Source organism: Pleurodeles waltl, chromosome 9 (genome assembly GCF_031143425.1).
Source record: "Pleurodeles waltl isolate 20211129_DDA chromosome 9, aPleWal1.hap1.20221129, whole genome shotgun sequence".
Taxonomy (NCBI): domain Eukaryota; kingdom Metazoa; phylum Chordata; class Amphibia; order Caudata; family Salamandridae; genus Pleurodeles; species Pleurodeles waltl.
The window spans coordinates 714,607,241-715,760,673 of NC_090448.1; the positions used below are offsets into that span (position 1 = coordinate 714,607,241).

The window sequence follows — 1,153,433 nt, forward strand, 5'->3', positions numbered from 1 at the left end:
TGGAACAAGGGGACCAAGTCCAAAAGTCACAAGCAAGTCGGAGATGGGCAGATGCCCAGGAAATGCCAGCTGCGGGTGCAAAGAAGCTTCTACTGGACAGAAGAAGCTGAGGTTTCTGCAGGAACAAAAAGGGCTAGAGACTTCCCCTTTGGTGGACGGATCCCGCTCGCCGTGAAGAGTCGTGCAGAAGTGTTTTCCCGCCGAAAGAACGCCAACAAGCCTTGCTAGCTGCAAATCGTGCGTTTGGCGTTTTTGGACGCTGCTGGGGCCCAGGAGGGACCAGGAGGTCGCAAATTGGACCTGAAGAGAGAGGGGACGTCGAGCAAGACAAAGAGCCCTCACTGAAGCAGGTAGCACCCGGAGAAGTGCCAGAAACAGGCACTACGAGGATGCGTGAAACGGTGCTCGCCGAAGTTGCACAAAGGAGTCCCACGTCGACGGAGACCAACTTAGAAAGTCGTGCAATGCAGGTTAGAGTGCCGTGGACCCAGGCTTGGCTGTGCACAAAGGATTTCCGCCGGAAGTGCACAGGGGCTGGAGTAGCTGCAAAGTCGCGGTTCCCAGCAATGCAGCCCAGCGAGGTGAGGCAAGGACTTACCTCCACCAAACTTGGGCTGAAGAGTCACTGGACTGTGGGGGTCACTTGGACAGAGTCGCTGGATTCAAGGGACCTCGCTCGTCGTGCTGAGAGGAGACCCAAGGGACCGGTAATGCAGCTTTTTGGTGCCTGCGGTTGCAGGGGGAAGATTCCGTCGACCCACAGGAGATTTCTTCGGAGCTTCTGGTGCAGAGAGGAGGCAGACTACCCCCACAGCATGCACAAGCAGGAAAACAGTCGAGAAGGCGGCAGGATCAGCGTTACAGAGTTGCAGTAGTCGTCTTTGCTACTATGTTGCAGGTTTGCAGGCTTCCAGCGCGGTCAGCAGTTGATTCCTTATCAGAAGGTGAAGAGAGAGATGCAGAGGAACTCGGATGAGCTCTTGCATTCGTTATCTGCAGTTTCCCCAGAGACAGAGACCCTAAATAGCCAGAAAAGAGGGTTTGGCTACCTAGGAGAGAGGATAGGCTACTAACACCTGAAGGAGCCTATCAGCAGGAGTCTCTGACGTCACCTGGTGGCACTGGCCACTCAGAGCAGTCCAGTGTGCCAGCAGCACCTCTGTTTCCAAGATGGCAGAGGTCTGGAGCACACTGGAGGAGCTCTGGACACCTCCCAGGGGAGGTGCAGGTCAGGGGAGTGGTCACTCCCCTTTCCTTTGTCCAGTTTCGTGCCAGAGCAGGGGCTAAGGGGTCCCTGAACCGGTGTAGACTGGCTTATGCAGAATTGGGCACCTCTGTGCCCAACAAAGCATTTCCAGAGGCTGGGGGAGGCTACTCCTCCCCTGCCTTCACACCATTTTCCAAAGGGAGAGGGTGTCACACCCTCTCTCAGAGGAAGTTCTTTGTTCTGCCATCCTGGGCCAGGCCTGGCTGGACCCCAGGAGGGCAGCTGCCTGTCTGAGGGGTTGGCAGCAGCAGCAGCTGCAGTGAAACCCCAGGAAGGGCAGTTTGGCAGTACCAGGGTCTGTGCTACAGACCACTGGGATCATGGGATTGTGCCAACTATGCCAGGATGGCATAGAGGGGGCAATTCCATGATCATAGACATGTTACATGGCCATATTCGGAGTTACCATTGTGAAGCTACATATAGGTAGTGACCTATATGTAGTGCACGCGTGTAATGGTGTCCCCGCACTCACAAAGTTCAGGGAATTGGCTCTGAACAATGTGGGGGCACCTTGGCTAGTGCCAGGGTGCCCACACACTAAGTAACTTTGCACCTAACCTTTACCAGGTAAAGGTTAGACATATAGGTGACTTATAAGTTACTTAAGTGCAGTGTAAAATGGCTGTGAAATAACGTGGACGTTATTTCACTCAGGCTGCAGTGGCAGGCCTGTGTAAGAATTGTCAGAGCTCCCTATGGGTGGCAAAAGAAATGCTGCAGCCCATAGGGATCTCCTGGAACCCCAATACCCTGGGTACCTCAGTACCATATACTAGGGAATTATAGGGGTGTTCCAGTAAGCCAATGTAAATTGGTAAAAATGGTCACTAGCCTGTTAGTGACAATTTTGAAAGAAATGAGAGAGCATAACCACTGAGGTTCTGATTAGCAGAGCCTCAGTGAGACAGTTAGTCACTACACAGGTAACACATTCAGGCACACTTATGAGCACTGGGGCCCTGGGTTACCAGGGTCCCAGTGACACATACAACTAAAACAACATATATACAGTGAAAAATGGGGGTAACATGCCAGGCAAGATGGTACTTTCCTACACAACCCCCCCCCAAACGAAGGACAATAAGACTAGCCATGACCTGATGAGTCTTCATTGTCTAAGTGGAAATATCTGGAGAGTCCATCTGCATTGGAGTGGCTACTCCCAGGTCTATGTTCCACTGTATAGTCCATTCCCTGTAGGGATATGGACCACCTCAACAATTTAGGATTTTCACCTTTCATTTGTTTTAGCCAAAGTAGAGGTTTGTGGTCTGTCTGAACAATGAAGTGAGTGCCAAACAGGTATGGCCTCAACTTCTTCAGAGCCCAGACCACAGCAAAGGCCTCCCTCTCAATGGCAGACCAACGCTTTTCTCTAGGGGTCAACCTTATACTAATAAAAGCAACCGGTTGATCCTGGCCCTCAGAATTAAGTTGTGATAGGACTGCCCCTACTCCTAATTCAGATGCATCAGTTTGGACATAGAATTTTTTAGAGTAACAAGGGCTTTTCAGGACAGGTGCAGAGCACATGGCCTGCTTCAGCTCCTCAAAAGCTTTCTGACAGTTTGCTGTCCATAATACCTTTTTAGGCATTTTCTTGGATGTGAGGTCATTAAGAGGGGCTGCAATGGAGCCATAGTTCTTAACGAACCTCCTGTAATACCCAGTGAGGCCTAGGAAGGCTCTCACCTGAGTCTGAGTGGTAGGGGGAACCCAATCAATAATTGTTTGGATTTTCCCCTGAAGTGGTGCAATCTGTTCCCCACCAACAAGGTGTCCCAGATAAACCACCTTACCCTGCCCTATCTGGCACTTTGAAGCCTTGATAGTGAGGCCTGCCTTTTGCAGGGCCTCCAAAACTTTCCATAGGTGGACCAGGTGATCATCCCAGCTGGAGCTAAAGACAGCTATATCGTCCAAATATGCTGCACTGAAAGCTTCCAGCCCTTGCAGGACTGTGTTCACCAACCTCTGAAAAGTGGCAGGTGCATTTTTCAAACCAAAAGGCATTACAGTAAACTGGTAATGTCCTCCAATGGTAGAAAATGCAGTCTTAGGTTTAGCATCTTCTGATAATTTGATCTGCCAATACCCTGCAGTCAAATCAAAAGTGCTTAGATACTTGGCAGATGCCAGTGTATCTATAAGCTCATCTGCCCTGGGTATAGGGTGAGCATCAGTTTTGGTTACCAAGTTGAGACCTCTATAGTCTACACAAAACCGCATTTCCTTCTTTCCATCTTTAGAATTGGGTTTTGGTACCAGTACCACAGGAGAAGCCCATGGACTGTCAGAGTGCTCAACCACTCCTAGTTCCAACATTTTCTGAACTTCATGCTTTATGCAGTCCCTGACATGGTCAGGCTGCCTATAGATCTTACTTTTGACAGGTAAACTGTCTCCAGTATCTATAGTGTGCTCACACCAAGAAGTGGTGCCTGGCACAGTAGAGAAGAGTTCTGAAAATTGTCCTAGGAGATTTATGCAATGGTCTTTCTGCTCAGCAGTAAGACAATCTGCCAAAACTACACCTTCCACAAGAGCATCTTGTTCTGTGGAAGAGAAGAGATCAGGTAGAGGATCACTGTCTTCTTCCTGTCCCTCATCAGTTGCCATGAGCAGGGTGAGATCAGCCCTGTCATAGTAGGGTTTCAGGCGGTTGACATGGAGCACCCTAAGGGGACTCCTGGCAGTGCCTAAGTCAACCAAGTAGGTGACTTCACCCTTCTTTTCAACAATTGTGTGGGGTCCACTCCATTTATCTTGGAGTGCTCTTGGGGCCACAGGCTCCAAGACCCACACTTTCTGCCCTGGTTGGTACTGAACCAAAACAGCCTTCTGATCATGCCATTGCTTCTGGAGCTCTTGGCTGGCCTGAAGGTTTTTACTGGCCTTTTTCATGTACTCAGCCATCCTTGATCTGAGGCCAAGTACATAATCCACAATATCCTGCTTAGGAGCTTTTAAAGGTTGTTCCCAACCCTCCTTTACAAGTGTGAGTGGACCCCTAACAGGGTGTCCAAAAAGAAGTTCAAAGGGGCTGAAGCCCACTCCTTTCTGGGGTACCTCCCTGTAGGCAAAAAGGAGGCATGGTAGAAGGATATCCCATCTCCTGCGGAGTTTTTCAGGGAGACCCATAATCATGCCTTTGAGAGTTTTATTAAATCTCTCCACCAGTCCATTTGTTTGTGGATGATAGGGTGTTGTGAACTTGTACGTTACACCACACTCCTTCCACATGGCCTTTAAGTATGCAGACATGAAATTGCTTCCTCTGTCTGATACTACTTCCTTTGGGAAGCCCACCCTGGAAAATATTCCCAGGAGGGCCTTTGCCACTGCAGGAGCTGTAGTGGCCCTTAAAGGAATTGCTTCAGGATATCTTGTGGCATGGTCCACTACCACCAAGATAAACCTATTGCCTGAAGCAGTAGGAGGGTCAAGGGGGCCAACTATGTCAACCCCTACCCTCTCAAAGGGAACCCCAACCACAGGCAGTGGAATAAGGGGTGCCTTTGGGGTGCCACCTGTCTTGCCACTGGCTTGACAGGTTTCACAGGACTTACAAAATTCCTTTGTGTCCTCAGACATCCTAGGCCAATGAAACAATGGAACCAATCTGTCCCAAGTTTTCATTTGACCCAGGTGCCCAGCTAGGGGAATGTCATGTGCCAGTGTTAGGAGGAACTTTCTGTACTCCTGAGGAATCACTAATCTCCTGGCAGCTCCAGGTTTAGGATCCCTATGCTCAGTGTACAAGAGGTTGTCCTCCCAGTAAACTCTGTGAGAGTCACTGACATCCCCATTAGCCTGTTTGACAGCTTGCTGTCTGAGACCCTCTAATGTGGGACAGGTTTGCTGTGCCACACTCAGCTCCTCTCTGGCAGGCCCCCCTTCACCCAAAAGCTCAGCAGTGTCTGCTTCCAGCTCCTCTGGTGTAGGTTCTGCACAGGGAGGGAATTCTTCTTCCTCAGAAGTTGAATCCACTGTAGAGGGAGGGATAGTAGGAAGTGGTTTGCTTCTACTAGCCCTAGCTTTAGGGAGCACTTGGTCCATTGTTCCAGGATCCAAGCTTCCCTGTCCTTTTTGCTTTTTGGCCTGAGCCCTTGTCAAAGCAAAAATATGCCCTGGGATGCCCAGCATTGCTGCATGGGCCTCCAACTCCACATCTGACCAAGCTGATGTCTCCAAATCATTCCCTAATAGACAGTCTACAGGTAAATCTGAAGCTACCACAACTTTCTTTGGACCAGTTACCCCCCCCCAGTTGAGATTTACAACAGCCATGGGGTGGCTTTGTGTTATGTTGTGAGCATCGGTTACTTGGTACTGGTGTCCAAGTATGTGTTGTTCAGGGTGCACCAGTTTCTCAATCACCATTGTGACACTGGCACCTGTGTCCCTGTAGGCCTGGACCTCAACACCATTTATTAGGGTTAGTTGCTTGTACTTCTCCAAGTTATGGGGGCAAGCAACCAAAGTGGCTAAATCAATAGCCCCTTCAGAGACTAAAGTAGCCTCTGTGGTCTCCCTAATCAGACCAACCCCAACTAAGTTACCAAAAGTGAGCCCAGCTACTCCCTTGGATTGGCTATTAGTAGGTTTGCTCCCACCACCACTGCTAGTAGTAGGGACACTAGGGGTAGCAGTAGGGGTTGTAGTGGTAGGAGCAGTGGTGCCTTTCTTTGGACAACTGGGATCTGTTGTCCAATGGCCTTTTATTTTACATAAATAGCACCATGGTTTCTTTTCCTTGTTCTGATTAAAGGAGGATTTGGACCCACCACCCCCACCAGAGTGTTTTTGTGGGCCTGATGAAGACTCATTTTTAGATTTGTCCCCACCCTTGTCAGAAGACTTACCATCCTTCTTTTTGTTGCCATCTTTGTCACCCCCTGTATGAACTTTTCTGTTCACTCTTGTTCTGACCCATTTGTCTGCCTTCTTTCCCAATTCTTGGGGAGAGGTCAGATCAGAGTCCACCAAGTACTGGTGCAACAAATCAGACACACAATTATTAGGAATATGCTCTCTCAGGATCAAGTTATACAGGCTGTCATAATCAGTAACTTTACTGCCATGTAACCACCCCTCCAAGGCCTTCACTGAATGGTCAATGAAATCAACCCAGTCTTGTGAAGACTCCTTTTTGGTCTCTCTGAACTTTATCCTGTACTGTTCAGTGGTTAAGCCATAACCATCCAGGAGTGCATTCTTAAGAACTTGGAAATTATTAGCATCATTTTCTTTCACAGTAAGGAGCCTATCCCTACCTTTTCCACTAAATGATAGCCATAGGATAGCAGCCCACTGCCTTTGAGGGACATCCTGTACAACCCAGGCCCTCTCAAGTGCAGCAAACCACTTGTTAATGTCATCCCCCTCCTTATAAGGGGGAACTATCTTGTGCAGATTCCTGGAATCATGCTCTTTTGCAGGATGACTATGGGGAATACTGCTGCTGCCACCATGGGTATCTAAACCCAACTTCTGTCTTTCCTTCTCTAATTCAAAAGACTGTCTATCCAAATCCAGCTGTTGCTTTTTAAGCTTCAGTCTGGTTTGTTCCACCCTCAACTTATTGAGTTCCCTCTCTAACATTCTGTCATCAGGGTTGGTGGGAGGGACATTCCTAGAAACAGAGCTATGATGGGAATGAACAGAAGGAGACCTGTCCCTTACAGAAGCCACCCTAACAGCTTGGTTTACAGAAACATTACTACCAGTATGGTGAGAATAAATGCTTTTGCTATGATGTGAGACAACACTATTTATATGGTGTGGCTCATCATCATTACCTTCTATGCTAGATTGTCTAGTAATGGGCAGGCTAGGAAGTTTCTTTCCTGAATCTTTTCCTGGGGGAGTCCCTGAATCAGATTGAGAACTATTAGGTACTTTTTCAACAGATGAGGCACCTATGGCCTTATCCTGTTCTCTAAGCATGTTAAGTAACAGTTCCAAGGAAGGATTCTTCCCTACACTCAAACCTCTCTCTATACAGAGACTCCTTGCTCTTTTCCAGCTAAGGTTGTCATATGCAAGTTTGGACAGATCAACATTTTGGCCTGTGCCAGACATTTTTAGAGAGAGTTAAAGTGATAGAAAAAGAGAAAAACGTTTTCAGAACTTTTTGGAAAGACAGAAAAAAACTTTTTAAACTTTTAAGAACTTTTTGAAAGTTTAGAAGTACTTTTCAGCACTTAGAAAAGAGTGAAAAGAGGAAATGCAAAACTTTTTGGCTATGTGTATAAACACTGACCTTGTTTTGTATATTTTTCTCTTATGAAAAGTACAATGACAAGAGTGGTAAGTAGTCTCAAGCACTCATCCCACCACTGCACAACCAATGTAGGAGGCTGGACTGGCTTGTAGTGAGTACCAAGGGGTACTTGCACCTTGCACCAGGCCCAGTTATCCCTTATTAGTGTATAGGGTGTCTAGCAGCTTAGGCTGATAGATAATGGTAGCTTAGCAGAGCAGCTTAGGCTGAACTAGGAGACGTGTGAAGCTACTACAGTACCACTTAGTGTCATATGCACAATATCATAAGAAAACACAATACACAGTTATACTAAAAATAAAGGTACTTTATTTTTATGACAATATGCCAAAGTATCTTAGAGTGTACCCTCAGTGAGAGGATAGGAAATATACACAAGATATATATACACAATAGCAAAAATATGCAGTATAGTCTTAGAAAACAGTGCAAACAATGTATAGTTACAATAGGATGCAATGGGGAAACATAGGGATAGGGGCAACACAAACCATATACTCCAAAAGTGGAATGCGAACCACGAATGGACCCCAAACCTATGTGACCTTGTAGAGGGTCGCTGGGACTATTAGAAAATAGTGAGAGTTAGAAAAATAACCCTCCCCAAGACCCTGAAAAGTGAGTGCAAAGTGCACTAAAGTTCCCCTAAGGACAAAATAGTCGTGTTAGAGGAATAATGCAGGAAAGACACAAACCAGCAATGCAACAACTGTGGATTTCCAATCTAGGGTACCTGTGGAACAAGGGGACCAAGTCCAAAAGTCACAAGCAAGTCGGAGATGGGCAGATGCCCAGGAAATGCCAGCTGCGGGTGCAAAGAAGCTTCTACTGGACAGAAGAAGCTGAGGTTTCTGCAGGAACAAAAAGGGCTAGAGACTTCCCCTTTGGTGGACGGATCCCGCTCGCCGTGAAGAGTCGTGCAGAAGTGTTTTCCCGCCGAAAGAACGCCAACAAGCCTTGCTAGCTGCAAATCGTGCGTTTGGCGTTTTTGGACGCTGCTGGGGCCCAGGAGGGACCAGGAGGTCGCAAATTGGACCTGAAGAGAGAGGGGACGTCGAGCAAGACAAAGAGCCCTCACTGAAGCAGGTAGCACCCGGAGAAGTGCCAGAAACAGGCACTACGAGGATGCGTGAAACGGTGCTCGCCGAAGTTGCACAAAGGAGTCCCACGTCGACGGAGACCAACTTAGAAAGTCGTGCAATGCAGGTTAGAGTGCCGTGGACCCAGGCTTGGCTGTGCACAAAGGATTTCCGCCGGAAGTGCACAGGGGCTGGAGTAGCTGCAAAGTCGCGGTTCCCAGCAATGCAGCCCAGCGAGGTGAGGCAAGGACTTACCTCCACCAAACTTGGGCTGAAGAGTCACTGGACTGTGGGGGTCACTTGGACAGAGTCGCTGGATTCAAGGGACCTCGCTCGTCGTGCTGAGAGGAGACCCAAGGGACCGGTAATGCAGCTTTTTGGTGCCTGCGGTTGCAGGGGGAAGATTCCGTCGACCCACAGGAGATTTCTTCGGAGCTTCTGGTGCAGAGAGGAGGCAGACTACCCCCACAGCATGCACAAGCAGGAAAACAGTCGAGAAGGCGGCAGGATCAGCGTTACAGAGTTGCAGTAGTCGTCTTTGCTACTATGTTGCAGGTTTGCAGGCTTCCAGCGCGGTCAGCAGTTGATTCCTTATCAGAAGGTGAAGAGAGAGATGCAGAGGAACTCGGATGAGCTCTTGCATTCGTTATCTGCAGTTTCCCCAGAGACAGAGACCCTAAATAGCCAGAAAAGAGGGTTTGGCTACCTAGGAGAGAGGATAGGCTACTAACACCTGAAGGAGCCTATCAGCAGGAGTCTCTGACGTCACCTGGTGGCACTGGCCACTCAGAGCAGTCCAGTGTGCCAGCAGCACCTCTGTTTCCAAGATGGCAGAGGTCTGGAGCACACTGGAGGAGCTCTGGACACCTCCCAGGGGAGGTGCAGGTCAGGGGAGTGGTCACTCCCCTTTCCTTTGTCCAGTTTCGTGCCAGAGCAGGGGCTAAGGGGTCCCTGAACCGGTGTAGACTGGCTTATGCAGAATTGGGCACCTCTGTGCCCAACAAAGCATTTCCAGAGGCTGGGGGAGGCTACTCCTCCCCTGCCTTCACACCATTTTCCAAAGGGAGAGGGTGTCACACCCTCTCTCAGAGGAAGTTCTTTGTTCTGCCATCCTGGGCCAGGCCTGGCTGGACCCCAGGAGGGCAGCTGCCTGTCTGAGGGGTTGGCAGCAGCAGCAGCTGCAGTGAAACCCCAGGAAGGGCAGTTTGGCAGTACCAGGGTCTGTGCTACAGACCACTGGGATCATGGGATTGTGCCAACTATGCCAGGATGGCATAGAGGGGGCAATTCCATGATCATAGACATGTTACATGGCCATATTCGGAGTTACCATTGTGAAGCTACATATAGGTAGTGACCTATATGTAGTGCACGCGTGTAATGGTGTCCCCGCACTCACAAAGTTCAGGGAATTGGCTCTGAACAATGTGGGGGCACCTTGGCTAGTGCCAGGGTGCCCACACACTAAGTAACTTTGCACCTAACCTTTACCAGGTAAAGGTTAGACATATAGGTGACTTATAAGTTACTTAAGTGCAGTGTAAAATGGCTGTGAAATAACGTGGACGTTATTTCACTCAGGCTGCAGTGGCAGGCCTGTGTAAGAATTGTCAGAGCTCCCTATGGGTGGCAAAAGAAATGCTGCAGCCCATAGGGATCTCCTGGAACCCCAATACCCTGGGTACCTCAGTACCATATACTAGGGAATTATAGGGGTGTTCCAGTAAGCCAATGTAAATTGGTAAAAATGGTCACTAGCCTGTTAGTGACAATTTTGAAAGAAATGAGAGAGCATAACCACTGAGGTTCTGATTAGCAGAGCCTCAGTGAGACAGTTAGTCACTACACAGGTAACACATTCAGGCACACTTATGAGCACTGGGGCCCTGGGTTACCAGGGTCCCAGTGACACATACAACTAAAACAACATATATACAGTGAAAAATGGGGGTAACATGCCAGGCAAGATGGTACTTTCCTACACAACCCCCCCCCAAACGAAGGACAATAAGACTAGCCATGACCTGATGAGTCTTCATTGTCTAAGTGGAAATATCTGGAGAGTCCATCTGCATTGGAGTGGCTACTCCCAGGTCTATGTTCCACTGTATAGTCCATTCCCTGTAGGGATATGGACCACCTCAACAATTTAGGATTTTCACCTTTCATTTGTTTTAGCCAAAGTAGAGGTTTGTGGTCTGTCTGAACAATGAAGTGAGTGCCAAACAGGTATGGCCTCAACTTCTTCAGAGCCCAGACCACAGCAAAGGCCTCCCTCTCAATGGCAGACCAACGCTTTTCTCTAGGGGTCAACCTTATACTAATAAAAGCAACCGGTTGATCCTGGCCCTCAGAATTAAGTTGTGATAGGACTGCCCCTACTCCTAATTCAGATGCATCAGTTTGGACATAGAATTTTTTAGAGTAACAAGGGCTTTTCAGGACAGGTGCAGAGCACATGGCCTGCTTCAGCTCCTCAAAAGCTTTCTGACAGTTTGCTGTCCATAATACCTTTTTAGGCATTTTCTTGGATGTGAGGTCATTAAGAGGGGCTGCAATGGAGCCATAGTTCTTAATGAACCTCCTGTAATACCCAGTGAGGCCTAGGAAGGCTCTCACCTGAGTCTGAGTGGTAGGGGGAACCCAATCAATAATTGTTTGGATTTTCCCCTGAAGTGGTGCAATCTGTTCCCCACCAACAAGGTGTCCCAGATAAACCACCTTACCCTGCCCTATCTGGCACTTTGAAGCCTTGATAGTGAGGCCTGCCTTTTGCAGGGCCTCCAAAACTTTCCATAGGTGGACCAGGTGATCATCCCAGCTGGAGCTAAAGACAGCTATATCGTCCAAATATGCTGCACTGAAAGCTTCCAGCCCTTGCAGGACTGTGTTCACCAACCTCTGAAAAGTGGCAGGTGCATTTTTCAAACCAAAAGGCATTACAGTAAACTGGTAATGTCCTCCAATGGTAGAAAATGCAGTCTTAGGTTTAGCATCTTCTGATAATTTGATCTGCCAATACCCTGCAGTCAAATCAAAAGTGCTTAGATACTTGGCAGATGCCAGTGTATCTATAAGCTCATCTGCCCTGGGTATAGGGTGAGCATCAGTTTTGGTTACCAAGTTGAGACCTCTATAGTCTACACAAAACCGCATTTCCTTCTTTCCATCTTTAGAATTGGGTTTTGGTACCAGTACCACAGGAGAAGCCCATGGACTGTCAGAGTGCTCAACCACTCCTAGTTCCAACATTTTCTGAACTTCATGCTTTATGCAGTCCCTGACATGGTCAGGCTGCCTATAGATCTTACTTTTGACAGGTAAACTGTCTCCAGTATCTATAGTGTGCTCACACCAAGAAGTGGTGCCTGGCACAGTAGAGAAGAGTTCTGAAAATTGTCCTAGGAGATTTATGCAATGGTCTTTCTGCTCAGCAGTAAGACAATCTGCCAAAACTACACCTTCCACAAGAGCATCTTGTTCTGTGGAAGAGAAGAGATCAGGTAGAGGATCACTGTCTTCTTCCTGTCCCTCATCAGTTGCCATGAGCAGGGTGAGATCAGCCCTGTCATAGTAGGGTTTCAGGCGGTTGACATGGAGCACCCTAAGGGGACTCCTGGCAGTGCCTAAGTCAACCAAGTAGGTGACTTCACCCTTCTTTTCAACAATTGTGTGGGGTCCACTCCATTTATCTTGGAGTGCTCTTGGGGCCACAGGCTCCAAGACCCACACTTTCTGCCCTGGTTGGTACTGAACCAAAACAGCCTTCTGATCATGCCATTGCTTCTGGAGCTCTTGGCTGGCCTGAAGGTTTTTACTGGCCTTTTTCATGTACTCAGCCATCCTTGATCTGAGGCCAAGTACATAATCCACAATATCCTGCTTAGGAGCTTTTAAAGGTTGTTCCCAACCCTCCTTTACAAGTGTGAGTGGACCCCTAACAGGGTGTCCAAAAAGAAGTTCAAAGGGGCTGAAGCCCACTCCTTTCTGGGGTACCTCCCTGTAGGCAAAAAGGAGGCATGGTAGAAGGATATCCCATCTCCTGCGGAGTTTTTCAGGGAGATCCATAATCATGCCTTTGAGAGTTTTATTAAATCTCTCAACCAGTCCATTTGTTTGTGGATGATAGGGTGTTGTGAACTTGTACGTTACACCACACTCCTTCCACATGGCCTTTAAGTATGCAGACATGAAATTGCTTCCTCTGTCTGATACTACTTCCTTTGGGAAGCCCACCCTGGAAAATATTCCCAGGAGGGCCTTTGCCACTGCAGGAGCTTTAGTGGCCCTTAAAGGAATTGCTTCAGGATATCTTGTGGCATGGTCCACTACCACCAAGATAAACCTATTGCCTGAAGCAGTAGGAGGGTCAAGGGGGCCAACTATGTCAACCCCTACCCTCTCAAAGGGAACCCCAACCACAGGCAGTGGAATAAGGGGTGCCTTTGGGGTGCCACCTGTCTTGCCACTGGCTTGACAGGTTTCACAGGACTTACAAAATTCCTTTGTGTCCTCAGACATCCTAGGCCAATGAAACAATGGAACCAATCTGTCCCAAGTTTTCATTTGACCCAGGTGCCCAGCTAGGGGAATGTCATGTGCCAGTGTTAGGAGGAACTTTCTGTACTCCTGAGGAATCACTAATCTCCTGGCAGCTCCAGGTTTAGGATCCCTATGCTCAGTGTACAAGAGGTTGTCCTCCCAGTAAACTCTGTGAGAGTCACTGACATCCCCATTAGCCTGTTTGACAGCTTGCTGTCTGAGACCCTCTAATGTGGGACAGGTTTGCTGTGCCACACTCAGCTCCTCTCTGGCAGGCCCCCCTTCACCCAAAAGCTCAGCAGTGTCTGCTTCCAGCTCCTCTGGTGTAGGTTCTGCACAGGGAGGGAATTCTTCTTCCTCAGAAGTTGAATCCACTGTAGAGGGAGGGATAGTAGGAAGTGGTTTGCTTCTACTAGCCCTAGCTTTAGGGAGCACTTGGTCCATTGTTCCAGGATCCAAGCTTCCCTGTCCTTTTTGCTTTTTGGCCTGAGCCCTTGTCAAAGCAAAAATATGCCCTGGGATGCCCAGCATTGCTGCATGGGCCTCCAACTCCACATCTGACCAAGCTGATGTCTCCAAATCATTCCCTAATAGACAGTCTACAGGTAAATCTGAAGCTACCACAACTTTCTTTGGACCAGTTACCCCCCCCCAGTTGAGATTTACAACAGCCATGGGGTGGCTTTGTGTTATGTTGTGAGCATCGGTTACTTGGTACTGGTGTCCAAGTATGTGTTGTTCAGGGTGCACCAGTTTCTCAATCACCATTGTGACACTGGCACCTGTGTCCCTGTAGGCCTGGACCTCAACACCATTTATTAGGGTTAGTTGCTTGTACTTCTCCAAGTTATGGGGGCAAGCAACCAAAGTGGCTAAATCAATAGCCCCTTCAGAGACTAAAGTAGCCTCTGTGGTCTCCCTAATCAGACCAACCCCAACTAAGTTACCAAAAGTGAGCCCAGCTACTCCCTTGGATTGGCTATTAGTAGGTTTGCTCCCACCACCACTGCTAGTAGTAGGGACACTAGGGGTAGCAGTAGGGGTTGTAGTGGTAGGAGCAGTGGTGCCTTTCTTTGGACAACTGGGATCTGTTGTCCAATGGCCTTTTATTTTACATAAATAGCACCATGGTTTCTTTTCCTTGTTCTGATTAAAGGAGGATTTGGACCCACCACCCCCACCAGAGTGTTTTTGTGGGCCTGATGAAGACTCATTTTTAGATTTGTCCCCACCCTTGTCAGAAGACTTACCATCCTTCTTTTTGTTGCCATCTTTGTCACCCCCTGTATGAACTTTTCTGTTCACTCTTGTTCTGACCCATTTGTCTGCCTTCTTTCCCAATTCTTGGGGAGAGGTCAGATCAGAGTCCACCAAGTACTGGTGCAACAAATCAGACACACAATTATTAGGAATATGCTCTCTCAGGATCAAGTTATACAGGCTGTCATAATCAGTAACTTTACTGCCATGTAACCACCCCTCCAAGGCCTTCACTGAATGGTCAATGAAATCAACCCAGTCTTGTGAAGACTCCTTTTTGGTCTCTCTGAACTTTATCCTGTACTGTTCAGTGGTTAAGCCATAACCATCCAGGAGTGCATTCTTAAGAACTTGGAAATTATTAGCATCATTTTCTTTCACAGTAAGGAGCCTATCCCTACCTTTTCCACTAAATGATAGCCATAGGATAGCAGCCCACTGCCTTTGAGGGACATCCTGTACAACCCAGGCCCTCTCAAGTGCAGCAAACCACTTGTTAATGTCATCCCCCTCCTTATAAGGGGGAACTATCTTGTGCAGATTCCTGGAATCATGCTCTTTTGCAGGATGACTATGGGGAATACTGCTGCTGCCACCATGGGTATCTAAACCCAACTTCTGTCTTTCCTTCTCTAATTCAAAAGACTGTCTATCCAAATCCAGCTGTTGCTTTTTAAGCTTCAGTCTGGTTTGTTCCACCCTCAACTTATTGAGTTCCCTCTCTAACATTCTGTCATCAGGGTTGGTGGGAGGGACATTCCTAGAAACAGAGCTATGATGGGAATGAACAGAAGGAGACCTGTCCCTTACAGAAGCCACCCTAACAGCTTGGTTTACAGAAACATTACTACCAGTATGGTGAGAATAAATGCTTTTGCTATGATGTGAGACAACACTATTTATATGGTGTGGCTCATCATCATTACCATCTATGCTAGATTGTCTAGTAATGGGCAGGCTAGGAAGTTTCTTTCCTGAATCTTTTCCTGGGGGAGTCCCTGAATCAGATTGAGAACTATTAGGTACTTTTTCAACAGATGAGGCACCTATGGCCTTATCCTGTTCTCTAAGCATGTTAAGTAACAGTTCCAAGGAAGGATTCTTCCCTACACTCAAACCTCTCTCTATACAGAGACTCCTTGCTCTTTTCCAGCTAAGGTTGTCATATGCAAGTTTGGACAGATCAACATTTTGGCCTGTGCCAGACATTTTTAGAGAGAGTTAAAGTGATAGAAAAAGAGAAAAACGTTTTCAGAACTTTTTGGAAAGACAGAAAAAAACTTTTTAAACTTTTAAGAACTTTTTGAAAGTTTAGAAGTACTTTTCAGCACTTAGAAAAGAGTGAAAAGAGGAAATGCAAAACTTTTTGGCTATGTGTATAAACACTGACCTTGTTTTGTATATTTTTCTCTTATGAAAAGTACAATGACAAGAGTGGTAAGTAGTCTCAAGCACTCATCCCACCACTGCACAACCAATGTAGGAGGCTGGACTGGCTTGTAGTGAGTACCAAGGGGTACTTGCACCTTGCACCAGGCCCAGTTATCCCTTATTAGTGTATAGGGTGTCTAGCAGCTTAGGCTGATAGATAATGGTAGCTTAGCAGAGCAGCTTAGGCTGAACTAGGAGACGTGTGAAGCTACTACAGTACCACTTAGTGTCATATGCACAATATCATAAGAAAACACAATACACAGTTATACTAAAAATAAAGGTACTTTATTTTTATGACAATATGCCAAAGTATCTTAGAGTGTACCCTCAGTGAGAGGATAGGAAATATACACAAGATATATATACACAATAGCAAAAATATGCAGTATAGTCTTAGAAAACAGTGCAAACAATGTATAGTTACAATAGGATGCAATGGGGAAACATAGGGATAGGGGCAACACAAACCATATACTCCAAAAGTGGAATGCGAACCACGAATGGACCCCAAACCTATGTGACCTTGTAGAGGGTCACTGGGACTATTAGAAAATAGTGAGAGTTAGAAAAATAACCCTCCCCAAGACCCTGAAAAGTGAGTGCAAAGTGCACTAAAGTTCCCCTAAGGACAAAATAGTCGTGTTAGAGGAATAATGCAGGAAAGACACAAACCAGCAATGCAACAACTGTGGATTTCCAATCTAGGGTACCTGTGGAACAAGGGGACCAAGTCCAAAAGTCACAAGCAAGTCGGAGATGGGCAGATGCCCAGGAAATGCCAGCTGCGGGTGCAAAGAAGCTTCTACTGGACAGAAGAAGCTGAGGTTTCTGCAGGAACAAAAAGGGCTAGAGACTTCCCCTTTGGTGGACGGATCCCTCTCGCCGTGGAGAGTCGTGCAGAAGTGTTTTCCCGCCGAAAGAACGCCAACAAGCCTTGCTAGCTGCAAATCGTGCGTTTGGCGTTTTTGGACGCTGCTGGGGCCCAGGAGGGACCAGGAGGTCGCAAATTGGACCTGAAGAGAGAGGGGACGTCGAGCAAGACAAAGAGCCCTCACTGAAGCAGGTAGCACCCGGAGAAGTGCCAGAAACAGGCACTACGAGGATGCGTGAAACGGTGCTCGCCGAAGTTGCACAAAGGAGTCCCACGTCGACGGAGACCAACTTAGAAAGTCGTGCAATGCAGGTTAGAGTGCCGTGGACCCAGGCTTGGCTGTGCACAAAGGATTTCCGCCGGAAGTGCACAGGGGCCGGAGTAGCTGCAAAGTCGCGGTTCCCAGCAATGCAGCCCAGCGAGGTGAGGCAAGGACTTACCTCCACCAAACTTGGGCTGAAGAGTCACTGGACTGTGGGGGTCACTTGGACAGAGTCGCTGGAGTCGAGGGACCTCGCTCGTCGTGCTGAGAGGAGACCCAATGACCGGTAATGCAGCTTTTTGGTGCCTGCGGTTGCAGGGGGAAGATTCCGTCGACCCACAGGAGATTTCTTCGGAGCTTCTGGTGCAGAGAGGAGGCAGACTACCCCCACAGCATGCACAAGCAGGAAAACAGTCGAGAAGGCGGCAGGATCAGCGTTACAGAGTTGCAGTAGTCGTCTTTGCTACTATGTTGCAGGTTTGCAGGTTTGCAGGCTTCCAGCGCGGTCAGCAGTCGATTCCTTATCAGAAGGTGAAGAGAGAGATGCAGAGGAACTCGGATGAGCTCTTGCATTCGTTATCTGCAGTTTCCCCAGAGACAGAGACCCTAAATAGCCAGAAAAGAGGGTTTGGCTACCTAGGAGAGAGGATAGGCTACTAACACCTGAAGGAGCCTATCAGCAGGAGTCTCTGACGTCACCTGGTGGCACTGGCCACTCAGAGCAGTCCAGTGTGCCAGCAGCACCTCTGTTTCCAAGATGGCAGAGGTCTGGAGCACACTGGAGGAGCTCTGGACACCTCCCAGGGGAGGTGCAGGTCAGGGGAGTGGTCACTCCCCTTTCCTTTGTCCAGTTTCGTGCCAGAGCAGGGGCTAAGGGGTCCCTGAACCGGTGTAGACTGGCTTATGCAGAATTGGGCACCTCTGTGCCCAACAAAGCATTTCCAGAGGCTGGGGGAGGCTACTCCTCCCCTGCCTTCACACCATTTTCCAAAGGGAGAGGGTGTCACACCCTCTCTCAGAGGAAGTTCTTTGTTCTGCCATCCTGGGCCAGGCCTGGCTGGACCCCAGGAGGGCAGCTGCCTGTCTGAGGGGTTGGCAGCAGCAGCAGCTGCAGTGAAACCCCAGGAAGGGCAGTTTGGCAGTACCAGGGTCTGTGCTACAGACCACTGGGATCATGGGATTGTGCCAACTATGCCAGGATGGCATAGAGGGGGCAATTCCATGATCATAGACATGTTACATGGCCATATTCGGAGTTACCATTGTGAAGCTACATATAGGTAGTGACCTATATGTAGTGCACGCGTGTAATGGTGTCCCCGCACTCACAAAGTTCAGGGAATTGGCTCTGAACAATGTGGGGGCACCTTGGCTAGTGCCAGGGTGCCCACACACTAAGTAACTTTGCACCTAACCTTTACCAGGTAAAGGTTAGACATATAGGTGACTTATAAGTTACTTAAGTGCAGTGTAAAATGGCTGTGAAATAACGTGGACGTTATTTCACTCAGGCTGCAGTGGCAGGCCTGTGTAAGAATTGTCAGAGCTCCCTATGGGTGGCAAAAGAAATGCTGCAGCCCATAGGGATCTCCTGGAACCCCAATACCCTGGGTACCTCAGTACCATATACTAGGGAATTATAGGGGTGTTCCAGTAAGCCAATGTAAATTGGTAAAAATGGTCACTAGCCTGTTAGTGACAATTTTGAAAGAAATGAGAGAGCATAACCACTGAGGTTCTGATTAGCAGAGCCTCAGTGAGACAGTTAGTCACTACACAGGTAACACATTCAGGCACACTTATGAGCACTGGGGCCCTGGGTTACCAGGGTCCCAGTGACACATACAACTAAAACAACATATATACAGTGAAAAATGGGGGTAACATGCCAGGCAAGATGGTACTTTCCTACACAACCCCCCCCCCAAACGAAGGACAATAAGACTAGCCATGACCTGATGAGTCTTCATTGTCTAAGTGGAAATATCTGGAGAGTCCATCTGCATTGGAGTGGCTACTCCCAGGTCTATGTTCCACTGTATAGTCCATTCCCTGTAGGGATATGGACCACCTCAACAATTTAGGATTTTCACCTTTCATTTGTTTTAGCCAAAGTAGAGGTTTGTGGTCTGTCTGAACAATGAAGTGAGTGCCAAACAGGTATGGCCTCAACTTCTTCAGAGCCCAGACCACAGCAAAGGCCTCCCTCTCAATGGCAGACCAACGCTTTTCTCTAGGGGTCAACCTTATACTAATAAAAGCAACCGGTTGATCCTGGCCCTCAGAATTAAGTTGTGATAGGACTGCCCCTTACTCCTAATTCAGATGCATCAGTTTGGACATAGAATTTTTTAGAGTAACAAGGGCTTTTCAGGACAGGTGCAGAGCACATGGCCTGCTTCAGCTCCTCAAAAGCTTTCTGACAGTTTGCTGTCCATAATACCTTTTTAGGCATTTTCTTGGATGTGAGGTCATTAAGAGGGGCTGCAATGGAGCCATAGTTCTTAACGAACCTCCTGTAATACCCAGTGAGGCCTAGGAAGGCTCTCACCTGAGTCTGAGTGGTAGGGGGAACCCAATCAATAATTGTTTGGATTTTCCCCTGAAGTGGTGCAATCTGTTCCCCACCAACAAGGTGTCCCAGATAAACCACCTTACCCTGCCCTATCTGGCACTTTGAAGCCTTGATAGTGAGGCCTGCCTTTTGCAGGGCCTCCAAAACTTTCCATAGGTGGACCAGGTGATCATCCCAGCTGGAGCTAAAGACAGCTATATCGTCCAAATATGCTGCACTGAAAGCTTCCAGCCCTTGCAGGACTGTGTTCACCAACCTCTGAAAAGTGGCAGGTGCATTTTTCAAACCAAAAGGCATTACAGTAAACTGGTAATGTCCTCCAATGGTAGAAAATGCAGTCTTAGGTTTAGCATCTTCTGATAATTTGATCTGCCAATACCCTGCAGTCAAATCAAAAGTGCTTAGATACTTGGCAGATGCCAGTGTATCTATAAGCTCATCTGCCCTGGGTATAGGGTGAGCATCAGTTTTGGTTACCAAGTTGAGACCTCTATAGTCTACACAAAACCGCATTTCCTTCTTTCCATCTTTAGAATTGGGTTTTGGTACCAGTACCACAGGAGAAGCCCATGGACTGTCAGAGTGCTCAACCACTCCTAGTTCCAACATTTTCTGAACTTCATGCTTTATGCAGTCCCTGACATGGTCAGGCTGCCTATAGATCTTACTTTTGACAGGTAAACTGTCTCCAGTATCTATAGTGTGCTCACACCAAGAAGTGGTGCCTGGCACAGTAGAGAAGAGTTCTGAAAATTGTCCTAGGAGATTTATGCAATGGTCTTTCTGCTCAGCAGTAAGACAATCTGCCAAAACTACACCTTCCACAAGAGCATCTTGTTCTGTGGAAGAGAAGAGATCAGGTAGAGGATCACTGTCTTCTTCCTGTCCCTCATCAGTTGCCATGAGCAGGGTGAGATCAGCCCTGTCATAGTAGGGTTTCAGGCGGTTGACATGGAGCACCCTAAGGGGACTCCTGGCAGTGCCTAAGTCAACCAAGTAGGTGACTTCACCCTTCTTTTCAACAATTGTGTGGGGTCCACTCCATTTATCTTGGAGTGCTCTTGGGGCCACAGGCTCCAAGACCCACACTTTCTGCCCTGGTTGGTACTGAACCAAAACAGCCTTCTGATCATGCCATTGCTTCTGGAGCTCTTGGCTGGCCTGAAGGTTTTTACTGGCCTTTTTCATGTACTCAGCCATCCTTGATCTGAGGCCAAGTACATAATCCACAATATCCTGCTTAGGAGCTTTTAAAGGTTGTTCCCAACCCTCCTTTACAAGTGTGAGTGGACCCCTAACAGGGTGTCCAAAAAGAAGTTCAAAGGGGCTGAAGCCCACTCCTTTCTGGGGTACCTCCCTGTAGGCAAAAAGGAGGCATGGTAGAAGGATATCCCATCTCCTGCGGAGTTTTTCAGGGAGACCCATAATCATGCCTTTGAGAGTTTTATTAAATCTCTCCACCAGTCCATTTGTTTGTGGATGATAGGGTGTTGTGAACTTGTACGTTACACCACACTCCTTCCACATGGCCTTTAAGTATGCAGACATGAAATTGCTTCCTCTGTCTGATACTACTTCCTTTGGGAAGCCCACCCTGGAAAATATTCCCAGGAGGGCCTTTGCCACTGCAGGAGCAGGAGCTGTAGTGGCCCTTAAAGGAATTGCTTCAGGATATCTTGTGGCATGGTCCACTACCACCAAGATAAACCTATTGCCTGAAGCAGTAGGAGGGTCAAGGGGGCCAACTATGTCAACCCCTACCCTCTCAAAGGGAACCCCAACCACAGGCAGTGGAATAAGGGGTGCCTTTGGGGTGCCACCTGTCTTGCCACTGGCTTGACAGGTTTCACAGGACTTACAAAATTCCTTTGTGTCCTCAGACATCCTAGGCCAATGAAACAATGGAACCAATCTGTCCCAAGTTTTCATTTGACCCAGGTGCCCAGCTAGGGGAATGTCATGTGCCAGTGTTAGGAGGAACTTTCTGTACTCCTGAGGAATCACTAATCTCCTGGCAGCTCCAGGTTTAGGATCCCTATGCTCAGTGTACAAGAGGTTGTCCTCCCAGTAAACTCTGTGAGAGTCACTGACATCCCCATTAGCCTGTTTGACAGCTTGCTGTCTGAGACCCTCTAATGTGGGACAGGTTTGCTGTGCCACACTCAGCTCCTCTCTGGCAGGCCCCCCTTCACCCAAAAGCTCAGCAGTGTCTGCTTCCAGCTCCTCTGGTGTAGGTTCTGCACAGGGAGGGAATTCTTCTTCCTCAGAAGTTGAATCCACTGTAGAGGGAGGGATAGTAGGAAGTGGTTTGCTTCTACTAGCCCTAGCTTTAGGGAGCACTTGGTCCATTGTTCCAGGATCCAAGCTTCCCTGTCCTTTTTGCTTTTTGGCCTGAGCCCTTGTCAAAGCAAAAATATGCCCTGGGATGCCCAGCATTGCTGCATGGGCCTCCAACTCCACATCTGACCAAGCTGATGTCTCCAAATCATTCCCTAATAGACAGTCTACAGGTAAATCTGAAGCTACCACAACTTTCTTTGGACCAGTTACCCCCCCCCAGTTGAGATTTACAACAGCCATGGGGTGGCTTTGTGTTATGTTGTGAGCATCGGTTACTTGGTACTGGTGTCCAAGTATGTGTTGTTCAGGGTGCACCAGTTTCTCAATCACCATTGTGACACTGGCACCTGTGTCCCTGTAGGCCTGGACCTCAACACCATTTATTAGGGTTAGTTGCTTGTACTTCTCCAAGTTATGGGGGCAAGCAACCAAAGTGGCTAAATCAATAGCCCCTTCAGAGACTAAAGTAGCCTCTGTGGTCTCCCTAATCAGACCAACCCCAACTAAGTTACCAAAAGTGAGCCCAGCTACTCCCTTGGATTGGCTATTAGTAGGTTTGCTCCCACCACCACTGCTATTAGTAGGGACACTAGGGGTAGCAGTAGGGGTTGTAGTGGTAGGAGCAGTGGTGCCTTTCTTTGGACAACTGGGATCTGTTGTCCAATGGCCTTTTATTTTACATAAATAGCACCATGGTTTCTTTTCCTTGTTCTGATTAAAGGAGGATTTGGACCCACCACCCCCACCAGAGTGTTTTTGTGGGCCTGATGAAGACTCATTTTTAGATTTGTCCCCACCCTTGTCAGAAGACTTACCATCCTTCTTTTTGTTGCCATCTTTGTCACCCCCTGTATGAACTTTTCTGTTCACTCTTGTTCTGACCCATTTGTCTGCCTTCTTTCCCAATTCTTGGGGAGAGGTCAGATCAGAGTCCACCAAGTACTGGTGCAACAAATCAGACACACAATTATTAGGAATATGCTCTCTCAGGATCAAGTTATACAGGCTGTCATAATCAGTAACTTTACTGCCATGTAACCACCCCTCCAAGGCCTTCACTGAATGGTCAATTAAATCAACCCAGTCTTGTGAAGACTCCTTTTTGGTCTCTCTGAACTTTATCCTGTACTGTTCAGTGGTTAAGCCATAACCATCCAGGAGTGCATTCTTAAGAACTTGGAAATTATTAGCATCATTTTATTTCACAGTAAGGAGCCTATCCCTACCTTTTCCACTAAATGATAGCCATAGGATAGCAGCCCACTGCCTTTGAGGGACATCCTGTACAACCCAGGCCCTCTCAAGTGCAGCAAACCACTTGTTAATGTCATCCCCCTCCTTATAAGGGGGAACTATCTTGTGCAGATTCCTGGAATCATGCTCTTTTGCAGGATGACTATGGGGAATACTGCTGCTGCCACCATGGGTATCTAAACCCAACTTCTGTCTTTCCTTCTCTAATTCAAAAGACTGTCTATCCAAATCCAGCTGTTGCTTTTTAAGCTTCAGTCTGGTTTGTTCCACCCTCAACTTATTGAGTTCCCTCTCTAACATTCTGTCATCAGGGTTGGTGGGAGGGACATTCCTAGAAACAGAGCTATGATGGGAATGAACAGAAGGAGACCTGTCCCTTACAGAAGCCACCCTAACAGCTTGGTTTACAGAAACATTACTACCAGTATGGTGAGAATAAATGCTTTTGCTATGATGTGAGACAACACTATTTATATGGTGTGGCTCATCATCATTACCATCTATGCTAGATTGTCTAGTAATGGGCAGGCTAGGAAGTTTCTTTCCTGAATCTTTTCCTGGGGGAGTCCCTGAATCAGATTGAGAACTATTAGGTACTTTTTCAACAGATGAGGCACCTATGGCCTTATCCTGTTCTCTAAGCATGTTAAGTAACAGTTCCAAGGAAGGATTCTTCCCTACACTCAAACCTCTCTCTATACAGAGACTCCTTGCTCTTTTCCAGCTAAGGTTGTCATATGCAAGTTTGGACAGATCAACATTTTGGCCTGTGCCAGACATTTTTAGAGAGAGTTAAAGTGATAGAAAAAGAGAAAAACGTTTTCAGAACTTTTTGGAAAGACAGAAAAAAACTTTTAAAACTTTTAAGAACTTTTTGAAAGTTTAGAAGTACTTTTCAGCACTTAGAAAAGAGTGAAAAGAGGAAATGCAAAACTTTTTGGCTATGTGTATAAACACTGACCTTGTTTTGTATATTTTTCTCTTATGAAAAGTACAATGACAAGAGTGGTAAGTAGTCTCAAGCACTCATCCCACCACTGCACAACCAATGTAGGAGGCTGGACTGGCTTGTAGTGAGTACCAAGGGGTACTTGCACCTTGCACCAGGCCCAGTTATCCCTTATTAGTGTATAGGGTGTCTAGCAGCTTAGGCTGATAGATAATGGTAGCTTAGCAGAGCAGCTTAGGCTGAACTAGGAGACGTGTGAAGCTACTACAGTACCACTTAGTGTCATATGCACAATATCATAAGAAAACACAATACAGAGTTATACTAAAAATAAAGGTACTTTATTTTTATGACAATATGCCAAAGTATCTTAGAGTGTACCCTCAGTGAGAGGATAGGAAATATACACAAGATATATATACACAATAGCAAAAATATGCAGTATAGTCTTAGAAAACAGTGCAAACAATGTATAGTTACAATAGGATGCAATGGGGAAACATAGGGATAGGGGCAACACAAACCATATACTCCAAAAGTGGAATGCGAACCACGAATGGACCCCAAACCTATGTGACCTTGTAGAGGGTCGCTGGGATTATTAGAAAATAGTGAGAGTTAGAAAAATAACCCTCCCCAAGACCCTGAAAAGTGAGTGCAAAGTGCACTAAAGTTCCCCTAAGGACAAAATAGTCGTGTTAGAGGAATAATGCAGGAAAGACACAAACCAGCAATGCAACAACTGTGGATTTCCAATCTAGGGTACCTGTGGAACAAGGGGACCAAGTCCAAAAGTCACAAGCAAGTCGGAGATGGGCAGATGCCCAGGAAATGCCAGCTGCGGGTGCAAAGAAGCTTCTACTGGACAGAAGAAGCTGAGGTTTCTGCAGGAACAAAAAGGGCTAGAGACTTCCCCTTTGGTGGACGGATCCCACTCGCCGTGGAGAGTCGTGCAGAAGTGTTTTCCCGCCGAAAGAACGCCAACAAGCCTTGCTAGCTGCAAATCGTGCGTTTGGCGTTTTTGGACGCTGCTGGGGCCCAGGAGGGACCAGGAGGTCGCAAATTGGACCTGAAGAGAGAGGGGACGTCGAGCAAGACAAAGAGCCCTCACTGAAGCAGGTAGCACCCGGAGAAGTGCCAGAAACAGGCACTACGAGGATGCGTGAAACGGTGCTCGCCGAAGTTGCACAAAGGAGTCCCACGTCGACGGAGACCAACTTAGAAAGTCGTGCAATGCAGGTTAGAGTGCCGTGGACCCAGGCTTGGCTGTGCACAAAGGATTTCCGCCGGAAGTGCACAGGGGCCGGAGTAGCTGCAAAGTCGCGGTTCCCAGCAATGCAGCCCAGCGAGGTGAGGCAAGGACTTACCTCCACCAAACTTGGGCTGAAGAGTCACTGGACTGTGGGGGTCACTTGGACAGAGTCGCTGGATTCGAGGGACCTCGCTCGTCGTGCTGAGAGGAGACCCAAGGGACCGGTAATGCAGCTTTTTGGTGCCTGCGGTTGCAGGGGGAAGATTCCGTCGACCCACAGGAGATTTCTTCGGAGCTTCTGGTGCAGAGAGGAGGCAGACTACCCCCACAGCATGCACAAGCAGGAAAACAGTCGAGAAGGCGGCAGGATCAGCGTTACAGAGTTGCAGTAGTCGTCTTTGCTACTATGTTGCAGGTTTGCAGGCTTCCAGCGCGGTCAGCAGTCGATTCCTTATCAGAAGGTGAAGAGAGAGATGCAGAGGAACTCGGATGAGCTCTTGCATTCGTTATCTGCAGTTTCCCCAGAGACAGAGACCCTAAATAGCCAGAAAAGAGGGTTTGGCTACCTAGGAGAGAGGATAGGCTACTAACACCTGAAGGAGCCTATCAGCAGGAGTCTCTGACGTCACCTGGTGGCACTGGCCACTCAGAGCAGTCCAGTGTGCCAGCAGCACCTCTGTTTCCAAGATGGCAGAGGTCTGGAGCACACTGGAGGAGCTCTGGACACCTCCCAGGGGAGGTGCAGGTCAGGGGAGTGGTCACTCCCCTTTCCTTTGTCCAGTTTCGCGCCAGAGCAGGGGCTAAGGGGTCCCTGAACCGGTGTAGACTGGCTTATGCAGAATTGGGCACCTCTGTGCCCAACAAAGCATTTCCAGAGGCTGGGGGAGGCTACTCCTCCCCTGCCTTCACACCATTTTCCAAAGGGAGAGGGTGTCACACCCTCTCTCAGAGGAAGTTCTTTGTTCTGCCATCCTGGGCCAGGCCTGGCTGGACCCCAGGAGGGCAGCTGCCTGTCTGAGGGGTTGGCAGCAGCAGCAGCTGCAGTGAAACCCCAGGAAGGGCAGTTTGGCAGTACCAGGGTCTGTGCTACAGACCACTGGGATCATGGGATTGTGCCAACTATGCCAGGATGGCATAGAGGGGGCAATTCCATGATCATAGACATGTTACATGGCCATATTCGGAGTTACCATTGTGAAGCTACATATAGGTAGTGACCTATATGTAGTGCACGCGTGTAATGGTGTCCCCGCACTCACAAAGTTCAGGGAATTGGCTCTGAACAATGTGGGGGCACCTTGGCTAGTGCCAGGGTGCCCACACACTAAGTAACTTTGCACCTAACCTTTACCAGGTAAAGGTTAGACATATAGGTGACTTATAAGTTACTTAAGTGCAGTGTAAAATGGCTGTGAAATAACGTGGACGTTATTTCACTCAGGCTGCAGTGGCAGGCCTGTGTAAGAATTGTCAGAGCTCCCTATGGGTGGCAAAAGAAATGCTGCAGCCCATAGGGATCTCCTGGAACCCCAATACCCTGGGTACCTCAGTACCATATACTAGGGAATTATAGGGGTGTTCCAGTAAGCCAATGTAAATTGGTAAAAATGGTCACTAGCCTGTTAGTGACAATTTTGAAAGAAATGAGAGAGCATAACCACTGAGGTTCTGATTAGCAGAGCCTCAGTGAGACAGTTAGTCACTACACAGGTAACACATTCAGGCACACTTATGAGCACTGGGGCCCTGGGTTACCAGGGTCCCAGTGACACATACAACTAAAACAACATATATACAGTGAAAAATGGGGGTAACATGCCAGGCAAGATGGTACTTTCCTACACAACCCCCCCCCAAACGAAGGACAATAAGACTAGCCATGACCTGATGAGTCTTCATTGTCTAAGTGGAAATATCTGGAGAGTCCATCTGCATTGGAGTGGCTACTCCCAGGTCTATGTTCCACTGTATAGTCCATTCCCTGTAGGGATATGGACCACCTCAACAATTTAGGATTTTCACCTTTCATTTGTTTTAGCCAAAGTAGAGGTTTGTGGTCTGTCTGAACAATGAAGTGAGTGCCAAACAGGTATGGCCTCAACTTCTTCAGAGCCCAGACCACAGCAAAGGCCTCCCTCTCAATGGCAGACCAACGCTTTTCTCTAGGGGTCAACCTTATACTAATAAAAGCAACCGGTTGATCCTGGCCCTCAGAATTAAGTTGTGATAGGACTGCCCCTACTCCTAATTCAGATGCATCAGTTTGGACATAGAATTTTTTAGAGTAACAAGGGCTTTTCAGGACAGGTGCAGAGCACATGGCCTGCTTCAGCTCCTCAAAAGCTTTCTGACAGTTTGCTGTCCATAATACCTTTTTAGGCATTTTCTTGGATGTGAGGTCATTAAGAGGGGCTGCAATGGAGCCATAGTTCTTAATGAACCTCCTGTAATACCCAGTGAGGCCTAGGAAGGCTCTCACCTGAGTCTGAGTGGTAGGGGGAACCCAATCAATAATTGTTTGGATTTTCCCCTGAAGTGGTGCAATCTGTTCCCCACCAACAAGGTGTCCCAGATAAACCACCTTACCCTGCCCTATCTGGCACTTTGAAGCCTTGATAGTGAGGCCTGCCTTTTGCAGGGCCTCCAAAACTTTCCATAGGTGGACCAGGTGATCATCCCAGCTGGAGCTAAAGACAGCTATATCGTCCAAATATGCTGCACTGAAAGCTTCCAGCCCTTGCAGGACTGTGTTCACCAACCTCTGAAAAGTGGCAGGTGCATTTTTCAAACCAAAAGGCATTACAGTAAACTGGTAATGTCCTCCAATGGTAGAAAATGCAGTCTTAGGTTTAGCATCTTCTGATAATTTGATCTGCCAATACCCTGCAGTCAAATCAAAAGTGCTTAGATACTTGGCAGATGCCAGTGTATCTATAAGCTCATCTGCCCTGGGTATAGGGTGAGCATCAGTTTTGGTTACCAAGTTGAGACCTCTATAGTCTACACAAAACCGCATTTCCTTCTTTCCATCTTTAGAATTGGGTTTTGGTACCAGTACCACAGGAGAAGCCCATGGACTGTCAGAGTGCTCAACCACTCCTAGTTCCAACATTTTCTGAACTTCATGCTTTATGCAGTCCCTGACATGGTCAGGCTGCCTATAGATCTTACTTTTGACAGGTAAACTGTCTCCAGTATCTATAGTGTGCTCACACCAAGAAGTGGTGCCTGGCACAGTAGAGAAGAGTTCTGAAAATTGTCCTAGGAGATTTATGCAATGGTCTTTCTGCTCAGCAGTAAGACAATCTGCCAAAACTACACCTTCCACAAGAGCATCTTGTTCTGTGGAAGAGAAGAGATCAGGTAGAGGATCACTGTCTTCTTCCTGTCCCTCATCAGTTGCCATGAGCAGGGTGAGATCAGCCCTGTCATAGTAGGGTTTCAGGCGGTTGACATGGAGCACCCTAAGGGGACTCCTGGCAGTGCCTAAGTCAACCAAGTAGGTGACTTCACCCTTCTTTTCAACAATTGTGTGGGGTCCACTCCATTTATCTTGGAGTGCTCTTGGGGCCACAGGCTCCAAGACCCACACTTTCTGCCCTGGTTGGTACTGAACCAAAACAGCCTTCTGATCATGCCATTGCTTCTGGAGCTCTTGGCTGGCCTGAAGGTTTTTACTGGCCTTTTTCATGTACTCAGCCATCCTTGATCTGAGGCCAAGTACATAATCCACAATATCCTGCTTAGGAGCTTTTAAAGGTTGTTCCCAACCCTCCTTTACAAGTGTGAGTGGACCCCTAACAGGGTGTCCAAAAAGAAGTTCAAAGGGGCTGAAGCCCACTCCTTTCTGGGGTACCTCCCTGTAGGCAAAAAGGAGGCATGGTAGAAGGATATCCCATCTCCTGCGGAGTTTTTCAGGGAGACCCATAATCATGCCTTTGAGAGTTTTATTAAATCTCTCCACCAGTCCATTTGTTTGTGGATGATAGGGTGTTGTGAACTTGTACGTTACACCACACTCCTTCCACATGGCCTTTAAGTATGCAGACATGAAATTGCTTCCTCTGTCTGATACTACTTCCTTTGGGAAGCCCACCCTGGAAAATATTCCCAGGAGGGCCTTTGCCACTGCAGGAGCTGTAGTGGCCCTTAAAGGAATTGCTTCAGGATATCTTGTGGCATGGTCCACTACCACCAAGATAAACCTATTGCCTGAAGCAGTAGGAGGGTCAAGGGGGCCAACTATGTCAACCCCTACCCTCTCAAAGGGAACCCCAACCACAGGCAGTGGAATAAGGGGTGCCTTTGGGGTGCCACCTGTCTTGCCACTGGCTTGACAGGTTTCACAGGACTTACAAAATTCCTTTGTGTCCTCAGACATCCTAGGCCAATGAAACAATGGAACCAATCTGTCCCAAGTTTTCATTTGACCCAGGTGCCCAGCTAGGGGAATGTCATGTGCCAGTGTTAGGAGGAACTTTCTGTACTCCTGAGGAATCACTAATCTCCTGGCAGCTCCAGGTTTAGGATCCCTATGCTCAGTGTACAAGAGGTTGTCCTCCCAGTAAACTCTGTGAGAGTCACTGACATCCCCATTAGCCTGTTTGACAGCTTGCTGTCTGAGACCCTCTAATGTGGGACAGGTTTGCTGTGCCACACTCAGCTCCTCTCTGGCAGGCCCCCCTTCACCCAAAAGCTCAGCAGTGTCTGCTTCCAGCTCCTCTGGTGTAGGTTCTGCACAGGGAGGGAATTCTTCTTCCTCAGAAGTTGAATCCACTGTAGAGGGAGGGATAGTAGGAAGTGGTTTGCTTCTACTAGCCCTAGCTTTAGGGAGCACTTGGTCCATTGTTCCAGGATCCAAGCTTCCCTGTCCTTTTTGCTTTTTGGCCTGAGCCCTTGTCAAAGCAAAAATATGCCCTGGGATGCCCAGCATTGCTGCATGGGCCTCCAACTCCACATCTGACCAAGCTGATGTCTCCAAATCATTCCCTAATAGACAGTCTACAGGTAAATCTGAAGCTACCACAACTTTCTTTGGACCAGTTACCCCCCCCCAGTTGAGATTTACAACAGCCATGGGGTGGCTTTGTGTTATGTTGTGAGCATCGGTTACTTGGTACTGGTGTCCAAGTATGTGTTGTTCAGGGTGCACCAGTTTCTCAATCACCATTGTGACACTGGCACCTGTGTCCCTGTAGGCCTGGACCTCAACACCATTTATTAGGGTTAGTTGCTTGTACTTCTCCAAGTTATGGGGGCAAGCAACCAAAGTGGCTAAATCAATAGCCCCTTCAGAGACTAAAGTAGCCTCTGTGGTCTCCCTAATCAGACCAACCCCAACTAAGTTACCAAAAGTGAGCCCAGCTACTCCCTTGGATTGGCTATTAGTAGGTTTGCTCCCACCACCACTGCTATTAGTAGGGACACTAGGGGTAGCAGTAGGGGTTGTAGTGGTAGGAGCAGTGGTGCCTTTCTTTGGACAACTGGGATCTGTTGTCCAATGGCCTTTTATTTTACATAAATAGCACCATGGTTTCTTTTCCTTGTTCTGATTAAAGGAGGATTTGGACCCACCACCCCCACCAGAGTGTTTTTGTGGGCCTGATGAAGACTCATTTTTAGATTTGTTCCCACCCTTGTCAGAAGACTTGCCATCCTTCTTTTTGTTGCCATCTTTGTCACCCCCTGTATGAACTTTTCTGTTCACTCTTGTTCTGACCCATTTGTCTGCCTTCTTTCCCAATTCTTGGGGAGAGGTCAGATCAGAGTCCACCAAGTACTGGTGCAACAAATCAGACACACAATTATTAGGAATATGCTCTCTCAGGATCAAGTTATACAGGCTGTCATAATCAGTAACTTTACTGCCATGTAACCACCCCTCCAAGGCCTTCACTGAATGGTCAATGAAATCAACCCAGTCTTGTGAAGACTCCTTTTTGGTCTCTCTGAACTTTATCCTGTACTGTTCAGTGGTTAAGCCATAACCATCCAGGAGTGCATTCTTAAGAACTTGGAAATTATTAGCATCATTTTCTTTCACAGTAAGGAGCCTATCCCTACCTTTTCCACTAAATGATAGCCATAGGATAGCAGCCCACTGCCTTTGAGGGACATCCTGTACAACCCAGGCCCTCTCAAGTGCAGCAAACCACTTGTTAATGTCATCCCCCTCCTTATAAGGGGGAACTATCTTGTGCAGATTCCTGGAATCATGCTCTTTTGCAGGATGACTATGGGGAATACTGCTGCTGCCACCATGGGTATCTAAACCCAACTTCTGTCTTTCCTTCTCTAATTCAAAAGACTGTCTATCCAAATCCAGCTGTTGCTTTTTAAGCTTCAGTCTGGTTTGTTCCACCCTCAACTTATTGAGTTCCCTCTCTAACATTCTGTCATCAGGGTTGGTGGGAGGGACATTCCTAGAAACAGAGCTATGATGGGAATGAACAGAAGGAGACCTGTCCCTTACAAAAGCCACCCTAACAGCTTGGTTTACAGAAACATTACTACCAGTATGGTGAGAATAAATGCTTTTGCTATGATGTGAGACAACACTATTTATATGGTGTGGCTCATCATCATTACCATCTATGCTAGATTGTCTAGTAATGGGCAGGCTAGGAAGTTTCTTTCCTGAATCTTTTCCTGGGGGAGTCCCTGAATCAGATTGAGAACTATTAGGTACTTTTTCAACAGATGAGGCACCTATGGCCTTATCCTGTTCTCTAAGCATGTTAAGTAACAGTTCCAAGGAAGGATTCTTCCCTACACTCAAACCTCTCTCTATACAGAGACTCCTTGCTCTTTTCCAGCTAAGGTTGTCATATGCAAGTTTGGACAGATCAACATTTTGGCCTGTGCCAGACATTTTTAGAGAGAGTTAAAGTGATAGAAAAAGAGAAAAACGTTTTCAGAACTTTTTGGAAAGACAGAAAAAAACTTTTTAAACTTTTAAGAACTTTTTGAAAGTTTAGAAGTACTTTTCAGCACTTAGAAAAGAGTGAAAAGAGGAAATGCAAAACTTTTTGGCTATGTGTATAAACACTGACCTTGTTTTGTATATTTTTCTCTTATGAAAAGTACAATGACAAGAGTGGTAAGTAGTCTCAAGCACTCATCCCACCACTGCACAACCAATGTAGGAGGCTGGACTGGCTTGTAGTGAGTACCAAGGGGTACTTGCACCTTGCACCAGGCCCAGTTATCCCTTATTAGTGTATAGGGTGTCTAGCAGCTTAGGCTGATAGATAATGGTAGCTTAGCAGAGCAGCTTAGGCTGAACTAGGAGACGTGTGAAGCTACTACAGTACCACTTAGTGTCATATGCACAATATCATAAGAAAACACAATACACAGTTATACTAAAAATAAAGGTACTTTATTTTTATGACAATATGCCAAAGTATCTTAGAGTGTACCCTCAGTGAGAGGATAGGAAATATACACAAGATATATATACACAATAGCAAAAATATGCAGTATAGTCTTAGAAAACAGTGCAAACAATGTATAGTTACAATAGGATGCAATGGGGAAACATAGGGATAGGGGCAACACAAACCATATACTCCAAAAGTGGAATGCGAACCACGAATGGACCCCAAACCTATGTGACCTTGTAGAGGGTCGCTGGGACTATTAGAAAATAGTGAGAGTTAGAAAAATAACCCTCCCCAAGACCCTGAAAAGTGAGTGCAAAGTGCACTAAAGTTCCCCTAAGGACAAAATAGTCGTGTTAGAGGAATAATGCAGGAAAGACACAAACCAGCAATGCAACAACTGTGGATTTCCAATCTAGGGTACCTGTGGAACAAGGGGACCAAGTCCAAAAGTCACAAGCAAGTCGGAGATGGGCAGATGCCCAGGAAATGCCAGCTGCGGGTGCAAAGAAGCTTCTACTGGACAGAAGAAGCTGAGGTTTCTGCAGGAACAAAAAGGGCTAGAGACTTCCCTTTGGTGGACGGATCCCTCTCGCCGCGGAGAGTCGTGCAGAAGTGTTTTCCCGCCGAAAGAACGCCAACAAGCCTTGCTAGCTGCAAATCGTGCATTTGGCGTTTTTGGACGCTGCTGGGGCCCAGGAGGGACCAGGAGGTCGCAAATTGGACCTGAAGAGAGAGGGGACGTCGAGCAAGACAAAGAGCCCTCACTGAAGCAGGTAGCACCCGGAGAAGTGCCAGAAACAGGCACTACGAGGATGCATGAAACGGTGCTCGCCGAAGTTGCACAAAGGAGTCCCACGTCGCCGGAGACCAACTTAGAAAGTCGTGCAATGCAGGTTAGAGTGCCGTGGACCCAGGCTTGGCTGTGCACAAAGGATTTCCGCCTTAAGTGCACAGGGGCCGGAGTAGCTGCAAAGTCGCGGTTCCCAGCAATGCAGCCCAGCGAGGTGAGGAAAGGACTTACCTCCACCAAACTTGGGCTGAAGAGTCACTGGACTGTGGGGGTCACTTGGACAGAGTCGCTGGATTCGAGGGACCTCGCTCGTCGTGCTGAGAGGAGACCCAAGGGACCGGTAATGCAGCTTTTTGGTGCCTGCGGTTGCAGGGGGAAGATTCCGTCGACCCACAGGAGATTTCTTCGGAGCTTCTGGTGCAGAGAGGAGGCAGACTACCCCCACAGCATGCACAAGCAGGAAAACAGTCGAGAAGGCGGCAGGATCAGCGTTACAGAGTTGCAGTAGTCGTCTTTGCTACTATGTTGCAGGTTTGCAGGCTTCCAGCGCGGTCAGCAGTCGATTCCTTATCAGAAGGTGAAGAGAGAGATGCAGAGGAACTCGGATGAGCTCTTGCATTCGTTATCTGCAGTTTCCCCAGAGACAGAGACCCTAAATAGCCAGAAAAGAGGGTTTGGCTACCTAGGAGAGAGGATAGGCTACTAACACCTGAAGGAGCCTATCAGCAGGAGTCTCTGACGTCACCTGGTGGCACTGGCCACTCAGAGCAGTCCAGTGTGCCAGCAGCACCTCTGTTTCCAAGATGGCAGAGGTCTGGAGCACACTGGAGGAGCTCTGGACACCTCCCAGGGGAGGTGCAGGTCAGGGGAGTGGTCACTCCCCTTTCCTTTGTCCAGTTTCGCGCCAGAGCAGGGGCTAAGGGGTCCCTGAACCGGTGTAGACTGGCTTATGCAGAATTGGGCACCTCTGTGCCCAACAAAGCATTTCCAGAGGCTGGGGGAGGCTACTCCTCCCCTGCCTTCACACCATTTTCCAAAGGGAGAGGGTGTCACACCCTCTCTCAGAGGAAGTTCTTTGTTCTGCCATCCTGGGCCAGGCCTGGCTGGACCCCAGGAGGGCAGCTGCCTGTCTGAGGGGTTGGCAGCAGCAGCAGCTGCAGTGAAACCCCAGGAAGGGCAGTTTGGCAGTACCAGGGTCTGTGCTACAGACCACTGGGATCATGGGATTGTGCCAACTATGCCAGGATGGCATAGAGGGGGCAATTCCATGATCATAGACATGTTACATGGCCATATTCGGAGTTACCATTGTGAAGCTACATATAGGTAGTGACCTATATGTAGTGCACGCGTGTAATGGTGTCCCCGCACTCACAAAGTTCAGGGAATTGGCTCTGAACAATGTGGGGGCACCTTGGCTAGTGCCAGGGTGCCCACACACTAAGTAACTTTGCACCTAACCTTTACCAGGTAAAGGTTAGACATATAGGTGACTTATAAGTTACTTAAGTGCAGTGTAAAATGGCTGTGAAATAACGTGGACGTTATTTCACTCAGGCTGCAGTGGCAGGCCTGTGTAAGAATTGTCAGAGCTCCCTATGGGTGGCAAAAGAAATGCTGCAGCCCATAGGGATCTCCTGGAACCCCAATACCCTGGGTACCTCAGTACCATATACTAGGGAATTATAGGGGTGTTCCAGTAAGCCAATGTAAATTGGTAAAAATGGTCACTAGCCTGTTAGTGACAATTTTGAAAGAAATGAGAGAGCATAACCACTGAGGTTCTGATTAGCAGAGCCTCAGTGAGACAGTTAGTCACTACACAGGTAACACATTCAGGCACACTTATGAGCACTGGGGCCCTGGGTTACCAGGGTCCCAGTGACACATACAACTAAAACAACATATATACAGTGAAAAATGGGGGTAACATGCCAGGCAAGATGGTACTTTCCTACAAACACTCATTGGTATTTTTACCAGAGTGGGTTTTCCTAAGAAGGTAGTGTCAGACAGAGGTACTAACTGCATGTCTGGCTACCTGAAGCACATGTATGCTGAACGTGGTTTGACCTATAAGTTCACAACCCCATATCACCCCGAGTGCAATGGTCTTGTTGAGAGATTTAACAAGACTCTTAAAGGCATTATTGGTGGGCTCTATGAAAAACTCAGAAGGAGATTGGATATCCTACTTCCTTGCCTGCTTTTTGCCTACAGGCAGGTGCCACAGAAGGGAGTGGGTTTCTCCCCATTTGAACTTTTGTTTGGGCATCCTGTTAGGGGACCACTCTGCCTTGTGAAGGAAGGATAGGAGAGACCTCCCAGAGAGCCCAAGCAGGACATAGTGGGTTATGTGCTTTGCCTTCGTTTAAGGATGACTGAGTACATGAAAAAAGCAAACAAAAACCACGAGGCCAGCCAAGAGCTCCAGAAGCTCTGGTTTGACCAAAAAGCTGCACTGGTTATATACCAACCTGGGCAGAAGGTATGGGCTTTGGAGCCTGTGGCCCCTTGGGCCCTTCAAGATAAGTGGGGTGGAGTGAAGTGGACCCTACCCCTTCCTAGAAAAGAAAGGGGAAGTCACCTATCTGGTGGACCATGGCACCAGAGGGCAATCTATGTAAACCGCCTGAAACCCTACCATGACAGAGCTGAGCTGACCACACTTATGGTCACAATTGAGGGACATAAAACTGAGAGTGAGCCTCTCCCTGATGTCCTCTCCAGCAATTCTAAAGATGGCTCAGTTGAGGGAGTGGTCTTTTCGGACACCCTCTCTGACCAACAGCAGACTGACTGCAGACTCTTCTCCTTGACCCCTGGCAGAACTTCCTAGTGTACCCATGATGTGGACAGTGTATCTGTCAAGGACAAAATATAGACAATCTGAACATGTCAAAGAGAGCATCAAAGCTGAAGTCAGCAAGATGCTGGAATTGGGAGTTATTGAGGACTCAAAGAGCCCCTGGGCAAGCCCAGTTGTGCTAGTCCCCAAACCTCATTCTCAGGGTGGAAAGAAAGAGATGAGGTTCTCTGTGGACTATAGGGGACTCAATGCAGTGATCAAAACAGATGCCCACCCAATTCCAAGAGCAGATTAACTTAATAACAGATTGAGAGCAGCCAAATATCTGAGTACTTCTGATCTTACATCAGGGTACTGGCAGATAGGCCTGACTCCTGGAGCACAAAAAAGATCTGCATTCTCCACTCCTGATGGGCATTATCAGTTCATTGTTATGCCCTTTGGTCTGGAAAATACCACTGCCACCTTCCAGAGGTTGGTGAACACAGTCCTTGCTGGGTTACAAGGTTTAGTGTAGCATATCTAGATGATATTGCTGCCTTCAGCTCTACCTGGCAGGATCACATGCTCCACCTCAGAAAGGTCATTGAGACTCTGAAAAGTGCAGGCCTCACTATCAAGGCAAGCAACAGCCAGATAGGGCAGGGTCAGGTTGTGTAGTTGAGACACCTTGTTGGTGGAGGCCGAGTACAACCACCCCAAACCAAGATCCAGACTATTCTGGACTGGGTAGCTCCAACAATGCAGACCCAAGTTAGGGCATTTCTTGGCAGAACTGGGCATTACAGAAGATTTGTGAAGGGCTATGGCACCATTGTAGCCCCCCCTCATGGAACTCACATCCAAAAAGATACCCAAAAAAGGTAAACTGGACAGTCAACTGTCAACAGGCCTTTGACACCCTGAAAGAAGCAATGTGTTCTGCGCCTGTTCTAAAGGCTCCAGATAACTCTAAGCCGTTCATTGTGCAGACAGATGTCTCATGGGATAGGAGTACTCCTGTTCCAAATCAATGATAATGGCCATGTCTAACCTGATGCTTTCATGAGCAGGAGGGAAGAAGCTGAGACCATACTTGTTTGGTTCTCACTTCCTAGTTCAAACTGACCACAGGCCTCTCAGATGGCCTAAGAAGATGTCTCCCCTGGGAAGGGTTAGCTTTATCCTCTTTCGTTTGGGAGGGGGTCATGTAGGAAAGTGCCTCTTTTGACATGGTCACCCCCTCACTTTTTGCCTGGTTTCTGGTGCAATTTTGACTGAAAGTGCACTGGGTCCCTGCTAAACAGGTCCCCAGTGCCAGATCTCTTTCCCTAAAACTGCACAGTTGTTTTCAAAAATGGCAAACCTTTAGTTGTCACTGTTAAGGTCCCTAATAAATGGTACCCCTGGTACCTAGGGCATGGGGTACTAAAGGAAGGCCCCTGAGGGCTGCAGCACAGATTGTGCCACCCTCAGGGACTGTCTCACCTAAGTGCACACGGTGCTGCCTTCGCAGGCTGTGTGTCTTGGTGCAGATCTAAAATGAAACCACGACATGGCATACAGCCTGCGTGCCCTGTCCCCTGCAAACTGCATGCAATATATGTAAGTCACCCCTCTGGCAGGCCTTCCAGCCCTAAAAGCAGGGTGCATTATATTACATGTGAGGGCATACCTGCATGAGCAGAGACGCCCCTGCTATGTCTTTGTCGATTCTCACACATAGTAAGTGAACAATGCAGCCATTTGAAGTACATATACTGGACACCGGTCATTATGAATTCCCCAGCTTCATGATGGCTTCACTGACAATAGGGATGTTTGGTATCAAACATCTCATATTAATAAACCCTCACTCAATTCATTGATGGATTTATTAATACATGCACTCAGAGTGCACCTTAGAAGTGCCCCCTTGAAACCTACCAACTCCTAGAGTGGGCACTGACTAGTCAGAACCAGTGCAGCAACTTTAGACAGAGTTCTGGCACCCTGAGGTGAGAGCCAATGCTCTTGAGGGCTCAGAGCAAAGGACTGCTCTTGGCAGAGGTTCTGCAGCCCAGCGACCTCCAAAGCCTTGGGTGGACTGCCAGCCTTCAATAAAGAACAAGAACTCAAGTGGACAGCAGACCTGTCCAAAAGAAACATCTCCAAAGAAGAAATAAGTCTGCCTGAGGAACCGCGAAACCGCCGCCTGGAACCACTTCTGCACCTGAGGCCCATGGCCCGAGTCCAAGTAGCCCAGTCCAGTGAATGTTCCCCAGCGGTTTTGACTCAGAGTCCATTGTGAGCTGACTCTTGCCGGACTCCACAGCAATGCCTGCGGCCTAAATCCGAGGGCTACCCCTGCCCGGTAAGCTGTTTCCGATGCCAAAAGACACCCCAGCACCAGCAGCCCCTGGGCCTTCAGGAGGTAGATTGTTGGTGTCCCTAAGACAACAGGCATCCTAACTTACCTGGCCAGCTGTGGGTTGCCCTCTCCTGGCCCCCTGGCCAGAGCCTGCAGCCAGTTTTTGAAAGTGATCTCCTGTCTTTCCTAACACTGGGAGCCTGAGGCTGTGTTGAGACTCTGTACCTGGCCGCGCCTTGTGCCCCCGTGCTTGCCTCAACCCCCGGCGACCAACCTCTGACACCGCCTGTAGTTAACTGGGAGCAGCACGTCTTCAGTCCTCTCCAGTCTCCATTGACTAACATTGGACACTGACTTCGACTTTGGCACCCAGCCGCCCCATTGCTGCTGTGGGTGCACACTTGGTACCAACCTGAACCTTGCCCGGTGCTAGCCTGAAACCCTGAAGACTGGGATTGTAAGTTGTGTACTTACCTGAGAAACTGCATTCTTGTTTTCCTTCTGTATGATAACATTAAAGACTCTGAAAATTGCACTGTGTCGATTTTTGAAATAGCAAAGTATGTTTAATTTAAAAACTGCTTACCTTATAACAAAGTTCTTTGGTTCCAATCATATATAAAAGCAACTGTTATTTTTCTAAATTGGTCTCAGATTTATTCCTTGAGTGTGTGTCTCATTTATTGCCTCTGTGAGTACAACAAATGCTTAACACAACTCCTTGATAAGCCTAGCTGCTCACACACACTATCACAAAAAGGCACTAGATCTATCTATTTCTGCCTCTGCCAACCCTTAGGGATCCACTGGACTCTCTGCACAGTGTACTTCATTTTAGTGCACTATGTAGAGAGCCAGCTTCCTATACTGCCTGATTCTGCCTCTGGTGCCCCAAAAGGCAGAAGTGAAGGGGGAGCCTTAAATGGCTGTTGTTTCGCTCCAGAGACCCCAACCCCCTGGCCTGGCCTGGAGAAGTGTGGCACAATGGTTAGAGCGGCAGACCCTGAAGCAGAGATCTGGTTCAAGACCAGGGTTCAAGTCCCGCTTCGGCAGGACTTGGGCTCAATTCCCTTGGACCAGATAATTCTCGCCTCGGTGCCTAATCTAATTAATGGGTCCCACTCTGCAACTCTGGGCAATAGCTTGCTTAATCTCCACAACGGCCCCAACAGCGCTTGGATGCCTGGCTTCACACTGGGGGTGTCCAGGAGTGGGCACCTCACAGGGAAAAGCCAGGAGGGGTTCCATAGTGGTATGAGTACAGCGCCTTGAGACCCTAACGGGTGAGTAGTGCGCTATACAAGTGCAAAGTTTACAGTTTACAACTCGCAAGCACAAATCACCAGCTGCCCTGTATGCGTGCCAAACTCACTCAGCTCCCCGAGAGAGATGAGCAAAGTGACGGTGGCAGAAAACAGCATAATGGCAGTTGAGGCCGAGGAGAGAAGGTTTCTGGCAGAGTCAAAACGGACTTAAAACCAAGTACCACGGCACCTAAAAAGAAACAGGACAGGCACCCCTGGCATAGCAGCACCTTCTATGTAGCTCCCGTAGGATTCCAACATTACAGTGTGCAGCTATCAGTGATTGACTCATCGCCCTAGCCTGTGGGCGGACATGAGAAAGGCAACCTAGGGGAGGAGTCTATCACTCTACTAAATTTCTATATTTATATTCATCTAACTAGTTTCGAATGTTTCTGTGCCAGCCCCTCTAAAGATGGTAAAAACAGTCCTCTGAACACACAATACTTTGTCATTGTCAAATATCAAACCTGTTGACCTTCTGTCCAAAAAGGTCAGTTTTTCAAACACAGTGAGGCTCCTGGCAGCTACAGGCTTACATATGAAGGATACCACCTAATTACCTGGTTGAAAAGAAAAAAGGCATTTTTGGATGTAGGAAGGCCAAATTGCAATTTGGTAAACTATTACGAATCGCAATTTGGGTTTGTGATTTGGTATTAGGAAGGGAACATGTTTAGGGTGTCCCTTCCTAATACTGAATCACAGTTGTATGTATGCATGTTTTGCAACCAAAATTTGGTCACAAAACATTCGCATTTTACCGCCAAGTTCAAGTTGGTAGTCATCTATTTGCAAATGGGAAGGAGTTAGAAAGGGACCCCTTCCCCTACGTGAATAGTTGTAAAAGTATTTTTAAGACCAGGCAATGGTCCCACGAACTAGTGCTGACTCTTAAAAAAATGGAAAGAAAATTTGAAACATATTCCATTTTCCCTCAAGGAAAATGGGCTGCATTGCCAAAAATAAATTGCTTTATTGAAAAGCAGTCACAGACATGGTGGTCTGCTGACCCCAGCACCCACCATTCCAGTGATTTTTTGCGATTCCCATTGGGTTGTAAACTGAGACCTACCTCATTATTATTTATGAAGTAGGTCTATTTGTGTCCCACCGGGAATCGCTAAATGTGTCAAACACACAATTGTACCTGGGTCTGTGTAATTACCAAATAGTGAATTACAAAAATTCGCTATTTGGTAATCACAAACACTTACCTTTGTACATCTGGCCCCTACTTTGCTTTGAGAAAAGGATTTAAAGCTTTTGTCAACAATCTTGTAGGAAATTAAACAACAACCTTCATCCTTTCATTTCTTAAACCCACACGTTTGACATGCTAGAGTGTATGTAGTTCATTTGCAGGTAGAGGGAATAGAGGTTGGACCCCAACAACATTGAAAAGAATGTCAAACCAAGATGGTCCACTGATACACTCCTTGAGCATGGTTTCGTAGAAGGAAGCCAGACCATGTACCTTAACTTCTTCCTACAACCTCCTTAATAGACTTCATAAGTGAGGCACTTTAAATTTCAACCAAACTGTCGGCGTGCTGATTAACAGAATCTGATAGTATTTATTGATCCCATGGTAGGTAAAACTACCATTCCATTTTGCTAGTACAAGTGCAGACCTCAGAACCTTTCCTTATAAATCTCATGGCCTGCGGATAATCATTGTTTTTTCGGGGACAAATACCACTAACACATGAAACAGAGAAAGTAGGCTTTTAAAAGTGCCATTCTGCTCAATCAAGTGATAGCTGCTGGGCCACTCATCTGGAGCACTTATCCGTAGAGGCGATGCTGGACCCCCCTCACTTCAGACACAGCGTCTGATCAAGGATGAGACCTTGCGTCAGGAACTGCCCCAGGAGGGAAGGTGGGCATGGGACAAAATAATAAAGAGAGAGAGTGACTTGCGTCTCTGCTGTGGAGTCTGGTTCAGATTCACTAGAATTCTAACCGGGACTCAGAGATGCCCAATTGTAGGTGTACCTCTTTTATGATATCTTATGGGTAACTAAGAATGAACAAACACAGACACAGATTGATATCAACCCTCTGCTTTGTAGCCAAAAAGACTGTCTTTCGTATGCGACACACTTACTGCAATCTCTTCTCTCAATAAATCAGTTCAATTCACTATTGTGTACAAGCACGGAGTTTACATCACTCCAAGAACCAGTGAACACAATATAACCAGCCACTACAAATTAGTTTCAGGTGTAGCGCGGCCGCATTTACCCAAGTTCGTGAAAGAGGAACTCCTCATTTTCTTGTATAGATTGCCACCGTTTTATAAAGTCTTAACTTTCTGACACTGTTAGAAGTGTGCTACTTGTAATTCCGGCAATATTTGGCAACTGAAACTATTCTGGACTAAGGATAGTGCACTAACTTTTCTTGTGGCTCTGGGCCCTTGGTTTTTGATGTTTTTTGCAGGAACTGATGTTAGACAATTGAGACGCCAATTAGAGAAGACGCCGGGGCTGAAAAACGGAAATCGCCACCAAAGGAAAACTTCAGCCGCCGAAATCAGGTAATCGGGATGCTGGGGAAAATGTGGTAGTGAAGGGATGGTAGCGTGAAGTCCAACGCTGATTGGCAGTGGAAAGTCCTGCTGTAGCTAGGAGAGGAGCAGAGGCTCTGAAGGGTGGGGGGTCAGGCCGAATATCCTTGCTGTAGCTGGGTGCGGCGTGAAGGCTCTAGGGAAGGCCAGACAGGAGAAGAGATGTCTCCCGTAGTCAAAGCCAAGCGCTGACTGATGTTTTGCCCGCAGTATTTATAGCTGTATTCCCACATGTTGTTTACCACACTACGGGTAAATTGGGAAAAGCTGCCAACAAATCATCATCAAGCATTTCCTCTGGGTCATAAGCATGAGTCATATTATTACAGCAGCATAACTAAGCGAAAGTGCATGTTTATCAAAATCAAGGTTAAGCATTTCCTCTGACTCATAAGCACAAGTCATATTACTACAGCAGCATGACTAAGCGTAGTGCATGTCCATCGCTAGCACAACAGCATACATGGATTAACGTACTATAGTAAGCATACATATATACATAAACAGACCAGGCACTGGGGTATAACACTAATCTTACAAAGCAGCTCAAGGGATGACAAGATGGTTGATTGTGTGCCACGATGAAGCACATATGAGCCATGTGTTGGTGCAGGGGCTCGTGCTCATGACAATGGCCAGATTGCATATCTTTCCTGGCAACCCAAAGACCTCTTAATAAATATATTTTTCCAGCGAGTGCAAATTGATTTGTGATATTTAATCTCAAGAGCTTCAGGCTTCCAAAAACATGAGCATGACCTATGGAGCTGATCAGACCCTTCATGGGGAAAAGTCAAATGCAAGATTCCTGATTTATCACATCACCCCAACAAGTAAGACGTCGTTTTTTGTAAGAGATTGGGGAGAGATCCCTCCAGATTGGTTAAAGTAAGGAGAATGTGATTTTATATTCCTTCCATGATAATATCTCTTATACATTGGGGTTGAACAAAGTCAAAACCCTGCCTCCAAATCTTAGCTTATTTTAACTACTTGTGAAGTGATAACAATGTGTCAGTATTTGTTTGCTTCCACTGCATTGACATCTAGGAGATAGGCTTCAGCTAGTTCCCAGACAGGACAATACTCAAACAAAAGGAGTGTCACGCCACGGCCGGCGCGTCTCCTACGGCGGCCACGGGCTCGGGTCGCCGCAGCGCGGCATTCCCTTCATGCCGCGGTCTGTGTGCGAGCCTCGGGAGAAGCCGCGGCTTGCGTACAGGCCGCGGGGAATGCCGCGAGTTCGTTCAGGGGTCGCAGCACTCACCGCGCCCCCTTCTTTTGTCTCTATTGGAAAGACAAACGCGGCGGGAGAAAGACCTCGAGTTAGGTCTTGATCCTGTCGCGCACAGCGCATTAGTGCGCTTTACATTTCTTACAGCATGTACTTTGGGCACTTACCAATGTCTCCAGGCAAAAGCCGAACCCTTGCACATGGTGGTGTTTTTATGCCTGCCTTTACCTTTCCCAGCATGCTGCCCACTTCCTCTCTTCCCAGCATGCATTGTTTTTCTTTGTTTGGACGCATGTACCTGATTCACTATTATACTCTTTTCCCCAATCCAAGATGGTGGTGTTTCTACTTCCTGTTTCCTACTTCCTGCCTAGAGGTATATAAGGGGAATCCAGCTGCTTGTTCATTGCGTTGCAACACTCCTTGGTGGTAGTCACGCTCTGACTGGTTTCTTCCTGCGAATCCAGTATTTTCCTGACCTGTCTTCGTTTCCAGTCTTCCTGTACTCCGGATCTTCAACTCTAACGCCTTGGTGTCCTCCTTTTGTTTCAGGGAGTTCCCGTTGGAGGTTTTTTACCCTACTGGGGTTTTTCCTCTGGGACTCCTTCTGGAGGGCACGGACTGTAGTGGCTTGCTATTGTCAAACAGCACTGTGGCTACCGGAAGGGGTCGCCCCTACCTCGGCCAGAGCAGAACCTGCCGGAACCGGGGTCGTTCCCCAACTCTTCTCAACTTCGACGGTAAGCCCATTAAAAACTGTGACAGATTGCAACGCCCACAAATCCAGTTGCAGTCCGGAACCATGGATAATCCAGTGGCAAATACGGAACCTACGAGCCAGACCCTGCTTATGACGATACAACAACAGGCTCAAGAACTCCAACAGCTACGTACTGAAAATACCGTCTATCGACAAGCCTTTGCATCCAGGACCACAGATGTACCCTCAGTAGCTGCCACTACACCTAGTTTCTCCGGGGATCCTAACAGATTAAAAGAATTCCTGGATGCCTTAACGGTTTATTTTGCCTTTCGCCCCTCGCAATTTGTTCAAGACAAGACCAAGGTGGGGTATTTGATTAGCGCCTTATCGGGGCCAGCATTGGCTTGGGCCACTCCTTTAGTGACAAGAAATGATTCTTGCCTATCTAATTATTCCACCTTTATCACTACTTTTAAACAGATGTTTGAACGCCCTGGACTCGAGGCATCTGCAGAAGAAGCTCTTTGCGAAATCCAACAAGGGAATCAAGATGTATTACAATACATCACCCGTTTCAGACAATTAGCAGCAGAAACATCCTGGGTGGAACGTACCTTGGTGACACTGTTCCGTAGAGGACTCAGAGAGGACATTAAGGACGAATTGGTGCACTCTGCTAGAATAGAGAACCTTAAAGGATTGATGGATCAGACTCTGACGATAGAATATCGGTTGAACGAATGAAGAATGGAGAAAAAGAAGAGTCGTTTGCCATCTCACTCAGTGACGTCTCGCACCTTCTCTCATCGTACCGAGGAAGTCCGTCCTGAACCTAAGGGGAATACCGAGGAAGAGCCAATGCAAATTGACACGGCTCGAGGACCTTTATCAGCTAGTGAAAGAGAACATAGACGAAGAAAGGGGCTTTGTCTATATTGTGGTACAGCTGGTCACCTCATTCGCACCTGCCCCATTCGTCCAACCAAACCCTTGGGAAACGCCAACTCCCGTCCTCAGTGAGAAGGGTGAGGACGGGATATCGTGAAATACCTTCCATTTGTTCTTCCAGGGAGGAAGGAACTGCTCTTTTTCTTTTACCAGTTATCCTTCATTTAACTGATGGCCGGGAAGAAAGAACCTTGGCCTTATTGGACTGCGGAGCCAGTGGCATCTATTTAGATGAAGCCTGGGCCAAAAAACAACAGATAGCACAAATACCTAAGGAAGTACCAGAACAGGTACACACAGTGGATGGATCACTCTTGGCCTCAGGACCCGTACAATATACCACCCCTACCTTCTGTCTACAGTTTGGGAAACACCAATAAAATCTTTCGTTTGATTTAATTTCATCACCACACCACGTCATGATCCTGGGAATTCCATGGCTCACACGGCACAACCCTTACATCAACTGGGAAACAAGAACTATTTCCTTATCCTCTCACTTTTGCCAACACCACTGCTATCCCGCAGGGGATTATTGGTCTCCAAAAAGTCTCTTAGCAGCACCCCCTAAGGTGGGATGCTCTATTAACGTCCTACAGGGAGTTCCCAGGCATTATCAGGAATATGCCGATGTATTCCAGAAGCCAGAAAAACCTGAACTGCCACCCCATAGAGAATACGATTGCGCCATCCCTTTAGAACCAGATACAGTGGTTCCTTTCGGGCGAATGTACTCTCTCACAGAACCGGAGAAGCAGATTCTTAAAGAATACCTTGATGAGAACCTACAAAGCGGGTTGATTACTCCCTCTTCTTCACCTGCGGGGGCTCCTCTCTTCTTTGTGCCTAAGAAAACTAAAGATTTGCGTCCCTGTATTGATTTCAGAGGATTAAACAAGATCACTATTAAAGATCAGTACCCGCTACCCCTCATAAAGGACATCCTAGAAGCAGTCAGAGGGGCAAAGAGATTCACCAAGCTGGATCTTCGAGGAGCCTACCATCTTCTAAGAATTAAAGAGGGTGATGAGTGGAAAACCGCTTTTAGAACACCCTTTGGTCACTATGAATATAGAGTAATGCCATTCGGACTCACCAATGCCCGTTCCATTTTTCAAAGGTTCATGGATTCTATCTTTTCTGATCTTTTGCAACAAACAGTAGTGGTGTATCTCGACGACATTTTAATCTTTTCTGTTCATCCAGAGGAACACTCTAAGCATGTTCGGCAAGTTTTAGAGAGACTCCGACAACACCATTTATTCTGCAAACCTGAAAAGTGCGAGTTTGATCAGTCGGAAGTAAAATACTTGGGGTATTGCATAAACCAAACTGGAGTAGCCATGGATTCAGACAAGGTGCAAGCTATATTGAATTGGCCATCTCCTTCTTCCATCAAGGAGACTCAGTGTTTTTTGGGATTAGCCAACTTCTATCGACAATTCATAGCAGACTTTGCCCAGAGAACCAGCTACATTACTCAAACCCTTAAAAAAGAACATCTAAAGAAGGGCTTTTGTTGGACACAAGACGCAGAGTCAGCCTTTCAGGATTTAAAGAAAGCCTTTATTCAAGCCCCTATTCTATGACACCCAGACACCAGCAAACAGTTCATTGTTCTCGCAGACGCCTCAGAAAGAGCCATTGGGGCTGCCTTATTGCAAAGACAAGATGATAATGATTTAGAACACCCTGTATTCTACCTGTCACACATTTTATCCGATTCTGAGCGGAACTATTCCGTGTTAGAACGTGAATTACTCGCCTTAAAAACCGCTTGCACAGAATGGAGACACTTTTTGATGGGCTCAAAAGAACCTTTTGAAGCCCGGACAGACCACAGAAATCTACAGTGCTTAAGAAACTTTGTGTCAAAATAGCCGGCAGGCTCGATGGGCTTTCTTTTTCAGCCAATATGACTTCTATATCACTTACATCCCAGGTTCTCAGAACATCCTGGCGGATGCCTTGTCCCGACGTTACCCTGAGTGCAACGATTCTACTGTATAGAACCTATTTGACGATAATAAGATCATTGGGGTACTACAGACTTTTTTAGACCAAGTCAAGTCCGAATATGCCAGTCTAGAAGAGACAGAGCTGAATAAGTTGCGTCCGCAACTGCATATAGATCAAGGCTATTATTATCATGATAAGGCCCTATTCTTACCCACTAAAATAGTACAGCCTGAAGCCTTACGTATGTGCCATGATTCCCCTATCGCGGGTCATCGAGGAATGAAAGCTACTCAAGAACTTCTGCTTCGCTCCTTCTGGTGGCCAACACTCAAGACAGATATTGAGGAATACGTATCATCTTGTCCTATATGTGCTCAAGCCAAGACACCCCGTACCAAACCAGTAGGATTACTCCGCCCACTACCAGTTCCCCCAGGCCCATGGCACACTATCTCCACAGATTTCATGTGCGCATTACCCTCTTCAATGGGAAATCACGTAATAATGGTAACCGTAGACTCCTTCACCAAAATGGCTCACTTCACGGCCTTAAGAAAGTTACCAACGGCAAAAGAATTGGGTCAAATCTTTACACAAGAAATCTTTCGGCTTCATGGATTACCTCAGGTCATTATATCGGATAGGGGTCCTCAATATATCTCCAGATTCTGGAATCAATTCTGTAAGACATTGGGAATCAAAGTGGCCTTATCATCTGGGTTCCACCCTCAAACCAATTGATAGACGGAACGACTCAATCAAGGTCTCGAACAATATTTACGTAGCTTCTGCAATGCTACGCAGAGTAATTGGGCTACCTATTTACCGCTTGCAGAATTCTCCTATAACAACTCCATACACAGCGCCTCGAAGGTCTCTCCCTTCTATGGCTCCTACGGTTTCCATCCCAAGGCCTTTCCATCTCCCCTGAGAGATAATTCCAATCTTCCTGCCATCTCCTCCTATGTTCGACAGGTACGAGGTATCCAACGTGTTATCCAGTCCAACCTTGTGGCCACTAAGTCTCGCATGAAAAGGATAGCAGATAGGAGACGCTGTGCGGCTCCTCAATATCAGGTCCAGGATAAAGTCTGGCTCTCCTCTAGATTCCTACCTCTCCGACTCACTCAGAACAAATTCAAACCCCGCTTTTATGGTCCCTTCCTAATTCTCAAAAAGATTAACCCAGTGTCTGTGCGTCTTCGCCTGCCTCGGACGTGGAAGATTCACCCTGTATTCCATGTCTCTCAACTTAAACCTTACCTTCCTGATCCTTTTCACAGACAATTTTCCTGTCCCCCTCCTCTGTTGGTTGATAATGTGCCCGAGTACGAGGTCCAGGAAATCTATGACTCTCGGCTTTTCCATGGGCGCCTCCAGTATCTTATTCATTGGAAAGGTTACACTATGAGTGAGTGTTCCTGGGAGGATGCCCCTTCAGTTCATGCCCCTATTTTGGTCCGTCGCTTTTTTCGACTCTTCCCTCACAAACCTGGGGCCTCGGTGGGGGGGGGGGACATACTGTCACGCCACGGCCGCCGCGGCTCCTACGGCGGCCGCGGCCACGGGCTCGGGTCGCCGCAGCGCGGCATTCCCTTCATGCCGCGGTCTGTGTGCGAGCCTCGGGAGAAGCTGCGGCTTGCGTACAGGCCGCGGGGAAAGCCGCGAGTTCGTTCAGGGGTCGCAGCACTCGCCGCGCCCCCTTCTTTTGTCTCTATTGGAAAGACAAACGCGGCGGGAGAAAGACCTCGAGTTAGGTCTTGATCCTGTCGCGCACAGCGCATTAGTGCGCTTTACATTTCTTACAGCATGTACTTTGGGCACTTACCAATGTCTCCAGGCAAAAGCCGAACCCTTGCACATGGTGGTGTTTTTATGCCTGCCTTTTCCTTTCCCAGCATGCTGCCCACTTCCTCTCTTCCCAGCATGCATTGTTTTTCTTTGTTTGGACGCATGTACCTGATTCACTATTATACTCTTTTCCCCAATCCAAGATGGTGGTGTTTCTACTTCCTGTTTCCTACTTCCTGCCTAGAGGTATATAAGGGGAATCCAGCTGCTTGTTCATTGCGTTGCAACACTCCTTGGTGGTAGTCACGCTCTGACTGGTTTCTTCCTACGAATCCAGTATTTTCCTGACCTGTCTTCGTTTCCAGTCTTCCTGTACTCCAGATCTTCAACTCTAACGCCTTGGTGTCCTCCTTTTGTTTCAGGGAGTTCTCGTTGGAGGTTTTTTACCCTACTGGGGTTTTTCCTCTGGGACTCCTTCTGGAGGGCACGGACTGTAGTGGCTTGCTATTGTCAAACAGCACCGTGGCTACCGGAAGGGGTCGCCCCTACCTCAGCCAGAGCAGAACCTGCCGGAACCGGGGTCGTTCCCCAACTCTTCTCAACTTCGACGGTAAGCCCATTGAAAACCGTGACAAGGAGGGCTTATTGCCTCTTGAATTAGGTCTTTGTTTTCGGCCCAGCTAGAAATGAAAATAAGAAAGTCCTTTAACTGTCTTCGTATTGCTTCTCAGAACTGTAAGCAGACAATGTGTGGGCATTGCTGAATGCTTCCCGGTGCAAATTACAACAGGGCAAATTCACCATATTTCACTGGTCCAGCCTGGATCCAACTCACTAATAGCTGCTAGATCCTGCAGGATCCTCTGCATTTCCTATACTGTATGACACGCTGGCACCCATTGATCTACTACTGCAGTATTGTCAGGGCATTGTAGGAGGGGAAAAGTTCATTTTTAAAAATTTGCTCTTCACTTATGTCAATGTAATGATATACCCTAATGTATTAAACTGAACCTAGGTGTTCAAGAAATAATCTATGATAAGCTGAAAGTGTATATACTGTACTTTTCCTGAAGGTGAAGGAGACATTGAAAGTTCAACCCTCATGCCTTGCCCTGGCTCTGTTCATGGTCTTCTACAAGCCTCAAACCAAAACAAGCTGATCTTTCACCTGAGGCGATGGTGAAGTTTGAATCCTGGCTTTGGGTCAGTAACCTGCAAATCCCAGCAAATCTTCCTGTGCCCAAAGAAAAGGGTAACACAGTCTATGTTTTTTGTCAAGCACTCTTATGCTCTTGGGCAATGATCTAACTATGTAAAACTGCCAAAGATAAAATGTTGATTCTGCCTGTCCCCAAGCTCTGATCTAATCCTCTAAGAATTAAGGAAAATGTGTTAACCTTTGATGTTATAAAGCAATACCTCTCCCGTTGCCAAATTGAACGTTGTGAAACTGGAAAATCTGGGATCAATCTTTGCTTCCCTGCTTGACCGAATTGTGTGATCCAAGGCAAAAACGTTATTTCACTGATCATCTCTTTTGTTCATTATTGATGTAGGGAAATAATAGGAATACATTTTATAGACATATACACAAATATAAAATCCCAAAACAATCATTTCAGGTGAGGAATAGTTTAAAACCTATGTAAGTAATGAACCGGCCTAAGCCTAGTAACTGGATTTGCTGAAAAAGATAACTGAGGGGTCTGCAGAAATATATAGGTCATAGTGCACATTAGTTTTAAGAAACACACCGAGAGGTTGACAGAAGAAAATAGTTTTGCATTGTCATCGAGCACAGGGTGTGAACAAGGGTGTATTCTGCCTCAGTGCAAGCCTGTTGAGAATATTTTAAAGTCAGATAGGCTGGGCTGAGCCCAATGATGTCAAAAAAGAGATAAGCACTTGCAATGCAGAAAAACAAAAATATTTTTCTCTGTTATCTCACACCTATTCTGAGAACTACAAAAAAAACACAATAGGGGGCTTCTGCTAAATATGGACACGTACACACTTCTTGGAAATACTTACATATGTTGACAATATCTTATCTGCTCAGCTTGCTATTTACATCATATAGGAATTTGCAAATTGTGTTTTTTGTGGGGCTTTTACAGTATACATACCACTACTTGTCATCCAGAACTTTGAACTTCAGACTTCGGTCTCTTTTTGAGACTGGCTGATTTTCCTAATTGATAGATTGATTAAAATCATATTATTGGGAAAAATTGGTTTGTCTTACTTTATTGATAGATTTTCCTCCAACATAATCAAATGTGATAGCACCTTCAAATATGTGAGTTTACTATGTGTGCTGTACAAGAACCTCTCCCATGTTTGATTTAAAAGGCTATAATGTTGCTCCTTATATACTATAGAATCAGTACCACATACAGAGTACATAGGATCCCTGACTTGGCTCTTAGTTCAGTAATAGCATTACCATGGGGGTGGGGGTAGGAATGTATCTAACTGCAAGTTTAAAAACCCTCTTTCAATGAATACATCTAAAATAATCTGATGTACTAAAGTGACACATGCAACTGTTAACAAAATACACTTTTTTTAATTTTGAAGACACTTTATCATATTTTAACACTATCCCTGTTGTATGATTTCCATGCCAAATATTTTCAACGCTCAGCTCGTGTACGAGCTCTTATATCCAGACCCGACTCTTGGCCCGGTTCTGGTTACGCTCTCCCCTGTTAATTTGTTGGATCGTCCATCTCTTATTTTAACATGTTTGCTGCATCATTTACATATTCTGCTTAAGATGTGTCTCTTAAAGGCATAGCTCACTCGGCGAGCACTAGGTTGTTGCAGAATAGAGCCGGTGTTCTGTCTTTAGCTGCTCCCCGTCTGCTGGCACAAAGATGACGAGAATTCACTGCGTTAAAGATTGAAGAGGGCGAAAGTGGCAACAAGTTTATGTCATTGGTGGAGACAGCGTGGTATTGAAGCAGCATCAATCGCCTAGCCAATCACAGTAGCAGTGTCTCAAGCCAATCCAAGGTCAATACACATCCCCTCCAATACAATTAGAATGTTACTTCCTACTGGATTGGTTGAAAGCAAAGGTTTATATCATGCTTGTCGTGTTTACAGGAAAGTAGACGTATATCAGATGCGTTGACACGGTCAACGGAGTTCAGTCTTTAACGCGACCGACTGATCCCCTAAATGGAGGAACCCAGAAAACAAGTGAGTGGATGCAATAGGTCACAGAAAAGCCGAGGGTGACAGGCATTAGTTGTGGGTTTAGAAAATTGGACTCTGGGACTTGTAGTTGCGTTGTTTCATTTATTTAATTATTTCTATATAGCTGAACAGTGAACGCATGCTCTGCCAGTAACCTTGAATAATTTTTTCTTTAGGCACATTGAATTCTTTGATATGATGTTTTGTTTTAAATGTGTAAGGGGCGGCTAGAATGCCAGCGGGCAAATGACTTTTGGTAAATGGACAGGGCTGGGTCCTCACGCATAGAGGCGCCACTAAGCAGGTGTGAAGGGAAAGGGGGGCGTCGACAGCTTTGTAAACTCTGACGAGATTGAAGGTGAGCGTGAACTCTTTCTCTACAGCAGAGATTTTCAAACTGGGGGGCCTGAAGTGATCCCAGGGGGGGCCCCAGACTCTGGCCAAAATAAATATTATACAGATAAAACAAAAGCCTGTTAAGCAGAAGCATGTTATTTCAGTTTTAAAAAGGTAACAGTACTTAACTACAATGTTTAAATAGGTTTAGACATATTTAAACATTGCCATGTTTATAAAATAATTGTGAAAAATTCTGAGGGGGGCCCAATGATTTTTATTTTTCAACTGGGGGGGGGCGCGGCATTAAAAAGTTTGGAGACCTCTGCTCTACAGAGATTTAAAGTGGAGCCCAGTGTCATGGAAACGCCTACGCGTTTTGGGGGGTATACTGCACAATGGCATGAAACGGTATAGGTGTGGAGGTTTAGCAACACAAGACACGGATTATTATGTGCAAAGCGCAGCCTAGAAGCTGTTTAAACGCCCTGAAAAATATATGTTTATTGATGATTTACGATCATCAGTATTTTGCGTTTTGGGCAGTTTACAATTGCAATGTATAGGGAGTGACAGAGACAGACGGATGTCACTCAGAGCGGTGATGTTTTCCAGGTCCATGTTTGAGTAGTTCTATAACGGGATCAAGCGCACCACAAATCCCAGAATGCAGATTAAAAAACCTGGACTGGATAGCTACCTGAACTGGGAAACTTGAAAGCTCTGTACATAATAGTGTCTCAACATGTAACCGAGATAGAGGAAATGTGAGAAGATGAAAGGAAAAATAAAATATGAAGAAAGCACAGGCGTGGTAGTTAAGATTGGACTCATGGGAGAAGGAGACTGGATTTGCTGCAACAGGTAGGACGAGTAAGGGATGGAATTGAGCTAGGCAGTAAATACAATTAGAAGGGGTGTGGTGAAACAGAGACAGGAATTGAAGTTATGTAGGTCGCTCAGACTAGCAACTGACTTGTTTCGGGCATGCTCCGAAATAGGAGAGACCCTGGTATGAAGCTGGTAGAGAAATCGTGATGCTAGTGAAAGAGAGCAGGGCTTTAGAGTGGGTTAGAAGTCAAGGAAGTCAGTGAAGGAGACACCATTGACACAACGGCCTTCTTCCTCCACTCTTACTACAGGTAATTCTTGCTGTGCTCTCTCTTTGTCTTCTAATAATGAATACATTGTGTGCAGAATCTGGACCTGATGACTGTTGGGAGGAGGACGAGCCAGAGGATCCACGCCCGTAGGCAGGAGTAGATGTTTTGGTAGTATGGCCCCAAGGTATTACAGCAAAAAGGAAGTCTGAATTGGACGGTAGTGACCTTCCCACTGTTAGCGTGCCTTGTCCTTAGTAAGTAAACTTACAAGGGGACGCGTATAGGTCGATGAATTTTTCGGATCGCATAAGGTATCCTAGTCAAGTGTAGCGAGTAAAAGAAGACTTCAACAATTCAATCTAATCAACTTAAAATACCATGAACTAATCTAATCAGGAAAAACCACCATGACTCATATGAAAGTTAGTTCTGTTTATTCCCTATTAGTTACAACTCTAATCATAAACCTTATTCAACCATATCATGATTACCAATTTCTTTATTAGCAACATAAGCAATAAATTCTTATCACTTTATTAATATGCAATCAACGTTAAACAAAGCGATAGCAATTCATGAGATATCGAATGATTCAGCAATATAAGTCAGTCAGCCTAAATCACCCTTGTCAGCCTACCTATCTCCAGATTAGCATCCACATGTGGGTCTTCATGCTAAAAAAATTCAATAAAAAATAATGAATTTGGAAAATCTAGAAATGAAAAAACATTTTAAAACAGCGCAGTTGGTATCTAGAAAGAAAAGCATTCAATAATCAGTCAGGTTATAGCTACCTATCCAAGATAGATCAGCAACGAGTCAGACTTCGTCTCCAGGTCGTTAGTCATCAGCAAGGCTCAGGCTCACAGAAGCAAGCTCAAGTTTCAGCACTTCGGACAGCGTCTCCTGACGTCCTCAACTTTTGCCCTTCCGTTCTGATTTTTCCCTTCATGTCATTACTTTTTATTAGGGTCTCTCAGTCTGTCCCACAATTTGCCCATTGGTCAACCTTATCAGGGGTTATGACTCTAACCTATAATTGTTGTTTACCACTTGTCTGCGTTATTTGAGAGTCAAGTTCCTTCAACATGATTGGTTCTTCTGTCGATGAGAACATCATCCGGTTCTTCAGGTAATGAAATTGTTGCTCCCAGCTCTTAGTCTGTAGCTCCATTGTTCAAGTCCTGGGAAAGTACATTTAGCCTACTGAACACATAATTGTATCAATTTGTTCTGATCGTCTCCTGTCCGCTGGTGAGTTTGCAGTTTTCTCTTAGCAGAGCTCATTGTTAAACTCTGTACAATTCAAGGTTCTTCTCTCCAGTTCCAGTCTGCGGCAGCTCTTCGCGTCTCCATGTTTAACCAGGCAAGGCCCAGAGCTGACTAGGCCTTTGGCTAAACTAAGAACGTATGGCATTACAAAACATAGATTATATAGTTAATTATGATATATTAATACAAAACTTTAAAACATTTCACATTATTCAGTACTGTTAGCACAGATGGTGACCACTCCTGTGGGCACATTTTGCACATTACACGTTATTTTCACTTATTAATATTGTTCCTCTGATTAGTATGTATACGCAAATCATTAGCATATCTGCTGCAACAGTCCCTCCTCTGATGACTAAATGTGTCATCACACCTTTCTCGCCAAGCATTTACAAGTTACTTTCAGTTACATTTTGATTTCTTGTGTTTCTATCTTCCCTATAGATTCTTCTTCTGGGCTGTTCTTCCTTCCAATGTTAATTCTCTGCTTTTTGATTGAATTTTGTGCCATAATTTGCATGGCCCCCATAATCCTAATATAATAGTGATCACAATTAATATTCCTTGAACGATTTTCCACAATATCCCACCCCAAATTTGACTGAACCAATTTCCTAGTGTCGCAAATCCTTTTCCCATTTTTTCCCAAACTCCTTGTTCTTTCAACGCTTTTAAATCCTTACTCGCATTAGTTAAGTTAGTGAGCAGTTCTTTTTCTTCTTTCTCATTTGCAGGAATATAAGAGCAACAATGTTTCTCATTAATAATTTTGCAGACTCCTCTGTCTTTTGCCAATATTATGTTCAAAACAGGCTTGCTTTAGACGTCATAGCTCTAGCCACATCTAATTCAGTGTTTAGTAATAATATAGCTCCTGTAAAGTTAGTTAGCTTATTATCCACTATAGTTGACAACTTTCAAATCTTGTTTTTATGTTAATATAACTCCTAATGAAGGAATTACTGCTCCAAAAATATTCCCTACTATTGCAGAGGCTGTTTCTCTTTTCTGTCTCATCTGGTGTAACTCATTCATTTTTGGTATCTTTTTCAAATCATCTATTTGATAGATCTTAGGGAATACTATTCCCAAATAACATGCCCCATACCATCTCTTAGGGAGTCGGTAATAAGCATTAAGTCCACAAATGTAATAGATTCCAGGAATCACAGGGTCAGCACCATTCAACATGAACGTCCATTTACTCTGAAACAAAAACACATGCCTACATTCACTCGTTCCCACAAATAAAGTGTCAATGCGTTATTTTGTCCTGTATATACAAAGCTTCCCTACAGGTATTGCATCTAAAGCTAGCTTCCCTTGCCTTTTAATAGCAGTGTAAGCATAATCATTTTTGTACGTCCTTTTCTCTAATACTTTTTCTAATTTTTCTTTAAAGCTTTTCTCCTATCGTCAGTATGCCCAATAAAGCTCTTTTCCATGGGAGTTAATAAGCAAGTCAAATTATTACGATGCGCATAAGCTGTGCCAAATGTTAGTGTAGGCTCAAAGAATCCCCTAACTAGTACTATATTGTGATCCTTAGCTATCTTACTCATATATCTAATAATTATAGGAACGAAGGAAAATACTAAATCATAATTAGAATAAAAGTATTGAATGTACTCCTGATTATAGAAGTGTGTTAGTAACAGACTACAAGTTATACCGTAGGTCAAAGGTAGACTATGATAAGTAACCCCTTCTTCTACAGAGGAAGGTATTTGTGTACACACAAGATAATCTTTTGCATCCATCATTTCCACATACTCACTCAATAGACGATAAAGACGTTAGATGACAATTCTTCCCTTGCGTTAGTATAATCATGCAAATATTGCTCATCTAATTTGAACCTTTCTATAGTTGTTAGTGTAGTAGTTTCATGCACAGATGTATCTCTCATTTCTTTCATTTCATGAATTGACATACCCACAATCATTATTACAAACAGTATTCCACACACAATCGCCATACTAACACTCAAATATCTACAAAATCTTATATGTCTTGCGTTCTTATCTAAATTAGCCATGATCTGTAAAGAATCATTAAGCAGAGTTTTCAAGTCCTAATTAATATGAAACACAAAGATCAAAAATTCAAAAATCATTTTTAAAAAACATTTCTTCGCACTTTTAACTTCACACGACAAGACCCCTTCTTCCTTTGTCAAAATAGGTTAGCAGCTGGTCAACCCTAGGGTTTTGGTGTCATATCAGGCTATCAATGTCTTTTCCCGTAAGTAATTTCAATCAACACAGTCTATCTTTTTCTTTTCTTCAGGTTGCGTCAAAATACTGATTCAGAACTTCTCTGTCAAAACAAAAGGACATAAACTTGTTTTGCCAATCACTTGTGGCGTATTCCCACTCTGGTCCTGCGTATTTTTGACTTGCCACTCTCTTTCTTTTCCACCTCCTTTCCCTTGTTAGTTCTCCATCACTCAGTTCATCTTTCATTGTGGTGTCTTGTTCTTCCTCTGTTGTTTCATTTATAACCAAGTCTTTCTTCTTGCCTATCTGAGATCCAGGCCAATTATCCCCTTTTCTTGCACCTTCTGTCAGCAATCTCTTCAAGATAGGACTTTTCTCCTTCACCTTGTCTGGTGTGCCTTCTCTTGGTGGACTGAAATGGGTTCAGGAGGAGTCAGGTCACCTTTGCTTTGACCTGCCTCAACTCTTTCCCCCTCAGGCTCTAGCACGGAGTCTCCTTGTCTTTCGATTTCCCCCTAGTTTGCGTTAGTACTTCTCCTGTGCATGGATCTCTTAGCGGTTTTTTCTGCATTGTCTGTACGTTGTGCTTCTTAATTCTCCGCACCCTCGTCTCTTACTGGGGTGATTGATCCTTCTTCTGTTAGTTCTGAGTCCACCTCCGGCTCAACTTGTTCTGGTTCTGATTCAGGCAGAATTACTCGTTTCGCTGCCGCTGGTGTTCTCAACAACACTTCTTCATGATCCTGGGGACTCACCACCTTTTTGTATGGCTTGCATGTATCCAATTAGGCAAACCTGCACACTACAGCTGTGGTAGTCGTCAACACCACTTGGTATGGACCTCTCCAACGCGGTTCTAGGCAGGTTTTTCGCACATGCTTTTTGATCACGACCCAGTCTCCGGTTCTCAAGTTGTGGCCTGGATCATGGATAGGTGGCAGAGTAACAGCTTGTACCTGCTGGGAGAAAGATCGAACCACATCAGCTAGACCCTTGCAGTAGTCTAATACCATATCATCTGTGATATTGACAAGAGCATTGGCTGGTATTGCTGGCCGTCTCTTCCCATGAGAATCTCATGTGGGGATAACCCTGTCTTCCTGTCAGGTACATTTCTCATTGATATCAACATGAAAGGCAATGCATCTGGCCATTTCAAATTTGTGGCTGCGCACATTTTGGCAATTCTTGACTGTAGGGTACCATTCATTTGTTCTACCAATGGTCGATTGCTGCAATGTAGCTTCTGGTCAATATTGAGTGCTGCACATAGGAGTTTGATCACTTCGTTATTGAAGTGTGTTCCCCTATCTGATTCTAAAGAGATCGGAAATCCAAACCTTAGTATCAGCTCTCTAAGCAATAACTTTGCAACTGTGAGACTGTCATTTCTGCGTGTGGGGTATGCTTCAATCCAATAACTAAACACACACACAATCACCAACACGTACTTCAGTCCACCAGATGCAGGCATTTCAATGAAATCCAATTGCATTCTGCTGAATGGTCCTCCTGCTCTTCCAATGTGGCTCAGATTTACTACTGTCCCTTTTCCTACATTCAACTGCTGGCAAATCACACATCTATGGCACACTGCCTCAGCTGCTTGTCTAAATTTTGGATTGATCCAATCAACCTTGAACAACCTAATCATGGCATCCCTTCCAATGTGTGCCTGACCATGGTAATACCGAGCCATCTGAGATAACAAACAATTCGGTAACACCATCTGGCCCTCCTCAGAAACCCAGATTTCATCTGACCTCTGCATAAACTTCAACCTTGTCCACAACTTTTTCTCTTCCTTGTCTGCATTTTCTTGCAAAGTTTTCAATTCCTCTAGAGTGTCAATTACTTTTAGAGCAAAATTTGCACAATTGGTCTCTTCTTCTTGCATTAGTTCCCACTTATCCTTGAACGAAATACAGTTCAGGGCGCAAAATCTTGCTACCTGATCCGCATACCCATTTCCCAAGGAAATGTAGTCTGGTGTTTTCTGATGTGCACTGCATTTTACTACAGCAATTTCTTCAGGTAACTGTATTGCATTCAACAACTCTTTTATCTTGTCACCGCTTCGTACTGGGGTTCCACTGGAGGTCATGAACCTCTTTGTCACCACAATTGACCAAAATCATGCACAATTCCAAATCCATATTGGCTATCTGTGTATATTGTCACTTGCAGCCTGGTAGAGACATACCATGCTCTAGTAAGAGCCACTAATTCTGCTACTTGTGCTGAATATACACCAGGAAGCCAAGATGCTTCTAGTGTTCCTGTAATAGTACACACAGCATATCCTGCACTCAATGTGCCTGTCCCATCTCTAAGACATGAACCATCAACAAAAACAATTTGATAATTTTCTTCCAGTCGAGTGTCTCTAATATCAGGTCTAGGTTTTGTACAGAGATCTGTGACTTCAAGACAATCATGCTCCAGTTACCTGGAGAGCCATGAGCTCTTCCACCCTACTCAAATGGGCTTTAGAGCTCATCATAGTACGGAGTCAGCTCTCCTTACGGTGACTGAGTCAGTCCGTCAACTTTTGGATCAAGGGGCTTACGTGGCCATCATTCTACTTGATCTTAGCGCAGCTTTTGATACAGTGGACCACAATCTTCTCTGCTGCTGGCTCTTTGAATTAGGGATAGGAGGTTTAGCCCTGTCTTGGCTCTCTGCCTTTCTTAAAGGAAGATCTTTTCAAGTTTTGGATCAAGCCTTTTTCTCTGAGATTTTTCCATTGACTTGTGGAGTCCCTCGGGGCTCCTCCCTGAGTCCGACTCTTTTCAACATTTATCTATCCCCACTGGCTAAAGTGATTGTTCCTTATAACTTTTCCTTGGTCACCTGTGCCGACGATACCCAGCTTGTGGTATCGCTATCTAGCTCTGGGGACTCATCCGCGGCCAATCTTTCTTGCTGTATGAAGGACATTGGAGACTGGATGATTCAATCTAAACTTAAATTTAATGATGGAAAATCTGAAGTTATTGTCTTAGGTAATGGTTCCCCAGCCTCCCCCCTCTCACCGTACTCAGAAACTTTTAACAATCTTCCTCCTCCCAAAGCTCAGGTAAAAAGCCTTGGCTTTTGGTTGGATTCTCGCTTGACTATGGATTTTCTAGCTAACAAAGTCTCTTCTACATGTTTTGGCCTCTTAAGAGTCCTTAGGAAGTTTTTAACCTTCTACCCTCCACGGCCAGAAGAATCCTTGACAGACCCTGATTCTTTCCCGTCTTGACTACGGGAACTCTCTGTTTCTAAGTTCCCCGGCCTATGTGATAAAGAAGTTGCAGACAGTGCAGAATGCAGCAGCCAGGCTTCTCACTGATCTTCCCAGACATCTGTCTGCGAAGCCGACTTTTTCAATACTCCACTGGCTCCCTATCAAGCCGCCCATTCATTTTAAAGCCCTGTGCATTGTTCACAGGGCTCTCCATGATAAGGGTCCGATGTTCTTTAGAAAACAGATCATTATCTACGCCCCCTCCAGAAGTCTGAGATCTTCTTCCTTCTGACATGTTAATATCTCTCGGTTCAAGAGATCCTGGGGAGCCAACTCCTTTTCCATCAAGGCCGCTCGCCTTTGGAATGCTCTTCCCTCCGAGCTCCGTCATGAACCCTCAGAGCGGCTTTTTAGGAAGAAACAAAAAACTATATCCTTTTTTGTAGCTAATTTCTCTGGATCTTCCTTGTCTCTGGTAGTAGTCATGCTATGTTAGCGCTGGGATGCCTTAGGGTAACTACGCGCTTTATAAGTCCATAAAACTAAACTAATCTATGTCTTCCTCTTTTTCAACTTCAACAGTATCACTTGGCTTGGCAGTAATGTTGCTGGGTTTAACATTGTACATCTTTTCAAAGTGACATTTGGAGCTCCCAATATGCTCGTCTCATACCTTGTCAGTCGTGCCCCCGTCAAATGTTGGGTTTTTGTTCTTGTCAGCAAAATTTCGACTGAATCTGGCACCATTACCGTCACTGGGTATCCCATGATTACCCCTTCACATTGGGAAAGACTTTGACCAACTGCGGCTACTGCACGCAGACACCCTGGTAAAGCTGCTGCAACTGGGTCCAAGGTAGCTGAAAAATAGGCTACTGGGCGATAAGCACCTCCATGGACCTGTGTCAAGACAAAGAACAAGCATCACGTTCATGAAAAACCAATGTGAAAAGCTTTGTGTAATCAGGCATTCCCAATGCTGGAGCTCTACACAAACTCTTTCTTAATTCAGTGAAAGCCCTCATCTGATCTTCATCTAGAGTAATGGGATCTGTAACTCCCTTATGAGTCAACAGTTGCAAAGGCTTGGCAATCTCAGCAAAATTTGGAATCCATTGTCTACAATTTCCAACCATTCCCAAGAACATGCACACATCTTTCTGGGAAGTCGGTGGATTTCTCTGCAGTATCATTGTAATCCTCTCTCGGGAAATTCTCAACTCTTTCTCAATCTGATGACCCAAGTATTTGACAGACTTCTGACAGTATTGCAATTTTGCAGGTGAGACCTTGTGACCGAAGTCCCCCAGATGATTAAGTAGGATAATCTAATCATGTTTACACTCTTCCCTTGTTCTGGACGCAATCAATAAGTCATCAATGTACTGTACAAGTGTCGATTGGCAAGGTAATTCCAATGACTCCAAATATTTTTCAAAATCTGGTTAAACGAGGACGGTGACTCCGTTTACCCTTGTGGAAGCCTACACCAGCTGTAGACTTTATCTAGGAAATTGAAACTGAAAAGAAACTGACTAACTTCGTGAAGTGGTACTGAAAAGAAAGCTTGTGACAGATTTACTACTGTGAACCTATCTGCCTCGCATGGAATCTGAAACAGTATCACTGCTGGATTGGGTACAATCGGGCAACACTTAACCACCATGTCATTCACCTTTCGCAAATTCTGCCCAATTTGCGCTTTCCCACAGGGCTTTTTCAATCCCATTTATCTGTGAATTACGTGGACTGCTCAGCACTTCTTTCAAAACACCCTGCTTCAAGAAATCCCCAGTTATTTGTGCCACTTTCATCAACACATCCTGTGGCATATTGTACTGTGTAAGTTTTGGAAACTCAACATTTGGCTTCAAAGTGATTTTAATTGGCTCCACATCCTTGATCACACCTACTTCTTTTCCTGTCGAATCCCAAACCTTCTCCTTCACTGTTCCCTGTAAATATGTATGCAATTCCTTCAAAGTAAACATTGGAAAAATCTCAATCAAATGGTACTCTTCAAATGCGTCATTAAGAACCATAGCTGATGCCTGCTCTTCCTCATCTTCACTATTTGTCTGAACTTCTGTTCCTGCATCTGTACAATTTATGGAGCATTTGGTCTTGCACAATAAGTCTCTGTCTAACAAGGATACCGGACTTTAGTCACATTCCACAAATCTATGCAGTCCGGTATAATTTCCAATTTCGATCTGTACTGGTTCTGTGATAGGATTAATTAATTGCCTATTCTCCACTCCCACAACCTGCACTGTCCTTCCAGAAAGAGGTAAATCTGGTACTTCTATAATCCTTACTGTAGAGCATGTAGCTCCTATGTCGACAAAGAATGACACTTTGGCCCTCATTACAACCCTGGCGGTCAAAGACCGCCAGGGCTGTTTCGGCGATTGTACCGCCAACAGGCTAGCGGTGCAATTTTGCCGATTACGACCGCTGCGGTCGCACCGGCGGGACCTGCTGTTTCCCGCCACGGTCGTCCCAGCGGTTTTAATCCGCCTGGGCAGGGGATCACGAGTCCCCTTCCCGCTAACCTTTCCATGGCGGTAGGAACCGCCATGGAAAGGCTGGTGGGAAGGGGAGTCGCAGGGCCCCTGGGGGCCCCTGCACTGCCCATGCACTTGGCTTGGGCAGTGCAGGGGCTCCCTGGCACAGCCCCACACTGCTGAAAAGCATGACGGGTGCAGCTGCACCCGTAGCACGGCCGCAACACCGCCGGCTCTATTAGGAGCCAGCTCCCATGTTGCGGCTGATATCCCCGCTGGGCCGGCGGGCGGAAACGAATGGGCGCGGCGGGAGTGTGGCCGCACGGCGGTTACACCTTGGCCCTTTATGTCCCATTACCTTTCCCTTCACAAATGGCCCTCTCTGATCTACCTCTAGTGATGCAGCAAGTATACAAGCTCCTTCATCCGAACTGTCACTCATCCATTTATTGTTTATTTCATCCTCACTGTGAAATGGGAATTGGTGTACTGTATTGTTACTATTGTCTGATCTCTGACCATTGACCTGTTGAGTAAGCATAACCTGTTGCTGCTCCAGCGGGGCTTGGGGTTTATGCATTTGCTGTCTAGGCACCATAGAAATCTGCTGCTGTACCGGTGCTAAAGAGTATATTGTGCTTGTGGCACCTGCATCTGTTGAACTGGTAAAAAGTTTTGACCTCGGTTTTGAACAACCGGGACTTTGGCCCTTCACTGTGGGGACGCTCACTGTTTGTACTGTACTAACATCACCTTGCTGAATCATTCCTTCCTGCACCATTAACAGGCACTCCCGCTTCCAGTGTCCCACGTTTCCGCACAGGTGACATGGCAACATTCTTTTCATCCCCTGCATGTCATTCTGAACAACCACTGAATTCAGATCTGGACCACGCATCACATCCATACCACGTCCTCTACCCCTTGCTTGAGGCTGAAATGCGATAGCTCTCTGTTGCAGCAGCACTAAAGCTCCTTGCACTCCTGATTGTGCTGCCTTAATCTGTATCACCATTGCCTTTTCCTTCAACTTCTTTTTCTTTAGTTCAATCTCATCACTACAGTATTTGGCATACTACAACACCTCATCAATCCGCTTTGCCTGCCAACAAATCAAATGATTCTTAATCATCTGTCCTACTTCAGGTCTCAACCCTTCAACAAATCTGAACACGTAATGCAGCATGTCTTTTCGTTCGACTGGTTCTTTACCACTGTTCTCCTTGAAAGCCTTTAGTAATCTTTCATAATAGGTATGTATTGACTCTTTGGTTTCCTGAACCGTCCTGTCAATTCTCTGCCAATCAATATTTTTTGGGGAAATCCTAGTTTTGAGAAACTCAATCACCTTATAATACTTTTTCAGTACCTCAGGTGACGGCGCGCCTGTAATCTTATGCCTCTCAGGTTCACTTGTTGGCCAGTCTACTGCTCTTTTACATTCGACCCATAAGTCGGCTGGCACCACTATCTCAAACAAGGTATTCAAGTCTTCCCCCCAAACATTTGAAAAGTTTTACAAACCTCTCTGTCTGTTGTTACCATTCAACTGGCTTTTCTCTCAATTTAGGATAATAATTGGTGAAGGACAATATATTACTTCGATGCCAAGGAACATGAACAAATTGCCCTCCTGGAATTTCCCTCAGTGGTAGCATTTAAACCGCTTCTACTTTCTCTACTACTTCTGTTTCCCCTTCTGAGTCTCGTTTCCGTTTATCTTTCCTTTTCGCCCATCTGCCTTCCCACTTCTCTTGTGCTCCCCAAATTTGCGCACTCTGCAGTACGTCTCTTAGATGTGCTTTCATTCCTGCTGATCTCATGTGTTCGAAATCTTTTGCCTCAAAATCTAATCTGTAGCTTTGTCTCAAATGTTTTGTTGTCTTAGGATCAATGTCATGTTTTTCTGCTACTTCTGCTAATTTCTGGTGTATTTTCCCACTTCCTTTGTAATCCTCGGTCACAAATACCTCTGCTCTTCTTCAGTATATGATTCTAACCTATTCAATCCCATTGTTCCTTCGACCAATTAATTTGCCTCAATATTTAGTCCTACCCGATTCAGTTGCTCTCCCCCCCCGAAACACCTTGCGAAGAACTTAAACTATCCAGCCAACTAGTTAACTGTTGTGCTGTTAACCCTTGTAATTAAATGTTACTTGCACTAAGTCGCAGACAGCTGTTGTATCCCTGTCCCTACGACTTGTGGTGTTAAAAGTCTCATACTCTGATTTGCATCTGGTAATGCCACAAGAGGACTAAATCCCACAGGAGATTTAAGCTCACCCGGACAAGTACTTGATGATGATGTTGAATGTACTAAGTCTCCCGTTCCTCGTCTCACCAGACTTTGTGATATCTCTGTTTGTCCCCCTGCTTCTGATTTCTTCTGGGCATATAAGGGTACCGCTGGTCCAACAGTAATCGGTAGCGATATTACATCTGGAGCTACACTGGAACCTGCACTTTGTCTAAGTGGTACTCCCATTGCCTGATTCATAACTGGTGCGAGATCCACTGATATCCCCGTTAACGGATTAGGTCCCAGCATATTCTGTGTCTGTGCTGACTGTAGTAACATTGGAGTCGAGTTGGTCTGAACTAGCATTGGTTGCGGATGCACCTGCTCCCTCGGCACCAAAATATTTGAAACAGTCTCAAGAGTGGGTACGTTCGGGTAAATTCCTGGTGCAGAAGGTGTAGGCACCTGCACTTGAGCTTCTGCTCTCGTTCCTGTAACTGGTGTACTCTGTACTACCCCTGGTATCTGTCCTCCTTCTGTTTGTAAAGCACCTGCGGCTCTTTCTGTCATCACAAGATGTGTTGGACTATCCTCCGGGGGGGGTTGGTTTCCCCACTGAAGCCTTAATGTAAGATTCACCCTTCATCGCACTCCTAAAAGCCTTGAAAAACTTAATTTTGCCTGTTTTCTGTATTACAATTCAATAAGTGAAATGACTTTTACTCCCAAGATTCCCTTCACCCATTTGCTCCACCAATTGCCTCTTGCGGACGGCTGCCAATCCGGTCGCAGCTCTTCTCAGTAACCGACCTATCCCAGCGTGGCACACACTGACGTCACACTAACACACAGTCGCCCTCCTCAACTCAAATTCATTCGACTAATGCAATTATATTGCAGGCGTATCCATCAAATAATAACTAAAACAAATCCGCTGGTTTACTACAGGAAGGGACACAATCGCTTCAGGGACCTTACAGATTTTCACTAGAAGGTGCACTCTGGGACCTTAGCTATTCCTCTTTCTCAGTCCCCCGCGTCCGCAAGTAAAATTTGACCCGCAAATCTTACTCTCAACTGGCCTTTGGTTCTGTCCTGGTGCACATAGGACTCGCCAAATTTCAGTCGAAGCTTCTTTTATTCAACCTATATTCCTTCAGACTTGTTGACCACGCCAGATCAACCTACTAAACCAGGCAGATTACAACATATACCCAAGTGTCTCCTACACTTGTCAATATACTCGGGAGTCTTCGACCACGCACGGTCCGTACATCACCAACAACCAGCTTCTTTATTAGCAACATAAGCAATGAATTCTTATCACTTTATTAATATGCAATCAACGTTAAACAAAGCAATAGCAATTCATGAAATATCGAATGATTAAGCAATATAAGTCAGTCAGTCTAAATCACCCTTGTCAGCCTACCTATCTCCAGATTAACATCAGCATGTGGGTCTTCGTGCTAAAACATTTCAGTCAAAAATCATTAATTGGAAAATCTATCTAGAAAAGAAAAATCTTTTAAAACAGCGCAGTTGGTACCTAGAAAGAAAAGCATTAATTAATTAGTCAGGTTATAGCTACCTATCCAAGATAGATCAGCAACGAGTCAGACTTTGTCTCCAGGTCATTAGTCATCAGCAAGGCTCAGGCTCACAGAAGCAAGCCCAAGTTTCAGCACTTCGGACAGCGTCTCCTGACGTCATCAACTTTCGCCCCTCCGTTCTGATTTTTCCCTTCAAGTCATGACTTTTTATTGGGGTCTCTCAGTCCTTCCCACAATTTGCCCATTGGTCAACCTTATCAGGGGTTATGACTCTAACCTATAATTTTTGTTTACCACTTGTCTACGTTAGTTTGAGAGTCACGTTCCATTAACATGATTGGTTCTTCTTTCGATGAGCACATCATCCGGTTCTTCAGGTAACAAAATTGTTGCTTCCAGCTCTTGGTCTGTAGCTCCATTGTTCAAGTCCTGGGAAAGTACATTCAGCCTACTCTACACATAATTGTATCAATTTGTTCTGATCGTCTCTTGTCCGCTGGTGAGTTTGCAGTTTTCTCTTAGCAGAGCTCATCATTGAACTCTGTACAGTTCGAGGTTCTTCTCTCCAGTTCCAGTCTGCGGCAGCTCATCGCGTCTCCATGTTTAAGCAGGCAAGGCTCAGAGCTGACTAGGCCTTTGGTTAAACTAAGAACGTATGGCATTACAAAACATAGATTATATCGTTAATTATGATATATTAATACAAAACTTGAAAACATTTCACATTATTCAGTACTGTTAGCACAGATGGTGGCCACTCCCTGTGGGCACATTTTGTACATTACACGTTATTTTCACTTATTAATATCCGTCCTCTTATTAGTATGTATATGCAAATCATTAGCATATTCTCATATTAGCATATCTGCTGCAACACCACCATAATATTTTAACAAGTATTGACACAGCCAGTAGATATCACCTTTAGGGCTAAGTGATCTGCATTCAGTGAGAGCTCTAATCTGTCAACATAGACCTCGTTTCTGTGCATCAGTCACTGCTGAGTGTTCAGTGAGAGGCCTATTAGATGTGAACAGAGATCACTGATCCACGCAGCCTTCAGTGGTGTCCATTCTGTGAGAGGCATGGTGCTTTTACAGCATTTCAATGTATGCATTCAGTGAGAGACCTATCAGTGCAGCATTAATTTCTGTGCATTCAGCAAGAGATCTCCTATCAGTGCAGCATTCAGTTCTAGTCACTCAGTGAGAGACCTCGTATCTGGTCAACACTCATTTCTGTGCATCCAGTAAAAGACCTATGTGTACAATAGTCAGCACACTGTGTGTAACGAGCTACATTTGGTGCAGAGCGTTTATCACAGATCACGCTGCTTCTAGGTCTCATGTCAGGTTTCCGTAGCGTAGTGATTGTTCACCTAACACGCGGAAGGTGCCCGGTTCAAGACCGTGTGGGCACCCATTTTTCTTTTCAGCCAGTGATTCACAACAGCTAATGCTCTTATATTCTAATTCAGTATTGGACTTCACATAAAACAGCAACACATCTCAGAAACACTCCATTTTATTTATGTGTTTAAACATTCAGCTCCTTCAAGGACAGACGGATATCGGACTCTGTCGGTGCTGGAATATAAAGGTGTAAGAAATCACAAGGTGACTCTAACTAGAGTACCCGCGTAGTTAGCATTTCAACGAAGTGGCCTTGGTGCATATAGCCCATACATACTGCTGGTAGCCTTCTGGCTGGATACGGATGTTTGTATTTAAAAGTTAAAATTTAAAAAAGGCATCAGCTAAGTAGGTTTTCTTGAAATGCATGCCAACAGGTGTCAAATAATATAGAATTGTATGCAGCACTGAAGTGTGTGGTAGGAAATCTGTGTCAAACAAGTTTGTTAGACACAAATGACTGACTCTCTGCATTTACGCGGTAAAAGTATCTTCAGAGTGGGATGGGGGATACCTGTGGAGAGAAAGCACACTGACCTGTACCCAATGGCCGTGACCGGTTGGAGTATTTGGTCAAGAATCCACCCAACAGCATGGACAGCAGAACGGCAAAGCAGCAGAGAGCAGGAAGTGAAAGCAGGCGATGTGCTGGGCAATCAGAAGCACGTAAATTAGAGCAACATTGGACTAAGCCAGTGGTGAGTTCAGGTAATTATCGGACAGGTTCCAAGCCCCTTTTTACGTTTTTTTTTTTTTTTGTTTTTTTTCTTTTTCTTTTAAACAAAAGATTGCAATAGCACATTGCTGGTGCAGGCGAAACCTAAAAATGACCTAATGCTGACATGCAATTTAGACATGCCTGTATGTTAAAGTAAACATGTATTCTGTACTTACAAGGCACGTCTGTGAACTGCAGCCTAGCATGCAGGGCCAACTGTTGATATTTTCTTTTTCTACGCTAGGAGTGAAATAATAAATTACTATGTGCCTCAGTTCCTCGGTAGTGAAATGGCAGTGCTGATAAATTCCCCCTTGTGGCAAAGGGTTAGAAAAGGTTAAACAGTTCAGTTCCCACAGTGCGCATTGATGTTGAATCACAGTGGAATGTCCGAGGTGTGCATTTGTTATTGACGTAGGTACAAAGTATTATTTGAGTTGGTTCCTTGTAGGTGTAATCTTGCATCAGCATTTAATCTATGTGCAGATTTACAAGAGAGAACAGTGCCCACTGTATTGTGTGTGTGTGTGTGTGTTCAAATATGTTTGCTGTTTCAGTTGGCTGTCCTGTCCGTGAATATGCTTTGTGATTTAATCAGTGGCCATCATAGATGAAATCCGGAAACTAAGAAGGTGTGGTATGTTGATGTATGTCCTTTGCACCAGTAAGAAGGATGATGAGATAACTATAGCCAGAAAGAGATGGAACATTGGAACTGAAGCCTTTCAGAAGTGGTGAGGATATTTAAATGGGCCAATTCCAGATGTGGACACTGTGGGAAGGGCAGACTGGGTGGCTCTCACTGCAATTTCACTCATGTTACATGGGTGCACCTCAGTGAACCCTCAGACCAGTGTTTAATTTGAGCTGGTGGTTGCTGGTGGGGGGCACATACACTTATTTTTGCGGGCTGGCATCTAGCATTTACTGCATGCACAAGACATATGGGAAAGATGAAAGAAGCGAAAGATGGAAAATCGTCTCAAAGGGTGAAAGCAGAAAGCTGTAAGAGTGAGCTGAAGGGGCAGGGAGTGGCTGTAAATGGATTTGAGAGACCTTTAGGATTATGCTGCCTCAGTCTTCTGTGCTTGAACATTTAATTGCAGCAGCCACTTGTTTCAGAGGATAGCTACCGGCACGTTTTAATTTATAAATTAAGCACTGCCTCAGACTAAACATACTGCATGGGCAGTGGGTGCATGTATCTGGGTGCCATCAAAGCAGAGAACTATCTTCAAATGACAAAGCTCCCCCGCCAGTAGTTTGCAGAACAATTGGCCTTGTTTTAATGGGTGGTAGATGGATGGGTTTCTGATGGATGATGAGGGGTAATTGGCAGTCACTCTCCCTTTGTTCAGGCTACCCACACGCCTGCAGCTTGCCTCCACTTAGGGCCAATGTTTATGCAGAGTCCCGTAGGGCACTGCATGGGAGCAGGTTCTGTGTGACTGTCTGCATTCCTGGCTGTCTCTCAAGTCCTGGCTCGAATCCCTGGAAAACTTGTGAATCGAAATCAAAATGAAGTTAAAGTGTGCAGCAGGTGAAGTAAGAGACTTATGGAAGCAGGGCTTCGTGCATCAGAGGTGGTCAGTTTTTTTCTGTAACACATTACGTCATGGTGTGGGTGGTTGCTCATGAAGCCTTTCTCTCCTGTAGAAGTGCGAGTTTCATGGCCATATACATTAACAAACATTGACAAAGCCAATAGGTCTCACTTTTGCAAGAGTTAGAGCTATTGGCATTGTAAATGACATTAGTGGTCATTACAACCCTGGCAGACGGTGTTAAAGCTGCGGTAATACCGCAAACAGGCTGGCGGACAAAAAAAGGGAATTATGACCGTGGCGGAAACTGCCAACAAAGACAGCCACTTTAACACTTGACCGCCACAGCGGTACAGACAAGCAGCGTGGCGGTCACCGCCAAGAGACAGGCGGAAGACAATGTACCGCCCACAGTATCACAACCCGCCAATCCGCCCCCTTTTCCGGGGCGGATTCACTGTGGATAAAAACACTGTGGAAACAGCTTTTGCAATGGGAAAACGCTCACCTTAACACACTTCACGACGAAGGAGCCCACCATGGAGCCCAAACTACAAATACTCCCTGCGCTTGTCTACCTGCTCCTCTACGATCACCAGCAATGTAGGCGCCGAAGACAACGGTGAGTACTGCACCTACGACATAGGGGAGGGGGAGGCAAAAGTCAGGGGGACACACACGCAACACCCCCACCCCCAACCCGACCCTCGCCCACTACAACACACACACCAATGCATTTCCGAAATTCACAGTAACAACCCCCAACCCTCCCCGGATAAATGCTAAGACAAAAGGAAATGAGTTCAAACATTGTAATGTATCAAAAATCAGTAAGCACATATATACATCAATATATAAACATTCCAAATATATACATCACGAATAGTAGTACAGGTATGCACATTTCAATGTCCGTGGACCACTGGTCCCAAAATGCATGGGCGAGGCCCACACACAATACCTGGAATGGAATGGAGAGAACACTGCAGGGGCATCAGATAGAAATACAACAGGCACCTCAGGGGGAAGGGAAGGGAAGGGGAGGCACCTCAGCCGGATGTCAGCACCAGGCCAGATCCACGACTGGGCTCCATGCCCATTGATGTATCCTGGGGAGTGCAAAGCCACAGTCTCTCAAGTCTCTACAGTGGGTGGCTTGCCCACTGTACCATCTTGGGGAGTTCAAAGCCACAGTCTCTCAAGTCTCACAAGTGGGTGGGTTGCCCACTGTACCATCCTGGGGAGTGCAAAGCTACAGTCTCTCAAGTCTCTACAGTGGGTGGCTTGCCCACAGTACCATCCTGGGGAGTTCAAAGCCACAGTCTCTCGTCTCTACAGTGGGTTTGTTGCCCACTGTACCATCCAGGGGAGTGCAAAGCCACAGTCCAGTGGATGCAGGTCTCCACTGGTTCTGGAGGGGAAATGGTGCCCAGAGTGCATCACGCTCCCTGTGACGGTCCCAGTTCCGTCACTGTCCCAGCTGCACATGGGCTAACGATGCTTGATTTGGCGGTGCTTTGCCCTGTTCAGCGGTCTTTGCCCTGTTCAGCGGTGCTTGCCTTTGCTGTCTCTGACCTGTTCAGCAGTGCTTTGCCCTGCTCAGTGGTCTTCACCATGGCGGTCTCTGACCTGTTCAGCGGTGCTTGCCCTTGCTGTCTCTGACCTGTTCAGCGGTGCTTTGCCCTGTTCAGCGGTCTTTACCATGGCAGTCTTTGTCCTGTTCAGCGGTGCTTGCCTTTGCTGTCTCTGACCTGTTCAGCTGTGCTTTGCCCTGTTCAGCGGTCTTCACCATGACGGACTTTGCCCTGTTCAGCGGTGTGTGTGGCATTACGGTTCCTCAGTGCCCAGCGGGGCTGTGGCTGTCGGGGCCTTCCAGGGCACTGACTCTGGCGGTGATCTCCGGACCAGTGACAAGACTGCTGCCCTCCAGGGCCCCTGACTCTGGCGGTGGTCTCCGGACCAGTGACAATACTGCTGGCGGTGGCGTCCGGGACGGCGGGGAGGATGGCGGGCTTCTACGCTGTGCTGCTCTTCCCAGACTTTGGAGACTTCTTCAGCCCCTTCACCACCTTGAGAGGAGTCACAGCTGACTGGGCACTCCCCCTGGGACCCTTGTGAGCTGTTTTGCCGGCAGGAGTCTTCACCCTCTCCCGTCGGCCACTTTCCAACTTAAGGTGCTTTACAGGGGGTGGACTGGCAGTGCTTTGGCTCCGTGTCACACTGGCTGCCCTGGTGGCCGGTGCACTCCACACACCTTTAACACGCACCACTGGTACCGGACTTTTTTTGGCTGAGGTGCTACTACGGGACCTATGAATTGGAGGGGTGGAGGTGGTGGGAAAGAGGTCAACGTTGCTCAGGAAGAGTTTCTTAGGAACACTGGGACGGGTAGCTGGAGGGGGTCTGGGAGTGGAGGAAGAGGAGGTGTAACTTTAGGTGATTTGGGTGCAGGTGCAGGTACTGGAGGCTGTCGTGAGGTGGATGGATGTTGGGTGTGTGGGTGCCCGTGTTTGTGTACTTTGGGCGGGGGCGTCACAGACACACTGGGAGTGGACACAGGGGACGTGTAAATGGTAGTGGGGGTGGTGAGTGCAGGTGAGCGGTGTGTGGTGCTGGGTGTTGTGGTGCGCGTCCTAGTGCCTTTAGATGTAGTGCATGCAGGTGAGTGTAGACGACACTGGGAGGGAGGAGGGAGAGGACGAGGAGGGGGACACAGTGGAGGCAGTGGATGTTGCTGTGTCTGTATGTGGGTGATGCTTGTGTGAGTGCCTGTGGGTTGTGTGGTGCTTATGTTTGCCTGAGCTACTTTTGTGTTTTGAGGTGTATGCATGCTTGTCTGATGGTGTGCTTGGGATAGGCTGGGGTACAGGGGACTGGGTTTGGGTGGAGGAAGTTGGAGGGGGGAGGCTAGACACAGGGACAATGGCTGCAATCCGTGCTGAGGCCAGAGATTGCAGGGTTCGATGAAGGGCAGCCTGACCAGAATGAATGCCCTCCAGGAATGCATTCCCGTGTTGCAACTCCCTTTCTACACCCTGGATGGCATTCACAATGGTAGACTGCCCAACAGTGAGTGACCTGAGGAGGTCAATGGCCTCCTCACTGAGGGCAGCAGGGGTGACTGGGGCTGAGGTGCCTGGGGCGAAGGTGATGCCCACCCTCCTGGGTGAGCGGGCACGGGGCGAAGGCTGAGGGGCTGCTGGGAGGGCGGTGCTGGTGGGGGGGTGGCGGCTGTACCTGTAGAAGTGGGGGGCACAGATGGTGCCGCCACCACAAGGGAGCTCCCATCGGCGGACGAGTCCTTGTCGCTGTTTGGTGATCTGGTGACCGATGTGAAGCTCCCCTCGCCCTCCGTCCCACTGGTGTATTCAGAGTCCGTGTTGTGGCCCTCCACGGCCATGTGGGATGCAGCTCCCACGTGCTCCGGTGCCACTGTACCTCCGCCTGATGATGCTGATGCACAAAAGAACAGGGAGAGCACAAAAAGTGTGGGGGGGACGACAGAAGAAAGACCGGTTGAGTGCATGGCTTACCGCCACCGTTGGCGGACAATACAGACACAGCAGCCCACTGCACTACACCGTGCTCTTGGCCTCTACAGATGCAATTCCTGGGATCTGGCCTACATGGCTATGGTGGACATCTGCACACATAGATGACACAGGGGCATGTATACCTGTACTTGGCACTCTACAGAGGTGGGGTGGAGTGGCACATGGCCTGCATTCCGGAGGGGCCTAGCCTATGTAACTCGCCCTGGCCTAGGGAAACCCACAGCCCTCCTCCCCCAACCAGACCCCTCCACTGTGCGCAAAGTCCGCTGAATGATGTTGTACTCACCCCCTTGTGTCTGCTGTGATGCCCTCAAGCGCCCATCCAACTCCGGGTAGGCCACCGCCAGGATCTGGAACATCAGGGGGGTCATGGTGCGACGGGCACCCCTCCCACGTTGGGAGGCCATCCCCAGCTGAGCCTCCGCCGTCTTCTTGCTCCATCGGCGAATGTCCTCCCATCTTTTATGGCAGTGGGTGCCCCGTCTCTGGTGGACCCCCAGGGTCCGAATGTCCTTGGTGATGGCACGCCAAATGTCCTTCTGGTGGGCGCTGACCTACATGACATGTACAGGGGAAGAAGAGAAGTCATTACCAACTGCACCGTCGAAGTGAGTGGCCCACATCCCTACCCTTGCCATGTGGCACATGCATTCACACTCCTTCATGCTTGCTGAACTCTGCACCCTTCCTTCTCACAACCAGCCCTCTCCACACAGGCATAGCCCATACAAGGTGCTCCCTGTGTACTTACCTTTTGGTCTGGAGGATCATAGAGTAGCGTGTACTGGGGAGGACCCCGTCGACTAGCTTCTCCAACTCCTGAGCAGTGAAGGCAGGGGCCCTTTCCCCAGACACAGCAGCCATTGTCTCTTCCAGACCGAGGTCACAGCAGCACTTGCAGTATAGGTCCTCTCCTGTCGAAGATCAGGTATCGAGTGATTGAACAGATAGAAAATGACGGTCATGTCTACGGCGGTGACGTCCGCGGCGGTGCGTATCATCCCCGCCGGCGCACTTCATCATTGGCTCCTGGGACCCATAGGGTCCAATGTTAACCAACGCAGCATTGAGCCGCGGTCTACGACCGCCTACCACGACGGTGTACAACGCCAGCGCAAATACCTCACATCCCAATGTCCCAGTTTAGAGGTCAGGCAGCTGCCATTTCAGGGGCCCACATGGCTTCATTTACTACTGCGTCACACATACCTAGGCCTACACTCAACACACATACAGGAAGAGTTTTGTGTTTGGTGTTGTGTTCTGTGTAGCTGTGGGTACATACCTGGGAAATTGTTGACTCTGTGGTTGCTGTTGTCCTTCTTGTGCACCGTCAGCTGGGACATTTGAGGAGATGGTGGAATCCTCCGGTGTACTGACCGCTGGTGGACCTGTTAACAATGGAGTAGCGACATTTGATCATCCCCTACAGGTTTGACCGTGCCACAATCCAGGAACTGTGTACCCAGTTGGAGCCAGACCTGATCTCACCAATCCGCCATCCCACAGGAATCCCCCCTGCAGTGCAGGTGCTATCAGTGCTCCATTTCCTTGCAAGTGGGTCATTTCAGACAACAGTGGCCATGGCATCAGGGATGTCCCAGCCTATGTTTTCCAACGTGTTGTCCAGAGTGTTGTCTGCCCTGCTGAAACACGTAAGGAGCTACATCGTTGTCCCTCAGGTGGAGGATTTGGCTACAGTGAAAGGTGACTTCCATGCCCTTGGACATATCCCCAACATCATAGGTGCTATTGATGGCACCAATGTAGCTCTGGTCCCCCCACGCAGGAGTGAACAGGTGTGCAGGAACCGGAAGAGTTATCATTCGATGAATGTACAGATGGTATGTTTGACAGACCAGTACATCTCCCAGGTAAATGCTATGTTCCCTGGCTCAGTGCATGACGCCTACATCCTGCGGAATAGCAGCATCCCGTATGTGATGGGTCAACTCCAGAGGCACCGGGTATGGCTATTAGGGGACTCTGGTTACCCCAACCTGTCCTGGCTATTTACCCCAGTGAGGAATCCCAGGACCAGGGCAGAGGAACACTACAATGATGGCCATGGGCGGACTAGGAGGGTGATCGAACGCACCTTCGGCCTCCTGAAGGCCAGGTTCAGGTGCCTCCATATGACAGGTGGTTCCCTATTCTACTCGCCAAGGAAGGTGTGCCAGATCATCATTGCCTGCTCGATGCTTCACAATCTTGCTTTGCGACGCCAGGTGCCTTTTCTGCAGGAGAATGGTCCAGATGACGGAGTTGTGGCAGCTGTGGAGCCTGTGGACAGTGATGAGGAGGAAGCTGAGGAAGAAGACATAGACAACAGGGAGTCAGTCATACAGCAATATTTCCAGTGAAACACAGGTGAGAACAATTGTTTTATTATTACATTCACTTTCACACTTCTACCTCTATCCTGTCTGTCAATTAGTAGCAGTATTTGGTAACTGAGTTGTAGATTTCCCTTACGGTTTCACAGGTGTGGTTACCAACGTGTGTCATCTGCTTGCATCCTTCATGGACTTGTGATGTGTGACATTGGTATGTTGGCATTACAATTGAAAAGGCATTTTGTCACTGTCATTGCTAATATACATTTTCCAAATCACAGACTGACTCCAGATTGTTTTGTAGTTCAAGGGTGTTTATTGAAGTGCTAATTATTGGAAGGGGTGGCAAAATGGTGATGGGTGATGGTGGAGGTATGTCCATGGCAGAGTCCAGTCTATAAGTCTCACAGGTGCACTGCCCATATGGGCATAGGAAGTGGAGCTGGGCCAGTTCCAATCTGGACAGGGTAACAAAGTGGGACAGTGGGAGGACAATCAGGGTGGTCTCATTTCCTGGCGGGGGTCTTGCCATCTTGCTCTGTCCTGTTCCTGGATCTCAGGGACTGCTTGCGGGGTGGTTGTCCGTCTGCAGGGGGTGGGGTGCTGGTGTGGTGGTCCTGTGGCGGGGCGTCCTGTCCACTAGCGCCGGCGGAGGTGGTGGGCAGTTCATCGTCCATGCTAGTGTCCGGGGCCCCTTGGAGTGCCACGGTGTCCCTCATGGTCTTTTGTATGTCCTTCAGCACCCCTACGATGGTGCCCAGGGCGGAGCGGATGGTTCTGAGCTCCTCCCTGAACCCCAAATACTGTTCGTCTTGCAGGCGCTGGGTCTCCTGAAACCTGGCCAGGACCGTCACCATCGTCTCCTGGGAGTGGTGGTATGCTCCCATGATGGAGGAGAGTGCCTCGTGGAGAGTGGGTTTCCTTGGCCTGTCCGCCCCCTGTCGCACAGCAGCCCTCCCAGTTACCCTGTGTTCCTGTGCCTCCGTCCCCTGGACCGTGTGCCCACTACCACTGCCCCCAGGTCCCTGTTGTTGTTGGGGTGGTGGGTTACCCTGGGTTCCCTGTAGTGGTGGACACACAGCTGATTGACGTTTCCTGGGTACGGAGGTATGGGCCCGCTGGGTGGGTGCTGTGCTGGTGTTACCAGAGGGTGGGAGGTCAGTGTTGGGCTGTGCCTGTGCAAGGGGAACCGACTGTCCCGAGGCCCACGATGGACCGGGCTGGTCATCTGGATTCAGTTGGCCAGAGCTGCTGTCGTCACTGTGGGCCTCTTCTGTGGGTGGAGTGGAGATGCCTGGACCCTCCTGTGTGGTGACGTTACTTAGTTGTCCTGCAGGGGTATAAGAGCATGATTATTGCATCTGTGTGTGTCATGGTGGGCAATGGGTGGGTGAGCGTGTACCCCAGTGCTAGCATTCCTGTGTGGGGGCTTGTTGGATGGTGGTTGGGGGGTTGTTATGGGTATGTGCAGTGAGCATGCTCACGTGCTGGGTGTCCATGCTTAGTTGTGTCATGCAGGGCTTGGTGTTGGGATGTGTGGTTTGTGTTATTAGTACATTAGTGAGGAGTTGGAGTGATAGGGGAGGGGGTGAGGGTGGGGGTGTGTGATAGCATGCAGGTAGGTTGGGGGATATGATAGTTAAGATTTAACTTACCAGTGTCCATTCCTCCACCGACTCCTCCGAGGCCCTCAGGATGCATGATGGTCAAGACCTGCTCCTCCCATGTTGTTAGTTGTGGGGGAGGAGGTGGGGGTCCGCCGCCAGTCCGCTGAATCGCGATGTTGTGCCTGGAGACCACTGAACGCACCTTCCCCCGTAGGTCGTTCCACCTCTTCCGGATGTCCTCCCGATTTCTTGGATGCTGTACCACAGCGTTGACCCTGTCGACGATTCTGCGCCATAGCTCCATCTTCCTGGCTATGGAGGTGTGCTGCACCTGTGCTCCAAATAGCTGTGGCTCTACCCGTAGGATTTCCTCCACCATGACCCTGAGCTTCTCCTTGGAAAAGCTGGGGTGTCTTTGGCGTGACATGGGGTGGTGTAAGTGATGTGTGGGGTGGTGTGTGTGGTGGTGTGGGGTGTTTTGAGCGTGGATATTGTATGGGTGATGGTGTTGTGTGCCTCTGTGTGGTGGGCTTATCTTTTTCTGTAGTCTCTCTCTGGCCTTCTTTCGGATTTTGTGGTCGTAGGGGTTTGTGGGTGATGTGGGTGTGTGTGTTATATTGTGTTGAGTGTGTGGGAGTGGTGTTTGTATGTATGTCAGGTGTGTGTATTTTGAATTGTCCAATGTGGCGGTGTTTTGGAGATGTGTGTGTATTTTGAGCGCGGCGGTGTGTACCGCCAATGGAATACTGCGGTTGAAAGACCGCTGCGTGGATTCGTGGGTCGTGATAGCATGGGCGTGTTTCTGTTGGCGTGACGGTGGGGGTTTTGTTTTTGCCAGTTTATCACTGACCTTTGGTGTGGCGGACTTGTGTGGGTGTCTGAATTTTGGCGGATTCCGAGATGTGGGTCATAATAGCTGTGGCGGTATTCCGCGGCGGTGTATTGGCGGTCTTCTGCACGGCGGTAAGCGCCTTTTACCGCCAATGTTGTAATGACCCCCAATGTCTTTTACCCATGTGTTATGGGGTGGATGAATGCGGTGTGGAATGGAATTATGTGGGTTGGATTGGAATTGTTAATTGTGGAAGTGGATTTGTGTAGTGGAATTATGTGGCATGGTGTGCAGTGGAATTATGTTGGTATTGAGTGTACTGGAGTTATGTGGAGTGGGATTGTGTGTCATTGAGTCTAATTATATGGATTGGTATGTAGTGGCATTTAATTATGTGGCGTGCCGTTGAATTTTGTAGCATGATGTGGAATTCTGTGGTGTGAATTGGTTCTATGTGGTGTGCTGTGTAATTGTGTTGTGTTGAATTCGATAGTTGTTGAATTATGTGATGTGGAATGGAAATGTGTGGAGGTGAATTGGGTGGCGTGGAACTGTGTTGCGTTGAGTGAAATTATGCTGATTGGAATTATGTGGCATGGAGGGGAGTGTATATCTGGATTGTTGCTACGTGGCATAGCATGGTTTTATGTGGGGTGTATTTATGTGGTATTAAGTAGAGTGTAATTATGTGGCGTTTAATCATGTTGCGCTGAGTGGTATTATGTGGAGTGTAATTATGTTGGGTGGTTTTGAATTGTGTGGCAGTGAACTGTGTGGTGTTGAATGTCACATTAAACATCCAGGTGTGTCACAAGGTACCCAGGCGAGTGGAGCAAATCTCATTATTCTGCATCTTCTTCAGGCTATTAAGATAGATTCACAATAATGAAGATTACCTGATTTGCCCAATATTACACATTGTAGTCAAGTGATCGAGTCTGGATTAAAACCAGACTCTATTGGTTCCACAGTCAACAATTTAAGCTCCAGATCTTTTCTAAAAAAATAAAATGTATATAAGGCTGATTATGTGTGTGACGTTGTCTGCAGCTACATTGTCCTGCAGTGGCTGCCATTTTGGCATATTATTTGAAAACTTTTATTTATGTTTCCAAGATGGCTGATTGGTACTTGAGAACAAAAACATTTAAAAAAAAGGTTTGCATGATGCAGCATAGAGTGGCCTGGTAGTAATGATGGGCCCTCACACAACTCCTGATTGGCAGGTTTATATTTATTTATAAGGATGTTTATATACTGCACAGAATGCCTATATTTGTGACAGTATTTTCTGCAGGCATTCGTCAATTCCTCCATGAGACTGGCAGCTCTCCCTCTCTTAATTGGGCTCCTCAGAATGCATGAGGGCAGCTTCGAAGGAAGAATGGTTTGCAGGAACTGGGAGGACATGAAAGCAGGACCTAAAAAAACAACTTTTTTTCAGGCCTTTAACATGGTTTCAAAACTCAAATGCAGACTTTAAAAAAAATAATTAGAGTTCATGAAACAAAAAGTAATTACCAGGATAAATGTATGCCCATCGCAGGGTGGAAGTGTACAATTAGTGAAAGTTACTTCTGGAGCACTATAGCCTGGACTCTCATCCCTCCAGACCACCTCTCCACTGAAAGCGATTTTTGCAAAACGAAGGAAAAGCTTTTATTTACATTTAGCCAAACATTAGTGTCTGCAATCTGATGGACAAGCACTCACTCGGCTTGGGAAGCTGTTTTCCTAATCTATGAAACAGGTCTGTTTGCTCAAAGACTTCAAAATCATGTTTCAAAAGACATTTCTCAGCGACAGGGACAGAGAGGAAGGATTGACAATTAGCAAGCAAGGATGTATAAAGGGCACTAAAACAAACAAATGAAAAGCAGTAGGAGAGCTTTAAGCCCACAAAGAAATATATTCTAAAGTATATACAACAGGTCTCGAAAGCTCGCCCTAAAAATGCAAAGGTGCAAAATGAGCCTCGCATAGCGAGGCCAAAAGCATCTTGCGTATGAACTGCTGTCTGGCTAAAAATAGATGCAAACCGCACTACAAATTTTTACGTAGGCAGTCTGGAATAAATTCACTTGTTGCATCTGTTTTATATTTAGCTGTGCTGGGCATTTGGCCTCTTCACTTTCAATTTTAAGAGGATTGTGTGTTATTGTATATAACATTGAAAGAGGATGCCCTCACATAAATCAGGGCTCGAAAAATCCACTTGCATCGGTGAGTCTTATTTGAGCTACTTTTAATACTTACTCGCCAGAAGGTGACACTGAACAGGTGTTCTGTTCAGTTGAAAAGAGGAGGGGCAATAAAAGATGCCTTTAAATATTGTTCTTATGTCACATTTGCTCTGTTTTCACAGACAGAGGTCAAAAGTAAGTTTTTCTTACAATTCATTTTCCTTCTGACTGCAGAGTTTCAGGACATTTGTAAGGTGAACTGTGTGTGACTTTCTGCTTAGGATGTAAAATAAAAGGATAGAGGGTGTCAGATTGTTCCTAACACACAACATTTAAATGACTAAGTCAACTGTGCAAACCATTGAAAATATATTTCAGTAGTTGTGAAAGCCCTTTTTTATATTTCTGTGTGATCAAAAAAATATTTTAATAGGGTGAAAACAAATCAGAATACTTAACGTGTTGGTGTGCAAAGGATATGTATTCTGAAACCCAATTTTCAAAGATTATTAATTCACTATATAGTTTTATCAGTAAAGCTGCAAGTAAGTGGAGAGGTTTTTAGACATTTCTTGGAAAGTTACTGTGTGTAGATTACAATGTTACTACATCATGCTTTAGTGATATATTTATTAAAATTGAGTGTTTAAACAAACTGAGAAACACTCCTGCCCTGATGGCAATGTTGTTAGTAAACTAAAATAAGTCCTAGGTTATGTGGGCTAGTCATCATGGGTATTTGGGCTTGATTCTTGTGATGCATGCAGCAAACATTAGTCTACTTAATCAAACAAAAGTTTTTTTTTTTTTTTTTTTTTTGTACTGCAGAAAAGCTGAGCTCACATATTTGAAGGTGCAGTCATATGTGGGAATGGAGAAAAAGGCGACTCTGTAAGCTATTTGCCTAGGATCACACAATTTGAAACCTGTTTACGGGTCAAGTACATTACAGATAGGTCGAGTAGATTATTTAAGTTACTCGACCTGCAGGTCTAGTAACATTTTTATGATTTTTCAAGCCCTGTAAATACATAATTTTTTTTTTTACTGCAGAATTTTAATAGCACTTCTGCCGTCTCTTAGCACATCACACACGAGAAGTTAGGCTTGTTTTTTTCAACCTCAAGTGTTCTACTCACTGAGCCAACCTGCCAACTCTTGAGTGTTGCAACAGTAAAACAGTGCTTTGTGATAGCAGTGGTATAAATACTGCAGCCGGTACTTCTGATTCTAAGAACACCACCAGCAACAATAATATTGATAAAGTAGAATACCCCAATTTTATCCAATGTGCACTACGTGCAGCACACATCTAAAAATACACTGTAGATGCACACAGACATAACACCATTGAAACTAATGTCCGCAAAATGCTCACACATGGAGGTTTCTCTCAGCAACCCATTGGAAGGCCCCACATGCCCCTAGCTATACCAGATGGCTGCGTGATTTGCTGCAATGGTCCTATGCGGAGGCCCAAACTCTACGTCATTTACAGTACAGAGAGTTGGCACAGGGAGGCTTTGAAATTTGGGATGCCTTCACTGTATGCATCAAACCTAAGGACGACATACACCCACCTTAAATCCCCCGTAGCCGTCGCCACACCAGACAGACACGTTTCCCCTGCTCTCGGGGTCTCCCGCACCCTGTTGACATAAATTTCTTGCCTCCCTTGGAGCAAGCTGCTCTGCAATTACAGCGTCCACCTGTATGTTGTGTGCTGCTGTTGGGTATCCCTCTCCCGCCCCTGTCAATCATGGTGCAGTTCATATCGCTCTCTTGGTATTGCTGCCCAGCGCCGCTCGACGAGCTCAGTGGGCCGCTATCACAGGCTCAGACACTTTGGGACAATGCCCCCTAGGGTTGGGGATTGGCGTTCCACCCTCTCATAGTACGCTGTATCACTACTTCTCATTCTGTGGCACAGTTAAATGTTATTATTTCAGTTGTACTTCTGTTTGATTGGTATAACTCTTGTCTTTGTGACTATGTCTCTGGTTTGCTGCTTCATGTGTGCATCTACTCTGAGAGTCTTTATCAAAATTAATAAAGAGATTTTTTTTAAAAATGGAGGTTTCTCTCAACTGCGGTTTACTTTTGTACAAATTAGTTCAGGCAGTGTCCTAAGACATATTCTACATTGCCTGCCTAAAAGCTCTACTAATTTACATGAAGTTAAAATGTAGTCCATTCACCCACATAACAGTTGCTTTTGCTTGGGGTATTTGGGCTAACTAAAAAATAGCAAATAATATTCTTTATTATTAAGTATTATTTAATATTCAGTGAGCTCATTAACTTCTAGTTGCCTGACCTTTAGTAGCCATGGAAAATAGAGGCAACTGAAGGAGGCATACCTCTAGTGAAAAGCAAGAATACCTTCCCCTCCCAAACTGTCCAACCAGTGGGCCTCAGGTCTGCTCAGAAGGGTAAAATGCAAAGGGGACACAAACAAGAAGTAACTATGGTAAACAAGACCAGGCACCCTGCCCTTCGTTTTCACAGACACATGCGTTTTAAAGCATCACCGGAGGGAAGGTGATAAAGTCAACAAGATTTCCCAAAATGCAAAATTAAATCATATGTTCATTAAAGCACAGAGCATGTCCTGTCAAATGAAAGTCTGGCCTTGTTTAAATCCAGTTTTTTAACAGTATGACCCCAAGCAGAGGCATTATGGGGCAAATGTTTTGAAAAAGAAAAAAAACCTCCTTGTTAATCAAAGCACTTCCTTAAACGAACAGGGTAAGCGGGACCACCTTATTCAGAGGTGTATGGAGAGCACGGCACACTGATCCCTAGCAGCAGAGGGCACTTTACAAGTACGTCTCCTTATAAGAACCACCACTGCCTGAACATGACCCTGAACTGGGACCCAAAGCAGGAGAAGGGCACGCTGATTCCTGAGGGAAGAGGGCACTTATCTCTGCCTTTGGGTTGTGCATCACTGATGATGCTCGCCAGATGGTGCCAATGCTGCAGCACATAGGTGGGAGAAGAAGGCTGAAGCGTGCGTGCGTGTGCGTGTGTGTGTGTGTGTGTGTGTGTGTGTGTGTGTGTGTGTACACGTTTGTGGAACGTGCTGACTGACCCAATTATTCTTGTGTGCTCAGGTCCAGCTCATTTTCTCCTTTCCCCTACTTCAAACCGGAAAGAACTTAAAATAAGCAGCCGCCACCATATAAATCCTGTGTCGCAGCCTAGTCTAGCACAGGGATTGGGGCCTGGGAGACTCGCTGCATCAACGCATGCAGGCTTAGTGATATCAAGCTGCACAACCTAAAACATTTTAATTGGTCTCATTTACAGTGTCCTCTGCACCATCCGAGACACACCAAGTACAGAGTGAGCCTTCGGGAGGAATCCAAACAAACACAATCCACAAGTTTGTTTAAAAGTATGTAAGGGCCAAAATGGCGGCATGAACGGATGCGCTAGTGGACCTCTGCCGCCCGGGGAAAAATGACATAGCAACCCAGAGCCCCCCTGTACCTAGCCCTGGACAGTCAGTGCCATCAAGCCAAAAGAGGGGGCTGGCAGGGAGCGACAAAACCGACGAGCGGTGCCCACGGAGAAGCCGGCGTCCTGGCGTGCGCCAACCAGAGGGCCTGGGTCTCACGGGCTGCGAGCCCCGTGTAGCGGCCTAGGCACTGTGGAGAGGCGCCGATGAGCGGAGGGACTCCTGAGTACCTTTATGGAGGGGCGGGGCCCGAAGGTGAGAGCTCTGTGTGCCTCGACCTGGGGCGCTTGCTCGGTGGCATGGACTGGGCCATGGCGTGGGCCAGTGAGGGGGCACAAAGCCAGGCCCAGTGGCTGTAGTGCGAGGTGTCGGGTGCTGGCACATCTGTACTGCCAAAAGAGACGAGGCCCTGGGTCCTTAGATGTGCCCGCACGACGGCCGGATGGATGGCCACACACAAGAAGGAAGGCCTGCGATCACTGGAGATCCGGGCGTGCCACCAACAATCCGCGCTGGAGCAATGAGGCAGAGATAGCCCTGAAGAAAGAAAAGGGGAGAGTGGAGCCGGGGCTGGGTATAGCAGCCGCATGGACTGAGGGCATCGATGGCAGGAAACGGGCCACGGTGGTGATTAACACGGTCGAGGTCTGGGCGATGAGCCCGAGGAATGTAACACTTATAGGCCGCTTCCCCCAGAGCATCTGAACAGGGGCCTGCGGACGAGCAGGGCCTCTGGGTTGGAACAGCAGCGGGAGGCGGGTATCCCCCTGAGCAGCGCCCGACCTTGCTCGCCCGACGGCTTACGCTACAGCAAACAAGTGACGATGGCCTCATCAAAGACTAAGAAAGATCAGTCAGTCCAAGAGATGCTGACCAGATCCACACCAACACAGAACAAACACACACATGAATACTTCCCCACAACCACAGACGATCGCAGACAACCCAACCGCGGTGTGGACGACAACGAGACGGCGCCAGTCACTAGGGGATTCCTTACCTCCCTGTTCAACTCCCTAAAGATGGACCTCCAGGATCTGCAAAAAAATCTCTCACAGGAATTGCGCAAGCTTTGAGCCGACCTTACCTCGTTAAGGGACCGGGTGTCAGGCTAGGAAGACAATGAGTTTACCAGAAGAGAAGATGTTGAACAACTCCAACAAGAGCTCCTTCATTTGCGAGAACAGCAGGAGCAACTACAGATCATGACTGAGGACATGGAAAACTGCTCCCGCCGCCATAACATACGAATTCGTGGAGCCCCCAGTGGGGCCGAAGGTGATGATATCAGTGAGTACACCACAGCTTTGTTCCAATCGCTTCTGGGTCCAGAGACTAAACAGGAGATCTTAGACCCTGTGCACAAAGCAGGCTGCCCTGGAGGGACTGGGTCTCATCCTTCAGACATTCTGGCCTGCATCCACAACTTCATGACCAAGGAAGACATCCTCCAAAGAGTGCAAAATCAACCCCAGATTCACTTTAGGGGTCACACTCTGCTATTATACTAGGACCTGTCCCTGCTCACCCTGCAGCGAAGCAGGGAGTTTTAAACCCATTACAGATCACCTCCGGTACCACTCCATCTCATACAGTTGGGGACACCCCTTCAGACTCGTATTCTGTTGGGACGACCAGACACGACAACTGAGAACACTTGAAGAGGCCCGACAAATACTAAACATGGCAGAAGACCCCTCTGAGGTGAGCATGTAAGGGGAGGGCAGCCCTGGGGACTCCCGGCCCAGCGAGCTACAACACCGGGCCCGTGGTGGCGGAACTCATGAACGACTTACCCAGACCCCACAAAACGCCTCTGAGCTTTGCTCGAAGCCCCGTCTATTTGTTAGGTTAAGCACCCGTTGTTCCACACTGTTAATGATGATATTTCCCTATCTCATGCGACGCAATAAGAACCACATGTTTGAAAACTTCAACATTGGCACTCTACATAGTACTGCTCCCAGCTTCTTGACACTCACGACTTACAGATGCCAAGGCCCTCCCTTCCCATCAACAAATCTGACACTTGAATGTCTTAGCCTCGGCGTTAGAGGCCTCAATAATCCCACAAAACGTCTGACGATCCTCTCTCTCCTCGAGCGATCAGAGAGTCAAGTATGCTTACTACAAGAAACACATCTGCTTCCCAAAGATATTCACTGAATGCGCTCTAAATGGTTCCCGCAACAATACTGGTCCTCTACCTCCACTAAACACGGGGGTGATCCTGGTTGCTAAAACATTTCCAGGGGAATTCCTCACTAAGATACACGAGATAAAAGGTAGATACTTAGCCTACAGAGTGCGGATAGAATCATTCCACTTCACAATAGCCACTATCTATGCTTCTAACGCACACCAAGAGGCATTCATAACACAAGCCCTCTATCTAATGCTGACCACCCCTGACACCCCAATCCTCGTGGGGGGCGACTTTAACCTAGTCATGAACAACGACTTAGATCGCTCGGGACACAGACCAGGGCAGACAGGTGCTTTCTCCCTGGCAGGGCTTCATTGGCTCGCGGACTGTGACTTGGCAGATATATGGAGGACTGCAAACCCAAACTGCCGGGACTACACCTTCTACTCGGCAGCAACAATAACCTACACGCGCATAGACTACTTCCTGGCCTCTTTGGCTTTCCGAGCCTGTATTCAAATGACTGCCATTGAGCCTTGCGCTATTTCAGATCATGGGCCTGTCACTCTAACAGCCCAAATCGATATGGACCACTCTCGAGCCTCTAGCTGGGGGTTTAGGGATACCAAGGGTCTGGAGGGAGCTAGAGAAAATGCGTCTCCAATTGAGACGACTGGATTGGGACCGTGCTGAATATGCTATTGCATGGTTTAAACATAAATATTATGTAGGGAGCAACAGTTCTGGGAAGATCCTAGCCCACAAATTAAGAGCGCAACTCTGGACTAACTCTATTAAGATGGTGCACTCCCCCTCTCTGGGAGAAGCGCTCACAGATCCACAAATTGCGAGGGCATTCTCTGAGTTCTACCGGGCGCTATACGCAGTAGATACCTCCATCAATACAGATCCCTCCATATACCTAGACAACTGAACACTTACCCCACTCCCACTCAAAGATGCAAATCTCCTTGACAAACCAATTCAAACAGAGGAAGCGATATTGGCTATCTCCTGCCTCAAGATAGGGAAATCGCCAGTCCCAGATGGCTATAACCCTCTTTTTTCCAAAACTTTTTGCTCCGAACTGGCCCGATACTCACAAGACTATCCAACTCCTTCACGGAGACCAGTTCCCTCACTGCCAGTATGCTGGATGCGACTATCACTGTAATTCCCAAACCAGGCAAAAATCCGGAGGAGTGTGGCTCCTATCGGCCCATCTCACTCCTAAACATAGACGCCAAGCTGTTTACTGGCATTTTGGCACATTGTCTCAATCCTTACATACCTGGGCTAGTAGACCCGGCCAAGCAGGATTTGTGCCACATCGACAATGCGGCAATAACACAAAACGTTTTTTTACACCTCATAGACAAAACACATAGATCGCAAAGAGAGGCTCTATTACCACCTATAGATGCAGAGAAGGTGTTCGATAGAGTGCACTGGCCCTACCTATTCAAGGTGTTGGATCGCTTTGGCCCGACACTCTTGAAGTGGATAAAATGTGTATATAAAGAGCCCAAGGCGCCTGTCTGAGTCAGTGGTACGTTGTCTCTTCCTTTTCTGTTTCAGCGAGGAACGAGGCAGGGCTGCCCACTGTCCCCACTCCTCTTTGCCCTCTACATGGAGCCTCTGGCACAGAGACTTCGGGCAAATCCCCTCCTCACTGGCATAAAATTTGGGGGTGATTGCCACCTCATTAGCCTCTACGCAGACAATGTGATCTTATCACCGTTGGAACCCAGGGTTTCACTACCAGCCTTGACTGACGCCTTGCAGGAGTTTGGACCTGTCTCAGGCTTCAAGGTGAACATATAAAAATCGCAAATTCTGAACCTTTCAGTCTCCCCCACTTATGAAGCAAAACTTGGCTCAAAGCTCCCCTATAGTTGGTCCTCCTTTTACATCCCTTGACATTGAACTTGCAAACACAACTACAAAAACAGCTAACAGGAACTATGCCGCCATCTCCAAAGCCGTACTGAAGGACCTGGAAATCTGGCGCAAACACAAACTCTCATGGTTAGGTAGAATAGCAGCAATAAAGATGATGATCTTGCCACGTATCCTTTATCCATTTCAAACAATCCCACTTACCCCACCGACTAAAACATTGGCGTCATTGCAATCGGCAATACTTAAATTTATCTGGGACCGGAAACCGGCTTGCATCCCGTGCTGTACCCTGTATCTCTCTAAGATGAAAGGGGGTGTTGGCAGCCCCCTGCCTTCTGAAATACTACCAAGCTGCCCAACTGCGGTTCATACTACAATGGAGCCGCCCGTACACCGAGAAGCACTGGTGTTTCATGGATCAAACAGTCACAGGGTCACATATTTGGAAAGAGCCCTGGCTGCCACACAGACACAGAGCTATAGTATTATAAGCCTAACCTGTCACTAGCACAACATTCCAGGTCTGGGACTCCGTGGCGGTTAAGAATGGCCTGACATCTTTCCTCTCCCCCATGACACCGATCTGCGCCAATCCAGATTTTGCCCCTGGCCTGATTACAGAGCGCTTTCAAAGATGATATACAGGGGGTTACAAGAGAGTGGGGAACCTATTTGACCTAGATGGCATTATACCCTTTGACCCCCTGAAAGACGATTATGGCCTCACGGAGGCAGATAGAATGACATCTTATCAGGTCAGATACTGGGTGCTCCAACTGACCGTTAAGCCCCCTGTAGTAAGACCGCTCACAGCATTTGAGAAATGGACAACACTTAAAAGAGATGATAAACAGCTGATCTCCGAGCTTTACACACACCTTATGGTCGCCACACAAATGCCCAAAACCAAGGGACAAAAAAGATGGGAGGCCGAATTGGGGAAAGATCTAACGGAAGAGGAATGGGGAGAAATACTGAACAGGGCCCACCACACAGCTCATAGCATGTTGGGCACTGAAACAACCTATAAAACAACTACTTATTGGTACTATACACCCGCAGGAATCCATACATGGAACCCCACTAAACCCGAGCTATGCTGGAGAGGCTGCGGCAATACTTGCACCCTAATAATACACCTGTTATGTTACTGTCCCAAACTGAAAAGATACTGGAGTAGCATCCTAGATGAAATCGACAGAGCATTCCACACAGAGATCCCCAGACTGCCAACATATACCATACTGGGCCTATCCAACCCCCTCACCTTCCCTCTACGATAACTAAGAGGCCGTCAAAAGAATCTCACCCTTAATCCTGCCCACCAGGTGATATTAGCACAATGGGGTACAGACAAAACCGCAACTTATACCACATGGCTACATATGTTATGGTTTCTTCTTGGAATGGAGAAACTGTCTCTCGCAGCGGAACAACGGTCAGCAGAAGTTTCCATACCATGGGCACCCTTTATACAAATTTTTTACACAGAATTCAATGAAATTACATCTCTTACATATTTAAAAATCCTATGCCTGCTAAGGGACCATTGAGCTTGTCAACTATACTTAAAGCTACCCGCCCAACTACTGTGGGGGGAAGAGGACTGAACAAGCTGGATCACACAACTAAGGGAGAAGTCTATGAGGAGTACTCTGACTTCGACATGGTGGGGAATGGATCAGTTATATACCACATTTTTATGTTGATTGTTATTGTACATGTAATGCTCGTGTTTCATTGGTTACTATGCTGACCCTTTGGGGAAGACTTCAAATATGCTGCGTGTGTTATGAGAGCTATTATCGCTGCCGGACTGTAAAGTTGTAGGCACACAGCTGTGTTCTTTCTCTCTTTAAACTAAAATATCAATAAACAGAATTGATCCATAAAAATATGTAAATCATTCTGCTGACAATAAAAACACCTCCCAAACTGCTGCAATGCTGAAAGATAAAGCGCAGTGGCTGAGAAGCGGGTGCTACTCTGAACCAGGAAAACAAAAGGCGAACACTTATGGCAAATGCTCTTTCACATTTAAAAATGAGCCAGGAAATAAAATGGTACAAGTACTATGGCGCTACTCCGTGGGAGTAAACAGTTGACAAAAAATGGGGACAAAGAGGAAACATTAACCACTTACAAGGATTTTTAAAGGACACTGACATAAACAAATGAAAAGCAGTGGGTGGATTGTAAACCCACAAACTATATAGAACAGGTCTCAAAGTATGACCTAAAAATGACATAATAGGGTGAGATTTCCAAGGCCACAACATATTTAGTGGCATTTTCTACAGTAGTAATCTACATTTGCAAATCTTTGTGATCAACAGGATAGGATTCCTTTTATAGCTCAGTGAGCTGGTAACATTGGGTATTTTTTTTAGGCAGTGTGTCACATGGTATCTTGAAAAACCTTTCAGCCAGTAAAATAGATGAAATATTAATAGAGCCTAAATGCAATTATGCCTACGGTTGTGTGTTAGCTTTCATTGCACCATTGTGAAAATGTGTGGCAAATTCTGCATTTTTAGGTACATTTTACTGAAAAAATTATTGAATACGTTTTGAAACCAGTTCTAAACCTATTAGCAGAAAGCCATGATTGCACAGACAAGATGTATAAATACATGGTCCCACTGTCAATCAGCACTGCGCAAACTCTACCTGGCTCCTAAGGGAGAGTCTTCGATGAAACCGTCAGCAGGATAGGTAAAAAGGTAAGCCTGGTCGGGCACAGTTCAGATAGGGAATATGCAATGGACCCACTCCTGTCAGGCAAGGGAGAAAAATATAGTTAGGCAGTTGCCTTGCCTTTATTCCAGAGCCTTTGACCCCGTGCTTAACCTGCGCAGGTGTTGGCTATCACCAGTCACTTTTGGGAACCAAAACTTATTTTTCAGACTTTGACTAAGGCCAAAAGACATAGAAGCAGAAAAAGGAGAAGTAAAGAGGAGTATAAAGACAAAGAAACTAAGCGGCGGGAGTAAGATGAGGTGGAATGAAAACTAGACAGCCTTGATATTTGTGAGAAATTAGGTTGTTAAGTGAGGGGATGGGACCCTGCTAGAGCAACAGCCACAATCCTTGTCAGGGTGAACCACAAACTGTCAATAAATTAATCAGTGCTTAACCCTATGTTAGCTTGGCACAAAAGCAGTCAGGCAGTCTGTGAAGTATTTATGCAGCACCTAAACAGTAATCTAGTAATAACCCAACACAAGAAAAATCCCACACTAATTTAGATGAGTAGATTTTAATAAATTGTTTGACAAAGTACCAAAAATCCAATCAGTAGAACCAGAGTTATGATTTTAAAGGTTTTAGTAAAATATAGTGCCTAAAAGATTAAAGCACTAGCGGCAGAAATCATGTGAGATTGTGGCAAAGTTGAAAGTTATGGCTAACTGTGATGGAAAACAGTACACAAAAAGGATTAGGCCCAGTCTTGCTTACCTACGAAGTTAGAAGGAATTTCAAGAAAAAATGTCTGAGAAGATAAAGCTCTGCAGGGCAAGGCTGTGGGGGTGGCAGAGAAGGAGGCGTCCTCCTTGGTTCATCTAACTGGAACCCAGAGAGACTCCAAGGCCTTGCTGGCTTGCCTCCTGTCCTTTTAAAGTCTCAGGGACACAAAAGAGTTCTCATCATCCTACAACAGCATCTGGACTTTGCTTGCTGCAAGTGGTGCCAATCCAGTCCTGGGCCCTTGGAAAAGGATATAAATTGCTGCAACTACCAGAACTCACCCATTAGCGCCATTGTGCTGATCAGAACTGGGGTATCAACACTGACACATCGCTGCTGCTTCGAGGATCGGCAGCACCGCATTACCGACTGCGTGATGCATTGCCTCCATTCCTGACACATCTTTGACTGTGTGCGGCTCGGAGTTGACGCATCGCCTGTCTTCAGGAATGACACCAACGCATCGCCTCATTTGCTTCTCAAATCTTGTTTTCCAAGTCAACACAGCTCTTAACCAAGGTGCTGCTTCAGTGAGCCAAGACTGACTTTTCAGATTTGATTAAGTCTGGTGAGGCCAGGTGGCCCTGGTTAGCTGTCCAAGCTCCTAAGCACTACAACTCAATTTATCCTTTAAAAATTCATATTTTCGTTCTTAAAAATATTTTTTTTTTTTTCTAAACTGGTGTGAGTTAAGTCACTTGCTGGAATTTTCAGAATTGTGACTTAAAATCTGACTTTGCCATTAAGCAGAATTTAAAATTAAAATTCCCTACACACACACACACACACACATGACATTTCTACTTGCTTCCAAACAGGGTTGGACTGGCCTACAGGGCAATCAGTGAAAAAAGGAAATTCCCCAATTGGCTCAATTAAATTCAACCCCACACGGCACACAATCTCAACCACTCAATGTCTATAAAGATCAATTTAAATAAAGGAATCAGAAGTAAACAATATAATTTTAATTAGTACAAACCCATAAAATTATAAAACCCCACATTAAGAACAATGATAAAACCATCACATATAAAAATCAGACAAAAGGGAGACAAAACAAAAAGACATCCACTCTGGTCTATATATGAGCTGTCCCAATTTTGATATTTTGATATTGGCCTATTGACTTCTGTCCACAATCTCTATTCAATTTTAGGCCCGTTCCAATGGGTCCAGCAATCCAATTTGCGTCTACGCGTTTCGGTGGTTTTTCAAAAGTCCTTCCACCACCTTCTTCAGGATATTAAGATATACTCCCCTCATATATTTTCCAAATCTACATGTACCATAAATTAAGTAGATATCAATTAACCAGTCATCCCAAATCCATATGTTTATACACACATAGGTTTTAGTTTCACGATAGTCCACAGACCGGATGCCCTCACGCATCCGGTCTGTTCCCCAATCAGTATACAAAAAAGGAGGGGATTAGGAGGAATTATGGTCCAGTGTATATCCTCCCAGTGGAAACATCAAGAAATATGTGATACACTGTTCCAACCGAAAAGAACGGAAACTAATGGCGGGAGTCCTTAATTCTAGGAGCAAGAAACCACACACATCCATAGGATATCATGCTTCATCATCGGAACTGCTCCTCGTCAGACCGGCACTGCAATGTCTGACGGGCACCACCCCTGGTGGGGGGGCTCTTTGCCGGAGATCTTTTTCAATGATGGTGCCGTGACCCCAAAGGTGAATAAGTGACAGAGGAGATCGAAAAAAATCGTGGTTAAAATTGGCTCACAAAACCGCCACTGGGTCAATAGTTTTATTAGACCAGATGGACGGTCCGGACCAAGGTTAAAAAGTATAGTCATAAGAGTGAACCAGAGATAATGATCAATCACTCTATAATAAAAATAGTAAAGGGAGGAATTGGGGATTTTCCAAAGCCAACCCTATCATGGGTCAACATGTTTCGCATCCTGGTGGTCCATACGGATCCAGTGATGCTTCATCAGGACCTAGATGACTATGTGTATCTCCAAATTATATGGGCCACACATGTTTCCTTAGTCAAGTGTACAGATTACTGAAAACCAGAGAGTATCTTGGAGAAATAAGTCACTTACATAAATATGGAACCAATAATTCCTAACTGTCGCCCGTCCTAAATTAGAGAACGAGCTTCCTAGGAACACATAGACCAATGGTCCAGCGCAAATAAAGTTTGGTAAATCTGCTGCAGCCAGGCGGGAACATACCCAGGTCCGTGGTTCCTGAAAAGTCACTACTTTAGGAGGTGGCATGATATGTGCTGCTGGCCCACTAGTACCATTTCATTTACAAGTTTTGGGTACATGGGATACCATGTTATTTGGGACTTATAAGTAAATTAGATATGGCAATCAGGTATAAGCCAATTTACCATGTTTTAAGAAGTGAACACAAGCACTTTAGCAGTGGTAAGGTGCAGAAAGTCCTAAGGTCAACAAAAACAAATTCAGCGAAACAGGAGGCGTGAAGGGAAAACGTTTTGGGGTGACCTGCGGAGAGGGCCAAGACAGTATTTGACAAACCTCACATGCAAGTGGCCCAGCCTGGTGGTAGCTCTTGTTTTCAGCAACCATGGTGGTAAATAGTATGGCTTTCCCTGTGCTGCAAACTGTACAGATGCATTCTGGGACCTAACACTGCTGAGGCATGATTTGTTTACTTTGTGCAGGACTGAAATGTCCTTATGTATGAATGTTGATAACTTGCCTTTTTATCTCACGAATGCATGTTAGGAAGTATTGTTGATGAGCATCATTTGTCACTGCTAAGAGCATTATTTTTTAGTTGGGGGCCACAGAACTGCTTGTTATGTCCATAGCCTACTCTTTGTGTCCAGCATTAATGTTCCTGTGTTCTCTTGTGCATTGTTGTTAACCTTGTAAAAGTTTTAGAGCTTGTGTCAGTGACACTGTCCCCCATGTTACACTGTGTTACCATGTCAGTCTCCCAATGTCCATGTCATTCACAGTGTCCGTTTGTCAGTGTCTCAGTATCAGTGTGCCCATATGCCCATGTCTGTGTATCAGTGTTCACTTATGTCCCCTTGACAGTTTGTGTCCCTGTGTCAATATCCAAGTGCAAGTAATTGCATTTCAATGTTTGTGTCATTGTTTCAGTGTCATCATTGAAATGTAAGTCTACTTGTCCAAATGTCAGTGTCTAGTCAGTGCTCTCTCTCTGTGGCAGTAATGGACTTCCAATGTCATGCTTGTGTTCTGGTATATGTGTTCATATTTCTGTGTTCCTGTGTCACTGGATCATATTATATCTGTGCCCTTGAGTCAGTATTCCATTGTAGATATCCCTGTGTCCGTACCCCCTATCAGTGTTCAGGTACAAGTGTTGGTGGCCCAGTTTCTGGGATTTCCCAACCCCGACCCCTTGACAGTTTTGGTGCCCCTGTGCCAGTGCTCTGGTGTCCATGTCTTTGTGGCGGTGTCTCCACATCAGTGCTCTTTTTTCTGTACATGATGTCAGTAGCCTTGTCAAATGTCAGTACACTACTGTTGCATCCTGCCCTCCACCAGGAATTATCCTTTTGTCAGTGTCCCTATGTCATGTGATTGTTCAGGTTTAGTGTCTTGGTGTCACTATCTTAGTATCAGTATCCTTCCGTTCTAGCATCCGAAATTTGTGTGAAAGTCTTTCCTGCTAGTGTTCCAACATTAGTGTTTTTGCCCCATGTCAGTATTTCATTGTCACGTTTTTCATGTCCGTATTTGTGTTTCTTTCAGTTCCTCACTGCCAGTGTCCTAGTGGCTGAGTTGATTTGCCTGTGTCAGTATCCTGCCAACAGTTACATTTACTAGTAACACTCTGTCAGTGTCTCTTTGTTAGTGTCTTAGTGTCAGTGCCCTTTTGTCACTGTACTCATGTGCTTGTATCCATGTCAGTGTTGGTGCTCTTGTGTCCAGGTTAAACAATGGCCATTATTTGAAAGACAGCCAATGTAAAGCCCTACTGGCTGGAGAAGTATGGTCGCGATGCGTGAGGTCAGATGGACTGTCGCATTTGGTACCTTCGGGAGGCAATGAAGTTGATAATCTGGTAATCTAACATGCAGTGCTTTTAAATAGACTAGTATGGCATTATCCAACTCGTGACAAATAATGATTGCTATCTTTTTGAAAATACCTTAAGGTTGGGTTTGTCAACTATATGGAAATATATACTTCACAAGTTCCTAGAATGTGTGTAGTTGTGCATACGACTAGTGAGGTTAGGCAAAGCCAGGTAATGAATGCACTTTAAAAAATAAAAATAAAAGCATTTGCAAAAAAAGGTTTTGCCTCAACCATCCGTTTCTTCAAATCCCTGCGTTGGCATATTCTTATCTGTCCTAGATTTAGGTGATAGCACTGGCTAGGCATTTGCTATATATCCAATGACATATGTGTCCCCTCCTCTGTATAGGCAACATTATTTACATAATTATTTGCAATAATGCCTTGGCACCATTTAATTGTGCCTTCCAGGTCATGGCAAGATTTATCCTCTACTAAGCCCTGGCGAGCAGTAAGCCAGGTAGGGCACCATTGTGCCATGCATGCCCACATTTGTCATGGAGTACCACCATAATGCCGGTCCCAGGACTATAGCAAGTGTGGGTGCAATGAATCCACACAAAATGTAAAGAATTACCACCATTGTGCACTGGATGCCCACAACATGGTGAGAATTATCTCTACACTGCCAGAACATCATTGCGCCATGTACGTCATGATGAACTTTATGCCAAAGCCAGATACTCTTGCATCTAGATACACCACCAAAATGTCAGGGCTACCGTTTATATCTGGGTGACAAATGGACATCATCCCATGGATACCCCCAAATTACCAACATTTCCATAATTGTACCAGGGCCAGCATTTCAGTAGGCTAGGCAGTGAGTGGGTGCCGTTCCATTGATGTCCTCATGTTGCCAAGAAATATCACCATTATGTGTGGGCCAATATTTACTTAGGTTGAGTGGGAGGCACCATCCCATAGATACCCACAAGGTAACAGAATTACCGCCATTGTAACAGGGCCGCAATTTTAAGTGTGGCAGCGGGCAAAAACACATTCACACCTCCCCTCTCCACCCACGTTGGAGGCATTCCCATTTGTCTTCTGTTTTTGTAGGTTGAGCATAGCAGCACGCAAGTGCTGCTTTTCCGACGTGTTGGTATCTATGTGGGCTTTTTACCACGCCCACCTCATGCCCATCACTTTCACTCGTTCGATGGGCTTGCCTTTTAAAAATCTTTTGATGACGTTGGTAAATGCTTTAGGTTTGTCCCGCCTTGGGACGGTTTTGTTACCGTCTTGGGGACTGAACCTATTAGATTGATAATTGCATGTTTGCTGATATGTTTGACTTCGAGCTAGCTTCTTTTTCCTTTTGTGTCTCTCCATTGCACTCACTTCGGCCGTGGCGCTTTCAATTGACTTGCTTATGCCAGCTGTTTTACTTTTCATTTTTAATTTATGTGGCAAGAAAAGTCCAGTTAGGAATTTACAACGCTAATAGCTCTAACTCTCGAGCAAACGTGAAACCCTTTGCTTTGCAAATACTTGTACCTTTCCTATGTAGTTGTATGATTTTTTTTTCTGCTTGTACTAGAACAAGGCACTCCTTCAAACCCCCCCCCCCCCACACACACACACACACACACACACACACAGTGAGGCTCTGAAGAGTCCCTTTTCAGAAACTTAAACAAAAATCTTCGGCTGACACACTACTCCTGTGAAAGTTAACCTCACAGTCCAGTTTAAACAATAGCCATTATTAGACAGACAGTCTTTTTGTAAAGCTCTTAGGGCTTGTGAGATAGAATTTTGCTGCCTGAAGCTAGATGAACTGCTGAGTACTGTACCTTCTGCAGGTGGTGAACCTGAGAAGCCCATAATCTGACATCTCAGGCTTTTGGTAGACTAGCCTGACATTCACGACTCCTGCTGAACAACTGACTGATATTAAAGTCTAGATATGCTTTGTTACTTATTTGTAGGCAACAGATTCTCACAACTGTACTGATCTTTTGGTTGAAGGACATATTTACATCCAAAGCAAAACCCATATTTCTACCCTTTTTTTTTTTTTTTGAAGGGGTGATTTGTAGACCAAAAATACCCAGAGGGAAAATTCTTCCAGGATGTATCCGCTTTTTATCCCTAAACAAAATTGCCTTGCTTCTAGTGGTTACGAGCTCAGCGCTCTGATAGGTGGAGGCCAATCTTTCCTTCTGCACCTTGGGAGTCCATCTACTGCTTTGTTAATGTATCAAAGGTGCAAAGGAGGACCAAGGCTTAGTGGAAAAAGGGTAAGGAGAGAGGAGGGATCTACTCCTGTAGGTTTGTTGTTGGATTTTCCGCCTTAGATTAGTTTGAGTACAAGGCCTCAGATCAAGTGAGAGCAGACTAAGTTTACACCTATATATGAGAGGGCACAGATCAATGAAAGGGTCATGCCAATGAGGAACAGATCACCTATCCTAAGATGATATACCTATAGGCTTGCCCGGTTTGAGCAGGAGATGAGCAATAAAGAGCACTGGCATCTTATGTGTCTTTCTCAGGAACCTCACAAGTATGGAAGGTCACTGCAGTACCAGGATGTTGTGTTTGAACTATAGCAAGTGTAAAGAGAGTCACAACAAGCTATGTTGTCAGACAATCTGCCTCTGTACCTCTGTGGTATTATATACTCTGTCTGACAGTAAGCACCAGAAAATGTACCTGTGGTGAATGTCACTCCTGTGGCTATGGGCTGCGTGTGTGCCTCTGAGACTTGTATTTCTGGTGATATAATACCTTACTCTCCATTGCCCCATCTTCTCCCTGTACCCTGTCTCCAAGGTCTCTTATGCCCCAATCATTCCAGTGAAGTGACAGTTCTCTTTAATAACCCTCCCCCACCCCCCCCCCCAAATGATCCTCTTCCTGCTACAGTTAGAGCTTGGATGTACACGTATTGAGAAATTCAGAGACCAGTTGTGGGGTTTGCTCACGAGTTATTGGAGCCTTCATAACCCTTCCAGGTGACCATATGCTGCAGCTGCCCTTTTGCCACTGGGAATCCAAAATAGACTCTAGTTTGCACTATGGGATCCATTTACACAGGTAGTTGGAGGGTGTGTGTGTAGTTAAGGAATGTGCTTCCTTTATGTGAGAGATGGAACACCATTGGCCATATTATGAATATAGCACATTTTTCTTGTTTGCTATCGGTGCTCCTTTGAAAAGGTGCACCCTGTGCAAACAAGAAAAATGTGCCGTATTAGAATTAATGTATTTCCCCCAGGGCAACTGTGAACTTGCACTGCCCTGGGGGCCGCGCAGTCAAGTGAAATACTGAGTGGCATGGAAGCAGATGCTCCTTGTTTCACTGTGCAAGCGCGGACCTGCCTGCACTTGCAGGAGAGGAGAGAGATCACTTTGCAGGCAGGTGCAGTGACTGACTGCACCCGCCTGCAAGGGGATGTCTGGGGAGTCCATAGGATTCACTTACCTCCAGAGGGCTGCCATCAGGGGGCTCACTGACAGTGTACCACCTTTTTGTGGCACACTGTCACTGTGCCTCCTGAGAGCTTCTTTGCCTTTGTGCCAGCATCTATAATATGGCATGGGCGCAGATGCATAGAAATACCCTTATTTGCATGGGGCCTCACTCATGCAAGTGAGGGAAAAACCTCTGATGATAGCTCTGGCACTACATGTGCGCCAGCGCTATCTGTATGATGGAAGGGGCCGTACAAGCATCTGCAGCACCTTCTCTAATACCAAAGTGCCCCAGGGGTGTGCAAAATGGGCGCAAACACCCGTCGCACCCCTGGGGCACTCTGTGTAATACAGCCCAAGATGTATCTTCTAATGATTGAGAAGCCCTAATTTGACAGCTGCTGAACCATTGATCTTAATAATGGCAAGCAGACATACAAATTTAGGATCAAAACTTCAATGTATAGAAGCAAGATAGTCTGTAGACAACTAAACGTTTTCCCCTATGCTAAAGGTTGGCCCAGGGGTGCGGGGTCTATCAGCGAGATACTTAATTCTTGCTTTCCCATGTTTTGAGTGATTTTAGTACTGTCTCATGGGTATCTCTAATGTTTTCCAGGAGGGACTTATCTAAGTGACTGTGGTGAAAATATAGGAGGCTATATGTGTCAGTAGGAACCAGAGGAACAGAAAAAAGGGGAGTCACCTAAAGAAGTATGTAGGGTGTTAAGAGACTTCTGCTATTGGTATCCATTGTGCCAGAAACATCTCAAGTCTCTTTTTATCTCTCTGTTTTGCTGTCCGGTTGTGGATGATAACTGATAGGCATATAGTGCTTCACCCCCAATCATTGAAGTAAAGTCCTCCAGAAGTTTGCAATAAACCTGGACCCCCATCTGTTATGATGAAAGCTAGGAGCACGTGTAACCTCACTACTTCTTTTAAGAAAGTGAGTACTTGGGAAGGGGTTGGGGGCATCTTCGAAAGAGGAATAAAGTGAGCACTCTTTGTAAGGCAATCTTACGACTATCAAAATCACTTTTTTGCCTTTTAAAGGAGGTAAATCCATGATAAAGTTCATCTAAATTTATGATCAAGGTTGGTGAGAAGTGGGTCATGGCTGTATTAGTTCTTAAGGTTTCTTTCTGGCAACTTTAACTTGGGCGCATATTGCACACTGCTACACATCCTGCTCAATGTCTCTTCGCATCTGAGGCTACCACCATTGATGTTTAATAAATGTCTTGTCTTTTCCATTCCTGATTCCTGGATGTCCTTCTACTTACATTAGAATCATGTCTTAATTTTAAAATTTGATATCTGAGATTCTGTTCCTGGAATGAATACTCTCTGATTTTGCCATAATAGTTGTCGGCTGCATTTGCTGAACAGAGGATTTCTCTTAACCCACTCTTTTTATTTAGACCTTGATAACTTCACAGTAGTTCTGCAAAAAGACACTTTTGCATTGCTAAAATAGATGGAGGATCGTTAACTGGTTTAACCTCTTACTCTTGGGTGGACAAAATATCAGCTTTCCTTTGCCTATTTCCAGGTCAATAACTCACTTGAGTGTGAAACCTCAAGAGGAACACAGACTTAAGTGCATGGCTGGGCTTTAAACACATTAATGACTTGACCTGATTGTTACACAATGTTGTGCACCCTCTAAATAATGCCTATAATGTTGCAAATATTATTTTCTGGACAACAGCTAACTCTATATCATAGATCGTATAATTAGCTTTTGCTGAATTAATAGTTCTAAATATTAAGCAGCAAGATGAATAACCTCTCTCTTGGGACATAGTGACCCAATTGTGAATGCAGGAGCATCTGTTTCTACGATAAATGGCATTGAACAATCCTGTTGCCTTATATCGGGAGCTGTGGTGAAAGGATCTTTTAATTGCTGGAAAGTTGTCTCTTGTGTGATGGTGATGCAGGTGTGCAGTATATCTCTGAGAGCATCATTTACAAGGTGCAGACACACTCCTGGTGCATTAATCTGAAAGTCATTCCAAAATATTTAAAATGACAGTATCTAGTGCTGAAAACTGTTTTGAACTCTTCACCCTGTTGAATCCATACATGATTATAAACCCCTCTTAAATCTAGTTTGTTAAAGATGCCTGCAGGTTTTATTTGATCCGTCAGTATAGAATTTAATGGTAGTGGATGTCTAATCCTTATTTTGATAGTATGGAGTTCTCTGTAATTTATGCAGGATCCTAAACTTTCTTCTTGGTTTTTGCTATGAAGAAAATAAGAGCTCCTGAAAGAGAGGTGGATTGCTATACAAAGCCTTCCTGTAGATTCTCTTAAGTATTCCGGAAGTCCCAAATCCTCCTGTACTGGTAATGGATAGATTCACCCAGGCAGGATCTTAACTTTGGGAACCATGTCAATTGGATAGATGTAGGGATGATGAGGTGACAACGAACCGCTGCTTTCTTGCTAAATATATTTTATTATTTGTTATAGATCACTGGCAGTCTTTTAGGATCTTTTTGCTTTAGAGTGGTACAGCAATTTAAAGGAAGAGTTTCATTCAATCACTCCCTGGGGAAATAGTCAAGGTGCAAGTCTGAGTTAAAAACATAATGGTCTGCTTATCCCAGTCTGTGGAAGGATTGTGTTTTGATTTTTTAACCAGCCACAGTGTTCCTAAGACCATGGCAGGGGCCTAAATAACATTGAACTTAATAGTTTCAGAATATCCTTTGTTCAGAGCCATGCCTAACAAAAATGTCTCCTAACACGCTTGACCTGACAGCAGTAATTTTCTATCTATAAATATGGTATCCTGAGGTGTCTCCTTTGATTGTTTTAGAAGGTTTTGCTGCTGATGAAATTTTGTCCATGAAATATCTAGAAGTATTAAATCAATGAGAGACTGAATTGTTAAGGGCCGTGGTTCATAAGTAGCTGAATCAGCAGGTGAAAAAGTTATTTCCTAAAATCTTCATTGGTGGGGGTGAACCTCAAGGTAAAACAGGATTTGACTGGGTTTGCCATTGATAGTCCAGTCCTGGAGCTTCCCATCAAGCTGGGTCAGTCTCTTACAAAATGACCAGGCTTACCGCAATAAAAACACAATCCTCTCTGTTCCGCAATTCCAAGGGTTGTGCCCAGAGGCCATTGGCTATAGGGGAAGCTGAGCTGTCCATTGATCAAACCGAGGACCAGGATGCCATGGGGAAAAGGATGAAAGGTGAGTATTCGGCAGTGAGGTCTAGGTAGGTAGGAGCACAGGGAGGTGTATTATGCAGTAGGCTGTGACTGTGGCCTGTTATCCTCTGACTACAATGCATTGTGTCCACACCATGGTACAGGGGAGGAGGCTGTGAGAGCAAGGGTCTGGAAAATAGCCTATGTGAGGAGGCAGTTTAACCAGGCTGAGAGGTAAGGCTAGATACCAGTGTATGGTTAGATAATGTAGGATGGGTTGGGGGGGGGAAGTGAAGTAAAGTAAAGTAGGGATGAATGGTGTTGGGCAGGGTACAGTATAGTAAAATGAGGAACAGGGTGCAGGGGAGAAGGAGGTAAGGCAGAGTAGGGTGGGGAAGGATGGAATAGATTTAAAAAGAAAGAGGAAGGGGAGCACCCACCATCCAGTGGGATCTGAAGGGATGTGGGGAGGCGATTGGCAAGAGGACAGGGCAGTGGGCGGAAGGAGGGAGGGGTAGGGGCTAGATGGGGGATACAAATCTTGGCCTTCGCCAGGACCGTTGGCAGTAAGCGGCATTGCGGCCGCGTCTGCTCAGGGATGTCTCATGTCGTGCAAGAGTATAGAAGAAGAGGGGAGCAGCATCCGGAGGGTCATGGAAGCGCTAAGGGTGGAGTCTACAGCCTCCCAAAAGGGCTGAATCGATGGGCAGTCGCATAGGACGTGGGTCAAATCACATTGTGTCTCCTTAAATCGCCAGCGGTCGCGTGGGGTAAAAGCCCCATTCTGTGCAATTTCACAGGGGCCCGGTACCAGTCATGAATCACTTCAAAAACGCAACACTTCAGGCATGCTTCTCGGGTTCCTCTGTCCAGGGCCCCTATTATATCTATCCATTCCTCCATTTCGAACTCCGCCTGGAGACGTATCTGCCATTTAGAGCATAGATTGTCGAGGAGGGGCTATGAATAAAGGTGATGTGTGAGAACTCATCACGCCCTTAAAGTTCCCCCACGTCTTAAGGTAAGACAGTAAAGGGGAGACCTGTAGGGTCCAGGGGCCGGCCCCCATTCTGGCTCAGAGACAGTGTTTGAGTTGCTGGTATGGCCACTCTTGATGAGGGTGAAGACCATATTCTTGTCTCAGACTCGCAAATGGTTTAATTTCACCATTCTCGATGATCTGGTCCAAACATTCAATGCCGGCTGAACTCCAGTGCTTTCAGTGGATGATGGTCCTTCCTATACGTAGGCCACGAGTGAAGAGAAGGATGGATGGATGGCTAAGAGACGATGTGCCCTGCGCTAGGCCACATGCATCGCCCTCAGCATAGGGTTGTCTGGACATGACTGAGGGGGGGCCTGGTTTGTACAAGATACTAAGCCCGCCCTGGCTTGATAACAACATGCGTGACCCATTGCGGTGGATCCGGTGCTTCAAGTTGCATATACACTAACTGAGAAAGATGTAGGGCTAGGGAATAGTGTTCTATCAATGTAAGCCCAATGCGTCCGTGGGAGTGGCGCTCCATTAGTTTAGCTGATGATAAGCGGGGGCGGGAGGAGCCCTACACGAAAGCTGTAATCGCTGTATCAATCAGTCTGAGAGATGAGAGGCACCTGGATGGGTAGCTTACCTAGCTGTAAGTGAAGCGCGGCAGTATAACCATCCTCACCACCTGTACCCTACCACACATGAAAAGTCCCATGTGGGACCATTTTTCGAAATCCATAGTCACACGGGCGATGACTGGGTCTAGGTTGTCTGCTACTATGTGTTCCAAACTTCGATTAATGGGAATTCCCAGGTATTTGAGGTGGAGTGGTGTCCATCAGAAGGGGAAGTCGTGGATCACTGCCCGCGTGGTGCTATTGGAGAGGGGCAGCTCTTCGCTCTTGTCCCAGTTCAACCGATACCCAGAGAGGATCGCAAAGCTTTCAATCTCGAGTAAGGCCGGGAGGGCAGCTGCCTAGATCAACCAGGGTAAGTAGGATGTGATCTGCGTGGAGGTAGAGTTTGGATAACACAACTCCCCGCCCCCCCGAGATATTCCAGCAAGTTGAGGAGATCGGCAAATCGTGGTTCCATGGCCAGTAGAAATAGAAGTGGCGAGAGTGGGCAGCCTTGTCTTGTCCCTCTGCGTATTGGAAAGGGGTCTGATATAAAACCACCACTATTGACCTGCGCTGTGGGACAACCGTACAGCAGTCGTACTTTTGCAATAAATTAGTCACCCAGACCGAATTTCTGCAAGATCGCGAATAAGTAGTCCCATTTGATACAGTCCAAACACTTTTTTAAGCGCCGAGGGACAGAGCTAAGGCTTCAGCCAGCATTTTCCTGGCCTCCCATATGGCATGTGAGAGGGTGCAAAGGTGGTTTCTAGTGGTGCATCCTGGGACGGACCACGCCTGTGTGTGATGTATTAGGGACGGGATAACCTTGAGTAGGCAGGCCGCCAGGACAGCGGCAAGTATTTTGATATCCCCATTCAAGAGGGAAATAGGGTGATAGCTGCCACAGAGAAGGGGGTCCCGCCCAGGTTTGGGTAGAACCGCAGTCACTACTCTGTTTGAGATGGAGCCCAGCGTTCCTTCTCGGTCAGCGCCACAAAAGGTATCGTATAGGGAATCGAATACTTCCTCGCTGGCCCGTTTGTAGAATTCCTCAGGGAAGACATCCTCCCCGCGATTTATGGTATTGGAGATTAGATATGGCCTGTACTATTTTGACCTTGCTAATTTCCCCATCTAACAGGGCTTGACCTTTGTTCGACAGGTGGGGGAGGCGGAACCCTTTCAGGAAGGTCTCCACTTGAGCAGGGCTAGTTGCTGTTTCTGGGGTATACAGACGGTGGTAGAATACTGCAAACTCGTTAACAATACTCTGCTGTTGGATAAGAAGCTCGCCGTTCGAGGACAAGATAGTGGGGATGGCCTGTGTGGCTTCCCTCTGGCAAAGCTAGGCTGCTAAGAGCCTGCCAGCTTTTTCCCCCCCTGTTCATAGTATTGTCCCTGCAGGTGTTGCAGCACATATTTGGCCTGGGACGTATACAGTTCGTTAAGGGCCACACTGGCTCGTTCTAGGCGCTGGCGTGCTGGTAGTAGGGTTGGGCTGTGTACTTTTGGGTGAAATGCGCAATGTTGCCCTCCAATTCTATCTGGCGAGCTATCCTTTGCTCATTGGCCTGCGCAGGGTCGAGCATCATTTGCCCATGGATGGTCACCTTTGCGACTGCATTATCTTGAATGTAGGTGGAGTAATGGGCCCGTAATTGTGCTTTACCCTGGGGTGTGCAATAGAGGTGTACGGCTAAACGCCAGGGTTTACGGCCTGGGGTAACCAGGCCTGTGTCAATAGTTAGCAGAATCGGGGAATGGTCTGAGAGGGCGCACTCCAGTATTCGAGAGTTGTGAACCTGGGCCACTATGTTTTGTGTCACAAGTAAATAGTCAATTTGCGACTGTGTACTGGCGACAGAAATGTGTATTCTCTATCTGCTGGATGTGTAAGCCTCCAGTGACCCACCAGCCCGTGATCTGAGGACATGTCTGTTAATATTGCCCTGTTCTGTTTGTTGCCGACACCTATCGGGACCGGTCCTGTCGAGCACTGCTTCATGAGCTAGATTCCAATCACTGCTATGATGTAACGGGAAGCTCTAATCTTGGTAAGGAGGTGGTTGATTTGAAAGAGGAACAAGTATTTGGAGCCTATAGGCGCATAGGTGGAACCGACGCAGAGCGAGAAGTCACTGACCTGCAGTTTGGGAAAACATATCTACCCTCTGGGTCAGATCACGTTTTGATAATTGTGACGGGTAGAGACTGGCAGAGCAGGATCCACACTCTGCATTCCTGGGCGTCCCACCTCCTTCCATTTGTGGCTTTGGGCAGCAAATATAAAACGTTTTCCCTACCCAGTCTCTATGTAGTTTACTGGATTCAGCATCATCCAGATGCATCTCCTGAAGGAGTGCCATATCAGTCCCTTTTGACTGGAGATACAAGAGTACTTTCCTTCATTTCAAGTAATGGTTTAAACGGTTGACATTCCAAAACAGGACCTTGAGTGGATGGGGTTGGGGGGGGGGAGAAGGGTCTGGCCGGCCATGGCGGTGTCTCAGCGTGGGACAGGCTAGAAGGGGGAGGCCGGAGGGGAGGAGGGCCGGTTGGGGCAGGGAGAGGGTGTCTGTGGAGGAAAGAGATGAGGGGTAGGACTGGCTGCCAGAGCAAAAGATTGGACTTTCTCGTGTCTCGGTCAGTGAAGGGTTTGGGAGATGCCGGATGCCTGCCTGGAGTAACTGTGGTAAGTTAAAGTGGGGTGAAGCGGAAGGATGTATAATGCAGGTGAGAAGGGAGGGAGAAAAAGGAGGGAAGTGGGGGGTGGGTTATGAAACTGTAACGGAGGAGAAAGGAGTCTGACTGGGGATAGGAGCGAAGCCCCCACGGTGGAACCTGTGGACTGAGGGTCTAAACCTGTGGAGCCAGTGCTTCCGGAGGGGCCTCAGCAGGAGGCAGGGCGCACTGAGCAAACCAGGGCAAGCCAAGCATGGGCCAGGAGGGGAGCTCGTTGGGATGGGGAGGGCAATGTAGCGTAAGATGTCAAACGCCTAGTGGAACCAGGCATGTTGTTGCAGATTCACGGGGGTGCTACCCAGTTTGGGTTAGCCTCTCCTGAGCACCCAGCCGCGAGTACTGGGGAGGACAGGTATATATCTGCATAGACCGTAATAGCATCTGTGGGATCGTGGTGGGCAGTTGCATTAAGAGTAAACAGCCTTGAACACTTTGGCATTGCATCACCGTGAACAGTTTGAACAGTAAAACATCATAAGTCATGGGGCATATTAGACATGCATCATGCAAATAGTGGCGTATTACACAACAGCGGTATAGTGCATCTTGTGAAAAACTGCTGTAACTTTTTTTTTTTTTTTTTTTAATAACTTTATGAGTTTTCAGGAAATATAAGCAGACAACAGAATAGCCCAGAAGGTCGGTGCATACAGAGTTGGAACTGCATAAAGTCCCATAGCAACGGACGAATGGTCCAAATCGCACCCTCTGCATAAAGTTTGTTGTGGCTGGGGCGCAAGCCCTGCGTCGACCAGCCGACTCTACCACGACCATTCCACAACAAGGGAGTAATTCAGGGATCTAAAGTCCGAAGATAAGGGTAGCAGTAATGCACATCTGCAGGCCCAAAAACATCCATTGCTAACTACAGATATAGGAAAATGCAAACAAGGAGAGAAGAAGGAATGAAAAAAGGAGAAGGAAGGGCAGGGCAGTAACCAAATCACACGTAGCAGCCATGATGCTGATAGTCGACAGTAACCAAACCATCCCATATGTGGCCCATTAGCATATATCCGGGCTGCTCCACTACCGGGATTCTAGATAGGCACGCAGCGGCCCCCATATATCCCGCAGCCGGGCACCCCCAGGGGTCAGCTCCCAAAATGTCATCAATTGTTCACGGCAGAATGTAACATCGTGCAGCCAGTCCGATCCACGCTGAGCCCCCCGCGGCCCCAGCACATCGCAACCCTGCGCTTCGCAAGCAGCAGCAGCAAGATGCCCACCAATCGCATGTGGGCCGACAGCACCTTCTCGACCTAGCCCAGCAAAGCAAGTGTATGGGAGAAGGGCAGCCTTAACCCGGTTATCCCCTCAACCATAGTCATTACCTCCATCCAGTAACTGCGCACCTCCCCACAAGTCCACGCAAGGTGCCGAAAATCAGCATTTGGTGTGCGACACTGCTCACAACTCGCATCCGCGCGTAGACCCATTGCATGGAGGCCCTTTGGAGTATAGTATATACGATGTAGAAATCTGAACTGTATAAGCCGTAGCCTATAATTAGGAGACAGGGTCCTCATATGCTCACAGCACTTTCGCCACATTTCCTCCGTAATAGTCCCCCACATCCGCCTCCCAGCGGGCCTTTTCAGCCCGACCAGCACTGCTCTTCTGATCTTGCATACTATTGTATAAGTTAGTAATAAGCTTACGTGGCGTCTGCGCCCGGCACAGTACCTCCAAAGCCGGACACACCGGCGGAGTCTCAGGAAGACCAGCAAAGCGTGCACGAAGCATCGCTAAAACGTGCAACACATATAACCTATGCAACGCAGTAGTGCGGCCCTCCCCCAGCACAGTCTCCGATGGAACCAAGCATCCGTCCACAAACCAATTCCCCAGCTCCAGCAGATCCAACTCCCGGAGGAAATCGCGCAGTCCTGCATCTCTAAACATCCTGTCATCCATGACATCCAGTAACAACATCGAGGGAGCAAAGGGCGCACCAACACCAGCCCGCCGCAGTACCGTGATCCATGCCCTAATAGTGCATTGCTCTGTACTCACACCGCGCACCCTGCATCAAGGATGGGTCCCAAACACTCTAGACAGGCAATCGGGCCACACCGCGTCGCCCTCAGGCACCAGTTGTGGTAGATACCGCACAGGGTGCAACCAATAATATGCAAAATGGGCCTGAGCGCAGTAATAATAGAGCTCCAAATCAGGGGCGGCAAGCCCCCCCCCAGCTCAAAGGGTAGCGTCAATGTCTCCCAGGAAATCCTAGGTTGCCCGCCTGCCCGCCCAAACCAGTCGTATTAGCGCAGACCGAAGGCGCCGCAAAAAACTTGCAGTAAGAGTAAGAGGCAGATTCACGAACAAGTATAAAAATTTAGGCAGCAGCACCATTTTCGAAATCGCAATGCGCCCGATAAGTGAGAGTGGCAGCGAGCGCCACGCCTCGTCCCTGTCCTCCAACCATGCTATCGCCTTGCTATAGATAGCCATCAAGTGTGTCTCGATGTCCCTACTGAGCCAAACTCCCAAATAATGCACCGGGCCACCTGCCCGTCTGATCGGATATCGGGAAACAAATTCCCCTGTCCCCCCAGAGAGGGGCAGCACCACCGACTTAGACCAATTAATTGTAATACCAGAGAAAGCCCCAAATCGTACAATCTCATCGAGGAGCATATCCAGATTTTTCTGCGGCTCGCGTATATACAACGCGATGTCATCGGCATACAAGGATAGCAAGATGGGCTGCATTCGGAACGGCAGCCCCCTCTGATTATGATGTTGCCGCAGACACGCCGCAAGGGGCTCCATCGCAACAGCAAAGAGCAGCGGGGAAAGAGGGCATCCCTGGCGGGTCCCACGAGCAATCCTGAAGGGGTCCGAGACAGCGCCATTGAGCTGCAGTTTAGCTGTGGGTTCTGAGTACAGCAGCCGAATCAGTTGTACAAAACGCGCACTCATACCCACCCTTGCCAGCAGCGCGAACATATACTCCCAAGCTAGCGAGTCGAAGGCCTTAGTAGCATCCAAAAAAAACACCACAGCATCATTCTCCGAATCAATCACAATCGCAAAAAACGTGCGCAGATTGTGAGACGTGGATCTACCTGGCATGAACCCAGACTGGTCCGGCAGCACCAACTTTGGCATCAGCGGCTGCAACCGTGTCGCAATCATCTTAGCCAGGATCTTATTATCAATATTAATCATGGAGAGCGGGCGGTAGGAGTCACAACAGAGCTGGTCCTTACCCATCTTTAAAATCGTTACAATCAGAGCCTCCCGCAAAGAGGCAGGTAAAACCCCAGTCTCCATCGACTCCGCATAGACCTTCAGAAGATGAGGAGCTAAAAGATCAGCATACTCCTTATAAAACGCTGGGGTCAAACCGTCCGAGCCAGGGGCCATATCTCTAGGCAGACTACTGATCGCCACCATAACTTTCTCAACAGAGAAGGGGACATCTAAATAAGCCCTACCCGCATCATCAAACCAAAGTAATGAGATCTCAGAGAAGTAGTCCTGAGCCGCTCTAATATCCAGCACGGAAGGCTCAGCATATAGATTCACAAAGAATTCGGTAAACACCCACATCACACCCTCCATACCCACAACCCGCGGCACCATCCACGCTATCAATCTCTGTAATGTAATTGCTGGCCCAGGGTCTACACAACATGTGCTCCCGGCTCTCTCACCTTCACCATACCTACGCGCCCTGGTATATTTCCCCAGGAAGCAGACTTCCCGAAGCGAGGCCTCCTCATACCGCGACACTGCCTCCCGCAATGTCACCAGACTGCGCTCGAGAGTCGCAATCCGATCCTCCAAGTCAGCCTGTTCCCTTCTCAACTACTTGAGTACACCGTGCTGTTTCGCAAGGCAAACACCACGGATCACCACCTTAAAGGCCTCCCACAAGGTGCCTGCCGACCTCACGGAGCCACGATTTTCCGCAAAATAATGGATAATGGCCTCAATGACGTCGGCACGAAATACCTCATCTCTCAGCGTCCCATGGGGGAGGCGCAACAGCCCTGCACACCCAGGCCCACCAGGCAGCGCCAGCACCAACTTAACCGGCGAATGATCAGACAGAGTTCTCGCCATATGCTCCACCGACTGCGTCCAGAGCTCCACGTCCCTGTAGCCAAGCCAGCGGTCAATGAGGGACCAACTTTTATGAGCGTGATTGATGCAAGTGCCCTCCCGAATAGTCACATGTTTGGTCCGCCAGATAACCACCAGGGCTCCCTCCCATGACAGAGCCCTAGCCACAGACACATGTTGCGCCCTGGCCTGACTATCACGGTCCATCGTAGGATCCATTACAAAACATTTAAGTCGCCACCCCAGATCACCGCTCTGCTACCCAGCGAGTCCACCAAACGCCACATCTCCCGAAAGAATTCGGGGTCGTCCGTGTTCGGGCCATACACCGAGACAAGCCTACAAACTCTATCCAGTAGCATGCCCGTATCAAGACATAACGGCCATTGGGGTCGATAATAGCTCTCTGAATGCGGCACTGCAAACCTCTGAAAATCAAAATCGCCACTCCGCGAGCGTAATTCGAGAATACTGCACTATAACATTCTCCAATCCAGCCAGCCCTTAATCGACGCTGCTTATCATCCACCAAATGGGTCTCCTGCAACATACATATATCTATTGCATGGCGCTTAACGTAAGCTGACATAAGGCGCACCTTGCGGTCATCATTCAAGCCACGCACATTCCAAGTGAGACATCTAATAAATGTCTCACTCCCCAGCACCATGACCCAGTCCGATACAAGCATAACACAGCCACTGCGCGCTACCCTGCCAGGCAACTCCAAAGAAGAAGAGGAAAAGAAAGGAAACAGAGCCCAGATAGAAATCCAACCCCAAAACACACACATCTCCCACCCACGGAGACCCCCCAACCGGGTCAAAGCAGATAACCCACCCCTCAAAACAGCAAGAAACCTTTGTCCAAAACACATTAGAGAAACAGGACTCATCCAAGGGGCGAAGGCTGACGCATTCTTCCTGCCAGTCCAACCGAGACAGGAGGAGAAGGGCAAAGGGCCACGCAATAACAAACCAGTGTGGCGATCAATAGAACATCACCCCGACGCAGAGGCGCACAGCAATTGTCAAGTAAAAGAAACAGCTCCAGGAGGCCGCGCCTCTGCCTATCCTAATCAGTGTCACTTAAGTCTGCGTGTTCAAACCCAGTGGTCCCCGGGAGTGCCACCGCCGGCCGCCTAGGCACTGTTCTAGCAAACTTAGCCGCAAGCTTAGGATCTGTGAAAAAGAGGTGTTACACCTTCAATTTTGCCGGGTAAGATAAGTGAAAATTTTGCGTTGGTTTGACTCAGGGTGCGTTAGACTGGAAGAAACGCTCGGCGCGCAGCCTGTACAGTGGGGGTATAATCCAGGAAAATATTCAGTTCAATGTTATTGTAAACCACTTGTCTCCGCTCCCTGGACAGTCTAATGACAGTGTCTCTGTCCTGGTAATTCAACAGACGTGCGATGATTAGGCGCGGAGGGGCGCCAGGCGGGGGCCGAGGACCCAAGGACCTATGCGCCCGCTCCACCACCAGCATCCGGGACAATTCTCTAGGAAAGAGCTCCGTCAACATCTCCTCCACAAAAACCTCCATTCTGTCCATAACTGTCGACTCTCGAAGTCCCACAATGCTAATATTATTACGGTGCGACCGAGCCTCCAAGTCTTAATATTTGCTCCGTATAACTTCAAGCACCCGCTCCATTTGGAGCAGCTGCTCCCGACCGCTGGTGCATTGATCTCCTAGCTCCAAGGTGCTTACCTCCAAATGATCAAGCCGAGCATCATGAGCGTCCGCCCGTGCCTTGAGTCTGTCAAGCTGCACCGTCAGATGATCCTGCCTACCATCAGTGCCAGCCAGGCTGCTCTTAAGATCAAGGAACATTGCCTTAATCGAGGTCTCCGAGGCTCCTTCCTCAGCAGGCACTTCATCAAGCAGGGGTGCAGAGGTACCACCCCTCTTCTTCCCGCCGTCAAAGGTAATCTTGGCTTGTTCTGCTCGACTTGCCCAGAGCCAGACCGCCATCAAAACACGGGTATAACACAAGTTCCGTGTCACCAGGCGAACGACAGCAGGCCAATAGGGAGCCCCATGCAGGGCAGCTCCAGACACCCAGAAGCAGCACTAGTCAGCCCGGCCAGGCCTCCAGGTCCCCCCCCAGAGGCTCCAGATCTCTCCACCTGACCCGCGCCGCGTCTCTCCAGTAATGAGCCACCCAGCTCCGCAGGTCAGGTGAGCTCACTCCCGGCGCCACACTCAATAAGGTTGCATAGCTTCCAGCAAAGTGACAGTAGCCAGAGATTAACAATATCGGGAGCGTTCACCACTGTCCACCACCTCCGTCCGTCCCCCCCGGCTCGACTCAGCCGGCGAAAGCCTCACTCAGTGCTCTGGCCCAAAGGGGAGATCCCCACGGCTCCAGGCCCGCCAGACTCCTGAACCACTATGGCGGCTGCCCGCTGCATATCTCTGCTGCCTGCTGTACAAGTGAGCGCCCGACTGGCCCTCAATTTGATGGCAGCCAGACCAGTCCCGACCTCTGACAGGGCCGGCCCCACCTAGCAGGAACACCAGCAGGCCTATCTTCAGCCAGGCCACAGCAGCCCAGCCCCCTCGGCAGGCCCTGGCCGCAAGGCCCCCCCACGCACTGGCCTCCGAAGGGACCGCGGCCCGAATCAGCTGCCGATTTAGGTCCCGAGGGGAAAAAACTAATGCTTTCCCCAAAACTCCCGGCGCAGCAGCTCCAGCTGCACCACGCCTCAGAAGGCCTGCCGGCAACGCCGAGGGGCCTCTTCCGTTGTGCTCAAGCACCGCAGCCGCACCCAGCAGAGGTCCGGCCCGGCAAATCGCGGCGGCCAGGAGCAGCCCCAACAGGATACCGCCGGCGGCAGTCAGCTCCCAGCAACTCTCTGGCCCACAGGGGGCCTCAGGGCTGAAATTTAATGTGCAGTCATAGCCCCAACAGGATAAATGAAGGAAAAAGGGCCTGATGCCTAGCAGAGCCTCACACTGTGACGGCGATCTTGCTCGGCGGCCAAGCCATGCCTGCCAACTCTGCTGTAACCTTAATATAAATAGTTTGGTGCGCAACTTAGGCGAGAGGTAAGGAAGGGAAAGAGAGAGGACAAAGAGAGCCAAAACCATAATAAAGCAGTGCAATAGACATCAGGGCTCAATGTGGCTATCTAGTGAGCCACATCTTTGATCTAACTTCAACATAACAAGGCCCTATCGTAGTATACTCAGCTGTCTGTCTGAGCAGAGGTTCATGTCTCTCGGTACAGTCTCATCCCCATTGGCAAGTAGGACCCACATACCTGCTGAAATGTCAGTTAGAGACATGGAGAGGTTTCAGAGGGGAACAAGACATGTCTCTATCTTGTTGCTGAGTATAGTGTGCCACTGCTTGGAGCACTAGGTCTCTATCTCCGTGAGGGCTCGATAGTTTCTCTGATGAGAGTCACCATCACGTTGATTGTGTCTTTCCGGGGTGGTAGGTAAGGACGAGGCATCTGGGGGGGCCGATGGTCTATCCCGAGGGTCGGTCTGGGGTTGTTGTGTCCACAGACTGGATTGCCAAACATAGAAATCCTTTGACTTGCCGTTCTTAGTGATCCACAGTCGCGCTAGTTAGAACAGCCCATATTTCATGTCTGTTTGGCAGAGTTGAGGTCGAAGTGACAGAAATGCCTTGCAGCGGTCGCTGGTCTCCTTTGAAAAGTCTGCGGCAATCTGGACCTTGTAACCCTCCATTCGGAATGGACAGTGGGAGTGAGCTGCCAAAAGGAGCTGACAGGCCTGCCCATGACGCTGTAGGCAGGCAATAATCGGGTGAGGTCAGGTTGCGCCATCCTGCCGCCACGGGCCCATGCGATGTGTCCTCTGGAATTCTAACGGAGGGTCAAAGGTTAGGCCTGGAACTGTAGGGGGGGTATTCTGAAAAAAGTCTTGGATATCCGACCCCTCCAATTGTTCCGGAAAACCAAAAAAACTGACATTGTCTCTGCGGCTCCTGTCCTCCAGGTCGATGAGCTTACTACGTAGGAAAAGGAGCTCTTGATCCCGTTCTGGCGTAGTATTAAGGTGGTCCTCATTTGTCGTCACACGTTGTTCTAGCCCTGTCACTTGGGACTGAAAGTCTGCAATATCCAAATGTATGGATTTGGTCTCGGCTGCCATCGTACAGATGGTAGAGTCCATTCCTTCCAGCCTGTGACCCACAGCCGTGATGTCCTGAAGGTTGCGTTCCCTAGCGGTGTCCTATGCTGGTCTAGCTGAGGTGGTAGGCGGGTCCGACTGCTGTAGTCCCTTGGCAGAGGACATTGAGTGTGAGTGTGAGTGTTGGAGGGCTTCAGAGAAGAGAAGTTGCCAGACAGGTTTACTAGTGGATTTACCTGTAGATTTGCCGTTGGGCATCTCCAGACTTGGTCGCCTGGGTCAGCTTCCTGGTGCTGTTTTCTAGAAGCTATGTTCCTGGCGGATATGCGGACTACGGTGCAGCAGGGGAGTGGGGGGCAGGACCCCAAGTTCTCAGCACCGGCAAGAGCCAGCTTAGAGGAAGCGTGATCACTGTTCACAACCTGGTTCCGTCCTTTTCTGCACCGTAACCCAGGCAGGGCCAGGATATTCCTTCAGGTGTGTACCAGCCCTCCTGCGCCCGCACACAAGTCCCATCCTGTTTGCCGCCCAATGTACAGAATAGGTGAGGGGTGCCCCCACTTACCACTCTGGGCCTAGCTTCAGGTGTCACAGCTCTTATCTGGCCTAGGCCCACTCACCCAGGCAGAGGGCCACCACCTCTCTACATGTCCTGACAGGGGAGTCGGTGCGGGGGCTGGCAGAACGTTGCCTCCTGCTGTGCCCTTGTGGCTGGCCTTGGTCCTTCAGTGGTTGGGGCAGGCGATTGTTTGTCTACTGCCATTCCTGCGTGCGTTGATCACCATGTGAGGGCAATGCTGTTTCCCAAAGAGGGTGGATGTTATCAGGGAGGTGTTGGAGGGTCCTGGCGTTATTGTGGGACGGCCCCGGGAGGCAGTCGGGTCATCTCTTCCTTGTGTGGCTGCCCACGGCCTATGGCCCTTCGATATTGCAAGCACTGGCCCCCCACCGTATTCAATTGGTCCCCCAAGGAGGGCTGGGGCTCCAGCCCGCCGAGGCTTCTAGTGCGTTTTGTCCTCCGGGCATTCGGTGCAATGGTGCAAGCAGGGGCCTCCGTCCCCGCAGCGTGCTTCTTCCGCTCAGCTGGCCTCTCCCGTCTAGCACGCGAGGCCGCTGCTGCGCTCTGTTGACTAGGCCTCACCTATGCAGCTGCGAGGACAGGCATGGTGGTAGAAGACCTCCCTGTCCATCCGGTCATATCACTCTGTCAGCAGGATTTCCCAGGTCGTAGTCGAAGGTCACTGCTGTTCGCTAGGCACTCCTACCCCGGTCCAGGGCCCGCCGGTGCACAAAGCTCTAGGATCAGGCGGCCATCAGCATCCGTGGCCAGACCACGCCTCCTGCTTGCTAATCTCAACAAAGGGAGGTAAATAAATAGTATGGAGTTTTTATAAACAGACATGTGCAATGCAGTGCGTTAAAATGTGGCTTTGTAAACTTACGCTTCACTCTACCAGGAATCAGGCCTGTAGCAGGATATGTCGAGGAGAAGAATATGCACCACCTGAGATCGAGTGGAGGCATCACAGACACTGATATATTTGTCGCAGTAATAGTAGGATAGCCACACATAGATGCCAGCTCCTGCGATGGAGCGAGGCAGTATGTGGACTACAATACAGGGAGCCTTTCGTAGTCACTACCAACCAGGCCTTGGAAGTCCCACACCCAATCATGAAATAACGCCCCCACCCCTCCAGATCTATCCTAACTTACACATTCCAATCCTCCACACTCCATGCCTGGCCTCTTCTGAAGTGAAAAGAAGGTGAGTCTACAAAGCATGACTTTGTAAAGGTACTGTAATTACGTGATCTTTCCTAATACTCCTGACACACCATTATATGCGCGACCAGCCCACGCTGTTCAGAGCCTTTGTTCATGTGCAGTGGGTCCCAGGTTTGTCCACACAAACAGGAAGTCATTGATAACTTTTATCAATCTGTGGAGTTTCATTGTTTAGCATGTGGCACGGTCATCTTGTGGTGGTGAGCAAAATCTGAATGTTTGGGTGAAGTATTTTAAAGACCAGAAAAGTTGGAAAATGTAATTTTTCATCATCCACCCCAGTTTTTGATTCCCTTTGATTCTATTTTTTTTTTAATGCTACTGACCTGAAACTGACTGTTTTAAAAAAAAAAAAAAAAAAGTCACAACATTTTTGTGAAAAAAATACAAAAAAAAGGTTCTCCCCATAGCCAGCAATAATGCTATAAACAGATAAAACTATGTGGTATGCGTTATATACGAGTGAAAGAAAGTGAGTCAAACCTCACAACACGAGGTAAGTGACTGAATGAAAATGAGTGTTTGAGAAGACCTGAGTGGAAGAAAGTGGGAGAGTGAATGAGAGAGAGATATGCAAAAGTCCATCCCATGAGGGATGGGGTCCTGTAGAAACACAGGGCGCACAAATGTGTGTGCAAGGAAGAATGGAGGGCCAAAAGCGAACATGAAGGGTGCAGGGAGCTTGAGATACCCAGTGCAACGATGAGGAGGTAAGTGGGATATGCACAACTTAAGGCACAGGTGATAGAATATAGAAAGACCAGAACACGTAGAAGGGAGCAGCAGTTTCTGTGATGCCCAGGGCACAATTATAGGTGCAGAGAGCATTGATGAGTCTGGGCACAGAGGTGCTAATACATAGAGAACCCCTTGGCACAGATGAGGATCATTGTGGTTATGGAAGAAGAGTGACCTTGTGCTTTCCTGGAAGGTTGTAAGAAGTCTGAGGTATTAGTGATGGCTTCGATACAGAGGAATATGTTAGTCTAGGGTGTAGGTGGCAAAGTAAGTGGCATAGAGAGGTGAGGGTTTGCAGGAAGGAGCACAAAATGTACATGAATGGGGAGGATTATGGAAGAAATATTGGCACAGGTGAGGAGATGAAGACAGAGGGTAGAGGAGACCAGAGCATAGGTAAAGATGTTTGGTTTGAAGGTATGAGCCTGTGACATAGGAGAAAGGGTGTGGGGCATGGATAAATTGAAGGCTCATAGGGCTTAATTGGGATAATCCGGCGCCAACAACGGAAGAATGGAATATCCAGATAACGTAACAGCTCAGCTGATAAGTATATTGAGAAGTCAAGGGCACAGCTGACGCGTGCAGGTGAGCAATAGTGACCCCGGCACAAAAGTCAAGGAGTGGAGCATGCCATGCTTCAGCCAAAGACACAGGTTTGGTATTGCATAAGGGCATAAATGTCCCCAAGTGGGCAGGGGGAGAGCTGTCAACCTTATAGATGTAGACATGCACCTGTTTCTGATTGAGGGAATATGCTGGCTACAGAAAATTAATATGCTTCATTTCTTTTAAGCTGGAGTTTGCAGTGCAGATGACCTGCCAGAGTTGTGTCCAATCTGTTGAACGATGCCTCGAAGGAGTCCAAGGTATGCTGCCTGGGGAAAAGGGCAACTCTTACAGAGCTTGGGGCTGTTCCTACCCTCGCATCAAAAAGCTTCACACTATCAGTGCATTAGGCACTCTGTTCATACTATGTAAATATGTAATCATAGGCATGCTAGGCGCCTTTGTTTATGTATTGTTTAAATGTGCCAGTAGCATTGCTAATGCTGTGTTCTCATTTAAACCAGTGCTATTCAGTGTTGACATCTTTTCAATTTTTTAATGTACCAGGCTGTGAAAATAGAGTTCTACCATAGAGCTTCAGATGTTCTTTTACAAGCTATAGCTGTTTTTTTCTTGCATACTTAACGCTGTGTAGGCTGAGCAGTCTTGAAGAAGAGAAGGAACTCTGAGATGTAATTGCATGTTTCAATTTCTGGACCGTAAGGATGTAAATGTGCATGTTTCACATCATAGTAGCACGTACGGATAAAGCAATGTTGCCCGATCAATTTTGTTCCTTTTGGGTCGGCAGCGTGTAGGTTTGACTGCAATCAGCATGTTAGTAATAACAGAAAAAATATCAGGTCACGTGCCCAGACCAAATAGAATTAGATAAATTATAGTGTGGATTCTTGGTAATTACAGTATAAATCAAGAAGAACACAATTGAAGCGGCTATCCTCCCCGCTCACTTTGTAATATTTAAACATAACTCAGTGTATAGCGCTTGTCGCCTAGTCGGGGAAAATACTTTTATTTAAGAAATATTCTGCATGAGGACAAGGTTATGCATATACTTGTTTTACTCCAAAACCATAATGCTAAAGGCAATTATTTACATAGTAAATCACCTCTTCTGCAACACCAGGGGAAGAACTGCAACTTATTAAAGCAATTACAAATCGCATGGCACTTGCTCCCACAAAAGGTGTTCTGTCAGTCAACGCCTTTCCTTTCTTTGCTGCTTGGAAGCAAGTTGTATTTTCTATAAATTATTTATAAAATATTGTGTGCTTACTTAAAGTGCTATAGATTGTGTTTCATTTTGTTTAGTACTATCTTTATGTAATAGTTATGTGATATTGGTAATTGTTATGGATATTTCTCTACATCTTGGGGGGTCACCTCATGAACTAGCCCGATGTGACTTTAGATTAGATGCGCCAATCCATTCTCTCTGCTGACGATCTGATGACTTTGTGCCTTTATGAGGGTAAGCAATGTGTTTCCCCATGGTGGCCGCTGTGGAAAAAGAAGTGGTAGGGCAGCACGGGGGGGAAAAAATAAATAAAAAACACTTACCTGCTTGACGGTGCTCTTCTGCACATCTTCTCTCGACTCCCGGTAGCCCATGCAAGGCTTCCAAACCCCAACGCTAATCCAGACACTGCTCTGATGCTGGTAATACTATTTACCAGCATGAGAGCAGTGCTGTGATTGGCCTGAGCAGTCTGGTTTGATGCTCAGCCACGCCGTGGGAGCCTGTGCGTGGTCTCCACCTGGCTGTGCACCACAGCTCGGGTGGAGAGACATAGTGCGCATGTCAGTTTTTAAGAAGACCGGCCAAACCGACATGCGCCCTCCCTTGAAGCTGTGCCAACCAGTCCTCCCCCTGCTGCAGCTGCTGTCCATCAGGATGGTCCATCCTGCTCTGCCCTTGAATTCGGCTCTGCAAGGAAAAATAAAAGGATGATAACTTGTTATTATTTTATTTTTCATGTTTCACTGCAGAGAGTAGTGGGACGACACTCCTCCACCATAACGGAGAAACCGCTGTTGGTGTATCCTGCTTAGCGGAGAGGCCACTGTGCAAAAGTGTCTGTGTGTTGGGGTGAAAAGCCTCACTCTAGTGGAGGCTGCATTACACAACACTCCCCGAACAGCAACTTCAGTCGCTTGGAGTTCCCAATTTCTCAAGAGTTGTGGAGATTGCGGAAGACATCTTGAGTTGTTGGGTTTAACTCCTCTGGTATCACAGCGTCATTGTTAGGCAGTCCAGTTAATATGTTGCCGCCCTTGCTTTCTGGATTTGAGATTCGTTTTTAAAGGAAATGTATCTTCCTAAGGAGTTTGCTGAGAAGATATCTATAATATATAGAAGTATTCTGCAAGCAAATTTGTTTGGGAACAAGCAATATTTGCAGAAGTTCGAAATCAATATTGAGGATTCTTTGATTTCAAAATCAAAACGTTAATTAAAAAAATGCAATGAGGAAAACAAAACGTTTTGCTGTGAAACAGTAGGCACCATTTGTTTGAAGCATCATTTAGTAAAATATGTTGATGGGTGTTAGTATTTCTAGAAAATATATCCATACTGGAAAAATCAGAGTAACCGGTTCTAACAAGATTATGGGAAACATGAAAAAACCTAGATTTGTTAAGGTCAGTAGGTTCGATATTGGCCGTCAGCCTTTTGGTTTCGCCAATGCGTGCCTTGTTTTGACATGTTTTTTTTAAAACTTTATTTTTGTAGGCGCTGCCAAGCCCTCACTATTATAACAAACATTGGCAAAAACAAAAATATTTTTGGTCTCAAAAAGGACACGTTGCCACAGTAGTTCCTGATATTGAACAAGACTACTTTGTGTTCCAATATGCTCCTTGTAAAAAAGCACAATGCTGTCACTCATATCAAAGCCAGCCAGTAGACAGAGAGACAGAATTGTAATAAAAACAAAAGGTCTTGGTTAATATCAGACATAATTAGGGGTCCAATTCTTAAAGTCACAAAAGTGCACCCATGGTACATGTCCTTGCATTAGTGCAGATTTACAACTCATGAATTACCAAGAATTTACAGAAGTAGGCCAGGAAATGGTATTACCAGAAAATATTTGTGAACTACATTTTAGCTCAAGCAAAAAATGTACGCCTGAAATTGTTCATGCGAAAATCTGTTGTTCATTTGCAAGTTCACTTTCCCTGCAATTACTTTTTGTCCCAAACTGTCAGGAATAAGTGTCATAGCTTTCTCAGTATGGACAACAATTAGAGAAGAGCTAGTAAATACCCCTAAAACATGCACATTAGTAGGTTTGCACAGACTCCAAAGGGCAGTCCAAACCTGGAACTATTGCTTGCTGCTACCTACAGCCTTACTGTGTACATCTGTGGAAAGGTGGCAAAATTAGGGATTTGCTTGTATTCAAACCCTACTATAGTAAGAACCCTTGCATAATCTGAGAGCCCTTATATAATGTGATTGCTGCCATGGTTTGTCAACATACTACTTGGCAGCAAAGGGACAAGTAGATTTTGTTACAGGACATGTAGATTTATGAAGCAACTTGTCCCATGGACAAATAGATATTTAATTAAATTCCACACCACTGTCTAAAGGCACATCAGTTTACCTTGAAGTCAGATGCAGGGTGTTTATAGATGTCTACTGAAAGCTTTCTTATCTGCTGTTCGATATTCATACCCATATACATAGGTCTGAGCCCTGCAGAGAAGGGGATTATCTGTTTTCTCTCTTATCCCATTCACCATTCCCTACTGCTACTGTTTGTATCATATATTGTTATAAGTGGTCAGTAGTAGTTGAGGTGAGGGGTGAAAGAATCCCCGTCATCTTCATATCGTTTAAAAGGCATGTGTGACCCACTCGTTGGTCTCCCTTCTAAAAGTGGTGAGGAGGGTGACTGGTTTTATCCAATTGAAAGATAACTCATTTATATAGAGCTCTATGGAACCCCTGTCCAACCAAATACTGATTCTAGTATTCTTTTTCAATAGAGGAACAGAGCTTGGTGGATCATGAATGGAGATTTTCTCCACAGACAGGATATCCAGATTTTATTTTTGCGGGACCACTTGGCGGGGGTAATTGTGATGCATCACATAGTGGGAGCCTTTCTGGACAGTGGAGTTGCCTTGATTCACAGGTGAGCCTAGATGGGGACCTGCGAGTTGAGCAGGGCAAAATATGACATGGCCTGCAGTAAATGTCCCGGTCCCGACAGTTTACAGGTGAAATTCTATCAGACCTACTCCGCTCTACTGATGTTAGATGCCCATGGAGGCTAAACTCCAGAGCTCACTGCCTGCTCCTATGCATGAGGCAATCATAGTGATGCTTCCTAAGCCTGATAAAGACCCAAACTCCTATAGGCTGCTATACATGTTAAATGTGGACATCACAGTCGACTGTAAGGTATTGGCCTGCGGATGGTAGTGTTGAGTCTGGTAGCAGACGATCAGTGTGTGTTCATGCCATGGAGGTGCACACATATAAATCTTCGTCAGGCGGAGCTCCTTGAGGTGGGTCTGCCCTAGAAGCTGGTGAAGTTTCAGTATCTGGGCATGCAAATTGCCTATGAGGTGGAACCCCAGTATACATGAATATAGGAAGGGTGATAGCTGGATTACGTAAATTGGTCTGGTTTTAGAACACGCTCCCAGTATCGGTGGTGGGTAGGGTAGCTCTGATTAAAATGGTACTACTGCCCTGCCCGCTGTTTGCACATGATGCAGAATTCCTATTGTGATTTCCCAAAGGCTATGTTCATGGAACTTAATAGCCCATTAATGACATTAGTGTGGGCTGGTAAAAGGAGCCAGGTCAAATTAGATACTTTCAAACTGGACCCTGATGAGTTCGGGCTCTGATCCTGGATTTGAAGCTCTATCTTCTTGCAAGACTTCTGCAGTATGCGGCTCTGTGGTGCGCCAAAGGTTAAGACTGGGAAAAACGCTTGTTGGCTGACTTCGTGGATGACAACACCATCTCCCCGGCCTCTGATGAGTGGTGCCGGTGGACTGCCCGTGCATAGGCAAGTAGCAGCGGCTTATGAGGGCTCTTCGTAAGTTTCCATACACGCAACTGCTTCCTCTTGAGTGGTTGAAACCCTTCCCACAAATAAAGTCCTTGGTGGATATGATGCTGGAGGGCAGCTGCCAGATGACGGGCAACCTGTGTTTGAATGGTACCTTTGTTACTATAACCGCTGCTGCTGCCCCGTATAGCGTAGCACCTGGGCAGATCCTACAATTTGCTAAGCTCTCCTGCACAGCTTGGGTGGTCTGGTCAATCTTTCCTGAGTAGCCAGAGGAACCCTCCATGTTCTGGGTTATATTAGACCCAGGCACAAGAAGGGAACTCATTTCCTAGCTAGGTGTTGTGGTGGTGAATGCTGACAGATACATGAAGTGGGACACGTCCATGTTGACTGGTCGGTGGATTTGAGGGATCCTGTCATAGACTCTGAATGGAAACTGGCCTGTTCCCAGGTGAAGGACACTGCAAATAATGCTCGCTTCAAGTTCACACAGTTTTATTATTTGCAGTGGACATTTCTCACGCCGCAGAAGTTGAACTGGATTTTTCCTGGTCACCCGGTCGCATGCCCTAGGTGCGCCATATCCCTGGTAGGTTTTCTACACATGACTTGGATTTGTCCACAGCTGGGTAATAATAGAGCGGGGTGTATATTGAGGAGATATGGCGCTCAGGATGCCACACAACCCTATATCAATAACGGGGAACCTCACAAGGGAAACACCCTACCCTAAGAGGTGAAACAACCTCTAAATTAAGAAAATTACACAATGAGGGTCCCTACTTAAATGGATACGTGCAAATCCTTATTATGGATTTTTTTGGATTTCTAGTGGACAAATAAGCCCTGAAGAAGTCGTAAGGGATGTAAATATTTCCCGAGACGAAACACGTGTTGGCTGGAAGTACAAATTTCTTTGGATGTCAGAACGTCGAATGTTATATTCTGAATAAACTTTGGACACATCGATTGATTATATTGGTTGATTCCAGGACCAGTTTGGCGTGATATGGACTGATATATTATACTCATTTTTCTATATGAATTGTCTATGTAATTTTCATTGTTTATAAGTAGGGACCCTCATTGTGTAATTGTCCACAGCTGGGTGACTACTGGGTTGGAGTGCTGTGTGCACTAGATGAGGTCACAGGAGTCGAGCTGAACAGAGCGATGTGCCATTGCCTGCTCTGACTTTTGCTACTCCCCGGGGTGGGAAGAAAAATTGGATATATGTTTGCTTTGCAGGAGCTAGTATTGTCCTGGAGGTGCGTAGCGATACATTGGATAGCTACCGCCCCCTCTTTGTGGCGCAAACGGTTGTTGGATCTGAGTGAATGGAAGGTTGCAGAGGAAGGTCGGCTGTGGTGATTGTGTATGGATGAGAACGAAGAGCGTGATTGGGAGCTTTGGGGAGAGATGGTGGAATGTTTGAGTATGGTGACTGAAGCGATTAACAGTTCTCCTAGACCTTCCTGTGTGGTGTCCCCAGCTTCGCCTTAAGTCATAGATGAGTGCGCATGTGCTGTGGAGATTGCAGTTCGGGGAAATGTGCCAGAGAGTTTGCTTGGTGGAGTGCTGGGGGGCTTGTGCTGTATCTGTCATGATTTGTGCTTCTGTGCTGAGTGTTGTTGTTGATGTAGTGGGATGCCCCACCCCTTCTTGGGGTGGCTTCACGAGACATCTCATGTACGTTGTGAATCTAGCCTGTCTCTTCTGTTAGTCTTTGCTGCAATGTTTTGTTGTATTGATATTTTTTGTCTTAAATATGGAAAATGCTAATAAAGACAAGTTAAAAAAATAAAATAATTTTATTGACTTAAATAGCAGGTGATTTGTGCTTTTTCTGTTTACAGTTGCTCATTTTCGTTTAGTCATTTTTAGTGGGACACACCTCAGTTATTGACTTCTACAGGGCTTTCCAGATGTGACCTATTCTTCGTGATATTGTTGCAGCCAGTTGACATTTTGCTGTAAGTCTCTGCCAGACAGCTCTGTGCACTTTGATCCTTAGCTGTTGATGTACGTCAGCCCAATTCAGACTGTATTATTCAAAGATCATTTGCAGTTTGTTACTAACCTTCTGTGTGGTCTCTCATACTTTTGAGAACCTATCTGGCTGTAGTCAGGAAATTAGATGGGGGCAACGGTACCTGGATGGTAACTACAGGCCCATCTACCAGGTCAGGGTACTGTCTCAGGGTTAAGAGTGCATATGGGTGCTGTAGGAATTTCTCACTTTAGTCATCACTGGGGAAGGTTGCCCTACTATACAGTAAGGGTTTTTACCAAGTCTCTAGTCTGCCCTATGTTCACCTGTGCGTCTTAGTCTATTGAAGGCAATATTAATCTAATTCTCTTTGACTTCATCAGTGATCTGTGTGAACAGGAAAAGGAGTGGTGAAGTCAGAGAGCAAGCCATGATTTGACAGCTCATGTGATGTGCAGGAAACTGCTTGAGGGGCGTGAGGCCCTATTCAACCAGCAACCACAATTTCTCTTAGAGTGAAGACACAACCTACCCCAAATTCAATCAATTCAAGCTTTATTTCTGCAAGAATACCATAAAAGCACACTTACACAACATCTTCACTTTAAAAGACAATTTAAAAGGACAGATAGAAAATCCTCAAAATAGTAAAAACCACTTCATCCTAATTCATTTTATACAACATGCACGAAATCTACAAATAACACTAAAAAAAAGAAATATGTGCAGACCAAATATTTTGATTTAAACAAACTTATACCAGACACAGACCCTCGCTATGGAAGCAACCAGAGCCTTACCATCTCTATAGTGGCTCGATTATTCAAAATCACTGTGCAATAAAGCATTAAACTCTTTACGTATGCGATAAAATTCTCAACATTTGAAACAGAAATCCTCAGAATCTGAATTCATGCATTCACACACTCTACATGGTGATTCGAAACACTGATTAATATAGATATAAGGCGTTTTATCTCGCTTTATCGTAGGGCATGGTAATGATTTTAGACAAAAATCCTGAAAATCCAAACTCTAATTTCATACATTCTCCCAGACTCTGCAGTGTTTTTAAATTTGTCAAATATATATGTATACACAAATAGAGAGAATGTAAGTCAAGGCACAGTTGTGAGACAAAAATAAGAATTATACATTGGTGCTCAAGGACTTGGCTCTAATATGCCAAATTGCTTCTAGGTACTTTGTCACTGCACAAACTACAGTCCCATGCTGGCTCGTTCTACAAATCCAGAGGGCTGAGTGCCGATCCCTAATGCCCAGGATTTTGCAGAGTGGCCTAATCCATCGAGCCCTCTGTTTTATATATGCAGGGCAATTAAATAAGATGTGGCAGATAATCTCTTTGGTCTTGCATTCCATTGGGCAGGAGTCTATTTGGCTTTCATTTTGCATCCATCTGGAAGTAAGATCACGTAACGGTAAGGATACAATTCTGAATCTAGTTTAAAGTGCATATGCTGAAGATAATACAATCAAATCCAAGTACTGCTCAAATTCACAATGACAATTAACTGATAAAAAGCTATCCATCATACTGCCGACGGGGCTGACGCTAGTTGGAAACTCGACCAATATGTGTCCTTCGTGTCTGCATAGCATTCTTTGGTAGATGCAAGGAGTCTAACCAAAACAACCCCAACCCAAGTTTTAAAAAAAGTGTTTTTTACGTATCTACACCACGCAATTTTCTCAAGTTGTGAAATGCCTATCAGCGCACTTAGCCATGTCCTATATGGGTCTAGAGTATCTGTGGACCAAATCCTAATCCAATATTGTTATGACTCATGGCAGCTATATCTGCAATAGAGCACAAATTCAAGTCCATTTGAATGGGCATCATGGGGGAGCTCACGGGGATTCTTCAGAGTCTTTAAAAAAAATTCTCTGCACTTCCTAGAGCTTGCAAATTACCATGGCCCCATAATTCTGCGCCATACAGAGCTCACCCTATAGCTTGACTTTTATATATTTCCGTCGCTGGTGAAATAGGAAAGCTGGGGCTTCTGCCGGCAAATCTCAAAATGCCCCCTGCCTTTTATTTCAAGGACATAGTACACTTTAACAGTTGGGCTGGCCATTTATGGGAGTCCTCTAGTCTGACTCCCAAATAATCAAAGTCAAAAACTCTTTCCAAATTTTCACCATCTAGCACTATCTTTTTTCTTCACTTTATATTTTAGATCACCAAAGACCATATATTTAGTTTTTTGGCATTTATTTGTAGGCCATATTCCCTACAGAACCCCAAAACATTTTCTAGGAGCCTAACTAATCCAGAAGCAGTTTGCGATAGCAATAAAGTGTCATCAGCAAACAATAGGTACGGGGTCTTTATTCAGTCCAATTTTGGGGCATCGTTTTCGAATCATGTAAGTAGGGGATACAAGCATTTTTGAAGAGTAGAAAGAGTTTGGGGGTCAAGACACAGCCCTTTCTGATGGATACACCTACCTGTGGATTCCTCACCTAAAGAATTCCCCCCTCGCGCCAGCCCTAGACGGAAATTTCTTCTAGCTCTGCACGTCGACGATGACGTCACAATCGCCCCCGACTCCACGCGATGCCACATGACGTCATCCAGGCAATAAGAAGCCCTCGTCGACGTGCAGACGTCAGTTCCCTTTTTTACGTGCCCAAATAACGGTTAATTCTTCGAGGCTCACAGGGAGCTACTGTTTCCAACGGCGGTTACGATGTCGCAGCCTAGAAAATCCGGCTTTAAACCTTGTAGCCAGTGCGGGGGTCGGATGTCGGTTACCGACCCCCACGAAAACTGCCTCTGGTGCCTTAGTTCCGACCATGAGGTCGAGGCATGCGGTTCGTGCCAACGCATGAACCCTAAGGCACTTAAGGAGAGGGAGGCAAAGTTATTCTTGGCCCGGTCCAAGAAGGAGAGGTGTCATAGGAGGGAGTCTTCGTCGAGATCTTCGAGGTCTTGTCATCATCATAGTGACTCTCGGCGCCGTCATGGATCTCGGCGCCGATCGAGCAAGGGACGGTCCAGATCTAGATCGGCTTCTCCGTCGGCTCGGCGTCGTCCGACGTGGGAGATAAGCCCGACCGTCACCCCTCCACCTCCGGCGACCCCGATGTCACTTGGGTCGGTCTTTGAGGTCGAGCCTCCCCAGAGGCCTGAGGGTTCTCCTGGCCAGGAGTTACCTGGACCCTCTTCGGCAGCTTTGCCGGCGCCGGTGCAGCAGCAGCAGTACCCGGCTTTCCCGACTCCGGGATCGGATCCTGCAGCGTTTTTAAACACTATGTATAACATCTTTGCTTCCATGACGCCGGGTGGAAGTCATGCAGGTCCGTCTGGCCCTTTGGCCTATGATTTGGTGTTCCGGCGTCTTACAGGTCGGCGCCGTTCACCCCGTTTTTGTCTGCTGCACCTGAAGCGGCGCCGATGCCTACGACGTCGCCCAGGATGGCTGCACCGGTTACGGCGCCGTCGGATTCGCCTCGGATCCGATCGACGTCCAAGAACACTTTGGAGCCGGAGCCTCCGGTTTCGGGCGAATCCGAGGTTCGGTGCCGACGAAGATCTTCGGCGTCGGCCGACGCCTTGTCGACTCCAGGCTTGGAGTCAAGACTTAGGTCAAGACGTCTGGCCCTTCGTCTCTTGGAGGGGGAGGAGTACGCGAGGCAACACCTGGAGGAAGGAGAAGTTATAGAGCCCTCAGGTGACTTCCAGGGACTGGACTCAGCTAGTGGCCTTGACACTACCCCGGAATGGGATCTGGCTTCCCCTGGAGAGGTCACGGAGGAAGCTGCTTCTTTCCATGCAGTCATTCGTAAGGCTGCAGACTTTTTGGATCTTCCCCTTCCTACCGCGGAGGTCAAGAGAAATTTATTGACAGAAGTCCTCCATCCGACGTCTGCTTCTGCTGACCCTCTTCTACCATTCAATGAGGCTCTGCTGGACCCCATTAAGGATATCTGGCTGAAACCTGTATCCACCGCTGCGGTCAACAAAGCGGTAGCTCGGCGGTACAGGACGGCGCCTGGGGATCCGGTGTTTCTTTCCAGGCAACCAACTCCAGAGAGCCTAGTGGTCCAAGCTTCATGTTCTTCCAGATCCTCTCCTGGCTCGTTTCCTGGGGTCCCTGCGGACAGGGAGTCAAAAAAGATGGACCATACTGCTAAAAATACATTTTCATCTTGCAGTATGGCCCTAAAATCTTCCAATGCCACATGCATACTGGGGCGTTGCATCCATGCCCTTATGGAAGAGGTGAAGGGCCACCCTAATTTGTCCCAGGAGATGCTGCAACTATTAGCGGATGCTCAGGCTGCTGCGACGCAAGTGATCCAGTCTGGATTGGACACTTCGGACTCGGTGGCTAGGGCTATGGGCACGACCATAGTCTCTAGGAGGCAGTCTTGGCTTCGATCATCAGGCTTCTCGTCGGACGTGCAGGCCACACTCCTTGATCTTCCGTTTGTTGGAGAAAAGCTCTTAGTCTCTAAGGCTGACTCTGCCTTGGAACGTTTTAAAGAGAGCAGAGCGACAGCTAGGTCTTTGGGACTCCAGTCGTCGGCCTCATCCACCTTCAGAGGCTTTCGGAGATTTAAGGGATTTGGACGTGGTTCCTTCGAAGAAGATTGCAAGGACCACAACAATCTACTTCTACCCTGCCTTACAGATCCTTCAGGGGCAGGGGCAGAGTCTGTACGAGAGGAGCCACCTTGCAGCACTCTGCCTCTTCCTCTTCCTCTTCCTCGGGAGGGGTGCAGCAAGGAAAGCAGCCGTAGTCCTCCACCCCTCCCTGTCCATTCGTCTCCAGTAGGGGGGAGACTTGCCTCTTATCTTCCAATGTGGGAGGTTATAACATCAGACTCCTGGTTCATCGACATTGTGAAGAGGGGGTACGCTCTTTCCTTTCGGGAATTTCCTCCGACCTTCCCTCCCCGCCCATCCTTCTGTTCGGAAGACCATCTTCTCCTGTTACAGCAGGAGGTATTATCCCTATTACAAAAAGGTGCAATAGAGTTGGTTCCCGAGCAAGAGAGGGGTTAGGGGTGCTATTCAAGATACTTTCTGATTCCCAAAAAGGATGGTCGACTGAGACCGATTTTGGACTTGAAGATTTTGAATTGGTTCCTCAAACAGGAAAAGTTCAAAATGCTGACCCTCTCACAGGTTCTTTTGGCGTTGAACGAAGGAGACTGGATGGTGTCGGTTGATTTGCAGGACGCTTATTTTCATATTCCGATCCTCAAATCGCACAGGAAGTATCTCCGGTTTGTAGTGGGATTACAGCATTATCAGTTTGCGGTCCTTCCCTTTGGTCTTACTTCAGCACCTCGAGTCTTCACGAAGGTGATGGCGGAGGTAGCAGCAGAGCTCAGAAGAAGGGGGATAGCTGTGTTTCCCTATCTGGACGATTGGTTAATCAAGGCCAAAACTCCGGAGCGCGTGCGGTGCCATCTCCAGTCGACGACTCCATTGTTGTACGACCTGGGGTTTTCAGTCAATGTACCCAAATCTCACCTGGAGCCCTCTCAACGCCTCCTGTTCAAAGGGGCAGTATTGGACACGACATTGAATCAGGCCTTTCCTCCGCCCCAGCGGATTCAGGACATACAGGCTTTGATTCCAATGTTTCGAAATGGAGCGGTAGTTCCAATCCTCAAGGTCCTTCGTCTGCTCGGTCTGTTTGCTTCTTGCATACTGTTGGTCACTCATGCACGCTGGCACATGAGGGCCCTCCAGTGGTGCGTCCGCAGGCAGTGGTTTCAACACAAAGGGGATCTCGAAGATTCGATAAAGATCTCCAGAGACACTGCGGAGGATCTTCGATGGTGGGCAGCGGTCGACAACCTGTCTCAAGGAAGGCCGTTCTCGCTGCCTCCTCCAGTGGCCACGGTGGTAACGGATGCTTCCACTCTAGGCTGGGGAGCTCATCTGGGGGACCTGGAGATCAAAGGCCTTTGGTCTCCAGGGGAACAGAAATTGCATATCAATCTGTTAGAGTTGCGGGCAGTACGTCTGGCACTCAAGGCCTTCCTCCCTTCCATTCGCGGTCAATCAGTCCAAGTTCTAACGGACAACACGACCGCGATGTGGTATATAAACAAACAGGGAGGAGTGGGGTCGTATCTTCTCTGCAGAGAAGCTCTTTGTCTCTGGTCCTGGCTTCAGGATCACAAGATCTGCTTAGTTGCACATCATTTGGCCGGAGTCCTGAACGTGCGTGCAGGCATTCTCACTCGACGCAGCTCGGTCGATCACGAGTGGCGTCTTCATACAGATCTAGTTCTGAGTATCTTCCGGATGTGGGGATATCCACAAAGAGATCTGTTTGCAACTCAAGAGAGTGCGCAGTGTCCGCTATTTTGCAGCCTCCAGTATCCGGTGCAAGGAGCTTTGGGGGACGTGTTTCAGGCGTCCTGGAAGGGTCAGTTGCTTTACGCATTTCCCCCCATACCCTTGATTCCTCGAGTTCTCAGGAAGATCCGGCAAGACCGAGCTCAAGTCATCTTAATAGCTCCGGATTGGCCGAGAAGGGTGTGGTATTCGGACCTTCTCCAACTCTCTCAGTGCCCTCCGCTCCGTCTCCCTTGCAGGGTGGACCTCCTCTCGCAGTCGCAGGGGCAGATTCTACACCCCCACCTCCAGAGCCTGCATCTTCATGCCTTGAGATTGAACGGGACAATCTGAGTTCCTTTTCTCTCCCTCCAGATGTGGTGGAAGTTATTTTATCGGCCAGGCGACACTCCACCAAGTCAATCTATGCTAATCGTTGGGCTAAATTTACAAGCTGGTGTGAAGAGAATAGTTTAGATCCTTTAAAGGCTGGTTTGTCTGACATTTTGTCATTTGCACTCCATCTGGCACAGAAAGGTTTTGCAATTGCCACTGTTAAAGGTTATCTGTCTGCACTATCTGCTTTTCTGTGCCTTCCTGATCAACCGTCCTTCTTTAAATCACCTATTGTTTTAAAGTTTCTAAAGGGACTCACTAATAGGTATCCACCCACGCCATTCTTTATGCCTCAGTGGGACCTTAACTTAGTCTTAACTTTTCTTATGGGGGGCTCCGTTCGAACCAATGCATTCTTGTTCTTTACGGTACTTAAAAACTGTTTTCCTTGTGGCCATAACATCTGCCAGAAGGGTTAGTGAGCTTCAGGCTCTCTCAGTGGAAACTCCATACCTTTCTTTCTTTAAGAACAAAGTGGTGTTTAGGACCAAGGTGGCTTTCCTACCGAAGGTTGTTACACCCTTTCACCTGGGGCAGTCGATTACTCTTTCTTCCTTTTACCCTCCACCTCACCCATCCAAAGAGGAAGAGAGGCTCCACCGTCTGGATCCGCGAAGAGCTCTGAGCTTCTATGTTGCCAGCACGAAAGAGTTCAGACAGGATGAACAGCTCTTCGTTGGATACGTGGGGAAGAGGAAAGGTAGAGCGGTCCACAAGAGAACGCTATCCAGGTGGGTCATTCTATGTATTAAGATCTGCTATTCTTTGGCGAAGAAGGATCCACCTGTGGGGATTCGTGCCCATTCCACCAGAGCCAAAGCAGCTTCATCAGCTTTGGCTAGAGGTGTTCCTGTGGCTGACATCTGCAGGGCAGTGACTTGGGCGTCCCTCCATACTTTTGCCAAGCATTACTGTTTGGACTCTGAGGTTAGGAGGGATGGCCATTTTGCTCGCTCAGTGCTGCAAGATTTCTTGGTTTGATCATTCGGGCACCCACCACTGGAGGTTTTACTGCTTGGGGACTCTATTCTTTAGGTGAGGAATCCACAGGTAGGTGTATCCATCAGAAGAATAAGTTACTTACCTTCGGTAACGCTTTTTCTGGTGGATACAATAACTACCTGTGGATTCCTCACGGTCCCACCCACCTCCCCGTTGCCTGACTGGTCAAACCAAGATCTCTTTGGGTGCGCATCCTTGATTTTTGTAATATATGTATATAGCTGTTTCATGCATATAGTTGTATTCATTGTATATACTTTTCCTTTGCACATTAAGATAGTGAAAGGGACATTTTGGACTGGACTTATACATATATATATTTATTTCTGTCTCGGATTGAGTATTCATATCTGTGATTTTTATTGAGTTTTATATTAAATGTTTTATTTTCATCTATTCTGGATGAATGTGTACTCTTTAGGTTTAACCTGTTCGCCTCTATGGCACGTAAAAATTTTTGATAACTGACGTCTGCACGTCAACGAGGGCTTCTTATTGCCTGGATGACGTTATGTGGCGTCGCGTGGAGTCGGGCGATTGTGACGTCATCGTCGACGTGCAGAGCTAGAAGAAATTTCCGTCGAGGGCTGGCACGAGGGGAGAATTCTTTAGGTGAGGAATCCACAGGTAGTTATTGTATCCATCAGAAAAAGCGTTACCGAAGGTAAGTAACTTATTCGTCTCACCCCTTTCTGTATTGGGAGCTCTCTCGTTAGTTCCCCACCTTACTCTGGCATAGCTCTCAAAGTACAGTTCCTGGATCAACCTTAACAAAGGGCCCGGTACTCTGGCTTTACTCAAAGTCAAAGTTATGACAGGGGACCAAATCAAAGGCGGAGTTGAGATCTACGAAGGCGACAAAAAGTCTCCCCGCCTCCATGTCCACCGTTTTCCTCTTAAGTGAGAGAAAGCGGAAGACCTGATCCACTGTACTTGTCTTTTGCCTAAAGCCTGCCTGCTGCCTGCAAATGACCTAGGGCGTTGTTATCCACTATCCAATCCCTGAGCGTACCCAAAACTTTGTAGGAGAATATTTTCTGCAAATTGTCAAGCAGGCTTATTGGTCTATATATACCCGGGACTGACCTATCCCCTTTTTTGTGACTAGGAACTATTATTGCACCTTTACAAGAACGGAGGGGGATTACTGCTGTCAAAACAGCTTTTCACACACTGTTTATATAAGGACCCCAGAGTATCAGGTCCGATTTAAACAGGTCAGACTGAATTCCTTCTATCCCAGACGCCTTTCCTGATTTTTGGGCCCTAATGGCTATCTTAGTTTCCCTCAGGGTGAATGGTTGCTCCAAGCTGCCCAAGCAGTATAAGTCACCTTTGCACTCTATTCCAGTTAAAGAGGCAGGATCCTGGATGTGGAGTTCGGTGAAGTAAAGAGTCCAGTTATCAGTGGAGATATGGCAGTCAGGTCTGGGATTCTCGTATCGCCCTTTTTGAGCAACCAGAGATCAAAACCGCTTTTCATTTTTTTCTTTTGCTGCTGGTAGCAAATCCTGCCAAGTTATCTCTTCCCACTGGATCCTGCTGGACTTTATTACAGCGGCATACTCGTGTCTCACCGAGATTATCAAATGTCTGTCTTTTTGTTTTATTGCTTTCAGGAGTCCACACTTGGCCTTTTTACATGTATTATTAAACCAACTGTTATATTTACCTACTTTCCGCTGTTTATTCCTTTTAGAAACTCTGAAAAACAGCTCTTTCAGGGAGAAAAATAATTCTGCATGAGTGGCCATGATCTTGTTTAGAGTGTATGTACTAGGTGTGAGAGCTGAGAGTTGGGTATAGACTAGATAGTGCAGTTTAGCCACTAGATCGCTTGAGTTTATAAAGGTCTCCCATTTTATGGCACGCTTATTATTTGTCACCACTGAGAAAGCGTGCCCTCACGCTATCGTTGAATGTCTTCTTTGTCAGAAAACCACCTCTCACATGCTACCAAAATAGGAGAATGGTCACTGTTACGTTGCTCTCCCACCCTAAGATCTTTGATTTCCTGCCAAATCCTCACATCAATAAGCACATAGTCAATGAGGCTACTATAAGACCCTCTGAAAAAACGTTGGACTTGCTGGAATATCTGAGGGAAATCGCCCATTTCCTGGCCGCAAACCATGTATTATCATAAAATCAATAACCTGGAGGGCCCTAGTAGTGCATTTGGACTGTTTTCCTAGAATTCCCCAAATAGAGTCCTCTACCTGCGTTAACTCACAGAAAAGGGGGGTTAGACTCCAGAGATATGTTAAAATCTCCGGACACAATGACAAAATGTGAGGGAAGAAATTCTGTCACAAGAGCACTGAGCAAACTAATAGTATTAGTAGTTTGTCCTGGGGGGCCTGGTCTGTTATAAATGTTAACACACAGAAGCAAAGGTCCCTGAATTAACTTGATTGAAACTGCCAATATGATAACAGAATCAACATAGATTTCTTTTGTTTCACCCACCTGGGATATTTTTATCCATGTGATAAGGCCCCCACTAGCTCTCTCCCAATTACAGAGGGGCTAGCCTTTTTACAAAATGAAATCTACCCCTGCCTATGGATATTTGAAATAGCCCACGTTTCCTGAAATAGACAGATGTTAAAACTATCAATAAACAATCCCCACTCAACATCATCGATCTTATTGCGTATACCAGCTATGTTCCATGAGATTAGTGCAGGATTGAGGGACCCAGGTCCTACATATTCACTAAATAAGCCTGTGACGGGAAGTAGATTATTACTCAGGGGGTGTAGGAGGCTGGACTGGCTTGTAGTGAGTACCAAGGGATACTTACACCTTGCACCAGGCCCAGGTATCCCTTATTAGTGTATAGGGTGTCTAGCAGCTTAGGCTGATAGATAATGGTAGCTTAGCAGAGCAGCTTAGGCTGAACTAGGAGACGAGTGAAGCTCCTACAGTACCACTAGTGTCATATGCACAATATCATAAGAAAACACAATACACAGATATACTAAAAATAAAGGTACTTTATTTTTATGACAATATGCCAAAGTATCTCAGTGAGTACCCTCAGTATGAGGATAGCAAATATACACAAGATATATGTACACAATACCAAAAATATGCAGTGTAGTATTAGAAAACAGTGCAAACAATGTATAGTTACAATAGGATGCAATGGGGGCACATAGGGATAGGGGCAACACAAACCATATACGCCAAAAGTGGAATGCGAACCACGAATGGACCCCAAACCTATGTGACCTTGTAGAGGGTCGCTGGGACTGTAAGAAAACAGTGAGGGTTAGAAAAATAGCCCACCCCAAGACCCTGAAAGGTGGGTGCAAAGTGCACCTAAGTTCCCCAAAGAGCACAGAAGTCGTGATAGGGGAATTCTGCAGGAAAGACCATAACCAGCAATGCAACAACGATGGATTTCCAGACAAGGGTACCTGTGGAACAAGGGGACCAAGTCCAAAAGTCACGATGAAGTCGAGAGTGGGCAGATGCCCAGGAAATGCCAGCTGTGGGTGCAAAGAAGCTGCTACTGGACAGTAGAAGCTGAGGATTCTGCAAGAACGACAAGGGCTAGAAACTTCCCCTTTGGAGGATGGATGTCCCACGCCGTGGAGAGTCGTGCAGAAGTGTTTTCCTGCGGAAAGACCGTAAACAAGCCTTGCTAGCTGCAAAGCTCGCGGTTGGGGTTTTTGGGTGCTGCTGTGGCCCAGGAGGGATCAGGATGTCGCCAATTGCGTCAGGGGACAGAGGGGGCGCCCAGCAAGACAAGGAGCCCTCTCAGAAGCAGGCAGCACCCACAGAAGTGCCAGAACAGGCACTACGAAGTGGAGTGAAACGGTGCTCACCCGAAGTTGCACAAGAGAGTCCCACGCCGCCGGAGGACAACTCAGGAGGTCGTGCAATGCAGGTTAGAGTGCCGTGGACCCAGGCTTGGCTGTGCACAAAGGAAATCTTTGTGGAGTGCACAGGAGCCGGAGTAGCTGCAAAACACGCGGTTCCCAGCAATGCAGTCTGGCGTGGGCAGGCAAGGACTTACCTCCACGAAACTTGGACTGAAGAGTCACTGGACTGTGGGAGTCACTTGGACAGAGTTGCTGAGTTCAAGGGACCTCGCTCGTCGTGCTGAGAGGAGACCCAGAGGACCGGTGATGCAGTTCTTTGGTGCCTGCGGTTGCAGGGGGAAGATTCCATCGACCCACGGGAGATTTCTTCGGAGCTTCTAGTGCAGTGAGAAGGCAGACTACCCCCACAGCATGCACCACCAGGAAAACAGTCGAGAAGGCGGCTGGATCAGCGTTACAGTGTCGCAGTAGTCGTCGTTGCTACTTTGTTGCAGTTTTGCAGGCTTCCAGCGCGGTCAGCAGTCGATTCCTTGGCAGAAGGTGAAGAGAGAGATGCAGAGGAACTCGGATGAGCTCTTGCATTCGTTATCTAAGGAAATCCCCAAAGCAGAGACCCTAAATAGCCAGAAAAGAGGGTTTGGCTACTTAGGAGAGAGGATAGGCTAGCAACACCTGAAGGAGCCTATCAGAAGGAGTCTCTGACGTCACCTGCTGGCCCTGGCCACTCGGAGCAGTCCAGTGTGCCAGCAGCACCTCTGTTTCCAAGATGGCAGAGGTCTGGAGCACACTGGAGGAGCTCTGGGCACCTCCCAGGGGAGGTGCAGGTCAGGGTAGTGGTCCCTCCCCTTTCCTTTGTCCAGTTTCGCGCCAGAGCAGGGCTGAGGGGTCCCTGAACCGGTGTAGACTGGCTTATGCAGAAATGGGCACCATCTGTGCCCATGAAAGCATTTCCAGAGGCTGGGGGAGGCTACTCCTCCCCTGCCTTAACACCTTTTTCCAAAGGGAGAGGGTGTAACACCCTCTCTCTGAGGAAGTCCTTTGTTCTGCCATCCTGGGCCAAGCCTGGCTGGGCCCCAAGAGGGCAGAAACCTATCTGAGGGGTTGGCGGCAGCAGCAGCTGCAGTGAAACCCCTGAAAAGGCAGTTTGGCAGTACCCGGGTCTGTGCTAGAGACCCCTAGGATCATGGGATTGTGCCAACAATGCCAGGATGGCATAGAGGGGGCAATTCCATGATCATAGACATGTTACATGGCCATATTTGGAGTTACCATTGTGAAGCTACACATAGGTCACTAGTGACCTATGTGTAGTGCATGCGTGTAATGGTGTCCCCGCACTCACAAAGTCCGGGGAATTTGCCCTGAACAATGTGGGGGCACCTTGGCTAGTGCTAGGGTGCCCACACACTAAGTAACTTTGCACCTAACCTTTACCAGGTGAAGGTTAGACATATAGGTGACTTATAAGTTACTTAAGTGCAGTGGTAAATGGCTGTGAAATAACGTGGACGTTATTTCACTCAGGCTGCAGTGGCAGGCCTGTGTAAGAATTGTCAGAGCTCCTTATGGGTGGCAAAAGAAATGCTGCAGCCCATAGGGATCTCCTGGAACCCCAATACCCTGTGTACCTCAGTACTATATACTAGAATTATCAGGGTGTTCCAGTATGCCAATGTAAATTGGTGAAATTGGTCACTAGCCTGTTAGTGACAATTTGGAAAGAAATGAAAGAGCATAACCACTGAGGTTCTGATTAGCAGAGCCTCAGTGAGACAGTTAGTCATAACACAGGTAACACATACAGGGCACACTTATGAGCACTGGGGCCCTGGCTGTCAGGGTCCCAGTGACACATACAACTAAAACAACATATATTCAGTGAAATATGGGGGTAACATGCCAGGCAAGATGGTACTTTCCTACAGGGGGGCTGGAGGTGGGCACAGTCAATCAATATCTGAGAGATTCTCTCCTTGCACTACTTCCATTGATCTCTGCTTTCCGTTCAAATTTGCACGCTCCCTCCTAATATCTGCAGAATAAGGCCTCACAGGAGAAACTAGATCCTCAGATCCCCTAGTAGGTGACCCCTTGCTCTTAGTGGTCGGTGTCCCCTTGATCAAAATGCCTTGTTCAGGCCACGAGTTTTTTAAAACAATGTTTGAACCATTTTGTAATGGATTGCGTGCTTCCAAAGATATGAATCCTTTTACGAATTTAGGGCTAGATAACATTAGCTCAATAGTGTCCCAGCATAATATCTCCTCTGTGTAGCGCTTGGCGGAGATAATATCTGAGTGTACGATGGAACCACTTTGTCTAACATGTATTATCCAGTGGATAACTTTGTTCTTTAATGGCAGGCTGTCTTCTCATATGTTGGAAGATAATGCAGGGACTTTGCACATGTAGATTGGATAACCACTATTGTAGTTGTTCACAGAGGGCTGCACTGTAGTTGTGTTCCACGCCGTTCCCCTGCACGGGCGATACTGTAGCAGAGGGCTGACAAATCTGTTGGCCTTAGGGCGATTGTTAGGTGAGGTAGTCTCCAGCATGTAAGCATCTGTGTCCACTTTTGAGATGGTAATTAGATTTTGGGCTTTAAAGGATGGAATAACTAATAAGAACCATGTGAATTCTATGACGTGCCAAAGAAAATGATATGAAATTTGAATTGCACATACAAGCTGCTAGAACAAAACTGCTTTGGAATGCGACAACTGTTCTATGATTGTGTCCTTTTTAGAGATCACCACAGATGGCTTTAGGTATCTGGGAGACCTCACATCATGACTATTTTTAAACTGTGGTTCCCAACGTTTTGACTCCTGTGGGCCCCCACTTTATGATTAGTGGAACCTGGGGACCACCACTGAATCATTATTGTAAGCCAGGGACCTCCCCATTAAGTAATTACTGGAAGCCAGGGAGCCCATTCTAAACATTGTTGGAGATTTTAAACGCAAAAGAATACACAAAAAATACAGAATCAAGCATTCATCAAACACACACACAAATGATAACACATTTCATTTAATATGCAAGCAAATCTAAATATAAAATAAAAATATTTTTTATAGGAAGTTGTAGCTTTACTAAAATTCAAATGAAGCCACACATCATCCATACTATATTCTTTTTAATGCACCTGCACTGCTCCGACGAAATGATCAGAGGATACTAATTTAATTTCTAGCCTCAAATTTCAAATTCCTTGACATTTACAGTATGATTCAAACTTTTCAATTGTACATTTAGCCACTTTATTTATACACACTTTATTAATCTGTTAATATTTATTTAATTTTTTAAGCAGTCACGAACCCTCTGAGAAGGCTTTGTTGACCCCAAAGGGTCCTCGGACCACAAGTTTGGAACTATTGCTTTAAAAGGTTCAGTAAGGAGAAGTACAGAGAGAGAGAGCGAGAATAGGCTTTTAGACTGCTCCTTTTAGCCATTGGTTTTTGTGTGTCTTTAATGATTCCCTTTGATTAGATTGTCTGTCTGTCCATCAAGGTCATGGCAATTCACAGAAGTTCCTACACACCTCATCATCTTCGCTCCATTTCTTTGATTTTCTTCCTCACTCTTACACATTCACTGCTTTCCATCATCACAGGTCTCTCTCTCACCCTCTCTTCCTCTCTCTCTAGCTCTCTTCCTCTCTCGCTTCCTCCTCCTTTCTGTCCTCACTCACTTTCCTTGCCAGCTTTCCAGTACCATTCTCTCTGCCATCGCTTACGCTGCAGTCCTTAAGTCTAGTGACTGATATGCTTGTGATTGCACAAATGCCTTTTAGAAAATGGCCTTGTTATGCTTCGGGCAGTGTATTTAGGACATAAAACACATAGCTGGAATATGGGGAAAAACAGAAACGTAATGTAGACCATGAAGATAGCACTAATATTGTTCCATCACTCTTCGCCTGATGCTGAATAAAACCCTGTTGAGAGTTGTGGCCAATGAACTATGGAAATACCTGGATAAGCACAACATACTCTTATTACTGGCAGTTCGGTTTTTGTCCCAGAAGAGGCACAGACTGACTTTTGCCTTGGAAGAACCTAGAATTATTTTAGAAGGAAATACATTAAAAGTGATCCAATTGGAGCTTCCCGTTTCCTTTGATGTGGTTGATCACAGCACCGTGTTCTGAAGTATCTGGGACCATCCTTTTGGCATATCGAGTACAGTACGGTGATCTGGACAACTGAATGTTAGCGGGCCTAGAGTCTTCCCGCTGGGTTCTTCCGTGGTCATCTTTGTCCTCTGTTCTTTAATGTATATAGTCATCCTTTTTCTGACTGTATTCCCCCCCCATTCGATTGTGTTGCGTATTTGTATGCGGATGTCACACATACACACATTGAATTTACCCTGATCACCAGGCCAAAGCCTCCTTGTCTTGTTTTCAGGACTGCTTGTTCTTTAAACACTAACAAGACGGAAATATTATTCCTTAGTAAAAAATAAAGAACAATGAGATGAATATTTCCGGGCTACCAATACGGATATTGCCTCTTAAAAAAAAATACAATCTTTAGGAATCATTGTAGACCATGAGCTCTTCCTGTATTCTCAAACCAACACAGGCTGAAGTTCAGGTTATTATACAGTACGCTTGTTAAGACCTGCTCTACTCTAGCTCCCTGCAGTGAAGCATGCAAACATTTTTACTGTTTGTGCAATCTCAAAATTCCACTACCGCAACAGTCTGTCAACTGTCAGTTCAATGAAGCTTCAGATTCCATGGAATGTATCAGTGCGCCTTATATACTAGCAAGAAAATGTGATAACGTATCGGGTGCCTGCAGAAAACTCAGTTGGCACAGGAACAAACGTCTCTGTTAGATATAGTTTTTAGCACCTCTCCAGCTCCAAGGTGCCGTGTGATGGATACAAAAAAACACATTTTTATTTTTTTTATTTTTTACTGTATTCAACAGTAGGAGGCAGTAAGGGCATCTGCTTTGTTCATAATTTCTTGGTAATTTGAGATTGATTGGACAGCTCTGGATGCGTGTAGGAAGGAACCTATAGTAATGGCCTAAGGTTCTTTATCTTGACCCTCTAGAAATCACCCAAGATAAGGTGACCTACTACGCAAGGACTTGTATCCGGTTCTAGAAATTATCCCATGATACTTTTATCTCTTACACAACAACTTGTGTCTGGGTTATGCCACCTGTAGGCATGCCAGCCTCCGTCTTGAAAATGCAATTTGCAGGTTTTTAGAACTAGAGCGACTGCCACATGTGGCAGAGGGTTTTTTGTCTCTTTTTTGTTTATTTCATTCTTGGTAGAACACCTGAAGTTAGTGAGACTGAGCATGCACTATAAGCAAGCATTGACAAAGCCAATCAGTTTATCTACAAGGCCTGCTTTTGCACTGATTGTTTAAAACAGTGAGACTTATTGGATTTGCCAACCCTTGTTAAAATTGTGTTTGAGCCAAATAGGTTGGACAACTCGAAGGGAAACCGAGGGTGGCAATATTTTTTTTAAGGAGCGTTTTGCTCACATGACCAAATGATCAATGGCCTTTAATAAATATGGTGTTCATCTGCCCTCTGTATTCGAGGGAACGAGGGCAGATTTTAAATAAGGAACTGAACCTTCCGGAAAAATCTGACCATTTAAATTGATCAGTTGTATTAAAATATGTATTACAGTGAATGGCTGCATCATTCATTTGAGGTCAAAGAATTTTGTTTGTCATTACTTAAATTCTTGACAACATTCATGGTGCAGTCAAAGCAAAAAAAAAAAAAAAACTGAAATTCACGCTGGCTACCAGACTTGTAATACACAATAGAATCTAGCATTTGCAATGCAGTGGGTGTGGTATTTTTTCGAATAGGAGCTATTTGCGTTGTAAAATCCGAACTGGACGTTTCTTGCCACATAATTTGAAAATAAAAAGTAAAATAGAAGTTTGCTTGCAGTCAAACGTGTTATCGGCAAAAATGCAACAGGGTCGATATGATGCAAACGCTTGACTACTGCCCAGCGAGATCACGCTGCATAGGAAATAAATAGAAAAAAAGTTGTCAAGAAACCATACGGAAAACACAGAGCCACGTATGTTTTCAGCAGTTGGCCGGTGCGTTTGAGGAGGCTAAACACCAGAAAAGGCATGATCTATGCATGCCATCCTCTGCCATCCTCTAAATGAAAGCAAACAAATTTTAAAAGGCAAGCCCACAAACCACCCAAACTCATGGGCCTGCGGTGGGTGTGGTTACAAGCCCATAGAGAGATTACAGCAGGGACAGAGCGCTTTGCGCTCAACCCTAAAAGAAAAGATAATACTGGTCTGTCAGCAAGCAGCAAACACAGAAAAATAAAAGCATTTATTTGATATACACAAACTTAATACATTTAACTAAGCAACACATCATCAAAGCTGTCCCATGATTACACGAATGGAGATTAGATAGGTTTCCCTTTCTACGGGAACATGGGAGGTAATGAAGAGAAAAGCCACGTTTAAGTCAGCATATTTTAAATCCTTATACGAATGGTACTGGACACTGATATGGCTCTATAAAGCACACTTGATTGAAGATGGCTTATGCTATGGGTTCTGAACTGCGAATTAATACAAATGCTATGGTCAGAAACAGCATAGTAGAGATTGGCATACATCTGATCAGTACTCCTTCAATTAAATAGTATTTGTTTTTTTCCAGCCTTTAAACAGAGTAGCAATAATACACGATCACTGGCGTGGAGTGCACATCCTCACACTGGAGACAATGGATGGTTACTTAATTATCCACTGCCAAGATCTGCATTCTCAGACATTGGCAATCCAATGTTTTGCCTGTTCAAGAGGAGTTGCTTTCAAAACTTTTCCGAATAGTTTGTCACAAGTTTTTTTTATTATAGACTTCATGAGCAAATGTCACTCTTTAGTAGCATCTGGAGTCCTTATGTCAACCTTTATACAGGGTGCCCTTGATGGTACGCAACAGCATCATGGCTCAGTGCTCATGTAATCCCTCTTCTGATGGATACAACTACCTGTGGATTCCTCACCTAATGAATACTCCCATGGCGCCAGCATTCGACGGAAATCTTCTTCCTAGTCTCTGCACGTCGACGAGGACGTCACTCTAGCCCACGCGACGCCGCCTGACGTCATACAGGCAATAAGAGGTCCTCGCCGACGTGCCGACATCAGTTCCCTTTTTTCCGTGCATTCGAAACGGTTATCTTCGAGGGAGCTACTGTTACTTTAGTAGTTACAGTGTATTTTCTGCTGCGTAGTTCTTCTCTGCGGTAACTATGTCTCAGAGAAAATCAGGTTTCAAGCCCTGTCGAGAGTGTGGGGGCAAGATGTCCGTTACAGATCCTCACTCCGACTGTCTCTGGTGTTTGAGCTCCGACCACGACGTTGTGACGTGCGATTCATGTCAGCACATGAATCCGAAGGCCCTCAAAGAACGTGAGGCTAAACTATTCCTGGCGAAGTCGAAGAGAAAGGAAAAACATCACAAAAAGTCTTCCTCGCCAAGGTCTCATCGGCGTCATCGAGACTCCCGGCGCCGTAGAGATTCACGGCGTCATTCCAGCAAGGAGACTCGTTCGAGGTCTCCTTCGGCTCGGCGTCGGAGGACTTGGGAGGTCAGTTCCACGGTCACGCCGCATCCATCGACGCCGTTGCCCTCTCCGGCGTCACCGACTTCGCCTGGACAAGCGTCTGTGGCTGAGGTGATGCAGCTTCTTGTGATGTCTCCGGCGTCGCGGACGTCGAGACCGGCGTCGGGGTCGCCTTCGATCCAGGCACCTCAGTATCCGGCTTTTCCCGCCCCTGGAGCCGATAGTACAGCATTTCTGAATGCGATGTATACCATCTTTCAGCAGATGGCTCCAGGAGGTGCTCCGGCTGGTCCTTCGGGGCCTTTGGCCTTTTCATTGGGTGATCCTGCGCCTCTTCGGCCGGCACCCTTTATGCCGTTTCTCCCTTTTGGGAATGTGGGCTCGGTGCCGGTGTCGGCGCCGGTGGCCGCTCCGGTGGCTTCAGAGGGATTGGCTCCTGAGATTTCCATCCCGTCGACGTCGGGATTTCGTCCTGTGACTCCGGTGGGTCCATCGGCTCCAAGATCTCTTCGTCCTGCTCCTTCATCGGCGCTGAAGCTGCCTGTGGCGCCGGATGCGGCGTCGGATGCTTCTGGAGATCGGCGCCGATCTTCGGCAGGGGCCATGTCGACTCCGCGTATTGAGCAGAGACTACATTCGAGGAGGCGTGCTCTCTCTCTTTTGGAAGAGCAGGAGTACCAGCGAGTCCTGGAGGAAGGAGAGGTTGAGGACTCTGGTGATGGACTGCATGGTCTGGATACGGCCAGTGGGCTGGATACTTCCCCTGAGTGGAACCTTTCATCTCCAGGGGAGTATACAGAGGAGGCTGCTACCTTTCACCCAGTGGTGAGGAAGGCAGCTAACTTTCTGGACCTGCCTTTGCCGGTGGCAGAGGCGAAGCAGAATTTATTGACGGAGGTGCTGCATCCGGCCTCTGCTACAGCGGAGCCTCTCTTGCCGTTTAATGAGGCTTTGCTTGATCCGGTGTTGGAGGTGTGGAAGAAGCCTGTATCTTCCTCAGCAGTTCATAGGGCTGTGGCCAGAAGATATCGGGCTGCACCATCTGACGCTGGCTTTCTTTCAAGACACCCTACGCCGGAGAGCTTGGTGGTGCAAGCCTCCTGTTCATCGAAATCAGCGCCTGGATCTTTCCCGACGGTACCTGGAGATAGGGACTCCAAAAAACTGGATGCGCAATCCAAGAAAATATTTTCATCTTGCAGTTTGGCGTTGAAGGCCACCAACGCAACTTGCATTCTGGGGAGATATATCCATGCTCTTATGGATGATATTGCATCTTTTACGGAGCTTCCCCAGGGACTCTTGGATGTTGTCTCGGACGCCCAGGCTGCCGCAACCCAGATTATCCAGTCTGGGTTGGACACGACCGACTCGGTGGCTAGGGCGATGGGCACGGCTTTGGTGGCGAGGAGACAGGCCTGGCTCCGTAATTCAGGGTTTTCTGCAGAAGTGCAGTCAACCTTATTAGACCTCCCGTTTGATGGGGATAAACTGTTTGGAGCAAAGGCAGATTCGGCCTTGGAGCGATTTAAAGAGAGCAGGGCCACAGCCAAATCGTTAGGGCTGCAAGCTCCTTCTTCCTCTGCCTCTTCCAGGTTTTTCAGGAGGTTTTGTGGATTTGGGCGTGGCTCTTCCTCCTCTTCCTTTTGGGGGAGGTTCCAGCAACCCGCCTCTTCCCACCCCTACAGATCATTTAGAGGGAGAGGTAGGGTCCGCACCAGAGGAGCCTCTCAACAGCACTCTGCCTCTTTCTCGTCCTCTGGAGGGGTGCAGCAAGGAAAGCAGCATTAGGCTTCCACCATTTCCCACTCACTCCTCTCCTGTAGGGGGAAGATTACGGCATTTTCTCCACAAGTGGGAGACTATTACAACGGACATTTGGGTTATCAGTATTGTGGAAAAAGGCTACACCCTTCCCTTTCGGGAGTTTCCGCCCCCCCCTCCCGCCCCGCCCATCTTATTGTTCAGAAGAACACATCCTGTTGCTAGAACAGGAGGTTCAAGTCCTCCTTTCAAAGGGCGCGGTGGAGTTGGTCCCAGAGCAGGAAAGGGGTCGAGGTTGTTACTCAAGGTACTTCCTGATTCCCAAGAAGGATGGTCGGTTGAGACCGATCCTGGATCTGAGGATCTTGAGTTGGTTCCTCAATCAGGAAAAGTTCAAGATGCTGACCCTAGCACAGGTGCTTTTGGCGTTGAACAAAGAAGATTGGATGGTGTCTGTCGACTTGCAGGATGCTTATTTTCATATTCCGATACTCAAGTCACACAGGAAGTATCTCCGGTTTGTGGTAGGGTCGCAGCACTATCAGTTTGCGGTCCTTCTGTTTGGTCTTACTTCAGCACCTCGAGTCTTCACGAAGGTGATGTCAGTGGTTGCGGCAGAGCTCAGAAGGAAGGGGATAGCAGTATTCCCTTACTTGGACGACTGGTTGATCAAAGCCAAGTCCCCGGAGCTTGTGTCGTATCATCTGCAGTCAACAACCCAGTTGTTGTTCGACCTGGGCTTTTCGGTGAACGTGCCCAAATCTCACCTGGAGCCCTCTCAGCGCCTCCTGTTCATAGGGGCAGTACTGGATACAACATTGAATCGAGCCTTTCCTCCGCCTCAGCGGGTTCAAGATATTCAGGAATTGGTTCCAATGTTTCGAAATGGAGCGGTAGTTCCAGTCCTCAAGGTCCTTCGTCTGCTCGGTCTGTTTGCCTCCTGCATACTGTTGGTCACGCATGCTCGCTGGCACATGAGGGCTCCTCAGTGGTGCCTCCGAAGGCAGTGGTCTCGACACAAGGGAGATCTAGAAGGTGCGGTCAAGATCTCCAGAGATGCTGCTGTGGACTTGAAGTGGTGGATTGCGAGCAACAATCTTTCACAAGGAAAGCCGTTCACGCAGTCGCCACCAGTGGCCACGGTCATAACGGATGCTTCCACTCTAGGGTGGGGAGCTCGTCTGGGGGATCTGGAGATCAAAGGACTTTGGTCTCCAGAGGAACAGATGTTTCATATCAATCTGTTAGAGTTACGGGCTGTACGTCTGGCTCTCAAGGCCTTCCTCCCTTCCCTTCGTGGTCAGTCGGTACAGGTCCTGACGGACAATACTACCACGATGTGGTACATAAACAAACAGGGAGGATTAGGGTCGTACCTTCTCTGCAGAGAAGCTCTTCGACTATGGTCCTGGGCAAAGGACCATCAGATTTGCTTGGTAGCAAATCATTTGGCCGGGGTCTTGAATGTACGTGCGGACAGTCTCAGTCGCCAATTCTCGGCCGACCACGAGTGGCGTCTCCATCCAGATCAAGTCTGTTTAATCTTCCAGATGTGGGGGTTTCCTCGGATAGATCTGTTTGCCACTCGGGAGAACGCGCATTGTCCGTTATTCTGCAGCCTCCAGTATCCGGTGCAGGGAGCATTGGGGGACGCGTTTCTGATAACCTGGTGCGACCAGTTGCTTTACGCGTTTCCCCCCATACCCTTGATTCCTCAAGGGTTGAGGAAGATTTGCCAAGACCGGGCCCAAGTCATCTTAATAGCTCCGGATTGGCCAAGGAGGGTGTGGTACTCCAACCTTCTCCAACTCTCGCTGTGCCCTCCGCTCCGTCTCCCTCTCAGGGCAGACCTCCTCTCGCAGTCGCAGGGGCAGGTTTTACACCCAACCTCCAGAGTCTACACCTACATGCCTGGAGATTGAACGGGGCAACCTGAGTTCCTTCTCTCTCCCGCCTGATGTAGTGGATGTTATATTAGCGGCCAGGCGACACTCCACTAAATCTATCTACGCTAATAGGTGGTCTAAATTTGTTATGTGGTGTGGAGAGAGACAGATTGATCCCTTACATGCTCCTCTGTCGGATGTTTTGTCTTTTGCTCTGTCTCTAGCGCAGAAAGGTTGTCCAGTGGCTACCATTAAGGGTTATTTGTCGTCTTTGTCAGCCTTCATTTGTCTTCCAGACCAACCATCGTTCTTTAAATCCCCTATTGTTCTCAGATTCTTGAAAGGTCTTCTAAATAAATATCCTCCAAAACCATTCGTTATGCCTCAATGGGATTTGTCCTTGGTCCTCACTTTCCTTATGGGGTCCCCTTTTGAGCCTATGCATTCTTGCCCCTTAAGGTATTTGGTTATTAAAACAGTATTCCTGGTGGCTATAACATCTGCAAGGAGAGTGAGTGAGTTGCAAGCCTTATCGGTAAAACCCCCTTATACAACTTTTTATGGGGATAAGGTGGTGTTGAGGACCAAGGCTGCTTTCCTCCCGAAGGTTGTTTCACCCTTCCATTTGGCCCAGACTATTACTTTGTCCACGTTCTATCCTCTGCATCATCCTTCAAAGGAGGAAGAGAGACTACATTGCTTGGACCCAAAGAGGGCGTTCAGCTTCTACATTGATAGAACAAAGGACTTCAGGCTGGAGGATCAGCTGTTCATCAGATACGTGGGCAAGAGGAGAGGAAAGGCAGTCCACAAGAGAACACTCTCCAGGTGGGTTGTTCTTTGCATTAAAATCTGTTCCTCTTTGGTAAAGAAGGATCCTCCTGATGGCATTAGAGCTCATTCCACCAGAGCTAAGTCGGCCACTTCGCCTTGGCCAGGGGTGTTCCTGTGGTCGACATCTGCAAGGCCGCAACTTGGTCGTCCCTTCACACTTTTGCGAAACATTACTGTTTGGACTCTGAGGTCAGAAGGGACGGCCATTTTGCACGGTCAGTGCTGCAGGATTTCTTGGTTTGACCATTTCGGCACCCACCACCGGGAGTGGTACTGCTTTGGGACTCTATTCATTAGGTGAGGAATCCACAGGTAGTTGTATCCATCAGAAGAACGAGTTACTTACCTTCGGTAATGACTTTTCTGGTGGATACATTAGCTACCTGTGGATTCCTCACGGTAACTCCCAATCCTGAAATCTTGACTGGGCACAAACTTGGATTTCTTCTGATGTTACTGAAACCGTGGCACACTATAAGGACGCCCAGTTAATTTTTTTTCAAGGAACTCCTACAGGTAAGTAGCCTAGTGATGTTGAAGAATAATTCGTACACTCTTTCTCTATCTCTCGTAAAATGTCATGCTGCCTGAAGGAGGATGTATTGGATAAATGCCGATGTAGATAAAGCGTCAGAAAATACAGCCTCAACATATGCCCTAGCCTCACTAGATTTAATTCTGCTCAAGTGTAAGACCTCGCTATGATAAATGGAAGATTGTACAAAATATAATGCATTTAGTTCTGTTCTAGCTAAACTGATAGTTCTCCTGGAAAAGTACATGCCCATGGCTTAATGATATAAAGAAAAAAGTGATAGATGGAGTGCTTGATTTAATCTAGCCCGCTCGTAATTACTTGGAGCTGCATCTTAGTCCATAATTTTTTAGCCCACCCTGCTGCCACAAATTAGACACAGCTATGTGCAGATTAACCATGGTCCTGCTCCAATGGGAACAATCCAGCCTGATCTGCCAAACCAGGTCCTCTGTGAAGCGAGACACAAGCAACCCAAGGCAGATTTGGCCTGATTAGGCTTTTTCAGTTGGTTGTACCTTTTTTCCAGTGGCACAGTAAACATGGGACCCATGTCTTGACATAGCTTTCGCTTACCGACCCAGATGCCACACCTGCTTAGGGTTGCTTGTGTTCAAGACATGGCTTGGCAGTTTGGGCTGGACTTTTACTATTGAAGCAGGACCAACATTGATTTGCATAAGGGGGTCTCTGTCTAGAATGGCACAGTGGGTAATATATAGTAATCTGGAATGTGGCTCAGAGCAATCACCAGTGGCTGAGCTTGACTAAAGTATTTTTTCCATCCCCTTGTTGTTATTTTTGTTTCTGTAGAAGCCCTAAGCACAACAAGTATGCCCAGACATAGGTCCCATACTCACTGTGCTATAGGTCTTGTTCTATAAGTCCCTAAATAGTTTGAAACTGGTCTGGGGTTGCTTTCGTTCCCATTTGGAAGGAAACTCACCTGTTAACACAGGAGTGCTGTTCCCACTGGAACAGGACCAAAACTGTTTTGCATAAAGTGGGTCTCTGTCTAGAATGGCACAGTGGGTAAAAACAGTGGTCTGGAATGTGGCCCAGAGCAATCGCCAGAGGCTATGATTAATTCAAACCTTCCATCCATCAGCTTGTTTTGCATCGCTTAAAGATGGCATTAATTCCACAGAGTTTATAGTCACAAAAAGAGAGATGTTTGGAGTTTAAAGATTTGGATTATCTACTCACTGGATAAACTACAGAATTCAACTTGCTGATTTCAAAATTCAGAATTGCAGAATTACATAATTCAAAGTGCTTATTGGTGCAACAGCCTTCCCTTGCTACAATTCAATCTCTTACATAGTTACATTTTGTCACTTTCACCAGTCCTCCACTTAAAAGCTCTACAAATGTCTTGTCTAGAACCAACTATAGGTGGCTTAGTTGACTTGACAACAGATTTATTTGCATTATTAATTTCATTCAGTGTGGTGAGAGCTTGATGTAAACACACTGCAGTGTGGCCAAGAATAATAGTATTGCCCGTATATCGTATTGGCAAATACTAGATGCCCAATTTTGGAGGGAAAAACAGGCCTGTAAATTATACTTCCCTATGCCTCCAGTACAGAGATTAAATAGTAGAGGTTCTAGTATGCAACCTTATTTAAGTCCTCGGTTAGTACAATTGTTTTTTTTTACAAGTGGGAATTCTGCCCCAATTAAATCTGGAGCCAGGTGTTTTCAAAAGAAGAGTTGGAATCCTCCACCTTTGCAGTTTCTGCTACAATAGGCCATGATCAATGACTTTTGAAAGTCATTCATTGGTCAGTAAAACCAGCAAACCACCTCATTTTCAATTGGTTCAGTTAGATCAATCAGTGGGGAAAAAAATGGGATGTTTTCCACAGTGCTACCTTGGGGCCTAGATCAAGTTTGATGCAGTGGGATCAAATGATTTTTACAGGCCTAGCTTTCACATTCACCTGTATCCTTACCTGTGGAGCCTGGGCCCCACGGGCCACCCGCCCCAAAATAAGTCTCCTTGGCACCCAGGAACATCTTTAGCCCATCAAGAAAATAAAGTGGTCCACTGTTACTCAAGAGAAGCTAGGGGAAATTGTGGATCTTTTCTTGGGCATGACCCAGCAAGCAAGCAGTGAAATTACCACTGGGAATCTCGGAGTCCCTGGCTGACCACCTGAGAAAAAAAACAAATTTGTTCGATTGAGACAGAAGATGGCAAGTCATCTGTAAATTCCAGCCCAGAAGCCGACATGAAATATTAGATAATGGCCTTAAAACGCAGCCTAAATAAAGCCTTGTAGAAGCTTAGCAAGGACAAAGGAATAGTAAACGGATGTTGGCCCAGGTAGCTACCATCCTCCCAGAACATAAAAAAGCCCTCCATGCCCGAAAGAGGGAAGAGGAAGCTCGGAGATGGGTCAGCTCATATGAGGTAATAAAATCTAGGGATCTGAGGAAATTTTGGCTATGAGTGAACTAATACTTCAAACTAAACCACCAAGCGAACGTTACCAACCACACCCTTGGGGAGTAGGAAACCTGTATCAAGGATCTTTACGTGGACCCCACAGTGGCAGATAGTCCGCCCAGACTGCCAGAAAAGAACCCGGCCCGCCCCACAATGCAGCCTGACCCTGACTGTGAAGACATTCTACAAACACCACTCTTCGAGGACATGCCACTAATAGCCCAGGTTCAATTCGCATTAGCCATCAAGTCAATGTGATGCACCTCGCCCAAGCGACATCCCTGCAGCAGTATACAAAGGGGCCCGCCTCGACGAGCCACAGTGATGGAGCCTCTGTTCCAGGAATGCTGATTAGGGAAAAGTATTCCTGAATCATGGAGGGGTTCACTTCTGGTCCTGATCCACAAAAAAGGCTTGCAATCGTGCCCAGGGAATTACTGATTAATTGCAAAACTGGACGTTGAAGGGAAGTGCTGTGCCAGCATATAAAGCCAAGAACTTCAAGTCTGGGAAGAATAACGGAAGCTGATCTCCCTTTCTCAATTTGGCTTCCAAAATGGTTGCCCATTGAAGACAACCTCGTTTGCCCCTCCCATCTGATTGACGCAACAATGGCATCCAAGGAAAGGGCCCTCTACTCTGGCTTCATCGACTTCCAGACTGCGTGTTAGGGCCAAAACATTGGGTGAACCTTAGCAACCGGGGCATCCCTCAGAATTTATTAAACGCAATCATCACCCTCTATTCGGAGACCTGGGTAAAGAGAAGAGTCAGCACTGGATGGGCCACTGTGAGTAAAACCCAGGCAAACAAAGTTTTAAAGCAAGGTTGTATACTGGCACCAGTCGGTTGTATGATAGAACCACACATGGAAGAACAACGCATGCCTTAACAACAGGGTCTGAACACGACTGCGTCATTTCCACGCTTGCCTTCACAATGAATTTTGTTGCAGAAGCATGCCTAGTAAAGGCATATGTGGAAACGGCAGGCGTGGTTCTGTCATACACCACCCCTCACCTGACCTGAGGCCAAAAACTACCCCCACCCCTAATACCTACACTACCCCCACCCACCCTGAGCCCTAAAAAAAAACAACCGACCCGCCATCTCTGCCCCTAAAAACCAAACTACCCCCGACAGCCCCCCCATCTGCCCTGTGCCCTAAAACCTTCCATCCCCCAATAAGTAAGTTACCCTGACCCCCCCCATACACCCTAAGCCCTAACAAAAAAAAGAAAATGGTCTTGAACCCCCTAGCTCTGCCCCTTAAAACTAAAATACTCGACCTCCCCACCTGCAATCCTAAAAAATAAATCTATTCCAACCCCCCACCTCTGCCCCATAAAACTAAACTACCCAGACACCCTCCACCCACCCTGAGCCCCAAAAAACACTGCCCCAAACCCCCACCCGCCCTAAAAATAAAAACTACCCGACCCACTCACCCTGCCACTAAAATACCCCAACACCTCCACACACCCAAAGCCCTAAATCCACCCCACCGCTAAAAACTACCCACCAACCCTGCCGAAACACTACTTACCTCACTGCATCCTTCCGATCCTTCCTCCTCTTCTCTCTCCTCCAGCCCTTCATTAAACCTTCCCCCACCCCTTTAAAAATAAACAACCCCACCCATAATCATCAATAAAAACAAAAAAATACCCAACGCCCCCACATCCATGCCCCTTTAAAAATAAAAATAGCTCACCTCCTGGAACCCCATCGCCTTAATCAACCCACACCCCTTCCCTAGCGCGCTTACCTCACCGCTTCCTCTGTCTTCTCCCGAACAACGAATGGCTTTTTCTGTGCCTTAACCATGCCTATGCATAGTTTGCACAGGTGTGGTTAAGGCACACAAAAAGCCATGCGTTGTTCCAGCAAGTGTGGTTACGCTTGCATGGGAAACATCCATGTTGTTAACAACATGTTGTTAAGGATGTTTCCTGCATCAGTCCTATTTAATCTGTATCTTGCTGGCGTCCCAGACCACCTGGCGTCGGTGAGGGCATTGCCACCTAAAATGGCTGGCCTTGAAATCCAATCACTCCAGTATGCAGACGATTCAGTGCTTTTAAATGTAACACCCATTGGCCTCTAGGACTTTTTACGGCACTAGCTGTATTGTAAGGCCAACTGCCTGAAAGTGAACACAGTGAAAACAAAGGTGATGTTAATCTCCCAGAAGCTAGCAGAAAAGAGGTCAAGGTTCATTGAAGGAAAGGCCATTGAGGTCGTGATCACTCATAAATATCTGGGAGTTTGGTTGGACCATGGGGAGTACTCAGTTTACTTCCCAGCAGGGGGTAGCCAACTCCCTAGAAGGGGGCCTTTTGCAAAGTAAAAACAAACAATGAGCACTCTAGATCTATCTCCGCTCCTGAGGATAATAGGATGTAAATTCCTCCCCATGGTAGCCTATGGGGCACTGACCTTCAGAAACTGAATGGCCAACTGGCTGGATAGGGCACAGTCATCTTGCTTTCGAAGAGTATTTTTGCTTTTAAACTGTACTTTACATGCTCAAATCCGGCTAGAGTTTGGGCTAACTTTGTAGCAATGGCTACTAAAGCCAAGGTCCTGGCTTATAGCCTAAAAGCCAAGCAGGCACAGGAACGCATGCTGAAAAACTCCATCTGGAAATTGATGAGGAACCCGGCAACAAACTGGTACAAGTTTTACAACCATGCTTTGGAGACTTTAGAAGTACGCACAACCTGGACAAACACCCAGCACCTGTGGCGGCTAAACTGTTGATCAAACAAGCTAGGTTAATAGTGGCAGGTAAGGTTGCACAAGCTGTGAAAAAATTGGGGCACGGGAGTCTGGCCTCAATGCTTTATGAGCCAGGGTCTTCTCCATCCAACCTTTCCCTGCCCCTCAATCTCACTATGAAAAGACAGCTAGTGGGCTTACGCTTCAGTTTAGTCCTGCTGAAAGCCTATTGGTATGGGTGGAGGAATTTGGAGGACATGGACAGACGATGCCTGCTCTGTGCTAAGGGAGAGGAATCACTGACCAATGTGCTCTGTTCTCTGCAAGGAGCTGATCCTGCTAAGAAAGTTTTGTCTTCTACCACTTTGGCGCATCTTAAATGTCCAGACCTACAGAGGACCATTAGAGGTGTGCCTGAGAGGGGAATCTGCACAAATGGCTGCCCGCTTCATGAAATTTATGAAAGCTGCAGTAGCACTGCTGTCTTCTCAGTAACCATAAGAGACAGTTGCAAGCAGAACTTTCATACCTCACAACGTTTAATAAGCCATTGAAGACAAAATTGAGCCACTATCACCTTCTCCCTGAGATATTATGTATATATTCGTAGGATGGCAGATTTTAAGTTGGAATATTATTATTATTGTTCAAAACAATGCTCAAGTGGAACATTCTTGGTATATACTAACAGTTGTAGAGATGGGTATCCACAGCCAAACAACCATATTTCAGTAAACTCATTGTAGCATACAAATAAACTTGCCCAACACTCAGGATTCTGCAGCGGCTTAACAGTGAAATCCTCAGTAACCAGCAGATATACTTCGCCATTTCACAGCAATCTGCATACACACATCACCAAATGTTCTCTCATCTCACAAACCAATGATGTCCCAGAGAGCCTAGGGTAAGAAAGGGAAAGTAGAAAGACTGCAGCAGAAATCCAGTGCATATATAGGACACAGATTCCAGTCCTGGCCCCTCCCTTAGAAAGCCCCCCCACCTCCTTTCTAACATCCGTAGTCCGACATCCGTTCCGGCCCTAGGACCTCGCGGGATATGTGACCAGGACCAATAATCCAGCAGCTAGGAAGTCGCCTTTTGTCATATGTTAGTGCTCCAGGAAAGGCCAGGACAAGTCTACATGCACAAATACTTCACTTTTCCCCTGGTGTTTCAGTCTCGGCTGTAAGACAGATCTGCTCCATTGCTGACGTACAGCAATTCCCTCTTCCTTGCCTAAGTGTTTGCACTAATATAGCTAAAGAACAGTCAGGCTTCTCCCACTGACACCACCTTTTTATAGATAGTCTGGTGTATGATCTGGTCCCTCAAACCCTGAAAACTATACCTACCGTCACTGTCCCTTTGGCACTGGGCACAGTTCCTCAACCTCTTGCAGGTAGGCTGTAGACCGTCCTGACCGTCAAGGCAGTATTGCCCTCCATTTTGCTCAATAATTAATTTAAAACAGCCTTCATCCATTCATGGTGAACTCCATTTGATACCTCTGCGGTCAACACACATACATTGAGGTTTTCTTTTTTTTCTCTGCATATTTCCAACAATTCCAACTTCGGGTCAAGCTTCAGCATGGCTTCTGTAGAATTGATATTGAAGGAGTACAATTCTGGCACCTCTTTAGAAGGTATAACACTTGGGATTCCTAAACATGTATTTCACCATTCACAAGTCCATTCAAGGTCCAGTGTCAGGACTCTTTCATTTAGGCACCTCAGTTCCATCTTTACAGCCTGGACCACAAATTCTACAGTGCTTATTTTCTCCAGTAACTCAATTTTCAAATTCAAGATGGAGCAGTACAGTAAAAGCTCGCTTTTTGTGAGCCCCTCTCCATCCTCACAATGTGCCTTTTTCAGTGATCTCTACTTTTGGAGCTGCATTGCTAAGATTTTGGGAAACCCTCCTTTGTGTTCCACTTTGATGACTTTGATGGCCTCTTTGTTGGAAATCCTACTCTAGCATTCCCTCCCTCTGTGATCCCCTTCTCTGTGATCTCACTGAACCTTGGCACTAGTTGATGGGTTTCAGAGCCCAGGCCATTGCTATATTGGCAGCTTCAATGGTTTGCAGGCCCAGCTCAACTTTGGTAGGAGGAATATCTCCCTCAATCACCTTCCCGTTGTCTCTGACACGCCATGGCCTGGCATGTCTGCTCCTAACCTGGTGCTGGTCAAGTGCCCCCTGACTTCTTACTCCTCTGAGCAAGCTGCCTGGGATTGTGCCAGCATTGTCACTGCTAACTACTACCAGTCAGGTCCTTTGGGAAGCGCAACGTGCCCACTTGAATCTCTGGAACTGATTTGAAGTCAAAAGTTACCATCTAGGAGCTTGCGGTAACAGAGGCAATCTTGTGGCCTAGTCAACGCCCCTCCCCCAACCCTTGGGCTGATTTTCATTGACAAATGCACAGCTCTCCATGCTTAAATTTAAAAAAATCACCAGAAAAGTTAAGAACCTTGGAAATCTCTTGAGAAGCGACAACATAAGAATTTGAGGGCTCCAGAAGGGAGCAACGTGCACGGACATTGAGCACCATGTGATCAGGCTTTTCTCGGGCACTCACTGGGAACAACCCAGCACAATTAAGGTGGGCAGAGTTCATTGAGTTGGCCCCAGATGATCAGAAGCACTGAACACCGCAAGATGTCCTAGCGAAACTCAATGACTATAAATGCAGGGAGGCGATTATAAGAGCAGCTAAAACACAAGACCAGATACAACACAACATATATGCCTGCATTGTGTTCCAAGACATGGCTCCCGTGAAACAACTCAGACTCAATCAATTACAATTAGTTACAGATCACCTTCAATGCAATAAAATCTGCTGTGGATGACTTTAACCCTTCAGCTTTGTGTTGGAACATGGTAATCGAAACCACCAGGTCTCAGATCCCTCATTGGCCATCCGCCTTCTGGAGATCACAATATAGGAACCTTTGACTCAGAATGAATCACTGGCAGTATCATTAGGGAAGACCCAAGGCCACAACACCACTGAGACACAAGGCAAAACAAAGATCTGGCTAAACCAAACGCCACCTGGAAAAACCTTGACATCCGACACAGAAGGTTTTGACTTCCCTTGAGGCCCAGGATATCCCTCACACTCAAAGAAGAAAATATGTTTGGCACCATTGTGGAACCTTTCGGCAATAAATATTTTGGGTTACAAATGTAACCTGTTGGGGCTGAATTTCCCCAGGGTGTCTTCTAGTAGGAGAGAGCACCAAGATTTACTTAATAGAATAAGAGTCAGCGTTGGTCTTCAGTTTCATCAATTTAATCGCTGCAGCGGTTTACAAACACAGGAGCACCTGCGTCTCCTTGTGCAAAGCAGTAGCAACCTCCAACCCATCTCCCTGGTCACCTTTATACTGTAAAATTCCACCTCCCTCCCTCCTGCATGTGTGCTTAGTTAAGTCCATATATGTGCATAACCCTTCCCCGAACAAGTTTAGCAAGATCAGCAGGATGCAGATTGCATTGTTAACAGAAACTGTTTCAACTGACAGGATACAGATAACATCTTGTCGGAAAACATTTTGCAAACTGATAAGGTATAGGCGATGTCGTCATTGAGGCGCCTTGAGCTAACAAGTCATGGATAACATCTCTAGGGCCTGAGTGTGAGCAAACAAAAATTCAGAGGAAAGCAAGTCTAAAGGTCAAACAGAAAAAACTGTTGTTGCAAGCAAAATGCAGCTCTGCACGTAGTCCATACATAAAAGAGAAATACACGTTGCACAAATTGAGCCCTCATGTCAAGTTAAGAATTTTGCATTTCCACAAACCGCCCTTTTTGCCAGGAGGCAAACATTTTGCATTCAAATTTCTGTTCTACACATCTCATAAATCACTCCCTCCTGAGCAAGCAAAGCATTTGTTGCATGTACATTAACTGGGGGTGGATGTCAAGCTCCCATACATGTGGTGCAAATGACCAGTAGACAATTTATACAGAGGCAGCATCCTAGTACTGGCCCAGCAATTATGAGTAAACCAATGAACACTTTTTCCAACCCCAAGTAGTAAGAATCCCCCAGAACCACCCTGATAAAGTCCATGCACCGGTATCTTGATGTATTTCTTCTGCTATTTTATACAATTTATTTATTGCCAGGTGGACAGAAGGGGCATTATCAGGTGTATATATATGCAACAGGAAGACCCAATTGTGTGGCCTACACCACCACGGTCAGCCAGTATGATATCTAGGGCAACCCTATGTTGAAGAGTCATCAGCCTATTGGCTTGCATCTCAACCATTATGTTGACTAATGCTCCTGCAGTCTCATTTATGACCGCTTCTACCATGCGGGTGAGTCTCCTAACGCCTCTACTAGCCAGACCTGCTCCTACTGGGTAGAACAGGGCCAAAAAGTAATCTGTGGCTACCTCACTTGTTGTGTCTGTTTGGTCAACTTCTCTTTTCTGCAGGTGATTATTTTTATGGTAGCTAGGAGGTGCAATATAAACAGGAGGTGTAAGAAAAGCTAAATAGCAAGCACCAGACCATTCTGGTGGGAGGCGAATATAGGCATTCTTGCCACACACACACTGTGGCTGGAGTGGCCGCAAACTCATGAGGGCCTGTCTCATTCAATTGTATTGATGCTCTGCATTTACTCTGGCCAACCCACTTCTGTCCCTGCCGAGAGTAACTGAGTGGGGCCTTCACACTTGTTACTATTACTCTAGTTCGTAGTCCCTTCTTTATTTCTGACATAGTGTAGGAACTATTATAACTTTCATATTCCTTTTCCTCCAGTTCGTTGCCCCTCCTCCCATTGTCTATTCCGCATGTATTTCATTTTGACAGGAAGTCAAGGTACCCCGGTACTTCCTTTGTTATAGATCTTTTTAGGAGGAGTGCTGTCATTGTCATGAACTGACTTAGCCTGCAGGTACCATTAAATGAAAAAGGAAGAGTGCCAAATGGCATACTAACTTCAGTGGCATGGGGGAGATACCCACAAACGTAACAATTGGATTTATAAAAAATTTGCTGAACTGCCCCCATCATTTTAATAAAAGTGTTATTCATGTAATCTGCCCTGTGGGCTTCCTTGTGTGGCGCTAACGTAACAAAATGATGATTGGGAGGGGGTGCAGTTGTTGGTAGTATCTTATGCATGGGAGCATGCCATTCAAGTATGAAAAAGATTGCTAATGCAAGGGAGCACACGGAAAGTAATGTGGTAAACAATACAATACCCTTTTTCCTTTTGTTCTCCCCTCTTTCCTCCCTAGTAACATTGCGATACCTATCCATTTCCCTATCTACTTTTTTAGGCACTATTCACAATAATCCCCAGTGTCCTTTGTTTCAAACCTCAATGGTCAGCTTATATACAGGTCCGGTCCTTGGCGGTCTTCACCACTGGCATGGGGTGCTGGCCTTCCTAGGACTGTTTCTTCTGTTAAGTCTCTTTGTAATTCACACAAGCTTTCTTTCTCAAACAGTATCTGGGTCCGATCAGTTCCCGTTCAGAAAACTCTGGGGGAAAAGTGCCTTTATGTGCGTGTTCCTCAGGAATCCTTATCTCCCTGTTCAGAATCACTTCTCCATCTACAAAGGGTACCTGCTATAGAATGTGTTCAGTCTCGGAGTCTGGCACGTTGTTAAGCACCCATTGATCATAGGGCAAAGAGCACTTCTTCACATGTGAGGCGCAAATCCAGTTGTTTTTACCGCCACACTTCACAGCAGTTTGGGTAACTTGGAGGATTTGGAATGGGCCCTTCCACCTGGGCTCAAGGCTGGATTTTTTTCTGGAAATCTTTCACGAATATCCAGTCCCCTGGCCGCAGGGAATGGCCGTCCCTCTCGAACCTTCTGGGTAGTGTCTCCTTGACCTATTTGTGAATAGAACGCAATTGTTCAGTGAGTTGTACACAATAATCCAAAAATAATGGATAATCAATGTCCGAGAACAGCTTTTTCCTAGGCACCCCCCACAGATTGGCAGGTTGACCCATTACAGTTTCATAGGGCGATACTTTAGCTCTGGAATTTGGTGTGTTTCTAATGGATAACAGTGCTATGGGGAGGGCGTCTGGCCATTTTAACTTTGTCTCAGCACACATCTTTGCCAGTTTGTTCTTAAGGATACCATTGTAGTGTTCCACTTGGCCTGCTGCTTGTGGATGATCGGCGCAATGAAACTTCTGTTGTATTTTCAACCCCCTACAGACCAAATCCATCACCTGTCCGGTGAAGTGGCTGCCATTGTCACTCCATATCGTTCGAGGCAGGCCATACCTAGGAAAGTACTCTTTCATTAGTACCTTGGCCGCACTGGCAGCGGAGCAATCAGTAGGTAGATAGGCCTCCACCCATCTACTGAAAGTGCACACTACCACCAGCATGTACCTTTTCTTGTTGACTCGTTCTATTTCCACAAAATCCATTTATAGGCCTACAACGGTAGGCCTGGGGGTACAAACTTTCCCTTGGGAACAAGGGTGCCTTTCCTTACATTGTATGTCTGGCATATTATGCATCTTTGTATATGTGATCGTGCACTTTTAGTAATGTTCTTTTTGTACCAGACCTGGTCTAGCGTGTCCACTATACCCTGTGCACTGATGTGAGCTGGCACATGAGCTGAAGTGACAATAGCATTTACATAGGCATCGGGTAACATCCACCTTTTCTTCTTTGTTTTATCCACCCAACAACCTTCTTTGTCCAGAGTGGCAGTACTATGCCATAACTAAGTTCTTCCGGTGTTGCTGCATCCTGGATGTCTTTTACACTGTCTATTGCCTTATTCATCATGCCTACTTCCGGTGTCCATCTAGCTGTCCCTGCCACATACATGAGTGTCTGTTAACTCTGAGCTGTCTCTTTTGCTACTTAATCAGCATAGGCGTTGCCTCTTCCTACATCATTCTCTATTTTCTTGTGGGCTGAACATTTTATCACTGCAATCTTACTAGGTAGTGTCAGGGCATTCAATAATCTCACAATCAAATCCCCATGTTTTATTTTTGTTCCGTGTGAAGTCATGAACCCTCTTTCTTTCCACAATTTTCCAAAGGAATGTGCCACCCCAAAAGCATATTGGCTATCTGTGTAGACATTTACTCTTAATCCGTGGCTCAGTTCACAGGTTCTTGTTAGAGCTATCAATTCTGCCGCTTGTGCAGAGTTTTGAGGTATTTTGTTAGTCTCTACTACTGTCTTGAGTGTAGTGACGGCATATGCAGTAGTAGCCATTCCACTGGGTAATTTGAAACAAGATCCATCCACAAACAGTTACCCTTCCCAATCTTTCAGTGGTTGATCAGTAAGGTCAAATCTCCCTTTCATCTCTTCCGCAGTGGTGATAATGCAGTCGTGAATTTGTTTGTCAGAGAGATGTTTGTCTGGGAGGGGTAACATGGTGGCTGGATTTAAGACGTTACATCTTCTGATGGTGATATGGGGTGAAAACAGCACCAATTTATATCTGGTCAATCTAGCATTGGTAAGATGTTGAGTCTGCGTTTTGTTTAATAAAACATCTACTGCATGTGGTACCATAACTGTCAATCGGCCACCGGATCCAGCATGGATGAGAAGTATGCACATGGCCTGTTCTTGTCTCCATGCAACTGTGTCAGCAGGGCTAAACTGCATCCTTCCTTTTCATGTACAAAAAGCATAAATTCTCTCTGATAGTCTAGGGTTGCTAATACTGGTGCATTGCATAGAGCCCTTTTCAATTGTTCAAAAGCTTGCTCACATTCCTGTGTCCACTGTGAAGGTACATGTACATATTTGAGGGTGAGAGCTACTAATGGTTTGGCAATCAATGAGAAATTTGGTATCCATTGTCTACAGTATGAGGTCATTCCTATGAAGCCTCTCACCTCTTTCTGTGTGGTGGGTCTGTGCAAGGCACCAATGGCTGAAATTCTTTGTGGATCAAGTCTTTACCCCCCTTCGACAGGCGGTGCCCTAAGTAGGAGACCTCCTGTTGACAGAATTGTAATTTGGGAAGAGATACTTTGTGACCAAATGTGGACAGATGTGTCAAAACCTGTAGTGTCGAGTTTTTGCATTCTTTTAGGGTGTCACCCGCCACCAATATATCATCAATATATTGCAATAATACTGTGCCTTCAGGGAGCAGTAAGGAATCGAACTGACCTTTCAACACCTGGGAGAATATCAACAGACTTTCCGTATACCCTTGAGGAGCTCTACAAAATTTGTAACATTTGTGTCTTAGGGTAAAGGAGAACAAATATTGAGTTTTATCATCAATAGGAATGCTGAAGAAGGCATTCTTAAGATCGATGACTGAGAAGTATTTGGCTGTGGGTGGAATCATGTTGAATAATGTAGTGACATCAGGGACAACAGGGAATTGTGGTACTTCAATTTTATTAATGGCATGCAGATCAATAACTAAACTGTATTCAGGTGGGGCATCAGGTGCCGTTTTCTTCTCAACGGGGAGTAGAGGGCTATTGCAGGGGCTGCCAAAACTTTATTTTATTATTCCCTGGCGCAGCATGTGTTGAACGACTTGAAACAGCCCTTCCTCGACCTCAGGGGATAGCTTTTATAAGGAAATCCGAAGTAGAGGAGTACCATCCCTTACCCGTATTTTAACGGGATCAATTTTTCCAGTACCAATGTAATTTTTGTCTGCGGCCCATAAGGAAGTATGAATGGAGCGCAGCTCTGGGTGTGTGGCTAGGAGGGATGACACTGTATAGTTGCGTGATGCAGCCGGTTTGTTGGGATTGGCTATGGTAACATACACACCATCTGGGGAACAATATATGTGGGCATGCAAATTGTTCAGGGGATCTAAACCAAGCAAGTTCTCATGGCACCCCTCAGTGAGTACTAAAGAGTGTGGGACAGAAAATGGTTCTTCAGTAATGTCAAGGGGCTTGAAGATGGGGCTGTGTACTGGAGTTCCTGTGAACCCAAGCGAAATGTTTGTAGACCCAGAGAGGGGCTCCCCAAAGAGAGAGTTGTGTATTGCTGAAGTACGTGTGGTGCCATTATCTAACAGGAACGGATGATCCCTATTTTTAATATGCACAGGTACATAGGGTCCTCGCTGATCAACAGGTATGGTTACTCTCCCGTTACCCTCTCCTTGGCATCCCTATGACATATTGTCAGTATATTCATCCCCAGTGTAGGAAGTGTCAAAGAAATTGTTGCGTGGCTGTTGGTGTTCAGCATGTGTTTTGAAATCTTGTCTGGTAACTCCCCGCCCCTATTCACTGTCTGTTATCCCTGTCCATTTTCTCTCTGACCTTATTGTGCGGTCTCCTGTAAATCTGGACAAGCGTCTTTCCAATGTCCCTCCTTTTTGCATTAGGCACAAGCATTTGGGCCAAATGATCTCAGTCCCTGTTGCGCCGGAGCCACTGAGTGTCCCCGACCAACCCCTCTTTCACGTCCTCTACCTCTCTGTCCCATGTTATTACCTTGATACTGTTGAGGAAATGCCTGCACCATAAGCGCTTTTGTTTTTATATCCTTCATTTTTTTAATCTGTATGTTCTTTTCTAGCTTTAGACATGTTTTCATAGTAGGTGGCCATAACTAACAATTCAGACAAATTTTTTGTTGGCCACGTACTCTCTGTTGTTTTAATAGCATCACAGACATCCTTCTGTAAATTAGATACAAATTTATCAGCAAACATTCGTTGTCCTGTTTGCGTGTTAAGGTTCTGTCCACTAAAGGAGCGGAATATGTCCTCAAATCTGGAGAAAAAAATCTGACACTTGCTCATCTACCTTCTGCTTACAGGCGGCTAGTTTGTCCCAATCTACATGTGTGTGTGGCACTATGGTCTGAAGGTGTTGTATAATGCGCGTGGGTAATGCACGCAAACGGTCACTGGGTAGGGCTCCTGGCTTTTGCGTAGTGTCATCATGTTCTAACTCTGCCCAAGTAGCCCCAAGTATATTAGGATCATTCACTCTCTTTATTAGCTGCCAAATAGTGAGCGGGAGTAATGTACCAAAGAACATCGCTAAGGGGGTTATTCTAACTTTGGAGGAGTGTTAATCCGTCCCAAAAGTGACGGTAAAGTGACGGATATACCACCAGCCGTATTACGAGTTCCATAGGATATAATGGACTCGTAATACAGCTGGTGGTAAATCCGTCACTTTTCCGTCACTTTTGGGACGGATTAACACCTCCTCCAAAGTTAGAATAACCCCCTATATCTTTAAATGTCACGATGGCCATACTGCTGGCAGCTTCTAATTCCTCATAAAACAAAGTAGCCTTTTTTCTGTAGTCAGGAAGACTTTTCCTAATACTGAGGAGTTCCGAACGTTGCCAAGGGGTATGTACGTACTGGCCAACGAAACCTCCTTCAATTGTTACGTCAGCTCTAGAGTGAAGTTCACGCATGGGGAGTTGGTTACTTTTTTCCCTTACGGTGTGAGCATATGTGAGACACCGTGACAAAGCATTACACCATTCTGTTAGTCCATCCTCAGCCCTAAACAGGCTGTATTCATCAATCTGTATGTCTACCGGGAACTCAATCTGTGCCTCCTTATACAGGTCTTGCAATATAGCATGCATATGCTTGAGTATACTACCCTGTTGGACATGATTGTAATTTTTTAAATGATTAACCATTTCGGCTACAGATTTTTTAGCTTTTCCCCCTCATCCAGTCTCTGGCAATATCTGGGAGGCATAGCTTGTGCGTGCAGGACCTAGAATCCCGTTGTGTGTGCAAGTCCTCTTGGCTGAGTTTAAGTGTGGGAAACTCCATATCAAAGTAAATTTTCTTGTGGCAGAAAGTTGGGTGCGAAGTTGTTCCCCAAGATGAAGATCTGTTTCTGGGTGGAGACGGGACAGTATGGGTGGAACTAGTGGTAGTGAAAGAAGAGGGGGTACTAGGGGTAGTCATTGTGGAAGGTGTAGAAGGGGCTGAAGTAACTCCTAAGTATGTTAGAAGTGGCTGAGAATGAGCCGTTACGGCCACATTTTGGCCGCCATGTTGGCCCTGCACATAGGGAATTTCGTTTATATTGATGTTTGGAGGGGGCGCCTGAATTATAATAGGAGTGTATGATGGAGGGTTTATCAAGGAGATGTTGCTACAACAGGTCAGGGGGTGTCGGATCTTCTTCTTTTAATTTTTGGGGCAGGGATGGATACATTTTTCTTGTAGTCCCTGTGCCCTTCTTCTATATTCTGTGCTCTCTGTTGGTGAGCATAATCAGCAAGTTTTTGAGCTGGGGACTTGTTTTGTTCTTTTGTTCGTTCTTTCATTTCTCTCATTCTAACCTTTATTTCTTCCTTTTCCCAGGTACGATAACTATCCCACATGGCTCCCCATACTTTGTTTATTCAACATTTGCTCAAGATAATAAAGTTTATCATCATCCCAAGAGCCATTTAATGGCTATTGCCTTTCTCCTCCTTTCCTTGTATATTTGTGCCATAATGGGCCCCAGAGGGTCGAGTGAGCACCATATTTTTTTTTTTTTTTTTTTTACACAAACCAAGCCGGACTTCCCTCAACTGGCATAGGTATTGACTCATCCAGACTGAGGGACCTGAAACAACAACAACATTTACAAATGCATTTCTTGAGCTTACTCATCCTTATCCTAAAAGTGGATAGTGGGCATGAGAAGGTCTTTTTACCAAATCAAATTGCCTAGGTCAACAATATCTCAAAACCAAGTATTCAGGACGTCATAAATAACTCCAAAAAGGTAAAAAGGGACAAAGAACAGTCTCACCAATTAGATGCAGTCAAGTGGTGTAGTCAAGTCAGGGGCCGGGTCTTCGTATTCTCAAGACGAAGGCAATTTCGTCTACCCTCCTACTAGTTCTCAGTGGAAGAAATTCTTTACATATGGATGGATGTTGGGAACGTTCGATGACAGCTGCAAGAAACGCGTCTTTTGGCAGGGGCCCCCACGATCCGCTGTCTCAGGTCTCTTCCGTCTGTCACAGGCTTCTGGTCTGTCAAATTTCTTGCCATGAGTCCCAGCAATGGTGCCTCCATTTGTTGGGGCTAAATTTCCCCAGGGTGTCTTCCAGTAGGAGAGAGCACCAAGATTTACTTAATAGAATATGAAGAGTCCGCGTTGATCTTCAGTTTCATCCGTTTAATCGCTGCAGTGGGTTACAAACACAGGAGTACTTGCGTCTCCTTGTGCAAAGCAGTAGCAACCCAAACCCATCTACCTGGTCACCTTTATACTGTAAATTCCACCTCCCTCCCTCCTGCGTGTGTGCTTAGTTAAGTCCATATATGTGCATAACCCTTCCCCGAACAAGTTTAGCAAGATCAGTAGGATGCAGATTGCATCGTTAACAGAAACGGTTTCAACTGACAGGATACAGATAACATCTTGTCTGAAAACATTTTGCAAACTGAAAAGTTATAGGTGATGTCGCCACTGAGGCGCCTTGAGCTAACAAGTCATGGATAACATCTCTAGGCCCTGAGTGTGAGCAAACAAAAATTCAGAGGAAAGCAAGTCTAAAGGTCAAACAGAAAAAAAAAACCTGTTGCAAGCAAAATGCAGCTCTGCACGTAGTCCATACATAAAAGAGAAATACACGTTGCACAAATGGAGCCCTCATGTCAAGTTAAGAATTTTGCGTTTCCACAAACCTTCCTTCTTGCGAAGTAGCTTTATGCATCCCCACCAATCTTGGTACACACAAAACCCCCACAAGAGGGTTAGGGAATCCTGTCTTCTGGAAGAGGATCCTGAGGGCACTGGGAGAGAACCTTGTTTTATGTTGTTATATTGTTTTCTTTGTTCCATTTGGGGTGGCAACGGTCTGGAGAGAGCGAGCAGGGCAAAAATTAATACGCACTGCTAAGCACCACATGCACATGTACATCTCAGCTATGTTTAAACATTCACTCTACATCCCATCTAATTGCAGGCACACCTACCTTGGTGGAAGAGCATGGGCTCATTCACACCAACTGTATCAAACACACATTATTTAAGGATCTACCTCTAAATGTTAAGAGGCTTAATGCCCCCAGTAAACAAACAAACTATGTCAGTACTTGAAACAGGGAGGCAACAGTATGTTTGCCTTACAGGAAACCCACCTTAAATGGGGGGGAGGGAGGGGAAACAAGGTTTGGAACCAATTCTACCCATAGGCGTTCTGTTCCTTGGGCAACAGCAAACACAGTGGAGTGGCCCTCTTCTTCCTAAGGAACCTCCCCTTCCTGCATTTAGATACTATGAAAGAAAATTAACATTATCTTTTCATTAAGGGTACTTTGAAGGGTGTCATGCTCACAATAGCAGTGGTCTACACTCCCAACACGGGTTAGGGCAGATTCTTATTTAAGAGTCTAGCCCATCTGACCTGCTTTGCAGAAGGCGATATAATGTTGTTGGTGGATGTCAGTGCTGTCTGGGACCTCATAGCAGATAGGTCAGGCCATGCCACACAGTCAGGGGAGCTTCTCAAAGAAACATAGGGGCAAATTGCAAGAAATCGGTTTACATGATATCTGGCATGAACAAGATGATGACAAAAAGAAATAAACATGCTTTTGCCTGTCCACAAGACATACTCAAGCATTGAGTACATACTCTTGAGTACCCCTCTTAGCCCCTCTCCCATACATTCAGAAACAGGCACACTTTACATCTCTGACCATGCCCCTGCTAATATTAAGCTAGAATGGAGGGCACTGAAAAATGTCCTAGCTATCATAACAGAACGTTTCAATTCTTCTAAGGACACATAGGTGAGGATTATGCCTTCTTTCTTCACTTTATTTTAACAGCAGCCAAACTAAAACTACATTTCCCAAGAACAGTGGGGAAATCAGAAACAAACCAAGGAATAACAATTTCAACAGCCAATCAACAGTCCATGAGGCACATATAGACCATCAACGCTTTAGCCATGCCCTCTTTCTTTGTGCATCCGAAAGACACCTGTCCTGTCCCTCAGTCTTGTTTAGAAATGTTTAATTCTGAGGAAAAAGAAAGACAACCAAATCAGGTGAAGCCAAACGCCTTTGATGCGAAGCCAAACGCTTTCGATGCCACGCAAGGAGGCTGAGACCGGAAGAGGAAGGGGAGGTTCTGTCTCCGTTGCCGTTAAGAGGCCGCTGTGAGGAAGACCGTGCCAGACCACTGCCTCCACGAGCTGCTGCGGGCGCTCTAAGAAATATCGCACAAGAGTATTGGAAAAGGTAGAGCGAAAACACAGAGGAGAGAGCGACGACAGCAGTGAAGTGTCGGAAGCCACCGGGGGCCGAGATTAAGGTATAGCTGCATACGGAGGCATATTGGAACAGCCTCGGTAGTCCACGTTTGTGCCCATGTCAGCGCCTATGCCTGCATTGCCATCATCATTGCTGTTGCCGGTTCTTCCGGGTTACCTCTGGAAATCGCTGTTATTGCTTCTGTTGCTGCCTTTGAAAAGCAGTCATAGCCGCTGACGTGAAAAACAAAAGGATAGGGGGAAAAGGAGTTGGACACCTGCAGAAAATTGCGAGTCTGCTTGAACCTATTTGTGCCTCCTTGTGCCGGCAACCACTTTTGGATTAGTGTGACACAGCGGGATAGTGAGAGCAAGGCAGGGTATCTTATACCAGCCTGTGCTTCCCTCCCCTTCCCCCCTGCACCTATTGCCCAGGTATCCAGGTACCTAGTGCTGCTTAGTGGCCGACTGGGTAGGGCAGGTAGTGGTTAGCGTGGGGAGTGGGGGGGTAAAAGCAGCAAGTACAGCAGTAGCACATGCTGACGAGCAGCGGTAGCACAGAGGTGGGAGAGACCTGCTTTTGATTGGCTGTGATTAAATGCGACAAAAAAGGACCAGCAGCAGCCGGCGGGATCCTCTTGCTCTCCAGGTCGCCCTCAAGGTAACCTCCCGGGGAAGTTTGTAAATTTGTAAACTATAAATTGTAAGGTTAGCCAGCCTGATTATAGTGCGTGGCTTATTTGATTTCGAACTTTGAGAATCTTACCCGGACCCTGGACCCTGGAAAGTGCTATTACAAGTGCCACTATCACAAGGGCCACATTCAAAGTACAGATTAAGCTCGAATTAATCATGAATTAGCGCAGGATACGGTAGTCCTGGGAGAGCTAAAATAGAGCTAAAGTCAAACCAGAGGAGGTAAGCCTAGAGCTGCAGTTCCCAGTAGTGGCGCGGAGGCGGCTGGCATTAGGCCAGTGCGGCTCTCAGGGGTCTGCCCTATTTACTTAAGAAATAAAAGAACCTTTAAAGAACCCTTACAGTCTGGAATTTGGAGCGGGGTGTAACCACTGTAAGGGGTATGCACATAGTATACAGTATTCTGATGAATAAATCTCGATCACATGGTACTTGTGGCGTAAAGAAGGGACAGAAGGCTGTCTCTAAAGTAAAGGAAACTATGAATGGGTGTCAGCTTTCAGGGGTAACAGTCAGTCAAGAAGGAGGAGGGAAAATACTTCCAATTGTTGGAACAAGAGGATACCCAGAGAGATAATTGAGTCATTGACGAAAGATCCTCAGTAACCCCACTTGGGACATCAATCAGAGAATTTGTGGGGAAATATTTTAAAAAGACTTATTACATGTCACATGCTTTAGAGAGAAATCATGTTTTTGATTCTAACCAGAGTGAAATAGAACGATCTATATGGAATGACTTTCAGACCCCAGACTCACTGCAGAAAGAGGATTTGTTCGGGGGGGTGGGGGCAGAGGAGGTTATTTGGGGGAAGTCTTCGCTGGAACCCAGACAGTCCTCATCTCCATGCCTCCCTCCTCAAGTAAGGGATGGTAATAGGCTGGAAGAGAGATCTGCGTCCTGCTCTGTCTTCGAAAGAAAGGAAGAGAGGGAGGACTTTGTAGGAGGTCTAGGAGGAGGTGACAGAGGAGAAAGTAAAAGGGATACATTTTTACTGCCCTCCCCTTTGGGTAGACAGTCTGCACTTGCTTTTGACACCACTGCCGTACCTGCCGAATCTTTACTAGATGTAATGTTCTTAATGCAAAAAACTTTACAGGCAATTCTAGAGGTCCTAACGGCAAATAGTTTGGGAAAAACACATAAAAATCAATTACAAGGGTTAACGGAGGAGTTGAAATACAGCAATAGCAGCATGCCAGTACTGGTTCAACCTGTACCGGAAAAGAGGGATAAAAAAACAGGTACCCCTGATCAAAGTATAGAAGGAGGGGAAGAAGATATAATAGACATCAAATCAGCCGTCTGTATACGTTTGTAAGCAACCAATGCTGGTGATAAGAAGGAAACAAGGATGGGGGAGAAAAGTATATAGACCCTATAGACTTTATCATAACCCCAAAGAAGTGGAAAAAATAAGCAAAGAAACGTTAGGAGCAGAACATCAGCAGAGAGAGAGGGAAAGGTAGCCCAGGATAAGAAATTAAGGATAACCCAAGGACAAGGATGGGAAGCAGTAGTCCCAGACTGGGGAAGTATGCCACAAAATATATCCAGTGTACCTCTCAAAGAGGCTAGCCAGTGAGTAAAAAGAAAAAAGGGCATCCAAAGACAAGTAACAGAAGAAAGAAGGGAAAGTAGGGGATTAGAGGAGGAGAACAGCGTAAGGAGATTAGTAAGAAGTGGGGGAAGTGGAGAATTAGATCATTCAGTTTGCCCGGCGAAGAGCAGGGTTTTGTCTCCACCAAAGGGCCCTGGGAAAGAGTAAAATGGATAGCCCCAAAGGAAGTATGAGTAGGTGGATACATTTGGAACGCTGGGGACGGGAGACAGGGAGAAAACGGCAGAGAAAGTTAAAGCCCTTGAATCGGACGCGCCTTCTGGAAGTAATGGCCTTGTGTCCAAGCCTATGTGAGATTGAGTCGGAAGACAAAATGCAAATAGGATTCATCTTAAACTCGGAAGGGACGGAGGTGACAAAGGCACACTTCTACTCTGAATGCGTTAAACAATTGGTATTGTACCAGAGATGGAGTTAATGAAGGAGGTTATAAGGTTGGTGCAATTAAGCGAGCCAGAGGTAGAGGAAAGAAATAGTAGAGTCATTAGGTGTCATGCAGGCCTGCTCCCAAATCAAGTGCAGTGTAACTTGGTACGCAATAAAAATCAAAGAACGTGTGTGGATGGAAATAAGGGTAGATAAAGTGTAACTATAGTCACTGAATACAATGACCCAAAGTTGAGGAATCTCTTTGAGCCCCTTGTAAACTCCCATGATAGTTATAACGGGGGAATTGAGTGATGTGGACTAGTAATTAAGCTCTTCGCACAGCCATCAGGTTTTTTTCTGGAACTTAGGAGGCTATATAAAAATATTTAAAACAAGACTTATTTAAGGGAGAGCTGGAAAAATGCAATATTAATGTGTTTCCAGGAAACCTGGTTGTGCGACGAACCCAAACCAGTAGATGCTTTTATGAGGCTCTTTAGGGGAGCAACCCGGCAAGGTCCAGGCCATCCGTCAAGGGGCCTAATAACTTTGGCCTCAACCAGAATAACAAATAGGCTTACGGAGGTAAAAACTAAGGGGGTCATAATGACCCTGGCAGTCGGTGCAATAGTGGAGGTAGTACTGCCAACAGGCTGGCAGTACATACCTCCACTATTATGACATTGGCGGTTTGGCCAAAGCCAAACCGCCAAGTTAACACACCGGGCTGGAGACTGTCTCCAGTCCGGCAGCCGTTACTAGGCCGCCCATGGCATTTAGACCCCGTCCACGGCCATGGTTTCCGTGGTTTCTGCACCGCCACGGAAACCATGGTGGTAGGCACTATCCCTTCCCTGGCACTGATAGGGGTCTCCTCTGCCCCTACCCAGAGACCCCCCTCACCCCCCCCGTCCCGACCCCCACTACATTTACACACCTACACGCACATACATACACACGCATACACACATTCACCCATGCATGCATACATTCATACACACTCACAGCAACACTTACAAACATACATCTATGCACACACGCAATCACACGACACAACATGCACGTACACACTCACATCCACTCATGCACACAGGCATGCACACATTCAAACAGTCACACACACACCCCCACACAAGCACACAACACCCTCCACCCCCCTCTCCTGTCGGAGAACCCGACTTACCTGCTTGCAGGGGGTTCCTCCGGCAAGAGACGGCACGCGGCGTTGCTGCCAGCAGCAGAGTCCCCTAGCAACACACCACCAGGTCATATAACGGAACATGATACAGTAGGTGGTGTTTTGCAGGTATGGTGCTGCTGCTGGCAGCAGCACCACCTTCTCGCCGTCCGCCGCCTTGACCGTAGCCAGAATTCCACCAGCCTTCTGGCAGAATTCCAGCTACGGTCATAATTCTATGGATGGTCTGTAGCCGCGGCGATGGTAGGTTGGCAGCCATAGCTGTGGCGGTAGGTGGCATTTGCCGCCAATGTTATGATGAGGGCCTAAATGTCGCTGGCTACTGGCAGGTCGGGTAGACCTATATAATATAATATAATAATTGGAGGGACCAGACAGCTTATGATACTTAATGTCTGCATACAACCAGGGAATACATATGATTATGACATCCAGCGGGGTTTGTTTGAGGAAGATCTGGAATCATTATGTATAGGTAAAGCAGGTCACTTGGTTTTAATGCTGGGAGATCTTAATCATAGGCTTGACCTTAATAGCAGTGATAAACTGCATAAGGAGCTGCTTGAAGCTGCACAAATTCCATATAACAACTTTCCAAATGTACAATGTTCAGCCCGGGGCTTGTCCCTGGTAAGAACTCTAGGATCCATATGCATGTTTTGTATAAACGGATGCATGAATACGGATCAACCGGCAAAACAGACCTTTCGTATAGGAAACCATGCATGCCCTATTGACGATGCCTTTATAAGTACTTGGCATTTTGGAGAAGTATTGGACTTCAGAATTGAGCACATAGAGGGCAGTGATCATTGGCCCTTGCGGTTAACAATCCGGGCAGCAAATAAAGCCCAAAAAGAAAGAAAAAAAGCGCTGATAGTGCAGGTAAAGTACCCTTGTAGGACAACTTCCCGAATCACAGAAAGCACTTTAAAAGCGCTTAATGAAGTGATAGTAAATTATACAAACATCAGAATGAAGGCAGATCCAAAAGACACGTTTAAGGGTTATAACCGGGGAATTGCGCTAATAGTTGACTGTTTATATGTAAAGTTAAAAAGAACGCAAGAGGAAAAGATAAAGGGAGTAACATGTAGGGCCAATAATAAAAATATATGGTTTAATCAGGATTGTAGGAGACCGAAGCAGAAGGTGCAGAAATTAAAAAGGGAATATAAGAAAAGACCCTCTACTGATATAAAAGAGAAGCTCTGCCAAGCAAAGCGAATTTATAAAACAATTATAAGACAGAGGGAACTGGGCATATATAAATAGGAATTGGGAAATAATGACTGAGGTGATCAGAACACAGAACATTATGGGTTTTTGGCTTTTGGTAAGGAAGGGGAATACTACATGAAGCATGCAGTGCTTAGTTGGAGAAGAGGACTGGAATAAACATCTGTGTAATGTATATAAAGGAACTGAAGCAGAGGAAGAATACCGAGTTACTAGGAAGATACGTAGTGACGTAAAATCAGCTTTTGCCCTGCAAAAGATCAAATAAACTATTGTAGCACTTAAATTAACCAAAGCTGCGGGCCCAGATAATCTTCCAGCAAAAATGATAAAAAAATAATATTGATTGGTGGACTAAATTCTTTCACGCTACGTTTTATAAAATCCTTGATTATGGCTGATTCCCTGCGAGCTGGAAGGGTGCCATTATAAGACCAATTCATAAAAAGGATGACCCTACACAACCAAAAAACGATCGCCTAATAAGTTTATTGGACGTAGGCAAAAAGGTATTTACAAAGTTATTACTGGGGTTAATTAAAATATGGGCAGAGGAAAAGGATTTGATACCAATAGAGCAAGGTGGTTTCAAAGAAGGCCACTCGACAATTGACCACTGTTTCAGCCTGTGGTCATTAGAAAAAAAATCAATTGAAATGCAAGGAAGTCAGTTCTGCTGTTTTGTTGACTTCCGCGCTGCATTTGATCTGGTAGATAGAAAATTACTATGGGACATGCTAAAACAGTTAGAGATTGATTCGGATTTATTATTTCTCCTTCAGGGTTTGCACTCACAAAACTGGGCCCAAGTAATTTTAGACACAAGGGGTTCACTTTCAAAGAAGATCCCCAGAAGGAATGGCTTACGCCAAGGGTGTGTTCCGGCTCCATTATTATTTACTATATTTTTGTCAGACTTAGCAGGGTTGTTGAAGGAGGCTAAAGGTTTATGCCCAAAAATGAACAGGGCACATATTTCCTGCTTATTATAAGCGGACTAGTGATGATGGATATGACGGAGCTAGTGCTACAAAGAAAATTGGATGTGTTTAATTCTTATTGCCAAAGAAAACATTGGTAGTAAATATGGATAAAACGAATATAATGTCGATAGGGAAAAAGAAGAGTGTATTTTCCTACTATTTGGGAGGAGAAAAAGTAGAGAAGGTAAAAAACAAAAATATTTAGGCATGTGGTTTGATTAGGAACTGAGATTGAAAGATCATATTGAATCTCTAAAAAATAGAGCTCTAACATCGGTCTGGGGATTGAAACAGTTTAGCTGTAAATATGGAGGACCTTCCCTTCAGCCGGTTGTCTCTGCCTTTAATGCTATGGTACGTCCTCAATTTCAATTTGGGGTTGAAGTTTTATCATTCTCTGGGAAATTAAATTGGGAGACTGAAGAAAGCACATGTGTAAAGCGTATGCTCTCATTACCTCCTTCAAGCATGATACAAGCTATTAGAGCAGACTGTCAAACGACGGCATGGACCTACCATGGACTGCAAGCCTTGTTGAAATTTTGGTTAAGCATAATAGATGAGTGAATCGCTAAGATTACAAGAATGTGTAAAAAAGAAATAATAACAAGTGAATTACCCTGAGCATTACAAGTGAGAGGACTGTTAGAAAATATTTGCGTCCTCTAAGGTTTATCTGGTAACCAGTGGTGTGGAGATCAAATTCTGAAGCAAACTTTACATATAATTGTAAAGGAGAGGGCAAGAGAAGCAGGTCTGAAGTATTTAGAATGTAAAATCGCTACCTAGTTTATGGTATGTGGATGGAGGAATCCCAGTAGTTTCCCTTATATAGAAGCCCTACCCCACCCAAGACTAAGGGACGCAGTGCTACAGTTTAGAATCGGGTTAAACTAAGGGTATAGGGACCGTAAAGCAAAAACTATTCTTAAGGATGCACAGGGCCTCTGCACATGTGGCTTATTACAGAAATGCAGCACTCAACATATACTTTTGGATTGCCATGGTTTTTAGAAGTACATAAGACGTTTTTAAAACCAATTTTTAAGGAATATAATATGATAAATTGGGATCAAGCGCTTAAGTTACTAGTAGACATGAGATTTTTTTAATGTAGCATGTACACTAGGTCGATTTTTTTTATTGGATTACGAGAAGTTTTCATTGGTCTTATAAGGTCCTGTAAAAAGTAAGATGGGAAGTGGAACAAGAGAGGGCATTTGTTTTTAGATGAACGAAGAGGCTATCAATTGATTGTTTTAAAAATTATATGTATTGATGGTAATATAGGACATTTATTTTGTTATAATGAGGTTCAAAACAAAATGCAGTGTCACTTTATTTAGAATTTGCCCTCATGGAAATTATGAGAACTAAAGGTTTAGCAGAATTATAAGCGGGATAGTGAGTATGCACAATGCACGTTATAAAATTAGTAGGAAAATAAAATTTGTATTTGAAGTTAGAATAATTCATTGTATTATATAAGGAGGGTATGGTAAATATGAGCTGGAATGAACCAAGAATATTGACTGGGAATGTATTATGTAATAGATCATTTTATTGAATTATTGTACTGTTTATTGTGTCTTATACTTTTAAGGTTTTAAGCCAAATAAAGAATTTATAAATTGACTTGAAATCAGGTTACATCCTGATGAGGATACAGCATAACAATGTATTCCTACCACAGTATGCAAACACCTAACTTTACATATACATGTTCAACAGTAAACACCCCGCAGTGAGCTACCAAAATGTGATTTTTAACAATAAATATTAGTCATTCTTACCCTTACGCAGAAAAATTCCAGGGCGGAAAAAGCTCATGAGAGTGGAGGGTTAATCCTCGCCTCTGTGTCCTTAATAGAATAGAAACCTTTCGTTACGATAACTAGGACATTTTTCATTCTATGTCGGGACTGGAGGCAACTTTTATGAAAGTTTATAGTTTGCCCATTACGAGCAAGGCGATATTGAGGATCGGCTTAAAAGAGAATCTCTTAAACGTGGAGTCTGAGGACCAGTCTGCTGCATGGTGGATGTCCTCTAATCTGTCTCCGAGGAAGAAAGCTTTGGAAGCCATGGCTCCCCTGACTGAATGAGCGCCAGATATTTTAATATTGACACCAACTTTCTGCAACGCCCAATGAACCTATCTGGTAATGGTTGGGGAAGATTCGGCCCTAAAGGGTCTTTTGAGGGCAATTAATAGCTGTCTCTCCCCATGAGGTCGGAGCTCCACCGCCCTGCCTCATAACATTTATTACATCTGACCGCAAATAACTTAGGCAAATCTGGAAATGACTGATAGGATACCACCTGCGAGTTACACTTTGTCCTTTTTGTAATGTGGAAAGTGACCCCATCTGAGGTGAAAACCCTACCAGAGATGTTGAGAGCCCTAACATCTGACACTCGTCTGCAGGAGATGAGACACAATAATGTGGCTAGTTTATCTGAAAGTTCCTTGCGTGAAAGGTATTTGTTTGCTGGCCAAGAAAGAAAAAGATTAAGGACCTGATTGACGTCCCACAACCAGAGTAAGAAGGTTCTTGTGGTTGAGATAAACCGATACCTCTCATCCGTTTTCTCCAACCGGTGTTCTCCCACCAGAGAATGTCCTGCAGAAATCGCAGACCTAAAGGCGTTGATTGACCAATATGCTATGTCCCCTTAGGCCAGGGAGGCTAAGAAGTTCAGGATGTGCCCAACTTGGGCCCCCACAGGATCCAGGTGTTGTCGATGACGCCCAGCCATCAAGACCAAGCCGACCTGTATTGCTTAATGGTGCTGTCTGCCCATGCCTTGGAGTGGAAAAACACAGCTTGTCCCGAAATTCCTAGGACTTTCCATTGTTGCCTGTAATCCTCCAAGCCATATGCAATAGGGACCCCTCCATCACTAGGGGGTGAGTAGTTCTGTTGGGACACGTGAGAAGGTTTTGAAGGTGGGATAGAAGAATTGAAAAATCCCAAGAAAGTTCCAGAAGAACTGGAAACCACACTTGAGATCTCCAAACCAGAGTTATCAGTACCAACTCTGCTTGTTGTCCGCGCACCTGTGCAGACAGGAGAGTGATTATGGCGAATGGGGGAAATGCATACCCACGCTCCAGCTCTGAAGGAATGTATCCGTGGCGGTCGCCCCTGAGTTTGGACTCCAACTGAAGCCCCTGGGGAGATGATGATTCAGATGCGAGGTGAACAGGTTGATCGAGAATGGGCTTCACCGTGACTGAAGGGCCTGGAAGATGAGGGCCTTCAATTGCAAGAGGCTGGTATCTCTCAAATGTCGGGAGTGCCAGTCCGCTACTTGGTTGGCTAATCCTGGAAGATGCTCCGTTGTCGCTGAGATTCAATCGGGCAGACAGTAATGCCAGAATGACCTGGCTAGTTCTGAAAGGGTCTTGGAGCTAGTGCCCCCCAAGTGATTTGTATATCCCATAGCCGCCACATTGTCCATCTTGAGAAGGACACAGCATTCCGCTTGATCCTTGGTCCAACATTTGACCACAAAGGATCCCTCCAGCAGCTCGAGACAGTCCTCCTGTGGAAAACGCACCACACCGTGCGCCCTATCCTGAGCCACTGGCATCTGATTCTATGACTAGGTCAGGAAGGGAACCAAGATTGCCTGACGATTCCAAGCTTCCATGTGGTCGAGCCACCACTGGAGTTTCTTCCTCACTTTGTCTGACAGCAGGACTACTTTCGAGTACGTGAGGCCCCTTCGGTGGTGAGTGACTTTGAGGTGCTGCAGGGCCTGATAATGAGGAGGCCTGGGAATAGAGCCAGGATGGAAGAAAACAAAATGCCTATGACTCTTGCGATCTGTTGGAGAGAGACTGACGACTTAGCCACCAGGCGACGTAACTTATGTCTAATCTTGTTCATCTTCCTGGAAGGAAGGGTGAGGGTAGCCTGTACCAAATCCACCACAAAGCCTAAAAACGTCAGGTTCTGGGTGGGCTCAAGGAACAGACTTTGGTCCGTCGATAATGAAGCCGAGGGATTCTGTTGGGGAGATAGCCTTCTGAACGTGTGATAAAAGGAACTGGCAAGATTGGTCCATCAGAAGGAGCTCGTCTAAGTAAACGATCTGGCGGACTCCCCACGCCCTGAGGAATTCCACTAGTGGGTGAATGACCTTGGTGAAGCACCATGGGGTGGCCGAAAAACCAAACTGGAGTGTTGTGAACTCAACCGTTTGCCCCTGCCATTGGAGCTGGAGGAATCGGCAGTGGGGAGGAAATATCGAGACCGTTAGATATGCGTCCTGGAGATTGAGATGCACCATCCAGGCGTTTGGACGGAGAATGTCCCATAGCTGTCAGGAATAAGGCCATGCGCGGTCCAGGTCTCGCCCGAAACTCCGCTGCGCCACTCTGCGGCACTTTATGCGCACCACTTGTAATCCCCTCTTGTTCCAAAGGTGGCCATCAGCATCGTCTGCCCTGTGGCAAAGCTCATAGAGCTGCAGGTTCCGCACATTGGTGGACAAGATGCACCTATCAGTGCCATTCCATGAAGGAACTACAATTCCTATGTTTTTAGAGGCAGCAGCCATCTTGGGGTGTGGCAGGCCTACAAAGCCCAGCCACACCCAAGCACGTTGCTCACTATTTTGAAGACTTCGATGCAGCCAGACCTCATGGGGGTTTCTCTGGAGAAGAGCAGAGTTCCTGAATGGCAGAGTGTCATCCAACCGAAGTATCCTTGTTTCCATGGTGCATTCAAAAACAAGTAGGTCGTACTCGTAGCGGTAAGGCCTTGATGAATCCAAGTTTGGAGGAAGTCATTACTTCCAAAAGGTAAAAACGCCCCTTAGCATAACGAGCAAAGCGTTTTCAGTTTCTAAAGTAAATCGCTCTTGGCACGGCAATTCAGGCGCTTCAGTTCACAGATGTAAAGCGCTCTTGGCACGGCAATTCAGGCGCTTCAGTTCACAGGAGTAAAGCGCACTTGGCTCGATATTCAAAGCGCTTCAATTCACAGGATTAAAGTGCACCTGGCTCGATATTCAAAGAGCGTCAGTTCACATGAGTAAGGCGCCCTTAGCACAGCATTCAAAGCGCTTCAGTTAACCGGAAGTAAAGCGCCCTTGGCACAGCATTCAAAGCGCTTCAGTTCACAGGAATTAACGCGCCCTTGGCACAGTAATAAAAGCACTTCAGTTCACATGAGTAAAGCACCCTAGGACAAATAATCAAAGCGTTTCAGTTTACATGAGTAAAACTTTCAGGCCTAGGTGGCAAATTTGAAAATGTTTCAAAAATAAGCAAATCATAGTTTCATTGTTTTTGGAAACATAATATGTGAGATACATATTTAAGTCTTTGCGAATTTCTAGACTGAGATCAAGCGTTTTATGTTTATGACTGTATAGTAGTTGCATGATTTTTACTAATTGTTCTTGTTCCATGATTCAGAGAAGGGCCACGCCCAGTATTTTGCCTAAAGCTCATGCCCTCTTGAGGTATCATGATTTTACTAATTGTTCTTGTTCCATGATTCAGAGAAGGACCATGCCCAGTTTTGTCTAAGGTTTGACATTCTGAAGTATCATGATTCTACCAATTGTTCTTGTTCCATGATTTACAGAAGGGCCACGCCCCATCCACAGAGACGCCTTTGTATATTCCATAAGGGTCTCAACACTTGCATCCACGGAGACCTCTTTGTCTATTCCATAAAGGTCTCAACACTTGCATCCACGGAGACGCCTTTGTCTATTCATAAGGGTCTCAACACTTGCATCTTCAGAGACGCCTTTGTCTATTCCATAAGGGTCTCAACTCTTGCATCCACGGAGACGCCCTTGTCTATTCGATAAGGGTCTTAACACTTGCATTCCCGGAGACGCCTTTGTCTATTCCATAAGGATCTCAACACTTGCATTCATGGAGACGCCTTTGTCCAAGTGTATAATTGCTGTTATGAACAAGTATGTACATATATGCTTAACCATTTTTCCTTTTCAGATCTCTCTCCCCGCAGTTTCCTATCCTAATTTCCCTTCCCCCCCCCCGCTTGGCTTCATCAATACTCAGTATTCTATAACTTCCTGAGTTGGTGGCGCCGGGAGAGGGGCCTTTTGTTCTACGGCATGCAGATCCCGTGGAAAGGGCACTGTGACAATAGCAGATGGATGCCCTCCTTCTTGAAGTGGCGGTAGACCAGCTATTCATTGAACTCTTAAGTTGATGTGGAGGCGTTGCCCTCCATCCCCGTTTTCCACTAGGAAAAGGTTGCTGATGAAGCCCGCTCGGTAGCGAGATGTTACTGTGATTGCCCCTTTCCGAAGTAACTCAGATCTTTCTGAAGCCACCAGTTGTTTATCCGAGGTGGAAAATACCATGGGCCTGGGAGGATTAAGTTGAACTGGTGAGCCTAAGAACTCTATATAGAACTCTTGGACGGTTTGGAGCACCCAAGCGTCGGAGGCGAGAGCCGCCCAATTGACGAGGAAATGTCAGAGCCTGCCCCCCCAGAGAATGTAAAGGGAAAGAGTGAATACTTACCTTGGGAGGAGCCATAGGAGCCTCTACTTCTAGAGGCAGCTCTTGCCCCCCCTGAACTTGGGATGGGGTCTGGTGGGGTAAAAGGTCCCAAACTTGGAGGTGCCCTGGTATTGCCCTTGTTTGTGGCCTTGACTTCTGCCGGACGCTGGATGTTGTGCGGGGCCAGTTGAGCACCCAATGCCATGACCAGCCCAGGTGAAAACCCAGGGGGTGAAGATTCATTTGATTGAAATCTGTGCCCTGTCCAGGGAGTTGAAGGTCTGGATGAACTTGCCCTACTCCTGGACAAGAGTCTCCAGACAGACCCCCCGCTCCCTGCACCACTGGGCCCACCTTGAGGTCCCCAAGCTTGGGGTTTATTTTGATGAGGAGCGGACAATGTCTCTGTCAAAATTGCGCAATTTGCGTTCCCTAGAAATATAATGGCTCTTTGGGCCCAACTGGAGAGCACCTCCGGTGAAATCAAGGTGCCTGATGCTTTCACATCCTCTGCCATATCTAAGATGCGAGTAAAGGGGCCAGAAATGTCTGGTAACTGGTCCTGGAGGCACTCCAGGACCTGTTTATTCCTTTCTTGGGATCCCAAATAAATTTTCCTAAAAATGTGGCCATGCGCTCATCTTTTTTTCGTAAGTCAGGGCTACCATATTACGTAAAGGTGGGTGGAGTCATTCAGCATGTAGCCAGCTCCGGACTTCCTTGTCGAGTGGGTTACAGAGCCGGCCCGCTACATACGCTGCCACTTTATCGGCGGGCAACCACTTCTCTGATCTGGGGTGGATAAGCAGCTCGGGTTCGAGCAGATCAGATGCCCCTTGAGGGGTGACATTTTGGGATGTCTCCTGCGTATGGGAAGAGGGGCGCCATGAGCAAGAACCCTCGCCCTGGTCCCTGTCTGAGCCTGACTGGGAGTCAGAGTTGGGAGGGTAGTTGGGCCTGGAAGGGGGGGTACTGGGGTTAACCCTGATGAGCCTGGGATAGATGTGTTGTGCTCTTGGGAATGCTCCTGAGCCAGGAAAGCCCACTTCAGTCTGTCAAAAGCGTCCAAATTGACGCCTGGGTTGTGGTCCCTTTTATGTTTAGGGAGCTGCGAAAGCCAGGCCAGTTGACCTGTAGGAATGGGGGGGGAGGGCATCAGCCCCTGAGGGTCCTCCCTCCTTGAGAGGGGTTTCTCGCATAATTCTGCATAATGCATTTAATTTCTGTTCCGGGGGGGCCACTGCTTGTTGAACCGCGTTCCAGATGGAAGCATCCATAATTTTGCAAAAATGCTCATCTATTGGCAGGTAGGTAACCTGTTCCTCCTCCTGCGTGGGACTCCTCGACACCACTCATGGTGGGGTCCAGTTTGTTGGGGTACCCAGTGAAAATATAATGAGGATGCACAGGTTGTAAGAGGGCCTGGGGATACCAGGGCCAGATATGGAGGGCAAGTAAAGAAAGAGAGGGGGGGTTTGACCCCTGGGTTCGTATGTATGGCCTGCCTGCCCAGTAGTAATAAGGTCTAAAGGAGGGGGAACCAAAGGCCTGGAGGCACCAGTCATCCTTGAATTGTTTGGGTTTCTGTCGCCTGGGCTGGTACTTGCTGAACGCGAGTGCACTCTCGTTCTTATGACAATACGGATCCCTTTGAGAAAGTCAAGCTCCAGGCAGGTGGGGGAGTTGGCTTAGAATCTGGCGCTCTGCTCGTCGCGCTACTCTGATGTCCGTTTCAGGCAGCGCTGGTCGAGAGCAGCGAGGCCTTATGCGCATGTCGTGCTAGAGCTGCGGTCCCCTCTGGTGGTTGGCGGGCCACACCACGCTAGCCTCCAGACACTGCAGCACGCTGCGGTTGGCTGAACAGCTGCGGAGGAGCGACAAGCGTTCCCGCGGCCGCATCTAAAAAGAAAAATGGTTAGGCAAATAGAAAGAGTATACTGTGACAAAAGCGAGAATATATGTAAAGAGACAGAGGGAGCAGCGAAGAAAGAGGACGTGGCAGCAGTGTTGATGGATTATATGTGCCTCACAGACTGTTGGTTGGCTGTTGAACTTGTTATTCCTTTGTTTGTTTCTGATTTCCCCACTGTTCTTGGGAAATGTAGTTTTACTTTGGCTGCTGTTAAAATAAAGTGAAGAAAGAAGGCATAATCCTCGCCTCCAGTCCTGACATAGAATCCCTAGGCAGAGGCTCAAATAAGTCTTTTTAAGCACCCCTCCTGCGAAAAAGGCTGTCCTGGCAATTCTGGTCACATTAGACACGAAAAAGCTTTTGACCAGGTGGATTGTCTCTTCCTAACAAGTGCTTGAGAATACTTGATGTGGCCCCAACTTTACAGCTGTGGCACTAGTGGGATACCAAAATCCTTATGCAAGTATATCACTCAATAGAGATACCTCCCTCATACTACAATTACAAAGTGGTACAGGACAGTGGTGCCATCTGTCACATTACCCCCTACTATCTGGTTTGATCATAGAACCTCTAGTTGCCCATTGGTCGAGAAAGAGGTGACAGGTGTGTGGTTTGGAAAAGAGGAACATAAAGTAATGCTATTTAAAGATGATATCCTGCTTATGCTGGCAAATCCAGAAACGGTCCTCTCAAGACTCCAAGCACATCTGGACTCCTTTCAGCAGGTATCCAGATTTAGGATTAACGCTAATAAATCTGAAGTACTCCTCGGCAGGAAGAAGCAACAAATCTCCAGGAACAAGGCCACTTTAGAAGGGCTTTAAAATACATTACATATCTTGGAGTCAAGCTGTCATCAAATGTAGGGGATATCTATAAGATCAGTTACTTACCCCTCCTGGCAGAGATCTGAAGAAACCTACAGAGGTGGGGGTAACTGCCGTTGATGCATAGCTCTGTTGCATCAATGCACTTAAAATGAATATTTTACCAAAACTTTAATTCATCTTTCAAGCCCTACTCCTACTCCTACCACAATCCCTCTTTTTTTAGTTGTTTGTTTTTGAAAAATATGTGGAGGAGGGAGCCCAAGAATCACCTAGAAGATCCTTTGTAGACCAATAGAGAGGGCTAGGCGTTGCCTTCCCAGACAAACACTTATTACATGGCTTCCCAGCTCCAAAAAGTCTGAGAAAGCTTGGGTTCATAGGGACACAGCAGTGGCGGTCCCTTCCCTATGACACAAAGTATGGAAGCCTAGAAGCGATAGACAAACCAATGTTTATCTCAGTATGCCTACAATCACTACACTAAAGGTGTGGGATGATTGCAGTAGGAAATTAGGTTTGACTTGCTATCCCCTCCCCCCTTTTCCTAAGCAGATGTTATTGGATTTTTCTTTCAAAAACAAATTAACTTACAGTTCCTAGGAGAAGTGATTCAAGGTGAACTGCAGCTAGGAGTAAACCTACCAAGGGTGGCTCCTTTGCTGTGGTGAAAGAACATCCCGTTCCCTCCCTCCCAAGCCAAGAAACAGGAGACAAAAAAGAAAACGGTATTGTTTTATTTTTCATCTGCTGGCGCAGCCAGCAGTACAGGGAGGGGCGGGTCAGGGCAACAGGAGGGGGGAGGAGGAAAGAGTTGCACCTAAGTGCACATGTGTGTTTTCCCGGCCGTCTCAGGTGGTCCACACAAACGTGCACTTAGGTTTCTCTAGCCCAGCTGTGTTTAACAGCCGGGTTGGAGAAACTGCACAGACCTTGGCTGTGTCTGAGCAGTAGTGACTGCAGATCAGACAAATCCTGATGCTGCTTTCATGCTATGTTTAGCATGAAGGCAGCACCAAGATTGCTGGGGAGTCTGTACTGGTGTCCCAGCGAATGCTGGCACACCACATGGAGGGAAGAGGAGTGAGGTGGCAGGAGACGGGGATGGTGGTAAGGTAAGTTTATTATTTTTGTTTCCCCCCCCCTCTGTCTCAGTCCCTGCACCCGCATCTTACCTTGAGATTTGCAGCAGCCGCCACTGAAATCTTCTCCCCTCGTATACAGCCGACAGGAGGGCACACACCCTGGCAGTAGAAAATTAAAGCAGGATGTATAGGTTAATAATAGAAAGGGGAGGCGTGCATGAGCTCAGTCTTTCCCAAAGAACTGTCTCGTACCCCGCCCTTCCACCCCCCACCCTACCTCCAGAATTTGAGATGTTGAGTTGAATATCGGTGTAAGAATCTAACTGTTCCAGTGTTGCTCCACAGTGGGGAATAGTGCTCCTATTTTCAAGTCCCCAGCGTCCCAGCTTCTGTCTGAAGCAACCTCATATTCCTAAGTGTATGTGCCTAAGATGGTTCCCCCTTCCCCGAAACAGCAGGCCTAGGTGTTCCTGCAGGTGTGGAACTTGCGGAGTCAGGGCTCGGATTCTTCAAGCTATTTAGAATTGTCTCCAATGCTCGATCTGTCTCCAAAGTCCATATTCCCCGCCTTGCTCCCTCAGGAGTTACTGCACCTTCATCTCTAGAACTCCCTGCACCTGGTTTCCACTCTTGGGCCTCCCGGCGCCTTCTAACATCGTTATTTCTGCTTAGCTAGTATTAGGGCTAAGTCCTGAAATTTGCTTGTTGCCTTAGGTTTGGAGGTGTGGGGGAACCAGTGCAGCAAGCAGTGTTGTGGGGAGACAGTGACTTCTTTTTCAACAACCTCCCCAACACTTGGGCCACCTCCTCCTAGTAAGAGTGCAGTGGAGGACATGCCCACAGCATGTGCATAAAATCAGCCTCTAGCCTGCCACATCTAGGGTAAGCTCAGGGCTAAAAAAATCTACTTGACCACTCGCTATGGTGAGTCATTTTTTTGGGACTTACCACTCCCTTCTGGCAATTTGACAAAGATCAGATGTTCTGTTCTGTCAGAAAGTAAAAAAATATGCCTTTAAATCGTGATCTTGTTACATTTGCTCTGTGTTCAGAGACACAGGTCAAATGTCACTTTGCCTTTTTCCATTCTGGCTGCAGAGTTCCAGGATTGTCTAAGGTGACCTGTCTGATCTGCTGTGTAAACTATGAAATGAAAGGCTATGTGGGTTATTCCTAACACACAACATTTAAATAACTAAGTCGACTGTACAAACATTTCAAGTCAATAGCTATGAAAGAATATTTTTTGTTCTTCAGTGTGATGAAAAAATATTTTAATAGGATGAAAACAAATAAGAACACTTTACTTGGTGATGTACAAATGATAAATATGTTTCCTGAAACCTAGTTTTCACGGATTATTAATGCACTAAATAGTTTTATCAGTAAAGCTGCAGGTTAGTGGGAACGTTTGTGGACATTTCTTGGAAATTTACTGTCTGTAAATGACAGTGTGCTACCACATCATGCTTTAGTAAAATATATTTATTGAAAGTGAGTATTTAAACACCTGCCACCTTCTAGCACAAGAACAATCCCAAGAGGAGAATACAGGGAGAAATAAAGTTATTTCCCCCGTTGTTTCATTTCTACACCACCCCTGGAGTGGGGTAGGGTTTTGATGCATTCCCATGTTTAAAAAATCTTGTAAATCTGGGAATGCGTGAAAATCCATGAAAATCCTTATCGAAGAGGATCACTTTAAACTACTCACCCACGCACACAAAGCCCTCCACAACACAGGTCCGGGCTACCTCAACGACACTCACCTTCCACACCCCCGCCCGCCAGCTCCGCTCCGCCAGCCTTGCCCTCGCCTCTGTCCCCCGCATTCACCCCACCACCACCAGAGGAAGATCCTTCTCTTACCTCGCTGCCAAGACCTGGAACTCCCTACCGCTCCAAATACGCCAGACCCAAGACCTCCCGGCCTTCAGAAAACGCCTCAAGACATCGCTATTTGACCAATAGCTGCCCCCCAGCACCTTGAGACCCTAATGGATGAGTTGCGCGCTTTATAAATTGATTGATTGATTGTTGCATGGGAACACACACGCACCACCCATGGAAATGTCTCTCCCTGGCGCAAAGTAAGGCAACCCTGTGACTTTCACTGCGTTGCCTTACTCCATATCTACAAGGCCATGTAAAGCCATGCAAAGTGGCTTTGAGGGCCTTGTAAATATGGGTCAGCAGCCTGCGCAGCCAGTCCGTCAAAAAAAGTGACGCATCGACGGCGCAGGCCATTTGTAAATCTAGGCCTTAGTCTGTTTAACCAAACAAAAGAGAGTTTTTTTTTTTTTTGTGCAGCAGAAACGCTGAGCGCACATATTTGAAGATGCACTCATATGTGAGAATGCAGGAAAAGGCGACTGTGTAAATTAAAATGTTTGCCTAGGATTACACAATTTGAGACCCGTTTACTGGTCAAGTACATTTTAGTTAGGACGAGTAGATTATTCATGTTACTCCACCTGCAGGTCTAGCAACAATTTTATAATTTTTCAAGGCCTGTACTTCCTGAGTATAGGCTGAGTAAGTAGTGTAACGTATCCCCACCACTTGCACTGTAGTGCGACCCCCTCCTTAGTGGTGAGGTGCGCTTCCTGCAGTAAGGCTGTGTGAGCCCCTGTCCTATGTAGGTATGAGAACCTCTTACAGTGTTTTGTCACAGATGGCATTTCTCTGACTTCCAGGAGAGAAATCGATGCGCCATTGGTGCAGCCGTCTGCCTTTTTGCTGTCCTCCCTTTTTGTGTACCTGGTAGCAGGTGGCTAGGCCTATATAGTAGCCCTTCACTGGTATAGTGAAGGATGTTCGGAAAGTCTTGACTCACTGACTCCCCAGTAACCCTCAAACAAACGAATCCCCATCTCCCACGGCCAAGAAGCCTCATTCCCCTAATTCAAACTGTTAAACAAAACTATAACCCTCGTGGAGGGACCCGCTGCACAACTTCAGGTACCAACCAGAAGCTGCTCATCCAGGGGCTTCGCCCATCCAGCATCTGTTTCTGTGATCAGTTGGCCTCACTGATGGCAGACAGGTGAGCTACCCTCGACCCCATCCAGCGACTGTCATTTCACGCAGTACCAGTTCTGAACTGTCCCCATCAGGCTTGCCACATCAGATGAGGTCATCAGCCGTTCCGTGGTGACGCTTGGTAGCTCAATACTAGTGCTCCTGGAGCTGCAGGAATCCTGGTCTGAGTTGGAGCCTCTTTGTCTCAGTCCACTGCTTGGTGGTGATAGGCAAGACCCTCCATCGCTCAAGGATGCCACTGCCTCCATCGCCTTCTGGTGACCGTCGATGTTGCAGCCTGGAGCATGTCACGTTAGCGCCACATGAAGTCCGTGACTGTGTCCATCTGGGGGGTTTTGATCGATCCATGCCTAGGCCTTGGGGGGGCTTCTTGGGGAAAAAACTAACAGCTTTGGGGTAAGCACTCTCAAATGGGCTGGAAACAGCATGGCTTAGGGGATGCCTTATTCAGGAAGTTTGAGCGATGTCCTGCACCTCACAGCAGAAGTTCAGAAAGACAATCACCTGGCTATTCTTAAGCACAAAGTCATTCCCTTTGTCTTGCCTGGTGCAGTAAGTGATCTTAATCTTTGTAATACAGTAGTCGGGCCATTACTGGTCACGGAAGCACCCCTGGTGGTGGAGGCTCCGCAGTTGCTCTGTGGTCGTGCTCCAGTGCATAAAAAGCCAGCAGACCCTCCCTGGCTACTTCTTCTCGCAACCACTTCTCCATGTAGGTCACTATATTGTTTCCCTCCACTCTCTCAGGAAGCCCTATAACACTTATGTTATTGTGGCGTGACCTGTTTTCTGCATTTTCAGCTCTTGCCTCCAATGGTTACACCTTCACCTCTATGGCGGTCAGTCGCTCATTCACCAAAGTCAATGCCAGAGGTACATCTGCCAATTATCTCTCAGTCGCTGTAACTCATTCAGATAGGTGCCTCTGGTCATCTTGTTGTAGACCCAGGTCTATGCGTAGATTTTCCGTTTTCATTCCCAGCACCTTTCGCCTGCAGGATGTCCTGTAATGTAGGACCCGGTGGTAACCTCTGGAGCTTGTCTTGTACCCTTCCGATGCCCAAGGAGGAGCCACCTGCTTCCTCTGGTACACGTTAGAGCAGCGGTGCAGGCTTAAATATTGTAAGGGCAGTGTTCCACCTCAGGGGTGAGGGAGAGGGTCACCGAACACCAGGAGAGGCCCCCATCTGTGAGACACCAGGGTTCTGGGAAGGTATGGGCAGTGCTACAGAAGCCCCAGACAGAGAACGAACACACACACACACACACACACACACACACACACACACACACACACACACACACACACACACACACACACACACACACACACACACACACACACACACACACACACACACACACACACACACACACACACACACACACACACACACACACACACACACACACACACACACACACACACACACACACACACACACACACACACACACCTCTCGACAGTCCTGCTCCTGCGACAGACCCACTGTGGAACTCTGTGTTATATTGTCACTGACAGAGTACCCTGCATTCATAGGCGGCCCACCTTCTGCCTGTGCCCCCTCCGGGTTACAGAGTTCGGCCCCTGCTGTGAATGACCCACGGGTGGCTCCCAGAGATCCCACCTTTCCTGTGCTTAGCAGGGTGAGGGGGGAATCTGTACTGAGCAGCAATGGACTCCGAGAGCCCTGCAGATGGCCCAGCAGGGAGACGATGACAATAGAAGCCCCTAGAGCAATCAGTCCAAGGCAGATCCATAGCAATGGCTGTGTCTCTGGTGGGAAACTGCTTTTACTACGCAGCCGGAACCACAGCAATGTATGGTTAAGGCACCATGCATATGTGTGGTTCAGGCACACTGTGGGAACAGCCCAGAGAGAAACATGGCGGCCAGGTAAGTGGGGCTAGGACCAGTGGGTGGGTGGTGGAGCAATTTTTAAGGACAGTGTGGGGTCGGAGGGCTTTGGGGAGGAAGAGGTAGTTTTTTAAGGGGGATGTCATTTGTTTTTGTTTTTTTTGTTTTTTTGTTTTTTTAAAGGGGTCATTGTTAGAGCTCAGAGTGGAAGGAGGCTGGGGTAGTTTTTAGGACAGGGGAAGCTAAGTCTTAGGGTGAGGGGGGATTCTAGCTAGTTTTTAGCACAGGGTGGGGTTGGATCTGGGGTTCAGGACAGAGGCGGGTGGGTCGGGGTAGTTTTTAGGACAGGGTGGGGGTAGGGTTTAAGGTGGGAGTGGGGGTCTGGGCACTTTTTAGGGTGGGTGTGTCGGGGTTGTTTTTAGGATAAGGTGGGGTAGGTTTTAGGATTTGGGGTGGGGGTCGGGGTAGTTTTAAGGACTGGATGGGGTAGGTTATAGGGTTTAGTGCTGGGTTGACAGTTTTTCTGCAGGGTGATGCCTTTTTTAGGGTTCAAAGCAGGGCTTGGGGTAGTTGTTAGGGGGGGTGGGGTAGGTTTTTAGAGTTCAGGATGGGGGCGGGAGTCAAGTAGTTTTTAGGACAGGGTGGGGTAGGTTTTAGGGCAGGGGCTGGGGGTCGGGTGTAGTGTTTAGGGCAGGGTGGCGTAGTTTTTACGGGTTAGGGTGGGGTAGTTTTTAAGGCTGGCTGGGGTAGGTTTTAGGGTTCAGGTCGGAGTGGGAGTTGGGGTAGTTTTAAAGGTGAGATTACTTTTAGGGCACAGGGCGGGGTGCAGGGGATGGAAGGGGCAGATTTAATGGCAGGGGCGGGATGGATTGCAGAGTATGGTATCCGGTGTAAGGAAGCAGGGCGGGGGACAATTTACCATGGATGTTCCTTTACCAAACATGCTTTTATAGTGAAATTTGTTGTAAAGGCATACATGATAAAGAAGCGGTCGTTGGTGTGACAGCGTTCTTAAGGCATGCGTGGTTCAGGCATGCATGAATGAGGTTGTCTGGCATACTTTGGGTTATGCTAGTGAAATTATGTTCCACCCTGTTCTTTTTGCCCATAATGCTGCAGATACTTAGGAGATAAGTGTCTAATATTAGTCTGAGATTTTGGGCGTACAATGTCTTTGATACCTTTTGTGATGCTGTGCTTTATGTGGTTTATATCTCAGGATGATAAGTACAGTGATTTTCCTCTTACACCACTCCACCTTCAGTCTTATCTTGTTGAATCAGCCCTGTTCTGAAGTAACAACCTATCCCTAATCGCCTCACTTTCCTGTCTCCACAATAACTCAGGTTCCTTCTCCCGACGTCTGGATTATGTGCCCCCTTCTTGCCCTCATACTTCTCCTCACCACCACCGTCCTAGTAACACCCTTCCCTTATCCCCGCCACCCTCCTCCTCCCCAATTTCCCAACATGGCCACCGCTCGAATTAAGTCTGGAATTAATTGCTACAAAATCATCTACCCTTCTAACCTGTCTAAAGCTGCAACAAAACGTTTCAAGCATAACACCATTGAATATTTCCCCGATTCCCTTTTTGTCGATCAGTTTTACAATGGTCGATATGGGGGGCTCAAAAACGATCAAATTTTTTTCACGCACGACATACCCTCTTGGTCTACCAGCTTTTACAATTCCTTTAACGTCACCTCCTCCTCCTCTATCCCTCATGGGAAACAGCTAAAAATTTCCCCCTCTGCGTGTTTTAACGGCTCCCTCACTATCTCACTCTATAACAACGGTACTGTTATGATCCAAGCCAAAGACACCTGTCTCTCTCTCTTTGGCCGCCTCTTCCCTTCCCTACTCCCCTCCCCTGCGACCGGGCTATCCCTTGACTCTCCATCTAGCTCCCCCAATTACTCCATTTCTCCTCCCCTGACCCCCCCACTCTCCAACAGGCTGCACCCTGGGGAGGCACAGGTCGACCCTCTTCTCTCCCCTCGGACCTCCCCTCGCATTCTTCCCCCCTCACAGTTTGCCCCTCCCCTCTTCACTCCAGCCTTACCTCTAGCTAACACGCTCCTCGTCCATTCCGCACCGTCCCGGCACTCCATTCTCTTTTCTTCCCCCCTCTCCCTGCCGGCCACCCCCCTCCTTAGACCACCTCTCCTCCAGCCCTCTCCCCTTGTCTATGTTCCCTACGCTCCCCTTGTTCCCTCCTCCGCTCTGCTTTTCCGCCCACTCCTCCCCTCACTAAGTACCCCGATTTCCCCGCAAATACATTCCATCTCTCTCCCTCCCCACTCTCCTCCAGCACTGCTGTGCTACCCCCTTTCCTCCCCTGGTAACCCCTTCCCTCCCTCGGACCGAGCAGAATCACTTCCTTTCTTCAACTTCCCTTTCTCCCAATCCCCCCCACTCTGCCCGATACCCGCTCCATCACAGCCACCTCACTTGGCTACCAGGACCTATCCAACCCCCTCCCCTCCCTTCCTTTCATACCTCCCTAATCCCTATGACTCCTCACACTCCTCCCCTCTCCTACCGCCCCACCGCCCCACTCCTCTCCTATCGCCCCCTAATTCTGCCCTTAATTCCTATCCTTCTTGCAACGCCAACAACGACAACTCTCCTCTCACCCCTGGTGCACCAACTCCTGCTCTCATCCTAAACCTTTCCCCACCTCTGAACCCTATACCCCTACTCCCCTCCCGTTCCCCCACCTCTTCCTGCCGTACACTGCCTAGTGCACCCCCTCCTGTTTCCATCGAGCCACCCATTACGCCGTGCTCTTCCTTACTCTCTCTGGAAAATAAGCTAGGCTCTCTAATCACCGCCATCTCCCAACTTGAAGCTACCATTTTAGTTTTAAGCTCCAAGATCTCGACTTTTCCACACACCTCAATTCCTTTGGCTAACACTCACCCTTCCACGAGATGCACCTCACCCTCACACCCCATTATAGCTAAACATAGCCAGTCGTCTGCAAATCCACACAAGCACTCGAACGCCACCCTTCCTTCACTTCCACTTCCCAGTCGCCCTGGAATCTGCACTATTCCGACCATCTCCTCTGTCAGAACCACTCGCCCACCTAAACCCTCCCGAGCGCCCTCATATAAGCACAATATCCCTATCACCCCTCATAGCCCAAGTGCCCCCGTCACCAAAACAGTTGCGTCAGAGCTGCGCTGTCTGCTCCACAACTGCAGATCTGCAATAAAACACAAACTTGAAATCTCCGATACCATCAACCTGCACAATATTGACATGCTCTTCCTCACAGAGACCTGGTTCAACGATACCTCTCACTCAATGTTTGATCTCCTTGTACCCACAGGCTATTCTATACTTAGAAATGACAGAATTGACAAAGTGGGGGGAGGTGTTGCGGTCATCTTTAGAAACTCCCTTCAACTTAAGGCTCTTCCTAACAGCTCCTTCCACACTTTTGAATGCCTATCACTTGAGCTTCAATTGCACCACCGCTCACCTCTCAGATTCCATGCTATTTACCACCCGCCTGGTAGCAGCCCTTCGTTTATGGAGGAACTCACGGACTGCATCAGCGACCAATTCATGCAAAGTGACAATCAGATCTTCGTGGGTGACTTCAATGTCCACTGGGGCTCACCTCAAGACACCAATGCGAATTTGCTGGCCACCTTCCTCTCTGCAAACGATCTTATCCAACACTGCACAGAAACAACACACTCTAAAGGCTCAATCCTGGACCTTGTCATTTCTAAAGCAGGCTTGCTGACTATCGCTACCCCTATTCATGTAGACTGGTCGGATCACCTCCTCATCCCATTCTCTCTTCACCTATCACACTCTATAACTCTGGGCCAGCCTAAGAGGGCTACTTCCTGGTTCCGTGACACTAAAAATATTGACCTCAGTACCCTCTGTGATTCTGCTTTGCTATCACTTCCAAGGCTAGACCCGGACCTAGATGTCAACGAACTCACCTCCCAATGCCTCACAGTCCTTGCAGTCGAAATCAATAATGTCGCTCCTCTCCAAAGCAAAAAGAAAAGGCCCACTCCCTCAGCACCTTGGTTCAACAAATCCCTCTATGAAGAAAGGAAGTTCATAAGAGCCCTTGAGAAACAATGGAGACAAGCACCCTCCACTGAAAATTTGGCCACGCTTCGTTCAGCAAGATCCAAGTACCACAAGCTCATCTTCCTTGGAAAAGCGTTGCACTACAAATCCCTCCTTGACTCAGCCAAAAATAGACCCAAAAAACTATTCGACCTCATCAAGAACCCTAACAGCTCTCCCCCAACCTCCAAATTGGAAGATTCCACAAAGAAAGCAGCGGAATTCGCTATATTCTTTGACGAAAAGGTAAAATCACTTGTAGATCAGGTCATTCATCCTACCCCCCACAGAGGAGTGCAAATCCTTAACCATTTGGCAAAATTTTTACCCCATCTCTGACGATGCTCTCCTTAAATGCATCCTCGATACAAAGCCCTCTAACCATTCTCTTGACCCCATCCCTAGTGCCATTGCCATTGACTTCTATACTAATTCTCTTTCCTATTGGACCACTCTGGTCAACCGCTCCCTTCCTGTGTCCTTCAAAACTGGGCAGGTCACCCCTCTGCTAAAAAAAACCACCGCTGATGCGAACGACCTCAACAACTACCGTCCCATCACTAACCTACCCTTTCTTGCGAAAATCACAGAAAAATGTGTAGCGAAACAACTCTCTCGCCATATCAAGGAAAATGATCTTCTTGACAATTTCCAGTCTGGCTTCATTCAAAACTGCAGCACTGAAACAGCCCTGCTGCTAGTGATTGATGACGCGCTGCGGATACTCGATTCAGGGGAGTCTTGTCTTCTAATTCTTCTTGACCTTTCTGCAGCCTTTGACACTGTCAATCACAACACTCTCCTTAACACTCTTCAACAGAGAATGGGCATGGAGGGCACTGTGCTCAAATGGTTTGCCTCCTTCCTCTCTGATAGATCCCAAATGATCAAAATAGCGAACAGTCTTTCAGCTCCTTTAGCGGTCAGCCAAGGTGTCCCTCAAGGCTCCATACTTGCACCCACACTGTTCAATCTCTATTTAGAACCGTTGGGAAATCTCCTGAGTAAATCCGGGATCCACTATCATCTATATGCGGATGACACTCAGATCTACCTTAAGGTGGCCTCCACTCACGATCTCTCCTTCCTTAGCTCTACTCTCGACTCCATTCAAAACTGGATGATAACTCATCAACTGATCCTGAATCCCTCCAAAACAGAATTCCTCCTCCTCTCCTCCTCACTTTCTCATCCCCCAGTGCAATCATGGATGGATCAGATCAATCTAATGAACAATAAGCCCATCATTGTCGAGAGCGCAAAATCCCTTGGTGTCATACTCAACAAAAAACTCAATCTACTCTCCCACATTGACTCCATTGCAAAGTCTGCTCGACACCAACTGCGCCTTCTTTGGGGGATGCGTCGCTTCTTCCCGGAGCACGACCTTAAAACCCTGGTCCAATTGCTGGTTCTCTCTAGATTGGACTACTGCAACTCTCTTCTTACTGGCCTTCCCAAATCCCACCTTTCCCCCCTGAAGTCTATTCTCCATTCAGCAGCTCGTTTCATATATGGGGCCAAAAGAAGCGACCACATCACACCCATGTTATCCACCCTCCGTTGGCTTCCCATAGAGGCAAGATCTATCTACAAAACTGCATGTATCACCCACAAAGCCTTGCACTCCTCCTCCCCTCGCTACCTGGTGAATAAGCTGAAACTCTCTGGGGGCTCCAGACCATCACGTAATGCAGAAAAATTATTGCTTGAACCTCCCATTTTCAAGAAGGAAAGATCGATGGCCCAATCCTTTTCAGGCAACGCGGTGAGAATCTGGAACTCACTTCCGCCTCAGCTTCGGACCACCACCTCTTCCCAGGCCTTCAAAACTGACCTCAAAGCTCTCCTCCTTCAAAGACACTTCCAAAGTTAATTCAAGCCCTCTGTTTTCTGAAGGAAGTCCTTCCATTATAGGAAATTCTGTTCTCCATGCCTATAGAAGTGCCTTCCCAGGGTGTTTTTGTGTTTTGAGTGTCTGCCATTTAGTGCAGTATTATACCTCTACCTGTATTTTGTACTCGTTTGTAACATGCACACGGCACCTTTCCTTTTCAACGTATCATTTGCTACCTCTTATATCTTGTTTGCTTTTGATACATGAACAACGGCCACCACTGCCTCAGGTAACGTAACTATTGTTTTAGTGTTTTGAGTGTCTACCATTGATTGCAACTTTTTTTACCTCTATTCGTACTTTATTTGCTCTTGTAACCTGCACACGTCACTTTTTCCTCTCATAACGTATCGTTTGCTACCTCGTTTATTTTTTGCTCTTGATACGTGCACAATTATCACGATTGCCTCATGTAATGTAACGCTTGTTTTTGTAACAGGCTCACTTGTATTTCTTCTCCTCTTGTATCTTTACTTTGCCTATTGTGAAGCGCTCTGACACCTTCGGGTAAAGTCCGCGCTATATAAAAACGCATTAAATAAAATAAATAAAATAAAACAACTGTCTCCAGTGAGCAGGCCTGCCTGTTGCATGCAGGGCCTGCCGCAAGCCCTCACCGCCAGATACTCAGCGCCATGCGCAGGCCACATGATGGAAACAGGCCTGCGCCAGCTCCTCATCGATAGGAGCACCCCTCTGAGGCTCACCAGCCCCCTGTCGAGGACACTGTCCCTCGCCGTGCTCTGGGTCTGAAGCATGCAACAGATGCCTTTTCCCCAGCACGGCAGGGCCTTAAGCCCGCCCCAACTTCTCTTGTTGCTGTCAGTGGTGGGGAGAGCTCACAGTCCACTCTCCTTCTCACCTGCTGCCTGATAGAGGGTGGGTCCTCAGTCAGATGCTGCGGGGCTCAAAGTGTCCCCAGGCGTATCACGTTGCGGTGGACTCCGCATCTGCAGTCCTGGGTCTCCGTTGGATACCACGGGTGCTCAATAGCTTTTCCCAGTCGGGTGCCACGCCTCTATCCTGCTCCATTTGTCGAACGGGGGGACCCGATCCCGAAATTGGGAGTGTTACTGCTAGGTTTAGGAACAAGAGAGGAAGGGGTTGGCCCCGTCCGCCGTGCCCTGCGGGCCAATGCGAGCCGCTCCTCTGTCAGTGTACTGCTGCCACCGTCTTGGCCTGACCGCCCTGATCGGTGTTCCAGGAGCCTGGTCCTCCTCTTCGGGTTAGCTAGGGAGACCCGCAAGACTCTCGTCTGTCATCCCTTAGCCCTCACCAGTGCTGCAGGGGCCCCTCTGAATTGTCTCGTCGACAAGATGTGCCGGTTGGGATTTCACCAGCCATAGCGTAGTGAGCTGCAGCCTACTCCATTGCCAGCTGGCCACGCCCCCTCATTACTATATACACTCCCATTTATTTTAACCTGGCTTTCACGTCTGCCCTCATGCTGGTACGCCTTCGATACTTGGCAGAGGGGCTGTTGCTTAATGGTGAGAGATTTGTATCAGGGAGGCGCTATCAAATCTTTCATGGATTGCAAACGAAAATTCAGCCTAATGATTTAAATTGCGCTATTTGCAATTGTGACACTAAGTGTCACATCTGACTGTTAAGGAAGCAGCTCTGCGCGAATGGACCTCAATTGATCAATTTATTAAACTGAGAACAGGAACGTGGTTGGTAGCATATTTTCGCTTTATTAATTGCTGGCCAATGCAGCACTACCAGACCCTATGCTTACCCATACACTGACAAATGGGAAAATCCCACAAAACACACTCACAGCAACAATTGACCCATATGTGTTTTGCACAAGAACTTCCATAATTGTCTGAGTAAAGACGCCCATTATAAACTATTTAATGACTGGTACATGTACCCAGCTAAATTACATGAAGTACTCTCATGTTTCCAGTGCATTATGCTAGAGGTGAGCAACCTCCTCCACATAGGGTGGTTATGCCTTCGAATAGTACCTTTCTAGAAGGAGTTACTAGGTGTAATATGGGATATTCTGGGCTACCCTTCTTCCAAAGGACCTGGCATATCTATTTTTAGGGTCGTGAAGCCGAACTCACATTAGTGATCGAAAGGGGACAAATTATTTGCATGGAGCTGCTTGGGCTCTACCATAACCGCTATTGCAGCATTTTGGGAAAATAAAGAAGCGCAAGGCATCACATGGTGGCATTCTCGTCGTTGGAATATGTTGGTAGTTTAAACAAATGACTTAACTTGGCTGTCGATGTTAAAGATTTTTCAACCCTGTGGAAACCTCTTCTGCATTATCTAATCAAGGGAAACCCCTCTTGGGCATACCCTCCACGCCTTAGAACATTGAACTTATTCTAAGGACAATTCTAAGGAAGAAAGCAAAAAACATAAATGTTGCTCCTTGGTTTATTACACATTAACGAGCCCTGAATTTGGGGGGGGGGGGTGGGAGTGCTGTACAGTTTTTTTTTTTTTTTGTTTTACTTATTGTTCATGAGAAGCCTCCATTTCTAGTTCGCCGTAAACAGTTGTAATAGACTACATTTAAGGGCAGAGAATTATGCCTCACTGGATTATTGCTCTGATATACTTCTATCATAAACTTTTAAAAACCTAACACAATTATTTGGTAAAAAAGGGCATACTGTTTAACTTTCAGTTAGAGTTTAGGAAAGGACTCAACAGGTGGATCTTAACTACTATGGATGATTAGTCGTTATGACAAAAAGCTTTTAACTCCCTGTAGATTGGACTTTTTAGCAGGAAGGCAAAGTTTTTCAATGACACAGGCTCTATAAGTAATTGCTCCCTCACCTTCATTTTGCTCGATGGCTAACCAAACCCACATGCATTTTTTACTTGTCACCTACTGACCCCTTTTAGCTGTCATTTGTCACCAGACCTATTGTGGACCATATCAAAATTTGCTGCTTTCTAATGCTTGTCAGTTACTTGCTTCTTTTTTGATAGCTTTCCTCCTCCTCTTGTGTTTGCCGGTGACCTGGAAGATATCTTCTTTTCTATCCTTTTGACGGGATGAATTCTATTTTTTCAGTGCTGACATTCAGCGGGCTGCTTTTTTTTCAGCACACCGTGAAGTTAGCACGTTTTTGTGCTTTCTCCCTTGCGTGGTGCATCTTCTCATTAAATACACCATTGCGCTCCATGTAGCTTCCTCCTCAGCCCAGCACTGCTCGCCGTTGCTTCCCACACATCAGCTTTTTTAAAGCTTTTTATTTTAATTTCCTCCCCTCTCTGTAACCCTGCCTCAGACTCCTCCATTGCTCTCCTTCCGATTCCCTCCTACTTTGTCCAGTCCAGTTGCTACCCCCCAACACAAACACTGTTGAAAAAGCAGGACCTTTCCTCGAAAATAAAATTTCCATCCGCTTCTTATTTCGCTCACTATAGTTATTCTTATCTGGGTTCACTGACACTACAAGTGCTTAGCAACCTTTGATAACTTATAGCTTCTTGAGGGCCACAGTGAGATTCAGGGAGATGTAGACACTGGAGCATGTTCAATTTACATTATCTGGAAGTAGGGGCTTGACTAAATGTTTGATTTGTTTTTTATTGATGGCAGTATTGACGTTCTTTGTTTTTATGATTGCTACTGAAAGAAAATAAACTAAGATGATGATGTTGAATGCTTGAAGGAAATAGGGCACTGCAGAAGGCATCGAGTTTACACAAGAACAAAGGCAAATACTTTCAGTGCTTCTTGATCAAAACATATGGGCAAACATGGGTGTAAACCTATTCTAGATGCAGGAGCAACAAGCAAATGGATGAAAAAAGGAAAAATCGGAATGCTTATAAAAATTTTACCCAAATACTACAAGGGAATGTATATGCTCCACAGATCTTCACTATCTTATTTTAATGTGTCAATTCACTTGGGGCTCTGAAAACTGTTAAATATGAAGTTCAGAGCATCTACTTTCAACTTTAGATCATGCTTTTCCACTTAACATAGTCACTTAGATTGTTCTCAAGATCTAAGCCCTTGCTAACTGCACGTCAGGATTTGTAGTATGGATTAGAGACAGTTTGCTGCAGAAATAGTTACAACGTTTTCAAACAACCCTATGGATTTGAATTTGTCATTATTTATGAAAAATTGCAGTGTATATTAGTAATGAATGCAATATTAGGGGAGCACTGTTGACTTCAAGGAAAGTAAGCGTGCAGCCTAAGGAGGAGTCAATATTATCCATTCAGATCAAATTGCCCAAAATGATAAAACTAAAACTTCTCCGACCACCGTAGAAATCATCCTAGGCGGTGGTATCCTGCATTGCAATAACTACTTAGGCCGGATTATCCACAATGTTACTCTAAGACTATATGGAGTACCATTAGAGACATTAATCAGTGAAGCAGGATGGTAAGTTGACTCAGTTGATTGTAGCATTGTAATGATACCCATCATTGACCAACTGCCACAACAGAATGAAAGAGGTGTTCTTCAAAAATGCAGTATAAACACTGATTATTGTAAGGCATACTTCTAAGCAATATTGATTTGCAAACATTTTAGATTTACAAGCTAAAGGAACTTGACCTCACGAGGAAGCATCTAATAACCTGGTAGAGCTGAGGGAAGTTCATCTGGCCCTAAAGTTGTTTCTGCCATTATTAAACAGTGAACATGTTTTTTAATTCAGATGGTGTTCTGCTTTCCTGCTCTTATCTCATAACCGAGCTTACAGAACCTCTCTGGAATGCACTTCTGAGTTTAAAGAAGACATTTATTGTTATTATTACTTCACCACAAGGTTCTTGAGAGACGAAATTAGTAGATTGGAAGCACACGTTCAAAAGTAGTCGCAGCAATGAAAGCAAAATATATCAAAGTACTTCTCAGTTGCAATGTACACAGCAAATAGATGTGATTATATTATAGCATAACTTCAAAGCAAAGCATAAAAGTCAAAATTCATCACCGTAGGGCCTATAGCTCAGCTTCATCTTTCTGGGGTCTGCAAGTTGATGACTCTGGTCAACTGCGAGAAAGAGATTTTCTACCCAAACGGGAGACAGGCAACTGAAGTCTACGTTCCTGTCTCAAGTCAAGCAGATTCAATCTACCCCTGCTGTAGCCCAGAGTCATCCTTAAAAGCAAACTCAGTGTGAGAACCGAAGAAACTTGGAGAGTGGCCAATTCTCCCGAGCTCTCAGACTGGATTGCACGGTAAACAAAAAATCTACGTGCTCTTATCAGATAAGGTCTGGTGTGAAGAAAACAGCTTGGTCTACCATGTGGAAAAACACAGCTTGGAAAAACATAGCTCATCTGCAATGTCTCAACTGCAATGTCTAACCCCACGTTAAAGCCAATAGGCAGCTAACCTAAATATCAAATGTAATGTCACGTCAAAGCCAATAGGAAGCTAAACTGAATACAGAATGTAATGTCTAATGCCATGTCAAAACCAATAGGCACCTAAACTGAATACAGAATGTAATGGCTAACGCCATGTCAAAGCCAATAGGCAGCTAAACTGAATACAGAATGTAATGGCTAATGCCATGTCAAAGCCAATAGGCAGCTAAACTGAACAAAACATATAATGTGCTACTGGTGAACATTGAGGAACTAATATGCGCAGTGGTGAAACACAAAGTCATTGGTCAAACACAATTAATAGCATCACAGATGGACACTATAACTATATATTTCCTCAAGACCCTGGAAAGAATGCAATGGAGAGTACACAAAGGGTGCTCAATCCAAAGAGATTTGACTAATAACTAGAAATATGATTAGAAAGGTGATTGTGTTTCCCGGAAGGGGCAGGCGGCATCTGCGGGGAGGCTTGAGGCTTCGGCGAGCACACGGAGGGCGTAGAGGTTCCTTTCTTCGCCATTTTCTTTTGGAGGCCAACCAAGGACATTCTTTGCGGCTTTCTGAGTGCTTTGGTCTGTTTTCCACAGGGTCCTCTGGAGAACGCGGTGGGCTTCTGCGGGCCGCGCTGCTGCTTCATCCGGGCATCCGAGGAGCGGCACCGGGCAGCGCCCGCCCTGCCCTCCCGCGGGGACTTCGACTTTGGTGGCAGCTAGCAGCAGCGGGGCTCCAGGGAGCGGCGGCGCCTCCAGCACAGCCTCAGCTTCTCCGGCTTCTCAGTGGGCCACGAGCTGGGCAGCCTACTCACCTCGCTGGCCGTCCAGACACAGAACCTGCACAACCGGCAGCAGCGCCCTGGAGGCAGCCCGCCTCCCCGGGACCCCCAGCCCACCGTTGCTTCCTCCTTCCAGCCCTTGCTCTGGCGTCTCTCCGAGTCTCCGGTCTTTGACGCGCCCCCCAGTCCTCTCGACTCCCTGTCAGACTGTGAGAGTTACCCCAAGTGGCTCCCTCAGCGGCTCCGGCTCCCTGAGCGGCTCTGAGTCCCCCGGGCTGGACTCGGGTCCATCTGCAACGCACCAGGAGGCGCATAAACTTGACTCAGCCCTCTGCTGCGTGGGACTCCCAACAGCCGGGATTCCTTGCTGCAGAATGCCGCGGCTGCTGTTTACTTTGGCGCCCGGAGGCGCATAAACTTTGCTCCGCCCTCCGCTGCGCGGGACGCGCATCCTGAGGAGGCGAGGGGGCTCAGACTCCCACAGCCGGGATTTGCTGCGGCAGAACGCCGTGGCTGCTGTTTACTTTGGCACCAGGAGGCGAATAAACTTGTCTCAGCCCTCCGCTTAGGCTCGTCCGCTGCCGGAAGAGGCCGGGCCGGGCCTATTTCTGTTTGTTTATAACATTTTTAACTCTGTTATTTATTTGTTGGCAGATCATTTGGCTGTCATTTTTAAATAAGACTTTTCGTTTTTAATTAGGTATCTGTCTGTTTTGATGGGGAAACGTAAAGGGGAACATGGAAAGGGGGGTTCCTGTTGGGAGGCCCCCGCCCCTAAGCTGATAACAAGTTATCTCACTTCTGTGATGGGTGCTATTGAGTCGGAGATCGGGAGGGTGGAAGCTACCCTAGAATCAACCTTGGAGAAAACAGGAAAAGGCGAGACGGAAAAAAGGCCCCCCCATACAAAATCTCCAGTAACCAGGATAGGGAACACTTGTATCATAATAGATACGCACCCTCGAATTGATCAAATTACCCCAATGACTTCAGAGAGTCCACCTCTAAAAAAGAGTAGGCATGTGATTTCCCGCCATACTGCAGACTCCCCTTTAGATCTGGCTTTGCCATTGGTAAAATCTAATGTTTTAGGAAAAGATTCATTAGGAATTGAGAACGTAAAGGGGAAGACACAAATAAAATCGTTAATCAGAGCTATCGGGAAACAGACAAGAGAGACTAAACCCTTGGAATTTTCCAAAGACTATCTTACCCAGTTTGAAAATCACTTTAGCGACCTAAGGAAGTTATGTACCTTGGTTCTGGAAAAAGTGGCTATCCTTGAGGAGAAGGTTGACTCGTTATCAATGGTACTGAAACCACCCTTGATGAGAGTGGAACCCCATCCTAACTCTGTTGATTCTTTTAGCCCAGCAGTCCAGGCTACTCTCCCAAAACAAAATGATAGGATGAATCATGCTCAGCATTCCACTTTAAAGCCTGTGAATCCTGTGGCAAAAGATTATCCCATAAATATGCTATCCCAGCGGAGATTAGCCATTTGGGAGGACTATGAGGGCTCGGCGCAGTCTTTGATAGTAGCACCTACATTCTCTTCCAGGGGATCCTTTTAGTCATAAACATTGAATATTCCCGCCCTCGTGCGGGGATCCCGGAGCATACATAAAATACACACATATAAAAGTATGAAATATGCATAAAAAAAATATATATAGCATTTTTAGTAGACAATTTTCATACTAAACTCATGTATACATGTGTATACCCGCAATGCAGACTATATTCATAAACAGGCTAAAAGAACGAGTTACTTACCTTCGGTAACGACTTTTCTGGTGGATACATTAGCTACCTGTGGATTCCTCACCTAATGAATACTCCCATGGCGCCAGCATTCGACGGAAATCTTCTTACTAGCCTCTGCACGTCGACGAGGACGTCACTCTAGCCCACGCAACGCCGTCTGACGTTATACAGGCAATAAGAGGTCCTCGACGACGTGCGGACGTCAGTACCAATCATTTTTTACGTGCATGAGAACAACCAGGCAATGCAATGAAAGAGCAAGGCAACATCCCATTACATTGTAAAAATACACAACATTGCATGAATAACTGTAAATCTTTTATATATATATATAACTCTCTCTTTTTAAAATATATATACACATCAAGTATATACACAAAGATATATACATATTATACATATATATAAATATATTATATACAACCTCCATTGCACCCTCAAAGACCAAGAGGAGCGTACTCAAGGATTACTTGGTAAGACCAGAAAGGCAACGGGGAGGCGGGTGGGACCGTGAGGAATCCACAGGTAGCTAATGTATCCACCAGAAAAGTCGTTACCGAAGGTAAGTAACTCGTTCTTCTGATGGATACAACTACCTGTGGATTCCTCACCTAATGAATAGAGTCCCAAAGCAGTACCACTCCCGGCGGTGGGTGCCTAAATGGTCAAACCAAGAAATCCTGCAGCACTGACCGTGCAAAATGGCCGTCCCTTCTAACCTCAGAATCCAAACAGTAATGTTTTGCAAAAGTGTGAAGGGACGACCAAGTTGCGGCCTTGCAGATGTCGACCACAGGAACACCTCTGGCCAAGGCCGAAGTGGCCGACTTAGCTCTGGTGGAATGAGCTCTAATGCCCTCAGGAGGATCCTTCTTTGCCAAAGAGTAACAGATTTTAATGCAAAGAACAACCCACCTGGATAGTGTTCTCTTGTGGACTGCCTTTCCTCTCCTCTTGCCCACGTATCCAATAAACAGCTGATCCTCCAGCCTGAAATCCTTTGTTCTATCAATAAAGAAGCTCAACGCTCTCTTTGGGTCCAGACGGTGCAGTCTTTCTTCCTCTTTGGAAGGATGAGGCGGAGGATAGAACGTGGACAAAGTAATTGCCTGAGCCAAATGGAAGGGTGAAACAACCTTCGGGAGGAAAGCAGCCTTGGTCCTCAACACCACCTTATCCCCATAAAAAGTTGTATAAGGGGGCTTTACTGATAAGGCCTGCAACTCACTCACTCTCCTTGCTGATGTTATAGCTATCAGGAAGACTGTTTTTAAAACCAAATACCTTAAGGGGCAAGAATGCATAGGTTCAAAAGGGGACCCCATAAGGAAAGTCAGGACCAAGGACAAATCCCATTGCGGCATAACGAATGGCTTTGGAGGATATTTATTTAGAAGACCTTTCAGGAATCTGATAACAATAGGGGATTTAAATAAAGATGGTTGGTCTGGAAGACATATGAAGGCTGACAAGGCCGATAAATAACCCTTAATGGTAGCCACTGCACAACCTTTCTGCGCTAGAGACAGAGCAAAAGACAAAACGTCCGATAGATGAGAATACAAAGGATCAATCTGCCTCTCTCCACACCACGCAACAAATTTAGACCATCTATTAGCGTAGATAGATTTAGTGGAGTGTCGCCTGGCCGCTAATATAACATCCACTACCTCAGGCGGGAGAGAGAAGGAACTCAGGTTGCCCCGTTCAATCTCCAGGCATGTAGGTGCAGACTCTGGAGGTTGGGGTGTAGAACCTGCCCCTGCGACTGCGAGAGGAGGTCTGCCCTGAAAGGGAGACGGAGCGGAGGGCACATTGAGAGTTGGAGAAGGTCGGAGTACCATACCCTCCTTGGCCAATCCGGAGCTATTAGGATGACTAGAGCCCGGTCCTGGCGAATCTTCCTCAATACTCGAGGAATCAAGGGTATGGGAGGAAACGCGTAAAGCAACTGGCCGCACCAGGTTATTTGAAACGCGTCCCCCAACGCTCCCTGCATCGGATACTGGAGGCTGCAGAACAACGGACAATGCGCGTTCTCTCGAGTGGCAAACAGATCTACCCGAGGAAACCCCCACCTCTGGAAGATTAAACGGACTTGATCTGGATGGAGACGCCACTCGTGGTCTGCCGAGAAATGGCGACTGAGACTGTCCGCACGCACGTTCAAGACTCCGGCCAGATGGTTTGCTATCAAGCAAATCTGATGGTCCTTTGCCCAGGACCATAGTCGAAGAGCTTCTCTGCAGAGAAGGTACGACCCCACTCCTCCCTGCTTGTTTATGTACCACATCGTGGTAGTATTGTCCGTTAGGACCTGTACCGACTGACCACGAAGGGAAGGGAGGAAGGCCTTGAGAGCCAGACGTACAGCCCGTAACTCTAACAGATTGATGTGAAACATCTGTTCCTCTGGAGACCAAAGACCTTTGATCTCCAGATCCCCCAGATGAGCTCCCCACCCTAGAGTGGAAGCATCCGTTATGACTGTGGCCACTGGTGGCGACTGCGCGAACGGCTTTCCTTGTGAAAAATTGTTGCTTGCAATCCACCACTTCAAATCCACAGCAGCATCTCTGGAGATCTTGACAGTACTCTCTAGATCCCCTTTGTGTTGAGACCACTGCCTTCGGAGGCACCACTGAAGAGCCCTCATGTGCCAGCGAGCATGCGTGACCAACAGAATGCAGGAGGCAAAAAGACCGAGCAGACGAAGGACCTTGAGAACTGGAACTACCGCTCCATTTTGAAACATTGGAACCAAATCCTGAATATCTTGAATCCGCTGAGGCGGAGGAAAGGCCCGACCCAATGTTGTATCCAGTACTGCCCCTATGAACAGGAGGCGCTGAGAGGGCTTTAGGTGAGATTTGGGCTCGTTCACCGAAAAACCCAGGTCGAACAACAACTGGGTTGTTGACTGCAGATGATGCGACACAAGCTCCGGGGACTTGGCTTTGATCAACCAGTCGTCCAAATAAGGGAATACTGCTATCCCCTTCCTTCTGAGTTCTGCCGCAACCACCGACATCACCTTCGTGAAGACTCGAGGTGCTGAAGTAAGACCGAACGGAAGGACCGCAAACTGATAGTGTTGCGATCCCACCACAAACCGGAGATACTTCCTGTGTGACTTGAGTATCGGGATATGAAAGTAAGCATCCTGCAAGTCGACAGACACCATCCAGTCTTCCTTGTTCAACGCCAAAAGCACCTGTGCTAGGGTCAGCATCTTGAATTTTTCCTGCTTGAGGAACCAATTCAAGATCCTCAGGTCCAGAATTGGTCTCAAACGACCATCCTTCTTGGGAATCAGGAAATACCTTGAGTAACATCCTCTACCCCTTTCCTGCTCTGGGACCAACTCCACCGCGCCCTTGGAAAGGAGGGCTTGTACCTCCTGTTCTAGCAACAGGAGGTGTTCTTCTGAACAATAAGAAGGGCGGGGCGGGATGAGGGGCGGGAACTCCCGAAAGGGAAGGGTGTAGCCTTTTCCCACAATACTGAGAACCCAAGTGTCCGTTGTAACAGTCTTCCATTTGGTGAGAAAATGCTGTAATCTTCCCCCTACAGGAGAGGAGTGAGTGGGAAATGGTGGAAGCCTAAGGCTGCTTCCCCTGCTGCACCCCGCCAGAGGATGAGGAAGAGGCAGAGTGCTGCTGAGAGGCTCCTCTGGTGCGGACCCTACCTCTCCCCCTGAAAGATCTATAGGGATGGGAAGAGGCAGGTTGCTGATATCTTCCCCGAAAGGAAGAGGAGGAAGAGCCACGCCCAAATCCACGAAACCTCCTGAAAAATCTGGAAGAGGCCGTGGAAGAAGGAGCTTGGAGCCCTAACGACTTAGCCGTGGCCCTGCTTTCCTTAAAACGTTCCAAGGCCGAATCAGCCTTGGCTCCAAACAATTTGTCCCCATCAAACGGGAGATCCAACAATGTGGACTGTACATCTGCAGAAAAGCCCGAGTTACGGAGCCAGGCCTGTCTCCTTGCCACCACAGTTGTGCCCATTGCTCTGGCTACCGAGTCAGTGGTATCCAGTCCCGTCTGGATAATCTGGGTCGCAGCAGCCTGAGCATTTGAGACAAGATCCAAAAGACCCTGGGGAAGCTCTGTAAACGATGAGGAAATGTCATCCATCAGAGCATGAATATACCTCCCCAGGATACAGGTTGCATTGGTGGCTTTTAACGCCAGACTGCAGGACGAAAAAATCTTCTTCGACTGCGCCTCTAGCTTCTTTGAATCTCTGTCCCCAGGCACCGTCGGGAAAGAACCAGGCGCTGACTTGGATGAACAGGAGGCCTGCACCACCAAGCTCTCCGGCGTAGGGTGCCTAGATAGAAACCCAGGGTCAGTCGGAGCCGCCCGATACCTCCTGGCCACGGCTCTGTGAACTGCTGGGGAAGATGCCGGCCTCTTCCACACCTCTATCACCGGATCCAGCAGAGCGTCATTAAATGGCAACAGAGGCTCCGCCGCAGCTGAGGCCGGATGTAGCACCTCTGTCAAAAGGTTTTGTTTAGCCTCCACCACCGGCAAAGGCAGGTCCAAAAAACTAGCTGCCTTCCGTACCACTGCATGAAAGGAAGCAGCCTCCTCAGTATATTCCCCCGGGGACGAAAGATCCCACTCAGGGGAAGTGTCCAGCCCACTGGCCGACTCCAGTCCACGCAGCCCATCACCCGAGTCCTCTAGCTCTCCTTCCTCCAGGGCTCGTTGGTACTCCTGCTCTTCTAATACACGGAGAGCTCGTCTCCTGGAATGAAGTCGCTGTTCAATACGCGGAGTCGACAATGCCTCCGCCGAAGTCGAAGATCGGCGCCGATCTTCAGAAGCCACCGACGCCGCGTCCGGCGCCACAGGTAACTTCGGCGCCGACAAAAGAGCAGCTGAAGCAGATGGACCCACCGGAGTCACAGGCCGAAATCCCGACTTCGGGATGGAAATTCCCGGGGCCAATCCTTCTGAAGCCACCGGAGCGGCCACCGGCGCCGACACTGGCGCCGAGCCCACGTTCCCAAAAGGGAGAAAGGGCATAAAGGGTGCCGGCCGAAGAGGCGCAGGATCACCCAAAGAAAAGGCCAAAGGCCCAGCCGGAGCACCCCCTGGAGCCATCTGTTGGAAGATGGCATACATCGCATTCAAGAATGCGGAACTATCGGCTCCAGGGGTGGGAAAAGCCGGATACTGAGGTGCCTGTCTCGGAGGCGACCCCGACGCCGGCCTCGGCGTCTGCGCCGGAGAAAATACCTGAGGCTCCAATACCTCAATCACCGACGCCTGTCCAGGTGAAGTTGGAGACGCCGGAGAGGGCAACGGCGTCGAAGGATGCGGCGTAACCGTGGGACTGATCTCCCATGTCCTTCGGCGCCGATCCGAAGACCTGGAACGAGTCTCCTTCGAATGACGCCGAGATTCTCTACGGCGCCGGGAGTCTCGATGACGCCGATGTCTTGGAGAAGAAGACTTCTTGTGATGCTTCTCCTTTGATTTAGCCATAAACCGCTTCGCCTCACGTTCCTTGAGGGCCTTTGGATTCATGTGCTGGCATGAATCACAAGTCGAGACGTCGTGGTCGGAGCTCAAACACCAAAGGCAATCGGAATGAGGATCCGTCACCGACATCTTGCCTCCACACTCACGACAAGGCTTAAATCCAGACTTTCTCTGCGACATTATTACCACAGCGAAAGACTACGCAGCAAAAATACACTGTAACCAAAAAAGTAACAGTTGCTCCCTCGAAGATAACCGTTTCGAATGCACGGAAAAAAGGGAACTGACGTCCGCACGTCGTCGAGGACCTCTTATTGCCTGTATGACGTCAGACGGCGTCGCGTGGGCTAGAGTGACGTCCTCGTCGACGTGCAGAGACTAGTAAGAAGATTTCCGTTGAATGCTGGCGCCATGGGAGTATTCATTAGGTGAGGAATCCACAGGTAGTTGTATCCATCAGAATGCTTTATTTCTATGGAGTGTTTTTTTTTTTTTTTTTTAACAGACCCTTTCAAAATACAATAAGAGAAAAACTTTCCAAAGCCCCAAAGCTGGGCCGAGTGAAAGAAGCAGTAGCAACATCAGTGGAAAAAAAGAGAAAAAACTGCATTGAAAACAATGGAGCATTATTAGCCAATAGGCTGAATGCAGGTTAACACAGGAGAACCATAAAATTCTGGCACCGTGCCTTTAAGACCCTGAGCTCCTCCAGTATCCCACCATGCCTCAGGGGTGAAGGAGAGGTGACCGCTGGTTCACAGTTAGGTCAGTACTTTTTTACGGTGACTACGTATCCAGCAGATTCGGGAGACAGTGTGTCCTGCACTTCTAGGAGACTTGCGTCCGGGGAGGAGGGTGGGTTGTTTATGACTTTGATGAGGATACCCCTGGAAGAGAACTAGGATTTACAGGTAAGTAACTTATCCTTCTCTTCCAGTGGATCCTCATCAATAGTCATAAACATTGAATAGATTAGCAAGCCCATCCCTTAACTCTGCGGACTGTCTAATAGAAGTTCAGGAAGATATACATTATGCAAACAAATTTCTCAGAGATGCTTGCCCAATTTGGGCGTCTGCTCTGGCATCTGAGTCCAAACAGTAATGCCTAGTAAATGTATGTACAGACTTCCATGTAGCAGCCTTACAAATTTCAGAGATTAGAACATTATTAAGGAGGGCCGCAGTAGCCGCTTTTCCTCTTGTCGAATGAGCCTTAGGCCTAGCCAATAACTGTTTGTTAGCCAATTGATATGCAGTAACAATACATGAAACTATCCATCTAGATATGGTTCGTTTTGAAGCTGCCTCGCTTGTTCTCAAATGACCGTAATTTACAAATAAGTGGTGAGATCGTCTAATTAGTTTGGTCTTATCCAAGTAAAAGTTTAGCACTCTTTTCAAATCTAGGGAGTGCAAAGCTTTCTCCGCCAGAGTATCCGGATTGGGGAACAAAGTTGGTAGTGAAACAGACTGATTGATGTGAAAATCTGACACCACCTTCGGTAAGAATGATGGATGAGTTCGTAGAACCACTCTATTCTCGTGGAAGACTGTGTATGGTTCTTTGGAGGACAAAGCCTGAATTTCACTGACCCTCCTCGCGGAAGTAATGGCCACAGGATACAGGATACATTTATGTATGCTCCGGGATTCCCGCACGAGGTTGGGAATATTCAATATTTATGACTTTGATGAGGATACCCCTGGAAGAGAACTAGGATTTACAGGTAAGTAACTTATCCTTAGTGTATACTAGAGATCAAATATCTTATCCAAGGCTGCCATTGGCTTGTGTTCCATATGTTTTAGTTCTGGAAAATGTGCCCATACTAGAAAGCTCACATCCTGAATCCCATACATCACTGCGTAATAAAGTCATACATTGGGTTGGAAAGTATTGGGGGCGGAGGGCAGACCTTTTTAAGCATATTCTAACTGTAAGAAGGGTCCCCTGGATTGGCATGTCACCCAAGACTTCAAAAGGGGACTGTATAATTATAAATTTCAGGAGTCCATGGTTAGTTAATTCTGTGTATCATTACTTTTCAACCACAACGCAGTCTGTAGGATCAATTAGAGTACAACGTTTGACAGAGTTTATTCTTCCTTCACCCCAGTCTCATTTGCCTAATTTAACTAATTCGGGTAAACAGAATATTGGCCACTCTTATGTCTCTGAGCTTCCTGATAGTACCTTGATACTGTCCAATAGATTTGAACCTTTGGGCTCTCTAGAGCAATTAGATTGACCATCAGTAACTGGGTTCTCCCTAGAGGAGAACCTAGAGACAGCCACTCTGCAGCAATCTAATTTGCACCTCGAGGGAGCTTCCAATATGTCTGATATGCCAGTTTCAGGGATTATTTCCTGGAATGTGGCAGGATTAAAATCAAAAATGGAGAATGGCTAAGATTAGTGACAGAGAATCTATTTATTTGTTGCCAAGAGACCTGGCTTATAGAGCCCCTTTATATTAATAGCTACACTACATATAGTGTCTCTGCCACAAATTCCTCCATGGGTAGAGCTAAGGGAGGTTTGGTCACCTTTGTATCAGTAATGGCAAAGGGAGTGGATGTGCGTGTTATGGGCACATCTCCTTTTTTTGGTTTTATTTCTGAAATTAGCAGAATGTTTTAATGTATTGTTGATTACCTATTACAATAACACTTTTGATCCTGCAGATACCAGTGTGATAGACAATCTTGAGATGACGATACATAAGGCAATGAATATAGGCAAGAAGGAATTAAGAATAATATGGGTTGGTGATTTTAATGCCCATTTATGTGAAATAGAGTATTTGGATTGCTGTTGGCTGCTTGATGAATATGATTGCCCTATGCAGCATTTTAAACTCTCTCCTTATGGGAACGTTCTCAGTCGTGTGATGGCAGCTAATGCTTTGCTTTTTCCAACACCATTAACAAAGGGGGTACCAACATTCATAAGGGGAGATGTAAACACTATAATTGATTTATTATTTATTCTAGAGAACTTGCCCCCTTTGTTGGGCAGTTTAGGGTGACACTAATCTGTGTTAGCAACCATAACCCTCTAATTTTGGAAACAAACTTGGGTCTGAATAGTGATCTAAGAGTAGAGGATCAACACCTAGACATGAAGCTCTCAATGCGGAAAGGCCTGACTACTAAACGGGGAAAAATAGATAACAATAGCTTTTTAAAAGATCTAATGTTGAATAAATGGACAGATGCCTTTTCTGCATTGACGAGGTATATGGCCGAAAAACTGCAGTGTCCTAGTACTAATAGGAAAAGAGGACCTCAATGGTTTAACCATGCATGTACCTCTGCATTAAAAATCTAAAAGAGAACAACCAATTTTATTCCCCCCATGACCGACATGCTATTAAAATTGCAAGAAAGAAATATAAGGATGTACTTGCTACTAGAAAGGCCGTACTGAGAGAGTCTGCTTGGGCTGAATTGATTGAAGCGAGTAAAAACAGAGAAACAACCACTTTTTGGCGAGTGGTCAATTCTCCTGTATTGAATGATCAGATGAAAATGAGTATGGACACTGTTATTCCAGCACAAACCTGGGTGGATCATTTAAAAAAAACTTTTACTCTAGAGAATAATGCCCCCCAAGATAATGCGACCTGTTTTTTGACAATGATAGATGTCCCAATCAGTGTGGCTTTTACTAACAAAATAAGTGTAGCTGATGTAAAACAGGCTATCCAAGATTGCCCCTCTGATAAAGCCCCGGGCCTGGACAGAGTTCCGTCTGATTTATATAAAGCGCTCCCAGATTTTTGGGGACCGTTGCTTACTAATGTTCTGAGATCTGCCATGACTGGCCCATTAGTAGACACTTGGAGAGAGGCGATTATTCTCCCGATCTTGAAGAAGGGGGATAGGGCCGATCCTGTATGTTATCGCCCAAATCTCCCTTCTGGATAGCTCAGTTAAAATTTTAGCACAAGTGCTCTTAAACAAACTGGAAAACTGGGCAATGGAGACAAATTGCTTATTAGAGGTGCAATTTGGGTTTGACCAGGCCTGGGCACAGTCGAACAAACACCCAATCTTACTTTGATTGTCCAAAATATACAAAAGCTAAAAGGGGATGCGTACATTTAGCCTTCATGGACCTGTCCAATTGCTTGTGATACCGTTATTAGAGAGAAATTGTGGACGGCTATGCTGAACATGGGGGTGGACAAACATATAATAGTCTTTCTTAGTAGACTTCACACCTGTAACTGCATGAGTACCATACTCTCAGGAAGGGGATCTGACAGAAAAATTCCCCTCATTAAAGGGGGTTAGGCAGGGATGCGTGCAGGCCCCCTTTCTTTTCATTCTTTATATAAACGGGCTAGAGACGTTTTTATGTGAACAGGGAAAGGATCTGCCAGTTATTAACTATTCACCAATCCCAGTACTTATGTACGCGGATGATGCCGTACTTATTGCTAGGACAGCGAATGGTCTACAAATGTTATTGAATGCTTTTAATACATTTATGGGAAATCTCAGCCTTAAAACTAATAGATCAAAGTCATTTGTGATGAAGAGTGGGTCAAAGTTAGCAAAAACAAAAAAAAATATTTTGGAAAGGGAAGAAATATTCAAGGTCCCTTTTTTTTAACGTATTTGATGTTGATTTTAATTGGAAATTTCTAGTAAATATGCGTTTTCAAAGAGCCATAGATGCTGTTTTTTAGATTTTTGAAAAAGTTGGGACATAAACCTGTAAAAGAGATGGTGACTGTTTTTATTAGTAAATGTCTTTCCATTGTGACATTTGGAGCAGGGGTCCGGGGGTCATGCTGAATGCTCGAGCCTCCAGGTTGTAGAAAATAAGTTGCTAAGGAGGTTACTGGCAGTTCCGCAATCAACTTCAGTAGCATTCTGTCATGAAGAAGTGGGCTTGAGAAATTAACTCATCATATAAAGCTTCAACCTGCATTGTTATGGTAAAAAATTTGGGCAAAACCTGAAGCCCACTTATGTAGAATGGCGATCCAGGACCGCCTCTTACTATCTCGATCACTGGACATACCCTGGCTTAGATATGTTCAGTCTATCCTCTCTTCTCTTGGATGGGGGGAGTTTTTCCTTAAACTGGAATTACTGTCAAAGTGGGACATTAGAAGGGTAAAGGAAATGTATTGGAACCAAATATCTGATTTAAAGCAAAATACAGGGAAAAAAAGATAAGGAGAGGATCCAATCCCAGCAATTTTATCTAAAGCTATATTTGGACATTACTAATTTCGAACGACAAAGGTTCCTACTTACCAGGTTATGTCTGAATTTGATACACTTTGAACTTTATATTCTTTTGCGCTTTCTATGACACCCTCCAAAAAAGGTTTTTACAGACTATTTTTCTGTCTCAAAGCATTAGAACTAGCCGCCTTGCTTTTTTGCGCTTACATGATTTGGGTGACGTAGAGACGACACAGGCTGTGTTAAATTATATATATGCTGCTCTTAGAATTCGAAAGTTGCATCAATAATGTTATTTTGCTAACTCATTGCCATAATTTTGTATTAATGTATTTATTGTGTGCATTTTATGGTTTTTATGAACCGAATAAAGTATTCAAGAAGAAGAACTAGAAATGTCAATCTTACAACTGAATAGCTACAAGGTGTACAAAATACACAAACAGATGCTTTTAGCCATTCCGTGGGAGAACATCCACCAGTCTACCTGTTTGCATTATTAAAAAAATGGCAAAACATCTCCTCCAGAAACCTCAAACCATACTCTATAGAATGCATTTTTGACCAGTTGTTGAACACCATTTCTGTAGTCTTCTGCCAATCCCTTTTGTCCCAAACGTTATCATCAAGCAAACACATGCCAAAATGAGAATTATATTATTGACTCTGGAGTACTCATAAATGTGGATTCAGAAAATGACTTCACCTGTCAGAATACTCTTGTGTGAGACTGCCTTGCAGACTGGTTCTCTTCACAAGGTTTCAAGGTAAAATAATTCACTATATCTTGACATTTCTGAACTTAACTGTATCAATTCACTAGATTGGCAATTTGAATCTTCCTGAACGCACTTAAGGAGCCAAAACATTTATTTTCAAGGTTGCTGTATGCCTTTAGGTGGAAGGGTTCATCCATGTAGTTATTGTGATGTCAGTTGTCTCCAACAAAGAATCCCCAAAAGACACATTACTGACCTGAAGTATTGTCTAACTAGGTCATATTATAGTTTCCTGTCCAATAAAATTCAGCTTGTGGCCATTACTGGTTTACTGGAAAATACCATATGGGCCATTGTCTTTATGGATTGCAGACTTTCAGGGAGATCTTTGAAATGTGCTTTCCCCAGTTAAATGCCTGTTTCTCCTTTGTGGTGATGAAATGTAATGCTAAATAGCATATCCTCCTTTTGAACATTCTTACACATATACAGCATCTGTTGTGAAAGTAGCATTTTCTAGTTGCAATTGCATGCACTTCCAGAGGGAGCAAGATTAAGGATTTGTGCATACATGAACTCTATTCTTTTATGAATAAACATAAAATAGTTCTATATAGCCATCCCTATTACCTGCCAAAAGTGCAGCAGATATAGCATATCGAAAAGGCTTTGGGGTATTACTTACAGAGAACTGAAGAACCTAGACTTCTAAGTCCTCTTTTTGTAAATTATGCCGCAATACATATAGGGCCAGATGTACGAAAGGATTTCACCCATTCTGTGTCTACGGGAAAAAGCTTTCGTACATATGGCCCATAGTTACGGCAACCTCCAAAGAGTCCCTATCTAGATGGATTGTATTCTGCATGCTGCTGTTTTATCAGAAAGAAAAGACGTCCCTTCAGGGTGAGCTGAAGTGCTTTAAACTAGAGGAACTTTTGTTCATGTTACGTTACTTAGAAAAGTCTTTCACACAAATATTAGGCAGGAACTCAGTGGACACTTTTGTATTGTTCGTTCTCTGACTCTTGGATGGACATTGAACTATTTTCATGGACCGCCAAAATATATTTTGCACAATATATTTTGGTAATTACCATTTTATTTAGGTTTTTCCTCTCTGTTCTCTATTATGATTCCTATTTTGTGGACTGGGCTTGCTATTCTTTTTAGGGTTCATGAATATCAGCAAAGATCTAGTGATGGAGAAGAAAATATCACCTACTTGTAACCTTGTATACATAACTCTTTTTGGCAAAGGCGAAGAAGGAGAAGCATAGGAGTCATCGGATGTCTTCTTCCGGAAAATCCTCGAGGTCGCACAAGAAACTGCGTCGGCATGATTCCTGGTGTTGTTCGTATAGAGGTCATCCCCATCGAGGTCTCCATCCAGTCGGCGTCGTGCGACGTGGGAGGTTATTCCGACGGTGACTCATCACCTCAGACTCCTCAAGCCTTTCTGGCGCCATCAGTCGTCGAGGTGGTTGGGCCTCAGGAGAGTCCTCGTTTCTCACCTGGAGCGCAATCGGACATTCCAGACCCGACGCCAATGCCACAGGAGGAATAGGGGTATCCTGCCTTTACGTCTCCGGGTGCGGATCAAGCAGCATTTTTAAATGCCATGTTCAACATCTTTAACTCTATGGCCCCTGGTGGTGAACCAACTGGTCCCACAGGTCCTTTGGCCTTTTCAGTGGGTGCTCCGGCTCCAAATAGACCGGCTCCATTTATGCCCTTTTGTCCTGCGGAGGGTTTTGGTCCGGCGCCGGCACCAATACCGTTGGTGTCCCCTGGAAGACCTCAACGCCGGTGACTTCACCTGCAAGACCAATTGTACAAATGACGTCGCCCCATATTCATTCGATACCGGTGAAGCGGGCCTGCGTGTCCTCAACGCCGATGGATTTGGTTTCGGCGTTGGATGGATCCGGGGGGCGTGGTGTGTCTCCTGGTCCGTGCCAGCCGAAATGTTCGACGTCGGTGAATTCCATGTCAATGCCGAGAATTGAGGCCAGAAAGGTCAAGGAGAAAGGCTCTGAGGCTTTTAGAGGAACAAGAATATCAAAGGCAACTCCTGGAGGAAGGAGTAATTGCTGGGTGACTATCAGGGTTTGGACTCGGCAAGTGGACTAGACACTTCCTCGGAGTGGGATCTAGCTTCTTCTGGGGAATCTACAGAGGAGGCAGCCTCTTTTCATACTGTGGTAAGGAAAGCAGCAGATTTTCTGGACCTCCCACTGTCATCTGCAGAGGTCAAGACTAACATCCTAATTGAGGTCCTCCATCCTGCTTCAGCTGCTGCGGAGCCACTACTGCCTTTTAACAATGCTCTTACAGAGCCTCTTCTAGAAGTCTGGAAGAAGCCCGTGACTTCGTCTGCTGTTAGCAGATTGGTTGCAAGGAGGTATAGAGTGGCTCCGGGGGACCCGGGTTTCCTGTCGAAACATCCGACTCCGGAGAGTTTGATGGTCCAGGCTTCATGCTCATCTCATTCGGCTACTGGTTCCTTCCCTGGTACGCCTTCAGACAGGGAATCCAAGAGGATGGAGCAGACTGCCAAAAAGACCTTATCTTCATGTAGCATGGCCCTCAAATCTGCCAATGCAACTTGTGTTTTGGGCTGATACATACATGCTCTGATGGATGCGGCCAAGGCTGTGCTATCGGAGCTGCTTTTGGAGATGCAGGGACTCCTGTCGGATGCTCAGGCTGCTGCTACGCAAGTTATACAGTCTGGCATTGTCACTACAGACTCTGTGGCCAGAGTGATGGGCACTTCCATTGTCACCAGAAGAAATGCATAGTTGAGGTCTTCTGTGTTCTCGAGGGATGTCCAAATGACCCTCTTGGACCTGCCCTTTGATGGGGACAAATCGTTTGGGGCTAAAGCTGACTCTGCATTGGAGCTCTTTAAGGAGAGTAGGGCTACTGCCAAGTCCTTGGGCCTACAGGTTTCCACTGCCACCCCATTCAGATCTTTTAGGAGGTTTAGGAGGTTCGGATGAGGAGCTTCCTTTCGTGGGAGACCCCAACCAGCAGGCCAACAAACCTCACGTTTGCCCTATAGATCCAATAGAGGGCTGGGTAGAGTAAGAACAAGAGGGGCCACCCAGTAGCACCCTGCCTCTTCCTCTTCTTCTGGGGGGGGGGGGGTGCAGCAAGGAAAGCAGCCTTAGTTCTCCGCCCATTACATCTCATGTTTCTCCTGTAGGGGGAAGGTTATTTCATTTTCTCCACGGGTGGGAGTTAATCACATTGGACTCCTGAGTCCTCCATATATTGGGGAAAGGTTATGACCTTCCTTTTCGGGAGTTTCCCCCTCCCCTCCCATCCCTCCCGTCCATCTTTTTGCACAGCAGGAAGTTCTAGTCCTTTTATCAAAAGGTGCATTGGAGTTGGTTCCAGAGCAGGAAAGGGGTCAGTGTTGTTATTCAAGATATTTCCTGATCCCCACGAAGGATGGTTGTTTGAGGCCTATTCTGGACCTGATGGTTTTCAATTGGTTCCTCAAACAGGAAAAATTCAAAATGTTGACTCTAGCACAGGTGCTCCTAGAGTTGAACAAAAAGGATTGGATGGTGTCTGTCAACTTGCAGGATGCTTACTTTCATATCCCTATTCTGAAGTCTCACAGGAAGTGTCTCCGTTTTGTGGTGGGGTCGCAACACTACCAGTTTACGGTCCTTCCGTTTGGTCTTACTTCCGCACCTCGAGTATTCACGAAGGTGATGGCGGTGGTTGCAGCAAGTCTCAGGAGGAAGGGAATAGCGGTATTCCCTTACCTAGATGATTGGTTGATCAAAGCCAAGTCTCCAGAGCTTGTGCTGCATCACCTACGGATGACAACCCAGTTGCTGTTTGATCTGGGATTTTCGGTAAACGTGCCCAAATCTCACCTGGAGCCCTTTCAATGCCGCCTGTTCCTAGGGGCAGTACTGGATACAACTTTGGATCGAGCCTTTCCTCCGCCTCAGCGGATTCAGGACAGTCAGGCGTTGATTCCAATGTTTAAAAGTGGAGTGGTCGTTCCAGACCTCAAGGTCCTTTGTCTGCTCAGTCTGTTCGCTTCATGCATTCTGTTGGTCACTCATGCACGCTGGCACATGAGGGCTCTTCAGTGGTGCCTCCGCAGGCAGTGGTTTCAGCACAAAGGGGATCTCGAGAAGTCGATAACGATCTCCAGAAACACTGCAGTGGATCTTCAATGGTGGGCTGTGGATGGCAACCTTTCCCAAGGAAGGCTGTTTTCACTACCGCCTCCAGTGGCCACGGTTATAACTGATGCCTCACTCTAGGGTGGGGAGCGCATCTGGGGGACCTGGAGATCAAGGGTCATTGGTCTCCAGTGGAACAGATGTTTCACATTAATCTGTTAGAATTGCAGGTGATACGTCTGGCTCTCAAGGCCTTCCTCCCCTTCCTTCGTGGGCAGTCTGTCCAAGTCCTGACGGACAACACTACCGCGATGTGGTACGTCAACAAGCAGGGAGGAGTAGGGTTGTTCCTTCTCTGGAGAGAGGCTCCGCGGCTCTGGTCCTGGGTAGAGGACTATCGGATTTGCTTATTAGCAAATCATTTGGCCGGGGTTCTCTGACAGTCTCACTCGGCACTTCTCGGCCGATCACGAGTGGCGTCTTCATCCAGACCTGATCCTTTACACCTTCTGGGTGTGGGGATTTCCTCTGGTAGACCTGTTTGCCACTCAGGAGAACGCGCACTGCCCATCGTTCTGCAGCCTCCAGTATCCGGTGCATGGAGCATTGGGGGAACTGTTTCAGATGTCCTGGAACGGCCAGTTGCTTTACGTGTTTCTCCCCATACCTTTGATTCCTCGGGTTCTGAGGAAGATTTGCCAAGACCGGGCCCAAGTCATCTTAATAGCTCCGGATTGGCCGAGAGGGGTGTGGGACACAGACCTTCTCCAACTCTCACTGTGCCCTCTGCTCCGTCTCCCTCACAGGGCAGACCTCCTCTCACAGTCGCTGGGGCAGGTTCTACACCCCCACCTCGAGAGCCTGCACCTTCATGCCTGGAGATTGAACGGGGCAATCTGAGTTCCTTTTCACTCCCGCCAGAAGTGGTGGACATTACTTTATCGGCCAGGTGACACTCCACCAAGACGGTCTATGCTGGCAGATGGGCAAAATTTGTTGCTTGGTGTGGAGGTAAGCAAATTGATCCCTTACGAGCCCATTTGTCGGATGTTTTATTGTTTGCAGTGTCCTTGGCGCAGAAGGGTTGTGCAGTTGCAACTGTCAAGGGCTATTTATCGGCACTGTCTGCCTTTCTGTGCCTTCCTGATCAACCTTCCTTGTTTAAGTCCCCTATAGTTGTAAGGCTCTTAAAAGGACTAACCAATAGGTTTCCTCCCACTCCGTTTGTTATGCCTCAGTGGGATTTCAATTTGGTTCTCACTTTTCTGATGGGTTCACCATTTGAACCTTTGCATTCTTGCCCGGCTTTTGAAGACAGTTTTTCTCACAGCCATCACGTCTGCTAGGAATGTGAGTGAGCTTCAGGCTCTTAGTGTTAAACCCCTTTTCACATCTTTTCATGCTGACAAGGTGGTGCTGAGAACCAGGGCGGCTTTCCTACGGGCGGAGTTACTCCCTTTCATATGGGGCAATCCATAACACTCTCGTCCTTTTACCCTCCTCCCCATCCATCGAAAGAGGAGGAGAGACTGCATCGGCTTGACTCAAGGAGAACTTTGAGCTTTTTTTATTGAAAGGACAAGAGAGTTTTGAGTGGATGATCAACTCTTCATTGGCTATGTGGGGAAGAGGAAAGGCAAGGCCGTCCACAAGAGAACACTGTCCAGGTGGGTCATTCTTTGCATTCAAATCTGTTATTCTTTGGCAAAGAATGTTCCTCCTGTTGGAATTAGGGCCCATTCCACCAGGGCTAAGTCTGCCACTTCAGCCTTGGCTAGAGGTGTTCCAGTGGCTGACATCTGTAAGGCCGCAACTTGGGCTTCCCTCCACACTTTCGCTAAGCTTCATTGCTTGGACTCGGAGGTTAGGAGGGATGGCCATTTTGCACAGTCGGTGCTGTGAGATTTCTTGGTATGACCACTCAGGCACCCACCTCGGAGTGCGGTACTGCTTTGGGACTCTATTCATAAGGTGAGGAATCCACAGGTAGTTATATCCATCAGAAGAACAAGTTACTTACCTTCGGTAACACTTTTTCTTGTGGATACACTAGCTACCTGTGGATTCCTCATGGTCCCACCTGCCTCCCCGTTGCCTGCCTTGTTCATACCAAGTTTTCTTTGGGTGATTATGTGTGTATGTATATATATATATATATATATATATATATATATATATATATATATATATTTGAATAAATATTATGTATTATATTTGATTGATGTATTTATGTTGAGTATGTGATGTCGGTGATCACCTGTTAGCCTCAAAGGCACGTAAAAAATGGTGAAAACTGACGTCAGCACGCCAGCGAGGACCTCTTATTGCCACAATGATGTCAGACGGAGTCGCATGGAAGTCTGGCAATTGTGACGTCCTCGTCGACGTGGGGAGCTGGGAAGAAAATTTCCGTCGTATGCTGGTGCATTGGGAGAATTCTTAAGGTGAGGAATCCACAGGTAGCTAGTGTATCCACCAGAAGAAGCGTTACCTATGGTAAGTTCATATTGGATTTTGTTTTAATTCAGAAGCTTCCAATTCTAGTTACTTAAAATGCAAAAATGTATTTCTTAACCACCTACTATCCATACAGTTTAATTTGTTCGGATTTGAAAAAATGGAAGGTCTACCAAGTATATTACAGACCTGCTGACATAGCGAAGCCACGGGATGAACGGAGCATGAGGGGAATGTCATATTGAGCACCATAACATTAAGAGAGCCATGTTTATATAGTCCTACACATAGGATAATCCAAACTCCTTGTGAATAGCATGAGTGGCACAGCTAACTGGGATGCCCAAGATGCACCTGCAGGCTTTATTTTCCTCTGTCTGTAGAGCGGTTGCCTTTTTATAGCCTTACACCCACGCCATAAGTTAAAAAATGGCATACACTTTCTCTTGTACACTTCAAGTAATGGCATAATCGGTTTCTTGCCAATCTTGGCTGCCAAACTGAACAGTAGGCCAAGAGAATTAGTAAATCTCAACCTCCGCATGGCTAAACGTGAAGCCCAGGTGCTCTATGAATCAAAGAGAACTTTTTCATAGGGAAAGTCATGGATTGTAGCAATTGGTTTCCCCTGGACGAAGAAACATTAGGACTTTAGATTCCTCAGACCATCACAAAAATTTGAGTGAGATTAAATTCCAAACACTATTGGTTCATAAAATCAACAAAAGCATTCAACAAAATGTTAAGCCCATAAGGGGTTCTCCTAGAAGAACAGTGTCGTCTGCATATAATAACACAGGCACAGCCCTGGTCCTAGCCACCAAGAAATCCCAACCCTTGTCAATCAAGGCTGCCTCAAGCCCATTAACATACAATAAAAATAATATTGGGGCAAGCACACTACCCTGGGGGACCCATCGGGCAAGTCTAAAGGAGTCTATACGCTTGCCATTCTTTCCAAACCTAACTGAGGCTTGCAGATCATAATGCAGGGCCCATAAAAATAATACAAAACCCTTGCTTACCCCCAACGTTTCCAGTATGCCCCAAAGCTTGGACCTGACCACACTATCAAAGGCGCAAGACAGGCCCATAAAGGCAGGCCAATAAAGGCCAATTGGATTTAGCTATCAACCCAGTATCGTAACTGTGTATTTGCCTATTATAAGATGTAAATGAAGTCACTGTTCCATCGTGCAGAGCCCAGCTCTAAAACCACACTGCATCTTGAATGATACAGAATTGCCCGATAACCATAGGGTCAACTTTTCTAAAATGATCAGACCAACAGTTTTAACTACCAAATCTAAAAGAGAAATTGGTCAATAGAAATGAGGACTCATCTGGTTCCCTTTCATTAGAATGGGAACTATAGGGGCAGTAATGGCAGATCACCTGGACTAGAAGATTCTATTTCTGCAGGCGGAATTAATATAATTGGTCAATAGTGGTGCCTACAAGTCAGGATTTTGTTTGTATAAGTTTAAAGGAACCCCTTCAGAGCCAGGAACTCTTTTTCCAGGGATATTATTTAACCCTTTGTGTGCGCAGGATGACCATGCTCTGAACCGTCCTCGACACACGAGCAGGAAATCCCTCTGGTGCCCGGATTTCGCAACCATTGTTGAAAATTTCCCTTCCCTGTGATGATGACTGGCGCTCCGTGCACTGCAACGTCATTACAGGGAAAGTGAAAGTTCAATGAGACGATCAGCTCATTTAATTTCATTTCCACTGGCGCTCAGGGGCATATCTCAGCCCGAGCACCAATTTCAACGGGAGGGGGGCTGTTGGAAAGGAGAGAATCTCCCCTTTCCAATGGTACCTTTCCCTAGCAGATGCCTGCTTGGTTATCGCTGCAGGAGGACAATCCTCAAGCAGGGAATCCACCACTAGACACCAGGGAGGGGAGAGTGGCCCCTTAGGCAGGGGCTTTTGCTCCCCCTGGGTATTTATTTTTTACATCGTCTTTCCGTCCAAACCTACCCCCAGCCCCTCGTTGGGGTTGGGCAGGAAACAGAATGCCCACTAGGGGTGGTGGACTGCCCAGAATGGATGTGGCAATGATCCACCCTCCAAAAAATGGGTGCAGTCTTTCTGCCCCGACTGTGGAGTAGATGTGGGTTTTTACCCCCGACCTGGCCCCAGGGAGGCAGAAAGCCCAATAGACACCAGGGAAGAATTGTGTTTTTATTTTTTTATAAAAAAGGGGTGGTGGCTGCCTACAATGGGCATGGCTATGCCACCACCCCAAAAAAATGGGACCAAAGTCTTTCTGCTCTCCCCCGGAGGGGACAGATGAGGCAATAGTACTCGATTGGTGGGGGGGCGTCAGAAAGCCCACTAGGCACCAGGGATTATTTTTTTTGTTAAGTGTAGGGGATGGCCAGAATGGACCTGGCAATGCCTCCACCTGCCCAAAAATGGGCACAGTCTTCCTGCCCCCCTGGGGGTCGCTGGGGGCAGAAGCCCACTTGATATCAGAGATTATTATTATTATTATTATTATCATTTTTTTAAAGAAAAGTCTAGGGTGGCGAGAAAGCCCACTACATGCCAGGTAATATTTTGTTTGAAAACAAAAAGAGGGATTGAGCTACCTACCATGGGCATGGCCATGCCCCCACCCCAAATAAATGGGTACACAGTCTAATTACCCCCCATCCACCCCGAGAGAGGCAGACAGCCCGCTAGGCACTGGGGAATAAAATGAAAAAAGAGAGGTGGGAGCGTCCCACCACCGTGGACAGGGTTATGCTTCCACACCAACTGAAGGGGGCAACAGTCTTTCGTGCTCCCCCGTGGACTAAAGCATCTCATCCCAATGGCAAGCAAGAGGATATTTGACTCTTTTGGGTGTTGATTTTACGTATGGGCCAGGAGAGCTTGGTTTTCTCCCGATATCGTCGCACTTGCAATGGTGAATGGCTGCACTTTTTGAGCTTGGGTAGGCTACCACCTGGAAAAATCTACCAGACACTTCTGAAACAGCATCAGCTAATCACTGTGGCCACACCCATAGGAATCTGGAGCAAGAATGTACAGCAAGTAGACGGTATTAGAATGCACCATCTGAATTTAGTAGCTGCAATGCTCTAGGTATACGCATTGAAGTGGTTTGTTTGAAACTAAGAGGAGTGTCTGCGGTGGGCGTGCAATGGTAGGTCTTTTAATTTGTTGGCAAGTGTCAACTAAGGACCTATTGTTTTGTTTGTTTGTACAGACCCTGCCACCAATAGCGTTCTTGTAGTAGGAAAACTGTGGCTGCCACACCAGCATGGGCAGATGCTACACCCTCATGAGCTGCCATTGTTAGTACTAGCCTGTGGTCTTTGTTGGGTATCACACGATCACCCACACCAGGGATGGCTGCAAAAGGTACATTTTGGGCACTTAAGTGGTAGAAATATTTTGCTGGATATTTTTTTAGGTAATGGGGTGCCGTTGTGTGAGGCCTTAATGGCTGCCATGATACCTTCATCCACCCTCGTATGAGAATGAGTAATCGCAGCTACAGTTGCAGTTTTTACTGCAGATTTAGCTGCTTCTTCAGCCAGTGAATTTCCAACGACGTGTACGCTGATCACTCGGTACATGAATTACATGAGCCCATTCCAAACTATCTTTCAGTTGTACCACCTTTTCCCAAAGCAATTTATGGCTTGTAGTGTTGCCTTTTGAGTCTTGGACTCCATTTGAATCCATCGGGCCCCACTAATATAATCTTTCATTAAAAGACTAGACCCAATAATACGAATCGCACACTATGTGTGGAGAATTCATGGTCCATATTTTCTAGTGCCAGAACCAAGGTGTTCAATTCAGCCAGTTGTGCAGTACAATCCCCTAGGGACTGCATAAGAGTTTATTGAGAATGGAATTTTTCATGACACCATGTACCGTGGCGCAAGCCACCAAGTATTGGCTTTAGATCCCTATAGTAGGCTGTGCTGAACCATCAGTATATATGATATTTTTATACTGATCAAGGTCTTTGTGACAACCTTTAATGTTCGGACAGGAGTAAAGCCTTTTATTTGTTTCCCCTGAACAAAAGACATTTTCTTTATGATAGCCATCTGAACTGCAGTCAGTATTTTTTCAGCGGATGAAAAACGCAATTCAGCATTAGAAAAAAATGCAATTTATATGCAGTGGGCACTGTATCACTCTCATCAAAGTGACATATGTGACTTCAGTGACAGCTGCTATTATACAGATGACCAAATTTGTGTGTAAGTATTTAGATGTAAGCTTGTCATTTTGTAGTTGATCTGAGATTCTGTGTACAGCCTGATGTCCAGTATGTACTGGCAAAGTCTGGACAAATTAAATTATGTAAAAAATTTTATGCGTTGTGCATAATCTGATATGTGTGTTCTGCCAAAATTAAAGAATCCTAAAAAGGACTGCAATTTTAAATTGTGTTTGGTGGTTGGTATAGAGCACGTGGATATGTGAAGCCAGATTCTTTCCCTTATTTGATAACTTGTTTCCTAAAAATAGGACACTGAGAAAAGCAATTTTTGTTTTCTTTGAATTACAATGCGATCTACTCTGGCTAGGTGTGTGTTTAAGTCATCATCCGTGAGATATATATCATTAACATAGGTCAGTGTTTCTGGATCAATTGCATGTGCAATTGATGTTACTCAGGCAGCAAACCGTCCAGGACTGTTATTTTGCCCCTGAGGGATCCGACAAAAATAGCTTTGAAAGCAATGCTAGAAGGTAGTTAAATCTCTGCTTTCAGGTGTTATATTTTGGCAGAAAAACCATTGGAAATATCCATGGTTGTTTTGTACTTTTTACGAACAATATTATTAATTAAAGCTGTACTGTGTGAGTTTGAATTGCAAGTGTGCATGTATGACTGTTAACATCTGTAGTCTAAGACTATGCGGTAGGACAGATCTTCTTTAGCTACTGGGAATAAAGTATAATTCATAGGAGATACAATTGTTCAGTTACTCCCTAGTAATCTAATTCTGAGAGAATCTCCCTCTTAGGAGCATTTGCTTCATGTTTAATTTGGTATTGTGGTTGCACTTATGGGCTGGACCTTATGGGTTTAATGTGATAAGGCAATTCCTTATTACAGCCTATGTGGTTGCTGTATAGTGCAGAGGCTTCTACAAGAGCCCATTCTGCGGATTACGCTGGTTTAACCTATTCAGGAACAAGGACCGAGACAGATGGAATTATTACATCTTCTTTTTGTGGGAGTGTTCTAACAAACTCCAATGGCTGATCTTTTTCTGCCAAGAGAATGTTAAAGTTAAGTGTTACATTTTGTCAGAATAGTACTTTAATGGTACTCGGTGATGCTGAATTCCTATGGGACATCTTTTTTTAGGTCAAGGGCAACAAGTTTTCATGTTTATTTTGTCCTTGGGACAAGTAGGCCCAAACCTCTGCAGCACAAACCCTTTGGCTGCTAGTTTACAGAGAGGGGAATTGTCTGCAGTTGAAGTAATGTGTGTCCATATGTTTATACTGTTCGCACTTGTATTTATGGTTCATTATTCAAAGCCTTCATTATTAGGGTGAGCGCTTTAAGTACATTTTTTAAGGTCACACTACACTACTGACAATGGTTCCAGTAAAAAAAAAAAAAACACATGAAAAGTTTAACAATATGAGGCTAAGTATAATGCTCCCAGAATGCTCTGTGAGTAGATGCAAATGTTTGCAGAAGTTTGTAAGCAAGAGTGAGGATTCTTTGCTTTTAAAATAAAATGTTCAGAAAAAATGCAACTAGGGGAAAAAGGTTTTGCTACTTTGAAAGTTTAGGTGTTATTTCTTTGAAACCCCATTTAGTATAATGTGTCGAGGCATGCTGGTATTTCCCAAAAATATTCCTAATGGAAAATCAGTGCGACAACTTTCGACAAGAATATGGGAAACATGAAAATAAACAAGCACTGACAAAGCCAACCGAGCCAACATTTTTTGTGAGTCTTTTAGTTTAATCAATGCGTGTCTTGTTTTGACATGCCTTTTATAACACTTATGGGGGATCTGGCAGGCCCTCAACATTTTAACAAACACTGGCAAAAACAAAAACAAAAATGTGGATCTCTAAAAGCACAGTGGCATAACAAAGGCCATGCAGCCCCCTCCAGGGGGGCCCTTCAGCACAATACCTGCCGTGAGCGAGTCTGGAGAGGGGGGCCCTCCATGTTCTTTTCAAAGGGGCCCCCTCCAGTTTTGTTACGCCACTGATTGCCACTGTAGTTCCTGACACTGAACAGAACTACTTTGTGTGCCAATATGCTCCTTGTGGAAGAGCAGAATGATATCACTCACAGTAAAGCCAGCCAATAAGGAGAGAAATAGAAGTTTGATAAAAACAAAATGTCTTTGTTAATTCCAGACCTAATTAGGGACCCAATTCTTAAAGAAAGTCACAAAAGTGCACCCATTCTATATGTCTTAGAATTAGTGGCTTTCATGCATTCACAAGACGTATACCAGGAAATCGTAAAACTATAAAATATTTGTGAACTGTATTTTAGCATGGGCAAATATGCATGTGTAGATTTTCTCATATAACAGTTTTAGTGTTTCCAAGTTCACTTTCCCTCCAACCACTTTTTTCCCCCAACACTCGAAAATGTTCTACTTCTGCCATTGTCTGTAGTAAAATTCCAACTTTCTTATTGTGGGAAAAGATTAAAGAAAAGCTGGTGAAAATCCTTAAAACATGCAGGTTAGCAGATTTACAGACTCAAAGGCATTCCAGCCCTGGAACTATTGCTTACTGCTTACTCCAGCCCCAGTATGTAGATCTGCGGAGAGGTGGCAAAAAAAGGAAATTGCTACAGCAGGGATTGAATTGCAAATATTCCAGCCCCACAATGGTAGTAGCCCTGGCATAATCAGAAAGTCTATTATCAGAGCTCTTGCATAACCAGATTGCTGCCATAAGTTGTCGCCGCACTACAATGCACCAAAGGGACACGTATTATTTTTATAGGACAAGTAGATTTGAGAAGCAACTTGTCCCATGGACAAGTAGATATTTTAATAAATTCAATACCCCTTGTACTCATTATGTGCCCCTTCAAATTTGTATAGTTAGTTTAAGTAGTCTATCTAGAGGGGTGACTCGTTGATCTGCGGTTTTGACTTCAATGAAGTCATTAGTTGCTTTCACATCCAGAAATTCTTAAAGATTCTGGCGAGATTCTGGTAAACTATCTTGACCTCTGCCACGCTGTCTAGCAGAGTCACTGCCCACATTCTGTTCTGAAGGAGTGGTCTCAAAATGTGTGGCAAATTTTGCCAAAATTCCTGCAAAAATTTTCTATTTGAATTGAGGTTTTTGTTGAGGAAGTTTCTCTTCCTATTTTATGATGTCAAATTAGAGGTTTTTTTCTGCTTCACATACCCTTCTTGTCTATGCTCTGACGGCCTCCCTCTCTCAGACCGTTTGAGTCCTAAAAGGAATGAGAAATGCATGTATCAGTATACTCATACCTATCAGGCTGTTTTAATGTATCATGTTTTTCTGAGATCTCCGGTTGTGTATATTCACCCTGTGATTTCAATTTTCCTTTATTTATTGTTTGTCCCAGCATTTTTTTTCTTCTGTTTTTTGAAAACTTATGTGCTTGTTAGGTATTTTCATTTTCAGAACTACCTTTAAGATGTGGCTTACTTGGCTCTGGCCCCCAGATTATCTTGACCTAAAGATGTATAGAGGTCAGCAATAATTTTTGGTAGTTTGCACTCCTGGTTTGCAACCGTATCCTGCGCGAGGTGTTGGCGGTTGTGAGCGTTGCTGCTTACCCTTTAGTGCTACTTAAAATAATTGAAAATACTGTGGCGTAGTTGCCTATTAATTTCACCCCCAAATCCAGGGGGAGGCAGCCCCGTAATCGTTTTGAATCTGTTTTAGCACTTCTGGCAAAACAGCAAGTGAAGGTATACCATGCATTATGGTACATATTACAGCAAAGACTGTGTCCCAATTGGCAATCACATAGTGAGAATTCTATGTTTATCCTGGGGTCCCGTATTTTTTTTGTGCAATCCAGAATGGGATTTTCTCCAATCTGAAGGGTATTTCACTCATAATAGCACTAATACTTACAGTACTAATTGCAGGCACAGCAAACTGGCTGCACAGCTTGAACAGCCCTCGCTGGGGCAGTTGGTATTGTAAGCATAATAAACCGCGTGAAACGTCCGTATAGTCTCACTAGATCATCGTATTGTTGGTGTAACTTGGCCGCATTTAGCTGTTGCATAGTAGGATATGGTTTTTAGCTGGCTAGGATTGGCCCTGTAACCCCCTCATTGCTGAGGGGACCCATTCTAATGTTACCAAAAACATGTGACAGGGTGCCTTGGAACCCATTTTGATGTTCCCGAAACGTTAATGGCATTTCTAAATCATTATAAGCTCTGTACTGGCCTGGAAAGGCAGCTTCACTGCTTGTGTGGAATCTGTTTGTATTAGCATTGACTGCAGGAAAAGTGATCCATGAATAAAATACTGCATTTTTATAAATGATGTGAGCCTCAACCACAAAAGTTATATCTCCACCCCCATTAGGTAGCCCATATAATGTTAAGTATGCTGTAAAAGCAGGTTCACAAGTAGCAGAAATATTTTTGTACATTCACCATTTAATTTATGGAATTTAGAGAAGGAATACACTATAGGAGGGTATCCTTTTAAATGTTCAGACTTGAACAACCTGCACACAAATATAGGAACTTCCCGAAATGCTGAAGAGGATTTGATCTGTAGCACCACGTATGTCTCCATTTTAAGGTGAATAGGGGCTCTTGGGCACACTCAAGAACTACTCAGGAGACCGTTAAATAAGAAAGTGACCTATAAAGTTTGGTGGTGCCATGTTATACGGTTCCCACTAAAAGATAGGACTGCGTATTAGGGCCTCAGAACTTCAGGACAAGAGGACTATGTACACCTACACCATCAGGAACTGCAGGCTCAATTCTTATCTAGCTCATAATGACTCTCCTATACCCCCAACCTTCCCAGAGTAACAGATTATTACAGTAATCTCGAACATGGCCCTCTGACTCCCAAGGAAGTTGTGGAAACAAATCTTACCCCTTTTGTTGCTTTACTCTGGCATGTCTAGGGTAGACACAAGAAAAATACGAATAAAGATTTTCAAACATTTATTGAAACAATCGTATTCTTGCATAGAGAGAATGAGCTGCGATAATTAGGCAGATGAAACAAAGCATTGTAAACAGTGTTACATGGTGAAAAGAATAAACAGTCGAGCCACGATGATCTTAGATCTACATCTTCCTACCTAGCACTGTCTAGAGTCTGAGTGTGGTGGGCATACCCTCTGTCTTTGTCTGATCTAGGAGGATTGTCTGACTTCCCCATACTGGGAGAGCTGCGCCAGGAAGCCAGTCTAGAGATAAGTTGGCAACCTTTCTCTGCAAGAAGGAAAACCAGAGTCAGAAGAGCTGTAAATCGAACATGGAATTAGTTCCAGAGCAGTAGTGGCCGGAGTACTCCTGACCCCCTTTGGGCACTGCACAGTTTATATAACCAAAACCACATTGCATCAGAGCTGTGCTCCTAACACTGTGATATGTCTATATGTTAGAAGCTGTCTCTGAATGGGCAACGCAAGCACTAGGATATCTTGTTCTGTGTTCCTAGCCTTGAACAGAGTGCACAGATTACATGTCGAGAAAGGCTAACTAAAACAAGCAAAATGAACAATGTATTCTTGGAATAATACCGTACAAGCATAAAGTGTGTAAAATGTCATTCCTAAAAGTGATTGTAGGAAAGTACACTCTTTTTGGAATATTACCCCCAATTTCTGCATGATGTCAGTGTGTTTTTGACTGTGTCCTTGGGATCCTGCTAGTCAGGACCCCAGTGCTTAAGGTTTATGGCCTGTTTGTCAGTGTGTTTCACTGTTTTCTAAATTGTCACTGGAGTCCTGCTAATCAGAACTCCAGTGCTCATGCTCTCTCTGTTTCTAAATTTGTCACTACATATTAGTGACTCAGTATTTCACTCTAAATTGACATATTGGACCCCCCCTTATAAGTCCCCAGTGTATGGTACATAGGAACCCAGGGCATTGGGGTTCCAGGGGATCCTTATGGGCTGCAGCATTTCTTTTGCCACCCATAAGAAACCCATACAAAGGCTTCTACAGGACTGCCATTGCAGCCTGTGTGAAATAGTGCATGCACTATTTCACAGCCATTTTCACTGCATCAGATACCTTATAAGTCACCTATATATCAGGTCTTCTAACCCTGAAGGCTGGGTGCAAAGTACCTGTGTGTGAGGGCACCCCTGCACAAGTTGAGGTGCCCCCACGTCATCCAGGCCCATTTTCCCAGACTTTGTCAGTGCGGGGACACCATTTTAAGTGTTCACTGTCCATAGGTCAATACCTATGCACAGCTTCACAATGGTAACTCCGAATATGGCCAAGTAAGGTGTCAAACAACTGGGAATTGTACACCAATACTGATTCCAGTATTGGTTTCTCAATCCCATGCGCCCTGGGGGCTCTACAGTGGACCCCCAGTACTGCCATACCAGCCTTCTGAGGTTTCCACTGCAGCCCCAGCTACTGCCACCTCACAGACAGGCTTCTGCCTTCCTGGGGCTTGAGCAGCTCAATCCCAGGAAGGCAGAACAATGCATTTCCTTTAGGAGAGGGATGTTCCACCCTCTCCCCTTGGAAATAGGTGTTACAGGCATGGGAGGGGTATCCTCCTGCAGCCTCTGGAAATGCTTTGAAGGGCACAGATGGTGCCCTCCTTGAATAAACAAGTGTACACCGGTTCAGGGACCCCCAGTCCCTGCTCTGGCACGAAACTGGACATAGGAAAGGGGAATGACCTCTCCCCTGTCCATCACCACCCTAGGGGTGGTGCCCAGAGCTCCTCCAGCGTGTCCCTGGGTTCTGCCATCTTGTTTTTAGGATGGTCAGGGAACTGTAGGAGCATCTGAGTGGCCAGTGCCAGCAGGTGACGTCAGAGACCCCTCCTGATAAGTGCTTACCTGGTTAGGTGACCAATCCCCCTCTCAGGGCTATTTAGGGTCTCTCCTCTGGGTGTTTCTTGAGATTCGGATTGCAAGCCTCCGCAGGAATCCTCTGCATCCTTTACTTCATCTTCTACGGACGGATCAACCGCTGACTGCTCCAGGAACTCTACAAAACTGCAACAAAGAAGCTATGCTGACTTCTGCAACATTGTATTTTCAGCTCCTGTAGGCAGCTGCAACAGTTTCCAGGTTGTGCATCCTCAGTGGACTTCCTGTCTTCAGCCTGCACCAGAAGGACCGAAGGAATCTCCTCTGGTTTGACTGAGCCACTTCCCTGCTTCAGCAGGCACCTCTCTGCAGCGACGACCGGTTGCTTGGGTCCCCTCTCCAGACGACAGGTGTGGATCCAGCAGCACGGGTGGGGGACTCAATTGACTCTGACAGTCCCAACGTCTAGCTGTCCAAATTTGGTGGAAGTAAGAGGCCACCAGCACTCCATCCTGCGATGCGCAGCTTCCCGAGTGGTTCTCCGGCAGCGTGGGAATCCCTTGTGTCTTGCTGCGTGGGCCTCCATTTGCACCTTCTTTGCCCCCGTGCTGTGGGACTCCTGTGTGTGCTACCTGGTCTTCTGAGGGCTCTCTGAGTTGCTGACTCGGTCTCCTCTTCCTGGGTAGAGGCCACCAGGTCCCTCCTGGTCCCGGGCAGCTCCATTTTCCGCCAAACATGAGCTTTGTGTGTGCCGAGGCTTGTTGGCAGAATCTAGCGACGCAAACTAGTCTGATTTCCATCCGAAGTGGGACGTCTTCTGCACCAACCCAGAACCCGCATCTGTCTTCTTTGATGCACTATTGACTTTGGTGGTCATTACAACCCTGGCGGACTGTGTTAAAGTGGCGGTAAGACCGCCAACAGGCCAGCGGTAAAAAAAATGGAATTACGACCATGGCGGAAACCACCAACAAAGACAGACACTTTAACACTCCGACCGCCACGGCGGTACAAACAAACAGCGCGGCGGTCACCGCCAACAGACAGACGGAGGACAATGTACCACCCACAGTATCACAACTGGCCAATCCGCCACCTTTTCCGGGGCGGATTCACCGCGGACAAAAACACAGCGGAAACAGGACTTCGAAGGGAAAATGCTCACCTCTGCACACCCCAGGAGGAATCCGGACGCCATGGAACCAAAGCTGCAGATCCTGCCAGACTTATCTTCTTGCTCCTCTACCAGGAGCACGAACGCCGGTGGCGAAGACCACAGTGAGTACTGCACCTACGACACAGGGGAGGGGAGAGGGAAAAGAGAGTGACACACGCATGCAACACCCCCACCCTCACCCACCACAACACACACACTAATACAGCATGATATATTACAGTTATACCCCACTACCCCCTGGAAGAATGCAAAGACCAAAGAAAATGAGTGTAACCATTGTAATATATTAAAATACAGTACGCACAAATATACATATATACACTATAAACAAAATATACACCAAGAATAGTAGTCCAGGTAGTGCTCCATTGAAGTCCGTGGAACACTGGGCCCACACGGTATGGGAGAGGCCCACACAAGATCCCCGACCATGACGGAGAGAACACTGCAGGGGCATCAGATAGCAATAAAACAGGCACCTCAGGGGGAGGGAAGGGGGGGCACCTCAGCTGGTTGAGTGCACAACGCCAAATCCACGAGGGGGCCACTTGCCCACTATTCCATCCTGGGGAGTGCAAAGCCACAGTCTCGCAAGTCTCTACAGTGGGTGGTTTGCCCACTGTTCAATCCTGGGGAGTGCAAAGCCACAGTCTTGCAAGTCTCTACAGTGGGTGGGTTGCCCACTGTTCAATCCTGGGGAGTGCAAAGCCACAGTCTCTCAAGTCTCTACAGTGGGTGGTTTGCCCACTGTTCAATCCTGGGGAGTGCAAAGCCACAGTCTCTCAAGTGGATGACAGTCTCCACTGGTTCTGGAGGGGGCCTTGTGCCCAGAGTGCTTCTCAGAGGTAGTGGATGTCTTTCTCCACTGGTTCTGGAGGGGGCCTTGTGCCCAGAGTGCTTCATGCTGCCAAGGACAGAGGTAGTGGATGTGTTTCTCCACTGCTGGTGGTCCTCTCTGGCCCAGCGGGGCTGGTGCTGGCGGTCCTCTCTGGCAGCAGGGATGATGGCGGTGGCATCTGGGCAGAAGGGATGATGGCGGTGGCCTCCTGGGCAGCGGGGATGATGGCGGTGTTCTCTGCCGTGCTGCTCTTCCCAGACCTGCTGACTTTCTTGTGGCCCTTCCCCACCTTGGAAGGTGTCGCAGCTGACTCCACACTCCAACCTGGACACCTGGGAGCAGCTTTGGTGGCTGGAGCCTTCCCCCTCTCCCGCCGGGCACTGGCCAACTTTTGATGCTTGACAGGTGGGGAACTGTCCATGCTGTGGCTCCGTGCCACACTGGCTGCCCTGGTGGCCGGTGCACTCCAGATTCCGGTGACTACAGGCACCACTGGTCCGGGAGATGTTGTGGCTGAGGTGCTAGGTTGGGACCTGGGAGCCGGGCCCTAGGAGACGGACGGGGTGGGGGAGGTGTGGAAAAGAGGTCAAGGTTGGACAGGAAAAGTTTTTAGGAGACACTGGGATGGGTAGCTGGAGGGGGTTTGGGAGTGGAGGAAGAGGTTGTGGTTATAGGAGATGTTCGTTTGCTGACTTTGGGTGAAGGTGCATGCGCTGGAGGCTGTCGTGAGGTGGATGGCTGTTGCGTGGGTGTGTGCCTGCGTTTGTGTATCTTAGGAGGTGGCATCACAGACACGCTGGGAGAGGACACAGGGGACGTGTGAATGGTAGTAGGGGTGGTGACTGCACGTGAGCGGGGTGTGGTGGTGGTGGTGTGTGTGCTGGTGATGGCAGTAGTGGCTGTAGATGTAGTGCATGCCGGTGTGAGTGTAGACGAGACTGGGAGGGAGACGAGAAGGAGGGGGACACAGTGGAGGCAGTGGATGTTGTTGTGTCTGCATGTGTGTGATACGTGAGTGCCTGTGGGATGTGTGGTGTTTGTTTCCCTGAGCTTCCCTTGTGTGTTGACGTGTGCGCATGCTGGTCTGAAGGTGTGCTTGGGATAGGCTGAGGTACAGGGGATTGGGTCTGGGTGGAGGAAGTTGGAGGGGGAGGCTAGACACAGGGACAATGGCTGCCATCAGTGCTGCGGCCAGAGTCTGAAAAGCTCGCTGAAGGGCCGCCTGACCAGACTGGATGGCATTCAAAATGGTAGACTGCCCAACAGTGAGGGACCTGAGGAGGTCAATGGCCTCCTCACTGAGGGCAGCAGGGGTGACTGGGGCAGGGGCTGAGGTGCCTGGGGCGAAGGTGATGCCCACCCTCCTGGGTGAGCGGGCACAGGGCAAAGGTTGAAGGGCTGCTGGGAGGGCGGTGCTGGTAGGGGGGGGTGGTGGCTGTACCTGTAGATGCGGGGGCACAGATGTTGCCGCCACCACAAGGGAGCTCCGATCAGAGGACGAGTCTGTGTCACTGGTGTCAGCTCCTGTCCCCGCCGTGGAGCTCCCCTCGCCCTCCGTCCCACTGGTGAACTCTGAGTCCGTAGTCTCGCCCTCCAGGGCCATGTGGGATGCAGCTCCCTCCTGCTCCGGTGCAACTGCTCCTCCGCCTGATGATGCTAATGCTCACAAGAACAGGAAGACCACAGAAAGGGGGGGGGGGAACAGAAGAAAGACATGTTGAGTGCATGCATTACCGCTACCGTTGGTGGACACGACAGACACAGAAGCCCGCTGCACTATGCCGCGCTCTTGAGCTCCACTGTTCAATCCCTGGGACATGGCCTACAAGGCTATGGACGACATCTGAACACATGGATGACACAGGAGCATGACTAGGTGTACTTGGCACTCTACAGAGGTGGGGTGGGGTGCCACATGGCCTGCCTTACGGAGTGACCTTGCCTACTAAACTCGCCTTGGCCTAGGGAAACCCACAGCCCACCTCCCCCACCCAAACACCTCCACTGCGTGCTAAATCAGCAGAATGAGAGTGTACTCACCCCCTTGTGGCTGCTGTTATGCCCCCAAGCGCCCATCCAACTCCGGGTACGCCACCGCCAGGATCCTGAACATCAGGGGGGTCATGGTGTGACAGGCACCCCTCCCACGTTGGGAGGCCATCCCCAGCTGAGCCTCCGCCGTCTTTTTGCTCCAGCGGCGAATGTCCTCCCATCTCTTACGGCAGTGGGTGCTCCGTCTGTGGTAGACCCCCAGGGTCTAGACGTCCTTGGCGATGGCACGCCAAATATCTTTTTTCTGGTGGGCACTGACCTACATGAATTGTACAGGGGAAAAAGAAAAGTTATTACCAACTGCACCGTCACAGTCATTGGCCCCCATCCCTACCCTTGCCATGTGGCACATGCAATCATCGTTGTTTCATGCACACCTCAATCTGTCCCCCCCGCCCATCTTTCATCCACCCCACTCCACACAGGCGTAGCCCATACAGCATGCTCCCAGTGTACTTACCTGTTTGTCTGGAGGACCGTAGAATAGCGTGTACTGGGGGAGGACCCCATCCACGATTTTCTCCAGCTCCTCCGATGTAAAGGCAGGGGCCCTTTCCCCAGACACGCGAGCCATTGTCTCTTCCAGACCGAGGTTACAGCAGCACTTGCAGTGTAGGTCCTCTCCTGTCAAAGATCAGGTACCGAGTGATTGAACAGATAGAAAATGGCGGTCACATCCGCGGCGGTGCGTACCCTCACCACCTGCGTACATCGTCATTGGCTCCTGGGACCCATAGGGTCCAATGTTAACCAATGCAGCATTACGCCGCTGTCTTCGACTGCCTACTGCGACGGTATACAACGCCAGCGCAGTTACCTCACATCCCATTGTCCCACTTTACAGGTCAGGCAGCCGCCATTTCAGGGGCCCACATGGCTTAATTTTGAACTGCGTCACACATACCTAGGCCTAGCCTCAACACACATACAGGACACTTTTCGGATTATGATTCGTGTTGTGTACGCTGTGGGTACGTACCTCCGAATTGGTTGGCTCTGTGCTCGCTGTTGTCCTTCATAGGCACCGTCCGCTGGGACATGTGAGGAGATGGCGGCATCCTCCGGTGTACAGGCCGCTGGTGGACCTGTTGACAATGGAGGAAAGACATGTGATCATCACCTACAGGCTTGACCGTGCCACAATCCAGGAACTGTGTACCCAGCTGGAGCCAGACCTGATGTCAGCTATCCGCCATCCCACAGGAATCCCCCCTCAAGTGCAGCTGCTGTCAGTACTCCATTTCCTAGCAAGTGGGTAATTTCAAACAGTGACCATAGCATCAGGGATGTCCCAGCCTATGTTTTCCAACGTGTTGTCCAGAGTATTGTCTGCCCTGCTGAAACACATGCAGAGCTACATCGTTTTCCCTCAGGTGGAGGATTTGCCTACAGTGAAAGGTGATTTCTATGCCCTGGGACATATCCCCAACATCATAGGTGCCATTGATGGGACACATGTGGCTTTGGTACCCCCCCGCAGGAGTGAACAGGTGTACAAAAACAGGAAAAGTTATCATTCCATGAATGTGCAGATGGTGCGTTTGGCAGACCAGTACATCTCCCATGTGAATGCCAAGTTCCCTGGCTCAGTGCATGATGCCTACATTCTGAGGAATAGCAGTATCCCTTATGTGATGGGGCAACTACAGAGGCGCACCGTGTGTGGCTATTAGGTGAGCACATGGACCCAATACAGTGGGAATAGTTGTCTGGGTCTGGGGATGTCCCTACAGGTTAGTGTGTGTCTAACAGTTGTCCCTCGCCATTTGCAGGTGACTCTGGTTACCCCAACCTGTCATGGCTACTGAACCCAGTGAGGAATCCCAGGACAAGGGCAGAGGAACGCTACAATGAGGCCCATGGGCGAACTCGGCGGATTATAGAGCGGACCTTCGGCCTCCTGAAGGCCAGGTTCTGTTGCCTCCATATGACAGGTGGATCCCGATTCTACTCACCAAAGAAGGTTTGCCAGATCATTGTGGCCTGCTGTATGCTTCACAACTTAGCTTTGCCACGACAGGTGCCTTTTCTGCAGGATGGTCCAGATGGCGGTGTTGTTGCAGCTGTGGAGCCTGTGGACAGTGAAGACTAGGAAGCAGAAGAGGACATTGACAACAGGAACTCGGTGATCCTGCAATATTTCCAGTGAGACACAGGTAAGAATACATACCTGCCTAATACATGTACTTTAACACTACTACCTCTCTACTGTCTGTCGTTTTCACCCAGTGTATGGTCACTGAGTTGTCACTTTCCCTTACGATTTCACAGATGTGGGTACCACAGTGTGACATCTGCTTGGTTTCCTCATGGACTAGAGGTGTGTGACATAGGTATGTTGACATTACAATTGAAAGAGTATTTTGTCACTGTAATTTCTAATACACAATTTCAAAATCACAGACTGACTCCAGATTGTTTTGTGCTTCAACGGTGTTTATTTAAGTGCTCAATATTGGAGGGGGTTGTAAAATGGTGAGGGGTGATGGTGGCGGAATGTCCGTGGCAGAGTCCAGTCTATTAGTCTCACAGGTGCATTGCCAAATGGGCATAGGAAGTGGAGCTGGGGCAGTTTGAGGATGGGCAGGGTGACAAGGTGGAACAAAAAGGATGACATTCAGGGCGGTCTCATTTCTTGGCGGGGGTCTTGGCATTGTTCTCTGTCTTTGTCCTGGATCTCAGAGACCGTTTGCGGGGTGGTTCTCCCTCTGCAGGGGGTTGGTGCTGGTGTGGTCGTCCTGTGGCGGGGCGTCCTGTCCACTAGCGCCGGCGGAGGTGTTGGGCAGTTCATCGTCCATGCTAGTGTCAGGGGCCCCTTGTTTTGCCATAGTGTCCCTCCTGGTGTTGAGTACTTCCTTCAGCACCCCTACAGTGGTGCCCAGGGTGGAACTGATGGTTCTGAGTTCCTCCCTAAAGCCCAAATACTCTTCCTCCTGTAGGCGCTGGGTCTCCTGAAACTTGTCCAGTACCGTTGCCATCATCTCCTGGGAGTGGTGGTAGGCTCCCATGATGTTGGAGAGGGCCTCGTGGAGAGTGGGTTCCCTTGGCCTGTCCCACCCCCCCCGTCGCACAGCAGCCCTCGCAGTTCCCCTGTATTCCTGGGCCTCCATCCCCTGGACCGTGTGCCCACTACCACTGCCCCCAGGTCCCTGTTGTTGTTGGGGTGGTGGGTTATCCTGGGTTCCATGTAGTGGTGGACACACTGCTGCTTGACGTGTCCTGGGGACAGAGGTATGGGCCCACTGGGTGGGTGCTGCGCTGGTGTTTCCAGAGGGAGGTAGCTCTGTAGTGGCCTGTGACTGTGTGAGGGGAACCGACTGTCCCGAGGTCCCTGATGGGCCGGGCTGGTCATCTAGATCCAGTTGGACAGAGGTGCTGTCATCACTGTGGGCCTCTTCTGTTGGTGGTGTGGACATGTGTGGACCCTCCTGTCCGGTAATGTTGGGTAGGGTTCCTGCAGGGGTATAAAAGGATGTTTATTACATCTGTGTGTGGCATGGTGTGCAATAGGTGGGTGACTGTGTACCCCAGTGCTTGCATTCCTGTGTGGGACCTTGTGTGATGGCGGTTTAGGGGGGTGAATGGGTATCTGTAGTGGCCATGCATTGGTGATGGATGTCCATGCTTTGTTGTTGCATGCAGGGCTTGGGTTTGGGATGTGTGGTTTGTGATATTGGGACATTTGTGAGGAGTAGGAGTGATGAGGGTGAGGGTTGGGGGTATGTGATGGCATGCAGGTAGGGTGGGGGATGTAATAGTAAAGCTTTGACTTACCAGAGTCCATTCCTTCATCTACTCCTGCGAGGCCCTTAGGATGCAGAATCGCCAAGACCTGCCCCTCCCATGTTGTTAGTTGTGGGGGAGGAGGTGCGGGTCCGCCCCCAGTCCTCTGAACCGCACGGTTGTGTCTTGAGACCTTGAAACGCACCTTCCCCCGTAGGTCGTTCCACCTCTTCCTGATGTCATCCCTATTTCTTGGGTGCTGTCCCACTGCGTTGACCCTGTCCACTGTTCTTCGCCATAGCTCCATCTTCCTTGCTATGGAGGTGTGCTGCACCTGTGCTCCGAATAGCTGTGGCTCTACCCGGATGATTTCCTCCACCATGACCCTGAGCTCCTCCTCAGAGAACCTGGGGTGTCTTTGCCGTGCCATGGGGTGGTGTGGGTGATGTGTGGGGTGGTGTGTGTGGTGATAAGTGTGCTGATATGTTGTGGTGTGTTGTGTGAGGTGTGAGGAAGTTCTGTGGGTGATGGTATTGTGTGCCTGTGGATGCTTGGTAGTAGTTTGTAGTGTCTCTCTCTGGCCTTCTCTCTGTGATTCTGGTCGTAGGGGTTTGTGGGTGATATGGGTGTGTGTTTTATATTGTAATGGGTGTGTGGGAGTGGTGTGTGTATGTATATCAGGTGTGTGTATTTGGAATTGTCCAATGTGGCTGTGTTTTGTAGATGTGTGTGTATTTTGAGCGCGGCGGTGTGTACCGCCAGTGGAATACCGCGGTTAAAAGACCGCCGGGTGGATTTGTTTGTCGTGATAGTGTGGGCGTATTTCTGTTGGCGTGACAGTAGAGGATTTGTTATCGCCAGTTTATCACTGACCTTTGGTGTGGAGGACTTGTGTGGGTGTCTGAATTTTGGCAGATTCCGTGCTGTGGGTCATAATAGCTGTGGCGGAATTCCGCGGCGGTGTGTTGGCGGTCTTCTGCACAGCAGTAAGTGTTTTTTACCGCCAATGTTGTAATGACTGCCCTAGTCTTTTTACCGGTGGTTCTTCTTTTGCACCATCATCCGGGTTAGCAGGGGCTCCTGCTCTCCCTGGACTCTTCAGTGCCTCTTGGACTTGGTCTCCTTCTTCCACAGGTCTTCAGGTCCAGGAATCCATTGTTGGTATCTTGCAGTCTCTTCTGGTTCTTGCATTATCTTCTATCGTAACTTCTAGTGTGTTTTAGGAAACTTGCTCTGTTTTACTCCTGCTTTCCTGGGCTCTGGGCTATAGTATTTTACTTACCTTTGGTGTTTTCATACACTCCCAGCACCCCTCTACACACTACACTTGCCTAGGTGGGAAACCAGCTTTCGCATTCCACTATTTTAGTATATTGTTTGTGTTCCTCCTAGGCCCATTGCAACTTATTGTGATTTTCACTGTTTGCACTATTTTCTGACTATTTACTTACCTGTTTTTTGTTACTAGTGTATATATTGTGTAATTTACTTGCCTCCTATGGGAATATATTCCCCAAAGCATTTTTGACATTGTGTCACTAAAATAGAGTACCTTTATTTTTGGTAACATTGAGTATTGACTGTGTGTGAGTACTGTGTGACTACAGTGGTATTGCAAGAGCTTTGCATGTCTCCTAGTTCAGCCTTAGCTGCTCTGTCTACAGCTACCTCTAGCCTGGCTTGTAGACGCTAAATACATTTCACTAATAAGGGATAACTGGACCTGGCATAAGGTGTAAGTACCTTAGGTACCCACTACAAACCAGGCTAGCCTCCTACAGCGATGTCAGCTAAAAACGTGTAAAATGTAAAATATAAAACTAAGCTAAAATGGAGAACCAACGTGACCCAAGGAGGCCTCACATCCCCTAGTGTGCTGAGATAAACCGATCTTTATCAATATGAGAGTTTCAAAGTTAACAATAATACAGTCACCCTGAAATTCCTTCTCCAGTGGACCCATCCACCCACTCCACAGGTGACAGTATTAAACCAAGCAACTGACCCTTACATGTGGTGTTACTATGCAGCCAGTTTGTAACCTTTTTGATAAGCTTCTCAGTGGTTTCTGCAACCTGGTGAGATAGACTAGAGACATTAGCCAGCACAGTCAAAAGGAGGTCAGTCTCTGGGGGTAAGTGTTTGTTTGTATTTTGTTACAGACCCAACCCGTAGACACCTGTGGGGTAAGGTTTGCGGCTCTACCCTTCTGTATTCTTTAGGGTCTCGCCCTGGCCCCACCTGCAAGACTGAGTATCAGTCTTCGAGGTCGCATACTGCCCATTTGCTGGGGAGGGGGGGCGGTGCCTGTGAAAATACAGGGGTATCACGTTTAGGGGTAGTAGTGACTAAATATTTTCCTGTGTTCTTTCAGCTCCCTATGACGCTGTTGTCTTTCCGTTTTCCAGCAGGGATTCTTATTTGTGTTTTTTTCTTTTATCTGCCCACTGGTTGTGATTCCTGTCAAGGATTTGATTTTGAATTTCTATAGTCCACTTTCAAGGGTTCTCTGAAATGAAGGCCAAACATACAGGGAAGAATCTGACAGAGGGGTTGAATTTCACATCTTGTACAGTCAGTATTTGACTGTCATTTAAGGTGTCAGTAGTTCTTATAAAAATTTCAGAGCTTTAGAGTCGCTTGCACATGGCACACTTTACCTGTGATATTCTGCTCTTTTTTTTAGGTCAAACGTGCAAGCGATTTGATCTGTTGTAAGTACTGTGGGCTTTAACCATGCCCACTGCATGCCCATCACTTTCACTTGTTCCTGGGCTTGCCTTTAAAAAATCCTTTGTTAGAATTGGTAAATGGTTTACGTTTGTCCCTTCTTGGGGCGATTTTGTTACCGCCTTGCAGACTGCCCCTGTTACATGGATAATTCCACGATTGCCGATATGTTTCACTGCGAGCCAACTTTTTTTCTTTTTGTGTCTCTCCTTTGTGCTCATGCTCATGGCAGCCATGGCGCTTTAAATCGGCTCACTTATGTCAACTGTTTTACTTTTCATTTTCAAATTAAGTGGCAAGAAAAGTCCAGTTAGGAATTTACAGCGTTAATAGCTCTAACTCGAGCAAACACGAGACCCATTGCATTGCAAATGCTTGTTTTTGTTCTGACTGCCCTGGTCGGTTTTTTATTTTATTTTATTATTTATTTATTTTTTGAGACGGTGACTCGGTTTACTAGCCCCCTGTACAGATATTGTATGCTGCTCACCAAAAAGGTGTTACTGTGTTGGATGATATGGGTACACCCAAAGTGGTACCTGTTTTCACATGGGTGACTCCAGTCCCCATGACCAGGCTTTGACTTGTTTAATAGTTGGTGGCAGCTGGTTAATAGTCATTGGCTGCATGTTTGTTTACCTGTACCCAAGTAGGCACACTGTCTGTCTGCTCTATCTCAATCCATGTAGTGTGTCCCAACTGGACCCCAAGACTACCTCTTGTGGTACATTGTGTACTTGAGAGATCTTGGGTACATGAGATGTGGGGTACCCATGGTAGGGGAGTCCCCATATGTATTTAGCCTCTTGGGTTGTTGGTTTATTGGAAGCCAGTGGTACTTCCTCTGTTTTCCTTCCTGCCCCCGCCCCCCTGCCCTCCTTGCCACTTCCATCCATGCAGATGCCATTGCTAAGACAAGCATATGTGTCTGGGTTTGTAATCACATCCACTAAATTGAGGAAGGAGATCCCTTTATTTACATCTGCTTTGGACCAAGCCAGTTTGAGACGGTGAGTCTGTGGCGTGAGAGTATATCTACACTTAAACTAGGATTATACTAGGTTATGGACAAAGCTGCACAACATAACCAAATCATTGGGCTACCTGTCCATCCATCTGCCGAGAGAAATCAAAACCAAGCAACATGATCAAATTGGTCAAAGGTCATCTGGTTTTCAGTCCACACCTGATGATAATTTCCTGGGTGGCTGTTAAACTAGGGTTCTGAAATAGCTGAAGGAAATGCACTTTGTATTGCTTGCCTCCCAAGACAACTATGAATTTGAATGGACAGTTGGTTTGAAGCAACCTGCCACTCGACTGGATGTACGCCGATCGATTAGTCTAATTTAGTCTTTAATTCTTAATTGGAAAACCTCAATGCGATAAGGCAGGAGGCACCTACCACCAAAGGTAAAATCTTTGTCTTTGCCCCATGCCTTGAAGACATTCATTGTGATCATAGTTGCCAACACTGGAGCCCTTAGATGCTTTCCATACTGACTGAAAATTGGAGCGCCTAAGAGTGGGAAAGATTTAGCTAGGAGTGGAGCTGACAACAGCGTGAGGGCCAGCTTTTTTTGTGAGTGCTGCTACATCTGTTTTCCTCAATGAGAGACACTGGCTAATGCATGAGGGCTTGGTGCCTCAGTGCTGTTCTTACAAGCCCACTGCCACTCCATTGATACCGAAAGGCAGGCCTGTGAGCCTCTGACTCCTATCACAGCAGCAGTGACCTGCCCATTATGAGTAAAATTGACCCTCGAGCAGGGGCGTCTCCTTTGATATGGCGAAGGAGTGTCGCCCCACTGGCTGTGCCAGAAGCAGAAATATAAAGTGATAGTTTACTATTGTTTTATTTTTCTGCTTCTGGCACAGCCAGCAGTGCAGGGAGGGGAGGGGCTGGGCCATGGCAGGGGGGAGGAGGGAAGAGTGCATCCAAGTGCGCATGTGTGTTTGTCCGGCCGTCCGAGGCTAGCCAAACACACATGCGCTCTTAGATTTCTCCAGCCCCACTGTTCAGCATTGCACAGGCCCCAGGGCTGTGTCAAACCTGGTGCTGCTTCATGCAAGGTTTTGCATGAAAGCAGTGCCAGGATTTTTGGGGAGTCTGTGCTGGTGTCCCACCATTGAATGCTGGGACCCCAGAAGAAGAGGAGCAGGAGGCGGCAGGGACAGAGGCAAGGGAAGTGCTTTTTGAAAATTATTTTTACCTCTTCTCTGTCCCCCTCCTCGCCCCTCTTGAGTTATGCGGCTGCCGCCACTCCCCGTGAGTGAGGCCCATGTGTCTGCGATCTCCTTCTGTTCCTTTTCACTGCTGAACTGCAGCCACACTTCACTCGGCTTACGTAGGTGAATATCACTTAGATATGCAGCTGCATTCCTGCTTTGGATTTGCATAGGTCCTGAGATGTCAAAGAATTTGTAAAATATTAACTTCAGTTCTAGCCCTAGAATAAAAAGTAATAAACAAGACTTTCTGAAATTAGTGTGCTTATCTTCATAATATAAAGTTATTCCTTCACTGAAAAGAAAAACAATGCTTGATCAGTATATTTTATTGGCATTGTTAACTAAAATCGGAATTCTAACCCAATCTGCCTCAAAGCGTAAGCCTTGATTGTATGATCTCTCCACTTTCTAAAAGTCAAAATACAGAGAGGACCTGCTTGGCAATTAAGTGAGCTCGCAGTAGTACTCCTCCTTTCAAGGACAGTGGCAGTATGTTTAATAGGGATTGCCTAATTGACCTTGAGCCCCAAAGCTCCTGGAAAATTGTCCTTGGAGTGGACTTACTGAGGATTTAAAGAGTAGATCTGCTTTCTCTGATGTTTTCTTGATTTCGGTTTTCTTTTTGCACAGTCACCTTTGAAGTTATTCTCTGCAAAGTCCATTTATTTGTTTCAATAAACAAGTTGTCAGAAGACTCACTCCATTCATTGTAATTCATCGACTTTTATCAAGTCATATCTATATTATAGAACATCGACTCTGGCCTTCACAGAAAGCATATCCCTAATGCTCTCTTAGATTAGACTGACAGGTGCAATGGACTATAACGCTAACCAGAATGCCAATAGAGAAACCCAAAGTAGTGTGGATTCAAAATTGAAGACAATTTTTTTTGGTCAAAGAATATAGGGTTGGCTGCCTTAAGCTGTCACGGTTTACACTGGGCTTACCGTCGAAGTTGATGAGAGGTGGGGAACGACCCCGGTTCTGGCAGGTTCTGCTCTGGCCGAGTTAGGGGCGACCCCTTCCGGTAGCCACGGTGCTGTTTGACAATAGCAAGCCACTACAGTCCGTCCCCTCCAGAAGGAGTCCCAGAGGAAAAACCCCAAAAGGGTAAAAAACCTCCAACAGGAACTCCCTGAAACAGAAGGAGAACACAAGGACGTTAGAACTGAAGATCCGAGAGTACAGGAATACTGGAGACAAAAGACAGGTCAAGAATAACTGGCTCCACAAGAGGAAACCAGCCGGAGCGTGACTACCACCAAAGGAGTTTTGCAACTCAATGAGCAAGAAGCTGAATTCCCCTTACATACCCCTAGACAGGAAGTAGAAAACAGGAAGTAGAAACACCACCATCTTGGATTGGGGAAGAGGTTATAACAATGAATAAAGAACATGCGTCTAAACAAAGAGAAACAATGCATGCTGGGAAGAGAGGAAGTGAGCAGCATTCTGGGAAAGAGAAGGACATGCATAAAAGAGAATCATGTGCAAAAATCCGGCTTTTGCTTGTGTGGCCGGTAAGTGGTGGAAAAAGAGGGTTTCCTAATATACTTAATGTGCCAGAATGTTAAGCGCACTAAATGCGCTATGCGCGGCAGGTTCGACACCCAACTCGGAGTCTCATCTCCTGCCGCGTCTGCCCTTGCAGTAAAAACGAAAGAAGGGGGCGCGGCGAGTGCCGCGACCCCTGGCCTGATTCGCGGCTTCCTCCGCGGCCTGCTTGCAAGCCGCGGCTTCCCCCGCTGCTTGCCTGTGGGCCGCGGTGTTTATCGAATGCGCGCCGCCGCGGCCGGTGCTTGCGTCCGCGACGCGACACAAGCTGCATGAATTAAAAGGGGGAAAGAAGAGAATTATCAAGGGAACCTCATAGACTCCGCAGAGCCATGACAACAATGAAACTAGGGCAAGGAGATCAAAAATTCCAACATGTCTAATTTGGAGTGTATGCATCAGAAACATGCAGACACTGCTTTTGGACAGCCCATTAGGGATAGTTTTATGTATTTCTTCCCAACAATATCAAGTGCTCCCTGAACTCTGGTTGACCCTCTTAGTAGTATCATCTCTGGGTGAGGGTTCAATGCTGAAGCAGAACACGATTTTATGGGTGAGGACACCTGTATAATCCTAATGGGCTTCCCAAGGCCGGGTTCTGTGTGTTTTTGATGCAAAGAATCTAAATTACCCTTATTGGCATTTTTGTATTTCCTCACTTTAGTGTCATTGTTATTGTGCTTTAAGGTGCATACATCCTGTAAACCGATTTTACACTTCTTATAATTTTGACTATAATGTTCTGATTCACAGTTATGTAATTATTTCACTGTGGTAACTAGTAAAAATCAAATTAGGTGTGCATATATTTTGATCCATATCTATCATATATTTATTGCAAGGAAGCGAGGGAATAAAACTGCATCATCTGCATCCAGCAGAAAAGTGATTGCTTTCTTTATTTATTTTTTTAGGCTGTGTAATTTCATCCCATAGGCCACAATGAATTGATTCCGTCAGGCTCAAGAGCCTTCTAATCAGCATATTTAATGTTGGGTTTCAATCCCTATATTACTTGATCTTTAGTAACTATGGGCCTGATTTAGATCTTGGTGGGAACGGCCCTGCCATCAGTTTTCTGTCTGGAAACCCACCCACCACCATGATGGTTTGCTGCTCCATTTATCTATGTAATGGCACCTTCCATCTACAATTGTCATTTCAAGCATCACTTTGCACTCCGCCATGCTTTTCCATATGGACATAACTGAGGACACTTACAAGTCATTTGGGGTACCCGTAACTCTGTCACTAATGTGTACCCATTCCTGTTTGTTTCAATCAATACATTCTGGCATAAAAGATCATGTTGGTTGACACAGACTGGCTTACATGCACATTTGGCAAGGACTGAGGCTTCATGACAACCTGCGAATCTACCTGAAATGTTTTTTGCTATCAAAACATTTCTCAAACATATTTTAGATAAGGACTAATGCTATTGTACACGTTTGCAGTCCTTTTGGTACAGATGCTAATGATCATATTTTCATTGTACCAACTTACCAATGTAAAGTCTGAAACAGGAACTGTCTCACAAGTGCTTATTATGCCATGTCACTAGTAGTAGGGCCTACATTACCTACTCACATCTGTGATGGAGCATGACACCTGACGCAGTCCGCAAATTGGGGTATGTTTGGTATAAATGTTCCCCATAACATGGAGAAAATGAAGATACCCCTTTGTTCACAAGCTGCCATGTGTATGTCACTACATGCCTCATCACAAGCAAAGTACTGTTTATAGCAAACTGTAGTACAAAAATACATTCAAAACACAGCATCAAACACAGTCTGAAAATCTTGCACATCCAGAAATCCTCATCTGCGGTGGATGTGTATCAACCGTCAGGTTGATGCTAAACAGCATTGCTGTAAATTAAAAAGGTTAAACAACAAGATTAGTTACATACAATAACTCACTCTTGATGCTGCCCTTGGGCCCTCACGGATTTGGGCCATTAGGGATGGTCAGGCTGCGTCGCTCGCGCTTGCCTCGTTGGGAGGGCTGGCCGAGCTGGACATCCACTGACTTCCCGGTACAGCGTCGGAGGTCCTCCTACCTCTTTCTTCAGTACATACTGCACTGCTTAAAGACCCCCAAGGTCCACACCTTCTTCGTGATGGCCTACCATAAATGATGCCTCTGGGCATTGACCTGTATGGATGAGAACAAATAGCAAGAGGTTTTGAGTGATTTTAGTTGTCTGTAGTGAAGTCGGACAATTTGGTAGCAACTCTCACAAGCATTCCCAGAACTGTCAGTACAGAGTATCTACAAACATTTCAAAGTTCCTAAGAAACACTCATTTGCAGCGATCTGTGGAATGGCCTTAACATTTTCTATTCTTATGTTACCGATACAGGACCCAAACACTATCTAAGCCAGGGATGGGGAACTTGTCATGTAGTGAGACCCACTCCAGATTAGTCCAACTCAATGTGAGGTACTAAAGGCTGAACAACATGTACATTATTTGCACATAATCACACACACAGCTAATTTTTTTCATGCTTGACCTTCTAAGAGTCCAATGCTGTGGTTTGCACCACATTCATTGACTTTGGGCAGTATGGGAGAGCTGCCATATGTCAGTGAGAGCATGGTTTTGAGTGAATTATGAACAATTGTGTCTAGTAATGGGGCATGCTTGTATGGATGATTGAGAGCCTGTGTCATTTAGACTGGCAGCACAGGAAATACCTTTCCCCAAATGTGGCACCATGACATATTTAAAACAAAAAGATACTCAAATTCCCAAATGTGGCCTGTAAATTCACTTGACAGAACAGCATCGGACTACTCCATAACTTTGAAGATTCTACTTGGGATTCAGATTTCTACCATTTCGACCTGGCCTGTATGTTTCCACTTGAACTAGTGGTAGAATGCCTACTAGCATCTGGAAGTAAGGGTCCTGCATTCTGTCTTATTAAGCCTGGAATAGTAAGCAACATGCACTGAAAACTCAACAAATGCTTACAAGTGACTTTTCATTTCAATGCACAGACATTTCCAACAGCCTTAAACACCATGTACCCAGCTAAATCATTCAGTTCACTACCCTCCAATCACAACACTTCCGTCATGAACGAAAAGGGACCATATAGCCTGTGGACAAAGAGGGAACAAGCTACTTTGGCAAAGGTTTCCCAATCAGACATGTACCTGTTCCTCTGGGGTCCCATAGGACTGTCTGTACCTCCCTGGCAAGGAGCTCCAGCTCCTCCGTGCTGAAGGCAGTGGCCCTGTCACCTGCTTTGCCCACCATCCTGGCTCCCAGACGTTGGTAACAGCAGCAAAAAACGAGGAGGTCCTATTGGCTGCAGTGTTAGGAGTCAAGTTAGCTGTTTTCAATTTGAGGCATACAAGTATACGGCTGACGTTATCCGTGACGGAGACGTACAAAGCCATTGGCTTTTGTGCGTAGCTGTACCACAAGTTAGTCTATGGCAGGGTCCATTGCGGCCGTCGGGTAGCAAATGTCCTTATGGCAAGGTCAGGCAGCTGCCATTTTAGAGTGTGAAGCTGTGTTTTTTTTAAACTGTTAGCACTCAAAATGGAGGCTATGGTCTATACAAATGTCAGATACGAACTACACTGTAAGATATGACACATTAAAAAGTGAACCTTGACTGTGTTTTACACCTATAGTGCTGCTGAAGAAGTAATACCTCCGTCAATAGTATTTTTAAAAACAAAATTATGTGCAAATAATACATTTCAAATTTATTATTTACACATAATGATTGTTGAAATAAAAAATAATTTGCTAACAGTATGTGTACACATATGACAAAATGAGATTGCTAACGTTACCAAGACTTAAGATGTGTGTTGATTATCAAAGTATGGTGTGACCGTTAAAGCTGATATTTTCTTTTCCACACATGCAGATACTTGAACCCAGGCATGGATAGGAGATGACAGCCTCAGGTCTTCAAACCTTTCCACCATGGAGGAAAGGGATATTATTAAGACATTTTGGTTTAATGGGCAAACTATCCTAGATTTGTGTCACTACCTGGAGCCTGACCTCCTGCCTCACAATAGGAATGAACAGCAACAACACCAATAGTGAAACTCGTGGCAGCACTTCATTGTGTGGCCACTGGCTATTTTCAATACACTGTGGCAGTATCTGGAGACACGTCCCAACCAACTTTTAGTGGTGTGCTACAAGAAGTCCTTTCTTTAATGCTGAGACACATCAACAGCTACATCCAGTTCCCACGACAATAGGATTTGGCCACTGTGAAGGAAGAATTGTATGCTTTGGGTGTACTAGCACATATGTCTGGGGCAATAGATGACACACATATTGCTTTAGTGCCACCACAGTCAAGGGAACAGGTCTACCGCAATCAGAATAACTTTCATTCCATCAATGTGCAAGTTATACGCTTAGCGGATTTGTACTATTCAAGTGTGTGTGTGTGTGTGTGTGTGTGTGCGTGCCCTCTTTCCTGGGTCACCACGTAATTCCTTCAAATGTCGCAACTTGGAACAAAGAGGACCAGGCTTGTTGGTAAGTACATTTTGGCTTGAGGATCATTTGCTTGAATCCTAGTTTAGGAAGGTACTCTTGCTTGATATGATAATCTATTGATATATTGCTTCCATGTAGGAGGCAGGTTATGCTAACTGACCATGGTTCTTAGCACTGCTGAGGAATCCAACAACACCAGGGGAAGTCTGCTTCAATGAGACTCATGGAAGAACACAGAGGCCAGTGGAGCGGGCCTTAGGGCTCCTCAATGACCGGTTTAAGTACCTGGACAAGACCGGTGGAGCCTCACACTATTCACCCAATAAGGTGTGCCAAATCACAGTTGCCTGCTTCATGCTCCACAACACTGCCCTGTGAGGGAACATCCCAATCATCACAGAGGATGAGGACGGTGAAGAGCCACTGGCTGAGGATGTTGAAATGCATAATTAAGATGACAGTTGTGAATAAGAAGGAATTGACCTACGTCAAGATGTTATTGACCACTTCTTCACCTGAGTGTAAGTGTACCTTTTACAAATTGTAACCTCCTATGTCAGAACATCTTGTGACATACTGAACATATCAGTCTGCAATGGTAATTTGGTAGGAATCGTCAGCTCAGGAAAGACCAAGGCAAGGATGTTTGTGGATCAGAGTTTCTCTACATTGACTACTGTGTTTATTGACATAGATTACCTTTACTTGTGCTAAGTATATGTGTCCTCCTAACTTATCATTTGAGTCAAACTGTAAATGTGAAATAATTATTTTTTCCATGTTATTCTGTTTCAGAGTCCTTCACCATGTCATCTCCATTTGCACATTTCAAAGGTGTGGCATTTACTGTGACAAGTTGCTGTTGTAAAGTACAAAGTGAACTTGTGACAGACCCCCACTTGGAATAGACAGATCTTGACAACATGCACTATGATTAAATGGAAGGTCTTGAGATTATATTAGACCTGTGTTCTGTGGGATGTTGCCACCAAGACAGTATGTGCTACTCAACTTGCTCCAAGCACATGTGTATGTCAAGCCATAGCATACTGGTCTTCCTTCTCATTGGCTAAATCTTCAATTTGTGTTCACTATAGGAAGCTGTTGATGTGTCTCCTCATAATTGATATAATGTTTTGTTAGCACACCACTGAATGGTGGTTGTGACATTGCACCAGATACAGCCACAGTGTCCTCTATTGGTCATGTGACCTCAAATTGTGTTACTGCTGTGATGTAGACTATTGGTCTTATTGATGTAGGATTCCTATTGTAAGGGCAGGGTGTCAGGGTCCAGCGGAGGTCATGCATCAACCATAGATTGCCTGTTAAATTTGATCTCATGTAATATTCCCTTTCTTCCATGGTGTCAATGTCTTCCGAGTGTTCACCTCTAAATGGCTCAGACTATTGGGGTTAAGCACGGTTTGTGAAACTCTGCTTTGATTTCATCAAAGACGTGTTACCCACATAAGCATGACACCAATACATTATGATTTTGATTTGTTTTGTTTGAATGAAATGGGTATCACCTTCCCTCTTTTTCATATCTAATTTTCCTTTTCAACTTTTTGTTCAATGGATTTGACTAAATGATGGTGGAAAACAGACATGAAAAATGAAATGCTGTAATAAATGCAACAACATTCTTGGAGGTTGAGTCATTATCATTTATTTACATGACACAAAGGAACTGAAACGTGTTTCATACAATACAACAATGAACAAAACAAAAATAAATAGTCTGTCACAGTGGATGAAAGTATAGTAGTAGAGGCAAAAAAGTTTGGAGTCCAATGCACAAAATAAAGCTGTCCTCAAGAAAGGTAAATGTGTCCCTGAAATAGTCCACAGAGTGAATGCTAGACACACAGTGGAGGTCATTAGGATCCGCGTCTCTTGGACGTGGGAGCAGAGGTCTTACCATCCTCTCCTGGTAGTCCAGATGATTGTCGCCTCCGGAGAGGAGGGGGAGACACAGGTGCAGGGACTTGGGTGGGAGCAGCAGGCTCCCTATGTGGCAGGGCCTCCCTGTTTGTGGCTGCCATTGGTGTCCTTGATCCAGATATAGACGGACCACAGACAGAGGCAGATGGAATGGGAAAAGGCCTGTCATGTAGTTATAGCTATAGAAAAGCAGTCGGGGAGCCCATTTTGTCATTATGGTTGCGGATTTCCAACATGAACTCCTTCTGCAACTCCTTGATCTTCTGGAGCTTAGTTATGACCTGCTGCATCACGTCTTGGGGCTTTTGTACTGTTCCCAAGACTTGACCAATGGTGGTCTGGCTGACAGTGACACTAGTAGCCTCAATTTGCGGGCCCACAGATCCCCTCCCACAACTCCTACCTCCACTACCCTGTGTCCCCTGGGGCATTGTGCCCCATCCCACGGGGTCCAGGCACAACTGGCGGCAGTGATGGTGTTGTCGTAACAGCAGCCAGGACTGGGGGCACAAGATCGGTGTGAAGTTCCTCTGTACTCAGGAGGTGGGGTGGAGGTATCCATGGGAGTTTTGTTGTAGCTGGGGTGGGAGGAGTAGGTGTGGGCCGAGTGCAACTCACTGGAGCTGTCTTCCCAGATGGACCAGGCTACTCCCGATCATCCGGACTTGCGGGAGTGGAGTCTTCCCCAAAGGCTTGATCCTGATCTGGAGTGGAGGTGTCTTGAGTAGCACATGGTGGTTCACTTGCCTGGGTTGGTGGACCAGATAATTATGCAGGCAATATGAAATTAAAAGCTGGTTTGTACCTCAAATGTGTCTTTAGCTACAAATGGTGCAACCTAAAACAAAAAGTAAAATCAGACTGATAGAATTATTAGGCCTTTGTGTGATTTTCATTATTTTACACATGCAGGCTGATTTAATCAGGTGCAAACTCCAGTTATATTGTAGAGAGAGGTCCTGAAATGGAAAATGTTATTTCTGAAGTGTACACTACATGTACCAGACATTCAACCCAACACAGTCGTGAGTAGATTAGAGTAATAGACCATTCCAAGGCATAGCAGGCTTAAACACATTTGACAGTTTACAGTTCACCTTAATAGAAAAACTGGCATTAGTCATCAAATGATCAATGCAAAGTAAATTATGTGTGAATACTACTTCTATTCAGCATGCCACATAACATGGTAGGAAATCTTGGATTCAACAGACTATGAATTATGTGAGAAAGTACATCAATTCAGTGTAGCTATGAGAAGGTGTCCACATGTTTGAACACAACAACTGACATTGTCATACATAGCGTGACATGGTGACTGTCAAGTGCACACGATTTTGAGATATATGCACATATGGAAGTAAAGGAAGGTAGAGCAACATTACATTCCGCTATTGTTTTGCACATACAAAAAGGGGCATCATGGTAGTTGTAGTCATCTATTGACACCATAGACAATAGTTGTTCAAAAGTGAGTTACACATATCTATTTCAATAACTATAGTGAGATTTGTACGCATTTGCAACATGTACACACAGATGATTATGATGTGAATAGGTGAAAATACCACTTACGAGCACTATACCTTCATGTGCAAATGGATGGAGTTTTAGACCTGTTTTTGGGACAACAATAACATACATGGATAGAAATCAGGGGACTAAGCAAATGCAAGGGATGATCCATGGAGGAACAACACACAATTTGACTAGACTAAACATATTGCACATTGTTAAAAAGAGAACTACAACCATTATGCTAGTATTTGGTATGAAGCAAGATATTTTGTGGAGTCAAGTTTAGATATATATGTTTTGATAAACTGGGTTGAACAATTCTAAGCAGCTAACTTAAGGACAGAACTACTATATTTGTTATTGTTGAGACATTGCTTAGTGCAACTTACCATTCTCCACTCCTCCAGGGATTCTAGTCAAGCCTTCAGAATGTAGGATCTGCAAGACCTTCTCCCAGGAAAAGAATTGTAAAGGGGGGCTGGGAGAACCACCACCAGGCCTCTGGGCCTCCAGGTGACGTTTGGAAGCCAGTGAACACACTCTATGCCGCTGGTCGTTCCACCTCTTCCTAATTTCCCCCTGTGTGCGCTGATTGCTATCTACAGCATTCACTCTCTCCACTAGTCTGGACCACATTTGCCTTTTATGAACTATGGTTGAATTTTGTACCTGTGCTCCAAACAATTGTGGCTGTACTCTAATGATTTCATCCACTATGACAGACAACTCTCCCTCTGTGAAACATAAATTTCTCCTCCCTGCCATTGTGTTTAATTGTGGAAAAAAATAGTGACCAAAAAGATGAAGGATAATTAAAAAAAGTTATAAGAAAACCTGGTTACTGTGTGGCAATTCCTGCATCCAAATGGTCTTCTGCAGTGTGATGGCAAAAGATCATGGTCTAAAACGGAGTGTGTTTTAAAGTGTGTTTTGCAGGTGTTCACAATTGTCCAATATGAAACAGATGCGGGCTGCTAGTATCCTGCCAATAGCCGCAGCCATAGTACTATGCTGAATGGGTTCCGCAGTGGACTCCTTCCATCATGGGACCGGTGCTGATAGAGCACCAGCACAACTGTGTTATCTAAAGAGGCTCAGCGGGATACAGCCATCAAGCCGGAGCGCTAATCATAAGCACTGGAGTCCGCAGTGTCTGCTGTGGGATGCAGCTGGCGTGATTGAGTACACTCCGTTATGACGGCTTTCGGCTCAGCTGCAATACATCTAAATACAGCCGTCTGACAACCGTCGGCTTGATTGTCTTTTCGGGTCCCCTGCAGTGGATTGGTGGTAAGACTGCCAAGATCTAAATCAAGCCCTCTGTTTAGACAGTATGTGGGAACTCTTACAGTTGCCAGACGTGTTTGTCGAGTTGCCTAAATTTTGAAATTGGTGGCAGTTTGACTATATGCTATCCCTCATAAGCCCTCTTAAGTTGCTTGTTTTCATAATTTTTTCATGGTTTGCTGCTGCTTGGATGGGCTGTCCATTCAAGCCATGCACTTTGTAGATGATTGCATTGTTCCATTTGTGTTCCCATTAGATTTTGATGATGGGGCGTAAGTAGTCCTTTGGTTAGGCTAGAGCCAGTGGGTGCCCTTAGAGGTAATAACTTTGCTCTCACTGCGACTTTTCATTACAGGGTCATCACTTTTGTTTATGAAGAGCTTACTGTTTGGATGCCTTGTTCGGTTATAAAGGTAGCACTATTTATTAATCACCTTTGCGTGTTGTTTTGTGTTACTTTACCGTCATGATAATGTGTTGTTGATATGACATCTTTGAAGACCTGCACACACTCATACTTTCTTAAAGGTGCAATAAAGATACTGACCCTTTGTCCCACAGTTACAGGCACATCCGACCTTGGGTGCTTGGGGTGAAGGATTTACTATTTTGTCCTAGCAAATGGGTAGGAGAGTGGGAAGATGAATGTTTCCCTCAAATTGAACCCTGCTGAATTCTGTACGGCACCTGTGAGCTATGTTACTCATTGCCAGTTAAATAACTTTGTATTTCAGGAGTGAGAAGGGCTAGACATGTAATTTATGAAGGGAAAGGAGTAGTTGCGATCAGTGACTATAGTTAGTTTTTCGTGCCTTTTCTTTGGAAAGGGCAGAAAATAATGCATAGCATCGCCACTCACAGCCTCTTTGATGCAGCCTGCTGACTGCATTGAGCGTCACACTATGCCAGTCATTACCCACAGATAGATTACACGTCAGAGCGCTTGCACGCTCGACCTAAAAACATACAGGAGGGGGTGCCTTTTGAGGTAAATAGTTATCCTAGAAACCGGCCCACTACATTTTACCTTTCGATTTGTTGTAATCAGTTGATTTAGGAGGCGCACATCTGTCGTAGTTTGGACTCTTGAGCAAGACTGCTGGTTTAAGGATGACAGTACTTTTGTTTGTAGACGACTAAGGGGGTCATTCCTACCCTGGCGGTCCGAGACCGCCAGGGTAGGGGACGGAGGAAGCACCGCCAACAGGCTGGCGGTGCTTCTGGGGCTATACCGCCGCGGTCAGAAAAGGGAAGCCAGCGGTTTCCCGCCGGCTTCCCGCTGCCCCTGTGAATCCTCCACGGTGGCGCTGCAAGCAGCGCCGCCATGGGGATTCCGACCCCCTTCCCGCCAGCCTGGTTCTGGCGGTTTTCACTGCCAGAACCAGGCTGGCGGGAACGGGTGTCATGGGGCCCCTGGGGGCCCCACATTGATTTTCAGTGTCTGCTTGGCAGACACTGAAAATCACGACGGGTGCAACTGCACCCGTCGCACACCAGCAACTCCGCCAGCTCCATTCGGAGCCGGCTTCCTCGTTGCTGGTGCTTTCCCGCTGGGCGGGCGGGCGGCCTTTTGGCGGTCGGCCGCCAGCCCAGCGGGAGAGTCCGAATGACCGCTGCGGTCTTTTGACCGCGGTACGGTCTTCTGGTGGTTCCCGCAAGGCGGGCGGCGACCGCCGCCCGCCAAAGTAGGAATGACCGCCTAAGTCTTTTCTACAACAAGTCGCAACTGTTGTCCCAACCTTACAGGCTCACTAGCAGCACCTCACCAGAAACACAATAGTAGAAGGTGATTTATGGCAGCCATTACGCATGGATTCGAGAATAAGATATCTCAGGGAGTGTTGTGGTTAAACAGAGATTACCCTTTTCTCACAGATATATTATGTCTCATACAAATACAGGCAATGACGCAGAAACAGTAGAGTTATAATAGTTTTTATTTAACATAACTGCAATTTGCGATAAGGGGCATGGGCTGCAATGATTAGGATAATGAATAAAGCAAGAAACAGAATTGTGAAGACAAGAGTCATTATTATAAAGACCCCCACCATCTTGCAATATGTAGGAAAAATATATGAGATGTAATATGCCCTAATACCCTAATACCCTAATGTGAAAAGGCCTAACCTCCTACCTAAAGGAGAGCTGGGTTTGTTAAACCTAATCTGCCAATGCCATGTCCATGAGAGGAGCCCCCAACCCTCGTTACTTTGGAATAAGGTCTCTATCTCAGACTCCGCAGGGACACGAAGACTGGGTAATCGTCAAGACGACTGCAGCATCAGTATCAGCGATGGTGGCGATGCCCTCTGGTCGGAATCCCTCTGATTATCTGTCTAAAGTGTGATGTATTTATACAGGTCTACAAGGACCCCTGACGTAGGTGTGTTCCTAAACAATAGATAACAGACATGCTTGGGACGGCAATTAATATAACCCCTTCGCTGCCAGGCCTTTTCCCCCTCCTGTGCCAGGCCTTTTTTTGTCTATTTGGGGCAGTTCGCGCTTAGGCCCTCATAACTTTTTGTTCACATAAGCTAACCAAGCCAAATTTGCGTCCTTTTTTTCCAACATCCTAGGGATTCTAGAGGTACCCAGATTTTGTGGGTTCCCTTGAAGGAGGCCAAGAAATTGGCCAAAATACAGTGAAAATTTCGTTTTTTTTTAAAAAAAATGGAAAAAGTGGCTGCAGAAGAAGGCTTGTGGATTTCCCCCCGAAAATGGCATCAACAAAGGGTTTGTAGTGCTAAACTCAGCAGCTTCCTAGCTTTCAGGAACAGGCAGACTTGAATCAGAAAACCCAATTTTTCAACACAATTTTGGCATTTTACTGGGGCATACCCCATTTTTGCAATTTTGTGTGCTTTCAGCCTCCTTCCAGTCAGTGACAGGAATGGGCATGAAACCAATGCTGGATCCCAGTAACCTAACCATTTCTGAAAAGTAGACAAAATTCTGAATTCAGCAAGGGGTCATTTGTGTAGATCCTACAAGGGTTTCCTACAGAAAATAACAGCTGAAAAAGAAAAATATTGAAATTGAGGTGAAAAAAACATCAATTTTTCTCTATGTTTTACTCTGTAACTTTTCCCTGCAATGTCAGATTATGGAAAGCAATATACCGTTACGTCTGCTGGACTCCTCTGGTTGCGGGGATATATAGGGCTTGTAGGTTCATCAAGAACCCGAGGAACCCAGAGCCAATAAATGAGCTGCACCCTGCAGTGCGTTTTCATTCTATACCGGGTATACAGCAATTCATTTGCTGAAATATAAAGAGTAAAAAATTGCTATCAAGAAAACCTTTGCATTTCCAAAAAGGGCACAAGATAAGGTGCTGAGGAGCAGTGGTTATTTGCACATCTCTGAATTCCGGGGTGACCATACAAGCATGTGAATTATAGGGAATTTCTCAAATAGATGTCTTTTTTACACACTCTCCTATATTTGGAAGGAAAAAATGTAGAGAAAGACAAGGGGCAATAGCACTTGTTTTGCTAATCTATGTTCCCCCAAGTCTCCCGATAAAAATGATACCTCACTTGCGTGGGTAGGCCTAGCGCCCGCGACAGGAAACGCCCCAAAGCGCAACGTGGACACATCGACAATTTTGGGAGAAAACAGAGGTGTTTTTTGCGAAGTGCCTACCTGTAGATTTTGGCCTCTAGCTCAGCCGGCATCTAGGGAAACCTACCAAACCTGTGCATTTCTGAAAACTAGAGACCTAGGGGAATCCAAGGAGGGGTGACTTGCGGGGCTCGGACCAGGTTCTGTTACCCAGAATCCTTTGCAAACCTCAAAATTTGGCTAAAAAAACACATGTCCCTCACATTTCTGTGTCAGAAAGTTCTGGAATCTGAGAGGAGCTACAAATTTCCTTCCACCCAGCGTTCCCCCAAGTCTCCTGATACAAATGATACCTCACTTGCGTGGGTAGGCCTAGCGCCGGCGACAGGAAACACCCCAAAGCGCAACGTGGACACATCCTAAATTTTGGGAAAAAACAGAGGTGTTTTTTGCGAAGTGCCTACCTGTAGCTTTTGGCCTCTAGCTCAGCCGGCACCTAGGGAAACCTACCAAACCTGTGCATTTCTGAAAACTAGAGACCTAGGGGAATCCAAGGAGGGGTGACTTGCGGGGCTCGGACCAGGTTCTGTTACCCAGAATCCTTTGCAGACCTCAAAATTTGGCTAAAAAAACACATGTCCCTCACATTTCTGTGGCAGAAAGTTCTGGAATCTGAGAGGAGCTACAAATTTCCTTCCACCCAGCGTTCCCCCAAGTCTCCCGATAAAAATGATACCTCACTTGCGTGGGTAGGCCTAGCGCCGGCGACAGGAATCACCCCAAAACGCAACATGGACATATCCTAAATTTTGGAAAAAAACAGAGGTGTTTTTTGCGAAGTGCCTACCTGTAGATTTTGGCCTCTAGCTCAGCCGGCACCTAGGGAAACCTACCAAACCTGTGCATTTCTGAAAACTAGAGACCTAGGGGAATCCAAGGAGGGGTGACTTGCGGGGCTCGGACCAGGTTCTGTTACCCAGAATCCTTTGCAAACCTCAACATTTGGCTAAAAAAACACATGTCCCTCACATTTCTGTGGCAGAAAGTTCTGGAATCTGAGAGGAGCTACAAATTTCCTTCCACCCAGCGTTCCCCCAAGTCTCCCGATAAAAATGATACCTCACTTGCGTGGGTAGGCCTAGCGCCGGCGACAGGAAACACCCCAAAACGCAACATGGACATATCCTAAATTTTGGAAAAAAACAGAGGTGTTTTTTGCGAAGTGCCTACCTGTAGATTTTGGCCTCTAGCTCAGCCGGCACCTAGGGAAACCTACAAAACCTGTGCATTTCTGAAAACTAGAGACCTAGGGGAATCCAAGGAGGGGTGACTTGCGGGGCTCGGACCAGGTTCTGTTACCCAGAATCCTTTGCAAACCTCAAAATTTGGCTAAAAAAACACATGTCCCTCACATTTCTGTGGCAGAAAGTTCTGGAATCTGAGAGGAGCTACAAATTTCCTTCCACCCAGCGTTCCCCCAAGTCTCCCGATAAACATTATACCTCACTTGCGTGGGTAGGCCTAGCGCCTGCGACAGGAAACACCCCAAAGCGCAACGTGGACACATCCTAAATTTTGGAAAAAAACAGAGGTGTTTTTTGCGAAGTGCCTACCTGTAGATTTTGGCCTCTAGCTCAGCCGGCACCTAGGGAAACCTACCAAACCTGTGCATTTCTGAAAACTAGAGACCTAGGGGAATCCAAGGAGGGGTGACTTGCGGGGCTCGGACCAGGTTCTGTTACCCAGAATCCTTTGCAAACCTCAAAATTTGGCTAAAAATACACGTTACTCACATTTCTGTGGCAGAAAGTTCTGGAATCTGAGAGGAGCCACAAATTTCCTTCTACCCAGCGTTCCCCCAAGTCTCCCGATAAAAATGGTACCTCACTTGTGTGGGTAGGACTAGCGCCCACGAAAGGAAAGGGCCCAAAACACAACGTGGACACATCACATTTTTTTATAAAAAGCAGTGCCTACCTGTGGATTTTGGCCTGTAGCTCAGCCGACACCTGAGGAAACCTAGCAAACCAGTGCATTTTTGAAAACTAGAAACCCAGGGGAATCCAAGATGGGGTGACTTGAGGGGCTCTGACCAGGTTATGTTACCCAGAATCCTTTGCAAACATCAAAATTTTGCCCAAAAAAACACTTTTTCCTCTCATTTCGATGACAGAAAGTTCTGGAATCTGAGAGGAGCCACAAATTTCCTTCCACCCAGCGTTCCCCTAAGTCTCTCGATAAAAATGGTACATCACTTCTGTGGGTAGGCCTAGCGCCCACAAAAGGAAATGGCCCAAAACACAACGTGGACACAACATATTTTTTCACAGAAAACAGAGGTGTTTTTTGCAAGGTGCCTACCTGTGGTGTTTGGCCTGTAGCTCAGCCGGCCCCAGGGGGGGGGGGCAGAAATGCCCTAAAATAAATTTGCCCCCCCAACCCCCACCCTCCCCCGCCGGGAGCGACCCTTGCCTACGGAGTCGCTCCCCCTGCGTGACATTGGCACCAAAAAACAAATCCCCGGTGCCTAGTGGTTTCTGCCCAGTTGGGGGCAGGTTGACCTAAACTCAGCCAATCTGCCCCCAAGGGGGGCAGAAATGGCCTAAATACAATTTGTCCCCCAGGGGAGCGACTTTTGCCTGATGGGTCGCTCCCCATCTCTAAAAAAAAAAAAAAACAAAGAAAAAAAAAAAAGAAAAAAAAGAAAAATTCCCCTGGCGCCTAGAGGTTTCTGCCCCCCCCCCCCCCCCGGGGGCAGAAATGGCCTAAAATAAATTTGCCCCCCCAACACCCACCCCCCCCCCGGGAGCGACCCTTGCCTACGGGTTCGCTCCCCCTGCGTGACATTGGCGCCAAAAAACAAATCCCCGGTGCCTAGTGGTTTCTGCCCCCTTGGGGGCAGATTGACCTAAAATTGGCCAATCTGCCCCCAGGGGGGCAGAAATGGTCTAAATACAATTTGCTCCCCCAGGGGAGCGACCCTTGCCTGATGGGTCGCTCCCCATCTCTAAAAAAAGAAACAACAACAAAAAAAAAAACACCAAAAAAAAAATTGCCCTGGCGCCTAGAGTGTTCTGCCCCCCCCGGGGGCAGTTCGGCCTAATAATAGGCCGATCTGTCCCCCGGGGGGCAGAAATGGCCTAAAATAAATTTGCCCCCCCAACCCCTCACCCCCCCCCCCCCCCCGCCCCCCCCCCGGGAGCGACCCTTGCCTACGGGGTCGCTCCCCCTGCGTGACATTGGTGCCAAAAAACAAATCCCCGGTGCCTAGTGGTTTCTGCCCCCTTGGGGGGCATAAATGGTCTAAATACAATTTGCCCCCCCAGGGGAGTGACCCTTGCCTGATGGGTTGCTCCCCATCTCTAAAAAAAGAAACAACAAAAAAAAAAAACACAAAAAAAAAAATTGCCCTGGCGCCTAGAGTGTTCTGCCCCCCCCCCCCCCCCGGGGGCAGTTCGGCCTAATAATAGGCCGATCTGTCCCCCGGGGGGGCAGAAATGGCCTAAAATAAATTTGCCCCGCCAACCCCTCACCCCCCCCCCCCCCGGGAGCGACCCTTGCCTACGGGGTCGCTCCCCCTGCGTGACATTGGTGCCAAAAAACAAATCCCCGGTGCCTAGTGGTTTCTGCCCCCAGGGGGGCAGAAATGGTCTAAATACAATTTGCCCCCCAGGGGAGCGACCCTTGCCTGAAAAAAAAAGAAACAACAAAAAAAAAAAACACAAAAAAAAATTGCCCTGGCGCCTAGAGGTTTCTTCCCCCCCTGGGGGCAGATCGGCCTAATAATAGGCCGATCTGGCCTAAAATAAATTGCCCTCCCCCCCCCAGGGAGCGACCCTTGCCTAAGGGGTCGCTCCCTTTGCGTGAAATTCACGCAAAGAAAAAACTCCCTGGTGTCTAGTGGTTTGTACCCCCCTTGGGGGCAGATTGGCCTCATCAAAATAGGCCAATCTGCCCCCAAGGGGGGCAGAAATGGGCAAAATATAATTTTCCCCCAAGGGGAGCGACCCTTGCCTAAGGGGTCGCTCCACACCAAAAAAAAAAAAAGTGAAACATAAAAAAAAGAAAAAAAAAAAAAAGTCCCTGGTGCCTAGAGGTTTCTGCCCCCCCTGGGGGCAGATCGGCCTAATAGTAGACCGATCTGCCCCCAGGGGGGGCAGAAAAGGCCTTCCCGAAAATATGCCCCCCCTGGGAGCGACCCTTGCCCAAGGGGTCGCTCCCTTTTGTCAATAACAATAAAAAATAAAAAAAATCCCTGGTGTCTAGTGGTTTCTACCCCCCTTGGGGGCAGATTGGCCTCATCAAAATAGGCCAATCTGCCCCCAAGGGGGGCAGAAATGGCCAAAATATAATTTTCCCCAAAGGGGAGCGACCCTTGCCTAAGGGGTCGCTCCCCACCTCAATAAAAAAAAAAGAAACAAAAAAAAAATGGTCCCTGGTGCCTAGAGGTTTCTGCCCCCCCTGGGGGCAGATCGGCCTAATAAAGCCGATCTGCCCCCAGGGGGGGCAGAAAAGGACTTTTCAAAAAAATGCCCCCCCTGGGAGCGACCCTTGCCCAAGGGGTCGCTCCCTTTTGTCAATTTCAATGAAAAAGAAAAAAATCCCTGGTGTCTAGTGGGGTTTCAAAAGCCGGATTGCAAGCAATCCGGCTTTTGAAACCCTCGGAGGGACTTCAAAGGGAAGGAAATACTTTTCCTTCCATTTGAAGCCCCTCCGGGCCTCCCAAGTGATTGAAAAAGAAATGCTTTTGCATTTCTTTTTCAATCGCGCTGGAAGCAGAGCTTCCAGCGCGACGAGGGAGGCCCCTGTGACACATCAGCGCGCGCGCGCGCGCTGACGTCACAGGGGGGGTGGGGGGGGTCGGGGGTGGAAGGGGAAGGTCTTCCCCTTCCATCCCTGACTTGGGGGGGGAGGGGGGTGCACGGGGGGCGCGCTAGCGCGCCCCCAAGTTCCCCTGTGCCATGGACGAGATGATCTCGTCCAAGGCACAGGGGAACTGTAGCCTTGGACGAGATCATCTCGTCCAAGGCACAGAAGCGGATAAACAATCCCTCAAAAGTATAGAGAGGGAAAATCCCTAAGTGTGAACACCTACTGTTTGTTTGTCTTTGGTGCTTGATCTTGACGCCTTGGCGCGTGACACTGATAATGTTACTCATAACAAGTGGCCTAACTATAAACAAGGCAGCCATCTTAGAAGAAATAAATAATTAAATGGGCTAAGACAGAGCAAGCGAAGTAGGTTAAAAGTCACTAGGTGATGGGGCACGAGTCTGCAAGCCAAAGGCTAAGCTAACTCCCGTTATCCCATTAAAACGAACTAGTATTCACTACACATCAAGAATATGGCAGATGCATTGGGAAAATTAAGTTTGTGCTTGTGCTTTCATGTTACACAAACGCATATCGCGAAGGAAACAACATCATCATGTTTAAAGATAAAGAGAATTATTTAATGTCATAAAACACCTTCTGTCTTTACAGTGCTTTTTTTTTCAGAGTACCTTGATACGCCACTTTTCGTCAAACTGAGATAACTTGTGCCTTGCGATCACTGCTCTGTCTTCTCATGGGAAACATTTAATCTATTCCCTATTTTGCCTTTCTGGGCGTACGCCCTCTTCCCATGCTCATGTTTTCTGTAATGAAGTTTAACCTGTTGTCATTATTTACTGATGCAAGGATGAGAAGCCAGGAATTGAGGGAAGGTCAGAGGAATACATTTGCATGTATACGTATTCAAGTAAGACAGCTGTGTCTGGTTTAACACACGCAGTTATGTAAATCTTATAAATGTTAGCAACAATGGAAGGAGACTCCGGAAGGGTAAGCAGCTGTTTCATTCTACCGAAGTAATAAACCATAACCATGCATGATTTTAAGAAACAATTTTTTGCTTACATTTAGTAAACATTTGGATGTTACAGTGACTTGTACAGAACACAAATGTCATAAAATGCCATATTCTGGCTACTATAATTTTGAAGGTCGTACGTTACATGATTTGGTAATATTTCACCAACATTCGACTCTGCTTGATCCAGCCAAACCAACTTCTTTAGTCACTTTTGATACCACTTTTGGGCAACAACCAACAATTGATAATCAATTATAAATACTGAATCTGCCAGTCGTTTCTCCCAGTGTTAAGAATAAAATATAGTCACTTGCTTACAGCTGAATAGTTGAGTGGATTTGTATTGAGTCGAGTAGATAATTTAAGTTAGTTGACCTACAGGTCTACCAAATATTTGTAAGATTCATGCAACGGGCTCACTTACCGTTTGAACCATTCGATCTTTAAGTGTTGTTCATTGAGAAACAATATTTACAGGTACACAAAGACAGAATGGTAGCAACTATGAAGGAGTGCGTTGAACTAAAGTTATCTGACCGTGTCTCATAGTTGTTAATTGGGTTGCTTACTTACTTTACAGTCCAAAATCTCTTACAGCCCGTTCTTTTCTTACACTTGATGTTAGACGTACTCATCTGCCCTACATTGATAGCATACATCCATTTTGCAAGGCAAAACAACTTTGGCCCCTTTGTAAGACTACATTTAGTCTTATTTAGTATTGTTCCTTTATTGGCACGATTAAAATGTACTATTGGTTTTCAAATTGTAGTATCCTGAAGAGGGGGAGTAAGAAAAAAACAAAAAAGGTAAAAAAAAAAATAAAAAAAAAAAAGGGAAATGTTTTATTTCCGAAATAAAATATTGCCCTCAGCCCCCTTCAGATGCGTACTTGTTTTTAGGCAAATGTGCGTATGCAATGAGGACAAATGCAGTCACTCATAGTGCAAGGGAGCCATTGGCTGAAGTGAGGGAACCCATGGACCCACTCAGTATGCTGTGACAGAAAGTAGCAAACTATGAATGAGAATTGAACGGACATGGTTGAAGAGGGGCTAACTCAAAGCCTTTCTACATAAGTAAGTATTTTTAAGTTAGACAATAAATCTGCCTCTAGGATAGACTGAAAAAGGGAGCCACAGTGGCTTTTTGGATAATATTTGCAAACCAATAGGGCTGACGCCTGTTTACACATTCACAGAACATTAGGGTTTTTGATATGTAGGACAGACGAGCCACAAGTTGGGCATATGAAACTGCAAAGTTAGAAGTTGCAAGTGGGATGTTACAGTTAAGAACCTCGACCTTATTTTGCACCGGGGTGATTGTGCATCCCTAAAAGTGATTTCTGATCCTGAAGGTTTTCTACAGTTATGCAGATGTTGTATCGGTGGTGGTTTTGCAACTGAATCTTGTTCAAAACCAACACAAGGTTTCCATCATAAGTCCTGGTGGAGTTATATCCTCGGGGTCTTATCTCTTTAGCAGATTATGACTTTCTTGATGTCGCAAGGCCTGGAATTATCAGGTCTCCAAATACCTGACCTGATAATTCCATAGTTCCAGACCTAGAGATAAACTTCTCAGCACAATAAATGCACACTGATGCCAGTGTACATTTTATTGCAAAATACACCCCAGAGGGCACCTTAGAGGTGCCCCCTGAAACTTAACCGACTGTCTGTGTAGGCTGACTAGTTCCAGCAGCCTGCCACACCAGAGACATGTTGCTGGCCCCATGGGGAGAGTGCCTTTGTCACTCTGAGGCCAGTAACAAAGCCTGCACTGGGTGGAGATACTAACACCTCCCCCAGGCAGGAGCTGTAACACCTGGCGGTGAGCCTCAAAGGCTCACCCCTTTGTCACAGCCCAGCAGGGCACTCCAGCTTAGTGGAGTTGCCCGCCCCCCTCCGGCCACGGCCCCCACTTTTGGCGGCAAGGCTGGAGGGAACAAAGAAAGCAACAAGGAGGAGTCACTGGCCAGTCAGGACAGCCCCTAAGGTGTCCTGAGCTGAGGTGACTCTAACTTTTAGAAATCCTCCATCTTGCAGATGGAGGATTCCCCCAATAGGGTTAGGATTGTGACCCCCTCCCCTTGGGAGGAGGCACAAAGAGGGTGTACCCACCCTCAGGGCTAGGAGCCATTGGCTACTAACCCCCCAGACCTAAACACGCCCTTAAATTTAGTATTTAAGGGCTACCCTGAACCCTAGAAAATTAGATTCCTGCAAACTACAAGAAGAAGGACTGCCTAGCTGAAAACCCCTGCAGAGGAAGACCAGAAGACGACAACTGCCTTGGCTCCAGAAACTCACCGGCCTGTCTCCTGCCTTCCAAAGAACTCTGCTCCAGCGACGCCTTCCAAGGGACCAGCGACCTCTGAATCCTCTGAGGACTGCCCTGCTTCGAAAAAGACAAGAAACTCCTGAGGACAGCGGACCTGCTCCAAAAAGACTGCAACTTTGTTTCAAGGAGCAGCTTTAAAGACCCCTGCAACTCCCCGCAAGAAGCGTGAGACTTGCAACACTGCACCCGGCGACCCCGACTCGGCTGGTGGAGAACCAACACCTCAGGGAGGACCCCCGGACTACTCTACGACTGTGAGTACCAAAACCTGTCCCCCCTGAGCCCCCACAGCGCCGCCTGCAGAGGGAATCCCGAGGCTTCCCCTGACCGCGACTCTTTGAAACCTAAGTCCCGACGCCTGGAAAAGACTCTGCACCCGCAGCCCCCAGGACCTGAAGGACCGGACTTTCACTGCAGAAGTGACCCCCAGGAGTCCCTCTCCCTTGCCCAAGTGGAGGTTTCCCCGAGGAACCCCCCCCTTGCCTGCCTGCAGCGCTGAAGAGATCCCTTGATCTCTCATTGACTAACATTGCGAACCCGACGTTTGTTCTATCACTGCACCCGGCCGCCCCCGCGCCGCTGAGGGTGAAATTTCTGTGTGGGCTTGTGTCCCCCCCGGTGCCCTACAAAACCCCCCTGGTCTGCCCTCCGAAGACGTGGGTACTTACCTGCAAGCAGACCGGAACCGGGGCACCCCCTTCTCTCCATTCTAGCCTATGCGTTTTGGGCACCACTTTGAACTCTGCACCTGACCGGCCCTGAGCTGCTGGTGTGGTGACTTTGGGGTTGCTCTGAACCCCCAACAGTGGGCTACCTTGGACCAAGAACTGAACCCTGTAAGTGTCTTACTTACCTGGTAAAACTAACCAAAACTTACCTCCCCCAGGAACTGTGAAAATTGCACTAAGTGTCCACTTTTAAAGTAGCTATTTGTGAATAACTTGAAAAGTATACATGCAATTGAAATGATTCAAAGTTCCTAATGTACTTACCTGCAATACCTTTCAAACAAGATATTACATGTTAAATTTGAACCTGTGGTTCTTAAAATAAACTAAGAAAAGATATTTTTCTATAACAAAACCTATTGGCTGGATTTGTCTCTGAGTGTGTGTACCTCATTTATTGTCTATGTGTATGTACAACAAATGCTTAACACTACTCCTTGGATAAGCCTACTGCTCGACCACACTACCACAAAATAGAGCATTAGTATTATCTCTTTTTACCACTATTTTACCTCTAAGGGGAACCCTTGGACTCTGTGCATGCTATTCCTTACTTTGAAATAGCACATACAGAGCCAACGTCCTACACAGAGGGACATGGAATTCTGGCGTCAGTCCCCCTTCTATCACAATGCTACACAACACTCACACTATAGCTATGTAGTAAATGGAGGACTGAGAGTGTGGTGGTTCTGCGTTGGAGAGTTCATCCTCGTTTTTCCTGGATTCTCTGTGCTTGAGGGATATTATGTTGCCCGCTCATGATTTTTTGCTTCCAGTTCTACTCTCTTCTTGACATGATCATCTCTTGACAGCACATATTAAATGGTCACCAACGTTTTCCTGCATTTTAAGGGGACCGAGTGAGGACAAAAATAATCAAGAGCAAGGTAGTGTTCGACTGACTGTAGTACGTTGTAAAGTGGGATTTTTGCCTTCTATTGACTGATTGTAGGTATCTTCATAGATCGTCTCCCCTGAGATAGTTAGTTCAGGTAGTACTTGCATATATTTTAAGATATGACAAGTATGAGGTGTTTAAGGTGGTGGAGGAAGATTTCCAAGACTGTAATACCTCATGGAGGAAATGGAAACTGTTTACATTTGTTGAAGAGACTGGCACAGGCCAGTGATGCATTGGAGAGTCTGTTCCACCCATCAGAATATAAATCTAAAACCTGTTGATAGTGAGGCCCGTCAGGTTCCCTCATCTGAGCACAAAGCAATGAGAGTGTCCTAAAACCGTTGGTGAAAGTACTGACAGTGGTTTATAGTAATGCCCCGCAAAATCTAGACGTGGAGCCCATGCAGGTGCCTTTGAATACTTGATAGTCCTTCTTTGCTAGACAGAAATGCAAGACACACCTGGTGGAAGATCTACTGACTCACCTGCTCAAATGATGTCAGGATTGAGATAGCTCGCAATTTAAAGGTTCCTCATTTTGATGACATGGCTTCAACAGTAGAGAAAGTCTGATATGTTTGATAAATGGCACAACAGTGGCAACTGGTTAGTGGTGTGAAGAGGAAGCTGCAGTGTTCAAAAGACGATCTAGATTCTGACATGGAGCAGATGGACAGCGAGCCCCAGAGGGAGATGTTTGAACAAGAATACCTTCAACATCCGAGGTCTTCTGAGTGGATTCACATTTGAAATATGTTCAGGGATATCTTAGAAGCAGCTGTATCAATAGGTATAAAGTATTTTACAAGTGGATTGCCTTTGACCTTCAGGAGATTGGTCATAAGATGAGACAGTGCATCTCTTGACAAGTTTTCCAGGGCCCACAAAAGCTGATTAATCATTTCTTGAGGTCTTCCCAGGACAGGCTATTGGACCTCAATGGTCTCATTAGGAAGATTTTGAAGACGGCCAAGAGGCCAAATGAGGGGGAACACCAATTCTAGGATGGGTACAAAGAGCCATAAGTTTTGTTTTGAAAATGCCATTTGTGCGATTTTCAGACAAAATGCATTGATCAATTATTTTGAAAGTTTATTGAAAATTGATTGTTTTGCTGGATACTTCTACGCACTGAATCCTTACTTCTTGAATCTCATCCCGGCTTCAGACTGGATGCTCAAACTTGAAACAACTCTCCTGTGTAAATATGTGGCCCTCTGCTTCATCTCAGCTTTGGGTTCCATCATGGATGTGACCTCAGAGTTGAATAAGATACTACCCAGACGCATTAATGCCTGTTGCTTTTTTTTGCACACCTGTTTACTTGCATCTGCAATTGCTCTCACAGGTGCTTGTCCTGCCATCATTTGCAGTGCCATCTCTCCAAATTTGGCAGGCTTTAAGCGGTGCCATTAATGTAACAGACAAATGTTGCTCTTGAATCAGCACAGCATTTCCTTACAATGCCTGGGCCACATGACTCCAAGTCATGCGAAAAGCGTGGCTGCCTTAACTCCAGGGCATCAAGGGTCAGGAGCTCAGCTTCCAGGTCCCGCCCTGGCTTTACTTCAAAGGACAGATCCTTGAAATTGGTCTCTTCTAGGTAAAGAGAATAGTCCTCCAAGAAGATTCACATTAGGCACAGGAGGTACCTTTTGACATGCTAACTTTGGTCCCATTCTAGAGGGTAGGCCTCACAATCAGAAGCTGTGTTCCATGAGTTGGACCTCCGAGCTAGATTTAGTGAGATGCCGTTGGTGCCAGATTTGGCCTTGGTGCTGAGTCCAGACATGAATCCCTCTGCTCCGCTTCCAGGTTTCTGGCCATAATGCTGACTCTACATAAATCTCAGCATTCTTTCAGATCATGCTGACATTCTTCTGAAAAATATTCCACTCTGATTGTCCTAATGGTGCCAAGAAAAGTTGGGAAATAGGGAAAGGGAATCAGCCAGTGGCTCCAACCCTGGCACCAGTTGAGCCCTCTGATTCCTCCTGATACAGTTCTGGTCTCAGCCGAATCACTCCCTCTGGTACAGATCTTGCTTGTTGCCCCACTACTGGCAACGTCTCCAACAGGTTCAGGACAAGTTTATTTTTGTTGCACAGTTTTACAAATTTTCCAGAGGCTAAGGTTTCCTCTATCTCAGATCAGTCAGAGCACGTCCTGGTGGACAGAATATCATCACTATGTGGTAATCCAACAGTGTGGTGTGGGGTCTCCAGGGCCTGAGCTGTGGTCTTGGGCTTAGGCTCACAATGACTGACTGGTCTTAAACCATCTTGCGGGCTCACAGTCTTGCTGACCTGCCTTCACTCAGAGGTGTGGTACTTGGATCTGCTATGCCTGTTCTTGTGCCTTTCATTTCTGCTTCAACTAAGGGTGGACGGCCTCACAACGTGGGAGGAACTGCATCTGCATATGAACTTCCAGACCCACCTTCTTCATGTGTGGTTTTTGAGTAGAGCTACATAGACTCTTTGAAGTTCTTCACAAAGTGGTTGTCATTTTATCAGCTCGATGTCCCTCTGTCAACCCCCTCTCTCAAAGTAGATTGTCCCTTTTCATTGCTTGGTGCACTAAAAAGAAAGCTGCTCCTCTCAAGGTGCAGTTATCAGTCTTGTTGCATTTTGTGCTGTCTTTTGCACAGAAAGACTTTGCCGTGTGCCCTGTTAAAGGTTATTTAACAGCCCTTTTTGTTTTCCTCTGTTTACTGAATCAGCCTTTGCTATTTGTCTTCTAATATGAGTTTTTTTTTTTTTTTTTTTAAAGCTTTAAAGGTTTGATTCATTTGTTTCTTTTTTCCCCATTCGTTAAGCAACAGTGGGACCTTTAATTTTGGTGCTCGTTTTCCTGATGTGTTTGCGTTTTGAGCCCATCCCTAGGTACCCCTTCAGGCTTCTCACATTTCAACTTGCCTTTCTGATCACCACTATTTCAGGTGGGTGTGTTACCGTGTTCTAGGTGTTGCTGAGGCCGCTTCTTAAGAATTGTCTTGGGGTGTTCGCATGTTGGACATAATGGCTCTTACTTTTACCAGATATTAGTCTTGACTCTAGTCCGGCGAGATGGCGTTTTGCTGCATCAGTGATGCTGCACTTCATGGTTTGACCATCTCCTCAGACTTACCTCCTGAAAGGTACTGATTCAAGAGGTGAGGAATCTGCATTTAGGAGTATTCATTAGTAAAACAAGTTACTTACCTTTAGTAATGATCTTTCTGGTGAATTCTGTCTCTACCTTCAGATTCCTTACCAATTCTGCGTGGCTCTCTGATTCAGAGGATTGATAATTTGTATTTAAATAAGGTTCTAAGATACTTTTAGTGCACTACAATTGCTCTCAATGTAGTCCGCTTCATTTCTGCCTCTGACGAAATGGTCACATCCAGGGTAAGCCCCGAAGATGAGGTGGTGCCAAAAAGCCAGCTGTTAACACAGGAGAGCTAGTTTAAGATTCATAAACAAATCCTGCGCCTGAAGGGGAGAAATCTGAATGTATATAACATCTGCCGATGCTTGAACCCAGTATTCCCGAACCCACATTCAGCACACTATAGCAAATTTTAACTACCCTATTTTCCCAAAAAATGAGTATCTTTTATTTAAAGTGCAGTCGAAGATAAGATACCAGTAATAGGCCTCATAGCACAGATGCACTAGGATGCTGACCTTCAGATGGTGCTGTTGGTTCTTAGTGGGTATTTTGCTGCGTGCAGACTTAAGTCATGTTGCTAAAGTACAACACAGTATCTGCATAGGCTGTATCATGTGCATACAAAACTGTACAAGCTGAAGTTGCAAGAGTTGTCACAGTACGACAGATGCGGGGCACACAAGGCAGATTTTTTACACTTGTTGTTGAATTGTCATGGGATCAGGAGGTACTGGGGAAAGGTAGGCAATCAATAGCTGGTATGGTGAACATGCCACCCTTTCTTTTCCTGCTAGATGATCTGCTGGGCTATGTGAAGGACATTCTGGCCCCTGAATATAGGGTACCTATGAGATGGGGTTGTGGTCCAACGCTCCAAATGGCAGACTGAATATAAGATATTGGGTTTTGCAGCGTGCAACTGTCTTGTGGGAACTAATGCCAGAACAAAACAGGCAGAGAGACATTTGGTCACTGATGCACCAATACCCACTCCTCCAACTGCCTGGGCGAGACTCGGAGGGCTGATGCAAAGGACGCTGAGTCTGAAGGGGAATCAATAGTGCCATCGCAGACCCTCTAGCAGATGTGAATAGACACTATGTTCATTGTGGTGATGTCGTAATGGGGAGAGTGGAGATTTTCCAGCAACAAGCCTAAAAGCCCTATGTAAAGAAAGAGGTTGTGATAACACTAATGGCAAATTGCCTTCACATATGTTGTGGTGGGGGTTGCCTGTTTGTAACCTTTTGTTGCTAACACAATAAAAACCTAAAAAAAAAAATAGTGTCTTCCAGAAAGACTGACAAAGTAAAGTACTTTGTACATTTGGCAAATTCAGAAGTCAGGCTCTTTGGAGATTCTACCTTTAAGGACCATGAGAAATTAGGTAACACTTTTATCACAGTGGACAAGGTGAAGTCTTTCCTTCAGAAAAGTCTTTAGCCCCACAATTTTTTTGGAGTTACGGAGACTTGGCTTGCACAGTGTGTGCTAGACATGTTGATTTTACAAAACCACTCCCAAAGACAGCAGTAACCACTCCCCCGTTCTTCTTGAGGAAAGTCTTGTGCCAGCATTTTAGAAACTAAAATTGAAACTCATGAATTTTTTCAGATGATCTTTCCACTTTCTGTCTTTCAAAGCTAGTCTAGAGGACACAGTAGCCCTACTTGACCTAGTGTGTGATCACTAAGGATGCAGGGGTCTTGCAAACTATAAAAGGGTTGAGACTAGAATTTAATGGATCTCCAAGTTAACTGGTAAGATTGATACCAATTGTGTTATCGCGACGAGAAGAAATTGATTTCAACAGAAGTCAAATCCATGCTGGAGAAAAGGGTGACCAGAAAGGTTGCTCTGTATCCCTGTGTGTTGCTCAGCAATATTTTCTGCGTCAGGTGGAAGGACAATAGATCAGTGTTCAACCTCAGGAGATGCCGTTCTAAGGTGGTGAATTAACACCTCCAGATGGAGAATATCCGTCCTTTTTAGGACATTTTACATGAGGTCCACAGGATGGTGCCTCAGCTTCGGAAGGATGCGTACTTGAATGTACCAGGTTTTCCAACTCAGAAGGTTCTGTCAGGGCACAAGCCATAATCATCATGGGACAGACAGCATCCCTGTTTATCCAGGAAAGATATAAGTAAGGTACACCAGTCCTTTCATCGTTGCTGGCAGGTTAACATCATCCTAAGGCAGGTATAACAAAACTGAAACCATACATACCATTGCAAAGTTGCTATTGGAATGCAAGGGATCATTGACTCACAAACGTTAATCTCTGCTTACTGCATTCATGACGGTGGATGGCACCATATTTAGAGTTTACCTCCAAAATGTGCATTGTTCTTCAGCAAGTGCTATTCTCAGCAGAGAAGCTGTTATCTGTGGCTAGAGTTATTGCCTTGTTTCATGGTGAATGCTTAGTTTTCCTCTATATCACAGATGGATTTGTTGAATTATGTTGGTGTCGTACTTGGATAATTGGGTGATTACTCCAGCATTGGAACATTCATAGATTCACATGCTTGAATCCTGCTTCTGTCGTTGAGATGGGAGTCCCCGGTGTTAAACAAAAGCAGTGCTCTAATGTATATATACATTACAGGCATTAGGCCTTTAAATTAGTAACATATCAGTCATTTTGTAAAAATGGACCAAACTGCAGAATCCACCAATCAGATTACAACACCCTCTAGAAAACTCATGTGAGGAGCTGCATTCCCTCAGATTTCCCACTGCATGTCATGCTAAGGAGTCTTCTCTGAGCTCTGCTCAGTTGCTTCTCAGAAATCCTGTTCTGAGGTGTTTTTGCGTCTCAACTACTCTTCTTCTTTTTCTTCACAAAACTTCAACTTTAATTCAAGTAGGTGCTTCAAACTTCATATGGATGACCCACATAATGACTGCATATACTGTCTCTACACGAACCATACGACCAAAGACTGCAAGGTATGTCAAATTTTCTACAAAAACCTTAAAAGATAGAGAGGGCCGTCTTCTCCTATGGCTACAGAAGTTAGACCAGAAGCAACCCTGTTTCTGACGATGATAGTGCCTCCTCTTCTGTGTCAGTCAGTGAAACTCCTGTGAAAGAACATAAGGAGGATAACAACCAATGAATCTCCAAAAAAGGCACTTCAGAAATCATCAGAGGGCTCCTCTAAATCTCACATCCCTTCTAAGAAACATTCTGTCATGTTGGGAAAAACGAGGACAGATTCCTTAACAAAATCGAAGAAGGAATGTCATTCTGAGCCCCCAACGCCGGCTCTGCAGGTCCAGCCCAAGTTCAAAAAGCCATCATCTGCATTGACGATAACATCGTTGACGATATTACCGACGACAACTTATACCGTCGTCACCATTTCGGTGTTGATAGTAGCATCCACAGAGTCCTTATCGACAGTCTTGTCATCTTCGTCTACGGTGCACCCCATTATGTCGCTCTTGCAGTCTCCATCGACGACCTGCACCTCGTTGACAGTCATCCCATCGTTGACGCTGCCACCACGGACACCCAGTCGACGATGCCACGGACTATACTAATGCTGTAGACGAAAACCCCATTGAAGATGCACCCGTCGATGACCATATTGACGACGCCAACACTGTCGATGATGACGGTTCACCTATCGTCGACTTTCATTGAAACACCAACAAAGAGACAGAGACCATCAACACTGCCTCTTTTCTCGTGGACTATTCTGACTACCGTCCCACTTGTTGGATGAGGATGTTTTATATAGAATAGATAGAAGCCCTTCCCCGTTGCATGTCAAATCTTGGGAATATGCACACAACAACTCCTATTACGACCAGCAGTATTATCGCCAACCATATTAGCCACAACAGGAACTGGTATGTTTTCCTTCTGGTTTGGTGTCAGACCTACAGGCTATGTTAAAAGACTACAGAAAATGCTTCCCGCCGGTACCCACATCTTTACAGCAGCAACAAACTGCCGTGACACCAGCAACACCACAGCAACCCCAGTAGCCTCAGGTCTGTCCCCTGCCTCATCCACGGAGATCACCTCAGGCGATGCCCTCACAGGTCACAACTTCTTCGGATGAAGAAGGGGAAGAGGGGGAGATTCACACCCATCAAGACGAATGGGATGAATATATCATAACACCTGCATCTCTTGTTCAGCCTACAGTAGAGTCCCCTCTGGAAGATATAGGGGTTTTTCATAATTTATTGGAAAGAGTGGTCACACGTTTTGATTTGACAATGCCATCAACGCAGCAGGATGGTTTCCTGTATGATTTTAAAGAACAGTCGGGGCTACCCCGATCATTGATCACGTTTTGAACCAAGGGCTGAAGATTATGGTCAACCCTGCAACAGTCCTGGCAGTCTTAACAAAGCTTAACAAGAAATAGAAGGCCACAGACGACGCTCCGGCATGTCTTATTGTCCATCCAAAGGCAGACTCTGTTATTTCACAAGCAGCACAACGTCGCTCAAGAAACCCTTCCGCACCTTTAACTACACCACCAGATAAGGAAGGAAGGTGACTCAATAACATTGGTAAATGTTTTTCTTCAATGTCTGCTATTGTAGTGCGAGCTGCAAACTCACTGGCCCTCTTTGGAAGGTATGACAGGCAGCTATGGACATTGCACAGTATTTGGAAGAAGTACCGAAAACCATTAAGGGTGATGCAAAGCTGTTATTATTGGGAGGACAACGTTCTTCTGCTGAGATAATTGACTGTGCACTCGATATCACAGCCATGGGTGTTAGGCAATTGGCTGGGACAGCAGTGTTAAGGCAACAAGGTTGGCTTATGGCCACTAATTTCCAGCCTGAGATGCAGACAAAGATTTTGGATCTCCCTTATGATGGGAAAGCATTATTCAGGAAGCACATTGATGATGTACCTCAGGCTATAAAATCCGATACCGATACTGCCATATTGCTTGGCACTCTCCAGTTCAGAAAAACTCCTTTTTGTGAAGCCAGGGGGAGAAGCCAGTCTTCTTTTCGTGGAGAATACCAGCAATATAGGTATGTAACATACCCCACCTCTAGCCACACCACCAGGCTGCAATATCAATGGTGGCAGCCACCTTCGGCCGCATACGCAGAGGCAGGGCAAGGATTTCTCCCGTAGACAATGACAATGTTCAAGCACCGGCCACCTCCCGCTCTTCCCCATCAAAACCTCATGGAACTCTGAAAAATCACCTCTGTCGTTGGCATCAAATAACCAGAGACCAATGGGTACTAGATATAATACAATTCGGCCACCTCCTAGAGTTTATACAAATACCTACACTCACACCACCTTCTTGGGTGCAACAAAAACACCTGCGTTTGCTCAACTTAGAAGTGAAGATTATGTTAAAAAAGGATGCAATAGAGATTGTGCCTTTTTTCCCAAAGGGGGAAAGGTTTTTATTCCCGCTTCTTCTTGATCCGAAAAAAGTCTTGCTTATGGAGGCCGATCCTAGATTTAAGGGAGGTAAACAAGTATCTGAAAAAGCAAAATTTCCACATTGTCACATTGCAGGACATCTTGCAACTACTCAACAGAGCTGACTACATGGCTTGACAAGACCTTCAGGACACCTACTTCATATACCCATTCACCCAAGGCACAGAGGATTCCAGAGATTCACGATAGCCGGCAAGCACTTTCAATTCAAAGTACTTCCCTTTGGCCTCAAATCCATACCCTGGATTTTTACCAAATGCCTAGCTCCAGTGGCGGCTTACCTCAGACGCAATCGACATCAAGGGGGTCATTCCAACCCTGGCGGTCGGTGTTAAAGCGGCGGCCAACCCGCCAACAGGCAGGCGGCCAAAAAAATGGAATTCTGACCCTGGCGGGAACCGCCAACACAGCCCGCCACTTTAACACTCCGACCGCCACGGCGCGACAAACAAACAGCACGGCGGTCACCGCCAACAGACAGGCGGCAGACAATGTACCGCCCACCCTATCACAACTCACCAATCCGCCACCTTTTCCGGGGCGGGAGCCCCGCCGATAAAAACACAGCAGAAACAGACTACGAACGAGAAAACGCTCACCTCTACACACTCCACGAGGAATCTGGACAGCATGGAACCAGAACTACACATCCTACCAGCAATTGTCTACCTGCTCCTCTACCAGGAGCACGAACGCCGGCGCAGAAGACAACGGTGAGTACTGCACCTACGACACAGGGGAGGGGGAGGAGAAAAGAATACGGGAACACACATACGCTACCCCCCCCCCCCCCCCCCCCCCCCCTCCCCAACTACCTACACACCAATGCAGAGCAACAACTCAGAGTGACACCCCCCAAACCCCCCGGAAGAATGCAAAGACAAAATAATATGTTATTGGATTTCAAATATATTGAAAGGCTAAGAAAATAAGTAAGTCGAACATCCCATAACTATATACACATATGTAAATTGTCCCATCAAAATTGGCTTTCTGTCATTGTACGTGGGCCAATGGTCCTCAACACATGGGCAAAGCCCACACATGAGACCCGAATCCATTGGAGAGAACACTGCAGGGGCATCAGATAGGAAAACTACAGGCACCTCAGGGGGAAGGGAAGGGGAGGCACCTCAGCCACATGAGTCCACGATGCCAGATCCACGAGGGGCCTCCATGGCCACTGTGCCATCCTGGGGAGTGCAAAGCCACAGTCTCACAAGTCCCTACAGTGGGTGGCTTGCCCACTGTGCCATCCTGGGGAGTGCAAAGCCACAGTCTCTCAAGTCCATACAGTGGGTGGCTTGCCCACTGTGCCATCCTGGGGAGTGCAAAGCCACAGTCTCTCAAGTCCATACAGTGGGTGGCTTGCCCACTGTGCCATCCTGGGGAGTGCAAAGCCACAGTCTCTCAAGTCCATACAGTGGGTGGCTTGCCCAATGTGCCATCCTGGGGAGTGCAAAGCCACAGTCTCTCAAGTGGATGACAGACTCCAGCTGTACTGGAGGAGTCCTGGTGCCCAGAGTGTATCGTGCATCCCTGTCCGACACTGATCCGGGCCTGCCCCTTCTGCCAATGTGTCAGCGGTGATTGAGTTGAAGGGCCCGGTGGAGCGGTGCCTGAGTTGAAGGGCCCAGCGGAGCGGTGCAGAGACGGCGGTGCCCAGCGGAGCGGTGCCTGAGAGGAAGGGCCCAGCGGAGCGGTGCTTGAGAGGAAGGGCCCAGCGGAGCGGTGCTTGAGAGTAAGGGCCCAGCGGAGCGGTGCAGAGACGGCGGTGCCCTGTTCAGCGGTGCTTGTCTTGAAGGGCCCTGTTCAGCGGTGCTTGATTTGAAGGGCCCTGTTCAGCGGTGCTTGATTTGAAGGGCCCTGTTCAGCGGTGCTTGACTTGAAGAGCCCTGTTCAGCGGTGCTTGACTTGAAGGGCCCTGTTCAGCGGTGCTTGACTTGAAGGGCCCTGTTCAGCGGTTCTTGACTTGAAGGGCCCTGTTCAGCGGTGCTTGTCTTGAAGGGCCCTGTTCAGCGGTGCTTGTCTTGAAGGGCCCTGTTCAGCGGTGCTTGTCTTGAAGGGCCCTGTTCAGCGGTGCTTGACTTGAAGGGCCCTGTTCAGCGGTTCTTGAGACGGCGGTGCCTTGTTCAGCGGTGCTTGTCTTGAAGGGCCCTGTTCAGCAGTGCTTGACTTGAAGGGCCCTGTTCAGCGGTGCTTGACTTGAAGGGCCCTGTTCAGCGGTTCTTGAGACGGCGGTGCCCTGTTCAGCGGTGCTTGACATGTGTCTCCAGGGCACCAGATCCGGCCAATCTATGGTGTTCACTCGCCATCCGACTTCTCGCTTGCGGGGCCCTCCTGTGCTGGTGTCCCGTGCCCGTGGGTGTCCTCCTTCACCCCCGGAATGGGGCTGGTGGGGCCCTCCTGGGCAGCTCGCCTGCTGCCGGACTTGTCGGCCGTGCTGCCCTTGCCATCCTTGCCTGATCCTCTGTGGCCCTTGCCTCCCTTTGGAGATGTGCCAGGTGGCACCCCACTTCCTGACGGTGCCAGGGTGGTGCCTGTGGAGGCTGCCGTCTCTGTCCTCTCGCGCCGGCCCTTGCCTTTTTTCGATTTTTTTTTTATTTTTATTTATTTATTTATTTTCCAGGGGGTGGGCTGGCTGTCCCTTTGCTGCTGGCCGATGTAGCTGCCCTCGAAGGTGGTGGACTCCAATATCCCTGGACTATGGTCCTTGTAGGTCCAGGGGTTGTGGTGGCTGAGGTGCTGATTGGACTTTTACGAGATGGAGGGGGTGGGTCAGGTGATGGAAAGAGGTTAATTTTTGAGAGGAAAAACTTTTTAGGAGCAATGGGAAGGGTAGGTGCAGTGGGTATGGGAGTGGAGGAAGAGGATGTGGTTGTAGGAGAGTCAAGTGTGCTGTCTTTGGGTGCAGGTGCTTGTGACGGAGGCTGTTGTGAGGTGGATGGCTGTTGGGTGGGTGGCTGCCTGCGTTTGTGTGGTTTGGAAGAGGGGGTGACAGACACAGTGGGAGAGGACACAGGGGACGTGTATATGGCAGTGGGGGTGGTGACTGCACGTGTGCGGAGTGTTCTGGTGGGTGTGCTGGTGATGGACGTAGTGGCTGATGAAGTTGTGCATGCAAGTGTGAGTGGAGACGTCACAGGGAGGGAGGAGGGAGACGAGGAGGAGGGGGACACAGAGGAGGCAGTGGCTGTTGGCATGTTTGCATGTGGATGTTGCTTGTGTGAATGCTTGTGGGATGTGTGGTGCTTATGTTTGGATGAGCTGACCTTGGGTTTTGAGGTGTGTGCAGGCTGGTCTGTAGGTGTTTCTGGGATAGGCAGAGGAACAGGGGAGTGGGACTGGGTGGAGGGAGTTGGAGGAGGGAGGCAGGAGACAGGGACAATGGCTGCCGTCAGTGCTGAGGCCAGAGCGTTGAACGATCGCTGATGGGCAGCCTGACCTGAATGAATGCCCTCCAGGTATGCATTGCTCCGATGCACCTCCCTTTCCACCCCCTGGATGGCATTCAAAAGGGTAGACTGCCCAACAATGAGCGTCCGGAGGAGGTCAATGACCTCCTCACTGAGGGCAGCAGGGGTAACTGGGGCAGGGCCTGAGGTGCCTGGGGCGAAGGAGATGCCCGCCTTGGTGTGCGAGCGGGCACGGGGCGAACGCTGAGGGGCTGCTTGGAGGGCAGAGCTGGTGCGCTGGGTGGCGGCTGTACCTGTTGTTGCGGTGGGCACGGATGTTGCCGCCACCACAAGGGAGCTCCCTCCGAGGACGTGTCGGTGTCGCTGATGTCTCCACGTGTCCCCGTTGTGGAGCCCCCCTCGCCCTCCGTCTCACTGGTGAAATCAGAGTCCGTTGCATGGCCCTCCGGGGCCATGTGAGATGCAGCTCCCTCGTGCTCCAATGCCACTTCTCCTCCGCCAGATGATGCTAATGCACACATGAACAGGAAGAGCAGACAAAAAAGGGGGGGGGGGAGAAATAAAGACTGTTGAGTGCAGGCATTGGCAACACAGTTGGCGGAGAGGACAGACACAGAAGCCCCCTGCACTACGCCGCGCACTTGGGGTACACTAGTCAATCAGTGAGACTTGGCCTACAAGCCAATGGACGACATCTGCACACATAGGTGACACAAGGCCATGGATAGCTGTACTTGGCACCCTACAGAGGTGGAGGGCGGGGGCACAGGGCCATGCCTTACGGAGGGGACTAGCCTACAGAAATCGCCCTGGCCTAGGGATACCCACATCCCTCCTCCTCCACCCAGACACCTCCACTGCGCGCTAAGTTAGCAGAATGTGCTTGTACTCACCCCCTTGTGTCTGCTGTGATGTCCTCACGCGCCCATCCAAATCTGGGTAGGCCACCGCCAGGATCCGGGACATCAGGGGGGTCAATTGACGAGTGGCACCCCTCCTACGTTGGGAGGCCATCCCCAGCAGAGCCTCCGCGGTCTTTCTGCTCCCGCGGCGGATGTCCTCCCACCTCTTGCGGCAGTGGGTGCCCCGTCTGTTGTGGACCCCCAGGGTCCGGACGTCCTTGGCGATGGCACGCCAGATGTCGACTTTCTGATGGGCGCTGACCTATGTGACACATACAGGGAGAGAAAATAATATATCAGCATTTTCTGCATGCTCGATGTGAGTGGCCCCCCATCCCCGCCCTTGCCATGTGGCACATGCTCTCATCTGTCGTTTGATGCATGCCTCATACGCTCCCCATCCGCACCATCGTTCATTCACCCCACTCAACCCAGGCATTGCCCACAAAGCATGGTCCCAGTGTACTAACCTGTTGGTCTGGAGGACCGTAGAGTAGCGCATACTAGGGGAGGACCCCATCGACGAGTTTCTCCAATTCTTCTGAAGTGAAGGCAGGGGCCCTTTCCCCAGTCGCAGCAGCCATTGTCTCTTCCAGACCGAGGTAACAGCAGCGCTTGCAGTATTGGTCCTCTCCTGTGGATGATCAGGTCTCGAGTGATTAAGCAGATAGAAAATGGTGGTCACGCCCGCGGCGGTGCGTACCGCGACCGCCGGCGCACTTCGTCATTGGCTCCTGAAACCCATAGGGTTCAATGTTAACCAATGCGGCTTTGCACCGCGGTCTTCCACCGCCTACCGCCACGGTGTGCCACGCCAGCGCATTGACCTCACATCCCATTGTCACACTTCGCAGGTCAGGCAGCCGCCATTTCAAGGGCCCACATGGCTTAATTTCTACTGCGTCACACAGGCCTAGGCCTTGCATCGCCACTCATACAAGCCATTCAATGCATAGCGATTCGTGTACTGTGCAAGCTGTGGGAACGTACTTGTGGTTTGCTTGACTCTGTGCTCCATGTTGTCCTTCCTAGGCACCGTCCGCTGGGACTTGCGAGGAGATGGAGGAATGTTCCCATGTACAGACCGCTGGTGGACCTGTCGACAATGGAAGAAAGACATGTCATACTGACATACAGACTTGACCGAGCCTCTATACAGGAACTGTGTGCCCAGCTGGAGCCAGACCTGATGTCACCCATTCGCCAACCCACAGGGATTCCCCCTCTGGTGCAGGTTCTGTCAGTACTCCATTTTTTGGCAAGTGGATCATTCCAAACAACAGTGGCCATTTCATCAGGGATGTCTCAGCCTATGTTTTCAAAGGTTTTGTCCAGAGTGTTGTCTGCTCTGATGAAATACATGCAGAGCTACATTGTTTTCCCTGAGGTGGGCGATTTGGCTACAGTGAAGGGTGATTTCTATGCCCTTGGACATATTCCCAACATCATTGGTGCCATTGATGGGACTCATGTGGCTTTGGTTCCCCCCAGTGGAGGTGAACAGGTGTACAGGAACAGAAAAAGTTATCATTTGATGAATGTCCAGGTGGTCTGTTTGGCTGACCAGTACATCTCCCATGTAAATGCCAAGTTCCCTGGGTCAGTGCATGACGCGTACATCATGCGAAATAGCAGCATCCCTTATGTGATGGAACAGCTACAGAGGCACCGGGTGTGGCTATTAGGGGACTCTGGTTACCCCAACCTGTTGTGGCTACTGACCCCAGTGAGGAATCCCCGGACCAGGGCAGAGGAACGGTACAATGAGGCCCATGGGCGGACTAGGAGGGTGATAGAGTGGACCTTCGGCCTCCTGAAGGCCAGGTTTAGGTGCATGCATATGACAGGTGGATCCCTAATGTACTCACCGAAGAGGGTGTGCCAGATCATCGTGGCCTGCTGTATGCTTCACAACCTGGCTTTGCAACGCCAGTTGCCTTTCCTGCAGGAGGATGGTCCAGAGGGTGGTGTTGTTGCAGCTGTGGAGAGTGAAGAGTGAAGAGGAGGAAGATGACGGGGACGACACAGACAACAGGGACACAGTGATACAATAGTATTTTCAATAACACACAGGTACGAATCAACTCTGCCATTTTACATGTACTTACAGTCTCCTGCCTCTCTACTGTCTGAGTTTCCCCCCAGTTTATGTTAACTGAGTTGTGACTTTCCCTTCCGTTTTCAGAGATGTGGGCCCCACTGCGTGACCTCTGCTTTGTTTGCCCATGGACTACAGCTGTGTGACAGTGGTATGTTGTCATCACAATGTAACTGAACATTTTGGCACCGTTATGTCTAATACATTTGTTCAAAATACAAGCAGACTCCAGATAATTTTGGTGCAATAAGTGATTTTATTTAAGTGCTAATTTTAGGGACATTCTTGGGAATCGGTGATGGGTGATGGTGGAGTAATGTCCATGGCAGAGTCCAGATTTTCAGTCTCACAGGTGCATTGTCCATATGCCTGTGGAAGGATGGAGCAGGGGCAGTTTTAGGTTGGACAGGGTGACCATGTGGGACAGTGGGATGACATCAGGGGGTATCCTTTGCTAGCGGGGGTCTTGACATCCTACTCTGTCTTCTTCCGAGATCTCAGGGCTCGCTTGTGGGGTGGTTCTTCTTCTGCAGGAGGTGGGGTTCTGGTGGCCTGTTGTTGTGTGGGGGCCTCCTGTCCACTAGCGCCGGCGGAGGTGGTAGGCTGTTCTTCGTCCATGCTAGTGACAGGGGCCCTTTGTGGTGCCACATGGTCCCGCAATGTGGTGACTATCTGATTAAGAGCCACGACGATGGTCCCCATTGCGGAACTAATGCTTCGGAGTTCTTCCCTGAACCCCATGTACTGTTCCTCCTGCAGTACCTGGATCTCCTGGAACCTGGCCAGTACCGTAGCCATCGTCTCCTGGGAGCGGTGGTATGCTCCCATGATGGAGGAGAGGGCCTCGTGGAGAGTGGGTTCCCTGGGCCTGTCCCCCCCCCCCCCCCCCCAGTCGCACAGCAGCCCTCCCAGTTGCCCTGTTTCCCTGGGCCTCTGTCCCCTGGACCGTGTGCCCACTACCACTGCCCCCAGGTCCCTGCTGTTGTTGGGGTGGTGGGTCTACCTGGGTGCCCTGCAGTGGTGGTCACACCGCTGATTGACGTGTCCTGGAGACAGAGGCATGGGCCCGCTGGGTGGGAGCTGTGCTGGTGTTCCCAGAGGGGGTTAGGTCTGCTGTGGCCTGTGGCTGTGTGAGGGGAACCGACTGTCCAGAGGTCCCAGATGGGCCGGGCTGGTCATCTGGGTCCAGGGTGACAGAGCTGCTGTCATCACTGGGGGCCTCTTCTGGGGGTGGGATGGACATTTCCGGAACCTCCTGGGCGGTGTGGTAGCGTTCGGGTCCTGCAGGGATATAAGAGTATGGTTATTGCTTCTGTGTGTGCCATAGTGTGCAATGGGTGGGTGGCCGTGTACCCCAGGGCTGGCATTCTCTTGTGGGGGCTGTTGTGACGGTGGCTTGTGGGGGAGATAGGTATGTGCAGTGGGCATGCTTTGGTGATGGGTGTCCATGCTTTGTGGACGCATGCAGGGCTAAGTGTTGGGATGGGTGGGTTGTGATGGTGAGCCATTTGAAAGGAGTTGGTGTGATGGGGGTGGGGGTGAGGGTGAGGGTGGGGGTATGATTTGGCATGCAGGTGGGGTGGGGGGGATGAAGTAGTGAAGATTAGACTTACCAGAGTCCATTCCTCCAGATACTCCTGCGAGGCCCTCAGGATGCAGGATGTGCAAGACTTGCTCCTCCCATGCTGTAAATTCTGGGGGAGTAGGTGGGGGTCCGCCGCCAGTCTTCTGCACTGCAATGTTGTGCCTTGATACCATGGAACGCACCTTCCCCCGTAGGTCGTTCCACCGCTTCCTGATATCGTCCCGATTTCGTGGATGCTGTCCCACAGCCTTGACCCTGTCCACTATTCTTCCTGGCAATGGTGGTGTGCTGCACCTGTGTCCCGGGGGCTCGACACAAACTATTTCCTCCACCATGACCCTGAGTTCTGCGTCAGAAAACCTGGGGTGTCTTTGGGGTGCCATGGGGTGGTGTGGATGAGGTGAGGGGTGGTGTATGTGTTGTAGAGTGTGGTGGTGTGTGGTGTTTTGTGCGTGGATATTGTGTGGGTGATGTTGTGATTTGCCTCTGTGTGATGGTGTACTCTATTCTGTGCTGTCTCTCTCTGGCCTTCAGTCGCAATTGTGGTCGTAAGGGTTTGTGGGTGATGTGGGTGTGTGTTTTATATTGTATTGGGTGTGGTGTGTGTATGTGTATCAGGTGTGTGTATTTTGAATTGTCCAATGTGGTTGTGTTTTGTAAAGGTGTGTGTTTTTGGAGAGCGGCGGTTTGTACCGCCAGTGGAATAACGCGGTTGAAAGACCGCTGCGGGGATTTGTGGGTCGGAATGTCATGGGCGTATTTCTGTTGGCGTGACGGTGGAGGTTTGGTCATCGCCAGTTTTTCGCTGGCCGTTGGTGGGGCGGACTTTTGTTGATGTCGGGTTTTTGGCGGTTTGCCAGTTGCGGGGCAGAATTCCCGTGGCGGTTGACCGCGGCGGTGTTATGGCGGTCTTCTGGCCGGCGGTAAGCGCCTTCTACCGCCGAGGCCAGAATGACCCCCCAAGTCTTCCTATACCTGGACGACTGGCTGGTAAAAGCGCCCAGTGTCCAGGCATCATACCAATCCCTAGCAGCAACGTTGTGTCTTTTTAACCAATTGGGCCTCTATCTCAATCAAGAGAAATCAGTGCTCCAACCATCAAAACTGATAGCATTTCTGGGAGCTATATTAGACACACAGCAGGCCAAAGCATACCCAACATCGGACAGGCAAGAACAGTTGATCACACTAGCGAAGCGTCTACAGACAATAAAGTCTCCAGTTCGGCAATGCAGATCATTAATAGGAATGAGGTCGTCTTGTATCAATCTGATCCAATACTGTGATCTTCATAGGCGCCCACTGCAAGAGGAGCTGCACATGCAATGGAAATAGGTGCAAGGGTCTTTTGAGGACATAATACAGTTAACTCCACTATGGTAACAGCTCTCAACTGGTGGGCATGCAAATGTCTCTGTAGGGCTACAATTCTTGTCTCAAATTCCCCCCGTTAACAATAACAACAGATGTTTCAATGGACGGATGAGGCGCATGCTACAGGATCTTCAAGTAAGCGGCAAATGGCCCACCTCTCACTGCACTCTCCATATCAAACTCCTCGAACTGAAGGTAGTAGTCTTGGCGTTGCAAGCCTTTCTTCCAATAATTTGCAGGACATTGGTGCTTGTCAGAACAGACAATACCACAACAATGCACTATATCAACAAGCAAGGAGGGACTCTCTCCCATCTTCTATTCCAGGAAGCACAAGCCATTTGGAATTGGTGCATTCAACATTCGGTACACATAAACGCAGAACGCGTCCCAGGCCATCAGAAAGCCATTGCAGATTATCTGAGTAGACTAACAACTTCTTCCCACGAATGGGAATTAGATCAACAGACAGTGAACAAAATATTCCTTCAGTGGGGCAAACCGAACTTGGATCTATTTGCGACCTCTCAGAACACCAGATGCCGGTTTAACACAAGCTGACATCACCAGGAAGGGTCCGGGGGGATGCGTTTTTGATTGCTTGGTCAGGAATCTATGCTTATGCTTTTCCTCCAATCCCTCTCCTCCCGAGGGTGATCAGCAAGATCAAGTCAGAGCCCTGCCAGATAATACTAATAGCCCCTGCGTGGCCACTCCAACATTGGTACACAGAGCTTCTACTAATGTCCTTATGTCCATCCATAAAGATAAAGCCAATTCCATCGCTGCTCACCATGAACCAGTGCCAAGTGAGACATCCGAATCCCAAATCTCTGAGCTTGTCAGCATGGCTCCTGAGTTCATTGAATTCAGCCATTTAAGCATCCCTAATGACTGCAAGGAAATGCTAGCTAGAGCCTGGGTGGATAGCACGAACAAAACATACCGCCTAAAGTGGAAACCATTCTGTTTGTGGTGCAAGTTGGCTAAAGTGCATCTTCTGTCTTCCTCTCTGGAAAAAAATCTTACCTTACCTTTTGAATCTAGTGCGCTCAGGATTGCAACATGCATCCATTAAAGTTCATCTGGCAGCCATCTCTCGCTTTAGAAGAATATCCGGTAAGCCATCTCTTTGATCTCACAAGCTTATAAAGCAATCCTTAAAGGGTCTTTTTAGATTCTATCCTCTAGTCAAAGCACCTCCTCCCAAATGGCAATTGAACATGGTTTTTGGTCAGCTCATGAAGGAACCCTTTGAGCCCATTCATAGGGCAGACGTGAAATATCTCACATGGAAGGTGGCAGTCCTTCTCGCGCTTACGTCTGTATGTAGTGTTTGTGAAATACAAGCGTTCACAATACAGGAACCTTTTTTACAATTCATAGAGGACAGAGTCATCTTTAGCACCAACCCTAAATTTATACACAAGGTCCCCTCGGACTTTCATCTCAACTAACCTGTGGTATTGAGGTCTTTCTTCCCTAAGCCGCAAACGGCGACGGTAAGGTCACTTCACTCACTAGATCTAAAGAGATGTCTCAAGTTTTATTTGGACAGGATGAAATCTTTTCGAAATGCAACCAACTTTTCATAGCTTACAGTGACCCTAGAAAAGGGTTCCTAGTGACTTAACAGACAATTTATCGGTGGATTACAAGTACAATTGTTCATTGCCATCAGAACTCTAGTCTACCTTTAGACTCTAAGGCACACGCACATTCAACTAGAGCCGTTTCCACGTCCTGTGCGCTATTTTCTGGTGTGTCATTACCGGACATCTGCCGAGCTTCAACGTGGAAAAAGGCACATACCTTCACAAAACATTACTGCTTGGATACTGAAATGATCAGGGATGCAGCAGTTGGGCAGGCAGTACTCAGACATCTGTTCCACTGAAGGTGAGCCATTTGGTATTACCCACCATCAGCTTTGTTACTGTATAAATGCAAATTTTCAGTACTTTTGCAATTCTTCTGTTATCATATTTAAAGCCAAACATGACTGTTAAGGATGCTCATGCTGTTTTATCATGCTAGAATGTTTATATAGCTAACTACGGAAAATGTGCTATTTACTGCTTGCTATTCTGATTCAAGCATGTGAATCTATGAAAGTTCCAATATTGGAGTAAGAAATAAGTTACTTACCTGTAACTGTAGTTCTCCAGTATTGGAAACTTTCATAGGTTTATATGTAACCCACCCACCTCCCCTGAGGAGCTCACCTTTATTTTCTCAGTAGGGTCTTCCCATTTGCACTAATGATCGGAATATCTGAGGGAATGCAGCTCCTCACAGGAGTGTGATTGGTGGATTCTGCAGTTTGGTCCATTTTTACAAAATTACTTTGATATGTTACTAATTTAAAGGCCTAATGCCTGTTATGTATATATGCATTAGAGCATCGCTTTTGTATAACACCAGGGACTCCCATCTCGACGATGGGAAAGGATTCAAGCATGTGAATCCATGAAAGTGTCCAATACTAGAGCACTACAGTTACAGGTAAGTAAGTTATTTCATCACCATCTACTATTAGATGTTCTTGTCATGTAGTAATTAGGGGCCAGATTCTGGTTCATTAGCTTTTTGTAGCAGGCCTGATTATGGTGTACTACTTGCAACTTACTTCTTTTAAGATATCAACTCTTCGTTGAAATTTTCTTTGTATGTTATCTTTGTGTGTAAGAAGTATTGACATACTGTTATATTGTTATGAACACTGGTGCAAGATGTATTATCTTTTTTTTTTTTTTTTCTGATATGTCATTCAAGCTACATAGCTTGATTACAGTAGAACAAGAAGTCCGGATGAGGTACAAGGTTCTACATTTTCAGTGGCGTGCCAGCTTATGAGTTTGGCGCTTCACAATTTGGTTTCTCTTTCACTTGCTGTTGTCTCAAAAAGCTTTTGAAACCTGACTGGTGTTTTTGGGGGCAAATGAGATTCTTCTGCTACTGCTGAAACGACATCCTGATCATGGCACAGGAGAAGACAGTGGAAAACCCTGCATAGGATATGGAGAATCTGGAATCCGGTGCAAATGTGATCACAGCAAAAAATCAAAACTTGATACACTCAGTGTGGGCAACACTTCTTGAAGCCAAAATAGAGACTGTCAGGAACAAACATTGAAAAACTCTGTGTGCCCATGTGGGCAGTTAGCCAGTATAGTAGGTCTGCTGGTCTCTTTAATTGTGGTGCAAATTCTGTAATCGCTGCATTAGAAAGCATTGTAAAGATTGAACATTTCACATCTCTAGAGGGGGGTGCTTGACAGGAAGTCTAATGGTGCCTAATCTACATGTTGTGCTTGACATTTCAGAATCATTAGGTCGAGCATAGCAGCAAGCAAGCACTGCTCTTCTGACGTGCTGTTATCTATTTGGGCTTTTAACCATGCCCACGTCACGCCCATCACTATTGCTTGTTCATGGGCTTGCCCTTCAAAAATCCTTTATCATTGGTAAATGTTTTATGTTTGTCCCTCCGTAGGGCCGTTTGGCTACCGCCTAAGACATCAACTCTGTTACAAGACTAATTGCACTTTTTCCAATACGTTTGAGTGCAAGTGAACTTGTTTCTTTTAGTGTGACTCCTTCACGCTCATGGCGTGGCGATTTGAATCAGCTCGCTTATGTGAAACTGTTTTACTTTTCATTTTCAATTTCTGTGGCTAGAAAATCCGGTTAGAAGTTTACAACGCTAATAGCTCGAACTCAAGCAAATGCAAGATCCATTGCACGGCAAATGCTTGTCTTTAGTACTTCTCTAGACTTGGTAAAAGAATTGGATGCCAACACACTAGGTTGAGTATCAAGGTGTAAAAAGATTTCCACCCGTGGAACATGGTGAGAATCAGAGTTGGATTTGGAAATAAATTATCTAAATCTCCTGGAGGATCCAAGGTGTTGGATTCTCCTTTGGATGGACAATATATATCAGTAGACAGATAAGTCACTCACCTCAAAGGCATGAGGTGCTAGGGGTAAGCAGCGTTGGCCAAGAATGTTTGCCATCTCTGATTCAGCAATGGTATTTCAGGCAAGGTGGAGTATTCTTCAGGACCAAGCCAACATAGTTTGCATACTGGAACTCTAGTTTCCTTTTAAGATTACAGAGTTTGCATACTGAATCGGACTGTCTTCCAGGCATTACAGAAAACATGTGGTTCTTTCAGCAAGTATTAATTCTTGTCTCTACCCAGCTGCCACTCTTATACATTCCGAGTCCAGACCCAGAAGCATCAGTGATGTATGCATTCATGCAGCATTGGAGCAGGGGATTTAATTCTACAGCTACTCCTTTAATAATGGAACTGAGAGTAGCTTCTTAGGTGAGGAGACAGCTGGCAAAAAGTTTGTTGGCGAAACTCATTTGGAAGGCTCAAGTGTTGCTTCCTGTTCTTCTGGATCTTAACTGGGATTTTCAGATCTCTATCCCCCAATTTCAGATTGTTCTGACAGCCATGAGAGTTGTTTCACAATTATGCACAGACATCTATATCTCATGGCATAGAGGAGTTCAGGGCACATAGGCAAGTCCTTGAGCTCTCAAGAGGCCTCCTTCTTTATGCAGTAGGCATGGGCCTTAAACGCCATTAAACAATATTGAAAAGCCTGGAAACTGTGGATTAATTGGTGTTCTGGAGTGGCACCTGATTCAACCACTAAATTAGCAAATTCAAGTATAGTTTACAAGAAAATGTACTCTTTTAGATTAGGTATTTAAGTTGATCACATTCCAGCAATGGGATCTCCATGGGGCACTTCCTTTGCTATGTGGTTTGCAGAAAAGCACTAAACTCTCCAGGCCTCCGGCCCCTAAGTACTCTTCTTAATAGGGCTGTACAGTGTGGTGGATGTTTTACAGAAGGTGTCTCTAACCTATTCTCTAACAAGAGCTACTTCTCCTCAATGAAAATAGTCCAGAGTTGTTAATGGCTTGGACAGTTGTTGTGTAGCAATCAAATCAAGTGCAAGTAGAACAGTGACTACACCTTGCTGGATTGCTAGTAGTTACCACCCAGATAAATGTCACAAAATATTGGCATGACAAAATATGTCCAGGATATTGTCTAATACAACAATATAAAGGTACATATATATAGGTAAGTATAGGTATAATATTCTTAACTCAACATCTATGTACCTTAAAGGTACACTTAGCTTCAAGATGAAATGAAGTCCACTTCTTTTAAGAATATATAAAAAAATAAATCTTACCTGTAAATACTTGCGTTCATGACATTGTGGTATTAGATATTTTGGATGCAGTATTTTGGCTGGATTCTATTTAAAACACAATATTGTAGAACAGCACCACTCATCTCAATGAATACAACAGATTCACTAACAGCAAAGTCAGAAAAGGCTTCATCAGCATAAAATAGCTCCACAAGACTGATAAAATAATAGCCATAGCAGAAAGTGCCCACTGGTAGAATGGAAATACTAAGCTACACATTTCTTCAACTCGCTTTAAACTATCATCCTAAGAGCAACTTGAAATATGTTTAGAATTTTTACTCATTTTGTTTTAAAAAATCAGTATATCAGTTTCTCAAAATGTTTTTCTATCCAAATGACTCTTTATATTATAAATATAAAAAATATTATATTGTGTTGACTCATTAAAAGAAAATCTTTTTTGCATCAAAATTCATTTCAAAGTCAAAAGTTCTAAATTCACATACCAGAGGTATACATTAAAGCAAAATAAAAACCAATACATGAAATATAATAAATAAAATAATTCATCATTTTCAGAGTAAGAGTCAGTGTAACATTTCCAGATACTGTATACAACCCACTATGGGAATAATCAGTCTATCCATACTTTTTCCTAGAAGGAACAGCTAATTTAAACCAGCATTTGCAATGCAATAGGTCTCACATTTGCTTGAGTTAGAGCTATTGGGATTGTACATTCATAACTGGAATTTTCCTGCCACATAAATTGGTCAACCCAGCCTCATAATTTCATCTTTTTCTGCCGCATAATTCCAGTGGCCCTTCAGATAACTAAAGAACTTCCATTTACCTTCTTCCTCTAGCTGCAGCAAAAAATGAAACTGTTGCCATTTAGCATCTTAATATAACTCTGCCGTGCTTATTCCAATATAATACCACTTTTACCACCCCACCATCAGAGTTGCTGGCTGGCTAACATAATTCCCCCAAAAAAGACACAAGACAGCCAAAGAGGGGAAATAAACTAGGAGGGTCACCCAAACATACCAAGAGTGTTCAAACAGTCATATTGTAATAAAGATGTTCGGTTGGCCTGAATTATGATCATAATTGTAATAGGTATAGATTATTAAAACATATACAAATATCATATTAGACTTTATCAGAAATAAAAGTTTGGCATTAGACTGTAATGCTCAGACCAGCCCCTAGAAGACACCACAATAAAAATAGCATTTGGAAGAAACATGGTCATGTAACAATATTGTTAGCCCTTTCAAGAGGGTAACCATGTGGACAAATGAGAGAAAGTAATGCAGTGTAACAATATATTTAGCCCCTAGAGGGCGTAGTGCATTACACATTTTTAAGCCTAGCTCGACTATTGCAATGATATTACAAACAATGCTCTTAAAACATGACTTCTAATGAGCTGTCAAACGTTCCAGCAATGAGAAAGCTTGAAAAGATATTGAAAGGTGGCAGGGGTTATTATTTTGGAGTCCCCACTAACATAGTGTGAGGGTCCAGAGATGATGTAGATAAAAAGAGTACATTGTGGTCAATGATTTGAAGGTTATCCTATCATTCAAGGACCACAACAGGCTGCGTTATGAGCAAAAATGTTTTGTAAAAGTAATGCCTTGCAAAGCATTATGGGACAAGTTTCCATGCCATGAATATTGTAGTGTCATATATATTTGAATATGACTGTAATACTTAGAACAGCCCCTCAAGGACCCCACAATGAAAATAGCATTTGTAAGAAACATGGTCATGTAACTATATAGTTAACCCCTGGAGGGCATAAGCATGCAAAAAGAAAATGGCAATAAATAGTGAAGCATAACCATACGTTTAGCCCCTAGAGGGCATAATTCATTACATAAATTCAGGGGTAACATGCCTATAGCAATGATATTACAAACAAGGTCCTTAACACACAAGCAGCTCCCCACTGTAAAACAAAAGTTCCAGTCCAGAGAGAGCTTAAAAAGACACTGAATGGTGGGAGGGGTTATTATTTTGGGGTCTCCACCAACATAGTGTGGGGACCCAAACATGTTGTGGACAGAAAGAGTGCATTGTTGTGAACATTTTGGTGGTGGTCCCATTGTTTTAGGACTACCACAGGCTGGATTATGAGCAAAAATGTTTTGTAAAAGTAACACCTCGCAAAGTATTATGTGACGAGTATTCCCGAGTGCATTGAATATTGAAGTATCGGTTCTACTGCTATGCCGGGAGAGCTGCTTTCACTTTGATTTCTTTTTTACTGAAAGCATTAATCAATTTCAAGTGTTTTAATGGGAGAGCCACAAGAAATTACTCTGATTAGGTAACTGTGAACAATGTGACCAGCACTCCAATACCACCGATCGAGTTCACGCTGTTGTGCCTGTTCCTGTTTTGAGTGCCAGGGCCGCCATGCAGCACGAATGGGAGAGAAAAAAATAGTTTCCCCATGCTGAAGTATATCAGCCATCAATCGTGCAAAAATCCATGTAACAAACAGAGGCAGTCTGCAAGGCGTGACAAACGCAAAGCATTTACCAATGACATCAATTGATTTTTGAAAGACAAAGCCACGAACAAGTTAAAGCAATGGGCATGAGGTGGGCTTGATTAAAATCCCACAATACTAACAACAGGTCAAATCGCTAGTGCGCTCGGCCTAAAAAGGAACCAACTCTGTAACAAACGTCCTCACTACTTAACATTTATGATAAACTTCTTCACTGCTTAACATTCGCAAACATCTGAGAGCCACCCTCCACTGGGCCAAACGGCATTTTTTTAAGAGTGGTAATAAAGATGGTTTATTAAAAAACAAGTAACATTTGCAGAAGAAGATATGGGGCCATATGTATGAAAAAATGGCCTTGCGAATCGCAAATAGCGTTTTTTAAGAAATCTCTATTTCCGAGTCGCAATTGGCCATGTAACAAAATTGCGATTCGGAATTAGCGATTTCTGAAAAATCGCTATTTGTGGTTTGTGAGGCCCATTTACCGAATCGCAATTTGCATTTTCGCAAATTGCGTTTTTTTTTTTTTTTTTAGTGATTCGGTAAAAAATTGCAAATTGCGAGAAGTTTCGAGAAAGCACACCTGGAGGAACCTGATGACATCACAAGCAGGAAGTTTCAGGTGCCACACCCAAACCAGCATCCTGAGAGAGAGCAGCCCAGCCACACAGAGCAGCGCTCTGAAGGAGGCAGCACACCTGAGCAAGGATGGACACCTTAGCCCAAGGACAGGAAAAGGGAGAAAGAAAGCGCAAGCTCAAATTCAGCGAGCAAGAGCTTGAGGTGCTGACAGAGGAGGTGGTTAAAAGCCACGACCGCCTTTTTGGCAAAAGCTCTCTCCAGGTGCCTGAGAGTGAGAAAAGGAGACTATGGGCAGATATCCAATCAAAAATCTGCGCAATTGGAGTGGCACAGCGCTCCGTAGAAGAAATTAAGAAGAGGTGGTATGACCTGCGGTCCCGTGCGAAGGAGAGGGTGGCAAGGAGACTGCAGGAGGCCAGGGGCACAGGAGGCGGTCCATCCACAGAGGCACCATCCACCCTATTAGAGGACTTAGTCGATTCCACACTCCTCCCTGAAGCTGTGACAGGGGTCACAGAGATAGACACCTCCGGCACACCAAGTACCAGCCAAGGTAAATGCAATATTGATTTGTAACCCCATATGTGTATGCACAAAATCCCCTTAGGAATTAGCAAGTAATGTTAAACATTGTGAGAAGTAGTCCAGTCCACATCTTAGAAGCAGCACAACAATGCATTATGGGAGTGGCAGTCCACAACCCAGAGCTAAAAGTAGCACATACAATGTATTTAAGTAGAGTGACACCCAGAGGAACAAAACACACACAACACAGTGTAGAGAAGTTACCTGTACCTTTATTACCATTGTGTGACCGTAATTGTAACAAACATAACTGACATGCTGCATATTGTCTTTGCAGGTGAGCCAGGCCCAGCAGCCACAGCATCAGCACACGTAGGCGAGACTGACACCCATCCGGCCTCTGATTCCAACACCAGTGGGTCTCTCACCATTGCGCATGTCCGACGCAGGCCCAGGGCACTGCCACTGACAGAGCTCAGCCAAGACTCAGATGAGCAGCAGGAAGGGCTAATTTCCCCATCACCAACAGGCAGGCGCAGCCAGATGCAGGAGGTCAGGTGTCAGCAGACCACAGCACCCCGCAGGATGGCGACAAATTCCGGGGCACAGCAGCATGAGGCAGGTGAGGGTCCCTCCTTATTTGGTGGGCTGGAAGCTGCTATGTTGCAACAGCAGCGCCTACAAAACAAGAGGATCCTGGGATTACAAAAGAATTTGCGCCAACATAACAGCAACATGGTGGGCCTGCATCGCCAGCTTGAGTCCCTCAATTCTAGCCTAGAACTGCTGTATGAGGGACAGGTGCAGGCATCACAGGACACCAGAGACCTCACAAGTGCTGTCCGTGAACTATGCCAGGAGCTTCGCCATGAGAGGGTGAGCCAGCGCAGATAGGAGCGCAGATTTATGAACATGTTTGGCAGCTTCTGTCGTTCTTCGAACAGGGTGGCAAATGCAACGTCACTGATTGCCCACATCGTGCAGTGGCTGCACAAGTGGAGGCAGCACACAGCAGCAGGGATGTTGCGAACGGACTGGTACAGATCACCAATGTGATCGACAACATAATGGGACAGAGGTCAGCCACACCGAGTGAGCTTGCACTGGCGGACACTAATGACAGTTCCAGCCTCAGCAGTGTAGCTGAACCAGCTTTGGACACCAGACGGCGCAGTGCCAGGCACAGCACTGCCACTGAGGCGGAAAATAGAGGTGCCAGTGAGGTAACTGGGCACCCGAGTGTGTGCGTGGCTGCAAAAAATGACTGTAACTTCCAGTGGACTTATGTTTTCACTATGACGTAATAGTGCATTACTCAGGTCCTTCATTGTTTCTAGTTTATCACTTAACCTTTTTTTGCAATTCCTCAAACGAACGTTACCTGACTTAAGGTAATACATTTATTTCACTACAGGTACAGTTGTCAGAGGATTTGTGTCATTTATACTTACTTCTGAAATGGTTGTGTGTGATGTCAGCACGCCTTTGCCTTCCCTCTGCTGCACTGATCCTGTCTGCTGGATGTAGGGGTGGTATGGGATCATCATCCTCATCAGATTCAGTATCACATATTTCTACAGGCATGCCCCTGGTGGTAGCTATATTGTGCAAGATAGCACAAGTAGCTACTATTCTACATGTCGTCTCTGGACTGTACTGTAGTGCCCCTCCACTTTTGTGGAGGCACCGGAAGCGACTCTTCAGCAGTCCAAATGTGTGCTCCACCACATTGCGGGTTGCACTGTGTGCTGCATTGCATCTCCGTTCAGCAGGTGTTGCAGGATTGAGGAAGGGCGTCATGTAGGTGCGCACTGCGTAGGCACTGTCTCCTGGAAGGGTCAGAGGGTATGATAAGAAGTGGGCCATCTGACATCAGCATGCCATCAATGTGCCATTGTATAGAGGGACAATACCTAGTAGATATCCTTCACCAAATTCCCCAGCTAGCAGTCTTGTGTGTATGCCGCTATGGCGAAAGATGTACGAATCATGTGTGCTCCCTGGGTACCTGGCCACGAGATCAGTTATGATGTAGGAGGCATTGCATATCCCCTGTATATTCATTGAATTTTGGTATTTCCGGTTGCGGTACACATACTCTGTGGCGGATGGTGGACAGATTACCACATGTGTCCCATCTATGGCACCTAGGACGTGGGGGAACTGTGCTATCTGGTAAAATTCAATTTTTGTCTGCTGTATATCCTGTGGGGTGTGGGGGAATCTGATGTACTGGTGTAGTTTGCTCAGCATGGCGTTGATAAATGCATTGAAAAATCTGGAGAGGGTACTCTGTGAGACCCCTCCAGCTGCTTCTATGACCCCTTGATAGCTCCCTGAGGCGAGTAGGTGGAGGGAGCATAATACCTGCACATGGGTGGGTATGCTGTGAGTCCTTAGTGTTCTGCGCTGCAGTATGGGTTGTAGCTCAGCTATCAGATCAAGTATCATGGCTGAGTTCAACCTATACCGCTCATATATTTCCTCTTCTGTCAGGTTAAAAAGTGTAATGCGCACTCTGAAAATGCGCTCCTGTCTCCTCCTCCCTCTCCTCAAACCTGCCAAGATCCTCATCCTCCTTGCCTTGACGTAGAGTGCAGCCATTGTGGAAAAGAGTCTGAGGCATTCTGGGCCTCTTTATATAGGTTGCACCTGGTTACCACCTGGTTTCACTTAGTGGTATTTTGCGTGTGCAAAATGCCATTCTGCGAAAAATCGCACTTTGCGATTTTTGGATGCATCTCTTTGCGACTTGGATTTTGAGACTCGCAATTTGCACCTCGCAATGTCCTACTGGAAGTACCGAATCGCAAAATGCGACTCGCAAAAAAATCGAAATTGTTGCGATTTCTTATTTTTGGTCTGCGAATGCCTTTCATGCATCGCAGACCACTTTTTTCACTCGCAAACAGCCGAATTTTGCGATTCCCACCGTTTGCGAGTGCAAAAAAGTTTCATACATCTGGCCCTAAATGAAGCAATGTTTGCTCAAAGGTGCCATCGCCTGATCAGGCATCCAAGTGAAACATTGCTAAAACCCAAGGGGAAACTGACCAGGTGGTGGACTGTATGTGCCCTAAAGCAAAATTAAAGTTATCTTTCTTTTCCCCAAGTTAAAAAGGGCTCCATACTGAATGTTTCTTTCAAATTCAGGTAGATTTGCCCAATGATTTTACGGCATTCAGAAGCCCAAGTACTCGAAAAATCAAACAAAACACTCAAGTATGGAAATGTCTGTACACCAACTATCACTTTCCCCCACATGCTAAGCAGGCTACCCTGTGCATCTTGCAGCCACAGGTCATGATATGAGATTTATTAAAATTGGCAGGAAAAATCCAGATTGGTCATAAATTCAACAAAGGAGTCCACCTGTCCGTATCAAGCAAAAGGCATACAGGCTATGAAAATCGAGGCATCTGTATACAGTAGCGCTAGAATGGCCACGCTGCCTATTAGTGGCAGATCATTAAAAGTGTTCAATAAAAAGGGGCTCAGATTGTCAATATATATAATGAACAACAGCAGTACAAGCATACAACCTTAACGAACCCCTGTGCAAGGCTGAATGCCTCATCGAGTTCTCCATCAGAACCAAACGGTACCCTGGCCTTCACATTTTTGTGCAGAGTATTAAAACAAATAGCAAAGCAAAATCCTGATCCACATCAAACAGCAACCTTCATAACTTACTCCGGTTCATGCTGTCAAAATGGGTGGATAAATCCATGAACGCTGATGATGATATTTTTCCCTACAATAAGATTTAGGTTGAGGCTCTGTTTCAGCATACCCGGCTATGGTGCAATATATTATGACCACGGGCCCATTCTCGCATTCTGTTGAAAATGACCCTACTAGTAATCTTTACCAAAGTATCAGTTCGTGAGATAGGGCGGTAGCCCTTGTGCTTCGACCTACTACTCTTATTGAAAATCATCAAGATCTTTGATAGGGACCAAGACACTGGTAGATTTTTAAAGACAAATTATTAAATACATTAGTAAGGAGTGGCGGCCAGAGGTCTGTATTACATTTCACAAGATCAGTGGTTACTGCAGCCAGTCCTGGAGTTTTAATGCTGGGACTTTGAGAAATAGCATCTGTCACTTATTTAATAGAGAATATTTGTTTGGGGTAAACCCCAAACCGATTCCCAAAGGGGTGCAAGATATATATATATACGAAACGTGCATCCTTTAACCTATTCTGTCTGATTATGGACCAAAAGGCCTTATGGGATTTTTTACTGACATGAGAGGAAATTTGATCCCAGTCCTCGTCATTAAGCTCCCTTTTCCTTCTTTTGATTTGCTGTTTATAATGTTGAATAGTGCAGTTCTTGCAGTACTTTCCTGAGCTGCATGTTGGCAAGTGAACATTGTGAATCAATCCAACAGCTCTGTCCCCAACCCCCGCCTCGGTCTCTCAGCACAGGTTTTAGGAGGAACATTCTAATACAAGGCATAGATCTTTAAAGGCACACTAATACTCCAATCAGCACTTCAGAAAGACAGGTGAGAAAAATAGTTCATTATGTTGCAGCATTTTGGCTAAAATCACAGTGGGGTTGCACGTGTGCCAACAAGCCTTGCCTCCTTATCGCGAACAGATGGTTGAGCCAGGGCTTTTTGTGGTGCATTGATTCTCATTGTAGGTAGGGATAGTATCACAGTTAAGGCATTATAGTCACTGTCACCAGTTTCACCTATGTGCCCCCTGCAACATAAGGCAGAATTCCTCTGGTGAGAAATATGTAGTTGATGGTCATTGCACAACCCCCCTCTCAAACGTAGGGTGGTTTCCAGTCATTGTTTGCCCTAAATTCCATTATATCGATGTTAAACCTGGCATCCTTGGGGGGGCGTGGCTAAAATGGCGGCCGGAGCGGCCACTTAATCCGAGCTCCGCTCGCGGCCCACTAAAAATCTGAATATTGACCTGTTCCTGAGGCCGCCTGGATGGTTGTCTTGGTGCCGTGGGACCCCTGAACACGGCCGGCGATTGTCGGTGCAGAACGCGAGGTGCGGCGAGTTAAGTAGGAGAGACTCAAAGCCCGCGCCGGGCTGGCACGTCGACCGAATTGGTGAGGCTCTTCCGCCTCGCCGAGGGCTACCAGGCCCAGGGACACAGGGGGAGCGGGACTCCCGAAGGATGTGCGCCCAAGAGACTGAAGGGACATGGCGGAGCGGCAGAGGGGGCGGACTCGGCCCCCTGTGAAATTGGAGAGGCCGGGAACGAGCCCAGTGTACACGATGGGCTGAAAGCGCGCAGGCAAGTGATCGGAATGCCTGGCCGTGCTGGGAAACACTGGTGCGGCCGCGAGGCCTCACTGAGAAGTGCATTCCGCTGGGCCCCCCCCCCCCGGGCCCCCCCCCCAAGACAGAAATTATACACGGAGATGGCAGGAACCAGGGGAAGAAGAAAAGTGAAATAAGAAGGAGAAATAGAGGGAAAAAGGAGAAAAAGAACTTGAGTCAGCCACTGGGAACTACCTGCAAATAAAATGTAAAAATACCACGGAGCAGCAAAATAAATAAGGACGTCCTCAAGTGGGCCAAGGGGATCCTCTCAGTGGAGACAAGGAGGGAACTGTGATTTTTTTTTTCTTTTTTTTTTTCTTCCTTTCCTTCCCTGAGACCGTTACTTGCTTGAATTGCAGTTCTCTGAATACGGGGCCACCAAAAGAAATCTGAGCCTTACTCCTGCTTTATACCTGCACCCCAGTCAAATCTCAGCGTCAAGTAACGGAGGACCCAACGACAAGTAAATCATTACTCCTGTCTGCTGCCTTCCAGTGACGCAGGAACAATTACCATCACCATCCCCAAAGGGGCTATAATACCAGGGACTAACAGGCGTAGATACCCGATGTTGGGTAAGATATTTGGAGTACATGCATTGCAGGAATAAAAGACGAGAACGCCCGAGAGAAGGCACTGAGACTCGGTGGGGTGCCGGGGCGGACCGCAGCATACAGCGGGACCCGGGTGGACGACGATTAACCCGAAGGAGGACGCGGACACGCCACGGACGACCATGGTTAAACCAAAGCCACCGAGGACACAAGCCAACACAGAACCAGAGACCCCTGTTGCAGAGGGGGAACCGAGACCTCATGCTGACGCCCTACATAGGGTGTTCGAGACTCTGACCACACACTCTGCACAATTTGAAAAGGTACTACAGGCGAAATTAGATACTGAGACCTCACTGGAAGGGAAGATAGACTCAGTGGTACTAGAGGTTAATCTCCTCCGTGCAGATCATCGTACATTGACGGAAAGGGTCGGCGCTGCTGAACTGACGCTAGAAACGACACAGCCTGCAATATCTGAAATGAAAGCTCAAATCAGACTAATGGAATCTGAAGTGACGCAACTACAAAGCAGAGCTGAAGATGCTGAGGGCCGGTCACGCAGGAACAACGTAAGGTTCTTGGGTATCCCGGAACGAACAGAGCTTCCTAATGCAGAACTCTTTCTGGAGCGATGGCTAAAAGACACAGTGCTGACCTGAAATGTGCTACCAATGCTGGTGGTGGAACGAGCCCACCGGGTGCCGGGCGGCCCGCCCCAACTGGGCATGCCTCCCAGACCGCTGATTGCGAGGTTCCTAAACTACAGGGACAGAGATCAGGTGATACATGGCTTTAGAACTCAAAGTCCTATTCACCTGGAGAACTCGGAAATAACAGCATACCCGGACTACACAATAGAAGTGCAGCGAAGACGAGCCACCTTCACTAAAGTAAAGCAGGTGCTTCGAGAGAAAAACATCACCTACTCCCTCCTCTTTCTGGCCCGATTAAGAGTAATAGACTGGGACAGAACTCTCTTCTTCCCATCGGCGGAGGACGTATGGACATGGCTGCACCCCAAGGGCCTAGCGGAGCCAGTGGAGGAGCCGGATGGAAACAGAGAATGGCTGGAGCAGCGTCCCCGACGAAAGAAAAAAAGAAACACCGGGTTCCAAGCACGCCCATCGAAGCTCCAAGCAGCGGACGCACAGGCACAAGCCCTGAAAGAAGCAAACGGGTTCGAGACCACGCCAGCACTAACCAGGAATGAAAATGGGGACACACACTCGAATTCCTCACTTGGTCATTTAAGTCCTCCCTCGTCGCCACTAACAACTGGTCCCGACCTGACACCACGCACGGCTGATGACATATGAAGTAAAACAGTTGAACTGGACGCACCAGAGCTATGAGCTCACTGACCACGCCCTCGCACCACATGGGCTACCCAGTGGACCTAGATTGGAGTAATGTTTTCAACGTATTTGTTGGCACTGGTTGTGCTATACAGTTTATTGATGTTTTGGTTATTGCAAGTTCTATAACATCTTTACACCTTTCATTACATGCACCATGTACTCTGCTCTCGGAGGGGGTGGGGGGGATGGTTGAGGGGTGGGACCTCTGACTTGGGGGGGGGGGATTCTGACCGACAGAGGGGGGTCATGAAGTACAGTCAACTTGAAATTATGACTATACATAATATTCTCACCTGGAATGTGAGAAGGATGGCTACTGCCTCCAAATGCAGCAGAAAATATAACTACCTTAAGAGACATGCAATACATATTGCAATACTTCAGGAGACACACCTTACAAAAGATGAACTAGGCAGGGTTGACAGGAAATGTCTGTGCACAATATATGGCACTCAGACATCCACATACGCAAATGGGGTGTTAGTATGGGTAGCTCCTGGGGTCCCCTACTCAATTAAACGCACACAAGTAGACAAGGAAGGCAGATATGTTCACTTGGGGGGAGAATTCGACGGTAAACAATTGACATAACAGGAATATATGCACCCAATATTAAACATGCAGCCCTAACATGGGACCCATCAATACCCAGCATCTGGAGGAAGAGATTTCAACTGCATTCCAGATGTAATCATAGACAGGCCTCACCCTCCGCTTGAGGGCGATCAAAGTAGAAGACTCTCTCAGGCGCTGCGAACATGGCTGACAGAAAGGAGACTCCATGATGTTTGGAGGATCCTACACCCCACAGACAGAGAATACTCCTTCTTCTCCCTGGTACACCAACTCCACACCCGGATAGATTTGTTATTATGCTCCAGCGAACTCACTCAACTCATGGACAAAGCAACATATCTAGCTAAAACTATATCAGACCACAGCCCCCTAATTACCGCAATGCGATGGGGTAGAACAGTGACACGTATTCCAACCTGGCGCCTGCAACCCTCTCTATTACGGGATCCCCCCTTTCGCGCTGAGCTAGCAGAGGGTATAGAATCATATTGTAAGATAAACGCAAAATCGGCATCATCGAGAGCAGTCGAGTGGGATGGGCATAAGGTGGTAATGCGAGGTTTATGTATGTCGTGTGAGGCGGAGTCAGATGCACGCTGATCGCGTAACTACATGATGTGGAGGGGAGACTGCGGGAGGCGGAGAGGGGGGTGGAAAGAAGCGGGGGAGACATGAAAGAAGTGACTGAATTAAAGGCACAATGGACTGAGACTGACGCACGCTTGAGGAAGTTTGATTACCGGCACTATACGGCAAGATTACATGCCGAAGGGGACAGATCCACCAGATTGTTATCATGGCTGGTCAAAGATGAGCAACAACACTCCATCATAAAAGCCATTCGGTTAGATACGGGCGACATAGTCAATACACAACGGGAGATTAATGAGGCCTTTAAACAATACTATGCCACTCTGTACAAAGCGGGCCCCCCCTGTCGGAGGAACAGCTGGGAGAATTCCTACAAACATCCCAGCTGACCCGCCTGACGGAAGCACAACTATTAGATTTGGAAAAACCAATAGAAACAGACGAGATTCAAAAAGCCCTGAAGCAAATGGCCCATAATAAAGCCTCAGGCAGAGACGACCTCCCAGCAGAGTACTATCAAGTTTTCTCAGCGCAGACGATAAAGCCATACTTAGAAATGCTGCAAGAAGCATACGAAAAAGGTCACCTACCAGAATCACAACGAGAGGCAATTATTGTGGTTCTCCACAAAAAAGGACGCAACCCTCTGGATGTCCGGTCCTATCGACCCTTATCTCTACTGAAATCTGACTGGAAATTGCTTGGGAAGGTGTTGGCAAATCGTCTCCTCCCGATGATGCCAACACAAATCCACCCAGATCAATCGGGTTTTATACCCGGCCGCAGTACTCAGATTAACATCAGGTGCCTTTTAAGATTAATAGCCGAGACCCCGGAATTAGACCATTCATGAACGGCAGTCTCACTAGATGTTGAAAAAGCATTTAACACACTCAGCTGGGCATACCTGATGGAAACCCTTAAATGTATGGGTTTCGGAAATACATTTACGAGATGGGTAGCAACGCTGTATGCAAAACCGAAGGCAAGAGTTAAGACAGGCGGGATTATATCAGAGAGATTCACGATTAGCAGAGGCACAAGACAAGGCTGCCCATTATCGCCACTCCTGTTTGCATTGGCAATCGAGCCGCTTGCGGCTCGGCTACGTTGTGAAGCTCCACGATGGGGTATCGCCGATGGGGGTGAACACAAAATCATCTCCCTATACGCAGATGATGCATTAATATATCTGCGCAACCGATCTGAATCCCTGCTGGACCTACTACAACTATTGGATATATTTGGGGACATATCAGGCCTATGGGTAAATTGGCCAAAGTCATGTCTGTTCCCGTTGCAACAGATTCCAAACCCCCAGAGAGAAACCTCCCCTGCACACAATTTACAATGGTGTTACACCACTTTCAGATATCTAGGAGTGCAAATATACCATGACGAATTGGACCTCAGAGAGGTAAATTTAGATAGGACGATCAGATCTATCAGAAGCTCGATACCCTTTTGGTGTTCACTCCCACTCTCACCCATAGGAAGAGTAGCAATAGCTAAAATGATCATATTACCCAGGATCCTATACTATCTGTCAGCCTTACTGCTAAAACTCCCCAAAAACTACTTTGCGCCTTTGTCCAGTCTACTGACAGATTTGATATGGGATGGAGGACCCTGCGGTGTGGCGCTACATAAGACTTATATGCCACTGGAAAAGAAGGGGCTGGGAGTACTGCAGCTCGAGTTATACTATGTGGCGGCACAAATACACTGGATCATGGATTGGATGTGCAACCCAAAAGGCTCAGAGGGACAAATGGTGTATGCACAGCTGGGACACTCAGACATGTTCAGGTGGCTCATAGGCCAAGAAAACCCACTGCCCGCAGTAATATTTTGATGGGAGTGGCGGAATGGGTGTGGCGCCGATACGTGATTAAAAAAAGGGCAGACAACACCATACTCATCCAAGATCCCATTGCTTGCCACTCCGGGCGCAAATAAAATAAAAAGACAGTTTAAATTGTCCACCTGGGTCGACAAGGGGGTGCAAACTATTGGAGAAATATTCGATGAGGGACACTTCCAATCGTATGAGACACTGGCAAACACATATGACTTAGGAAGGAGCGAATTTCTCACACACAGGGCACTGCAGCAGGCAGTGCGCAGTACATGGGGAAATGGCAATAGTGAACCGCACACATAAACGGTACTTCATGAATTACTACTAGGCGCGGGTGAGCAATCAGATATATCTTGGATATACAAGATATTACAGGATTACCCCAAGGAGATACAATCACAGGCTAAAACCAGGTGGGAAGCGGCCCTGCTAACACCGTTACCCGCGCAAACGTGGAACACAGCGCTCGCAACTACACAGGAAGTATCGAGAAACGCCTGACCTACACCAGACATACCTCACCCTAGCCAGGATAAAACGCATGTTCCCACAGTCAACACCAGACTGTCCGAGGTGCGGATCCTTGGAGGCTGACTTTTTACATATGACATGGAGTTGTCCACCAGTACTCTGCATATGGCAGGAGGTAACGACGCAGATGGCTGACTGGTCGAGATTGCCCCTACTCCCGACTCCGGAATCCTGCCAATTGGGGATACTCCCATGGCGAGGAAAGGACAGACAAAAACACCGGTGTGCTGACCTTGCGTTCGTTTTACTCTAACGACTAATAGCGATACAATGGAAATCGCCCAGCACACCAGATATACACCGATGGACATCAGAATTATTGCACTGGGCCAGGGCAGAAGCACAAATCATACGCGAAATGCGTGACAGTGGAATGGAAATCAAGGGGGCGGATATATGGGACTCCCTCATAGAGCAGCTGGAACAAAAAGATGACACTCAACCTCCATGAGTTAACCCCACCTCAGTTACATACATTTACACAAATCGTCTCCGTGCCTAGTTTGGAATCCTTTAGAAATGGGTAGCTCACACTCTCCCTTCCCCCTCCCCGCTCCCCCTCCTTCCCCCTTCATAGACTCCTATCCCCACAGCTCCTCCCTCCCACACAATGGGGAGCATGGGCTGGGTCGCTAGCACATGATAACATTTTTAAATGGCGCTTCAATGTTAAATTCTTCTTTCTCTCGTTCTTCCTCTCTATTAGTTTTGATTGTTAATCGAAGGATCCACTAAGTTACACAGCGGACAACAGAGTTATCCTAGATGCAAGATAGACTGTTGCAATAACTCGATGTTATGTTTAAAGCAATGTGAAATATGTGATAAAATCAATAAACGGATTAAAAAAAAAAAACTTTAAAAAAACCTGCCATCCTTAGGGTGGTCCTAACCCAGATTGTTTTTGCCTTTTTCCTCCTATTTTTCTGACAATCGTTTTGTTGGCCTTAGCACTCTGACCACTTTACCACTGCTAACTAGTGCAAAAGTGCATGTGCTTCTCCCCTAGCACATGGCAACTTTGGTGTATCCACAATTGGAAAATTCAATTTACATGCAAATACCTTCTAAAGTGGTATATTTTAAACCCAGGGCCTGTAAATGTAATGCTACTAGTGGGCCTGCAGCACTGATTGTGCCACCCACTTAAGTAGCCCTGTAAACATGTATCAGGCCTGTCACTGCAGAACCTGTGTGTGCAATGTCACTGCCACCCTGACTTGGCATTTAAAACCTAGTATCCCACGCTGCAGGTGGAATTTGCGGCCTTAGTAGCAATGAGAAAGACATTTACTACCTGAAAGAGGACCAAGTCCGTCTCGTATCCAGGGCCACTGGAACTTTGCAATTTTGCAGCCAAAACATTTTTTGCGTACTAGTGGATTTGCTGCAATTGCCACATGATCCCTCGTCTGCTGCATAATTTGCAGATTTTAACAAACACAATTTTGCTTCTAGTTCAAACGGATCAAAAGTTACCAAAAAGAACTCAGCAACATGTGTTGCTGCACAGTGGAAAGTCTTTCGCAAAGGTTGACTGGTCACCTTTTAGTAACTTTGGGCCAGATGTAGCAAGGCATTAGCGCCTCGCAAACGGCGAAAAACGCCGTTTGCGAGGCGCTAATGCCTGTGCGCGATGCAGAAACACATTTTGCGAGTCGGAACCGACTCGCAAAATGTGTTTCCGACTTGCAAATAGGAAGGGGTGTTCCCTTCCTATTTGCAACTCGCACCGCGATGTAAGTTGATTTGTGACCGCAAAAGCGGTCACAAATCAACTCGCAGTTACCATCCACTTGAAGTGGATGGTAACTCATTCGCAAACGGGAAGAGGTCCCCATGGGACCCCTTCCCCTTTGTGAATGATCACAAAAATAATTTTTCAGAGCAGGCAGTGGTCCAATGGACCACTACCTGCCCTGAAAAATACCGAAACAAAAGGTTTCGGTTTATTTTTCAAAGTGCAGCTCGTTTTCCTTTAAGGAAAACGGGTTGCACTTTGAAAAAAAAAACCTGCTTTATTGAAAAGCAGTTGCAAACATGGAGGTCTGCTGACGACAGCAGGCCTCCATGTTTGCGAGTGCCCATAGTCGGTATGGGGCCGCAATTTGCGACCCACCTCATTAATATTAATGAGGTGGGTCATTGCGACCCCATACCGACTCGCAGAAGGTGTCTGAGACACCTTTCTGCATGTGGTTTTGCGAGTTGCAATTTGCGAGTCTCTATGACTCGCAAATTGCAACTCGCAAAACCATACTTACCTACATCTGGCCCTTATTGTTATATTTCAGTTTTAAAGTGGTAGCAATGAAGCAAAACGTATGGTAAGATAGATAAACATTGGTGAAATGTCCATTATGAAGTAATACAGTCACAAACTGTGCAGCTTATGCTGCATAGTTTCTTTTTTGGTCACATAATTTAGTAAACCCTACCACATAATTTGGTTCTGTCCTGCAACATAATTCTAATGGCCCTGCTCATACCAGCTGTGACACAGTTTTAATACAATGCTTACACACTTACTAGGCCAACGTAGGCAAATTTCAGATTTTGTGGTCTAATCAGATTTGTATTTACTTCAAGGAAATGCTTAGGCTCATGGGCAGGTAAGCAATCTTAAATTGGCTGAACTCCCCCTCTTACTGTATCAGCTCCAGTATTTTCCACATTCAGTCCTTGGGGTTTTGTCCCTGGAATCACAGGCCATTTACAATTGGTATGACTAAATTTTTTAAATCCTCCTTTTAAGGTGGATTGGCCACACCCCAGATCCTTTGCCTACACTGGTTACCAGTTGCTAGTAGATTCACCTTCATGGTGCTTTGTATCATACACAAAGCTATACAAGGCAAAGGACCACTCTTCATCAGGAAGAAAAGCAACAAATACATACACCAAAGGAACCTACGCTGAAGAATGGCTCCCCACCTCAACATTCCTACATGGAAGAAAAAAACTATGGTTGGTTCACCTTTCTCTGTTCAAGCAGCAGAACTATGGAATTCGCTACCCACATATATAAGATGCACTGACAACCATCTTAACGTCAGAAGATTAGTCAAGAGATGGCTCTTCCCCACATGATGACTGTACCCACAACACACTATGTCCTACAACAGTATAAGGAAACATTACAAACTATCCTTCTCAAAATATAGAGATTAAGTTGTCATTATACATGTGTCATTGTCCATTGAACTATTCTTCCTGTTTAAAAAGAGATACATTTATACAAGGGAAAAATGTATCTTCCACCACAAAATACATGTGTGAATCAGCCATATCATAATTGCTGCTTCTATTCACATACAGGTGCATATATAGAACGTTTTATATCTGGTACTAAAACTTTAAGAGATGTAATGACAACATGTACATACTGCACCACAAGATAAATGCGCACACCAGACCATGTAACTATTGCTGCTATTATGCACATATGAGTATTTGTGTTGAGGGGTTTCCTGCAGCCAATAAGACTTTACCAAGTGTCCTGTGCATATATATATGTATAAATTAATTTCAGGTGTTTTTGTTAAATGAAAAATACTCTGTTCAACATTTGTCCTGTCCCTCCTCTCTCTCTGGCTCATCCCAAGCCTTTCTGACTACTATGAACTTCCAAACCTTCTCTAACCTTCCTCTCCTTCTTTAGTCATGTCACCCCAACTAATAGGCACACGCAACTTCTATTTTCAAAACCAACCTACTACTTCCCTTTCAAATCCATTTCCATCATTCTATCCCTATTCTAAACTCTACTAAACACACCAGAGTTCAAGTGCACAAACCTAACACAACTAACGCACAAGGGAAAGAACATACTAATGACCAACTGTTAATCGCTTATCTCGGGTTTTGGAGTAGCGTGCTACTCTCTGCAGAGCCCTTCAATGCCTCGTCAGGGATGGTAAGCACTATGTAAACAGAATTCAAATTACATATACAAATCTCTTGTCAAACATACCCACTACTCCTCCTCTCTTCTTCGCTCAGCATAGGCTCAAGATCTTGGTCCTTTGACAGACGATGACTGGCAGGTGGCTTTGGGTTCTCCTTGGGAGGCCACCATCCTGGCCCAATTTTGATATATGCAGTTGAAGTACCTCTACCCGGTTTATTTCACATGGTCCAAACTGTAGAATATGGTGGTGTTCACCCCACCTCTTGGCCTAATATGGGTTCCTCAGCATAGAGTGAGGCTCTTGAGTGGCAGGTTCCTTCTGGATGAGGATAATGGCATTCCTCTGTGGAGTGTTGTGCTGGCCTCTCCATAGGGATCCCAGATTTGCTCTGTTACACGTTTGTACAGACTTGGAGAGTAATGGGTAGAAATGTGCCCTATTGTGGCTTGGATTGGTGGTGCTAAATAAGATATAGCCAGTACTTGGAAGAATGTGGATGGTTTGTTGTTAGCGGCCTGGAAGTTTCGCATTGGATGGGTGCATGAGCCTGGAAAATCCAATATTCACTGAGAGCCGTTTCCCATACTAACATAGCAAGATGTGTAGAGACTGGCCCCAATGTCAAGGGATCACGCTTGAACCGTGTCCCACGGGTTTGTGGTCTTTGGATGATGAGGTGCACTCATTTGAGGCTTGATGGATTTGGAATGTACTTGTGATTGAGGGTGGTGGGGCGGATGGGAGCGGTATAGTCCTTATAGCTTGCGTGCTAGTTTCAGATTCTGAGGGAACTCTCTTCTCTTGCTTCGAGCTGGAATGATGCCGTGTTGGCCTTTACATTTGTTTTGCTATTAATCCTAAACGGTAGTAAAGTGTTTCATAAAAAAAACTTACCTAAATTGGGTTTTGCTTTTAAAACTCTTACCTCATGCCTATGATGTTTGCTCCTAAAGGTGTTTCACTCACATGCTGTTTTTTTTTTTTGCGCCCAGGACAAATTTGCCCTAAGTGCGATATATTTGCTTATGGTGAGTTTGCTCCTATATATATTATCATAACTCTGCATTCTTTACACAACTGGTGATTTTTCACATTGGGCCTCATTACAGGTGCGCAGGACCCAATCCTCATGAGTTTACATCCCCAAAATTAATGTTTTTTGGGTGCCCTGTTAATTCCAGAAGCACACAATTAGCAAGTATATTACATCCACAGAAACGGAAATGTACCTGGTGAATTGAAAAATCCACCCCCGATTCACTTAGTAACTCCCTATTACGCCCTGAAGTTGCTCCTTGAGTTTTCAGCTGTTTTGAAAAACAGAAAACTCCACGTTAAAAAAGACGGGCATCCATACATTTTCGATGGGGCTGGTAGCAGGGTTACCAGCCCCACCGTTATGTGTTTGTTTGCCTGTGTTAGCACAATAACATAGATGTATTGGCTTTGACATTGTTTGTTGTTGTTCTGCCTGGACGGTACCAAGTAAGTTCCTCCTAAGGTGAAGCACTTTGTACAGTTGAGTGTTTTATCACCAGCTTATGAAATGTATTAGGGATAAATGTTGTGGGATAGCCCAAATCTCAGTTCTAGAAGCTAGGTGGGCAGGAGTTCAAATACTCAAATCCTTTGGTCCTGTCTTGACTCTAATAAATTGCAGTTTCTGTTTTTCCTGGCACTTTTATGCATTCTAGTCGCCTTGGGACTTCGCTGAACAGACTAGCGAGTTACATAATTTTTAAGCCTCCTTCATCAGGACAAGTGGTTCAGTTTTCGTGGCAATACTTTTAATAAATGTATGCTTTCATCTACACCTAGTGCAAAACTATTTTTTTTTAAAATGCCAACATGGAATATCCCTCCTTTCTCGTCATTGCATGTCACACTATCCAACAGTTGTGGCGCAAACGCAATAGTGACGTGCACCTTATAGCAGTATGTCCTTTATTGGGAAGTACATAAACTTTAAGCATGTGTCCATGACAAAGAATAATAAGCTGAATTGCTCAGCCTTTTTTCAGCTAAGGTAAAAAAACGCAGTTCTACTTTATTTTCAAGGTGAAGCATGATGAACTACTAGTTCTCTATTATCCGTGTGAAAACATTACCACTAGCAGCAACTTACAAAGAGTAACCCCTTCTCTACCTTTTCTTAAGTCTCCTGGTTAATCCGTTTAGATGGAAGCCATGATTCACTGCTTTCACTACCTGTTCGGGGCAGTGGAAGGCACCAGGTACAGAATAGAGAAGGAAAGATTTTGTTCTGTTTCATTAGCTGGACTTTACAGGTCAAGCACATTTTGAACGTTTGCCTACATTTGCCCCTCAAGAAAGTGAAGAGCTAAATGAATTTCAGGAAGCATTTAAGATATTCAACTTAAATGTAATTGTGATAAGAAACATTTTTCACAAATGTTTGGAGTTGGACCTCGTCTGTCATTGTTTTACACAATTGTAGAACTTTACCACAAAAAGGACTAGAGTTTAGATTGTCCTCAGACGCAGAGAGAAAAATCCAGCAAAATTTACTATTATTGAAAAATCCTTTAAATAAGCCAATTGATGCATTTATTGCAACATCACAGATATCTTCCAATGATTTATATGATTAGAGTACAATAAATGTATGTACGTGTCAGGGGAATACCAAAGACGCTACAAAATTGCTCCAGGAAAAGAAAAATGTTTCCAAGGTGCGAGTAAAGGTGCTTTTTCTAAACAAAAAAAATGTGTGTTTCAGGTATGGCTATCCCATTCACATTGTCACTGGGAGTGGTTGACCTACAAAGTATACTGCATTTCAAACATGCTTGATAGTGGGACATTTCATAAATGTATGTCAAGGTTACTACTAAACAAATATAAATGTTGTGAAAAAGCAAAACTTGAAGGAGTTGAAAAGTCAAGTTCAAGATTTGGTATTCGTCGCCAGTAATTAGGTGGCATGTAAAGTTCTGTATGAAGTATCAGAGGTGTAACAAACACACACCCTTCCCCCTGTTGCCTCTGCGGGGGGAGGGGCGGTGAACTCCAGGGGACCTCCTCAGCACAATAATCTGGATTGAGAGCGTCTGAGTGAGTCTGGAGGGGGGCCCTCTCAAGTTTTGTTACACCACTGTGCAGTATTGATTGTACATAGACTTTACATGAACGTGTTAGTTACTCCTGAGCAAGAATAGTTATCGTATTGCAATGGACGTTTTCACAATATTGGGAGAAAAAAAGTTGCAACCATCAAATAGAGATCGTGTTGCATATCAAGTGACTCCAGTTGTATTTTTTGAGGCTGAAATGATTTTCAGGGGTTGGCCATTTGTGTTAAGGTGTGTCTGGGCAAGAAATGTATTGACATTTTGAGAAGGTACCTTCATGGGTTGTTAAGAATAGTTTCTACATTGAGTACAAAGGAGCACAACATTGCCATATGTAAATGTTGCCCGTTGTATACATGCTGGGCAAGTTCCAGGATGTATTTATACCTACGTTATGTAAAATCTAGAGATTTAAACCCAGAATGAAAATAAAAAAGGATATACCTATCAGGCATATTGAGGCAGTGTTGAGTATAGGAAACGATTTAGCCAAGGTTTTGAACTTTGTCAGGTACAAATAACTTTATTTCGACAAACTATAGCCATAAATGTGTACATTACAAACGAATGCATGAATAAATAGGTAAAAAAAATAAAACTATCACGTTGATTCTACAAATTTGTTCAGGGGTACAACATTACCTAACATAAAAAGTCATAAAGAAAGGACTTTGTAATTTAATGCAATGTCCTAGTTGGTCCAGGACAATAGCAACTTAGCATAGAAGGCAATAAAGCAAGAAATGTACACAGCAGTCATACATATCAGCTGAATAACACAACACTTAGCTAATGCAACATTGGAAACTATATACTGTTAGGTTGACCCTAGGAAAAGGTGGGCCACGCTACTTGGTGAAGAAGAGCCTTCTTTGTTATACAACACAATGCACCCATGAATTTAGCAACAGCACAGGCATATAATGGGTGGCCGTCTTTTCCTAATATTTGAAGGGCAGAAGAATGGCTGCGAGTGTCCAATTGTCTACAAAAGGGTGAAAGCTAAATAGATTGTGGGCGAACGAAGACGGGACAAACCAAAAAGACATGGGCAAGGGTTTCCTCTGAAAGACTGCAAGCTGGGCACACTGTGGATTCCAGTACCGTTCATTTGCAGGTAAAATATTTCAAAGGTAAAGAACCAACTACCTATCCAATGGGACAGCAATTAAATCCCAAAAATGCTCAAGTACATTAGTGGACTTAATGTCAAGAAATTCCTCTGCCAAAGTGGTGCTAGCAGCTTTTGGGCATCATCAGACATCTTTCTTGACCAATATTGTTTTTTCAGAAGCTCTCTAGAAGGGATATGTTCACTCACTGGACACTCCCAAGAGTCAACCATGCCTAAAGAGATCAACAGCTTTTTAATGTTCGAGAGCCAGGTGATTTTGTTAAACCTATCTGCCTTAATAATATCCTGCAAAGCTCCATTGTAGCAGACAAGCTCTGGGGTGGAACATATTCTTCTCCAAAAGAATAATGGGTGCAGCCTGACCTTGCTCTCAATCCTTTTCATGCCCAAGTCTAATGACTGAGGATATAAATGGGTGCTTGATGGTAAAAGAGCTAAGGTTCTAAGAAATGTATTCTCGGATCTCGTCCGTTCATTAATGTTAGTAGAGCCCCAGTGTTCTGCCCCATAATAGGCAGAGCCCAGAGCTTTAGCTTCATAGATCTGGAGAGCAGGCGCTATAGGTTTACTAAAGGATGCGTGATGCCCTTAGAGAATAACGCCTACAATCTGTCTGTGTTTTATAAGTACCTTATTGACATGTGTCTTCCAAGTCATATTAAAAGAATGTTTTATACCGAGGCAATCAAACAAGTCCACATTCTCAAGTGGGTTTCCACCTAATACTAGTCTTCTTTATATGTTTTATGCTGAATAAATGACATAAATTTTGTTTTTGCTTCAATGATCTCCACCCGTGGTTTTGACAAAACTCATCAAAAGAATTAAAGAGTTTTTGGAGCCCGCTAGTGGTTTTGGAGACCAATAATTTGTCATCAGCAAAAAGGAGAATAGGTATTTTCTCTTTGGCTAGGGATTCTGGGAAAAAAAAGTGGACAGTGTAATTTAAGTATGATGAAAAGAACATGGGGGCCCGGACACAGCCCTTGCATACTCCTCTGGAAACAGGGATACTCCCAGTCAACTGACCATGTGCTCCCCATCAGACTCAAGCATAATTATTATCATGTTTGCATGATAATAATTAGAGATAGGACTTGAGGAGGCACACCCATGTCTCCAAGGACTTTCCATAACCTTGGGAGAGGAACCAAATCGAAGACTGATTTTAGATTGACAAAAATAACATAGAGGTTGCCTCTGCTGATCCATACCATCTTCCAGTATATTAATGTGAAGCAAAGAACTTGGTCGATGGTGGACATTTTCTCCAGAAAGCCGCTTGGCAGAGGCTTAATATATCATTTTCAATAATCCAATCCTGGGTTTTAGATAGTGCAAGGCGACTGAAAATCTTCTGGATACAATCTATCAAGCTGATAGGTTTGTAGTTTGCTGGTAAATTTCTATTGCCTTTTTTATAGATGGGTATCACTTTGGCACCCTTCCATGAGTCCGGAGTGGGAGCTCCCCTTGGGCGAGTATATATTTTGACCAAGCATCTGTGTCATACATGAATATATCAACTGAAATACCATTGGGCCCAGGAGCCCTGCTACTCGTGTTGGCATTACGAGACGCTGCAATGTTTCTTAAGTCAAACGTTGGAGTAGCATGACTCAGAGGTCCAATGTTCATGGGTGACCTCTCAATAGAAACTAAAGAGCCATTATAATATAAGTTCTTTTAATACTCAGACCAGTCAGTCGGGGAAACAGGATTTGTAGGTTCGGGCACAGAAACATTACCAATCCAGGAGGCCAACGACCAGAATTTGGTGGAGTTGTTAGCAGCACATGCTTCCTTTAAATCCTACCACCTTTGTTAATCCCAATCCCTTTTAACATTGGACAGGCTCATTTTATAGGCTTTTCTGATAGGAGTACGGGCATTATCCTTTGATTTTTTTTGGCCAGCTCCAATAATCGCCTAAGATATCTGCATTCTCTGTGAAACCAAGAGCTCGGTTTGGGAGTACACTTTTTGGTATGTGAGGCGAGAATCATAAAATATGTGAGGATGTGTACAAAGAAATGTTTATGCAAGTTACTTAGGGGTAATACATCCACTTCACTAATAGAGCAGGCATGCATTTTAGGTAATACTGATGCAAGTCGCGACGTATTGTAGACAGAATATCTAGTTGGGCAACCATTTGGCACCATTTAAGGTGGCACATGTTAGTTCTGGGCTCAGTATCCACACTAAATGAAAGCGAAAGGGGATCGGATAGATATCTGCCACAGAAGGCTAACATAGTAAGAGACAGAGGATTGTGGTCACTCTATGTTCTTTCTACAATGACAATATCATTATTAAAGGGCCATAGTCTCACATCGACTAGAATATAGTTGATACATCTCGTATGGTTGGGTTTGTTTACCGGAAAGCCCCCTTTGTGCCTGATCTCGTCCAACCATTAGTGGCCTTAACCCAAGTTCAATGGAGACAGCCTTTAACTGCAGGGCGTCCTGGGTCCACTTTTCTATAGGAGGTATATTAGTCACTCAAGAGAACTTTATTTCGGCTACAAGAGCCTTAAAAGCACATAGCAGCAATAAATAAATACACAGGTTATATAAAATATGTACAATACATGTGACTAGATAAAATAATAAAATTAAATGCACTCCCAGAGTGAAATGATACACTCTTGCTAAAACCATTCTAGAGATAACATTTTTCCTCTGACAATCCAACTTGCGGCAAGGAACATGGCAACAGCAATCAATGATGTCGGGCAAGTGTCTGATCTGAGAATTCGTTAGGTTGTCGGACCTGCGAACTCCCAGCAGTCTATAACCCAGGGCCAGCCATTTCCTACGAGAAGCAACGTATTCAGGGCAGATAAATAGGACAGGAGGGTGTTTTGCTAGCTGGGCAGATGGTTGTTTCTTCATGTGACCAGCGACTGGTAAGTAATCTTAGTGGCAAGATGCCAATGCGGAACAGGAAAAACAACTTCCTTTCCCTTAGCACCGTAATTATGTCCCAGAAAGCCTCATATTTGCACGTCTCTTTTAGGCTGAAAAAATCACATGATAGTGTAGAGTGAAGTGCAACCCCCAGATCTTCAGAGTCTGCCATGTGTCAATACAGTTTTTTGGGGTCGCTTTTTGAAAGAAAGGAGGTAGTGGATGGAGAATCCCAGAGTTCTCTAAGCCCGCGAATAAAGTAGCCCCTTGATGTGTGTGAGCCAGGGGATACTATGAGAATGATCAGCTTCTAAAATGACCTACAGGGCTACAGTAAAGAAGGCGAGCTCCTGGGTAGTCCAAAGATGCTACCAGTACAAAAGGGGACGAAGGCGGGCTTTTTGGCCAGTACGTTTCATGCCTAGGTCCTTAAAAAGGGGAAACAGTGGAGTACTTGACGGGAGGGACACGAGATTTCTTAGGAAATTATTTTCAGAAATAGTTATTTCTTGGGCTTTGACATACCCTCACAGTTAAGGCCCGTAAAGGGCTGAGCTCACAGCCTTGGCTTCATATATCTGGATTGCAGGGCGCATTGGTTTAGTACGCGAGAGGTAAAAATCCTTTATTAAAACCCCCGTTGTTTGCTTCAGTTTTAGTGCTTGCTTTGCAGTATGTGATTTCCAAGACATTTTTTCAATTAACATTACACCCAGGTAACTAAATGTGCCCACCTTTTCAAGTGGGGTACCTTTAAGAATAAACTTTCCTCTGAAGGATCTGTGGGGATTTAGCGTCATCAATTTCGTTTGAAAAGCATTGATTTCAAGTCCCCCTGTGGAACAAAATGCCTCAAAGCACGTAAGGCGTTTCCGTAATCCGCATGGGGTCTTGGATATCAGGAGTGTATCATCTGCCAAGAGCAAGACCAGAATTTTCTGTGTGCCTAATGATGGTGCGTCAGCCTGCACTCCGTGTAGAAAGGGGACGATATCATTAATGTACAAGGAGAACAGGGTGGGGGAAAGGACACACCCTTGCCATACACCCCTTGACACCTGGATTCTTTTAGTTAACTGCCCCTTGGCATCCCACCTGAAACGTGCATAATTACCCTTGTGGAGCTGAAATAATAGTACTAGAACGTGCTCAGGGATACCCATTAGGGAAAGGACTTCCCACAGCTTGTTATGGAGTACTAGATTGAATGCAGATTTCAAAACCACAAAAGCAACATACAGGTTCCCTTTGCCAATAAAAACTGTTTTCCAGTATAAAATCAAAAACCTAAGGGCTTTCTCAATGGTAGATATTTTTTTTTACAAAAACCTGCCTGGAGGGGACTAAGGATGTCGTGTCCACTCATCCAGTCTTGAATCTTGCCCAAGAGGCAGTGGCAGACCTCTTTCTGCATGCAATCTATTAAGCTAATTGGCCTATAATTACAGGGGAGAGCTCTGTCACCCTTTTTAAAAAATCGGGACAACAATGGCCCCCTTCCAGGGCTCAGGGATTGGCGCCCCAGGTGCTGTTGCATTCGCTATGATGGTGATATATCTTGACCAGATTGCAATGTCAGTTAAAACTAGGTCTGCTGGAACGCCATCTGAGCCAGGTGCCCTACCACGCTTTAGAGTACCTAAGGAATCTGCAATGTCCACTTGGGAGAACAGTTGCAGCACTGGAGGGGTGGTTGTTAGAGTAACATTTGAGCAAGGATCCTTATGTTGAAGTTGTTCTATCATGGTCATAAGAGTACAACCCACTAAAATGGTCTACCCATTCCTTTGGAGCAATATTAGTTGTAATGTTCAATTTGCTGTTTCCTGGGCCGCGCGCTGGCAGGGACCAGAGCTCACTACAGTTCCTCTCTCAAGCAGCGCCACTAAGAGCTGCCCACCACTCGGCTGACTTGTAAGGCTTTCTAGCTGAGCGAATGGCGTTTACATCCTTAGATTTAATAGCTTGGATTAGATACTTGTTTGATGACCGGCACTCTTTGTTAAACCAGTGATGCCTACCCTTAAGCCTCTTGCCATCAGGAGCTATATCTACTAAGAAGTGGGCCGCAATACCCTTGAGGCATGAGGTGTGAGTTAAGCTTATTTCCTTGTTGGGGATTGCGGACCCGCCTCTAAGCCCATCAATGTGGTCCTCAAGGTGTTGTTAGCGGCATTGATGAGCGTAGGTCGAGCCAGAACCTTATTCCACTTTAGGTGATGTTCCCTCTGGTGCTACTACTGAGGTGTTAATCATGGACATAAATGGTTACACAAAGCTGACATATGGCCTGAAAAAGGAATATGATTGCTTTCAGATCTCTCAATAACCATCATGTCGATGACTAGGGGCCATAGTCTTATGTCAACTAGAGAGTAATCAATTCTACTGGTATGGTTCACTTTATTAGATGTGTGACAACCCTTTGCGTCAGATTTGGTAAAGCGCCGTGAGTCCAAAATTCCATGGTCAATAATTTTACTTGGACAGCAACCTGCGTCCACCTTTTGATGGGCGGCATATCCAGGGCAGGGATGGACCATGCCCGATCCTCCTCGTGGGTGGACCCGAGACCATCCCATTCAAGAGGTTCAAATGTGACATTGAGGTCACCTGACACAATGATTTTATGATGCTGAGGACAGTTTTGCAAATATGCCTCCACAGCACAGAGGGTTTTGGAGACCCAACCCCACCTAACCCCTCCAGTGTAGATGTTAAAAATGATCACAGCTGTGTCTGTCCTGAATGATAGGTGAAGACCTAACCGTTGGGGGGGGAATCAATAGATAGCTGTGATATGCGACAGTTTAGTGATGTTCTAGTCCAAATGGTTAAACCCCTGGAAGGCCTGCCCCTTATACTGGGCAAAGCAGGGATATAAAAATTGGAGTAGTCAGTGTGAAGGAGTGGATCGTCGACCATGTTTCCTGGAGAAGACATATGTTGTGTTCCTCAATGAAGGTGGTAAAGGACAGGAGGGGGAGGATAGAACTCAAACCTGTCACATTCCATGAGACAAGTCGTACCCCAGTGATTGGAGGGACCGCCTTGTCTACTGATGTGATATTTGAAGGTTTAGCTACCGGAGGTTGGTTTGGCAGGTGGAGTTGGTTGAGGAGGGGAGGGATCATTCTCACTATTGTCCAGCAGGCCCTGGGTTGAGTGCTGGTATCCATCTAGGGGAGCTGGCTTAACCCCAGGTCAGGTGTTCTCATGCTTGACTGTCTGTTCTTGGATTGGAAAGTGATGTTCCTGGGTAAGGGAGAGTACGATGTTATCAGGGTTGTGTCATGGGCGGGCTGGTGGAATCTGTTAGGAAGAGGAACTTGTGTGCTTGTGGTGACAATGTTGGGAACTACAGCCAGACCAGGGACAGTTGTTTTATGTATGTTGGAGGGTAGTTGAACATATGCTTCAGATGATACATCAAGTCAATCATTCGCGCTGAGAGCAGATAGATTACCTGCTGGACAATGAGTGGGGTGAACCCCATAGTGCACAGGTGGCCTAGGGTATTTGAACTGGATTCAGGATTGCCCAGGAGCAGTTGTCCTTGCATCCAGGGCCACCAGGTTATCCACCATTCTCCTGTCCCTAAATGTCAATTTTAGCATGTCAAAGCGTGTGCCTGGATCAGGCCTTCTGAGTGCATCAATTATATCCTCACCTATTACAGATTAGCAGCCTCTTACGTGGCGAATCCAATGAATTGCCTTATTTCTGATAGAATCTCACCCTTCCCTTTGTGTCAGTGGGTATAGCTTGGGACCCTTTGTGCCAGTGGGTGTAGCTCGGGAAGGTTGACCATTAGAACAGTGTTTTTAGATTGAAACCGGTCAGTGGCAAGCTGTGCAGTGCATTTAGGGACAGTGTGGCTTGTGAATTTGGGGATTTGGTAGTAGGGATCAGATGCCTTTCTTGCGCCTAAGCAGTTATGTGGGGGAGGCTGATAGGAATTCTTGATCTTAACACCAGCTAAAGGTTGGCCAGCACAACTGGTTGCTGACGATTTGGGCAACTTCATCGAGATACCTAATGGATTTGGCATTGGGCTACGGATATGATTTGTGATGGCCGTGGCGTCTGAAGAAATTAGCTGCTTGACTATTGCAATTAAGGAATTAACCATGGACTTGAGTTCTGACATCTCCCTCTTTAAATCTTGTATGCATGGGATGTGCTGTGCATTTGTCTGGGCTGAATACACATTTACGTCTTCTAACCCCCCCCCCCCCACCCCCCCACCCTGATGCCTGGGTCAGGGTTGTCATGTGGGTCTGAGGTATTTATTAAAGGCCTAAAGCAGTTGCTACACTATGGGAGGTGTGTCCAACTGAGGAATTTCCCATTTCTGATCCTCTTTGTAGGTTAACCCGACTTTAGCACTATTGAGGGGCTCAAATGTAGTATTAAAGTCCCCTGATAGGATGAGATGAATTTGGAATGGGTACTTCTCCAGATAGTCCTCAAGAGCTTGTAAAGTCTTCAAAGCGAGACCATCCTTAACCCCTCTGGCATAAATGTAAAAGAAAATGGCAACACTAGAATTCTTATCATACATCAGTTGAATATCCGGACAATAGATGTCTAGATACTGAATTTTACAATTTAATGAGGCATTGACCCAAATAGTTAGTCCACCTGAAGATCTCCCAAACAGGCTTGGTTTTTCTGAGGCACATAGGTTTAAGTAACCTGGTTTAAAAACTTGATCTATGCTTCATGTTTCTTGGAACAAGCAGATGGCATAGTTATCAATAAACTTGTTAGCAATCGGGTTGGCCTATTTCTGACCTAAGACCAGCCACGTTCCATGACACAAGTGTTTCCCATGGGGACTTTTGAATTGTAATGGCCGTGTTCCTTACATGCATTTGGGCCAAAGAGTTTTCACCAGGTGAGGCAGTGTTGGAAGTTGATGGATTTAAAGAGGAATAGAGTTAGAGATTAATTACAAAACTGGTAGCTTTGCTGGGATCTACCTTAGCTTCCAATGTCATGGGACAGTCTGGAAGTACACGTGTAATTGAGGCTTCAATCAGTTGCCTAGTATTAGAATTCAAAATAATATGGCAAGGTGGTGGAGAAGTATATTTCTAGAAGAACCCATTAGTCAGTTAACAACACACAGAAACGAGGAACCAACTATAGGACCTAGACTGTTACTGAGGCATGAGCCGACTGTTCCCTGGCTAGGATATTTATATTGAATGTTTGAGTGGTTTGGAGGGCAGGACCTGATGTCAACAGCCACTAGGTTATTGACCTTGTTCACATCCCTAAAAGTTAGCTGTATCATATCAAAGTTCAGGTTGCTTGAGGGATGTCTTTTAGCACTAATAATATCATCACAAATGACTAACCTGCAACCCCTTACATGTCTTCTCCAGTGAATCACTTTATTTTTTTATGAAGCCCTCTTCTTCGTGTCTCATGTGGTAGGGTAGTTTGGGAAAATTAGTCATTATAATTGTGTTAATAGGAGGGAAAGGGTCTATTATTAGGGTTTAATGACGGCTGATGATTTCTTCCATGTGATGCCCAGTTGGTAGTAATGAGATCTAATGGATCAGTTCTAAGGTGGACACTAGATGACTTTGGTAGTTGGAAGTTGTCCAAGGATCTAATTGGCCTCGGGACTCTTGGGGGTTCAGGCCTCAAGAGTCTTCTGTCATGTTCTTTAAGTTGGCTCAGGCTAGTATTGGTGAATAACTCTGGGTTGGAATTTCCCATGGCAAATCTGGAATGCAGTTCTGAGGGCTTAGCCTCCTGCCTGCAAGGTGCTTCCCAAGCATTAGAAGGGTTATTGCCCCTGGATATTAAGAGTTGGTTTACCATAGTAATCTAATGAAACATAATTTTGATTTGAGTTTTAGCTACCCCACCTCTGTCTTTAACTCCATAATGTGAGATGTGTTATATACTGGGTTGGCAGGGGAAGAAGGAAGCAGAGTAGATAAAGTTGTGGTCTTGCTGGAAATATAGGGAGTTATTTGTGCTTCTGTCTGCTCCAACAATGGTAGAAAACGGTTACTACATGGTAAGGCATTTTCAAGAGGGAGGAACAGAACAACTTGCTCACTCGTGTGAGATAGATTAGCACCTACGTGCGGTACAGGAATGTTACGAGTTGATTTCTTTACCAATTTCCCATTGAAATAGTTGGGAAGGGTTTGGTAAGGTTTCTTTGGATTGCCCTCTGAGTCACCTTTGGGGTGGCATTCACACCTATGATGGATTCAACCTCCTCTATTAAGAAATCAATTTCATTATATTTCATTTCTATATGATGAATACAGTAAGTACAGCTCCTATGTAACCCAAGACCAAAGCAGTACGGTGAAACCCAAATGAAGTGGTGAAAAATGACAATCTGAGAGTAATAAGCCACAGTACCTTTTAAAATAAAAGCCAAGTGGGATGGCCCAGCCACCTCCAGATATTGACGGGCACAGGATGGACGGACCTGCCATTCGACCAGGCTTTGCCTGGGTGTGGCCTGAGCATGTCCAGCCTAGTTGGACTGCATCACGCTTTTATATTAGAGTTCATGAGGTGCTGGCGACAAAGGATGATGGGAATTGTGGTCCCCAGCAACAGCATTGCACGCTGCTCTCCGACAGCAAGTCTAGTCAATTTCACATGATCAGTGCCCCTAAATATGTGTGCAGATGTGATCTTTGAACCAATTGGATCTTCATTGTGGTTCTGTCCAGTGAGTATAGCACACAGATAGTATTAGTATTTTGCTTTGACCTTCCTAGCCTCAACAACGATATCTGGATTGATTGTCATCAATTACCTCAGATGGACGACATGTTCAAGCCTTTGGATGGGAGGGATCAAAACAGGTTTCAAAGCTAAACAGTCTGCCTATAATTACATACCGTTGGTGTTAGAAATTGGGTTATTGGTTGACTGGGGTATGAGCCCCGGTCAAGCAGCAACCACAATGCTAGGCAGAGTAAGTGTCAGGTAAACCCTAAATTAAACTGTGCTCATCTGCTGCTAGCTTGGCATAGAGCAGTCCGGTTCAACTTAAAGGCAATGTGTAAAGTATTTGTGCAACACTACAAACAGTAAAACAGTGAAAACACCGCACAAAAAGACTCCACATCAGCCTAGAAAAATAGATTCGAATTAAATGAATAAAACAAGACCAGAACAACAAAAATCCAATAAGTAGAATTTGTTATGAATTTTTATGAAACAATTCTGTTTTTTTTTTTATTGCTGCCACCTCTATTGAGTAAACAGCATGTCGCCTACAACCCAGAGGGCCGGCTGCGTTCAAGAAAAAAGAAACTGATACAGTGCTGCACACAGCTTTCGCCTACAACCATGGGTCCAACAGCATAATTTAGTCAATTGAAATAGACTCAAACAATCATATAAAAGAATCCCCCGCCAATTCTCCTTCCGTGCAGTGGCTCAGCGGTCAATTATGTTAGCACAATGCAGAGTCAGGATGTGGATGTAGAGGATGTAGGAACCTCAAAGGTAATGTAGGTCTCAGCTGCGATTGTATCTGGGATCAAGCAAAGTAGTCGCTAATAGGCTGGGCATGTCAATTCAAGGAAAGGATGTGGCTAAAGGGTGCCGCATACTGGAGTAAGAGGTGCAACCCGGGTCTGCCTCCAAGGAGAACTTCTCCATCCCCAGGATAAACCACAGTTTATGCAACCAGGAGTTATGACCTGGTGTTCTGTCTGTGCCCCAGAGTTGAAGGTATGACCTGATGGGCTGCCCCCAGGGCCAGAGACGTTTGCCTCCCTCTATTAGAGTGCAACGGTAAGTCAGGGGATTTGGAAGCCCCAGCATGATGTAAGTTAGGAATCTCGGGATGGAAGTGGTGAAGGCATAGTTGATGTCATGAAAAACTTGTCCCCAGTATTGGGTGAGCTTCAGGCCATGCCATAAAAGGTGGAGCAGGGTTCCTGTGTCACCACATCCCCACCAGCACTCCTTTGAGTAACCTGTGTTCTATTCCTGAAGTCTCACTGGGATCAGGTACCAATAGGAAACCATTTTAAATGCAGACTCAGTGCTGGCCAAGTTATGCGCTGTGTGGTATACTGCGTAAAAATATACTCCCATTCCTTAGTAGAGAGAATTCTGCCTAGTTCTGCCTCCCATCTAAGTTTCCCTCTGGCTTCAATCGGGGTCTGCTTCCTCCCCAGCAAAGTGTGAAGTTCAGTTATAAGTTGCTTGTCGTCAAATTTAAGGAGTATTCATTTCTCAAAGGGGGTCATTAGCCTTCCCACTCCCTGGCCAGTCACCTAATGACCAAGTTGGAGATGCTGTACGCGGTCTGAGTCAGTTCAGGAGTAGTCAGCTTTTAGTTGGTTGAAGGGAATAAGCCCTTGAGTGTCAAAGAGGCAACCCCACCCATTTACAGCCCCTGTCTCTCCTGCGTTGGAACAGTTCTGGTTGCACCCCAGGAACGAAGTCAGGATTACCTAAGATCGGGGTCATAGGGAAAGGGAAGGTTGTCAGGCCTGCTCTTGACGCTTCAGAGTCCAATACTTTAAGTGTGCACTTGTCACCAGGGAAGAGTAAAGGTCCCAAACCTTATGTATACGGGGAAGCCAGACTTCCTTCCATATTTTGGTACCCGCAGCAGATTGGTCCATGAAGGACCAGTGCTTTTCAGACAGTGGGTGATTCCATTCCACTAAAAATTCAAGTTGAGCGGCTTGGTAGTAGTGAAGCAGCATGGGTCCTACCAAACCACCGTCCCTCTTCGGGTGATATATTAAGTGTTTGTGTAGGTTAGGTTTCTTACCGTCCCACAGAACTTTGCTGATGTTTAATTGGAGGGATCAGATTGCATTTGGTGGTGGGGGCAAAGCAAGGTCTGAAATAAGAATAGTATGCACTGGAGAATGGTCATCTTGACCGCCGCTGTTCTGCCCATCCAGGAGAGGCGAAGAAGGCAGCTCCAAGCTGTGATAGATGTCTCAATTTTTGAGAGGTAAGAGTCGCGTAGTTAGTGGCCAGTGTTTTAGGGTTAGTCTGGGCCAGTGAGATGCCCAAATATGGTATGGCATCCACTGTCCATTTGAAGGGGAACAGGAATCGCAGACCGCTTTCATGAATTGGAGTGACTAAGACAATCAAAATCTGGGACTTTTGCATGTTCACTTTGAATCTCAACATCTTCCCGAAAGCCTGAAGCTCTGTGACCAATGCTGAGTGCGAGGCCATTGGTTCTTTAATAGATAAAATAACATTGCTATTTCCGGGTTGTCTCTCAGCTGTTGCTCCAGGGACTCCATGTACAGATCAAAAAGAGGGGACCGAGGACAGCCCTGGCGCATGCCCTGTAAAATAGAGAATGGAGGGACAATACACCATTAACCCCGACCGAGGCTTGGGGGCACTATAGATACTCCGGACCCAGTTGCAAAACATCTTGTCAATTCCAAATTTCTGCAGCATTTCGAAGAGGTAAGGCCAGTGGACACAGTTGAAGCCTTTTCATTGTCAAGGGAGAAAAGCAAAGCCTCTTTGTGTGACCGATGAGTCTCTTATCTATATGGTGCAGAAGGCGCTTGGCGTTGTCACCAAACTGGCATGCGAGAATAAATACCGCCTGGTCCAGTTCGATCAGGCCTGGCATTAGTGGGTTAAGATGGTTCACTAATATACTGGTGAATAACTGCAAATAAATTTAAGAGCGAGATAAGTCTATATAACTCTCAAAGGGCCCGATCATTACTCAGTTCTGGAATTATAGCGCTAAGAGCCTCTAACAAGGAGTCTGAAAGGGAACTCGACTCAGCAAAGGAATTATATAGACAAGTGAGCAGGGTGCCTAATTCCTGACAAAGTTGTTTTATAAAATTGTGAGCTGAAGCCATCAGGCCCCTGGGACTTCAGTGGTTTCAGATGCACAATTGCCGAAATCACCTCTTCTTTGCAAATAGGCTGTTCCAAGGCCGAAGACTCCACGTCAGCCAGAGAGGTGAGGGTGACGTTTTGGAGATATCCCAAGGAATTTCTGTTGGGGCCATCAGCAGTGGTGTAGAGAGAATCATAAAACGCTTGAAAGGTCAATGCTATTCCCTCGTCTGAACAGGTCTCTGTGGAGAGGGCCAGTAGAAATCTTCCCTGATCCAGAATGGATTTTGCTGTGTAGGCTATGCGCCAGCATGCGCCCACAGTGGTTGCTCCCCAGATAAAATGTATGTTTGAGGTGCACTATAGCATATTCCACTCTATCTAAGTCAAGGCGTTTAAGAAGGGGCCAGGCTTTCTCTAGCTCCCTCCACACCCTGTGGGCCCCTGTTCGTTTATGCATTGCCTCCAGTTCAGAAACAGTTCTTTCAAGACTTTGCCATTTATCTCTGTGGCGATGATTCTCTGCAGCCGAAAAGGCTTTAAGCTCCCCCCTCACTACCAGCTTCAAGGCTTCCCAAACAGAGGCCAGCGAGGTCTCTCTAGTATCGTTAGCGTGGAGATAACACGCGATTACCTTCTGATTAGAGTCGACCAGGGCCTGGGACTGAAGCAAGGCATCCCACAAATGGCAGTGGGAGTTCCTGGATTGGGCGATGGGCAGTCTAAGAGACAGAGACAGGGATAGGGGGTGTTATCAGAGAGCGAGCGCGGGTCAATAGATGCTTCGGGTATAAGGTCTAGCAGGGTCGGGGTTGCCAGGAAGTGATCAGTATGTGCCTATGTCTTACGTGCAGCTGAATAATATGTGTAGTCCCTAGTAGATGGGTGTGGTTGTCGCCACACATCCTGCATTCCACAGTCCACAAGCCAACGTCGTCCTGCAGCTGAGAGTGTCCCAGTTTGGTCAGAGTTTTTCCCAGTGCAGTCCTTGTTGGTGTCCATAACCAAGTTCATGTCTCCACCTACCAAGACAGCTGCATCAAGGGGTCTGAAGCACAGAGGCCAAGGAACTCGTAAGAAAGAATTCCTGGTGCTCAGTAGGGGCATAAACGTTTGCCAGGGTAAAGTCAAAGGTACACGTCCTGAGTCGCAGTTCCAGTAGGTGGCTTTTAACTTCCGCTGTTGTAGATAGGATATCTCTCTTGAAGCCCTGTGAGAAGAGAATAACCACCTCCACCTTTCTTCACAGTGCAAGAGGACCAGAGCTGGCACTGAAACTAGTGAGAATGCATTCTATGAACATCTTTATAGATCAAGGGAGTCTCCTGTAGGAGACGAACGTCACTATCGGATTGCTCGAGGAAAGAAAGGACCGCTGACCTTTTAGTGGGGCCGTGTACATTGAATCTAGTAACCTTAAGCTGCAGGGAATCGGGGTATGAGAGTAGAGTCCTGAGAAAACTCCAGCTGGAAGCCAAATGGGCGTGCAGCAATATGGCATTGTCCCCCCCCCCCCCCAAACCATCGATCCACTACAATACAGATTGAGTAGCCAAGGGTTGACCATGTTAGGAGTAAGAAAACCATAAACACCCCCCTCCCCCCCCCCCCCCAAAAAAAAAAATTAAAACAGGCAGCAAGTACTTGCATCATTCCATTGCTCATGGAAACAGTGAGTGAAGTGTAGTCCCGGCGGACATGGCCATAACCAGGGAAGAGCTTCGAGGAGGAGACTTGTCCCTTCAAGGAAGAGTCCATCAGGCCAGTTGGAAACTACAGGAGTCCGGTGCCGCATCACCGCCTCCCTCAGCCCCACCTGCCACAGGAGAGAACATTGGGACTAATGGCCCCCAGTCTCAAAGTGCATCAACTTGTCTGTGTCTCCAGACAGCGTGGCCAGCAAAGACTTTCTTCTCAATTCCATAGTCTCTGGATCAGGATGCATAATATCAGAGGGTTGTTTGGACTGATGCCAGCACAGTCGCCTTGCGCCGTCCAACCCTGTGAACTGGTTGGTCATCCCCTCTGGAAGGAATCCTCGATGCCAGGCACTCAGCAGGCCTCCCTGTGGAATTGAAGTTGATCGAAATTGCCTTCAAGACAAAAAATGATATAGAACGGATGGCCCTAGGAGTAGGAGATGCTGGTGCTCCACAGGTGGGCAGTGGCTAGGCGAAAGTCACACCACTTCTGTGTAATGGTCATTAGATCCTGATACAGCAAAGGTGCGTGGCCCCTGAACTCGAGTCAATGGATATCACTGGTATTGCACAGTATGGGATCTTTCACCTGAAAATCCAGAATGCACACTAATATGTCTGCAGGAGGACCTTTCACAGTTTTCGGTGGTCCCACCCGATGGAACCAGTCAATATTTATCTCTGTCTGCCGAGGCCCCCAGGATGAGGTGAAAGAGAGCCCCAACGTATTCCCCCAGGTCAGCTCCTTCAGCATTTGTCAGGACCCCTCGGATGCAGACGTTATTACGCTGCGAGCGGTTTTCTCGACCTTTGGCATGAGCCTATAGGTCAATTTGTTGTTCCTGGAGCTGGAGCACCTCCTGCTGCAGCCATTCCAGCTCATCACCAGTATTGTATTTTTTGTCCTCCAAAGCGGAGACCCTCTTTCCTTCCCCGTCAAGGTCACGACGCACTACACAAAGGTCTGAGGAGAGGTTCTTTTTAACCGCCTGTAAGCCTTCGCGTAGAGAAGCGAATATAGCCTCCAGAAAAGAGCTCCGTATAGTTAGTCTCGGGTGCGGGAAGTGGGGAGGGGTGCTCAGTGCTCACCGTGGATGCTCTGTCCCCTGATGACTCCCCAGTAATCTTCATTTGCATGCCCTAGAGAGAGCGGTCCTTCTTTGCCCTAGCAGCAGCCACCACTTGGTGGATGCTGTCCTAGTCTAGGAGTAGGAGGGGGGGTGGTGCCCTCCTGCCGAGAGGCCTCTCCGAGGATTCACTGCTGGGCCCCTGCCCCCAGTGCTGTCCCCTTTGTCCTTCAAAGTCAGTGAAAAATATAGGCGGAGCAGGCGATGTTTGAGGAGGCAGACAACCTTACACTAGAGAAGCCCCATACAGTGGCCCCCTGTGCCTCGCAGCTCACAGGCTAAGAGCAGGGCTCGGTCTGCAAATGCCATCACCTTGGGGGAGGGGGAAAAAGGTACAGTTTCACCCCCCCGTCCCCCCCACAGTCAAGAAGCCCAGGCCACGTACAGCAGGTGCTTTTCCGGTGGCGAAGATGGAGAGATGGTGAGACACATCTTAGCCACTTGCCATCTTGGCCACGCCCCCTGAGATATGAATTTTTAAAGATTAAACTGTGAAATAGCAAGATGCGCCAGCTGGGGATAAGTGGTCGCGCAGGACCGGGACAAGGTCAAAAGTTCAGGCTGGCCGCAATGGAGAGCAGGTCGGCTACAGGGACCCAGTTGGGCCCGATTAACCAAACTACCTTAAAGCCTGGTTGTGAAGCGTTATCTCTGGTCTGAACCATGCAGTGGAGGGGATGCATCGTTTTTTGTTTTTTTTCTCCATGCAACAGCGGTGCTGCGTCGGTTTCAAGATACAACCAAGTTAAGGTGTTAGTTCCTGCTGCATCAACGTCGAAGATCCAGGCACCGAGGCTTTGCAGTGCGAAGACCGGGTTTGAGCATGCATGTGCAGTCGAGGCAATGCATGGGTTCCGATGAGCGCTGAGGCTGAGATGCAGAGTTTCAGTTTTGTGGCTTCTGTTGACAGGGATGCGAAGACCAGGCACAGGAAAAAATGTTGCAGTGGCGGTTTCAAAGGCAATGCACCAGTTCTGTTCCACGTAACAGCAGCAATGCGTCAGTTCTCATCTCATAGCAGATGATGCGCCGGTTCTGCTGGAGTAAACGGCTTAGGCCGACTTCAGAGGGTCCAGGACTGGAGTGGCATCACTTGGCAGGGCAAAGTCCCAGATGGCAGAGTCCAGGAGCAGGGTGATAGGAAGTCGTTTAGGTCCCTTAGACTTCAGATCAGGAGACCAGCCAGCTAGGTCTTGGAGTCACTCTGGGTTCAAGTGATGCAGGTCCAGTCCTTCTCAGCCAGGCCAGGGGAATAGCAGGGCAGCACAACAAGGCAGGAATCCATCAGTCCAGCATAGTGGCAGTCCGTCAGCAGCACAGCAGTCCTTTCTGGCAGGGTATTCACAGGTCCAGGTGTATACTTAGCTCGTAGTGTCACAGGTCCAGTACTTATAATCAGTTGGGCCTTCGAAGTGGGGGAGACTTCAAAGACAGGACTTTGAAGTGCACAGAGGTCCTGTCCTTCCTCTTCTGTGCTCATGCAGAGTACTTTATTAGGGACTTCTAAGTAAATTAAATAGGCCAATTGGGGATAAGCCAATACTACCATGTTTAGAAAAGAGAGCACAAGTACTTTAGCACCGGTTAGCCATGATAAAGTGTACAGGGTACTAAAGCCAACAAAACAAGGTCAGAAAAAATTGGAGAAGGAAGGCAAAATATTTGGGGATGAACTTGCAGGAAGGGACATTTTTCAACAGTTTACATCAAAGTCACTACTTGAATTTCCTGAAAGAACTTTAAGCCTGTTGGTGGTGGACTTTATTGGGCCTTTTAAAAGCCTTGATTTACGTCAGAAATGTGCCATCAACTCTGGATTATTACAGTCAATGTTAGCTGGCAACGTTTGCATCAAGGCCCAAACTGCAAGTTTATTGAAGTTCTTCAAGTGAAGCATCTGTGCATGAGGAATTTCCATGTAAGATTGCTTCAGTCTTTGGAGTTATAGCCAGTGAAATGTAGACATTTGCTTGGTGAGTGTGATATCAAACATGAAAGAATGGCTCTGTTCCAAACCGAAGCAAATGTTCTTCGGCAGGGAATGAATTGAATACATTCAGTGTGAAAAAAGTAGCTCATTGAGAATTGGCGAAGTGGTTCTGGGACCACTGTAGCCTTGTAGACCTACTCTTTATTTGACTAAGGGTAACACGCCTTTTTGAGTTATTGAGGGGAGTGTAAGTGACTGCTTTTCTGTGCTGATGAATGAGATAGTGGATGGATAGGAATAACGCGGTCCTTGACTTAAGTTTTGAAATTTGTGACAAGGTGAAAGAACGGTAAAGCAAATTGAATGCAGGATATAATGACAGGAAAAGTCAAATTAACCAAAGATACTATTGGTTGTTGGGTTCACATACTAGAACCGATGGGGAAAGAAAAGTAGAATCAAAGGAGAGGAATCTGGTGAGGCTGGACTGTTTTTGTTGCCATGTAGTTGGAATCTTTGGGAACGATTAGTGGAATGCACCAACAACTGCAATATTATTTCCTGTCTAACAGTCTCTACAGTAGACACTGATTTTTGTGAGAACTTTCGAACTTCAAGCAAAGGAATAGAACCTTTAGCTGGTCCATTTTCACTGCCCAAACCAAGGACAGCATGTTAGGCTCTGGTTGGTAAGTTGTCTAAGCATTCCCACAACCAATATGCATGGGAACCAAGCCTAATTACTTGTAAATATGGTGGGCTTAAGGTATTGATGGAAATCTATATGATGTGCTGTATGAAAAATAATTTTTTATCCTTACTAAATGACCGCACATTTTCTCTCCTGCAGGCATTCAAGCTATGAAGGTGAACCTGGACGGTGAGAGTGTGCTTGTAGATACAACACTGACAGCTGAGGAGGTGCAGAACCTGCTTGAGAGTACAGGCCGCCTGGCGGTGCTAAAAGGCATGGGAAGCACCACACAGAGTAAGTATTGCAGACTACCAGAGGAGACTGGGATTCTAAACTGGAGCATTAACCCCTTCTGCTTAAGCGTTCTAAGGAGAACCCAGGAATGTTATCATTTACTTTTATCATACAAGTTATCGTACATCCTGTCTTGTGTCTGCACGAGCAGTAACTGCTTTTCAGAATAATGGAGGTCCACTTAATAAATAGGGAATGTAGCAGGTCTTACTTTTAAAGAGATCAGAATCTTTTCAGCAGGGTGCCCAATGTGTGTGTGAGTTGACATAGAAAGATTTACATATACAGCCTCGAGGGGAATTGCTTGTGTATCTGACATAAAAGAGTAACGACTACACTGAATGCTGATACGCTGTGTTCTAAAAGGGAACTGTGTCACCAACATTTTTATTATTGCACCAATGCAAAGAAGCTACCAATCTATAATACTAAATTAATGGTTTTATTATTCACGGAGTGCACTTGTTCTGTACTCGTTCATTACCCGATTGATGATTTTAGTGCGTCTCTGTTTGTTAATTGACCTGATCTCTGTACCTGTGCTATGATTTATTTTGATGTTTAAATTTACATTTTAGTTTTATTTGAGTAAATGCTATGTTATGATATGACTGGTGTTATTCATGGAACCCAGAGTAACAGTAAATATCGTAGTAAATCATGTTACTCTTACACCCCGATTTTTTTCCCTTTCACAACCTGTAGGTATTTCTGCAACCTAATGATAACTGCTGCAATTAATGTTTTAATTCAGTTTCGTGTGCCAGTGCAATGCATTACTTTATTGATCATACAGTGTCCTTACCATTTGCTTTTTTTTCCATCTCTGGTATATATCGAAACTTGTTTCTATAAACAAAGGAAATTCTTATGCAAGGTCTAGAGTTTCTTCCTGTATCCTACCATCCCACACTTTCCCCTTCATGGCCTTCCATACAGGTGAAGGGTAAGTACATTATTGCTGCATTGTATGGTGCTGCATGTATTTCTGAGACGACAGACCAGTGCTATATAACAAATTGAGGTTGGTGTTAGCTGACTTACAAGGTTGCAGCGGAATCTCAGAGCTCCCGTTCATTATCTTACTCTCTGTCTTGCCTGTATGACACCAGCTGAGCTAGTCAGCGGGTGGCATATCATCGGGCACTCAGTATCGAGAGGCGACTCAAAGCTGCCTTTGAGGAAAGAGATACGCCAGGAAATACAGTCTGAGACTCTAGCCTAACCCTCCTCTACCATTTCTTGCGTGGAGTGTAGCTGTGGCTGTGGTGGCAATCTTCCCGTGTTTTGCATCCGTGTTTGAGGTGTGTGATGGTTTGCCATGGTGGAGCAAACAGGGGTGCAAGGAGAATGATGGGGGTGTTCTCTGTGACACCCAAGACTGAACCAGAGCCAGAGACATAATTATGGGCTTCCTAGGTTGCCCAAAGCAGACGAGAAGACCCCCCGGAGGAGACAAAGGCTGCAGAGCCTCGGGTGATGCTCACCTTGGATATGTGAGAGTCTACACCTGCCCTCTTTGGCCCTGAACAGACTACCTGTCCATGGATCAAGGGTGGAACTCTGTAAAAAAAAAAAAAACCTCTGTAAACTTGGCACTTGTATAGAGCACTACTCACCTGTTAGGGTCTCAAGGCGCTGTACGCATACCGCTGTGGAACCCCTCCTGGCTTTACCCTGTGAGGTGCCCACTCCTGGACAGTCCCAGGGTGAAGCCAGGCATCCATGCGCTGTGAGGGCCGTTGTGGAGATTAAGCAAGCTATTGCCCAGAGTTACAGAGTGGGACCCATCAATTAGATTAGGCACGAAGGTGAGAATTGTCTGGTCCAAGGGAATTGAGCCCAAGACTCGCCGAGGTGGGAATTGAACCCTGGTCCCGGGCCAGATCCCTGCATCAGGGTCTGCTGCTCGATTGTGCCACAACAAACGAACAGCAAACTGGCATATGTTTCACCATCTTCTTATTTTCTATAGTGAAGACAGTTAAGAACGTTGACTTTGCAGGCCCAAGAGTTTAAATTGTCGCAATGTCAGAATAGAAAACGAACACAGAAGATTGCTTTAAGTCCTGCTCCAGCATGCATATAAATAGTTACAAAGTTTAAGAAGACTGTCCATTGGCTCTTACCTGTGTGGGTGGGGGACGAATGCTGTTGAGCTAGATTAAGGTTAAACTATGCGAGCCCTGCTACTTGGATCGGAAGAACAATCCTAGCAGTTTGGATCATTTAGTGTAGGATAGAAGTACATCAGCAGAGTCGTGGTCACATTATTCTGCGCCTAGAAATAGAACAGTCTTCTGTATTCAGTATGCTATATGCAGACTGTTAAAGCAAGGCCATTCACAAAATTGCAACGACGCTGAAGATATATCCTGGCAGGACAATCGCACATCTCTAGGGATTCACACTGCCTACCAGAAAACATAACTCAGTCAAACATTGGCCTTTGATGACGGAGGTTTCCAATATTTGGACTGCCCCCTCTGTTTTGGGAGACATAAATTTGATATAGTCCCTTGCCCAGAAGAGCGATTGGGAATCATCAACACAAATGAAGCAGAGCCTAATAAAAACAGCGCTCCACAATACAATCATGACTCACTACCTCAGATCCAAGGGCCTGATATTGCTTAGTGAGGCCATGCATTTTTCTCGATGATATGACCTTTGGCAAGGAATGGTCATTCATTGTCTGAAAATGCACCAGAGACTGGCTGGTGCTAATATTAAACACAGCCAGGCTAATTTCTGGCAAAATGCTGATCCAGACCAGCACGAATAATCTTAGAGGAGTGGTCCAGGTAACAACTTTAAAGAAAGGGCCGGATGAAATCATTAAAGGTGTGGCTGAACACAAGAAGTTCTTGACCAGGTCAAAAATTCAAAAACTGCAGAAGGATGTTTCTAAATTCAGTCTCAAGACACCTTTCCTTTACACTACAGATGAGTACTAAACAACCAACACCAAACAACCATAGGCAAGGTCACAAGGGAACAGAAGGAGACCAAATCCCCTGAACTGATCATTCAGCTCTGATTATAGAAGTACTAGCAGTGATGAAAGTAATGGGATAATTTTCACTTATCTGTATTCCCCCCCACGGCCCAGCCAAGATTCTCATCCCATAACAGCTTTGATTACTCAGCATCAAGTAACTCCCATTTGAAAGTAACTGAAATACTGGGTGAATGAAAAGAGGCAGGCATACCCTTCAGTAGCAGACTGAAGGCCTGATTTTGATCCGGGTGGGACTCCCATCGTCCCTCCATTGCGGCGTTCACAAGTACTCTGTCAAGCTGACAGATTCCTCCCTGCCATATTTAGCTGTTTGCTGGCTTATCCTCTATCTGTGTTTACAGTATTTTCCATCGCGTATGCAGCTCACCGGGTACGACGTGGCAGACTCCTCTGTTGGCTTACATTACTCCGTCGTCATCAGGGTGGCGGGATTGAGGCGAGCATATTTAGAGTTCACTGTTATGCTGACATTGGCCTACTGGCAGATTTCTGATGGCAGGATTCTGTCATGGGACTTGTTCAACATTGTATTACGTCTGTGGCTTTGGATGGATGGTAGCATCACACACCTGATATTTTTGGTTAATTGTTTTCATCAGCATACCACACTTTAAAACACACTCCATTCCAGACCACAATTCTTCCCCATTCCACCACAGCATTTTCCTAAAGAGGTTTTGTAAGAGAATTCAGTTTTTTTTGCTCCCTTGGTTTCTTGTTCATTTTTCTTTTACTTGTGAGTTGACAAATTCATTTAATTGAACTGCATTATAATGACAAGGAGGAGAAATCTCCATTTCTCTGAGGGAGAATTGTCAGTCATGGTGGATGAAATTATTAGAGTAGAGACACAGTTGTTTGGAGCCCAAATACAAAATACAACTATAGCACAGAAAAGGCAAATGTGGTCAAGAATAGTTGACAGAGTGAATGCTGTAGCAAAGAATCTGTCCACAAAGGAGGAAATTAGGAAGAGGTGGAATGAGCTACGGGGAAGAGTGTGCTCTCTGGCCTCCAGGCGTTACCCAGAAGCCCAGAGGACTAGTGGTTGTCCTCCCTGTCCCCTCTGACAGCTATATCCCTGGGAGGAGAAGGTCTTATAGATCCTACATCCTGAAGGCTTGGCAGGAATCCCTGGTGGACTGGAGACTGGTAAGTTATACTTTTGAATATATCACTAAACCTAAATATCGTTTTTGCTTTTAATTTAGCTGTTGCTAATGTGTAGTGAATCCTATTTAGGTTTATTGGGAATCAGGAGCTAGCTTAGTCTTTTGACTTGCAGGCCTGTGCCCCTATCACCTAGTGACTTTTAGCCTACTTAGCCTGCTCTGTTTTAGCACATTTAATTATTTCTTCCAAAATGGCTGCTATGTTTATAGTTAGGAAGATGTTTTGATTTCACATTATCAGTGCCAGTCATGTGAAGGAGTCACTATCAGCGTCAAAGACAAGAGATGCTTGTCGGTATTCACATCATGTCCCATTCTCACTTATGTGTGACAGGAACATAATGTACTTTGGAAAGAATTGTTTATACAGTTGCAGCCCCAAGCATGCCTTCTTATCTGTTGTTTGGGAACATACCTGCATCAGGGGGTCCTACAAGATTTGTATAAATACATCTCACGCATACAAGGTTATCAGAGGGATTCATACCAGCTGCCATCAACGCTCTCTATGCTACACGTTGCCTTGATGCAGACCCAGCCTTCATGTCCCCACGGAGTCTGATCTAGAGACCTTGTTCCAATGTAACGAGGGTTGGGGGGGCTCTTCTCATGGACATGGTACTGGCCGATTAGGTTTATCACACCTAGCTCTCTTTAGGTTAGAGATTAGGTTCTCTGTGCTAGGGTATTAGGGCCTATTTCACATCTCATGTTATTGCAAGATGGTGGGGGACTTTATATTCACAACTCTTGTTTTTACAATTCTATTTCTTGCATTGTTCATTATCTTATCATTGCAGCACATGCATTTTACAGTAGACTCCAGTCTTAACAATCAAACCTATTGAAAACTTTACTGCATCTCTTTCATTGCCTGTGTGTGACTGAGACATGTTGCTCATGTGAGAAAAAGGTAATCTCCGTTTAACCACGACTCCCCTGAGATGTCACACTCTTAAGTCCATGCGTAAAGGCTGCCACAAATTACCTTTTGCTATGTGGATTTTGGTGAGGGTACTTCTTATGAGCCTGGCAGGGCTGGACAGACAGTTGCGACTTGTTTTAGAATTGGTTTAGACGCCTACAAACAAAAGTGCTGTCATCCCTAAACCAGCTGTCTTGCCTAGAGCAAGAGTTCAACTAGGACAATGTGTTTTCCACCTTTTTCATACATATGAACCCTATAAATTTATTTTCTGGTGGAAATGTTTAGCATTATGGTTGTTTCTTTCGTATAGCTAATAGTTAAAATGTTTTGTCAATATGGGATTTTTGTTTTCTCCATGTTTTACATTTCTTTTTCCTTTGTTTTGTTTGCATGAATGTATTCTTATGTATTCTGTTGAATTTAAGATTACAGGTTTCAGTCTCTATCAAATTGTACATGAGGTTATGGTACATGTGAGTGTTTCTACACCTAATAACATTTTTCGTATGTGTCCTTTATTGTAAATGTCTGTTTATTTTTGTTGTATATTTTTACTAGATATGTTTAACTTACAATTTTACAAGTGTTGTTAATGTTTAATTGAAATGACTACAACTACCATGATGCCTTATTTTGGTTTTGTTCAGATAATATTGCAATGCTATTTTGACCAATCTCTCTTATCTTACATATTTTCACGTTAGTGTTATGTATTTATCAATCTCTATTTTATGTTTTGTTTTGAAATGTGATGTTGTTTAATTTTGTTTATCCTTTTCTCATTTCATTGATTTGATGGTATCTCTCTCACAAATCAAAATGTATTAACTGAACATTTTTAATGTATGTTGTATGCTGAATAAAAGTTATTTTTTTATTTAACATAAATGTACTTTGCAATGTTTATATGATGACTAATGCTATTTAGCCTTCAAAGTTGTTTCATTTTTAGATTATTCCCCTGCTAGGCCTTTGAATGTTTTTTCACATTTGTCCTCTCTATTGTGTTGAAAGTTTGGTATATTTCATGTATATTTTCTACCTTTGTTTTACATTTTAGAAAATAATTTTACATGTTTTAAGTAGTTTTGTATGTAATTTAAACTGTTTTGTAACTTATTAAAAACAACTGAAAGGTATAATAATGATATTAATTGTCTTTTACCTTTTAAGTTGCTTCATTTGATGTATTTTTGCATTATACTCATTTGATGTATAATCCAGACTTAAAAAACAAACATAGTTGCAATTACTGATAGGTCCTACACCCAGATAAATTGGACCACCATCTGCCACAACACCGGAGTATAATTCCACTCAAGACCAGGAACAAGCCTTCAGTGAGGATTCCACTCCTGTAGGTCTGGATGATGAGGAACAATCTGGTCTGCCTGGGTAGACAGTTCGGGTGAGTCTCACTCAGCCCACACCTACACCTCTCACCCCAGCTGTTAAAAAAAGAAAAACCTCAGTCCCTGGATACCTCCACTTCCTGTGTCCAAAGAAACATCACCCCAATCTTGTACTTCCTCAGTCTTGGCTGATATTGATCCAACACCACCACCATCTCCAGTTAATCCAGGACCCAGTGGGATGAGGCACACTGGGTCAAGGGCACAGGGTAGTGGTGGTAGGGTCCATGGCAGGGAACGTGCACAAGCAAAGTGAGGCCACTAGGTTCCCTGTCACTCAGGCCACCATCGACTAAGTCTTGGGTGCTATCAATCAGTCCCAAGACATGATGGTCTAGATCCTCACAGAGCTCTGGGAGATGAAGCAGTTGCAGAGGGATTATAATTTCCAGATGGAAAATCTAACCTCAAATTGCTCCGTGAGTGGGGTGCTGCTGGATTAGTTTAAACATATGAGCTGGGATTTTCCAGGAACAACATACCCTGCCTGTGGTCCAACCAGATCTGCCTCAGCCACAGACAGGAGGCCCCTTCACAAGAGAAAACACATGCACACATCTCAGGCCCTGCAGCTGTGGATCCACGAGTGCCCCTCAGGAGGGGACGTTCATCTGGTCAGCAGGAAAGGATTTCAAGACTAGTATGTGATTACTCTGTGGACTATTTTCTAGGTACATTTACCTTTTTTATGCCAGTTGTATTTTGTACATTGGACATCAAACAATTCTGGCTATTCAGTAATCATTTAATCCATCATGATTGCATTTTATAATTTCTTTGCTTTGTTTTGTTTCTAAAGTTTTTGTCATTGTATATTGTTTTGTTGATTAAAAGCAAAACATTGCTCATTCAAAGACTGGTGTTGTATTTCTTTTCTCAGTTTGTACCATTTGCCTGTTTCATCATAGATTTTAAAAAGTTATAATTAAAAAGGATTGTTTATGCATAAATAAATTACATGTAGTTAATGTTGTACTCATTTTTTAAAAATAAATTACCAAAACTAAACATCAAATTGTATTATTTTATTAAACTAGAATAAAGTATTGTTTTTCATGTTTTTCAAAAGCATTAGAACCCATGCACGATTCCAATACTTAAGGCTATATTTTCATATACTGTTCCATACCTTGCCACTATGGAAGAACGGGATATAACCTAACAATTCATATTAAATACGCAAACTATTATTGAGTTATGTCAGCTGCTGGAGCAGATCTTCTGCTTCACAATAGGAATCCCACATCAATAACACCAATAGTGAAAATAAAGGCATTACTTCATTTTGTCACCACAGGATAACTCCAATGCACTATTGCAGTATCTGGTGGAATGTCACAACCTACTTTTAGTGGTGTGCTACAAGAAGTTCTTTATTCAATGATGAGACACATCAACAGCTTCATATAGTTTCCACAACATGAGAACGTAGCCAATGTGAAGGGAGATTTCCATGTGTTGACTCACCTAACACATGCGGTCAAAGCAATTTAAGCAGCACATATTGCCTTAGTGGCAACACTGAACAGAAAACAAGTCTAATGCAATCTTAAAAACTTCAGTTAAATCACTGTGCACATTCTCTTCATACAAGATATGAAGTCCAAATGAAGATGACATGGGGAAGGAACCTTAAAAATATTAAGAAAAATGATTTTATATTAATTACATTACAAAATAGACACATTACAAATGACAAATGGTGAGGATACATTTTCTAAACACAATCAAACATAAACAATGTAAATAAACACAGTAGTCAAAAACATATATCAACAAACCTATTTGCCCTGGTTTTTTGTTTACTTGCCCTTTCTTGAAAATGTCTAGCACAGACTTTTAGGCTCATTACATTAAAAGTTGTTTTAAAATTGAAAATAATAATATGTGAATATATATTTACACTCATATGAAGAGGCTGCCAATAAGAGCTTAATACAAGTCTGTTCCTTCCTCTTCACCACTGTCATCTTCAGTTGGCATTTCAACATCCTCACCGGGTGGATCATCATGGTTTCCTTCCTCTGCAATGTACGGGATGTTCCGTCGCAGGGCTATGTTATGTAACATGCAGCATGTCATGGTGATTTTCAAGACCTCATCAGGTGAGTTGAGGAGGGCTCCACCAATCTTATCCTGACATCAAAATTTGCCATTTGGGAGCCCAAAAGCCCGCTCCACTGGCCTCTGTTTTTCCAAGGGCCTCAATGAAGCGGACTTCACCTGACATTGTTGGATTCCTCAGTGGTGCCAACAGCCATAGTCAGGATAAGCCGAGTATCCTATTTGAAGAAAATAAAATATGAGGCAAAAAATTAAATACTAATATTGATCATTGAACTTGATATTAAGCAAAATATATATGACAGATTGTACTTACCAACAATCCAGACCCTCTTAAGTCCAAGTTGTGACATTTGCAGTGGTATGCTTCTGTTCCATAGTACAAATGAATTGTGTTGAACCTGGAATACGCGCAACGTGCTACTGATGTACAAATTTGGTAAGCACACAACTTGCACATTGAATGAATGGAAGTTTTTTCAACTGCAGTAGACTTGTTTTCTGCTGTGTGATGGCACCAAGTCAATATGTGTTCTACCAGTTGCTCCAGTCACATGTAGGAGGTGACCCAAAGCATAAAAATCTCCCTTCACATTAGTAAAATACTAATTTTTAGGAAGCTGTTGATGTGTCTAATCATTGAAGAAAGTACTTCTTGTAGCACACCACTGAAAGTTGGTTGTTACAGTCCACCTTATAACTGCAACAGTATATTGGAATGATCCTGTGGCCACAAAATGGAGCACTTACATTATGTTCACTATTGGTGTTACTGATGAGGGATTCTTATTGTGAGGCAGAAGATCTGGCTCCAGCTGATGACATACATCAATAAAGGTTTGCCTATTTAATCAGATTTTTTTTATTATATCCCGTTCTTTCGTGGTGGCAAGGTCTGGAAATGGTCTTATAACTTGAGGCCGGCATGTTCTCACTCTCGTCTAAGTTCATACGTCTGCATTTAAAAGGTTAAAAATTGCTTTAATTTTTTTTAAATGTATTTGTTAAAATGCAAAATTAATTATTGTTTTAAAGTGTTCTTTACATAATTTTACACAACATTCATTTATGATTATATTTTTTACGTTAAATTTTTTACATCTATTTAATTTTTTAAAAGTGTAAATAAGACATTTTAAATGTATTTTTTACACATTATAAATGTTTTTATTTTATTTATCAAAATTTCCATTAATGGAAGTATTTTTAAAAAAGTGCCACTATATCATTTACCTACAATAATGCACTACATAATATATTTTTGGAAAAACAAAGAAATAACATTTACATTTTGTATATTTATACAAACTAGCCACCATTTTGAGTGGTGATGATACACTTAACATTCACAAGCACTCTATTTAACAATCTTAAATGGCAGATGCCTGACCTTGCCGTTAGGACATTTGCAAGCAGACAGAAGTGGGTGGAAGTTGACTGGGTAGTGGGTGTGAAACTCCATGTTGGACACAGCCATAAGCTAACGTGTGTCCGTTTCTGTTGACTGTCTCGTACATCGTGTATATGTAAATGGTGTTATAAAAAAACTCATCTGCCTCCTAACCGTGCCAACAGTGCCTGGTAAATCAAGGAGCCGTGCCCCATCCTGTTCACCAGATGAGCTGGAGATACTGGCGGATGAGGTCCTTTCCCTGTACAGCAAGCTGTATGGCTCACCAGAGGAAAAGGTACTTGTTTAAAATGGCATTTTAATAATGAGTAACTTTGTTTTTATTTAAACACAGACTTGAATGCCCTGTTTAGTTCCTGAGGGAAGTGTAATGATTAAAGTGAAGTTTCTGTTTAATTTTAATTGGATAAAAAATTATGGTGTGTATTTCTAAGCACATTTTAAATAACACGAAATTAGTATGTGTTGTTTTTTGACAGTATATATTTTTTGCGGTGTATTTCGATTTTATATATATATCTGTGCTATTAAATAATATTTTACATTTAAAAAAAAAAAAAAAATTCAAACATGAACATATATTCATAATATGAAAGAACATATATATTTATACATACCAAAAATTTCAATTTAGAAATGTTGACAAATGACTCAGACTAGATGATGTCACTGACCTGGATTATAAAATAAGGACGTAACAAGGGATAAGGTTACTCAGCAAGTTACAACAAATTTGTTTTGTTTTGGTAAAATAAAAAATAAAAACACATTTTAAAAATACAAAGTTAATCTGTTTTAGTGTTTACAAAGGTATTTTACTGATTTCATAAATGTGTATTACGTCGAAGCCTACAAAAAGAAAAGCCACTGCAATTTTTGTTTGTGCATTTTTTATATCCATACAGGTCAGCTTCCATCAGAAGAAGGAGAAATGGAAGGCCGTTGCCAAGAAGGTGTGGACCCTGGGGGTCTACTAGCAGTACAGCAGCCACTGCAGAAAGAGATGAGAGGACCTAAGATGCTGGACCAAAAAGTCAGCAGAAGTCCTGCCCAGCCAGTCCTCCCAACATGCCAAGCGTGTGTGCCCCCCCTGCCTCCCCCCCCCCCCCCAATGGCCCGCATATTTGTAGTGGCCTATCCCTACCTTGATGGGCAGTTGACAAACAGACAGCAGCATGAAGAGGGTATTTTTTTTTATTTCTCATGTTAAGTAACGAACTACAGCTTCAGCATTGAGGTTGACACATGACCAATAAACAAGAAGTGTTCTTCTTGTAGATATACATTTTGCAGAAAGTGTATCATGATGTGTTATTTAATCATTTGTTAATAAGGATACCATTATATTTGTTTTTATCACCTAGAAAGGACATTTTTGAGCAGACACATGCCTGCTTAAAATAACCGTAGAATAACATTGTTGCATTTTATAAGGGACAGTTGTACCAAACACAACTAAAGTTTTTTTTTTTTTTTTTTTTGGTGTCAGGTGTGATACTCTGTGACAATTGTGAAGGTTATAAATCCCCCCCTATTACAAGTGCCATACCATAAAATCCACTTCAGATATAGTGGATGTCTCCAAATTCACAATTGGGAAGTAGTATTTTGAACAATCAATATTAAACATGTGAACCAAAATGATAAAAACATCAGATTAAATGGATAGAAATGTGATTATTAACATATAAAAAATGTTTTTAATTACAAAAAAATCAATTTATGTTAAATGTGACAATTTTGCATGATATCTTACTCATTCACAAATATGCATGTAAGCCAGTCTGTTTTTAGAAAAACGTATTCTATGGGCATATTTTTTTCTTAATGAAAAACAGACTGAAATGTGAACACATTTGTGGTAAGGTAACAAATACACTTTCATTTAATGTCCTTTGTTATATCCAGTTGAAAAATCAATAATGACGAAAAATAGATTTTCCAAAGGAACTTTTGAAGATGGAATGTTCCATCACAAACAAGACAAATAGTTTGTCCTATCTGTTCCAAGGTCAATATTTTATAATGCATGTGCATGTTGGAGTATCCCATCTGCAAAAATCAAAATCAGCCACAAAATGTACTCATTTTTAAATATTTGAAATGCATCAAAGTCACACTTTTTAAAATTGTGATTAGCATTGTGAAATTATTGTTTTCTATTTTATAGGAATCAGTGTGATAAATTTTACTGTGGTGTTATACCAGCATTTCACTAACTTGAAAGCCAGAATGTTGTTATTTTTTATTTTGACATTGTTGGAAAAACTAAAATGAAATTAAGATATTTTAGAGAACATCTTTTAAAGTTTTCTCTCTGTAATAATGTGGATTGAAAATTTATCCGGTCCTATGTATTTACTTATGTTGTAGAAGTAATTTAAAAATTGACAAAAAATCCTTTCTAGATTTCTTTAACAGCATAAGTAAATACATAGGGTGTGATACACAAGGCACTTAAGTACTGAATTAAAAAAAAAAAAAATGAACTTTTAAACAAATACCTAAGTTAATTAAAGCATGTTTTGACATTGTGAAATGGCAAGAAAACTGCCTTTTAATTTATTCATATATTCGTACATTACAGTAAATATTGAGATACATTATTCTGTAAATTAAAAATCTAATCAGCCTATTTTAGCCTTCTGCACACAATGCACAAATGTTTTTTGTTTGATCTAAAAGTTTGGTAACATAAGTTCACTATTCAAAACAACAAATCTAAGACATTCAGAGCTGTACAGCAGTTCCTGGAGATAAGAGAAAATAGATACAAAATGATCCAAATTGAATTAGGAGCAATAATGAAAAATTACAAAACTATGATCAAATGCTTTCTGAACATGTTCAATACATGCAAGAGATGAAGATGTACATAAACCTAAGTTTAAAAGTCTTGAAGTAGGTGAAATGTGAAAAATTAGGAAATGTTTTGTTAACAGACGTCATGATCAGTTATATTTAGACAGATACAATAACACTATTGTATATTTCTTTACAACATCTTCAATGGTAGGAAAGGAGATGTTAGCCATGAAGGTGATGCAGCAGCTCGCCACTGTATTTCGGGTGGAGAAACCTGGGACACTGATTTTTCATGTACAATTCATTAATTATTAGAAATGTTAATGATGAAAATGTGAAATACGTATTTCGACCTACATTTTTATCAATGAATACACAATGTTTATTATGACATACTTGTAAACATTAGGAAAACTTGAAAATGTAATGGCCATTAAGATGTTGGTGAAAGCATTCATCATGATAACGGACACATACATAAAAAAATACAAGTCATATTTTTAAGTGTTAATAGAGGTGTGTTTATTTTCACTTAAGTGAAACCAAAATACTTATGCATTACACCTAAAACAAAATGTAATTAAATATAATACAATTTACAGCAAATGCACTAGACTAGGTGATATGTAACATAAATAAAATAAAGTTATGATTTGAGTTGAGGACTAACATTATTGTTACATTTATTTAGAAAAAAGTATTACTTTGTCTAGTGCTATTACTGAATTATATTAGATTCACAAATATTTTAAAAAGTCTAATGCATATGTTCATAATTTGTTAGTGTATGATAAATAAATGGACACACCTGTATAAACAAATCATGTATTTAGACTTATATCACATTTTTGGTAACTGCCCATTATCATGATGGAAGCTTGGACCAAATATGAAAAAAAAAAAAAAAAAAACTTTAATATAGATGTGTTTCTATTATTTCTTAAACTACAGCTTTACACACACATGCATTACACATTTTTTAAAAAGTACTTGTAAGCACGACTGGATTAATCCTAGTGATCACCAGTAAAACCATGTCAGCATGCTCATCATGCCCTGGCTGAAGTAGAAATATCTAGCATAATCCTGATCATCCCTCTCCACACTCCTATCACTGATAGGAAGAGCAGGTGACTGATCACAACACATCAATCCTGTACCGAAACTACACCTGACCAGTCCATGTCCATTAGTAATGTTTCTTGATAGTGAAGACTACTCTATTCACAGACCACACAGCTACTGCCAGTTGTATCACATTGCTGGCTGAACCCTCTGTACATATATGGCAATATGGATGCATTAACTGATGTAGCCACAAGAAGCTGGACTCCCATACAAGTGACATCCTCTGTGTAAAACAGGCTTGTCATTACTTTTACACAATCACAGAGAAATATCTGCAGACACTAAACACAGATACACCACCTCACTTCATATATTCATGTGCAGCTACAATGGCCTACATAGCACACATGATACGTCCATCGTCAATCACTAAGTGCAGTGTCACAACAAATAAACTTCAAGCAGCAAAATGCTTCATATGGCAGCTACCATTCCACCTGACTTGCAGTTACAGTTTCACGACTTGACAACATCAGTAAACCAACATCACTCACAGCATTCTTGACATGTGGTAACCTGCACCTAAGTCCAGACAACACAAGTCACACAAAAATGACATGTACTCATGATGCACACATGGACCTACACAACTGCCATTGCACTGACAAGATATCCCACTAAACCAAAAGGCTGCTTTAGAAATATTGGTATAACAAAACCATTTCATATTGATCTCATAAGTCATTCAAAACTTAACCCTGTCCAAAGTGTCCACATCAGCTAGGCTAAGTGCCCCCAAATAACCATTGAGACATGATGTAGGCAGCATCTAAGCAATGCTGCACTTTAATTGGTAGGGCATTGGCACACATAGCATTGACATTGCATATAGTCAAAGGCTAGCTATGCCAAGGCACTTACCACGTCTAGAACAAAGCCATTGGGTTAAAGGTGAAATGCTCACATGTCAGCCTCAAGAAAATGCATGATGAATCTAAATATACCAAATCAAACACCCAAATTAGAGTGTTCTTCCGTTGCTACCTTCACATAACCCATAGAATGATGATGAACGGACAATGGGGTTACAACTACAAACCCATATATACTGTCCTATACAGGCCATATCTGTGGTGTAAATGAGATGGCTGCCTCACATGGAGTCTATACCTGTACCAGTACTAGATATTAATAGTCCCTGTACCAAAAAAGTGAGTCACCGAGTTGCAAACACAGGTGATCATCACAGATGGGAGTGGACAGTCACTTTAGGGCCACTAACGCTCATATACTGATGGATGGACCAGGTTATACTTAATGTGTAGGGGGATATGCCAGCTCTCATCCACAGAAATGGCAGGATGGAGTCCCACATGTGGCATTGTCATTTGACAATCTCTACATGCAGTCATAGAGATGTCTTGATACAGGTGATCTAAATGTACACATAGCAAACCATGATGCCACATGTACATCTTATACATCATACTTCTCAAGGTAAGAGCTACTGATTTCCACTAGTCTATGTAGCACATACTACATTGTCACAGAAGCTACATTGAGACAGCAAACACCATACAACCAGAACCAAGTACCAGGATGCAGTCAGTACTTACCCCCTTGTGGCTGCTGTGCTGGCCTCAACCACCTATTTACCTCAGGGTAGGCCACTGCCAAAATGCAGGCCATTAGGGGGATCAGGGTCCAATGGGATGTCCTCCCTCATTAGAAGGACATCCCCATCTGGGCCTTCGCAGTCTTCCAGGCCCAGGGTCTCAGGTTCTCCCACCAATTACGACAATGGGTGATCCACCGACTGTGGACTCCCAGGGACCGCACTTGTTTGGCAATGGCAAACCAGATGCCCTGTTTTTGATGGTCGTTCACCTGCATGGATGATACTGACAAAAGGAGAAAGTAATGTACACATGCACTATACAAATAGGAGTGGTCACTACACATCTGTCACAGCAAGTGCCCACACATACACATCCTGTCTGCTCACATGCCTTCACTATATGATATCTGCATTAATCTACTCCCTCACCAGTAGACATGCCCGATTCAACGTCACAAGCAAACCCTGTCACACATGGCTGGGGGCATTGGACTCACCTGCTCCTCTGGTGCCCCCTATAGCTGTTCATACAGGGGTAGGACCTCCTCTACCAGCTTCTCCAGGGGTGAAGGCAGGTGCCCTATCACCTGCAGGGCATGGCAAGATGGCTCCCAGAGGCAGTACACAGCAGCTTACATCGTGGAGGTCTTCCTAACAACAGTATCAAGAGTCAAGTGAGCAAGGCTGCAGAAAATGGCAGTCATGGCCGCCACATATAGGACCGTCACTGCCACATATGTTCAGTTATATATGTTACACATGTCCCATCCGACTTACATGTTAGCCAATGTGCAGCAATGAGGGTGTAGCATTTGCTTATCCATGGTCCGTATTGTATGTGTCAGCAGTGCTACGCATCCCCTACAGATGTTAGGTGTGAGCTAATATACCATGTGCTGCAGGCTTATGACTGCACATTCTCTCCTCTCAACATAGATATCCTGCCATGAGGAGAGTGAGGCAATCACCAGTTTACCGTCCACTAATAGACCTGGCAGCCATGGAGCCATGTCATCCAGACATATTGTCTGAATCGTCAAAACCATCATGGATCTATGTAGACAGTTGGAGCCAGATCTGATGCCAGCCATTCACAATCCCTATTGCATACCTCCCATAGTACAAGTATTGTCAGAGCTACACTAACTGGCCACAGGCTCATTTCAGAATACTGTTGCCTTAACAGCAGGAATGTCTCAACCCATGGTCAGTCTGGTGTTGAAGGATGTACTGTGTGCTTTGTTGAAACACCTGGACAACTACATCAGGTTCCCCCAAAGAGCGGATTTGGCCTATGTGAAGGCAGACTGTTATGAGATGGGACACATTCCTCATGTGGAAATGGCCACTGATGGCACACATGTAGCCCTGGTCCCTTCCAGTGCCAATGAACAGGTGTATAGAAACAGGAAGAACCACCACTCTATTACGTGCAGCTGGTGTGACTGGCAGACCAGTACATCTCACAAGTGACAGCCAAGTTTCCTGGCTCCTACATATTGCGGAACAGCAATGTCCCACACATGATGGCATGACTACACACAAAGAGGGCCTGGCTGTTTGGTAAGTATGCATTCTTATGTGTTTCAATGTTATGTCACCAGTCATCACATTCTGGCCAGTCGCTGAACCTATTATTTCAATTGTCCTACCATTGTGTTCACAGGTGACACTGGCTATCCAAACTTTCCTTGGCTGTTGACACCAGTATCCAGTCACGCCAGGGGAAATCCGTTTCAGTGAGGCCCACCGGGAGGGCAAGGCATGTAATCAAGCAAACTTTCGGCCTTCTGAAGGCAAGATTCAGGTGCCTCGACTTATTTGGAGGTGCCCTCCTCTACTCGCCCCACAAGATTTGCCAAATCGTTGGCTGCTGCATGCTCCACAATCTAGCCCTGAGATGTTAGATACCATTGCTGGCTGATGAGGGTGAGGCAGCTTGACTAGTGGCTGGAAATGCTGATATGGCAAGTAATGAAGAGCCAGAGGAAAAAGGAGCACCTGACTCTAGGACAGAGCCCATCAATCAGTACTTCCAGTGACATGCAGGTATGTTGAGTGGGCCTTTTCAAGTCTTGAATGTGCATATTCAGAAGTGGATTGCAATGGGGTCCAATGCCTATGTGTGAGATGTGGAAACAGACAGATAGGATGTAAGGTGTACAGTAAGAGTGGTTCAGCTCCAACTTGTTATTACAACAGATTCCAACATTCACTTCTCTAATGGACTGACAGTATTGAGCCATTTTTCCTGCATTCTCCTATTCTCATTTCCTCCACCCACTCAATGTGGAATTTATTCAGTGGCTCTGCCCCCTATGGCTTGAGGTATTTATTGTCAGTAGCCAATGGAAAAGTATTGCAGTCATGAGAGGTGTACACGACAGATAGCTGGTAAAATGGATTTTGTCAAGAGCCTGTGACTGATGTCCGAGTCCAGTCTGGGTGCCCCTGCTTTGGAGGTATTCTACAATGTGCACAACATCTATGACCTGCATGTGTGCTCTGTGTGGCACCATGCTGTCCATCAAGATGGTACTCTCTGTTATGCTCTCATTGCAGATCGGTATGCGGACTATGCTCTGGTGTCGCTCTGGATTTCAACTTCACTCTCTGACATCTGTCCAGTGGCATTACTGTTGTCTTGTGTCTCCTGCTGAGGTAGGCTCCATCTGATGGCCATTACACTGCCAGTTCGAACCGAGGGTGTATTACCACAGTTGGAAATCATTACATTTGTTGTATCATTAAATACCCATATACAGTAGCTGTGTCCAAATGTTATTTATTGTGCATTTAAGATTTTTAACAGTCAAAAGAAATGTGAACAAAATAACAAAAAGGTGATGAGAGGTGACATGGTAGATGGACTAATCAGAGTAGCTGCTACACTACAACTTTTGGTTACACAGGTCCCGTGTCCTTGTATCATAGGAAAATGGAGTTCTGTCCCAGAAGAGTGAACAGGGTGTCTCAGTGGCACACAAAGGTGACAAATCAGGAGAGGTTCACTTCCTGGCAGTGGGTTTTGTCTTGGCATCTTCTCCAGCCAGATGTCTGGGTGAACATCCAGGTTTGCGTGGGTGGGGGATCTTCAGCTACAGAGGGAGGGGTGTCTGAGGCATGTGGTTCCCCTGGCAGGGCCTCCATTCCACTAGCTGCCACTGATGTAGATGGGGCAGATGTAACTTTGCTAATGGAAGGGGCCTGAAGGTGGGTTGAGAAACCATGCAGGATGGTGTTGATGTCCCTCAGCACCCCTGCAATGGAGGCCATGGTGGCATAGGGTGCCTGCCACTGCTGTATGACCTCCGGGGGTATTCCCCCTGCAGCCTTTGATTCTCCCTCAACATGGAGCTAATCTAGCCCATCCTGTCCTGGGAACCTTGGTGTGCTCCCAAGACTTGGGAGATGGTTTCCTGGTCAATGCAGTCCCTTGGGGGCTCCATCCTCTGGTTCACAGCATCCCTCCCACACACCCTGCCCTCAGGTACCTGTGCCCCTGGCACGGTGTGCCCACTCCAAGTGTTACAAGACCATCATTGTCTGCGATGTGATGGTTAGACTCCGGCCCCTGTACTGTGGGGCACACAATAGTTTGAACAGTCCTTGGGACACAGACTTCGGGACATAGGGACATATGGTTGGCTGTGATGGCGATGCAACAGGGTTGGAGGGGTTAGTGTGGGCAGGGTGAGCCAGGGAGTTGTAGACTGACCAGGTGTCCCAGATGGGCCAGGTAGGTCGTCACTATCCAGACATCCAGGTGTGTTGTCCTCACTGGGGCCTTCATCCGGAGGAGGGCTGGCAGTGTCTAGTATCCTCTCCATGGTGGCACTGGCAGGGTTACCTGTGGATGGAGTGAGACACAGGGTTCAGTTTAGAAAGTGTGTTTGGATACCTCCTTCTCAGATGCATACAGTGGCTTTACATGATTCCCTACAATGACAATGCCAGATGTTGCACAGCATACCTTGTGGTACATACAAGTGTGTGACATGAGTTCCATACTCCATGTTGGGTACTGTTATTCAGGTTTGGTACATGTAGCACTACGGATGGGTTCTGTTTCTGTCTGATACTTCACATGACTGTTCAGCTCAGTTACCTAGTGAATAGTCGAGTTTTCTAGATGTCACACAATATGGCTGCACATTGCGCCACAGTGTCCCAGTGGGAACACAGTATGTGAGTATGGAAGGGTAATAGTCCTATCTCTGGGTGTTGTGCATGTGCATGGAGTCTGTCAGCTTACTTTCCAAACCATGGTCAGTCTATTGCAGGCTTGGGGATATGGATCAGTGGCAATTTGAATTTGTCACTGAGCTGTATCTGTGTTTAGCCTTGGTTGCCATTGTGGTGTGCCATTGCATTGCTGTCATTGCCATGTGCTGGTCCTAAGTCATACAGTCTAATTGGTGTAGCTAATACAATAGTCATACATGCATGTGATGTGATGTGCACTTTCCAGGTTTTCACATTAATGGGTTTGTGCATTCTCGGAGTTGCAGTGGTAGGATTTGCCTATAATATCTGTGCCTTTGCCAAGGGCTGTGTGGGCAGTTGGGCTGTGTGGGGTGGTGGCATGCAGAACAGGGGCATTAGGTGATTAGTAGGTAGGTGTAGTGGGACATTCAGTTAATTAGGGAGAATTTGGGTAGTGAGGAAGCATGCAGGGCACAACACTTGTGTGACATGGATGTTGTGGGTACTTACCAGACCCCAGTCCCCAGGTATTCCAGTCAGGCCCTCAGGATGCAGTATGTTCAAGACTTTCTCCTCCTATAATGTGAACCGAGGGGGGGGAGGAGGTAGGGGCCCACCGACAGTCTTCTGCACACCGATCTGGTGGCGTGATGCCATGGAACACACCTTCCCCCATAGGTCTTCTACCTCTTCCTGATGTCCTCCCTTGTGTGTAGATGGTTGCCTACTGAGTTGACCCTGTTGACTATTCTTTGCCACAGCTCCATTTTCCTGGCAAATGATGTATGCTGGACCTGTGCTCTATACAGTTGTGGCTCTACCCCGACCATTTCATCCACCATGACCCTTAACTCGTCATCATTGAAACGTGGGTGCCTTTGTGGGGACATGGTAGTGATTGCGATGACAGTGTGGGAGTGTTGTGTGTGTGTGTGTGTGTGTGTGTAAGGGTGCAGTGTTGGGTGAATGATGTGGTGTGGGTGGTGCGTTGTGTAGGACAGACGCTTGCTGTGCAATGTGTGTTCTCGTTATGTGGTAGTTGTGCTGGTGTGTTATGCGTGTGGTGTGTTTGTGTGTGTGTGTGTGTGCCCATAGTATAAGGGTGCTCTCTCTATGTAATTGCCTGCTCTCGGTGTCTCAGAATGGCGTTTTAGTAGCAAAGGATTGTGGGTTGTGTTTGGGGGGGTGTTATATAGTGCAGTGTGTAGGTGTGTCGAGTGTGTGGATGTGTGTCAGGTGTGAGGTATTCAAACTGTCCAATCTGGTGTTCTGTTCTGACAGTAGTGAATTCTGACTGCAGCGGCTCGCACCGCCATTGGTTATCTGCCATGGAGGAACCTCTGTGGTGATTTATGGCTCATTATCTGCTGGGCGGATTTGTGTTGGGCTGGCGGGCTGGTGGTGGAATTGCCTCTTTCTTGCCCTCCAGTGTCCTGGCGGTTTTGGAATTTTGGCTGTTTTTTGGTGGTCTTCACGGTGTGAGTCGTAATACAGAGGGTGGATGACCCCATACATGGCGGTCTTTAGGCAGCTGCCACTGCAGCGGTCTTCCCAAAACACCGTCAGTCGTAATGAGCCCCATACTGTTGGGTCTATTTCTATAGCCCATGCCACCAGTAATGTTTTTGTGGCATTGATATAGTAGCCGCCACACCAGCATGGGCAGAAGCAAACCCCTCATGTGCTGCTTTAATTAGTTCTAGCCTCCGATCTTGGTTCAGGATCACATGAGCACCCACCCTTGGTATTCTTACATAAGGAATGTTTTGGGCACTCAAGTGGTAGGAATATTTTGTCAGGTATGCTTTGGGTAGCAGCTTGCCACCGGCCGAAGTGTTGCCAGTAACAACTGCAGACTTGCTTGCTTCATCAGCCAATGAATTCCCTACTTTGTGCATTTCAACACTTTGATGGCCCAGTGTATGTATAACATAAACCTGTGGCAGTTTGCCTTTAATCTTTGCCACCTTCCCCCAGAGCATTTTATGCTTCAGGGTGTTTCCTTTAGAATATCTGAACCCATTTAGGAGCAAGTAAGGTAGGTTTTCATTAAAGGACTGGACACAATAATGCGAATCACACACTATAAGTGTGGCATATTCAGGATTCGTATGTTCAGTGCCAGAGTAAATAATTTAAACTCAGCAACTTGAGATGTGCAGTCCTCAAGGCACTGTATGTAGGTTTGTTGAGGGTGGAACTCACCATCTCTCATAACTCCATAAACGGCTGTGCAAGCCATGGAGAACTGGTGTTTGGTACCCAAGGCAGGTTGTGCCGAACCATGGGTGTGTATGATGTATTGGTAATGTTTTAGAGGCATGACATTGATGGGCATGGAGTATTCAAGTTCATATTGGAGAAATATTTGGGTTTGTAGTTTTGGATCAGAAACATAATCAACATCAGTGGCAGTCAAGGAGGTGGCCCATTGTATCCATCTTGGATATAATGCTTTAGTGTTAGGAACAGTCGCTTTGGTGACAACCTCAAGGGCTGGAACTGGGGTCATGACAATAATGCATTTACCCTGGGATAATGGTCTCTCCTTAATGTCTGAACTGCAGTCAGTTTTTTCTCAGTGAATGAAAAACACATTTCTGCGTTTGAATATAAATGTGACTTGTATGCAATTGGTACTGTCACCTTTATTGAATGTGACATATGTGAATCAAACGGCACCTGAAATTATCCGTATGACAAAATTTGTTTTATTTTCACATGTATGGAAGTGTTTTGCTTCAATCATCTAATACTACCCTGGAGGTAGAGACCTAATAGATTCTTGTAAGTTATTGTGTCTGAAGCAACAGGTTGCAGGCCCAACGGACCAAGGAGGCCATTCCCTGAATTTAATATTAGCTCCAACTGATCTGGTTTTGATTAAAGATCTGGTCCAATTATGTTGGTCTGACCATGCCTTAGTGAAATTCAGATTTCTTAGAGCCAAGCTAGCCCTGGTAGAAATAGGGAAGTAAAATGTTAGACTAGATAGAGCCTGATTTAAGCCAGGAAAGCTACAAGATGCTAATATATTTGATGTTCAGAGCTGGTTTAAGGAGGAGGACTCGGTGCAATCAAATTATGATAGAATTAAGGAGTCCATTAAGGAAACTAAATAAAGGAAAAATAATTTGCATTAAACCTGATAAAATTAAGCAGAGACACTCAGCCTCTTGGTTTACAACAACCATGAAGGAAATTAAACTTAGATGTAGAAAGTTGGAACGACAATGTAGGACATATCTGAATAAGGACAAGATCGTTTTTAAAGATTCCCTAAATCAGTATAAAAGTGAGATCAGGAAATTGAAAAAAATCTTATGTTAAAACCATTATGGAAGCTTTTAATAAGAGTAAGAAACAATTTGCGATAGTAAGAGTTGGCAAACCCAGAGTGTGCTAAAAGTATGGTGAAACCATCACAGGAACTGTGTGATAAGCTATCTGATTACTTTCATAATAACATCAAGATTATTTTGAAAGATGTAGAAGAGGAACGTGATCCCAAGGATAGCCTCCAGGTGGAGGATAGGCTGGCTAGTATAAAACCACCAAATATTGAAATACAGAAGGAATTCAATCCGTCTGATAATCTGGACATGATAATGCTGGATAAATTAGACATCTTAGAGCCCATGAATAGTGAGTTGTTTAGGAACTGGCTATGTTGATCTCCTCTGGTTCCACACTAGATCCCATCCTACATAGGAAATGGAAGGATAGGGCAGAGGATTTATTTCCTGGCCTATTAAGGGTGTGTAATCAGTCCCTAATTACAGGTGAGGTCCCTTCCAGTTGGAAGAAGGCACTTGTTAAACCATTATTGACAATGCCAAATGCCAACATCAATGATCCTAGCAACTATCGTCCTATCTCTCAGCTGCCATGTCTAGCAAAGATTGCTGAGAAGTATGTCAGTAGAAGGTTGGCAAGATATCTGGAAGACAATGACATCTTGGAGAGAGAACAGACAGGCTTTGGACCGGCACACAGAGCTGAAACGGCTCTAATCCATGCATTAGATGAGCTAAAAATGATTGTTGATAATGGTAAGGTGACAGTACTAATCTTATTAGATTTATCTACCGTCTTTAATACAGTTGACCGTTCAGGACCACTGGAGAAATTGAAGGCAATTGGAGTGGAAGGCTTACTTTTGGATTGGGTTGACACGTATCTAAATGATAGATTCCAGGCAATCTCACTTCCTCCTTTTCAATTGAAATTTAAAAAGATGGTTCATGGGGTCCCATAGGGATCTGCATTTAGCCCTATTCTTTTTACTATACATCTGCAGCCACTATTGAAGCTAATTAACTCCTGTGGGATCATTTTTGTCAATTATGCTGATGATATGCAAATTATTCTGTTGTTTTATAATGACGATCCCACCCCTCTAGACAGGCTACATGTCTACTGTTTGACATGTCTAGATGACTAAAACAGAATAAACTAAAATTCAATGAGGGCAAGACAGAGTTTTTATGTTGCAGGCCGCAGAATAAATCACTTCTCCTCCCTGGTAACTTTTGGCTCTCGAACAGCTCAGAGATCATGGAGAATGTGCACTGTGTTTATAATCTGAGAGCCCCAATAGATGAAAATCTTACAATAGAAAAAGGTGTGAATAAGATAGTTTCTACCTGTTACGGGTTGTTGAAGAATTTAAAGAAAATCATTAGCCTGCTACCCCAACTAGCAAGGAAATTGGTGATACAGAGCGTAGTGTTCAGTAGATTAGATCATTATAATGCACTGCTGCTAGGTATCCCTGACGTCTTAATGAGACTGGAGAGGATACAAAAAATGGCAGTGAAACTGCCATTAAATAAGTCCATATTTGACTCAGCCTCCAATGCTTTAAGAGGACTTCACTGGCTCCCGGTAAAGGAGAGAATTATTTTTAAAGCAATGTGTATCATTTTTAAAGTTAAGAACCAAACAGGTCCTTTACCTCTAGAAGAGAAAGTTAGGCAGTATAGACCGCAGAGACAGCTATGATCTGCATCAGCAATCGTGATCTGTTTACCTAGGTTTAAAAAGGCGAGATATGGTGGCAAATCATTTCAGGTGAGAGCTGCACAGTGGTGGAACAACTTTCCACCTTTCCTTAAGAAGGAAGGAACCTTACTCCATTTTAGGAGAAAGCTGAAAATCTGGTTCTTTCCTACATAGGTGATATTCTAGCAGTGCCCATTTCTTTTCTGGGACGACACTGCAAGTGCCTAATTTGATGGTGTTTATTACTGGAATCTATAGTGCCAATATATCTGCCAGATGAGTGTTGCGCTTTATAAATCGGGAATAATAATAATGTCAGTTTTTAATGATCTGGGTATTTGTTGTGGTGTCCAATGTTTACTTGAGAATTCTGGCCATATTAAATCATAAAGTGGTTTTATATGCATAGTCTGGTATATATGTTCTGCCAAAATTTAATAATCCTAAGAAGGATTGCAATTATTTATTGTATTTGGTAATTGTAATTGCGCACGTTTCTATAAGAAGTGTAGTGCCAGACTCTTCCCCTCATTCGAAAGTTCGTATCCCAAAAACACTGAGAAAAGCAATTTTTGTTTTTTGGAAATTAAATTTGTAGCCTTGTTCAGCAAATCCCAATACAATGTGATCCACTCTGACCAAATGTGTATTGAGGTTGTCATCTGTCAGATAAATCTCTTCTACATAAGACAACACCTCATGATCAATATCATGTAATATTGATGTTACATGGGCTGAGAACAATGCAAGACTGTTTTTACACCTTTAGGGGAGTCGACAAAATTAATGTTGAGAGCCAAGCGCAGAGAAAGCATTAGAAAATGTCCAAGGTTGTTTCGTATTTTTTACGGACGATATTGTTAATTAAAGCAGTGCTATGTGTATTTTATATTCCAAATGTGCATGTGTGGCTGTTTAATGTCAGTAATCTAAGACTATTCTATATGTATGGTCCATGTTATGTATGGGGAACAAAGTGTTGTTCATTAGGGATACACAGGGTCCAATTACTCCCTGGTACTCAAGTTGTGAGAGAATTTCCTTCACAGGCTTTTGCATTGCGCTTTATTGGGTACTATGGTTGTACTTGTGGGCTAGACCTAATAGGTATAAGATGGTACGGAGAGTCCCTATCCCAGCCCATGTGGTTGTGGTACAGCACCGGAGCCGGTGCCAGAGCCCAATCTGTGGCATAGACTTCTTTGACTGTATCAAGAACTAGGGCTGAAAAAGATGGCAAAATGACATCTTCTCCCTGTGGGAGCGTTCTGACAAACTCTGGCGGCTACTCTTTTTCTGCCAGAAGGGTATCATAACTGAGTGTTAATCTTTTCCAGAATATTGTTTCAATTATGCTTATTATGTCCCACTCAGTTTGGATGTTTAATTTATAAACACAATCATGGGGACGACTGCCTGTCTGGTGTTTTGACTTCAGTGCTGTTGTTAGTTGCGCTCACATCCAGAAACTCCTGACGATTCTGGAGAACTATTGTGACCTATGCTGCGTAGTCTAACAGAGTCACTGCCCACGTCCTGTTCTTGAGTAATGTTCTTGATATGTGTGGCATACCTAGCTGAAAGCCCCACAACCTTCTTCTCGTTAATTGAGGTTTTTGTTGTGGAAGTTTCTCTTCCTTTTTTATTGTGACATCAGATGAGCGTTGAGTCAATTTTTGGTTTAACATACTCCGCCTTTCTACGTTTTGACCACCCATCTCTCTCGGTCAGTTAGTTGGATGTGTCAGGTTGTTTTAAATTGTCCCCATTTCTTGAATTGTATCTTTTCTCCAAGGTCTCCAAATGTGGAACTTCTCTTTGTTTTTGTTTTTTTAACTTTATCTTTATTAGACTTTGGTTTGTCGCAGTCTTTTTTTTTTTTTTTTTTTTTTTTAGAAGTCTCCTGTGCTTGATGGGTACTTGGGTACTCTCTTTTTCGGAGTTCCCCTTTAATTGTGATTTATTTGGTCTGGCCCCCAAATTATCCCAAGCTATACTAGGATAAGTCTTGTAAATTATTTTTGGTAGCTTCCGTTGCTGGTCTATCTGTGGAACTTGTGTGAGCCGTTGGCGTCCTGCTAATGCTGCTGCTTCCCCTTTATTATTTCCTAAAATAGTTGAGAAGACTGTAGCAAAATTGGCCATTAATTTCTTTCCCAAATTCAGGGCAGGGGCAGACCCGTGATCATTTTGAATTTGTTTTAACACCTGAGGAACCAAAAGAGATGATGTACCATGTGTTATGGTATAACATGGAGCAAAAACGGTACCCCGTGTAGCACAGTCCTCAAGAGAGGGCACCTACCCAAATGGAAAGCATATTTTGAGAATTCTGGTTTTATCTTAGGGTCAAGAATGGAAAAACAATGCTTCCAACTGATTTGGCTTTTGTGCAATCCAGAACAGAATTTCCTCACACCTGGCGAAACTTTAGTCATAATTGCATTGATAAATACCGGGTTTATCCCTGTAGTAGCCAATTGGTGTTGAACTGATGGAGCAGTCCTCGCTGGGGCAGTATTTAATGTTCGCTTTACAAACTGTACTAGGCCTCTGTAGATTCTTACTAAATTATTATATAATGGGCATAGGTCTGTTGCCTGTAAGTTTTGTATTTTTAGATATAGTGTGCATGTAGCCAAAACTGGTCATGAGGCCCCGTCATTAATGAGGGGGCCCAATCTAACGCGCTCAACTACATGTGAAAGGGCGCTTCACAACCAATTTTGATGTTCCTGGTATGTTAATGGTATTGCTACATAATTGTTTGCTCTGTACTGTGGTGTTTGGTTGGACACCATGTATATGTGAAATGTATTTGTATTGTCACTGACCGCAGGAAAACTGACCCATGAGTAAAATGCTTCAGTTCTGTATGCATCGTGTGCTTCAACCATGAACGTAGCACCCCCATTCTGTAGCCCATTTGCTACTAAATGTTAAGTGACAGCATGTCTACAATTTACTGGAATTACCACTGGTTGTGCAATTGTTAAACAGAGTTCAGCAATAGAAACACCAAATGGAGTATCCTTTTAAAGTTCAAGCTTGAACAACCTACAGACTAATATAGGTGCTACCTATATAGCTGAAGAAGATTTTCCCTAACATGACAGCCGTCTCCGTATAAAAAGGTATATAAGGCACCTTTGGCATACGAGAGAGAGAGAACTACTCGGGAGATATGTTCAAAAAGTACCTAACCTTGATACATTGGTGGCACCATGTTATGCGGTTCTCATTTTGATAATAGGACTCCGTGTTTAGGACGGCAGCAACTCCGAGCATGGGAGACTGAGTGCACCCTATGCCGTTTGGTAGCTGTCGGCCTAAATTCTGTCTAGCTCACAGTGCCTTACCCTGACCAGGTGATCACAGCAACCTTAACATGACACTCTGACTTCTCAGGGAAGTCATGGAAAAAGATTGTCCCCTTTTTGTTCAGTTACTCACGCATGCCAATTTGAAACACAAACTGCAAGATGGATTTCAGTGTCTATATTAAGGTAATTGCGTTTGAGTAATAATTAGGCACCTGCAACAGAGCACAAGTAACCACCATGACAGCAAGAGTGAAGAAGATAAACAACCCCACCAAATTGCGTGTTTCTGGAGGGTCTGAGAGCATAGTGATTTTAACCCTCTGCCTGGCCCGACCTATGGGATTTGCCCCATTCCATACCTGAATGGGATCACAGGGGTCTGCCTGTGATGCAGATGACCATCCCCTCAGAAGTCTGAGATATCTGCACCAACGAAGCTGTCGGTCGAAAGGAAAGGGTGTCAAGATGGTCATCACCGGAATGCCCTCTACCCCCTTTGGGCCAAAGTGTAGTTTATAAAATGACCCATGTCTTGTTTAGGCAGCAGCTCTGATGTAATGCTGTGTCTCGGAGATAGAAGCTGGCTCCTGGGCTGGCAAATACAATTTAGCATATCATGTCCTGTGCATTCCAGCCTTGGACAAGGAGTACAGATTATAGGTAGTTCAAGGTTGATGAAACCTGCAGTGTGAACTCTGCCTTCTGAGAAAAAGCAGCTGATAAAATATATAAAAGCAAATGCTAAAAGCAGGCTTGATAAGATAGGCATAAAATGCGGTATAACGTAAAATAAGTCACAAACCGTGAAACTAAGCTAAGCCATGGGTGCCCAACCTGGGCTCTAAAAGGGCATTATGACAATAGTTGGTCTTCAACAAAAGGGGAAATGGCACTTAAAACATTGGAAAACAATGGGCCCCTTGTGATAAAACCAGTTCCCAAGGGCTGGGCAGTTGGTTTCATGAATGTATGGTGAGGTGCGCAAACACCCCCATCAAACACATACAGTTTTGAGTTCATTGAGGATGACCCAATGACAAGACTAAAAATCACTATTAACAGCATGATGGAAGAAGCACTGGAACTATGATTGATTACATGGAAACAAAGCCAAGTTCCTTATACTAAGGAACCATATATAGCATGATTTTTTTACACTCCAAAAAATGCACAAATGGGGGTTTCTCCCGTTGGGTAGGCCCAGAGTGTCGGGAATAAATTCAGTTTTGGAATCAATGTCACAAATCTGGGATTGGTTCCTTAGACCTCTGACAGCAAAGATACCATCTTACCCGAAGGACGTAAATGATGTTTTGTGTCTACTTTGAGGATTTACCATCAACCCTGATGCAACCTGTTTATCACTATGGATATAGAGGCATTATGTACAAGTATTCCTCTGGAACACACTCTAGAGTTTGTTGAGTCTATTTTAAGGATTACCTACTGGCATTCCATAACTCCACTACACTTTGTAATGGATTGTGTAAGAATGGTGTGCACTGAGAACTTCTTTGAGTACAATGAAACTTTGTACCATCAAATCAAAAGCACATCCATGGGTAGCACTTGTGCCCCAATTCTGTCCTGTCTGTACGATCACCAGTTTGAGTGTTATTTCATATATACAGGCAGTTACCCATATTTAGGGATCAGACCATACTATTGCGAAGATTCAGACGATACCCTGATTGTCTTAATTGGGGGTACTAACATCACCCTAGAGTTTGTTCAGGGGATCAATGAATGCAACTCTTACTTAAAATTAATCTAGTTTGAGTACGGATAGAGCCAGTTTCTAGACCTAGATATAAAAATCAAGGACAGAAGTTTCACAACAAAGGTGTCTGAAAATCCCACAGATAAAAACTTCCTCCCCTGCTTTGACAGTTTCCACCCAAGATCACACTAGGAAAATCTGCCATTTGGGCAATAGCTGTACCTCCATAGACATCCAAAGATTTGATCCCTATACTATAGGAAAGCCCAGAAGAGGGTACGCAACAGTAGGGAACCTCTTGTTGAGAGCCATCCTAGGCCAGAATCTATCTGAGATACTAACCTGCATCACCACCTACTCAACAGTTTCCAGTACTGTGCAAACAATTACTTTAAGACATTGGCATGTTTTAGGTAACAGAGAACACCTGGATGCCACTCTTTTTTTCTTTTAAACTGGGTGGGAGAACTTAGGATAAACTCTTACTTGTAAAAATAACTCCACCCATACCAACAGCCCGAAATACCCTTTGGGGCTTACCACCAGTCATGGGACACAGCCCACGTGGTATATGCTCTGTATGTCAGTTTACTAGCCACTAGGGAAGTAGACATTGGCACAGACCATCCATGGATTATAAAAAGTCACACTAACTGTAACAGAAAGAATGTGATCTATGTGATCAAATGCCCATGTGAGTGCAGATACAAAGGAATAACGTCTCGTAAGGTGAGCATTAGGATTAATAAGCACCGGAGCAAAATCTGATGTTAGAAAATGCAAGCAAAATGACAAACTACTACTGAAATAACCGATTCAGTAAATAACCTTAGGTGGGTGATTCTTGAGAAGGTAACACCCAACTTGAAAAATAGCACATTACAAACGTTCCTTGATAAAGAACACTGATGGGTGTATCACTTATGGACCCACATATAAGGTTTAATCGATGAGATCTCATGGCTTCAGATAAAACAAGGATGATTCCGACTTAATTAATGATTACAACAAAACAACAAACACCCAGTTTTATGCTACATAGGCTATTCAGTGGATTAGGTGACAGAGTTTAGATATTGCATCATTTTTGCAAACTGTGGGTTTAGAGCAGGGATCATGCAGTGGGGCACAGACTATGGGGGTCATTTTGACCCCAGTGGTCGGTGATAATTTGGCGGTAGTACCGGTAATAGGCTGGCGGTACATATCGCCACATTATGACATTGGCGAGTTGGCTGAAGCCAACCCACCAATTTACCACTCCAACCGCCATGGCAGTAGCAGCCGCCGGGCTGGAGATAAGAACCTCCAGCCCGGTGGCCGCTATTGTACTGTCTTAGGCTTTTTAGCCTTGCCTACCGCCATGGTTTCAGTGGCGTTCGTAATGGCACGAAAACCATAGTGGTAGGCCCTATCAGTGACAGAGAATGCCTGCCCTGTCACTGATAGGAAGCCACCTCCGTCCCCAAACACTCCCCAGACACCCCCCCATCTCCCCTCCATCCACACCCCCTTCCAATCCCCCACCCCCTCAATACACACCCCACTTCCAATCCCCCACCCCTCCATACACACACACATGCAGACACACACTCACTCACACAGGCATACATGCATGCATCCATTCATTCATGCACACATCCGTACCACATTCACACTGACAGGCAGACACGCATTCACATATCCATTCATTCACGCATACTCACACATGCATACACGCATGCAATCAACATTACACACACATTCACATTCGCACACACACTGACACATTCATGCACTCGCCCCCCCACTCCACCCCCTTCCCCTGTCGGAAACCCATCTTACTTGGATCCAGTGGGTCTTCTGTCAGGGGACGGGATGGGGCGCTTCTACCGCCAGCAGTACCCGCCAGCAGAACACCACCAGGCCGTATTTGTCATAACACGGCTGGCGGCGCTCTACTGGCGTGGCGCTGCTGGTAGTAGTAGTGCCACCTGAACACCATCCACCAGCATGGCCTCAGGCGGATTTCCACCCTTCTTGTGGTGGAAATCCGGCTGTGGTCATTATTTGGCGGATGACTGTTAGCCGCACCGATGAGCTTTTGGCGGCTGTCGCAGTGGCGGTAGGCAGCACTTACCGCCAATATCAAAATGAGGGCCTATATCTATCTATCTATCTATCTATCTATCTATCTATCTATCTATCTATCTATCCATCTATCTCATGAAAAAACAAAGGCTACCAAAAAGTTGTAGTTGGGAAAACTTTATATATTCTTTCCTTACAAACCATACTTAAACTACAGCAACATTAGAAATTCTAAAGTTATAGTTATAACTTTAATTTACAATTTACACACCACCTTTACATTACTATGTCACTCACCTACGTACACAGCGTTACTTATAACTTACATTTTAACTTAACCCACCACCTTGAAATTACTATGTCACACAGCTTCGTACAGTGTTCTCACCTCACTCATACTACATTAATCATGCCTTCTCAATGCACTGGTTATACCCTTACATGTGATATTACATATGCCATCTAAAACATAGCTTTGTTAACACTTATGATGTTCAAGTGACATGATTTTTCAGAACACAGTGCATGGTAGTGTTGTGGTAGAGTGCATGGTAGAGTCTAATACATACCTAATACTTACCTATATTTAAGGCACTAAGGGGCAGATGTACGTAGATGCAGTTTTGCATTTCCTAAATAGGGAATTCATAGAAATCGCTATTTAGGACATGCAAAATGCTATGTACCAATATACCAATTTCCTAATAGCGAATCCTACAAAGTAGGAATCGCTGTTGGGAAATCGATGTTAAGAAATCCCGTTGCATTTTTAGTCGACGGGCCGGTTTTGCATTTCTTAAATAGCGATTTCTCATTAAGACATTGCTTTTTAGGAAATGCAAAGCCAGGAATGGCAAAGAGCGAAAGGCTTTCCCTTGGTGCACCCCAAAAATAGGGGTGCACCCGTAGAGCACACGTATGCCTAAGGGGCAAGTGTGGGCTCTATTGTATTTAAAAAAATAAAATAAAAAATAAGCACCTTGGGGTGCTTTTTTTTAAATGACACCTGGATACCACCGACTTCATGTCTGTGGTAATTGCATCTCCTAAATGCCCAAGTCACATTTAGGAAATGCTTTGTACTTCAGAATAGGAATTTCAAAAAGGAAATCCCTATTTGCGATTTCCTGTTCCAGGGTAGAAATTGCAATTTGTGTTTTCTGAATAGCCTTTGTACATAAGAAAAGGCAGTTTTGCATTTCGTAATGGCCTGAGATACCAATTCGGACCATTAAATGATGCAAAAGGGCTTTGTACTTATGACCCTAAGCTAGAACACCGACAAAGTGGCCTTGAAACAACATGGATGCTTGCAATTTTTGTAAAGACAGTCATTATCCAATATGAAAATGGCCCTCATTACAACATTGGTGGTATATACCGCCTACCGCCACAGCGACGGCCGCCAAAAGACTATTGCTGCGGCTACCCTCCGTCCGCCCAATTATGACCGTAGCTGGAATTCCGCCAGAAGGATGGCAGAAATCTTGCTGCGGCCATGGTGACGGATGGTGGTAAGCTGGCGCTGCTGCTGCTGGCAGCAGCGCCACCCCAGTAAACCGCCACAGAACGTATCATTACACATGATACAGCCGGCTGGCGTTTTTCTGCTGGCGGATGATGTTGCTGGCAGCAGCGCCCCATCCTGTCTCCTGCTACAGGACCCTCTGAAATCTGGTAAGATGGGTGCTCTGACGGGGGCGGAGGCTGGTGGGTGTTGTGTGTGTGTGGGGATGTGTGTATGTCTGTGCGGGGGTGTGTGTGTGTATGTCTGTGCGTGTATGCGGGTGTTTGATGCGTGTTGTCCGTGTATGGATGTGTGAGTGTGTGTACGTTGTGTGCATGTATGTATGTCAGTGTGTGTGGATGTGTGTGTGAATGTATGCATGCATGGATGAATGTGGGTATGAGTGTGTATATGCGTGTGTTCGTAAAGGTGCGTGTATGTCGAGGGGGCTGGAGTAGGGTGGTGGGGTGGCAACCTGGTGATGGGGAGGGGGGCTGGGAAGACCCCTATCAGTGACAGGGAAGGAATTCCATGTCACTGATAGTGCCTACCGCCATGGTGGTAGGGAAGCCACGAAAACCATGACAGTAGGCAGGGTCATAATCCCGTGGGCGGGCTAGTGACGGGCGCCTGGCTGGAGACTGAAGTCTCCAGCCCGGCGGTCGTTACCGCCGTGGCAGACGGTGTGGTACATTTTCAGTTTTGCTTGAGCTAAACCACCAATGTCATATTATGGGGGAAGTACCGCCAGCCTGTTGACAGTACTTTTTTCCATTTTACCGCCGTCAGCCAGGGTTGTAATGAGGACCAATGACTTTACATCGCTATGTACTGACGTACTACCCTGATACTAACGTACTAACAGATATCACTAAGTTTAAAATGCTAATTAAAAATACTTATCCTTTTTAGCTGCAACCACAAAAATAATCATTAGCACTGTTAGAAACTAGGCATCAAGTCTGTGTGTATGTGGGTGGTGTTCCTAACATTAGACTCCAAATTGCTGCCACCACTGTACTCCACCTGCAATGCCGGTGAGTCCAGAACTCTACAACTATACACAAGGGTCAGCTTCCTTTCCTGAAAGGTAAGCTTTACCCTGGTGAAGGCCCTTTCAGCTTCCGCATCCTCTCCTACGCTAAGGCCTTCTTGGCCTCTAGCCTTATCTCCTCCACTGCCAGCTGCGCCAGGTGCAACTTCAGGTCCCTCTCAGCCTGTCTCTCTGAGCTCTAGGGTACAGGGTATGGGAAGTATGGTTATGGGAGGTAACATATTAGACTCAGTAAGGAACTCCCTATCTGAGGGATCTTCCCTCCATTTATTTCCCTTCTCCTCATCTTCCTCAGGGTCACTGCCCTCTGGGGGTATGGGTTGGGATCCCTCCCACACAGAGTCCCCACTCTTTCTGAAGTCTTCCTCAGGCTCTCTCTTAGAACCACCACCCTTCTGGTACTCTTTCTGCTCTGCTTCCCAGAGTGCCTCTTCAAAAGCAAGCAGGATTCTCCAAAGGACACATTTTTCAGAGTCCTCATCCACAGTTAGGCCCCTCTCCCTGCAGAAAATCTTTAACTCGTCCAAATTGTACACCAATAGGTTGTCTAGGCCAAAAGTAGATTCCATTTTGTTCAGACACAAAACACAGGTGTAAACAATAAGAGTCCCAAGTTCGAGAAAATAAGGTAGGGGTAAAGAATAAAAATTACTAATGAGAGAGAACAGGAGAAAATGAACAACACATAATCTAAGTGCAGATTTTGTAGTGCAAAAATGAGTCGCTGAGGTATTATGCAAACGCAAGTCCTATTCTCACTGATGAGCACCAGTGTTAGAATTGGGGTTTCTGGTTGGCTAAGGTATGCACCTAAGCCAGGCAGAATCCACCACTCTAGTCAGGGCAAGTAGGTTACACACCAAGGATAACCTGTGCTTAACTCATGGTAGCTGGGCACAAAAGTAGTCCGGCTTATCCCCAGAGGTCATGTGTAAAGTGTTTGTGCAACACACTCTCACCATTGACATAATAAATACACCATAAAAGAGTCTCCACACAGAGTTAATTGGAAATATATAGCATATATTATACATAGCACATATACCACAACAACATTATTCATAAGTATTGTGCACATGTATGCTGTCACTCATAAAGTACTAATTATCCTCACCAAGGTATAGCAAAATGAAACAGCTCTGTAAATAGGTTGCGCCGTAGCTGTAACAGTTTAGGAACAAGAAGGTACATGAATCATCACATTAGTGCAGATAATATAACCTTGGTTGGGGCAAGATACATGAGGCACCATGGATCACCAAACATCCCCCCAAAACATGGGGAGTAGTGCACTTGCACTTGTATTAGGCCTTATACAGTAATTGGTGGAGGATTCCTTTAGAAATGAGCCAGCCGCGTAGAGCGCAAAGGCACTGGCGCTTCTATTACGAAAAATGTGGTACCTTACTAGCGGTCCTAATGACAATCCCCTCGTCCTTTTCTGGGGCCATCCCACGGGCTACCTCACAGAGACAGGAACTGAACAAGTGCCCCCAAGCTAAGTCATAAAAGAGGGGGGTGAAAGGGGGCCCCTACACTGTAGAAATATGGCAGGGAAACCTACCCCCGTGCACAGTATTACTCATACAGTGATGCCCGAGTACACGGTACTGCTCCAGTTGCACAGCTCCCTTTCAATAAGTCAGGCCACTTGCAAAGGAGCACGGGAGGGTGACCTTTCCTGGGAATACAGGGAAGCTATGATTGCCCCAGGCACTCCGTGCGACAGTGCAGCTTCTCCATGGAGCCCCAACTTGGAGAGGGAGCCGCCTGCTCCTTACCTTGCATGTTCTTCCTGCAGTCAGGACGGCTGTAGTGCCTGCCTGGCCGGGCCAGAGTTGCAGCATATGGTGGTCTCCTCCCTCCTTTAAAGGATTGGCTACAACACGGAACGATGTCTCCACCGATGGAAACCCCAGCAGCTCGTGGAGTTCTTAGCGTTACGAGGCAATGCAGAGCTTCCCCAAGACAGGATTTTCCTGTGATGGGACTAGTAAGCAAAAGGGACGCTTCGCACCAGGTACATGGTGGAAAAAACAAAAGCGCTCCTCTTGTACTGGGCGTAATAATAGAGGGAGATGAAGCAATTCTTACATACTAAAAGGCACCAGTCAAAGTGACAACATCACACGCTCACCATGTGTATGAGGAGGTGAGAAGGGTAAGCGTTCACCATGCGTTGGCTATAACAACAAAAAAAAGAAAAAAGAAAAATGAAGGGACAGTAAAAAGTGCTTATTAAGTGGTAGTGTTGAAACTAAGTGAAAATATGAAGCGCTAACCATGTGCTAGACAGGAGTGGGCCAGGGGGCAGGAAAACAGTGCCCTTTCAGTGCTGGGCTTTCTGTGAGGCACAACAGGGACAGGCAGACCAGCTCAGCTAGATGGGTGGTGGTTCCTCCTGGCAGTCTTGGTAGTGCCTGGGTCATTCAAAGTCAGGGAGCAGCTGTCATCAAGCAGAAAAGCAATCCAGTGAGTCCTTTATGCCTCCTAACAGGCAGCAGGGCAACAGCAGAAGAGCAGTCCAGAAGAGTCCTTTTGCAGTGCAGCAGTCCTTCTGGGAAAGGTTCAGTCCCAGTTCCCAAAAGTGCTCTAAAACCATGGGGTCAGAGCCCCTGTACTTATACTCAAAAATGCTTTTGTTCAGGAGGTGACTTCAAAGGGACTCTTTCAAGTGAAGCACAGCACCCTTTCAAACCAGCCCTGTCTCAGATGTCAGTAGGGGTTATCAGCCCATTGTGTGAGGGCACAGCACAGCCTTTTCACATGTAAGGTGTGAAGGACCCTCCCTCTCCCCAGCCCTGGAAGACTACCAGTATGCAGATGCCTCTTCTGTCACACCCAGCCCCTCCTGTGTGATAGCTGTATGGAAAGTATGCACCAATGGTAGCTGTCACTCTTCCCCAGATGTGGATTGGAGTCAGGCTGCAAAGCACTAGAGTTATAAGCACAGACAAAAGCCCACTTTCAAAAAGTAAGTAAACACAAATGATGTACGGAATGCAGAACAAATCAAACATTCACCTCCAGTCACAGATCTGGGTTTAATCTATCAATTCTTTTGCTCACCACGCCACCCCACCCCAGTTTGGACCCAGGCATTTGCAAATCAGTCTTGACCCTGTTCCCCATGGGAACAATCCAGCCCGAAGTTCCAGGCCAGGTCCTCCCTGGACTGGAAACAAGCATTCTGGAACCAGTTTCGGGGTATCACCCCTTATCAGCCAAGCTAGCATGAATTCAGTGGCATAGTGAGCCCTGGACCCCAGTTCGGGCATACTTAGTGCACTTAGGGTGACTAAAGCAAACAAACACAAATGTTGTACGGAATGCGGAACAAGTCAAACATTCACCCCCCAGTCACAGATCTGGGTTTATTCCATCAATTCTTTTGCTCATCACACCCCCCAGGTTTGGACCCAGCCATATGCAAATCAGCCTTGACCCTGTTCCGGTCCAGGGAAGACCTGGTGTTGCAGTTCGGGCTGGACTGCCAATACTTCCTTGTTGAAGTGTTGGCAGCCAACCAGATCTCTGCACAAGATCAGGAGTATTTGAAAATTTGTTGTGACTCTAAATATACCAATCTGGGTTCTCTTGAATTTCTTGAAAACTACTGAACAGATTTTACAAAAAGGGTACTTTCTGGACCAAGAGCTACCATTCTGCCAAATCTGGTAATTTCTTCCAGCAATTCGGGCTGTAGTTGTATCTAAAATCTCTACAAGGATTAACCTGGGAAATGCATTCCACCCCCCTTTTTCTCAGCCCACGCTTGAAGGATCACCCTGAAACTTTCTATGCACAACAAGACCCAGGGGAGACGTTTTTTGGGAAAATTTCATGAAGATTTGTCAAACGGCACCAAACATAGAGCCAAGTCAAAAAATGCTATTGCTATGGAAACTAGATCCTAACTATAACTAACTGGCAGTAGGTATTCTATATATATATGTATGTGTGTGTGTGTGTGTATATATATATATATATATGTTTGAGGGCATGTGTAGCTGCAGATACACATGCTGTGCATATATTCCCATCTAGTGTTGGGCTCGGAGTGTTACAAGTTATTTTTCTTCGAAGAAGCTTTTCTCGAGTCACGAGATCGAGTGACTCTTCCTCTCTGTGATAGTGCGCATAGGTATTCAGTCCTTTGTTAGATTGTTTTCTTTCCGCCGTCTGGTTCAGACTTGTTCCCTCTCACTCCAGTTAGTTTTTGGTTTGGTACTATCTGAACTTCGCTTTCTTTTTCCTCAACGTCAGTATCGTTTTCAAAAGCGTTTCTGACTACACTCGATACGATTGTTGTGTTGCAATCGATTAAACGCCCTTTCGGGTGCCCGTGCCTTCTCGGGCCTACTTCGTCACAGGGTCATGGATTGAACTCCATTTCGATTCTGTCCTCGGTAGAACACCAAGTTCCCCCACACCGACCAGCATTCGGTGTGCAACCTCTGCCTTTTTCCCACCACAAAGAAGAGACCTGTGAGGCGTGTTGGTCCTTTTCGATCAATGAAGACCTTACGGGATCGAAGAGCAAGATGGTTAGAGATGGCGTCGAAGTCCATGGAACAAACACCTGACATCTTTGGTGAGGTACAGGCACAGACTGCAGTCTCCATCCGAGACTCTGACTGCAACCGAGATTCAGATGAGGACAGCCACATACTCCCTGCGGCGTAGCACGTGAGTACACCAGCCCCTTCCCATCAGAAACAAACTAAAACATCACAGAAGGCCTTGGGTCTACCACTGCTTGCTGGCCATGGTTCGACCCGAAAACAACAGATTGTCAACCGACCCCCGGGTTTGGCGCCGAAAAAGGCAAAGACTCACGCCCACAAACAGACTGTCACGCCTGTTTCGACATTGAGTCGAAAGATGGAGGCTTCCACTTTGGAACCAAGACGGCTTCGTACATCGGAGCCGAAACATTCACGCTCCTTTTCGGAGTCGAAAAAACTTTCCCCTACCGATCAGACCACTTTCTCGGGCTGTATAAAGCATGCTGCCACCAAGTTTTCGGAGCATTCATTTGTGGGTATCAAACAGGTTTCATCTTCAGAACAAGAAGCAGATGAAACAGACATTAGACCCATTCTTGAGGTCAGGGAACAAAAACAAAGGAGGATTCAAATCCAGAAAGAGACTGGAAAGATTATTGCCCCTCCTCCTCCAGTTACAAAGAGGAAACTAGCATTCCAAGAAAGCTTGGAAACTGACCCTTCACCAGCGAAGATCTTTAAACATAAAGAGAAGCCAAAGACTGTACAGCTTTCTCCACTGCATTCGTCTTATCTTCCCTCTTCTCTACCACCTCATACTCCACCTCCACCAACACAATTTCATGCTTCTTCACATGGGGACTAAATGGGTGATGGTAGTCACAGCATGGGTCCATTGGGTGTGTATATATATATATATATATATATATATATAACTGACCCAGTCCTGTCCAATGATTCTGATTTGTATCCCACAAGACCGTCTCCACCTGAGGATACCACAGCCTATAATCAGGTCATTTCCAGAGCAGCTACCTATCACAGTGTACAGATGCACTCTGAGCCGATGTAGGAAAGTACCATCTTGCCTGGCATGTTACCCCCATATTTCACTGTATATATGTTGTTTTAGTCTGTGTGTCACTGGGACCCTGCCAGGCAGGGCCCCAGTGCTCATAAGTATGTGCCCTGTATGTGTTCCCTGTGTGATGACTAACTGTCTCACTGAGGCTCTGCTAACCAGAACCTCAGTGGTTATGCTCTCTCTGCTTTCCAAATTGTCACTAACCGGCTAGTGACCAATTTCACCAATTCACACTGGCATACTGGAACACCCTTATAATCCCCTAGTATATGGTACTGAGGTACCAGGGTATTGGGGTTCCAGGAGATCCCTATGGGCTGCAGCATTTCTTTTGCCACCCATAGGGAGATCTGACTATTCTTACACAGGCCTGCCAGTGCAGCCTGAGTGAAATAACGTCCACGTTATTTCACAGCCATTTACCACTGCACTTAAGTAACTTATAAGTCACCTATATGCCTAACCTTCACCTGGTGACGGTTGGGTGCAAAGTTACTTAGTGTGTGGGCACCCTGGCACTTTACCAAGGTGCCCCCACATTGTTCAGGGCAAATTCCCCGGACTTTGTGAGTGCGGGGACACCATTACACGCCTACACTATACATAGGTCACAACCTATGTATAGCGTCACAATGGTAACTCTGAACATGGCCATTTAACATGTCTAAGATCATGGAATTGTCACCACAATGCCATTCTGGCATTGGGAAGACAATTCCATGATCCCCCGGGTCTCTAGTCGAGAACCCGGGTACTGCCAAACTGCCTTTCCGGGGTCTCCACTGCCGCTGCTGCTGCTGCCAACCCCTCATACAGGTTTCTGCCCTCCTGGGGTCCAGGCAGCCTTGGCCCAGGAAGGCAGAACAAAGGATTTCCTCTGAGAGAGGGTGTGACACCCTCTCCCTTTGGAAATAGGTGTGATGGCTGGGGAGGAGTAGCCTCCCCCAGCCTCTGGAAATGCTTTGATGGGCACAGATGCTGCCCATCTCTGCATAAGCCAGTCTACACCGGTTTAGGGATCCCCCAGCCCTGTTCTGGTGCGAAACTGGACAAAGGAAAGGGGAGTGACCACTCCCCTGACCTGCACATCCCAGGGAAGGTGCCCAGAGCTCCTCCAGTGTGCCCCAGACCTCTGCCCTCTTGGAAACAGAGGTGTTGCTGGCACACTGGACTGCTCTGAGTGGCCAGTGCCAGCAGGTGACATCAGAGACTCCTTCTGATAGGCTCTTACCTCTCTTACTAGCCTATCCTCCTTCCTAGGTAGCCAAACCTCCTTTTCTGGCTATTTAGGGTCTCTGCTTTGGGGAATTCTTCAGATACCGAATGCAAGAGCTCACCAGAGTTCCTCTGCATCTCCTTCTTCACCTTCTGCCAAAGGATCGACCGCTGACTGCTCAGGATGCCTGCAAAACCGCAACAAAGTAGCCAGACAACTACTAGCAACCTTGTATTGCTTCATCCTGCCGGCTTTCTCGACTGTTTCCTGGTGGTGCACGCTCTGGGGGTAGCCTGCCTCCTTCTTGCACCCGGAGCTCTGAAGAAATCTCCTGTGGGTCGACTGAATCTTCCCCCTGCAACCGCAGGCAACAAAAGACTGCATCACCGGTCCTCTGGGTCCCCTCTCAGCACGATGAGCGTGGACACTGGAACTCAGCAACTCTGTCCAAGTGACTCCCATAGTCCAGTGACTCTTCAGTCCAAGTTTGGTGGAGGTAAGTCCTTGCCTCCCCACGCTAGACTGCATTGCTGGGTACCGCGTGATTTGCAGCTGCTCCGGCTCCTGTGCACTCTTCCAGGATTTCCTTTGTGCACAGCCAAGCCTGGGTCACCGACACTCTAACCTGCAGTGCACAACCTTCTGAGTTGTCCTCTGGCGTCGTGGGACTCCCTTTTCTGACTTCGGGTGAACTCTGGTTCACTCCTCTTCTAAGTGCCTGATCCGGTACTTCTGCAGGTGCTGCCTGCTTCTGTGAGGGCTCCCTGACTTGCTGGGCGCCCCCTCTGTCTCCTCATCCAAGTGGCAACATCCTGGTCCCTCCTGGGCCACAGCAGCATCCAAAAATCCTAACCGCAACCCTTGCAGCTAGCAATGCTTGTTTGCGGTCTTTCTGCGTGGGAACACCTCTGCAAGCTTCTTCACGACGTGGGACATCCATCCTCCAAAGGGGAAGTTCCTAGTCCTCTTCGTTCTTGCAAAACACCAAGCTTCTTCCATCCAGTGGCAGCTTCCTTGCACCCTCAGCTGGCATTTCCTGGGCTCCTGCCCACTCTCGACACTGTCGCGACTCTTGGACTTGGTCCCCTTGTCTTACAGGTACTCAGGTCCGGAAATCCACTGTTGTTGCATTGCTGGTGTTGGTTTTCCTTGCAGAATCCCCCTATCACCACTTCTGTCCTCTCTGGGGGTTGTAGGTGCACTTTACACCTACCTTACAGGGTCTTGGGGTGGGCTATTTTTCTAACCCTCACTGTTTTCTTACAGTCCCAGCGACCCTCTACAAGTTCACATAGGTTTGGGGTCCATTTGTGGTTCGCATTCCACTTTTGGAGTATATGGTTTGTGTTGCCCCTATACCCATGTGCTCCTATTGCAATCTATTGTAACCTTACCCTGCTTGCATTACTTCCTTTTGCTATTACTGCATAATTTTGGTATTGTGTACATATATCTTGTGTATATTTGGCATCCTCATACTGAGGGTACTCACTGAGATACTTTTGGCATATTGTCATAAAAATAAAGTACCTTTATTTTTAGTATATTGTGTATTGTGTTTTCTTATGATATTGTGCATATGACACCCGTGGTATAGTAGGAGCTTTACATGTCTCCTAGTTCAGCCTAAGCTGCTCTGCTATAGCTACCTTCTATCAGCCTAAGCTGCTAGAAACACCTCTTCTACACTAATAAGGGATAACTGGACCTGGCACAAGGTGTAAGTACCTCTGGTACCCACTACAAGCCAGGCCAGCCTCCTACAGCTGATAGAAGAGGATTTTCTATTTAACACTCTTTCCTCAACTCCCAAATGATATCAGTGTTTGTCAATGTTACTGGGTATGTTAAAACATGCCAATTACATTTTCAAAGAACCAGTAAAGGCTAGGATATTAACACCTGGAATAGACAAAAAATATAAAGTGGCACCAACTGATCCAGTCTTTATTTCACAGCAAATACCACCAGATTCTATTGTGGTCAGTGCAGCCAGGAAACGGGCAAATAGTCAGCCCACAGGGGATGCTCCTCCCCCTGATAAAGAGAGCCGCAAATTTGATGCAGCTGGCAAAAGAGTAGCAACCCCGGCTGCAAATCAGTGGAGAATTGCTAACTCCCAAGCTCTTTTAGCCAGGTATGATAGGGCTCATTGGGACGAGATGCAGGAGTTCCTTCAATATCTCCCAAAGGAACACCAGAAAAGAGTACAACAAGTAGAGGAAGAAGGACAAGCCATTGCTAATAATCAGATCCAATCAGCACTAGACGCGGCTGATAAAGCAGCTAGGGGAATAAACACTAGCTTCACCATTAGAAGACATGCTTTGTTGAGGTCCTCAGGCTTTAAGCCTGAAATACAACAAGCGGTCCTTAATATGCCTTTTAATAAACTGCAAAGTTTTGGACCAGAGGAGGATACAACCATTGACAAATTAAAAAAGGACTCTGAAACAGCAAAGGCCATGGGAGCCCTTTACACACCTTTTCGGGGCTCATTTCGCAAACCTCAGTTTAGAGGAGGGTTTAAGCCATAAACGTCAGAGGCCTCTATGTCCCAACAAAAACAGGGACAACAATGTTATCCCATATAAGAGGGGCTCTTATAGAGGACATACTTTCAGATCTAGAGGTAAATCCGCTGCCGCAAGAGCCTCTACCTCATCAAACCAGTGAAGTTCCCTGCATCCCCACACAGCATACATCTCCTGTGGGAGGAACAGTGCAGTACCTCCATCCTCACTGGCAACAAATTACAACAGATGAATGGGTACTGTCAACTATCTGCAATGGTTATTGCCTAGAACTTATCTCCACTCCACCAAACATTCGTCCCAGTTCACACAGGCTTTCTCTCGAACACATTGCTCTGTTAAAACAAGAGGTAGAATCTCTTCTACTCAAAGGTGCAATAGAGATGGTTCTCAACAGTCAGCAAGAGACAGGGATATATTCTTTATACTTCCTCATACCAAAAAAGGACGGCACTCTCAGACCTCTAAATCAATATATCCTGTCAGAGCATTTCCACATGGTCACTCTACAGGATGGCATTCCCTTGTTACAAAAACAAGACTACATGACCGCATTAGATCTAAAGGATGCTTACTTCCACATTCCTATATATCCAGCACACCACAAGTACTTGAGGTTTGTGATAGCAGGCAAGCACTATCAATTCATAGTACTACCCTTTGGAGTAACAGCACCAATGGTATTCACAAAATGTCTAGCAGTAGCTGCGGCATACCTCAGAAGACAGTACATACATGTCTTTCCATATCTGGACGACTGGCTAATAAAAGCCAGCACCATTCAAAACTGTCAACAGCACACACAATAGATATCCTACACAAATTAGGGTTCACAATCAATTACCAGCAATCTTACCTTCAGCCAGCACAAATTCAACCATAGCTAGGAGTAATTGTGAACACTCAGTCAGCATTAGCTTACCCAAATCAACAACGAATCCAAGCGTTTCACACTCTCATATCCCAATTACAAGTCAATCAAACCTATACAGTGAGGATTGTCACGAGACTATTGGGAATGATGGTATCATGCATAGCAATAGTGCCCAATGCACGTCTAAACATGAGACCACTGCAACAGCGTGTCTCGCAACAATTATCTCAAGCACAAGGTCAACTACAGGATCTAGTGTTGTTGGACCGCCAAACTTACAAATCTCTGCAATGGTGGAACCAAACCAACATATCCAAAGGGCAGCCATTTTAAGACCCTGTACCACATACCATAATTACCACTGATGCATCAATGACAGGTTTGGAAGCCCATTTCAACAAACTTTACAATACAGGGAGAATGGGACTCAGTCCAGCAAACTTACCACATAAACCACTTGGAATTGCTGGCAATGTTCTTAGCGATCAAAGCATTCCAACCACAAATCATACACAAAACAGTATTAATAAGGACAGACAACATGACAATGATGTATTATCTGAAAAAACAGGGGCGGACCTCTTAAGCAGGACGCAGCAACAAATACACAAATGAGAGATTCACCCACGAGTAATTCAATATTACTTTCACATGTGGGGAACACCAAACATAAACCTTTTCACAAGTGAAAACATAAAATGCCAAAACTTCGCGTCTAGATACCCACACCCTCAATCCACAGGCAATGCTTTATGGATCAGTTGGTCAAAGATATTTGCTTACACTTCCCTCCTCTTCCGTTAATTCAGTTTCTGTTCACCAAAATCTGTCACAAGTCCCTCACTATGATACTCATAGCTCCCACGTGGGCACGTCAACACTGGTACACAACACTATTGGATCTGTCTGTAGTACCACATTACAAGCTCCCAAACGGACCAGACCTATCGACTCAAAACAAGAGTTAGATCAGGCATCCCAATCCCAGTATACTCAACCTGGCGATTTGGCTCCTGAGGTCATAGAATTTGGATACCTGCATCTTCCATAGGAATGTATGGACATTCTAAAACAAGCATGTAAACCTACAACCAGGCAGTGCTACGCAAATAAATGGAAACATTTTGTATATTACTGCCAACCTAAAAACATTGATCCACTTAAAGCATCAGTACAGGTTATTGCATGTTATTTGCTTCATTTATAGAAAGCAAAGCTTGCATATTCCTCTATTAAAATTAATTTAACAGCAATATCACCCTACCTTCAAAATAGACAGCGTACATCTCAGTTTAGAATTTCTGTCATAAAAGCTTTTATGGAAGGTCTTAAAAGAGCTAATCCACCTACAACCCCACCAGCTCCTGCATGGAATCTTAACATTGTACTCGCACGGTTTATGGGTCCACCATTTGAACCCATGCACTCTTGCTCTCTTCAATTTCTCTCATGGTAGGTTGCTTTCCTGGCAGCAATTACTTCTTTAAGCAGAGTAAGTGAAATCCAAGCATTCACTTTAGAAGAAACTTTCTTCCAAGTACACAAACACAAAATAGTACTTAGAACAAATCCAAAATCGGTACCCAAAGTGGTTTCACCATTTCACATTAATCAGTCAGTGGAATTGAAGTCTTCTTTCCACAGCCAGATTCAGTTACTGAAAGAGCTCTCCACACTCTTGATCTCAAAAGAGCTCTCATGTATTATAAAGACAGAACGAAAAACTTTTAAAGAAATCTAAACAACCTTTTGTGGCTTTCCAACAGCCTCATAAGGGTAATCCTATTTCCAAACAAGGATTGGCCAGATAGATTGTAAAGTGTATTCAAACTTGCCATCTTAAAGCTAAAAGGCAACTATTAGTAACTTCTAAAACACATTCTATTAGAAAGAAAGAAGCTTCAATGGCATTCTTAGGAAATATACCAATGGCAGACATATGCAAAGCAGCCACATGGTCCACACCACGCACATTAACTAAACACTACTGTGTGGATGTGTTATCTCGATACCAAGCAAATGTTGGTCAAGCACTGCTTAAAACACTATTTCAAACTACTCCAAGTCCTACAGGCTAGCCACCGCTTATTTAGGAGAGGGACTGCTTTCAAGTCCATGCACAGCATGTGTATCTGCAGCTACATATGCCATTGAATGGAAAATGTCACTTACCCAGTGTACATCTGTTCGTGGCATATAGTGCTGCAGATTCACATGCACCCTCCCTCCTCCCCGGAAGGTTGTAACCATTGTAGTACTTTATTATATATATGTATATACATTGCATGGACATCTTCTTTACTTAGTATATAGTTATACATATACAATTCTTCAGTCCTTACTTCACCTTCCTGCGGGAAAACAATCTAACAAAGGACTCGATGCCCATGCGCACTATCACCAATAGGAGGAGTCACTTGATCTCGTTGCTCAAAAAAAGCTTCTTCGAAGAAAAACAACTTGTAACACTCTGAACCCAACACTAGATGGTGATGTATGCACAGCATGTGAATCTGCAGCGCTACATGCCACAAACAGATGTACACTGGGTAAGTGACATTATTTATATATATATATATATATATATATATATAGTGTCACTTCATGCAGCGTAACTTTTCCGCACCTGAGCACCGGTGGTGCCGGTATCAGACGCGCGCCACCGCGTCTAAATATTATCATTTGCTTTTTATTGTCAAAAAAAATTCGGCACTCCACAAACAAAAAGATTCTTAAAAGTCAATTTTATTGACACACAGAGGAATGCATTTCGGCATTTCTGCCTTTGTCTACCTAGCGGTCGCTATATTGGGCTTCCTTTTATACATCACATTATCAGTTCATCTCAGTGACATCAATCTTGTTTACTTTCTTATACATATCTACGGATTTGGCAATCTCTATAATCATCAAAACAATATTAGCAACTCTCACTCTGCCACAGGTGATTCCTTTTTTTTTTTTTTAAGTCATTGCATGGAGGGATAATTGCAGTAACTCTCTCTCTCTCTCTCTTCCCCCCCCCCCACCCTCATCCCATTATGGGATGGAAGAGTGAAAGTGACAGGACTGTGGGGGGAGCCTCAAGGCCCTATGGTCCTTGCTAGCTCCCCACGCCCTGTGGGAGCCAGTATTGCTCCTCCAAGCAGGGAGCTGCTTTTAATAGCAGCTCCTTGCTTGTGGGAGCAGTGTTTTCATCTGTCTTATATTTGCGTGCAGGGAAAACAGATGAAACATTTTCTTTCTGACAGCGGGAGCTGTTTGACATCTCCCGCTGTCAGAAACCAGACTTTGTTTGCTTTTGCTTGGTGAGGGCTGTCAGCTACCACCAAGCGAAAGCAAACAGCTATGTCCCGGGGGTGGGCACCAAACAAACATAGTATCAGCCGGCCCTAGGGGGTGGTGGTCCTCAGGGCTATCAATGGCTCCTCGAGGGAGGCCGCATGGCCTCCACCGAACATAGCCCCAGGGTGGTGGTGGTCCCCTGGGTAATGGGGGTCTGAAGTGGACCCCCTTCATTCTTTTGTTATAGCACTGAGAGGTGGAGTCCCAGGGGCACCAGGGGGTCGCACATCCCCACATCAAATTACTTTAATACCCTGGGGAGGTGGCAGTCCTTTGGGCAGTGGGGGGCTTGCGTGCTCCCCAGCATCAAATTACTTAAATGCTCCAGGGAAGTGGCAGTCCCCGGGGCAGCAGGGGGCTGGCAGCCCCCCGCACACGTAATGTTTTTAGACCCGGGAAGGTGGCAGTCCCCAGCTGTGGGGGGCTGGGAGCCCCCCACCTCACATTAAAATTAACAATGCTCCCAGTGATTTGGCCCACCCAGGGACTTCAGAATAAAAAAGCATGGGAGTCCGCGCTTCAGTTTTTTTGTTTTTAATTTTCACTGGATTTGCTGCGAATCACAGTTTAAAAAATGCTTTTTACCTCTGGTAGGGGTCCCTCAAGGCCCCCGTGGTCCTAACTGACTCCCCACATACTGTGGGAACTGGCATTGCTCCTCCAAGCAGGGAGCTGCTTTTAGTAGCAGCTCCCTGTTTGTGGGAGCAATGTTCATCTGTCTTCCCTGCACGCATATTCGCTTTCTGACAGTGGCAGCTGTTTGTCAGCTCCTGCTGTCAGAATCCGTATTTTGTTTGCTCTTGCTTTGTGGGGGCTGTCAGCTCCCTCCAAGTGAAAGCAAACTGCTATGCCCTGTGGGTGGGCACCCCTGGACATAGTTGGAGCCGGCCCTGGGGGGGTAGGAGTGTATAAGTGAATGAAAATGGCCAATATGGTAACACTGAGGCCTTAACCAGTGTTTGTACACTGCAGGAAGTGATATAAGCAGCACCTGGAGTCATATCGAAGTAAAGCAAAAAAGTCTCATTTTTGTTATAAGAAAATGGATGACCCGTGGACTTACAAAATGGCTCGGGAAGGCCCAAAACGGACCTTTTTGGATTGTTGCATCTTTTAACTGTTTGACTTCTTGAAATGAACCATTACTTTTGGGGCTTAAATAAGCATTTTCAGAGCCATTTACAAACTTTCGATGGACAAAAATGCATAGTTTTGAGATTTTGTAAAAGTTAATGAAACTGGCCCTTTTGGTAACACTGATGCCTTAAACAGTATTTATACAGTACAGGAAGTGATTTGAATAGGATTTGGAGTCATTTTTAATTCAAGCAAAAATTTCAGATTTTTGATGAGCAGCACCCGGCTCACCCCCTGCATCAAATTATCTTAAAGCACCAGGGAGGTGGTGGTCCCTGAGGCAGCGGGGGTTACATGCCCCCACATCAAATTACTTAAATGCCCCAGGGAGGTGGCTGTCCTCCCTGCGCATGCATATTGTTTTTAGCCCCGGGGAGGTGGCGATCCCGAGGGAGCGGAGGGCCGGGCAAACCCCACATTAAAATGAACAATGCCCCCAGTGACTTGACCCTCCAGGGGGCTTCAGAATAACGAAACGTGGGAGTGCTCACTTGTGTGTTTTTTTTTTTTTGTTTGTTTTTTTTATTTTCTGCTGTCAAGTACTGTGAAAATTAAAAATACATTATTTTGACTTGTTTTTGAGGGGGTGGGGGTGGGGGTGTCCCTCCAGGACCTCAACAACGGAGTTAAGGGGTCAGGGTGAATCTACTCTAGCTCCATTTGGGTTTTTTTGTTTTGTTTTTTTTCAACATGGCTGCCAACACTTCCTTGTTGATTTGTTGGCAGCCAATCCGATCGCAGCACAAGATCGGAAGGGGTTGGGAATCCTTCACGTCCCTATATATACAAATTTGGCTTTACGTTAATTTCTCTAACTCAATTGAACGGATTTACACCAAATAACAAAAAGGCCTTTTTCTGGACCAAGAGCTACCTTTCTGCCAAATTGGGTGTAATTTCGTCCTGTGATTTTGGCGCCACCACTGTTCAAAATTCCTATGGAAAAATGAATGGGGAAACAGAGTGATGAGGCCCCCCCTTTATCTCGGCCCCCGCTTGAGGGATCACCCCGAAACCTTCCAGACAACAGCTGAAGTGAGCGGAAAAGTTTTTGGGAAAATTTTTGTGTAGATATGTCAACTGGCCCAAAGATATAGGCAAATCAAAAAATGTTTTTTTTTTTTTATACAATCTAGAGGTTCTAACTATAACTATTTAGTGGCGACCACCACTGGGTTGTGTGTGTGTGTGTGTGTGTGTGTGTGTGTGTGTGTGTCTATATATATATATATATATATATATATATAAATAAATTACCCATTGGTGGGTAGTTAAAGTTAGGACCTAATTTCTAAATAAAAAGCATTTTTTTTACTTGCCTGTATCTTTGGTGCCGCTTGACGAAACTTCAACAACTTTCCAAAAACAATTGCCAGTCCCGTCAGCTGCTGCCTGGAAAGTTTTGTTCTGGGGGACTGAGGAAAAAAAGGGTGTTTCAAAACACGTTTAGTTTTCATTACTTTTTCCATAGGGATTTTAAACAGCGATAGCACAAAAACTACTGTGCGGAATTTCACCAAATTTGGCCGGAAGGTAGGTCCTGGTCAAGAAAGAGTGCTTTTTTCATTTTGGTGTAATTCTGTTGAGTAGTTTTTGAGAAATTGAGGGGAAAACAAATTTGTATATCTAGGAAAGCGAAGGATCCGCAGCACCTCCTGATCTCGTGCAGAGATCCGATTGGCTGATAACACTTCAACAACAGAAGTCGTTGAAGTAGTGTTAGCTATCTTGGGACTCAGCTTCAGCCGAATCTCCCCCCTCCCCCTCCCCCCCTAAAGTAAAAAAAAAAAAAAAAAAAAGGGTCCAGGGTACGAAAACCTTGACCCCCCCTAGCTCTGGTGGGCATTTTTCATTTCATGAGCAGAGACTGTGGCTCCAATCGTAATTTTGTGTTTATAAACGAAGCACGGTCTGCCACGCTTCGTTAGTCTAATGCCAAGTCCCAGGTGCTTTTTTTTTATTAAAAAAAAGGGGGAGGGGCTTCCTGGACCCCTTCCGATGCCCCGGCTATCACCACCCCCTGGGGCTTATTGTTTTGTATGCCGGGGGGGGGGGGGTGTTGTGCGTCCCCATTCCCACCTCCACCCGCCACTCCCGCTGCCCTTGAGACCATCGCCTCCCCAGGGCTTTCATGTAATATGCTGGGGTGTCTGGTCCCCTCCGGCTGCCCCAGGGACAACCACCTCTCCCGGGGGGTTGTGCTAGTATTACATGGGACCTGTGCCCCCCTGTGCTCCGAGGACCACCACGCCTGGGGCAAAATGCCTTGTGTTTGTGGGGTGCCGTGTGGCCCCCACTGCCCCAAAGACCACCACCCCGGGCAACACTGTTCTTGGAGTGGGGGGGCCTTGCAGACCACCCCAGCTGCCCCGGGGGCCAACACCCCCTGGGGCACATCTTTAAAAAAAAGAAAGGGAGTCCATATGAGACCCCCAAGCCGCAGGACCACCATTCTATAAAGATCCATATGGGGGGACAAACAGAAAACATTTGAAAGGGGGTCCACTTTGGAACCCTATTAGCTCCGGGGACCACCATTCCCCAGGGCTATCTTCACATTGGAGGGGGGCCGCACAGATGACTGTGGACCGCCACTCCCCTGGGCCGGCCTCTGCTGTGTCTCAGGGTGTCCACCCACAGGACAGAGCTGTTTTCTGTGGCTTGGCTGCAGAAAACACTCTGCTGTTTGACAACGGGACCTTTAAGGCTATAACTCCTGCCCTCGTCATACAATGCTAATTACCCCACAAATTACGGCAATCATGCCATCTTTCATAACATCATTGACAATATCAATGTAAAATTTGCAGTAACATTTTTGATGAAAAAACTGTGCATGACGGGGGTGCGAGTTATAGTTACTTTAGGGCACAAGTTAGAGTTACTTGAGGTAACTCTAACTATAACTGGTGAATTTCTGTGGTTTGGTACGGTTAAAGTCTGAGCCTGACTATAACGTCCCTTCTTTTTAATTTGTCTTGAACACATTCTGAAAGAGCTGTTGCGTTCAGGAAATGTAATGACGCTTTTTGTACTTACCGATGTTAGATAATCCAAACTTCTGTTATAATGGCGGTCAGGAATAGGAGATCCATGGACGGTTGAGGACTGTCTTAATATGATTTCTGACATTGTTCTAAACATGTGTAATTGCAGTTTATTCTAATTTTATACTCTGTCAGATTTCCTTGGGCGTAATTTGGATGCGTGTTTTAATCTTTTTTTAATTTGTTTTTATCTATCAGCCTCAATGGATGACATCTTTTTAAGATAAGCTATTGTGTTGTGTCATATTTTTTCGTTTATGATTTTATTTTACGGAGGGGGCCTACCCCAGCGGATTTCAGCCCTCTGCCCTGCCTCACTATCTACTTTTTCTTTTGGGTAGGGGTGCTGCGCGGCCGCCCTCCCCAGATGATTTAGGCCCCAGCCATCAATCCTGGGTCCCTGCAGGGCGGTCAGTGTGGGTTGGGGACCGCTGGGGTAACCTGAAAGCTCCCACAGTGCCAGCTAGCTCCCGCCCCCAGCAGGAGCTGGCATTGCTGTCACAGTGAAGGAGCTGCTAAACATACAGCTCCCTCTGTCACAGAGGAAACCTGTGCTTCCAGCAAGCGAGAGCTGTCAAACATTTCTCGCTTGTTGGAAGCAGAGTGTTAGCTCTGACTTGGTGGGAACTGTCAAAGTAAGAGTTGGCCCTAAGAGGTGGCGCTCCTCATGGCTATTATTGGCTCCTCAAGGGGGGCCGCGCCCTCCTCCAACATTTAAACGGCCCCGGGTGGTGGTGGTTGTCCCCAGGGCAAGGGTTCAGTACGGACTCCCATCATTCTTTTATTGCAGCCCAAGGAGTTGGCGGTCCCCTGGGCTGCGGGGGAGGGGGCTGCATGGGCTACCCACCTTATTTGATTTATTAGCCTCTGGGAGGTGGCGGTACCCAGGGCTGAAGGTGGCCTGCCACATTCTACATAAATGAAGCTCCAGGGAGGTGGTGGTCCCCGGATCATGCATAAGCCCAGGAGGGGGGCCCCGTGTTCTCCCTACTTCTTTTTTACATGCCCCGTCACCTGGCCACCCCGGTGCTTTACTAAAAGAAGCACTGAGTCTCGTCCTTTTTTTATTTTTATTTATTGTTTTTATTTTATTTTTTTACATTTTTACCAGATCAGCCACGATTCTCAATGATTTTTTTCTTTTTTTAAATGCTTTTTTTGTCCTGGGGTGGTGGGGGGGGCCCTCTGGCACTAGAGCTAAAGGATCATGGTGTCCTTACTCTGGCCCCTTTTCTTATTTTTTACATTTTGTTTCTGGGACTTGGCTGACGCTGAACCCCAAGATGGCTGCCGATACTTCCTTGTTGAAGTGTTGGCAGCCAATCAGAGCTCAGCATGAGATCGAGAGGGTTCACAGAGCCTTCATGTCCCTTTTATATACAAATTAGTTTTTTCTTTAATATTTCAAAAACTACTGAACGGATTTACACCAAATAGCAAAAAGGGCTCTTTCTGGACCATGAGCTACCTTGCGGCCAACTTTTGTGTAATTCCGTCTAGCAGTTTGGGGTTTTGTTGTGTTCAGAATCCCTCTGGAAAAATGCATGGGGCAAAAGCATTTTGCCCCCCCCCCTCTTTTCTCGGCCCACACTTGACAGATCACCCCAAAAGTTTCCGTACAGCAGCTGACACATGCGTCACATTTTTTGGGAAAATTTTGTGAAGATTCATCAACTGGCGCCAAAGATATAGGCAAGTCAAAAAACGATTTTTCTATAGAAACTAGGTCCTAATCATAACAATCTAGTGGCTACCTACACTAGATATTATCGTGTGTGTGTGTCTGCGAGGCCATTGGAGAACAATTTCAGCTTTTAAAACAAATATGTAACTGAAATCCAATAAGGTAAAGATTGTTCAGATTGCGGGCAATCTTGGGTTGCCAGGGACTGCAACTCCTGGCAGGCTAAGAATGAATGAATTAATGAAAAAGGCTTATATTGCACAAACAGCTGCAGCAACAGCGAACATCCCGGCGCCGAGTAAGACACAGTTACGATAGAGGGCAGAAAAAGTGACCATCCAGCATTAGGTCTTTCTGTATAGGTGGGTCTTTAAAAGGCTCTTGAAGGAATTATCTGAGGTAGCACCTTTAATGTGATCTGGTAGATGGTTCCAGAGTCTCGGGGCCAAGAAAGAGAAAGAACGCTCGCCTGCTCGGGTTTCTTCTTTTTTTTTTTAATCTTATGTATGCCGATGAGGTTGTGGTTAGCTGAGCGTAAGGCTCTGCACTTGAAGTGCGTTTTGATTTTGTCACATATATGTCCAGGACCTTTCAGTTGTGTGACCCTAAATGTTTGTGTCAGAGCTTTGAACTCTGTTTTCTACTTGATGGGAAGCCACTGGAGACTTTTTAAGCCCTTCTGAATGGATTGTCTTTTCGGAATGTTCAGCACTTATCTTGCTGTTGGGTTCTGAACTCGTTGCAGTATGTTTAGCAAGGCTTGTGGGTATTGCAAGAGCAGTACATTGGTGCAGTCAAGTCGAGACTTGATTAATGTATGAACAATAATTTTTCGGGTCTGCTCTGACAAAAATTGAAGGGTCTTTCTTAGGGTTTTCTAAAGGAAGAAACAGACTCCTGCATTGGCATTAACAAAAGGCATAAAAGAGATGGCATTGTCTAAGTTAACACCCAAGTTTTTCACTGTTGTGGATGGAGCTGGGGGAAGATCCCATTCAGAAGGCCACAGGTGAGTCAGACATAGTATGGCAGGGGGTCCAAAAATCTGAATTTCGGATTTGTCAGAATTTAAGCAGAGGCAGCTTTTGTGCATCCAGTCTGGGACTGCAGATAGGCACCCCTGGAAGTTGGCTGAGACCGAGGCGTCAAGATGTTTAAAGGCAAACATCAACCGGATGTCTTTGGCATAAGTCACCACCCAAAAAACTCCACTCTTGAAGAACCGCAGCAAGAGGAGCCAGATAGATATTAAAAAGGCACTTGCTTTAGGCCGAACTCTGTGGAACAACACAGATGACCTCATCAAAACCCAATGTAAAAGGGGGCAGAAAGACAGCTTTCTTGCATTTGGAGAAATGTTTTAATTCATTTCCACACTGTGCCACCAATTCGTGCTTTTTCCAAACTTTATAGGAGATTGGCATGTGACACCGTGTTGAAAACTGCCAACGAGTGTACCATAATTATAATGGTATTGGTGCTTGAGCCAAGACCAGCTTTGATGAACTCGGACACCTCCAAGAGTGCCGTCTCCGTGCTAAATCTGAATTTGAACCGAGATTGAGATGAATGTAGCACACTATTTTCCTCAATAAACTTTGCGATCTGGTGATTAACTGCAGATTCCAACATCTTCCCACAAGCAGGAATAAGTTAGATTGGTTTGTAGCTGGCAGGGCGGGAGTGGTCCAAGTTGGATTTTTTAAGATTTGAAGGACCAGTGCCTCCTTCCAGCATACAGGCACTGAGCCAGATTCAAGAGGGAGGTTAAAGATCGCCTTAATCTGTGGGCTTAGTGTCTGAGGCGCCCTTTTGAGGACATGATGTGGACACATATCTAATGGGAAGCCAGAGTGAGCCTTTAGAATCAGTCTCTCTGAGTCCGCCAAAGCTAACTTTTCAAATGAGGATCTTGAGCTGTTGGGCCTGGAGGAGATTGAACGAGGAGTGAACTAACCCAGTGTCTGAGGTGGTGAAGGATTTTGAGTAGATATTGAACACCTTATAGTGAAAAAAATCCTGATAGGTTGTCAACAAGCTCTTGGGAGGCGGGTGCTGACTGATTTTGAACCAGATGTTTCATTAAGAAATTTACCATTTTAAGAATAGTGCAAGGAGCGTTTTGAGCCTCATTATTTTGTTTGGTAAATAGTACTGACACACATGAAAGAAAATACTCAGTGTTACAAAAACAAAGGCACTTTATTTTGATGACACAAATACCAAAAAATACCATAGAAACTATACTCCTTTAGGAGGTAAGTAATAAACACATTATATACACTAGTATGCAGAAATAGACATAAACGGTTAGAAAATAGTGCAATTAGTGAAAATCACAATAGTTAGAAATGGGCCTAGGGGGAGCACAAACCATATACTAGAAAAATGGAATGCGAAAGTCAGTCTCCCACCTAGGCAAATGTAGTGTGTAGCGGGGAGCTGGGAGTACTTAGAAAGCCCAAAGGTTAGTATCAGAACCCCCCCAGGAAGCAGGAGTAAATCACAGTAACTTTTCTAGAACACACAGAAACGAGGAGAAGAATTATGCAAAACCCAGAAGAGACTGAAGGACACCAACAGTGGATTCCTGGACAAGAAGACCTGTGGGAGAAGGGGACCAAGTCCAAGAAGCACAGAAGAGTCAAGGAAGAACAGGATGCTGGGAGCTGGAGCTACAAGATGCATGAAGGACTTGGAGGAAGGTTGCCAACAAGCCTTGGCAGATGCAAAAGATGCAGTGCGCGGGGATACTGTCTTGCGTGGGGAGGCAAGGTCTTACCTCCACCAAATTGGGACAGCTGGAAGAGAGGACCGTCTGGACCACTTCAGTCCACCACCCGTGTCGCAGGTTCCACGCAGCTCAGCAGGAGAGGGGATCCATGCAGCTGGTCATCGTTGCAGTTGGTGCCCACAGAAGCAGGGGAGTGACTCCTTCACCCCAAGGGAGATTCCTTTGCTCTTCTGATGGAGGCTGAAGATGGGCTGTCTTCAGAGGATGCACGACTGGGAAACAGTTGCAGTTGCTGGCAGGAGCCGGAGATACAATGTTGCAGAAGGCATCTTGCTTCTTTGTTGCAGCTTGTAGAGTTCCTGGAGGGTCCAGATGCAGTTTCTTCAGTGAGAAGTTGAAGTGGAGGATGCAGAGGATTCCTGCTGGAGCCTTGCAATCCGAATCTGAGAAACCACCCAAAGGAGAGACCCTAAATAGCCTTGAAAGGGGAATTGGTTACCCGACCAGGTAAGCACCTATGAGGGAGAGCTCTTACGTCACCTGCTGGTACTGGCCACACAGATGCTTCCAGAGTTCCCTGCCAACCGTGAATCCAAGATGGCAAAACCCAGAGACCCTCTGGAGGAGCTCTGAGCACCTTTCCTTTGTCCAGTTTCGTGCCAGGGCAGGTACTGGGTGTCCCTGAACCGGTGTAGACTGAAGGCCACATTTGGTGCCCTCCCTGCATAAACCAAAGCATTTCCAGTGGCTTGGGGAGGCTACCCCTCCCATGCCTCTAACACCTATTTCCAAAGGGAGTGGGTGTAACACCCATCTCCCAAAGAAAATCCTTTGTTCTGCCTTGCTGGGCTCGAGCTTTTCAAGCAAACAGGAAGGCAGAAACCTGTCTGTGAAGTGGCAGCAGCTGGGGCTGTCTGGAAAACCTCAGAAGGCTGAAATGGCAATACTGGGGGTCCTCTAAGGATCCCCCAGAGTGCATGGAATCATACAACCAATGCTTACAAAAGCCATGGGATATGATTCCAACATGTTTGATACCAAACATGCCTATGTTTGTAGTTACCGTTATGCAGCTGGACACAGTTAGTGAACTATGTCCAGTGCACGTGTAAAAGGGCGTCCCCGCACTCACAAAGTCCAAGAAAATAGTCCTGGAGGTCTTAGGGACACCCTTGCTAGTGCAGGAGTGCCCTCACACACAGGTACTTCGCACCCTGCCCTCAGTGCTGGAGGGCCTGCTATAGGGGTGACTTATAAGTGACCTGATGCAGTGAAAATGGCAGTGAAAGGGTGCATGCCCCTTTTCACGCAGGCTGCAATGGCAGTCCTGCAGACGCCTTTGCATGGGCTCCCCATGGCTGGCAAAATATTCCTGCAGCCCATAGGGGTCCCCTGAAAACCCCAATGCCCTGGGTACCTAGTTACCATATACTAGGGACTTATAAGGGGGCACCAGTTTGCCAGTTGTGGGTGAAATACTGTGTTACCAGTAACAACCAAATTTAAGGGAGAGAGCATAACTACTAGGGTCCTGGTTAGCAGGATCCCAGTAGACACAGTCAAACACACTGACAAACAGGCCAGCAGTGGGGGTAACCAAGCTAGAAAGGGGCTACATTCGTACAGCACTGCCCACCCCTGTCCACTTCAAATGACAGAATAGTGCAGCAAAAAAATTGAACAAAATGCTCGTCCTCGTGCATAGTATCTTAACACTACCGATAAGTCACTTACTCTTCAGCTGCATTGCTGCCTCTCAGTAGCATGCTACCTGCCTTGTCAGGGCTATGAAGCACCACATAAATGCAGCTTCAATGTTAGCAATAACAATACTTTTTTTACTACTACCGTACATGTGGGGGTTATATTTACCAAAGGTTCATTTACGATCGGAAATCTGTAGCTTTGACTTTTTGGTCCTCCAGCCCATGTTGGGCATTGCTTTGAGATCCAGCAAGTATCCAGAATAAAATGGAGGTCTTAGGAAGTGCATGTCTGTATCTGAGTTGCAGCCTGGATTCCCGATTCCCAATCCACCTGTCCAGTATTGCTCAATTATGCCTAAAGAGCTTGAGAAAAGTGATCCTGCTGTATGGCTGGATTTATTAACCAAGCTGCAGCCTGGCACCAGAGCGCCTGGTGCCCGTCTAGACTTTAGCTGTTGCTACCTTGATGCCTGTAAGCACCATCTATTTCCTTTTGAACCAACTGCCTGTTAGTGTAGTCAAATGTTGTCCCACAGCGTTGGGGGGGGGGGGGGTGGGCAGCGGTTGTGCTACTGGGTTGATGTGCTTAGTCAGTTCTGCAGCAGGAGTGGTATAACAATTTTGGACTGTGGTGCCATTAGGATTGCCACATGTCGCAAGGTTTTGAAAGTGGGCTTCATGGCTGCCAGATAACATTGTGTCACTTGCCAAACCACCATCAGGTTCTGGCTTTATCTCCAACAGCACTTTTCATTCTGTGATTTTTAAACCTATAACTCTGTTTGCATAAACAAAACTTCAGGTTCTAGAATAGGAAACTGGTTGAAACTATCATGAAATTGGTCTACTTGGCAGCTATGAAAGGCAGTTCTTCAGTTGACCTGAATCGATGTGCGTCAACAACCTCTGGTATTGGTCAAAGTTTTGGAATGCCAAGGTGTGGTGTGGTTCAGACTTGAGGTTATTAGTAGAAGAGAGTGAGACGTAGAACAGAACTGCCGGGGGCAGTGTATGCCAATCCTGTTAGTTCCCTTATAACATGCAACGGTGCGGGAAGTGCTTAATCAGAAGTGTATGTAGTTCCCATTATTCCAATAGCAGGGGTGCTACATATCACAGTGGAGGTACCTTATCAGAGCGGTGTGAAGTGCTGTGGCACAACTGAGTGCGAGACTCTACAGTGGAATAGCAGGAGCTGCTGGTGTTGGTTAAATACTGGAATTAAGGGCAGGACGTTAGTGAGATGCACCAGTAAAATTATTTGAAGGTAACACCATCGAGCAATACTAGTGGGACTAGACAGTGAAGGCACCTGGATGGAAGGTGGAGGGTGCGAGGGGTGTTAATAACAAGGATAAAACTATCCATTGATTTACAGTATTGTATAGCGTACCAGCACCAAGTGATATAAAGCTGTTATACAGCAAACCATGCATTGTTTCTCGAGAAGGTTACATCCGAACCTGTGCAAAAAAGAATGATATGCAGAACTGGAAATAGGTCTCGGCGACTGAACAGTCATTCAAAAACATCAGTTTTTATATATGTTCATGTTAACCAGTGCGTGCAGCGTGTGGACAGCTTGCACCTAGTGGGTCAACAACTGCACTATATAAATGCTCTGATATGAGTCATTACTTCTGCCTTGGGCCGCAGCATACAATTCAGTCAGGTTCAGGGTATCATCATTCTTTCATGGCCTGGATGCAGTACAAGGTCTGCAATTGGGAAGAAAGTCCATTAGGCAAATGCCTGCCACTGTCGAGAGTTCAAGAAAGAAAATTCATCTCGGGGGAATGTTCTAGAAGAACGGATCTCCTATTCTGTAGGATGCAGAAAGCACACCCTTGTCAATGGGGACACTGCAAGAAGCCCAGCCATCCCAAATGTGGAGACTGTAGGAATATCAGGTCAGCTTAGTACCAGGGGTGTACAAGAAGCGTAGGCCTGTACAGTGGATGGTAGAAAACACACAGACCTGCTCTACTAAGCGTGTACAGGTGTAAAGAGATATACCTTTCTTCTGTACGACTAGGCAGTACTCTGTTATTGAATGCTTCCATTTGTAATTATAGCTCCAGAAAACATTACCTAAACGTGACAGGCCCTACAAGCTTTAAAACACTTAATTTACCATAAATGTCTCCAAAGCGCAGTCCCAAACATTATTTAAACAATATTTCACGACAAGTTGTGATCTACCAATTCGGGCCGCTTTTCTTTGGGTGCCTGGGCCTATTTTTAGTCCCTGTCTGACCCTTCTAATTTATTCAAATGTTATTCAGTACCCCCGGCCTTGCCTAAGAGGAGTGGTGACTCGTCACTTTGTATTTCTTCCCCACCAGCCTTCTCTATGCACTGGCGACCTTCATGTGAGCCCCTATACTTGAACCAAGTTCAAGGGAGGGAGTCCTGCAAAACCTCAACAGAGCTGCAGGACCCTCGCCCCCTTTACTCTCAGAAGGATGCCTCTGAAGGTGGACTGGAGCAATAATGGGTTTTCTGATTTCAAGAAACTGACTGCTGTTAGCAGTCTGTCTTCCTTCGGTGGCATTCGTTTGAGGCACCTTTTTAAAACCTGTAAGAACAGTTATTAATTCTGTTTTATCCAAGCACCCATCCCAAAATTTAGAAAGTACTGATAAACAAGAAAATGCATTTGCCAAGACAGTATATGCATTTTAATTTAACATGCATTTTCAGAAATGGTTAGCGGTGCTTCCCTTGACTCTCTGAATAAAAACTTATTTTCACTTTTATGTCGTACACTTTCAACCTCGAACCTCCCTTTAGACTGTCCGACTAACCAAAATGTTTTGCTTCACTAATGACCGAGATGAAACACTCATGCACTGACACAAATCTCTGGAATGTGCTTCTTAGTCTAAAGAAGACATTTATTAATTCACGTCGCAAGGTTCGTAAAGGAAGGTCGGCATGCTGAAAGCACACGTTTAAAAATGGTCACAGCCAATGAAACGAAAACATGTACCAATGATTCTCGACTGCCATATACACAGCAAATATGTACATACAAAGTTACAAATACCTAGATTTGGATATGTATATTCACACACAATGCAAAGCAAATAATTAGTAAAAGTTCATCACCGTGGGGCCTACCTTGTGCTTCATCTTTATCCTGCTATCAAGTCGTTGACCCCGGTTCGACTGCAACGAGAAAGAGAGATCTACCCTCATGGGAAATATCAGGCATTCAACGTCTCAGTCCTGATTGAGGTCTCTGAACCTCCCTACCGTCGACCTGGGTCTCTTATATACTTTTAACAAACAAGAGAGGAGAAATCTAGAAACTCCCTCCCACTGCATACGTTTATTATTCCAAAATGCTGGCTTCATCAGGTCAATTTTGAAAAGAACACATCTGGAATTGGCCAAAATCCCAAGGTCCCCTCTCTCAAAACAAAACTGTTCCCTGCCATCCTAGAACATTCTTATCAGCCTAAGCCCTTGATGAGGAAAGAACACGCAAACACGCAGAATAAAAACATGAGCACATTGTATAACATGGGCATGGAAAATTACTTGCAGCTTTTAACGTGGCGGTGGCTAGTGCTAAAATAAAGTCAATAGGCAAAATTAATCTGGTGGTCACTAATGTGACGGTGTGCTGCTAGGCTAAGTGCAATGTGGAGTCAGTGGTCAAAACACAAATATTACAAGTGGCATAGTGGAAGTTAATTAGAGCGTTGTAGAGTGGAGTAGTGTTGTAGAGTGGAGTAGCGTCTAATGCAGTAGAGTGCCAAATAGTGGAGTATTGTAGAGTGTAGTGTTGTAGAGTGGCCTAGTTGGAAGTGGCATAAAATACAGTGGTGCTGAGTAGATTGGGTAGAGTGCATTGGTTTAGAGTAAAGTGGTGTAGAGTACATTGGCATAGAGCGCTATGGTGTAGAGTAGAGTGGCGTACAGTTGTTTGGTGCAGTTTAGAGTGCAGTGGTGCAGAGTAGAGTGGTGCAGAGAGCAGTGCCATAGAATACAATAGTGCAGATAGAATAGAGTAGCATAGAGTACAGTGGTGTAGAGTGGCACAGAGTGCAGTGGCATACAGAAGATTGTTTCAGAGAAGAATTAATTGGCATAGAGTAGATTGTTAGAGTAGAGTGGAATGTTGCAGAGTAGTGTATAGTGGCGTAGAATGGATTTGTGCAGAGTTGACGGCATAGAGTGCAGTAGCCTAGAGTGCATTAGTTTTAAGTAAAGGGGTACTGAGTGCATTGACGTAGAGTTCTGTGGTTTAGAACATAGTGGCATAGAATAGACTGACATAGAGTGATACAGTATAGAGTGTAGTGGCACACAGTACAGTGGCCTAGAGTGCAGTGGCATAGAGTGGATCATTTTAGAGTAGAGTAGAGTGGAGTGATGCAAAGTGGAGTGGTGGATGGTAGAGTGCAGTGGCATAGAGTAGGGTGGGGTAGAGTGGAGTGGTGCAGAGTGGAGTAGAAAGGCATAGAGTGCAGTGGTGTAGAGTAGATTGTTTCAGAGTAGGGTGGAATGATGCAGGATAGAGTTGAGTGCAGTTGCATACAGTAGTGGTGTAGAGTGCACTGCATAGAGTGCAGTGTTACAGGGTAGAGTGGTATAGGAGTGGTGCAGAGTATATTAGAGTGGCCTAGACTAGAGTGGTGTAGAATGCAGTGACAAAGAGTCCAGTGGTGCAAAGTGGAGTGGAATAGAGTAAAGTTTTGCATAGTAGAGTAGGGAAATGCAGAGTAAAGTGGCATCAAGTGCACTGTCATAGAGTGCAGTGTTGCTCAAGATTTGCACACTCATAAAAACACCTAACTTCAGCAGTTTTGACAGCGTTTTATATTTTTAGGCCATTCTACTGTTACTACTGACATCCTGGGAACATTTGAAATGTTTACTTGGGAATAAAATCTGCCCATTGCTTAGACTATTGGCTTTGTGGTTTGTAACTCACGTTTTCTTGGTTTTTATGTGCTGGCTCTGTTTGATTTAGGCAGTCCAGCTTGAGTTTGACCCTACTGTTGCCCAAATCATATTTTCTGTATTCTTTCTTCCACCAGTATTGGATTTCTGTAAACAGCCTTTTAAATCTTGTTCTTATCTTGTCACATTTGCTGCTCATTCACAGATATAGGTCAGATATCAGGCTCTGTCTTCCAGGGAGCTCTGTGTTTACTTTTCTTTCTCTGACTTTAATGTGAAAGGATTTACATGACAAACATGCTGGCTACTGGAGTTGTGCTTGAGGAAGACTGTACGATGGTATTTTTTTCTACCACACCACAAAATGTAAATGTCTGTAAATGAACTGTGGAGATATTTCAGAATATATTAGAATTAGAAAAGCATAAATGAAGCACATTTTTTTTTAGTAATTATGAAGTGGGGTGGAAACAAATATTTTAATACAACCAAAATAAAACAATACAATCGGTGATGACATTTCCACACATTATCGTTTTTGTGTAGTAAAACTGTATGGCTATGCAAATGTAATGGTAATTTCAATTGAAAATGGGTTGTTTTTAATTGCAGTGCACTACCACACAATGCATACTTTACTTTAGCCCTCTCCATTTTAAACCACTTCACACCACTGCAGTCTACTCTGTACCACTCTCCACAGTGTCACTGCACTCTACTCTGCACCACTCCACTCCATGCTACTTCCCTCTGTGCCTCTTTACTCTACCCCACACTAATCTACTCTGCACCACTGTATTCTTTGCCACTACACTCAACACCACTCTACTCTATGCCAATCTGCTCTGCAATCATGCATTCTCCTCTGTAGTGCTCCACTCTACGCCAGTGCACCCTAACCAATCCAATCTATGGCACTCTAATCTACTCTGCACTCTACGCCATTGTATTCTACCGTGCACCACTTCACTCTACTCTGAAACAATCTACTCTGTGCCACTGCACTCAGTAGCATTGCACTCTGCACCACTCCACTCAGTGCCACTGCACTCTCCCAATGCACCCTAGACCAAGTAGAGTAAATTCATATTTATTTGGAAAATATTGCTACCATATTGCATAATTTCACTGCCCCTAACACCACCTCATTATACCATCTGCAGTTTCAGTAATAACTCCATTAATGTTGATAAACTGTCACTAATGTTTATACATGAATTGAATCCTAGGTTAAAATGCGGAAAGGATTGGGAAACCGACAAGTACAATCAAAAGTTGTTTTACAAAGAGTACTTAAAAACCTAGGGTAATACGTCATTGTCATGGCAAGAAAGCTGTGCCATTGATCTGTATTTTATTGCACTTAGTACCTTTTTCCAGGATCTAGTTTGTCTGTGACATCTGGACTATATAAGCAGCCTTTAACGTAGGTTCCCAAACCACCTTCAGTAGGTTAGATATAGATGGGGATATATTTATTGTGATTTAGCTGTGGCGTAAAGCCAGTCATAAATCAGCTTAGAGCGGGGAAACATCCTGTTTTGTATACATCTGATGTAATTAACTATATCCCTACAGAGTGGATACCACTCATTGTCTGTAATCTGTCTTCCTAATGTAATCTCCATTTTCTTTTTTTTCTCTCGATAAACCATTTTAATAGAATTTTTAGCCACAACACATTTAGCAGTAATAGGCATTCAACATTTGCCACACAGATATCTCATTACATATACAAAATATGCTACTACATAAACCACTAATTCTCGACCAATACTACATTGTTACTATAAGCGTCATTTGGAATCCCAAAACAATCGCTAGACCAATTGGCCCAACCAACCAATAATATGAAGAAACCAGCAACCTTGATGTGCATTCTCCTGTTTCAGCTTACTACTAATCATGTGCATTGTGACTATAAAAATCGATGCACCAAAGGTCCACAAAGCATCTGCAGTCCCTTAATCAGGCCACATGAATAAGAGAAAACAACTTCCTTGTGGTACACAAAGGTCAAGGTCGAGCAGGGAAGTTCCAAAGTCATTTTACAAACTAATTCCCCTCAGCCTGGACACCTGATAAATGTTAGCATAACTCCAGAAATGCAAATGAATGTCCTAGTGTAGTGGATTTGAACCTGGACATCATACATCCATCATTTCGGATTGCAAATCTAGTTTACAAGATGTATATGGGAATTTATAAGTTCCAATCATGGTTTGCATTGAATACCTCTCTGGAATAATAGAATGAAGTTACTCTATATAAAATGGTGTTGTACACCTGGATGGTCTTTGTATGTATACTGGGAAGGGGGTTTGGGGCAAGACAAATGCCTTTTGACTTAAAAGGTTTAACCTCAACGTACTATATTACGGGCTGCTTCCCAACTTGTTGCATCCTACCACTCTGATTTTTGTCTTGGGCTGGCAAACACATCATAGTGGAAGGAAGGCAGTCCTCTAGAAAAAAAACACAAGTGAAGAAAGACACCAGGAACGCTTGCATTGCTCACCACCAGATAGATTGACTGTTCCTGTTACATGTATTAGAGCGGACCTTGGCCTGAGGTTTACCCAATTTCCGTTGACCCGCTATACAAATCAGTCTGTAAAAATCAACCTCACTGGCCTCTTTTGTGGGCATGTAAACTGTAGTGTCACTAGAGTTGAATGTCCACTTTAACTACTCCTATTCATTCTTAGCACAAAACCTTGTGCCCAGTGAATCAGGAGAATGTCCAGTGCCTATCTGAAGTTGAACCCAACCAACCAAGACAATCTTGTCAAGAACGATAAACAAGATACAGAACAAACCAGACTCATCAACATGAACCTAAATGTCGCTGAACCACAACTCTCACCGAATGCCTCGTCAGTTGGGTTCACCCTGGACACCAACCTCACCCTCAAAGACACATTGCCACAAAGACTGCCTTGTACCAGCTCACTCTTCTATTTAAAACAAAAAAAGCCAGATGACTTCAGAACTGCTGTTCAAGCCCTGGTATTCTCGCATCAAGATTGTGGTAATGCCCTACTACATTACCGCCCAGGCTTCACACTAGCGCTCGTTAGGAGCACCCTACACACTGCAGCACATCTCATCCAGGGTCTGAAGAAATATGATTGATCACATCACCCTCCTCTCCTGATGAAACTCCATAGGCTCCCCTTGCCAGCCAGCACCATATTCAAAACCAGCTGCACCATTTAAAAGTCTTCACGACCAGCACAGACATGTATCTTGGAGGCAATCTCATCATCTCTGGTGGTTCTTGGCACATCTGCAGACAGGACACTATTAGACTGCGACTAAGAGCAGTAAAGAAGGAAAAATAAGACAATAGGCCTTTTCCATCTATACACCCAGCATCCCTGTATCAAATGGACTGCCCCAATACTGTTCCAGTTTAGGAAAGAATTGAAGACTCACCTCTTTAAAGAACACTACGTTACAGTGCACTAACCGTCCACAACCTATCTTCCTCTCCTATTGGTAGTTGACTTTAAGCTTGCCTTTGACCATGTAAAACGCTCCACTGCCTTTTGGCTAGGTTTGGCCGATGGAAATATTGAATACATAGATACATGCAGAGAGAGATAGATTATTATGAGTGACAATTGCTGTTCAGAAGGCCCACTATAATAATAAATGGTAAGGCAGGTGGGTTGTTTATTACTTAAGTTATGCCTCCTACAATGCAGACCAAGGACTACATTGATTCTTCAAATGATAGACTATCAATAAGTCAATTAATCAGGATTTGTATAGCACTCTAATCACCTGTGAGTTTATCCAGGCACTGGGTTCGGCTGCTCGGGGATTCAATCTAAGAACCAAGGGCCATATGTACGAACACATTTTCCCATTGGCACAGAATGGGGAAAACCCTTTGCTACATCTGGCCCCAGGTCTTTGGCCCCTTCTGAAGTCCCGGAGGGAGGGTGCTGTTCTGAGGTTGGTAGGGAGACCGTTCCAGGATTTCACTGCAAGGTAGGAGAAGGAGCAGCCTCTACTATTGCTGAGGCGGATGCAGGGGGTGTGTACGAGGGAGAGGGAAGTGGAGCACAGGGTCTTGTGGGGAGGTGGAAGTTGAGGTGGTGGTTGAGGTATGCTGGTCCTTGATTGTCAAGGGCTTTGTAGGCATGGGTCAGCATCTTGAATTGGCATCTTTTGTGTATTAGAAGCCAGTTGAGCTTCTTCAGGTGGGGGGCGATGGGGGTCCTTCTGAGAAGGTTCGGGATGGGTCTAGCCGCACGTTCTGTATGATATGTAGTCTCTATGTGAGGTTTGATGAGATTCCGGCGTACAGAGCGTTGACATACTTCAGGCGGCTGGTAATGAGGGTTTGTGTGACAGTGCGTCTGGTGGAAACAGAGCTGCTCGAAGATATTGTGTAGCATGCAGAAAGTGAAGAAGCAGGCAGAGGAGACTGCGTTGATCTGGCTCTTCATGGTGAGTTTGTTGTCCAGAAAAATGCTGAGTTTTCATGCTTGGACCATGGAAGTGGGGGTGGGGTCTCAGCTTGTGGGCCACCAGGAGCTGTCCCATGGTGAGGTGGTGCTTCTGAAGACCATGACTTCAGTTCTGTCAGTGTTGAGTCGGATGCAGTTTTCTTGCATCCAGTTGCCAATGCTAGTCATGCAGAGGTGGAATTTGGCCTTTGCAGTGGAGGGGTGTTTAGATAGCGAGAAGATGAGCTGGATGTCGGTGGCGTATGAGATGATGTTGAATCTGTGGTTCCTGATGATGTTGCCCAAGTGGGTCATGTAGTAATTAACGAGGGTGAGGCTGAGGCATGAGCCTTGAGGGACACCACAGATGATGCTCTTGGGTTTTGCTGAGAAGGGAGGAAGGAGGACTCTTTGTGTTCAGTTGGATAGGAAGGATGCGATTAATTTGAGGGCTTCATCTTGGATGCTGATCTGATGGAGCCAATTGAAAAGGGTGTAGTGGGAGTGGGAGAGGAGGGAGAGGGCAGACGATTTTCATTGGTCAGAGGAGGTTTCTGATGTCGTCTTTGGTGGCGATGAGGACAGTTTTGGTGCTGTGGTTGGAGTGGAAGCTTGTTTTGGTAGTGTCCATAAGATTGTTGTTCTCTAGGTATTCCATGAGTTGCTGGTTAATAGCTTTCTCGAGGACTTTGGCAAGAAAGGGAAGAAGGGAAATCGATCAGTATCTTTTGAGCTTGTTGGATCCGGCAAAAGGTTTTTTGAGGAGTGGTTTGATTCTGGCATGTTTCCAACCATTTGGGCAGGTGGCTGAAGTGATGGCTGTGTTGAAGATGTTGAGTTTGCTGCTGATGGTGTTGATTCTATGGTTGAACATGTGGTGAGGGCAGGGGCCCACGGGAGATCCTGAGTGGACGGAGCACATTACCTACCATCTGTTAAACTTGTGACTGCTGGTGGTGCCTGTGGGCCTAGGTGGCTGAGGGTGTTGGCGGTGTCTGTTTGGGGCACGAAGTTCCTGTAGATGGTGGATATCTTTTCATGGAAGTAGTCGGTGAGTGCATTGCAGGGGTCTTGGGAGGGAGGTGATGCTTTTCCTGACGCTGAGGGATTGGAAAATTCCTTGAGGGATGATGAAGAGCTCCATGCTGTGGTTGTTGCTGTCTTGTTTGCTGTTGGCTAAGGTTTTCCTTTTGGTGTCTTTGAGGAGTCTGGTACTGGTTGAGTGAGTTCTTGAAGGTGGTTCAGTTGATGGGCTCCTTGATGGTGTGCCAGCTCCTTTTGAGTGTTTGCAGTTGCATTTCGAGGTCCTTAGTTCTGGGGTGTACCAGCTAGCTTGTTTGGCGGGTCTGTTGAATTTGTAGGTCTTGCTGGGAGCTACTCTGTCGGCGGTGTTGAAGATCCAGAGGCAGAAGTTTTTGGCGGCATGTTGGATGTCTGAGGAGGCGTTGGGTGGAAAGGAGTTGAGGGTGTCAGTCCATTGGCTTTCAGATATTCTGTTCCAGCTACGGTGAGTGGTGCGTGTTGGTCTGGTGATTCGGCTCGGGCCGGTGCAAAGTTGAAGTGGGTGATGGTGTGGTCTGATAACGTGAGCTCAGTGATATGACTGTATTTGATTCTGTTGCTGGCTGTGAAGATGGGGTATAGCGTGTGTCCTGTGATGTGCGCTGGGTTGGTGACAATCGGAGTTAGGCCGATGTTGTTCATTCTTGGTGGTGTTGGGATCGTTGGGGTCATTTAGGTGGAAATTGAGGTGTCCGAGGAAGATGTAGTGTTTGGTGTCAGTGGTTGGGGGCGATGAAGTAGGGGATGGTGTTGCAAGGGTGTCTTTGATGGTATTTTTGCTGTTTAATGTGAGCTGGAAATGGAGGTGTTCCTTGATAGTTGTGTGTTCGTCCGTTGTGGTAGAGCTGTGGATGTATTCTGTGTGGATGATGCCGATTCCACCTCCGTGTTTGTTAATACGATTGCAATGAACAATCTTGTAGCCGGTGGGTGTGACTGCGGCGATGTTTGGTGCAGAGGTGGCACTAAGCCAGGTTTCCGTGAGGAAGACATCGAGGTGAGGGGGATGATGGTGTCCCATATCTTGGTTGCATGCTTGCACAGTGATCAAACATTGAGCAGGAGGCAGTGGAGTCAGCAAGGGGGTGATTGGGGTGGGGAGTCATAGCTGGATACATAGTGGAGATAGAGTATGCTGCTGTATTGGTGTCTTGAGAGAAACAGCAGTGGCGCCAAGTGAATGGTCCAGCTGTGGAACGAGGAGAGGTGCAGCAGTTCCTGCAATGGGGTCTTGAATCCAAGCACAGACGGGCGCAGATGGACTTGCCTTAGGTGCGCCTTCGGCACGGCTGTACAGCAACCTCCATAAGTAATCATGAGAGGTGGGACGACCCGGCAGGGGGGCGGGAAGTGGGTAAAATGGGCGGGAAAAATGGCGGTAAAGGCTTCAGCACTAACAACTGAGTAAGTAATAAAGGAAGAATATCTACTAAGTAACTACTAAGACACTGAATACCAGTAGAACTACTAGAGAAATGGTGAAATACAAATAAAATAAAGTAAATACAATCACAGGCAATGTCCCCACAACGGGACCGTACTAGAGGGCTCAGGGACTGCAGCAGGGTCCTGACCAGGGGAGCCAGGCAGCTTAACAGCAGCCACAGGGAGGTGAAAGCCACAAGCCAGCCTCTCCCTATGGCTCCTGGGCAGAAAAGGTAAAACTATAAACAATTGAGCATTGCTGGGAATGTTATCTGGTTAACCAAACTGATTTTTCAGAGTGGCTTGACCAATCTTAGTCAGCATTTGTATCTGAATCCAGGCAGTAATGCTTTGTGAAGGTATGTACTGTCCTCCAAGTGGCAGCTTTCCAAGTGTCTGCCAGAGGCACGTTTCTAATCCAAGCTGTGGTGACTGTCTTACATCAAGTAGAATGAACTCTAGGTTTTCCTGGAAGGTGCTTACCATCTGATTGGTAAAACACGAATATATTTTATCACAATTCACCTGGAGATAAAATGTAGCTAGGCCTTGTAAAATATGGCAGTAATTACTAAATAACTGGCTGGAATTCTGAGGAGACTTAGGGCCTGATATCTCGGCATTGGGAATAGTCTGTTGTATTACGGTCTCCATAGGATATAATGGGATCATAATACAGCGGACATGATATCCGTCACGTTTATGACATAGTATTCCCCTCCGCTGAGATCTAAATCAGGACCTTTATCCAGGTAAAAGCGAAGTACCCTTCTTCCATTTCCAGGGTGCCTGGAACATTCCTCTGGTGTCGGAGTATTGGGAGAAAGACAGGTAGTGGTCTTGTTAATGTGGAATGCTGGCACAACTTTAGGCAGAAGATAAAGGTTCTCAATTCTGATAACCACATTATTAGCAAGAAAAACTGTGCATGGTTCCAGGGCAGAAAGGACTTGAATTTCACTACTCCTACGTGCAGATGTTATGGCTATTGATAATGCTGCTTTCGAGGAAAGGTGCTGCAGTGTATCCTTGTGAATAGGCACTACAAGGAGTTCCCGTTAATTTTGACAATATCAGTCAATCAGTATAAACTTTTTTTGTTTTTAAAGAAACAATAAAAGTACAAAAAAATTCACCAGTTAAATCAAAATCACAAATTGTTAAAAATATTGACTTAGAGCCATTGATCACAGCAGGTCTAAAATCAGTTACCAATTATAAAATGCTAGGTACAATAAAATCAGCAAACCACTTATAAAATAGAGAGAATAATACAATTACATACTAGTCCTACTGCGGGCAGCACCTTTTTAAACAGGAACCAGCAGCTATACAAATATATGGTTTACATAAAGTTTGTAGAAACAGTAGGGCACACCTACATTGTCTAAAATTGTGCATTTTCAATATGAGTAGAAGAAACTGCCTAGTATAGTTAATGTGATAGGTACATAAAAACACATAATGCAAAGGTGTTTCAGGGGACGAATTGTCACAAGGGCATACAATTACAGTTGTTACCTCATGCTGACCTAACAGAAAACAAAGCAGATTTCTAATACCGCCAAGTCTAAATATTTAAAAAAAACTAGTTCCGACAGATTGGAACCGTTCAGCAAATATTGTTCTATACCAGAAGTGAGATAGTAATAAATATTGGCGAATGGAGGGTTTTTAAGCACTACCTCAGCCCTCAACTTGCTGCTTTCCTCAAAAAGCTGTTTTCAACCAATACAATACAAGTCAGATTTTCCAATGCTTTTAGGGTAATCGAAAAGAGTAGGTCTACCTAATCTAGAAAAGCTAGTTTTTATATAAGCAAGCCAAGGGGTTTATTTTACCTTATTACAGTTCAAGCAGTAGCTAATTATAAATTGGCTGAGGGCCGCTTTAAGATTATTCCAGATTTGAAATCAGACTTTCAGGGACAAGCCTAATGCTATACTCTGTATTTCTCAGCCCGAGCTTCTAGAGGCACACAAAAATATGGACAGTAAGGTGGCTGAGATAATAACCTACAGCAGAAGCGGTTTTCTTCGCCTGGAGGCAGGCTGCCTTTGAGTACCCACACACACCGGCACAATAGTTTTGAATATTGCCAAAAAGGGCACAGTGGGTTTCTCCCCTATCTTGGGTATAATAAAAAGAGCACCAATCATTTGAACATATTTAAATCATCTAGCAGTGATGTTGCTGTTCTAAGTACCAGTCTCATCCAAGCTTACCCCTAAGCAAGGGAAGCTGCTCACCACTGACAGAACATTTCCATTGCAGTTAATATGTTTCACGTTATGTCTCTTCCCACTGTAAATCATACGGTTAGATTTACTATAATTAATATCCATCTCCAAATCGGATATAAGTGTAGTAAAGGATATTAAAAGCCTCTAAAGGTTCAGGGGTGTTCCAGGCTAATAACAAGGCATCATCTGCATAAAGTAAAGGAGGCAATTGTTGCCTGCCTATCTGAGGGGCGTCCTGGCCATTTTGAACTAAATATCTGTTAAGTTCATTTATGTACAGAATAAAACGTATACATGCTAATGTACATCCCTGACGTATCCTTCTGGACAATTTAAATGGCTTGGAACACTCATCATTAGGTCAATAGCGCACCCTGGCTGGTAAATTTGGAAAGGAACAGTGTAAAGACAATACTCTATTAAGTTACAGAGGAGGACGTTTTACTCAGATTGGTAGGAAACGCTTTCTTCAGACCTCCCTAGAAGTCTTTTATCACTAAAATGTTGAATACTTTCTGGTTTGGAGTCTTTCTATAAGCTGTCACTGCAGCAAAGTGCACTTTTAGAAATGAAAACTGAAGTTTGGATTGAGACACTTCCAAGAAGGATTACAAGTTCACATTGACATACAATTGTTATCTCAATAATTTTGGCACTGTATGCAAAATCTTTTCCATTTAAGAGCTTAGCAAGTGCTTGTGGATGGACACTTAGCCTCGCTTAGTAGCTCCATATGTGCTAGTGGCAGATTTAATTGGCCATACTGACTGAATTCAGGAGACATGCTGCCAACTTCAGCGATGTCCCAATTGTTACTGAATTTGCCTCTGTGGCTTGGGTAATAGGCTCAGTCTTCATTGCTAGGCACAATGATTGTCTTGTCCACTCTGGCAGTATTAGAATCATTGTTGCCTGAGACTTGTGTTGCTTTATGATGACAGTTGGATAGGCTTGGTCTGCATGGCAGTCTCTTATGTCGGCTGCTGGTTGATCTGGGCACCATGATCATCTTGTTTAGTCCAGCAGTATTAGAATATTTGCCGCTTGAGGCTTGCATAGCTCCTTGACCAGAGGTGAAAGCAGTGGGATTGTTTGGAAAAAGTACAGTGATGACCTCACCAGCTGATCAAAAATGCTTTAACCACTGAGCCCAAATCTGAAATGTCCTCTTTCAAAATGGCTTGCACCACTTTGTCATCCAGAACCCACTTGTGATTTTCCTTGTAGAAGCAACTCAGAAAGTCTGCCTGTTGATTTAGTATGCATAGGATGAACACTGCCTATAACATGAGACTTCTTGGTGCACAGCCGTGGTTTGTCCATCTGAATGAAGATGGTTTTTGTTGTCAGAGAATTAAGTAAAGTCTTCAGAGCCACATAGCCCAGTCTCAGCTACAGATAGTTGAAGTGGTAGATGTGCTCCTTTTTCAACCAACATCTATTAAACTGACAATTGTCCTAAGTGCTATCCTCTTCCAGTGAGAGATGCATCTGTGACATTGGTCTGTGACAATATTTCTTGCTGGAATGGGACTCCTAGAAAGAGGTTTCGCCTTCTGCACCACTGTGAAAGGGATTGCTTTGCTATAAGCATTAGCTGGAGATTTCAGTTGCCTTGTCTCTGCAGATATTGATCTTCTAGACACTGCTTCAGGGATCTCATATGCAGTCTCATATTAAGGACAATAAACAGACAGGATGCCATAGAACTGAGAAAGGAGATATGCTGAGCTGTTGACTTAATATTGTTCTACAACAGGTGGCACTATTCTTACATCGCTGACACTTTCTCCTCCAAAGAAAACACTTTTCCTTCTACTGTGCCTTTTCTGCCCAGAGAGATGATAGACATTGAGCAGATGTTTTTACTCATTTCTGAATATCTGGAGGCTTAAACTGCATAGCGATATTGTTGTCCTTCAGATGTAGTGCGCTACCCTTGATGTACTGTGAGCTTTGAGCATACTCTCTGCTAGATAAGGATCGACAAATATCCCCTAGCATCCTAAATGAGCCACCACTATAGCCATAGGTTTGGAGAACTGGGCTGATTTGAGTGCCAGTGTTAAGACTATTTATTGGTAATGCAAGTTTCCTACTAAAAAACTCAGATACATCTTGTGGGGTTTTGCTTTTTGGATGTGGAAGGAAATATCTTGTAAATCGATTGCACACATTCAGTCTCTCTGTTTTAAGCGAGGGAAAATAGGATGGACACCAACATGCAAAACCTTCCCTTCCTGATTGATTTATGGGTGAGGCATAGACCCAGGGTTGGTCTAAATTTTTATTTCAAACTTTCTTTTAAACCAGGAAGGATCTGGACTATGTTCCTGTTTGTTGCTGTACCATACATTTTCTGTACTGTAGTCTCAACACGCTTGCTTTCCCTCTGAGGCAGAGGCATGTTGCTGCCTGACTGGTATGATTATTACATAGTCCGGTCTTGGGTTTGATCTTTAGAACTCTAGGTCCTATTGAGGAGGTTTGTATTTTTAGGTCTCGACATTATGTAACCTACTTCTGTGGGCTTTCATCAAGCCCATCACTTTTCTTCATTCCTTGGCCTGCCTTTTAAAATTCCTTTGGTTTCTTTGGTAAATGCTTTACTTTTGGCTGTTTTGTTTCTGCCCTGGAGGCTGACTATTACATGGACTATTGCACACTTGCCCATACAGGTTAGTGTCCGTGCACTACTCTTTTCTTTTGCCTTAGCTTGTTTTGTTAGTTTCCTGCTTGTGTTCTGCTCCATTTCCGCTGTAATTTGTTTCTGGGCACTTGACTTGTGTCCAGGGAGACGCACTCAGCTGATGCCATTTGCCAACCAGAATGTAGCTGTGTATGCTTGTGTAAACAAACATTAATTCTTGATACCTTTTGGAGTCTACTCTGCTTGGCGCCATCCTTCATGTTTTATATTATTGTACATTTTCAATTAACTGCTCCTTGGATTGAAACTTAAGTTTTCTTCCTTTTTTTTTTTTTAATGCACGGGCGTGCTGAAGCAGAGATTCGAACCCAGCTTCAAAGTCGGCAGCTCTAAATGCTATGCTACATCCTCTCTCCAAGACAATTGGCATTTGTTTGTTAGTTGTACTTAGCAATTGTATAGCTCTTCAATCCCTGGCAACACAGCATCCAGGATAATGTGCTGCATGGTTAAACACTTACAAGGGCCCAAAGGCGAGACCTATTAGCTATGCCAATGCTTGTTTAAGAAGGCGCTATGTTGCTGCCTTGACTTTTGTCGAAATTAGGAATTTTTCCTCCCCTCTGTATACATTTCATTATTACAGCCAGAAAGAATTCTGCTACAGGTTATAAGAAGATTGAGTAAGGTCTCCTTTAAAAAAATTAACCTCTATAGTTTTCCAAGATATACTTCAAGCTATCCTGAAGAGAAGATTGGTGTTCAGACTGAGAAAACTTAGGATCTGAAAAAATATGTCTCTCCCCAGCTGAAAAATGCGGATGGCCGATGGGGTGTGTGTGTTGGGTGCAATAGCTGCCCACAGCCCCAGTAGCTCTGCAGAAAAGTCTGGGGCTGAATTCTCCAAACCTGAAATTGAGTCCAGTGTTTGCGGACCTAATAATTCTGAACGCAGACACACCAGGAAAGACCTAGTTGCCCGGAGCTGTATCTCTGCCGGACCACCCCCATCCTGTCCCTAGGAATACTGCTCCAGGTTACTAGTAATGGGGCCTTTAATGTGTTCGGACAATTGTACAAACAAATTTTGACCTATGAAAGAGATTTGTAGAATATAGGCAGCACATAAAGCTCTGTGGGGGACAAAGAGAGAGCATAATTATATTTTTTGGGTCAAATTCACGAAATCGGTCTGACTTCCCCCTGTAAAAGCTTTTGGTCATTTGTTAGTAATCTTGACATTGACTCAAGTGAATTAATCACATAGAAACATTGTTAACCCTGTGTTACAGTATGTAGATGTGCCTTCTCTGCAACCTTTGTCACAGTACCTTTGAAGTCAGTTGAGTTTCTCAGATAGGAGTTTCTCATCTCGGGCCCTTGCTTCTTCTTGTCCTCTGGCGGTGCCTTAGGTGTGCCTGGGCCTAAGGATGTCCAGCTTGATTTTTTTTTTTAAATAAATAAAATAAAATTGCCTATTGGGGCTTTGTCCCCTCTGTTCTGGCTATGTAAGCCCTTCTGCAGTCCCAAAATCCTGGCAAGCTCTATCCGCCACCTCTTATTCAAAAAGGATTATCCAAACTTGTAAAGAAATGGCATGATTGGGCTGTTGGACAATAAAGCTAAATACTTCATTAATTTGCTTTTGAGGTGGACGGGAAGGGGGGGGGGGGCAGTAGAGGGTCAGGGTGCAAAGCTATTACCATACTAATAGAAAGGGTTTTTCTCACCGTCTATTTAGCTATAGCATTCTGGCACTTATAGTTTTGCTGCTTTGCTCTATCCACAGCGCCCCTGTCTGAGTGTTATATAGATGATAGTGGGGCCTTGAATGATGTGGACAATAGCATTAAGGGAACAACATTCAGTTTTTGGCATTCCTAAGGGCTTGTTTCACTCCTTTAAATCACCATATACTAATACTTGGTTTCATGCTAAGCTGTAAGAATGTGCACCTTTGTAACAGGATTTACGCCAACCAAGGTTTAAAGTGGAGGTGTCTGTTAGCACCCCCTTCTTTAGCTTTTTATTCTATGTACGACTGACCTGGGTCTGTATCGGGTAAGATAAGAATATCACCCCCACGAACTTGGTGTAAGACACCGGTCGGCCCTGTAATATACAGATGGCACTACCTTTGGGGCTGTACTGCACATGGCCATTGCAAAACCAAGCTAGATCGGGTTGCTCGTGTAATAATCTATATGGTTCAAAGAGCATGTTGGCCATGGATCACATCTTGACATTAGGAGGCTGCATCACTGATGTATACTTTGAAAAATGTTTTTGCTAAATATGAGAGTAACCTTTGTGAAATTCCTACTTTCTTTGGTTAATGGAGTGGAAGCTTATCAAGGGAAATATTCCTATTAGTTAGATTTGAGCGAACGTAGTTAATGAAGATCCCTCTTTTGTCTCCCCTCGACCACTGTTGAAGACCAGTGTTCTTTTTCTTAAGACAGTCATTGGCTTCTAAAGCAAACTTCTTGAAGACCTATAGTAGCAGAAACAGTGCCCTCCATTCATAAAAAAGCTTAGTAAGAGAATAAATGTTTACCTCGATGACTAGAGACCAGAAGTAATGGTATTGTTTTCTTGATTTTTATTTTTTTTAATTGTTTTATTTTCTGCTTTAGACCTTTTATTCTTGGGCTGCATATAGTTCTTATTTACCGTTTAAGTTTCACCTAAATGTGAATCTGGAAATTACATAATTTGATAGAGACTGTATCGATCTAGCTACCAAAAAGCATTGTGCGTACATCACAAATGCATATGCTTTAAGACAGCGCTGTATAAGATTATAACCTGAGACTTTGCCTTTTATCTTTAGTAGATTCCAGCCTGCTTGACAGTAGGTAACTTTTTATGACTGAAAACGTATCCTTTGTGCAATTAGAGATGTTGGCAGGGTTTGTTTCTCCTTTGATTTGGGTGACAATGACAGACCTAATTTCACTTTTGTGTTTAATAATAATGATGATAATAATAAACTTTGTTGTTAGATTCATTAAAATCATTACAAATTTAAAAAGAAAAAACATAAATTAATAACATAATTAAAACACCGAAAAACACAGAGGGTACTTGAGTCAATTACACTAAAAAGGCTCTTCACTCTAGCTCTGAGGCCTGCATTGGAGTTTATTGGCAGTTTCTGTCGGGTACTGTGGCAACATCATTAAAACACTGAAAAGCACAGAGGGCACTTGTCAGTTACAAACATTAAAAAGCCCCCTCACTCCAGCTCTGAGGCCCGCTTTCGAGTTTGCCAGTTTCTGTCAAGTCCCAGATAACGGACGACGTATTAGCAGCCAAGAACTGACAGTTATTTGAGTGTGCGCTAGCTAGCTCGCTGTTTTCTTTAAAGCCTGCTCCACTCCCTTTAGTTGTTTTACTGTTCGCACAGTTACGCACGGATCCTTTGCGTTTAGGCAGCCTATTATCCCTTGTTTGCAGGAGCGAATGCCCTCCTGGTTCCAGAAGGCCCGAAGCCAATGCTGCCGCACATTTAAAGTCGCACTGAACAGGCAAGAGGTATGGATGACAGCTTCTTTCGAGTGGCCAAATAGCCTGCAGGGCGTTTCACCTGCTACCCTTAGCCAGGGAGCTGCATGTGTATTATTTAGAAGAAAACCTAGGTGTTATTTAAGGAATAGCCCCTAAATGCTGCTCTTGAAGGCCTCAATCAGGTATGCTTGTGGTTTTAGCTGCGTGTAACTGTTTAATACCATCCATGAATGGGTGCGATTCGTGAGGGTAGCTTTGTCCTCTATTGATGAGGCTAGTCTTGTTGTCTTTTTGAGGGACTCTGTGGGGGATGTGGACCATAGCTGTACCAGTCCAAGCTGATTTTTGGAGTCTTCTTAAAAATTTCCTGGCTATTGAGTGGGCGTTGTTAATTTCTAGCTAGACATTATAATTTAAAGATTTCCTGTCAGCTGTCTTGAGCTTGTGCCACATAATGACAAAGGCAGAGCTTCTGGCGATTGTTTGTTTTACGAGCCCGAATTCTAGCCTAATCTGGGCTGCCGAGGTGTATCTGTGGAGGTGGAAGATTTCCCTGTAAATGTTGGTGGTAATGGTATCTAAGGAGATGGATGCCTTCCCCAGAAGGGCTTCACTTCCGTTTGCCAGGGTTGGTATATCCTTTGCCCTTTCGGTTTCCAGAATGGGGTGGTAAGCAGGTCCCTTCATCTTCCTACATAGAGCACTGAGACTGGCAGGCAAAGCCTTTCCTTTGCATTTCCTCCTTGTACGGTTTGAAGATGCCCAGGTTATCAAATGTGAGGCAGAGATAGTAATTGGCTGGGACGTCTTCGACCTTGGTAGCATCAATGTGCTAGCTGGCTTTGCCTCTTGTTCTTCTGCAACAGTTCATGATTTTAGTTTTCTTGTTATCATTTGTGAGGTCGTCTCTTGCAGAATAATCTTGGATGGCATTCAAGAGGCGCTGCATGCCGACCTTGGTGCGGCTGATCAGTACCGTGTAGTCGGCATAAAACATATTTGACAGCTGGATGGACCCGATCTTTTGGGTGTGAGGACTTGCCACTGCTAAGAGCAATGAACGGTCCTGGTTCTCAGTATTTTTCCACGTTTATACCCCAAGCTAGGAAATAGTTATTTTCTCGTTGCACCTTATCTGCAATGTCCAGGGCGCTCCAGCTGACCTTTGTAATATCTTCTCATGATTAACCTGGTGTGGCTATAAATGTAACACTTTCTAAGTCTGCTGTGGTCCCCCCTGCTAGGACTGGAATCTGGTTTAGCAGAGTTAATATATTGCCCGCTTAAGAATGCCCTTGTTCCCTAGTGAGCTGTATAATGGGTGGAACAGAGATATGCAATGTTATCCTGTTTCTGCAGTCTCGTCTGTTAGGCTCTTGTAGGGTTGCTGAGCCCTGGCGAAAGGAGAAAGGCCAGCATATGTTTGTGGTCCCCAGCAGTCCTCCGTTTTTGCCTGGAAGGTCCTTGTTGTGGCCTTCTTGTCAGTTTTCAAATTTCCTGGTAGCCTTAATAAAAAGCTTGTTTCAAAGAAACTCTTGCTTCCTGTCAGCTCATCCTGGACTGCTGAGTCTGGATTGGGTGGTAGTTTGTGTGTAGGAGGCTGGCCTGGTTTGTAGTGGGTACCTAAGGTACTTACACCTTATCCCTGATTAGTGAAATGTAGGCGGTGTTATAGCAGATTAGGCTGTCTAGGAGTAGCTGTAGCAGAGCAGCTAAGGCGGAACTAGGAGACATGCAAAGCTCCTGAAATACCACTATAGTTACACAGTACTTATGCACAATAAAAGACAATACTCAGTGTTACCAGAAATAAAGGTACTTTATTTAAGTGACACAAGGCCAAAAATTGAGACGCAATACTCCTTCTGGAGAGAAGTATTATATACAATATATACACTAGTAACCAAAATCAGGTAAGTAAACAGTCATAGAATAGTGCAAACAGTAGATAATACAATAGATAGCAGCGGGCCTAGGGTCAACACAAACCTTATACTAAAATAGTGTAATTTGAATGTCGAATTCCCCCCTAGGCAAGTGTAGTGTGTAGAGGGGCGCTAGGAGTAAAAGAAAACACCAAAGGTAAGTAAAGTACCCCACCCCAGAGCCCAGGAAAGCAGGAGTAAAGTACAGCAAGTTCCTCAGAACACACTACACGTCATGATGAAGAATTATGCAAGAACCAAGCAAGACTGCAAGCAACCACCAGTGGATTCCTGGACCTGAAGATCTGTGGAGAGAAGAGACCAAGCCCAGAAGTCGAAGAAGAGTCCAGGAAGAACTGGAGCCCCTGCCAACCTGGAAGAAGGTTTAAAAGTGGATTCTCCGGTTGGAAGAAAAGTACAGAAATGCACCAAAGAAGATAGCTGCGGGTTCCTGCTTGGTGCAGGAGGTGTCCCACGTTGTTGGATGCAGGATGTTTGCGTTGCTGGATTCCGCCAACAAGCCTTGGTTCACGTAAGTACGCAGTTTGCGTCAGAGGAGTTGCCTGGACCCAGGAGGGACCTGTGGGTCTCAACTCTGACTGAGGAGACAGAGGGGGCTCTCAGCACTTCAGAGAGCTCTCAGAAGACCAGGCAGCGCCCATGGGAGTCCTAGAACACGGGGACAAAGAAGATGCAAAGTGTGGTCGTCGCAGCACTGGAGGATTCCACGCCGCCGGAGAACAACTCAGAGAGCTGTGCATCGCAGGATGGAGTGCTGGGGACCTGGGCTACGCTGTGCATGAAGAACTTTTGGAAGAAGTGCACAGAAGCCCAAGGAGCTGCAGAAAATGTGGTGCACAGGGGTGCTGTCGCAGCAGGGGGAGGGAAGCTTTTACCTCCACCAAATTTGGACAGCTACACCTTTGGACAGTCTTGGTCTCTTTGATCCACCACCTGTGTTTCAGGGATCACCCTAGTCGACTGGAGAGGAGTCCCAGAGTACCGGTTGTCATCGCAGAGAGGTGCCTGCTGAAGCAGGGAAGTGACTCCATCACTCCACAGGAGATTCCTTCGGTTCTTCTGGTGCAGGGTGAAGACAGGCAGTCCTCAGAGCGTGCACACCTTGGAAACTATTGCAATTGCTGGCTGGAGCTAAAGTTGCAGGTCACAGGAGTCTTCCTGGATATTTTGTTGCAGTTACAGCCGTTCCTGGAGCAGTATGCAGTTGATCTGATGGTCAGAAGCTGAAGCAGAGGATGCAGAGGAGTCCTGGAGGAACCTTGCAAACCGAATCTGAGGAAACATCCAGCGGAGAGACGCTAAATAGCCCTGAGAGGGGGATTGGCTACCTACCCAGGTATGCACCTATCAGGAGGGGTCTCTGACGTCATCTGCTGGCACTGACCACTCACAGGTCTCCAGAGGGTCCCCACACCTTGGAATCCAAGGCGGCTAACGCCATGGACACTTTGGATGGGCTCTGGGTACCACCCCTGGGGTGGTGATGGACAGGGGAGTGGTCACTCCCCTTTTCTTTGTCCAGTTTCGCGCCAGTGCAGGGCCTGGGGGTCCCTTAACCGGTGTAGACTGGATTATGCAAGGAGGGCACCATTTGTGCCCTTGAAAGCATTTCCAGAGGCTCTGGGAGGATACCTCTTCCATGCCTGGAACACCTGTTTCCAATGGGAGAGGGTGTAAAACCCCTCTCCTAAATGAAATGCATTGTTCTGCCTTCCTGGGATTGAGCTGCTCAATCCCCATGAGGGCAGAAACCTGTCTGTGAGGTGGCAGCAGCTGGGGCTGCAGTGGAAACCTCAGAGAGCTGGTTTGGCAGTACTGGCGGTCCATGGTGGAGCCCCCGGGGTGCCTGGGAATGGCCCCCAATACCAAATTTGGATTGGGGGTTTGTTCCATGATCTTAGACACCTCACATGGCCAAATTCGGAGTTATCATTGTGAAGCTACATATATGTATTGACATATATGTAGTGCACGCTTATAATGGTGTTCCTGCACTGACAAAGTCCGGGAAATTGTCCCTGGACCACGTGGGGGCACCTGTGCTAGTGCAATGGTGCCCTCACACACAGTAACTTTTCACCTAGCCTTCAGTACATGAAGATTAGACATATAGGTGACTGGTGCAGTGAAAAATAGCTATGAAATAGTGTGTGCACTATTTCACTCAGGCTGCAGTGGCAGTCCTGAAGAAAGGTTTGTATGAGCTCCTTATGGGTGGCAGAAGAAATGCTGCAGCCCATAAGGATCTCCTGGAACCCCGATGCCCTGGGTACCTGGGTACCATATACTAAGGACTTATAAGGGGGGGTCCAGTGTGCCAATCAGAATTGGAATATGGAGTCACTAAACTATAGTGACAAATTTGGGACAGAGAGAGAGCATAAGCACCGGAGTTCTGGTTAGCAGAACTCCAGTGACACAGTCAAGCATACTGATAACACATATAGGCCACAAACTATGAGCACTGGGGTCCTGGCTAGCAGGATCCCAGTGAGACAGTAAAAACACACCGACAAACACTGACAAACGGGCCAAAAATGGGGGTAACCGTGCTAGAGAGATGCTACCTTCTCACATAGTGGAACCCACTGAGTGTTGATTACTATCCTTTGTAGAAATATAGCCTGTTTTTTTTGGCCTTGTCGTCTCGAAAAGGGATTCACATGTCTCCTTTTTTCCCATTTCTTCCTTAGTATCAGGTGAGGGGGGTTTGGAGTAAAGGGGAGATTATCTTTTTCCCCCTTTTCACCTAGCGGCTTCCTGCCTTCTGCTGTTGGAATAGTTTGGATGAGAGAGGCAGCAACCGTTGAAGCTGGCTCCACCCCCACCTCTTCCATTAGGGGAGTTTGTCAGGTTCCTTACAGGCATTGGGGGAGTGTTAGAGGAAGCAGAGTAGTGCCTCATCCAATTGGTTTTAGGGAAATGTTTGTTCCTTAGTTTCCTTTTCTCCCGTCTTTTTTGGTTTTGCTCCACTGGCATACTCCGCATAGCTTTCTAATGGTGAGTTTGGTGGGTGGTCTCTTAAGCCTTGGCAGTTTTGTTCTTCCCTGCAACAGGGCTCACTGTTGTTGCCAATCTCTATATCCATAATAATGCCCCCATCTCTTTTGTTGTTGCAAGCTCTTGGGCATGTCTTCTGGGTGGGATAACGCCTGGGCTAGGTTTAGTAGCTGATTTGAGTTTTAATTTAGAGCCGGGATTAGCTCTGTGCCGACCATTGTCTGCAGTGACCTCAAGTAGTACTTCAGGCCTGTTTTCCATTTGGGGCTTCTGGAGGGACTTCAGATCCTTGATTACATTTGAAAGCACGAATGGTATTGTGCTTAGTTTGTTCAAGACAGGGGAGGAGGTGCACATGGGGGTTAGCTCTCTTGCCTCATTTTGGGCCCTTCTAATAAGATTGTATAAATCGGAGATCTTGCCATTGATCCAGGACACATAAGAGGTAATCGTGTTAGTATCTCTATGTGGATGTCCATTTTTGCTGAGTGGCATTCCATGGCATTGACCATTAACTGTATTGTCTTCAAAATCGACGAGCGCCTTGATACCTTTTCGGTGAATTGTGCGCTTTATAAATGTTTATAACATAACCATGAGGACCAAACTCCTACATCAGGGGGTGTATTCTTTTCTCTGGAGCACCTGTTGTGCAGGGCTGTACTCCTGAAGTCTCCTCCCCATGTATTGCCTCCCTCTCCCTGTCAGTGGCCAAGGAGGCTAGTATCTCGTCCCACTGTTCCTGTGTTAAGTAGGAAGTCTCTGCATTCTCTACGTGCTCAGTGCCCTCATGTAAGCCTGCACGTTGTGGCTGTCCAGGCCTGAGTCTGACCCACATGTTTCTGTCGGCTTTTGCCTGGGCCCTGCTGAGCCAAGAAGTCTGGGTAAAGGGCTCCTTCTTTGGGCTCCCTGTGATTAGCCACAGCAGGGACGGCCTGGGAAGTGCTGGCTTGTAACGGTGTTAGGCAGGGCAAGGCGCCACTGTGCCCGACTGCTACAGTCCCGATGGTCAGCAGGACAGAGAAATCATCGCGCAATTCTTGATCCACTACACAGGTTATCTTGTTTCGGTGAGTTGGCCGACATGCTGGGATCTCTTTATTTGTGATTGCTTTTGGGGCGTGTGTGGCCAGGATTGAAAAATTAACAAGGAAGTGGGCTGGCTGTGACCCAGACACAAGCTTGCAAGTTGGTCAAGCTGGCGCAAGGGCTCTTATTTAAGTCTATGATCGCCTCTTGCCCTTGGGGCATGCTTGCTGGTTCTGGTGCCTGATTCTGCTTCCGACTTTGTGTCTTCAGAGGGATTGTCAGCCATTTGCGTGATCGCTTGGGGCTTGAAAGTGATCAGTGTTGTCATTGCTTGTGATGAAAGTGTAAGGCTACGCTGCTGAGTGGTCCTTGACTGTATTATTATTTTATAAGCCGCTAGGGTCTGAGAGGTCAGGTGCGATGGCCAGGTTGCTGTCTTTTAAAAATTTACATTTGGAGGTGATTTTTGGTTGGTTGTCTGGGCTGGCTGCCTGACTCTGCTACTGTGTGGCCATGGTAGCAGGTGAGGCTGCAGAAAATTGGGTAAGGGAGTGAATAGGTCACTGAGAGGGCCTCCTCCGCTTGCTGCCTTGTGGTGGCGAGCTCCTGTTTTTCCCAGACTTCATTTGTTTAGGCGTGTGAAAAGTTATTGGTGGCTAGCTGAACTGCTAACTAAATGACTGACTATCTTGACTGTCCGCCGGCTGTTAGTTTTGCCAATTGCTGCTGCTTGTTCGCTGTTCAGGGCCCAACTCAAGGGCTCAGTGGCTTATTGACAGTGTTTAAGCTTATCTCTGGGAGTAAGACCCAGCGCCGCCTCGCCCTTCTTGCCCTCCTCCTCAGGGGACAGTTCTTCCTTTGGGAGAAGGGGGCACGACCACGCTGCTAGAGGGTCAGCGGGGTGAGCTGGTCCCCTGTAAGCAGGGGTGGAGAGGTCCACATTTGCAGCCTATATGAGCCCTGGAGATCCCAGAGAATGGTAGGGCCCCCGCCTCCGGGGTTGTCCAGGACGAACTTTGAGATCCAGGCCCAAATCATTGCTTAGCTCCGCCAAACCTTTCTCTGGAAGTATCACAGTTGGTAAATTGGAGAAGGGGGCACTAGCACGCTATTGGGGGCGATGCTTGTTCTGCTCCTGTGGCAGCTGTAAATTCCTTGGTATTGGGCAGCCCAACTTAGTGACCCAAGCTTGTAGAGGGAATAGTGGTTGGAGACCCAGGTGGATTAAGGCTTGTGTGCAGCTTTGCTTTGACTTTTTACTTAATTTTCTTTAGGTTTGGCTTAGGTTGAGTCTAGATAAGGCTGTCATTGGAGGCTGCGATGGTGATGGTGGAGGCGATGACCATTAAATGGGGAATTCCGCCAGAGATCTGGTGGCTTTGGCTGCTGAACACCGAAGAAGGGTGAAAGCCTCCCCTAGCTGCGCTTGTGCCTTGTAAGGTCAGACCGGGGGCTCCCTGTAGTGACTGAGGGTGATGGGCCAGGTGAGTAACGGACTCAGCAGGCCTAACCTCGCCTCACCTTGTATGTTTGTGGAGGGAGTGCGAGATGCAGCAAATCGTCTATTACAAACTTCGCTGCGACCACTGCACCCGCCACCACCACTACTGCCTCCTGCCTTCAGCCGCCTGCCACAGGAGCGGAGACTGCTGCCAAGTCTGCTTCTGCCTCCAATTGTATTCCAGGGATACACCGAGAGGAGATTAGGCACTTGCCTTCTTGCTGTCGACCTGTGTGTGGCCCTGTGTTTCGCAGGCCTGCCTCACCTTGCCTTATTTTGTTTGCACTGGGCGGGGTGAAGGCGTGCGGCTGGTCACTGTGCCGAACACTCACCGCGGCTCGTTCCCCACTGCCGCTGCTTGTCCGTCTGTGGCAGAGGCCACGAGGGCCAAGTCTGATGACTGCGCTGCTGAGCCTGGGATGCTGTTACTACCTGGGGCGAAGGTGCTGGAGGAAAAAACCCAGCCCGTCGCGGATATTCAAGTGCCTGGATTGGGGTCCCTACACCATGGTAGCAAGGCTACTAGCTCAGCAAGTCCCGCACCCCCTCGCTTGCCCTTGCCTGCAGCCGGCTTGCTTCCAGCTCCTCCTCTCTATGGCCATGTGTGAGTAAGCGGTCTTCCGTCTGTCGAAATCACCTTCACTTGAAGCTGGGTTCAATGGAGGTCCCAATTCTCTTTTAAATCTGTTGACTTTAACGGGTGCAGATCGTTCTCTACTTCTGCATCTGGGGTTCACCTGCCATGACAATCTAAGTTGAAAGAATAGGAAATAAAGTACCTACAGGGGTTACAAATATGTCTAATTAATTTGAGTGAATGAAAAAGATAAGTATTTTGTAAATGTATTTAGTACTGAGGGACAGAAACTAGCATTGTGGATTTTGTTTTGTTGGAAAACAAAGAGTGTGGTATGGTTTCAGAAAGTAAACTGATTTTTCTGCTCTTTCTCCAGGAGACCTCGGTGCTGCTGTTGCCATGGTCGAGGGAGTGAATTGCATACAAGGGGTGGTGCGCTTTATACAGTTGTCACTGGAAAAGTGCATCATTGAGGGGACCATAGACGGACTGAACCCAGGACTCCACGGGCTCCATGTTCATACATTTGGGGACCTCACAGACTCCTTTAACAAGTTAGTATCTATCCTTGTCTTTACCTGATGAATATTAAATTTTGTGGCCAGACTCAGTGATTCTCATGTCTTGTTTTCCTTCCTTCATCTGTATCTTCATCCACAATGCTGCTCTGGATCTTAGACAGAATAGACTCTACGTACTCACCATGTCATTTCAACCCATTCATCTCCCCATCTCTTTTCTGCTGTCTTTACTCAATATTTTAGATGAATTCTTTTTGATTACGTGATCCCTCTTTATTCTGTTTCCTGTGATTATTACACTGTTCATCTAAAATGCAGGCAGACCTTTTGATTTTCTTTCAGTCATGATTTGGTTAGGGTTTCTATCACTGTTGAGCAATGCAATGTCCGCCTAACCATCAGACATAAAACTTGTGATTTTTTTTTTTGTTTTTACAAAGTTTAGTGTTTTCCGTCTAGACACCAGTGCTGGAATGGCTTGCCAAATAATGGAATGGTGTCTTGCTCTCATTATCTTGACAAATCCCTACCCAGTAGCAACTTAAATTGGGGGCTGTGCCCATATATATTTTATATAAAGTATTCAGAAATGTTAGACAAGTGCAATGGTGTGGTTTAACCTGAAGACAAGGTGTTATGTGGACCTCCACTGAAAACACCATTGACATTTGGTCACAACAAACATTACATACACCAGGCCGTCAAATACATGAAGCACCTTGACACTGGTTGGTGCTGTATAACAGAGCTTCTGGAGAGAAAAAACATAGCTCTCTGTCTGGCTGCAAAAAGTAGTGGTGCCCTTGCAGAGGAATCTTTGGTGAAAGGGTGGGAAGCTGTCTAGAGTGACTTATTGCTGTTGCAAATCCTCAAGCAGCTACACTGAAAGCTTCTACAGCAAATGGACACAGTGATGGAGTTGAGCATTTCTTTTTAAGGGCAGCAGACATCACCTGGGCTCCACTACAGGGAGAAGAATTATATCCGAGAAGAAACAGGAGGCCCCCTCTCCAAAAAGGTGTGCAGTGGCTCCTTGCTAGATTTGTTGCCCTGGGAGAGTACAGGGTACATGAGGTGATAACAACAATGAAAGCAGGGTGGTTGTGATCAAATGAGGGGTTGGACTTACTTACCTGTTGACACACTAGGTCATTGTTGGCACATGACTGAATTGGTAGTGGAACATATAGGCAGCAAAGAAAGACATAGGATGAGGGGCAAGTAGGGGTACGGTCAGGGCCACTGACTGTAAAGGGCTTAAAACTTGGGAGTTCTAGAGCTTAGCAAGGAAGCTCCAAGCCACTATTGATGAGACTATTAGGAAAGTGCCATTTCCTTGTAGACAGTGATTGTGGCTTAGTAATACAAAAGGAGGTGTGTGTTTGCTGTAGTTTGAATGCCTTTTGAAATGGAGTGGGACAGGCAGGGGCGATGAAGAAGGCAATCTATTCACAAGAAGAGAAAGCTCTGATAATCCAAGGAAGACAAGGGAGTGCCGTTAGATTTAACCACGTTACTGCTAAGCCTTTTCCCTGAAATGCTGAGTTAATTGTTAGGCATTTGGGGCAGCTTGCGCTTAAGCTTTCATCGGATGTCTAAGCCAAATGTACACCTTTTATCTGACATGTTGGGGATTGTAAAGGTATGTCGGGTTTGTAACTTCCTCACAGGGGCTGTGAAACTATTCAAAACATGGCAATATACTGTTGGGGTAATTTTAGTAACTGCGCAGGAACCATGGACTGTTTCAGGTAAGTTTATTACTACATTAAGAGCTACACGGTAACAGAGTGAGAACACACAGGAACCCCTCTGCCTGCGGCAACCGTTCCCAACTGTCAACTCTTGCACTGCAACATTCTACAAGATACTTCATCATTAGATTCTGTAACAGAATTCTCAAATCGGAGAGTTCTGTGGGATGAACCCTCAGATATTCATATGTATATTCATAGAAGGTATTACAGTGCTGTGCATGAAAGTGCGTGATTTTCCAAGTATGGCATTAGGTAAGCATTTCTGCAGACTAGACCTCAATACAGCAAGAAGCCCTTTGTATAGATTGCTCAAGGGTTTCTCAGAGATGCTAAGAGTAGAAATAAAAAATAAAAAAAATAGTGAATGTTGGGTCTGACTTGAGGGGCATGATGCCAGATGTTCCTTTCTGGAGCTTTAGCTAGCCATAGAGCTATGCAGATATCTTTCAAATTTCTTAAGAGATGAAGCAACTGCATTGAACCAGTTTGTATGGGCAAGTACCACTGTAGCCTTTTAGTCTTTCCTTTACAACCGACTCTAGACCCTGGATTGGCAGTGGTTCCTGGGTGGCTCCCTCTCTCACCTGTGGTGCAGGGCTATGGGGTCAAAAAACATGGGCCTCTAGATGCTATGAAAGGAGGCAGAGTCGGACCTGACCGGGAATTGTGTTTGAAGAGGACTGTAGAGGAGGTGCAATGGGCAAGTGTTAGACAAAGAATTTAACTCTTCTAGTGGCTCTGTCCTGATGTAGTCCAGTGGAAGATGTTTGCTTGGCTAAGGTTGAGAGGCTCCAGATGGGTATGCAGGTGAGGAGGGTCGGCAATGGCAGAGTGACACACCTACACCCCTGAGCTTCTGTAGAGGAGTGCAGCATAGCATTGGTTATTGGCGATGTTGGAAGGAGACATAATTAGGTGGATGAAGAGAGGGCTGCAGTAGATCACCTCCCATAGCAGCAAGTTGGGGTAGAAGTGGCCAACAGAGACCAAATGGTTCTTTGTTTGGTCCGGGAGCTGGTCATGGCTTGTGGTGTATATGCTTCCCCAGTCTGTGTCACAGAGGGGTCCTGTCTTGCTCAGATTACACTGTCTGGATCCTGCTGGGCTCGCCATGTGGTTCTGGGCACACGACCTGCAAACTGGACAAGGGGTAAGCTGGACACTGATAGACAGGGTGTTTAAAAGCAACTGCAAGAGTGAAATGGATCCTTTGGACCAACTGGCAATAAGAGTGGATGATGGCATGAAGGGTCTACCTCTTGGTTGGAAAGATTTGCCTGACTTTAGAAGAGGGGCATTTTGTTGGACTCACAGCTGGATTGATCTTTAACAGGTGTGTCATTATTATGAGGCTAGGTAATTGTCCTCCTTGGAAGACTCCTGGACCTAGCTGATGCTGCAGTCATGGAGCTCAGCCTTAACTTTATGGTGACATGCTTTAATTGGTTGCACTTATATTAATGACAGGAGGACAGATGAACTGATTTTGATGGAATCATTACTCATCAAACTACTCGGGTTGTGATTCAGCAGTGGTCACACTGTGTGAGACACTGTGCCATGATATACAGGAATGCACAAAATATATGAATCAGCTGGGGGACGCATGGAAAGTTCAGGGTAGTAGTTGCTTTGAAAACATGTGCTGATACTTGTGTTGCTTCTGACCTTGATAAGCTGGTGCACTCCCCTTCCCCTCTCCCCCCAAGCATATCAAGGAACCATGACCTGAGACAAATGGGGGAAGACAGCCAACTAGGAGAAGGTGGATAAATTTGTCCAAGTCACCACATCACCTGCAAAGCAGAATTGTGATGGACGGGTGAAGCTTGGGACCGACAAACTGAAATTCACCAGCTTATGTGAAGCAGTACTGAAATCCATAAGAGACACTTGCTCCTCCCCAAGGATACATTTGGAAAGGTGGTGCCAATGTGGTATTATTGTGCCTGGGTCTCTGCATAACAGTGAACAGAATCACTGATGTGGATTGCAGCATTTGTAACCTGGAGGACACGGTCTTTTAACTCACAACAACAATAACCTAGCTTATTGGTCCCTCAAGGCACCTAGAAAACAGGGTTGAAGATGCAAGGCCTTTTGAAGCAACTTCCAAGTTCCAATCGCTTTCATCCCTCGTAAGTTTTTAGAGCATGGCTTCATACTCTGCTGCCTGTGATGTTTTGTGTCAGGAAGGGCTCACAAGCCACTGGTGCCAGGACCTTCTCTTGGGGCTTGGCCAATTTGTGCCAAATTTCTAAATTACAAAAGTGATAACATCTTCACAAGTGTGTGTCTTCTGGTTCAGATAAATGATTACTCATTTTATGGGTCGATATTGCCAAATTACACCAAAAACTTCCATAAACAACCGGAATCTTAAGAGATGGGTAAAAAGAAGTGGAAGGTTACATAGATGTTGAATTCATGTTCCTGCAACCCAAAAGCTGAAAGCTATTTTCAACTTCAATCAGATATTTTTTGTTTAAATCTGAAATTGGCTTGGGTTGAGGCATCCGAGCAGAAGAATCCGACGTAGCAGCTTGATAGGCTAGGCACAGTTACTTTGGGGGAAAGGCCCATGGAATGAAGAATCAGGAATAGTCAAATTGGATTAAGACAAAGGCATAAGGACCTAACAACATGCACTAATCCATGGCAGACTCTGGAACTAAAGAAAATATCTCTTACCAGAGATTCACCAATAGGATATCTCTTCTGACGTGCAGGTTTGATTGGAGGAACACAAACTTTTTTTTTACTGGGGAATCCAAGTCCCAGGATCCCTGCTGGTGGAGGTGGGAAGAGGAGAAGGGCCCTTGCTGATATCGCTATAAAACGTCACCATCTGTCTTGCAGTGGGGGTCGCAAACTTTTTAAATGGGGACTCCAAGTCCCAAGATCCCTGCTGGTGGAGGCGGGAGAGGAGGAGAGCCCCTTGCTGACAGCCCTACAAAGCGCCACTATCTGCCCTCTGTGCAGGACACGCCTGGGCCAAGGGCGGGCCTGTCTTCATCCATCATCGCCAGGTGGAGGCTGGGCTGGGTCACCCCATTTGTTTTCTTTTTGGGTTTCGGACTTCCTTTCTCAGGTACTTTGTGTGCTGCAGGTTGGCTTTTAAAAAAAAAAAAAAATGTTAAACCATTTTTATTACCGTACAGTACAATTTAATGTAATAAAACGATCTGGGGACATAAGCTATACAATCATTCACACATTGTTCTCAGTTATATCAAGCAAATCTCCAGTTACATTGACAGGAAAAGCAGCTATGTTTCATCCCTCAATAACGTGTTTAGTTGTAAAACTAAAATGTGACACACCTACTTCATCTACCTGATATTTTTGTAGTCATTCTGGGCAGGACTGAATCCAGGGGCAGCATTTAAACAGTGCAATGAATTCCAGTTAGCACAAACTAAATTGTGTATATACTCCGTCAATGACTTAAAGCATATGAGATAAAAAAATGTGAAGGAGATGGACTTCGACCAGCGGGGAGGTATAAAATGGGTCTCATGTTTCCTCCTGTGTGTTATTGAGTGTGTTCGAGTGGGGTTGTAGGTCGTTGAGCATTGTATCCCAAGCCGTGGCTATTTGGTACTTCCGTTATCTCTTCCCGCCATAAGGCCACTACCTCCGCCTGACCCCATTTAAGTGTTGCTGCCCGCCAGTGCGCAGTGGTGGGTAATGTCGGAGATTTCCAGTGCATCATAATGAGCCTGCAGGCTATAAGTTGTGCAAGATCTATGAACCTATCACTGACTTTAGCGGCTTCTGGTCTGTGAAGGAGGCCCAGCAGCGCCCCCTCCATCGTGTGCAGGGCTGTACGGTTTAGTTCAGCAATTATCCAGGTCCAGTACGCGTCCACAACTGGGCAGGTCCAAAACATATGCTTGATATCTGCTTCCGATTGTTGACATTGTGGACATTGGGACAGGGAGCCAAATATTCAAGAAAGAGAGGCAGGCGTGAAGTACGCTCTGTGTAAAATGTTATACTGGATATGCTGGAACTTTGCATTCCGGGATACTTTACGTGGGTACTCAGTGATCTTCACCCAGTCCTTCATGGTGATCTCTCTACCAAGATCGACTTCCTTCAAGTTGTGGCAAGCAGATCCTGCGCAGCCTGTGCAAATGCCTGGGCAAACCACATTATCAGTATACCCTTCGCCTGTAATATTTAGTAGATGGACTATTGGATGAGAGTCTGGCTCTGTATCTGTGATGCCCAGAGGCAAACCGTCTCTGCCAAGAGATGGGCACATGCTTGGAAGTGCCCTACAGGCAGGTGAAATGCTTCTCGAAGCTGCTAGTAAGTCAACAGCAAGGCATCCCGGAATAGCAATCCCAGTGTGTCAACTCTCGAAACATATTGGTGAAGCTGGAAATCGACTCCAGTGGGATTGCCGGCGAATAAAGCGGCATTTGTGGCAGCAGCTTCAAGCTATGATGATAACTATTGAATGCGACCTTCATTAGGTCATTCGCCCTGGGTGAAGGGCGCGCGTGGAGTCTGAACGCACTTCTCAAGTCTGCCTCTACCCTCGCCAGGTCCGGTGGAGTCAACTCCTCCGTGTGACGACCCTTCAGCCAATATGTGGGACACTGCAGTTGTGCAGCCAGAAAATAATAATCAAAATTGGGGGCGCCCAATCCCCCTTTTTCGGTAGGGAGTTGTAGTTTCCAAAGTGCCACCTGACGGCAGGTCTTGTTCCAAATAAAGGACCCTAGATAAGAGTGTAGGGCATAAAAGGTAGACCTGGGGATGTTGACCAGGAAGTTCTGGAAAAAGTATAACAGCCTGGGGAGTATCACCATTTTCACAAGCGACACTCTACCCTGGACTGGAAGCAGAAGTGTACTCCAGAAGGCCATACGAGGCTACAGTGCCGTACGGCTTTTGTAAAATTACCATCAAGAAGATCTAACTTGTTGTGATATATATTAATGCCTAGATACCTGGATGTATGGGGTTCCCATCTTAACTGGTGTCTCTCTATAATGAGGTCTTGTGGAGGACAGTGCGGATGTAAAGGGGAACAAACAGGATTTAGCCCAGTGTACCCGCAGCCCTGTTACCTTATAGAAATCTTGCAAGATCATCTGTATAGTCTCAAGGCCTACTCTGCTATCCCGAATGAATATTAAAACGTCACCCGCCTACAATGAGACAACCTGTCTCTCCCCATATATTGGTATGCCCCATCTATCCCCTCGTTGGTGCAATATCTGTGCCAGTGGCTCCATGGCAAGCACGAATAGAAGCAGAGACAGCGGGCACCCCTGTTGAGTCCATGGTTGATCTGAAACGGTTGGGAGACACATCTGCCAATCTTGACCCTTGCCATTGGATTCGTGTATAGTAGACAGATTAACACCTGAAGCCTCCCTTCGAGCCCGAACTTTGTCAATGTTGCAAAAAGGTAGTCTCATTCCAGGGATTCTAATGGCTTTTCCAGGTCTAATACCAGGCATGCTGCAAAGGGCCAACTGGCTGGAGCCAATTCCATCCCCCTATGCAGCCGGCGGATATTCAGGGTGGTGGACCTTCTGGGTATGAACCCATTTTGGTCCGGGTGCAACAGCCTTTTCATGTGTTTGTACATGCGGCCTGCTAGGACCTTACTTAGAATCTTGTAATCTGAACCCAGCATAGACAGTGGACGGTACGGGGCTGGTTACTCTGGATCCTTGCCTGGCTTCGGAAGTGAGACCAGGAGGGACTCCCACAGGCTCTGTGGTAGGGTCCTCATTTCCAGTGCCAATTGATGTAACTCGAGGAGTTTGGGGGCAATGTGATGTTCGTATGTTTTATAGAATTTGATATGTAGCCCATCTAAACCCAGTGTTTTGTGAGTGGCTGCTTCCCTGATTGCTCCCTTAACCTCTTCTAATGTAAGGGAGGTGTTCAGGTCTTCTTTCTCCTTGGGCATCAATACCGGGAGTAACACTCTGTAGGAGGCTGGCCTGGCTTGTAGTGGGTACCAGAGGTACTTACACCTTGTGCCAGGTCCAGTTATCCCTTATTAGTGTAGAAGAGGTGTTTCTAGCAGCTTAGGCTGATCGAAGGTAGCTATGGCAAAGCAGCTTAGGCTGAACTAGGAGACATGTAAAGCTCCTACTATACCACTGGTGTCATATGCACAATATCATAAGAAAACACAATACACAGATATACTAAAAATAAAAGTACTTTATTTTTATGACAATATGCCAAAAGTATCTCAGTGAGTACCCTCAGTATGAGGATAAGATATATACACAAGATATATGTACACAAACCAAAATTATGCAGTAATAGCAAAAGGAAGTAATGCAAGCAATGTAAAGTTACAGTAGATTGCAATAGGAGCACATAGGTATAGGGGCAACACAAACCATATACTCCAAAAGTGGAATGCGAACCACGAATGGACCCCAAACCTATGTGAGCTTGTAGAGGGTCGCTGGGAATGTAAGAAAACAGTAAGGGTTAGACAAACAGCCCACCCCAAGACCCTGTAAGGTAGGTGTAAAGTGCACCTACAACCCCCAGAGAGCACAGAAGTCGTGATAGGGGGATTCTGCAAGGAAGACCAACACCAGCAATGCAACATCAGTGGATTTCCGGACCTGAGTACCTGTAAGACAAGGGGACCAAGCCCAAGAGTCGCAACAGTGTCGAGAGTGGGCAGGAGCCCAGGAAATGCCAGCTGAGGGTGCAAGGAAGCTGCCACCGGGTGGAAGAAGCTTGGTGTTCTGCAAGAACGAAGAGGACTAGGAACTTCCCCTTTGGAGGATGGATGTCCCATGTCGTGAAGAAGCTTGCAGAGGTGTTCCCACGCAGAAAGACCGCAAACAAGCCTTGCCAGCTGCAAGGGTTGCGGTTAGGGTTTTTGGATGCTGCTGTGGCCCAGGAGGGACCAGGATGTCGCCACTTGGATGAGGAGACAGAGGGGGCGCCCAGCAAGTCAGGGAGCCCTCACAGAAGCAGGCAGTACCAGCAGAAGTACCTGAACAGGCACTTGGAAGAAGAGTGAACCGGAGTCCACGTGAAGTCACAAAAGGGAGTCCCACAACACCGGAGGACAACTCAGAAGGTTGTGCACTGCAGGTTAGTGTCTGGGGGACCCAGGCTTGGCTGTGCACAAAGGAAATCCTGGAAGAGTGCACAGGAGCCGGAGCAGCTGCAAATCACGCAGTACCCAGCAATGCAGTCTAGCGTGGGGAGGCAAGGACTTACCTCCACCAAACTTGGACTGAAGAGTCACTGGACTGTGGGAGTCACTTGGACAGAGTTGCTGAGTTCCAGGGACCACGCTCGTCGTGCTGAGAGGGGACCCAGAGGACCGGTGATGCAGTCTTTTGTTGCCTGCGGTTGCAGAGGGAAGATTCCGTCGACCCACTGGAGATTTCTTCAGAGCTCCTGGTGCAACAAGAAGGCAGGCTACCCCCAGAGCATGCACCACCTGGAAACAGTCGAGAAAGCCGGCAGGATGAAGCGATACAAGGTTGCTAGTAGTCGTCTGGCTACTTTGTTGTGGTTTTGCAGGCGTCCTGAGCAGTCAGCGGTCAATCCTTTGGCAGAAGGTGAAGAGGGAGATGCAGAGGAACTCTGGTGAGCTCTTGCATTCGTTATCTGGTGAGATTCCCAAAGCAGAGACCCTAAATAGCCAGAAAAGGAGGTTTGGCTACCTAGGAAGGAGGATTGGCTACTAAGAGAGGTAAGAGCCTATCAGAAGGAGTCTCTGACATCACCTGCTGGCACTGGCCACTCAGAGCAGTCCAGTGTGCCAGCAACACCACTGAATCCAAGATGGCAGAGGTCTGGGGCACACTGGAGAAGCTCTGGGCACCTCCCCTGGGAGGTGCAGGTCAGGGGAGTGGTCACTCCCCTTTCCTTTGTCCAGTTTCGCGCCAGAGCAGGGCTGGGGGATCCCTGAACCGGTGTAGACTGGCTTATGCTGAGATGGGCAGCATCTGTGCTCATCAAAGCATTTCCAGAGGCTGGGGGAGGCTACTCCTCCCCAGCCTTCACACCTATTTCCAAAGGGAGAGGGTGTTACACCCTCTCTCAGAGGAAATCCTTTGTTCTGCCTTCCTGGGCCAGGGCTGCCTGGACCTCAGGAGGGCAGAAACCTGTCTGAGGGGTTGGCAGCAGCAGCAGCTGCAGTGTAGACCCCGGAAAGGCAGTTTGGCAGCACCCGGGTTCTGTGCTAGAGACCCGGGGGATCATGGAATTGTCTCCCCAATGCCAGAATGGCATTGGGATGACAATTCCATGATCTTAGACATGTTACATGGCCATGTTCGGAGTTACCATTGTGACGCTATACATAGGTAGTGACCTATGTATAGTGCACGCGTGTAATGGTGTCCCTGCACTCACAAAGTCCGGGGAATTTGCCCTGAACGATGTGGGGACACCTTGGCTAGTGCCAGGGTGCCCTCACACTAAGTAACTTTGCACCCAACCTTCACCAGGTGAAGGTTAGACATATAGGGGACTTATAAGTTACTTAAGTGCAGTGGTAAATGGCTGTGAAATAACGTGGACGTTATTTCATTCAGGCTAATTTTCAGATCTCCTTATGGGTGGCAAAAGAAATGCTGCAGGCCATAGGGATCTCCTGGAACCCCAATACCCTGGGTACCTCAGTACCATATACTAGGGAATTATATGGGTGTACCAGTATGCCAATGTGAATTGGTGAAATTGGTCACTAGCCTGTTAGTGACAATTTGGAAAGCAGAGAGAGCATAACCACTGAGGTTCTGGTTAGCAGAGCCTCAGTGAGACCGTTAGTCATCACACAGGGAACACATACAGGGCACATACTTATGAGCACTGGGGCCCTGCCTGGCAGGGTCCCAGTGACACATAGACAAAAACAACATATATACAGTGAAATATGGGGGTAACATGCCAGGCAAGATGGTACTTTCCTACACACTCCAGCTAGGAGCACTTGTATTTTGTCATGTCAAGGTGAGTGTAGGGGATTATACAGCGTGCGGTAGTGCAATGTGAAGGCATCATTTATCGGAGTATGTTGCTAAGCGAACACTGTCGGCGATATATGTATCTTTCCTATGGGAGGGGGGAGGTATGCTCTATGTTTTAGCCACGACAGTAACGTCCAGCCTTATTTCCCTCACCTGCATCTTAGCCTGATATGACCTAAAGTCAACACAACGCAGCTTTTCCACCAGGTGTGCGTGCTTTGCTGCAGCTTGTTTGCCTTCTTTATTAGCTTCTCGTGACTGGCGGATCATTGCCTCCTACTGGACTGATAAGTTATTTAAGTAACTGTAAAGGATCTACAAACGATTGGGGCACTTGTTGCATTGGAATTTGGTTACAACCTGACTTTGTACTTTACATCACTCTGGGGAAAACTGCCTTTGCCCAAATACAGGCCTGTACAACCATTGACTGTTTCGGGCAGAAGGAGTAATCGCGAAAGAGATCGAACTGGCTCTAACTCCCTGATGATGAGTCTGACTCATCCTTGGGTCTCCAATCACAGGGAGAGACTTTACATAATGGCTTGGTGTCCCCTATTGCAGACAGGGCTCTAATGGACCGAGGTCCCTGGCGTTGGCCTTGGGGTTACACGAGCCAGACAGTCAAACGACTTCTGTGGCAACGCTGACCCCTAACACCAGTTCATTTTATATAGCTTTTTGGAACTTCCTAAGCGAAAGGCTTAGTACTCGCCTAGAGTCAAAGCTGCGCCCAATTATGGATTGCCTAGTTACAATTGAAAGACGCCTGAGTAACTATGGAGAGGGATGTGTGGCAGGGCCTGCTAGGCCCACATCTTGTGATATTCCAACCCCAAACCCTTATGTTCCTGAGAATTCTTCAAAGGAAGCTACCTTAGTAGCCCTGAGACGAGTCCCCTCGGACCCACTCCTGTTCTACCAGCTTTGGGGGAGGATAGTATTACACCGCCAGAATATGGCTATTTGACCGCAATTGTTAACCAGGCTGAACCAGAGTATCTCACAGTGATCCACCTACCACCAGCCTCCTGTCCATATGTGGCGATTTTGGCCACTGTTCCTAGCCTGGCCTCTGGAGCAATGGAATCCCCATCTCAGTTAAAAAAAGATAAGGCGACACATTGGTTCCATTCTAATGTCAAATATAATACTCACATTTATAAAGAGATTCTTTTGATACGCAGGGTTGGGGTGGACCCCTTGCCTCTTGCTCTGTGTAAACGACCTAGAACCCGCCCTTGTGAAACTCAGATGCAGAGTGGCATTGCTTTATTTGCAACAGTTAAAATGCTTAGATGTATGTGCAGCTGTGATCTTCTTTTTTAAAACGTGCAGTACTGTCACGTAATATAATGGTTTTCTAAAAAAGGGTTTTCTGATTGATGTATTTTTTAAATTATTATTCTGTTAATATTTTGATCTTTGACTTTTTACTGGATTTGTGACTTAATTATATGTATGCATTGTATCTTTTATGGTCTGCTTTTCGTGATTCAATAAAGGTTATTGATTGGAGAGTATTCCTATTGATTTGCTGGCACAAATTATTGCATTGATTTTTATACTATTGGCCTTTGTTTTGGTGCGCACTGAGAGGTTTCAACTTGCGGAATGGGGTTAAGGCACACTTGTACCAGTAGTTCTTTGAGTTTCGGTGTTTAAGTAGTGGTAGTAAAGGAGTTGTTTCTATGATTCCTGATGCTTCGGGGTCTGCATTATGGGTTGAGCGAAAGACGTTCCTGGATTGGGAGAATAACAAGGAGTGTGTAGACTTTAATTGGGATTTATCCTAGGTAACGTGGAGGCTATTTTTCATATTGCCACTTTCTGAAATGGTTCAGGGATGTTCCTTTTCACAATAGATGTAGAATGGCGTGGTGACCCATCTATTTAATATCTTTGCAAATAATTTGAACAGGTTTAATAAAAAGTAAAGAGGGCTCAGTACTGACATCTCCTAAGCTGTACTTCCCCAACCTTCTAATCTTGAAGGAGACAAATCTATTAGCCGTGGGGTGAAATCTTCTTGGGAGATATGGCTTCACTGGATGGCTTATTGCAGGATTCACACATAATTAAGAATAGTAGTCATTTTTTTAAGTAAAAGCTTTTCTAATGCACTCTACATGTCTAGGTAAATATGGTCGCTACAGTATGGCCCGTGGTATTATTGGAAGGTCAAACATTGACATTGCTAATAAAACCTGCGGAGAAATAGAGCCCCAAATCCTAACAGTGCCTCCCAGTCGCCAATTTAAAAACAAATGATATTTTGGTCGGTGTCATGGGGCACGTCTTTTGATACCTGTGTAAGGCCCCCACTCCCAGGCAATGATTGTCAGAAACATACATGGAATGCTGACACCCAAAATCATTCATAAATGGAGATTCAGGACACCGTGTTTACAGACACAGAATGCACAACTTTCTTAAAAGATTTTGTGGTTGTATGCTTCATCATTTATTCCATGCTTCGGTCAGTATTACGTCTCTAGTGCATCAAAGAAAAGAAGAAACACATCTGACAGCCAACAGGTGCTGGTATGCAGGGTCAGGGTTTTTTCAAGGCTGGGTACTGTGTCCAGTAGGTTTGTAAGGCATTCAGCAGCATACAGTCACGGAACCTGATGAGAAATGTATGCACGTTGTGTCTGCAAAGTGTGTGAACTGAATCTCTATTTATGTATAATTTTGGGTGTTATATCCAGAATCCAGCATTGTTCTGATAGACATTAGGCTAAGCATGTATACCCACCTCCTCTGTTGGTAGAAATCCTCGAAGTCCTGTGGAAACTGCGTGTGCCAGCACCTTTGCTACCATCATTTTTGGGGTATTTTGAATGGGTTTAGGAACAATTAAAAGGACAGAAACAGTACTAATCGCGTAACTTGCCTTACACTCTGGTCGATTTAGCTTATGCTTGGGACTGTGCAATGCTTGATGCACTTGACATTTGACAGAACGGGTACTGCATGTCCTTTTTGTCTGTGCATAAGCCCTCTCGTGCTTGATTATTTCTTAATGGTGGTACACAGCGTTTATTGAGTGAGAGACAAATGCCTACTTGTACATGGCCTTTCGTACACCTACCCTTGATGAATGACAGTTTTATACAATTCCTCACTGACGAAGCCACCAAGTACGTTAAAATGACTATCATACACCACATCATAAGGGTGGCGGGGTGGATCGAGAGGCTCCTCTCTTAAAACATGAGGAGCAATACCTATATTAAGAGATAATGAGGTGCTGCTGGGATTTGATTAGGACAGGTTGATTCTAAGACAAACGGGATTAGATGAGGTCAAAATGTTCTTGATGTCTAAGTTGCGCATTTACAAATGAATTGTTACTTCTAGGAAGTGATTGTAGTGGTTGTGTGGAATTGGCTAACGCAACAAGTGTACTGGGTTAAGAAAGATGGTGGTGTATTTGTGTCAGGGAAGAAGTGGAGAAGTGGTGATGTTTACATTTGCTGAAATTAGTACTTGTCACACTATACTTGTCCAACTGATGAGGCACGGGCCACGATTATTATTTTTTTTAGATTTTTTTCTTTTTTTTAGAGTTTATAAAATACCTCTCTATGATGAAATCTACACATGCCGACAAAAAGAACTTGGTGGAAGAGATCTTGGCAGAGGAACTCTCCTGTATTTTGGAACAGCTTCTAAGTGGGATGACTCTAGGGCCTAATGGTCGTCATTTTCTGCTCTTTGGGAGGCTTATTAGTCAACCAGTCTGCATTTATGAGTGATAGCGAGGGAATCAATAGCTAATGGGACAGTGCCTTGTGACCTACGTTGAGAAATTATTACTGTCGAAACAAAAAATAACGGTGGGCGGAGACTCTTGAATTAATCTAAGCCTCTCGTAATTACCAACCCACATGCCTGTGCCATTGTTTTTTTTATAGTATTGGACTTTTCATAGATTCACATGCTTGAATCCTTTCCTGTTGTTGAAGGCGGGATCCCAGGGTACATAATAAGGCAATAAGCTTTATTATAATAGGCTATAATGACAATGAGCAATCAGTTAAATATCCTATCTACGTCCTTGAAAAAAAAAAAAAAACTCAAGCCAATCCGGCGATAGCAAGAGCCTCCGGTCCTAAGACATGATGATCAACTCGTTGTCAATCTTTCTGATTATTCTCTCTCTCCAACTGAACTACACTTAGACAAGGGCTTGTCTTACTGTCCCACAAATTTCTGGAACATTACACAGACTAAAATTGACTTTTTCAAATTTATACGCCGACTTAAATTGAAGTCCTTTTTCTCCACTTTCACTTCCTCTCCCCCCCAGCCATCACCTTTATCATACTCTAGTGACATGAGTGTTCAGGACCTTGAAGATATTGGGCTTCTTTGCAATTTGGCCAATACTACTGAACCCGACCTTCCTCTTCCTTTACTAGCTGAAGAACTAGAGTTAAATACTAACCAGTATCACCCATCGGGTCTGAGACCAAAATCTGCCTTTACTCCTATCCTTCCAGCTGGGAATTCCATAGACCTCTTTGCACAAGCAGTCTTGAAAGATTTAGACAAAGAGTATAAACGCTACTGTAACAAGCGTAAATGTTTCCCTTCTAATTCTACTCGTCAACAAACTTTAGCTCTAGCTAACTTAAGAACTAACCCCAACATCATTATAAAGGAAGCGGACAAGGGAGGGAATATTGTCATCCTCAATACCTCAGATTATCTTCAAGAGGCTTATCGTCAGTTACACAATTCCAAGTGCTATAAACGTCTAGACTCCAATCCAACTGCACACATACAACACAAATTATCAGTACTCCTTGATCATTGGTTCTCTCGTCAAGCCATTTCACATTAAGAAAAAACTGCCCTATTTCTTTCTCACCCAGCTGTCCCCACTTTGTACCTCTTACCAAAAATTCACAAGAAAGAATTTCCCCCGAAAGGCAGACCTCTAATATCAGGCGTCAACTCCATCTGCTCGACACTAGGGACTCTAATTGATCATGTACTCCGACCTTTGATGACTAATTTACCATCTTTTGTGAGAGACACGAAAGATATAATTCAAAAACTTCAAGACATCGACTGGCAACCCGACTATCTCCTAGCCACTATAGATATAGTCAGTCTCTACACCTCTATCAAACATCATGATGGTTTAGAAGCTGTTAGACAAGCACTCTCGACCAAGCCAGTGACATTTACTACTCACAACCACATGATCTTGAACATGCTACAGTTCTGTCTGGAGAACAACTATTTCCTATTTGATGGTCACTTCTACTTACAATTGCAGGGCACGGCTATGGGGGCCAAATTTGCGCCGCCTTATGCCTGTATCCTTATGGGAGCAGTAGAACGGGAATGGTTGTGGAGCGATCAGAATGAACGTTTTTCCCATAACATCATCTTTTGGGGTCGCTTTATCGATGATATCTTGCTGATTTGGCAAGGGAACAAAACCCTTTTAACTCAATTTCTTCAGTCCTTAGTACCCAACAAGTGGGACATAGACATTACTTACAACATTTCGGACTCGCAGGTGGAGTATTTGGATCTTTTGATCTATGTGGAGAATGAGAAATTGCAGACCAGATTCTTTAGGAAATCTACTGTGGCGAATTCGATATTGCATGCTACCAGCTGTCATCCTCCAAGCATAATTAAAAATATTTCACAAGGCGAGTATAGATGAGCCAGAATGAATTGCACTAATCTCAGTGATTATGTTCTTTTCTCTTCACAAATAACAGAGAGACTTTTGACCAGGGGGTACAATGAAACGTTACTTAAGACATCCACTGTTAAATTGGGTAAAATGGACCGCAACAAGATGATTAATACGTCACAACGACGCAAAGAGGATACAACTATCCGTTTCATGACTCAATTCCACAATGGCCATTACTCAATACGGAAAAACCTTCAAAAACATTGGCATCTTCTTAACAGTAATCCTTCTATTCAACAATTTATCACTCAATACCCACAAATAGGATTTCGTCGGGCCCCCAATCTTCGAGATAAACTTTGTCCGTCTTTTTTTCAATAAAAACCCCCAGAACCTTACTTTCCCAAACCAAAAGGGTTTTTTACTTGCACTAAATGTTCAATTTGTAAATTAGGACTTAATAGATCAACTACATTGCACATTAATGACAAGGAACTCATGATTAAGGACTTTATAAATTGTGAGAGCAGAAATGTGGTTTATCTTATATACTGTCCATGCCAAAAAGTTTATATTGGAAGTACGATCCGCCCTTTAAAACTCCGAATTCAAGAACATTATCGGAATATCCTGAAACTGGAAGCCAAGGCGCCCCTAGTGGAACATTACAAAGCATTTCACTTCAAAGAACGTTCCTTCACATTCAGTGGAATACATCGTATCACTCCGTCCCCAAGGGGTGGCAATTTACACCTACGACTATGGCAAGAAGAAAGCCGGATGATCATTCAGTATGATACAGTGAATAATGGCCTAAATAAGGACCACGAATGGCACTATTGGTTACTGTAAATATTGTAATGTTCAATTTGTTTTGACGGAATGAAGTCATCTGTTCTCATGTTTAGCCTTACCAATATTTTTCCTTCTTTTTTCCTCCTTTCCTATCTCCTGTTTCTTACCCTTTCTCTTTCTCCTTTCCAGTTTCTCATTATTCCTCCACGAATTGCATTTTTATATTACTTATTTCTTTTCATGATCTTCCCCTAAAATCATCGGGTGTTATCTCTTGACCATATACAGTTACAATCTTGATGCAATTTACAACTCATCTCTTGCTTTTTCTCTTGTTTTCTTTTTCTTCTCTCCTTTCTTTCTTTCTCTTCTTTCTTTCCTTTTTCTTTTTTGTGTTTTTCTTTCCTGTTCATCTTAATCTCTAAATGTCAGAAGTATAAACATTGTTAGAGGTTACTATCCTAGGACTTATACTAGCAACATGTTCTTATTTTTCTCCATGCTTATTTCTTGTTTTTTATTATTTTTTTATTATTTTTCTTTCTTCCTGGTCTTTAGTTACTTCCTGGTTATCTCTCTCTTGCATGCTATTTCCTTTTGTTTGGGTTCTAAATTTTCCATGCTCCCATCGTTTCTTCAACACTTTAAGCACCTCTCATTTCTAATATTTTTCAGCCTCACACTCTTTAAAAATGGCGCCGCTAGCTCTCTGAACGCTGTACGAATTTTTAGTCCCTCCTCTGTTTCGCTTCCTTCGAAACAGAGAAGGGACGGTTACTACTTAATCCGCGCTACTCTCCGGCGCGTCTTAGCGATTTACCGCAGGACGCGCCGGGATTCTTTGGCTTTACTTACTCGTTCCCGAATTCTTAGGTAAGGTATATTTACCAGATTCTCTCACTGAGTGTCATGTTTCTTTCTGTACGCAGTGTAACTGTAATTTTAGAGCTTTTACAAGTTAAAAGACGGGGTACACCAATTTATGACTTTGAGGATGTCCAGAAGTATTGTATATAGCGTGTCTGTTATTTTTCACGCTACACAAGTCCCTTACCTGTGTTTTCACATATTCAGTTCTTTCAGCATTGTTCAAGTTTAAGTATGCGACATGTTACGGGGGGCCATTATTTGACCCTATAAATATTTAAATTTTTGGGTGGTCTTATTCTTGATTTGAAAATAATGTCTTTATAAATACTCACCCTAAATTCGTCATATATAATTTCATGTCCAGATTAATATCCATAAATGTGACAATTGATGTCAGAAGTTTTTCTATACGTACTGAATTAGGTATGTTATTTATTTTGACTTTCTTTTTCATACTATGGTCTAAATAGTAATTATTCTCTTGCATTCCGTTGAGCATGTTTGCATTAACATCACTTGAGTGCCAGCATGTACTTTTTTCACCACTGATTGGATAGCTATAATTCTCTTTTGCTCTATTGCACTTTACTTCCATTTTCTTTCACATTACTGAGCAATATGCTTATTTCTCCTATTTCCACACATGGCTTCACCTTTACATTCTTTTAATGACTTTTTGTCCTAGGACAACACCTGGGGTTTTGTCCGTGCTTTACTATTTGTAACTACTAGTCTCACCTTATGGGAGCACATTTGGATTTACTTGGTTTGCACCTAAGGCTTTCACCAATTTGGTAGCACTATTGTCCAGTATGTGACTCAAACTGTTCATATATATTTCCCACAGCCTTGAGAAAGCCCTTGCTTATTCGCTAAAGGGGCGAAACACGTGTTGGCTGTTACTCTCCTGAATACTGCAACCTGACTTCTCCTCTACTCAGGCATTTGTCAATTGGACTGCATTCCTGCTGATTTTGGAACTCAACTTCTTCTCAAGTTTGCTAAGAGCCAACTGGGCTCTACATCAGTGCAACTTCTGGCAACTGTGTATTTTGAGAGACGTTTCGCTTTGCAGTTACTCACAATCTTTTCCTCAAATTTAATAAATGACTGCTGAATATTTACCAACACTATGTACAGTGTTTATAGTGCCTCTTTTTATTAGTAGAAATTCTTGATGTGGGAACTCACCACCTATTAACCCAATCCGGCGATAGCACCTTCTAGAATACTCTAAAGAGGGGCTGATTATCACAGATTTTCCACCTCATGTCGTGTGAAGGGAGTCTTCCTGAGCTCTGCTCAGTTTTCTTCATAACCAGCTTTACAAAGCTAAACTACTTTTTCTGCCATGTCTGAGACATCGAAGAAAGGGCTCTTCAGACCCTGCAACACAAGTGGAAAGAAAAGGCTTAATGTGGTGATCCCCACAAGGACTGCCTGTACTGCCTCTGCCCTCAGCAGGTAAAGGTTTGTAAAGTCTGCCATACTTCCACCAAATCCTTGAAGGACAGAGAGGGAAGGCTAATTCTATGGCTGTAAATAGCCAAATCTCATACATCTACTACTTCTGATAAAGATAGTGACACCTCTTCCACATCTCATAAAAAGGAACGATCCCATTAGCAGGGGATGTTGGAGGAAGGCAGAAAGGCCCTTAATAAGTCTTGTAAGGGGTCTGCCAAGGAAAACTCAAAAAAGAAGAAAAAGGGAAACAATCTACTCAATGCTGCCAGATCTGAGCCCAGAAATGCATCTATAAAAACTTGAGCTTATCCTCAAAGGTCCTCATGAGAACCGTTGACGAAGCCTAAAACCTCTTTACAACTTTCATTGACATTCATCTCACCGTCAAGAGCAACATTGTCTACGACAGTTACTACAGTCACATTGATGACAGCAACATCGACGCCTTCAATCTCTGCGTTAGTTTAAATCCTGTCTACGAGGATTTCAGCGTTGACAAAAGCTCTGTCGACGACCACACCATCAGTACCGTTGACGATGACACCAGTGTCAACAACCCTGCTGACGAGAATTACATTGACAACACTAAATCTCACGAGGCAACCCCAGCAGCTGCTACCAGCATCCACGATATCGTCAATGACACTGAAAGTTCCAAAAACTTTCCTTGTGCCGAAGCATACTTCCACAGGCAAAGTGTCTCTTCTTCCCTGAAGCCATCTATTAGACATCAAGTAGTCAGAGGATGAGGGCCCCTTTAGGACGGCCCATGGGCCATCAGAACTCCATGTTAAATATCAGGAGGAGGAAGAAATATATGGCCAATAATATGGAGAATACTACAATCCACAACAAACAAAATATGTGGACAGACAAGCACCACCACCTCGTGAGGGTACAGTTCAAGTACCTATGTTTCCATTTCAAGACCTCCAGGCAATGTTAAAGGATTACCACAAAAGGTTGACAAACCCTCTTAGGGAACAGGCAGCACCTCCACCTCAACCTCCCAGAACACCAGGGCCCAACCCCCCACCTGTAACACCCAGAATGATGCCTGGGTCGACCATACTGTGAGAAAGTAGCCTCTTTCTAGCATGGTTGCCCCCATTTTTGGCCTGTTTGTCAGAGTGTCTTTACTGTCTCACTGGGATCCTGCTTGCCAGGACCCCAGTGCTCATAGTTTGTGGCATTTGTGTGTTGTCAGTATGCTTGACTGTGTCACTGGAGTTCTGCTAACCAGAACTCCAGTGCTTATGCTCTCTCTGTTTACCAAATATGTCACTATAGTTTAGTGACTCCATATTCCAATTCTGATTGGCACACGGGACCGACTCCCCCTTATAAGTTCCTAGTATATGGTACCTAGGTACACAGGGCATTGGGGTTCCAGGAGATCCTTATGGGCTGCAGCATTTCTTTTGCCACCCATAAGGAGCTCAAACAAACCTTTCTTCAGGACTGCCAATGCAGCCTGAGTGAAATAGTGCACACACTATTTCACAGCCATTTTTCACTGTACCAGGTAACTTATAAGTCATCTATATGTCTGACCTTCATTTACTGAAGGCTAGGTTCAAAGTTACTGGGTGTGAGGGCACCCTTGCACTAGCAAAGGTGCCCCCCCACGTGGTCCAGGGCCAATTCCCTGGACTTCGTGTGGGAAAACACCATTATAAGCGTGCACTACATATATGTCAATACATATATGTAGCTTCACAATGGTAACTGCAAATCAGGCCATGTGAGGTGTCTAAGATCATAGAATTGACCCCCCAATCCAAATCCGGTTTTGGGGGCCAATTCCATGCACCCTGGGGGCTCCACTATGGACTCCCAGTACTGTCAAACCAGCTCTCTGAGGTTTCCACTGCAGCCCCAGCTGAGGCCACCTCACAGACAGGTTTCTGCCCTCCTGGGGATTGAGCAGCTCAATCCCAGGAAGGCAGAACAATGCATTTCCTTTAGGAGAGGGGTGTTACACCCTCTTCCTTTAGAAATAGGTGTTCCAGGCATCGGAGGGGTATCCTACCAGAGCCTCTGGAAATACTTTGAAGGCACAAAACGGAGCCCTCCTTGCATAATCCAGTCTACACCGGTTCAGGGACCCCCAGTCCCTGCTCTGGTGCGAAACTGGACAAAGGAAAGGGAAGTGACCACTCCCCTGTCCATCACCACCCCAGGGGTGGTGCCTAGAGCTCCTCCAAAGTGTCCCTGGCATTATACATCTTGGATTCCAAGGCGTGGGGACCCTCTGGGAACATCTGAGTGGCCAGTGCCAACAGGCGACGTCAAAGACCCCTCCAGATAGGTGCATACCTGGGTGGGTAGCCAATCCCCCTCTCAGGGCTATTTAGGCTATTTATCTCCTCTGGATGTTTCCTCAGATTCGGTTTGCAAGATTCCTCGAGGACTCCTCTGCATCTTCTGCTTCAGCTTCTGACTGTTGGATTGACCCCAGACTGATCCAGGAACTGCTGTAACTGCAACAAAGTATCCAGGTAGGCTCCTGTGACCTGCAACTTCAGCTTCACCCTGCACCAGAAGAACCGAAGGACTCTCCTGTGGAGTGAATGAGTCACTTCCCTGCCTCAACAGGCACCTCTCTACGACGACCAGTACTCTGGGACTACTCTCCTGTCGACAAGCTTGATCCCTGGAACACAGGTGGTGGACTGAAGTGATGCTGACTGTCCAAAGGTTCTGTGCACTTCTTCCAAGAGTTCTTTTGCGCAGCCTAGCCCAGGTCCCCAGCACTCCATCCTGTGACGCACAGCTCTCGGAGTTGTTCTCCGGCGGCGTGGGATCCTCTTGTGTAGTGCTGCAACGACTGCACTTGGCAACTCCTTTGTCTCTGGGTCCTGGGACTCCCGTGGGTGCTGCCTGGTCTTCTGAGTTGAGACCCCCAGGTCCCTCCTGGGTCCAGGCAGCTCCTCTTTGCCGCAAAATGCATACTTATGTGAACCAAGGCTTGTAGGCGGAATCCAGCGACGCAAACAACCTGCATCCAACAACTCCATGTGGAACATCTCTTGCACCAAGCAGGAACCAGCAGCTTCAGTACTTTTCTACCGACCAGAGAATCCACTTTTGCATCTTCTTCCAGGTGGGCAGGGCCTCCTGTTCTTCCTGGACTCTTCATCGACTTGTGGACTTGGTCTCCTCTCTCCACAGGTCTTCAGATCCAGGAATCTATTGTTGGTTGCTTGCAGTCATGCTTGGTTCTTGCATAATTCTTCATCATGACTTGTAGTGTGTTCTGAGGAAACTTGTTGTTCTTTACTCCTTCTGCTTTTCTGGGATCTGGGGTGGGGTACTTTACTTAACTTTAGTGTTTTCCTACACTCCCAGCCCCCCTCTACATACTACACTTGCCAAGGGGGGAATTCAACATTTGCATTCCACTATTTTAGTATATGGTTTGTGTTGCCCGAAGGCCCATTCCAACCTATTGTATTTTTAACTGTTTGCACTATTCTATGACTGTTTACTTACCTGATTTTGGTTACTAGTGTATATATTGTGTATAGTACTTACCTCCAGTAGGAGTATTGACTCTAAGATATTTTTGGCCTTGTGTCACTAAAATAAAGTACCTTTATTTTTGGTAACACTAAGTATTGTCTTTTATTGTGTAGAAGTACTGTGTGACTATAGCGGTATTGCAAGAGCTTTGTATGTCTCCTAGTTCAGCCTTGGCTGCTCTGCTACAGCTACCCCTAGACAGCCTAAGCTGCTAGACACTGCCTACATTTCACTAATAAGGGATAACTGGACCTGGTATATGGTGTAAGTACCTTAGGTACCCACTACAAACCAGGCCAGCCTCCTACACATACCAATGCCTCCTGTAGATGACTCATCATCGTCTGATGGTGACAGAGAGGAGGGTGAAATCACTGAGACTCAACCACTGTATGATGATGGGACGATTATCTGATCCCCACTCCATAACCTCTTACACCACAGCTTGTGGTCCCACCCCCAGAGGACATAGGCGGAGTTCACAATTTAATGGAGAGGGCTGTAAGACCGTTTCAACTGCCAATATCTGTCAAGTAGTCCGTCTGCTTTCTATATGTTTTTAAAGAACTGACATAGAAAACAGTGGAAGCCATATCCATTGTTGATTACATATGGGAATATGGGAAGAGGGCACAAAAATCATGAAAGCTGCGGTATTACCACATAAAGATAAAAAATATAAGGCACCAGAGAACTCACCTCCTTACCTAATCGGACATCCTAAACCAGACTCCATAATTTCTCAAGCAGCTCAGCCTCATTCTATGAACCCCTTCATGCCTATCTCTGCTCCACCAGACAAGGATGACAGGTGCTTAGACAATATAGGAAATACATTTTCGTCCATGTCTGCCATCACATTTCATGCGGCCAACTCTCTGGCCATATCCTGGAACAGTATGATAGGCAAATGTGGTCTGACGTCCGCGACCTCATGGAATCGGTGCCTAAGGACAGAAGATCAGAGGCAAGAAAAAGTTTGCAAGAAGGAGTAAGCAAGTCATTGGAAATCATTGACTGTGAAATGGGCATAGCCTCCACTGGATTTCAACAGCTGTTTTAAGACAGTAAGGTTTGCTCAATGCACCTTCTTTCTGACCAGAAGTAAAGTCAAAGAAACTGGATATGTCCTATCATGGGGGAAATCCTGTTTGGTAAACATGTAGATGATGCCCTACTGGCCATCAAAATGGACACCAACACTGTTAAATTTCTGGGCACCTTGCAGTCTCAGAAAGAAGGGGCTTCTTATCCTACAAAGGAGGATACCAGCGCTTTCAGCAATACCAGCCCTTTCAGCATCAATATAGGTCCTCATATCAACAGCAACTCTATCGCCAGCCACCAGCAGCGGCATACAATAAACAGGGATAGAGGAGAAAACAGACCCCCCCCCCCCCATGGCTGTGACCAGTGGCAACCAGTGATCTCACCCAGGTGCCAGCTGCCCCCACACTTCAGAGACTACCCCCAGCAATGGTGGCAGATAACATCAGACAAATGAATATTAAATAGTCACCTATGGTCTTAACCTGGGGTTTATAAGGAGGCCGCCAAACACTCTTCTAAAAGGAGCGTACCCATCCCGTCTTCACTTACTCAGAAAGGAGGCACTCACCATGCTTACCAAAGGAGCAATAGAAAAAGTTCCCCATCCGCAGAAGAGTATGGGTTTCTATTCCCATTTTTTTCCTAATAAAGAAGAAAACAGGACAATGGTGACCCATTCTGGAGCTCCCTAAAATGAACAGGTATTTACAGAAGCTATCCTGATGCATGGGTGCCCTTTCAGACATCCTGCATCTCCTAAACCATGGAGCATATATGACAACACTTGATCTACAGGATACATAGTTTAACATCTCCATGAACCCCAAACATTGCAAATTCCTCTGTTTCACCATAGCCAGCACTCATTACCAATTCAAGGACCTCCTGTTTGGCCTCAAGTCAGCTCCCAGCATTTTTCCGAAATGCCTAGCCCCTGTGGCAGCTTCTCAGGAAGGACCATCATCAGGTATTCCCCTACCTCAACGACTGGTTGATAAAAGCACCAGCTGCTTCTCAGGCGTTGAAGGCCACAGAAACTTGCCTGGCGTTCAACAAATTAGACCTCACTGTAAATTATCAAACGGCAACTATTCCGTCTATGAAGATACTATTCTTGGGTGCAGCCTTAGATACTCTATGAGAACAAGGTGTTTCTGTCCCAGGACAGGCGGCAAAGGCTCTAGGAACTTGCTCTCAAAGTGGCCAGAAAAAAGTCTGTTTTAGTGTGTCTGTTCTCTCGTAGGGGATTTCCATGTATAGTCATAAGCACTGAATAGTTCCGCGCGCCTGCGGGGACCCCGGAGCACTGATGTGAAGTATATTCTTAAGTGCCAACACCAGCCGTTTGAAGAAAAGGTCTGTCAAAAAACACTTAAGAATAACATTGTGCAGCCTATGTGAACAGCTACACAGGCCAAATTGTTGAAAAGAAAATCAATAGTAGTGTAAATTCATGTTCAAACACCTATTTATTCTAGAAATGTAATAACAAATACATTCTCATACTTTATTTACACCTCTGATGAGAATAAAAACAATGCAGGGCAGTGTAGCCCATAGGCTGCCATTATACAGAATGTAAATAGAGCTGTGCCTTTAAGAAAGCAAAGTCTTCCTGTATCCCATCATGCACAGCAACAGGCAGTTGCCTCAGTTCTTTTTTCCGGCTCCTGCTGACAGGACCCTAAAGCATTGAGCTCTACCTCACAAAGTTTTTTGTGACAGAAATTAATTGAAATATCTTCTGAATTTCATTTTCACTCGACGTTTTTACCTTTGAGTGATCATTTTCTACTGATTTCTGTTAAATTCTGACAGAATTTTGAGGTTTTTCTAGTTAGAAATGCCTTCACTTTTTGATAAATGTCCTTCTTGTGGCAGAAAGAAGGCTAAAACAGATCCACATAGGGTCTGTATAATTTGTCTTCCATCCAGCCACAAACCGGAGTCGTGTGACATTTGTAAAACCTTCTCTAGAAGAACCCTTCGTGATAGAGAGAAGATCCGACTTCAGGCGAGAGAGGACAGGAGAAAAAGTGGCCATTCCACTACAGAGCGAGGAGAAGGTCAGACTTCTACCAGGGCTCAACCTGTTTCCTCCATGACTCCTTCCAGACCTGCTGAAAAACGACATAGATCTCCGACGACGTCGAGAGCGTTGACGTCGAAGCAGGGAACGGCGCCAACATGTTCGCCGTCGAGGAGTGCTTCGCTGGCTAGAAAAAGACATCGTTCGCCGTCGACAGCTATTTCGCCGTCGAGGCGGCGAAGACACCCGACGTCGAGAGGATCTGGGTCGCCGTCGACACGGCGAACACAGTCCACGCCAAGGAGATCCGAGTCGGGCTCGCCGTCGACACGGCGAGGGAGATCGCCGTCGAGAGAGAGATTTCGCCGTCGGAGGCGTTCACCGTCACTGCACCGACGTCGAGGTTCGTCGTCGAGAGGTTCTCAGTGGCGAGACGAGTCGACGTCTAGAGGCACTCGCCGTCACCGCAGTTCGACGTCGAGGAGTGCTTCGACGTCGAGAAGACCATCTAAGAGGCCTAGAAGGGTTTATACAACCTCGGAATCCTCGGCCTCGCTTATCCTACTTCCAGCATCGCCACAGCTCTCGCAAAGGCAGTCGCCGTTACCACAGACGCCGGTAACACCTACGGCTCCTCTTCCGGCGCCTCCTCCAGAGCCTGTTCCGAGGACTCCAACGCGATCTGCAGGGCGTTCTGGTTATTCCTCGAGGCGTACATCTACCTCTAGGCACTGTCGTCAGGAATCACATCATGGACATTCTTCATCGTCCACACGGGACTACTCTCCAACCTTATCGGACTCACCGTCCCCAAGAGTGTCCCCCATAGATGATGTCAACACATTTCAGGAGGTCTTAGTGAGAGGGGCAACCAAGCTGAATATCCCGCTAGCAGCTCCGGCCCCATCGACATCAGTGATCTTTGAGACCTTGCATCAAAAGACATCTTCACGACCTTTACTTCCACTGGTTCCGGGTCTTATTGAGCCAGCAATGGACATTTTTCTCACGCCGGCTACAACAAAGTCTGCTCCTTCCAGACTCATTAAAAAGTACCGTCCACCAGAGCAAGATCCTCTATTCTTGAGGTCGGACCCAGTACCAGACTCGGTAGTTATAGTGGCAGCGAAGAAATCGCATTCGACGTCACCGTCTTCCTCTGCTCCTCCAGACAAAGAGAGCAGAAAGATCGATGCTGCAGGAAGAAAAGTATGCTCGACGGCATCCATCACCATGAAAGCAGCCAGTGCCACTGCTTTATTAGGGAGATATGATCGATCCCTCTGGGACTCTATACTGCAGTTCGCGGAGCATCTCCCTAGGGACAAAAGGGAAGATTTCCTAGAGGTCGTGAGCGAGGGAGCTATGGTTTCTAACCAGATTATAAGTGCTGCGGCGGATTCTTCAACACTATCCGCACATAACTATGCTCATGGTATAGCGCTCAGGAGACATGCATGGCTGCGGCTTACATCGCTTAAACCCGAAGCACAGCAGAGGATACAGAACCTGCCTTTCTCAGGCTCCACTTTGTTCGGCTCTCATGCCGATGACGAGATGGCCAGAATGAAGTCGGAGCTGGATACCCTGAAAGCGGTAGGCATGGAGCGACCTAAAGAACAGCGAAAAGGATTCCGCCCATATCAAAGAAGACTGTTCACCCACAGGTATCAGACTCCACATTGGACGTCTTCACGCCCTCAGCAACAGCAGCAGCAGCATCAGAGGGGCTTCTCCAGAAGGTCGACAAGGGGTCGTTCAACACCTCAGACCCAGACACCTCGACAGGTGCCCGCGTCTAAGCCCTGAATCTTTGCTTCCCCCTCCTCCGTTACCCACTCCGGTAGGGGGAAGTATCTCAAATCATCTGGACGAGTGGCTACGCATCACATCAGACGCCTGAGTTTTGAATATTGTGAGACATGGTTACGTTCTCAGATTCACCAGTCCTCCACCATCTGTTCCACCCAAAACAACCAACCGACACCTCGAAGCTCTTCAGTTAGAAGTCACCATCCTATTGCAAAAAAGAGCCATAGAACCCGTCCCGTTCAGCCAGCAAGGGAAGGGGATTTATTTGAGGTATTTCCTTGTGCCAAAAAAAGACAAGCAAGAGTTTCGTCCCATTTTAGACCTAAGGACAGCAAACAAGTGGATTCGCAAAGAGAAATTCAGGATGCTATCCTTGCACCAAATTTACCCACATCTTCGTCAGGGCGACTGGCTCTGTGCGGTAGACCTTTGCGACGCTTATTTTCATATTCCGGTGGCCAAGAAACATCGAAAATTCTTAAGGTTCACCGTCGGAAAACATCATTACCAATTTGCGGTTCTGCCCTTCGGCCTAAAATCAGCGCCGAGGACCTTTTCCAAATGCATGGCGGTGGTAGCCGCCCATTTGAGGAAGCATCGAATTTTTGTCTACCCCTATCTAGACGATTGGCTCATAAAGGCCTCCAGTTATCTAGAGACGCAACAACATTTCAAATGGACTCTACAGCTGTTACAGAAACTCGGTCTTCAAGTAAATCTCCTGAAATCCACAGCAACACCGGTTCAGAGGTTGCATTACTTAGGAGCCATTATAGATACAAATCTAGGAAAGGTGTTTCCTTCGGAGAACCGACGATTATTGATTCTCCAAAAGTGCAAACAACTCCAAAAGGCTCCACAGACCACTGCAAGAGTAATAGCTTCCCTACTGGGCTTGATGGCGTCTTGTATCCATCTCGTTCCCAATGCTCGCCTCCATATGAGACCATTACAGGAAAACCTGGAGGATCAATGGAGTCAACTAATGAACGAATGGGAGAACAAAGTCCTCCTTTCTCCCCACGCCTTACAGTCCCTCAAGTGGTGGTGTCTACCCGACAATCTCTTGGTGGGGATTCCGTTCCAACGACAGCCTCCAGCTCAAACCATCGTAACAGATGCGTCACTCCTCGGATGGGGAGCGCACATGGGGCATCTTCGAGTCCAAGGCAAGTGGTCACAGAAAGAGAGTCTCTATCACATCAACCTGCTGGAACTTCGAGCTTTCCTTCCCTCTCTGAGAGCGGGAACTCTCCTTCTTCAGACGGACAACGTGGCCACCATGTACTATGTAAACAAACAAGGAGGCACCAGGTCCAGGATTTTATCCAGGGAGGCTCAGACAATCTGGCATTGGCTTCTAGCCAGGAACATGTCGCTAGTAGCAACTCACCTGCCGGGCATCCAGAATGTGCAAGCGGATGCTCTCAGCCGAGTAATGGACGAGAACCACGAGTGGGTTCTACACGACGACGTCGTTCATTCCATTTTCGCACTATGGGGTTCCCCCTCTATAGACCTGTTCGCAACCCCAGAAAACAAAAAATGCCAAAACTTCGCCTCCAGATATTACCATCCAGGGACACTGGGGAATGCTCTGTGGATAAGCTGGTCAGGAGCATTTCTTTACGCCTTTCCACCGCTTCCCCTGATTCCGGCGGTCCTCCAGAAGTTATCCAATGCTCAGTCCAAAATGATCCTGATTGCTCCGGAATGGCCACGACAATGGTGGTTCCCAGACCTTCTTCACCGGTCACTCAAACCACACATCAGGCTCCCTTATCGTCCGGACCTGCTCACGAAGTTCGGAGGGCAGATATCTCATCCCAACCTCTCATCACTGAGTTTGGCAGCATGGCTCCTGAGCTAGTGCAATATGGACACTTGAACTTACCCCAGGACTGTATGGAAATCCTGAGAGAAGCTAAGCGCCCTTCCACACGATCCACTTATGCAAGCAAGTGGAAGAGATTTTGTGTGTGGTGTTTAGACAACAACATTGACCCGATATCCTGTGGAGAAGAGTCTATTCTGCCATACCTCCTAACATTGGCAAAATCGGGCTTACAATTATCATCAATAAAGGTACATTTGGCGGCTCTAACAGCATACAGGAAGAGCCCATCACAACCTTCCTTTTTTCGAATCCCAATTATTAAAGACTTCCTGGAGGGTTTAAAAAAGGTCTTTCCCCCCATTAGAAGGCCGTCTCCTCCATGGGAATTGAATGTTGTCCTATCGCGCCTGATGCTACCTCCATTCGAGCCAATACATAAGGCATCGCTTCAACATCTCACATGGAAAACTGCTTTTCTGGTGGCAATCACTTCAGCGCGTAGGGTCAGTGAAATCCAAGCCCTTTGCTCTCAGGAACCCTACACGGTTTTTCATTCTGCGAAAGTGGTAATGAGAACTCATCCAAAATTTTTACCGAAAGTCGTCTCCGATTTTCATGTGAATCAAACCATTTCACTTCCAACTTTCTTTCAAAATCCAGCTACTCCTGCTGAGAGAACGCTGCACTCTCTGGATGTAAAGAGGGTTTTGAAATTTTACTTGGACAGGACAAAATGCTTACGTAAATCACAACAGCTTTTTGTTAACTATGGCCCACTTAGAACAGGGTTGGGCACGTCTAAGCAATCACTATCCAGGTGGATTGTTTCATGTATAATGTTATGTTATCAGTTAGCGAACAAGTCCCTCGCTGGTAGGCCAAAAGCCCACTCTACTAGAGGGAAGGCAGCTACTACAGCCTTAATGAGAAATATACCTTTGGCAGAAATATGCAAGGCTGCCACTTGGAAGTCTGTCCATACCTTTACTCAGCATTACTGCCTTGATACAGACGCTAGGGCGGATGCACAGGTTGGACAGGCCTTGCTTAAGAACTTATTTGCATAACTTTAGTGTTTTGGCACTATTTTTTTTCTGTCTGCTCCACCGCGGTTATGGGGATGGGCTTGCTACTCTATTCAGTGCTTATGACTATACATGGAAATCCCCTACGAGAGAAGGAATGGTTTCTTACCTGTAACTCCAGTTCTCTCGTAGGGGTATTTCCATGATAGTCATAAGCAACCCTCCCTCCTCCCCGGTGGAGTTCACATAGAAAAAGTTGCCATAAATATGGTTGATGTTGATACTCCAACAAAGCTTGTTCCAGGTTAAAAGCCTTCAAAAAGAACTGAGGCAACTGCCTGTTGCTGTGCATGATGGGATACAGGAAGACTTTGCTTTCTTAAAGGCACAGCTCTATTTACATTCTGTATAATGGCAGCCTATGGGCTACACTGCCCTGCATTGTTTTTATTCTCATCAGAGGTGTAAATAAAGTATGAGAATGTATTTGTTATTACATTTCTAGAATAAATAGGTGTTTGAACATGAATTTACACTACTATTGATTTTCTTTTCAACAATTTGGCCTGTGTAGCTGTTCACATAGGCTGCACAATGTTATTCTTAAGTGTTTTTTGACAGACCTTTTCTTCAAACGGCTGGTGTTGGCACTTAAGAATATACTTCACATCAGTGCTCCGGGGTCCCCGCAGGCGCGCGGAACTATTCAGTGCTTATGACTATCATGGAAATACCCCTACGAGAGAACTGGAGTTACAGGTAAGAAACCATTCCTTCAAGTCACTCCTGGGCATAATGTCCTCAGCCATCAATCTAGTCCCTCTGGCATGCCTGAAAATGAGACCCTTGAAAGAAGAGTTACAAAAACAATGGATTCAAACAGAGGGATCTTTCAAGGTTGTAGTGAAGATCACACCAGGTATGATGGAAGTACTAGCCGGGTGGTCACAAGCCTCACATTCCTACCTCAAATACCATTCTTCATGAAATCTATAGATGCCTCCTTAGAAGGATGGGGCGGTCATCTGCAAGACCTGCAAATCCGAGGAAGGTGGCCAGTGTCCCAGAAGAATATGCACATAAATCGACTGGAGTTCAAAGCTATTTATCTCAGTCTCCAAGCTTTCCTGCCAAGGATAGCAGGATCCTCGGTATTAGTGTGCAGACAATACCACCAGCATGCACTGTCAACAAACAGGGGACACAAGATCACTGATGCTTTCCAAACAATCTCAGGAAATATGGAGCTGGCTGACAACACACAAGATAATTTCTCGAGATTAACATGTTCCTGGGGCAAGTAATCTCTTAGCAGACATGCTAAGCAGAACCAGGAACACCTGCCATGAATGGGAGCTGCAGCAGGCGGTTTAGAATAGGATAATCTTTGTCTGGGTCAAACCAGCATCTGAACTGTTGTCAACCAGCCAGAACCGCAAATGCCAGCACTTTGCAAGTTGACATTTGTATCCAGGGTCGTGAGGGAATGCCTTTCCGTTCAGATGGTCCGGGATCTAGGCATATGCTTTTTCCCCCTGATACTTTTTATACCAAAGGTTCTCATCAAAATGAAAGCGGAGCGATATCTCATTATCCTGATAAGCCCTCAAGTGGCCCAGGTAACATTGGTTCACAGAACTTGTCCTGCTATGGGAATCCAACCACATTTGCCTGCATCCGTCCCGAACACTCTTGTCAATGAACCAGGGCCTTCATCCAAACCCAATTTCTCTCCACAAATGCGGATGGCTCCTGAATTCCATGAATTCCAACATTTGAATATTCCTCAGGATTGCAGGGGATTCCTATCAAAAGCAAGGGCGGATATTACATAAAGACATACAGGCTCAAATGGAAACGTTTCTGCCTGTGGTGCCAGACGTCAATCTTACAACCCCTACCAGCATCACCTAACCAGATACTACCCTATCTCATTTTTCTAGCTCAGTCAGGCCTGGTGAGCGAATCTATTAACCCCTTTGCTGCCAGGCCTTTTCCCCCTCAGGTGCCAGGCCTTTTTTTGGCTATATGGGGCAGTTTGCGCTTAGGCCCTCATAACATTTTGTCCACATAAGCTACCCACGCCAAATTTGCGTCCTTTTTCCAAAATACTATGGATTCTAGAGGTAACCAGAGTTTGTGGGTTCCCTGAAGGAGACCAAGAAATTAGCCAAAATACAGCGAAAACTTCATTTAAAAAAAACAAAATAATATAAAAATGGTGAAAAAGGGCTCCAGAAGAAGGCTTGTGGTGTTTTTCCCTGAAAATGGCATCAACAAAGTGTTTGCAGTGCTAAAATCACCATCTTCCCAGCTTTCAGGAACAGGCAGTCTTGAATCAGAAAAAAACATTTTTCAACACAATTTTGGCATTTTACTGGGACATACCCCATTTTTACTATTTTTTGTGCTTTCAGCCTCCTTCCAGTTAGTGACAGAAATTGGTGTGAAACCAATGCTGGATCCCAGAAAGCTAAACATTTCTGAAAAGTAGACAACATTCTGAATTTAGCAAGAGGTAATTTGTGAAGATCCTACAAGATTTTCCCAAAGAAAAAAACAGCTGAAATAAAAAATAAAAATGAAATTGAGGTGAAAAAAACAGCAATTTTTCTCTCCGTTTTTACTCTGTAACTTTTTCCTGCAATGTCGAATTTTTTAAAGCAATATACAGTTACATCTGCTGGACTCTTCTGGTTGCGGGATATACAGGTCTTGTGGCTTGTAGGTTCATCAAGAACCTTAGATACCCAGAGCCAATAAATGAGCTGCACCTTGCAATGGGTTTTCCTTCTATACCGGGTATACAGCAATTAATTTGCTGAAATATAAAGAGTGAAAAATAGGTATCAAGAAAACCTTTGTATTTCCAAAATGGGCACAAGATAAGGTGTTGAGAAGCAGTGGTTATTTGCACACCTCTGAATTCCGGGGGCCCATACTAGCATGTGAATTACAGGACATTTCTCAAATAGACATCTTTTTTTACACACACAATTACATTTGGAAGGAAAAAAATGTAGAGAAAGACAAGGGCAATAACACTTGTTTTGCTATTTTGTGTTCCCCCAAGTCTCCTGATAAAAATGGTACCTCACTTGCGTGGGTAGGCCTAAAGCTCGCAATAGGAAATGCAACATGGACACATCACATTTTTACATTGAAATCTGACTTGTTTTTTGCAAGGTACCCAGCTGTGAATTTTGGCCTCTAGCTCAGCTAGCACCCTTCAGTGTGGAGAAGTGTGACACAATGGTTAGAGCGGCAGACTATGATGCAGAGATCTGGCCCGGGACCAGGGTTCAGTTCCCGCCTCGGTGGGTCTTGGGCTCAATTCCCTTGGACCAGATAACTCTCGCCTCAGTGCCTAATCTAATTAATGGGTCCCACTCTGTAACTCTGGGCAATAGCTTGCTTAATCTCCACAACAGCCCTGACAGCACTTGGATGCCTGGCTTCACCCTGTTGGTTGCCCAGGAGTGGGCGCCTCACAGGGAAAAGCCAGGAGGGGTTCCACAGCAGTATGGGTACAGCGCCTTGAGACCCTAACAGGTGAGTAGTGCGCTATACAAGTGCGAAGATTACGTTTTCACCCAGGGTAAACCTACCAAACCTGTGCATTTTTTTAAAACTAGACACTTAGGGGCATCCAGGATGGGGTGACTGTGGGGCTCTCACCAGGTTCCGATAAAAATGGTACCTCACTTGTGTGGGTAGGCCTAGTGCCCGCGAAAGGAAATGCCCTGAAACGCTATCTGGACACATCAAAATTATCAAATACAAAACTACCTGTTTTTGCAGGGGTGCACCTGCGTTTGTGGTCCTGGGCTCAGCAGCCATCTAGGGAAACCTACCAAACCTAGACATTTGTGAAAACTAGACACCCAAGGGAGTCCAGGGAGGTGTGACTTGCATGGATCCCCCAATGTTTTCTTACCCAGAATCCTCCGCAAACCTACAGTTTAACTAAAAAAAAATCATATTTGTCCCACATTTCTACCTCACTGGGACAAATTTCCTACCACCCAACATTCCCCTCAGTCTCCTGGTATAAATGATACCTCATTTGTGTACGTGGGCCAAGTGCCTGTGACAGGGAAGAGCCAAAAACATGTTGAAATTGAACGGGAACCAAACCGGGTCCATAAGGGCAGTTTGAAAAAAAAACATTTTTAGGCTGACAAGTGCAGCAGAATTTTTATCAGTATAGATGAGACAATGCTGGGTCGTAGGAATTTTGTGGATTCCTGCAAATTCAAGAAGGTTCCATCACAAAAATGTGGGAAAAATGTGTGATTTGCCGAAAAGTTGGAGGTTTACAGGGCATTGTGGGTAAGAAAATGGTGCAGGGTGTATGAGAAACACACTACTCTGGAATCAACCAGATGTTTAGTTTTCAGATGTGTCTAGGTCTCGTAGATTTTTGTACAAGGCAGCGTCCCAAAGTCACAAAAGTGCAGCCCTCACCATTCCAAGTGGGACAATTGTGAGAGTTAGCCAAGCTCTCATGGCCCAAATGTAAAACCAAAACCCAAAATAATCAAATGTCCTCTTGCCTGCTTAAAACATAAGTTGTTTTAGTGTGCTGGAGGAGAGCTGAAAGACTGTTACCCCCTTCAGTTGGGGTGGGGGCGCATAACCAGGCCCATACTAGTTGGTAGCCACCACCCCACTATTTTTTTTTATCTAGTAGACTTTCTGCCCCCCGTGGGGTGTGGACTGGGGGTAATTGCCCCATCTGCCCACTGGTGGACAGAACAACTTTGGCCCTATTTATTTGGGGTGGGGGTATGGCCATTTCGAAAAAACAATCTTCCTTGATCTCTGATGGGCTTTCTGCCCCCCTTGGGGGCAGATGGGCCTTCCAAAAATAGTCCGATCTGACCCCAAGGGAGGCAGATACGACATACAGTAATGTGGCCCCATGGGGAGTGACCCTTGCCCAAGGGGCTGCCCCTCCCAAACAAAACACAGACATACACACACACCAAACCCTGGTGCCTAAGTGGTTTCTGCCCCCCATGGGAGCAGAAATGGCCTAACATAAATTTGCTCCCCCCGGAGGAGCGACCTTTGCCTAAGGGCCTAAGGGGTTGCTCCCCTTGTGTAAAATTGGCAGAAAAATAAAATCCTCGGGGCCTAGTGGTTTGCCTAAGAAAAATAGGCCGATATGCCCCCAAGGGGGGCAGAAGTGGCCTAAATACAATTTGAACCGAGGGAAGCAACCCTTGCCCAAGGGGCCGCTCTCCTTATTCAATAAAACAAAACAATTGCCTGGTGTCTAGTGGGCATTTCTGCTGCCCGTTCGCATCGCGATCAGGCAGTAGAAATGCAGAGAGAGACATCAAAGGAAAGGAAAGGTCTTTCCTTTCCTTTGATGCCTCTCTCGGCCCCTCCACGTGATAGGAGGAGAAATGAATTTGCATTTCTTCTCCGATCCGTGCTGGAAGCTGAGCTTGCAGCGCGGAGGGACAAGCCTCTGATGCGCACTGACAACATCAGACGCCATGGGAAGATCGGGGATGGGAGGAGGCGGGGGTGGAAGGGGAAGCGATTCCCCTTCCATCCTTGCCCAGGGGATTGGGGGAAGGCCCCCAGGAGGGGGGCGCTAACGCTTCCCCGAGGGCTCCTATCGGGAATTAACGGTTATGTCCTGGGTGCCCAAACGGTGCTGCCCAGGACGTAACTGTTGCGTCCAGGGCACCCGAGGGGTTAAGGTGCATCTGACTGCAATATCAAGATACAGACAGTTATCGCATTCTCTCTCTTTGTGCTCAAGCAGAATCATCAAACACTTTATGGAAACCTTGTTCAGAGTCTTTCCTCCAGTAAGTGCTCCTCCCCTTGACTAGCTTCTGAATATAGTTCTGTCTCAACTCATGAAGTCTCCTTTTGAGCCCATACACAGAGCAGAGATTCAAGTTTCTCTCTTGGAAGGTCGCACTGCTACTAGGGTAGACTTCTGCCAGAAGGATGAGCGAATTACAAGCTTTTACAACTCAAGTACCTTTCTTGTGCTTTAAGGACGATTCAGTAATTCTCAGAACCAATCTGAAATTTATGCCAAAGGGCCCTTCGGATTTTCATCTCAGTGAACCTATGATTTCTGATGGATACAACTACCTGTGGATTCCTCACCTAATGAATACCCCCTTTGCGCCAGCACTCGATGGAAATTTTCTTCCTAGCTTCTGCACGTCGACGAGGACGTCACAGTTGCCCACGCGACGCCGTCTGACGTCATACAGGCAATAAGAGGTCCTCGCCGACGTCAGTTCCCTTTTTTCCGTGCCATTCGAAACGGTTATCTTCGAGGGAGCTACTGTTGCTGTTCGACAGTTACAGTGTGTTTTTTGGATCTATTTTTTCTTTGAGATTACAATGTCGCAAAGAAAGTCAGGATTCAAGCCCTGCTGTGAGTGTGGGGGCAAAATGTCGGTAACAGACCCACATTCTGACTGCTTGTGGTGTCTTAGTTCCGATCATGATGTTGACAAGTGTGATTCTTGTCAACATATGAATCCTAAGGCCCTGAAAGAGCGCGAGGCCAAGCTTTTTATGGCGAAGTCGAAAAAGAAGGAAAAGAGACATCATCGAAAAGCCTCGTCACCGAAGTCTCATCTGCGTCATCGGGACTCCCGGCGTCGTCGAGAATCACGGCGCCGGTCGAGTAGGGAGAGGTCTCGGTCACCATCAACTCGACGTCGGAAGACTTGGGAAGTCAGTCCCACTGTCACTCCCCAACCGTCGACGCCGTTGCCTTCTCCAGCTTCACCGACTTCGCCCGTGTCATCGGGCCAACCACCTTCAGTGTTTGAGGTTCCGCAGCCTCAGATGTTTTCTCCGTCTTTGCAGACGTCGAGACCGGCATTGGTGTCGCCTTCGAACCAGGCACCCCAGTACCCGGCTTTCCCGGCCCGTGGAGCTGATAGTACCGCATTTTTAAATGCGATGTTTTCCATCTTCCAACAGATGGCTCCAGGTGGTGGACCGGCTGGTCCTTCTGGCCCTTTGGCCTTCAACATGGGTGCTCCGGCTCCGCTTCGACCAGCACCCTTTATGCCCTTTCTCCCCCTGGGGAACGTGGGCTCTGCGCCGGTTTCGGCTCCTGAGACTTCGGCTCCGACAGCTTCGGCGGCTTCGATGTTTTCAGCCAGTGACGCCGTCTAAACCTCCTACGACTCCGAGGCAGTCTTCACTCCATCCGGTTCCTCGTTCGGCACCGAAGAGGCCTATGGCGCCTGTAGACCCGGCATTGGACGGATCCGAGGATCGACGTCCGCTGATGCCATGTCGACACCGAGAATAGAGGAGAGGCTGCACTCTAGGAGGCTTGCTCTCCGCCTCCTTGAAGAGCAGGAGTACCAGAGACAAAACCTGGAGGAAGGAGAGATTGAGGACTCTCGTGAGGGTCTCCATGGGCTGGACACTGCTAGTGGCCTAGATACCTCCCCCGAATGGGACGTGTCATCTCCTGGGGAGTACACAGAAGAGGCGGCCACTTTTCATTCTGTTATCAGGAAGGCAGCTGGCTTCCTGGACCTCCCTTTGTCGGTGACTGAAGCCAAGCAGAATTTGTTGACAGAGGTGTTGCATCCTGCCTCTACATCGGCAGAACCACTTTTGCCATTCAATGAAGCTCTACTGGACCCTATAATGGAAGTCTGGAAGAAGCCGGTGTCTTCTTCAGCTGTCAATAGATCTGTGGCTAGGAGGTATCGGGTTGCACCGGCTGACCCAGGTTTTCTTACCAGGCATCCAACACCTGAAAGCTTGGTGGTCCAGGCTTCCTGCTCGGCAAGGTCTGCTCCTGGGTCTTTTCCAGCTGTGCCCTCGGATAGAGACTCCAAGAAGATGGACATGGCATCCAAAAAGGTGTTCTCTTCATGTACCATGGCATTGAAGTCCACCAATGCTACATGTATTTTAGGAAGGTACATTTATGCCCTGATGGACGAAATTGCATCAACGCATACAGAGGTTCCTCAGGGACTATTAAGTCTGGTATCGGACGCTCAGGAAGCTGCAACTCAGGTTATCCAATCTGGGTTGGATACAACTGATTCGGTTGCTAGGGCAATGGGCACTGCTGTAGTTACGAGGAGGCAGGCCTGGCTCCGTAACTCAGGATTTTCCTCTGATGTGCAGTCGACCCTACTGGACCTTCCATTTGATGGTGACAAGCTGTTTGGTGCCAAGTCGGATTCGGCCTTAGAAAGGTTCAAAGAGAGTAGGGCCACAGCCAAGTCGCTGGGCTTGCAAGCCACTTCGTCTACTTCCTCCAGATTTTTTAGGAGGTTTCGAGGATTTGGTCGTGGTTCCTCCTCCTCCTTTTGAGGGAAATTCCAGCCACCCACCTCTGCTCTCTCCTATAGATCTTTCAGAGGGAGGGGTAGGGTCCGTACCAGGGGGGCAACTCAGCAGCACTCTGCCTCTTCCTCTTCCTCTGGAGGGGTGCAGCAGGGGAAGCAGCCTTAGGCTTCCACCAATTCCCACTCACTCCACTCCTGTAGGGGGGAGGTTACTGAATTTTCTCCACAAGTGGGAGGTCATAACATCAGACTCCTGGATTACCAGCATTGTGAGAAAGGGCTATACCCTTCCCTTTCGGGAGTTTCTGCCCCCCATCCCGTCCCGCCCATCTTATTGTTCAGAAGAACACCTCCTGTTGTTAGAACAGGAGGTTCAAGTCCTCCTTTCAAAGGGCGCGGTGGAGTTGGTCCCAGAGCAGGAAAGGGGTCAAGGTCGTTACTCGAGGTACTTCCTGATTCCCAAGAAGGATGGTCGGTTGAGACCAATCGTGGACCTAAGGATCTTGAATTGGTTCCTCAAACAGGAAAAGTTCAAGATGCTGACCCTAGTTCAGGTGCTATTGGCGTTGAACAATGGAGATTGGATGGTGCCTGTCGACTTGCAGGATGCTTACTTTCATATCCCGATACTCAAGTAGCACAGGAAGTATCTCCGTTTTGTGGTGGGGTTGCAGCACTATCAGTTTGCGGTACTTCCGTTTGGTCTTACTTCAGCACCTCGAGTCTTCACGAAGGCAGAGCTCAGAAGGAAGGGGATAGCAGTATTTCCTTATCTGGATGACTGGTTGATCAAAGCCAGGTCTCCGGAGCTCGTGTTGCATCACCTGCAGTCGACAACCCAGTTGTTGTACGACCTGGGCTTTTCGGTGAACGTGCCCAAATCTCACCTAGAGCCCTCTCAACGCCTCCTGTTCATAGGGGCAGTACTAGATACAACATTGAATCGAGCCTTTCCTCCGCCTCAGCAGATTCAGGACATTCAGGCGTTGGTTCCAATGTTTCAAAGTGGAGCGGTCATTCCAGTCCTCAAGGTCCTACGTCTGCTCGGTCTGTTTGCCTCCTGCATACTGTTGGTCACGCATGCTCGCTGGCACATGAGGGCTCCTCAGTGGTGCCTCCGAAGGCAGTGGTCTCAACACAAAGGAGATCTCGAAGGCTTGGTGAGGATCTCCAGAGATGCTGCCACGGATTTGAAGTGGTGGATTGCGGACAGCAATCTTTCCCGAGAAAGGCCGTTCTCGCAAGCTCCTCCAGTGGCCACAGTAATAACGGATGCTTCCACTCTAGGGTGGGGAGCTCATCTGGGGGACCTGGAAATCAAAGGTCTTTGGTCTCCAGTAGAACAGATGTTTCATATCAATCTGTTGGAGTTACGGGCTGTACGTCTGGCTCTCAAGGCCTTCCTCCTGTCCCTTCGCGGTCAGTCGGTTCAGGTCCTGACGGACAATACTACCGCGATGTGGTATATAAACAAACAGGGAGGGGTAGGGTCGTACCTTCTCTGCAGAGAAGCTCTTCGACTATGATCCTGGGCAAAGGACCATCAGATTTGCTTGATAGCAAATCATCTGGCCGGAGTCTTGAACGTACGTGCCGACAACCTCAGTCGCCATTTCTCGGCCGCTCACGAGTGGCGGCTCCATCCAGATCAGGTCCGTCTAATCTTCCAGATGTGGCGGTTTCCTCGGATAGATCTGTTTGCCACCCGGGAGAACTCGCACTGCCCGTTATTCTGCAGCCTCCAGTATCCGGTTCAAGGAGCGTTGGGGGATGCGTTTCAGATGACATGGTGCGACCAGTTGCTTTACGCGTTTCCCCCCATACCCTTGATTCCTCGAGTTCTGAGGAAAATACGCCAAGACCGGGCCCAAGTCATCTTAATAGCTCCGGATTGGCCAAGGAGGGTATGGTACACAGACCTTCTCCAACTCTCACTGTGCCCTCCGCTCCGTCTCCCTCTCGGGGCAGACCTCCTCTTGCAGTCGCAGGGGCAGGTTTTACACCCCCACCTCCAGAGCCTGCACCTTCATGCCTGGAGATTGAACGGGGCAATCTGAGTTCCTTTTCTCTCCCGCCTGATGTAGTGGATGTTATCTTAGCAGCCAGGCGACACTCCACTAAATCTATCTATGCTAATAGGTGGTCTAAATTTGTGGTTCGGTGTGGAGAGAGGCAGATTGATCCCTTACGTGCTCATTTGTCAGATGTGTTATCTTTTGCTTTGTCTTTAGCACAGAGGGGTTGTGCAGTAGCTACTGTTAAGGGTTACTTGTCTGCCCTGTCAGCCTTTATTTGTCTTCCAGACCAGCCTTCTTTGTTTAAATCTCCAATAGTGCTTAGATTCTTGAAGGGCCTTATGAATAAATTCCCTCCATCTCCTTTTGTTATGCCTCAATGGGATTTGACTTTGTTTTTAACTTTCCTTATGGGGTCCCCTTTTGAGCCTATGCATTCTTGCCCCATAAGATTATTAGTTCTTAAAACGGTTTTCCTGGTTGCAATTACCTCTGCAAGGAGAGTGAGTGAGTTGCAGGCTCTATCTGTAAAGCCCCCTTATACATCTTTTTATGGGGATAAGGTGGTGTTGAGGACCAAGGCTGCTTTCCTTCCGAAGGTTGTTTCACCCTTTCATTTGGCCCAGACAATTACTCTATCCACGTTTTATCCTCCGCCTCATCCTTCAAAGGAAGAAGAGAGACTCCACCGCTTGGACCCAAAGAGGGCGCTACGCTTTTATATAGACAGAACAAAGGATTTCAGGCTGGAGGATCAGCTTTTCATCGGATACGTGGGAAAGAGGAGAGGAAAGGCAGTCCACAAGAGAACACTCTCCAGGTGGGTTGTTCTTTGCATTAAAATGTGTTACTCTTTAGCAAAGAAGGAACCCCCTGATGGTATAAGAGCTCATTCCACCAGAGCTAAGTCGGCCTCTTCGGCCTTGGCTAGGGGTGTTCCTGTGGTCGACATCTGCAAGGCCGCAACTTGGTCATCCCTTCATACTTTTGCGAAGCATTACTGCTTAGACTCTGAGGTCAGAAGGGTTGGCCATTTTGCACGGTCGATGCTGCAGGATTTCTTGGTTTGACCATTCAGGCACCCTCCACAGAGTGCGGTACTGCTTTGGGACTCTATTCATTAGGTGAGGAATCCACAGGTAGTTGTATCCATCAGAAGAACGAGTTACTTACCTTCGGTAACGACTTTTCTGGTGGATACATTAGCTACCTGTGGATTCCTCACGGTCCCACCCGCCTCCCCGTTGCCTGTCTGGTCTAATCAAGTAGTTCTTGAGTGTGCTCCTCTTGGTTTTGAGGACTTGTATATATTCTGTACATATGTTCATATTTATATATATATTGTTCATATAAGTATATATTTGTTTTAAAAAAAAGAAAAGAAAGGGGAAGGACTGTATTCTCAGAATGATGTTTGTTTTGAATATCATTAAATATTTCTATTGTTCTTTCATCTCAATGGCCTATTATTCTCAGGCACGTAAAAAATGTTGGTACTGACGTCGGCACGTCGGCGAGGACCTCTTATTGCCTGTATGACGTCAGACGGCTTCGCGTGGGCAACTGTGACATCCTCGTCGACGTGCAGAAGCTAGGAAGAAGATTTCTGTCGAGTGCTGGCGCAAAGGGGGGTATTCATTAGGTGAGGAATCCACAGGTAGCTAATGTATCCACCAGAAAAGTCGTTACCGAAGGTAAGTAAATCGTTCATTATGAACTTTCTTCCCAAATCCAACAGCACCTGCAAAAAAGATTTCTCCGTACACTTGATATCAAATGTCTTAAATTCTACTTGCATCACAAAAAACAAATAAGGAAGACTGTTGGTCCCATATGGACACACTAGTAAAGGTGCCCCAGTCATGAGAGCTGCAAAAAGAACAAGTGATGGACAAAATGCTGAACAATGTCTAACATTTACCCCCAGTACAGAGATCTAGGCCTAACTCCATTGTTTCTTTGCTACCCATGCCATTCCAGATTGGACCCAGCCATAAGCAAATCAGTAAGTGGATTAAACCCAGATCTTTATAACGTGGGATGAATGTTTGCATTGTTCAGCATTCCGACCATCATCTGTTCTTTTTGCATTTGTCGACCTAAGTGGGAAGGGTCCCGTGCTTACTGCTCCACTGGATTCAAGCTAGCCCGGCTGATGAAGGGTGATACCCTGAAACCGGGTCCTAGGATGCTTGTTTCCGGTGCAGGAAGGACCTGACATGGTAGTTCAGGCTGGACTGTTCCCATGGTGAACAGAGTCAAGACTGATTTGCATGTGGCTTGGTCCAAACTGGGGTGGCGTGATAAGCAAAAAAACAATGAATTAAATCCAGATCTTTGGGACTGGGGTGAATGTTTGCATTGTTCAGCATTCTGTCCATCACCTGTCCTTTTTGCACCAGTCACGAGCAATCATTGCTCAATGGATTTCAGCCGCAATCCAGTTCTGCCACTCAAAGGCTGGCAAACCACTGACAGCTAAGACTAAAGCACACTCAACCAGTAGATATATATATATGTTTGGTGGCATGTGTAGCTGCAGATTCACATGCTGTGCATTATCCTGCCATCTAGTGTTGGGCTCGGAGTGTTACAAGTTGTTTTTCTTCGAAGAAGTCTTTTCGAGTCACGAGACCGAGGGACTCCTCCCTTTCGGCTCCATTGCGCATGGGTGTCGACTCCATCTTAAATTGTTTTCCCCGCAGAGGGTGAGGTAGGAGTTGTGAGTATACTAGATGTGCCCATGCAATGGAGTAGGTATATATGTACATAATGTGTATTAAAATAATATTTATTTACAAATTTACAATTTTCATTCAACTAATAACAGCTACAGGCTCCCGGGGAGGTGGGAGGGTGCATGTGAATCTGCAGAGTCTTATGCCACAAACATGCATAGACTAATAAGCAGTAATCTCCCCAAAAATGCGGTGGCTTAGCCTGTAGGAGTTGAAGTTGTCTGAAATAATGTTCTTAATACAGCCTGTCCTACTGTGGCTTGTTGCGTTGCTAACACATCTATACAGTAATGCTTAGTGAATGTTTGAGGCGTAGACCAGGAAGCTGCCTTACAAATTCCTGTCATAGGTATATTTCCAAGAAAAGCCATTGTGGCACCTTTCTTCATAGTGGAATGTGCTCTTGGTGTAATAGATAGATCTCTTTTTGCTTTAATATAGCAAGTATGAATACATTTAACTATCCATCTGGCGATGCCTTGTTTGGATATAGGATTACCTGCATGAGGTTTTTGGAAGGCTACAAACAATTGTTTTGTTTTACGAAATTGTTTTGTTCTGTCAATGTAATACATTAGTGCTCTTTTTATGTCTAATGTATGTAAGGCTCTTTCGGCTACTGAGTCTGGTTGCGGAAAGAATACTGGGAGTTCCACTGTTTGGTTTAGGTGGAATGGTGATATGACCTTTGGTAGGAATTTGGGATTTGTACGGAGAACCACTTTATGTTTATGTATTTGTATAAAGGGTTCTTGAATAGTAAATGCTTGTATCTCACTTACTCTTCTAAGTGATGTGATAGCTATTAGGAAGGCTACTTTCCAAGTTAAGTATTGCATCTCACAAGAGTGCATGGGTTTCGAATGGTGGTCCCATGAGTCGTGTTAATACAATATTAAGGTTCCACGAAGGTACTGGTGGTGTCCTTGGGGGTATGATTCTTTTTAGTCCCTCCATAAATGCTTTGATGACTGGGATTCTAAAAAGCACTGTTGTATGTGTAATCTGCAAATAGGCAGATATTGCAGTGAGATGTATCTTAATGGAAGAGAATGCTAGATTAGACTTTTGTAAGTATAATAAGTAGCTTACAATATCCTTTGTGGAGGCATGTAGTGGTTGAATCTGATTAGTGTGGCAGTAGTAAACAAATCTTTTCCATTTGTTTGCGTAACAATGTCTTGTCGTAGGTTTTCTAGCTTGTTTAATGACCTCCATACACTCTTGTGTAAGGTTTAAATGTCCGAATTTTAAGACTTCAGGAGCCAAATTGCTAGATTGAGCAATGCTGGATTCGGGTGTCTGATCTGTTGTTTGTGTTGTGTTAATAGATCTGGTATGTTTGGTAACTTGATGTGAGGTACTACTGATAAGTCCAACAGTGTTGTGTACCACGATTGGCGAGCCCAGGTAGGTGCTATGAGTATTAGTTTGAGTTTGTTTTGACTTAGTTTGTTGATCAGATAAGGAATGAGTGGGAGAGGAGGAAAAGCGTAAGCAAATATCCCTGACCAACTGATCCATAGTGCATTGCACTTGGATTGAGGGTGTGGGTACCAGGAAGCAAAGTTTTGGCATTTTGCGTTTTCTTTTGTTGCGAATAGGTCTATGTTTGGTGTTCCCCAGCGGAGGAAGTGATCCTGTAGGATCTAGGGATGAATTTCCCATTCATGAGTTTGCTGGTGATCTCGACTGAGATTGTCGGCTAACTGGTTCTGAATGCCTGGGATGTATTGTGCTATTAGGCGAATGTGATTGTGAATTGCCCAATGCCAAATTATTTGTACTAAGAGACACAGTTGTGACGAGTGTGTCCCTCCTTGTTTGTTGAGATAATACATTGTTGTCATGTTGTAGGTTTTGACAAGAATGTATTTGTGGGCTATTAGTGGTTGAAATGCTTTTAATGCTAGAAACACTGCCAACAGTTCTAAATGATTTATTTGGAGTTGTTTTTGTTGATTGTCCCATTGTCCCTGTATGCTGTGCTTGTTGAGGTGGTCTCCCCACCCCACCATGGAAGCATCTGTTGTGATCACATCTTGAGGCACTGGGTCTTGGAATGGCCACCCTTGGTTTAAATTTGTAGGGTTCCACCATTGAAGCGAGAAGTGTGTTTGACGGTCGATCAACACTAGATCTTGGAGTTGACCCTGTGCTTGTGGCCAATGTTTTGCTAGGCACTGTTGTAAGGGCTGCATGTGTAATCTTGCGTTTGGGACAATGGCTATGCATGAAGACATCATGCCTAGAAGTTTCATTACAAACCTTACTGGGTAGTGTTGGTTTGGCTGTATGCTTGATATTATATTTTGGAACGCTTGCACCCTTTGTGGACTTGGAGTGGCAATCGCTTTTTGTGTGCTGAGTGTTGCTCCCAAGTATTGTTGTATTTGGGATAGCTGCAGATGTGATTTCTGGTAATTTATAGAAAACCCTAGTTTGTGTAGAGTTTCTATAACGTATTGCGTGTGAAGAAGACACTGTTGTTGAGTGTTGGTTTTTATTAGCCAGTCGTCTAAGTATGGGAATACGTGCATGTGCTGTCTCCTTATGTGAGCGGCTACTAATGCAAGGCATTTTGTGAATACCCTTGGGGCTGTTGTTATCCCAAACGATAACACTTTGAATTGATAGTGTACGCTGTGTATTACAAATCTTAAGTATTTTCTGTGAGAATGATGGATGGGTATGTGAAAGTAGGCATCCTTGAGATCTAATGTTGACATGTAGTCCTCCTTTTTTAGTAAGGGAACCACGTCTTGAAGTGTTACCATGTGGAAGTGATCCGACTTGATGAAGAGATTCAGTGTTCTGAGGTCTAATATAGGTCTAAACGTTTTGTCCTTCTTTGGAATTAGGAAATATAGTGAGTAGACGCCTGTTCCTTTCTGATGGTTGGGTACTAACTCTATTGCTTGTTTTTGTAATAATGCTTGGACCTCTATTTGTAATAGGTCTAAGTGTTGTTTGGACATATTGTGTGCCCTTGGGGGCACATCTGGCGGGAAATTTGTGAATTCTATGCAATAACCATGTTGGATAATGGCTAGGACCCATGCGTCCGTAGTAGTGTGTGTCCAGTTTTGATAGTATGCGGTAAGTCTCCCCCCCACTGGTGTTAAGTGTTGGGGTTCTGTGACATTGAAGTCACTGTTTGGTTTGGCTTGTTTTAGGTGTCTGGAACTTTCCCCTTCCTCTTGGGAATTGTCCACCTCTATGTGAGCCAAGAAACCCTCCCCTCTGGTATTGTGCCTGATAGGTGGGTCTGGTTTGCGATGTGGAAGGCTCTGGTGTTTGCATTCGAAACCCCCCTCTAAATTGTGGCTTTCTAAATGTGCCTCTGCCCTGTGGGGAGTAGAGCGCACCCATGGCTTTGGCTGCGTCCGTCTTTAATTTTTCAATTGCTGTGTCCACTTCCGGCCCAAACAATTGTTCCTGGTTAAAAGGCATATTCAACACTGCTTGTTGGATTTCTGGCTTGAATCCAGAGCTTCGTAACCATGCATGCCTGCGAATGGTTACCGCAGTGTTGACTGTTCGTGCTGCCAATTTGTGGGATCAATTAAACGCCCCTTCAGGAACCCGCACCCTTCTCGGGCCTACTTCGTCACAGGGTCATGGATCGGACTCCATTTTGATTCTGTCCTCAGTGCCACACCAAGTGTCCCTACACTAACCAGCATTCAGTGTGCAACGTCTGCCTTTCTCCTGACCACAAAAAAGAGACCTGCGAGGCGTGTCGATCCTTTCAATCAGAGTACCTTAGGGGAACGAAGAGCAAGGCAGTTAAAGAAGGTGTCGAAGTCTACGGAAGAAACGCCTGACATCTTTGGTGAGGAACAGGCACAGACTGCAGTCTCCATCCAAGACTCTGACTCCGACGAGATTCAGATGAGGACAGCCACATACTCCCTGTGACGCAGTGTGTGAGTATACCAGCCCCTTCCCATCAGAAACAAACTAAAACATCACAGAAGGCCTTGGGTCTACCACTGCTTACTGACTATGGTTTGACCTGAAAACAACAAATCGTTGACCGACCCATGGGTTGGGCGCTGAAAAAGGCCAAGACCCACGGCCACGGACAGACTGTCACTCCTGTTTCGACATCAAGTCGAAAGATGGAGGCTTCCACTTCGGAACCGAGATGGCTTCATACCACATCGGAGCGGAAACAGTCTCCGCCTCTTCGGAGTCAAAACATCAAAGCCCCTCTTCGGAGCTGAAAAAACTTTCCCCTTCCGATCAGACCACATATTCAGCCCATACAAGGCATGCTGCCACTAAGGCATTGGAGCATTCAGTAGTGGGTAGCAAACAGGTTTCATCTTCAGAACAGGAAGCAGATGAAACACATTAGACTCATTCTTGAGGTCATGGACCTATTATAAATGAGGATTCAAATCCAGAAAGAGACTGGAAAGATTATTGCCTCTCCTCCTCCAGTTACGAAGAGGTAACTAGCATTCCAAGAAAGCCTGGAAAATCACCCTTCAACGGCGAAGATCTTTAAAGATAAAGGGAAACCAAAGATTGCTCAGCTTTCTCCACAGCATTTGCCTTCTCTTCCTTCTTTTCACCACCTCATACTCCACCCACAAAATCTCATGCTTCTTCATATGGGGGCTATATGGGTGATAACATTACCAACATGGATCCATGGGATATGTATGACTCTGACCCAATCCCATCCAATGTTCCTGATTTGATTCCCACAAGACCGTCTCGACCTGAGGACACCAGAGACTATAATCAAGTAATTTCCAGAGCAGCCACCTATCGCAATGTACTGATGCACTCTGAGCCGATATAAGAAGATTTTCTATTTAACACTATTTCCTCAACTCACAAACTATATCAATGTTGGTCAATGTTACCGGTTATCTTAAAACATGCCGATTACATTTTCAAAGAACCAGTAAAGGCCAGGGTATTAACACCTAGAATGGACAAAAAAATAAAAAGCGTCACCATCTGATCTAGTCTCTTTATTTCACAGCAATTGCTGCCAGATTTAATTGTTGTCAGTGCAGCCAGGAAACGGGCAAATAGTCAGTCCACAGGGGATGCTCCTCCCCCTGATAAAGAGAGCCGCAAATTTGATGCAGCAGGCAAAAGAGTAGCAACCCAGGCTGCAAATCAGTGGAGAATTGCTAACTCCCAAGCTCTTTTAGCCAGTTATGATAGGGCATATTGGGACAAGCTGCAGGAGTTCCTTCAATACCTCCCAAAGGAACACCAGAAAAGAGCACACTAAGTAGTGGAAGAAGGGCAAGCCATTGCTAATAATCAGATCCGATCAGCACTAGACGCGGCTGATACGGCAGCTAGGGGAATAAGCACTAGCGACACCATTATAAGACATGCTTGATTGAGGTCCTCAGGTATTTCCAAATGAATCAAATGGAAAATAGAGCTCTGTTGGAAACAGCTTCTCCACTTAGTACTCTGTCAATTGAGGAAGTACAGGATACAGCACTTATACTCTCCCTAGCAGAACAGGATGATGATCCAGATATTTTTTCTAGGATATTAAATGACCTAGAGGTGGATTTCAATAAAAGCATTTCGAGTGGTTTGAAAAATAAATCCCGGTGGACCTCAAAATCATGTGGTATTGGTATTTTTGACACATTTTTTGACCTGGTGTGTCAAGACTTTGACAAATACATGGCAAAAAATAAATTCAGGCACCTCTCAAAAAACCTTAGTCCTGATGAATTGGTTTCACTTGAAAGACTTAGACAAGAAAAAGAAATCATTATTAGACAAGCTGACAAGGGTGGGAATGTGGTTCTGGTGAATAAGGTGGATTATGACAATGAAATATTGTCCCAACTTAATGACTTGGCATGCTATGAGATTGTTACAGGTAACCCGATTCCCCACTTAGTGGATGTGATAAATAGCAAATTATACACATGGCAGCAGGAAGGGCTACTAAGTAGAGATGAATACTTATACTTACAGGTGACGCATCCAAGATATCCATGTCTATATACACTACCGAAGGTCCATAAAGGACTGCCTTTTCCACCTGGAAGACCAATTGTGTCAGGTATACAAGGACCAACGGAAAGACTTTCGGAATTTGTTGATTGTTTTTTAAAACCATTAGTGTGCAATCTTCCATCTTTCATCAAAGACACTACCCACATCCTAAGCATCTTGAATGATATTGAATGGGACAGTAATATGTTGTTAGTAACACTGGATGTAGTTTCCCTCTACACTTGTATTGAACATGAATTGGGACTAGAAGCCACTCGTTTTTTTCTGACCAAAAGATCAGCAAGCCTCTGGCAGCACACTGTGATGGTATTGGAAATGATTCACTTGATTATTGACAACAACTTTTTCCTATTTAATAATGGGTGGTACAGGCAAAAACGAGGTGTTGCTATGGGCTCCAAATTCTCTCCCTCCTACGCTAATTTATTCATGGGGTGGTTTGAGCACAAATGGGTTTGGGGCTCTGAATCTATTGGTTGGCAAACAGATATTCTCTATTGGGGCAGATTTATAGATGACTGTTTCTTGATTTGGACTGGAGGAGAGCACAAGTTATTGGAATTTTGTGCTTTCCTAAACTCAAACGCCATGAATGTGGAATTTACATATCAGTACAGTACGGAAAGAATTGTTTTCCTGGACGTTGAGGTGTTCATTACAGACAAAAAGATCCAAAGTAGACTTTACAGAAAGACTACGGCTTGTAACGCAATTTTGCATTCCGGGAGCGCACACCAACGACACCAAATCGCGTCTATTCCTTATGGTGAAATGGTAAGGGCACGACGAAATTGTAGTGTTGACAATGAATTTTTGATGCAGATAAATGACATGGGTAAAAGATTTAAAGCACGGGGTTACTCCAACAAAGTGATCAAAAAGGCACAATTAAGAAGTAAAAAAATCAACAGGGAAGACACCCTAAAAACCATAAACCCTAAGAAACTGGTAGAGGAATCTAACAATGTACGTTTAATAACAGATTTTAATGATGCATCTCTAATCATGGGAAAAATTGTTGCTAAACACTGGCACTTGTTAACTCAGGATGAATCAATTAGCAAACTAGTACCAGCAAGGGTGCCTACCACTTACCGAAGAGGTATCACTTTACGGAATATGTTGAGTCCCAGCTTTACTACTGCGTCTCCTGTTAAAACCTGGCTACCTGCAAAGATGAATGGTTTCTTTAAATGCGGCAACTGTGGAGTCTGTAGATGGGCTCGCCATAAGATCAAAGAATTCTCCTTTGAAGGGAAAGTCTACAAAATTTGTACTATGATAAACTGTAACACTACTCATGTCATTTATGTAATACAATGTAAATGTGCTCGCATTTATGTGGGTAGTACAATACGCCCACTGAAGGCAAGGATTGGAGAACATATCCGTTCGCTAAAAAACGGGGATGTAAAATATCCTTTAGTTGCACATATCTTATCATGCAATTCACAATCATTGTATAAGAATTTCGAATTTTTTGGACTTGAGCATGTTCCCCGTGACCCTAGGGGAGGTAATCGTGAACTAATGTTACGTAGAAAAGAGGCAATGTGGATAATGAAGCTTAAAGCTGTTGAAATAGGCCTCAACTCTGACAGGGAGCTAGAGTTCTTTTTGGGAGATCATTGAGAACTGAACATGCCAACTACGGACGATACGTAAGATACAGAGATTTGTGTATAGCTCTAGATCCATTTGGTCTAATTTGACAATATAAACTTTGTTCCCTACACCATTTCTCATTAATAGATACATTTGGATAAACTTTAGGATCATATTGTCAAAGAGTTAAACAAAAAACTTGTTGGGTTTTTTTCACTGTCTTAATACTTTCATATGTTTAATTATGTCATTTCAAACCAAAATCCTCGCACCAATGTCTACATAGTGTGAAAACATTGATGAACCTCTGTTCAAAGTGAATTCGGCAAAGTAGTAACTCTCTTTTCTTTTCCTTAGATCTCTTTCATCATAAAAATAATTCTATTACTTCCCCTTTATATATGGATTGGCATTTAAAAATTAAAAATAGGCTCCATTCATTAACCTGGATATATACCTAACAGTGCAACTTTATGAGTAAACTAAATGATGTTTTGAGTTTTAATCTTCAGATGCACAAACTTGTGTTTTTTTTTTTTTGGCCTCCGCGATTTTGTCTCAATCTTTGTTGGATGCAGTTTGTTACACGTGAAATAGTTGAGTTTACTCGTTTGCTAACTACGCTATTGTCATTTACGTAGTTGCAAACATTAGCTTGTGGTCCATCGTCTATTTTTACTTGCGTGCTAAACTCGCGCTCCGGAAACACCTCGCATGACTGCGGACACGAGACGCGTATTCGCGTACTCGTTTCTGTATCTAACTCCATTTTACAACGTTCCTGTGTCGTTCGGCAATAGGAACGCCGGGAAGGTATTTATTTGGCAGTCAAAGCGGAACGCGTCCTCGCGCACTCGCTTGAAAGCGTACCCATACGAGGGGAACACCTCTTGTGATCTGTTCAGAACTGTAGGAGGTAAGATTCTGCAGAGACTTTATTTGGATTGTTCAGGTGTTAATCATAAGCATTGACTTAAGTGTATTTCTTAGGGATCACATTAAATGAATACTTATATCTCTTTGTAGCCTTGGAATATACGGACCTCAAATTACTCGTAAACTACTATAACTCGAGGTTAGTAGGACTAAATTTCTGAACTGATTTGGGACCTTTAATTCGGGCATTGGTTTACTGATTTGGTCGTATTGGGTGTTATTTTGATCCATTAGATATACCGATCGGATGTGTTGCATAGTCAAAATAAGGACACTTTAAAGTAACTCACGTTTATTTGAGTAAGTAAGTTTATTTGTCATGTTCACTTGAGTGTACACAAATCACTAGGTTATATTCTTTACTTCGTACTGATCACATTGCATCTAACTTCCTGGTGTTTGTCAGCACCGTGATCACTGTTATAGGTTAAATTGATAGAGCACCAATGTGAAGGTGCATTAGGTGATGATATTTTGGTTTTTTGTCATTAGGCATGGGGTTATAAGGCTTGTAAATTAGGTAAATCACTTTTCCTCTCACACCCTTTGGTGTACACTGTCTTTTTCTTCTCTATAGGACATATGTCAAAATTTAACACCAAGTAACATATGGTTTGAGTATTTTGGTTTCTAATATAAAATATGTATTCATAATTTAGAGCCCTGAAGAAGTCGTTGGGGACAAAAGGATTATCCCAAGACGAAACACGTGTTGGCTCAATGTGTATGGCTCAAGATGTATCTTCATGAAACATATTGATTATTGGAAGATGTGATCCAAGAAATCCTGGATGGAACTGGACTTTATAAAGACTGATGTGATATTTAAGATTGCGTTCACTTGAACCTTACTCACTTGAATTTTGACCTGTTTGATCGCTATAACTGATTAACTGTGTGAAATTTGTTATTTAACAAAGAAATACGAGGGGGGACCTCACTGTATGTTTATCCTCAGGCATTAAGCCTGAAATACAACAAGCGGTCCTTAATATGCCTTTTAATAAACAGCAACTTTTTGGACCGGAGGTGGATACAACCATCGACAAATTAAAAAAGGACTCTGAAACAGCAAAGGCTATGGGAGCCCTTTGCACAACACCTTTTTGGGCTCATTTCGTAAATCTCAATTTAGAGAAGGGTTTAAGCCACAAACTTCAGAGGCCTCTACGTCCCAGCAAAAACAGGGACAACAATTTTGTCCCAGGGGCTCTTGTAGAGGACACACTTTCAGATCTAGAGGAAAATACACTGCCGCAAGAGGTGCCGCCACCTCATCAAAGTAGTGACTTTTCCTGCATCCCCACACAGCATACATCTACTGTGGGAGGAAGACTGCAATATTTCCATCATCACTGGCAACAAATTACAACACATCAGTGGGTGTACCGTCAGTTATCCGCAATGGTTATTGCCTAGAATTTATCTGCACTCTACCAAACATTCCTCCCCATTCACACAGGCTTTCGCTCAAACACATTGCTCTGTTAAAACAAGAGGTATTATCTCTTCTACTCAAAGGTGCAATAGAGATGGTTCCTATCAGTCAGCAGGGGACAGGGGTATATTCTTTATACTTCCTCATACCAAAAAAGGATGGCACTCTCAGACCAGTTCTCGATCTCAGACCTCTAAATCAATATACCCTGTCAGAGCATTTCCCCATGGTCACTCTACAGGATGTAATTCCCTTGTTACAAAAACAAGACTACATGACAGCATTAGATCTAAAGGATGCTTATTTCCACATTCCTATACATCCAGCACACAGTAAGTACCTAAGGTTTGTGATAGCAGGCAAGCACTATCAATTCAGAGTACTGCCCTTTGGAGTAACAATAGCACCAAAAGTATTCACAAAATGTTCAGCAGTAGTTGCGGCATACCTTCACCTTCGAAGACAGGTCATACATGTCTTCCCATATCTGGACGACTGGCTAATAAAAGCCAGCACCATCAGAACAGTCAACAGCTCACACAATACACAATAGATACCCTACACAAAATATTGTTCACAATCAATTACCAGAAATCTCACCTTCAGCCAGCTCAAATGCAACCATATCTAGGAGTAATTCTGAACACTCAGTCACCATTAGCTTATCCAAATCCACAATTAATCTAAAGTTTTCACACACTCATATCCCAATTACAAGTCTATCAACCTACACAGTAAGGTTTGTCATGAGGCTATTGGGAATGATGGCATCATGCATAGCAGTAGTGCCCAATGCATGTATTAACATGAGACCAACAATGGTCTCAAGCACAGGGTCAACTACAGGATCTAGTGTTGTTGGACCGACAAACTTACAAATCTTTGCAAGGGTGGAATGAAACCAACTTATCCAAAGGGAGGCATTTTGAAGGCCACAGACCATAATTACCACATATGCATCAATGACAGGTTTGGGAGCCCATCTCAACAAACTGACAATACAGGGCGATTGGGACTCAATCTGGCAAAATTACCACATAAACCACTTGTAATTACTGGCAGTGTTCTTAGCCATCAAAATTCCAACCACAAATCATACACAAAACAGTATTAATAAGGACAGACAACATGACAACTGTGTATTATCTGCAAAAACAGGGGGGGGGCGCACACTCATCCCAAATGTCCCTCCTAGCACAAACAATTTGGAAGTGGGCAATTCAGAATCACATTCACCTGCTAGAGGAATACATCCTAGGGATACACAACCAGCTAGCGGACTTCTTAAGCAGGACGCAGCAACAAATACACAAATGGGAGATTCACCCACAACTAATTCAATATTACTTTCACATGTGGGGAATACCAAACATAGATCTTTTCGCAACTAGCAAAAACGCACAATTCCAAAACTTTGCGTCAAGATACCCCCACCCTCAATCCAAGAGCAATGCTCTATGGATCAATTGGTCAGGAATATTTGCTTACGCTTTTCCCCCCTCTCCTGTTAAGACCATTTCTGGTAAAAAAAATCCATCACACTTCCCTCACTATGATACTCATAGTTCCCACGGGGGCATGTCAATACTGGTACACAACACTATTGGATCTGTCGGTAGTACCACATCACAAGCTCCTAAACAGACCAGACATGCTGACCCAAGAAAGGGTCAGATCAGGCATCCCAATCCCAGTATAATCAACCTGGCGATTTGGCTCCTGAGGTCATAGAATTTGGATACCTACAACTTCCATCGGAATTTATCGACATTCTAAAACAAGCACATAAACCTACAACCAGGCAGCGCTACACAAATAAATGGAAACATTTTGTATATTACTGACATCCTAAAAACATTGATCCACTTAAAGCATCAGTACAGGTAATTGTATGTTATTAGCTTCACTTGGAGAAAGCAAATCTTGCAAATTCCTCTATTAAAATTCATTTAACAGCAATATCAGCCTACCTTCAAAACAGACAACATACCTCTCTGTTTAGAATTCCTGTCATAACTTTTATGGAAGGTCTTAAAAGAGTTATTCCCCCTACAGCTCCACCAGCTCCTGCATGGAATCTCAACATTGTACTCACAAGGCTTATGGGTCCACCATTTCAACCCATGCACTCTTGCGCTCTTCAATTTCTCTCATGGAAGGAGGCTTTCCTGGCAGCAATTACTTCTTTAAGAAGAGTAAGTGAAATCCAAGCATTCACTTTAGAAGAACCCTTTTTCCAAGTACACAAACACAAAATAGTACTTAGAACAAATCCAAAATGTTTACCCAAAGTGGTTTCACCATTTCACATTAATCAGTCAGTGGAGTTGCAGTCTTCTTTCCACAGCCAGATTCAGCTGCTGAAAGAGCTCTCCATACTCTTGATATCAGAAGAGCTCTAATGTATTCTATAGACAGAATAAAAACCTTTAAAAAAAAAAAAAAAACTTTTTGTGGCTTTCCAAAAGCCTCATAAGGGTAATCCTATTTTCAAACAAGGATTGGCTAGATGGATAGTAAAGTGTATTCAAACTTGCTATCTTAAAGTTGAAAGGCAACTATTAGTAACTCCTAAAGCACGTTCTACTAGAAAGAAAGGAGTTTCAATGGCATTCTTAGGAAATATACCAATGGCAGACATATGCAAAGCAGCCACATGGTTCACACCAAACACATTTACTAAACACTTCTGTGTGGATATGTTATCTCGACAACAAACAAATGTTGGTCAAGCAGTGCTTAAAACACTATTTCAAACTACTCCAACTCCTACAGGCTAGGTGCCGCTTATTTAGGAGAGAGACTGCTTTTCAGTCTATGCATAGCATGTGTATCTGCAGCTACACATGCCATCAAACAGAAAATGTCACTGACCTAGTGTACATCTTTTTTTGGCATGTAGCACATGCGCCCTGCCTCCTCCCCGGAAGCCTGTAGCCGTTGTTGTACTTTATTATATACATATGTGTATTGCATGGACATCTTCTTCACTTACTATATAGTTGTACATATACAATTCTTCACTCTTTACTTCACCCTCCTGCTGGAAAACAATCTAACAAAGGACTCAATGCCCATGGGCACTATCACCGAGAGGAGGAGTTGCTCGATCTCGTGACTCGAAAAAAAGCTTCTTTGAAGAAAAACAACTTGTAACACTCTGAGCCCAACACTAGATGGCAATATATGCATAGCATGTGAATCTGCAGCACTACATGCCACGAACAGATGTACACTGGATAAGTGACATTTTCCATATATAGCTTTTGGACAGGCTGTACACACCTTATTTCAAAAAGGTGAGCCTCTTTTGGTTATATATGTTTGTTTATATATGTATACAAGTTATAAGTATATAATGTCTATTTAATTCTCCTGTATTGGATCTTTCATAGGTTCACATGCTTGAATCATCCCCGTCGTCGAGGTGGGAGCCTCACAGTAAGTAAGTTTAAAACCAGTAGGCCTCAGTAGGCCTTATAGGCTATTTTATAGTCTATCCACTTTGTTTTGTGAAAAGACCCAAACTTCAGTGTCAACCAATCAGGATTCAGCCCCTCCCAAACACTCCCAACAGAGGCTGAATTCCCTCAGATTTTCTACCGCACGTCGTGTGAAGGGAGTCTCCCTGAGCTCTGCTCAGTTTACTTTATTTCTGACTGAAAATTGTTTCTCTCAGGAAAGGACAAAGAAGGGTCTGTTCAGAGACTGTGACAGTTGTGGGAAGAAGAGACTACATGTTGATGACCCCCACAAGAAATGCATCTACTGCCTCCATCCAGACCACAAGGTGAGAGGCTGCAAGATCTGTCGCACCTTTAGTCAAAAAACCCTCAAGAACCGTGAGGGTAGACTTCTTTTATGGCTGCAGAAACAGAAAGCCATGGAGCAACCTTCCTCAGATGAAGGTGAAGCGTCATCTCATACTTCTCACCTTCAGAAAAGAACAGGTGAGAGAGGGAGAGTGTCTGATGAGCCACCAAGGAAGATGGCCAAAAAGATAAAACAAGTCTCTACTGAGACAAAAAAGGATGTTTCCCATTCAGAGACATGCAAAAATTTGGCAAAAAAGGTTCATTCAGAGCCTACTACGCCTTTACATAGGAAAAGTACCTCAGAAAAGGCATCCCTGTCTCTGTCACCCCAGAAAGAGCCGGAAAAAGTCTCTTAAGGGAAAAAGCACCCGTCGAAGACCACCCCGTCGACGACAGTGTGACGATAATTACGGCAAAAATATTTTAAAAGGCTTCGTCGGCAAAAACATTGCGACGGCGGAGGCTTCCTGGGTCCACCAATCGACCAGGGCACTCCCGTCTATGAAGCACCTCTCTGAGGTTTAAGAAGACACCGCTAACAACAGCACTGTCGGCGAATAAGATGCCGACAGAGGATACGTCGACGAAAGAACGGTCGGCGAAGACACTGTCGACGAAGGAACTGCCGACAAAGGATCCGTCTATGAAGGGCCCGTCGACAAAGACACCGTCGACGAGAGAACCGTCGACGAGCATATCGTCCACAGCACTGGCAATGTATAGACCATCGACCCTCCTGGGTACTCCACCACACTAATCGTCAACTATTCTGCCTTATCCTCAGGACGACTCAACCAGATTCTTGCCTCTTTCACTTATCACCATGGGGGACAAAGCTTCTGATATTCTGCCAATGCATACCTACCCAAGCAAGGTATTGCCATACCCCCCCACAACATCTCTTGGATGATGATGACGCATACTCCCAAAACTAGGGAATGTTTGGGGAAGCGAGTAGCCCATCTCAACTCAATGTCAAGTGGCAGGATTTTGATGACAAAGACGAACAGCATTACCAGCTCAGTTATGCTTCAACATCCTACCCACAGACAGGGCAACAATCACCCCTCTCCATGCCTAGCACACTAGTGGAGGACCTACAATAAATGCTCAATTACTACTATAGAAGGTTTCCACCATCAACGCAGACCACGCCACCTAGACCTGAAAGCTACCAGACACATCGTCAAACCCAGACTACCAGTCTTCCGGAAACACCGGAGGCTAGCATACCATTAACTAGCCAAACGCAAGAAGCTCATCCCTCGTCAGACGATGAAAGGGAAGAGGGTGAGCTAAGAGATTCTGTGACTAGTGAATGGGATGATTATCTCGTCCCCCACACCATCTCCACCTCCAGCAGGTCCATTGGATTCGCCTCCAGAAGACATAGGAGGTTTTCATAATCTGATAGAGAGAGCGGCAAAGCGTTTTGGCCTTTCAATTGTCTCTCATGAAACAGAGTGCTTCCTTTACGACTTCAAAGAACCATCAAAGAGATCGGTAAGAGCTATACCGATAGTAGATTTCTTATGGCAAGAAGGCTTGAAGGCAATGAAGAATCCTGCCACAGTGCCTTCACAAATGCCAAGGCTAGAGAAGAAGTACAAGGCCCCGGATGATTCTCCGGCCTGTTTAGTGTCACAGCCAAAACCTGATTCAGTAATATCACAGGCAGCGCCGCGACGTTCCAGAAACCCCTCCACGCCTATAGCATCTCCCCCAGACAAGGAGGGGAGGAGATTAGACAACATTGGTAAAAAATTCTCCTCTGTAGCAGCGGTCACAGTTAAGGCAGCTAACTCCCTCGCCATCCTGGGAAGATATGATCGCCAAATGTGGGCAGAAATGTCTGCTTTCTTGGATCTCCTGCCAGAGGATGTCAAGGTGGAAGCAAAAAAGGTGTTGCAGGAGGGACAACGGGTTGCCGCAGAGATTATAGACAGCGCAATAGACATTTCTTTAACTGGGTTCAGGCAATTGGCTGGCGCAGCAGTCTTGCACAGGCAAGGATGGCTAAAGGATACATCATTTCGACCGGAGGTCCAGAGTCACGTTCTCGACATGCCTTTCGACGGTGAGAGCTTGTTTGGGAAGCATGTCGACGACATGTTACAAGCCATCAAAACGGATATGGATACGGCAAAATCTCTAGGTACCCTTCAATATAAAAAGCAACCTTTTCGTGCAGCAAGGGGAAGAGGAGGTTACTCCTTTCGAGGGGGATACCAACAGTACAGATCTCAGTATCAGTCTTCCTCCACAGGATCACAACACCAGTACCACCAGCATTACAGGTTACCACCGGCCGCAGCCTATAAACATCCAACTAGAGGAAGAGGAGCTGCCCGAGGAAGAGATACGGGCAGGAAACAATGACCCGCTAGTCATTCCAGCATTCTCCCCCCCCCACCAATATCGAGGGTTGGAGGTTGCATCACTTCCTATTTCCTTCAGTGGGCGGCTATAACATCAGACAGACTGGTGCTCGATATAGTGGCCAGAGGTCATACTCCGGAATTCACGCAAACACCACCAACTGTTCCTCCATCGGGCCCTCCGCCCCGAGGATGAACCAACTCCTCAAGGAAGTAAAAGTGATGCTGGGCAAAGGAGAGATAGAGCCAGTCCCTTTTTCTCAGAAGAACAGAGGATTCTATTCCTGCTTCTTTCTCATAAAGAAACCCTCCAGGGACTGGTGCCCCATCCTGGACTTAAGAGCGCTAAACAAGTTTCTAAAGAAACAGTCGTTCAGGATGGTAACACTTCAAGATGTCCTGGGTCTTTTAAATGCTGGAGATCTGATGGCATCGCTAGACCTCCAGGATGCTTACTTTCATATTCCCATACACCGCAACCACTGCAAATTCCTCAGGTTCAGAGTGGGTGGTATGCACCTCCAATTTTGAGTTCTCCCATTCGGTCTTAAATCGGCCCCCAGAATCTTCACAAAAATGTTGGCTCCGGTAGCAGCGCATCTCCACCAGTCGGGTATGCAGGTTTTTCCTTACTTGGACGACTGGCTGATAAAGGCACCCTCAAAGCCGCAAGTGATACGTCATATTGCCTTCAATTGTTAAACAGCCTGCGGTTTGTCGTCAACTACCAAAAGTGTCAGCTTCCCCCCAGACAAGTATTAAACTTCTTAGGAGCAATACTAGACACGGTCGACAGCAAGGCGTACCCGTCTCACGAGAGGAAACAAAAACTAACCCCCTTAGCACGTAGACTCTCTACAAAAAAGTTTGTTTCATTCCGCATCTACAAATCATTGCTAGAGATGATCTCATCATGCATTCCGCTAGTCCCAGACTGCAGGCTCCATATGCGACCCCTGCAAGAGCAATTGGACATACAGTGGACCCAGGTGAACAGTTCGTTCGAAGACAGAATTCGCATAGCACCTCTAATGCAGAACACCATGAGGTGGTGGGCGACACTAACCAATTTGTCAAACGGACTTACATTCCTTCATCAAACACCCAGATACATAGTAATAACGGATGCCTCTCTCGAAGGATGGGGTGAACACTGCCAAGACCTGCAAATCAGAGGATCCTGGAATGCAAAAGAGGTTCAACTCCACATCAATTACCTAGAACTCAAAGCAATACACTTAGCTCCAAAAGCTTTCTTGCCAAAACTACAAAATTCAAGCATCTTAATCAGAACGGACAACACAACCAGCATGTTTTATCTAAACAAGCAAGGAGGCACGAGATCCCTACAACTCTCGCAGCTAGCTCAAGAAATCTGGACATGGGCCATCAAGCACAACATTTTACTCAAAGCGGAGCATGTGCCAGGACAAACCAACATTCTGGCAGACACCCTGAGCAGGACAGTGATACCTTATCACGAGTGGGAGCTACACCCGAAACTTCTCATTCGACTTTTTCTCTTATGGGGCAAACCAAACCTCGACCTATTTGCCACACTCGAGAACAAGAAATGCCAGTATTACGCAAGTTGGCTTCCCCAGAAAGGTTCGTGGGGAAATGCATTTTCGATGAGATGGTCCGGGGTCTATGCCTACGCTTTTTCTCCGATCCTGCTCATTCCGAGAGTCATCAACAAAATAAAGACGGAGGGATGTCGCCTCCTATTCATAGCTCCCAGGTGGCCCAGACAGGTCTGGTACACGGAGCTCCTAATGCTCTCCGAACAACCACATGTGCAACTCAGACAGAGTCCGACTCTCTTGACGATGCACCAGGGACAAGTCAGGCATCCAGATCCGTCATCTCTTCACTTGTCGGCTTGGCTCCTGAATACAATGAGTATCTAAATCTGCACATTTCCTCGGCGTGTAGAGACATCTTAGCAAACGCTAGAGCTGACACTACCAACAAAACCTATAGACTTAAATGGAAACGTTTTTGTATATGGTGTGCAGCAGAAGGTATACATCCCTTTTCCGCTCCTCCAGAGCAGATACTTCCATATCTCTTGCTCTTGGCAAAGTCAGGACTTTCATATTCCTACATTCGAGTGCATCTGGCAGCAATCTCGAGGTACCGTAGATCACCACACATGGTCTCATTATGCTCCACAAGAATTGTCAAACAATTCATGAAGGGCCTTTTTCTTGTTTTCCCACCAGTTCGAAAACCTCCGCCGTTATGGTCCCTGAATGTTGTATTAATGCAGCTCATGAAAGCTCCCTTTGAGCCGATCCACAGAGGCGATCTAAAATTCATCTCATGGAAGACAGTGTTACTACTAGCTCTTACTTCAGCCAAAAGAGTCAGCGACATTCAGGCCTTCACTATCAAAGAGCCTTTCCTCCAATTTACAAATTCCGGTGTGATCCTAAGAACAAATCCCAAGTTCATCCCGAAAGTTCCCTCAACGTTTCACTTGAATGAACCAGTCATCTTGAAAACCTTTTTTCCAAACCCACAAACGGTAGCCGAGAAGACATTACATTCCCTGGATATAAAACGGTGTCTAAAGTTCTACTAACAGAAAACACGAGTCATCCGTCAGTCTGACCAATTATTTGTTGCATTTGGCGGAACGAGAAAGGGACATGAGGTGTCCAAACAGACAATAGCCAGATGGATTGGCCTAGCAATCCAATTTTGTCATGCTAAAGCTGGTAAACCGCTCCACAGCAAGGTGAGAGCCCATTCTACAAGATCGGTAGCCACTTCAGCTGCACTCTTTGCTGGGGTGCCACTGCATAGCATCTGCAGAGCGGCCACATGGTCCAGCCAGCATACGCTTACAAAGCACTATTGTCTTGAAGAAACGAGTAACGTTGATACAGCAGTGGGACAGGCAGTACTGAGGCATTTATTTCATTAAGGTGAGCCTCTTACACATCCCACCACCACACTCAAGGTATGTTCGATATTGTTTCTCAGTTTTGTTAATATCTAATTTTATATCACAGCGTGGTTTACTCTAAGATTTTGCTTCAAATTAGTCGTAAGATCAACATTTTTTCATATTGTGTTAACATGTTGTAGACCTCAAAACAACAACGACACATATTGGATCATAATTTTCTGCCATACAGGTTTTTCTATTATTTTTATATATATATATATATATATATATATATATATATATATATCAACGTGATTGAGATCACTTAGAGAATTACGATAAAATGACAGTCAAATTAATTAGCTAATTCTCAAACATTACTGCTCGTTATTCTGATTCAAGCATGTGAATCTATGAAAGATCCAATACTGGAGAAGAAAATTTGTTACTTACCTGTAACTGCAGTTCTCCAGTATTGGTATCTTTCATAGATTCACATGCAACCCGCCCTCCTCCCCTCAGAGGCTCCCCTATTATACAGATATTAAACTTCACACTTCTACTAGAAAATCTGAGGGAATTGAGCCTCTGTTGGGAGTGTTTGGGAGGGGCTGAATCCTGATTGGTTGACACTGAAGTTTGGGTCTTTTCACAAAACAAAGTGGATAGACTATAAAATAGCCTATAAGGCCTACTGAGGCCTACTGGTTTTAAACTTACTGACTTACTGCTTTATGTACTTAAACTTACAGTGAGGCTCCCACTTCGACGACGGGGATGTGAATCTATGAAAGATACCAATACTGGAGAACTGCAGTTACAAAGTAAGTAACTACATTTTCTTACTTATGGATATTTTCTGTGTAGATTTTGGTACTCACCATTCCCCTATTTGTGCTTATGCTATAAAAAGTATGCACATACAGTAACTGCTTGCTGTATTGATTCAAGCATCCGAATCTATGAAAGATTTAATACTGGAGAAGAAAATGAGTTACTTACTTGTAAGTGTAGATTTTCAGTATTGGTATCTTTCATAGATTCACTTGCGACCCTCTCTCCTCCACTGAGAGGCTCCCCTTATAGCTAGGGATTATTATTATTACCACGTTTACTGAGAAAATCTGAGGGACTCAGACCTATGATGAGATTTTTTTTTTAGGGCATTTCTGCCTTTCTCTGACATCCCCTGGCCATCGTATATTTCCCTTTTATGAGCTCTCTTCTGAGATGTGGAAGAGGTGTCACTATCTTCATCAGAAGTAGTAGATCTGTGATATTTGGCTTTCTGCAGCCACAGAAGAAGCCTCCCCTGTCTATCCTTCAAGGTTTTAGTGGAAAAAGTACAACGGACTTTACAGTCCTTTACCTTTAGAGGCAATACATAGAGGCAATTACCTTGAGAGGCAATATATAGAGGGCAGTACAGATAGTCCTTGTGGGGATTATCCACATGAAGCTTTGTCTTTCATCATGTCTTGCAGGGTCTGAAGAGCCCTTTCTTAGATGTCTCAAACATGACAGAAGAAATAGATTAGCTCTGTAAAGCTAGTTCTGAAGAAAACTGAGCAGAGCTTGGGGAGTCCCTCTTCTCACGATGTGCGGCCTCTCTTGGGAGTATTCTTGAGGGTGCTATCGTCTGATTGGCAGGAGTTTGGTTCCTTTTTTTAAAAGGACTTAGGGCCAGATGTAGGAAGCAAAAATATTGCGAGTCGCAAATTGCGAGTCATTGTGACTCGCAATTTCCGACTCGCAAAATGGGATCCAACAAAAAAAAGCAACTACATTTTGCGACTCGCAAAGGAAGTTGCACCGCAGATTGCGAGTCCGCTGTTAGCGAGGTCGCATTTTGGGACCTCGCTAAAAATGAACTCGCAGATTGCGAGTGGGTATCGCAAATTGCGATTGTGCCGCAAATTGCATGCAGGTGCAGCAAAACAGTTTGAAAAACACTTCCTTGCTCTTGCTGATGACATCAGAGCCAGGAAGACATCAAATACACCTGGGAGGAGGGAGGACAACACCCTTTTCTAACTGCTGAGCAACCACCTGGAGGAACAGCAGCAACAATGGAAGACTCAGGCAGTGCAGGCAGGAAGAGAAAATTTAAATTCTCTGAAAAGGAACTTGAGGTGCTGACAGAGGAATGTTGCCAACACCATGACCAGCTGTTTGGAAAGGCTGCCCTGAGTGTCCCAGACACTGAAAAGAGGAGGATCTGGCAAGACATCCAGGAGAGGGTCAGTGCCATAGGGGTGAGCCACAGAAGCATAGAGGAAATAAAAAAACTGTGGTATGAACTGCGCTCCAGGACAAAGGAGAGGGTGGCAGAGCGCCTCAGGGAGATGAGGGGCACAGGAGGAGGCCCATCCACCATCCCACCACCCACAGCCATGGAGGAACTGGTTAAACAGACCCTGTCGCCTGAGGCAGTGTCAGGAATGGGAGTACTGGACACTTCAGCGCCAGGGACATCAAAAAGTGAGTACCATGAAACATGCATGTACACCTATAAATGCTATACCCCACCCACTCAGTACACAGCAGCATGCACAACCAAACTAGCTCCATTCCAGACTAGCAGCCACCAGAATGGTGCATTATGGGCAATGTAGTACAGTAGTCAGCTAATAGGCAAATGTTTATTAGGAGGCATACAACAGATGTTAGATACTGACAGTGTGTTCCCTATGTCCCACAGGTCTCCCACAAGACTCCCCCACCAGCCACACCATCCAGGGTGAAGAAAGCAGCCCACAGACAGGGCAGGAGGCTGCAGCAGCCACTACAGGGCCCAGCACCACACCACCACAGTTCCCTCCAGCTGGAGAAGCGACATGGAGGAAAGAGACACAGCACCTGGTCCCAGCCACAGTGTGAGACAGCAGTACCCCCAAGCACTACCGCATCGCAGACTCCATGTCCAAGCAGTGTCCCAGGAGGATATAGGTGACTCATCCATATCTGCAGCTGAGGCATCCCTCATATCTGGTCAGCGCCTGCAAACAAGGCAGTTGAGAATCATTTCTGGGGCAATGCAAAGTAAGGAGCACAATTTCACAAATGGCCTGGCAGAAGTGAACACACAGTTCACACGTTTGAATGACAATGTCAGTGACCTTGCACTATCCATACTGCAACTGGTGACGGAACTAGTGTCAGAGAGACAGAGTGCAAGGCGCCGTGAGCGCCAACTGGTACAGAGATTGGACTGCATGGCTGCATCCATCGTCCGTCTCGCAGTGAACACCATAGGGCTGTCTCGACGTACTGCGAGCTTGCAGGTAGACTTGGACCACTTTGCAGGGGATGTGGCTCGGGGACTGGGTCGCATTAGCCACGCATTGGACATGCTGGAGGCTCGACAGGTGGCTAGGGGCACGGCTGAGACACTTCAGGACAGTGAGGAGGGGTCCACCATCAGCAGCGCATCTGCCACAGACACACATGTCTTGCGGAGTGGCAGTGCACGTCAGGGGTCTGCTGGCCCACCTAGCACAAGCCATGCTGGGCGTACCAGGAGGAGGTGTTAAGGCCCAGCACTGCAGGACACATGAGGCACATGGAGTGAATGTGTCCTCATTGAGGGTGAACATTTACAGCCCCTTAACAACAGTTCAGTTATTTTGTTATTAGGTTCACTTATTAAAAAGTATTGTTTGATCCACCTCACAACTGGGCTCTTTGTGTGTGACATTAGTGTGTGTGGTGACAGTTAGCACGTACCTTCCAAAGTATTGGTTTGCAATGTGGTCCCGTCTCTGTCTGCCTTGATTTGCAATGCTTCTATCCCCAGGCTGGCGATGTTGTAGCTCTTGCTCGTCATCCTCCGAATCTGGGTCTTCTGGGGTGAGATGTAGCCCACGTCTGGTGGCAATGTTGTTCAGGATAGCGCATGCGCCTACTATCTTGAAAGCTGTTATTGGGGCATACTGGAGCGCACCTCCACTTCTGTGGAGGCATCGGAATCTTGCCTTTAACAGTCCAAAGGTCCTCTCTATGACATTTCTGGTCCTCCTATGTGCACTGTTATATCGCCTCTTATTGTCATTGCTGGGTGTCAGGTACGGGGTAAGTATCCATGGTCGTAGCGCATATGCACTGTCACCTGTGTGGCAAAAATTAACAATGTTAGCAGGGCATGGATGGTTTCTACAGTGACCTGTGTGTATGGCTCCAGGGTGTCTGCAGCAATACCTACTAGATATCCGTCTCCAAACTCCCCACGTTCTAGGCGTTGGTGTATCCCACTGTGCCTGAAAATGTAAGAGTCGTGCACTCCCTGGAAATTTGGCTACCATGTCAGTGATGACAAAATGGGCGTCACATACCACCTGGATGTTCAGTGAGTGTGTACACTTCCTATTGTGGAACAGATATTCCAGATTTGCAGGAGGGCATATTTGTATATGTGTCCCGTCAACACACCCTATTACATGTGGGAAGTTGGCAATTCTGTAGAATTCCAACTTGGTGCTGTTAATTTCTGCCTCATTCCTGGGTAAGTATATGTATCTGGACATTTGTGTGTGATTATGGCATCTAGGAAACATCTGAAGAACCGTGAGAGTGTACTTTGGGATACCCCACCTGCCACCGCAATGACCCCCTGATAGCTACCCGAGGCCAAGAGTTGCAGTGAGCATAGCTCTTGCACATGTGTGGGGATGGCGCTGCCGCACACAGTCTGTCGTTGAAGCTGCGGATTGAGTAGATCAATTAATTCTAATATTGCTGCACTGCTGAGTCTGTATTTATCATCAATCTCCTCCTCAGGTTGCTGGAAAAGTGTCTGCCTGGTTCTGTAAATCCTCTCCTGTCTCTGGCTCCTCCTCCTCCTCTGCTGTGCGGTGTGGACTCTCCTCCTCCTTGCTATCACATATATTTCTGCCATTTTGAGTAACCCAGATGCCTTCTGGATCTCTTTTTATACTTTGGTTATGGTTACCACCTGCTCTGAGTTAGTGGGTTTGCAAAATGGGCTTTTTGCGACTTGTCGCAATTTGCGATTGGCTTTTTCATATGGTTTGCGACTCGCAAATTGCATCTCCCTATTTGCGGGTCGCACAGTGGGGTCGCAAAATTTGCGAGTCGGTAATGGCTCACGTCGCAATTTACCATTCGGAAATGGGATTTCTGCATCCCATTTCCGATTTTGCGGCGTCGCAAATTGCAATTCGGGCCATTTGCGACTCGCAAATTTTTGCTACATCTGGCCCTTAGATAGGCTAGTTAGGTGATTGTTCATTACCATTATAGCCTATTATAATAACACTTATTGCTTTATTATTTATTGTGGGACCCCACGTCGATGACAGGGAATGATTCAAGCATGTGAATCAATGAAAGATACCAATACTGGAGAACTACAGTTACAGGTTAGTAACTCATTTTCTCCTATGCCCACTGTCACACTTCAGATGGAGACCAGACATATGTAAATTACGCTTGTTACTGCTCTAGTAGGAACAGTCCATGTCAAATACAGCACATCATCGGAAACAGAGGTACTCTAATTAGATTGGGGTTCCTTTGTTAGCGCAAAAACAAAAGATGACAATGGACATCTTTGCCTTGTGTCACTTGTTAAAAGTATGGGATCTGAAAGTTGAGAACTCACTGACATGCAAGTCCGAAGGTTCAAATCTCGGCTCCAGCCCAGCTCTAGACAGGGTCCCTCAGACAAAAGCACAATTCACCTTGTCAAAATCCTTCTCTTTAACTATCAAGAGATGGGTTAGCTGTATGCCTTATCTTAGATGCTTTACCTGTTGGGTTCAGAACAAGTGGTCTATAGTGTCTAGTATGTCTATTTTGTATTAAAACCTGTTAGGGTGAGACTGTTAGCAGCTAGATGTCATGAATCCTGTTGCCAAGGATGCTAGTGAAAATCTTAATGTCACTGTTTCATAGGGCAACAGGCCTAAAAGACCTAAAGTGGTCAGGCCCTTTTTAGGCTTTAATATAAGAGTGATGGTATACTCCTCCTTGTAGGGTTGACCCTGCCCATATGTATAAATGTTGCAAATAATTTGGTTACGAGGAAAATAAACTCCTTTGAGGCACGGGTCCTGAAGTATAGGGTCACTGGGATCCACTTTATGTAGCTCTATTTAGTCATATGTGAAAACATCTACCATACTCCCGTCTGAAGTTCTAAGGAACACTATCAGGTGTTTTCATAGCTTGAATATAACTTCTAACAGATTTTGTTGTAATTCATACACTAACAGCTTGTCCGCCTTGTACCCTCTCTCATAATGTAATTTTGTAATGCTCAATAACTTATAGGCTGTACATTCAACTAATATTGCTCCCAATTCTCCCCTCAGTCTTCGAAGATCTCTGTAGGTGTGTCTTGAGCCTATCCATTTATGCTCCTGCTTTAATCTAATTATCGCAGTCTCTAGTTCCAGACACCTTGCCTTAACCGTCCTAAAAAAAGGTTGTTATGTGTTTGATCAATTTACCCTTCATTACTCCTTTGGCTGCATCCTGTATCACTGTCAAAGGTATGCCTTCGGTCTCATTCTCTTGCAAATATTACCTCAGTGCTTCCATAGTATTTAGTCAACGGACACGGTCTCTCAGTGCTACCCAGTTAAGCCTTCACAATCGGTGAGGAGCCAGGGGCTCCCTGCATAATCAATAACACTGATACATTGTCTGAAAGGACCTTCGCACCAATCTCCAAAGACTCTGCCAATTGTAAGCAAGTGGCTGATATCAGGAAAAACTCAGGTCTCGAATGAGACCTATGGACAATGGCATTAAAAGAGAAGTCCATCTCCCCTTCATGTGTAGTACTCCACATGTCTATGAGATTAATGCGTATTATACCAGCTGACAGTGAGGGGGCGGTGGTGTACAATACCAGTTGATGGGATACTTATTCAAATCTGGATTTAGAGGTTTGATTTTTTTTTTTTTTTTTTTATATATTGTTATTGATTTTGGATATAAAGCAATACAACATTTAGCATTAATAAAAAGATACACAGTTGACAGTTCTCATGATGCAAGTCGTAGCTACAATACAATGCAAATATTCAGTGCTTGAAAGTAAATTTTCCATATTTTCCTACCAGTTGTCATCATCTGGCAAAGTCATGTATGCCTAGTGTATTCTAACGTTGCCCTAATGGAAACTGAACAATTGAACAACTAACTGAACTGCATCAGATCTGGGCCGGGGAAATCTGGGCAGCAGTAGGCCCAGGCCAGAGTGTCTATGGAAACCCATGCCTCACGATTGGTACACTTCTATCTCAAGGGCTCTGTCTCATCCCTGTTGCTTAACACCACCAGGTATCTGCTACTTCATATTGTGCCATCAGACTCACCAGCTAACATAGCTGCACCCTCGGAGCAAGGCTGTCACTGCTGTTCAAACTCTATGAAGCTGGTGATCACCTCCCACCACGTTGGCATCGTGGTTGCCGAATATTATGTTGCGGGTCGTATACAGGTGCCACCACGGTGCACTGACGTCAGTTCTTTCATTTCTGCGCCAGCCTATGTGCAGATCTGAAGAGAGCTACCCCTACAGTCACTTTTTGACTGGCCTTTTGGTCAAAGCGTTTTCACTTCTTGGTGCGTCGAGGATATTGTCACAGAAGACCAGCTACAAGCCCTCTGACTTCTGTCACCGGATGATGTCTGTGACGGATCCGCACCTCCTGTGTCTGTGGTTTTTGGAGTGCGAACATGACCCGAAGTTGTGCTCGGAGTGCCGAGCCATGAACCAGAAAGCTTTGAGGGAGCTGTCCTTTAAAGATACTTGTGGCCAGGCTCCGCATTGCTCTCTTTCGAGAGGAAGGTTCCGAGACCGCTTGTGCAGCCCCCATCATTTGTTGTCATCCCATTCAAAATCTTCAGGACACTTGGGTAAGCATAAAAAGAAGTCAAAGAAGCACAAGCGTTCTTTAACTTCACCCTGTCGATCGGACGACACAGGAGAAGGTGAGTTGTCGCTCTAGGCCTCTGTCACTGGAGCCTACTTATGGGTGGGCCCCCTCCCCCCCAAAACAATTTCCAGTAGCCAGAGTCACCCCTGCCCAATGAAAATAATTTTACGAGGTCATACACCTCACCTATGGGCAGTCTGCCTCTGTTGGAGTGCCCTCTGGCCTTGCAGGTTAGGCAAAGGCCCCCTCGTTTGCGGATCCAAAACCCCATCAGTCGTACCATTGCGACCTTCCTTGATGACGGTTCTGGCGTTGACACTGCTGATGCCACCTGAGCCAGCAGGCGGAGTTGACCCCATACTTATTGCCAACTCTGACACGGAGCCAGAACGGCATCGCTCGATGACGATTCTGACTTTAACAGAGACATTACTCCCTAGGTTGGATCCTGAACCCTATTCTTATGGGTATGAGTTCGGTGAGAGTATGAAGGGATCACTGGACCCTCGGAATACCAGCCTGAATACCGTATAAACTGGGCGAAGCCAGTGGTCCGGACACCTCTCCTGATGCTGGTATGCTTTCTCCCCCTACTCTGGCTACGGAGGAGGGGGCGTCTTATTCCATGGTCGTGCAAAGAGCTGGAGAGGTCTTGGGCCTCAAGCTGCCTTTGATGGCTGTCAGGACCAACCTCCTGACTGAGGTGCTTCAGCTGGGGGTTTCCACCTCAGAACTCCTTTTGCCTTTCAATGAAGCCCTCACAGATTTCCTGCAGGGGACCTGGTCCAAACTGAGCACAATTTGGAGATTGTAATATTATTTTAGCAGCCAGGCATCCCTCCACCAAAATGGTATACGCCTCTTCTTGGAACAAATTTGTGGCATTGTGTACAACAAGTCTGTTGACCCCCCTCCCTGCCCCTCTTTCTGAGGTTCTCTTGTTTGTTCTTTCTCTGGCCCAGTAGGGCTTTGGTCTGGGCACACTCAAGGGATATTTGTCAGTCATCTCAGCTTTCCTCAGGTTGCCTGACCAACCCTCCTTGTTTAAATCTCCTATTGTTGGAAGATTTCTAAAGGATCTTACCCATCTGCTTCCTCCTTCTGCATTCATAATGCCCCAATGGGATTTGAAGTTTGTTCTTACTTTTCTGATGTGCTTCTTTTGAACCACTCCACAACTGCCCACTTTGGCTTTTAGTCTAAAGACAGCCTTCCTTGTAGCCGTCACCTCTGCCTGCAGAGTGAGTGAACTGCAGGCTTTTTCCTTGAAGTCACCTTTCATCTCCATCCATCCTGAAAAGGTGGTGCTTTGTACCACAGCGTCCTTTCTCCCTAAGGTGGTCACGCCCTATCATGTAGGTCAGTCCGTTGCTTTGCCTACTTTTTATGTGCCTCTGCATCCTTCTAAAGAAGAAGAGAGACTCCACCGCTTGGACTCAAAAAAGCGCTGTTGTGCAATCTTGATCGTACCAAAGAGTTCCTGGTGAATGATCAACTTTTTGTGGGTTATGTAGGTGCAAAGAAAGATCGCCAGTGCAGAAGAGAACCATCTCTAGATGGGTTGTTCTCTGCATTGGCTCAAAAAGCAATCCCTAAAGGGTTTACGCATTCACTCTACTGGAGCAACAGATGCAACCACTGCGTTGGCATGCAGCCTTCCACTCCTGGACATCTGCCAGGCAGCAACGTGGGTGTCCTAGTACACATTTACCAAACACTACTCCCTGGAAAGTCAGGTACTTTGCCTGTTCGGTCCTGCAGGACTTCCTAGTATGATCTTGGTTCACAGCCCCTCCTGTGGGGATGGTATTAGTTGGGTATCTATTCTAAGGTAAGGAATCTGCAACTAGAAATCTCTTTCAGATGAACAAGTTACTTACCTTTGGTAATGAGTTATCTGGTAGAGACATATTCTAGTTGAAGATTCCTTACCGAAGCACCCACCCACCCATCCTTTCTGGTCTGCAAACTGATTTCTAGGGACAGGAACTTCTCTTTCAGGACCCTAGTTCTGGCGTACCAGGGTAAGTGTTCTTCATGGGTCCAAGCGTCTCCGTGGAAAGTCGTGAAAAGAAACTGATATGTGCGCCTATATATGTACTGCAACATCATATCTGACGGCCACGTTGCCAACAACGGACGCGGAGTCGACCGACGCCACCTGACAGCACGCAGGGGTACTGCTAGAAGAAAAATCTCCAGATCCAGACTGATGCCTGGGGGGGGGGAAATTCTAAGGTAAGGAATCTGCAGCTAGAATATATCTGTAAGGTAAGTAACTTGTTCTACTAGATGATCTCCTGCGAAAGTGGCAATATTAAAAAAAAAAAAAAAAAACGTTGATAGATATTTTCCTTGTTTTCATTCGGGCCTCATCAGGAAACTCTTGAGGATTGTTGTCGATAAAGTGTTCCTTGCCACACAACCCTATCCTCTTTGTGTCTATATAGTGAGTGAGGGTGATTCGGGAGACCTGGACTAATCAATATAGCTACACCTCTGAACTTGGTGATAGCAGTGGAGTTCATCTCTGTGGGGGAAGTATCAAGTCTTAAAGTGTTTAACATCAGAGGATAGGAGAAACGTCTCCTGGACAGTATGACATCCAGTCCTTTCATACTGAGTCAGAGCAAGAGGGCTTTGCTCTTCACCAGAGACTTTAGCTCCTCGGTATTAAGTGATAAAAATGTTGTTGTATGATGGGTATTTGGGTCTGTTCACATTATTGGAATACTAATATAACTCAACCAAAATTTGATGGACTAGACCCATCAAATCTTTTCCAGAAGTACGCACTCCAGGGTTTTAACTGGTCACACTCGCAGACTAATGCCATCTGATTAAAATCCGACATGGTATCAAATTGGTAGCATAAGCAATTACCTATACATCGCATTGAGTAGTATTTGAACATAAAAGCTTCCCAACATGAAACTTTCTATCTGTTGGTTTTAGAACAAGGGCCAACCCTCTAGGTTTTGAGGGAAAAACTGGGCAATCCAGGTTTAGACAAAAAAATGAAGTCGGTGGTAAGTAAAAGGGGAAAGAAAAATGAAGATAGGCAAAAAGGAGTGAAATGAATGACAAATCTTTACTCTCAGTTTAGCTTCAATTCCTGAACATGTTTAGCCTTTTGATGACTAGTCTCGAAGAGTCAACAAAAGTTACCCCCTTGAAAGCTTTAACCTATAAGCCTTCTGACATGGAAGAAGGGAGTGCCCAACATCTTGAACTACTTTATACTTAAGTCAACTGATTTTTCTCTGTGGTTGTGATTTGTCTGTGTTACGCCTCATGTCTCCTCTGAACCCATTGAAGGGCATATTCCTTATGTAGGGACTTGTTCAGCTTAGCAAATCTTTGCTTTTCTTCTGGCTGTCTTTGACTGTTGTCTCTGTCATCCTGACCTCACCTCAGTAAATGCCTTACCTGTCTTTCCGGGACAGTTTCCAGATTCAGGGCTTTTATCACTTCCTCCCTCGGAGATACTAAAATTGACCTGCATTCAAAATAAGCATTGGTCTGAACAAAAAAAACCATTTGCACACTAGTTGCTTGTTTCAGAGGTAATTGGTAGCTATTTTAAACAATATAAATGTTTCCGCTGTCATGGAAGATGAATCTTGAAAAAGAGAAATTGTGGAGCCTTTGTACACTATCTGATCTATTTTTCTTGCTGCCTTCAAAGTATTCTTTTTGACCTTGAAGAAAGGAATGCGAGTCAATATTTCTGGAGTCCATCTTTTCTTTATTAGGTAAGCGTTGAATTCCCAATGGGTCCTGTCAAGGTCTGTGACATTGTCCTCTGGTTTCTCCAGGAGTAAACTATAGACGCCCTGGACGTAATTCTCATGGTCAGGTATCTTTTTTGGAATCCCATTAATATGCAAATCATTATGGAGGGCTCTGTTATTACCATGGTGTACCCTATTAAGTGGCATCTGGTGTTATTTCTCTAGTTCTTGAACTCTAATGTCTAGTTCCTCCACGTGGAGCGTTAGCGTTCGACCTGGTGTATACTTAAGTATACTTATACTGTGAAAGGAAGCAATTTCACTTGTTGGTTGCAGTGTCCTTTACAAATTCGTGCCCACTAGTGGTCAGTTTTGCATTTTTCTCCCTTCTTTTTCTGTTTCAGAGCAGTGACCTGCTACTGTACTCCACTTTGGTTTCTTTATCTGTTGCTGTGACGGATTATTTTTTTACATTTCTTTAGTTGTCTCCTTTTGCTGTGTGTGCGTGTTTTAGGCTGGTAGCTGCCTGTGTTTTATTGCAGCATTCTGTTCCTCCCACCTCTTCCTATGTCACTTACATTTATTTTGGCTTTATTCCAGTGCTGTCCTTGTACCTGGCTCCTAAAATAAGCTTCTTTTACTAGACAAATGGCTCCTAAAATACGTTTATTTTACTAAACAATCACCATATGCCCTCGCATCGCAGAGAGTCTTTCTCTCCAGGGCCCCTCCATGCCAGCACTCATGACATCACACACAGTGCATTGCTTATCTCCTTTATTGAGGCCATAAATCTTCTTAGGCTGCTCAGCTAACTTCATTATAGCTTTGTTGAAATGCGTGGCTTAAATGCTTGTTTAAAGCATGCTGTGAACAAGCAGTTACGCCTTTGGTTATTTTGGCACACTGGGCCTTGCAGAAATTTAAGGGACAGATTGAAGAAAAGATGAGAACTGGAAGTAATTCTCAGTTTGCAAGTTCGTGAGTCAGACTTTCGAACTCTGACCTTGCATCAAGGCTGCTTCTCAAAGTAAGCCTTTCTGAGCCAAGTCTTCTGTGATATAGACAGCTGGCTCATGCAGAGCCACGGCTCGGTGTGGTAAGTCTGAAGAGACAAAAATCTCTTTGCTTATGTAATTGCCCTCGTCATCTGTGGTGGCATCTCTAAACTGGTTTCAGGAGTGTATGGCCAGAATGCGGGAAGGTTTTTCGGCTGATCCCAGTGAAAACGATGCTAGGTGTACCCAGAAACAGTGAATAGAGGATTATTTGCCTATGAGATGTCTCCACAAGTCCCAAGTATGTTGGTAGGTTTTACGTTCTGTTTTCAGGAAGTCTGTGCTTGATGTTTATTGGGGCAGAATTGCTCTGCACATCACTGTTATCAAATGCCCACCCTCCTCCATCTACGGAACAGTGGTAGGAATCGTGTCATGTAAAAGAATGCTGTATTCTGATGGATACAACTACCTGTGGATTCCTCGCCTTATGAATTCTCCCAATGCGTCAGCATTTGACGGAAATTTTCTTCCCAGCTCTCCACGTCGATGGAGACGTCACAGTTGCCCGACTCCCACACAACTTCGTCTGACGTCATCGTGGTGATAAGAGGTCCTTGCTGGCGTGCTGATGTCAGTTCCCTTTTTTCCGTGCCTAAGAAGCATAGCTGTTTTTTCCTAGCTCTTGGGAGTTGCTGTTGGGCGCATGTCGGTGACTGACCCGCACAGTGACTGCCTATGGTGCTTGAGTTCTGAGCACGATGTGGAGGAGTGTAGTTCATGCCAGAGAATGAACCCGAAGGCGCTCAAGGAGCAGGAGGCCAAACTCTTTTTGGCCAAAGCGAAGAAGAAGAAGTATAGGAGTCATCAGAGGTCTTCTTCCAGAAAATCCTCGAAGTCGCACAAGAAACGGCGTCAGCATGATTCCCGGCGTCATTCGGATAGAGGTTGGTCCCGATCGAGGTCTCCATCCAGTCAGCGTCGTGCAACGTGGGAGGTTAGTCAGATGGTGACTCCATCACCTCCGCCTTCAAGCCTCTCCGGCGCCGTCAGTCTTTGAGGTGGTTGGGCCTCAGGAGAGTCCTCGCTTCTTGCCTAGAGTGCAGTCGGACATTCCAGACCCGACGCCACAGGAGGAACAGGGGTATCCTGCCTTTCCAGCTCAGAGTGCGGATCCATCGGCATTTTTAAATGCCATGTTCAACATTCTTAACTCTATGGCCACTGGTGGTGCACCGGCTGGTCCCACAGGTCCTTTGGCCTTTTTAATGGGCGCTCCGGCTCCATACAGACCAGCGCCGTTTATGACCTTTTTCCCTTCTGGAGGGTGTTGGTCTGTCGCCGGCGGTGACTTCTCCTGCGATAGCAGTGGTGCTGATGACATCGCCCCATATTCTTTTGACGCCGGTGAAGCGGGCCCGCGTGTCCTCGGCGCCGATGGATTTGGTTCCGGCGTCTGATGGATCCGGGGAGCGTGGTGTCTCCTGGTCTGCCGAGATCTTCGACGTCGGTGAATTCCATGTTGACGCCGAGAATTGAAGCCAGATTAAGGTCAAGGAGAAAGGCTCTGAGGCTTTTAGAGCAACAAGAGTATCAAAGGCAACTCCTGGAGGAAGGAGAAATTGCTGAGCCCCTGGGGACTATCAGGGTTTGGACTCGGCAAGTGGACTAGACAATTCCTCTGAGTGGGATCTAGCCTCTCCTGGGGAATTTACAGAGGAGGCAGCTTCTTTTCATTCTGTGGTAAGGAAGGCGGCAGATTTTCTGGACCTTCCACTACCATCTGCAGAGGTCAACACTAACATCCTAACTGAGGTCCTCCATCCTGCTTCAGCTGCTGCGGAGCCACTACTGCCTTTTAACGATGCTCTTACAGAGCCTATTCTAGAAGTCTGGAAGAAGCCTGTGACTTTGTCTGCTGTTAGCAGATCGGTTGCAAGGAGGTATAGAGTGGATCAAGGGGACCCAGGTTTCATGTCGAAACATCCGACCCCGGAGAGTTTGGTGGTCCAGGCTTAATGCTCATCTCATTCGGCTCCTTGTTCCTTCCCTGGTACGCCTTTAGACAGGGAATCCAAGAGGATGGGGCAGTCTGCCAAAAAGACCTTTTCTTCTTGTAGCATGGCCCTCAAATCTGTCAATGTGACTTGTGTTTTGGGCAGATACATACATGCTCTGATGGACGCGGCCAAGGCTGTGCTACCGGATCTGCCTTTGGAGATGCAGGGACTCCTGTCGGATGCTCAGGCTGCTGCTACACAAGTTATACAGTCGAGTCTGGACACTACAGACTCTGTGGCCAGAGCAATGGGCACTTCCATGGTCACCAGAAGACATGCATGGTTGAGGTCTTCTGGGTTCTGGACGTATGTCCAGATGACCCTCTTGGACCTGCCCTTTGATTGGGACAAATTGTTTGGGGCTAATGCTGACTCTGCATTGGAGCGCTTTAAGGAGAGTAGGGCTACTGCCAAGTCCTTGGGCCTCCAGGCTTCCACTGCCACCCCATTCAGATCTTATAGGAGGTTTAGGGGGTTCAGACGAGGAGCTTCCTTTCGTGGGAGACCCCAACCAGCAGGCCAACAACCCTCAAATCTGCCCTATAGATCCTATAGAGGGCAGGGTAGAGTTAGAACAAGAGGGGCCACCCAGCAGCACCCTGCCTCTTCCTCTTCCTCCGGGAGGGTGCAGCAAGGAAAGCAGCCTTAGTTCTCTCCGTAAATTATGTCTCATGTTTCTTCTGTAGGGGGAAGGTTATTTCATTTTCTCCGCGGGTGGGAGTTAATCACATCGAACTCCTGCGTCCTCAATATTGTGGGGAAAGGTTATGCCCTTCCTTTTCAGGTGTTTCCCCCTCCCATCCCTCCCCATCCATCCTTTTGCACAGAAGACCATCTCCTGTTGTTACAGCAGGAAGTTCTAGTCCTTTTGTCAAAAGGTGCAGTGGAGTTGGTTCCAGAGCAGGAAAGGTGTCAGGGTTGTTATTCAAAATATTTCCTGATCCCCAAGAAGGATGGTCATTTGAGGCCTATCCTGGACCTGAGGGTTTTGAATTGGTTCCTCAAACAGGAAAAATTCAAAATGCTGACTCTAGCACAGGTGCTCCTAGCGTTGAACACAGAGGATTGGATGCTGTCTGTCGACTTGCAGGATTCTTACTTTTATATCCCTATTCTGAATTCGCACAGGAAGTATCTCCGGTTTGTGTCCATGGGTTGCAACACTACCAGTTTGCGGTCCTTCCGTTTGGTCTTACTTCAGCACCTAGAGTCTTCACGAAGGAGATGGCGGTGGTTGCAGCAAGTCTCAGGAGGAAGGGAATAGCAGTATTCCCTTAACTAGTCGATTGGTTGATCAAAGCCAAGTCTCCAGAGCTTGAGCTGCATCACCTGCAGATGACAACCCAGTTGTTGTTCGATCTGGGATTTTCGGTAAACGTGCCCAAATCTCACCTGGAGCCCTCTCAATGCTTCCTGTTCATAGGGGCTGTACCAGATACAACATTGAATAGGGCCTTTCTTCCGCCTCAGCAGATGCAGGACATTCAGGTGTTGATGTTCCAAAGTGGAGCGTTCGTTCCTGTCCTCAAGGTCCTTCGTCTGCTAGGTCTGTTCGCTTCATGCATTCTGTTGGTCACTCATGCACGCTGGCACATGCGGGCTCTTCAGTGGTGCCTCCACAGGCAGTGGTTTCAACACAAAGGGGATCTCGAGGAGTCGATAACGATCTCCAGAGACACTGCAGCGGATCTACAATGGTGGGCTGTGGACGGCAATCTTTCCCAAGGAAGGCCGTTTTCACTACCATCTCCAGTGGCCACGGTTATAACGGATGCCTCCACTCTAGGGTGGGGAGCTTATCTGGGGGACGTGGAGATCAAGGGTCATTGGTCTCCAGTGGAACAGATGTTTCACATCAATCTGTTAGAATTGCGGGCGATATGTTTGGCTCTCAAGGCTTTTCTCCCCTTCCTTTGTGGTCAGTTGGTCCAAGTCCTGATGGACAACACTACTGCGATGTGGTACATCAACATGCAGGGAGGATTAGGGTTGTACCTTCTCTGCAGAGAGGCTCTGCGGCTCTGGTCCTGGGCACCGGACCATCGGATTTGCTTAGTAGCAAATCATTTTCCCGGGTTCTCAACATTCGTGTGGAAAGTCTCAGTCGGCACTTCTCGGCCGATCAAGAGTGGTGTCTTCATCCAGACCTGATCCTTTAAATCTTCCGGATGTCGGGATTTCCTCAGGGAGACATGTTTGCCACTCGGGAGAACGTGCACTGCCCGTCGTTCTGTAGCCTCCAGTATCCGGTGCAAGGAGTGTTGGGGGACGCGTTTCAGATGTCCTGAAACGGCCAGTTGCTTCACGCGTTTCCCCCCATACCCTTGATTCCTCAGGTTCTGAGGAAGATTCGCTAAGACCGGGCCAAGTCATCTTAATAGCTCCAGATTGGCCGAGAAGGGTGTGGTACACAGACCTTCTCCAACTCTCACTGTGCCCTCTGCTCCGTCTCCCTCACAGGGCAGACCTCCTCTTGCAGTCGCAGGGGCAGGTTCTACACCCCCACCTCCAGCGCCTGCACCTTGATGCCTGGAGATTGAACGGGGCAATCTGAGTTCCTTTTCTCTCCCGCCAGAAGTGGTGGACATTACTTTATCAGCCAGGTGACACTCCACCAAGACTGTCTATGCTGGCAGATGGGCAAAATTTGTTGCTTGGTGTGGAGATAAGCAAATTGATCCCTTACAAGCCCATTTGTCGGACGTTTTATTGTTTGCATTGTCCTTGGCGCAGAAGGGTTGTGCAGTTGCAACTGTCAAGAGCTATTTTTCGCACTGTCTGCCTTTCTGTGCCTTCCTGATCAACCTTCCTTGTTTAAGTCCCCTATAGTTGTAAGGTTCTTAAAAGGACTAACCAATAGGTTTCCTCCCACTCCGTTTGTTATGCCTCAGTGGGATTTGAATTTGGTTCTCACTTTTCTGATGGGTTCACCATTTGAACCTTTGCATTCTTGCCCGTTAAGGCTTTTGAAGACAGTTTTCCTCACAGCCATCACGTCTGCTAGGAATGTGATTGAGCTTCAGGCTCTTAGTGTTAAACCCCCTTTCACATCTTTTCATGCTGACAAGGTGATGCTGAGAACCAGGGCGGCTTTCCTACGGGCGGAGTTACTCCTTTTCATATGGGGCAATCCATAACACTCTCGTCCTTTTACCCTCCTCCCCATCCATTGAAAGAGGAGGAGAGACTACATCGGCTTGACCCAAGGAGAGCTTTGAGCTTTTTTATTGAAAGGACAATAGAATTTCGAGTGGACGATCAGCTCTTCATTGGCTATGTGGGGAAGAGGAAAGGCAAGGCAAGGCCGTCCACAAGAGAACACTGTCCAGGTGGGTCAATATTTGGATTAAAATCTATTATTCTTTGGCAAAGAAGGTTCCTCCTGTTGGAATTAGGTGCCATTCCACCAGGGCTAAGACAGCCACTTCAGCCTTGGGTAGAGGTGTTCCGGTGGAAGACATTTGTAAGGCCGCAACTGGGCTTCCTTCCACACTTTCGCTAAGCGTTATTGCTTGGACTCGGAAGTTAGGAGGGATGGCCATTTTGCACGGTCGATGCTACAAGATTTCTTGGTGTGACCACTCAGACGCCCACCTCCGAGAGTGGTACTGCTTTGGGACTCTATTCATAAGGTGAGGAATCCACAGGTAGTTGTATCCATCAGAAGAACAAGTTACTTACCTTTGGTAACGCTTTTTCTGGTGGATACACTAGCTACCTGTGGATTCCTCATGGTCCCACCCGCCTCCCCGTTGCCTGTCTGGTCATACCAAGTTTTCTTTGGGTGATTATTTAGGTATATGTATATATATATATTTACTGTTTATATTTGAATAAATATTATGTATTATATTTGATTGATGTATTTATGTTTGGTATGTGATGTCGGTGATAACCTGTTCGCCTCAAAGGCACGTTAAAAAATGGTGAAAACTGACATCAGCACGCTGGCGAGGACCTCTTATTGCCACAATGACGTCAGACGGAGTCGCGTGGGAGTCGAGCAATTGTGACGTCCTCGTCGACGTGGAGAGCTGGGAAGAAAGTTTCCGTTGAATGCTGGCACATTGGGAGAATTCATAAGGTGAGGAATCCACAAGTAGCTAGTGTATCCACCAGAAAAAGCGTTACCGAAGGTAAGTAACTTGTTCTTTTATGCCATAGTATGCTTATGCTGACATTTTGTGAGTTAGGTCTTGTGCTGCGCAACATGCTACTGTACACTTTGTTATGTAGAACTGGTATGTGACATTAACTACATGGTCGCTCACAAATAAAAATGGAAACATGGTTGAGAGTGCTTGTGTGGTTTGCCTAGAGTGACAGTTGTTGGAACTATTATAGACCCGCCCCTGATGTTATCTTGTGTTATGTTGTGTTACTTTAAGCAATTATTTTGGTTTTTCTACTACGGTGAGTTTAATTCACAAATGGCACTAGGGCTAACCTACTTGCATGGGTCGCCTAAGGTGCCGTTTGCTGGGAGCTAGTCTAGGGCCAAATCTGTTGTGATGTTTTGATATGGTATGTTACATTTTGCAATGTTATGCATGCTACATTAAAGATTATTCATAACATGACACTAGAGTAAACATGCCATGCATATTATGTTTTACTATGCATGCTACAGTTAAGATTATTCATAAAATGGCACTAGGGTAAACATGGCATGCATGGTTTGCCTAGCACCCCAGTTGTTCTGATTTAGTCAGAGGTTCTCTGCCTTCTCTCAACATTGTTTTGTCTGTCTTTCTCTTCTTCCATCTTTTTTCTTTGTTTGTTTTTCCATCTCTTGCAGAAAAATAAGTGCCTGTCCTCAAATATAAATGCGGTGGCCCCCACTGGCATCCACCGGCTCAAATTAACCTCTGGTCACCTCTGATGTGATGTTATGTTGAGAGGGGTATTATGTTATATTTGCTATGTTAGTATATGCCTGCTACAGTAAAGTTAATTCATAAAATAACACTAGGGTTCACCTAGGGTGCTGTTGCTGGGACTTGTCTAAGGACACCCCTGATGTTATGTAAAGGTCTGTTCTGTTATGACATGTTATGATGCATTATAATGTTCTTTCTAGGATAAAGTTAATTCATGAAAGGGAGCAAGGTTAAACATGGTTTGTATTTGAATGCTTCTGCTCTCTTCTTTTTAGCTAATGTGAAAGGTGGATAAGACCTCAAGGTAGCCCAAGGAAATAAAGTTGTGACTAAGAATTCAATTAGAGATGTGGCATAATGAGTTTTAAGCCTTGGCATCCATGGTAACCCCTGCCTGATTTCATCATGCACAATGCTTAGATTGTAAAGAAAAACATATAAAGTGCAGGTGCTCAAATTTGTTCTTCGAAGCCCACTCTCGGCTCTGGTCAATGCCGATGTTGCCGAATACTAAAGCTGCCCATTCTTGATTGCAGCTCTTACCTATTTATTTCACCACCATGCACATAACCCCTCTTTTTTGTTCAAAAGGGTTTTTATTCTTTTGTAATTTAACAAAACATAGAAATAAATCAGATTTCTGTACATATATTTTTTGTCTTATGCAAATGTAAAGAGGAAATAAAATAAATCAAATTCCATATACATACATGATCAAGCCTGTATTATATTAGGTAAAGTAATACAGAGAAGAGATAAAATAAGAGAGCGAGGAACGTAAAGAGAGAGGGAGAAGAAATAGAGTAAGATTCAGCATGATATTTCTATTAGTTACAGGTTACTTATAATATAAGGGTTGAAGATTAAATACTTAAGGGTGTCTTTTGGAATGAGCTCTGGGGATTTGTTTATGGAGTTTTATTGGAAGCAAAGAATTTATCCAAGGAGCCCCATACGGTGAGTGCGTGTGCATTCCACAGAGAACATTGGAGAGCAGTGTTATCCGCTCCGCGGATTTAAGTTATCCAGTTTAACCATGATGTAATGGTGGATTTCCAATTAGCGGTAACTGATTTGATTGCTGTTGTGAGCAGACGGTCAAGAAATAGGCGGTCCGGTTCATTTTTTATATTAGGATCTAGAAATCCCGTGATTAAGTATGAGAAATTGTTTTCTGGTTTAATGTAGAAAAGTTTGGAAATTAATAAAAATACTTCATTCCAGAACTTTTTGACCTGTCTGCAGAAAAATAATCAGGTGATGTAGGTCTCCTTTTTCTTCATGGCAGTTCCAACATGTAGGTGTATGTGCTTTGTTCGTTTCATGTTGGCGTGGAGGTGTCCAAAAAATATTGTGTATTAACCAAAATTTGGTTTTTGAGATTATAGGAGTAATTTTATGTAAGGTTACTGATCTCCAAATTTATATCCACTCTGGATCTGTAATTTCAGATTGCGCGTGGCCATTCCAGAGTTCTAGAGTTTTTCTGAATTTTTTGGTAGCTTGTGGTTGGAGAAAATGGTAAATTCTAGATACCTGTGCCCAAGTTTGGAGATTTTCCAAAGTAGGGGGAGGACAGAAGGGTCACCGTGGAGAGAGTGAGACTTAGTCAGTGCTACTTTAATTTTAAGAAAATTATAGAATTCCTTGTCCTCAATATGTTAAATTTCTTGTAAATTTGCAGAGGTAAAAGGGTTGGAGGGTGTGCCAAATTGTTTGGGGTAATAAATACCTTTATTTATCCATGATTGCCAGTGAGGAGTCTGACCTTTATACTTAATGTTTGGGTTGTACCAAAGAGAGGCAAGATTAGAAGATTTCAGTTTAGTTTGCAATTTATTGTCAGTTAAGAGTAATGCGCTTTTGATATTCATAAACATATATTTAGAGTATGGTATGTGTTTGTCGGTAGATGTGAGTAGGGTTGCCAGGTCTAAGTTTCCCAAAATTGCTTTTTCCACTTCAAGCCATTATAGAGTGTAGTTTTCTGGGGGTGAAAGCCAATAGGTTCCTTGTTTAGCAAGAAAGGCTGATTGGTAATTTTTAAAATTAGGTAGGTTGAGGCCACCCATTTTCTTGGGTATTCTTAATTTGTGTAAGGCTATTCTGGCTCTTTTGCCTTGCCATCTAAAATTATGGATCATTTTATCCCGTTTATGGTGGACATCGTCGGTGAGTGATGGGGGAGCATACGTATTAGGTAGTTAACCATGGGGATATCATCATCTTTATCATTTCGATGCAACCCCACCAGGTATTACATTTTGGTGACCAGCCTTCTAATAAATGTTTAATTTTTTTGAAGTTTAGATGCTCGTTGTGGTTTAGAGTGTCAATTAAATCCAACCCAAACTTGATTTCTTAGTACTTTATGTAGTTCAACTACCAGATTAGTCCTGAGTCCCCTATTAAGGTTTTAGAGCCTAACTGGTTCAGTGATTTCACCTCAGATGTGTCTCTATTTAGTTTGTATCCTGAGACTTGTGAGTAGTGTTAAATTGTGTCCATAAGTGCCTGTATGGATGAGTGATGGTTGTCAAAAAGCATTAAGATGTTATCTGCGTAGGCGGCCAATTTGATTGTTTTCCCATAAAAATCTATTCCTGATATTTGAGGATTTCTGTTAATGTCTAAAAGTATTGGTTCAAGAGCTAGTAGAAAAAGAGAGGGTGAAAGTGGGCAAACCCTGTCTTGTTCCTTTTTCAAGGTTAAATGGTAGGGATACCAGGCCATTTATGGAGATAGATGCTCTGGGGTTACTGTACATGGCCATGGTCATTCTTATGAAGTCATCTCTGAGATTAAAAGATCTAAGGGACTGTTTTAAGAATGTCAAAGAGACTTTATCGAAAGCCTTCCCGGCGTCCAGGGCTATAGCTATGGATGCTGAGGACAATTTCCTGGCTCTTTATGATGGATACAACTACCTGTGGATTCCTCACCTAATGAATACTCCCATTGCACCAGCATTCGACGGAAATCTTCTTCCTAGCTTCTGCACGTCGACGAGGACGTCACATTTGCCCATGCGACGCAGTCTGACGTCATACAGGCAATAAGAGGTCCTCGCCGACGTACCGACGTCAGTTCCCATTTTTCCGTGCCATTCGAAACGGTTATCTTCGAGGGAGCTACTGTTGCTGTTCGGCAGTTACAGTGTGTTTTTTGGCTGTGTTTTTTCTCTGAGGTTACTATGTCTCAGAGGAAGTCAGGTTTTAAGCCCTGTCGTGAGTGTGGGGGCAAAAGGTCGGTAACTGACCCACATTCTGACTGTTTGTGGTGTCTAAGTTCCGATCATGATGTGGCCAGGTGTGATTCATGTCAGCATATGAATCCAAAAGCCCTGAAGGAGCGTGAGGCCAAACTTTTTATGGCGAAGTCGAAGAAAAAGGAGAAGAGGCACCATCGAAAATCCTCCTCACCGAAGTCTCATTGGCGTCATCGAGACTCCCGGCGCCGGTCGAGTAAAGAGAGGTCTCGGTCGAGGTCGCCGTCAACTCGGCGTCGGAAGACTTGGGAGGTCAGTCCCACAGTCACTCCCCATCCGTCGACGCCGTTGCCTTCTCCAGCCTTGCCGACTTAGCCCGGATCTTCGGGCCAACCGCCTTCAGTATTTGAGGTTCCACAGCCTCAAATGTTCTCTCCGACGCTGCAGACGTCGAGGCCGGCGTCGGTGTCGCCTTCAATCCAGGCACCCCAGTATCCGGCTTTTCCGGCCCCTGGAGCCGATAATACTGCATTTTTAAATGCAATGTTTTCCATCTTTCAGCAGATGGCTCCAGGTGGCGCCCCGGCTGGGCCTTCGGGTCCTTTGGCTTTTAACTTGGGTGCTCCGGCTCCGCTACGACCAGCACCCTTCATGCCCTTTCTCCCCCTGGGGAACGTGGGCTCGGCGCCGGTGTCGGCTCAGGTGGCTCCAGAGACTTCGGCTCCGGGGGTTTCGACTCCAGTGGCTTTGGTGTTTCGGCCATTGAGGCCGTCTAGGGCTTCGGCTACTCCGAAGCAGTCTTTCCTCCATCCGACTCCTGGTTCGGCGCCGAAGCTACCTGTGGCGCCTGTTGACCCGGCGTCGGACGGATCCGGTGATCGGCGTCGTTCTTCGACATCTGCTGACGCCATGTCGACGCCGAGGATTGAGGAGAGGCTGCACTCGAGGAGACGTGCTCGCCGTCTCCTGGAAGAACAAGAGTATCAGCAGAACCTGGAGGAAGGAGAAATTGAAGATTCCGGTGAGGGTCTTCATGGGCTGGACACCGCTAGTGGCCTTGATACTTCCCCTGAGTGGGACTTGTCATCTCCGGGGGAGTATACTGAAGAGGCGGCCACTTTTCATGCTGTTATAAAGAAGGCAGCTAACTTTCTGGAACTGCCTTTGCCGGTGACTGAGGCGAAGCAGAATCTGCTGACAGAGGTGTTGCATCCGGCCTCTACATCAGCAGAACCTCTTTTGCCGTTCAACGAGGCGCTGTTGGAACCTGTGTTGGAGGTCTGGAAGAAGCCGGTGTCTTCTTCGGCTGTCAATAGGTCTGTGGCCAGGAGGTATAGGCCTACACCGGCTGACCCTGGCTTTCTTACAAGACACCCAACGCCTGAAAGCTTGGTGGTCCAGGCTTCCTGCTCGGCAAGGTCTGCGCCTGGGTCTTTTCCATCAGTGCCATCGGACAGAGACTCCAAGAAGATGGACATGCAATCCAAAAAGGTGTTCTCGTCCTGTAGCATGGCATTAAAGTCCACCAATGCTACGTGTATTTTAGGGAGGTATATTTATGCTCTGATGGACGAAATAACATCTACGCATACAGAGGTTCCTCAAGGGCTGCTGAATCTCGTGTCGGACGCTCAAGCTGCTGCAATCCAGGTTATCCAATCTGGGTTGGATACAACTGACTCTGTGGCTAGAGCGATGGGCATGGCTGTAGTTACGAGAAGACAGACTTGGCTTCGTAACTCAGGGTTTTCATCAGATGTGCAGTCGACCCTGCTGGACCTCCCTTTTGATGGAGACAAGCTCTTTGGTGCCAAGGCAGATTCGGCCTTGGAGAGGTTTAAGGAGAGCAGGGCCACGGCCAAGTCGTTAGGATTACAAGCCACTTCTTCTGCCTCCTCCAGATTTTTTAGGAGGTTTCGAGGATTTGGTCGTGGCTCATCCTCCTCTTCCTTTCGGGGGAAATTCCAGCAGCCTACCTCTTCTCTCACCTATAGATCTTTTAGAGGGAGGGGTAGAGTCCGTACCAGGGGAGCCTCTCAGCAGCACTCTGCCTCTTCCTCTTCCTCTGGAGGGGTGCAGCAGGGGAAGCAGCCTTAGGCTTCCACCAATTCCCACTCACTCCTCTCCTGTAGGGGGAAGGTTACTGTATTTTCTTCACAAGTGGGAGGTCATCACATCAGACGCCTGGGTTACCAGCATTGTGAGAAAAGGCTACACCCTTCCCTTTCGGGAGTTTCCGCCCCCCTTCCCGCCCCGTCCATCTTATTGTTCAGAAGAACACCTCCTGTTGTTAGAACAGGAGGTTCAAGTCCTCCTTTTAAAGGGCGCGGTGGAGTTGGTTCCAGAGCAGGAAAAGGGTCAAGGTTGTTATTCAAGGTACTTCCTGATTCCCAAGAAGGATGGTCGGTTGAGACCAATCCTGGACCTGAGGATTTTGAATTGGTTCCTCAAACAGGAAAAGTTCAAGATTCTGACCCTAGCTCAGGTGCTTTTGGCGTTGAACAAGGGAGATTGGATGGTGTCTGTCGACTTGCAGGATGCTTATTTTCATATCCCGATACTCAAGTCGCACAGGAAGTATCTCCGATTTGTGGTAGGGTCGCAGCACTATCAGTTTGCGGTCCTCCCGTTTGGTCTTACTTCAGCACCTCGAGTCTTCACGAAGGTGATGTCGGTGGTTGCGGCAGAGCTCAGAAGGAAGGGGATAGCAGTATTCCCTTACCTGGACGACTGGTTGATCAAAGCCAAGTCCCCGGAGCTTGTGTTGCATCATCTGCAGTCGACAACCCAGTTGTTGTTCGACCTGGGCTTTTCGGTGAACGTGCCCAAATCTCACTTAGAGCCCTCTCAGCACCTCCTGTTCATAGGGGCAGTACTGGATACAACATTGAATCGAGCCTTTCCTCCGCCTCAGCGGATGCAAGACATTCGGGCGTTGGCTCCAATGTTTCAAAGTGGAGCGGTCATTCCAGTCCTCAAGGTCCTACGTCTGCTCGGTCTGTTTGCCTCCTGCATACTGTTGGTCACGCATGCTCGCTGGCACATGAGGGCTCTTCAGTGGTGCCTCCGAAGGCAGTGGTCTCAACACAAAGGGGATCTCGAAGGTTCTGTCAAGGTCTCCAGAGATGCTTCCACGGATTTGAAGTGGTGGATTGCGGACGACAATCTTTCCCAGGGAAGGCCGTTCACGCAGCCTCCACCAGTGACCACGGTCATAACGGATGCTTCCACTCTAGGGTGGGGAGCTCATCTGGGGGACCTGGAGATCAAAGGACTTTGGTCTCCAGAGGAACAGATGTTTCATATCAATCTGTTAGAGTTACGGGCTGTGCGGCTGGCTCTCAAGGCCTTCCTCCCATCCCTTCGCGGTCAGTCGGTTCAGGTCCTGACGGACAACACTACCACTATGTGGTATATAAACAAACAGGGGGGAGTGGGGTCATACCTTCTCTGCAGAAAAGCTCTTCGACTATGGTCCTGGGCAAAGGACCCTCAGATTTTCTTGGTAGCAAATCATCTGGCCGGAGTCTTGAATGTACGTGCGGACAATCTCAGTCGCCATTTCTCCGCCGACCACGAGTGGCGTCTCCATCCAGATCAAGTCCGTTTAATCTTCCAGATGTGGGGGTTTCCTCGGATAGATCTGTTTGCCACCCGGGAGAACTCGCACTGCCCGTTATTCTGCAGCCTCCAGTATCCGGTGCAAGGAGCGTTGGGGGACGCGTTTCAGAGGACCTGGTGCGACCAGTTGCTTTACGCGTTTCCCCCCATACCCTTGATTCCTCGAGTATTGAGGAAAATACGCCAAGACCGGGCCCAAGTAATCTTAATTGCTCCAGATTGGCCAAGGAGGGTGTGGTATTCCGACCTTCTCCAACTCTCACTGTGTCCTCCGCTCCGTCTCCCTCTCAGGGCAGACCTCCTCTCGCAGGGGCAGGTTTTACACCCCAACCTCCAGAGCCTGCACCTTCATGCCTGGAGATTGAACGGGGCAACCTGAGTTCCTTTTCTCTTCCGCCTGATGTAGTGGATGTTATCTTAGCGGCCAGGCGACACTCCACTAAATCTATCTACGCTAATAGGTGGTCTAAATTTGTGGTATGGTGTGGCGTGAGACAGATTGATCCCTTACGTGCTCATTTGTCAGACGTTTTATCTTTTGCTTTGTCTTTAGCACAGAGGGGTTGTGCAGTGGCTACCGTTAAGGGTTACTTGTCTGCTTTGTCCGCCTTCATTTGTCTTCCAGACCAGCCTTCATTATTTAAATCTCCTATAGTACTTAGATTCTTGAAGGGCCTTATGAATAAATTCCCTCCAACTCCTTTCGTTATGCCTCAATGGGATTTGTCCTTGGTCCTAACTTTCCTTATGGGGTCCCCTTTTGAGCCTATGCATTCTTGCCCCTTAAGATTGTTAGTTCTTAAAACAGTTTTCCTGGTTGCTATAACTTCTGCAAGGAGAGTGAGTGAGTTGCAGGCTCTATCTGTAAAACCCCCTTATACAACTTTTTATGGGGATAAGGTGGTGTTGAGGACCAAGGCTGCTTTCCTTCCGAAGGTTGTTTCACCCTTTCATTTGGCCCAGACAATTACTCTGTCCACGTTTTATCCTCCGCCTCATCCTTCAAAGGAAGAAGAGAGACTACACCGCTTGGACCCAAAGAGGACAAAGGATTTCAGGCTGGAGGATCAGCTTTTCATCGGATACGTGGGAAAGAGGAGAGGAAAGGCAGTCCACAAGAGAACACTCTCCAGGTGGGTTGTTCTTTGCATTAAAATGTGTTACTCTTTAGCAAAGAAGGATCCTCCTGATGGTATTAGAGCTCATTCCACCAGAGCTAAGTCGGCCACTTCGGCCTTGGCCAGAGGTGTTCCTGTGGTTGACATCTGCAAGGCCGCAACTTGGTCGTCCCTTCATACTTTTGCGAAACATTACTGTTTGGACTCTGAGGTCAGAAGGGACGGCCATTTTGTACGGTCAGTGCTGCAGGATTTCTTGGTTTGACCATTCAGGCACCCACCACCGAGCGCGGTACTGCTTTGGGACTCTATTCATTAGGTGAGGAATCCACAGGTAGTTGTATCCATCAGAAGAACGAGTTACTTACCTTCGGTAACTACTTTTCTGGTGGATACATTAGCTACCTGTGGATTCCTCACGGGAGCCACCCAACTCCCCGTTGCCTGTTTGGTCTAACCAAGTAATTCTTGAGTGTGCTCCTCTTGGCTTTGAGGATGGGTATAGGTTATGTATATATATGTGTATATATATGTATTTATATATATATTTTTATATATAGTTTATATATTTATTTACTTGTTTTAAAAAAATAAAAAATTTTATTAAATTAGTAGACCGACTTCTCACAATGATGTGTTGTTTACAATGTCATTAAATATTGCTATTGTCTTTTCATCTCAATGCATTATTGTTCTCAGGCACGTAAAAAATTTTGATACTGATGTCGGCACGTCGGCGAGGACCTCTTATTGCCTGTATGACGTCAGACGGCGTTGCATGGTCAAATGTGACGTCCTCGTCGACGTGCAGAAGCTAGGAAGAAGATTTCCGTTGAATGCTGGCGCAATGGGAGTATTCATTAGGTGAGGAATCCACAGGTAGCTAATGTATCCACCAGAAAAGTTGTTACCGAAGGTAAGTAATTCGTTCTTCTATGACATGACATGGCATAGCAGGCGGGTATTATCATTGGCCATCCTGTTGTTTAAAAACCCTACCTGGGAGTTACTGGTTTGCTTCTGGCGGTAAAGGTTAAGTCGTTTGGCTAGAATTTTTGCATAGATTTTACAGTCGAGATTTATTAACAAGATTGGTTTATAATTATTTGGTGGTAGTAGTAGATCCCATCTTTGGGAATGACAACTATGTTTGCTTCAGCGGGTGCACCATTAATTTTCCCAGAGAAGGCTTATGTATTGTATAGTCTGATAGAGTGGGTTGAAGGGAGTTGGTGAATGTTTTGTAAAATTTGGCATTGAAACCATCGGGTCCTGGGCCTTATTATCTTTTAGTGTGTTAATAGCCTCGTTGATCTCAGTTGTAGAGATTGGTTTGGCTAATACTTCTTTATCTTCTCCAGATAGTTTGTTCGATCTGTAATTTATTTAAATACTCTTTACGCTGTTCGACTGTAAGTTGGTTATCCTCAGATTATAGCTCCATATAAAATTGTCTAAATGTGTCTAATTTTTTGAAGGTTGGTGTAGATGGGGTTCAGCTTATCTTTGATTGAAGTTATGTTCTTTTGATTTTGTTTGTGTTTGAGGTATGATGCGAGCATTTTTCTTGCTTTGTTGGCCTCAAAGAGTTTGAGGTCTTTAAATGTATTGATCCATACGCCTGCTCGTTTGCTGAGTATTCTAATATATTCATATTTCTTTGTGGCAAGTTTGGTGAGGATCTGTTTGTCCAGTGTTTTGATATGGGAGGATTCTAAGAGGATAATCTCATTCTCCAGTTCCACTAGAGATTTATTTTTCTCCTTATTGATTCTAGTTTTCATTTCTGTTAATGTACCTCTTAATGTTGCTTTAAGAGCGTCCCAAAGAGTTTGTATAGGTACATCCGGGGAGGAGTTATTCGTGAGATCAGAAATTGACCTTTCAATTCTCTTTGAGTTCTCTTGGTCGTTTAAAATCTTATTGTTGAAACACCATTTTTTTATACGGGTGCTAGAGTTGGTCCCAGTTAGTAGTGTATTGATGCATGTGTGGTCAGAAATTATTATTGGTGAAATATTTGTTTGATCAATAAGGTGAGTATGGGAACCCGAGATGAGGATATAGTCTATTCTTGTGTATTAATTATGAGGAGTAAAATAAAAGGTATAATCTCTCTAGTCAGGGTGTTGGAGTCTCCATGTATCTTTAAGGTCTTATTTAGTGCAAATATCCTTTAGGAACTTTTGTGATTTAGGCGGACGATAATTACAAGAGGATTGTCAACCGTGGTATCTAGTGGGAGGTTGAAATCTCCAGCTACAGTTAGAATATCATTAGTAAGTAGCTGGTCTAATTTTCTTGAAATTGTATTCCCGAAATCACATCATCAATATTTGGGCTGTATATGTTAACAACATGTAATCTAGTCTCATCTTTCTTTGTTGTTATGACCCATTTTCCCTCTGCAACAGAGATATGGGATTCAGTAATTAAATTGACTTTTTTTGGAGATCATTGTGATTACTCCTTTTTTTTTTTTTTTAGACTGCCGGAGAACATTGTACATCACCAATCCAATTGTTTTTGATTTTGAGAGCTTCTGTTTCTGAAATCCTTGCCTCCAGCAGGAGGATAATATCTAGTTTGGTCTTGTATAGATAGTTCATTATTTTGTTAACGTTTTATTGGATTATTAATACCCTTAATGTTCAAAGATACAGTATTGATATTGTCTATCGTATTAGTATTATCCATAATTGTATGTTTTATGATAAAGATGCATAGTGATGTGCATCAAAAATAATGGGCCTGGAATGAAGGTGGCATCACTAGAAAAAATAAGTTACAATTATTCCTATGTGGGATGGGTATGTTTGGAGGTATGGGCTATAATTGGTACACAACAGTTGAATGTGTTTATCATTCCTGCTTTCACAATAAAGTAAAGTAATCCAGTAGGTGTTATATGTGTAGGGATCAAAACGCGTATTGTCTAAAGTCTTGTGAGATGAGGTCCTAGAAATGCTATATTGAATGGAATAATTTAAGTCTAGTGTGAGTATCGCACTCGTAACAACCCTAAGATTTCTAGCTAATAGGTGTAAACGAGAAAAGAAAGAAAATGGAGAATGAAAAACGAAAAACAGTAAAAATAATAATAACGCCCACACCACCCCTATGTCCTACCCCCCCAACTTTCTACAAACACCATGGAGTGGGAGACAAACAAGAGTCAACATCCCTTGAGGCAGCGCGGAGTATAGATTGTAATATGCACATTGTATGCCACTATTATGGTTGATATTCAGAGGGAAGGTCACGTATATATATATATATATATATATACATATATATATATATATATATCAAAACAAGGCCCTTTCAGGGTTAGAGTGACGCATAAATTATGCAAAAAAAAAAGGAGAACTCTGGGAAGTTCCCAAATTTAGGTGGAGAGCAGCTCTAGTAAGGAGCACCCTGCAACACCAGCGACACTCTAGATTTGCTCACCTCAAATGTCTGCTTATCTAGCAAAGTTTTTAAGCATAGGATCATCCCAGTGCTATCCATGCCGAGCTAGATAATGACAAAGTCTTTTGCCATTTGTACAGCAAAATCTTTAAGCATAGGATTGACACAGTGTCATCCTCGCCGAGCTGTAAAATGACAAAAGACTTTGCAGAGTGCTAAAGAGCATTCAAAAGCCCTCAATATCGGTGAGACTAGAGCACTTTTAAGTGACATGATTCAGGTTTTCCTTTTGTTTGACAGGGCTCTAGCTACATCCATTTCTTGTCCAGCCAGTTCATCTAGGAACGTTTTTAAAGCATTGTGATCATTGAAGATTTAGTGTTTTCCGTCCATGGTGATTCTGAATTTTGCTGGACCTGCAAAATAAAATATAATTTTCATATCTTTGATTCTATCACATAAAGCCAAGAAACCTTTTCCCGTATCTACTATCATTTTGGGGTAGTCCTGTGAGATGTAGGTTTTAGATCCATTCTAGTTAATGTGGTTATTTTTACGCATGTAGAGCAATACTGCTTTGGCATGTCGGAAATGCAGAGGTTTGCAAACTATTGGTCTGTATTTACTCAGAGGTCCATAGGGATGTTTGAATGTTGGAACCTTCTGTGCCCTTTCCAGTTAACTTTTTTGTCAAATTGGAGGCCTGTAACTAGAGGTAACCACTGTTCAAGGATGGAAACTCAGATATTGGGGGCGGGACCTCATTACGTTCAGATCCTTCAGGAACCCAAAAAATTCTCAGGTTACCCCTCCTATTCCGGTCTTTCAAATCAGCAATGTATTTTTTCATAAATTTTGTTATTGATTGTAAGAAGAGAAGATCCTTGTTAGATTTGTTGTTGACGTCTTCCAGGTCACTGATTGTTTGTTCTGCTTCTAATATTTTATTGTTGACAGAGTTTATATCCTCCCTGATAGCCATTAGTTCAAGCTGCATGGAGTCCGTGTTTATTTTTGTAGATTTAGCAAGGTCGTGCACTTACAACAGTTTTTTGAGAATCCTATCCATCATACTGTTTGTATCAGCCTTGCTATTAATCCTGAGTCCGGAAAGGTTGGTTCCGCTTTGGAACGTTTAGCATGAGGTTTAGGTTTCTTCTCAGCCTTATTAAGTTCCGTTGTTCTTGAGTGATAGAATGGGTTAAGGGTTAATAATGATATGCCGTTTTTGTATGAGTAGCAAACACAAACTGAGTCCTAATTTTGTTCATTTACCACATTCACCGAGATTTTCTGGCCCTTGCATTACCTCCACAACCAGTCTAGGCCTAAAGAGTTCCAAAGTTCTAGATTTGTGAAACTAAACTGTGATGGCTCGTCTAGTTCGAAATGTTTAGCTTTCATCAAAGGTCGAGTTCTCTGGAATGAGTGCATCGTTTATTTCATTCACAGATATTCCACATATATTTTGAACATAGCAAAGAAGAAAAATATTCTTAGTTTCGGTTTAGGTGCAATTTTAAGGTCAGGCAAATCGAGTTTTAGATGGGCAATTTGTTTTCTTCACGCAGACGATATGACTTGCAAAGTAAATGAATAAATGCATCAATTTCTAGCTTGGATAAGCGCAAGGTGGGCAAACTTTGTACAGAAGTCTTCAAAAGATTCAGTCAAACAATGTGCCAGTTTCGGAACACTGCCATTTTAGGATGTCCGCGTTGATTGCAATGAGAGGAAAAAAGTCCGTTAAAGTGTCTAGATTAGCTCTGACCTCTGGTCTTCACATATATGGAAGGAGCCTTTCTGACATCCGAATCTTGTAATTGTCAAACGTCTGCCGATCTCAGAGAGGCAGAAACGGTCAAAAATTGCTCTGTGTCGCCGGGAAGGACTGAGTCAAGCACCCATGCACTTCTTCGTCCAAGCCACGCCCCCCACAAAACACCTCTTTATCGCTTTCCTGCAGATTCGTGTTTTTAGGTCGAGCATGCAAGCACTCTAACCTGCTGTAATCTGTCTGTAGGTTTTTAATCATGCCGCCCCCACGTCCATCACTATCACTCGTTCATCTGCCTGCCTTTCAAAAATCCTTTGTTATCCCTTATAAATGCTATACGTTTGTCCCTCCTTGGGGCAGTTTGGTTACCGCCTTGGACATCGACCCTGTTACATGGATAATTGCACGATTGCCGAGACATTTAACTGTGAGCAAACTTCTTTTTCTTTTTGTGTCTCTCCTTCGCGCCCATGCTCATGGCAGCTGCAGCGCTTTGAATCGGCTCGCTATGTCAACTGTTTTCATTTTCAATTTAAATGGCAATAAAAGTCCAGTTAAGTATTTACAACTTTAACAGCTCTAACGGGAGCAAATGCGAGACCCATTGCAAATGCTTGTTCTTTTTCTAACTGGATTTAAAGGCCCAATTTCGACACCGCCTTAGTAAAGACCTGTCTCAAGACACCATCTCCTTCTTTAATTCAGTCATTAACAAGTGGATATCAGCTTTAGTTGCCATGCCCTCCATGCTTCTTTGGGGGCCAATTCAGCCATCTTGCCCACTAAGTTCAAAGAAGCTCCAGTAAGGAGTCTTTTAGCTGATTTTTGTTTGACTCGCAATAAGTCTTTCATATTTGCTGGCTTCTGTGTCGTGGGGCGGACTGATTACATTGTCTGTAATCCCCTCTTGTTAAGTGAGCAGTCTGATGGTAACTCTTCCAGTTAACCCAAATTAATTATCCCCATCTGATTTGTGTAATCATTGTTGAGGGAATCCTCTTTTTCTATAGATTTGGTCTATGCACCTGTTCATCTGATTTCAGGCTCTTCTGAGATACAGTCCTCATCTGTTGCAAACAAAGGGGACTCTGCATTGGCTAAGTGTTTAGGAGACCATATAGGCTTATGTCATTGTCACCTTCATTTAAGTCTCTCCTCTCACTATTTTAGTCTCCCAGTGCAAGAGTGTTTGTTGCCATCTTTGCTCTTTATTAGTCCCCAGTGCTATCTGCAGAGTGTGCCTTACCTGCAGGCTATAGATGTTCCACCCCATCTGAGGGTACATTGTAGATTGGCCATCAGTCTCACCTGGATCTCTGTCTGCCCCTCCAGCTGGGTAGCAGAGAGAGCCAGCTCCAGAATCAATCTGTCTGGGCACCTCTCCCTGGATCCTCTTTAGGGGAGACCAGGACCAGCGTGTGCTCTGAGCAGTGTCCATTCCAGCCTTTTGCTTCACTGCCAGGGTCCTTCAGCCCTACTGTCTCTTCAGTGGATTCTCTCTATGCTCCCACAGCTGAACCGTGGGGACTAGTCTTAGCCTCACCTCAGCATAGGCCTGCCAAGCAGATGTCTTAAGCAGTCAATTCGATCTCTCTCAAAGCAATGGCATTGCAGTGGGCACCATCTTGGATCATGTTCGTAGGCGCTGAAGGAGCCCCATCCATATGCGTAATTTCCTTGCGATTGTTGGGCACAGGACAGCCAAATCTTAGTTGCCAGGGAGCACCCCACATCAGAGTCTAGGACTATCTTGCTCATCTGCCTGTCTACGTTGAGGTGGGTTGGGGTGAGCCCAGCTCTAGTAGCTCAGCAAGGACCCTGCTTAATAGATCTTTATTGCAGCCACGTCCTTTGCCCTTCTCTTTCTTTCATCCCTCCGGACCACTCTCCTTACACCAGAGCACGCTTTCCAACACACACCTCGATTTTGGAGGCTGAAGTCCGCACCCTCACCATGCTAAGGCAAAGGGTCATTGTGTTGCATAAAGTAGGACTTTGACGTAGTTCTACAAGGCTTGCTTTACCATCCACAGATGACACAAGTGAACTCAGTTCATTAGCGCTGAATGTGAAAGGTTATTGCAGCCCTGCAGAACCCAACACAATACATAGCGGAAGTTGAGATATTGCTTTTGGGTCACTAGCAATCCCTACAATATGATTAGGGGCACAGTGGTAACAGAAATAAACCTACTTCGGTGTTACACACTCACACTGCCACTCTCACACTGCACTAAGAAGAGTAGACACTTCTAACTAAAAGCATTTATTACAACAAAACAAACCTATTTCTCAGCGCATCTAAAATAACCACACAGGATATAATAAAAACAGTTAGAAGGCATGTTGTGAACAACTGGAGTAAAATGAAAATGTTTAACTTGATTAAAATGTCATCTGAAACCCAACACCCTAAAACCTACTTCTATGCACTAAGCTAAGATAGCATGGGGAGTAGAGCAACTTGTAGTATAGAGTTTTCTTAGGGAGAAGTGACATACTGCATACCTTTTGACAGCAAGAGCTATTGTTATCAGCGGAGGTGTACAAACCGTGTTCCCTACTAAGGGCAAACACAAGCTCCGATAGCAGCTTTCCTCTGGCACGTAGCATTTCCGGTGTGTGCTGGCAGTAGATGAGACCACCTCTGCAAGAATCTTGTGCGATAGTCGGGGCGAAATACCTCTTCTGACAAGTGGCATTCCTTCTATATCAAATCTTATCAGAGACTGGAATTTCTGACATAAGTTTAGGAATGTCTGATATAGATTATGTGCATCAAGGTGTGCATTCTAGACCTTTCCTTATTAACATATAAGGTGAAAGGATGTCAATTCAAACTACACTGTTTTGGCTATATGTCTGGATTTGTTCTTTTTTGACCTTGACATGGTAATAATTAGACACTGTCCCAGACTGATGTTGCATCAGGTGTTACATCTATGCCATTAGTCAAATGACTGGACATTTTCACGGTTCTTAAGAAGATAATGTCGGACAGTGTCTCGTCCGTGCCAGACATGAGAATGATTTTGCATAAATCGGGAAAAAATGAGATTTACAGTAACTAAGATGGCACCGGGGCCTAATGAAAAATGTAGTCAGAACATAAGACTTTTACGTCAATTGAGGTTGTGCATCTGGAAGAAAGTGCCACAGGATTCTATACCCTTTACTTCCTGGTCCACATGTAGAGTGGAAGTCTGAGACCCATCCATAACCTTGGCCTCTTGAACCTTTTAATTCTTCTGAACAAGTTCAAGATGCTGTCCCTGAGCCAAGTTCTTAAATGTGGGGGATTGGATGAAGGGATGCCCCAAACTGCCACAACTTCTGTTTCTATCAACCAATACTCCCTTCTCACAAATGTTACCCACACTGTGGATTTCGAGCACTATCAGTTCATGGTTCTACAATGTGGACTGATGACTACGCCATGCTTCTTTACAAAAGTGCTGCAGCTGTGGCAGCTTCTCAGTGATGGTCAGTTCACGTATTCCCATACTTGGACACCTGGCTGGTGAAAGAGTACTCCCTGATGGTAGTCAAAGAATACTTTCAGCACTCTATGGCTCTCATCCATGACTTGGACTTCACTATCAGTACCCAAAAGTCTCATTCCACTCCACCTCAGAGACTAATCTAGGCAGTGTACACATGACCTGCATGAGGCTATTTCCTCTTCTTCAGACAGTTGCTGATATTTCGAAAATGATTCTGATGTTTCTGACCCAGACACTGATATATTATGCACATCATGTTTCAGCTTGGCATCATGGCCTCGTGCATTTTGTTGTTGCCACATGTCATATAGCACACTAGAATGGTACCAAATAAAAGTTATTCTAAAACCAAGGGAGCTTCTTGCCTCAGTGTGAGATCTTCAATTCTGTCCATGTGGATCTGCACTGGTAGATGGTTCCTTCCTGCCTTGAAGCGGATTGTCCCTTCCACCCTCAAGTACAGATTTCCATCAACACGGCTGCCTCTTTGCTGACCTGAGGTTCCAATCTGGGATTCATGAGAGTGTGAATCTATAGGTCTGAATTGTAGGAGCATTTACAAATAAATGTGCTGGGGCTGCGAGCGATCTGCTTGCCACAGAAGCATTCCACTCTTCCACCTCGGGGAGAACCATTCTAAATCTGGTGGAGGACAACACCACCACCACCCATTATTTTAACATACAAGGCAGTGTGGGGTTGTAAATCCTGTATTGGAGGTGATTCATTTATGGCAATGGGTGTGAAACATGGAATTTTGTTGATAGCTTCTTACCTTGCAGGCTCCCTCAATGTGAAAGTGAGTATTCTGTTGTCTGTTACTGGAGGACCACAAAGAAGGAACTACATCCCGAGGTGATGGAGGTTATCTTTTCCTGATTGGGTTATATGTAGGTGGATCTCTTTGCCACAGACCAGAATAGCAAGTGCTTTTGGTTTTGTGCCATACGCTTCCATCTGAATGCTTCTCTAAGGGGATGCCTTCAGGTTCATTTGGTCTTACTCTCTCATGTAAGACTCCGTTAGAGGGGCAACTGAGCCTAACCCGCAGGGGTTGATTTTTTTTGCCTCTGTTGTGGGGTCCTTCTTACTATGACTACAAACTAGGCTAAGTATAACCTCATCCAAACTTGACTCTCCGTGGTAGCGATGGCAAGCAGTCACCGACTCCAGAGGGTAGTGTTGGGATGTTCAATCTCTGACTTCAACACTCAGCAATTCAGCAAGGACAAGGAATGTTCAGCCCAGTGCTTTTTTGTACAAGAAAAATACACCTTATTACACACTAGAACACAATTCTGCACACTACTGTCAAAAGAAAAAAAAAAGTTTTCTCTGTGCACTATTCCGACCAGTGCTGCACCTTCTCATCCTTCCTCCCTACTCTCTCCTCTGTCCAGGCTTCTCACTCGGTCTGTGCCCTCTGCCGGTTCTGCGTAGTTCATTTTTCTTGTGGGAAATGCAGCAGTATTGTGAATATAACTTTGGTGCAGATTAGTCCCCTCCATATGCCAGCTCACGCACTCAGTTAAAGATCTTACCACAGTGAAATGGAATCAGCCATTCAAGTTTGGCATTGCAATCTGGTCTTCTAGCATGCCTGCACACTGTCTGCTCAAGAGATAGCATGCTGGCCAGTAAGTCTTGTCTTCCACCTCAGCTACTGAAGCCAGACACAGTAGTGGGCCCATTTCAGATCCTTTGGTGGCAGCAATGGATACGACAGTACTGGCTTGGCACAGCCTTGGCAGAATGCACAGTGAGTATCTTTGGCTTCGGGGTCTTGGTGATAGGTCCAAACCAGGGCCAACAAGTCCTTGTGGCGGCCCAGAGATGGCCCTGTGACACTTAAGCAGATGCGGCCTCCTGAGGCTGGTCCCAACTTCGGTATCTGCAGCCCTGCACAAACCTGGGGCAGGTTCAGCCCTCGCATGGGCTGGTCACCCGGGCAGCCTTACCCATATACAGGCTGGTCACAACATTTTGCTGTTGCAACCATGCACAGGATGATTTTCTGTTGGTAGTTGCGGCCTTACACAGGACGTTCTTAATCCAGTCACAGCCCTAACCTTGACAATTGTAGTCATGGAAATGCAGTTTCCACCAGGAACTGACACATAGAGACAACAGGCCCTCTCAGGTCCAGCAGATGGTTCGTCACCAGTTCTCTTTTGAGGGCCTCACAGGCAGGCACCTTGCTGTTTTTTGGACAAATGCTCTCCTTCAGGATTGGAAGGCTGCTTCCCTCCCTGACCAAGGTGGTTTCCAGTCACTTCAGGACAGGTAAACAGCTGCTTCAACAACCTCTGAGAGACTTGCTATCAGACACACATCAGCCTTGGTTCCATAGCAGCCCTCTGAGTACTGTGCACAGTACTATCTTGGCTATGGTGGACTAGGAACTGTAAGAACAAGTGAGGTAGTGGGGTCCCACATTAATAAACAAAAGTGAGACAGAAGATATGGATCTATTGTCTGAAAATGTAGAACTGGTTCCAACGAGTACTTCTAACTGTAGATTCCTCACCTTCAGAATACACCCTGGTGCCAGACTTAATCCAGAGAAAGTTTCCAGTAATACTCACTCATGCTGGTAGGTGGCACAATGTGAACTATGTACTGCAGCGGAAGTGACAGAGCAGAGCTGCATATACGTACCACCCCTGCTTGTTGAAGACAGTTCCTTTTCTTCCATGCCCTCTGACACAGATCTGGCTCTGCACTCCTAACTTTATAAGTCTTCAACGACTTCAGAATTCCTTTGTGACAGTGTGTTGTCACCAAAATGATGGGAATCAAGCTGTGCCAAGACTATACTAGGCAGATGTTGGTCACATAACCTCATGACTTTCGTTTGTGGTTTCTGGGCTCTGGCCACAATACAAAGTTTTGTGACAAATGTGCCCTACTGCACCAGAAGATGATTTGGGAACAAGAGGCAAAACTCTACATAAAAAGAGGTCGCAGTCAAAGCACGTCTTGCTCCTGCTGTAAGTTGTGTGTTGCTTGTGCTCCCTAACAGGAAGCAATTTCCTGTGACTTCCCAGTCAGAGTCTTCTGGTAAGCCCAAGTAGAACATGCACCGAATGCACAGAAAAGCTAAGTTAGATCTCACCTTCTGGGGTCAGAGCCATCTGTTGGACTTCTCTCAGTGAACCCTCAAAGAATACCACCTGACCCCTAGGGACCTGTTATCAGATCTCTAATACACCAGTTCAGAGCTCCATTCTTGCCTTTGGGCCAGGCCGGTTCTTTCTGTGCCAGCACGAGCTCCCAGATACGGGTGCAATGCCAGACTCTGACCACAAACCAAAATTTGTCTGCTCCAAGCCTATATCGGGCTACAACATTAAAAAAGCGAAACAAACCATTCTTTATTCTGACTCTCATCCTCAGCCTTTGACTCAATACAGCATTAGCAGAGACCTGTAGCTCTTTTCAGTTCCTAATCTGACGTGGTTCACAATGTACATACTGTTTCTCATGATCATAAGGATGACACGGAAGGGGCTAATTTATTCCTCCTCATTACACTGATGATGGAGCATTTCTGATGGATACAACTACCTGTGGATTCCTCACCTCATGAATACTCCCATGGCGCCAGCATTCTACGGAAATCTTCTTACTAGTCTCTGCACGTCGACGAGGACGTCACTGTCTCGCACGCGACGCCGTCTGACGTCATACAGGCAATAAGAGGTCCTCGACGACGTGCGGACGTCAGTTCCCTTTTTTCCGTGCATTCGAAACGGTTATCTTCGAGGGAGCAACTGTTACTCTTGCGGTTACAGTGTATATCTTGCTGCGTACTCTTTCTCTGTGGAAATAATGTCGCAGAGAAAGTCTGGATTTAAGCCTTGTCGTGAGTGTGGAGGCAAGATGTCGGTGACGGATCCTCATTCCGATTGCCTTTGGTGTTTGAGCTCCGACCACGACGTCTCGACTTGTGATTCGTGTCAGCACATGAATCCGAAGGCCATTAAAGAACGAGAGGCGAAGCTGTTTATGGCCAAGTCAAAGGAGAAGCATCACAAGAAAAAGTCTTCTCCAAGACATCGGCGTCATCGAGACTCCCGGCGCCGTAGAGAATCTCGGCGTCATTCAAGGGAGGCTCGTTCCAGGTCTCCGGATCGGCGCCGGAGGACATGGGAGGTCAGCCCCACGGTGACGCCGCATCCTTCGACGCCGTTGCTCTCTCCGACGTCTCCAACTTCGCCTGGACAGGCGTCGGTGATTGAGGTATTGGAGCCTCAGGTGTTTTCTCCGGCGCAGACGCCGAGGCCGGCGTCGGGGTCGCCTCCGAGTCAGGCACCCCAGTATCCGGCTTTTCCCACCCCTGGAGCCGATAGTTCCGCATTCTTGAATGCGATGTATGCCATCTTCCAACAGATGGCTCCAGGGGGTGCTCCGGCTGGGCCTTTGGCCTTTTCTTTGGGTGATCCTGCGCCTCTTCGGCCGGCACCCTTTATGCCCTTTCTCCCGTTTGGGAACGTGGGCTCGGCGCCAGTGTCGGCGCCGGTGGCCGCTCCGATGGCTTCGGAGGGATTGGCCCCAGGGATTTCCATCCCGTCGACGTCGAGATTTCGGCCTGTGACTCCGGTGGGTCCATCCGTTTCATCTGCTCTTCAGTCGGCGCCGAAGTTACCTGTGGCGCCGGATGCGGCGTCGGTGGCTTCGGAAGATCGGCGCCGATCTCCGACTTCGGCGGAGGTGTTGTCGACTCCGCGGATTGAGCAACGACTGCATTCAAGGAGGCGTGCTCTCCGGGTACTAGAGGAGCAGGAGTACCAACGAGCCCTAGAGGAAGGAGAGCTAGAGGACTCGGGTGATGGGCTGCGTGGACTGGAGTCGGCCAGTGGGCTGGACACTTCCCCTGAGTGGGACCTTTCGTCCCCGGGGGAATATACCGAGGAAGCTGCTTCCTTTCATACAGTGGTACGGAAGGCAGCTAGTTTTTTGGACCTGCCTTTGCCGGTGGTGGAGGCGAAACAAAACCTTTTGACAGAGGTGTTGTATCCGGCCTCAGCCGCAGCGGAGCCTCTATTACCTTTTAATGACGCTCTGCTGGATCCGGTTTTAGAGGTGTGGAAGAAGCCGGCATCTTCCCCAGCAGTTCACAGAGCCGTGGCCAGGAGGTATCGGACGGCTCCAACTGATCCTGGTTTCCTATCTAGGCACCCTACGCCGGAGAGCTTGGTTGTGCAGGCCTCCTGTTCGTCCAAATCAGCGCCTGGTTCTTTCCCGACGGTGCCTGGGGACAGAGACTCAAAAAAGCTAGAGGCGCAGTCGAAGAAGATTTTTTCGTCCTGCAGTCTGGCGTTAAAAGCCACTAATGCGACCTGTATCCTGGGGAGGTATATTCATGCTCTGATGGATGACATCTCCTCTTCGTTTACAGAGCTTCCCCAGGGTCTTTTGGATCTTGTCTCTGATGCCCAGGCTGCTGCGACCCAAATTATCCAGACGGGACTGGATACCACCGACTCGGTAGCCAGAGCAATGGGCACAACTGTGGTGGAAAGGAGACAGGCCTGGCTACGTAACTCGGGCTTTTCGGCAGATGTACAGTCCACATTGTTGGATCTCCCGTTTGATGGGGACAAACTGTTTGGGGCTAAGGCTGATTCGGCCTTGGAACGTTTTAAGGAGAGCAGGGCCACGGCTAAGTCGTTGGGACTCCAAGCTCCTTCTTCCACGGCCTCTTCCAGATTCTTCAGGAGGTTTCGTGGATTTGGGCGTGGCTCTTCCTCCTCTTCCTTTCGGGGAAGATATCAGCAACCTGCCTCTTCCCATCCCTATAGATCTTTTAGGGGGAGGGGTAGGGTCCGCACCAGGGGAGCCTCTCAGCAGCACTCTGCCTCTTCCTCATCCTCTGGCGGGGTGCAGCAGGGGAAGCAGCCTTAGGCTTCCACCATTTCCCACTCACTCCTCTCCTGTAGGGGGAAGATTACAGCATTTTCTCACCAAATGGGAGACTGTTACGTCGGACACTTGGGTTCTCAGTGTTGTGGGAAAAGGCTACACCCTTCCCTTTCGGGAGTTTCCGCCCCTCATCCCGCCCTGCCCTTCGTATTGTTCACAAGAACACCTCCTGTTGCTAGAACAGGAGGTAGAAGTCCTCCTTTTAAAGGGCGCAGTGGAGTTGGTCCCGGAGCAGGAAAGGGGTCAAGGAGTTTACTCAAGGTATTTCCTGATTCCCAAGAAGGATGGTCGTTTGAGACCAATTCTGGACCTGAGGATCTTGAATTGGTTCCTCAAGCAGGAAAAGTTCAAGATGCTGACCCTAGCACAGGTGCTTTTGGCGTTGAACATGGAAGACTGGATGGTGTCTGTCGACTTGCAGGATGCTTACTTTCATATCCCGATACTCAAGTCACACAGGAAGTATCTCCGGTTTGTGGTGGGATCGCAACACTACCAGTTTGCGGTCCTTCCGTTTGGTCTTACTTCAGCACCTCGAGTCTTCACGAAGGTGATGTCGGTGGTTGCGGCAGAGCTCAGAAGGAAGGGGATAGCAGTATTCCCTTACTTGGACGATTGGTTGATCAAAGCCAAGTCCCCGGAGCTTGTGTTGCGTCATCTGCAGTCAACAACCCAGTTGTTGTTCGACCTGGGCTTTTCGGTGAACGAGCCCAAATCTCACCTGGAGCCCTCTCAGCGCCTCCTGTTCATAGGGGCAGTACTGGATACGACATTGGGTCGGGCCTTTCCTCCGCCTCAGCGGATTCAAGATATTCAGGATTTGGTTCCAATGTTTCGAAATGGAGCGGTAGTTCCAGTCCTCAAGGTCCTTCGTCTGCTCGGTCTTTTTGCCTCCTGCATTCTGTTGGTCACGCATGCTCGCTGGCACATGAGGGCTCTTCAGTGGTGCCTCCGAAGGCAGTGGTCTCAACACAGAGGGGATCTAGAGGGTACTGTCAAGATCTCCAGAGATGCTGCTGTGGATTTGAAGTGGTGGATTGCAAGCAACAATCTTTCACAAGGAAAACCGTTCCAGCAGTCGCCACCAGTGGCCACAGTCATAACGGATGCTTCCACTCTAGGGTGGGGAGCTCATCTGGGGGATCTGGAGATCAAAGGTCTTTGGTCTCCAGAGGAACAGATTTTTCACATCAATCTGTTAGAGTTACGGGCTGTACGTCTGGCTCTCAAGGCCTTCCTCCCTTCCCTTCGTGGTCAGTCGGTACAGGTCCTAACGGACAATACTACCACGATGTGGTACATAAACAAGCAGGGAGGAGTGGGGTCGTACCTTCTCTGCAGAGAAGCTCTTCGACTATGGTCCTGGGCAAAGGACCATCGGATTTGCTTGATAGCAAACCATCTGGCCGGAGTCTTGAACGTGCGTGCGGACAGTCTCAGTCGCCACTTCTCGGCAGACCACGAGTGGCGTCTCCATCCAGATCAAGTCCGTTTAATCTTCCAGAAGTGGGGGTTTCCTCGGGTAGATCTGTTCGCCACTCGAGAGAACGCGCATTGTCCGTTGTTCTGCAGCCTTCAGTATCCGATGCAGGAAGCATTGGGGGACGCGTTTCAAATGACCTGGTGCGGCCAGTTGCTTTACGCGTTTCCTCCCATACCCTTGATTCCTCGAGTATTGAGGAAGATTCGCCAAGACCGGGCTCTAGTAATCGTAATAGCTCCGGATTGGCCAAGGAGGGTGTGGTACTCCGACCTTCTCCAACTCTCAACGTGCCCGCCGCTCCGTCTCCCTTTCAGGGCAGACCTCCTCTCGCAGTCGCAGGGGCAGGTTCTACACCCCAACCTCCAGAGTCTGCACCTACATGCCTGGAGATTGAACGGGGCAACCTGAGTTCCTTCTCTCTCCCGCCTGAGGTAGTGGATGTTATATTAGCGGCCAGGCGACACTCCACTAAATCTATCTACGCTAATAGGTGGTCTAAATTTGTTGCGTGGTGTGGAGAGAGGCAGATTGATCCTTTACAAGCTCATCTATCGGACGTTTTGTCTTTTGCTCTATCTCTGGCGCAGAAAGGTTGTGCAGTGGCTACCATTAAAGGTTATTTATCGGCCTTGTCAGCCTTCATATGTCTTCCAGACCAACCATCTTTATTTAAATCCCCTATTGTTATCAGATTCTTGAAAGGTCTTCTAAATCAATATCCTCCAAAGCCATTCGTTATGCCGCAATGGGATTTGTCCTTAGTCCTGACTTTCCTTATGGGGTCCCCTTTTGAACCTATGCATTCTTGCCCCTTGAGGTATTTGTTTTTAAAAACAGTCTTCCTGATAGCTATAACATCAGCAAGGAGAGTGAGTGAGTTGCAGGCCTTATCAGTAAAACCCCCTTATACAACATTTTATGGGGATAAGATGGTGTTGAGGACCAAGGCTGCTTTCCTCCCGAAGGTTGTTTCACCCTTCCATTTGGCTCAGGCAATTACTTTGTCCACGTTCTATCCTCCGCCTCATCCTTCCAAAGAGGAAGAAAGACTGCACCGTCTGGATCCAAAGAGAGCGTTGAGCTTCTTTATCGATAGAACAAAGGATTTCAGGCTGGAGGATCAGCTGTTTATTGGATACGTGGGCAAGAGGAGAGGAAAGGCAGTCCACAAGAGAACACTATCCAGGTGGGTTGTTCTTTGCATTAAAATATGTTACTCTTTGGCAAAGAAGGATCCTCCTGAGGGCATTAGAGCTCATTCCACCAGAGCTAAGTCGGCCACTTCGGCCTTAGCCAGAGGTGTTCCTGTGGTCGACATCTGCAAGGCCGCAACTTGGTCGTCCCTTCACACTTTTGCAAAACATTACTGTTTAGATTCTGAGGTTAGAAGGGACGGCCATTTTGCACGGTCAGTGCTGCAGGATTTCTTGGTTTGACCATTTAGGCACCCACCGCCGGGCGTGGTACTGCTTTGGGACTCTATTCATGAGGTGAGGAATCCACAGGTAGTTGTATCCATCAGAAGAACGAGTTACTTACCTTCGGTAACGACTTTTCTGGTGGATACATTAGCTACCTGTGGATTCCTCACGGTCCCACCCGCCTCCCCGTTGCCTTTATGGTCTTGCCAAGTAATCCTTGAGTGCGCTCCTCTTGATCTTTGAGGGTGCAATAGATGTATATATATAATATATTTATATATATATATGGGTATATGTGTATATATCTTTATGTATATACTTGGTGTGTGTATATATTTTTAAAAGAAAGAGTTTTATATATATATATATATATATATATATATGTACATAAAAAAGATTTACAGTTATTCATACAATGTGGTGTATTTTTACAATATAATGGATGTTGCTTTGTTCTTTCATTGCATTGCCTGGTTGTTCTCATGCACGTAAAAAAATGATTGGTACTGACGTCCGCACGTCGTCGAGGACCTCTTATTGCCTGTATGACGTCAGACGGCGTCGCGTGCGAGACAGTGACGTCCTCGTCGACGTGCAGAGACTAGTAAGAAGATTTCCGTAGAATGCTGGCGCCATGGGAGTATTCATGAGGTGAGGAATCCACAGGTAGCTAATGTATCCACCAGAAAAGTCGTTACCGAAGGTAAGTAACTCGTTCATTTGGATCTACAAAATGCCAGTCAGCGAGAAACGTCCTGTGAGACAGCCTGACTTGCGGAAAAGGGGTACTAACGAAAGAATCTGCCTCTTTCACAGTAGTAGTAGTAGTACAACGGCCAGCAGAAGTCATGGACTCCTAGTGAGATATTGGCAAATTTACTAACTGAAATTCTCCAAACTTGGCCAGCTTTATCTGAACTACTCATGCCATTCAATGAAGCCCCTACTGACACCTTGATGGTGTCATTTACTGACCTGCCAGTTAGTCAGCTTGTGGCTAGGCAGCATAGACCTGCCGGAAGATTACCCATAAAATCAAACTTCCACAGGAGCAGATGCCTTTTACCCAACTCCCTCCAACAGATGCGTGCTCAGACTTTTAACTGATTATCTGAACCCTGCAACCACTAGGGGGAAAGGGGAATGGGAATAGAAAAAGAGAGACCGCCTCCAGATCCAGTTCCAGACCGTGTTTCCCACTTGAAGAAAGGATATTCATTGTGTGTCTCTGAAAACCTGCCCCTTTCTTCTTGTTGGGATTTCTTTAAAGGAAGGACCTGCAGTCGGATGATAAGAGCATAGATAAGTACATTCCTACTGTGCATTCAACTGTTCAGCCATTCACATTCACCCAATTCTATCGTTCTCCTAACCTGGATCTTTTGAGAGACTAGCCTCTCTCTAAGAGAACATTGTTAACTTAATATCTTCTTTGCTCCAGGAGTCAGAGGTTCCCAAGATTCTCTGGAGAGCAGTTCAAATGTTCAAAAATATACAAACTACTAATGTCTTTTACAGGAAACGAAAACTCCTTCTCAAGGTTCAGTTTTCTCAATCACATTCTCTAGGAATTAGTCTGAGCACTGAGGTTTGTCTCTAAGACTGACTAGTCTGCAAAGCAAAGAGTTCTTGAATATATATGTGTGTGTGTGTGTATATATATGTTCAATGGCATGTGTAGCTGCAGATACACATGCTGTGCACAGTCCGCCGTCTGGTGTTGGGCTCGGAGTGTTACAAGTTGTTTTTCTTCGAAGAAGTGTTTTCGAGTCACGAGACCGAGGGACTCCTCCTACTTCGGTTCCATTGCGCATGGGCGTCGACTCCATCTTAGATTGTTTTTTTCCGCCATCGGATTCGGACGTGTTCCTTTTCGCTCCGTGTTTCGGGTCGGAGAGTTAGTTAGAATCTCGGAAAAAAACGTCGGTATTGTTTGCGTTCGGTATCGGGTTAGTTAGAACAAATCGACACCGAATTTTGAAGAGCTCCGGTGGCCCTTTGGGGGTTTTTTCGATCCCCCGTCGGGGCCTGGTCGGCCCGGCCACGTGCGACTTCAAGGCTCATGGAACGGACCCCATTCCGTTTCTGCCCAAAATGCCATCACAAGTATCCGTATACGGATCACCATCTGGTCTGTAACTTGTGCTTGTCCCCCGAGCACAAGGAGGATACTTGTGAAGCCTGTCGAGCGTTTTGGTCGAGGAAGACACTGAGAGACCGAAGAGCCAGGAGACTACAAATGGCGTCCATGCCGACAGGTCAAGATCGTTTCGAGGAGGAAGAAGAAGCTTTCTCCGTCCGCGAGTCAGATTCGGAAGAACTCGACGCCGAAGAAACAACCAAAACCGTGAGTAAGACGTCGAAAATCAAGACTCACAAGAAGTCTACAAAAGCCCAGGGGACGCCACCGCCAACAGGCCATGGCTTAACCCGAAAAATAGGTGACCCATCCAAGGCACCGAAAAAGGGCATGTCTCCGGTCGAGATACCGCCACACAGCAACCTCGGAGCCGAGACGGCGGCTCCGAGAAAATTCGGCACAGAGACAGCGGCACCGCAGAATTTCGGCACCGAGACACGCCGAGAACAAAGAAGGTTTCTTCGGAGCCTAAAAAGACTTCCGAAAAGGTTTCGGTTCCGAAACAGCCAGCCTCGGAGCCGAAAACTAGTTCCTATACAGAGGAACAAGGATTAACCTCCCAATTACATCGATTTGGAGAGGAGCTTCAATCTGCAGAGCCTGACTACACACAAAGAAGGCTTCATATTCATGAGGACACAGGGAAGATAACTACTCTTCCCCCAATCAAAATAAAGAGGAAACTTGCCTTTCAACAAAAGGACAAGCAACCACAGGCAAAGGTGGCAAAGAAAACAACCCCACCACCGTCTCCACCACCATCAATACATGCATCACCGGCAACAACTCCACCACTGATGCACTCACCAGCTCATACCACGATGAGTCAGGATGATCCCGATGCATGGGACCTCTACGATGCTCCAGTGTCTGACAATAGCCCAGACTCTTATCCTACAAAACCGTCACCACCTGAGGACAGTACATCCCATACACAGGTGGTCGCAAGGGCAGCCGAGTTCCACAATGTGTCCTTACATTCAGAACCAATTGAGGATGACTTTCTCTTTAACACCCTATCCTCCACCCATAGCCAATATCAAAGCCTTCCCATGCTCCCAGGAATGCTAAGACATTCAAAACAAATATTTCAGGATCCAGTTAAAGGCAGAGCCGTAACTCCAAGGGTGGAGAAAAAATATAAGCCACCGCCCACTGATCCAATATATATTACTACACAACTAACACCAGACTCAGTAGTTGTGGGGGCAGCTCGTAAGAGAGCCAACTCTCATACCTCAGGCGACGCACCACCTCCAGACAAGGAGAGACGCAAATTTGATGCGGCGGGAAAAAGGGTTGCAGCACAAGCAGCAAATCAGTGGCGTATCGCCAATTCACAAGCACTTTTGGCAAGATACGACAGGGCTCATTGGGATGAAATGCAACATTTAATCGAACACTTACCCAAAGAGTTCCAAAAAAGAGCGCAACAGGTGGTGGAAGAGGGACAAAGTATCTCAAATAATCAGATACGGTCTTCCATGGATGCCGCAGATACAGCTGCAAGAACAATAAACACTGCAGTCACAATACGGAGGCACGCATGGCTGCGCACTTCTGGGTTCAAACCGGAGATCCAGCAGGCTGTGCTCAATATGCCGTTTAATGAACAGCAATTGTTTGGGCCGGAGGTAGACACTGCCATCGAAAAACTCAAGAAGGACACCGATACAGCCAAAGCCATGGGCGCACTCTACTCCCCGCAGAGCAGAGGCACATTTCGGAAAACACCTTTTAGGGGAGGGTTTTGAGGTCAACCCACAGAAACCACAACCTCACAAACAAGACCTACCTACCAGGGCCAATATCAGAGGGGAGGTTTTCGGGGGCAATTTAGAGGGGGCCAATTCCCAAAAAATCGAGGAAAATTCCAAGGCCCCAAAACCCCTCAAAATAAGCAGTGACTCACAAGTCACACACCCCCATCACATAACACCTGTGGGGGGAAGACTAAGCCAATTTTACAAACTTTGGGAGGAAATAACAACAGACACTTGGGTTTTAGCAATTATCCAGCATGGTTATTGCATAGAATTTCGCCAATTCCCTACAAACGTCCCACCGAAAACACACAGGATGTCAAAACAACATATAGATCTTCTAGGACTAGAAGTTCAAGCGTTGCTACAAAAGGACGCAATAGAATTAGTACCAACTCAACAGAAGAACACAGGAGTTTACTCACTGTACTTTCTAATACCCAAAAAGGACAAAACTCTGAGACCAATACTAGATCTCAGAACACTAAATACCTACATAAAATCAGACCACTTTCACATGGTCACGTTACAAGACGTAATACCACTGCTCAAACAGCAAGACTACATGACCACATTAGATCTAAAAGATGCGTATTTCCATATGCCAATACATCCTTCACACAGGAAATACCTAAGGTTCGTATTCCAAGGAATACATTACCAATTCAAAGTGTTGCCGTTCGGAATAACAACTGCGCCAAGAGTCTTTACAAAATGCCTGGCAGTAGTAGCTGCACATATCAGAAGGCAGCAAATACATGTGTTCCCGTACTTAGACGACTGGCTAATCAAAACCAACACGCTGGAACAGTGTTCACAGCACACAAAATATGTCATACAAACCCTTCACAGGCTAGGTTTCTCCATCAACTACGCGAAGTCACACCTTCTGCCGTGTCAAACGCAGCAATACTTAGGAGCGACAATCAACACAGCAAAAGGGATTGCCACTCCAAGTCCACAACGGGTTCAAACATTTCACAAAGTAATACAGGCCACGTATCCAACACAAAAGATACAAGTCAGAATGGTAATGAAACTACTAGGCATGATGTCTTCATGCATAGCCATTGTCCCAAATGCAAGATTGCACATGCGGCCCTTACAACAGTGCCTAGCATCACAATGGTCACAAGCACAGGGTCAACTTCTGGATCTGGTGTTGATAGACCGCCAAACATACCTCTCGCTTCTATGGTGGAACAGTACAAATTTAAACCGAGGGCGGCCTTTCCAAGACCCAGTGCCACAATACGTCATAACAACAGATGCTTCCATGACAGGGTGGGGAGCACACCTCAATCAACACAGCATCCAAGGACAATGGGACATACATCAGAGACAGTTTCACATAAATCACTTGAAATGTTAGCAGTATTTCTAGCGCTGAAAGCATTTCAACCCATAATATCCCAAAAATACATTCTTGTCAAAACAGACAACATGACAACAATGTATTATCTAAACAAACAAGGAGGGACACACTCGACACAGTTGTGCCTCCTAACACAGAAAATATGGCATTGGGCGATTCACAACCACATTCGCCTAATAGCACAATTTATTCCAGGGATTCAGAACCAGTTGGCAGACAATCTCTCTCGAGATCACCAACAAACCCACGAATGGGAAATTCACCCCCAAATACTAAACAATTACTTTCAAATTTGGGGAACACCTCAAATAGATCTATTTGCAACAAAGGAAAACTCAAAATGTCAAAACTTCGCATCCAGATACCCACAAGAGCAATCCCAAGGCAATGCTCTATGGATGAACTGGTCAGGGATCTTTGCATACGCTTTTCCCCCTCTCCCTCTCCTTCCATATGTAGTTAACAGGTTGAGTCAAAACAAACTCAAACTCATACTAATAGCACCAACATGGGCAAGACAACCTTGGTACACGACACTACTAGACCTGTCAGTAGTACCTCATGTCAAACTACCCAACAAACCAGATCTGTTAACGCAACACAAACAACAGATCAGACATCCAAATCCAGCATCTTTGAATCTAGCAATTTGGCTCCTGAAATCCTAGAATTCGGACACTTGCACCTCACACAAGAATATATGGAGGTCATAAAACAAGCTAGGAAACCTACCACTAGACACTGCTACGCAAACAAGTGGAAAAGATTTGTGTATTACTGCCAGTATAATCAAATTCAGCCATTAACCGCATCTCCAAAAGATATAGTTGGATATTTACTACATTTGCAAAAATCAAATCTAGCTTTCTCTTCCATAAAAATACATCTCACCGCAATATCAGCTTACCTACAAATTACTCATTCAACTTCACTATTTAGAATACCAGTCATTAAAGCATTTATGGAAGGCTTAAAAAGAATCATACCACCAAGGATGTTCCTTCATGGAACCTCAACATTGTCTTAACAAGACTCATGGGTCCACCTTTCGAGCCCATGCATTCTTGTGAAATGCAATACTTAACGTGGAAAGTTGCATTTTTGATTGCCATCACATCTCTAAGAAGAGTGAGCGAGATTCAAGCATTTACCATACAAGAACCATTTATTCAGATACATAAAAATAAAGTAGTTCTAAGAACAAATCCAACATTTTTACCAAAGGTTATCTCACCGTTCCACTTAAATCAAACAGTAGAATTACCAGTGTTCTTCCCACAACCAGATTCTGTAGCTGAAAGAGCACTACATACATTAGACATCAAAAGAGCACTAATGTACTACATTGACAGAACGAAACTAATTAGAAAAACAAAACAAATATTTATTGCCTTTCAAAAACCTCATACAGGAAATCCAATTTCAAAACAAGGCATTGCTAGGTGGATAGTTAAGTGTATTCAAACCTGCTATCTTAAAGCAAAAAGAGAGCTGCCTATTACGCCAAAGGCACACTCAACCAGAAAGAAAGGAGCTACCATGGCCTTTCTAGGGAATATTCCAATGAACGAAATATGTAAGGCAGCAACCTGGTCTACGCCTCATACATTTACCAAGCACTACTGTGTAGATGTGTTAACTGCACAACAAGCCACAGTAGGTCAGGCTGTACTAAGATCATTATTTCAAACTACTTCAACTCCTACAGGCTGAACCACCGCTTTTGGGGAGATAACTGCTTACTAGTCAGTGCACAGCATGTGTATCTGCAGTTACACATGCCATCGAACGGAAAATGTCACTTACCCAGTGTACATCTGTTCGTGGCATGAGTCGCTGCAGATTCACATGCGCCCACCCGCCTCCCCGGGAGCCTGTAGCCGTTTAGAAGTAGATCTTGAACATTTGTACATTTGTAAATATATTACTTTAACCTTTATTATGTACATACGTATTCATTCCATTGCATGGGCGCACTATTACTAATATACACAACTCCTACCTCACCCTCTGCGGGGAAAACAATCTAAGATGGAGTCGACGCCCATGCGCAATGGAACCGAAGTAGGAGGAGTCCCTCGGTCTTGTGACTCAAAAACACTTCTTCGAAGAAAAACAACTTGTAACACTCCGAGTCCAACACCAGACGGCGGACTGTGCACAGCATGTGAATCTGCAGTGACTCATGCCACGAACAGATGTACACTGGGTAAGTGACATTTTCCATATATATATATATATATATATATATATATATATATATATATATATATATATATATATATAGGCAAGTCTGGAAATCATACAAAAGGATTCCTTACTGCAGTTGCCTGAGTTCTGTTAAGCCAAAATGAATTCTCTTCAGAAAGCCGATAGCCAGTTGTTGGAAGAAGGAAAAAATTCAGCTTCTTCAAAAGGGAAAAAGTAGCTTCTTCAAAAGGGAAAAAGTAGCTGGTGTGCACACCGCAGCAAGAAAAATAAATAATTACTAAAAACTGGAAGAATTTTCTATGAAACGAAGCGCCTCAGGAACACTGCTCATTCTCCTCAGGATGACAGTTGAAGTGCAGGGCTCCCAGAGCGAAACAGCTGGAGGGAAGCTTCAGCACAAGACTAAGGTAGAAACACTAGAGTGCTGACCTCACAAGTATTTGCGGCCCCCATCTTGAGTGGCAGTTAAACCTGAAGAAGCTAGTTCTAAGAACAGCCTCCGCAAGAGCCACCGGGAGTGGGGACGCCGCTGCAACCAATGTGGGTACAAGTAGAAGGAGAATCCTTTTTGCTGAGGGAAGAACTTAATAACGCTGGCAATAGTTTTCCTGACAAGACCCATCACCAGGATGGAACACTTCCAGTGTACTCTGCTCTTCATTCTACCTTGGCCTCTTGGGTGTTCATCAAAGGGATTGTGATGGTCGCAGCTCATTTTTGGAGGTCAGAGTACATGTATTCCTGTGCCTTGATAACTGGTTGCGCAAGGCAGACTTGCCACAGTTAGTCACAGACCATCTCCAGATGACAAACTCTTGACATCATTGGGGTGTACTATGAACAAGCCAAAGTCTCACCTGAGCCCCACACACATGATTCTTTTATGATGTGGTGGCATTATAAGCCTTTTCACTACTGGAGCATTTAGGATTTGATTCTGATGTTTCAGGGTCATATTTCAGGTTCAGGCTTTGGTCTTGGCAAGGACTTTTGTGAGGCTTCTTGTACTCATAGTCTTGAGCATCATCCTAATTCCAAACACCAAAAGGTATAAATGTGGGCAGCAGCAGAACCTCCGGTCTCAGTTGTAGGAAGATGGCTCAGTATATGGTGTACACCTATAGGTGAGCCACCCTTTACTGAGTCCAGGCAACCATGAGTGATAGTGTAGGCGGCTCTAGATAACCAGAGCTCTCATAAGGGTAGCTGTTGAGAGCAGCTAAGGCATATACAGTCGGGTGTAAAGCAGTTGCAAATACTACACAGATCAGTCTGTGATGTACACACAGGAAAGAACCACACCAGTGTTATAAAAATGTTATAATTATTGTAACGCACACTCTAGAACTAACTTTAGTATAACTCCTAACGGGAGATATGAACATTCAAATATATACTTAACAACAGATAAGTAAAGACCTAAAATAACATGGGCCCCTTTAGGGGGTCAAACCATATACTAAAAAAATGGGATGCGAAAATCACTCCCAACTTACACTACCGCCCAAGGTTGGGTCATTGTCCATAGGTTAACATGGGGAAGTCGCAGTTGGAGTTTTTGCATTTTAGGACCCTTCCCAGAGGACCCTGAGGAAACACAATTTGACCAAAGGGAGGTTGGATAGTGCCCCCACTTGTAGATACCCAGAACAGTAGAGTGTCTACACCACAGGGCCCAGGTGCATATGGGTGAAGCTGTGTGGGAACCTCCCATTGAAGACAATAGGGACCTCAGTTATACAACTGCTGTCATGACCCGTGGACCAGGTCAGTGGAACCCAGGCATGGATTTCTGAAGAAGAGGACCTAAGGAAACAGGGGACAGAGTCCAGACCACACAGAGGTGCCCAGGTGGTGCAGAAGGGTGATGCCCACCCTTCTCAGAAATGCTTTCCTGCAGGAAGATGGACAAAGAAGTGCAGCTTTGTGAGTCCATGCGATGCAGGAACACCCTAGGAGTAGTCCAAGAGCTGTCCCAATCCGGTTGTCGAATTGCACTGGGGTCAGTGTTCAGCGGGACCACCAACAAGCCTTGGAAAATGCAAGGAAGTGTTGCACAGTGTTTGCAGGATTTGTGGGGGTCGCCAAGGTCCAGGTGACCCAACCTTAGTCGGTAGGTCAGGACCAGCCCTCAGCTTGCAGGAGAGCCAACAGGTGTCAGTGGAGCCCCCAGCGGGCCTCTCGAGCTGCAGAGACAGGGAGTCTCAGGCAGGCCTTGACAGCACAGCAAAGAGGGATGCCCATGTCGCAGGAGTTGCAGAGAGGATGTCGTCCTTGAAGCAGGAGAGTGCTGGAGGCTGGGGTATCTTGAAGCTAGGAGGTCTTTGGACTGAAAAGCCAACAAGCCTTGGCAATGGCAAGCAGACCGCTTGCACAGGGGTTCCAGCCAAGCAGCTCCAGCAAGGAACCAAAGACTGCCCAGTTGCAAAGAAGATGGGCCATACCTCTGGGGAGACACAGAACCACCATCTGTGTTGTAGAGCCTTGAAGAATCCATGGGACAGCAGGCTCCACAAACCGTTCATGATCGTTGAGGTGCCTGCAGATGCAGGGAAGTGTCTCCTTCTCTCCAAAGGAAATTCTTTCTTGCTTTCCTAAGTGCAGACAGAGTCCTTGTGACTCTGGAGGATGCCCAGGCAAGGAGTTGTAGAGGTCTTTGCAGAACTTGGAAACAAAGTTGCAGTAGGAGTCCTCATCCTGGTTACAGTCTTGCTCTTGGTTCCAGCGAAAAACAGCAGCGGTTCTGCTGTCCAGGTTGGAGAAGTGTCTTGCAGACAGTTCCTGAAGTCTTGCAGATGAATCTAGAGTCCCACCCTCAGTGGAGCCCTTAAGTAACCCAGGAAGAGGGTTGGACACTTACTGCAGTGACCCACCTATCGGAGGGGGTTCGGGACATCACCCAGCTGGACTAACCAGTCATATGCTCCCGGGGCCTCAAGTGGCCACCTGGCAGAGCTCTATGCACCTTCCTAGGGGAAGAGATGGACAGTCCTTTGTATAGTTTCACACCAGAGCGGCAACCGGGTTATGCAAGGAGGGCACCAAATGTGCCCTTCAAAGCAGTCTGGTGGTGCTCAGAGGCACCCCCACCCCAGCCCAGAGACACCTATTTCTAAAGAAGAGGTGGTCACACCTCTTTCTTACAAGAAATCCTTTGTTCTGCCTTCCCCTGCCTGAGTTAGGCTCAGCAGCAGGAGGGGAGAGCAATGTCCGGGATCGGCAGCAGCATGGGCAGCAGCATGGGCTGGCATGCAGACCGTGCAAGGCTGTACAGGCAGACTTTGGGGGATCCTCTAGCGAACCCCTAGAGTATATGGTTTCACACAACTAGCACTGGAATCACTGTAGTTGCATGATTCCAACATGTGTGATACCAAACATGCCTATGTTCGGTGACCCCATTATACAACTCATGTTGACCAGTGTCCACTACACACCTTAAGATGGCTTCCCTACACTTACAAAGCCCATGAAATGAAGTCTGATTTTTGCAGGGGTACCTCTGTTCATAGAGGGGTGACCTCACACTTAGAACCATGCACCCTGCCCTTGGGCTGAAGGGCCTACCCCAGGGGTGACCTACAGGGTCAGAGTGCAATGGCCATGGTATAAGGCAAACCTTATATCTGGAGTGAAAGGTACATACACAATTTCACACATGCTGCAATGGCAGGCCGGTAGTCAGTTTCATGGGCCCCCATGGATGGCATGATACCTGCTGCAATGCCCTGGGTATCTAAGTACCATATACTAAGAACATATATGGGTGCACCAGCATGCCAATTGTGGGGTGTAAAAGTTACCAGACAACTACATTTGTGGGGAGAGAGCACTGATACTTGGGTCCTGATTAACAAGACCCTGGTCCTACAGTCCAAACATACTGACACCAGGCAAAAAGTAAGAGCAAGTATGCCAGAAAGATGCACTTTCCTAAGTAATCCCCTCCCAAACTAAAGAGGATAAGACTAGCCTTACCCAGGTGAGTATTCATTTTCCTAGTGGAAATATTTGGAAAGTCCATCTGCGTTGGCATGGTTACTCCCAGGTCTATGTTCTCCTGAAAAGCCCATCCTGTAGGAAAATGGACCACATCTAAAGTTTTGGATTTTCACCCTTCATCTGTTTGAGCCATAAGAGGGGCTTGTGGTCTGTCTGAACAATGAAGTGAGTGCCAAACAGGTATGGCCTCACTTTGTTCAGGGCCTAGACTACAGCAAAGGCCCCCCTCTCTATAACTGACCAGCGTTTCTCTCCATGGGTGAACATTCTGCTGATGAAAGCTACTGGTTGACCCTGACTCTCTTCATTAAGTTGGGAAAGTACTGCTCCTATTCCTCATTTTTGAAGAATCTGTCTGAGCAATAAATTGTTTTGAGTAGGGAAGGCTTTCAAAAATGGGAGCTGAGCACATTGCCTTTTTCAGGGCATCAAAGGCCTCTTGATAACTAACAGTCCAATTCACCTTTTAAGGCATCTTCTTGGTAGTCAGGTCATTCAGGGGTGTCACAATGGATCCATACCCTTTTATAAATCTCTGGTGAAATCCAGTCAGGTCTTGAAAATTTCTGACCTGAACCTGAGCAGTGGGAGCAAGCCAGTCCACAATGGTTTGGATTTTGCTTTGTAAAGGTTGAACCTGGCCTCCACCTACCATGTTGCCCAAGTAATCAACTTTGCTCTGCCCTATCTAGTGTTCACTTGCCTTGATAGAGGGGCCTGCCTTTCATTAAGGCCTCAGGGACACTTCTGAGGTGGACCAGGTGATCCTGCCAGGTGGAACTAAAGACCGCAATATCATGTAGTCTTTTAGGCCTTCCAGAACTTGATTCACTAACCTCTGAAATGTGGCAGGTGCATTTCTCAAACCAAAGGGCATCACAGTAAACTGGAAGTATCCACCAGGAGTGGAAAATTCTGTTTTTGGTTTAGCAGCATCTGTTAACCTGATCTGCCAATAGCCTGCAGTCAGGTCAAAAGTGCTGAGATACTTGGCTGGAGCCAAAATATCAATGAGTTCATCTGCCCTGAGGATAGGATGAGCATCAGTCTTAGTGACTACGTTGAGACTTCTGTAGTCTACACAGAACCTCATCTCTTTCTTTCCGCTCTGGGAGTGAGGTTTGGGTACAAGGACTACAGGACTAGCCCAAGGGCTGACTGAGGGCTCAATAACTCTCAACTCTACAATCTCCTGGGCCTCTGCTCGATGCAATCTGACATGGTCAGGCAGCCTGTAGATTTTTCTCTTGAAAGGCAGACTATTCCCTGTGTCCACATCATGGGCGCACTAGATGGTCTGACTGGGTGTCAGGGAAAAGAGTTCCGGGAATTGACTGAGGACTTGCCTGCAGTCAGCTTGTTGTTGGTCAGTGAGGCTGTCAGCAAAGACTGCTCCATCTACTGAGCCATCAACAGGGTTCTAGGAGAGGAGATCAGGGAGAGGGTCTATCTCTTCTTCCTGTCCCTCATCAGTGGCCATGAGCAAGCTTTTGTCAGCACTGTCAAAGGAAGGTTTCAGTTGATTCACAAGAAGCACCCTGTGGGGGCCTCTTGGAGTGCCCAGGTCTACCAGGTAGGTGACCTTGCCCTTCTCAACAATTGTGTGGGGGCCACACCTCTTGTCTTGGAGTGGTCTTGGGACCACAGGCTCCAAAACCCACACTTTCTGCCCTGGATTGTAAACAGTCAGTATAGCCTTATGGTCATGCCACAACATTTGAAGTTCTTAGCTGGCCTCAAGGTTTTTAGAAGGCAAGGTAGTATGACATCTCATCTCCTCCTGAGTTTTTCAGAGAGTCCGTCTAACATATCTTTGAGGGTTTTGTTGAATCTTTTAAGTAGCCCATTTCCTTGTGGATGGTAGTGGGTGGTGAATTTATATGTTGCACTACACTCCTTCCACATTGCTTTCAGACGGCCAGACATGAAGTGTGCATCTCTGTCTGACATAACCTCCTTAGGGAAACCAGCTCTCGAAAAATCATAAAAATGTTACTAGACCTGCAGGTCGAGTAGCGTGAATAATCTACTCGACCTAACTGTAATGTACTTGACCCAGAAACAGGTCTCAAATTGTGTGATCCTAGGCAAATATTGTATTTTACAGTCACCTTTTTCTTCATTCTCACATATGAGTGCATCTTCAAATATGTGAGTTCAGCGTTTCTGCTGTAAAACAATATCCTCTTTTATTTGATTAAATACGCTAAACATTTGCTCCATGTATAATAAATCTAGCCCTCATATAGGGTAAACATGATCCATGCATGACTTGCCTCTTAGTTTACTTAATAGCTTTGCCATCAGGGCAGGAGTGTTTCTTAGTTTATGTTTAAAAACTCACTTTTAATAAATATATTACTAAAGCATGATGTGATAGCGCACGGTCATTTACAGACAGTAAATTTCCAAGAAATGTCCAAAACCCTTCCCACTAACTTGCCGCTTTACTGATAAAACTATAGTGTATTAACAATAATCGGTGAAAATTGGATTTCAGAAAATATTTATCATTTGCACATCACCAAATAAAGTGTTCTGACTTTTTGTTTCATCCTATTAAAATATTTTCATGACACGGAAGTACAAAAATGGTCTTTCACAGCTACTGAAATATATTTTGAAATGTTTGTAAAGTTGACTTAGTTATATAAATGTTGTGTGTTAGGAAAAATCTGAAACCAACAGCCTTTCATTTCACATAGGTCAGAGAATTCATCTTATAAAATCCTGGAACTCTGCAGTCACAAGGAAAACTATTTGCATTGCAAGAAGACAAACTGACTTTTGACCTCTGAGCAAATGTGACAAGAATAAGATTTAAGGGCATCTTAATTGGTAATCCAGTTTCTGACTGAACAGAACACCTGTTATTTGTCCACTGGCCAGTAGAGTGGAGTAGGATCTAAAAATAGCTCGACCTCATAAAAGAAAACTCGCCATAGCGAGTGGTAGAGTAGACTTTTCGAGCCTTGGGAAACCCACTCTGGAAAAGATTCCTTAGGTGGGCTTTAGGCACTGCAGGTTCTGTAGTGGTCCTAAGGGGAATTGCTTCTGAGTACTTGGTAGCATGGTCCACCACCACCAGAATAAATCTGTTCCTAGAGGCAGTAGGAGGGCAAAGGGTATCAACAATGTAAATCCCTATCCTTTCAAAGGGAGCCCCAACCACTGGTAGTGGGAAGGGGCCTTTGTAGTGCCACCTGACTTACCACTGGCTTGGCAGGTGACACAGAAGCAACAAAACTCCTGGGTGTCTTCAGACATGTGGGGGCCAGTGAAAGTGTATAACACGTCTGTCCCAGGTTTTGCTTTGGCCACGATGTCCTGCAAGAGGCATGTCTTGTGCCAGGGTCAATAAGAACTCCCTAAACTTCTGAGGAATGACCAGCTTCCTGGTAGCCCCAGCCTTGGGGGAGTCTCTAGCCTCAGAATAAAGGAGACCATTTTCCCAGTAGATCCTGTAGGATCCACTGACATCCCATGCCTCTTCTGAGGCAGCTTGCTGTCTGAGGCCTTCTAGAGAGGGGTAGGATTTCTGCTCCATACTCAATTCCTCCCTGGATGATCCCCCTGTCCCCTGAAGCTCTGATGTGTCAGGCCCAAGCTCCTCTGGGGCAGTTTTCTCACAAGGGGGAAGATCATCTCCCTGAGAAGACTGATCCTCACATGAGGTCTGGGGAGAGGATAATGTTTTACCCTTCTTACCTCTCTTCTTGGGAGCTGCCTATGCCATTGTTCCAGGCTCCAATGCTCCTTGTTCTCCATTTTTTGACCTGCGCCCTAGTTGCCACAAACATTCTCAGGGATGTCCTGCATTGCTGCATGGGCTTGTAACTCCTCTTCAGTCCATGCTGAAGTCTCAAATGCGTTGCCCGTAAGACACTCTGCCGGAATGGATGACAATACTACAAATTTTTAGGGCCAGTCACCCTCCACCGCCCCAGCTTAAATCAACCACTGCCATGGGGTGGTGCTTAGTGATGTTATCTGCATTTCTTATTTGGTAAGGGTGCCCAAGTAGGATCTGCTCTGGTGAGTCCAGTTTTTCAGTCACCATGGTGACACTTGCACCTGTGTCCCTGTAAGCCTCTGTCTCAATACCGTTAATGAGGGGATGCTCCTGTATTTCCTCAAATTAGGAGGCCAGGCAGTCAAAGTGGCAAGGTCAGTGTCACCCTCTGATAGCAGGACAGCCTCATTGGTTTCTCGGACTAGGCCATAGTACACTGCAGTACCCAAGGGGAACCCAGCTACCCCCTTAGATGAGGTACTACTACCAGTGCTTCTGCTAGGGCACCAGGGGAAGTAGTAGCAGTACTGGTGCTTTTCTTAAGACAACTGGGATCAGATGTCATATGGCCTTTTCCTTTACAGAGAAAGCAGCATGGTTTCTTGTTAGAAAAATAAGAGAATTTGGATCCACCCCCCCCTGAGGAAGTTTGTGGACCTGGAAAAGACTCTTTCTTTTTGTCTTTAGGTTTCTCCCCATCCTTCTCTTGCGACTTAGAAGTATTCACTTTCTTCTGGTCACCCCCACCATGAGATTTCTTACTCACCTTGGTGCAGACCCATTGGTCTGCCTTCTTTACTAATTGTTGGGGAGAGGTCAGCTCGGAGTCCATCAGGTATTGGTGCAGTTTTTCAGACACACAGTTATTATGGTGCTCTCTCATGATCCAATTGTACAGCTCTTCATAATCATGCACATTACTACCATGTAGCCAGCCTTCCAGAGCCTTAACTGCACAGCCTGAAAAATCAACCCAGTCTTAGGAGGACTCCTTCTAGGTTTCTCTGAAATGAATACTGTATTCCTCAGTAGTAAGCCCAAACCCATCAATCAGTGCATCTTTAAAAACTTGGTAGTTGTCTTCATCCTCTTCTCTAACTGCCAAACGTTTTTCTCTACCTTTTGTCTGCTACGGAGAGCCAAGGGATAGCTGCCCACTGCCTCTGGGGGACCTTTTCGACTTTACAGGCCCTCTCCAGAGCAGTTACCCATTTGTGGATGTCATCCCCAGATTCGTAAGGGGGAACTATCTTGCTGAGATTCCTGGAATCAATGTGTTCCTCTGTGACCCTGACGTCTCTTGTGCTACCACCATTGGGTTCTAATGCCAAACTCTTTTTCTCCCTCTCAACCTCCAGGACCTTTCTTTCAAGAGCCAACTGCTCCCTTTTCATTCTGAGTGTAGCTTTCTCAAGCTTGAGCAGGTGGTAACCCCTATCTAACACTTACTCCTCTGAGTTATTAGAATAGGTGGACTCAGCACAGGATGCCGAGGACAGTGTGAGGATGAAGTTGAGGAGGATCTATTCTGCCTGGTAACTCTTTGGACCCTCCCACAGGTAGTAAAAGTGGACCTACCTAAGTGCTCCCCTACTGTACTGTGGGTACCTCACTCTGTAGGCCCAGGTTTGTCCTTAGGGACTTCCTGTGAGTCCTCTTGCACCGGCTCAGAGCAAGAACCTGAGATACTGGGTACTTCCTGGCCCGAAGAGTCATCCCTCCCACCTAGGTCTCCCTGTTCTACCTGCCCTTCAGGGTGCTGGAGGTCATATTGCATGAGCATTTCTAGGAGCTAAGGTTTAGTGGGGTGACTACTTGTCTTTAGTTTTCTAGACCTACTTAGAGTCCTAAGTTCCTGGAACTTCTGTCTAGATTCCACAACTGACAACATGATAGTAGTGTAGTGTTTGTGTATCTACCCTACCCAAGTGTTCTAAACTTTTTCCCCGAAGATTGGAGAAAGGGCTATGCCAGATCCTTAACTACCCAATCTAAGAAAAATTTAGATTTAAAATACCAATTTGAAAGAAATATACAGTATGTACCTAAGCCAGCAGTTGTTTCCTGTGGAAACTCACTTATGACCAAGTGCTAAAGCAATGCAAGTCTTTATCCCAGCGGTGCCACCAATGTAGGAGGCTGGCTTTGTATATGGTGTACTCCTATAGGTGAGGCACCCTGTACTGAGTACAGACAACCATTAGTGATAGTGTAGGCAGCTCTAGATGACCAGAGCTCTCACCAGGGTAGCTGTGGAGAGCAGCTAAGGTTTATACAGGAGGGTATATACCACACAGGTCAGTCAGTGATGTACACACAGGAAAGAACCACCCCAGTGTTAGAAAAATGTTATATTTATTGTACTACACACTCTAGAATTAACTTAGGTATGTCTCCTAACCGGAGATTTGAACATACACAAATATACTTAGCAACAGGTAAATAACAGCATAAAATAACATGGGCCCCTTTGGGGACGAGCAGTTCGTTCGGTTCGCTGCTGTTCTGGGGTTCATCACCACTATTGCCCCTGGGACGTGTGGCAATTGCAAAGATGATAATACTCCCCAGTCCCAAAAAAATGTTTCCCTGTTGTATAGCACCCTTCTTAAGTGTTCTGACACAGGTCAGGCGGGAGCAAAGACCCGATGGGATGTGGTCCTCACTACTCCATTGTCTCAATCCGCCTCAACTAAGGCACTCAACAGGTAAAGTGTGTGTCTCGCAACACAAGATTCAGCTTCACTGAATTTAATTACTTACACTAAGCGTATCTATCCCCTCTCCGGCTCCACTGCATGTTCCCCCACACGATCCATGAATGCCCACGCTGTGGAGAACAGGAAGCCACTTTCTACCACATAGTGTGGAGTTGCCCACCCATGCAACAGGCCTGGCACGAAATCACTACACTGACAGGGCAATTGGCAAACCACATTCCCTACCTCTGAGTCCTGCCTACTCATTATCTGCACCAAGGCCAAGGGAGACAAACTACACAGGTTCAGAGACTTGGCCTTTGTCCTATTCAAATGCCACATAGCAATGCAATGAAAGGTGCCAACCACCCCAGACATCAACAAGTGGCTGGGAGGGCTGTTGCAGTGGGCCAGGGCTGAGTCACAGGCACTCCGCTCCCTAAGCGACAGGGGTTTAGCTGTCAGGGGACACCTTCACAGTCAGGACTGAAGCCAAGAATAATATCTGTCCTCCATGAAGAATGATAATAAGTGTCAGCACGTATCGCCCCTGGCGTCTCAGTAGCGCATATCCTGAGCACGGTTAATTGCAGACATACCTGTAAAATCTTACACCTGTTGCCCCTCTGTGGGAACCCCTGTCTTATACGGGGGCAAACTCTCACCTTTTACAGTGGTGACTATTTCCTGGTTTGTAATATTGAACGGGCTGGCACCTCTGCATCCGGACACAGGCAAAATTCAGATGGTATTGTATCACTGAACTCCCACTCAGAATTGATGTGTGCCACTAACGGCACTACATTCCTCAGTCCTCTGAAACCCACTACTGTTAACACTATGATAATATGTACTTGTCCATTTTGATGATATTGTTTATTGATTAATGTGAGACGCTTCCATCATGCCTCACAGGTTCCAGGATTGTCCTCCCCCCATCCTCACCCTCCTTTATTCTACTTCTTTTACCTTGCACTTACATGTGTAACGCACACCCAGTATTCTGTACTTGTTGAATATGTTGTAATAACTGAAGTAAAAACAGATTTAAAAAAAAGAAAAAAGTAGGTAGGATTTTCCAAGCACCTGTGTGCGGAGTAGTAATTTTGGATCAGTGTCCATTGGATAACATTGGAAAGTCAAGGTTGGAGCTTTTGCATTTTAGGCCCCTTCCAAAAGGACCGTGAGGAAAGCCGTTGAGACAAGGGAGGTTGGATAGTGCCCCCACCCGTGGTTACCTAGAACAATGGAGTACCTATACCAGGGAGCCCAGGTGATAGTGGTGACGTTGTGTCTGAACCTCCAGTTGAAGTCAGTGGGGATCTCTGTTGTCCAGCTGATGTTGCAACCCGTGGGCCAGGGCAATGGAACCCAGCGCAGATTCCTGAAGAGGAGGACCTAAGGAAAGAGGGGACAGAGTACAGACCACCTGGAAGTGCCTAGGCGGTGCAGGAGGGCATGCCCACACTTCTCGGAGATGCATTCCTGTGGAACGGTGGACAAAGTAGTGCAGCTGTGGAGTCCAGGTGATGCAGGAAGATCCCAGGAGTAGTCCACGAGCTGTCCCACGCCAGTCATCGAATTGCAGAGGGGTCAGTGGTCAGTCCACATGAGTGACCTGGAGATGCTTTGGGTTTAACTGCCCTAGCCCTTTAACCTTTTTTCCTAACCGAAGTGATACTAAGGACTTGGACAGCCTACTCACCAAAAGTTGTTATTCCTTTTTACATCGGCCAGTCATGTACTCTCCCAGTGTTTTTTACCTCAGTTCACCCCTCGAAAGAGAAGAGGATCCATTGGCAGCACCCTAAGTGGGCACTGTGCTTCTACATTGACCTCACAAAAGACCATTGAGTACATAATTGGCTTTTTTGTGGGGGGACGTAGAAAGGGGAGGTGGTGCAGAAGAGGGCTGTGTCACAGTGGGTAGTCCGCTGCATGAAAATCTGTTATGCATAGCCTAGGAAATGGCTCCTTAAAAGACTGGGCTTATTCCACCTGGACCAATGTCGCCACCATTGTGCTGGGGCGGGGTGTACGTGATTTAGACAACTGTGACATGTATCCATCAGAAGAAAAAGTTACTTACCTTCAATGTTTGACCTGACACCCTTAGGGTGGTCATCCCCCAACGTTTTGCCTGCCTTCCTCCATTTTTCTGACACTGTTTGTGCTGGTTGTAGGACTCTGCACACTTTACCACTGCTAACCAGTGCTAAAGTGCATATGCTCTCTCCCTTAAACATGGTAACATTGGTTCATCCCCAATTGGCATATATGATGTACTTAAGTCCCTCGGAAAGCGCACTACGTGTGCCCAGAGCCTGTAAATTAAATGATACTAGTGGGCCTGCAGCACTGATTATGCCACCCTTAGCCCCTTAACCATGTCTCAGGCCTGCCATTGCAAGGCCTGTGTGTGCAGTTTCACTGCTACTTCGACTTGGCATTTAAAAGTACTATGCCAGGCCTTAAACCCCCTTTTTTCTACATATGTCACCCCTAAGGTAGGCCCTAGGTAACCCATTGGGCAGGGTGCTATGTAGGTTAAAAGGCAGGACATCTACACATGTGTTTTATACTGTATGTCCTGATAGTGAAAAACTCCTAAATTCGTTTTCCACTACTGTGAGACCTGCCTCTTTCATAGACTAGCATTAGGACTGTCTTCATATACTTTTTGAGTGATAGATTCTGATCTGAAAGGAGTAATCCGGTCATATTTAGTATGGCCAGAATGGTAATATAAAATGCTGCTTATTGGTGATGTTGGAATTTATATCACTATTTTTGAAATCACACTTTTTAAAAATGTGAGCATTTCTCTGCACTTAAAACTATGTGTTCCTTACAGCCTGTCTCCAATCAACATATGGTTTGTGCTGGTTGACAGGTCCCTTGTGTATTCCACCCAGACAACCAAACACATGACACTCAATCACATCTGCATTCATCTGCTGACTGAATGGGTTTTTCTGGGCTGGAAAGGTGGGGGGCCTGACACTTACATTTGAAAGGCCAGTAGCCTGCCCTCACACAGAGGACAGATAACCCCCTAGAGGGGCCCTGGCAGACAGGACTGGCTGAAAGGGGAACTTGTGCACTTCAAAACCACTCTTTGAAGTCTCCCCCACTTCAAAGGCATTTTTGGGAATATAAACTGGATCTCGGACCCCACCAACTCAGACACTTCTGGACCTACACCTGAACTCTGTCAGAGGAACTGCCTGGGTGCCCAAAGGACTCATCTGGACTTTTTTGCTGGAAACGACTGCTACCCTGCTGTTGCCCTGCTGGTCTCTGATGTTTCTGGAAGCACTCTGCCTTCCCTAAAAGTGCTATCCAAGGGCTTGGAATGAGCTTGCCTCCTGTTTCGGAAGTCTCGGGCCAACAAAGACTTCATCTCTTCAAGAAATTCCTTGTGCATTGAAAATTGGCGCAACACCTGTAGAAATCGACGTGAAGCCTGCTTTACAGGCGAGAAATCGCCGCACAGTTGACCGGAACAACCCAGCATTGACTTGTGGGCTGGAAATTCGACACAGCGCCTACCTTGCGACAGAAAATTAGATGCATCGCCTACCGGATCCTTCTTCCAGTGCATCAGGGATTTTCAATGCATCGTCCCTGGGCGTCAAAACAACCCAGCATCGCAGTGAGGAACCAAGACTGCGTGCCGAAAAACAATGCAAACCCCTTGCAGCGTTGAAAGAAACAACACATCATCTGTGCCGCATCAGAAAATCGGACACAATACCTTAATTTTCCACTCATCTCCTCCTCTGTGGTCTCTGTGCATCGTTATTTTTTACGCATTCCAGGTACTGTGTGTAATAAAGAAACAACTGTTTATTTCTAAGGACTGAGACTCTTTTAAACCTTTTAAAAGTGATATTTCAACTTGTGCTTATTGGATCTTTGTCGTTTTTACCTTTTTTTTTATTCAGATAAATATATATTTTTCTAAACTTGCATGGTTATTACTGTATGATTTATTGCAAAGGTCCTCAGTTAGGAAGGTGCACACTGTCATCTACAGTTTCTAAAGCTGCTCTGTGCCTGAGGGCACAGACGGAGAAAGACTGAAGACACAGAGCGTGGGAGTGGCTCCAGTTTGTTATTTCTTGGGCGGTATACAGCCACTGTGAGCCGCACAGTGCCAACTACTGATGTAAAATGTATCCAGAACAGCCTGGTATCTAGGAGTATTTTAAACTGGAGTATTTTGTAGTTTAAATTTGGAATAAGCGTGACCAAAAGTAAGTACTTGTTTTTCTGATAGATATTTCTCACCACTCATTCCACACCTTGTGTGTATTCCCCAGGTGTCAGTCTGGATCCAGAAACTTTTAGAGCAGTACTCCTGTGCACCAGCTACTCATGCAGGCTGACATCAGTTCCATTATTTCCACGCCTTCAGATACGGATCCAGAGCTAATCTTTGTTTTGTTTTTCAAAAACCTTTTTACTAAACAAATTTCCAGTGTGTAAGGGAAAACATCACTTGCTGTGACAACAGGGTTCAAGCTATGTCGGGACTGTTGCAAACAAATGTCTGTGACAGTCCTTCAGGAAGTGTCTATGGATCCTGAAGTCTGAGCACGATTCCACGATTGCACCCAGATGAATCCAAAGACCATACAGGACCGTAAGGCAAAGCTTTATGTCAGCAAGCATGGGAAGATTCCACGCCATGACCGGCCGAATTTAAAACAAAGGTGGCAGATCATCATCACAGTCGTAGTCTTTGGGGAAGTCCAAGAGGAGGCAAAAGAAATTGAAGTAGGAAATGACCCCGTCCCATTGCCATCAAACTCCAGAGAAAGTGCAAGGGGGTCAACCTGCCACCTGGTCTTGCTTCGGATCTCTATCGGAGCCAAATTTGAGCCTAGTCCAGATCAGTGCTTTATTTCTAAAATGATAAGTACAGGTGCCCAAAGTGCTGCTCAGACACCTGCAGCTGACATTCTGAAATGTCATAGCACGACTAGGAATGGTGTGCCATCCTGAATCCACCTCACGCCTCTTTAATTCACTGTTAGGCACTCCCTCCCCCATTGTCTCACTCTTACAGATTTCAGCTTTCTCCGCTGGTGACAGATTTTCTGTATTTTTCTTCCCCCGTCTTTTTGTTTTGTTTGTTTTTCCCTCTGTTGGTCTCAGGAAATGTCTGGCATGGAGAATTAAGTGCGGGTTTCCAAAAAGAAGTGCTTACACGGCCCACCGGCAACCACTGGCTCAAATTAAGCACTGGTCCAGGGTGCACTACGAATTTCTGTGTCCTCAGGCAACATTGCAGCAAATGGAGGCCATGCTGTGCATTTTCAGCATTTTACTGGTTCTGTCAAGTGCACTTTCGGGTTCCAAGGACCCCCAGGGGCCTTCAGTTGGGCTTTTCCAGCCGTTTTGCCTCCTGTAACATCTATAGTCCTTGAGCACGTTTTGGGTTTAGCACCGGTTATGGTGCCGACTTTGTTTCCGGTGCCACCCACTGCACCAATTCTCTTCACGTCAATGCAAGTGCCACTGACGCTGGAGGATTCGCAGCCTGTTGCTCCTTTCAACTCTGAGCAGAATCCACTCGATCTCAATCAAGGTCAGTCTCTGCTCCCACCAGAGTGCAGCCAGCCAGCAACCCTTCTGGTTCTGACATCTTGCCTTTTATCGTGGTAGGGCCCTGACTTTGCACAATCTGTTTTGCACCAATTCAGCCAATGACAATTTTGAGGAGGATGATTTTGTCTCTCAATATGATGAGGAAAACTGGTATGAGTAACTACAAGATGCCAATGGCCTGTATAATTCTCCAAATACTGGCCTTGTTTCTCCTCCCAGCTATGCCATTAAATAAAGCATCTCCTTGGCTGTTGTTTCGGGTAGGGCACCACAAGTCCTAGATCTACAACTACTACTACAATTGGGGTGAAGACTAATGTTCTGACAGAGTTACAGGTCAAGTGCCTAAAGAACCTCTATTACTACTTAATGAAGCCCTCACGGATACTTTTTGGGCACTTGGGCAAATCCATTTTCAGGACCACCATTTAATTAGCATGTCGCTTGATGCCATTCAACACAAGTCTTCCCGACCTTCTTGCACAACATATGACACCATAGTGCTTTGTGGTATGGGCACCCAACAGTAAGGTAAACCTCAACGTCTTCTCTACCACCCTACGTTATCATGAGTCTAGGAGAATAGCAACATTTGTCAAGCGTATCTTTTCCTCTATGAGACTTGATGTGCACTTAGTAAATGCCGGCTGCCTTCCAGGGTGCTACTCTGATGCCCTATGGGACATAGTGGGCCAAGCTTTAACGGTGGTTCCGGGCCAACCTCCGGGCATCCCTGACCGAAGCTATCCAGGATAGACACCATGCAATAAGATTTGTGATTCTCTTTCACTTTGACACGACTGACTGTTTAGGTCAGATGAGGGGTTTGAATCTGGTTCTTTGTTGCCATGCTTGGATGAGGTTTGTGGCCTTCACCAAAGTCAAAGCATCTCTGATGTTCATTCCATTTGATCTCTCTCGCTTTTTTGGTGAGAAAGCCATCTTTGTCCTGGAACGTTTTAAAGAAAGCAGGGCCACAGCCCATTCTTTGGGCCTGTCTTCCTCATCCTGACAGTTCCATCAGCAATTTCACCTATTTTGAGGCCTTGGTAGGGATTTCCAATACCTCCAAGAGTGGCAAGTCATTGCATTAGAGGGTTGGGTGCTCCTAATTGTCAGCCAGGGCTATGCCCTCCCATTTCTTTTTACACCATTGCGCTTTCTACCACCATCAGGATGGCTGACAGAGGACAACATTTCCATTGTGTAGCAGGAAGTGCATGCCCTTTTGGCCAATGGGCTATTGACAGGGTTCCAGCCTATGAAATATAAAAAAACTAGGTGTTGCTCATGTTACTTTCTTGCACCAAAGAAGGACAGAGGCTTCCTGCCGTTGGACAAATTGAATATTCTCACAGTAGTCCAGTTCCTGTCTGCTGTAGAACCCTGAAACTAGATGGTGTCGGTAGGCCTGCAGCACACTTACTTCCATCTCCCAGTCCTACAGGCACTACCTGCAGTTCAAAGTGGACCAGGAGCATTTACAGTTAACAGTTCTCCATTTTGGCCTCACGAGTGCCCCTTCGGGTTTAATGAAAGAGATGCCAAGGGTCGCAACACTCCTTTAGAGATCGGTTGTACCAGTCTTCACCTGTCTCGACAATTGACTGTTAAAGGCAGGCTTGCTCCTGGCAGTTGTCAGTCAACTCCAGATGACAGCAGGCTTCCTAACATCGTTGGGTTTTTGGTTCAATATTGTTGTGCATAGTCACACCTGATTCCTCCGCAGACGCTCCTGTTCAACAAAGTGATTCTAGCTACAATACGGTTTTGTACTTTTCCTCAGAGTGAAGAACCCTGGACATTTGACTTTGATCCCAATATTTCAGCCACGGAAATGGACCTCAGTAGAAATGACTTTGAAGCTGCTGGGCTTGTCGGTCTCCTTATTCTGCTGGTGAAACATGCGAGATGACAAATGCAGGCTGTGCAGTGGAATATAAAGTCCCAGTGGGCACAGGGCCAGGAGGATCTGTGGGATTGTATCCATATTTCTTCAAAAACAGCAAACATTATGTAGTGATAGCTACTGAACTGCGATTGGGTCAGTGGATGACCCATCTACTTACCTCATCCAGATTTGACTGTAGTGACGGATGCATCCCATCTGGTTAGCTCAACTCAACATCAGATCTTTGGCGTTAAGGATGATTTGCAGAAGGCCTTCTGCCCACCATCAGTGGAAGGCTGGTGTAGGTGCTCACAAACAACATCACAACCATGTGGTACTGCAACGAGCTGGTCGCGTGAGGTCTTGAGTCCTCTAAAAAGAAGCAAAGTTTCTGGACTCCATAACATTTCTCAGGTGCTGAACCACCAGGTGGGATCTACAAACGCCAGGGCGGATGAACTCAGCCACCAACACTTCACACCGCAAATGACAGTTACATCTAGAGGCGTCTTTCATCAGTGGGGAGAACCCAGGCATAATCTTTTTGCCACCACTGAGAATGCCCAATATCAGCACTTTTGTGCAGGGAAGTTCCCAAGAATGATTTCTTTCTAAGACACATTCCACCTAGAGTGGAACTGAGGACTCGTGTATGCCTTTCTGCTGTTGCCTCTTCTGCACCGAGATCCTGAAGAATGTCAAGAATGGCTGGGCCCAAGTCATCCATGTGGTAGAGGACTGGACCAGGTAAGTGGGGTAATTAGAACTCCTGGACATGAGTATCTGTCCTCCAAACAAGCTGCCGCTCCGGGAGGATTGTCCATCTCAGCAGCAGGGCAGGGTGCTGTACCCAGGCCTGTGCTATCTGCATCACCATGATTGGAGATTGAGTGGCGACAGCTGGCCTCATTCGACCTTTCTCCTGAGGTCATTGTTGTCATCTTGGTGGCAAAGCATCACACTACAACATTTGTGTACGCCAGTCGTTGGGACATATTTGTGGTTTGATGTGGCATTCACCAAATTGACCCAGCTGCAGACCAAGTTGCCTGACATTTTGTTGCTTGCTTTGTCCCTGGCCCAGCAAGGACTTACTATGGACCCTTTTTCACATGTACTGTCTTTAAGCCGATGTACGTTTGTCCATTACATCTCCTGGCTCTCAAAACGGTCCTCCTTGCCAGAACATTAGTTTAACCTGTGAGTTTCAGGCTTTTTGTCCAACCATCTTACATAACGTTCTTTCCCAATAGGTTTGTCTATATGAACCAAGCTTCTTTACTGCCAAAATTGGTAACACTGTTTCACAACTTCCAGGTTGTCACCCTTCCAGCATTCTTTATTCTGCCTCAAAGTGAAAGTGAGAATACATTGTTTGAACCCCAAAAGAGCACTCAATTTTAATATTGATCACACCAAAGGACATCGAGTGGATGATCAGCTCTTTGGAGGGTTTGTTGGTGAAAAGAGGGGGAAGGCAGTGCAGAAACAGACAATCTCTCAATGGATTGTACTGTCCATCAAGATCTGCTACACATTGTCCAAGAATCAGCCTCGGTAAGGCCTATGGGCTCATTCACCAGAGCAAAAGCTGCTACCACTGTGTTGGCATGTGGAGTACTTTTTCTGAAGATTTGTCTGAGGACTGTGTTCACAAGCCATTACTGCCCCAGAAAACATGGCTGTTGAGATAGGCCTTTTACCCGATTGGTCCTGCAGTTTTTTTTTTTTATGAGTGAGTTCACAGACCCACCACCAGGAGGCACTGATATGATAACTGTTCACTACGTGAGAAATCAGCAGTTAGAAGTATCCTTCAGAAGAACGAGTTAATTACCTCCAGTAATGCTCCTTCTGGTGGATACTCTATCCCAATGCCGATTACTTTCTGGCCTTACACCTCACCATTCCATGAACTGTACTCTTTTCCATCTAAAAAGATACCTATCTAGAGATCTGCACAATGGTATTGCCAAATTGTCATTGAGCTCTGCATCAGAGGGTGAAGACGGTACAAGAAAGCAACTGGCATCAGCGTGCTTGGGGAGTGTTTATATTTGGCGCCACTTGAAACTTCTGGAGAAGAACAACATCAGCAGTGAGCTACATGATATCACCTACTGGGGAACAGGAGTGCTGCTCTAGAAGTTTCCAGATGCAATCTGATGTCTGAGGAGTATTCACAAGGTGAGGAATTTGCAGTTACACAGAGTATCAGAAAAAGCTTTATCAAATGTAAGTAACATGTTCTTTAGGTGGATTCCCCTTCTAAGTGTCCTTTTCAGACTGTACTCCAGACACAACCTTTGTGTAGAGTGATGCTACTGCTAGCAGAGTAGTCTTCAGTCTGGAGCACCCAAAACACAGGCAAAAGAGGTTTTAACATCTGACTGCCATCAGCCCAAATGAAGGCATAATCTAGGAAAACAAAAGCCAGGGCTGCCTAAGGTTTCCTAACCTTTCCCAATGTAGTCTGCATTCCCACACGAACCACTACAATCCCACAAACAGCATTGTTCAGGAAGACTAATCAACAGCTTCTTGCTAAGCAAAAGGCCTAATGAAATATATACCGGAGCCCTGTCGTCACTTCAGGCACTTCAGTTTCTAGATCTCCCCCCACCTTATCAGTAATATGAGCAATACACTTCCAGTGTCCGGGAATGCAACCTCACCTCCATCTTGTGCAAATCCAGGCCATGGGTATCCAAAATGGATCCCATTTGCCTCCTTTATGCTAGCTCACACACACCATCAGGCGCACAACATACACTACAGGACCAAGTGGGTGCAATGAACTGGGTAAGTGCATATAAACTAAACTTTGCACAAGTGGTAAGAAGGCCTATACTCCATTGACTCAGGACAAAAAGAAGTGATCACGCCATAGATTCTCAAAAACACATGCTGCCACCACCACTCACTATGTTAAACTCATGAGAGGAACAGTAATCCACAGTTAGTAATTAAGCACATGTTTAGTGTGTCCCTCCTGGTCAGAGGACCAGACCAAGATCACTTAATGATAGGGACAGGCCTTTGCACACATGCTAGACAAATGAGATGCCAGGGCCAAAAATCAACAGTCTGAATACCAGATACACACAGTGTGGCACACGGGCTATACACCATGCAGGGGACAATGCCAGTGAAAACAGTCTCCTGTATACATTTTCACTAATTTTACTTCTGTCAAAGGTCCAGCTGAAAGTGTGGTAGGATTGAGCACTTCTGATCTCCCCAGTGTGGACAAGGAGGATCTTATACACCAGTCTGCCGCTTAGCATTTGGCTATCTCTACTGCACAGGGTGGACCTGATTTCGCACCAGGATGATATTCAAGTCATCCTCTCCATTCCCTAAACACTATGGCTCTATGAGTGGGGATTGAGCAGTACCAGTAGAGTCTTTTTCACTTTCTCCTGAAGTGACAAGGAAATCCACTAAGAAATGCATTTTTGTGGGTCTTTTGAACACATTTGTTCAGTGGTGTGAGTCGGAATGCCTAAATGCTTTTAAGTCTCGCCTTTCCAACATCTAGTGATTTACACTGTCTCTTAATCACCAGGTTTTGTCAGTGGCGACAGTTAAAGGTTCTTTTACTGCCATATCAGCCATCATGAGCCTTCCTGACCAGTTATCCTTTTTAAAAAAAAATTTTTTTTAAAGATTTTATTTTCATTTTTCAACAACAGTACAAGGTGGAATTACAGTTATGAAAACTTTACTCATGAGAGCACCATAACAGTAGGTCTCTATCACTATTGTTCCAACTGCATAATCGTGAAATATTGTGTTAAATCATTGGCAAAAGCAGAAGAGGAGTACTAAATTGTTCCCTAGCCCCATCAGCCTTTCACACAAAAAGGAGGCCGGGGGGTGGGGAGTAGATGTACACTACTAGTGAGGTCCAGTCAGTAATGCAAAGACAACTGCCACTTCCATACTAGAGTCAGCATCACTCTCTAACCTACTTGCTCCGTAACTGTATTGGTCGTCTCAGCGTCACTACTTACTTGGTGCTCATTGTCATAACCCGCAGACTGATCCAGATAGACCCAATATGGCTCCCAAATATCACGCAGCCTGGTATAAATTGGCTTTAGTTCATGACATGGATCTGACTGGGTGTTACAGTACGACATGTCAGTATGCCACATATTGATCATGGGAAGCCCTTTCGCCCACTGTATTGCTATTCTGCAGTTTGCAACCAGAATACCCAGTGTCACTAATTGCCTGATGGTCAGCGGAAGATCCTCGTAGCCCAGGAGGGCCAGCAGGAGAGTGGGGCAATCTGCTCCTCCATTAACCTGCTTAACGGGTCCATGCTTAACGTGTCCAGGACCTTGCCCCAGTACCTTCGTATGCCTAGGAAATGTCATGCGGCGTGCAGAAACCCTGCCTCCTCTACACCGCATCTGTAGTATCTAGCGATCTCACACAAACCATAACCATACAGGCAAGCAGGGGTGTAATAGACTCCATTCAAATACTTGAAGTGTAGCAATCGATGGCTACTATTTAAGGATATCTTCTCAGTAACTGAACAGCAAAATGTCCACCGTTGGTCACTTATATCCTCCTCGAGTTCCTCTTGCTAGTCCTGCCATGCTCTATTAGTTCCCTGCTTGAGTGCTGCTTGCAAGAATGTATAGAGCTTCATAATGAGATGATAGGGTGCTTCACTCTGTAATACGTATGCTAGGGCTGGGAGTTTGAGAGGCTCTTTCAGCTCCACCCCCAGCAGGTCGTATAGCTTTGAAATATTGAAACATGGGCAAAACTGTGGATGCATTCCCTGTTCCAAGTACCTGGTCCCAGCTATGCAAAACCCCGTTCTGGAAGAGATCACCCATACACTTCAAGTTAAAACCACACAACACGTCCACCACCCCTTTCTCTTGCCCCACAGGAAACCACACATATTAGTGAAGGGGCAGCAGTGGTGAGTAGAGCAAACGAGCTGTGTGGAAATCTGCCTGTCTTCTCCAGGAGTACACCGTTGTAATAATAAAGTCAATTGTATGGTAACGCCTGTCGGCCTGTCAAGTAACTTCTCAGTGAGTGGAAGTGAGGAGGCAGCATCCTTTTATATCCACACATGTAGAAGGTCACCCACAGTAGTGGATAAACATGCACTGTTCTGCCCTATAATAAGCTTCGAAATCCGGAGCATTTAGGCCTCCTTAACTATGGGGTAACGTTAGCATATCCCAGCAAAGGCAGGATTGCTTTCTAGCCCAAGCCAAACAACCATTAGCATTTGCAGGGGGTGGAAAAAGGCACTCGGAAGCAGGATTGGAATATTCATGAAGAAAAATAATAAAAAGGCAGAACCACCATCTTCATAATTTAATCCATCTGTCTATAGGGTCTTCGAGGCAGCTAAGGCTTTACCATAATTATCTAACATCGCCAACAATGGGTCTTATGCATCTGAACGTAGGATAACGCCCTGAGTCTGTAGTACATTGCAGGGGTACTTCAGATGCACAGGGGACGTGGATGCAGTGAGTGGAAATATTAGGACTTGTCCCAGTTAATACGCAACTCTGAATGTCCCCCAAATAATACCACCTCCTTTAGTACCAGAACCAAATTGAGCTCTGGATTATGCACATATAACAGGGTGTCATCTGCATAAACCATAATTATCAGTCTGTAATGAGGAAAAGTGAATCCCTCAGCGTGTATGGTATTCACACAGAGGGCACAACCTCAACTCAGCCACAAGAGCATATAGCAGTGGGGACAATAGGCAGCCTTGTTTGGTGCCCCTTGTGATAACCAATGGATCAATGACTGTGCTGTTGACTCTGATTCGCGCCATCAGCTTTGTATAAAGCACAGTACTGACTGCAAGAAAACAACCCTTACCCCTATCATTCTCAACACTTCCATCATTAACCCCCACTCCACAGAATCAAATGCTTTTTCAGCATCCAGAAATACCACAGCAGCGCAGACCTCTGGATCCATTCTGGAAATGGTGCCAAAGAGAGTTCTGAGATTATGTATCTGCAACCTGCCCGGTATAAACCCAGCAAGTTCCGGCCCTACGATACTGGGGAGCAGGGGCTCAAGTCTGTTAGCAAGCACCTTCCTGAAGTATTAATGTCTATATTCAGGAGTGACAAGGGCCTGTAAGAGGCACAACAATCGGCCAGCTTGTCTGGCGTCAGAGGCTGACAATGAGAGCCTCCCACATCGTAGGGGGGGGGCATGCAACCTACTTTGACCATTTCCTCAAAGAGCATTATAGGGTGGGTTATGAGCTTAGCTTGGCTTTCTTTGTAAAAAGCGACAGTTAGGCCGCCAGTGCTGCCCCTCTTGCCTTTGAGCACTGCAGCTATCTCGAAGGGGGATGGTGGGCCAATAAGATGCTCCCTTTGTTCCACAGTCAGCCATTTCATCTGAGTATGCTCCAAGTAATCTGCTGTGGCCTGCTGATTATGGTGAAGGTGAGCTGTATATAAGTTTTCATAATAATGGCAGAAACAATCCACCACCTGCTCAGTGTATGCAGAATGTCCCCTGTCGCATCCTTAATGGTCATAATAGTGTCCTCTTCCCTGCGCAGCTTTAAGAGCTTTGCGAGTGTAGCGCTAGGCCTGTCCACTTCCCCGTACACCCATGCAGATGCATGTTTCCCCAAGTGTGTGACTTCATTTTGAGGTACCTCTTGATATTCCCCCAACTTCACTTAGATCTTGCCTAAAATACTATGTTGTCACACCATGTACATGCTCCAGGGCTGCTTTTTCAGTCTCTAGCCTTGCCAGCAGTGGCAGCATCACCCTACCAGCAGCAGAAACTACAAACCTTTTACATTGAAAGGATAATAACCTATGTTTATTATCCTATCTTTGTGAAAGGGGCAGGGCCATGGGGGGTAATGAGCAGTGAGGTGAGTGCAGAGAGAACTCCCCTCAGTGCGTATGTATATTTGGTCAGCCTTCTGGAGCCGGCCAAACACACATGCGCGCACTCTGCTCTCTCCAGCCCAGCACAGTGTTGTCGGGCTGGAGAGAGCAGGCACAGGTTCCCACTCTCCCTGGGAGCACCCTGGCTGGGTGACCCAGCCAATCCTAACGCTGCCCTGAGCAGCGTCTGGATTGGCTACAGGGCAGGCTGTGGGAGTCTGTGCCTGTAGTCTCCCATCAGCAGAGGAGCAGCGGCGCAGCGGCGCAGAGCTAAGTTTAAAAAAAATAATATATACATTTGTTTCAATCTATTAATATTCCCCCCTTCCCTCGCATACCTCCCCCTGCTCGCCGCCCCTTCCCCTGCAACCCTGGCAAGCTGCGACTGCTTACCAGCCTGCCTCTAAACTCTCCTTGCACCCCCACATACTTGGAAATTGTGACCCCTTGGATGTGAACTTTGAAAGGCTCCCAGACAGTTGTGAATTGAGCTACCAATCCTATAGTGTTAGTGATGAATTCATCTATCGCTTGCGCAAGCTCCTCCTGAAACACTGTGTCCAGAAGGGAGTAGGACGGAAATTTCCAGGTGAACGATGGTGGCCTGCGGCCACCCACTACCAATTCATGCAAAGCTGGGGAGTGATTTGAATACATATTCAGTAAGTGCTCTCACCTAGAGACCAAGAGCGGTAGGTTCTTGGCAAGGAGCCAGTAATCTATGCGAGTATGTATGTAGAGTAGTGTGTAAATCTCAGGGGTTCTGTATCCCCATATTTCTAGCAGACCATTCTGCCTAGCAATATTACTGAGGGTGTGAGCCGCTGCCGAGAGACACCTCTGGGGTCCCTTGTAGCGGTCAATGTCTGGGTTCAAATCACAATTAAAACCCCCACCCCATAACTGGGGCAAATCCCCCATATTGCGCAAGTTAGGCATTCAGATCATAATAAAAACTTTGGGTCATCGTAGTTGTGCCCATAAATTCCCAACAAAAGCACCGCCAAGTTGGCTTTATAACAGCATACTACCAAATACACCCCTCCTGGGTCCTCGCACACTCCATGCAGTGTAATGCCTGAGCCCCTTCAGATGCAAAAGAGCACACTCTGGGCGCGTGAGGTGAAACAAGCCCTGTAGCCTTCTCTTTTCATGCTGCACCCCCATAGTAGTTTGCTGTTGAGGACCAAATGCGTTTCTTGTACAATAGCGAGATCTATTGCATGTCTCTTAGCAAATAGGCCACTACTTTGCACACCTTCCTGCAGTTATTCAACCCCCCTCAGATTCCAAATGAGAAATTTTAATGTGGAAGCCTTTTCTGTTTCAACTGGGGTCACAGGCCAACCACTTGTTACTGTCACACAGCACGCTGATGGGAAAGCGGGGTGCAGAGCAATCTGGCTAGGTGTCTCATGCTCACGAGCATACAATGGTTGTTTTTTGTCTCCCTGTTACCCACCCGCACTCCACTTCCCAACAAGCAACACAGTAGACCTGAACTCCCCACCCCTACCCTGTCCCCACCCAGAAAGCCCAATACCAAATGAAACAATGCAGAACACACATGGGGTTAGATGTTGCCTTGCCAGTCTACTCCCAAGGGGGCATGTTTATGCTAGGAAGAGTGAACATTGTTAGCAGGGATGTAGTATAATGCTCACCTCCACACATCATCCTGGAGGGCAGATGGGCATTAACGATAACACACACAGCCACTCACTGTTTAGGCCATTTGTTGAAGTCAATTGCTCTGCCACCAGTACGGACAGCCGGCCAACCTAGAACAAGGATTATAAACCAATATGGCAATCATTTATGCTGGATGGGACCCATTGGTGAAAACACTGTCAGGTAGACTGTGCTCCTCTCCGGATATCACTACAGCATGTACACCTGGCCCAGCTGGACCTCAAAATAAGACGTCAGTGTCTGAAAGTCATTAGTCCTGTTCGTTAGAGTCCAGTGACGCCACAGAGCTCCTGTCTACAGCCCATGGTGAACGTTGGTGTTTACCTGCGGCTGTTTGTTGCTTAAGGAACTGCTGGACCTGCTGGCAATCCCCAAATATCTTGGGCTTTCCATCTATTAGGACCCTCACTCTGGCTGGATAAAGAATGTTGTAGTCAATATGCAGCTTTTGTAATTTCTACTTGACTGCAGTGAACTTCCTTTGCACCTCTTGGACCTGATGTGTTAAATTGGTGGAGACCAAGATCTCCATGCCCTTGTATTGTAGCATTTTCAACTCCCACAGTACAGCATCTCGCTCACTACAGTTCAGCCGTCTTGCTAATATTTGACGTGGCCACGCACCAGGCATCATCCTAGGGGCCAGGGAGCGGTGTGCGCGCTCCAGTACCAATATGTCAGAGAAAGTCTCACTCCAATACATTAACCAAGAATTGTTCCACAAATTGTTCCATGTTGCCTGTATGGGTGGTTTCTGGTAGGCCATCAATCCACAAATTATTACGCCATGATCTTGCTTAGAGATTCTCTGCCTTGGACTGTAGTAGCGCAAGTGCCTTATCTATCTTCTTCTGAGTAGTGGCACAGGTCACCTGTTCATCTTCAACCTCAGATACCCGCCTCTCCACCATGTCAAGATGCTCTGTGTGTTTGTCTATCCGCTCCAACATCCTGTCCATTCAGAATGGTAGAGCATCTATTCTCCAGTGAAGCTATGCTTTATGTCTGTCAGATGAAAGCTCAGATTACTGCCCATCTTGGGCTGTCCCACACCACACCCATGTGGCCCCTCAGCCATTGTTGCATCATCCTCATGGCCTTTGAGAGTCTTGCTCGGATTGAATTGTAATTTGGATTACAACTTGTCTGCTTTGCCTATGGTCTATGCACCGTTACTCTGAGTCTATAAATGTCAGAGGTACTCCTGTCTCACCACATCCTCAGGACCCCACAACTTCCAGCATAATTAGCCCTTTGACACCACCATGTAGGTATGTACTTCATCGTGCCAGAGCTCTGCCATCGAGCTTTGGAACCACCGCCAAAGAAAGCTCAATGAGTAATAATATGTATCCACCAGAAATATTGTTAATGATGGTAAGTAACGTTTTCTTTATCACATTGAATTGGCCGACTCCTGAAGCACCTGCACTGAGCTTGTCCACAAGTGAACTGAAATACATGAGGTAAATGTGAAGAGTCACACTCTGCACTACACTACAACTGATAAACATGATGGCACCCTGAAGTCACAGTTAGTTTCAGACGCCAGCAGATCAAAATTGAGACCTGGACCTATGAACAATGATATATATGACACAGTTTAAGTGTAAGCCTAATGAGAAGACATTTCACTCAAAGATTTCTCACAGACATACATAAAAAAATAACCTACAGGTTAAAAGATAATGCATATGTACTTTGCACGATGTTACACTCTTTTAAGTTACCATGTTATGTTTTGTTAATTTCAGCTGTTATTGGTAGTATTATCAAATGTCTTTCTCTGTATATTGGACTAAAATTACATGTTTGACAAGTGTACTTTGAATTTGAGCTTCACACTAATAGGAAAATTCAATAAAAGATACTTTATTTTTTTTTAGATGAAAGCAAAACCATGCTGACAGTTAAAAATGTTAATGCGAATTTAACTTGGTCCTCTTGTTTTAAATTATGAGGTCGCACATGACTGCAGTAAGTGATTTGTGTCATTCGAAAGAATAGACTAATTATGTTGAAAGTCATAAGTGTTTTAATATGGGCTGGTGAAAATTAATTTGTATTGACTTCCTTAACCCTGCCAGAATTTGCAGGAAACTGTTGATTGGCCTTCATAAATTATGTTCTGTTATATTTACAGGACGTGTGGCAAAGCATTTCACTTTTCCCACTGTCGATTATTGGAAAGGCCTTACTGGGTCGTCATAATGCGAGAAGTATGGTATACAAAAAAAGAAGTCCTTTTAATAAACCACTAAACAAATATTACTCTACTCAGCTTGACAGTATTAAGAGTAAAGGAAATTAACACTAAAATGGTACGACGGGAGGATTTCCTTACCAATATAGAACAATACTATTGGGCAGTGCAGCTCACCATTATCAATCACTGGGTTCATCTTCCTTCAGAGGAGCCAGCCTATCGTATGGACATGCAGGTTCTGCAACTGGCAGGCTATCTCAGAGCCATCCATGGCAGGCTACACCACAAGTCTTTCCCGAAAGCAGTCACACTCACCCTTTGGCATACAGCGCTAAATGCAACAAAAATACACAAGCCACCCCTTTATGGGGAAACCACAAAACAGGGCACCTTGAGGACACAACCTGATTTCGACTTTCTAAGGTGGAGCTTTGGACTCAGGAGGCAATGATCCTGTTTGCTTAACTGCAAAGTGAAAATCATCTAGCGTCCACTAAAACCTATTGCTATTTACAAATTAAATATGCAATCCAGAAGGTGTTGCCGAAGTGGGAAGAGCTACCGGAGTCCTTGCCAGTACATGCCCCACAAGGAAATCTCCCTCACCCATCGGAAGTTAATTAATAACTCCCCTGACACATTTGCATGCCTACGTGAACACTGGGAGGGAGATATCAGAGGCTTGGAAAATGACGAGTGGCATGAAGCACTGGCATCCACCCGAGAGGAGCCCGTTCAGTCCAGGTTTCGCTTAGTGCAACTAATGATCTTACACAGATCCTATCATGCATGCCCCACAATGGCAAAGATAAAAAGGGTGGCATCTATACTATGTCACAGAAATTGCGGTCACACACTCACATTTGTCCACATGATTTGGGACTGCCTGATCGTACAGCAATATTGGGAGTCAGTGGTTAACAGTCTGAACAATATCTGTGGGAAGAACATTAGTGCTACCCAAAAAATGGTGCCTCTTGAATATCTGGAAGGCCACTGACCTCACGCTCATGGATCAGTTATGGATGACACTGGGATGACACTAACCAAGTGAAATATAGCGTGGGTATGGAGAGTAGAACAAGCACCAAAGCTGGAGGATTGGGAGCTGAACATGATATGAGTAATGTGGAATGATTACCGGGTAGGGTTATGTGCATCCATTAAAAATGCCAGGAGCGAGGCAATATGCTTGGCTTGTCCAGGTTGTGAGGCTTCGGTGGTGGGAGAGGGTTGGTATTGGGGTCTTAATGGCTAGAAGGAAACATCTTGTCTGAAGATGTACTTTGTGCTACAGTGTATATTAAATTGCGTTGTTATACATTTGTTTGCCTTAAATGCAATAAAAAAAGATACAAAATTATGTAGATTGGAAATGAAACCAGTGGTAGGCTGTCGTCAGAATATGCAGCATCATTGCACATATGAGAATTCTGTTTGCTAAGGTGATGTCTGTTTTCTGACTTGTTTCCTAGATGTGGGGACCATTTTAACCCCGAAGGGAAATCTCATGGTGATCCAAAGGATTCAGACCGGGTAAGTTTCCTTAAACATCACTGGTTTAATTATTCCTGCTCAAGTCTACTATGCACAATATAGTAAAGTGGGCCATATGATATCCAAACCGTCCCTACCTATGACCTTGGCCTCTAGTGGTGACAGGAGCCAACTTGGCACTGAGGAAATGGAAGAATGCATTTTTAGGGAATTCCATCCTTATTTTTCAAAGACCTCTGTCTGGCTGGTCATCAAGCTCGTGAATTTCGGAGCGTCTTCTTTAGCGTAAAATGTTTTTAGTTTTGGCCCACTAGCTAAAACAAATTACAGATACATGACCTTGAGACTGGTAAGGTCAATTTTTACTGCTTTCTTGATTTATCATACTTATCAGACTTTAGCAGAATGACTCTTCACCTTTGCAGCAGTCTCAAAGCACTTGGAGAAGCTCCCTGGTGTACCAGCTCATATTTAATTTGATACAAAGTTTGAGGAGTTTGGGCTATTTACAATATCTGTTTCTACTAGTCACCACCATCTTGAGCACTTGTGCGTTTACAAATGAAAGCCTTTACTTTCCCTGTTTTCATCTTTCGTGCCACTTCAGAGATGCTGGGCATTTGTCGGGAGGTAGCTCTCCTCCAGTGTTATAGGACTGCTATATAAACAGATAATGCACTCTTTTGTTATTAGGAAAGTGACCACCATATGAAAGTTACTGCACATTACTCTGCCTCCTGTCCCTACTTTATGAGAACCAGCATTTAGCTATTGGATTCTCTCAGAAGAGTATGCAGCATAAGGTCCCACTGTATTGCAAGAAAGAATGAGTCTCATAAACTTGTAAAGTTGACTCTGGAAATTACTGATGCTCCATTTCTGATTCTGATCATATCCTAGTGAAAATATATGCTAGATAAAATGCAGAGATGTGTACTAATTCTTCGACTCCCTTGGAAGTGTTGAAATGTAATTTAGTTAACGCAACCAGTGTTAGTGAAGAAGGTTCTTTTTTGTTCTTTCAGCATATGGGTGACCTTGGAAACATTCTTGCTGATGAGACAGGAAGGGCAGTTTTCAGAAAGGAAGACAACTACCTAAAGGTGATATTTCTATCATCATCTTTCCCATTTTATTTTTCTCTATTTGTGTTTGTGCATTCCTCATCATGGTCATGGTATGAGACTTGTCTAACCATTGTCAAGTTTGGAGCTTTCTGTTCTTACTGCATGTGGTCCGTGTAGCAGATTTAGTTTCAGTGGTAAGTTTTATACCAATAAAATAAAGCAAGGCAGGTGTTTAAAGTGAAGAGCTGTCTGCAAACTGTGTCTAAGTCAATATCAACTCCAGGGCAAGTCTCCTAATCTCCCTCTTGTTGAACTTATACTTTTATGTGCCTCAGGCCTGCTTGCTCACTTTAGGCATCACTAAACTGCCCTGTGCCTCAGTCTGTCTTTAAATCGGTCTCTCTATCCAGAGATATGTCACTATATCTTAATTTGTCCTAATTTATGTCTGGTGTCTCTTCCCGACCAGATAAGTCGCATATGTGACTGTTGGTCAGCCTACTAAGCTTTTCCTGTTTAAAGGTTATTCTCTTATATAAGACAAGTCACTTGCAGTTTCTAAATTCTACATATATGGCCCATAATGCCTAAGTGGGCGTTTGAGAAGTGTAGTCACGTATGTATATGCAATATGCATAAGGGTAAAAGATGTGTTGCAGTAGTGGATGCTATGTACTATCTGTACCTAAATTGAGAGGTGGCTGGTCGGAACATCCTGAGTTAAGAATGGGGAGGATTGTTCAAATATGTACCCAAGACCACATTCACTTTTCAGAGGGCTAGTCACAGTTGGTTACCCAGGAACGTCACTTCCTAAAAATAGAGATCGAAGTGGGCAGGGGAATGGGGAAAACAACATTCCCAAGCTTTATTAATTTGTCAAAACAGTTGTCATGCTTTTTGTCATGCTTTTTATTTACAAAAACAACCGTTCCTGAACAGTTGAGTTGGCACAGCCTGAAAGAGGAGAAGAGGGGACTAGTCTACTGTGAACTGAGAGAATTTGGAAGCTGCTAAAGAGGAGTGTGTGCTGTTGTTTAAGCGGCACATCTAAAGGTTTGGTAGCCAGTATAAGCTTTAATTCATGGAATCAGAATGTGTCCTTTTAATCAAAACCTTGCTCAAGGTACAATTAGTGTATTACAAAAAATATAGCTTCTCCAGTATTGGATCTTTCATAGAGTCACATGCTGGAATCATTCCCCATTGTCGAAGTGGGAGTCTCATGATACAATCAAATAGAAAGTTTTGCAAATGTACATATAAGTCAATATTAAAGTACATTCACTTTCACATCTTATTCACATCATTAGAAAAGACCTGAAGTCCAGCCAATCAGGCAACAGCACCCTTTGGAAACCTCATTACAGAGGCTCCAGACTCTCAGATTTTTCAACCGCATGTCATGTGAAGGGAGTCTCCCTGTGCTCTGCTCAGTTTCTTCAATTCAGGTTCTGATAATTCTACTTCTACAGTGTCTGAAACATTGACAATATGCCCCTTCAAACCCTGCAAAACATGCTGAAAGAAAAAGCTTTGTGTGGATGACCCACATACGGACTATCTCTATTTCCTCTACCTTCAGCAAAAGGTAAAGGATTGTAAAGTTTGTTGCACTTTTTCATCTTAACACCTTGCAAGTCGGAGGGGAGGATTTTTTATGGCTTCAGAAAGCCAAGACACAGATCTCCATCTTTGGAGGAGGACAGTGATACCTCTTCTAGGTCTCATGAAAGAGAAAGGTCCCATGAGCAAGGGACCTCTGAGGAAGGCAGAAAGACCCTTAAAACATCCAACCATGGGTCTGCCAAAGACGGTTTAAAAAAAGGAGAAAAAGAGACAAATCTCCTCAGAGACTTCTTAATCTGAGCCAAGCACACCATCTAGAAGTCTGGAGATCACCCAGACACATCCCCCTTAGAACCATCAATGACGAGTCACAAGATTTATCTTAGAGCCCTTTGACAGCACCATCACCGTTGACATCATTGTTGTCGACAACTACAGCAACAGCATTATTACCATCTTGTAGATGAGGCCATCGATGACAGCATCCACTTCAGAGGCAACAATTCGGTTGACGAGGATTTCATCATCAACAAAGACTCAGTCGATGATCATGTTGACACTACCGTCGACCCCCCCACAAGGGCTGCAATGATGAAGCCAAAAACCTCAAGGCAGCCAGAGACCTTTCTACTGCCCACTACCATCACCTCGCGAAGACATTGTCGATGACTCCATCAACGACAATTAAAATAACAAAGACTTTCTTACTGCCTGAGCATACGTTTCCCAGCAAGGTCTCCCCCCTTACCCCAAGCGATCTTCTGGACCTGGAGGAGTCCGAGGATGAGGGCCCTTTTGGAACAGCCCACAGACCATCAGAGCTGCATGTTCAATATCAGGAGGAAGAGGATGACGAAGACCATTACACCTAGTGGACTGAACCAGGATGAAGAGTTAGGTGTATATTTATGAAGGGACCTATATACTGTAATACAAGTGTTACGATTAGTAAGAGTATGTTTTTAGTCCGTTTGAAGGTTATTCGTTTTGTCTAGTTTTGTTGTGTGTATACTTCAGAGGGCCGGAGTACGTAAGAAGTATAGTTATTTCTCGAGGTGGGCACATTTGAGCAATCAATCCTTCGAGTCACTGGTGTTGGGTGGAGAAGTAGTATTGAGATAGAGTGGGTGCAACAACCTCTTGGGACAAACATTATGTGATTTACATTGAAATATCAAATGTGATGAAAATGGAGGGGGAAGGTCATATGAATTTGAAATAAAGGAATGATAAGTGTGGAGATTATGAAGAAATTATGCTAATATGGGTATAGATTACAAATCTAACTGTTACAAAGAACATTGAATATATATATTTACATTTACTTAAGAATAGGATATGGTAACAGGTCTGAATAAACATATGTAGTTGCAACAGTATTTATTTTACAAGATAAATAATTAATTTATAAATCATATATGGGTGTATTGATGGGTTCTTGGTAGTGTGTGAACATTTTAAAGATGGCACCTACTGATGAGTAGATGCAGATATGACCAAACTTAGGGCCTATCCCCCTGCCTAGTACACCTTTGGGTGTGGTAATGAAAAATTATGATTGTAAACTGTAGTATGTGTTGAATGAGGATATTACTAATGAGTTAAACACAGAGGGGAAGAAATTTTGTGAAATCAACTGCATTCGATGCCTACGGTGAAGATTATGTTGATAAGCTAATTGCATGGGAATGAAGGATTAATGATATAAATATCTTTAAAAAAAATGTTAAAGTATTGATGAGTTGTATGTAGAGGGGAAGAATTTATGTGAAAAGGACTGTATTCAATGTCTCGGGAAATTCAGTGGACATTCTGAGATGGCGCCCACCCTTAAGTCAATGCAAACGGGATTAATCCTTTGAGTCCCTTTTTTATGTTTTTTGCACTATGGAAATGGGCCCTGGCCGGCAGCTCCAGGGCACTCCAGCGATGAACGTCGTCCTCAAGCCCTGCCGCCGAAGCCACATGTCACGGGTCCCGGCCAACACCACTAGAGGCCCTCGACAGGGAGCCCAAAGGTCCAGGCGCCAACCAAGACCACCAGGCCTCGCCTCAGAGGGGGCCACCGCCCAATCGCGACCCCCCCAGTGCCAAGGCACCACCGTGTCGTTCCCCCCCCCCGAGACTCATTCTTGATGAACAGGAATATGATCATATATCTACCAAAGAAAGACGCACTTCATGAGTGCCATGGGGTAGGTAACAGGGCCTGGCTGGTCTTAGCTGATCCACGTCTTCTACTATATCTGTTTGACTCCCATACCTTATCTATTAACAAAAGAAATCTATCAATGATGCCTATTTTTCCTTTGTCAGTCTATTTCGATCCGATGGGGATTTATTATAGTTCTTTTTGTTGGCCGTAAATGCTTATGTAACTTTGTCCTTTTGTTGTGATATTGGGTGTTTGTTTAGCCCCCCATTCTCTTCAGTATGGTACACCATACTCTCTGCTCTTATATAATGTTTAACCACATGTCGCCGTCTGGCATCGCATGGCTGTTGCTCTTCTCGTTATGAGTAGCCCAACATCTAAAAGCTTGGTGTATGATCATAGTCTCTTTTGCTGGCTAAAATGCCCTAGTACACAGTATTCAGCCTTATATAATCTTGAAAGTCCCAACACTTTTTCCAGCTTGCTTGTTATTTCACCCAAGTATTTTGCAATTATCAGGCACTCTCACATCATATGCCAGTAGCCTGCTTCTGTGCAGGGAGAGCAATATGAACTCACGGACTAAAATTTACTTTGAACTGTCTTTGTGACCATATATGACCTGTGAGGGAATTTAAATTGTATATATTTTAATCTTGCAATTCTCAACATTTTAAGGGTGGGGATACACCACCAATAAAGTTCATTCCGAGCCACTGAGTACTCTTCCCAGGTCTGATTTCCTGTTCATCCCACAACCTGTTTATTGTGATTCCAGACACGTTCAGTAACACTCACCTGAGTCAGGATATCAGTCTTCTATCGTCTCCCATTGTGTAAAGATGATTAGCTATTTAGTTAGTATCTTTTACTTCCAATTTCCCAAATAACCCCCCATTCAATGACTTATGTAATGGGAAATGTCCCTTGTAAAGCCAGTAGTCTGTCATGGAAGTTTTGACTGCGCTTACGGGCTCACCCTCAAACAGATCTCCCTCAGTTGAGTTCCCCCACTAACTTACAAGTGCTTTGGTTGTGTAATATCCTGTATTTTGGGGGAGTCCCTTCCAAAAGATTGTCAGGGCATAGGGTTTTGCATGTCTAGTCTTCCCGGAGTGAACGCCGAAAACATTTTAAGGCCACCCTCGCTAATCTGACAAGTGATCGCACCTTGTAGGCTATAGTAGTGAACAGATGGTTTAATTTGCCTATCCAAGATTTTGGGTTCAGTGAAGTCCATCTCTGAAGTATGTCTGTAGTTTAACTAATGTATGCTCTAGTGGAACCCGAAGGCTAAATACCATAAGTGTAAATCCAGAGCTCCTAACCCACCATATGTTTCTGGAGGGTAGGCATGGAAAACGCCACCTTTCAGCACCCCGCATTGCACATTAGTTCACTGTGTAGCACTTCCAGGTCTTCAAAGACAGATCTTGCTACTAGCACCGGAATATTCGCAATTTAAGAAAGGAGGAAAGGAAGTGTCACTATTTTGGATATCACAATCTGCTTCATGACCGTTATAGGTGTGACCTTTAAAAGGGCATTTGGTTGTGCAATGCTGCAATTGTAATTTGTAGGTTACCGTGCAGTATGTCTGGAACTGAGAGGAAAAGTCTAACTCCCAAATACAGAAAGGTGAAGGTTTTCAATTTAATGTGAGCATGCTTCCGCATACACTGTTTGGGTTTAATTCTCACATAGTATGGAAGAGACAGGACTTATCCAATTTACTTTCAATGCTGTAACTGCTTCAGCTCTGGCAGTGACTTCACTTTCAGTGGCAAATTAACCCTAATATCCTTGGCAAATATCAACATGCCTTCTGCATAAAGGGAGACACAGTAGATTTCACCACCCTGTGGGATACCCCACTGTTGTCCTCTTAACCGTAGTACAAATGTGGAGGGCTCCATTGCCAGTGTGAATATTAAAGGGGAAAAGGGACATCCCGGTTGTTCCCCTCAGCCTCTGGGTCAGAGTCGGAATACACAGCCCACTCGACCTAGCCATAGCTAGATCCATCTGATCATGGCTCACCAGTTTCAAACTTTCCAAGCACCTTGAACATGTATTGCCAGCTCACTGCAGCAATAGCCGTTTTCAGATTCAGGACCAACAGTGCAGAGTATGGCCAATTTAGTGGTGCTTTTTCCAGAACATGGAACAGTTTCCTGATGTTCAGTGATTTGTAATGAACGGAATACGCCTGTTTTGATCTTTATGGATCAGTTCCATCATTTGGGGCAGTAAATCCTTGATCAACAAAATCCTCAGAATTTTATATTTGGTTTTGAATACAAAGAGGAGGCTATATGACACAATTTCTAATCGATCGCAGCTATGCTTCAGCTGGGATATGACCTGTACTTCACTAACTGTTGGAGATAGATATCTCATCTCAAATGTTGCTTTATAGACTGCTACCAAGCGTGGTGCTTTCAGGTCTATAAAAGTGATAGAATTCGGAAGGAAAGCAGTCTTAGCCCAGTCTTTTCCAACTGCAAACTCCATGGTGTCTTCCTTTACCTCCTGTGCCTAGATAGGTTGGTCCATTATTGACCTCCGCTCAAGAGACCCTTGAGGAAGTTGCACCCCTTCTAGAAATTACACATCCTCTGTGGGTGAGTATTTATTATTTCTTCAATATATGATTGAACAGTAATCAAAAAAACGTCTTAATCTCTTGGATGTACAAGATGTTACCCAACCCCTTCTTTTTATATGGGAGCGCCTGTTGTATCCACCTAGCCACTCATGATGTCTACTTGCTTGATCCCCTTCGCTATGTGACCCTGTCACATATGTCATATGATCCAGGCAGTGTAGCCCCTTCATTTGAGCTGTTTGTATGTAATGCTTGCACTCTTACGGGGACCTTAATCATTTCACATGTGAGCCTACATTAACACTCAAATCCTGTTCAGTAGTTGTATGAGTCTCTAGTATTGCTGTAACACAGCAACCCTTTACTACAACTTTAAGTGCGTCACAATTAACCAGCGGAGAAGAGGTTGTGTTGTTGTTTTCTTGAAAGTAACTATCTGTTGCTTGGACCAGTGACCCCCAGAAGGCATAGTCCACCGACATATTACCCTAAAGCCTCCACAAAGGTGTCAAAAAAGTCAATAGTCTACCCAAATAAATCCAACTATTAATGGATTGTGATACAAGATTGTTTTCCTAGGTACTCTGTGCGGAACACTGAAGCCAGTAAGGGTGGCAAGTAATACTATTCAAGTCAATCATCAACTGTAACTCGTGTCATAGGGAGTAAAAGGAATAGTCTCTCCTAAGGCCAGATATTCCTACACCACCATGAGTCTAAGAGGGACCAGCTAGTCAACAACTCATGTGCCACTCTGCCTATATGGGAAGGTGGATGTGGAGTGTCGGTGCGATCTAGTTCAAAACTGAGTAAACTAATAAAGTCTAATCCTAGCAAGAAAGAGATGAGCAATAATTGTGCAAGTTTACTAGTTTGGGGCTGATGCCTGGTGAGGGAGGGACGGTGGGGGTGAGTTAAGACATTGCTCAACATAGGGTGCATGTTGGTATCCCAGAACTAACTGGATACCGTCCAGTTTCCCTTTTACATTCTTCCTTAACTTTAAGTATAGTATTAGTTCTAAAAAGAAGCCTGTCTCAAACTCACAGTACAGTCTCTGGCATACGATGATTTGCCATTATAAAACAAGTAGTGCTACAATCGCTGTTGTAATCTCAATCATTTAATCCGTCAGTAGGTCTTGTAACGCACGACTTGTCACCCAGGGGGGTTTCCAGGCGCTGGTGGTATTTGTGAGCCTAGATTTGAGGGTGATGGCGGTCGAACAGCCAGGTCTTCAGCTGCTTCCTGAAGTCATTCAGAGATTTGGAGGTGCGTAGGTGTAAGGGGTGGTCGTTCCAGGACCTGGCAGCGAGATAGGAGAAGGATCGCCCTGTGTAGCGGTCACAGAGGATGCTGGGGATGTGGCCCAGAGTGAGGGTGGAGGAACGGAGCTCTCTGGTTGGATGGTAGAATGTCAGGTGGTTATTTATGTAGGCATGGCTGGATTTATGTAGGGCTTTGTAGGCGTGCGTGAGGAGCTTGAAGTGACATCTTTCTGGGACAGGGAGCCAGTGGAGGTCCCTAAGGTGAGGGCCGATGCTGGTTCTTCTTGGAAGATAGAGGGTGAGCCTTGCTGCCGAGTTCTGGATGGTCTGGAGTTGGTTCAGGAGCTGTTTGGTGGTTCCGGTGAAGAGTGTGTTGCCATAGTCGAGACGGCTGGAGTTGGGGGCTTGGGTGACTGTCTTCCAATGGGGATCCTTAGGAAGATCTTGCGGAGCATGCAGAGTGTGGAAGCAGGCCGAGGTGACGGCATTAATCTGTTGCTTCATGGTTAGTTGGGTGTCCAGGATGATTCCGAGGTTGCATGCTTGCTGGTGGGGGTGGGTGAGGGTCCGTGTGCAGAGGGCAACCAAGTGTTGTTCCAAGGAGAGGTCCTGTTCCCGAAGATAAGGACCTCAGTTTGGTCAGAGTTGATTTTAAGGCAATTGGACTTCATTCAGGAGGCGATGTCAGTCATGGTGTTTTGGAAGTTGGCCCTTGTGGCAACAGCATCTTCTTGGGTGCAAGTGATGTCTGCTAGTGGTGTCATGTATTTGTTGAGGAGGTTGGGGCTGAGGGAGGAGCCCTGGGGAACACCACAGATGATGTGTTTGGGTGCGGAGGCAAAGGGTGGTAGGCAGATTCTTTATGTTTGACTGGAGAGGAAGGAGGAGATCCAGTTAAGTGCATTGCCTTGGATGCCAATGTGGTGGAGGCTGATGACAAGAGTGTGGTGGAAGACTGTGTCAAATGCTGTGAATAGGTCGAGTAGGATGAGGGCAGCTGTTCCATCTAGGTTGAGGAGGCGACTGATGTCATCCGTTCCTGCCATCAGGGTGGTCTTGGTGCTGTGATTAGGCCGGAAACCGAATTGGGAAGGGTCGAGCAGGTTGTTTTCTTCGAGGTAGTCTGTGAGCTGGAGATTGATGGCTTTTTTTTTCAAGACTTTGACAGGGAAGGGGAGAACCGAGATGGGGTGGTAGTTTTTGGGTTAGTTGGGATTGGCTGAGGGTTTCTTCCAGAGGGACTTGTCCCTGGTGTGTTTCCAGACGTCAGGGACGGTGGGTGGCTGTGGTGATGGAGATGTTGAAGATTTCTGTGAGGGAGCTTCCTATCACTTCTGTTGCTAGGTTGTAGATTTGATGTGGGCCGAGGCCCATGGGGAATCTGGAGCGGATGGAGTTCATCATGGAGATGGTGCTTTTGGGCGAGAGCAGCCTCTAGTCGGTGATCTGGTGTGGGTGGGAGGTGCTGGTTTGGGTGTGAAGGTAGTTGAGGTCGGTGGAGGTCTGCTAGAGTGTCACAGAGGGTTTGAGAGGGGCGGATAATTTTCTCTGTGACAGAGAGGCAGGAGAATTCTCTGGCAGTGCTGAAAAGATCCTTGGTGTGGTTGGTGCTTGCCTTGATGTGGGAGGTGAGGACTTTTTTCTTGGTTTCCCTGAGACGGTGGTGGTAGCTGTTGAGGGTGGATCTGAAGGAGTTGAGATTGTCGGGGTCTTTTTGGAGCAACACTCTCTCTCCAGTTTCGTGCAATGGCGTTTGAGGGTCAGTAGCTCTGGGGTGAACCACTTGGCCTGCTTAGTGAGTTTGCTGGTGGTGGTGTTTTTCTGCGGGGTGATGATGTCGGCGGCTGAGGAGATCCAGTTAATCACGTTTTGGACAACATTTTCAGGGGTATCTGAGGACATGGAGGTAGCTTCTTCGAGGGCGGAGATCCAGATGGATTCTGTGACTTTGCTCCAGTTACGACGAGGGGGGGTAGTGCTGCCTGGGCATCTGGCTGGCAGTTTATTGTGAAGTGGACAATGCAGTGGTCTATCCAGGTCATCTCAGTGTTGTGGGAGAATTTGACTCTGTCGTCGGTGGAGAAAACGGGGTCGAGTGTGTGTCCTGTGCTGTGTGTGGGGGCGGTGACCTATTGTAAGAGGCCGATGATGCTCTTCTTTTCAAGAAGAGTTGTGGAGTTGGTCATTAGAGACTTCTAGGTTGAGGTTTAGGTCTCCCAGGAAGATGTAGTGGTTGGAGTCGATTGCCAGGGGGGCGATGAAGTCAGGAATGGAGTTGCAGAAACTGTGATGGGGGGTCTGGTTCTGTAAGCGAGGGTTCCTCTGATGGTGATTTTGGCATCCGGTTTGATCTGGAAGTGGAGGTGTTCCATGATTAGTGTAGTGTCGTCGTCTGAGGCAGTGCAGCTGAGGGAGTCCTTGTGGATGATAGCGATGCCTCCGCCGTATGTGTCGGGCAGTCATGGTGGATCATCTCTTTTTACGGGGGATGTTGAGGTGCCGATGTTGGGTGCTGATTCACGAATGAGCCAAGTTTCAGTGATGAACATTACGTCAGGGGTGATGGTAGTTATGGTGTCCCAGATTTCCATGTTGTGCCTACAGAGGGATCAAATGTTGAGTAGCGCGCAATGGAGCTGTGGTCACTGGCCGGGTGCCTGCAGTGGTGTTTTTTGTGGGGGTTCTATGTCGCAGGAGAAACTACAGTGGTGGCAGGTGATGGTGTCCTTCTGTGGAACCGGTGAGGGGGTGCTGCAATTAGTGTGTTGGGCCTTGGGTTTGAGGTTCCGAAGCTTGTCTGAGGAATACCGGTGGCAGGCTGTAGATCCAAGGGTCTTGGCATTAGGCATGGTCTAGGCACTGACGGGCGCAGATAGTCTTGCCTTTGCAACAACAACCTCCATTAAGTAGGTCCTGGGGTGGACGGGGTGCAGTGAGCAGGAAGGAGGGAAGTGGGAAATTATGGTGAGGAGGCAGGCGAGCCCAAGCTGACTATCAGGAGCAGCAGGATTGGCCAGGCAGGGCCAGGCACCCAGGCAAGAGTAGGCCGGCAAGGGCAAGGAAGGACAGGCAGCAGCAGGCTGGCAGGCAAACCATGTGGTAGCAGGGCAGAGGAGCCCGAGGTGTCTGCAGAGGGGGAGCTGGTCAGGACCTGCTCAATGGGGTTGCGCAGCGACTGCCATTAAGTAGGCCCTGGGGTGGGTGGGGCGCGGGAAGGGCGAGTGGGAAGTGAGGAGTGGTAAAGAGGAAAGTGGGACACTATGGCGAGGAGGCTGGGGAGGGCCAAGCTGACGACCAGGAGTGGCCAGGCAGAACAGGCAATGCCAGGCACCCAGGCAAGAGTGGGCTGGCAAGGCCAGGCAGCAGAAGGCTGGCAGGCCAACCATGCAGCAGCAGGGCAGAGGAGCCCGAGGTGTGCTCAGAGGGGGATTTGATCTGACCTGCTCAATGGGGTCGCGGACCAACCGCCATTAGGTAGGTCCTGGGGTGGGCAGGGCGCTGGGAGGGCGGGCGGGGAGCGCCGAGTGGGAAGGAGGGAAGTGGGAAACTATGGTGTGGAGGCGAGGTGGGCCACCCTGATGATCAGGCGCAGCAGGAGCAGCCATAGAGGCCAGGCTCCCAGGCAAGAGTAGGTCGATAAGGACAGGCAGCAGCAGACTAGCAGGTCAGAGGAGCCCGAGGTGTGCATAGAGGAGGAGCTGCTTGGGGCCTGTTCAACTGCTTAGGTGGCATTCTAGTCCGAGCGCTGTGTCCTGCTCTGTATTTAACACATGAATATGTCTTAACTCTCTTGCTTGTAGTAGTTATGCCCTAGATGTTCTATGTTATGATTGCATGGTCTGATAATGACATCTAGCCGCAGATTCCTTACCTTAGAATTCTTCCCCATTCGCCAGACTGGATATAGAACTTTTTCCATCAGTACCTCTGTGCATTAGTAGAGGGCACTGTGCGACGCCGTAGCGACGTCGTCCACAGGATATGACATCGACAGAGTCCATACAATCCCTTCCCCAACACGCTGACGTCAGTTCCTTCTTTTCCATGGTACAACGTGGATCCAGTTCCTCAAGCCAATTTGGTCTTTCTCAACAAATCATTCTTTTGTCAAGGGAGCAGTGTGCCCTTTCTACATGTCCTTGGGGTTTAAACTTTGTGTTTCCTGTGGCAGGCAGATGCTGCCACACACCCTTGTTCTCTTTGTATGTGGTGCCCTCGGGAACACCACGACTCAGAGGATTGCGGCTCCTGTTGTCGCCTTCGTCCGAAGGCATTGCTGGAACAACGTATGAAGATCTTGACGGTGCATCTGGCAGAGGCCCCACGCCGTCATCTGTCTCGCTTCCAGTGTATGGAGCGGCCGCGAGTTCGTTCCAGGAGCCGTTCCCGGGATTGTACGTCACCCCCAACATTGAAGGAGTAGATTGCGAAACATAAGCAGTCGAGGCATCCTCCTTTGTCCGATAAGTCTGACGTTTCTGACACCCTATCCCAATTCCTGGTTGAGGATTCAGTGCATAAGTCCACTCTGTTCCTCCCTGCTTTCCCTGGAGCCTTGGTGAGTCTGGCCCAGATGTTGGATTATTACACCTCCTTTCATGCCATCTTCATGCCCCAACATCCCAAGAAGGTAAGAGGTATCCTACCTGACACTGTGCTGGCAGATTCACCCTCTGTGTCAGATAGGCCCTCTGGATCTGTGCTCAGATTCTGGCCAGCTCCAGTGCACAGCTCTTTGGGTTTCCACCTGCAAGGTTGGTGGCGTTCATTGACACCAAACTGATTACCCTATCTGATGCAGAGATGAAGTTCTGACACTGGACGGTGTCTGGTGTGGTGTGGGTGTTGCCCCACCCAGCTCAGATACCTTCCCTCTCTCCTCTGTCTCATCAGTCCCTTGCCATTTTTCCCTCTGGGGAACAGGCTTTTGGAGGTGAAGAAGAGGAGCTGGGGTTTAGTAATCCTGTATATAAGACTGTCCAGCCTATTCTGGATGGTAGTTGGATGACTGAGTTGGGTGAGGCTAGTGGCTTTGAGTTCTTGTCTTCAGACCTCCTTTCCACTCCCAGCCTTGCGACGGAGGTGAGCTGTTCCTTCGCCAAGGTATTGAAGAGGGCAGCTGTGAGCCTGGATTTGCAGCTCCCTTCTGTAAGGGTGACCTCTGACCCCTTGGTAACGGTTCTTCACTAGGTTCAAACAGGAATAGAGTCAGTGCTTCCATACAGTGAGGCACTATATGATCTTTTATCAGGGGCCTGGGCTAAACCCTCTACGGGGGCCTCTGTCGACCAAGAGACCGCCAGCCCGCCTTAGGGGACCCAGCTTGTCTTTTCTGACACCCAACTCTGAGATGTTTTGTAGTGCAGACTGCTGCAGCCGCTTCTGACCTCAGCGCCCTTCCAAACATTCCTCCAGACAGTGAATCCAGATGGCTGGAAACCTGTGGACAAAATATTTTATCCTCAACCAGCTCGGCCCTGTGGTTGCTAAACACCTCTTGTACTGTGGGCCATCTTTCCAATGCATTGTGGAATTTGGTTGCGCCTCTGCTACCTTCGCTTCTGGAGGAGACACAGAGTAAACTCGCCTGGACACTCCAGGATGCGCAAGAGGCAACTAGGTTGTCATAAGGTCTGGTATGGATACCATGGACCCAGGTGGCTGAGTCATGGTTCACTCTCTAATGCTGCACTGTCGTGCCAGGTGCCCCTCTGTTTGGCACTCTTCTGCGTTAATACATTTCCATTCTTATGACTTACAAATGGAACCATTCCAGTGTGGAGTACCATACTTCCTGTTGAGCCAAGTTTAATTTCCTTTTTTCACTCAGTCTGAGCCATTCTACCTTTTGGTGGCACCTGGTATAGTGTTCCTGCCTTTACAAGTATTCCTTTTTTTTTCTTATGGCTGTTAATGACAGCTTTTGGTTGAATGTGGTCTTGGAGATGTATATATTTGTTGACCCGAAGTGGGTTTAGCACCCGTTGACACAGGGTTTTTTATTTTTCTTTGTAGACATGCTTCATGCTCAAGAGATGGTACCAGTATGGTATGTACCATGCTTTGTGTAGAACATTTTCTGTATGCCTCATAGGCGTTACTAAATATCTTGTAGTACTCTTCATATCCCTTACAGGGAACTTGTCTTTTGTCTCCCTGGGAACTTTTGTGCATGGACTTTCGCTTGCACAATTTTCTGTTTAGAGCGGTGGCAAGGTCTGGTGCCTCTGGTAGGGCAGGTTCTCCAGCACAAGGGTTTGAATCCTGCCTAGGCTCATAAATTCACTTATGGTGGCAAAATAGCTAGTCTTTTAATTGTATTGATTTTCTTTGCTATTAATATTGGAGCATTATTTATGCTTCTCTTTGTACTGCCTTCTCATGAGAGACTTTCCTATGTAGAACAGTGGTGCAAGTGGTACAGCCATTCCACATTTGTGTATCCTTGCTCTTTTTTAGCAAGCACTATCTTACTGTACCTCAGCAGCATGGGCTCTTGTTGCAGGTATCTCCAGCTTAGGTAGTGCGCAGGCGCAAATTCCTCATTGTGTCTATGCAAGTCATGCTAATGGCATTTTTCTCTTGCACTGCCAGTCTTGCTTTGCTTACACTGCTTCTTGTTCCCAAGGAGATGTGTAATACTTTCCTATTGCTTAAAGGTAAGGTCCTATACCTTGGCTGTTAAAGGCCCCTCTTGGACAAGAGGCCACACTCATCCAGGGCTTTCACACTATTCTTGAGGTGTCATAATGTCTATACCCCCTGGGGGTAGTTATAACGCTTCTGCATTAATATTATGATTCCTTAATTCATGATGGTATATTCCCTTTTGCTGTGTACCTTAGTCCCTTCGAAAGATGCCTTTATACTTTGCTATGTTGATGGAGGAAGACATGCTTTGTCTTTTACTTCTGGTTTATTGTCTCCTCTTTTCTATAGGGATGTTACTTACTGTAGTGAGCAATTGTTGTTCTTTTGTACATTGCAACTTCCTTTGTTGATTCAGCTTTGTCTAAGTTGTTTTCAGTTTGCGGACGCCCAACTGTGGGGTTTCGTCCCTGGAGAACTTGTGTTTTACATTTTGTTCTGCACTTCAGCCAGATTTCTCACCTGCTGTCTTCTTTTAAGCTTTTGTTATGTATGACTTGATGAGGACAACTCTGTCGGTTGGCATTTGTTCACATGCTTTGATCTTTCTTTACTGGGGTGTGTGTGATTTACGACACACTTTCTTTTCTTTTATACTAGTTCTGTATTGTTGATTTCTCGGCTCAGGAAGGTGAGGAATCTGTGGCTAAATGTCTGTATCAGATATAGAAGTTACTTACCTTAGGTAATGCCTTACCTGATAGAGACATGATCTAGCTGCAGATTCCTTACCAACCCACTCATCTTCCTTACTCTGAAAACTGATTTCTTTGAACAGGGACAATCCTTTCAGGAGAAGCTCTACAAACGTATTTCTCTTTTTATCTCAAAGATCTCTTCTTGGCAAAGTTCATAATTGATTAATACAGAGATCTCTTTTTTGGCATACTGTTTCCAAAGACAGTGGCTCTGTGTTTTGGTGCTGAAAACACTCATGGAAGAAACAGATGTCAGCGCGACGGGGAGGAGATTATATGGACTCCATTGACTTCATATCTGGTGGACGACATCGCTATGGAGTCGCACGACACCCTAAACCGACACACAGGGGTACTGCTGAAAAAAAAATATCCGGATCCAGTCTGGCGAATGGGGAAGAATTCTAAGGTAAAGAATCTGCTGCTATATACTGTCTCTACCAAATAATGTGTTAATGAAAGTAAGTAACTTGTTCTTTAATTTGTTTTATGTCTGAACTCTAAATGGTTCTCTTTATGTATCGATCAGCCAAAATTGTTGCGTGTCTAAGCCCCAGTTTGTGCCCTGTTTCCCTCCCCCCACCCAATCACCTTTGCGATCAGTGAATGAAAGTAATTTTACCTCCCTTGCTACAGACTTCCCTGATTCCTACCTCCAGGAATGATGTTTAAATTTCTTCTGCTCAGGTAGACAAAACTGTCAGTGATGGAGCTCCGTATGCCAAAAACTTATGGTCACAAGGTAAAGGGGATGAATGTCATAAATTATCTTTTTTGATGCCCGACCACTACAGTGGCTTGCAGATACTGGAATGACACTGTGTAGTCGGGGAATACCATTCTTCAGCTACTGTTCCCTGTGAAATGGCCTCCTGTAGGATGTCTCCATATCTGAAATATGGTGTTTTTCCACCACTGATCTTGGTGGTGGCCCCAATGGAGTGCATGTAAACAAAACCCAGTGACCCTTCTTAATCGAGAAGGACAAACCTTGTGGGGCTACCACTCTTGCTAGCCGCTATTCCAAATATATAACCATGTCTAATCCCTCTGTCCCTTTTGGCAGTCCCAGGACCTTGATATTGCTACGTCAAGTGCTTTCTTCTGTATCTTTTACTCTGCTCTCCAGAAAGCGACTTGCTTCGTGGAGTGAAGTATTTGCTGCTGTCACTCGGTCACTGTGTGCTGCAGGGCGAGCAGCGTGCTTATGGTTTGCATCTCTTTCTTTGCTAACTTATGCTCATGCTACTAAAGAATTCCCACATCAATTGCCATGGTATCAGTTTTCAGCTCACAATCCCAAAGTGCAGTTAGTGGACTCATAAAAGCAATGGTGCATGTTTTTAGCTTGGCTTGCATTCATCCTGTCAGACAGCTTTTTTCCTTTTATTCATCTACACTGTACATCCTAGGACTTTAAGGTATCTCAATGCAAGAAGTGTGAGAGTTGTTGCTGGAATACTATCATGTATTAAAGCAAGAGTTTGGAAAATAATTAGCCTGTAAAGGCTATGATAGTGGCAGGTCATAACTCGGTTAAGTGCATATTTGGATCAGACATATTCCTGGATCCTAGCATACAGATAGGATTATTCTATGTTTGTTTTCAATGAAGATCCCTAAAGTGAATAACAGGGATTACAAGTAACATTTCCTTATCTTCCATAATTGATCACAAAGAAAAGGATCCAGAGGCACATCTCCACCATACATGATGACCAGGATGAACTACTGCAAGGTCCCTATTATGGGGATTAGTTTGAAGAAACCCTGAATGTCTGCAGTCCAAGTGCCATTAGTCTTTCTTAATTGTCTACAAAACCTATGAAGGAGCTCTGTTAAAGAATCCCACTGTTGCTCAGGGAATGTTCAAGAATTTTGCCTAATCTTGTTTGATAGCCTCTGGTAAAGAAGAACATTGTTTTGGTGCCTGAGGAACAAAGTTAAGTAGAACTCACATCAGTAAAGACCACTATTGCCCTGGTACTTGTCACACTTTCCATAAATTTTATTTCTGAGGACGGGGAACTGAGGTAATGGCCATCTTGAAATAACAGTTGGTCCCGTCCTTAGTAATTGATTCCATATGGATAGTTCAGCTTCAGATTTCTGCCAGTTACCCAATGCTTCTATAACATGTCGGCAAGCATGGTTTAGGAGCACATTGTGCCATTCCGAGGTTTAGATGAAAAATCTTGACATACCATGGGAAACATATTATGAGTTGCAGAATGCGAAGCCAGACACCGAGACTACATCAAAAGAAGTTATACTTTTTGTGGATCAAAACGTAGACCACAGTCTACCTGCAAACCTGATTGTTTTTTCAGCAGCAAACAACAGTTAGTCTGTATTCTCTCAGGAATGCTGAAAGCCATGTTACGCTACCCAGCAGTCACAATCTCGTCCAGGTTACAGATGGAGGGTCATAGAAAGAAATTCTGGCAAATTGCTTTAATAGGCCATAGAAAAGACCCCTGTGGTCCAAAGGGGTGCTTTTCAAAATAATTGCTAGTGAAAAGAAATGTCCAAAGGATGGAGGCAAATCTTGGAACTCACTTTGAAAAAAGACATAATTTTCCTTTTGGGTTTGAAGGTGTCATTCAAGAGACACGCTTCCTTATTGTAATTCATCAAAACCAATGGAAGGTTCTAAGATTCTGCATCCACAACAAACACGTTAGAATTCAACTATTCACCTTTAAATCAGCTTGAAGGATGTTTACCATATGCATAACTGGTTGCAGCACACTTCGGGAGAAAGGGCCTCCATGTGTTTCTGTACTTAGACGATTATCTGTTGAAGTTCCCGACTACACAAACACTATGCCAGACATGATTGGCTTTGCTCTTTCTAATGCAAAAATGTTGTCTCTAAACCTGAAAAAACCATCACAGGATATAGGATACCACAGTGCAAGACTTCCAACAAAAGAAGGAACCGTTTGCCAGTCAAATAAAAGGATGATCAAGCTGAGTTGATGAAATTTAAAGGATGTTGAAGCTCAGTTGCAGGGCTTCCGTATTCCATTCTTTTGATTGAGTGAGGCCATGGACTACATTTGCAGAGGAAACATTTTGACTCTCAAGCTAGCCATATGATTTTGGGTATTGCAGAAAAATGTATGACATAATTTACAAAAATCTGTTTCATTTTCACCATGGTTGGGGTCACCTAGGATTTAACCAGTTGATCACTCAATAAATCAAAATTATCTTTATTTGGTTTTAAATTAAAAAAAACATTAACATACAGAATGTAATACATCAAATAACATATGATGTCAATAAATACTAATAAAATAAAGCATAAAAAGTTTGAACAGACATAATAAAACCCATCTAATTGTGCTCACACAGCTAATACAATGCATATTAATGGGGGATAATTTCCTCAAGTCTCATGGAATGCCTAAACCATGCTGTTCCTCAACCTTACAGCAACTTTAAAAAAACAAAGTACGTTAGAAATGATATCCCAGAGAGCATTTGTAAATACATTAGAGGCGGTCTGACCTGGGGGAGGTTTGACTTTTTCAAGATGGGAACAATATACGCCATCCGGGGCATTTCATAAAACCTGCAAAATATAGTAAGATGCATGGTGTCCTGCGGGGACCTATTGTCACAACCACAAGGTGTGACTTTAAGGCCCCTGTTTCCACCCCCAGGATAAGCTAACAAAAAGGGCAATAAATCAAATTGCAAACTGGTTAGCAAAAAATGGCCAGGTCTACTTTTGACAATTAGAAGGAATGGCTTTGTCATTAACGCCGTCTTTAAGATAAAATGATGACGTGCATAGGGCTTTGCTAATGCAAGCCTTTCTCTTTCCATGAGCCACTGCCTGAAAAAGTGTTCTTTCACCCATTTTAAAATCTGCTTTGCGTATCCCCTCTGGCATACTAAATATGTCTCCCCTCCACAAGTTTTGAAAGGAGACCCTGATGTACTTAAGCCAAGGTATGTGTAGAGCATGATCCAGTTGATCATGAGTTGGTGTTCCTCAATTTTACAAACAGAGCATCTGAACACTTAATATTGACACCCAGATTTTGGTTACTTTTGAAACCTTTTTGATCTTTTTAATTACAACAATCACATAAGTCTACTGTTTATCTTATCCTGGCCTCATGGACTTAGCATTAAGGTAAGTACATTACCCAGCCCCTTAGAGTGCTCAAAACATATCTGTGCTTTTTAGGTATATTTTTCCCACCCATGACGAAGCGGAATCAGGTCCAATTCTGCGGCAAAGGTGGAAAAAAGAGGGAAATTCCTCTGTTGCAGTTTCAGCATGGAAATCTTTCTCTTTTGACAAACGTCAACAGAACAAAAGGGAAGCACTCCTGCTATGTCCCTGTGAAAAAAAGAGTATTCCACTTAAAAATCTTCCCATCAGTATGTTGACCTTCATCAAATATCCCACCCTTTACTAGGACAACTTGAGGTGGGCAGTAAAGCTTCAGAATGCATATTTCTGCATTTCAAGCTACTCAAAACATACTCTTTCTGTGGTTTCTGGTTTACAACAAATATTACCAATAATACCAGTACTTTCATTTAGTCTATGCAGATCCCATGAGCATTCTTAAGACTATTGGCAAAGGTACCTGCTTGCCTCTGTGGATGTTTATCTAGATCTAGCCATTCCTGAACTATAAACTTCAAACTCCAGACACCTCATTTTTCATGATCTGAACATAATAATCTTACCTTCGTAGAGTGGCTTTAGTTACACATACTCTGCATGCTCCTACCATCTATTGTTAGGCTCAGACATTGCAGGTTGTTTTTGTTCGAAGTAGTGTTTTTGAGTCACAAGGTAGTATATGACTCCGTCCTTAATTGGCAATGCATATGGGCACCAACTCCATTGTTAGATTGTTTTCTCCACTATCTGGTTCGACTTGTACCGACGAAGCTCCCGAATTCAACATGTTCAGTGTTCGTGCTTTGGGTTTTCACAGTTTTCCTTCCACTCTGGTCTGTGAGAAAGACTATCACGCTGTTGACGCCAATATTTCTGTACTCCAGCATCCTTTGGAGACTGGCGTATAAACTCGGATCAACTACCCTCGGTGTGTCCCTCTTAGGCCCATGTCCTCGGCCTTCCGTCTGCAATGCCAGAGAATGCGCACACATGGTAGGTGATGCAATGGACCCACTTAAGGAAATGTCCTCAGTGCCATGCTAAATATCCGTGTACTATACCCAACAGTGTGTGCTACCTCCACCACTTCCCAGAGCCTAACAACATAGAGTATGCTGCTTGTCTTGCCTTTCAGTGTAAAAAGACTCTTCATTATTGCAGAGAGAGAGAGATGCTGGGCCCACATTCGAAAGAAGAAACAAGTTACTGAAGATGCTCTGGACATCTTCAAGGAAGCAGACTCCACTGGTGACAAGGAGGAAGAGGACTTTGAGACTTTGGACATTCCCACCCACCATCCCAGTCCAGAAGTCATTAACTGAAGTCCATCCGACATCTATGACGAGGAAGAACAAGAAGCACCATCCACTCCACTGCCTCCACCACTTCCTAGTGAATAGACTCACAAGACATGAGAATAGCAGTCAGGGCAGCCACATATAGGCAGGCAGTCAATTCTGTAGGGCGTATTGCAAGATATGATAGGGCTCAGTGGGATGAAATGGAGGAGCTTATCAATAATCTCCATGAGCAGTTCATAAAAAGGGAAGAAGAACTTGTGATGAAAGGAAAGATGGTTTCCAAAGCCACCTTATGCTGCTGACACTGCTGCCAAGAGCATGAACACCTTAGTCATGCTCCATCGTCTCTCTTGACTTAGCATATCCGGCTTTAAGCCAGAGGCCCTGCAGCATCTTATCAATCAGCCATTCCATGGCAAACAAATCTTAGGACCGGAGGTTGATAAGATGCTTGCAAAAATAAAAAAAGGACAACAGCAATGCAAAGTCCATGGGTGTCCTGCAGACTTCATCCCCTCTAGAGGGTCATTTTGCTAGCAGCTTTACAGAGAGGATCCAAGACCAGCCCTCCTGCTACACACCGATCTTTCAGGGGCAGTAAATCCAACAAAGGCAGCGGTAGCCACAGGAGCCTTTATGTCCAAACACCGACTTGGCCCATATCCTCCCCGATCTCACAACACTGGTTGGGGCTGAGATTACACAATTTCCTTCCACAAAGGGATGAAATCTGGCCATACAGATGTGTCCTGTCAGAAGTACCTGTTTAGTAAATTCCACAGGAGCAGAAGATGAACCCAATGTCTCTGTATCAGTACCCACACGGACTATATATGAAAACCTTTCCAGCGTAGAACACTAACGTGGGGGAAGGGGAAGTGGAGAGAGAAAAAGAGAGGCTGCTTTGTGGAGAATGGAACTTCTTCTATTTTGAAGTTCACTCTCAGGTATTCTCCCTATTTGGGTGAATCACTATTCTGCACCTGCAGTGGAAACAAAAAATTGCATGCACATTGCAATACAACTCTCAGCAGATTAACCCCTTAGCTGCTGGGCCTTCCAAACCCTATCCCCCGTATCAGTACCCATGCTGACTATATATGAAAACCTTTCCAGCGTAGGGCACCACCAGGGGAAAGTTGAAGTGGACAGAGAAAAAGAGAGACTGCCTTGTGGAGAATGGAGGTTCTTTTATTTTGAAGTTCACTCTCAGGAATTCTCTCTGCCTGGGTGAATCACTATTCTGCACCTGCAGTGGAAACAAAACGTTGCATGCACATTGCAATACAACTCTCAGCATGTTAACCCCCTAGCTGCTGGGCCTTCCAAATGACCCCCAACCCACCACTCCCCTTTTTGAGCTATTTGGGGTAGTTCGGACTTAGGCTCCCATAACTTTTTGTCCACATACGCTATCCATGCCAAATTTGCATCCTTGATTGGTGGGCTCCCCTGGTGGAGTCCGAGAAATTAGCCCAAATACAGCTACAATCTTTTTGGGGGGGGTGGGGGGGTGGGGGGGGGAGATTTTGAAAAAAGTGGTGCAGAAGAAAGCATCTGTTTTGTCCCCTGCAAATGGAATCAACAAAGGGTGTGTGGTGCTAAAATCACCATCCTCCTCGCTTTCAGGAACAGGCAGACTTGAATCAGAAAACCAATTTTTTCAACACAGTTTTGCCATTTAATTGGGACATACCCCTTTTTTACTATTTTTTGTGCTTTCAGCCTCCTTTCAGTTAGTGACAGAAATGAGTGTGAAACCAATGGTGGATCCCGGACAGCTACACGTTTCTGAAAAGTAGACAACATTTTGAATTCAGCAAAAGGCCGTTTGTGTAGAGCCTTTAAGGTTTTCTTATAGAAAACAACAGTTGAAATAAAAAAATATTGAAATTGAGTTTAAAAAATCAGCCATTTCTGTCTACATTTTCTTCTGCAGCTTTTTCCATCTATGGCAGATTTTTGAAAGCAGTATACCATTACATCTGCTGGAACTTCCTGGTTTCGGGGATATATAGAGCTTGTAGGTTCATTAAGAACCCAAAGTACCCAGAGTCAATAGATGAGCTGCACCTTGAAATGGGTTTTCATAGTATACCAGGAATACAACAATTCTTTTGGTAAAATATAAAGCGTGAAAAATAGGTTTCAAGGAAACCTATATATTTCTGAAATGTGCACAAGATATAGAGTTTAGAAGCAGTGGTTATTTGCACATCTCTGAATCCGGGGGTTCCATTACTAGCATGTGAATTACAGGGAATGTCTCAAAATTACTTCTTTCTCACCCACTGTCTTACATTTGGAAGGCACAGATATAGAGAAAGACAATTGGCAAGAACACTTGTTCTTCTATTATGTTTTCCTCCAAGTCTTCCAATAAAAATGGTACCTAACGGTATCAATCAATTCTTTATTTGAATGTCAACGACAATCATAATAGAAAATATACACAATGTATAAAAGACACATTGGAAATACTGTAAGGTTGAACAATAATAAATACAGAAATATGATCTAAAAATAAAAACTTTTGTGATAATATACAACTGCTTTAAGAAAACTACCCATTCTAACGCAGAAATCAGCGCTACATTGTTTAAAACTTTGAGTTTTTAAAAAGAGGCAATAAGTATTGAACTCTAAAAGATTTGTACAGCTTACAAAATACCACAAAGTACAAAAGGATTGAGAAGACACATTGTCACAAGCACACTTCACCCTTCAAGGATCACATAACCATAAGAAATCATAAACCATATAGTGCCAACTCCGAATTTTAGCAATAAGGCTCTTTCCCGGTTGTTAGACACCTTTGACAGTTCAAAAATTAAAATCGTTATTATGCTATTTAGAAAAAGTTGTCAACCAAAAAAAAACATATAGATACACAACACATCACAATCTCTTAAACCTTGCAACCCCCCAAATATGACAACATTGTAAAACTCAAAATTGATGGTACCATGTATACAATAAAACTGTGTATAGACACTACACCATGATTACAAATGTACACTATTCCACCAAGTTATTGCTCCCTTTAGAAAAGAACCAATCCCTCGCCACACCATCGCCTCTGAAGTCATACATAACCACAATAAAGCTGGACGGTATTGCACAAAACCCAAGTCCCTCAAAAGGGGGACTAAATATTGTTTCCTAAAAGGTGCATATAGCTCACAAAACATAGTAAAGTGCATTAGGGTCTGCGGGGAAACATCATCACACGGACACAGTTTTATGGTGTTCTGTTCAAACTGCCCTAACAGGATACACAGATTAGTTCGGAACACCCTCAAATGGAAACGCGTGATGAGGGTCCTTTACCATACGTTTTTGACCTCCGAGAGGTAGGTCTCTGGGCCCACCCCATCTTTATCATAATAAAATCCCTCACTGATTTCTTCCTTAGCTCCGTTTCCTCCCTCTTGGCTATTGCCATTTAAAAAAATCTCCTATACCCACTTTTTGTCCACTCAGGATAAACACTCTGGAGCATCAAAGATGTCTGGACGCCCCAATGCATTAACAACATTTCTTACATAAGCCAGCCAGGGAATTTCCTTAGCTTGATTGCATCACAAACAATCATGCAGGATTTCTCTGTTTAGGGGCGCAGATTCATTCGTCCATGTTGAAATCCACAATAAAAAAAGGACCTAATTTAATGGTGTCTTCTATGAAATCCAAATCCAACTCAAGGTGCAAACAAAACCCAGAAGTGTTTTGACCCACCCCTAATAGCCTTCTACAAAAAGATTTTCCTCAGTCACAGGGGTCCTATTTTCTATATAACCCCAGAGTGGGGCCCCATACAACAAAACTGGAAGGTATTTATGCCTGTATACCTCGAGCAGGGGCTTTATAGGTTTGTTACCAACCCTGGCAGCAAATTCAAACGTAGCACCTACAGTAGAGTTAAAAACCCTCCCTCTCTTGGCAATACAGGGTTTCCACGTACCCTTATCGTCAAAAATCACTCCAAGATAGGGAAATTCCTGCACCTTTCCAATTACCTGATCCTTTAATTTTAAAACGCCCACCTTACTTAGAGGTTTACCATAGACCATAAAATGAGATTTTCTGCAATTTATCTCCCAGTCTAACGATGTCATGAAACTTTTGTATGCTTTAACTGCCTCACGTAGACTGTTCATGGTGGGGTCCATAAGAACAGCATCATCCGCGTATATCAATACAGGAATACTCTTGCCATTGATTTTAGGAGCGTCCTTACATCTCTCAGCTAAAAAATCAAACAACCCATTTGTGTACAGCAGAAAAAGGGTAGGGGCCAGAACACACCCCTGTCGCACTCCCTTATTTAGTTCAAACAACTCCATACTTTCACCATGCTGCCCAACCCTCACATTAGCATTGGTACCTGAGTGGAGACAGCAAAGCCGCTCCACAATGAGAGGATCCATGCCCATCTGGGTAAGCGATTCCCAGAGCTTACTACGATTTACCTTGTCAAAGGCACAGCTTAGGTCCATGAAAGCAAGGTACAGGGTGGCCCTTGTGGCCTGTGTATACTTGCCAGTCAGCATAAGCAGATTTAAACACTGCTCTAGGGTACCTAACCTAACCCTTCCCTGAAGCCATACTGAGCCCTACACAAAATTGAGTTGTTGATTGATTGGTACCTAACTTGTGTGGGTAGGCCTAGTGCCCGCAAAAGAAAATGCCCCAAAACACAAGGTGGAAACATGAAATTTTTCCAATGAAAAGGGATGCGTTTCTTGCAAAGTGCCTAGCTGTAGATTGTGGCCTCTAGCTCAGCCAGCACCTAGGGAAACCTAGCAAACCTAGACATTTGTGAAGACTAGACACCTAAGGGAATCCAGAATGGGGTGACTTGTGGAGTTCTCACCAGGTTATGTCACCCAGAATCCTTTGCAAACCTCACAATTTGTCTAAAAAAACATTTTCCTCACATTTCAGAGATGCAAAGTTCTGTAATCTGAAGACAGCCAAAAACTTCCTTCCGCCCAGTATTCCCCCAAGTCTCCCGATTGAGAAAGATGGTACCTCATTTGTGTGGGTAGGCCAAGTGCCTGCAACAGGGAAGGGCCCAAAACGTACTGTGGGGATAATAATTCTGAGGTGAGTGTACTAATTTGTCCTGGGACCTGTAACCATTTAGGGAAACCTACTAAACCCAGACAATTCTAACACACAGACACCCAGGTGAGTCCACAGAGGTGTGGCTTGTGTGGATTCCCTAGAGTTTGTTTCCCAGAATACCCTGCAAAGATGAAAAGTTGAACAAAAACACTATTTTCCTTGCATTTTTGTGAAGTAAACTATAGGAAAATGCATGGATCTGCAAACATCTTACCACCTAGCTTTCCCCAAGTTGTCCTGATAAAGATTCTACCCCACTGGTGTGCCTGGGCCTTGTGCCCTTGACAGGAATGGGTCACACATGGGTCAATGGTAGTCCTTGCATGAGGGCTACTGTTGACCCTGGAGTGAACCATTCCTAACGCGGGCTCTAGGCACAGACACACAAGTGGGGTTGTGTTTTTATCAGGACAAGTGAGGAAACACTGGGTGGTAGAAATGTTGCGGATCCCTGCACATTCTTGTAGTTTATGTGACAGAAAAGCAAGGAGAAATAATGTTTTTAATCAATGTTTCACCTTTGCAGGGTATTCTGGGTAGGAAAACTTTGTGGAATCCACACATGTCACACACCTGTGGACTGCCCCGGTGTCTAGTTTTCAGGGTGGGATAGTTATGGGGGTTTGTACTGCTGTTGAAGTTGATTGTTATTATTTGTTTGACGAATTGCTCACATCCCCAAGGGTCAGAGATAGGGAGGCCACAGTCGCTGGAAGGTGGAGTAGTGGAACACACATAGGGCAGGATGCACCAGCACAGAGAAGTAGGGGACGTTAACTGGAAGATATTGGGGGGGGGGGGGGGTGGCGGACAGGCGAACTGAACATTTGGACCTGGAATGTAAATGGTCTGGAAAATAAGGTTAAGCGCACATAGGTGCTTCAGTATCTGCGTCGACATGCCCCAGACATTATATTACTCCATGAAATACATCTCAAAGGGAATCACTATAAAGTCCTAAATAGGTGTGACTATTCGTTGGTGGCACATACTGGTTATACCACAGACTGCTGGTGAGTTGGAATCCTACTCAAAACCAAACCCAGTACCATTCAGACTGCAGCACAGGTGGCAAGATTCCCAGGGTAGACATGTGGCAATATCTGTAAACATGTTAAGGTGAAACACTAAACATATGTTCGATCTATTTCCCTCTGCGATTACACCCAATGACCTTGCCAGACTTAAGTGCCTTGTTATTGCATTTATCAGTGGGAACCCTGTTGTTGGGGGGAGACATGAATGTGGTGGTATATCTAGGGGTGGACAGAGAGACTGGAGCTGATACATCGGGTGAGTGGGGGCCTCTGCGACCCTTCGTGAAGGCAGTTGGGTGTTGTGGATCTCTGGAGGCTACACCATCCACAGCAGAGACAATTCACATTTTACTCTGCACCACATAGTAGTTTCGCCTGATTGGATTATATTTTCACTCACCACGAGAGTGCTGTAAGAGTCAGAGAGGCACGCCAGCATGCTAGGAGTATCTCTGACCACTCCCCTGTGGTTGTACTACTAAAAGGACCTGAAAAAGAGTTTGTGTTACTCTCGAAGATAGATCCATGGTACTTGAAGGATAGGGGTTTCAGGGAGAAACTGAAAGAGGGAGTGGAGGCCTACCTTGTTGAAAACCTGGGTACAGTGGATTCTCTGTATGTTGTGGGAGGCTTTCAAGACTGTCCTAAGTGGCTAGGCTCAGGCACTAATAGGGGGGATGAAGAAAGGGCGTAGCATAGTGTTCTAGAATTGAAACTGATATTGTAGAACTGGAGCCAGAATTCAGACTGAGCGCATGGCGAAGCTTACACACCAGCTGCAGCTCCAACAGCAAGACTTTATAAAATTGGCCGAAGGTTGGGTGCGATGTCATGCATTGGTGATGCAGTGCCACCTTTATGATGTTGGGATAAGGCTAGTAAGCTACTGGCCTGGCATGAGAAAAGAGATAGAGACCGATTCTGGGTACTAGTAGTTGTGGCCAGGCACAGCCCCCTTAAAACAATTAGCTCATCCATAGCAGATGCATTTGCAGATTATTTTGAGGATCTCTATACGTCCACGACCTCTAGAACTGTAGTGAACTGGTTGGAGAGATAGCTTTGCCTACAATCAGCAGCGAGGAGAGGGAGGTGCTGCAAGCAGACTTGTCTGCAGAGGACCTGGCAGTGGTTTTGTGGGACTTGCAGTCTGGGAGGGCTGCGGGACCCAATGGCTTACCAGTAGAAGTATATAAAGGGATGGTTGACAAGGTAGCTCCACATATGCTGGAAATGTTCCACGAGCGACATGAAACATGTTTTCTACCGATTGATCAATGTACAACTGCAATAGTAGTAATACATAAAAAGGTATAAGCTGTCTACTGACTGCAGCGCTTATAGACCAATATCCTTGCTTAATGTTGAGGCTAAGATGTTAGCATAAATATTGGTGATTAGGCTACGCACAGTTATTACATCATTTATACACCCTGACCAGTTGGGTTTTTATCCCTCATAGAAGCACCCGCCTTAATTTTCGGCACTTGTTTGGTGTGCTCTATGAAACCTCGAGATCGGATCAGATGGTTGTGATGTTCTTTGATGCAAAAATGGTGTTTGATAGCATCGAGTGGAATTCTATGTTTGCCGTGATGACTCGGCAGGGATTTGGCCCCAAGTTCTGTTGATTGGTCCGGCTCCTTTACCAGGAGCCTGTGGCTAGGGTCCGAGTCAATGGGGTGGTTTCCAGAGTCTTTGCATTGCAGAAGGGCAAAAGACAGGGTTGCCCTTTTTTCCCATAAGATATTTGCTTTGGCCCTTGCGGCCTGGATAAGACAGGACCTGCTGGTTCAAGGGGTGAGATGTAGTAGGGGCTGGGACTAGTGCATATCACTTTATGCGGACATCTTGTTTTACTTGGCTGACTCAGCCCACCTAATAAGAAGAATACTGCACATATTTGACCTTTTTGGCATCTACTCAGATTATCAAATCACCGGTTTTTTCTATGTCAGGAAACAATGCACAACTCTCTGGGGAGTGTGTGGCGCTCCTGGTTAGAGAGGGATTCACATATCTTGGGATATATATTAGTCTTGACCTGCAGGATTTTCTGCGTAGAAACCTGTCCCCACAATTGGAGAGGCTGAAAGTAGATGTTTCTCATTGGAGCACGCGTCCATTGTCCCTGATGGGTGGAGCAGCTTTATAAAAGATGTTGACACTGCCACGCCCTGATATAGGTGCTCCAAAACAACCCGTATAGGGTCCCCCACAATTAATTTCAGAAAATAAACCATGAGGTCTTCTCCTTGCTTTGGCAGGGAGGGTCACTGTGTATTGCCCTCTCCAAACTTCAGAGTGGGGTATACAATGGGGGGCTGGTGATTCCAGATATAAACAATTATTATTATTGGGCAACCCAGCTGCTGGTGATTAACGACTGGGTTTTTACCTACATGCAGGAAACGGCGTATAAAATGGACAGAGATACAATGGGTCGAGGTGGCTATGAAGCGATCCTCTACCGGAAGGAAAGGGAGCAAGGACTTCCAGACCACACTCAAACAGTTGTCCAAGTATGGAGGAAGGCGCTGCCCAAAAGTAAGGACTTTTGGGCTGGAAAGGTAGGCTCACCGGCATGAGATCGTTGTGGAGCAGCGACCATCTCCGTGTGGTTGAGGGATTGAAGAGTTTTAGGGGCTGGGAACTAGGTATTGAACACCTGGGAGATGTTTGGAGGGAGCAGACTTTTATTACTTTTGAATCCCTTAGTCAGGAATTCAAGCTTGGACGACTCTGAACGTTATAGGTACTTACAGATGGGACATGCCCTGAGGAGACATATATTAGAAAGGGTAACAGCTCCTGCAGGAGTCACCGCAGGAGGATCGTCTCCAAACGGAACACATCTCAAACAAGGCGATTACCGTTATTTACCTAAAAATGGTCTTTAATTCCCTGATTGATTGACTAAGCTGAGGGAAGCCTGGGCTGAGGACCTGGGCAACCTTGAAGATGAGGAGTGGACGGAAGCAGTTCAGAGCCCACTTGAGAGAGCAATACGCACAAGGTTTAGACTAGTCCAGCTCAAAATATTACATAGATCCTATTACTCAAGGACTCGACTGGCCAAGATTGGTAGGGTGCGCACGTCCACATGCCTTAGGGGGTGTGGGCTGGAAGGCACCTTCTGTCATATCCTCTGGGAGTGCCCAGTAATACAGGAATATTGGAGGGGGATCGTTGAGGTTATATCCCAGTTCTTGTCAATTGAGATCTAGATGCAAAATGGCTCCTATTATCAGTGTCGGGGGAAAGAGTCTTGGACTACAGTCCAGAAAAAATGGTTGTGATTGGCTGCAGGAGTGGCCAAGCAAAACATTTCAAGGGTGTGGTGTAGTGGTGACCCTCCTAGACTCACAGACTGGAAGTCAGACATAGACTATTGCCAGAGAGCTGAAAAGGTGGTTTGTCAAAGTTGAGGCTGCCACAAGAAATGGGATTAGGTGTGGGAGCGTGGCAGACATATAGAGGGCTCTGATGGGGGGAGGGGTGGTACATACCCTTGGGATAGTAGGACAACATGTATTTGCTGATTGCTGATAACTTTTGCAATGAAATACGCTGGCTGTAGAAGCACCATTCCTAATTATGTCAGGTGTCCTGATCTGACTGTCATGGTTTGTATAACTGCGTTACAATATGTCACAAAAAAGATTGTTTAGCCTGTATGATGAGCATGGTTTGGAAAATAATAAAAAATGTTGTTTTTTTTTTAAAGCAGACAGGCTTAACTTGAAGGAAAATGTGTTTTAAGTATTTATGCAGCACTCAAACAGTAATAACGTAAAAATGCAATTCAGGAAAAATCCCACACCTATTTATAAAAATAGAGAAAATGTTAATTAATAATTTGAAACCAGAACGAGAAAACTCCAATCAGTAGAACTGAGTTATGCATTTTTAATTTGTTTATTAAAAACTAGCTCCTAAAAGATCAAAGTGCCACTGTGAGCATCTAGTTGTGTGAGACCGGGGCAAAGTCGAAAGTTATAGCTGATGACGATGGAGCGCAGTTCAGATACAGGTGTTGGACTGGGCCTGGTCTCTGCTTACCTTCAGACTTAGAAGAATTTTGGAAGAAAGATGTCTGAGAAGAAAAAGCTCAGCACAGCAAGACAGTCGGCAGGGTCTGAGGAGGAGTAGTTGTCAGGGAGCCACTGGACAAAGCTGCATGAAGATTCCTTCCTGTGGCCTTAGTCTCTTTTTTGGTAGTTGAAAATCTCCAATGGGACAAAGCTGCAAACTTTCCCTGACGAAGGCTCCAGAAGGCTGGATACTCTTTCCAAGAGGAGGCGCTGAACAAAACTTGCTGACGCAGAGAAGAATATAGCTGGAGCTACCACAAAGTCTGGCTGATAGTGATGCAACTTGGGTGGCTCAATGGACATGTAGGTCCCAGTCTCCTGTCGGTTCGCAGACCACTTTTTGATGGAAAATGTTCTAAGTTTTGGATTTTTGGATGTTTGAGCATCTTTAGCACCGCTTTCAAGGACCAGGACAAGGTAGGCACCACTTGGAGGGCAGGACTCACTTTAGGCAGGGTCCAAGTGCGTGTTCTGTATTGTTGAAGCTTTATAAGCCCCTGTAACTTAGAACAGGAATACAGCCAGATAGTCCTTAGAGTCATTGTGGTAGTACTGAAATCAAACATCAGACAGGCCTCAAGTAGCTGGACAGTTCTCTGAGTGTACAAGGCAGGCTTCAAGCAGCAAGATAGTCCTCTGAAGTACAAGATAGACACTTGGGGGTCCTCTGCGATTCAGGAGTGAACTGAAGAGGTGGTCTGCAGGTCCAATATTTATATCTGTTGCCATTCTTTAAAGTGGGAGAAACCTCTTGGCCTTTCTTAAATCTGGTTCCTGAAATTCCCTGCTTCCCCCGCCAAGGCTCCAAGAGGTCTAGGGTGAAAATTGAGTGGTGTCCAGTTCTTTGTGAATGTGCTGAGGCATCTCTTTTGAAGTATAAGTGAGGCATGGAATAACTCCTCCCACGCATCCTAGCAGGATGGGCTATCCTGCCAACACTTAGTCCCCTCTTTGTCTCACAGGGAGGAATTCACAAAAAGAAACTACCATGCTAATAACTGTCATGTGACACAGGACATAGGCTGTAGACACCACTTTCAAAAAGTGGCATTTTCAAACTTATGACTTAAAATCCGACTATACCATTAAAGAGGGTTTTAAATTACAATTATTTTGACATCACACACGTAATTTCTATCTTTTCCTAATCAAAAGTTAGCACTTATTGAATATAAAAAGGTATCCCAATGTCATCCTTTAAGAGAGAGTTAGGGCTCACAGCAGTGAAAAACAAATGTTAGACAAGTACACCTTAAAAATACATGTCCAGCGTTCTAAATACAATATACCCTGCCTTGTGGGCTGTTTAGGGCCTACCTTAGAGTGGACATATGTGTTTAAAAGGGAGCTTTAGGCATGGAAAAAGGTGTATTTTGCCAGGCAAAATTGGCAGCTTAAAACTGCAAACAAGCTACAATGGCAGAAATGAGACATGTTTTAAGGGGCTACTTAAGTGGGTAGCACAATAAGTGCTGCAAGCCCACTAGTAGTATTTAATTTACAGGCCCTGGGTACAGGTATACTTTACCAGCGACTTATAAGTGAATGAATTAAATATGCCAAATGGGTGTAAGCCAATTTTGCCATGTTTAAAGGACAGAGCACAAGCACTTTAGTACTGATTATCAATAGGAAAGTGCTCAGATTTCTAATGCCAACAAAAGTGAAATTCAGAAAACAGGAGGGGTGAAGGCAAAAGGGTTTGGAGTGTCCCTACAGAGGGTCAAATCCATCAATATGCATCTACAACCACACATGCTACAAAAGGAAAATGTAGATTCATATAAGCCCACTAGCCTCCCCAGAGACAGTGAACTGATACACATCCCTGTAACATTCACATTCATTACTCTCACACATCATGTGCATGGCCACCAAATTCTCACTGATCACCTCGCTATAATTGCACTCACCCTTCTGTACAAAAAACGCTCTAACAATGAAGTTGGTGTCCATGCGCATTTCCAACTGAGGGTTGAGTCACACTACCTTGTGACTCGAAAAGACTTCCTCAAACAAAAATTACTTGCAATATCCGAGCCCAATAGTAGATGAAAGGAGTATGCAGATTATGTAAATCTACAGCACTTCACACTACAAAAAGATGCGTACAGGGTAAGTAACATTTTTCTTTGACATGACCTTGAACTTTACATCAATGTGGACAAGTCTTCACTCTCCCCAATATCTGGAAGCAAGTCTAGATACAATAAAAACAAGGATGTTTGAAAGGGGACGGGATCAAGGATTGTCTATCCAGAAAAAAATTCTCTTCTCTTGTGGGCTGGTTGGTGTCATGTAATTTATTGGTGCCCAAACCCTGATTTCCCATAAGACCTCTGGCAGATGCCTAGTGCCCTTAGACTCCAACTAAGCAATCAAATTCCTTCACAATGTTGGAACAAATGGAAACCTTTTCCATTAGCCAACAGCTGATCTGATCACAGTCACAGGCAATAAAATTGGATGAGATGACCACCTTGTGGAAATGGAGGTAATCATTAATTTGTCCCTGAAGGGCAATGCGCTCATTCTTGTCCTAAACTCCTTCCTTCCTGCAGTACAGTTGACATTGTTTTTTTCTGACAGATAATACAGTTACACAGTATACTGCATAAATAAACATGTGAACAGAAGAACCACTGTTTCATGGCTCATCTTCTGTGCCTTCGGAATTTCAAGGCAAATGAAGTGAACAGGCATCTTGTAGGAGCAACTAGAATGTTTGCTAAATGATAAAAACTTGTCCTTGTCTTTGTTACATTTGGCTTTCCAGGTGTAGACTTTTTTGCCATAGGACAAAATAACAGATGCCCAGACATCAACTCCAGATTTCGAGATCCAAACTCTAAATGTAATGTGCTTTTGATAAATGGGTCGAGTACATATCTTTATTCTCTCCACTCCCAGTGTACACTGTTTAAAGTAATCTTCAGATGAAAACAGGACAAAATACAATGATTTTGATATAACCTAACAGGCCCTGTTAATGATCAGTACTAGATATTGCCAAGGTATCCTGTCTGTTTGCACAAGATGGTGCCATGCAGGCAGGATCTACTGTCCAGGATGTCAACAAAGTCCTCCGACACATTCTTCCATCACTTAACTTGACTGCCTCACTCCCGAGTAGCATGGACATTGACATTTTCAGACGACTTAACGAAAATTCTGAAGGGAACCTTATACCCTTCCACAGTTCCCTTTTATGTTTTTAAGGGGAGGAGGTTCTTTTATGCTGTCCAGAGAAGCAGGCGGATTTCAGAACCTGTCAGGAAGAATGATACTACCTTATCTTTAGTTGGCTGAATTTGGTGTAAGATTTACTGCTTTTAAGGTGCGTTTTGTCCACATATCCTTCTCATTCATATTTATCTGTGATTTCTGTGACTGAAGATTCCATACAAAGTCTAAATATGTTTGCCCCTTACAGAGTAGACCATTTCTTCAATAGAAGCTGTATAGTTTTTTTCCAAATTTTGTCATTCCTTTTCAGCCAATGCACAAAGCGTATCTCCAACATTTGCCATAAAGGGTTGCCTTCTTATTGGCTACCAATTCTGATAGACACTTCTGACAACAGATTCCTCACTTTTTTAATATTCTCCAGGTGTCAGACTGGATCCAGAAACTTTTGAGTAGTACCTCTGTACGCCAGAAGGTGGCGCCACACTGCTCCACACTGATGCTGTTCCCCTCTAGAAATTATGTACTTGGCCCATGAAATTGCCACTCCTGTGCACTAATGTCAGTTTCTTTCTTCTCATACCACTTGATCTGGAGCTTCCTCTTATCTCTTTGAGATCACTTTTTCCAAAACATTTTTTATGTTTTACTGTGCAAGGGAAATGCCCCATCCCAAAATCACAGGTTTATCTAGCCCTTGCAACCTGTTCAAGGCAGGGCTTCCCCTGCCTGTATAATTTGCTCTGGTGTTCATGTGGAGGTATGGGCTCCTGATACCCATCAAGGAGTGTTTTGATGTGCGGTGAATGCCAAATTATTTACCATGACCAGCTGCCCCCCTCGCCCCCTCCAACCCAATATTATAGCTTCAGACCCAGGAGTTTGATTCTAATCTTGTAATACCTCACATACAAGTTCTTAATGCTAACCTTGGGGACCCTCCATCCCACAAGAGGGTTCTTTTAACACCATTAACTGTATCAAATCATGCTTTCTGGTACCTAATGGGATGTATTCTGGAGCAATTACAAACATGTTGGTAGGGTGCTCATCTTGTATATTGCTGCTTTCCTCTTCAGCGGCAGAGGAAGTCTTCTCCACTGGGAGCTTCAGTTTTTAATTCATTAGGTATCCATCCTAGATTGCGGAGCATAAATTCTTTAGAGTATTTTGTGATAAATATCTCTAGGTATTAAAACACCTCCTTCAGACCACTGCACCAAGCAGCCCAGGTTCCTCAGTCCCAGTCTGTGAGCAGGTAATGTAATGGATTTTTGCCAGTTAATCTGTATTCCCCCATGTCTCGCAAAGATATGAGGCATGCCAAGGACCCTAGGGAATGTACCTTCTAGATTACTTAGAGATCTTTCTTTGAACACTGTTGAGCCCAGTAGCTACATTTTATTTGTAACTGTTTTTATGCTGTCCTTTTCTGTGTTTCTTCTTCCTTCAGACTGAGTAACTTGGGCTGCACTGTTTGAACTAATGCCTGTCTGCCTGTTGGTGTGACATCAGATATTTGACTTCCCTATTAATCAATGTATCACTTTGCCAGTATTTTTAAAGACTCTATCCTCCCCAGTGGAGAAGGCATTCCATACTTTAGGAGCTAGGAGTGCCCTGAGATTTTTGACAAGAGCTATGTATATTAGGCAATCTCATTATTTATTTACTAATGATGGTCCTGTTAAACCAGGTAAGCCATTTTACCAAGCAGCCCATATATAAGTGGATTGCCTTGTGTATTTTGCTCTGTTTTCAAATAATGAACAACACTTTTGGCCTGATTTAGATTTTGACAGACAGAGGACTTTTGTGACGGAGTAACTCGTCCATCAAGCCCTTATTCATCCTCTCTATTCTGAGTCGGTCAGACCGTCAGTTTTCCGACAGGGTTGCTCCTCTGGCTCTACTCCCGGAAAACTTACTCCAACAGCCTGACATTAAGTAGGGCCAATAAAGTAAGGAACTCAGACCACCCGCCCTATTTAGAACAGGCGTTCTGCTGTCTTTTTATGTCTCCATCACTGCTAGGTAAAACCTGGTTACCAGACAAAGAACAAAAATAATGGCCCCACCCCACTACCTGCTAGAAAACTCCCTGTTTTTTATAAGTCAGAAACAAACTCCAGCTTTGGGAGTTTGTTTCTGAAAAACAGAAATGCTTGGTGAACAGCGGCCTAACAGATGGCAGTTGTTTTCCGAACGTGTAGTGCCTTCAGAGCAACTGCTGTGACAGAGGTTCCTTTGAAGGCACAAAGCTCAACGCTGGGCAGGCAGTGACCTCTAATTTGACAGACAGGAGTCTGTCAGGGTGGTGAACATAATGTTTTGGCTGCCCGCTAGACTTAAACTAGCTTTCTTGTCTGGTAAGTCAAAGGCCAGTCATCAAGAGAGAAGATAACTAAATTATCAGACGTTTGCAGAATAGCAATATATGGTTTAACTCTGTTGTATTAAGACTTTGCAGCAAAATATCAACAGTACAAAAATTCCCACCTACATCCACTGGCAGGTGGGGAACACAACCAAAATAAAGATATAACTCGGTCAAGATCAAGGGAGGAAGAGTAAAGGCAAATTTGGACGGTAGTGGAATCCGGCGATAGATAGGGTATGTTGGTGACTGATCTTTGCTGTCATTAGTGTATTGTTTAGGGGTCAGTAACCATACCAGTGAGGGTCAAGGTTGACGCGTGGCCCTGTTCTCTCTTCGTGAAGTGGAGTATGTGTAGGTATCGCGGGCAAGACAATTCTCTGAATTCTTGGTAGAGGAAGCATATGCATGGGCCCCATCTTTTATCGAATTGTGGCAATCTGCAATCAATTCCTGAAGTTAGTTTCTCCATGCCCAGTAAACTCCACAGCTTATGAAGCCAGTTTAGTTTGGTACGGAAACGTATCCATACCCCATTTAACCAGTATTGTTTGTTTAGCTGCACAAAGGGCAAGGATGATAGCCCTCCCTTGCAAGGACTTTAGGGGGTAGGTGAGTGCATCAAGGAGCCCTAACAGAACATAGCTAGGGAATCACGGGATAGAAGTGCCATACATCTCATCTATATCCGCTAAGGCCTATTACCAACAATGCTGCACTTTAGGGCAGTGGCAGAGTATATGTGTCAGTGACCCAATTTGGCCACATTGCCTCCAGCACCTATTGTCCCCTCCCGGCTTCCACTTGGCAAGTCTCTCCAGTGTGTAATACCAGTAGTGCATAATCGTTATGAGCAGTAGCGCAGCTGGCAGAGGCTCAAGTGCGGTGGGCAAAATCAGCCCATTCCTTAGGGATAAAGGTCCGTTGTGCTGTGGACAGAGCTGTGCTGCGAGTTAAGGAAGGCGTAAACGTCTGTTTCTTGTCGGAGGGCAGGTGAGGAACCATCATTCAAAAGAGCTGGCGGCTAGCATGTGTTTTAAGGTGGGGTTGTGTGACCCAATGCTTAATGGCTAAGTATTACCAGTGCCCACTGGCAGGGACAATGTATTACGATTGGATGTGGGCAAAGTCCAATATGCTGGCTAAATCAAAGACGTTCCCCACTCTTTTGCAGCCGGCGAGCTGCCATTGGAGGTAAGAAGTGCCCTGGGTGGCAGGGGGAAATCTGGATTGTCAAGTATCGGTATTTGGGGTGAGATTCGCGTGGACAGATTTTTCGAAAGTTTTTTTTTTTTTTTTTCCAAGTGCCCACTGTTGCCTAAGTACCAGGGAGAGACAGATCCCCATTGGCCTGTGTGGTTTATGGAGCCAGGGTATTTGCCAAATAGGTATCCTTGCAATGTCCTGGTCTATGAAGCGCCAGTGCTTCTCTGACATTGGCTGTGACCACTCAACCACGTATCTAAGTTGCGCTGCCTGTTAATGCATCAAGTGAGGTACTCCCAGACCACTCTCCTTCTGAGGCCAGTAAGCTTGTTTCTTCTTTCTTGGCGTCTCAAACGTAATGCTCAATCAATTGTTGCAGTTTTCCCAGGACATGTGCAGGGGGTTTGAGTGGTAGCATCTGCATGACATACAATAACTTTTGCAGTAGAATAATTTTCACTGCTGCCAGTCTCCCCATCCAATTGAGATAGTCCCCCATCCAGCACCGCAAGTTCGACCTTGCTGTGGCCAGTAGCGAGCCATTATTGCGCTCGGCTTTTTTCTCTAGGGTAGCATGGGTCTGCAGGCCCAGGTACGGGATCCCTTGTGTAGCCCACAGGAATGGGAAGAGGCGGTCAAGTTGAGCCACATCCAACTGCAAAACTGGGAGACCCCGCATCATGATTTTCTGGAGATTAACTTTAAAACCAGAGACTCTACTGAAAGTCTCCAATTCTGAGACTAAGGGCCAGATGTAGCAAGCAGTTTTGCCCATTCTGTGTCTATGGGAAAATGTGTTCGTACATATGGCCCTAAATGTGGAAGAGACGATAGGGGGTGGGTGAGTGATATGATAACATTGTCTGCATATAAGGCCATTTTGTGCTGTTTTCCTTCCATCTAGATGCCTGTTATCTGAGGATTGTCCTGTTTCTTGTCCGCCAATGGCTGCATATACAAGTAGAAAAGAAGCTGAGACATGAGGCAGCCCTGTCTAGTGTCTCACATAACAGTAAAGGGGTTCAATTGCACACCATTGATCCTAACTTGCTCCCTTGGGTTAGCATAATTACACCATTCCCATTGCTGAAAATGGGGGCTAAGGTCAAATTTGGCCAATACCCCCTGCAAATACGGCCAATGGACCCAATCAGATGCTTTTTCAGCGTCAACCAGTAGCAGCATTGCAGGTATGCATGCTCGGTGGGATTTGTCTATAAGATGACAGAGACACTTGGTGTTGTCACTGCAGCCTCTTTTGAGGATAAACCCTGCCAGTCGGGGTCAACTAAGCGCTGCATGTAAGGGGCTAGGCAGTCTGCTAGTATGCTAGTGAATATTTTGGTATCCACATTCAGCAAATATATGGGACAATACGAGGCACAGTGTACCAAGTCTTTCCCTGGTATGGGTATCACTGTGATAATGGCCTCTTGTAAAGATGGTCTGTACATCGTAGTATTCAATTGTATTTATTGAAGAAGTATCTGACCCCAACAGGAAAGCGTGCCGCTGACAACACACAGCAATGCTGCCTTCCCTCGAACTCCCATCCAACGTTCTATATACCATCAATAAATATACATTCCAGAGTGACATCACAATTCATATCAACTCGACACATCTCCCCCTAAACAAATTCACCTAACTAATAGAATATAAGTTAATGAGTAAATGACTTCCTATTTACATTAATAAAGCTTAGTATAAACTGATGTCAAAAGCTGAATACTGACAAGAGGTGAACATGATGCATTACATGCATACATAGTCATTGAATATAGATGCAACGCATCCAAAACGCCTCGGCCCGCCTCATCCTCGACGTACCCCGCAACAGCCACATCTCCGCACACCTGAGACACCTGCATTGGCTCCCAGTCAGCAAAAGGATCACCTTCCGTCTTCTCACCCACGCACACAAAGCCCTCCACAACAAGGGACCGGAATACCTCAACAGACGCCTCAGCTTCTACGTCCCCACCCGCCCCCTCCGCTCCGCTGGCCTCGCACTTGCTGCCGTCCCTCGCACCCGCCGCTCCACGGCGGGTGGGAGATCTTTCTCCTTCCTGGCGGCCAAGACCTGGAACTCCCTCCCCACCAGCCTCAGGACCACCCAGGACCACTCCGCTTTCCGGAGACTCCTAAAGACTTGGCTGTTCGAGCAGCGATAACCCCCCCTTTTTTCCCCCCTAGCGCCTTGAGACCCGCACGGGTGAGTAGCGCGCTTTATAAATGTTAATGATTTGATTTGATTTGAATATAGAAGGTTCACATGCATACATAGTAATTGAATTCAGAAGGTTTGTGAATTATTCTGCCAAATCTTTAACTTGTAACACTTCTAGGGATTTTAACCTCTCTTCCAGACTTATCGGCAGCTAGATTTGGGTTACCCTCCCTGGATACATTAGCCTTACCATCATTCCTATTGTTACATAGTTTATTTTGTCATTACTCCAGTATTGGAACTTTCATAGATTCACATGCTTAAATCATTCCCTGTCGTCGAGATGGGAGCCCCCGGTATATTTAACTAAGTAGTGTTGAAATAGATATAATCTAAGGGCCCTAGGCCTCTTAATGTAACAGTCTATCTTAGTAATTTTAAGAAAAAGGACCAAACTTGAGCATCAACCACTCAGACAACACCACCCTCTAGAACCCTCCTGAGAGAAGCTCCAGTACCTCAGATTTTCTACTGCACGTCATGCTAGGGAGTCTCATCAGAGCTCTGCTCTTTCTTCACACTTTTGGATTAGCTTTAAGCTGTTTTTTCTCTGCTAAAAACTTGTTTTGACTGATTGTGGGTAAGGCCTACAGTATGTCTGACAAGAAGAAGGATTTATTCAGAGCTTCCAATACCTGTGGTAAAAAGAGACCACACTCTGAAGACCCTCATCAGAATTGCATATACTGCCTCTATCCAGACCATTCAGCCAAGGACTGTAAGGTTTGTCGTACCTTTTCTTCTAAAACCCTAAAGGATAGAGAAGGCAGATTGTTGATATGGCTGCAAAAACTTAAGCCCAGAGATAATCCAGTCTCGGATTCAGATAGTGATGATTCATCTTTGTCCAAAAAGGTGTCAAAAAGGGCTAGATCAGATACAAGATCTCCTTCGCAGCAATCAAGAAAAGCCCACAAAAGACGCCTCAGGGTCTTACAAGGGCCGCAGCCCCTCTACTTCACCTCATAGATCCTCCAAGAAAGAGGAGAGAGGTCATGCCAGCAGCTCTGAAAGACACAAAAAGTCAACTTCTGTGCCTTTCATAAGGCCCTCATCTGCTACTGGGGCAAAGACTGTACCATCGACGACGGATTCATTGTCAACGAGGGCGTCGGTGAGTGCTTTTTCACCGTCGACGACCACTTCCACCGTTTCAGCGTCTACAGTAGTTTTGGCGACGACATCGTCGACGAGTGTCCCACCATCGACGAGAACAGCGTCGACATCATCGTCGACGGCAGTGACAATGGTGTACGCATTGCCATCGTCGACGGCAGACTCTTCAGTAAGGCTGTCGATGATTAAGATCTCTAGGCGTTCGCCGTCGATGGCTCCACCGTCGAAGAAGGCTATAGCTGTGCCCTCGACGACACCGTCGAAAAGGGAAGAACAGCACACAAACCAGGGAAAACTTACCCCAAAGCATACCTCACCTAGTAAGGTAACCCCTCTCATGCCAGTGCACCTGCTGGAGGGGGATGGAGAGTCCGACAACGAGGGTGTATTTGGAACAGCACATAGCCCCTCACAATTAAATGTCAAATATCAAGAGGACGATGATGAATATGGCGAGACCTATGACCCGCAGTACTATGGAGGGGATCAACCATATCAGGAGGAGGCATAAATACCTAGCTCTTTGCTTTCTGATCTCAGAGCAGTGCTGGCTGACTACAGTAAGAGTTTTCCTCCTCAAGGACAGCAACCTCCTCCGTCACCCGTTTCAGGGGTTACCACCCAACGTCAGAAACCAACCTCTTTGCCACTAGCGAATGTGGCCACCCCGGATGTGACTATACCGCAGGACACTGATGTTTCGGAAGGTGATCAAGAAGAAGGGGAGCTCCTTGACACTCAGTCGGAGTGGGACGAATATATTATTCCTGCTCCTTCTTCTCCTTCTCCGCCGAATGTGGATTCCCCTCCAGATGACATCAGGGGATTCCATAATCTCCTGGAGAGAGCGGCTAAACTATTTGCTCTGCCAATGCCGTCCAAGCAAACAGATTGCTTCTTATATGATTTTAAAGAGCTGTTCCAGAAATCTGTGCGCTCTATACCATTAGTCAACTTCATATGGGAAGAGGGGTTAAAAGTCGGTGCTTCCCCAGACATACAACAAATACAAAGCACCGGAGGATGCCCCAGCATGTCTAACTGGTCACCCTCATCCAAACTCGGTGGTTGCTCAGACAGCACAGAGAAGGTCCAAAAATCCCTCTGCTCCAATTTCCGCACCTCCAGACAAAGAGGGTAGACAGTTGGACAATATTAGAAAGAGGTTCTCGTCAATGGCTAGACTCGTTATAGGAGTGGCTAACTCCCTGGCAGTATTAGCCAGATATGACAGACAACTATGGGCAGAAATCGCCCAGCATATTGACTAGTTGCTGGAAGATGTTAAATCAGAGGCAAAGAAAACATTACATGAGGGAAAGCGTACCTCAGCGGAACTGATAGACTGTTCTATGGATATAGCCACAACTGCGTTTCGTCAGCTTGCAGGTGCAGCTGTCCTTCGGACGCAAGGCTGGCTAAGAGCTAAGTCCTTCCGACCTGAGGTCCAGAATAAAGTTTTAGACCTTCCTTTCGATGGCCAAGCGTTGTTTGGAAAACATATTGATTAGGCTCTGCAATCTGTTAAATCCGACACGGATACGGTGAAATCGTTGGGAACTCTTCAATGTTGGAAACCTTCCTTTCGAGCCTCAAGAGGACGTGGAATGCCTTCATTTATGGGAGGCTACCAGCAATACAGATACTCGACATATCCTTCCTCATTTCAGCTATTCCGTCAATACTACCCACACAGGCAACCGCCACAAGCGGCTTACGGCAGATCTGGCTCTAGGGGACACTCAACTCGCCCTGCTAAAGACTCGGCTCGCAGAGCCTGATACACTCAAGGCTCTGGCGGCATCCGACCCTCCTCCTCTGGTTTTAGGCGGAAAGATATCCTTGTTTTTCAAACAATGGCAAGTCATCACATCAGACAAGTGGGTCCTAAAATTAGTGAAACAGGGCCATACTTTGGAGTTTATCTAAATGCCTCCTCCCAATCCTCCTCGCCGAACTCCATCAAAGTATCTAGAACAGCTCAAGAGGGAAATCAACAAGATGCTCATCAAAGGAGCAATAAAGAAAGTACCTCTATTACAGTGAGGAAGGTTTTTTTATTCCAGGTTCTTTCTCATTCGCAAGAAGTGGAAGGACTGGAGGCCGATCCTCGACCTCAGAGAATTAAACGCCTACTTGAAAAAACAGTCCTTCCGCATGATAAGCCTACAGGATGTCTTCGTGCGACTCAACCAGGGAGATTTTATGTCTACACTAGACCTAAAGGATGCATATTTCCACATCCCCATTCACCCAACCCACAGACAATACCTGAGATTCATGGTAGCCGGAAGCCATTTTCAATTTTGTGTCCTCCCTTTTGGCCTAAAGTCAGCTCCCAGGATATTCACCAATTGCTTAGCGCCAATTGCAGCCTTCCTCAGGAGGAGAAAACATCAGATATTCCCATATCTAGACGATTGGCTGATAAAGGCGAACACCTACGCAGGAGCGCGCAGGTCAACAAGAAAGTGTGTTTCCTTACTCAACAGCTTAGGCCTGACCCTCAACTTGGAAAAGTCCAAACCCCTACCATCACGCAAAATCACCTTTTTAGGAGCAAAACTGGACACTCAATCCACCATGGCATGTCCCACTGTGGAGAGCCAACAAAAGATATTAACTCTAGCAAAGTCAATACAGAGAAGAAAGTGCATTTCAGTTCGCCTTTTCAAATCTCTATTGGGCATGATGTCATCATGCATACCTCTAGTTCCTCTCTGCAGGCTCAAGATGCAGCCCCTGCAAGAGCAGCTCAACTTACAATGACTCCTGATTTTGGGAAGCTTCGAAGATCGGATAAGCGTAACTCCAGCAATAGTCGAAGCTCTGCTGTGGTGGTCTCAGAAGCATTATCTGTCTGTCGGCCTTTTGTTTCTCCATCATGCAGCACCGTAGACTGTCACCACAGACACCGCTCTGGAAGGTTGGGGGGCCATTTTGCAAGACCTTCGAGCAAGTGGCCACTAGACTTGAGGACAATGCACATCAATCTGCTCGAGCTAAAAGCAGTTTATTTGGCTTTACAGGCTTTTCTTCCAAAGATTGCTGGATCAGAGGTGGTAATAAGAACAGACAACACCACTACGATGCATTACCTCAACAAACAGGGAGGCACAAGATCTCTTACCCTCTCCAGGAAAGCTAAATAAATATGGAACTGGGCCTCGCAGCAAGGCATCAGGCTCACAGCGATGCACCTTCCAGGGATAGATAACAAGATAGCGGACTCACTCAGCAGGCACAAATCGAGCTGTCACGAATGGGAACTGGACCAGTCCACAGTAGACCACATCTTTTCCCAGTGAGGAATGCCCAAAATCGACCTATTCGCCAGCAAGTTGAATGCCAAATGCCAGTACTTCGCAAGCTGGCATCACCAAAAGGGATCATGAGGGAATGCGTTTTCCATAGCTTGGTCAGGAATCTTTGCTTACGCCTTTCCTCCAATACCACTGATCCCAAGAGTCCTGACAAAGATGAAGAGAGAAGTTGATGCAATTGTCAGCATTGCTCCTGAGTACAGGGAATTTGCACATTTAAATATTCCATAGGAGTGCAGAGACATTCTGTCCAAGGCTAGAGCAGCTAGCACCAATAAGGCTTACTCTTGTAAGTGGAAAAGATTTTGTTTTTTGGTGTCACCAACAGCAAATTGATCCGCTTTCCTCATCACCGGAGCAAATATTGCCTTATTTACTACATTTAGCGCAAACAGGTCTTGCGCATTCCTTTATAAAGGTGCCCCTAGCAGCGATAGCATCTTACAGGCGTTCAAACTCTTCACCTTTGTTGCATTCCTCTAGATCAATTAAACGGTTTCTGAAAGGGCTTTTCAGAGCATTTCCTCCATTCAGACCTCCTCCTCCCTAGTGGAATCTGAATATCGTTGTAGCTAATGAAGCGCTGATTCATTGAGCTTCTTTAAAATTCCTCTCCTGGAAAGTTGCCTTACTGGTGGCCCTTACATCAGTCGAGTCAGTGAGATACAGGCTCTTTCCATACAAGAGCCGTTTCTACATATCAAACAAGACAGACTACTCTTACGCACTAACCCGCATTTTATCCCGAAGGTCCCTTCAGATTTTCATCTGAACAAGCCCTAAGTTTTCAAAACATTTTTTCCACATCCATCAACTCCTGCAGAGAGAGTTTTGCACTCTTTAGACATTAAAAGATGTGTTAAATTCTATTTGGACAGGACCAAGGGCCAGATGTACCAAACAGTTCTGCCCATTCTGTGTCTATGGGAAAATGTGTTCATGCATATGGCCATGAATCTTTTCACAGGTCTAGTCAGCTGTTTGTGGCTTACAGTGCACCCAAGCGAGGTCAGCCGCTCTCCAAATATGGGTATAGCTAGATGGATCTCCTCAGCTGTGCAATTTGCCATCAAGCAGCGGGCAAGCCACTGCATTCATCTGTCCCTGCACACTCTACGTGGGCAGTTTCTTCCTTAGCAGCGCTGTTTGCTGGGGTACCGCTGCAAGATATTTGTAGAGCAGCGACGTGGAAAAGCTGCCATACGTTTACAAGACATTACTACTTGGAAGCACTATCTCAAGGAGAGGTAGCGGTGGGTCAAGCAGTCCTCAGGAACCTCTTCTGGTGAAGGTGAGCCACCTCTTTCATCCCTCCATCCTAATATCAGGTATGCACATTGTTTATGACTAATAGTTTCGGATTCAGATCCAATGCTTATGATGATTTTAAAAAAATAAAAAAAATAAAAAGGGGGAAGATGGGGAACAGACAGAATGAGATTTGAAATGGTGCTGTATATTAACGTGTTCTATTGCATACATGGCTACAATTTTTCAATGTGCATAGATGCTGCTCGCTACTCTGATTCAAGAGTGTTAATCTATGAAAGTTCCAATACCGGAGTAAGAAAATTAGTTACTTAAATGTAACTGTAGTTCTCCAGTATTGGAATCTTTCATAGATTCACATGCGACCCACCCTCCTCCCCGGAGAAGCTCACTTTCACCTCTCTCTCTCTTTTGTCATGTTATACGCACTTGTGCTCGGAAAATCTGAGATACTGGAGCTTCTCTTAGGAGGGTTCTAGAGGGTGGTGTCGTCTGATTGGTGGATGCTCAAGTTTGGTCCTTTTTCTTAAAATGACTCTGATAGGCTGTTAAATTAAGAGGCCTAGGGCCCTTAGATTATATCTATTTCAACACTACTTAGTTAAATATACCGGGGGCTCCCATCTCAACGACGGGGAATGATTGAAGCATGTGAATCTATGAAAGATTCCAATACTGGAGAACTACAGTTACAGGTAAGTAACTAATTATCTTATCCCTGTACAACCAGTCATTACTGTTATGTACCGTACCTTCATGTGTCAACTGTTCCGCTAGGGAACCCTTGCCTTTGTAAAGTGATACTCTGTTTAAATGCCAGTCCTTGCCACTCTCTAACAAAACCGAATTACAAAACACCTTTACAACTCTTACAGGATCGTAAAACCTGAATTCCCCTTTTTTGTATATCCCTGATTTTTTTTTAATTCTAAGCCTCCTACCTTCACAGGAGTTAATTTACAACGCTATCTTTGATCATCATATTTTTTATACTTCTCTTTTGCTTTATCTAAATTGCGTTTTACTGTATTGGGAGTCCAATCACTTAACCTCACTTTGCCCATCCATTCCCCATTGTCCTTCCTCAATTGAAGTCTTCCCCTCGTGAGTTCGAAGGGACTGAAAACTGTGGACAAACAAGGCATAACTCTATATACCCAGATAGTTTTCCATAGTTGTTCCTCCCAACACTTCCCAGCACGTTTGGCCAGTTGGATACTGTTTTTATGACACTTTTGAAATGCTCCTCTGTGCCAGTCCCAACAGGGTGATAAACAGATATTTTGTTGTGAACAATGGCATTTCTATGCAAATACTTTTCAAAAAATGTGCCTACAAACTGTGGACCATTGTCTGTTATAATACATGTTGGTGTTCCTTCCCTTAAGAATATACGATCTACAAAATTCACTGCCCTGTTAGTATCAGCCTCACAAACTATTTCAATCTCTGGCCACTTATTGAAATGATCATAGCATACCAGTATATATTTGTCCTTGAAGTAGTATGGTGTAGGTCCAACTATATCCAACCTCAACAGCTCTCAAGGCATGTTAGGTGTCTTAATGGGTACCAGAGATGGCTTGTGAGTAATCAGACTCTTTTCAGAATTATTACACAATTCACAATCTCTTATCTTCCTTTTCACTTGACATCAATTCCTGGCCGCCAATAACACTCTTTTACTCTACTTTTGGTTTTCGCAGTACCCAAGTGACCCTCATGACAAATCTCCAATATTCTATCTCTTAGGGATATTGATGGAATCATTCTCCCATTACACAATACAACACCCTCCTCTACAGACAGTTAATTTCTCAATTCCCAGAGTGCACGTGTGTCATCATCTGTTTTGTTTTTGTTAGGCTGTCCACACCGTACCCGTTCACAAATCTTTTGGAAAACCACATCTTTTTCTATGGCTTCTTTCCATTCTCCCTTCGTCACATCACTAACTTCTTCACAAATGTCCACTATGCAGAAGTCTTCATATTTCTCCATCTATTTCCCCATCACAAGGTTGTTCTGTTAGAGGCATGAGACTGAGAAAACATGCTGTTTTGTTTTTAACACAGGGAATATATTTGACAACATAATTGTAATCTAATAGTTTTATGGACATTCATGCAAGATGAGAAGCATTGTATAGACTCTTGCAGGTTAGTACCTTCGTAAGTCGCTTGTGGTCACTGAGTAACTCTACTGGTGACCCACAAATTAAGGATCTGAAATGCTGTAGGCCTCACACACAAGCTTACGCTTCTCCTTCTATCATAGAGTACTTCTATTTAGACGGAGACAAAAAACGTGAAACAAATGCAATGACATACACCCTACCTTGTAAATCAGTCTGAGTAAGTACAGCTCCAAATCCTTTGCTACTCGCGTCTGTGGTGACTACATTCTGCAAACTCGGGTCAAAACCTTTTAAGGGAGGGGCACACGCTGTGTCATTCTTAATAGGCATAAAAGCTTTATTGCATTCATTCGACCACACAAATTCACACTTATCTTTGAGTAGTTGTCTGATGGGAAAAGTCTTAGTTGAAAAATTACGGACGTATTTAGAATAAAACTCCGTTAGACCGGGGAATGCTCTGAAATCTTGTTTGCTGGCAGGGGCATCTTGTATTGCCCTAACTTGGGAAGCCTAAGGCACGATTCTACTACTGCTGATTTCATGCCCTAAATATGAGACCTCAGACCTGGCTAACTTACACTTGCTATATTCCACAGTCAACCCCTTTTCCTTCAGTCTGTCCAACACCGCAAACAAATTAGCATCATGGTCTTCCTTATCTCTTCCCATTATTAAAATGTTGTCTTGGAAGAACAATACATTCTTTAAGTCCTTAAATATTAAGTACATTAGGCGTTAAAACATAGCAGCAGCTGCAGCTGAAGCTAATACAAAGGGAACCCTGACAAATTGGAAGCATCCGAATGGCATAATAAAAGCAGTAAGTCTGCAACTGCTGTCATGAAGTGGGACTTCATGATAGGTAGATTTTAGATCTAAGGTGGTGAACCACTTTTTTCCCTTTGTTTTGATCAAGAATTCCTGAATCTTAGAAAAGGGAAATTGGTCCATCAAGATATTTCTGTTCATATCTCTCAAATCCATGCGAAGGTGTAATTTTCCATTAGCCCATTGCACTACGACCAGCTGTGCGACCCAGTCAGAAGATTCTACAGATTCTGATTCCTGCACTCAGCAGTTTGTCCAGTTCGGATTTCACTTCATCTCTAATGTTTAAGGGAATCTGTCTGACATTATGTACACTCAGTACTGCTTTATCCTTTAATATGATTTTATGTTGGAATCTCTTTAGGCACCCTACTTTATCAGAAAATACTTCAGTAACATCAGATTGTGGTTAATTTGCTTCTTCAGGTCACTTATGGGCAGAACAGGTTCAGAACTGTTGGGATCTAGTACTATCCCACGTTTGCCCTGATCTCACCATCCCAGGACAGATGGTCCTATGTCAGATACATAAAGTTTACAAAACACTTCTCTGCCTTTAAAAACAAAGGGAAGCTTACTGTATCCCAATATATCAATGGTATCACTGGTGACACTCTTGGGAGAAATATCTGGGGGCAAAAGTTCATTCCCTAACATAGGTTTAACTTTCAGGTCCCATATATTTTAATAATCAAGGAATACAGAGAACCAGAATCGGCTGTTAATATTTTAAACCCACCCATAGATATATTTAACATTTGGGTTTAGTTCTCTTTGCCTTCGGTAACACATCATGTTATACATTCAGCACATTCTTATTATGTTTTTTCATCTGCATTACTAGGATGTGCTCCACTGGCTTCCACACTCAAAACACATCTTGGTACTGTCATGTTTGTAACTGAATTGTGAATTTTGACTAGTCATTATCTAGTAATTTTATCGCCCCATTTTTGACCATCCTACAAACTTTTCTAAAATGGCCAGCGACGACACAAGCTGGCCAACGTTATCTCCTAGCTGGGCATTTTATGTCATTGGCAAGGATGTCCCAGTAATCCACATCTGAAACATTTAACATTCTTCGAACTACCCTTGTTATAAGATTTGTCTTTTGGGTCACTGGACACATTTTTCATATGAGTACAATCTTTGTCCTTGTGTTTCTTACTTTGTTTGATGACTTCAACAGCTTTGTGAGGCTTAGTCAACTTGTCCTTGCTATTCTCAGCAAGTACTGCCTGGGTGCATCTGCCTGTGACCTCTGCCCGTTTAACAATGTCAATTATTTCTTCTAGTGGAGATTCGCCCCGTGCCCACAAATTTTCTTGAATAGCTGAATTGGTAGATTGCATGATGAGTTGGTCCTGGATAAGTTAGTCATGTAATGGACCAAAACATCATATAAGTCCCAAATTCTTTAAGATTGTCACATAGTCATCAATAGATTCTCCTTGCTTTTGTTTCCTGTGAAGGAGTTTGTATCAGTTTACCCCTAAACACACTGTTGGGGCAAAATACTTGTCTAATCCCTCTAAAGCATTAACATAAACATTTCCTTGAGGTGATCTTGTCTCTATACGATTGTATATTTTTAAACTAGCAGGATCTAAACAATGTAATAATTTTTTTTTCTTTTCAGGTGTAAATTCTTCTTCGTCATCTAATGTAGATAAGTAGTTTGGGAAATTCTCACTCCATCACTCATCACAATTGTAAAGTGTGCATGTCAATGAGCTGAGCTGTAGCTGAGCGTGGAACATGTAGTGAAATTCCTGATGCAGTACAATAAGCGTGTATTTATTATAAAGAGGCGTGTGTACCACAGTAGTTACTTGGCAACTTCCTTGTGACACGCATATGAAGGAGAGCGTGTCACCGTGGTTACAAGCCTGAATTATAGAGGAAATCCTTGTGGTGTACACAATGAGGCGTGAAGGTTGCCCTGCGTGAGTCACTGAAACGCTGCTGTTGCAACGCAAGTGTGTTGAGGCATGCACGTTGCTATGGAAGCGCAGCGTGCAGCATCTGCGTCACATTGGAGTTGGAGGCAGTGCGCGTTTGAGGCAGTGCATGTGAGAGACTGGTGCATGAGTGCTGCAGACGTTAACTGTTATACGGTGAGAACAAGAGCCGTTAATCACATAATAAAGTTAAAGTACTAACAATGTTTTTCAGTGGAGCCATAAAAATAGGCAAGGATCAAAGTAGTCATTTTCTTGCCGATGACTGGTTCAGACGTTGGTACCACGTTATGGAATCCGCGGTACATGCGAGAAGTAACGCGGAGGTCCGGTGTCTGGGTCAGCTTGTCGCCATAATTTGTAAAGATGGTCTGTACATCGTAATATTCAGTTGTATTTATTGAAGAAGTATCTGACCCCCAACGGGGAAGCGTACAGCAGACAACACACTTCAGTTCTGCATTCTCTCGAACTACCCCCGTAGTTCTATATCCCATCAATAAATATACATTCCAGAGTGACATCATATTTCATATCAATACAACATGTCTCTCATGGTTTCAGTGAGTGTACCTAAGGAACTAAAGGAGTTGTACAAGCAGGTCAGGAGAGGCGCGAGTATGGGTCGAAAGGACTTATAGAAGTCGACAGGAAAGCCATCTTGACCGGGTGCCTTCCCTGGTTGTAACCGGGATGTGGCTGCCAAAAACCTCTGCTGCTTGGATGTCATGATCCATCTGTTCGGCATCCCTGTCTTGGGATAAATTTCACCGGGAGAGTGGTGATGTATTGGATAGCTTCTTCCATATTAAGTGGCTCCACAGTGCACAGTGTGACATAAAAGTTTTCAAATTCTTGTGCAACTACGAGTCTTGGTACTCACTGTTGTGTCTCGATTTCAGATATCCGTTGTCTAAGTTCTTGGGACTGCAGTTTATGGGCTAGGAGACAACCTGCTTTGTACCACCAGCATGAAACTTTTGTTTAACCTCCAATAAGACATATTCAGCCTTGTCTGTGTGTAAAGCTTTGAGCTCCTTAGGTGCTGCCGTAAGTTGAGGCCTCACTTTTCTTCCCTATCTCTATTATGACGTGTTGAAATGGCAATAAAAGTGCCTTGTATGACCACATTGAAGGAGTCCCATATTAATGCAATAGGTGTGTCTCAGGTGTCTTTGTCAGCTAGAAATGCATGCATTGCTGTAGTAATTTCATTTGTAAGAGTTCAGAGTTCAGGTGCCAGGCATTCCACTGTGATGGGCGATATGGGGTGTATATGGTTATGCAGATAAGAAAATGGTCAGTTAGAGCTGCTGTACCCAAGTCTACTCCATCACAGCGGCTGACAAGCACGAGGAGGTCAGGAGAAGATCTATGCGGATGTATGTTTGATGGGATGCAGAAAACAAAGTGTACGCCAAATCCTTGGGGTATTTTGTTAAGCAAATATCCTCAAGGCCCACTTCCTGCATCCACCAAAGGGTGGCCTTAGAGAATGCCTGAGTTTGGCCTATCCTTTAGGCTGATCGGTCCATAAATGTGCCTGGCACTAAGTTAAAGGTTCCACCTATTAGGATGTCAGAGTCCGGGGATGTCAGTACCCTTCCCACAGTGTCTAATAAAAATGGTTCTTGGTGGTCATTGGGGGCATATACCATAGCAACTGTAAATGTGGGGGTATGTAGGGTAAGCCTGAGTGCATTCAATCGGCCAGTCATTTTGGCGTGCGTCTGTAGAATGCATCCTGGGAAATGGGTGGCAAAGAGTATCGCAACTCCAGCATGTTTCTGAGACCCAGAGGAGAAGAACTGGCAGTCAAACCAACAAGATTGCAGGCAGTGCTAGTCCCTCTTTAGGGGGATGGACCTCTTGGAAAAGGCACATATCTCATTTGGCTTCTCTCAGCATAGACAACAGCACCAGCCTCTTCACTGGGGAGTTGAGGCCTCAGACTGTAAGTTTAAGAATTTTGATTGTGAGACTGTGTGGGCCACAAAGCTCCTACGATTGGAAGTGGCCAGTGTGGCAAGGGGGGAGACATGACCTACATTTTCCATGAGGCCCCACCATGATGTCAGCTACATCTAGTGCAGAGAAGGTAGAACCATTGTATAGAGGATTAAGAAAAACAAGGACAACAACATAACAGTAGTACTCCCAATGCTGGGAGATAATATTACTGGTAGACGAGGTTCCATGATCCAGGCGGTCCACCATCTCTGCAACAGGTCTCAAGGGAATCGTGGAGCTCCTCTGAGTGGGTGAGCTTCCTAGTTCAATTACAACAGTGTCACCGGGTCTGCCTGGAGAGCAGAGGCTCAGTTTGTGCCTGTAAGTTAGTGCCTACAGCCCCTATCCGTCGCATCCAGTGAAGACTCAGTCAGTTTCATTCTTCAACGCGCTCCCCTGCCACTGCAGCTGTCGCAGAAAGGCTGCTCGTTCCTTGTGGCTTTTGGATGCTGAAGGTTTGGTCATTGAGGACTTCACATTGCGTTTCTGCCGGTTCGATATTTTTGGTGGATCGAGAGAGCGAACAGGCTTGAGGGCGATGAGTTTTGTCTTCCGAGTTGAGTTCCAGGCACACAATTGCGTATGCCTCCTCCAGTGAGTAGATTGCATAAGTCTCTTGGTTCCACATGAAGAGGAGTCGAAAAGAATGTCCCCATCGTTATCTAATCCCCTTTTTACGTAGGAAAGCCACTACATATCGTTGGAGCGTAAGTGGTGAGAGATCCTGAAATATGCTAAACTTTCAGCCTTTGCGCTGTTGCTAGTGGATGATGGCGTTCAAGTGGCAACGCTCGCCTTGCTTCACTCAGCACGCCCGAGGCTGCCTGTCTTTTTTGCAGTCCTGCAGCAGCTGCCAAGCTCAACTGATTCATTGAGTGTAGACGAAAACCGCTTGCTTGCTGCTCACTCCCAGTGCGATCACAGAACGGCTGCCAACTTGGGTCCCCGGCTGGTGGGACCGCATTCGTGCCATCTGCAGTATCATCCAATCTGATGCAGCCTGGGGCCAAAATTCAGTGCCCGGGGTGCTCAGTAAACGATCTAGAGCATTTTGACGACAACACTGCTCCTATCTTGTCGATGCAAAGTGGCCCACACGCAGCAGAGTTCCACAAAAGAGCTGTTACGCCACCGCCATCTTGGCCAGGACCCCCTCCCATGCAGTATTTTAGAAGTATAGCCATAGATTCACTCATGAACATCTGGACTCAGATTCTAGAGCTGATTCCTAAGTAAATCAGGCTACTTTGTCAAATCTGTTGAGCTAGTTAGTTGTGCTAGTTAGTTTTTCATGTAGGTTCTAGTTGTTTCTCTTTTAGTTTTTTTGTCATGTTTTGAGGGGGTGGGCTTGCTATTCTGTTCTAGCTTTTGAGACTATTAATGAAGATAATATGAAGCAAATGGTAAGCCTTTAAGCCTAATTCTGCATCATAGACTTCTTTAAATTTATAAACAGTTGCACATGTCGTGAGAAATTAATCAAAAGAATTGCAAAGTACCCCAGTTGGGATCCCTGTTTTCCTATCGAAAAGGTACTGGAGCAACTGCCAATGCAAGGTATGCTTAGAGATGGAAACCTCTGCTTTCCTAAATAAGCAGAGTTCATTTGCCCTTTTCTTCAGCATTCTATGGCTGCTGTCCATCTGGCTGTATTTTCCCTTTGTAAGTGAGCAGAGTTCTTAGGGCTCGTGCTGCTGTATTCTTACATTAAAGCAGAGACCTGGCCTCGATAGCAGTCACCTGACCCAAACACGTCCATCTGTCCCAATCCTCGAGCCAGCCTCACCATCTGTCCCAGCTGCACCTATTTCTATTTTGGGGTAGTAGATCCCTCCCTTGATCCTGCTCCCTGGACCCCTTCCTGTGAGAAGGCCACTGGTACAAGCTGGGCACTATTCTGGACACCAGCTCAGATACTAGTACCAGTTATCATGAGGACTTGCATGCAACTAAGTGGGGTAATGCTGTTATGATAAGGGGTTGCTTAATACAAGGAAAGAAATCCAAAACAGCTTGAAGCTAGGTGGAGATGACGATTTCCGATCAGCAGAACTCCTGCACTAGGGTGGACGTGCTCCTGAAAGGTCGGAGATGTGGTACGCAGTGAAGAAACTCATTTATAATCTCCAACAAAAAAACATGAAAAGGGATCATGTGGCTTCAGCACCACATAAGTGAGCTACAGCCCAAGCACAATACCACACTTCAGTGGGTGGAGATACCAGAGGAAACCTAGGCAAAAATATGGTTCAGACCAGTTGAATTGCCTATGTGCGTACAACATAAACACAATGGGTATAAACTATTGACAAGATGGTACTTGTCTCCCACTAGATTGCGTGCAATGTTTGGTAGCTACGAGCTGGGTTGGAAGAACAGTGGTGAAAGGGATACATTCTTCAATATGCCGTGGTCCTGTGTGCATACCCAGACATATTGATAATACATTTTATTTCATATTAAAATTTAGTGGGAATCACACTGCCTTTGATACGCTCTTTGGAGATCTGGAGGAGAACTGCATATATCAGCTGACAACCCTGGCTGGTGAACTGATTTTGCTTTTACTGCTAGCAGCCAGACTTGCAGAGGCATAGATTTGGAAAGAACAGATCACACTGGCAGTGCATATGTGGTGGAGCAAATCTGGAACAGGTATGCGATGGAGCAGTTTGTCAGCTCTCGTCCATTGAGTTTCATAAGTTTCATTCTGTTTAGCTGCAATTTAAAACACAAATGGAAAGGGATCAGGTTTGGGAAGAAACAGCACCCCTCGTATTAGTTAAAAAAATCAACACTGTGTGAGATGTCCTCCTCATCAGCTAGAGACTCTTTCACAATTGAACAATGATGTATGAGCCCCAGAACCTCCAGTTAGGCTTTGGTAACTAGGAGATGGTTTGTTCTACTGTATATGAAATCTCTTTTGTGTCCTTCTGAGCGGGGGGGGGGGAGGCAAAAGTAAGTTAATAGAGCTGTTTATCATTATGTTATCCCTGCAGCATTGACTGACATGTTATACAGGAAGTGGTTAAAAAAAATGGGTCAGGCACCATCCTAAACAGATAGCTGACTACAATCTGAGCACTACCGTCATTATTCCCTCCTTTTTTACAGTAGCAAAAATCTTCCAGTCATTCAATACTATGAAGTTCTCTCGTAGGGGATTTCCATGTATAGTCATAAGCACTGAATAGTTCCGCGCGCCTGCGGGGACCCCGGAGCACTGTTGTGTAGTATATTCTTAAGTGCAATCATCAGCTCCTTGACAAAAAAGGTCTGTGAAAAACACTTAAGAATAACAATGTGCAGCCTATGTGAACAGCTACACAGGCCAAATTGTTAGAAGAAAAAAACAGTTGTAGTGTAAATTTCACGTTTAAACCTCTATTTATTCTATAAATACATAAATAAATACATTCTCATATTTTATTTACACCTCTCATGAGAATAAAACAATGTAGGGCAGTGTAGCCCATAGGCTGCCATTATACAGAATGAAAATAGAGCTGTGCCTTTAAGAAAGTAAAGTCTTCCTGTTTCCCATCATGCACAGCAAAAGGCAGTTGCCTCAGTTCTTTTTTCCGGCTCCTGCTGACAGGACCCTGAAGCATTGAGCTCTACCTCACAAAAGCTTTTGTGACAGAAATTCATTGAAATATCTTCTGAATTTCATTTTCACTCGACGTTTTTACCTTTGAGTGATCATTTTCTACTGATTTCTGTTAAATTCTGACAGAATTTTGAGGTTTTTCTAGTTAGAAATACCTTCACTTTTTGATAAATGTCCTTCTTGTGGAAGAAAGAAGGCTAAAACAGATCCACATAGGGTCTGTATAATTTGTCTTCCATCCAGCCACAAACCGGAGTCGTGTGACATTTGTAAAACCTTCTCTAGAAGAACCCTTCGTGATAGAGAGAAGATCCGACTTCAGGCGAGAGAGGACAGGAGAAAAAGTGGCCATTCCACTACAGAGCGAGGAGAAGGTCAGACTTCTACCAGGGCTCAACCTGTTTCCTCCATGACTCCTTCCAGACCTGCTGAAAAATGACATAGATCTCCGACGACGTCGAGAGCGTCGACGTCGAAGCAGGGAACGGCGCCAACATGTTCGCCGTCGAGGAGTGCTTCGCCGGCGAGAAAAAGACATCGTTCGCCGTCGACAGCTATTTCGCCGTCGAGGCGGCGAAGACACCCGACGTCGAGAGGATCTGGGTCGCCGTCGACACGGCGAACACAGTCAACGCCAAGGAGATCCGAGTCGGGCTCGCCGTCGACACGGCGAGGGAGATCGCCGTCGAGAGAGAGTGTTCGCCGTCGGAGGCGTTCACCGTCACTGCACCGACGTCGAGGTTCGTCGTCGAGAGGTTCTCAGCGGTGAGACGAGTCGACGTCTAGAGGCACTCGCCGTCACCGCAGTTCGACGTCGAGGAGTGCTTTGACGTCGAGAAGACCATCTAAGAGGCCTAGAAGGGTTTATACAACCTCGGAATCCTCGGCCTCGCTTATCCTACTTCCAGCATCGCCACAGCTCTCGCAAAGGCAGTCGCCGTTACCACAGACGCCGGTAACACCTACGGCTCCTCTTCCGGCGCCTCCTCCAGAACCTGTTCCGAGGACTCCAACGCGATCTGCAGGGCGTTCTGGTTATTCCTCGAGGCGTACATCTACCTCTAGGCACCGTCGTCAGGAATCACATCATGGACATTCTTCATCGTCCACACGAGACTACTCTCCAACCTTATCGGACTCACCGTCCCCAAGAGTGTCTCCCATAGATGATGTCAACACATTTCAGGAGGTCTTAGTAAGAGGGGCAACCAAGCTGAATATCCCGCTAGCAGCTCCGGCCCCATCGACATCAGTGATCTTTGAGACCTTGCATCAAAGGACATCTTCACGACCTTTACTTCCACTGGTTCCGGGTCTTATTGAGCCAGCAATGGACATTTTTCTCACGCCGGCTACAACAAAGTCTGCTCCTTCCAGACTCATTAAAAAGTACCGTCCACCAGAGCAAGATCCTCTATTCTTGAGGTCGGACCCAGTACCAGACTCGGTAGTTATAGTGGCAGCGAAGAAATCGCATTCGACGTCACCGTCTTCCTCTGCTCCCCCAGACAAAGAGAGCAGAAAGATCGATGCTGCAGGAAGAAAAGTATGCTCGACGGCATCCATCACCATGAAAGCAGCCAGTGCCACTGCTTTATTAGGGAGATATGATCGATCCCTCTGGGACTCTATACTGCAGTTCGCGGAGCATCTCCCTAGGGACAAAAGGGAAGATTTCCTAGAGGTCGTGAGCGAGGGAGCTATGGTTTCTAACCAGATTATAAGTGCTGCGGCGGATTCTTCAACACTATCCGCACATAACTATGCTCATGGTATAGCGCTCAGGAGACATGCATGGCTGCGGCTTACATCGCTTAAACCTGAAGCACAGCAGAGGATACAGAACCTGCCTTTCTCAGGCTCCACTTTGTTCGGCTCTCATGCCGATGATGAGATGGCCAGAATGAAGTCTGAGCTGGATACCCTGAAAGCGGTAGGCATGGAGCGACCTAAAGAACAGCGAAAAGGATTCCGCCCATATCAAAGAAGACTGTTCACCCACAGGTATCAGGCTCCACATTGGACGTCTTCACGCCCTCAGCAACAGCAGCAGCAGCAGCATCAGAGGGGCTTCTCCAGAAGGTCGACAAGGGGTCGTTCAACACCTCAGACCCAGACACCTCGACAAGCTCCCACGTCTAAGCCCTGAATCTTTGCTTCCCCCTCCTCCGTTACCCACTCTGGTAGGGGGAAGTATCTCAAATCATCTGGACGAGTGGCAACGCATCACAACAGACGCCTGGGTATTGAATATTGTGAGACATGGTTACGCTCTCAGATTCACCAGTTCTCCACCATCTGTTCCACCCAAAACAGCCAACCACCATCTCGAAGCTCTGCAGTTAGAGGTCAATATCCTATTGCAGAAAAGAGCCATAGAACCCGTTCCCATCAGCCAACAAGGGAAGGGGATTTATTCGAGATATTTCCTTGTACCGAAAAAAGACAAACAAGAGTTTCGTCCCATCTTAGATCTGAGGACAGCAAACAAATGGATTCGCAAAGAAAAATTCAGGATGTTAGCCTTACACCAAATTTACCCACATCTACGTCAGGGCGACTGGCTATGTGCGATAGATCTTTGCGACGCTTACTTTCATATCCCAGTAACCAAGAAACACCGAAAATTCCTAAGGTTCACCGTCGGAAAACGCCATTACCAATTTGCAGTTCTACCTTTCGGCCTAAAATCAGCGCCAAGAACTTTTTCCAAATGCATGGCGGTAGTAGCCGCCCACTTGAGGAAACAGCGAATATTCGTCTACCCCTATCTAGACGATTGGCTCATAAAGGCCTCCAGTTGTCTCGAGGCACAGCAGCATTTCGAATGGACTCTACAACTGCTACAAAAACTTGGTCTTCAAGTCAATCTTCTGAAATCTACAGCAACACCTGTTCAGAGGTTGCATTACTTAGGGGCCATTGTAGATACCAGGCTAGGAAAGGTGTTTCCTTCGGAGGAACAACGGTTATCGATTCTCCAAAAGTGCAAACAACTGCAGGAAAGACCTCAAGCCACTGCAAGAATAATAGCTTCTCTATTGGGCTCGATGGCGTCTTGTATCCATCTGGTTCCCAATGCTCGCCTCCATATGAGACCATTGCAGGAAAATCTAGAGGATCAGTGGTGTCAACTGAGGGACGATTGGGAGAACAAAGTCCTTCTTTCTCCTCACACCCTACAATCCCTGAAGTGGTGGTGTTTACCCAGCAATCTCTTGGTGGGGATTCCGTTCCAACAACGGCCTCCATCTCAAACCATCGTAACAGATGCGTCACTGCTCGGATGGGGGGCGCACTTGGAACATCTTCGAGTCCAAGGCGAGTGGTCACAGAGAGAGAGTCTCTATCACATCAACCTGCTGGAACTTCGCGCAGTCCACCTTGCGCTCAAAGCCTTCCTTCCCTCTCTGAGAACGGAAACTCTCCTTCTTCAGACAGACAACGTGGCCACTATGTACTACGTGAACAAACAAGGAGGCACCAGGTCCAGAATTTTATCCAGAGAGGCTCAGACAATCTGGCATTGGCTTCTAGCCAGGAACCTGTCGCTAGTGGCAACTCACCTGCCCGGCATCCAGAATGTTCAAGCGGATGCCCTCAGTCGGGTAATGAACGAGAACCACGAATGGGTACTACACGACGACGTCGTTCATTCCATTTTCGCACTCTGGGGTACCCCCTCTACAGACCTATTCGCAACCCCAGAAAACAAAAAATGCCAAAACTTCGCCTCCAGATATTACCATCCAGGGACACTGGGGAATGCCCTGTGGATAAGCTGGTCAGGAGCATTTCTTTACGCCTTTCCACCGCTTCCCCTGATTCCGGCGGTCCTCCAGAAGCTGTCCAATGCTCAGACCAAAATGATCCTAATTGCTCCGGAGTGGCCACGCCAGTGGTGGTTCCCAGACCTTCTTCACCGGTCACTCAAACCACACATCAGGCTACCATATCGTCCGGACCTTCTCACGAAGTTCAGAGGGCAGATATCTCATCCCAACCCCTCATCGTTGAGTTTGGCAGCATGGCTCCTGAGCTAGTGCAATATGGACACTTGAACCTACCTCAGGACTGTATGGAAATTCTGAAGGAAGCAAAGCGCCCTTCCACACGATCAGCCTATGCAAGCAAGTGGAAGAGATTCTGCATTTGGTGTTTACACAACAACATTGACCCGGTTTCCTGTGGAGAACAATCTATCCTGCCATACTTGTTAAGTTTGGCAAAATCGGGCTTACAACTGTCGTCAATAAAAGTTCACTTGGCGGCGATAACGGCATACAGAAAGAGTCCTTCACAAACGTCCTTTTTTCGGATTCCGATTATTAAGGATTTCCTAGAAGGTTTAAAGAAGGTTTTTCCTCCCATTAGAAAGCCTTCTCCTCCATGGGAACTGAACGTTGTCTTATCACGTCTGATGCTGACGCCATTCGAGCCGATACACAAGGCATCGCTGCAGCATCTCACATGGAAAGCTGCTTTTCTGGTGGCAATCACGTCAGCGCGTAGGGTCAGCGAAATCCAGGCCCTTTGCGCTCAGGAACCTTACACGGTTTTTCATTCTGCAAAAGTAGTAATGAGAACTCATCCAAAATTTCTACCTAAGGTAGTCTCCGACTTCCATGTGAACCAAACAATTTCATTACCGACTTTCTTTCAGAATCCAGCTACTCCTGCTGAGAGAACTCTGCATTCTCTGGATGTAAAGAGAGTATTGAAATTTTACTTGGACAGGACAAAAAGCTTACAAAAATCACAACAGCTTTTTATTAACTATGGCCCAATCAGAACAGGTTTGGGCACATCTAAACAATCTTTATCCAGGTGGATTGTTTCATGTATAATGTTATGTTATCAGTTAGCAAACAAATCCCTTGGTGGTAGGCCAAAAGCCCACTCTACCAGAGGGAAAGCAGCTACTGTAGCCTTGATGAGAAATGTCCCTTTGGCAGAAATATGCAAGGCTGCCACTTGGAGGTCGGTCCATACCTTTACTAAGCATTACTGCCTTGATACAGACGCTAGGGCAGATGCTCAGGTTGAACAGGCTTTGCTCAAGAATTTGTTTGCATGATTCATGTTTTTTCTCAGTATTCTTATATCTACTCCACCGCGGTTATGGGGATGGGCTTGCTACTCTATTCAGTGCTTATGACTATACATGGAAATCCCCTACGAGAGAAGGAATGGTTTCTTACCTGTAACTCCAGTTCTCTCGTAGGGGTATTTCCATGATAGTCATAAGCAACCCTCCCTCCTCCCCGGTGGAGTTGACATAGAATATGAATATTATGGAGGTTGGTACTCCAACAAATGTTTTGTTTTTCTTCATGTCAGGTTAATAGCCTCCAAAAAAGAACTGAGGCAACTGCCTTTTGCTGTGCATGATGGGAAACAGGAAGACTTTACTTTCTTAAAGGCACAGCTCTATTTTCATTCTGTATAATGGCAGCCTATGGGCTACACTGCCCTACATTGTTTTATTCTCATGAGAGGTGTAAATAAAATATGAGAATGTATTTATTTATGTATTTATAGAATAAATAGAGGTTTAAACGTGAAATTTACACTACAACTGTTTTTTTCTTCTAACAATTTGGCCTGTGTAGCTGTTCACATAGGCTGCACATTGTTATTCTTAAGTGTTTTTCACAGACCTTTTTTGTCAAGGAGCTGATGATTGCACTTAAGAATATACTACACAACAGTGCTCCGGGGTCCCCGCAGGCGCGCGGAACTATTCAGTGCTTATGACTATCATGGAAATACCCCTACGAGAGAACTGGAGTTACAGGTAAGAAACCATTCCTTCTTTCACAACAGTGTCCAAAAAGGAGCCTCTTCTTTCTCAAGGAATGGCAGGCAAAAACGGGACACACAAGAGGAAGGAAAGAGCATGCCCAATCACAAGCACCAGGACTTTCTTGTAGACTAGCCACCCTTTTTGGTCTTAATTCAGGAGGCCCACTCCACTGATGATTGGAAACGATTTTCTTCCACTATCAGTACTGGATCCTGATCACCATAGTTGCATGGGTGTTTTCAGTGATGGAAGCAGCTTTGATCTTTAGCTGCCACGGCCAACATGGTACGGGCTGCTTGTGCCCAAGCTGGCATCACAGGAGTGTCTGCAGGAGACAGGGAGGTGTTTTCTTCTACAATCAATAAAGTAATATCACCCCACTAATGGGGCTAGATTACTACTCCCACTATTTCTTGTGAGGAAAAAGGGCGTGGGCACCACATAATTTTTGAACTTTACAGTCTAGACAATTTCCTCTCCCTTGAAGAAGTTCAAAATACTGACTTTGGGAGATCAACACTACTAATATAGGACACTGCCATTTGCCTTAATTCCCTCCCTTATGGTCTTCATATCAATATTCTGGCCCCATTTCTAGTCTTCCTGTGGGAGAAGAGCACCCATTGCTCTCAGTACCTGGGCAACTGCCTCATCTGAGTGACATTGAGGTAAGATGGAGGGTCAATTCTACCTCTGGTGATTCTGGACTCTGGCCAGGCAAAGTCTGTGAGAGAGAGAGAGTAAAGGCATCAAATATGAAGTGAATCACTTCTTAACCTACAGGTCTGTTACAGTCTGGTGGTTTCAAAGGTTCTGGGAGTCCTGCATGGGGGGAGTGGGGAATTGGTATGCCTTGCCAAGCTGTATTTGCATTATCTGCAGTTCCCTTTGTCTCAGCAGCTTCGTTGAACAGTTCCCTACCAGTTTTGAGATTCAGGGGGACTATGAGTCACACAAACAATACCAAAAGGCCTTCTTCATCAGGAAACAAAGGGGCACTAATTCACTCAGCACACCTTTGCCAGCTGACAGATTTGTCTGACTGGTGTTGCAGCAAGATGTGCTTCTACTGATCTAATACATTGCAGTGCCCACCAAATCCAAAAAGGAGAACCTAAGCAGCCATCTTTACTTGTCAGACTCTCCAGGAAGCTCTCAACCCCAATGTTTGAGACAAGACGGTCTCTGCGAATAGACACCTCTGCAAGAAACCCACCTCATCTCCCAAGTGGGACTAGTTTGCTTTTGGAGTAGCCTGAAAGTAGAGGGGACATCCTGACGTTGTATTGCTTAGGGCTATACCTGCACACCTTTTTCCAGACTCCTCAAATTTTGATGGCCCTTTAAAATAGAAGGTAGGGTCTAGATGCTCTGTAGTCTTGGTGGCTCAGAACTCACTGTGCCAGGTTTAGTACTCAGACTTACTCAGAGACTGCAGAGGGATCAAGTTCACCTGCCCCAAAGAAGCGACTCTTCTCCAAGGGTTTTTGGAAGAGCTGCTATATTCTTCCCTACCATATTTCAGCTTGAGCGCCTGCTTTGTGAGGATTTGATCTGTCCATTCCTAGGCCTCTTCTCTGCAAACATGCAGGTCCTGGCACCTGTTCGGAAATCATCCACTGATTAATTATCAGACTTTTCTTTTCAGAAAATGACCAGGTGTTAGACCTGACAACCTTGGTATTCCTCCAACCTTTTGCCTTCACTCCTCCTGTTTTGCTGAATTTGTTTTTGTTGGCATTAGGACTCTGTGCACTTTACCACTGCAAACCAGTGCTAAAGTGCCTGTGCTCACCCCATCAAACATGGTAAAAGTGGAGTATACCTAATTGGCACATTTTATTTACTTGTAAGTCCTGATTAAATAGTACTACATGTACCCAGGGCCTGTAAATTAAATGCTACTTGTGGGCCTACTGAATCTCACTGAGGTAAGAATTCAAGACCGTAGGCGTAACTATTTGCCCAAGGTGGTTAGCTTTTTTGGGGATACATATCCTGGCAGCCAGTCCTAGTACCCTGGCGATGTTACCCTGGAGGGAGTGAGAAGGTAGAACCTCCAAATGGCTGCATGTGCAAGTGATTACTGCATATTGGATGTTTGTATATGTTACTGCTACAAGGGCCGCAACAGAATACTAGGATATTTCGAAAGTAGTGGTTTCGTACATTAGTGTCTCCTACTAATAATTACTTCTGTCCTGATGATGCCCCTTTACTGTATGGGTCAAAACCTCAACCATTTGATATATTGGACTGGTTTAAAAAAAAAAACTGAATTGAGAGATATCAACATTTTCATGATTGAATGTGGTATATTCAACTTGTATGCCTATACCAGTCATTTGTATATACCTGAACTGTACGTAAAACTTGAGTACTAATGTTTCACTTTATCACCCTCATTGTGCTGTATCACTTTTAGGAGCACCTCAGACTACACACCAGTTTTGATTTGCATTGTTTGTTTTCTAAAAAGGTTTGTTATTTGTATAAATAAACCCAATGTTAATTACCTTAACCTATCATTTATATGGTCAATATTGCCGTGGAAGTCTAGGCTTATACTTCCTCCTTCAGGGCAATTTGTGTGTTATTTACTTTCTGAAAGTTGGCATTTTCTTGCCCTAACAATTGATATCTTCTGTCAGTGTCCTGAGTCCCATGACTTGTGAATGGCTCAGCTGTTGGGGATTGTGTATTCCTTTCTGTTGGAAATGGCCTTTCTGCAGGGTCACCCCCAAGCTTTTTGCCTTCCTCCTTCTCTTTTTCTGACCTCATTTTTGCTGGCTTTAGGACTCTGCGCACTTTACCGCTGCAAATCAGTGCTAAAGTGCATATGCTCTCTCCTTAAAACATGGTGACATTGGCTCATACCCAATTGGCTTATTTAATTTACTTGTAAGTCCATAGTCCAGTGCACTACATGTGCCCCGGGCCTGTAAATTAAATGCTACTAGTGGGCTGCAGCACTGGTTGTGCCACCCAGATAAGTAGCCCCCTAACCATGTCTCAGGCCTGCCTCTGCAGTGCCTGTGTGTGCTGTTTTACTGCCACTTCGACTTGGCATTTAAAAGTACTTGCCAAGCTTTAAACTCCCCTTTTTCTACATATAAGTCACCTATAAGGTGGGCCCTAGGTAGCCCATAGGGCATGGTGCTTTGTAGGTAAAAGGCAGGACATGAACATGTGTGTTCTATATGTCCTGGTAGTGTAAAACTCCTACATTTGTTTTTACACTGCTGTGAGTCCTGCTCCTTTCATAGGATAGCATTAGGGCTACCCTCATATACTGTTTGAGTGGTAGATCCTGATCTAAAAGGAGTAGCCAGGTCATATTTAGTGTGGCCAGAATGGTGATACAAAATTCTGCTGAATGGTGAAGTTGGATTTTAAATTACTATTTTAGAACTGCTACTTTTAGAAAGTGAACATTTCTCTACACTTAAATCCTTCTGTGCCTTCCAATCCACGTCTGGCTAGGTTTAGTTGACAGCTCCCTTGTGCATTCACTCAGACAACCCCAAATACAGGATGCTCAGCCTCACTTGCATACATCTGCATTTTGAATGAGTCTTCCTGGGCTGGGAGGGTGGAGGGCCTGACACTTACTTATCAAAGGACAGTAGCCTGCCCTTACACAAAGGACTGCACCCCCTACTGGGATCCTGGCAGAGAGGATGGAACTAAAAGGGGACCTTTTGCACTTCTAAGCCACTCTTTGAAGTATCCCCTACTTCAAAGGCACATTTGGGTACTAAGCAGGGTCTCTGACCCTGACAACTTAGACACTTCTTGACAAGACACTCGTGTCACAGACACTTCCTGGAGAAGAAACCCTGAACCAGCACCTGCAACCTGCCAAGAACTGCCTAGCTGCCCAAAGGACTCACCTGACTGCTTTTCTAAGAAGGACTGCTGCCTTGCTGTTGCTCTGCTGCCTTGCTGCTCTGGCTGTGCTAAGAAGTACTCTCCAAGGGCTTGGATAGAGCTTGCCTCCTGTTTCCTGAAGTCTCAAGACCAAAAAGACTTCACTCCTGCAAGAAGAACTCCCTGTGCAGCGAAAATAGACGCACAGCCTGCAGAAAACAACGCATATCCTGCATCGCGGTGAAAAAATTACTGCACGCCGAACCGGAACGACGCAGCAGACTTCTCAAGGAGAAGATCAACACAGCGCCAGCGTAGCAATTGGAAATTCGACGCACGGCCCACTGGATCGACGCAAAGCCATACCAGAACAACGCAGCCTGACTTCCTGAGAGGATTCAACGCAGTGCCTGCCGTGCCGCAGAAATGTACACGCAACACCCACCGGATCGATGCAGCCCCTGTGACTTTGTCCTACAAGCACCGAATTTCAACGCATTGTCCCTGGCCAATCAGAAAACCCTGCAACCCGAAGAGGATCCAAGTCAAATTGACACAAAGCCTTCCCTGCGTGGAAAATAAATGACACATCGCCGTGTGCTGCCCGAGAAATCGATGCACACCTCCCTGTTTTCCACACATCTCCTCCTCTGCGATTCCTTGCGGAGATTTTGCACGCAAACCAGGTACTTTGTGCTTCTGATGGATACACCTACCTGTGGATTCCTCACCTAAAGAATTCTCCCCTCGCGCCAGCCTCAACGGAAATTTCTTCTAGCTCTGCACGTCGATGATGACGTCACAATCGTCCGACTCCAGGCGACGCCGTATGACGTCATCCAGGCAATAAGAAGCCCTCGTCGACGTGCAGACGTCCGTTATCACCAGTTCCCTTTTTTCCGTGCCCGAGTAACGGTTAATTCTTCGAGGCTCACAGGGAGCTACTGTTTCGGACGACGGTTACAATGTTGCAGCCAAGGAAATCCGGCTTTAAACCATGTAACCAGTGCGGGGGTCGGATGTCGGTTACCGATCCCCATGAAAATTGCCTCTGGTGCCTTAGTTCCGACCATGAGGTCGAGTCATGCGGCTCCTGTCAGCGCATGAACCCTAAGGCACTTAAAGAGAGGGAGGCGAAATTGTTCTTGGCTCGATCCAAGAAAAAGAAGGAGAGACGCCATCGGAGGGAGTCTTCTTTGAGATCCTCGAGGTCTCATCGCCATCATAGTGGCTCTCGGCGCCGTCACGGATCTCGGCGCCGATCGAGCAAGGGGCGGTCTAGATCGGCTTCTCCATCAGCTCGGCGCCGTCTGACGTGGGAGATTAGCGCGACCGTCACCCCTCCACCTCCTACGACCCCGACGTCACCCGGGTCGGTCTTTGAGGTCGAGCCTCCTCAGAGGCCAGAAGGTTCTCCTGGCCAGGAGTTACCTGGACCTTCTTCGGCATCAATACCCGGCTTTCCCGACTCCGGGAACGGATCCTGCGGCGTTTTTAAACGCCATGTTTAACATCTTTTCTTCCATGGCGCATGGTGGAAGTCAAGCAGGTCCGTCTGGCCCTTTGGCCTTTAATTTGGGCGTTCCGGCGTCTTATAAATCCACGCCCTTCACACCATTTCTATCTGCTGCACCTGAAGCAGCGCCAATGCCCTTGACGTCACCCAGAAGACCGGCTTCACCTGCTACAGCGCCGTTGGATTCGCCTCGGATCCTATCCACAGTTAAGAATCCTGTGGAGCCTGGAGGGTCCGGCGTCGGACGAATCCGAGGTTCGCCATCGACGGAGATCTTCGGCGTCTGCTGACGCCTTATCGACGCCAGGTTTGGAGTCAAGGCTTCAATCCAGACGGCTGGCTCTGCGGCTATTGGAGGAGGAAGAGTATGCAAGGCAGCACCTGGAGGGTGAAGTTGTGGAGCCCTCTAGTGACTTCCAGGGTCTGGATACAGCCAGTGGCTTGGATACCTCCCCGGAGTGGGATCTAGCTTCCCTGGAGAGATCACTGAGGAAGCGGTTTCATTCCACACCGTTATTCGAAAGGCTGCAGACTTTTTAGACCTTCCCCTCCCTACTGCAGAAGTCAAGAGAAATCTGTTGACAGAGGTTTTGCATCCAGCCTCTGTATCTGCTGAGCCTCTTTTGCCCTTTAATGAGGCGTTGCTGGACCCCATTAAGGACATCTGGATGAAACCTGTTTCTACCGCTGCTGTCAACAGAGCGGTGGCTCGTCGCTATCGGGCGGCACCAGGTGATCCGGTGTTTCTCTCTAAACAACCAACACCGGAGAGTTTAGTGGTACAAGCCTCATGTTCGTCCAGATCCTCTCCTGGCTCGTTTCCCGGAACACCTGCGGACAGGGAATAAAAGAAGATGGACCATACTGCAAAAAAGACCTTTTCATCTTGCAGTATGGCCTTAAAGTCATCCAATGCAACCTGCATATTGGGATGTTACATCCATGCCCTTATGGAGGAAGCGAAGGGCCACCCTAATTGAGGAGATGTTGCAGCTACTGGCGAATGCTCAAGCGGCAGCAACTCAGGTGATCCAGTCGGGATTGGACACTTCACACTTCGTGGCTAGAGCTATGGGCACGACCATAGTTTCTAGGCGTCAGTCTTGACTTCGGTCATCTGGCTTCTCATCTGACGTGCAAGCGACTCTTCTTGATCTACCCTTTGATACCGAGAGGCTCTTTGGTACAAAGGCGGATTCTGCTCTGGAACGTTTTAAGGAGAGCAGAGCTACTGAGAGATCTCTGGGGCTTCCGTCTTCTGCCTCATCCTCTTTTAGAGATTTTAGGAGGTTTAAAGGATTTGGACGTGGCTCCTCCTTTTGTGGCAGATTTCAAGGACCGCAACAGTCTGCTTCCACCCTGCCATACAGATCTTTCAGGGGCAGAGTCCGCACAAGAGGAGCCACCCAGCAGCACTCTGCCTCTTCCTCTTCCTCGGGAGGGGTGCAGCAAGGAAAGCAGCCGTAGTCCTCCTCCACTCCCTGTCCACTTGTCTCCGGTAGGGGGGAGACTTGCCCATTTTCTTCCGATGTGGGAGGTTATAACATCGGACTCCTGGGTCATCGACATTGTGAAGAAGGGGTACGCTCCCTTTCGGGAATTCCCTCCTACCTTCCCTCACCGCCCATCCTTCTGTTCGGAAGATCATCTCCTATTACAGCAGGAAGTATTGTCCCTATTGGCAAAAGGCGCGATAGAGTTGGTTCCCGAGCAGGAGAGGGGTCAGGGCTGTTATTCAAGATACTTCCTGATCCCCAAATAGGATGGTCGGTTGAGACCGATTTTGGACTTGAGGGTTTTGAATTGGTTCCTCAAACAGGAAAAGTTCAAAATGCTGACCCTTTCACAGGTTCTTTTGGCATTGAACGAAGGAGACTGGATGGTGTCGGTTGATTTGCAGGACGCGTATTTTCACATTCCGATCCTCAAATCGCACAGGAAGTATCTCCGTTTTGTGGTGGGATCGCAGCATTATCAGTTTGCGGTCCTCCCGTTTGGTCTTACTTCAGCACCTCGGGTCTTCACAAAGGTGATGGCGGTGGTAGCGGCAAAGCTCAGAAGAAGGGGGATAGCAGTATTTCCCTATCTGGACGATTGGTTGATCAAAGCCAAGACTCCGGAGCTCATGCAGCGCCATCTCCAGTCGACAACTCGGTTGTTGTACGACCTGGGTTTTTCAGTCAATGTACCCAAATGTCACCTGGAGCCCTCTCAACGCCTCCTGTTCATAGGGGCAGTATTGGACACGACATTGAATCAGGCCTTTCCTCCGCCCCAAAGGGTCCAGGACATTCAGGCGTTGATTCCAATGTTTCAAAATGGAGCGGTAGTTCCAGTCCTCAAGGTCCTTCGTCTGCTCGGTCTGTTCGCTTCTTGCATACTGTTGGTCACTCATGCACGCTGGCACATGAGGGCTCTTCAGTGGTGCTTCCGCAGGCAGTGGTTTCAGCACAAAGGGGATCTTGAGGAGTCGATAAGGATCTCCAGAGACACTGCAGTGGATCTTCAATGGTGGGCAGCGGTCGACAACCTGTCACAAGGAAGGCCGTTCTCGCTACCCCCACCAGTGGCCACAATAGTAACGGATGCTTCCACTTTAGGGTGGGGAGCTCATCTGGAGGACCTGGAGATCAAAGGCCTTTGGTCTCCGGTAGAACAGAGTTTACACATCAATCTGTTGGAATTGCAGGCAGTACGTCTAGCTCTCAAGGCCTTCCTCCTTTCCATTCACGCTCAGTCAGTCCAGATTCTAACGGACAACACAATCGCAATGTGGTATATAAACAAACAGGGAGGAGTGGGGTCGTATCTTCTCTGCAGAGAAGCTCTTCGACTCTGGTCCTGGCTTCAGGAACACAAGATCTGCTTGGTAGCACATCATTTGGCCGGAGTCCTGAACGTGCATTCTAAGTCGACCCAGCTCGGTCGACCACGAGTGGCGTCTTCATCCAGATCTAGTTCTGTATATCTTCCGGATGTGGGACTATCCACAAATAGATCTGTTTGCAACTCGAGAGAATGCGCAGTTCCCGCTATTTTGCAGCCTCCAGTATCCGGTGCAAGGAGCTTTGGGGGACGCGTTTCAGATGTCCTGGAAGGGTCAGTTGCTCTACGCGTTTCCCCCCATACCCTTGATTCCTCGAGTTCTGAGGAAGATCCGCCAAGACCGAGCTCAAGTCATCTTAATAGCTCCGGATTGGCCAAGAAGGGTGTGGTATTCAGACCTTCTCCAACTCTCTCAGTGCCCGCCGCTCCGTCTCCTTTACAGGGTGGACCTCCTCTCACAGTCGCTGGGGCAGATTTTACACCCCCACCTCCAGAGCCTGCACCTTCATGCCTGGAGATTGAACGGGGCAATCGGACTTCCTTTTTTTTTCTCCCACCAGAGGTGGTGGATGTTATTTTATCAGCCAGGCGACACTCCACCAAGTCAATCTATGCTAGTCGTTGGTCCAAATTTGCATGCTGGTGTGGAGAGAACAGTATAGATCCTTTAAAAGCAAGTTTATCTGATATTTTGTCATTTGCACTTTACCTAGCACAGAAGGGTTGTGCTATTGCCACAGTCAAAGGTTACTTGTCTGCTCTATCCGCTTGCTTGTGCCTTCCAGATCAGCCATCTTTCTTTAAATCTCCTATTGTTTTAAGGTTCCTAAAGGGTCTCACTAACAAATTTCCACCAACGCCATTTGTTATGCCTCAGTGGGACCTTAACTTAGTCTTAACATTTCTAATGGGGTCCCCTTTCGAATTGATGCACTCTTGTTCTTTACGGTTCCTGGTATTCAAGACTGTTTTCCTGGTGGCCATAACATCTGCCAGAAGGGTTAGTGAGCTTCAGGCTCTCAGTGTAGATCCCCTATACCTTTCTTTCTTCAAGGACAAAGTGGTGTTAAGGACCAAGGCAGCTTTCCTACCGAAGGTTGTTACACCCTTTCACCTGGGGCAGTCGATTACTCTCTCTTCCTTCTACCCTCAACCTCACCCATCCAAGGAGAAAGAGAGGCTCCACCGGCTGGATCCACGAAGAGCGCTGAGCTTCTACGTCGCCAGGACGAGAGTTCAGACAAGATGATCAGCTCTTCGTTGGATACGTGGGGAAGAGGAAAGGTAGAGCGGTTCACAAGAGAACGCTATCCAGGTGGGTCATTCTATGTATTAAGGTTTGCTATTCTTTGGCGAAGAAAGATCCACCTTTAGGGCTTCGTGCCCATTCCACCAGGGCCAAAGCAGCTTCATCAGCTTTGGCTAGAGGTGTTCCTGTGGCTGACATCTGCAGGGCAGCGACTTGGGCGTCCCTCCATACTTTTGCCAAACATTACTGTTTGGATTCTGAGGTTAGGAGGGATGGCCATTTTGGTCGCTCGGTGCTGCAGGATTTCTTGGTTTGACCATTCGGGCACCCACCTCCGGAGGTAGTGCTGCTTTGGGACTCTATTCTTTAGGTGAGGAATCCACAGGTAGGTGTATCCATCAGAAGAATAAGTTACTTACCTTCGGTAACGCTTTTTCTGGTGGATACAATAACTACCTGTGGATTCCTCACGGTCCCACCCGCCTCCCCGTTGCCTGACAGGTCAAACCGAGAAGTCCTTGGGTAAGCATCCTTGGTCTTGTACATATGTATATAACTGATTCATGTATATAGTTGTGATAACTGTATATACATTTCCTTTGCAAATTAAGATAGTTCAAAGAGGACATTTTTGGACTTGGTTTATATGTACATATATTTCTCTCTTGTATGGAGTATTCATTACTGTTATTTATAATGTATGTTTTATAATAAATGTTCTATTTTCATTCATTCTAGATGAATATGTACTCTTTAGGTTTAACCTGTTCGCCTCTATGGCACGTAAAAAATGGTGATAACTGACGTCTGCACGTCGACGAGGGCTTCTTATTGCCTGGATGACGTGATACGGCGTCGCGTGGAGTCGGGCGATTGTGACGTCATCGTCGACGTGCAGAGCTAGAAGAAATTTCCGTCGAGTCTGGCGCGAGGGGATAATTCTTTAGGTGAGGAATCCACAGGTAGTTATTGTATCCACCAGAAATAGCGTTACCGAAGGTAAGTAACTTATTCTTTTAAGACATTTGTTGCTTTTAAGAGACTAAAGACACTTTATATAATTTTTACAGTGATATTCCAAAATATACTTATTTCATCTTAATCATTTTGACCTGCATTTATCCAGATAAATATTATATATTTTTCTAAACACTGTGTGGTTTATTTTTGTGGTGTTCTACTGTGTTATTTCATGATTTATTGCACAAATATTTTACACATTGCCTTCTAAGTTAAGCCTGACTGCTCCGTGCCAAGCTACCAGAGGGTGGGCACAGGATAATTTGGATTGTGTGTGACTTACCCTGACTAGAGTGAGGGTCCTTGCTTAGACAGGGGGAATCCTGACTGCCAACCAAAGACCCCATTTCTAACACTTCCAGACAGTGGCACAAAAGGGACTAGTTGTGGGCAGGATGAGACATCCTGCCAGGATGCCTCGGGGTGGAGGTGTCCCCTGCCCACTTACATTTCAAAGGGTTTTGCCTCCTGCACACACAAAGACACCAGTCCTGCCCTATCTTTTGTCACGGAGACGTCTTGGAGCCTTGACAGGGGAAACAAAGACCTTTCCAGAATCAGACATGGATTTAGTATAGAAAATCCCTCCACTTCAAACGCTGGCACTAGTTTTAAATATACGACTTGTTGGGACACTCTTCAGTGCACTCCTGGACCTGTGGACTTTATGGAAGGATTGTCTTACCCCCAGAACACTGCCCTGCTGCTACCAGAGGACTGCACTGCTACTTTAGGCCTGCCGTGCTGTTTGAGAAGGGGAGACTTGACTTCTTCCCTTTATCCCAGGCTAACCAGATTATCTCCAAGGTTCAGTTGGTTGACCTCCTGTCTGAGCCACAGGGATGCAGCAAGCTTTAGGTGCCTCCATGCAGCTGCCCAGCTGACCTCTTGCACTGGACCTGCAACTTGTGTGATGTTTTCACTTTATCTCTGTGTGCTTCATTAGTACTTTACACACTACGTTAAGTCTGACTGCTTGGTGCCAAGCTACCAGATTTCTTACATTGTAGTTCAGCCGCTGGGTACAGTACTTGTGTTTGTGGGGTGCCCTTAGTGATTTTGTCTAGTACTGAAATCCCCTATAAATAACTTGATAACAGATATGCCCTCTTTTTAAATTCTTCTTAGTTTGTGATTGGGCCATTGTTTACTTTTTTCAAATTTAAGTATTATGTCACTACTTTCTTGCTACCTTGGAGATGGAGCTGAGCAACGTTGAGAACCTCAGCAAGGTGGAGCGGCAGGATTTCTGCAAAGAGAGAGCGCTAAATGTTGGAAGCAAGGTGAACCTCTTAATAGCTCTCAGAGCTTCTGGGAAGGGCAGGAAGTTGCAGGCCGCTTTGGAGGAGGATGAGGAGGAAAATTGCCTGGCCAAAAGTTCTGAGCTACAGCTAAGGTGGAGGAAGACAACTTTGCCACAGGAGTGAGGTCTCCTGACAATGCAGGCAGCACTGTTTCCTTCTGCAACCTGTCCCTTGAGGAACTGGTTGACAGGAAGACTGAACGAGAACTCATACTACAGCTAGCAAAGCTCAGAATGGAGGAGGCAAGTGCCCATAGGGCCTTGGACGAGAAAAGGCTTGCTCTAGAGGAGGAAAAGTCTTAGTCAGAGGGGGTTCTACAGGAAAATAAACTTTTCATGGCCCAGGAAGTGCCTGAAGGAGTTTAGCCTGAAAACCAGGCAACAAACAGGATTCAGCAGCAATGATGGTAGTGAAAATCCAGTGTCCAGTGAAGACAGGAGGGTCCAAATCCTCAAAGATCTGGTGCCTAACTTTTGTTATGAAGGATGACCTCAACAAGTAGTTTGAAGGTTGTGAGGTTGCCCTAGAGATGCACAGGGTCCCACAGGAGGATTGGGGAGCCAGTCCCTGGAGGAACATTCTCAGTGAGGATAGGGAGTCACTTCTGGCCCTAGGGAAGGAGGAAGGAGGATAACGTATCTCCTTATAAAGGAAGCACTTGTCAGGAAGGATGGCCTCACCCCTGAGGAGTATAGGCTGAGCTTTACAGACAGCCAGAAGCCCTCCCACCAATCCTAGGTAGATATTGTGGATTACTTCTGCAAGACACTGGATGGTTGGGTGAAGGGCGGTGATGTGAGTGATTCCAACAGGCTGTACAATTTGGTTGCAGAGAGCACATGTTCAGTGGTTGTTTTCCAGAGATGCGCCAAAGCCTAATAGAAAATGAACTCACTGACACCAGGGAGCTTGCTGAAGAGGGAGACTGCTGGCTGTGCACCAGGGTCTTCCAGAAAGTATCTGAAGGGCTGGGTATAGGGATGCCACCAGAAGAAAGAGGTGGAGATAAAAATAAAACCAAGGAGTTCCCCAAAATAGTTCTCAGGGCAAGGATTCACAGTTCCAACCTGATCAAAAGAAAAGTGGTTCCCTTGAGAAGGAATTTTCAGGGAAGTTTTCCCCTATATACTACGAGTGCTACATGTACGGGCACGTGAAGGAGGCCCGCAGCTGCTATGAGGCAGAAGCCCCACTGGTGGGCGGACGCCAAGGTTGACTAGTGCGCTTGGGGAGTATGTTACCCCAGTTAGGTGCAGAGGGTAACCCTAGTGTCCCTGGGTGAACAAGAGAGAGGGTACCAATGGCCCACATGCCTAGCAATACTTCAAAGAACAGGCAATGGGTTACAATGAATGGCCAGTAAATGGAGGCTCTGAGAAACACAGGACCCTATTATGACTCCCGGTAGGTATCATCTGGTGTCCTTCAAGCGGGTAATCCCTATTGTATTCCACCTGTTTAACCATGTGTCACTGTCACCTTGGCTGTGATTCCCTTTGAATGGGTGGATGGGGTCTAAGGTTCCTTAAGGGTAGCTGCGAGTTCAGCCATGCCTGGGGATTGTCTGCTCGGTATTGACATGGAGCACACCATCTGGAAGTAGGTGGCGCTCCTGTCCCAGCTGGAGATGTTAGGGATATCTCAGTGGGTGTTCCTGACCACACGGTCTATGGCAGCCTGAGAGGTAAGTCAGAAAGACCTGAAAAATTTTCCTAGGTACCTGTCAAAAAGATGAAAGGCAGAGGTGTAATAAAACCAGATCCTGGAACACCCCACAATCTTGGGGGAGGCTGAGCCTGAGGGTGACGCCTCGAAGCCTTCAGGGGAAGACATTCTTGCCCTAGGGGACCAACTTGAGCTGGTCAGCTGACAAGTGGAAGTGGGGCAATCCAGGGAGGAATACTGCAAAGCCCAAAGAGTGTACCTAACTCTTGAAGGCCTATGGTAGCAGGCCGAGACCCAGGCAGCTGGTGACACCTATGGTGATCACTTGATTTGCTGTTCGAATGGTTGGCTGTATAGTGAGCCTAAGGTTCCTGAGCCTGTTGCAACCTGTATGTTTGTGTCTGTCAGTGCTACCGGACATTTCTGGTGGTTCTGGCTCCTGCTGTACCCTGGCAGGACATCTAGGGAAAAACAAGACTTTTCCCAGGTTTGTCATCCACTTTTACTGGTCCCAGATGACCTGAGATGAATTCTGCAGGTCTTTTCTTGCTGCTAGGTCAGCGGAAAGTCACAGGAAAAGTGGAAGGCTTCCCTGGTTCCCCTTCCTGTTGTTGGTCCCCCTTTGAAATTGTGGGTGTTGACATTGTTAGCTCCCTGGAGCCCAAAACTGTCCTAGGCAACAGGGTTATGGTGGTCTTGGTGGACCATGCCAACCAGTAGGCTGTACCCCTGAGGACGAGGACAATAACTGCACCCACAGTGGCTTGGGCACTCATGGGGATCTTTACCTGAGTGGGGTTCCCCAAGAAGGTAGTATCTGAGCAGGGTACCAACTTCATGTCGATTTACATGAAGTCATGTGGGACAAATGTGGAGTACCCTATATGTTCTCCACACCCTATCATCCCCAGACCAATGGACTTGATGAGAGGGGCTTGTTGTGCAATTCAACAAGACCCTTAAAGGCATGACTATGGGCGAATCAGAGCCCTTGAGGCAGAACTGGTTCGTCCTCTTACCATGCTTATTGTTCGCATACAGCGAGGTGCTGCAGAAGGGAGTTGGGTTAATTCCCTTTGAGCTGCTGTATGGCCACCAAGACAGGGGGCCTCTCAGCCTTGTGAAGGAGGGGTGACAGCAAGCTCCCAGAAAATCTCCCCACTATGTAGTCAGCTACATGTTGGCTGGCCGGACTCAGGTGAGGTGCTTCTGGAAGAAGGCTAAATAAGAATGTGGAAGCCAGCCAGGAGGTTCAGAAATTCTGGCATGAACAGAAGGCCACTCTGGTTGAGCTTCAGCCTGGTCCAAAAGTGTGGGTGATGGAGCTAGTGGAGGTCCCAGGCCCTATGACGTGTAGGAGCACAGGGTGAGGTCACTTTCTTGATGGACCTCAAGACCACCAGGAGCCCCTTAAGGATCCTACAACCCCTTCCCCCCCCTACCCCTTCCAGTGAGAAGTCCGAAGTCATCTTGCTCCTGGTGATGGATGATGGAGTGGAGGAGGAGAATGAGCCTATCCTTGACCTCCTGTTTCCCAAGGAGCAGAATGAGTCAGTGGAAGGTGTCAACCTCTCCCCTTCCCTGACCCCAGAGCAACAGAGAGACTGTCGTCACTTGCTGGGTCAGTTTGACTCCCTGTTCTCACTAACTCTGGGCTCACCATCTGTGAACCCAAGACGTTGATACAGGGGACAGCATACCTTTTAAGGATAAGATCTACACGCTTTATGATAAGGTGAGTGCCAGCATCATGGAGGAAGTATCTCAAATGCTAGAACCAAGGCTCATTGAGCACTCCAATAGCCCTTGGTCCAGTCCTGTGGTTCCGGTACCCAAGGCTGGCCTACCAGGTGCCACACCAGCACTCCGGTTTTGTGTAGATTACAGAGTGCTCAACTCAGTCACTAACACTGATGCTTACCGCATGCTCTAATGTGATGACCACATAGATTCATTGGGAGCTGTCAGGTTCCTGAGCATGTTTAATTTGACGTACAGGCACTGGCAGATTGCCTTAACTGAGGGAGCTTAAGGGTAAGTCTGCATTTTCAACCCCAAAGGGTCACTTTCAGTTTAGGATGATGCCCTGCCCATTAATAAAATGCCCTTGCCATTTTCCAGAGGTTGGTCAACAGAGTCCTGTTTGAGATAGAGTGCTTCAGTGCCACCGACATGGACAACATTGCAATCTTCAGCTGTAGCTGGGAAGACCACCTGTAACACCTCCAGGAAGTGCTTCAGGCTCTGCAACAGGCAGGCCGGACTATCAAGGCCGGTAAGTGCAATACAGGGCAGGAATTGATGGTCTACCTGGGGCTCTAAGTTTGAGGGGGGACAAGATGCCGCCCTTTCCGGCTAAAATTCAATCCATCTTGGCTTGGTGACTCCCCAAGACCCAGACTGATGTGAGAGTCTTCCTAGGCCTCACCAGAAAGTACAGCAGATTTGTCAATGGGTATTGCTCCATTGTTGTCCCATTGACAAAGCTGACTTCTAAGAAGCACCCCAGAAAGGTGATGCTGGCAGAGGCATGTCAAAACACTTTTTAACACCTTGAAGGAGACTATGGGGTGTACAGCACCAGTGCTCAGGCCCCATGACATCTCCAAGGAGTGCATTTTTCAAACAGATGCCTCATAGCATGGCATAGGAGCTGTGCTTTCACAGATAAAGGAACAGGGCCCAGACCAACCCGTAGCTTTCATTAGCAGAATGCTACTTCACAGGTAACAGAGGCGGAGTGCCACTAAAACAGAAGCCTTTACTCTGGTCTGGACACCAAAGAAGTTGAGACTATACTTGTTTGGGGTTCAGTTCTGTGTTCAGACAGACCCTTCAAATGGTTAATGTAGATGTGGGGTGAGAATCCCAAAGTGTTAAGTTGATCCATCTCTAAAGAGAATGGACTTTAAGGTGGAACATTGCCCTTGAAGTGACCATGCCAATGCTGATGACCTTTCCAGGTTCTTCTGCCTTTAGCAGTGAGACCTCCCATCAGGTGGGGAGTACTCCCTGCTTTGTGCTTAGAGGATAAATGTTGGAAAATACTTTTTGTGGTATTCCCCAAACTTTTTCCTTCACTCATCTTACTTTGCTGAATTTGTTTTTGTTGGCATTAGGACTCTGTGCAGTTTACCACAGCTGACTCACCGGACGTCTCCAGCAATTTGTATAAATAACAATGTTTGAGAACAAATAACCAGAGAAAATCAGTCCATAAGTCCAAAGTCATGCGATATGTTCATCGTCTTTGTGTTTACACACTTTCAGCCAAGTACATGATCATCATCCAACACGTTTCATCTCCAACAGGACCTTTTCAAGGCACGTGATTACAAACTGTATTCCTTATTCCTTTATCAGTAAATCAGGATCTCTCCTGTTGCCTCTCGGACTGTGATTCTTTCTAATAACAAACGTAGTCATCCTCATCTCTCCTCAGTATTTTTCACACTCACAATGAAGTGGTGTAGCTAATCATTCATGGGTCACACCAGCAAAGAGAGCTCTGATAAGCCCTGTCCTGTCCTTCACAAAATGAAATGTGAGCCACATGACTGAACAGCTGCACAACGATATAAAGAGTATTTTATCGCTGTACAGCCTTTGAGTATCTTGGACGGTATTCAAAATTTATTTTCATTTCAGATCCATGTCGGACTTTATGCTAACTTGATCACATTGGAGGCATTTGATAATTAGCAAAATGTTTTAAAGACTATGTTTGCATCAGTCCAGCATTATCATTGGTGCAGTGTTCCTGTTTAGCTGGCCCTCTGTTTCCGGAGATTCCGTAGTCCTGGTTTCTGAACCGGTTTTGTAAACCTGTTTCCTAAATTTACAGCATCTAATAGAGACTTATATATATAGATGCTGATTCCTTACCCTGGAATATTTCCCAGGCATCAGACTGGATCTGGGAAATCTAGAGCAGTACCTCTGCGCTCTAGTAGGTGGTGTCATTCTGCTCCATGTCAGTGTCCTCCACGCTGAGATTAGTTATTTTCTTTCCATGCCATCAGCACAGGTCCAGAGATAGCTCTGTCCACATTTTGGACAACTTATTTAGACATTTTGTCAACCTATTTTTAGATTTTGTCTCCTAGTGTGTAGGGATGTCACCCAAAAAAACTGTGAGGTTCAAATCTTGTGGTTCTTGTCAACGGCAGATGTCAGTGACATGCCCCCATCTTGTTTGTCTCTGGCGTGTGGAGCTGGGCCACAACTCCAAGGCCTGTGAGTCCAAAGGAACTGAGGGAGGGTTGTCTGAAAATCCGGGCACCTGATGTCAGGCAACTGTTCAGTGCTGCAGGTCCCAGTTGCGTGGAAGGTCTCAGCCCATTCCCTGAGCAGTTCCAGGCACTTGCCATCACGCTCAGTCATCGGATCAGTCTCACAAAACATCAGAGAAATCCAAGAAGTCGAAACCCTCTTTGACTTCGTCCATGTCATCAAATGAGCCGCAGGGGCAATGTCTGCACTCTGAGCCCACTCCCACATGTCAGCTACAGAGCCTGCCTCTGGGTCCGCTCCTCACCTCCATGAATTTCTCTGAGCTTAGCTACATGAGTTTTATGAGGCCATGAACATCATTTTTGGGCATTCCAAACTCTCTGGAGGGCCAAATCCTCTCCAGCCCCTTTGGGCCCTATGGTTTTGGTGGGTGCCCCCACTGAATTAGTGCCTGCGGGTCAACCCTTCGTGCCAGTCGGGTCCTGCCAGTGTTGGATCCAGACTGGCTCCAGTCACAAGACCATAACCTTCACCGGAGGCAGTTCCAGTTCCCAGTACCGCAGAAGCCCCATAGTGGCGCCTTCTGCATCATCATACCTCGATATGGAGGTGGATCGGTGTTGCTGGACGTTGACTCTGGTGCTGACTAGAACTCGACCTTCTGAGTTGGAGTCTGGGCCTTCTTTTTGTGACAGGTGCTGTGAGAAGTATGATTGGGGAGGATCTGCCGGATGCCAATGGTCTGAATACCTCCTCAGACACTTGCCTAGTCTCTTCTAGTGTGGCTATGGAGGATGGGACTTCCTTTGCCATGATGGCGAGGAGGATGACTGAGATCCTGGACCATACGTTGCCATTAATTGCAGTTAAGACAAACATCTTGACAGATTCAGCCAGGAGTTGTCTCTCTCCTCCTTTTTAATGAAGCCCTCACAGATGTCCTGCTCGAGGCATGACCAAGCCCTGCATAGTGGCTCCTGTGCACAGGACAGTTGCCTGCCACCATTGCCCCGCTCCTGGATCTACTGACTTTTCGGGGAATGTCCAGGCACCACTTATGAACACACCCTTGAATGGCACCCACTGTTTTGGTAATAAGACAGATTTCATGCTGTTCTGCTTTCCTACTTATCTCGTATCAGAGCTTACAGAACATATCTGGAATGCACTTCTGAGTTCAAAGAAGACCTTTATTGTTGTTAATTCTTCCCCACCCACAAGTTCGTGAGAGACGAATTAATAGATTTCAAGCACACGTTCAAATGAGTAAAAGTATCGCAGCAATGAAAACAAAATATATCACAGTACTTCTCAGTTGCAATGTACACAGCAGGTTATATATATATAATGCAAAGCAAAACAAATACTTCACCGTGTGAGAAACTATTTACAGCTTCATCTTTCTGGGGTCTGCAAGTTGATGACTCCGGTCAACTGCGAGAAAGAGATTATCTACCCACACGGGAGACTGGCAACTGGCACCAAGTTCCAGCCCGAAGTCCAGCAGATTCGAATCTTAAATCTCTGAAGCCCCGAGTCATCCTTTCAAAAGCGTGCCCCCCTCCTCTCAGACTCTGGAAAACTACGCAAGCCTTTGGAGACTGGCCAGATCTCCTAGACTTCTCCTCTTCCCAAGCCTGAGCAGAAAGGAAAACACCAAATGTACTCTCTCTTATCAAGTCTAGTCTGGTGTGAAGCATCTTGTGGAAAAACACAGCTTGGATTCTCAACTGCAATGTCTAACTCCACGTTAAAGGCAATAGGCAGCTAACCTAAATATCAAATGTAATGTCTAATGTCACGTCAAAGCCAATAGGCAGCTGAGCTGAATACAAAATGTGATGTCTAATATCATGTCAAAGCCAATAGGCAGCTGAGCTGAATACAAAATGCAATGTCTAATATCAAGTCAAAGCCAATAGGCAGCTAAACTAAATACAGCATGTCAAAGCCAATAGGCAGAATACAGAATGTAATGGCTAATGCAATGTCAAAGCCAATAGGCGGCTAAACTGGATACAGAAGGTAATGGCTAATGCCCTGTCAAAGCCAATAGGCGGCTAGGCTGAACAAAACATACAATGTGCTACTGGTGAATATTGAGCAACTAATATGCGCAGAGGTGAAACACAAAGTCATTGGTCAAACTCAATTAATATCATCACATTCCACCCTATGACCAATGAATTTTTGTTTCACATATCTTTTGTTTCAAACAAAAAAAAAAACATCAGCACAAAAAAAAACATTATCAGCAAATCAGATTTGAATGATCAAAGCAATCACTGTAAAGCAATGGAGTTGGATTAACGTAGAGATCTCATAACCTTTCACATCAGATACATCTACACAGAAAAGACTGAAACCTTTATACTCTGAATGAGATTATAGTGTCTCTAAAATAGCAATTTGATGTAGCATGAGTACTACTCATGTAAAGGTGCACGGTCCACCTGAAAGATTTTCAGGAATGTAAGTGAAAGTCAGAGTTCCATATGAAAAAACACAGACAGTTAGCTTTTAAGGTTGCTTAGTTCCAGTGGAAGAATGCAATCAAACAAGTTGAACTTGATCTGAAGGCGCCATTTGCGCAAAATGGATCCATGGTGCTTGCACTTTACTCAGTCAGGTTCAGGTTGGGGGTTCGGTCCCTTCCCCGACCCCACACGCACACACCCGAAGGGGGACCACACAGCACACTCAGGGACAGTTGCGAAACGGGGTAGGATCTGCAAAAGAAAAAAGTATGACTTTTCTTGCAAATAACATTTGTCATTTAAAATGTACCCTTCCTCTTCCTTTCCCTGTTTTATAATCAGCAGGACGTTTTTGGGGCCCTTCATTATAATTTCTGCAGGTTCTGGAGGGTCATCTGGGGCTTCAACCCACACCTCAGCACAGGGGTTTTTATCTGCTGCACCACAGCTTCCCTTTTCTTGCACTGTCAGAAGGGCTGAGGCAGACTCATTCTTTACCAAACCTCCATTCACTGCACTTTTGACAATTTGGGCCATTCTGTCTCCAATTTGTATGAATGAATCAGATTCTTTTCCAGTTATCAGCATAATTTTGATTTCTCCTTGGTAATCTGCAGCAATCACTCCCCCTAAAACCTGATCAATTTGCCACATCTGTCCTGGTAACTTTCCTCTCTCTTTGACTGCTTGTGGGACAGATTGCTTTTGTGCGTGCTGCACAGTTTTTATCAAATCTAGGGGAATGTGCATCTCTCTCATCTCTGCCCACCTGTAAGTGGCATTTTCTCCCAGCTGTTCACAATTCTGGTGCACCCACTTAGCCATCCCCACTAAGTCAGAATTCTGGGTGAACACTTCTCTCTCTGAATTTTTCTCTTTAACATCTGCAAGGGAATTGAACCAGTTAGGTGCAAGCCATGTGGAAAACCAAACGGCGAAACCATTGGCAATGAACCAAGAATCAGTGTAAAAATGACACATCTCAAGCAGCTCTTGCTTTAAAATCTGACACACATTGTACAACGCTGTTCCTTCTCCTGTGCCAGAAAACAACATTTCAGTCAATGAATCATTAGTAAAACAAACATGCTTGTTACCCCCAGGGGACACGAATTCAAATGGTGCACTCAATTTCACTAGTGACTCTTTTACCTGTGGTACTCTAGCCCTGTCTTGCAGGTACCAGATCCAGTGTATGATCCTAGCTAGGGGCACTCTTTTCTTCCCCTGTTCCTGATTTACATGTACATCAGTGTTTCCCTCTTGCACTGCGCGGAAACCTAAAGTCTGAATTATTTCATTTGCCAAATCACAAGCGCGCAGCTGCATATTGACGTTATACCAAAGTGTTAGGATTTCACTCAGATGAGGGCTATTCTGTTTCCAAAAATCAAACAAGCTAATGAAACTCGGTGTCTCTTGCTTAGTGCAAACAGTAAAAAACTCTAAAATCTTTCGCATTTTGCGATGCTAACTCGTAAATCACGTCGTCGTTCTCCGTGTTATCAGTTAAGGAATGCACTTTGACTGCCAAAAAACCTGGCTCACATGGAGGCTCAGAGTAGCTCGAAGCTGTCTTAACCCCCTCATTACTGGAATGGGAAAAGACAGATTCTTCTAAAACAGCAGTTTTATACCTTTCAGCATTATCTTGCATTAATGTATTCTGGCTAATTTGCTCACCTAAATTCTCATTTTCATGTTCCAACTGCCTACATTTCTCCTGCATTTCTCTGTAAGCAGATAAAAGTTCCCAAACCCTTCTGTCAAAAACAAAAGGATCATCATTGCTTCCAAAAGGCACATTTTCTAAATATGCTTCATCACAGAAAGAAAACATATTTCTCACAGCACCATCAGGCAGTTTAACTACACATGCATTTTCAAACATGGTCTGCTGTGCTTCTGTAATTCTCCAAACAACAAAAAAACAATTACACTTTTAAATTGTGCACGTAGAAATCTATAATTCGACCCTGCCCCACTTCTGGTACCAAAATGTTCTGCTTTCCTACTTATCTCGTATCAGAGCTTACAGAACATATCTGGAATGCACTTCTGAGTTCAAAGAAGACCTTTATTGTTGTTAATTCTTCCCCACCCACAAGTTCGTGAGAGACGAATTAATAGATTTCAAGCACACGTTCAAATGAGTAAAAGTATCGCAGCAATGAAAACAAAATATATCACAGTACTTCTCAGTTGCAATGTACACAGCAGGTTATATATATATAATGCAAAGCAAAACAAATACTTCACCGTGTGAGAAACTATTTACAGCTTCATCTTACTGGGGTCTGCAAGTTGATGACTCCGGTCAACTGCGAGAAAGAGATTATCTACCCACACGGGAGACTGGCAACTGGCACTAAGTTCCAGCCCGAAGTCCAGCAGATTCAAATCTAAATCTCTGAAGCCCCGAGTCATCCTTTCAAAAGCGTGCCCCCTCCTCTCAGACTCGGGAAAACTACGCAAGCCTTTGGAGACTGGCCAGATCTCCTAGACTTCTCCTCTTCCCAAGCCTGAGCAGAAAGGAAAACACCAAATGTACTGTCTCTTATCAGGTCTAGTCTGGTGTGAAGCATCTTGTGGAAAAACACAGCTTGGAAAAATACAGCTTGGATTCTCAACTGCAATGTCTAACTCCACGTTAAAGGCAATAGGCAGCTAACCTAAATATCAAATGTAATGTCTAATGTCATGTCAAAGCCAATAGGCAGCTGAGCTGAATACAAAATGTGATGTCTAATATCATGTCAAAGCCAATAGGCAGCTGAGCTGAATACAAAATGCAATGTCTAATATCAAGTCAAAGCCAATAGGCAGCTAAACTAAATACAGCATGTCAAAGCCAATAGGCAGAATACAGAATGTAATGGCTAATGCAATGTCAAAGCCAATAGGCGGCTAAACTGGATACAGAAGGTAATGGCTAATGCCCTGTCAAAGCCAATAGGCGGCTAGGCTGAACAAAACATACAATGTGCTACTGGTGAATATTGAGCAACTAATATGCGCAGAGGTGAAACACAAAGTCATTGGTCAAACTCAATTAATATCATCACTCATGCTTGAAGGGCTTTAAAGACAGCTGTGCCATTGCTGGGTTTGTCAATTCCCCCCCACCAACCACATTCTTCCTTTTGCCCCTTCCGTGGCTATAGTAGGGGCTACCAGGAACATCCATTTGCGCCCAGCCATCACAGCCCACAGTTGTTTAGCAGTGCATCCTTATTTTCAGAACTAACACTATTCAACAGCATTTCCTGTTTCCTTTCATAGTCCTGCTTACTGAGTTCCTTTTGTGCAGCTAATATATATAGTTGTTCCCTTAGTTTCCAGTTTCCTACTATAATTTATTTGCTTGATTTCTGCCAAGTGTTACCTGTGTTCTCCTCTCTTTCCTGTTTCGCTCTATATTCTCATTGTAATGCAGTCTGATTAAATTACAGTCTGAACCACTCGTAACTTGAAGGAGATTTTCAAATGAAATCTAGTCCTTTAACCATGCTACAGAATGGATATTAATATGGTTTCACCAACCTTATTGAAGGACTCTGACTTGTTTAAACCTGCTTCCCGCTCACGAAATGACTGAAAATAACTTTGTCAATGATTAATGCCCGTTTTCTTTCTAGACATTGCGTAGAAGTAAATGAATCAATTCTGGAACGCAATCTATTATGGAGGATCAGAATCTGCAATGATCTTGTAATTACTTCATACTGGCCCCACTTACTCAGCGGGCATAGGCCGCACTTAATTTTAAGACTTCCATCTTTCAATCAGTTCAAAACCACTGTGCCTCTTCTTTGGTTGGACTACTAACTATTTCTGTTCCATATCTAAGTATAAACACTCCTCTTTGAATCGCAGTCACAAGAGCATTGTTGCTTCTGTGCCAAATTGAATACAGAATCCTGGGCCTCCGTCCTAGGCAGGTCTAGTCCCTGGCTTTCTGACTCGGAACTCAATTCCTGGCGGGTCAGTGAATGGTTATATTCCTCTTTGGCTACCCTTATTGCTGTTAAACCTTTCAACCCTAGGTGGAGTTTGCTTTCAGCCCTGCAGTACAATGAGACACTTAAGTCGGCCGTCGGGTTAGTGCAAAAATTAAAGGCTGCGGAAAAAAGAATATAGCAAGAAAGTCAGCTTAAGATATAAAAATGAACTACAGCACTCCAAATAAAAATGTTCAGAAAAAGTTAAAGCAGCTCTCTTTTACAATAGAGTTTTGAATTCTAAAAATCTTCATAGAGAGGAGTTCACTCTGTTTAAATGTTTGGCACACTTATCTGCGGAGGTCACTTATAATGTATTCTCTCAGGAATTGTGCAACAGTTTATCATATTTCTTTCATGAAAAAATCACTAACTTGACAGACACTTTAGTGCATTCTTCCCTTAGTTCCAAAATAGTTCCTGTCACCTGAAAGTTTGCCTTAATCATTCCGTTATTGAAAAAGGCTATGCTTTATGTGAACGTTCAATCCAGCTGTTGCATTTCTCTTACTGTTTTTATTTGAGAAGGTAACATAATCAGTGGCCAGTGAGCAACTGTTAGAAACGGGGTCTCTAGCTGGCAGTCAGTTTACACCCTATCCAAGTAGGGACCCTCAGTCTAATCAGGGTAAGGGAGATAGACAGCTCGGATAACCCCTGTGCACCACCTTGGTAGCTTGGCACAAACACTGAGGCTTATCTCAGAGGCAATGTGTAAAGTATTTGTACAATTACACAACACAGTGAAAACACCACAAAATGACTCCCCACCAGTTTAGAAAAATAACCAATATTTATGCAAATAAAACAAGACCAAAACCACAAAAATCCAACAAGTAAAGATATCAACTTTTAAAGTAAAAAGAGTCTAATCCATAAGAATCGATGGTTGCGTTGTTTTAGCACAAAGTACCTGGTATGCGTCAAAAATAAAGCCATAGGGGTGAGGGTGTGTCAGAAAAGCAAGCAGTGCATCGATTCATTACTCGCAAGTGAGGCAGTGCCTTGATTCTTTCTACGCTGGGTGTGCGATGCATTGATTCTTTCCTCGCAGGAAAGGGATCCGTCACTATCCGGTTAAGCAACCTCGGTCTATGCAGTGATATTGAAGATGTTGGCGTCCAGGGACGATGTATGGAAAATCTTGACACATGGCACGGTGAAGTTACGCTGAGCTGGCGATGCGTTAATTTCTGCAGCCGCAAGGCAAGCACTGTGTCAGTTTTGCAGCCACAAGGTGGGTGCTGCATCGATATTTCTGCAGCTCAGCTCCGCTGCAAGGATTTTCACTCAAGTTCTGCCAGCTTCTCCTTCCAGGGGCCCAGGGACTGGATGTGACACCACTTGGCAAGTCAGGGGTCTCAGCAAGAGAGCCCGGGTGCTGGCAGGTGAAGTCTTTGAAGTCCCCAAGACTTCTTAACATGAGGTAAGCTCAGTCTAAACCTTTGGAGAAACTTCACAAGCAGGATACACAGCAAAGTCCAGTCTTTGTCCTCTCTAAGACAGAAGCAGCAACTGCAGGCCAACCCAACAAATCACACATAGGAAAGGGGCAGTACTCCTCACAGCTGTTCAGCTCTTCTCCTCTTGGCAGAAGTTCCTCTTGATCCAGAAGTGCTCTAAAGTTGTGGGGTCAGCAGTCCAATACTTATACTAATTTCTGCCTTTGAAGTAGGCAAACTTCAAAGGAAAGTCTTTGTAGTGCACAAGACCCTGCCTCCTCCTTGCTCTGCCCCATCCTCACAGTAGGGGGTTGGAGAATGTATTGTGAAGGGTCAGGCACAGCCCTTTCAAGAGCAGGTGTCATCTCCTCCCTCTCACTCTAGCTCAGGAAGACTCATCAGCAAATGCAGGACACACCTCAGTTCCCTTTGTGTCATTGTCTAGAGTGAATTCACAGACAGACAAACTTTCAGTCTGACCCAGACACAGATGCAGCAGTCAAGCAGAGGCACAGAATAGTTAAACAAGAAAATGCCAACTTTCTAAAAGTGACATTTTCAAACAATCTAAAAACCAACTTTACCAAAAGATTAATTTTACAATTGTGCGTTATGAGACCCCAAACTCCATATCTCTATCTGCTTCCAATGGGAAACTGCACTTAAAAGGTATTTAAAGGCAATCCCCATGTTAACCTGTGGGAGAGAGAGATGCCTTACGATAGTGAAAAATGAATTTGGCACTATTTCACTATCAGGACATGTAAAACACACCAGTACATGTCCTACCTTTTAAATACACTGCATCCTGCCCATGGGGCTACTTAGGGCTTAATTTAAGGGTGCTGTACATGTACTAAATGGGAATGTTTGGGCGTGGCAAGTGGGTGCACTTGTCAGGTCAACATGGCAGTTTAAAACTGCACACACAGACACTGCAGTGGCAGGTCTGAATCATATTTAAAGGGCTACTCATGTGGGTGGCACAATCAGTGCTGCGGGCTACTAGTAGCATTTGATGTACAGGCCATAGGCAACTCTAGTGCACATTACTAGGCACATAATAATAAATAAAATATGCCAATCATAATCTCAATTTAGCTTTAGAGCACTTGCACTTTAGCACTGATCAGCAGTGCAAAAACAAAGTCAAGCACACAGTCAAAAATACAGGACGCAGAGGCAAAAAGATGGGAACCCATACCAAGGATACCAGGTCTAAAAGCAACCAATGAGGATTTTGGGAGAACATCATCTCTTACATGCAGCTCAATCTTGGTTTAAAAAAAGTATAAGCACTAAAGCTGTTTTGGTGAAGACTGCTAATGGTATCTGGCTCATTGTGCTCCCACTATCTGCATCTTTCGAAAGAATTTCACTCTTTATTTTACCTAGTCATTTAGCTGATTTCAATGTCACTGATACAGTCCACAAATGGTTAACTAGTTCTTTCTTGCAGGACCTCAGCCATACAGTTCCTGGGCCAGATACCGGTCCGGGATCTGACTCATAGACTCTTTCGGTTTCAGGTTCTGTGCTTATGCTGATGACACCCGACTTATCCTAAGGTTAGACTGGAACACTCGAGAAGTATCCCAAAAAGTCACACTATACCTTAAAAGGATGGCAGAATGGATGAAATTCAACTATTTGGTAATAAATAGAGGAAAGACTGAAATTTTTTATTTTTTGTTTATTTTTAGCAACTCTGCTCTATAGACCAATAACTGCTGGCAGAATATCTCAGGACTCTTTCATCTCCTCAGCATGCCAGAAACTTAGAGATCATTTTTTACTTTAAGCTCTCTTTTGAAGAACACATCAAGACTCCAACCACCACCTGTTTCCATCTTTTAAGTATTCTAAGGAGATTTTTAGCTTCCCTTCCTTCTTTCTCATAGGAAAAGTCTGAGACAAGCTTAGTAATTCCCAGACTTGACTACTGTAACTTTGTTAATTGGCCCACCTCAATATCTTTTACATAGACTGCTGGGTACAAAATGCAGCAGCATGCTAAACTATAGGACTTATCAGAAGCTCACCCATTTCTCAACACCTTCATCAACTTCACTGGCTGCCCTTTGCTAAAAGAACTGTATTTAAGCAAATGGCCTTTGTCTTAAAGTTGTCTGCAGGGTTGGACCATGTATTTCCATGTCTTCCCTTTTTTCTTGGTACTCTCCTTCCTGCAATCTGTGCTGTAACTCACAATGTCTGACAGTGACCTCCAAATTAAAACAAACAAAAGAAAAAATTGGGGTTTTCTCTTTGTCAATTTTAGTGTCTAATGCATGGAATGCTATGCCTCTTTATGGGAAACAGTTGAATAACTACCTGTTTACTGTCACTATATTATAGACTCTGGAAGGTGTTCCACCATTTTAGCTGCTTTACTGTGCCCAGTAGTGCCAGAACACCTCTTTCTGAGGTATCCATACACTTAATAAATACACATTCATTCATTCAAACACTACTTCTCTCTAGATCTCTCTGTTGTGGCTGTGTATTATGTCCCCCACCCCTACTGTTACCAGCTTGTGTGTACTATGGGACTTCCAGGTTTCGTGGACACACCTGGCAACCAATCTGTGACCAATACCTGTAACATCAGTTGTGGCTGCGGAACCTATGGAGCTTTCTTCTTACTCTGGGGAGTTCCCAAGTGCTTTATCTCACATCCCATTTATTAGTGCTGATGTTATTTTTGTCTTGCACTCCACCATGTTAGTTATTCTGAATGCTGTGTTGCATTGTGAATGTCAGTTCTAATGAGGTGTTACTTTATTACTTGCTTCCTCATTGGATTTCGCTTCTACCCCACCTTCCTTTGTGATCAAGTGCAGCTCTTATCTTTATTGCTTCCATCTCCTGTGTCACAAGTTCCTTACAAACCTGTGACAGCAGTGTTGTAGAAATATAAGTGCCAGGGCTCAATGTATTCCATTTCAGCTGGCACCACCCGCAGCTCCTGCCACTGCTGCAGAATACCATTGCCAGCATTACTTGTAACCATCACACTTAAACAGTGTGACATTTTGAACTATAGCAGGTCACTCCAAGCTGTGGGATGGATCTGGAATGGCTAGATTTGTCACTTTTTAAGCTCTATTGATGCGCTCTTCTTGAAAAAAAAAAAAAAAAGTCACAGAGCTCCACCATGTGGTGTACTCGCATAAATAAGTGCTGATGTTTACAGATAAGTGCTGGTGCCGATCACCGAAAAGCACTGGCACAAATTAAGCACTGCTAGACAGCCTCTTTGTGAGGATCCCACACAATTTGGAAATAAATGCACCCTGTCTAGATGGAGCCTGGACCCACCTTCAACAAACCAACTTTTTTGTGACTTGAGGGCAGTGATAAAGTTATGGCTGTTCTTGCTGTACTACACAGACAACGTCATTCATCACCCACTGCTACATTCTGCATGAAGCCCAACCTCCTTCCGACCTAAGGGCACACTCTACTAGGTCTAAGGTGCCATTGTTGTGTTCTCCAGGCATGTATCTGACCTAGACATGCCATGCTGCTTCAAGGGCTACCACACACACACATTCTGCCAAGACTGCTCTCTTTCCCAGAGTGATGTTAGGCTTGGCCACAACTTTCTGCAAAACTGTTTTTGCTAGGCCTAAGCTGTTCAACACTGCCCTTCTTATTATTCTGGGATGCAATGCAATCTGCCCAATATGTTGAGTGGCGAAGAGCCAGGTAGTAGGTTGGCTTTACCTAAACAGTGACTTTGTTATACTTAGGGCCTGGTTTAGAGTTTGGCTAATAAGTTGCTCCATCTCAATTTATTGGGTAGCAGATCTGCGTTATTACATGTGCCAAATGATATATTGTACTTGTAATAGGGGGAGCAGGATATCTGTCAAGTTTCTGACGTAGCAACCCATCTGCCAAACTCTAAATGAGGGCCTTAGTCTTTTGCTGCTTTCCCTTATCATTGCCAACATTGCAGTTGACCGTGCAGCTATGAGTCAAAGTGTATGCTCCTTTTCAGGTCAAGCATACCAGATAGCATAAGCTGTATGATAGTAAAAGACCTTTGGTTGGGCTTACCAAGCACTTAGTCTGCCCGTTTCTGACCATTGGTCACTCTCTTTTGCTTGCGTGCTTCTTATTCACTTGCTTTCCTTGTCCCAATTTGTTCATACTGTGTTTGTCCTTCCCCTGGAGCAAATTCTCTTTAGTATCTCTCTGACTGGCTGGCATCTATCCTTCCACTGTTCACATTAGGGAACCTTTTTTTCTTTTTTGTTAATCACTCCATGAGAGAGCATGTGTTCTCCAGCTGTCTCCTTTGTGTGCTTCTCGTACACCCCATGCTCAATGTTGCTCTCCAGCTTTTATGCTTTTCCCCTACAGTTCTTTGTGCTCCATGTTGTGCTCACTTGCCTGTCCCCATTTTTTTCTCCTCATTTGCTTCTCTCCCACCCTCTGTGTTGCTCCCTTCCTCGTGTGCTGCTTTTCTCTGGCTCTCCCACCTGCCTTTATTTTTCCTTTAACTCCATCCTTCTTCTGGTTCTGCAACCGGCTCCTCCATGTCCACACAGTCTTATTTAATTTATTATTATTTTTTGGATGGCCTAGCAGCAAATAACTGCTAATTGGTTTCATTTTTAATTTACTGATTGAGCTCAGATCGCTAACTAAAACAAAATGACACTCATGTCATTTCGCAGTGATGTGGCCACTGGCGGACGTGTCATCATGCCTTTTTTTTTCCCCTTTGTAAAGCTGCACAGAATTTGCCAAAATGTTTTTACCAATGCAATACAGCATCACCAAAGGGCATTTGCAAAGCCTAAATGCCCCAAAGCTGCAAGACCTGTTGGTTTTGCTAATGCTTGTTTAAATCGAAATGCTATAATGAACACCCACATGCACCCAGGAATCAGGGTTTGCCTCAAATGACACATTCATTCGTGTGGGGTATCAGTACACAAAGCTCTTTACTAAAACAGCTGTAGAAATTATTTATGGGCCCGCTTCTGGGTGGTAGGGATACCCACAGGTTGATAATGAGTAAAGAGCCTAAGGACAAAGAGTAATGGAATGAACATAAAGTTATCTTTAGCTATCTGCAACCTGAAGCGAACACTGCAGTGCACAACATACTCGGTCGCACATACTTCAAGCACATGACATAATATAAGTTATTTAACTGCTGATTATGCCTAGTATTCGATTTGATGTTTGATATTTATTTATAGAGCGCTAAATAGGCCTGAAGGCGTCTTGCCGCTAGTGTCTGTAATAAGTAATTCTGCCTTAAGAGTGTCAGTGGCTACATAGGAAGTTGGAACAGCCATGTTTTAAGCTGTTTCCTCAAAAATAAGCCAATTCGACTTGCTTCTTAGGAGCCAGGGAAGCAGACTCCAAAGCTTACAAACTGAGTGTACGAAATGTTTGCCACCCTGAAAAAGCAGTATGGATTCTCAGCACCCTGACTATTTTGAAAGTCGCTTACTGAAGGCATCTTCCAGGCGGGCGTACATTGAGAATATGTTCTTTAGATAGACTGGGCCGAAGCCTTATAGTTCTTTATGTGCTGTACAGAATGCCTTGAATTACACTCTTTCTTTAATCAGGGGCCCGTGCAGCTCCTCCAAGGCCTTTGAGACTGGGTAAAATTTGCTGATGTTTTTAATCAGTCTTGCAGCAGCATTCTGCACTGTGCAATTTCTTGAAGGAGCCTTGCTGCATGCCCAAATAAAGGGCATTGACGTAGTTTAGCCTTGATAAGACCAGAGAGATGATAACTCTTCCTTAGGTCTGTTGGGATGAAGGGCAAATTTTTCCTTAGGGTTTTTAACTGATAAAAGCGGATAGATATGAAATTATTTGTCTGTTCCATAAACGTAAGTTTCGAATCAAAAATAATTCCAAGGTTTCTCACTTTGGGAACTGGGGTAGGACGAGGTCCCAAAGTCTTTGGCCACCATGTATCACTCCAAAAGGAGGTGTCCCTACCAAAAAGAAGTACTTTGGTTTTTCAGAATTAAGTTTGAAACAGTGATTGCTCATCGAGCTAACCACTGCTTGCATACAGTTGTTAGACTGTTGCATCACCTCCTCGACGTTTTTATGATGGACACTACAATTTGTGTCATCAGCATAGGAGATGGATGAAAAACCGAATGATCTTATGAGTTTTGCAAGGGGGGGCACATAGATTTGAAAGAGGATGGGATTAAGTGATGACCCCTGTGGGACGCTGCATGATCAGGAAAAGGGGTTGTAAATAAAGTCTTCTAAAGTGACCGATTGTTCTCTTTCCAAGAGGAACAAAAACAGAAGATCATAGGCTAGCCCACCAATTCTTATCTTCATTATTCTTTGCATCAGGACAGAGTGGCTCGCAGTGTCAAAGGCTGTGGATAGGTCCAATAGGTCCACCACAGCCTTGCCTCCATTATCTATAATGTCCCTTATTTTCTCTGTGGCTACTACAAGTGCCGATTCGGTACTGTGAACCTCTTTGAAGCTGAATTGAGCTCGATCCAGAATCTTGCATTGGTTGAGATATTCTGACATCATGGTATTCATATGTTTCTGTAAGATTTTTGCGGGGAAGAGAAGATGTGAAATAGAACGATAATTCTTCTAATCTTTAGAATCCAATGTGGATTTTTTAAGCAATGACAAAATGAGGGTCTTTTCCCCACTCCTTTAGGAAGATACCTGTGTTGATAATATGATTTAATAGTAAGGTGAGAGGGGGTACACTGTGCCTGCAATCTCTTTGAGTATTTAGGGAAGGGAGGGCGCAGATGGGGCGGTAGATTTAGTTTGTTTAATCAAATCCAACACTCTTTCCGTAGAGATGGAGGAAAAATTAAGGACCTTTGGATGGCTTAGTTCCTCCTACTCACTGTCAGCGCAAAGGACGCTAGAATTTGTAGTAATGTCAAAGTCCCTATAGACGGTTTCAACCTTATGTTTAAACAAATCTGCTAAATTATTACAGAAATTTCGGCTGGGAGCTAACATACTTTGAGAAGGTGGACAAGCAAGTTCTTGAGCTGTTTTAGAGAGCTCTCAAGTCGAGTTCTTTGTCCTATTTATATTTTCAGAGTAGAAATTATGTTGTCCTACTTTAATCATATTTTTATTTATACTTTACTTTCTCGCCTGTGGAATAATTACTCCCCCAGACTCTCTCCTGCTTTCTACAATTCTTTATCATTTCCCTAAGTTCATGGAATAATTAAGGTGCAGTTGGATGCGTTCTAAAACATTTAATGGATTTAGCAGGAGCTAACGTGTTGCTTGCTAAATTGATCCATTCCACAGAGCCAGCATCCGCCATATTGGAATCACACATCAGGGTTAGTTGGGATTAATCTAAAATATTGATAAATTCTTCCTTTTTGATTTTATTCCAGGCACACACTAGCTTAGCCTGGCCTAAATTTTTGTCTGTGAGTTTACCTGAATGTAAATTAATGCTTAACCCAACTGCCATATGGTCTGACCATGTGAGGGGAAGGATATCTCCCAGTTGTAAATCTGTGTGGTTTGTAAAAATACCGTTCATGGTATGTCCAACAGCGTGAGAGGCAGTATTAACCAGTTGGGAAAGATTAAAGCAGGTCAGATTGTCGATCAGGGTTTTAGTGTCTAATATTTGGATCTTCCAAGTGAGAGTTTGAAGTCTCTTATGACAGTGTAGTTCACAAAGCGAATGCTTGATTCAAGGAACTCATTAAGCGCCTCCAAGAACTGCGCTTTGGAGACTTGGGAATCTGTAAATTAGTAGCTCATAATACAAGGGGTTATTATCCACTTTACTTTTGAAGGAGAGTGCTGCACAATCCTCTGGTATGGACAGCTCTCCACTAAGGTTGAGATGCTCGTGGTAAATTAACGCTATACCCCATCTCGCTTTCTAGTGTAGACTGTCAAGTCTAATAATGTCAGCCTGTAGGTAGTATGGTGTCCATGTCGGAGAAACTATCTGTCCATATTTCTGTTAGAATGGGAGTATCCGGCACATACGAGTCAAGACGATTAAACAAATCAAATGTGTGTTTAATGACGAAAAAATTGTGTTATTCAGCGTAGTTCTTCAGTTCTAAATTGAACTGCATTTAGTGCAAGGCGAGGAAGACTTACCAGGTTCTTCATAAGGAAGGAGCATTTCCCTTGAGTAGGTGAAAAATCGGACAGGGGGTATCCCAGCGCCATTCCAGTACTGTCGTCGACGGATATAGATGGGCTTGCCGCGAACGCGCTCTGCATCCGGATTTAAAGGTGGGCATGGTGGCGTGGCCGAGCGCGAGTCAGCTCTCGAGATTTAAGAACAGCTGGAATAACGTTAATGAATAAACCGGAGTCCAGGAACCCCTGGATTCAGGCTCTCCTGAACAGGGTACCTAGCGGTAACACAAACGGCAATTAAAATAACAGTGAGAAATTAGAAGCCATAAATTAAAAAAAAATCAGGTCTAGCCCGTTTCATGCAGTTGAATAACTTCATTGAAAGAAGACACTCTGGCCCTCATTACAACTTTGACGGGCGGCGGAGGCCGCCCGCCAAAGTTGCGCCGCAGGAATACCGCACCGCGGTCTGAAGACCGCGGCCGGCATTCTGAGTTTCCCGCTGGGCGGGCGGGCGGCCGCCTTAAGGCCGCCCGCCACCCCAGCGGGAAACAACCTTCCCACGAGGACGCCGGCTCGGAATCGAGCCGGCGGAGTGGGAAGGTGCGACGGGTGCTACTGCACCCGTCGCGTATTTCACTGTCTGCTATGCAGACAGTGAAATACAAGCGGGCCCTCTTCCAACGGGCAGCAGAAAACCGGCGGGAGACCGCCGGTTTTCCTGCACTGACCGCGGCCAAAGCGCCGCGGTCAGAATGCCCTGCGGGGCACCGCCGGGCTGTCGGCGGTGCTCCCGCCAACCGCGAGCCTGGCGGTCACAGACCGCCAGGCTCGTAATGAGGGCCTCTGTTGTGTCTTACACGGAAAGAAAAAAATGGGCGGTGAACAGGAATCCTCACCTGCAGACGCCTATATACATATTAATCCTCCAACAGTGAGCCTTTAGAAAACTAGCACATACAGTGATTAACATGAATTTAACATAAACGGAACATTTCTCAAATACACAGAATTTTCACGACAATTATAACCAATGTCTTTGGGATTGTAAACGCCAATGCACTCTTGCGCCACCAAAACTGTGTGCATTTTTGTAAATAAAGGACGTCAGCTGAACGTGGTTCTTAGAACATCAAATCCAATTGATCATTATAACAGGTTTTCACATTGTCAACTGTGTCCCTTGCAACCAGTACCTTCAATTGTTAAGGAAGAAACGTAACAATCTGCAGACTCTTGCATTTGAGTATAGTACCAGGAAGGCATCAGTCAGCTGAGGTAAGAACTATATACATGCCTGCCCTGACCAGAGAGATAAGATGGTTTGCCGTCATTCTGAAATCGTGGCTACTTATTTTGAACACCAGTTAGATAGGAAAGGGACTTTAGTTAGCATTACCTTTCTGCCCCAGTGTTCTGTAAACTATTATATGCCTATTAATTTTTATAATTCCTACGTTTTTTTTTTTATGTGTTTTTATCGTTGTTAACATATTTGTTACCCTTCCATATTCATTGTTCACATTCGGACAATTTGTACTTGTAGGGCGTGCGTACTGATCTGTTCCCCCCAAGCACCTGACTGGCTTCCCTTAAGCAGGGCTTTACTTGATTTCATTGGTGCCAAATTGCTGCAAACGAGTGTTCTCGTTCAGCACCTATTTATGAACGCAAATGGTGCACATTCCACTTAGTCATCACAATCCTGAAAGACCCACTGATGTGACACCATTCTTAACTAGTGGCTACTTTCTTTGAAATAGAGAGCTGCTTAACATATCCGTGCCTTTTTGTCCCAGTAAGTTATAAACTGACACTTGTATTTTTTGTTTTAATTGGTTGTAACTTTTTTTTAGAAACAGTTTTTATCCTTTTTGATGTATTTAACTGTTCAGTTCACGCTTTTCAAATAGCAACACTCTGCGCTTGTAGAGCCTGCTGCTTTATTGGCATTTTTTAGGTTTGTCTTGTGACAGCGCATGCCTTACATGCGCTCTCACTTGTGAGATATATTGTATACAACAATGGTGTAGCAGCCACACGGAAGTGGTAGTTAATATTTATCCTTTATTCTATAAACAATGGCATGAACATCCAGCATAAGCCCCAGCCATCCCAGACACAGCTTCCTCTCTCCAAGTCTGCTCCATTCTAAAGCCCCACCTGGAACCTTCATCCCCATAGCATTCTTCCCTTCTCAACATTCTTTTCCACAAGTGAACATGACCCTACAAATGGGCTGGCAGTTCACCCATTGCTTAACGTTTTTTAGCTTCATTGTCTTTTAAAAAAAAAATCTTTTTATTGAACTACAAAACAGCCATTGCATCATGTATCATACGACCATTGAGGACCCATCATTTATCAACAACTCTGAGTAGGAGGAGGAGTAGGAGTACAGAACAATCCAATATTGAATAAAGATCACAGTCAAACATCACCCATAAAGTATACAGCAATGCGCCCAACCCATCAACATGCCTCCTACCAGGGCATAGCCAGCAGAAGGATCAATCCCTGCCCCTGTAGGCCCCCCACCCATCCCAAATTTTCTTCCATTTCCCCAGGCACCCCCTGCTGTCATAGATTACTTTTTCTGCACTGCAGCACTAGTCCAGGTCCAGCCGCCACTCCTGAAGACTAGGCGGGGACTCAGTGCCCCACAACCGTGCTATATTACGCTTAGAGACAATAGCTGCTATTGCCAACCATGTTACCTGCTGCTTCGGCCAGTGTTCCTCTCCCACTATATTCAAGAGAATCAGCCCGGTATCTAGCGGGACTGCCCTTCCAAGGACCCGCGCCGCCTCCCCAGCCACCCCCTGCCAGTAAGTTTGCAGCCTGGGGCATGCCCATAAAATATGATAGAAGGTGCCCTGCGACCCACATCGCTGCAAGCACTGCTCATTCTGAGTCCGACCCATCTTATGCATCACCACCCTGGAGTAGTATGCCCTGTGAAGAATCCGGAGCTGGATCAGTCTGATCCGTGCCTTAATCGCCACAACCCTGGGACCCTGTCTCGCCTCTCCCCAGTCCTCATCAGAGAGTGCACCCAAATGTGACTCCCATTTGGCCCGGAGGGCAGTCATCGGATCCGGTGAGTTATTCAGTAGTTTCTTGTAGAGCAAGGATATGGCCTTCGACTCCAGGGGCTCCGTCAAGAGGCGGTCCTCCAGAGGAGCTGCCTCCGGCAACTGCCTGTGTTCCGGAACATAATGACTCAAAGCTCGCCGAAGCTGCAGGTACCTAAACTGTTCGTTCCCGCCATCACGTACTCTTGCTGTAGGACCTCGAACATCACGAGTGCCTGACCCCTCCAGACATGCCCCAGGTGTTTGATCCCACAAGCGACCATCTGCGGAATCCTCCTAGGGTCCTCAAATCCTTCAGCAGATCACAGCACCACAGGGTAGTAAGCGTTGTCCGAGTGGAGCCCCAGCCTAGATAATGGGTAGCATCATGCCAGGCCTTCACCACTGTCACGGTGTGTGTCGGGAGTGACCACGAACCTCCACGGGTATAGAGGGCGGGCTCATATCCCCCCCCCCCCCCCCCAAGCGTCTGTCTGTCCATACGGAAGGCTGGGTCTTCCCGTTCTGTGAATGCCCAATCATTAATTTTAACCAACTGAGTCGCCCAGTCATAGCGAAGGGGATCCGGAATTGCCAAACCACGCTCATACACGCCAAGCTTCAGTTTCGACCGTGCCACACGGGAGCAGCCGCTGTCCCAAAACAATAGTCTGATATTGTCGCGTAGGCTCTAATTATCCTAATGAGACTACTGGATTTTTGGGCGGCAAGATCGTTCGCAGTGTGGGGGACTAAGTCTAACCCACGGCAGAGGACCCTTGTCACCCCAAATCCGGGTTGAGCTCCGGCTAACTAGCAGTGCCTCATCTCTCCCAATGGGAAGAGACAACTGGGCAGCCGAGCGCATGACATCTTAGTGCTTCCCAGGGAAGTCGTGGTCACTCAGATCCCAACCAGTTCTCTCATACACAGTGTGGTCTCATATATAAATGACAAAGGCCGTTTGAGTTTTAAAGTTTGGTTTAATAAAACAACTGCATTTTAGATAACAAGGCGTGAGCCGCAATAACCAGAACCATACAACACAGTAGGATTGAAATAGTAACGAGGAGAGTAAAACATAAGAATAACGCTATCATAATGCAACTAGATTACATTCTCTCTCCTAAGTTCTATTTTGAGCAAAGCATGTTAAGCACTAAGCCTGCCTTTCATGTTCCCCCGGGAGGACATCGACCCTCATACCTGAGCAAGGCCTGTGATCGGGATCAGCATCTGCAACAGGGAAGTTAGCATCTAGTTGTGGGTTCCTGGTCGGAATCTCCCTCTTACGTGTACTGGGACTAGAAAGTGTTTTTAATACTATTGATGTGAACTAACACCCCGATGTTCCTGTGTAAGAATGTGTCCCGTCTACGAACCACAAAGACTAAACTTCTACCACGTCTATCTGCAATGTACCAGACTGTATCCTTGACTGAAGCACAGAGTGAGCAAGAATGTATTGTTTGCGAACTCAGTGCTGAAGTAAGCTAAACAGTGTGATAGAAGGAAATAAAACAAGACTGTGAAACTGGTTATAGAAGAATAACAGTGCAAGGCTAAATAAAATGCATCTAGGGCAAAGTGCACAGAGGCCTAACACGTTAAGCAAACGTGCGTAAAGCTACATTAAAAATGGCTACACTACAATATCTTGGTCCAGACTCCGGAACACCTCTGCCGGTATCTCATAGGGAGTGTTCTGAAAAACATACAGAAGTCTGGGCAGTGTTATCATTTTGTAGAGAGCGGCTCTACCCATCAGTGAAAGAGGCAACGTCCTCCAGTGGGCCACATCCCCGTGAAATCTATCAAGCTGGGGTTGAAGGCTTTTTCCCAAAAAGCACTTCCGATTCCTAGTGACATATATTCCCAGGTATTTGAAGCCCCCCACGCAGATTGGCATGCTACTACCTGGGGCAGGACGGGCGGGGCCCCCGCCAGTTGGAAGACTAGCGACTTCTCCAAGTTAATCTGGTAACCGGAGTGGTCCCCAAAGATACCAAAGACTTGCATTATTCTGTTGATGGACCGTTGGGGCTGCGTGACATATAGCAGGACATCGTCCACGTATATGGCGATATATTCCTCCCACGTTGCGCACGGGTCTATTCCCCAAATCAGTGGATCCTGACCGATCTATGCTGCCAGTGGCTCGAGTGCCAGGGCAAACAGGATGGGAGAAAGCAGACACCCCTGCTGGGTGCCCCTATGGAGGGGAAAGGGCCGTGACAACGCAGCATTAACCCTCACCTGGCCACCGGATCCCGGTACAGCAGTCTGATCCACGACAAAAAACACGTACCAACCCTGAATGTTCTGAGCACAGTGAAAATATATGGCCATTCCCCACTGTCGAAGCCCATCCGGGCATCTAGGAACAAGAGCGCCGCCTGTTCCCTGTGCTGACCGTCCCTCATATTTAAAACTCCATACAGTCTCTGCAAGTTCAAACGTGTAGACCTGGACGGCATGAAGCCCGTTTGGTCTGGATGAACCAGTTTAGTAATAATTACGCTCAGTCTAGCCGCCAAGACCTTTGCCAGAACCTTAACTTCCGTATTTAGGAGGGAGATGGGCCTGTATGAGGCGCATCTCTCTGGGGGTCTACCTTTCTTCGGGACCACCACGACTGTCGTGGTCCTCTGATCCAGCAGCAGCCGTGCCTCCCAGAACATACCCAACATATGCTTAGTCACTTTACTACCCAGGCACTTAAACAACTCTGCTGGGAGTCCACTGGGCCCTGCCGCCTTGCCAGATTGGAGCTCCCGCAACGCCGCCGCAACCTCCTCTTCTGTCAGCTCAGCTTCAAGGTCCTCGCTTCCCTACTCCGACTCCGAGAGCACCGGCAACTGGATATCCCGCAGGAGTTCCGAGCAGTCCTCCTCCGTCATCCAAGACACCCAGATTCTCCTCAAAGTATTGGGCCGCCCCTTCCCTTACCCTGTCAGCAAAGGATTTGTCTCTCAGATACCAGGGATCCAGCCAGGGCGGCTGTGAGTACGCCCGTGAAGAACCTAGCACCGTGACCCCAACAGGAGAATGGTCGGATATCCCTCTCGGGTAGTGCATAGCCTCCCGGGAACCTATCCACATGGGCCCAGGCCGTGAATAGATAATCAAGCCTTGATGAGCCACCATGGGAGGCCGAGGAGAATGTGAACTGCCTCTGTCCTGGATTATGCTCCCTCTACACTTCTGCCAGACTGAGGGAGTCCAGAAAGGACTTCAGCATCGTAGAAACGTCAGGTGTGTATGTGTGTGTAATAATTTATTGTACTGATAATAAAATCCAATACAAATGATCAAGACAAAAGCAAAAAGGAAAAAAGAAAGAAAAAAAACAATCAAAACAAATGCCCTCAAGAACTGAGTTCAAACTAAAAGCACACCATAAATTGCGCATGCCACATATTAAAAACATTATGAAACAATACAGTATAATACCGGCCACCTGACCCAAAGCCCCAATAAACACAGGCTGATACACATGGGCACAGCCCTAAAGTGCATGGTGCATAAAATAATGATTTCACTGAACATCATCAAATACTGATAATATTCCTCGTCCTAACCAATAACCGTCAAAATGGCAAGAGCATGGAAAAATATCCAACTAAGCATGTTCATTGCTCGCAGTGCCATTAAATTTAGATTGTGCACATTTAATAAGTTTGGTCAGTAACACATTTAACATTGGATTGCCTGGGTCCAGAGACTGAATAATTACTTGTTGGCAAGAGCGGATTCTTAATTCATTCCATTTGCTCCGGAGCAAAAGTCTACGCTCCTTTGATAAGGCTTGACATAGGCAGACCACATGATCAATGGTTTCCTCTGCATCGCTACAGTCTCTGCATATCACACTATCCCCAGGGGATAGCTGCCATTGAGGCAAATGTTTTTAAAAAAAACCAATCACCCATACCTAGGGCCAAAAAGGCCTTTTTCAACCAAAACCCATATGAGCAGGAGAAGTAACTGGAGGACATACCTGGTTTAAAAGAGCCAATTACTGCCCAGACATGCTTCCGATGGGAAAGAAGAGAACAGTCTGAGTGATAAGAGTACAATTGAGTAAGCCTTTTAATCTCTGATTTAAATAAGGGAATGGGGGGATTGCTTTCCCAGAGATCGCCGGCATCCAATCGCCGCTTACAGTCAAACAAAAATTGGGAGTAAGTGCACTTTGATTTCGGCTTCCCAATTTCTTGCCACAGGACTGCCTCCAGATGGCCAACTGAGGCCTGACGCAGTTTATGACACAGCTTCAGGAAAGCACCAGCATCAACTGCCACCAGATCCGGAATCCCAAACTCCAACCGTACCTGCGCCGGTGAAGCCAGGTGCGGAACATGAAAAACTCTTTTATAGATTTGATTAACCAACCTATTTAATAGGCAGGAGCCTTTGCCCAGCAGAATTTCTTGACCATAGACCAGCGTAGGGGCGATCTTTGCTTTCATGAATTTCATTAAGGGAATGAGGGTCGGCCCCTTTAACACTTGCTAATTTGGAAAAGGCCACCTGCAAAGCCACAGCTTTAAGTTCAATTGCCTTCTTGTGATTAACAAAGCTGCCCCTCGAATCAAAATGTACCCCTAAATATTTTTAGGACTGGTCAGAAACAAGTTTGCGGTTCCTATAGTACCAGCTAAAGCCCAAATGTTTTTTCCTCCCAAAGGGAACCACTTTTGTTTTACACAAGTTAACTTCTAATTGGTTAGCGGAAGTATACGTTGCAAGTTGAGTAAGCAACCGTTGAAGGCCGATCTTAGTACAACTGAACAAAGCAAGATCGTCGGCATAAAGCAAGTGACTAAGCCTAAGGCCACCGATCTTAGGGGGATGAGAATTGACGGCATCAAGAGATGTTGACATATCAGCAATATACAAACTGAAAAGAAGAGAAGTGAGTACACAGCCCTGTTTCACACCACGAGTGGTCAAAATTTTCCTAGAAATGGAGCACCCATTGCCAAGCTTAATACGGACCCAGGTGTTAGTGTGGAGTTCTATAGCAGCACCCAAAAGTACTGGAGGGATGCCCCAGCTTTGTAATTTGACCCATAGAGCACTCCGGGGGATCCGATCAAATGCTGCCTTGAAGTCCACAAAACAGCAATTCAGCGTCAAGCCTGATGAAACCGCCCTATCAATCAAAATAGAAAGGGCTAATAAATTGATTGAGGTACCTGAGCCAGCTGAAAACCCCGTTTGAACTATGGGGATTAAGGCCTTCGATTCAGCCCAAGCTCGAAGATCCTGCAACAAAAGGCTGGAATAAAACTTAGCCTCATTGTCCAGCAGGGCTATCATCCTAAAATTAGCAGGATCAGACCTTGAACCATTTTTATATAAAGGGTGGAGGATGGCACCACGCCAGGACTCGGGTATTGTTGAGGTTAGGAAACAGTGGTCGAACAAATGTGCGAAATGATTAGCCCAAAAGAGAGGATCCTGTTTAAATAATGACTGTGGAACACCACTGGGACCGGGAGCTCCAAATTGATTAGCCCTCGAGCTGATTTCCATGAAGACAACAAAGGACTGGGGTGGAGCACAATTGCGCATGGGTTGGGGAAACTTTAACAATAGGAGGCAAGAAAGTTTAACCCATGACTCAATAGGGAACACACAACCCAAACTCTCAGAGTTAAAAAAAATTAATGCATTCAGTCAATATTGTGCCACCAATAGAAGCATTCCATTTTATGCCCTTTAGTGATTCGAAACAAACGCCACCACCCACAACCATTATGACATCATGAACAGGAAATCTTGATTTGATAAATACAATTTGTGGACAATGGTCGCTGTCACTCTGAGGGGAAATCTGAAACTTTTCAATGAGAGGAAACAGTTCAATATTACAGATAGTATAATCTAAATAGGAGCAAGTTCGACCATCGGACCTTGTCCACCGTTGGGCGGCATCATCACATGAGGGACCATTCAAAACTTTAAAGCCCATACTATTAAGATGCGTGACTAAGTACTCTCCCAAAGGGCAGTGCAGACAACCTTGGGGCCTTAATTGTTCAGGAATTAACTGGCGGTTAACACAGTCTGGACCCTCAAGAGCCTCCATTGTATCCTGAAACAGGTTTGTGTTAAAATCACCAGTTATAAGATAACTAGCACATGGGTAAACCCCAACTAGATTGGCTACAATCTGCATCAATCGCAACAACTTACCCCTTTTTTCCTTGGTTCCAGGGGCAATGTAAACATTAATTATTATAATGGACTGCTGTGCATGCCCATTCCTTATAACAATTCCCTGTATCCAATTATCCTCCCAAGCCAGAGGTAGTATACTCCCGTCTAATTTGAAGGTCACATAAATGGCCAGGCCACCCTTGGCACGGCCATTCTTGCTCGTTCTGTGAGCAGATTTCCATATTTCTAAATACCCTGGCAGTGGACAACTATGCTCAGCCCAAGTTTCCTGAAGGGCAATTACATCATGACTGTTAAAAAATGTTAAAAGGTCGGCCAAAGCAAACTTATGCGCAACCCCATTAATGTTCCATGAACATAGGGACAAATGTCCAGAAGTTGGAACAAAACCGCCCACCCGTAGGGGTCAATGGGGGTGACCATGCAAAAGAGAGGAAGGCAGCCAATCCCAGTTAGAAGACCCCTTAAAACCAGAATCAGTAGGGAGAATGTCATTAAACGTAGAGGAGCCACCTAGGGCACTTTTGAAGATTGAAAATGGTTTAAAAACTGTAGGAGCCGTCAAACATCGAGATTCTGATAATAATGCTGGGTATCCAGACTCCTTAAAGGGAGTTATTATAATACCCCATGAGCAAAAAAAATCTCTTCTATGGAGACTAGACTGAGCTATTGTAGCAGAAATTAGTGTAACCAGAGTAGAGTCACATGAGTAAGGCCCCCTAGAGTCTAAAAATTAAATGGACACAATGTCCTTAGAACCAATATGGGTAAGATCCGAAATGGCATTAAGAAGTCTTAAAATATTCCCCCTATTCAACATATCATTGGGACCCCTGGAGCGATATTCTGGAGTAAATACAAGTTTTGGAGTTAAACGATCCACTGGGGTCATGGAGGGGTACATGGAAACTGGAGGCTGTAACTGTTCATCTGCATTCAATAAACCTGTAAAGAACCCCGGGACCTGATTTTCAGCAGAAGCGGTCCGAGGGCTTGATGGCAGGATTGCAGAAGAACTGCTTCTATTAACAGGCGGCAAAAAAGAGAAGAACCAAGGTCCAGAGCCTTGGCGTTCATATTCCCATGGGCGATTTTGGGTACAAACAGTGTGGTAGCAGGGCAAGCAGAACCTCCCCTACCCCAATGTGGGGCTGCCGAAACCAGCGCACTGCCAGGATTGCCTTTCTCACACGAAATCAAGTAATCCTTAAGGGGAGAGTCAGTCTCCTGTACAGTTGTTCCCACCAAGGGGGCGTTAATAGGCACAGGCTGGAGAGAATTAGGGGGTAAAGCCTCCCTAGGTGCACCTTGAAACTACAGAAGCAGCTGCACCTCAGGATGCGGCGACAATCGGACGTCAATCGAGGGTCTTTGAGATAGTTGGCTCCGCTTGCTGTTCTGTTGTTTGAGGAGTCTTTTTTTTTTTCCCTCTTGCTCAACGGAGGTTGAGCCAAAGGGTCGACTCCTGAGGACATTGGTTGAACTAAAACAGGTTGTACAAGGGTGCAACATGGATGAGAAGAAGCAGGCACCACAAGCTCAGGTGCGGAGGATGGAGGAGACGTAGAGGCGCCCTTGGCCTCGATGACCAGCTCCAGAGCTCCGGTGACAGCTGACCGGGGAGAGTTGATCGAATTTACACTCATGACTGGACAAAGTTCGTGTAATATTTTCGGTTCGGTGGACCCCCGAACCAAATCAATAGGATTCGACAGGAGTGCCGATGGCACAGGCGGTGAAGATAGTTTTTTAATTGCACATACAACTGAACTTAAAAAGGTAGGAAGAGATGACAAACTTTTGAAGATTGGGGAACAGCAACATGTCGGTTGAACATAATTGGCATTGTCTGTGCTCTGGAAATAAGCTGATTGAGGTTCTCAATTTTTTGACCAATACCAGCTACATAAGAAGCCAATGTGTTCAGCAGATCAACTTGGACGTCCAGTTTATCAGAATGGTAATTCAAAGCCAGCACAGTCGAATGAAGGGTTTGCAGGAGCTGAGGCCAGGCAGAACTGGTTTCCGTGAGCGTAGAGGAGGCCACATGATTAGATTCCTTAACAACACAGCTCAAGGAATCAGATAAAAGGCACGAGAGATCAAGGAGAGTATGATCGTTGAGTTCGCCTTTGATAAACTCGGTTTGGGAACTGTGAGCGGCCCCACTTGAGGACCTTAATGGTAATATTGGAGGGATACTGCCTGATGAATTCCGGATCCATTGGGCTGCCGGGGGGCTGGATAGCAAGAAGATGTCCTGATCCTGCAGGGAATCGTGGCAATCTTCAGTCTTCCTATCTGGCCCAGCCAGCTGGTGAAAAGTTGCTGGAGATGCCACTAAGAAGGATGCCCCCTCCCCTGGATTTAAGGAATGATCCCTGGAGATAATAGTTGGAAGGGGTTTGTGTTTTAACGAAGGTGCAGCCTGCTGGTCCACAGGGAGTGGTGGATGACACACTTCACTCTGAGGTGATAACTGAGTGAAGACAGGTGAAGTGGGCGAAGCATGACAGTAAACTTGTGCCACAGTTGTAGAATATCCGGGAGCAGTAGGTAAAGGATCGATGACTGCAAGCTCCATAAAAGTGCCCTGGCCTAGCTCCGACTTGATCTCCCCTCCATTGACCAAGACTTCCAATTTAGTTTTTTTCTTAAAATACGACAGTAGAGAGGATTTGCGAAGATCCAGGGAGCGTGGATGAGGCGTAAGAGCAACAGAAGGATAAGTCTTGGAAATCTCAGAGTTGGATAAATCAGCAGCCAATGAAATGGGTGCAGCAGACGTTGCAGAGGCTGATGTTAACGGTGAGGGCGGAGTGACGTTGACCGCATTGACTGCGCAACGGCATTTCTTGCGCTTTTGAGGGGTTAAGTACTCCTTCCTTATTTTGCCAGACCTCATAGTACAACAAGATCCTAGCCCCTACCTTAAAGCAAGGTAGCCTTGGCAGCAGCAGCATCTGGCGTCTCCAACAACCGCATGGTAACCCAGATACCGCCTCCTGTGAACTTTAGCCCAAAAAAATAATAATAATATGGCGTCCTCCGGCCTGCGGGCGTCTGGTGGATCAGGCTCCACGAGTGCCAATGTCAGGTGAGATTCTATCGAACCCTGGATCAACCACCAGATTCATATCCCCTCCCAGACCAGGAGCCCCGTCGAGAAGACAAGCAACAGCGCACCCAGGTCTGCCATGGTAGACCCCTGAAGCCGCGGCAGAGCGTAGACAGAGCAAATTTTAAGAGTGTGCCCCTTCCAAACCCCGAGACCGCCACATGGGCGTCCCAACGCGTCCCACCAGGTGCGTCCGAATGATTGGTATTGATTTTTTAAGGAGGATACCAACACCCCTGGACCCCGCTGTATAGCCCGCATGTACAACCAATTGGTATCCAAACCTGTTCGACTCCCTGTAGTAATTTCCATTAAGATGTGTTTCCTGCAATAAAACAAGATCAGGGCCATGTCTTTGCAGAAACTGAAGGACTGTGGTCCGTTTAATGCAACTGCCCAGCCCATTCACATTCCATTTCATGAACCTAATGGTACGCGCTCTTAAATCTGCCATTGAGTGTCCCCCGGTTATGCATTCCCGAGTGTGACCACCTCCCACCCCAAGCAATGTCCCATAGTGTGGCAGTACTGTGCAGTGGCTTAAGAACAAGGTGCAACCATGAACTGTAAAATAAAACTCCCCTAATAAGAACACCCCCTTCCCTGCATACCCGCAAAGCAGGCTCTAAACTGATCCCCTCCCCCCAAGCAGCAGAGTGCCTGTCGTCCAAAACATTGGAAACTCTTGTGTGGGTGGACAAGCGCGCCACCAAGCATGACCTCCACCATAAGGTATATATACAGTCAGTTCAGAGCAATCCCCCATTGTACCATACTGTGCATCATCTGTTGCGTCTCCTCCTGCTAAGTCTCAGTAGGCACCAATCACCTCGCCAACTCCCCCATCTCTATGATGCAGGCACTTCTGCCTGTTCCGGTCCCAGCACCTGCCGGCCCCGTCTGCGAGGCCATCTTCTTCCTGCCACTGGGCCCTTCTCTCTCCCTCCGAAGATCTGTGAGACCCGCAGCTTTCGGCCCTTCCAGCCACTCCCAGGCCTCCTCTGGCGCAGCAGAGGGCCAGCTCTCACCATCCGCAATTACCCTCAGCCAATGATTGTCCTCTGGGGGGGCCCCCAGTCGTGGAGGAGGGACCGGAGACCTGTGCACCTGCTCCACCGTGAAGAATGAGGATAGTCTCTTGGGGTGCAGATAGTCGGTAATCAGGGTTTCCACAAAAGGCTCGACACTCGAGCCCTTGGCTCCATCCGGAACACCCAAGACCCTGATATTGTTTCTCTGCGCCTGCCCCTCCTGGTCCTCCTAGCGCGCCGCCAGTCGCCCATACTCCGCCGTGAGAAACCGCACCTGCTCCTCAAATGCCTTGGGTGCAGACTGCAGATGGGCTATATCTGTCTCCGCTCTCAAGACCTTTTCGGAGACTTTTTGAAGGTCGGCCCAGAGTAGGCCACCGTCTACCGCATCCAGCCGGGGCTCCAGAGGTCCCTTCAGGTCGTGGATCGCTGCCATAATCTCTCTCAGTGAGGGCTCTCACAGGAGGGTCCTGCTCCGTTCCCTGTCCCTGCACCCACTCTCCACCCCCCCCCCCCCGTTGCCTCCCTTTGCCTCGGGACCTCATGTCCATCTTGAAACCGCATAGATGTCCCTTTTGTTGGTCTGCTGCCAGCCTTTGTTTCTCACCATGCTAGATGTGCCCGTCCCCCCCCAAGCAGGCTGCCGGGCCCCACCTGGCTGCGGTTCCTGTGCAATCCAAAATCTGGGAGTTGGGTGACGGGCCGCACCTCCCCCCACAGTGTGGCCTCTCAGCCGGTGTGGCGGGCCACTCAGTCCTGTCCTCTTCCACCCCTCCAGTGGGGGGGGGGCACAGCCGCACCCCAAGGTCCACCCAAGAAGTACCGAATGTAGGGGGGGGGACAAATACAAAAAAGGGGGTGGGCACGGCCACCGTCCAAACCAGGCCGCGACCTCTGGAAGCAGTCCTCCAGCAGGCCGTCTGGTCCGCTTAACCCACCGCCATCCACCAGATCCATGCCGGCCTCAGGCCCCCCGCACTAACCGCACAATCGAAAAACAGGGGAGGGTGCCGTCCCATCGCGGGCCAAAGAATCGCGCCGCTCCCGGTCCACGGGCCCAGCCAGACTCACTTCCAGGGGGCCGGGTCGGGCACCCGACCCCTTTCAGCAGCAACAGGCTCCAAACTCCAGCGTTGGGCCGCCCGCGGCCGCGCACCACCTCAGGTCTCTCGCAGGCGCCCACTCGAGTGAGCCGCACTCAGCACCTCGCGGCCCCAGGTTTAGCCACTCCTCCGCCTCCAATGCATCTGGGCACCCGTTCTGCACAGGCAATGCAGATCAATATCCGGATATTTAAGGGATTTCAACCGGTTAGATGTGAGCTCCGCTAAATGGCGTCCAACTTAGCTGGCGCTTAGCCACACCCACTTCTTATTTGCTGCCTTCTAATTGGCCAGTATGTGCTGCTTTACTTCCTCTTCTTTCGACTGGAGCATGGACCAAGTACTGATTGAGTCAGCTTGATTGCTGTCTTTCTGCTAATCATACCATGATTGAGGTATTACTTTTATTTTTTTCTTCTTCCTGCTCATTCTTGTTAAGCTTCTTGGGATTTGTAGCTATGTTTTACTATGCCTCACACTCTGCAAATAAGCTTTTTTTGTCCTTTGAAATGGATGTGTATTGTGACAGCTGATGTTATCTGCTTCCAAATGTCTTTTCACTAAGACATGGATGTGGGTGCAGTTATTGCCTTTATTTGTGTTTGCCAAAATAAATTTTTTGTCACGCATGGGGAAATTAACTAATTAGTTCAGAATCACAGGAGTGTTGGGCCAAGACCTAACAAGCACTGGCAAAGCTAATAGGTCTCGCATTTGAGAATATTGGCTCTGCTATTGTATTGTGTTCCTGCTGTACAGCATAGGCATTGCCAACTTTGGCAATGATTTGTAGCCTTGCTATATAGCAGTGTTGCTTCTGTGCAGCATGACCAAAATAATAATTAAAAAAGTGCTATAATGCATCCAATGTCAATGCAGTTTTTGTGAGAAATAATGTAAGAGATACAGTAGTGAGTTGACTGTCAAAAAAGAGTAGTATGAGACACAGAGCAGGGTATCTGATAGTGGACATAAATGGGTGTGTGACTGAAAAGTGTGAAAAATGTAAGAGAGGAGGTTATGTGAGAAAGGTAAGTGGAAGGTTCAGAAGAGAAAATGTGAGGCTCATGTATTCAAGAAAAGGAAGGCGTTGAATGATGCAATAAACAATGATGATGGTAGTTTTGAGAAGAGAGGACGATGTAAGAAACAGGAGCAATGGCAGTTTTTGGGGAAGACAATGATAAGTGGGTGCCTAGCCTGCTATAGGCAGAGGGTGTGAACATTACTGTACAAGCAGCAAATGTGGCACAATTGCTCGAGTGGGTGGTAGAGAAAAATGTATCTTGGACTTGCAAAAATACTTGCGCTGGTGCAGACAGAGATAGCTGTAGTAGAGATGAGTAAGAACTAGAGGGAGTATGTGAGAGATCGAGGGGATGAGATAGTGGGGGAAAATGAGAAGCATGTGACGGAGGTATGCATAACAGATTAAATTGGGATAAAAGAGGGTGAGAAAGGGAATGTGTTATTTAGTTGTGTTTATTAGTCGTTTGATATCATGCCAATAAGGCAATACAAACACTACACTTATGTACATAGCATTGAGTAAAATCCATCGTCCATCTTAACAACTCCATTTGTCATAAGTACTGTTTTTAACCCCATATACAATTACATCTAAAACCTTCCACTATTCAAACAATACAAATCTTCTAATAAAAAAAAACACAGAGTTGCCTTAGTATAACATTTTGTTATTTTTTTACAAAGTGCAATTATTTTATATGCAAAGTGTGCAAGTGCCCATTTGACAGTAGAATAACCTATCACAGATATTTGTGCAGAATACAAATCATTTGTACAAAAACAGTTATACATGCAACATTTGTGCAAAATACAATTGCATCATTGCGAATACAGTACGGAGCCATCCTATTCCTACTCCTAACTATAACACTAGTCAAATTTAAATCACAAATTCGTTGAACCTGAAGACTTCTAAAAACAGGGAGCAGCAGACTTCTTCTAGTTCTATCAGAACAAGTGCAAAATACAATTATGTGCAAAAAAGGACAATGGTACAGTTTAACAAAAGGGATAAGTATCACTGACCACCCCGGTCTGTCTAGCTCACTTCCACTTTATCACGGCCAGGACCTGCCCTAACCTAACCTTCAAGTCCCACTTCCTAATATAGCCACTTTTTATATCCCACAGATAAGGCTGGATATACCCACCATAGTGCACCTCCATTAGATGATTCAAGTTAACTCCATTACACACATCATCTATGTCACCCTTCCTGCAGCACTAACTTATTAGATGTTTTATTACGTTTCTGCTAGCTTACAAACATATTTTTTACTTCATACCCGACTGGGATGTCCAGCGAGGCCCTAATATCTTGTAGATTAGCAGCCCACTGTCCTGTATACTTCTCCTGAAAGTAAGATTTTAATATTGACCTTCAGGAGCCCTCCTCCGACTTGAGGAGAATAAAGGATCTACTGTTTATATTTAACTAATATATTAATAAACGCCCAGTTCTAACCTCATGGCACTGTTCACAGATCCTGGGCAAGTCGAGCTATTTTCTCCAGGTATTAGTTTCAATAGCCTGTAACCTCCTAATATACTTTACTGGTATAACCTCACAGCCGTACAGTAATGCATTAACAAACTGTGCATTATAGGTCTCCTTCAGAACTTCAACAGACTTATGCCCCAAAGCAAGATCCAACCTATATAAAGCACCAGCATTGACTTTAGTACAAGCTTCCTGGAAATCTATATGGGGTTTACAGTTTAGGTTATATCAGAATAGAGACATAAGTGTCTGTATTCTTTAACCACCTCCACTTGAAAACCACTTAACCACCACTTAAACCTGATGGACTGCACCCTTCTTTTTGAGAAGAACATAACTTTTGTTTTATCTTTATTTATCTTGAGATCATTGGCCCTATGGTATTCATTAAAATCAATCTTCTGAAGGCCAACCTACGTAAGATCCAATAGCAAAGTATCATCAGCATAAAATAATACTGAAATGGTCTCTGGTCTAAGTTTAGCTGGAATAGACCAAACCTAGTTATATCCTACCACAGCATCTGCAATATATATATAGAGAACAGGAGCAGAGCAAGTATGCACACCTGTCTGAGTCCATTGGGAGTAGGTATTTTTTCTATCCAGACCCCCCAATGCCGCCTAGTTCCACCCTTGTCAAAGAGCCTTCACGTATATGAATTATCAGCTTTAAGTTGGGCACTTCCATTTTCTCATCTTTTCCAATCGTAAGGCTCTATTTATAGCTTCAAATGCTGTAGACAAAGCCATGTATGACACATAGAGTGGCTGCTTCCTTTTAAAGACATATTTTTCAGCCAAGAGATTTAGCACTAGACAGCCATCTGTTGTTAAATACCATTTACGAAAACCCATTTGGACCGTTGGTAAGATTTTTGTATCACTTAGCCAATCCTCCACTAACCCCAACATCAATTTTGCATAAATCTTGCTAAGGATGCCCAAAAGGGTACGCATATAGTTACTCGAGGGCCGGTCCCATTCACCTTTGTATTCAGTGGGGCCCTGATACTTCTTTTCCAGGTTTTATGTCAAGTTAGAGCCACTAATTATTGCCCTAAACACAGGGGGCAGAACTTGATCCCACAAACTAGGGGTTAAAGTTTTATAATATGAGAAGATAGGCTATTGGGGCCTTGAACCCTGGAGCTTTTCACTCCTTTTATTGTAGCTTCAGTGCTACTTACTGAGGAAACCAAGCTCTCCTACAATCTCATTTCGGATAGACCAGCATACATGCTCCCCATTACTCATGTATGATCATCTTTCAGTTTGTACAACTCTGATATATACCTCACTCATACTTCTTCGGGAACAAGTGCTGCCCAAGTTTTTTTTTTAGACAACCCAAGCACACTGTTAACTATGTTCCAGAAGCCCTAAAGGCTACCTGGTCAGAGGGAGACAGTTACCTTCATCCAATCACTTTTTCTTCCCACCCTATTTGCCTTATTTCTTTCCTATAAGCTTTCCTATGTAGTTTAATTAGGCGCTCCCTATAAGCCCTGCCTTTTCTTTTAAGTGTCTCTTATATTCGTATTTAATGTAACCTTAGCCCGCACCTTAGGCGAGCCGGATGTGCCATTTTCCTGCCCCGGCCACTATTTGAGCCCATATTCGCCACTTCTCTCAAAGATGCAATTAAGTTCTCAAAATCATGCATTATGTGCAGAGGGGTTAAAGTAGTCTGAGCTTTCATAAGCCCCATTCTATTACTAGGGTGAAGTTTTAATTTTCCTGTCCATTCCATTATACGCTTATTCCAGCAGTATATTGGCTGGCTATTCTGCCAGTGATCTCTTAAGCAAGCTCCAATATGCAGGAAGATCACAAGAGGTTTGTCATTGCTGCCTGCTAAATCACCCACAACTAGATCCTTTATTAAACCAAAATTTCCGTAAGAGATTACATAGTTGATCAGTGAAGTCCCCCTGCCCTTACCAAAAGTGGACTTGGCCGGCTGATCCCCTACACATCTGCCATTAATAATATATATATTTAGACTGTCTAACAATGTGAATAGTAGGTGACCAACCCTATCTCCCCACTGAATCGACTAAACCGGATAGGGAACACCGAAGGCATTATCTTTCTCTAATTGCAATTCGTCCTTTGATGGGTTGGATGGTATCTTTGCATAAAAGTCTCCTATCAATAAAATTGGCATATTTAGGAAGTACAACTGAACCTTTTCCATTAGAACTGCATGCTCTTTCAATTGTTGTTCTTGGCTTTTTGGTAGAAAATATGTATTAATTAATATTAAATTGGGGCAACCCTTTTTCCTCATTTTATTCTCATATTTTAATGGCAGGTGTTAATGAAGAACACAAGGGCATTGAGGGTAAGAGAAAAGTGTGAAAAGACAAATGAAGTTGAAGCAAAATGAGAGGAGACTGGGAAGGGATAAAATTATAAGCCAAAGGGATACACATGAGAGAGGGAGATAAAAAGAATGAGAAAAGGAAAAGATGGAAAAGGAGAGAATGGATAGCGATAAAGGCTGGAGAGTGGGCAAAAGAAAGAAATATCAAATAGAAAAAAATGGGACTATTGAGAGAAAGAGCAATGTTGGGAGGAGAACAAAAGAGCTGCAGAGATATGTGTTTGTATTGCATTTTTTTTCTTTAAACAGGCCATTCTGGGTACATGTTGCTTCTTTCATCACCTTTCATACTACAAGTAGGGAAGGTTGCTTTACTGGCACAGCAAGGGCCCAGCCTTTAACCTTTGTGCAAGTGAATCGCAGCAGTTGTTATCTAAAGAAAGTAATAGCAGCAAGACTGCAGGATATGACACCAGGAGTTACACCAGGGCTCCAAGTGACAACAGCAGAACTTTCAGGATGCTGCCGTGGAATATCACCTATGTGAGAATTGTTTCATAAGTTGCATATTCACTCACTCATCCACCCATACATTCCTGTCAGTGAGTGAAGCACCTTCTTCAAAGATCTTTCTGTGTTCTACATATCACTCATGGCTAAACTGTGCATGTTCTGTGAGTGATGAAAGCTTGTACTAATCTCCTTTGCTGGATCTGCTTTGCATGGAATGGATGACTGCACTAGATGCTTTCTGCGTGAGAGGAAAGTTTGCTTTGCTACTACCAAACTATGCCTGTTATGTGAAGAAGCAAAGCTTGCCCTTCTCCTACCTGATTTGTACGTGTCCTGTGACAGGTAAAGCTTGCATTGCTGCTATTCTAGTTATAATTGTCCTCTGATTGACAGAAGCTTACCCTGTTTCTACCCAAGATGTGCCCCTTCTATGAAGGAGTGTTGCAGCTACTGTTGCCCTATCATATAGAGAAAAAATGATACACTGAATACACTTGCATAACATGCCCTATGAATCTGAACTATTTCACAATATTTGATGTGAGATACCAAGATCTGTTCTCATGGGGAAGCACATGGCACCATAAGAGCAATATTCGAGCATTGAAGCATTGTTTATTGCTCGACCCTCCAGCTTTGAATCTTATAATAGGGAGACGCCATTAAAATATTTTTAGCACTCACAATTTTAATTTAGGTCTAAGTTTAACAAGGGGGGCATAAATATTGAATGAGGGAAATGCTCTCATCCAAACTAGGGAACCATAACTAGCAAACTGCAAAACAAGTGAACAGTAGTACCCACTGATGCTTCCAAGTGTAGAGGTAGAACTCTTTGATAAAGCACAACTCACTAGCTAGATGTGTGTTTACCATCCTATATGCAAAAACATAGAGGGAGAACGAGGTTGTGGGGCTGGGTCTGTCCTCCTTATAGCCTACATAACATTGCAAAAGAGGCCCAGCTAAAAGAACTACCACAGGATGGACAGGAAAAATGATTTTCCCGTTAGAAAAACCCTCACCCACCAGGGTTACCCCTTGGTGGCATGCTTCATCACTGGGTTTCTTCCCGTTCTGCTACGGGGCGGGCGTGCTACAAGCTATGGGATACGTGGGAGCACTGATGTAGTCTTGTCAGTGTGAATCACAGGAGGGATAGGAGTGGGTGGGGTCTTGGGTGAGTTCAAAATACCTGTCTCCTAAGTAATTCCAATGATTTATTAGATCTCTTGAAGGCGGTATGATTAAACAGGGGCTGTGGAAGTGGGGGATGTAATGTACCTGACTTCCTATTCTACATGTTTTGGAGCCTTACCCCTATGCTCCTCTTCAGGACCAAGGTGGACTCCCTGGTGCCACTCCTTGTTTGACTACCTCAAATGAAAGCACAAATAATACATGCTCTGTAATATGGTGCAATTCACCTTACTAATGTGGTATCATAAGATGTTACCTATTGTTTATGGTGTCCATCATTGATACTCAGTAGTATTTGGATTCTCATATCATAGCCCTGGGGGAGGTGAACATTAGGTACCTCAAAGACACTACAAAGAGTGTCTCTTTGAGGAAAGTTTGACTACAAGCACACACCCCTCCCGAAGGAGCTATGATATGAGAATCAATGGTATTAAGCTCTGAACTCGAGCTTAGGTGTACTGTCCATGTAGGCTAGATTTCAGAGAAGCTCACACAGTGAATTGATTCATAGTAAAGCACATTGTCAGACAATATATCTATGATGATTAACTAGCATTGCCATGACGTAGCAATCTTTGCAGGTCGAAGTTTGCTTGTGAATCAGGGAAACTGAGAAAGAAGCAGTAGCTGCTAGAGTGCAAAGTCGTCAGTGAATAATCCGTAAAGTTTCTGAAGCGATTGTGTTACCTTACCTGTAGTAAAGGGACAAATTGGGTTTTGATTTTGTTTAGTGCTCGCAATAAATTGCATTAGTTTTAGTGTGAATCTGAGTTTGGGAGGACAAGCCGCAAGACTTTGTCAGACACAGTAGAGGATAGGTTCGTTAGTGAGAAGGGTTGTGGGGGGATTGGCAGCCATCCGTGAAGCACAATTGGTTGAGAAGGTGGGTGAAGAGAATTCTGGGATTAAAAGTCACTTCCTGGTTTGATTTTGAATAACAGAAAGGTCATGAAGATAAAAAAATTCAAAGCTTTAAAGAGCGCTTTAAGGGGAGATATGTACATTACGTCGAGTATAGGGGATATTGCACCGCCCGAAGGTGCACCAGCTTAATTTGGAATCAAAGAGCAGGGTGTTGCACCATGTCTTTGGCTTAAACAATGGTGCAAAGTGACAGAGAAAGATGGGAGCTTAGCCTTTCCTGCCCATGGAACATTTAATTTGAGGAGCTTAGAGAATCTGAGGAGGGTGCTTTATGATCTGAAAACCCATCCGAGACCAGCACAGTTTGAGACATTAGCAATCTGGGAGTTAGTAGCCAGACAGTGACAGAAATTTGAGAGGAGAATGAAAAAGGCAGAAAAGACACTAGCTAAGGCTAGATGGGATAGTGCTCAGAAATTGTGGAGAGCCAAGACTTACAGGGGATTAAAATGTTTCCAGCGATTACATAAGACAGTGAGGGAGAAGGAAGGAAAGCTACCAGAAAAACAAACAGGAGCCCGTCCAAGAGTAGGGAGCAGAGATTAAAGGAGTCTAGAGGATCTTTGACATTTGAGGAAGAGTCAGACATTGATGAGTTTATTTTACAGTTATTGCGAAATCATCCCCCACTATATGCAGCACAAGAGAGTGGTCCGAGTACCAGTGTAAATCCTTCAGCACCGACATAGGTTAAGGTTAACGCAACAATGAGTCCAGTGCAGATTAATCCTAGTATGACACAGAGCCCAATGCAGAGCAGTCTTAATGCATCTATTACTCCGGTAGCATAAACCCAGGTGCCACAGTCAAATTTCCTGACAATGTACCCTGATGTACCTGTAGTGGAAACTGCGGCAAACTTAATAGTGCCAACAGGACAGGTTTTTCAGAAACCGATATAGATTCAGACGGAGCCATCTCCACTTTTACTGCTCCAAGTGCAATCACAAGCAGTGCAAACATACGCTTTGGTAATTGGGACACAGTTGGACAGGTCCGTATTGATGAGCCAGAAAATGGAAACTATGCACCCACAGAACCTGAGTATCAGACCAAGCCCAGATGCTGTATCTGTACCTGTCACCATTGGTCCAGTTGTACCTTTGTTCACACTAGAGAAAAACAGTGCAGATGGATAGGGAGTCCTGAGTCAAAGTTCAATGAGGGGAGGACTTAATGAGAATATCCGAGTAGTCTCTCCTGCGGGACAGACCTCTGACGGATCGAGATCATTGCTAGTCCTTAGTCCATTCGGAGTTCCTTCAGATACTGTAATAGGGTAGAACGTTAGTCAAAACCTGAAATTAATGACACTGCAGTCCTCGAATACAGTGGTGCAACAAGTGCCACATGCCCAGGCCAACAACATTTCGCTGCAAGATTTGACTGCCCAACAATTGACTGATTGGTTAGACAAGCTGAATACCCCGCAGAGTGCTCCTATGGTGAGAGGAGTGCTTGAACTATACAAGACTAGGAATGGAAGCGGGTGAGCTCATTGAAGGGACCATGGGTGTCAACAGATTAGAGTCCTACACAGAAGCCGAATTGAGATATCTGTGCCTGAAAATTACGAGGGAAGTGAGCAATGTGCATCAAAGGTTAACAGACTTTGCGGAGAAGTACGGCTTAGAAATAGAGAAAACAAAGCATTTGAAAAGGAGTTACATGGTTATACTTTGACACAGAAGACTTTGAACACATGCGATCTGCAGGGATAAAGGCTCACCTTTGAGAGTTACTCCAAAGTGTCCAGACATGGGGAGCCTTAGACAAATGGGAAGGCAGATGGGCAAAGAAAAGAGATAAAAGGTAACATTTTACCAATGAGAGAAATTCCAAGAGGGAATTTTGTCTGTGTCCCTTGGAGCAGAAGTGTCATTCTGTCTTTTACAACTGACTATCCCAGGTTGAGAGAGAAGCCCGTAGAATGGTACCAGCAGACAGACAGGTTCATGAAACTTGCCAAGTCTCCGTGGGAAGACTCGAACACTCTATTAGTGATAGTAATTCCAGCTGATTTGTGGATGGAGTGCAAGAGGAGTATAGATTGGGCGACAAAAGAACCAGAGAAAGATCTGCCTACAGTTGTGCCATCTCCTGAGGGAATTAAATAATGCTACAAAGTGATAGAATTTTTGAAAATGAGAATTTTGCTTAAAAACATTGACTGGTAGAGAATAGACAGGACGGCTCGAAAAGCAAAGGAGTTGATACATGCGTATTAAGAGAGATTGTTGCAGGTGTTTAAGCATTACAGTGGTACAGAAACGATCGAGCCAAAGGACATGATTCATTTTGTGTTTAGATTTGTGGAAGGACTGAGACCTGAAATTAGCCAGATGATTAAGAGTCATTTGATTTGCTGGCAAGCAAAGCCAATGGATGAAGTGTTGCAGTATGCAAAGTACTACAGTGACAAGATTGAGTTGAAGCAGAGAAAGCTGAAACAAATGGTGATGCAGATTAAAGCAGCCCAAATTGGGATGCAGGAAATCTTTCACAGCAGCAGGGGGGAAATGTCCTGTTTCAAAATCAGATGAGAGGTAGAGGTCATGGAGGAATTGGTAATGGACACCGTAGCCCTGATTTGAGTACTGTAGTAGTCCAGAATGATGTGCAGGGAATGAAGAGAGTATTGCCTTGTCACACTTGCGGTCGGACATTGGAAGCAGGAGTATCCAATGATGGTGCAGGAAGGTGTCGTTCAGCAAACAAGTGACATCAACTCATTCCAAAACATGAGGGGACCGAGAATGAGAGGTCATAACCCAAATTTTCATAGTAATGTGAATCAAATGCAACATTTCCAACCCATGCAGCAGGTGCAAATGCCATGTGTACAGATGAGACAGTTGCAGCCAATGCAAAAGCAGATTCAGATGGTACCTAAACAGCAAATTCAAATACTTCAAGCCCCAATGGAACATCAACAGGTGATGCTTCCTCAAAAGGTCACAGGTCAGAAGTTTAACCAAAGTAATAACACAGTACACCAATTCCCACCAGACAATGAGAAGGGAATAAACGATGATTGGGTGAGCAAGAGTTCGGATGAGGAGGAATGTGTGCTTGCAGCTTCTTTAGAAGTAGATCAGAAAGGCCCATATGTGAAGGGAACGGTAATGGGTCATAGAGTTCCATTCTTGGTTGACACAGGACCTACACGCTCTACAGTGAGAACTGCAGAAGTTACGAACTTGCCACTTTCAGGAAAGACAGTCCAGATTGTTGGAGTAGCAAATCAGTATTTGGCCAACCTAAATAGAGAACCAGTTCAGGTTAAATTTGGCAACTTTAAAGGACTGCATGAATGTGTAGTCTGTGATTCAAGTCCGGTATCCCTACTGAGAAGAGACATAGGCGGTCATTCCAACCCTGGCGGTCGGTGTTAAAGTGGCGGCCAACCCGCCAACAGGCAGGTGGCCAAAAAAATGGAATTCTGACCCTGGCGGGAACCGCCAACAGAGACCGCCACTTTAACACTCCGACCGCCACGGCGGAACAAACAAACAGCGCGGCGGTCACCGCCAACAGACAGGCGGCAGACAATGTACCACCCACCCTATAACAACTCACCAATCCGCCACCTTTTCCGGGGCAGGAGCCCCGCCGATAAAAACACGGCGGAAACAGACAACGAACGGGAAAACGCTCACCTCTACACACTCCACGAGGAATCTGGACAGCATGGAACCCGAACTACACATCCTACCAGCAATTGTCTACCTGCTCCTCTACCAGGAGCACGAACGCCGGCGCAGAAGACTACGGTGAGTACTGCACCTACGACACAGGGGAGGAGAAAAGGTAACGGGCACACACATACGCGACACACCCCCACCCACCCCCCCAACCCCAACTACCTACACACCAATGCAGAGCAACAACTCCGAGTGACACCCCCCCAAACCCCACGGAAGAATGCAAAGACAAAAAAATATGATATCGAAAACCAAATATATTGTAAGCCTAAGTAAATAAGTAATTCGAACATCCAATAACTATATACACATATGTAAATTGTCCCGTAAAAATTGGCTTACAGTCATTGTACGTGGGCCAATGGTCCTCAACACATGGGCAAAGCCCACACCGGAGACCCGAATCCATTGGAGAGAACACTGCAGGGGCATCAGATAGGAAAACTACAGGCACCTCAGGGGGAAGGGAAGGGGGGGCACCTCAGCCAGATGAGTCCACGACGCTAGATCCACGAGGGGCCTCCATGGCCACTGTGCCATCCTGGGGAGTGCAAAGCCACAGTCTCACAAGTCTCTACAGTGGGTGGGTTGCCCACTGTACCATCCTGGGGAGTGCAAAGCCACAGTCTCACAAGTCTCTACAGTGGGTGGGTTGCCCACTGTGCCATCCTGGGGAGTGCAAAGCCACAGTCTCACAAGTCTCTACAGTGGGTGGGTTGCCCACTGTGCCATCCTGGGGAGTGGAAAGCCACAGTCTCACAAGTCTCTACAGTGGGTGGGTTGCCCACTGTGCCATCTTGGGGAGTGCAAAGCCACAGTCTCTCAAGTGGATGACAGACTCCACTGGTACTGGAGGCGTCTTGGTGGCCAGAGTGTATCGTGCAGCCCTGCCCAACACTGATACGGGCCGCCCCTTCTGCCAATGGGCCAGCGGTGCTTGAGAAGAAGGGCCCAGCGGAGCGGTGCTTGCGATGAAGGGCCCAGCGGAGCGGTGCTTGAGATGAAGGGCCCAGCGGAGCGGTGCTTGAGATGAAGGGCCCAGCGGAGCGCTGCTTGAGATGAAGGGCCCAGCGGAGCGGCGCTTGAGAGGAAGGGCCCAGCGGAGCGGCGCTTGAGAGGAAGGGCCTAGCGGAGCGGCGCTTGAGAGGAAGGGCCCAGCGGAGCGGCGCTTGAGAGGAAGGGCCCAGCGGAGCGGCGCTTGAGATGAAGGGGCCAGCGGAGCGGTGCTTGAGATGAAGGGCCCAGCGGAGCGGTGCTTGAGACGGCGGTGCCCAGCGGAGCGGTGCTTGAGATGAAGGGCCCAGCGGTGCGGTGCTTGAGATGAAGGGCCCAGCGGTGCGGTGCTTGAGATGAAGGGCCCAGCGGTGCGGTGCTTGAGATGAAGGGCCCAGCGGTGCGGTGCTTGAGAGGAAGGGCCCAGCGGTGCGGTGCTTGAGAGGAAGGGCCCAGCGGTGCGGTGCTTGAGAGGAAGGGCCCAGCGGAGCGGTGCTTGAGAGGAAGGGCCCGCGGAGCGGTGCTTGAGAGGAAGGGCCCAGCGGAGCGGTGCTTGAGACGGCGGTGCCCAGCGGAGCGGTGCTTGAGAGGAAGGGCCCAGCAGAGCGGTGCTTGAGAGGAAGGGCCCAGCGGAGCGGTGCTTGAGAGGAAGGGCCCAGCGGAGCGGTGCTTGAGAGGAAGGGCCCAGCGGAGCGGTGCTTGAGAGGAAGGGCCCAGCGGAGCGGTGCTTGAGAGGAAGGGCCCAGCGGAGCGGTGCTTGAGAGGAAGGGCCCAGCGGCGCGGTGCTTGAGAGGAAGGGCCCAGCGGCGCGGTGCTTGAGAGGAAGGGCCCAGCGGCGCGGTGCTTGAGAGGAAGGGCCCAGCGGAGCGGTGCTTGAGAGGAAGGGCCCAGCGGAGCGGTGCTTGAGACGGCGGTGCCCAGCGGAGCGGTGCTTGAGAGGAAGGGCCCAGCGGAGCGGTGCTTGAGAGGAAGGGCCCAGCGGAGCGGTGCTTGAGAGGAAGGGCCCAGCGGAGCGGTGCTTGAGAGGAAGGGCCCAGCGGAGCGGTGCTTGAGACGGCGGTGCCCAGCGGAGCGGTGCTTGAGACGGCGGGCCCAGCGGAGCGGTGCTTGAGATGAAGGGCCCAGCGGAGCGGTGCTTGAGATGAAGGGCCCAGCGGAGCGGTGCTTGAGAGGAAGGGCCCAGCGGAGCGGTGCTTGAGAGGAAGGGCCCAGCGGAGCGGTGCTTGAGAGGAAGGGCCCAGCGGAGCGGTGCTTGAGACGGCGGTGCCCAGCGGAGCGGTGCTTGAGACGGCGGTGCCCAGCGGAGCGGTGCTTGAGACGGCGGTGCCCAGCGGAGCGGTGCTTGAGAGGAAGGGCCCAGCGGAGCGGTGCTTGAGAGGAAGGGCCCAGCGGAGCGGTGCTTGAGAGGAAGGGCCCAGCGGAGCGGTGCTTGAGAGGAAGGGCCCAGCGGAGCGGTGCTTGAGAGGAAGGGCCCAGCGGAGCGGTGCTTGAGAGGAAGGGCCCAGCGGAGCAGTGCTTGAGAGGAAGGGCCCAGCGGAGCGGTGCTTGAGACGGCGGTGCCCAGCGGAGCGGTGCTTGAGAGGAAGGGCCCAGCGGAGCGGTGCTTGAGAGGAAGGGCCCAGCGGAGCGGTGCTTGAGACGGCGGTGCCCAGCGGAGCGGTGCTTGAGACGGCAGTGCCCAGCGGAGCGGTGCTTGAGAGGAAGGGCCCAGCGGAGCGGTGCTTGAGAGGAAGGGCCCAGCGGAGCGGTGCCTGAGACGGCGGTGACCTGTTCAGCGGTGCTGGTCTTGAAGGGCCCTGTTCAGCGGTGCAACTCTTGAAGGGCCCTGTTCAGCGGTGCAGCTCTTGAAGGGCCCTGTTCAGCGGTGCAGCTCTTGAAGGCCCCTGTTCAGCGGTTCTTGAGACGGCGGTGTCCTGTTCAGCGGTGCTGGTCTTGAAGGGCCCTGTTCAGCGGTTCTTGAGACGGCGGTGTCCTGTTCAGCGGTGCTGGTCTTGAAGGGCCCTGTTCAGCGGTGCTGGTCTTGAAGGGCCCTGTTCAGCGGTGCAGCTCTTGAAGGGCCCTGTTCAGCGGTGCAGCTCTTGAAGGGCCCTGTTCAGCGGTGCAGCTCTTGAAGGGCCCTGTTCAGCGGTTCTTGAGACGGCGGTGTCCTGTTCAGCGGTGCTGGTCTTGAAGGGCCCTGTTCAGCGGTGCTGGTCTTGAAGGGCCCTGTTCAGCGGTGCTGGTCTTGAAGGGCCCTGTTCAGCGGTGCAGCTCTTGAAGGGTCCTGTTCAGCGGTGCAGCTCTTGAAGGGCCCTGTTCAGCGGTTCTTGAGACGGCGGTGTCCTGTTCAGCGGTGCTGGTCTTGAAGGGCCCTGTTCAGCGGTGCTGGTCTTGAAGGGCCCTGTTCAGCGGTGCAGCTCTTGAAGGGCCTTGTTCAGCGGTGCTGGTCTTGAAGGGCCCTGTTCAGCGGTTCTTGAGACGGCGGTGTCCTGTTCAGCGATTCTTCACATGTGTCTCCAGGGCACCAGATCCGGACAATAGATGGTGTTCATTCGCCATCCGACTTCTTGCTTGCTGGGCCCTCCTGTGCTGGTGTCCCGTGCCCGTGGGTGTCCTCCTTCACCCCAGGAATGGGGCTGGTTGGGCCCTCCTGGGCTGCTCGCCTGCTGCCGGACTTGTCGGCTGTGCTGCCCTTGCCATCCTTCCTTGAGTCTCTGTGGCCCTTGCCTCCCTTTGTAGATGTGCCAGGTGGCACCCCACTTCCTGACGGGGCCAGGGTGGTGGCTGTGGAGGCTGCCGTCTCTGTCCTCTCGCGCCGGGCCTTCCCTTTTTTAGACTTTTTCCCAGGGGGTGGGCTGGCTGTCCCTTTGCTGCTGGCTGATGTAGCTGCCCTCGAAGGTGGTGGACTCCAATATCCCTGGACTATGGTCCTTGTAGGTCCAGGGGTTGTGGTGGCTGAGGTGCTGATTGGACTTTTACGAGATGGAGGGGGTGGTTCAGGTGATGGAAAGAGGTTCAATTTTGAGAGGAAAAGCTTTTTCGGAACAATGGGAAGGGTAGGTGGAGTGGGTATGGGAGTGGAGGAAGAGGATGTGGTCGTAGGAGAGTCAAGTGTGCTGTGTTTGGGTGCAGGTGCTTGTGACGGAGGCTGTCGTGAGGTGGATGGCTGTTGGGTGGGTGGCTGCCTGCGTTTGTGTGGTTTGGATGAGGGGGTGACAGACACAGTGGGAGATGACACAGGGGACGTGTAAATGGCAGTGGGGGTGGTGAGTGCACATGTGCGGAGTGTTCTGGTGGGTGTGCTTGTGATGGACGTAGTGGCGGATGATGTTGTGCATGTAAGTGTGAGTGGAGACGTCACAGGGAGGGAGGAGGGAGACGAGGAGGAGGGGGACACAGAGGAGGCAGTGGCTGTTGGCATGTCTGCATGTGGATGTTGCTTGTGTGAATGCTTGTGGGATGTGTGGTGCTTATGTCTGGATGAACTGCCCTTGGGTGTTGAGGTGTGTGCAGGCTGGTCTGTAGGTGTGTCTGGGATAGGCAGAGGAACAGGGGAGTGGGACTGGGTGGAGGGAGTTGGAGGAGAGAGTCTGGAGACAGGGACAATCGCTGCCGTCAGTGCTGAGGCCAGAGCGTTGAACGATCGCTGATGGGCAGCCTGACCCGAATGAATGCCCTCCAGATACGCATTGCTCCGATGCACCTCCCTTTCTACCCCCTGGATGGCATTCAAAAGGGTAGACTGCCCAACAATGAGCGTCCGGAGGAGGTCAATGACCTCCTCACTGAGGGCAGCAGGGGTAACTGGGGCAGGGCCTGAGGTGCCTGGGGCGAAGGAGATGCCCGCCTTGGTGTGCGAGCGGGCACGGGGTGAACGCTGAGGGGCTGCTTGGAGGGCGGAGCTGGTGCGCTGGGTGGCGGCTGTACCTGTTGTTGCGGTGGGCACGGATGTTGCCGCCAACACAAGGGAGCTCCCTTCCGAGGACGTGTCGGTGTCGCTGATGTCTCCACGTGTCCCCGTTGTGGAGCCCCCCTCACCCTCCTTCTCACTGGTCAAATCAGAGTCCGTTGCATGGGCCTCCGGGGCCATGTGAGATGCAGCTCCCTCGTGCTCCAATGCCACTTCTCCTCCGCCAGATGATGCTAATGCACACATGAACAGGAAGAGCAGACAAAAAAGGGGGGGGGGACATAAAGACATGTTTAGTGCATGCATTGGCAACACAGTTGGCAGAGAGGACAGACACAGAAGACCCCTGCACTACGCCGCGCACTTGGGGTACACTACGCAATCAGTGAGTCCTGTCCTACAAGCCAATGGACGACAACTGCACACATAGGTGACACAGGGCCATGGATAGCTGTACTTGGCACCCTACAGAGGTGGAGGGCGGGGACACAGGCCCATGCCTTACGGAGGGGACTAGCCTACAGAAATCGCCCTGGCCTAGGGATACCCACATCCCTCCTCCCCCACCCAGACACCTCCACTGCGCGCTAAGATAGCAGAATGTGCTTGTACTCACCCCCTTGTGTCTGCTGTGATGTCCTCACGCGCCCATCCAAATCGGGGTAGGCCACCGCCAGGATCCGGGATATCAGGGGGGTCAATAGACGACTGGCACCCCTCCTACGTTGGGAGGCCATCCCCAGCAGAGCCTCCGCGGTCTTTCTGCTCCCGCGGCGGATGTCCTCCCACCTCTTGCGGCAGTGGGTGCCCCGTCTGTTGTGGACCCCCAGGGTCCGGACGTCCTTGGCGATGGCACGCCAAATGTCTATTTTCTGATGGGCGCTGACCTATGTGACACGTACAGGGAGAGGAAAAAAAAAAAACATTTTCTGCATGCTCGATGTGAGTGGCCCCCCCTCCCCACCCTTGCCATGTGGCACATGCTCTCATCTGTTTTTTGATGCATGCCTCATTCGCTCCCCTCCGCACCGTCGTTCATTCACACCACTCAACCCAGGCATAGGCCACAAAACACGGTCCCAGTGTACTTACCTGTTGGTCTGGAGGACCGTAGAGTAGCGCATACTGGGGGAGGACCCCATCCACGAGTTTTTCCAATTCTTCAGAAGTGAAGGCAGGGGCCCTTTCCCCAGTCGCAGCAGCCATTGTCTCTTCCAGACCGAGGTCACAGCAGCACTTGCAGTATAGATCCTCTCCTGTGGATGATCAGGTCTCGAGTGATTAAGCAGATAGAAAATGGCGGTCACGGCCGCGGCGGTGCGTACAGTGGCGGTGCGTACCGCGACCGCCAGCGCACATCCTCATTGGCTCCTGAAACCCATAGGGTTCAATGTTAACCAATGCGGCTTTGCACCGCGGTCTTCGACCGCCTACCGCCACGGTGTGCCACGCCAGCGCATTGACCTCACATCCCATTGTCACACTTCACAGGTCAGGCAGCCGCCATTTCAAGGGCCCACATGGCTTAATTTCTACTGCGTCACACAGGCCTAGGCCTTGCATTGCCACTCATACAAGCCATTCAATGCATAGAGAATCGTGTACTGTGCAAGCTGTGTGAACGTACCTGTGGGTTGCTTGACTCTGTGCTTCATGTTGTCCTTCCTAGGCACCGTCCGCTGGGACTTGCGAGGAGATGGAGGAATCCTCTGGTGTACAGACCGCTGGTGGACCTGTCGACAATGGAAGAAAGACATGTCATACAGACATACAGACTTGACCGTGCCACTATACAGGAACTGTGTGCCCAGCTGGAGCCAGACCTGATGTCACCCATCCGCCAACCCACAGGGATACCCCCTCTAATGCAGGTTCTGTCAGTACTCCATTTTTTGGCAAGTGGGTCATTTCAATCTACAGTGGCCATTTCATCAGGGATGTCCCAGCCTATGTTTTCTAAGGTATTGTCCAGAGGGTTGTCTGCCCTGATGAAATACATGCAGAGCTACATTGTTTTCCCTGAGGTGGGCGATTTGGCTACAGTGAAGGGTGATTTCTATGCCCTTGGACATATTCCCAACATCATTGGTGCCATTGATGGGACCCATGGGGCTTTGGTTCCCCCCAGAGGAAGTGAACAGGTGTACAGGAACCGAAAAAATTATCATTCGATGAATGTCCAGGTGGTCTGTTTGGCAGACCAGTACATCTCCCATGTAAATGCCAAGTTCCCTGGGTCAGTGCTTGACGCGTACATCATGCGAAATAGCAGCATCCCTTATGTGATGGAACAGCTACAGAGACACCGTGTGTGGCTAATAGGTGACTCTGGTTTCCCGAACCTGTCCTGGCTACTGACCCCAGTAAGGAATCCCAGGACCAGGGCAGAGGAACTGTACAATGAGGCCCATAGGCGTACTAGGAGGGTGATCGAACGGACCTTCGGCCTCCGTTTAGGTGCCTGCATATGACAGATGGATCCCTAATGTACTCACCAAAGAAGGTGTGTCATACCATTGTGGCCTGCTGTATGCTTCACAACCTGGCTTTGCGACGCCAGGTGCCTTTCCTGCAGGAGGATGGGCCAGATGGTGGTGTTGTGGCAGCGGTGGGACCTGTGGAGAGTGAAGAGGAGGAAGACGACGGGGACGACACAGACAACAGGGACAGAGTGATACTACAGTATTTTCAATAACACACAGGTAAGATTCAACACCGGCATTTTACGATTACTTACAATCTCCTGCCTCTCCACTGTCTGGCCTATTCCCCCAGTGTATGTTAACTGAGTTGTGACTTTCCCTTCAAATTTCAGAGATGTGGCCCCCACTGCGTGACCTCTGCTTTGTTTACCCATGGACTACAGCTGTGTGACAGTGGTATGTTCTCATCACTGTGTAACTGGACATTTTGGCAGCGTTATGTCTAATACATTTGTTCACAATACAGGCAGACTCCAGATGATTTTTGTGCAATAAGTGTTTTTATTAAAGTGCAGAATTTAGGGACATGGTTGCAAATCGGTGATGGGTGATGGTGGAGGAATGTCCATGGCAGAGTCCAGCTTTTCAGTCTCACAGGTGCATTGTCCATATGCCTGTGGAAGGTGGAACAGGGGCAGTTAAAGGTTGGACAGGGTGACAATGTGGAACAGTGGGATGACATCAGGGGGTATCCTTTGCTGGCGGGGGTCTTGGCATCCTACTCTGTCTTCTTACGAGATCTCAGGACCCGCTTGCGGGGTGGTTCTCCTTCTGCAGGGGGTGGGGTTCTGGTGGCCTGTTGTTGTGTGGGGGCCTCCTGTCCACTAGCGCTGGCGGAGGTGGTTGCCTGTTCTTGGTCCATGCTAGTGACAGGGGCCCTTTGTGGTGCCACATGGTCCCGCAATGTGGTGACAATCTGGTTGAGTGCCCCGACGATGGTGCCCATTGCGGAACTGATGCTTCGAAGTTCTTCCCTGAACCCCATGTACTGTTGCTCCTGCATGACCTGGATCTCCTGGAACCTGGCCAGTACCGTCGCCATCGTCTCCTGGGAGTGGTGGTATGCTCCCATGATGGAGGAGAGGGCCTCGTGGAGAGTGGGTTCCCTGGGCCTGACCCCCCCCCCCTGTCGCACAGCAGCCCTCCCAGTTCCCCTGTTTCCCTGGGCCTCTGTCCCCTGGACCGTGTGCCCACTACCACTGCCCCCAGGTCCCTGTTGTTGTTGGGGTGGTGGGTTAACCTGGGTGCCCTGTAGTGGTGGACACACCGCTGATTGACGTGTCCTGGAGACAGAGGCATGGGCCCGCTGGGTGGGAGCTGTGCTGGTGTTCCCAGAGAAGTTTGGGTCTGCTGTGGCTGTGTGAGGGGAACCGACTGTCCCGAGGTCCCCAATGGGCCGGGCTGGTCATCTGGGTCCAGGGAGACAGAGCTGCTGTCATCACTGGTGGCCTCTTCTGGGGGTGGGAGGGACATTTCTGGACCCTCCTGGGCGGTGTGGTGGCGTTCGGGTCCTGCAGGGGTATAGAGGTATGGTTATTGCTTCAGTGTGTGCCATATCGTGCAATGGGTGGGTGCCCGTGTACCCCAGGGCTGGCATTCCTGTGTGGGGGCTTTTGTGAGGGTGGCTTGTGGGGGAGATGGGTATGTGCAGTGGGCATGCTTTGGTGATGGGTGTCCATGCTTTGTGGACGCATGCAGGGCTAGGTGTTGGGATGGGTGGGTTGTGATGGTGAGACATTTGCAGGGAGTAGGTGTGATGGGGTTGGGGTGAGGGTGGGGGTATGATTTGGGATGCAGGTGGGGTGGGGGGGGATGAAGTAGTTAAGATTTGACTTACCAGAGTCCATTCCTCCAGATACTCCTGCGAGGCCTTCAGGATGCAGGATGTGCAAGACTTCCTTCTCCCATGCTGTAAATTCTGGGGGAGTAGGTGGGGGTCCGCCGCCAGTCTTCTGCACCGCGATGTTGTGCCTTGATACCATGGAACGCACCTTCCCCCGTAGGTCGTTCCACTGCTTCCTGATGTCATCCTGATTTCGTGGATGCTGTCCCACAGCGTTGACCCTGTCGACTTTCCTTTGCCATAGCTCCATCTTCCTGGCAATGCTGGTGTGCTGCACCTGTGTCCCGAAGAGCTGGGGCTCTACCCGAACTATTTCCTCCACCATGACCCGGAGTTCGGCGTCTGAAAACCGGGGGTGTCTTTGGGGTGCCATGGGGTGGTGTGGATGAGGTGTGGGGTGGTGTATGTGTTGTAGAGTGTGGTGAGTGTGGTGATGTGTGGTGTTTTGTGCGTGGATATTGTGTGGGTGATGGTATGGTTTGCCTCTGTGTGATGGTGTTATCTAATCTGTGCTGTCTGTCTCTGGCTTTCTGTCTGTTTTTTTGGTCGTAAGGGTTTGTGGGTGATGTGGGTGTGTGTTTTATATTTAATTGCGTGTGTGGGAGTGGTGTGTGTATGTGTATCAGGTTTGTATTTCGAATTGTCCAATGTGAATGTGTTTTGGAGATGTGTGTATTTTGACCGCGGCGGTGTGTACCGCCAATGGAATACCGCGGTTGAAAGACCGCCGCGTGGATTCGTGGGTCGGAATGGAATGGGCGTATTTCTGTTGGCGTGACGGTGGAGGTTTGGTCATCGGCAGTTTCCCGCTGACCTTTGGTGTGGCAGACTTTTGTGGATGTCGGGGTTTTGGCGGTTTGCCAATTGCGGGTCAGAATGACCGTGGCGGTTTACCGCGCCCGCAGCGGTGTTATGGCGGTCTTCTGACCGGCGGTAAGCGCCTTTTACCGCCGAGGTCAGAATGACCCCCATAATGTTCAAAAACCAGGTGCTCGATTACTTGTTCTCAAACGATGAAATCGAGATACAGACGAATAGTGATGATGAGAATGACCTAGCTCCAGAGACAGAGTGTGAGACAATTAAAGAGGAGTGCCCCCTGATTAATTTCTTTCCAGTGTTCACTGTGAAGGAGCTTCCTCCTTATTTACAGGGAACGGTTAAAGAGAAAGCATGGAATTTGACAGGGAAAGAAATAGGTATAGCAAAGGGAATTGCGACAGTTAAAGTTCCTGTTAAGTTGAATGCGATTTTTCCTCAGATTTCCCAGTATCACATGCCAAAGAATATCCTTATGAAGGTCGCTCACATAATTGCAGAATTTGTAAAACAAGGAGTCATGAAATAAGTGTTAAGCAACCCATGGAATTTACCAATAACTGGATTGAAAAAGCACCGTGGCAAAGTTTGAATTGTCCAAGATTTGAGAAAAATAAATGACATTGTGGTCAAATGTTACCCCATGGTGCCAAATCCAGCTGTGATTCTGTTTCAGATTCCATGTGATGCTGAATGGTTCACCGTCATAGATTTGTCACAAGCCTTCTTTTTTTGTGCCTCTTCACAAGGATAGCCAATTTCTTTTTTGTTTCAAATTTTTGGACCAAGTTTACTGTTGGTTTCAAATTCCTCAAGGGTTTTCAGTCACCTTCCATATTCAATCAGATCTCGAAAAATAATTTGGAGTCGTTGGAATTGCTGTTCCAATCGACAGTGGTACTGTACATAGATGATCTGTTGATTGCATCCAAAACGAGGGAAGAGTGCAAGTATGTCACGATTGCCTTACTGAACTATTTGGGAAAGAATGGTCAAAGTGTTTCCACTTAAATTACAATACTGTCTCAAAGAAATGAAATACTTGGGTCACCAGATTGAGAAAGGAATAAGAAAAATATCCAGAAAAAGGGTCACAGCCATATTGCAGATGAGTTCCCCCGACCACCCAGAGAGATATCGGGATGTTTTTGGGGATGGTAGGCTATTGTCGTCAGTGGATTCCCAATTTTTCAGTCATTTCCAAACCACCGCAGAAGTTGACCCACATGGAGGTAACCGATCCCCCAGTGTTAGACCAGGCTTCCATGAAAGCGTTATCTGAATTGAGAGAGAGTCTCTGCAAAGCTCCGACTTTGGGTATGCCTGATTACACAAAGTTCTTCACGTTGCTTTGTCATGAGTGATGCATGTTCTTTGTCTGTCTTGACGTAGGTCCATTTAGATGTAAACCGCCCAGTAGCATATTTTCAGCTACTTTGGACCCAGTTGCAGCAGCTTTACCAGGTTATTTGCGTGCAGTTGCAGCGGTTGGACAGAGCCTCACAGTGTGAAGGCACTGTGATGGGACCTCCCCTAACCATAATGGTCCCTCACTCAGTTTGGGTTTTACTTACCCGAACCAAAACCCATTACCTGAGTGCAAGATTGACTCGATATGAGACGAGTATTTTAGGGTCACCAAATGTGTCATTGAAAAGATGTACAGTGTTCAACCCGGCAACCTTGCTTCCAAATGAAAATGTTGAAGTTGAAAAGTTGGAAGACATTGAGCATGATTGTCTTGAAGTAACTGACCTGTGCACAAAACCTAGCCTGATATAGAGACACCCAACCAAAATATCTTTGTTGATGGTTCCTGTCTAAGAGACAATACAGGAGTGCTGAGAGCAAGATATGCCATGTGCACTATTACTGGTGTACTGAAGCGTCCTGGCTTCGATGAATATATTCTGCACAAGTAGCGGAACTGGTAGCCCTTACTAGAATGTGCCATGTTTCTGCCTAGCTTAAAGTTAACATCTATACAGATAGCCAGTATGGATTTGGAATAGTCCATGACTTTGACCAGTTGTGGTCACAGAGAGGTTTCATGACCTCTTCTGGTTCACCAGTGAGAAATGGTGAGAGAATTTGAGATTTGTTGCAAGCTATCCAAAAGCCTGAAAAGATTGCCGTGGTGACATGCAGTACACATCGGAAATCGCAAGATTTTGTGTCGATGGGGAATGGGTATGCGGGTCAAGTCACAAAGATTTTGCGCATTGAACTATATGTCGTTCAAAGATATGTGGGAATTATTACCTGAAGAAGACGAAAGATGTCCAAGTTATGCATTACATGCGATAGATACGTTGGAAGAATTGAGAACACTGCAGAATAATGTTGACAGGGAGGAAAAACGATCATGGAGAAAAATGAAATGTGTACAGCAACAGGATGAATTGTGGGTTTCAGAAGAGGGTCAATTGGTTTTGCCGAATAGTCTGTTGTCAATGATTCACACTTTCAAGCAGAATTGGTTCAATCCAAGGTTTAGACTAGTTGCTGAAGCATTTTGCCATCTCTGCATCATTTGTCAGAGGATGAATGTGGGAAAAGGGACAGTGGTAAATTGGAGCCACATTGGAAGAGCAGGAGGTTTATTCAGCAGAATGCAAATGGATTTTATTGAAATGCCTGTGTGTGGAGGGTTGAGGTATGTGTTGGTGATTGTCTGCATCTTTGTTCATTGGCTTGAAGCGTACCCTACATGAAGAAATGACAGCCTCACAGTAGCAAAAATACTCCTTAGGGAACTGATACTACGCTTTGGGTTTCCGATCTCTTTAGAATCAGATAGGGGAAGTCACTCTATCAATGAAGTAGTGAAATTACTGTGTGCAGCCTTAAACATTGAGCAGAAGTTGCATTGTAGTTACTGTCCTGAAGCATCAGAACTAGTGGAACAGATGAATGGTACCTTGAAATCAAGAAGAGCGAAAATGTTTGTGTCCACGAATCTGAAATGGCCTGATGCACTGCCGTTCTGATGACAATGAGAAACACACCCGCAGGAAGACAGGATTGTCACTGCACTAAATCCTCCTGGGCAGAGAAATGAGGTTGCCAGCGGTTCCTGCAAATGCTCTTGTGAACTTTACAGATGATATGGTGTTGAACTACTGCAAAGGGCTGGCTGATATGATGCGATCTTTCTCTCAACAGGTGGAAGCCACCACACTGCAACTGTCACAAGATCAAGGACACAACCTGAGAGCTGATGACTGGGTTGTGATCCGAAAACATGTGAGGAAGACATGTTTGGAACCTCAGTGGAAAGTCCCTTTCCAGGTAGTTTTGATCACTACCACAGCTGTGAAGTGTGCAGGAGTTCCGAACTGGATACACACCAGCCACACGAGGAAAGTGGCATCTCCTTCGGACAATAAAGAAGAGTTGTCGAGAGTACCAACAACTACCAGACAAACCTCAGAGTCTGAAAGAAACAAAAGAGGAACTGAGACCAGAACTTAGCACATTGAGAACGGTTCAGTCACTCATGTGAGAGACGAAGGAGAAGATCTCCAGGAGAGTGATAGTGAACCAATATCGATTGAGGCAGCAGGAGAACCTAGTCAGAGGAGGGCTTTCTCAGAAGTAGACGAAGTCGAGAGACAAACAGAGCAAACACCAGACCCTGAGGGGTAAGGAGTTGAGCGGGATCAAAGCCAATGTGGTCTGACTCCTCCTGACCCAGTTGCAGGTCCGTCAAGAGAACATCCTGCAGAGCAAAAAGCTTCAAGTTCAACACTGAAAAAAGCATTGACCAAGGGTCCACTGAAAGGAGCTAAGTGGCTGGAGTGGCAAGTAAAGAGAAAGGAAGAAGTTGTTGTGACAACAATCGAGTGTTAAGATGGGGCCACTCACCCGAAAAGCAGGATGTCTGCAAGGGCGATAGTATGCCCCCTGACCTCCTGGAACACCTCTCAGCACTTCCTGGTGGACACAGAAACCCCGGCAGGTGTCCCAAAAGGAAAGGGGGAGTGGAAGAGAAAGAGACAAAACACTGCCACGTCTTGCCGTTCCAGCCAGGCACCCTGTATCTTCGGGGGGCAGGTCGTTGTTGACAGAGTGATAGTAGTTAGTGCACTCAACTTCCTTGAAACTGAATCTCTCTTTCTGATATGGGCACGGGAGCAGTAGAATAACACTGGGATGCTACAGCACTTTTCTTGGATAATAATAACTGTTGGCATAATTACTAACACTGCATTACCAAAAACCCAAACTGAGTACCATAACAATAAGTTCTGTGACACTAGGGTCGGCTTCACAGAGATTCGCTGTTGCACACTACAATTAGAACTGTGGTTGCACTTATCATGCACAAGAAAGACAAACAAGGGCATTAATTATATCACATATAACTTTCCTGCATGTGTAGGGTTAAACTAAAAGGAACAAAAACAGTCCAAGAAATATAAATGTCCACTCTGGGTTTAAACAGTTAGGGTGGCACCGTTTGGTTTGGTTTTACTGTGTGTTTGACAAACCCTTCAAAAGCAAATTCCTCAAACCTGAAACACAGGCATGAATGACACAATTTAAATCCAAGAGTTCTGCTATTAGAGAAAGAAAAGTCACGTAAATGCTCTTTTAAAATTGCACTGTCACTTTTTGTAGTACTTGAACTCAAGCAGATTTCCTGAAGCACATTTAGGCAAGTAACTACAATAATAATGTAAAATGTTCAGAAATGCATCTTTCTCTTCAAGATAAGCACTCTGCCAAAATACGAGGTCTGAAATACACCCGCTGTTCTAGGAAAGCGCGGCGCTCAAAGAACAAACTTCCTGGAGAATACTAGTCACTTAGCTGCAGTCTTTTCCGGAGTGCTGGAGGAATGCCTGGTGTCAGCTGGTACAGGAAGGAAGAAAAGAATTGCCTCAAAAGTCCTGAATACGAGGATGGCAGCAGGGGCTGGACTGCCAAATCAGATGCTGAGATCAGGAAGCAAAACAAAGCCAAGCAGCGAGGCATGCTTAACTCTGCCATTTATAGCCAGTCAGGAAAGCAGTTGAGTTTCCACATGTGGATGAGTCACCACACCCAATTAGAAGCACATGTCTACACCACACCCAATTAGAAGCACATGTCTACACCTGCTCACATTAGCAAACAAGCATTGGTAAAACGAGCATTGTTAAAACAAGCATTGATAAAACCAATTGTGTAACACAGCACATTATGTTTACTTAGAAACGTGAAGGTTTAACCAAGAACAGAGATAGGATTTAACCCTAATCCCTGGGGATGCTGACAGATAATGCAGGAGGCACCTTGGGGATTCCTGACATCAAGGAAGTAGTAGACACGACAAGAAGAGAAGACCTAAGTGAAGAAGAATTGAATGGAGATCCAAAGTTGAAAAGAAAGAGAATAGCAGGTCGAAGGTACGCAGGTCCTGAATGGGCATATGCAACGACAAGTGAATGGCAAAGAGAATTTGTCTTTTTGTTTTGATCGAGGCATTCCAGGTCAATATTTTGGCACTTGAGAGAAGCTAACGAACTGAACTGTTGAGACAATTTGAGAAAAGTATAAAGAAAAAGAAACTGTTGAAAGTAACTGAAAAAGACTTTTGATAACCTGATTTGACAAGCTGCTCAACCGATTTTGACAAACTCGCCGATTTTGAAAAAAAAAGGATCCTGGAAGTGAGACTGAGAGCTGTAAATAGCTGCTAAAAGAAGATTTTTGTTCTTGATTTTTGCTGCATACTTTCAAAATTTTCTCTTCTACTTTCTGATTTTTTACAGATCATGGGTAACATTAGCCAGCAGGGTAGGAAAAACAGGTGCTGTAAATACATGAGTATTGGTTTGCCAATTGTGTGTGTGATATTGTGTATGATATTGATCGTGGGTATGACTGTTATGACAAGAGTAAAGCCAACCATACTTCAGCTTTAGAGACAACTACTGCATTAACCGCGATAGAGAAGTTTAGGCTAGATGAGAAGTATCTGCCCTCAGACACTGCACAAGGAGAAATTTATTCTAATGTCTTCTATTGCTTATTAAGTGAGTATATTGAGACGACGGATGCAAGGAATTTTTTTGTGTGCCTGCAGGTTCCTTCATCAGTCAAAGGAGGAGTTACCTATCATAGTTTGCCTCTTACTTATGGGATAGGTTGTAGTCTCTTCCTAACATGATTCTATAACCAAGCGTACATTCAATATTTCTATTCCAACCACGTTGTCATGTTTTCGTTTGTCCACATAATTAGGTCTTTGAGTAGAGTAGCTAAGGACATTGACATAGTATTAGTAAGGGGTTTCTTCAAGCCTACATTAACTTTTGGGACAGCCTACGCGCACAAGAATAATCTGACATGCTTGCTTACACCTTTAGAAAAGAGCTTCTTAAATCATACAGATGACAGGAGAAAGACATTAAAGGAGAAATTAGAAAAGGGCTTAGAGAAAAGGACTTTTAGAAATGATTATGCTTTTAGTGAAATAAAAACACAAGGGAAATTAGCTCTAGATGTGCAACACGTTGGAAAGCTTTGTGTGTATATAGACCTAGATCTAGTAATGACTCTTTGTTTGTGGGAATGAGTGAATGTAGACATGTTTTTTGGGGTTCAGAGTAAATGGACATTTATGTTGAATGGACAGAATCCAGCGATTCCTGGCAAACATTATATTTGTGGATCTAATGCTTATTACCGTCTTCCAATAGGATGGTATGGCACATATTACCTGGGGATAGTTTTCCCAATAATTTTCCAATTTGAGGACTTGAAAAGATTACAGAAATTGACTGAATTACATCACAGTCAGGAAAGGAGAGAGTCTCTTTCTGGTATAGTGGGAGATATATTTGGAGCAGTGATTCCCTCATTAGGAGTTGTTCTGAATTCTATAAAGATTTGAAAGTTGTCTACTATTTTGGATAACATGCTGACAATTTTTTCAGGAGCCATGATCCTAATGGATACAGAAATGGCTGCAGTGAGATATGACTCTTCAGAACCGCCTTGTGTTAGACACTCTTTTAGCTAAAGATGGCAGAGTTTGCAAAATGCTTAATTTGAGGCATTGCTGTTCGTATATTCCTGATAATAGCAAATAAATTATAAGCTTACTTACTAATCTGATTAATGAGAGTGTGCTGATCCGAAAGAGTTGAAAGAACCAGGTGTTTGGGAGAAAGTTGGCAAAGGCTTTCCTTCAGTGGGAAATTGGCTCAGCAACATTGGGAAAGGGATAATATTAAAAATTATACAAGGCGTATTGATTATTGTGATTGTCATAATTGGAGCATTGGGAAAATGTAAATTGTGCAGGATGATTAAATTGAAGAAAATCAAAAATGATCAGAGGGAAGAAATGAGAGGAAAAAATTGTTTAGGAGAAATTTGAAAAGGGAATGAAAATACAAGGGGATAGAGATGACAGAATTTTAGCTGAAGCAACACTGGGTTTATTAATGAATATTCATGTATTATGAGTGTTGAATTTGCATAGAACATGTATTAACTTAGAGAAAAATAATGCACTCATTTGATGATGTGCCCACGTGAGTGGCCGCCAATGTTTACGAAGTGTACTTATTAATGGCTTATTAATATGAAATGTTGAGTTTTTGTTTGATTAATGTAGTAATATGTCATGTTAAGGGATATGCGTTGTATATTAGCTTTATTAATTGTAGGCCTTAACTTAGCGAGGTCTGGGCCTAGTTGCACAGCCTCATGTCAAGCTGCATTTCATAGGCTTTTTTTTTTTAATGGATGCTTAGAGAATTAAATTGTGATTTTCCGCCATGCTGACCAAGTGCTTGTAGCTGAAGTTAGTTTTCATGAAAAACTGATTGCTAGAAGATGTTGTACTTGCTAGTGAAACAATGTATATTGTAATGTGTGTAAGACTGACCTTCCCAGGAGAACACAATGGATGTACTGACTGGGGTATAAGCTGCAACAATATTGATAACGGACAAGCCAAATGATGAGGGCGGGAGAAGAGGAGCCAGTCATCGACATGTGAACCATGTAGTAGTAGAGTTAGTAGATTTGGGGTTTTAGTTTCATTGTACTAAATGTAAGCATGCGATTCCCTGACCAATGAGGATGTGGGAAGTAGTTTTAGGAAGTCTAACTTAGCCGGACTACACAGAGAAGAGAGAAGCCATTCTCCCCCCTTCTTCTGAGTGTTTAGCTAATCATTTCTTGACTGTCCTGAGAAGAGACATGCTTAACTTTATTGCTTAAAAAGGCTTTGCTTTTTCTGAACTCAAATGCTGAATCCTGATGTCTTGCTGACCGAACTGATGTCCTGTTGACGAAGACTGTCACAGCTTGCTAAACCATATATTGAGGACTGTTATTCTGACAATGTTACTGATTGCTATGTCTATTTGCTTTTGTTTCTAGGTACCAACCGCTATTGTGATAGATGTTTTTCCAAATTTGTGTTGACTAAATTGTTTTGCATGAAGCCCAAACATGCTATTCTAATCTGGTGTGTGTTAGGGTTCTCACTGATTAAGTTTGCTATATGATATATCAGTTGATGTCTTTGCTTTGCTGAATCTAAATGTACGCTATTTCGTTTGCACAGTTATTCGTATTATTTATTTGTACTGTAACCTTAGAATGCTTAGTTGCTCAAGCTTTGATTAGATTGCGCTTCTTTTGCCGTTTTGGTCAGCCTGTATTATTCTTGTATGTTTATCATTTGATTTTGAAACTAAGTTAGGTGACATTAGCATTGTTAATATAGGGAAATAAACATTCTAACTTTTACATAAAGGTATGGTTATTCATGACTGCAAGGTCATGGTTCTTGCAAATTACTGACTCCTATTGATTATTGATGTCATTGATTGATATTGCTATAGACTTGTATTATTACGGGGTTCATGGTGGGAAAAACTTGAAGCGCAGTAAAAAGGTCCATCGGCCTATTCATGTCTCCTTTGTAAGTTTACTTAATAAGGTCTGACACGCTAACACCACACAGTCACCACTGTGGCCTTCAAAGCGCGCAGACACAGACATTGTAAGTAGTTACTTCATATACTAATAGAGAGTCCATAAGTACTAAAATCTTTAGTTTGAGTCACAGCTGATTTTTCAGTACTCTAGAAGCAGCACTGCATTGCACCTACAGGTACCTAGCAAAAACAGACACTTTTCATGCCAGGCCAGCCTACACTAGTCGCATGTAGGCAACAGCAGGCCTGTTAATTGCGTTAGGCAGTTAGCTGGGGGTAATCCCATTACCTTAATGTGCGCAGCTCACTTCATTTTTATATAAACCTTGATTTGAGCACAGTTTTGGCCTTTACTGATGGATTGATGTATGAACGCTCTTCTTTCCGTCCTGACCTTTCAGAGAGCGGAGTCCGCTCGCATCCAAAGCGACGACTGGGCTTTATGGATGCAGTCAGATGCACACTGTGCTGCACAGGGAGCAATCGTGGCCAACCTCGCCGGACCCCTGCGCTCGATGAGTAGTGCACGCTTTATGTACATTGGGACCTGATGGATGGTGTTTTGTTTGTGAGCTCAGCGAGGAGTGTTTACTATTGTTGATCATGCTGCAGCATTCATTTACCCGTCGACTATTGCTCGCTTTTATCAGGCGAATTGCGATGCTGCATACGGAGGCAAAACGCACAGGGCTTCACAATTCTAGAAGGGCAGTATAATCCTTAGCCACATAGTTCCACACTGGCCACAACATTGAGCATACAACTGGTAAACACTAAACCCACAACAAACATACTGAAAAACACTCAACTGAACACAGTCTGTAGACTCCGAATCCGCAGCCTTTAGTTTGTTTCAGCGGGGCCTGGTGCTGAGGCCACGAGGTGAGGTCATTCAGAACTGAACAATAAAGAATACCTTATTGCCACAACGCCCCTGCCTTGTGTGCAATGCCACTACTGCCTGATGGCAATGCGCACGAAGAAGGAAAATCAGGCGAGCACAGAAGTCAAATGGCAAATTATGGCATGACCTCATAATAAAGCCAAGCAGTGATTGGTCATATCTGGACCTGTCCAGCATGAGCCTCCCACCCTCAGGCTGCCTCATATCACGTGCAGGGTCACTGCACCAGAGGCTTAACTGCGTCTCTTTAGCCAATCCAGTTCTTGCTCTCTTGCTGCTAAGTTACCAACACAGCATGAGAGCAGCACCTGGATTGGCTCGGGCAGGCCAGCTCACCGCTCATTAGGAGACCGGGGGCTGTGGCTGTGATTTTCCCCTCCCGCTCACCAGTAGTGCAGGTTGAGAGAGGTTTAGTGTTCATGTGGGGATGGCCACAGAAAGGCAGCCACCCAACCAGACCTGCGCACTTTCAACAGTGTGAAACCAGGTGAGTCTAAACATGACAGAGGAGTGTATGCTGTTGCCAGTTATTTTTAAGTCCCACCCCCAAAGACCTGCATGCATTGCCTAAATCAGGAACTGTATGTGTGATTGTCCCACGGGTGAAAAAAGCCGTATGCCGCAACCAGAATAAAACACTTTATTATTTATTTATATCTAAACATTTATTTAAGTTCAATACAGGCGGGGGTCACAAATATAGTAGGGCAACACCCTAATAGAGGAACCGCCCCTGCTGAAGAGACTAAAAAAGAAAAACAGTGTGCTGGCACACCCTTCTTGTGCTCATCCTTGCCCTAAAGGTTGGTGTTATTTAGCTGGAGTTACTGAAATGGGCCCTGGCATAAATAACTGCAGCACATTTTGCAGGGGCTACCCCGCATGTGCAGCAAGAGCGTAATGCGACAGGTGAAAAGCTTGTGCTTGTCTTCAGAAACTTCCCAAGAAACTAGAGACAGACCGACGTGGCGCTGCCGCTCCCCCGACTGCCAAAAGGAATCAAGTCCAATAACAAGGAGGAGGAGGAGTGGGCTATCTCTCCGCCACCTCCTAACGTACCCGAATTGTTCCTCTTTGGTTCGGAAGCTACGATAGACACTGGCTTCTATGATGATGCCTTGAATTATGCCGGTGCATCTTCTAACATGCTGAATGCAAAGACAGGTCCAGCTTGCTTTAAAACAAAATAAAATCGAGGAAAAAACTTTACAGAGACCGTTTTGTTTTTTAGAGCACCCGGACTTGAAATTACAGGCATCTCACATCCCTGTCAATTTTGCCTGAATGCGCGATTCCCAAACTGCCAAAGCTGGGGTGTTCTTATTTTGTGGCATGCAGGTTTCAGCGGGAGACTTCACATTTTGGGGCCAAAAATGGGTTTACTTAACTGTCTCCAGCCTAAAATTGTCTCTGTCCCAGTAGAAGTCAGTGGGGAAAATAAATGTCCATTATTTCACCGATTTTCTTGAATGCAGAATCTCCCATCTTGCTGTTTTTTTAAATATTGGTATGTTTGGTTGGGAGTTTCTCGTGTGCGCCATGCTTAACCCTTGGGCTGAAACTGAGCATCTCAGTCTAGAGCCCTAATTAGATAACTTGTGTTTCACAGAAACTTGATTACAAACCTGTCAACTTTGAATACATTTTCACTGTGTGAGAAGAAGAGGCAGGGTCATGGTGAGGGTGGGGCTTTATGTAGCCTTCTCAACCCCCCCCCCCCCCAACTACAAAAAAAGTAAAAAGCTTGTTGAAGCTGCAGCGAATGCCATATGATGTTTTCAAAACCTGTAATGAACACCAGCTGTTCATAGCTTCTAAAGACAAACTGGAAGCCTCAGTGCAAGGATTTTCAGCTTGCCTTCCCTTTCACTATGTGGTATCTGCTGTTTACTAGGTAAACCTCTGCATGCGGCCTACTCCTGAACAATGATACACATAATCTTAATGTGGTTTGGAAAACGGTGGCCGCAGTTTATTAACACTGATTTTTAGCAAGAGGTCCCCTGTTATTCTTTAGTAAGGCCATAAATCATTTGGACCTATCCTAAATCACTTTGACATTTATGAGCCATAGTGGGAAATCATTCTTGACAGGCCTAACATCAATCATTCTGGCATTTATAAATGTAGTATGACCATAAATCACCTAGCCATCAGTCAGTCAAACTGTTTGGTTTTGAGTACATTGAGTCTTGTCACTGGCATTTGTCCTTTCCTTTGTGGGGGGTACTCCTTTTAACCTTTTTTGGCTTAACTCGCTACCTTTGATCATTCAGTGCTTCCTGCCCTCTGGCGGACCTGGGCTGCGAGCATTGTGTTTCATGTACCCCCTCCACTGATGGTCCTACTCTGCCGTAAGGCATCCCATGCAAGATAGTCCTGCCACCCCGCCATGTCTGGTGCTGTAGGGTGTCCTCCTCATCCTCCTTATGCTCCTTTTGCCTCCGTCTCCCCCATCCTGCAACTTCCTGGGTCTCCTTTTTGGTGTGGGTTTCTTGTGAATCGCATGCGACCCGCCCCATTGAAAGAAGGGGTCCCTGCCGTGGCAGACCTTTTTATGCCCCCCACGACCCCTCAGGGTGTGAAGGGGTAAATTCAAACCCAAACAAGGCCTACTGTTGGCCTTCTGTGTTTATGCCCTTTCCTGTCCGTTTGGCACTCCTGGCCCCCCCTTGCCTTCCTCCCCGCAATGGGGGGCAGGCAAAGCATGGGGGTAGCCACTTCCTGTTGGCCCCTTTTTACAAGCCCTTTCTCATTTTGGTGCACCTTCTCCCGGGCCTTAGTGGGGGTTTCAGCTCCAGACCCTCTAGCGGGTGCGGGCCTTCAATCTGAACATGTAAAGGGAGCCAGTAATATCTTGTGATACAAAGGTACCCTGTGAGTTGGCAAGTCTGTGTTTAAATGAAGCATGCAACTCCACACTTGGCGTTTTTATATTTAACAGATGCAAGTGACACTTTAAACACCGGAAGGTGAAAAAATGTCAGCTTGGCAATTAGAAACTGAAACTGAACATGTGTGCCCAGTGAAGCTGCTGCATGGGCAGAGGCTGAAGACAGAAATGCAGCCCGGACCTGCCTTAATCCTGCATCACCACAGGGTGAGTATACAATTCTTCCCCCCAGACAGGCCTTCCTCCACCCTACTCCCATCACCTCACCCTTACCAAACCACCAAGTAGGAACAACTCAGGGCCAGAGTCTGGGGTGCTGTGAACGTCTCTCCCCATGCCCCTGCATAGATCATGACATTAGGGAGAGCAGACAATGCTCCCCAGTCCTTGAAACTCACAATGCCCACAAACCATCCTGTGGACTCCTGCCTACAGTGAGCAGATAAAACAAAATCAGCATATTTGCCCCTAAAATCAGGGGAAACCACCCGTGGGCAATAATCCCTTTTTTCTTTTGTCTGCGTGGTTATTCCCCATTATAGGGAAATACCTTGTAATTGCAGATTTGGTGAAGTGATACCATCCGCAGTTGGAGGATCACGCCAACAAATATCACCACACCAAAATCTAGCAAACTCATAATGAGGATCTCCAATTGGGAACACGTACAGTGCCATTGACAATAGGCTAAAAGAATGGCAAACATATCTTTGGAATGACTGAAGAGCACAACAAACTCTTTGGTGCTCATGCTAACGATAATATGATGATGGTTAAGGCTAGGACTTTATAAACTGATAAGACATCAACTTTAAAAGTCTCAGGTATGCGATTGACAGCATTACCAGCAGCATACAATTCGCCAGAAGCAGCCATATGATATAGGACAACTGAGACACAAAGGTTGACAGATGTCCTTTGCTCCAAAAACACAACTTGTCAACACAATGTGGTGGCCCTTTCATTTCCCATCTTCGTTATACCCTTTGGTGGCATAGTGGATGGAAATTTCCAAAAAACAGAAGGGTGCTGAATGTTGTGCAAAATGACCCTGCACTCAAGTTCAAGACAATGCCACTACCTTATCCTCAGTGCATATTCATTCCCATTGAAAGTTAGCCAGTATGTTTTATTTCATATATATCCCTAATTTCAAAACAGTTTGTTTTGTTTGCCATCATTTTAGAGAACCTTTATATTTAAGATTCATTAACAGGAAAACATCAAAAGTTTCTTTTCTTCATGGTGGGAAAGGTTCATTAAAAATACAAAGTCCTACCAATCATTTTGGGCCTGATTTAGTTTGGCAAACAGGTTACTCCATGACAAACGTGAAGGATATCCTGTCCAACGTATTACGATCTCTATAGGCTATAACAAAGTATTAATACGGTGGGCGGTATATCCGTCTCGTTTGTGACAGAGTAACCCCATCTGCCAAACTCATATCAGCACTGCAAGCATTTTGCAAAGGCCTAGCTGTGAAGAAGGCAGCCATGTAGAGGAATAATTCCCTTTAGCTGTACCTAGATGTTTGGCTGATCAGGTCAAATAGCACAATAAGATATTTTTTTACAGTAGCCTCTTACAATGACCTCTTTTCTTCATATAATGGGCCTACTCATAAATTTTCCTAAGTAAATACTAATGATGTTGAAGGTCACCCTTTACAGCTACTCTGATTGTTGTGCATCCTCATAGTTAAAAATGCAAGGCTGTGCATGAACCCTTTATAGTAAAGCCCAAAGAATCAGTGAAGCAAAGGGTTCAGCTGCAGTTCTTCCAACCAGTTCATTAGCCATCCAAATGTTTACATTCACCGAACAACTGTGACCGAAGTGTCACTGACAGACTCCGGTGTGTACGTAGGCCTTCTTCAGAGCCAAAACACCTAGGGCCTTATTACGATCTTGACGGAGGGGTTTCCACCATCCCAAATGTGACGGATATAACGTCTGCCATATTATGATCCCATTATATTCTATGGAGATCATAAAACGTCGAACAGAATATCCGTCACATTTGTGATGGAGGAAACCCCTCCAACAAAGTAGTAATAAGGCCCCTAATTACTAAGAAAAACATATCACATTAGACATATAAAACTAATGGCAGTATACAAATCCCTGAAGGTGTTCTACCGTTTTTTGACGTATATCACGCTCGCAGGTCCGGGCAGAGAACATATTAACTGTGTCTTACTGATCAAACAGAGGCATCATGCCAAAGACCATGTTGCTGAAGGCTCAACCTGAGCCTATGCATATGCCACACATGGAAGCTCGGTAGCATGGGTATATGACATTACCTGGAGGCATAGAAAGACATTATGACCTACTGTCCCCCAAACATCCATATTGAGATAGATATTTTCTTGAATCATTCTAAACAACCAACAAAAAAAATCCGTTAGTAAGAGACCATATTAAGGCTATGATGATGAACACAACCACTAAGACTTCACTAAAAAATGCCACTCTGCAAACCAGCCATCTAGAAATTAGCCCACATTTTCACTAGACACTAACTCCTAGATTCAGATTCCAGAGGGGTCCTGGCTTCTTTGTGCAATCTGTTTGGGTAAAATTATTCTGTTTCCTCGTCAAATAAGTCATTGACTTGTTCGCTCGACTGTCTCAAGATAATGAATTTACAATTTTATTCAGCGTCTGACCATCACTGAAGGTACCTTATTTGGTCTCAGTTAATTTTTTATGCACCAGCAGGATCCCGAGTCCCACTTGAATGGAAGAGAGGCACTTAATGAAACTGATGTGTTTTCTTTTTTTACTTCAATTCCCATTGCGTCCATTTATAATTGGGACTACATGTAGGCCATTTTTCCTCGTCTGAGAAATCCCTCACGCAGCCTGGGGGACAATTACATTTTTTCAATTGGCGAAGTATATTTTTTATGTTTCCTGGGGGGGAATCTTGGCAGAACAGGGCCCTCTTTCATGGTATTCTGTGATGGCGAATGTCTAGACCCAGTCTGTAGCACCGATTTTGTTGCCTGGGTCTGAGTCCTGTTTTCCTACACACAGAATATCTGAACACCTGTGCTTGTCGGTGGGAAGGTGGGTAACAATTACCACCTTCCACACAATTAATTCGTCTAAACTCTGATGCGTAAATCCTGACGTCTTTTTAGTGAGAAGCAGTAATTTAATCTATGCATGAAAGTATTTCCAAGCCTATTGTTGTCCTTTATCATGCTGATATAACAGCCTGGCCTATGGCTCACAGTGTTGTCACCTGCGGGGAATCTTGGTCATACTCAACAAGAGAGGCTTGAAGAGAGATTTTGGGATTGTTGATGAAAAAGTTTCAATGGAGCTGGCTTTGGTGAAGTAGGTCTCTCCATAGAGGTTTTGAAAGGTGCCACATCAAAGTGTTTCTGTCTTGGATATGTTTAGGGGTTCCGACAACACTCAGAGAAAGGCAAAAATGACCGGTTGCGGCAGGAGTCTTTCCTCTCATTAGGTCCTTGAACAATAGTTTTTGTTAGTGCTGCTTAGTAAGACTGGCTGTTTCTCCTTTTGCCACACTTCATGGCCCTTTGGTGGTCTGTTTTTTTAAGTCCTCATTGTGTGATAGCATTTGTTTATGCTGGAGTAATTTTCCCCTATATGGAAGATAAGCGTATCCCATATAGAACCAGGCTGTGGTTATGAGGGTAGCAAATTAGAGCCTTCCGTAGATTGTCGTTACCTTGAGGTTCAGTTTGTGAAGAAAGACAGGTCTTGTTTATTAGTTGATACCTACTTTGGGGTTTTCATTCATTGGGTCTCCATTTTCTTTTTCTCAGTGGGTACAGGTCTCGTTCTGGACTTGATTGTATTTGCATGTGCTTGGGGGCATGACTGCCATGGCATAGTTTGGTCTAGTGGCAGAAATGCAATTTCCCTTACATCCTAGACCGTTGTCAAGAATGTGATGGTCTAGTTCAAGTTGTTGGTGGGTTTTTTGTAGGTTCCTTTCCTTTCCTGGCCCCCGTATACTAATTGGTTTTCCAAAGCCTTTAGCTTTATTAAATTTTCCATTTCTTCTCTTTGTGGGAGAGGCTTTCTTTTTCAGAATGCTGCCCTTTTACATCTGAGTGCTTTTCAATCTTCCGATATGCTTTTGAGGAAGTTGAGCCACATGTATCAGTAAATACAACTTACACATCACAGCGACAATCGAAGTGGCAATTCATATACCTTCTTTATAGCCCTTTCCTCGAAACCCATGTTATATCCTGATTTGGCATTTGTTTTTGCTTTCTCTCAAACTCTGTGTCTTCCAGCGTATACTTCCACTGCCTTAGTTTATAGATTTTTCTTCACTTTCCTGTACTTTGTTGTAGCCTCTCACCAGCTACCTTCTCTGTGGCTTTGTGTGGCCCCTTGTGCCTCTCTATGTCTCCGTTTATACCATAGTCTTTCACATATTTTGCCTGAGCTACGACAAAACTATAGCTCAGCTCTACACTGCTTAAGAAACTTATGTTACCTCTGTGTGTATGTGGGTGTTCTGCTTTTCAGTCTTCTTGCAGAAACTGGGGAAACTCGCTGTAGTGAGAAGTCCTCCAGTCTCCTCACTGCAGTTGTGACTCTTCTTAGTGGCAGAGTTTGTAGCACATAGATGTAATCCTAGAATATGACATCTTGAGCTGCTTGACTGTCTTTGACCACATGCAGTAAATCTGTAATGGTGCATGGGTTGTAAATTAATAGTAGATGTCTTCATTTTGGAACTTGTGGAAAGTTGCTGACACTCTTTGGACAGGATTGGCAATTCTTTTGAAGATAACTGTGCATAGAGAAGTAAAACCCTTTCCCCATTACAGTACTTTGTGGTTCATATTGTGTTTTACACGGCCAAATCGCTGCCCTTGTTTTCCTTCCAGATACTCCAGTACCTACAGAATTTTCAGCAACAGATCCACCAAAGCTGCTAACCTCAGTACAGTTCCCTGTGCTGTTGTGCATTTTGTCTTCTCCCGAATGTTTTTATTGTGAATTGATTTCAATGTGCTTTAATTTACCTCCTCTAGGTTGGGGATATTATTGGTCGTTCTATAGTTGTGGACGAAGGGGAGGATGACCTTGGCCGAGGGGGAAACCCACTCTCAAAAATATCTGGCAACTCTGGAGAAAGGTGAGTTTAAGGCAAGCATCCCTTTTGTATGTATTTACTGTTTCTTATCACTGCCTGTAGTGTATAAGTGCTCCGCATTTTATCTGATGAAGACCTGTCACTTCTCAAGCATTGGATACTTGGTAGATTCACACGTGTGAATCATTCCCTGTCATCAAAATGTGGGTCCCTTTGTCACTTTAACATAGCAGTAAAATGAACTGAAAAATCCATAGCCAAGGCACAATTTGTTAGCACATCCACCTCATTCTAAAGAAACCAAACTCCAGCCAGTGAGGTGAAAGTGTTCTCAGCCTCATCCCTCCCAGAGGTCTATACAACTCCAGTTTCAACCACACATCCTATAAAAGGGAGTTCCAGAGCTTTACTCTTGCCTCAAGTACAGATAAGTGAACTTTGAAACATTTGTCTTGGGCTTTTGGTGTATATTTGAACCCTACTGCTTCTAGAAAATGGCAACAGTGGAAAATCCAATAGAAGTCTTTTTAGAGCTTGTTATTCATGTGGGAAAATGAGCGTTTGCACTGATGACTTTACAAGATGTGCACTTAGTGCCTCTAATCAGATTACAAAGCCAATGACTGTATGATCTGCAGAATCTTCTCTGCAGAGACACACAGTGATCGTGAAAGCAGACTTCTGAGATGGATTTAGAAGAATAAGGCAGCTCAGCACCCCTCTTCAGGGGATGAATCTGAGACGAGTTATTTCAAATCTAGTGAGAGAAAATGAGAAAAAAGGAACACCCACTGCCTCTGAATCCTCACACTCAAAGGGCAAAACTATACCAAAGGAATCTTCCTTAAGTGAAACTGAGGGAAAAAAGACGGAAAAGGGCCCTCAAAAAGGCAGCAGACATTTCTTCTCAAGAGAATGGGTGAAGAAAGAGGCATTCTCCAACTTCCATGCACGCACCATCAAATCCACTGCCAAAACTTTAAATGCTATCCAACCGTCAGCAGTAAGCCCGTTTACAACCTTGACCATGACAACTGCTGATAAGCCTTCGTCTATTCCTCTAAAGGTGAAAAAGTATAGATCACGGTTACAAACGATTTCCCCAATGCCACCATCGACGAGGGAAGCATCAACAAAGAAACCATCGACTGAGTCGTTTACAAACCGAACACCGATTATTGACCCGTCGATTACACACTCTTTGACGACTATCCCGTCAGTGATACAACTACTGTCAATGACACCCGTGTTGACAACACTGTTGTTGATTTTATTCTACAAGACTTCATTAACCATGATGCCACTATGATAGTAGCATAGATCTCGAAGTAAAATTCCTCCTCCAGCTTCAACTAAGCTCATTGATACTGAAGTAGAAGACAAATCCAATCAAAAGGGATCCCTTTGACATGACTTATAGACTAGGACACATGAATAATAAATGTCAGGACACAGAAGAAGAACAGGCGTATTCCTCAGACCTACAGCCTTAAACTTTCTTTCCACACTTCCTTCCACAGCACAGGAAAGAAAGGAAATAGTATGATGGCCATTATGATCTTTATGGATCAGCTTATGACAAAATTGAGCATCAGCTTGTGATGAAGGTGTCGATAGATCTTATAAAAGACTTACAACACATGATGGCAGCCTATTATACACAATTTCTGTATGTTCGCAAGAAGCTCCCGGACGTGCTCTAACCCAGCAGACACAGTGATCTCCTGCACCAAGAAGATCTATACAGGAATATGATCACCATCCACCTCAAACTCCACGTCAGCCTGTACAACAATTCATAGGCGTGCCTCATGATTACAAATATGCCAATGTTGAAGAGGGTGTAATGATCCGTCAGCTCTTCCAAGGGGCAATACTACGGAGATTATATTCTCCATGTCACAAACCCACCAACATCACCACCTAAAGATTTATTGCCATACAATTTGAGTAAATTTCATTCTCAGGTGAATAGGGCAGCAAAGAGATCTGACCTGCATGTTACTGCCAAAGAGACAGACTGTCACACATTTTAAGTAACCAGCTAGAAAATCAACGTGATTCATTTGATGGATCAAACCTGGCAAGAGAAAATATATCAGTGTAAGCACCAGCTACATTGTCAGCAGTGGTACCCAGAATAGATAAAAAGTACAAGTTTCCTCAGAATTGATCTCTTTGCCTCCTGGGCCATCCTAAATCAAATTCAGTAATCATGCAAGTGATGCAGCAGCGATCCATGAATGTGTTTGCACTGTGCACAGCACCACCAGCCCAACAGGGCCGCAGAATGGACATGGCAAGGAAAAGTTTTTTCTCCATGGTGGCTGTGTCTATCAGAGATGCTATCGCCACGGCAATAGGCAGGTATGACAGACCAATGTGGACCTATGGCCTGAAAATCTAAATCAAAAGGTGAAGCCTATTCTGCATGACCGAGAGAAAACATCAACTGCACTCTTATACTGGGCAATGTACTTGTCAATTACTGACTTAAAACAACTTTCCCGAGCTGCCATGTTATACAGACAAGGATGGTTAAAAGCCACTTTTTTCAGGCTAGAAGTTAAGAATAAAATAACAGACATGCCATTTGAATGGGAATGGCTGTTTGGAAAACATGTGAATGATGCTTTGCAAAGTATTTAGATACAGACACATCCAGTGGTCTGGGCGCCTTACAGCAAAGAAATCCTCAGCCCTTTCAAGGAATAAGGGAAATGCAGCCATAATAGTCTATACAACACAAAAGGACATCCAATATATTAACCATCCCACCAACCTAGGCCGTATCATTAGGGTTACGCACACAGTCCGCAACAACTATATACATACAGACAAGTGCAACAACTGTCCTACTCAAGACAGCCACAGAACCAAAAGGCCCAACAAAAGGGCAAAGACTCCAGACGTCACTGACAATTTTAAGGCAATGGATACCAATATACAGACAACCAAGATAACAGGCCCTGTGACAGGAAGAATTCCTGCCTTCTGCAACAACTGGAAGGCAGTCACTACAGACACATGAGTGCTGGGCGTAATTCAGTATGGTCATACTCTAGATTATCTCTAATATCCACCAATAACTCCGTCATCCAGAATAAAACATAAACACATGCATTTGTTGAAACGGTTCCAAAACATCATCAAAATGACAGATTTTATTCCATGTACTTACTCATAAAAAAGAAAACTATGAAATAGTGAAGGCCCATTCTAAGTATGTATTAATTCAATCTCTTTTTCAGGAAATAAATATTCTGAATGGGGACTGTAAAAAACAAGCATTTGCAATGCAATGGGTCTTGCGTTTGCTTGAGTTAGAGCTATTAGTGTTGTAGATTTCTACCTGGACTTTTCTTGCCACATAAATTGAAAATGAAAAGTAAAAAAGTTGACAGAAGCAACTCAATTCAAGCACCACGGCCTCCATGAGCGTGAGTGCAAGAGTTATTGGCTCCCTGTGTGAATGTCTAGAAAAAATCGAGGCTGGGATGAAGGGCAAACTGAAACTGGAGGAGAGGCCATCACACGATGTAACAGGATGAAGCGTGACTTAGTGTGATTGCCAACAAAAAGTTTCACTTAGTGAAATCGCCTGGGAGGGATCGCAGCACACAAAGGATGGACATTTCACAAAATGCACCAATAAAAATGAAGCACTTAAGACCAGCACAGGAAAGAATGAATAGCAAGAGTTGGCGTGGTTAAAAGCTCAGAGATTACAATGGGCCAGAGCGCTTGCGCGTTCGACCCTAAAGATATAGACACCCCAAACCTTTAAAAGTTAACATAAGCAACACTGATGTATTATACATACTGTCAAACAAAATAAGTGTTGACTACAAAAGCTATTTAATTCAGTAATCATTCATGCCTTCGCCATACTCTTTATTTACAAAGACTAAGTCCCCGAATGCTATGTTAACTTATCCAGAGGCTGACAAATACTTACAGAATTTCAGGTTGAACTGATGCAGAGGGTAATGGTTGTTATAACAAAGCTTGTTTGACAGTATCCGCTGCAGTTTTGGCAAGAGACCAATACCATGCTTGAATTCCAGCCTTCTATTAAACAGTTTAAATACTAAGCGTTCCCAAAAGAGACGTGAGTCTGCATGTTGTGTGGAAATGGCATTGCTGCTTTCATGTTGTCCCTGGACAACCATGTCTGTGTAACTACTGGTTTGCATAGCTACTTTTCATGTCCTCGGTGAATTCTATGATCATTGTAAGCCAAGCAGAGGAAATTTCACATCTGAAGTTGTTCAGAACTGGTGTCAGCAATGCACGTAACACTTTACTCTCAGGTTGATAAACAGTCTTTTAGTGTGCTTTTACAATAGTATTTATTTTCAAAATTAACAGGAACCGAATAGTGATTACCAGAGTTTTTTTTTTTTATCTCTGAGAACTGCTTGTGCTGCAAGTACCACAGAGCTTTTCACAATACTTCATTTAATCCAGCAATTTAAATTTACGATGAACATAAACTGAATACTGAGTACTAAAACTTTCTAATGCTGAGAACTGCACGTGCTCAAAGTACTAAAGAGCTTTTTATGATACTTTAATCCAGCAAACAAGGACCTCCTTTTATGTACACCGTTACTACTTGAAACATTTAGATAGCGAGTACAATAGAATTTAAATAAAGTTTGCGATCTTTCATAAATATTTTGAGGGAAAATATATACTGAGCGGTCAAAGGATTAGTTTTGATGCATCAGATTTTATAAAGCACTTACCTGCCATTATCTCAAAATGCATGGTAAAACCATCTGTGTAGCAAAAGCAATTATAAAATGCAAGCACACTGAATGCTGGTACTACTGTGAAAAAATACAGTCCCCTCAAAACAGATGTCAATGTTCGTTTGTCCACGGACCTCGAAGAATCCTCTCCTCGTGACACCGCATAAAGTCCCAGATCCTAACAGTGCCGTCATCCGAACACGTTGCAAATTTATTATCCGTAGGTGAGAAACTGTTACATGAAGACACACAGGGAAAGAAGTCAGCACTCAACAAATAATCCGTCTAGCCCAGAAACAGGCTAACACAAGCATTTTCAATGCAACTGGTCTCGCATTTGCTCAAGTTAGAGCTATTAGCTTTGTAAACTCCTAACCGGACTTTTCTTGCCACACGCGATCGTGCTGCGTTTTTTTTCATTTCATGTGTCCGGCAAGAAAAGTCCAGTTAGGAGTTTACAATGCTAATAGCTCCTACACAGTATAAAAAAAACTGTGAGGGGAGAGCAATCTGGCCCTGGAAAATCCCCCCTCTGTTTTATTATGTTTGCAAAGGGAGCTGGTGTGGATGAGGGACTGAACAAGCACCCACAGTGTTGAAGTGAAACAGGTAAATGCTAAAAAAAAAAAGTCCCTTACAGAAGAGGTAAACAGAACATAGCGTAATTACACAGTACTTTGTGCTGCTCCCAAAGTGAAAAAAGGCAGGACAAAGAGGCAGAACTGACCACTAGCATGCAAGGATTTTTGAAGGACACTGCAACTAACAAATCAAAACGCTGACACTCACTCTGTAGTATACCTAAAAGTATACAGCATGCCGAACGCTAACGCTCGACCTAAAAAGTATTACAGCTTCTCAGAAGGAAACAATACATGGCACTATTGGATCTCAAAGATGTGTATTTTTACATTCTTATTCACAAAAATCGTTGTATGTTCCTAAGATTTGAGGTAGCCTATACCAATTTCGAGTCATTCCCTTCGACCTTTCAATCTGCACCCAGAATCTTTGCCAAGTGCATGGCTTGGATTTCAGCCCAACATCAATGTCTATGACATTAGATCTTCCCTTACCTAAATGACTGGATGTTCAATGGTTGTCCCATAAGCTCTACAAACAACTTGATAGCAGTCTTTATCAGACTCTTTAAGTCACTAGGTCTCCAGATTTACAAAAGCAAGTTTTCTCTGACACCATCAAAGGACATTCCCTTCTTTGAGGCAGTAGCAGACAGTGCAGAAGCAAAAGCATTTAAATTGTTGGAAAAATAAATGACTTTGTGCACCCAAAACAGATACTCAAACAGGAGGAAGTATAAGTGCACCTCCTAAACAGAATTCTAGGCATGATGTTGCCATGCATAGTGCTAATACTGTTTTCAGACTGCACATGCCACCTCCAAGGAGGAATGAGAAAAGCAGTGGTATATCCAGCTCCTTCAAAGACAGGATAGCCCTAACTGCAAAAAATGAAACAAGCGCTGACCTGGTGGACATCAAGAGACAATACAGGCTCATGACTCACATTCCTTTATCCACAAGGTCAACTTAGACACCTTGAAAAAAATGGATGTGGAACTCACCTACAAGAACTTTCTGCCAGAGGACTGTGGGCTCCTCACAAGAAATATTTGCTCATAAATGTTCTCGAGCTCAGAGTGGTTAGATCACTACAATCCTTTCTCTCTCGTATCCACAACTCAAAGGTATTGGTCCAAACAGACAACACTACTACAGTGTTTTATATAAACAAGCAGGATGAAACATGCAATCAAATTCTGTCAACAGAAGCTCAAACATTATGGCATTTGGCAATTTACAACGGAATAACTAATACAGCAAAATATATGCCAGGTGCAATCAACAATCAAGGAGATGACCTCAGAAGAACACTACAGGACATTTATGAGTCGGAGTCGAATTACAGTGTCCTGAAAGAAATATTCCACCCCAGGTGAATGGAAACATTGACCTATTTGATACAAAGGACAACAAGAAATGCCATTCTTACGCAAGCAGGTATCCACAACCAAACGTGCGGGGGGAATTCTCCTTTGATGGGATGGCACTAGATGTTTGCCTATGTATTTTTATTTTTTAATTTTTTGCAGATTCCCCTCCTGAAAAAAGTGCCAAAATGAAAAAAAGAACCCTGCAGGCTGATACTCATAGCCTCCACCTGGTTGAGACCGTCCTGGGTTTCAGTGCTTACTGCAACTAGCACAGGATCCAACTACACAGCCGGAGTCAAGATCAAGTCAAATCAACTGCTTGGCTTCTGAGTATAATGAGTTGAAAAAATAGATATCCGAAGAATGTAAAAATATCTTGGCACAAAGCAGAGGTGTTTCTACAAACAGGATGTATGTGGTAAAATGGAAGAGATTATTTGTGTGTGCTGTCGGGCTAAAGTAATACTTTTCATATACAGCTCCATCAAATAAAGACATATCTTCTGGAATGGCAAAGTCAGGATTTAAAACTGCAGACCCATCAAACACAGAAATATCTACTGAAACAGGCAAAATCAGGTTTGAAACATACTTCAGTGAGAATCCTCTCCTGTTTTAGAAGGACATATAATGAACCATTTGGGAAATTAATACAGTTGTCTGACCCATTGGAACCAATTCACAATCAAGCCTAAAATACTTAGGTGGTCATTACAACCTCGGCGGTCTTTTTACAAGACCGCTGTGCGGAAGACCGCCAGTAGTGGCGGTTTGCCGCTCGGCGTATTATGACTGTTGGCTGCTCTCAGTCCTTTTTCGGACGGAGAGCCGCCAACAGCCATACTGGCGGGCGGCGGGGAAGTGGAGGTTGCTCCACCTTCACCGCCACGGCAACAGAACACCGCCCACCGAATCACGTCCTGTGATTCGGCGTGGCGGTGTTCTGTTGGCGGAGCAGCCCCCATGGCTCCTGTACCCTCCCGGAGGATCGACAGAACAGGTAAGTCGATCGTCCGTCAGGGGAGGGGGAAGGGGTGTTGTGTGGGTGCATGGGGGTGTGCGTCTTTGTATGTAGAGGGGGGGTGTGAATGCGTGCATGCTTGCGGGGGTGTTGCGTGTTTTGGGAATGAGTGCGTGTATGTCTGTATGGATGTGTGCGTGTATGTTTGTATGTGGGTGTGCGTGTCTGACTGTGTGTGTGGATGTAGGCATGTATGTCGGTGTGGGTGCATGGGGGTGTGTTGGTGGTGCCTGCGTGCGTGTTGTGTGTGTTCTGTGATGTTGGGGGTCGGGGTGGGGAGGGGGGCCCTGCCACCTTTGGGGGGTGGCAGGGGTGGTGGGGGGTATAGGGGAGGGAGTCGGGGTGGTGGGGGTGAGTGGTGGGGGAGACCCCCATCAGTTCCAGGGAAGGAATTCCCTGGCACTGATAGTGCTTACCGTGGTTCCTACCGCAGGAAATCCACGGCGGTAAGCCGGGTCAAAATACCGTCGGCGGTTTAGTGACGGCCGCCGGGCTGGAGACCCAGGTCTCCAGCCCGGCGGGCGGAACGGAGAACCGGCGGATGACCATGGCGGTAACCGCCATGGTCATAATACAAAAAAAAAGACCGCCAGCCTGTTGGCGGTCTTACCGCCGCTTCTCCGCCTTCCGCCAGGGTCATAATGACCCCCTTAATCTGGAAAACTGGATTTCTCCTAGCTATAACATTGGCTAGGAGAGAGAGAGATTCAGGCCTTTATTATCAGATCCTTTCCTAGGGGTCTCAAAGGGCAAAGTCATATTAAGAACTAATTCCAAGTTCATACCTAAGATACCAACAAATGTTATGTCAACAAGTCTGCAATCATAAAAAATCCAACAAACCTTGCTGAAAGATCTCTGCAATTTAGTGGATATCAGAAGATGCCTCATGTGTTCCCTGGTTAGATCTAGCAAACAAGAAAATCCAATTGGCTTCTAGTATCCTTCTCTAGACCTTGAAAAGGCTTCCCAGTCAGAATACAGGCAAAAACAATATTGTTTTAGCATTTTGTCACATAAATGCAGGAATACCTCTTACAAACAGTTAAAACCCATTCTATGAGGAGTTTGGCAACTTCATTAGCGCTCTATGTTGAAATGCCACTTGCAGACATTTGCCAAGCTGCAACAGGGAGGAACAGGCCCACTTTCACAAGACACTATTGCATGGAAGCAGTTCCACACAGATGTACTGCGTTGAGACAAGCGGTTCTTTGTCATCAGTTAAATAAGGGGAGCCAATCTATTCTATCTCGCTACCCTCTCCTGATGGATATGAGGAATTAAATTCCAAAGACTGCTTCCTATTCTGAGTCAAGCATGTGAACTAATGACAGATTCAATGTTGGAGAAAATATGAATTAATTAACTGTAACTGCAGTTCTCCAGCGCTGGTATCTTTCATAGATTGTCATGAGGCTCACTTCAAGCATTGCATGTTTAATTATATATTCTCCCTCTTGTGTTAAGAAATCTAAGGTGTGAAGACCATTGAGAGGGATGAGGCTGAGAGCAGTTTCACCTCATTGGCTGTAGTTTGGTTTCTTTAGAATGAGGTATTTGTGCTAACAAATTGGGCAGTGTCCATGGCTTTTTTTTTTTAGCTGTTAGTACTTTGTATCACTATGGTAAAGGTGCTGGGGGACTCCCACTTTGACAACGGAGAATGATTGAAGCATGTGAATTGAATAGAGATATAAATGCTGGAGAAATACGGTTATCGTTAACTGTTTTTTTAATTTAGTGTATTTTCTTCTTGCTACTAGGTGGTGCAGCTACCACAAGATTCCATATTTTTTCTAGTCTGCAATATCACATCACATCACAGCATAACATTGACTGCACAGCTAGCTCTCATACACCAAGCAATCTGAAAACTACCCAATGCACACTCACTTGATATCCACTTACCACCAGCTGCCCTAAGATGATTCTTTCAATGCCAAAACTCAGGAATATTGCATCTTTCTATGTGGTCATTTGCCTGTTCGACATCAAATGACACATGTTTGGCCTACTGTTGCACTCTACACAATATCTAATAAAACGCTAATTAGTCATAGACAAACACCAGCAATATAAGCCACAAAACTCTGCCCTAACACTAAATCCTCTGGCCCCTAACTCTTCCATCACACACACACACACAATCATGCTCCACAAAATAAAGTCACATCTTACACATCATCCTGTGACATTGGTGGGACAGAAAAGGTCTCCGTCCTCACGCTGGTGTGTGCACACTCCTGCCATTAGTTCCTCATGTTTTGAGTCACTGGATAATTATGATTTTAGGCCTCCGATCACACACTAATCATGCATGTACACTGATGACTCTCTCTGACATGGAATGTGACCCAAGGCTGCGGACTGTGTCTTAGGAGGGCACACTATGTGCACCCCCTTCCCCTTCTGAGCTTGACTGCCATCAGCTCTTCGGGCTGTGGATGATAGGTAATGGTAGGAGCAATTGATTTATACAAGCCTTTTAATCTGTTGCCTGCAACGGGAGAGCTCCCTATTATCCTCTCAAGTTTCCAACTGCCATCCAGTCTCCTACAACTGCATCCTTCGTCTGGATGTTACATGTATTTTTACCCTATGTACATGTGATAGGGTAAGCATGGAGCATGGGTGCTGTGCTTTACTGCTTCGGATTCATCTTTAAATGAATGGTGGCTATGTCCACAACGTATCCATCAAGACCTTAAGAGACACTAGAATAGCTGGAGTGGTACATATATTGGGATTTTCCCTCCATACAAAAGGTGAACAGGGTTGTTCATACTCAGAGCCCACACTTCAGTATGCTGAGTCTGCTCTCTGGATCAAATGGCAGTCTTTAATTACAACCTAGTGCAAACATTAAAAAAAATATATATTTACTGGTGTTATACAAAATACACACAAAACCAACTCAATGTAACGCACCTGCACCAAGTTCACTTTGTCGTTTCACATTATCCATAGTCTCACTCTTCCCCAGCACAGCCGTTTCCCCTGTAAAGAGGTCTGTGAGGTTCAACCACCTTCTATTTCTGATGCAGTCTATTTCAGACTACGCCCTGCAGAGTGCCCAGCCTAGGTAATCGTGACATCCCAACCACCCCATATTTTCTCAAATTTCTTTTGATGTCCCCTTCCCTGCTCTATTTCCTTCTGAGTGAGACTGCAATGTTCCACACCTGTCTCCCAGTTTTGGTACTGGGTAGATTCACCAAGCCCCACGTATAAGCGATGTCATGTTTTGCTATCATGCAGCCAGATTTACCAAGAGTTTCTGATACCAGGTATATGGTCGGTCTGCCCCCATATTCCCAATAACGCATTCTTTTTGTGGTCTAGAGGTGTACCTGTTGCTTCTACAATCGCTCCCCGCATAGCCTCCCAGAATCCCCTAATGCTGGGACAACTCAGAGCATATAATAATAGTTTCCCTCCTGCCTACACCCTTTGTGACAATGTGCGTCTGTCGCGCTGCCGTGTCATTGTTGTAGTGTGCAAGTATAATATACTCTATGTATAAGTTTGAGTTGAATCAGGTGGAGGTTTGCTGGAATGGCCAATTCTTCTGGAAATATCAGTGCCTCACTCCAATGCTCCTCGTCCAGGTCTCCACAATCTTGTGATCATCTGCCCAGCAGTCTAGTCTGCGTGTTTCTCATTAAGGTCCCGTACAATTTTGGCTTGTCCAACAGGCCCATTTCTAATTGGGAGTCTTTAGTGATTCATATCCCCAAGTATTTGAATCTACTCAATTCCACCCTCAGTGGCAGGACACATGTCTCCTCTGGGTCCTAGCCTCCCACCAGAAATATTAGGGATTCATCCCAACCTATAGCTAACTCCTCCTAAGTTACAAAGATATTTCTCAGTCTATGGACTGTCGAAGTTGCTCTTGTCAAGTATAACAAAATGTCACTTGCATATAATGATATGCAGTTCTCCCATCTAGGCCTTCCTGACCAAACCAATATCTGCATGTCCACCCTCACTCATTCTTCCAGTTCCTCTGTTGTCAAAGTGAATAACATCAGCGAGAGAGGGCATCCCTACTGTGTGCCCCTGCTTATGTGAAATTCCCCAGAGCAGTATCCGTTGACTCATACCCTTGCAGTAGGCCTATCATAGAGTAGTTTGACCCTCTCCTGTATTTGGGTCCAAAGTCCATGTTGGCCAAAACCCCAAAAAGTTAGGTCCACTCAACGGAATTGAAGGCTTTGTCAGCATCCACTGCAGCAAGGTTATTTTGAAGCCATCGTAGGTTCAGCGCGGTCAAACGACCCGGCATAAACACATGTTGGCCCAGGTGCCCTGAACCGGTCACTACCGTCCCTGCCTATTCAGCCACAACTTTAGCCTGGATTTTGATGTCAGTGTTGAGTAGGGATATCGATCAATAGGAATCGCACCTACCTCGAGGCTTACCTGCTTTGGCAATAAGAATTATGGTCTCTGATCGCATATGTGCTGGGAGTTTGTGAGAAAGATCCTCTTTTTACATGGCTAAACCCTAGCTTTTTGCCTGGAAAATTATTTGGTTACAAACTGTAAGTGCCCTGGGCCCCTGCTAAACAGGTTCCCATGGTCAGAGCTCTTTCCCCAAAACTGCACTGTGCATTGGCACTTCATCCACCCCTGTAAGTCCCTAGTAAATAGTACCCCTGGTATCTAGGGCGTGGGTACTGAAGAGGGCTCCCCTGAGCTCCAGCACCAATTGTGCCACTCTGAGAGGCTCAACACAGCTTAATCCTGACTGCCATTGCATGAGCATGACCAGGTGTATTTACAAGTTGCAAACTCAACATGACACTCACCTAGAGTGTCTTGTCCACTAACACTGCATGTACAATAGGTAAGCCACCCCTCTGGCAGGCCTTACAACCCTAAGGTAGGGTGCACTATAATGCATGTGAGGGCATATGTTTGCATAGGCAAATATGCCCCTTCTCTGTGTTTACAAAACCTTAAGACATAGTAAATGTACAGGGAAGCCATAGCAAATACATGTGCTGGACACTGGTCATTACGAGTTCTCTAGCTACATGAAGGCTCTGAGTACTGGGTTGTTTGGTATCAAACTACTCAGAATAATGAGCCCACACTGATGCCAGTGTTAAATTTATTATGATATGTACCCAGATGACACCTTAGAGGTTCCCCCTGCAAAACCTACCAGCCCTGGCATGGTTGCTGATTGTTTTTTACCAGCCTCCCACCACCAGGCACAGATCTGGACTCCTGGGGTGAGAGCCTTTGCTCTCAGGATCCAGAACACAAAGCCTTTCCCAGGTGGAGGTATTACACCTCCTCCCCAGGCAGGCACCCAGGCCCAGCGGTCAGCTTCAAAGGCTTCACCGCCTTTGAATTCTGACCTCTGACTCTGCTTCTAGCAGCAGATGGCCGCCCAATGTTTTTCCTCCACTTTGAGTGGTAAAACCGGTGGGAAAATTCAGCCAGGGTGGGAGGAGTGACTACCCCTACCCTGCACTACCCCCAGGTGTGACAGGTGAGATGACCACTCCATTTCATTTTCGTCCATCTTGGATGGCAGGAAAACAGCCTATCAGGGTTAGGGATGTGACCTTTTCCCACAGGAAGTGGTCACATAGTCGTTGTAGCCACCCTAATGTAAGTGGCCCACTAAATACAGTATTTAGAAGGCATCCCTTAACCTGCAGATCAGATTCAATGGACACTATAAGACAAGTGACAAAGAAGACCCAAAACTCGAGAACAGAAGTCCTGCTGCAAGAAGAAAAAGGTGCCAAACCCTGCATGCTGAACCCAGGACTCGACAATCACAGCTGAGGGGTCAACTGGACATCAGACAGACTCTAAGAAACCCCAGAGGGCCTCCAATCTTCTAAGAATTGCCAACAACCTCCCTCCAGAATGAAGGCATCACTCTCTGCACCCATCAGGTAAGAACCAGTGAAGTCCAGTTCAATGACCGACAGCTGACCAATGAACCGGACATAGCAGCCTGACCAAAGTTCACCTGACGGACCCAGAGGACACACCCTGCCAATGTACCAAGTTTGGTGGCACTGAAACATCCAGTGGCTGAGACGTGCCATAGCCCGGGGTAGTGGATTCCAACGTCGGACACCCAGAAAAAAAGTTCACTCCGGACTCTCCGAGAACCAGAAGCAAGCTCCAGTCAAGAAACTTCAGGACACCCAAGAACCACCCCTCAGAGTGGCCCTGCTGACCTGAAATCCACTCTTAAAGTGACCTGCACTTGGCTCCAAGAACCCTAGGACGCACAACCCTTGGCTGACCTATCTGCACTGCACCTGGCCTTACTGGCCTCTGCATCGGAAAACCAGCTGCACACTAGGGGCCTGTAACCCCTTACAACCTCTACGCTCCACATGGACCAACTGGACCTACCTTTTAGTCATCCCGTTGTAGGAGGCTGACCTGGTTTGTAGTGGGTACCTAAGGTACTTACACCTTATACCAGGTCCAGTTATCCCTTATTAGTGAAATGTAGGTAGTGTCTAGCAGCTTAGGCTGTCTAGGGGTAGCTGTAGCAGAGCAGCCAAGGCTGAACTAGGAGACATGCAAAGCTCTTGCAATACCACTATAATCACACAGTATGCACAATAAAAGACAATGCTCAGTGTTACCAAAAATAAAGTTACTTTATTTTAGTGACACAAGGCCAAAAATATCTTAGACGCAATACTCCTTCCGAAGGTAAGTATTATACACAATATATACACTAGTAACCAAAATCAGGTAAGTAAACAGTCATAGAATAGTGAAAAACACAATAGATTGTAATGGGCCTAGGGAAACACAAACCATATACTAAACTAGTGGAATGTGAAGGCTATCCCCTAGGCAAGTGTAGTGTGTAGAGGGGCGCTGGGAGTGTAGGAAAACACCAAAGGTAAGTAAAGTACCCCACCCCAGAGCCCACGAAAGCAGGAGTAAAGTACAGCAAGTTTCCTCGGAACACACTACAGGTCGTGATGAAGAATTATGCAAAAACCAAGCAAGACTGCTAGCAACCAACGATGGATTTCTGGACCTGAAGACCTGTGGAAAGAGGATACCAAGTCCAGAAGTCAATGAAGAATCCAGGAAGAACAGCAGCCCCTTCCCACCTGGAAGAAGGTGCAAAAGTGGATTCTCCGGTTGGAAGAAAAGTACAGAAATGCACCAAAGAAGATAGCTGCGGGTTCCTGCTTGGTGCAAGAGATGTCCCACGTCGAGTAGTTGGATTCAGGCTGTTTGTGTTGCTGGATTCCGCCAATAAGCCTTGGTTCACGCAAGTACGCGTTTAGTGTCAAAGAGGAGCTGCCCGGACCCAGGAGGGACCTGGGGGTCTCAACTCAGATGGAGGGGACAGAGGGGGCTCTTAGCACCTCAGAGAGCCCTCAGAAGATCAGGAAGCACCCACGGGAGTCCCAGGACATGGGAACAAAGGAGTTGCAAAGTGAGGTCGTTGCAGCACTCCACAGGAGGATCCCACACTGCCGGAGAACAACTCAGAGAGCTGTGTGTCGCAGGATAGAGTGCTGGAGACCTAGGCTACGCTGTGCACGAAGAACTCTTGGAAGAAGTGCACAGAAGCCCAAGGAGCTGCAGAAATCGCAATGCACAGGGGGACTGTCTGGCATGGTGAGGCAAGCTCTTACCTCCACCAAATGTGGACAGCTGGAACTTTGGACAGTCAGGGTCACTTCGGTCCACCACCTGTGTTCCAGAGATCACCCTCGTCGATAGGAGAGGAGTCCCAGCATACCGGTCATCATTGCAGAGAGGTGCCTGCTGAAGCATGGAAGTGACTCTGTCACTCCATGGGAGATTCCTTTGGTTCTTTTGGTGCAGGGTGAAGACAGGCAGACTTCAGAGCGTGCACACCTTGGAAACTTTTGCAGTTGCTGGCTGGAGCTGAAGCTGCAGGTCACAGTAGTCTTCCTGGATATCTTGTTGCAGTTACAGCCGTTCCTGGAGCAGTCTGCGGTTGATCCGATGGTCAGAAGCTGAAGCAGAGGAGTCGTGGAGGAACCAGCCGAATCTGAGGAAACACCTAGAGGAGAGACCCTAAATAGCCCTGAGAGGGGGATTCGCTACCTACCAAGGTATGCACCTATCAGGAGGGGTCTCTGAGATCACCAGCTGGCACTGGCCACTCAGATGCTCCCAGAGGGTCCCCACACCTTGGAGATTAAGATGGCTAATGCCAGGGACACTCAGGAGGAGGGCTGGGCACCACCCCTGGGGTGTTGATGGACAGTGGAGTTGTCACTCCCCTATCCTTTGCCCAGTTTTGCTCCAGAGCAGGGACTGGGAGTCCCTGAACCGGTGTAGACTGGATTATGCAAGAAGGGCACCATTTGTGCTCTTCAAAGCATTTCCAGAGGCTCTGGGAGGACATCCTTCCCATGCCTGTAACACCTATTTCCAATGGAAGAGGGTGTAACAACCCCCTCTCCTAAAGGAAATGCATTGTTCTGCGTTCCTGGGATTGAGCTGCTCAATCCCCAGACGGCATAAACCTGTCTGTGAGGTGGCAGCAGCAGCTGGGGCTGCAGTGAAAACCTCAGAGAGCTGGTTTGGCAGTACTGGGTGTCCATGGTTGAGCCCCCAGGGTGCATGGAATTGGCCTCCACACTCACGAAGTCCGGGGATTTGGCCCTGGACAACGTGGCAGCACCTTTGCTACTGCAAGGGTGCCCTCACACACAGTAACTTTGCACCTAACCTTCAGTAACTGAAGGTTAGACATGTAGGTGACTTATAAGTTACCTGGTGCAAAGAAAAATGGCTGTGAAATAGTGTGTGCACTATTCACTCAGGCTGCAGTGGCAGTCCTGAAGGAGTGTTTGTGTGAGCTCCTTATGGGTGGCAAAAGAAATGCTGCAGCCCATAAGGATCTCCTGGAACCCCAATGCCCTGGGTACCTAGGTACCATGTACTAGGGACTTATAAGGGGGATCCAGTGTGGCAATCAGAATTGGATTATGGAGTCACTAAATTATAGTGACAAATTTGGTACACAGAGAGAGGATAAGCACTGGAGTTCTGGTTAGCGGAACTCCAGTGACTCAGTCAAGCATACTGACAACACATATAGGCCACACACTATGAGCACTGGGGTCCTGACTAACAGGATCCCAGTGAGGCAGTATAAACACACTGACCGATATGTCTCAAACTATGAGCACTGTGGTCCTGGCTAGCAGGATCCCAGTGAGGCAGTATAAACACACTGACAGATATGTCTCAAACTATGAGCACTGTGGTCCTGGCTAGCATGATCCAAGTGAGACAGTAAAAACACACTGACAAACAGGCCAGAAATGGGGGTAACCATGCTAGAAAGACGCTACTTTCTCACAACGGTGCAGTGTGTTTCCAACTAGTCCCCTTCTTCATTCTGCACCAGCTCCAAGACTTTCAGCCGCTGCTCCAGCTTGAACCGAGAACTGCTAAAACCTCTTCAGATGACCCACAGGGCATCTCAGCGACCTCGACCTTAAAACAGGAGATGACACTTGTGAGAGCATTTCCTAATTTTTTATTTTTTTTATGCATTTTCAAAGTTTTCTCCCATTGATCCATTCCTGTGATGTATAATTACACACAAAAGAATATTTTTGCTAAACCTTTAAAAATCATAACTTTAAAAGTAATTTCCTGATTTTGATGATCTTGGTCTTAAATATTTTAGAAAAAATTGAAGTATTTTTGTAAATTGTTGGTCTCGAGATATTCTTTTGAGTGTGTTTTCACATTTATTGATACTGTGAGTACAACAAATGCTTAGAACATCTCCCAGATTAACCTAACTGCTCGACCAAGCTACCACTAAAAGTAGAGTGGTCTACTTAATACCTCTGGATACCAAGGTGGGGTTGCTTGAACTCTCTGTACAGTGTACATTATTTGTGTGCACTATATAAACAGCCAGCCTCCTACAGCGTTCTCCCAACTGAAACGCTTCCTCAAAGGCTGTGCGCAGGGAAGTTGCAGTCCACTTATCTAATTTGCGGAAGAGGTCCACCAGGAACCCGTTAGGGCCCGAGGCCTTCTCTAATTGCATTTGTCACGTAACTGAGGAAACCTCTTCCACTAATATCTGCCAAGAGGTTCCTCATTTGTTTTGGGTCTAGCGGTCTCATGGGGCAGTCATTCATGAATTCTAGAACATGCTCATCTGCAACACTGAATCATGAATTATAGAAATCTTCAAGGTGTTTAGCTAGATCCCCCTCTATTTCCTGACTGCTTCACACTATCTCTCCCCTGTTCCCTAATAAGCATACTTTTCCTTTCCCTGCTACTGATCCATGTTAGTAGTTTATCTGCTTTATTTCCTATCTCATATATCCTCTTTTGTTTCATTAGGTATGCCATCTTGACCTCAGGTTTAGCCACTTATTGATATTGTACTTGTTTGCGGTCCACAGCTATTTTCCCTGCTGGTGTTGGTGACTCTGCATATATCCTCTCTGTTATGTTATGTTAAATTGACTTATATTGTGCACGGCTACTCAATAGAGTGACCCGGCGTGAAAGCCAAGATCAACAGATATCAAGTAATTAGCACTGATTGAAGAGCCATGTTTTCAATTCTTTCTTAAAAGCAGATTGACAGGTCAAGGTGTGCATTTCAGATGGCAGCCTTTCCCAAGGCAGCAGATCTACCTCCAATTCTGGCCTTCTGCAATCTTGGAATCACTGCCAGTGCTTTATTTGCTGATCTCAATTTGTGAGAGAGACAGTGAAAACAAAATCTAGATCTCAGGTACTCGACTCCAGACAAATGAAGGGCTGTGGTTGTCAGTAACAGTGTTTTAAACAGAATCTTTTTCCTAACTGGCAACCAATGCAGCTCCCGCAGGTGAGGAGAGATATGCAGTCTTGTCGGTAATTAGAAGTAATGAGAATTAAAAGAAGTAGGAGATCTGCCACTTTTTGTACCATCTGAAGTTGATCCAGAAGATACTCAGGCAAGCCCAAATAAAGTGCATTGCCATAATCAAGCATGGAGGTTATCAAAGCCTAGATGACGTTTGTTTTGGGTTTTTTTGCTGGAAAAGACAAAAGGTGCAAAAACTTTGAGCTAATGCAGAATCCCAAAGCAGGTACCAACTGCCTTAATTTAAGGCTTGACAGGTGGCTGGTCATCAAATTTCACTCCAAAATTCTTACCAGTGCCACTCCGAAGATCTTGGGGAGGAGCATTATTGGGCCAGAAGGATAACCAGCCATTGGGAGGCAGATCACCAAACATGAGAATTTCAGTCTTCTCACTGTTACTTTTAAGCTGGCGTTCTGGCGTTCAGTCGTCCAGTGGAATACAGCCATCAGGCACCTTTTAATGTGGCTCATAGGAAGCTCACAGCTGTTTTATAAGAGCTGAGTGTCATCAGTATAGGAAGTTACTTTGGCGCCTAGAGATTCTGCAAGCCCTCCAAGAGGGTTCAGATATATATAAAAAAGTGTGGGGCTCAATTTTGACCCCTGCAGGACCCCAACTGACAGTTCGCGAGGTTCGGAAGAGAAAAACGGAATCCATATCTGCTGACTGCGTCCCTCTAAAAAAGAAGACAGCCAATATAAGGATGGACCAGAAATGTCCACTCATGACAGGCACTTCAGGAGGTAGGCGTGGGGAACCGTATCAAAGGCATCCGATAAGTCCGGCATAACCAGCACTGCCAGCATCAAATCTTTGATATACTCGGTGACATCCAGAAGTGCTGCCTCAGTACTATACCTGGGCCTAAACCCAGACTGACTGGAATGTAACAGCTTTTTGGATTGAAGATAGCAGGAGAGTTGTGAGTTAACATGCTTTTCCAAAATCTTAGAAAAAGCTGGGAGTAAGGAAATGGGTCTGTAATTTGCTGGACCCTCTGGGTCTGCTAAGGGCTTCTTTAGAAGAGGAAAAATTTGGCCTGTTTGCAACTACAAGGAACCTTAGCGAAGTCAACTGAGGAGTTCATTGCCTGGTTAACTACGGGATTAATTAAAGGTTCAGCTAGCCTGCAAATTCTGGGTGGACATGGACCCGAGGGAGAGACGGATTTCAGAGTGCATAACACCTTTAGATTCATCCATAGAGAAAGATTCAAAACTAGAGAGAGATGCTTCCAGGAGTGGTGATCTAGACCATTGAATATCCTTTAAAGTCATCTCACTCAGAAGAGAAGCTAAGAGAAGACTAGCCTGAATGGATTACATTTTTGACTGAAAATAGGAAGCTAGTTGCTCACACCAACCTGTGGAGGGCGTGTGAGAATAAGAAGCCTCAGAAGGCACAATAATTTTTTTGTTAAAAATGACCCTGGGCTTATTCCCAGTTTTCATAATTTTCAGCAAAAAAAAACAGATTTTGCAATTTTAATATTAGCATGATACTATTTCAATGCTAGTTTATAATTTTCTTCATTGTATGTTTTCCTCCACTGTCTTTCCAAGACTTTGCATTTTTCCCCTCTATGAACAAACTACTCAAGAACCAAGGACTGGTCACATTTGTCCTTTTTGTCATAGACAAACAGAGAGGAGCTGATTTCTCCACCGCCGCCATAACCTATTCTCTATCTCGGGGACGTTTGCCTCAGTTTGACCCTCTAAGGCAGGAATACTCGACTTCAGGAGCTGAACAAAAATCTTCATGGTTAATTTTGTGAAAAGCTCTCCTAGGTGATGAATAATTCAGAGAGGAGGGAGAACCCAGGAAAATATGATCAAATAATGATCAGACCACTCTTGTGGTAGTCATGCCAGTTCATCTTCTAATGTGGCTAGTCGGTGGGGTCTTTCCCTCCGATCCTGAATTTACCCAGCTACAATACCCCCTCTAATCGTGGCCTTGCATGCCTCCCACAGTGTGATACAATTCTGCACTGATTCCCCGTTCTTTTCAAAATAAAGCTTAGAGGCCCTGCTCAAGCATTTTACCTCTTCTCATTCATTAGACACCATCTCTCCATCTTCCACCTGTTGAGGGGTGGCCTCACATTGGTGTTTAGTGTTACTTTTAGAAGTGAGTGGTCGCTAATTCCAAGAGCAAGATATTCGGTTGTTCTGAACCTGGGTAGTGTGTCATTGGTTGTAAAGAAGAAGTCCAACCTGGAGTGTACGTCCTGGGCCCTGACTGGCCAGATGTGTATCTAGAGCTAGGTTAAAGTCTCCTCCCACGATTGTGTGTGCCCTCAGGGTTCCTGTCAGTAAATCGCCCACTTTTTCAAATGTCACCCTCTGTAGCAAAGGAAATGCATAGGCATTAATCAGCAGTAGGGATTCACTTTCATGTTTGCCCAGTATTGCCAACTAGCACTCCTGCATATCCGTCCAGGTTTGCAGCGCGTGGAACTAGAGCGACCTACGAATAGGAATCAACATTCCCCTCGATCCAGATGTGTATTGAGCCTGTCCTATGAACTTGTACCTACCCCTCCCCACACTGCAGTGTTTCGGGTCTGAGGTGTCTTTTTCAAACATATTATGTTCGGTTCATATCTCTTGTGGGTTTTGTAGACCAAACCTCTTCTGACCTTATTGCTCAGTCCATTAACATTCCTTATGAGTAATGGCAACTGTCTGGTCTGTGTCATGTCAGGTCTGTGTCTCCCTTCACCATATCATATGTGTACCAAGTGGGTGACTGACCAAAGGTTGCAGATAAACTGATGGGTACTAAGATGCTAAATATCCCCCTGAAAACTACCCCTCTCCCTAATTTTCCGTGTCATGATTTTAAAACTAACCACCCCTCAACACACAGAATGTATATTCCTAAAACCTAATAACCAGAAAAACTGATCATGACTCCGTCACTGGGGCGCAGCCAGTGGTCACCGTATTTCAGCTGTTCAAGTGTTCACTCATAGTTCCAAGTGTTTCTAATTATGTGGTAGGTCTTCTCACCTGCTGGAACACTTGTGTCCCGGAGCTAAATCTACTGGTACTAGGAAGCCTTGCCCTGTAAAACTGTCTCTGCCAACCAATCACCCACATAGAGCTCCAGAGATGGGCCCTTTACCTTTTCCAGCACGCCCATTAGTTTAGCATTATGGTATCGGGATCTGCCCTCTGCATCCTTAAGTATGTTTGTCAATTGACCTGCCTCCCTCTCCATAGCCAACATTTTCTGAGTGAGGTGTTCACCTGTGGCAGTGTTGTCTCCAGGGTGTCCTCAATTTCCTTTGCTCTGACTGCCAGTTTTCTGTGATCATCTCGCAATAATCCCACCTCTTCACTACTGCTGCAATTTGCATTTCTAGTGAGGCTTTGTGACTTTATTGGCCTCTAGGATTGCTGCTGTGTATGCTGCCAGGTTGGCTGTGCCTTCTTTTTTGCCCTGGTTATTGTCCTCAGCTGCCACCTCTGTGGGCCCCCTCACTTTGTGTGGCTTGACCATACTAGCATCCAAGATGTTATCGTAGTCCACTGAAATTACTTGTGACACAGTTCACAATGACTCCTCGCATGCTTAAAAGCAACTAACTTGCCTCATGTCTGACTGAGATGCAACATATCAGTTCCCAAAGACAGCCTGCTTGCTGACAAAGGAGTCAGACGGCCCCTTGTAGTCCGGTCGCCCTGTCTCCCTCCAGGGCCGATCTCCTGGGTTGCAAACTGGTATGTCCTCTGTGTCTGTATGGCATTGAAACTGACGGAGAGGGGGAAGAGCAGTGGGGCGATTTGAAACGCTTCACCCTCTGTGGTGCCTCAATTGTGGGAACGCATTGACTCCCCTCTGACCTTCTTAGCCGCAGGACCACCCACAACTCCCTCATTGTCCACCAGTGCTGGATCCCCAGCTCTCACTGCCATATCCTGTTTTCAACTGGGCCTTCCCCTGTATCACATTATGCTTCCTGCAGCAGGGTCCCGGTAGAGTGGAAAAAGGTATCTGTCTTGCTTTTGTTAAAAAAACCTACATTGGATCCAACTGAGGAGAAAAATTACTGCCCGATTAAGCGCCTTCCCTTTGCTGCCAAGCTCTTAGGAAAACATCTGAATATGTGTGTTAGAAATGAGGTCTTTGATTGGTGATCAGGTTACCCCCTGTCCAAGCAATGGCCCTCACTCTGGTCAGGGCAATGGAGAAACACACTAGAAAACCCCTGCTTACCCCTTTGGTAGCTTGGCACAAGCAGTCAGGCTTATCTCTGAAGCAATGTGTAAAGTAGTTGTACCAATACACAAGGTAATACAGTGAAAATACTACAAAAAGGACACTAAACCAGTTTAAAAAAATAGGTCATATTTATTAATTTGCAAAAGAATAAGTGTGTTACTCCATAGAAAACAATGGAAACGTTGATTTTGCACAAAGTACCTGGTTAGCGTATAAAATAAAGCCGCACAGGCGAGCATGCTTTAGAAAAGGGCAGCAATGCGTCGATTCCTTCCTCTCAAGGGAGGCCGTGTGTCATTTCTTCTCTGGTTGGGTCGGCTATGCGTCGATTTTCTCCCTTGCAAGAGAGCAATGCGTCGATTTTCTGGACGGGGCACCTCAAATCCACACAGTCAGGTTGACGCCCAGGGACGATGCGTGGAAAATCCAGTCACACAGTGTTAGAAAAACGCATGACGTGGGGGTTTGCGTCGTTAGCAGCAGCTGCAAGCGGATGTTGCACGTCGTTTCTCCAGCTGTGATGTGTCGATCTCCTTGCCGCGAGGCAGGTAGAGTATCGATTTTAGCTGCAAAGCAAGCGGCGTGTTGTTTATCAGCTGCGTTGCAGGTGGTGTGTCTAAAATTTGCCCGCACGGAGTTCTGTGCTTGGATTTTCATATCTTGTCTGCCAGATTCACCTTTCAAGGACTCAGGGACTGAATAGGTAGGACACCACATTGTAGGGCAGGAGTTTCAGCAGAGAGTCCAGGTGTTAGTAGAGGAAGTCTTTGATGGCTCTGAGACCGACCCCAACACCACGCTCAGAGGAACACTCATCTATAGACCCCCAGGACCCAGGGCATCTTTCAGCAACTTGCCTCCACGGACTACATCCTCCTTGGGGACCTAAACTTTCACCTCGAAAACAACAATGACACCAACTCCACCACCCTGACCGAAAACCTCGCCAACCTCGGCTTCACACAGCTCGTCAACACATCCACCAACACAGCCGGTCACACCCTTGACCCCATCTTCTCCACAAGCAACCACGTCACCTTCAACCATACCACCGAACTCTACTGGACCGACCACCACTGCATCCACTTCACCTTCAAGAAACAGACAGAACACCACCTCACCGAGTAACCACTACGCCGCTGATGGGGCAAAGTCACCGAACTTCAACTAACCATCGCCCTAGCCCAGAAACCGCCCGTCAATCCCCTCGACCCTGACATTGTGGCACACAACCTCAAGCTATAGATCAACGACCGCGCCGACCGCCCTTGCTCCACTCAGAAAAACCTCCAACAACCACATCAACAAAAAAGCCACCTGGTTCACTGACGACCTCCAAGACTCCAAACGCCACTGCCGAAAACTCAAGCAAATATGGCTACTCGAATGTACTCCAGACAACCACACGGCACTCAAAGATGCCACATGCAAACACCACCAACTCATCAGGCTAGCAAAAAGATCCTCCTTCAAAACCCGCCTAGAAAACAACACCCACGAATGCAAAGAACTTTTCAGCATCGTAAAAGAACTCTCCAACCCAAACGCCACCGTCAACGACATTGCCCCCTCCCAAGAACTATGCGACGCCCTAGCAACCGCCTTCCACCAAAATATCACGGACATCCACGACACCTTCAACTCCCCTCACACTCAGGATGCTCCTACCCCACCCACCACAAACTCCACCTGCTCCAGCCGACTGACCTCCTGGACCAACATCAGCGACGATGAAACCCGCAAGACCATGAACTCCATCCACTCCGGATCACCATCCGACCCCTGCCCACACCACATCTTCAACAAAGCAGACACGGCCTTCGCACCACACCAACGGAAAGCCATCAACATCTCCTTCGAAACTGCAAGATTCCCGGACAGCTGGAAACACGCCGAAATCAACGCTCTTGTCAAGAGCGGACCCCAAGGACTTCAAAAACTTCCGGCCCATCTCTCTGCTCCCTTTCCCAGCAAAGGTCATCGAGAAAATCGTCAACACTCAGCTCACTCAGTACCTCAAAGACAACAACATCCTCGACCCCTCCCAGTCCGGCTTCAGGCGCAACCACAGCACCGAAACCGCCCTCCTCGCCGACATCAGAAGCCACCTCGACAATGGAGAAACATCAGCCCTCATCCTCCTTGACCTATCAGCCGCCTTTGACACCGTATGTCACCACACCCTAAAATCCTGCCTCCACGCAGCTGGAATCCAGAACCAGGCCTTTGGATGGACCTCATCCTTCCTCGCCGGCAGAACCCAAAGAGTCCGCCTCCCCCCGTACCAATCCAAAGCCTTCAACCTCATCTGCTGCGTACCCCAGGGCTCATCCCTTAGCCCGACGCTATTCAACATCTGCATGTCTCCCCCTTGCACAAGTGGCCCGTCAACACAACCTCAACATCATCTCCTACGCCGACGACACCCAACTCATCCTCTCACTCACCAAGGACCTGCACACCGCCAAAACCAACCTCCACGAGGGACTAAAAGCCATCACTGACTGGATGAGAGACAGCCGGCTAAAACTGAACTCGGACAAAACAGAGGTCCTCATCCTTGGGCGCACCCCCTCTGCCTGGGGCAACTCATGGTGGCCGTCCACGCTGGGTCCCCCACCGACAGCGCACAAAACCTCGGCTTCACCCTCGACTCCTCACTCTCCATGTCAAAGCAGGTCAGCGCCATCTCCTCCTCCTGCTACAACACCCTCCGCGTGCTTCGCAGAGTTTACAAATGGATCCCAACAGAAACAAGAAAAATAGTAACCCAGGCCCTAGTCAGCAGCAGACTCGACTACGGCAACACCCTCTACACCGGTATCTCATCCAAACTCCTCCAATGCCTCCAACGCATCCAAAACGCCTCCGCCTGACTCATCCTCAACATCCCTCGCCACTGCCACATCACCCCCCACCTAAGAGACTTTCACTGGCTCACCGCCAACAAGAGGATCACCTTCAAACTCCTCACCCACGCACACAAGGCAGTCCACAACACCGGACCATCATACCTGAACAACAGACTCAGCTTCTACACCCCCACCCGGCATCTCCGCTCCGCTAACCTCACCCTCGCCTCCGTCCCCCGCATCTGACGCAAATCTTCCGGCGGCAGATCATTCTCATACCTCGCCGCCAAGACCTGGAACACCCTCCCTCCGGATCTACGACACACCCAGGACCTTCTTTCCTTCAGAAAACTACTCAAGACTTGGCTCTTCGAGCAGTAGCAGCACCCTCCCCCACCCCCTCCCCAGCGCCTTGAAACCCTCACGGGTATGTAGCGCGCTTTACAAATTGATTGATTGATTAAAACAGGAGGCAAGCTCAACTCAAGCCCTTGGGGATTTTTTACAAGCAGGAATATACTTCAGAGTCCAGTCTTTGTCCCATTTCACATGCAGAAGCAGCAACTGCAGGATAGCCCAACAAAGAACAGACAGAGGCAGAGGCAGCACTTCTCTTCAGCTCTTCTCCCTGGCAGGGGTTCCTCTTGCTTCCAGAAGTGATCTAATTTTCAGGGGTTTTGGGTCCAATACTTATACCCCCTTCTGCCTTTGAGGTAGTCATACTTCAAAGGAAAGTCTTTGTTGTTCACAGGATCCTGTCATGCCCAGGCCATGCTCCGAACACTGACCAGGGGGTTGGAGACTGCATTGTGAGAGGGCAGACATAGCCCTTTCTGGTGTAAGTGACGACTCCTCCCTCCACTCTAGCACAGATGGCTCATCAGGATAAGCAGGCTACACCTCAGCTCCCTCTGTCCACTATGGATTGCCTGTCTGGGTCAGTTTGACATTTTGAGCTGTTTGTGAATCCCCTCTAGACAAACAGGCAGTCACAGAATGGTTTAAACAAGAAAATGCCTGCTTTCTAAAAGTGGCATTTTCAAACTAACAATCTAAAAACCAACTTCACTAAAATATGTATTTTTAAATTGTGAGTTCAGTGACCCCAAACTCCATATTTCTATCTGCTCTCAAAGGGAATCTGAACTTTAATAATATTTAAAGGCAGACCCCATGTTAACCTATGAGAGATGTAGGCCGTGCAACAGTGAAGGCTGAATTTAGCAGTATTTTACTGTTAGGACTTGTAACACACATCAGTACATGTCCCACCTTTAACATACACTGCACCCTGCCCATGGGGCTACCAAGGGCCTTCCTTAGAGGTGCCTTATATGTATAGAAAGGGAATGTTTAGGACTGGCAAATGGGTACACTTGCCAAGTCGAATTAGCAGTTTAAAATTGCACACACAGACACTGCAGTGGCAGGTCTGAGCCATGTATATTTACAGGGCTACTTATGTGGGTGGCACAACTAGTGCCGCAGGCCCACTATTAGCATTTGATTTACAGGCCGTGGGCACCTCTAGTGCACTTTACTAGGGACTTCCTAGTAAATCAAATATGCCAATCATGGATAAGACAATTACACATATGTTTTACATATGAACACTTGCACTTTAGCACTGGTTAGCAGTGGTAAAGTGCCCAGAGAATCAAAAACAGCAAAACACTAAATTCCAGAAGACATCAACAACCTGGGAAGCAGAGGCAAAAAGTTTAGGGGAGACCACACCAAGGATGCCAAGTCTAACAATGTACTTATCACTATATTGGAAATAAATTATGTTTTGGACTGTGCTCAGTTTGGTTCTTAAACAGGTTTCAGCACCAAGACAGCTTTAATTGTGGTGTCTGAGGAGATTAGAGATATTAAAGACAACAGAGGGAGAGTGGCAGTAGTTCCTTAGGATCTCTACACCGCCTTCGAAATGGTGTGTCTTACAGTTCTGATTGAACGTCTGACTGAAATTGGGATTCACTGAGCAGCACATAACCTGATTGCCTCTTTTTTAAGCAACAGAGAGCAGACGGTGGTCCTTGGGAATCTTTTCTCTAAACTTTTTCTCTCAGTTGTCGAATCCCCCAAGGGTCATCACGTAGTCCTGCGGTCTTTAACATCTATGTAGCACCCTTAACTGAACTGATTTGTTCTTACGGCTTCGCAGCAGTTGCTTATGCTGACGATACCAGAGATTAGTATCAGTCCCCCGCAATGTAGAGGAGGTGGCAGGCAGGTTTAACAAATGTATGAACGGTATTGTGACTTGGATGACCAACTGTCTGAAATTAAACTGACACAAGACCGAGGTACTTATTTTGGGAAAAGTGCCTATTTTCTGGGACCATTCATAGTGGTCTGAACTCCTTAGGTCCTACTCCTGTACTGGTAACTACAGTAAGAAATCTGGGTGTAATTTATGACACTGATCCCTCTTTTAGAGATCAGATGAACAAAGTGGTATCTTCATGTGTGCTGCTTCTTAGGTCAATACGGAAAGTATTACCATATGTTCCTTTCCACCTAAAAAAAATGTAATTGTCACTCTAATCCTCACCAGGATTTACTACTACAATGATATGGGCTTGTGGCAATTTGTGCTCAGGAAGCTTCAAATGCTACAGAATACAGCTGCTCAAGTCCTGGGGTGGCCACTGCTTTGTGTACACCACCAATTTAGGTGGAACAGAATGTCACTGTATCTCAAAGAACAACCCAATCTTCTCACCTTTCTAAAACAACTGAAATCATGGTTGTTCCCTGCCTAATTAGGAGCTTGCTATCCAGCTGTCTTGATGCAGCTGTCATTCTTGGATTTCCAGCTCCAAGACACCTACTGGTATTCACACACTTTATAAATTAAATCCTAAATCATTTTCATCTTTTTGATTTGTGTTTTTGTTGGCTTTATTCTTGTTCTCCCCCTCTTTTGTTCCTATTGCCTTGCTCCGTCCATTCTGTAATCTCTTTTTGTGCTTCAAACCACGCCCATGTCACGTCAGTCACTTACATTGGTTCGTGGGTGTGCCTTTTAAAATCCGCTTGCTTTCATTTGTGAAAGGCATGCATACGTCATGCCTTTTCTGGTGTTTAGCCCACCTACAAAGCACCGGTAAACTACTAAAAACATACAAGGCTCGATGTTTTCAACCTGGGGTCCGGACTTTTTTCTTTACAACGCTAATATCTCTAACTCGAGCAAATGCGAGACCCGTTGCATTGAAAATGCCTGTTTTCTTTGTTTGGGGCCTGGTTCAGTCCCATATCAGCTCACAGATTTTTAAGGGGTCCAAGCGTCTGTGCCAGAGCCCTAAGCTGCCTTGCCCTTTGTTTGGGCGACGTTCCTCGTGTCTCTCTTGCCTGGTTTGGCATGCTTTTCTCCTGGCTGCGCACTGCTGGGGCACCTTCTGGTGCCTCGTTTGTCCCAGGGCGTTGGGCCGCCGATCAGTAGCTGTCCAGGCCCTCTGCTCTTTCAGGGAGTGGCAGCGCTCTTCTCCAGTGGCAGCATCTAAACTTAGTGTCTCACCAAGTGGCAGGCAGGCGCCATCTAACTTGCACTCATCCCTTCTCTCTCTGCAGTGGTTCTGGGCTGTAAGTCCTGGGATCAGGCTAGATCAGGCACCATTTCACTATCGCTGCTGCTGCAGGGGTTGGGCACCACTGTTGGCTGGATCCAGGGCCGGCTTTAGGACTGGTGGCGCCCTGTGCGACAGTTTATTATGGCGCCCCGCACCCCATGAACTCCTCCTTGGTTTCACTCACTACCACCCGGCAAATGTGCCCCTCATCTCTCCATCGGTCCCCCTTTTACATACTTTCATGTGTTTTAAACCACTTGTAAAGGCTGACTCTACTAATCAACTCAGCTAGCCACATAAAATATAGGGGCATATTTTAGAGCCCCTAGCGCCATTCTGACGCCACATTAGCGTCATTTTCTTATGCTAATGTGGCGTTAGAAGGCCAAAAATGCTGTGCCATATTTACAAAGTGGTGCAATGCATGCATTGCGCCACTTTGTATCCCTTTGGGCTACATTATGCCTGCGCCATGTATGCAACAGTGGCATTCCTCCGTTAGAGGGGGCCACAAAAATGGCGCAAAGAAATCAGACAGATTTCTTTGTGTCATTTTTTTCCAGCACTTTTATCGCCTGCTCAGAGCAGGCATTAAAATGAGGCTTCCATTGGTTACAATGGGCCTCTGGGTGCTTCTCAGGATTAGCGTCAACATTTTTTACGCTAATCCTGCAAAGTGCCAGACTAGCATAAAACATTCTGACGCTAGTCCCCTAACTACCGGCATGGTGAACCGTATTTTAAATATGGCACACACATGGTGGCATTCGGGGAGGTGCTGAGTGGCACAAGAAAAATGGTGCAGCACTGTGTGCAGCCCCACTTCTTTCAAATATGCCCCATATGGCAGTGCTTCATTTGTAAATAAAAAGGTGCCGGTGATCAGAGCCCTCCTTCTAAACATACGGCTGCTGCAATTAAATGTGTGAACACGGAGTACAGAGGCAGCGTAATCCTGAAGCCACCTCGGACCTCTTCAATCCATTTACAGGCACTCCCTGCCCCTTCAGCTCACTCTTGCGGATTTCTGCTTTTTCCCCCATTATGACGCTTTTTCGTTTTTCTCTTTCCATATGTGTCTTTTTCTCGCAGGAAATGCTTGAGGCAGACAAATAAGCTCTGGCCCTCAAAAATAGGTGCTGGTGCTCTGCACCAGAAACATCAAGCACAAATTAAGCACTGCCATAGGGGCACATCTAAGAGCCCCTAGCGCCATTTTAACGCCACATTAGTGTCATTTCTTACACTCATGTTTCGTTAGAAGGCCAAAAACGCTGTGCCATATTTACAAAGAGGCGCAATGCATGCATTGCGCCACTTTGTAACCCTTTGCGCTACATTATGCCTGCGCCAGGCATAATGTATGCAAAGGGGGAAACCCCCCGTTAGGGAGGCCAAAAAAAGGACGCAAAGAAATCTGTCAGAATTCTTTGTGTCATTTTTTTCCAGCACTTTTAACACCTGCTTAGAGCAGGCATTAAGAGGAGGCCTCCATTGGTTACATTAGGCCTATGTTTGCTTTGCAAAATTAGGGTCAACATTTTTTACGCTAATGCTGCAAAGCGGCGGACTAACGAAAAAAGCCTGATGCTATTCCCCTAACTACCGCAATGGTGCACCGTATTTTAAATATGATGCTCACATGGTGGCGTTAGGGGGGCACTTAGGGGTGCAAGAAAAGTTGTGCTGCACTGTGTGCAGCACCACTTTTCTTAAATATGCCCCATAGTTCTGTTTTTTGCAGCAGGCATTTTAACCCTCTATGCTACGTTATGTTGAGACAAAGCTGCCACTAGGCAAAACTTCCATCTCTCTCTCTAGCAGGAACATTAATCACAAGAGGTATCTTGATATTTTAATTGTTTCTTGAAGGCTAAACGCACAAGGAATTTTCAGCAGATGCTTTTAAATCGCAAGTTTTAGAAGTTATTGCTAAATACAGTGCCCCCCCAGAGGTCAGCGCCCGGTGCGGTCGCTTCACTCGCACCGCCCAAAAGCCAGCCCTGGCTGGATCACAGACACCGTTGGTTCAGGAGAAAGTGCTCTGCGGCCTCCGGCTGACTCAGGAAGTGTGATCTAAGTGTCCTACGCCATTGCCAGCCAGGCCACGCCCCCCTCCAGTGCAAATATTTTTAATATAGGATATCTGCCATCCTAAACTCTTCCCTCCCTCCCCAGTCCCAAATGGATTTGTAGCATTTGGTAATGGAGACTATTGCTACCCCATTCCAAATCTCGAGGAATGTTATATGGGTAGCTTTACTGGGCACTTAAGAGTTTGGGGAGCACCACCATGTAAATAAGGGCCATTTCACCTGTTTGTACAGTGGGAGAGGACCCCAGTGATTAAGACTGCATTTCATCATATTCACTAAGGGATCTCCGGGTATTTGGTTTACGGTGTGCGCATCACCAGGTATGTAAATCAGCTAGTCTTGACCTTCAACTCAGCTCCATGCTGTAGGCACTCTCCACCCTTTACATTAAACTATTGACTTGTACCAGCTCAGCTGCTGGCCGGAAAACTCCAATAATTCCTTTAAAATGTATCACTAGCCCTACCAATTCAGAGGTCATTGATATAAATAGATATTCTGTCTTCCACCCTGGAAGCCTTGACAAAGTCTTGCCTCTGTGTAATGATCGAGATGCAGTCAGCAAGTGGCTCATTTGTGGGCACAAAAAGTAGTGGTGAAAGGGAATATCCTACCTAGAACCATGCCAAATGGGAAAAGATTTGAAAAGTACCCCACAAATCCGCACTCTAGCCTTGGGTGATCCTTATTGAAGACTTGCATAATGCTTACATTTGTGTTAAATATTCATCTTCAGAAGTACTAAGAATCTGTAGTCGCATGCTTTCTTAATGTCTACATGCACAAATGCCTTTAGGCTTTCCAAATATCCCAGCAGTGCCAGAACACCATTACAGTGCCTAATTATGAAAGGTGGATCTGCTGTGCACAGTTCCACTTTGGTTGGGGTGACCTAGTGAACCAGTGACTTTAACCGGGCTACTAGTTAGAACCTTTGTGATGATTGGCATCAAAATCAATGAGGGAAATTGGCTTGTAGGAGGCACAGTGTTCAACTGGGTGGTCAGATTTCAAGGGCATTGTGATTACTTCTCACCCAAAATTGCCAGTAGAGCCCCTATAGTGAATAGAGATCAATAATGGAATGCAGGTGAGGATTCATGTTGTGTGAGAGATGCTTGAAGAATTTCAGGTGGAATCTATTGGTGCCATACCCCCCCCCCCCCCCCCCCTTGGTTATAGCAATTGGCACATTCCAAGATCAAATGAGGAATGATCTGATAAATCTCTGGCAAACATGCTTATTTCTTACAAGTTAAGGTGTCGGAGTGGTACAAAGAAGTGATCCAAGCGAGAGAATGACTTATGGGCTCCTGTAAAGAAGGAGTAGTATTGTAGGGTGAGGCAACCATGCTGAAAAATTTGGTGGGTAGGTGTGGCAAGTGCTTTGTGCTTGGGTTGATCTGTGCCTGCTAAGGGGCGGTTCAATTACCCTGTTAAAATACTTGCCTACAACTGTGAGTCTTAGAGTTGCCTTTATGAGGGTGAAGCCGATTCCCGGCAAAAAAGTAGTTGGCAAAAGCCTGCCCATCCAGGATCCATATAGTACCTTCGCTGTGGGAGTTTCTTTTGTACAAAATGACCACCCCCATGGAACCTTTAGGGAAGCATTTACCCAGAAATATATATATTCTGAACCAATTAAATGTGTCTGTTGAAGCAGCAAAATGTCAGGTGACTTTCATTTTGATGACTTCGAAATGGTCCCACCTATTGTTTTCATCTACCTTGCCATTAATATTCCAAGACAGGATTCATAGTGATCATTCTTTTCTTCATCTATAGTCAAGTCTCTGTAACTAGAATTTGGTTGCCACAAAAATGCCCATGCCAAATTCGACTTGCAAACTGGGACATAAACTTAATATTTGAACCAAAGCTTTAATCTCTGCCCTCACCCTACACTTCCTTATCTAAACTATCTCCTGTGGTTCTCTGGTAGTACAACCACCCTCTGGTTGGGAGATAAACAAACACTTCTGCCCTTTCTCTAATCAACCCCTTTGCTTCTTTCTAGTCGTGTTCGCTTACTTGAGGATATCCATCTTCTATACTCCTCCATATAATCTCTATACCTAGGTATTCCTTTACACCCTTCCACATCCTTCCACTGAATTTCAGTGACCCAACTCCTGTCCTTTCATCTCATCCTATCCTCTTAGCCATTTTACTTCTCGTTAGACCTTCTGGTTCTCCCTTATGTCTTATCTCCTAAATCATCTCTGCCCCCTTCCTTTTGTCCCTTCTCTTTCCCTGCAACATTAATCCATGCTGTTCTTCTTTTAGTCTCTATTCTCTTTGTTCTGTGCATTATATTTTAACTGTCTTGAACCAATATCATTATCTTTTCAATTTTATACCTTCATTAGTTAATTTTGGGCCTTAAATAAGGGGTTAACCCAACCCTGCTTTTTTTCTCATGTGCAGCATACTGGCACCTATTCAGTTGAGTTCTGATTTATCAAAATAAGAAATATAATTCAACAGTGAATGTCACCACCATGTTAAAAGTGGGAACAAGATATTGGCGGACACTTGATTCCATCTTTCTGTGCCCATTGCAGTTAAGTAAGTGGTGGTCAATCCCTCTGTGAGCTCTTCATCATGGAGCCCCATAAGTTTTGAGCAGTGCACTGCCTACCAACCCTGACGACTAGGTAGCAGAGTGCAGGCTACTGTCTTTGGTGGAGAACCTTGACAGAGGGAGTCAGGGCTGTGTGACAAGATGGAGACACAGCGGGCCTGGTTAGAAGATGGAACATAGAAACCATAAAATATAGACTGGTAAGTGTAAAAGGACAAAAAAGATCCTGGAGTGCACAATGGAGGTGGAGGACCTGTGGTGGTGTTGCAGAGGAGAGGTATTTTTATTTGAAATATCATTGCCCTACATGTTGTGGTGTCCTGTTGAGTAGTCAGTCTCATGCAGAACCCTGTGTGGTCTTTTAGAAAGTCAATAACATTTATATCAACAACATACTTCGCAGTCGAAAGGTTAGTGCCTTGTGGAGCATCTTGGGGGGGATGAGCCCTCTAGTCACAAACTGTATAACACACAATTCCAGTTGCAATGTAGTCTTAAATAAACCCTTTTGAATGGCATAATAGTGTGCCTGCTTGATCCTCCCTCCTCCTACTCACTTCATCAAGGACAGTCACCCACCTCCAAACCTATTTGGTTCCCTGGTGCTCCGAATCATTGGTGCTTGGGCTGCCATTACGACTAAATAGTCTGCGTGGGCCACGCCGTAAATAACTGGGCATGTTAAAGTGTCTCTCAGGTAGATGTAGCGTGTAAACACCTTGGTAGGCATCCGTGTTGTTCAGAGAATAGGGACGGCTAGTCAGTCCCCACTTAACAGATAGGCCACATGCATACCTGCCCTATCATGTGACTTCTGAGCGTCCCGTCATCGTGCAGTATGTTGCATAAACCGCAGCCATAATAAAGATGTGTGTGTCGTGCCTCACGTTCATATTGGGCATGGCATGATGTTTCTTGCTTGTATTGATTCATGCTCATTTTGGGCGTGGCCAACACGGTTGCCAGGGGGACCGAGACACACATGTATTACCTGGAGTTCATCAATGCGTACTTTACTGGAGGGACTTCATTAGAACCAGAATTGACATAAAGAAGCATTACAGTTTGTTTCTTTTATGTTTCATTGCTACAGAGCTGTCTATAGTGTTTATCAGGTGATGGACAGCCTTCAGAAACCCTATAGTGGGTTAGGTAAGGAAACCTAGTAATATACCTCTCAGGCTTTTTCTATTGGGAGGGTATTTTCTCTGATTTAATGAGGAGATTATGGTGTACCTGTCTAAAATGATGCCCTTACGCGAACATGTAAACATTAAAAACAAAATACTGTTCTCGACACACAGGCATGTGCTACTCATTGCTAATCAGTAAGTAGAAAAAGAGGAGAAAAAAAGACCGTATTTTTATGGTATATATAAGGGGTATTCTCCAGATTGTTGTTTATATGCGTATACTACCAGAAGGGATATATTAATTGAAGCCCATTTTCTATGTGGAGAGGCGATATATCCACTGTTGCTCCTTTTCAAAACATTTGTGCAAAAAAGTCTCTTCTCTGTGGTGGTGTTAGTGCCATCCAACTGTTCTATGATACCCCATCTCATATCACTGGTAGTATGACCTACTCTTAGAGTGTTCAGTTAGTTTTGTGGTGTTGTGTTTACAAGATAGCATAACTCACATGGACAGGTTATCAGATAAATTACACTAAAAAGCAAGACTGTGGAAAAGTGGCCATGGGTGTTTGCTTTCAGAGTAAGTTGGGTCCCGCAGTGACAAGGAGGCACCTTGCTTACACCTATGAAAGGGGAGCTGAGACACCCAAAACCAAGCATGGTGCTCGGCGAGGCCCTCCAATAAATAGTGATGATTGGGATAGGTGGGCGTCTTGTGTTCTTTGTGTACCAGTGCTCATACTGGCCTTGGCAAGACCTGATTAAGGGCAGAAAGAGGTACCACTGGAATCAATATGCCCTGGCAGGAATTTAAGGACAAATTCTTGTCTAATGACTATTGATCAATGCATTGTGATTGTCGGATCTGATAGAGACTTCTAGCTGCAAATTCCTTACCTTAGAACTCCCTGGCGTCAACTTCGAATCTGGAATTTTTCTGCTAAGCAGTACCCTGCACGCGCCGTCGGGTGGTGTCGTTCGGATCTGCGTGCGTCGTCTGGCTCTGCGTGGCGTCGTCAGCATTGTTGGAGCCGTCTGTGACATCACGGTCATCTATATAGGCACCACCCCTGCGCACGTATGTCACTTCTTTTCCTTCCACCCTGGTTAAGAGCAGATCCGGAAAGAGCTACCCTTTTTCTTCGACAATTGTCGAGGTTTTTCAGCTTAATTGTTTGAACATGTCTTCTAGAAAGACAGGATTCAAACCGTGTGGTGCATGTCATCGCACCATGTCTGTCACAGATCCACAGAGTGTCTCTGGTGTTTGGAGAAGGATCACAACTCGACTTTGTGTTCTGACTGTCGGGCCATGGCTTCGAAGGCCTTGAGGGAGAGATCCCTCAAACTTCTAGTGGCCCGACAGCCGTCTTCGGTCAGCGTGACTCCGAGGAGGTCACGGTCCCACAGTAAGAGGAAGTCGTGGCACCCTCCCAGAGCCCAAAGTCCTCTTCCTCGCATTCGAGGTCATCCCTGGGGTGGGTCTTTGGGCCCCACGGGGTCAGCAGGGGCCCCATGGGATTCAAGGTCTGCGGCTTCGGTGCCATTAGGGACCCCAGGATCCGAGATCGGATCCAGACCAGCGCCAGTCCCACACAGTCGACCTCCGGTGCCGGGCCTGACGCCAACGCTTCCTACACCACCGGCGCCCACTGGTGGTAGCCCCATCCTCATTCCGGAAGATCCGGAGCGACGTCGTACGATGCTGACTCCGACTTTGGCGCCGATTAGGCCCAGATCATTGCCTGGGCCTTATTTTGAACAGCCAGGCACCGGAGAGGAGTGGGAGGGGTCTGAGGACCCTTTAGAGTGTGAATTGGAGCGAGAACAGTACTGGTATGATTATCTAGGGGAAGCCAGTGGACTGGACACGTCTCTAGACACTGGCATGCTCTCTCTCCTCCTAACGTGGCTACGGAGCAGGGAGCTTCTTATGCTATGGTGGTGCGTAGGGCAGCTGAGGTCTTGAACCTAGACATGCCCATGGTGCCAGTGAGGACGAATCTCCTGACGGGTGCTTCAGCCAGGGGTGACTACATCCGAGCCGATGTTGCCCTTCAATGAGGCCCTAACAGACGTCCTTCTGGGAACATGGTCCAATCCCAGCACAGGGGCTCCGGTGAATAGGACAGTCAGCCGCCATAGACCTGCTCCAAACGGCCCTAGTTTTGTTACCCAGCACCCCACCTCGGAGAGCTTGGTGGTCCAAGCCTCTACTTCCCGTGGTGCCTTCCCTTCCGCCCCTCTGGATAGAGAATCCAAGAGGCAGGACCAACATGGAAAGAAGTTGTTTTCTGCCTCCAGCCTGGCATTGAGGTCAGTAAGCATCTCTTGCCTATTGGGCAGTTTTTCCCATACTTTATAGGATACGGTGGCACAGGTGCTGCCCCAGGTCCCGGAGGGCGTACTGGACACTCTGACCCAGGCTGTCAAGGATGGGGGAGATGCAGCCGAGTTTACAATTGGGTGCGGATGGACACAACCGACTCACTGGGTAGAGCGATTGCGTCGACAGTGGCCCTATGTCGCCACGTCTGGCTACGTTCGACTGGCTTTTCAGGGGATGTCCAGTCGAGTTTGATGGACATGCCCGTTGATGGCTCTCGTCTTTTTGGTGAAAAGGCAGACTCAGCGCTTGAGAGGTTCAAGTATCCATGAGCTACGGCTAGATCCTTGTGCCTCTCAGCGACAGCTCGACAGCAGTCTGTCTTCCGTACCTTTCGAGGCTTCAAAGGGGCCTGGTACCAGGCCAGCCATAATTCATCCACCATCCTCTGGCCTCACAGCATCCCGGGAGAGGACGTGGTCGTGGTACCGTCAGACCCAGAGGGTCTGGCCAGCGGTCGGCCACCACACAGCCCCAATCCACTGCGCCCAAGCCCTTCTAGTGTGGTTCTGCAAGACCATGTCTGTCCAGTTGGAGGGAGGATTCAATTTCATCTCCTTCACTGGCATTTCATCACAACAGACAAATGGGTCTTGCATATCATATGGAAGGGCTATTCCCTCCCCTTCCAGTCTTTCCCTCCTTCTATCCCTCCCTTAAAAGAACGACTGATGGAGGACCATTTGGTTTTGCTCCGTGAGGAAGTTACGGCTCTCTTGGCCAAGGGAACTATAGAAAGAGTCCCGATGTCAGAAGTAGGCAGTGGTTGTAATTCATGCTACTTTCCCAAGAACAACAAGGGCCTTCACCCTATCCTGGATTTAAGGGACATCAATCTCTTCCTCAAGAAGGAGAAATTCAAGATGCTTACTCTTGCTCAGGTTTTGTCTGCCCTAGACCAAGGAGACTGGATGGTAGCGTTGGACTTGCAGGATGCGTATTTTCATATCCCCATCCTGCCCGCCCACAGGCGCTACTTGTGGTTCAAGGTGGGCCACAGGCACTTTCAGTTTACTGTGCTCCCCTTCGGTCTCACCAGTGCCCCTCGGGTGTTCACCAAAGTAATGGTGGTGGGGGAAGCTCATCTGCGCAGGTTGGGGATTTCAGTCTTCCCCTACCTAGACGATTGGCTGTTGAAGGCTCCGACGCCCCAGGCTCTCGTCACCCATCTCCAGATGACGTCAAACCTCCTGCATTCGCCTGGATTCACCATAAATGTGCCATGTCACACCTGACTCCCCTCAGAAGCTCACTTTCGTTGGAGCTGTTTTGGACACAGTGCATTATCGGGGCCTATCATCCCGAGCAGTGAGTCCAGGATATTCAGGTTATGATATCAATGTTTCGGCCTCTATCCTGAATTTCGGTGAGAGAATCTGAGGCTGTTGGGACTCATGGCTTCCTGCATCCCATTGGTCAAGCATGCCAGAAGGCATATGAGGGCTCTGCAGTGGGACCTGAAGTTCCAATGGGCACAGCATCAGGGAAATCTTACCGACGTGGTTCAGATCTCAGAGGGAACTTCAAAGGATCTGCAATGGTGGTTAGTGAACTGCGATTGGGTCAAATGCAGACTCTTCTCCCTTTCCCAACCAGATCTCACAGTAGTGACAGATGTGTCACTTCTGAGATGGGGTGGCCATCTAGGAGAGGTGGCGATCAGAGGTCGCTGGTCTCCGGCGGAATCCGGGCTCCATATCAACTTGTTGGATCTTCGGGCGATCCGGCTAGCATTAAAAGCATTTCTTCCTGTTGTGAAAGGGAAGGTAGTGCAGATGTTCACGGACAACACTACCGCAATGTGGTACTGCAACAAGCAGGGCGGTGTGGGGTCGTGGACCCTTTGTCAAGAGGCTCTGCGTCTCTAGACATGGCTGGAACAGCAGGGCATATCCCTGGTGGTTCAACACCTGGCAGGTTCTCTGAACTCCAGGACGGACAAACTCAGCCGACGATGCTTAGCGGATCACGAATGGTATATCCATCCGGAGGCGGTGCAAGGACTCTTTCAGCAGTGGAGAGAGCCTTTGTTAGATCTGTTCGCCTCCGTAGAGAAAGCGCAATGTCAGCAGTTTTGCGCGTTGGAGTTTTCAAGGGGGCTATCGCTAGGCGATGCTTTTCGTCACAAGTGGAGTTCCGGCCTCCTGTACGCCTTTCCGCCCATACCACTTCTGCCCAGAGTTCTCAAGAAAATCAGGAACAACCAGGCCCAAGTAATCCTAGTGACTCCGGATTGAGCACGGAGAGTCTGGTATCCGGAGCTTCTCAAAATGAGCATCAGTCCTCCAATCAGGTTGCCTCTTTGGGAGGATCTTCTGTTGCAGCAGCATGGGAAGGTTCTCCACCCGAACCTGTCAACTTTGCAGCTTCATGCGTGGAGATTGAGCAGCGACAGTTGATGGTTTATGACCTCCCTTTCGAAGTCTGTGATGTCATTCTGGCAGCCAGGCGTCCCTCTACTAAGTCGATTTACGCCTGCCAGTGGGAATGTTTTGTTTCATATTGTACAGAGAGGTTTATTGATCCTCTTTCTTCTTCTCTATCTAATGTCCTTTTGTTTATTCTATCACTTGCCCAACAGGGTTCCTCCTTAGGGACTCTCAAGGGCTAATTTTCTGCATTATCGGCGTTTCTACGCTAGCCCGACCAACTATCTTTGTTCAAATCTCTCATTGTACAGAGTTTTTTAAAAGGGCTTGTGGATATGTTTCCACCTGTGCCTTTTGTGAGGCCCCAATAGGATCTTAATCTAGTACTCACTTTCCTAATGTGTGCTCCTTTTGAGCCATTACATAACTGGCCTCTCCGGCTGCTCACTATCAAAATAACCTTCTTAGTGGCAATCACATCTGCCAGGAGAGTGAGTGAGCAGCAGGCTTTATAATCAAAACAGCCATATCTCGCGATATAGCCTGATAAAGTACCCGTGCCTCTTTCCTCCCCAAGGTGGTGACCCCTTTCCATCTGGGTCAGAACATCACCCTGCCCACCTTTCTTTGCGCCACTGCATCCCTCTAAGGAAGAGGAGCGTCTCCATCGGCTGGACCCAAAAAGTGCGTTATCATTCTACCTTGACCGCACAAAAGAGTTCCGGGTGGATGACCAACTCTTTGTGGGGTTTGTTGGTGCAAAGAAGGGTCGGGCAGTACAGAAACGATCCATTACGTGCTGGGTTGTTCTCTGTGTAAAGATTTGCTACGCTTTGGCTAAGAAGCAGCCTACAGAGGGCTTGAGGGCTCACTCTACCAGAGGGGAAAACTGCTACCACTGTGTTGGCTCGTGGCGTGCTAGTACTTGAGATGTGCCAAGCAGCAATGTGGGCTTCCTTGCACAGGTTTGCAAGACACTACTGCCAGGATAGTCAGGTGAGGAGAGAGGGTAATTTTGCCCGCTTGGTCCTGCAGGACTTCTTGGTGTGAAATATATCCTTGCGACCCACCACCAGGAGTTATAGCTTGGGTATCTATTCTAAGGTAAAGAATCTGCAGCTAGAAGTCTCTATCAGATGAACAAGTTACTTTCCTTTGGTAACTAATTATCTGGTAGAGACTCTATCTAGCTGTATATTCCCTACACCCACCCAAGCCACTCCGCTCTCGGGATATATACATCATGTTTTTATATTTTTGCTTTTCTTAAGGGCATGTCTTTTTCCTCAATCAAGCATAAACTAAAATGCTTGTTGGTTCTTCCATGACTCTGCGCTTCTGGCATGAGAAGTTGTGGTAAAGAACTGACGTATGCGCGCCGGGGTGGTGCCTATCTAGAAGACGCAGATCCGAACTACCCCACCCAACGGCGCGCGCAGGGTACTGCTTAGCAGAACAATTCCGGATTCAAAGCCGACGCCAGGGAATTCTAAGGTAAGGAATCTGCAGCTAGATAGTCTCTACCATTTAATTGGTTACCGAAGGTAAGTAACTTGTTCTTTTGTACCTGACTTCAGAGAAGATCCTCGCTGGAGTATAAATGGGGAGGAGATGCGGTGAAAATGGCATACCCTAGCAAACAAAAGAGACTGCAGTATCAGGAGAATGCTGGAGGTATCAGGGATATTCTTGAAAATGGAGGTGCCAAGAGGATGTAAGGTTTCCCAGAGAGGTAAATAAAAATAATGACATACAGCAACCTTCAAAGACAGCAATGTTACATGACACTGACATAGATACTGAGAGTTTCATGCAGCAATTCTTCCTGGATATTAAAACAGAACTTGGCTCTGAAACAGAACTAGAGCATGAAGGAAAAGCAGAGACGTCACTGATTTGGGAAACAGGCTCCATTTCTTGGAGGAGACCATGGATTAGAGGAAACATATCCAAATCAGAAGAGTCAAAAGAGGAGCAGAATAAAAGATGACAAGAAATATGTGCAGGATCCCTGTGGAGCATGTATGAACCAGCAAATGGGGCATCAATCAGAGCACATCAGGTTGCAGCTGTTCCACCAAGGAATTAACAGGTCTGCCTATCTAGGCCCACATACATCCTTCTAAATTGAAAGAAAGAATCGGTGTAGGGGTAAGTGGTGGAAATGACTTCTCCTTTAATAGGAGCTCACTACAAATATTCCAGGACCTATCCCAAACTATGCTGCAATTGGGGAAGGCCTTGTATTCGATCACAACCTTCCTGAAGTCCCAACATGTGAAATATAGGTGGGAGTACCTATTTGGAATCACCTTCTCCTGGAAGGGCAGGTAGTGGCCAACAAAATTATTCGAAAAGGTCATGAAAGTCCTAAGTCTGGAAGCGAAGAAGGAACAACTACTTTAGGGAACCAAAATAAGGTCTTGCCATGCAGAAAGTCTGTATGGCAAAAGGTGCAGAGAGAAAGATGCCATGAAGCCCAGAATAAGCAAAAGATCTCAGCAGCAGGGAAGAGAGGGGCAATAGAGTAGCTGCAGAGGGTCAGCTTCACCAAGCAAGATAGAATGTCAGATGTTTGGTGATGTTTAAAGTCTAAGGCACTGGACTCGGTAGAGCTATAGGGTTGTCACCAGAGAGCTGGGCATATGGAGCATACGTTGGGGGCCAGTGGCAGGCAGATGAGGGATACCTAGAAATTACTATGTTTAACTAACAGAGGCTTATCTTTGGTGCTGCTATTTTCATCACTTAATTACGTTGATATTAGGCATCACACTTTGGGGGTACAGAATGTTGGAATTCATAACAATTAATTCTGACCTAGAACAGGGCTGGGGGTAGCGACAGTGGCAGGTGAAAATGACAGGTATGGCAGCAATTCCTGATGGAACCGTACATGTCTCTTTATTTTGGGATTTCGTTCATGGGTTATTTTTAGAGAATTTAGGAGAACGGAGACAATAAGGGTGCCAGTCTTTCCATGTCCAGTCTTAACTCTGGTACTGACACTCTCCATGTCAAAACATCTTGTAGGGTGAATGCATAGGAAAGTATATGTTTGTGAAACCTAAATACATTGACAAATCTGCACCTTATGTTAAATAAGGTTACAAACAGTCTTGGGACCAAAATAACGAGCCAAAGGCATCAGTGTCGTAAATCAACCAAATTACATATATTCCAATATTTCCATGTTACAGCAGACCCATCTCTAGTGAGATTAGAGTAAGTTGAGAACTAAGCACTTCCTGAGCTAAACTGCTCCTCATCCACTACGAAAATGGAGGGGCTGGTTATATTCGTCTTTCAGGCTTGAGTTACAAGGTTCAAGACACACATAAAGATACAGATGGACTTACTATATATTCATTTCCCTAACATAGAACTAGAACAATACCAGGGAGGCTCTTGAAGAAATACGAAATACACTCATGGGTCCACTTGTAGTGGTGGGGATCTAAACCTAGTCATGCTGAACAAAACACTGAACAGCTGTGATGGTTTAGTGGCTCTATGGGAGAAGGTACACAGTGGTTGGAAAAGGGGCATATGGATTCATGGTGTTATCAACACACACTCACAAATGGCTAATCACACTACTTGGTAGCCCATCACACATACTAAAGGCTTGATCACCTCTGATAGATAAATATATACTCAACACAGTAGAAAAGGTCCCGTAACCATTTCAGGTCATGGCCTACTTACAGGCTCACTGCTGGGTACCTGGTGGTATTTGGATCAGGTGGCCAGTGGTGGCTGATTGACACCTTACCAAAAGACAGGATTGTTCCTACCAATACAACGTGTCTTAGAGTATTATTTAACACACAATACGAATGGAGGAGGAGGAGCATAGCAACCGATGTTCCCTCTAATTATTTTCATCTGTGTGGAGCAACAATATTAGTAGTCACAGTTTTTGACGCTTGCACATTTGGGATCAGAGATGAGCCACTATGTATGCAATCATACACGCAAGGCATATTATATCACAGGGATGTTGGCAATGGTTGGGGTTGGCGTTACAGGTATGAGGCTGCAGAGGCCCAGCCATTATCCTTATAAACATCTGCCCATTAAAAGTATATCTTATGCTGTGTTTAAGAGCAGCGCTGCTCTTTAATTTGGAATAATTTCTATGCACTGTGTCCAGCTGCGAAATATGCAGACCCACAGAGTTCTGTATTTTAAATTAGTTCTGGTACTACGAGCTTGGCTCTCCTCGCCCTACTAATGTGCAAATGCAAAAATAAAAATAAACTAACTCAGCATAATAATCAAATGATTAACACTACTACTAATAGTAATTCTTTCTAGAGTGCACCCTGTTGCATTATTTCCTACAAAGAAGTAGAATGGTGAAACAGGGAGAGGTTACATTATTTTCCCACTGACAAGAATCCCAAAAATGCTGCATCTCGTTTTCAAGTCCAGTGTTTTGAATCCTAAAGCACTTACTAGTGAGGCATACACATATTAAATATAACATTCTGTACTTATTTCAAGATGTTTTCTTACTGGAAAGGCATGCTTTGAAAAGCTATGTAGCATAAACACATGGTAAATCGGAAGACAGATTTTAGAACATAACTAGAATGCACTTTTACACCTTTTGCTACAAGGCGTGTGAAAACGTGTGTTTCTTTTTTGGGTTGAGCCTGCGAGAGCATGCGCTAGAGCACGCGTCTCGCTTGTGAGACACTGTTGTTAACAATAAGGTATTGAAGCCCCTTCGTTATTTACCATTTGTTTGCTTGCCTGGTACGCTTCTTTGCAGCCTCGCAATTAGTCCCTGCAGGCCTAACATAATTTCTATTCCTCTCTGTGGAGCAGGGGCCAAGCAATGAAGCAGTGCCCTTCCGCTTTTCCCTACATGACTGAGGTACTATTTTGTTCTTTTTAACTTTTAGTGCCATGCAAACAAAAGATGTGTGACTGGCAAAAACTTGCCAAGCAGGAAAAACAAAATTGCAAAGATTAATTTTCTATAGTTAACTTTCTTTTATTTTGCCAAGTCTTCTTTTCTAACTTTGCACTCATGTTTTCTTTTGTTTTTGCTCTTGGGTGCTGTTCGCAAAAGATGATGATTATCGTGTTCTAAATATTACAAAACATTGTTTCTTTCTTATGTGTAGTTTCTGATTTATGCTTTAACATATAATCATGCGGTGCACCCCAATCTACCCCACTTAAAGCCATGCTGTTCCCCCCTACACCAATCTACCCCTCACTTTAATCCACCCAGACCAATCCAGTCCACTCCAATCCCCTCCGCTCACCCCAGTCAACTCTACCCCACCACACTCCAATCCTTCCAATCCAAAAGAATCTGCTCCACTCCAAAAGAATCTGCCCCACTCCAAAACAATCTGCCCCACTCCAATCGAAAACAATCTGCCTCACTCCAGTCTCCCCATTCCACTGCCCCTCCCCCTGTCCAATCCAGTCCACCTCACCCCAATCCAGTCCACCTCACTCCAATCCAAAACAATTAGCCTCACTCCATTCCTAAACAATCTACCCCACTCCAGTCTGGCCCACTCCAATCCAAAGCAATCTGCCTCACTCCAATCCAAAACAATCTGCCCCACTCCAATCTGCCTCAACCCAATCTGCCCCACTACAGTCTCCCTCTCTCCCATCCAAAACAATCTGCTCCACTGCAATCCACCCCACTCCATTCCAATCCACCTCACCTCACCCCAGTCCAATCCTCCTCACTCCAATCCTAAACAATCTGCCCCATTCCAGTCTGGCCCTCTCCAATCCAAAACAATCTGTCCTACTCCAGTCTGCCCCACTCTACTCCGCCCATCTCCAATCGGCCCCACTCCAATCCAAAACAATCTGCCCCACTCTAATCCACCTCACTCTAATCCACCTCACTCTAATCCACCTCACCTCACGTCACCTCACTCCAATCTAATCCAATCCAGTCCACACCAATCCAATCCAGCCAAATCCAATCTACCCTTTCCAATCCACCATATCCCACCGTACTATAATCCACCCCAGTCTAATCGACCTCAATCCAATCCACCCCATCCCAATCCACCCCAAACCAATCCGGTCCACTCCATCCAATCCACCTTACTCCAGTCCAATCCACCCCACTGCAGTTCAGTCTCCTACACTCCAGTCTACTCCAATCCAATCCAGTCTACTCCACTCCAATCTACCCCATTCAATCAATGTCACCCCACTCCAGTCCACCCACCTCAATGCAATCCACCCCTCACCAGTTCACTCTGCAATACTCCACTCTACGATACTTCACTCTACGACACTGCCCTCTACGACACTCTGCCACTAAACCACTGAACTCTACTCTCCTCAGCTCTTCAACACTGTACTCCCCCCTACTCCACTGTACCCCAACAAGTTCAGTCTATGAAGCTGGTATACCACATGGCAAAACACAATGCCGAAGCCTATAACTCTTGCATAGGTGAGACCTATTGGCTTTGCCAGTGCGTGTTAGTCAAGGTTTTTTAGCTTAGGCTCAGCTTCCTTGGGACTGGTCCTCTGATCAGTCTAGGCCCTCTCGGACCCGGTCTTGTACCTCTAAGGCCCCTCCTCACTCCTACAGCCTCCTCTCCACTCTTTCTCCCTGTTGCACCATTTCATACTTGTGCCTCACTTTTACCTTTTCCTTTTCTTTTGTTTTCCATTTTAGTGCAGTTTAAAAAAAAAAGATTTTATTAACTTTTCCACTCTTGTGCCCTCTTGTATTTTCCCACTCTTTGCCCTTTTGAACTCTTGTGCCGTTATGTATTTTCAACTCTTGTGCCCTTTTGTATTTTTCCACTTGTGTGCTCTTTTGCACCTTTCCAATCTTTCAGTCTTTCCAACCTTTTCAATTGTGTGCACCTTTGCATCTTCCCACTTGGCCCTTTAGGCCCCCACAGCCTCCTCCCCACTCTTTTCCACCTCCTACCGCTCCCTGCACATTTCTTACTCTCCTGTGTATTCTTGCTTCTTCCCATGTCTTCTTTCCACCCTTCCTAGCCCCGCCCATCACCCCCCTGCACTCCTCTACCCCTCACAGGACTTGCGCATCTGTGCATGTCTGCTCCTCAACTGCATCCACGCCACGAACACTGGTTCATCAAGCCCCTGTTGCTGCACAGCAGCCACCCTCTGCTCACTCATCCTGAAGGCCCAGCAGCCAACTGCTGATGCACCTCTCCAAACTGTATTGTAGGACCATTATCCTGCCCCCTCAGCCTCTTCACCTGCATTGCCACTCCTACCCACACCAACAACCCCGACCAACGCCATACCGGTCTCTCAGCAAACAATCTGATACATGCTCAACACTTGTTCTCTCAGGAAACACTCCATGGAAATTTGACACTTCCTTAGCAAAAGCGCATCATTCTTCTCTTGGAATAACCCAGGGATCACTCTTCCATTGACCTCCTTGAGAGCCTGAACAACATCGATAGATCCTATATTCGTTGCCAGGGACAACATTTAATACAATTCTGCCTCGCCGCTCTCCTGGACTGACCACTCCGTCATACACCTCCAAATACCTACACCGCAAGCCAAAGGGCCCACCAACATCAACCTGCTCAGCCTAACTGGATAAAATAACAGAAGCTAACTGACACTGAAACAAACCATCCCAGCACCACTAGCAACCTAGACATGGATATCACCAATTTCAACTAGTAGATCAAAACCAATGCAGGCACACTCACACCTATCAAAATTCATAAACATCACAGAACCAAAAAACATGCCACGAAAAAACTCAGAGAATCAAAAAGATACTCCAAACAACTGAAAAGGAAATTTTGGTCCAACCACAAAGCTGACACTAGATCCACCCACAAGGCTACACTCAAGGCACTGCCAACATCTTCAGAGAGGCACCAGGAAAAGCGCACATACTGAACAGATAGAGGCCAGCCCCAACAACTGCAAAGAGATCTCTATTATCAAGGAGTTCACTACCCCAGAGGCCAGAAACAACTCAGTCACCCCCTTCCAGGAACTCTCCCCCAACTTATTTCACAGCAAAAAAAAAAAAATCTACAATATTTTAAAAAACAACCAAACCCCAAGGATTTCATCACCAACATGCCCTACGCCAACTGGGAGCCCACCTAACCAACTGGAGAGCACTCACTGAGGAAGACACCACTGCAATCATGAAAACTGTCCTCTTCTGGGCCTCAGCTCACCTGTGCTGGAAACACGCAGCAGTCACGGCCTTTCTTCAGAATCCTTTGGCCCACCCCAGCAAGCTGAGCCATCTTCCGCTGCAACTCTCTACTCCTGTACCCAGTCAAAGCGATAGAAAATACAATCAACCAACAACTTACCAAACACCTGGAACTTCATAACCTACTCAGCCACACCCTTGTCTGGCTTTTGAAGCAACCATAGCACAGACACAGCACTCATCATTGCCACGGATGAGATCTGCACCATGCTAGACCAAGGAGAAACCGCTACCCTCATAATGCTTGACCTCTCAGCTGCTTTCGATACCATGTGATACTCACTCTCATTAAAAGACTGCACAAAAAAGTCATTAAAGGACCGGCTCTCAAATGGATATGCTCCTCCCTTACAGGAAGAACACAAAGTGATACTCCCGCCCTACACATCAGAAACCAAGAACTTGATCAGAGGAGTTCCACAGGGCCCATCACTCAGCCCAACTCTGTCCAACCTTCACATGACACCATCACCAATGTCATCAGAGCACACTGCATCTCCATCATCTCCTGTACTGATGACACCCAACTCGTCTGATCAGTATCTGACACATTCACCAGCACCAACTTCAATGAATTCATGATCAGCGTAGCAGAGTGGATGAAAATCAACAGGCTAAAACTTAACTTCAACAAAACAGAAGTGCTAATTTTCGCAACAGTAACTCCCGTGGAACTTCACCTGGTGACTGTTAGAGCATGGCCCACCACCAACTCCTACCAGCCAGGCAAGAAACCTGGGAATAATCTTAGATGACAAACTCAATGTGGCAACACAGGTAAACGCAGTCCACTCGTCCTGCTTCTATATACCTGCGTGTTCAGAAGAATCCTCAAATGGATTCCTATGAAAGACAGACACACCCTCATGCAAGCCCTCCAGCCCTTGCCGCAAGTAGACTAGACTCTATACTGGAATCTCTAAAGACCTCCTCAACCGACGCCAGAGCATCCGGAATGGCGCAGCAAGACTCCTGTACCTCCCTCATTGCACCCACATCGCTGCACACCTCAGAGATCTTCACTGGCTACTGCTATAGAAATGCTGCCAATTTAAACTCCTCACACACACATACAGGACACTGCACAACATAGGACCTGCATACCTCAACAGATGCCTTCACTTCCACCAACCCATAACGCATCTCTGCTCTTCCTCACTCTCACTTGCGCACATATACAGACCACTGTCGGCAAAAGCAGAACAGGAGGCCTAGCCTTCTTCCACATTACACTCAAACATGGAATGCCCTCCCTCTGCATATTAGAACCTACTCCTTGCTTTATGAATTTGGCTAAAAGTTTAAGACCTGGCTTTTAACTAGCTACCAGCTGACCACTCATTCAGTCCCCCAATAGACCCACACCTTCTCTGGAGCCTGGATCCCCTTTCGGGTAATAAGTTATGCTCTATAAACCTACCTAACATAACATAGCTGAGGACGGGACATACTGCTGTTGTGATCCAATTACTATAATTACTTCATTTTTCTTAAGACCATTGTTATTTTGGGAGCCATATGCTGTGACCCTTGCTGTTATTGATTTATTAATAGAGAATCATGTTAAAAGTATTAGCAGCTGCCTACTAATATGTACACAGTAAGTACTGCTCCTTCTGGAATAGTCCTATGTTGTGTGACACTCTAAGCTAATCCTGATCTTTTTGTTAAAGGCTGTTTCCTTGCTGGGAGTTGTGATTTTCCACTTACAGTGCTAAAAGCAAAACCACAAATCCCAGGATGCCAATTACTGCTAGTTAAAAAGCAAGGCCTAGCTAAAGGTGTCACCTATGAGGTGGTGTCACCTTGCAGCTGTGTTTCTGACATATACCTGCACTGAGACTGATATTTCAGGTTTTCGAAGTAAATCTTAAAAGTCAAACATTTTTTCGTTTAAAAAAGTTTGAATGCACCCAAAAATAAGAAAGAAAATTTCCTTGGACCTCAATTACTGATACATCAACTTAACGCGCACGCAATCCTGACTTGCTGTTTTCAATTTACCGATCATAGGCCAGGGCAAAAAGACAATTAAAAAAAAAAAATGTGTGCAAAACATTCTTCTGATAAAAAATGTCCATGGTAGAAGAGGGAAAACTTCAGTTTTCATTATTCGAAATCCTAATAGCCAAGAATGAAGTTAGTTTATCATTCTTTCATTTGAAGGAACATGTTCTCATTATGGCTAATCTTCACAGAGGAAAAGAGGTGTAGTGCCTACATTGATGTTGCTGTTAGGACTGGGAGACCTGTGTTCCAACCCCATTTTCTGGCTTCTCAAAATGTGTGATCCTAGGCACTGACATTATTCAATTGTCTTAGTTCCCTTTTTTGTAACAGTTAGTAGTACTTAAGCATATACCACTCTTAAGAGCTATATAAAAACTATATTTACACATGCTATGGGAATCAGTTGTTTGTACTTCTTTTGAACGCCCAGCCCTTATCTGTATTAGAGGTTGGGAGCAGAATCTACAGCAGATAAGTGTCATTCACTGTAGCAACGTTTTTATCTTTACAGGTTGTAATAAGGAGAAACTTGATTAGGCGGGGATCTAATCGTAAATCCTTTCATGTGGATTCTTTGCTGGCATGCCCTGATATAGCAATGGGCCCGCCTGAAGTCCGATAGTTGGTGTCTTTGTCTTTAATGGCCCGCGTGTTGTGTCATGCTCTCTCTGCGCGGTAAGAAGACCCTCGCTAGGCGTTTCTCCAGGCACGCACGTTAGAGGGAACACAGTTAGCAACACTGTGAGGCGCCAAGAAGACAGTGGTAAGGGGGCAATTCATTTCGGAGGCAGCCAGAGCAAAGCATCATCTGGAGTCCAGGGTGAGGTCTCTACAGCAAGAAGGAAAACTGCAAAGCTTTCATGGCTTTTCCACCAAGCTACATAACTTGGAAAATACTAACAAGGTGGCCGGGGACGGCTAGTTCCCGGACTCCTCTTTCTGCCAATATTGGGTTTGGATAGGGATTAGTAGCTGGAAGCGCCTACCTCCAAAGACAAGAATTTAATGGTGACACAGGACTTCAAATTATGTAAAGACTCTGACACGGATAGTTTACCTGCAGCCTTCTATGTAACATTCACACCCTTACTATTAGAAACCACAATCAATAATGAATGTTATCATCACCAGGGTCGATTTTGGCCATGCATGAGGACTACACTTATTTGATTTGCAAGGCAGGTATGAACGCTATATTTTGCCTGTCGCATAGATCTATCACCCGCCTAAGCAGTCCTCTAAAATATTGGCAGTTGAGATGAATCTTATTTACCCGAACCCAGCAAGATTTATCAAAGGCAGGAATGCAGTGACAATACAATGAAAATGCTGTACATTTTAGAGATAGCCAGGTGGGATGCTAAGATAATAGGCCATCCTATTGTTGGATGCCAAAATACATTTGACTGTGTAGACTGGCCATTACTGTTGGAGGTCTTGAGAAGTGTGGGCCTGGAAAATATAGGTTTGCAGCAGGTCCTTGTATATTGCTGCTTTCCTGGGGCACAAGTAAGAGTCAACTGGAGGCTCACTTGTCATTTGCCACTATATAATTCTCACTAAGTTCATTCATGAAAGCTTGTTCCATTCCAGATATCAAAACTGCATCACTAAGTCATGCCAGCCTTTCAAATTAATCTATTTTAGTCTGAGACCCTGAACATTAATGCATCAAAACGCATGTTACAAGCTCTATGGGCTACTCCCCTCTTAAGACCAGTAGAGGGAGATAAATTATTGTCATAGCTACAACACTTAGCTAGAATCATACAAAACGGAGGGTCATCCATACAAAGAAGGCATTACTTTGCATTTTGCACCTTTCTCAAATCTCTTGAGTGTGGCAGATTGATGCAGTGAGAATGAGAGCCCTTCCTAAATTACTGCATTTATTTTGCCTGCCTTCTTTTGCCACTCCGAAAGTGGATATTCAAACTCTGCAATCCGTATCATTGAACTCTATCTGACAGAGAAAGAAGGCATGGATAGTGTGAAAACATGCACATCTAGGGATGGGGGAGTGGGAATACCACACTTGGTCTGTACTATCACGCATCCCACCTGCAGCTTTTATTGGAGTGGTCCCACGTGGGAACAAAGATAGTGTTGCATATTTCACTGTACACTGTTGGAAAGGTTCCTGTGAAAGGTGTCATGGTTGCCTGAAAGTCAGATGAACCCTTGTCTTTATATCTCCCTGGGTATTAAAGCCACTTGAGAGTGTGGGATTAATTAAATTCTTAAAGGAATTTGACTTCATAACCATCCCTCTTTACTCCTTTGCTTGGCTATACCGACTTCTCCAGTATTGAATCTTTCATAGATTCACATGCTTGAATCCTCCCCATCGTCGAGGTGGGAGCCTCACGGTAACCTCAAATACACAAAGCAGTAGGTTTAAAACCACTAGGCCTAGGTAGGCCCCATAGGCTATTTTATAGCCTATCCATTTTGTTTTGTGAAAAGACCCAAACTTCAGTGCCATCCAATCATGCTTCGGCACCCTCCCAAACACTCCCAATAGAGGCTGCTTTCCCTCAGATTTTCTACTGCACGTCGTGTGAAGGGAGTCTCCCTGAGCTCTGCTCAGTTTACCTTTCTGACAGGAAATTTTTCTCTCAGTGAACTCAGCTTTCCAGCTATATCATGTCTGAAAAGACAAAAAAGGGTCTGTTCAGAGACTGTGGCAGTTCTGGGAAGAAAAGTGCATCTACTGCCTCCATCCAGACCACAAGGTGAGAGACTGCAAGATCTGTCGCACCTTCCGTCAAAAAACCCTCAAGCATTGTGGGTCCACCAATCGACTAAGGCACTACCGTCGATGAAGCACCTGTCGATGAGGTTTAAGAAGGCACCGTCTGCAAGCACACCGGCGACGACAGCACCGTCGGCGAGACAAATGCCGACAGGGGACTCGTCGACGAAGGAACCATCGACGAAGACACCGTCAACGAAGACACCGTCGACGACAATGGAAGCGGAGAAACCGTCGACCCTCCTGGGGATTTCACCGGAGCAATCGTCAACAATGATGACATACTCTCAAGAGGACTCAACAAGATTCTTGCCTCTTTCACTCATCATCATGGGGGAGAAATCATCTGACATTCTTTCGATGCATAACTCCCCGAGCAAGGTATTGACATATCCCCGCAACATCTCTTGGATGACGACGACAACATGTATTCCCAAGATGAGGGAATGTTTGGTGCAGCTAGTAGCCCTTCTCAGCTGCATGTAAAAGGTCAAGACTTTGATGAGGAGAATGAAGGGCAGTACCAGCCCAACTGTGCTTCAACGTCCTACCCACCGAGGGAACAACAATTATCCCTGCCCATGCCAAGCACATTGGTTGCAGACCTTCAGTGTATGCTTAACGACTACTACAGAAGATTTCCACCACCAACACCTACCACACCACCCAGGCCTGACAGCCACCAGACGCCTCGTCAAACCCCGAGGACCAGTCTCCTGGAAACGCCGCACACTGGCATACCATTGAGTAGCCAAACGCAAGAAGATCATCCCTCGTCGGACGACGAGAGGGAAGAGGTGAGATAAGGGAGTCAGTGGGCAGTAAATGGGATGATTACCTCGTCCCCACACCATCTCCACCTCCAGCAGGTCCGGTGGAATTGCCTCCTGAGGACACAAGAGGTTTTCATAATTTGATCGAGAGAGCAGCAAAGCGATTTGGCCTGTCTATTATTTCTCATGAAACAGAGTGCTTCCTTTATGACTTCAAGGAGCCATCGAAGAGATCAGTAAAGGCTATACCGATAGTAGATTTCCTATGGCAGGAAGGGTTGAAGGCGATGAAGAATCCGGTGACAGTGCCTTCACAAATGCCAAGGCTAGAGAAGAAATATAAGGCCCCGGATGATTCTCCGGCCTGTTTAGTGTTGCAACCAAAACCGGATTCGGTGATATCGCAGGCGGCGCAACGTCGTTCTCGGAACCCTTCCACACCTATAGCATCTCCTCCAGACAAAGATGGGAGGAGATTTAATAATATCGGAAAGAAATTCTCCTCTGTAGCAGCGATCACTGTAAAGGCGGCTAATTCCCTGGCCATCCTAGGGAGATATGATCGCCAGATGTGGGCAGACATGTCTGCTTTCTTGGATCTCTTGCCGGAGGATGTCAAGGTGGAAGCGAAGAAGGGATTGCAGGAAGGGGAACGGATTGCGGCAGAGATTATAGCACAATAGACATTTCTTTGACAGGTTACAGGCAATTAGCTGGGGCAGCAGTCCTGCGTAGGCAAGGATGGCTAAAGTCTACCTCCTTCCGCCCAGAGGTCCAGAGCCGTGTTCTTGACATGCCGTTTGATGGTGAAAGTCTGTTTGGAAAGCATGTCGACGACATGTTACAGGCCATCAAAACAGATACGGATACGGCTAAATCACTAGGTACCCTGCAGTATAGGAAGCAACCCTTTCGTGGAGTAAGGGGTAGAGGAGGTTACTCCTTTCGAGGAGGTTACCGTCAGTACAGACCCCAGTATCAGTCTTCCTCCACAGGACCTCAGCAACAGTACCACCAACAGCAGCAACATTACCGATTGCCACTGTCCGCGGCCTATAAACATCCAGTGAAAGGAAGAGTGGCTGCCCGAGGAAGGGATACGGACAGGAAACAATGACCTACCAGCCATACCAGCGTTCTTCCCCTCACCAATCTCGAGGATTGGAGGTCGCATCACTTCTTACTTCCTTCAATGGGCAGCAATAACCTCAGACAGGTGGGTGCTCGATGTAGTGGCCAGTAGCCATACTCTGGAATTCACGCAGACACCACCGGACGTCCCTCCGTCAGGCCCTCCGCCCCAAGAGTGAACCAACTCCTCAAGGAAGTACAAGTGATGCTGCGCAAAGGAGGAATAGAACTGGTCCCTTTTTCTCAGAGGAACAGGGGATTCTATTCCCGCTTGTTTCTGGTAAAGAAACCCTCCGGAGACTGGCGTCCCATTCTGCACTTAAGAGCACTAAACAAGTTCCTAAAGAAACAATCGTTCAGAATGGAGACACTACAGGATGTCTTGCGCCTTTTAAATACCGGAGATCATATGGCATCCCTAGACCTCCAGGATGCTTACTTTCATATTCCAGTACACCACAACCACCTCAGGTTCAAAGTAGCTGGTATGCACCTCCAATTTCGAGTCCTTGTATGCACCTCCAATTTCGAGTCCTTCCATTCGGTTTGAAATCGGCCCCCAGAATTTTCACGAAAATGTTGGCTCCTGTAGCAGCACATCTCCGCCAGTAGAGCATGCAGGTATTTCCCTACCTCGACGACTGGCTCTTAAAGGCACCTTCAAAGCCTCAGGTGGTACGTCACATTTCGGTTTGCCTCCAATTGTTCAACAGCCTAGGACTTGTCGTCAATTATCAGATATCTCATCTTCACCCCACACAGGCATTGAATTTCTTAGGAGCAATACTAGACACGGTCTGCAGCAAGGCGTATCGGTCTCACGAAAGGAAGCAAAAGCTAAGCTCCTTAGCACGCAAACTCTCTACAAAAAAGTTTGTTTCAGTCCGCACCTACAAATCATTGCTGGGGATGATCTCGTCATGCATTCCGCTGGTCCCAGATTGCAGGCTCCATATGCGACTCCTACAAGAACAATTGGGTGCACAGTGGACTCAGGTGCACGGCTCTTTCGAGGACAAGGTTCGCATAACACCAATAATGCAGACCACCATGGAGTGGTGGGCAACGCTGACCAATTTGTCCAACGGGCTCACGTTCCTTCATCAGGTGCCCAGTTACATAGTAACAACGGACGCTTCTCTCGAGGGATGGGGTGCACACTGCCAGGATTTACAAATCGGCGGATCCTGGAATGCAAAAGAGGTTCGACTCCACATAAATCAACTGGAGCTCAAAGCAATAGGTCTAGCTCTCAAAGCTTTTTTGCAAAAACTTCAAAACTCAAGCGTCTTAATCAGAACGGACAATACTACCAGCATGTTTTATTTAAACAACCAGGGGGGCACAAGGTCTCTACAACTTTCGCAACTGGCTCAGGACATCTGGAAATGGGCCATCACGCACAGCGTTTCTCTGAAAGTGGAGCATGTGCCAGAACCGACCAACGTTCTGGCAGACACCCTGAGCAGGACAGTTATACCATACCACGAGTGGGCGCTAGACCAGAAAATTCTCGATCGACTCTTCCTTTTATGGGGCAGACCAAATCTCGATCTGTTTGCCGCATTCGAAAACAAGAAATGCCATTATTATGAAAGTTGGCTTCCCCAGAATGGATCATGGGTGTATGCGTTTTCAATGTGATGGTCCGGGGTCTATGCCTACGCTTTTCCTCCGATCCTGCTGATACCAAGAGTCATCAAGAAAATGAAGACAGAGGGTTGTCGCCTTCTGTTGGTAGCTCCCAGGTGGCCCAGACAGGTCTGGTACACGTAGCTCCTAATGCTCTCAGAACAGCCACATGTGCAACTCAAACAGAGTCCAACCCTCTTGACAATGCACCAGGGGAAAGTCAGACATCTGGATCCGTCATCTCTTCACTTGTCGGCTTGGCTCCTGAATTCAATGACTATGTAAATCTCAACATTTCCTCGGAGTGTAGAGAAATCTTAGCCAAAGCTAGAGCTGACACTACCAATAAGACTTACAAACTTAAATGGAAAAAAATTTGTGTATGTTGTGCACCGGAAGGTATACATCCTATCTCTTCTCTTCCGGAGCAAATACTGCCATATCTGTTGCTTTTGGCAAAGTCAGGACTGTCATACTCCTCTATTCGAGTACATCTGGCAGCGATCTCGAGATACCGTAGACCACAAGACATGGTCTCTTTATATTCCACCAGGATTGTAAAGCAATTCATGAGGGGCCTGTTCTGTGCTTTTCCACCAGTTCGGAAACCTCCGCCCTTATGGTCCTTGAATGTTGTCTTAATGCAACTCATGAAAGCTCCTTTTGAGCCGATCCACAGAGCCGATCTCAAGTTCATCTCATGGAAGACCGCGTTACTACTGGCTCTTACTTCAGCCAAAAGAGTGAGTGACATTCAGGCCTTCACTATTAAAGAGCCTTTCCTCCAATTCACAAATTCTGGTGTAATTCTGAGAACCAATCCTAAGTATATCCCGAAAGTTCCTTCAACTTTCCACTTGAATGAACCAGTCATCTTAAAAACCTTTTTTCCAAATCCGCAGACAGTAGCGGAAAAGACATTACATTCACTGGATATAAAAAGGTGTCTAAAATTTTACCTGCAGAAAACGCAAGGCATACGTCAGTCAGACCAGTTATTCATGGCGTTTGGTGGGACAAAAAAGGGCCACGCAGTGTCCAAGCAGATGATAGCCAGGTGGATTGGCCTGGCGATCCAATTCTGTCATGCTCAGGCTGGTAAACCGCTCCGCAGCAAGGTGAGAGCCCATTCTACAAGGTCGGTAGCCACTTTGGACGTACTCTTCGCAGGAGTGCCATAACATCTGCAAAGCGGCCACATGGTCCAACCAGCTAACGTTCACGAAACAGTATTGTCTCGAAGAAACAAGTAACATGGATGCAGCGGTGGGGCAGGCAGTGCTGAGGCATTTATTTTGTTAAGGTGAGCCTCTTACAACATCCCACCCCCACAATCAAGGTATGTGCGATATGGTTCTTCAATTTAGTTGACATTTACTTTTATATTACAGTGCTAATTAGTATCATATTTCGCTTGGCACTAGCCGTAATACCAACACTTCTTGATATTGTGCTAAAATGTTTTAAACTTCATAAGAACAGGAGCACTTTTTTTACCATAATATGCAGAGATGCAGTTTTTCATATTACTGTTATATTTATTAAGATTATTGATATCAGTTGGAGAATTGCTATAAAGCAAGATGCAGATTAATTCACTGATTCTCCAACATTACTGCTTGCTACTCTGATTCAAGCATGTGAATCTATGAAAGATCCAATACTGGAGAAGAAAATTAGTTACTTACCTGTAACTGCAGTTCTCCAGTATTGGTATCTTTAATAGATTCACATGCGACCTACCCTCCTCCCCTCAGAGGCTCCCCTAATATACAGATATTGAACTTCACACTTGTACTAGAAAATCTGAGGGAAAGCAGCCTCTGTTGGGAGTGTTTGGGAGGGTGCCGAAGCCTGATTGGATGGCACTGAAGTGTGGGCCTTTTCACAAAACAAAATGGATAGGCTATAAAATAGCCTATGGGGCCTACCTAGGCCTAGTGGTTTTAAACCTACTGCTTTGTGTATTTGAGGTTACCGTGAGGCTCCCACCTTGATGACGGGGATGATTCAAGCATGTGAATCTATGAAAGATACCAATACTGGAGAACTGCAGTTACAGGTAAGTAACTCATTTTCTTATCCCCGGGGATGGATACGCATTGCAGGCACGAAGAAGGAGTAGTTCTGTCATGGTGGGGATCTTTTTTTATAAGGATCTCATTAGTTTGTTCCAGGAGCTGAAAGGCGATTTTGGGTTTCAGGAGAGGAGGCGTTTTAAAATCTTAGGCAGTGGTCAGGAATGAGGACACTAGGCCAAATAACACCATTTAAGATGTTGGTGAAAATTACGTGCTACCCGAACTTAAGCAGCCTTGCAGATTTAAGCTTCTGATAAAGGGGCTTGTCTGTTTCAGGGGAAGTGGGATAGAGTGGGAATCCTAGGACACAGCCACTTTCTAAATATGCAAAAGAGAGCAAAGTTCAAAATACTGTGTAGATGGTATACCCGTGCCCAGCTGCAATACCTGCTCAGAGGCGTGCTGGAGACATTGTGGAGAACAGGGGACAATATCTCACATTGTGTGAGTCTGCCACAGACTGAAGTCATACTGGGATGAACTGTTAAAGGGCATGCATACATATGCTCACAGGATTTGCTATTGCCAGAAGCCAATCTGTAATCGTACTTGGATCCTTTTCAAAGGCGGACTATGCAATGTTTGGGATAAAGTAGTTAAGCAGGAGGAGGTTTCATTTATTTAGCTTGGTATTGCACTACTTCCTTGTGTTCATGAATGTGGTTTTGTAATGTACAAAGTCATTTTAACCTAATTTGAAATAAAACAATCTTAACACATGAAGGATGTTATATACATCACCCGACCCTTACGGTTGTTCACTTTAAGTGGACTTTAAGCATGCATGCTTCTCTTTAGACAGAGATGCTGTGTAAACCATGGTGCAAAATTAACCTAGTCTAATTTTAAAGGAAAAACATAGATTGAGTAATACTAGCTGTTTGAGAAATTTTATAAAACCGTGACCATATCTAACCTCAAAAGAAGATGTGCCAGTTCACGCAAAGATCTTTCTCCCAAAGAAGCTCAGTCTTGGACTTGGTTTGAGGAATATTATAAAGTGAGATAGTTTTATAAATAATAGAAGCTTTTTGACAAGTAGTAATGTCAGTTAAGTCAGATGCGTGGCGAACAGAGATAGGAGTCTGTTGTTAGGAGAAATAGGCATGTAAGACAGCATTCATAAGCAATAAAAAACAGATTTGGAAAGATTGAGGACATTGGAAAATAAGTCGAAATCGAGGGAAAGAAATGGGAGCATCATTGTGAAATAGTTGAGCAATCAACATAATAAAATTATTCCTCCAAGTGTGCCAGAAGATCAGCCTATTGTTAATGTTAACGAGTTTATTATACCATATAGACATGAAAAACAAAGAAGGCGTTAATGCAATAGGAGTGGACGGAGATCTGATCAAAGAAGCAGTGTGCTGAAAAAGGGGAGATATAAGAATTGGAGTCTTTGATGAAAAAGATACTATTATCTTTGGAGAAAAGGGATGAAGAATAGCTTACTCCACAGCCAATCATAAGGGGGAGAAGGGTGAAAACAAATCAGAGGTCCGTAAGGAAGCTTGACGGAACCCAAATGCTTTGTGATATCAACAGAAGTCTGGGAAATGTACCCTTCTACCAAGTTTTGATTTTTGTAAGAGAGCTAGAGAAACTTTTACCTTCGTATTATTTCATAGGAATTTAGTAGGAATGGAATTTATTTTTTGGGGAATATGAATTTGCATCATAAAAAGGATATAGAGCAAAGGAGGAGATATCATTTTGGTAGAATCCAAGCCTCCCCACTACGAGAGAAACGAGGGGTTCCAAGAAGAAAGTACATTTTCAATTTTAGTTAAGAGCTCCTTAACATTAATTTTAACGGTTCCTTGGATTGACTTTGTAAACCAAATGCCTGGGTATTTAATCTTGGGGGGATGTAGCCCATTGAAAACCAGTGATCATAAAGGGTTGTCATGGTATGTTTATTAAGTGGTAGAATTTCTGTTTTGTCCTTATTGATTTTATTATTGGAGACTTTAAAAAAAAGGACTATTTCCTGCAGTAGTTCAGGTAAGAATATTTCTGGGGAGGAAATAAAGAGGAGAACATCGTCTGCATAAGCTGCAAGTTTTAGATGAGGATCTCCGTAACGAAAACAAGCTCTAGATGAGTTAGAACTGGTACAGAAAAGAAAAGGTTCAAGTGCTAGGACAGTGATTCCCAACCTTTTGACGTCTCTGGAACCCCAGTTTATCATCACTGGAACCCGGGGCCTCCACTCCCCCCGCTGAGTCCTTACTAGAAGCCAGGGAACCCAGCCTTAACATTGTTTATGATTTGAAACTCAAAAAAATACAGAAACAAGCATTCATCAAACACATACACAAATGATAACACATTTTGTTTAATCTGCACACAAATATAAATAAAAAATGTAATTTTAATAGGAAGGTTGGGGCTTTTCTTAATCCAACCGAAGTCACACATCGTCTGTACTAAATATTTTGTTTGATGCTCCTGCACTGCTCCCACGAATCAATCCAAGGATACTAATCTAATTTTTAGCCTCCAATTTCAAATTCCTTGACATTTACAGTATGTTTTAAAATTTTCAGTTGTACGTTTAGCCCCTTTATTTATTTATACTTTGTTAATCTGTTAATTCTATTTTGTTTTCAAAGCAGTCTCGCCCCCCCCCCCCCCCCCCCCAGGGGTCCCCAGACCACATGTTGGGAACCACTGTGCTAGGACAAATAATAATGGAGAAAGAAGATAACCCTGACTAACACCACATTGAAGAGGAAAATATGTAGAAACATTAGTATTAACTAGGCATATGCATGAAGGGATTGATATAAAAGGGAGAGCTATGATTTTGGTGCCAAATCCATGCCAAGCTAAAGATTTTAACATAAAATCCCAACGTATCCTATTAAATGCTTTCTCTCCATCTATTGTAATTGCTGCAATGGGAGTTTTTAAACGGGAAGATTTAGTAAGTACATTAAGAAACAAGCTAGTGTTATCTGACGCTGGTCTACCTTCAATGAATCCTGACTGTTCTTTTCCAGTAAGATGTGGAAGGAATGATTATAAACGAATTGCTAAGAGTTTAGTGAACATCTTGTAGTCAACATTCACTATTCAGTTGGGTCTATAATGTTTATAGTGAGCGGTGTCTTTGCCATCCATATGTATTAGACATATTGGGGCTTCTTGAAAAGTGACAGAAGTTTAATTGGAATCGATAAAGTGATGAAATAAGTGTAGCATGTGAGGAAGGAGAATGTTTGAGAAGTGTAAGTAAAATTCTACAGTAAAGCCATCAAGCCCCCCGGTGTTTTCCCTTTTTATGTGTATTTAACGCTTGGAAAATCTCCTCAAGGGTGTAAGATTCACTTCTAAAGAATCAAAGTCAAATTAGAGGGAGTAGAGTGAGGGGATTGATATAGATAGTCTGCAGTGTGAGACCGGTGCATAGGAGTTTGATAGAAGTCAAGAAATTCCATCAGGATATCTTGGAGATTAGTGACCAAGACTCCTTGCAAATTAACTAATAAGTCAATCACGCAATGTAGGTTTCTTATTTTCAAGTAATTAGCTAGTACTATAATAGCGGTATTCTTTCCACTGCAATAACATGCATTATTCATGAGAAAGTTGAAGGTGGCATCATTTGTGTATGGAGTATTACAATGTAGTTTGGCTTTAATCAAGTTTTGAAGATCTGAGTTTGATTTAAAAGAGAAATACTTTTATTCTAAAGATTTGATGGAAGAAAGTAGCAAAGCATATTCTTTGATGCAGACTCTTTTTTTTAGATAAATGGTCCATAATAAAACCACAAGGAGCTGCCTTCAATGGGTCCTGTAGCAAAGGAGGTGAAGTACATGTAGGTTTATTAAAGAGGAAAAATTCTGGGGCGAACAATATAAATGAGGTGGAAAATTGTGCATCTTGTAACAATCAATTGTTAAATCTCCATCTAAGGGTATCAGAGTAGGCGGTAACCAAGTCCAAATCTGTAGTAACCATGGCGTGATCTTAGAGTAGTATGGTCTCATGTGGGATTGCACTATGAGCTGTTATAGGGTTTTAGAGACAGAAATGTGGTCCAGTCCTTTGAGTGTACCACGTGAGGTGGAATAAAACGAATAATTTCTGGATGTGGGATTTGAGAGTCTCCATGAATCAACCAAAACCTCATGGGAGATAGTGGATTGGAATTGTTTGTGCATTTTATGAAACTGGAATTGAGCCAGGGATTGCCCATCACAAAATGGATCCATAACTTGATTACAATCACGCCCTAGAATAAAATATGAATTATAGTATTTGCATGCATTTTTGAGCTGTTATAGGCCAAAAAGTATACTCGGGTTAAGTTGGGGCATAAATATGTAAGACAATTAAGGTGATTTTATCAATTAACAAATTAATAACATTCAGTCTGCCCATATCCTTTACTTGCACAAGTACAACAAGGTTAAGAGTGTGTTTTTTTTACATAAGGCAGTAACACCATTCTTCCTTTTGGATTTTGGAGACACAAATACAGATCCCACCCAACTTCATTTAAGTTTTAAGGCTTCAGTCTCTGGAAGGTGAATTTCCTGGAACAAAACTAAATCAGGGTCAGGGTTGGATTTGCCTAAATGGGATAGTATTCTCTGTCTTTTAACAGGATTAATAAAACCTTTGATATTCCATGTGATTACTCTTAATTTTACAGAATATGTAAAATGTGTACCTTATGAGGACTTTCCATCATGTAACAACATTGCAGTAAAAACTACAAACTATATATAAGAAAAGGACAAGTAATTAGGAAAATAGAGTAGAGGACGGGGAGAAGGGAAAAGAGATGAGGAAAACAAAACAGCATAAGAAGTAATAACAAAAAAAAGCACATATCAAGAACTGACGACTGAAAAAACATACCCAAATGTATGACAAGAGGGAGAATGAAGTGGTGACAGCACAGATGACGATGGCACATCCAAAAAGGGGACCACACACCACAGCAGGATGGTAAATAAGCAAGAGCGAACTGTACAAGATAAACATATATCACCGCTCTGCGAGAAAAAAAGATGTTGACATATCCAATGCAACATCATGATAAACATTTTATTTAGAGTAACAAAGCAGAAACTTAACAGATCAGTGTCAAAAGAGGCATTTAACGCATAGAAGAACCATCTGTGTCCATGTTGTCAGTTATGTGAGAGTTTATACATTTATTTGGTTCAGATGGTTCTTCAAGCAAAGTGGTGTAATTCTGATAAGTGACCTTGAAGAGGCATGGATGTAAAAGGCCAACCCATCAGGCAAAATCCGTAATGCAGTAAGATGTCTGAGAAATTCTCTCCTACTGGCTGTAGCATTGGATACATGTTGCAAAATAAATGTAATTCTGCCCTACGAAGTGATTTGTTGTTTTGACTTGGCAGCATTAGGAACTTTTAAAAGATCTGTGAATTCCAAGAAGAGGAGAATAATTCCTCTTGGCTTAGTAAATAACGTAGAAGTAGAAAGACTAGGACCCAATCTGTGTGCCCGTTGTATATTGAGAGTGATGGAGGAGGGTAAATTCCACAGCTTTAGAAGAAAGCATACAAACAAGCATTGGCATAGCCAATTGGTCTCAGCAACGCAAGAGTTATTGGCATTGCCAGTGTCTTTTAGCCATGTTCTATAGCAGCACATTTGCTGTTCAGCATGGCTGAAAGTCCTTGAAAAATGCACTGTCCTAAAAAGTCACATACAGTTACATGTACCTCTGATTAACTACACTGTAACCATAGAAAAAGTGAAGAAAGAACATGAACAAGAGTTAAGCAGGCTGTAAAAAAAAAAAAAACACTAACAGAACAGTCCTCTGATTCTTTGGATCTGTCTGTTCATGCAGTGGCGGAGTTTGCAATTTCCAAAGTCTGTATAAAAAGCGGCAACAGCAGAAAGGGAATTGAAACAGTTGTGGCACGAAGTGGCCATTGAGATTATGGAAGTAAGTTCTGCTCAGGTGGAATATCAAACTGCATCAAAGAATGATAAGTAATGTAATATTCAATGATATTAAAAACTTTATAAGTTATTATTTATTTTTTTGACAGCTGTGCTTTCATTAAAATGCTGCAGTACCTGCTGGGCAGCACGTCTAGGTTTTCTACAGTTTCTTTGTAAAATAATTGTTAAAAATTACAAAGATTTAGGATTTAGCATTTTTTTAAAGACTGTGAAGAAGGGTACCAGAGAAAGCATGTTATTTTAACAATATTATGAAAATGGTAAAGTGACATTACAATAGTTCACAATATATTTTCATTGATCCTTGTGAATGACTTGTAAAAACTATCCCTTGGTTGTACACAAAGAGGGTGGCCATAGAAAGCATTATCAAAAATGGTTGGAACAGCACTTCTTATTATTGCATTCCTGCATAATTATTAGTGTCCATTTGTGAAAAGCAGCACTTGCATTAAATGTGGTTAAAATGACCAAAAGAAAACTGGCCCTGTGGGATGTGCTTCTCTGTGATTTCTGATAGAGTGCTACCCATTTGCAAAGCGCTTAACGCCTGTTCAGGGATATTAAGTGCTGTATAAATCTTCGGACCATGTTATTTTTGTAACGTCTTCCAGTGCTAGATGTGGTAGGAGATCCTAAATTACTACACACAGGAAATAACTCAAGGTTTTACCCGCACTTTCGATAATATCCACTTGGTGATGCTTTGTGACTTTTTAATAGACATCGCAGTTAAATGCGATTCTGTTAGAAGGCTAGTTGGTCGTATTAATGAAGGCTGCTTAGTTGTATTAGTGAACTAGAAACGACTAACTGGCGATTAATCAGAGTTACTGAAAAGACATCAGAAACAAACTATGGAAGTTAAAAGTCACAACATTTATGGGCTGCATTTCTTTCTTAGTAGATCATTCGTTTTCAAGGGGTAAAGCGTCTTTTACAGACTGAGTAATGGAATTTGCTTCCAATATATAAACAAAAAATAAAAGTGCACGAAAGTGTGTTGTGGGTGGAAAAATATATGTAAAAGAAAAATAGGTATTTATAGGCAAGTTGGTAAACTTTACGTTCCATCATGAGAAAACATGCCACTTCTGCATTCTGTCATGCAGATGTCCATTGTACACTGAAGCCCCAGAAGCCTGGCATTTAAAAAATAAAAAAAAATAAAAAAAAGTGCTGTTAGTCAGTGTAAATTTATTGATTCTTCTGACAATCGTTTATGACCCTTGGCATCACTGTTTCTGAGTATGCATCAAGCGACAGCATTTTTAGAGGACAATGGAAGGAACAAATAAAAAGCCAATAGGTAGGCTGTAAGTCATAAAGTATATACAACATTTCTCAAAAGAAACAGCACAAGCGCTGTGTAGCTGAGACCTAAAAAGGAGACAGGATTGTTACCTTCAAATACCTTAAGGAAGATCATATATTCTGAGATTATTGCACCTTTTCCTGTTTTCCTATTTTCCTAGTCTTTCAAATCTTTCTGTAGTTGAACTTGCTTTTCTAAATTTAAAATTTTATTGGTCTCATCATGTAATTTGCTACACTGGTTTTTCCACCAAGAAGACACGTGTTTCTATGAGGGACCATTTATCATCAAGATGCTAAATGTGATGGTTAGTTTCCTTAACAAAAGGCCACAAGGCTGGTATTTCCTCCAGCAAAATCTCTAATAATAGAACAGATGTTCTCTCGTAGGGGATTTCCATGTATAGCCATAAGCACTGAATAGTTCCGCGCGCCTGTGGGGACCCCGGAGCACTGATGTGAATTATATTCTTTAAGTGCAAATACCAGCCCTTTGAAAAAAAGGTCTGTCAAAAAACACTTAAGAATAACAATGTGCAGCCTATGTGAACAGCTACACAGGCCAAATTGTTAAAAGAAAAACAGTTGTAGTGTAAATTCACGTTTAAACATCTATTTATTCTAGAAATGTAATAACAAATACATTCTCATATTCTATTTACACCTCATGAGAATAAAACAATGCAGGGCAGTGTAGCCCATAGGCTGCCATTATACAGAATGTAAATAGAGCTGTGCCTTTAAGAAAGTAAAGTCTTCCTGTTTCCCATCATGCACAGCAAAAGGCAGTTGCCTCAGTTCTTTTTTCCGGCTCCTTTCTGACAGGACCCTGAAGCATTGAGCTCTACCTCACAAAGCCTTTTTGTGACAGAAATTCATTCAAAATCTTTTGAATTTCAATTTCACTTGACGTTTTTAATATTGAGTGATCATTTCCTACTCTTTTCTGTTAAATTCTGACAGAATTTTGAGGTTTTTCTAGTTTAGAAATGCCTTCACTTTTTGATAAATGCCCTTCTTGTGGCAGAAAAAAGGCTAAAACAGATCCACATCGGGTCTGTATAATTTGTCTTCCATCCAGCCACAAACCGGACTCGTGTGACATCTGTAAAACTTTCTCCAGAAGAACTCTTCGTGATAGGGAGAAAATCCGACTTCAGGCGAGAGAGGACAGGAGAAATAGTGGTCATTCTACCACAGAGCGAGGAGAAGGTCAGTCTTCTACCAGGGCTCACCCTGTTTCCTCTATAACTCCTACCAGACCTGTTCAAAAACGACACAGGTCTCCGACGACGTCGAGGGCGTTGACGTCGAGACAGGGAACGGCGCCAACATGCTCGCCGTCGAGGAGTGGTTCACCGGCGAGGAAGAAGCATCGTTCGCCGTCGACAGCCATTTTGCCGTCGAGACGGCGTGGATGCTCGCCGTCGAGAGGATCTGGCTCGCCGTCGACACGGCGAGGGCGATCGACGTCGAGGGACAGTGCTCGCCGTCGGAGACGTTCGCCGTCACCACAGTGACGTAGAGGGTCGTCGTCGAGAGGTTATCGACGTCAAGAGGCACTCGCAGTCACCGCACTTCGACGTCGAGGAGTGTGTCGACGTCGAGGCAACAATCAAAGAGACCTAGAAGGGTTTATACCACGTCAGAATCCTCGGCCTCACTCATCCTGCTTCCAGCGTCTCCACAGCTCTCTCCTCAACAGTCGCCGTTGCCGCAGACACCAGTAACACCTACGGCTCCTCTTCCGGCTCCTCCTTCAGAGTCTGTTCTGAGGACTCCAACGCGATCCGTAAGGCATTCTGGACATTCCTCTAGACGTTCATCTTCCTCTCGGCACCGTCGTCATGAGTCACGGCAGAGATCTCAGCATTCACATCATAGACATTCTTCTTCGTCTACACGGGACTACTCTCCAACCCTATCGGACTCACCGTCCCTGAGAGTGTCCCCCATAGATGATGTGAATACATTCCAGGAGGTCTTAGTGCGAGGGGCGACCAAACTGCCCCATCGACATCAGTAATCTTCGAGACCTTGCATCAGAGGACATCTTCGAGACCTTTGCTTCCACTGGTTCCGGGTCTTATTGAACCGGCAATGGATATTTTTCTTACACCGGCCGCAACGAAGTCTGCTCCTTCCAGACTTATTAAGAAGTATCGTCCACCAGAACAAGATCCTCTATTCTTGAGGTCGGACCCAGTACCGGACTCGGTGGTTATAGTAGCGGCAAAGAAATTGCACTCTACATCACCGTCTTCCTCCTCACCTCCGGATAAAGAGAGCAGAAAGATCGATGTTGCAGGCCGAAAAGTATGCTCTACTGCAGCCATCACCATGAAAGCAGCCAGCGCCACTGCTTTATTAGGGAGATACGATCGGTCCCTCTGGGACTCTATACTGCAGTTTGCGGACCATCTTCCTAAGGACAAAAGAGAAGATTTCCTGGAGGTCGTGGGTGAGGGAGCCATGGTTTCTAACCAGGTAATAAGTGCTGCGGCTGATTCTTCGGTACTATCCGCACATAACTATGCTCACGGAATAGCGCTAAGAAGACATGCATGGTTGCGACTAACATCTCTCAAACCAGAAGCACAGCAGAGAATACAAAATTTACCTTTCTCAGGCTCCACTTTGTTCGGCTCTCATGCCGATGACGAGATGGCCAGGATGAAGTCTGAGCTAGATACCCTAAAAGCGGTAGGCATGGAACGCCCGAAAGAACAACGAAAGGTATTCCGTCCATATCAGCGAAGACTTTTCACCCACAGGTATCAGACACCACACTGGATGTCTTCACGCCCCCAGCAGCAGCAGCAGCCCCAAAGGGGCTTCTCCACACAACGAAGGTTGACAAGGGGTCGTTCAACACCTCAAACTCAGACAACTCGACAGGCTCCCGCGTCTAAGCCCTGAATCTTCGCTTCCCCCTCCTCCGTTATCCACTCCGGTAGGGGGAAGTATCACAAATCATCTGGACGAGTGGCTACACATCACATCAGACGCCTGGGTATTGAATATTGTGAGACATGGTTACGCTCTCAGATTCACCAGTCCTCCACCATCTGTTCCACCCAAACTAGCCAGCCACCACCTCGAAGCTCTTCAGTTAGAAGTCACTATTCTATTACAAAAAAGAGCCATAGAACCCGTCCCGATCAGCCAGCAAGGGAAAGGGATTTATTCGAGGTATTTCCTTGTGCCAAAAAAAGACAAGCAAGAGTTTCGTCCCATTTTAGATCTAAGGACAGCAAACAAGTGGATTCGCAAAGAGAAATTCAGGATGCTATCCTTGCACCAAATTTACCCACATCTTCGTCAGGGCGACTGGCTCTGTGCGATAGACCTTTGCGACGCTTACTTTCATATTCCGGTGACCAAGAAACATCGAAAATTCCTAAGGTTCATCGTCGGAAAACGTCATTACCAATTTGCGGTTCTACCCTTCGGCCTCAAATCAGCGCCGAGAACTTTTTCCAAATGCATGGCGGTGGTTGCCGCCCACTTGAGGAAACATCGAATATTTGTCTACCCCTATCTAGACGATTGGCTCATAAAGGCCTCCAGTTATCTAGAGGCGCAACAGCATTTCAAATGGGCTCTACAGCTGTTACAGAATCTCGGTCTTCAAGTCAATCTCCTGAAGTCCACAGCAACGCCTGTTCAGAGGTTGCATTACTTAGGGGCCATTATAGATACCAATCTAGGAAAGGTGTTTCCTTCGGAGGAACGACGATTATCGATTCTCCAAAAGTGCAAACAACTACAGGAAACTCCACAGACCACTGCAAGAGTAATAGCTTCTCTACTGGGCTCAATGGCGTCTTGTATCCATCTCGTTCCCAATGCTCGCCTCCATATGAGACCATTACAGGAAAACCTGGAGGATCAATGGTGTCAACTGATGGACAATTGGGAGAGCAAATCCTCCTTTCTCCCCACGCCCTACAGTCCCTCAAATGGTAGTGTTTGCCCAACAATCTCTTGGTGGGGATTCCGTTCCAACAACAGCCTCCAGCTCAAACCATCGTAACAGATGCATCACTGCTCGGATGGGGAGCGCACATGGAACATCTTCGAGTCCAAGGCAAGTGGTCACGGAGAGAGAGTCTCTATCATATCAACCTGCTGGAGCTTCGCGCAGTCCACCTTGCGCTCAAAGCCTTCCTTCCCTCTCTGAGAGCAGAAACTCTCCTTCTCCAGACGGACAACGTGGCCACTATGTACTACGTAAACAAACAAGGAGGCACCAGGTCCAGGATTTTATCCAGAGAGGCTCAGGCAATCTGGCATTGGCTTCTAGCCAGGAACCTGTCGCTAGTGGCAACTCACCTGCCTGGCATCCAGAATGTTCAAGCGGATGCCCTCAGTCGCGTAATGGACGAGAACCACGAATGGGTGCTACACGACGACGTCGTTCGTTCCATTTTCGCACTATGGGGTACCCCCTCTGTAGACCTATTCGCAACCCCAGAAAACAAAAAATGCCAAAACTTCGCCTCCAGATATTACCATCCAGGGACACTGGGGAATGCCCTGTGGATAAGCTGGTCAGGAGCATTTCTTTACGCCTTTCCACCGCTTCCCCTGATTCCGGCGGTCCTCCAGAAGTTATCCAATGCTCAGTCCAAAATGATCCTAATTGCTCCGGAATGGCCATGCCAATGGTGGTTCCCAGACCTTCTTCACCAGTCACTCAAACCACACATCAGGCTGCCTTATCGTCCGGACCTGCTCACGAAGTTCAGAGGGCAGATATCTCATCCCAACCTCTCATCCTTGAGTTTGGCAGCATGGCTCCTGAGCTAGTGCAATATGGACACTTGAACCTACCTCAGGACTGTATGGAAATCCTGAAAGAAGCAAAGCGCCCTTCCACACGATCGGCTTATGCAAGCAAGTGGAAGAGATTCTGTGTGTGGTGTTTAGACAACAACATTGACCCGGTATCCTGTGGAGAGGAATCTATCCTGCCATACTTGCTAAGTTTGGCAAAATCGGGCTTACAACTGTCATCAATAAAGGTACACTTGGCGGCTGTAACGGCTTACAGAAAGAGCCCTTCACAAACTTCCTTTTTTCTGATTCCAATTATTAAGGACTTCCTGGAAGGTTTAAAAAAGGTCTTTCCTCCCATTAGAAAGCCATCTCCTCCATGGGAACTGAATGTTGTCCTATCGCGTCTGATGCTACCTCCATTCGAGCCAATACATAAGGCATCACTTCAACATCTCACATGGAAAACTGCTTTTCTGGTGGCAATCACTTCAGCGCGTAGGGTTAGCGAAATCCAGGCCCTTTGCGCTCAAGAGCCCTACACGGTTTTTCATTCTGCGAAAGTGGTAATGAGGACTCATCCAAACTTTTTACCAAAAGTCGTCTCCGACTTTCATGTGAACCAAACCATTTCATTACCAACTTTCTTTCAAAATCCAACTACTCCTGCTGAGAGAACTCTGCACTCTCTGGATGTAAAGAGGGTTTTGAAATGTTACTTGGACAGGACAAAATGCTTACGTAAATCACAACAGCTCTTTGTTAACTATGGCCCAGTTAGAACAGGGTTGGGCACGTCTAAGCAATCTTTATCCAGGTGGATTGTTTCATGTATAATGTTATGTTATCAGTTAGCGAACAAATCCCTTGGTGGTAAGCCAAAAGCCCACTCTACTAGAGGGAAGGCAGCTACTGCAGCCTTGATGAGAAATGTCCCTTTGGCAGAAATATGCAAGGCTGCCACTTGGAAGTCGGTCCATACCTTTACTCAGCATTACTGCCTTGATACAGACGCTAAGGCAGATGCGCAGGTTGGACAGGCCTTGCTTAAGAATTTATTTGCATGACTCATGTTTTTTGTCAGTATTCTTCTGTCTACTCCACCGCGGTTATGGGGATGGGCTTGCTACTCTATTCAGTGCTTATGACTATACATGGAAATCCCCTACGAGAGAAGGAATGGTTTCTTACCTGTAACTCCAGTTCTCTCGTAGGGGTATTTCCATGATAGTCATAAGCAACCCTCCCTCCTCCCCGGTGGAGTTGACATAGAACAGGTTGCCATAAATATTATCGATGCTGGTACTCCAACAAATGTTTGGTTCCTTCATGTCAGGTTACAAGCCTTCAAAAAGAACTGAGGCAACTGCCTTTTGCTGTGCATGATGGGAAACAGGAAGACTTTACTTTCTTAAAGGCACAGCTCTATTTACATTCTGTATAATGGCAGCCTATGGGCTACACTGCCCTGCATTGTTTTATTCTCATGAGAGGTGTAAATAGAATATGAGAATGTATTTGTTATTACATTTCTAGAATAAATAGATGTTTAAACGTGAATTTACACTACAACTGTTTTTCTTTTAACAATTTGGCCTGTGTAGCTGTTCACATAGGCTGCACATTGTTATTCTTAAGTGTTTTTTGACAGACCTTTTTTTCAAAGGGCTGGTATTTGCACTTAAAGAATATACTTCACATCAGTGCTCCGGGGTCCCCGCAGGCGCGCGGAACTATTCAGTGCTTATGACTATCATGGAAATACCCCTACGAGAGAACTGGAGTTACAGGTAAGAAACCATTCCTTTTTTTCCCACCAAGACTCAAAGGGAGTCTTTGCATTCCCTAATGATCCGCTTCCATTTGCACATAAATTTCCCCCTACGGCAAGATCTCAGGATGTCTGAAAAGTGTTGGAGGATCCTGCGAGTGGCGGAGATCCCGTTTTTAGGTGGCCATCCTAGGTGGCGAAGAAGGCACTCGCGCTGTCCATAACACTCTTGCCATCTACTTTATAGGGGATCACCAATATGACAATTAAAATCTCCTAGCGTTGTGGAATTGGAGTAATGTAACACATGGGGATTCAAAGCGTTACAAGAGAGCTCAGGAAGATAGAGCTTGGTCCTGGTGAACGATCAATTAAAACTTCTGAAAAAGAACTTGAATTACCTAATTTAAAGCAGAAGCTAAGACTCTCTGCAGTCCAGAGGTCTTCAGACTGTGGGGCGCACCCCCTGGGGGGCTGTGGCAGTATTCCCAGGGGGTAGCAAATGCATCAGTAAGAACTTGTAAATGAAAGCGGCATGGAAGCACAAATTTGTTTATTTCCCACGATTCCAGGCTGTCTTCATTTGCAAGCATCAGGTGAAGGTCAAGGTAGAGTCAAAGGCATGATTGAAAAGAACAAAGTATTCTGTAACAGTTTTGTTCTGTTTTATTTCCCCTGCAGGTAACTGCAGATAAAATAACACACACTTTAAATTAAAAAAATAATAATAATCTTGTTAATACTTATGAAAACTCAGTTGGTTAATGTAATCCCTTCTGATGTCTGTGTGTGAGGCCAAAGGGTTACTGAATTGAATCCTGCTGGGCGCAGAGGAGAAAATGGGCTTGTGTGTGTGTGTGTGTGTGTGTGTGTGTGTATATAGTGCTACGAGGTCCTAACCTGTAACAGAGAGCAATGTGAATATGTAAATCATTATTTTAAAACTGTTTTGCACAGTTTAAAATAGTCTATTGCAGAATGGTTTAGTCATAGCCACTAGAATTATGCGTCAGGGGAGCGCCCAATTATGGAGCAGGGCTGACAAAAGTTATGCAAGAAGAAAAGGCAAATTACGCAGCGTGAAGCAGCATATTTTTTAATACTATTTCTTCATTACTTTGTACTTTTTACACATGGTAATGCTTGTTGGGCAAAGATTTTACCTCATTAGTACCACTTTAACAACCAACCGGGAAATAAGCAAATGATAGGTTATCTTTGTGATGGGCTTTTAACTGCGTGGGAACATCACAATTTTTTCGTAACTGTTGATCAGTTTGAGCTAGAATTTTTTTTTTCTAAACTCTGCAGCTTCTATACCAGAAGATAGATTATGTGGCAGATCCATAATTATGCACCAAAAAGGGACAGAAGCTCATAATTCCAGTGGCTTTGGGTTTAGTACTTAAGATAAAAAGTTATTTCAAAGCATATGTTTAGGAATAGACAATCAGACTGTATCGAGTGCAAGCATTTTTATTAGTATCCATTAAAAGGACACTTTCCACAATTCAACACCCTTGTCATCATGTAACTGCAAGTGATTCCATCAATTAAGGCATATACGGGTTCCAAAGCAGCACTTACATGTGGTGATTAACCAGCTGCACACATTTACCCTTCGTTTAGGCAGCAGGCACCTTGGTGAGAAGGCCTATTTCTTCTTTACCTCTGTCCTGCACTACGCTTCAGAACACATGACAGGCCCACCCCCTCTGCTTTCACTTTCACCCAGAAGCACCAAAACGTCTACATTAACCATTCAGGGATGGTTGTTTCTTTTTTGATTGACAAGAAGATTGGGAACTGGTTATGTGGAATTAATAAAATATAGGCACATCGGTCCTCAAAGATCTCGCCCACTTCAGCATGCAGATGTCCTTTAAGGTCAGTTGAAGGGCGGCCAGCAGGGTCGCTTTCAGAAGCAGAACCTTGACCATCAGGAACCCTGGGGCTTCAGAGTAATGGCCCAGGAGAAACAGTAAAAGAGCAAGATTCATGGATAACATCAAAGAGATGACCCGTAAGGGAGGTGCTATCTGGGAGCTAGTTTTTCCATCTTCAAATGGACAGACACAGCTCTTTCTTGAAGAGAAAGGTGGCAACCTACTGGGGCTGTTTTTTAATGAAAGGGCTAGCACCACCATTAATGTAGCAGTTGCATGGCACTGGGACCAAAGGTGTAAGGGGACCACTGTACCCCAATCATAACTGTGTTGCTAGCAAAAAGGGGAGTGGAGGCCCATAGTACTTTCTAGTATTAGGGTCCAGGTCACCCTTGTTGTTAACGTTTCTGTCCTCTTCTCCCTCATTAACATCATAATTGCTTTTTGTGTTTATTCTGTTACTCTATTTTGTATTCTTTCTAGTGAAAGTCAAAAGTGTTAATGATCTTGAACCATAGGTCGATTAACAGTTCACCCCCATCAGATGGCCCACTTACATGCATGATAGGCAGTGTTTACAGACAGCAGTATGAAGAAGGAACCATAGCCACAGAGGCAAACCCTTAGAATGGAAAGGAGGGTGCCCCAAATCAAATGTGTGAGATCCTGGACAAGCCTCCGCTTTCCTACTCTAGAAGGGGTGGGGCTAAGTTAGGAGAGGCCAATATAAAGGCAGAGGACAGCTGAAGCAGGAGTGGATCCCAGAGTGGGGTTGTGATGGCTGCTGCTTGGTCTCCCTAGGCAGTACAATTGAACACGAGGATTCCTGTGGTGTGAGGGTTTGATACATATGGTTTAGGGAGAAGGCGTGTCCCACAGGGTGGTGGATGAATGGCTGCTTCTTCTTTCCAGCTCCTTATTCAGTTTCATTACTCCTGATTACTGGTGGGTAATGGAAACATAATGTGTTTTCCTTCCAACTTAAATGCTATACCCTTAAGATTGGTATCGAGGGTGGAACATAAAGTAATGTGGATTTTGATAGATACTTCTACTTGCAGATCCCTCATCTTTTAAATATACCAGACGTCAGTCTGAATCCTAAACCTTTTCAATAGCTCTCCCATGCCGGCATCAAACTCTGGCTCCAACTCAGCATTGCACTAAATGTTGCATGATGTCACTGAGGCCATAAAGCACTCCCATTGGGGTGATGACGTCAGTTCCCTTTTTTTTGCACCATCAAAACGTTCGGAGCTCTCAGTTCTGCTCATGAGTCCAAATTGTTACATAACATTTTTTCATTCCTAAAATTGTTTTAGTGCTATTTTCTGTTGTGTTATCACCACCAAACAAATCTGGTTTCAAACCATATTAGGATTGTGAGGTTCAAATGTCCATCATGGACCCTTACAACATCTGCCTCAAGTGCCTTAGTTCAGACCACAAAGCTTGTGAATCCTGTTAGAAGATACATTCCAAAACCCTTAAAGAACTGGAGACTAAAATGTTTATGGCAATAGTGCAGAATGAATGCCTGGAACATAGAAAGCCCAGACGGAAGTCAAGGTCTCCTTCTTCACCTTCTCCAAGATCGACCAAGACGAGACACAAGAAAAACAAGCATTTGCAATGCAACGGGTCTCGCGTTTGCTCATGTTAGAGCTGATAGCGTTGTAAACTCCTAACCCGACTTTTCACCTATCGGCAAAAGTGCATTTATGTACGTAAGCCCAAAAAGTGCATTTATCTATGTAAAGCGCTCGACTTCTGCCAAGCGAAATCGCGCTAGTAAATTAGAGAAAAAGTAGTCCACGAGCGGACTGGAAACAGCGAGCCTCGCATGTTTTCTATACTTGGTCGCTGCGCTGGAGGAGGGCTAGCCACCGGAAAAAGGCATGACGCATGCATGCCTTCGACTAATGAAAGCAAGCAGATTTTAATAGGCAAGCCCACGAACCAATGAAAAACACTGACGTGATGTCGACAGGGCTCCGAGACCTTTTCTAAACCCTAAAGCGTCTCGCTGCGATACGCATACGCGAGTGCCTGCAACGCAGGCTCGACCCTAAAAAGGAGGCAGAAATAAGTCGATCTTTCAACAGAGGAGTTTACTCAAAAAGAGGCACCATTACAGACAGATTTTTCTGCAGAGAGAGTCAAAGAACTGACTTTTTCATCGTCACCTCCCTGCTGGGCTACCTTGAGGTGTACTATGGACTCGATACTTATAGAGACGCGCGTCATGCTTTTGAATGAACAATAGACATGTAATGTAATAACTTGTGAATTACAAACCACTGAAAAATCTGAACATGAATCTGTATATGTTTTTGTATTTCTCTGTATCAACATTCTGTCTTGTTTATCCCAATATATTAACGTCTTGCTTTTGAATGTTTGAGTGGTTTGCTTGCTCTATCTGGGGCTATGAAGGGAAGTTTAAATATTAGGATCAAACCGTTTTAATTTTTTTTCTGATGAGCAGTATTAATTTCGTCGTTGTAGAAATATGTTATTTCATAATTTTACCCCAAAGAGAATCACATTTGTTTTGTCAATTTAATCCACTCAGGTTTTACTGTAATCATCGGTCAGCCCCTGCTTTTGTACTATACTGCTGGTATTTGTTTGTCATTTACTTTTCCCAACCCATTCACATTTATGCTAAGCTGTGCAAACTGTTAGTTGTTTTTGGAAATGGCCAAGCATCCTATCAATCAGAGACGACAGCTAAGGCCCGGCACCACTTGAAACATGTAGCTCCAACCCACTTTTTGCGCTTGCAGCTTTGACGATATAAGAACTATTGCACTTAGCTATACTTTCTGCTGAATGCATACTGGAAAAATGCACTTCAAAGCTGAGGCAGGGTATAAAAGTCCAATATCCTTCTTCACTGCAATGCCACATTTTAAAAGCATTCACACTTGTGTGTTTAAAATGCTGACAAGAAAGGGTTGGCCGAATGGGCATAAATACATAAATCGACAGTACATTTTACTGCAGTTGTGTGAGCCACATATAATTCAGAAGTTGCAAGCCTCCTCTAGATTTGGTTCAATCAGACCCATTTGTTCTAGGAAACTGATATTGAGCAAGCAACAGTTTAGCAAATACTGCTATGATCTGTTGACTTTAGTTAGCAGACCTTAGAGTTAGTAGCTTCATTGTTGACGTCTGCGCCGAGCTAAGCAGTTGATTGCATCAGTTTAGTGTGTTGTGCCTTATGTGTTTTTTTTGGGGCATTGTGCCAGGGCTCTTGTAATCTTTCTTTATCTTTATTCGGATACTTTTCAAACCATAAAATAATTACAAGATGAAAACACAATAATAAAATACCACAATATACATCACCAATGGAATAAAATACAAGGTAAAAAAATATAGTCCAGCTAAGCTTCCCGCAGGTCCTTAAGATTCACAGTGGATCTTTAAAAAACAAGATACTCTAAAATTGTAAATTCATCAGACAGTATCTGTAAAAAAAAAAAATCAGAGGGGGCGGTACTTGAGAGAATCCCTTGCCCTTCAATAGCAAGATAATAAAAGCTCTTCTGGGGTCTTTTTAAAATAAATGTACAAAACATCACAAAGTGTAATGTGTCCTGCGAAAACGTGTTATCGTAGGCACAGGGACCCAATAATCCAAGGTCAAAACATCATTTGGGGACGGCTAACAACAACTGCAGAAGATTTAACCTAAATTTAGTGAGCAAAAAGCGATCTTTGTTGTTTTAACAAGGGTAAGATATAGTTTCATGGACTTTGTGGTTTTTAACAATCTCTGAACCGTAGGTTTTGCAAGTCCAGACTCCTCCCTGTACAAGTACAAGGATCTTCTTGCTAAGAAATTATCCTTTAGCCACTTCCTTTCAGAAATGCGAATGCGCTTGGGTTGTTAAAAAGCTCTCTCCTCCCCAAAGATGTAAAAGAATCCCTAATATATTTAATCCTCGGAATTTTAAGAACACAATCAAGCAAAAGATAATCCTCTAGGCTCAATCTGTTCAGACTGAGGGCCTGATTTAGAGTTTGGTGAACTGGTTACTCCATCACAGATGTGACAGATATCCAGTCTGCCATATTACGATTGCCATAGATTTTAATACGGTCGTAATATGGCAGACAGGATATCCATCTCATTTGTGACAGAGTAATGCCCTCCCCTAAACTCTAAATCAGGCCTTAAAGGTCCTCTTTTGTCCACAACTTGATCCAACCCAGCAAAGGCCTGAGAGCCAGAAAGCTGCTTACATATCCAACACACAGTTCTGCATGGACACAGAAGGAAGAGGTGCTTTGGGAAGTGCATATTAGCACTGCAGGAGTTTATTTTCTGTCATCTGGATACAACTACCTGCAACATAGCCCCATAAATCACTTCCATAAAAGACTTTGGAGAGACATTTCGCTTGCTAGATCTTCATCAGGTCATAAGAGGCTTACTACCTAGTTGTCTCAAAACTAAAGAGAGCGACAACAGATATGCGAACTCCTTGTTCTTAGCTGTCACTAACAGCTTCCAATTCATGTGGGAGTCAAACAGGATTCCTAACTATGGAAAGGCCTTAATCTTAGAAATGCTGTGATTGCTTTTAATTAAGGTTTGCATCTTTATTGAACAGGGGCCCACCACCATCATGAAGGACTTTGTAAAACTGACTGCAAGATCTAACTTATCTATAAACGCTGCAGAGGAATTAAGGACAGTTTGTAGGCCCTTGCGGTCCTTGCCATCAAGACCACATTGTCTGCGTAGAGCAAGATGGGGAGGGAGTGGGATCCTAAACGGGGATGGTCAGCTCCTGCATCCAGCAGGGCCTTTAAACGCCCATTAATGTAAAGGGAAGATAAAAAAGGGGTCAGTATGAACCCTTGGTGCGCCCCTCTTCCTACCTTAGTTTTCTGTGTTGGCTGATTGACTGGAATATTGGATTGACTCTTAGGTGTGGGCATGGGGATATGCAGGAAGTGCACAATGTCAGGTTCCACCTCCATCCCTAAAAAGATAGCCCATAGTCTGTCCCTACTAACCCTGTCAACAGCCAACGTAAGGTCCATGAAAGCCAGGTGAAGGGATTTAGATTGGGCCACAGTGTATTTGTTAGCGATCAGGTACACGTTAATGCACTGATCAGAAATGGATGTCCCTTGCCTTAAACCATATTGCAGGTCTGAAACAATGTTATTCTCGTTTGCCCAACTCTATAATCTTGCCAGCAATACCTGCCCCAGGAGCTTTACGACAGTCAGCGGGTTATAGGACTGTAACATTGAGGATGATCCTTATTTCCCTTTTTGAAAACAGGAACTATAAATGAGATGGACCAAGAATGAGGGGGGTCTTCCCTGACTTAAGATCTGGGTCAGCACTGGGCCCCAAAGTGCAACATTACTAAGATACAAGTTTGGGGGGGATACAATCTGGACCCTCAGCCTTATCCCATGTGAGAGATAGGATTCCCTGGTGACCTCATCTAAGTTTAACACCAAGTTCCGCTTCCCCTTGAATCAGTAACTCAGACGCCACCATCTCTACTTGGGGATGTGTGATTGTATATTCCTACAAAATGGAAAACCTATTAGACCCAAGTAATTGATTGTCAGAAATGTTCTGAGAGCTGAGTTCAAATTATAAAAATTAAGTAGATGAACAACAGGCCAGCTAGGCAATATCATTTTTAAAACTAGAAGCACTGGAGAACCAGGGGAAAGTTCTATAATATGGTCACTCACCACCAATGAAACATTAATCACTATACCCCCTTTGACCCTGCCGAAACATGACTCCACTGCTGGGACAAAAAAAGTTTTATAATCCTCCAAAAAGGAATATTTCTAAGTCCCCCAAGATTCTTGCAAACATATCACATTAAACTTTCTGATATACGAGTGCCAGTTCGGGTCACTGAATTTAGAAGCAAGGCTGGCAATGTTACATCTGACTAGGACCAAGTCCATAGGGTTGCTTGTGTCGAGGCTTGCCGAACGATAAGACGAAGAATACCCAGCTCGGGGATGTCAGATGACATTGTTGGAACATAGGGTGCCAGTCAGTCACAAGATTCCAGGAAACTAAGTGGATTGAAATGGTTGACGGGTTCCAGGGATAATGGTGATAGAAGCAGCATGCTCAAATCGCAACCCAGATGACCCACATGTGTCTATGGTGCAGGTGTAGGAGGCTGGCCTTCTATATAGTGTGCAAACATAGGCACACTTGTGCAGGTGGTCCAGGCAACCCATTGTTGGTTTACAGAGGTAAAAACTAGACCATCTAATTTTCTAATTTTTATGGTAGCTTGGTCGAGCAGTTAGGCTAATCTTGGAGAAGTGCAAAGTATTTGTTGTACTCACAATATCAATAAATGAGACCACACACTCAAAAGAATAATTCGAGACCAATTGACAAATATACTTCAGATTTTTATAAAAGTTTTAAGACCAAGATCATCAAAATTGGGTAAGTACCTTTTAAGTTATGAATTTATGAAGTAATTATGCACCGTAGGAATCAATGGAGAAGAAAATACTTTGAAAATGCATATAAGATGAGGCAGTGCGATTAACAATGTCTCCTTTTGCAGGTATGTTGAGGTTGTCAATGGGCACTATGGACCAGCTGGAAAAGTTATGACGGCTCCCAGTTTCAGCAGGAGCAGCTGCAGAAAGTCAGTGCTGGTGCCAGGCCACTGCGGGGGACCACTTGGAAAAGCACTGCACAGGTGGACTTAAAGGTAAGTCCGGTGGGTCCCCATGGGGTGTTGAGGTCGAAAGGGGTGGGGACCTTTAGGGTACAGCTGGATCTTCGGTGGAGGGCACAGGGTGGCCTGGTGCAGAGTGAATTGGGCGAGCCAGGGGCTGTGCGTCAAGGTGCCCTTGGAAGCAGGAGGTAGGTCTCTTTGAGGGTCACTTGCAGGTCAGCAGGGAGTGGTTTCTGAAGTCCCTCGACTGGGGCTTCCTCCTGGTCCTTTTACAGTCCAGAATGGACTGTCCTACTTGGTGTCCGAAGTGAGGTGACCAGTGTGTAGGACTATTGCGCGATCTGGCCAGTGGAGGGCGCAGTGCCACCAAACTTGGCACACTTGCAAGGTTTGTCCTCACAGTCTATCGGGTGGAGTTTGGTCTAGTTGCATTGTCCAGTTGCTTGGTCAGCAACCGGTCAATGAAGTGTCTTTCACTGAGTCTTTGGTCTTGGGTTGCAGGTGAGTGATGCCTTCACTCAGGAGGGAGATCTTTGGCGATTTTTCAAGAGTGGAGGTCATCTGGGGCTCTTTAGAGTCTGTCCAGTGTCCAATCAACCCCTCAGCAGCGATTGTAGAGTCCTGTGTGCAGCAGGCAGGGTTTGGTGACTTTTCTTGGTGCAGCAGGGCTTCAGTTCTCGAGCCTTGGGTCTTTTTTGTTGCTGGTCTTCGTTTGTCCTTGGAATCTAATTTCCTGGTCTAGGGATGCCCATTAAATACTGCATCCAGTGGGCGTTTTGGGGACTACCTAGTAGTGACCAATGGGTCATCTACCTTAGTGACCACTTCCTGTGGGCAGAGGTCACTTCCCAACACCTGATTGGCTATTTTCCTTCCATGAAAGATGGAGGAAAATTAAATGGAGAGGTCACTTCGCATGCAACACCTTAAAGAGGGTTCAAGATGGGGATGACCACTCTTCATATCCTTGGTGTGGTTTCCCACCATTGCTCGCTGCAGGCTTGGGGTAGAGTTTCAAGGGTGGTAAGCCCTTTGAAGCTCACTAGCAGGCCACTGCACATTCCTGAGGGAGTTGGTGTTTGCTCCTCCACCCTGGAAGGGCTTTGTTCTGGGACACAGGGGGCAGGATGTCAGGAGAGACTTTACCTCATGTGGTTGATTCACCATCACCTAAACATGGGCAGTGTTGGAGCAACCTACCACAACACTACTCGGGTGGGGAGGAGGTGTTAACAGCAGCAGCATTACCCACTTGGAGGGAAGCAAGATCGGGGACAAGGGGGTCTGGGAATAAAGAGGATCATTCGTCCTCCCCTGAGAGGCAGGAATGTCTTCCACATTCAAGATTTCATTGTTCAAGGCACCCACTGTAGACGAAAAGAAATGATGAAATACTCAGCTTACGCTGCTGAGATTTAGTTAAGCCTGCGTCCTTCTGGCAGGCTGCATCTCCTCCAGCAGTAGTCTTACGTTTACCCATACCGTGCATGTTGACTTATACAGACCAAGAGGTTTTGGGGGGCAGACGTTAGAAGTTGGACTCAGAGTCATGCATACACACCATGAACACATCTACTCCCACCTCAGATCCCTTCACTGGCTTCCGATCGACAAGTGGATCACCTTCAAAATCCTCATCCACACACACAAATCCCTCCACAACACTGGACCAACCTACCTCAATGAAAGAGTGAACTTCCATACCCCCACTCGCCACCTCCGCTCCGCCGACCTCGCACTCGCCACAGTCCCCCGCATCCAACTCGCCACCACCGGAGGCAGATCCTTCTCCTACCTCGCCCCCAAGGCCTGGAATTCCCTCCCCACCAACCTCCTCAGGACTCAGAACCTCCTGCTCATCAGAAAAAACCTCAAGATGTGGCTTTTCGAACAGTAATCAGCCTCTCCACCCTCCACCTACCCCCCCTCCCCCAGCACCTTGAGACCCTTACGGGTGAGTAACACACTCTATAATTTTTTGTTGATTGATTGAGAGTCCCTTGCAAAGTCTGATGCATAGTCCCACACAGCGGGAATGAAAATCGCCTATCAAGGCACTGGACCCTCCTGTTCCTGGTTCATCTTCACTGTCCAAAGGCTTCTGTGACTCGAAATCCCTCGCATATGCTGGTGCAACTGGTGTGGCGTTTTGGCAGTGGGAATGAAAGGTGCCATTTTAAGGCTCTGGCCCGCCTGCCCCTCCTCACTGTCCACAGGCTTCTGGGTTTCGGAGCCCCTCACAGAAGCTGGTGCAATTGATGCAGCGTGCCGCTCAGAGGAAATGAAAGGCACCTTTTAAGGCGCTGGTCCCTCCTCCTTTTTTGGTATCAGCATAACTGCCAAGGTATCTGATTGCTATGTGTGACATTTTAATAAATTTTGTGTAATTATGAGTAACATTCCACCGACTATGAGTGACACTTTCTCGTGAGAAAAATCAAGCAATGAAGATGAGCGAAACATAAATATCAGAAATTACACACATTTGAACAACGAGAAACTCTAAGATCTTAAACCTGCTGTAAAGTATCTATATTTCAAAAAAACTTAGCCCAGTCACTATTCTGTAACAATCATTAGGGTCCTCCAGATTCTGTTGCCACCTCAGTGATACTTGATGTTCTCTGCTGCCCACAGCCATGGGCAGAACTGAACCAGGGCTAGGACAGCAGGCAGGATGGAGGGAGAGAGCGCCCCCCACCTTAGTGCAATGGAAAACTCCCTGTATGTTCAGCTCTGTTGAAGGGTCCCAAGTGCTGGCAGTTTGCTGATTTATGCTGCACTGAGCAGATATCAGTGTTTGCTGCCTTTACTTTTAGTTTCGTTTTTCAGTCAGGCTATGTTGAAAGCCCAAACACTCTGGGGAACGAGAGACTGCTGTCTTCATGGCAACCTGAACTCTCCACGAACCCAGTCTATGTCTGGGCACCCATCAGCAGCAGGCTATATTCAAAATCGCTGCTCTGTGAAGCACCTCAAACAGTTTCAGGTGCTAAGAGGAGCTCAATTTGCGTGACTAACGCATTTCAGTGGCGAAATGGGTTAGTTTAACTCGAGATGCGTGGCACTTGGCAGGGCTGTATCAATAGAGAGAGCTTTAGCTGTCTGCCTTAGTTCTTGACATCAGAATGAGCTGAAAAAATACAATATGGAGCGATAGGCTTTGGCTCTGACCGTATTTTGAACTCCTCCTATAGAGGCATTTGGTTGCCCAGCAGTTTAGCCTGCTTTTTTAAAGTTTTTCCTTTGCAGCGGGTGGACAGTGAATTGTCCATATACTGCAGTAGAGTTGTATATATGTTAATAAAATACATATGATCTGATATATATTTTCCTCAGACTGCCTTAATAGAAATTATCAAGCTTACATTTCTGCTGTCATCTCAATGTAAAAAGTGTTTTGTGCTACGTAGAGTCGCAGTAGCATGGCCAGTTTGGCATAGCATGACTTGCTGAAAAATTCCCTATATGAATGATGGCTACTGCAGTCGTTCTGACCTGGTAATGTCATTGAACAAACGAACCACATTGGATTGCAAGGAGACGGTCCTCATTTGGAAAGGTTACATACTTAACATGACATATTGGTCTTCTTGGATACAGAAATTACCCTCACAGTCGGGTTCACCAGGCAGGTCGTTAGAATCCCTGGCAGTTTGTACATGATCCACCCCAGCCCTTCTCGTTTGGTATCTGTTAAAACTGTAAATACATTTTAACAGTTGACTCTTCCTTGAAAATATGTTGAACAATCATGCCTCATTGGGTTTTAGACACAATTATGTCTTTGCGTTTTTGTGTGTTTTCAGGAGTAAATTAAAGAAGATGTTTGTCTCAAGCACTTTTTCTTACACTTAGGGAACAATAAAGGACTGCCATGTGCAGCCACATTTTTTAGCGTTAACTGCCCTCGCTTGGGTGAAACAGGCATTTAAATAACAAAAAGTTATTTATTTCAGTTTTTCATTTCCTATTACAGATCTCAGCGAAGAACACTAGGGCTGTGCTCGTTCTCATCAAACTTCTTCAGCCTTATCTGCCCACTTTTAACTTGCAGTCGTTTTGCCTGTATGTGACAAGAAGCAACTTCCATTGGTTCTGCTCAAGTTAGTATTGATCCCACCCAGGTTCAGAGAGTTTGCAAGTGCAGAATTCAGAAAAGATAAAGTCGCAGTTCTCTGAATCATGTACTCATTCCAGACCACATGGTGTAGTGGAAGCTCCTGTGTAGTGACATAGGCACTATTTTCCGTCCATTTCATCTGGCAGTCTGAAGCTTTGTACAGTGGTTCTCTAACACACACTTTAAAAAAACACTTAGGCCCTCATTACAACCCTGGCAGTTTGTGTTAAAGCGGCTGTAATACCGCCAACAGGCAGGCAGGAAAAAAATGGAATCACGACCATGGCGGAAACTGCCAACATAGACAGCCACTTTAACCCTCCGACCGCCATGGCGGTAGAAGCAAACACCGCGGCGGTCACCACCAACAGACAGGCGGAGGAGAAAGTACTGCTCACCCTATCACAAAAGGCCTATCCGCCACCTTTTCCGGAGCGGAACCAACGCTCTTAAAAGCACAGCAGAAACAATATACAGAAGGGAATCCACTCACCTCTCAACACCCAACGAGGAACCAGGACGCCATGGAGCCCGAACTGCAGGTGTTACCAATGCTGGTCTTCCTCCTGCTCTATCAGGAGGAGGACAGACGCTGTCGACCACGGTGAGTACTGTACCTACAACACAGGGGAGGGGGGGAGGAAAAAGAGAGTGACACACACACACACACGCAACACACAATACCCCCACCTCCACCCACAACGCCATACCCACAAATACATGTAGCAACATTACATATACACCCCTTCACCCCCTGGAAGAATGCAAGGACAAAAGGAAATGATTGTAATAATTGTAATCAATACAAATCTGTTAGTGAAAGTTCAAAATTCAGTATATACAAATGTGTACACCAAGTACACAAGTCCGGATAGTGTACCAATCATTGTCCGTGGACCACTGGTCCCAAAATGCATGGGCGAAGCCCACACAAGATACCTGACTCGAAACAGAGAGGACACAGCTGGGGCATTAGATCGAAAACAAACAGGCACCTCAGGGGGGAGGGAAGGGGGGCACCTCAGCCAGATGAACGCACTCGCCACTGCTGCACAAGGGGGCTCCATGCCCATTGCTGTATCCTGGGGAATGCAAAGCCACAGTCTCTCAAGTGGGTGGTTTGCCCACTGCATTATCCTGGGGAGTGCAAAGCCACAGTCTCTCAAGTCTCTCAAGTGGGTGGTTTGTCCACTGCATTATCCTGGGGAGTGCAAAGCCACAGTATTTCAAGTGGATGTCAGTCTCCACTGGTTCTGGAGGGGGCATGGTGCCCAGAGTGCTTCATCCTGCCAAGAACTGAGGTACTGGATGTCAATCTCCACTGGTTCTGGAGGGGGCATGGTGCTCAGAGTGCCCCACAATCAGTGTGGCCGGTCCCATTCCCTCACCTCGGTGTGTGCCACGGGATTGCCTGGGAACAGGTAGCCTGATACGTCATGAAGGCAGAGACATACCCCACACTGCTGCGGCTTCGCCTTCCACCTGCAGGTGCAAACAGTGATGGAAGTCATGCCTCATGGAAGCTGGCCAGGGTCCAGGAACTCTCCTGCAGCCTCAGACGACTGACCACTGGGGATGGTAGCCATGTCAGCGGTAGTGTCACTGTCTGAGCACGTCGCGGGGCTGGTGGCAGGGCTTGTAGCGGTGTCTGTGGCAGCAGTGCTGGCGATGGTGCATGGGTCAGCACCTGTTGAGGGACACAGCAGGACGTCTCCTGCAGCCTCGGACGGCTGCCCACTGGGGAAGATGCTGGGGATTGTTGCTGAGGCTGCAGATGTGCCGGTGGCTGTGCAGGTGGCTGTGCAGGTGGCGGTGCAGATGGTGGCGGTTCTGGTGGCGGTTCTGGTGGCGGTGTTCGCTGCCGTACAGATTGGTGTAGTCATGGACAAAAAGGGTGACACTAGTCCCTCAGTCGGTGCCACTATGCCCTGTCCTGACCTGCTCTTCTGCATTTGTCCCTTCCCCACCTTAGATGGTGCAGCAGGTGTCTTGCCACTGTCCCCTTTTGATTTGGCGGAGCCCTTGGTGGCTGGTAGGTGCGTCTTCTCCCTCCGGGATGTGGGCACCTTCTTCACCTTGGCAGGTGGTGGAATGTCCTTGCCCCTGCTACGTGGCACACTGGCAGCCCTGATGGGTGGCGCACTCGATGACCCTGCAGTTGCTGGCACCACTGTGCCTGGGGATTTGGTGGCTGAGGTGCTGGGCTGGGACCTGGAAAGCCTGGCCCTATAGGGAAGGAAGGGAGTGGGGGGGGCGAAGGGAAGAGGTCAAGGTTTGCCAGTAAAAGTTTTTTTTAGACACACTGGGACGGGAAGATGGAGGGGGTTTGGGAGTGGAGGAAGAAGTAGTGGTTGTAGAAGGTGTACGTCTGCTGAATTTGGGTGAAGGTGCATGGGCCGGAGGCTGTTGTGAGGTGGATGGCTGTTGGGTGGGTGTGTGCCTGCGTTTGTGTACTTTGGGAGGAGGGCTCACAGACACAAAGAGGACACAGGGGATGTGTGCATGATAGTGGGGGTGGTGACTGAACTGTGGTGATGGGTGTGCTGGTGATCTGAGGTAGTGGCTGAGGATATAGTGCATGCAGGTGTGAGTGGAGATGAGACAGGGAGGGAGGAGGAGGATGTGGAGGTGGGGGACACAGTGGAGGCAGTGGATGTTGCTGTGTCTGCATGGAGATGGTGCTTGTGTGAGTGCCTGTGGGATGTGTGGTGCTTATGTTTGCCATGTCCACTCTTGTGTGTTGATGAGTGTGCATGCTGGTCTGATGGTGACTTGGGATAGGCTGAGGTACAGGGGATTGAGTCGTGGTGGAGGAGGTTGGAGGGGGAGGCTGGACACAGGGACAATGGCTGCCATCAGTGCTGAGGCCAGAGTCTGAAATGCTCTCTGTTGGGCAGCCTGCCCAGATTGAATGCCCTCCAGGTATGCATTTGTTTGTTGCAAATGCCTCTCAACACCCTGGATGGCATTCAAAATGGTAGATTGCCCAACAGTGAGGGATCTCAGGAGGTCAATAGCCTCCTCACTGAGGGCAGCAGGGCTGACTGGGGCAGGGCCTGAGGTAACTGGGACAAAGGAGATGCGCACCCTCCTGGGTGAGCGGGCACAGGACACACGCTGAGGGGCTGCTGGGAGGGCGGTGCTGGTGGGGGGGTGGCGGCTGTACCTGTAGATGCGGTGGGCACAGAGGTGCCCGCCACCGCATGGGAGCTCCCATCTGAGGAGGAGTCGCTGTCACTGGTGTATGCTCCTGTCCTCGTCGGGGAGCTCCCCTCGCCCTCTGTCCCACTGGTGGCTTCAGACTCCGTTGCTTCACCCTCCAGGGCCAAGTGGGTTGCAGCTCCCTCCTGCTCCGGTGCCACCGCTCCTCCGCCAGATGAAGCAATTGCACACAAGAACAGGGAGACAAAACAAAAAGGGGGGGGGGGAGACAGAAGAAAAAGATGTTCAGTGCATGCAACACCACTACCGTTAGCGGACACAACACACAGGGAGCAGCCCTCTACACTACGCGATGCACAAACAGTTCCTGGCAAATTCACATGCCCATGGGGTACAGGGCCTAAGCCCATTTGCTGCACACCTGGTAGTCACAGGAGCCTGACTAGGTGTAGATGGCTATTACCACTAGTGGGGTTGGGGTGCCACAGAGCCTGCCTAACAAGGGACCTTGCCTACCAAGTTTGCCCTGGCCTAGGGGAACCCACTGCCTACCGCACCCCACCCAGACACCTTGTAATGAGCGCAGAGTCAGCTGAATGAGAGTGTACTCACCCCCTTGTGGCTGCTGTGATGCCCTCAAGCGCCCATCCAACTCCGGATAGGCCACTGCCAGGATCTGGGACATCAGGGGGGTCATGGTGCTACAGGCACCCCTTCCACGTTGGGAGGCCATCCCCAGCTGGGCCTCCGCCGTCTTCTTGCTCCAGCGGCGCAGGTTCTCCCATCTTTTACGGCAGTGGGTGCTCCGTCTGTGGTAGAATCCCAGGGTCCGGACGTCCTTGGCGATGGCATGCCAAATACCCTTCTTCTGGTGGGCGTTGACCTAGAGGAAAGGTACAGGAGGGAAGGATATTACTCACCCGTCCGGACCTTCAGACTCATTGCCCACCAGTTCCCACCCATGCCCTGACGCACTTACACTCACCATCGGCATATGCAGGTCTCAGCCCACCCCCCGTATCTTCCATCCACACCACTCTAAACAGGCATTGTCCGCGCAGCATGCTCACAGTGTACTCTCCTGTTTGTCTGGAGGACCGTACAGTTGCGTGCACTGGGGGAGGACCCCATCCACCAGTTTCTCCAACTCCTCCGAAGTCAAGGCAGGGGCCCTTTCCCCAGACACGGTAGCCATTGTCGCTTCCAGACACAGGTCACAGCAGCACTTGCAGTGTAGGTCCTCTCCTGTTGAAGGTCAGGTATCAAGTGAGGGAACAGATAGAAAATGGCGGTCACATCCGCGGCTGTGCGTACCATCACCACCGGCGTACATAGTCATTGGCTCCTGGGACCCATAGGGCCCAAAGTTAACCAATGCAGAATTGCACCGCTGTCTTCGACCGCCCACCGCAACGGTGCACAACGCCAGCGCAGTTACCTCCTTTCCCCTTGTCCCACCTTACAGGTCAGGCAGCCGCCATTTCAGGGGGCCACATGAGATGGAAAACAACTGCATCACACCTATCTAGGCCGGGAATACAGACAGATATCAGGACATTGCGATTTACCAACATTTCAGCAAATAACACATTGTGATACCTCTGTGTTGGATGACCCTCTGCTCGTTGTTTTCCTCCATAGGGCACGTCTGCTGGGGCAGGTGATGAGATGGCGGCATCCTCCGTGTACAGACCCCTGGTGGACCTGTCGACAATGGAAGAGAGACACATCATAATCACCTACAGACTTGATCGTGCAACAATCCAGGAACTGTGTGCCCAGTTGGAGCCAGACCTGATTTCAGCTATCTGCCATCCCAATGGGGTCCCCCCCTCTAGTGCAGGTTCTGTCTGTACTCCATTTCTTGGCCAGTGGCTCTTTTCAAACAACAGTGGCCATGGCATCAGGGATGTCCCAGCATATGTTCTCTAACTTGTTGTCCAGAGTGTTATCTGCCCTGCTGAAACACATGCGTAGCTACATCGTTTTCCCTCAGGTGGAGGATTTGCCCACAGTGAAAGGTGACTTCTATGCCCTGGGACATATCCCCAACCTCTTTGGTGCTATTGATGGTACACATGTGGCATTTGTCCCCCACCCCGCAGGAATGAACAGGTGTACAGAAACCGGAAAAGCTACCATTCAATGAATGTGCAGATGGTGTGTTTGGCAGACCAGTACATCTCCCATGTCAATGCCAAGTATCCTGGCTCAGTGCATGACGCTTACATTTTGAGGAATAGCAGCATCCCTTGTGTGATGGGCCAACTCCAGAGGCACCGTGTGTGGCTAAAAGGTGAGGCCAAGGTCCAAACACAGTTGCCATAGGTGTCTGGGTATGGGGTTGTCCCTAAGGGTTAGTGTGTGTCTAACTATTGTCCCTCAACATTTGCAGGTGACTCTGGTTACCCAAACCTGTCATGGCTACTGACCCCAGTGAGGAATCCCAGGGCAAGGGCAGAGGAACGCTACAATGAGGCACATGGGCGAACTCAGAGGATTATAGAATGCACCTTCGGCCTCCTGAAGGCCAGATTCCGGTGCCTCCATCTGACAGGTGGCTCACTATACTACTCACCAAAGAAGGTGGGCCAGATAATCGTGGCCTGCTGTATGCTGCACAACCTGGCTTTGCGACGCCAGGTGCCTTTTCTGCAGGAGGATGGGCCAGATGGTGGTCTTGTGGCAGCTGTGGAGCCTGTGGACAGTGAAGAAGAGGAGGTAGAAGAAGATGTCGACAACTGAAACAACATCTTCATGCAATACTTCCAGTGAGACACAGGTAAGAAGATGTAACCTCTTCCCACATCTCATACTGTTGTTGGAGCTAGCACAAGTCTGTCATTTTCACTTAGTTTATGGACCCTGACTTGTTACTTTGGCTTTATATTTCACAGATCTGGCTCCCACTTTGTGCCCTCTGCTATGTTTACTGCTGGCCTACAGCTGTGTTACATTGGTATGTGAACAAGTACATTGACATTGATATATTCCTGAGATTTATCAATTACACATTTGTGAAAGCACAGACTGACTCCAGCTTGTTTAGTGATTCTAGTGTGTTTATTTGTGTGCAAATAAGTGGAGGGGGGGGTGTAGAATGGGCTGGGGTGATGGTGGAGGAATCTCTATGGCAGAGTCCAGTCTATTTGTTTCACAGGTGCATTGTCCAATGAAGCAGAGGAAGTGGAACAATGGCAGTTTAAGGTGGACAGGGTGACATAGTGGGACAGAAGGGTGACATTCAGGGGGGGTCTTATTTCCTGGCGGGGTCTTCGCAATGTTCTCTGTCTTGTTCTTGGATCTCAGGGACTGTTTGCAGGGTGGTTCTCCACCTGCAGGGGGTGGGGTGCTGGTGTCCTGTTGTTCCTGTGGCGGAGCCTCCTGTCCACTAGTGCCGGCGGAGGTGGAGGGCTGTTCATCGTCCAGGCTAGACTCAGGGCCCCGTTGGTGTGCCACTGTGTCCCTCCTGGTGTTGAGAAGATCTGCCAGCACGTCTGCAATGGTGACCAGGGTGGTGTTGATGGACTTCAAGTCCTCCCTGATCCCAGGTAGTGTTCCTCCTGCAGCCGCTGGGTCTTCTGAAACTTGGCCAGTACCGTGCCCATGGTCTCCTGGGAATGGTGCTAAGCTCCCATGATGTTGGAGAGTGCCTCGTGGAGTGTTGGTTCCCTGGGCCTGTCCTCCCCCTGTCGCCCAGCAGTCCTCCCAGCTTCCCTGTTATCCTGTGCCTCTGTCCCCTGAACCGTGTGCCCACTGCCGCTGCCCCCAGGTCCCTGATCGTCCTGTGTTAGTGGATTTCCCTGGGTTCCTTGTAGTGGTGGACACAGTGCTGATTGACTTGTCCTGGGGACAGAGGGATGGGCCCGCTGAGTGGGTGCAGTGGTAGTGTTTCCTGAGGGGGGAGGTTCAGTGGTGGTTTGTGACTGTGTCAAGGGAACCGACTGTCCCGAGGTCCCTGATGGGCTGGGCATCTTGATCCAGGCGAGCAGAGCTGCTGTCGTCACTTTGGCCTCTTCTGTGGGGGAACTTGATATGTCTAGCACCTCCTGTCCAGTGACATTGGGTAGGGGTCCTGTTGGGGTGTAAATGCATAGTTATAGTATGTGTGTCATCTTGTGCAGTGGGTGAGTTACCCTCTACTCCTGTGCTTGCATTATTAGCTTGGTCCTTGTGTGATTGGTGATTTTGGGGCATGAGTGAGTCTTTCTACTGGACATGCTTTGGTGATGGGTGTCCATGCATTGGTGTTACATGCAGGGCTTGGTTTTGGGATGTGGGTTGTGTTAGTGGGGTATCTGTGCGTTGTTGGGGTGATGGGTGTGAGAGTGGGAGTATGTGATGGCATGCAGGTAGGGTAGGGGGGATAAAGTAGTAAAGATTTGCCTTACCAGAGTCCAGTCCTGCTACTCCTGCGATGCCCTCAGGATGCATAATTGCCAAGACTTGCTCCTCCCATGTTGTTAGTTGTGGGGGAGGAGGTGGGGGTCCACCGCCAGTCCTCTGTACAGCAATCTGGTGTCTGGATACCACGGAACATACCTTCCCCCGTAGGTCGTTACACCTCTTCCTGATGTCATCCCGTGTTCGTGGATGCTGTCCCACTGCGTAAACCCTGTCGACAATTCTGCGCCATAACTCCATCTTCCTTGCAATGGATATCTGCTGCACCTGTGACCCGAATAGCTGTGGCTCTACCCAGACGATTTCTTCCACCATGACCCTGAGCTCCTCCTCTGAAAACCTGGGGTGTCTTTGGGGTGCCATGATGTGGTGTGGGTGATGTGTGAGGTGGTGTCTGTTGTGATGTGTGAGGGGATGTGTGGGTGTGTGTTGTTTGAGGTGCATGGATGTTGCATGAGTGAAGGTGGTGTGTGTCTGTGGATGCTGGTGTTGCTTTAGGTAGTCTCTCTCTCTGGCCTTCTTTCAAATTTTGGGTTGTAAGGGTTTGTGGGTGGATGTGGATGTGGGTGTGTGCTTTATATTAGATTGGGTGTAGTATGTGTATGTGTATGTGTATCAGGTGTGTGTATTTTGAATTGTCCAATGTGGTTGTGTTTTGTTAGCGTGTGTGTATTTTGAGCGCAGCAGTGTGTACAGCCAATTGGTTACCGCGGTTGAAAGACTGCCACGTTGGTTCATGGGTCATGATAGTGTGAGCGTATTCTTGTTGGCGTGACGGTGTCGGTTTTGGTATTGCCAGTTTATCACTGACCTTTGGTGTGGCGAACTTGTGTGGGTGTCTGTATTGTGGCGGATTCCGAGCCGTGGGTCGTGATACCTGTGGCGGAATTCCACAGCTGCGACGGTATGTTGGCGGTCTCCTGCACGGCAGAAAGCGGGATTTACCGCCAGGGTTGTAATGAGGGCCTTAACGTCATGACGGGTAAAGGATGGTTTATGCATGCAATATATATTTTTTATATGTAGTATTTCTATAGCATGAACCTTTCCAAAATGCAGCCGAATGATGCACTGGGTCAAGAGCAAGGATATAGTGAAAAAAAGATTAAAGAGAAAGATATATTCCCTAAGCGAAGGTGGGCATTTACTTTGTTGTGAATTATTCTTTAATGAGGTGTGTCTTGGGCTCTTTATTAAATTCGAGCAGGTTTGTGGTAGCCCTGATGGATACAGCCATGTTGTTCTAGATTCCGGGTAAATAAATAGACAAGGCATGTTGCCTTGATTTTTTTCTTTTTTGCACTTGTTTGTTTCCATCCTGATGGTATCCTAGCTGTGGATATGGCAAGACCCACTATAATAGGTGAACCTGTCCGCCAGATAGGCAAAGGTGCTGGTCGTACTAGTTTTGTAGATAGTGCAGCTGGTTTTGGAGGTGGTGTGGCTGGCAGGCAGCCAGTGGAGTTCTCTCCTTGTGAGACTTAGGAATTCTGTGTTGCTACCATCCTGGAACTGGAGTGCAAAGGCTTTGGTGGCAGTCATTAATTCACTTTCTGGGTGGAACGGTTTTATTTGTTCAGGAGAGAAAGACGGTATCTACATGTTTGGTATTCTTGAGCAAGTGTTTCTTGGGTGAATTAGAGTGACTTGGCATTGGGTGAAAATGGGTGTTCGAATTCATACAAACTCTGACTAGTTCTTGCGTGAGGCTGGGGAAAGGCTGCATATTGAGACTCCAACCACTAATGTGCTTCAGGGACCCAAGAGTCAGCCACTGGAATTACCCGCACCTGTTGTCTGCACACGCTACATAGCACGTTTGCCTACACCGCAGCACAGGATACGAGGTTAGGGAAAGCCTGCATATTGAAACTACAACTACCATTCTGCTCCTGGGCTCTAAGTGCTACATAGCGCGTTCGCCCACACTGTAGTGTGGGACAGGAGGCTGGGGAAAGGCTGCATATTGAGACTACAACCGGATTCTGCTCCAGGGCCCCAGAAGGCAGTCGCTAGACTCAACCACACCTGTTTTCTACAAGCGCTGCATAGCGTATTCGCTCACACCACAGCGTGGGACGCAAGGCTGGGGAAAGGCTGCCTGCATATTAAGCCTACAACTACTATTCTGCTCCAGGGCCCCAGGAGGTGGGTTCTAAAAAAACCTGCATCTGTTGCCTGCAAACGCTACACAGCGCATATGCCCCCACACTGCATCGTGGGACCAGAGGCAGGGGAAAGGCTGCATATTGAGACTACAACTATCGTTCTGATCCAGGGCCCCAGGAGGCTGACATTGGAATCACCCACACCTGTTGTCTGCAAGCGCTACATAGTGCATTCACCCACACAGCAGCAGAGTAAGTGCGTGGGGTGCGCCTGGGCATGTGCCCAGGCAAAAAGCGGAACCATCTTTGCCCGTCATTGACCGAAAGAGGCTGATATGGGCCGGACCACCTCTTTTTTGCCCGAGGCCTGCCTTGAGCTTGAATTCCTGGAAGAGTTTCCAGTTAACACTGAAGTAGGTAAGGCTCATATACATTCTCACTTAAAATGGGGAGAAATGGCCCCCGCACCGGGTGTCGACAGTGACAATCCGCCCTTTTACAAACTACTTATCTACGGTCATGGGGTTTCTAATGACCGAATTAGAACAGATTAAAGAAAGAACAGATGCGGTACAGAAACTGCCTCAAAACCCCCCTATAGGGCTAATTGTGACTTGAAAAGGGTGCGAGGCAAACATATAACATCTCTTTGACAAGCTTGCAAGACATCGTACAGCTGGCCAACAGCCTCTCTCCACCAAACACAAGGCAAAACCTGAGGCTCATTCGAAGGGCTATACAGAGAGACATGTAATGGTAGAGGCCTCTTTGCTAACCAGTTCTCCTCCACTGAAAAAGAGAAGGGAGACTAAAAGTAAAATACAATCATCCGCCGGGCAAATGAGAAATATAATTAGTCACTCAGATGGCCCTAAACACAATCTTGAAAAGACCACCCCAATACACAGCCATATGACTATGGGGAGAGAATTTTCCGATGATTTTTTTGCCGAAATAGATGCTTTATTAAATAACTTTTGCACAAAAATGGAAGGAAAGATCACCTCCCTAATTAAATCAGAGATGGTGTTAGCACTTAGTAACTCTGCCTTGGGGCTGATGGTAGTAGCTCCTATTAACCAGGAAGCAGAATTAAGAGTTAAATCTAGGGGTTTATCAATAATTAATCCAGGAAACCGAAAGGTGAGCAAGGCCCCGGGGGTGTAACAGAGCAGACTGGTACTTCCATGAACCATCAAGGCCCGAGTAAAACCCAGCGGGAGGTGTAATGCAGCATACTGGCATTGCCATGAACTATCAAATGCAGGAGGAAAACCCTTGTGTAAACTCAGACCAAAGGGTGCTGATCAAGCGGATGCTTTGGTAGGCATGCATGACATACATTTCCAATTGTCACCAGAGCGCTCACGTATGTGGTAATACTAGAAAATGTTGCACTGTTACTCCCAGGGAAACGTGAAGACACAGAGGAACTCATGTGCAAGACAGCGCATTGGCCCTCTTCAAAACCCAGGCTCTCGGGCAACCTAAATAATAATATTCTGTATGCTCGGAGTGTGATTTGGCCAGGCCATTCAAGAAAAACCTTGACCGAAGACTGCATTGTGGTCAGTTTCCGAGATGCCGGCCTTGTACAATTTCTACTGCAACGTTTTGATTATGTAAAAATATATTGGGAGGGAGTTTGTGCTCTGCTACTGGGTTTCTTCTACAAACCAGCATCTTTCCAGCATCAGCCAAATATACCTGCATCAAACCGATTCAAACCATTGACAGACATTGCCATGATTGAGCGACTGTTCTCAAATACTGAGCCTAATTTCTTGGGAAATGGTTATGAGGTTACACCCAACATTTTGTTATCAACCCAGGATCAGCGAATATCGCGTGCTCTGTCCCCATTATTGACTGGCCCAAATGTTACAGCTAAGGAGTGCCAAAAAGGGCTGACTATGGTTTCATGGAATATTGCAGGTGAGGTCAAAATTAAAAAACCTGGACTGGATGAGCTTTGTGACCTGTTTTGATATTATATGTGTGCAGGAAATGTGGGTGACCAACCCCTTCTATATAGATGATTATAATGCCCTATTCCAATCTGCCCTCGTCACTGTGGCTGTTAAAGCGAGGGCTGGCTTAGCCAACTTTGTGTCTACGAAGCTTCCCTCTATACAGTTAGCTCAGAAATGGTCCTCTGCACTTCCTGGTCTCATTAAGCGCCTTTGCAAGCGGGCTTGACATTCTGCTAGTAATTTTTACAATGTTTGTAACCAGTCTGTGTGTGATATAATCGATTAATTGGCTGACTTTCTGGAAAATTTCCATTTATATTTGAACAAAGAGACCACGTTAATGTTGGCAGGGGATTTTAATATCTGATTATGTCAGGTGTAAGATAGACACTCGTGGCTCAAGGAAGACAGTGTAATGGGGCCCACTACAAACACTCAAGGTTAGGGGGTGCTTTGACCACCTTAATAGCAAAATATGACTTAATTTTTCCTTGCAGTTGTTCTCCAGGAAGCCACCAATCTATTCCTAGATATATTCCCACATTCACAGAAGTGCCCCAGGAAGCACCATTGATTTTATACTAATACCGGCGGAAGCCACATCACTTATTTTAGATTTTAAAATTTCCCAAAATGCATGAGCCATCACAATACATTAATAATCACACTAAAAAGTCATTTGAAAAGAGCTTTTCAGTAGGAATGCTGTAAACCAACATATTCATAGAACAAAGGGTTGAGAGTAAAGTGGGATGAAGTTGAACCCACAGATTTTAATCAAAGGATAATTAAAGGAAACTTGAACTCCATAATGGCTTGCTTAGCGGATAGTCTATCATTCAGCCATATTAAGGGAGTTTGAACTCCTGTGCGGGTCAATCTCGGATGAGTTAACAAAAAAAGGGCCAAAGCATAAGAGTTCTCCACATCGATGGTTTAACAAGGCCTGCACCGCAGCTCATAAGAAACCTGAAATATGTTTTAAAGTCAAATCTGCGTTCCCAGTCTGATAGCAGAGATGCCAGGCACCATTATAAGGACATCTTAGAAGAAAGGAAAAAAGAAATCAGAATTAGAGCTTGGGAGAATTTAATACATGTCCCAACCTTAAAGGATAGCAGCAAGTTTGGGAGGTGATAAATCACCCCTTCTTCTCCGATCAAGATAGCCAAAAGGTGCAATCTTTTATTTCAGAGGAAGAATGGGTGAAACGTTTTACAAAAGTATTTCAGCTGAATGACAGCTGTACACTGGGTTGTGATGATCATAGCAGGTCATTAGACGTAGTACTTACCCCTCAGGAGCTTACTTTTACCATACTTTTAAGTGAAGTAGTCTTAGCCATTAAACAGTTTACTCCAGGGAAAGCACCAGGACCAGACGGGGTGCCAGTATATTTGTTCAAGTCAAATATCCCTTCATGGGGCCTGGTGATCAGAAACGTCCTGATAAGTGCAGTTATGTGTATTATCCCTGAGTCCTGGAGATTGGCAGTCTTAAACCCTATCTTTAAAAAAGGAGACAAATCATCACCAGCAGGTTACAGGCCAATTTTGCTTATTGATTCAACAGCAAAAGTCCTGGGGAGGTAATTTTGGCCTGACTAGAGACCCGGGCAGAAGAAAATAACATTCTATCAGTAGCACAATTTGTGTTCAGGCCAGATATAGGTACAGTCGAGCAAGCCCTAAATTATCTCAATCTTGTAATAAGTAAGTATATGATGGTAAAAAAGGGGGCATTACGTATGGCTTTCATTGATGTAACAAGTGCATTTGACCTAGTTAATCACAAAAAACTATGGGAAATAATGCAGACTATGGGGGTTGACTTAGAACTCCTTAATTTAGTAAGGCGTTTACATCAGGATTTGAATGTAACGTAACTCTAAGGTCCCCATGGTTAAATATTGTCACACATAGATTCTTTAGGAGGAGTCAGACACAGCTGTATTTTACCCCCTTTCCCTTTTCTGTTTTATATAAACGGAATAACCCAACATCTAATCAAACTATGAAGGGATTTGCCAAAAAAGGGATCTCAGACTATTCTGATTCTTTTGTAGTCAGGTGATGCAGTTCTGATGGCCCACACGGCTAATGGCCTTCAGAGATTGTTGGAATATTATGTGGATTTCATGGGGGGAGTTGAATTTAAAAGTTAATTATAATAAGTCATATATCATGGCATGCGGGTCAACTGGTACCAAGACAAAGCATTTTAAAATGGGTGGAGATTCTCTTGAAATGGTAAGGGATTTTAATTATTTGGGGATAACTTTTAGTTCCTTTTGCTCTTGGAAATCCCTTATGCTGTCAAAAACCAAACAACTGGGCAGGAATATTGGGAGCACTTTTCGGTTTTGCCCGAAAACTAACATAGAAACTAATACGGGAGCTTATAACTCTGTATAAATTGAAGTGCATCTCAGATTCCCTGTGTGGTGTGGGGAGTTTGAAAAGCAGATGATTTACAATGCATTGAAAATAGCTATACCAGCAGGCTATTAGCTGTGCCAAAAACTCTGCCAATCATATATGTCATGAAGAATTAGGCATGTAATTCTTAGAGGATTTAATAGGAGTGGCTCCACTCCTTTAGTGGATTAAATGTTGACAGAAGCCCAAGGTGTGGGGTTGACTGGGACATGCATCTCTGATTGCTTAGCATTGGATAATGCACCTGCCAGTTTATGCTGTTTTGCACATTATATTCCGTCCCAAGATTGGCTTTCCTAGTACCTGTGCTGCATAGGCCAAATATCAGACAATATAGCTTAGTTCTGGATTTTTTTTTTTAAATTGTCTTCGAAATAGAAATGCTGTGCAGTTTCAAATTTGCACGTTATATTCCATCCCAAGATTGGCTTTCCTTGTACCTGTGCTATGTAGGGCAAATATTAGACAATAGATTAGCTCTGGAGTTTTTGTAAAAAAAAAAAAGTGTCCTCGAAATAGAAATGCTGTGCAGTTTTAAATTTGATTAAGAATCTTTTAGCTATTAGAAAGCAGTATGAATGTTTGACTTTTCAATAACGATATTAATTGCCTGCATGTAAAACTTTTTGGCATCTAAACTGTGTAACAACAGGGAACCTGAAGGGCAGTTAGAGTTTTGTGTGAAAACTAATAGAGAGCCTTTGTTGACTATCTTATGGCCAATGATCTTCTTGTATGCACTTTATGCTTGTTACATGAGTGTGGGACTTGTAAATTATATGTATTGTATAATTTTAATGAATCATATTTTATCATTTTTATGAATGTATATTGAATTTTTTTATTTGCTTTTATGGATTTCTGCCGAATAAAGATGGTATGGCTGACTTTTGACTGGCTGACTAGTTCATGCTTGTTGTTCTTGGCGAATCGTAGGAATTCTGTTGTGCTGGGGCGACCTTCAGGTAGGTGCTAGTCACTTAGATCTGGATGAGATACAGGTAGTATTTGTGTCAATTGAATACCAGGCACGAAGGAATAGTTTTAGGAGAAATGTGTGACGTCGGCCTGTTGGTGAATTTTGAGACTGCTATTGAGAGTACCAGGGGCAGAGTTGAAGGCAGTGGAGGAAAAGAAAAAAACCCTGAGGAACTCCACAGGTGATGGGGGTCTTCTGAGAGATGGAGGCATCCATGTGGATCTGCTGGTGTTGGTCAGGCAACCTAAGAATCAGTGAAGGATGTTGCCATTGAATCCCTTTTGAGACTTCAGGGTGTGGATGAGAGTGGGATGAGCAACAATGTCAAAGGTAGTTGAGAAGTCCAGCAAACCGAAGTGGCATTGGATACTTTGTGAGGCGTTGTGTGTTAGAGGAGAAGCAGGCCTGACTATGTTGATTTGCTGTTTGATTTTCTATAATTTTTCTTTGAAGACAAGCTTAATGGTATTGCACTTGTCTGAAGTGTATGGTATGGGAGAGTCCAGCACGAGGTTGATGCAGTGCCTGATTGTCTTGAAGAGCATTCTATATCCGTTGGGTGCAGCATTAATAGTGCTGGTATAGTACTTGAGCTTGTGTGATATGATGAGTTATCAGCATGTTGTGAAGAGGAACCTAGGTAACATGAGGTCATCAAGGTTCTGCTCTTCTTTTATTTACTTTCCTAATTGCAAATGGAGTGGGTTTTTTTGTCAGCATCTTTGGTGTACCGGGTATGCTGACAGGATCAGCTTGCACTTCTGTGTTTTTAGTTGAACATGGAAGTTCTAGGGGATTCTGATCAATAGTCATAAGCACTGAATACTCCCACCCTCCTGTGGAGACCCCAGAGCACATATTAAATATTACATATAAATATAATACATATATATACTTCTATTTGCAACCTCTAGTAAACCACTAAAAATGTCTAAAGTACATTGAATTTTCATTTTAAATCAATAGGTATTCAGCAAATTATTTCTGTCAAACACAGAGAAAAGAGCACAGACTTGTTTCACAACTTTATTTAAAAGGAAAACAAAAGGAAATATGAGACATTTTTAGCCAACAAGCTGCCACTTAAAACATAAGAGAGAAAACCCGGCACTGTGCCTTCAAGACCTCTTGGGACTGCATGTATCCCATCATGCCTCACAGGTGACAGTTCAGTTCTTTTGTTCGGTTTCTACTGTTAGGATCCTGGGGCACTGAGCGCTCTCTTTTTTGCCAGTTTTGTCAGAAAAACTCTTTGAAACCTGTCAGGTATCATTTAATTTTGTAAGATTTACATACCTAGTGGACATATACTTTTTCCTGACAGTAAATACATGTTTTTTTCTGTTAAACATGCCTTCACTCTTTGTGAAGTGCCCCTTCTGTGGTAAAAAGAAGGTTCAGACTGACCCACACTCAGGCTGTATTGTGTGTCTACCAGAATCCCATTGACTAGATTACTGTCCTCCCTGTCAGAAGCTTACCAGAAGGACCCTGAAGGACAGAGAAAAAATCAGATTGCAAGGGTTCCATGAGAGTGGAACTGAAGAATCTCAAGAGGCCTTGAGGATCACCAACCTGTCTCCCAAAGAGCCCTCCTCTCAGAAAAAGCCTTCACACAAGGGAAAATCTCAGGAAAGATATGACAGACGTCATACTGGTCGATGTGGAAAGGTAGGACATAAAGAGTGCAGAAAATCCCTTTTTGCTCCCCATCGGTGTTGATGTCGAGAGAGGTCTTTGCCACATACTCGCCACTCGACGAACAGACACACCGAACCTTCAAAGCGACACAATCCATCAACGTTGAAAACAAGATCGCCATCAATACAGTTGTTGACTACTAAAAGGCATTAGTCGAAACATGCATCACCACATCGAAGCCCGTCGACCTCGAAGACACAGCCAACGATGTCAAATCCCTTGGAAGACTCCTGATCAGTGTCAGAAGTACAAGCCTTCACAGCTGACACAGATGAGCCAAGGCCTCCTGCTCCACCCAGGCCTTCTGGTGACGCGCCAATGAACATTTCACCATGTTGGCTGAAATCTTTGCAACAGAGACACTTACCTCACTTCTCGGATTCAGAGTATTTGCATGCGTACTCCCCATCTAGAGTTACTCCGCGTAAACCATCACCAAAATAGAACATGTCTCCTCTGTTTTCTTCAGATACTTCTTCTGTTCTTCCGGAGAGACATACTCCTGTGCCTTGGTCTCAAAATAGATCTAGGCGTCTGCTAACTTGTAGATCTAGATCCAAATCAGCACGAACCAGATCCACTAAAAGATCTAAGAGGTCTTACCTTTCCAGATCATCACATAGGTGGCGTAGATCACCTTCCTGGTCTAGCACCTCCCGCGCTTCAGTAAGAGACTATTCACCTACACTTACGGAATACTCCACCAGCAAGAGTGTCTCCTATAGATGACATTACCACCTTTAATGAGGTTTTGATAAGAGGAGCATCAAAAGATAAATATTGACATTTCTGCACTTACAACTTCATCTTCAGTCGAGCAGTATAAAGGCCTTTACTACCTCTGGTTCCAAGGCTCTTTGAACCAGCGATGCAGATCTTTCTGACTCCAGCTTCTCTGAGAGCAGATCCCTCACGGATTTGAAAAAAATATGAAGCTCCAGAACAAGACCCTCTGTTCCTGAGGACTGATCTTCCACTGGACTCCTTGATAATAGCGCACCCCGGAGAATGCATTCAGTAGTAGCTTCCTTTGCAGATAAACTGTCAAAAAAAGTGAACAAGATTTTTTGGTAGCCATAAATGACAATCAATCTGAAGTGTCACAATCTCCTTAGCACTCCACATCCATCTGCGAGACAGATTGCTTTGCTACTGGGGTCAAAGGCATCTTGCATTTTCATAGTTCCTCATGCAAGGCTTCACATGAGACCTGTCCAGCAATATCTGGAGGATCAATAAAGCCTGTTTTCAGATCACTGGGACAACAAACTGCACCTCTCAAAAGAGGCAATCCAATCCCTCCCATGATGGTTTCAACAAAATAACGGATTAGTAGGAGTTCCTTTCCACCAGGATCCTCCAACACAAACACTGATCACGGACTCTTCGCTACAGGGATGGGGTGCTCACATGGGTCCCCTTCAGATTCAAGGAATGTGGACGGATATGAAAAAGAATCTTTGTGCGCCAAAGAACCATGTATGTTTTTTCGCTCTAAAAGGGTGGTCATGTGAGCTGGGTGGTCATGTGAACTTCTCCTAACTTCCCAAAGTGGTCTCTGATTTCCACATTAACCAGACTATTCCACTACTAACTTTCTTTCCAAATCCCACTACCCCAGAAGAAGGAGCAAATTCTTCTTCAGATGTTAAGAGTGTTGACGCTTAATCTAGATAAAACAAAGGACATCAGAAAGTTAGATCACCTGTTTGTCAACTATGGCCCAATGATAACAGGCATAGCTTCCTCCAAGCAAACCATTTCTAGGTGGATAGTTGCATGTATAGTGTTTTCATATTGGTTAGCCAATAAACAGTTACTTGCCAGACTTAAAGCCCATTCTACCAGAGGTAAAGCTGTAACAGCTGCCCTATTAAGAAACTTACCTTTTTCTGAGATATGTAGAGCTGAAACTTGGAGGTCTGTGCATACTTTTACTAGGCAGTACTGTCTACACTCAGATTCAAAAGCAGATATCAAGTAGGGCAGGCTTCATTGAAGAATCATTTTTGGATAATTGCGACAACTGCTATTGTTTGGTTCGGCCACAGTTTTGTGGGTTGGGTTTTCTATTCAATGCTTATGACTATAGATGAGGATCCCCTTGAGAAGGAGGAAACGTTGCTTACCTATAATACTAGTTCTCTTCCAGGGGAATACTCATCACAGTCATAAGCAACCCTCCTACCTCCCCAGATGAATTTTTATTGCAGCTCTTGCAATCTTTGTGGTACAGGACTTTGTCACTGCATAAACAGACCTAACTGTCACCTGTGAGGCATGATGGGATACATGGGGTCCTGGGAGGTCTTAATGGCATGGTGCCAGTTTTCCTACTAGTGATTTAAGTGGCAGCCTATTGGCTAAAAATGTCTCATATTCCCTTTCATGGTCCTTTTATGGTTCAAATTTCTTTATTAATTTTCAACAGCCAATGAAAACATGAGCAGAAATCTGCCCTCCAACAAGTGAAAAAGCAATAGGGGGAAACTACCCCCTAACTGTGACCCCTTCCCCCCCATGGTGCCACAGGGACTCCCCAGATGTGGGAGCGTGCGTGCATTCGTAGAAGATGTCCCGCTATCTCACATTGCTCTGGGGACTGCCACGCTCTGAGAGACGAAGGAGACATAGGTATTTAGGACATGTCAGCTCACAAAAGTCCCCCACTAGTAGAGTCAAAAACAGGTGCCACAGATCCCTGTAGAATTGGTCCCGAGCCTGTAGGGCAAGTGAAATCCGTAACATCCCCAGAGTCTGCCACATCCGATGCAGCCAGCCCAGCTGAGTGGGAACCTGCGGGGAGCCTAAGTGCCACAACATTTTCTGGAGAGCCGCACCAAGTACGAGGCTAATCTGACGACCTTTTACTAATTTGAGTGGAAATATCAAGGGGTTTGGGAGGCCCAGAATAATGTAGGCCGGAAGGCGCAGCAGCTGAGTGGACATATGATGGTCGATGTCATCCAGGATGCCCTTCCAGTATGTAGCCAGCCTCGGACAGTCCCAGAGAATAAGTGTCAGTGTACCCGTTCCCCCACAAACCCGCCAGCATAGAGGCAAATGCGAACTATCACACCTATGAAGCCGGACCGGGCTGAGGTACCACTTTGTGGCTATTTTCACAGTAGTCTCCATGGCTGCCATACTGCGTGCCGTGTGTCTGGCCCTATAGTAGATCGTCTCCCACTCCTTGGGTGAGAGGTCCCTCCCCAGTTCCGGCTCCCACCTCCGCTGGCTAGAGATTTTAGGCCGTGTAGCTGCGGATTGGATCAGGGCATACAGCTCTGAGATGACGCGCTTATCTGATGTTTTGGTTAGTAGCCAACGCTCAAACTTCAGGACGGAACAAGATGCAGCCTCTCGCATCAAGGGGTTCTTCGCCCAATGCCGTATCTGTAGATATCGCATTCTTTCGGATTCCAGCAAAGAGTGTGCCTTCCTTAGACTGTCAAAAGATATTATGCCCTCTCCGTCCTGTGGAGCGGCAGTTCGGGGAAGACCAGAGCCTGTAAGCCCCCCTGGCTCAACCCCAGTGTGAAGTTCTGGTTCCCCACTGTAGGAGTCAGGGGAGATGAAAAGGTAGTGAGCTCTTTAGTGCGGGCTACTTGGTTCAATGCCTTTATTGTTGCGCCGGTGACAAGGTAAGCGTAAAGACCCCATGGTCTGTGACCATGCTGGATGAAAGGGATCTTCCACAGGACAGTCCCCGCGATAGCCCTATCCATGAAGAGCCATCACTTGTCGGAGTCCAACCATGACCACTCCAGAAGGTAGCGGAGCCGGGCAGTGCTTTAGTATTGCTGTATGTCGGGAACACCCAAGCCGCATCCCGCGGATGTTGGCAGGATAAGTGGTGGGTCATTCTGGGTCGTCCCCCAGGCCAAATAAAATGGCTTTCTGTAGCATCTGGAGGGCACCCGGTGGGGGCTACGCTGGGAGCGTCTGAAAGAGGAATAGGGCCCTGGGCAGTATCAATGTTTTTATGGCCGCTATTCTGCTTCCCAAGAGATAGGGTGTGCCCTCCACCGGTTCAGGTCTTGTCTGACACTCTGGAGAAGGAGCTGATAATTTAAATGGGAAGTCTCCGCTACAGTCTTAGCTATCTGCAGGCCCAGATATGGGATAGACTGTGGTTGCCATTGAAATGGGTACCGCCTAGCCAGCTGCTCTACCACATCCTTCGGGAGTGTAAGCCTAAGGGCCTGTGATTTTGAGAGGTTTATCTTAAACCCGGAGACTTCCCCGAAGGACTCCACCTCCCCCAGGAAAGTCGGCAGGGCCCTCAGTAGATTTTCCAGCGCTAACACCACGTCATCCGCATAGAGTGCTAGGACATGTTCTTCCTCGCCAAAAATAGCACCCGTGATCTCTGGGTCGGCACTTGCGCGCTGCGCAAAGGGCTCCATATAGAGAGCAAACAGTAGCGGGGAGAGTGGGCACCCTTGCCGAGTCCCTTGACTCACCGGGAATGAGGTAGATGTTATCCCATTGACCCTGACTGTGGCCTTTGGATGGCTATACACACTAGTAATCCAGGCACAGAACCTGGGCCCGAGCCTGAAATGCTCCAAGGTTGCCTGTGGATGGGGCCATTGGATCCTATCAAATGCCTTTTCCGCATTGATGCTATGCAGCATCTGTTCTCTCCCTGAACTCTGCGCTTTGTCTATGATGTGCATAATCCGTTTGGTATTGTCCCAGCACTGACGGAGGGGTATAAAACCCGCCTGATCTGGGCCCACCAACCCAGACGTTAGCAGGTTCAAGCGAAATACCGGGATGCCCATGAGCAGTTTAATATCCACATTAAGTAATGAAATGGGCCTATGTGACCCGCACAATGTGGGGTCCGTCCCTGGCTTGGGGAGGACCACAATGAATGCATCCAGCATGGATGGTGGTATTGTATCCATACCAGAGATGGCATTGAAAAGGCGCATCAGTAGTGGGGCAAGTTCGCCACAAAAGGTTTTATTTAACAACCCCAGGAAGCCGTCTGATCCCAGAGACTTCAGGGCATCTAACCAAGCTACTACCGAAACAACCTCCCCTAGTCTTATAGGAGCCTCGAGTGGGGCTGACTCATCTGCCAAGAGTTGCGCTGTGTTGGCGCCCTTGAGGTATGGCCATGTGGCCTCTAGGTTGGACCCAGCTGGGGAATACAGGTCCCTGTAAAAATCACAGAAAGCCACCGCTATCTGAGTGTCGTCCTCCACTTCCCTTCCATCCCCAGACCACACCCTCACCACCAGCGTGGATTGCCTCTGTGCGCGCCGTCTGTTGGCCAGAAGCCGCCCACATCTGTTACCCCCCCACATAAAAGGAGTGGCGCGATCAAAGTGCTGCAAATTCTGCCCTATCGATATCTAGGCTTGCTAACTGCGCCCTGCCTACTCTCAGCTTCCTCCAAACACCCGGGCTCAGTACGTTTGTGTATCCTCTGGAGTTCCGTCATCTCCTGCTGTAAATGGGTCCTCTTGTCTCATCGAGCTTTGTTATCTGCAGCCGAGATAGCAATGAATTCACCCCTCACGACCGTCTTCAGCGTCTCCCACAGAAGGGAAACCGAGCTGTCGGGTTTGTCATTAAAGTCTAGAAAATTTGCGATTGACGACCATATCTGGGCGACCATTTCAGGCCTCGACAGTAGAGTAGTCCTAAGCCTCCAAGGCCGATAGGTTCTACGACGGTCCGGAAGAGTCAGTGTTAGAGAAACAGCCGTATGGTCCAACAGGGTGCAAGGCTCTATGTCTATCTCCTTTAGACTCTGTCGAATGTCTCTAGTGCTCAGGAAAAAGTCAATGCGCGCGTAGGTTTTATGAGCATGAGAGTAGAAGGTGTAGTCCCTGGACGAAGGGTGACTATGTCCTCAAAGATAGCACAAGCCCAACTCCTATAGTGTCTGGAGCCCACTGGATGTCCAAGCCCCCTCCTCCCGCCCCTCAACCCCCGCCATATGTAGAGGCCGATCTGTCTCATTCGTTGTTGAGGGCTAAGTTAAAGTCGCCCCGATGATGACCTGTCTGTCCTGCGGAGTCATTACCTCTCCCAAAGCACGTTGTATGAACCCTTCCTTTTTCTCATTTGGTGCATAAATGGAGGCCACCACAATCTGTGAGTCACCTATGTGTACCCTGAAAGCCAGTAACCAACCCGGTATGATCGCAACCCTGTCCTCCACCTTCCCTCGGAAAAAGCGCGACACCAAAAGTTCCACCCCCACAGTCTTGTTACACTGTGAGGAGAAGTGTTGAATCAGGAATTACCTCGCAATCTATGATGGTCTACTGGGCGTGGATGGGTCTCCTGTAATAAACACAGGTCTGCTCAGGTATTCTCCAGATAGGAAAGAACAGCCCGGCGCTTGATTGGGTTATTCAGCCCCTTAACATTGAGTGTGATTACCTTGAATGAGTATGGTATTGTGCCCTCTCTGAGTCATAAGCCTGCTGACCGCCACCTCCTCCCTGTGGTCCTCCCCCCTTGAGTGACCAAAGCGTTAATAGACCCCCACGTCCCCTTTGGGCTTTATGCGTCTCTGTGTACCTCCTGTGGCACCTTCCCCCAAAACAGCAACCCACAAATAACGACATCCGTCTTAACAACCCCAGAACTGGGAGCAGGAACTTCTGGCATAGTCCAGAAAGCCATATCCTCATCTGGAAGAAAAACACCCCAGTTACCATTCCCCTCCAGGTGTCTCCCCGCTCCCCCCGCCCCCCTGTTCAGTGTCCAAGTGATCACGGGCCCCTCACTCGCCCCCCCCCCCCCTCCCCATTAGGCATCGCTGTGTCTCCAGCAAGAGTCTCCAGGATCGCACTTCTCTCTGAAGCCATTGTCTCTAGGTCTGGCCGGCCATTCCACAGCGGGACCGTCTGCTATCAATTGCGCCTCCGATGCCCTAGGTCAGGTCTTGATGGTTAGGGGTGCTACTCTGTGGGCAGATCCACTTGCAACAGGGTACAGGCTTCTTGCAGTGAGCACAGTTGGTGGAGCTTGCCCTCCCAGTTGAAGATCAGGTGGAAGGGGTGGCCCCAAGAATAGCCACTCCCTTGTCCCTGAGGTATGAGGTGATCGGCCTAAAATCCTTCCTCTTCTGTAGGGTGATCGCCGCCAGGTCCTGGTAGAGGAGCAGAGAGTGGCCCCGAAATTTCAGCGGGTGTTGGTCCCTGGCCAGGTGGAGAATGCGCTCCTTTAGAGGGAAGTCGTGAATACAGACCAGGATGTCCACCTGAGGGGCATGAGCCGGTCTCGGGGGACCTACTCTATGAACTCTGTCCATGCGCACCTCCTTTTCCACATCCTCCCCTAAGATCTGGTGAAAGAGGGAGCCAATGTACCCTGTAGGTGCCCCCCTGATGCGAATGTTGTTCCACCTCAAACAATTCTCCAAGTCCTCCGTGTGTGCTTGGAACACGATTTGTTGCTCCTGCAGGCGAAGGACTTCCTGCTGGAGTTGTTTAATCTCTTCATCACATTGTGTTCGTGCTCCTCCAGGGTGTTCACTCTCTCGCTGACTACCTCTAGCTCATGTCTCACCTCCCTCGGATCTTTGGACAGGCCCCTCCTCACCACTTGTAGGTCTTCTTTTAGGGACTGAAAGAGCACCTCCAGGAAGGACTGTGTAATAGGGCCTTACCCCTCTTCGTCTCCCTCCCTGGTACCCTTAATAGACTTGGCCAGCATCTCCTTGACTGAACGGTCCTTTTTGGGGCGTGCCGCAGCCATTATGACCCTCTGCAAGCTCCAGTTACCAGAGGTCCCCCTCCAATCTCCCCATGCCTTCTCCGCCCTTGCGTTGTGCCTTCAACCTCGGCCCGCCTCCAGGTTAGCAAAGCGGGTCGGCTCCTTCTCTTCCGAGTCCTCATGCGACATCCGGCAGATCAATCTTGCTGGCCCCACAGCAGATCTCTTTGGGGTAATGTCTTCGGGGGTCCTGCCCGACCTCCAATGGATCCTAGGGTTGTCCTCCGCCCCACCCCCAGTGACTCACTTCACAAGCCATCCGAGGAGGTCCTTCACCTCACGTGCGAGGCTCCCACGTGCTTCTCAGCCATCCAGGTCCTGCCTTCTTTATCTCAAGGGAGGCCCCACCGCAAAGACCCGTAGTCTGCAGTCTCTCTGTGCGCCCACCAGACCCACCTCCGGGTCCCAGTTCCAGCTGTCTCTGCCGCCACCGGCACGTCTTCGTGCCGGGTACTTGCTGGCACGGTGGGGGGTCTCCAGTGCCCCACCAAGCAGACACAGGACTTCTTCAAGTCCGCTCCCCAGCCCCTCCACCAGCTTTGCAGGACCTCGGGGGCCACCCACTCAGCCACAAGGGCTCCCCATCCACAGCCTCTGCTGTCATGCTGCCACAGGCGCCTTCAGCCAGGAGCCGCGGGGCCAGCAGGCTCGCACCCTGCTGTCCACTGACCTCAGTGGGCGCTCCATGCGCCGCCTCGTAAGTCTCACCACCCCTCCTCTCGCTGTTGTTGGGCCCACGGGCCCCTGTGCGCCACCCCCTCCTCTCGTGGGGCCCCCCAGGCCAGGACCGTCAAGTCATGGGGGACCCCTGCAGGGGCCACCACTACAGAGCCACACGCCCCCACAGCCCCCCCCCCCTCTCCTCCACGCCACAATCACTGGGCTGCCTCCGAATCATGGGCCGCCCCTCCTCCTGGTCACCATGAGGGCCGGGGACCGTGCCTCTCCTGTCCCGGGGACCCTAAAGGCTGCAGTGTTCACAGGCAGCGGGCAGGGAGGCGATAGTAACGGTCCCGCCCGCCTGCCATCTTGAAGAGACGGCTGCGTATCTGCGGGCCGCCTGGCTCGATCTCCATCTCCGACCCGGACCGTCGCTGAGACCTGGTCCTTTTTGTTGCTCTGGGGGCTGGGGGCCATGCTGCTCCTGTCCTAATGGGCTCACAGGCAACAGGGACCTCAGGCGGCAGGGGGGGAGACACTGATCTCAGTCTCACTCGTTCACCATCCTTGGGCGTGTCATGGTCCTTTTAAATAAAGGTTGCGAAACAGGTCTGTGCTCTTTTTTCTGTGTTTGAGACAAATAAGTTGCTGAATACCTATTGATTTAAAATGAAAATAAATACAATGTACTTTAGACATGTTTTGTGCTTTACTATAGGCTGCATATATATATATATATATATATATATATATATATTATATATATATATATATATATATATATATATTATATATATATATATATATATATATATATATATATATATATATAAAATACTTAAATGTAATATTTATTATGTTCTCCACAGGTAGGCACGACTATTCAGTGCTTATGAATTTGTTGAAGATTCCCTGGAAGAGAACTAGGATTAGAAGCAAACAACTTTTCCTTTTCCAGAAATGCACTGCATTTATTTACAGGGGCACTGATGCTGGATGTGAAGGTTGGAGGGGAATAGGTAGAGCTTTAGGTTGTTGATGGAGAAGTCTTTGAAGCCTCTGAAGGATTGTTTTGTTCTTTCTTAGTCTGACCTTTGTCACTTGATTGACAGTGAGGAGACTGATGGGGATGGCAAGATGGTTGTTTCGGTCCCCGTGTTCCAGTTGGATGGTTGATGTTTAAAAGGTGAGGAAGAGGATATAACCTTTGGAGTGACATGTCTTACCACGTTTAGTGCATCCACGAGGTTGGGGAGGGAGTATTTTGAGGGGAGGGAGTCTTCTGCTTTATTCATGCTACAGTTGCAATGGAGATTGAAGTAAGAGAGGAGTGTGCTATGGTGTTGATGGATAGATGAAGTGGTAAGGAGGTCTGAGAAATCACCTCTAAAGTCCATGTTGTGTCTGGGAGGCCTGCAGATGATAGTTAAGGTGGTGGACAGAGTAGTGGAGAGTGAGAAGTAACTTATGAAGAGCTGCACAGAGTTGTCACTTGCTTGCCTAAGATGCAGCACTAGGAGGACTAATGGATGACAGTGAGAACTCCTCCCTTCTTATGTTTGTGGCCTGCATGCTGAATCATTTAACCTGTGGGAACAAGGACATCTAGCATGTGCAATGATGTGGAGGTGAGCAATGTTTCCATGTTGAGGAGTGTGGCAAGCTAGTGATAATTGAAGGCGTCTGCTGTATCTGGAATGTGGTGTACTGCAGAGGGCATGTAACGAACATGGGTTTTAGTATGTGTTTGAGGTTGTGTAGAGGTTATTGGGATGCGTATGAGGTTTAGCATGTATGTTGTGAGGAATCACTGCATTTGTGTGTTTATGTATTCTGGATCTGGGTTATGATAGTGTGGATGGGTAATGAGGGGTGCTGGCTCATGAAGAGATCTGACGTAGTATGTGCTTATTGGTTGCGTTGGAGTTCTGGCCCTAACAGGTCCTTGTCTGTAGTTGCCCTTAGTTGGGGGGCCACAGGGTGGTGGAACGCTCTGAGGTGTGGACTGACGAAGGGAGGAGCCAAGAAGTTTCAGTTAGGAACCAGTGATGTTGCTTCCTATAGATACGGATGCTGGGAACTGCAGTGATGTCACATCCTGTAGAAAATAGGACATAACCCTTGATTCTTGGATGGGCCTCTTGGAAAGGGACTGCCTTCAGGGCATGGGGGAATTAATGAATACTAACTGACACCACACACCACGGGTATACACATGCACAAATACCACAACACACACATCTATATAGACCACAAAATTGAACATACTAGAAACACCACAAATACCATCTAAGCTCCTTACTATTTGGTAAACCAGAAAAGTTTTTTGGTATTAAGATTATGATGACATACGTTTCTAGGCAATTTTATATAAAAACAATGCTGTTTTAGTTTTCAGTACAAGCTGAAAGGTATATATGGCTGTAGAGCAAAGCCAGTAATGACCCGAAACAAAACGGTCCCAGCATAGCAGATTTGAAGTGAAAACCTTTAAGCAGTACTTACCGCTCACGATGCACAAGCGGTTGCCCTTGAAATCCTGCCAGGATTCTTTGTGATTAGTAATGTGTAATACAGGAATAAATATTTGACTGTGTAGCTACGTTAGTGGCCATCTACTGGATGAGGCCCCAGTGGCCGAGACCCAAATGAAAGACATATTATGTTGAAACCAATATTAACAAAACAATGAGTTAGCTTTAACATTTATCAGGTCAATGCAAGAGTGACACGAGCAGCCCATGCTTTTATTTTGCATTGATGTGCTCGTAGATTTCTTTGTCTCAATACATACATTAGGTTTTTAGGGTACAGGTGTGTTAAAGATATAGGACTGCTACCAGGCTTATGGAACTCATGAGCTCCGTTATCTGTCAACTTAAAACATGTAGACACATGGTTTCTAATGGTTTGGAGGGAATTTAGGGGGCAATACACTCCGTCAGTAGTCTCCGTTCCCATGAAGCAACACCGACCATTAGAAAGCAAAGAAACCCTAGTCTTTGGCCTGAGAGGGCCATCTTGTGCTGAGGTAGCAAGTCTCCTCCCCTCAAGCACGACTGGCCGCAGCTCTGTTTCAGGTCCAACTACCCCTTCCTTCCTGCAGCCTCTGCTTCTGCTGTTACTCTACTCATCCTTCAGTTGCTTTGTAGGAGGAATATGCATCTTTTCCATTCTATTGGAGGCGAAGATGAAACATGGAAAGATATCACTCAGCTAAGGGTCTCCTTGGTTTTCACTATTTCTCTGAGATTCATACGGCAAACTGAATCAAGCATTGTTTCAGATACCCGTTCTACTCTACACGTAAGCATGTCAATTCACAGTACACCATCTTTTTCAGTCATCCTCCAGGGTTAAATACACTTACTGGCATCGAATTAGGCAACATTAACTTCTAACATAGCATTATGAAAAGGCAAAGACAGACCCACAAGGTATATTCATTTTTTTTAGTACGTATCACTCCTAAATATGAAGACCTGACACCCGCTTTAGTTTTCTGTCTTCATGTCCCCTAAAAATTGTCCGTAGCTGTGTTGCATATTGCAGCATTCACCACCTCAAGCTTCAGAGTGAGGCAAGGCATCCTTTACAAGCTCTGCAAAGCATAACGTTTTCCCCAGTGATGTGGCTATACATCACAACGTTTATAGCTGCACCTTTTCCATTAGCAATGCTGGTTCCACATGCAGCTTTGAAAAAAGAGCTTTATCATCCGTTTTATTAGCCGGGTATACTTCTTAGTACAAATTGTGAATAAACCGATTTGAAGCCAACCTTTCTCCAAAACAATTTCACCCATAGACTTGTCTTTCTTTTCACCATACCGCTATAGTTTAGGCAGCAGCTCAAAAGCTTTTTGTAAGTAGCAGACTGTAAAATAAATGGTGACATTTTTATTTGAATTTACACCCATCTATGCATCACTCCCAATTTCATTCTGGACGCTTACATCACACCTTCAACTAGGGCCGGAAACTGTCCAAGCAACTGTATGAGACAACATGGTATGTAATCGATAGTAGACTTGTAGCCCAACACTGTGCCACTGTAAAGAAAAGGACATGAGGGAATACTGAGTACAGATACACTGATGTTATTTCTTCTCTTTCAGATTGGCAGGTGGTATAATTGCATGTTCAGCCGGCCTCTTTCAGAACTCCAAGAAGATCTGCACATGTGATGGGGTGACACTTTGGGATGAACGTGAACGAGCCAGAGCTACCTCGGCAAAAAGACAGCTGCTTCCCCAACCTTTGGCCAACCTGTAGCGACACCACACAGATGTGAATACAAGCCACGTTATGGTGACATGCACAATGTAAACCAGAAGCTACAGAACATAATAAATCATGGAATTATTCAATAATCAAAAGATTTGGCTATTTTAGCTGAAACCATGGATTCCAAGGCGTGATTTGTCCATGCCAAGGAACAGGAATGCACAGAATATTGTAAAATCTTTGGCTATTGCTACTTCCTACAGTTCACAATATATTCCAGCACATAGGCTTGCGGTAATGTTTTATTTTGAGCAGTGCTTTTGATCTATTTTGACTACAATGGCATGCTAAAGTACAGAATCACTGGGAAACCTCCTATTTCTCACAGCAACACTGCCTATGTCCTCAGTGATTGGCAAAGCACTAGATTTAATGAGATAGATTATAATAACTGATGTAAGTGGCTGTATTAGATTTATTCATATGCAATTTCTGGGAAGGCCAGAAATCTAGTCTTACTTAGATAACAGAGTAAAGGAACAATTTAACATTTTGCAAACTTGATGTTCTTAGATTTCCTTAGAACCACCTAACCAGCACTTGTTAACGCAATTTTTCTCATCACTAGAGTCCTAGATGGTACTTCGTGTATAATTAGAGGAGTTGCCCCCTCATTTTTCTGGGAGCTTTAATTTTCCTTTATTGCAAATATTCAGATGAAGGAGTGCTACAGGTTGTCAGTGCTCTGACACCTGGCTGACTGTCAAAACTTGAATCCTGGTGCACACTTTTGTGGATGATGGGAGGTGTGAGGCGGAAGACTGCCTCTCCAGACTCTGAGTCTGGATATTGATTTGTATTTAAGCCCCGTCTCTTTCGTTCATCCCTACATCTAATAATTTTCTTTTAACAGTTTTCCGCAGCACCACAACATTTGCCTGTCACTGTATTTTCACCTACTTTTCCAGAGTTTTCTTGCACCTTTCTTTCTGTTGAACCTTTCCTGCACCACATTCCTTTACCTCTGACTTTAAAACCACCTTTCCTTTTACCCAAGCTGTCAACATTGGTTACCTCTATCTCGCTGTACCTTCTCACCATCTCTCAACTCACGCTCTTGATGGTTCACCCCTTCTATTCGCATTCTACATATCCACACTTGCTAGCCAGAGCAGGTTTGTATACAGGCTTTTTATTTAGCAATGTCATTTTTCTTTTTCTCTTCCTTTACTGTGGTGGTAATCTTATTTGACCATTCATCCCAGTTTTATCTGCTTTGTTGCACCAGCAATTGTCTTCTCCCTTCTTGCTTCATCCCTCCCTCCTCCCTGTATCTGCTTTCAGCTTTCTTTTTTCTTATTCCTCTGTCCCATTGTTCATACAACTTACCTCTCCCTTCTCACTTTGTTCTGCCTATCCCACTAAGCTCTCTTAACTCAGTATACTGCATCCCTCTTCCAATATCTTTCTCCCATATTCTAGTGTATGTTTGTACATAATCGTTTTCCATTTCTGGCCTCTGTCTCTCTACTGCATTCAAATACTGTCCTATTTAACTACTACCCTTCCTCACCATAAACAGTTCTGTTCAGAGTTAAATCACTTTATATCACTGACTTTACAACATATTCTGCCTCTTTTAGCGTGGCTTTTGTATTTCCCGCTCCACTGAAACAATCTTATCCTTGTACATAGCTTTACTACTTCTTATTTGTCACAAGAATCATACCTCTTACCTTGATCTGCTGGAACATTTGTTTTGCTGGTATTATAAATGGAGGTATGTGGAAGTGTGTGCAAGGAATGCCTATTCTTGTCGTCAGGATGCAAGACCGCCAGCTTTTTCTGGCGGTGCGACCACCAGAAAATGGTGGCAGTCTCCCGTGTCATAATACGGCTAGGGGTATTACGGCGTCCGCCGTGCTGGAGGTGCTCTCCTCCAGCCCAGTGGACTGCGGAAAAGCAGCGGGATGGGCGGAGTATCGACAGTTTGGCTCTAGGCCAAACCACTGTACTCATAATTTGGCAGTCTTCACCGTCGACGCCACCGCAGCCCTGACTGTCTTCGGACCTCCAGGGTTGTAATGAGGGCCTAAATGTGGAACAGCTATCTTGTATTTGATAGTTGAACCATACCTGCTGAATATTTCCAGGGACTAAGAAGATATACTATAACACAATTGGAAACAAAGGACAAGAACAATAAAAATCAGTAAACCAAATTACTCTGAGTTTCTTTCAAACAGCAGGTTAAAATACTGATAAACTGCATCATCTGTAATGCGTCATAGATTTCAATTTTAATTTCCACTTAAAATGGAAAAGAAGAGTGCTCTTGGATAACAATTGCTAAATGCAGAGAAAAACAGAGCACAAAGATTTGACAGTACGAAGCAAAATAAATGAAACAAAGACATAAAGGGGGTTATTCTAACTTTGGAGGAGTGTTAATCCGTCCCAAAAGTGACGGTAAAGTGACGGATATACCACCAGCCGTATTATGAGTTCCATAGGATATAATGGACTCGTAATACGGCTGGTGTTAAATCCGTCACTTTTCCGTCACTTTTGGGACGGATTAACACCTCCTCCAAAGTTAGAATAACCCCCAAAATCTCCTACATCTAACATTTACAAAGACTCGGAGTAATTTGAAATCAGTGATGCATTATACTATTTTAAAAATGATAAACTTATTTTTCTATGTAAGTCAATGAAAGAGTGTGTACTTGTTCACATTTGGCTTCAGGTAATTTGTGAATAAATGATTTCCTCTTAAGAAGGGATATATTCTAAACAAGTTGAGAATGATAATATGTTGTACAAAATCACAATTAAATATTTTACACAATAAATTGCTTATTGAAAATATTTGACATCAAGTCGAACTCGGTTTCATTAATGAGTGTACATGAGCGTCAAGAGAGTTTTTAGATCAATAATCATCGGTGGAACCTCTCAGCTGCAAATCCTTACCAATTTGAGATCTCTTTGAAGTAAAAACTGTATTTCCTAAATGTATGTGGGGAAATATTCAGTGTCCTAGGCTAGGCCAAGGTCTCCCCTTCTTTAAAAGATTAATCCCTTCGCTGCCAGGCCTTTTCCCCCTCAGGTGCCAAGCCTTTTATTTGGCTATTTGGGGCAGTTCGCCCTTAGGCCCGCATAACTTTTTGTCCACATAAGCTACCCACGCCAGATTTGCATCCTTTTTTTTCCAACATCCTAGGGATTCTAGATGTACCCAGACCTTTGTGGGTTCCCCTGAAGGAGACCAAGAAATTAGCCAAAATACAGTGAAAATTTTGGTTTAAAAAAAAAAAAAAATGGGAAAAAAGGGCTGCAGAACGCAGCTTGTTTTTTTCCCTGAAAATGGCATCAACAACGGGTTTGCGATGCTAAAATCACCAGCTTCCCAGCCTTCTGGAACAGGCAGACTTGAATCAGAAAACCCAATTTTTCAACACAATTTTGTCATTTTACTGGGACATGCCTCATTTTTACTTTTTTTTTGTGCTTTCAGTCTCCTTCCAGTTAGTGACAAAAATGGGTGTGAAACCAATGCTGGATCTCAGACAGCTAAACATTTGTGAAAAGTAGACAAAATTCTGAATTCAGCAAGGGGTAATTTGTGTAGATCCTACGTGGTTTTCCTATGGAAAATAACAGCTGAAATAAAATAATATTGAAATTGAGGTGAAAAAAACAGCCATTTTTCTCCACATTTTGCTATGTAACTTTTTTCTGTGATGTCAGATTTTTAAAAAGCAGTATACAGTTACGTCTGCTAGACTCTTCTGGTTGCGGGGATATATAGGGCTTGTAGGTTCATCAAGAACCCTAGGTACCCAGAGCCAATAAATGAGCTGCACCTTGCAATGGGTTTTCATTCTGTACCGGGTATACAGCCATTCAATTGCTTAAATATAAAGAGTGAAAAATAGGTATCACAAAAACCTTTGTATTTCCAAAATGGGCACAAGATAATGTGTTGAGAAGCAGTGGTTATTTGCACATCTGTGAATTCAGGGGTGCCCATACTAGCATGTGAATTACAGGGCATTTCTCAAATAGACATCTTTTTTACACATTGTCTTACATTTGGAAGGAAAAAATGTAGAGAAAAACAAGGGGCAATAACACGTGTTTTGCTATTCTGTGTTTCCCCAAGTCTCCTGATAAAAATGGTACCTCACTTGTGTGGGTAGGCCTAATACTCGCGACAGGAAACGCAACATGGACACATCACATTTTTACATTCAAATCTGATGTGTTTTTTTTGCGAATTCCCTGGCTGTAGATTTTGGCCTCTAGCTCAGCCAACACCTAGGGAAACTTACCAAACCTCTGCATTTTTTTAAAACTAGCATATGAGAGGAGCCACAAATATCCTTCCACCCAGCGTTCCTCCAAGTCTCCCGATAAAAATGGTACCTCACTTGTGTGGGTAGGCCTAGTGCCCGCAACAGGAAATGCCCCAAAACACTTTTTCCTCACATTTCGGTGACAGAATGTTCTAGCATCTGAGAGGAGCCACGAATTTCCTTCCACCCAGCGTTCCTCCAAGTCTCCCGATAAAAATGGTAGCTCACTTGTGTGGGTAGGTCTAGTGCCTGCAACAGGAAATGCCCCAAAACACTATGTGGACACATCACAGTTTCCCAAAGAAAACAGAGCTGGTTTTTTTTTTTTTTTTTTGCAAAGTGTCTAGCTATGGATTTTGGCCTCTAGCTCACTTAGGGAAACCCACCAAAAATGTACATTTTTGAAAAGTAGACACCTAGGGGAATCCAAGACGGGGTGACTTATGGGGCTCTCACTAGGTTCTGTTACCCTTAATCCTGTGCAAACGTCAGAATGTGGCTAAAACAAAACACTTTTTCCTCACATTTCGGTGACAGAAAGTTCTGGAATCTGAGAGGAGCCACAAATTTTCTTCCACCCAGCGTTCCCCCAAGTCTCCCAATAAAAATGGTACCTCACTTGTGTGGGGAGGCCTAGTGTGTGCAAAAGGAAATGCCCCAAAACACTATGTGGACACATCAAAATTATCAAATACAAAACTAACTGTTTTTGCTGTGGGGCACTTGCGTTTTTGGTCCTGGGCTTAGCAGCCATATAGGGAAACCTACCAAACCCACACATTTCTGAAAACTAGACACCCGAGGGAGTCCAGGGAGGTGTGACTTGAGTTGATCCCCCAGTGTTTTCTTACCCAGAATCCTTTGCAAACCTCAAAATGTGGCTAAAAAACACCTTTTCCTCAAATTTAGGTGACAGAAAGTTCTGGAACCTGAGAGGAGCCACAAACTTCCTTCCACCCAGCCTTCCCCAAGTTTCCTGGTAAAAATGATACCTGACTTGTGTGGGTGGCTCAGGTGCCTGCAACAGAAAAAGGCCACAAACCTGTAGAGATTGAGGGGATAGCACAGCAATTTGATAAGCACATATTTTTCTTTTATACATCTTTAGGCTGACTCTGCTTTGGGGACCCACACAAGTGAGGTATAATTTTACTTGGGAGACTGAGGAGAACGCTGGGTGGTAGGAAATTTGTGCTGGAGCGGTGATCCTACAAAGAAAAGTGAGGAAAATATTCTTTTTTTTAAGCAAATTTTGAGGTTTGCAGAGGAGTCTGGGTAAAAAAAATGTTGGGGGATCCAGGCAAGCCACACCTCCCTGAACTCCTTGGGGTGTCTAGTTGTAAAAAAATGTTTGGGTTTGGTAGGATTCCCCAGATGAAGGCCGCACCCGGGACCAAAACATAGTTGGCATGCTTCATCATCGGGGTCCCATCTGAGACACCTAGTGTGTCACGGGTGTGCTGCAACACCTGATTACAGCGGAGCAGGTTTTGTAATTTTTACCACACATACTGGTTGGATTTGGCACGAGGGTGAGTGATGGTTCAGTAGATAAAATTTTATTAACAAGAGATTTCACAAAAGTGAAATGCACTGTTAAGACCAGAAAGGCCAAAAAACGGAACCAATGACTCACAGGTCGTGAGCTGTAAAGCCGTGACAAGGCACCAACTGCTTTGCAGTCCATTCACACACCTTTCATACGTGACATGCACAAGACCATTCACACCGCGAGCCCAGCACATTACAACACTCGCATCAACAGACAGCGCCATTCAAGGGCCATCACTTTCATACACCTACATGCCTGATACAGCAATTACACCAGCTGATGGGATTGTGTGGACTGGCGTTTGGCTGGCACCGCCAGCCAAGCATCACTCCATGAACACCGGCAGCCAAGCACCACCCCACACACACTGCCCACGCGCCTCCCCACGCACACCGCCAGCAAGCGCCACCCCACGCACACCGCCAGCCAAGCGCCACCCCACGCACACCGCCAGCCAAGCGCCACCCCACATACACCACCAGCCAAGCGCCACCCCACATACACCGCCAGCCAAGCGCCACCCCACGCACACCGCCAGCCAAGCGCCACCCTACACACACCGCCAGTCAAGCGCCACCCCACACAGACCGCCAGCCAAGCACACCGCCATCACTTTTTTGTTTTTGTTTTTAAATAACAAAGAAACCAGTAATTATTAATAAGTACAAAACTACAAACACAAAAGCTCTAACTGAATACATGACACTAATGCCAACAGTGAAACTGAACATATGAAAATATAAAACAGCAGTTTACACTCACAGTATTTCCCAATAATTCTTCTGTGTGTGGTAGCTCTTGAAACAGCAACCCACACACAGCCCAGGCTTTGAAGGACAATCATGGCAGTACATCCTAGTCCCCTTCCTGATACCTCTTCGAGCACAGACTCTACATCTGTTAGCAGAAACATTTTTTTTGGCCGTAGGAGGAATGTGCTCAGCAAAGTGACGATCTTTCAATCTAGCCACATCCTTCACCACTGCTTGTCTAGGAACGTCTGCCTGTTCCAGAACAACACGGTTCGCTATGATAGACTCCTGAAATTTCACAAATGTCATCCTTGACTCTGGAAAACTATTCTTGAACACAACAAAAGAATTAAAAGTTGACAAGTGGAACAGGTGAACCGCTAATTTCTTATACCAAACATAAGCCTTACGAGCAGCATTGTAAGGTTCCAACCTCTGATCTACTCTATCAACACCACCCATGTGCCTATTGTAGTCTAAAATGCACACAGGTTTGCGCACTTCAGCAACTTGACCCCAAACAGCCACAGGTGAAGTACTCTCATCATGGATGGTAGTTAGCATGTACACATTCCTCCTGTCTACAAATTTCAGAGCTAGCAGCTCATCATTCCGCAAGGCACTGCACTGTCCCTTCTCAAGTTTTTTACAGACAGTCTCTCTTGGATAGCCTTTCCGATTAGAGTGGATTGTGCCACAAGCAACAGTGTCCACTCTTAACAATTCTTGAATAACTGAACTCCAGGTAGAAGTTATCTACATATAAATGGTGACCTTTGTTAAACAGTCGTCAACCAAGTTCCCACACAATTTTCTCACTAACTCTAAAAGTGGGCGGACAACCTGGGGGGTCAATACTGGAATCCCTACCAGTGTAGACACAGAAATTATAAACATATCCTGTACTACTTTCAGACAGCATATACAATTTAATTCTATACCGTGCCCTCTTGCTAGGAATGTACTACCTAAAAACCAAACGGCCCTTGAACAGGACCAAAGACTCATCTACAGATATTTCTTTGCCTGGAACATAGATTTCTGAAAAACGATCTACCAAATGATCAAGGACAGGTCTAATCTTAAAAAGACGGTCAGAATTAGGGTGATCTCGTGGCAAGGCTGAAGCATTATCTACAAAATGCAATATCCGAAGAAGAAGCTCATACCCCTTACGACTCATGATTGCAGGAAATATAGCAGTTGCCATCAAGGGAATAGTAGACCAATATGAAGACAGGATGGCTTCCCTATCACCCCCATCAAAAAAGTTAAACCCAATAACTTTTCCAACTCTTCCAGATCTGTGGGAATCCACCGGCTAGCTCTATAGTGTGGCCTAAGTATGTCACCGTTGTCCCTCAAATACTGCTGCATACAAATTAGTCTGCTCAACAATCTCTTCCAAAAATACATCATCCATAAACAACTCAAAGAAGTTGACAGACAAAATGTTTTCCGTATTTACTCTACACCCTGGGAAACCAGTAAAGGTGGGCAAATGTGGCTGCTCCATGTTTGGTGCAACCCACGTGTCAGGTTTTCCATTGGGAAGCCTTTCAGCCTCTGGCTGCTGCACCATTGGCACATCAGGGTCCTCTAAAACAGGCACTTCATCCGCACTGAGAGTGGCATCATCATCATATGATTCCTTTTCTGACAGAAAATTCACTTCCAGAATCTTTACACTTTCTCCTCAGCCTCAGATGTAGAGTCAGCCTCATAATCGTGGTCAGAAGACGACTCAAAAGCACACCAACAACCTACTGAGCGGTCATCCCATGGCTAGCCGTGATCCTTCCTACAAAAAGTAACTAGACAAATGCACCACCAACAACCTGCACTGTGTAAGATAAGTAATAAACAAAGTGTAGCTTTATCACTAAGAGTTATAAACTCAAAAACTATACCGCTCACTTGCCTGAAAAAGCTTGACTCACCAGAAACTACTCTGCACAGCCACAGCAATCACCAATGATATACCACTAGAAAAAAAGAAAAGCAAATTAGACATAAGACAACAGAAATATCATTGTGTATAAATCTAAGGACAATTTCACACACAATCCTGCCTTCAGTACACCACCTACAAACATGTAATTCCTGCATGGCAACAATACTCCTTTGGAGTAAATTTATTTACTTACCTAAAACATGCAACTACGCAAACCGCAGGACAACCACTGTCAAAACTGCAACAAGCCACTAAAAAGGAATCAAAAGCTTTGAACTAGAACAAAAATGAGAAATAAACTGTTATAATCACAAATGCGAATACTTCGCCAGTTGACAAACACCCACCACCAAACATTTATATATTTTCCCTGGTGTCTACTGTTCTCTGCCCCCCTTGGGGGCAGATGGACCTTTTAAAAAAAAAAATAGGCCGTAGAATATATTGCCCCCTTTGGGGGTGCGACCCTTGCCCAAGGGGCCACCCAACCCACACAAAGCACACACACACATGATCCCTGGCACTAAGTGGATTCTGCTCCCATTGAGGGCAGATGGGCCTAAAACAAATAAGCCGATCTGCCCCCAAGGGGGGCAGAACTACCCAACAGTGCTTTGTCCCCTTTGGGGGGGGACCCTTGCCAAAGGGGGCGCCCCCAACACACAGAAAACAAAGGGGAAAAAAAATCCCTGGCGTCTTTATGGCTTTTGCCCCCCATGGGCTGGGGGCAGATGGGCCTAAAAAAAGATAGGCCAGTCTGCCCCCAAGGGGTGCAGAAATGGCATAGAATATTTTGCCCACTTGGGGGGCGACTCTTGCCCAAGGGGCCACCCCTCACACACACACCTACACACACATGATCCCTGGCACTAAGTGGATTCTGTCCCCCTTGGGGCAGATGGGCCTAAATAAAATAGGCTGATCTGCCCCCAAGGGGGGGCAGAACTACCCAACAGTGCTTTGTCCCCTTTAAGGGGCGACCCTTGAAGCAGGTGATTTGCTTTAGTGTGACAGAAGGTGATACAAGATGACAACCAACTAACAATTCCTTGGTTGGACAATGGATAGCCTATGCTTGGGTGGCTGAAAGAAACAAGTAATTGATCAGAAGTATGAAAGTAATTCTTCAGCTTTGTCCCTGTAAGATCTGATGCCTCTGCAAATGCAAAGATCTATCAGCTGATGTTGATGAACTGGGGAAAAAGGATCAAACAAAGACATTTTCATTTAAGTGAAAGTCCAGTGGGACTTTGGGCATGAATTTAAGACTGGTGCATAAAATGAATTTGCCTCTCGTAAAACGATGGTATAGCACTTTTTAATTGTGAATGCTTGCAGCTTGCCAAGTCTTTGTGCTAAAGTGAGAGCTAGCACCAGCTAGGTCTCCCATGAAATCTATGTAAATGTCCTATGGATTGATTTAAAAGGATGGAGCATCAATTGACTAAGTATTGTATATAACTCCGGTGGTACAAGAGGTCGCCTCACAGGGGGAAAAACCCTAAAAAGTCAATTCATGAAGTGGTTGATTTTTCTTTGGGAGGGTAAAGGCAGTGATGATTTCTGTACTTCTCTGAATATAGAGAAGATGGCCAAATCGACTCTGACAGAAAAGTATTTGAGTTCATTCTTGGCCATTTCTAGCAAGTACAGCAACGCTTGATGGGGCTGCATTGATACTGAGTCGAGACCTTTGTCTTTGCACCATATTGTGACAGACTTTGACTTAGCATAAGTTTCTATGTAGCCCTTGCCAGCCCTAATATCTCTAAACAATCCATTGGGATGGCCGAATTCTAAGTGGTCAGGAACCAAGGTGTTGAGTTCAGTGATTTGAGACTGTGGTAGAGGATCTTTCTTTTGTGTCTGGAAAGGAGCTGTGGGTGGTTTTAATGATGTATCTGTAGGGAAGCAGACAGTCTTAGCAAGTTGCTGTACCAGAATTGTGTGGCCATGTTGAGGCAATCCGGATAAGGGAACAGTGGTAGGCTTTGTTATTTCTCTGCACCTTGAGTGTGAGCCAAAATGGCAGAAAGACATAAGCAAAGACATACAACTGTGTTATCAAAGAGACATTGCTTTCAGATTCTAGTTGCCCGTAGCTACTGGTGTGGTAGTGGCATTTCTCTTTCTGCACTGTGACAAACCGGTCTAGTGTTGGATGGCCCATTTCTAGAATATTCGCTGCACTTGATCATGGTTAAGCTCCATTGAAAAGTTGCACCATCTCATTTACGCTGGGCAGTGGGAAGCTGTGGGTCTCCTAGCACTCAGTGCTATTGGAAGTGAAAGGGATGAACACAGTCCATGGACTGGCTGTAACATTTCCTTAGTTTGCCTCAATGTAAATAAAATGGTGAAGCATCTTAGTGAGACTTTATTTATTTTCTAGTTAATTGTTTTAAGTAAACGGAGTTCCCCTGTAAGTGGAGGGTTCATAAAAACTTCACCGGCAAGGGCTTTCACCTTCATTTTATTTACAGGCAAAGTAATATGTTTGTATGACTGTTCACTTGTATTTTTAGCAGTGCAATGTACAAGTGTTTCCTTTATCTGATAGAGACTTTTAATTGCAGTTTCCTTACCTTAGAATTTCCCACAGGCGTCATTCTGGATCTGGGGATTTTTCTCAAGCAGTACCCCCGCACCTCCTGTGTTTGTGGTGCCTGTAGCATGACCACGACCTAAAGTCATGCTTCGAATGCTAGGCCATGAATCCGGAAGCTGTGAGGGAGCATTCTCTAGAGCTCATTGCGGCCCAGCGCTCAGCTCTACGTCGCTTCTGATCTCTGTTCAGAGGAAAGTCCTGAGAATGGTCGCGGAGCCCCCATTTATCATCATCCCACTCCAAGTCCTTGGGACTGTTGGCTAAGTCCAGGTATAAAAAGAAGTCAAAGAAGAACAAGCGTTCTTCGATTCCACCATTTACGTTGGCCTACGATATGAGGAAAAAGGAGCGTCATTGTTCCAGGCCTCCATCCTCAGAGCCTGCGTCTGGGTTGGCTCTGCACCTCCTGAGTTTCCAGGACCCAAAGGGACCCCTGCACAATTCTGAAGAGTTTTATGAGGCTATGTGCCTCATATTTGGGCAGTCCAACTCCGCTAGAGCACCCTTGGGCCTGCAGGGTCAAGAGGGGCTCCCTCAGGTTCCGCGCCGGCTCCGTTGGGCAGCCATGGACCCGTTCCTAGATCCAAATCGGCGTTGGTCGTACCACCTCAACTTTTCCCGACACCAGATCCAATGTCAACGCTTCCAATGACACCCATCACTCCTGGGTGGCATCTAACGCCCCCCCCCCATCCTCATTGCTGACTCCGACACAGAGCCGGACCGATGTCTTGTGACGCAGATTCTGACTTCGAGAGGGACTTCGCTCTCTAGGTCAGATCCTGGCCCTTATTCTCTTGGTTTGGGGGTACAGTGAGGATTGAGAGGAGTCGCCAGACCCTTTGGAATACCAGATAGAAGATCCCATGGATTGACAGACGGACCAGGGTGAGTCCAGTGGTCTGGACATTTCCACTGACACTGGCATGTTTTCTCCCCCTACTGTGGCTACATAGGAGGGAGCGTCCTACTCAATGGTTGTGCAAAGAGCGGCCAAGGTCCTGAACCTCGAATTGCCTACGTGACAGTCAGGACTAACGTCCTGACAGGTGTTTCAGCCTGGGACTTCCTCTTCTGAACCCCATTTACCCAATGAAGCCCTTACTGATGGCCTGTTGGAGACCTGGTCCAAACCCAGTACAGGGGCTCCTTAGACCGCTCCATGACCCAGTGTTCCTGATGCAACACCAAACCTGTGGGAGCGTGGTTAGCCAAGCATCCATGTCCCCGGGTGCATTCCCTTCCGCACCCCAGATAGGAAATCCAAGAGGCTGAATCAACTTGGGAAGATGATGTTTTCTTCCTCCAGCCTGGCATTGTGGTCTGTGAGCACAGCATGTCTTTTGAGCCATTACACAATACTTTATGTGACGCAGTTGCGCAGGTGCTGCCACAGGTCCCAGAGGAGGCCTGGGCTATTCTCTCCCAAGCTGTTGCTGATGGAAGAGATGCAGCGAAGTTCACAATATGATGTTGGCTGAATATGACCAACTCACTAGGCAGATCGGTTACATCAACAGTGGGCTTGAGGCACCACACCTGGTTGAGAAAGTCTGGCCTTTCAGGGGATGTCCACTCCACCCTTATGGACATGCCCTTTGATGGCACCCACCTCTTTAAAGACAAAGCAGACTGGGCCCTTGAGCACTTTAATGAGTCCCAGGCTAAGGCCAGGTCCTCGCAGCTGCCCCTCACCCCCTCAGTCTGTTTTTCCACCCCATCTTGGCTACGGAAGGGGCGACCAACCACGTCCGTTATCCTCCAGCCATCATGCTGCCTGCCTTTGTGTGGCCAAGGACACGGGATCCAGTGTCTTTGTGGATCAGGGAGCCAGCGATCTAGCCAGACCACCATCCACCAATCCCGCCTCCCCCAACAGCGGCCTCCAAACCTTCCTAGTCTGACACTTCCCATCCAGGGACCAGTCTAGGCAGAATTAGACATCACCTGCCCCGCTGACAGTCCATCACGTCTGACAGGGGGGTTTTGCAAATAGTCCGAAGGGGCTACTCCCTCCAGTTTGACACTACCCCTGCATCCATGCCTCCTTCCTACGATCAAATAATGGAGGATCAACTGGCACTTCTCCGCAAGGAGGTTATGGCTCTCTTGGCCAAGGGAACCATAGAGGGGGTCCCTGGGCCAGAAGTAGGATGTGGTTGTTATTCCTGCTACTTTCTGGTGCCCAGAAAGGACAAGGGCCTCCACCGTGTCCTAGACCTTTGGTCCCTCTGCTCAGTCTACCTCAGGTTCTGTCTGCCTTGGACCCAGGAGACTAGATGGTAGCATTGGAGTTGCAGGGCACCTATTTCCATATTCCCATCCTGCCTGCCCACAGAAGTTACTTGCCGTTCACAGTTGGCCACAAGCATTCTCAGTTCACAGTGCTCCCCTTTGGCCTTACCAGCACTGCTCGGGTGTTCATCAAGGTGATGGCAGTGGTCGCAGCTCATCTGCGCAGGTCAGTGGTTTCAGTCTTCCCTTACCTCGACGACTGGCTGTTAAAGGTGGGCCCAGCCCAGGCCGTCGTCTCCCTCCTCCAGACTATGGCAGACCTCCTGCATTCGCTAGGGTTCACTACAAACTTGCCCAAGTCACTTCTAACTTCCTCTCAGACCCTTCCTTTCATCGGAACTGTTCTGGACACAGTACATTTTCGGGCTTATCCTCCAGAGCGGCGAGTCAAGGATATTCAGGCTATTATACTGATGTCTCAGCCTCTACCCTGGATTTCAGTGAGAATTACTTTGAGGCTGCTTGGCCTCTTGGCCTCCTGCATGCTGCTGGTGATGTGCCAAATGACATATGTTTGCTCCGCAGTGAGACCAGAAGTTCCAGTAGGCGCAACATCAGGGGAATCTCAAGACATGGTCCAGATCTCGGAGGGAACTGTGCAAGATCTGCAGTGGTGGCTCTTGACCTGCGATTGGGTCAGAGGCAGATCCCTCTCCCTTCCCCAACCAGATCTGATGGTAGTGACAGATATGCCACTTCACGGATGGGGAATCCACATGGGAGAGGTAGAGATCTAAGGTGTCTGGTCTCCGGTGGAGTCTGGGCTCCACATCAGTCTTCTGGAGCTCAGGCGAATCAGACTTCCATTGAAAGCATTCCTTCCCTTTCTCAAAGGGAAGGTAGTGCAGGTGTTCACGGACAACACCACCTCCATGTGGTACTGTAAGAAACAGGGAGTGGTGGGGTCGTGGACCCTTTGTCAGGAGGCTTTGCTCCTCTGGACATGGCTGGAACATCAGGGCATTTTCTTGGTGGTTTGTCACCTGGTGGGCTCTCTGAATGCCAGAGCACACAAACTCAGCCAACAATGCCTGGTCAATAATGAATGGCATCACAATCCAGGAGTGTCACTTTCAACATTGGGGAAAGTCTTGGTTAGATCTGTTCGATCTCCGCAGAGAACGCGTAATGTCAGCAGTTTTGTGCATTGGAGTTTCCATGGCGGCCCTCGCTCAGCGACTCTTTTCGTCTTGAGTGGAGCTCATGCCTCCAGTACGCCTTTCCACCCATACCACTTCTGCCTAGAGTTCTCAAGAAGACTAAGAATGACCAGGCCCAAGTAGTCCTTGTGACTCAGGACTGTGCACAGAGAGTTTGGTATCCCCAACTATTGAGCATGGCCATCGATCCTTCGATCAGACTGCCTTTTTGGGAGGATTTTCTGTTGAGCAGCAGAGTAGGATTCCGCACCCAAACCAGACCACTCTTTGCCTTCTTGCGTGGAGATTAAGTGGCCACAGTTGACAGCCTTTGACCTTCCTCCTGAAGGCCTCCCTCCACCAAAACGGTATATGCCTGTTGTTGGAGGAAATTTGTGGCATGGTGCACAAACCAGTCTTTTGACCGCCTTTGTGAGGTTTCACTGCTTATCCTTTCTGTGGCTCGGCAGGGTTCTGCTATGGGCACTTTCAGTGTTATCTATCTGCCATTTCTGCCTTTTTGCGGTTGCCTGATAAACCTTCCTTGTTTGAGTCTCCTATTGTGAATAGGTTCCTTAAAGGCCTTACTCATATGTTTCCTCCATCCCCATACAATATTCCCCAATGGGATTTGAATTTGGTTCTAACATTTATGATGTGCGCTCCTTTTGAGCTTCTCCACAATTGTCCTCTCAGGCTTCTCACTTGGCAAACAGCCTTCCATGTGGCCATTACATCTGCCCGCAGGGTGAGTAAGCTGCAGGCATTGTTGTCTAAGCCACCCTACCTTTCTTTCATTCCTGACAACTAAGGCATCATTCTTGTAAAATTTGGTCACGCCCTTTCTTGTAGGTCAATCCATCACCTTTCATACTTTTTGCATACCACCACATCATTCTAAGGAAGAGGAGGGGCTTCACTGCCTGGACCCAAAAAGAGCATTGTCTTTCTACCTTGATCGAACAAAAGAGTTCCGGGTGGATGATCAACTCTTTGTCGGTTATGTGGATGCAAAGAAAGGTCAGGAGTGCAGAAGTGGACCACCTCCAGATGGGTTGTTCTCTGCATCAAAATCTGCTACGCATTGGTCAAGAAGCAACCCTCTGTGGGTTTGCATGTTCATCCTAACAGAGCTAAAGCCGCGATAACTGCGTTAGCACACAGAGTTCCAGTCCTTGACATCTGTCAGGTGGCAATGTGGGCTTCTCTGCACATGTTTATCAAACACTACTGTCTGGACAGTCAAGTCCGTCGGGATGGGCTCTTTGCCCATTCTGTCCTGCAAGACTTTCTAGTGTAATCTTGGTTCGTAGACCCTCCGCCAGGTATGGTACTGGTTGGGTATCTATTCTAAGGTAAGGAATCTGCAACTAGATGTCTCTGTCAGATGGACAAGTTACTTACCTTTGGAAAAGCCTTATCTGCTTAAGACAGTACCTAGTTGCAGATTCCTTACCAATCCACCCACCCTCCTGACTCTGCAAACTGATTTCTAGGGACAGGGCCTCCTCTTCCAGGGCCTTAGGTTTGATGCACCAGTGGTCAATGTTCTTCAAGGCTCTGCATTTCTGGTGAGGAAAGTTGTGAAAAGAAACTGACGTCGGCGTGCAGTGTAGCACCTATATAGGACCCGCAATGTCATTTCTGACGCAGACAGTGCCGACAACGGACACGGAGCCGATCAACGTCGCCTAACAGCTCAGAGGTTCTGCTCAACAAAAATCTCCAGATCCACGTTGACTTCTGCTGGAAATTATAAGATAAAGAATCTGCAATTAGATATTGTCTCTACCGATAAGGAGTTACTGAAGGTAAGTAACTTTTCCATTAATATATGTTTTCATAAAGATGGTCTGGAAACGTGTTGGCACTGTAATAACACTGGGAGAATGTTGTGGAAATCAGGACATGTTTAATGACTCGGAAAGAAGGATATATTTTTTTAGGGTCTGCCAAAAGAGTCATTTATCTCCTTCTGGAGTACAAAAAACTTGTGATTAGGATTGTGTGATTTAAAATGAAACATTGAAAACATCTAAAGAAAATTATTACGCCTTGTGTGCCACAATAGGACACAGAAGACTGAAATCCAGTGAGCATGAGTTTGACAGACTGCTTCTCGGGATATGGGTTTGAACACCCACAATAATGGTTTAGATGTCGAGTATATTGATTTAGCATAGGGGAAGCACTTTTCTAGCTCTGACAAGTAGAAATTCTTGACCTAACATTTATTATGAATGTGATTTTGACCCTCTTGAAAAGCTGCCAACAGAAAAGATTTTTTAGCTGAAAACAATGAAGTTGAAATCTCTGAAATCTGTTTCAGTGTGCTATATGATTAATGTGGTCAAGGAAAATTACATTGAACTTCAAAGCAGGCAATAGAGAAAAGCAACTTCTTTTATGATCAAGATGAAAGATGATCAATCTCGTAGTGAAGTAAAAAACAAATCACAACTATTGTCAACAGGACTTGATGTTGTAGTCACCAAAATATTCAGCAACAAAAATATTTCAAAACCAATAAGCATCGAAAAAGGTACCTTTTCCTCAAATGAGCACAATCTTTTGAAAGAGCTTTAAAATCAGATAGCTACTAAATGTCCAATTTAAATGAGATCTAGAAAAGAATGAAACTGTTGAGAGTCAGTCTATGATTCTTAAATAATCAGAACATTGTACACAGGAAGAGGATGCCAAAGCTGCAGATGAGGTTCGAGTCCTAGAGTCGGCTCAACATCCTGTGATTCTAGACAAATCACTTAGGGTCTGATTTATATTTCGGCAGAAAGGCTACTCCATCGCAACAGTGATGGATATCCCATCCGACAAAATATAAATCCCATTATTTTCTATGGGATTTATATTTCGGCAGATGGGGTATCTATCACCCTTGTGTCTAAGTAACTCGTCTGCCGAAATCTAAATCAGACCCTTAATCTTGCCATGCCTAAATGACTTATTCTGGCCTTGTGGAATGTGGTGCTCATGTGAAGAGTTCCGACGTCCTTCGGCTGGGTGTCTGCCATATAAAACTACAACGTAAATCCATAAATAAAAATGAATGGACGTTGAAAGTGTTTCGCGTGGAATCTCCTGAGCTAGAGATTTACCTCTCCTAATCTGCTTCAGGATATGTCAACATATCATGCAGGCCTTAAACAGAACAGCAGGCAGTCTGATGTATAACAAGAGAGGCAATATGTTTTCTCTTAGAAATGCTAAATTCTTCCTGTTTTACCAATGTCGCTCACCAGACAAGTTCAAGGTGCCAAAAAACAACAAAGTGTATAACGGCAAGAATAGAAAGGAAAAATAAGCCCTCAAATTATGACCATCTAAGAACATTGTATGCAGCACCTGCTTCTTTCATCATAGCTACTGCAAGGACTAGATAAGTCAGTCTTGCAAGTGTGGATTCACGCAGAGCCACCTACTGGCACGCAGAAGTACTGCTGAAAGGTTTCTACATCCAATCTGACTCCTGTGGATTATTCAAAAATTGGGTAATCTCAGCTAAAGATCGTCTCTACCTCAAAGAGCTTTACCGAAGGTAAGTAACTTTTTCGCATGGTGCATTTCATAATCCACATGGCTACTTTAAAGGTTTGGACACCAGGAGTGGGTGACTATTGAGTGATTCTATAATATCCGGTGAGGATTATAAGAAGAGGACCACATTTATAGTGCAGACGAGAAACTAATAGCCACAAACTGCTTTGGTGTGTTAGCTTTAGACTATGATCATTACATTGCAGATAAGTACATCAGAGTTTTTACTCATAGGTAGGTACATCAATGGTTGTTTTTAGTGCCTTTACATCATGCTACTTTTTGTTACAGGTAAGTACTTTTTAATGGAGTGACATAACGTTAGATATATATATACTTATATTCACTTAAAAAACAAAGGTTACAGGTTGATATAGTTAGGCTTGCATTTTAAACATACCTGTTATCGTTAGACTTATCTCAAGTAGCTATAACTCGTGCCCTAAGGTAACTATAACAATTTTACAGCAGATGTTACCGTGACATTATCAATCGTTAATAAAGATGTCATGAGTGCTGTAAGTTGTGGGGTAATTAGCAGTGCATGGCGAGGGCATGAGTTATATGGGTGAGTGTCTGAGTGGGTCTGTGAGTGGATGCATGAATATGTGCATAAGGATCTGAGTGGGTGTGTGACTGGGTGAAAAAGATTGAAAAAGAGAAATTGAGAGAAAGAGAGAGGTAGAGAGATAGAGGGGGTGATTCTGACCGCGGCGGACGGCAGTCGGCGCCCGCCAAGCGGTTCCCGCCGAAAGACCGCGGCGGTCATTCTGGCTTTCCCACTGGGCTGGCGGGCGACCGCCGAAAGTCCGCCTGCCAGCCCAGCGGGAAACACCCTTCCCACGAGGAAGCCGGCTCAGAATGGAGCCGGCGGAGTGGGAAGGTGCGACGGGTGCAGTTGCACCCGTCGCGAATTTCAGTGTCTGCAAAGCAGACACTGAAATTCTTTGTGGGGCCCTCTTACGGGGGCCCCTGCAGTGCCCATGCCATTGGCCCCCAGGGGCCCCACGACACCCCATACCGCCATCCTGTTCCTGGCGGGTGAACCGCCAGGAACAGGATGGCGGTATGGGCTGTCAGAATCCCCATGGCGGCGCAGCAAGCTGCGCCGCCATGGCGGATTCCCATGGGCAGCGGAAAGTCGGCGGTACACCGCCGGCTTTCCGCTTCTGGCCGCGGCTGTACCGCCGCGGTCAGAATGCCCGGCGGAGCACCGCCAGCCTGTTGGCGGTGCTACCGCCAACCTCCGCCATGGCGGTAATTACCGCCAGGGTTAGAATGACCCCCAGAGTGTTTTAGGCTTTGGTGAATGATATACTTAAAGCAAGATATTTCTGGAAAAATTTAAAAGAAGAATGCATTTATCAGTAAGAAAGAGTGAGATTACCTTTCATTATGAACCTTAAACTTTTGAAGTTGAAAACAAATTAAAGTAGGGAAATTACCATAGACACACCGGGACTAGAACCGTCACCTTTAAAAGTGAGGGTCTGTGACCTTAACCATCATGCCACAGGTAACTTCTTACTTTGTTGTGAAATCTGTTCAGACCATTGTAACGACGGTCTCTCTCTCTCTGTCTTCCATCCCATTATGGCTAGAGAGAGTAACAGGACCGCAGGGGGAGCCTAAAGGCCCGCAGTCCTAGCTGGCTCCCTGCGTCCTACGGGGGCAGGCATTGATCCCACAAGCAGGGAACTGCTTTAAATAGCAGCTGCCTGCTTGTGGGAGCAATGTTTTCATCTGTTTCTCTAAATGTAAATATGGGTGCTGGGAAACAGATCAAAACTCCGCTTTCTGACAGAGGGAGCTGTTTGATAGCTCTTGTTGTCAGAAACTGGATTCTGTTTGCTTTTCTTGGTGTGGCCTGTCAGCTCCCACCAAGCAAAAGCAAACAGCTATGTCCCAGTGGTGGGCACCCTGGGACATAGCAGGAGCCAGACCTGGGGGTTGGCGATCCCAAGGGCCATAACTGGCTTCTCAAGGGGGACCGCGCTACCCCCTCCAACGTCAGTTGCCCTGGGTAGGTGGTGGTCCCGGGGGCCCAAAACAGACCCCCTTCACTGTTATAGCACCAGGGAGGTGGTGCTGCTCCCGCATCCATTTTAGATTTTGCAGTAGGGGCCACACCCCTAAATCATATTGGTTTAAAGCCCCGGGGAGGTGGCGGTTCCAGGGGCAGCGGGGCTGGGGGGCACACAGGATACCGCGCATCATATTACTAATAAGCCCCTAGGAGGTGGCGGTCCGCAGGGCAGCTTGGCCCCCACATCTTATCACCTACAAGCCCCCAGGTAGGTGACAGTCCATGGGGCAGCAGGGGGAGCTGGGCAGCCCACACATTAAAATTTCAATGCCCTCGGAACTTCGCCCACCACAAGCATGAGTTGTTTTTTTTTTTTCGCCAAATCTGCCGCAGCTCACTGTGAACATTTAAAAAAAAATATTTTTAGCTCTGGGGAGTCCCGCTGAAGCAGAGTCCCAACATGGCTGCCAACACTTCCTTGTTGAAGTGTTGGCAGCCAATCAGATCTCAGCACAAGTTTGAGGAGCCTTTGTGTCCCTATATATACAAATTTGGATTTTCTTTAATTTTTCAGAAACTACTGATCAGATTTACACCAAAAAACAAAAGGGCCTCTTTCTGGACCAAGAGCTACCTTTCTGCTAAATTTGGTGTAATCCATCCAGTGTTTTGGGCGCTATAACTGTCCAAAATCCCCACAGAAAAATGAATGGGGGAAAAGCGTATTGGGACCCCATCATTTTCTCAGCCCCTGCTTGACGAATCGCCCTGAAACTTTCCAGGCAGACGCTGAAGTGAGCGTTGTATTTTCTTGGAGGTGTTTGTGACAATTCATCAAAGGGCTCCAAAGTTTTTAGCTAAACAAAAAACATTTTCTTTAGAAACTAGGTCCTAACTAGAACTACCTAGGAACTTTTTCCCTGGCTGACCTGTAATTCTGCCAAATGGTCAGCCATGTGTACTTTGTCTTAAAACATTATACAGAGCAACAGGGGGCAAGAACACGTTATGCCCACGAACCTAGGTGCAGGTAGTTTATGCAATTAATGCACAACATGTGAATCTAGACTAGGCTCATGCTGGAAGAGGAACATTTTAGCAGACTATGCTACACTCATCTGCTATTCTACTCACTCGCTGATGAAGAAAACGTTGTGCATAGTAATATTTAAGAGTATACACAATAAAATATAACTATACACATTCAAGATTTCTATTTTCTGCCATCGGGTTAAACAGCAATCTCCATATTGGGAGTGGAAATACATATATTTTTGTTTTAATTCATTGTATGTATCAATATATTTGTATTTATTTAACTGGTAGAGACATCTAGTAGCAGATTCCTTACCTTGGAATTTACCTCAGGCGTCCGTCTGGATCCGGAGAGTTTTCTGGAGGACCTCCCCTGCTCGTGGGTAGGTGGTATCATTTGGCTCCACGTCTGTTGTCGTCATCATCCGTGCCAGAAATTATGTTGTGGGTCCATATTAGGCACCACTCTGGTAAGCTGACATCCATTCTTTTCATTTGAATGGCTTTTTCTGGACTTTTTTTGAAGTTTTTTTGAGTTGTTTAACTCCTGGTGTGTCACAAATGTGATCGAGGAAGACCGGGTTCAGGCCCTGTGGATCCTGTGTGAGGCAGGATTTGCTGCCAATCCATCACGCCAGACAGGTGAGTTTTGCAGATCTAGGCCATCCCCTTTGAGACTACCCCTCCATCCATGCCACCATCTTAAGACCTGATGACGGAGGATCGCTTTTCCCTTTTCGGCAAGAGAGTTATGGCTCTCTTGGCCAAGGGAGCCATAGAGAAGAGGGTTCCTGTACCAGAAGTAGGTTGTGGTTGCTATTCTCCCTACTTTCTGGTACCCAAAAAGGACAAGGGCCTACGCCCTATCCTAGACCTTGGATTGCTCAACCTCTTCCTCAAGAAGGAGAAGTTCAAAATGCTCACTGGATGGTAGCTTTGGACTTTCAGGACTCCTATTACCATATTCCTTTCCTGCCTTCCTACTGAGGTACTGATCCCTTTTGGCCTTGCCAGCGCCCCTCGGGTGTTCACCAAGATGATGGCAGTGATCGCAGCTCATCTGCGCAGATCAGGGGTTTTGGTCTTCCCCTATCTTGATGACTGGGTGTTGAAGGCAGGCTCGCCCCAGGCTTTCTTCTCCCACCTCCGGACTATGGTGGCTCTGCATTCACTGGCGCTCACTATAAACATGTCAAAGTCACACCTGGCTCCTTCTCCGAGGCCCCCTTTCATCAAAGCTGTTCTGGTCACAGTGCAGTTTTTATGCTCACCCCTACGAGTGGTGAGTCCAGGATATTCAGGCTATGATACTGATATTTCAGCTTCTATTCTGGATTTCGAGGAGAATGACTCTGAGGCTGCTTGGCCTCATGGCCTCCTGTATCCTGCTGGTGAGCATGCCAGATGGCATATGCAGGCTCTGCAGTCAGACATGAAGTTCCACTGGTCGCAGCATCTGAGAAATCTCTCCGATAAGGTCCAGATCTCGGAGGTACCTGTGAAAGATCTGCAGTGGTGGTTAACGAACCGCTATTAGGTCAAATGCAGATCCCTCTCCTTCCCCAACCAGATCTGAAAATAGTGACAGATGCATCACTCCTGGGATGGAGCGGCCATCTGGGAGCAGTGGAGATCAGAGGCATCTGTTCTCCAGTGGAGTCCCAATTCCACATCAACCTGTTGGTGCTCTGTGCTTTCCGGCTAGCATTGAAAGCATTTCTTCACTCTGTCAAGGGGAAGATGGTGCAGATGTTCACAGACAAGACCACTGCCATGTGGCACTACAACTAGCAGGGCGTGGTGGGGTCGTGGACCATTTGTCAACGGGCTCTGCGCCTCTGAATGTAGCTGTAACAGCAGGACATATCCCTGGTGGGCTCTCTGAATGTCAAAGCAGACAAACGCAGACAAAAATATCTACTGAATCATAAATGGTGTCTCTATCCGGAAGTGGTGCAAGGCCTCTCTGAGCAGCGGGGAGAGCCTTAGATCTGTTAGCCCCCGCATAGAACATGCAGTGTTGGCAGTTCTGTGCATTGGAGTTTTCAAGGTGGCAATTGCACAGAGACAATTTTTGTTTCGAGTGGCTCAGGTCTCCTGTACGGCTTTCTGCCCAAACCACTTTTCAAGAAGATCAAGAACGACCGGGCCCAAATAACCCTTCTGGCTCCGGACTGGACATGAAGAGTCTGGTATCCTGAGCTATTCAGCATGGCCATTGCTCCTCTAATCAGACTGCCCCTTCAGGAGGATCTTCTGTTGCAGTAGTCGGGGAGGGTTCTCCACCTGAACCTGTTTAGTCTCAGCCTTCTTGATTGTGCAGCAGCAGTTGACAGACACTAACCTTACGCCCAAAGTATGCAATGTTATCTTGGCAGCCAGGCGTCCCCCCACCAAAACGGTATACGCCTATCAGCATACATTTGTGGCATGGTACACAGACAAGTCCGTTGACCCCCTCTCTGCCCTTCTTTCTGAGATCCTCTTGTTCATACTTACTTTGGCCCAGCAGGGCTCTGCTTTGGGTACCCTCAAAGGTTATTTGCCTGCTGTCTCTGCATTTCTGAGGTTACCTGACCAAACCTCTTTGTTTAAGTCTCTTAATATTAGTAGGTTCCTTAAGGGTCTTACCCACATGTTTCCTCCATCACCATTCATCATGCCCCAATGGAATTTGAATTTGGTTCTGACATTTCTCATTGAGCCACTTCACAATTGTCCTCTCAGGCTTCCATCATTAAAAACAGCCTTCTTTGTGGCCATTACATCTGCCTGCAGGGTGAGTGAGCTGCAGGCCCTGTCATCTAAACCACCCTACCTTTCTATCTATCCTGACAAAGTGGTGCTTCACAATGGGGCTTTCTTTTTGCCAAAAGTGGTCACACCTTTTCATGTAGGCCAGTCCATCATGCTGCTTACTTTTTATGCACCCCACATCCTTCTAAGGAAGAGGAGAGACTCCACTGCCTGGATCCAAAAAGAGCACTGACATTCTACCTTTATCATACCAGAGAGCTCCCGGTGGATCATCACTCTTTGTTGGGAATGATGGTGCGAAGAAAGGTCGGGCAATGCAGAAGAGAACCATCTCTAAATGGGTCGTTCTGTGCATTAAAATATGCAAATGTGCTACACATTGGCTAAAAAGCAACTCCTGGAGGGTTTGGACACTCATTCTACTAGAGCGACATCTGCAGTCACTGCATTAGCACGCAGAGTTCTAGTCCTGGACATACGGCAGCAATGTGGGCATCCTTGCACATGCTCCTCAAACACTACTGCCTGGAAAGTCAGGGCCAAAGGGATGGGTACTTTGCCCGTTTGGTCCTGCAGGACTTGCTAGTATGATCTTGGTTTGCAAACCCTCCTCCTTCAGATGGGCGTTCCCATTAATCTAGTTTTTCTTCTACAGCGGTTACATGCTAATACGTATGCATAAGTGAGGTGGGGCGCCCAAGGAGAACTGACAGACAAAATCCCTATACGGAGGGGAGTTCGCCAGGGCTGCGTCTTGGCTCCTATACTATTCACTTTATTCATTAACAAAGTGGTACAAATTCTGTCCTCCTGTTCTAATGACGCTCCCACTCTGAACGAGCAGAAGATCCCAATATTATTGTTTGTTGACGACTCGCTTCTAATCTCCAAGACCCCCATGGGCCTTCAAATCCTTTTGGATAGATTCAAGGCTTTCTGTGATGATCATGGATTGGAACTGAATGCTAATAAAACAAAACTGATGGTGTTTACCCCTGGTTTGTGACGGAAATGCACCATCAACTTGGATGGGGCCCTATTAAGTAGATTCAAGACCATAGACTATTTGGGAGTGAGGTTATCAAGTAATTTGCACTGGGAGGAACAAATCAGTAAAAGCTTGGGGCTTCTCCAGCACAGAGCGGCTGCTTTCCTGCGCTTTTATAAGAATTCCTTATCTAAAGAGCTGAAGAGCTCGCCCCCCACGTCCGCAGCACCACCTTGCTGTCTCGTGTCCCTGACCCCCGCCCACGCTGCTGCTAGCGTGTTCGAGGCCCACCTCCACCCGCAGGCATCCTCCTGTGCCTCATCCCTGGTGTCTAGTGGGCTTCTGATAAGCTTCGCTAGACCCGTGTGCACTGTGCCGCTTTCGCCGTATCTGTAAGTGTTTTTGTCTTTCAGCGCCTTGCCTCCTTGCGCTCTGCCCCCATTTGTGCCCCTTGTGGTTGCTGTATTCCGATTGTGCTCCCCCTTGCCGCTTTCCCCTGCCGCTGCCTCCCTGCGGGCCCACCCCCATTCGCCGTTCCCTCCCGCCTCCCAGCTGCTCCTCCCTCCCTTCTTAATGGCTGGAGCTGTGTGTCCGCGCCGCGACACGCCAGAGGCAAGCCCGTCTGCGCCCGTCCATGCCTGGACCGCACCCAGCGCCACCCCCACCCCATTCCCCCCCCCACCCCCCCGGTCCGCTCGCCCCCCGCACCACCAGATTTCGCTACTCGGCCAGTGAATTCCTCGCCCTCAACCCCGGCTCCTCCACAGCCTGCTTCCAGGCCACTCCGAAGCACACCAAAGGACCCTTCTCCTGCCGCGCCTGCAACTTCACCTGCAACAGAACAAGGAAGCCTGCAACAACCAACACCAACCACCTCCACTGCTTTCTCCTCAACAGACGCTCCGCACGAAAGCACGCCATCGACGTCTGGGACTGGCTCGACACCACAGCCCCAGTCGTAGCCTTCCTGACCGAAACCTGGTGGAACGACTCCTCGGCCCCTGACATCGCCATCGCCATCCCCGACGGCTACAAAATCACCAGAAGAGATCGCACCAACGGTATCGGAGGAGGAATAGCCATCGTCCACAAATCCACCCTCAAGATCCACACCCACACGGACGACACACTCAAGACAGCTGAACACCTTCACTTCCGGATCCACACGGACCCCAACACCACCCTCAAAGGAACACTCATCTACCGACCACCAGGACCAAGACCCCCCTTCAGTGACACCATTGCCGACCTCGCGAGCACCCACGCCCTCGCCTCTACGGACTACATCCTCCTGGGAGACCTCAACTTCCACCTAGAGAACAACAACGACGCCAACACCGCATCACTGACCACCAACCTCGGGCTCAGACAACTGGTCAACACACCCACCCACATCGCTGGCCACACGCTCGATCTGGTGTTCTCCGCAAGCAACCACGTCACCTTCAGCCACACCACCGAACTCCACTGGACTGACCACCACTGCGTCCACTTCACATTCAAGAAACACACCGAGCACCACCGCACCCCACTACCTCCTCACCGCAGCTGGAGCAAAGTCACCGAAGCCCAACTAACCACCACCTTTGCCCAGAACCCGCCTACCGACCCGGACACCGCCACCATCAACCTCCAACAATGGCTCCTCAACTGCGCAAACACCCTAGCACCACTCAAGAGGCCCACCGTCAACCAAGAAAAGAAAAAAGCAGCCTGGTTCACAGACGAACTCATCGCCTCCAAACGCACCTGCCAGAGACTTAAGAAGAAATGGCTACTCGAACGCACACCCGACAGCCTGACAACCCGCAAGGAAGCCACCCACAAGCACCACCAACTAATCCGACTCGCCAAACGCTCCCACTTCACAGAACGCCTAAACAACAACACACACGACAGCAAGGAGCTCTTCTCCATCGTGAAGGAGCTCTCCAACCCCAGCGCCAACGTCCATGACGTCCCACCATCCCAGAAGCTCTGCGACGCACTCTCCACCTTCTTCTATCAGAAGATCGCCGTCATCCACGACAGCCTCAACACCACACCTCCGCCAGACCCCACCCCGACATCTCCTCCTACGCCAACCACCTTACCACCTGGACCCACGTAGACGACGCCGAAACGCGCAGGATCATGAACTCCATCCATTCAGGATCCCCTTCAGACCCTTGCCCACACCACGTCTACAACAAAGCCGTCTCCACCATCGCCCCCCAACTCCGAAAGATCATCAACCTATCTTTTGAAACCGCAATTTTCCCGGACAGCTGGAAGCACACCGATATCCAAGCCCTCCTCAAGAAACCCAAGGCTGACCCCAACGACCTCAAAAACCTCCGCCCGATCTCCCTCCTCCCTTTTCCAGCAAAGGTCATCGAGAAGATCGTCAACGCCCAGCTCACCCACTGCCTCGAGGACAACTCCATCCTGGACCCCTCTCAGTCCGGCTTCAGACGCAACAACAGCACTGAGACCGCGCTCCTCGCCGCCACAGATGACATCAGACAGCAAATGGACACCGGCAAAACTTCAGCCCTCATCCTCCTGGACCTCTCCGCCGCCTTCGACACAGTCTGCCACCGCACCCTACTAACACGCCTCCACGAAGCCGGTATACAAGACAAAGCCCTCAACTGGATCTCCTCTTTTCTCTCCAACAGAACCCAGAGAATCCGTCTCTCACCCTTCCACTACGAAGCCACCAACCTCATCTGCGGAGTCCCCCCAAGGCTCCTCGCTAAGCCCAGCGCTGTTCAACGTCTACATGGCACCCCTCGCACAACTGGCCCGGCAACACAATCTCAGCATTCTCTCCTACACCGACGACACCCAGCTCATCCTCTCCCTCACTAAAGAGCCACACACCGCCAAAGCCAACCTCCATGAGGGACTGAAATCCATCGCCGAGTGGATGAGAAACAGCCGCCTGAAATTGAACTCTGACAAGACGAAGGTCCTCATCCTCGGACGCACCCCCTCGGCATGGGACGACTCCTGGTGGCCGACCAAGCTGGGACTCCCCCCCCCAACACCAGCCAACCACGCACACAACCTCGGCTTCATCCTCGACCCCGCCCTCACCATGTCCAAACAGGTCAACGCAGTCTCCTCCTCCTGCTACAACACCCTCTGCATGCTCCGTAGAATCTACAAGTGGATCCCAATGGAAACCAGAAAAACGGTGACCCAGGCCCTCGCCAGTAGCAGACTTTGTAGTGTGGTTAGGTTTACGTCTCCTTTGCGCATTAGATTCAGGCTTTAGGCCTTTGTGCACTTTGCCCTGGATGCATTTTATTCATTGCTTGCAGCTTAGAGCCTCTGTGCACTTTGCTCTAAATGCTTTTTATTAGGCTTCGTACTGTTATTTTTCAAATAGCCAGTTCTACGGTCTTGTTTTATATTCATATCACACTGTTTAGCCTACTTCAGCACTGGAGTTCTCCATAACACATTCTTGTTCACTCTGTGCTTCAGTCAAGGATACAGTCTGGTACATTGCCGATAGACGTGGTAGGAGTTTAGTCTTTGGCATTCCTGCGTAGGGACATTTTGTGATCATACTGACATGTTAGTTATAAAAACACTTCCTTGTCCCTATACACGCGAGAGGGAGATTCCGACCAGGGAACCTCAACTAGACGCTGACTGCCTCGTTGCAGATGCTGAACCAAGATCACAGGCCTTTGCTCAGGTATGAGGGCTGATGTCTCCCCAGTGATTCAGAAAGGCAAGTTAGAAGCTTAACATGCTGTGCTCAAAATAGAACAAGCAGAGGGAGAGTAGAAACTATTAGACACGATGATAGCTTTGTTCTTATGTTTTACTCTCCTGGTGACTATTTCAATCCTACTGTGTTGTATGGTTCTGGTTATTGCGGCTCACGCCTTATTATCTAAAATGCAGTCATTTTATTAAAACATTATATAAAACTTATACTGCATTTGTCATTTGTATATGAGATCATACTGTAAATGAGAGAGTTGGTTTGGATCGGAGTGACCACGACTTCCCTGAGAAGTTCCAAAGATGTCATGCGCTCGGCTGCCCAATCATCTCTTCCCCGTGGGAGAAATGAGGCACTGCTAGTTAGCCGGAGCAAAAACCGGATTTAGGGTGACAGAGTTCCTTACACGTGGGTCAGACTCAGTCCCCCACACCGTTATCGATCCTGCTGCCTAGAAATCCAGTAGTTTCATTTTGGATAATGAGAGCCCACGCGACATGGCGCCGCCAACGATTGGTCTGGCTCTAATTTTTAGGTCCGGCTGACTCTCTCGGTCTCATATATATATTGACTCCTCGGTTCCGTAAGCGGAGACGTCCGTGGGGCTGAGGATTTCCACCACCACGGGATAGGTACATCCTATTACTTTGTGGTTGGTTGTTCAAGCTTGAACTTTGAAAGGAAAAACCCCGATATTGGTGTGCCTTCTCTGACCTAGTGCTGTTTTTTACAAATGGCTAATCCTAATGTAGTGAATGTAGCGCTTAATATGCGACAACCGCTCACGGGACATCTGGTAGCACATGGACTGACAGTCCAGGGGGGTCCGGTCACTTTTGTGGTAGACGCCCATGCAGCCTATAGAACTGAACTTTTTTATTCTTGGGTTGTATTTCCAGCTGTTGATGGAGGTACAAACACTTTTCACGAATACACTGTTGCGAATGCCCCTGGACAATACAGGGCTTATGCATACTTAGAGATACCTTTATCTTATCAAGAACACCATAATTGGCTTGATGGCGCCCTCCCACACACAGTAGCACAAGTTAGGTTAGGTCCACTAAGTAATGATGGTCCTACCTGGCCTTTATTGGCTACATATACCCCACATCCTGCGGTTGCTCAATTGGCAGTGGCTGAAGTTCGTCGTTTATATACAGACTTAACGGCTACATATAGACGATTAGTTCAATTTGTGATGCAGACACTAAATACAAACGCAGCGCGTGCTGCTCCGGCGCACCCACAGGCAGTGGTTCCGGGTATTAATCCGGCCACTGTACACTCAGTTATGGGTAAGGTACCGGCTAAACGTGAGGAGACTCCATTTTGGCTGGAGCAAAAAATTCATACGCTGGAAGCAGTATTTCCCCATACGGGACCTCAGGATAAACATAGAATATTGACGATGTGTTTGCCGTATGGAATGGTTCCTCCGGTGGACCTTTGTAATACATGGGGCACGGTGTTTGCCGCGCTCTACACTACGGCGCACGGTACACCGACTTTGGCTAATCTGCCTGAAGTGCTTAAACAGATTCAAGATGAATATGGGGCTGCCCCCGCCTTAGATTTAGGCATGCAGATGATGGGCAATTTTGACGCAGTTTCTTCTATTATTTTGAGTAATCTCAAGGGAGAGGCAGTAGCACTAGCGGTGCGTATGCGTCTTCGGGACGTTCCGCAGATTAATCAGGAACGGGAACTCCCGAGAATAATAGCAGAAACATATTCCAGTATTGGTCGCGATAGCCTAGGGGCTAGACCGCAAAAACCCCAATTACAGGGTAAAAATAATAAAGATAATGCTAAACAACAGCAACCTGAGGGTACTAAAAAGTGCTGGGAAAAGAAACAGCAAACACCTAAGAAAGATGGGGGACAATCTCCGCAACCGGAGACCCCGCAGAATAGGTATAATCTCAGGAGTAGGGATAATTTGAAAACGCCTGATAGATATCAATATACTGATACACGCCAATCTCGTTCCTTTCAGGACTCCTCGGATAAGAGAAGTGGGAGAGGTGGGCGGTCAGAGCGGAGAACTGAGTACGTGAAACCGAGACAGGAATCACAACGCTCAACTGAGGTTTCTATGAAACAGGAAGAGAAACCAGTCCAGCAAAAACAACAATTTAAAAAGAAAAAAGTGGCAGCAGTCTCAATTAGACATGCCGCTCAAGAAGAGAGTTCTCTTGACGAACAAGACATGGGCGTTAGCACTGTTAGACAGCGCGGCAGAGGTCACAATAGTTCGCCGGAGTCTTCTAGAGCATCTGGAGGTGAAAGCAACTGATGACTTCATACAAGTCGAAACGGCAGATATGCGAGTCTCTGGTCCTGATAGAGTATATAAAGTAACTCTACAATTAGAAGGGGACATTGACCGCATTGTACACGCTATTTTTTGGGACCATGTGGTAAAATCATATGACGTTCTGCTGGCTGAACAAGATTGGCCGCCTGACTTTGTTCGTGACTGTCCGGTTGGGGAAGAGGTTATTACACCTTCCTTCTCACCACTTGTTCCGAGAGAACTGGCGGAGTCCTATAGTAAAACATGGGCTCTAGCACAGGCCCCCGCCCTATATAGAAATAAAGTGGGGTGGGATAGACAATCACCTTATCATGTAATTCCAATAAAGGGCGAACCTCAGCCGCAGTATCCTATCAAATTTGAGGCAAGGGCATCGGTTAGGAAAATTCTTACACAATTGGAGTACCAGGGTGTAATTGAGCCCTGTGTCTCACCGATGAATAATCCCTTATTTCCAGTTGCTAAACCGGACCATTCATATAGGATAGTGGTGGATTACAGACACTTGAATGGACATACACGCACATATGCAATACAGAATTCACATAGCGCAGCGCTTACGAATAATATTGTGCGTAAAAAATACAAAACAACATTGGATATCTCGAATTGATTTTTCTGCCAAAATATAGCGCCCGAGAGTCGGGACTATACCAGTTTCAGTGCGTTTGGCTCTCAAAAAAAGTTTTGACGTTTGCCTCAGGGATATAAGAATAGCCCAGGACTATTTTCGGCTTGTGTGACTGAAATTCTGCACGAGTTGGACCCTGAGGCGTTATCATATGTTGATGACAAATATTTGACAGATGATGAGATTCTGCAACATCTAAGGTGTGTAGCACGCATTGTTGTGGGGTTTACTGAAATTGGCTATAAGTTTAATTTTAAGAAATCAAAAATTGCCTTCCTCAGCGTCATTTTCCTGGGATATGAGTTGTCGAATGAGGGCAAGAGCTTAGCGCCACATTTTTTGGAGAAATGTGCTCAATTGCAGCCTCCTAATACGGTTCGGAAGCTCCAGTCATTGTTGGGGTTTCTGAATTTTGGCCGAACTTACATTCCTGAATATGCTTCGTGTATAAAACCATTATACGAGTTGATTCGACCGAATTTCTCGAGTAGATTTTGGACGATTGAGCATACACATATACATCGAGATTTACAAACTGATCTCTTAGCAGTTAAACATTTACATACACGGGACAATAAAACACATTTAGTCATCAGGGTAATACCTGGGGCTGTTGGGTTTACATATGTCACCTTTAATGAGGGTGAGACAGTTCCGATAGCATACAAGTCTCACTTGTATTCTGCTGCAGAACAACGATTTGCACAAACTGAGAAAAGACTCACTGCTGTACAGATGGCTGTGATTAAAGAAAGACCTCTTGCCCAGGGCCAACGCATCATTGTCGTTTCCCCGGTTCCAGCCTTAGAGGCTGTTACAAAAGCGAGTGTTCCTAATTCGAAAGCATTACACCCGCAATGGATACAATGGGCTACGTCTTTGACAGCCACTGATGTAGATTACATATTTGACCCTAAACTGCAGACTCAAGAATTTCTTCAATATGAAATAGAGTACCCAGTTCCTGCTGGCACATTGCCTATTGACCAATATCAGGTGGTCATGTATACCGATGGCTCTGCGCAACCAGCGGTTGGGACTAAACAGTAGTATTCTGCTGCATGTGCGGTGGTGAGCGGCACTATGGAGGGGGAAGTGTTCTGCCCCCGACATACTTATACACAAACCTTGGGAGATTGTACAGCACAGCTGGCTGAGCTCAAAGCTCTATTGTTAGCATTGGAACACGCGGATCCGGCGACTTTAACCTTGCTGGTCTGTGACTCCTACTACTGTGCTCAGTCTTTCAATGAATATTTACACTATTGGAAGTTGAATGGGTTCAGAGATTCTAAAGGCAACACCATTAAACACAAATTGCTGTGGGGTAAGGTTGCGGATCTGAAGGAAACGCTTCCTAAAGTCCATGTTGTACATACACTTGGACACCAGCGCGTTGGAATACACGTTGCTGGGAATACTTTGGCTGATGAAGCCACGAAGTCGGCAGTGGCTGTTGCCACTGTAGCTGCAGTAACTCGTTCGAGTTCCAAACCAGACGCAGAGATTTCGGCTGCCATAAAGGCCACGGCTGATGGCACGCCTTTTCCTAAAGGATTTCCTTCTAAATATAGTTACTGCTTGAATGGTGCGCTAAATGCTGTTGTTAATATTCCAGGCATTGGTGTACGTGACATGCCCAATAAAATTGAGAGACCTCGATTAATTTCTGCAGCACATGAGGGGGCGGCATCTGCACATGGTGGTGTGGCTGCCACGATTTCACTTTTACAGGCTCGGTACTGGTGGCCTGGTCTCTATAAGGAGACAAAGCAGTATGTCCTTTGTTGTGACGTTTGTCAACAAATTAAAGCTTCGTCGGCTAGACGCCCGCAGCAGACGCCCCTTCTGATTTCAAATAAACCTTTACAGTGTGTGTACTTGGATCATTGTGGTCCACTGACGCCAGATAGTGCATACAAATATATTTTGGTTGCTGTAGATTCGTGCTCCAGATTTGTGTGGGTCTGGCCACAGCGCTCGGCTGACGCTCGGACTGTTTTTAAAGATTTGCGTATCTTTGTCAATACATTTGCGGTTGCGGCTTTTCATTCGGACCAGGGCCCTGCTTTTGCCTCTAAGGCATTCAGGGACACCATGGCTTCGTTGGGGGTCCAACTCCAATTCTCGTCTCCATTTCATCCCGAGGGAAATTCTGTCGCGGAGCGTTTAAATCGTGATTTAAAGCAATCCTTGACGGCCAGAGTTATAGGTACGGGTCGTAGTTGGCTAGCCCACCTGTATGGAGTACAGAGAGCACTTAATAACTTGCCTAGAAGGTCCCTGGGGGGTCGTACTTCATATGAGTGCCTGTTTGGAACACGAATGTATGTTCCTGATCTAGATGGTCCTGGTGTGGAGGCGGCAGATACGCCCTTTGACATAAATGATCGTGTCACTGTTTTGCAGGATTTACAACAATTCCGTGAAGATAACTCTTCTGCAAGTGCTGCCTCCTCAGGAATTAAGGATGAGCCGGTTGGATTCCCAGGATTGGGTATCTAGTTGGTTGGATACCCAGGATTGGGGATCTAGTGCGTTAAAAGGTCGCAGTAAAGAAAGAATTTGGTCCTTCTTATTGAGCACCGGTTCCTGTATTAGGGGTTAGCGGCACGAGAACTGTAATTTTACCGCCGCTGCACGGGGCCAAAGGAAATCGCTTTGTTTCCATTGATAATGTCAAGTTACAACATGTGCCGATTCTGCACAGCAGACCAAGAGGGACACCCAGTAGTTCCGGGTCCCTCTCACTACTGGGGAAGAAGTCCCGCTGCAGGTGATTTGCACCGACGCTGTTTCCTCTCCGAGCCTGGGGAGGGTGGAAAATGATCTTGCGATTGTTCCACAGACGACGATAAATTTGGAAACTTTTGATCAAGTTGCTGTACGTTCTACTGATGTTTCTGAACATGTGGTTTACAGTGTGCCAAGGCGAGAGCCTCCATCTGCTTCTTTGTTCACAGTTGCACCTTTTGCAAGAACTGCCTCTGGCTGCTTCAACGACACTGATGATGCCGTGTCAGACTCCTCGTCCTCACTATCTTCACTCCGAGGTCCACGTAAGCTGCTGTGTTGGCTTAAACGCACCTATTTTGTTTTTCCTTGGAACTATTTGTGGCTTTTTATGGCTGTAATGACTATTTTTTTGTGGTTGGGATTTGTGGTTACTTTTTTTTCTGGTAATACATGGTCATTTTCTTCCTGAACGATCTTACATTGAGCAAGTGGAGACGGTGTTAAAGCCACATTTTTCGTCTCATATGGTTCGAAGAGACTTGTCCAATGTAAACATTTCTGCAATACCGATTCCGGATGGGATTGTGTGGGATAAAGTAATGTTTGATATATATGGTCCTACTGAATTGATTCAAATACCGTATGTTCTCAAATTATCTATGAATGATATCGTAATACCAGGCATTGTTTCTGATGATTGGGATGTGAAGACAGTAGATTCTATGTTGACAGACTTGCAGTATTATACTGTCTATGACAATGAAGATGCTTACCTATTTAGAGATAATCATGGTGACATGTTTTGCTACAACTATTATGGACACCACTTTATTCCTAAAGCAAGTAGCCCTAAGTCCATATTTGATTATGTGCAATGGGAACATTGCCCGACTCCTCCACAGGGGAGTTCAAAAACATATGACAAATTTACATATTTTTCTGGGCATAATCAACAAACTGCTAAGTCTTACTATTTTAAGGTTACTCCGACTGCTAATAAGCAAATGTTATTGACCGATACTAAATTACTGTATTCTAATTTGTTTGTATCTAAACTTTCGGTTGAGGGGTATGAATATTGGTTTAAGACTGTTGACTTAAAAAGTGTCTGCGGAACTAAAAATTGGCAAATGCGAGGCAGGGACACATTATTTAGAGCATGTATTATCCCTGTGCAGATGATTTTCCTCAATGACACGGTACAACAGACTAGCTGTTTGGGCTTAGCAACGATTAGAGAGTTGAATTTGCCTGGTATACCTGTCCCTTCCAAATTGAACAATTGGCAGCGATATGTTAATGCCACGTTTAGTGAGTTTACACACTGGGTCCAGAATGGTACGCTTAACACTTCATTGGTACATCCGGGCGGGTGGTTATTATTGCCTGGAGACACTAATAGGTGTTATCAACGGTTTGTCACCTCTTCAGGGGGGTTCAGGACTAGTAGGGCAGACCCTCGCTACATTTCACCAGAACATGCTGATATCATAACTACATACAGCGTGGGAAAGCTTTGTCAGCAATGGTTGAAATCATCCACGCTGGATGCTGTTAAATCACATCTCACGTTACTGTCTAATGATACTGACTTACAAGATTTTTTGTCAGGACCTAGGGTGCCCCGGAAGAAACGTTTTTTATACGAAGTATATAATGAGATTTGGAAGCTTTCACAACAGGAGGCAGCGGCCCAGCTGAGGCAAATTGATCAGGAAAACCTGATACAGGCTTTGTCTGTTGTGGATAATGGCATGCATACCCTTTCTGACCGTGTTTACACAATTGACAGCATTGTTTCCTCTGCTATAGACATTATTAAATCGGATATGTCTTCTTTATATCATGGGCAGAGTCAGACGCGGTCATGGGGTTATTAATTTGCCTATCTCCACTCTGCAATTTACTTCTTGTTTGAAGCACATTCCGGTGGGTAGATACGAACGGTTGGGAGACAGTTACAAACACGAGGTGTGGGAGCTTCCCTTTCTATACAGATGTATTAATGGTTTGAGGGAGGTTTTTCTTAGCGGTAGTGAATGTGAAACTTCTGTCAGCCATTCCATGGTTTGTAAACAGCTGTCCTTGCACGGGGCGTGTAACGCTTTGATTGCTAACTTAGCTTGTTATCTGAAGGGAGTTCCAGTCCCGGTTATTAAAAACACTTTCCAGGTGCTTTCTAACGGCAGTTACATTGTTCTTAACAGCGAACGCTGCTGTGGCATGCGTGCCGGAATAGTTTACGTGGTCGTTGTCACCAAGGCCGTTACGTGCTGCGGGAATGTGTTGTTTCCCCCCACTCAAAGTAGGGAGGTAGCAGACATCTGGCCTCATATTGCTACTTCCAAGGTGAATTTCGACAAGTTGAGTCGACTAAAGGCTTTATTGTTTCAAAAGCATGTGGCCCTTACATCTGCTAGCGAGACCTACGCACTTCAGGTGGCAAGGTCGTCGGCGGAAATAGAGTCCCTTTTGAATACGAACTTTATGAGTCACTTTGGTGAACTTGTGGGATGTATATTCAATGCGTCCAGCACTGCTGGAATTGCAAATTTTTTTAAAGCCGTTGGTGTTGGTTTTGCTCACGCCTTCTCTTCCATATTCGGTTTAATACCTTCGGCTATACACTCTATTTTCTGAAGCATTTTTGGGGGTTTCCCGATTACTTTGGCTTTATTGGCTGGAGTTTTGCTATTGCTGCTTTTCTTCCGCAATGGCTGTCCCGCCACGACGAGATCCTATATTGATGCTCCCGTCAGCGCAGCTGTGTCGTGAACGCATGATGCAGCATTTTGGTGCAACACTCCTGGGACATTTGGAGTGTGACTGGTCTCTGTCATTCCGACCAGTTTTGGATTGTGTGCAACCCGTGTTTCGGTGCCTTTGGTGCTCGTTTGAACATGCACTGGCTCTCTGTCTCTCACTGCAGCGCCCTCCGGTGGTCGATACTGATCTGTTGATGTTCCCGATTAGGGCTCATTCCCAGACTTGTGCACTACGGTTGCGTTTGCTTCGTGAGGCAGTTTGAGATTCCCTTCCTGGAGGAAGATGGTATTGTCTCATTCATAGGCCCTGCACGGGGTGCCGCCCTGGATGGTTTTGGGGCTTTGGAACACAACTGCTCCATGGTACTTTTTGGCGTGGATCTTCCGATATTGACATGTATCGAAGTGGAGGAGCTCCTGCTTTCTATTGCTTCTATCTGACAATTGGATTTTTTTTTTCCCCTCTAAATTGACATTATATTAAATTTGGCTTTATCGTCACATGCTTCACAAATTTATGACTTTGTTGTCCTCTGAACTTGTCGATATATATATTTTTATGTATTGTTTATGTCTGGGGCATGCTTTTATGTTATTGGAACCACTTGCTACCGACAAGGGGAGGGTGTAGTGTGGTTAGGTTTACGTCTCCTTTGCGCATTAGCTTCAGGCTTTAGGCCTTTGTGCACTTTGCCCTGGATGCATTTTATTCATTGCTTGCAGCTTAGAGCCTCTGTGCACTTTGCTCTAAATGCTTTTTATTAGGCTTCGTACTGTTATTTTTCAAATAGCCAGTTCTACGGTCTTGTTTTATATTCATATCACACTGTTTAGCCTACTTCAGCACTGGAGTTCTCCATAACACATTCTTGTTCACTCTGTGCTTCAGTCAAGGATACAGTCTGGTACATTGCCGATAGACGTGGTAGGTGTTTAGTCTTTGGCATTCCTGCGTAGGGACATTTTGTGATCATGCTGACATGTTAGTTATAAAAACACTTCCTTGTCCCTATATACGCGAGAGGGAGATTCCGACCAGGGAACCACAACTAGGCGCTGACTGCCTCGTTGCAGATGCTGAACCAAGATCACAGGCCTTTGCTCAGGTATGAGGGCTGATGTCTCCCCAGTGATTCAGAAAGGCAAGTTAGAAGCTTAACATGCTGTGCTCGAAATAGAACAAGCAGAGGGAGAGTAGAAACTATTAGACACAATGATAACTTTGTTCTTATGTTTTACTCTCCTGGTGACTATTTCAATCCTACTGTGTTGTATGGTTCTGGTTATTGCGGCTCATGCCTTATTATCTAAAATGCAGTCGTTTTATTAAAACATTATATAAAACTTATACTGCCTTTGTCATTTGTATATGAGATCATACTGTAAATAATAGAGTTGATTTGGATCTGAGTGACCACGACTTCCCTGAGAAGTTCCAAAGATGTCATGCGCTCGGCTGCCCAATCATCTCTTCCCCGTGGGAGAAATGAGGCACTGCTAGTTAGCCGGAGCAAAAACCGGATTTAGGGTGACAGAGTTCCTTACACGTGGGTCAGACTCAGTCCCCCACACCGTTATCGATCCTGCTGCCTAGAAATCCAGTAGTCTCATTTAGGATAATGAGAGCCCACGCGACATGGCGCCGCCAACGAATGGTCTGGCTCTAATTTTTAGGTCCGGCTGACTCTCTCGGTCTCATATATATATATTGACTCCTCGGTTCCGTAAGCGGAGACGTCCGTGGGGCTGAGGATTTCCGCCACCACGGGATAGGTACATCCTACTACTTTGTGGTTGGTTGTTCAAGCTTGAACTTTGAAAGGAAAAACCCCAATATTGGTGTGCCTTCTCTGAACTAGTGCTGTTTTTTACAAAAGGCTAATCCTAATGTAGTGAATGTAGCGCTTAATATGCGACAACCGCTCACGGGACATCTGGTAGCACATGGACTGACGGTCCAGGGGGGTCCGGTCACTTTTGTGGTAGACGCCCATGCAGCCTATAGAACTGAACTTTTTTATTCTTGGGTCGTATTTCCAGCTGTTGATGGAGGTACAAACACTTTTCACGAATACACTGTTGCGAATGCCCCTGGACAATACAGGGCTTATGCATACTTAGAGATACATTTATCTTATCAAGAACACCATAATTGGCTTAATGGCGCCCTCCCACACACAGTAGCACATGTTAGGTTAGGTCCACTAAGTAATGATGGTCCTACCTGGCCTTTATTGGCTACATATACCCCACATCTGCGGTTGCTCAATTGGCAGTGGCTGAAGTTTGTCGTTTATATACAGACTTAATGGCTACATATAGACGATTAGTTCAATTTGTGATGCAGACACTAAATACAAACGCAGCGCGTGCTGCTCCGGCGCATCCACAGGCAGTGGTTCCGGGTATCAATCCGACCACTGTACACTCAGTTATGGGTAAGGTACCGGCTAAACGTGAGGAGACTCCATTTTGGCTGGCGCAAAAAATTCATACGCTGGAAGCAGTATTTCCCCATACGGGACCTCAGGATAAACATAGAATATTGACAATGTGTTTGCCATATGGAATGGTTCCTCCGGTGGACCTTTGTAATACATGGGGCACGGTGTTTGCCGCGCTCTACACTACGGCGCACGGTACACCGACTTTGGCTAATCTGCCTGAAGTGCTTAAACAGATTCAAGATGAATATGGGGCTGCCCCCGCCTTAGATTTAGGCATGCAGATGATGGGCAATTTTGCCGCAGTTTCTTCTATTATTTTGAGTAATCTCAAGGGAGAGGCAGTAGCACTAGCGGTGCGTATGCGTCTTCGGGACGTTCTGCAGATTAATCAGGAACGGGAACTCCCGAGAATAATAGCAGAAACATATTCCAGTATTGGTCGCGATAGCCTAGGGGCTAGACCGCAAAAAACCCAATTACAGGGTAAAAATAATAAAGATAATGCTAAACAACAGCAACCTGAGGGTACTAAAAAGTGCTGGGAAAAGAAACAGCAAACACCTAAGAAAGATGGGGGACAATCTCCGCAACCGGAGACCCCGCAGAATAGGTATAATCTCAGGAGTAGGGATCATTTGAAAACGCCTGATAGATATCAATATACTGATACACGCCAATCTCGTTCCTTTCAGGACTCCTCGGACAAGAGAAGTGGGAGAGGTGGGCGGTCAGAGCGGAGAACTGAGTACGTGAAACCGAGACAGGAATCACAACGCTCAACGGAGGTTTCTATTAAACAAGAAGAGAAACCAGTCCAGCAAAAACAACAATTTAAAAAGAAAAAAGTGGCAGCAGTCTCAGTTAGACATGCCGCTCAAGAAGAGAGTTCTCTTGACGAACAAGACATGGGCGTTAGCACTGTTAGACAGCGCGGCAGAGGTCACAATAGTTCGCCGGAGTCTTCTAGAGCATCTGGAGGTGAAAGCAACTGATGACTTCATACAAGTCGAAACGGCAGATATGCGAGTCTCTGATCCTGATAGAGTATATAAAGTAACAATACAATTAGAAGGGGACATTGACCGCATTGTACACGCTATTTTTTGGGACCATGTGGTAAAATCATATGACGTTCTGCTGGCTGAACAAGATGGGCCGCCTGACTTTGTTTGTGACTGTCCGGTTGGGGAAGAGGTTATTACACCTTCCTTCTCACCACTTGTTCCGAGAGAACTGGCGGAGTCCTATAGTAAAACATGGGCTCTAGCACAGGCCCCCACCCTATATAGAAATAAAGTGGGGTGGGATAGACAATCACCTTATCATGTAATTCCAATAAAGGGTGAACCTCAGCCGCAGCCGCAGTATCCTATCAAATTTGAGGCAAGGGCATCGGTTAGGAAAATTCTTACACAATTGGAGTACCAGGGTGTAATTGAGCCCTGTGTCTCACCGATGAATAATCCCTTATTTCCAGTTGTTAAACCGGACCATTCATATAGGATAGTGGTGGTTACAGACACTTGAATGGATATACACGCACATATGCAATACAGAATTCACATAGCGCAGCACTTACGAATAATATTGTGCGTAAAAAATACAAAACAACATTGAATATCTCGAATGGATTTTTCTGCCAAAATATAGTGCCCAAGAGTCGGGACTATACCAGTTTCAGTGCGTTTGGCTCTCAAAAAAAGTTTTGTCGTTTGCCTCAGGGATATAAGAATAGCCCAGGACTATTTTCGGCTCATGTGACTGAAATTCTGCACGAGTTGGACCCTGAGGCGTTATCATATGTTGATGACATATATTTGACAGATGATGAGATTTTCTGCAACATCTAAGGCGTGTAGCACGCATTGTTGTGGGGTTTACTGAAATTGGCTATAAGTTTAATTTTAAGAAATCAAAAATTGCCTTCCTCAGCGTCATTTTCCTGGGATATGAGTTGTCGAATGAGGGCAAGAGCTTAGCGCCACATTTTTTGGAGAAATGTGCTCAATTGCAGCCTCCTAATACGGTTCGGAAGCTCCAGTCATTGTTGGGGTTTCTGAATTTTGGCCAAACTTACATTCCTGAATATGCTACGCGTATAAAACCATTATACGAGTTGATTCGACCAAATTTCTCGAGTAGATTTTGGACGATTGAGCATACACATATACTTCGAGATTTACAAACTGATCTCTTAGCAGTTAAACATTTACATACATGGGACAATAAAACCCATTTAGTCATCAGGGTAATACCTGGGGCTGTTGGGTTTACATATGTCACCTTTAATGAGGGTGAGACAGTTCCGATAGCATACAAGTCTCACTTGTATTCTGCTGCAGAACAACGATTTGCACAAACTGAGAAAAGACTCACTGCTGTACAGATGGCTGTGATTAAAGAAAGACCTCTTGCCCAGGGCCAACGCATCATTGTCGTTTCCCCGGTTCCAGCCTTAGAGGCTGTTACAAAAGCGAGTGTTCCTAATTCGAAAGCATTACACCCGCAATGGATACAATGGGCTACGTCTTTGACAGCCACTGATGTAGATTACATATTTGACTCTAAACTGCAGACTCAAGAATTTCTTCAATATGAAATAGAATACCCAGTTCCTGCTGGCACATTGCCTATTGACCAATATCAGGTGGTCATGTATACCGATGGCTCTGCGCAACCAGCGGTTGGGACTAAACAGCAGTATTCTGCTGCATGTGCGGTGGTGAGCGGCACTATGGAGGGGGAAGTGTTCTGCCCCCGACATACTTATACACAAACCTTGGGAGATTGTACAGCACAGCTGGCTGAGCTCAAAGCTCTATTGTTAGCATTGGAACACGCGGATCCGGCGACTTTAACCTTGCTGGTCTGTGACTCCTACTACTGTGTTCAGTCTTTCAATGAATATTTACACTATTGGAAGTTGAATGGGTTCAAAGATTCTAAAGGCAACACCATTAAACACAAATTGCTGTGGGGTAAGGTTGCGGATCTGAAGGAAACACTTCCTAAAGTCCATGTTGTACATACACTTGGACACCAGCGCGTTGGAATACACGTTGCTGGGAATACTTTGGCTGATGAAGCCGCGAAGTTGGCAGTGGCTGTTGCCACTGTAGCTGCAGTAACTCGTTCGAGTTCCAAACCAGACGCAGAGATTTCGGCTGCCATAAAGGCCACGGCTGATGGCACGCCTTTTCCTAAAGGATTTCCTTTTAAATATAGTTACTGCTTGAATGGTGCGCTAAATGCTGTTGTTAATATTCCAGGCATTGGTGTACGTGACATGCCCAATAAAATTGAGAGACCTCGATTAATTTCTGCAGCACATGAGGGGGCGGCATCTGCACATGGTGGTGTGGCTGCCACGATTTCACTTTTACAGGCTCGGTACTGGTGGCCTGGTCTCTATAAGGAGACAAAGCAGTATGTCCTTTGTTGTGACGTTTGTCAACAAATTAAAGCTTCGTCGGCTAGACGCCCGCAGCAGACGCCCCTTCTGATTTCAAATAAACCTTTACAGTGTGTGTACTTGGATCATTGTGGTCCACTGACGCCAGATAGTGCATACAAATATATTTTGGTTGCTGTAGATTAGTGCTCCAGATTTGTGTGGGTCTGGCCACTGCGCTCGGCTGACGCTCGGACTGTTTTTAAAGATTTGCGTATCTTTGTCAATACATTTGCGGTTGCGGCTTTTCATTCGGACCAGGGCCCTGCTTTTGCCTCTAAGGCATTCAGGGACACCATGGCTTCGTTGGGGGTCCAACTCCAATTCTCGTCTCCATTTCATCCCGAGGGAAATTCTTTCGCGGAGCGTTTAAATCGTGATTTAAAGCAATCCTTGACGGCCAGAGTTATAGGTACGGGTCGTAGTTGGCTAGCCCACCTGTATGGAGTACAGAGAGCACTTAATAACTTGCCTAGAAGGTCCCTGGGGGGTCGTACTTCATATGAGTGCCTGTTTGGAACACGAATGTATGTTCCTGATCTAGATGGTCCTGGTGTGGAGGCGGCAGATACGCCCTTTGACATAAATTATCGTGTCACTGTTTTGCAGGATTTACAACAATTCCGTGAAGATAACTCTTCTGCAAGTGCTGCCTCCTCAGGAATTAAGGATGAGCCGGTAACGCCTACTGGTTGGATACCCAGGATTGGGGATCTAGTGCATGAAAAGGTCGCAGTAAAGAAAGAATTTGGTCCTTCTTATTGAGCACCTGTCCCTGTATTAGGGGTTAGCGGCACGAGAACTGTAATTTTACCGCCGCTGCACGGGGCCAAAGGAAATCGCTTTGTTTCCATTGATAATGTCAAGTTACAACATGTGGCCGATTCTGCACAGCAGACCAAGAGGGACACCCAGTAGTTCCGGAATCCCTCTCACTACTGGGGAAGAAGTCCCACTGCAGGTGATTTGCACCAATGCTGTTTCCTCTCCGAGCTTGGGGAGGGTGGAAAATGATCTTGCGATTGTTCCACAGACGACGATAAATTTCGAAACTTTTGATCAAGTTGCTGTACGTTCTACTGATGTTTCTGAACATGTGGTTTACAGTGTGCCAAGGCGAGAGCCTCCATCTGCTTCTTTGTTCACAGTTGCACCTTTTGCAAGAACTGCCTCTGGCTGCTTCAACGACACTGATGATGCCGTGTCAGACTCCTCGTCCTCACTATCTTCACTCCGAGGTCCACGTAAGCTGCTGTGTTGGCTTAAACGCACCTATTTTGTTTTTCCTTGGAACTATTTGAGGCTTTTTATGGCTGTAATGACTATTTTTTTGTGGTTGGGATTTGTGGTTACTTTTTTCTGGTAATACATGGTCATTTTCTTCCTGAACGATCTGACATTGAGCACATGGAGACAGTGTTAAAGCCACATTTTTCGTCTCATATGGTTCGAAGAGACTTGTCCAATGTAAACATTTCTGCAATACCGATTCCGAATGGGATTGTGTGGGATAAAGTAATGTTTGATATATATGGTCCTACTGAATTGATTCAAATACTGTATGTTCTCAAATTATCAATGAATGATATCATAATACCAGGCATTGTTTCTGATGATTGGGATGTGAAGACAGTAGATTCTATGTTGACAGACTTGCAGTATTATACTGTCTATGACGATGAAGATGCTTACCTATTTAGAGATAATCATGGTGACATGTTTTGCTACAACTATTATGGACACCACTTTATTCATAAAGCAAGTAGCCCTAAGTCCATATTTGATTATGTGCAATGGGAACATTGCCCGACTCCTCCACAGGGGAGTTCAAAAACATATTATGACAAATTTACATATTTTTCTGGGCATAATCAACAAACTGCTAAGTCTTACTATTTTAAGGTTACTCCGACTGCTAATAAGCAAATGTAATTGACCGATACTAAATTACTGTATTATAATTTGTTTGTATCTAAACTTTCGGTTGAGGGGTATGAATATTGGTTTAAGACTGTTGACTTAAAAAGTGTCTGCGGAACGAAAAATTGGCAAATGCGAGGCAGGGACACATTATTTAGAGCATGTATTATCCCTGTGCAGATGATTTTCCTCAATGACACGGTACAACAGACTAGCTGTTTGGGCTTAGCAACGATTAGAGAGTTGAATTTGCCTGGTATACCTGTCCCTTCCAAATTGAACAATTGGCAGCGATATGTTAATGCCACGTTTAGTGAGTTTACACACTGGGTCTAGAATGGTACGCTTAACACTTCATTGGTACATCCGGGCGGGTGGTTTTTATGGCCTGTAGACACTAATTGGTGTCATCAACGGTTTGTCACCTCTTCAGGGGGGTTCAGGACTAGCAGGGCAGACCCTTGCTACATTTTACCAGAACATGCTGATATCATAACTACATACAGCGTGGGAAAGCTTTGTCTGCAATGGTTGAAATCATCCACGCTGGATGCTGTTAAATCACATCTCAGGTTACTGTCTAATGATACTGACTTACAAGATTTTTTGTCAGGACCTAGGGTGCCCCGGAAGAAAAGTTTTTTTTTATACGAAGTATATAATGAGATTTGGAAGCTTTCACATCAGGAGGCAGTGGCCCGGCTGAGGCAAATTGATCAGGAAAACCTGATACAGGCTTAGTCTGTGGTGGATAATGGCATGCGTACCCTTTCTGACTGTGTTTACACAATTGACAGCATTGTTTCCTCTGCTATAGACATTATTAAATCGGATATGTCTTCTTTATATCATGGGCCGAGTCAGACGCGGTCATGGGGTTATTAATTTGCCTATCTCCACTCTGCAATTTACTTCTTGTTTGAAGCACATTCCGGTGGGTAGATACGAACGGTTGGGAGACAGTTACATACACGAGGTGTGGGAGCTTCCCTTTCTATACAGATGTATTAATGGTTTGAGGGAGGTTTTTCTTAGCGGTAGTGAATGCGAAACTTCTGTCAGCCATTCCATGGTTTGTAAACAGCTGTCCTTGCACGGGGCGTGTAACGCTTCGATTGCTAACTTAGCTTGTTATCTGAAGGGAGTTCCAGTCCCAGTTATTAAAAACACTTTCCAGGTGCTTTCTAACGGCAGTTACATTGTTCTTAACAGCGAACGCTGCTGTGGCATGCGTGCCGGAATAGTTTACGTGGTCGTTGTCACCAAGGCCGTTACGTGCTGCGGGAATGTGTTGTTTCCCCCCACTCAAATTAGGGAGGTAGCAGACATCTGGCCTCATATTGTTACTTCCAAGGTGAATTTCGACAAGTTGAGTCGACTAAAGGCTTTATTGTTTCAAAAGCATGTGGCCCTTACATCTGCTAGCGAGACCTACGCACTTCAGGTGGCAAGGTCGTCAGCGGAAATACAGTCCCTTTTGAATACGAACTTTCCGAGTCACTTTGGTGAACTTGTGGAACGTTTATTTAATGCGTCCAGCACTGCTGGAATTGCATTTTTTTTTAAAGCCGTAGGTGTTGGTTTTGCTCACGCCTTCTCTTCCATATTCGGTTTAATACCTTCGGCTATACACTCTATTTTCTGAAGCATTTTTGGGGGTTTCCCGATTACTTTGGCTTTATTAGCTGGAGTTTTGCTATTGCTGCTTTTCTTCCGCAATGGCTGTCCCGCCACGATGAGATCCTATATTGATGCTCCCGTCAGCGCAGCTGTGTCGTGAACCCATGATGCAGCATTTTGGTGCAACACTCCTGGGACATTTGGAGTGTGACTGGTCTCTGTCATTCCGACCCGTTTTGGATTGTGTGCAACCCGTGTTTCGGTGCCTTTGGTGCTCGTTTGAACATGCACTGGCTCTCTGTCTCTCACTGCAGCGCCCTCCGGTGGTCGATACTGATCTGTTGATGTTCCCGATTAAGGCTCATTCCCAGACTTGTGCACTACGGTTGCGTTTGCTTCGTGAGGCAGTTTATGAGATTCCCTTCCTGGAGGAAGATGGTATTCTCATTCATAGGCCCTGCACGGGGTGCCGCCCTGGATGGTTTGGGGGCTTTGGAACACACCTGCTCCATGGTACTTTTTGGCGTGGATCTTCCGATATTGACATGTATCGAAGTGGAGGAGCTCCTGCTTTCTATTGCTTCTATCTGACAATTGGATTTTTTTTTTCTCCTCTAAATTGACATTATATTAAATTTGGCTTTATCGTCACATGCTTCACAAATTTATGACTTTGTTGTCCTCTGAACTTGTCGATATATATATTTTTTATGTATTGTTTATGTCTGGGGCATGCTTTTATGTTATTGGAACCACTTGCTACCGACAAGGGGAGGGTGTAGTGTGGTTAGGTTTACGTCTCCTTTGCGCATTAGCTTCAGGCTTTAGGCCTTTGTGCACTTTGCCCTGGATGCATTTTATTCATTGCTTGCAGCTTAGAGCCTCTGTGCACTTTCCTCTAAATTCTTTTTATTAGGCTTCGTACTGTTATTTTTCAAATAGCCAGTTCTACGGTCTTGTTTTATATGCATATCACACTGTTTAGCCTACTTCAGCACTGGAGTTCTCCATAACACATTCTTGTTCATTCTGTGCTTCAGTCAAGGATACAGTCTGGTACATTGCCAATAGACGTGGTAGGAGTTTAGTCTTTGGCATTCCTGCGTAGGGACATTTTGTGATCATGCTGACATGTTAGTTATAAAAACACTTCCTTGTCCCTATACACGTGAGAGGGAGATTCCGACCAGGGAACCACAACTAGACGCTGACTGCCTCGTTGCAGATGCTGAACCAAGATCACAGGCCTTTGCTCAGGTATGAGGGCTGATGTCTCCCCAGTGATTCAGAAAGGCAAGTTAGAAGCTTAACATGCTGTGCTCGAAATAGAACAAGCAGAGGGAGAGTAGAAACTATTAGACACGATGATAACTTTGTTCTTATGTTTTACTCTCCTGGTGACTATTTCAATCCTACTGTGTTGTATGGTTCTGGTTATTGCGGCTCACGCCTTATTATCTAAAATGCAGTCATTTTATTAAAACATTATATAAAACTTATACCGCCTTTGTCATTTGTATATGAGATCATACTGTAAATAAGAGAGTTGGTTTGGATCTGAGTGACCACGACTTCCCTGAGAAGTTCCAAAGATGTCATGCGCTCGGCTGCCCAATCATCTCTTCCCCGTGGGAGAAATGAGGCACTGCTAGTTAGCCGGAGCAAAAACCGGATTTAGGGTGACAGAGTTCCTTACACGTGGGTCAGACTCAGTCCCCCACACCGTTATCGATCCTGCTGCCTAGAAATCCAGTAGTCTCAGTTAGGATAATGAAAGCCCACACAACAACTTGACTACGGCAACGCACTCCACACAGGCATCCCAGCAAAAGACATCCAACGACTCCAACGCATCCAAAACGCCTCCGCCCGCTTGGTCCTCGACGTACCCCGCCGATGCCACATCACCCACCACCTGAAGGACCTCCACTGGCTCCCCGTGGACAAGAGGATCACCTTCAAGCTCCTCACCCACGCTCACAACGCCGGACCCGCCTACCTGAACAACAGGCTCAACTTCTACGTCCCCTCCCGCCAACTCCGATCTGCCAACCTCTCCCTCGCCATCGTTCCCCGCTTCCAATGCAAGACTTCCGGCGGCAGATCCTTCTCCTACCTCGCCGCCAAGACCTGGAACTCCCTCCCGACCCCCCTGCGCCAGACCCAGGACCTTCTCACCTTCAGGAGACTCCTCAAAACCTGGCTCTTCGACCAATAGCAGCCCCCCTCCCACCCCACCCCCTAACGGGTACGTAGCGCGCTTTATAAATATATTGATTGATTGATTGATTGATAAAGCTGTATCACCAGCTATTAAAATCTACCTGGCAAAGGCGCAGGGTGCTGCCGCTTACGGTGCTGAAATATGGGGATTCTCTGAGAGTAAAAGACTAACAGTAGGGGAAAATAATTTTGCCAGGGCTTTACTAGCATGCCTCCGTAGTACTCCCTTGATCCCTATGTTTTTGGACCTAGGCTTCAACCGCATAGCTGACTTGATAGCTTTGACCACTGCTATATTGGGTAAGGATTTGGACTGTCTCAGAGCTTATTGTATATAGAGATTCAGCACTTGATATACTAAGGAGGCCGGAAGCGGACACTATTCCATGGGTCAAGCACGTATCCAATTGGTTCTGTACTCTTGGACTACAAAGGTTTTGGGAAGAGCCACACAATCTGGAGAGATCCGATGAGACTCTCTTGAAGACAGTATACTGGTCCTATGTAAAAAGTAACCTGGTCCATTGTACATCTTACGGCCAGTTAACCAATTCATTTATTGATTTTAAGTGGTACCCCCAGTATGAACAATATCTTGATCTGATTCCTGACTTATTGGGAAAGGGTCTCTATGCACCTTTCCGTTTTAGAAGCCTCCCATTGTTATCTTTAACTAAAAGCTGGGGTACCACCTCATCTATTGATCTCTGTCCAGCTTGTCTTGGCTGCACTGAAACCATGGAAAATTTTGTTTTTTTGCCCTGCTTATATTGTCCCTAGATCAAAATGGATTTGTGCAACATGTCAAGATTTGGGCTTGAGCCAATGTTCTATAGCTATTAGGATCTTAAAGAGTGATACTTCCAAATTTGTAATCCTCGCGGTTAGCAAGTTTCTTGTGACCGCGTGGCGTATACGACATCGTTCACTGAAACAAATCCTTTACCTTCTGTTATTAACCACCTATTCGAAGGTATGAAACAAAGGGATTGTGACGGGCTGGACCCTGCTCGCCCACTCTCCGCTCCAGCTTGTGCTGACTCTGCCCCACGGTGCTCTGAGGCTCCCTTATCGTGATTGGTGGAAGGGTCGGCAGTGGCGGTGCGCTGCGGCATACTTTAATGGCGGTCAGAGCTTTGGAAGAAATCCCAGGAGACCGGGGGAGCGCGGTGAACCCTTTCGTGGAGGAGGAAACACCCAGCAACAGAGATACGAAGGTGAGAGCACTGGAGCTGCAGACGGAAACACAACACAGAAAAGAATCCACAACCATGGAGGAGAAGGCAACTATGGCAGATGTCATAGCCCAATTGGCTGAGGGGCAACGACATCTTCAGTTGATATGGTAACAACAAATTAAAGAAGCCAAAGAGGAACGGGAGGCATTGCACACAGCGCTAAAAAGCCAGGCGACGATTATGGCTAATAACCAACTGGTACATGAAACAGCATTGGGTAAACTTACCGACACCATCGCCCATACAAAAGTACACCCCACGGTACCAAGTAATGTGTTACAACGATACCAGGAATCGGAAGACCCCGACTCTTTCTTCACAAACTTTGAAAGAGTGGCCATTACTGCTAATTGGCCTGAGGACAAATGGGGTCAGTATATCGCCCCCCCTACTCACTGGCCACTTGCAAACAACGTATCAAGCTATCAATCCGAGTGGGAACTTACCATATAAGGACATAAAGAAAACTATCCTAGAAAGAGTGGGCTTGGACAGTGAGAGTTATCGTACTAAGTTTAGGCAACTAAAATGGCAGCATCAGGAAATTCCCCGTATCTTGTACTATAGAGTCTAACATTCAGCCGGGAGATGGTTGCAACCTACAGAGAGGACAAGAGAAGAAATGTTTGATATAATAGTATTAGAACAGTACTTGGATGCTTTACCTCTTACCACTCGGAACTGGGTACGACAGCATCCAGGACTCACAAACGAAACAGCCGTAGATCTTGCCTGTGCTTATCACAGAGGCTCTGATTCCCGGGCTACCGTTAGCCGGGTTCCTCCTCCTACGATCCGACCAGCCCTTCCTAGACTACAACAACCTCGGCCAGTCGGAGCCCATGGACCGGAAAGAACACAACCAGAGGGCCCAGGACTCTCCGCTCCTGCTTGTGCTGACTCTGCCCCTGGTGCTCTGAGGCTCCCTGATCGTGATTGGTGGAAAGGTCGGCAGTGGTGGTGCGCTGGCACTTCAAAAATGCCGCAGCATACTTTCATGGTGGTCAGAGCTTTGGAAGAAATCCCAGGAGACCAGGGGAGCGCGGTGAACCCTTTCGTGGAGGAGGAAACACCCAGCAACAGAGATGCAAAGGTGAGAGCCCAGGATTGGACATCGCCAGAGAGTCGGAGACGACGGTCTCATCCAAGCACTGGAGCTGCAGACGGAAGACGAGCGTCTGGAGATCCTGATCCAGGCAACCGGGGAGACGAGTGGCTGCAACCCGCCACGCTTCAGGAGAAGCGTGGCCGTTCAGGTGCGTGGGACTACGTCCCTGAACGCGAGTGAGAGACAGAAGGCAGAAGAGGGGAGGTCGGAAAGCGTGGAAGGCGGGAGGGGAAAGACAAAAACGAGGAACCATAACAAGCACAAACACGGAGGAAAGGAAGGGGGGGTTGGAACAGAGTAAACAGACCAGTAACAGAGGAGGGGGCGAAAAGAGAACGAATACAATACTTACCATGAGTCCTTATAGAGTATCCGATACGAAGGCCAGCAAACCCATGCGTAGGTCCGTGTAAGCATTGAAAGGAGAAATAGAAAGGATAGAAGTGAAAACACTGAAGGAATACAACACCTACTAATTGATAATAAACTGAATGTAATAAAAAGAACAGAGAGTCAGGGAAGGGGAAAGGATACAGAGACTAAACCGAGACAGGTGGCATGTACACTTACCGCTATCTTCTCTTCTCTCCACATGTACTTCCCGGGGATGATCTGTGAACCAGGGAGACAGAAACGAAGATTGAACACAGAACCTCAAGAACATCCCCACCCTCAAGTCACACAACCAAATACTCACCTGTTTTCTACTACATCTTCAGATTTCAATAAAAATAAACCTTTCTTCAGACTACCGCGGTCTAGAGTGCTTTATCCACGACCTCCCGCTCACAGGGATGTACTTTTTCTTGTTATATTTGAATCATTGTGTATATATATATATATATATATATATATATATATATATTAAGTTATTAAGCCAGTTGTATTTTTATCTTATGTTTTTAATTCTGCTCTGCATGTATTTTATGCCTTGATGGCCTTTTAGACCGAATAAAGCTATTGCTAATTGACCCTCCTCCGGGGTTAGTATTGCTTGGGTATCTATTCTAAGACAAGGAATCTGCAACTAGAAGTCTTTATAGATTAACAAGTTACTTACCTTCAGGGACGCCTTATTTGGTAAAGACATATTCTAGTTCCAGATTCCTTACCAACCCATCCATCCTCCCTGCTCTGCAAGCTAATTTCTAGGGACAGTGACTTCCCTTTCAGCCCTAGTTTTTGACACACCAGTGGTCAGTGTTTTTCCTGGCTCCAAGCTTCTGGTGTGGAAAGTTGTGAAAAGAAACTGACATCAGTGCACCGAGTTGGTGACTATATAGGTCCAGTGACGACATATCCAGCGTCCCCTATGCCGACGACTGACGTGGAGCCGACCGACGCCACACAGGAGTACTGCTCGAGAATAATCTCCAGATTCAGACTGATGCCTGGAGGAAATTCTAAGGTAAGGAATCTGCAACTAAAATATGTCTTTACTAGATAAGGCATTACCGAAGGTAAGTAACTTGTTCTTCGAGGATCAGTGCCACCAATCCTCAAGATGATCCAGCAGCTATTTGATGATTTCATGAACTCTTCTTCAGATCATCCCCTGAATTCCTTGGAATCGAAGACAACGTAGTTGGGGAAAATTAACTTTTAAAATTCATTTTTATGCCATTTTACTCCATTCTTACAAATTTCTGGGACATAGCCTGCCTCCACCTCCCTTAGCTGTGTTTGCTTCCCTCCTCATGGGTCCAGTGACTCAACTCACCACCCAGTTTTGCACTAAGGAGTGAAGGGTGTCATATAAGCATTCCATTTCTGCATACACAGAAAATTATATAGGATAAGGTACTGTCTGCCGTACATCATAAGGATACTGCAAGTCACACAGGAGTCCCCCTGATCATATAGAAGAACGATGCCTGCGGCCGAGTTGCTTTATAAGGTCATGGAATTTTGAGGTGACTTGCAGCACACATTTAATGTATGGCAGATGGTATTGTATTCTTCATAGTGCATGTTTATATCATCACCTTCCTACAAACCACTTAAATCCTTGGTATCTTGCTCTTTTATGTTAACTCAGGCATGAAGAATAAAAGCACAATCTGTGCCACAAACCTAGACACACCAAAAAGAAAAGTTGGTATTTTTTGTAAAATATATTTCAATTGAGCAGCCTCCATGTTTTAAAATTAGATTACTAATTCCTATAAGGCGTAATATTTGAATACAATAAATTATTTCAATAAACTCATCTGCTTTCAGCTGGGATTGACCCAAATGCCCAGAATCCTATGTCAGGACCGGAGGCTCCAATTATGCTTCTCAATCTTTACTACTCCTAAACAGCCGCAAATGAAAAAAGCAGTAAACACACTATAAACAATGAGGCTTGGAACCACACCCCTATCGTAACCCAGCAATGGTAGTTCAGTAGAGCCTACAAATTAGACAGACACCATCTTGCCTTCCTCTTTCTTTGCTGCTCCTCAGTCAAGATAAGTGCCTCTCTATTTGTTTTTGAACACTATTACAAAATCAGTATTACTATAGCATGGTATATATTTGCACTTGCCTTATGCTCCATATTTGGAAACTTGCTGCACTTAGTTTGCGACCTTTTCAGTCATTTTCTGTGCTTTCCCTCAGTTGCGTGTTACGCCTTCCTAGCTTGCCATTTTATTTATTTTACTTTTATTTTACCCTAAACTTTCGTTTAATTCATGTAGAGATTTTAGTCTGGCTCCTCCGTCCCCCATTCTTATTCCGACCCGCGTTGCTCCTCCGGGACTGAGCGCTCAGCCCCGGCAGAGCCCTGCCTGTCCCTGTCCTGCCCCTGGTAATGTGAGGCCACGCAACGTAGCCCATAGGGCAATGCAACCTGGTTCTGGGAGGGGCAGCTGTGACTCTCTCTCGTGCTCGACTACCCTCTCCCGTGTGCACGCTGGACGAAACTCCTCGTCAGGCTGCAATAACAGGGTTTCCCTTTTCATCAGGCAAGCGATCGACTGGGGCAGTCTTCAAAAGACTAAAGGGCAACATATATCTAAATAATTTTTGTAACCTTTCAATTCTGCCTGTGTTCGGCTGAACCCTTCGATGCCCCAGGCCGAAGGAAGCCTCTGGCTGTAACAATTGGATCTGGGTCTCTGTGAATTTAAGCCCTTCCCTGCTGTTTTTTCTTTTCAATTTCATAGACCCTTAATTCCCTTTGGGACTTTTATTTGTGGTAGAGTGCCACTATCATGTCTGATTATGAGGCATATGAGCAAGGCATTGAGCTTTATGGCCCTTCTGATGTTGATTATTATTTCGATCCATGTATGGAACAAGTAATTGACTCCTCTGTCCAAAAGTTTGTGGACAACTCACTTTTGTCAGCTCTCCAACCCCTTTCCAAATGTTTGGATGAACTGTCCCATCCTCTAGCTCCCCCGTTGCCTCACGGGGATTTAGCTGCCCCACCTCCCCCCTCCTTCTGACCAGTCTTGGCCCATTCCAGTACACTGGCCAAATTGTCCCAATCAACCCTTCCCGAACACACTTACGCAGCAGGTGCTGCTTCCAAGCCATCTATTTCTTTTTCACCCCCACCTCTCTCCGATTCAGATTCCGAATCTTCCTTCACTTCCAAAGAATCCCGAAAAGCCCGTAAGCACGCTAGGAAAAGCAAACCCTTCTTTTCCCCCTCCACTCCTTCCCCTTTCACTTTTGAACCTTCTGAAATTGTGCACCGTAGGTCCTTGATTGGTCCCTGGCAGTTGCTGAATACATGGAAGCCCATCTCAGAAAGGGCTTTGAAAAGGAAGTGAGATCCAGATTTAAATCTGAATGACCCGTCCTGATCTTCCACATGCAACTGCTGTCACCCCTGAGATTAATGCAACCATGGTGACTTTCCTGAAGAAATATAATAAAGATCCCAAGAAAGGCACAGATAGAGCCCTTTGGGCATGTCAAGACAAGCTTCTGGATGTGTCAGGTGCTATAGCAAAATGTTTGGAATTAGCTATTAAGGCTAAGGAATCAGGGGCCGCCATTCACCCAGATGTGCTTGCCGGATGGACCCAAAGAGCCATTTGTTTCTTGGGCAATGCAAACAGTTCCCTGGCCTCTGACCATTGCAAATCTGTTTTGTTACACATTGACTCACCGCTACTCCTGGATCTAGCGTCTGCTGAAGCAGGCCCTCTTGCAGAGGTGCAACTGTGGATCACTTTGTGAAAGACATTGCGAAGTTTGTGAATGCTTTCACCTCACTAGATAAATCGCAAACTTCCCTTAAATGTATGTTCAACCCCCTTTTTGGAAGGGCCGGGGTAATCAACAATGTCCTACGAGAGGAGCCGTCCCCAGATGCAGAGGTTTCACTCAAAACCCAGCTCAAGCAGGCTTCGACTCTTCCAGAACAAGAGGTGGCCGTGGGTTCCATGGTTCAAATAGAGGTTGTAAAGCCATTGACTACACCCCCGCAGGTAGCGAACTTTTATGTTCTCTCTCTCTCATTTTTGTTCCTTTGGGGGGCAGGATAAAACATTTTGTTCACAGTTGGGTGATAATTTCTTCAGATGTCTGTGTGTTAAATACAGTTCAAGGTCATTACATACACCTAGCTGCTATTCCCTTTCACCAAAAAATCCCTCCTCCTCTCCTTTTTTCCCAACAAGACAAGTCTTTTATTGACTCTGAAATCCGAGCACTAGTAACAAAGCAGGCTATCGCCCTCACTTCACACCATCCAAAAGGTTTCTGCAGCAATATTTTCCTAGTACAAAAGAAAGGAGGCGGCCAGAAATTGGTCCTCAATCTCAAGGATTTATATCCTTTTGTGGTTTACCACCATTTCAAGATGGAAGGTATCCACCTCCTGAGAGATCTCCTGCAGGAGAAGTATTGGATGGTTCGTCTAGATCTCAAGGACGCTTATTTAGCAGTTCCCATTTCTCCCTCCCTCAGAGGATTTCTTCAATTACACTGGAGGGACAAATGGTACGTGTACTTGATGCTCCTGTTTGGCCTGTCATCAGCCTGTGGGAATTCACCAAACTTCTAAAACCAATGGTAGAACATTTTCATGGGAGGGGAATTCGCTTCATCATTTACCTAGACAACATGCTTATATTAGCCCAAGATCAAGCTCTCCTGCTAACCCACCTGCCGTGGACAACCTCCTTGTTGCAAAACCTGGGGATCGTGATTAACCAAAAAAAATCTGCCCTCGTCCCCTCTCAACATCAGGAGTTTCTGGGGTTTCAAGTGGATTCCGTCAAGGCTTAACCTCTTCTCCCAATGCAGAAAATGAAGCTGATCAAGAGAGAGTTGAGAGTGACCTTGTCGAAACAGATGGTTTCTTTGAGGTCACTGGCCCGGATTGTGGGGGTTACTCGCTTCCTCAATACAAGCAGTCTTTCCGGATCCCTTGCATTACAGAGCCCTTCAGAGACTAAAGATCTAATATCTGCAACAGGGCCTATCGTACGATCACCTGATTCCTTTATCAGTCGAAGCCCAGGAGGAAATCCACTGGTGGCTCTCCCACTTGGAAGCCTGGAATGGCAGAGCCATCTTCGGCGCCTCTCCGGAGGTAGGGATAGAATCCGACACCAGCCGTTGGGGCTGAGGAGCGAGATGCATACCCTTATCGACGGGAGGTCGTGGTCTTCCGAGGAGTTAGATCTCCACATAAATTGCCTGGAACTTCTGGCGGGATCCTTTGCCATCAGGTCTCTTTCACCATTCAGAAGCAACTGTTGCATCCTCTTGAGGACGGACAATGTATCAGCAGTCTGGTACATCAACCTGTTGGGAGGAACCAGATCAAGCCTATTGGCAGACGTTGCCAGGGAATTCTGGCACTTTTGCCTGTCACAGAAGATCATGGTAATGGCAGAGTTTCTGCCAGGGTAAGACAGACTGGTAGCAGATTGGAACTCCCATTTTCTGGGGGACTCCAGCGATTGGGAACTTCGTCCATTGATCTTCCAGAAGATCATGTCCTTGTTAAGTCCTTGTCACATAGAACTGTTTGCATCTCACCTCAACATTCAACTACCAAAATATTTCAGTTGGAGACCAGATCCGTTAGCCCTGGCAACGGATGCTTTCCTGCAGAACTGGGCAGGACAGATGAATTACGCTTTTCCTTCTTTTGCCATGATTCCGAGAGTGACGGCACAAACAAGATGCCAATCTGCATTATTGATTCCTATCACTCCTGTGTGGAAGAGTCAATCTTGGTTTCCATCCCTTCTGGAGTTGTCCATTGCTCCTCCACTCCTTCTTCCAGTTTTTCCCTCTCTCCTCCAGGATCCAGTAGGATCCCCTTGTCCCCTCCTGTTATCGGGTCAATTGACCCTCATGGCTTGGAAGATATCGGGAGACATTGCCAAGTGTAAGTCATTTAATCTGCAGCTGACGTTTTTATACAACAAGCTTGGGCTCCATCTACCCACAAGAGATATTATTTGGCATGGAGGAAATGGGTGGGTTGGTGCCTTCGAGGGGAGGTGAATCCTGTGGGATCTGAACTCAAAGATATTCTAAGTTTTTTTTTGTCTGAGTGTGTTGAATCTGGTCTATGTTACAGGTCAGTAAACAATTTCAGGTCAGCTATCTCTACAGGGCATGAATGGATTGATGGTAAACCAATTGGATAACACCAATAGGTATGTAAACTGCTTAAAGGCATTAGGGTGACCAACCCTCCTAGACCTCCCTATTTGCAGTTGTGGGATGTCAATGTAGTGTTATCCCTTTTGAATTCATGGCCGGACAATTATTTGTTATCTATTAAACAATTGTCAGCGAAGTTGACCATGTTACTGTGTCTAATTTTATGTTGTTGAATCTTGGATGTGAGATCATTAGATCTAGCAGTTAGGTTGTTTTCTCCTACAGGAGTTTCTTTTCTCATTTCCAGAATGACTAAATGTATGTCTACATCTGTTGATTATCCGGCTTTTCCACACAGTGATCAGCTATGTGTGGTCAAATGTTTGAACGTGTATGAGGAACGTACCACTGGTCATAGGAATGATCCTTTGGGTTCTCTTCTGATTTCGATTCAGAAATCTTTCCGTCCTGTATCAGTTGCTACTTTAGCCCATTGGGTGCACATTCTGCTAGAGGAGCCATGGTTTCAAATGCTTTTTCGTTGGGTTCTAGGTTGGAAGATATTCTTTGTGACGATACCATGTTTAAAATGTTTTATTATAAACCAATTGTACATTTTCGTCTTTGGGTGTGGATCAACTTTGAACCAGCATATTCAGAGCCTCCGATCCTGACATGGAATACAACATTTTCTAGCTTTGCAACAAGAATTTTAGATTCTATTAAGGACACGGAGGTGAGGATTATCCCAACCGTAGCGATGGGTAATTTGTCAGAATATTGGGTTCTTGTTTGCGTGAACTGTTTATATGTATTTCACCCTCCCTTGATTTAGTATGTTGAGGCTGAATTGGGATTCATAATTTCTTTTATTTTAGGTACGGATTCTAAGCAGACGTGAGATTCATGGACTTGCTGCTCTGCAGTGGAAGGAACAAATTATTAACAGGGGTTAACCCGAAGTTTGATTGGTTTGAACTGGTTAAGAGAGTTTTTATGGACTGCCTTTACAAAGAAAGAGGAAATCAAGGTGGTGTCTGTCTATTTTGTAAGCTCTACTGAACTACCATTGGTGGGTTACGATAGAGGCGTGGTTCAAATCCTCATTGTTCAAAGTGTGTTTACTGATTTTACTGTTTTTTATTGGCTGCTGTTTATGAGTAGTAAAGATTGAAAAGCATAATCCTCACCTCCGTGTCCTTAATAGAATCTAAAATTCTGTTTGCAAAACTAGAAAATGTTGTATTTGTACTCATATACACAGAATTCTCCAGACTTAATAGATCGGTGGCTCCAACCTCTAGTCTGTTCTCTGAATTTGCCTCTAAAACATTGCACAGAGTAGATGTTTCTTCATATCCTCTTTCTCACACATTGTATCTGTAGGTGCTCCTTTCCTGAGCTTTTGCTTCCGGTTGACTTCCTTAACCTGTTCTTACTGAAGCCTGAAAACCCATTTTCACAGTGCAAATGACAAAATGAATGGCTTTGTCAATGATTCTTTCATTTTTCATTTCCTTTCCTTTTTCGCCTTTCTTGCTCATGTACTTTTAAAATCTTTAGGCTATGTCAGATCTTTTTTTCCGATTACCTGTTGTTTCGTGTTCATGTCGCTGATGAAGAAAACGTAGTGCATAGTAATATTTAAGAGGATACACATTAAAATATAACTATACACATTCAAGATTTCTATTTTCTGCCATTGGGATAAAAAACAATCTCCATATCGGGAGTGGAAATAAATATATTTTTCTTTTAATTAATTGTATGTATCAATATTTATTTATTTTATCTGGTAGAGACATCTAGTAGCAGATTCCTTACCATGGAATTGACCCCAGGCATCAGTCTGGATCCGGAGAGTTTTCTTGAGGACCCTTCCAGCGCGCGGGTGGTTGCCATCATTTGGCTCCACGTCTGTTGTTGTCATCGTCCGTGCCAGAAATTATGTTGCGGTCCTTATTATGCACCACTCTGGTGCGCTGACGTCCATTCTTTTCATTTGAATGGCTTTTTCTGGACTTTTTTTGAAGTTTTTTTGAGTTGTTTAACTCCTGGTGTGTCACAAATGTCATTGAGGGAGACCGGGTTCAGGCCCTGTGGATCCTGTGTGAGGCAGGATTTGCTGCCAATCCATCACGCCAGACAGGTGGGTTTTGCAGAACTAGGCCGTCCCCTTTGAGACTACCCCTCCATCCATGCCATAATCCTTAGACCTGATGACGGAGGATCACTTTTCCCTTTTCTACAAGGAAGTTATGGCTCTCTTGGCCAAGGGAGCCATAGAGAAGAGGGTTCCTGTACCAGAAGTAGGTCGTGATTGCTATTCTCCCTACTTTCTGGTACCCAAAAAGGACAAGGGCCTACGCCCTATCCTAGACCTTCGATTGCTCAATCTCTTCCTCAAGAAGGAGAAGTTTAAAATGCTAACTGGATGGTAGCTTTGGACTTTCAGGACTTCTATTACCATATTCCTGTCCTGCCTTCCTACTGAGGTGACTTTGCGGATCACGGTAGGCCACAAGCACTTTCAGTTCACCACGATCCCTTTTGGCCTTACCAGCGCCCTTCGGGTGTTCACCAAGATGATGGCAGTGGTTGCAGCTCATCTGCGCAGATCAGGGGTTTTAGTCTTCCCCTATCTTGATGACTGGGTGTTGAAGGCAGGCTTGCCCCAGGGTTTCTTCTCCCACTTCCGGACTATGGTGACTCTGCATTCACTGGGGTTCACTATGAACATGCCAAAGTCACACCTGGCTCCTTCTCTGAGGCCCCCTTTCGTCAGAGCTGTTCTGGTCACAGTGCAGTTTTACACTCACCCTCGCGAGCTGTGAGTCCAGGATATTCAGGCTATGATACTGATATTTCAGCCTCTATACTGGATTTCGAGGAGAATGACTCTGAGGCTGCTTGGCCTCATGGCCTCCTGTATCCTGCTGGTGAGCATGCCAGATGGCATATGCAGGCTCTGCAGTCAGACATGAAGTTCCACTGGGTGCAGCATCTGAGAAATCTCTCCGACAAGGTTAAGATCTCGGAGGGACCTGTGAAAGATCTGCAGTGGTGGTTAACGAACCACAATTAGGTCAAATGCAGATCCCTCTCCTTTCCCAACCAGATCTGACAATAGTGACAGATGCATCACTCCTGGGATGGGGCGGCCATCTGGGAGCAGTGAAGATCAGAGGCATCTGGTCTCCAGTGGAGTCCCAATTCCACATCAACCTGTTGGTGCTCTGTGCTTTCCGGCTAGCATTGAAAGCATTTCTTCACTCTGTCAAGGGGAAGATGGTGCAGATGTTCACGGACAAGACCACTGCCATGTGGCACTACAACTAGCAGGGCGTGGTGGGGTCATGGTCCATTTGTCAAGAGGCTCTGCTCCTCTGAACGTGGCTGTAACAGCAGGACATATCCCTGGTGGGCTCTCTGAACGTCAAAGCAGACAAACTCAGACAAAAATATCTACTGAATCATAAATGGTGTCTCCATCCGGAAGTGGTGTAAGGCCTCTCTGAGCAGCAGGGAGGGCATTAGATCTGTTAGCCCCCGCAGAGAACATGCAGTCGGCAGTTCTGTGAATTGGAGTTGCCAAGGTGGCAATTGCACAGAGACAATTTTTGTTTCGAGTGGAACTCAGGTCTCCTGTACGGCTTTCTGCCCAAACCACTTTTCAAGAAGGTCAAGAACGACCGGGCCCAAATAACCCTTCTGGCTCCGGACTGGACATGAAGAGTCTGGTATCCTGAGCTATTCAGCATGGCCATTGCTCCTCTAATCAGACTGCCACTTCAGGAGGATCTTCTGTTTCAGTAGCCAGGGAGGGTTCTCCATCTGAACCTGTTTAGTCTCAGCCTTCTTGATTGTGCAGCAGCAGTTGACAGACACTGACCTTACACCCAAAGTATGCAATGTTATCTTGGCAGCCAGGCGTCCCTCAACCAAAACGGTATACGCCTATCAGCATAAATTTGTGGCATGGTGCACAGACAAGTCTGTTGACCTCCTCTCTGTCCCTCTTTCCGAGATCCTCTTGTTCATACTTACTTTGGCCCAGCAGGGCTCTGCTTTGGGTACCCTCAAAGGTTATTTGTCTGCTATCTCTGCATTTCTGAGGTTACCTGACCAAACCTCTTTGTTTAAGTCTCTTATTGTTAGTAGGTTCCTTAAGGGTCTTACCCACATGTTACCTCCATCACCATTCATCATACCCCAATGGAATTTGAATTTGGTTTTGACATTTCTCATGTGTGCTTCAGTTGAGCCACTTCACAATTGTCCTCTCAGGCTTCCATCATTAAAAACAGCCTTCTTTGTGGCCATTACATCTGCCTGCAGGGTGAGTGAGCTACAGGCACTGTCATCTAAACGACCCTACCTTTCTTTCTATCCTGACAAAGTGGTGCTTCACACTAGGGCTTTCTTTTTGCCAAAACAAAAGTGGTCACACCTTTTCATGTAGGCCAATCCATTATGTTGCTTACTTTTCGTGCACCCCACATCCTTCTAAGGAAGAGGAGAGACTCCACTGCCTGGACCCAAAAAGAGCATTGACATTCTACCTTGATCATACCAAAGAGCTCCCGGTGGATCATCACTCTTTGTCGGGAATGAGGGTGCGAAGAAAGGTCGGGCAATGCAGAAGAGACCCATCTCTAAATGGGTCGTTCTGTGCATTAAAATATGCAAATGTGCAACACATTGGCTAAAAAGCAACCCCTGGAGGATTTGGACACTCATTCTACTAGAGCAACATCTGCAGTCACTGCATTAGCAAGCAGAGTTCTAGTCCTGGACATATGTCAGGCAGCAACATGGGCATCCTTGCACATGTTCCTCAAACACTACTGCCTGGAAAGTCAGGTCCAAAGGGATGGGTACTTTGCCCATTTGGTCCTGCGGGACTTCCTAGTATGATCTTAGTTTGCAAACCCTCCTCCGGGGTTAGTATTGCTTGGGTATCTATTCTAAGACAAGGAATCTGCAACTAGAAGTCTTTATAGATTAACAAGTTACTTACCTTCAGGAACACCTTATTTGGTAAAGACATATTCTAGTTGCAGATTCCTTACCAACCCATCCATCCTCCCTGCTCTGCAAGCTGATTTCTAGGAACAGTGACTTCCCTTTCAGCCCTAGTTTTTGACGCACCAGTGGTCAGTGTTTTTCATGGCTCCAAGCTTCTGGTGTGGAAAGTTGTGAAAAGAAACTGACATCGGCGCACCGGGTTGGTGTCTATATAGGTCCAGCGACATCATATCCAGTGCACCCTATGCGGACGACTGACGTGGAGCCGATCGACACCACACAGGAGTACTGCTTGGGAAAAATCTCCAGATCCAGACTGATGCCTGGAGGAAATTCTATGGTAAGGAATTTGCAACTAGAATATGTCTTTACTAGATAAGGCATTACCGAAGGTAAGTAACTTGTTCTTCGAGGATCAGTGCCACCAATCCTCAAGATGATCCAGCAGCCATTTGATGATTTCATGAACTCTTCTTCAGATCATCCCCTGAATTCCTTGGAATCGAAGACAACGTAGTTGGGGAAAATTAACTTTTAAAATTATTTTTTATGCCATTTTACTCCATTCTTACAAATTTCTGGGACAGAGCCTGCCTCCACCTCACTTTGCTGTGTTTGCTTCCCTCCTCATGGGTCCAGTGACTCAACTCACCACTCAGTTTTGCACTAAGGAGAGAAGGGTGTCATATAAGCATTCCATTTCTGCATACGCAGAAAATTATATAGGATAAGGTACTGTCTGCCGTACATCATAAGGATACGGCAAGTCACACAGGAGTCCCCCTGATCATATAGAAGAACAATGCCTGCGGCTGAGTTGCTTTATAAGGTCATGGAATTCTGAGGTGACTTACAGCACACATTTAATGTATGGCAGATGGTATTGTATTCTTCATAGTGCATGGTTACATCATCACCTTCCAACAAACCACTTAAATCCTTGGTATCTTGCTCTTTTATGTTAACTCAGGCATGAAGAATAAAAGCACAATCTGTGCCACAAACCTAGACACACCAAAATGAAAGTTGGTATTTTTTGTAAAATATATTTCAATTGAGCAGCCTCCGTGTTTTAAAATTAGATTACTATTCCTATAAGGCATAATATTTGAATACAATAAATTATTTTGATAAACTCATCTGCTTTCAGCTGGGATTGACCCAAATGCCCAGAATCCTATGTCAGGACCGGAGGCTCCAATTATGCTTCTCAATCTTTCCTACTCATAAACAGCAGCAAATGAAAAAACAGTAAACACACTATAAACAATGAGGCTTGGAACCACACCCCTATCGTAACCCAGCAATGGTAGTTCAGTAGAGCCTACAAATTAGACAGACACCATCTTGCCTTCCTCTTTCTTTGCTGCTCCTCAGTCAAGATAAGTGCCTCTCTATTTGTTTTTGAACACTATTACAGAATCGGTATTACTATAGCACAGTATATATTTGCACCTGCCTTATGCTCCATATTTGGAAACTCGCCGCACTTAGTTTGCGACCTTTTCATTCATTTTCTGTGCTTTCCCTCAGTTGCGTGTTGCGCCTTCCTAGCTTGCCACTTTATTTATTTTACTTTTATTTTACCCTAAACTTTTGTTTAATTCATGTAGAGATTTTAGTCAGGTCCTCCGTCCCCCTTCTCATTCCGACCCGGGTTGCTCCTCCGGGACTGAGCGCTCGGCCCCAGCGGAGCCCTGCCAGTCACTGTCCTGCCTCTGGTAATGTGAGGCCACGCAACGTAGCCCAATTGAGCAATGCAACCTGGTTCTGGGAGGGGCAGCTGTGACTCTCTCTCGTGCTCGACTACCCTCTCCCTGTGTGCACGCTGGACGACATTCCTCGACAGGCTGCAATAACAGGTGTTTCCCTTTTCATCAGGCAGCCGATCGACTGGGTCAGTCTTCAAAAGACTAAAGGGCAACATATATCTGAATAATTTTTGGAACCTTTCAATTCTGCCTGTGTTCGACTGAACCCTTCGATGCCCCAGGCCGAAGGAAGCCTCTGGCGGTAACAATTGGATCTGAGTCTCTGTGAATTTAAGCCCTTCCCTGCTGTTTTTTCTTTTCAATTTCATAGACCCTTGATTTCCTTTGGGACTTTTATTTGTGGTAGAGTGCCACTATCATGCCTGATTATGAGGCGTATGAGCAAGGCCTTGAGCTTTATGGCCCTTCTTATGATGATTATTATTTCGATCCATGTATGGAACAAGTAATTGACTCCTCTGTCCAAAAGTTTGTGGACAACGCACTTTTGTCAGCTCTCCAACCCCTTTCCAAATGTTTGGATGAACTGTCCCATCCTCTAGCTCCCCCGTTGCCTCACAGGGATTTAGCCGCCCCACCTCCCCCCTATTCCTGACCAGTCTTGGCCCATTCCAGTACACTGGCCAAATTGTCCCAATCGACCCTTCCCGAACACACTTACGCAGCAGCTGCTGCTTCCAAGCCATCTATTTCTTTTTCACCCCACCTCTCTCCGATTCAGATTCCGAATCTTCCTCCACTTCCAAAGAATCCTGAAAAACCCATAAGCACGCTAGGAAAAGCAAACCCTTCTCTTCTCTCCATTCCTTCCCCTTTCACGTTTGAACCTTCTTAAATTGTGGTTCCCAGGCAGTTGCTGAATACATGGAAGCCCATCTCAGAAAGGGCTTTGAAAAGCAAGTGAGATCCAGAATGAAATCTGAATGCCCCGTCCTGATCTTCCACATACAACTGCTGTCACCCCTGAGATTAATGCAACCATGGTGACTTTCCTGAAGAAATATAATAAAGATCCCAAGAAAGGCACAGATAGAGCCCTTTGGGCACGTCAAGACAAGCTTCTGGATGTGTCAGGTGCTATAGCAAAAATCTTGGAATTAGCTATTAAGGCTAAGGAATCAGGGGCTGCCATTCGCCCAGATGTGCTTGCCGGATGGACCCAAAGAGCCATTTGTTTCTTGGGCAATGCAAACTGTTCCCTAACCTCTGAACATCGCAAATCTGTTTTGTTACGCATTGACTCGCCTCAACTCCTGGATCTAGTGCCCGCTGAAGCAGGCCCTCTTGCCGACGGGCAACTGTGGATCACTTTGTGAAATACATTGCGAAGTTTGTGAATGCTTTCACCTCACTAGATAAATCGCAAACTTCCCTTAAATGTATGTTCAACCCCCTTTTTGGAAGGGCCGGGGTAATCTACAATGTCCTAAGAGAGGAGCCGTCCCCAGACGCAGAGGTTTCACTCAAAACCCAGCTCAAGCAGGCTTCTACCCTTCCAGAACAAGAGGTGGCCGTGGGTTCCGTGGCTCAAACAGAGGTTATAAAGCCATTGACTACACCCCCGCAGGTAGCGAACTTTCATGTTCTCTCTCTCTCTCTCCCTTCCATTCCTTTGGGGGGGCAGGATAAAACATTTTGTTCACAATTGGGTGATAATTTCTTCGGATGCCTGTGTGTTAAATACAGTTCAAGGTCATTACATAGAGCTAACTGCTATTCCCTTTCAACCAAAATTCCTTTTTTCCCAACAAGACAAGTCTTTTATTGACTCTGAAATCCAAGAACTAGTAACAAAGCAGGCTATCACCCTCACTTCACACCATCCAAAAGGTTTCTGCAGCAATGTTTTCCTAGTACAAAAGAAAGGAGGCGGACAGAAATTGGTCCTCAATCTCAAGGATTTCTAACCTTTTGTGGTTTACCACCATTTCAAGATGGAAGGTATCCACCTCCTGAGAGATCTCCTGCAGGAGAAGGATTGGATGGTCTGTCTAAATCTCAAGGATGCTTATTTGGCAGTTCCCAATTCTCCCTCCCTCAGAAGATTTCTTCAATTCCGCTGGAGGGACAAATGGTACGAGTACTTGATGCTCCCGTTTGGCCTGTCATCAGCCTGTGGGAATTCACCAAACTTCTAAAACCAATGGTAGAACATCTTCATGGGAGGGGAATTCACCTCATCATTTACCTAGACGAAGATCAAGCTCTCCTGCTAACTCACCTGTCGTGGACAACCTCCTTGTTGCAAAACCTGGGGTCCGTGCTTAACCTAAAAAAATCTGCCCTCGTTCCCTCTCAACATCTGGAGTTTCTGGGGTTTCAAGTGGATTCCGTCAAGGCTTAACCTCTTCTCCCAGTGCAGAAAATGAAGCTGATCAAGAGAGAGTTGAGAGTGACCTTGTCGAAACAGATGGTTTCTTTGAGGTCACTGGCCCGGATTGTGGGGTTACTCGCTTCCTCGATGCAAGCAGTCTTTCCGGGTCCCTTGCATTACAGAGCCCTTCAGAGACTAAAGATCCAATATCTGCAACAGGGCCTATCGTACGATCATCTGATTCCTTTATCAGTCGAAGCCCTGGAGGAAATCCACTGGTGGCTCCCCCACTTGGAAGCCTGGAATGGCAGAGCCATCTTCGGAACCTCTCCGGTGGTAGTGATAGAATCCGACACCAGCCGTTGGGGCTGGGGAGCGAGATGCGGACCCTTTTCGACGGGAGGTCGGTGGTCTTCCGAGGAGTTAGATCTCCACATAAAGTGCCTGGAACTTCTGGCGGGATCCTTCGCCATCAGGTCTCTCTCACCAGTCAGAAGCAACTGTTGCATCCTCTTGAGGACGGACAATGTATCAGCAGTCTGGTACATCAGCCTGTTGGGAGGAACCAGATCAAGCCTACTGGCAAACATTGTCAGGGAATTCTGGCACTTTTGCCTGTCACAGAAGATCATGGTAATGGCAGAATGTCTTCCAGGGTAAGACAAACTGGTAGCAGATTGGAACTCCTGTTTTCTGGGGGACTCCAGCGATTGGAAACTTCGTTCATTGAGCTTCCTGAAGATCATGTCCCTGTTAAGTCCTTGTCACATAGAACTGTTTGCATCTCACCTCAACATTCAGCTACCAAAATATTTCAGTTGGAGACCAGATCCATTGGCCCTGGCAATGGATGCTTTCCTGCAGAACTGGGCAGGACAGATTAATTACACTTTTCCTCCTTTTGCCATGATTCCGAGTGTGGTGGCACAAACAAGACGCCAATCTGCATTATTGATTCTTATCACTCCTGTGCGGAAGAGTCAACCTTGGTTTCCATCCCTTCTGGAGTTGTCCATTGCTCCTCCACTCCTTCTTCCAGTTTTTCCTCTCTCCTCCAGGATCCAGTAGGATCCCCTTGTCCCCTCCTGTTATCGGGTCAATTGACCCTCATGGCTTGGAAGATACCAGGAGACATTGCTAAGTGCAAGGCATTTCATCTGCAGCTGCCGCTTTTATACAAGCTTGGGCTCCATCCACCCGCAAGAGATATTCTTTGGCATGGAGGAAATGGGTGGGTTGGTGCTTTCGAGGGGAGGTGGATCCCGTGGGATCTGAACTCAAAGATATTCTAAATTTTTTGTGTGAGTGTGCTGAATCTGGTCTATGTTACAGGTCAGTAAACAATTTCAGGTCAGCTATCTCTGCAGGGCATGAATGGATTGATGGTAAACCGATTGTATAACACCCGTAGGTATGTAAACTGCTTAAAGGCATTAGGGTGACCAGCCCTCCTGGACCCCCCTATTCACAATTGTGGGATGTGAATGTAGTATTATCCCTTTTGAATTCATGGCCGGACAATTATTCGTTATCTATTAAACAATTGTCAGCGAAGTTGACCATGTTACTGTGTCTAATTTCATGTCGCAGAGTCTTGGATGTGAGAGCATTAGATCTAGCAGTTAGGTTGTTTTCGCCTACAGGAGTTTCTTTTCACATTTCCAGAAGGACTAGATGTATGTCTACATCTGTTGATTATCTGGCTTTTTCACACAGTGATCACCTTTGTGTGGTCAAATGTTTGAATGTGTATGAGGAACTTACCACTGATCATAGGAATGATCCTTTGAGTCCTCTTCTGAATTCGATTCAGAAATCTTTCTGTTCTGTATCAGCTGCTAGTTTAGCCCGTTGGGTGATGTCTGAAACGGGCATTGATATTTCTCTCTATGGTGCACATTCCACCTGAGAAGCCATGTTTTCAAATGCTTTTTCTTTGGGTTCTAGGTTGGAAGATATCCTTTGTGCAGCTGATTGATCCGACGATTCCATGTTTAAAATGTTTTATTATAAACCAATTGTACATTTTCGTCTTTAGTTGTGGATCAACTTTGAACAAGTGTATTCGGAGCCTCCGGTCCTGACGCAGAATACAACATTTTCTAGCTTTGCAACAAGAATTTTAGTTTCTATTAAGGACACGAAGGTGAGGATTATCCCAACCGTGGCAATGGTTAATTTGTCAGATTATTGGTTTCTTGTTTGCATGCAACTGTTTATATGTATTTCACCCTCCCTTGATTTAGTATGTTGAGGCTGAATTGGGATTCATAACTTCTTTTATTTTAGGTTCGGATTGTAAGCAGATGTGAGACTCCTGGACTTGCTGCTCCGCAGTGGAAGGAACAAATTATTAACAGATGTTAACCCTGAGTTCTATTGGTTTGCTTGGTTTGAACTGGTTAAGAGAGTTTTTATGGACTGCCTTTACAAAGAAAAAGGAAATCAAGGTGGTGTCTGTCTACTTTGTAAGCTCTACTGAACTACAATTGGTGGCTTACGATAGAGGCGTGGTTCAAAGCCTCATTGTTTATAGTGTGTTTACTGTTTTTTCATTGGCTGCTGTTTATGAGTAGTAAAGATTGAGAAGGATAATCCTTGCCTCAGTGTCCTTAATAGAATCTAAAATTCTGGTCGCAAAACTAGAACATTTTGTATTTGTAAACATATATACAGAATTCCCCAGACTTAATAGATCGGTGGCTCCAACCTTTAGTCTGTTCTCTGAATCTGCGTTTAAAACATCCAGCAGAGTAGATGTTTCTTCATATCCTCTTTCTTACACATTGTATCTCTACGTGCTCCTTTCCTGAGCTTTTGCTTCCGGTTGACTTCCTTCACCTGTTCTTACTGAAGCTTGAAAACCCATTTTCACAATGCAAATGGCAAAATTAATGGCTTTGTCAATGATTCTTTCATTTTTCATTTCCTATGCTTTTTCACCTTTCTTGCTCATGTACTTTTAAAATCTTTAGGCTTTGACTTATCTTTTTTTCCCGATGACCTGTTGTTTCACGTTCATGTCCTCTAGAAGGTTTCATCCTCGAATTTTCGCTATTTCTATTTTCACTTTCATTTACTTATAACCCTTCTTGCTGAAAATGTAACTCTTCCAATTCCTCATAACAGTTGTTTGAAAACGCATCTCCGTTACTGTCTTCATGTGTTAACCTGTAATACAATACCATTGTTTGTCTTTGTTTTTGCCACGAGAGTAGGGAGAACGGACAGTATAGATGACATAGGATAGTTGAATCTGGATGTCACAAAGTCTGGATCTAGTCTATTGAATCTCGGGCTGGAAAGAATGACCTGGTTACAAAAAGACTCAAATATCCCGTACCTGCTCTAAGGAGTTGAAAGTCTTTAAAAGGAATTTAGCCCACAAGTGTTTCAGCAAGTCTGAGGCCTTGCTGCATATTATACTCGCTGGGCCTGCAATATTACTGTTCCCGCAATCGGCATTCCAGTAGTGTGAACTTGATGCCAGAAGATGGGATAAACCAGGATGATGGCTAAGCAGAACTGTCTGACACATGCTGTAATGGTGTGTCGTTTGACAGTTTTAACTATATCACAACCAACTTGAGAAGTACTGATCATGTGCTTAATTTTGAGTGTTAAGCCTTTGAGACCTCCTTTTATAGCCATGGTTGAATTATTGCCTCATAAAGACGTCCTAAAATTGGAGTTACCTTTTTGTATAGTACATTTTTGATTTTGACTTCTGTACTGGGACTTAACTTTTTCAGAATTGTTTGTGTATATTCTCACCCATACAGGTTGTTAACGCAAATATTTTGATTAGAAATTATTAATGAATGTTTATGTATTCTGAATAATGAAAAATGTAGAAAATGATAAACGTAGAAAAATAATGTGCACATTTGGAATTGTGACCTCAGAGAGTGACCACCAGTTTTCATGAATTAAATTAAAGGAGCAACTAACACATGTGAAATATTGAGAATGTATTAGATTAATGTAGTAGTATGTCATATTGAGAGATATAACTTACGTTTTGCATTATATTGTAGGGCTTAACTTAGCCAAAGTCGTGGCCTAGTTTTGCCAGGCCTCGTGCAGAAGCTGAATATTAACTTTCAATTAAAGATGCTGACAAATTGAACTAACCGTGAACTGCTCATTGTTTAATAAAATCTGCTTAGCTGAAACCTTTGCATGAACCAACGGACAGGAGATGATGGAATTGGAAAAGTAGCAAAAAAAATGTAAAGTGCTCTGAGTGTACTTTCCCAGGACTCGAACAATAGAGACGCTGACTGGAGAAGAAGGTGCAACATTTTCTATACCTGATAAGCCGGATGATGAGGACATCGTATAGTGAACCAATCAACAACCTGAGAACTGTGTAATATTAGAATACATAGATGTGAATTACATAATTTATTGGGTAAAGTAAAATCATGGGGTTAATTGACCAATCAGGAATTGGGGGATAGTCTGGGTGACTTTGATATATTGACTTGACCAAGGGAGAAATCTTCAGATAGATAGATGGAGAGAGATGTTAGGGGAGAGACTGCAAGATCGAAGAAGATTCGAGATTCTGTCATGGGGCTCATGCTCTTGAGAGCCTGATGTAATGCTGATCGATTGGTGACCTGCAGATGAAGACTGACTTTGTTGCTGATCCACACCCAGGATAGGTAAATATGACAATGTGACTGAATTACCTTTTGTGCCTTTCTTTGTAGGTACCAACTGCGCTGTCTAATAGTTTTTCTCTTAGCTAGACATTGTTCTAAATTTATGTTCTAAATTGGTTTTCGCCTGATCTGGGTTAGATGAGGTTCCTACCCTATGACATTGACAGAGACAAATGATTGACGGACTGATTTGCTGAACTCTACTACTTACGTTGACTTATTCACCTTTGATGCATATGTTGTCTTATGCTAATGCTTTAGAATGTATTCTGATGCAAGTTTTGATTAGGTTATGTTTTTGGGGCCTTATAATGAATTGATCCGGATTTGTTGACTCTAAATAAAGTTAAAACTAATGATTTAGTATTGTAACTAAAAGGGAATAAAATTACTAAACGTATCTTGAGTTGTGCTTATTCATGGCTGAGGAGTCATGGTGTGATGCTTATCAACTGCTGACTAATGACTAGCCAAATGGTTATTGATTTTTGTGTATTGATTATTGAGAAGCATTGGTCACATGTAGCTAGGATACTCCATGTGAATCAAAAGGTTCATCGACCTATGCATGTCCCCTTGTAAGTTTACTTATTAAGGACCAGGCGGGCTAACAGTGTCATCAATCTGTGTGTTATGTGAGTACGACATTACATTTGTTTTCTTCCTTAAGTGAATCTTGACTTCAGGATTTTCAGCCTATGCTTGGCTAAAACTATCGCAGTTTCAAATCAGTCGTGGCCTAAGTGACCATTTGTGATGTCTAATTTCACAGGTGCAATACTTTGAGTCGGGAATTGTCTGCTGCATTCCACCTTGTTTCAAACCCAACTTTCCTAATCTCATCAAATCACACTGTATTGTAAGAATTATATATTGCTTCATACCTGTGCTCTGATTTGCATCAGAATCTTCTTCGGAGTGCAGCGGATTTCACGGTGTTTGGCTTTATGGGAGCTGTTGAGGGAGGTGCTGTTCTGACTGCCACAAGGCTAATGACATCATTCTTCTTATGGCTCTTGCACAGCTTATTGCATCACACAATGGATCTAGTTTTTTTGTGTAGTGATATTGTACGCAGGACCAGCTTTAGCAAGGTGGCGCCCAGTGCGACAGTCTTTGTTGCCCTCTCCTCCCACCAAAAGGCTCCTCCACAAATTCCCTCACTACCTAGCTCCAACAGTGCCTCTCATCTCTCCATGGCCCCTCTCTCACATGCGTTTAATTTCTTTTATAGCGCTACTCATACCAGTGTAGGTTGCCAAAGCACTTTACATCACATGCACATTATAGAGAGCCGACGAATCATATGTGTGTAAATCAGTTTGTAGGAAAAGTCACATAATAAAAACTAGGATTACAATGTGTAGGAACCACGTGTTACTGATACTAGTAGGCAGTATATTTTAAGAGTGTTTGGTCTAGAGAAGCAGAAAACGCAGGTTTGTACCTGTACCACTGTGGCTGACTTTACTAATTAAAATGTATTTCTACCTAAATTAACCCTTTTAATAATATTATTCAATTTCCTAATTAGGTTAATGAAAGACTGGTGAAAAACAACATGGCATTCTATCCTATACATGCAGTTTGAATACAATTCTTTGATAGTTCATAGCGCACTGTGCTGTATTAGGGTTGTAATTTATGAACTGCAAATAACAAAAGGATCTCTGTGACAAAAGCAGTAGCCTACTGAGTGAGCCAAATAAAATACAGTTTGGTGATTTGCGTGGTATACCTTCTTTGCAGCAGGCATATTAAACCTCTGAGCTGCTCCATCATGAGAGGAAACTGCCTCTGAACACGACCTCTCCGTAGCAGGAACGTTAATCACCAGAGTTAACTTGACATTTTTATTGTTGCTGGTCACACAGAACTTTACAGCATATGGTCTTTAAACTTCGTAATTACTAAAGACGGCGCTCCCCTAGGTCAGTGCTAGGTGCGGTTGCACTGGTCGCATCGCCCTAAAGGCAGCCCTGATCGCGCACACATGCTGCTGTATAGTTAATTGACATCAAACATTTTTCACCTGTATTCAACTTAGTTTTGCATGCAGGGAGCGTTGGTGCCAGCAGCCTTACAAACGTATGGTAATTTGAAGAAAACATAAAATGAGAACAACACTGTGGACTTGTCCCAATCCAGATTCTGCAGAACCACAGCACCGAAACTCCCCTCATCACCGCCACTGATGACATCAAGGCCCTACTTGACAATGGTGAAACCATGGCCCTCATCCTCCTGGACCTCTCGGCCGCCTTCGACACCACCATCTGCCACCTCACCCTACGCACACGCCTCAACGACGGAGGAATCCACAACAGAGCCTTGGACTGGATCACCTCCTTCCTCACTGGCAGAACCCAGAGAGTCCACCACCCTCCGCCCTGAAGCCACCAAGATCATCTGCTGCGTACCCCAAGTGTTATCCCTCAGCCCGACCCTCTTTAATGTTTACATGACTCCGCTCGCAAACATCACCCGATCACATGACCTCAACATCGTCTCATACACCGATGACACTCAGCTGATCCTCTTCCTCACCAAGGACCCCGCCACCGCTAAAACCAACCTCCACGAAGAAATGAAGGCCATCGCTGAATGGATGAAGAACAGCTGCCTGAAACTGGACTCTGACAAGACTGAGATCCTCATCCTTGGCTCCACCCCCTCCACCTGGGACGACTCCTGGTGGCCTGCCATACTGGGAACCGCACCGACACCCACTGACCACGCACGCAACCTGGGGTTCATCCTGGACTCATCGCACTCAATGACCCAGCAAGTCAATGCTGTCTCTTCCTCCTGCTTCAAAACCCTCTGCATGCTTCCGAAGATCTACAGATGGATCCCCAGCAAAACCAGAAGGATGGTCACCCAAACCCTCGTAAGCAGCAGACTGATCTACGGCAACGCCCTCTACGCAGGAACCACAGCCAAGCTCCAGAAAAGACTGCAACACATACAGAATGCCTCTGGATGCTTCATCCTGGACATCCCCTGCCACATCTACATCACAGCCCACCTGAGAGATCTACGCTGGCTCCCAGTCAACAAGACAATCACGTTCAGGCTCCTCATCCACGCTCACAAAGCACTGCACAGCGCTGGACCAGAATACCTCAACAGACGACTCACCTTCCACACCCCGACCCACCAACTTCGCTCCGCTGACCTTGCCCTTGCCACCGTTCCAGGCATCCACAGAACAACTGCCGGTGGCAGATCGTTCTCCAACCTCGCCTCCAAGATGTGGAACATTCTTCCTATCCACCTGTGACAGACACAGGACCTGCTAACCTTCAGGAGACACCTCAAGACCTGGCTGTTCGAGCAGTAGCAGCACCCCACCACCCCCTCAGCGCCTTTAGACCCTCACAGGTGAGTAGTGCGCTTTACAAATGCTATGATTAATTAATTGTAGGACACTATGGAGATGCACAACTGGGGATCATAGTGGTGTGAGTGAAAAGGAGCTCACAAATGCCGTGGGTTCACTTAGAGCTAGGAGTTGCAAGCCAGGCCCTGTGGGACATTCAGTGGCTCCTTGGGAAGAGCACAGTGTATCATTTATGCTGCAGCCAAGTAACTAGGACATTGATATGTTAAAAAAAATCACTCACTTCGTATCCCACCCATCTTAGCCCACCTACTTTAACCCATCCTTCACTGATACTGACTCTTCATACAGAGAATAGAATAATTGGGACTGCAGAATAATTATAGACATACGAAGGAAGAGGCACGAAGTATTTTGAAAAATGTAAAGAACAGCAATTTAACCAAGGAAGGGTGAAAGATTCAGATATCAATAACGAAGACATTGGGATCTGCACCAAACGGTTAGGTAAACAACAAACAGAAAACACCATTTGGAGTGGTGGGTACCAGTCGAGTAAATGGTATTAAAGGATTGATACAAAATTCTGGATAACTCTTCTTACCTCCCCATGTGCATGTTTATAAGAAGGTGGGAAATGGACTTTGTAATGCAAGTACCCAGATGGTGTGCCATGTCATCAGTCTCCATTCGTGTAATGTTGTACTTATGGGTGGAACTCAGACGCTGATGTTTGTGAAGTATGGTTGGTAGCAGGATTGCCGGTTGCCGTGTGTGTACAGATGCTGAGACCTGTGGGATGCATTTTGTATTGCTCATGCTTTTACATGTCATAAGTTAGCGGTTGGAAGTACAGCTTCTCCAGACAGTGGATGTATATTGCTTGCATTCCTGGAGCTGAAAGGAGAAACCCTAGACACTGAAATCTGGGTGAATGGAAAAAATGGTTTGCTTTAGAAATTATGTGAGAACATTTTAGCAGGGGATTGCTTATTAGTCCTTTCAGAGCAATGTCATTTGGATAATGATGGGGGAGAATCTGTTGTTGGGGGATGGGGAGTTCGAGGCAGGGATTGCCCCTTTTGCCCTTCTCTTAGTATTGCTTAAGGAGAGCTGATGACAACCATTTGCAGACTCTTCACACTTCATTGAGTTCATGTTTTGAGCATTTCAGCTTGGAAGGAGCATCATCACTGCTTGTTATGAGAAGTATCACATTTGTCTGCGCTGCAGCCAGAAAATGAAATTTGAAAAGGAGCAACCCAAACCAGGACTTTGGACACAGGAGCAACATTTTACAAATATAATTCAATTTGTTAGTGAGCTTGATGATTGTCTAAAAAACTCCTTTAGATTAAGATACAGTATGAAGTGACCTACATGGTAGTGAAGAGTAGTTGCTTGCACTTCCCAATTTTGAGTTTGCACACGTGCCTGACTCTTTTGATCTTTTTTTGTTGTTGCCAAAACTCTGTTGCCTGGTGTGAGACTCTTGGAGAACTCATCTGGAGCCATGTTGTTGTAGTTTGTAGGCCACTGTAGCTAACTGCCATTGATGTGTGTATTTTTTGTTTTGTTGTGCGATTAACATACATCTCTTTTAAATAAAAAAAGCACATCTCTTTTTAATAAAAGAAACATTGGGCTGGATAGTGAATCATTACATCTGTTTGACTGTTGAGTTTTGACTGTCAACCACCATGCATCCTCCCTGAGAAGCCTTTGACTGCTTGCTACTGTAAAAGTGAAGTATGGCAGGGATGTACTTGGTCCATTTTGCAAAGCTGTAGTAGGACAGACCCCAGGACACAAGTGGCAAATAACCCCACTCACCACAGCAACAAAATCAGATAAAGAGATAAGTCCATACAAAAGAAGCCAGGACAAGAATGCAAACTACAACCCAGCTGTTCGGACCCCTGTCACAGAGTTAGCAGGCAGCCATTGGTTCCACCCCTAGGCCTTGAAAGTTCAGCAGTAGGCTTAATCCAATCCAGCCGCAGTTGGGCTAACACAGTATTGTCGTAAGGACTCTTGTATAGTAATGAGACTGCTGGATTTGGGGGCAGCAGCACCTCTGCTTGCAGGTGACTGAGTCACTCTCAGACCAGTTGGCAGCTCTAGGCCCAACTCTCCCGGGTCTCTAGCACCTCACCCAAACCCAAGCGGTAAAGGTGATTTGTGGCAGCCTTGTGCATGAAACTCTGAAAACCCCTCAGGGAAATTGGGGTGACACGCATTACCTTTTTCTCTCCACATACAAGTCGCTTACACACACATAGGCAAGAAAAGAGATGCAGGACAGTTTTCAATATATTTATTGAAAAGACTGCAATCTATGATAAAATACATGAGCTGCACTGATAAGGATAATGAGGACTAACAAAATCAGGATTGTGAAAATCAGAGATGTAAATATAAACAACCCCAACATATTGCAATGATATGAATATACAGTTGCTACCTAAAAGCCTTATCTCTAGCCCCTTAGCAAGAGCATGGCAATGTAAGCCAAATCTGTCCGTGCAGTGACCATGAAAAGCACACTGTACCCCTGTTACCTTGGTACAAGGTCAGGCCTTTAGTCTCCAGATCATGCTTCAGAGAGGCACAAAGGCTGAGGTTGGCCAATAATCGGCATGCAGCATGGATGAAAATTCTGGTTGAACCCCCTCTCATACCCTACAAGATGTGTTTATAGGGGACATGTTTATGTTCTTGCACAGAAGCATGAAGGGGGTATGTACCTAAGCACTGGTCTGTTTGCGCAGTCTTTTGCCGGCAATACAAAATATTATCCTGTGCCTCATTCTGTTCCTGTGAACCCAAGGAAAAGATCATGATGCAAAGTATGTCATCCATAGCACTGATAGTGATGCTCTTGCAATATAGCGACTGATTATGGAAATCAAAACATTGCCACTAAAAGAAGCTGAAGTAAAATAAATTAATTAATACAGAGCATGTTATCTAGATAAAAAGGCACCATCTGCAATCCTAAGATAAGTAATCACTGTGCTCAGGCAGGAAACTACAAATGGACCCACAACAGTATTTTGTGAGTGATATGCTTCAGCGCCATTTAACTGCAGCATGGCTTGCCTCTCCTATTTAAGCCAAGCCAAGTGAGGTGCCTAGAAATACCACTACAAGAAAGCCAGCACTGTTTAGTTATATTGCCTGCACTGCTGCAAATCTAGGTGGAAGTGACTGAGGTGCTCACATTCATGCTTGCCGGGTGCAGTTTTTAATAAGCTATCAACCTGGAGATATCAGAGACCAGGCAGCATATATTTTCAGGTACCTATAAAAAGATGGGTTGGTCACAGGAAGACGACTAAATGTCTGATTCATTTGTTCGTAACATGTCAGCCAGCAGCAGCACTGGAGGAATTATTAAAAGTCTCTTACTAGAAATAAACGGAGAATTGATGGCTACTGATGCCAAACTTGACACTCTATTGATCCGCATGGATAATCTCAAATAATGGTAGATGGGCATGCAACTAGACTTACAGGTACCTAGGCCCTGTACTCTGGACGTACCAGGACCAGTCTGCCGACTTGTCTAGGCCCTCGCGGCCCCAGCTCCTGCACCTCAAGTAACATGCCTCTGCAGCTCCTGCGACTGCAGCTTCGTGCTCCTCTCTCACTCGTGCACTCCTTCTCTCTCCCTCACTGATCTTCTATCTAACACTTTGCCCTCTGTCACTTTTGCTTGACCATCTTACTCTTCTCTCTTTGCCTCTGTGCTACTCATTTTCCACCAACTGTTTTGCCTCCATTATATTCTTTTGCCTTTGTTCCCTCTGTTCTGTTCATTTTCCATTGACTCTTTTGCCTCTGTTCTGCCCGATTGCACTCACTTGCTGCTATTTTTGGCGTTTTCACTATTTTTTGTTGTCCTCTTGCTTTGTGCGCCACTTTTCATTTCTGGGTCCTTCTTCTTGTTTTCATCCTTTTTTGTTGTTGCCCCTTCTTGTGCTTCTTTTTTCCGCTGCACACCTCCCGCAACCCCTCCCTCCTCTCCTGCTCCTTACTTTACCTGTCCTAACTGTGCTCCCCTAAGCTCCGTCCCCTGTGCATCTGCCCCTCCTAAGACCTACTTAATGACAATCAGCACGTGGACTGCTGATGTGCCAAACGCAAGTCTGTCTGTGCCCATCTGTGCCTGGATGTACCCAGCTTCTTTTCCACTCAGTCTTTCGCCTTGGTTTGCCTATGTTCCACTTTTTTTTCTACTCTTTTGCCTCTGTTCTACTTGTTTTCCACTCACTCTTTTGCCTCTGTTCTGCTTGTTTCCACTCACTCTTTTTTCTTCTATTGCCCATTTTATTCCTCTTTGCACCTTTTTCTTTTCCTTGCTTCTTCTGTTCTTTTGTCTCAATTTCTGCCACTCCATCTCTTTGTTGTCCCTTCCCAAGCTTCTTTGTCCTTCCCTCCACTCCTTACCTGTCCTACATGTGATCCTGTTAAGCCCCACCAACACCTCATGAGCTCCTTCACCTCCAAAGACCTACATTGTGGCAGCCGCAGAGTAGATGCAGTCAGCAGGTGCGCCACTGGTGCACCGAAGTCAAGCTCGTCTGCACCTGGCTGCACCCAGTGACACAAACCCTGTCCATCTGCTCCAATGATATTCTGCACCTCCCTCTAGGCTGTCAACCAGGGATGCCTGTCCTCTCACTGCTGCTGCACCGCACAACACAAAGGGTGCCTTCACTTGCAGCCACTGCTGCTTCACATGCAGTAACACACCCACCTATCTCATAAACACAGAGCAGAACCCCATGCATGCTAGTAAACACAACAAACTATAATGCATGCTCCTAAACACCTATTCACTCAGCAAAGGTGTCATGGAAATCTGGGACATCCTGAACAATAAAGACCCAAGTCTCTTATTCTTCGCAGAAACATGACTGCTCACCAAACAAATCAGGAGGAGGAATTGCGATCATCTTCAAGGAAACCGTCAGCTGCACCACAGCCACCAAGGATGCAACCACCCTATATGGACTACCTACACTTCAAACTACAAATTTCTCCAACCTTAACCATCTATGAAATCCTTGTGTACCGCCCACCTAGACCCAGAGCCAGCTTTACTGACAACATTGCAGATTTCATTGCACCTCTCACCATCGATGCAAAAGGTTACATCCTACTTTGAAATCTTAACTTCCACCTTGAGAACTGGAATGATCCAAGCTCCGCTGCACTCCTCGAATGCCTGGGAAACCTTGGACTCACCTAACACGTCACCGTACCTATACACTGACGACACATCCATGACCCATTCTTCGCCACCTCGGATGACATCAGAATCACTGTAACCATGCCTCTCACCTGGACTGACCATGCCATTGTCTACTTCCAAATCAACATCCCTCATCAGGTGAAACACACCACCACCAGACAGGCCATTCGTAACTTGAACAGACTCAGAGAATCAAAATGATCCCACACCCATGCTTGAACCAGTCCAACCCCAATGCAATCTAAATTGTATAGTTAAACAACTCAACAAAGGGATCACAGGTGCAACAACTCCCTGGCATCCCTCAAAAACAACAATCAAAAGCGAACCACGAAGCAAACAAATTTGTACATAGACAAACTCTGAGCAACTAAACAACATTGAAAACAACTGAAAAGAAGATGGAGAACTAATCACAAAGAAGCGGACAGACACTTTCAAAATGGCACTGAGAGGCTACCTCCAGGAGATCAGGGAAACCAAAAAGAAGGCCCTACAGAGTGCACCGAAAACAACTCCAACAGATGCTAAGGGATCTTTGTGATAGTCAAGGACTTCACAGCACCAGCTGCTACCATGAACAACATTACAGCCTCACAGGAGTTATGCACCAACCTATCCGAATTCTTCAGCAATAAAATTGTAACCATCTACAACAATTTTGACCCATAGTTACACCTCCACCAATCTCTTTGCTAGCTTACCCATCAAAGACCTAGGAAACACTCTGACTGCTTGGAAAACAGTTGCTACAGAAGAAATTACCAACATCATGAGAACCATGCACTCAGGGGACCCAACTGACCCCGGCCCCCACCACATCCTCCAGAGTTAGTGAAATTCTCACTGGCATCCTAAACTCTTCTATCACCACAGCAACAATCCCAGAGTCCTGGAAAAACTTAATGGTAAACTTTCCGCTGAACCCGCCTAGCTAGAAAATTACCATCCGATCTCCCTTCTTCCCAACCCAGCCAAAGTTAAGGAGAAAATGATCAACAAGCAACTCACCCACCACCTCACTAAGCACCAATTCCTGGATGTACCCAATCTGGCTTTAGGGCCAACTACACCAATGAAACTCCTCTCATTGCAGCAACCAATGACATCAGGGATGTCCTTCAGCCAGTTTGACCTCTCAGCAGCCCCAGCCCTAATTAGAAGACTTCATGAAGTGGAAGCCCATCAACCTGAATTCAATCGGTAATGCTTCCTCCTGAAAGAAAGAACATAAGGAATCAGCCTGTCACCCTACAAATCGAAAGACAAATCCCTAATCTGCGCAGTCCCCCAAGGATCATTTTCAGCCCAACCCTATTCAACATTTACATGACCACACTGGCAGATCTTATCACCGAAGAGGTAATCTTTGGAAGGAAGACTTCTGCTGGGTCTCCACCTGATAGTCAGCAGACCTCAGCCCCTTATCAGTCCCTACCACTTACCCTAGGAACCATCCTTTATAACACACTCATCATATCAACCCAATAATTATAGAGTAGTTCTTCCTTTATTTTAACCTTATCGGTGTAGCTCAGGGATCTTCAAACTGGGGGCAGGTTGCCATGGCGGGCCTCAAGTAATCCTGGGGGTGGAGGGCAACAGACTCTGATCAAAAGAAGCATTATGCTAGTTACAGGTCTTTGTTTTAAGCAGGAAAAAAGTAGCAGCAGTAAACTGCTCTCTAATGGGCCATCACGAGTATGTTTTGTCATTTATATAAATGCTGGGAGTATGTGTCAAAAGGGAAGGGACTCAAAATACTCTTCAAAACACCCACTCCCACTTCTAATAATCCCACTGTGAATACCTTTACATGTTAGCATGGCCTGCCTGACCAGAATAGTATCATAACTTAACTGCAATGTTGAAATAAGTCTACACATATTTAAACCTAACTGCAATGTTTAAATGTCTACTCATATTTAAACATTGCCAATAGATTGTGAAAAATGTGTAGGGGGGAGGGGACGATAACTTTTATTTTCACTGTGGGCTGGGGGCGGTTGCATCATTAAAAAGTTTGAAGACCACTGGTGTAGCTTGTCCTCAACAAAGAAGGCTGTTGTTAATTGGGAGGATGATAAAAATAAATCTTTTTTTTTTACCCAAAAGAATTAAATATACATTCAGTCAGATTATAAACCTCAATAGAAAATGCATTCCAATACATATTTTGCTGTAAATGATCAAACATCAGAAAAAAACATAAAAGCATCCGTCCACCAATTTGTGCTCAGTGGTACACTGAATTGACCTGTGACCACACGCATCAGAGAGAGGAGGGGACAAAAGAGACATCGCTGTTGATACACTGCCATCTATCTGCACAAGTAGGTACAATGGTTAGATTAAACACCATTAGTAATAACCACCTAAATTCTTATAACATTTATTAATGAAATGTTTTAAAATGTGCAGAAAATATCTAGTAGAACTCTATGCTTTATTTTGAGTATATTTTCTGGGGTCCTTGCAGTGTAAGTCACCTTACAACCTTTAATTCTGAATACAATAAAATAAGAATAAAACTGTAATTAATAAATAAAAAAAAACTAGGTTCAAGTAACTATCGCTACTGGATTGCAGAAGTATGGGAACAGGCTGTTACGCTGGTAGTCTGCAGAGCTCGATATGTGAAATTGTTGCCATTGGAATGGTTGCCTGTTTTTTGAGAGATACAGGCGGTGATATACCTATTCCAATGGTACACTGGCAAATGCTCCATGGCAGGAGACTTGTACCTAAATGGTGCCTTTCTCACGTTTGAAGAGTCCCTATATTGCTATGAACTACAACCCAGTCAATTCCTGCAGTACGCCAAAGTGTCCCGCACAGCCCGTGAGATGTGGGTTATTTTCCCGGTGGTGCCAGAGGAGTTGCACACACTGTGATTCCTGCTAGACCCTGGTACCACCCGAGGGACATGCCAGAACCCCTCACAGAAGAGGAGTGGAGTTGGTCATTTTGCACAGGTATGCGAGGTAGCCAGGAACACCCGCTTTAAACTCATGCAGGTTTATTATCTATGCCACAGAGACTATTCACTACGATACACTCCTCTGCATACCCTTGTTGCAGATTTGAGCTAGCGACGTTTCTTCATATGACTTGGTATTGCGTGAGGCTACAGCCATACTGGGTGCAAAACTGTGTGAGCTGCAAGAAATCACCAAAGCCCAGATCAAGACTTCAGTCAAACACTGCCTGCTAGGTGTGCTGCTGATCCCAAAAAAAGGGACCCGAATGCAGCATGTTTGCTCTGCTGGGCTGAGAGCTGCAGTGCAATACTTTGGACATGTCCCAGCCCCCACTTTGGAGAAGTTGAGGGCAGACATACCTTAATGGGGAGTAGCAGAGGAGCAGTGACTAAAACTGGCCGCACTGACAAGAATGCGGAAGGGGTCCTGGAGATATGGAGCAATATGCTGGATGGACTGGAGGCAGAGGTGGCGCAGCATGTTGCACCAACTGGTTGTTCACTGGCTGAGTTGACGAATGAGACCACAAGTGCTCCAGACAGGCTTTCTCAGCCCCCTGAGGAATGGATGGCTGCGTAGAAGTGGCCAACCCAGCGTGTGCAAATGAGTGGATAGGTGTCTAAATTAATGCAGTGGGGGGGGGGGGTGTTGAGAATGGGCATGCGCTCTTGACCCAGCAGATGACTTTCCCCCACCACCTAAGAATGTATCTGTCCTTCTAGATGCTGCAGGAGCCGCCATGTCAGCTGGAGTAGGACCATAATGAGTTAGTTGAGCTCTACTTTTCTATAGACACCTAAAACCCGCCATTAGAGACCCTCCCTCAACAGGGGTAAGATGCTGATAATTGAAAGACTCCCTCCCATCTATTCCATCACCACACACAGAGTCAAAGATAGATGTACATGTATTGTCTTGCTGCTGCTAACATTGTTAACCATTCTAGTAATATTTGAGAGGTTCTAGATGTTAATTTGAGCTCTGTCTGCTCTTTAGCCTGTTGGCTCTACATGATTGCACCATCTCAAATGCAAGACGTACTAGATACATGATTGGAACAAGTGGTTGAGCCATCCCAAAACTACCTTAGCGGCACAACTAGACATGTACCATTGGGTTATTGCGCTGTCAGGGCTGGACAGGGAACCCAAAGAAGCCCTGGCAATTTTGTCGGACTAGCCTCTGTGTCAGGGGGTGGGTGCAAATGCAAAGCACTGCTGTTTTTATTACTGGGGGCCGATAGTGCAGCACAGCTGCAAAACTGCCCCCAGTACCAAAACAGGCCACAACCATTGTAAAACCGGCCCCCAACCATTCCAGCCTCCCAAGGAAATGCCTGATGCCTGCTATGGGTAGTCCAGCCCTGTTCGTCGTACACCTGCTATAACTTGGGGGATGCAATAGGCTATAATCCTATGTTACTATACGGTCCCACTGTATGCTGTGATATCCTGCATGAATACTGAATAAAGAAAAGTTTGAAAAAACTGCTGCTACTTGACATGGATTGGGGTACATAATTTATCTCAGGGCATGTGCTGAACAGTAACCGGCGGGCAAAATTAGTATTCTAACTCCACAGGGTGCTTACCTCATGGCAGGTGCTGGGCAGAGACTGGGGGGGGACAAAATTACTATTCTAACTCCGATGGGCACTTTGCTCAGGGCAGGTGCTGGACAGTGACTGGGGGGAAAATTACTATTCTAAATCTGCCGGGTACTTAACTCAGGGCAGGTGCTGGACAGAGGCGGGGTGCAAATTTGCTATTCTAACTCAGCCGGGCTACTTTTCTTAGTGCAGGTGCTGGATAGAGACTGGGGGCAAAATTACAATTCCATTTTCACTGTGAATTTACCTCAGGGCAGGTGTTGGATAGTGACTGGGGTGGGCAAAATTACTATTCTAACTCCACCGGGTACTTACCTCATGGCAAGTGCTGGACAGAGACTGGGGGCAAAATCACTCTTCTAACTCTGCTGGGTACTGTCCACAAGGCACGTAATAGACAGCGTCTGGGGGAAAATTACTATTCTAACTCTGCCGGGTACTCTCCTAAGGGCATGTTCTGGACTGTGACAGGGGGGTAAAATCGCTAATGTTAGTGTACAAATTAATTTACAGAACGTCACCAAAAGAGTGTATAAAGAGCTAAAAACACTTTCAGGTAATTATTCTGTAAAAAAATATTAGCATTATCAAATCTAACAACTTTCTTTCTACAGGCAACAAACATTTTGACATAAATATTTCTCCTTTTTCACAGCAATAACAAAATTAATTCTTGCCATCAATTCAGTGTCTGAAAAAAACACAAAACCATTTTCCCTTAACAGGTACATTGCTCACAATAAAGTACACCACAGTTTGAAACGTTAACATTTATAAAGTATCTCTTTTGTCAAAATATTTTACAGATCACAGAACAAATCAACCGAAGGCAACAATCCATCTGCTAGAACATCCAAAAGGAAAAGTAACCTGACAACTACAATCCAGATTACTAACCCAGATTACTAAAGGTTAAAAACGATTTCAGGCAAATAATGTGGAAAAAACAAGCCATATCAAGAACTCTCAACTTTCTTTCCACAGGCAAGAAAGAATACCATTTAATTATCTCTCATTTTTTACAGGAATAAAAACAGTTTTTTCCCCAAAAACAACAGCATCTGAAATAATCATGCAACACTTATTCTCCTCTGTAGGTACATTTCAAACAGACAAACACATTTTTTGAATATAACATTTACAAAAAATGTTTTTCTTTTTTTTTCTTTTTCTACAGATAACTATACAACGGCTTCACGAAATCAAGCAAGCTACTTACAGTCACGAAGAAGGAATAGGCTGCTCATGTATGGTGTCTGTCTTTACTGTAAGGAGAGGTTTACTGAGCCCAGGATTTACTGGAGGTGTGTATAAGATTTCTCATCCTAGTGCAAAGTCTGAGTGGTTATTCTGGGCAGAAGTGTAGCTTCGGGAGGAGGGAGGGGGGAAATGCTACACCCCCCTAATAAATTAATTTTCCTATAAATATTTGGATGTGAATGCTTTCAGTCAGGTATGGTGAGATGTGGGATGAATTTCACCAGGGATTTTTACATACATTCAGACAAAAACAGGCACACACTCTCTCCTTCTCGTTTTTTAAAGTCGTCAAAAATAGTGGTTATTCTACAAACCATTGTGTTTCCCTTACTTAGTACCCCTACCAACCCACATTCCTCTCGCTTTACGCTGCCCCTTAGGCCCCTCCCATGCACCCTGCTTGTCATAAAATGGATTTTTACATTATGTGCAGTCTGATTGTGGGAAAATCTGAAGCTCACCTTACCCACCCCAAATCTTACTGACCAAGCTATGCCCCTGACTCTGGGTGACACTGTGGAAAGGACCACAGAGCTTAACTACTCTGCCTCTGCAATGGAGATTGAAGTTAGAGAACATTACTAACAGCCATATCCAATGAACCTTGTGGCTTAGTTTTGATGGAGGTAGCACAGGACATCCCCATGCATGTTGCGTCTTCTATGCCTAAATACTGAATTTGAAGAAAATGGTCCAGAGAATAAAACAGGCGAGTAGTCCAAGCAGAATAACTCCACAAACCTACGCAGATATTTACATTGCCCCTGAACTCACTGTTAGTTTTACTTTCCTTCTGCATGACAATAAACAACCCCTAAAACACCTACTAATATTCAGTACAATGCGTAATTTGGTAACCCTTGAGAAATTACAAATTATAATTTAAACAAATATTTATTTTATTTTAAACTATTTGAACTATTTTAATGTTCATAAATTAATACTCCAGTATTAAAATTAATATCTAAGAATTAATACATTTCCCCACCATATATATATATATATATCAATCAAATAGTTACCTAATAATGTGTGTTAGTCATTTGTGGTAAATGCATGTGTGGTAAAGCTATTTGTGGTATCTCCGTGTTATGACTGCTTAGTATTGCTAATGTGTGGTTTTGACTGCATTGTATAAGCTGTTTCCCCTAGAAAATACCTTCTCAAGTCATGCCAAAAAGACTGCTCTTGAACGTGTCCTAAAAATGACAGAATACAAAAATGAAGATCTAGAGTTTAGATTCAGGAGAGCGGATGTGCGCATCATGGGTGTGCCAGAGTCCTCCCCCATAGGGAAGCTAGAGCTATATGATGAGACCCTCTTGATCAGCCTCTTTGGTCGTGACAGATTTGTAGAGGTTTTAGTGGTGGTCCACAGATCCCACCTCGCAGGGCCCCTCCCAGGGCTCTTGTAGTGCAAATATTGAATTATCACCATAGAGACTCTGCTCTGCAGGAGGCCTAGGAAAAAGGAGTAGTAGAATATCAAGAGATTAAACTGTCCATCTACCTGGATTTTACACAAGCTGAAAATTTAAATTTGCACAGACAGGGATCAGGGATATATTCAAGATTTGGGAGCTCATTCAGAAATATATTGAAACAGCTGACATAGAGGCAAAGCATTTCAGGAAATATGCCATTGCAAGACACCATGAGAAGGTGGACTGTCATGGCAGAACACGAGACAGATTAGTCAACCTTCAATGGGTAGTGCATAACATCACTGAGATGGTCACACATGTGGGCACCATTGTATTGACAGACGGTGACATTTTGGATACTTTCCATGCCACTAACTTTTATGAAGCATTGCTGGCACTTCATGAACAGGCTCTATGTCAGTTTTTGGGAAGAACCACAATGGCTTGGTTGGAATCATGGTAGAGAGAACACTTATGTGTCCCTATCAAATGTGCACAGACTAAGGCAGTTATCCAGGACTTGAAGGGATGGAAGGTGCTAGGTATTGACAGCCCGTCATGTGAATTTTATTAAGAATATCATGCCCTCCTAGTCCCTCATATGTTACAAATGTATGAGGAAGTTAAGGCCCGAGGTACTCTGCCCCCTACTCTTTGTGAGGCTCTAATAATAACAGTGCTTAAGCCTGGGAGCCCCCCCCAGTACTCCTCATATATAACATTGTCTCTGATTAGTTTTGATGTGACAGTCTTGGCCAAAATGAAAGTGATAGAGGGTTGGGGCTGGCAATATGCTATGTCCAATGTATTAGGTTGTTATACACCAATCCAACTGTTAAGATCAAGATCAATTGTTTTTGTTGCTATATTGTTTGCTATAGATATGGAGCCGCTGGCATGTATCATCCGTTAGTATCATGTGGAAAAAGGTACCTGTATGGGTGGTTGCAGTACGTTGATCACTTTCTATGCAGATGGTATTTTATTGTGTGTTACATATCCTGATGGTAACCTAGTCTCAATGCTTAGAGAGATATTGGCCTATGGCTAAATGTCCGTGTTACATTTAAACTGGAATAAATCTGAGATTTTCCCTCTGACAGCAGGCACGCAACAACTATCTTTTGACTGCCACTGGTTTGAAATAAGAAGCCTATCCATTACCTTGGGATAGTGTGCATAGCGATCCTGAAGTAGTACTGCTTGAAAATTAAGGGAAAACATTGTCCTTAATATAAAATCAGGTACATTGATGAATACGACTTTCTGAGTCTCTTACAGGTTTGATTGCAGTAATTAAAATGATAATACTACCTAGATTGTTGTGCCTCTTCTGTAATTTCCCCTTTCATTAACTGTACATCTTGTTAATGAATTTATCATTTACATCAACATTATCAAGACTAATTTGGGAAGGTGAATGTAGGAGGCTGGCCTGGCTTGTAGTGGGTACCAGAGGTACTTACACCTTGTGCCAGGTCCAGTTATCCCTTATTAGTGTAGAAGAGGTGTTTCTAGCAGCTTAGGCTGATAGAAGGTAACTATGGCAAAGCAGCTTAGGCTGAACTAGGAGACATGTAAAGCTCCTACTATACCACTGGTGTCATATGCACAATATCATAAGAAAACACAATACACAGATATACTAAAAATAAAGGTACTTTATTTTTAGGACAATAAGCCAAAAGTATCTCAGTGAGTACCCTCAGTATGAGGATGAGAAATATACACAAGATATATGTACACAAACCGAAATTATGCAGATAATAGCAAAGTAAAGTTACAGTAGATTGCAATAGGAGCACATAGGTATAGGGGCAACACAAACCATATACTCCAAAAGTGGAATGCGAACCACGAATGGACCCCAAACCTATGTGAGCTTGTAGAGGGTCGCTGGGACTGTAAGAAAACAGTGAGGGGTAGAAAAATAGCCCACCCCAAGACCCTGAAAGGTAGGTGAAAAGTGCACCTACAACCCCCAGAGAGCACAGAAGTCGTGATAGGGGGATTCTGCCGGAAGAACAAACACCAGCAATGCAACAACAGTGGATTTCCGGGCCTGAGTACCTGTAAGACAAGGGGACCAAGTCCAAGAGTCGCGACAGTGTCGAGAGTGGCCAGTAGCCCAGGAAATGCCAGCTGAGGGTGCAAGGAAGCTGCCACCTGTTGGAAGAAGCTTGGTGTTCTGCAAGAACGAAGAGGACTAGGAACTTCCCCTTTGGAGGATGGATGTCCCACGTCGTGAAGAAGCTTGAAGAGGTGTTCCCACGCAGAAAGACCGCAAACAAGCCTTGCTAGCTGCAACGGTCACGGTTAGGGTTTTTGGATGCTGCTGTGCCCCAGGAGGGAACAGGATGTCGTGACTTGGATGAGGAGACAGAGGGGGCGCCCAGCAAGTCAGGGAGCCCTCACAGAAGCAGGCAGCACCCGCAGAAGTACCTGAACAGGCACTTAGAAGAAAAGTGAACCGGAGTCCACCCGAAGTCACAAAAGGGAGTCCCACAACGCCGGAGGACAACTCAGAAGGTTGTGCACTGCAGGTTAGAGTGTCGGGTACCCAGGCTTGGCTGTGCATGAAGGAAATCCTGGAAGAGTGCACAGGAGCCAGAGCAGCTGCAAATCACGCGGTACCCAGCAATGCAGTCTAGCGTGGGGAGGCAAGGACTTACCTCCACCAAACTTGGACTGAAGAGTCACTGGACTGTGGGAGTCACTTGGACAGAGTTGCTGAGTTCCAGGGACCACGCTCTTCGTGCTGAGAGGGGACCCAGAGGACCGGTGATGCAGTCTTTTGTTGCCTGCCTTTGCAGATTCCGTCGACCCAAGGGAGATTTCTTCAGAGCTCATGGTGCAGAGAGGAGGCAGGCTACCCCCAGAGCATGCACCACCTGGAAACAGTTGAGAAAGCCGGCAGGATGAAGCGATACAAGGTTGCTAGTAGTTGTCTTGCTACTTTGTTGCGGTTTTGCAGGCGTCCTGAGCAGTCAGTGGTCGATCCTTTGGCAGAAGGTGAAGAGGGACATGCAGAGGAACTCTGGTGAGCTCTTGCATTCGTTATCTGAAGAATTCCCCAAAGCAGAGACCCTATATAGCCAGAAAAGGAGGATTGGCTACCAAGAGAGGTAAGAGCCTATCAGAAGGAGCCTCTGACGTCACCTGCTGGCACTGGCCACTCAGAGCAGTCCAGTGTGCCACAGACACCTCTGTTTCAAAGATGGCAGAGGTCTGGGACACACTGGAGGAGCTCTGGGCACCTCCCCTGGGAGGTGCAGGTCAGGGGAGTGGTCACTCCCCTTTCCTTTGTCCAGTTTCGCACCAGAGCAGGGCTGGGGGATCCCTAATCCAGTGTAGACTGGCTTATGCAGAGATGGACACCATCTGTGCCCATCAAAGCATTTCCAGAGGCTGGGGGAGGCTACTCCTCCCCAGCCTTCACACCTATTTCCAAAGGTAGAGGGTGTTAAACCCTCTCTCAGAGGAAATCCTTTGTTCTGCCTTCCTGGGCCAGGGCTGCCTGGACCCCAGGAGGGCAGAAACCTGTCTGAGGGGTTGGCAGCAGCAGCAGCTGCAGTGGAGACCCCGGAAAGGCAGTTTGGCAGTACCCGGGTTCTGTGCTAGAGACCCGGGGTATCATGGAATTGTCCCCCCAATGCCAGAATGGCATTGGGGTGACAATTCCATGATCTTAGACATGTTACATGGCCATGTTCGGAGTTACCATTGTGATGCTGTACATAGGTAGTGACCTATGTACAGTGCACACGTGTAATGGTGTCCCCGCACTCACAAAGTCCGGGGAATTTGCCCTGAACGATGTGGGGGCACTTGGCTAGTGCCAGGGTGCCCACACACTAAGGGGGTGATTCTGACCGCGGCGGACGGCGGTCGCCGCCCGCCAAGCGGTTCCCGCCGAAAGACCGCGGCGGTCATTCTGGCTTTCCCACTGGGCCGGCGGGCGACCGCCGAAAGTCCGCCCGCCAGCCCAGCGGGAAACACCCTTCCCACGAGGACGCCGGCTCAGAATGGAGCCGGCGGAGTGGGAAGGTGCGACGGGTGCAGTTGCACCCGTCGCGAATTTCAGTGCCTGCAAAGCAGACACTGAAATTCTTCGTGGGGCCCTCTTACGGGGGCCCCTGCAGTGCCCATGCCATTGGCATGGGCACTGCAGGGGCCCCCAGGGGCCCCGCGGCACCCCCTACCGCCATCCTGTTCCTGGCGGGAGAACCGCCAGGAACCGGATGGCGGTAGGGGGTGTCAGAATCCCCATGGCGGCGGAGCGCGCTCCGCCGCCATGGAGGATTCTCAAGGGCAGCGGGAAGTCGGCGGTACACCGCCGACTTTCCGTTTCTGGCCGCGGCTGAACCGCCGCGGTCAGAATGCCCAGCGGTGCACCGCCAGCCTGTTGGCGGTGCTACCGCCGACCTCCGCCATGGCGGTAATTACCGCCAGGGTCAGAATGACCCCCTAAGTAACTTTGCACCCAACCTTCACCAGGTGAAGGTTAGACATATAGGTGACTTATAAGTTACTTAAGTGCAGTGGTAAATGGCTGTGAAATAACGTGGATGTTATTTCACTCAGGCTGCACTGGCAGGCCTGTGTAAGAATTGTCAGAGCTCCCTATGGGTGGCAGAAGAAATGCTGCCGCCCATAGGGATCTCCTGGAACCCCAATACCCTGGGTACCTCAGTACCATATACTAGGGAATTATATGGGTGTACCAGTATGCCAATGTGAATTGGTAAATTTAGTTACTAGCCTGTTAGTGACAAATTTGGAAAGCAGAGAGAGCATAACCACTGAGGTTCTGGTTAGCAGAGCCTCAGTGAGACAGTTAGGCATCACATAGGGAACACATACAGGGCACATACTTATGAGCACTGGGGCCCTGCCTGGCAGGGTCCCAGTGACACATAGACTAAAACAACATATATACAGTGAAATATGGGGGTAACATGCCAGGCAGGATGGTACTTTCCTACAGTGAACAACCCAGGACAAGCAGAAAAACACTCACTTTGTCATATGAAAAATGAGGTATGGTGGCCCCAGATATTGAACTGTATTATTATGTTGCTCAGGCACAATACTCTAGGTCTTGTTTTGGGGGTATACAGGAGCTTCTTGATTGGCCGATTGAGAGAGAGCTAGTGTACCCATGACCCCTAAATACTAGGATTGTGGAGATATAGCTAAACCTACGAGACATATGAACCTTGTGGCTTGTACAGTTGGGGTGTGGCATAAAGTAGTGCAATACTTGTGCACTGATGTGGCCTTCTCCCTAAAGATTCCACTTATTCATAATCCTGTGAGCGCCTTGACCTTTGAGCCCAAAGCCACCTTTGGAAAGACCACCAGTCTGGCTATATCCCTGTATTTCAGAGTGAAACACACACCCAGGGTTAACTCAGAGGGACTTCTGGGTACACCCAGGATATTGGATATGCTATTTTGGCATAGGGATCTGGAAAACAGGTAACAACTGTACAAGGGGATAAACCTAAAGAGGAAAACTACACTCAATGCATCTATTAGGCAGTGGGAAAAAAGATCTTATTAAGGACATTTCAGATGAACAAGGGCAGTTTTTGTTGCTCTCAAACCAAATATAGCCCATCAAAAAGTAGACATCACTTACTACACATTACATTTTCACATCAAATGTATTACACCCCTGTATCACTGAAAGGGCTTGGATTGTTGATTGGGATGGAGGCCAAAACCCTACTTAGGCAACAACCACAATCCTTGTCAGGGTAAACCACAAAGTCACCAAAATAACCTGTGCATAACTCCTCGGTGGCTTTGCGCTGAAGCAGTAATTCTTAACTTAGAGTCAATATTTAAAGTATTTATGCAACACACAAACAGTAATAAAATGAAAACACAACACATTTAAAATCCCACACCACGTTAGAGAAGTAGAATATGTTTTAATAAATAAAATGCCACCATAATGACAAAAATCCAATCAGTAGGACCATAGACCCATTTTAAAGACTTAGGTAGATATAGCATCTAAAGGTACAAAGTGCCTCTCGCAGTCATCTGGTCATGCTAGACCAGGGGAAAGTCACAAGTTCAGGCTGACCAAAATGGAGCATGGGCCAGATACAGAGTGTAAGAGCTCGACCACTCACCTGAAAAGCAGGTCATCTGCAGGGGCGATGACGGTTCCCCCATCCTCCCAGGACACCTCTCGGCACTGTTGATCTTAACCTGGGAGTCCCGACAGGTGTCCCCAAAGGGAGGGGGATTTGGGTGACACAGAGAGAGAGAGACAGATACTGCCACTGCTGCCTGGTCCAGCTGGGCCCCTACTCTTGAGGGTCCAGGTGGTCAGTGTCACTGCGTTGTTGAGGAGTCAGGTTCTAAACGGGAAAGGAACAGGTTTGAGTGACGTGCTGCCCACTAAGTAACTAGCATTCACACACTCACTCAGACCCCAGATAATCACCTGTCGCTCAACTCGCTTCCTTGTACTTTCCACTCGATAGGGCTGGTAGGAATGTGCCACTCTTGCTTGGGACTTCTCTCTGTCCAATATTGTGTTAAATAATCACTCTTAACGTTGTTGCACACACTAAACATGTAACAAAACACACAAAACAGGAATATTTTCTTTCCACAAGCAAATATGCATAAGCACTGGTTGAACAATAAAGCTCAGAAGACTTTTAAAACATGATTGCCCCCATGTTCATTTTTGTAACAATCACTGACATTGAGTATGGATCAATGCTGAAAATGATTTGTAGGAATTTGTGATTTTGTTAGTAACAGGCGGCACACAAACATTAATGAGGGTTACATTCTTAGGACACGGTTTTTGGTAAGCCGCTTTCTTTCACAGGTCACAAGTTAAAGACAACAAGCGATTGGATAAGAGTAATAATAAAAATAATGAAGGCTAAACAGTCTTTCAGACATTCTTGCTAACCACCCTGAATTTCTCTCTTTCTGAAATGAAAGTCACCAAAGTCTTTTTTTTAAATACACGAAGGATTAGTTCAAAAGTATTCAAAAGCATTCACACTACTTGAAGTGCCTTTTATTTTGTCACTTAGCTTTACTGGAAGAAGTCCTGGACCCTGGTTGCCTAGCAACAGTTAGAAGGTCTTGGGGAATTCTCTGCTGGGCTGGCTCTCAAACTCAGCTTTGTCCTTTTCCTGGTTGCCTGGTAACAGCGAAGAAGCTTGGAGGAGTTGGCTGACCTCTTGACCTCAGCTCTGCAGAAACAGGAAACAAAGCCGAGCACTACCTGACCTGTGTGAGGCTATTTATAGTCTCTCTTGGAAGAAGTCAAGTGTAGTGCATGGCAAACAGAAGAGCAGGAGGGTGTTTCCCAGCAACCAGGACAGCAGCTGTATAGAAATGTGCAGTGGCTCTGGTTTTTACAAACCAGCTTTGTGGGAGCAGAAGAAACAAGCCTTGGCAATGGCAACTGTACACATTAACAGCTACAAGTAACAAGCCTTAATTATACCCAACAATGGCAATTCAATGCAGTTAACCGTATTTAATATTTAATGTATCATGATTGAGCTGTACCCCTGGGGTAGCTGGCTGCACACAACACAAGAACTAAACCTAGATGAGGGAATCACAACACAGGGACGAGGTTAGTCCTGCTGAAAAAGTTAGCTTCTCAAAGTCAGGAGCGAAGAGTTCAGAAGGTTACCTTCTCAAATTCAGGAGCTCAGTTCGCAGTTGGGGGGGCCATGAAGAGGAGTGAGAGCATCACGGATGGTCATTGCTGTAGCAGAAAGAGTAGGCCCAGCATCTCGGACAGTCATCATTGCAGCGTGAAGATCTGGTTGGGCATTTTGGCAGTCATTGCTGGAGCTCGCATTGGTGGTCACTTCAGGCTGTCGTTGCTGTAGCACAAAGTGCAGATCTCCCATTGCCAGTTGTCGCTGGCAGTCATTGTAATGCAGAGTCAGGTTCACTGGAGCTTCGCAGTGGCAGTTGTTGCAGGTGGCAGAGCCTTGCATGAACTGGCCTGTCCAGGAAGAGCCCAAACCAAGATTTCTCCTTTCTTCACAGAGGAGTGCACTCTGATGCACCTCTTGGGGATCAGGGGCTCGCTCTAGCAGAGACCAGCAAGGGCCCAGATAGGTCCAGGTGCAGACAGGTCAAGCTGCAGCAAGTCAGCTGGGCAGTTACAAGGAGGCCTTTAGTGCTTGCTCTGCACCTGTAGCTCAGAACAGTAGACCAGCCTGCTGACACTTGGAGTCACTCAGTTTAGACTGGGATGAAGGGAGCAGGTCTAATCTTCCTTCACAGAGAGCAGGGCAAGCCTCAAGCATCAGGGCAGTTCACTGAAGAACAGACAGCCATTCTTCTGTAGTCCACAAGTCCAGCAGTGTGCTGAAGAGGGGGTTCAGGATGTCCAATATTTATATCTGTTGCCACCCTTTGAACTGGGAGTGGAATCCTACCTGCCCCTGGTTGGGGATAATTTTTCCCCTCCCCTACTTAGGCTGCAATAGTCTAGGGTTACAAAAGGCTGACATCAAGTACCTTTGCATGTGTGCTGGAGACGGTCCTTTCAAATGTAAGTGGGTAGGGGACAGCTGTGCCACAACCATCCTGTCAACATGTAGCCCCCCTTTGTATTGTTGTTTGGGAAGAACACACAGAGGCCAACTGCCAAACTTTTCACCGTCATGTGACCCAGTATACACGCAGCAGGCACCAAGTGGTTAGCACAAGAAAATGCCAACTTCTTAAAAGTGGCAATAACAGAATTGTAACTTAAAATCTGACTGTATTATTAAAGAGGATTTCAAATTACAATTGATTTGAGCCCAAACTTGACTTTCCTATCTGTTCCCAATCAAAAGTTAGCACTCATTAAGTGTAATGAGGTAACCCAATGTTACCCAACAGTATGGATAGACCATACCTCATTGAAAAATACATGTAGGGGGTTTTCACTACCTGGGCATGTGGGCAGTGGGCGCGCACCATGGCATAGCATGCCCCCAATACAGGTGTGGGCCGGATTGGACCGGTTTCGGCCGGCAGCCCAACTGTGGCTGCTGCAAATATATTTTAAAATCGCGCTTACCCCGAGGGGTGAGCCGATTGGCTGAAGGGAGTGTGGTGGGGGGTCCCAGGTGACCAGCAGGGGTAGCCCGAGTTAGTTTAAAAGGGGGACTCAAGTCCCTCTAGGGTCAGGTTGTTCTTTTGACCCTTGGCTGCCCCTGACGATCTACGCATTCCTCCAGAGGACTGGAGGAATACTTTGCATTTTTTCCTTTCTTTGAGGATTCCTTCCTGCCACCACAAGACGCCCTAGTGCTGCCTGGACCTCTGCTGCCCTTGGCCTTGTCTTCACCTCTCTCTGGCCTGGGGCAACGACAGCTGGCTGGGAGACACCAGCTAGGTGATTTAAAGGTCTTCCTTGACCTTTTTGCAACCGGCTCTTGCCTCTTTGCCCTGGTGTTGGGGCCCTGGGACCAGGAGAGGCATCACAGACAGGGTAAGGAGTGGTGGGGGTCCTGGTAGTATTCTGGGGTGTTCTCTGCTGGTCTTTTTTGGGTTAAGAGGTGGTGCTTTCCTCAGGGGCTGCAGGGGCAAGAAGCAATTAGAATAATTTTGTCGTTCATGCTAAGTTTTTTACACTGTGCAATTTTCTTTGTATATTTTTAGGCCAGTTGATGGCAGTATTGTTTTAATAGTAATTCCAGAGCCTGTGCTGTAATTTGTTATTGCCTACCTAAAATATTTATAGTTATAATTGTTTACTACTTTAATGTTTTGACTGTGAACCTTTCTGACTTTGCCTATTTAGAGGTATTTTCTTCACCTGTTTTCATAAATATTGTTCTCATTTGTGTGTTGTGGCAGCAGGGTGGTTTAGGGTAATCTTTAGGCATGCCATCAAAACAGGTAAAGCGTAAATTGGATGTAGAGGCAGTTATGGGGCACCTAGATGCTATGGACCGGGTGCTCGCTCTCATGCAACCAGCTCTCATGTCGCTGGCGCAAAAGGAGGCTGAGGGCAATCAGCTGGGTGGCGAGACTACAGTATTAGAGGTGGACTCTGCGCCAGATCAGGGTGGGCGCCCAAGGCGAGCTGGGGTCCCTCCAAAATCAACATTCCCCCCGGTTCCTAAGAGGGCTAGGAAGGTGGCACCCAAACTGGGGGGGGGGGTAAAGTCAGCTCCCAAGAGGAACTCGCCGAGGGGACACGGGACCCCAACATGGGACAGGCAGACACGCCACCAGAGGTTGCCATCAGAGGAGCAGTGGCAGGTACAACCTTGGAGGGAACGAATTCGGTCAGTGAGCGTGAATCTGGTGGGGACCTGGTTAGCGGATTGGCAAAAGTGCTGCCCTGGCTGGCGAAGTTAGGCAATGCCCCACAGATTGATTTGGCAAGTGAGGGGTTAGCATTGGGCACGTTAAAGGGCTTAACAATGGGTATTAGCGCAAATCTGCATGGGGCTACCACAGGAACACAAGAACCCCCAAGGGCCACAGCCACCTCATCGCACAAGCCTACATCCTCCATTGCCCTGCCAGCAGTCGTGGGCGCCACTACTAGTACATCACCACCAGAGAAACTAAGTGAGGGCGCTACCCAACCTGGTGGGACACATGATCAAGTACTTTCTCCTGGGGATCAGCTAGTACCTCATATATCTAGGGAGTTAAGGGAAAAAATTCACAAGGGTACATTTGTGGATATTTTTGAGCTACCAGTAGTGAAGCCAGCTGATGAGGAAAGTAAGGACATTAAGGATTGCTCTCACAAATGGAAGAAACCTAAGGTAGATGAGACCATTATAAATTGGATAAAAGGTTTTACCTAGCCTGAGCTAGGTCCTCAAACTGCATATTATTTGAATAAAATAGTTGGCGCGCATGAGGAGTTTGGAGCAACAAGTTGGAAGGATTATGACAAAGCGTTCAGGTTGAAAAAAGCGTCAAACCCTTCTATGTGCTGGGATCAGACTGATGTTAATGCACGGTTGCGCTGTATGATGCTGAAGAAACCAGAAGCCAATGTTCAGTCTCTTTTTCGGGGGCCCACAGCCAACGGGGATCGAAAAGGGGCGTGTTGGGCTTTCAACAAGAGAGCATTGTCTAGGCCACAGGGTTCTTGCAAATTCATGCACAATTGCTCCTTTAGCAGTACAGCAGGACATCCTGAGTTCAAATGCTTCAAGAAATCCAAAGAAAAGGTTGGGTAGAAATGAGGATAATGTTTTTCTGGTCCCAGGGGCCCCTTCACCTGTGTCTTTCTTGTCTATGAACCCTTGGCTTAATTTGTATGCACGGCGCGACGCTTCAAAATAGTTGTATGAAGGTTTCCGCAATGGTTTTAGGATCCCAGCTGCAGGGGTGCAAGGCCCAAAATTTTGTAAAAATCAGCAGTCTTTAGACATGGAACAGGAGGTAGCTGAATGCAAGATATTGAAGGAATTGGGTTTGAATAGGATTACTGGGCCATTTGACAGCCCCCCATTAAAGGATTTTGTTTGTTCCCCCCTGGGGTTGGTTCCCAAGAAGGATCCTGGGGAATTTTGTTTGATACACAATCTTTCCGTTCCTCGCGGAGCCTCTGTGAATGAAGCAATCGATCCAGCCCTCTGTTCAGTCAAGTATGCATCTCTTGATGGCGCCTTGACTTTATTGAGGAAACTGGGTCAAGGGTCTCTCATGGCAAAAGCAGATATAGAAGCAGCCTTCAGACTCTTGCCTGTACACCCTGATGATTATCATCTGCTGGGCTTCCAATTCAGAGGGAAGTTCTATTATGACAAATGCATGCCTATGGGTTGTTCTGTTTCCTGCGCTTATTTCGAGCAATTTAGAACATATTTAGACTGGGTTTTTACACAAGTTTCAGGGTCACCTAATGTCATTCATTATCTAGATGACTTCTTGTTCCTAGGACCAAGCGGGTCAGATAGGTGTGTTAAGTCTTTGACTGCATTCAAGTCTCTGATGGATAAATTCGGCATCCCTTTAGCTCAGGAAAAAACAACAGGTCCAGCCACATCCTTGGTATTTCTGGGCACTGAAATAGATTCAGTGAGAGGGGAGTGCAGATTGCCCCAGGATAAAGTCATGGCTTTCAGAGCATCCTTAGAAAGCTGTTTGGCAGCCAAAAAAGTCACCCTGCATCAGTTACAGATATTGGTGGGTCAACTTAATTTTGCCTTGTGGATCATTCCAATGGGACGCCCTTTCTCGCGCTCTATTGCTCAGTCTATGTCTGGCTTAAAAGAGAAGCACCATAGGACGTGGTTGTCTGCTGAAGTAAGGCAGGATTTAAGGATTTGGTTGGATTTCCTCCAGGATTTCAATGGGTCACTGGTGTGGCCGGCCCCTCGGCGGTCCAATCAGGAAATCGGTTTGTTTACTGACTCAGCGGGTAATAGTGGTTTCGCTGCCTTTTTAGGTACCAGGTGTTGTGCACAGGCCTGGCTTCAGGCTTGGGAGACATCCGGGTTAGTTAAGAACATCACCTTTCTTGAGTTATTTCCCATAGTGGTGGCACTACACATATGGATAGACCATCTTCGCAATCAATCTGTGTTTTTTTTGGTCTGACAACATGGCGGTGGTCCAAAGCATTAATTTTCAACATGCTAAGTGCAGAAGGGTGTTAAGACTGTTGAAGGAGTTGGTGTTGATCTGTCTGCAGAATAACATTCTTTTTCAGGCAAAACATGTACCAGGTATTTTTAATAACGCAGCTGATGCATTGTCTCGTTTCAAGTTACAGGATTTTCGGCAGTTCCACCCAGGGGCCAAGTTGGAGCCCACATATTTCCTGGGACAGCTGTGGAATCTTGGAACTCACCCTTGGCGGATCTAGTGGCAGCCAGCCTAGCACCAAAAACAAGAAGGGCATATGAGAATGCATTTCATAGATACATAAATCACACATCTACCGAGCCCTTGGCACAGCCTTGTTCCTTGAGTAGTTGGTTGGGTTTTCTTGAGCTTTTGCGAGGGCAGGGTAAATCTGCTGCGAGTGCCAGAGGTCACATCTCGGCTGTAGCCTTTTTTACCAAACTAGTGGGTGGGGCTGATCATTCTCGGTCTTTTCTTATCAGACAGGCACTCAAGGGATGGGAAAGGTTGGAAGGGTCGATCTCGGACCAGCGGCGCCCCATTGACGTGGACAAGCTAGTAAAGATCTTGGGGGCCCTGACTGGGATCTGTGACTCAGACTTTGAGTCCACTCTATTCTCAGCAGCTTTCGCGCTTGCCTTTTATGGAGCTTTTCGAGTCTCAGAACTTGTGGCCAGGTCTAAGCAGGACATTCACGGCGGAATTTTGGTGACTCATGTTTTCTGGAAAGGGGCGGATTTGGTCATTACTATACCACGGTCCAAGACAGACCAGGCCGGAAGGGGCGAACAGTTAATACTGGGGAGGGCTGGTGACTTCAGTGGTTGCCCAGTGCGTGCAGTTAACAAGTACTTGCAGATTCGTCCCCAGGTTTATTCCACCTCTTTATTGGTCCATGCATCTGGGGTCCCACTTACTAGGTATCAGGTTTCCCAAGTATTGCAGAAAGCCTTACAGGCAATAGGCATGCATGGCAAATTTAGTTCCCATTCCTTTAGGATAGGGGCAGCAACATCGGCAGCGGGGGCAGGGCTCAATCCTGAGACGGTAAAAGGGATTGGGAGGTGGAAGTCAGATTGCTAAAAACGCTATGTACGCCTCCATATGACCTAGGAACACCTTTTGACACACGTCAATGACCTCATGTGTAACGGTTTTTCCTTTCTGTTCTCAGGACCTCTCAGTTCACCATTGGGCACATGGCTCCCACCAGTGTTTGGGTTATTGGGCATTCCTTTGTGCGTCGGGCGCGGCCGTTCTTCAACTTGTATCGCAGTCGGGCACAGGATGCAGGTCTTCGGTTTCTTTGGATAGCGAGAGGGGGTCTGCACCTTGATGGTCTTCGCCAGCTCGTCGAGGAGGTTCTGCGACGGCGGCTGCCGCCGCCAGCACATATCATCCTTCACGTGGGAGGCAATGATCTGGCAACAATTGGGAGGAGATCAGTTATTGAGGACTTGATGGTGGAGATCTCCTGGTTAGCAAAACGGTGCCCAGGGGCTGTCATAGCATGGACCCATATCATTCCTACGCGGATTTGGAGGTCGGGGTGCTCAGCGAAGGCCCTTAATAAATCAGCCAGACGGCTGAACAGCCGCATGAAACGGCTTTTGAACACATCAGTGGTAAGGACTGTTGGGCACGGGTGCCTTCAAGGGGAGGCAATGTTTTATGAAGATGGAGTACACCTGTCGGATGGTGGTCATACTGTGTTTGTTGAGAACCTGGTAGCATTTTCAATACAGTGTCTCTCTCAGAACTGAGCTTCTTGTCCTCAGGGGGAGGCCTGGTTGGTCGGGAAACCAACCAGGCCTGTGGGAGGGAAGGAGTCATGTTTGGGCACAAAACAGGTGGATAACCTTGGCATCAAGAATACTAATGCAGGCGAACTCAAGACGATATCAGGAGCTTTTTGGCTCAAACCAGGGTGGCGGTGCTGTGGGTGTAGGAAAGGGGCTCGGGACGACCGCTACCGCGAATGTCCATACCTCCCCCCACGGTACTCCATTACATGGCCCTGGAATTTTTTAATTTGGGGGGATGAGACTGCGCTAGGGGACCAAGGTATGGCCCGGTTGCCCAGTATCATTCCCATTGGGTGCCAGGGGGGATCACTTGCTTAGGGTTGGCTCTGGCATGGTTGGATTGGGGGACAGTTTTCATGCTGGCCCGCGCCCCCTCTATCTTGAGGGGGCAGGTGAGTCTCACCTTGTGAAGCGTAATTGGTTTTGGGGGGAACACTGCCCCCAGTTTACAGATGATGCCGCAGGTGCCTGGTGGGTGGACAACCATGACTCCTTTTAAAGAACATAAACTATTTGAGATGCATATTGTAAATAATTATGGAAATTTAAGGATGAAAAAGAAAATACTGTACATATGATGATGTTTTTTATGTCGTGTTTATATGGTTGTGAATAAATACGGCCTGAGAATTGTTATATTCTCTATCGCAGGAAGGTTTCAGTCTGCTTTGCTTACTGTGAACATTAAGTATGCTCTTCCAAGCAGTGGATCATAGAGGGGAAACCAGTGTGAACTATTTGGGCTATTTGTTTGTAGGTATCAAAGCGGTCCCCCACCTGTAAAACCTAACCCCCATGTCCTATTGTTTATATACAATACACCCTGCCCTCTGGGGTGACTATAATGTATTAAAAAGTTAATGTTTAGTCTGAATCGGCAGTTTTAAAACTGCGCTACAAGCTGTAATGTCAGGCCTAAGACATATTTTTGAGGGCTAATTAAGTGGCCGGAACAATGAGTACGGCAGGCTCACTAGTAGCATTTAATTAACAGGCCCTGGGTTAATGTATTACAACATATTAGGGACTTATGAGTAAATAAAAAATGCCAAACAGGTGTAAGTGAATTGTACCATGCCTTAGGTAGAGGGCTCAAGCATTTTAGCACTGAATAGTAATGGTAAAGTGTAGAGTTCTAATGCCAGCAAAAACGAAAGTCAGAAACAGGAGGGGTGAAGGCAAAAAGTTTGTGGGAAGACCATGCCAAGGATGACAGGTCTAACAGTCATTATGTAAAACTGGCATTAAAGCAGAGATGTAATGCTGATGTGGCAGATGTTATACATATTACATGCAAATGTCTGGGCGCCTCTGAATATAGGGGGAAATATTTATAGAGCTGAGCAAAATGACAGAGATGCCAATGACATATTTTCCGTGAATGGCCCACCTGAGATGGGTACACAAGATTCCTGCAAAAAGCAGGCATTTTGTAGCATTGTGGCTGTTGCAGGCCCATTGCTGCAGGTACGATTTTAGGCTTAGGGCCTCATTATGAGCTAGTGGTCGGACCTCCAGACCGCCATGTTGGAAGTCCTGAAAAGACCACCATATCTCCAGACCGCCCTTTTACAAGTTACACAGGCAGTACCGCCAGCCGCCAAGCAAAAATGGCAAACCGCCAGCGGCACGGTGGCCTGGATATAGGCGGTCTGACCACCAGTGCTGTTAGTACAGTGACCAACCTGTGAGCATATTCCAAGCACCCAGTCACCGTGGCGGTCCCTTCATGGCAGTCAGGACCACAGCGGTTCATGGTCAGCTAAGTATTAGACAATTGCACATTGGATTAATTTAAAAACAACACAGCTGACACACATTGCCACAGTGGACACACCTGCAAAGGACACTCTAAAACACACCCCTTCACAGACCACAATCCTTTGCATTTACACAGCAAGACACAGAAGCCAGAGCACCTTTTTTCCACAGAGTACATATATTAGGCACCCCAATTTGTTTTCCTCATCCCATAGAACACCCTGCACACACTTTTGTCGATTCACACCATTTTGCACTTCCCCTATTTAGTAAGTCACTGTGACCTGTGTTTTTTTCCAACCATATCACGTTAAAAAAAATCCATGTTTTCAGAAGATGATTTAAGAGCCATGGTGGATGAAATAATGAAAGTAGAGCCAAAATTCTTTGGAGCAGAAGTCCAGCATACTCCTCTCAGCAGGAAAATGAAAATGTGGGACAGGCTTGGTGACAGAGTGAATGCTATAGACACCACTCTGCGCACAAAGGAGGACATCAGGAAGAAGTGGACCGACCTCAAGGGCAAGTGTTGTTCCCTGGTCTCCAGGCACCAGATTCAGGACAAGAAGACTGGCTGTGGCTCTCCCAGGGCCCCATTACATCTCTTTCCCTAGGAGAAGTCTTGGCCATCCTGCATCCTGAGGGCTTGACATGAGTACTTGGGGAAGTGGAGTCTGGTAAGTCACAACACAAAAATTTCACCAAAATGCTATGTCATGCTTACTCACAACTTACCTTTACTCACTGTGTTGTTCATGTACCCTACCAACAAAGTATCTGGGTGTTGTCACTGTCAGTCTGTATTGTTGGACCCAACATCGCAGCTACTAAGGCCCATCACATGCCATTGGTCAAAATGGGGCCTGTAAGTCTTTCAGTATGCAATAATAATCCCAGTACTCATTATATGTCTTAACAGGTAAATGTCTACCCAATCTAAATGCATACAGATATGTAATACCCAACATTTGTATAGTGTATGTAGTAGAGAGTGTTACTTGACTACAACTCCCAAGAGACACTGTTTCTCTAACTCCAAACACCAGCACAGTGTTCTCTTGTCCAAAGACCCCTGTTTTTCAACTCCCAAATGATGTTTACGCACCTGGGGGATACCATTGGTCAGTATTGGGGAGTAGAGAAAGGACATGACTGCAACTCCCAGGAGGCACTGTTTCTCAAGCTCCAAACCCCAGCACAGTGTTCTCTTGTCCAAAGACCCCTGTTTGCCAACTCCCACAAGAAGATTACTTACCTGGGGGATACCATTGGTCAAGTACTGGGGAGTAGAAAGAGTGATATGATGTCGATTCCCAGGAGGCACTGTTTCTCTAACTCCAATTACCAGCTCAGTGTTCACTTGTCCAAATACACCTGTGTCTTAACTCTCAATTGAAGTGTACTCACCTGGGAGGACACCATGTGTACAGTGAATGTAGTAAAGAGAGTGCCATGAGTGCAACTCCCAGCGGGCACTGTTTTCTCAAACTCCAAACACCAGCACAGTGTGCACTTGTCCAAAGACCCCTGCTGCTTGGCAATTCCCAAATGACATTTACCCACCTGGGGCGGATACATTGGTCAAATACTGGGGAGTAGAGAGAGAGACATGAGTGCAATTCCCAGGAGGCACTGTTTGTCCAACTCCAAACACTAGCCCAGTGTTCACTTGTCAAAATATACATGTTCTTAACTCTCAATTGAAGTGTGCTCACCTGGGAGGATACCATGTTTATAGTGTGCGTAGTAGAGCAAGTGACATGACTGCAACTCCCAGGAGGTACTGTTTCTCAAACTTCAAACACAAGCACAGTGTTCGCTTGTCTAAAGACCCTTTCTGTCAAATCTCAATTGAAGTGTACTCATCTCGAAGGATACAATGTGTATAGTGTGTGTAATGCAGGGAGTGACATGACTGCTAAGGCTAGGAGGCTCTATTTCTTTAACCCCAAACACCTGATCAGGGGACACTTTTCCAAATACCCCTGTTTGGCAACTCCCAAATAAAGTTTACTCACCTAGGAGGATACCAATTTTCAAGTGTGTGAAGTAGAGGGGCTGACCTGACTGCAACTCCCAGGTGGCTACTTGTCCAAATACCCTTGTTTTTCAACTGTCAAATGAAGTATGCTCACCTGGGAGTGATCAAGCACAGATCATGCCCAAATCAGAGACATATCTGTCAACATAGCTTCAGCTTGACCTGCTAACCCAAGATTAATTATTTGAGGACAGGAATGGCACCTTACCCAGTGTGAATAACAAGTATTCCTAAGGACCCAAGAAGCTTCACCAGATTGGTATTGGCAGTAGACACATTCACATTACACTGAGCACATGATGACGATGACTCCAGTCTCTGCTCCTGTCCCCGTTGTGGAGCTCCCCTCACCCTCCGTCCCACTGGTGGCTTCAGACTCCGTAGCTTCACCCTCAAGGGCCAAGTGGGATGCATCTCCCTCCTCCTCCGGTGCCAATGCTCCTCCGCCTGATAATGCTATTGCACACAAGAACAGGGAGACCACAAAAAGGGGGTGAAAGACAGAAGAAAGACATGTTCAGTGCATGCAACACCACTACCGTTGTCAGACACAACAGACAGTGTGCAGCCCTCTGTCCCCTGAACCGTGTGCCCACTGCCACTGCCCCCAGGTCCCTGATCGAGTTAGTGGGGTTGCCTGGGTTCCCTGTAGTGGTGGACACACTGCTGATTGACGTGTCCTGGGGACAGAGGGATGGGCCCGCTGGGTGGGTGCTGTGCTGGTGTTTCCTGAGGGGGGAGGCTCTGTGGTGGCTTGTGACTGTGTCAGGGGAACCGACTGTCCAGAGGTCCCTGATGGGCCGGGCTGGTCATCTTGATCCAGTTGTGCAGAGCTGCTGTCATCACTGTGGGCCTCTTCTGTGGGGCGACTGGATATGTCTGGCACCTTGTAGGAAGTTGGCTCTGTATGTACTATTCCAAAGTGAGGAATAGCATGCACAGAGTCCAAGGGTTCTCCTTAGAGGTAAGATAGTGGTAAAAAGAGATAATTCTAATGCTCTATTTTGTGGTAGTGTGGTCGAGCAGTAGGCTTATCAGAGGGTAGTATTAAGCATTTGTTGTACGCACACAGGCAATAAATGGGGAACACACACTCAAAGACAATTCCAGGCCTATAGGTTTTTTTATATAGCAAAATATATTTTCTTAGTTTATTTTAAGAACCACTGGTTCAAGATTTACAAACAATACTTTAAATGAAAGGTATTTCACTTAGGAACTTTAGGAACTTTGAATTAGCAAAATAGCGTGTACAGTTTTCACACAAATGGCAATAAGCTATTTTAAAACTAGACACTGTGCAATTTTCAACAGTTCCTGGGGAGGTAAGTGTTTGTTAGTTTTTGCAGGTAACCCACAGGGTTCAAAGTTGGGTCCAAGGTAGCCCACCGTTGGGGGTTCAGAGCAACCCCAAAGTTACCACACCAGCAGCTCAGGGCTGGTCAGTTGCAGAGGTCAAAGTGGTGCCCAAAACGCATAGGCTTCAATGGAGAAGGGGGTGCCCCGGTTCCAGTCTGCCAGCAGGTAAGTACCCACGTCTTCGGAGGGCAGACCAGGGGGGTTTTGTAGGGCACTGGGAGGGACACAAGTCAGAACAAAAAGTACACCCTCAGCGGCACGGGGCGGCCGGGTGCAGTGTGCAAAGAGGTGTCGGGTTTGCAATGTAACCCAATGGGAGATGCAGGCAGGCAAGGGGGGTGCTCCTCGGGGTAGCCACCACCTGGGCAAGGGAGAGGGCCACCTGGGGGTCGCTCCTGCACTGGAGGTCGGATCCTTCAGGTCCTGGGGGCTGCGGGTGCAGTGTCCTTACCAGGCGTCGGGTCTTTGAAGCAGGCAGTCGCGTCAGGGGGAGCCTCTGGATTCCCTCTGCAGGCGTCACTGTGGGGGCTCAGGGGGGTCAACTCTGGCTACTCACGGGCTCGCAGTCGTCGGGGAGTCCTCCCTGTAGTGTTTGTTCTCCACAAGTCGAGCCGGGGGCATCGGGTGCAGAGTGCAAAGTCTCACGCTTCCGGCGGGAAACGTGTGTTCTTTCAAAGTTTCTTCTTTGTTGCAAAGTTGCAGTCTTTGTGGAGCAGGGCCATGTCCTCGGGAGATCTTGGTCCATTTAGATGCAGGGTAGTCCTCTGAGGCTTCAGAGGTCGCTGGACCCTGTGGAACGCATCGCTGGAGCAGTTCTTTTGAAGTGGGGAGACTGGCCGGTAGAGCTGGGGCCAAAGCAGTTGGTGTCTCCGTCTTCTCTGCAGGTTTTTCAGCTCAGCAGTCCTTCTTCGTCTTAGGTCCCAGGAATCTAGTTTCCTAGGTTCTGGGGGGCCCCTAAATACTGAATTTAGGGGTGTGTTTAGGTCTGGGAGGGCAGTAGCCAATGGCTACGGTCCTTGAGGGTGGCTGCACCCTCTTTGTGCCTCCTCCCTGAGGGGAGGGGGGCACATCCCTATTCCTATTGGGGGAATCCTCCAAAATTAGAATGGAGGATTTCTAAAGGCAGGGGTCACCTCAGCTCAGGACACCTTAGGGGCTGTCCTGACTGGTGGGTGACTCCTCCTTGTTTTTCTCATTATCTCCCCTGGACTTGCCGCCAAAAGTTGGGGCTGTGTCCAGGGGGCGGGCATCTCCACTAGCTGGAGTGCCCTAGGGCATTGTAACACGAAGCCTGAGCCTTTGAGGCTCACTGCTAGGTGTTACAGTTCCTGCAGGGGGGAGTTGTGAAGCTCCTCCACCCAGAGCAGGCTTTTGTTTCTGTCCTCAGAGAGCACAAAGGCCCTCACCACATGGGGTCAGAAACCCGTCTCTCAGCAGCAGGCTGGCACAGACCAGTCAGTCCTGCACTTATGGATTGGGTAAAATACAGGGGCATCTCTAAGATGCCCTCTGTGTGCATTTTTTTAATAAATCCAACACTGGTAACAGTGTGGATTTATTATTCTGAGAAGTTTGATACCAAAGTTCCCAGTATTCAGTGTAGCCATTATGGAGCTTTGGAGTTCGTTTTTTGACAGACTCCCAGACCATATACTCTTATGGCTACCCTGCACTTACAATGTCTAAGGTTTTGCTTAAACACTGTAGGGGCATAGTGCTCATGCACATATGCCCTCACCTGTGGTATAGTGCACCCTGCCTTAGGGCTGTAAGGCCTGCTAGAGGGGTGACTTACCTATGCCACCGGCAGTGTGAGGTTGGCATGGCACCCTGAGGGGAGTGGCATGTCGACTTAGTAATTTTCTCCCCACCAACATACACAAGCTGGCAAGCAGTGTGTCTGTGCTGAGTGAGGGGTCCGTAGGGTGGCATAAGACATGCTGCAGCCCTTAGAGACCTTCCCTGGCATCAGGGCCCTTGGTACCAGGGGTACCAGTTACAAGGGACTTACCTGGGTGCCAGGGTTGTGCCAATTGTGGAGACAATGGTACATTTTAGGTGAAAGAACACTGGTGCTGGGGCCTGGTTAGCAGGGTCCCAGTACACTTCTCAGTCAAGTCAGCATCAGTATCAGGCAAAACGTGGGGGGTAATTGCAACAGGGAGCCATTTCCTTACACACCTCCTGTCCGGTGACATTGGCTAGGGGTCCTGTAGGGGTGTAAAAGCATATTTATTGCATCTGTGTGTGCCATCAGGTGCAATGGGTGAGTGACCCTCTACTCCAGTGCTTGCATTCTTGGCTTGGTCCTTGTGTGATAGTTGGTTGGGGGGTCTGTGTGGGTATCTGTACTGGACATGGTTTTATGATGGGTGTCCATGCATTGGTGTTACATGCAGGGCTTGTGTTTGGGATGTGTGGGTTGTGTTGGTGGGGTATCTGTGAGTTGTTGGGGTGATGGGTGTGAGGGTAATGGTGGGCTATGTGATGGCATGCAGGTAGGGTGGGGGATAAAGTAGTAAAGATTTGCCTTACCAGAGTCCAGTCCTCCTGCTACTACTGCGAGGCCCTCAGAATGCAGAATTGCCAAGACTTGCTCCTCCCATGTTGTTAGTTGTGGGGGAGGAGGTGGGGGTCCACCGCCAGTCCTCTGTACTGCAATCTGGTGTCTGGAGACCACGGAACGCACCTTCCCTCGTAGGTCGTTCCACCTCTTCTGGACATCATCCCGTGTTCTTGGATGCTGTCCCACTGCGTTGACCCTGTCTACAATTCTATGCCATAGCTCCATCTTCCTTGCAATGGATGTCTGCTGCACCTGTGATCCAAATAGCTGTGGTTATACCCGGACGATTTCCTCCACCATGACCCTGAACTCCTCCTCAGAGAACCTGGGGTGTCGTTGAGGTGCCATGATGTGGTGTGGGGGATGTGTGAGGTGATGTCTGTTGTGATGTGTGAGGGGATGTGTTGGTGTGTGTTGTTTGAGGTGCGTGGATGTTGTGAAAGTGATGGTGTTGTGTGTCTGTGGATGCTCTTGTTGTTTAAGGTACTGTTTTTCTCTGGCCTGCTTTACATTTCTGGTTGTAAGGGTTTGTGGGTAATGTGGGTGTGTGTTTTATAGTGTTGTGGGTGCGGTGTGTGTATGTGTATCAGGTGTGTGTATTTTGAACTGTCCAATGTGGTGGAGTTTTGTAAGTGTGTGTGTATTTTGAGCGCGGCGGTGTGTACCGCCAATGGTTTACCGCGGTTGAAAGTCCGTCGCGTTGATTCATGGGTCTTGATAGTGTGGGCATATTCTTGTTGGCATGACGGTGTCGGTTTTGTTATCGCCAGTTTATAACTGACGTTTGGTGTGGCGGACTTGTGTGGGTGTCTTTATTGTGGCGGATTCCGAGCTGTGGGTCGTAATACCTGTAGTGGAATTCCGTGGCCGCATCGGTATGTTGGCGGACTTCTGCACGGCGGTAAGCGGGATTTACCGCCAGGGTTGTAATGAGGGCCATAGTTTTTGAAACCATACAAATGACGGAAGTCACATAGTGGGCAACATTGCAAGGACACTGGCACAAACAAAGTAACATCATCAAGATGTGGATGTGTACAAAGCTCTCATCAAGCTGCCTTTGGCTGAATATTGCAGAGTATCAGTTCCCTAGCTGTTTCCTAAACACTCACCTCCACACATTGTCACAACTACAGTTCATTTTACAGTCAGTCATTATATCACATGATATACTTACACTCATGAAAAGTAGCTGTTGATGAGATCTTCATGCAGATCAGCTCCTTCTTCTTCACTACTATCATCCTCACTTGGCATTTCAGGAGTCACACCCAGTGGCACTGCAGGCTCCCCAGCCTTTGGGATATACTGAATATTCCAAAGTAGGGCAATGTTTTGAAGCATGCAGCATACCCCAGTGATCTTACACACTTTCCCAGGTGAGTAGAGGAGTGCTCCACCATTGCTGTCCAGACAGTGGAATGTGGCCTTCAGAAACCCAAAAGCCCGATCCACTGGCCGCCTTGTTCTTCCATGGGCCTCCCTGAAGCGGACGTCCCCTGGCATAGTTGGATTCCTCACTGGTGTCAACAACCAAGGACGGTTTGGATAGGTGGAGTCTCCTGTTAAGGAATGAGATGTAAGTGCAATAATGAGTCCCTCACTTCATGATTGTAGCACCTGACATTGCACACACACGATCAGGACAGACATGATTTACCAACCAGTGATGACCACGTACGGGGCAGATGTGACCGCCATGTTGTGCACATTCACTCACTTGACTCCTGGCACTGCTGCCAGCAACACCTCCACTACCTGAGCTGCTGTGTGCTGGGTCTGGGAGCAATCATGCCACATCCATCAGGTGATAGAGCCCCTGCCTTCTCTCCAGAGGAGCTGGAGAGGCTTGTTGATGAGGTCCTACCCCAGGATGGACAGCTATATGGCTATACAAGAGGAGCAGGTAAGATTCTCATTGGCACAATGTAATCTGTTCGACAACACCCTTTCTCTCCTCAGAGGCTACAATGTGCCCCTGTGTGGCCGTAAGACTTCTTGTGTGTCTGTTGTTGCAGTATATGTGACATCAATGGGATGTACATTGTGCAGGTATTGGTGGCTAGTACTAGATGTTACGTTCAGTCCCATTGTGTTGTGTGAGGTTTTTGAGGTCCTAGATCCACCTTTTGTTGGATGCATATAAGTAGGTAAGGAGACTTTACTGCCATCCACTGACATCTTCTTCTTCATGGTTGTTGTAAATGTTGGACAACATGTATGTGTATGACAGCATGAGCCATGTATGCATCTTGTATGTCATTTGAGGATCTTGTAAGCAATGTGTATAGTACCACAGATCTTCCAAACTGCATCTGCCATTGACAAACCGTTGTCTAGAATCCACATCCTGACTCAGTCTGCCCTTCAGGTTGCCATATAAACCATATGCCAAATTTCCGAGGGCCACATGATGTACTGTCATGAATGGAAGGGATGGAAATATGAGTGTCATGTAGGTTCTGTATGTTCAGTCTACAGAGACCACGGCCTGTAACTTGTATCTCCCTGTATGGGACCTAGTCCAGGCTGTTTGAAGTCACTGTGACTACGCAACTGTGGCACTGTGCCTACTTCCTGTATACCAGCAGATCCTGTCATATGGACAATATGATGCTCTAGTGGCAAAATATGCCCTGAATGCCTCAGTCCATTGACTAGATCAGGAATGGGTACTGAAGTATATCCCAGAAGTAGTCCATATGTGTGTTTTGCCTTATTGTCAATGTGTTTCTTTGACTCATGACAGTTCTCTTACTCCCACACCTCTGTTGTCACTTTCACATAAGATATTTGTCCTGTACAGGCTTATTGCACTAATGACAGTCCCACAGTGCAGTGTGTTGATTCCTGGGAGGCCATGATATGTGAGTCAGTACCTTGGTCACATTACAGAAATTGTACAATTGTATGTTGGATGCTATCTCTGTAGGTTAGATACATATTTCCAAAGGAGTGATCTGTGGTGCAGGTACATATCACAGGACCCACCCTCTGAAGTGGCATGAGTCTGCAATTAGTAGGCCACTTGTCCACACTTGCACAAGGAATACACTTTCTGTACCCAACCTGCAAAACCCCTACATTGTCACTCAATTATAATGGTGAAGTCTGTACGTGAATGTGTTGGTCCATTCTGGCCAAAGGAGTTTATCCTGCAAGAAGCCACATATGTGTAGTGTTTCGTTGTGGTTCACCTCACAGTACATGTTGCTGGTGCATGTACTACCTGATTCCAGTAGGCTCTCTTAGTTATTGTAGACCCTGAGCAGGATGTGGGGTAGTCTGCAGATGGATATAAATGTCTGTAGTCATGTCCCTGTACATATTGGCTTGTGTTCTTTACACTTATGGTGTGTTAACAAATTACCAATTTCTGGCTTAGTATTTCTTACACTTGTGTGACTCAACAATTTGTGTGAAAACTTGTGATTGCAATCTCTTGATTTTTCTCTTGCATTCTTGCAGTTCAACGCCCATCAGAAGAAGGAGATATGGAGAGCCATCACCCAGAAGGTGCAGACACTGGGGGTCCAGAGTCGACAGAGCGCAAGAGGTGGGAGGACCTGAGACGCTAGGTCTGGAAGATTGAGGAGGTCAAGCTGGGGGCTGTCCTCCCAATGTGGCAGGGGCACACATCGGACCATGATACCCCTAATGTCACACATCCTGGAGGTGGCATACCCAGACCTTGATGGGCGTTTGAGGAGAGCACAGCAGCCACAAAGGGGTGAGTACAGGGCATATTCATTCCTGCCTGTCACATTGCCAAGGTAATGTTGGTTGCTTAGATATGTCACATGGTGCATATTGATGTGCCTTGCCTATTGGCCCAGGTACCTAGGACACAATTGGGTACAATCCACAGAAATGTTGCTCTCCAGAGACAACACATGGCTGTGTACATTGATCAATCAAGTAATGTTTATTGTTGTAGTGGGTGTAAATTCTATGCAACAGACCACTACTCCTCAATTTTTCAGGCCAAAGGTAAAGAAGTCATGGATCACTGTCCCCAGCCATGTGTCTGGTCAAATAAATATATTAGCATCTTCTCCCCAGAGGCTACTTGTCTTCAGCGTGTAAATGGTGCTTGTGCCTTACTACTGTCTGTAGTTTGAAGATGGCCAGCATACATTGTTTTTTGGGGCAGCTACATATCAATACTTTCCTTTGGTAAGTGGGGAATGTCCATTGACATGATTTGTTTGCCCTAATTGTTGCCAACATTAATTGTGTCTACATGTTAGCATGTGCCCCTATCTGTTTTGACAACATGTGTATGCTGCTTTTTCATGCATGGTCTACCTGTGTTCATGAGATGATTCCTGTATTCCCTCACATATATGTGCATGCCAACCTGTGTATTGAATAGGACATTTGCAATAGGAGTACTTTTCATGTGGTCCTACAGAGAGGAGTTTGTCACAATTGATTGTTGGCTGACACATACCCTCAACCATCATTGCATGTAATTTGGCATGTACAACTGTAGTAGCAATGAGGGACAAGGCGTGTATGTATAGCTTTTTTAGCCACAATATGTGTTTCCAGGCCCTTGATTTGGCATCATGTAGTAAAGTGCACTGCACATGTGTAATGGGGAAGGTTTGTAACCTGACGACTGTTGGCATAAATCATCGAATGACTTGCAGTTATGTTGTAATCATATGCGGTTGGATACAACCATTCATCCACAGACATATGGGTTTGCAGGACCAAAATGGAGACAGCAATGTATCTTCTCATTGGGCAACATGTTGAGTGCCTTCTGCAGGTACTTGCAAATCTCTGGGCCTCTACAACATACAAAGGACTAATGGCGTCTACTGATGCAATCAGAGTATGTAATTGTAAGGCATGCCAGACATTAGTGGCGATTTCCCTGGGGATTGCTGATTCACTTTGTTGTGGATTTTAAGGACATATCTCGCTGTCAATTTGCACATGATGTCCACAGTGCCCATTTCCATGCCAAATGTGTGACATATCAGAGCAACATTGGTATTACTTTCATGACTCCATTGGGATAATTTTCACTTGAAGTGTGCATTGTTGATACATTTCCAGTGTGACATGAGCATTTCCATGTCACCTTCTCCAGGCTACTGTACTGTTGTCAGCAACATGGCATGTTCTGGGAGCTTCATTTCACACAGTTGTGTTATTGTTTATGTGGCAAATAAATAACTGCATGACCTTGTGTGGGATCTGTGGCAATTAAGTTGCCACTGGCCTACTAATGTATGACAACAGGTAACTAAGGTATGCTCTATGAGGCAAAGCATTGAAGGTGATGAAGTCCCATACTTGTTCAGTGGGTACTGTGATTGCACAACTTCATCCAGTCAATTGAAGGTGTCTGGGATCCTGATTTTCTTGTGGGTAGCTGTTGACAGTTAAGATGACACACATGCACATGGTATAATACATGTAGGGGCCACTTAGATTGAGTTTGTTGCTGGGGCCTACCTGACTTCATGGTAATGTTTGCTAATCAGAGCTGTTGTTCAAGTGTGATCAGGAACATGTGGTGACTCTTTTTTTCTTTGTATTTTCAGCATCAGCTCAGGCAAGCAAAGGAAACAGGGGACAGCCAAGTGCGGAGGCATCTGGCCATAGCACCTCTGGTCAAGGTACCACCAGATGGAGGGACCAAGTGGCGGGGTGAGGGGAGTGCCACGGAGGAGACCGGATCTACATGCTGATCACTGGATTCAACCTCCAGTGGCCACTCCTTAGTAGTGGCGTACCCATCAGGACGTACTCCTGTACCATCTCTGTCTGACACCCCCAGTTCCATTGCCACCCTCCCTGTTGCTCACCACCCTGTTGGCCGTTCCCGCTCACTAAAGAGGGTGGGCATCTCCTATGCCGCAGGCACCTCCGCCCCAGCCCCTGTTACATCTGCTGCTCTGAGTGAGGTGGCTATTGACCTCCTGAGGAACATCTCTGTGGGTCAGACTGCCACTGTGAATGCAATCTAGAGGTTGGCAAGCCAACTTCAGCAGACCAATGCTTTCCTGGAAGGCATTCACAGTGCCAAGCCTGACCTACAGAGATCTTTTCAGGCTCTGGCCTCCTAATTGAAGGCAGCCAGTCACCCCACACATTTCCCCCCTCCACCTCTCTCTTCCCAATCCAAATCCCCCATTCCCCTACCTATTCTAAGTACACAGTCTCATCTGCACATACTTACCTCAAAACACGCAAGCAGCACACATAACCACAAACACCACAATACACACCAGCACACAGTCACTCAACATACACCCACACACACAATTTCAACCACCACTTCAGCAGACACTCCACCGATCCACACACCACATCAACCATACCCACAGAAACCACTCCAACATACACACATACATCAACCACACCCATCCTACTTGCAGATACTACCCTAACAGACACACAAACATCCACCACTACCAGCATACCTGCAGACAACACTCCAACTGACACACACACACATCCACCACTCCACCACCTCTACCTCCCAACCCCCAAGACACACAAACACCCACACTCACTCACACAACAGACACCACCCAAATAGAAACATACCTCACACACCCAAGACATCTACACCCGCACACCAGACTACTACTCCCTCAGTCTCCAAATCCCCAACCCCTTCTGGTCACTGTCCCCATCTAGGAGAGTTTTTAACCTTGCCCTTTCCCCTTTCCCCTCTCCCCTCCACGCCCCATCCTAAACCCAGGAGGCCCGACCCACATCCCAACCCATCTCTTTCACATGAAAGTCCTCCCATATCACACCTGCCTCCCCTGCAAGCACCCATAACCCCCTCAAGAAGAGGCTCACCCTCCTAAGAAAGAGTCCACCCCCCCCAAACAAACCCCACCCGTACCAAATCCATCCCCCTTCTCCCCAAGGATGATCCCTGAGGTGCTTGCCTGCCCACTTGATGCCCCTTCCTGTGGAGGTTCCCTGGTAGTAGTTGGAGTCAAGTGTGGGCAGAGTACTATGCCATGAGTTTATGATGGACTGACAAATGGCCTTTGCTCATTATCATTTTGTTTAAAATAAACCCAAATAGTTGTTTTTTAGGTACACATTTGTCTTGCAATTCCTTTTCTACCTTTATGTTGTTCCAGAGTAATTTGTGTTGTCTGCCTACAGTTGTGTGTGTGTTTCAGCCTGATTGCTGATCCATTTGCTGTTGTTACGAAAGTCTGACTTTGTGGGCAGTGCTGTTGTGACCCAGGACAAGGGTATATGTTGACGGCATGAATATGTATTTGTTGATGAAATTGTGTTGTCATTGCATTATGTTCTGTTTGTTATGGTAAGTATTTCATCTTGTGCGGTCCAATGTCAACATGTATGGTGTGAGACTTGCCCCCCTGATATGGATTGTATATTGGTCTCCTGTGTGGCAGGTTGAGTTTTCTTTGTGCGGAGATGGAAGGTGTTCAATTGTGCTACCTTTGTTTGCATTTGACTGTGCATGTGCCCATCGTGCTGTGTGTACCTTGCAGATACTTCAACTAGATGTATGGCCTTTGCTGTTGCAGTTGTATTTGCATTCTTGACTTGCACTTCCACATTGTGCAGATGGGCATGTCACCTGGTTCTAGTATTGTTTATCCCTGAGATACATATAGGGACAGTTCCTGTGCAAATGTTAGGGGCGTGTGCAAAGTGTGATATGTCCCAGTGCAGCATCTTTTTCTGAGTGGTCCTGATGTCGCCATCCCTATTGTGCAGGTATTGTTTGCATAAAGAACTTTGGAAGTTCTTTTGGTAGTTGATGCCCGTACTGTGAGCCCCATACCATGTGGATGATGGTGCGACCTGTTGTTAAGGTTAATGTCACAGGTAGGTGTGTTTTCCTACCATTGGTTGTGTCCACGGCAGTGTGGATTTTGTACACCTTCAGTGAGCAGCAGCAGCAACAGGACATGTGTGATGGGCTCCATGGTGGCACTGAATGTGTATTGCTGCCTGTATGTGAGTTGCTTTCTTTAAATTCTCTGTTTCTGCCTGCTGAGATGTGGTGGTTCGACCGCCACGGTCACACTAGTGGTGTGCAACCTCATAATCAGTCTGGTGGAAACACAGGCTCCGCCAGCCTGTTTACCCTGCCTTGTGACCATGCCGGTTTGTGCTGCCTGGCGGTGCCAGCGGTACGGTGGCAGTCTTTGCTCCATTGGCCCCCATGACTCCTAATACAGTGGTCCGACCTAGAAACCGATGGCGGTCAGACCACCGCCATAGCGTGCACGGACCACCAAACTTCTAATCAGGCCCTTAGTGTTTTGTAATGAAACAATGAACAAGTATGCCTCAGTGATACTGCTATCATCTCGACCTAATGACACAGGAAACCCTCTGCAGCAAAACCTGTGATCATGTGTTAAAAACATTACCTGAGAGACAATATCTATGGGCTTTTTATATGTCTTAAGGAAGTGGTGGGTTACTTGTAAGACATTATGGAAGTAAGGTGGTGAAAGAAAAAAGCCTAGGTGATCTCGCCCGCTCTCTGCTGGTACATTGGGAGGAAGGCAATGATAGATATGTTAAGTTTGGCACTTACATGTGGAAGTTGACTTCGTATCTTGTATATAAAAATATTTCACATGACGGTTGCAATGTACTATGGTAGCCTGTGCTGAGGTTGTTTGTGTATTGGTTCTGTTGGGCATTAACATTAAAAATGAAATACAATTAAAAAAACACTGCTCAAAACTCCTTTTATTTTCTCATTTTTTAATAAGTGAAATATTTTTAGCAAAATGCCTTTCGGCATACCCAAAGGAGAATAACTGCTCCGCCTTCTTAACTCTTTCATTGCTTTATTGCTGTTTGTACACATACATGTGTGTTACACAGTCTGTAATAATGACTGTCAGTTATCATTAGGATCCAGGTTCCACTGAAAGCTGTTTGTTGATTTTCTTATAACTTTGGCATCATTTGATGAATCTGACCAAAACCTTTAGTCAAAATTATATAAGTATCAATGTTTATTTTTGTCAAGTTTTATGCTGTTTTGAAATCTGTGCACAGTGGGGATTAGTCATCCACAGTGGGTAATGGGGGGGCTGATCGCTTGCAGAGGGTTGTGAGATGAGCCTGACATGGAACAGCCCATGCGCCCCTTATCTGTTACAAACGGCCAAAGGTAGCACAGAGCGGAGGTTCTACACCTACGGCTGGTTGGGCCAAAGACTGCCAAGCAGAGCAAGGATTGGTCACCCACAGTGCTCTTTTGCTGGTCCTGGTAGTATGACAATTACCCCACCCAAACCTTGCTACACACAACCTTCAATCAAGCGCCACCAAGCATAGTGGGGGAATGGTCACAGCAACAAGTTAGATAAAGGCCCCTGGCCAAAAGATTAACCCTGTGTCCAACACCCAGAGCAAATAGCCATTGGCCGTGAACAAATTGCATTGGTTGCCTGTGATGGGTTGAGCACAAGGGTGCCCTTCGGCTGTGCACAGCAGGAATTGGTCACTTGTGGTATGTTGGGCACTAGTCCAAGCCACACTCACAATCCTGAATGTAAACAGCTTTTGTTGGTGCGCAGATTGCAGTGGAGGTTAGTCAAACTATGTGAGCTTGGTGAGGAGCCTGGTGGCCAAAATTTTGAGCTGCAGGGATTGGTTGCCAGCAGCTGGTAGGTCGCAGAACCAGTGCTGAGGATGGTCTTTGTCTATTGGACAACCAAACCCTTTCCTTCTTTTAGTATGTTTCACTCCTTTTGCGATCCTATAACAAGCCATAATCTGAAGATGTTGGTAAACAGCTCTTTGAATGATCTCGATAGACACCCGATGACTTGTTACAGAAGCAACTGAAGAGGCAATGGTTTTGAAAGGCTAAACCTGAGGAAGAAGCTTATAGGTATAATAGCAAGGGATCTACCCAGTAATTAGATTATTTGTGCAGAGTTTGTCTATAATGATGTATTGCACTAACTATTCAAGGCATGTTGACGACGGTTCATGGTTTGTATTTGTCCATATGTTTAGAGTTTACAACTAATCGTTTTAAAGTATTTTGTGCCCAGTCAATTAATTAGTTCCTTCCAGTACAGTGCTGTGAACTATTATTCAGTCTGTGGTGACGGTGTCTGGAAGCCCAAGCAAATTAAATGTGTCAACCATGAAGATTCCTGCTAATTCCACAGCCATGGGTAAATTTGTGAAAGAAATTAAATATCCTAGATTTGTGAAGTAAATTAGTACCACCAACAATATCCATCTGACATCTCTATTTATGGCATACTTCTTTAATGTGAGATATTGCACATTTTTATTTTCTGAATAGACGAATTTGTATTGTGTTCTCCTTCCAGGTAATGCCTCCAGACAGTACGTGAAAGCTCCATTATGGCAATCGTTTCCTGTCATAAATGGCATAGTTTATCTCCGTTTCTGACAATGTACTGGAAAAATATGCTACACAATGCAAAGCTGGCATTTTACTAGAACATCCTGGTAGGACAGCTCCAGCAAAAACCTTTAATATTGCATCAGTGTTTCTTTCTGGCATCTCTATGACTATTGTTTTTATTTTCTAGATGCATTCTTTTGCTCTTCTTTCCAGCAAAAAGAAGAACTCTTCTTCGTTAAGTGGACAATAAGTTGAATAATGGTTGAGAAAGTTTGTAGGAATTGTTGGCAAAAATTGGTAATGCAAGAAACCTTTGCACTTCTTTGATGACTGATCTAAAGAAAGACCAGACTAGTACTGTTTTATCATTTGAAGAATCCAAGAAAATTCCCTTTACCGAAATTTTAAAGTAAACAATGTAATTCTGGGAAACTCAAACTGATGTTTCTCTGCTTTGACATATTAAGTATGTTCTGTGAGTCTAGTGAGCCTAGCTGGTACTTCTCTTATACGAGTGCTTTGCTGTTCTAATATATGAGAGTAAATAAAGATGTCATCCAAATGCACAACAGTATAGATGTTCCAATAAATTACACAAAATGTAATTTACGAAATGTTGAAAGGCTGTTGGATGATTGCAGAAAACAAAGCACATGATCGAATTCTGAGAGTCACAATACAGCCTATAGAATGTTGTTTTCCATTCATATCCATCGTATATTAGTTACAAGATAGTCTGCTGCTCTCAAGTCTAACTTCAGGACAATCTTGATTGTCCTGCCTTGGTCGAGTTACACTGAGATGAGAGTCATTTCTGGTAGTGATAGCATTAGGTTTTCAATAATCAATACCAGGCCTTTTATCGCAATGGGGGCTGGTGGTAAAGAAAACAGAGGCTACACCTGTACGATGGACTGTTTAAAAAAGCCTGTATTTAGATTTTCCTTCAAATATTGTTGTAGGACTTCACTCTTATTTTCTGTTATGCTCTCCCATGTGGTGTAGACTTGCCTGATACCAAACCGGTGGGACCCTAACAGTGTTGTTCCCGAAGAGAAGGAAGGGCAGCTGTTCCTTTCTTGCTAAAGTAATCATAAAAGTCTCTGCATTGTGTGAGCACTAAGTTTCCTCCAGTCAGAACGTCCTTTGTAGACGTTCGTGGGGCCTTGGGCAGAGCAAAACATTGTGTCTAAGGCCCATATGTACGAAAGCTTTTTCTCATAGACACAGAATGGGTAAAATCCTTTCGTACATCTGGCCTCTAGTCTCTTATAAAGATGTAAGCGGGAAACCTATGTTCAGTGCATTGAGTGGAAGAACACATAATAGTACATTCTTCCCAAGGAATATGAGGAACATAACTATGTTGTCCCCGAGACTATGGAAATGAAGGTCGATTGCTGAAGTCAAATCATATTCAGTCCAACTGTTTCCAATAGGGAAGTGAAAGGCTTTGCCTCAAAATCGAGGGTGAGACCCATCTTTAGGTTTAATTTGAAAGTACAAAAGCTATTTGTGTTGATCGGATGGAGTTTGCATTTTTAGGTTGTTTGCTTGATAACCTTTCAGTGCAGCACACCACTTATCATGAGCACTCAAAAGATTGCGGGTGATATCAGTTTATGTCTTTACTACCTTATATATTTGTGTTGCCAGCTAAAACACATTAAGCACCTCTCCAAACCTGTTTCAAGACCCCTTCTGGGCCTTTTGTCAAGGTATTAATGAGTTGTTTGGCAAACATTTGAATGCTAACTACAAGAGCTATTGAGCTTTGAAAAACAGCCTACAAATACAGCCGTTATAGAAAATACGGATGAGGGACCTGCAATACTAATTAACTGTACTATGATCTGAATAACTTCATTAAATTGTGAGGCTGTTAAAATTGGGGTCTCTGGTTGGCAGTCACTCTGTACAAGCATGGACCATCACTCTAGTCAGGGTAATAGAGATACACACTTAGATTACCCCTGCTCACCCCCTTGGTAGCTTGGCACAAGAGGCCAGGCTTATCTAAACGGCAATGCGTAAAGTATTTGTACCAACAGTGAAAAAAACACAAAATGGACACCACACCAGTTTAGAAAAATAGGCAATAATTACCTAAATCAATTAAAACCGAAACAACAAAAATCGAACATACACAAAGTTATGAATTTTTAAAGTAAAAAGAGTCTTACTCCATAGAAAACAATGGAAACGTTGTTACACAAAGTACCTGGTTTGCGTCACAAATACAGCCGCACGGGCGAGCATGCGTTAGTAGTCATTGATGCGTCAATTCATTACTCACAAGTGAGACCATGCGTCATTTCTTCTCCTGTCGGGTAGGCAATGCATCACTTTTCTCTCCCACAAGAGAGCAAATCATTGATTTCCAGACGGGGCACCTCGGATCTGTGCAGAGTCTCAGCAGAGAGTCCAAGTGTAGGCAGAGTATGTCTTTGATGGCCCAGAGACTTCAAAACAGGAGACAAGCTCAGTCCAAGCCCTTGGAGATTCTTCATAAGCAGGAATATACCACAAAGTCCAGTCTTTGTCCTCTTTCAGGCAGAAGCAGCAACTGCAGGCCAACCCAGCAAAGCACAGTCACAGGCAAAGGGGCAGTACTCTCCCTCCAGCTCTTCTCCTTGGCAGAGGTTCCTCTTGGTTCCAGAAGTAATCTGAAAATCTGGGATTTTGGGTCCACTACTCTTACCCCTTTCTTTCTTTGAAGTAGGCAAACTTCAAAGGAAAGTCTCTTTTGTTCACAAGATCCTGTCTTGCCCAGGCCTGGCTCCAGACTCACACCAGAGGATTGGAGACTGCACAGCCCATTCAGGCGTAAGTGGCCACTCATTCCTCCACTCTAGCCTAGATGGCCCATCAGGATATGCAGGCTACACCTGAGCTCCTGTTGTGTCACTGTCTAGAGGGGATTCACAAACATCCCAACTGACAGTCTGACCCATACACACCAGTAGGCAGAGTCACAGAATGATTTGAGTAAGAAAATGCCCACTTTCTAAAAGTTGCATTTTCAAACTGACAGTTTAAAAAACAAGTTTACCAAAAGATGCATATTTTCAAATTGTGAGTTTAGAGACACCAAACTCCACATTTCAATCTGCCCAAAGGAAAACTGCACTTAAAAGATATTTAAAGGCAGCCCCATGCTAATTTTATGAGAGAGATAGGCCTTGCAACAGTGAAAAATACATTTGGCAGTATTTCACTGTTAGGACATGTAAAACACATCATTATATGTCCCACCTTTAATATACACTGCACCCTGCCCTGCACCCTGCTCATGGGGCTACCTAGGATGTACCCTAGCGGTGCCTTACTTGTATAAAAAGGGATGGTTTGAGCCTAGCAAGTGGGTACATTGGCCAGGTCGAATTGGTAGTGAAAAACTGCACACACAGACACTGCATTGGCAGGTCCGAACCATGTTTACAGGGCTACTCATGTGGGTGACACAACCAGTGCTGCAGGCCCACTAGTAGCATTTGATTTACAGGCCCTGGGCACCTCTAATGCAATTTAGTGGGGACTTACTAGTAATTCAAATGTGCCAGTCATGGAAAAGCCAATTGCACATTCATTTTACACAGGGAGCACTTGCACTTTAGCACTGGTCAGCAGTGTAAAGCGTCCACAGTACCAAACACAGCAAAAAACAAAGTCCAGCACACAGTCAAACAATGGGAAGCAGAGGCAAAAAAGACAGGGGAGACCACACCAAGGATGCCAGGTCTAACAGAGGCACAGAGTGGCACTGGAGTCTTTAGTTTCCATGGAAGTCAGAGACATATTTATAGGCTTTGTGGCACAGGGCACCGCAGCAAGTCACCTTGCTTTGATCCCCAGCATCACAGGGAAAGGCCAGGAATGCCCTGTATTTATCCAACATGGTGCATTCCTGTCCTTTTCCCCTGCGCTGGTGCCCTGTTAGCAGCCTAGCGCCAACACAAGCACCATTGCACAATAGTACAAGGGTGCCTGTGTTGCATGTAAGATTGTGTTTGTGCACGAAGGGATAGTTTCCAGCACAGAAACAATCCTGAGAGGCACTGTCCTTCTACGTGTGCTGCAGACTGCAGCTCACATAGAAAGAGTTAAAAACAAGGACAAATAAACATATTTGTCTTCCTGACACATCTTTTGGGTGCATTCCCAGGTTTACAGGTTCTTGTAAATCTGGGAATGCGTCAAAATCCATGGATGCTGCATTGGAACACGCACCCAACACCCTTGGAAATGCCTCCTTGGTGAAGAGTATGCACTGCATTACATTAATCGAGATTTATGAAACCACACATGGCCATGCAAGGTGGCCTTGCATGGCTTCATAAATCTCACTTAAGGTTTGTGTCTCTCTTGGACCACATTGGGTGGTGCATGAGGGAGGCAAACCGTCTCATAAATGTGGCCTGCAGGGCCAGATTTATGAGAGTGATGGAATGCTGTGTTGCGGCAGCACTGCATCAAAAAAGCTTAAGCTTTGGTGTGCCATTTCCATGCGATATGGCTTTGCCATATCTATAAAACGGCTCACCATATCATTAGGCTCTGAGCCTAAAAGTTTGACGCATAAAGAAAATGACACATCATGGCGTAAGGCAACTGGTCCTCAAGTGATGCAAGGCTGATTTGCATGTCGTAAAGGATTTGGAAGTGGTGCAAATCAACATTGCGACATGTAGGAGTGCTCTGCATTGCATGACACATAAAAAAAGACACATTTCCAAGATATGAGCTGCAACCCACAACAACTGAAGAAAATGGAGGCAAAGGCATTCACAAGTGAGGACGGCAACAATCCCAAACCCAGTCAAGATAACCAGACCGCAGGCCAGGGGAGGAGGAAGGGGAAGAGCAATATCAGTGAGGAGTAGAATCAACCATTAATAGTTGAGGTGTCAAAAAATTAACACCTTCTCTTTGTCACCTCCAAATTGCCATTAGGGAAAAAGGAAGTAATTTGACAGGCCAAAGTAGATAAGATCAGCAGTGTTGGCCAAGCTAAAAGGACAGTGTCTGAGCTGGAAAAAAAGGTGCCATGATTATAAGTGCAGGACCAAAGAGAGACTGGCCAGGAACGTAAAGGCAGTCATGAGGTCCGGAGGAGGACCAGATGAACAGGAGGAGTTAGGACCATAGGAGGAGCAGGTGCGTCACGTATCCTAACAGAGTTGGTGGCAGGGGTTGCTGGACAGGACAGTGCAGCAGTTGGGAACCAGGATGATCTACAGGGTAAGTGTCATCAATGAATATTACAGTTAAACATGTCATGTGCGAAGCAGCAACACACTTTGCTGTGCTGCACTGTGCTGTGTGCAAGGAAAAGGGCAGGAATGTCCAACATGTCAACCCATACATCACAGACCTGTCAGTTAATTTGCCAAGTGACAATTTGTACAATCCTGTCCAGCTCAGTCCATTCGTGATGTGTTGCACTGGTCCACATTGTCCTTTGAATATTGCAACATGTGGGCTCATGTTTAACTTAAGAGACCAGGACTACAATTCCCACAATACAAAGTAAAAACAAACAAATGGAGCTTCACAACCTGCATGGACATTTGAAGCCTGCACATTCTGACTATCACAACACAGGCCCCCTTACAGCATGAGGTAAATGTGTTTATTTTGGGCCTATGCAGCCAAAATTGTAGTGTGAACAAATGGAATGGGGTTGCCAGAGGATCAACATTTCACATGAAGAGGATCCAGGGGTTCAGTTTGTGGAGTATCTCCAAATAGGATCATCTGAAGTGCAATGTGTACAGTGACTACCATTAACATGCTTGCAGCTGTCCTGATGTGCTGGGTCAGATCTCACAGGAGTCGTCTGCCATGTTAGAGACAACACAACCTCCTATCTTGTACAAATGAATAATGGGGAGTGGGGTGAATCCAAGTGATATACACTGGAGGTTTATGAGAGGGATGATGTATGTTCCACAAGGTACCCTGAGTGACAGTCATGCAGTACTTCTTTTTGATAGTGTCATACATGTGTAGTAGCTGTGAAGGGATGGTGTAGAAGAGCCCATTAGTGCATTACACTTGATATGTCATGTGAGCAGAAGGTGTTGCAGGTGTCAGGAGGGAGCTGTAACCACAAAAATCTGACTATGCTACATATGTCAAAGCAGGCGGATGTTAAACAGGGAATTGGGAAGTGACAGGATGAGTCAGTTGACTGACTAGGATTATGGGCAGGTTTTGAGGATGGTTGGAGGTTGAGGTGTCTCGGCCCAGTAGTGTTGGCAACCAGGCTATGTGAATGTTACAGATTATTATCATTACTGTGTTGTGAAGTTAGGCATGATCCATAGTTCTGACGTACAGGTAGACAGTGCCTGAGAGTAAGCCCTGGCCCCAAATGATGAATGACTGGGGAGTCATGTCCATGTACAGGTAATCAGGGCTGGGTGAACTTATCTGTGAAAATCTACAGAGGGCCAGCTTGGGTATTTACAAAATATGGAGAATCATTTGTATGATGATGCATATCCCCTTCAGATATATTTCACAGTGCCTATTGGTCTGAACTCTGGAGATGATTGTGTGTGCTAGGAAATCACAGTAGTAAACACCAAAAAGTAACCCATGGTACTTAGATGCCCTTACCCATTCCTATAATGTTGAAAGGCTGCCTGCTGTTTAGAGTTATGTGGATGTGTGTCAAGTATGGGGCATTGGCTAAATGAATGTACAAATTGCATGCAATACAGTACTGTGAGACAAATTGTCGTGCTGTACAGTGTGAAAGGCAGACTGATGTATGAAAAATAATAGTTGAGCAAACTAACATCATGTTGTCAATAGCTGTGGGTTAAGTAATGGCTACAGGGAATGCAGGCAACCTGTTGACAGGGTGCATTGTTCTCAGTGGTAGTGTCAATAAGTGAACCTTACATCAATATAGCCATGACATGTAAAAAAAAGTCCATGAACATGCTGAATGGGGTAATTAGGACCGTAGCCACAGATGGTATTTGAGGGCTGGGCCAGCTCATGTTATTAGTTACCCCGCACCCCTCCCCCCAAATGACTCACACAGCTGCGACAGTATTTATTAAAACAGTTTATTTAAGTAAACTTCATTCATTTTTGAATGTACGCAATGTAAAATGAAAACATTTATCCTTGAAATGCAGCCTTACTGAACGAAACAAAACGCTCTAATGTGGCACGTTCGAAAACAGAGCAGTTTGTTGCTGATAGACTACAGAAGAAGGTGGGGTGGTTTATCCTGGGTATGGCCTCTGAGGGAGAGGCATGATAGACCACCAGCATGACAAATAAACTACTCTCAGCAATGTCCCTGCTGAGTGCTTTTGTCAGGTATCTGATCTGGTCTAGAAAAAAAAAGCGGGCGACTCCAAAAAGGGGCAGAAAGTTTTTCTCTATGCTTGTGTAGGAAGCTTTATATAGTGGACCAAAATGAGATACACTGTGCAAAGAGACCAAGCAATCCCCAGAGGTATCACAGAGGCACAAATGACATCTCAAATGCTCTCTTTCTGGGTAGTGTGGTCGAGCAGTTAGGCATATCAGAGGGCACTGCTAAGCATGTAAGGCACACACACTCAAAGAAATCTGAGACCAATATATAAAAATAACACATACATTTATGTAAATTTAGATACCAAGATCGTCAGGCTCAGGTGAGTACTTTTCAAGTTATGAATTTTTAGCGTTTTTAAAAGTAGACACAGTGCATTTTTCAGGAAGCTGCTATGCAATCCTATGGAGGAAAACTAAGATGGCAATCCAGGTAGAGTACAACGACTTACGGAACCACTGTCCTTGACTTGAGGGGGTTTTGTGGCAAGGTCCAAGGCCACACTAACAGGTCATCTCGGGGGGCTCTGGTGCGTCCGAGTACAGAAATGTGCTACGGAGTTGGGTGTCCCATTCAAGTCTAATGGGGTCAGTCCAGTTACAAGGTTGCTGCAGGAATGGGCTGGAAGGACAGTCTGGAGAACCCACAGGGGGGCTCAACCGTTGAGGCCCTCTGGCACATGGGGACATTGTCAGTCCATTCCTCCTCGGGCTGTAGGGCGTGGGTGCAGGGGTGTCTTCTGGCATCGGGTCCAGTACTGGAGTTCTTCGCTGTTGCAGGGGGGGGCACAGAAACACTCTGCAGGCATGGACTGGGGTCCAGTCAGACCCAGCCACCAAGTGGGGCTCAGGTCTCACAAGGGGGGGGAAGGGCAGTCGTGGGGACACCCTTGTGTCTCCTCTTCTGGGCGGACGGGTGCATTGGTGTCCTAGGGTGTCTGGGTTTGCCTCCTGATCACTTGTGGTTGCAGGTGAGTCTGTAGAAACAGTCTGCAGACCCCATTGTGAAGTTCACAGTGAGCGAGCACAGGGTGGGCCTCTCTTCCGGAGGGCCTGGGGACCATGCTGACACCATTGGCCCACTTCAACACTGGCAAGGTGGCTGGGGTGCTGTGGAGATGTCCGGCATCAGGTTTTTGTCAAGTCTTGGTCCTCCCAGTTCTTTCTTGGGAGCCTGCGGATACAGGGGAGCAGCTTTTCCACTTCAAGGTAATGCTTCTTGGTGATTTGCGGAGCACTTGCAGCTCTCCCTGTTTCTTGGAGGCTGCAGTGGCAGGATAGGTCAGTTGCTACTCGAGGGTCGGGTGCAGCAGGCAGGCCATTAGGGTTGGCGCCAAGCCAGTTGTGCTCCTAGGTTCTCGGGTTCAGCAGGCTTCTTGACCACTTTTCCTTTTGTGTCCAGCGAAGATCTGAGGATCTGGTATCAAGGGGGTCCCCTAAACACTCAGGCCCATATTTACAAGCAACCTGTGCCTCCGGTGCGTCACTTTAAGTGATGCACTGGCAGCGTAGGGTGCTGATCCATATCTACAAGGCCACGCAAAGCCACTCTGCGTGGTTTTTCATGGCCTTGTAGATATGGAGTAAGGCAACACAGCCCAAGTCTCTGTGTTACCTCACTTTGCGTCAGGGAGGCGTTTCCATGGGTGTCATGTGGCTGTTCCCACGCAACGTCTATGGATTTTGACGCATTCCCAGATTTACAAGATTTTGTAAACCTGGGAATGCGTCAAAAGCCTACGCCACCCCAAGGGTGGCATAAGAGTGATGCAATGGAGAGAAATAGCTTTGATTCTCCCTGTTTTTTCCTCTTTATAGGTGTACTGCATTTTGCAGCACACATAGAAGGAGGAAAACGCCTCCATTGATTATTTTTGTGCAGGAAGCTGTCCCTTCCTACATAAAAACAATCATCCCCCCCAAAGCAGGCACCCTTGCACCATGATGCAATGGTGCCTGTGCTACCACATGGCAGCAATTTCTGCCCCAATGCAGCGGATGAGGACAGAAATGCGCTGTATCTTGTAGATATGGTGCATTTCTGCCCTTTCTCGTTGGTGGAAGATGTGCAGCAAGGCACTTGCTGCTTCGCCCTGCACCACAGGGCCTTGTAAATATGACCCTTAATTAAGGGGGAGTGAAGTGTAGGAGCCAAAGGGCTACTTACCCTTGGGGTCACTACACCTCCTAAATGACCACTTCCTGTGGGGAGTGGGCATCACCCTGTCCAGAGGTCTTAAATTTCACCGCATGCAACATGACGGAATTTTCTTAGTTGTGTCCACTTCAGGATGGCCACCCTAGGGGTGTTCCCAGTCAGGAAGTGTGACATGCCTCCTACATAGCTAATTTTCCTACCTGTCCAGGTACCAAATGGACCCTAAGGCAGAGGATTGGCATCTTCTTCTAAGGAAGCCAGTTCTGCATATCAAAGGCGTTAAGCTTCTTTGAAGCTCCTGCTTTGGAATGCAGGTCATCCTTTTGGAAGGGGTGGGTAACACCCCAACCTGGACAGGCTTTTGTTTCTGATTTCTCGAGAGCGGAGGTTCTCCCCCTGGGAGGTCAGAGTCTTGTCTGTTGGTGGCAGGCTGGCCAGAACCGGTCAGTGAGCTCACCAGTAGTCTGTAGGTTTGTCACCTCTAATGTGCCCCCTGGGTGCATGTATTAATAAATCTATCACTGGAATCAATGAGGATTTATTAGTAGAAGATATTTGATACCAAACATCCTTAGATTCAAAGAAGCCATCATGTAGCTGGGGAATTCGTAGTGGCTACTATCCAGCACATGTATTTAAAATGGCTTCCCTGTACACTCCCTATGTCTAAGAATCAACAGATATATTAGGAGCATATTTGCACATGCATATATGCCTTCACTTGTAATATAATGCACTCTGCTTTAGGGCTAAAGGCCTGCTGACTTTACAAGCAGTGTTTTAGGGTTCATGGCACACACTTGTGTGTCGTGTTTTCAATTTTGGGAGCACCATGTCTGGCAGCCTGCACTGGCAGTCTGCATAAGGTTGGTGCTGGGTCCCTCAGAGTGGCCCAAGTACCCATGCCCTAGGCACCAGGGGTACCATTTACTAGGGACTTATAGAGAAGGTAAAGGGCCTGGTCAGTTGGGTATCAAGTAACCAAATGTCTCATTTTAGGGAAGCAACACTGCGGACCTGGTTAGAAAGAACCCAGTGCACTTCAGTTCAAGTTGCATCTAAAAACCAGATAAAACATGTGTGTGCGGGCACTGCGACCAGAACCCAGTTAGCTACAGCCTATAACCTGCCTGAATCTTTCAGACATGAGAAATGGAACAAAAACATTTTAAAAAAAATTTTGTTCAGTTATGCAGAATAGCAGGAAGGGTGTTCGCGACAACTTTCCTGCGTCAGATACATTGCTAGGATCAATGCAACTACACAAATGTTTGAAATGGAAGATTAGTCCCGCAGGCCGGATCCCTGAAATCCTTTTATATTATAGCTTGGAGTTGTAATATGCATTTTAACAACCGTAATGACTGCGCTCTCAGGATAATTCTGCTTGGTGTTCTAATTTATCCACAGAATATCAATGTTACTTGCACACAGCAACATAGTTGCTTGCACACCTATAACTGCTGTCTATGTGCCCCAAGATGTGTAACACCATCAACCACTTGACCGGTTAATCCAATAGCATTTGCGTTTTGGTTTTACCACAAAAAAGCATGTTTGTAAACATCACTGCATGCAAGATACTGTTGGGTAAAATCAAAATGATGCCACTTGGCAGCTTTGCATACCTGTCCCTGTATGTGAGGTTTGTACAATTGTTATCCATGCTGTTTATTTTGTGAAGGTGAGTTTCGGCACCTGGACACCCTCCTGGGTCATATTGCGCTCTACAAACATGCGTATCATAACACTTGCTTCCAGTGCCCTACCTCTTTTAGGAGTTGCAACACATGCTGCTCATGGTTTGTGTGAAGGTTAACACTCAGCCCCTACCATTCTCTATCTATATTGTGAGGAAGTGTACTACTGCTACTTCATATAACTTCATATAACTTATGTGAAGGATGCTTGCACAACTACTTACTGTGATGCACCACATTGTGAGAGAGATGCCTGCCCAACTAATTTCCATGGTTCAGCTGCTTGTCCTGAGAGTGACATTTTTATAGTTGCTATCTATATTGTGCCCTTTTTGTTGTAGTCTGAGGAAAACTTGCACTGCATCTGACAATGTTTCTATGTTTGAAGGAAACATGCAAAGCTGCCTTTGTGTTTTACCACTACTGCTTGTGTGAGCAAAGCTTCTAGTCCTGCTGCCTAAGGTGTACCTCTTTTCTGTCTGGTATAATCTCTCCCTCTACCCTGTTTTCTATCTGTTTTGTGTGGGCGTGAAGCCTGCTATACTTATATTGGTGAAATATCGGTACTGCATATGAGTTATGTCTAAAATGCTCCTGCTTGTGTAACGGTGCACACTGAGAGAAACCTTATTTGTCGCTTCCTTTGCATCCTGTTGCAAGTATTTAAGTGAAGTGATCCCTGTGCCCCTCACAGTTTTGAGCTGTACACTCAATCACAATGTCATAAGTAATCTGGTTGAAAAACTGACTTGACTGAGCTGAAGGACCACAGCGATGGTCTGCTGAGAACTAGAAGCTGGAGCAGACCAGGCAAAGAGAGGCGGGAATAAATAAAAGTGGGAGCGGAAAAGGAAAGAAAGGGAAATGAAGAAGCCAGCAATTGTTACTATAGACCATTACCGCCCTCTTTTACTCCTTCCCTTTCAACAATAAGCTTTAAACTAGGCATTTTGGTCTAAAACCAGTATTGTGTAGCACAGCATAGCCCCTTCCACCATGTACATGCAGACTTTCTTCCACACCATAGAGTGGGACTGATAAGGCTGTTGATTGGGTAACCTGGGAGGAGAGGTGTATGCTAGCTGTGTCAGTCTCCAGATTATTTTAGATCTGTTGGCATAATTCACATTTAACATCTTTCATAATGTATTTTACAGAGGTGGGTATCCAAGGCAGTCTAAACCTATATTGCTAAGACAGTGCCTTGAATAGCTACCCTTAATTGAATTTAACAAAATCTCTGCAACTGTAGTTTGCCAGTTTTACTCACTGTACGGAAGTGGAGTATTAGTTGAGAGGGTGAGAACCCACCTGAAATTATATCGCAAACATTGTCAGCATAAATCACTAAATAAACCTATACTTAATGCTCTGGTAGCTTGGCACACATTTATGCAGTACTCAAACAGTAATAAAGTGAAAACATAGTTTGTCTGGTGCAGGCTGAAGACAGGCAGTCCTCTGAGGATGCACGACCTGGAACCTGTTGTAGTTGCTGGCAGGAGCTGAAGATACAGGGCCTCATTCTGACCCTGGCGGTGGAGGCCGGCTGAAGCACCGCCAACAGGCTGGCGGTGCTTCATTTTGTATTCCGACCGCAGCTGTGAAGCCGCGGTCGCCCAGCCGGGTCCGGCGGTTTTCCGCCGGATTTCCCCCGGCTGGGGGAATCCTCCATGGCGGCGCTGCTTGCAGCGCCGCCATGGGGATTCCGACCCCCTTCCCGCCAGCCTGTTTCTGGCGGTTTTCACCGCCAGAAACAGGATGGCGGGAACAGGTGTCGGGGGGCCCCTGCACTGCCCATGCCACTGGCAGAGAGTGAAAATTGCGACGGGTACAACTGCACCCGTCGCACCCCTGCAACACCGCCGGCTCCATTCGGAGCCGGCTTCTATGTTGCAGGGCCTCTCCCGCTGGGCCGGCGGGTGACCTTTTGGCGGTCGCCCGCCGGCCCAGCGGGAAAGTCGAAATGGCCCCCGCGGTCTTTCGACGGGGGTAGTTTGGCAGGCGGAAACCGCCGCCCGCCAAACTCAGAATGCCCCCCACAATGTTCCAGAAGTCGTCTGAGCCTCTTTGTTGCAGTTTTGTAGAGTTCCTGGCGCAGTCAGAGGTTGATCCGTTGGTAGAAGACGAAGTAAAGGATGCAGAGGATTTCTGCTGGAGTCTTGCAATCCGAATCTGAAGAAACACCCAGAGGAGAGACCCTAAATAGCCATCAGAGGGTGATTGGTCACCTAACCAGGTAAGAAACTATCAGGAGAGATCTCTGATGTCACCTGCTGGCACTGGCCACTCAGATGCTCCAAGAGTGCCCCACCAACTTGGAATCCAAGATGGCAAAGCCCAGGGACACTCTGAGGTGGTGATGGACAGAGTAGTCACTTCTCTTTCCTTTGTCCAGTTTCGCGCCACAGCAGGGACTGAAGGGGGTCCCTGAACCGGCATAGACTGGATTATGCAAGGAGGGCACCATCTGTGCCCTTCAAAGCATTTCCAGAGGCTCTGGGAGGATACCCCTCCCATGCCTGTACACCTATTTCCAAAGGGAGAGGATGTAACACCCCTCTCCTAAAAGAAATGCGTTGTTTTGCCTTCCCAGGATTGAGCTGAGTTTGAGTAGTAGGGGGAGAACAATCTAAAATAGTCTGGATCTTCCCCTGTAGTGGTTTAATCTGTTCCCCTCCAACTAGGTGTCCCAGATAAACCACCTTCCCCTGTCCTATCTGGCGCTTCAAAGCCTTGATAGTGAGGCCTGCCTTTTGCAGGGCCTCCATACCTTTCCACAGGTGGACCAGGTGGTCATCCCTGGTGGAGCTAAATATAGCAATATCATCTAGATATGCTGCACTGAAAGCTTCCAGACCTTGGAGGACTGTATTCACTAGCCTTTGGAAAGTGGCAGGTACATTCTTCAGGCCAAAGGGCATAACTGTAAATTAGTTATGCCCTCCAATGGTTGAGAATGCAGTTTTAGTTTTAGCATCTTCTGATAGTTTGATCTGCCAATACTCTGCAGTCAAATCAAAAGTGCTCAGATACTTGGCAGATGCCAGTGTATCTATCAGCTCATCTGCCCTGGGTATAGGGTGAGCATCAGTCTTGGGACTGTGTTGAGCCCTCTATAATCCATTCAAAACATCATCTCCTTTTTCCCATTTTGAGAATGAGGCTTTGGTACTAGCACCACTGGGTTGTCCCAGGGGCTATCTGAGTGCTCAATCACTCCTAAGTCCAACATCCTATGAACTTCAGATTTAAAACAGTCTTTGATATGGTCAGGCTGCCTATAAATCTTACTTTTGACAGGTAAACTGTCTCAAGTATCAATGATATTCTCACACCAAGTGGTCTGACCAAGTGTAAGTGAAAAGAGTTCATAGAATTGACCTAGGAGGTTCCTGCAGTCCTCCTTTTGCTCTGCTGTAAGGCAGTCTGCAAGGATAACTCCTTCCACTGAGCCATCAGCTGCAGTGTTGGAGAAGAGGTCAGGAAGAGGGTCACTCTTTTCTTCCTGCCCCTCGTTAGTGGCCATAAGTAGGGTCAAGTCTGCCCTAACATAGTAGGGTTTCAGGCGATTCACATGAAGTACTCTTAGAGGACAATGCCTAGGTCCACCAGATCAGTGACCTCACCCTTCTCCTCCACTATGAGATGTGGTCCACTCCATTTGTCCTGGAGCGCTCTTGGTGCCAAATGCTCCAATACCCACACCTTCTGTCCTGGATGGTACTCAGCCAGGACAACCTTCTGGTCATGCCATTGTTTCTGTAACGCTTGGTGTGCCTGAAGGTTTTTAGTGGCCTTCTTCATGTTCTTAGCCATTCTTGCTCTTAGGCCAAGCACATCATCCAAAATGTCTTGTTTAGGGGGCTTCAAGGGTTGCTCCCACCCCTCTTTCACAAGTGCAAATGGACTCCTAGTGGGTGACCAAAAAGGAGTTCGAAGGGGCTGTAGCCCACTCCCTTCTTGGGTACCTCCCTGTAGGCAAAAAGGAGGCATGGCAGTAGAACATCCCATCTCCTCCTGGGTTTTTCAGAGTCCCATGATCATGCCTTTGAGAATTTTGTTAAATCTCTCAACCAATCCATTAGTTTGTGGGTGATAGGGTGTTTGTGAATTTATAGGTTACCCCACACTCCTTCCACATTGCCTTTAAGTATGCAGACATGAAGTTGCTACCCCTGTCTGATACTACCTCTTTAGGGAAGCCCACCCTGGAAAATATTCCCAGTAGGGCTTTTGCCACTGCAGGTGCTATAGTGGTCCGTAAAGGGATAGCTTCTGGGTATCTAGTGGCATGGTCCACTACCACTAAGATGAATCTATTCCCAGAAGCAGTTGGAGGGTCAAGGGGCCAACAATGGCAATCCGAACCCTCTCAAAGAGCACCCCAACCACAGGCAGTGGGATCAAGGGGGCATTTGAAGTGGAACCAGTCTTCCCACTGGCTTGGCAAATAACACAAGAGCGACAAGACTCTTTTGTGTCTTCTGACATGTGGGGCCAGTGAAAGTGAGAGACCAGTCTATCCCAAGTTTTGCTTTGGCCCAGATGTCCAGTAAGGGGAATGTCATGTGCCATTAGTAGGAGGAATTCTCTATACTGCAAGGGAATGACCAGTCTCCTGGTAGCACCAGGTTTTGAGTCCCTTGCCTCAGTATAAAGGAGATTGTTCTCCTAGTAAACTCTTTGAGTCACTGACATCCCTGCTTCCTGTTTGACAGCTTGCTGTCTCAAACCCTCTAGTGTGGGACAGGTCTGTTGTGCCACACTCAGTTTCTCCCTGGCAGGACCTCTGCACCCAAGAGCTCAGCTGTGTCAGCCTTAAGCGTCTCTGGCGTAGGTTCTGCACAGGGAGTTGACTCCTCCTCATCAAAAGGGGAATCTTCTGGAGAGAGAGGAAGGGATAGTGGACAAGGGTTTCCCCTTTCTACCCCTAGTTTTTCTGAGCACTTGATCAATTGTTCCAGGATCTAAGTTTCCCTGTCCTCTTTGTCTCTTGGCCTGAGCCCTGGTGAGAGCAAAGATGTGCCTTGGAATGCCCAGCATTGCTGCATGAGCCTCCGATTCCACTTCAGCCCAAGCTGAAGTCTCCAAATCATTGCCCAGTAGAGATTCTACAGGTAGGTCAGTGGATACCACAACTTTCTTTGGACCATTAACCCCCTCCCCCCCCCCAGTTGAGATTCACAACAGCCATGGGGTGGCTAACTGTGTTATTATGGGCGTCAGTCACTTGGTACTGATGATCAAGTAGGTGTTGCTCAGGGGCTACCAGTTTTTCCATCACCATAGTGACACGTGCACCTGTGTCCCTCTAGACCTCAACCTGAACACCATTTATTAGGGGTAGCTGCTTGTACTTATCCATATTAAGGGGACAAGGAACCAGGGTGGCAAGGTCAATGTCACTATCTGAGACTAAAACAGCCTCAGTGGTGTCCCTAACCTGACCAACCCCCACTAAATTACCAAAAGTGAGCCCAGCTACACCCTTAGATTGGCTATTAGTAGAGTTTTTTCCCACCACTACTGCTATTACTAGGGGCACTAGTGGAAGCAGTGGGGGTTGTGGTGGGAGGTTTGGTGTTTGTCTTGGGACAAGTGGGATCACTTGCCCAGTGGCCTTTGATTTTACACAGGTAACACCAAGGCTTTTTCTGTTGGTTGGAAGAGGATTTGGGGCCACCACCAGAAGATTTTTGGTGACCTGATGAAGACTCTGACATTTTATCTTTGTCCCCACCCTTACCATGAGACTTACCATCCTTCTTCTTGTCCTTGTCACCCCGTATGAGCTTTTCTGCTCACCCTTGTTCTGACCCATTTGTCTGCCTTCTTTCCCAATTCTTGGGCAGAGGTCAGATCTGAGTCTACCAAGTACTGGTGAAACAAGTCAGACACACAATTGTTAAGAATATGCTCTCTTAGAATTAGATTATATAGACCCTCATAATCAGAAACCTTGCTGCCATGTAACCAACCTTCTAAAGCCTTCACTGAACAGCCCACAAAGTCTATCCAATCTTGTGAAGACTCTTTTCGGTTTTCTCTTGTTCAGTGGTTAAGCCAAATCCATCCAATAGTGCTGTCTCCAAAACATTGTAATTATCTGAATCATCCTCTCTGACAGTAAGGAGTCTGTCTCTCCCCTTTGCCAGAGAAGGACAACCACAGAATAGCAGCCCACTGCATCTGAGGGAGCCTCTGAACTTTACAGGCCCTCTCAAGTGCAGCAAACCACTTGTAGATGCCATTCTCCTCCTTGTAAAGGGGAACAATCTGCAGATAGAGGTGCCTGCTAAAGCATGGAAGTGACTCTGTCACTCCAAGGGAGATTCCTTTGGTTCTTCCGGTGCAGGCTGAAGACAGGCAGACCTCGGAGTATGCACAACCTGGAAACTGCAGTTGCTGGCAGGAGCTGAAGATACAATGTTGCAGTCATCTTAGCTTCTTTGTTGCAGTTTTGCAGAGTTCCTGGAGCAGTCAACGGTTGATCCATCGGTAGAAGATGAAGTAAAGGATGCAGAGGGTTCCTGCTGGAGTCTTGCAATACGAATCTGAAGAAAGACCCAGAGGAGAGACCCTAAATAGCCTTGAGAGGGGGATTGGTCGCCTAACCAGGTAAGCACCTATCAGGAGGGGTCTCTGATGTCACCTGCTGGCACTGGCCACTCAGATGCTCCCAGAGTGCCCCACCAACTTGGAATCCAAGATGGCAAAACCCAGTGGACACTCTGGAGGAGCTCTGGGCACCACCCCTGGGGAGGTGATGGACAGCGGAGTGGTCACTTCCCTTTCCTTTGTCCAGGTTCGAGCCAGAGCAGGGACTGGGGATCCCTGAATCAGTGTAGACTGGATTATGCAAGGAGGGCACCATCTGTGCCCTTCAAAGCATTTGCAGAAGCTCTGGGAGAATACCCCTCCTATGCCTGTAACACCTATTTCCAAAAGGAGAGGGTATAACACCCCTCTCCTAAATGAAATGCATTGTTCTGCCATCTTGAGATTGAGCTGCTCAAGCCCCAGGAGTGCAGATGCCTTTCTGTGAGGTGGCAGCAGCTGGGGCTGCAGTGAAGATCTCAGAAGGCTGGTATGGCAGTACTGGGGGTCCACTGTGAAGCCCCAAGAGTGCATGGGAATGTGCAACCAATACTGAAATCAGTATTAGGGTACAATTCCCAGTCGTTAGACATCTTTCTTGGCCATATTCGGAGTTACCATTGTGAAGCTGTACATAGGTATTGACCTATGTGCAGTGCACACTTAAAATGGTGTCCCGACACTCACGAAGTCAGGGAAAATGGGCCTGGACAACGTGGGGCACCTCTGCTAGTGCAGGGGTCCCTCACACACAGGTACTTTGCACCCAGCCTTCAGGGTTGGAAGACATGATATATAGGTGACTTATAACTGACCTGGTGCAGTGAAAATGGCTGTGAAATAGTGCATGCACTATTTCACACAGGCTGCAATGGCAGTCCTGTAGAAGCCTTTGTATGGGCTCCTTATGGATGGCAAAAGAAATGATGCAGCCCATAAGGATCCCCCGGAACCCCAATGCCCTGGGTACCTAGGTACCATATATACTATGGACTTTTAAGGGGGGGTCCAGTATGCCAATTTGGAGTGAAATACTGAGTTAACAGTGTGTAGTGACAAATTTAGAAATGGAGAGAGCACGAGCACTGGAGTTCTGATTAGCAGGACACCAGTGACAATTTAGAAAACAGTGAATCACACTGACAAACAGGCCATAAACCATAAGCACTGGGGTCCTGACTAGCAGGAGCCTAGTGACACAGTCAAAAACACACTGGCATCAGGCAGAAATTGGGGGTAACATGCCAAAAAGAGGGTACTTTCCTACAACATAAAAAAAGAAAAATTCCATGCCAATTTAGGAAAATTTTGTACATTTGAATAAATAGGATGATCCTAAAGTGATAAAAATCCAATAAAAAGAACCAAAGAAATGAATAAGCGCCAACCGTGGTCATCTGATCGTGCTAAACCAGATCAAAATCAAACATTAAGGATGACCGTGATGGAGCGTGGATTGGATACAGGGCCAGATTCTTGCAGTGGAAAGTTTACCTTCTGACTTAGAAACCCTTATGGTGAAAAGTGGCCTCTGATGAGTTGGCGGCAGGGCAAGTTGGATCTGAATGAAAGTTTGATGACACCGGGTTGCTGATAAGCAGATTCATGGTGTATTCGTCGAGCAAGGCGGGAAAGCGAGCGGGCGAAGTTTAAAGTCCATGCCTAGGAAGGCCTTGATATTTATCTGATGCTGTTTGGTGTGGGTCCCGATGAAGCCCTCTATGCTCGGACTTAGAAACCTTTCTTGAAGTCAGATCTCCTTCAGCTGGGCAAACCAGCAAGCTGAGGCCAACTGGGGATTTGGCATCAACAACTGCAGCTCTGATGGTGATCCCGATCTATTTCGGTCCTCCATGCAGAAAGCTGTCAAAACTTTTCTAAGTCTGCTTCTTGCTGTTTGGGGACAGGAGTATACTCTAAGAATCAGCCAAGGGTTCAGGCCCTGGGGGCATCAATTGGGGTTTAGGACTCATTCCAACAGAGGCCAGCAGCAGGGTCCAGGGTAGGTCTAGTGAAAACTGGTCAGCTAGGCAGCTGCGGGGAGAGAGGCCACTTGAACCTTTTTAGATCCCTGTAGCTCAAAAAAGAGGTCAGCCAACTGACCCTTGGAGTCTCTTCCTCGGTCCGGGGCTCAAGGCAAGAGGTTATTCTTCCTTGAGGAACCACAAAATTCCTACCACTCTGTATTACCCCAACTGTACTAATAAAAATGGTCCCCCACATGTGTGGCTGGGCCTAGTGCTTGCTGCAGGAACGGCTCAAACCAAGGTCAAAAGGACCCCTCACCAGGGGACTTCCATTGACCTTGGTTTGATCAGTGTCTGTCACAGAAACTCGACCTACCCACATAAGTGGGGTAGCATTTTCATTGTGAGGCTTGGGGGAATGCCAGGTAGATGGAAGCATGTGGCTCTTCGCAGATTCCAGAACTTTCTACTTCAGAAATGTGAGGAAAATGTGTTTTTCTAGTGAACGTTTGAGGTTTGCAAGGGATACTGGGTATAAAAATGTGGTGAGGCCCACACAAGTAAGCCGACCCTGGATACCCCTAGGTGTCTAGTTTTCAAAAACAGGTTGGCTGGGTTTCCATAGGAGCCGGCTGAGCTAGGGTCCAAAACCTAGAGCTACCAACACTGGTAAAAAAGGGTCAGCTTTCGGTGGAAAAATGTGATGCGCCCATGTTGCATTTTGGGTTGTTTTCTGTTGCAGCGACTAGGCCCACCCACACAAGTGAGGTACCATTTTATTGGGAGACTTGTGGGAATGCCAGGTGGACAGAAGTCTGTGGCTCCCCGCAGATTCCAGAACTTTCCATCACAGAAATGTGAGAAAAATGTGCTTTTTATTCAATGTTTGAGGTTTGCAAGGGATTCTAGTTAAAAATACACCATGGTGAGACCCATGCAAGTCAGCTCATTCTGGATACCCCTTAGTATCTAGTTTTTTCAAATGTACAGGTTGACCATCTTTCCCTAGGTTCTAGCTGAGCTAGGGTCCAAAATCTAGAGCTACCTATATATGAATACAAGGGTAAGTTTTTGGTGGAAAAATGCCATGCATCTATGTTGTGTTTTGGTGGGTTTCCTGTTGCTGCACTATGTCTATCCACACAAGTGAGGTACCATTTTTATCAGGAGACTTGAGGGAATGCCGGGTGAAAGGAAGTTTGTGGCTCCCACCAGAATCCAGAACTTTCTATCACAGACATATGAGAAAAATCTGTTTTTTAGTCAGTCAGTCAGTCTGTCAAAGAACTTTATTCGGCAGTTGCCATTAAAAGTACAAACAAAGCTACATATTACAAATCTATAAAATAATTTTAAACACAGTTAAATGCCATAAAATACATTTACCTAAAACGGCACATAATCGTCCAATCCAGATACCCCTTTACCGGTGGCGAATAGGTGTACTAGACACAATTGAAAATCACAAAAAGGTACAAAATGTGCAAAAATATTTCTCAGGACAAAGACTATTAACAGCTACCTTAAGATGTTATACAGAAACTGTCACAGGCATATAAAGATTAGGTCGAAATAATCCGTTTCCCAATACTTAAAGAAGCTCTAATAAAATGTAATACATGATAACAGGTTTGATTATCTGTGAGTCTCTGTAAATATAGTAGGGCTTCCTTGTAATGAATGGGTCTTTGTTGACATAAAATGGGTAAAATAAAAGCCTTTCTAGGAGTAGCATATAAAGAACAAAAAAGAAAAAAATGAAAGGTACTCTGCTTTGATCTAGAATCACAAGGGCAAGGTGGTAAATCATTTTGCCAAATACACTGTTTAGGAAAGGCCAACTTAAAATTAATCAGATTCAATCTAAAAAAGGTTAAAAGAGAGCTTATTTTAGGGCCTGAAAACCAGGTCAAATAAGGTTCCATGCATGAAGCCGTGGCAATCCGAACATAAGGATCAAAAGATTTCAATTTCAGGGAGCTATAGAATCTCAGATCTGAGGTATACTCAAAATGAATTGATTTCAGAACAGACTTAGAATTTGTAGTTAACAGTTGGGGTTCTTTAAACATATACCTAAGCCCTAGCTTCCCAAAAGATTTTCGCAAATACGCAAGCCAGGGAATCCTATTTGAATTGTCCAACTATAAGCAGTCAGAAATACAGTCCTGAACAAGGCTTGCCGCTGGGTTCAACCAGCATCTAATCCAGAGCAATAAAGGGGCAATAGCAACCCTATCCTCCAGAAAACGCTTACCAATTTCCTCATGACTGATGATATTTGCTATACACTTAGGTATCATCAATAGCCTATGCAGAAATTTATTTTCAACACATTGGAGGGAGGGTACTTTTTTATAGCCCCAAACTCCTGCTCCATATAAGACTGCTGCAACACACTAGGTATTATAAAGTGTTTTAATCTGAGCAGAAGGTCTGTGGCCTAATTTACGAGTAAAGCGAAAAATTGCTTCATTATTCCTTACCATCTGTTGGGTCTTAAAATTGAGGTGAGTACTCCAGGACATAGAGGAACTCATATACATACCTAAATAACAAAAATTCTTTACCTTGTTTATGATATGACCTCCCATGATAAATTGTTTAGACACATATCCAGACTAGGGAAGGGCTCGCCGATGCTCCCCCTAAGACTGGACCTGGGTCTAAATAGCATTAAAGATACAGCATGCTTAAGACCACTTCTGTACTGGGTCAGACTATGGAAAACGGAAGAACTCGAACCCTTCAGGTCAGCAGTTAAAGAACTATTGCCACCTTGCTACGGATGGGAAAAAGTAAGGTGGCTAAGGGAGATGAAAGCGGCTTGGGTCAAACTGAATTCATCCCATTATTGGGAGAATCCCGAGATGATTCCTGGTAACGCTAGACGCCTGATCAAAGATCGATATTGGGAAAAAATTCATGAGGAATCTCTCGGCTCAACTGGGTTAGGTCGGCTGACAGCAGAGTTTCTGCTGGTCAAACACGAACCTCTGCCGGAAAGCTTCCTGGATCTCCCTATACCAGCCCGTGCCCGCTCTTTACCACTTCAGTTCAGATATGGAACATTGGCAGTCAACAGCTTTACGGCTTGCTGGTCGACCAATAGTCCTTTATCTGACAAATGCATAAACTGCCATCTATGCAAGGAAACTTCTGAGCATGTCCTATTTTTCTGTCCTTTGTACAAATGCCCTCGAGGGAAGTGGATTATTCCTCTGTGCAAAACACTGTCAACACAAAACCGAAACAGTGTATATAGAATGTGTAAATATGACACTTCCACGCTGGTAGTGAGCTCTGTTTCTAAATATTTGGCAGCAGCATGAAAAATCCGCAGTAGAATCATTACAGATCTTAAATCCACTGGTTGAAGAACGGTCTAGAAGTTAGCGAATTAGCATCCTGTCATAATAGTCTGGGCGAAATCATTAGTGCGATCTATCAAGGACATAAGACTGTATCTCCGAGCATGTTGTCTAGTGGGTTACCCCAATTGAAGTGACTCATAAGCCCCTTGGCGCATATAATTTTATAAATGGCAAGATGCAATTTATCTGATCAACTTATTTAAGAGAACTGACTAACTTAGGGCTCCATTTTCCACTGATTGACTTCTAACTTTTGTAAACAGGACCTATTGTATGTAGTTTCTATGTCTTATTTTATGTACAAATCCGTCTTAGAATAGTTTATATGTTTTTAACAATTTATTCGTATTATTTTAGCATTTAGCTTCTTGAATTGTTTAGACTTAGTGTTACGTGGGCCACATGTCATAACAAAAGTCTTGGAATAATTTACGTTCAGGTCAAGATCCAGCATAAAATGATAAAAGAGGTCCAATAAACCCTGTAAACCATTTGCAGTACGAGCAATTAATACGGCATCATCAGCATATAATAAAACTGGAAGCAGTCTCTGGCCCATCTTTGGTACATCCTTACCATATTTTACCAATGAATCATAAAGCCCATTTATGTATATCAAGAAAAGGAAAGGCGCTAGAATACATCCCTGTCTTACGCCCCTTGTTGACGGAATAGGAGAGGTTCTCTGACCAGATGAGCCAAACTGAACTGACACCATTAAATCTGTATGTAGGCGTTTAATAAGCTCCAATAGAGTCATGTCACAACCTAAAACTCCCATAATTTGCCATAGCTTCTTCCTATTGACCAAATCAAAGGCACTAGTTAAGTCAATAAATGCCATGTGAATAGACTCCTTTTCGACAATTACATATTTACTAAGTATCAAGTGCAAGTTTAAAACTTGCTCAGCTGTGCCTAGACCAGGTCTAAAACCAAATTGAATTGGGGATAAAATCTGAGCCTCAGTCACCCAGTCTTCTAAGCGAGATAAGAAATTGAATTGGGGATAAAATCTGAGCCTCATTCACCCAGTCTTCTAAGCGAGATAAGATCATACTTCCCAAAATCTTAGCCATTGAATCAATAAGAGATATTGGTCTGTAAGAGGAAGGATCTTGTCTGTTACCTTTTTTGAAGATAAGAATGATAGTAGCCGATTTCCATGAAGTAGGTATATTACTATTAGCAACACTTCTCAACACATTTGTAACTAGAGGGCCCCAGAGATCACGTTCAGATTTAAAGAGATCAACAGGGACCCCATCAGGGCCAGGAGCCTTTCCCTGCCTTAAACGATTAATGGCTCCTAGGACCTCCTGAAGATCAAAAGTGATGTCTAGGGCATTTGTATTGGAGTCTAAGATAGGGTGTGCAGTATTATTATCCTCCATGTTCAGGTTCTCATTGTCGTCATTGTCTGGACAAAATACTTTCCTAAAATGAGTCATCCATGCATCCTCTGCAATAAGGCAATCATCAGCCTTAGTATTATTATCTGAAAAATATGGGCGATTTACCACCTTCCAGAATTTTGAGATATCCTTCAACTCAGAAGCAACCAAAAGTTCATCCCAAGCCGTAGACCTAATTTCTGATTTCCTTTTTTCTAAAGCACCCTTATATTCGGCTCTGGCTAATTTAACTAGATGGCGAGAAGGGGGAACTGCTTTAAGAGCTTCTTTAAGTTTTTTATGGGTGCTCTTCTGTTTATGGACAGAAGAGCACGCAGAATCAAACCATCTATGAACAACCGGGCCCATAGGAGTCCTATCCACCACCAGGGCTTGCGAAATATCAGTACTTAAGAGTTCAAATTCATGGACTATACGTTCATGATCTAACTGCTGGGACAAACAAATATTGATAGAATCAATCCTAGTTCTTATAATTTCTTGATTAAATATTTTTGGATTTATTTTGTCCCATTTTAGACGTAAACCAAAATTTGTGTTATAAACAGTGCTAGCTGTCAAACCTTTATTCTTAGAAACCTGATTAATACTGTATTTAAATCCAGTTTAATGCTTAGGGGATTGTGGTCACTAGCACAGTGAGGGATAATAATAAAATCATGTATTAGATGATAGTCTGGAGAGGTAATAAGTTTAAAATCAATAATACTCTCCTTCGGTTTCCCTGTAAAAGTAGCTAAATTACAGACATCTGAAGCCAGTTTCTCCATAACATGTACTAAATCAAACTTGCATAGAAAATAGTTCAAATCATCTCCTTCAGCAGAATGAGTAAAATGGGTTAGTGACTCTCTGCCCTCATTAGGGATGGCACACAGTTCAGAGGGTTCCTTACAACACAAAGGAGTATTGAAATCGCCAACCCATAATACAATTGCAAATCATTGGATGAATCAATAAAATCTGCTACCTCCTCCAGACTTCCCATAAGGAGACCACTGGGAATATCATTATAAAAGTTTAAAATAAAAATACCTTTTCGTCCTCTGATGGATACCAAAACGACAATGAAATAAGGAGAAGACCAAATTAAAGACACATTCAATAATGGAAGATGTAAGGATACGAGAACTAAAAGGCCGCCACGTGCTCTCCCCATTGGAGAGGTAATAGCTGGCTGACAAAAAGAAGTATATCCATCCAGGAGAAACGTATCCTTTGACCAACTCTCCTGGAGACAGATGATGAAATAAAACTCATCCTATCCGAGCTCTCGATTTTGGACCGAAGCCCCGCTATATTCCAACTAATCAGGGTTAATGGTCTAAACTCAAGACATAGGGGGACATTCTGACCCTGGCGGTCCAAGACCGCCAGAGTCGCGAATGACGGAAGCACCGCCAACAGGCTGGTGGTGCTTCCAAGCCCATTCTGACCGTGGCCTTAAAACCGGGGCCGGCGGTTTCCCGCTGTTTTAGCCCCAGCTGGGCGAATCCGCCATGGCAGCGATGCAAGCAGCGCTGCCATGAGGATTCTGAACCCCTTACCGCCTGCCTGTTTCTGGCGGTTTTCACCGCCAGGAAGAGGCTGGCGGTAACGGGTGTCCTGGGGCCCCTGGGGGCCCCTGCACTGCCCATGCCACTGGCATGGGCAGTGCTGGGGCCCCCTAACAGGGCCCCATAAAGCTTTTCACTGTCTGCCTAGCAGACAGTGAAAAGCGCGACGGGTGCAACTGCACCCGTCGCACGCCCATTCGGAGCCGGCTTCTGTGTTGCAGGCCTCCTTCCCGCTGGGCCGGCGGGCGCTAACATGGTTAGCGCCCGCCGGCCCAGCGGGAAGGTTGGAATGCCGGCAGCGGACTTTTGGCCAGACTTGGAATGACCGCCATAATGTTAAATCTTCAGTGTTTTTAAGAGTTGACGCATCCAATGCAATCTTCCCTGCTTCCCAGATAGAATCATCATAATCATTCCCAACCACTGATCTCACCAAATTATTGGGACAAGGAATTTCAGTAGCCATCAGTCAATCGTTCTCATCTAGATAGTTAAGAGCCAAATAACGATTGCTAGTGGGAACATTTACCTGCAATTGAGACCTTACTGGAACAGAAGTATGGTTACTTGAGTCGGCAGTAGACCGGTGTGGTAAGAGCGAGGGGGTCGTAGAAATAACACAATGAATGAATTTGAATCCCATTGTTTGACCTATTGCATTGGTCAGAATTAGCCAAAAAATAGTCCACTGAACAAGGATTTGCAAAAAACACAATCTCCCTCCTCCATTTTCTTTAAATAACCAACCCCCTTCACTCTACGTGCCATTAGAATCTTATTATTAAAGTGAGTATTTGGTTTAAATTTAGATTTCAACCAATGAGCGGCCTTCCTGATTAAAGATTGTGTATCTTCTTTTTTGGAACTATCCAATGAAGGAACGTTTGATAAAACCAGTACATACGGAATACAATCTGGAGGTAGGTGCAGGGATTCTACATGATTTACAGAATTATTGGATGCCCGAAACATGTAACCTAGAGGAACAAACTTCCTTAGTCTTCCCCTGAGCAGAGTAATTCGCAAAATTATCTTGGCCAAAAACAATCTGTGGATTGGCCAAGGGAGTATTAACTCCTTGTGATAACAGCGTGGGTAATAAGTTGGTTAGATTTGCCGGTTCCTGACTGTGAGATTTTCCCGTGCTTGATGATCCTGAATTGAGTGATTGGGATAAAGTAGTAATCACATCATTACAAAACCAGTCAAGCTTTCTGGTGATCATCGTGAAGAGTTTCGCCTCTAGGGTTGCACAGAAAGATTTAAGTATAGAATCTACTGCACTAGTAAGATCACCAAGGGCTCCCTTATTCGAAGAACATTTGAGAGTGGAAACCAAAGCAGCTGGATCCTTTGCACTTATTACCGAATGGATGTATGTTCTCCTTTTAGAGCCCAGTTCCTTTTTTGTGTTCTTAGACCTTTTCCCCGCTCTCCTCCTCTTCAAAGGAGGGGAGTCAGCCTGGGAGCATTCCAGAGATGAATTAACAATAGGGGTAGGAGAATTAATTAAGTCTATAGGAGGTGTTCCATCATGGTCCGACTGTATAATGTTAGTAGACGAGACCAGTGATAATGGCCCGGTTTTTGAATTAGTATTTATATGAAAAGCAGGCTCAAGTGGGGGCGTCTGAGCAGATTTTTTGACAGCCCCAATCCTTTCTTCTACTTGTTCCAATTCAGATTCAATAGCCCCAATTACAGAGGATAAATAACTAGTAATGGAGGGTTGGACTGAAGAGCCCTTCCCACAGTCCCCCTGTTGCAAACTAATTTTCCTTTTCCCCATGATAAATAAAATTCATAACGTACCCCTTAGATAACAACAGTAAAACCTTCTATCCTAGGTGTGGTTACCACAAATCTGAAAACTCCTTAGACAGGTTGTAATGTACCAATGGTGAAATAACCAACCCCAGCCCCAGCGAACACTAGCTTCACCACGTAGGAGTGCGCCCTAACGATAATAGATTCCTCACCAGAGGGATACAAGATCGAAGAATTAAGTAATAAAATTAGAAATAAGAATCACCCTAATAAATTACAAATACCTCTAGGATACTCCAACCAGTAAAAACACACAAACTCTGGACTGTGATAAAATAGTAAAATATTAGAGGGGTGGCCCAGCCCAGCCTCTTCTGGTCGATGACGGGCGAAGGACGGGGGCCAGCCCTTGGCCCGGGCGCCACCCGCGCGCTTCCCCGAAGCGGGCGCGCAAAGTTAAATTTAAAGGGGCTGAATGTTCCCGCCCCCAGCTCCAGCCAGCAGCAATCAGGCAGTCCAGCGCGTCCAGCGAAGCAGGCGCGTGAAGTTAAATTTAAAGGGGCTGAATGTTCCCGCCCCCAGCTCCAGCCAGCAGCTATCAGGCAGTCCAGCGCGTTTTTTAGTCAAAGCTTGAGGTTTGCAAGAGATTTTGGGCAAAAAAAATGTGATGAAGACCACACAAGTTAGCCCACCCTGGATACCCCTTGGTGTCTAGTTTTAAAAAATGTACAGGTTGGCTAGGTTTCCCTAGGTGCTGGCTGAGATATGGTCCAAAATCTAGAGCTACCCAATTGGAAAAATGGTTGGTTTTCGGTGGATAAATGTGATCCGTTGATGTTGAATTTTGGGTCGTTTCCTGTCAAGGCACTAGGTCTAACCATACAAGTGAGGTACCATTTTTATCAATAGACTTGGGAGAATGTTGAGGGGAAGGAGGTTTTTGGCCACCTGCAGATTCCAGAAGTTTCCATCACAGAAATGTGAGGAAAATGTGTTTTTGTATTCAAAGTTTGAGGTTTGCAAGGTATTCTGTGTCAAAAAATGTGATGAGACCTATGCAAGGCAGCCCAAACTGGATACCCCTAAATGTCTAGTTTTAAAAAATGTACAGGTTGTCTAGGTTTCTCAAGGTGGCGGTTGAGCTAGGGACTAAAATCCAGAGCTACCCACATTGGGGAAAAAAGGGTCATATTTTAGTGGAAAAATGTGCTATGTCAATGTTGAGCTTTGGGCCATTTCCTGTCACAGGCAGCAAGCCTACCTACTACACAAGTGAGGTACCATTTTTGTCAGAAGACTTGTGAGAGCATAGAGTTGTAAAACATTTGTTATTACCAGTTGGATTTCACTACATTTATGCCTTTCAAATATATGCCAGTGTATACAAAATATGACATTTTGAAAAATACCCTCTAAATCATACGCTAGTAAGGGTACCCACAAATTCAGAAATGTACAAATAACCACTGCTTCTAAACTCCATATCTGGTGCCAGTTTCAGAAATGCATAGGTTTCCTTGATACCCATTTTTCACTTTGCCTATTTTGCTATATTAATTGGGCTATACTCAGTACTCAATGAAAAACCATTGCACAGTGCAGCTCAGTTGCTGTCTCTGGGTACCTTGGGTTCTTGGAGAACCTACAAACCCTTCATATCCCCGCAACCACAAGGGTCTAGTGGACGTAAGGGTATATCGGTTTTGTAAATCAGCCATCGTGACAAAAAGTGATAGATGAAAATACTGTCACAAATGGCTTTTTTTTCCTCCTCATTTTCAATATTTCTTTATTTCAACAGTTAGTTTCATTGGAAAAACTTTGAAAGATAAACACATATGACCCCTTGCTGAATTTGGAATTTTGTCTACTTTTCAAAAATGTGTAGCTTTCTTGGATCACCCTTAGGTTTCACACTGGTGTCTGCCACAAAGTAGAAGTAGGTTGAGAGCATAACAAATAGGAAAAATGGACTGCCCCTTAGAAAAATTCCAAAACTGAGGTACAAAATTAGGTTTTTTTATTCTTCTCTGCATATTTCTGAAAACTGGAAAGATGGTGACTTTAATACAGCAAACCGTTTGTCGATGCTATGTTTAGGGAACAAAAGCACACACATTTATCTGGAGCACTTTTCCCTTATTTTTCCTAAAAAAACGTAACATTTTGATGTATTTTGCCTATTTTCTTGGTCCCCTCCAGGGGTATCCACAAACCCTGGGTACCTTAGATGTTGGAAAAACCGGACACAAATTTGGCATGGATCCCTTATGTGGAAAAAAGTTATGGAGCTCTAAACACAAGCTACGCCAAATGGCTAATAAAGGGCTCAGCACTGTGGGGTGGGGCAGCAGCTAAGGGATTAATAGCTTCACCTATCACACAAAATCTGGGTATGTTTAGTCTTTTTCTCTTCTGAATGGGTAACTTATTAGAATGACTCTTGCTGTTTGTAAAGAATCAAATAACTTCCTTTCCCTCTATTTTCTTGGATTTCTCAAGTGGATTATTTTCAATAACTGTATGGTCTAATACTTGCAAGTTTACGCTCAGTTTGATTTATCAATATATTTTGGGAACTTTCTTTCCCTATAAAGGTAATTATCAATTTCTATTTCTCTGCATCCTTGTATCCCCAAGGTGTCGTAGGAAGAAGAGTTCTCTCCCATGGTGAAGGTTTTTTCGAAGTCACTTTTTCCTTCTTTTTCCTTTCCTCTCGTCTTCATAGTGGATTTAATGAGGTGGAGGGGTTGACATACATGAAAGACATGATTTTGAGCATGGTTTTCGCTTTTCTTTTTAACCCATTGTAACCTTGGACTCATGATGGTGATGACTCGAATATCAGGTTAGGATTTTCTTTATCAGTTTAAGAAATAAACAATGGTAATTTTGATACAAAGATTTTTAAGATGTGTATGTTTTTGTCACATACGTATGGGTGTAATTAAATAACATTTAAAAATTCATACATTTCATATTACCATCTGATGATTTATTGTGTTTGCCATCTCTTTTGTGTTACCGTATCAGCTTTGAAAAAGTTAATGGTTGGACAAAACACATGTCGGCTGAACCATCTGTATTTTGACATCACTGGACCATCTATATTCGATGTTTGATTGTGTCAAGACAAAGTAAAATGATTTACCCTCTTTTATGGACTCTGATTTTACGAGGAATGAACAAGAACCTAAAATATCACTTACCTGTTTTTTTTCCTATGTGTTTGCAGTGGCTTATACGCGTAATTGAGTAACCCACAATATATATCTGTATATATATATATATATATAGTTCTGTATTGAGAATGGATCACCAGATTTCTGGGATCAGGCGTAGGCATCATAGTGGCTACTGATGTGTAAAAGCGTTTGAGCACCTACTTCAAAATGGACTGTGCTTCAAGGGTGTGGATGTGTGACCCTTATACCACGGTTGCCTTTTTCTATATATGGGTACCAGCTAATAAGGTTAATCCTTTGTTGCTGTTGACATTACAAAAAAGAAAGCTCTTAATTATCCACAGGAATAATCAAGGGTGTTGCTCTAGGGTGGGTTATCAGGTGGAACACCCCTTAATAATTTCCTAGTAATAGTGACGTGGCAATGACAGTTGGATTAGCCCCAAAATAGTTGGCATGTAAATCGTGCAACAAATATCATGCAAACATACAATTATGGAGCTTCAAATTACAAAAAAAGTATTTCTTTAACTTGTGGAAGCGTGTCACTTTAGTAAGGATTATATCACTGCATATAGAGGCATGTATTGAAAGTGATAGTTTTAAAACATGAACTTAGAAATATTCATACCTCCCCTCCACTCTGACAACATTGCTACTAGAGAAATCAGAGGCAGGTCAGTTGTCATGTGTACCCTATGTGTGTGGCTTAGATTGTTATTGTAGATGGAAGAACATTATAGTAGTTTAAATCAAACATAAGCCTTGTGTACAGTGCACTTCATGGAACTCATGCACTTGAAGGTTATAATAAAGAAAAAGGAAGCTTGGTGAAATAAAATATTTGCCTAGGTTCAAACAATTTGTCCAAGTAGGGAAGCAGGGATTTAACCTAGATTTCTCATTTCCAAATGTGCAATTCAGCAACTAGATGGGTATCTCTTCCTCTTGCCCGTTTTACATCAAAGGTCACTATTTGTTGTTAATTTGTGCCACATGAGGCTAGAATGTGGCAGCAGACAAGATATTGATAGCACCTAAGGAAAATAAAATGAGTGCTTAAAGTTGAATTTATGGGTTGTATGTGTGGAAGGATGATGAAGTAAGGAGATGAACACTTGTATATGAAGACCATAAGACGGACAAGACAGTGGAAAATTATGAAGTGTGCGATTATGCAGATGATTTCAGAAAGATGTGGGAAGGAAAACAGAGCAAGTGTATAACAGAATGAGGGATGACAGAAGGAAGAGGAACAAATGGGAATATAAGTGATTGAGACACTGAAGACTACCCTCTCTTTCACAGATCTTAGCAATGTTTAATTAAGTCTCAAATTTTCAGAATTGAAACATTTTCAATGTTAATTATGTATCACAAAGTCATTCTAGCTACTCAATTATTTGATACTGCTAAAAAGCCCTAGCTTTTTAAAGGCATATGTTTTTTTTTGCGTTATATATCTGAATGCAATAATATACAACTCAGAGAGAGGCACCCAAATATTGGCCAGATGGCATGCTCTGTAAAGCTCAGGATTTTAACTTTTATGTTTTAAACCACACACTTAATTCTTGTTATGGCCACTGGGGCCCCCTGGTCCAATTGGTGAGTGCGAGAAAGACGCGCTCGCCAACCGCGGCTGCCTTATAAGGCCGGCTGCGTGCCCTCTTCCCTGTATGCGACCCCGGAAGCACAAAGAGTGCTTCCTGGGCCACCAAACAGTGCTTCCAGGGCCGTGGGCCTGCAGGTGCAACACAATGATGTCCGGTGACGAGTAGCTTAAGGGGGGCATTGAATCCAGGAATGTCCTTAATTGAGGGAGCAGCAGCCTGCCTCGGCCAAAGAAAGAGATGCAGAAACCATCCTCCGATGCGCGTAACGCAAAGGGACTCCTTGCAAATAGTTCACCTGCATGTCAGACATGGGAATGTCTGATTATCCACACCTTGATGATACCAGTAACTCCTGCGTGCACCAGAGTCTTCGGAACTATTAAATACTTGCAGCGGGTGTCTACAAAGAGTACAAAGAAAGTGAAATGTCAAGGACTCATAACATATTCAGTCTCAAATTTAGCTTGTAGCAATCCGATGACTACCTTCCAATTCTCTTAACCGCTGCTCCTGGGAATCCCATTGCCACAGCCGTTGTGGCTGCCCCTATTCTAAAGGAGTGAGTGCCAAAATCTGAGGCATCCAGACCCGCTGCCAGAAGGGAGTGCTTTAGTACCTGTGAGAATTGGTACCTAGTAAGTGGCGTGCCGTCCGCATGCACCAAAACTGCACCCATCTCCCATGCGTTACCGGGGGCTCTATGCAATAGAATATGGTCCCCCTTTCCATCCTGATCCACCTTAGAGCGGGGAACGGTAATTGCCAGACACCCAGTCCCCTCTGGCCAATGAATACTCGCCAACTGCGGACCCCCAGAGGTGTCCCTTTTATTGCGCGCGACCAGTTCGCCCAATCTAAAAGCACCATAAAAGGCAAGGGTAAAGGCTGACTTAAATAAGGGGACCTCCCAGGGAGAAGTACAAACACAATCTAACGCGACTAGCAAGGCCCCCAACTTTGCCACATCAATGGGCCGCCGAACGTCCGGCTTAGAGCCCTGAATGCGCGGCCATCCCCTAAGGGCCCTTCTTACCAAAAATGATTTTGTACTGGCAGGCAGCCCCCATAGTTGCGCCAAGCAAGAAATAGCAGCGGAGTAATGCCTGGCACACGCAATTGACTTCCCCTCAGCCCTCAAAACTTTTTAAAATGCCAAGATTGAAGCTGGATCAAAACAAATTGACGATATTGCCCCACCCCTGAAATCAACATATGCTGCAAATGCTCCCTGGTAAGCCTTCAGCGTTCTGGGTGCTAAGCTGGCTGCCACAAGGTCCGGTATTCCTTGGCACCAATCTGCCACATAAGTTCTGGAAAGGGCATTGGGAACTCCTCCGCTCCAGGGAGGCGAGACCTGAAAAGCTGCATCTTAAAACGAGAGAGTGCATCAGCAGCGTTATTGAACACTACAGGTACGTGCTTAGCTCTGAAGGTCACATTCAACCTCAAACACAATAATACTATCTCTTTTAGCAGCCTAAGGACTACCTTGCACTTAGGTGCTTGCTGGTTAATGCACTCAACAACTGACATATTTTCTGACCAGAAAATCACAGACTGGTTCTGAAATCCCTCTGGTCAAATAGACAAAGACACTAAAATTGGGAACAGCTCCAAGAAACCAATTTTAACCACTAGGCCCTCCTGGACCCAGTATAAGGGCCATCGCTGAGTGCACCATGCTGTACCAAATATAGCTCCAAAGCCTTCGCTGCTAGCTGCATCAGTAAAAAGTCCCAATTCCTCATTGGACTTCGGTGGACTGGGCCTCACCACCGTCCCATTAAAGTCACGTAGAAAGGTTTCCCAAATCCTCATATCTTGTTTGACTTCATTGGAAAGCCTGGTGTGATGATGCTTGACTTTTAACCCTGACATGGCTTGGACAATTGATTCGCAGCACAAAGTTGAGCTGCGTGACCAAGCACTGCAACTGATGAAGTGTCACCTTCTGCGCTTTTAGGCAAGACCGCAACTCGTGTGAAAACTATACCACCTTCACCCAAGGCAATCTGGACACACCTGCCACTGAATTCAACTCTATCCCTAGGAATTCAATTGTGGAACAGGGTCCCACCGTCTTTCCTTCCGCAAGTGGGACCCCAAATTCCCTCATGAGTTTTTTAAATACGTCCAACGGACCAGCACATTGATTAGATCCAGCAGGCCCCAGAAAAAGGAAATCATCCAAGTAATGTAAAACCCACCTATGCTGCGTCCGGTCCCTAAATACCCACTCCAAAAAGGTAAAAAAATTCTCAAAATATGAACATGACAAAGAGCAGCCCATAGGCAAACACCTATCAAAGTAATACTTTCCTTCCCACTGGAAACCCAACAAACATAAGTCCTCAGAATGCACTGGCAACAACCGAAATGCAGATTCAATGTTCGATTTTGCCATCAAAGACCCAGGCCCCAGCTCCTGCAACATTTGAATTGCTTGATCTAAAGAAGCATACCTAACCGAATGCAATGCCCCATCAATGGCCTCATTCACCGACTGCCCTTTTGGAGTGGACAGATTGTGAATCGGTCTGAACTCCCCTGGATCTTTCTTGGGGGCTACCCCTAAAGGAGAATAAACAAAGCCCTGCATGGCAATTTCATCAAAGGGCCCCACCACCTGCCCCAAATCCAGTTCCTTCTTGATTTTCTTACTTGCCACCCGGGGGTTGGAACGCAGAGACAGCAACCCCATCTCAGACAGCCATGGCAATACGGACGCCAAGTGGCCTACAAGATCCCGCTGACTTGCCTCCCCCTCACTAGACGCCCCAGTGTCCTTACCCGCAACTGTCTTTTGTGGAGGGACCCCAATGCCCGCAGATTGCGCTGCCGCCTGACTATGGCCCCCTACTCCCAGCTTGCCCCGCATCCACTACCGGTGATGCACTAACCTCAGGCCGCATTGAAGCTAGATTGACTCTGTTCCCAACCTGCACACGGGTGGCCTCCGTCCGCCTCCCCCCAGCGCCCTTACCCTTCCTCTGCCCCCGCACCCTCTTCGGAGCTGGGGGGATCGCCTCGCTAGATGGTATTCCCACCCGCCGGGGCACATCCTCGTTAGAGGATGCACCCTTCCCTGAAGAAGAAGTCTGCTCCTTCAAGGATGCTATGGCCTGGTCCATAGCGTCCATCCTAAGCATCAGGGCCTCAAGAAGCTCTTCTGTTTGCGACCGTTTCTCAGCCATGACCCACACGCAGACACTAGAACAGGCAAACCAATAAATTGGCCCCTATAAGGAAACACCTCAAAACAGGAAATTGCTCTCCGACCCCAATGAGACTCCCCTTGCCAAGAAAGCACCTAATGTAAGGGCCTCCTTACCATAGAACACGAAATAAGCCCCAACAGGTCTGACAAAGGGCACCTCCCCTACACTCCACCTCACGTTTAGGGCCCCCCACCCTATCTACCAGTAAAAACAGGGCCACTAACTCTCCCCACACAAAATTGGCCAGGTGGCCAGGAACCCCAGAGGAGCCGCCACCGAGAGTAACTCAGGTCAGGTGAGCTAAGCTCAAACCCATACTGCCCCTGTGCGGCTTGCTGGGCCACTCGCGTCATCTTCTTCTTCACTTAAATGCTGCAGAAAGCAACCTGCAAAATGGAGCACAAAACAAAATTAAATAATCTTGAAAACTTGCAAAAGATAGAAAAAAAAAAAGAAAGTAGCCCAAAAGAAAGAAAAAAGTAGCCCATACGAAGAAAATATTAGCCCAAATGAAGTGTTGTGGCCACTGGGGCCCCCTGGTCCAATCGGCGAGTGTGAGAAAGATGCGCTCACCAACCGCAACCGCGTTATAAGGCCAGCCGCGTGACGTTATCCTCGTTCGTGACCCCGGAAGTACAGAGTGCTTCCGGGGCCACCAAACAGTGCTTCCGGGGCCGCGGGCCCCTCCACAGCCAATCAGCTGTGTTTTTATAGAAGGGTGGGGGCCGGGGAGCCTGCCGCTCCCTCACCCCCACGTTCTGGCCCAGCGCCGCCGCCATAAGCGGGCCCCCCTGATTGGTGTTGCCCCCTTGCAGGCCAAGCCTCTTTAAAATGATCCCTATTTATACTTCTTTGTCAAAGTACATTTTAAAGACTCCACACTTTTTTCATCCCACTTAAAGCACTGGCCACCTGGGATGATGAGCTCAGAGATCCGATCAATGAACAGTGTTGCAGGTTCACACCCCTCTCAGACCTTGCTGCTTTGCTGGCTAGGGCCCATAATCCGCTCAAGCTATCGCCATCCTCTTAACATATTGTGCAGCCAAAGCAAGATTTACTTGCCAAATACTGGTGTGAGCTGGACTGCCCTGTTGCTGGTGATTTTTTTTTAGAGCTGGCTGCAGTATTTGCTGGACCGCCTCATGGATGCATTGTGTGGCCTGCTGGAAAGTTGCGGTGGGTGCTGCTGAGCAAATGCGGGAACAGCCTGTTCCTAATGGCGGCTCCTGCGGCAGTAGCCCTTGGGGGCGCATCGGATTCCGGAATTTGGACATTGCTCCCCACGCTGCCGGGAGACAGCAGGGCCAGGCAGCCACAGACAAGACTCGGCGCCCGACCTACGGCCTGGTTCTGGTAGCTGGTCAGTGGTGACAAGCCCGGCAGGAGGCGGCAGCGGTTAGCAGAGATGCACTGTGCTGAGTGCTCTTCTGCCGGAGGAGGACCCGTGCATTGAGCCTACCTCCTGGCCTTGACACTGGCTGAGTCATACAGCTGAACTGCTGGAATCTGAGCAAAGGGAGCCCACTGTCGGGGCCATGTTCATGGGCCTTTGATCCTATGTCAAAGAACTATCCTCCCTGTGCCCAACCGCCTAGGTGCATGGGGTAACCTGCATCAGCTGACCCTGCTGTGGGGTCAGGAGGCGCTGTCTGCCCCACTTGATCTGGATCTTGATCCTATGGGTAAGGTGGTGCCCTGTGCCTGGTGGGGGGGGGTGTTGGGTAGAGAGATTGCATAGCCAACAAGATGCCATAGACTGTCTGGCCCTGGGCTGTTGAACACATGCCTACCTACCTGGCATTGTGCCCTCCTCAGGACTGTGCCTTGTTATGGCCTGCTGGTACTGGCCCAGTCCTGCCTACTGCGAGGTAGACTCGGGGAGCATCTCTCAGTAACCATCTACCTCAGCTTATTGTCTATGTGAGTCAACGCCGATGGTTCAAGGAGCCTGCAGCAGCTGAGTGCTTTGCTTTGCCTTAGGTGCCTTGTGTCATACCCTGGCACTCTATTGCTTGTGCCCGGCCTACGATCATTGTGCTGGTTAAAATGGGGAAGATGGATCACACCCACCCTTGCCTCACATTCGAGGCAAGACGCACTCCCAAGGCACCTAGTGATGAACCTGCTACTCCAGATCAATCACCTTACCTGCCAAATTACACTGTACTTGCAACAATGCTGCAGGCAGTGTAGCAGAGCCTGTCATCTATTGATAAGAAAATTGATACCCTTAACCTACTTCTTGACCATCTATCTGCCAAGCTTGATAAACAGACTGCTTGCATCATCTTGGTGGAAAAGCGCATATCGGATGCAGAGGATAACTTGAAGACAGTATATTCTAAATGTTTGAAAATGGAAAAAGTATTAGCTGTCATACAAGTGAAGAACGAAGACCTGGAAGCACAGTCCTGCCGTAATAACGTACAGATCACGGGGGTCCTCTGAGTCCACTAATACTGGCAGGATGCAACAGTATGTAGAAACCAGGCTCAGCTCCTAATTCGGACACGATAACCTGTTGAGCCTGCTAGTGGTGGAACATGACCATTGACCTCTCGTGGTGTGCCCGCTCAGGGTGGGGCATGCCCAATTACAGCAAAACTCCTCAATTGCAGGGACAGTGTTTCAATTTAATGAAAAGATAGAACTCAACTACCAGGGCAACACTATTGCATTCTTCCCGGATTTCAGAGTTGCAGTACAGGCTGCTCGAAGGTTGTACCTCCCCATGAGATCTCAGTTGCAAAAAGCAGGTATAACCTATGCCATGCTGTATCTGGCCCACCTTGGTATTAAGCACTATCATCAACAAAAAATCTTCACAACCACAAAGGTGGCACTGGAATATCTAAAACAAAAAAGCTTCTTAAGTGGCAGGAGGACCCATGGGAATCTGCTATGCAAGACTAAAACTCTTTACCATGATAACATCTGGTGCTCTTGTATATGTTAGTCCATACCGGCTTTACTCCCATATCATGGGAAGTACATCACAGTGCTGCTGAACATGTTGCCTCCATATGTTTTGAAGTTCCTTCTGGCCTGGGCAGTAAACTCCGCTATGCACACTGAGTTATCGGAATTTGGGCACTCCGCGCTACGCAGAATAGCAGAGTTCTGAAATTCCACCATCTGGCACAAAGTGTAATTCTTTTTTTCTGTTTGTGCTCGCGAGATTTGTTTTTGGCGCCCGCTCGGCTGCCTTGGCCACCTTTGGATTACAAGAGAATGTGACTGGGCCTCTGGTGCTTTCCCACTGGAGCACCCCAATATTTGTACACCCTGGTGACTTTTCACATTGATTAGCTGTTTTAGTCACTGTGTTATTTTAATTGTCTGTACTGAATCCTGGGAATTGTCGTTGGCCTGATTGGGATGCTAATGTGGGTGGGGGAGGGTTGGCAAGGTGTTGTTTTTTAGTCATAGCATTATAGAAATTCATTATGGAATCTCAACAGGTGTAGCACCATATACGTCTCAGATACCACCAAGGGGACCTGACATGGTAGGATGACACCTACATCCCAGAGTAACTTATGTCTGTTGACCTGGAATGTAGGGGGCTTACATAAATAAAAATAAAACGTTACAGGTTATGGCCTAACTAGACATTCCTGCAATTCATGTTGCATTCCAACAAGAAAGGTGCACGCTGGGCAGTGCACATGATAACTTTATCTTACTCATCCTATTTGCGGGGCATTATCGTTATACTCAAAAGGGGTGACCCTCCCACATTACACACACATATAGGGCTGAAGAGGTTTGTTATGTGACAGTGCAGGGTAAGCTATATGGTATCAATGTTACCTTCATTAATACTTATGGGCTGAACACAGATGATCCCAATTTTGGTATGGGCCTTTGGAACTAGCTCCTCACAGTGTCCACCACCACGATTATATGTGGCAGATACCTTAACACGTACTTAGACTCTGTACTAGACAGATCTGCTACCACAAACTGGCACTGAAGCAAAGTTATTAAAACTGGGATCGTAGACCTCTTGAGGCACACACCCCCCAAAGGGAGGGAGGGCATGTTTACCTCTTTGGTGCACGGCCCTTGGTCCGGTTTGGAATACTGGCTGGAGACTCTAAAAGTATGTGCCTGGGTGTGAGCAATACACACTTGCCTAAAGCCTTATCAGATCATGCGCCTGTCTATCTTGAACTGGATGTCCGTAGCTGTGCTCCTACACAGTTCATGTGGTGCTTCCACCCAGCAGCCCTTCTAGCCCTAGTCTTTCATGAGACATTATGCTCTGCCATTGTTGTGTACTTTGTTAAAATGAATGTTCTGTTGACAATGTTGGCACACTCTGGGAAGCCTTTAAAGTTACTAATAGAGGGGTCTGTTTCAGCACCAAGTCCGGTATACTTAAGACAATCCACATTAGCTGTCCACAAATAGCTGTGTAATATAGAACAAATATTACACATGCTGGAGCATGCCTATGAATCCCGCCTGGTCCACACACTTTAGCTGCTATTCGTGAACAGGTCATTAACTTCAATGAAGTAGTTGCCCAGGAAATTTGGTACATGTCTAAGCGATATTTGGTGCAGAGGTGGGGCTCCCAGAGCATCACCTGGGCTTCGAAGCTGCAGGCACCCTGGGCCCACACCCAAATCATGTAAACGGTATCTCCAGATGGTGCAGAAAACTATGACATGCCTTCTATTGTGGCTAGCTTTACTACATTTTATACCCATCTCTATGACACTTGTGTCACAGCCTCAGCAACTGAGGTAACAGAATACCTTGATGATATTGTTCTAGCGTGGTGGTCGGCCGGTCAGAGGGAATATTTATCACAACCTACTATGGTGGGAGAAATTAGAGAGACTATAATATCCTTGTCAAATGGCAGGGCCCCTGGCATCGATGGTTTAACTAGTGAATTCTTTAAAGAGTTTGCCTCCCTTCTTGTGCAGCATCTTAATGCATTGTATGAGGATTCTTGCAGTTGGCGCATTTTACTGCCCACCTTTTGAGAGGCCCTTCTCATTGCTCTCTTAAGGCTTGATAAGGCGTCAGAATAGTGTGAATCATATAGGCCTTTGATCCTTTTAAATAAAGACGTCAAAATTCCAGCTACGTAATTACCTCAAAAATTGCAGCACCTTTTTCCCAGTCTAATTTTGCTGGATTAGTCTGAATGGTTTTCTACCACATAAGAGGGACCCCATCGCCCGGACTGAATTTAATACTCTGCACTGTACCATGAGGGCCTGGTGCTTGCTTGGGAAGTGTGCTAATCAGGACCCCCTATATTCACCGCTCTCCCTTTATTATATCATCCACCTATATCAGTTACCCATGAACCAAATGCGCTAGAGATTCTTCACCAGGTGAAGTTACACGCCATGAGGGAACTTTATCCTGACTGTATATTTACAAAGTCGAAGATATATCCCAGACGTGACACGTAATTGTCATCTACATACCTCTGACGTCGGGCATTGGTACAAGCACTATTCCCTCAATTTCCATGTGAGCCTCCTATTTTACACGCACTACATACACAGCTCACTAGCGCCACACATCAAAGGGCTTATTACTAGGTTATACCTCACTGTGCAAAATAGTAAGCCAACAGTCTCTGATGTGGCACTTGAGAGCTGGAAAGAAGTGTTTGTTCAGCCGTTAGAATCTGCTGATTGGATCTTCTGTTTCACTCAAACTAGCATGCTCACACCTAATTGTAACTTGTGTATCATACACTTCAAGTATCCTCATCAAATGTATCGCACTCCTGTTAAACTGTACAAGTTTCATTTGCGGGATTTTGCTGACTGTATGAGATGTGGTGCACCAGATGCTGACTTTGTACACTTGGTGTGGTCATCCCCCTGGTACGCCAATACTGGGAGAAGGTTTATGAGACATTATCTGGGATGATGCTAGAACCTGTTGAATGCTGCCCGCAGGTATGTCTTCTTGGACTGGTTAGACATTTGCAACCCTTCTGATTGTAGCGTTGTTGTTAGTCAATAGAAGTGTTGAGATCTGCTGGGGAAAATGTGTAGTGCCTACGAAACACCAATGGCTCATGGACGTGTCCTAGTGCAAAGACCAACTAGACTTGTATGCCGAAGAGCTGCCAGCACCCTTCTGCCATAAGAATATATGGGTCCCCTTTATTGCGTTCCTGTTAATCGCTGTGACTTTATCTTGAATGTAACTGTTGGAACACTAGCAGGCAGATCGAGACCTACTGATTTGCATTGTGTAAGTATGCCTTATACCAGATGTGCACTACGCTATGGAACTGTTTGCTATTTGTGCTGTGGTACTTTGACTGCATAAGAAAATTAATTTAAAAAGTGCACATAAGACTCCTAGTAAATGTGCAGTAACAGGATTCTTGATGAGATTTGGTATCAGTGCTTCCCTATCACAGAGATGTCTTACATCCAGCACCAAATGCAGCAGTGTCAAGGTCATTTGCCCACATCTGTTCACATACACATTAATCTTGGCCGTAGGAAAGTACAATCTTGCCTGGCATGTTACCCCCATTTTCACTGTATGTAAGTTTGTTTTTGCCCATGTGTCACTGGGATCCTGCTAGGCAGGACCCCAGTGCTCATAATGTATGCCCTGTATGTGTTCCCTGTGTGGTGCCTAACTGTATCACTGAGGCTCTGCTAACCAGAGCCTCAGTGTTTATGCTCTCTCTACTTTCTAAAATTGTCACTGCAGGCTAGTGACTAATTTTACCAATTCTCATTGGAACACTAGAACACCCTTATAATTCCCTTGTATATGGTACCTAGGTACCCAGGGTATTGGGGTTCCAGGAGATCCCTATGGGCTGCAGCATTTCCTTTGCCACCCATAGGGAGCTCAGACAATTCTTACACAGGACTGCCACTGCAGTCTGAGTGAAATAACGTCCACGTTATTTCACAGCCATTTTCACTGCACATATAAGTCACCTATATGTCTAACCCTCACTTGGTGAAGGTTAGGTGCCAAGTTACTTAGTGTGTGGGCACCCTGGCACTAGCCAAGGTGCCCCCACATTGTTCAGGGCAAATTCCCTGGACTTTGTGAGTGCAGGGACACCATTACACGCGTGCACTACATATAGGTCCCTACCTATATGTAGCGTCACAATGGTAACTCCAAACATTGCCATGTTACAATGGTATTGGGGGGAAAATTTCATGCATCCCCGGGTCTCTAGCACAGAAGCCGGGTACTGTCAAACTGCCTTTCCGGGGTCTCCACTGCAGCTGCTTCTGCTGCCAACCCCTCAGGCAGGTTTCTGCCCCCCTGGGGCCTGGGCAGCCCAGTCCCAGGAAGGTAGAACAAAGGATTTCCTCTGAGAGAGGGTGTTAGACCCTCTCCATTTGGAAATAGGTGTGAAGGGCTGCGGAGGAGTAGCCTCCCCTAGCCCCTGGATATGCTTTGATGGGCACAGATGGTGCCCATCTCTGCATTAGCCAGTCTACACCGGTTCAGGGATCCCCCAGCCCTGCTCTGACGTGAAACTAGACAAAGGAAAGGGGAGTGACGACTCCCCTGACCAGTACCTCCTAGGGGAGGTGCCCAGAGCTCCTCCAGTGTGTCCCAGACCTCTGCCATCTTGGATTCAGAGGTGTTGCGGCACAATGGACAGCTCTGAGTGGCCAGTGGCAGCAGGTGACGTCAGAGACCCCTCCTGATAGGTGCTTACCTCTTTCAGTAGCCAAACCTCCTTTTCTGGCGATTTAGGGTCTCTCCTCTGGGCTATTCCTCAGATAACGAATGCAAGAGCTCACCAGAGTTCCTCTGCACTTCCTTCTTCGACTTCTGGCAAGGATCGACTGCTGACTGCTCCAGGATGCCTGCAAAACCACAACAAAGAAGCAAGACGACTACCAGCAACATTGTAGTGCCTCATCCTGACGGCTTTCTCAACTGTTTCCTGGTGTGCATGCTCTGAGGGCTGTCTGCCTTCACCCTGCACTGGAAGCCAAGAAGAAATCTCCCATGGGTCGACAGAATCTTCCCCCTGCCAACGCAGGCACCAAACTTCTGCATCACCGGTCCTCTGGGTCCCCTCTCATCCTGATGAGCATGGTCCCTGGAACACAGGAGCTGGGTCCAAGTATCTCCCACAGTCCAGTGGCCCTTCTGTCAAAATTTGGTGGAAGTAAGTCCTTGCCTCCCCACGCCAGACAGTAATCCTGTGTACTGCGTGATCTGCAGCTGCTCCGGCTTCTGTGCACTTTTCCAAGGATTCCTTTGTGCACAGCCTAGCCTGGGTCCCCAGTACTCCGTCCTGCATTGCCCAACTCGCTGACGTGGACTCTGACATCGTGGGACCCTCCTTTGCGACTCTGAGTCGACGCTGTCCTCAGATCTTCTAAGTGCCTGTTCTGATACTCCTGCAGGTGTTGCCTGCTTTTGCGGGGGCTCTCTGAGTTGCTGAGTGCCCCCTCTGTCGCCTCCTCCAAGGGCGACATCCTGGTCCTTCCTGGTCCCCAGCAGTACCCAAAATCCTCAACTGTGACTCTTGCAGCTAGCAAGGCTTGTTTGCGGTATTTCTGCGTGGAAACACTTCTGCATCCTCCAGTACGCCGTGGGACATCTTCTGACCAAAGGAGAAGTTCCTGGCTCCTTCCGTTGTTGCAGAATCTTCAGCTTCTTCCACCCGGAGGCAGCCCTTTTGCACCTTCCTCCGGGGTTTAGTGGGCTCCTGCCCCCCTGGAAAAAGGGTGAGTCTTGGACTTGATCCCCTTCCTTTACAGGTCCTCAGGTCCAGGAATCCGTCTTCAGTGTTTTGCTGGTGGTTGTGTTTCTTGCAGAATCCCCTATCTCGACTATACTGTCTTTCTGGGGTAGTAGGGTAACTTTACTCCTACTTTTCAGGGTCTTGGGGTGGGGTCTCTTGGACACACTTACTGTTTCCTTACAGTCCCAGCAACCCTCTACAACCTCCCATAAGTCTGGGGTCCATTCGTGATTCGCATTCCACTTTTGGAGTATATGGTTTGTGTTGCCCCTAGACCTATGTCTACCTATTGCATCCTATTGTGATTCTACATTGTTTGCACTACTTTTCTTACTGTTACTTACCTGTTTTGGGTTTGTGTACATATAGTTTGTGTATATTACTTACCTCCTAAGTGAGGGTATCCTCTGAGATACTTTTGGCATATTTTCACTAAAATAAAGTACCTTTATTTTTAGTAACTCTGAGTATTGTGTATTCTTATGATATAGTGTTATATGATTTAAGTGGTATAGTAGGAGCTTTGCATGTCTCCTAGTTCAGCCTAAGCTGCTTTGTCATAGCTACCTCTATCAGCCTAAGCTGCTAGAAACACCAATATTCTACTAATAAGGGATAACTGGACCTGGCACAAGGTGTAAGTACCACAAGATACCCACTATAAGCCAGGCCAGCGTCCTACATTGGTGGTGCAGCGGTGGGATAAGTACTTGTAACTGCTTTACCACTTTGTCATTTGGTGCTTTTCATAAGAAAATCACATACCAAATAGTTCAGGATATGTACATTGAACCAAAACAGTTTACTTTTCTACTCTAAAACGTTTTACTAAGTTTCTGAAAAGTTCTGAAAACTTTTAAAAGTTTTCCAAAAGTTTGAAAAAGTTTTTTCTCTGTGCTTTCTAAAATTCTAAAACTTTTTCTCTCTCTGTCTTAAACCTTTTCTATCATGTCTTCAGTAGAGGTCACTCCCCAGGTTGTTCAGGCAACTTATGGGAGTTTAAACTACAAAAGTGTGAGGGGTCTCTGCTTAGAACAAGGTGTAAGCCTTGGTAAGAATCCAATAAAAGAGTTTCTCTTTAACCTGCTCCTAGAGGATGACCAGAACCAGTCTGGTCCATCTCAGAAAAGGGAGGTAGGAGGGGAAGCTTCCAAGTCAGACTCAGAGGAGTTCCCTGAAGAAGCTGGGGAGGGTTCTTACAAAGACCTGCCATCTAGCAGGCCTCCTAGTGACACTGGTAGTGTTAGAGGGGCACACATTAGTAGGGCATCTTTCACTCCTAGGGACCAGGTTACTAGGGTCCAGCCAGTTAGGGACTGGTCTCTCTCTGCCAATTCCCACATTTCCTTTGTGTCCAAACATTCCCAAGCCTCCCACCCTGAGGATAACTTAATGGAAAGGGAACTCAGAAAGCTGAGGTTGGAAGAGACCAGACTGAAACTTAAACAGCAGCAGTGAGCCTTAGTCAGGGAATCCCTGGATATAGAGAGGGAAAGACAGAGAATGGGGTTAGTTCCCCATGGTGATAACAGCAGTGATTCAGATAGTAATCCTGTTAGAGAGCAAGATTCGAGAAACCTGCATAAGATAGCCCCCCTTACAAGGAGGGGGATGACATTAATAGGTGGTTTGCTGCACTTGAGAGGGCCTGTATGGTACAGTTGGTCTCTCAAAGGCTGTGGGCTGCAATCTTGTGACTATCTTTCACTGGAAAGGGTAGGGATAGGCTCCTTACTCACAGAGAAAGTGATGCCAATAACTACAAAGTTTTGAAGACTGCACTCTTGGATGGATTTGGCTTAACCACTGAACAATACAGGATTAAGTTCAGAGACACCAGAAAAGAGTCCTCTCAAGACTGGACAGATTTTGTGGTCTGTTCAGTGAAGGCCTTGGAGGGTTGGTTGCATGGCAGCAAAGTATCTGACTATGAAAGCCTGTATAATCTGATCCTGAGAGGGCATATTCTTAACAATTGTGTGTCTGATTGGTTGCACCAGTACTTGGTAGACTCAGAGCTGACCACTCCCCAAGAACTGGGAAAGAAGGCAGACAAATGGGTCAGAACAAGAGTGAACAGAAAGGTTCACACAGGGGGTGACAAGGATGGCAAGAAGAAGGATGGTATGTCTTCTGACAAGGATGGGGACAAAAGTACACATTCTGAGTCTTCATCAGGCCCACAAAAAACCTCTGGGGGTGGTGGGTCCAAATCCTCTTCAAACAATCAGAAAAAGCCTTGGTGTTATTTATGTAAAGTAAAAGGCCATTGGGCAACTGACTCCACTTGTCCAAAGAAAAACACCAAACCTCCCACCACTACAACCCCAACTGCAACCTCTAGTGCCCCTAGTAATAGCAGTGGTGGTGGGAAAACTACTACAAATAGCCAATCCAAGGGTGTAGCTGGGCTCACTATTGGCAATGTAGTTGGGGTTGGTCTTGTTAGGGAGACCACAGAGGCTGTTTTAGTCTCTGATGGTGGCAGTGACTTTGCCACCTTGGTTGCTTGTCCCCTTAATATGGGTAAGTACAAGCAACTACCCCTAATCAACGGTGTTGAGTTTGAGGCCTACAGGGACACAGGAGCCAGTGTAACTATTGTGATAGTCTATGTTCTACTGTATAGTCCATTCCCTGTAGGGATATGGACCACCTCAACAATTTAGGGTTTTCACCTTTCATTTGTTTTAGCCAAAGTAGAGGTTTGTGGTCTGTCTGAACAATAAAGTGAGTACCAAACAGGTATGGTCTCAACTTTTTCAGTGCCCAGACCACAGCAAAGGCCTCCCTCTCTATGGCAGACCAACACTTTTCTCTAGGGGTCAACCTTCTGCTGATAAAAGCAACAGGTTGATGCTGGCCCTCAGTATTCAGTTGTGATAGTACTGCCCCAACCCCTAATTCAGATGCATCAGTTTGTACAATTAATTTGTTGGAGTAACAAGGGCTTTTTAGGACAGGTGCAAAGCACATGGCCTGTTTGAGTTCCTCAAAAGCTTTCTGACAGCTGGCTGTCCACAATACCTTCTTATGCATCTTCTTACTAGTGAGATCATTAAGAGGGGCTTCAATGGAGCCATAATTCTTTATGCATCTCCTATAATACCATGTGAGGCCTAAAAAGGCTCTCACCCGGGTTTGAGTTGTAGGGGGAACCCAATCCATGATAGTTTGGATTTTCCCCTGCAATGGTGCAATCTTTTCTTCACTTACCAGGTGGCCCAGATAAACCACTTTCCCCTGCCCTATCTGGCACTTTGAGGCCTTGATAGTGAGGCCTGCCTTTTGCAGGGCCTCCAAAACTTTCCATAGGTGGACCAGGTGATCATCCCAGGTTGAGCTAAAGAAAGCAATACCATCTAGGTATGCTGCACTAAAAGCTTCCAACCCTTGTAGGACTGTGCTCACCGACCTCTGAAAAGTGGCAGGTGCATTTTTCAAACCAAAGGGCATTACTGTGAATTGGTAGTGCCCTCCAATGGTTGAAAATGCAGTCTTGGGTTTAGCATCTTCTAATAACCTAATGTGCCAATACTCTGCAGTTAGATCAAAAGTGTTTAGATACTTGGCAGAAGCCAGTGTATCTATGAGCTCATCTGCCCTGGGTATGCAGTGAGCATCTGTCTTGGTTACTTGATTGAGCCCTCTATAATCTACACAAAACCTCATGTCTCTCTTTCCATCTTTGGCGTGAGGTTTTGGTACAAGCACAGCTGGGCTTGCCCAGGGGCTTTCTGAAGGCTCAATCACCCCTAAGTCCAACATTTTCTGTACCTCTTGTTTAATGCAATCCCTGACATGGTCAGGCTGCCTATAAATTTTACTTTTGACAGGCAAGCTGTCTCCAGTATCAATTGTATGTTCACACCAGGAAGTAGTACCTGGTATAAGTGAAAAGAGTTCACAAAACTGACTTAAGAGATTGATACAGTTGTCTTTCTGTTCAGCAGTAAGACAATCTGCTAAGACCACTCCCTCCACTAAGCCATCAGCTTCAGTGGTGGAGGAGAGATCAGGGAGAGGGTCACTCTCTTCTTCCTGTCCCTCATCTCTTGCCATGAGCAGGGTGAGATCAGCCCTGTCATAGTAGGGTTTTAGGCAGTTGACATGAATCACCCTAAGGGGACTCCTGGCAGTGCCCATGTCTACCAAATTGGTAACCTCACCCTTCTTTTCAACAATTAGATGGGGTCCACTACATTTGTCTTGGAGTGCTCTTGGGGCCACAGGCTCCAATACCCACACTTTCTGTCCTGGGTGGTACTGGGTCAGGACAGCCTTCTGGTCATGCCATTGCTTTTCAGCTCCTGGCTGGCCTGAAGGTTTTTACTGGCCTTTTTCATATACTCAGCCATTCTGGATCTTAGGCCAAGTACATAGTCCACTATGTCATGTTTAGGAGCTCTTAAAGGTTGTTCCCAACCCTCCTTCACAAGAGCAAGTGGACCTCTTACATGGTGTCTGTAGACGGGTGTCGTCCACCTCATCTACTGATACTTTAGAATGGCTCCGATCGCGCGCCTCCTCAGATCCCGTCCCGCGTCTCCAGGGAGACGCGTGGAGGCGGGACGTCACATCGGCCCCGGATTTCCGGGTCGCCGAGAAGGAGAAAAAGAAGACGGACTACGGGACACAGGAGAGAGGAGCCTGAAGTGAACGGGATGGAGAAGAGTCGCGTCGGGAAGAGAAGACCGCATTGTGGAGAGACGAGGAACAGGCGACCAGCCCGAGCAGCGGAGCCAGGAAAGAGCACGAGAGAGAGGACAAGTCCCGCCACGACCCAGGAGGGTTGTGGCTTCGCAAGGTACGGGCCCTGTTAAAGGGACATCGAAATAAGGGGATTACAGGAGGCGAGGGGAAAAAGGGAGGGGTAGGAGAGAAAAGGAACACCGGGGAGGACGTAGGGGAAGAGGGCAGGTTGGGCTGAGCACCGGGAACGTGAGGAAAACACTGTTTGTACCATCTCCCTGCCACCAGCCTTATATAGCTATTATGGTACCCTCCCCTATGCCTGCACTAACCTAAAACACTGACCCCAGTATTTCCTTCCCTCACCCTCCCGCACATGTACTAACTCAAGGCGACAACCCCATACCTCACCACTTACCTGGCCTTATCTTCTTGTTTTCCGAGACACCCCTGGAAAAGGAGCCGGGAAGACGTAGTCCGAAGACCATCACAACCTAAAGGAAAGCAGAACATTAAGGATTATTAAAACCAACAAGCCCTTCGCAGAAGCGCCTCCAATGAAAAGGATACGAATAGAAGAAAACTGTATTGCTACCCTGGTTATTATCTCCACACTAAAACAAATAAAATTGTTGATTTTGCCCTTTGGGGACTCCCTTAAATTACGAGTCAGAGTCCTCTGTACCGCCGAGCCTTCCACAGTGTCCAAAGAGGAGTTCAAAGGGGCTGAAGCCCACTCCTTTTTGGGGTACCTCGCTGTAAGCAAAAAGGAGGCAAGGTAACAGGACATCCCATCTCCTTCTGAGTTTTTCAGGGAGTCTCATTATCATACCTTTGAGATTTTTATTAAACCTCTCAACCAGACCATTGGTTTGTGTATGATAAGGAGTTGTGAACTTGTAAGTTACACCACACTCCTTCCACATTGCTTTTAGGTATGCAGACATGAAGTTACTACCTCTGTCTGACACCACTTCCTTAGGAAAACCCACCCTGGAAAAGATTCCCAGGAGGGCCTTTGCCACTGCAGGAGCTGTAGTGGTCCTTAAGGGGATGGCTTTAGGATACCTAGTGGCATGGTCCACTACCACAAGGATGAATCTATTGCCTGAAGCTGTTGGAGGGTCAAGGGGGCCAACTATGTCAACCCCTACCCTTTCAAAGGGCAGCCCAACCACTGGAAGTGGAATTAGAGGGGCCTTTGGAGTGCCACCAGTCTTGCCACTGGCTTGGGAGGTCACACAAGAGGGACAAAACTATTTTGTGTCCTCTGACATGTGAGGCCAGTGAAACAAGGGGACAGGTCTTTCCCAAGTTTTCATCTGGCCCAAATGCCTAGCCAAAGGAATGTCATGTGCCAGGGTAAGAAGAAACTCTCTGTACTGCAAGGGAATGACCAATCTCCTGGCAGCTCCAGGTTTAGGGTTCCTTGACTCTGCGTACAAGAGGTTATCTTCCCAATACACCCTATGGCTATCACTGGCATCCCCATTCTGCTGTTTGACAGCTTGATATCTTAAACCCTCTAATGTGGGACAGGTCTGCTGTGCCACACTCAGCTCTTCCCTGGCAGGCTCCCGTGCACCCAAAAGCTCAGCAGTGTCTGCTGCCAGCTCCTCTGGTGTAGGTTCTGCACAGGGAGAGGATTCCTCTTCCTCAAAAAGGGAATCTTCTGTAGAGGGAGGAATAGTGGGCAGGGATTTATCCTTTCTACCCCTAGCTTTTGGGAGCACTTGGTCCATTGTTCCAGGATCCAAGTTTCCCTGTCCTTTTTGCTTCTTGGCCTGAGCCCTTGTCAAAGCAAAAATATGCCCAGGAATGCCCAGCATTGCTGCATGAGCCTCCAGCTCCACTTCTGCCCAAGCTGATGTTTCCAAATCATTGCCCAGTAAGCACAACTTTCCTTGGACCAGTAACCCCCCCCAACCCCCCCAGTTGAGATTCACAACAGCCATGGGATGGCTAAGAGTGTTGTTATGAGCATCAGTCACTTGGTACTGCTGACCAAGGAGGTGTTGATCAGGGCGGACCAGGTTTTTCTATTACAATAGTTAATGCAGATGGACTCTCCAGATATTTCCACTTAGACTCATCTGGGCAAGGTTAGCCTTATTGTCCTTCGTTTGGGGGGAGGTTGTGTAGGAAAGTACCATCTTTCCTGGCATGTTACCCCCATTTTCACTGTATGTATGTTTGTTTTTGCCCATGTGTCACTGGGATCCTGCTAGGCAGGACCCCAGTGCTCATAATGTATACCCTGTATGTGTTCCCTGTGTGGTACCTAACTGTATCACTGAGGCTCTGCTAACCAGAACCTCAGTGTTTATGCTCTCTCTACTTTCTAAAATTGTCACTGCAGGCTAGTGACTAATTTTACCAATTCTCATTGGCACACTGCAACACCCTTATAATTCCCTTGTATATGGTACCTAGGTACCCAGGGTATTGGGGTTCCAGGAGATCCCTATGGGCTGCAGCATTTCTTTTGCCACCCATAGGGAGCTCAGACAATTCTTACACAGGACTGCCACTGCAGCCTGAGTGAAATAACGTCCACGTTATTTCACAGCCATTTTCACTGCACACATAAGCCACCTATATGTCTAACCCTCACTTGGTGAAGGTTAGGTGCCAAGTTACTTAGTGTGTGGGCACCCTGGCACTAGCCAAGGTGCCCCCACATTGTTCAGGGCAAATTCCCCGGACTTTGTGAGTGCGGGGACACCATAACACGTGTGCACTACATATAGGTCACTACCTATATGTAGCGTCACAATAGTAACTCGAACATGGCCATGTAACATGTCTAGGATCATGGAATTGTCACCCCAATACCATTGTGGTATTGGGGGACAAGTCCATGCATCCCCGGGTCTCTAGCACAGAAGCTGGGTACTGCCAAACTGCCTTTCCGGGGTCTCCACTGCAGCTGCTGCTGCTGCAAACCCCTCAGGCAGGTTTCTGCCCCCCTGGGGCCTGGGCAGCCCAGTCCCAGGAAGGCAGAACAAAGGATTTCCTCTGAGAGAGGGTGTTACACTCTCTCCCTTTGGAAATAGGTGTGAAGGGCTGGGGAGGAGTAGCCTCCCCTAGCCTCTGGAAATGCTTTGATGGGCACAGATGGTGCCCATCTCTGCATAAGCCAGTCTACACCTGTTCATGGATCCTCCAGCCCTGCTTTGGTGCGAAACTGGACAAAGGAAAGGGGAGTGACCACTCCCCTGGCCAGTACCTCCCAGGGGAGGTGCCCAGAGCTCCTCCAGTGTGTCCCAGACCTCTGCCATCTTGGATTCAGAGGTGTTGGGGCACAATGGACAGCTCTGAGTGGCCAGTGCCAGTAGGTGATGTCAGAGACCCCTCCTGATAGGTGCTTACCTCTTTCAGTAGCCAAGCCTCCTTTCTCAGTGGCCAAACCTCCTTTTCTGGCGATTTAGGGTCTCTCCTCTGGGCTGTTCCTCAGATAACGAATGCAAGAGCTCACCAGAGTTCCTCTGCACTTCTCTCTTCGACTTCTGCCAAGGATCGACCGCTGACTGCTCCAGGAGGCCTGCAAAACCGCAACAAAGTAGCAAGACGACTACCAGCAACATTGTAGTGCCTCATCCTGCCGGCTTTCCCGACTGTTTCCTGGTGGTGCATGCTCTGAGGGCTGTCTGCCTTCACCCTACACTGGAAGCCAAGAGGAAATCTACCGTGGGTCGACGGAATCTTCCCCCTGCCAACGCAGGCACCAAACTTCTGCATCACCGGTCCTCTGGGTCCCCTCTCATCCTGACGAGCGTGGTCCACGGAACACAGGAGCTGGGTCCAAGTGTCTCCCAAAGTCCAGTGGCCCTTCTGTCCAAATTTGGTGGAGGTAAGTTCTTGCCTCTCAACGCCAGACAGTAATCCTGTGTACTGCATGATCTGCAGCTGCTCCAGCTTCTGTGTACTTTTCCATGGATTTCTTTCTGCACAGCCTAGCCTGGGTCCCCAGCACTCTGTCCTGCATTGCCCAACTCGCTGAGTTGGTCTCTGACGTCGTGGGACTCTCCTTTGTGACTCTGAGTCGACCGCTGTCCTCAGATCTTCTAAGTGCCTGTTCCGGTACTTCTGCGGGTGCTGCCTGCTTCTGCAGGGGCTCTCTGAGTCGCTGAGCGCCCCTTCTGTCTCCCCCTCCAAGGGGCGACATCCTGGTCCTTCCTGGTCCCCAGCAGCACCCAAAATCCTCAACCGTGACTCTTGCAGCTAGCAAGGCTTGTTTGCGGTATTTCTGCATGGAAACACTTCTGCATCCTCCAGCACGCCGGCTTCTTCCACCCAGAGGCAGCCCTTTTGCACCTTCATCCGGGGTTTAGTGGGCACCTGCCCCCCCTGGACACTTGCGTGACTCTTGGACTTGGTCCTCTTCCTTTACATATCCTCAGGTCCAGGAATCCGTCTTCAGTGTTTTGCTGGTGGTTGTGGTTCTTGCAGAATCCCCTATCTCGACTATACTGTCTTTCTGGGGTGGTAGGGTAACTTTACTCCTACATTTCAGGGTCTTGGGGTGGGGTATTTTGGACACCCTTACTGTTTTCTTACAGTCCCAGTGACCCTCTACAACCTCCCATAGGTCTGGGGTCCATTTGTGATTGGCATTCCCCTTTTGGAGTAAATGATTTGTGTTGCTCCTAGACCTATGTCTACCTATTGCATCCTATTGTGATTCTACATTGTTTGCACTACTTTTCTTACTGTTACTTACCTGTTTTGGGTTTGTGTACATATAGTTTGTGTATATTAATTACCTCCTAAGTTAGGGTAAAGGTACTTTTAGTAACTCTGAGTATTGTGTTTTCTTATGATATTGTGCTATATGATATAAGTGGTATAATAGGAGCTTTGCATGTCTCCTAGTTCAGCCTAAGCTGCTTTGTCATATCTACCTCTATCAGCCTAAGCTGCTAGAAACACCTCTATTCTACTAATAAGGGATAACTGGACCTGGCACAAGGTGTAAGTACCACAAGGTACCCACTATAAGCCAGGCCAGCGTCCTTAATTGGCACACACCCATACTCACAAACATGACCCATCCATACAGCAAACATCCATATACACACCATAGGCATATACATAGACCGCATACACAAAGGGACCTCTAATCTACTCATACACACAAACCATCAAATACCCTTGAACAAATACCCCTCATTCAACAGATCTTTTCCTTTCACATGCCTTCATATACATTCTTCAACCATATTCTCCATATGTCTACTCATCCATCTATCCACATAAATTCAGCATTCATCAAAACATACATTCTGCCACCCACTCATCCAACTGTCCACCGACTGATACCACCATCTACTTCTCAACCCATTTAATAGTGTCTCAACGCAGCCTTTCACCCCTCCACCTGTTCATTAAAATAACATGACATGACATATGTATTTCTAAGCAAGTGTTTACCCTTTGGAACACTGTGGGAACATACTCGTCAAATAGGAGAGGGTAGTTGAACTACTGCTACTATAGCTATAGTAATGACTACTATACCTGTAATTTGAAAGAGGCTGCCTCACTGATAAATCCCGAGTTGTACCTTTTCTGTGACAGTAGGATGAGTGTACTGCTGCTATAGTGTTGGGAGAGACGCTTTCACCACTGTTACTGTGATGTACCAGTTCCTCGAAGGAGGGAAGCTTGCACCTCTGTCCTTGCCATGCCTGTTCCATGTGGAATTGAAGCCTGCACTGCTGATGCTCAGTTGTACCATCTGTGTAAAGGATGTTGTGTTGTACTTTTTCTTTGAATATTGGAAGTTTGTCAACTGATGCACATGGTGCAGCTGTTCTGTGAGAGAGAAAACCCTGTGCTGCTAATGCCTGGCTGTGCCTATTCTGAGTGTGACACTTTCACTGCTGATAGTGTGCAGTACCTATTTTGTTAAGGAGGGAAGTTCGTACTCTCATGTTTCAGAAACATGAATCACACACACTGTTGTGTATCTATCTGGTGGTGATATAGGGTTCTAATCATGATTCCCTATCTTCTTTCAAGATCTGCAGGAATGATTGCCACCTTATTCAGAGAAAAATACTCACTATTTCTGTACATGATGACGTTATGGCAGGTCCAGGAGATGGTACTAAAATAGCAGTTTATGCAAACGTCTATGTATTCTTTTTTAGCATAGCGATTCTGGCTCTGTTTACATTCGAAATATTTAGGGATGGTCTAGATAGCTCTAAAAAATTGTGACATGTTTTCATCATGTAGTTGATGCTTTATGTTTATCTTTCAAAGGGGAGAATACTGGATTTTGGTGGTATTCCTGTGTTTTTTAATTTAATTTGGCACAGGAAATACTAGTCAACAATGTTCACCATATCAGTCCTCTTAAAATATCTTAGATGGTTAATATACCTGCACTGAGCCCAGCATGTAATGCTAAATCTCACATTTGTAGTCTAATTAAGATGTTACTGAGTAAATGCTTTTGTTACTAATGTTGTCATAATCTTTCACCCACTTGCTCCTTTTGCTTCTGTGTAAAGATCCCTGATCATCTGTTGTGCAAAGAAAGGTAGTGGGTTTGTAAACTTGGTCTCAGTAGCTCCCATTCGCTTCCTACCTCAGTCTGGGTCAATCTATCTTTTCTATTGTTATCTCTCTTCATGTCATTGCATCGTGGTGTTCTGTCACATGTCAGTAGGTGAGGAGACAACATCCAGGATATTCAATCAGCTACAAGCCATCTAGATGGTCAGTGTTTGCTAGATCAGTAGGGCATCCAGCTGAAGCCGTACCTACACATCACCCTACAACAACATTACCAATTAGACACAATTCCTGTCACCATCATATGCACAATACAGCTCAAAGCCATGCAGTTGTTCCCTCAGTGGCACATCATTACAAGTTATACTGGCAAACAATAGCCTATCATTATTCAGCATATCTATTGTGAAAAAGGTAGTTTAATCTTACTACATCCACAAACACTTAGAATGGCATCAAAGCCACGTAATTAGGAAAGGTAGCTTTAAATATAACAACTATTAGAGGCCGAAACAATGGACAATTGTACACCCTAGTAGAATTAATTAAATTGCAATGTCCTTCAGATCACTAATGCACACACATAATTTTCGTGTCTCTAAATTTTTGATACCATTTCTAGAGAAAGAATAGGGATCACTGATGGAGACCACAGAGTGTACACAGGTTTGTGGTCCAGGTAGTTTCATACTTTCCTTTCCTGGAGTTTTAGATTCATTATGTCATTACAAAAAACTAGTAATTCCGCAGAATTTTCTAATATTTTACAGTTATCAATTAACCTGCCCTTCCTCATTCTTCCCTTTGTTAGGTATTGGCTTATGCTAGCCTACTCTCCTGGGTGTTTGGACATAATATCAAGTTCAAACTATCAGAAGACAGAAATATCTGAAAACAATATTGTGAGTCACAAATATTGTTGCACAGAATATCGTTGTTAAGCATATTTTTGTATAAAAAAAATATTTTTCAAGAATTCTGTTCTTTTAATATCATTTTTTGGAATCTAGTTGCAAAAAATATAATTGTTCAAGTATTTTAATGCGTTTTAGTTAATATATTAATTATATGTGTGAATAGTGTTGCTATATTGTTATTAACGTTTAAAAATATAGTTTGTAATCTTAAGTGATTTAGTATGTTTTGTAATTGTTATTAGCAATTTATAGTGTTCTAGCTAGTTGTTGCCTTTGTAGGGGAATAGGATGGGAGTGTTATTTAAATTAAAAATATTTATACTTTAATATTAATATTTTTCCCATTGTTAATTAATTTTTCATTGATTCATTATGTAAATTTGTAAGTATTGCATTTTTAATCTAAATTTTACATTTAAATTTCCTTTTAATTAGTTATAGTAAGTTATATTTTAGTAGCAGGTTGTTGGGTTTGTATTTATTCAAATGGTTGTTACAGAGGCTCATCTTTGAGTCAAAAATGGGTTGAAGAGCCGATTTCAGAGTGTTGGGCGGAACCTTAATGATTCTATAATATTATTTTACAAAAGCACCCATATTCGCCCACTTTTGTCTGAGAGCACTCTCCCGCTGCTACAACCTCAGGCTTTTTCTGAAATATTTGCAGTTTATGCTTACCCAATCTATTATTGAGTGCTTTATATGTTGGATGCTAATTTAAGTTTTTTTTAAGAGCATCAAATGTCCCCTTTTATACTAATCATTTTAGACGTCACTTGACGCTTTTGTGTGAGAGCACTTGGCCACTGCTATGACCACAGGTTATTTCTGGAATATTAATATAGAGGTTTTTCATAGTACTGAATTAAAATTATTTTAAAAATATATAATTAATATAATGTAAAAATAGATATTTATAATTAATTATATCATACTATATATATATATATATATATATATATATATATATATGTACATACATAAACACACACATTTATATAAATACATATTTATATATAGTAAAAAATGGTGGAATCTATTTAGTTTACTATATATTAATCTTATATTTTACACTATGTGTGTGTGTGTATATATATATATATATATATATATATATATATATGTGTCGCGTGGGCTCTCATTATCCTAAATGAGACTACTGGATTTCTAGGCAGCAGGATCGATAACGGTGTGGGGGACTGAGTCTGACCCACGTGTAAGGAACTCTGTCACCCTAAATCCGGTTGTTGCTCCGGCTAACTAGCAGTGCCTCATTTCTCCCACGGGGAAGAAATGATTGGGCAGCCGAGCGCATGACATCTCTGGAACTTCTCAGGGAAGTCGTGGTCACTCAGATCCAAACCAACTCTCTCATTCACAATATGGTCTCATATACAAATGACAAAGACAGTTTAAGTTTTATATAATGTTTTAATAAAACAACTGTATTTTAGATATTAAGGCGTGAGCCGCAATAACCAGAACAATACAACATAGTAGGATTGATATAGTAACCAGGAGAGTAAAACATAGAAATAAAGCTATCATAATTCCTAACCGTTTCTACTCTCCCTCTGCTTGTTCTATTTAGAGCACAGCATGTTAAGCTTCCAGCTTGCCTTTCTGTATCACTAGGGAGACGGACACACTCATACCTGAGCAAAGGCCTGTGATCTGGTTCAGCATCTGCAACGAGGCAGTCAGCGTCTAGTTGTGGTTCCCTGGTCAGAATCTCCCTCTCCCATGTATTGGGACAAGGAAGTGATTTTATAACTAACATGTCATCGTGATCACAAAATGTCCCTACGCAGGAATGGCAAGTCTAGACTCCTACCACGTCTATCGGCAATGTACCAGACTGTATCCTTGACTGAAGCACAGAGTGAATATGTTATGAAGAACTCCAGTGCTGAAGTAGGCAAAACAACGTGATATGAATAAAAAACAACACCGTAGAACTGGCTATTCTGAAAAATAACAGTACGAAGCCTAATAAAAAGCATTTAGAATAAAGGGCACAGAGGCTCTAAGCTGTTAGCAAATGAATAAAATATATTTAGGGCAAAGTGCACAGAGGCCTAAAGCCTGAAGCTAATGCGCAAAATATACGTAAAACTGACCATACTACATATGTGTATATATATATATATATATATATATATTAAGACGATTTCCTTAGTTTTGCAAAAGGAAAAAAACACACTCCAAAGGTGTACGTTTTCAAATGCTTTAATGGTGGGCTCAATAAGCTTCACAAGGATTTCAAAAACACCTGACGTGTTTCGGTTATTATGACCTCGTTCACAGGCATTTCCTGTTGTGGCCCTTTCTCAGTGTTTATGTACCCACTAAAAAAACTATTATTACAAAACAAACAAATATGTTCAGACTCACTATCTCTACCTAATTTCTAATTTCTAAATATTCTAATTTACATCAAATTTATTCAAATTTCTCTCCATTCAACATGCATGATTATTTGAAATTTGTGATGTATTATGGGTATAGTAGTTTTTCAATCACCATGCTTAATTGCATATTATAATGCTATATTCATAATGCTGTATTTATAACTTTCAGATGTGTTATGCAACTTCTATTGCAAACTTTCTATCGCATATATTGCTGATATCTATCTTTGCTACTAACAATTACTATCAATTTAGAAAAGGTAGATTTATGTACCATTCTTATACGTCATGTATCTACTCATACACTCCAGTGTGCAAATATTCATAAAACACCGAGACGTTTTGTGAGAGAACCTCACCAATATCAAATTCAAAAAAGCCAAATAGATATATAATGTTAAAAGACAATATACAAAACACACAAAACGAAACATACATCATAATTCTGTTTCCTTAAATTAAATTCACAAAAATTGAAACTTAACATTATAAATGTACAAATAACTCCTCGTCCTGATTCAATCTCAAAGGAGTCAATGAACGAATCTCAAGAATATATCTTGATTCTAATTGACGTAACTTTCTCTCTCTGTCTCCTCCTCATTCATTAATGGGAACTTGATCAATTGTATAGTACGTCATTAGTTCCCATTGACCATTATGTGCTTGCTCCATGTGTTTTGATGTAGCATAGTTTCTATCTGCATTTATAATAACCCGAATATGTTCTAAGATTCGTTTCTTGGTTTCACATACAGCACCCACTACATATTTCAAACCACAAGGGCATTCAATGACATAAACTGTAAATCAGCTCTTGCAAGTGATGTGTTGTCGAATTTGTTTTACACCTCCATTGCCAATAGTATATTCTTTTGTATTTTTAGCAATTTTACATGCTGTACAATTACCACACTTCCAAAATCCAGGTTTCTGAAGCCAGTTTTTCTTGCACGAACTAAAATGGCTTCTTGTTAATTTATCTTTCAAATTTGGTGCCCTCCTAGAAGTCAGTTTTGGATGATTGCCCATAATTTCACTCACTGTTGAATCCATTTGTAAAGTCGGCCAATGTTTTACTAAGATTTTTTTAATTTCTGTAGCACTTTTGGAATATGTGGTGATAAAGCGTATCTGATCATCTGATTTTCTTTTGGGCAAAGATACTGTGTTCAGGATTAGTTCCATTCTTGAGACCTGATTAATACGTTGTTTAGCCATCATAATACATTTCTTTGGGTATTGTCTGGCCATAAATCTCTCTTCTGAGGCTTTAAGATGCTTTTCAAATTCACCAGATTCTGAGAAAATTCTTTTGATTCGAAGAAATTCACCATACGGGATGTTCCACTTTGTATTTGGTGGGTGGAAACTGTTTGCATTGAAAACAGAATGTGTTGCTTTAGCTTTCCTATGTAATGTTGTATGTATTGAACCCTCTTTAATGTAAGTTTCTGTGTCCAAAAATGTCACTCTTGTGGCACTTATTTCATAAATGAAATTCAATTTTGCCATAGTATTATTCAAGATATTGAAGTATTCCTTAAATTCCACCTCTGTACCATCCCAAATTAGAAATAGATTATCAATGAACCTGAACCAACCCATTGTCAAATTTCCAAATTTGGCTAAAAAGAAAAACCCATGGCTGTGCCTTTGATTTGTAAGTATAGTTGTTGATCAAACTGAAAAAAAATATTGGTTAGGCATAGACTGATCATTTCCAACAACATCTCATTATGTTGGAAAAACTGAATATTTCTTTGGCTCAAAAAGAATTTGCATGCCTGAATCCCTATTTGATGTTCAATATTAGTATAAAGTGAGATTACATCCTTTGTTATCAATTTATAGGTATTCTGCCAGGGAATACCCTCCAAATGTCTCAATGAATCTCCTGTGTCACTCAAGTATGAATTTAAATTTCGTGCCAAAGGCTCTAAAAAGAAATAAATATAATTAGATATAGGTTCTAATAATGAAGCATAAGCTGATACTGTTGGTCTTCCTGTAGGATTAATAGGATTTTTATGAATTGTTGGGAGGAAATAGATTGTGGGAATAGTTGGATGTTCCACATATAGATATTTAGCTTCATCCTGATCAATTAGGTCTTGGTTTACCCATGTTCTCAAAAAGGATTGCATTTTTTATTTTAGTTGTTTTGTTGGATTTACACTGATTAGTTTATAACATGTACTGCGAGATAGTTGTCACATTGCTTCCTTCACATAGTTTTGTTTGTTTTGAATTACAATGTTGCCACCTTTATCTGCAGGTTTAATTTCCAGGATTTCATCCATTTGTAAACTCCGGAGAGCTTGTTTCTCCATTATCGTTGAATTGCTCTTATGTTGATTCCATCTCCTTTCATATAAATCATTAATTACAATTTCGGCTAATAAATCACTTTTGTTACTAGCTGGTAATACCGGACAAAATCTTGATTTTGGTATTTTTTTTTAGTAAGTCCTTCTCCTAGTGGGTTTATTGCCTCTTGTTCACTAATCAAATTCTCACTTTGTGTTCTATCCAAATTTACTGAAGTAATCAAAGTGTCTTTATCTTGTACCGTCAAATTGTGTATAGGTCCTGCAGGATCCATTTTCTCTTTTTGATTTTCCTCTTTAAAGAATTTCGCAAGTTTAATTTTGCGTATATATTTGTATAAATCAATTTGTGTTTGTACCAAATCAATGTTTGTTACAGGACAGAAACTTAAACCTTTTTTCAATAAAGACTCTTCTGCTACTGATATTTCTTTATTAGAAAGGTTTATTACATTTATCTCTTGAATATTGTTGCTATTTTCGCTCTGGTGTTTCTTTGTTTTACCTCTCTGTCACCTTCTTGTACGTTTGTTCTTCTTGCACCCAGTCCTCGTCATCTCCCTCTTGTTTTGATTTGCTGGTCTTTTGGTTGTTGTTGGAGGGCGAGGCGCATTTAGTTTAAAATAGTTAATTTTGGTTCTTGTGATGATTATAAGACAACTTCTCCTTCACTTGAATCATTATCCGTGGGTAGAGATTCAATACTTGATTTCTCTGACTTTTCCGGTGGGGATATATCTATTTGTTCGCTTTGTTTAGCGCTTTGAAATTTTCTCGCAAATGTGAAAATTCTTCCCTCCTCATAATCCAATTGATCTCTTTGAAATGTATACTGCCTCCGTATTTAAACAGCTTCTTCATGTTTCTGTATTTTAGAACTCAAATCATTTTGAATTTTGCGTTCCTCTTCAGTTAAATTTGAACAATCTAATTCATGTTCCAAACTTTTTAACTGGTTTAGATTTTTTTCTAGCGCTATTTCTGCATGTTTAATCAAAATAACAACTAATCCCTTTGAAGAGTTCAAAATATGTTCTCCCCATTCTTCCAATAACGCACTACTAGCATCTTGATGACTTGGCATTATCCTTATTCTTAACCCTCTTGGTATCCGATTCACCTCCACATATTTTTTTAAGGGCAGCACTTCCCCCCATTAATTTATCTCTTTACGAGACAGTCTCTCCCACTATATATATATATATGAGAAAGGCAATATGTTTGTATGTTTTTGACAATATTATTGTCAATTATGTTTTTTATTAATTTGGTAATTTCCATTATAAGTATAGGAACACAATATTGTGGTAAAAAATATTTTGACACAATATTTTTGTCAACAATATTGTGCCATTGATCTCCCTTCTGACCCTCTTTACCCTACATTTGTGTGAGGCAGAACTGAAATAGTTTAGACTATCTCACTGAGGCCATACACTAACTGGCCTTTCTTTTCCAAATAAGTGAAACCTAATGGCCCTAATCCTATCCATTATGAGTGTCCAGTGCCTCAGGCCACTCTATCTTTTTTAGGTCAGTGTACATTGTTGCTTGTTAAGTAATTTCAGACTCACACCCTATAATCTTATTGACTCTTGAAAGCCTGTGTTTATACGCTACAACCTTAAATCTTAATAGATTATATTCTTTACATTAATTCCCTTGATTATATAATCATGTATGTATATATTTACTACTCTCATCCTACTGTACACGAGAAAAAAAACATTTTACTCTCTCAAAAGCTTTACTCTTTCTGACCATCACTCTATAACTCTATCATTCTGTCCCCTATCTCCACTCTCTGACTCATCCCAGACCCATTCTATAACTATGATCTCCAAAATAACCATTCCCAGACTGTTCCCTCCTCTACTCCTCCTGGCTCACCCTAAACCTCAGTTTACGACTATGATTTCCTAAACAACCCCTTTGTATTCTCACTCATTTATCTCTTCTTTGACTCATCCCAAACCCCATTTAACTACTATGATCTTCCTATTCTCTTTCTACAGACTTTTCCACCCTCCACTTCTCCTTTCATCACCCAAACCGCATCTTACTACTATGACTTCCCAATTAACACTTCTGGATTCTTCCCTCCTCTCTCCCTCCATTAGTCTATTCAAACTAACAGACTCACGTCCTCCGCTCAAATTAACTCATACCTCCCTATACTAATACTCATACTGTATTCATATTTCCCTATACTAATCCATCACTAATGCTTTTGGGTTCCAGAGTAGCAAGCTACTCACCGAAAAGCACTTTGATGCCTCATCAGGGGTTGACAATTGACTAAGGTACGCCACTAGGAATAATGAACTCAGTAAAAGACTATGACCCACAATGGAAACCAGAAATGTGTGGCACACTGAGGTTGAGACCCACCCGACAGATTTAAAGCTCCTAGAAGTAAGCCTAAAAATCTAGTTAACATTGAATCTCTGCCCATATTAGTCTATGCAGAAGGGCACAGTATTGTTGTATCTCCTCTGAAGCATTTGGACAGTGAGATATTGTTAGACCTGGCAGCTCTTTGTGTGATCTCCCTCATCTTTGTTTGTTTTTGATCCTGTGCTGAACTTCAGTTTTGCAGTCTTTAGGACTCTGGGCACTTGACCACTGCTGAGCAGTACTAAAGTGCATGTGCTCTCTGTCTTAATTGTATTGGTGGTTGGTCTATCCATAACTGGCATATTTGATTTACTGGTAAGTCCCTAGTAAAGTGAACTATGTGTGTCCAGGGTCTGTAAATCAAATGCTGCTAGAGGGCCTACAGCACTGATTGTACCACCCACATGAGTAGCTGTGTAAACATGCCTCAGACCTGCCACTGCTTGTCTGTGTGTGCAGTTTTTACTGCCAGGTCAACCTGGAAAGTGAACCCACTTGCCAGGCCCAAACCTTCTCTTTTACTACATGTAAGTGACCCCTAGAGTAGGCCTACGGCACCCCCATGGGCAGGGTGCAGTGTATTTAAATGGTAGGATGTGTACTAAAGTGTTTTCTATGTCCTGATGGTGTAATACTGCTACTTTCAGTTTTCACTATTACAATGCCTATCCCTCCTATAGGTTAACATGGGTCTTGCCTTGAAATATCTTTTAAGTGCGGGTTCTCATTGGTAGGAGCTAGAGATGTGGAGTTTGGGGTCTCTGAAGTCATAATTTCAAAATACATCCTTTGGTAAAGTTGTTTTTTAGATTGTAAGTTTGAAAATGCCACTTTTAGAAAGTGGGTATTTTCTTACTTAACCATTTTGTGCCTCTGCCTGGCTGCTGAATACACGTCTGGGTCAAACTGACACTTGTTCTGTTTGTAAATTCACTCTGGACAGTCACACCAAAGGAGCTGAGGTGTGTCCTGCATATCCTGATGAGTCTTCCTGGGCTAGAGTAGTGGGAGGAGCTGGCACCTGAATAGGGCTGTGCCTCTCCTCACACAAAGCAGTCTGCAATGCCCTACAGTGTGTCTGTGGCCAGGACAGGGTCTTGTGCACCACAAAGACTTTCCTTTGACGTTTGCCTACTTCAAAGGAAAAAATGAGTAGAAGTATTGGACTGCTGATTCAACAACTTCAGAACACTTCTGAACTGAGGATATTCTGTCAGGAAGAAGAGCTGGGTGCTGTAGGAGAAACTGCCACTCTGCCTTTTGCTTTGCAGTGCTGGCCTGCTGCTTGCCGATCTATCATTGCTGTGCATCTGGATTTTCCACGCATCATCCCTGGGCATAATTTTCTTCATTGACGCTGCACTGCAGTAAGGAATCAACGCATCACCAGCCCGGTGGGAAAAGAATTCACTCATTGCCCGTCCAGTGGGATAAGAATCGATGCATCGCAAACTTGGACAGAAAAGAATCCACGTATCGCCCGTCCAGCGGGGAAATAAACAACACATCGCATGCTTTTCCAAGGCAACACCTCCTTTGTGGCCTGTATCATATTTTTTTGGGATGTATCCAAGGTACTGTGTGTTATAAGGATACAGCCACTGATTTGTCTGGATTAAGGGCCCGATAATGAGTTTGGCGGACAGCAACACCCATCCACCACACTCCCAATGGGGTGGCCAGTGCGGTTCTGGTGACCTCCTCGCCAGCCTTATTAGGACTTTCCCACTGGGCTGACCAGTGGAAACCAAGGTTTCCACAGGTCAGCCCAGTGGGAAAGTGGCTGAGCATTGTCGCTGGCTCGTAATAGAGCCGGCAGCAATGCTGCTGCACGCAGGGAGTACCTGCACCCTTGAAATGCACACTCATTTTGAGGGTGCTGGGCAGTGGGACCCCTGCATTGTCCATGCCATGGGCAGTGCAGGGGCCCGCCTGTGGCCCCCTGCACTTGTTCTCTGCCAGCCTTTTCATGGCAGTGAAACCACCATGAAAAGGCTGGCAGAGAACAAGGTTGTAATCAGCAGGGTGCTGAGTTCAGCACCGCCCTAGCTAATTGCAACCTGCACTGCCATCAGCCCATAGGGATCTAGGATCCTGGCGGGGATAGCAGTAGGTTGATTGGCCTGCCGCCAACCTTGTAATGTGGCGATCGGACCGCCACAGCCGCGGCGGTCCGACAGCCACCACGGCATTGGCGATCCTCGGACCACCAATGTCGTAATCTGGCCCTACTACTCTTTTAAACCTTTAAAAAGTGATAACTTTATTTGTGTATGTTGGATTTGTGCTATTTCGGTCTTGTTTTACTCAGGTAAATATTGGCTATTGTTCTAAACTGGTGTTGAATACTCTTGTGGTGTTTTCACTGTGTGTGTTAAAATACTTTACACATTGCCTCTGAGAAAAGCCTGACTGCTTGTGCCAAGCTACTAAGGGGATGAGCAGGGGTTTTCTCAAGTGTGTGTCTACCTTACCCAGACTAGGGTGAGGGTCCCTACTTGGACAGGGTATAAACTGACTGCCAACTAGAGACCCCATTTCTGACAAATAGCAATTTTGATAAAATCTCAGGATACTTTTCAAATATACATGGATATACTTCATAACTAATGGAAGAGTTTGAGAGTTTCCTTCACTGAGGTCTACTTTCCATTGAACGTTTGGTATGAAATACAGTCTGTGCATCTTCTGCAAAGCCCTAAACACTTGCTATGAAATTCCAGCTACCTAACAGTGGCCGGCGCCCTATGAATTAAATGTCCATTGTTTACTTGGCAAACAAAACAATATCTTTGAGGCTTCCTGCAATTACTAGTGTATTTGGTGACCATTTACCAGTCCAAAGTCCAGTAGGCACTAGATTACTCATTGGGGATGGGGCTAGTAAGGGTGCTGATTTCTTATTATCGCGATGGTCAATGTAAAGGGACTGTATTTCAGACTGCAATGGTTGCAATTAAGGTTTTGCGGTGGCAGGGCACCCACAATGGACACTAAAGGAGGCCAGTCCTCAATTGGCAACTGGATCTTCCGCAGGGGTCCTCACCTGGGGTACAAATCACAATCTCTCCAGATGAGGATGAGGTAGAAAGATGATTCCATTGATTCTAGAATCAGAGAGATGCCCTCTAGCAGCCCAGGTGTGCACCCATGCCAGGGGTTGAAGTTGAGATGTTGTCAAAACCTCAGAGTGACTTGAACAATCACTAAATGTGCATGGGGCGGTCATATGTCTTGCACAGTCTGCAGGTGATGAGGCTGCACCTAGACACTGATGATGCTATGCTGTAGGTCTTACTTCGTGGAAAACTGTCTAGTTCAGTCCTGCTTCTTTAGAGCAATAGTTGTATGACATACTCTTCCACATAGGCCCTTCCAGTCAGGTGGACTCTACTCCTTGTTTGGGTTTGTTCACTCCCAACAGTCAGTGTCCAGCATCTCCCATGGAGCAGTCTTCCTCTCCATTAAAGTCAGCAGCAACAGCAGCTCTGCAATCTTGTTTACATTTCTGTCCAGTCTCTGGTAAGAGCAGAAGTAGAGGGCATATTTATGGCCTGGTTTGTCTTGCTCTTGCACCACGTAATGTAGGGCAAGAGCGACGCAAACCTTAACTGAGATTTATGAAGCCATGCAAGTCCACTCTGCGTGGCCCTATGTGGCTTCATGAATGTCAAGTCATGTAACACGGATCGCTGTGTTACATTACTCTTTATGAGGGAGGCATTTCCATAGGTGCTACATGGGTGTTCCCATGCAACATCCATGGATTCTGACGCATTCCCAGATTTCCAAGAACTTGTAAACCTGGGATTGTGCCAAAAAGATACACCTCTCCAAGAGAGACGTAACAAGGAGAAATATGGTGCAAGGTTACCTGTGTTGGCGCTAGACTGCCTAAAGGGCACATTCGCAGGGGGAAGGACTGGAATGCGCTGTATTGGATAAATTCAGCGCATTCCTGCCCTTTCCTTGTGACACAGGGCAGTGCAGCAAAGTGACTTGCTGCGCTGGGCTGTGTCACAAAGCCCATAAATTTGGGCCAGAGTTCCTAAACCTGGATCTTTTGTTATCCAGTATTGAATCTTTCATAGAGTCACATGCTTGAATCATTCCCTTTCGTAAATGTGGGAGTCCCACAGTACTTTAAAAAAGCAGTATGTAAGAATCACATAGGCTATAATGGCAGCAGCCATCAATTGAATAGCCTATCTATGAACCAAACTTGATCCATGACCAATCAGGTGCCAGCACCCTCTAGAACACTCCCAAGAGAGGCTTTTTCCCTCATATTTTCTACCCTACGTTGTATGAAGGGAGTCATTCTGAGCTCTGCTCAGTTTTTTCCTTTGGAAATCTTCTGTCTCAATCTGAAGACATGTCAGACCATTCTGAAAAAGGCCTTTTTAACCCTTGTAGGTCCTGTGGCAGGAAAAGGCTTCATATTGATGACCCTTCTAAGGAATGCCTTTACTGCCTGTATCCTTAACATCAGGCTAAAGCCTGTAAGATCTATTGTACTTTCTCATACAAGACTCTGAGGGACACAGAAGGAAGACTTCTTTTGTGGCTGCAGGGGAAGACCAATCCTTCAGGTAAGGACAGTGACAATCCTTCAAAGACCCCAGAAAAGGTCAAGATCTTCTGACCTGGCACACGCTGAGGAGAGCAGGAAGACTGCTAAAACTCACCACTAGGACTCATAACTATATATTCCTTATTACAAGAAAAAGGAGACTCATCAACATCGTTCTCCTATACCTGAGCTGTTGATGTCAAAGAAAGCAGGAGTCCAGTCGGCGACGATGCCCCGTCTGTGACTCCGTCGACAACCACCACCCCACTGACGGTAAGTATTGTCTCATCTACAAGGCCTTTGTCATCGCTTACATTATCGACGACGGCTATACGCACACCATTATCGTCGACAACGGTTATTGGTTCAGGCCTGTCAGAAACAGTGGATCTAACATTGCCGCTAATACAGACAAAGCATCTACATCTCAGGTATCTCGCAACTCCATTAGTATAGTATCAACAAAGCCTCCGTCAATGAAATCATCATCAAAGGCAACACAGTCGACTAAGCCATGGACGAAGAGACCGTTGAAGACAACACCGTCGATGACAATACCGTCGAGAACAACAGCACCGACGACAACACAGTCGACGACCGCATCATTGTCGACAGTGGCACCATCATCAACATCACCATTGACGGAAGCGTTGTCGACTATCATATCATCTACAATGTCAGTAACTACAGCACTAGATCTAGTAATAGAAGTACCAATGCCACAATACTCTATCCCCTCTACCACTACAAATCTCACTGATTCTGCATTCACCATTAATATTACAAGGGTGTCAAGGTCTTCATTACATTCCGAGGACACATCTCCAAGCAAAGTGTCCACCCTGCTACCTAGCCATCTCTTAGATTGGGAAGAGTCCGAGGAAGAGGGTCCATTTGAGGACACGCACAGCCCATCAGAATTGCATTTGAAGTACCAGGATGATGACGATGCGTATGACCAACAGGATTATGAGACTTACTATACTCCTCATGGCAGGCAGTATGAACCGTTTCTCCAACCATGTAATACCATTCATATGCCTGTGTCTCTTGTTCAAGACCTTCAAGCCATGCCGGTGGACTATAAAAGAATGTTTCAAGATCCTGCTCAGGACGCAATGCAGTAGCCTACACAACCACTACTTCCATCTCCAGTTATCCCTAGAAGCTTGCCACTGCCTCCAACAACTCCTAGACTAACTTCAAAATCTGGGATAGCAATTCCTCCTAGAGAGGAAAATACCTCCTCTGTGGAAGGCAGAGAATAGGGAGAGGTTATTACTCCTTAGTATGGCCAAGATGAGTGGGATGATTATTTAGCACCATTACCATTGCCACCCCCTCCTAATCCATCAAATTCTTCACCTGAAGACATCGGAGGGTTCCACAACCTTATGGACAGAGCTGCCACGTTTTTCCATTCGCCAACATCTTTGTCACATATGGATTGTGTTTTGCATGACTTCAAAGAACAAGCCTGACAATCTGTAAGATCCATTCCTATAATTGATTACACATGGAATGAGGGACTAAAAATTTTGAAAAATCTGCAACAGTGTCTCCAGTACCGCCTCCTATGGGTAAAAAATATAAGGCTACAGAGGACTCTCCAGCATGCTTGATAGGTCATCCAAAACCTGACTCAGTGGTCACACAAGCCTCACAAATGCACTCCAAGAATCCGTCCACCATAATCTCAACCCCACCGGACAAAGAAGTGAAACGTTTGGATAATATTGGAAAGAGATTCGCCCTTATGTCAGCCGTTACTGTCCCGGCAGCGAATTCCTTGGCGTTTTAAGGTTGACTGACAAAAGTGGTTGCATAAGAGTGCTTACCTTGAACTCATCCTGGAAGACCAGCAACTGGAGGTAAAGAAGATACTGCAGGAAAGTGAATGCACTTCCATGGAAATAATTGATTGTACTTTCGACATTGCATCTACAGGTTTTCAAAGGCTTGCTGGAGCAGTGGTATTGCACTCCCAGGGATGTCTGAAGTCCCCCTCATTTAGACCAGAGGTGAAGTCCAGAATTTAGACATGGCCTACGGAGAGAGTTTATTTGGCAAGCACATCGACGATGCTTTACTAGCGATCAAGACAGACACTGACACTGCTAAGTCTCTCGGTTCTCTGCAGTACAGGAGAGTGCCTTTTTGAGGAGTCAGGGGCAGAGTTTTCACATCCTACAGAGGTGATTATCAGAGACAACAGCAGCCTCCATCACAATCCAGGTCTACGTACCATCAGACCTATCGTCAACCGCCTACAGCAGCCTACAACAGAAAAGGAGGCAGGCAGAAACAGCCCTCCTGAGGTTGGGACACTGGCCGTAAACAACTATTTCCATGGGGTAACTGCTTCAATTTCTTCCCCTCAGCACAACCAAGTTGGCACAAATATCTTCCATTACTTAAATCAAGGGAAGAAAATAACATCAGACAAATGGGTGTTGGACAGAGTATGTTCCGGTCACATCTTGGAGTTTGTGCAGAAACCCCCAAATTATCCTCCGAAAGGACTGCATCCACCCCATCTTCACTGATTGAAACAAGAAGTTACTCTAATGCTTTCCGAAGGGGCAATAGAGAAAGTCACCACTCATCAGAGAAGCCTAGGTTTTTACTCCCACTTCTTCCTGGTGAGAAAAAAGGTTGGGAATGGAGACCAATTTTGGATCTCAGGCAGCTAAACAAGTTTCTGCGCAAACAATTTTTCCAGATGATAACTCTCTCAGACATCCTACACCTTCTCAAAAGCAGAGATTACATGACATCTCTGCATCTCCAGGATGCCTACTTTCACATCCCGATTTATTCCAAACATCGCAAGTAACTCAGTTTCACCATAGCTGGTACCCATTATCAGCTCAAGGTTCTGCCTTTCGGATTGAAATCAGCCTCCCGAATCTTTATGAAATGCCATGCACTGGTGGCAGCATAGCTTCCTCACACTGAAGGCCTTTCTTCTGCGAATCTCAGGTTCGTCAGTGCTGGTTCGCACAGACAACACGACCAGCATGTACTATATAAACAAACAGGGAGGAACACAGTCCCTATCCCTTTTGCAGGAATCTCAGTTTCTCTGGGACTAGCTAACACTGAACAACATTTCTCTCAGGGCAGAACACGTCTGGTGTCACAATGCCCTTACAGACACTCTCAGAAGGACAGAAGACAGTTGTCAGGAGTGGGAGCTGGATCAGCAGGAGATGGACAAGATCTTCTCATGCTGGGGTCTATCAGCTATAGATCTCTTTGCAACAAGGGAGAACGCCAAATGTCAGTTTTATGGCAGTCGATACCCTCTCCTGGGGTAGTGAGGGAATGCCCTTTCGATGCGATGGTCTGGGATCTTTGTATATGCTTTTCCCCCCCTTTCCATTGATTGCCAGGGTTCTTAAGAAAATAAATGTGGAACACTGACAGCTCATCTTAATAGCTCCCAGGTGGTCCAGACAACACTGGTTCACTGAGCTGATTCTCCTATCTGTGACCAAGCCCATTCCACTGTCCAAGAAGCAAACACTACTGTTTAGGAACCAAGGGCAGATATTGCATCCAAAACCAGCCTCTCTTCAGTTGCTCGCTTGGCTCCTGAGTTCTCTGAATTCAGAAACATGATTATTGACCAAGAATGTAGAGAGATACTCTCTAGATATAGAGCCGACAGTACTAACAAGACTTATAAAATGAAGTGGAAGAGATTCTGTGCTTGGTGCCAACAAAACAATCTGCATCCTTTCCAGGCTTTGCCTGAGCAAATCATACCTTACCTTCTCTCGCTGGCCTAGTCTGGACTAGTCTTTGCATCTGTAAAGGTCCGCCTGGCGGCAGTCTCGATACTGATGCGGTATGCTCTATCAGGCTCATCAAACAGTTTATGAAAAGGTTATTTTGCACTTTCCCCCATGCAGCCTCCTCCTCCAAAATGGAATCTCAACATTATTCTCACTCTGCCAATGAACCCTACATTCGAGCCAATACATAAAGCTGAGTTAAAATATCTCACATGGAAGGTCGCTACTCTCCTTTCTTTCACCTGTACCAGGAGAGTCAGTGACATACAAGCTTTAACGATTCAGGAACCATTCCTACATCTTTCCAAATCGAACTACACCAGGTGAAAGAGCTCTACGTTCTCTAGACATAAAACTGTCTTAAATGTTATCTCCATCGCACAAAGCATTTTCTCAAAACGGATCAATTGTTAGTCTCATACAGTCAAGAAGCTAAGGGAGCTCCTGTCAGGAAACCAATTATAGCAAGATGGATTTAACAAACTATTCAGTTCTGCCACTCTAAAGCTGGCAAAGAGCTGCAGCCAAGCAACAGCAAACAGCTATGTCCCAGGGATGCGCCCCTGGGACATAGTAAGTGCCTTCCCGGGTGGCCTGGGGTCCCCAGGGTCATCAGTGGCTCCACAAGGGGTTCTGTGCGGCTCCCCTCCAACAGGACAGAGCCCAAGAGGGTAGTGGTCCCACCTTTCTTTTTTTTACCCTTTGCCCCGGGGGGTTGATCCTCAGGGTGCAGGGGGCAATGGGCTACCCCACATATTATAAATAATACAGCCCTGGGGAGGTGGCGGTCCCCAGGGCAGCGGGGGGGCCATGGGAGGTGGTGGTCCCCGGAGTTGTGGGGTGGACCGGGAGGCCCCCCCCCCCACACAAAATTTGTAATGCTCCTGGGACCTGACCCACCCAGGAGCCTATAAAAAAAACAAGCACGGGAGCTTGCGCTTGTTTTTTTTTTTTTTTTGCAGCAAATTTGTGAATATCGCAAACTAACTGCAAAAAACAATAAAAAAAAATGCAAAGGGGTCTGGGTGTCCCTACCCTGGCCCCTTTTATTTTATTGTAACTTTTTTTTTTTCTGGGTCTTGGCTCAAGTTGAGTCCCATGATGGCTGCTAACACTTCCTGGTTTGAAGTGTTGGCAGCCAATCAGAACTGTGCTTTTCCCTTCACAAGCTTGTCTATATTCGCAAATACTTTGCGGCCAGAGATATACAAATTTGAATTTTCCTAAATTTCTCAAAAACTACTTAACAGATTTACTCCAAATAAGCAAAAGTGTGATCTGGAAAATTTCGGGAAGATTCGTCAAGCGGTGCCAAAGATATAGGTAACTCAAAAAATGCTTTTTCTATGGAAACAAGGTCCCAACCATAGCTACCTACTGGCTACTACCAGTAGGTAATATATATATATATGTTTAAGTATGCGTAATGTATGCTATGAATAGATATAGTTATTATATTCTTCTTAAAGACTACTATGTGCCGTTTATATATTTACCTACCATCCTCCAAGGTTGTAATACCTATTTTAAGTACAGCATGCTATTCTGATTCAAGAATGTGAATCTATGAAAGATCCAATACTGGATAAGAAAATAAGTTACTTACCTGTAACTGCAGTTATCCAGTATTGGTACCTTTCATAGATTCACAAGCGACCCACCCTCCTTCCCTTAGAGGCTCACCTTTCACCTCAGTATGTACTTCACTCTAGAAATTGAAAATCTGAGGGAAAAAGCCTCTCTTGGGAGTGTTTTAAAGGGTGCGGATGCCTGATTGGTCAGTGGTCAAGTTTGGTTCTTTTTTCAAAAGGACATAGATAGGATATTCAATTGATGGCTGCTGCCATTCTAGCCTATATGATTCTTACATACTGCTTTTCTAAGGTACTGTGTGACTCCCACTTCGATGACGGGGAATGATTCAAGCATGTGAATCTATGAAAGATACCTATACTGGGTAACTACAGTTACAAGTAAGTAACTTCTCTTCTCTTCTACATTGTGGGACTGTGAGCTGGAACCTAACATGGATAAACAGAGGAGAGTGGGCAAAAAGACTATATAAAGGCCAGGGTCATCAAGCAAGGATTGAGACAGGGTAGAGATTCAGAAGAGCCACACTCCAGTTCAGTAGCCACTCACTTGGTTATAATTCAGTGCCACAGGAGCTGGAAAGTCAAAGCAGTTAGCAGGAGCTCACAGGCATGGCTTAAATGCTCTGTAGCTGTCTGGCTGGCCTATGCTCCATACCTGTTAAAGAGGCCTGGAAATTAGCAGCGACCTCCCTAAAGGGAGACCTCCCTAAAGGGAGACTACTGACGTACAGGCTCTAGCAGGGTCCGTCCATGGGCATTGCAAGGATAAGCACCCATCTGCCACTTTCTGGCTGGTCCAGGAACCCCACCCGTGCCCCCAGACAGTCAAGTGAGGGAGGGTAAGATATGTAAGCCTCTGCCAGTTCCTGGAACCCTATCCTTGGCTCCTGTAAAGTGAAGTGGTGCAGCTGCTAAATGTAACTTATTAGCTGATCCTCTCCATCCACAAGGTCAGCCACCAGTCCAGGTGGAAGAGGGGGCACCTATGGAAACACAGCCATGCAATAGGTAATGTCGACATAGCCATGGGGAAAAATAGAAATGATGGGGGGAGGGATCAATTATACCAGGAAACATATAGTTGGAAAGGGTTGTATGATTAGGGTGTGGTGTGGCCTGGTTGAAGTGAAGGTGAGTGATAGACGGCCACAGGAAGTGAAACTCAACTCAGAGTGCCTGACTGACTGACGCACAGCTCATGAGACAAAAAATCAGAGGACCGACTGAACAAAAAACCAAGGAACAAAGAAGGGAAAAATATAATAAATGTGCAGAGACGCCAAAACATACTCAATGAAAATTAGTAGAAAGAATGGGAGCTAAGTGCAGCGTGCAAGAGTTACAGTTAAATTGTCCCAGGAGAGTGCTCAAAGTCAAATAGGCACCCCTGTCTTTCCTGACCTGACAGTGTGGAATCAGTGACAGTGTTGCTGCTGTGTGCCTGGTCTTCAGAATCTCCATTCACAAACACGAGTGTGGCCACACAGTGCATAACAATTAACTTCTTTCTTCAGCGGCTGCTCCTTCGCTATGTTGGAGGAGCGTCCCCCACCCCTGCCAGCAGCTGCAAAACTTTAAAAATAAAATGATAATAAACTATGTTTATTATCGTTTTATTTTTAAAGGGGCCATGGGGGTGACGAGCACTGAGGGGAGTGGTGTGCACTCCCCTCAGTCCGCATGTGTGTTTGGCTGTCCGTCTGGGGCTGGCCAAACATACATGCTCACCGAGCTCTCTCCGACCTGGCAGTGTGTTGCTGGGTTGGAGAAAGCAGGCACAGGCTTCCAGTCTGCCTAAGAGCATCAAGCCAGGGCACTCCAGTAAATCCTAAAGATGCTTCCATGCAGAGAGCAGTGTTAAGCATGCTCGGAGCCTGTGCCTGCAGTGGAGCCAGGAGGGTGTCGCAGTGTGGCGCGGCGGCGGGGAGTCAGGTACGTTTTTTTTTTTATTTAATTTTTCTGTTTGTTTTGTTGAAGTGTCGCCCCACCCCTTTTCCGTGCTGTGAGCCGCGACTACTGCCTTTGCTCCTGACAAAGCCCCCAAAACCCTGAAAAGCCATCCTCACCGCATATCAATGTGACAGGTGCCTTCTGGTAAAAGCAATGAAAACCAGTGACAAACTGAGGGGTAAGCACAAAAAATAGGGTTCCCATGAATTGTCCAACACATCTTATTCCTTCCACGCAACTTAGTGCTGCAAGTACTCCAACCCTTAACTAAACCAGAATCTAGCATCAAGTTTAAGTCTAAATCTAATTCGGGAGACCCATTCAACAATGCAAGGGGTGAAATGATGAGGGTGAAGATATTACAGTGTTGACCTTAAATACATGAAAAACTATGTGCATTCAAAACCTAGCAGAAATGTGCAACCGTACTGCGCTGTGACCCACCACCTCAGTCACTCAAAATGGACCACAAAACAAGGTGTGAATTTAGGATCACAACCTGGAAGAGTTAAAAAGTGAGCAGAGAACCATACTATGCCTCCAACCACAAACTTTAGAACGTTGATCGTCAGCAAATCATTTATAGTCAGCCTTAGCTCGCAAGAGATGTGACACAGTAGATCTGTGTGCAGATGTTAGAGTGGATAAAATTACCTAACCAGATAGAAATGGAATATCTAAGAAAAGGGAGGGTAAAAACCAGTGCTTAATTTGTGCTTGTTATTTCCCGTGCAAGGCACCGGCACTTATTTTTGAGGGCCGGGGATTATTCTTAAACCTCAAGCATCTGCTGCGAGAAAAAGACACATATGGGACAGACGGAGAAAGGGAAAAACGAAAAAGCGTCACAAAGGGAGAAAGTAGAAAGCTGATAGAGTGAGCTGAAGCGGCAGGGAGTGGCGTTATATGGGTTGAAGAGGCCCGAGATGGCTTCAGGATTTGCGCCGCCTCAGTATTCCGTGTTCTCACATTTAATTGCGGCCGCCACACGTTGAAGAGGAGGGCTTTGGGCACCGGCACCTTTTTATTTACAAATTAAGAACTGGTAAAAACACCAGGATGGAACATATAAGCAGGGAAGCAGGCAGGAGAAAAGTAGCCCGCTTTGAACAACAGCCTGAATTGACATGGATGAAAAAAGTTTAAGTGGGGGTCATCATTGTTTTTTACAGCACACATTTCAAAGAATTTACACAAACAGGAACACATTTGCCAGGCATTTCCAGGAACCCTCAAGAAATATTCAAAATGCTATGGTTCACTGAACTGAGTCTGAACTCCCCCAGAGATTTTGAGTGGGCTTCACCCAAGACAAAATGAGGCCGAACAACGTCTATACAACATATTGTCTCTGAGAAATTAGCTAAAACTAGGTATTGGTTTGTAATCTGACACCGGGTTCTATCGTTTTTCTCTATGTCTGACGTAGTTTTATTCACTACTACCTTGCACTTGCTCTAGCCATTAACAAATATCCCTGTCGGTCTGTAGTGACGTTCCATAATCATGCCACCATTCGTCCAACAGAAGCTAGGTTTAATTAAGGTCTCCCTACTTTCACCTACTGGCTGAACAGTGTAAGAACTCTCTTAGAAATATCTTAAATTTCTGATGTGCAAATTGTTTTCAGATCTAGTCTATCACAGTTCTGAATATGAGTAAAAAAAACATTATTCTGTGTGGATAATGTGAATAAAGTAGATATTGTTTATTTTGTCAAACTAAGTGTTAACATTTAAACTATATAGTTTTTACTTAACCGAAATGTATTTTCTTGGATACTGAGGAGTGTACCTTAACAAATTAACTATTAAGTTAAAAAAGACTCTTCGTGTCATGGTAGGCAACACAGATACCTTACACTCATCATTGATGATGGTACATTGCAAGATATGATCTCTTAAGCTAAACCATTTCACCCCATGACAGATCATGTAATAGTCAGGTATATAATGATTATAAGTGTAAAACATCCAGCAGCACTGTTGTTTCCTGGACATAAATTATTAAACATACTAGATCAGTCCTATATCGTGCATCATCAAACCGAACAATCAGCACCTTGCCATTGTCACCAATTCTGTGTTAAAATTTTCTTTCATTTTTTTTAATTTTTAGCTGCAGCCCATTTGCTAGCCACTTCAACCAAGTCAATTTTTTGGCCTTTGTGAAGATGAATGAGAGAGTTTGCCTTCGTTCGTACTGTTTTGAAGCCATGTTTTTAATTGGCTCAAACATTAAATGTATTTTTTTGCTGTAGCAGTGCATTCAAGAAGAACGAGAAGAATGTGAAAAATGTTTAGGTCTGAATAGAAGTCAGTAGTGCCAAGCTATAGTGCATCTTTTCAACACAACGGAAGCCTACTAGTAGTGCAGAGGCTGTTCCATCTTCTACTTTCAGAATTCAAGGCATCTGAGTTTGGAAGGCCTTGCTTGAAGCAAAGCAGTATGACGTTCTCTGAAGATTCATCGAATGTTACAATGTACTCTGTTCTAAGCAAGAACACACAAAATAAGTAATCATTATGTATTGACATTATGCAATACTAAAGATTGCAGCAATAGCAGTCAACTGCATTTGTTGCCTCACTATTCTTCCAATTACATGCTTTCTTGCGAGCATGCCGGTGCTTCAAAGGATAATACTGAACAGCTTCTGCCGTTTTTGCCAGTTGTTGAAAAACTGTTGTTTTTCTTTTTTTTTTTATATAATCCATTACGAGCTTCCTTTCAAGGGTCTTTTCTGATATCATAATGTTGAGACTGGAAAACATTTGAGAAAGGGATTGTAATATGGAAAGTATGAACAAATACAGCCAGAGAAATAACAGATTTTGAAGAAAACAAGAGATAAAGGAAAGGCTGTACTGCATTCCAATTCAATAAGATTCTTCTGCAACATTATGGCCCAAATTTAAGAAGGCCCAGCACCACATTAGCGTCATTTTTTTACATGGCGTTAGGCTTGCAAAACTGGCACACCACATTGCATGCATTCCACCACTTGGCAACTGTAGGAAAGTACCATCTTGCCTGGCATGTTACCCCCATATTTCACTGTATATATGTTGTTTTAGTTGTATGTGTCACTGGGACCCTGCCAGCCAGGGCCCCAGTGCTCATAAGTGTGCCCTGTATGTGTTGCCTGTGTGATGACTAACTGTCTCACTGAGGCTTTGCTTTCCAGAACTTCAGTGGTTATGCTCTCTCATTGTCTTTCCAAATTGTCACTAACAGGCTAGTGACCAATTTGACCAATTTACATTGGCATACTGGAACACCCTTATAATTCCCTAGTATATGGTACTGAGGTACCCAGGGTATTGGGGTTCCAGGAGATCCCTATGGGCTGCAGCATTTCTTTTGCCACCCATAGGGAGCTCTGGCAATTCCTACACAGGCCTGCCCTTGCAGCCTGAGTGAAATAACGTCCACGTTATTTCACAGCCATTTACCACTGCACTTAAGTAACTTATAAGTCACCTATATGTCTAACCTTTACCTGGTAAAGGTTGGGTGCTAAGTTACTTAGTGTGTGGGCACCCTGGCACTAGCCAAGGTGCTCCCACATTGTTCAGGACAAATTCCCCGGACTTTGTGAGTGCGGGGACACCATTACACGTGTGCACTATACATATGTCACGACATATGTATAGCGTCACAATGGTAACTCTGAACATGGCCATGTAACATGTCTAAGATTCTGGCATTGGGGAGACAATTCCATGATCCCCCGAGTCTCTAGCTCCGACCCGGGTACTGCCAAACTACCTTTCCCGGGGTTTCACTGCAGCTGCTGCCAACCCCTCAGACAGGTTTCTGCCCTCCTGGGGTCCAGCCAGGCTTGGCCCAGGAAGGCAGAACAAAGGACTTCCTCAGAGAGAGGGTGTTACACCCTCTCCCTTTGGAAAAAGGTGTCAGGGCTGGGGAGGAGTAGCCTCCCCCAGCCTCTGGAAATGCTTTGATGGACACAGATGGTGCTCATCTCTGAATAAGCCAGTCTACACCGGTTCAGGGATCCCTCAGCCCTGCTCTGGCGCAAAACTGGACAAAGGAAAGGGGAGTGACCACTCCCCTGACCTGCACCTCCCCTGGGCGGTGCCCAGAGCTCCTCCAGTGTGCTCCAGACCTCTGCCATCTTGGAAACAGAGGTGCTGCTGGCACACTGGACTGCTCTGAGTGGCCAGGACCAGCATGTGACGACAGAGACTCCTTCTGATAGGCTCTTCCAGGTGTTGCTAGCCTATCCTCTCTCCTAAGTAGCCAAACCTCCTTTTCTGGCTATTTAGGGTCTCTACTTTGGGGAATTCTTTAGATAACGAATGCAAGAGCTCATCAGAGTTCCTCTGCATCTCTCTCTTCACCTTCTGCCAAGGAATCGAATGCTGACCGCGCTGGAAGCCTGCAAAACTGCAACAAAGTAGCAAAGACGACTACTGCGACCTTGTAATGCTGATCCGGCTGCCTTCTCGACTGTTTTCCTGGTGGTGCATGCTGTGGGGGGTAGTCTGCCTCCTCTCTGCACTAGAAGCTTTAAAGAAATCTCCCGTGGGTCGACGGAATCTTCCCCCTGCAACCGCAGGCACCAAAGAACTGCATCACCGGTCCTCTGGATCTCCTCTCAGTACGACGAGCGAGGTCCCTTGAACTCAGCAACTCTGTCCAAGTGACTCCCACAGTCCAGTGACTCTTCAGTCCAAGTTTGGTGGAGGTAAGTCCTTGCCTCTCCACGCTAGACTGCATTGCTGGGAACCGCGTGTTTTGCAGCTACTCCGGCTCCTGTGCACTCTTCAAGGATTTCCTTTGTGCACAGCCAAGCCTGGGTCCCCGGCACTCTAACCTGCAGTGCACGACCTCCTGAGTTGTCCTCCAGCGTCGTGGGACCCTCCTTTGTGACTTCGGGTGAGCTCCGGTTCACTCCACTTTGTAGTGCCTGTTCCGGCACTTCTGCGGGTGCTGCTTGCTTCTGAGTGGGCTCTTTGTCTTGCTGGACGCCCCATCTGTCCCCTCACGCAATTGGCGACATCCTGGTCCCTCCTGGGCCACAGCAGCATCCAAAAACCCTAACCTCGACCCTTGCAGCTAGCAAGGCTTGTTTGCGGTCTTTCTGCATGGAAACACCTCTGCACGACTCTTCACGATGTGGGACATCCATCCTCCAAAGGGGAAGTTTCTAGCCCTTGTCGTTCTTGCAGAATCCAAAGCTTCTACCATCCGGTGGCAGCTTCTTTGCACCCACAGCTGGCATTTCCTGGGCATCTGCCCACTCCCGACTTGATCGTGACTTTTGGACTTGGTCCCCTTGTTCCACAGGTACTCTTGTCAGGAAATCCATCGTTGTTGCATTGCTGGTGTTGGTCTTCCTTGCAGAATTCCCCTATCACGACTTTCTGTGCTCTTTGGGGAACTTAGGTGCACTTTGCACCCACGTTTCAGGGTCTTGGGATGGGCTATTTTTCTAACCCTCACTGTTTCCTTACAGTCCCAGCGACCCTCTACAAGTTCACATAGGTTTGGGGTCCATTCGTGGTTCGCATTCCACTTCTAGAGTATATGGTTTGTGTTGCCCCTATCCCTATGTGCCCCCATTGCATTCTATTGTGACTATACATTGTTTGCACTGTTTTCTATTGCTATTACTGCATATTTTGGTATTGTGTACATATATCTTGTGTATATTTGCTATCCTCATACTGAGGGTACTCACTGAGGTACTTTGGCATATTGTCATAAAAATAAAGTACCTTTATTTTTAGTATATCTGTGTATTGTGTTTTCTTATGATATTGTGCATATGACACTAGTGGTACTGTAGGAGCTTCACTCGTCTCCTAGTTCAGACTAAGCTGCTCTGCTAAGCTACCTTTTCTATCAGCCTAAGCTGCTAGACACCCCTCTACACTAATAAGGGATACCTGGGCCTGGTGCAAGGTGTAAGTACCCCTTGGTACCCACTACAAGCCAGTCCAGCCTCCTACATTGGTTGTGCAGCGGTGAGATAAGTACTTGCAACTACTTACCACTTTGTCATATTGTACTTTTCATAAGAGAAAAATATACAAAACAAGTTCAGTGTATGTACACCTAACCAAAAAGTTTTGCTTTTCTTCTCTTACTCTTCTTGCTAAGTGCTGAAAAGTACCTCTAAACTTTCAAAAAGTTCTTAAAAAGTTTTAAAAGTTTTTTCTGTTCTTTAAAAAAGTTCTGAAACTTTTTCTTTCTTTTTCTGTCCCTTAAACTCTTGTCTATCATGTCTGGTACAGGCCAAACTCTTGATCTGGCCAGCATAGCTTATGACAACCTTAGCTGGAAAGAAGCAAGGAGTCTCTGCATAGATAGAAGTTCAGGGGTAGGGAAGAATCCCTCAAGACAACTGTTAGTTAATATGCTCATTGAACAAGATAAGACCTTAGTTGGCACTTCTGGTGAGAAATTAGCTGATGGTTCCCACTCTGATTCTGGTGCACCCCCAGTGAAAGATTTGGAAGGGAACCTTCCCAACCTGCTCATTAGCAGACCACCTAGCATTGCTGGTACTAATGTGAGTTCTCATCACAGTAGGAATGTTACTTCTGTAAGCCAGGTTGTTAGAGTGCCATCTGTTAGGGACAGGTCTCCCTCTGTTCATTCTCACCATTCTTCTGTGTCAAGGCATGCCCAACCCACCCACCCTGATGATCAATAGATTGAGAGTGGAAGAATCCAGGCTGAAGCTCAAGAAGCAACAGCTGGATTTAGATAGGCAAGCCTTTGATTTAGAAAAAGAAAGGCAGAAGTTGGGGTTAGGACCCCATGGTGGCAGCAGCAGTATTCCAAATAGTCATCTTGCAAAAGAGCATGATTCTAGGAATCTGCACAAGATAGTGTACTGCCATTTGTTAAATTTTGTTTTGACCAATGACTTTGTGTTTCACCACTGCGCATATTAGTTGCTCAATGTTCACCAGTAGCACATGGTATGTTTTGTTCAGTTGAGCCGCCTATGGGCTTTGACGTGGCATTAGCCATTACTTTCTGTATTCAGTTTAGCCGCCTATGGGCTTTGATATTGCATTAGTCATTACATTCTGTATTCTGCCTATTGGCTTTGACATGGCATTAGCCATTACTTTCTGTATTCAGTTGAGCCGCCTATGGGCTTTGACATTGCATTAGCCATTACATTCTGTATTCTGCCTATTGGCTTTGACATGCTGTATCCAGTCTAGCCGCCTATTGGCTTTGACATTGCATTCCTATTGGCTTTGACATGATGTATTCAATTTAGCTGCCTATTGACTTTGACATGCTATTAGATATTCTGCCTATGGGCTTTGACATGATATTATATATTGCATTTTGTATTCAGCTCAGCTGCCTATTGGCTTTGACATGATATTATATATTGCATTTTGTATTCAGCTCAGCTGCCTATTGGCTTTGACATGATATTATACATTGCATTTTATATTCAGCTCAGCTGCCTATGGGCTTTGACATGATATTATACATTGCATTTTGTATTCAGCTCAGCTGCCTATTGGCTTTGACATGACACTAGACATTGCATTTGATATTTAGGTTAGCTGCCTATTGCCTTTAACATGACATTGCATTTGATATTTAGGTTAGCTGCCTATTGCCTTTAACGTGGAGTTAGACATTGCAGTTGAGAATCCAAGCTGTATTTTTCCAAGCTGTGTTTTTGCACCAGAGAACCAAGATGTTTTTCTCACAGTAGACTAGACATGATAAGAGAGAGTACATGGGTGTTGTTTTTCTTCGCTTGAGCTTGGGAACAGGAGTAGTCTTGGAGACCTGGCCAGTCTCCAAAAGGCTTGCTCAGTTTCCCAGGTCTGAGAGGAGGGGGCACACCTTTGTAACGAATGTAACAGGCTGCAGAGAGTCAGATTCGAATCTGCCGGACCTCGTGCTGGAGCTTGGCGCCAGCTGGCAGCAATCCCGTGTGGGTAGATGAATCTCTTTCTCGCGGCTGACAGGGGGTCATCAGCTTGCAGACCTTAGAAAGATGAAGCTGTAAATAGTTTCCCACACGGTGAAGTATTTGTTTTGCTTTGCATTCAATATCTTATAAATATAACCTGCTGTGTATATTGCAAACTGATATATTTTGTTTGATTAACGCGGGCTTGAAAGCTACTAATTCGTCATTCATAAATATTGTGGTTGAGGAAGAATTAACAACAATAAAAGTCTTCTTTGACCTCAGAAGTGCATTTCTGTTGTGTTATGTTAGTGCTTAGAAACTAGATAAGAGGAAAGCACTACAGATAGTTCCCCCTTACAAGGAGGGGGATGACATTAACAAGTGATTTGCTGCACTTGAGAGGGCCTGTGTTGTACAGGAGGTCCCTCAAAGGCAGTGGGCTGCTGTCCTATGGCTATCGTTCAGTGGAAAGGGTAGGGATAGGCTCCTTACTGTTAAGGAAAGTGATGCCAATAATTTTACAGTTCTTAAGAATGCACTCCTTGATGGTTATGGCTTAACCACTGAACAGTACAGGATCAAGTTCAGAGAAACCAAAAAGGAGTCTTCACCAGACTGGGTAGACTTTGTTGACCATTCAGTGAAGGCCTTGGAGGGGTGGTTACATGGCAGTAAAGTTTCTGACTATGAAAGCCTGTATAACTTAATCCTGAGAGAGCATATTCTTTATAATTGTGTGTCTGATTTGTTACACCAGTACCTGGTAGACTCTGGTCTGACCTCTCCCCAAGAATTGGGAAAGAAGGCAGACAATTGGGTCAGAACAAGGGTGAACAGAAAAGTTCATACAGGGGGTGACAAGGATGGCAAGAAGAAGGATGGTAAGTCTTCTGACAAGGGTGGGGACAAATCTAAAAATGAGTCTTCATCAGGCCCACAAAAACACTCTGGGGGGGGTTGTGGGCCCAAATCCTCTTCAAATCAAAACAAAGAAAAGAAACCATGGTGCTATTCATGTAAAATAAAAGGCCATTGGACAACTGATCCCAGTTGTCCAAAGAAAAGCACCAAACCTCCTACCACTACAACCCCTGCTGCTACACCTAGTGCCCCTAGTAATAGCAGTGGCGGTGGGAGCAAACCCACTAATAGCCAATCCAAGGGAGTAGCTGGGCTCACTTTTGGTAATTTAGTTGGGGTTGGTCTTGTTAGGGAGACCACAGAGGCTGTGTTAGTCTCTGAGGGGGGCATTGATTTGGCCACCTTGGTTGCTTGTCCCCTTAATATGGATAAGTTCAAGCAACTTCCCCTAATAAATTGTGTTGAGGTTCAGGCCTACAGGGACACAGGTGCCAGTGTTACCATGGTAATAGAGAAACTGGTCCACCCTGAACAACACCTACTTGGTCACCAGTACCAAGTGACTGATGCTCATAACAACACTCTTAGCCACCCCATGGCTGTTGTGAATCTCAACTGGGGGGGGGGGGGGTTACTGGTCCAAATAAAGTTGTGTTTGCCTCAGATTTATCTGTAGACTGTCTACTAGGGAACGATTTAGAGACATCAGCTTGGGCAGAAGTGGAGTTGGAGGCTCATGCAGCAATGCTGGGCATTCCAGGGCATATTTTTTGCTTTGACCAGGGCTCAGGCCAAAAAGCAAAAAGGACAGGGTGACTTGGATCCTGGAAGAATGGACCAAGTGCTCCCCAAAGCTAGGGTTAATAAAGGTAAAACACTACCTACTATCCCCCCCTCTACAGTGGATTCAACTTCTGAGGAAGAAGAATTTCCACCCTGTGCAGAACCTACACCAGAAGAGCTGGAAGCAGACACTGCTGAGCTTTTGGGTGAAGGGGGGCCTGCCAGGGAGGAGCTGAGTGTGGCACAGCATACCTGTCCCACACTAGAGGGTCTAAGGCAGCAAGCTGTCAAACAAGCAAATGGGGATGTCAGTGACTCTCACAGAGTTTACTGGGAGGACAACCTTTTGTATACTGAAGCAAAGGATCCAAAACCTGGAGCTGCCAAGAGATTGGTGATTCCTCAGGAATACAGAAAGTTCCTCCTAACTCTAGCCCACGACATTCCCTTAGCTGGACATTTGGGGCAAATGAAAACTTGGGACAGGCTTGTCCCCTTGTTTCATTGACCTAGAATGTCAGAGGACACAAAGGAATTTTGTAAGTCCTGTGAAACCTGTCAAGCCAGTGGCAAGACAGGTGGCACTCCAAAGGCACCCCTTATTCCACTGCCTGTGGTTGGGGTTCCCTTTGAAAGGGTAGGGGTTGACATAGTTGGCCCCCTGGACCCTCCTACTGCTTCAGGCAATAGGTTTATCTTGGTGGTAGTGGACCATGCCACCAGATATCCTGAAGCAATTCCGCTAAGGACCACTACAGCTCCTGCAGTGGCAAAGGCCCTCCTGAGAATCTTTTCCAGGGTGGGCTTCCCAAAAGAGGTGGTATCAGACAGAGGAAGCAATTTCATGTCTGCTTACTTAAAGGCCATGTGGAAGGAATGTGGTGTTACATACAAGTTCACCACACCCTATCATCCACAAACAAATGGACTGGTTGAGAGGTTTAATAAAACTCTCAAAGGAATGATAATGGGACTCCCTGAAAAACTCCGCAGGAGATGGGATGTCCTGTTACCTTGCCTCATTTTTGCTTACAGGGAGGTACCCCAAAAAGGAGTGGGCTTCAGCCCCTTTGAACTCCTCTTTGGACACTGTGGAAGGCTCGGCGGTACAGAGGACTCTGACTCGTAATTTAAGGGAGTCCCCAAAGGGCAAAATCAACAATTTTATTTGTTTTAGTTTGGACACCCTGTAAGAGGTCCTCTAACACTTGTGAAGGAGGGTTGGGAACAACCTTTAAAAACTCCAAAGCAAGACATAGTGGACTATGTACTTGGCCTCAGATCTAGGATGGCTGAGTACATGAAAAAGGCCAGTAAAAACCTTCAGGCCAGCCAAGAGCTCCAAAAGCAATGGCATGACCAGAAGGCTGTTCTGGTTCAGTACCAACCAGGGCAGAAAGTGTGGGTCTTGGAGCCTGTGGCCCCAAGAGCACTCCAAGACAAATGGAGTGGTCCCCACATTATTGTTGAGAAAAAGGGTGAAGTCACCTACTTAGTTGACTTAGGCACTGCCAGGAGTCCCCTTAGGGTGCTCCATGTCAATCGCCTGAAACCCTACTATGACAGGGCTGATCTCACCCTGCTCATGGCAACAGATGAAGGACAGGAAGAAGAGAGTGACCCTCTCCCTGATCTCTTCTCTTCCACAGAACAAGATGCTCTAGTGGAAGGTGTAGTACTGGCAGATTGTCTTACTGCTGAACAGAAAGACCACTGCATAAATCTCCTGGGTCAGTTTTCTGAACTCTTTTCTACTGTGCCAGGAACCACTTCTTGGTGTGAGCACACTATAGATACTGGAGACAGCTTGCCTGTCAAAAGTAAGATCTATAGGCAGCCTGACCATGTCATAGACTGCATAAAACAAGAGGTGAAGAAAATGCTCGAATTAGGAGTGGTTGAGCACTCTGAAAGTCCATGGGCCTCTCCTGTGGTACTTGTACCAAAACCTCATTCCAAAGATGGTAAAAGGGAAATGAGATTTTGTGTTGACTACAGAGGTCTCAACCAGGTAACCAAAACTGATGCTCACCCTATACCCAGGGCAGATGAGCTAATAGATACACTGGCATCTGCCAAGTATCTAAGCACCTTTGATTTGACTGCAGGGTATTGGCAGATCAAGTTATCAGAGGATGCAAAAGCAAAAACTGCATTTTCAACCATTGGAGGGCACTACCAATTCACAGTAATGCCTTTTGGATTGAAAAATGCACCTGCCACTTTTCAAAGGTTGGTGAACACAGTCCTACAAGGGCTGGAAGCTTTTAGTGCAGCATATCTAGATGATATAGCTGTCTTTAGCTCCAGCTGGGATGATCACCTGGTCCACCTATGGAAAGTTTTGGAGGCCCTGCAGAAGGCAGGCCTCACTATCAAGGCTTCAAAGTGCCAGATAGGGCAGGGGAAAGTGGTTTATCTGGGACACCTGGTAGGTGGAGAACAGATTGCACCACTTCAGGGGAAAATCCAAACTATTATAGATTGGGTTCCCCCTACAACTCAGACTCAGGTGAGAGCCTTTTTAGGCCTCATTGGGTATTACAGGAGGTTCATAAAGAACTATGGCTCCATAGCAGCCCCTCTTAATGACCTCACATCTAAGAAAATGCCTAAAAAGGTATTATGGACAGCAAACTGTCAGAAAGCTTTTGAGGAGCTGAAGCAGGCCATGTGCTCTGCACCTGTCCTGAAAAGCCCCTGTTACTCCAAAAAAATTAATTGTCCAAACTGATGCATCTGAATTAGGGGTAGGGGCATTCTTATCACAACTTAATTCTGAGGGCCAGGATCAACCTGTTGCTTTTATCAGCAGGAGGTTGACCCCTAGAGAAAAGCGTTGGTCTGCCATAGAGAGGGAGGCCTTTGCTGTGGTCTGGGCACTGAAGAAGTTGAGGCCATACCTGTTTGGCACTCACTTCATTGTTCAGACAGACCACAAACCTCTACTTTGGCTAAAACAAATGAAAGGTGAAAACCCTAAATTGTTGAGGTGGTCCATATCCCTACAGGGAATGGACTATACAGTGGAACATAGACCTGGGAGTACCCACTCCAATGCAGATGGACTCTCCAGATATTTCCACTTAGACAATGAAGACTCATCAGGTCATGGCTAGTCTTATTGTCCTTCGTTTGGGGGGGGGTTGTGTAGGAAAGTACCATCTTGCCTGGCATGTTACCCCCATATTTCACTGTATATATGTTGTTTTAGTTGTATGTGGCACTGGGACCCTGCCAGCCAGGGCCCCAGTGCTCATAAGTGTGCCCTGTATGCGTTACCTGTGTTATGACTAACTGTCTCACTGAGGCTCTGCTATCCAGAACCTCAGTGGTTATGCTCTCTCATTGTCTTTCCAAATTGTCACTAACAGGCTAGTGACCAATTTGACCAATTTACATTGGCATACTGGAACACCCTTATAATTCCCTAGTATATGGTACTGAGGTACCCAGGGTATTGGGGTTCCAGGAGATCCCTATGGGCTGCAGCATTTCTTTTGCCACCCATAGGGAGTTCTGGCAATTCCTACACAGGCCTGCCCTTGCAGCCTGAGTGAAATAACATCCACGTTATTTCACAGCCATTTACCAATGCACTTAAGTAACTTATAAGTCACCTATTTGTCTAACCTTTACCTGGTAAAGGTTGGGTGCTAAGTTACTTAGTGTGTGGGCACCCTGGCACTAGCCAAGGTGCTCCCACATTGTTCAGGGCAAATTCCCCGGACTTTGTGAGTGCGGGGACACCATTACACGCGTGCACTATACATATGTCACGACATATGTATAGCGTCACAATGGTAACTCCGAACATGGCCATGTAACATGTCTAAGATCATGGAATTGTCACCCCAATGCCATTCTGGCATTGGGGAGACAATTCCATGATCCCCCGAGTCTCTAGCTCAGACCCGGGTACTGCCAAACTACCTTTCCCGGGGTTTCACTGCAGCTGCTGCTGCTGCCAACCCCTCAGACAGGTTTCTGCCCTCCTGGGGTCCAGCCAGGCTTGGCCCAGGAAGGCAGAACAAAGGACTTCCTCAGAGAGAGGGTGTTACACCCTCTCCCTTTGGAGAAAGGTGTCAGGGCTGGGGAGGAGTAGCCTCCCCCAGCCTCTGGAAATGCTTTGATGGGCACAGATGGTGCCCATCTCTGCATAAGCCAGTCTACACCGGTTCAGGGATCCCTCAGCCCTGCTCTGGCGTGAAACTGGACAAAGGAAAGGGGAGTGACCACTCCCCTGACCTGCACCTCCCCTGGGAGGTGCCCAGAGCTCCTCCAGTGTGCTCCAGACCTCTGCCATCTTGGAAACAGAGGTGCTGCTGGCACACTGGACTGCTCTGAGTGGCCAGGACCAGCAGGTGATGTCAGAGACTCCTTCTGATAGGCTCTTCCAGGTGTTGCTAGCCTATCCTCTCTCCTAAGTAGCCAAACCTCCTTTTCTGGCTATTTAGGGTCTCTGCTTTGGGGAATTCTTTAGATAACGAATGCAAGAGCTCATCAGAGTTCCTCTGCATCTCTCTCTTCACCTTCTGCCAAGGAATCGACTGCTGACCGCGCTGGAAGCCTGCAAAACTGCAACAAAGTAGCAAAGACGACTACTGCGACCTTGTAACGCTGATCCGGCCGCCTTCTCGACTGTTTTCCTGGTGGTGCATGCTGTGGGGGTAGTCTGCCTCCTCTCTGCACTAGAAGCTCTGAAGAAATCTCCTGTGGGTCGACGGAATCTTCCCCCGGCAACCGCAGGCACCAAAGAACTGCATCACCGGTCCTCTGGGTCTCCTCTCAGCACGACGAGCGAGGTCCCTTGAACTCAGCAACTCTGTCCAAGTGACTCCCACAGTCCAGTGACTCTTCAGTCCACGTTTGGTGGAGGTAAGTCCTTGCCTCCCCACGCTAGACTGCATTGCTGGGAACCGCGTGTTTTGCAGCTACTCCGGCTCCTGTGCACTCCTCCAGGATTTCCTTTGTGCACAGCCAAGCCTGGGTCCCCGGCACTCTAACCTGCAGTGCACGACCTCCTGAGTTGTCCTCCGGCGTCGTGGGACCCTCCTTTGTGACTTCGGGTGAGCTCCGGTTCACTCCACTTCGTAGTGCCTGTTCTGGCACTTCTGTGAGTGCTGCTTGCTTCTGAGTGGGCTTTTTGTCTTGCTGGATGCCCCCTCTGTCCCCTCACACAATTGGCGACATCCTGGTCCCTCCTGGGCCACAGCAGCATCCAAAAACCCTAACCGCGACCCTTGCAGCTAGCAAGGCTTGTTTGCGGTCTTTCTGCACGGAAACACCTCTGCACGACTCTTCACGATGTGGGACATCCATCCTCCAAAGGGGAAGTTTCTAGCCCTTGTCGTTCTTGCAGAATCCACAGTTTCTACCATCTAGTGGCAGCTTCTTTGCACCCACAGCTGGCATTTCCTGGGCATCTGCCCACTCCCGACTTGATCGTGACTTTTCGACTTGGTCCCCTTGTTCCACAGGTACTCTCGTCAGGAAATCCATCGTTGTTGCATTGCTGGTGTTGGTCTTCCTTTCAGAATTCCCCTATCACGACTTCTGTGCTCTTTGGGGAACTTAGGTGCACTTTGCACACTCTTTTCAGGGTCTTGGGGTGGGCTATTTTTCTAACCCTCACTGTTTCCTTACAGTCCCAGCGACCCTCTACAAGGTCACATAGGTTTGGGGTCCATTCGTGGTTCGCATTCCACTTCTAGAGTATATGGTTTGTGTTGCCCCTATCCCTATGTGCCCCCATTGCATTCTATTGTGACTATACATTGTTTGCACTGTTTTCTATTGCTATTACTGCATATTTTGGTATTGTGTACATATATCTTGTGTATATTTGCTATCCTCATACTGAGGGTACTCACTGAGATACTTTGGCATACTGTCATAAAAATAAAGTACCTTTATTTTTAGTATATCTGTGTATTGTGTTTTCTTATGATATTGTTCATATGACACTAGTGGTACTGTAGGAGCTTCACTCGTCTCCTAGTTCCGCCTAAGCTGCTCTGCTAAGCTACCTTTTCTATCAGCCTAAGCTGCTAGATACCCCTCTACACTAATAAGGGATTCCTGGGCCTGGTGCAAGGTGTAAGTACCCCTTGGTACCCACTACAAGCCAGTCCAGCCTCCTACAGCAACCCTTTGCGCCACATTATGCATGCGCCATGCCTAATGTATGCAAAGGGGGCGTTTTGGCGCAATGATCCTGCAAAAATGGCGCAATTAAAATTACTAGATTTAATTGCACCATTTTTGGCGTCATAACACCTGAGAAAGCAGGCCTTAAAAGGAAGCACCTATTGAAATCGATGGGCCTCCTTGTGCTTTGCTCCACTAGCATCACATGTTTTGACGCTATTGTTCCTAATACCACGATGGTGCGTCGCATCATAAATACGGTGCACACATGTTGGTGTTTGGGGGGGTGCAAGAAAAGTGGCGCTGCATTGGATGCTGCGCCACTTTTCCTAAATTTGGCCCTATATTTTTGTAAGACTATTGCACAGCCCCATGTCTTGCTGTCCAGCAGGTTAAACATGGCTGACCTAAAGAATATTTTCTATCAGTGATGTTCCATAACATTTTCTTTTTTGATATGTAATTCATTAATGATTAATTTGGTTGAAAGTCAAATACATACTATTTGATGACAAATCAAAAAGGTGCAGATCCCATAAACAGTTGTCATCATGTTCCATAAAAAGGGAAGACTGCAGCTCATTACTGTAGGAAGCTGGCCTGGTGTGTGATGGGTACCCATGGTACTTACACCTTATACCAGGTCTAGGTATTCCTCTCTTAGTGAAGTGTAGGCAGAGTCCAGAAGCCAGGGTCTCTAGAGGTAGCTGTGGATGAGCAGCCAAGGATTATCTAGGAGACATGTAAAGCTCATGCAATACCACTGTAGTCACACAGCACTTACACAAATGAAAGAAAACACTCTGCTGTACAAAAATAAAGGTACTTTATTTTTGGAACAAATCACCACAAAATATGAGACAGGTGACCCACCCTTAGGAGGTAAGTAATGCACAAAATATATACACTAGCAATCAGAAATAGGCATAAAAAGGTTAGAAAACAGTGCAAATAGCAATAACCAATAGTGACCCTAGGGGGAGCACAAACCATATACTACAAAAAATGGAATGCGAACAAGGTATCCCCATCTAGGTAATTAGAATGTGTGGAGGGGAACTGGGAGTACTAGAAAACCACAGAGGTAAGTAACCCAGTGCCCCCCCCCAACCACCAGGAATGCAGGAGTAAAACAGGGGATTTTCCCCAAACCACCCAAAAAGAGGAAAAGAAGAAAAAGAAGATACCCAGAGAAGACTGCAAGAAAACCAGCAGTGGATTCCTGAAGAAAGAAGACATGTGGAGAGAGGGGACCAAGTCCAAGAGTCACAGTGGAGTTCCAGGAGGAGTGGGAGCTACTACCCACCCAGCTGTGGATGGAGGAGTTGGTTGATGGGGATGAAGAACAGGTCTGCACTGCAGCCCTGGAGCAGGTGAAGAGTTCCTGATGGATGCAGATGAAGCCCCACGCTGGAAGAAAGATTGCAGACATGTGTCAGTGCAGGAACTCCACCTGCAAGCCTTGGAAAAGGCAAACTCACAGTTAGTGGAAAAGAGGTGCTGCTGGAGACCAGCAAAACCTAGGAGGACTCAACCCAGGAGGGGTAGTCATGGGGGACTCTCGGCGTCGCAGAGAGTCCACAGGAGCAGAGGCAGCACCCACAGGAGTCCCACAGGATGGGGGCATATGAGTCGCAGAAAAAGCCCACTACACAAAGCACTACAAAAGAGGATCCTGAGCCGAAGGAGAACCATGCAGGAGGCTGTGCTTTGCAGGATTGAGTGCTAGGGGCTAGAGCTACACGTCACCTCAAGATCCCTTGGAGGAGATGCAAACAAGCCTTGGCAGCTGCAAGAGACACAGTGCACGAGGGTACTGTCCTGCATGGGAAGGCAAAGGCTTACCTCCACCATTGTTGGACAGCTGGCAGAGAGGACCAAGAGGACTACTCCAGACTACCACCTGTGATGCCGGATCCAGGCAACTCAGCAGGAGAGGGGATCCATGCAGCCAGTTGTTGCTTGTTGTAGGTGCCTGCGGTTGCAGGGGAGTGACTCCTTCACTTCAAGGGAGATTCCTTCTTCTTCTTGTGCAGGCTGAAGGGTTGCAGTCTTATGAGGATGCATGGTGAAGAAAGTGTTGCAAAGCTGTCTGGAGCCCTAGAAACAATGTTGCAGAATAGTCCTTCTTCTTGGAGGCAGCTTGTCGGGTCCTGGAGGTTCCAGTCGCAGTTCCGGAGGCCAGGAGTCAAAGCAGAGGATGCAGCGAAGTCCAGCTGGAATCTTGCAAGCTGAATCTGAGGACCCACCCAAGAGGGAGCCCCTAAATAGCCCTGAAAGGGGGATTGGTCACCTAACCAGGGAAGCACCTATCAGGAGGGGGCTCTGATGTCACCTGGCCTGGCCACTCAGATGCTCCCAGAGTTCCCTGCCAACCTTGGAAACAAGATGGCAGAACCTAGGGACCCTCTGGAGGAGCTCTGGGCACCACCCCTGGGGTGGTGACGGAAAGGGGAGTGGTCACCCTCCTTTCCATTGTCCAGTTTCACGCTATAGCAGGGACTGAGGATCCCTGAACCTGTGTGGACTGGTTTATGCATGGAGGGCACCAAATGTGCCCTTCAAAGCAAACCAGTGGCTTGGGAAGGCCACCCCTCCCAAGCCAGTCACACCTATTTCCAAAGGGAGAGGGTGTTACCTCCCTCTCCCAAGGGAAATCCCTTGTTCTGCCTTCCTGGGCTTGATCAGCTCAAGCAGCAGGAGGGCATAAACCTGTCTGAGGGGTGGCTGAAGCTGGCCTGCCCGGAAAACCCTGTAAGACTGGTGGTAGCAATGCTGGGGGTCCGCTAAGGAGCCCCCAGGGTGCATGGAATCATACTTCCAGTACTTGCAGCAGTATTGGGGTATGATTCCGACATTTGTTATGCCAAACATGCCCAGGTTTGGAGTTACCATTATGTAGCTGGATATAGGTAGTGACCTATGTCCAGTACACTCGTAAAATTGTGTACCCACACTCACATTCACCTAACCAGGGGAGCACCTATCAGGAAGGGGTTCTCATGTCACCTGGCCTGGCCACTCAGATGCTCCCAGAGTTCCCTGCCAATCTTGGAAACAAGATGGCAGAACCCAGGGACCCTCTGGAGGAGCTCTGGGCAACACCCCTGGGGTGGTGACGGACAGGGGAGTGGCCACTCTTCCATTGTCCAGTTTCACGCTATAGCAGGGACTGAGGATCCCTGAACCTGTGTGGACTGGTTTATACATGGAAGGCACCAAAGTGCCCTTCAAAGAAAAACAGTAGCTTGGGGAGGCCACCCCTCCCAAGCCAGTCACACCTATTTCCAAAGAAAGAGGATGTTACCTCCCTCTCCCAAGGGAAATCCTTTGTTCTGCCTTCCTGGGCTTGATCAGATCAAGCAGCAGGAGGGCATAAATCTGTCTGAGGGGTGGCAGCAGCTGGGCTGCTTGGAAAACCCTGTGAGACTGGTGGTAGCAATGCTGGGGGTCTGCTAAGGAGACCCCAGAGTGCATGGAATCATACTTCCAATACTTGCAACAGTATTGGGGTATGAGTCCGACATGTTTGATGCCAAACATGCCCAGGTTTGGAGTTACCATTATGTAGCTGGATATAGGTAGTGACCTATGTCCAGTACACTCGTAAAATGGTGTCCCCACACTCACAAAGTCCAGGAAAATGTATCTGGGGTTTGTGGGGGCACCTCTGCTAGTGCAGGGGTGCCCTCACACTCAGATACCTGCACCCTGCCCTCTGGGCTGAGAGGGCCTACCATAGGGGTGAGTTACAGTGACCTGGTGTATTCACCCTGCATGCACCCGTTTCACGCAGGCAGCAATGGCAGGCCTGCAGAACTCTTTGCATGTGCTCCCTATGGGTGGCAAAATAACTTGCTGCAGCCCATAGGGATCCCCTGGAACCCCAATGTCCTGGGTAACTAGGTACCATATACTAGGGACTTACATGGGGGGACCAGTATGACAATTGTGGGAAAAGAAAGGTACAATTTAGAGGAGAGAGCAAAACTACTGGGGTCTTGGGTAGCAGGAACCCAGTAGACACAGTCAAACATACTGACAACAGGCAGAACATGACAGTAACCATGCCAAGAAAGAGGGTACTTTCCTATAATCACAATAGTGTAATGTAGAGGAGGGGCCCGACACACCAGATAATGAGCCAGGGGCTGCCTTTCTTTAATCTAAAAGCTGTCTCCTTTTATTTTTCCACGCATGTTCGTTGCCCCATCAAAACCTAGCTCTCTTAGGTGCTGAATCTCAAGATCGATATCTCGTAGAAAAGATAGACGATCATTAGCCAGTGATTCCCAACCTATTGCATGAATAAAACCTACCTATTTCTCCTAAAACTCATCACTCTTGAAGTCCTGATTGTACTGCAAGAAACTCGTGCAGATGGCCATGCGTCTGATTGTGGTGTGGTATTAGTCATTTCATCTATTAAAACAGAATAAAAGAGAAGTTTCACTTTTTTCTAATATCTTTGTTTGCATACATTTCCACATGCCCTAAGTAGTACATTTTGGATTTCTGGAGATGTGTATTTGGCATTGCCAGGTCCGTATTTTAAATATCTTGCAAGATTTTCATCTTTTTCAGTTTGAAAAAACAGTAATGCATTAAATGTGCCATCGAAGGAACGGTGTCCTTGAAGAGGGAGCTTTCCTTCCCCCAGAGTGCAATTATGCGAGTACAAAAAATAAGGCTTCACTGTTTTGTTTTGTTTCAGCTTTAAAGGCATTTATCAGCAAAGGAACGTTTTTGCAATAGTGATCAGAAATACATGTCCCAGTGTCACACCAGTTATTGTATAACTTGCTGATCAGATTTCCACGATCATTTGGATGGAACACTGGCACACTTCACTATATACATAGAAGACCTTGCTTATAAAATATCTGCAGAACATTTTCAATTCTAATTGGCTATCTTTTCGAGTAAAAAATTTAATGATGAAAATCAAGGTTTTCCGGGAAAAGGGGTAGCTTTTCAGTTTCAAGTAAATGTTTGCTGTTTTCCAAAAAGTGGCAGATATCAGTTTCCCCATCAAGTGTTTACTATTAAAATGCATCATTAGCACTGTCATCCTTGCTTTCCTATTGAAAACAGCTTGGCGCCTTATATTCCTTTTCTGATGTTGTTGCTATGGAGATAACTGAATTATGGAAAACGTAACTCTCTCATTCCTTTCTTTTGAAACGGTTGTACTAAAAAAATGTGTCAATATCAACTATTTTCTGCCTTTTCCTGTTTGTAGTATTGAGGTATAGCTGCCTTAAATAAAAAAATTTAAGTTGATCAGCTATTTCAGCTCAATAAAATATGAATCAAAAATCCCAGGAACGACTGTTTCTGAGCGTTTGTCTTGTTTTACAAAGACACAATGAGGTCAGTAATGCACACATTTGCTATGTTCAATTTCTATAGTGAGGCAATAGAAGCATAGAGATGGGCTGTTCCAGTTTCCACAGTACAGCACAACAATAATGTTCATGGATATTTGCTATGACTGGATATTAAGGGAGTGGCAGTGATACCTATTTTTGAACTGTCCCAATGCTTCTGTCATTAGCATATTTACTGATATTTCACCGCACAACGCCAAAGTAAGAAAAACAACTATGAATAGCTGGTGAAGGCTACAACCTCAGAAAGACACATGTGACACTGGTTTGGTGCATCTAGCTCTGTAGATCCACATGCAGAGCACGCGCCCGCTTCGAGTGTTGGGTGTGGGGGTTGTTTTTCTTCACATAAGAGATTTTGGTTTCAAAATGACTCAAGATACCGCCCTATGAGAATGTGACAAAACACAGACCGGTCAGAGGGGCTTGTGGCAGCAGAGCCCAGGTCCAAGAGAACGGATAGAAAGGAAAAACCAACACAGCCAGGGATGATTAGAGAAAGAAGACAGACTAAGAGAAATAAGGAAGGAAGGAGGGACAAAAAGGAAGAACTAAAGAAAGATGCTCTTCACAAAGAGGAAGGGAAGTTACAAGAGGAGGGGCAGGAGAAGCGACTTGGAAGAAGAAAAAGGACAAGCCCATAGACTGGGGAGGAAAGCAGAAAGAGACCCGGAGAGGTACAAGAGGAGGAGGTAGGTGGAGGTGGGAGCACATGGCAGGAGAAGACACAGACGAGGAGCTGGATGCCTGGTTGGAAAAGTGAAGGATGCCTCCAGAGACTTCTGATGCAGAAGAGCCCCTCGCAATCCAGGAGGATTGGGGCTATGCAAGGTGACTTTTTAGGACCTGACGGGAAGTTGGAGGGAAGTCTGGAATGTAGAGGACACAGAGAGCAAATTCAAGTCTCCAGGTTTGACAGAGTATCGCAGGCTTATCATATTGGGCATTTGGTCTGGAACAAAGACATATGTCTGTAAATAGATACAGTGCCAGGCAGGGCTGGCTTTAGCGCTGGTGGCGCCCGGTGTGACAATGTTCGTTGGAGCCCCTAATGACCACTCCCGCCCCAAATTCCCTCACTACCAGTGCTTAATTTGTAAATTAAAACGTGCCGGTGCTCAAAGCCCTCCTCTGAAACATGCGGCTGCTGCATTTAAATGTGCGAGCACGGAATACTGAGGCAGCGTAATCCTGAAGCAATCTCGGGCCTCTTTAATCTATTTAAAGCCACTCACCGCCCCTTCAGTGCACTCTAGCAGCTTTCTGCTTTTTTCCTTTGTGACGCTTTTTCGTTTTTCTCTTCCTCCCTCTTTCCCATATGTGTCTTTTGCTCTCAGCAAATGCTTGAGGCGGAAGAATAAGCGCCGGGCCCGAAAAATAAGCACTGGAAACAACAAGCACAAATTAAGCACTGCTCACTACCACCCTTTAACAGTACCCCTCAAGCCTCCATAACCACTCTTTAGAAGATGCATTTAATGACTTTTATAGTGCCACTCGTACCAGTGTAGGATGTCAGACCACTTTACATCACACTCACATTACACAGAGACAATCATATGTGTGTAAACCAGTGTATAGGAAATGTTACATAAGACAGTGGACTTCAACGTGTAGGCATCTCATGTCTTCCATACTAGTAGGCAGTGTAGTTTAAGAGTGGTTGGTTTGGAAAAGCACAAGCTCAGATTTTAAAATGTAACCTCATGGTTGCGGGTTCTCTTTAATAATAAGAATTGATTTCTACTTAAATAAGCCCGTTTTGCAACATTAGGTTTATGAAAGACTGGGGAAAAATCATAACGCTCTAATCTATACCTTGCATGTTGTAGGCAGCTGATTGATGGCAGTTAATTGCTCACTGTCCTTTATTAGGATTTTAATATATAATCTGCAAGCAACAAAATAATCTATCTGACAAAAGCAGTAACCTACTGACCTATTCACATGATGTGCATCTCGTGATCTGCATAATGCACGTTCTTTGCAGCAGGCGTATTAAACCTCTGCGCTAGCTAGCGCTACTTTATGAGGAGTCAGAACTTCCATTAGACAAAACTCAGATATTTTTCCAGGAAGAACAATAACCTCTGCAGTTGCCTTAAAATTTTTATTGTTGTCAGAAAACTGCTGGAGGCAAGAAACGCGGCAGCAGGTGCTTTTAAAACAATAATATACTTGCAAACAGGCACCTCCACCCGAAGTCAGCACCCAGTGTGGTGGCACCAGGCACACTGCCCTAGAGCCAGCCCTGGTGCCAGGGGTGGGCTCCCACAACTGCTCATAATATGAACCATAACACGAAAGCACAACACCTTGTAACATTGAGGTGATCTTTTTCTGGCCGTCATATCTTTCCTCTAAAACTTCCTGTACCCCGTAAAGGAATTTAAGATAAACCGGGCCACATGGAAACCAACCCAAAAAATACGCAAAGAAACAAAACGTTTTTGTATATCTTTCCTGTTTCCTTGCACTTACCTGATAACTTGTTCAATGGGCTCAAGGGATGTTGCCTGAAGGGACATGCAACAGTGTTCCAGAAGGAAAAAAGCAAGATTAAACAAACGAAAAGTGAAGTTTTGTTTACCTCCTTATTCCCTGGATTTTATACCAAACTATGGCCCTCATTATGACATTGGCCGTAAGTACCGTTTACTGCCATGCTGACTGCTGCCAAAATACCGCAGCAGCGGCGGATTACCGCTACCCATATTATGACACACATACAGCAATCCGTCACTATACAGCCACGCACACAAGTCCGCCAGCCCAAAGGTCAGTGATAAACTAGCGATATCCAAACCCACACCGTTACGCCAACAGAACTACGCCCACAACATTATGACCCACGAATCACCATGGCGGACATTCAATGGCTGTAAACCATTTGTGGTACATACCGCCGCGCTCAAAATACACACACACACAAACAAAACAACACCACATTTGACAATTCAAACTACACACACCTGACACACATTCACACACCACACCCACACACTCACACCACTAAAAAACACCCACCCACAACCCTTTATGACTACAAACAAGTGCCACAAGAGAGATAGCAAGACCACAGACAGGACCACAGCCACACACCACCATCACCTATACACCATCCACGCACCTTACATCACACACCCCAACCCGTCACCCTACACACCCTCACCCACACCACTCTCACTACACCCATGGCACCACAACGACACCCCAGGTTCTCTGAGGAGGAGCTAAGGTTCATGGTGGAGGAAATCATCCAGGTAGAGCCACAGCTATTCGGATCACAGGTGCAGCAGACATCCTTTGCTAGGAAGATGGAGCTATGGCGGAGAATTGTGGACAGGGTCAACGCCGTGGGACAGCACCCAAGAACAAGGGATGACATCAGGAAGAGGTGGAACGACCTACGGGGAAAGGTGCGTTCCGTGGCAGCAAGACACCAAATAGCTGTACAGAGGACTGGCGGTGGACCCCCACCTCCTCCCCCACAACTAACAACATGGGAGGAGCAAGCCTTGGAAATCATGCATCCTGAGGGCCTGGCAGAAGTAGGAGGAGGACTGGACTTTGGTAAGTCAACTCTTTACTACTTTCACCCCCCTTACCTGCAGGCCATCACATACCCCCACCCGTACCCTCACTCCCATCACTCCACCACTTCCCACACACCCCACCATCACAACCTATCCCACCCCTCCCAAAACCAAGCCTTGCATGCAACACCAATTCATGGACCCCCATCACAGACCTGCATGGACACCTATGACTAATGCATGCACCATAGAGGGAAACAGCTAGACCACCAAATAGCTACTCACACAAGGCGAAGCTGCCAGGGCAATAACAACCATAGAGTGCAACACACCCATGCACAAGATGTCACACGCAGAAACAATAAGACTGCATTTACATCCCCACAGGTCCCCCAGCCAACGTCACCGGAAAGGAGGTGCCAGCAACAACCAGTTCCCCCACCCCTCCCCCAGAAGAGGCCCACAGTGATGACAGCAGTTCTGGATGCCTGGATCTGGATGACCAACCTGGCTCATCAGGGATCTCCAGACAGTAGGTTACCCAGGCACAGTTCCATACCACCACAGATTCGCCCCCCTCAGGAAACACCAGCACAGTACCCACCCAGCGGGCCCATACCTCTGTCCCCAGGACACGTCAATCAGCAGTGTGTCCACCACTACAGGGACCCCAGGCCACCCCACAAACACAGTACGATCAGGGACCTGGGGTCAGTGGCAGTAGGCACACGGTACAGGGAACGAGGTACAGGACAACAGGGAAGCTGGGAGGACTGCTGTGCGACAGGGGGAGGACAGGCCCAGGGAACCGACTCTCCAGGAGGCACTCACCACGATCCTGGGAGCATACCACCATTCCCATGAGACGATGGGCCAGATACTGGACAAGATGCAGGAGAACCAGTGGCTGCAGGAGGGACAGCCCCTGGGGATCAGGGAGGACTTGAAGGACATCAACACCACCCTGGTCACCATTGCAGGGGTGCTGGAAGACATGGGCAACACTATGAGGGAGGCAGTGGCACACCACTGGGCGCCTACCACTTGCCAAACCGATGAACAGCCCTCCACCTCCGATGCAGCTAGTGGACAGGATGCCCCACCACAAGACCAACAGGCCACCAGCACCCCTCCCCCTGCAGAAGGAGAACCACCCCTCAAACGTTCCCTGCGATCCTGACAGAAGCCAGAGACTATTGCCAAGACCCCCACCAGGAAATAAGACTCTCCTGAATGTCACCCTTGTGTCCCACCCTGTCACCCTGTCCACCTTGAACTGCCATTGCTCTCTTTCCTATGGTCCCTTGGACAATGCACCTGTGATCCACATAGACTGGACTCTATCCTGGACTTTCCTCCACCATCACCCCAGCCCATTGCACATCCCCCTCTACTTAGTAGCACTTAAATAAACACCCTTTGAAAAAACACAAGGATGGAGTAAGTCAAATGATTTAACTATGTATTTGTTTAACAAGGTTAAAACACTGCAAAACAACTGTACAGTGATGTATATGTAGGAATGACCTGTAGTTGGCTGCAGTCAACACACCAGGAGTCATAGTGCAAATATCTGCAAATAGAGATGCCAAAGGGTACAGTGAGTGGCCATAGAAGTGGGAAAATCAGCCTGCCAGTAGCAATGTCAAACACATAACTGTCAAGTAAAAGTGATGTTAACTGTCTTCCCTGTGTGTCATTGGAAGTATTGACAAATTATTGTACTTCTGTTACCCTCATGCTCATCCTCTGCCTCCTCATCTTCACTGTCCACAGGGTCCACTGCTGCCACACGCCCAACTCCTGCCTCATCCTCCCGCAGAAAAGGCACCTGGCGACGTAAGGCAAGGTTGTGCAACATACAGCCTGCCACGATGATCTGGCAGACCTTCTTGGGTGAGTAGCACAGGGAACCACCTGTGAGATGGAGGCAACGAAACCTAGCTTTCAGGAGGCCGAATGTCCTCTCTGTAATTCTTCTTGTTCGCCCATGTGCGTCATTGTAAAGTTCCTCTGCCCTTGTCCTGGGATTCCTCACAGGGGTCAGTAGCCATGAGAGGTTGGGGTAACCAGAGTCACCTGCAAATATCGAGGTACACCTGGTAGACACACACTAACCCTTAGGGCCCACACCATACCCATACACCAACATCCACTGGGTGGGAACCAGGGCTCAACTATTAGCCACACCTGGTGCCTCTGGAGTTGAGCCATCACATATGGGATGCTGCTATTCCTCAGGATAATTTGCATTGACATGGGAGATATACTGGTCCGCCAGGCACACTATCTGCACATTCATTGAGTGAAAGCTCCTTCGATTTCTGAACACCTGTTCATTTCTCCAGGGGTGGAGGGGGGGATAAATGCAATATGTGCACCATCAATTGCCCCAATAATGTTGGGGATATGTCCCATTGCATACAAATCAGCTTTCACTGTGGCCAAATCCTCCATCTGAGGGAAAACGATGTAGCTGCGCATGTGTTTAATCAGGGCAGACAACACTCTGGTCAGCACTATTGAGAACATTAGCTGTGACATTCCTGCTGCCAAGCCCACTGTCACTTGGAAAGAACCAGTTGCCAGAAAATGGAGTACAGATAGCACTTGCACAAGAGGGGGGATCCCAGTGGGGTGACTGATAGCAGGTATCAGGTCAGGCTCCGATTGTGCACACAGCTCTGTGATTGTGGCCCTGTTCATTCTATAGGTGAGGATAATGTGCCTGTCCTCTATTGTTGCCAAGCCCACCAGGGGTCTGTACACAGGGGATGGCTCCATCTCCTATTCATCCGCAGCGGTTGCAATCTATGGGGCAAAACGGTGAGCAGCTGGTCCGTATCCCATATTTCCAAACACTACACTTCACTGCATGTTGTGATTGCAACAGTATATTGTTGGTGAGGTCCAAATGGTGCTTATGTGTACTGTGACGCAGTTAGGTGCCATGGCCTGCCTCGCCCCCTGAAATAGCGTCCACCTGTTGTGTATGGAGGGACATGTGGAAATGAGGTAATTCCAATGACGTTGTGCTCCGTTGCAGGAGGCGGTTGAGTACTGCCGTGCAACTCCATATTGGTTGTCATTGGGCCCTATGGGTTACAGTGGCCTATCGTGATGTACGCCAGCAGTGACGGTACGCACTGCCGCGGACGTGACCGCCATTTTCTATCTGTTCACTCACTTGCTACCTGACCTTCAACAGGAGAGGACCTACACTGCAGGTGCTGCTGTGACCTGTGTCTGGAACCAACCATAGCTCGTGTCACCGGGGAAAGGGACCCTGCCTTCACTGCAGTGGAGTTGGAGAGACTGGTGGATGGGGTCCTACCCCAGTACCGAATGCTGTATGGGCCTCCAGACCAACAGGTGAGTACACTGTGAGCACGATGCATGGGGCATGAATGCATGGAGTGGTGTGTGTGAAGGCCTCGTGTGGGGGGTTGGTGGAAGGGCCCTGGGCAATGTGCTGCATGTATGGTGGGCCATGTCTGTGCGTAAGGGGATGTGAAGGGCTGTGGTGGGCCATGAGTGTAACAGGCAGGGCGGTTTGACTGATACCTTTTCCTATGTGTATCTCTCTGCAGGTCAGCGACCATTTGAAAAAGGGTATATGGCGTGCCATTGCCAAAGTCGTGCGGACCCTGGGGGTCTACAGCAGGTGGAGCACCCACTGTTGGAAACGGGGGGAGGACCTGAGATGCTGGGCATGGAAGACGGCGGAGGCCCAGCTGGGGATGACCTCCCAACGAGGAAGGGGTGCCCGTCGAACCCTGACCCCCCTGATGGCCCACATACTGGCAGTGGCCTATCCGGAGCTGGATGGGCGCTTGGGGGCATCACAGCAACCACAAGGGGGTGAGTACAGTGCCCCAATATACTACTTGCGCGTGGTGGGGTGGTATACGGGTGGAGGATGTGGGCATGTGGGTGCCCCTAGGCCAGGCTGGACATTGCAGGGTAGGTCCCATGTTGGGCAGGGTCTGATGTAACCTTCCTCCAACCAAGCTAGTAGGCATCCACCACTAGGCAGGGGTCTGTGGGTCTCAGGTATGCTTCAATTGGCGTAAGGTGTCCCTTTCCATGGGCTGGTGACTAGCATTGTGACTGGTAGTGCATTGTCTAGTGCGTATGACTGTTTCCTGTGTGTGTGTGTGTTGTGTACGCCAATGGTGGTGTTGTTGCCACCATTGACCAAGTGTATCCTTTGTCCCCCCCCCTCTTTTTGTTTTCTCACCCTGTCCTTCTGTTCATTAGCATCATCTAGCGGAGGAGTAGAGGCACCGGCGACAGAGGGAGCTGCATCCCACAGGGCCCAGGAGGTCGAATCCACTGATGGTGAGGGCACCAGTGGGATGGAGGGTGAGGGGAACACCCCGCGGCGACTGGATGGGACAGTTCGGACATTGATACCTCCTCCGATGGAAGCTCCATGGTTGTGGTGGACACCTCTGTGCCCACCCCAACTACAGGTACAGCTGCCACCCCAGTACCAGCACCGCCCTCCCAGCATCCCCTCAGTGTGTTTCCCGTGCCCGCTTACCCAGGAGGGTGTGCATCTCCTTCGCCCCATGCACCTCAGGCCCTGCCCCAGTCTCTGTTGGGCAGTCAACCATTTTGAATGCCATCTAGAGTCTGGCAGCCCAAATGCAACAGACAAATGCATTCCTGGAGGTCAGTTACGCTTCCATGGCAGCCCAACAGAGATCAATCCAGGCTCTGGCCTCCTCTCTGATGGCAGCCATTGTCCCTGTTTCTAGTCTCCCCCCCAACTTCCTCTACCCAATCCCATTTCCCTCAACTCCAACCTATCCCAAGCACACAGGCATACCACCATGCACACAAGACAACACACAGGATTGGTTCAGGCAAACACAAGCACCACACATCATCCCACAGGCACTCACACAAACACCATCCAGATGCAGACATACCACATCCACTGCCTCCACTGTGTCCCCCTCTTCCTCGTCGTTCACCTCCCTCCCAGTTGCATTTACACTCACACCTGCATGCACTACATCCTTATCCACTATCACCATCACCATCACGCCTATCACTACACGCTCCTCACTGGCAGTCACCACCTCCACGTCCATGCTCACATCCTATGTCCTCTCCCACTCTGTCTGTGCCCCCTCCTCCCAAAGTACAAAAACGCAAGAACTCAGACACCCAACAGCCATTCACTTCACAACAGCATCCAGCCCATGCACCTGAACCCCAGATCAGCAGACACCTCCTACAACCACTTCCTCTTCCTCCACTCCCAAACCTTCAACCTCTTCCCGCCCCAATGTACCTAAGATGCTTTTCCTCTCCACTGCTAACCTCTTCCCTACCACTCCCCTCCATCCTTCACGTCGGGCCAGGGTGGTCAGAATCCAGGCAAGCACCTCAGCCACCCAGTCCACGGCCACAGTAGTGTCAGCTACTCCAGGTGGGAGAGGATACCGGGCATCAGGCAGCCACACTGAAAGGGTGCCTGCACCAGGTGCTGCAAGGAAGGCCAAGAAGGCACCACCAGCTGCGTCAAGGAAGTGCAAGGAGGCACCCCCACCTGCATCAAGGAAGGGCAAGGAAGCACCCCCAGCTGCTTCTATGAAGGGCAAGGAGGCACCCCCAGCTACTTCAAGGAAGGGCAAGGAAGCACCACCAGCAGCACCAAGGAAGGGTAAGGAGGCACCCTCAGCTGCTACAGGGAAGGGGCAAGGAGCAATCCCCGGCTGCTGACAGGAAAGGCAACAGGGCCTGCACCAGCAGGCAGGAAGGACAGGAGGCCTGCTGCTGGGACTCATTTGGAGTCCCCACCACCAACCATGGGGGTTCAGCCATTCGAGGATGCAGGGGATGGGCTGCAGACTCACCCCACCACTGCTAGCATTGCCACCAGCACCGCCACCAGCGCCACTGCCAGAGGCTGCAGGAGATGGGCTGGAGCCTCCCCCCACCACTGCCAGCACTGCCACCAGCACCACTGCCAGCAGCAGCAGCCCCAGTGGGCAGCCGTCCGAGGCTGCAGGGGATGGGCTGGAGCCTCCCCCCACTACTGCCAGCACCATCACCAGCACCACTGCCACCACTGGGCAGCCGTCAGCGCCGGCAGACAGTGTGTAGTCCTGCATCCATTAGCTTTTGTGCGGCCTGACCCCTGCAAATCTTGTGGGTCTGACACCCAGGTGAGAGACTGTGACCTTGCACTCCCCAAGATCTGCATCACAGTGCACAATGCTGCCCCAGAGCCAGTGGAAGAAGCCATCAACTCACCCCATCCCTCCTAGGATGAAGCACACTGGGCACTATGCTCCCTCCAGAACCAGTGGAGAAAAGCATCCACTAACCCAGTCCTTGGCAGGATGAAGCACTCTGGGCACAAAGCCCCCTCCAGAACCAGTGGAGAAGCCATCCACTTACCCCATCCTCCACAGGATGAAGCACACTAGGCACTATGCCCCCTCCAAAACCAGTGGATAGGTCATCCACTCACCCCACCCCTTCCAGGATGAAGAGCACAGGGCACGATGCCCCCTCCAGAACCAGTGGGTCAGACACCCACCTGAGAGACTGTGGCCTTGCACTTCCCAGGACCAAGCAGTGGGCAAACCACCCACTTGAGAGACTGAGGCCTTGCACTCCCCAGGACCAAGCAGTGGGCAAACCACCCACTACAGAGACTGTGGCCTTGCACTCCCCAGGACCAAGCAGTGGGCAAACCACCCACTGGAGAGACTGTGGCCTTGCACACCCCAAGACAGCACACAGGGCATGTTGCCCCCTCCAGGACAAGTGGTGTTGTACCATCTTCCGGCTGAGGTGCCCCACCTTTCCCCTTCCCCCTGAGGTGGCTGTATATTTTCGACCTGATGCCCCTGCAGTGTTCTCTCCGTGTTGTTGCAGGAGTGAGGTGGGGCCTTGGCCTAAGTGTTGTTGCCCTGTTGCCCACGGATATTGAGGACTGGGCAGTGTCCCTACATTTGTAAATATGTATATACGTTTGGATTTTGATGCACTTATTCATAGTATTTTATCGTATTACACTCACTTTCTTCAAATCATTTTGTCCTTGCGTTATTCCTGAGGGGTACGGGGTAAATATGTTATGTTGCTGCATCTGGTTGTGTGTATGGTGTTCGGGGTGGGGGTGTGTGTGTGTGTTGTGTGTGTGTCACTCTCTTTTTCCTCCCCCCTCCCATGTGTGCTAGGGGGAAGTACTCACCGTGGTCGTCTTCGCTGCCATTGGTGTTCATAATGAAGCAGAAGGTAGACGAGCATGGGTAAAACTTGCAGCTCGGGCTCCATCATGGTTGTTTCCTGAGTCTCCACAGGTGAGTCCTTTGACTTCTGACATCTTTTTCTGACAGGCTTTTGATGTCGTTGGTACCGCCCTGGAAAAGGTGGCGGATAGGCCGGTCATAATAGAGTGGGCGGTACATTGTCGTCCGTCTGGCTGTTGGCGATTACCGCCGTGGTGCTTGTTGATTCCACCCTGGCGGCTGGTGTGTTAAAGTGGCTGTCTGTCTGAGCGGTTTCCGCCATGGTCATAATCTCATATTTATTCCCGCCGCTTTATCACCGACCGCCAGGGTTGTAATGAGGGCCTATATGCCCTGACTATAGTTAAGATAATAAACACCCAAATGCTAATAATTGTAGGGCACCATCACCCCCACCTCTACATACTTCACCAAAGCCTATAATGTGGCAGGACAAAAACTCCACTTGTGATTATGTTTTTCCCCTGTGCGTAATATTAAGTAGGTATAGAGATGCAAAGCAGTAAAGTGTCTGGGTACTGGTAGAGAAATAACTTGAACAATATTCACAAGCAGAATTATGAAGAAAGTAATGGAAACATGATTTCAGGTATGTTATTTATGTTATTTAGGGGTAATAAGGGTTAAGATATGTATGCATAAAGCTAAGTTGCATGAAGAATTAATGGTGTAACTTCCATTGCAGCCCCCATTCCCAGGGTCAGATAAGTTATTTTATCAGAATCCTTTAACACCAGTAGCAAGGAAAAAGCCATTATTGTGGTAAGGCTCTATAGGGCTTGGCCATTGAACATGGTAGATTTGAGATGAGAGAGCTCCCAAACCCTGCAGTGATCCTCCATAATCGCAGGGGACTGTCTGCTCCCACAACACTCTGTGACTCCCCGGAGATGGGTGTCCCCGCCAATGTTCCCTCTAATTTTTTTCCACTGTGTGCGGCAATGCGGTCTCTGTGCGCTGCAGCCAAGGATACGTGCGCCAAGAAATTGACCATTCATGCGCGCGCAGCGCATAACTAGCCAAGATCTTTGGCATTAGCCTCTCCATACCACTAAAGCAAAAAAGGGATATCATTGCTCCATGCAATAGGGCATCAAGGCAGTTTTGTGACCTGGTTGCAGACCCCAAGGACATGACCTGTTAAGTGCCACCTACACTCCAGTTAGAGAAAACAGAGGAACATTGCACGCGGCCTTTAAACGCTGTTTTCATTGACTGCAATAGGAGAGCACGACTATCGCTCTAAAAGGCTTATTTGATCTGAGAAAGTGATAATGCATATAAACAACTATGAAGTATGACAATGATGGAAAAGTTGATAACAGTACATTTCCTACTGTTCTGAAGCATTTCCTAGCTCATTAACCATTAATTTTCAACATAAATATCACTTGCTCGCTTGTATGCTAAAGTACGCCAAATGATGTTTAAAACACTCCCCGCTGCATTTAAACGCTGTTTTCATTCACTTCAATCCAGATTCAAATATGAGCATTATCAGCCTTAGGGGAGCACGTATATCGCTCTAAAAGGATTATCTATTAACGTGCGCGCTTGCCGAAGGGGCCTGCGCGATGGGGGAAGGAAAGGTGCGCGCAACATTGGTCCCCGCTAGTCCTGTCCCTCGGCTTAAGTGATGGTGGTGGCACAGCCATGGGTTTTAAGCTTGGGGCTGCTAATTGAACCCTGGTGCCGGGAAATGCTGGGCCTTGCCCTTTTGCCAGATACAGAAGCCAGTGGGTGAAGACCATCTGCAGCAGGCTGGACTGTGGCGTGTTGTGCCAGGAGACTTGAGGGATGCCCCCCTGTTGCTGCTTTCCTGGCTGGACTGGGACATGGGTGCTGGCTGGTTCGAGTTGCCGGAATCCGACGCTGGAGCTGGGAGAGTGTGAGAACTGCAGGGCGTGAGTGTCGCTCTTCCGAGGTGCTGTGATATGCAGATGGCTGCAGACCACCCCCCAGAACTATAATGGGCTCCTAGTTGGTCTGATGTGAGGCTCACCTCCCTCTCCCCCACTTTATTCCACTACAGTGGTGAATGCCTCTCACACTTTCTGCAGTGCACTGGGGTTGGTTTTACTTCCCGGGATGAATGGTGAGCCTAGGAACTTTCATTAATGTCTGCTGGAAGATTTGGGGGCTGACCCAGTGGATCAGCATGAGTGCTCTGACCTCTGAGGCCCTCTAAATGCCTGGCAGGTGGATGGCCTTAAAGAAGGCTGCTCGTGCTCCATGAATGATGAGTGGTGCTGGCCATGGGTGATGCAGGCATTAGGATCTCAATAGTCGAGCTGCCCCATGCCGTTGGATCCCTGAAGAGGCTGGCCACGGGATATTGCTCATCCACGACTCTGCCTAAGATAGCTGTATTGGGAAATGGAGGGGGTGCACTGCACCCATGAGTACTCTTCCATCCTGGTGATGCTGACAACATGCTCCCTGCCATTACCAAAAGGAACGCAGGACACTACAATGAAGTCTACCCGGGTTGCCCCTGGGGATGACGCTGCTTGTGTGCCAGACCCCACCCCTGCCAATAAGTTGGACAAGATGCTGGTGGCAATAGCGAAATCCAGGAAGGCATTTGAAGCCAAGTTTTACTTGTTTACTTGATATTGTGATCCTCCTGGAGAACCAGCAAAAACTCTTGGAAAAGGTTCACACCAATACTCAACCTATTGAGGAGCTTCTGCCCACCACTCAAAACATTACTGAAAACTTACAATTAATTCTTCAGCTCCTACAAGTTGCAGAGGGCCTGCTGGATGATGCAGAGGGGCAATCCTACCACAATAATATCTGGATTGTGGGCTTCCCAGAGGATGTGGAGAAGACGGATCTTGGACAGTCATGGAGCAATGGCTATTGCAAGATATTGCTCCTTCCATGTTATCTCTGCATTTTCTTATCAAAAGGGCACATAGAGAACATGCTTGGAGCTCTCCTCTTTAAGCACTGCATAGACCTTTGGTGGTGACACTCTTGAATTACCGTGATTGAGACACAACCCTGACAGTGGCTCTTGAGCTGAACACTGTTTGTGTAGATAATGCAAAGGTGATATTTTGTCCAGACTATATGATGGCAGTCCAACGTCAGAGGGCTTCCTTTTTGCAGGTTCAAGTGGAAACTCTGGGATCTTGGGCTTAAGGACTCATTGAAGCACTCATTCAAGTTAAGGATCTCTGATGCCCAAACCACTCATTTTTTAAGCAGTCGGAGGCAGCGTGGGACTAGGTGGAGGTTTTCAATAAGCATAGCCCGTAGGGGTCCCCTTTGCCAGCTGCCCCACAACTGATAGGCTTAGCAAGCACAGTCCGAAGATTGATCCGCCATACAGCACACGGAACTCCCTCACTGTCGCAGACCTGTAGAGAACAAAGGAACACGTTTGTGACAGCAGCATCCATGTAGGACTTTTTGGTATTCCCACAGTTGCTGTCTTCCACTTCTGCAGTGCCAGGATATGATCAGACCTCTGATTACCACGGCACGGAAACTGCTACGCTGCTAGTGTTTACAACGTAGTCTATAGCTGTATTGGGATAGATCGCCTCTGACTGGGCCTGGTGTACCAGCAGGACTACAGATGTTCTGTTACATGATTGTTCCCCACCTTTGTTGTCAAATGACGAGGACCGCTTCTCTGTGCTGTGGGATGTGGACAGGCGGGGGCTGGCCTGAAGTACGCTTCGCTGAGACATGACACAGGGGGCCAGTTACCCCTTGCACAGTATTCTGTGTTATTTGCGGGGTAGGATGCCTCCACTCTATATAGCCAACAACTCCTCTTGTCCCCTAGCTTTCTATGCCTGGGAGACTGCATTGGCATTGTGTTGTTCTCCCCACCCCCTTGCCCTGTTGTTTTGGTGAGTGTTTCTTATTTTTGTTGTTTATGATGGACTGTCCAGTTCTGATCTGTCCAATGGATGCCAGGTTCATTCATACATAATTCTATTGTTGTTTGCATATATCTATAGTATTTAGCTATTTCCAAGGATTTAGGTTGACAATGACACACAGAGACCACAAATGGACTGTTTTATCATCACTCCCGCCCCTTCCTACCATGACTAGACAATCTATATAATTTGCTAACCACTAACACTCGGGCACTTGTAATATCAGTGGTTTAAAACCCTTTTCAAAAAAGCTATAAGGTCCATGCAGCTTTACTCTGTTTGAGACACACATTGTTTTACTACAGGAAATACACCTGATTTCAGGGAAGATAGTCAGACTGCAGGCCAAATGGAGGGGCCAGGTCATAGGTATGGGTTCCTCAGCATTTGCCAGAGGGGTGGCAGTATTGATCAGGGCCAGAGTCCCCTACATGACTGAAAAGGTTTGTGTGGACCCTGAGGGATGCTGTGTGTTAATACATGGCTCCCTTAATAACAAGCTCTGTAATATAGTTGTAATTTATGCTCCCAATACCAACCAACTGACAGTCCCAATTGACAATCTCAGACTGGCCTAATACCCCTGGGTCAGAGGGGGGACTTCATTGCAGTCCTTAATGCATATGTGGACCACTTGACCCCCCCCCCATCCCCTGGCCTGCTTAAAAATAGCATGCTCTGACAGTGGTTAAATTATTAGGACCTGGATGACACCGGTCTTGTCAAACACCCTAGGCAGTGAGAATACTCATTTTCTCCTCCAGTTCACAAGCCCCATTCACGCTTGGACAGATTTATATGTTCTGCACCTCCTCTTCATAGTTCACCAACTTCTATTTGGTATCACCCTAGAGTTGTATTGCATCACAACCCTCTGGTAATGATGGATGCTTGGGGTACTCTGCCTCCTCCCATTCCCACATAGAGATTGATAGTTTTTATGCTGGACAACATAGGCCCAGATTTAAGAAAAAGTAGCGCCGTCTATGCTTAATTTTCTTTTACTCAAAAAGGCGCTAAGCTAGTGCCATGTTTAAATTTTGTCGCTAGATCAGTCTAGCGACAAAATTCCTGAGTTAGCATCATTTATTCAGAGCACCACCTCTCCTTGCGTCATATAACGACATTGATATGCAAGCTAGGCATTCCCTTTTAAAAAATTACGCTAGCGCCATATTTACAAACCGATGAAAAAATGACACACGCATAGGACCGGATCCGAAAAATGACGGTAATTCCGATTATTGTCAAAATGTTAACACCTGGTTAGACCAGGCGTTAAAGAGAGCCCCAGCCACAACTACATACGGGAAACACACAGAAGAAACACTGGCCAGCAACTGGACAACATTGACCTGTTACTGCTACAACTCGGCACCCAGAGAAGACAATAGCGACAACACCAAGTGCCACCAACACCACCGCAACAATCTCAAAACGCCACCACTGCTGCCACAAATGCAGCACAGAAGGAGGGAAGAAGAGGTGATCAGACTCTACCATCTGAAGTGGGAGTCCATTGTACGGCTGCTTCACCACATTGCTCCTGACATCACCGCAAGAGTGGAAAGCCACACAATCAGACCACCCAAGACCAGACTCCTGGCTATCCTTCACATGCTGGCCTCTGGATCATTCCAGACCACTGCTGCACAAGTGGGTGGCCTCTCCAAACCATCAATTTCTGCCTTCCTTCCTATGGTCCTGGATGCCATCATCCACCTCACACCCCACCACATCCGGTTCCCCAATACCCAGCAACTACAGCGTGAGGGCAAACAAGAATTCTACCAAATTGCTGAGTTCCCGCGTGTGCTGGGTGCAATGGACTGCAAACATGTCCAACTTGTCCTTCCTGCTGCAACGGAACACCTCTACAGGAACCGCAAACATACACACTCAATCAATGTGCAGGCCTTTGTTGACCACCATGGAATATTCTCCAACATTCTTGCAAAATATCCCGGCAGTGTCCAAGATGCGTACAATTTCAGACACTCAACTATCAACCAACGATTCCAGGTTGGACATTTTGGCAATGGCCTACTCGTAGGTAAGCCAGCATACAGTTCATAACACAGACAACACACCAAACTTGTGGGACAAACAATACATACACCACATGACACACACATGGACAGGGAAACACAGATATTTTGACAACAACACATATGTCACAGGCCACCAGGGCTGGCTTTAGGACTGGTGGTGCCCTCTGCGACAGTTTATTGTGGCGCCCCCCACCACATGACCTCCTCCTCAGTTTCACTCACTACCACCCGGCAAATGTGCCCATCATCTCTCCATCGCTCCCCTTTCATGTACATTCATGTGTTTTAAAGCACTTGTAAAGACTGGCTTTACTAATCCACTTAGCTAGCCACTTAAAATATAGGGACATATTTGAGAGCCCCTAGCGCCATTCTAACGCCACATTAGCCTCATTGTTTTATACTAATGTTGCGTTAGAAGGCCAAAAACGCTGTGCCGTATTTACAAAGTGGCGCAATGCATGCATTGCAGCACTTTGTATCCCTTTGCGCTACATTATGCCTGCGCCAAGCATAATGTATGCAAAGGTGGCATTCCCCAGTTACAGGGGGCCAACAAAATGGCGCAAAGAAATCGGACAGATTTCTTTGTGTCATTTTTTCCCAGCACTTTTATCGCCTGGTCAGAGCAGGTGCTAAAAGGAGACTTCTGTTGGTTACAATGGGCCTCTGGGTGCTTTGCAGGATTACCATCAAAAAAATTTACGCTAATCCTGCAAAGCGCTGGACTAGCGTAACAAATTCTGACACTAGTCCCCTAACTACCACCATGTTGCGCTGTATTTTAAATGCAGCACACACATGGTAGCGTTAGGGGAGCGCTAAGGGGCACATGAAAAGTGGTGAAGCACTGTGTGCAGCATCACTTTTTTCAAATATGCCCCAAAGGGGCATATGTAAGAGCCCCTAGTGCCATTCTAATGCCACATTAGTGTAATTTATGTGAAGCTACTGTGGAGTTAGAAGGCCAAAAACGCTGCGCCATATTTACATAGAGGCACAATGCATGCATTGTGCCACTTTGTAATCCTTTACGCTACATTATGCCTGCGCCAGGCATAATGTATGCAAAGGGGCCATCCCCCCGTTAGGGGTGGCACAAAAATAGAGCAAAGAAATCTGACAGCTTTCTTTGTGTCATTTTTTTCAGGCACTTTCAACGCCTGCTCAGAGCAGGCATTAAAAGGAGACTTCCATTGGTTACATTGAGCCTCTGGGTACTTTGCAGAATTAACTTCAATGTTTTTTATACTAATCCTGCAAAGCGCCGGACTAGCATAAAAAATTGTAATGTTAGTCTCCTAACTACCGCCATAGTGTGCCATATTTTAATAGGGCATTGCTTAATTTGTAAATAAAAAGGTGCCAGTGCCAAAAACCCTCCTCTTAAACACGCAGCTGCTGCAATTAAATGTGTGAATACGGAATAGAGGGGCAGCATAAACCTGAAGCCATCTCGGGCCTCTTCAATCCATTTACAGGCGCTCTCTGCCCCATCAGCTCACTCTGGCGGATTTCAGCTTTTTCCCATTGTGACGCTTTTTAATTTGTTTATATCCTCCATCTTTCCATATGTATCTTTTTCTCGCAGTAAATGCTTGAGGCAGAAAAATAAGCACTGGTCCTCAAAAATAAGTGCCAGTGCTCTGAACCAGAAACATCAAACACAAATTAAGCACTGCCATAGGGGCATATTTAAGAGCCTCTAGTGCCATTCTAACACCACATTAGTGTCATTTTTTACACTAATGTGGTGTTAGAAGGCCAAAAACGCTGTGCCATATTCACAAAGAGGCGCAAAGCACGCATTGCGCCACTTTGTAACCCTTTGCGCTATATTATGCCTGCGCCAGGCATAATGTATGCAAAGGGGGCATCCCCCCAGTTAGGGAGGCCAATAAAATGTTGCAAAGAAATCTGACAGATGTTTTTGCGCCATTTTTTTCTGGCTCTTTTAACGCGTGCTCAGAGCAGGCATTAAAAGGAGGCTTCCATTGGTTACAATGGGCCTGTGGGTGCTTTGCAGGATTAGCGTCAACATTGTTTATGCTAATCCTGCAAAGAGCTGGACTAGCATAAAAAATTCTGATGCTAGTCCCCTAACTACCGCCATGATGCGTTGTATTTTAAATATGACACACACATGGTAGCTTTAGGTGGGGTGCTAAGTGGTGCAAGAAAAATGGTGCAGCACTGTGTACAGCGTCACTTTTTTCAAATATTCCCCATAGGGCAGTACTTAATTTGTAAATAAAAAGGTGCCAGTGCCCAAAGCCCTCCTTTTAAACATGCGGCTGCTTCAATTAAATGTGTGAACACGGAATACAGAGGCAGCGTAATCCTGAAGCCATCTCGGGCCTCTTCAATCCATTTACAGGTACTTCCGGGCCCTTCAGCTCACTCTTGCAGATTTCTGCTTTTTCCCATTGTGACTCTTTTTAGTTTTTCTCTTCCTCCATCTTTTCCATATGTATCTTTTTCTCGCAGTAAATGCTTGAGGCAGAAAAATAAGCACTGGCCCTCAAAAATAAGTGCCAGTGCTCTGCACCAGAAACATCAAACACAAATTAAGCACTGCCATAGGGGCATATTTAGGAGCCCCTAGTGCCATTCTAACGCCACATTAGTGTCATATTTGTACACTAATGTGGCGTTAGAAGGCCAAAAACACTGTGCCATATTTACAAAGAGGCGCAATGTATGCATTGCTCCACTGTATAACCCTTTGCGCTACATTATGCCTGCGCCAGGTCAGATTTCTTTGCGTCATTTGTTTCCAGCACTTTTAACACCTGATCAGAGCAGGCAATAAAGGATTCTTCCATTGATTACAAAGGGCTCTGGGTGCTTTGCAAGATTAGCATAAAGATTTTTTACGTTAATCCTGCAAAGCGTCGGACTAGCGTAAAAAATTCAGACGCTAGTCCCCTAACTACCACCATAGTGCACAGTATTTTAAATATGATGCACACATGGTGGCGTTAGGAGGGGCTCTAAGGGGTGGAGTGCAGCACCACTTTTCTTAAATATACCCCATAGTTCTGTTTTTTGCAGCAGGCATATTAACCCTCTATGCTACTTTATGTTGAGTCAAAGCTGCCACTAGGCAAAACTCCCATCTCTCTCTCTAGCAGGAACATTAATCACAAGAGGTATCTTGACATTTTAATTGTTTCTTGAAGGCTAAACGCACAAGGAACTTTTCAGCAGATGCTTTTAAATAGCAAGTTTCGGAAGTTATTGCTAAACACAGCACCCCCCTGAGACCAGCGCCCGGTGCGGTCTCCCCACTTTCACCGCCCAAAAGCCGGCTCTGCATGCCACACTACTCTGCATTCAATGCACATCACCCTCACATACGCCCATATGTACAAGTTCATTGTACCACCTGACTGACAAGTTACATTACAGACAGGTGGAGCTATGTTCCCTTTGCATACAAAAGCTCAGGTCAAACCACTATGTGTCCACAGGTTGACAACAAAATACAGATCTTTCACACATAGCACTTACCTAGGAATAGCTCAGCTATGTGCCTTGCATTGGCCATGCCACCGTCAAACTCACATATTGGCACTGCCCCACATATACCATGCTGTAGAAACCTGAGACAGCACCACTATTTAATGCCACTTGAGTGGTGCCACCATCATCTACATATCACCAAAACATGCCTGATATACTCATTGTGTACACCAGTCACTTGTTTGGTGCATAGTGCAGCACACATTGAAATACATCACTATCTTTAAAAGATCATGTGTAGGAATGGACAGCTCACAGCGCACCAGCCGTAAAAGCTGTACACATCTCCTTAACATGCTACAAGGGTACCAACAGTGGACTGTGGCAGCTGAACTACTGCCACTGTACTGGCAGAGGCCAGAAATGCATATGATTGAGGAGACATGGGGCTGGACTGGTGATGCAGGGCAGTGCAGAAAAGCACATCATTCCCTGCCCTGTCTCACAGCTGTCTGCAAACTCTTGCATACATCACAATACATCCCCTACAACTGTGCCACACTGTGCATATGAACCTCATGCACAGTGCAACAACACTTTGTTCATGGGAGGCATTTCAAGGGCAAAGGGTTGGGATTCACATGCAACACACAGGACGCAACACCTGTTTCATGGCACACAGCACACAAAATAGGTACAAATGTACCTAACATCACTCTTCTGCAGGTCTAAAGTTAAGGCACTAAGGACCACATGTTAGAAAAGTGGTGCAGCATCCAAAGCAGCGCCACCATTCTTGCGCCCTTAACGCCCCCTAACCGCCACTATGTGTGCGCCGTATTCAATATGCGGCACATTGTGGCGCAGAGTAGATGCAATAGTGTCAAGATAATTGATGCTAGTGATGGACTGTGTAGGATTAGTAAAAAAAATTGTGCATATCCTGCTCAGTCTTAGGGGCCCATTGAAAGCAATGGTGTGCGCCCTCTTAATGCCTGCTCTGTGCAGGCCTTAGAAGTAACCGCTATAAATGGTGCTTTGGAACCTCTTAGATTCCTCTGCACCATTTTTGCAGTCCCCCTTATGAGGGAACGCCCCTCTTGCATACATGATGCCTGGCACAGGCATAATGTTGCACAAGGGGTTACAAAGTGTTGCACTGCATGCCTAGTGCCACTTTGTAAACATGACGCAGAGATTTTGGCCTTGTTGGGCCACATTAGCATCAATCAAAATGACGCTAATGTGGCAGAAGGAGGTGCTGGGACCGCCTAAATTTGGGCCTCCTGGTGAAATATAGACAACACCACACATTCGGCATGGGTGAACTGTCAGACCAGTAATTATTTAACATTTACCAGGTCCCTGAAGCATAACACATGATAGAAAAGTGCACCACAACACACCAATACAACCATCCATCCAAATAGGAATGCACACAATACCAGATGCAAGTCTGAGCCACCACTCCACTTAAAACAAATATGTGCTATGGCTCATAGCAAATAACAAAAATGCATGTCTGACACATTTTCACACATTCCTTTGCAGCGGACCAAGGTTACGGCATCCAACCATGGGTCATGACACCTTTTGGAAATCTAACTACTGATGCTTAACGGGCTTACAATGAAGGCCACAGAAGGACCAGGAATGTGGTGGAGAGAACACTTGGCCTCCTAAAATCCAGGTTCAGGTGCCTAGCTCTTACAGGAGGAAGCCTGTTATATGCACCACCCCTTGTCTGCAAAATGATACTTGTGTGTGCTATTTTGCATAACATTTGTGTATGCACCAATGCCACCTGGGCCGAACAGGTTTATGTCCCCAATGAGGAGGATGACAACAATGATGCACAACAAGAGGAAGGGGAATAACCAACCTCTGCTGCTGGAACATGCAGAAGAGAACAAATTGTGCACAACTTTTTCTCACAGACATTGTTCTCCAAGATTCAACATTTAAATATTGCAATAAAATCACATTAACTCTGTTTTCTCATGGCATACTCATTATCACCATCACATACCATTCTTAACTTGCCCATATCTCTACGAGCATGACTATATTACAACAGTTGTAAATAACATTGGAACAGAGGGCCATATTTGAGAGGGTCTAGCGCCTCCTTGTGCAACATTAGCGTAATTTTTTTTAATGCAATACGTGGCCCAACAAGGCCAAAATCGAGGCACCAGATTTACAAAGAGGCGCAATGCATGCATTGCGCCACTTTGTAACTCCTTGCTCCACATTATGCCTGCACCAGGCATAATATATGCAAGGGAGAGTGTACCCCAGTTATGGGGTCTGCAAAAATGGTGCAGTGGCATTGAAGAGATTCCACTGCGTCATGTATTGCATGAGGTGCCTCATTTTGAATACGGGGTACACATGGTGGCAGTAGGGGGCACTAAGGGGCACAAGAATAGTGGTGCTGCACTGGGTGCAGCACCACTTAAATCTGCCCCATAGTCTTGAACTAAAAACAGATTAGTAGAATGCACTACCACATGAATGTGTAGGTGGAATGTAGGCATAGTCTGTAGCAATTACAATTGACATTGTCACATATATATCACACAAGTGTGTTGGCTTGACATATGCCTGTGCAAAGCAAAACATAAATGATGGACGGAATGCGGAACCAATCAAACATTCACCCCCAGTCACAGATCTGGGTTTAATCCATCGTTCTTTTGCTCACCATGCCACCCCAGTTTAGACCCAGCCATATGCAAATCAGTCCTCATGGGAACAGTCCAGCCCGAACTGCCAGGCCAGGTCCTCCCTGGACCGGAAACAAGCATCCTGGGACCGGTTTCAGGGTTTCAACCTTCATCAGCCAGGCTAGCTTGAATCCAGTGGCATAGTGAGCCCGGGATCCACGTCTGGGCATACCCGGTGCACTTAAGGCAGCCAAAGCAAAGCAAAACACAAATGATGGACGGAATCATGTGGGTCCCGTGCTTGCTTTGCCACCAGATTCAAGCTAGCCTGGCTGATGAGGGGTGATACCCTGAAACCGGTCCCAGGATGCTTGTTTCTGGTCCAGGGAAGACCAGGCCTGGCAGTTCGGGCAGGACTGTTCTCATGGAGAACAGGGTCAAGACTGATTTGCATATGGCTGGGTCTGAGCTGAAATGGCATGGTAAGCAAAAAAACTGATGGATTAAACCCAGATCTGTGACTGGGGGTGAATGTTTGATTGGTTCCGCATTCCGTCCATCATTTATGTTTTGCTTTGCGCAGGCATATGTCAAGCTTCACTATTTCCTGAAAGACGAGATTAGTAGGTTGGAAGCACACATTTAAAAGCAGTCATAGCAATGAAAGCAAAATATATCAAAGTACTTCTCAGTTGCAATGTACACAGCAAATATATGTGATTATATTATAGCATAACTTCAAAACAACGAATAAATGTCAAAATTGCATCACCGTAGGGCCTATCACTGCTTGTCATCTTTCTCATATCTTCAAGGTGATGACTCCGGTTCAACTGCGAGAAAGAGACTTTCCACCCAAACGGGAGCCAGGCAGCTGACGTCCGCTCCTGACTGAAGTCCTGAAAGATCTCTGTTGGGTGTGCTGACAAATAGGACATTGCAAAATCACAGTTGTTATCAAATCTAGGGGAATGTGCATCTCTCTAATCTCTGCCCACCTGTAAGTGTCTTTTTCTCCCAGATGTCCACATTTCTGGTGCACCCACTTAGCCAACTCCACCAAGTCAGAATTCTGGGGGGACACTTCTGTCTCTGAATTTTTCTCTTTAACATCTGCAAGGGAATTGAACCAGTTATGTACAAGCCATGTGGTAAACCAAACGGCTAAACCATTGGCAGTGAACCAAGAATCAATGTAAAAATGACACATCTCAAGCAGCTCTTGCTTTAAAATCTGACCCACATTGTACAACTCTGCATATTGGTTACTTGTTCCTTCTCCTGTGGTAGACTACAACTTTTCAGTAACTGGATTGTATAACACTACTTTCCATTGTCTTTTAGTACTCATGCATTTCAATGAATCATTAGTCAAACAAACACGCTTTTTATCCTTAGGGCATAAGAATTCAAATGGTGCACTCAATTTCACTGGTGACTCTCCTCATCCTGTAAAGGGGCTTGTGACACCTGTTCATGTAGGGCTGCAGTGACTCTAGCCCTGTCTTGCATGTACCAGATCCAGTGTATGATACTAGCCTCCTGTGCCTGTCCTATACTGTGAGATTTAGGTCAACTCATCACCCACTGCATGCTTGATATTTCAGGTTTCAAAATTACATTATCATTTAATGTAATTTGCTCAGTATTCACTAGAGGAGTACAGCGCTCCACAAACTCAGATAGTTTCTAATCCAAAGTTCCAGGGGCACTCTTGTCTTCCCCTGATTCTGATTTACATGTAAATCAGTGTTTCCCTCTTGCACTGCAAAACTCAATGTATCTTGCTTAGTGCAAATAGTAAGAGACTCTAAAATCTTTTGTTTTACCTGTGACAACATCTGTCTATTTTCTAGATTCCACTGAATTCCCAGAAACTGCACATTTTGCGCCAGTACTGCTGCCTTGTCTGAATTAATTTTAAACATCATACTTTGCAAAAGCGGTCTGAAAATAACATTCTCAACTTCTGGGTTGGCAGGGGCTCCTGTCCTTCCTGGAACTTCTTTTGACTTCTGGACTTGCTCCCCTTCTTTTGGAGGCCTTCAGGTCCAGGAATCCAGCAGTTGTTGTTTGAAGACTTGGTTGGTTACTGCAATAATCCATATCACGAGGTGTAGTGTGTCCTAAGGAAACTTGCAGTACTTTACTCCTGCTTTTCCGGGCTCTGGGGTGGGGGAATTTACTTACCTTTACTGTATTCTTACTCTCCCAGCGATTCTGCACACACTACACTTGTCTAAGGGGGAATTTGTGATTCTCATTCCACTTTTTTAGTATATGGTTTGTGGTGCCCCTAGACCTATTTTCTCCCAATGCATTCTATAGCATTTACTATTGTTTGCACTATCCTATGTCTAATTACTTACCTTATTTTGGTGTCTAGTGTATATATTGTGTATAATACTTACCTCCAGAAGGAGTATTGCCTCTAAGATATTTTTGGTACTGTGTCACCCAAATAAACTACTTTTATTTTGGTAACACTGAGTATTGTCTTTACTTGTGTATAATTACTGTGTAACTATAAGTGGTATTGCATGAGCTTTGCATGTCTCCTAGTTCAGCCTAAGCTGCTCTAGCTACCTCCATCAGCCTAAGCTGCTGGAACACTACTACTTCACTAATAAGGGACAACTGGACCTGGTATAAGGTGTAAGTACCCAAGGTACCTACTACAAACCAGGCAAGCCTCCTACATTGGTGGTGCAGTGGTGGGATAAGTACTTGCAGTTGCTTTACCACTTTGTTACGGGTACTTTTCACAAGCAAAGCTTGCTCCAATACTTAGGGCATACATAGTATATACTTAGAAGTAATTTTCTAACTTTCTTAAAAGTTCTTTAAACTTTGCAAAAGTTTTTACAAAGGTTCTGAAAAGTTTTCCTCTTTTCTCTAAAAAGTTAGCTCTGTTATTCTGCCAACATTTTACTCACTTTCCCAAACTTTTTCTCTTTCAATGTCTTCTGTAGAAGCTACCCCTAGAGTTCTGAAAACAACTTATGAAAGTTTGAACTTTAAAAGTTTGAGGGGTCTCTGTATTGAAAGACGTTTGGGGAGAACCCCAATAAGGAGTTCCTCTTAAATCTCCTCCTCCAAGATGACCAGGGACTCAGCACTGGTCCAGACCAGACAGGGGAAGAGGTAGAGGATGATTCAAAAAAGGAAGGCTCAGAGGAGCAAAATGACAATCCTGGGGAGGGTACTTCCACAGATTTATCTGTTAACAAGCTCCTTAGTACAACTAGTAGTGGGAAGGGTTCACACACAAGTAGTGCTCCCTTCACCCCTAGAGGCAAGGTCACTAGAGTGGCCCCTGTTAGAGGTAGCTCTACCTCTGCACATTCTCATGGTACCTCTGTTTCAGAAGCATCCCACACATCTAACCCTGAGGACCAGTCCCTAGCTAGGGAATTCAGAAAGCTGAGGTTATAGGAAGCCAGACTGAGGCTAATGCAGTTAGGGGCATGTTAATTCCCCATGGTGGCAGCAGCAGTTTCAGAAATTCAAATGTTAGGCAACCTTAATTTGATTCTAGGAATATGCACAAAGTTGTCCCTCCTTACAAGGATGGTGATGACATCTACAAGTGGTTTGCTGCACTTGAGAGGGCCTGTAAAGTTCAGAGGGTCCCTTGTGTACAGTGGGCTGCTATCCTTTGGTTATCCTTCTCTGGTAAAAGGGAGAGACAGACTCCTTATTGTCAGAGAGGATGATGCAGATAACTATCAAATTCTTAAAAGTGCACTCTTGGATGGTCTAGGCTTAACCACTGAACAGTACAGACTTAAGTTCAGAGAGACCAGAAAGGAGTCATCACAGGACTGGACAGACTTTTGAACTATTCTGTGAAGATCCTAGAAGGTTGGTTAAATGGCAGTAAGGTGACTGACTATGAAAGCCTATATAACTTGATTCTGAGAGAGCATATTTTGAATAATTGTGTGTCTGACTTGTTGCATCAGTATCTTGTGGACTCAGATCTGACCTCTCCCCAAGAATTGGGAAAGAAGACAGACAAATTGGTCAGAACAAGGGTGAACAGAAAAGTTCATACAGAGGGTGACAAGGAAGGCAGGAAGAAGGATGGTAAGTCACATGACAAGGGTGGGGACAAAAATAAAAAATCATCAGAGTCTTCATCAGGCCCACAAAAATCCTCTGGGGGTGGTGGGTCCAAATCCTCTTCTCACAAAGATAAGAAACCTTGCTGTTATTTGTGTAGAGCCAAAGGCCATTGGGAAACTGATAGTCATTGTCCAAAAAGAAACACCAAACCTCCCACCACCACAACCCCAACTGCAACCACTAGTGCCCCTAGTAATAGCAGTGGTGGTGGGAAGAGCACTACTAATAGCCAATCAAAGGGTGTAGCTGGGCTCACCATTGGTAATGTAGTTGGGGTGGGTCTAGTTAGGGAGATCACTGAGGCTGTTTTAGTCTCTGATGGTGGCATTGACCTAGCCACTTTAGTTGCTTGTCCCCTTAATATGGATACGTACAAGCAGCTACCCCTGATTAATGGTGTTCAGGTTGAGGCCTACAGGGACACAGGTGCCATTGTCACAATGGTGATAGACAAACTGGTTGCCCCTGAGCAGCACCTACTTGGTCACCAGTACCAAGTGACAGACGCCCATAACAACACTGTAAGCTACCCCATGGCTGATGTGAATCTCAACTGGGGGGGTTACTGGTCCAAAGAAAGTTGTGGTAGTCACTGATTTACCTGTAGAATGTCTGCTAGGCAATGATTTGGAGACTTCAGCATGGGCTGAAGTGGAGTTAGAGGCCCATGCAGCAATGCTGGGCATTCCTGGGCATATCTTTGCTCTTACCAGGGCCTATGCCAAGAAGCAAAGAGTACAGGGAAACATGGATCCTGGAATAATGGACCAAGTGCTCCCACAAACTCGGGGTAAGAAGGGCAAACCCTTGTCCACTATCCCTCCCTCCACAGATGATTTCCCTTTTGAGGAAGAGGAATTCTCTCCCTACGCAGAACCTACACCAGAGGAGCTGGAAGCTGATACAGCTGAGCTTTTGGGTGCAGGGGGCTTGCCAGGGAACAGCTGAGTGTGGCACAGCAAACCTGTCCCACATTGGAGGGCCTCAGACAGCAAGCTGTCAAGCAGCAAAATGGTGATGTCACTGACACCCACAGAGTTTATTGGGAGAATAATCTCCTCTATACTGAAGCAGGGGACCCTAAACCTGGTGCCACTAGGAGATTTGTCATCCCCCTTCAGTACAGGGAATTCCCCCTACTCTTGCTCATGACATCCCTTTAGCTGGGCATTTAGGCCAGAGTAAAACATGGGACAGGCTTGTTCCACATTTTCACTTGCCCCATATGTCAGAAGACACAAAGGAGTCTTGTCGCTCCTGTGTCACCTGCCAAGCCAGTGGCAAGACTGGTGGCACCCCAAAGGCCCCCTTTCATCCCACTGCCAGTGGTTAGGGTGCCCTTTGAAAGGGTAGGAGTTGATATTGTTTGCACCCTTGACCCTCCAACAGTTCTGGCAATATATTCATCATTGTGGTGGTGGACCATGCCACAAGGTATCCAGAAGCTATCCCCTTAGGGACCACTACAGCACCTGCAGTGGCAAAGGCCCTCCTGGGAATCTTTTCCAGGGTGGGTTTCTCTAAGGAAGTGGTGTCAGACAGAGGTAGTAAACGTCATGTCTGCATACCTAAAAGCAATGTGGATGGAGTGTTGTGTTACCTACAAGTTCACCACCTCTTATCATCCACAAACTAATGGATTCATTGAGAGGTTGAATAAAACTCTCAAAGGCATGATAATGGTACTCTCTGAAAAACTCAGAAGGAGATGGGATGTCTTATTGCCATGCCTTCTTTTCGCCTATAGGGAGGTACCCCAAAAAGGAGTGGGCTACAGCCCCTTTGAAGTCCTATTTTGTCACCCTGTTAGGGGTCCTCTTGCTCTTGTTAAGGAGGGTTGGGAACACCCTATAAAAGCTCCAAAACAAGAAATTGTGGACTATGTGCTTGGTCTAAGATCCGGAATGGCTGAGTACATGAAAAAAATCACTTAAAACCTTCAGGCCATCCAAGAGCTGCAAAATCAATGGTTTGACCAGAAGGCTGTCCTGACAGAGTACCACCCAGGACAGAAGGTGTGGGTATTGGAGTCTGTAGCCCCAAGAGCACTCCAGGACAAATGGAGTGGACTCCATCTAATAGTAGAAAGAAAGGTGAGGTCACCTACCTGGTGGGCCTGGGCACTGCCAGAAGCCCCCTTAGGGCGCTTCATGTCAATCGCCTAAAGCCTTACTATGACAGGGCTGACTTAACCACGCTCATAGCTACAGATGAGGGACAGGAAGAAGAGAGTGACCCTCTCCCTGATCTCTTCTCCAACACTGAAGCTGATGGTTTAGTGGAAGGAGCAGTTTTGGCAGACTGCTTATTGCTGAGAAGAAGGAAAACTCCTTGATCAGTTTTCTGAACTCTTCTCACTCACACCTGGTACAACTACTTGGTGTGAATATACTATTGACACTGGAGACAGTTTACCAGTCAAAAGTAAAATTTACAGACAACCTGACCATGTCAGAGATTGCATAAAAGCAGAAGTTCAGAAAATGTTAGACCTTGGAGTTATTGAGCCTTCTGATAGCCCCGGTTCTTGTCCCCAAACCGCATAGCAAAGAAGGAAAGAGAGAAATATGGTTTTGTGTGGACTATAGGGGTCTCAATACTGTAACCAAAACTGATGCTCACCCTATACCCAGGGCAGATGAGCTAATAGATACACTGGCATTTGCCAAGTATCTAAGCACTTTTGATTCGACTGCAGGGTATTGGCAGATCAAAATGTCAGAAGATGCTAATGCAAAAACTGCATTTTCTACCATAGGAGGGCATTATCAATTCATAGTTATGCCCTTTGGTTTGACAAATGCACCTGCCACTTTTCAGAGGCTGGTGAATGCAGTCCTTGAAGGTTTGGAAGCTTTCAGTGCAGCATATTTGGATGATATTGCTGTATTTAGCTCCACCTGCGAGGATCACCTGGTCCACCTCTGGAAAGGTTTGGAGGCCCTGCAAAAGGCAGCCCTAACTATCAAGGCTTCAAAGTGCCAGATAGGGCAGGGGAAGGTGGTTTATCTGGGACACCTGGTAGGTGGAGAACAGATTGCACCACTACAGGGGAAGATTCAGACCATTATGGACTGGGCTCCCTCTACTACTCAGACCCAGGTCAGAGCCTTCTTAGGTCTCACTGGGTATTACAGGAGGTTCATTGAGAACTATGGCTCCATTGCAGCCCCTCTTAATGATCTCACCTGCAAGAAAATGCCTAAAAAGGTATTGTGGACAGCTAGCTGTCAGAAAGCTTTTGAGGAGCTTAAGCAGGCAATGTGTTCTGCACATGTCTTGAAGAGCCCAAACTACTCCCAAAAAATTCATTGTTCAAACAAATGCTTCGGAATTAGGGGTAGGGGCTGTACTATCACAACTTAACTCAGAGGACCAGGATCAACCTGTTACTTTCATTAGCAGGAGGTTGTCTCATAGAGAAAAGTGTTGGTCTGCCATAGAGAGGGAGGCCCTTGCTGTGGTCTGGGCACTGAAGAAGCTAAGACCCTACTTTTCTGATGGATACAACTACCTGTGGATTCCTCACCTAATGAATAAACCCATGGCACCAGCATTCAACGGAAATCTTCTTCCTAGCTTCTGCACGTCGACGAGGACGTCACATCAGCCCACGTGACGCCGTCTGACGTCATACAGGCAATAAGAGGTCCTCGCCGACGTGCCGACGTCAGTTCCCTTTTTTCCGTACATTCGAAACGGTTATCTTCGAGGGAGCTACTGTTGCTTTCGAAGTTACAGTGTATTTTTCTGCTGCGTGAATTTTTTCTCTGAGGTTATTATGTCTCAGAGGAAGTCGGGTTTCAAGCCCTGTCAGGAGTGTGGGGGCAAGATGTCTGTTACTGACCCTCATTCCGACTGTTTATGGTGCTTAAGCTCCGACCACGACGTCGCAACATGTGATTCATGTCAACACATGAATCCGAAAGGCCTAAAAGAACGAGAGGCTAAACTCTTCATAGCGAAGTCAAAAAGGAAGGAGAAGAAGCATCATAGGAAGTCCTCCTCGCCGAGGTCTCATCGGCGTCATCGAGACTCCCGGCGCCATTCCAGCAAGGAGTCTCGTTCGAGGTCGCCTTCGGCTCGGCGTCAAAAGACTTGGGAGGTCAGTCTCACAGTCACACCACACCCGTCGACGCCGTTGCCTTCTCCAGCTTCACCGACTTCGCCTGGACAGTCTTCTTCAGTTGTTGAAGTGACGCAGCCTCAGGTGTTCTCTCCGGCTTCACAGACGTCGAGGCTGGCGTCGGGGTCGCCTTCGATCCAGGCACCCCAGAATCCGGCTTTTCCTGCCCCTGGAGCCGATAATACCGCATTTTTGAATGCGATGTATACCATCTTTCAGCAGATGGCTCCAGGCGGTGCTCCAGCTGGTCCTTTGGGGCCGTTGGCTTTCACCTTGGGTCCTCCGGCGCCGCTACGGCAGGCACCCTTTATGCCCTTTCTCCCTTTAGGGAATGTGGGCTCGGCGCCAGTGTCGACTCTGGTGTCCGCTCCGGTGGCTCCAGAGATTTCGGCCCCGGAGGTTTCCATCCCGTCGACTTCGGGGTTTCGGCCAGTGACTCCGACAGGACCATCGGAGACTCCAGGACGCACCTCTCTTCGTCCGGCTCCTACCTCGGCGTCGAAGCTGCCTGTGGCGCCGGACATGGCGTCGGATGGAACCGGAGATCGGCGTCGATCCTCGACTTCGGCGGATGCCATGTCGACGCCGCGTATCAAAGAAAGGCTGCATTCTAGAAGACGTGCTCTCTGTCTTTTGGAGGAGCAGGAATACCAACGAGTCTTGGAGGAAGGAGAGATTGAGGAGTCTGGCGAGCTTCATGGTCTGGATACAGCCAGTGGGCTGGATACTTCTCCTGAGTGGGACCTATCATCTCCAGGGGAGTATACTGAGGAGGCAGCTACTTTTCACGCTGTGGTAAGAAAGGCAGCTAACTTTCTGGAACTGCCTTTGCCGGTGGCGGAGGCGAAACAGAATTTGTTGACTGAGGTTCTACATTCAGCCTCTACTGCAGCGGAGCCTCGTTTACCATTCAATGAGGCTTTGCTTGATCCGGTGTTGGAGGTGTGGAAGAAGCCAGTATCTTCCTCGGCTGTTCATAGGGCTGTGGCCAGGAGGTATCGGGCTGAGCCATCTGACCCTGGCTTTCTGTCCAGACACCCTACGCCGGAGAGCTTGGTGGTCCAGGCCTCCTGTTCGTCTAGGTCTGCGCCTGGATTCTTTGCCGACGGTGCCGGGGGACAGAGACTTCAAGAAGTTGGATTCACAATCTAAGAAAATATTCTCGTCCTGTAGCATGGCGTTGAAGTCCACCAACGCGACTTGTATCTTGGGGAGGTACATCTATGCTCTTATGGACGACATCACATCTTCACATACAGAGCTTCCCCAAGGACTTTTGAACATTGTTTCGGATGCCCAGGCTGCCACAACCCAGATTATCCAATCTGGGTTGGATACGACTGACTCGGTGGCTAGGGCGATGGGCACGGCTTTGGTGGCGAGGAGACAGGCTTGGCTCCGCAACTCAGGGTTCTCTGCGGACGTGCAGTCGACCCTGTTGGACCTCCCGTTTGATGGGGACAAACTGTTTGGAGCCAAAGCGGATTCGGCATTGGAAAGGTTTAAAGAAAGCAGGGCCACAGCCAAGTCATTAGGACTGCAAGCCCCTTCTTCTGCCTCCTCCAGATTTTTTAGGAGGTTTCGTGGATTTGGACGTGGCTCTTCCTCCTCTTCCTTTCGGGGGAGATTCCAGCAACCTGCCTCTTCTCTCACCTTTAGATCAATTAGAGGGAGGGGTAGGGTCCGCACCAGGGGAGCCTCTCAGCAGCACTCTGCCTCTTCCTCGTCCTCTGGAGGGGTGCTGCAGGGGAAGCAGCCTTAGGCTTCCACCAATCCCCACTCACTCCTTTCCTGTAGGGGGAAGGTTACGGCATTTTCTTCACAAGTGGCAGACTATTACATCGGACACTTGGGTTATCAGCGTTGTGGGGAAAGGCTACACCCTTCCCTTTCGGGAGTTTCCGCCCCCCATCCCGCCCCGCCCATCTTATTGTTCAAAAGAACACCTCCTGTTGCTAGAACAGGAAGTTCAAGTCCTCCTATTAAAGTCCGCGGTGGAGTTGGTCCCAGAGCAGGAAAGGGGTCGAGGTTGTTACTCGAGGTACTTCCTGATTCCCAAGAAGGATGGTCGGTTGAGGCCAATCCTGGACCTGAGGATCTTGACTTGGTTCCTCAAACAGGAAAAGTTCAAGATGCTGACCCTAGCTCAGGTGCTTTTGGCGTTGAACAATGGAGTTTGGATGGTGTCTGTCGACTTGCAGGATGCTTATTTTCATATCCCGATACTCAAGTCGCACAGGAGGTATCTTCGGTTTGTGGTGGGGTCGCAACACTATCAGTTTGCGGTCCTCCCGTTCGGTCTTACTTCAGCACCCAGAGTCTTCACAAAGGTGATGTCAGTGGTTGCGGCAGAGCTCAGAAGGAAGGGGATAGCAGTATTCCCTTACTTGGACGACTGGTTGACCAAAGCCAAGTCCCCGGAGCTTGTGTCGTATCATCTGCAGTCAACAACCCAGTTGTTGTTCGACCTGGGCTTTTCGGTGAACGTGCCCAAATCTCACCTAGAGCCCTCTCAACGTCTCCTGTTCATAGGGGCAGTGCTGGATACAACATTGAATCGAGCCTTTCCTCCGCCTCAGCGGATTCAAGATATTCAGGAGTTGGTTCCAATGTTTCGAAATGGAGCGGTCATCCAGTCCTCAAGGTCCTTTGTCTGCTTGGTCTGTTTGCCTCCTGCATACTGTTGGTCACGCATGCTTGCTGGCACATGAGGGCTCTTCAGTGGTGCCTCCAAAGGCAGTGGTCTCAACACAAAGGAGATCTCGAAGGTTCTGTCGAAATCTCCAGAGATGCTGCTGCGGACTTGAAGTGGTGGATTGCGGGCAACAATCTTTCACAAGGAAAGCCGTTCGCGCAGTCACACCAGTGACCACGGTCATAACGGATGCTTCCACTCTAGGGTGGGGAGCTCATCTGGGGGATCTGGAGATCAAAGGGCTTTGGTCTCCAGAGGAACGGATTTTTGCATATGAAGCTGTTGGAGCTGCGGGCTGTACGTCTGGCTCTCAAGGCTTTCCTCCCATCCCATCCCTTCGCGGTCAGTCGGTTCAGGTCCTAACGGACAATACTACCGCGATGTGGTATATAAACAAGCAGGGAGGAGTAGGGTCGTACCTTCTCTGCAGAGAAGCTCTTCGACTTTGGTCCTGGGCAGAGGACCATCAGATTTGCTTGGTAGCGAATCATCTGGCCGGAGTCTTGAATGTATGTGCGGACAGTCTCAGTCGCCATTTCTCGGCCGACCACGAGTGGCGTCTCCATCCAGATCAAGTTCGTTTGATCTTCCAGATGTGGGGGTTTCCTCGGATAGATCTGTTTGCCACTCGGGAGACGCGCATTGTCCATAATACTGCAGTCTCCAGTATCCGGTGCAGGGGGCTTTGGGGGACGCGTTTCAGAGAAACTGGTGCGACCAGTTGCTTTACGCCTTTCCCCCCATACCCTTGATTCCTCGAGTATTGAGGAAAATTCGCCAAGACCGGGCTCTAGTAATTTTAATAGCTCCGGATTGGCCAAGGAGGGTGTGGTATTCCGATCTTCTCCAACTCTCAATGCGCCCTCCGCTCTGTCTCACTCTCAGGGCAGACCTCCTCTCGCAGTCGCAGGGGCAGGTTTTACACCCCAACCTCCAGAGCCTGCACCTTCATGCCTGGAGATTGAACGGGGCAACCTGAGTTCCTTCTCTCTCCCGCCTGATGTAGTGGATGTTATCTTAGTGGCCAGGCGACACTCCACTAAAACTATCTACGCTACTAGGTGGTCTAAATTTGTGGTATGGTATGGAGAGAGACAGATTGATCCCTTACGTGCTCATTTGTCAGATGTTTTATCTTTTGCTTTGTCTCTAGTGCAGAAAGGTTGTGCAGTGGCTACTATTAAAGGTTACTTGTCTGCCTTGTCAGCCTTCATTTGTCTGCCAGACCAACCATCGCTGTTTAAGTCCCCTATTGTTCTTAGATTCTTGAAGGGTCTTCTAAATAAATATCCTCCAAAACCATTCGTTATGCCTCAATGGGATTTGTCCTTGGTCCTGACTTTCCTTATGGGGTCCCCTTTTGAGCCTATGCATTCTTGCCCCTTAAGGTACTTAGTTATTAAAACAGTTTTCCTAGTGGCCATAACATCTGCAAGGAGAGTGAGTGAGTTGCAGGCTTTATCAGTAAAACCCCCTTATACAACTTTTTATGCGGATAAGGTGGTGTTGAGGACCAAGGCTGCTTTCCTTCCGAAGGTTGTTTCACCCTTCCATTTGGCTCAGACAATCACTTTGTCCACGTTCTATCCTCTGCCTCATCCTTCAAAGGAGGAAGAAAGACTACATCGCTTGGACCCAAAGAGGGCGTTAAGCTTCTACATTGACAGAATTAAGGATTTCAGGCTGGAGGATCAGCTGTTTATCGGATACGTGGGCAAGAGGAGAGGAAAGGCAGTCCACAAGAGAACACTCTCCAGGTGGGTTGTTCTTTGCATTAAAATCTGTTACTCTTCAGCAAAGAAGGATCCTCCTGATGGTATTAGAGCTCATTCCACCAGGGCTAAGTGGGCCACTTCAGCTTTGGCTAGGGGTGTTCCTGTGGTCGACATCTGCAAGGCCGCAACTTGGTCGTCCCTTCACACTTTTGCGAAGCACTACTGCTTGGACTCTGAGGTCAGAAGGGACGGCCATTTTGCACGGTCAGTGCTGCAGGATTTCTTGGTTTGACCATTTAGGCACCCACCACCGGGCGCAGTACTGCTTTGGGACTCTATTCATTAGGTGAGGAATCCACAGGTAGTTGTATCCATCAGAAGAACGAGTTACTTACCTTCGGTAACGACTTTTCTGGTGGATACATTAGCTACCTGTGGATCCCTCACGGTCCCACCCGCCTCCCCGTTGCCTCTTTGGTCTCACCAAGTAATCCTTGAGTGTGCTCCTCTTGGTCTTTAGGACTGCAATAGATTTTGTATATATGGATACTTGTAAATGTATATATTCATATTTGGTATATATAAATGTTTTGTTTTAAAAAACAAAAAACAAAAAAAAGGAAAGAAAGTTATATTAAATCTATAGCCATTTTATTGTAATGTTGTGTACTTTACAATGTTATGAGATGTTGCCTTGATCTTTCATTGCATAGGATTATTGTTCTCATGCACGTAAAAAATGTTGGTACTGACGTCGGCACGTCGGCGAGGACCTCTTATTGCCTGTATGACGTCAGATGGCGTCGCGTGGGCTAATGTGACGTCCTCGTCGACGTGCAGAAGCTAGGAAGAAGATTTCCGTCGAATGCTGGCGCCATGGGAGTATTCATTAGCTGCGGAATCCACAGGTAGCTAATGTATCCACCAGAAAAGTCGTTACCGAAGGTAAGTAACTCGTTCGTTTGGGACTCACTTCATTGTTCAGACAGACCATAAACCTCTATTGTGGCTTAAACAAATAAAATGTGAAACCCCTCAATTGTTGAGGTGGTCCATTTCCCTACAGGGTATGGACTTTACAGTGGAACATAGATCTGGGAGTACCCACTCGAATGCAGATGGACTCTCCAGATATTTCCACTTAGACAATGAAGACTCCTCTGCGCAAGGTCAGCCTTATTGTCCCTCGTTTGGTGGGGGGGGGATTGTGTAGGAAAGTACAGTATTTTTACCTGTATGTCAGTATGTTTTTGCCTGTCTCACTGGGACCTCAAGTCAGGACCCCAGTGCTCATAGTTTATGGCCCAATGTGTGTGTTTGTGTAGTGCTTGACAGTGTCACTGAGGCTCTGCTAATCAGAACATCAGTGCTTATGTTCGCTCAGCTTTTAAATTTGTCTCTATAATCTAGTGACTTCATTTACCAGTTTCAATTGGCATACTGTACCCCCCCTTATGAGTCCCTAGTATATGGTACCTAGGTGCCCAGGGCATTGGGGTTCCTGGAGATCCTTATTGGCTGCAGCATTTCTTTTGCCACCCATAAGGAGATCAGACAAACCCTTCCACAGGCCCCCCATTGCAGCCTGCATGAAATAGTGCACACACTATTTCACAGCCATTTTCACTGCACTTAAGTAACTTATAAGTCACCTATATGTCTAACCTTCACTTGCTGAAGGTTGGGTGGAAAGTTACTAAGTGTGACTGCACCCTTGCACTAGCAAAGGTGCCCCCACATAGTTCAGGGACATTTCCCTGGACTTTGTGAGTGCAGAGATGCCATTACATGCGTGCACTACATATAGGTCAATACCTATATATAGCTTCACAATGGTAACTCCGAATATGGCCATGTAAGGTGTCTAAGATCATGCAATTGTCCACCCATTCCAAATCTGGTATTGGGGAGCCAATTCCATGCATCCTGGGGGTTCCACTATGGACCTCCAGTACTGCCAAACCAGGTCTCTGAGGCTTTCACTGCAACTACAGCTGCTACCACCTCACAGATAGGGTTCTGCCCTCCCGGGGTCTGAGCAGCTCAGTCCCAGGAAGGCAGAACAAAGCATTTCCTCTGAGAGCAGGGTGTTACACCCTCTCCCTTTGGAAATAGGTCTTTCAGGCTGAGGAGGGGTAGCCTCCCACAGCATCTGGAAATGCTTTGAAGAGCACAGATGGTGCCCTCCTTGCATAAGCCAGTCTACACCGGTTCAGGGACCCCTTGTCCCCAACTCTGGCGCGCAACTGGACAAAGGAAAGGGGAGTGACCACTCCCCTGTTCATCACCACCCTAGGGGTGGTGCCCAGAGCTCCCTCAGTGTGTCCCAGACTTCAGCCATCTTACTTTGCAAGGTGTGGGGGAACTCTGGAGGGCTCTGAGTGCCCAGTGCCAGCAGGTGACGTCAGAGACCCTTGATAGGTCCTTACCTGATAAGGTAGGCAATCCCCCTCTCAGGGTTATTTAGGGTCTCTCCTGTGGGTTCTCTTGAGATTCTACCTGCAAGTTTCCAGCAGGAATCCTCTGCAACTACTACTTCATCCTCTGACCTCGGATCAACCGCAGCCTGCTCCAGGAACAACTGTAACAGCAACAAAGTATCCACAAGGGATACTTTTCTTCTGCAACTTCAGCTCCAGCTAGCAACTGCAACAGTTTCCATGGTGTGCACGCTCTGAGGACTCCCTGTCTTCATCCTGCACCAGAAGGACCGAAGAAATCTCCTGTGGGGTGACGGAGTCACTCACCTGCTCACACAGGCACCTTCCAAGTCGCCGACCGGTACTCCTGGACTCCTTTCACAGCGACGGGCGTGCTCCTAGAAACACAGAGGGTGGACCCCAACGACACAGACTTTCCTGAGATCCTGCTGACGCAATTTGGAGGAGGTAAGACCTTGCCTTTCCTGAGAGCGACAATAGCCCTGTGCACCACGTCTTCTTCACCTCCTGAGGCCTCTGTGCATTATTTGCAAACTTCCTTCATGCACAGCATGGCCCAGATCCTCAGCACTGTATCCTGCGATGCTCAACTCACTGAGTTGACCTCTGGTGGCATGGAACCCTTCTTTGTAGTGCTGCACCAACTGCGTTTTGTGCCTCCTTTGTCCCCATGTCTTAGGACTCCTGTGGGTGCTGCATGGCATCCTGAGGGCTCTCTGAAGTGCTGAGAGCCCCCTCTTCGTCCTCACACCAAGTTGAGGTCACCAGGTCCCTCCTGGGTCCAGCCAGCGCCATTTTGATGCAAAACGCAACTTTATTGTAACCAAGGCTTGTTGGCGATTTCCAACACAAAATCACATCTGCATCCATCTTCACGTCATGGCACATCCTTTGCATTATGCAGGAACCTTCTGGCATCTTCCTAGGGTGCATTCCTGCAGTCTTAGTCCATCCAGGGACTCTTCTTTTCCACCCTCTCCTGGGTTGGTAGGGGTTCCTGTCCTTCCTGGAACTTCTTTTGACTTCTGGATGTGGTCCCCTTCTTTTGCAGGTCTTCAGGTCCAGGAATCCATCAGTTGTTGTTTGCAGACTTGGTTGGTTACTGCAACAATCCATATCACGAGGTGTAGTGTGTCTTAAGGAAACTTGCAGTACTTTACTCCTGCTTTTCTGGGCTCTGGGGTGGGGTAATGTACTTATATTTACTGTATTCTTACTCTCGCAGCAATTCTGCACACACTACACTTGTCTAGGGGGGAATTTGTGATTCGCATTACACTTTCTTAGTATATGGTTTGTGTTGCCCCTAGACCTATTTTCCCCCATTGCATTATATAGCATTTCCTATTGTTGCACTATCCTATGTCTAATTACTTACCTTATTATGGTGTCTAGTGTATATATTGTGTATAATACTTACCTCCAGAAGGAGCATTGCCTCTAAGATATTTTTGGTACTGTGTCACCCAAATAAACTACCTTTATTTTTGGTAACACTGAGTATTGTTGTCAGGGAGACCAGATCCTCGGGGTCTGTGCACGCTCCCAACATGTCCACCACAAGACAGCTCCAAGACTCTGATAGATGAATCACAGAGACTGAGAGAGTCCAAGCGGGGGAAAAGGGAATTAAGATGGGAACAGCTGGGAAGGAGACCTATAAGAAACAAAAAGGTTGAAACACGCAATATCAAGATTATATCACATTAATCTTTACTAGACTATGATTCTAAGCATTGTCATACTGTAACCATGGATAACTTAAGCATGGACTAAATAACTAGGCCTCAAGACGTCTGGTGACCTGGGAAGGGATCAAGAATGATTAATACAACTTCTCAATGAACCTATTAATGAAATGTTACACATTGACTAGGAATATAAGAAACCTCTAGAATTATGTTTTCAAAATCAAACATGGCCTTTTTGCATGAGGACAAGAAAATAATCTGAACGTTTTCTGGAGCACAATAGGAGTTGTATTAAAGGACTTATTGTGCACATATAATGTAACATCTAGAATTTTAACACTTAGTTTTAAATGCAGAAACATGAATCGCGCACATTACTGAATTCGACAAGAATATGCAAATGCCATGAAATGATCGCCCACACTGCAAGCGATCTGAAACATCAAGTTTTAACTGCAGGAATGAATCACACGTCTTGACGATTTGAATGCCACCTTGTAAATGCCAAGAAATGGTTGCGCACAATGAGTATCAAGGGTTAAACACAAGGAATGAATCGCGCGTCTTGCCGATTCAAATGTCACCATGTAAATGCCAAGAAATACTTGCACACAATGCATATCAAGAGTTAAATGCAGGGAAATGAATTGCGCGTCTTCCCGATTCGAACGCCACCATGTAAATGCCAAGAAATGGTTGCGCACAATGAGTATCAAGGGTTAAAGACAAGGAATGAATCGCTCGTCTTGCCGATTCGAATGCCACCATGTAACTGCTAAAAAATGGTAGCGCACAATGAATATCAAGAGTTAAACACGAGGAATGAATCGCGTGTCTTGCGGTTCAAATGCCACCATGTAACTGCCAAGAAATGGTAGCGCACAATGAATATGAGGCTCTAGGGCCTGGCTTGCCTGGATTAAGACGTTGAAAACGCCTCACAAGTAGTGGAGCACGAATATCAGATGCGGAAACCCATGAGTTACTTTCAGGGCCATAACCTTTCCACAAGATTAAGTACTATAGGTTACGCCCTCTAAGTTTGGAATCCAACACCTTCTTGACTTCGTATTCCACTTCCCCCTGTACTAGATCCAGAGCTGGATGAGGGCGGACCTTCTGGACTGCCTTTTTCAGGAGGGAAGTGTGGAACACTGGATGAATATGTAATGACCTTGGTAATTGCAGTTTATAGGTCACAGGATTGATTTGCTGAAGGACAGTGTAGGGACCTATGAATTTTGGATTAAACATGTGCTTTTTCTTAAAGTCTATATTTCTTGTAGAAAGCCACACTTTATCACCTGGTTGATACTGAGGTCCCTCACAATGTTTCTTGTCGTAATGCTTTTTGTATTTTTGTTTGGCCTTTTCTAAATGCTGTTGAATCAGTTTCTGGGTTTGGTGAAAGTGTTGAATGGTTTCCGACATAGCTGGTGTAAGAGAACTTTCTTGAGGGATCGTGATGAGCAAGGTGTCAGGATGATAGCCAAACAAGCCAAAAAAGGGTGTAACACCAGTGGATGTGTGAAATTAGTTATTGTAGGCAAACTCAGCTAACCAGAGCATTGATGTCCCAGAAGGAAGTGCTTTCTCAGTGTAAGCATGCAGGTATTGCTTCAATGTCTGATTTAGTCTCTTAGTTTGACCATCTGTTTGAGGATGATGGCTAGTAGATAGTGTGGACATGACTTGAAGTGTTCTGCACCATGTTTTCCAGAAATTGGAGGCAAATTGCGACCCTCGATCGGAGAGAATAATTTTCGGCAGCCCGTGATAACGACCCACTCCATTCAGTAAGATGGTTCCCAGTTCGCTGGAGGTGGGCAATTTCTTACAGGGAATGAAATGTCCATATTTTGTGAGACTGTCTACTCCCACAAGGTTTATTGAATGTTGTTGAACCACTGGTAGTCCTGTAATGAAGTCTAAAGAGGTGTGTTCCCAAGGTCGACATGGAGTTGGGAGTGGATGCAGAATGACTTGTCTTGATGCGAGCACAGACTTTGCAGTCGTTTACCATTGTTTTGACATCTTTTGTCAGAGTAGGCCACCAAAAGTAGCGTTGGATTAATTCACGAGTTTTAGGAGTACTTGGATGACCTGCCGTAAGTATAACATGCAACCAATGAAATACTAACTTGCGAAACTTGGTAGTGGGCACGAACAAGCGAGCTTCATGGAAAGGTAGTCTTTGCTTGATTGACCTTTTGGGATCTGCTTGAGCCCATGTCTGCCATTTCTCAATGGTGAAGGAATTACAGATGTCTTCAAAGAAATCTTCAGTTTTTATGATGCATAGGACTTTGTCTGGAGCAATGATAGCTCTGGAGGGTTGGACTGCAGGCAACGTGGTAGACTCTTGGTGGGACAAGGTGTCAGCTTTGCGATTGTCTTTACCAGGACGGAAAGTTACCACAAAATCAAATTTGGCAAAAAACCAACATCCAGCGTAATTGCCGAGGAGTCAAAAGTCTGGCTGAACTCATGAACTGGAGATTGCGATGATCAGTATATACTGTGACAGTGTACTTGGCACCCAACAAGTGATGTCTCCATTCTTTAAAGGCGTCACAAATCGCCAGAAGCTCTTTTTTAGCAATTACATAGTTCTGTTCGGCTTCGTTCAGTTTTTGAGACATGTAAGCTACAGGATGAAGTTGGCCAGTGTTTTTGCTTCGTTGTGACAAGACTGCACCAATTGCCACATCTGAGGCATCGGCTTCCACTATGAATGGACGATCCACATCAGGGTGAGTCAAGACCGGGCAGTGGAAAAGGCTTCTTTCAAAGTTGAAAAGGCTTGGTCAGCTTCTAGGGACCATACAAAGTTTTCTTTCTTTCTCAATAACTTAGTGATTGGGGCCACTGTTTGAGAGAAATGGTTTATAAACCTGCGGTAAAAGTTTGCAAACCCCAGGAAACATTGTACATCTCAAACAGTCTTTGGAGTGGGCCAATCAGATACGGCTTGTACTTTCTTTTCTGCCATGACCATACCTTGAGGGGTAAGGATAACCCCTAAAAACTCAACTGTGGTAACATGAAACACACACTTGGTTAGTTTGCAATATAAATGGTGCTTTTGAAGGGCTGCGAGAATTTTCTTGACATGTTGCACATGTTCGTTTTCATTGTCAGAGTAGATCAAAATGTCATTGATGTAGACTATTGCAAATATGTCGAGATACTCTCTAAGAACGTCATTCAGGAAAAATTGAAATGCTGCTGGAGCATTACACAGACCAAAAGGCATGACGGTATATTCAAAGAGGCCATATCTTGTCTTGAACGCTGTTTTCCATTCATCGCCCTCTCTCATTCTGACTAAATGATAAGCACCTCGTAGATCGAGCTTAGTGTAGATTTTAGCTTTCCTTACTTGTTCCAGCAAGACCGGAATCAGGGGCGAGGGGTATTTATTCTTTATGGTGACCTTGTTCAAACCCCTATAGTCAATAGAAGTTTGAAGATCTCCATTCGCCTTAGGGACAAAAAACAAAGGAGAGGCTGCAGGAGACTTAGAAGGGCGGATGAAACCATTTTTCCTTAAAGAATTGATCTAGATACTTTCGTATATGTTGATTTTCATGTTCTGACAGGGCGTATACACGACAGCTGGGGAGTATCGCACCTGGGATTAGATCAATTTGACAGTCATAAGGTCTATGAGGAGGCAAGTTTTCTGCTTCTTTTTCATCGAATACATCTTTATAGGATGAATACTGTTTGGGCAACTTAGCTTCTTTCTCCGCTGCAGTGGCCATGTAAGAGTTGCAAACTTTGATTACTAGAGACTTTTGGAAGCATTTTTCTTTACATAGAGCTGAAGAGAACATGACCTTTCGTTCTGCCAAATTAATCTTAGGATTGTGATGAGTTGACCAGGGTAAGCCAAGGATAATTCCATACTGAGGAGCATGGATCACGTCAAGGATGAGTTTCTCTTTATGTTTGTTTCTTTGGTTCTTCCCCTCACAGATCACCGACAAGGGGACAGTCTGAAGAGGTACTGGCCCTCCAGTCAAGAGTTTTCCATCTACTGCTTGTATTATTTCTGGAGTCTTCTTCTCAGTACATGGGATCCCCCATGCGCGGACCAATTGGGCGGTAGCCCCAAAATCTATGAGGGCCTTCTTGAAATAGTTCTTTTTCTTTACTTGAACTTTTATGCCCAGATTGTGAAGGGTCCACGGTGACACCCAAGAGCAACCCTTCTTTACATCTTGGGTGATTTAGTTTTCCGGCTCGACTTGTGCATTGGCTGCAAATTTCTGGACAGGACCTAGTTTGCTCTTTGGTTTGATTGGACATTCTTTGGCGAAATGACCCTTGTTCCCGCAGTAAAGACATTGTCCTTTCTTTCTACATAGGTCCTTTTCGTCTTTGGCCAAAGGCCTCCTGATTGTTCCGATTTCCATAGGTTCTAGCGTTCTTTTTTCTGAGTTCTTGATTCTCTATTATTGTGAACACGCCAGGAATATTTCTGAGTCTTTTTGTGTGTTCCCCTTCGTTCTGCTAAACGATGATCCAGTCTCAAAACGAGGTTTATCAGATCTTGACAGTCTGTAGGGTGCGGGTCTATTCGAGCTAGAATGTTTTTTAACTCCTTGTAACCGGACGTCCCCCGACACCGGTTCCAGTGTGCTTGCAGCGGCCGGGGTAACATACCCCCGGGGCACCCGAGAGATCCTCGGGGTTATGCCGTCAGACGCAGAAGGCGTTTTGACGATAAAAGAAAGAAAAGACGGACCAACGGGGGAAGCGAGCAGGAGAGAGATGGAGGAAGACACTCGGAGAACGTGACCCGAGGAGAAGAAATACGGAAAGACGAAGACCGCCAGAGAGGAGCCCGACGAAGAGGAGGAAATCCGGGAAAAGGAGGAAAAGCCCAGGGCACCTCCCGCCCCTGCCAAAGAGAAGCCGGGAGACCGGCAAACAGCCGGCCGCGTCCCCGGAGGGGCGTGGCCTCCTAAGGTACGTTCGTACCGCAACTGGGGGTTTCTGTTAGAGTGGCTGCCAGGAATCAGGGGGGAAAGGGGGGATAAGGGGAGGAAAACGGGGAGGTCCTGCAGAGAAGGGGAGACTCTCTAAACAAAGGGGAAGCCCTTAACTCGATATCCCTAACTACACTGGAAGGGCCACCGTAAGAGGATATTCTCAGGAGAAAGGGAATTCCTGGGATTACACGCAAGGGTGAAGCCTACAAACAAATAAAAGTTATCCCATCACTACCCCCACTTCTACCTCTCCCCTCACCATCCTACTAACCCTATATAGACTTTACCTTACACCCCACTTACCTGTTTTTGTTCTTCTTTCATTTTGGGGAACCTGGGCTGCTGGCACAAGGGGAAGACCGGACCACTTCCAAAGTTGGACCAGACCACACCGGGACCACAGCAAGAGCCCTGAAAGAGAAAAAAAAGGGGTTTTGAGTGAATGTACCAGGACAATCCTTGTGAAAAGAAACAAGAGATAAAAAGTCCGCCTTAAACAGAACTCAAATAAATCAGTTATCCCCCTCAAATCTTGCACCTGTCACGTCATTCCAATATCTCTTTCCATGGATAACTTAAGCATGGACTAAATAACTAGGCCTCAAGACGTCTGGTGACCTGGGTAGGAATCAAGAATGATTTATACAACTTCTCAATGAACCTATTAATTAAATGTTACACATTGACTAGGAATATAATAACCCTCTAGAATTATGTTTCAAAATCAAACAGGGCCTTTTTGCATGAGGAGAAGAAAATAATCTGAACGTTTTCTGGAGCACAATAGGAGTTGTATTAAAGGACTTACTATGCACATATAATGTAATATCTAGAATTTTAACACTTAGTTTTAAATGCAGAAACATGAATCGTGCACATTGCTGAATTCAACAAGAATATGCAAATGCCATGAAATGATCACGCTGACTGCAAGCGATCTGAAACATCAAGTTTTAATTGCGGGAATGAATTGCGCGTCTTGCCGATTCGAATGCCATCATGTAACTGCCAAGAAATGGTAGCACACAATGAATATCAAGAATTAAACATGAGAAATGAATTGCCCGTCTTACTGATTCGAATGTCACGATGTAAATGCCAGAAAAACCAAGAGCACATTCACACGCATAAGGTAAAATCTCTCAACATAAAAATTAGGGCCAAGAACTCGAATGCCTTCGAAAACGGGATTGGGGTCCCAGCCCGACCTCCATCTTACCGCCCTGATCACGGGCAAGGCCTGGAAGATCAAAGTAGGCCTCCAGAACAGGAGTTCAGGAAGTTGCTGCTGCTCTGAACCGGGACCTCTGAATAGTGAGCACGTGGAGCTGGGCTGGCTCCCTTATATAGAGTCTGGCCCAGCCCACAAACCACACCCAGTTATGCTGCAGAGAAAGCTTCTAGAAGGCCCTGGAAAGGGACTACACCCTGACACACTCTGAAAGCCTGCAGCAATACATTGCAAATGAACAGTATTTATAAGCACCTTGAATATAAGTCTTCAGGATTAAACTCTGCAATGCAAAAGGTTAAACAACAGCATATCAGCATAATGCATGATTTACGTTATCTCATAAGTGCTGGATTTTTGCATTCCAGTCGCCCGTAGAGCGCGCACTGCCCTGATGTTGACAATTGTCTTTACTTGTGTATAAGTACTGTGTAACTATAAGTGGTATTGCATGAGCTTTGCATGTCTCCTAGTTCAGCCTAAGCTGCTCTGCTATAGCTACCTCTATCAGCCTAAGCTGCTGGAACACTACTACTTCACTAATAAGGGATAACTCGACCAGGTATAAGGTGTAAGTACCCAAGGTACCCCTACAAACCAGGCCAGGCTCCTACAAGGTGACTGTGCATTGCTGTGCTGACAGCCAATCATGAGGATGACAGATCCCCCCTCAAAGCCACCCACCAATCCTCTGAGCAGGCTATATTCACTCTTGACACAGGCAGGGGCCTGCTGCCTTTGCACATTGAACTGAGCTGAGGTGACCACAGTCAACCTGTGTCAATACATGCAGCAATGGCTGTGTGTGGGCTTACAAAGTGCCACTGAAGCACTGATGACTAGGTTGCCATAACTACCTGAGAACAGCCCTGCCATACAGCTTGTATGCAGTTATGTAAATCTGGCAATAAAAATAAAGTTTGCGTCATTGTACATTCCAAGTGTATGTCCTAAACATATACTTCCTAATTCTCAGTATACATGTCTCACCTAGGTGGACCAGGCTTGGTGCCATCTATTTGCGTGTGGACAAAAGGGAACAATTCACATATGAAAAAGTGTATGTGTCACATATTTACACTCAAACTTATATAAACAGTACAAACATTCCCACATAGGAAAACGTAGTTAACACAGATATAAGTACACAGCCCTGAGACAATGGCCTACAAATATCCATGCTGGAATAGAGAATTGGTATGTGTCAAATCCCTAAACACACCACAGTAGTATGCATCACTTATCATACATAGAACATATCTTTTCACACACAAACATGTCACATACATGCCAACAGTGATATGTCAGCACACCATCTCTAACATTTTGCATGCATAAAGAACTGTATGTTAAACGTGTTGCATTGAATCATTAAGTCTTTCCCTTAGAACACACCCAAGTGTGGAAATACTTGCACTCACATTGTCATGGGTCACTGTAACTTAACCCAGCCTTAGTCAACAGCATCCTTTGCTAAAGATTTGTCAAGGGTATCATACGCATTAAGATGTTTTGCAAATGGCCCATCCTATTTTATGCTGTGTTGCGAAAAGTACAGTGGGAATTCTGACATGACAATGTGGTAGACCCATATTATGAGTTCCATCATATATGTACACTCACAGTACATATGAGGAAACCTGTATGCGGAAAATAATCTTCAAACACATGCACATTTACAAACAGTATCAGTCCTCCAATGCATCACACACACCTACAAATATATGGTAACACATTCCTATGTTACCAGTACACAGTGTAATACACATGCTTACGCATGTTGCCCTACCATTCAAACAACAAAGGTGCATAGCCCCTGGAACTAGAAATGTTAATCTGGGTGCCCTGTCAGCCTTCCCTCCAAAATCCACACATGGTCATGTGTCAAGAAAAATGACGCATATGGTACTTCTCAAATCACTAAAATTATGGCTAGCATCTGCGTGTCTAATCTAAGTCCTCATGCCTTGTCAGCCTTCATGGGAAAACCCACGCGTGCCCGTCATGCGTAAAAAAAAGACGCATACTGTAGTCCTTCAAACATCGCATTAGCCAAAAATGATGCCTCGCACCTGCGCGTCTAATCTAATTCCTCATGCCTTGTCAGCCTTCATAGCAAAATCCATGCATGGCTGTCATGCGTCAAAAAAAATGACGCACATCAGAAAACGTGACACATATGCCTAGGAAGGGATGTAATAGGTCTCCCTTGCTGCACACATAGAAAAGTGAATTTACTTTCACTTTTACTTTACAGTCTTGTAGTCTGTGCTTTAGTGGTGGGTGCTGGTGTGATGAGTGTTGGTTTGAGATTGTTTTGTGCTGAGTCCTGTCTGTGTCTTGTCCATCTTTTGAATTTTGTAAAAAAAAAAATTAATAACCCTCTTTATTTCTTTTAGAAGTAAAGAAGACAGTGAGTCCATAACAGATCAAGCAGTTGGAACAAATCAATACAATGGACGACAATTCCTTCTTTACCCCACATAAACAACGTCACTACACTCAAAGAAGCAACCCATGATGAGACCACCATTTCCCCCAAATTGTCTCATATTTCTGAGGGCATTCACGTTCTTTATATGTTGTTTTTTCTAATTGGGAGCACCAGTCCATCTCAGCTCGCTATTTCATCACTGATGGTACCACCGGGCTTCTCCATAATTGAGTAATGTCTCTTTTGGCCACCACTCATGCAACCCCCACAAAAGTTCGATCCGCTCTTGGCCCCACAACTCCTCCAGAAGCCATAGTAGCACCATCTTAACAGTCAGTTCAATCGGAAGCCCCAGAACCTCAAAAGTCCCATCCTGCACTGCCTTCCAAAAGGGACGCACCTCCTGAGATTCCCAGGCCACATGCAAAAAGTGCACTTCTAGGTGACCACACCTCAGACAACCAGAGGATGATACCGGGCACATGCGTTGTAGGCGCACTGGGGATAAGTTTGTCATATGGAAGTAATTGACCTGCACCATCCGTAGGCGTGCGGATATGGCAAGTTCTCTGGTTGTGAGATACGCCTCTCTCCAATCGTCCTCATCCAGCTCTCCCACGCAGGCCATCCACCTGTCCCACAGCCTGGCAAAGCTGTCAGGGGCATTTGTAGGCACTGAGCAATAGATCTAGATGATGGCTCTCTTCCCCAGGCGGCCCATCAGAAGTTTCGCCTCTGGAGGGCTATGATCCGGAAGAGTCAGGTCAAACGGTAAATGGGCCCACAGGGCATGGTGCAGCTGGAGGGAGCAAAAGAACTGGGTGTTGGCCAGAGCATATTGATCCTTCAACTACTGAAAGGATTTCAGGCAGTCACAATCATACAAGTCCCCCAGATAGGTAATTCCAATGGTGCCCCACTGCCTCAGCTGGGATACACTGCGCAACCATGTGTCCTTCCACCAGGGCATCAGTTTAGTAAAGTGCCGGTCCCACCCTGTTAGCCACAAGGTCGCTCTATAGCTCTGCGCCGCCATTCACATGCAGTCAGGGGCGGCCCACGGGATTGGACCACTGTATAGCAAGCCCAGCATGCCATCAAACCCCAGGCCATATAGCTCTAGACGATAAGCCGGGTCATCCCACCCACCAGTGAACCATTCATTGACCAGCACTAAGTGGGCAGCCAGATAATATATGTAGATGTCTGGTATTCCCAGGTCATCGTCATAGGGAGATTTCCTCATGGAGCAAAAAGCCATTCTGTGGTGCCCTCCCACCCATATAAAGGAGGCATGTTTAGAAGTAAGGGACCTGAACCAGATACGAGACACCGAATATGGGAAATTTGTCAGGGTATACAGATACTGAGGGAGACAGATCATGTTAAAGAGGGCATTGTGACCCAATGGGTTCAATGGCAGGCAACACCAGCAAGCCAGATCCCCGGCAAGAGTCCGGGATAGGGGCTGAAAATTTAGTTGCCACGCCAGGTCTTGGAACGGGGACAGGTGGATTCCCAAGAATCTTAATACGTTCCACCTCACCGGGATATCTGGACACCAGATACTGCCCCCAGTGTTTCCTCCACTAGTAGCAACTTCCCGAGATTCAATGGCAACCTGGAGGCCTCGCCGTAAAGCTTCAAAAGCTCAAGACATCGTGGTCCAGAGCTCTGGGGCTCCCCCAGGAACATCAGGATATCATCAGTGTATAGGGACACTCGGTCCTCATAACCAACCCCCAATCTCCAGCCGCTAATGATCGGGTCACAACAGAGGAGGAAGGCCAATGGCTCGATGGCCAGGGCAAATAGTAGAGGGGAGAGAGGACATCCCTGATGCATCCCACGCTGAATTAGAAAGGGGCCTGACATAACACCGTTCACCCGCACCTGTGCCGATGGGTTGTGATAGAGGAGGTGGACCATTTTCTGAAATGTCGGGCCAAAGCCCATTCGGACCAAGACATCCCCGAGGAAGTTCCATGCCAGGGTATTGAAAGTCTTGTAGAAGTCTACCAAAAGGAGTGCCAACCCACCCTCCAGTCTCTCCTGCGAAAGCATCACCTGGACCCGTTGTATACAATGACGCATAAACCAGCACTCATCAGTATGGCTCAAATAGGGCAACGTGCGGGCCAGTCGGGTTGCTAGAATCTTCACATATATTTTTTAATCTGCATTGATCAATGAAATAGGGCGATAGGATGAACATTAATCCCAGGTTCTGTCACCCTTAGGGATGACCACAATTATGGCACAATCAGGACCTGGGCGAAGGAGCCTTGTTGAAGCGCCTCCTCATATGCGTTCACCATGTGGGGCACCAGTTGTGAGCAAAACTTCTTATAAAATTCCATGGAGCACCCATCTGGGCCAAAGGTTTTCCCAGACCGAAGGCCTGAAATGGCGTCTTCCACCACCTCCCTTGTCAGTGGAAGATCTAACTCTTTTGCCAGTGCGGATGGAATGGAGGGCATTAGAATATTCACCAGAATGGGATTCTTCTGTTCTTCTAGGGATTGAGTAGGATTTGTAGAAGGATGCAGAGGTATGAGCCGTCATCGGCAGGTCCTCCTGTATACAGCCCGTCATGTCTCTAATGAATGGCACCACCCGGGTCGAGACGTCACAGGTCGCCAATCTGTATAGCAGCTTCCCGGTCTTGTTGCCTAGCTCATACACCTGCCAACACTGTCTAGCCTCCACAAAGGACGCCTGTCTGAACTCTGCTCGTTGGAGCGCCAGCTGTCTTTCCAGATCACCCGCGTCTGACTGCTGATCCCAACGATCCAGGTCTGCTATCCTGCTCTTCAACCTAGTTATCAGTTGTGCCTGCTGGGCTTCTCGCCACCTGACATATCCTTTGACAATTCCCCTCAGGGAGGGTTTGCCAGCCGCCCAGAGAGTTATTGGCAATGCCACTGATCCAGAGTTTTCCCTGAAGTAGTTCCCTAGCTCCTGGTCTATGAAGTCGGCACACTCAGGGTCTTTCAGATGCCATGCGCTAAAACGCCACATCGGGCGCTGGGTTTGTGAGGCGGCACCCAAGCCCATCAAAATGGGTGCAGGGTCAGTGATACCACGGGCAAGAATCTGGACCGAAGTCAAGGCCAGGAGTTTCACCGCTAGGAAACCACATCAGATTTATCTGCGCCTCTGTGTGGCGGGCAGCAGACTGATGAGTATATGCCCGCATCAGTTGATGCCAAGAGCGCCAAGCATCACATACGCCCAGAGAGTCCACCCATGTCACCAAGCATGTCGCTCCACACCACCGACCCGGGCAAGGGTCAGCGGAAGTGTCACAGGTAGGGCCTGGGACTGCACTGAAGTCACCCCTGTAATCGTAGTACTGTGTGGGAAGGTCAACAGTAAGGTCTGCAGCTCAGACAAAGTGGGCCGAAGCAACTGCAGGGGGACATAACAGGAAAGCAGGTTGATATGTTTGTCGGCTAGACGGCCTTCTATGCCATCATACCTCCACTGGGGTTCCGCATGGGTCCTGACCACTAACATTGGCAACGACTCATGGAGCATGAGGGCTACCCCCTTGAGCCTCTTGAAAATTCAGCGTGGTACACACGGTTATAGCCAAAACATTCCAAGAGAGTATTGTGGGCATGGTGTTAGAGTATGTGTATGTGGTGGGCTCAACCAGGCTCTCGCAAATGAGAGGGTCAGTTGGCTACCCAATAGGACACTCAGTGTGAACATAGCTAACCCAGAAAACAAGAGATTAACACTAACATAGCAATGCAGAACAACTCCCACTGAAGCCCCCCACCCCATGCTTCTACCCCTGAAGCATCTGTCACCCCCTTCCCAACACATCTTGCAACTCAGCACGCTAAAACAACTCAGTTCTGGGGGCACTTGCTGCAAAACAATGCCATAAATACGGATATGTCACCTGACAACAGCAGATTAATCACCAACCCAAACAGAAAAGAAAGAACATTTCCTGCCCTCCAGGCCACGGCGGCTTTTCCCAGGCCCATCAGTTCCAGTGACTGTCATGTAGACTGGCCCAGACCACCGAGGCAGAATCCAGGCAGATCTCTGTCTGCACCTCACACAGCGGCGAGGTCTCTGGATGTCTGCTTCGCTCCCCATCCCCAGCCCAAGACTTCCACAAGCGGGAGCGCTTCTTTTGTGACCAGGATGGCAATGAGGTCTCCCCTGGGTCTCCAGAACCTCCCTCAATCCCCTACTTTGGCTATAGATTCCACAGCATGCGCTTCTCCACCGCCCGCTCACAAGCCTGCCCAAGAGTCTCAAAAAAGTACATTTTAGATTGAAAAAATTATTTTTAGGCGGGCCGGGAAGAGCGCCATATTTCATAGGTTCAGCGCTCTCAGTTTCTGTTTAATGGCATCGAAGGACCTGCACTTTTGCTGCACTGCCCTAGAGTAGCGGGAAGGTCAGGGCTTTGGAGTTCTGATAGTGGAGGTTTGATTGGGTCCTGGGCTCATGCAAGATCATGTCCCAGGCCCTACAGTTCAGGATCTTCAGGATTACCGGGCGAGAGGGGGAGAGCTCACAGGCGGCCTGGGTGCCAGGGACCAGTGGGCCTGCTCTATGATGAATGTGGGAATAAATTCTCTACATTCACCCAGATGTGAAACCACCTCTCAAGGGCCACAGATGGGCCGGGATTGTCCAAGTTCTCTGGTAGGCCCACTACACAAACAAGCGTCCTCTGTTCATTTGTGTAGTGCAGTCACTGAGGACATGAGTTTCGAGACCTGGTTTATGATGGTGGCCAGTTCATCCTCCATTGTGGAAATTTGTTCCTCAGCCTCAGTGACCCTCCCTGTCACCCCCGCAGGTCCTGCCAGATTAATGAGAGATCTATTTGGAGTTCCTTCACCTTGTCTTCTGTAGTGTCCTGTGAGTCATGGATCGCTTTAAGGATAACATTGAGGTCCGGCTGCGGAGCCGAGGGCCCTTGGGGGGGACCAGCCGCTCCAACAGCATCATCCGCAGCCAGGTTGGGAATTATGTATTGATCTATCTTTGTCTGGGCCTGTGCCGGCGGGAATGGCCTGCTCTGGTCGGTGGTGAGGCAGCCCAGTCTCTCCATGTCATGGGGCAGAGGATAGGAAGTCAAAAACAGTACTGGTCAACCACCAACTGCAATCAACACCAGTCCAGCGTCAGCCCTGGGGACCGCCACCAGTCGTCCGGTTCTCCATTTAGGTGTTTTCTCAGCAGCTGGCACGGTATCACGCGGGGAGAGAATGGCCACCATGTCACACATCCCCATGTCTCCCAGGTCCTTCAGCACTCCCCAGGCCGGCCAGCACATCCATCTTCTCCATAGCAGGTCCCAGGAATATGGAGGGGAAGGGGAACACAACCCCCAGGCAGTCCATCCCCCCAAGTTCCAGCCAGGAACCCCAGTCCGATGCACGTCTCCTCTGGTCATCCTTCAGCTCAATTGTTCCATTTCAATTGAGTCAGTCTCCCCTCGTCAAGGGGAGGGTGCCACCAGTCTGTTGCCAGCCTGGCTGTCATCCCACACCAACCCCACTGGCTACCAGGTCTCAAAAAAGCCTCAAGCTGCTCCTGACAGAGGGGGGGAGAAAGCAGGAGTGCAGCTGACACCCCCCACAGCAGGGTGGAGAACAAAAGGGGGAGCACACTATGCCGCCATTGCGGCAAGCCCCGCTGCACCGCAGGCCTTGTCCAGCCGCCCCCCCACCTCCCCTCCCGCTTTGCGGCAACACTTCAAGAATTTCCCACCGTGGGCCCAAGCCACTGGAGCAAGGCTTGAGTTCAGGGCCACTCCAATCCAAGGACCCAAGAGATGGGCCCACTTCTGACCCCACTTCAAGGCACACCGGGTCCAACACCGCTGCGGCTCAGGCCTGCTTCATGCAGCGCCTGCCATCTTGAAGTCAGGCAGGCACGGCTGCTGGGCACGCCGTCCTGGTCCAGCTGCTGCCGTAGTGGGTGCAGCCTAGTCCTCCTCTCTCCGCAATCGTCCCAGTAGGCCAACAGCCCGAGGTCCACCAGGGGGCACTGTGTCAGTTAGGATCCAGCTGATTGTCGGCAGGCCATGGAGCTTGCTTAAAAAGCAACTACCATGTGGGCCTGTGTGGCTAGGCTCCCGTGAATTTTATAATTTTATTGTACATAGTTGTCCTGTTATTGTGTTGGTATTGTCCGGTGTCTGTGTTGGGGGGATAGTTATGTTTGTTGGATTAGTTGGGGAATATTTTTTTTATTTTGGGGGTAATTAGGTTACAGTGTAGGGAAACTGCAAGATGCCAGGGAAGGGAAGGGCACAGAGGATGACTGGGGATGAGCTTGGAGGGTTCATATGGTTGGTGTGCCACTACCTCCCCAACATGATGGCAGTGGGTGACTGTGTGATCATGGGCTACCCACCTGAGGCAAGGAAGCTGTACTGGGGCAAGGTGCTCTACCAGCTTCAATGCATCTTCTCGGTGGATCCCAAGGACCACCAGTTGAAGCACCGGTGGGCAGACTTCATAGGTGTTAGTCATGGGAGGGGTATCCTCCCAGAGCCTCTGGAAATGCTTTGAAGGGCACAGATGATGCCCTCCTTGCATAGTCCAGTCTACACCAGTTCAGGGACCCCCAGTCCCTGCTGTGGCTCAAAACTGGACAAAGGAAAGGGGAGGGACCACTCCCCTGTCCATCACCACCCCAGGGGTGGTGTCCAGAGCTCCTCCAGAGTGTCCCTGGGTTAAGCCATCTTGTTTTCAGGATGGTCAGGGAACTCTGGGAGCATCTGAGTGGCCAGTGCCAACAGGTGATGTCAGAGACCCCTCCTGATAGGTGCTTACCTGGTTAAGTGACCAGTCGCCTTCTCAGGGCTATTTAGGGTCTCTCCTCTGGGTGTTTCCTCGGATTCGGATAGCAAGACTCCAGCAGGACTCCTCTGCATCCTTTGCTTCACCTCCTACCATCAGATCAACCGCAGAACTGCTCCAGGAACTCTACAACTTGCAACAAAGTATCCAAGGTGACAACCTGTAACTTCAGCTCCTGCCAGCAACTGCAACAGTTTCCAGGTCGTGCATGCTCTGAGGACTGCTTGTCGTCATTCTGCACTAGAAGAACTGAAGGAATCTCCTGTGGAGTGACGGAGTCACTTCCCTGCTTCAGCAGGCACCTCACTGCAGCGACAACTGGTACTCTGGGTCCCCTCTCCTGATGACGAGCGCAAATCCTGGAACACAGGTGATGGACCGAAGTGACCCTGACTGTACACAGGTGCAGCTGTCCAAATTTGGTGGAGGTAAGAGCTTGCCTCCCTGAGCCAGAGAGTACCACTGTGCACCATGTGTTTTGCAGCTCCTAGGACTTCTGTGCACTTCTCCAAGAAATCCTTCATGCACAGCGTAGCCCAGGTCCCCAGCACTCTATCCTGTGACACTTAGCTCTCTGAGTTGTTCTCCGGCGACGTGGGATCCCTTTGTGTAGTGTTGCAATGACCGCCATTTGCAACTCCTTTGTCCCCATGTTCTAGGACTCCTGTGGGTGCTGCCTGGTCTTCCGAGGGCTCTGTGAAGTGCTACGAGCCCCCTCTGTCTCCCCAGTCTGGGTTGAGACCCCCAGGTCCCTCCTGGGTCCAGATAGTGCATTTTCCCATGAAATGAATCTTTTGCATGAGCCAAGGCTTGTTGGCGGAATCCAACAACAAAAAACAGCCTGCATACATCTACTTAACGTGGGACATCTCTTGCACCAAGCAGCAACTGTCTTCTTTGGTGCATTTCTGACTTTTTCTTCTTACTGGAGAATCCACTTTTGCACCTTCACCTGGGTTAGCAAGGGCTCCTGTTACACCTGGACTCCTCAGCGACTCTTGGACTTGGTCTCCTCTCTCTGCAGTCTTCAGGACTAGGACTCCATTGTTGGTGTCTTGCAGTCTTGCTTGGTTTTTGCATTATTATGTATCACAACTTCTAGTGTGTTCTGAGGAAACTTGCTGTACTTTACTCCTGTTTTCCTGGGCTCTGGGGTGGGGTACTTTACTTACCTTTGGTGTTTTCTTACACCCCCAGTGGCCCTCTACACACTACTCTTGCCTAGGTGGGAGACAGACATTCGCATTCCACTATTTTAGTATATGGTTTGTGTTCACCCTAGGCCCATTGTAACCTATGGTGATTTTCACTATTTGCACTATTTTATGACAGTTTACTTATCTGATTTTGGTTACTAGTGTATATTTTACATGTAAGGGAATATAGCCTCTAAGATATTCCTGGCCTTGTGTCACTAAAATAAAGTACCTTTATTTTTGGTAACACTGAGTATTGTCTTTCTTGTGTTTAGTACTGTGTGACTACAGTGGTATTGCAAGAGCTTTGCATGTCTCCTAGTTCAGCCTTGGCTGCTCTGCCTACAGCTACCTCTAGACAGCCTGGCTTCTAGACATTGACTACATTTCACTAATAAGGGATAACTGGACCTAGTATAAGGTGTAAGTACCGTTGGTACCCACTACAAACCAGGCCAGCCTCCTACATTGGTGGTGCAGCAGTGGAATAAGTACTTGCAATTGCCTTATCACTCCGTCACTAGTGCTTTCCACAAGAACGTGTACTCTATACTTGGAGCAATACATAAGTATACCTAGCAGTCTCACTTGCATTCTAACAATTCTAAAAACTTCTAAAAGTTAGATAAAGTAGGTATTTTTCTTCTCTCAACTTTACTCTAACTTTTCTATCACTATATCTCCCTCTGAGGCCACCCCCAGGGTTATCAAAACTACGTATGAGAACCTAAACTTTAAACGTTTGAGGGGGCTTTGCTTAAAGAGAAGCCTAGGTATTGGGAAGAACCATAACTAATAAATTTCCTTCTGAACCTCCTTCTTCAGGATGACCAAGAACAGTCTGGTCACAAGGTAGAAGAGGAGGTGGAGGGAGATTTTAACCAGGTAGATTCAGGAGAGGGTCCTGAAGATCCAGGGGAGGGTCCTTCCACAGATCTTTCCAATAACAAACCTCCTAGTGTAGTTGGTAGTGGGAAGAGGTAACACTCAGGTAGGGCTCCCTTCACTCCTAGAGGCCAGGTACCGAGGGTTACACAAGTTAGGGAAAGATCAACCTCTGCTCACTCCCATGCCACTTCAGTCTTAGTAGTGTCAAACACATCCAACCCAGAGGACAACTCCCTAGATAGGAAACTCAGAAAGCTGAGGTTGGAGTTTGCCAGACTGAGGTTGCAACAGCAACAGTTGGCCCTAGTTAGGGAAACCTTAGCTGTGGAAAGTGAAAGACAGGGGTTGGGGTTAGTTCCCCATGGTGGCAATCGCAACAGCAGTTTCAGAAGCTGTGGTGTTAGGGAGAACACATTTGATTCTGGAAACTTGCACAAGATTGTTGCCCCTTAAAAGGAGGGGGATGACATCTACAAGTGGTTTGCTGCACTTGAGAAGGCCTGTAAAGTTCAGAGGGTCCCTCAGGTACAGTGGGCTGCTATTCTGTGGTTGTCCCTCTCTGGCAAGGGGAGAGATAGGCTCCTTACTGTCAGAGAAGATGATTCGGATAATTACAATGTTTTGAAGACAGCACTCTTGGATGGACTTGGCTTAACCACTGAACAATATAGGATTACGTTCAGAGAAACCAGAGAGGCAGTAGGAGATCCTTCAAACATGGGATATTTTACCCTGAACCGTGCGTCTTTACAAGATTGGAAATACTTTGTTGACAGTTCAGTGAAGGCCTTAGAAGGTTGGTTACATGGCAGCAAAGTGTTTGATTATGAGGGTCTGTATAATCTAATCCTGAGAGAGCATATTCTTAACAATTGTGTGTCTGACTTGTTGCACCAGTACTTGGTAGACTCAGATCTGAGCTCTACCTAAGAATTGGGAAAGAAAGCAGACAAATGGGTCCGAACAAGAGTGAGAAGAAAAGCTCATCAATGAGACACTTTACCACCGGTGCTTCATTACTCTTCAGTAATTAAGTGAGGCACTGGCCATGCAAGGAACTTTTTGAGAAGGCCAACGGTCAGTTAGGTACACATAGAAATTTCAGCTCTTCTCGAGATGGATATGTGACATGTCTACGGATTGTAGCAAACAAGATATGTGTAGAAAAACATACAGGATCTAACCATCATAATGATTGTGAGCGAGCATGGTCACATTACATGTGTATGAGATGTACATGGTGAGTGTTTACATGGTACGTAGGAGATGTGTCAAGCTTGTGCACAGATAGTGTGCTACATTGGATAGCTGTTATACCAGCGACATGAACAATGTATCGTGGATGCTTGAGAGGCCGATTAGTATAGGCTTGGGTCTTGACATTGTTTTAGGATTGCTGGTAGGCAACATGTGTCATCTGAAGAAGCTGTTTCCATTGCAAGCTTGTTCTTCCTCTACCCAACCCAGTTTTTGATAACGTGTTCGCCTCATGTTTTAGCGGCCACAATGAATCCAGCACATAAGCGTGTCTTTGAAAAGAGGGCAGAGTGGTTCAAACACATCTGCGAGGTCCAGAGAAGGAACCGCAGGATGGGCAAAAAGTACAGAAGGGAGAAGACATTGGGGTCGTGGTAGGCGTTTCTACATGGGGACCAGCAAAACAGCCCCCAACAATCTCAAAGAAGAGTGTGAGCTCAACGCAGAGAGTCAGGGCTGCCTCAGCAGGGCCCGCCCCCTCCACATCCACTGCCCATACATCACTGGCATCCCAGCATCAGCCCAACAGCTGTCACTGGCTCAACCTTTGAGGTAGATATGCGCGAGGACATGGCAGAGGTGAAAGCAAGGTTGGCCAAACTAGAGGAGAACAATGCAAGGAACTATAAACTCTTAAAATACATCAAGAAGCTGAATAAGCTCTAAGTGTGGACAGTGCTCTCTTCCCAGTACCTTCCCTTCCCCTAGTGTCCATTGTAAATAGTTTTAGGTGGGTAGGCAAAGGTAAGGTAGCATAGAGTAGGTTAGTTGTAGGTAATAGTATAGTTAGGTGGTGGGAGTTATTAATTTATTTTTTGTTATGTGGGTGTTGGGGGTTATATATAGGGGTATATGTTTTTTTTTTTAAATACAAATAATATATATTTGTTTAGGCAATAGGTTTAGGTAGTCTATGTTTACCTTTAGTACATGTTTTCTTACTCGTCTATTGTCTCTTTAGGGGGATGGGGGCCAATGTTTATCGTGTGGCGACACATGTTTAAGATACGTTTAGATTAGTATAGATAGCTGTAGGGATAAGTTAAGTTAGTATAGGTTAGGTTAGTTTGTAGTTTTGATTTTTTCTAGGTAGTGTTTATTAGTGATAATAAATCTGATTAGTTTTCTACAGTATGATGTCCATGATTAACTGACTGGGTGTTATCATGTCTGCACTGGCCATGTTAGACAAATGCCTTTGGGTATGCAATCTGTATTGATTTACATGTGTGATTATGTGTATCCCCTATAACCAAGTACCTGTTTGATTTTTCAGTGTTATGCCATCTGCTACTCAACACACTTTTCAGCTTGGTTTCTGGCACTCGGTTTGTGTGTTGATGTAAATTCTAAGACTGGTAATCATGCAACTTCTATTGTTTGTGCTAACATTCATTCTTGAAAGGTTTAGCACATTGCACTCCACCTCATTTGGGGAATGAATACCGGCATACAAACAATTGCCCCTCACAGGCTGAGATATGCCTCTTTTGTTGGTCACATCAGTATTGTACTGGTACAAACATCAGGGATACTTTCAGACACTTGTGTTCTGAACCACACATGCCATATGTGAACGTGCATGGTACCTGTATATCACATGCTTGGAAGACTCAGGCATTTTATCATAGTCCATAATGCTATCAGGCACCTTAATCATGTTTGTGCCTATGTGTGTGGCTTTGTGTCAGACAGAAAGCCACACTTGTCCTTTTGTTCTGTGGTCATCGTCCTAGCTTCACATAATGCATACATTTTAAATAGTTGATGGATCACAGAAAAATACAGTACATATGTGATAATTTTAATTTATTTACTTGTGCAAGTTTTGTACCAGATGATGTACAATGTACAGTTCACTGACCCCATGAGAGATCCCAAGCCATTGAATGTCCAGTCAGAGTCCAGGAGTGAGGGTCATGTCATGAGACATGTGTAGGAAAGGTGAAAATTAGTGAGGAGGTGTCCAATTTGACAAAGGTAGGAATTGAAACTATGGCAGTCCAAGCATGATCAGTCAACAGTGGTAGAGTGAAGAGGGAAAATTGGCAGCTGTCAATACACTGGCATGATCTTAAGCACAGAACCAAAGAGATACTGTCCATATGGAACAGACTGTAGCTACTGGGTGTTTTTTCTAGTGAATGTAGTTCCTTTCACATAATTTACTAGCTACTGGTGGCTTTCTGACATGTTGCAGATGCACACATCAAGGCACACATTTATGGACCCCTAGTGGCACAGTGTGCCACCTGAACATCACTTCAATGAAGTCACCATTGGCACAATCTGCCAGTCCACATTCCTCAGTGTATTACCCCCACCTTGATTGCCTTATCATGGTCTTCTGCAAAAGTTCCACTTTCATTGATTTGACTGTGTTACATATGAATGCCATGGACGTTGTTAGGGATTTGTGCACTCACCACAAACGGAGATTGACAGAATATTTAGCATTTGTTTTTATAGCCATTTGAGTGAGTCACTGACTCCTCTGCCATCCTACGTGTGTTGATAGAGTGATGGAAGGGTCAGAGATGTCAACATGCATCCTCCTAGCCACTTTGAGTCATGTGTCCAGCTTCCTGCACCACCCATTGTGAGTTTCAGCCACCTCGTGTGTATATATGCAAATAGGAATTTCTCCCTTCTTGCAGAACAACACTCATGAATACATCACAGGTTTCCTTGCTGCAGAGCTGCATGGATGCCTGCATCTCTGAAATGAGTGTTGTTTCGCTGGAAAGTAGACTTTCCTATTTGCACACATACACACATGGTGGTCCATCGTTATGTTTTATGGTGCAGGACGCTGAACACATGACTCAAAGTGGCTATGGGGATGCATGTGGAAAGCCTATCCACTTCCATCACTCAGACAACACATGTGAGGCGGCATGAAGACCTTACACAGTTTGAAGCTTGTTGATGTGTGGATGCATCATCTTTGGACACCCCATCACGGGTGGCACTGTAGTCGTAGCATGGTGACTAACATTGTTGTGATCCTATTGTGGACTACTTTAAATGTGTGTTGAAATCATCTTCAATCATTGTAAGTGGCAGACAGCATTCCTGTTAGTTGACTTTGCAGGACCATGTGCATTAGGATCGGCAAAAGGGACACCCCTACACACACACTGCAGTTTGTGTGGCAAAGTTGGTATTGTCCATCATATGTTTTGACATAAACACATTTGATAAAGGGATGCATTGACCATCTGTGACAAATACACATCCCTGCACATTTGTCATGATGTAGCACAGCAAGCTGAGCTTTTGTACTGTGTCTTTCATCATAAATGGGTACATATGTGACACAAAATCCTGACATAGACATTATAGCGCTCTACCAATGCATCTTTTTGTTACCGTACACTCCAGTGGTGGTTAGTAGTAGCTCATAAATACCATGCCAAGGTAAGGTACCTTGCAGACCTTATCCTGTCCTAAATCTAATTTCTCCCTCTCATACTTGATGCAGCATGTAGTAGGCATTCATTGAGTATATTTGGGATCTTCCCATGCAACACATGTGTGACCCACCCAGCTTCTGATGCCTTTATAAATTGTGCACATCTGCATTTGGTTCAGTGTAGTCCAGAAACTCAAGGGTGGTGTGTGAGTGATAAGTGGGTGCAGTTTTTATGGAATGTCTGCCCCATTTGTTCTTCCCTCCCTCAGTAAGAAATATTTCCTTGCATACATCACATATGGCACAGGCATATTGTGGTGGAAGGACGTACAAAGTGGACGTATGCATGCATTATGTGACTTTGTTAAGGTAGCACAAGGGGAATGGGTGGGTTGAGTGCCCATTAGCATTATACAATATGATGCAAATGTTGCAGTAAAGGCTAGTAAATATGTGTGACTAGTGAGACAGTGAGACCACTTGTAGCTGATGTAATGCCTGAAGATGTCCCTTTGTGGATGACACCAACCATTCCCAGTACATAGGCAACCTTGCTACTTGGTGACATGGAAGCTACTTGTACAGCAGCACAGGTGATGATCACAGACATGCCCTATATGTTGTGTCTGATCACTTTTGTGGCCATTCCCAATGGTGCATGGAGGTGTCTTTCAGTTTTTGTTGGCCTATCCTGTGCAACAAGCGCTGTACGTTGCCCAATGAGTGTTACACATGGGCAGGTGGTTCAGTTGCAACAGTGTAGGCCTTGTTGTGTGGGTTGGGTAGTGGTCTGTGCATACTGGGAGTAAAGTGTGAGCGCATTGGAAGTGTTTGGGCATTATTGTGTCCAGATGCGAGCCTTTTCCATGCATTCAGTGTGTCCTATGGGCCTCTCCCTTCTGCCACCTGTTAGTTTCAAGATTGCCCCCACTGCAACTTACCCTGCATTTGCGGTAGGTCTTGGAAGTGTGTGCTGTCCTGTCCTGCGACTCCGGTAACCAGCTCCTCGGGAATGACCGCTGGCACCAGCTCATCCAGGTCCTCCTGGGGTGCATGACTTCCACCTCCAGTCTGCAGTGCTGCCTTTCGGTTCCTGGCTAATTTCTCATTAGTTCTGCACTTACAATCGTGTCAGCGCTTCTTACAATCGGTGGCAGACCTCTTCACCTCTGCCACACAGTTGACTTTGTTGATGATTGACTGCAATATTGCCTCCTTCCTACATATTGGCAATTTGCAGGTGACAAAGAGCTGGTATTGGTGCTCCGTCACCTCTCTGACCAAGTTGTCATTCTCCTCCTCACTGAAGTGACACTTCTGCTTCCTATTCTCCTTCTACTGGGATTTTGCTGGTCCATCCTGGCTTGTACTGGGCTGATTGGGATCGCTCCTGTCCTGCATTCTCCATCTTGTGTCCTTGTTTTTTTTTTCTTTCTCATGGGCTTTTTTTTTACGCTAATGCTGCAAAATATGGCATTATAACGATTAGCATAAAAAACATTCTGCTAACCATGCTAACGCCACTTTTGCAGCATTAGCGTAATTTTTCCTTATGACGTGTCGCAAAGGTTAGCAAGAATTTTTTACGCTAACCTTGTCTTAGCGCCATGGTGCATTGTTTTCTTACTGCGACTCATGGATGGCACAAGGAAATGTCATTAGCTGGCAGTAATTTTTTTGCCCCACAACTGTGCTAGCTCAGTTGTGCATAATTTTTCTTAAATCTGGGCCATAGTCTTTCACCAGACTCTACTCAATCATATTAACTCATTCTTTCAAGAAAATGTTGGAACTTCCTCTTCCCCACTGATAGAATGGGAGACTTTTAAAGTTGTTACAAGTTACATTGCATTAAAACAACTGTTATTGTCTGTTGAGTCCTTGCAAGGGACGTAGTGACAGCTGAAACCTCTCTTTCAAGGCTGGGGCATGCAGTACTTTCTTCACCTGTTAAATTAAAATACTTGAGAGAGGTGCACGTCGCTTACTATAAGACGGTGGAACTCCTTTGCTGCCGTGATTGTGTTGCCTACCTATCTAGAGCCTATAATGATGGAGATAAATCCAGCCGACAGCTGGTGAGACTCGCTACCCCTCGTCCACCTGACTTGGTCCCCCTTCTCATCTCTCTACGTAAAGGGGGGAGCCCATACTCAGTTAGCTGTCAACACTTCTTTCCATGACTTTTATAGATTCACAGTGTTGCTGTTCTGCTTAGCTTCAAACTAAGAGGGAACGAAGCCAAAGAATGCAGCACTCTTAGTCTGAGTAATGAATTTATTAAGGCACTTCCCAGATCTCAAACGAAAGTACACAAAAATATGAACGTGAGCATTTATCTTGTATGCAGTAAAACAAGTGTATATACCAAAATAAACACAGAAGTTAAACAATGATAGGCACATCAACAATAAATATGTATCCAGTGAATGAATATATATATATATATATATATATATATATATATATATATATATATATATATATATATATTTATGTATGTGCACAGCAAAGCTAGATAATTAAGAATTAAAACGCATAATCATGGGGGTTAACTTCTTCATCCTTGCCAGCATCAAGCTGAGGAGCCCTGGACGGCTGAGGCAGTGGGAGATCCTTCAAATAAGGTATATTTTACCCTGAACCGTGCGTCCACATTCAGGAGAACTTCTTCTAACTCAATTCCAAGCCTCCCCACCTTATGTACCTTAAACAAACCCTAGAGGAAAGCTCTGACAAACTTCCCCTCCCTTTGCATAAGTTATGAAATTCAAATGCTGGCTGTGCTTGGCCTGCATCGAAAACATGCAAAGGAACGGGCCCTGCCCTGATGCACATTCCTGAGACAGAGAAGCTGTACTTTTCCTTGATGGAAACATTCCCAGGCTGAAGCCTTCTCTTATCATGTACCTTCCACATCCCCCATGTTTTGTTCCAACACCGTGTAACCTTGAGCTAGGAAGAAGAGCATAAACACATTATGTGTAGAAAACAAGCTGTGCATGGAAAAATACCTGCTCCACCTATGTGATGGCATCTGAAGCTAAACTAAGCATAAAATGGAGCCAGTGGTCAAAATGGAGTCAGTGGTTAGATACAGATAGCATTACACTCCACAATTCGACCAGTGACTCTCATAACATACTTGTCCAAAAGTAACCCTTTTCGGTCTAATCTTTGTAAGTAGGGTAGGTACAAATAACTACAAGAATTCCACCTAAAATAGTGCACAGTTGCCCAAAATCAGGTAACCAGTTAAATAACCAACCCCACCACCCTTTGTCAACATCTTGTCTTACACCTTTCACCAATGTATGTAAAGCGTCAGTATGAGACAGGATAGATTTAGAGTGGTCTAATAGGTTAAAGTAGCATATCCCCTCAAATTCAAAGCAGCCATGATCATGCTTTAGGAACAAATAGTCAATGGTTGCCCTGTTTTGCAGTGCAGCTTTTCTAGTGCCTCGTATATCAAGCAGTAATTCAGCTAAGGCAATAAAGGTATGATTGAAGTCCTTAATCATCAAACATACTAACTTGTTAATAACTTGAATATTATAAATAGCTAATTCTGGAACTCCTACTATAGAAATACTTAAGCTCACATATTCTGATTTAGATAATAACTGCATTTCAGAATCACAGTCTTTGCTTAATTGAACTATTTCCCTTGGATAGCGAGTATGTACAGAGTGAAATGGAAACATCATGAGTCCTAACTGTGTAAAAGCATACAGTCCCCCAGTTATATTGGCAGGAATGTACATGTGGGTGAAATTTTCACAAGAGAACAACCACCCACTGGCAGTTTAACATGCTTGATGTGACTAGCAGCAGTCACAATGTGTCGGCAAGACATGCTATTATTTATAGTTTTACACATTTTATCATTTCTATGCTGACACAGTACTCGTTCCCACAAGATCTCTTGAGGAGACCCCATGTTGCTTCAAGGCGCATTTAAGCACATTTTCCGATTTTGTAAGTATTACAAGTTAAGTTGTAGCAGACACCACCGGTAGTAATATTGTAAGTAATCAAGTGGGTCAGATTGTCCCATTTTTCATTCATTACCTCTTGGCAAAACCTGCAGTACTCATAAAGTGTAAAGTGTGACAACACGTCACTTTCTTGAACTGCTCCATCGTTGTTGTTGGCATTAATGATCTGCAGCAAAATGCTGGCAGGATTCGCTATGGCGACCAAACAGGTTGAGATAACATCAACTGAACTTTTTCATATTCGTCATGTAGAAATCCAATCTGTTGAGCACGGCTCATGCCAGATGGGTTCAGAGGTTTTCATTTAAAGGCAGTGAAGGTGTCAATCTGTATGGTCAGTCAGTCACTTCGGAGCTGCGGGCTTTCGGTCTCTCCCAACCCCACATGCACAAGCCCAAATACCGACCAGGCAGTACAAGCAGGACAAAGACACCTTGCAGTATGATCTGTAAAAGAAACAATGATGATCATTCTTGCAAATCATATTTATCAGCTGGTACATGTTCCCACTTGTCCTGTCCTGGTTTCATGACTAACAATATATTGTCCCTGCTTTTTGCTGTGACTTCTACTGGTTCAGGAGGAAAATTTGGGGAGTCTACCCACACCTAAGCACCAGGAGTTTTGTCAGTTGAGCCAAAGCCTCCCTCCCCATGCACTGTAAGAAGGGCTGGGGCAGTCCCCTTTTAAACTATTCCTCCATGCACTGAAATAATGATGGTCTGTGCAATTCTGTCTCCAGGTTGTATTATCAAATCAGTGTCTCTACTGTTCAATAAAATGATTTTAAGTTCTCCTTTGTAGTCTGCATCGATCACTCCCCCCAGGACCTGGATACCTTTGAGTACCAGCCCCGATCTATGAGCAGTCAATCCGAAGTGCTCCAGAAGAATCTGTATTCCAACACCTGTTTCAAGAAGTGCCATGTCTCTTAGTTTCAGTCTGTACATACTCAAAGCATGTTAATCAAGACCTGCCGATTCTGGTGTGGCTCGGTAAGGAGCTAAGGCTACTGGTTTTATTTCCTAATACATGATGGTATTTGTTGCTACATGTTGTTGTGTCTGTACTCTGGGGTCAACATTTGCATTTAAGTAGACTCTGTATTTGTCAAAGGTCTTTTATTCAGGGCTTCATTTGAGTGCTTTCTCCAGCTTCTCAAAGTTCCATCAGATAATTTTCGTAATTGGGCTTTCAATACGCCGTTCATTCTCTCAATCAGTCTTGCAGCTTGTGGGTATTATGGAATGTGATAAATCCACTTTTTTTGTGAACAATAATCTTGCATCAGTTTACCTTTGAAAAGTGTGACCCGTTTTCACTCTTAATTTGAAGTGGACTCCGTAATACAACATTACCAAGTCCAGTGTTTTGAGAGTGTTAAACTGAGTGGCATGTTTGCCAGGGATGGCAATCAGGTAGCCAGAATAAGTATCCACTACTGTGCAGGAGTATTGACACCCACAGCTATTCGGTAGTGGCCCAATGTAATCAATCTGCCATATCTACCCCGGCAACTTCCCTCACCCTAATTGATCTTTGATAGTTTGCAGGAAAGATCTATGTTGTGTTTGTTGACAAACAGGACACTGCATGATCACTGTTTTTTATCAAGTCTAGGAGAATGTGCATCCCTCTAATCTCTGCCCACCTGTCAGTGGCCTCTCCCAGATGTCCGCATTTTTGGTGTGCCCACTTAACCATCCCATCACGTCAGAATCCAGTGTCAGAACTTCTGCCTCTGAGCTTTTGGCTTTGTCATCTGCAAGGGAAATAAACCATCGTTCTAGTGACTCGGTGGGACAATGGCCATCTACAAGACACACAGTAACGGTACTTGGCTCTAGCATTTCCCAAATTTCTTGCCACAATTCTTTGCCCCACACCTCCTTGGAATGTATATGCCAATTATGTACATGCCATGTGGGAAGCCAAGTGGCTAACCCGCTGGCGGTAGACCAAGAATCAGTATAAATGTGAGAGGTCCCAGGCACTTCTTGTTTCAGTGCCTGATAAACAGCATACAATTCTGAACATTGACTACTCTTCACTTCTCCTGTAATGTACAGCAACTTCTTGGTGACTGCGTTATATGACACTGCCTTCCAATGTCTTTTAGTTCCCACATACTTGGCTGAACCATTGGTAAACCATAAATGCTTCCTATCCTAAGGGGACAAGGATTCAAATGGCTCACAACACCTCACTGGTGACTCTTTTATCTTGGGTACCTCCTGCATCACCTCATCGCCCTGTACTGGGGCTTGTGCCACCTGTTCATGCTCGGGCTGCTGTTCCCACTCAGGCCCTGTCCTATCTGTACCCCTTCCATCTTATAACTATAGCTTCCTGTGCATGTCCAATTCAGTGAGTTTTGGGTGAACTCAACACCCAAATCATTACTGGGATCTCAGGTCTCAGAATTACATTATGACCTAGGGTCATTAGCTCAGTATCCACTAGAGCCCAGTAACATGTAAGTAACTGTTTCTCAAAGGGAGTATCTCTCTCCAGCATTTGGTAGCTTTTTGGTCCAGAAACTCAGGAGCACCCTCTTTTTTCACTGTTTTTGCCACATGCTCCAATTTACATATTGCCCCTGAACGGTTACATGTAACTTAATGTCTCCTTCCTGTACTGTCCATAAGTCTAAATTATGTTAAATCTCCTCCTTTACCAAGTCAAACACCCACTGCTACTGCTGCTCTCCCCATTCAAACATATGCTTCTTTCTTGGCACTTTGTACAAAGGGGCCAAATCTGTCTCAAAATGCCAAACAATCCAATAAATCACTGAGTCTCCTGCTTGTTACAGGGTGTGGTAACTTCTAATATCTTTTGTTTTGCCTGTGACAACACCTCTCTATGTCCCCAATTCCACTGGATTCCTAGAAACTTCACATTTTGAAAGGGTCCTTGTGTCTTATATGGATTGATCATCCGCCCTTTGCTCTGCAAGAGTTCCACAACCCTGTTCAACTAAGTCTGCACCTGTTCTTGTGTCTTTCCCTGAAACATCACACCATCAATATAATGAGATAATTGTACCCCTGGAATGATAAATACTTTATCCAAGTGTTCTGCTACCAGCCGGTGACAGATGGTGGAGCTATGTACATACCCTTGGGGGAACCTTAACATCCTGAATTGCCTGCCGCCGTGGGAGAAGCTAAATTGCTCCTGACTCTCAGGGGCCAATGGTATAGAAAAGAAAGCATTGGCAATATTAATGGCTGCATACCAGGTCCCTTTATGTTTTTGTATTCTCTGAATCAAAGTGATGGTGTTGTGGACTGCAGCCATCAATGGGGGCGTATATTTGTTCAATTTACGGTAATCAATAGTCATTCCATAGCTCCAATCAGATTTGGCAACCGGCCACAAAGGATTGTTCCACTCAGTGTTGTCCGGGGCCACCATACCAGCCTCCATCAAATCATGTATAGTCTTACTTATCTCCTCGTGGCATCCCGGAGTTTGGTACTGTTTCAAACGAACCACTTTGATTGCTGGGGGCACTTTCACTGGAGGTATCTTTAGATGATCCACCCTTATGCCTGCAACTGAAATGTATCTCTTTGATCCAAACTGATAACAACCATTATCCAAATATGAAGTCATCCCCTTCACAATGTCAATTATCAGTATTACTCTAGGAGGGGCACAATTAAAACAGTATATTCTCTTTTTGGCATTCTCCCTATTTTCATTTGAACAGTAGTAGTCTGCACTGCGTGAGTTTGCTTTCCACCCAACCCTGTGATGGTGTAGTGCTGACCTGTAACCTTTTTTGGATTTCCATAAATTGAAGAGGCCTCCGATCCGGTGTCAACTAAGGCCCGAACCCTTTGAACATTTTTATGCTTTCAGTGAATTTCTAAATCAACATGAGGTTTGTTATCTATATGAGCCCATCCCGGTAGCAGAGCTTTGCCTGTTTCCTAATCTGATGTAAACCTGTCAACTTTTGCCCAAGTGAGGTCAGGTCTGGATATATGCTCTTCGTATCTGCGAGGGGATTCCTCTCCTTCCCTGTTTTCAGCATTTAACCAATCACTGTCCAAATTCTCCTCTTCCTTCCCCCGTGAAGAAACATTTTTCTCCCTCTTTGTTGCTTCTTCCTGTATCTGTGACTTACCCCGAGTCACTCATTTGTTATCCTGCTTATTTACTTTTTTTCTGCCCTCCTTTCTGTCCAGCCCTCACTTACGGTACATCTTCCACAGTCTCTTAGTATCAATTCCACCTATCTGCTCTTTCTTGACACCATCCTTCAACAATGCCATAACCATTTTCTCCTAGATACTCTGTTATTGTCCGTGCAACCCTCACACCTTGAGGCTGTCTCAGAATTTGCCCAGTCTCCAAGCTCTCCTAACTCACAAACTGCCTCCAGTACATCTTTTAATGCCTGCTCCGTCTGATTAATTAGAAGAGTCAATATTACTTGCCTGTAAGCTTGGGGAGCTTACTGAATGATTTTGTTTCGTACTGAAACTATCAGTGGAGCATCTAACAAATGGGGAGCCTCATCCAAGAGAATAGCACTTTTCATACTTGTACCAAGCCTTATCATTTGGCAGCCAGTCTGATTCAGTACGATATTTCTGGCTACATCCCACAACTGCCAATTGCAACAAGTTAGTCGCGCCTTGATTCCCATAACCTCTAAACTGCTCTTGTATTATGGGGTCAGTGCTAAGGGTGAAAAACTTCCTTGCATCTCCCTCATCCAGTGCTACACCAGAAGCTTCCCATGTGAAACAACTGCACCGTCCACATAAGCAATGTTTCTGGAGGTTTTTGGCGAAACCCAAATATTGGCATCCCGAAAATCAGGATACCGATTTATCCCTGCTTTAGCAATGGTTAAATGAACTTTCTTTTGATTGACTCTACCCCTACGTTTATGGTATCTATACTGGGCAACACGAACAGCTGCCTTTCCTGCGACAGTATCCATTTAATCCTGCATTAACTTATTTTGACAAGATAGCATGATTATGTTATTTTTAGCCTCAACTAGCTGCCTCTACAATTGCTGATTCTCTTGTTCTAACTAAGCACACTTTTATGCATTTTTCTATAAGCAGATAACAGGATCCAGCCCCGTCTGCCTAAAATAGATAAATCACATCCCCGTTCTAATGTCACTTTCTGTAAAACTGTTTTTGATTCAACATCGATAAGACATCCGCCCCAATTCTCACATAACCCTGCTCCACAAGGCCATTCATTTGCCAGAACATCATAGAGTGTCACAGTGCCCTTTCCTCGGGATCAGCACACTGCTGAACAAAAGGCCCACCTCCCGGCGTCACCCACTCAGAAAGCTATTATAGCACAGAGTTATGATGAAGCCAGGCGGGGGGAAGGGAATTAGGGTAGGGAGCTGCAGGGAGAGAGATCTGTAAAGCAAAGGTTAGAACAAATATGCATATACTCATTCATAACAGTATACCTCACCTATAGACTCTTTAATAAAGGCGTCTCAGTGATATCAGACTGAGACCCTTTGTGAATTGGGCGTAGCCCCTTCTTTGAATCATGGAACAAGAACAAACTGCAACCTCTGAACCTAGAGATGGCAAGAGCCTTGGACTATGGACATTCTCTGAACATCAATCATGTAACAATTATGCATTCATAAACATAAACGTTTGATCACAGCCTAGAAATTCTCAAAGACTTAAATATGTATCTCACATATTATGCTTCTCAAAAAACAATGAAACTATAATTTGTTTATCTCTGAAACATTTTCACATTTACTACCTAGGCCTGAAAGGTTTGCTCATTGAACTTAAAGCGCTTTGTTTGTTGGACAGAAGTGCCTTGCTTGTTGTTCATGAAGCGCTTTGATCATCATACATGAAGCGCTTTGTTCAAAATGCCAGAGAGCGCTTTCACTTGCTTTATCTGAAGCGCTACGCTCGTTATGCTGTGGCCTGAAGCGTTTCGATTGACATGTCAAGGGTGCTTTACTCATGTGGACTGAAGCGCTTTGATTGCCGTGCCAAGGACGCTTTACTCATGTGGACTGAAGTGCTTTGATTGCTGTGCCAAGGGCCCTTTACTCATGTGGATTGAAGCGGTTTGATTGCCGTGCCAAGGGCGCTTTACTCATGTGGACTGAAGCGCTTTGATTGCCGTGCCAAGGACGCTTTACTCATGTGGATTGAAGCGCTTTGATTGCCGTGCCAAGGGCGCTTTACTCATGTGGACTGAAGCGCTTTGATTGACGTGCCAAGGGCGCTTTATTCATGTGGACTGAAGTGATTTGATTGCCGTGCCAAGGGCGCTTTGCTCATGTGTACTGAAGCGCTTTGATTGTCGTGCCAAGGGCGCTTTACTCATGCGGACTGAAGCGCTGTAATTGCCATGCCAAGGGTGCTTTACTCATGTGGACTGAAGCGCTTTGATTGCCGTGCCAAGGGCACTTTACTCATGTGGACTGAAGCGCTTTGATTGCCGTGCCAAGGGCGCTTTCCTCATGTGGACTGAAGCGCTTTGATTGTCGTGCCAAGGGCGCTTTACCAATGTAGACTGAAGCGCTTTGATTGTCGTGCCAAGGGCGCTTTACTAATGTAGACTGAAGTGCTTTGCTCGTTGTTCTAAGGGGCGCTTTACTCAAGTGATCCGAAGCAATTTGATTGAAGCGCCAAGGCTGCTTCACTCTTTGAACTGAAAATGCTTTGCTCGTTGTGCTAAGGGGCGCTTTACTTTTTGGAAGTAAGCAACTCCCTTCAAGATTGGGCTCATCAAGACCTTACCGCTACGAGTACTACCTACTCGTTTCTGAATTCACCATGGAAACATTGATACTCCGATTTACTGGAAATCTGCCATGCAGGAAATCTGCTCTTCTTCAGAGGCACCCCCACGAGGTCTGACTGCATCGAAGTCTTCAAAATAGTGAGCAATGTGCTTGGGTGTGGCTGGGCTTTATAGGCCTGCCACACCCCAAGATGGCCACTGCCTCTAGAAACCTGGGAATTGTAGTCCCTTCATAGAATAGCACTGATAAGTGCATCTTGTCCACCAATTTCCTGATCCTGCAGCTACATGAGCTTTACCACAGGGCAGGCGATGGTGATGACCACTTTTAGAACAGGAAGGGAGGACAAGTGGTGCGCATAAAGCACCGCAAATACGCGCAGCGGAGTTTCGGACGGGACCTGGACCGCGCACAGCCTTATTCCTGACATAGAGTGCTTTTTCCCACCCTGGTATGTCACTTGGCACCTGGGAAACTGCCTTGATTTTTTGCCAAACATTTTCACTTTTAAATCTTTCACTTCGTATCCTTCAAACGACTACGCCAAAGTGTTGCTTAGCTTCAAACTAGAAGGGAATGAATCCAAAGAATGCAGCACTCTTAGTCTGAGTAATGGATTCATTAAGGCACTACGCAGATCCCAAACAAAAGCACACATTAATATGAGCATTTTACTTGAATGCAGTAAAACACATGTAGATACTGAACTAATCACAGCAGTTAAACAATGATAGGCAGAATAAGTACAACACATCAACAATGTATATGTATGTGGGAAATATTTGTGTATGCACACAGCAAAGTTATATAATTAAGAATTAAAATGCATCACCATGAGGGTTGAGTTCTTCATCCTTGCCAACATCAAGCCAAAGAGCCTTGGACGGCTGAGGCAGTAGGAGAACTCTTTCTAACTCAGTGCCAAGCCTCCCCACCTTATATACCTTAACCCCTTCTGTGCCCAGGACGTAATGGTTACGTCCTGAGGCACAGTGCTGCTGTGCCCAGGACGTAACCATTACGTCCTGTGCACAGAGCCCAGAGGGAGCGCTAGCGCTCCCTCTGTGGGGTTCCCTCCCACCCCCCCCAAGTCAGGGATGGAAGGGGAAGCCCTTCCCCTCCCACCCCCGACCCCCCCGACCCCCCCCTGTGACGTCAGCGCGCGAGCGCGCGCTGATTAATCACAGGGTCTCCCCCATCGCGCTGGAAGCAGAGCTTCCAGCGCGATTGAAAGAGAAATGCTTTTGCATTTCTCTTTCAATCCCATGGGGGAGACCCGAGAGGCTTCAAAGGGAAGGAAATGTATTTCCTTCCCTTTGAAGTCTCTCACAGGTTTCAAAAGCCGGATTGCTTGCAATCCGGCTTTTGAAACCCCACTAGACACCAGGTATTTTTTCTTTTTTTCAATGAAATTGGCAAAAGGGAGCGACCCATTGGGCAAGGGTCGCTCCCAGGGGGGGCATTTTTTTAGGAAGGCCTTTTCTGCCCCCCCCTGGGGGCAGATTGGCCTATTATTAGGCTGATCTGCCCCCAGGGGGGGTAGAAACCTCTAGGCACCAGGGACCTTTTTTTTTATTTTTATTTTTTGTGATGTTTTCTTTTTTTTTAGGTGGGGAGCGATCCCTTAGGCAAGGGTCGCTCCCCTACGGGGCAATATATATTTAGGCCATTTCTGCCCCCCTTGGGGGCAGATTGGCCTATTTTGATGAGGCCAATCTGCCCCCAAGGGGGGCAGAAACCATTAGACACCAGGGAGTTTTTTTTTGCGCACGAATTTCACGCAACGGGAGCGACCCCTTGGGCAAGGGTCGCTCCCAGGGGGGGCATTTTTTTGGGAAGGCCTTTTCTGCCCCCCCTGGGGACAGATCGGCCTACTATTAGGCCGTTCTGCCCCCAGGGGGGGCAGAAACCTCTAGGCACCAGGGATCATTTCTTTTTTTTTTTTCTTTTTGTTATGTTTTCTTTTTTTTTTAGGTGGGGAGCGACCCCTTAGGCAAGGGTCGCTCCCCTAGGGGGCAAATTATATTTAGGCCATTTCTGCCCCCCTTGGGGGCAGATTGGCCTATTTTGATGAGGCCAATCTGCCCCCAAGGGGGGCAGAAACCATTAGACACCAGGGAGTTTTTTTTTTTGCGTGAATTTCACGCAAGGGGAGCGACCCCTTAGGCAAGGGTCGCTCCCTGGGGGGGGGGATTATTTTAGGCCATTTCTGCCCCCCTGGGGGGTAGATCAGCCTATTTTGATTCCACTGATCTGCCCCCAAGGGGGGCAGAAACCACTAGGCACAAGGGATTTTTTTGTTTTTCTGTTTTACAGATGGGGAGCGACCCCCTTGGACAAGGGTCGCTCCCCTGGAGGGGCAAAATGTATTTAGGCCATTTCTGCCCGCTTTCGGGGCAGATCGGCCGATTTTAGGTCAATCTGCCCCCAAGGGGGGCAGAAACCACTAGGCACCAGGGATCTTTTTTTTGCGCCGTCACGCAAGGGGAGCGACCTTGTAGTCAAGGGTCGCTCCCCGGGGGGGTAGGGGGGACAAGATTATTTTAGGCCATCTCTGCCCTCCCTGGGGGCAGATCGGCCTATTGGTATTAGGCCGATCTACCCCCAGGGGGGGCAGAAACCTCTAGGCGCCAGGGCAAATTTGTTTTTTGTGTTTTTTTTTGGTTTGGTTTTTTTTAGAGATGGGTAGCGACCCATCAGGCAAGGGTCGCTCCCCTGGGGGGCAAATTGTATTTAGACCATTTCTGCCCCAGATTGGTCGATTTTAGGTCAATCTGCCCCAAGGGGGCAGAAACCACTAGGCACCGGGGATTTGTTTTTTGGCGCCAATGTCACGCAGGGGGAGCGACCCCGTAGGCAAGGGTCGCTCCGGGGGGGGGGGGGTTCGGGGGCAAATGTATTTTAGGCCATTTCTGCACCCCCTGGGGGCAGAAACCTCTTGTTGCCAGGGCAAATTTTTTTTTGTGTTTTTTTTTTTTTTTTTTTTTTTTTTTTTTAGAGATGGGGAGCGACCCATCAGGCAAGGGTCGCTCCCCTGGGGGGAAAATTGTATTTAAACCATTTCTGCCCCCCTTGGGGGCAGATTGGTCGATTTTAGGTTAATCTGCCCCCAGGGGGCAGAAACCACTAGGCACCGGGGATTTGTTTTTTGGCGCCAATGTCATGCAGGGGGAGCGACCCCGTAGGCAAGGGTCGCTCCCGGGGGGGGTGGGGTGGGGGTTCAGGGGGCAAATTTATTTTAGGCCATTGCTGCCCCCAGGGGGGGCAGAAACCTCTTGTTGCCAGGGCAAATTATTATTTTTTTTTTTTTTGGGGGGGGGGTTTATTTTAGAGATGGGGAGCGACCCATCAGGCAAGGGTCACTCCCCTGGGGGGCAAATTGTATTTAGACCATTTCTGCCTCCCTTGGGGGCAGATTGGTCGATTTTAGGTTAATCTGCCCCAAGGGGGCAGAAACCACTAGGCACCGGGGATTTGTTTTTTGGTGCCAATGTCATGCAGGGGGAGCGACTCCGTAGGCAAGGGTCGCACCTGGGCAGGGGCGGTTTGGGGGGGTGAGGGGGGTCAAATTTATTACAGGGCATTTCCCCCCCCCCCGCGGCCGGCTGAACTAGAGGCCAAAATCCACAGGTAGGCACTTTGCAAAAAACACCTCTGTTTTCTGTGAAAAAATATGTTGTGTCCACGTTGTGTTTTGGGCCTTTTCCTTTTGTGGGCGCTAGGCCTACCCACACAAGTGAGGTACCATTTTTATGGAGAGACTTAGGGGAACGCTGGGTGGAAGGAAATTTGTGGCTCCTCTCAGATTCCAGAACTTTCTGTCACCGAAATGAGAGGAAAAAGTGTTTTTTGGCCAGATTTTGATGTTTGCAAATGATTGTGGGTAACAGAACCTGGTCAGAGCCCCGCAAATCACCCCATCTTGGATTCCCCTAGGTCTCTAGTTTTCAAAAATGCGCTGGTTTGCTAGGTTTCACCAGGTGCCGGCTGAGCTAGAGGCCAAAATCCACACGTAGGCACTGTTTTCTATGAAAAAATGTGATGTGTCCACGTTGTGTTTTGGGCCATTTCCTGTCACGAGCGCTAGGCCTACCCACACAAGTGAGGTATCATTTTTATCGGGAGACGTGGGGGAACGCTGGGTGGAAGGAAATTTGTGGCTCCTCTCAGATTCCAGAACTTTCTGCCACAGAAATTTGAGGAACATGTGTTTTTTTAGCCAAATTTTGAGGTTTGCAAAGGATTCTGGGTAACAGAACCTGGTCCGAGCCACACAAGTCACCCCATCTTGGATTCCCCTAGGTCTCTAGTTTTCAGAAATGCACAGGTTTGGTAGGTTTCCCTAGGTGGCGGCTGAGCTACAGGCCAAAATCTACAGATAGGCACTTTGCAAAAAACACCTCTGTTTTCCTTCAAAAATTTGGATGTGTCCACGTTGCGCTTTGGGGCGTTTCCTGTCGCGGGTGCTAGGCCTACGCACACAAGTGAGGTATCATTTTTATCGGGAGACGTAGGGGAACGTTGGGTGGAAGGAAATTTGTGGCTCCTCTCAGATTCCAGAACTTTCTGCCACAGAAATGTGAGGAACATGTGTTTTTTTAGCCAAATTATGAGGTTTGCAAAGGATTCTGGGTAACAGAACCTGGTCCGAGCCACACAAGTCACCCCATCTTGGATTCCCCTAGGTCTCTAGTTTTCAGAAATGTACAGGTTTGGTAGGTTTCCCTAGGTGGCGGCTGGGCTACAGGCTAAAATCTACAGGTAGGCACTTTGCAAAAAACACCTCTGTTTTCCTTCAAAAATTTGGCTGTGTCCACGTTGCGCTTTGGGGCGTTTCCTGTCGCGGGCGCTAGGCCTACCCACACAAGTGAGGTATCATTTCTATCGGGAGACGTGGGGGAACGCTGGGTGGAAGGAAATTTGTGGCTCCTCTCAGATTCCAGAACTTTCAGCCACAGAAATGTGAGGAACATGTGTTTTTTTAGCCAAATTTTGAGGTTTGCAAAGGATTCTGGGTAACAGAACCTGGTCCGAGCCACACAAGTCACCCCATCTTGGATTCCCCTAGGTCTCTAGTTTTCAGAAATGCACAGGTTTGGTAGGTTTCCCTAGGTGGCGGCTGAGCTACAGGCCAAAATCTACAGGTAGGCACTTTGCAAAAAACACCTCTGTTTTCCTTCAAAAATTTGGCTGTGTCCACGTTGCGCTTTGGGGTGTTTCCTGTCGCGGGCGCTAGGCCTACCCACACAAGTGAGGTATCATTTCTATCGGGAGACGTGGGGGAACGCGGGGTGGAAGGAAATTTGTGGCTCCTCTCAGATTCCAGAACTTTCTGCCACAGAAATGTGAGGAACATGTGTTTTTTTTAGCCAAATTTTGAGGTTTGCAAAGGATTCTGGGTAACAGAACCTGGTCCGAGGCACACAAGTCACCCCATCTTGGATTCCCCTAGGTCTCTAGTTTTCAGAACTGCACAGGTTTGGTAGGTTTCCCTAGGTGGCGGCTGAGCTACAGGCCAAAATCTACAGGTAGGCACTTTGCAAAAAACACCTCTGTTTTCCTTCAAAAATTTGGCTGTGTCCACGTTGCGCTTTGGGGCGTTTCCTGTCGCGGGCGCTAGGCCTACCCACACAAGTGAGGTATCATTTTTATCGGGAGACGTGGGGGAACGCTGGGTGGAAGTTAATTTGTGGCTCTTCTCAGATTCCAGAACTTTCTGCCACAGAAATGTGAGGAGCATGTGTTTTTTTAGCCAAATTTTGAGGTTTGTGAAGGATTCTGGGTAACAGAACCTGGTCCGAGCCACACAAGTCACCCCATCTTGGATTCCCCTAGGTTTCTAGTTTTCAGAAATGCACAGGTTTGGTAGATTTCCCTAGGTGGCGGCTGAGCTACAGGCCAAAATCTACAGGTAGGCACTTTGCAAAAAACACCTCTGTTTTCCTTCAAAAATGTGGATGTGTCCACGTTGCGCTTTGGGGCGTTTCCTGTCGCGGGCGCTAGGCCTACCCACACAAGTGAGGTATCATTTTTATCGGGAGACGTGGGGGAACGCTGGGTGGAAGGAAATTTGTGGCTCCTCTCAGATTCCAGAACTTTCTGCCACTGAAATGTGAGGAACATGTGTTTTTTTGGCCAAATTTTGAGGTTTGCAAAGGATTCTGGGTAACAGAACCTGGTCCGAGCCACACAAGTCACCCCATCTTGGATTCCCCTAGGTCTCTAGTTTTCAGAAATGCACAGGTTTGGTAGGTTTCCCTAGGTGGCGGCTGAGCTACAGGCCAAAATCTACAGGTAGGCACTTTGCAAAAAACACCTCAGTTTTCCTTCAAACATTTGGCTGTGTCCACGTTGCGCTTTGGGGCGTTTCCTGTCGCGGGAGCTAGGCCTACCCACACAAGTGAGGTATCATTTTTATCGGGAGACGTGGGGGAACGCTGGGTGGAAGGAAATTTGTGGCTCCTCTTAGATTCCAGAACTTTCTGCTACAGAAATGTGAGGAACATGTGTTTTTTTAGCCAAATTTTGAGGTTTGCGAAGGATTCTGGGTAACAGAACCTGGTCCGAGCCACACAAGTCACCCCATCTTGGATTCCCCTAGGTCTCTAGTTTTCAGAAATGCACAGGTTTGGTAGGTTTCCATAGGTGGCGGCTGACCTACAGGCCAAAATCTACAGGTAGGCACTTTGCAAAAAACACCTCTGTTTTCCTTCAAAAATTTGGATGTGTCCATGTTGCGCTTTGGGGCGTTTCCTGTCGCGGGCGCTAGGCCTACCCACACAAGTGAGGTATCATTTTTATCGGGAGACGTGGGGGAACGCTGGTTGGAAGGAAATTTGTGGCTCCTCTTAGATTCCAGAACTTTCTGCCACAGAAATGTGAGGAACATGTGTTTTTTTAGCCACATTTTGAGGTTTGCAAAGGATTCTGGGTAACAGAACCTGGTCCGAGCCACACAAGTCACCCCATCTTGGATTCCCCTAGGTCTCTAGTTTTCAGAAATGCACAGGTTTGGTAGGTTTCCTTAGTTGGCGGCTGAGCTACAGGCCAAAATCTACAGATAGGCACTTTGCAAAAAACACCTCTGTTTTCCTTCAAAAATTTGGATGTGTCCACGTTGCGCTTTGGGGCGTTTCCTGTCGCGGGTGCTAGGCCTACGCACACAAGTGAGGTATCATTTTTATCGGGAGACGTAGGGGAACGTTGGGTGGAAGGAAATTTGTGGCTCCTCTCAGATTCCAGAACTTTCTGCCACAGAAATGTGAGGAACATGTGTTTTTTTAGCCAAATTATGAGGTTTGCAAAGGATTCTGGGTAACAGAACCTGGTCCGAGCCACACAAGTCACCCCATCTTGGATTCCCCTAGGTCTCTAGTTTTCAGAAATGTACAGGTTTGGTAGGTTTCCCTAGGTGGCGGCTGGGCTACAGGCTAAAATCTACAGGTAGGCACTTTGCAAAAAACACCTCTGTTTTCCTTCAAAAATTTGGCTGTGTCCACGTTGCGCTTTGGGGACGTTTCCTGTCGCGGGCGCTAGGCCTACCCACACAAGTGAGGTATCATTTCTATCGGGAGACGTGGGGGAACGCTGGGTGGAAGGAAATTTGTGGCTCCTCTCAGATTCCAGAACTTTCTGCCACAGAAATGTGAGGAACATGTGTTTTTTTAGCCAAATTTTGAGGTTTGCAAAGGATTCTGGGTAACAGAACCTGGTCCGAGCCACACAAGTCACCCCATCTTGGATTCCCCTAGGTCTCTAGTTTTCAGAAATGCACAGGTTTGGTAGGTTTCCCTAGGTGGCGGCTGAGCTACAGGCCAAAATCTACAGGTAGGCACTTTGCAAAAAACACCTCTGTTTTCCTTCAAAAATTTGGATGTGTCCACGTTGCGCTTTGGGGCGTTTCCTGTCGCGGGTGCTAGGCCTACGCACACAAGTGAGGTATCATTTTTATCGGGAGACGTAGGGGAACGTTGGGTGGAAGGAAATTTGTGGCTCCTCTCAGATTCCAGAACTTTCTGCCACAGAAATGTGAGGAACATGTGTTTTTTTAGCCAAATTATGAGGTTTGCAAAGGATTCTGGGTAACAGAACCTGGTCCGAGCCACACAAGTCACCCCATCTTGGATTCCCCTAGGTCTCTAGTTTTCAGAAATGTACAGGTTTGGTAGGTTTCCCTAGGTGGCGGCTGGGCTACAGGCTAAAATCTACAGGTAGGCACTTTGCAAAAAACACCTCTGTTTTCCTTCAAAAATTTGGCTGTGTCCACGTTGCGCTTTGGGGCGTTTCCTGTCGCGGGCGCTAGGCCTACCCACACAAGTGAGGTATCATTTCTATCGGGAGACGTGGGGGAACGCTGGGTGGAAGGAAATTTGTGGCTCCTCTCAGATTCCAGAACTTTCTGCCACAGAAATGTGAGGAACATGTGTTTTTTTAGCCAAATTTTGAGGTTTGCAAAGGATTCTGGGTAACAGAACCTGGTCCGAGCCACACAAGTCACCCCATCTTGGATTCCCCTAGGTCTCTAGTTTTCAGAAAGGCACAGGTTTGGTAGGTTTCCCTAGGTGGCGGCTGAGCTACAGGCCAAAATCTACAGGTAGGCACTTTGCAAAAAACACCTCTGTTTTCCTTCAAAAATTTGGCTGTGTCCACGTTGCGCTTTGGGGTGTTTCCTGTCGCGGGCGCTAGGCCTACCCACACAAGTGAGGTATCATTTCTATCGGGAGACGTGGGGGAACGCTGGGTGGAAGGAAATTTGTGGCTCCTCTCAGATTCCAGAACTTTCTGCCACAGAAATGTGAGGAACATGTGTTTTTTTTAGCCAAATTTTGAGGTTTGCAAAGGATTCTGGGTAACAGAACCTGGTCCGAGCCACACAAGTCACCCCATCTTGGATTCCCCTAGGTCTCTAGTTTTCAGAAATGCACAGGTTTGGTAGGTTTCCCTAGGTGGCGGCTGAGCTACAGGCCAAAATCTACAGGTAGGCACTTAGCAAAAAACACCTCTGTTTTCCTTCAAAAATTTGGCTGTGTCCACGTTGCGCTTTGGGGCATTTCCTGTCGCGGGCGCTAGGCCTACCCACACAAGTGAGGTATCATTTTTATCGGGAGACGTGGGGGAACGCTGGGTGGAAGGTAATTTGTGGCTCCTCTCAGATTCCAGAACTTTCTGCCACAGAAATGTGAGGAGCATGTGTTTTTTTAGCCAAATTTTGAGGTTTGTGAAGGATTCTGGGTAACAGAACCTGGTCCGAGCCACACAAGTCACCCCATCTTGGATTCCCCTAGGTTTCTAGTTTTCAGAAATGCACAGGTTTGGTAGATTTCCCTAGGTGGCGGCTGAGCTACAGGCCAAAATCTACAGGTAGGCACTTTGCAAAAAACACCTCTGTTTTCCTTCAAAAATTTGGATGTGTCCACGTTGCGCTTTGGGGCGTTTCCTGTCGCGGGCGCTAGGCCTACCCACACAAGTGAGGTATCATTTTTATCGGGAGACGTGGGGGAACGCTGGGTGGAAAGACATTTGTGGCTCCTCTCAGATTCCAGAACTTTCTGCCACTGAAATGTGAGGAACATGTGTTTTTTTGGCCAAATTTTGAGGTTTGCAAAGGATTCTGGGTAACAGAACCTGGTCCGAGCCACACAAGTCACCCCATCTTGGATTCCCCTAGGTCTCTAGTTTTCAGAAATGCACAGGTTTGGTAGGTTTCCCTAGGTGGCGGCTGAGCTACAGGCCAAAATCTACAGGTAGGCACTTTGCAAAAAACACCTCTGTTTTCCTTCAAAAATTTGGCTGTGTCCACGTTGCGCTTTGGGGCGTTTCCTGTCGCGGGAGCTAGGCCTACCCACACAAGTGAGGTATCATTTTTATCGGGAGACGTGGGGGAACGCTGGGTGGAAGGAAATTTGTGGCTCCTCTTAGATTCCAGAACTTTCTGCTACAGAAATGTGAGGAACATGTGTTTTTTTAGCCAAATTTTGAGGTTTGCGAAGGATTCTGGGTAACAGAACCTGGTCCGAGCCACACAAGTCACCCCATCTTGGATTCCCCTAGGTCTCTAGTTTTCAGAAATGCACAGGTTTTGTAGGTTTCCATAGGTGGCGGCTGACCTACAGGCCAAAATCTACAGGTAGGCACTTTGCAAAAAACACCTCTGTTTTCCTTCAAAAATTTGGATGTGTCCATGTTGCGCTTTGGGGCGTTTCCTGTCGCGGGCGCTAGGCCTACCCACACAAGTGAGGTATCATTTTTATCGGGAGACGTGGGGGAACGCTGGTTGGAAGGAAATTTGTGGCTCCTCTTAGATTCCAGAACTTTCTGCCACAGAAATGTGAGGAACATGTGTTTTTTTAGCCACATTTTGAGGTTTGCAAAGGATTCTGGGTAACAGAACCTGGTCCGAGCCACACAAGTCACCCCATCTTGGATTCCCCTAGGTCTCTAGTTTTCAGAAATGCACAGGTTTGGTAGGTTTCCTTAGTTGGCGGCTGAGCTACAGGCCAAAATCTACAGGTAGGCACTTTGCAAAAAACACCTCTGTTTTCCTTAAAAAATTTGGATGTGTCCACGTTGCGCTTTGGGGCGTTTCCTGTCGCGGGCGCTAGGCCTACCCACACAAGTGAGGTATCATTTTTATCGGGAGATGTGGGGGAACGCTGGGTGGAAGGAAATTTGTGGCTCCTCTCAGAAGCCAGAACTTTATGCCACAGAAATGTGAGGAACATGTGTTTTTTTAGCCAAATTTTGAGGTTTGCAAAGGATTCTGGGTAACAGAACCTGGTCCGAGCCACACAAGTCACCCTATCTTGGATTCCCCTGGGTCTCTAGTTTTCAGAAATGCACAGGTTTGGTAGGTTTCCCTAGGTGGCGGCTGAGCTAGAGGCCAAAATCTACAGGTAGGCACTTTGATAAAAACAGCTCTGTTTTCTGTGATGTGTCCACGTTGTGTTTTGGGGCATATCCTGTTGCGGGCGCTAGGCCTACCCACACAAGTGAGGTATCATTTTTATCGGGAGACTTGGGGGAACATAGAATAGCAAAACAAGTGTTATTGCCCCTTGTTTTTCTCTACATTTTTCCCTTCCAAATGTAAGACAGTGTGTAAAAAAGACGTCTATTTGAGAAATGCCCTGTAATTCACATGCTAGTATGGGCACCCCGGAATTCAGAGATGTGCAAATAACCACTGCTTCTCAACACCTTATCTTGTGCCCATTTTGGAAATACAAAGGTTTTCTTGATAGCTATTTTTTACTCTTTATATTTCAGCAAATGAATTGCTGTATACCCGGCATAGAATGCAAACCCACTGCAGGGTGCAGGTCATTTATTGGCTCTGGGTACCTAGAGTTCTTGATGAACCTACAAGCCCTATATATCCCCGCAACGAGGAGAGTCCAGCAGACGTAACGGTATATAGCTTTCGAAAATCTGACATTGCAGGTAAAAGTTACAGAGTAAGACGTAGAGAAAAAGTGTTGTTTTTTTCTCCTCAATTTCACTATTTTTCTTTTTCAGTTGTTATTTTCTGTAGGAAACCCTTGTAGAATCTACACAAATTACCCCTTGCTGAATTCAGAATTTTGTCTACTTTTCAGAAATGTTGCGGTGTCTGGGATCCAGCGTTGGTTTCATGCCCATTTCTGTCACTGACTGGAAGGAGGCTGAAAGCACAAAAAATCATAAAAATGGGGTATGTCCCAGTAAAATGCCAAAATTGTGTTGAAAAATTGGGTTTTCTGATTCAAGTCTGCCTGTTCCTGAAAGCTGGGAAGCTGGTGATTTTAGCACCGTAAACCCTTTGTTGATGCTCTTTTCAGGGGAAAAACCACAAGCCTTCTTCTGCAGCCCATTTTTCCAATTTTTTTGAAAAAAACGAAATTTTCACTGTTTTTTGGCTAATTTCTTGGCCTCCTTCTGAGGAACCCACAAAGTCTGGGTACCTCTAGAATCCCTAGGATGTTGGAAAAAAAGGACGCAAATTTGGCATTGGTAGCTTATGTGAACAAAAAGTTATGAGGGCCTAAGCGCGAACTGCTCCAAATAGCCAAAAAAAGGCTCGGCACAGGAGGGGGAAAAGGCCTGGCAGCGAAGGGGTTAAACAAAACCCAAGAAGAAGGTTCTGACAACCTCCCCCTCCCTTCTCATAAGTTCTGAAATTAAAGTGCTGTCTGTGCTCAGTATGTGTCAAAAACACATAGAGGAACGGGTCCTGCCCCAATGTGCATTTCCGAGACAGAGAAAATATACTTTCCTTGATGGAAACATTCCCAGGCTGAAACCTTCTCTTATCATGTACTTTCCACATCCCTCATGTTTTGTTCCAAAACTGGGTAACCTTGTGCTAGGAAGAAGAGCATAAATATGTTCTGTGTAGAAAACAAGCTGTGCGTGGAAAAATACCTGCACCACTGATGTGATGGCATCTGAAGCTAAGCTAAGCACAAGATGGAGTCAATGGTCCAGATCCAGTCAGTGATTAAATACAGGTAGCATTACAGACACTCCGCCAGTGTCTGAGTGCTTACTTGATTGGTTTGTTGCCTCCATCCTCCTTCCCCTGTTATCTCCAGAGGCCCATGTAAACCTAGATACCTCCATAGCTATTCAGGAGATACTTTTGGTGCTGCTGGGTTTACCCCCTTGTAAGGTCCACAGCACAGACTCGCTGCCAGACAAATTATATGCACAATTCGCTCTGCTTCTGGCTCCAAAACTGGCAGAGCTATATGATGCCATCTACTCTGCTGGGGTGCTCCATTCTGCATTTAAGGCTGCACTCATCTGTACTATCCTTAAACCACATAAAGAGCCCAGGGAGTTGGCACCTATTGTCCGATATTTACATTAAATGCAAATTATAAGATCTTGACTAGTCTGCTAGCAGATCGCTTACTTCCAGAGTTACTGGCTATATTACTTGAAGACCAAGTGGGCTTTGTAGTGGGCCTAAACACCTCTCTAAATCTATGCAGTTTGTGGTACATAAAAAAATTGATTGACAGCCCTCTTTCTCAGTGCTGCTTATTTAGCATTTAACCTGGAGAAAGCCTTTGATTCTCTGCGATGGGACTATATGCAGAGAGCGCTGCAGCTGTTTGGGATAGGGCCCAACTGGAGGAGATGGATTAATATCCTTTACACCTCCCGTACAGCTCGGGTAAGGACTGTGAAATGCATTTTGTACTTGTGACCCATTCGAATATGTACCTGTCAAGGCTATCCACTATCGCCCTTACTTTCGCTATAGCCATGGAACCCTTATCTACACATCTACGCTTATTAGGAGTAACTTGTGGTATATCTATACAGGGTAATACATATTTTGTATAACTGAATGCAGATAACCTCGTTCTTTATGTTTATGAAATGAATATCGACTTAGTAACAGTGGCAAAGGTCCTATCTGAATTTGGAACTCTATTAGGTCTCAAGGTTAATTGGGCCAAGTCCTTCATTTTCCTGCTACAGCAGATGGGTAGGCCTACTACTAGATCATATGATTTGGTATGAAGTGACTTTGTTCAGGTACCTAGGGATCTACATGTACCATACTCCCAATGACTTATGAGACAGAAACCTTGGGTAGGACGATACATGGGCTCTGAATGCAGATCACAATCTTGTCTTCTCTGCACCTGTCAGTAATGGGTCAGGTGGCTTTGGAGAAGATGGTGGCATTACTGAGATTTCTTTACTATTTCATGAAACTCCCACTCTTACTTCCACATTCCCTTATGAAACGACCTGCATGTTCCTTAGTGACGTTGATATACGGAATTGGACAGCACTGGGTCTTCCTTGCCACATTGAAACTCCCTGTATCTGTGAGAGGATTGGCCCTCCTGGTCATTGAATGTTACTATTTAGCTGAGCAACTCCAGTGGGTGCCCAGTGGCTGTCTGGGCTCTCCCCTTATGAGGCAGAGGTCACAATGATAGAGTTCCATAATGGCCTTATGAACTATTTTCTATCCCTCCACACCCACCTTTATGCTCAGTCCAAGGGCCTGCTTAGCAATGACAAATAATTTGATGGGTTTGGCAATGCCCTTTGTGCCAGCTATTCCTCTGCTGGGCTCATGGATAATGACAGGGTGGCTACCTGTAGGACATCTTTACCCCTGGCATGATGAAGGTCTTTTTACCATTGGAGACATATTTCTTAATGGGGTGGTAATGGACACTTTCAGACCCTTGCTGCAGACCGTGATCTTCTGTCCGGACAACTTCTGACATATCAGCACATATCATGCTCCTGCTCCAAGATCTTCTACATTTGACATGAGATGCGCTGGACACATTAGGTACATCAAACGCTACACACAGCAGGTACCTGGGGGAAATAAGTGACATGGATCTATAGAGCTTCTCTGCAGCAGATCAACAGTTCCTGCCTGCCTTTCCATACTACCTGAGAAGCAGACTTGTTCAGACCGCTCCATGGTAAGGAATGTGTAAAAGCCTTGGAATGTCCCCAAAAGGGAGCTAGTGGGGCACATTTTGAATATATCCAATTTAATATTCTGAATACAGCCTACCTTACACTGGCCCATATTAATAGGATATTTCCTGGTTCCACCCCAAGTTGCCCTAGATGTCTGGTTCTAGAGGTGAATCATATGCTTTGGGCCTGCCCCTTGTTGCAGACTGGTCTGTTAGTTCCGGAGACCCCAACACTGGGCTAATAGGTTTGTTTCCTCATCGAAAAATTTAAGTACACTGCACTTCAGTTCGTAGACCTTGCTCAGCTATCAGCTAAACAAGCGCAACAGCCAATGGCCTCAACCTTGGCAGCCTTGGTGCGAGCAGTCATCTTGTGGAGCGGGGTGGAAAGCATGCATTTATATAGGGAAGAGCAGGCGGGAGTACTGAATTATTTTATGGTGCAGGCTTAGGACATGTTACTAGAGAAGTACAAGGAGCAAACTAAAGATGATATGCACCAACCATGATACACCCCTGACCTTCACATATGGATCTATAGTTGCTTGAGATAAAATGCTCTAACCACAGGCTGATTGGATGGGTCAAGCTATGTGAGGAATCTTTGTTGCCCCCCATCTTCCATAGAAGCACTGATGTGCCTCATGTGGACCACTACCAGATGAATAAGTTGACTGCTTATTTTTCTAAATGACATTCAGAGTACAGGGAAGGGGGTGCTTTATGGTTGTTGTTGGTTTTGATTGATTCTGTAAAAAACAGAACAAGAAGAATAATGGTGTAATGTGTCGGGTCTACTACACCATTTGCTAGATGTTAACTCTCTATGATGACACTGTATCCCACTCAGAATATGTCTGTGCAAACTTTATATATGCTTGTACTTCCTTTATGGAACCTGCTTGTTTGATATTTTGCTTTCTGTATGTGATTCAATTTTGCATATTTTTCTTGATTATATACAAATTCAGATTGCATGATCACTTAAATATGTACCCTTTACAATGTTTTTCTTCCAATGTTGCTGACTGCTTAACTCGTAACCTGAATTAAATTGTTAATGAATTCTTAAGGTTTGGATACTAAGCTATCTGTCTTTCTTGTTGAACCCTATTGATTTCACTGCACTTGAAATATATTGCCAATGTTAGCTCATTTTCTGCACTTCAAGTTGACAATACAAAGCCCATATGACCAGTGGGAGATTCTTTACAGTGACTTTACAAAGAAATTGAGGTTCACAAACCCCTCTCTATCGAAGTCATCCTCCCCATTTACCACACGGAACTGTACTTTGTGGTAATCTGCTACTCCTTGTGTGACAGTGGGTTACACAGTTCTTTCATTGGGTGGTAATGTTTTGACTGGATCCAAAGATCTGTTGTCTAGAGGGTCCACACTGCAGTTATGCCAAGTCTAAGCCATGGGCATTGTGTCATCATATAAGTCTGGTTCATCTGTCTGCAGATGTGTCCTGGTCTGCATATGTGTGTATAGATTGAGCTTAGGACGGTGAACTTGAATGTGGCTGTATGGGTGGCGGTGTGGGTTCCCCAGACATTTTCTTTTTTGGGTATACGTAAGCCTGAAGCTTCTCTGATAGTGTATTTTTGAAAGTAAGACACTGTTTCTTTTCTTGTAGTTGGCCAGTTTGTGGAGGCCGTGCAAGGTATTGGCTGGAGACAGAGCCTGTATAAATTCTCTTCTTCCATACATCAGGCTGCTTACAATTGTCTTCCTAAAGAGTGGGATCACTTGTAGTTGAAGTCAAGCCTAGCTTTGAGGTGTACTTTGGAGTCTGATTCAAATCTGATTTGGGGTGTGTGGGCTTTTGGTGCCAAGACATGGTGTCCCGACTTTGAGACTCGACGTCTGGAGCATGAGGTGTCTCCAGCTTTGGGAACAGTGGCAGTGCTGACTTTTGATGCCTTTTTAGAATAGGGGCTCAAGACATGGCTCTTCAGACCTCCTTTTCCTTGCCAGTCGAGACTTCAGTCATAGTTGAATCCCCAGATGGAAGATCCCTTGAGTGTGGTAATTGTGAAACCCCAAATGTAGTCTTTGTTCTGGGTGTGGGTTTCAATAACCGGAAAGAAGAATGGTTGTTTCAGTCATTCTAATACACAAATCCTGGCCTCTTGGCTTTGATGTGTTCAATGCTGTGCCCATATGGTGGCTCTGAAGAGCCCTGTCCTGTAATGTGCCTATCATATGCATCCTGTAATGTGCCTACCATTTATCCCTTCAGTACACAATGGTCTTTTTGCACCGGAAAGCTTTAAAAGCCAGACAGCCAGACTTGTCATTATTCTTACAGGGCTTGAGTTTACAGACCCATTTCTGGTTTGACTATGGAATCTTACTATTCCATTTGAGACAAAATGTTAATGGGGTATTCTCCATGCCCTTCACCCACACAAGTCATCTTAATACCCCCTGACCCCCAGTCACATTTGGCACCAAATCAGTTGATGGTCACACAAGGTTCTTGCTTGTTGGAACTTCATGTTTCGGTCTCTCAATATCAGTGTTCAACTAATGTAACATGACAGTAACAGAGCATCAAAGAGAGGTCTTATTCTGAAAGTGGAGAAAACAATCTAAGATGGAGTCAGTTTCATGCTGCATTGTGGATTTCAGGACACGTATCATGAGTCAAGTCAAAACCAACATCTCTTCTTGAAAGAAAAAACAAGTTTGCATGCAGCTGTAGATACCAGGAGTGTGCACAGCATGTGACATAGAGCAGCACTTAGGAAAGTAGCCTCTTTCTAGCTTGGTTACCCCCACTTTTGGCCTGGTTTTCAGTGTGTTTGACTGTGTCTACTGGGATCCTGCTAACCAGGACCCCAGTAGTTATGCTCTCTCCCTTAAATGTGGTTGTTGGATACAGTTACCACCTCATTTCACCCACAATTGACATAGTGATGCCCCCTTATAAGTCCCTAGTATATGGTACCTAGGCACCTTGGACAGGTGGGTTCCAGGGGATCCCTGTGGGCTGCAACATATATTTTGCCACCTATAGGGAGCCCATACAAAGGTTTATGCAGGACTGCCATTGCAGCCTGGTTGAAAAGGTGCAAGCACCCTTTCTCTGCCATTTACACTGCACCAGGTCACTTATAAGTTACCCCTATAGCAGGCCCTTCAGCCCTGAGGCAAGGGTGCAAAGTACCTGTGTGTGATGGCACCTCTGCATTAGCAGAGGTACCCCCACGAACTCCAGGACCTTTTTTCCGGACTTTGTGAGTGCAGGGACGCCATTTTACCCGTGTACTGGACATAGGTCACTACCCATGTCCAAATACATAATGGTAACTCCAGACATAGGCATGGTTGGTATCAAACATGTTGGAATCATACCCTAAGGCTTTTCCAAGCATTGGATGAATGATTCCATGCACTCTGGGGGCTCCTTAGAGGACCTCCAGTATTGCTAGTCCAGCCTTCTGAGCTTTTCCAAACAGCCCCAGCTGCTGCCACCTCACAGACAGGTTTCTGCCCTCCTATTGCTTGAAAAGCTCGAGCCCAGGAAGGCAGAACAAAGGATTTCCTTTGAGATATGGGTGTTACACCCTCTCCCTTTGGAAATAGGTGTTACAGGCTGGGGAGGGGTAGCCTCCCAAGCCACTGGAAATGCTTTGAAAGGCACGTTTGGTGCCCTCCTTGCATCAACCATCCTACACCGGTTCAGGGACCCCCAGTCCCTGCTCTGGCTTGAAACTGGACAAAGGAAAGGGACTACTCCCCTGTCCATCACCACCCCCGGGGTGATGCTCAGAGCTCCTCCAGAGGGTCCCTGGGTTTTGCCATCTTGGATTCAAGGTTGGCACAGAACTAGGGGAGCATCTGAGCCAGTGCCAGCAGGTGATATCACAGCCCTCCCCTGATAGATGCTTACCTGGATGGGTGATCAATCCCCCTTTCAGGGCTATTATTATGGTCTATCCTTTGTGTGGTTCCTCAGATTTGGATTGCAGGGCTCCAGCAGGAATCCTCTGCATCCTCCAGTTTGACTTCTCACTGAAGAAACTGCATCTGGACCCTCCAGGAAATCTACAAGCTGCAACAAAGAAGCAAGGCGCCTCCTGCAACATTGTATGTCTGGCTCCTGCCAGCAACTGCAACCCGTTCCTGGTTGTGCATCCTCTGAGGACAGCCCGTCTTCAGCCTGCACCAGAAGTGCGAAGGAATCTCCATTGGGTTGAAGGAGTCACTCCCCTGCTTTAGCAGAAACCAACTGCAATGACGACCGGCTGTGTGGATCCCCTCTCCTGCTGAGCTACGTGGATCCTGCATCATGGGTGGTGGACTGAAGTGGTCCCAAGAGTCCTCTCTTCCAACTGTCTAACTTTGGTGGAGGTAAGAGCTTGCCTCCCCACGCAAGAGAGTACCCCCATGCGCCGCGTGTTTTGCAGCTGCCAAGACTTGTTGGCATCCTTCCTCCAAGTCCTTCATGCATCTTGTAGCTCCGGCCTCCAGCACTCTATCCTGCGATGCACAGCTTCCTGAGTGGTTCTCCAGCGGCGTGAGAGCCTTTGTCGTAGTGTTGCGTGGGCCTCTTTTGCAACTTCCTTGTCCCCGTGCTGTGGGACTCATGTGTGCGCTGCCTGGTCTTCTGTGGACTCTCTGAGTTGCTGAGAGCCCCCTCTGACTCCCCCTCTTGGCTAGAGTCCACCTGGTCCTTCCTGGTCCCGGGCAGACCCATTTTCTGCTAACCACGAGCTTTGCATGTGCCAAGGTTTGTTGGCGGACTCCAACGACGCAAACCCGACTGCAATCCTCCACCTGGCGTGGGACATCACTTGCACCCTCCAGGAACCCGACTTCGTCTTCTTGGGTGCAGTGCTGACTTTTCTTCTTCACCAGTGGTTCTTCTTTTGCACCTTCATCCGGGATAGCAGGGGCTCCTGTTCTTCCTGGACTCTTCTGTGCTTCTTGGACTTGGTCCCCTTCTTCCACAGGTCTTCTTGTCCAGGAACCCACTGTTGGTGTCTTGCAGTCTCTTCTGGGTTTCGCATAATCCTTCTTCTTGTTTCTGTGTGTGTTCTAGGAAACTTACTGTGGTTTACTCCTGCTTACCTGGTCACTGGGATGGGCTCTAGTACTTACCTTTGGGGTTTTCTAGTACTCCCCTCTACACACGACACTTGCCTAGGTGGGAGAGTGACTTTCGCATTCCACTTTCTCAGTATATGGTTTGTGCTCCCCTAGGCACATTTCTAATTATTGTGATTTTCACTAACTGCACTGTTTTCTAACTGTTTGTATGCCTATTTCTGCATACTAGTGTATATAATTTGTGTATTACTTACCTCCTAAGGGAGTATAGTCTCTATGGTAATTTTGGTATTTGTGTCACCAAAATAAAGTACCTTTATTTTTGTAACACTGAGGGCCTCATTATGACCCTGGCGGGCGGCGGAGGCCGCCCGCCAGGATCCCGCCCTCCAAATTACCGCGCCGCGGTCAAAAGACCGCGGCGGGTATTACGAGTTTTCCCCTGGGCTGGCGGGCGGTTCCAGTAAAACCGCCCGCCAGCCCAGGGGAAAACGACCTTCCCACGAGGATGCCGGCTCGTAATCGAGCCGGCAGAGTGGGAAGGTGCGACGGGTGCAGTAGCACCCGTCGCGTATTTCAGTGTCTGCAAGGCAGACACTGAAATACTTTTCGGGGCCCTCTTACGGGGGCCCCTGCCGTGCCCATGCCATTGGCATTGGCATGGGCACGGCAGGGGCCCCCAGGGGCCCCGCGACCCCCCCCTACCGCCATCCTGTTCATGGCGGCTTTCCCGCCATGAACTGGATGGCGGTAGGGGGAGGTCAGAATCCTCATGGCTGCGGAGCGTGCTCCGCAGCCATGGAGGATTCCAAAGAGCAGCGGAAAGTCAGCGGGAGACCGCTGACTTTCCGCTTCTGACCGCGGCTGAACCACCGCGGTCAGAATGCTCATTGGAGCACCGCCAGCCTGTTGGCGGGCGGTGGCCGCCAGGGTCAGAATGACCCTCTGAGTATTTTATTTCATGTGTGTGAGAACTGTGTGACTACAGTGGTATTGCATGAGCTTTGCCTGTCTCCTAGATAAGCCTTGGCTGCTCATCCACAGCTACCTCTAGAGAGCCTGGCTTCTAGTCACTGCCTACACTACACTAATAAGGGATAACTGGACCTAGTATAAGTTCTAAGTACCATAGGTACCCACTACACACTAGGTCAGCCTCCTACAAGCACCTTCTGCAAACTGGGGCGGTTGGTACCCTTTGTAAGTGGTGGGGGAGTGAAATGCCCACCACTTCCCCAAAAAAAAAAAAACACCCCTTCCCTCCAAAACTCCAAAGTAAACCACCTTTCCCTCCAAAAGCCCAAATAAAAACATAACACTAACTACAAAGTAAATCAAAACCACTGCACTTGCATTCGTTATACACTTACATGCATTATGCATTTGAAATAACATTTTCAAAAACTGCACTTACCCACGGGCTGTGCGTCCTCCTCTGTGTTCTTCTGCTCTCCGATAAAGGAAGAGCTCCCCTAACCAATGCCGACACTGCTTTCATTCTGTTAACCAGCATGAGAGAAGTGCCTGGATTGGATGGAGCAGCTTACTGGATGCTCCATTAAGCCCTGGAGGCCTGTACTTGGTTTCCACCCAGCTGTCGTAAGACAGCTGAGTGGAGAGCTTCAAAGTGCTCATGTTACTTTGGCTGGTGCAAAACAGCCAGTCAAAGTGACATGTGCACTTCGGAGCATCCAGTCAGCCCTGCCTCAGTTCTCTGCTGCCAACCAGCAACGAAAGACACGCCCAGCATGTCTCTATACTCGAGGATGGTGCTGCTCTAGTGCGCACTGCGCAGGAAAACGTAAAATGGCAATTCATCTTTTCATTGCCATTTTATTTATGCCTGTGCGGCTCGCAGCGGGTTGGGCGGGTCAACGCCTGTGTGAAGAAACCGCCGCTGGCTGCAAACATAAATATAGTGTATGCTTAACTGATTCATGGGAAAACAGTCCAGGGGGAGGCAAAAGGTGGAGCACTAGATCTGGTAGTATAGACTTTTTTGGTCCAGATGTTAAATGGGGCAGGGCAGAAGACTGAATGGAAAATTAAAAGGCAGCCTGGATGGCCAGTACTATGGCCAACAGAGTTGGACTTTAGGCGAAAGATTGGGTTGAGATCTTGGGGTTTTAGTTAACCATTAGTGTTAGTTTTGTAAAACAATAAGGAAGGTGTCAACTCTGCCTTTCGTCCTTCTGAGGTCGATAAAATGAATATCACAGAGTTGGGTAACACTAAATATAATATATTGTGAGGCAATGGGTTCTACTCATCCAATCTGACTGGATTTTTCGCTCTTAGTTCAACTTCCTTTTTATAGTGGGTAAGTCTCATAACAGGTGACTCACACACAATAAACACACAGTAGATGCACTGTAAACTGGGTTACCGCCAGTGTCTGCCTTTTAAGATAAGGAGACTGCCACATAAGAAGGGTAAGGGGCACTTGGCTAGTTACACCTGAACATGTGTGCACACATGTGTGCACACATGAGGGCTGCCCGCATGAGACTCCTGCAATGTGCAGCCCAGTAACCACGCAAAGGTAGTCTGCCACAGAGGGGACTCTACAGGACAGAATATTGACTTGGGGTAGGCCTCATACTGTTAGAGTGCACTTATAGGGAAAGTCATTGTCATTTATTGCTATGTCTGCAGTGACACTCTGTTATACACAAAGGGGAAGATTGCCTTAGATTGCAGTTTTGCTTCCCTTTGGCCTACATAGTCCAGTAACATATCAAAACAGGATGGAACATGCCCACCAAAACCAAATCTGAGAGTTCCAAGACAATATCCATACAACTTATGGGTCATCCAGGATTGTCATATGTCTCTGGCTCAGCATCAGAGCCCAGGCCATTTGTCACTCTGCTGTGCCAAGTTAATTACATTTCTCTCCAGCAGCCGGAACAAAGGCCACCCTCCAAAAAAGGAACAATTAACAGTGCTTCCCTGAGCTCCTGAGGTGGAAAGGGGTGGGGATAGAGGATCTACATCAATCAGTTAGCTACCACACTGTCCCAGGGATAAGCTAGTCCAAGAGTATTAAACAAAGGAGGGAGAAAAGACCTTTGAGCAACACTGCAGGAGGCTCACTTTGATGTTTTGTTGGAAAGGCACTGGCAGTGATGTCAGTGAGTGGCAGAGCTGAGGCACCCAGAAAAAATGTGACCAGTGACTCCTGGCTGACACCATTTTGAATTGTCCCAGCATGCTGTGGGTGAGGGTTGGGACAGGGTTGGAGAGGTTGTGTGGCACCCCAGGGTAGGCCAGAGGTGTCTGGCTTCTAGGACTTTTTGCCTACAATTAAACGGCCTTGCACAAGGGGTAGCAATCTCTTAGGTCTGCTTTACACTGAGACTGGAGGTGGCAGCCATTCACAGCTGGAAGGAGGAACCCCCTGATATCCGTCTGGACTAAGGACTCTGACTACAGTTGCCCCCAAGTCCAGTGGGGTTCTCCCCAGGGACCAGGGAATCTGGTCCCCTTACATTCCCTAAGGCTAGTTGGGAGATGAACTGGGCTTCTGCGCCAAAGAGGAGAGAAACATCAGAGGATAAAGTGGAGAAAGGCTGGAGCAGGGAGCCAGTGAACCCTGCTGCCTGCAAAGTTTGCCACTTTAAAGGCCAGGAGGCCTATGGAAAGTGCTCCGGGTGGCTGGGACTTCCCACCAGGAGCATGATGAGCCCAACATGGAGCACAAAGGCCACACAGTGCCCAGATATGAGCAGAAGGATTTTACCTTTGACCTCCTCCCCCAACGCAGTCACAGAGTGAGTAGCCCTCCAACGCTGGAAGATTTCATACCACAGGCCCTGGCACACCCCGGGGGTTGCCAAGAGGATAAATATCAGCTTTTGACCCTGGGAGTGGGGGGTGCATAGGGCCCCCCCTCCCCAAATTGATGAGGGCCTGAAGATCCCAACCCCTAAGGCTGGCTTTTATTCACAGGGGCTAAGAACCCCCAACTCCAGGCCCCCACCACCAGAGCGCTGTGAGAAGAGGTGGCATAATCTCAACACTGGGCTATAGGAAAAAAGAATGGCTGTGGGCGATTGCCACCTTTGAGCAGGCTGCACAGACTGAAGAGTATAATTAGAGGAAAGGCATCAAATGAGGTGCATTATTCACTCATGCGGGCCACCCTAGCTCTCAACTCTCACAAACCCAACGACACAAGATCAGAAAGCTCTGCCAGGAATCCCAATGCTCCATGAGCATGGCAAATAAACAGGTAAGTTACTTCACTGGCTGAGTGGACAGACTGATAGGAATAGGCACATGACTCGAATTGAGGATAGTTTGGGAGCTATACATGTGACCCCTGAGGGTGTGGCAAACATGTTCACCTCCTACTGTGCCTCGCTGTATGCCAATGCTCAGACATGTTCAGTCATTGATGTTAAAACATATCTCTCAGCTGTTCCATCACTGCACCTGACCATGCTTTCTTTGAACTCATTGGAGTAGATGAGATTCCACAACAGCCGGGGTACTAATCGACTCCATGTGTAATACTTTTGCTGCTAGTCTGACATTTTTATGCAGCCATTAGTGGACCTTTATACTGAGCCAAGAGAAATGGGCCACCTTCCTGAAGACTTGGAAGAGTCCCATATGGATATAGTCCCATATGGATACTGTCCTAAAGGCAGACCGCCCTGCCCACATATGCTCATCATATAGACCTATTTCACTGATCTACAGCGAAATAAAAATCCTGGCTAAAGTTCTTGCAACATGGCTGGCTACAGTTATTACCAACTTGGTACATAAAGACCAGAGTGCCTTCATGCTACATTGATCCACAAGTCACAATATCAGACCCAGTTGCAGACCAGTTATGGAAACCTTTAACTGTGGTGCTTATTGAATTTGAGAAGGTATTTAACATATTTAACAGTGTTTCATGTGCCTATATGTTTCCATGTGTCCAGCTGAGAGTTTGGGGACTGAATCCAAACCGTTTGCTCTTGTGAGAGGGGCACAAGTCAAAGATGGCCTCTGTCACCCCTACTATTCGCATTGGTGGTGGAGCCCATGGCACAGTTGCTCCGGTCTGATCTCTGCATGCAATGTTTTAGATGGCACGATACTTGTTATGACTAGGTATCCCTTAAGAATGACTTGCCAATCTACCTGGGTACCCCCCATGTGTCTGTACCAATTGTCATGAACATTCCAGACATGTTTGGCCTTTATTCCGGACTTTGGATCAATTGGTCTAAAACCAGACTATATCCTGTAGATTTACGGGTCAAACACTGTAATAGGCAAGTCAACTTGACTTAACCATGTCGGCCATGAGCTTTCACTATACGGATAGTCATATCCGGACAGGGTGTAGTTGCGAAAACTGACACCCTTATCCCCCTGCTGACTGCAATGTGTGGCAACCTGCCGAGTGGGCTTCACCATGTTTGACCTTTCTGTGGCACATTGCCTTCCTTAAAACGATTACCTTCCTGAGGTTGCTCTATACGGTACAAATATAACCCTTTTACACACCAAAGGTGATGTTAGCAGTGTCTATCTCTGCTCTGACTGCATTTGTGTGAGGGGGTTTGGCCCCAGCAGGTTGTATTCACTTAATGTTGTAAATCAACATATGATGGGGGATTAGCGATGGTCGACTTGACACCCTACTAAACAGCATCCAACCTATTGGTCCTTGATGATTGGATTTATGGTGCCACTGATGACCCAGCCTATAGACTGGAATTTTGGACTATGGGAAAACCCCCACCATTTATTACATCTATAGGGGCAGGCTGCCATCATACTCCCCCCCCCCCCCCCCCCAGCTCAAGCAGTACTGAAAATCTGGAAATTATCGTTTAGGAATATCTGGTGGGAGAGGTTACTGACCGGTGAAACTCTCCTGTGGTATAGCACTCATCTGCCCCAGGTCTCGGCACTGGAATTTTTCCAGGATTGGACTCCCTGGCTGTGACCATCTTGGGACATGTCATTGGCAGTGTTGGCATAAAATAATTCGACAAACTACAAAAAGAGTTTGGGCTGTAATGATCTGCAACTCCAACACTCTCTGTAGCTATACTCCGCTTTTGCTGTCTATGTCCCTGGATATAGTCTCCTGGAAGCAAAGTTCACCCTGGCTCACATTTCCATCATATACACAATACTGGTACTTGACACTCCTGATTCTTTCTCAGTACTATGGAGAAATGGGAGGAAGATCTTGGGCGACCGGACAATTTTGAATGGGTGGTGGCCCTGATGGGTGATTACTGCACAGTTCCACCTGATTCACATAAAATACCAACTGTCATCCTATATATATAACACCACAACAATTATGGCAAGTGAAAAGACTGACAGACCCCATTTGCCTCCGATGTAGGATTAATGAGGGCAATTGTTTACACACTTTTCTGCGACTGAGCTTAGTGTCTGGGAAAAGAGGCATAGTGCCTGAATTAGATTTCGGTGGATGGGTTACTCCGTCACAATTTTGACAGATAGCCCATCTGCTGAAATCTAAATCACATAGGATATAATCGGAGCAGTAAGGAGAGATACCTTCTGCCATTATGCAAAAAGTGACGGTTGTCTCGTCCCCCAAAGTGACACGACTTCCATTAACAAGATTTCTGGGCCGCTGGGGGTCCTCCCCTGGCAGTGATGTCACTTCCCGGGGAGTGTCACGTGATCGTGTTGGGTCACTTGTGTTGTGACATCACCCTGGTCAGGTGCTAGTCACATGTTCATGGTTCTAAAATGTGGTTAGGGCTATGCGGCAGCCCTCAACAAACCAGAGCCCCTGGAGATCAGGTGACCATGATGTGTTGTAGAGGAGCATGCCCCATTTTTTTAAAGGCTTAGAATACATATAAGGATCTCCTAAGCAGCCTATGCCAAACCCAGGAGCCATCCTACAGGTAGAAAACGCTCGGTCATTATAAAGAGATACAGCCACCCCATCAAAAAGACGCCCTCTCATGGTGGTTTGAACACTATTGATAGATATTATTGTAGCCTGACACCAGCAGCAATGGCGAAGAGCATGCAGCAGAGCGACCATAAAGAGGGTGGTCACGACATCACCGGTTTGGATGAGGAGCTCTGCCTGCAGATGGAAATGCTCAGCCTCAAGGATTTGCCACAACTAATATCCCCTATTAAGGGCTCAAACAGGTGCAGCAAAACCACCAGTAATGAAGCAAATGCTGGAAATAATTTTATCGACATGAAAGATGGTAAAGAATCTATAACAGCTCCTAACTCACTGGTCTATGAAGACATGGGGTTTCTGGAGGAATCGGCTTCGGAGGCTATCGTTTTTCAACAGCTGTGCGCAAACTCCAACACCGGGTATGCCTCGATGGACCTCAGCGACTCTCAAGATTTCAGAGCTGCTGAGGAGTCCCACAAAAATGACAAGGTTAGTGAAAAAATGTTATAGACACTCACTTATACCGTACATACAACTATATTTTATTTTTAACAAATAGTCTGTCTTTCTTTCTTTTTTGAACCGTAGAAAGCATCACTGTGGTAAAGGAGACATTGCGAAAGGTTAACATTGAACATTTTTACTGCCTATGCTGTTCAAAACAGACTGAAAGTTCCACAGTCCAAAACAAAGAGCTACGTAAGAAATGGGATTGTATCCATAATATTGCAGATTTTGAAAAGGAAGCTCCAGGCGTACCCTACAATGCCATATGGCCTGTTAAAGGGTTTGCTGCAATTGTTGTGAGTGAGTGTGTCAAATGTGACTATTATAACCACAGTTACGGCCATAAAATTAATGATCCGCAGCAGAAGGCTCACAAGTGTCTATGCAACTCATACACTTCAAGAACAATCTTTCATATATGTAGCTTGCTAGACCCGAACAAAGTATATAAACTGTTAAGATTGGTGTAAGGTTTGTCTGAGAATAAGAAAAATGTCCGCCCTGATATGATTAAGGTCTTGTCGACCACGCTCAAAGAGATCCGATGTTCAAGTGAGCTATGCTCAAAACCTTGTCATATGCATGGTTTGTGTATGTATTTTGTTAGAAGGATGGCAGAAAGGGCTGTAGAAAGTCAAAGCTGGCTCTTTAGCCCCACGAAAACTGTTGAAAAAAATGATGAGTCCCCTGGTATCGTGTCATTATTGTATTATTAAACGTTACATACTTACTCTCTTTTAGGCCAAGCATCAGAATGTCGGTGCTCTAGTTGCTTCTGAGTTACCCCCAGAATACATATGTATTGTCAGATTGGTATAAGCATCACTTAAAGAAGGAATAGCTGAAATACAACCTGTAACTCAGCGCTATCTGAAGCTTGGTGAGACGCTCATGGCAATGCAGTGTGACATGGCTACCTACAACAGATGAATACTGGAGCGCGTACAAAAGCCATATGAGGAAGTTAATACTCTCACCGATGACTAGCTTACATATCGCCTTGAAGCTTCTGACCAAAGATTATTTCAGAAATAAAAGTTTTGTATTGTACAACAGAGATTTGTACGATCTTATAGGGGGATAAGCGGGAAGTCCTGTCTAGAGCTGTCAAGTTTATAGCTGTAAAAATATCAAAAGTTGTGACTCTGAAGCAAAGTATCTGTCAGGCTCCTAGCAATGTATGTTGTATGTGTCATTGTGTATACGTAGTGAAAAGTCTGCAAACTGTCGAATGACAAGACGTGTACCTTGAAACTGTAAAGTATACCCTGATTATGTGTTGTAACATTCTTTATTTTTTATAAAATGCCCTTACACAAAACCATTGTCTTTCATTTCATTGGATGCAGGGGCTGAAAACATGTCAAGGGTTGGCTTAAGGAAGCTTTATTCGTGGTTGGAAGCTAAGTTTAGAAGGGGTCTAGTTGAAAATGAGCCGGTAAACAGAGTGCAGGTGAAGACCTGGTTCTCTGGGGAAGAGGCATATTCACTCCACAAGCCAGCCAGGAGTCATTTTAAGAAGAGATCGAGCATCGTTAATGTTCAGTTACATCAGTGTTCAAGATCTAGCCAAGCATTATAACAGAGCTCAATATATATTAACGGTAATAGATGTGTTGTCCAAGTACACCTTTGCAGAAGCACTAAGTGATAAAACTGGTAACAGCATCACCACGGCCTTTAAAGCCATTTTCAAGAACGGACGAACGCCTAAAAAACTGCAAACAGAGCCGGAAAATAATTTTTAAACAACCTGTTTCAGAAATTATTAAAACAGCACGCTGTTCATCATTTTGTAACACAGAGGTAAAAGCTGCTGTTATAGAGCATTTAACAGAACTTTAAAATCTAAGATATGGAGATATTTCACAGCCTACCACACCTACCGATATGTGGATGTTGAACAGACATTTATAGATGCTTATAACGCCAACAATCACAAAATCATCAAAACTTTATGTCTCCCATACAGGTATTGGTTGTTAATTCATTAACGGTGTGGAGAACGGTGTACGGAAGACATTTCGCTGCCAAGAAGAAAAAGAAGGTAATCATGTTAGGGTTTCAAAGTTGAAAGGTGTCTTTACGAAGGGCTACCAGCAGACTTTTAGCAACTAAATATTTATAGTGGCACACTGGGTGTACAGGGTTGAAGAGGTTCTGAAATGATAAGTGATGGGGCTAACAGACAGGCCTTTGTCAAATGGAGGGGGAGCCTTGAGAAATTTAACAGTTGGGTGCTGGACAGCTCATTGCAGGATGTGTGTACAGAGGGGCTCTCTGAAGGCTGCAGTATGGAGTCATAATTTTTTATATTACCTTGCCTTCCAACACTTCGAAGGACATGTTCCCCAACATTCAAAGTTGTAGTTATACCTTGAAACTGGCTAAACCTGTGGACCTAAAATAGGAGTGGGAGGTAGCCCTAACCAAAATCCAATACCCAAGAACATGGAATACATTTACAAAGCTCAAGGCCAAATTTACTATAAAGCATGATCAGGACCCCTTGATCATCCACGTTGGATTTCTTCACAGCTGTTACCCCAGTGTCACTGCGGTGGTCGAAGCCATCAACAAATCCATAGCCAGCATCGAAACGTATTCAAATATTCAGCTAGTATTAGATAATGTTAGAAGGAAGGTGTTTTTTAAAGTTCCTAATCGCGATACAGAGTTTAGCTGTGCAGGTAAATTAAGAAGGATTTTTGGCACAGTACAACATATAAAAAGCCAAGTAGAGCTGGGCCTTATGTTCCCCAATATTAATCTTAGGGTTGTATACACATTGCATGTATAGCGACATTGTAGAGCCACAGAGGGCCAGGGATAGCTATGCACCATTGTTAACATGGGTCCAGGTGAAGGGGAAAAATAACACAGTGATTAATATTCCAAATATCGCACCCGACTACGTAGCAATTTGTAAAAATCATTTTGACACGATGTCGGTCATGATCTTCAACGATCACTCTGAGCCGGGATCCTTTAAGTATGGGAAAGTTATTGTTAAGTTTCATTTAAGACCGCAATTTGACAGCGAATATTAAGAATTCATCATGTTGATCATGAAAACATACGGCACCCCGCTCTGTACAGGTACTGTTACAGACACCAGGCCGGATATGAAGGGCCACCATTATTTCAAGGGCCCTTGTTATGTTTCCATAGTTTGTTTAGAAGAGATATGCCTTTCTTGAGAAGAGGCTACAAAATTGCAAAACCCCACATTAAAGCTGTGGCCTCGAACATTGCTCAGGTTGCGGTGGGATCTGTGACTTCTGCTGTCGCCAAACACATGAACAAACAACTTCAGGAAGGAGCATGACTCGTGTACAGGCCAAGCACAAGTATAAAAAGGAAGTGAAGGTCTTCAAGACATAAGGGTAGCATGATCCTTATTAAGAATAGGAGGCACTCTTCAAAAAGTGCTCACAAAGGAAGACCAGTAAGACGGAAGAGAGCCTCGAAGAACACAAGAACAACCGATGGTGTAAATATTTTATTAAACGCAGCAACCCAAAACATGGCCTTTGTGCATTGTGGGAATGTGCCAAATCAGAGTTGTTTTCTCTAAAGCCCAATCATACCAGTATCAACAACAGTTTTTTCATGGATTATTGCCTCTAGCCGCTTTGACGTTGTTGGGGTCGATAGAGTTTTTTGTGTGAGGGTCCACGGATATGTATCTGGATTTCAGCAATACTTTACTGCATCTTGTTTGTAAAATCGTAAAAGCGGATGGTGCCAACATACTGGCCACCGCTAAAGTGGCAACGATCACTTACCCCATCTCAACCCTGTTTAATCAGGTGGCTATTACCCTTGGCGATGGACTCATCATGCAAAGTGATAACATGTATGCCTATAGAACCTACATTGAGAGTAATCTAAATTACAGCTGCAACGCCCTGGACACACAACTTTCAGCAGGGCTCTTCTACAAAGATACTTATGCAAATTTAGAAGACAAGAAGCTGGATGGTACCAATCAAGGTTTTGTGAAAAGAGCAAGCTTTGTGGCAGGCTGGAGACAGTTTGACCTCCTCGGGCGTATACATTCAGACCTTTTCTTCCAAGATAAACTGCTCATCAATGGTATTGATTTTAAGGTTAAACTTAACCACAACAAGGACTCCTTTTGTTTCATCAGGAGGGATGCGGAACAGGATAAACTGGTCATACTGTCCACTAGTTTGTTTGCAAAGGGAGTGAAAATGTCCCCAAACATCTGGCTCATACCGAAATCTTACAGCTATCAAACACCAACTATGCCATTGAAAGAGTTGCTCTGAAGATATATTCAGCATCCTAGGCAGAACTAGATTAGCGCAGCTGTCGCGCCGCCACGCGCGGCACGAGCCACACATTCGGCTCGGGTCGCGGCACGCGGCATGAAGGCGCGTCGCGCCCCCAGCCTGCTGTGCACATTACGAGGCCCCAAATTGGGCATGGGGCCTCGTTCTTTCTTAGCACGACGCGCTTACATGCAGGTCTGACCTCCCCCACTCACCTGTTCTTCTTCTCTTCTTCTTTTTCTGTCTTTTCATTGTGCCTTCCTTTATGTTTTTTCCTTTTCCCATATTACCCCTCTCTTCCCAGCATGCCTTAGTTCCCTACTCTCTATGGCTCCTAGTGCATTATGTTCTATGTGTTTTTCCTTATCTAAGATGGTGTCCTTGTACTTCCTGTTGGTCGCTTCCTGTTTTTGGGTATTTAAGGGCTGTGATTCTTTCTCTCCTTGCGCTGCAACACTTTCTGTTTGGATGGTGTCTTTGCTCTTGCTTCCTCATGTTCGATACTGGCTCATGTCTTTTCCAGTGTTTTTTCCTGTACTTTTGCTCTTGTATTTACCTATTAATTTTGCTCCTGTTTCAGGAATCTTTCCTTTTTGGAGTTTTTTTCCCCTTTCAGGGGTTTTTCTCTCTGGCACTACTTCTGAAGGACACGGCCTGCTATTGGCGTTTCCATTGCCTGCAGCACTGTGGCTACCAGAAAGAGTCGCCCCTACCTGGGCCAAGGCCAAACATTCAGGAACA

General features: G+C 45.9%; 1 protein-coding gene across 3 annotated transcripts; it reads left to right on the forward strand.

The window, feature by feature from the left end:
- The first annotated feature begins 52,271 nt into the window (after positions 1–52,271).
- On the forward strand, positions 52,272–834,726 carry CCS (copper chaperone for superoxide dismutase). Of its 3 annotated transcripts, none has more exons than XM_069207828.1 (9): positions 52,272–52,408; positions 118,565–118,637; positions 334,270–334,407; positions 421,354–421,531; positions 567,310–567,370; positions 568,357–568,434; positions 597,374–597,535; positions 717,370–717,473; positions 831,742–834,726. In XM_069207828.1, exons 1-9 carry the CDS (start codon positions 52,388–52,390, stop codon positions 831,896–831,898), a joined length of 972 nt encoding a protein of 323 aa, XP_069063929.1. In that variant the 5' UTR covers positions 52,272–52,387; the 3' UTR covers positions 831,899–834,726. The 3 variants fall into 3 exon arrangements, with proteins under 3 accessions (XP_069063929.1, XP_069063930.1, XP_069063931.1); XM_069207829.1 differs by having other exon boundaries at positions 717,370–717,484; positions 831,742–831,868; XM_069207830.1 differs by lacking the exon at positions 597,374–597,535.
- The last annotated feature ends 318,707 nt before the right edge of the window (positions 834,727–1,153,433 follow it).

Coding starts and splice junctions, on each gene's coding strand:
- CCS (XM_069207828.1), top strand. CDS start 52,388: ATGGAGGAACCCAGAAAACAA. Junction 52,409..118,564: donor TGGAGGAACCCAGAAAACAA/GTGAGTGGATGC, acceptor ATTTCTTTTAAG/CTGGAGTTTGCAGTGCAGAT. Junction 421,532..567,309: donor CTCACAGACTCCTTTAACAA/GTTAGTATCTAT, acceptor CTTGTTTCCTAG/ATGTGGGGACCATTTTAACC.